Source organism: Lissotriton helveticus, chromosome 9 (assembly GCF_964261635.1).
Source record: "Lissotriton helveticus chromosome 9, aLisHel1.1, whole genome shotgun sequence".
NCBI classification, from domain to species: domain Eukaryota; kingdom Metazoa; phylum Chordata; class Amphibia; order Caudata; family Salamandridae; genus Lissotriton; species Lissotriton helveticus.
In genome coordinates this window covers 26,657,537-27,810,969 of record NC_136070.1, presented here as the reverse complement: position 1 = coordinate 27,810,969, position 1,153,433 = coordinate 26,657,537, and the positions used below count along the sequence as shown (strand labels likewise).

At 48.6% G+C, this 1,153,433-nt stretch overlaps 3 protein-coding genes across 3 annotated transcripts; 2 read left to right on the top strand and 1 right to left on the bottom strand.

Moving 5' to 3' along the window:
- Positions 1-25,318: 25,318 nt before the first annotated feature.
- Positions 25,319-63,014, bottom strand: DTD2 (D-aminoacyl-tRNA deacylase 2). The gene is made up of 5 exons (XM_078659392.1): positions 62,855-63,014; positions 55,898-56,068; positions 29,263-29,332; positions 26,195-29,057; positions 25,319-25,821 (listed from the first exon to the last, which is right to left on the bottom strand). The coding sequence occupies exons 2-4, from the start codon at positions 56,006-56,008 to the stop codon at positions 28,732-28,734; spliced, it is 507 nt and encodes a 168-aa protein (XP_078515518.1). The 5' UTR covers positions 56,009-56,068; positions 62,855-63,014; the 3' UTR covers positions 25,319-25,821; positions 26,195-28,731.
- Positions 63,015-64,833: 1,819 nt separating this feature from the next.
- Positions 64,834-156,416, top strand: NUBPL (NUBP iron-sulfur cluster assembly factor, mitochondrial). The gene is made up of 11 exons (XM_078659391.1): positions 64,834-65,265; positions 98,645-98,792; positions 106,452-106,486; positions 110,313-110,403; positions 111,622-111,661; positions 112,073-112,163; positions 134,473-134,566; positions 137,041-137,126; positions 137,303-137,423; positions 141,818-141,900; positions 155,787-156,416. The coding sequence occupies exons 1-11, from the start codon at positions 65,128-65,130 to the stop codon at positions 155,835-155,837; spliced, it is 978 nt and encodes a 325-aa protein (XP_078515517.1). The 5' UTR covers positions 64,834-65,127; the 3' UTR covers positions 155,838-156,416.
- Positions 156,417-389,587: 233,171 nt separating this feature from the next.
- ARHGAP5 (Rho GTPase activating protein 5) lies at positions 389,588-1,021,498 on the top strand. Its single transcript, XM_078659393.1, has 7 exons — positions 389,588-389,843; positions 478,416-482,323; positions 757,219-757,357; positions 903,162-903,239; positions 930,333-930,464; positions 992,481-992,586; positions 1,018,753-1,021,498. The coding sequence occupies exons 2-7, from the start codon at positions 478,595-478,597 to the stop codon at positions 1,019,081-1,019,083; spliced, it is 4,515 nt and encodes a 1,504-aa protein (XP_078515519.1). The 5' UTR covers positions 389,588-389,843; positions 478,416-478,594; the 3' UTR covers positions 1,019,084-1,021,498.
- Positions 1,021,499-1,153,433: the final 131,935 nt, after the last annotated feature.

Below are 1,153,433 nucleotides of genomic sequence, written 5' to 3'. Positions count from 1 at the left end.
TGTACACGCGTGCACTGGAAGGTTGGATGAAGGGCAGCAAAGTTACTGATTATGTGGGGTTGTGTCACTTGATTAGTAGGGAGCACTTAAGTAGTTTATGTGTCCCAGAGCTGCCCCAGCATCTTTTGGATAGCAAGTTAACTGATCCCAGTGAGCTTGCTAAAAAGGCGGACCGGTGGACGAGCACCAGGGTCCACAAGGGGGTGGTAAGTACCCCAGCCAAAGGTGGACAGGGTCCTCAGCAGAAGAGTGGGGGGGGCACGGGTAATCAAAAGGAGTCTTCTAAAGGGCCCCAAAGTAGTTCCCAGGAGAAGGTGTCTCAACCCCCCAAGCCTAAGAAGTCCTGGCCCCATAAGGGCCCGCAGGACAAAAAGACCCTTACTTGCTATTCATGCAGGGAGGTGGGGCACATTGCTCCAAACTGTCCAAAGAAGAAATCAGCACCCACTGGTGCTCCAGCTCCAGCTCCGGCGTTGGCCAGTGTAGCTTTGGGAGGGGATTTGATTTCTAGTGGGGAGGAGGGGTTAGCATTGATGACCCTTGTCTCTCTAGGAGACCAAGAGATGGCCCAGGAAACCTTGCTGCCCCAAAATACTAAGAAATACGGGCAGAAGGTGACCATCAATGGACAGATGGTGGAGGCTCTGAGAGACACAGGGGCCAGCGTGACATCTGTTAGGTGTCGGTGGGTGTCTGAAGAGCAAATTGTTCCCCAGGTACTCCGGCCTGTGGTGGCAGCTGACAGTTCAGTGCGCTACTGCAAGTTGGCGAAAGTTCCATTCGAATGGGGAGGAGTCTCCGGTATTCTGGAAATTGTTGTATGTGATGCCTTGCCTGTAGATTGTCTATTAGGTAATGACCTGGAGAGCTCCCCATGGAAAGAGGTGGAGCACAGGACTCACTTGGAGATGTTGGGTTTGCCTGCGTGGATCTGTGTGTCCACCCGTGCAATGACAGCCAGAGAGGGCGGTCTAGCAGAACTGGAGCCTGGAACAATGGCCCAGGGACCTGCCAAGAGAGGAAGGGGTAGAGGGCGCGGGAAACCGGCCCCCACTGTTCCCACGGTCCAGGAGGAAGCAGACCCGGAAGGGGATGCCCTGGAACCTACAGGGGAGCAGGTGGCCGAACTAGGGGAATTGCCTGAGCTGTCCCAGTGGCAGCAAGAGGGTGGTCCCTCCAGGGAGGAATTCTGCCAGGCTCAGAAGGAGTGCCCTTCTCTCATTGGTGTGCGGCAGCAGGCTGCCGACCAGGCCGCAGGCCTGGGGTCCAAGGAGCATTTGATCTACTGGGAGGATGACTTACTTTATAGTGAGCCTAAGTTCGCTGAGCCCGGTGCAGCCCGTGTGCTGGTAGTACCGGAGCGCTTCAGGAACTTCCTACTGGGTCTGGCTCATGACGTGCCTCTCGCAGGACATCTGGGGCAAGACAAGACCTATCACAGGCTTGTCACCCATTTCTACTGGCCCCAAATGAAGACACACGTCTCTGCCTTTTGTAAATCTTGCCAGACTTGTCAGGCCAGTGGCAAGAGTGGAGGGAAGCGCGTGGCCCCCCTCCAACCCTTTCCCGTGGTGAGCACCCCTTTTGAGCGGGTGGGCATTGACATTGTGGGGCCCCTGGATCCCAAGACAGCCCTAGGCAACAGGTTTATCCTGGTCTTGGTGGACCATGCCACTCGGTACCCGGAAGCCCTCCCGCTCAGGACAGTCACCGCCCCAGTGGTGGGCCGTGCCCTGATGGGGATCTTTTCCCGGGTGGGATTTCCCAGGGAGGTCGTCTCAGACCGCGGGACAAACTTCATTTCTAAGTATATGAAGTCCCTGTGGAGTGAGTGTGGGGTGACATACAAATTCACCACTCCTTACCACCCTCAAGGAAATGGTTTGGTTGAGAGATTCAACCGCACATTGAAGGGCATGATTATGGGCCTGGAAGAGCCCATGAGGCGGAAATGGGATGTCTTGTTGCCATGCCTGTTGTTTGCCTACAGGGAGGTGCCTCAGAAATCCTTAGGGTTCAGTCCCTTTGAGTTGCTGTATGGCCACTCTGTCAGAGGGCCTCTGACTCTGGTGAAAGAGGGGTGGGAGAAATCCCGTGGGAAAACCCCTCAGGATGTGTTCAGCTATGTGCTGGCCATTCGCAACCAGACCAAGCGCTTCAGGAAGCTCGCTCAAGAGAACCTGGAGGCTAGCCAGAAGGAAATGAAGAGGTGGTATGACCAGAACACTTCTCTGGTTGAGTTCCAACCTGGTCAGAAAGTGTGGGTGATGGCGCCAGTGGAGCCTTGTGCGCTCCGTGACAAGTGGTCTGGGCCATATGAGGTGGTGGAGCGCAAGAGCGAGGTTACCTATTTGGTTAACCTGAAGACTCCCAGGCAGCCCCTGAGGGTGCTGCATGTGAACCGCCTCAAACCCCACTTTGAGAGAACTGAAGTGACTATGCTCATGGCTACAGATGCTGGAGGGGAGGAGGATAGTGATCCTCTCCCTGACCTCCTGGCAGTCAAGGAGCAAGATGGGTCAGTGGATGGTGTGGTTCTCCCTGACCCCAGGTGTCACCAAGTGGTGCGTCCACGACGTGGACACTGGAGACAGTCTGCCTGTGAAACAGAAATTTTACAGTGGCTGACAAGGTCAGAGCCAGCATTAAGGAGGAAGTTTTCAAGATGTTGACGCTAGGGGTTATTGAACCCTCGAGCAGCCCCAGGGCTAGCCCAGTGGTCTTAGTGCCTAAGAAAGCTGCTACCCCCGGTGGCCCCCCAGAACTTCGGTTCTGCGTGGACTACCGTGGGCTCAATGCGGTCACGAAGACTGACGCGCACCCCATCCCCAGAGCTGATGAGCTGGTGGATCGGTTAGGAGTTGCCCAGTACCTGAGTACTTTTGATTTGACTTCAGGGTACTGGCAGATTGCCTTAACTGACGGGGCAAAGGAGAGGTCAGCATTTTCAACACCAGAGGGGCACTTCCAGTTCCGTGTCATGCCCTTCGGGTTGAAAAATGCCCCCGCCACATTTCAGAGATTGGTCAACCAGGTACTGGCGGGGCAGGAGCAATTCAGCGCAGCCTACCTGGATGACATTGCTGTGTTCAGCTCCACTTGGGAAGAACACCTGCAACACCTCACTGAAGTGTTGAAGGCTCTGCAGAAGGCAGGCCTCACTATCAAGGCCAGTAAATGCCAGATAGGGCAGGGATCGGTGGTGTACTTGGGACACCAGGTAGGGAGCGGCAAGGTGGCGCCCCTACAGGCAAAAATTGATACCATTCTGGCTTGGGAACCCCCCAAGACCCAGACTGAGGTGAGAGCCTTTTTAGGTCTCACCGGGTATTACAGACGGTTTGTCAAAGGCTATGGCACCATCGTGGCCCCTTTGACAGAGCTGACATCTAGAAATCAGCCCAGGAAAGTGAATTGGACGGAGGCCTGTCAAACTGCTTTTGACACCCTCAAAAATGCCATGTGCACAGCACCGGTGCTTAAGGCACCTGACTTTTCCAGTGAGTTCATTGTGCAAACTGACGCTTCAGAGCAAGGCGTGGGAGCAGTGCTCTCACAGATTAATGATGAGGGCGGAGACCAACCAGTGGCTTTCATTAGCCGAAGGCTAATCCCCAGGGAACAGAAATGGAGTGCCATTGAAAGAGAAGCTTTCGCTGTGGTCTGGGCTCTGAAGAAGCTGAGGCCCTACCTGTTTGGGACTCACTTCCGTGTTCAGACCGACCACAGGCCCCTCAGATGGTTACTGCAGATGAGGGGTGAGAATCCAAAATTGTTGAGGTGGTCCATTTCCCTACAGGGGATGGACTTTACGGTGGAGCACCGCCCTGGTACAGAACACGCCAATGCTGACGGTCTGTCCAGATTCTTCCGCCTTAGTGATGAGGACTCCCAAGAGGTTGGGTAGTTCTCCCCACTTTCAGCTGGAGGGGACACGTGTTAGACCGGACACCTTTTGGCGTGGTTCTTCCCCCATCTTTTTGCCTCTGACTCATGTGTTTTGATGCTGTGCTGGATTTCGTTTTTGCTGATTTAGATGCTTTGGACACTCTGCCACTGCTGATCAGTGTCAGAGTGTAAGTGCTCCCTCTGTAAATTGCCATATTAATTGAATATACCTGATTGGCATATTTGTATCACCATGGGGTCCTTAGTAAAGTGCACTGTGTGTGCCAGGGCTGGTGATGACAGATGCTACTAGTGGGCCTGCAGCGCAGATTGCGCCACCCACATGAGTAGCTTTAAAATAGAGACTCAGGCCTGCCAGCGCAGGGCCTGTGTGCAGTCAGTGGACTGCCCTGTCCCCCTGGCCAGTGTCTCCACTGGCTGGGCCTAACCCTTCCCTGTCTGTGCACATCAGCCACCCCTATGGAAGGCTCAAGGTACCCCCCTGGGCAGGGTGCAGTGTATAGCTAAGGTAGAGCATGTACTAGTGCAGGTCACATGCTCTGGTAGTGGGCAGCAGCCATTTTATGTGCTCACTGCTGTAAGGCTCTCTTGCTCCATAGAGTAACATGGAGGAGACTGGCCCCATGTGATGCCAGCCTATCTTCCCATAGGAACAAGATGGGACATAAGTGAAAGATATCCCTGAACTCAGAATTTAATGACATCTTTTAGTGAAGGGTGTTTTTAAATCCTGTGTTGGAGAATAGCACTTTTAGAAAGTGGCTGTTCTCTTGTCTAAACCTTTCTGTGTGCCTGGGTTTGTGGAATGCCTGCCTGGTCTGGATGTGACAGGGGGGGCTGCAGAGCCCCGGAGGAGAGGGTCGGAGCCAGCCCGGGGATGAAAGGGCACATCTGCCTGCCTGGGAGGTGGGAGGAAGGAATGCCTGATAAGTGCTGGGCTGCGCTGGCCTGCCTCCCCCTGCTAGCTCCCTCCTGGTGGTCAACTGACACCTCTGGCCCTGAAGCTGAGAGGAAGAAGAAAACCAGAGACACCTCAGTGCTCCGCAACCCCCAGAACTGGTTTAGACTGGACCCAGGGCCTCCATGCACAAAGACTTCAAAGGACTTCAAAGACATTGAGGGGTATAAGGAAAGGACCCCTGACTACAGAAGTCAGATTCTGAAATTCTACAATCAAGAAGGAACCTCTGCTGGAAGGAGGACAGCTAGGGAACTAAAGGAAGACTGCCTTGCTGTGTGCTCTAAGGGCTGACCTGTTCTGCTGTTTGACTAGAAGCTGAGGAGGAGAAAGGGGCTTTGCTGTGTGCTGTGACCCTGCCTACTTGAAACTGCCAAGACTCTGCTGTGTGCTGTGTCTACAATCTTGAATCTCCAAGGGCCTGAGAAGAGCTGGCCCCCTGTCTGCAACCCAGGGACATAAAGGTTGCCCTAGGACTACAAGACCCCGCTGTGCCCCCCCCCCTGAAGCTGCTGTGTGGCGAGGAGATCATGAAACCCTGTAGTCTGCCTGCCCAGCGCGTGGGCTGCTCTCTCTCATCTGCTCGAGAGCGCCGCGCTGACCCAGCCTGCTGAGGGGCCACGATCGGCGTGTTCATCGACACGCGTGTGTGTGGGGCAGCCCGGAGACTTGTGGGCCTCCCCAGTGCAAGGCGCACTGAAAACGACTGTGAGCTGTGTCACCACCACGGCCCGGGGGCCAGGAATACCCCCCCAAGATCGTCGATCGTTGGGGAACTGAGGCACCAAAGAACGAAGGCGCAGCGCTCCCATTGGTGGAGGGAGCCGAGCCCCCTCACTAACGCCGCGACGGGATTGGCCCGTGCGGCGCAGCGTCATCAGTAGTGGTGGGCCGTGATTGGCCCAACGAGCGGAGCGTCATCGGTTGCCTGTCCCGGGAGCCGCTCTGCCAGTGGCTGACTCCCGGGTGTAAGGGGGCTCGTCTGGAGAGCCGCGACGGTATTGGCTGCCTCGACTGAAGCTGCCGAGGAGCCGGGAGATCACCGCCGGGACCGGGGAAGACGGAGCAGACCTCGCCGAGGGATCTTACCGAGTGCTCCAGCCCCCGGCCTGCCGTCTCTGCTCCCCGCTGCTCTCTGACGGACCAAGAGAGGCGGAGAGCGTCTTGAGACCGGCCGGGCTGGAGCGCTAGTGAGCGTTTCCCCCGCGAGGTGCGCCGGGGGGCCCAAAACGACACCGAGCCCAAGAGAAGGAGACCCCCTTTCCCCCAGCATCCGGGTGAGACGCGCAGGAAGCGCTTAGAGTCCCTGACACCAGGGGCTCGTTGTAGGGGCCTATTCTTCTTTGACGCTGGCATTGTTTACCCTGCTCTTGGGAGAGCGCGTGATTAGGAATCAGTGGCCATATTTTTTTAACTACTGATTTAAGGGACTTGAGACTATACATGTTTCTGCATAAGAACTTCCTATTTACAAGCACCATTATTAAGATTAAGTGCAACCCGTAAAGATAAAAATGCAACAGCTTTCTAAAGAAGTGTTTATCATGCAACTGCTTTAATTACTTGCTGGAACTAGATAAAGTTATATATTTTTATAAAATATACTTACCTGTGTGGTCTCAGTTTGTGGTGGATTGGGGATTATTGTTGTGTTAAGTGCAAATGTTATCCACATTGCCTCTGTTTAGCCTAGACTGCTCGCGCCATGCTACCTAGAGGGTGAGCAGGGGTTATCTCAGAGGGTTATTCCGTCGCCCTGACTAGAAGCAAGGGTCCCTACTTGGTCTAAGGTACTTACCTCTGCCAACAAGAGACCCCGGGTTCTAACAACTTGGTACCATAAAAGTTGTTAATAATAACACCTGTTTCTTACAGTGCTTAGAAACTGCAGACCTGAAGTATGTTGCTGTGGAGCGATAAATCTTTTTAGATAGGGCATTTTCAGTAATGCAGGGCAGGATTTGCCAGGATTGGCCATATGACTGCGGAGATTCCACCCGAGTGCAGATACTCCCCCATGACTGCAGGGCCACCGCCACAAGTGCGTAGACTCCCCCATGACTGCGGAGATTCTGCCCCAAGTGTAGAAACTCCCCCATGAATGCGAAGATTCCGCCTCAAGTGCAGAGACTCCCCCATGACTGCGGAGATTCCGCCCTGAGTGTGGAGACTCCCCCATGACTGCGCGGCTTTCGCCGAGTGCGTAGACTCCTCTATGACTGCGGAGATTCCGCCCCCAGTGCGGAGACTCCCCCATGACTGCGGCGGGGCTTTCGCAATGTGCGGAGACTCCCCCATGACTGCGGAGATTCCGCCCTGAGTGCGGAGACTCCCCCATGACTGCGGGGCTTTCGCCGAGTGCGTAGACTCCTCTATGACTGCGGAGATTCCGCCCCGAGTGCGGAGACTCCCCCATGACTAAGGGGCCTTCACAACGAGTGTGGAGACTCTGCCATGACTGCGGGGCCTTTGCCCGAGTGCGGATACTCCCCCATGACTGCGGGGCAACCGCCACAAGTGCGTAGACTCCCCCATGACTGCGGGGCTTTCGCTGAGTGTGGAGACTCCCCCATGACTGCGGGGCTTTCGCTGAGTGAGGAGACTCCCCCATGACTGCGGGGCTTTCGCCGAGTGCGGAGACTCCTCTATGACTGCGGAGATTCCGCTATGAGTGCGGAGACTCCCCCATGACTGCGGGGCTTTCGCCGAGTGCGGAGACCCCCTCTATGACTGCGGAGATTCCGCCCCGAGTGCGGAGACTCCCCCATGACTAAGGGGCCTTCACCACGAGTGAAGAGACTCCCCCATGACTGCGGGCCTGCACCAACAGTGCAGAGTCCCCCCAGGACTGTAGGTCCTCCGCTCTGAGCGCAGAGACCCCCTTAGGACTGCAGAGCCTTTGCGGAGACTCCCCCGTGAGTGTGGGGCATCCACCGAGTGCCGAGACTCCCCTGTGACTGCAGGGCCTTCACCACGAGTGCAGGGCCTTTGCCACGAGTGTGGAGACTCCTGATGACAGCGAGGCCTTCACCACAAGTGCGGAGACTCCCCCATGACAGGGCCCTTGTGAATACCTAAACCTGTAGGAGAAAAAAAGTGCCAAAAGACCCAAACTCAAACAAAATAAACTACGCAGGTGCTGCTGTCGGTGTATTTAGACCTGCTAATGATCCATGAAGGAAGAAGGACTGGACCCTTATCACGGGGTGGGATTTAAAGACGAGCACCAACGCTCGTGATTTCAATATCAAAGAAACCCTGGCTAATGTTTCATCTAAAGTCACACAGTGGTATTTTTTTATTTTTGCTATGGCAAATGGTCAACGGGATTAGTGTTTTCATGTTGTTTTTGGTTTCCCAAGATGCGCCATCAACACTGACAACAGACTAACACCACAGCAGGGATATCAGGGAGTCTGAAGATGTGTCACTGCTGCCACAACCTCACCAAAGCCAGACTAACACCACAGGAGGGATGTCATGGAGTCTGAAGATGTGTCACTGCTGCCACAACATCACCAAAGCCAGACTAACACCACAGGAGGGATGTCATGGAGTCTGAAGATGTGTCACTGCTACCACAACCGCACCAAAGCCAGACTGACAACACAGCAGGAATGTCACGGAGTCTGAAGATGTGCCACTGCTGCCACCACCTCACCAGGGCCAGACTAACACCACAGTAGGGATGTCACGGAGTCTGAAGCTGTGCGACTGCTACCACAACCTCACCGGGGCCAGACTAACACCACAGCAAGGGTGGCACGGAGTCTGAAGATGTGCCGCTGCTGCCACAACCTCACCAGGGCCAGACTAACACCCCAGGAGGGATGTCACGGAGTCTGAAGATGTGCCACTGCTGCCACAACCTCACCAAAGCCAGACTAACACCACAGGAGGGATGTCATGGAGTCTGAAAATGTGCCACTGCTACCACAACCTCACCAGGGCCAGACTATAACCACAGGAGGGATGTCACGGAGTCTGAAGATGTGCCACTGCTGCCACAACCTCACCAGGACCAGACTAACACCACAGGAGGAATGTCACGGAGTCTGAAGATGTGCCACTGCTACCACAACCTCACCAAAGCCAGATTAACAACACAGGAGGGATGTCACGGAGTCTGAAGATGGGCCACTGCTGCCACAACCTCACCGGGGCCAGACTAACACCACAGGAGGGATGTCACGGAGTCTGAAGATGTGCGACTGCTGCCACAACCTCACCAAAGCCAGACTAACACCACAGGAGGGATGTCACGGAGTCTGAAGATGTGCCACTGCTGCCACAACCTCACCAAAGCCAGACTAACACCACAGCAGGGATGTGATGGAATCTGAAGATGTGCCAATGCAGCCACAACCTCACCAGGGCCCGACTAACACCACAGGAGGGATGTCACGGAGTCTGAAGATGTGCCACTGCTGCCACAACCTCACCAAAGCCAGACTAACACCACAGGAGGGATGTCATGGAGTCTGAAGATGTGCCACTGCTGCCACAACCTCACCAAAGCCAGACTAACACCACAGGAGGGAAGTCATGGAGTCTGAAGATGTGCGACTGCTACCATAACCTCACCAAAGCCAGACTAACACCACAGGAGGGAAGTCATGGAGTCTGAAGATGTGCCACTGCTGCCACAACCTCACCAGGGCCAGACTAACCCCACAGGAGGGATGTCACAGAGTCTGAAGATGTGCCAGTGCTACCACAACCTCACCAGGGCCACACTAACAACACAGCAAGTGTGTCATGGAGTCTGAAGATGTGCCACTGCTACCACAACCTCACCAAAGCCAGACTAACACCACAGGAGGGATGTCACAGAGTCTGAAGATGATGCGCCTGCTGCCACAACCTCACCAAAGCCAGACTAACACCACAGGAGGGATGTCACGGAGTCTGAAGATGTGCCAGTGCTACCACAACCTCACCAGGGCCACACTAACAACACAGCAAGTGTGTCATGGAGTCTGAAGATGTGCCACTGCTGCCACAACCCCACCAAAGCCAGACTAACACCACAGGAGGGATGTCACGGAGTCTGAAGATGTGCCAGTGCTACCACAACCTCACCAGGGCCACACTAACACCACAGGAGGGATGTCACGGAGTCTGAAGATGTGCCACTGCTGCCACAACCTCACCAGGGCCAGACTAACACCACAGGAGGGATGTCACGGAGTCTGAAGATGTGCCACTGCTGCCACAACCTCACCAGGGCCAGACTAACAACACAGGAGGGATGTCACGGAGTCTGAAGATGTGCCACTGCTACCACAACCTCACCAGAGCCAGACTAACAACACAGCAGGGATGTCACGGAGTCTGAAGATGTGCCACTGCTGCCACAACCTCACCAAAGCCAGACTAACACCACAGGAAGGATGTCACAGAGTCTGAAGATGTGCCACTGCTGCCACAACCTCACCAGGGCCAGACTAACACCACAGGAGGGATGTCACAGAGTCTGAAGATGTGCCACTGCTGCCACAACCTCACCAAAGCCAGACTAACACCACAGGAGGGATGTCACAGAGTCTGAAGATGTGCCACTGCTGCCACAACCTCACCAGGGCCAGACTAACACCACAGGAGGGATGTCACGGAGTCTGAAGATGTGCCACCGCTGCCACAACCTCACCAAAGCCAGACTAACAACACAGCAGGGATGTCACGGAGTCTGAAGATGTGCCACTGCTGCCACAACCTCACCAGGGCCAGACTAATAACACAGCAGGAATGTCACGGAGTCTGAAGATGTGCCACTGCTGCCACAACCTCACCAGGGCCAGACTAACAACACAGCAGGGGTGTCACGGAGTCTGAAGATGTGCCACTGCTGCCACAACCTCACCAAAGCCAGACTAACAACACAGGAGGGATGTCACGGAGTCTGAAGATGTGCCACTGCTACCAGAACCTCACCAAAGCCAGACTAACACCACAGGAGGAATGTCACGGAGTCTGAAGATGTGCCACTGCTACCACAACCTCACCAAAGCTAGACTAACACCACAGGAGGGATGACATGGAGTCTGAAGATGTGCCACTGCTACCACAACCTCACCAAAGCCAGACTAACACCACAGGAGGGATGTCATGGAGTCTGAAGATGTGCCACTGAAGCCACCACCTCACCAAAGCCAGACTAACAACACAGGAGGGATGTCACGGAGTCTGAAGATGTGCCACTGCTGCCACAACCTCACCAGGGCCAGACTAACACCACAGGAGGGATGTCACGGAGTCTGAAGATGTGCCACTGAAGCCACCACCTCACCAAAGCCAGACTAACAACACAGGAGGGATGTCACGGAGTCTGAAGATGTGCCACTGCTGCCACAACCTCACCAAAGCCAGACTAACACCACAGGAGGGATGCAATGGAGTCTGAAGATGTGCCACTGCTGCCACAACCTCACCAGGGCCAGACTAACACCACAGGAGGGATGTCACGGAGTCTGAAGACGTGCCACTGCTACCACAACCTCACCAGGGCCAGACTAACACCACAGGAGGGATGTCACGGAGTCTGAAGATGTGCCACTGCTACCACAACCTCACCAAAGCCAGACTAACACCACAGCAGGGATGTCACGGAGTCTGAAGATGTGCCACTGCTACCACAACCTCACCAGGGCCAGACTAACACCACAGGAGGGATGTCACAGAGTCTGAAAATGTGCCACTGATGCCACAAACTCACCAAAGCCAGACTAACACCACAGGAGGGATGTCATGGAGTCTGAAGATGTGCCACTGCTACCACAACCTCACCGGGGCCAGACGAACACCACAGGAGGGATGTCACGGAGTCTGAAGATGTGCCACTGCTACCACAACCTCACCAGGGCCAGACTAACACCACAGGAGGGATGTCACGGACTCTGAAGATGTGCCACTGCTGCCACAAACTCACCAAAGCCAGACTAACACCACAGGAGGGATGTCATGGAGTCTGAAGATGAGCCACTGCTGCCACAACCTCACCAAAGCCAGACTAACACCACAGCAGGGATGTCACGGAGTCCGAAGATGTGCCACTGCTACCACAACCTCACCAGGGTCAGACTAACAACACAGCAGGAATGTCACGGAGTCTGAAGATGTGCCACTGCTGCCACAACCTCACCGGGGCCAGACTAACAACACAGCAGGAATGTCACGGAGTCTGAAGATGTGCCACTGCTGCCACAACCTCACCGGGGCCAGACTAACAACACAGCAGGGGTGTCACGGAGTCTGAAGATGTGCCACTGCTGCCACAACCTCACCAGGGCCAGACTAACACCACAGGAGGGATGTCACGGAGTCTGAAAATGTGCCACTGCTGCCACAAACTCACCAAAGCCAGACTAACACCACAGGAGGGATGTCATGGAGTCTGAAGATGAGCCACTGCTGCCACAACCTCACCAGGGCCAGACTAACACCACAGGAGGGATGTCACGGAGTCTGAAGATGTGCCACTGCTGCCACAACCTCACACCACAGGAGGGATGTCACTGAGTCAGAAGATGTGCCACTGCTACCACAACCTCACCAGGGCCAGACTAACAACACAGGAGGGATGTCACGGAGTCTGAAGATGTGCCACTACTGCCACAACCTCACCGGGGCCAGACTAACAACACAGGAGGGATGTCACGGAGTCTGAAGATGTGCCACTACTGCCACAACGTCGTAAAATACTACAGGAGTATGACCCATAAACCACGTTGAGATTAGGGTAGGTATATAAGAATAAGCAAACAACATCCCAACTGGTGTCATTGTAGAAGGCAAATAAACATGTATGCGTAAAGCATAACGTGGACAGAAACAAGGAGACTCAATTTGTTTTGAAACGTGCACATGGCATCGTATATTTAAAGAACAAAGAAAATTAGGGTATACAGTTGTAACAGCACTGTATGTAAACAAATAACAAAACAGCCCGAATTGGACCTGGTGCTCGGCATGTGTAAGTGACACAAGAGGTGGCGACGCAAGTGACAATTGTGATCAGCAGGAATGGCGCATGGTGTCAAAGTGCTTGATATATACAGTGAGTCAAGTGAACAATGTGGCTCCAAATGAATTACAATGCAAAAGTCTTGACCAATTCGATGGATTAATTTGAACGAGCCACAATGGGGGATGCGCCATCTATTGCGCTGAACGGTCGATGACGTCACAACCTCACCGGGGCCAGACTAACACCACACCAGGGGTGTCGTGGAGTCTGAAGATGTGCCACTGCTGCCACAACCTCACCAGGGCCAGACTAACACCACAAGAGGGATGTCAGGGAGTCTGAAGATGTGCCACTGCTACCACAACCTCACCAAAGCCAGACTAACACCACACCAGGGGTGTCGTGGAGTCTGAAGATGTGCCACTGCTGCCACAACCTCACCAGGGCCAGACTAACACCACACCAGGGGTGTCGTGGAGTCTGAAGATGTGCCACTGCTGCCACAACCTCACCAGGGCCAGACTAACACCACAGGAGGGATGTCATGGAGTCTGAAGATGTGCCACTGCTACCACAACCTCACCAAAGCCAGACTAACACCACACCAGGGGTGTCGTGGAGTCTGAAGATGTGCCACTGCTGCCACAACCTCACCAGGGCCAGACTAACACCACAGGAGGGATGTCAGGGAGTCTGTAATGTGCCACTTATATCATAACCACAGCAGGACTGGTGGTGGTGCCATCTTATACTATTTGTGGCGTGAGGTACGTATAATAAAGATGTACTTCATTCTTGTATTAACAGATACTGCTTTTTTAACACAAAACATTGGAGAAATCCCTGAGCAGTTACAGATGTTATAGCTCAGAATCAGGACCTATAGCTCAGAAGCAGGACCTATAGCCCTGAAGAAAGGTGTTGTGCCTTTTGTGTCACAGGTATTTCCTGCAGTTACAGGATCACAGGGGAAACAAATTTATCCCACAGTCTGACAACAGTTTGTTACCCTTAGTAGAGATTTCTGCCTCAACGTAGATGCTATCTGAGGACGATTGCAAGAATGATTTGCCCGCTTGCGGGATACTGACAATATAAATGGGGAACATCACATAACGGGAATATGATGAAAATCACTTATTTGTTTGAAGGGCAGTTTAAGAGGTGTGTCACGTTCTTTTTCCAGTTTGAATACCAGGAGACAAAATCATACTTCAACTTTTTGACCCATTTTTCGGACATCTGCTAGTTTTATCACCATAGTGACAACAATTATACCACATTCTAAACATGGAAAAACAACCAATAGGTTTATGCCTTTGTTTTTTAAAAACATTTTTCATTAAATGTCAAACATAGAAACTTTTACATCATGTCCGTGTCCAAAACCAAAAGACCACCCGGCACGCAGCTTGTAAAATCACATGAACAGTGCCTCAACGCGCAGCCCTCATAACTGCAGCAATTAGTACAACCTTCTCGTAATTCATTCATTAATTCAGTGGGGCATTAATCATAACGAACAGCCGCTCTCAGTTATAGTCCAGCGCCACTGATCAAGGTAGGCGTTTATCTGGAGGATATGTCGATTCCAGTCTTTAATTGCCGCAGGTCAACATCCTCCTCAAACTTCAGGCATCTTCTAGTCTGCATCGTCTGGATCTCTTCGGCCACACACCATTCTCCCACATCCTTTTACCAAGTATTCACACGTGGGGGTTTAGGGCCAGATTCATGAAGCCAAAATCGGCTCGCAAAGGGCCTTTGCGAGCGCTTCTTTTGCATTTGGGATTCATCGCCCCAAATGCAAAAATCGCTAATTTTGAAATCGCTAAATTGCGAAGAATTGCATTTAAGGAATCTCAATTTGAGATTCCTTAAATGCAATTCGTGAACCATTTTAGAATTGCGAATTCGCAATCTGGGGCCGCTATTTACCGCGAAGTCTGACTTCGTGGTAAATAGCGAAAACCAAGTTGTATGTTACACACACATGTCCTTTGGACATGTGTGTGCGCAACACCAGTATAAATCACCATTTCAGGGGTGCTACAGGGTGTCCTTTGGACACCCTGGCACCCTTGAAATCGCTTCCTTATTTGCGATTCGCTAATTGCGAATCGCAAATAAGGAATGACTCCCCATTCATTCCTATGGGCCTTTGGCCTGGCCCATAGGAATGAATGGGGAGTCATTGCGAATCGCAAATAAGGAAGCAGTAGAAATCGCAATAAATTTTGCGATTTCTATATGCATCCCGTTTTGCGAGTCTTTAATAGCGATTCCTTAAAAATCGCTATTAAGGACTCGCAAAAGAGGAGCATGATGAATCTGGGGGTTAGTGCTCAGCCATTGAATAGCCAAATGCCTTAGCACTAAAAGCAGTGTGTACTGTAAGTACACATCCTGTATTTGTTTGGGAGCAGGAAGCTGCAATCCCCAAAGGCACATCTATGGGTGAAGTGGTATTGCTAGATGTAGCCCACTCCAATAACAATCTATCACTTTTTCCCAGTATGAGTGCATTTTCAGGCAGTCCCTACCAGATGTAGGTATGTGGCCTGAACCTGTTCACAATTGTCAGAGCTTCAGGATTTAGAGGAGTTGCATTGCACGCGTGACATGAGTTCTGTGTACAAAGTTGAATTGCATCAGCCAGATTGCGTTGCTAGTGGCCACTTGTATGAGCCTGAATGCCTTTTCCCATTGTTTTGTTGTAAACGCGAAGTCTCACAGCTTCAGTGGATGGAGAATCAGGATTTTATTCAAGAGAAGGAGGCTAGCATTACGCATTAACATTTATTCACTACTTCCAGGCAGCAAACACTTCAAAGTTCCAAGAACATTGCAAGACTCAAAATAAGAAATCCAGAACACACAGTCTATGACACCCCACGACGTTCCATCTTCTCCCTCTTTTAGCACAGCTTAATTTTTATTTTAGTCCTCCTCAGCGTCCTTCGAATATAAAATTGTTTCTACTGCATCTGCAACAAAATTAATCAAGTAACATATCTTTCTGGAAAATTCAATTATATATATCTTTTAAATACTATATTAATAATTATTATAAATATTCGAATTCACCCACATTAAAACTTAATTTCAATTGAATTTTCCAACTGCTTCTCCTTGTTTACAAATTCCATCCACTCACTCCCAATCTTTTCTTATATTTCTGGGAAGGGAGGGAAGGATAATGCTTGCCTCCTTGTGTTTAATAAAATCATGATTCTCCTTCCACTACAGCTATGACAATCGGCATTTTATGGCAAGACCGGAGGCTGCATTATGCATGTTCAAAGTCTCTGAGCGCGAAATTTAAAACATGTTCCACAGGTTTAAAATAGAATTTTCAGAAAACTTCAGCAATTGACCAATCTGCCGCTTTCATCACCTTCTCCAAATGTGTTGCCTCTCGCCTAATATGCTCTAAATCTTTCAATGTTCACACCAGATTTCTTCATGACATCCTTTAACCATCACTGACACTGCTTTGGAAGGGTAAACATATGAGAATGACAATTGACTTACACCTTCACTCCTGTGTTCCTGTACCCGTGACTCATACTCTTTCAAACAGTCTACCACACAAAATCTCAAACCTTGGATAGAACATGGATTCTGATCTAGTCTTTATCCTTCTCCACGCCTCAAAATATACTCCTTCCAGCTGGTCAAATCTACTTGAAATATCCAGTGCCTGAACATCAGATACTCTCCTACAAGAAACTAAACAAAACAGAGTTGCTACCTGCCATATTAGTTCCCTTAAAGCTAAATATCTATTCAATATCCTGGACTCAAACATTTTTAAAACAACATTAACATCCCAAACACTTTCATAACGAGACCTAGGAGGTCTCTTCAGATAAATTCCTTTCAAAATTCTGGAAATCAAAGGACTTTTCCCAATAGATGAACCATGCACCAAAGAGTGGCCTGCTTCAATATCCGATCTGTAAAAATTAACTGCCCTGTATGATAAACCATTTGAAAACAACCCTTCCAAAAGAATTGCCACTTCTACCTCATCAGCCTCCACAGGATCCAAGACCCTTTCCATGCACGAAGATACCCAGACATTTCATGCCCCCTGTATCTCTTCTTTGTTCCTGGTGACCATGACTCATTGAGGTCTTAAGCCTCTCCAGAAAGTCCATAGAATCTTACTTATCTCTCAAGATCTTTCAGACTAGAAGGTTAAGCAAACCTGACTCTACCAGAGAATGCTTCTCTCCTTCTATACCTACCAACATCCCTTTGCATGACTGAACCACAAGCAGCACTTTCACAGCCAATTCCATCGCTGACGGAAACCAAACTTGCTTCACACAAAAACGTGTCACCATTGCTACCTGACACTTCTGTCTCCTCACCTGGACTTACAGGATCTGTACAACGGTGCAAACGGTGGGAGAACATAACCTTTCAGATCTACCCAACTAGGAGTAAACGTATCCACTGCCTGTATCTGGATGCTAGCGGAAATATTCCTCCTTCTGAAGTGTTAAACTGGAAGCAAACAAATCCACTTCTATTGGTCGTAGACATAACTCGATCTTCAGAAAAAATTCTCTCCTCAACATCAACTCGCTGCAATCTCTCAAATTGCACTCTGCCACTTTATTCTCCTTCCCCAGTAAATACTGTGCTGTGCTAATAGATTAATTTTGTTCTCCAGTCCAAACTCCCTTAACTCCTTTGTAATCTCCGATAACTTTTTTGACCTGCTTCCTCATAAATTGTGTATGTAGGTTATATTGTCTATTTTCAATAAAATGTACCTTTTTTCAGCTTTTCCTTGAAATTGCGAAGAGCAAACAGTCCTGCAGTAATTGTCAATTAGTTTATATGTTCTTCCTTCTCCTCCCCACTCCATTTCCCTCTAGTTTCCTGACCCATACATATCCCTCCCCATCAGCAATTGTTTGCATCCGATTCCACTACAAAATCTGGAACTGTCCCAAAAACTGCTCGATCATTCCAAGCATTCAAGTTTTCTTACCACCATGTCAACTCCAACCTCACTTCCTCCGTCATCTCTAACTTGTCTGTGAACCACAGACCCCGTGCGACCTCATCTTTTTTTAAGCGCTGCAGAGCCCTGTAATGCAAAGGACCTGGAAAAACTGCTTATACTGAAGATGAAAGAAGACCAATGACACGAGCAGGATCCCTAACTGCCATCTCCTTCCTTTCCTTAATTGACGTACCAGCCTTTTTTTTATCATATTTCTCTTCATTTCCGGCAACTGCAAATGGACTTTCACTGTATCTATAACAAAACCCTAAAACTCCATCCTTGAGAAGGTTGAAGAATCGATTTCTCCTGATTGACAATGAAACTCAATCTTTCCAATAGCTCCTTCACCATAGACAAATGCGCTCCTAACATCTCAACATTCAAGAATGTCGTCCAAATATATGATCATTCTCACACCTTGATCCTGTAAGAATCCTACAACCGGTTTTAAAACGTTTGTGAAAAACCACAGTGCTGACGAAAGCCCAAACAGAAGACACTGGAACTGGTACAACTGACTTTCCAACATGAACTGAATAAAACACTGACTCTTTCTGTCGATGGGTACTGAAAAATAGGCATCTTTCAAATCTGACTTCACCATCCAATCAAACTCCTGCAAAATGTCTCTCAACATAAGCACACCTTCCATTTTTAAATGCCAGCAAGTTACAAAACTATTCAGATATCTCAAATGTATTACCGCCCTCCAGGCCTCGTCTTTCATTACAACCAAAAAAGTAGCCTCCTTCTCTCGTGATAGACTTATTTCCTTTACTACAATTTATTTCTGATCTTAAATGAACACCATTTTTTTTGGTTCACTTCCTTGAAAAGGTTCTTTCTCGAAATTCTATTGCATACACTTTTATCGCAGCAACAACCCAAGGATCTTGAGTAATTAAGTTCCGTTCCTCTGCGAGATGTCTCAACCTTCCTCCTAACTTTTCCTGGACAGAACCAGCAATACTCCACATACTCACCTTGTGGTGCTGAGGTTTGTTGACCTTTCCTGCTTGAGGTGCTTGTTCATCCGCCTCTACCTCTTTGTGGAAAAAAATCGCCAACTGACTGGTAACCTCTATAAACCCCTCTTCCTTGATTATATTGGGGCCTGAAATTACCTCGGCCGAATGTCTGTCCTCTCCTTCCGACCCTACCATATAAATTCCTTCCACTAAAAGCTTTCCTCATCAATGTCTGAGCTTTATCCAAAGCTATAAAAGTGGAGACATATTTCCCATGCCTTCACCAAACAATAGACCTTTAACCTTCTGCGAGGATTCATTCCGCGCTAAATCACCCAACTACGTAAAACTGCCTTTCTCCCATCTGCAATCAGACTAGCATTTGCATTCCCCAGAAAGCTAATAGCCCTCTGACTCCATTTTCTCAGGATCTCAATATTCATGTAACTTCCATTGACATAGCCCTCTTCCACCAGATCAAAAATATATGCCAACAGACCCAAAATATCCAGCAACCTATCTTCACATTGCTTTAACGCATGCTCTAAACCTTTCCTTGGATACTTTCCAAGTTTAAATAAATATGTCATTAATTCAGGATCCAGATTTGGAGTCATAGTCCCCTTTTCACTAATAAAAGGTCTTGAGCATTCCACCCTCATAACATCTCTCTCCTCTCACGGTCTTCTGATTGTTTGTTTTATATAATCTGCCACATGTTTTATTACCCACCAATCTGAACCTCTCGGATGTCTCACATTCTTTGGGTGAAATAATTTTTGACCCAACGGGTCCTTGACGGACTTCTCTGTGTCACCCTTAATGTCATCTAATTCTCAAAACTCATTTTCTGATAAATTATCAGTCTCCAAGTCAAATATATATTCATCACAATATTTCTTCTGTATTGGTATGTTGAGATACTCCTTCATTGGCAGGGATATCCTGCCTTCTCGCTGTGCTGCTAAAGACACCTTCAATATGCAAGTCGCTTAGGCCTGATATTCCAGCCGCCTCTTCCACTGACACGGTCATGTGTCTCTTTTCCTTAAGACACTTACCCCCTTAAAAAATATATGTTATAGTTTCATGCATAGATTCCTTCATCTCCTGGGTCACACTCTCCCGTAGCCTATCCTCTTCAAATGTTCCTTGCTCCTCAGCCATTCTGACTAAAATCCACTTGAATATCTAAATTTACCCAAACACTTTAAAAATAACTTTAATCATACTACCATCTTTCTTTTCTTTTAATTAAACTGCAGCCTCTCCAACTGTCCTCACAGTGTGAAAAATGCGTTACTCAGAGCCTTTGTTACTGATCTCTTAACGTTTTCCTCCAATTGTGACAAATGATTTGAGCTTCTTTCCTCTAACGCGTTTGAAAAACAAGGCAAAATTCCTTTAAAAAAACGCACTCAATGCGAAGCATGCCCTTAGTAAAGATAGCCGCCCTCACTTAATTATGCATGTAAGTGAATTACTCAAACCCTCACAGACGGGCGGGTCACAGACAGGCTTCCGTCCGGGCCAGGGCACGGAGACTGCGATGGTGGCGGTAGTTGAAGAGGCCAGGAAGATCATCGATGCAGGAGGATCAGTGGCAGTGATCCTCCTGGATTCTGAGTGCGGCCTTTGACACCGTTAACCACCGTACGTTGGTCCAACGGCTCAGGGACCTGGGTATCGCCGGACTCGCCTTGTCCTGGCTAAGATCCTTCCTACACAGCCGCTCTTTCCAGGTGGCAGAGGGTAACTACATCCTAAGATCCTTCCTACACAGCCGCTCTTTCCAGGTGGCAGAGGGTAACTACATCTCTAAAGTGACCCCAATACACTGCGGAGTCCCGCAGGGCTCTTCCTTGAGCCCTACGCTCTTCAATGTGTACATGTCTCCCCTCAAAAAAATTGTCACCCCTTATGGAATCAAACTGCTGACATATGCTGATGACACCCAGCTCGTTGTATCACTAAGCCATCAGGACAATCCTACCATCGATCTGTATTCCTGTCTTGGAGATATAGCCAGCTGGATGGACAGGCCTCACCTAAAACTGAACAGTGACAAGACGGAGATACTGGTTATGGGCAACCAGTCACATTTTCGTCCGGAGACCTTGTGGCCTCCCTGTATGGGTCCGCCCCCAACTCCAAAATCTGACATCAAAAGCCTTGGGATCTGGCTGGACCAGGAGCTTACTCTGAACACCCAAGCAAGGAAAACGGCCGAAGCCTGCTATGGTCTCCTCCGTACCTCCCGCAAAATCCTACCGCTGCTTCCGTTTCAGCCCAGGAGTCTCCTGGTCCAGGGCCTAATATTGTCCAGATTAGACTACGGGAATGCCCTCTACCTCGGTGCACCAAAGAAAGTGACAGCCAAACTTCAGGTAGTGCAAAACACGGCTGCCCAGATTCTCACAGGCGCCAACAATCGCTGTTCGGCTAAACCGGCCCTTAGAGCACTTCACTGGCAGCCAATACTTGAAAGAGTGCATTTCAAGGCCCTTTGTATAACCCACAAAATACTGCATGGTAAGGCCCCACCTATCCTCAAAGATCTCATTGTCCCCTATACTACCAACAGAACCCTCCGATCCACGAACCTCCACCTGACCTTGACGCCCAGTTTTGAGAGGGCTCGATCTGGAGACCGTCGCTTCTCGTATAATGCCTCCAAACTGTGGAACTCACTCAAACTGGACATGTGTGCTCAACCCAACTTCCTTCTTTCTGTATACTCCTGAAGACCTGGCTGTACCCTTAACTCTTTCTCATCTGTTCTCGCTCGTCTCTATCATTAGCGCTGGGACGCTCACGGGCAGCCATGCGCTCTAGTATTCTTTAAACATAAACAAGTACAGTGTAAAATGCACATTTCAAATCAGTTTTGGTTTTCTTAAGCGATTGTGAAATTATAAGTTCCCATGTATTTTAAGCATACAATGTTATGGTAATACTTCAAAATATGACAGTTTTCCCACAAAAGATGTTCATCTTAATACTTACCTTAAATACATTTGTCTGCTAACACCAGAAACAATTTCATGAAACTAATTTCCTTTGTCAATTCTTTTATAACGTAATCAACCAACCCTCAACTCTCTCCCAAAATCCATAAATTGAATTAACTTTGTAGTAAAAACCAATCTATACAACTCAACCTGAGACAACTATAAATGAACATACGTATCTGCTTTGAAGCAGCAAACAAAAGAGGGAGAAGATGGAATCGTTGCAGGGTTTTATAGACTGAGTGGTCTGGATTTCTCATTAGGAGTCATGCAAAGTTATAATTTTGTAATCTGGAGGCAGTGAATAAAAGTTATTACATAACGCTAGCCTCCTGTCTTGCCATAAAATTTGAGTCCACAATATATTCTCTATTTTTCTCTAGCTTTCAAAGGTGGCTTCTAAACGTCTGTTCTCAATGCTGTGTATAACCTTGTTAGGATTCCCTTTCCTTGAGTTTGCAATAACCGATTATTTTATATCCCGTCCGGGGTCTCTCTAATCCTATAGTCCGTATCTTTCCTGCTATCCTTTGCATGGTGTTATAATGTATAAACTGCCGCTGCGTGATCCAAACATTTCTGTAGACTGTTCTGTGGTGATCAGCTTTCCCAGTCTATACTATACCAGCCTCCATACAACCAAGGGTTGTAGTTTTGTAACAGTTGCCATGCTGTGCTTTTTGTATACGCAGCACAAGGGAGATATAGGCACTTATGTAGATGTCGGTGGGCCTTTCTCTGGAGTGTTCTAACACAAAAAACTGTAGAACACTCCAGAGAAAGGCTTCTCTGGAGTGTTCTACAGGTTTTAATTAACCCCTTAACCGCGGCCGTTATTTCGCCGCAGTGCGGCGGTTCCGCGGAGTGGGCAGGGACGCGTCGGCCGTTGGACGTTCGCAGCACCAGCGAGGTAGTGCTCGTGACGCCCAATGGCAGCAGGGAAAGGGTTAAAGACAAGGGAACCCTATAAGGTAAACAAGGACCTAGGGTATCAATTTTTGAGGAAGACAGTGGTCCTTGTTAAAGGAAAATTAGGGGCAAGAAATAAATATAGAACAGAATCTATTCTATATATTTGCTATCCAGCCCGATAGTACAATTTAATATGAATTATTAAGTACTGTCAAAACATGAACGTAATAAACAGTGGAATACGGTCCTGTATCCAAATATCACAGAAATAAACAAAGAGTGACAAAGTGACAGTTTACAGAAAACAAAACAATCAGGCGAAACAGAAAAGGTCGCTTGTTCTAAAATGTGAAATATAAGACAAGCATGATAAATAGCAACAGCCGTTACACATAGTAACACAATTGTTTGTGTGCACAGTGTTTTAGAGTTTGACGACATTTTGATCCCATTTACAAAATCAGGACAGAAATACTGTAGGCCTGAACAATTTGCGTATAAACAGCTGAATAAGCACATACACGAAATGGGAGGGAAAGAAGGAAAGAGTACATAGGTTAATGAAGGACACTTCCCAATTAGCACAGTGCAAGCAGAAGGAATTATAACTAGGGGGAGCACTTAATGTAATTAGGTGCAGGAGGTAAAGACCAATATACATGCTAATCGGTAATTGAGGCAATTGATATTGAATATGGCTGGGGGTGGTGGTGAGCCTACAAGGCCCGAATTTGTGCAGGGTGTGCTTTAGGAAGTGAGGGGGATCGCGCTAGAATTGTGGCGGATGGTGGGCGTGCAACTACCCGAGTGGTTCATGGTGTGAGGGTAACGCGCTAGTTTTGATAAATATGCGGTCGACGGTTAGCAAACAACATCCTAAACTGTGTAAGGTGTGTTTAATAAAAGTGAGGGAGCCGCGCTGAATATGCAGTGGAGCACAGAGTATACATGCGTGGAGGAAGCACAAGGCTAACGATTTTGGAAAAGGGGGGTGGTGATGGACAGAGTTTCTGAATGATGCAGAATACTCTTACCAAGTCAAGAGATCATGGTTTTAATCCATCACCGTTTTTTAGCTCACTGCACCATCCCAGCTCAGAACCTGGCTATATGCAAATTAGTCTGTTCCTGTCCCAGTGCATGATGGGAACAGGGCAAACCAAACTACCAAGCCAATTCTTATACTGGGAAGCACAAGGCTAAGCAAGTGCCGGTGTGATTCTGGCGAAGGCGAGCAGGAGGCTTACCTTAATTAGCCTGTTGATGGTGCAATACGGGGGTCAGTAGGATGCAAAGACCACAGAGGGTCTTTGTAGTAAGGGCATTTAATCTGAAAAAAATGGGACGATGGTTAGGGGAGTGCCCATGGAGATTGCGCCAGTAGCGCAGAAAAATGGCAACCACGGTGCTTACCTTTATGGAAGATAAGCGAAGCTGTGCCAATGGAGTGGGAGTCCTAGCCCTGATTTAAGTATTAACCACGGGGCTCGGTTGAAAACGGGGACGGAACAATGCCTGTGGGAGAAATAGACCGGAGCGTCAGCTGTTGTGGCGGTCGCTCGGAGGAGAGGGCGAGAAGAAGAACTGCTATTAGTAAACCCTTACCATCGATTAGATCGGTTAAGTCGGTGCCGGGAGGCAGGGGGTCCAGAGGAGGTCGGTGGACGTCCGATGAGAGCACAATGGCTCGATGTGAACGCTAGATTGGGTACCAGCTGGGAGTGTTTTTAAAATAACACGGGAGCGCGGGAGGGGTCAGAGGCACTAGTGCGGTGATTGCGGCAGCCATCTTAGGTGTGGGTGTGGAGTGAGCATGTCAAAGGGAATAGATCAGACATGCTGCTTGGTGAGTGCGATGTGATAGTAGATGGTTTAACATGAATTAAGTAATGTGAATAATTGGCAAGGATACATTTGACCCAATTGGAGGTAATGATTGCATGAAACTGAAAATGCTTCCAATTAAGTTAACAGTAAAGTGGTCCAGTCCTCGGTCCTATTTAGACAATTTTGTATACTTTGGGTGCGCAAAATCCATTTTAATTCCTCTTTGTTCAACTAACTCCCAATGTCCGCGCCTCTTGGAGGTGGCTTGATCAGACTGATGATTGTCCATTCGATGTCGTCTTCATTGTGTCCTGGGCTTGAGAAATGTTCCACCAATGGCGCATTGAGCGTTTTGCAGCGAATTCGGCTGCGATGTTGGCAGATCCTGATGCGGGCTTTCTGTGTTGTTTGTCCTATGTTGATTTTTCCACAAGGGCATTGAATCACATAAATTACATTACATGAATTACAGTTGGTGAAACTTTTGGATGTGATCTTAACATTATGAAAGTGAATTCTTTTCCTTCGGTAGTAAACTCACACACACTGCAATTACCACATTGTACGTGTCCTAGGATGGGGTTTAATCCCCATAGTTCTGTTAAAGTAGCTGGTGGTTTAAGAGTAGGGAGTAAACAAAAAGATTTCCTTTCTGTGTTATTCAATCACTTCCCATAGTGATAGCAAGACCATCTAATTCCTAACATGACAACTCAAGAAAAAAATGAAAAAATAAAATTCATTTGTTAATTTTATTAAAACACTCGTATTTTTTTCTTCAATAATAATAATAAATACATCAGGTAGTATCAGTAACACAGTCGTCAATGTAGTTGATTCAAACAAAATTGATTCAATCTGCAATTGCTATTTTTTGGCAGACTGTGCCCACTGTCTAGTATACAATGTTCACCTACATAATTAATATACATTAGTTTATACAAAAAAGGTAAAACAATAGTCCTCTTGTCGACGCGTTTCGGTGTCTTTTTGTGCTTTTTATACACCTTCTTCAGGACAGACAGTTAAAAACATAGCATCTTCCATCTAAAAATAAATATATGCAATTAGAATCATGAATACCCGTGTATGTTCATACATTCAACCACCTATTCTTCTATGCTTTCTGTATTGAGTTGTGTTAACTAGATTGGTCATCACTAATAAATGTTAAAAGTTCTTACATGAGTTGCCAATGCTGTGGCTCTCATTTAAGCAGTCAAGGGCCTTAAGAGTAGGGAGGGCTGCCCAGACCAAGTGGTCCTTTATGTTTCGGCTTTTGCGGAAGGCAAACAACAGGCGATCAATGCTCATAGTTCCGGCATTAAGTATCGTCCAGTGCTTGAGAACAGATTTGCGTATAGCGTTGGAGACAGGTGAAAAGGTAGTCACACAAACCATGCGGTTTTGATCAGTCTTAGGTTTGGGAGATAGGAGGACTTCTCTAGGACAATACCAAACTCTTTTGCGTGCATTGCGTACCAAACATCTAGGGGAATCCACAGGCTCGGAGTTTAGATGAGAGTACAGAGACCTCACGGAAATAGTCTTCTTTGTGAAAGCAATTCCTCCTAATGCGTACAAATTGAGAGTGAGGAAGAGAGTCCCTTAGGGCACGGGGATGGTTGATGTCATATTTGAGTAAAGTGTTTCTTTCTGTAGGCTTTCAATATAAACTGATAATCAGTTCGCCATTAAAATGATGGATGGTGAGATCCAGAAATGGGATGGAAGATCTGTTATGTGTGAGAGTGAAAGTCAGGCCATAGCAGTTGTTGTCGAGTCAGTGTAAGAACTGGTTGAGACGGTCTTCAGTGGAATGCCAGATTAGAAAAATGTCATCGATATATCGTTTCCATAAGGTGATGCATGTATGAAAAGGATTATGGGGTGGTGAGAATTCTCGAGGTTTCCAAATGGTCCATGAACAATATGGCTAAATTTGGTGCAAAAACAGCCCCCATGGATGTGTCCTTCACCTGCTGATAAAATTTGTTTTCAACTGAGAAAAAATTCCTTGTGAGGCACAGTTCCAGCAGTTGTAGTGTACAAATAGTGGGTACATTATGTGGTCGGGGTCTCTGGTCAAGGGTATGTTCGATGATCAACATTGCTTCTACTTGTGGTATATTGGTGTAGAGTGATTCGACATCTAAAGTGCAGAGAATGTCAGTGTCGATGTTGGAAGGGTGGTGCTCAACTAAATTGATCATGGCCATACTGTCTCTAATGTTGCAGTCGGTTTTGGGAACAAAATCCTTTATAAAGTAGTCTACATATTGGCCAAGTGGTTCTAAAATGGAGCCACAACCGGACACTATGGGGCGTCCCGGTGGTGTGGTTTCATTTTTGTGGATTTTAGGCAGAGTGTAAATTACAGGGATGCGTGCTGACTTGATATTACGAAACAGAAACTCTTTTTGACTGAGAAAACCTTGCAGTGGTGATCTGAAGGATAATTTTTTGGAGTTCACTAGTATGGTTGGTGAGTAGCCTGCAATAGTGGTCTGTATTTGTAAGTTGTCATAGAATTTCTTCTTAATATGTGTTCCTTTCTTGTAGAACTATGCCACCGCCTTTGTCGGTGGACTTTATCACAAGAGACTCATTATTTTTTAATGTATCAATAGCCTTTTTCTCTTCCACTGAGATGTTGTATGGAATAAAGCGTCTGGTATTCTCAAGTGATGATAAGTCTGGGTACCATTTTTTCCGAACGTGATGATTTCACTAGGAAACATGTTTGCACTTGGGAAGAAAGTAGACGGAGGACGAAGTGGCGTGTTGTTGATGGCCATGGGTGAAGGATTTAGCAAAAAATATGCATGTAATCATGTGCGTCGAAAGAACCTCAATAGTTCTGTTTGAAGCTCGAGGAAGTTAGGTTTGATGGTGGGGATGAAGGACAGTCCTTTGCTAAGTAGAGATAGTTCTGAGTCAGCCAGGACATGTTTTGAGAGATTAAAGATGGGGATGGTTTGCGACATTGTGGTATTAGTTACCATTGGTAGAACTTCTGGCGCGTCTGACGTTTGCCTGGAGGGTTGTACCATTGTCGTTTGCTGCGTCCTCCAATTCAGGAGTTCGCTTTGGCCTCTGCCTGAAAAAGTTTGGTTTAAAGGCCGGTTGGATGTGCTAGGGGTCTCGCCTTGATCGGAGCTATCAGAGGATTCGGCGGAAGTGTCAGAGAAGCTCACTAGATTGTTACGCCTGTTGGATCTACCCCAAGGTCTGGCATTCTGAGGGTTGGAGGACGTACGGTTAGTGTAAAAGTCTTTTTGTAAGTAAGGATAAGTTCTCTCTAATACATACGATTTAATGTCTTTTTTGACTTTGAGGGATTTTTTATTTTGGCCCAGTCTGTAAAAATCCTCAGTTGTCTTTTGCACTTGCTCAAGTAGTTTTTTGCAGTTAGGGACTGGACTGGTATCTTTTATTTGTTTTTCAATGTCATTTATTTCTTGCTCTAAGGATTTCAATGCTTCTGTGGCTGTGTCAATTCCCAGCACCATCCAATGCCTGGAGCAAGTTGAGCGTATGTAGCTTTTGTGGAGCCTTACAGGGAATTGTGGGGAGGACTGTTGGTGGACGAACGATGAATGTAGGATTTTGCTAGGAGCTTTATGAGAAACAAAGCAGGGTTTTACAGGGTAGAACTGCAAGATGTTGCTTAAAAATGCAAAGGTTTAACACCCAGGACTGTGAGATGTTGTGAGGAGCAGTGTAACGTTCTGCATTAGGCACTATATGCTTTTGCAATTAGAACTACAGAATTTCGATTTCACCCTCTTTGATAAATTTGCACCCTATGTCTTACAGTTCCATTTTGTTTCTCTGGCTGCCTTCTGCATCTTCCTTCAAATCCTCTGTATCTTAGAAAGTGATAAGAGGTGGCATCGCTCAAGGTACGAGCTGCACAAAAAAGATTTTTTTCCTGTGGAATCTTCAGGCAGCCCATGTTGCCATCTGTTCACAAAAAATAACACAATTCGTTAAGTAGGTCCTCAAAGATCTTCAAAGGACTGTATTCTCAAGAAAGGCCTCTTGTTTAGCGCCTCAAGAGGATTTGGAGCTCAATTTACGCGAGAAAGGAATGCTGTCAGTAGTTTTATTCTCTCATTCAGTTTTAACACAGCAAGAGTAGGAGTCCACTGTCAGAACTCAACCAGGTGAGTGTATGGTCCGTTGGTATCCAGCTGCAGCACCTGACGGTTCCCGTAGGTGCCGTGATGCAGGACGCCCCCCGCTTCAGCCCAGGTGGGACAGCCGGAGAGCTGCTGCTGGCACTGGGTGACGAGCTGCATGTACAGGTCCAGACCCTGGTCCTTACTCACATTCGCATGGTACTGCACTCCGCGGCCCTTCACCTTTCCACCAAGTGTGGCTTGAGGAATGATCAAAACATCTCCAGGGAGGTCCAGCACCGAGACATGCTTCCCCTCCTCCGCCTCGCACAGTTTCACATTCAGCAGGGTGGTCACTGGAAAAATAAAGGAAGATTCAGAAAAAATGACAAAAAGCATATGTGCCACCCAACGCCATGACAAGCATAGCCTGTAACAACATTTAGCGGGACCACACACAGACACACACCCACGCAGACAGACAGACAGACAGACAGACAGACACACACACATGTAATTCGCAAACAGAATTCAAGCTGTAAATAAGAGGAACCCACATACCCATTTTTGGGATTATTTCTTCTTGTGCACCTTTGAAAAAGCAGACATAGATGACCATTCCTTTGTGAATCTGAAAGGAAACAATCAAAGTTTAAACCTCATGTGCCAAGGACCCCGAAATCACAAGCAGGATAAATTAAACCAAGCAACATACAAAAGAGAGGCAACCAGGAAAACCAAAGTAGGGCAAGAGTCCCTGGGCGTTAGTCTGGTGAGCCAACAAGCTCCAGAGGAAGAACAATAACTCAAACGGATATAAATCTGATGAAAACGCAGGTGTTTGCAGGGACATTACACTCTGCAGACGTGTCCCAGCTCTGGTCGATTCCCATCAGATTCTCTACTCACATGCTCGCTCTTCTCTCTTTAATCTTAGCAATGGCTCTCTTGTGTTCTAGCATACCCCTCCCCCCAAGCGCCTTGAGACCCTCCCGGGTGAGTAGTGCGCTATACAAATGGCATGATTGATCGTGTTCGGGGGAGAGAGAAGTGGGAGACGGAGGGAGGAGTTGCAACGCTTGGCTGTGGTAGCGGACTCCACAAAAAAGGTATTGGGAGGTGGCATCAAGATCAGAGCCGCTGGGACCAATGTCGAACACCACTGCTCTAATCAAACATTCACTGGAAGCACAAAGGGAGGCTTGGACTCAGCCCAACACGGCTACTTAGATACAATGTTTATTTCTGGAGCACTAACAAAGGGCTCCCGGCTCACACTTTCATGGATATCTGGCTCAGAGTGGAAAGGGGCTTGCCCATCTGAGGAGCACACTGCCCCATTTCTCTTTTTTTGATAACCAATTTTATTGAGTTTATTGGAAACCAACAAAAAATAACAATACCAGCTGTTCGTACATTTAGCAGTGCAAGGCAAATACAAGAGGGAGTTACATCAGTAGAGATGAACTGATAGACAAGGCAGAAGTAAAGACGGTGTTGCACCCAATCCCAACCACGAAGCTTCATTGAGGGTATTAGTCTTCCACTACCCCAACCCATTTGCCCCACATTCTACGAAATTTCTTCGTCAGCCTATTGCCTCATACAGGGGTTGCTCCTGAGCAGCGCACCAGTCCACCCCTCTGCGCCAGCGCATCATGGTGGGGACAGCCAAACTCAGCCAAAAGGGACATTGTGGCCAATTGGCTATCAGCAATGCCGTGTTGAGAAAGAGCTATTCAGATCTGGAACCAACCAGCCCCTCAGTGACACCTAGCAGAACATTCATAGGGTCAAGAGGAACCTCCCAGCCTAGAACCTCAGTGAGTTCCCCAGTTACTGACTCCCAACAGCACGCAATTGCGGAGCAGCGCCACACCATGTGATAAAAATCAGCTTGTGGATGGGTGCAGCGGGGAAATGATGCATCAGATCGGAGCCCAGCGCGAAGGAGACGCAGCAGCGCAAGATAAGCGGTGTGAAGATAATATACTTGAACCAGGCGGAGCCTTGCTGAGGCCGTGACTGTTTTGGGAGCCATCAATGCATCCCTCCAGTCCGCCTCATCCAAAGATCCAAGCCAACCTTCCCATCCGTCCCTGGGGTGTGAGAGTGTGTTAGGGGTGTTATTGATGAGGGAAATACGAGAGATTCCCCCCTTCCCCAGATTACAGGTCATGGACTGGGCTTCGGGCGGCCTATATTCGGGTAGGAGGTGCCATCTGAAATGAGAGAATGGAGAGCGTGGCGACTTTGAAGGTATCTGTAGAACTGGGAAGCGTGAAGGGAGTAACGAGTTTGTAACGAGTTTGCAGTTCTTGGAAGGTGCATATGTGACTCCCACCTCGGATGTCACCCAGCAGGGAAATACCAATGAGGTTACACGTTCTAAAGCCCGAGAGGTTGGTGACCTCCCGGAGCCATGTGCCGCACCACAGTGGGGTATGTTGGGTCAGTTTATCCGACCATTGGGTGTGGCGTAAAGACGCTCGGCAGGCCAAAAGCACCCTACAGGTGATCTCGGGTAGAGTTTGGGGGATAGCGTTCCCATACAGCATCCCTTAGAGGTTAGACAGGCCCAGGGTGAGCAGTTCCAACTGGTCTGCCGGGTCAACACTGCCCCTTTTCAAGTAAGAGATTAGGCAATTAAGCCCCAAGAAGGGTGTGTTGTGTCAATACAACCTAGGAAAATCCATGTGGCACAGGGTCAGACTGATTTGCATATGGCCATGTCTGAACTGGGGTGGCAGAGTGGGCTAAAGAACGGCGATGGATCAAACCCAGATCTTTTGACTGGGTGTGAGTGTTTGATTGATTCAGATGCTCCGTCCATCACCACCCCCTTTTGTACCGCTTTGGCCGCCATAAGTGTGGCAGGGTATGCTCAGACGTGAGTCCCTTGCTCACTTTGCCACTGGATTCAAGCAAGCCGGGCTGAAGACGCTGGAATGCCAGAAACCGGTTCTAGGAAGCTTGTTTCCGGTCCAGGGAAGGCATGGCCTGGCAGTTCGGGCTGGACTGTTCCCATGAGGCACAGGGTCAGACTGATTTGCATATAGCCATGTCTGAACTGGGGTGGCAGAGTGGGCTAAAGAACGGTGATGGATCAAACCCTGATCATTTGACTGGGTGTGAGTGTTTGATTGGTTCAGATGCTCCGTCCATCACCACCCCCTTTAATACAACCTAGGCACACCTGCAGCCTTGACCCAGGGCAGAACTTGGCCACATCGAAAAGGGCCACTAACTTAGGAAATAGGAACGCTCTGAATTCAACTTCAGAGTCACTACTGCCTAGAAGTCCTTATTGTGGTCTTGGCAACAACCATCAACATGTTTTGGTCATGCACATTCTACTTTGAAACGTTAAATGCTGTTAATTTATGAGTGGTGTAAGAAAGTTATTGGTGTGTAGCACTGAAGTCCACCAACAAGAAGAAATGATGTGTGTGCTGTAATGACAGCCTGGAAAATATTGACCCCACTCCTTCACAAGATGCAGGCAGTTGACTACCACAGAAAGCAGTGTGGAACCAGTTAGGGGGCTGTCCCTTGAGGAAGATTAGAGCAAGGATCTAGTTTGCCGGATCCCTGCTGAGGCAAGGGGCAGGAGGAAGGAGAGAGGTTTGGCTCACCGATTAGAGCGGCAGACCCTGAGGCAGAGGTCTGGCCTGGGACCAGGGTTCAATTCCCGACGTGGCAGGGTCTTGGGCTCAATGTCCACGGACTCGATAATTCTCACCTCGGTGCCTACTCTAATCATGTGTCCCACTCTGCAACTCTGGGCAATAGCTTGCTTAATCTCCACAACGGCCCCGAAAGCGCTTCGATGTCTGTCCTTACCTTGGAGGTGCCCAGTAAGGGGGCATCTCACAGGGAAAGCCAGGAAGGGTTCCACAGCGGTATACAGCGCCAAGATACCTTTCAGGTGATAGTGCGCTTTACAAGTTTACACACACCCACATTTACATAAATCCAAGGGAGACAACCATGATGGATAACTACACCTCAACAAATCCCACACAGACCCCTCCATGCCCATAGCACCCTATCCACTCCTAAATTCAGCCCATGTGTACAGGTTCACCACCTATTCCAATACAACAGGATGCTCTTAAACATTAGTAGAGAGTAACAAGTTCAGGCCTCAACTCTGCAGGAGGTAACCCAGGAGACTAGGGAGAAAACAGCATTTTCAGTGATTTATCCGGGCTCCTAATTTAAGTCCACAAAGAGCGCAACATGTTAGCTTCTATGTAAACGCACACGCTTCTTATATAATCAATCAATCAATCAATCAATCAATCAATCATGTATTAAGTATATATACATACTTCAAGTGGTTTGAAGATTGTGGTGTGATCAGGCACTGAATCCATATTTATATAGAGGAACATTTCAATCTGTTCCTTCGCCTCGGTCTTGGATCTACCTCTTTTGAAGCAACACCATTGAAACACCAACGGCCATATGTATCAAGCCTTTTGTGAATCGCAAAGGCCGAAATTCGCAGAATTTCGGCCTTTGCGAATCGCAAACTGCCTTTTTGCATGTTTTGGTATGTATGTAACATTCGCAAAATAAGGAATAGCAAAGATTTGCGATTCCTTATTTTGCCATAGCATTTAAGAAATCGCAATTTAGCGATTCCTTAAATGCTATGTATGTAGCATTTTTGGGTTGCGAATTATGGTTAAGAATTCGCAAATTACCACCAACTTGTAGTTGATGGTAACTTGCGAATTCTTCAAAAAATGCACAATTTGGCCTTTTTTTAAAGGTGGCATGTGATGCACACACATGCCCATAGGGCATGTATTTGCGCCATATGCACACACATGTACATTTCAGGGGTGCAGGAGGGTGTCTTTGAGACACCCCTGCACCCTTGAAATAATTCTCAAATTGCGATTAGCAAATTGCGAATTCGCAATTTGAGAATTATTTCGCAATCTTTCCTATGGGCCTCCTGGCCCATAGGAATGCATGGGAAATTATTCCTTAATTGCGAATTCACAAAATGCGAATTCCCAAATAAGGAAGATGAAGGAATCGTTAAAAAAAAAGCGATTTTCTTCATACATACCATTTTGCGATTCCTAAATAGCGATTCCTTAAAAATCGCTATTTAGGAATCGCAAAAGGGTTTGTTGATACATATGGCCCCAGGTGTCTTCTCTAATGGTTTCTAGTGCGCGTGTCACACTACCCCACAGTAGAGGAAGGTCACATATTGCCCTCTGCAATATCTTCACCTTTTCCATTGTATGCCATAATTCTGTGGCTATGAGTGTATCAGAACCTATTAAAGCATCACCCAGCTAGCCGGTGCATTATTGCTCTAGCAGACTCTGAGACTTTGGCGCACTTATTTGTGTTAGGAGGAGCTAAGGAAGTCCTTTACATGAAAGAGGACTTTATCCTGCATTAACTCAGTTCCCTCACAGTTACCATGATTCACGATTATATTGTACTGCAATGTCGCATGTATATAGCGCCTACTACTCCTATGTGGAGCACTGAAGTGTTTACCTCCAAGGGCAGCAAGCTACGCAATGTAGTGGGTGTAGCTAAAACGTTCATGTCTTTGTTTTGATTCTATGTGGGAAGTGTTTCCAAGTTTTGGTCATGACCAGGGAGGTGTGGTTATCGTGTTCTGGGATGCAGCGCTTAGCCGTGCAGTGGATGATGACGTATGAGTGACAGAGAAGCAGTTTATGGTTTGTGAGAAAACTGGCAGTTCTGCAGGTCCCTTTATGTTATTTATTATGATCAGTCTACTTATCTGGTTACTGTGGTGGGTTGTCTAACCTGAAATGTTGTTTATAGTTTTGGTACCATGCAGGCAGGGTTGGAGAGAGACAAAAAGTAAAGAGATCTGCTGGGATGGACTGTGTTACTATCATACGATACCGGATTATACCTGCGAGATGTAATAAAGCGGCATAGAATACATTTATTTGGGACCTGCAGTGGTGGGCTAGATTAAAGTCCTCCGATTGACCAGCAGAACAGATCTCTTTGGTTATTCCATGCCCGTTCATTTGGTGATGGATGAATATTAGCTGATACAGTACTGATGATGGACAAGCCCTGTAGCAAATCTGTCTTATGTCAGCTTAAGGGCTTCTGACTGCTCAGTGTTATGGTATTAATATTAGTATGGGCCAGAAATGTTATATATGAATTGACATAACTATAGAATACCCAGGCGAACCATAGGTCGGCCCTTCTTAGCTTACCTGGCTATAGAAAGCAGTGTTCTGGTTGGGTGGTTCCCTATATGTGGGTTGGAAGCTGAAGATTGGACTTGGTGTGATTGTCTTTCAAAGTTCTATCCCAGGGATGTGGGATGATGTAGTGGTCTTGGAAATAGCCATGTTTCAATTGTCTTCTGAAGTGTATATATGCTCCTGGATGCTTCAAGTGTTGGCTGGCAGCGAGGTCCAGAGCTTGGCGGCGTCTCAGAAAACAGTGCCTACTTTGGATTTCTTATGGTAAGGGGGCAGAAGACTTGAGTGCAATTTCTGGTCTTGTTTGTCCTGCTTGAATTTAACTTGTAGGTATAGCTGTCCTTTTCCTTCGGAGGCTCTTTGGACAATGCAGAGTGCCTTGAACATTGCCCTTCTCGCTATAGGTAGGCAGACGAGTGATTGCACGACTGGAGCCACGCGTTCTCTTGGATGAAGTTGGAGCAGAAGTCTTGCAACAGCATTCTGGACAAGTTCTATTTCGTGACTGATACAGCTGGGTGTGACAAGGTATAGGCCGTTGACAGACTAATTTGAAGGAAACCACTGCGAAAATGGTTTGCAGTGTCTTGTGGTCTCTAAGGTATGGGAAGATGAGGCACAGTGTTTTCATTGTGTAGAATGTATTGTTTGGGACATTGTTAATATGTTGTATCGAGGATAGCTCTGCATCCATGGTTATCCCAAGGGTTCTTGATGTTGTTGGAGGGGCCTCAAGTTCCGTGGGCTTTATGGCGCTAGGATTGTATTTTTGCCAAAGGTCCACTTTTCATAATCTTGGTCTTTGCGTTGTTTAGCTTTAGAAGGTTATTCATGTGTTTATGGCAAGAAGCCAGTAACCATATTTTAAGTTGTTGAGCTCTTCGGGCCATCCATTTTTAGAATGTTTTGGGTGTTATCTGCAAAGATATAACAGATGAGGATGAATGACCTAATCAGGTTTGGTTAACGGCTTAAGAAGGTGTTGAATAATAGAGGTGATATGGTGGACCCCTTAGGGATGCCAAGGTGAAAGGAGCGGAGATGAAAAGCGGCAGGTACACTACACTTTGTCTCTGGGTTAACAAGCAATCCATTTCAGAGCATTTTTCATGTCTTATGTGATGTGATGATGGAGTCTTTGTAGTGATGCGTGGTGGTGGTGGACAGTGTCAAATGCAGCTGTTCACTCCAGAAGCAATAAGGCGGCCCCTCCATTCTTGTCCACTGCGAGTTTCAGATCATCCCAAATAGATATCATGGCTGAATCTGTGCTCTGCCTGGTCTGTCTGAAACCGGACTGTTGGCGTGACTTTTTCCATAAAATTTGAAAAGTGGGTAATCATTGCTCTTCCAAATATTTTTCAAAAGAATGATCCATTTGATATGTGCCTGTAGTTTGCTGGGTTAGATGGTTCAAGATTTTTCTTATTGAGGAGTGCTGTAGTTTACTCTTGGTCATTTGTGCAGATTCATAAAGGTGGGAGGGACAGTTATAAAGGAGATGGAGAGCTCAGGCATAACATTGAATGTTATATTTATCACAAACTCTGACGCTTATTTTTACAACCAATGTCTTAAAGTGGATTAAAGCAAAACTGACTGCCTTCACATGGGGCAGGAGAGAATCCAGGGTTACTAGGATAACCTGTGTTGTTGAACCCTTCGGAGTCCTCAGGAGCTCAGGATCAGCAGTGTGTGGGTTACTAAATGTTAGATCACTGCCCAAGCACTGGGTGGAGATTCAACTGTTGCTGGCATCACACTCATTGGACATACTATTCATGACAGAAACCTGGACACACCAGAAGAGCGACCTTGAATCAGGAATAGCATGTCCGCCTGGTTATAAAATCTGCCACAAACCTAGAAGTAGTGGGAGAGGAGGAGGAGTAGGTGTAATTTTTAAAGACACATGGAACCTGGTCATATTAGATATCGATGTGACAGAGGGGTTTGAATTGCTGGGTTTTGGTATAAAAGACTCTGATGGGCACATACTGCCGGGGATTGTTTGCTACAGACCTCCAGGGGCCATTAGCATACAGCAACAACAGTCTCTGATTGAAACAATTAGCAATATGGCAAAGACACATGCCAGATTAGTAATGTTATGTTATATGTTATGTTATATGGATTTGTATAGCGCGCGGCTGCCCCAGCCAAGGGGCGTCCCGGCGCTGCGAACTGACCAGAGTGCGAAATGAGGGTGCACAAAAGAACGGATTATTGGAAAAGATGAGTTTTAATGGCTTTCCTAAAGGCTAAAAGATCATACATCCCCCGTATGGTAACAGGCAGGCTGTTCCATAGTTTGGCAACAAGGAGGCTGAAAGAGCGTCCCCCAACTCTAGCAAGTCTGGTGCGTGGGATGGTCACTAGATGTTGTCCCTCTGAGCGGAGAGATCTGCTGGGTGTATACTCAGACAGGAGGGGGCTCAGCAGTGGGGGGGAGGCGGTTTTAAGGATCTTGAAGGCCAAACACAGAGCCTTAAACTGGATCCTTCTTCCCACCGGGAGCCAATGCAGTTTCCTTAAAGTTCCAGAAACAGAAGAGTGGCGAGGTAGGCCGACCAGAGCTCTGGCAGCCGCATTCTGGACTCTCTGCAGTCTAGTGATTTCGGCCAGATTTGCTCCCAAAAGGAGAGAGCTGGCATAGTCCAGTCTTGAAAGGATCGTCGCCTGGACGATGAGCTGGCGGGTGCGGCAGTCAAAAAACTTCAGGATGGGCCTGATGTTGCGTAAAATGCCGAAGCACGTGGCGGCCACTTTCTTGGTGTGGATGGTGTATTTTAGAGCCGAGTCGATCCAGACGCCTAGATTTTTAACACAGTCTTTTGGCTTAGGGGGAGAGCCCAAAATATCAGGCCACCAGTTATCTCCCCAGGAAGCGGTGTTTTTTCCCAAGAGGAGAATCTCGGTTTTACCGGCATTTAGTTGGAGAAAGTTCGCCGTCATCCAGTTGGTGATGTCGATGAGTGTCTGTTTGAAATGACGGGCTTCCAGACCACTGTTGTTATTCAAAGCCACCACCAACTGGGTATCATCTGCATATGATACTAAAGCCATTCCATTCCTTCTGGCCACCTCCGCTAACGGGCGGACATAGACATTGAACAGGGTAGGGCTAAGGGACGAGCCCTGCGGCACTCCCTGTCCAATGCTATGCTCCTTCGAGATGTAAGGGGGGGTGGAGACTCTGAAAGACCTGTTAGACAGGAAGTCTCTAAACCACCCCAGGGCTGCCCCTGTGACTCCGATTTCCTCCAGTCTCATCAAGAGGACCTCATGTGACACCGTATCAAAGGCAGCACTGAGGTCCAATAGGACCAGTGCTGCAGTGCCGCCGGCGTCAAGGATGGAACGGAGGTCCTCAGAAACACTGAGCAAGGCTGTCTCGGTGCTATGACCAGCTCTAAACCCGTGTTGGGAGTCGTCCAGAATGTTATTGGTCCGGAGGAAGTTGGACAAGATGTTATTAACGTGTGCCTCGGCCACTTTAGCGGGCCAAGGGAGCAGGGAGATCGGCCTAAAGTTTTCCGGGAGTGAGGGATCCAAGGTGGGTTTCTTCAAAATGGGGGATACCCATGCCTGCTTCCATTTAATAGGGACCCTGGCGGTGGAGAGTGACCGATTGATAAAATCACGAACGTGGTCTGTGATGAGTGCATGAGCGTCACAGAAGAGGTCAGGCTTTAAGGGATCTGCCGGAGACCCGGATTTAATCTTTCTACAGATTTTAGAGAAAGTATCACGGTCAAGTGTGGGAAAAGAAATGAGGGAATGCCTGGAAGGATCAAAGGTGACCGGTGCCTGTGGGTCTTTGGGGAAGGTGTCGTATATCTTCTTGATTTTGTCTGTGAAGAAATTAGCCATGTTGTTACAGAGGTCAGGCGAGGTAGTGATGGCGTTGACAGTTTGTTTTGCCGTGAGGTCTTTCAGAATTTTAAAGACCGATTTTGAGGTGTTAGAGCTGTTGTTGATTTCACTGGCATAATATGCCGCTCTCACTCTGCAGACTTTACGGTGGTAAGATTTTTGATGCAGGACATAATCTTGTTTAAGGCTGGCAACATAACTTTTCCTCCAGCGTCTCTCTGCCTTCTTACATTCCTTTTTCAAGGCGGCAAGTTCTGAGTTGTACCAAGGACTCGCCGTATGGGTGCGGGCCTTGGTCCATCTGGCAGGGATAAGAGTGTCGAGCGCCTGGGTGATCCAAAGGCAGAACTGGTCGTATCCTGCATCCAGGTCTTCACTCGGAGGTAGGGGATGTAATGCCAGAATGTCATGGAGTTCATCAAGATGGAGTTTTCTCCATGGCCGTTTCTGAACTGAAGAGGTAGATGCTGTAACAGCACTTAAGTTGCAGGGGATGGTTAACGTCACTAGATAGTGGTCAGTCCAGGTCATGGGAATAGGTATGCCTGAGGACCCGCCAGTGATGTTGGTGAAAATGGGGTCAAGGAGGTGTCCTGCTCTATGGGTAGGGCCATGGACAAGTTGCTCAAGTTCGAAAGCCGCAAGATCCGCTAAAAAAGTTGCCGCCTTCGACTCGGTATTCTTGTCAAGATGTAAATTAAGGTCGCCAATGATCGTAAAGTTGGCAGAGTTAATAACATTGGTATTTAGATATTGTAGGAGGGAGTTAGTGAAGGGAACGTCAGCACCAGGAGGTCTGTAAACCAGAAGGCCAGTAGCACAGAACTGGGGATTGACTTTAATCGAGAAGCGAGCACTTTCGCTACCCTTGATGTCCACTTTATCGAGTTGACATTGAAAGTGGGATTTAATTATGAGCGCTAGCCCGCCCCCTCTCGTGCCCCTGTTCACCGTATAGATAGAGTAGCCTGTAGGTGTTGCCAGGTTACAGACCGAGTCCATCTCATCAAAGAGCCATGTCTCAGTCACGAACAGGGCATCTAGAGCATAGTCCGTTAAAAGGTCATGTATTTCTGAAGAATGTTTGTACATGGATCTTACATTGAGATGTCCAAGCCTGAAGGTGTGGACAGGGAGAGGTTTAGATTTGCGCTTAGAAGTAGAGCACAGTTGGGAGGGAGTAACAAGCGGGTGGTGTATATGAGCAGGATTGCGTCTTTTGCAACAACAGGAAGAATGCTGAAGACTCAGCAGCTCGGATTTAGAGTAACACATCCTGCCAGTTTAATGGCAGGATGAGGAGCAGAGTGCCCAGCGCCCGGCGCTGCCTTAGCGCGGACGGGCAGCTCTTTGGCGGGTCTTCGGCGGGGCTGCGCGCGGCCGCTGCGCGCCCAAGAAGCTGTGAGGGCTAAATACCCACAGGAAGTTGTGCACTAGAGCGCTAACCGCTCTGCAAGCTGGCCGACCGGAAGTGCCCCAGCGAAGCGATGCAGGGAACCGGCACCTACAATCAGTAAAGTGACGTGTGGTGCAGGGGTAAGTGAATTTTTAAAAAGGCACTAGTCACAGAGTAAATACAAACATAACAATTTTAAAAGCGTTTTCAATCAGCGTTTTCAATCAGCGTGTAAGCTTACACTCGGTCAGGTCGCGAAGCGGATCAGGGACACTGCCACTGTCTCCTTTCCGCGAAGCGCTGCAGCCCAGTTCTGCCTAAATACCCACAGGAAGTTGTGCACTAGAGCGCTAACCGCTCTGCAAGCTGGCCGACCGGAAGTGCCCCAGCGAAGCGATGCAGGGAACCGGCACCTACAATCAGTAAAGTGACGTGTGGTGCAGGGGTAAGTGAATTTTTAAAAAGGCACTAGTCACAGAGTAAATACAAACATAACAATTTTAAAAGCGTTTTCAATCAGCGTTTTCAATCAGCGTGTAAGCTTACACTCGGTCAGGTCGCGAAGCGGATCAGGGACACTGCCACTGTCTCCTTTCCGCCCTAATCCTAGGTGACTTTAACTTGTGGTTCAATGGAACCTTAGCATCTGGTTTCAGTAACATCCTCCAGTCATGTGAAGGTTTTAATTTGCATCAGCTGGTGGATGAAACAACACATAAGCTTTTTTTTTTTCAATTGCTGTGTATATTTCATTTTGTCCTCTTTCCAACCTATTGTAAAGCACTCTGATATCTTTCGGGATCTTGTTCGCGCTACATAAAACTTTATAAATAAAAATAAATAAATGAAGGAGGTCATATGCATGATTTGATCTTTGTGGATAAAAATGCTCTGGGGATTTTGGATACTCTACCAGTAGAATGGTCGGACCACTACTTGATTAAATGTGTAGTACATACCCTAAAATCTCACGGCACGGCGGCTAGAGACTTCGGAAGTTATATTAGCAGAGATTAGCAATCCCTCTTAACCGCTTCCGTGCGGCGCCGATTCCGCCCCTGTGCTGGATATTCCAGAACAGGGCGCGGTCGTGACGGAACCTTTCCGTCATCAGCACAGCTCAGCCGTGACTGATGACGGAACGGTTCCGTCACAAGCATCAAAGGGGTTAAAAAAGGTTAGCACCTCTATGGTGTTTGACCTTTAGGATTGTTTCAAAACAGACAGTCATGGGGTGGAGAATTATGTGACCCTTTGTACCATGATCACTACTACATTGGATCAGGTAGTCCCACTAAAGACACATAAGAGAGTGGGTAGACTATCGGCCCCCTGGTTCAGTGATCAACTAAAAAATCTTAAATTAGAGTACAAACAGGCAGAGAGGAAAAGGAGAAGGGCCTATGAAGAAAATGCTAAACTTGCTTGGAAAACTACAATTACTAGATATAAGAAAGAAATATCGACTGCAAAATCTGATCACTTTTCTAACACTATCCTGAACGCTCCGAATGGTACAAATGCATTTTTAAAGTTTTGAATAACCTGACTAACCCGGACTGTGTTAAGAATCAGACACCCCCGACTCAGGGTCTGTGCGACAGTCTGGCAAGGTTTTTCAAGGAAAAAATTAAGGCTATCATTGAGGGCCTCAGAAGGGAGAGGTCACAGTAGGAGGCTGAGAGCTTAGAGTGCAGGGGTCATGCTGACGGGAATCTAAATGATGATACAAAGGCAGGAAATGAAGAAATAGGGATCGGGCGTACCTTTACTGATTTCGAAATACCAAGGGAGGATAAATTTGTGAAGGTGGCTTCGAGTATCCCCTCGGGATCTCCTTTAGACCCCCTGCCACATAAAGTGTGGAAGGAGTTGAGAGAAGAACTGTTCCCTTCTCTTCACCTTATCTGTAATCAATCTCTTTCCAGTGGAATGGTTCCGCCCTTCGCAAAATCCTTCCACTTCTACCGGCACATGCTAGAGTGTTGATAGTACAATGTACAATTGGAAGCAGACTTGACCTTTGTAATGCTCTACTGCTGGAATCCCCTATATATTTAATGGAAAGACTCCAATGGATCCAAGCACTAGCAGCAAAACTAGCCTTGGGGAAAACTAGATGTTCCTCTACCTCCACTGCACTGCGAGAGCTGCACTGGCTTCCGTACATCAGAGTCCAGTATAAATCCCTTTGCTTGGTGTTCACGGCCTTGCACGGCATTGGGCCTAAGCGGATGAGGAAGGAATTTGCTTGGTATGTTCCAAGGAGGAGCCTTCACTCTTCCTCTGCGAGACTGGTGAAGGTGCCAAGATTTTTTAAAAATTAATTTGGAGGTAGGGCTTTCAGCACCTCGGCTGCGAGATTATGGAATAAGCTTCCATGGGAGCTGAGACAAATGGAGGATCTTCTCCCTTTCAGGAAGAGACGAAAAACGTGGCTCTTCCAGAGTGCTTAACTGCGGCTACCGGTGTGTCTCTGACCTTACACTGAGAGGTCCAGCGCCAGGATGCCTTTTAGGTGATAGAGCGCTTTATAAATGCTATAAATAAATAAATAGTGTTGAGGTGCCTACCAATGTGGGGGGGTGACTCCATCACTCCAAGGGAGATTACTTCGGTTACCCTTGATGCTTCACAGGCCTTGGAAGGTTTCTGTATGACGCAGAGGCACAGACGATGCAGCAGACGGGAAGGGAGACAAAGTCAGGCCCAAACGAAGTCCAGAGTGCCCAGAAAGTAGAAGTGCAGTTGTTTCAGTTCTGAATCTTATCCCACGACGAATCCAGGGACCTACACCCAGAAAACCCCCTAAGTACCTTAGGGAAAGGGTTGGGAAGATTCACGGGACCCTCCCAGGGGAGGGTCTGGACAGAGGGGAGGTTACTCCCATGTCCTTTGTCCAATTTCAAAACAGAGCGGGAGCCAACGGCTCCCTTGACTAGTTTGAACTGGATTATGCACAGGGACACCAAACGTGCCCCTCATGCAGACTTACAGGCGCTGGCTAGCGCACCCACCCAGCCCTAATACACTAAACCCTGTCTGGGAGGTGGTCACACCTCCCTGTGACAGGATGCCTATTGTTTCTGCCTTCCTCTGCTCGAGCTTGGCTCAGCAGCAGGAGGGCAGAAATGTTTCTCTGGTCAGCAGCAACCATTTTGCACTGTCCAGGACTAGAAGGCTAGGACTGGGAACACTGAGAGCCTTACGGAGGACTCTTCCAGTGCTTGGAATCATACGTCCCATACTGTTGATACCAAAACTGATAGGATTCGTTGCAGCCGTTTTCGAGATGGTCATCGTGTGATTACGCGATGCCCCTCTTTATAGCATATGGCTGCTTCACTGAAAACCCAACAGAATGGACTCCATAGGCTGCAGGGGTGTCCTGCCCATGCAAGGGCATCCTCTCACTTAGAACCAAGCACCCTGCCCTCAGGACTGTAAAGGCCTGCTATAGGGGTGACTTATACGTTTTAAGTGCAGCGACCCTTAGAAATAGTGACCCTATATCTTTAGTAAGTGGTGCAGGCACAAACTTACACAGGCTGCAAAGGCAGGCCTGTAGTCCCATTTTTAATGGTCTCTCATGGGTGGCATAATACATGCTGAAGCCCATGGGAGGCCATTGGGGCACCTATGTCCTCGGTACATGGGTACCATATACTAGGGACTGACAAGGGTACCCCAGTACCCAATCTGGAGTGTACCCAAGTACATAATACAACAGTTTAAGGAGAAAGCAGATAGACTGGGGTCCAGATTAGCAGGAACCCAGTCAAACGAGTCAAAACACAGCTTAGTATCAGGCAAGAAGTGGGGGTAACCATGCAGAAGGATCCTACATTCCTACAGCATTCCATATGTAGAACATTACACACAAACTAGACAATTGAGACCCCTCATTGTCCTCACTACACCCAAAGCCAAAAGCTCCGAGTAGAAATGGAATGAGAATATTCTGCCACACCCATTGTGACCCCTTGAATGAAGAGAAAACCTATAACAATCCACTCACAAATGTAAATGACGGAATTTGTAAAGCGCACAGCTACCTCCACCGGCGGTGTCCCGGCGCTGTCCGTATACCGCCTAGGAACCCTTCCTGGGAAAACGCACTACAATATTTGAACATGGAGGTTAGTAGAGGGGGAGTGGCCCTGTTTCCCCTCACCATTGTAGACCAGTGCAGGTGAGATGCCAGCCCAAGCTACTATCACATGCATATAAAGCCCTTCACAACTGCTGCCTTGCCTCCATCAACCTCCGCCTGAACTTCCGTCGGTCCGTGATGGACCTCCACTCGGCCTCCATCGCCTTCACACTTCCCAGCATCCGCCGATACAGAGGCGGTGGACGCTCCTCCTCCGACACTGCATCCAAGAAGTGAACCTACACCCACAGACCTCCCCATCATTACCCGAGGTCCTAAAAACACACACACACACACACACACACACACACACACACAGTTACAAAACCACAGAAATGCAGTAATTAGATATATATCCAACCTGCTATATTTTCTGAGTTACTTTCCTCTTTCAATTGAACTACAATCATCTTATTTTTTTTCATAAAGTTCGAATTTGTATAAGGTATGCATTATTTACCTTTAATTTTGTAATGTAAATAACAAAATCTTTGTGCAAAACAATCCACTAACTTTTTTTTTTTTTTAAAACCTTTATTCGTATTAAAAGGATATACAAATCTGGGCCTACAACCAAATTGGCCGGCCACAATACGGAAATCGGGCAAAAGATTCAGAGCGAGCATTACAGTACCAATCATTAAGGAGCATAAGCGATACAATCCCGAAAAGGAGGAAACACAGAAGGTCTAGGCGACCAGCAAACAGGAGCAGAGAAGGTTAATTTTATAATATGGGGAGAAGGAGTACGACAGGTTCAGTGTCAACATAGAAGAATCCGAATTCCCAAAACAAACCCTCAACAACAGTAAGGGGGTATGGGGCCGCAATACAGGAGAGGTAACACCGTACACATAGGTATAGAAGCAGTTGCGTTAAACACAATCAACATTCGATCACTATCGACTTTGCATGCCCACCACCCAATAGCACATCGGAACCAGAACGAAGGGATCGGATGAACATCTTACCAAAACTGACCCGTCATACTAACCTTGGGTAAAAAGGGAAGGGGAGGAAAGAGAGGGGGGAGGGGGGGAGAGAGAAGAGGACATTATTGGCCTCCTTCGGAAAGTGTTCCCCCTTCTACCAGACAACACAAGAAAGACCTTGGTCCAGGCCCTCGTTTTGAGCCGCCTGGATTATTGCAATGGCCTATTTCTAGCAGCTAATGAAGGAGTGCTTAACAAACTTCAGGTGGTTCAAAATACCGCGGCACGTCTGGTGACCAATGCCCCCCCCAGAACGCCATCCGTGCCCCTCCTCAAAGCCCTCCACTGGCTTCCCATCCGGAAACGGGTGGAATTTAAGATCTGCTGTGTGGTGCATAAAAGTCTCCACAACCTAGGGCCACACTATCTGGCCGAAAAATTTGCATACCACCGCCCTTCCCGCAATCTTAGGTCCAGCAATCAACTGTTATTACAGGTTCCCAGACACAATAAGACCAGACAGGGAGGCCGCGCCCTCTCCATCATGGGCCCTCGTCTGTGGAACAACCTCCCCCTTTCCCTTAGAGAGTGCCCGAGCCATCTAGCTTTCAGGAAATGCCTAAAGACAACTCTGTTCTAGGACGAACGCTGCCTGACCTGTTCACTTCACAGCTCCGCGCGGAGATACACCTTCGGGTGTGATGCCGGCGCGATACAAACCTACAAATAAATAAATAAATAAAGAAGGGAGAGAAAGGAAGAGAGGGAATTGAAAACAGAAAACGAAAGAGAAGAGCGCCACGCCGACACAGGCGTCCCGCGGCGGGGAACACAGGAGAGAGAGGAGCATTAGCAACGAGGAGGGTATGGCAGTCGCTATGGAAAACAGCAGAACTATAAGAAGAAGACCAACGACGCTACAGACCCACCCCCAGTCATACCACGGGAGGCAAGGACAGACGCGGCACTCCTATAAAGAGATACAAAAGGGCCATAGAACTGAGGAAAATGAACATCAAATAGGACCCAACCCACTCATCCCACCCTGCACCCCTGTAGAAGGCTACGGCCTACCCTTCAGACAGCGTGCCTGTCGCCCTAAACCAGAACCCGAAATGCAGTAGAGAGAAGAGAAAGAAAGAATAAATGAGACAAAAAGAAGACATGAACACAAAGGAAGAAATGGGAGGGAGGAGCAAGAGGGCGGAAACAAATACAGTCGGCCACCGCCCTCCGCCCAACCTTACACTCGATGTACGAATGAACCAGAACGACACGATCTCGAGCGCCATAATACTTACAGGGGGGGACCTCCCATCGCGCTATGAATATAAGCAACTACACCACAAGTTCGTAGACCAAAAATCCACCGGAAGTTGTGCACATCACCCCAATCCTTTCTTAACCACAAACCCCACCCACCACATGACAATGTGAATTGAGCCACTCGATGCGAGGCACGCACACAATTGAGCGAAAGTACGATAAAGACGTAGACCAGGGGGGTCAATCAACCCGCAAGTGAGCATAAGTTCAAATAGGTAGTTCAAATGTATCAGCAACAGCAGCACGGGCAGTGAAACACAGGAGTTCAGTTTCGCCGTTCGGAAACGCTGGAGTTTCCCCGCAATGTAGAAACACGAACTCGTAGATGCAGAGACAGGCAGCAGTCCAGTATTCCTCCCAGGCACCCGAGAGGGACCGGGCTCCGGCACAACATCAGAGTCCCCGATCTCAATACTTCGAAGAGCAAGGAGCTCCAAAGCCACTGGCTCACTAAGCGGTCGATGACCAGCGGTAATAACCCTCGCAACAGCCGAAGGGGGTGAGGCAATGGAAGCACTGGGACAAGGGGGATGCATGAAGAAGCGTCCATCCAAGATGGCGGCGGACCGCGAAGAGCGTATAGGGGCATTGGGGGCCAGGGACGCGTGCAAGGATCTCAGGGCATCAAGAACATCTCCAATTGTAGGCTCACGCACACATGTCCAGGCCCCCGTGCAGTCCGGCAACCCCAGTCCGCCGCCACGAGGTGATCCATATTCCAGATAGGCGGCAGCCATTTTGTGAAGTCAGCCCCTTCACCACCCTCCGTTACTCTCAAAACGGTTAAAAAATGTAGGACTTTACAGAGCTCCGGGGGGTACCAGCGATGGCGGCCTCGGTGCAGAAGGGGTACTCGCCCAATGCGGGGGTCCGCCTATCTCAAACGCCGGCGCTCCTCACTAGCAGAGTTCAGGCGCGAGGGTCCAGGGTCGCCGGACGCAGCAGCGGCGGGGGGGACCCCTTCACATGACCAGTCCCCGAAGCATCGCGCCCCGCATCAGCCTCAGGCCACCAGGACTGGCCCGGCTCAGGATCACCGGGATGTTCGCACAACAGCTCTCACCAGTGGCTCACTCTCTCGGCCGAGGTCGACAGTCACAGCCATACCAGGCCGGATCCCATAGGGGAGGTCCCGGGCCAGGCTCCACGGAGGCCCCGGTCCATTCGGGGGGCACAACTTCGGAACCGCGGCACGTCGGAGCTTCCGGGAAAGATGGTGAGTATGAGCAAAGCGTTATGTTCCCAGTTCTTCGATAATGTGTCGTCTCCGGACAGGATATAAGGCAGGATATACGAGTCAGGCCGGAGGGCTGACGGAGCCGAGCTAAAAGGCGACCATTACGCTCGCGAGCTTGGCTCCTCCCCCCCCAATCCACTAACTTAACATATTTGACAAAATATATGAAATCTTACATCAAGTACATATGTTTTAAAAGTGAAAGGACATCAGAGACAACAGATGGAGCAACAGTCCCTGACCAGAAGTAGACATGAACCACTATTAAACCAGGGTCTCTTTTCTGTCGTCATCGCCACACGGAAAGACGATGGCACAAAACTAATGACCCAGCCGAGCGAGAGAAATACAAGTCACTACTCAATTCCTACAAAAAATGCATCACGACAACTAAAGCTGAATATTACGAAACCAGAATCAATACAGCAGATAACAAACAGAAAGAAATCTTTAGAATTCTGAAAGAACTCCGCCAAAAACCAGAACAAAAACCAGCGGATGCCTCAATCGACTGTAATCCATTCTAATCCTTCTTCCTGGAAAAAGTGAGGGATATTCTTTCTGATATTGACAATACTCCTACTAATTACAATTTACTACCCCTTCCCCAGACTCCACCTCCTGACCATGTACTCTCCAGTTTTCCCAAACTGGATACAGCTTCCCTCAGGCTGCTCACGAACCGGATAAAAACAGGTTCCCCTTCAGACCCATGTCCCCCTAGAATTTTTCGAATGGCACTTCCAGGTCAAATCATTTCCATGCTAAATAACTCGTTAGAGAGCGGGTATCTGCCATCTTGCCTCAAGGAAGCGAGAGTCAAACCCCTACTAAAGAAGCCAGGGGCCGATGTGACCAATCCAAAAAACTATAGACCAATCTCCCAGCTACACTTCTTGGCTAAAGTCCTAGAGCAACATGTTCTGAAAACACTCTCACCCTTCCTGGAGGACCACCACCTCCTTCAAGGACGGCAAGCTGGGTTTAGAGCACATCATAGCACTGAGCTGGTTATGTTATCAGTGCTTGATGAGCTTAGAGCCATGGCAGACAGTAAAAGACCCTGTGCCCTGGTACTATTAGATCTATCAGCGGCATTCGATACGGTCAGCCATGCCCTACTACTGGATAGACTCGCCACCCTAGGCATCCAGGATCAGGCCCATCGATGGCTTGAATCATTCCTATCTGGCAGGTCCCAAAGGATCCAACTAGGAGAGGCAGTATCCGATATAGGCTCGCTTAGCTGCGGAGTTCCCCAGGGCTCAGCCCTATCCCCACTCCTCTTTAATGTTTACCTGCAACCACTGGTAACAGCCTTAGCCAAGATGGGTTGTAAAATCTTTAATTATGCGGATGATACCCAGCTGCTTCTAAGCATCGATAATACCGCATCTGCTCAGACCCAGGCACAAAATATCCTCAGATTCACCGTGAGTTGGATGACAGCTAACTCACTAAAAATCAACCCTGACAAAACAGAGATTCTGGTCATCCCTACAACAGATTCCCCCTGGGGTGATCAGTTCTGGCCCCAAGAACTAGGTCCCACCCCAGACCTAGGCCAGCTGTAAAGAGCCTTGGCATAAAAATTGATGTTGAACTCTCCATGGCCAACCAAATCTCCTCCGTGGTCGGTACCTGCACGGGCCTAATTAGGCAACTACGAAAACGGGTCCCCCTTCTCTCTACCTCCACACTCCAGACGATCGTTTCAGCTACCATCATCTCGAGGTTAGATTACGGCAACGCCAGGCCCGGACTGGCCATAGCGGGCACCGGGCAATCCCCCGGTGCGCCACAAGGGTGGGGGCCGGTTTTGAGCCCCTGGGGGCCGATTTTGTTACAGGGGCCGGTTTTGCAGCATAGCTGCAAAATCGGCCCTGCAACAAAATCGGCCGAAAACCGGCCCTAGCAAAACGCTCGGCGGCACCTCCAACACCCCCGAGCGGGGAGGGGGGGCCGGCCGAGCACTTTGCCAGGGCCGGTTTTGGTTCCCAGTCCGGCCCTGGGCAACGCCCTATACATCGGTCTCCCCCAGACACTGGCAAACAGATTACAGGTGGTCCTAAATGATGCAGCCAGATTGATCCTTAGACTCCCTAGAAGATCCCATGCCATCCCGCTTCTATGCAAATTGCACTGGCTCCCTATAAGACAAAGAGCGAAATTCAAGAGCCTTTGCATCGCCCACAAAGCAATATACGGCCTAGCTCCCACCTACATAAAAGACCGCCTTGAGGTCTACACCCCGGGACGCTCATTGCGATCCTCCGAGGCGTACCTCTTGTCCTGTCCTCGGTACCAGCTCTCCTCGAAAGGGGGTAGAGCTTTCTCGGTACTTGTCCGCCAGCTCTGGAACAAGTTACCTGAGCAGCTCCGTAAAGAACCTAACCTGCTCCATTTTCGGAAACAACTCAAAACTATCCTGTTTAGGGAAGCATTAAGCACAGCTTAACGCTCTTTTCATGCCTGACCCGATTACCGACTATGCAGTTACGCCAACCCCCCCCCCCCCCCCAAGAGCGCTAATAGACCTGACGGTGATTTAGCGCTATATAAATATCAATTAACATAACATAACATATTTGGCTAATGGAGACCTAATCCTTGATTCAAGATCTTATACTAAATCTTAAAATTCTATATATTTTTTTAGACAAGGTAATCCCTATAAAAAATTTTAAAAAATTGGAGCGATGCCCTAAAATACACACATTTATGTAGATTTTTAAATGTGTGTGTCGCTATTTTCTTTTATGGGGGTTAAATACCAAACCAGCTTTTTTTTCAAAAGATGGGCAAGTGTTACTAATTTTCATATATCTGTGTGTGTGTGTGCTTATTTTCTTTTACGTTTTAAAGGTATGCAAGACTTAGCCCTTGACCTTCCACACCAACATATATATTTACATCAAAAGTGGGAATAGCCCTTTCCGCTACGAAGCCCAGTTGTGGGAAGAACACCAGAAGCTCAATGGTTTGATCACAATGAAATGGAGATGCCACCTTTGAAGAAATTTGGGATTGGTTCCAAGGACAATTGTGAACCTGAAAGAAAGGCTTCTCAAGAGTCAGGGCTTGCAACTCCCTAACGCAAGGAATGTCACCTTCTAGGAGACTAAATGTAAAGGGCATTAATGTAGAGGTTCAAAGGGGCGGCCCTTAAGTCTGGTAAGGATGATAATAAGGTTCAAGACTGGGGCAAGGCAACCCTGAGTAGAATAACACTTTGAAACCCTCCATGCCATGAAGGTCTTGACCAAAGGTATTCTGAATAAGGAAGTGTTGAATATTCTGCAAGTAGGTACCTGTAGCGGTCTGGTGTAGCCTTAGGATGTATAGGCAAGGCCTGATTTTTGCTGGGGAAGGAAATATAAAATGAGTTTTTGTACTGGAGGGTTAAGCAGGCCTATGTTCTTAGGCATGCAGTAGTGGACAATCCTTTTCCACTTGGCACTGTAGAAGGTCCATGAAACTTTGAGGATGGACATGCACTCTTGAGAGAGGTTAAGGTACCCAAACTTTAAGACCTCAGGAGCCAGATGACTAGATTAAGCTGCTTGGGATTGCGGTGTCTGATCTTGAGATGATCTTGCAGTGGTCTAGCATTAGAAGGTCCAGCCTGCTCCGCAGCTTTTAATGGAGAACCACTAACATTTCCAGGAGGGTCGTGGAACGGGGTTGTCTGACCGAAGTGGGAATGACCAGGATGAGCGTGAGAGACGTTTGCTGCAGCTTCCACACAAAAGAAGTGAGAGAGGTGAAAAAGCATAGGCAAATATTCAGACTAGTTTATCCATACTGCATTGCCCATGAACTGTGGGAATCTGGGTCGAAGCTCTGGCATTTGGCGTTCTGGGAGGTGGCGAACAGTTCAACATTGGGTACTCCCCATCAACAGAAATACAAGAGGAACATTTGTGGGTGGAGTTCCCACTCATGGGCTTGTGGCCACATGCTGCTGAGCAGGTCTGCAAAATTGTCATACACTCCGGAAAGGCACCCTGTCAGGAGGTGTATCCGAAGATGAATAGCCCAGTACCAAAGACCAGCAGCTGTGCTGAGTGAGTGCTGCCTTGTTTTTGGAGGTAATACATGGCAGTCATTTTGCCTGTTTTTATAAGGACTTCTTTGTGCTAACCTTCTTGTAAGAAGGCTTTGGGTCTATGAAGGGCTGGGCTGCAACAGGTTGTTACTGTTTCACCACTGCAGAAAGCAATAAGTGCTGGCCCATAACAACAACAGATCCGCACACTGGCCCTCAGTTTGGGACCATTACTTTGAGAGGCAATGCTGTAGTGGGCACATGTATAAGCAGGTGTGAGGAACAATGGCTATGCATGAGGCCATCATACCTAGAAGGCACAGGACTGTTCTACCAGTTGAGGATTTGGATTAAAAAGAGCCAGTAGTTGCTGGAAGGCCTGCACTCTTGCTTGACTGTGATAAGCTTTGCCAGTGACAGCATTTCGTACAGCTTCCAGAAAGGGTTGACTTGCAGAGGTTGCAGGTCGGACTTGACAGTGTTTATTGTTAAAGCCCCTGTTGTGATGGAGGGAAATCATGGTTTGGATATGTGCGAAGCAATGCTGCTTGCTTACACTCTTGATCAGCCATACATCTAAGTATGGGAATACATGGATTTCAGTCTGACTAAACCAGGCAGCCTCAACCGCAAGGCACTTTGTGAACACTCTGGGGGCAGTGGTGACCCTGAACTGTAGCTCTTTGAACTGATAATTCTGCACACTTACCATGAATCGTATGCAGCGGCCATGAGTGGGGTGGATAGGTATAGGAAGTAGGTGTCCTATAGGTCGAGAGCTATCATAAAGTCACCGTGCTGTGGTAGAGGAGTGAACATATGGAAGTGCCCTGAGAGGATGTACTTGGTGAGGGGCCTGAGATTGAGGATTGGCCTTAGAGAGCCGCCCATTTTAGGGAAGAACAAATAGAGGGAGTAAACTCCGTCTTGGTGTTTTTCAATGACACTATTGCGCTCTTGAGGATAGGCACCTGGACCTCTTCTTGCAGAAGGCGCTGTGGGGAGTCTGATTTTGCGTGGTGGGATCTTTGGTGGGCTGCAGTGGATTCCCGGCTTTAGCCGTGTTGAATAATGGAAATATACACACTAGCCGGAAGTGAGCTGTCCTCAATAGAGAAGATACCCCTGTAGCCCCTGCACTCAATAGGTGTAGTGGGGGTGGGGTGGGAGGGAGTCACTGTTTGGTAAAGGTGGCCCCTTTAGCAGTGCCTCTGTCGTTTCTGCCTCTAGTGGTATTGCCCTTATAAACACCCCTTGAACACCCCCTTGTGTGATGTGACCGCTGTGGTGAGGCTAGTGGAGGTGGCATGTGAGATGGTGGCAGTGAGGCAAGAGGAGTAGACAGAGGACAAGGAGGGCAAACACGGATGGGGCTAGTACCCCAGTCATTGTATTTCTTGTGCCTTGGGGAAGATATAGGCTCCAGGGCAATCTGGCACTTGAAGAACAGCTTTCGCTTCTTTGGTAGTGTCCTGTGGCTTTGGCGGGGGTTGGGTTGTAGTTTTTCCTGTCTGGGGGTGCATGAAGAGCCTCCTTTAGGGAGTTTCTAGCTCTTCTTGGATACTCTGGAGAACGGGTTGTTCCAAGTTCTCAGAGCTCGTTACCAGTGGTGGTCTTTGGCGTCAAGAGCGTTTTCGGCAGAGAGTTTTGCTGCAGCGTTGAAGGTGTTTTCGGTGTCAATGATTTGATGTGCTGTGGTTGTCTTCAGCAGAGTTTTTGTCTTTGGTGCCGGTGGGTCTTCCAGTGCCGGGGTGGAGCGGCCTGAGGTTTTCTATCAAGACCGCATTTTATGCAGGGTCTTTTTGGCCGGAGAAGGAAGCATTGTCAGCTCTGAGAGCTTTGGCTCCAAGGCCTTCGGTCAGTGCGGACCATGGCCCGAAGGCAGTGATGAACCTGCAGACACTGATCAGTCTATGGGCTTTATGGCCCGACCCAGAGAGGGGCGGTGCTCGCCAGGAACACGTGGAAGTTGTGCAACCAACGGTTGCGACTAGACCATACTCACGATTGGAGTCTTTGAATCTGGAATCATTTTACCATCTAAATCGTCTGGTGGACTCGCCTCCGGGCTGAATTGCAGTGATTCTGTCCCAGAGGGACCGGCATCATCCTGGTCTAGAACTTTGCGCTCCCCAAAGAGGTCAGGAGTATTGTCTTCCTTTCATCTCTGACGGGTCTCCCTCCCCTCATGTTGGTACTGAAGGGTATCGTCGTGCTCGGGGGAGAGGCAGAGGTTACAAGACCTGGTGATGGTCAGTCTGAGGAACTTGGAATGACACTGGGGGGCAAGATTGCAAGGGTGTCCTTTCCATCCCTGACCTGGCATGTTGAGCGGAAGAGAGACGAGGTATGGACAGGAAGCCCCAGGAAGAGGCCGAGGCCCCAGTTGAAGGCATCGAAGCGGTCATGGTTGTCGGTTGACTATCGGCAGCAACGAAGGGTAAAGATTGTTAGAAATTGGATAAGGAGTGACGAGGAGGCCTGACAAAAGGCACTGTTCGGCGCAGAACACAGATCCCGAGCCATACACGTCTGAAGCGGATGGTGGAAACCAATGGAGCTGGTGCCGTGCGCATTACTAGGCAAAGAAGAACCACTACAATTCGCGGCTCAAGGCACTTCTTTGAAGAAAAGTAACACGCAAACATCCTCGCCCAACACTACATGGCTGGAGTATGCAGAGCATGTGTATCTACAACCACACAATCCACAAACATCATATTTTTCTACATATGCAGCTTTTCCCTAATTATTACTTTTTAAAATGTTTGGACCTGTTTCTGTATATAGGAGCTTAAAACGTGTTTTATATATGTAATATTTATAATAATAATAGTAATAGATCTGCACTATTGAAACATGTCGATGAAGGCAACACTTACCGGCACACTTCTATAAAGTTAGGTTAGGGATTCAAATACACAGTTTTAGTTATCGTGTTTAGTCGTGTAAGTCTTGTATTGAAACTCAGCTAATGTGGGGGACGCATGGCCAGATAAAACGTTACAAGACAGCAACACCACTGTTCTCTGCTGATGCAGGTGTCAGAGAGGGGAGGCAGCTCTAGGGAAAGGAAATACTATATTAGTAGTTCTCTTGTCCCTTTAATTTGTTCTCAGTGGGACATAGCAATAAGACTAATGTGAGATTCTTAATTGTTTATAGTTCTCTCTGTGGTGCACCTGTGAGGGGGTCTCAATGTTTATGGAGAATTCATTCATATTTGGAATACCGACAATTAATGCTTCAGAATAGAAGACTGGCTAACAATACAATATTTATTGTACCACTTGCCAAGATACTTAAAGTGGACTCTTCGAGGATTAAAATATACGTTTGAAACGAGTGACAAGTCTTGGATGTCAGGGCTTTTGTTTGTTCCTATTTTGGGATGAGGGCAGCATGAGCAGTTTCCCCTCTGACTCAAGTGTAAGCTTCACTTTGGAATCTGCCTTGGAAGGTGGGCGTTCTCTGCATTAAGCAGAATCTCCCGGCATTTATAAGGCAGACAAGTACACTGGATTCACTCATGTTTGAGTGCTCTTCGGCATCTAAAGTGAGCTCATCGGAAGCAGACAGTCATAAAATGTATCCTTTATTTATCCTTCTAGTATCCAGGCGTCTAGCGTGGTCTAGTGGAACTTCTGGACGTGTTTGATTAACCCCTTGCATGCTGCCGCGATTCTGCACCTGTGCGGCAAAATCGCGAGTGGGCAGGTTTAGGACGGCCCCCAGCCGTCATCAGCACACGAGTGCCGTAGTGCATGACGGATGGGGGCCGTCATCAGCATGCAAGGGTTTAAAACACAAGCTGAACTACTTGGGGTTGAGAGGAAGGTGTCAAGTGGGGCAGAGTTGGCAGCATCCGGAGCTTCTTGTAGGCTGATGCTCTCACATACGTTCCTCCAGCTGTAGAGGCATGGGGATAGGAAAGCGGAGCTCTAAGGGAGTGGTCGCGACATTGGCTGGTTGCCTCTTCAGTGGTCACACCTCACCTCTACAAACTCAGCCGGGGATTCTTCAGAGCTCGGCTTCACTTGCAGCTTGGCATAGAGACACTGCTGGACCACGGCGCGGGCGGCGACCACCTTGTCCTTCTCCGCCATGGTATTCTGCACAGTGACCGGTACAATATTCTCCTTCCAGGAGCTGGAACCAGCCAATTTCTGAAAAAATACAAAAACACTGCTTATAAGGAGCACCACAGGTTCATGTATGCTACTAGACGTCTATATGGAATCGGTCTATAAACAGCATGACCTCCCCCAAGTGGGACAGTATGCAAAGCTGCAAATACACGGAGCACTGGTAATAACCCTTGTGCCAGCCAGGAGTCTACCGGGCTGCCACTTACCAGCATCGAGCCAAGGGACATCTACAACCACTTGCCTCTGCCAGGAACATGGAGAGAGTTCAGAGTTCAGCTACAAGAACAGGGAGAAGTGGTTACACCCTGAAGCGATGCCTGCTGCAAACTTGGCCACAGATGCACGATTGAACCACACCTAGGGGGACCGGTCACTAAAGAGGCTTCAAAACCCAGTGCCTGGCAGCAGAATCCTGGCCCTTAGAGCAGTGGCTGCAGACTACAGTACGACAAGGGTAACTTCTGGACTACCACTTACTAAACCAAAATATGGAAATATGCAAACTGATGTAACAATCAGGAAATACATTATTTTAGTTTGTGCATTTAAGAACTGGGACCAACAACATACATGGTTTTCTTCTAACCCAAGATGGACAATCCAAACTGCTCGACCTATTAGTTAAGATTTATTAAAGCTGATCCATGATCAGGGCTTTTGCTATAAGTAAACGTTCCCCCTGAGAGATGAGCCGACAGATGTGACTTTGCAGGGAAGGGCACAGCTATGAAGGCGTTACAGGTGTTGTCAGTGCTCACTGTGCAGCCCTTCCCTCCATAATCCTTTTCAATCCGACTAACAGACTCACATGTCCACCGCTCAAATTAACTCATATTTCCCTATAATAATCCACCACTAATCCTTTGGGTTCCAGAGAGGCATGCTACTTTCTGAAAAGTGCTATGACACCCCGCCAGGCGTAGTAAGCACTATATAAATACAATTACAACACAGGTGTCAATTAGCAGGGCCAACAGAAGGGTGTGTGTATGCCTGTGTCTGGCCTTAGTTGGGGAAAGTGTTGGGATGGGCATTCTTAAGCCCTCTAATGCCTTTTAAAAATGGTAACCGCGCCTGTTATAACAATTACAAAAGGGAAATCAGTGGCATGAAGCAAATTATAAAGGTTGTTCCAGCGCATCCGTACTTCCAAAGCTACCACTGTGCAGCTGTGTCTTTAGCCCGCGCCCTTTAGAAAGGTTTCCCACATTAGCAAAGGTCTACAGAGCACCCCAGTTTCCAAAGCCAGCCCTGTTTCAAACACCATCAAAACGGCAAAAACAGTTTCAATGATCAACTGTACAACTCAGTTCAATGTCTTTCATTCATGAAGTTTGAGCAGAAGAAGTCTTAAGCCTACTCAACAGGCATGTCTGCCTTTGTTAAGCTCTTGGCCCAAGTGCAGGCCAAACCCACATTTACTTGCTGGTGGTCAATGCGGCCAAAACAGTGGGGGGAGGGGTCCAATCTTGATCTTGCAGCGGCAACTCTTCTTGTGGCCTCACTATCATCCTTGCGTTGGAAGAGAGATGTTGAGATGTAGTCGGTGGGCAGGCCTGCACCAAGGACTCATCCTCTGCAGCGGCCGCCTTCCTGGCCCATTGCAGACAGGTGCTCAGATTTGGCAGTTGCAGCCTCTGGGCAGAGTCATACATGGTATCAGGTCCTCTGCAACTGCAGCCCCATGGCCAATCAGGGCTTCCTGCTTCAAATGCAACACACCTTCACTTCCAGAGGTGGTCTGTAGCCTGTCAACCCCACAGCGGAATGCCGGGCAACACAGTAGTGCTTGGTCTTTGAAATTCTCAACATAGATCACATGGGAACCACTCAGAGGCCAGGAAGAGCCCTTCACAGCAGAAGTCACTCCTAGTTTTTTCTCTGTGACAGTCAGCTTTCTCTGGTTGTTCCTCACGCTGTGAAAATGCTGAACGTCTCCTCCTGGACAGTATTTCAGGCTGCAAGGCCAGGCACACTCCTTCCCTCTTTCAGCAGGCAGCAGAGTTTCTAGTCATTTCATGCAAACCCTGAGCTCCTCCAGTAAAAAGCCCAGATTCCAGGCAAGTTCCTCTAGCATAGGAGACTGTCTGTCAGGCAGACTTCTTCTCTTGCTACACAGCAGATCTTCAAGTACTCTGCAGAACACCCTTCCTTGTCAAGAAGAACTTAGAACTGGAACAAACTGGGGTAAATTAGACCCCACTTTTATACATATTTTCAAAACAGAGACTATGGATCCACTGTCTAAGGTTACAAGACAGGTTTGGATTGATTCACTTTCAAATATAATTTGTCTTCTTCTCAAACAGCAGATACCAATGAAGCTGGCTGCCCCCAGAGAAAAGTAACCAAAGCAAGGGCACAATGAAGGGTGTGATCTCTACACCTCGCAATCGTAAGACTTCCTGAAGCAGTAATCAGAGACATAGATTCACAGCAGAGGGGCAAGTCAAGAGAATGCGGTGGAGCTGATGACCTCCACGATTGGGTACTTGGAGTAGCTGTCCATCATGCATAGAGTCATCCCGCTGTCAGGGAAACTCCCAAAGTCAATGCTCATACTTTCCCACGGGACTTTCCCATGTACGTCTGTCTGAATGGGCATTGGATGTTATGGTGCATTAGTTAGCCGACAGGCTTGGCACCGTTTCACTGTTTCTTCCACTCGATCTTCTAGCCCAGGGAGCCAGATTTTGTCCCTCATTCTGGCTTTCATCTTTTCGGTTCCCTGGTACCCTCCATGGGCCAGTTGCGTTGGTTGTGGAGGGCTGCTGGAATCACGACATGTGACCCCCTCAGTAGGATTCCATCCTGGGTCACACTTTGTTCTTTGCGCACCCTCCACATTTTGGTGAGATATTCCTTGTCTCACCCCGACCACTCGGCGATTTGTAGGAAACGCGGCCAGTTGCCTCCTTGGATGGCACTGCGTACCTTGGCTATTAGTGGATCTCCTTTGGCTGTGGCCGTGATGTCCACCAGGGTCAGGGCGTTAGGGCATGTGTCTGAGGAGATCATGTTGATGTGTGCTTCCAATTCCTCGATCTCCTGTGTCTCCCCTTGGAGCTGGGTGTCGAGAGAGAAAGTCTGCAGGGTTCTTCGCACACAGCAGGACACTACCTCCATTTCGTATTGCTGCAGCCGGATGGACCGACACTTATTCCTTGGAGGTGGATGGGGTGCTGATCCTTTGAAGGGTGGCACTAGTGGCTGATAGTCCGTGATGACCTTGTACGGGTGGCCACAGATGTACAGGTGAAAAGGCCATCAAGCCCACCAGATAGCAAAGGCCTCACGTTCGATTTGTGCATAACTTTCCTCTGTGGGGGGAGAGTGATTTGCTGGCACACCCGAGTGCAGCCCATCTCCCGGTTTCTTGCTCCTGGGTGAGCACCTCCCCTAGGCCCACTGGGCTTGCATGCACGAGGAGCTCTGTGCATTTTGCGGGGTCAAAGTATACTAAGGTGGTGTGGTCGAGGAGGGCGTTCTTGATCTCCTGGAACGCCGTCTCTTCTCTCTTTCCCACGTCTACTTGGTGTCGGAGCAAGTGAGGCTCCTGAGGGGTTCTGTCAGGGTGGCCAGATCGGGGATGCATCATCCTGAGGAGGATCCTCACTTCCGACACTGTCAAGGGAGGTGGCGAGTCCTTGATAGTTTGGGACTTCCGCGGGTCCACCTGGATCCATTCTTGGTTGGAGATGTATCCGAAGAATTCTATCTCCCTCTGGATGAAGAGGCACTTTTCCAAGTGCAGGGTGACACCATGGTCCTGGAGGCGCTTCAGCGTGGCTCTGAGGTGTCTGTAGTGTTCGTCTGCGGTAGTGGAGTGGATGAGTATGTTGTCACTTGCACCCCTGGCAGCCCTGACAGGATCTCACGTACTGTGTCCTGAAATACTTCTGCTGCTGAAGATATTCCAAAGTTGAGGCATTTGTCGCACCGCAGCACCAGGTGGGTGCAGAACGTGGTGATGTACCTGCTCTTCTTGGCCAGGACCAACTGTGGTATCCTGCGTTTAAATCCAACTTAAAAAACCACTGGGACCCGTTGACGTCAGCCACTATGTCGTCCATCGTTGGCGTGATGTGGCGCTCCCGCGGGATGGCTTAGTTGGGGAGCTGCATGTCAATGCGCAATCTGAGCTTCCCCGGTTGCCGTGGTTATTCTGCTATGACGATGGGGGACACCCATGGGGTTGGCCTGAACACCTTTTCTTTCACCCCTTGGTCCTCCAACTTCTGCAGCTCCTGCTCCAAAAGGGCCTGAGGTGAAAAGGGATTCTCTGGTGGTGGAGTGCAGTCGGGGTCACCGCTGGGTCGATGCGCAACTTCACAGGGGCTCTCTTGATGCACCCCAGTCCCTTGAAAAGGCTCGCAAAGTGGCTGGGCAGCTCTTTCATTTGGTTCACTTGTATGCTCCACGCGAACGTCACCAAGCCCAGGTCCTCGGCGGCATGACTGCTGAGTAAGGTATCGGCTTCTTGGTCAATTATGCGGACTGTTGTGGTAATTTTGTTATCTTCTGACCTGATTGGCACATTCATTTGCCCTCGTAGATGTAGGGGCGATTGGCTTCCGTACGCAAATATTTTAGTCTTGGATGGTGCAAGTTTGGGTCGGGGTTGTAGCCTATTATGCTGCTGTATCCCCATGACGGTCACAGAGGCCGCAGTGTCAATAACAGCTTCTGAGCATGCTATCTAAACTGTGCATGTGGGTTGTGGCCTCCTCCGTTTCTTTGGCTCTTGAGTGAATGAGACAAGGTGTATGTCGACTTCTTCATCCTCCGTGGATGTCTTCTACCCTGTAGGTGGCCTGATCAGACTTCTTGGCGCTGCTTGTAGGTGTTAGGGAGGTGCTCGACAGTTGGCGCACCATCCTCCTCATCGGCTTTCCACTTCTGGTGTCTTTCCGTTGATTCTTCTTTCTGCATACGGAGGCAAAATGGTTCGGGATCCCACAGTGGGAGCACGTCCGACCCTGTGCGGGACACGCTTGGACAGGATGTTCCTCGCGTCCACAATACCCACATTGGCCCTTCGGGGTTTGGGGTGGACAGCTTCGCTGCCTGCTCCCTCTGGTCCTCACGGCGTCAGCGCGCATGTTCTTGACAGCTGTGTCTTTCTCTGCTGACTGTGTTAGGGCTACGTCCATCTCATCTGCTCTTGTTGCAGATAGGTCTTGTGTCCTGGCCAGGACCAATATGTCATTTAGGGGTATGTTTGGCTGCCTCAGGACCAGTCCTCGTAGCATCTTGCTGCGTTAACCCTGAATGATTTGGGAGAAAATCTCTTCCGTGGCCCTGTCGTCCGTTGCGTAGGTGCTGGCCAGCTCTCGCAACAGTGCGTAAAATGCATTGATTGATTCCCCTTCGCACTGGCAGGCTTGCCCCAGCTTAAATCTCTCAAAATCTAGATTCAGCTGCGGGTGGAAGTGTGCATTTAGCGCCATCATGGCGGCATTGTAGTCGGTAGGCGCTCCTTTATTGGGGAGGTGTTTGAATAGGAGGTATACTTCTTCCCCAGCATAATGGAAGAGTAATGATCGTTTCACTGTTCCATCTGTCTCTCTTGTTGCCACAAAGTAGTTTTCAAGCCACCTTAGCCACGTCTTACATCGTTGGGACGCAGTGGTGGGATTGGCTGACTCGCTGAACGGTGGTAGAACCCCTATTGGGGTGTGCTGTGTGACTAAATGCGTTTGAGGCTGATTTGCATTCGGATCATCGCCCATCTTGTGTCTCGGTGCACCTTCAATCGAGCTGCTTCTGGGATGTCATACCTGTCGTCTTGTGTTTACTTTGTGCTTGATCCCTGAATTCTCCCTTGTTTCCTCTCACCAGTTTTTTTCCTCTATATTCCTTATGCTTTCTTTATTGTTCTTCCTAGGATCTGGAGCTGAGCGTAACCATGGGGCTGCCCTCCTTCTTGCACGCTGTGGGGTCAGATATGCAGCCTTCGATGCTCCCTAGCTCTGGAGGTAGATGCCGGCCTGGCCACATGTGACTCACGTTTGGCCTTGCTGCGCACGGCTTGCGCTTGCCGAAACAGACCTTGGCGGCGGCCGGGGGGCTGTGTGTGCAGGGGGGGAGAGAAAAAAATCTGGGGAGGCGTGGATGACGTCTCGGTCTGCGGGCCTGATTGGAAGCAGCTCGTGGGGGTCACGTCGTCTGTGCCTGCAGGTGCGGGAGCGTGGGCGCGGCTCCGCTTTCGTCGCCAGTGTAAACTGGGTGGCTTGTGACATTAATAAGGACTAGGGGCAGCAGGGAAATAACACACACAACACTCCGTTGGACAGTTGGGTGGAAGGCCTTGTGTGGCCACTAACCCATTTATTTATTGGACCGGGACACCCCTGGCACAAGCGCGTGGGTGCGAATCATGCAGGTCACGCCAGGTTAACAGCAAGACCGCGGACTGGCTACAGTTACAATGGAAACTGCTCCCCTGTGGTTCAGGGGATGTGTAGTCTGTAATGTTTTACTGTTTTATTTTTTTTATGTTCTTTACATACTGATACGCAAATAAAGTGAAAAAATATATGCATAATCCTCACCTCCTAGTCCTCAATAGAATTGAAACTTTCTTTCTTCTTAGCTAGGACATTTTTCATTGTCCTTCTTGTTAACTAGGTGATTCTTCACTTCTCACATCTCTCTGGTGCTGTAGTCCACTTTCTATGTCTATTTATTGCACAAACAACGTGAACCCGCCCGGATGGCTCTCGGCAGCGCATCGGCGCACAGAAACTGCCGATTGGAGCAGTCGATTGAATGAGAGGCCCCTCCGGGGTCGAGTCTACTCACCAGCCCCGATGCTGTCCCTTCCGGATGCCAGCAGTGCCGTCTCCCGGGGACGGGTTAGTTTTACCCAGGGAACACAGACTTTGACACAAAAAACTCCTTAACAGACGCGGCGTAAGCACCCGGCATCTCTGCGCGCGTGTCATAGAAGCAAACAGCCAATGAGGATCTGGCAAGCGCTCCTCCTCAGCCAATCCCAAGATCTCCCAGCCAATGTAGAGTAACTGGGCATTGCCAAGATTTTAAAGTACCAATGGACAACTGACAAGAGGCCAGGAGCCAATCACGGGACAAGACGTTCTCCAAATGAAGGCGCGGCTTTCAGACTAAACCCCAAACAGAGATATGGTTCCGCCTCGTTGATTGGCTGTCAGCCCTGGGCCCCTCTCCCGGAAGTATACTTGTTTATATTATCCACCGTCAGGGGACAGAGGGTTGATGGACGAGGTTTAATATCACGAGGGGTCAAAGGGCAGCGGTCAGGGCAGGACAAGGGGCTCACACAGGGTGTCTCTAGCAGTGACAGTGCACGGGTGCACAGAGCCCCCGGGGAGAGTGACCGCCAGAGTTCCTGAGGTGGTGCGCGTGCCCGGGCCTGTGCCAGCAGCAGACTGACAGTCTGGGGCATTCACTCTGCCCTGCAGTCACTCCTGGGCCGTGTACCAGACACTCGCTCCCTGGGGCCCGTGGTTGAATACAGACTAGAGTAATGAAACTCAGTGACAATCATTAGTCTTGTATTCCCTCCCCAGTGTCATAGACTGTCTACAGTCTAGGGGGGACTGTCATTGTAGTCTTCCACTCACACTTCGGGGTCAGAGACAGTCTACAGCCTAGGGTCCTGTCAGTCTGAGGGTGACAAGCACTGTGTTCTCCCACTCACTCTCCAGAGTCAGCCACTGTATACAGCCTAGGGTGATGTAACTCAGAGAGACTATCATTAGTCTTGTATTGAATCCCCAGGGTCAAAGACTGTCTACAGTCTAGGGGGGGCAGACCTTGTGGTTAGCCACCCACTACCTCTTCGGGTCAGTCACGGTTTACAGCCTAGGGTCCTGTCGGTCTCAGAGTGACCATCACCCGTCTTCCACTCACTCCCCAGGGTCAGAGACTGTCTACAGTCTAGGGGCCGCTGCCAGTCTGAGGGTGACAGTCACTGTGGTCTCCCACTCACTCTCCAGAGTCAGCCACTGTATACAGCCTAGGGTCATGTAACTCAGAGAGACTATCATTAGTCTTGTATTGAATCCCCAGGGTCAAAGACTGTCTACAGTCTAGGGGGTTTTGACAGTCTGAGGGGGGCAGACCTTGTGATTAGACACCCACTAACTATTTGGGTCATTCATGGTTTACAGCCGAAGGTCCTGTCCGTCTCAGAGTGACCATCACCAGTCTTCCACTCACTCCCCAGGGTCAGAGACTGTCTAAGCTCTAGGGGGCGCTGTCAGTCTAAGGGGGACAGTCACTGTGGTCTCCCACTCACTCACTCTCCAGAGTCAGTCACTTTATACAGTCTAGGGTCCTGTCAGCCTGAGGGTGACAGTGACTGGGGTCTGCCAGTTACTCCCTCCTCAAGGTCATTGTCTGTTTACAGACTAGGAATTAGACCAGAGTTGTTATCGCCTTGTCCCAGTCTGTCAGCCGTTCACTTTCAAGGGTTACTAACATTAGGTGAAATGAAATGAAAAGAAAATTTATAGAGCGTGGTAGCTACCCTGAGGCGTCCTAGCGCATGCGTGTGCATGCACAGAAATCTGTCAGGAGGCTGCTGACAGATTCAACTCATGGTGACAGATTCAACTCATGGTGACAGATTCAACTCAATCACTCTGAGGCATAAGCTTCTGACAGACTGAGCTGAGCATTCACTCTGGTCAGACTATCAGCGACAGTGCTCTCAGACATAGGGATCAAGGCGTCTGAGGTAGTTCTCTCATGCCTGCCAGCCTTTCACCTGAGATCTGTCAGTCTTACAGTGACAGTCCCTCTGGCCTCTCACTTACTTTTCAGATTCAGTGATTGTCTAAAGCTGTAAAGACCTCACAGTCTTAGGGTGGACATTTACTTTACTGCTGCCTACTCTTTCTACGATCACTAATACTTGGTATATTTTATTTAGCGTTTCAAAGGGATCGTCTGCCACGGTTGTGCAATTTCCCAAGAATACAATTCTAGGTACAAACCGCCCTGAAATGTGCACAGCTTTGTGACCGTGTAGGGACTTCTAAAGGATCATTATTGTGCCTTCCATGTAGTGGGGTGTAGTTGGGTGAGGGATGGCAGCAAGACATTTGTCCCAGTTTCTTCAGATTGGACTGGCTCACTTCCAGACACATATTCCATTTTCCCGGGGGTTACTGTCCTTCCCCAAATGTGCTCTTCAGACCCAGACTCTGAGGCAGTGTCGTCTCAAGGTAAGTAAGAGTTGCACGTGCTATGTTTAACCTTTACACCACCGGGTAATGAGTCACATGCCATTTTCCTTATAGACTATTATACCAAGTTGCCCGAAGTTGGGCGGGGTTGAGAGTATGACTTCTGATGTGGTGATTAGCACGTTTGAGGATATTTTCTGTTGTGAGTGTATATTTTCTGACAATGGAGCACAGTTCATTAGCACCAAATTTCTGGCTTAACTCAAGAGGTATGCCCCTCCCCCTCCCAGCATAAGCTGATATCTATGGGACATCCTGAGGATAATGAGCAAGCAGAACGTTTCAATCACATTATCAAGGAGGCATTGGAGGGTTTGATTGGAGAAAGGCCTTACAGGCAACCCATCTTTCATTTAGAGTCACTCCTAATTCCGTGACAGGGGTTTCACCATTTGAACTGCTAAGAGGATTTAAATTGGGATCTTTCCTAGCTACTTGGTGGCTTAAGGAAAAACAGTTTTCCCCGATATTTGAAGCATGGTAAGAGTACTGTTCATGAGCTGGTCCATTGGGTAATCAGAGCCACAACAAAGCGTTGGTTTGGTGGGGAATAAGTCTAAGCCTGTGAAAGTCATTAAGAAAGCCAATGGTGCTGTGAGAGTGGACAAAAGAGTTATATGGAATTGAAGAAGAATTTCAGTTTATGCTGACCCTGAACCACCGTCTGATGATGGCAGTTCATTTGCTTCTGATTTTTATACTTATGAATGCGTGGCCAATCAAATTTAGATTCCAGTTCTGAATCACTTGGAGGTGGGAATGAGAGAGATGAGTGGGCCTGTGAATGAGCACCACGCCTTGTTGTCAGTTCATCATGCATCTGCTGACTGATCAGCAGAGAGCCAGAGCACGAGACATAAAGTGCTACCTAAAAATGCACTTGCTTTATATTACACTGAGGATGCTTTCCCTGCCAAACTTAATTTTGTTCTGTTTATTGAAATGTGTCACATAAAGTGTTACCTACCTCATCTTGTTTTGTTTAGGTTTCACTTATTGTTTTGTTCATTTGTAAAGGGGCAGTGTGTGTATGGTGCTGGCTGCTCAGAGAATAAGCCTGTGGAATTTCTGCTTGCGTGTATGGAATATTTTGGGATTGAATGTTCAATCAATCAGGGGTTTTTTAAGAGCGCTACTCACCCGTGAGGGTCTCAAGGTGCTTGGGGTGGTGGTGGTGGTGGGGGATGAAGCTCCAGATCAGTCGAAGAGCCAGGTCTTGAGGCTCTTCCTGAAGGTGTGCATAGTGGGGGAGCGTCTTATGTCGACTGGGAGCTCGTTCAAGGTCTTTGCTGCGACGTAGGAGAAGGCTCTTCCAACTGCTCTGGTTCTGCGGATGCGTGGGGTCTCTGCCAGGGCGAGGTCGGTGGAGCGAAGGTTCTTTTTGGGTACGTGAAAGGAGACTCTTTCGTTGAGGTATTTGGGTCCGATGTTGTGGAGGGTTTTGTAGGCATGGGGTTGAGTAGCTTGACGGTTATTCTCTTCTCGATGGGGAGCCAGTGGAGGTCTCGTAGGTGCTGGGTCGTGTGCTCATGTCTTGGAGCTCCGAGGACGAGTCTTGGTGCGGTGTTCGTGATGGTTTGGAGCTTGTGTAGCAGGGTTTTGTTGATTCTGGCGTAGAGTGCGTTACCATAGTCCAGTCTGCTGAGTATGCAATATTTTGATATTAATAACAGAGAAATCATCAAAACAGTCTACAAACATACCACATTCACATGCATAATCATTGAAGAGAGTATTTAAATAAAACATATATTTGTATTTTTCTAATATTGAGTGATGGTCTCTTCCCTTGATTATAATATCATTATGTATCTTTAAACATGTATTGAAGTTGCCCTAGGAACTTTACAGTATATAACCCTCAGGTTTATGCCACAGCAACCCTGATCGTTCAACATCAAATAACTCCAATTATTGAGTAATCTGAAAGCTGCACGGATCACAGTGGCTGGAGAACCCTTCAGATACCTTGGCAAATTTGCATTTGCAAATTTGCATTGCGTGCGCCATGAAGCAAAATTTCTCTGCACGCTCAGGAATGCCCTAAAGTCCTCTCACAGTCAGCCCGCTAAGAAAAACATCAGTGCTGTCATTCCTATAGTGATATTTGAATGGTTAGATCTATGACTCATGCGCATACCCTTCTCCTAGTGCTTCATATCTGCCCATTTTGTGCTGTTGTAAGCAGTTTTGGAAGTGAAAAGTCAAAATTAGCAGAGAAATAAACCTGTGGACTATAAAATCCACTGAAGGTATTTCTGCTACAGAGAATGGTATTTTCTCTAACTTCTCAATGTGTACCATAGTGTATGTTGCGTCCTTCCTAGCCATGCTAGTTTGCTGTTTTGTAAGATTGTAAGATAAAAACAACCTTGTAGCACTAAGGTGTCTCCATGGAATGCGGCCAGCATGAAGTGTATGCAGTCCAATTCAGTTACATGATATCCCTAAACTGTGACTACCCATATTAAAAATAAGACATGCCACGCTGTATGATGTCAGTAACAGATGATACAATGTTACCTAAGGAGTATATCCTAGTGGAAAGTATATTCATACCATTAGCAACTATTACCAGAGTCCTTTCTAAATTTGCCCTGTCAATTTCGCACAGTCTCTCAACAGCCTCCTGCTGTGAAACCTTCCACACTTCATTGTATTTTGCATACAGCAAGTGCTTATGATGTGGTTTTTGAGGACCTAGTAAAAAGTCCTGTATTTCCAGGTGTTGGAAATGGCCCTTTTTGCAGGGTTATCCCCAAACTTATTGCTTCTTCCTCTTATTTTTTCCTGACTTGTTTGTGTTGGTTTTAGGACTCTGGGCACTTTACCACTGCTAATTAGTGCTACAGTGCATATGCTCTCTGGGTAAATTGTGTTACGGATTGGTGTTTCCAGGATTGGGTGTTTTGATTTACTTGTTAGTCCCTAGTAAAGTGCACTGAGTGTGCCAGGGCCTGTAAATCAAATGCTACTAGTGGGCCTGCAGCACTGATTGTGCCACCCATGTGAGTAGCCCTAAAAAGGTAACTCAGACCTTCCATTGCAGAGTCTGCACGCAGTTTGTAACTGCCATGTCGACTTGGCGAGTGCACTGTCTTGCCATGCCCTAAAACCTTTCCTTTTCTACATGTCAGTCACCCCTAAGGTAGGCCCAAGATACCTCTGTGGGCAGGGTGTAGTGTATGTGAAAGGTAGGACATGCCCTGGTGTGTGTGGCATGTCGTGATAGTGAATTACAGCCCATTTCGTTTTTCACTATTGCAAGGCTACCTGTTCCCCATAGGACAGAATGGAAAGTTTGTTCATAACATCTTATAAACATAACTGGCCCTGGGAACTAGGTCGGAAAATAAAGTTTAGTATGCTTGAACTCAGAATCTAAAGATGCATCTTTTAGTGAGGGTGATTTTTACATTCTGTGTTTGAAAATACCACTTTTAGAAAGTAGGTATTTTCTTGCTCAGTCATCCCATGTGCCTCTGCTGGGATGTGGATTGCCTGTCTGGGTTTTGGATGACAGAAGGCTGGGGAGCAGGAGTGGCTCCAGATAGTCTAGGTAGGGTCAGGAAAGGGCTGAATAGATCTGGGCTGCAATGCGGAAAGAGGAAGGAGATGTCCTTGCACCTCAAAGGGCCTGCTCTGCCTCTGACAATGCTGTCTCCACCTCCTCCCAGGAAATCACACCAGAGACGGCAGAACTGGTTCTGGCTGGGCACAGACACTCTCTGCCTAAGAGATCAAAGGATTTTAATATATAAATATCGGGACCCAGACCCCTGAACTTTAGAACTCTTTTGGACCAAACAGACTGCCAAGAAGAAGAGCTGGAGAAGCTGTGAGGAGGGACTACCACTTTGCTTTGTTGCTGTGTTGGCCTGCAGTTGCTGCTTCTGTCTTCGGGCAGTGAAAGGACTGGACTGAACTTTCTGCAAGCTACTTTTGTGAGTTTCTTCAAGGGCTTGAGGTAGAGCTTGCCCCGGTTCAAGAAGTACCAGGAACAGCACAGACTTCAAGCTCTTCTGCCCTCAGCACTGGGGACTGTGTGTTTTGTGCTGCAACAGAAGAAAAGCAACTCGACGATGTCTACGACGCCGCTGCCGACTCCGTGTCCTGAAGGCACTGCAGAGGGCACCGCCACAACCCCGCACCGTGACCCTGGTCTCACCGACAACGCCTTCTGACGCCGCCACCGAGCCTTTACTCACACTGTGTTAGACCTGTCAGCCTTAGGGTGGTCTCCCCTACATTTTTGCCCTTTTTGCCTCCCATTTTTATCCTATATTTTGTTGGACTTAGGACTCTGGGCGCCTCACCACTGCTAAACAGTGCTGAGGTGCAGGTGCTCTCCCCTAAAACCTTGTGAGGCTGGCATATGAGCCACAAGCCACTGCTACCGCAGTAAGGCTTAATCCTCCATAGGCTAACATTGGGAACCTCCCCTTATGGACTAACTTCTGACAGGGACCTAATAAGTCTATCATGTTTGGTCTTGTTGGACGCGGGCGGGGAACCCTTTCCAATGATATATAGGGTTTGGGCATTACTACGCTAGGGATCCCACTTTTATAAAGGGGACTTTTTCCTGCCTACACTTAGATTAGGCTGCAGACTCCCCCCTCCCCTCTGCATACTGATAGCCTGCCTGGGTTGGGAGGTGGGAGTGGTGATTCACACCTTCTTCCCTGGGATGAGCTGTGATGGGCTGCCCACTGTAGCCTTAACGGCCTGTCTCTCGTCACTATGACAGCTAGGTCAGGGAAGGCAGGGAACATACCAGAACTCCCTGGACTCTTCCAGAAGCCCCTGCCCCCCAGACCCTTCCAGAGACTTCCACCACTTTCTAGCCTAGACTAAAAAGATATATAAGGGAGGGTCCTGGCCTCACATTCTTGTTACACTGCTGGACCTGGAAGAATCCCTGCTGGAGTGACGACTGCTGCGCAAGAGGATTGCCACTGGGAAGGAGGCTGACTGCTCCAAGGAACTGCTGCCCCACAACCTGCTGAGCTGCCCTACTGTCTGCTGATCCTGCTCTGCATGGGAGACTGCAACATCACCACCAGAGTGTCTCCACAACATCCCAAAGGAACTACTTTTCTTTGAACAACATTTTAAAGAGTCTTCAACCTTTTGAAGATTGCCTTTTGGGGACTGCACCCTTTTTAGGTCTCGCCTGTCGATGCGCATGCGCATCGAGCAAGCGAGACTATAGGGGCTCATCGACTCTTTATCTAACTTGCAAGGAATCGTGGCGATTCCTTGCAGTGCCCGTGACTTTTAAGCTCAATGCGCATGTGCATTGAGCTTAAAAGCGCGTGCACAGCCGCCCGCATTCCTCCGACACCTTTGAAGTGAAGCTTAGCTTCACTTCAAAGGCCCGGCTTCTTCACACCCACATGCCGCTCTGCCCCGCTCCGCCCCCTCCCCTGAGTCATCCTGCCTGCCCAGACTTCTCCTCCCCCCTACTTACATCCCGCTTTCACTTGTTTTTTGTTCCGACTCGACGTTCCCCCCGCCCCCTCCCGCCACGCAATGCCGAGAGCTTGTTTGTTTTAACCAACAGCACCGAGCAGTGTCCCTTTTTTGTTTGTAAATACCTGATCTACGGCCTAACGATTTTCATGTCTACTTTTCACAAATGCTATATTTCTTTGTAGTCTTCCCGAATATAAATATATGAAAAAAGAAAAAGAATCTCATCCCTCCAATGCATGTGAACGGTGGTAGGGATCGCAGCGATGTTTCTTTCAATGTTTCCCTTGTTGGTGTTTTCAAAAGCTCGTCAGCGGTGCCTTTGTCTGATAAGCAGCTGTTAATGATCACAGAGAAAACCCAGCGATCACGTGACTGTGGCAGATCATTAAGCGGCGTTGCCTTTAGCTCCGCAGTTTAGCCTCTCATCAGTGATGCTCCGAAAACATCTTCGTACTCCACAAAACACACAGTGGGGCTTGAAGTACCACCCGTACTGTAAATAACATAAAACGTGCAAGTGTCTTTCAAGCGACGAGAACCGAAGTTAGCATTGCCACAAAGACAGCCTTCCTTAAAATGATCCAAGCCAGTCCACTACAATGCTGCCGGGTCATAGGTCACCACTATTCAAAGCCCGGTATGTATGCTAGTTTAGTACGCAGATTAAAGCTTGCGATTTGCTCGGTTGGCTGGCCCTCGGCTCCCGTTTCCCACCAGTACCGCTAACCAAAAGGCTCCCCACTGAGTCGCTCTCCTTTTTCGAGGGTCATTGTTTCTGTTACACATACCGTGAATACGTTGAAACACACAAACATGGTAGATATGTTTACTGACCACGAGCAGTTAGAAATAATTTTGCAGAGACCAAGCCTAACGCATTGTGCATGAGAATCACGTAAACTGGGCTAAGAATCAGCTGTCACGCCGAGAAAGTCATTGCAACACACAAAGAACCCTTGAAATACAGTCGCAATGAAACTGAATACAGCATGTTGGCAGGCAGAAGGGCTCATTACTCAGTGTAAAGGCTAATATTACAACCAATCAGAGTGGGCTATGACTTTTGGTAAACGTGCTCTTTCGGGACGTTTCCAGGCTCGACGTCATGGGCAGCTGTCGCTCAGGACAAGGGGCTTGAGTTGTCGGAACTGATGCAGCTCGACCGAGGGTGGCGGGGAAGGGAGGACAGTATAACTTCTCTGCCGCGGCCCCTGCACACTGCAACCAGTCTGCTCCCGGTGAGAGAGACTCGGCCTAACACGTGGCTCCAGCAATGCCCTGGATCATATCTGTTACTTCTGAATGCTTTGTTTCACTTTAAGATAACACAATTTGCCTCTACATGGACATCTGAGAAAATGTTTTTAAACATGAACTTTGGCGACCTTCAATAACAACTGCCATAAGTGAATCATATGCAGTGACATGCACCAGAGTCCAGGCGGCACCTCGGCGGCAGTAGTGTGGCGAGGATGCCATGCCCCCTGATACAAGACAGGCAAACAACACCCCTTTGACTGCTGTTCGTGTTGTAAAACAGCAATTATCTGGGTTTGGGTTAGCTCCTCAGGGCTCTGGACCCTGGTGCCACTGCCCCAGCTGTACCAATGGTAGTACCGTCCCTGATGAGCAGCACCCTTGCCCAGGCCAACATTTACTCAGGTTATGTTTCTCCTCTATTTTTGTAAGCAGTAAGTTTACTTTTATTACATCTTTGACGGTATTTTAAACTTGCCTTGATTTAATCATTTCATTGATGCCCCTCCTTCTCTTGCCATTAATGTAAAATTTTGTGTGCCATCGCCCCCTGTGACATAATCATATTATGCTAATCAATTCTCGCTCCTACATATTCTCCAAGCTTGTTTTAAGAGCTTCCATTTGCTCCCAGAGACTTTGTGCGCGCGCGCCGCGCTCTCCCTCTGTTGCCACGGGCATTAAACTCACCAGGCATCCCACCCCCTCCCTCTCCATATGGCCGCTCGAGTTCACTTCGGAGTGCTCTCCCCGATAGGCTCTTCCCCACTGCCCCATTTGTCTGTGCCTCGCATCAGACTTCAAAGGCTGCCGCTCCTCCGCCTGACTTCCACTGTACCCTCCCTCTTGCTTCAGGCTCCCTGACCCCACCTTGCTTCCCCCACATGCGGTTCTTGTCTTGATTCTGCCCCACCCATTGACCCCCGATAAAAGCTCCTTAATAACTACCGCACGCCCAGATATCTTTATCTGAGACAGTCCTTCTCCTGGACGACCTCATCCCCCCCAACCCAGTCCCCTCCCTCCTTTACCCTGTAATCAGACCCTTTGCTATCTCTACCTCAGCTACGTAAATTGCTGCCCCTGGCGCGCTTTTTCCACCTTCTAACCCTAGTCAGCTTGTAAGTGTTTGCTATTTTGATTTACCAGCCTATCCCAGAAGGCTCGTCCCCTCCACTGAGACCCTGCCCACTGTTACCTGCTTCTTCCACCCCTACGTGCTCCCCGACAACCCCCCCCCCCCCAGCCAGCATTCCTATACCGCCATTCAACCTCCCGCTGTCCGGGACACAATCACCTTACAGGTCCCCCCCCCTTGCTCCCGAGCATTGCGACACTCCCTCACTCATCCAAATTGGAGCCCCACACCCCTCCGCCCCGTGAAACCGCACACCCTCTGCCCGGTTAACCCAGGTCACTCCATCCATGCCACCTCTGAAGGTGACAATCTGCTCGGCAATACCTGCACCCATCACCCTCAGCCCTCCCCACATCCTCCCTTGCAATACCCCCTTCACCCCTCCCAGACAGCGCCTGCATGTCTCTCGAGTGCCCGGAGACACTGTACCCAACTGGCCTCTGAAGGATAAAGGCATTGGCATGATGACTACCCCCTCCCCCCCCTGCCGCAACGGTCCCCTCTGTCTACAGCATCGCCTCCCCATCCGTCCTGCCGCCAGACCCCTTGCTATCCCCTCCCCAGCTGTCCAACTTATTGCCCCTCCCCCACCGCACACCCAGGTGCGCCTCCGTCCCAACCCCCAATCCGTCTCCTCCATCCTAACCACGAACCTCCAGTGGCAAAACAGCAGAAATGCAGCGCTCCCCCTAACTCAGCAATGAAAACTCCTCGCTGCCTCCTCCCCAGGCTGCCTAAACATGGTGTCGTCCCCCCTTGCACCCTTCCACATGAGCCCCAGGACGATAAACCACACCTAGACCCAAACCCAACCCCACCCCCTCCAAAGACGGCAGCTCCGAACCTAAGCCTCACATCCCCCCAAACCCCACCATCCCCCCACTGTCCTGTTACACCACACCCTATGCTCCTGAACCCCATCTCAGCAGCTGCAACACCGTCCTCCTGTCCGTCTGTACTTTTTTCAAGCCCACAAAAAGATGTTAATATTTCACTTCTGTTCTTGGGTTTTCGTCTCAATAAAATACACTGAACATAATCTTCACAAAAGTTAATTACAAAAACTTACGCTAGTGCCATTATAAAATACAATAACTTTTTTTTAAGTATTAATTATAAAAAAAATAAAAGCCATTGTTATGTGTATTAACAATACATCTAAGTCATGTAAATACAACACATATTGCATTACAAATGCTATAGGTGTCACATTTGCGAAAGTTATAACTATTGGCATTGTAAATGACAAAGCTATTCATTTCGCTATTTTCAAAACCAACACATAAATAAAAAATGTGTCATTTACAATACCAATAGCTCAAACTTTCCTAATGCGAGACCTATTGCATTGCAAATGCTTGTTAAGCTAAAGGAAACTACCTGTCCTTGGACCACAGCTTTTTAAAGACTGCCCTTTGGAACAGCAACAACACTCTTAAGATTTGTCCTGCAACGCTGTGCCTCCCCTCAGCACTGCTTGCCCCGTGATGCTCCCGAGGGCTCTGTGATTGCCTCTGCTTCTGGTGCAAGCCGACTGAAACTGGCCCTGAGGTCACCGCCACTGGGACCGGAGCGCGCTGCGTAGCGCTGAGTAGCGAAGCACTGTGCGGCAGGAGGCTCCGTCGTTGCCCCGGACTTGGAGGCACTGTTAAGCGCTGTGCTAAAGGAGCGCTGTGTGGCCGTGACCTCCACCCGTGCAGCGCCTGCTGAGCCCGAGGAGCCTTGCACCCGCGCACGCAACCACCACCCCATGTAACGCCTCAGTGCAACCAGGCTGCTGCGAGGGGGCGGGGTGCGGGTTGGCCGGGTACCTGGAGTGTGAGCTTTGTGCTTGGCTGGGAACCGTCCTTCACTGACCGGCCCACGGGGGCATAATTACTTGGTAATTGACACTGGGGCATTTTTTAGCATTACCAGCAGCGCCTGGGCAGCCGCACTTCCTACGCTGGGAGCATCATTTCTATGAGAGGCACACTTATTACGCTACAAGGGAACTTTGGCCTAAGAACCTTCCCACAGTGAAGTTTGACCATGAGAACCTACCTCAAGTGAACGTTTTCCATCCAAGGACACTGTGAGAAAGACATTACCAGCAAGAGCCCTTGGCACACATGAGCTTTTGGTGATTTGATCAGGCCTGGGAACTGGATTCATTCTTATTGGTTATTGATCTTGCTTGGAAACTGGAATCCTTTTTATTATTGATCAGGCCTGGGAACTGGATTCATTCTTATTGATTATTGATCTTGCTTGGAAACTGGAATCCTTTTTGGGTTTCGCCTGCCGAAGGCTGCGCTCTGCGCAGCTTTTCGGCGCAGGCGAAATCCTTTGTTTACAATAAGGACTTCGGGACCGTCCCCCGGCTCCCATTGGTTAGCTCCATAAATGGAGGCTAGCCATTGGGTGCCGGATCTGTCCGTCAAGGCCGGACCAGATTCGGGGGCGTTCCCGCGATTTTTTCCGCTCTCCGCCTCTGCAATGTCGTCATTGCGGCGGTGGGCGTGGGCTATTTTTTTTTCCGTCTCGCCATGTTTTCCTCATTTTCAGCGAGGCCGCTGATCAGGTAAGCAGCACCCCGCGCCCCACCCTCGCCCCTGAATTCAGTCTCTTTTGCATTGAATTGCAGCCTCGGGGAAGTGGTTAGCTTCCCCGCTTCCTTCGCAGCACCCCGCGCCCCACCCTCGCCCATGAATTCAGTCTCTTTTGCATTGAATTGCAGCCTCGGGGAAGTGGTTAGCTTCCCCGCTTCCTTCGCTCACCGCCATCTTTTCTGGCATTGGCCTCTGGAGTCTTTTGTTCGGGACTGTTGTTTTTTTCCCCTCAGCTCTTGTAACCCGATCTGCGTCATTCCTTTTCCTCCACCCAGTTACTGAGAAATGTGACATTTTGTGATTTGAAAAGACATGGCAGGAAGGAGGGGTGAAAACCATCTGATGTTCTGCATTACAAAGTTCCTCAAACTTTTCTGATTTAAAACACCTTGAAGTCTGACGCTTACTAGAGTCTTCTGGAGACAAAATACGTTTGACAAATGCCCTGCTGTTTATTTTGTATACGATTTCACTGGCGTTTCGAATTGATTGATAGTTGTGTGTTTTCCTAAATCTAAGCTTTTTGACTCGTTCGCACACTGTGGATGGTTTTGGAAATCATGTTGCATTGAGGTGGAGTTTGGTGGGTGGAGTAGGGGGTGCTGAAGGGGGTGGACCCTAAATTCAACCATGAATGGATTTTTTGTTTTTAAGTGAAATCTGAAAGTTTCTTTTTCAGCTCGTTGCTGGGGGGCGGGCAAGAAAGCTTTCACATCTGTGCCCAATTTTGTTCTGGGTTGGTTCCTAGCCTCCCGGCCAAGTAAAATAGTTTTACGGGGAGGGGGGAGGAAGACAAAAAGGGCATTGTTTCGGAGGCAGCTTGGGGTTGCGATGCTGAGAGTTACTTAATATTTTTGAAAAACATTTAAAAAAAGCAGAGGGCCCGCAGATCTGTGTGCACATTATGTTCCTCCAAGTTTACAAGAATAATAATTGTAACATTTGTCTGCAGAGTAAAGTTTCCTCTCGTTAAAAGCCTTATACTGTCTCGTGTGTGCACGCTGTTTCCATGATGGTATGAAAAATATATTCCTAGTGTCCTCGAGACTGTGCTATTAAGTACACCGCGTGCGTGTTTTTTATTAATACCGTGTGTACATCCGCGAGGACGTGCATGCACAATCTAATTTGCGGACAGATGAGGGATGAAGACTTGCTTGAACCATTCATTGTGTTAAAATAAGTTAAGAGCCTTTAAAATCTACCCGTTAAGTAATAGTGATTGGGGAGTAAAGTAGATGAGCTAGTTTAGAACACAAATTGAAAATACGGCAAATGCGTTACTTAGAATGTGCCAGACAGGTACAGATGCGAAATGTGCTTTCGTCGTATGCAGGCCTTTGCCTTCAAGCCGCATCGCCTCTGCGTGGAGCTAAGGCTCGCTTGCATACTGTGCTTCTCCCATGTACTCGAATTAGCATGCAATGTTTAGAGCAGAATGTGCAGCCATCTAACGCCCTGCCTTTGGGTGTCATGCAGCAGCCTGTCTTCCTTGAGGAAACGGTGGTCTACAGATGGCTGGGATGTAGTCGTAGCCCTAGTACATAATCCCCACCGCATTGCCTTTGAAAGTGGTTGGGGTGTGCGTGTGGAAATGCAAGTTTCGAGTTGTGCGCAGGTACTTTTGCTGCACGCAGTCAAAGCGGCTTGACTTTGATATTAAATATAACATAAATACTCCCTCTGCTTTGCCTGGGGCTATAAAGTTCGGTTTTATCCCAGGTTAAGATCCCCAACAATGCACTCTTCCGCGCCCTTGTGCCACCTTCGGAAGCTTCTTATAGGAAACAATTTGGAGATATTAAACTTAATTACTTTGGAATCAATCGTCAGACCTGATATTGCTAGCTACCTGTACCCAGGGAGGGACAGATATGCCCCAGATCACGCCGTTTGATCGTTTCAGGAAGTCCTAACTCTCCCCACTGCGTCAATTGACAATTTATAGTCACCAGACGTATTTCCTGATACTGCATTTGTATTCGGACTTTGACCTAGCTGGACATTTTTTTTAATAGAAAGGTTTGTGCGTTTAAGTTTTCTTTTTAAATGTCACAAGAGTCCTATTATGGCGCTCTCCTTTCAGTAGCAGTTAGTTTAATCCATGCAGTGTGTGCATTCATGTTCCTTTCTGTGAGCACATCTCGCACACATATACACCAAACCAGTAGTTCACGACCCGGAGACAGAACGGTGTTATTAAACAATGTATAACGTCTGTACGCTGGAGCGGTAGCTCAGCGGGCTAATACCTCTGCGGCCAAGGTCGGTGTAACACAGCTTTTACTGGTTCGAATCCGGCAAGGCCACGAAGCCTTTCACACTGTCGATAAAATGAGGAACATTAACTTGAGTTATGATAATCTTTGTGTTACAGGGCTTCTGTATGCATGGATTGGAACGCCTTGTAAAATATGACATGCATATTACAGATAATAATTCTGCCCTTGCGACATTATTGATGAGAGATCGTGGGTGAAAATGTTAATTCACTTTTGGGATAATTTTCTTTTTATAATGTTTGTTTATGTTAAAATTTTACAACTGAGACTTTTGCACAGCCCTTTAAATACCGCACGTCTTCTGTACCTATTTTTTGTGCATGCAGCTCAGTGCAGCGTCAGGCTTGCATCCTAAAACTTTTGCTAACCAAGCATCTAAGTGCAAAGCAGTTTGTGGAAAGGCTAATGCCACAGTGGAGTAATTTGCAAGTTTATAAAAAGCTGGAGGAATCATAATTTCTCCTCCTTTTCTTGTTTGCCCCCATTCTCATTTAAACGCGGCGTTAGGCGTCTGTTAAAGCTGTTAATGGGTTAACTTTGTCTGTCCCGCATTGGTATTTAAAAGAGTGATTACGGAAATTGAGCAGGGAGTGCAAATGAGAGCAAATTGAATCCCCCTCGGACACAAAGTAATGTTGCCGGCTCCCCAAATCCCCGCGCTGCCAGTGAGCCAGCCCCGGGGGCCATTGTGAGGTGTTTGCAGGACGCAACGCCTCCCACTGGGCCTGCGGGCTTATCCCCACCAGGAATGCGGGGCCACAGTTTGCCTGGGCCAGGGACACACCTCGCCTATTCTCTTGTGGATTTACAAGTTTCTACCTAACTAACCCCCTGCCCGCCCCACCCGTCACATAATCTCATCGTGCAGAGGGGGAGAGGAGCGGGGCAAACGTTCTGCTTGAGCGCTTTGTAATAATGGGTGTAATTACGGGAACTCCGAAGCTCTGCTTGCTTTGCTGCAAGCAACTGTAGCTGCATGTACTTGTGGCACAGTCCCAACCATGAACGAGGGCGGGGTCTTGTGTGTGTGTGTGTTTTTTTTTATTTTGTAGCGCGCACTGCTCACGGTATTGCCTCTTGGCGTTCCGATTTTGTCCTAGTGAACTAGTGAATTGGCAAGGGTCACACACTTTGACAAATGGCTCCTCAGTCTTATCGCGGTCAGTAGGCCCGTATCTAGGAGGGTGAGTCGCACGTGTGTAGGAGGGTGAGTCGCACGTGTGTATGAGTACGTACAAGAGAGCACCTGCAGCCCGGTCATTGTGAATTGCTCCAAAATCGTCTAAATTGGGAATTAAATTGCAATATCTATATGCTGTTCGTACAATTTGAAAGGATTGGGCCCTCTCTTCTATTTTACTAATAGGGCATGCGCCTATTCACAAAGGCATGTACGGGAACGTAAGAGTTCTCTTAGGAGGTCTGTAGTACTGTGCCCACTGTGCTCATAAATGATACTGTGGATCGGCCCCTTGGAGTGGCTGCACTCGGCCCTTGGCTGATCCTGAGGCTATGGGGCATAGGGCCTTTCTGCTCCTTTGCTCTTGGCTCATGAACATAGATCGACAAGCTTCTGCGTTGCGGGCAGTCTGCTAAGCAGGGTCTTGTTCTTCATGGACATGGGTTTTGTGACGGGGCTCGCTTTCACAGTACTCCTGGTTGAGGGAGAATGGAATGTAAACGTCTTGGCAAGCTGCCTGTAAGGTTGCATGTCGGCTCACACTCCCTGTTCTATGTGAGGGGCTCGACTGCCGCTCCCTGCTTTAGAAATACCCCTATAAAATAATAGGTTTGTTTTGGTGGAAGTGAACTGACAACACGCTCTTGAGACTATAACAGATCCCTAAATCATCCCCTTACTTACCGTCAAAGCTTCAAACGGCCATTGCTTGTTTTGTTGTGAAGTTTTGTTGTGAAGTTTCTCACAAGTTTGGTGACGTTGCCAGATTTGGCTTTTTGGGTTTCGCCTGCCGAAGGCTGCGCTCTGCGCAGCTTTTCGGCGCAGGCGAAATCCTTTGTTTACAATAAGGACTTCGGGACCGTCCCCCGGCTCCCATTGGTTAGCTCCATAAATGGAGGCTAGCCATTGGGTGCCGGATCTGTCCGTCAAGGCCGGACCAGATTCGGGGGCGTTCCCGCGATTTTTTCCGCTCTCCGCCTCTGCAATGACGTCATTGCGGCGGTGGGCGTGTGCTATTTTTTTTTTTTCGTCTCGCCATGTTTTCCTCATTTTCAGCGAGGCCGCTGATCAGGTAAGCAGCATTTTTTATTTAATAATTGTTTTTATCATGTTCCCGACCCCCCCCGCTCTCCCTGTGCCCGTTCCCGCACCTGCCCCCCCCTCCCGCTCTCCGTTGCCCGTTCCCGCACCACTTAAATGCTTACGTTGCTTGAACTCAGAGTCTCGGCCCCCAGGGGTGGGATGCTGCTGCGAGGTATGTGTGGAGTGCGCCGGGGTTAGTGCCCGCTGTTGTATGCAAACACTTCCTTTGTGCTGCCTGTACTGCCCCCTCAGAAACACGGCCTGCTTCCTGGGCCTCCCCCGCGTGTACACTGTACACAGTCCTGGCGCTGCCTCCGATGCACGGGCTGCTCCTGGGCCTGTGCTACCCCGGTGTGTACACTACACACAGTATCACCGTGCATCATAGCCCTGGCGGCACCTGCGGGACACCGCCTGTTTGATGTGAAAACACTGTCCGTCCCCCCCCTCCCCTGCCCGATTTGTTGTAGATTACATCATCCCTAGCTGCAGAATAGCGGCGCCTGCTGGGGTTTGCGGTTCTTTCATCCCCCTCGGAAAGAAGGCTGGTATTGATATCATAATTTAATTGGACCCATTTGATGGCGCCGCTTGGAAATTGAAAGTTGTAAGGGTGCTGAAAAGTCGTGCAGTGTTTTAGGCGTCAGAGATCACGCTGCCGTTTTGGGGCCTGTTTTTTAATTTGTGAACTTTGGCAGCTCGCCACCCCTGGCACTGTTTGAAATCCGCCATAGAAATGCTGCACGAAAGATCAGGTTATTTCAAACATGTTACTTTAAGATGTGCTGACCTACTTCTCATTTTTTTGCGGTAGAATGACATTCTGTGGAACTGACCGTGGATTAATAGTACAACATGGGAAGTCAGTCTGCCTGCGACTCTAACGTTATACATTTAACCCCAGGCGATGCGTGTTGTCATTCTTTTCTCCACCTTTTGCCTTTCTGCACTGTGATTGATATTTGTAATTTATTGAAACATTGTTTAATCAATTATAACAAGGTAGGTGACAGTATGCACACAGTCACTGTATTCGAAGGGAGGAAAGGTGGCCTAGCGGCCAAAGAAAGCTGCTGACTTAGGAACAAGGTTCGAATCCCGCCCGCAGCTCAACTTCCTTCGATTCTGAGCAAATCATTTAATACTCTGCTGCTTTAAACGTTTGTAACTTTAAGCGTTCTAATTCCCTAAGGGCAAGCTTGCAATACATATTACAACAAAAAATAAATAAGTAATCATTTTCTCAAAATGTAATATCTGTGGAGCACACGTAATATTTTATGTTCATAAGAAAATCACATAGCAAACATCTTATGTTTCATGACTCAAGCACTACCATTCTTTGAGTTGATTTCTCTGGCCATCTCCTTAAAACAACGGAGGAGTCCTACAATATAAAAGTTACAAATATTTGGTGTTCATTTGTGCAGGGCGTTGTCTTTGGAAGCCCGGGTGAGTGCAGTGGACAGTACATCATTGTATTACTTGAAATACAAATCCACAGTAGCTCCCTCCCTGTCACTGCCTCAGGTAGTTACGCTGGAACAGATCACGATAGGAGTCAATCTTCAGTATGATTATGTACACCATACTTGACTGCCTACTGTGTTACACCATCACGTGCTTCAGAGACAGGCAGTGCTTACTTTGAGCCAGTGGTTGCTGGTGCTAACCATCGTCACCTAATTGTCAACACTTGCACTTAAATAAGTCTGTCACATGGAGGTGACTTTTGTCTAATTTACAGATGAGCACAGCAACAGTTATTTATTGATGCAATGTACATAAAAAAATACTCATTTTTGCCCCCTAAGCCTTTCTTTTAGTTTTGAGGGGCTGGAATAGTGTGGGTGGCTCTGTGTGTGGCTCTCTGTGTGTGTGCAAATGCAATAGGTCTCGCATTTGCGAAAGATAAAGCTATTGTCATCGTAAATGACAATGCCATTTATTTATCGGTTTTCAAAACCAACACATAAATAAAAAAATTGTCATTTACAATGCCAATAGCTCAAACTTTTCCAAAGGCGAAACCATTGCATTGTAAATGCTTGTTATTATTGATCTTTCCTGGAGCTGGATTTACCTGCTTTTGGTTCTCGCATAATTTTTAGATAAAGAAATTCTTATTCTTATACAAAACTGGTGTGGTGTTCTTTTGTGAGTGTTTTTACTGTGTCATCGCCGTTGTGTGTTGCACAAATACTTTACACATTGCCTCTGAAGTTACGCCTTTGCTGCTCTGCGCCAAGCTACCAGGTCGGAAGCGGTGGTTCCTACTTGGACTAGGGTGCAGACCCCTGCCAACTAGAGACCCCGGTTCTAACATTGGTGATCGAGCGGTGGGATAGGACTTGTGCTTGTGTAACACCACGCAGCGACGCAGTGTACACCGCAACCCTACACCTGACTCTACTGAATTTTTGTCTACCCTCTCCAATTGGCATTTTTGATTTTTTTTTTAAATTTTCCCTGACTGGTTGCTCTTTTTAAAAGTCCTTTTGCCTAAGTCCCATTGGTTTTCTCTACAAACGTCTGAGGCCCCACCTACCAACATGGAATTCGAGCTGGCCAATCTGGAAGTCTACACAGTGGCGCAACTCAAAGAGTTATGCGAGGAGAAAGGGGTGCCCTTCAAGCGAAGCGCCAAGAAGGCAGAGCTTCAGAAAGCTTTGAGAGCATGGGTAACAGCCCACTCAGAAGGAGATGGGGACGAGCAAGGACCAGAGCATAACGCCACAGGAAACGTGGACCTACTGCACTTGGCGGGAAATGGTAATTTGTTACCAGGTACAAGGGTACCTTCCAGGGCAGGCAGTAGTGTGTCAGTGAAGAGCCTGTCCGTAGAGGACCTGGAGGACAGGAGGGAGGAGATACAGCTCAAGTTGGAGCTTGCCAAGCTGGAGAAAGAGCGGGAAAGAGAAAGGTGGGCCATGGAGCAGGATCGCGAGAACAAGCGACTGGCTATGCGGAAAAAAGAACTTGCCCTGGCTATGCGGGAAAAAGAACTTGCCCATGAGCTCAGCCTGAAGGAACTGGAAATCCGGGCCCTAGAAGTAGGGGCCAACAGCAACAAGAATAGTGGCAGCGTACCTATGGAAGCTTCCCGTGAGTCCAGGGTCTTTATGCCTAAAGATGTGATGGCCAGTTTTAAGGTGGGGGATAACATTGATAAGTGGTTAGCCGCCTATGAGGTGTCTTTAAGAGCCCATGGGGTCCCAGAGAGTTATTGGGGGGGTGGTTTGTATAAGTACCTACCTCCAGATGTTAGGGACACCCTCCTTTACCTAGAGAAGGAAGACCAGACTAACTATTCTGTCATGAAAGCCGCATTGCTTAAGAGGTTTGGTCTTACCCCTGAGAGGTATAGGCAGAGGTTTAGGAATAGCCACAAACTTCCCACACAGAACTGGGTAGACTTCCTGGACAACACTAGTAAAGCTTTAGATGGTTGGGTGCGGGGCAGCAATGTGCATGACTATGAAGGGTTGTATGACTTGTTTTTAAGAGAGCACCTTCTAGAGAAATGTTTTCCAGAGCTGCGCCAACACCTGGTTGACCGCAAGTTGACCAATCCTAGGAAGCTTGCGGAGGAGGCGGACACCTGGGTCAGTGCCAGGGTGTCCAACAAGGGTTCTGGGGGGGACTCCCAAAGGGGTGGTCAGGGTTCCTACCAGAAGAAAGAGGGGGGAGACAAAAAGAAAGAGTTTCCCAAAGGCCCCCAAAATAATTCACAAGGGAAAGGGTCTGGGTCCCAGCCCCAATCTGGCCATCAGAAGCCCACTTATCCTGACAAAGGTCAGCAGCCCAGAATTGTCCGGTGCTACGAGTGTGGTGAACTTGGACACTACAAGGGGGATCCCAAGTGTCGCAAGAGAGCGCCACAGCCCACTGGAGGTAAAAACCCCGGGGTGGCTAGTGTAGCGCTTGGGGAGGAGCTGTCCCTAGATGATGGGAGTGAGGGGGCAGGGCTTGTCCTAGTGTCTCTGGGAGACAGTGAGATGGTTCCCAAGGTCCATGTGCCTTCAAATACTACCAAGTATAGGCAGTGGGTCACCCTCAGTGGTCGGGGGGTGGAGGCCCTGAGGGACACAGGTGCCAGCATGACTATGGTAAGGAGTCAGCTGGTGTCCCCAGAGCAAATAATTCCCGATGCAGTCCATCCAGTTGTGATGGCTGACAACAGGGGGGGTCACTATCCCATAGCACAGGTTCCATTTGAGTGGGGAGGGGTTTCAGGCCTTTTAAGAGTTGCTGTGAGCCCTGCCATGCCAGTGGACTGTCTGTTAGGGAATGACCTAGAGCATACTGCCTGGAAGGAGGTAGAGCTCAAAGCGCATGTGGAGATGCTGGGGTTACCGGAGTGGATTTGTGCTACCACACGGTCTATGGCTGCCCGGAAAGGGAGTCAGCCAGGGCTGGAGCCTGGAAAAATGGCCCAGCCAGCTGCTAAGAAGGGAGGAGCCCGAGGGCGTGGGAAACCCACCCCGGTGCAGTCACCCCGTGAGATGGATGGGGCACCTGAGGAAGTCGCACCGGAGTCCACGGAAGGGGGCGCTGTTCCCTTGGGGGACCTACCTACCCCTGCAGGGTGGCAGGTGGAAGGAGGGCCCACCAGGGAGGAGTTTTGCCGGGCACAGAAGGAGTGCCCCACCCTTGAGGGTATGAGGCGACAGGCCGAAGCCCAAGCAGCAGGCAATGCCTCCGCGGAGTATCATATTTACTGGGAGGATGGGCTCCTTTACAGTGAGCCCAAGGCTCCTGTGCATGGGTCATCAAGGGCTTTAGTGGTCCCCCAGTGCTACAGGGCCTTTCTTTTGGAATTGTCTCATGAGATCCCATTGGCAGGACACTTGGGCCAAGACAAGACCTTTGCTAGGCTTGTCCCACATTTTTATTGGCCGCAGATGAGGATCTCCTCAGATACATTCTGCAGGACCTGTCTGACCTGCCAAGCTAGTGGGAAAACAGGGACTAAGCTGAAGGCTCCCCTGGAACCGCTGCCTGTCGTTAGCACCCCCTTTGAGAGGGTGGGCATCGACATTGTTGGGCCTATGGATCCACCGACTTCTTCTGGTCACAGGTTTATCCTGGTTCTGGTGGACCACGCCACCCGGTACCCAGAGGCTATTCCTCTGAGAACCATCACTGCACCTGCAGTGGCACCGGCCCTGATGGGGATTTTACAAGAGTGGGTTTTCCCAAAGAGGTGGTGTCCGACAGGGGTACCAATTTTATGTCTGCCTACATGCAAGCCATGTGGAAAGAGTGTGGGGTTACTCATAAGTTCTCCACCCCTTACCACCCACAGACCAATGGTCTCGTGGAGAGATTTAACAAGACCCTAAAGGGCATGATCAGGAGTCTGCCTGAGGGCCTGAGGAAAAAGTGGGACATCCTCTTGCCCTGTTTGTTGTTTTCCTACAGGGAGGTACCACAGAAAGGAGTGGGATTCAGCCCCTTTGAGCTTTTGTACGGTCACCCTATTAGAGGACCTCTCAGTTTAGTGAAGGATGGGTGGGAGAAGACTCGGAAGCAAGCTTCTGACAACTTAGAGGCCAGCCAGGCGGTGATGAAGGAATGGTACGACCAGAATTCTCACCCTGTGGAGCTGGAACCTGGACAGAAGGTGTGGGTCATGGAGCCTGGGGTGCTTAGTGCCCTCCAGGATCGCTGGACTGGCCCTTATGAGATATTGGAAAAGAAGGGTAAGGCCACTTACCTAGTGGACCTTAAGACCCCCAGGCAGCCCCACCGGGTGCTACACGCCAACCGCCTCAAACCCCACCATGAGAGGTCTGAGCTCACCTTACTGATGGTGACTGATGGGGCCGAGGAAGAGGAAAGTGAACCTCTCCCGGACCTCTTTGCTTCCAAAGAGAAGGATGGATCGGTGGAGGGAGTGGTCCTCTCCCCATCCTTGACTCCTGAGCAACAGAGGGACTGTCGCCAGGTCCTGGGGCAGTTCGCCTCAGTGTTTTCCCTTATCCCTGGGATTACCCACCTGTGTACCCATGATGTGGACACAGGAGACAGCCCCCCTGTCAAGTCCAAGTCTTACAGGTTGTCGGATAAGGTGAAGGCCAGCATCCAGAGTGAGGTCACTAAGATGCTGGAATTGGGGGTGATAGAGCCCTCCAACAGCCCTTGGTCCAGTCCGGTGGTTCTGGTACCAAAAGCTGCCCCACCGGGCACCACACCCTAACTTAGGTTCTGTGTGGATTACAGGGGACTGAACTCTGTGACCAAGACTGACGCTCATCCTATCCCGAGGGCGGATGAGCTCATTGACAGGTTGGGGGCTGCCCGATACCTAAGTACCTTTGACCTCACGTCGGGGTACTGGCAGATCGCCCTAACAGATGGAGCTAAAGAGAGGTCCGCCTTTTCCACCCCAGAGGGCCACTACCAGTTCAGAGTGATGCCCTTTGGATTGAAAAACGCTCCTGCCACCTTCCAGCGGCTGGTGAACCGGGTCCTCTCCGGTTTAGAGGCCTTCTCTGCTGCCTACCTGGACGACATAGCTGTCTTCAGTAGCAGCTGGGAGGACCATTTGGGTCACCTCCAGGAAGTGCTTCAGGCTCTGCAGCAGGCAGGCCTGACTATCAAAGCTAGCAAATGCCAGATAGGGCAGGGGTCGGTAGTCTACCTAGGACACTTGGAAGGCGGGGGAAAGGTGCTGCCCCTACAGGCCAAGATAGAAACCATCCTGGCCTGGGAGCCTCCCAAAACACAGACTGAGGTCAGGGCATTCCTGGGCCTCACAGGTTACTACCGCAGATTTGTCAAGGGCTATGGCACCATTGTGGCCCCCTTGACTGAGCTAACCTCTACGAAATACCCTAGGAAAGTGATCTGGACAGAGGCTTGCCAAAAAGCCTTTGACTCTCTAAAGCAGGCCATGTGCACCGCTCCTGTGCTCCGGGCCCCTGACTTCTCCAAAGAGTTCATTGTCCAAACGGACGCCTCAGAGCATGGCATAGGGGCGGTACTTTCGCAACTCAATGAGGAGGGTAGGGACCAACCAGTAGCCTTCATCTCCAGGAGGCTGCTCCCCCGAGAACAGCGGTGGAGTGCGATAGAGAGAGAAGCCTTCGCGGTGGTCTGGGCTGTAAAGAAGCTGAGGCCATATCTGTTTGGCTCCCACTTCCTGATCCAGACTGACCACCGGCCCCTCAGGTGGCTCATGCAAATGAGGGGCGAGAATCCCAAATTGTTGAGGTGGTCCATTTCTCTACAGGGGATGGACTTCAGGGTGGAACACAGACCCGGAGTAGACCCGGAGTAGACCACGCCAATGCTGACGGTCTCTCTCGGTTTTTCCGCCTTAGTGATGAGAACTCCCTAGAGGTTGGGTAGTTCTCCCCGCTTTCAGCTGGGGGGGACACGTGTTAGACCTGTCAGCCTTAGGGTGGTCTCCCCTACATTTTTGCCCTTTTTGCCTCCCATTTTTATCCTATATTTTGTTGGACTTAGGACTCTGGGCGCCTCACCACTGCTAAACAGTGCTGAGGTGCAGGTGCTCTCCCCTAAAACCTTGTGAGGCTGGCATATGAGCCACAAGCCACTGCTACCGCAGTAAGGCTTAATCCTCCATAGGCTAACATTGGGAACCTCCCCTTATGGACTAACCTCTGACAGATAAGTCTATCATGTTTGGTCTTGTTGGACTCGGGGCGGGGAACCCTTTCCAATGATATATAGGGTTTGGGCATTACTACGCTAGGGATCCCACTTTTATAAAGGGGACTTTTTCCTGCCTACACTTAGATTAGGCTGCAGACTCCCCCCTCCCCTCTGCATACTGATAGCCTGCCTGGGTTGGGAGGTGGGAGTGTGATTCACACCTTCTTCCCTGGGATGAGCTGTGATGGGCTGCCCACTGTAGCCTTAACGGCCTGTCTCTCGTCACTATGACAGCTAGGTCAGGGAAGGCAGGGAACATACCAGAACTCCCTGGACTCTTCCAGAAGCCCCTGCCCCCCAGACCCTTCCAGAGACTTCCACCACTTTCTAGCCTAGACTAAAAAGATATATAAGGGAGGGTCCTGGCCTCACATTCTTGTTACACTGCTGGACCTGGAAGAATCCCTGCTGGAGTGAGGACTGCTGCGCAAGAGGATTGCCACTGGGAAGGAGGCTGACTGCTCCAAGGAACTGCTGCCCCACAACCTGCTGAGCTGCCCTACTGTCTGCTGATCCTGCCCTGCATGGGAGACTGCAACATCACCACCAGAGTGTCTCCACAACATCCCAAAGGAACTACTTTTCTTTGAACAGCATTTTAAAGAGTCTTCAACCTTTTAAAGATTGCCTTTTGGGGACTGCACCCTTTTTAAGCTAAAGGAAACTACCTGTCCTTGGACCACAGCGTTTTAAAGACTGCCCTTTGGAACAGCAACAACACTCTTAAGATTTGCCCTGCAACGCTGTGCCTCCCCTCAGCACTGCTTGCCCCGTGATCCTCCCGAGGGCTCTGTGATTGCCTCTGCTTCTGGTGCAAGCCGACTGAAACTGGCCCTGAGGTCACCGCCACTGGGACCGGAGCGCGCTGCGTAGCGCTGAGAAGCGAAGCACTGTGCGGCAGGAGGCTCCGTCGTTGCCCCGGACTTGGAGGCACTGTTAAGCGCTGTGCTAAAGGAGCGCTGTGTGGCCGTGACCTCCACCCGTGCAGTGCCTGCTGAGCCCGAGGAGCCTCGCACCCGCGCACGCAACCACCACCCCATGTAACGCCTCAGTGCAACCAGGCTGCTGCGAGGGGGCGGGGTGCGGGTTGGCCGGGTACCTGGAGTGTGAGCTTTGTGCTTGGCTGGAAACCGTCCTTCACTGACCGGCCCACGGGGGCATAATTACTTGGTAATTGACACTGGGGCATTTTTTAGCATTAACAGCAGCGCCTGGGCAGCCGCACTTCCTACGCTGGGAGCATCATTTCTATGAGAGGCACACTTATTACGCTACAAGGGAACTTTGGCCTAAGAACCTTCCCACAGTGAAGTTTGACCATGAGAACCTACCTCAAGTGAACTTTTTCCACCCAAGGACACTGTGAGAAAGACATTACCAGCAAGAGCCCTTGGCACACATGAGCTTTTGGTGATTTGATCAGGCCTGGGAACTGGATTCATTCTTATTGGTTATTGATCTTGCTTGGAAAGTGGAATCCTTTTTAGGTCGAGCTAGACGTAAGCAATGCGAAGCATTGCTGACGTCAGCGAAGACATCTATTGCTACCCGTTTCTGGGAATGTGGGCACAAGAGGGTGCACGAGCGCAGATTTGCTCTGATTTGACCTCGTGAGCGCGCACGGCGCCGTGCCCCTCTTGTGCCACATTCCCTTGAGCAAACACACTCCACACTCATGCATGCGCACATACACAGCCATACACAGGCACACACAGGTACACACACACTGCATACACACACGCAGACCCACGCGCACACACACACACACACTGCATACACACACGCAGACCCACGCGCACACACACTGCATACACACACCCCCCCCCCCCTTACCTCACCAGGCTCTTTTCTTGCGGGCTCCTTCTGCCTGGCTCCCAGTGGATGGGCGGGTGCGATGCGGCCAGGGGCTCCAGTGCTGCTACGGCGGGCGGGGACGACGCGGCAAGGAACGGCCAGGGACTCCAGTCACCTCTTGTACGCCATTAGCAGGCGGAGCCGGAGACGCGGCCAAGAACACTCTGTGCCTGCGCAGAAGTGCGTGCGCCCGCCTGACGTCACTTGTCGGAGCCGGAGACGCGGCCAAGAACACTCTGCGCTTGCGCAGAAGTGCGTGCGCCCGCCTGACGGTGTTTAAGATGTCGTGAGAACTGGAGGGACCGCCCCTGTACCTCAGTGCCAGAACTAAAGGGCCCCCTTGTTTGCAGGCCAGCTGCGGTCACACAGTGTGTAGCGCGAGGGCAGCTGGCTGCACGTCATGAGATGTGCGCGAGCCAGGACTTCTGAGCGCGTGAAGAGAACACTGCCGAAATCCCAAGGGGGGCTACGGGGCGTCATTGAGCAGTCACGTGAGATTTCTAACTTTCTTTTCCAGGCCTTCCCTTCCTCTTCCCACCCGTTCCCACCCTGTCATTCTTTTGCTTATCGCTCTGCTTCTTGTTTTTCCTTCCAGTATTGGACAGGCTTGGACATTCTGGATGCTGACCTAGGAATGCTTTCCGCGCACTGCTTGTTAACCCAGAAGCAGCTGGTATCGCTTGCTCTAAATGTGCTTGGTGTTTCGGTGCTCGTACTTTGAAGTGGTGCCCCCCCCCTCCCTGTTACCACTGCCCCTCCCCCACAGTACCTCTGTGATATTAATCCCAGTTTGATTTAGTGAACCATTGGAGGGCCAGAGGCGGATATCCAAGGATTACTGCTTATATCACCAGTTGCCGGCTTTAAAGACAGCTTCACTGTGCGAGTGATAGAAGAGCCTTGATTGTGCAGGGCCTGGGTGACCATCAGTTGGTAGGGGGGTAGGGGGGACATGGAGAGACACCTCCCCCCCCCCCCATTCACCCCCAAAGAAAACCCCAGAAAAAAAAACCTTAGTTGTCCCATGGAGGTCAGTGAACAATCGATGTGGACTTTAGTGTGGAAAGAGCCCTCCTTGGGCTGGACACGCGCTCTCTGCAGCCAATTGCGGGACAGCTTCCCTTGCACCGTGTGATCTCGGCCTCACAGGGTGACCATGTGAGAGGAGGCAATATGGAGAGACACAGGGTGGGGCTGTCTTTCTACGATTCTACCTGCACCCCTTCCCTTTTGGGCTCCTAGAGCTGGAACTAGTGCGCTAGGCGCTGCCTCTGCCTGTCAGACCCCGGAACCCAGGTCTCCCTGGTGAGGTAATTTTTATATTATTGTTCACGGCTGCATATATTAATCTTATTATTACATCATTTACTATATAATATACAATACATAATATATAATATATAACGTTGTATATAATTGTAATTCTCATCGGTATCATTACGATTACCATCATCTGTATCACTATTATTTGTTATCACCACCTTATCGCCCGCGACCGTTCACATGTATGGCATGTGCCCATTGACCCCCCAACAGCAACCGAACTTGCTCTGCCACCCCCGGGCACTCTGCCGTCCCCCGGGCGCTCTGCTGTCCCCAATACCCTTGGCCTGAGGACTACTCCCGAACATCCGAAGGGAACTGCACAACCCCCCGCCCCCCTTCCAAAACACAGCTGGCCTCCGCACACCGCTCCCCCAACCCCCCCTCACCTCACACTGCAGGAGCAGCACCTATCTCCTCTGTAACATTCCCAGGAGAATGTATGTTGCGCCGCTCTCCCCTCTGCAGCTCTGTGCCTAGGACCACGTTAATTCCCCATTTGGCCCCCGCTTTCCTTACAATTGTCCAGTGTTCCCCCGTTCACTAACTCGCAGCCCTACCCTGTGCATCCAACATCCTGAGACATCCTCCTACCTTACAAGCATTACCCCACCCCCTCTCGCCCCCCTTGCTGTATTAAGTACCGACCATTAACCAGCCCCCATCCAAATTAGTGCCCATATATTTCTACCCCTCCCCCCTTGCTATCCAGGGGCATTTAAACGCTCTTTATTATTCTTCATCCCCTGCCCGCACCTTAAATCTCACACGTTGCAGCATGTTGTTGGCCTAAGCCCCCATACCTATCACTCGCCTTTGAATGACACTTGATCCCTGCTGTGCCATTCCCCCTAACCTGCCAATTCGAGGATCCTGTGCAATTAACAAGATATTTACGCTGATGAAAGCGAAATTGTCCCAGTAAAAGGAGAAATAGCTCGTGGGATTAGGTACACAATTACTGATTCCATGTTGTTTTTTAAGGCTACACCTAATAAGACCATTCTCCCTCCAGGTGTAACTGATGCGGTATATTGGTATATTTGCTGATGTGTTGTAAAACAATATGAAGTTTTCGAGAGAGAGAATGTACTATAGTACAAATGCAATGCAATAGATTTCGCAATTACAACAAAGTGAGCTAATGTCATTTTCAATTACACCATTTGATTAATGTTTCACGAAGGTGGAAAAAAAAAAGAAAAAATTCAATGCCAATAGCTCAAAGCAATGTCATTGCGAGACCTATTGCATTGCAAATGCTTGTTATTATTGATCAGGCCTGGGAACTGGATTCATTCTTATTGATTATTGATCTTGCTTGGAAACTGGAATCCTTTTTATTATTGATCTTTCCTGGAGCTGGATTTACCTGCTTTTGGTTCTCGCATAATTTTTAGATAAAGAAATTCTTATTCTTATACAAAACTGGTGTGGTGTTCTTTTGTGAGTGTTTTTACTGTGTCATCGCCGTTGTGTGTTGCACAAATACTTTACACATTGCCTCTGAAGTTACGCCTTTGCTGCTCTGCGCCAAGCTACCAGGTCGGAAGCGGTGGTCCCTAATTGGACTAGGGTGCAGACCCCTGCCAACTAGAGACCCCGGTTCTAACACACTGTGACCTGTGGGCACCGCACCGCCTCGCTTCACGACGACGCCTTGGTATCCCCGACTTTGCCGCTCCACACCGAAATAGACGCTGCTGCTTGCATTGTGGTTCGAGGGCACCGCTCGTAAAGTTACACGACGCACCGCCCTCATCCAGCACCGCAGCTTTGGCCTACCGACGCGGCGCCATCGACTCCAGTACGTCAGCCGACGACAACGCTTCAGCAATTACGACGCCACTGCTAGCACCTTGATCTGCCAGCACCGTGATGAGCACCACCTTCATCTTGCACAGTGACCCTGGTCTCACCGACGACACCATCTAATGCCACCACCGAGCCGCTGCTCGCACTGTGACCTAAGGGCACAGCTCGCCGCACCGCTGCACTTCACACTGCAGCACTTCACACTGCAGCACACGACGCCTGCTGATGCCAGCGCTCCTGACTCCAACAGAGAGGAGATCAACCTGCAACCCGTGTGACTTTGAGGGCCCCGACGACTCTTGCACCGACCTCCGAAACTGACACCTGCGGACGCCGTGTTTTCGGAAGCTCAACGAGCGGTTGCTGATGCCCTGCATTTCTAAACTGTACTGTTTGCAGGTCTTCCCGACACTGTAGCTGGCCCTCGATGCCGCGGTCAGCCATAATAGTTTGGATTTGTTTGCTCACGACGCCGTGACAGCCCGGACGGAGATATCAACATCAAGGAACTGTTTTTAAAGCGTATTTTGAGAGTTGTAGATTTTTATCGTGTTTGGTCTTGTCTTCAGTATATAAAAATATTGGATATTTTTCTAAACTGGTGTGGTGTTCTTTTGTAGTGTTTACACTGTGTTACTGTTAGTTATGTGCAAATGCTTTACACACTGCCTCTAAGATAAGCCTGACTGCTCGTGCCAAGCTACCAAGGGGGTGAGCAGCGGTAATTTTAGAAGTGTAACTCCTTTATCCTGACTAGAGTGGTGGTTTCTGCCTGGCTTTGGCACATGCCGTAGCCTGCCAAACATCCCATTTCTAACACAAGGTCATCAGAATATGGGACACATGTTGGTTCACCTGGGATATTGTGGAGGTTTTTAGCCAATCTAGGCATAACTTCGCAACACAGTAAGTTGTTACCACCGAGTGCTGTGTTTGCGCATAACTACTGATCTTAAACCCATTGGTGTCACCCAGAAAACGTGCCTCACATCTGTTAGTATCTAACGGCCACACTAACCATCCCTCTTGATAGGTACAAGACGAATTGTATGTGCCCTGACAGAGCATGCTGTCTAAAGTTTCCTCCATGTAATTTGTGAATTGTTGCCAATTCACAAATCGTGGGAATGTTTGGTATGTTCAAATCTTTTATCAGGCCAAGACACGGTGTTTGCTGCACCGTTTTGTTCAGAAAAATCATTTGTTATGGTATAAGGCATGCTCTAAATAAAGCCTAATTTCCCTGAAACTGCCAATCATTAAATCCCTTTATAGATTTTAAATTAACATTGTCTTTCCAAAAGTCAAACCCGTGTAGAGACAGTTGGGAAATAAAAGATGCAGAATAAATCAGCTTAGTATCAGTGAACATAGTTTTCTTGGCCCTAGAAGGTGTTAATTTATAACAGGACACTGGGTCAGCTGTATTGTGACTAGAAAATATGCAAACTTCTGTGCAAATGCTTTTGAACTAGCCCATGGTGGGTTATGGTAGTGTTCCCATTGTGTGTAATTAAATGACGCACTTGGAGTACTTTCTTAATGCAAGAAATGTTGACCATAATGTTGAAAACAAAACATTTCAACATAATTAGTCATTCTGTCAGACATTTCATTTGGGTTAAAACAGTTGAATGCTCTAGATCTTCTAGCATCTCATACACTGTATAAATGTCCCAATCATCATGAATGGTACTAAGGGTGATAATGTCATTCAAAGAAATTCAGAATACATATGATATTTGCAAATTTTCAATTGGAGCGAATATATCATACAATACCCTATCCCAAACAATTCCATCAAGAACCGAAACAGCAGAAATGTTCACTAGGGAAAAGTCTCTTCGCACTTTGTGTGATGAAGAATGGGGTGTTAAAACCAAGTTCACCAGTTCAATAGCAGAGCGTTCGGGAGGTAATGTCCATTCAGAAGTAGGAAAAAGACTGTCACAAAACCAATCAAAATAAGAGGGAAAGTAATGCAATTGTAATCCAAAGATATATCCATTTTGGAACCGAGTACGTCTTTTTCAGCCAATTGTAGAATTCACGCAAGCTACCTCGAGGTGGTAGTGGATCAGATGAATCTGACGAGAAGTCGTCAAAGTCGATGAAGTAGCCGAAGGCTGTTTGATCTATTTATGGCACCTCTGGTGGTTGTCTATACCTAGGAGATGACTGAAATGGTGGTACATTATGGTAGAGACCCTCTTTGTCAGTTTGCAGAAGTGAAATCTGTGTTTCCATGCAAGTTGATTGTATTGTAGTTGTTGATGCAACAGGTAGAAGGGATACTTCACTGTTAGTTAGCTTCTTCCATGGTCAGATTCATCGCTGGTCAGAGCTTCCAAAGGGACTTCCTGTAAGGTAGTGAGAGGAGACAGGTAGCTATCCAGGAGCCCTTTTGGCCTACTGTGTACAACTGGCCACATAATGTGGTTTGATGAAATCGATTGACACAAATATCTTGGTTATGCAGCAAGCAAGGGGCGGTAGAAGTACAGTTCCGTTACCTTTAACAGTCAGAACAGGTACATGCACTCAGTAGGATAGCCCAAATTAATTTTTGTCACAATTTTCTCTCTGACTAGATCCCCTATTCTCAGGTTCCACCCAGGAGTTGCTCGCACTGTGTTCCGGAAGTTATTCAGTTCCTGTAAAACATCCAAACGTTCATTGATGTTAAATGGTGTTTCTGCCGCTTTTGTGCTGGGACTGTTGAGGTCTGGAACCCACATCTTAACCCCAAGCAGTGTTTGATAAGGAGTCAGATCACCCAGGGATTTTCTAGGCAGATTTTTTAGGGCTCTCTGAATCTCATATAGGTGATGGACACAACTGCGACCTGAGCTTCCGACACTGATCGAAGATTCTAGTTTTGCACAGCAGGTGAAGAAATCTGTTAAATCGCAGCTAATATCCGACGTTATCATTGATTGCCAATCCTTGTCAATGAATGCCCATAAATGATATACTGTCCACACAACTGTCTTTAACAATTTTAATCTGGTAGTCGTATCTGTCGTAGAATATTCAAATCATCCGCATAAGATGCCATTGATACTTGGGTTCCTCCCAGACCACTCATACCACAAATTGCATCACTTTTTTCAAGTAAACCTTGTCTGGCTTCAATGAACCAAAACACCCCCTCAGCACCGGCAGGGGTCCTAGGGCACGTCAGGTCACAGCAAGACCCAGACAACATACATGGGCTCAGTTGTGGTCCAGGCAGGTCCACCCCCACTTGTCAGCACAGGCCTCTCAGGGCATCCTATCTCCCTGGACCGACCACCTACGCACAGCAGAGGTATAGAGGTGAATACTTTTGCTGAATATTGTGTTTCAACAAAAAGACTTAAATTTTATGAGAAACAAATTGTACCCTATTATGTGATATAATCACTTTGTGAACTTTTTCTCTGTAAAAACATTGCTTAAAGAATTTCAACACTGCTTCAGTTTAGTTATTTCACACATTTCCAATCCATCCATCTAGAGCAATTATCCACTGAAACAACTTAGTGTTTTTGTCTTTTTTCAAGCAATGAAACGGCCCCAAACAATCAACTCCAACCAGTTCTCGAGGCTTGTTTGGGTACACTGCTGGATAGAGTGGAGTATGGCTGATCATATACACGGCTCTGCGGCTTCTGACTAGATGTCCTCTATAGAAAAGCTGCATACATACACGCATGACCGATTTGTAAGGATTTCTCAGAAAGGAAACAAATACAACAGTTTTTCAACAACATTGCTCATCATAGCTTCCATATATGGTCACCGAAACCTAGTTATGACAAATTTCTTAGTAAATGTTTCACCTAGAGTTCCACTATGCACTACCTTAATGATTTTAGACTTGATAGTTTCTGGGAGAACAAAACTGTCATCTCTGATTAACAAACTCTCCCTGGATATGTAGTTAATATTTTGTCTTCTGAAAAACTTGTACAGACTGTCAAAAAGTAGCTAACTTACTAGTAAGTTAGCTACTTTTTGACAGTCTGTCCCTTAACTGTAGATAAAACATGCATCATCCTACTCTTTTTAATAAACAAAAACATATGCTATCCTACATTAGTTTTATCCAGTCATCCTTGGAAACCTGAACTTAATCAGTCTCAAGAATGTCAGATACGGAGGCTAAAGCACCCTGTCCTAGAGTTCCGACTTTATCCTCACTGTCTTCGAGTGGTAATCTACAAAGGCAGTAAGCTCTACAAATGTCTTTACCTGAAATCTGTTTAATATCAAAATTTAACTAAAGTTCTGAAAGAATACGAATTAGTCAGGAGTTGCCTGTCCAGTGCTATTCCCCGAGAGCAATGAAATAAGTTCAGTTTTAAGTGTAAAACGTCTCCATGTCAGTAATAATCCTACATTATTTGCTGCACCTGCACTTTAATCAGACTAAACCATTTTATGCAGGCGGAGACTGAGGACCGCGTACCTTGAGTACCATGGGACCTGTTGCTGGAAAATACATAGTGAACCTGTAGGGGCTATTCCATATAGACAGGCTCCCAGGGAATGGCACATTCTCATCTCTGTCGATAGACCAGAGAGCCGTCTGGTCCATCCTTTCCATCTGACACCATTCATAGCTCTATCCAGTCTTCCCTTAGAGAGATCCCTAGCTACTAGGGCAAGGTAATCCTCTTGGGTGATGATGGAAGCGTGTAAACATCATAGCCTACACCTCTGGGTTACCTTGAGGACATACTGGGTGCCTAAACTGGAACCAGTTGCATAAACCTTGTCTATGCACTAAGAATGTACCTTTGAGACCGTGCATCCACCAAGGTTTAGGTACCCGGTTGCACTGCATTCCCTAATCCCACAGAGGTTTAGTGGCCCAAACATGCTCCGGTTGATTGTCCTTCTTCAAGATCCACCACTGCATGAGGCCCTAGGCCCATTTGATTCTTACTATAGTGGGGGCTGTGATGGTGGGGGTGGGGGGGAGTCTGGGGTAGAACTAGCAGGGGCTCATTTACCATGGCTCAGGGAAGTCTCATACTCCAATGTCCATCTTTTACCCGATGCTATGGAACCTACTCCAGACCTGGGGGACCCTTCCAAGTAGAGTCTGCCAGGATGACTCCCACTAGACACATGTTGTTTCAGCAACAAACTCTCCCAGCAGTTCTTTCCTTCAGACTCTAAACCCAGTGAATCCGTCTATCTGGACCATTTTCTGCCCAGCCACCGACTCAGTCATAGTGAGGCAGCACTCTTACAGCCAGCCGCGGACAGGCAGTCCCCATCCTGTGGGAGGAGAATGTTACTGCAGGTCTGCCATCCCTTCTAGGCTGTGTACATTGAATGACCATGACCACCATAAGGGTCATCATAGAACGTGGACCAGGGGCACGCGCACTCTGTTAATGCACACACTCACGTGTGGCGTGGTGCAGCATGCTTTCTGCCACTCACCCCTCCATGCAACCACTAAGGGAGGGAGCACCAGGCACACAGTCCACACTAGTAATGGCCTAAAAGGAAAGGGTCACTTGTGATGACCCTATGAATGCAGTGTATTGAATGTAGTTCCTTGACTTGTCCAGCTGGTCCTGATGGAAAACATGATGAATGAATATACCCTGGAGCTATGAGAATGATGATAATATTGCGCCGACGATATCTTAATGTTAACCTTTTTTGTTGCCAGTCTTCAGGCTCCGCGGCCACAGCCGTCAAGGACAGGCAAGCGCAGATGATGGCTCGAGGCTTGCCCCGGCAGAAGCCAATCACCGGCGTCAGCCATGTTGTGCTGGTAGCTTCTGGGAAAGGAGGCGTTGGGAAGTCCACAACCGCAGGTAAAGCTAAGTGAATTCATGTAAACTTTGTTCTTTTATTATCAAATACAGTCCCATGGTAAGGTGTGTTTCCTAGCTGAAGCTGATCCTCATGTTATCCATTCCTGAATGGATGAAAAGCGGAGTTAGCTCCACCGGTGGTTCTGAGGTTTTCATCTTAACTGTCTCCTCAGCTTTGAAACTCAGGTTCGCAGCGACACAAGGGCCCAGTTTTGGGCCTATCCTAATACCGCATGGATTTGTGTCTATAGAATACGTTAGTAGTTTCCGAAGCTGGAGCCTTTTCCTGCCTTTTTTTAAAATCAGAAAGTCAAATATTTTTGGTCTGGATGGGAGCAAATATATATTTTAATTGCAACACAATTCATTTTGTTGCAGTCTACACGTTCCTTGTAGTCAGTAATGCTTGTAAATAAAAATACTTATTTTTGTTTCAAGTGCCCTGGCTCTCTGTCCCACGGTGTAAGCTGTGCAACATCAGCATTAATGCAAATCAAGACGTCATTGGGTGCCTTCTACTGCCTGAACTCTATTACCTTGTTACTGTGACAGAAAGTTGTACTGTGGTATAATCTTTGGAAAAGAACCATTCGAGGTGGTTGAAATGGTGGTATAATGGTTGTACACGAACTGTGCAAGGTGCTTTACATCGTGGGGATATAATGGTTAGATAAGTACCGTGCGAGGTGGTTGACATGGTGGTAGTATAATGATTGGATAAGAACCGTGCAAGGTGGTTGACATGTTGGTGGTATAATGGTTGGATAAGAACCGTGCAAAGTGGTTGAAATGGTGATGGTATAATGGTTGGATAAGAACAGTGCGAGGTGGTTGACATGGTGGTGGTATAATGGTTGGATAAGAACCGTGCAAAGTGGTTGAAATGGTGATGGTATAATGGTTGGATAAGAACAGTGCGAGGTGGTTGACATGGTGGTGGTATAATGGTTGGATAAGAACAGTGCGAGGTGGTTGACATGGTGGTGGTATAATGGTTGGATAAGAACTGTGCAAGGTGGTTGACATGTTGGTTGTATAATGGTTGGATAGGAACTGTGCAAAGTGGTTGAAATGGTGGTGGTATAATGGGTGGATACGAACCGTGTGAGGTGGTTGGTTTGGTGGTATAATCGTTGGATAAGAACCGTGCGAGGTGGTTGACATGTTGGTGGTGTAATGGTTGGATAAGAATCGTGCAAGGTGGTTGACATGGTGGTATAATGGTTGGATAAGAACAGTGCGAGGTGGTTGACATGGTGATGGTATAATGATTGGATAAGAACCGTGCAAGGTGTTGACATGTTGGTGGTATAATGGTTGGATAAGAACCGTGCAAAGTGGTTGAAATGGTGATGGTATAATGGTTGGATAAGAACAGTGCGAGGTGGTTGACATGGTGGTGGTATAATGGTTGGATAAGAACTGTGCAAGGTGGTTGACATGTTGGTTGTATAATGGTTGGATAGGAACTGTGCAAAGTGGTTGAAATGGTGGTGGTATAATGGTTGGATACGAACCGTGTGAGGTGGTTGGTTTGGTGGTATAATCGTTGGATAAGAACCGTGCGAGGTGGTTGACATGTTGGTGGTGTAATGGTTGGATAAGAATCGTGCAAGGTGGTTGACATGGTGGTATAATGGTTGGATAATAACCATGTGAGGTGGTTGACATGTTGGTGGTATAATGGTTGGATAAGAACCGTTCAAGGTTGTTAACGTGGTGTTATAATGGTTGGATACGAACCAAGCAAGGTTGTTGACATTGTGGTAAAATGATTGAATGAGAACCGTGGGAGCTGGTTGACATGGTGGTGGTATAATGGTTGGATAAGAATCATGCAAGGTGGCCGACATTATGGTGGGATAATGGTTGGATAAAAATCGTGCAAGGTGGCTGATGTGATGGTGGGATAATGGTTGGATAAGAACCATGTGTGGAGGTTGACATTGTGGTATAATGGTTGGATAAGAACCATCCAAGTGGATGACATTGTGGTGGAATCATGGTTAGATAAGAACCATGCAAGGTGGCTGGCATGGTGGTATAATGGTTGGATAAGACCCATGTGAGGTGGTTGACATGGTGGTATATTTGTTGGATAAGAACCGTATGGGGTGATAGACGTGGTGTTGGTATAATGGTTGGATAAGAACCGTGCAAGATGGCTGACATGATGGTGGGATAATGGTTGGATATTAACCATGTGTGGTGGTGGACATGGTGGTATAATGGTTGGATAAGTACCGTGCAGGTAAGTAACATGGTGGTGGAATAATGGTTGTATAAGAAACGTGCAAGGTGGTTGATATGTTGGTGGCATAATCGTTGGATAAGAACCGTGCTAGGTGGTTGACAGGTTGGTGGTATAATGGTTGGATAAGAACCGTGCAAGTTAGTTGCCATGTTGGTGGTATAATGGTTGATGAGAACCGTGTGAGGTGGTTGACACAGTTGTATAGTGGTTGATAAGAACCGTGCAAGGTGGTTGACATGATGGTGGTATAATGGTTGGATACAAACCAGGCGTGTTGGTTGACATGGTGGTATAATGGTTGAATAAGTACAGTGCAAGTGGATGACCTGGTGGTGGTACAATGGTTGGATATGAACCGTTCAAGCTGGTTGATATGCTGGTGGCATGATCGTTGGATAAGAACCGCGTGAGGTGGTTGACATGTTGGTGGTATAATGTTGCATCAGAACTGTGCGAGGTGGTCGGCATGGTGATGTTATAATGGTTGGATAAAAAACGTGTGAAGTGGTTGACATGGTGGTATAATGGTTGATAAGAACTGTGCAAGGCCATGTTGGTAGTATAATGGTTGATAAGAGCCATGCAAGGTGATTGACGCAGTTGTATAATGATTGATAAGAATCATGAGAGGTGGTTGACATGGTGGTATAATGTTTGGATAAGAACCTTGCAAGGTGGTTGACATAGTGGTATAATGGTTGGACAAGAACCGTGCAAGGTGGTTGATATGATGGTGGTATAATGGTTGGATAAGAACCGTGCGTGTTGGTTGACATGTTGGTTGTATAATGGTTGGATAAGAACTGTGCGAGGCGGTTGACATGTTGGTGGTATAATAGGTGGATAAGAACCGTGCAATGTGGTTGACATGCTGGTGGTATAATGGTTGGAGCGCCGGGACACTCCATGGAGTAGCCGTGCGCTTTACAAGTGCCCAGTACCATAACATAACAACCGTGCGAAGTGGTTGACATTGTGGTGGTATAATGGTTGGATAAGGACCGTGCAAGGTGGTTGACATGGTGGTATAATAGTTGGATATGAACGTACGAGTTAGTTGTCATGTTAGTAAGTAAGTAAGTAAAAGTTTGTAAAGCTCTCTATTGCCAAGGCGTCTTGGCGCTGGAATAGCAGAGATATGAGAAGGCCAAGAAAAAAGAATGTTACTGGGTGGGAAAAAGCCAGGTTTTCAACAAGGCCCGGAGATGTGCATGGGCTGGTAATGATCTGATATTAAGTGGAAGCTTATTCCATAGTTTAGAAGCTAAATAGGAAAGACTTCTGCCACCTCACTTTGCTTTCTTGATTCTTGGAGTCCTAATGAGTGCTTGCTTTGCTGATCGTAGGGAGCGACCAGGAGTATACCATTGGAATAAGTTACAATATTCTGTGGAATAAGTTACAATATTCTATGGATCGTCCTCCATGTAAGGTTTTATGAATCAAGCATAACGCCTTAAATTCAATTCGCTCCTTGACTGGGAGCCAATGAAGTTTTCTGATGCTCCTCGAGATATGACTATATTTTGGGAGATTCAGTAGAGTCCGAGCTGCCGCGTTCTGTAGGGATTGCAATTTGTTCAATTGTCTCTTATCCAAACCAAGATAAAGAGAATTGCAATAATCAATCCGAGACAGAACGAGTGCTATGACAACTGTTTTCCGCAGCTCCATTGGGAGGTACGGTAGAATCGTCCGCAGAATCCTTAGAGTGAAATAACAGGTGGAGGTAACCTGATTTATCTGCCCCATAAAGCTAAGCTTGGTGTCGAACATCACGCCCAGGTTTCTTATTTTGGTCACAGGCTGTGGACAGGCTCCTGCTTCACCCGGCCACCAGTCAGAATTCAAATGGGAGGACCAGAACTAAATTCCATGACCTCCGTCTTCTGAGTGTTCAATTTTAGAAAGTTGAGGTGCATCCATTGAATAATATGAACCATACAATTGTGAACCCTGGCCAAGGGCAAATGATCTGGGGAGGATATGGAGATTATAACTTGTGTGTCATCAGCATATGACACAAGCGAAAAGCCATGGTGCTTAACTTGTAGAGCCAGCGGAGTCGCATACATATTGAACAATGTGGGTGAAAGTGCCGAGCCCTGAGGGACTCCGCAAGGAAGATGGAATTTATCTGATTTAAGGCTATCCCAGTTGGTTGTATAATGGTTGGATAAGAACTGTGTGAGGTGGTTGACATGTTGGTGTACGCATCGACAGCCGTAATTGTAAGAAACAAGACATTCAGGCTATAGACATCTTAAGGGCCATCCCTAGGTACAGGAAAAGATAGCTTGTCAGCTTCCGGTTAACAAGCTTGTCCGGAAAATGCCAAATGATTAAGAAAACAGATTTTTTGACGAGAAGCAAAGCACATGGTGACATTACAGTTTCTAAACGTTCACCTCTGGGTATTTTTAAATGAGGCTGAAGAAGGAAGCTGTAGGGATCCAGGTGGCCTGCTAAAGATGCTAAAAAGCACTGGGCCTTGATAGCTTGCCCCATTATTATTTCTAGAATACTCCCTACATTGTTCCAGAATCATAGCTTGTCCCAGCATGCTGAGGGCCACGTTCCAGATCCTCATTGGTCTCAGTGGCGTAACGAACCTTGAGGGGGTCCCCCTGCAGGGTACGTGAAGGGGCCCCCCTCTGGACTAAATCTAGAGCTCCCCAGCAGAAGTGCGGTGCTGACAGGGCCCCCTGGAGGGTGAGGGCCCGCCCCGCACCGCAGGGGCTGCAGGGGCCTGTGTTACGCCCCTGATTGGTCTCACCACATCTCAGGCACGGAAGGTCTTCAGCCATACATTGGGTTATTCTTCTGGCAGGGTGGCAGAGCTGTGAGCTGTAAAGAGAGAGGTCCTTCCTCTGCCTCTTAAAACACTTCCTTTACATGTCTCTATTGTATTCTCCGTCTTTGAAGAGACGGTTCAGTGGCCCCACAGTACTCAGCCAGGCTTGGGTCCTCCGCGCCCGCACATGGCGTAAGCAGGTTGAGGTCTCCTGAGACCTATCCTTGTTACTCTGCATGCCGTAAGCCTGCTCCTGCAAGCCCATGTCCATATTCCAAAGGCGCATTGAGCGAGCAACGTTGAAGTAGGGTTTACAACCCAACCAGACATTAGCACAGCAACGGACGTCCAGGACCCAGAGATTGGGTGAGAGGACACGCGTCTTCACTTGATGATCTCTTTACGCCGGTAGCACAGTTCCTGTGGCAGCATTTATCTGAAAGTCTTCACCGCCGTACCACTCTTGTTGGCCACCGCTTCCCCATGAATTGCTCATTTTTAGAACAGAGCTCCCCAAAGCTTTGATCACGAGCCGTCCCCATTGCAAGTGTCGGGTGCGAGTGAATCCTTCACTGGCAGGGAGTTAGAGAAGGGACTTATCTTGGAATTAGTGCCATATTCTACTCATCGACTTGTTTGATTTGAGCTTAAAGCTTTAGAAGTACCTGCCACAACTGCACATGAATCTATCCTCAAGATTCATGGGTGTGGAGCCGGATGTGCTTCGTCTAGCGCCTCGATCCCTTCGGACACTTCAGTCTTTTGATGGGTATTACCTAGTCCTGAAAGCTGTGGCAGGCCAAACCCGCCTGCACAGGGGCTTCAGGTTCCCTACATTTACTGCTCTACATGTCCTGCTACAGGTGACGGTAGACGTCTCCTTCTGAGCTTGTTCAAGAACAAGATCTCAACAGATGCTGACGGAAAATCAAAAACAAACATATTATTGGGAGAACACAGGCCCCTCTGAGCCTTTTTAGCACTCGGTTGTGTTTGAAGGGAATATGAAATGAGGCAAACACCGCAGCTGCTGCTCCAGACATGGAACCTCCCTGCCCAGCCAGGGGGCCTTCATAAACTCGACCTGTGTTTCCACGTCTCGAGCTGTGAATAACTCTGGCCCTGATTTCGATCTCTGCGGGTGGGCATCTCAGTCACGACAGTGATGGATATCCCACCACCGAAATATAAATCCCATTTCATCCAATGGGATTGATATTTCGGTGACGGCGGTCGGAATATCTCTCACTCTGGGGACAGAGTAACCCGTCTGCCAAGATCTAAGTCACGTCCTCGATCAGAAGCATCTGACGCCGCTGCTGAGCCCTGTTTTGGGCGCTTTGAGGTGCCCGGTGGCTGTCTGTGTGTGCACTTGTTTGGAGCCTAAAGCAACAGTTATTTATATAAAGTCTTGGGTGTTATATTAACTCTCGTAGCTGGATATCTGCCTCTTCCAGTAGTTTCATGGGAAGTTTTCTGCTGAGATATTATTGTTATGGACTCTAAAAGGATCTACGGGCCGGATTACAATGTCGCTCGGAAAGCCTCCCACCACCGCATTAGGATGACAGCAGTTGGAATTTGAACCTGCGGGGGGCTCTGACTCGCTTCCGATGCGCTCAAGGAGCCCGTCGGTCAGTTGGATCTGCACCATAATTCCTTGGGGACGGTGTTTCTGCTGTCGGGATTATGTAGTCGGTTTCCGGCAGCCAATCCATGTCGGCCTTTCTGACATGCATTCAACGTCAGAAACTAACTTCCCCCGGTGGTCCTCCGCATTTTGGCCTGAGGGGCATCTATGGTGCCCCCCTAAACTTCCCTTCCCCGTGAGGTGCCTGCCACGCGGTGCAGGGATGTTTTTATTTTTCATGTTGCAATGGGAGCTTGTGCTGCGGACGTTTTCGCTTGCCACAGAAGCTCCCTTTGAAAAAGGGAAGTTTGCGATATAGTGCGGTCGCCTCCTAATGGGGTTGTCGGGACCACCGACCTATGAAACTGTGCCTCTGACTGACATCGTAATTAGGCCCCTAGTTCGGATGTTCAATAATCAGGCGATATTTTGTAAAGAGTAGTAAAAATCAGAGCACAATTTCAGGAATCAACAAGTGGCCTGGATTTATATATAAGGATAGTTAAATATTCATTGCTATTGTTCATATCAAGAAGCCTGGAAGCTGAGTAAACCTTTACTCTAATATTTCTGTACTTTTGATTAAACACCGCCTCTTTGATTGTGTTTCTGTCATTTCTGGGTGTCCCCAGGGGTGTTTCACATGTATGCTGAAGTCCTGACTGCTCTTGGGTGTCTGCTCTCACCTAGTGAATCTTGTTGGTCACAGACCCAGTGAGGAAAGATGTGTTTATGAGTAGAGCAGCGGTGCCCCCCACCCCGCCTAACCACTGCAGTCCCCTTGATTGAACTCCTCTGTGAACTCTGAACTCTGTACGTCGTGACCCCGCCCCCTCACCTTGCCCCCTCCCCTCCCACCCCCTTCACCCTCTGATCTGTATCAACCTGTCTTTGTGGGGCTGGTAACTTTGCTGAATTAGCCTTTTAATGTATGCACCGGAAATAACTCACTATTCACCAGTGTCTATTTCTTTCTTACAGTAAACCTGGCCCTGGGCATCGCAGCCAACGATTCAGTGAGTGACCGTCAACCGTATGTCTTATAATGAAGGATCCCTGTTTTCCGTTTATACTGATTTTTACAGATAAATACAGACAGAAAACCTTATATTTTCTTGTCTGTATTTATTTTTAAATGTGGATAAAAACGGAAATTGGGTGCTTTTTGAGTGATTCTAAGTACACTTTGCCATGACTGCCAGGCCAATAGCTGTGTGGATTGATAGGTGAGGGGGATAACAAAGTAAGGGATTTTAGTATAAGGGCTTTAAAACCAGTAGATATGAACAAGGTTGATACTGAAATGTGCATATTTCATATAAGTGCATTGATTTATCTTCTCAGATATTCACTGCACTGAAACCTGGCAGACATTCAACTATGGGTGCAATTTTAAAGGTTAAATAAACTTGGAAATATACTAATTTCAGCTTCATTTTTCCACAATACCCAAAATAAATATGGATAAATACAGACGAAAATGTCAGCAACAAAAAAATACCATAAAACCGAGAGCCCTACTTATAATGCACAGAAAGCAGCAGTACCTTGAAACGATGGACCCAATTCACTCTTTCAGTCTAGTGGGGGTGTCCGTACACACGTATAATAATATGACATCACTACTCATTAATTACAGTTGAGATATGATGTCACAGTGCCGGGTGCCGTGGCTTGCAGACCCCCCCGGAGCCCCCAAGCTGATTCACTGGTCACGTAAACATTGACTGGGACGACTAATGTTTCAGCTCCGCTCCTTGTGAACTTTGTTCCCTGAAGATGTACAGTCCCTATCCATGTGTTGAGGTTTGTGTAACCATCCTGCGCCTGAGGCGGGAGTTGTGGGCTGACGAGGAGACCTTGTTGGCTCTGTTTGTGTATTTATTGCACTGCTGGAGTGTGGCTCTGCCTGCAGGTCATCCCTCTCCACGTGTTGCATCAGAGGGAGGGAGGTACAGAACCAGTGATTGACATAAAGGAGCTGATGACGTGGACATCTCCTGCTTTACATGAACAGATCACTGCAGGGCACGGTGGTGGTCCGGGCCCGCATACGTGCACTCACTCTGCAACCTCATCCACCCCTTCTGGGGCATCTCAAGTAGGTGTAAGAGGATCCAGGCCACACTTTCAGCACAACCAGTAACCATGGAAAGGAGTTCCATTAAAGTCCCTGCTTTTGCATATGATAAGTGGCTGTCCTGCAAACGTGGCCTGGATCCAACGCTTGGTCTGCTCCCCCTTCCCCCATGTACTTTGAACACAACTGCTCTCTTTGCTCACTGAACGCCTCAGTGACTTGAAATATCCTTATGATTTAGTAAGGAGGGGCTTTATCCCACATATGACACCCCCAAAAAGTCTAAAGCTGCGAGCATTTCTGTTTTCTATGACAGTCACTGTAGGAACTGTCCCCCCAAAACCCTGCTTTGTAAAAGGTTGGCTGTCGCCAAGGTGTTGATGCTTTCTAGTCATGCAAGGGACGCTGCCACTGCTTGATGATTCAGGCATAAGCTTCACGTGGTCACCACCTTCCCCTCCCGCCCCCCATGCCGCAGGATTCCCCCCGCTGCGAGTCCCACCTCTTTGCTGATTTCCTGCTCCTACCCAGGGGGATCTTGGCATTCATTCAATCAACCAATCAGTATTTGTAAAGCGCAGTATTCACTATGGGAGTATCCATGCACTGTCAAAGGCGCTGGATCAACTTCCACACATTCATTCAGTGGTACATTAATGGTGAGAGGCGGGAGGGATGGGCCTGAGAAAAGTAAAGACTTCAGATGAGGTTTGAATGTTTTCAGAGTGGAGCAGGAGCAGATTCCAGAGGGAAGTGAGGCCAAAACCTTAAGGCACCATGACTGAAAAGTGGACAGTGACAGAAAAGGCAAGTGGACTAGAGAATACGAGTAAAGAGGCCCACCAGAGAGAAAAGAGACCAGAGAACAACCCTGGGAAGAGCGAAGGCACTGCTGGTGTGTTTGTAGATGGTATGTTTGTAGTGAAAACTTAGCCAACAGGCAGCGAAGCGATGTCCTCGGTCAAAGACGAGCATAAAGTATCTGGGCCAGATGTACGACCTTTCCATTTTGTGTGTCGCAAATTACAATTTAGCGATTCCTAATCAGGTCGCAAATGACCTGCTACATCAATATTCATGAGGCAGGTCGCAAATTGTGACTGGGACTAGGCTACAATCACAGGCCTGCTGGGGACCGCAGACCACCATGTCTGTGTTTGCTTTTTAAATAAAGCAATGTGTTTTTTTTCCCTCAAATACAGCCCGTTTTCATTAAAAGAATGCGTTTTAAAGAAAAGATCCGTGGGGAGCCCTCCCCTTTTACAACCGGTTTACCTGCTACTTCAAGTAGGTGGTAAACTGCGATTGCTTTTCTGCTGCATTTGCGATGCCAAAACAGTCATCATCCTCCTGCGACTTGCTATTAGGAAGGGATACCCTTGGCACACCCCTTCCTAATAGCAACTCGCAAACCTTATTTTGTGAGTTGGGTATAGGTTACCGACTCGCAAAATAGAGTTTTTACATACTACAACCCTTTTTTAGCAGTTGCAAACAGCTTTATTTTCCGTTTGCGACAGCTAAAAATGGTCGTACATCTGGCCCAAAGAGTCTTAGGAGAGGAAGCTGGATTTTGGTTGGTTAATGCACTGTGATGTAGTGTTCTTTAAAGAGGTGAGTCTTCAACTCTATCCTAGATCGAAGCGAAATTTGGGATGGTCCCGATGGATACAGAGATCTTGTTCCTGATCCTGGGTGCACAGATGAAAAAGACCCGCTGCCTTGTATTTTTTCTTTTTTACACTCCTTAGTCTGCAGATTAGTGGTGTCCTCACCACAGGTGTACAGAGAACCACCAGAGACGGTGACATTGTCTGCAAAATTAGCAGGTGCTGGTCATGATGGATTTGTATATGATGCAGCTGGGTTTGGAGTCGGTGCGGACTAGCAAGGGCCACCACTGGAGATCCATTAAGATGCTTGATTTGAAAATGAAGCGTCAGAAATGAGATTTGAAAAGAAAGAGGATAGGAGGCCAGACGGGCAGTGCAGCTGCGATGAGGTGTGTTCTCAACAATATCGAGTCTTTTTCACTCAAGTAGGTTTCCCTCCTTCACCAGCAATAATTGAATGCACTTTACATTAATTTATTTCCAGTATGGCCACATCCACATTAACAGCTTCCCTACCAAGGTGCAGCTCACCTTTGCCTTGCTTTTTTATTTAAAGACCATGAAGTATTCCATAGTTTGGCAGTCTCTCTGGGAAGATAACATGTTCCTGCCCTCTGGCTCTTCACAGATGTTCTGTGAGACTTTTACTACCACTTAAAAAGTGCTTTGTGTGCATATTCTCTACATAAAGTGGTGCCCTGAAGCATTCCTGTCCATCTGCTACAGGTGACATGTAGGTCAATACACTCCCTTCGGTTGGCTTTTGGTGGCTGCACCATGTCCATGAGCAAGAAATCAGCTACTGTTCATGGCCGTCCTCTTTAGTACAAATCCCTGCGCATTGGAGGAAAAGAAGTCATGCTTCCAATTCACTTATAAACCCTGCTGCTTCCAGTTACATTGCTTCAAATCGGATTAGGCGGTTGAATTGGTGCCTTCTCCTGCTTTGCAATAGTTGCCTGCTCAAAGCGCACAGAATTACCCATTGGTTAGTTAAGGCCCATCTCTGAATGAACACATCAGACTCTGATGCAAGAGGCAGAGCACGCGTGTGTGTCTGAAGTAATGCTGTGTTCTATGGATGAACCATAAAAGAAGTGTTGGTTTTGCTGTGATCCATTCATGTCTTCTCTTTCTTCCTTCGGTCAGACGAAGGCTGTTGGCCTCCTTGATGCAGACGTGTTCGGACCCTCCATCCCCAGGATGATGAATCTCAGCGGAAACCCAGAGCTGTCAGAAAGTATGTTGAGTAAGAGTTCTATAACCTGAACTAGGGTAGATCTTAGAGTGTGTGACCATGCTCACAGCAGAAGGGACCATAGAGAAGGTGTGAGAGACCGCCTGAGGGGCACGAGGCAGACCTTACAGCAGAGCAGGGGACAGGCAGAGTTTACAGCAGAAGAGAAGCCTCGGATGGGGACAGATGGATCTCACAGAGCAGGGGATATGAAGGAGATCTTACTGGGAACAGCGCACGCTTTACAAATACTGACCGAAGCGTCTCACGACATTGGGGAATGCACCATTTTAAGGGGAGGAGAGCAGCCTTGCAGAAGATGATGAATGTTTTTAATGGGATGGTGCAGATTTTCTGGGGAGAATGATACTTTCTTACAAATTAGGAAACAGGCGCTGCAAAAGAGGATGGAAATCAAGACTTTATAGAGCGCGAGAGAGGTCCGATTGGGGTTCAAAGAGTGTTGTATTTGTTCTCAGCAGACCGTGCACTGGTGAGCAGTGGTTTTCTGTCTCTGAAGGCACAAAGTGTACAACAGCAGGATTGTGGGTGGTTTCTTTTAGTTTCCATTCTCTCTCTCTATTCATTCTTTTCGCAGCAGCAGCTACAGTCTAACTTTTACTTACGTTCTACCATTTTCTTTTCCATAGCTCAGATTGTCAGTATCCCTTCTCATCTCCAGTGTTTCTTTTTTTGCTCCAGATTAATCCATAATCACACAATCAGCTCCTTAGCTCCACTGCAGTGTTGAGTTGTCTCTTTACTTCTCGTGTACGCTTGTGTCTTCCATGTTTTCCCCACCTCCTTGGGCAAAGCTTATGTGTTTTTAGATCCAGATCCATTCTCATCGAACAACAAATTAACATAGACCACTAAGATACCACACATAATTTACTCTTCTCTAAATATAATGTTCTTTCTGGTTTCCTGCACTGCCTTTGAAATCATATTTTATGTTTTACTTCTTACATCCAGTAGTAAAAATGCCCAAAATGTCTTCTGAATATGGACTAAGCCTGTCTGCAAAGTGCATCTTGTAGTCTTCAGCTCTTACTTCTATTTAGCATCTTTTCATACCAGACGGCGGGGCGGAGAGAGACCTTTGGGGGTAGAGAGTCCTGTAAATGTAGTAGGGGATGGGAGCATGGGAAAGCATACAATTGAGTGACAGATGTATGATGATTACAGTCAGGCATTGAGTTTATATTCTTTCTTTTTCAGAGAACCTAATGAGACCTCTTGTGAACTATGGGATTGCTTGGTGAGTAGACGTCTTTCCCTTTGGGGTTTCCGGCTAGTAGGCCTTCGCACGGTTGAAAGAGAACATTCATGGGCTGAGGAACTCTTGCTTGGGGGAGGTGGAAGGTGACTTTTTACATGATGTTGTCTCCTCTGGATAATATACAGGTCTGTATCTAGGTGAGTTGTGCAGCCCTCTTTTACTGTGTGTATGGAATCCATCCAGTCGCACTGCAAGGTACAAGGTTGATTCGCCTTTGCTTCTCTCAAATTAACTAGCAGGCTCTCCACATGCTTTCCCGCCTTGACCTGGCTTTAAGCCCGCGGATGACATTTAATTTTTTTTCTGAAGCACATTTATTATTTTATTTTTATTTCCTTCACCACCTCCTGCTTGCAGGAAAGTAACTCTTTGGCTTATCTTTCTCCTCAGCATGTCCATAGGTTTCCTGGTTGAAGAAACCGCTCCAATTGTATGGCGAGGCTTGATGGTCATGTCAGCCATGGAAAAGCTGCTGCGGCAGGTAAGGCCGGCCTTCGTCTGAATATGCTATCTGTACATAGTCAGAGGATCCTGCTGTCTGTATCATGAGAGGTTGCTTCTATTTGAATATAGTGAGGGATTGCTGCTATCTGTATCCTGAGATGTTCCTGCAGTCTCTATATTGTGAGGGATTCCTGCTGTCTGTATACAGTGAGAGGTTCCTGCTGTCTGTATACAGTGAGAGGTTCCTGCAGTCTGTATACAGTGAGAGGTTCCTGCAGTCTGTATACAGTGAGAGGTTCCTGCTGTCTGTATACAGTGTATACAGTGAGAGGTTCCTGCTGTCTGTATACAGTGAGAGGTTCCTGCTGTCTGTATACAGTGAGAGGTTCCTTGTGTCTGCATTGTGAGAGGTTTCTGCTATCTCCGTATGTCAAGAGGGTCCTGCTGCCTGTGTATTGTAGGGTTTCCTTGCTGCTTGTGTATCACAAGAGATCCTCCTATATATGCGTGTGTGAGGTTCCTGCTGTGTATGTATCATTAGATGTTCCTGCTACCAGTGAGGGCTGGAGTTTGGGGTAGAGAAAGAACGGACACCAGAGAAGCCAACGTGCTCTCCAAGGGAGCCTGCAGCAAAATGGGAATTACAGAAACTAAAACAAAATTATCTCAAACGTTACCTTAAAAAACACAGAAGTGAAGAAGCTGGAAACAACGCAATGAAATGCCTCCTGTAATCTGAAAAGTTGGTAGGTTTAAATCCCAGTCTTGTCTTCCTTTTAAACATGGCCGCCTGTGTTCTCTGTGTCAGCGAGGCTGCCTGAGCCTAGTCCGGCCCTACTAATAGAAGAGTCCTACGGCCAGCTCTGGTTCCTTGGGTTAGAGATGCCCTTTGCGTCCTCTCTACTCATCGCTTATTCTCTACTCATCGCATGTCCTCTTTACTGTCCTCTCTATTCATCGCATGTTGTATAATCGTGACCTTCTGTGCATGACCTTGGCGCCATGTGCACGCCCTTGTGTTTCCGCAGCAGGGGAGGCTTCATAGACATGCATGCTGATACATTTGATGTCCTCTGGTTGGTTGTCACCGGGAAACTGTTCAACACAGCAGTATTACAAGTAGACACATATTGTAAAGGTATTTAGTAGCCCGTCCGCCTGATTGTAACGTCTGCTCAGCAGGATGAGCTCTGAACTGTTCCCTTCTGGAGGCCACTTTCCCTCACATCTTCTACACCACACCTTGTGTGATGGAATCCTCTGTGTAAGCTGTTACCACAGGATTTTTTTTAAAAAAACCTTTATTATGCAGTAAGGAATATACAAATACGGGCCTACAACCAGTCAGAGTATGAAAGGCCAATGACTCCGGAAGGATGTGCCCTGGAATTAGCCAACAATATAGAAGCAATCAGTTCAGTCTGGAAAGGTTGAATACGGCCATTGAGCAGGATCAAAGAAGGTTAATTTTATAATAAGGAGTATAGCAGGATCAATTGCAGTTTATGGACATCCAAGTTCCCATAGCGGGCCACGAAGCAAACAGCAAAACATAAGGGCATCAATATGGAGAAGCATCAGCAATAGTGTACATCAATCAGGATATGGACGCCATATATCAGAGCAGTACCCACCGTGGCTCGTCTCTTGTCTACCTAGCACCCAGTTACATGTTTTAGACAGAACGGAGGAACCGGAAGAGCAACAGTGAATATAATCATCCGCTATACTAACCTAAGAAGGAAAAAGAGGGGAAGGGAGGGAGGAAAGAGGAGAAGTAATAAAAGCAAGGAGGAGAGAACGCCGCGCCGGTGCAAGCGCCCCACAGCGATAAGCACGCAAAGAAAGTAAGGATATCGCCAGCAAGGTGGGCATGTGAGTCGTAAGAGCAATGTGGCAAAACCGTAAGAAGGAGAATAATACAGCTCCAGTTCCCACCCTCAATCGTACCATGGGAGACAAGCACAGACGCGGCGCCCCGATAAAGGGATACAAAAGAGCCATAGAACTAAGGAAAAAAACAAAGAAGAAGACCCAGCCCACCCACCCCACCCTGCACCCCTGCAGAAGGCTACGGCCTACCCCCCCCAGCAGCATGCCTGTCGCCCTAAATCAGAACCCGAAATATAGAGAGGACAAGAAGAGAGAGAGGAAGAAGGAGGCAAAAAAAGGGGGAAAAGAAATCAAGAGAGGGGGGAAGGAGACCATCAATCGAGTCGCTCGGCCCCAGCCCCCCGCCCACCCACACAATTATGCAGCGTCTAAACGAGATCGACACAATTCCAGGTATCATAAACTCTCAAAGGGATCGTTCATATTAGCATGATTGGGGGTCTGCCTCATCACAATCCGTTCACCGGTAGTATTCAGGGTTCAGTTTGGATCACCCCTGGCCTTTCCTAGTCATCACTACCACACATGATATAGCAGTGGGAAGTAAACATTGCAAGATGGAGAGGCCACTCAATCGGAACAAAACAAGGCAAGGGTGTAGACCAGGGGCCCCCCGCAACCAGCAACAAAACAAGAATCTTTCTCTGCAGTCCGGAACTCTCAACAATGACACCAAGAGCAGCAAAAAACAGGAGTTCAGTCTCGCCGTATAAGAAAGCAGAGGTTCCCCCGCAGTACAACAGCACGACCTCACCAAAGTAGACCGGAGCAGCAGTCCACGACGCTCCTCGAACACTCGAGCAGGATAAGGCCCCAACATAAAGCCCGCGCCCTCGCACTCCACACTCACAACTGCAAGGAGATTCGGGGCTGCAGGCTTGCAGTCTTGTCGATGCACAGCGGTAGCACTCCTCGCAGCGATCGAGGGGGACGAAGCAGCGCCACCACGAAGTCGAGCCGCGTCCATGAAGAACGGTCCATCAAAGATGGCGGCGGACCGTACACCTTTCACAGGGGCACCGGGGGCCAAGGCCGCATGCAGAGACTGCAGGGCATCAAGGACATCACCAATCGTGGGCTCACGCTCACATGACCAGGCCCCTGCATACTCCAGCCACACAAGTCCGCCGCCCTGAGGAAATCCGTGTCCTAGGGCGTCGGCCGCCATTTTGCGGGTTCAGCCGCTTCACCACCCTCCGTAACTCTCCGAGCGGGCTCTTAAGCGAGGACACCCCTGGAGTTCACTCAGGCCCCAAGAATGGCGATCTTGGTGCAGAAAGATGCGCCACCAAATTCGGGGGGTCAGCCTGCGCCACCACCCGCGGGCATCACAAGCCGACTCCGGGCGCAGGGCTTCAAGATGGCCGGACGAGGCAGCAGCGAGGGCGTCCTCCTGCACGGTCTACCCCCAACCACGGCGCGCCGCGCCCTACCACGGGGCCTCCCAGCCGCTGGACCGGGCCCGGTCAGTATCCACCGGAACAATCACACAACGGCCTCTCCCAGTCGTCTCTCTCTCCCGCCGGGGGCCGCCACCGACACCGCCACCCCGGCCGATCCACGCAGGCAAGGCTCCGGTCTCCACACCGCGAAGGCCCCGGACCAAGCAGGAGCACAGCTTCGGATCCACAGCACGTAGGAGCCCGCAACTCAGACGGTGAGTACGAGCGTTGCTTCACGTTTCCGTTTCTTCCCGAGTGTGTCGTCTCGGGGCAGGATATTTGCCAGGATTTGCGTGTTGGGCAGGAAGGCTGACGGAGCCGAGCTACAGAGCGGCCATTGCGGTCACGAGCTTGGCTCCTCCCCCGTTACCATAGGATTAAATGTCATTTTAAGATATTACACTGCAGCAGATTGTCAGCATCTTCTGAACACAAGTAACAAACACTGTTGGATTATCTCCTGGACCTTCCTACTAGTAGCTGCAGCTCTCTCGTCTTCCCACGGCCTGGTCCTGGCGAGCTAGGCCTGGGTCACATTTTACATGAATTGTTTGCGCTCCTTCAAAGCTGAAAAAATCCTGTTTATCACCGCCCCAGACCTGTGTTTTAACATAAAACTTTTGCAGATGACCCCTTGCATCCACATGCTGATCACATTACTAAGGAGTAGCCTATCGGCCAATCCTCCCCACATTCTGCTGCTCAGGAAGAGATGCTGTTTTGCCCTAAGAGAGTCCCTGCCCTCTGGAAAGCAGTCCAGTAGGAGCGCTCCACCCTCCGCTTCTTATGGACCATTCTGCTAAGGATGATAACAAAGTGAACGTTTAACACTTGTCCTGGGTCTCCACTGAGGAATATATGTACTCCCTTCAGAAAAACATTCTCTCAGCTAAAGAAAAATGAAGATATCCACCCCTGGGGCCTACATCCTCATTGACGAAACCTGTACTTGTGACCCCTCCATCAACCCCATCATCCCTCCTTGATGACACAATAGCCCCCCTCGACACCTGCTGTTCACTTTTTGGTACACCCCTTGTGGACTATCTGCTGGCAATAGATCGACACGTTATAGACCAATGCTGTTCACTTCTTGACAGATCCCTTTTCGATAGTCTGCTGGATCCATCATTGGTAATCGATTATCGACAAATTCTAGACTAGCGCGGTTCACTTCTTGACATATTCCTTGACGACGGTCTGCTAGATCCAGCATTGGCGATTGATCATCAACAAAATCTAGAACAGCGCTGTTCATTTCTTGAGAGACGTGTTGTCGACGGTCTGCTGGATCCATTGCTGTCAATAGATCATTGACAAGTTTCAGACTAACACTGTTCACTTTTTGACAGACTCCTGATCGACGCTCCGCTGGATTCATCATTTGCGATAGATCATCGACAAATTCTAGACTAGCGCTGTTAATTTCTTGAGAGAAACATTGACGACGGTCTGCTGGATCCATTGCTGCCAATAGATCATTAACAAGTTCCAGACTAACGCTGTTCACTTTTTGACAGACTCCTGATCAACGGTCCGCTGGATCCATCATTGGCGATAGATCGACAAATTCTATACTAACGATGTTCACTTCTTGGCACATCTCTTGTCGACAGTCTGCTGGATCCATCATTGGCAATTGATCATTGACAAATTCTAGACTAACACTGTTCACTTCTTGAGACACCCCTTGTCAATGGTCTACTGGTTTCATCATTAGCAATAAATTATAGACATATTCTAGACTAACGCTGTTCACTTCTTGACAGACCCCTTGTCGACAGTGTGCTGGATCCATCATCGGCTATAGATCATCGACAAATTGTAGACTAACGACCAGTGAAGAATCTCAGTAATGTCCCTGATTTTGTGCCACCAGCAGTAATACTGGCTACTAGTGTACAGTAGCATCCAAAGTAGAGAGCGCAAGATGAAAATGGTGCCAATGTGCAGAATATTTGAAGTTTTAGGAGGAGCACAAGAAAAAGAGCACAAGAAAGAAGAGACATTTTTGCCTTCATGGCCAGTAGGCAACATATTTCTTTTCTGAAAGTGAAGATTTTAAATCTGAATTTCTGACCATCCTCACCATAGCCTGTCTGTGCGCCCACAACCACATATTCGTGGGCTCTGTAGCTCTCCTACTTCTGACCCGAATGGTACAAGTACCACTGAACATCTGAGGCTCTTTTCAAGGAACAGTGCCTCATTAGTGCACTGAAGACACAGGATCACAATGATATTGAAGGTGGTGCAGGGTGTGGAGATTTCAGACAGGGCTGCTTCTGTCAGTGGTTTCTCAGCTTCACTCAGTGTCTTCACATCCTTCTGTCCAGCAGCCACATAACCCGTCAGCCGGTGCTGGGCTTGCAAGGGTCAGCCCCATATTTTGCGGATTAATGCCAGCCCAGCATTGGATGCTGGCGCGTAGCTGCCTCCATCGCAGCAGCTCAGATGATCCGGATGAGCTCCTTGACATTGGGCAGGGACGTCCTTCAGGTCTAGTCCCACCCTCTGGTAGACCACCAACATGGTGTTGTACCTAGAACCTCTATTCATAACCGGCCTGTAGAGTCTTGTGGCGAGTACAAGGATAGTTTGAAGTAATGGCTCATCCAGGCACTCTGGACTCCTGTTGCCAAGGCTTTGTCATCTTGTAGGGGTCATATTTGAAGGGGCTCTCTCCAGGAACGCAACATTTTGGAAGTCAGACAGGCTGCACACCACTTGTCGTAACAATTGTTAAAAAGTTCCCAGCCACCTCCTCTTTTCTTCCCCCACCTTCAAAGTGCTCTGAAGCCACCCAAGGGTTGCTAATAACACTTTACAAAAACCTCAATAAAATAAAGAAGGTTTGGGGCGCTATCAGGAAGTCTACGCCTAGTGAGTGTAAATCATCATCTTTGACTTTTAGAAGGGCCGCCAACCAGGACGCGCTCCCCCTTCGTGGACTTTTCTTCCGCATGGTGGGGTAGAACAAGGCAGGCCTGGGTTGGACTGCCCAGATGGGTACTAAGTACCTGGACCCAAACAGGATCAAAACAAGGGCTTGGAAGGGTTAGGGTCCGAGCGGGGGCTCCTCACTAATGGTGAACACTGACACTTGATCCCTTGACCCTTACTAGAGGCTCCAGCCAGGCACAGACCCTGCTCCGTAGGCAAAGCCCCCCTGCTGCCCACACAGTCGAACACGTTATCAGAGGGCACTGATGCCCACACAGTCGAACATGTTATCAGAGGGCACTGTTTTGGGCAGTTATGGGGGACCAAATGTGTTAACAGACTTCTCGTTTTGGGTAGAGGTAAAAGGGCCTCTTCTCTTCCTTTCCCCCGACTAATGCTGGGAACGCACCTGGGTTCTGCTGCTTAATCAGCAAAACCTTGGGGTCGGCTGAGGAGCATCAAAAACACAAAAGCACCCAGTAATGGCTCAAGATGTGAGGCCATTTGTGGGGAAAATGCAGGCAATTCAGAGTGCACAAAACTGAATCAAGGTGGTGCTGCAAGCACCTTTACAGTGCAGGGACATTTCACCATACCCATAGCATCATGTACCTGTGGCACCATGTGTGCACTCTTGGCATCATCTGTATGACCTTGGCATCATATATACAGCCGTAGCATCCTCTATATACCCGTGGCATCCTATGTATACCCGTGGCATCTTCTGTATAACATTGGCATCCTATGTATACCTGTGGCATCATCTGTGTGACCGTATCATCATCTATATACCCTTGGCTTCATCTGTATACCCATGGCATGTGGATAACCCTTCCACAGTCAATCACCCCTGTGCCATATGGAACCTTAATTCCCTGTATTACCTCATTGCCAACACTTTCATCAGTTCTGGCGGTGGTAAATAGTGCCTTTTACAGAATACTAGTGTTTAATAGAGAAAATCTGCATTTACTACTTAAACAAAATCAGTGTTTTAAAGAACACTGTAAGAGGAAGGGAGCTACACAGTCCTATGGAGATGTTTGGGGCCCACAGCTCAACTACCCTCTATTCCCCTGTTATAATCGATTTAGTGGGCTGGAAGAAGTGGACTGACCATCACCCCACAGTATTGAAGTTGCCATGGGCAATGGGGTACCTACTCCTGTAGATGGAGGTTTTATTGTTACTGCTAGGGAGGAAGTCCCCAATCAGGACAGCGCTATTCCAGACCCCTTGACAGAGGATGTGGCTACTCATGCCGCCCTGGATATACCTAGGCTGTCCCCTTCCATTGTTAAAATCTTGTCCTGGAACATAGCGGGCTTAAAGAAAAACTTGCCCGATCCGGAATGGAACACTTTCTTAGAAGATTTCCATATCTGCATGTTCCAGGAAACCTGGTGTGTAGAGCCAGAATATAAGCAGGGTTATTCTACATTTTTTGTCCCTGCAACACAGCTTGGGAGAGGGCGCCCATCAGGTGGTCTACTTATTTGGATTAGGCTAGACTTGAATTGTGAGGTTACAGTTAATTATGTCCCCTGTAATGATATTCTCCATCTAACTGTTAAAAGGCAGTCCGCCAGGAATGTTTTTGAACTTTTTTGTATCTATGCTAGGGGGCTCCCAGGGGGCCAATCATCTCCAATACTGGAGTTGCTGGATAGTAGACTCTCAGCACTCCCTTCTAAATCATCAGTATTAGTGGGAGGTGACCTTAATTGTACATTTGAGCCTCTCGATGAGGATGAATTTTTGGGCTCTTTTATGAAACAAGGAAACCAGTTAATTCCATCCCTATCTTTGGCCCCAATTAAGAAGTGGTCGGCTCGAGCCATTCAGCTGAATGCCCTGGTGTCCGCTTACGACCTATGGGCCTTAAACGGCCGTACCACATCTGATCGTATGGGCGCTATGACCTTTAATCGAATAGGCTGCCCATCACGGATTGACTACATCCTTTTGGATGTATGGTCATGGGCCAATCTAATTGATATGGAGGTCAGCCAGAGGGCTGATAGTGATCATAATCCCCTCTGCATGGGTATGTTTTGGGGAAACAATACTGGTGAAGAGGTTCAAAATGAGCTGATTACTAAAGAACTAGTCCCCTCTAACTGTAATCGCAGGATTAAGTGGAATGTGGTTCAGTGTAATGAAGGGACACTTGAGATTATTAGGGCTCTAGTTTCAGCTGCTTCATCTGCCCTGGCACCAGCGAACCAAACTGCTCTTCAGCTTCAGGGGCCGGAGCTGGCAACCAAGTATAAAGACCTGATATGGGAGATCAGTAAGTTTTTTTCTAAAAAAAACAAGGGTGGTGATCTGACTAAATGTATACAAAAAAAGGGGAACCCTTGGTATACTGCCTCCTGTAGAGGGAAAAGGAAAGCAATTTCATTAGCTATCAAAAATAAGGATGCCTTAGCTGCTAGACTAGCTAGAAATGAGTATCGCATTAGTATTGCGAAAGCCAAAAAGGATTGGGAAGAGGATCACTGGCAGGCTTTAAAGGAAGCGGCGCATGGGAAAAATGCTACTGCATTTTGGAAACTGATTAACTTCATTGACAGACGAGGCGCTGAGCCTATTTCCAACCATATTACTGAGACCCAGTGGCATTCCCACTTCTCGAAATTATATGGCGTAGACTCCTTGGAAGTGGATCTAGCATCTACTATAATTGGCACTGATCTCTCGGCCCATCGGAATGATGGCTTTACAGAGGTATCCTTCACGTCCCGTGAGGTACAGGAGGCCATTCTTAAAATAAAATTGGGCAAGGCACCTGGCCCGGACGGAATTCCGGGTGATTTACTGTTGTCTAACCCACTGGTTTGGGCTGATTTTATTGTAAATGTTTTGAACCTCATCCAGTTGGGCCAGCAAGTACCGGACTCATGGAAGGGTGCAGAAGTTGTCACTGTTTTTAAAAAGGGTGAGAGAGAGGACCCTGCCAACTACAGACCAATTAGTTTAATTGATGTCATCCAAAAAGTAGTTGGTAGGGTAATTGTAAATAGGATTGAGGGTTGGCTCATGGAAGGAAATATTTTGTCCCATTTTCAGGCAGGATTCAGAAGTAATGTAGGGGCCATTGACCAAGTTTTTAGATTTTGTGCAGTTTTTTGGAAAACTGTGTCAATTACCAGAGGGAGCCTTTATCTGGCTTTTATTGATCTTAAAACTGCTTTTGATGTAATACCCCGTGTTAAACTCTGGAATGTCCTATTGGATATGGGTTTCCCACTCTATTTGCTAAATCTTATCATCAAACTCCATGAGGGTACTTATGCGAAGATACGCTGGGGGACACAGGGGCAACTCACTAAGAGTATACCCGTTAATAGAGGGGTGCGGCAGGGGTGCGTGATGGCCCCCACTTTATTCTCCCTCTTTATAAATGGGGTGGTGAAACATCTGCAAGAGATACCAGCCGACGCCCCAGTTGTGGCTGGGGAGAAAATGCCATCGCTCCTCTTTGCCGATGACACCCTGCTTTTATCTAAAACCCCCACAGGCCTTCAAACCCTTCTTGATCAGTTTAGTGTTTTTTGTCAGGAACGGGGTCTCACAATAAACACAACTAAAACTAAACTAATGGTCATGACCACCAAGAGGAAATATAGGAATATCCATTTGACCTTGAATGGATCTCCCTTGGAGGTGGTCGAAGAGTTTGATTACCTTGGTGTTAGGATTAATAATCACTTGAAATGGGAACCCCATATATATAAAATGCTTTTAAATCTTAAGAGGGTTTCCGGCACTATTTTAAAAAACCAACGTCTCTCTGTGAGTAGGCCAGTTTCCCCTGCCCTATCTGTTTATGAGGGTAAGGCTATTGCCTCTGCTGTATATGGCTCGGAACTGTGGGGCAATGAGAATACCAACGACCACGTCCGATCAGAGAATACGTTTATGAGGGACCTGGTATCACTTCCTTCCTCCACACCACTTAAACCGCTATTTTTAGACCTAGGTAGAAAATCTATTCGGGATATCCTCCAGCTCCGTCCTCTTTTATATTGGGTCCGTTTGAGGAGGACCCCAGAGTTAGCTAACTATGCCTTGGTTTTAGATGAAATGCTAAAATTAAATACTTCAGGCAAAATTAAGTGGCTAAATGCTCTAAAACACCTTGTAGCAAATGTGGGTTTAAGAGACGCTTGGGTATCCCAATCACCTCCACCAAAACAAGTGGTGAAAAAATTATATTGGGATTGGATAGAGGCCAGGGCACTACAAAACCCAAATTGGGGCCATTTGACCGAGACATTTTTGACCCATAAATGCACCTTAAAACTGGAGTTGTTCCTGGATTTTATTCAAATTCCTCGGGAAAGGACCTTATATCTTAAATTTAGACTTGGAATATTGCCCCTCAAAACTTTTACATCTAGATGGAACAATAAGAGGGAAGAGGATATAAAATGTCCAGGGTGTGCAAATCCCGAAGAATCATTGGGCCACTTTTTCTTTGCCTGTAAGGCATACATTCTACCTAGGAAGAAATGGTTAAAACCAGCACTAAAGAATCTTGGTGTTAGAGATTACAAATCAGCCTTACGCATTCTTATTTCCAACACCACTTCCATGGTTATTATTTGTGGAGTTGCTAAGTTTTTATCTTGTGCATGGATTATCAGGACTAAGATTTTAAAAAATGTTCATCAAGTCAATTCTTCCACATAATTTTTATATGTATTTTTGTAAATAATGAACTGTTTTTATTTATAATTGTGTGTATTATATGTTTGTACTTTTTATGATACATGTGTCGAATAAAAGTAAAATGACTTGACTTGTAAGAAAGCAAAATACACTATAAAAGACAAATGACCAGATAACAAAGAAAAGAAACAAATGTGAAACAGATGAACATTAGCAGCTTGAGACAAGAGTTTTTTAGACTTTCCAAATAGACACTGTATCCAAAGACGGTCTGTTATGATAACCAAGGGCTTTCCAACAGCGGGGACCAGAGGATGTCTGATGGAAATGTGCACTCCTGGCTTGCCCACGCCACATTTCACTCAGTTGACTTCTCACTGGAGAGGTTTGAGTTTCTCAAACGCGGTCTGTAATTTGCAGATGCACTCCGTCGTGGGCACAGATATGTTTGGTCATTGGGACTTGTAGAGAAGCAGGTGCCAGCTGCGGCCCAGGTCTGTGCTTCTGTCTCTGTTTACAGATGCTGATGCCAGCCTGGCTCAAAGCATTGGTTTGTGGACAGAAAAGCTGTCGCTGTGGGAGAGGACCACTGCCAGACGTTTGATGTGGGGTTTAAAGGGTGTCATCTGACCATCTGCACATAATCTAGTGTCTGCAGCATCAGCCGACGGCGAATGGTGTAAACTAGGACGCTGGACAAGTTGTCTTCCATAAATTTTTGTGAATCTTTGATGCTTGTGTCACGGGGCTCTACAGCAGGTACAGGCTGCAGGAGATACGCTATTGTTCCTCCTACATTCTAGAAACACACACAAGATCAATGTCCCATTCATAGCTCACATGGTTGCCAAGATGTATTACAAATTGTATGGGGTGTGGTAGCTTCCTGCTTCTTGCTCTCTGGACTGCCTTGGTCACTTCTCAGTCTGAAGTTCTTTCGTACTTAAATCTTGCCCCCACGCTGAGACCCACTGGGAGGGTCAACTGTTTGCATGCACAGCCTTGCATCTGTTCGGTCGCTTGTTCCTTGCTCAGGTGGAATAGGGTTGCCCCTTAGATTGGCTTTTCATGCAGAACTCACCATACCCTGTCCATAAATCATATTTCAAGAAAATTGAGGGCGGGATCAGGGCGTTGCTCTAGGATGGAGCCTCTGTGCGGATAGCACAAGACAAATTGAAGAGGGAATGATATGATGGGGGAGTGGCCCTACCCGACATTCATAAATATTGTTGAGCAGCGCAGCTGACTTCTGTTAATGGCTGGGTCTTTCGCTCCACAGAGGAACCGGCCTTCTGGATGGATAGGCTGGTGATGCAGAGGGGGGACATCTTGGGGCACTCTACGATACCTCAAAGCACCTTAAGCTTCATGGCCAAACTGCGACCGTGGTTGACCTCTGGCATACAGCAACACGGACCTTGGGCTGGAAGGAGAGGATCACACAGCCTACCACCCAGTGGGACACAGCGGCATTGGGTACATGGAGATGGTTACCCGGCTTTGATAAATGGGACCATATTGGTCTCTCCTGAGTGGGCAACTTGTGGAACCAAGGAGAGGGTATCTCCCTAACAGAGCTACAGCATGACTATCAATTGGCACCTAACGAAATGTATCGCTCCATACAGGTGCCCCACACCCTGAGGGCGGTACAAAAGGGGGTGGTGATGGACGGAGCATCTGAACCAATCAAACACTCACACCCAGTCAAAAGATCTGGGTTTAATCCATCACCGTTCTTTAGCCCACTCTGCCACCCCAGTTCAGACATGGCTATATGCAAATCAGTCTGACCCTGTGCCTCATGGGAACAGTCCAGCCCGAACTGCCAAGCCATGCCTTCCCTGGACCGTAAACAAGCTTCCGAGGACCGCTTTCTGGCATTCCAGCCGTCTTCAGCCCGGCTTGCTTGAATCCAGTGGCAGGGTATGCTCAGACGTGAGTCCCTTGCTCACTTTGCCATATAGCCATGTCTGAACTGGGGTGGCAGAGTGGGCTAAAGAACGGTGATGGATCAAACCCAGATCTTTTGACTGGGTGTGAGTGTTTGATTGGTTCAGATGCTCTGTCCATCACCACCCCCTTTTGTACCACACCCTGAGGGCAGCACTGCCAAAGGGAACGGTGCTCCCCCAGTCTTCGCCCCTGGAGGACAGATTATTAGATGAATACAAGTCGCGAAAAGCCACGTCTTTGACATACCAGAAGTTACTCAACAATATTCTGGATGCCCTGATACAATTGAAAGAGCTCTGGGTCCAAGATTTGTGGAGCCTGGAAGACGATGGATGGGTGGGGGCCTTGGCACCCCTAGAGCAGTGGCTATAAGATCAGGTTTTCGCTTAGTCCAACTGAAGATCCTCCACGCTTCTATTACGCTCAGACTGCACTGGTTAAAATGGGTAGGAACGGACTGATACTTGCCGAAGAGGCTGTGGCCATACTGGTACCTTTTATCATATGATTTGGGGCAGCCCAGCACTCGATGGGGGGGATTGCCCGTCTGAATGATGTGTGTGGGGCACACCTCACCACCTCAGCGAAGTGGTGTCTCTTAAATGTCTGGGAGGAAACCGAGTTGCTCCGTATGGAATGTATATGGATGACCCTGGGTTGGCTGTGGCTAAAAGGAATGTGGCTAAATTGCGGGGTGCGGAGCAGGTGCTGCAATTGGAGGGCTGGAAACGCAATATGTACCTGTGTATGTTGGCAGAGAGAGTGGTGTATGAAGGCAGAGGTTGCCCCCACAAATGGGTGAAAATTTGAGGACAGTGGAATGGATATAGAGGTAACATATGTGAGAGCCCAGCCCCCTTCACCTTTGGCGATCAGTCGTCAAAGACAATCCATTGGGCCATGCTGCGGGTTTTGTTGAGGGATGATGGACGGAGGGAGTCAGAGTGGTTTCACGCGGCTATGAAAATTAGGTCCAGGAACTTCCCAGTGCACAGCTGTGTTTTGTACGTCTCTTTATTGTTAATAAAAAGATCTGGAAAAAAAACAGATAGGTGTGCGTCGTTCTGCCCTCCCAGTGAATGACCGACTCAGACATGCAACCCTTTGTCTGTCTGTCGCTCCTTACCTTCTCAGGTCTCATGGTGTATCCCCTCTGAAGGCCTTGGGAGGGTGACCTGCATGGACAGTTAACCCTTTGTCTGTCTGTCGCTCCTTACCTTCTCAGTGTCACGGGGTATCCCCTCTGAAGGCCTTGGGAGGGTGACCTGCATGGACAGTTAACCCTTTGTCTGTCTGTCGCTCCTTACCTTCTCAGGCCTCATGATGTATCCCTTCTGAAGGCCTTGGGAGGGGGACCTGCATGGACAGTTAACCCTTTGTCTGTCTGTCGCTCCTTACCTTCTCAGGTCTCATGGTGTATCCCCTCTGAAGGCCTTGGGAGGGTGACCTGCATGGACAGTTAACCCTTTGTCTGTCTGTCGCTCCTTACCTTCTCAGGTCTCATGGTGTATCCCCTCTGAAGGCCTTGGGAGGGTGACCTGCATGGACAGTTAACCCTTTGTCTGTCTGTCGCTCCTTACCTTCTCAGGCCTCATGGTGTATCCCCTCTGAAGGCCTTGGGAGGGTGACCTGCATGGACACTTAACCCTTTGTCTGTCTGTCGCTCCTTACCTTCTCAGGTCTCATGGTGTATCCCTTCTGAAGTCATTGGGAGGGTGACCTGCATGGACAGTTAACCCTTTGTCTGTCTGTCGCTCCTTACCTTCTCAGTGTCATGGTGTATCCCCTCTGAAGGCCTTGGGAGGGTGACCTGCATGGACAGTTAACCCTTTGTCTGTCTGTCGCTCCTTACCTTCTCAGGTCTCATGATGTATCCCCTCTGAAGGCCTTGGGAGGGTGACCTGCATGGACAGTTAACCCTTTGTCTGTCTGTCGCTCCTTACCTTCTCAGGTCTCATGGTGTATCCCCTCTGAAGGCCTTGGGAGGGTGACCTGCATGGACAGTTAACCCTTTGTCTGTCTGTCGCTCCTTACCTTCTCAGTGTCACGGGGTATCCCCTCTGAAGGCCTTGGGAGGGTGACCTGCATGGACAGTTAACCCTTTGTCTGTCTGTCGCTCCTTACCTTCTCAGGTCTCATGATCTATCCCCTCTGAAGGCCTTGGGAGGGTGACCTGCATGGACACTTAACCCTTTGTCTGTCTGTCGCTCCTTACCTTCTCAGGCCTCATGATGTATCCCCTCTGAAGGCCTTGGGAGGGTGACCTGCATGGACACTTAACCCTTTGTCTGTCTGTCGCTCCTTACCTTCTCAGGTCTCATGGTGTATCCCCTCTGAAGGCCTTGGGAGGGTGACCTGCATGGACAGTTAACCCTTTGTCTGTCTGTCGCTCCTTACCTTCTCAGTGTCATGGTGTATCCCCTCTGAAGGCCTTGAGAGGGTGACCTGCATGGACAGTTAACCCTTTGTCTGTCTGTCGCTCCTTACCTTCTCAGGTCTCATGGTGTATCCCCTCTGAAGGCCTTGGGAGGGTGACCTGCATGGACAGTTAACCCTTTGTCTGTCTGTCGCTCCTTACCTTCTCAGGCCTCATGATGTATCCCTTCTGAAGGCCTTGGGAGGGGGACCTGCATGGACAGTTAACCCTTTGTCTGTCTGTCGCTCCTTACCTTCTCAGGTCTCATGGTGTATCCCCTCTGAAGGCCTTGGGAGGGTGACCTGCATGGACAGTTAACCCTTTGTCTGTCTGTCGCTCCTTACCTTCTCAGGCCTCATGGTGTATCCCCTCTGAAGGCCTTGGGAGGGTGACCTGCATGGACACTTAACCCTTTGTCTGTCTGTCGCTCCTTACCTTCTCAGGCCTCATGGTGTATCCCCTCTGAAGGCCTTGGGAGGGTGACCTGCATGGACACTTAACCCTTTGTCTGTCTGTCGCTCCTTACCTTCTCAGGTCTCATGGTGTATCCCTTCTGAAGTCATTGGGAGGGTGACCTGCATGGACAGTTAACCCTTTGTCTGTCTGTCGCCCCTTACCTTCTCAGGTCTCATGATGTATCCCCTCTGAAGGCCTTGGGAGGGTGACCTGCATGGACAGTTAACCCTTTGTCTGTCTGTCGCTCCTTACCTTCTCAGGTCTCATGGTGTATCCCCTCTGAAGGCCTTGGGAGGGTGACCTGCATGGACAGTTAACCCTTTGTCTGTCTGTCGCTCCTTACCTTCTCAGTGTCACGGGGTATCCCCTCTGAAGGCCTTGGGAGGGTGACCTGCATGGACACTTAACCCTTTGTCTGTCTGTCGCTCCTTACCTTCTCAGTGTCACGGTGTATCCCCTCTGAAGGCCTTGGGAGGGTGACCTGCATGGACAGTTAACCCTTTGTCTGTCTGTCGCTCCTTACCTTCTCAGGTCTCATGATGTATCCCCTCTGAAGGCCTTGGGAGGGTGACCTGCATGGACAGTTAACCCTTTGTCTGTCTGTCGCTCCTTACCTTCTCAGGTCTCATGATCTATCCCCTCTGAAGGCCTTGGGAGGGTGACCTGCATGGACACTTAACCCTTTGTCTGTCTGTCGCTCCTTACCTTCTCAGGCCTCATGATGTATCCCCTCTGAAGGCCTTGGGAGGGTGACCTGCATGGACACTTAACCCTTTGTCTGTCTGTCGCTCCTTACCTTCTCAGGTCTCATGGTGTATCCCCTCTGAAGGCCTTGGGAGGGTGACCTGCATGGACAGTTAACCCTTTGTCTGTCTGTCGCTCCTTACCTTCTCAGGTCTCATGATGTATCCCCTCTGAAGGCCTTGGGAGGGTGACCTGCATGGACAGTTAACCCTTTGTCTGTCTGTCGCTCCTTACCTTCTCAGTGTCACGGTGTATCCTCTCTGAAGGCCTTGGGAGGGTGACCTGCATGGACAGTTAACCCTTTGTCTGTCTGTCGCTCCTTACCTTCTCAGTGTCACGGTGTATCCTCTCTGAAGGCCTTGGGAGGGTGACCTGCATGGACAGTTAACCCTTTGTCTGTCTGTCGCTCCTTACCTTCTCAGGTCTCATGATGTATCCCCTCTGAAGGCCTTGGGAGGGTGACCTGCATGGACAGTTAACCCTTTGTCTGTCTGTCGCTCCTTACCTTCTCAGGTCTCATGATGTATCCCCTCTGAAGGCCTTGGGAGGGTGACCTGCATGGACAGTTAACCCTTTGTCTGTCTGTCGCTCCTTACCTTCTCAGGTCTCATGATGTATCCCCTCTGAAGGCCTTGGGAGGGTGACCTGCATGGACAGTTAACCCTTTGTCTGTCTGTCGCTCCTTACCTTCTCAGGTCTCATGATGTATCCCCTCTGAAGGCCTTGGGAGGGTGACCTGCATGGACAGTTAACCCTTTGTCTGTCTGTCGCTCCTTACCTTCTCAGTGTCACGGTGTATCCCCTCTGAAGGCCTTGGGAGGGTGACCTGCATGGACAGTTAACCCTTTGTCTGTCTGTCGCTCCTTACCTTCTCAGGTCTCATGGTGTATCCCCTCTGGCATGGACAGTTAACCCTTTGTCTGTCTGTCGCTCCTTACCTTCTCAGGTCTCATGATGTATCCCCTCTGAAGGCCTTGGGAGGGTGACCTGCATGGACAGTTAACCCTTTGTCTGTCTGTCGCTCCTTACCTTCTCAGGTCTCATGGTCTATCCCCTCTGAAGGCCTTGGGAGGGTGACCTGCATGGACAGTTAACCCTTTGTCTGTCTGTCGCTCCTTACCTTCTCAGGTCTCATGATGTATCCCCTCTGAAGGCCTTGGGAGGGTGACCTGCATGGACAGTTAACCCTTTGTCTGTCTGTCGCTCCTTACCTTCTCAGGTCTCATGATCTATCCCCTCTGAAGGCCTTGGGAGGGTGACCTGCATGGACAGTTAACCCTTTGTCTGTCTGTCGCTCCTTACCTTCTCAGGTCTCATGGTGTATCCCCTCTGAAGGCCTTGGGAGGGTGACCTGCATGGACAGTTAACCCTTTGTCTGTCTGTCGCTCCTTACCTTCTCAGGTCTCATGATCTATCCCCTCTGAAGACCTTGGGAGGGTGACCTGCATGGACAGTTAACCCTTTGTCTGTCTGTCGCTCCTTACCTTCTCAGGTCTCATGGTGTATCCCCTCTGAAGGCCTTGGGAGGGTGACCTGCATGGACAGTTAACCCTTTGTCTGTCAGTCGCTCCTTACCTTCTCAGGTCTCATGATGTATCCCCTCTGAAGGCCTTGGGAGGGTGACCTGCATGGACACTTAACCCTTTGTCTGTCTGTCGCTCCTTACCTTCTCAGGTCTCATGATGTATCCCCTCTGAAGGCCTTGGGAGGGTGACCTGCATGGACAGTTAACCCTTTGTCTGTCTGTCGCTCCTTACCTTCTCAGGTCTCATGATGTATCCCCTCTGAAGGCCTTGGGAGGGTGACCTGCATGGACAGTTAACCCTTTGTCTGTCTGTCGCTCCTTACCTTCTCAGGTCTCATGATGTATCCCCTCTGAAGGCCTTGGGAGGGTGACCTGCATGGACAGTTAACCCTTTGTCTGTCTGTCGCTCCTTACCTTCTCAGGTCTCATGATGTATCCCCTCTGAAGGCCTTGGGAGGGTGACCTGCATGGACAGTTAACCCTTTGTCTGTCTGTCGCTCCTTACCTTCTCAGGTCTCATGATGTATCCCCTCTGAAGGCCTTGGGAGGGTGACCTGCATGGACAGTTAACCCTTTGTCTGTCTGTCGCTCCTTACCTTCTCAGGTCTCATGATGTATCCCCTCTGAAGGCCTTGGGAGGGTGACCTGCATGGACAGTTAACCCTTTGTCTGTCTGTCGCTCCTTACCTTCTCAGGTCTCATGGTGTATCCCCTCTGAAGGCCTTGGGAGGGTGACCTGCATGGACAGTTAACCCTTTGTCTGTCTGTCGCTCCTTACCTTCTCAGGTCTCATGGTGTATCCCTTCTGAAGTCATTGGGAGGGTGACCTGCATGGACAGTTAACCCTTTGTCTGTCTGTCGCTCCTTACCTTCTCAGGTCTCATGATGTATCCCCTCTGAAGGCCTTGGGAGGGTGACCTGCATGGACAGTTAACCCTTTGTCTGTCTGTCGCTCCTTACCTTCTCAGGTCTCATGGTGTATCCCCTCTGAAGGCCTTGGGAGGGTGACCTGCATGCACAGTTAACCCTTTGTCTGTCTGTCGCTCCTTACCTTCTCAGTGTCACGGTGTATCCCCTCTGAAGGCCTTGGGAGGGTGACCTGCATGGACAGTTAACCCTTTGTCTGTCTGTCGCTCCTTACCTTCTCAGGTCTCATGATGTATCCCCTCTGAAGGCCTTGGGAGGGTGACCTGCATGGACAGTTAACCCTTTGTCTGTCTGTCGCTCCTTACCTTCTCAGTGTCATGGTGTATCCCCTCTGAAGGCCTTGAGAGGGTGACCTGCATGGACAGTTAACCCTTTGTCTGTCTGTCGCTCCTTACCTTCTCAGGTCTCATGATGTATCCCCTCTGAAGGCACTAGGAGGGTGACCTGCATGGACAGTTAACCCTTTGTCTGTCTGTCGCTCCTTACCTTCTCAGGTCTCATGATGTATCCCCTCTGAAGGCCTTGAGAGGGTGACCTGCATGGACAGTTAACCCTTTGTCTGTCTGTCGCTCCTTACCTTCTCAGGTCTCATGGTGTATCCCCTCTGAAGGCCTTGGGAGGGTGACCTGCATGGACAGTTAACCCTTTGTCTGTCTGTCGCTCCTTACCTTCTCAGGTCTCATGATGTATCCCCTCTGAAGGCCTTGGGAGGGTGACCTGCATGGACAGTTAACCCTTTGTCTGTCTGTCGCTCCTTACCTTCTCAGGTCTCATGATGTATCCCCTCTGAAGGCCTTGGGAGGGTGACCTGCATGGACAGTTAACCCTTTGTCTGTCTGTCGCTCCTTACCTTCTCAGTGTCACGGGGTATCCCCTCTGAAGGCCTTGGGAGGGTGACCTGCATGGACAGTTAACCCTTTGTCTGTCTGTCGCTCCTTACCTTCTCAGGTCTCATGATGTATCCCCTCTGAAGGCCTTGGGAGGGTGACCTGCATGAACAGTTAACCCTTTGTCTGTCTGTCGCTCCTTACCTTCTCAGGTCTCATGGTGTATCCCCTCTGAAGGCCTTGGGAGGGTGACCTGCATGCACAGTTAACCCTTTGTCTGTCTGTCGCTCCTTACCTTCTCAGGTCTCATGGTGTATCCCTTCTGAAGTCATTGGGAGGGTGACCTGCATGGACAGTTAACCCTTTGTCTGTCTGTCGCTCCTTACCTTCTCAGGTCTCATGATGTATCCCCTCTGAAGGCCTTGGGAGGGTGACCTGCATGGACAGTTAACCCTTTGTCTGTCTGTCGCTCCTTACCTTCTCAGGTCTCATGGTGTATCCCCTCTGAAGGCCTTGGGAGGGTGACCTGCATGGACAGTTAACCCTTTGTCTGTCTGTCGCTCCTTACCTTCTCAGTGTCACGGGGTATCCCCTCTGAAGGCCTTGGGAGGGTGACCTGCATGGACAGTTAACCCTTTGTCTGTCTGTCGCTCCTTACCTTCTCAGGTCTCATGATCTATCCCCTCTGAAGGCCTTGGGAGGGTGACCTGCATGGACAGTTAACCCTTTGTCTGTCTGTCGCTCCTTACCTTCTCAGGTCTCATGATGTATCCCCTCTGAAGGCCTTGGGAGGGTGACCTGCATGGACAGTTAACCCTTTGTCTGTCTGTCGCTCCTTACCTTCTCAGGTCTCATTGTCTATCCCCTCTGAAGGCCTTGGGAGGGTGACCTGCATGGACAGTTAACCCTTTGTCTGTCTGTCGCTCCTTACCTTCTCAGGTCTCATGATGTATCCCCTCTGAAGGCCTTGGGAGGGTGACCTGCATGGACAGTTAACCCTTTGTCTGTCTGTCGCTCTTTACCTTCTCAGGTCTCATGATGTATCCCCTCTGAAGGCCTTGGGAGGGTGACCTGCATGGACAGTTAACCCTTTGTCTGTCTGTCGCTCCTTACCTTCTCAGGTCTCATGGTGTATCCCCTCTGAAGGCCTTGGGAGGGTGACCTGCATGGACAGTTAACCCTTTGTCTGTCTGTCGCTCCTTACCTTCTCAGGCCTCATGATGTATCCCCTCTGAAGGCACTGGGAGGGTGACCTGCATGGACAGTTAACCCTTTGTCTGTCTGTCGCTCCTTACCTTCTCAGGCCTCATGATGTATCCCCTCTGAAGGCCTTGGAGGGTGACCTGCATGGACAGTTAACCCTTTGTCTGTCTGTCGCTCCTTACCTTCTCAGGTCTCATGATGTATCCCCTCTGAAGGCCTTGGGAGGGTGACCTGCATGGACAGTTAACCCTTCGTTTGTCTGTCGCTCCTTACCTTCTCAGGTCTCATGGTGTATCCCCTCTGAAGGCCTTGGGAGGGTGACCTGCATGGACAGTTAACCCTTTGTCTGTCTGTCGCTCCTTACCTTCTCAGGTCTCATGGTGTATCCCTTCTGAAGTCATTGGGAGGGTGACCTGCATGGACAGTTAACCCTTTGTCTGTCTGTCGCTCCTTACCTTCTCAGGTCTCATGATCTATCCCCTCTGAAGTCATTGGGAGGGTGACCAGCATGGACAGTTAACCCTTTGTCTGTCTGTCGCTCCTTACCTTCTCAGGTCTCATGATCTATCCCCTCTGAAGTCATTGGGAGGGTGACCTGCATGGACAGTTAACCCTTTGTCTGTCTGTCGCTCCTTACCTTCTCAGGTCTCATGATCTATCCCCTCTGAAGGCCTTGGGAGGGTGACCTGCATGGACAGTTAACCCTTTGTCTGTCTGTCGCTCCTTACCTTCTCAGGTCTCATGATGTATCCCCTCTGAAGGCCTTGAGAGGGTGACCTGCATGGACAGTTAACCCTTTGTCTGTCTGTCGCTCCTTACCTTCTCAGGTCTCATGATGTATCCCCTCTGAAGGCCTTGGGAGGGTGACCTGCATGGACACTTAACCCTTTGTCTGTCTGTCGCTCCTTACCTTCTCAGTGTCACGGTGTATCCTCTCTGAAGGCCTTGGGAGGGTGACCTGCATGGACAGTTAACCCTTTGTCTGTCTGTCGCTCCTTACCTTCTCAGTGTCACGGTGTATCCTCTCTGAAGGCCTTAGGAGGGTGACCTGCATGGACAGTTAACCCTTTGTTTGACTGCTCTTTCCTTCCGCAGGTGGAGTAGGGCTGCCTCTCAGCTGGCCATCCCTGTCTTGCCCTGTGCAGGCATCTTGAGGGTGACCTGCCTGGATAGAGTTGTTTAAATTGTCACTTTCCTTTGTCACGAGGAATGGCCCCACCCCAAAGGCTGGCTATTTCTTGGGCCCCTTGGCCCTCCTCTATGGAGTTGGTAGGAAGACATCTTGTTTTGGACCCACAACTCTTTGTTTGACTGATGCCCCTTTATTTCCTCAGGTGGAGTGGGGTGAACTGGACTACTTGGTGATTGACATGCCCCCGGGCACCGGAGACGTCCAGCTGTCGGTGTCCCAGAACATCCCGGTGTCAGGTATGGTGGCAGCCGGCTGACCCCCTCCCAGCCCCAGCAACTTGTAAAGACCTGTCCCCAAGTCTCCACTTTTCCCCTCAAGTCACCTACTTCTGGGTAATCCTTTCTGATCACAAGCCTGTCTTAAACCTAATGTCCTCTGCTGTAAACCAACAATCTAAACTAGGGCCCACTGTGTGCTCTCCGTCACTATCACCTACTGCAAGGGGACACACTCGGTGCACGACATGCCATGTGCGGCCGAAACATGTATGTCTAACTTTTTATTAATCAATAATGTATCTTTGGTTTAAAAGATACAAACAGTATCATCTCTGAACTGTACACAACAGGAATAGATGCATCTTGCAGGGACACAATGAAAGTACTCCTAACATGTACCACTTCATTACAGAACATGTATGTACTAACTGAAACATGTGTGAGTGAGATCCTGGCTGCCACGTTTGGCACTTTGAATGGACTTTATCGCAGGCAGAAAAGTGGTCCTGTGTTTTCTGTCCATTCTTGGTCATGTAGGTGTTTTAACTTCACAGTGCACTGGAAGAGAAGTGAGTTCAGCTGCTCACATCTAACCTGGTAGAACTGCACATGCCAACAAGGTGGAGGCTCTGGAGTTGTCCCAGGCCAAGCCCCAGCCTTCTTTCATCTTCCTGTCAAAGACCCCTTTTAGTTTGAGAGGCTGAGAAGTGGTTGTTTGAAGCAGAGAAAGTGCCCTGTGCAGGTCTGATGCAGAGCTCTGCCCTGCCCATGCCAGCTGTGAGGAGATTTGTTTTTTTCCTTTGCATTCTGAAGCTTATTATGATGATCTCACTACGAATCGAGAACTACCAGTGCCAAGAATCAAAGTCTAAAACAAAACTTGGTGATCTACTTAAAACAACAATGGCCAACTAAAGCGCTGCATTTATCAACATCCCGGTTTTTGGATCCCTGTGTATCTATTTTGTGTTTCTGCAAACACCTTGTGGAAACCACTGCTGTTAGTTTATTCAGTTACATTATTTTCAACTGATTTATTAATAATCTAGTTAAATGATCCACCTTTTTAAATGAAAACTTGTCTTTTTATGAAAGATGTTATTTAATGTGCCTGTTTATAGCCAAAGTATTTAAAATACAATCCACTGTTTGGTGAAAACGAGACATTGCCAAAGTCTTTAGCGGTGGTGTTTAGAGACAAGCAAATGTGATGCAAGAAGTGTGAACATTCATATCCTTGGTACCTCAATTCTAAAGCAAGAGTTACAGCAGCCTTGTCCGAAAAAAGTGGAAACTTTCAGAAACCTTTGGAAGCAGGAACTCCTTTTGTTTATCTGCAACGCCTGCAAATAGCAAGTGCTGCATGTCTGTTTGTATCTTCATCTTTGTGGCTCTGCCTTTGAATATCCGCTGCCCCGTAGAAGCCTGACACTCTAGGCTCGATTCACAAAGGTGAACGAGACCTGACGTCAAACTTTATACCTGACGTCAAACTTTATACCTGAAGTCTAAGTTTATACCGGAAGTCTAAGTTTATACCTGAAGTCTAAGTTTATACCTGAAGTCTAAGTTTATACCTGAAGTCTAAGGGCCCGATTCACAAAGGTGAATGTAGACCTTTTTTATTTTTATTTTTTATTAACAAAATTTATGTCAGCAGACAGACAAATCACAAATCTTACAGACACAAAAAAAAGGTGAATGTAGACCTGAGGTCTAAGTTTAGACCTGAATTCAAAGGCCCAATTCACAAAGGTAAATGTAGACCTGAAGTCAAAGTTTAGACCTGAAATCTAAGGGCCCAATTCACAAAGGTAAATGTAGACCTGAAGTCAAAGTTTAGACCTGAAATCTATGGGCCCAATTCACAAAGGTAAATGTAGACCTGAAGTCAAAGTTTAGACCTGAAATCTAAGGGCCCAATTCACAAAGGTAAATGTAGACCTGAAGTCAAAGTTTAGACTTAAAATCTAAGGGCCCGATTCACAAAGGTAGACGTAGACTTGACGTCTAAGTTTAGGCCTGACGTCTAAGTTTAGACCTGAAGCCTAAGGGCCCGATTCACAAAGGTAAACTTAGACCTAAAGTCAAAGTTTAGACTTAAACTCTAAGGGCCCGATTCACAAAGGTGAACATAGACCTGAAATCTAAGTTTACCTTTGTGAATGGGACACTTAGAATTCAGTTCTAAATGTAGACTTTATGTCTAAGTTTATCTTTGTGTTTTAGGACCTCTGATTCTACATGAAAAGCAACAGACGAGTTCAAAGGCAGCCTGTGAAACGTTCTCTGCAGGAACAAACTTCCGTCTGGAAGATTTATTGTTTCAGGCAAATTTTCTACCAATACAGAGTCAAATATAAATGCGTCAACAGTATTTCTAACCGAGCTACATGTCTGTAGAGATGTCTGGATAGGTCCAGTTTGTGTGAGTGCCACATTCAATGTGTGACAGGCATTAAGCCTGACACTGTCATTATCTTTTGTCACAGGAGCTGTGATTGTCTCCACGCCGCAAGACGTGGCTCTTATCGATGCCCGCAGAGGAGTGGAGATGTTCCACAAAGTCAACGTGCCGGTTAGTGTCCATTGGGTCCTCTCTTCTGTTCAGCAGGGTGAGCTTAGGGGGAATCCGAGTCCCTTTTTTCCACTCTGTTGGTAAAGCGCTTCAGAAACCCTAGTGCCCTGTGATAATCTCCTCCCCTGCACTCCTGCTAGGACTGAGATGACCCGCTCTTCTCCTTGGCTCTGCAGGTTCTGGGGCTTGTGCAGAACATGAGTGTCTTCCAGTGCCCGAACTGTAATCACGAGACGCATATCTTTGGAGCTGGGGGTGCAGAGAAGCTAGCTCAGACCATCGGCGTGGACTTCCTAGGTGAGATCAGGGATTCTTTGGTATTCATGATCCATATGTTCCATTGTGTGTGTGCGGTATCTTGGAATGATTCTGACTAGTTCCTCCATTTGCTTATGAGATCCTTCATGACTTTCAATATCCTTATAATGTGCCCTATATATAACTGGATTACAAATGTACACAAGCATTAGTAAAGCCGAATAAAAAACATTCAAGCATTATTTTATAGTGAATAGAAAACATTTTTTGTTTTTAACAACCTACATCTAGTAAACATAAGACTTAACCTCTTCAGTGCTGCGCGAATTTCGCTGCAGTGCTGAAGGGTTATAAATCATATTGGCTCATGACGGAAATGTTCCGTCATCAGCACCGGAGCACCGACGCTGATGACGGAACCGTTCCGTCATGAGCATGGAAGGAGTTAAAATGATGTAGTATTTATACCAACATTTCTAACCTGAGCAGAAAGGTGTACACCTACCTAAATGATAAGATGTAGATTATGCAGGGCACATAATATGTACAGAAATGTACACCGAGGTCCATTCCGTTGTACAGCACTGGTGTTTAATTAAGGAAATTCTAGGCAGCTTGTGGTGCCAGTTATGCGCCCATTGCCAGTGAAAGGGAGGGGCGACAAAAAGTTTTCCTGTAGCACCAGCCCTGTTCGCATGCATGTTGGACACGTCTAGAGTTTTGCACTAGTGTTCGCTTAGCTATTCACAGAGATCGAGATAGCCACTCTTCCAGCCGTATCCAGTATAAGCTAGTCTCCATAGAGCCTTGTAATGTACTTGGATGGGTAGAGAGATGCAGAATGCAGCTAGAATTTTCTTGCCTTCACTTTGCTTATCCACCAAATTTGGGAGGAATTAGTGTTGTCTGCGACAGTGGTACCCACCGGGTGGTAGTTTGAAGTATTAATCAACTACCGAAGAATGATCTAAGCTGAGACCCAGTAGGTGTTAGTATGAGGTTTTAACCGACCGCCAAAGAATGACTAAAGGTAAAACCAAATAGGAGTTAGTATGAGGCTTTAATCGACTACCGAAGAATGACCAAAGGTGAGACCAAATAGTTGTCAGTATGAGGTTTAAATCAACTACTGAAGAGTGAACAAAGGTGAGACTCAGTAGGTGTTGGTATGAGTCTTTCATCGACCACCAAAGAATGAACAAAGTTGAGAGCAAATAGGTGTTAATATGAGATTTTAATCAACTACCAAAGAATGATGTAAGCTGAGACCCAGTAGGCGTTAGTATGAGATTTTAATCGACTATGGAAGAAACAACAAAGGTGAGACCCAGTAGGTGTTAGTATGAGATTTTAAACGACTACCAAAGAAAGATTCAAGTTGAGAATCAGTAGGTGTTAGTATGTGGTTATAATTCACTACCAAACAATGATCTAAGCTGAGACCCAGTAGGTGTTAGTATGAGGTTTTCACTGCCCACCAAAGAATGAGCAAAGGTGAGATCAAATAGGTTAGTATGAGTAGTTTTAATCGACTACCAAAGAATTATCTAAGCTGAGACCTCGTAGGTGTTAGTATGAGATTTTAATTAACTATCGAAGAAACAACAAAGGTGAGCCCCTATAGGTGTTAGTATGTAGTTATAATCAACTTCTGAAGAAATAAAAAGGCGAGACCCAGTAGGTCTATGTATGCGATTTGAATCGACTACTGAAGAAACAACGAAGGTGAGGCCCAGTATGTGTTAGTATGTGTTAGTATGTGTTAGTATGAGGTTTTCACCTATCACCAAAGAATGAACAAAGGGGAGAACAAATAGGTGTTAGTATGAGGTTTTAATCAACTTCCGGAGAATGATCTAAGCTGAGACCCAGTAGGTGTTAGTATGAGGTTTTAATCAACTTCCGGTGAATGATCTAAGCTGAGACCCAGTAGGTGTTAGTATGAGATTTTAATCGACTACCAAAGAAAGATTCAAGTTGAAAATCAGTAGGTGTTAGTATGAGGTTTTAATCAACTACCAAAGAATGATGTAAGCTGAGACCCAGTAGGTGTTAGTATGAGATTTTAATCGACTATGGAAGAAACAACAAAGGTGAGACCCAGTAGGTGTTAGTATGAGATTTTAAACGACTACCAAAGAAAGATTCAAGTTGAGAATCAGTAGGTGTTAGTATGAGGTTATAATTCACTACCAAACAATGATCTAAGCTGAGACCCAGTAGGTGTTAGTATGAGGTTTTCACTGCCCACCAAAGAATGAGCAAAGGTGAGATCAAATAGGTTAGTATGAGTAGTTTTAATCGACTACCGAAGAATTATCTAAGCTGAGACCTCGTAGGTGTTAGTATGAGATTTTAATTAACTATCGAAGAAACAACAAAGGTGAGCCCCTATAGGTGTTAGTATGTAGTTATAATCAACTTCTGAAGAAATAAAAAGGCGAGACCCAGTAGGTCTATGTATGCGATTTGAATCGACTACTGAAGAAACAACGAAGGTGAGGCCCAGTATGTGTTAGTATGTGTTAGTATGTGTTAGTATGAGGTTTTCACCTATCACCAAAGAATGAACAAAGGGGAGAACAAATAGGTGTTAGTATGAGGTTTTAATCAACTTCCGGAGAATGATCTAAGCTGAGGCCCAGTAGGTGTTAGTATGAGGTTTTAATCAACTTCCGGAGAATGATCTAAGCTGAGGCCCAGTAGGTGTTAGTATGAGGTTTTAATCAACTTCCGGAGAATGATCTAAGCTGAGACCCAGTAGGTGTTAGTATGAGGTTTTAATCAACTTCCGGAGAATGATCTAAGCTGAGACCCAGTAGGTGTTAGTATGAGATTTTAATCAACTTCCGGAGAATGATCTAAGCTGAGACCCAGTAGGTGTTAGTATGAGATTTTAATCAACTTCCGGAGAATGATGTAAGCTGAGACCCAGTAGGTGTTAGTATGAGATTTTAATCGACTACCAAAGAAAGATTCAAGTTGAAAATCAGTAGGTGTTAGTATGAGGTTTTAATCAACTACCAAAGAATGATGTAAGCTGAGACCCAGTAGGTGTTAGTATGAGATTTTAATCGACTACCAAAGAAAGATTCAAGTTGAAAATCAGTAGGTGTTAGTATGAGGTTTTAATCAACTACCAAACAATGATCTAAGCTGAGACCCAGTAGGTGTTAGTATGAGTCTTTAATCGACTACCAGGATATGAACAAAGGGGCGACCCGGTAGGTGTTATAAGAGTCTTTAATCAACTATTGAAGAATGAATTTAAGTGAACCTCAGCAGGTGATAGTATGAGTCTATAATCAACCACTGGGGAATGAACCAAGGGGAGACCCAGTAGGTGTTGGTATGAAGTTTGCATTGACTAGCAACAAATGACAAAGACACAGGCCTTCTACAAAGATGTGGGGTGTTTTTAAAAATGCCTAATTAAGTGCTAGTGAAGAAAGTTCCACGCTGAGGGTATTGACCCAAATTCCAAACATTATTCTGAAACTACCCCAAGCCCTCCAGCGACCCCCAGCGAGTCCACCTGAAGGAGGAGCGGCTAACCTGGCAGGTGGCCTGAGGGGTTTCCCTCCAGCTGCTGGGGTCTAGTTTGAATATCCTGCTCTGGGCTGAGGAGTGGTTCAGAGACAGCTTCTTTCTGTGAATGGAAGAGCTCATGGTCCTTACAGCTGGACCTGCAGCTGTATGTGGTGATTACAGGGCTGCAGGCTGAATACATCTACAAGACTCAAATTCTGACCTGGAAGAAGCTCATGAAGCTGCATTTGGGCCTCCATGATTGAAAAGTCTTTAGTTATTGACATCCGCCTGAGTAATGCTCTACAATACAGAAGTAAACTGCAGGTTACTCCCAGTTTAAGTTTGTCTATAACTTTGATCATTACTCTTGCATTGCGGATGTGTTCAGCGTTGGGTTTTGCTTGGCGGTATCTTTTTCTCGTTTGTGTAATTGTGTTTTATATTTTATGTTCTTTACCTGAAGCATAATACTTGAACACAGGGGTGATGTCCAAAGGGAGCTTAGTGAGGACACACGGGCAACTTTTAAGGTCCCGCAGACGTCATTTCCTGCCACGGAACCTTTGTATTCTCTCTTCTCCCAACTCTGATCACATCAGGTGCATTATACAAAGAAGACATTTACTAACACACAGAGGTGAGACCTGAAACCCCTGAGAATGAGAGAGAAGCAGGAAGGTGCCTGGCAATCAGTACATGGCACAGGCAGCGTACACATCAGCTATCCATCATTAATGACCAAATACAGTATTAAAAGCAGAAGGCATAGCTCCCCATGCTGCAGGCCTGTGTTCAGTGGCTGCATGTGGTAGTAATGCAGCGGCCACTTGTGTCCTGTGCCTTCCTAACCTTGCATGCCTGATCTGGCAGTCCTAAACTCACCCCAACCCTTGTGCTTGCAGGAGACATCCCTCTGCACCTCAGCATAAGGGAGACTTCGGACCAGGGCCGGCCTGTGGTGGTGTCCCAGCCTGACAGTAACGAGGTAAGAAACTCGCACCCCCGTCCACGGTGTGTCTGTAATTCAACTCCTTTCAGCTGTGTCTGTGTGGTGAGGGTGTGGCGTCCCTGGATGAGGACCTGTCTGGCTGCTTGATCATTATGTGTTAATCACTGGGGGTAACTGTTCCTAGTGGAGAGAGGCAGGAAGCAGACTAGTTGCTGAAATGGACTCAAGAGTGAAGTCTGGTTTATAGGAAAGGTTGGATACTGATGAAGGTGGGGGTTACACAGGTTGACTCCTAAGCAATGAGTAGAAAAAGATGTATAGGAAATGGAGCCTTTCCCCTGCCGGCCTAACGTGAGGTCAGGTGCGCCTGAGACTCCATGGCCCCCCTCATAGAGGTGAACTGACAGGAAGAGTCCTCAGTTTACAGCAGAAGCAAGAAGTCCCCAGCCCGCCAGTGCTGATGGAGGCTGAACGCAGTCCCACGCGGCCTTCAAACTGGAGCACAGAGGGCGGCGGAGGGCCCAGTCCAGTTGAGGGGGCTGCACTTGGCTGCTCCACGCCCCTTCTGTTTCAGGATGGCTCCCTGGTGTGAAGCCCAAGGTCCAGGATGGACACCTCAAGGGAAACCAGAGCTCTGCAGGTGTTAGGAGAGGCCTGGCTAGTCTGCCCTGGGCTGTGGGGCACACCTGGGCTGCTGTCCTAGGGCTCCAGCCCTCCCAGGACAGACAGGCCTCACTCCCAGCCATAAGCTGAGATAGTGAGGATACAAGCAGGTGGAACAGAACAAGTAGATTATGTAAGTCTGGTGATTGTTGTGATCCTGCTGTATTTACAGTGTGCAGAGACAGGGAAGAACAGTGCTAGTCTCAGGTCGTGCTGGGAGGCTGGAGTTATGGTTATGCTTAGGTGCTGATGCTCTGGTGGTTCTTGGGGGGCTGGGGATCTGGTCCTGCTTGGGGGCCGGGGTTCTGGTGGGGAGGGGGGGGCTGGAGTTATGGTTGTGCTTAGGTGCTGAGGCTCTGGTGTACTTGGGGAGCTGGGGATCTGGTTGTGCTTGGGTGCTGGGGTTCTGGTCGTGCTGGGGGTGCGGGAGGGGGAAGCTTGCGTTCTGGTGGTGCTTGGACGCTGGGGCTTTGGTCGTGCTCGGGATAGAGCAGTCTGTTACCTTTACACACTTTCTAGCCAACAAAGGCCCAGCTTTTATCAAGAGTATCTGGATGGCTCCAACGCTCTTAAACCTTCAAGTGGAATTTCCAAATGAAACATTGAGAGCCATTGGCTTGAGTTTCAATTCACTGATGAGAGACTGCTGCATCTAGAAATAACTGAATTTCTGAACAAAACCTGAAAATATTTAAAAAGGCATCGCAAGTACTCATTCTTAGCTCTGAAATCCATTCCTAAAACTAAATCCAGAGAAAATAGTCCCTATTTTTCACACCTAATAACAACACCCTTGTTTACAGTCTGATCATGGACTCAAACACTCTTCTTAACAAGCCATTGATTATAGAAAAATGTGACCTGTCTGGGGTTTGCTGTGGAATGAAATTCCTTCTTGATGGTCCAATAAGGTACAAGGATGCTCGGTGGTAACTCCAAACCTCACACAACCGAGAGTACTTAGTCCCAACTCAAGACCTTAATACCTTGGTAAAGGCCTCAGTTCTTTCTGGAGTAGACTTCAGAATTGCACAGTCCTTAATGTAGCAGCGAGATCTGTAGTACATAGAAGACTGATCACCCCACACCAGTTCTGAAACCTCTGCACTGGCTTCCAGTGGACTTACAATGTATTCTTAGGACTACGCGCATTAGATGTAAAGCCCTTCAAAGTAACTCTCCTCATACCCTGCACAGAAATGAAAGACCCCAGGCAAAGACTCTTCAAGAAACACAGAGGTGCTGACTCTAGAAATTCTTTTAATCAAAATGAGGGAGATGGAAAGCCGATCCATTCAGTTTCCAGGGTATATTCAATAATCAATTGAGAAAGGCTCACTTGTCCTGCACAACCTTATGCATATTGCAGGAGCGGGGGTTGCGTCCCAAATTAAAAGACCCTCATGCACGTGATGGGTATGATGGTGTTTTAGCGGTGTATCTTGGTTCTCCGCTTTCTAATCACGTGTGTGCATAATAATCAGGTCGATCAGGTTATGCAACCTCCACCAGGAGGTATTTACCCAGGGTTGAAACAGTAGTGAGCCAGTGATGAGGAATCATTAAAAAGGCCCGGCAAACCAGAAATGAACTTTAATAGGTCTGGGTTTGGGTCTGGTAAACTCTGGTCCAGTGCATCTTAGGATACTTTTTTATGAGCAATGGATGCACTCAGAGTATAAGTAAACATTAGTGAGAGGGAGGGAAGTTAAAAATTGGTCGACATGTTTCTGCCTCTTTTGCCTTGATAGGACTTATGGGCTTTCATCAGGACCGTTATGTGAATAACGTGAAGGTAAGGGGGTGCGATCAAGGTGCTCTAAATAAAGTGATAAGGAATAGGTATATTGACCTGTCTCTTGTTTTGAATGAGGTCACAATGTACCTGTGTGGAGAAAATAAACACAATTGTCTTTCAACACACAAGGGAGGGGGTACAAGGGGATACACACCAAGCAGAAATCTGCTTATCAAATCTATCCATTGATAGATTATTGTAACAACTAAAAAATGGCAATACTTCATTAAGCGGCTGCTATCAATGGCAATGTCAACTCTCTCTTCAAACTCTCCATACTCAAACAAAGGGTAATGGCATGCTCAGAGGTAGGTGCTGCATGCATGTAATTACAGCGTTTGTACAAGTGTGAAATATATTGTGGTTTTGACCCCGTGTAATTCTAGGATAGTACACTTCATTCGATGTCATTGTGAAATATTCAGCATGTATAACTCTAACTTTTCTGATTCTCACGAAGAAATTACATTTTTATGTGCAATATCGTGCCTCTACACACGTGTTCTCTTACAAACGTGCCCCTAACAGACATCGGTCTGTTCTCTGAGAAATTGTATATTACCTCGCGCGTATATGTAACGCGCGCCAGTCGGGTGGAAAAGGCCTTCAGGAGGACTAAACAAAGGGAAAGGTTTAATTAAAGGTCGGTTCAGTACAATACTTGCGGTTCTTGGTGTTCTTGTTCCCCAGTCGCGCTACCTATTGCGTCCTGTCCTGGCGTCCTCTGTGAACGCGCTGCCTTCCTTGCCCCGGAAACAGTCGATTCTGTTTCCGGGTCAGTAAAAGCATTAGGAATGGATCTCATTGGTCCTCCTGTGTATCACTATGACAACCTGAGCTGTCGGTCACGCTCTTCCCGGCAAATTGTTTATTTGTTCGTGATATGCTCAGGAATGGTGTGTGAGTACCGAGGAGGTACAGTTTTAAAGGTAGAAGTAAAAAAGAGTAGATGCAGGTGACATAGATATTTGTCGATGTCGTGGTGGAAAGTGAAGGCTTATTGTTTTTCCAAACTGTATACAGCGATTGTCAGTGTTAATGCGTATTACAATGATGGACATAGCCTCAGCGAAGTCATGTTTATTTGCTGGTGATCCATTGAGCTCACATGGCGTCTTCATTTTCGGGGTAGTCACGTTAATTACGCATTGTCCGCGTCATACGTTATTGTACATTGACTGGGTGTTCGTTCTCATATTCAGGTGATTTTTCAGGGAGAGTATCTATTGTTCAAGGTTAAGATTACGTTCAATAGGCTTGTGTAAATTATTTATTTCCTATTCAGGCTGAGCCAGGGGATGTTGTCATTCAACCCTTCACGGTCAGTTCCCAATCGATGTACCCATCTCTGCTCCTTCTCAAATAGGATTTTCTCAGCATTCCTGTCTCTGTTGGGTAGAGTTTCAAGGATGACCCAATGAAGGTCTTGTGTTGTGTGGCCCTTTTCTAGATAGTGATTGGCCATTTTTTGTGGTGCTCTTTTTACATTTCAAGTTGCTTCGGTGTTCGCAAAGTCTTTGTTTGGCTTTTCTGCATGTCATGCCAATATAACTAAGGTTGCAAGGGCAAGTAATCATGTAAATCACGTGACTGGTGTTACAATTAGTGTGGCTGCGTATGATCCATTTAAACTCCGGTAGTAATTGAAGTTCTTTTGTGGGTCTTGTGAGGTGCAGACAGAGCATGAACCACACGGATAGTGTCCTGTTACTTGGGGATTCCCCCATGGATCAGTGGGTCCTCTTGTTAACCTCGGTGGTGGTCTGGTATGTACTAAGATGTCTTTTAGATTTCGACTTCTTTTGTTTGCGAACCTTGGCTTCGGCCATGACAGGTTTCCTGATGTCAGAATACGCCAGTTCTTGTTTATAATTTTTTTAACGTTGTTGGTCACTGGACTGTATGTGGTTACACAAGTGGTGACTTCCTCAGACGGTGATTTTGGTATAGTTTCGAGAAGCGCCTCCCTGTTCTGATTTCTGGCGCGTTTTTTTACATTTATTTATCACCTTCTTTGGGTAATCTCGGGCTTCAAGTTTTCTGCACAGATTGTCAGCTTGTTACTTGTACTCAGTGATGTTACTGCAGTTGCGTTTCAGCCTGAGGAATTGGCTGTACGGCAAATTCTCCTTCAAAGGGCGAGGGTGGAAGCTCTTGTAAGAGAGTAGGCTATTTTTGGCAGTGGTTTTGAAGAACGTTTGAGTCTGGAGAGTTCCGGCCTCCGCATAAATAGTTACATCTAGAAAGTCTATGCTGTTCCGGTCCGCACAATATGTGAATTTCAGACATTCGTCTCTCTGGTTGAGCCAATTGTGGAACTCAGTTAGGCTGTTTTGATCCCCGTGCCAGATGACGAAGATGTCGTCTATATACCGTTTCCAGAACCGTATATGACGACGGTAAGGGTTGTTATCCTCCTTCAGAATGTGCAGGTCCTCAAAAGTGCTGACATAGAGGCCTGCCACACTCGGGGCAAAAGTACTGCCCATCAACGTCCCGTGGCATTGTAGGTACAGAGTATCTTTGTATTGGAAAATTTTTTCCATGAGTGCCAACCGGCAACATTCCAATACAAAATGCCTGGGAGTCTTGTAATTCCAGGTCGAGTTAAAGAGTATACTTTCAAGAGTATCCATGGTTTTCCCCTGTGGAAGGCTAGTATACAAGCTCTCTACGTCAAATCCAACCAGGAGCATGGTGTTGGGAGAGTATTCGATGTCTTGTAATTTGTTGAGCAGGTCTCTCGTGTCTTGTAAGTACGTGGGAGTCTTTTGGACCAAAGGTCTGAGATATTGGTCTGCGAACTGCGACAGGGGTTCTAAAAGGGAACCTATGCCCGACACAATCGGTCGACCGGGTGGTGGTATTCGTCCTTTATGTGTTTTCGGTAATGTAGTCATCCCTAGATACTCCCCTTCTTTTTTTGAGATCCAATTATTGGTCTCTCCCTCTGATAGAAGAGGGAGAGACTAATAATTGGATCTCAAAAAAAGAAGGGGAGTATCTAGGGACGGCTACACCCCGTATACCCTACTTCTATTCATTACCGAAAACACATAAAGGACGAATACCACCACCCGGTCGACCGATTGTGTCGGGCATAGGTTCCCTTTTAGAACCCCTGTCGCAGTTCGCAGACCAATATCTCAGACCTTTGGTCCAAAAGACTCCCACGTACTTACAAGACACGAGAGACCTGCTCAACAAATTACAAGACATCGAATACTCTCCCAACACCATGCTCCTGGTTGGATTCGACGTAGAGAGCTTGTATACTAGCCTTCCACAGGGGAAAACCATGGATACTCTTGAAAGCATACTCTTTAACTCGACCTGGAATTACAAGACTCCCAGGCATTTTGTATTGGAATGTTGCTGGTTGGCACTCATGGAAAACTTTTTCCAATACAAAGATACTCTGTACCTACAATGCCACGGGACGTCGATGGGCAGTACCTTTGCCCCGAGTGTGGCAGACCTCTATGTCAGCACTTTTGAGGACCTGCACATTCTGAAGGAGGATAACAACCCTTACCATCGTCATATACTGTTCTGGAAACGGTATATAGACGACATCTTCGTCATCTGGCACGGGGATCAAAACAGCCTGAGTTCCACAGAGGACGCCAGGACAGGACGCAATAGGTAGCGCGACTGGGGAACAAGAACACCAAGAACCGCAAGTATTGTACTGAACCGACCTTTAATTAAACCTTTCCCTTTGTTTAGTCCTCCTGAAGGCCTTTTCCACCCGACTGGCGCGCGTTAAATATACGGGCGAGGTAATATACAATTTCTCAGAGAACAGACCGATGTCTGTTAGGGGCACGTTTGTTAGAGAACACGTGTGTAGAGGCACGATATTGCACATAAAAATGTAATTTCTTCGTGAGAATCAGAAAAGTTAGAGTTATACATGCTGAATATTTCACAATGACATCGAATGAAGTGTACTATCCTAGAATTACACGGGGTCAAAACCACAATATATTTCACACTTGTACAAACGCTGTAATTACATGCATGCAGCACCTACCTCTGAGCATGCCATTACCCTTTGTTTGAGTATGGAGAGTTTGAAGAGAGAGTTGACATTGCCATTGATAGCAGCCGCTTAATGAAGTATTGCCATTTTTTAGTTGTTACAATAATCTATCAATGGATAGATTTGATAAGCAGATTTCTGCTTGGTGTGTATCCCCTTGTACCCCCTCCCTTGTGTGTTGAAAGACAATTGTGTTTATTTTCTCCACACAGGTACATTGTGACCTCATTCAAAACAAGAGACAGGTCAATATACCTATTCCTTATCACTTTATTTAGAGCACCTTGATCGCACCCCCTTACCTTCACGTTATTCACATAACGGTCCTGATGAAAGCCCATAAGTCCTATCAAGGCAAAAGAGGCAGAAACATGTCGACCAATTTTTAACTTCCCTCCCTCTCACTAATGTTTACTTATACTCTGAGTGCATCCATTGCTCATAAAAAAGTATCCTAAGATGCACTGGACCAGAGTTTACCAGACCCAAACCCAGACCTATTAAAGTTAATTTCTGGTTGTCCGGGCCTTTTTAATGATTCCTCATCACTGGCTCACTACTGTTTCAACCCTGGGTAAATACCTCCTGGTGGAGGTTGCATAACCTGATCGACCTGATGATAATGCACACACGTGATTAGAAAGCGGAGAACCAAGATACACCGCTAAAACACCATCATACCCATCACGTGCATGAGGGTCTTTTAATTTGGGACGCAACCCCCGCTCCTGCAATATGCATAAGGCTGTGCAGGACAAATGATCCTTTCTCAATTGATTATTGACTCTAGAAATTCAGCAATTCTAGAAACATACAAAGGTGGTATTTGTTCCAGGTGCTGTCTAAAGAATATGCACCTTCATTCCCACAGCACTTTCAACAGCACCTTCATACATCCCAGAAAGGGATGAAAGAACTAATGTGTTGCATCGCCTGATTCACACAGGAGCATTCCCCTGCTTTGAGCTCATCCTGTAGAACTCTGAACCCGAACAAAGAGCAAAGGTTACTTGAAATAACTCCCCCTTCATACAGTAATCAGAAAGGGACCCAGCATTGAAAGAAAATGCTCTGAAAAAGCCTGATTTACTCCTATCTTTGTACCGGGCACCTGCGTGTGAAGTTGGTTGAATCTTATTCAGTTGTTAATATGTCTGCACTTACCCATGTCAGAACCCCTTCCAGAGGGCCACAGGCCAAGCAGAGGATACTGGGCCCAACTGTGGGGGTTACAATCATTTACTTCTGATGTCTGGCCAAGTACCCGTTCAACACTTGACTCTCAGGAATAGCGTGGTCTGGGCAATCCAAGGCTCCCTCGGTGGGAGGTGAGTACAGGGGAGTGAATACTGGCCCACAACTCAAAATGACCACAGCAGCACCCACCTATAAATCATTGTCCAGCCAAATACTCACTTTCATGGAAAAAGAGAAGACATTTATTTCTATCGATATTAACTCAAAGTTGAAATAGACATTCACAAACAACTGAGGCCAGGGCTCTAGTGTTTTATTAGTCTGTCCCCCGGTCCCACTCCTTTCTCACTCCTAGCAATAGTGGTTATTCCCCATTCACTATAGGCAACATCCAGGGCAAACCCCACCCATAGTCCGAGTCTTTGAAAGTCAACAGTGTTCCAGTGACGCCGTGCTAACTAGCATGCAAGTTCCCCCAAGGCAGACTGGCCTGAAATCATTCTTACCCGCACCTGCATGTTGGGAGTATCCGGAGATCCTGAGTGCGCCCCGTCCACGGGTACTTGGAGTGGCAGCAGTGGAATTAGGTGAGTTTGCCGCAAGCTGTCCAGGCGTGATGCGTTCAGCGGGCGCAGAGTGCCTCACGCACAGTCGCACCACAGAAGCAGCCAGAGGTCCTTTGAGGCTACTCCTTGCAGGGTAAGTTTCTGATCTGCTCCCACAGTGTTTGGGTGGGGGGACAGTGATGCAACGTTCCTGAAGCAGGTCCATGGCCTTGATGACAGGGACAGCGCTCCCACAGTGACCTCACTTCTCTGGTGGCGGTGGTAGATCAGTTGGCGTGTATTATTGCTCCCGGTAACTCCCTTTGGCAGACAGGGTCACCATATCTTCCCTGTGCATGGGCTCCAGCCCACTCAGCACAGTGAAGTCCTCAGTGGCGGTGCCTCCTGGCATATGGGGATGCGGTTTACCACAGCTCAAGAGCTATGGCTTGCACAGCACGGCAATCTTCAAGCGATGGCCCCTTCTTGCATACAGGGTTGCTGCCCCACACTACGGATGGGCTCTGACGTGATCGGTGCAATGATGCATGTTCTCCACTGTGTGGAGAAGCGTGGCTCAGTGGTTAGAGGCGGCAGACCCGGAAGCTGAGATCGACCGTGGACCAGGGTTCGATTCCCCGCCTCGGCGGGTCTCGGGCTCATAAATTCCACGGTCTCGATAATTCTCGCTCCGGTGCCTACTCGACTCACGGGGTCACACTCTGCGACTCTGGGCAATAGCTTGCTTACTCTCCACTACGGCCCCTCGTGGCGGGATGCCTGGCTTTCACCCTGTGGACACCCTGTCGGGGTTTCTCACAGGGGAATACCAGGACGGGTTCCCTAAGCAAGCGCCAGGATGCCCTTTGGGTGACAGGTTTGCGCTATATAAGTACACCTACATTTACATTTACTAAGTTAACGGCAGCCCTCCCCTAACATACGATCGGTGCAGCAGGGGTTTCCGCCCACCTCGCAATGGGAATCCACTCAACACACCTCCCCACTGGACCTCACTCCCTCCAATGCATTCCTCTTCCTCGCAGGGCACACTGGTCTTGGCAAGCAGGCAGGCTCTGGTGCTCCTGGCAGGCGATCTTCGATTCCCTGGGAGATGTCCCCTCACCCAGCAGGGAGACGAGCAGGCCTTGGCCTCCAGTCCTGGTGATGGGTGGAAGTCTTGCAGAGCTTCCCCTCCTCACACAACCCATTTGGCTGCTTGGCAGATGACAATTTTGGGGGTTTCAAGCCTCGCTTCTTATTGTCCAGGACCCCAAATATGATTTAGAGTCGGAGTGTTTGAGGTTTATCTTGGGTGCCTGCTTCCTTTTGAAGTACCCACTCCTCTTCCCTCTCTTCCTCTTGAAAGCAGTCTGTCACAGCAGGAGTGACATCAAATTTGATAGCCCCCACAACACAGGCCACGAGAGTGACTAGAGATTCACACCTGCGCATCAGCCATACAGATATGTGTCTCAGGACCTAAGCTCTTCTCTGTATGATTCTTTTATCAGCCCCAGCACCTTCCCAAGATGTACCCAGGGCCCTTCCTCGTGACCTCTCTGAATCAAGGAGCACCCTATGAATTGTCTTGGGAGGCCTGGTCCTGCCCTCCCCAGTGTGTTCCACCCAGCTCACAGATATGTTGCAATACACAAATCTATCTGGGGAGGTGGGGGGATCTCTCTACCTCCTCACCATGTTTCACCATGTCGGCCATCCTCCATGAACTATACCACTCAGAGGCACACATACACCGAGCACGCACATTTAACATGCACACACTGCACAGCACTGTATCCTTCGTGTACTGTACTACACATTAGCACACATACACTCAGCACATATATATAATATTCACGCACTGCATCCATCGTGTACTGTGCCACTCAAAGGCACACATTATCTAGCACATACATTGAATAGCAGTACATCCTCCATGTATTGTAACACTCATAGGCCCACATACATCCAGTGCATGCATTTACCATGCACACATTGCTCAGTACTGCATTATCGCTGCATTGTACCCTTGCCAGGCACTCAAACACCCAGTGCAGATACGCCACTCATGCGCTGCACAGCAGTCCACACACTGCACAGCACTACGCACCAAACCGATGTAGGTCAAGGGTGAGTTAGGCACATAGCTGTGGAACTTTCAAAAGTAAGTGAGCCTGTATGTCTCACTCCTGTGACAAAGTTTATAGAGGGTCCATTGACTCCATCTGATCACTACACGGTCTGCTGCCACCACCGCTCTCGTGCTGCTTAGCCTTTCACTACTAGTGCTTTGGGAGCCCCTCCCGGTCCAGCAAGACCGTAATCCATGAGACAGGCCTATGTCATGGTGCACACGCTTGATCCATGTTCGCCTACGACCAAAAATCAGCATTAGGGATCCAGACATCAGTACAGTTGGGGCACTCGGGGCAGGGGTACACGTCCTTTACCATGCAGAGGACCTTTCCATTCCAACAACTGTAACTTGTGCTGTTGGTTTTCTTATTACCTGCGGGCGCTGCTGTTTAAGTATATTCAGTGTGTGGCATTGTTCAGTGTAAAGCACTGGAGTGGTCCACGATATAAAAAACATAATAAATAAATAATGGTTGGCACATGGAGCCCTTTCCAAGTAGGATGGCCTGAGTTTGCGCCTCCTCTGACTTCAAACCACAAGCTCGTGCTCCCTGGTTGATCTTGGAGTCCAGCTGAGGGCCTGATGAGGCTGGTTGGAGCATCACCGTAGAAGGGTCCCAATGGACTGGACATTGACTCCTATGGTAAAGGCCTTTCCCAGTCTATTCACTAGGCTGCAGTTGCTGTCATTTGGTGAAAGAGGTGGGCACTCACTCATGGCCTTTGGAAGCCACCTCCAAAGAGACTGTTGATTATATCAGCCTGTGCTGTGCCCATACTACATTGAGTGATAGGAGGGAGGGAGCGCCATGTGTGCGTGAGCGCGGGATCATGAATCTGGAAGCAGACTTGTCTGACAGCCTACCACACATGCAGAGCCCTAGGTACATTATTTCAAGTCAAGTTGTGGTTATTTGCGAGATGAACAACAGGTCTTGTTGAGAGCCGTTAACGTTCTGCCATGACACAGGCTTAAAGGCCTCCTCCCATCTCATCAATATTTAGTTACAGCATTGGTAAGGGACTGGAAAGGCGGTGTGATTTCGTGGTTAGTCATCTGTAGAACCTGGAGTCTGCAGTTTCCTCTGTTGTGGGCTTCTTAAGGCCTTCCTTTCGCATCTCCAAAGAGTACGAGCCCATTAGGGCTATAACTGGCATCGGTGAAAGACACAACATATCGGAGCCTGTCACTTGCTGTTGTTTCTGTCATAGAACATTCACTTTAAAATTGTCTGCCTCACCTTAATCACCTGTCCCGTGGAGTCTTTCCTCAGGGATACACTCTAACCTGTGCAGTCTTTCCTCAATGATACACTCTAACCTGTGCAGTCTTTCCTCAATGATACACTCTGGCCCGTACAGTCTTTTCCCAGGGGTACACTCAGCCGTGCAGTCTTTCCCCAGACGGACACACTGGCCCGTGCAGTGTTTACCCGGGGGTACACTCTGACCCATGCAGTCTTTCCTCAGGGGTACACTCTGACCCGTGCAGTCTTGGCTCAGGAGACACTCTGACCCATGCAGTCTTTCCTCAGGTTTACACTCTGGCCCATACAGATTTTTCCCCGGGGTACACTCAGCCGTGCAGTCTTTCCCCAGATGGACACTCTGACCCGTGCAGTCTTTCCTCAGGGTTACACTCTGCCGGTACAATCTTTCCCCAGGGGTACACTCTGGCCCGTACACTCTTTCCTCAAAGGTACACTCTGGCCCGTACACTCTTTCCCAAGGGGTACACTCTGGCCCGTACAGTCTTTCCCCAGGGGTACACTCTGGCTTGTACAGTCTTTCCCAAGGGGTACACTCTGGCCTGTACAGTCTTTCCCCAGGGGTACACTCTGGCCCGTACACTCTTTCCTCAAAGGTACACTCTGGCCCGTACACTCTTTCCCAAGGGGTACACTCTGACCCGTGCAGTCTTTCTCCAGGGGCACACTCTGCCGGTACAATCTTTCCCCAGGGCTACACTCTGCCCGTAGAGTCTTTCCTCAGGGGTACACTCTGGCCCGTACACTCTTTCCTCAAAGGTACACTCTGGCCCGTACACTCTTTCCCCGGGGGTACACTCTGCCCGTACAGTCTTTCCCAAGGGGTACACTCTGGCCCGTACAGTCTTTCCCAAGGGGTACACTCTGGCCCGTACAGTCTTTCCTCAGGGGTACACTCTGCCCGTACAGTCTTTCCTCAGGGCACACTCTGCCCATGCAGTCTTTCCTCAGGGCACACTCTGCCCATGCAGTCTTTCCTCAGGGCACACTCTGCCCATGCAGTCTTTCCCCAGGGGTACACTCTGCCCGTGCAGTCTTTCCCCAGGGGTACACTCTGGCCCGTACAGTCTTTCCTCAGGGCACACTCTGCCCATGCAGTCTTTCCCCAGGGGTATACTATGGCCTGTACAGTCTTTCTCCAGACTGTACTGCTAGCTGCTAGACAACAGGACTAAAAGCCTTTTACACTGACAAGGCCAATAGCCCGGGCATTGCGAGATCTATTGGCTTTGCCAATGGAGTTCAGTGTTGAAGTGGTTTAGCTGAACAAATGTGAAAGTGATAGTGAGAAACAGTTGAGGACCTTTGAAGTGAAGCGAGGATTTGGCGATAGGGGAGCTGAGGAGCCAGATTTGAATCTCAGGTCGGCTGAACAATTTGTGATTCTGGACAAATCACGTACGCTTCCCCTGGCGTACGACAATGAATGTGTCATTGTCTAATGTGACTGGTGAGCACTTAAAGCACTCCAATACCATTGACTAGTGCTAGCACTGTGGCAAGATGGAACAAGCGCTCCAATACTATCGGATCATGAAAAACAAAATACAAGCGGCAGCGACGAGGGAGATAGTGGGGGGAGGGGTCAAGCAGGGAAGATGAAAGAGATGGGGAAATGGGCAAGCAACAATAGGAGAGGGCGGGAGGAAGGACTCCAATGCCATCAACTTGTGTTTCCACTATGGCAAGACGGAGGATGGAGTGAGCGCTCCGATACCTTCGGATTATGCAAAAAAGTTTTGTTCACGTTTTAACAACTTTTTAAAGAAACGCATTTGTTTATGTACATTCGCATGTATTTTAGTGGTATGTGTTTATATGTACAAGGAAGGCGGCCTGAAACACAAGTACTCCTATGAAGTGCTTGAAAACAAAGAAAGAAATTGCTCTGCAATCCAGGAGCAGTGTAAGGAGACGTGTACTTGGTCCGTGCACTATGGGAGGGCCAAACACAAGAAGAGGACTTGACGCCCGCATGCCATGATGAAAGGCATCAAAGAAAATGTGAACGATGTTTACGATTAGCAATGGTAGGTTACAGGTGGCCTGTAAGCCCACAGATAGAAGACAACACGTGTCTTCGAGACAGCACATGTGCTGTCTGGCCAAGACCTAAAAAGAGACTGAATTTATCGTGATAGAAAATGTACTTGTGTCATCTGGTGGCGCTGTGTGGATTTATTTGTCTCAGTAATAATACATAAGTAAATTAACATTCAGCAAAAGTTCACACTCAGCAGTTTTTCTCCATTGTTATGTATTTTCAGGCCAAAGCATACCTGAAGATTGCTGCCGAGGTCGTACGGAGATTATCCTGAGCGCCTCGCTATCCTTGCCTCCAGATGGATGGGGTAGCCGGGCTCCCCATAAAGCGCATTGAAGCCAGAGCACCCTGCTGGCTGGGAAGCTCCTTTGTGAAACCAAAACATGAAGGAGACTTGTGAGTGTTGTTGTAGAGCACTGGGCCAAGCTCATGTCTGGTGAGGCCAAGACTGTGGGAAGGCTCTTTTTTCGCCTTGTTGACGACCTACAGTAAGAGGTCTGCTGAGTGGGTGGGAAGCCTGGTATGAGAGAGCTCAACCGGTTGGCCAGCATGAGAGGTTGGTCACTGAAAGAGCGCTCTTGGTTGGTTGACCAGCGCATAGTAAGGGAGATGGAGTGTACCCTTATATTTCCCTGAACGGTCAGACCCAAGAACTCTTGTGGTTGGAGGGACTGCTCTGTCAATTGAGAGCCCGCTAAGGACCAGTGGGAGTGCACCGGTCACTGGTTCGAATCTTTAGATTCACTATTTCAAGTTTCTGGTTCATAAACTGATGAGTTTCATTTTTTGTTCAAATGCTTTGTATAAAAATTGCCAAATTGTAATTATTATAAAATGTCCCTGTTACCTACAATGAGAAAGTGCATTTGTAGAGCTGCTGCTCTCTTGCAGGGGTGGTGTGTGTGGCAGGGACAATGGGACATGTTTGAAACACGCTGCATCTGAGCATGAAAGGTGTCTGGTGGGATCTGTATGTTCTGGGCCAGTGTGACTGGAATCATGCCAAAAGGACTAGTCCACCCGCAGCGGTCCAGTGCTGGCCATGGAATGACCAGGGATACTCAGTACGTTCATCGAGGGTTCTTCCTTTCTAGATAACCAGCAAGCTGGCTTTAGGCCAGCTCACTCTACCGAGGCAGTTATTGTGGCTGTGATGGACGTACTGAGGAAAGGCTCCAACAATAACATCGCCCAGGCACTTGTACTGTTGGACTTGTCGGGCGCCTTTGACACGGTCGATCATGACTTATTGATCGACCGTGTCAACAACGCAGGTATTCAGGGCATGGCTTCAAAGTGGATTAGATCTTTTCTGCATTTGCGGTCTCAGGCAGTTCATCTGTCTACTTATTCCGCTCCTTACTTCCCTCTTTCCTGTGGAGTCCCGCAGGGCTCTGCCCTGTCGCCACTTTTATTTAACCTCTACATGCAACCTCTTATAGATTCCCTCCGCCATACCCCGGTTACCATCTTTAATTACGTTGATGATTTACAGTTGCTTTTCCCTGTTGATCCCACCCCTTCCTCCTGTGCCATCTTTCAATCCACCATGCTTGCCATCTCTGAGTGGATGCACTACAGTCAGTTGAAGCTCAACCCCAACAAGACAGAGTTAGTACTGATGGGTGGGTTGTCTAACTCTTGGAACCCTAGTTTTTGGCCTTCTTCTCTTGGGCCTCCACCCTGCTCTGTCAACTCGGTAAAGAGCCTAGGCGTAATCATATGTAGTGACCTATCTATGAGGCCCCAAATTAATGCAGTTACATCATCCAGTTTCTTTCATCTGCGCAGGATTCGCAACATTTGTAGGTTTCTTACCGCCGAGGCCCTCGTTCTCGTCATTATGGCTCTTGTCATCTCCCGTATTGACTATTCTAACACCCTCTATGTTGGGATACCTGCATACCATCTTCACCGACTGCAGCTGGTGCAAAACCAGGTAGCGAGACTGATCTTCCACCAGCCTAAACATTATCACGTCTCGCCCCTACTGAGGAAATTGCATTGGCTTCCAGTGGCTTCTCGCTGTATGTTCAAACTTGGCTGCACTGTCTTCAAGGCCCTTTCTGAGCAAGCTCCTGCATTTATTACATCTAGCCTCCTGTGCTATGGCCCTTCGCGAGACCTTCGTTCTTCTTCACAAAATCTGCTGATTATTCCAAGGTATAAACGTAAAAAGCATGGAGGCCTATGCTTTTCTCTCTTGGCACCCACACTGTGGAATTCCTTTCCGACCTCCCTCAGACTCTGTCCTAGTTATGCTTGTTTCCGTAAATTCCACAAAACTCACCTTTTTCAGTTAGCCTATGAGTAACTCTGCTGCACTGCTCCCCGCATTTGTCTTCAGCGCCATGAAACCGTTCGGTGTCCGTGCGCGGTATAAATGTTTTTAACATAACATACTGGGGCCAGGATCGATAAATAGATCTAAGCAGTGTAGTTCTTTGTCTAAGACTATTTGCATGAAGGGATATATGTTGATACCACGCATACTTTTAGCACGCAGACCATTACCACGCAATTTTTACAACGCAGGACCCTTTACCACGAATACCTTTACAACGCAATACACTACAACGCAGGTACTATTACAACGCATACCATTACAACGTAAGTATAGGTAAGTATATAATATGTTAAAATAATGTAATTATTATTAATATTTTTTTATTAATAAATTATTATTTTAATATTAAATATTTTAATTAATTATATTAATTTTTTTTTATTAATTTGTAAATATATATGTTAAAAATACCCCTGTACCCCAAACTCAACCCTGAAACCTAAAAATACCCCTGTACCCCAAAACCCAAACCCAACCCTGAAACCTAAAAATACCCCTGTACCCCAAAACCCAAACCCAGCCCTGAAACCTAAAAATACTCCTGTACCCCAAAACCCAAACCCAACCCTGAAACCTAAAAATACCCCTGTACCCCAAAACCCAAACCCATCCCTGAAACCTAAAAATACCCCTGTACCCCAAAACCCAAACCCAACCCTGAAACCTTAAAATACCCCTGTACCCCAAAAACCAAACCCATCCCTGAAACCTAAAAATACCCCTGTACCCCAAAACCCAAACCCAACCCTGAAACCTTAAAATACCCCTGTACCCCAAAAACCAAACCCATCCCTGAAACCTAAAAATACCCCTGTACCCCAAAACCCAAACCCAACCCTGAAACCTAAAAATACCCCTGCACCCTGTTGGAAAGGGGAGTCTCTGGTTGGCGCAGTGCAGCACTGGCGACAAGCAGGGACCCTCTCTTCCACGTCAGGGCTAAGGGTTACCTTCAAGAACAACCTCTGCTTACCCTCTAGGTAGGGTGGCGCAAGCAGTCTAGGCTAATCTCTGGGGCACATGGGGTTAAACATTTGCAGCATTACACCCCCACAACCAACCCACCACACAATGACACCAAACTGTGGTGTAGTAAAAATATATTCTCTTTATATACTTTTAAAATCAGGCTTGTAAATACAGTTTAGTCACTCTTCAAATGCGAGGTTCCAGTTACTCTTAAATAGATGCCACAGTTCTTATTCAGTCCTTTTAACACAAAAAGGGGGGTCAGGCTCTTCAATGTACTTTTGTCGTTCTGCAGGCACTGTTCTTAATCAGCCAGGGTCACCCCGGGCTGTCCGTGGGCCTCTCGGCGCCCCTAGGCTCCTCGGCGTAGGAAAAGCGGGCCCGGTCTGCCCACTCTCACGCTTCTGGCGGGAGCGGCGGCCGGGGAGTCAAAGTCCGCCTCTCTCAGCGAGCTGCACGGCTGTGCGCGGCTGGCGGGGGAGAGAGCGGGGGCCCTGGGAGCGCTCAACACGCGGCTCCGAGGGCTGGGCGAGGCAGAGGGCGGTGCGAGCAAAGCAAGGCAGATGCTCGCACCGCTGGGCAGGACACAGTACCTTTTTCTTGATGAGGCAGCCTGGGCGCAGGTCGGCGCGGGGATCCGCGCCGCGTTGTCTTCCTTCCGACGTTAGAGCGAGCGGCTGCTCGGCTCTGGCTCGGGGGTTGGCGTTGCGGCGCGGGCCGGGTCGCGCTAGTAAAGCGCCTCGGGATTTCCTGGCACAGGGGGGCACACGCAGAGGGCAGCGATCGGCAAAGCACGCCTCCTTCTCTCCAGGCGCCGCCTCGAGCCGCAGCTCGCCTCGCCCGTCAAGGAAGCAACGCGACGTGGGACAGCTCCCCCTGCAGCCGTCCACTTCAAAGATCACCAAAGAATCCAAAGGTACTGTGTTTGCCCCCTCGCGGTGCGAGCGTCCTGCAATCTGAGCTCGCACCGCACTGTGTGAACTTGGGCACCCCGGGAGCCCAGTAGCTGCTATCTGCCCTGCAGCGCGAGCCGCCCCTGAGTCAGAGGCTCGCACTGCTCCTGGCCCCCGAGGCCCCTCCTAACGCTCCCTGTGGCCCGCGGCCCCCCTCCACACGAGTCGCGCCCCGAGGGTGACTCATTGCAAGAGCAGACCCGGCCGTGCCTTTCGTTGCCCACGCGGGAAGCGTGAGCTTTGGCAGGCCGGGCCCGATTTTCTTAGGAGAAGTGAGCGGAGACGGAGGGAAGCGCATTGAAGCGCTAGGAAAACACTGAACCTTGCCACACTTGGGTAGAAGGCCCAAAAGTATTGCCTTTTTAAGACACTGTGACTTTTTGCTAAGAGTAACTGGAACCTTACGTTTTCAAAGTAACCAAGACTGTATTTACAAGCCTGCTTCTAAAAAGTATATAAAGAGAATATATTTTTAATACAATACAGTTTGGTGTCATTGTGTGGTGGGTTGGTTGTGATGGTAGGATATTGCAAATGTTTAACCCTATGTGCCCCAGAGATTAGCCTAGACTGCTTGCGCCACACTACCTAGAGGGTAAGCAGAGGTTGTTCTTGAAGGTAACCCTTAGCCCTGACGTGGAAGAGAGGGTCCCTGCTTGTCGCCAGTGCTGCACTGCGCCAACCAGAGACTCCCCTTTCCAACACACCCCAAAACCCAAACCCAGCCCAGAAACCTAAAAATACCCCTGTATCCCAAAACCCAAACCCAGCCCTGAAACCTAAAACTACCCCTGTACCCCAAAACCCAAACCCAACCCTGAAACCTAAAAATACCCCTGTACCCCAAAACCCAAACCCAGCCCTGAAACCTAAAAATACCCCTGTACCCCAAAACCCAAACCAAACCCTGAAACCTAAAAATACCCCTGTACCCCAAAACCCAAACCCAACCCTGAAACCTAAAAATATCCCTGTACCCCAAAACCCAAACCCAGCCCTGAAACCTTAAAATATCCCTGTACCCCAAAACTCAAACCCAACCCTGAAACCTAAAAATACCCTTGTACCCCTTTTGGACCTGCGATGGGCAAGCCCAGCACAAAGGGGGTAGCTTGGCTCAAGTGACAAGGCAAGTGAAGGCTGTAGTGTTAAGCCGGCTCTGACCCAATAATAACTCCTTGTACATCCACACCAAAAAGAAGGACACCACACCACTGCTGTAGAAAAATACGATTCCTTTATATAAAAGTTCTTTGTTGTAAATAGGGTTGTCTGGGAAAGCACATATACATTTCTTTTGGTCATACAGTTCTGGTAATAAATAGTATTAATAAATAGAATAACTTCAGGAATGAGTATCACAATAAATATCACAATAAATATCAGAATAAATATCGGTTCATTTAAATAAACAACCACATGTTTCTTCTGGTATCGCTGCCACCAATTAAATACTTTCGAATCATTACATCTGCAATACGTTTCAAATGGGAAAGATAACTCTTACAGTTTATGCTGTTTTCAATGACCAGGTATACGGCTTCTCTGAGCACAAAATAAGGTTTGGGACTCTTTAATAATCACTCAAGGCGTATGCGCGTATATCTAGAAGGCAAGGAAACACAGTCAATACATCATTTGCACTCGGCGGTCACCGGGATAGGATCTCTGCTTTGCCAGTGAAGTCTATGCGCGCCTACGGGCTTTAGCACCACTTGAGCACAGGCGGCACCAGTTCAAAGTCACTAGACTGACGAACGGGCTGCCGGAGAGGTCACACAACCTTCGCACACAGTCAAGTAAATGCCGGTTCACAGTTCCTTCACAACGCTGCATTCACTATGAGGAAACGGGCCCACCTCACATTGGCTGCAATCAAGATACGATTCAGTCGGGCACAGCACTCCACTCGTTAGCGACGGGGCTCTCAGGGGCTTCACGGACCTCCCTCCGACTTCCGCACACAGGGTGGTTCCCGCCCACAGCTACAGCCAACGAAGGCAGGCCTTTCCCCGCCCCGGCGCACCACCTCACCTTCAATCTGCGCAGGAAGCGCTCTACGCTGGTGGGGCTCGGAGACGTCCGAGCTCCCCTCTAGAGGCACCTGTCGCGAAGGGGGGGGGGGGCACAGCTGACGATCGCAGTCGCGGCGAACTTGCTCTCGCCTCGATAAGTCGATCACAGTTCACCACCGGGGGGGGGGCGGAGAGGCACACAAATCTGGCCACAGTCTTTGGGGGCAATGAGGCACTCGCTGAGCAGGCAGGCGCTGTAGGCGCTAGATCACTTCTCACGTAGCTGACTGGAACGCCAGTCAGACACTACGCCAGCAACCCTTTGCTGCTCTACTGCCTGCGCTACCAGCCGCCTCAGGGGTCAACAGGGCAGGTGTCAATCTGGTGTCAAGTCTGGAATCTCTTAATCTCCTCTTCTCTAGTCGAATCTCATCAAATCTAAAATGGCCGCCAGGGACTGGGCCTTATATAGCCAGTGCCCTGGGGTACTGCCACGAGCCAGAAGGTTCTAGAACCTTCTCTGGCTGTGACAATGACATGGCACTCTTGAGGGGTATTTAGGACACTCACAGCCACCGTACTGGGGTTCTAGAGCAGCCATTTTGTGTATCTGAGGAAAATAAAGGAATTCCTGTCAGAAATGTGCGCCAACCAAAGGGCGCCAAAACCTCAAAAGGCCAGGGTTCATGAAGGCTCCAATGGGAGTCACTTCACATGAGGAAAAAGGGTGTCCACCATTTTAAGTTCATTTACACAGTTTGACAACCCCAGCTTGTAATGCCACAGGTTTGGGCCAGGCGCCTTGTAAATAGGTGCCACAAACCTTGTGAGCAACTGGGCGTCAAGGAACATCTAACCCCATGAAACAACACATAAAAAGTCCTGGTAGACAAATAAAAAGCGACAAATTTTGGGAGGTACAGGGGAACAAAAGAAATCATAGTGGTGAGGGGACTCTCAGAAGCAGACGGGTCTAACACGCGTCCCCCCCAGCTGAAAGTGGGGAGAGCTACCCAACCCCTTGGGAGTCCTCAACACTAAGGCGGAAATACCTGGAGAGACCGTCTGCATTGGCGTGGTCAACTCCGGGCCGGTGTTCCACCCGAAAGTCCATTCCCTGTAGGGAGATAGACCACCTCAACAGTTTGGGATTTTCTCCCTTCATTTGCATGAGCCAACGAAGGGGTCGGTGGTCTGTCTGAACAAGGAAGTGTGAACCAAACAAATATGGTCGCAGCTTCTTCAGTGCCCAGACCACCGCAAAGGCTTCCCGCTCGATGGTACTCCACCTCTGTTCCCGGGGAAGCAGTCTTCGTGACAGAAAGACCACGGGCTGATCCAGACCCTCTTCATTGAGTTGCGATAGCACCGCCCCAATGCCAATGTCGGATGCATCTTTCTGGACAATGAACTCTTTTGAAAAATCTGGAGCCTTCAAGACTGGAGCTTTACACAATGCTTGTTTCAGAGTGTCGAAGGCTCGCTGGCAAGCCTCCGTCCAAATGACTCTCCTGGGTTGCTTTTTGGCCGTGAGTTCTGTAAGGGGTGCCACGATAGTGCCATACCCCTTCACGAATCGTCTGTAGTAACCTGTGAGGCCCAGGAAGGCTCGGACCTCAGTCTGGGTCTTGGGGGGTTTCCAGGCCATGATTGCCTCAATCTTCGCCTGAAGGGGCTGCACCGTTCCCCGGCCCACCAAGTGTCCTAAGTACACTACCGACCCCTGTCCAATCTGACATTTGCTGGCCTTGATCGTCAAGCCAGCCCGTTCCAGGGTCTGGAGAACGGCTTGCAAGTGCTGCAAGTGATCCTCCCAGCTGCTACTGAAGACAGCTATGTCATCCAAGTAAGCAGCAGAGAATGACTCCATCCCGGTGAGGATCGTGTTCACCAGCCGCTGAAATGTGGCAGGAGCGTTCTTGAGCCCAAAGGGCATGACGCAAAACTGGTAGTGTCCATCAGGTGTGGAGAAGGCTGACCTTTCCTTGGCTCCATTAGACATGGGAATCTGCCAGTACCCTGCAGTGAGGTCAATGGTACTGAGATATTGGGCAGCTCCCAACCGGTCAATCAATTCATCCGCCCGAGGGATCGGATGAGCATCCGTTTTGGTTACCGAATTTAGTCCTCGGTAGTCCACACAGAATCTCAATTCTGGTGTGGTGCCAGGTGGGGCAGCTTTAGGAACTAACACCACCGGGCTAGACCAAGGGCTACTTGAAGGTTCGATGACTCCTAGCTCCAGCATCTTAGCTACTTCGCTTTGGATACTGGCCTTCACCTTGTCAGACAGCCGGTAAGACTTTGACTTCACAGGTGGGCTGTCCCCTGTGTCCACGTCATGGGTACACAAGTGGGTCTTACCCGGGACTAGGGAGAACAGAGGAGCGAATGTCCCCAAGACCTGGCGACATTCCTCCTGCTGCTCAGGAGTCAGGGTTGGCGAGAGTTTCACTCCGTCCACTGACCCATCCTTTTCTTGAGACGCAAAAAGGTCGGGGAGAGGCTCCGTGTCCTCTTCCTCCGATCCGTCAGTCACCATAACCAACATGACGTCGGGCCTCTCGTAGTGGGGCTTGAGGCGATTGGCATGTAACACCCGATGCGGATGCCGAGGGGTCTTTACGTCCAACAGATAGGTAGACTTGCCCTTCTTCTCCAATACCTCATAGGGGCCTGTCCAACGGTCCTGGAGGGCACTCAGCTCTCCATGCTCCATCACCCACACCTTCTGGCCAGGCTCCAACTCCACTGGGTGAGCGTTGTGGTCATACCACGCTTTCATGACTGCCTGACTGGCTTCCAAGTTGTCAGAAGCTTGCTTCCACAACTTAGCCATTTGGCTTCGGAAGGCCAGCATGTAGCTCACCACATCCTGGGGAACTTTCCGGGGAGACTTTTCCCAGGAGTCCCTCACCAGGCTGAGAGGTCCATATACAGGGTGCCCGTACAAAAGCTCGAAGGGGCTGAAGCCCACTCCCTTTTGCGGCACTTCCCTGTAGGAAAAGAGCAAACAGGGTAGGAGGACGTCCCATTTCCTCCGCAGGCTTTCGGGTAGACTTCTGATCATACCCTTCAAGGTTTGGTTGAACCTCTCCACAAGACCATTGGTCTGTGGGTGATAAGGAGTGGTGAACCTGTAAGTCACTCCACACTCCTTCCACATGGCCCGCATATATGCTGACAGGAAGTTTGGTCCCCCTGTCAGACACAACTTCCTTGGGGAATCCCACTCGGGTAAAGATCCCCATCAGGGCCTTGGCCACTACGGGTGCAGTAATGGTTCTCAGAGGAATTGCCTCTGGGTACCTTGTGGCGTGATCCACCAGGACCAGGATAAACCTGTGACCGGATGATGTAGGTGGATCTAGGGGCCCAGCAATGTCGATGCCCACCCTTTCAAAGGGGGTGCCAACGACGGGAAGTGGTTCCAGGGGAGCCTTCAGCTTCGTCCCTGTTTTCCCACTGGCTTGGCATGACACGCACGACCGACAGTATGTGTCGGACGCCACCCTCATTCGAGGCCAATAAAAGTGGGGGACAAGCCGTGCAAAGGTCTTGTCCTGACCCAAGTGTCCTGCCAAGGGAATCTCATGAGCCAACTCTAATAGGAAGGCTCGGTAACACTGTGGGACTACTAGGGCCCGTGACAATCCGTGCACTGGCGCCCTGGGTTCACTGTAGAGGAGACCATCCTCCCAGTAAACACGATAGTTCCCAGACTCGTTACCTGCTGCCTGGGCTTCAGCCTGTTGCCTCAGACCCTCGAGGGTGGGACATTCCCTTTGTCCCTTGCTCAGTTCCTCCCTGGATGGTCCTCCTTCCACTCGCCACTCAGCGGGGATAGGCAAGTCCTCCAACGGAATCATGTCCTCCTCCGCGGACTCCAGGTCCACCTCCACAGGTGGCCTATCCGTCTCACGGGGCATGAACATCGAGGCAGGCTCCTCCTGTCCTCGAAATGTTCCCTCATCAGCAGCTGGGTGGGCCATTGTTCCAGGCTCCAACCCACGCGTCTTCTCCTCCCGAGCAGCCGCAGACCTGGTACTCACACAGGCCCAATCAGGTGTACCCAGCATCTCAGTATGAGTCCGGTATTCCACCTCCTTCCAAGCATTGTGCTCCATATCATTGCCCAGCAGACAATCGACTGGCACGGCGGGGCTTACGGCAACTTGAAGTGAACCTGCAACCCCTCCCCACTCAAAGGGAACCTCGGCCACAGGATAGTGGCCCATTCTGCCGTCAGCCATCGCGGCTGGATGAAGTACGCCTGGAATCACCTGCTCTGAGGACACCAGATGACTCCTTACCATAATCATACTGGCTCCTGTATCTCTCAGAGCTTCCCCTCTATGGCCATTGATGGTGACCCATTGCCCATACTTGGTAGTATTTGAGGGCACCTGAATCTTTGGAACCATCTCCCGATCACCCAGGGACACTAAGGTGACACCCGCCCACTCCCCCCCCTTAACTAAGGGCATCTCCTCCCAGAGCGCTATACTAGCGACTCCCGGGGCCTTTCCTCCAGTGGGAGGGGGTGGTCTCTTTGGGCAGTTCACGTCTCCCTTATAATGTCCAATACCACCGCACTCATAGCAATGGATAACCCTTGGCTGCTGACTCTGGCCAGGATTAGGGTTCTTCTGCGGGTTAGCCTTAGAAGTGGAGAATAAACTTTTCCCCTTAAAGGTATTTTGGGGGCCTTTGGAGAACTCCTGCTTCTTGTTATCTCCCCCCTCTTTCTTCTGGGGAGCGCCCTGTCCGGACTTCTGAGAATCTCCTCCCGTCCCCTTCGTGGACACTCGGGTACTTGCCCAAATGTCCGCCTCCTCAGCAAGCTTACGGGGGCAAGTAAGTTTGCTGTCTACCAGGTGTTGCCTCAGCTCGGGAAGACATTTCTCGAGTAGATGTTCCTTGAGTATCAAGTCGTACAACCCTCGATAGTCCTCCACCTCATTACCTTGGACCCACCCATCCAGGGCTTTCTTGGCAAAATCCAGGAAGTCAACCCAATTCTGTGAGCTCAGCTTGTGGCTGCCCCTAAACCTTTGCCGGTATTTCTCGGGGGTCAACCCAAACTTCCTGATGAGCGCCACCTTCATGGCGGGGTAATTAACCTGTTCCTCCCGGTCTAGGGCCAATAGGGCATCCCTACCTGTCGGAGGCATGTACCGGTATAATCCACCACCCCAATGCTTCTCATGGATCCCATGGGCTCTTAAGGAGACTATGTCATCTCCAGCGGTATAACTGCCGACTACGTCCTTGGGTAAATGGGGCCTGGGCTCCCTGGCAAATTCCTTTGACTCAACACCCTTCGGAGTGATGTTAGGGGCCTGGAATTCGAGTTCTCGTAGCTTGAACTTGTGTTCCATCCTTTTCCTTTCCATCTCCAGCTTGGACTCATGTTCCAACCTCCTCCCCTCCCTCCTTTCTTCCAACTCCATTTTTGCTATTTCCCACCTTAACAGTCTTTCCACTCTCCTGTCAGCTAACTCGGTTTCTGACAACCCTCTCGATGACACACTGCTGCCCTCCCGTGAGGTTGCCTTGGGGCTGATTGACATCTCACCCACCCCCGGGGGACATTCCGCAGTCCTATCAATGACAGTACCTCTGAACGATTCCTCCTCCTCCACCGTTCCCTCCGTGTGTGCTTCCACCCATGCTCGCAGACTAGTACGGAGCTCCTCTCTTTTGGCCCCTCGCCTGACAAACAGTCCCCTCTCCTGACAGAAATCCTTGAGCTGTGCCACAGTATAGGTCTCCAGCTCTGACATTTCGAATTCCATCTTGTCAGTGAAAAGTGTGGACCACCACCCCGAAGTAGGTGACCAGGATAAGAACTTTGAGGGTCACTTCCACCCACCTCCAGGAAATAATTTGGAAAAAGCAAAACGTTGAATTTGAGGGCCGCTAGGAGAAAACTCCGGGTGTGTACCTGTGGTGCACACTGAATTATTATGGGGTACAAAACAAGCACGGCTCGCAATCCCACCCGCTGAGCACCAATTTTATGTTGGACCTGCGATGGGCAAGCCCAACACAAAGGGGGTAGCTTGGCTCAAGTGACAAGGCAAGTGAAGGCTGTAGTGTTAAGCCGGCTCTGACCCAATAATAACTCCTTGTACATCCACACCAAAAAGAAGGACACCACACCACTGCTGTAGACAAATACGATTCCTTTATATAAAAGTTCTTTGTTGTAAATAGGGTTGTCTGGGAAAGCACATATACATTTCTTTTGGTCATACAGTTCTGGTAATAAATAGTATTAATAAATAGAATAACTTCAGGAATGAGTATCACAATAAATATCACAATAAATAACAGAATAAATATCAGAATAAATATCGGTTCATTTAAATAAACAACCACATGTTTCTTCTGGTATCGCTGCCACCAATTAAATACTTTCGAATCATTACATCTGCAATACGTTTCAAATGGGAAAGATAACTCTTACAGTTTATGCTGTTTTCAATGACCAGGTATACGGCTTCTCTGAGCACAAAATAAGGTTTGGGACTCTTTAATAATCACTCAAGGCGTATGCGCGTATATCTAGAAGGCAAGGAAACACAGTCAATACATCATTTGCACTCGGCGGTCACCGGGATAGGATCTCTGCTTTGCCAGTGAAGTCTATGCGTGCCTACGGGCTTTAGCACCACTTGAGCACAGGCGGCACCAGTTCAAAGTCACTAGACTGACGAACGGGCTGCCGGAGAGGTCACACAACCTTCGCGCACAGTCAAGTAAATGCCGGTTCACAGTTCCTTCACAACGCTGCATTCACTATGAGGAAACGGGCCCACCTCACATCGGCTGCAATCAAGATACGATTCAGTCGGGCACAGCACTCCTCTCGTTAGCGACGGGGCTCTCAGGGGCTACACGGACCTCCTCCGACTTCCGCACACAGGGTGGTTCCCGCCCACAGCTACAGCCAACGAAGGCAGGCCTTTCCCCGCCCCGGCGCACCACCTCACCTTCAATCTGCGCAGGAAGCGCTCTACGCTGGTGGGGCTCGGAGACGTCCGAGCTCCCCTCTAGAGGCACCTGTCGCGAAGGGGGTGTGGTGTTGGGTTCAAACCAGGCCTACATACTCTGCTAAGCTCTCGAACACCTTAGTATAGAAGTTGGCACGGACACTGGAAAATGCAAAAGACAAGTTTATTAAGACCCCATGGGGTGGTGGTACATTCCTACAGCACCCTTTGGCAATGTAAGAAGTAGCACACCGAACATCGGTGCGCGACCTATTTTATACAGTTTAATAGCAATAAAAAGGTAGGTGGTTACAAGTTACACATTTTAGGTACATATAAGGTCATTTTTGGAACACAGCCAGCATGTGGGAGGAGTTCAGTAGCACTGGTCAATTAGGGCTAACATTCCTAAAGAATGACCAGTTGATGCATAGTGCGCATGTGCGCTTGACCAGTACTAAAAATAGCCTGTTGCCGAGCAGAATAGATGACCATGGGTATCGAGAAAGGACAAAAGGGCATACTGACCACGAGGCAGCGTGTTCATATAAAATGGAAGCCAGAAGGATTCAAAATGGCCCCCGTTCGTTTTGGTCAAGTTAACGAAAAAGGCCGTGTAGCTGTGCTAAACGCTAACTCAGGAGCTGCCAAAACACGACAGACGGCCCTTTTAGCGTTTAGCAAAAGCTACCTCATAACGAACGTAATCAGGACTCTCATCATCAATGTTGATGGCCATTATTTTAAGCAATTCATCGTTGACCAGTTTCTCTTGCTTAATAATAGCTCGTTTGGACGGGATACAGGCTGTGATACATACAGAACATAATGTTGGGCCACATTGAATACATAGACAAAGGGAAAACAATACTCCAATGAAAATACATAGAATGGTTAATAATTTCCAACCCCAAGTACTGAGTAGGGTCCAGAACCAACCAGAAAAGGTCCATGTTCCATTTTCTGGGTGGATCTCAGCAGCTATCTTATGTAGTTTCGTAATTGAATCATACACGGAAGGTGAATTATCTGGCACATACACACAGCAACTACTTCCAATAATGCGGCATGCTCCGCCCCGATCAGCTAGTATCACGTCTAGAACCATCCGGTTCTGGAGCGTCACAATTCTGGTAATTTGCAATTCTTCAGTTATATTCCCTAAAGCAGAGGCAGTTTCATTAGCGACGGCTTCCACCACACGTGTAAGCCGCCTTATCTTTCTGCTATTCAGTGCAGCGCCTACAAATGAAAATAAACCCAAATTGAAATCTACATATTGCTGTAAAGTGGTATCAGTTTGGTCTATTCCATCAAGATCTAATGTTCTTTTAACTCTGTTTAGTACGAAATCATGATACAGAACGTAATCATTGTGATACATAGGAGGAGCAATAAATACAGGTGGCAATACAAAAGCTATGTAACATGTTCCTAACCATCCCAATGGCAGACGATGGTATCCCTTATTTCCACAAATGAAATATGTATTACGTGTAGCTGTGCTAAACGCTAACTCAGGAGCTGCCAAAACACGACAGGGGGGGCACAGCTGACGATCGCGGTCGCGGCGAACTTGCTCTCGCCTCGATAAGTCGATCACAGTTCACCACCGGGGGGGGGGCGGAGAGGCACACGAATCTGGCCACAGTCTTTGGGGGCAATGAGGCACTCGCTGGGCAGGCAGGCGCTGTAGGCGCTAGATCACTTCTCACGTAGCTGACTGGAACGCCAGTCAGACACAACGCCAGCAACCCTTTGCTGCTCTACTGCCTGCGCTACCAACCGCCTCAGGGGTCAACAGGGCAGGTGTCAATCTGGTGTCAAGTCTGGAATCTCTTAATCTCCTCTTCTCTAGTCGAATCTCATCAAATCTAAAATGGCCGCCAGGGACTGGGCCTTATATAGCCAGTGCCCTGGGGTACTGGCACGAGCCAGAAGGTTCTAGAACCTTCTCTGGCTGTGACAATGACATGGCACTCTTGAGGGGTATTTAGGACACTCACAGCCACCGTACTGGGGTTCTAGAGCAGCCATTTTGTGTATCTGAGGAAAATAAAGGAATTCCTGTCAGAAATGCGTGCCAACCAAAGGGCGCCAAAACCTCAAAAGGCCAGGGTTCATGAAGGCTCCAATGGGAGTCACTTCACATGAGGAAAAAGGGTGTCCACCATTTTAAGTTCCTTTACACAGGTTGACAACCCCAGCTTGTAAAGCCACAGCTTTGGGCCAGGCGCCTTGTAAATAGGTGCCACAAACCTTGTGAGCAACTGGGCGTCAAGGAACATCTAACCCCATGAAACAACACATAAAAAGTCCTGGTAGACAAATAAAAAGCGACAAATTTTGGGAGGTACAGGGGAACAAAAGAAATCATAGTGGTGAGGGGACTCTCAGAAGCAGACGGGTCTAACAACCCCAAAACCCAAACCCATCCCTGAAACCTAAAAATACCCCTGTATCCCAAAACCCAAACCCAGCCCTGAAACCTAAAAATACCCCTGTATCCCAAAACCCAAACCCAGCCCTGAAACCTAAAAATACCCCTGTACCCCAAAATCCAAACCCAACCCTGAAACCTAAAAATACCCCTGTACCCGAAAACACAAACCCAACCCTGAAACCTAAAAATACCCCTGTACCCCAAAACCCAAACCCAATACCCCTAATAAATGTTTAAAAAAAAGATAAACTTACCTATACTTACGTTGTAACGGTATGCGTTGTAATAGTATCTGCGTTGTAGTGTAATGCGTTGTAAAGGTATTCGTGGTAAAGGGTCCTGCGTGGTAATAGTTTCGTTGTAAAAGTATTTTGTGCTAAAAGTTGCGTGGTAACAGTTACATACCGCATGAAGCAGATATGCTTAGTAATGTCATGAAGTCTTAGAGCTACTCTGTAGAGAACAAAGATGCTGAAGGGAAGTGCATATATATACAAATTCAAAATAGAACCATGTTCACCTAGAAAGTTTTAACCAATCAAAAGAAACAATTTAATTTTTTGTATTTCTTTCCGGCGTTTTATTCAATCATAGCCAAAGTTGTGTTGAGCAATTTATGTTAAAGACATGTAATTGTTTCGTCATTACATTCTGTATTCGGAATCGGTGCTCTCAGTGAAAAGGGAAGGGTAGGTGAGTACGTGAGGGGGACAGAGTAAAGGTGTTGTGACATAAATAGTTGCATCCAAGTTAAAAATGAAAAAACCTCTACAACCAAGCTAATGGGCAAAGGTTCCCAGTTTTGCATCACACATAGATTTATGAGAATATATCTCTTAATTGGCTCCTATGGTGTGTCAAGGAAAAACGGCGTATTTCTACGTTTCGACCCCTGATACGCAAGAAGGGTGATTCACAGCCTCATGTTGGGGTCTTCGTCAGGAAGAGGAAAGAGAGCCTATGGGGTAAGTAAATACATAAATCAGAATTTCGCAAGCGTGAACAGGCATGGTGATAATTGTCAAAGTGGTGATGTGGGTGGTTACCTACATCAGCCGACGGTCATTGAATGTGCCGTCTGCAGGAGGGGCTTTCAAATGCTCCGGTAGAACTGAAATATAATAAAGCAGGTGCCATCAGGGCCCTATGTTTTGCTAAATCAAAAGTAATATCGGGGGCAGGTAAATAGAGGAACTTACTTGATGTGCCGGCGGAAACTAGGCACAGGTAGATCTGTCCTCGATAGGGGTAGTTTGTCTGAAACCAGAAGGGGAGGCTATTTAAAAACATGGAGTTGCCGTGATGGTAAATCAGGACTGCAGCTAATTTGCACTAGAAATTGGTAATACAACAATTACCTTTCAGGGTTGGATTGTCACTTCCACCCTGCTCTCCCAAACGCGTGTTCACTCGCGGTGGGGGTCTCAGTGCCGGTACGTTTTACTGAAAATAAAGCGGAACTAGATTAAGTTTACTTGATCCGCTAGTCCGGAATTACAATGAGTGTAGCCAGCCTAGCAGTGTGGACTGTACATACCTTCTTGAGTACGAGCGCGCGTCAGCGCTGTTACTTCACGGCAGCCTGCATCCGAAGAGACTCGCGGTGCAGGCGCTCAATGCCAGTGAAGGCTAGATGCAGAGGGGGCTCGGCCCGGCGGTCCAATGGGATCAGGGCTGGGTTCGCGCGTTCACTGAGGCTCGCTTAAAGGGATAGTGTCCCTTTCTGGAGGCGAGGGCCGGCTGTTAGTCATCGGATCGAAGGCGATCATCACAGGGGAATCTCAAAAGGTGTCGCAGGGTGATGCCTGGCATATGGGGGTGTAAGGCAGTGACTCGGGCATGCTGTCTGTGCGGGCCGTACTACATTGGTATTGACCAGTCACGGGGCATGCCGACTGCAATAACAGCGTCTGATGTTTAAACAATGGATCTCCAAGCATTAGCTCCACCAAATTAACATGTCTAAGACCAGACATTATGTACACAGATAATACTGGTTGGAAGGCATCTATACCTATACTTTATGGACCCCTCCCCGGGTCAGGGAGAAGCCGGTGGTAATACAATGTGATACATTTCCAAATTAACATGTCTAAGACCAGACATTATGTACACAGATGGCCTCTATACATATACTTTCTGGACCCCTCCCCGGGTCAGGGAGAAGCCGGTGGTAATACAATGTGATACATTTCCACAGATTCATAGCAGCATATCAAGAAGAATGCATCTGGACGCTGATGTTTGACAAATTACGGCATATGGTATACATCCCTCATGGATGCTCTCAGAGCTATTCTGTGTAATGTCATGTGTTATACTAAAGGTGTACTACATAGTATGGGTTCAAGGGAGACAAAAGGCATTATTCCCAGGGTCTATTCGGGATTTAATCCCGCCATCTGCGAGAAACTGGCCTCCAGTTCATTAAGTCCCTTGGCAATGGTTTGAAACTTCTGCATCCATTTGCATTCCCTTGTGTCCAGTGCGGCCGCCAGATTGCCACCCCGTGGGCCGAGGGTGATCTTTTCAATTATCAGCCAGCGAATGGATTCTGGGGGATGGTTTTTCTCAGTGAAGTGCTCAACCAAAGGGGCCCCTAAGGTTGCACAGCGAATCCTGCTGCAGTGTTGGAAGATGCGGTTCTTTGCTTTTTGCTGCGTTTGTCCAATGTACATCAGGTTGCATGGGCAAAGAATCGCATAGATCACTCCGCTTGTGTTGCAGTTGGTCATCGATTTGAGGTCTACTATCTGGTCGTTGTAACGTATTTGCTTGGTTTCCAAGCACAGTGGGCAGGCCTTGCATTTGGTACATTTGAAATGGCCTAACAAATCCGGTAAGTTCCATAGGTTCCGAATTGTCGGTGCCGGTGGGGTTTCTAGTAGAGATCTCACCACCGAGTCCCTTACGTTCCGTGATCTCTTGAAAGCGTGCATAGGGGGTTCAGGCACTTGCAAAACTTCTCCTACCAGGTCCCAGTGTTGGTTCACAATTTTTCGGATGGCGTTGCTCTCGGTGCAGAAGGTGGTGACGCATATCATCCGCTCTTGCGATGTTTTTCTCATCTTTGGTTCCAATAGAGTTGCCCTGTCTTGAAACCACGCCCTTTTCCTGGATCTCTTCACTAGGCGTTTGGGATAGCCTCTGTCAGTGAGACGGGTGATCAGATCATCCGATTCCCTGAAGAAATCTTCTTTCAGGGAACAGTTTCTCCGAAGGCGGAGAAACTGCCCGAATGGGAGGTTGTCTCTCAAGCCCCTGGTGTGGTGGCTGGTGTATCTTAGCAGGGAATTTCTTTCAGACGGCTTTCGGTATTGGGTAGTGTAGAGGTATCCTTCCTTTTCCTTTATACTGATGTCCAGGAAGTCAATCGATTCTGTGTTGGATTGCATGGTAAACTTGATATCCGGCGACTGGTTGTTCAGCCATGCCAGGAAGGCCTGGAGAGATTCAAGTTGGCCAGTCCATATCATCAAGACATCATCGATGTATCGATGCCATGATGTAATCATCGCTCTGTAGGGGTTGTTGTGTGAGAGGATAGTATCCTTTTCCAGTTCAGACATAAACAGAATAGCTAAGTCTGGAGCAAAGGCCGCACCCATCGCTACTCCTTTGCTTTGTTCGTAGAAATTATTTAGGAAAACAAAGAAGTTCCTAGTCATTGCAATGTCCAGTAGGGCCACTATGAATTCTGTTGGGACTGGGGTAGGTTGCACCCGTCCGTCCAGCATTCTCCTCATACAGTCCAATGCTGGTCTCTGGGGGATGCTGGTATAGAGGGAGACGATGTCCATCGTTACTAAAATCTGTTCCTCTTTGTTAAATGGCCTTTGGTCAATGTAATTGATGACTTGCATTGTGTCTCTAAGATAGGTGGGGGTGGCCTCTGCTAATGGCTTCAGGAACACGTCAATATACTTGCAAAGGGGCTCCAGCAGAGAGCCGCACCCCGAAATGATGGGTCTTCCCGGTGGTTTAGCTGGATCCTTGTGCACTTTGGGTAGGACATAGATGGTCGGTGTCCTCGGTTGGTCTACATTTAGATATTCGAACTCCTTCTTGGAGAGAAAACCCATTTCCAATGCCTTAGTTGTTATGGCAGTGATGTCCGTGCGTATTTCCTTAGTTGGGTCACGTCTTAGAAGTCTATAACTTATACCGTCTGATAGTTGGGATAGAATCTCCGCCTTGTAGTCTTCTACGTCCAGTACCACTATGGATCCGCCCTTGTCTGCTGGCTTAATCACTATTGCCTTGTTGTTCCTCAGTGATTCCAGAGCGGACCTCTCTCCACTGGTGATGTTGTGTCTCACATAGCGTTTTTGGTCAATGGTTCTGAGGACATCTCTCATGACGACACTTTCATATGTCAAAATTTCGTGGGTCACTGAGGATGCGGTGGGCATAAAAGTGGATGGTGGTCTTAGATTGGTGAAGGCAGTCATTGCCGACGTTGGTTTATTCCTAAAGAAATATCTCAGCCTTAGTTTTCTGAAAAACCGTGTCAGTTCAGACTGGACGTTGAATTTATTCGGGTATGCAGTAGGTACATAGGATAGACCTTTACAGAGAATGTTACTTTCGTTCGAGGACAGTGTATGTTTGGATAGGTTGATGATTGGGTTGGTCCTGTTCGCCATATTGTTCACCATCTGTATGTCTTCCTCCTGGTGCTCCTCTCCCCGTGGTCTTCCTGCTGGAAGCGTACTTGCTTGGGGGTATTGCCTTGTGGTCTCCCGTTGTCCCAATTCTGTTGGTTGTGTCCTCGGTTCGAGCGGTTGTTCCATGCCCCTCCCCGGCCGCGTCCTCGCGGGGGTCTCCACTGGTGGTCCCCTAAAAAAGGCGGTGGTTGTTCGTGTGGTTGGTACCACTGGTCTTGCTGTTGGTAGCTAGTGCTGGGAGTGGGGTGACCGTTCTCGCTGTCACCACTGTATGATGAATCCGAAAAATTCGTATATCTTCTATTGCCTCTATAGCCTCCCCTGCCTCGGTTGGAAAAACGGCCCTGGTTGTCTTGTCTGTAGTATTCAGGCTGAAGGTACGGGTAGGTCTTTTTGCGGTCGTAATATTGAATATCTTTGGCGAGTTTCTCCAATTTTTTATTCTGGGTTTCCACGTCAAAGTCTTTCAAACTCTTCTTTAATCTGTCAAGAGTATCTTTAGCATCGGAAAAGGCTGAGTGGTTGGCTATCTCGGCCTTGAGGTCATCAATTTCCTTAGTTAGTTGTTCCACTTGGTCTCTGGCGGTCTCAACTCCAAGCACCATCCAGTGCCTGGAGCAGTTATTAGCCACAAAACTGAACCCTTCTTTGAATTTGGGATTATCAACAAAAATGGCGGGTTCGTTTCGGACTTGTAGTCCAGTTGGGATGATATTGGCCTTGAGGTAGCCAGTCAGTAAATGGCCATGGAGTTTGGTACGGACCAGTTTTTTCTCCAACCGCTCAAGTTTGTTGATCTTTTCGTTGAGAGAATGATCTACACTGGCGTTGGTTGAGCTTAAGAAAGCAGTCCCTGTTTCACCCCCGATAAGGTTCTTAATATAATCCTCTGTATAGGATAGGGTCTCAAGTTCCATATTGATGTTTCCCTATCTATACACAAATTGTGATTAAATCAAAATTAATTAAGTATAAAGAAAAAACCCTCGCAAGGGAAACCTTGCTCTGAGAGTGTGAGTATGAAAGGGGTTAGCCCTTAAAACTCAGGACCTGGGTCAGTTGGTCAGTACAAATAAGAATGGTCTGAGTGTTACAAATGTAATATGCATATATATACAAATTCAAAATAGAACCATGTTCACCTAGAAAGTTTTAACCAATCAAAAGAAACAATTTAATTTTTTGTATTTCTTTCCGGCGTTTTATTCAATCATAGCCAAAGTTGTGTTGAGCAATTTATGTTAAAGACATGTAATTGTTTCGTCATTACATTCTGTATTCGGAATCGGTGCTCTCAGTGAAAAGGGAAGGGTAGGTGAGTACGTGAGGGGGACAGAGTAAAGGTGTTGTGACATAAATAGTTGCATCCAAGTTAAAAATGAAAAAACCTCTACAACCAAGCTAATGGGCAAAGGTTCCCAGTTTTGCATCACACATAGATTTATGAGAATATATCTCTTAATTGGCTCCTATGGTGTGTCAAGGAAAAACGGCGTATTTCTACGTTTCGACCCCTGATACGCAAGAAGGGTGATTCACAGCCTCATGTTGGGGTCTTCGTCAGGAAGAGGAAAGAGAGCCTATGGGGTAAGTAAATACATAAATCAGAATTTCGCAAGCGTGAACAGGCATGGTGATAATTGTCAAAGTGGTGATGTGGGTGGTTACCTACATCAGCCGACGGTCATTGAATGTGCCGTCTGCAGGAGGGGCTTTCAAATGCTCCGGTAGAACTGAAATATAATAAAGCAGGTGCCATCAGGGCCCTATGTTTTGCTAAATCAAAAGTAATATCGGGGGCAGGTAAATAGAGGAACTTACTTGATGTGCCGGCGGAAACTAGGCACAGGTAGATCTGTCCTCGATAGGGGTAGTTTGTCTGAAACCAGAAGGGGAGGCTATTTAAAAACATGGAGTTGCCGTGATGGTAAATCAGGACTGCAGCTAATTTGCACTAGAAATTGGTAATACAACAATTACCTTTCAGGGTTGGATTGTCACTTCCACCCTGCTCTCCCAAACGCGTGTTCACTCGCGGTGGGGGTCTCAGTGCCGGTACGTTTTACTGAAAATAAAGCGGAACTAGATTAAGTTTACTTGATCCGCTAGTCCGGAATTACAATGAGTGTAGCCAGCCTAGCAGTGTGGACTGTACATACCTTCTTGAGTACGAGCGCGCGTCAGCGCTGTTACTTCACGGCAGCCTGCATCCGAAGAGACTCGCGGTGCAGGCGCTCAATGCCAGTGAAGGCTAGATGCAGAGGGGGCTCGGCCCGGCGGTCCAATGGGATCAGGGCTGGGTTCGCGCGTTCACTGAGGCTCGCTTAAAGGGATAGTGTCCCTTTCTGGAGGCGAGGGCCGGCTGTTAGTCATCGGATCGAAGGCGATCATCACAGGGGAATCTCAAAAGGTGTCGCAGGGTGATGCCTGGCATATGGGGGTGTAAGGCAGTGACTCGGGCATGCTGTCTGTGCGGGCCGTACTACATTGGTATTGACCAGTCACGGGGCATGCCGACTGCAATAACAGCGTCTGATGTTTAAACAATGGATCTCCAAGCATTAGCTCCACCAAATTAACATGTCTAAGACCAGACATTATGTACACAGATAATACTGGTTGGAAGGCATCTATACCTATACTTTATGGACCCCTCCCCGGGTCAGGGAGAAGCCGGTGGTAATACAATGTGATACATTTCCAAATTAACATGTCTAAGACCAGACATTATGTACACAGATGGCCTCTATACATATACTTTCTGGACCCCTCCCCGGGTCAGGGAGAAGCCGGTGGTAATACAATGTGATACATTTCCACAGATTCATAGCAGCATATCAAGAAGAATGCATCTGGACGCTGATGTTTGACAAATTACGGCATATGGTATACATCCCTCATGGATGCTCTCAGAGCTATTCTGTGTAATGTCATGTGTTATACTAAAGGTGTACTACATAGTATGGGTTCAAGGGAGACAAAAGGCATTATTCCCAGGGTCTATTCGGGATTTAATCCCGCCATCTGCGAGAAACTGGCCTCCAGTTCATTAAGTCCCTTGGCAATGGTTTGAAACTTCTGCATCCATTTGCATTCCCTTGTGTCCAGTGCGGCCGCCAGATTGCCACCCCGTGGGCCGAGGGTGATCTTTTCAATTATCAGCCAGCGAATGGATTCTGGGGGATGGTTTTTCTCAGTGAAGTGCTCAACCAAAGGGGCCCCTAAGGTTGCACAGCGAATCCTGCTGCAGTGTTGGAAGATGCGGTTCTTTGCTTTTTGCTGCGTTTGTCCAATGTACATCAGGTTGCATGGGCAAAGAATCGCATAGATCACTCCGCTTGTGTTGCAGTTGGTCATCGATTTGAGGTCTACTATCTGGTCGTTGTAACGTATTTGCTTGGTTTCCAAGCACAGTGGGCAGGCCTTGCATTTGGTACATTTGAAATGGCCTAACAAATCCGGTAAGTTCCATAGGTTCCGAATTGTCGGTGCCGGTGGGGTTTCTAGTAGAGATCTCACCACCGAGTCCCTTACGTTCCGTGATCTCTTGAAAGCGTGCATAGGGGGTTCAGGCACTTGCAAAACTTCTCCTACCAGGTCCCAGTGTTGGTTCACAATTTTTCGGATGGCGTTGCTCTCGGTGCAGAAGGTGGTGACGCATATCATGCACGCTTTCAAGAGATCACGGAACGTAAGGGACTCGGTGGTGAGATCTCTACTAGAAACCCCACCGGCACCGACAATTCGGAACCTATGGAACTTACCGGATTTGTTAGGCCATTTCAAATGTACCAAATGCAAGGCCTGCCCACTGTGCTTGGAAACCAAGCAAATACGTTACAACGACCAGATAGTAGACCTCAAATCGATGACCAACTGCAACACAAGCGGAGTGATCTATGCGATTCTTTGCCCATGCAACCTGATGTACATTGGACAAACGCAGCAAAAAGCAAAGAACCGCATCTTCCAACACTGCAGCAGGATTCGCTGTGCAACCTTAGGGGCCCCTTTGGTTGAGCACTTCACTGAGAAAAACCATCCCCCAGAATCCATTCGCTGGCTGATAATTGAAAAGATCACCCTCGGCCCACGGGGTGGCAATCTGGCGGCCGCACTGGACACAAGGGAATGCAAATGGATGCAGAAGTTTCAAACCATTGCCAAGGGACTTAATGAACTGGAGGCCAGTTTCTCGCAGATGGCGGGATTAAATCCCGAATAGACCCTGGGAATAATGCCTTTTGTCTCCCTTGAACCCATACTATGTAGTACACCTTTAGTATAACACATGACATTACACAGAATAGCTCTGAGAGCATCCATGAGGGATGTATACCATATGCCGTAATTTGTCAAACATCAGCGTCCAGATGCATTCTTCTTGATATGCTGCTATGAATCTGTGGAAATGTATCACATTGTATTACCACCGGCTTCTCCCTGACCCGGGGAGGGGTCCAGAAAGTATATGTATAGAGGCCATCTGTGTACATAATGTCTGGTCTTAGACATGTTAATTTGGAAATGTATCACATTGTATTACCACCGGCTTCTCCCTGACCCGGGGAGGGGTCCATAAAGTATAGGTATAGATGCCTTCCAACCAGTATTATCTGTGTACATAATGTCTGGTCTTAGACATGTTAATTTGGTGGAGCTAATGCTTGGAGATCCATTGTTTAAACATCAGACGCTGTTATTGCAGTCGGCATGCCCCGTGACTGGTCAATACCAATGTAGTACGGCCCGCACAGACAGCATGCCCGAGTCACTGCCTTACACCCCCATATGCCAGGCATCACCCTGCGACACCTTTTGAGATTCCCCTGTGATGATCGCCTTCGATCCGATGACTAACAGCCGGCCCTCGCCTCCAGAAAGGGACACTATCCCTTTAAGCGAGCCTCAGTGAACGCGCGAACCCAGCCCTGATCCCATTGGACCGCCGGGCCGAGCCCCCTCTGCATCTAGCCTTCACTGGCATTGAGCGCCTGCACCGCGAGTCTCTTCGGATGCAGGCTGCCGTGAAGTAACAGCGCTGACGCGCGCTCGTACTCAAGAAGGTATGTACAGTCCACACTGCTAGGCTGGCTACACTCATTGTAATTCCGGACTAGCGGATCAAGTAAACTTAATCTAGTTCCGCTTTATTTTCAGTAAAACGTACCGGCACTGAGACCCCCACCGCGAGTGAACACGCGTTTGGGAGAGCAGGGTGGAAGTGACAATCCAACCCTGAAAGGTAATTGTTGTATTACCAATTTCTAGTGCAAATTAGCTGCAGTCCTGATTTACCATCACGGCAACTCCATGTTTTTAAATAGCCTCCCCTTCTGGTTTCAGACAAACTACCCCTATCGAGGACAGATCTACCTGTGCCTAGTTTCCGCCGGCACATCAAGTAAGTTCCTCTATTTACCTGCCCCCGATATTACTTTTGATTTAGCAAAACATAGGGCCCTGATGGCACCTGCTTTATTATATTTCAGTTCTACCGGAGCATTTGAAAGCCCCTCCTGCAGACGGCACATTCAATGACCGTCGGCTGATGTAGGTAACCACCCACATCACCACTTTGACAATTATCACCATGCCTGTTCACGCTTGCGAAATTCTGATTTATGTATTTACTTACCCCATAGGCTCTCTTTCCTCTTCCTGACGAAGACCCCAACATGAGGCTGTGAATCACCCTTCTTGCGTATCAGGGGTCGAAACGTAGAAATACGCCGTTTTTCCTTGACACACCATAGGAGCCAATTAAGAGATATATTCTCATAAATCTATGTGTGATGCAAAACTGGGAACCTTTGCCCATTAGCTTGGTTGTAGAGGTTTTTTCATTTTTAACTTGGATGCAACTATTTATGTCACAACACCTTTACTCTGTCCCCCTCACGTACTCACCTACCCTTCCCTTTTCACTGAGAGCACCGATTCCGAATACAGAATGTAATGACGAAACAATTACATGTCTTTAACATAAATTGCTCAACACAACTTTGGCTATGATTGAATAAAACGCCGGAAAGAAATACAAAAAATTAAATTGTTTCTTTTGATTGGTTAAAACTTTCTAGGTGAACATGGTTCTATTTTGAATTTGTATATATATGCATATTACATTTGTAACACTCAGACCATTCTTATTTGTACTGACCAACTGACCCAGGTCCTGAGTTTTAAGGGCTAACCCCTTTCATACTCACACAAAGGGAAGTGCTGGCCACTCTCAGGGCAATGAAGATGGCCAGAGACACAAAGAACAGCAGCACTCACAGGGGTGTCACAGGTGCAGAGACGAAGTAAGCAGACCCTCGCTGCAGCATCACTTTTAGGGGCAGCGGTGGGAGGTTTTAGATCTCAGCAGTGTCCTAATACGAGGGAGCTGGGTCGCAGGACTCAAGCAAGGCAGATCCTCTACACCCCAGGCAGTCACCTGCTTCTCCTCTCCAGGTCGCAGCAGCAGAACCGTCCCCATAGTCCTGGGGTCAATGTGCTACGCCATCGCCAGCAGCTGATGTTTCTCCATCTGATTCCAGCTTTACTCTCACGTGTCCAGAGCTCTTCCATGTAAAAGGTGAACCTGACTGTGCCAAAGGGTCAGTTGAGGTCCAGTGCTTTGGAAGGTGGACTCCAGCCTCAGCCAACTGGGCACTGAGGTTCAAAGTTGGCCCCAAGCTTTGTGGGGAGCAGTTTTCCTGAGATGAGCCCCAGCTCCCAAGGCAGTTGTCACTCTGGGATTGTGGACTGGGGACCAGGCGGCCTCTGCCCCACTGTGATGCTGCTGGGCTCTTCAGCATGGGCTTTACAACAATGTAGTCAAATCAACAAGAACATTAGAATGAAATTGATTTGAACATAGTTTATTTAGGTTCTTTTTTTAGCATTTAAGGCATATGTATCAAAAATGTCATTGAATTTTTCTCCTTTTTTATAAAACTTTTTTTGATTATATACACATAAAAGTAATCAGAATTCCAACATGAAACTCAAGTATAAATACAGTACACTGTTGAGCATATACCCCCAGAATAAGAACAGTTACACAAACAGAAAGAAAATACTCATACATACTCAAACGAAAACCATCCAGACTCATACAGACTCATACAACATTCACAAACAAATATATCTGGATAAAGGGGAGACAATAGATTGCAAGGTCTCCATGACCATGTAAGGTAAATGTGTTCAGCAGGATCTGAACAATCTAGGTGGACACGCGTTTCGGTGGCATGTAAAAAGTAGTAAGACCACCTTCCTCAGGACCTTTCCAGATACCAAAGACTCACAATAGACCCAGGGAATACAAGTTATGTTAATGTGAGTATTGTTTCGATAGAGATGGCCACTATGCTGCTGTAATAATGTGCAGCAGTATCTTTTAATGATAATGTGTATTCTAGATCACACACAAGTGGTGTCCAGTGGGCTGAGAGTCAAGGTACCGGATATGTACAACGGTGCTCAGTCTAATTGAGTAAGGCGGAACGCCTGCTCGGGGATATTTATTTCAAAGAGTCGCAGTGAGTCTAGCGACTCTTCAAATGTTAAGATAAAAAGTCTTGCTCCTGAAGGCGGAAACCGGAATGACTTGGGTCGATCTGATGTGAGGTTATAAGTGGACCATCGATATAGCCAGACTTTTTATACGAGTCACACCAGACAATTCCATTCACACACAACGAAGAGTAACAAACATAGTACTTCCCTGGAAATGAGGCACAGCGTCTGGTGCGCGTTGCTCCGAGTCGCACTAGACAGTTCCGGTCACACACAACGAAGAGTTGCAAACCTCCGAACCTCCCTGGAAAAGAGGCACAAAGCCTGGTGCATGTTGGTATGGGTCACACCAGGCAATTCCGGTCACACACACAGGCGCAGGTCTAGCAATGCCACACGAGGTAGAATGAGGCACTACTACGGGTACGCCCTCACCTTTTGAGGGTCGCAACCTGTGAATTGGACACTGCACGCTCGTGCAGTCGGCATGTCCCATGAGAGAGATGTGGCACGATTGACGAAGTGGGCACGCTGGATACCGCTCACCACCAACACAGTGCTTATGCGCGTTGAGGACTCTACAATGCAGGGGCCCCTCCCCTTATATGCGGGCAGTACTTTTGGGGCTCTGCACAAGGTAATCCGGTCTCCAGGCTTGGTTCTTAGTTCCAAGCTCATTCCGCGCTACCAGTTGAGATTCAGCAGACGATGTGGGCACTTAAGAGGGCACCGCTCTCCAGATGTTGCAGGTAGATGGTGTAGGTCCCTCACAGGAGGTCTTGGATGTTCCTGAGACCTCCACCAGAGAACAGGGGGCAAGCCAACTAGCCCTTAGAGAGCACACTTCAGGGTGCCACACAGCAGTATTTAGTCAGCCCAGGTCAGCCACTATTCAGGATGGTTACACGATCCCTTTCAATGGCAGTAATTCTCCTTGTTCACAACAGATTCCTCTGGCTGTGTGCACCACGCAGTGCCAGGTTCTACGGTCCTACGTCCTCACAAGTGTATCCCTGCCCATCTAAAGTATGGCACCAGTAGTTATGCTGTAGTATGCCTTTGAAGTGGGGGTGGTTCAGAGGATTTCCTTTTGAACCTCAGATGTCTCCTCTAAATTTCAGTCCTGTCTGCCATGAGGCCATGGAATGCATATCTTAATCTTTATTGGGGCCAGGATCTGGCTCCCAGTTGCCAAATGTCAAAACCTCTCCTTCCGATCTATCCAGATCAACCCTCAAATGGCAGAGGTCGGTAGATTCATTTGCATTCCCAATGTTTTGTAGTGTTCATTGGTGAATTCACAAATATGCTCTCCCAGCCTCAGAAGAGACTGGGATCAAGCTAAAAGGCGCACAAAGAGTTTAAGAGCAGAGAATTTCCCACTTTCTAGTGGTGGCATTTCTAAGCTCTTAATGGCAAAACCACCTTTATCACAAGGGAGGATCTGTCATTGTGAATCCAATATTAGAAAACATGATTAGGCTACTCCACTGCAATCTACCATTGCAGCCTGAAGTAATTTCAATCATTCCCTGATGTTAACCTATGGGAAGAACAAACCTCATAGGTAGTGAAAATACACATATGTATTCTTCACTACCTGGGCAAAGTACACCCTTGTGTACCTGCCCTGCCTTTCACCTACTGCATTCTTTACCCCTCAGGACTTACTATAGGTGTGCTCCAGTTGTAGTGGAAGGTCCCATTAGGATTGGGTAGTGGCCAACCTGAGCATAAGTGCAATTGTGCACACAGACCTGCAATGGCAGGCTTGGTACATGTTTGAAAACGCCATAGGTGCAAGCGCGCACACACCGGCCTGCAATGGCAGGCTGGACCCACATTAAAAACATCATGGGTGCCAGCGCGCACACACCGGCCTGCGAAGGCAGACCTGACCTAGGTTTGGGAACACCATGTCGGAACCGCTTCCTAACATGTGTAGGAAAGGTGCTCGCACTTTCACACTGCATTTACAGTGGGAAAGTGCCCAGGGCCCTAAGACCACTACAAAAGAATCAGCTAAACCCAGGAGGAAAAAGCTAAAAGTTTAGGGAAACACTACCTGACAAGCATTGGGTCTAACAGTTATCAAGTCGCAGAATTAAAATGATTGGTGCTTTCCCTCTGAAGATGTTGTGGTACCTGTTCGTGTTACGAGCACAGATGGAGACTGGACGTAGGGTACTTCGATGTACGCCTTTGTAGGATCAATTCAGGTTACATTGAAGATACACCAAGAAACCCTCACTCGGAACCAAAGAAGACACTCTTCTCAGCCTAGATCTCAGCTGCCACAGGAGGACCCTCTCATGGTGACAGGACACTCCTCCAGGTCTCTCCTACAAAAAGATCCTCTTGTGGTAACAGGACACTCCTTCAGATCTCTGCCACAGGAGGACCCTCTTGTGGTGTTGGAACTCTTCTGACACACATGTTAAGGACAGAGTACAGATCTAACACACCAGCCTCAGCCCAGATAGGTACCCACAGGGCTCATACACATCAGTGATCCCAAGATGGGCAATTCAAGTGTCTACTTTTGGGCTTTAAATGTCTTCTTCCAGAGCACCTGTTTGCGTTATGCCTCCATGAAGTACAGACAACAGTCTTCCTTTGTATATAATTATTTCACCGGTCCTGGAGTCTCAAGAAATGAGCTTCACGAGTCAGATAGAGTGACGGACCCTCGGCATGACTGTCTATCCAGTGTCTAGGATTGACAACCTCCAACCCTGGGAGCAGCCCCACGGACTAGTAATCTACCTCGACTATTACAATAACCCCCAGATCACAATCCCCCACTGTCAGACCATGGTGCCAACTACTCACGCTAATAACCACATATGTCGCAGCAACAACAACTTTAGCCTTCAATATCACAAAGAACCGACCAAGCATGGCCACACCTGCCTCCGCCAGATCATAGGTGCAGCTCCTTCCCACACAATAACAGACCCCGATAATATCCCAATAGCTCCTCAAAACCAGATAACTCATCAGACTCCAATAACAACTTATTCCACGATAACAACTCTGACCAGAACAACAACTCATCAGAGCACGATAATATATCTTCAGACCATGATAGCAACTCCTCGGATTATGATAACATCTCAGAGCACAATAACTCTTCATAGCATGATAACAACTCCTTAGAGCATGATAAAAGTCTTTCAGACCACAATACCAACTCCTCAGAGCACAATACCAACTCCTCAGAGCACAAAAACATATCCTCAGACCATGATAATTACTCCTTAGACCACAATAACAACTCCTCAGAGAATGATAATAACTTCTCAGAGCACGATAACTCCTCTGACCACAATAACAACTACTCAGAGCATGATAACTCCTCAGACCCCGATAAAAACTCCTCATAACACAATAACAACTCGTCAGAGCATGATGACAACTCCTTAGAGTACAATAACAGATCTTCAGACCACAATAACAATTCCTCAGATCACGATATTAGCTCCTCAGATCATAACAGCTCCTCAGACCATGATAACGGATCCTCAGATCACGATAACAGATCCTCAGATCACGATAACAGATCCTCAGATCACGATAAAAGATCCTCAGATCACGATAACAGATCCTCAGATCACGATAACAGATCTTTAGACCACGATAACAACTTCTCTGAGCACAATAACTCCTCAGACCACGATAACACCTCCTTGGAGCACAATAATAATAGGTTAATGTCACCCTTGGCCGATATTGTTGAGTACTTGGGAATCAGAGTAGTCTCCTATGCGGATGACACTCAACTTCTTCTGGCTTTTCATGAAACAGTCTCCTTCTCATTGAGTTCTTTTAAGTCTTGTCTTAGATCTGTCTTGAACTGGATGAGAACCAATTATTTTGAAGTTGAATTTAGACAAAACTTATATTCTTTTCTTTGGTACAAAATCTATCCCTTATTCCACCCTCTGGGGGCCATCAGAGATGTAAACTCCCCCTTGCCCTTCCCTGGTGGTAAGGAACCTTGGGCCAAAATTTTATGCTGAGCTCACTTTTGAGCCTCCGATTAAAGCATTGTTCAGTTCTTGTTTCTTGATGTTATGATTCTTGAGACGTATGCTACACTTTAATCCTCATGGAACATCGAAACACTATTGTGCATGCCTTGATCACCTCGATATAAAGTCATTTGCGACAGCTTCATTGGCTACTGATCAACAGAAGGGTCCAGTTCACGGCCCTCACTTTTGCCATTAGAATTTTTTATCTAAAGGGACCTCTTTATCTTAGGTGCTGGTGTAAGTTGTTCTTTCAGACCCGCTCATTCCGTTCTAAAAATCTCAAGTTGTTTCAAACTCGATGCATTTTTAAGTATAGAAGAGGAGGCTGTTCTTTAGCCTACTTGATGGCCAGACTTTGGAATGCACTGCCTCTGGTCTTGAGAGGTTGTCCTGCTAAGATGGTTTTCATAAAAGGACTCAAAACGCTGCTCTTTAATTTTGCTCTAACCACTTCCTAACTTTGTTTTTCCGTTTTCAGACAAAGTCGCATTTCTTTATGTTAGAGCCGGGACACCTTCTTAGGCAGCTGTGTGCTTTAGAAATGCATTGTATTGTATAATAACAACTCCCCGGAGCATGATGTCAGGCGAAGTCTTCCTCAGGGTCTGTCGTGAAGTAATAAGGACCCACCTCTCGATACCTCCAATTCCGAATGTAATAATTACACAGAATCTTGGAGTGATCAAGCGGGGGGGAAAAGGGAATTAGGAAGGGAACAGCAGGGAAGGAGATCTGAAAAGGAAAAGTTAGTAACAAATACTTCTGAACTAAAAGTTTGTCTAATGACCTTTAAACCCAAACTGGGAATTTTCTGGAACACAAGCCTCTAAACATAACACTCTAAGATTCCAAGAGACTTCTTGTAATTCTCAATCATTAACCAGATTCCTATTCACTATGTTGTTTATTCTTATTTGTTGTGAATAGCGACTGATTCTTCCTTCAAAGAAATAGCACCACACTTTAGCAAATTAACTCCTTTACCAAAGGTTGAAGAGAACACTCAAAAAATATCACAATGTTGTCTTTACATAAACTCCAGAAAATCACCTTTTCGCCAAAAACCCAATAATGAATTGCGCCAAAATATTCTGTGATTGATGTAGTATTTACGCGCCGTTTTTAGCATTGCGCTCCACATAAAACATTAAACAACCATTGCCAGCAATGAGATGCATTTCACAGTTCAAAATAAAACATGAAGAGATTCACATCTTCTGTGCATTTAAATAATCAAATATTATTTAGCCTTATTGACACTTTCAAAAATCAGGAATTTAAACCTTTAGATAATTTGCGCCATGAACACAGAATTCTTATCCCCTACCTGTAGAGTACGACCTACTCTACTTCACTGAAGGTCAAAACATCCCCTCTGGACACTCGAAATGACTCTTCTCGTCAGGAATCCTCAAAACGGAGGAAGCTGGAAGCTGCCACGCCCCCTGGGTTCTTCACCGAAAGCCTCCGGTGAATTCGTCTTCCAAAAAGCAGGATCTGCAAAATATCAAGATGCGGAGCAAGAGGAACCCACTGCTACACCCTGGAAACGTCTGGAATAGTGAGCACAGGAGACAGGGCGCGGTCGCGTAGGTTAACGTGACTACGCCGCTCACGCATGCGACCAGTCAATGAAAGCTCACGCATTAGGCGGACGCTTTCCAAGTGCCAAACCTCACGCATTAGGCGGAACTTCATTAGGCAGCGTTTTAAGGAAAGGCAACCTACACAGATAGTCTAACATAGATGCAAGACAGATGCACAAGCAGGTTTAAAGCAAATCAGCCACCAACGCCCTCCCAAGGATGACTGATGCATTTTGCCACACAGGTACCCCCGATTGCAGAGTGGGGCGGGCCCTAGACCGCAAGCCACCCGAGCCCTGACAGTATTCCCCCCTCCCGAGAGCGGTCTAGGGCCCGGCTTCAAAGGGTGGAGGAGGTGGAAACGGCGCAACAATCGAGGGGCATGAACGTTGTCAGCCGGCTCCCAGGAATCATTCTCAGCCCCGTACCCCTTCCAAGAAACAAGATACCACAACTTGGAGCCCCGACGTTTAGAATCCAAAATGCTCTGCACTTCATACTCCCAACTGCCATTAACCAAAACCGGTGCTGGTCGGGGAGCCAAGTCTTGATCAGCAGGTTTTAGAAGGGAAGTATGAAACACCGGATGAATACGCAGGGACCTGGGCAACAACAATTTGAATGTCACAGGATCAATGAACTTAGGTTGGAACATACTCTTGTGTTTAAAGTTCAAGTTCTTTGTGGACAGCCAAACCTTATCTCCAGGGGCATACTTAGGACCTGAACGATGTTTTTTATCATACTGTTCCTTATACTTTCCTTTGCTTTGTAATAGGCGATCATGAACTTGGCGATGAATCGTCTGCATAAGCTGTACAGAGTCTCTAACAGCCGGCACACCACTCACATCATTGGGTAGAGTCAATGGAATGGTGTTAGGTACATAACCGTATAGAGCCTCAAACGGAGAAGATCCAGTTGACGAATGAGGTGAAGTATTGTATGCAAATTCAGCAATCCAAAGTAAATCTAACCAAGATCTTTTAGAGTCCGTAACATAACATCTCAAGTATTGCTTCAAAGTTTGGTTCAATCTTTCAGTTTGCCCATCAGTTTGAGGATGATAACTGGTGGACATATTGGAAACAATCTGTAAGCTTTGACACCATTGTTGCCAGAATTTGGAAGAGAACTGAGAACCACGGTCTGAAAGTAAGACTGAAGGCAAGCCATGCAAGCGCACCACATGTTGTAAAAATAGCTGTGCTAATTGTCCAGCAGTAGGTAATTGTTTACAAGCAATGAAATGTGCATATTTTGTTAAACTATCCACAACTACTAAAATCACTGTATGCTGATTGATTGGTGGTAAATCAGTAATGAAATCCAATGAAATATGTTTCCATGGTTCAGTTGGTGTTGGCAGTACCTGTAAAAAACCTTTTGGTTTAGTGTGATCAGATTTAAATCTTGCGCAGACTTCACAATCTTTAGCCATTTTGATTACATCTTTTTGCAGCGTTGGCCACCAAAACATCTTTTGTATTTTCTCCACAGTCTTTCTGGGACCTGGATGCCCAGCCATAGGATGTGAATGTAACCAATTGAACACAGTTTCTTGTAATTTCAAGGAGGGCAGATAAACTTGTTTTCCATGAAAAGGTATTCCTTCTTTGATAGTTTGATCACTTTTTTGATTCAACCATAGTTTCCACTGAGAAGGAGGAAAACTTTCATGAATATTCTCCAGGAATTGATCTGCAGAGAGTACACTGATTACTTTGCCAGGATCTATTATAGATTGTGGTGTTCCTTCAAAGCGATGCAAAGAAGAGTCTTTTCTGGACAAGGCATCAGCCTTCTTATTGTCTTGACCTGGACGAAAAGTTACTATGAAATCATACTCGGCAAAAAACATCATCCATCTTAATTGTCGCGGGGTTAACATCCTAGCTGAACTCATGAACTGTAAATTTCTATGATCAGTATAAACTGTCACAGTAAATTTTGCTCCCATTACATAATGTCTCCATTCTTTAAAGGCTTCAAGTATGGCAAGTAGTTCTTTTTCCGCTATAACGTAATTTTGTTCTGCTGGATTTAATTTTCGAGACATGTAAGCAACTGGATGCATTTGACCAGAAGTGTGATGCCTTTGAGAGAGAATGGCTGCAATAGCTACATCAGAAGCATCAGCTTCAACGATAAAAGGTTCTTCTACGTTGGGATGCATGAGAATAGGTGCTTCAGTAAAGGCTTTCTTTAACTTCTGGAATGCATTTTCGGCTTCTGAGGTCCATTCAAATTTCACCTTCTTCCTCAACAAACGTGTGATGAAGTGATCAATGAAGCGACGATAAAAGTTCGCAAATCCCAAGAAACATTGTATGTCTCGAACTGATGTTGGAGTAGGCCATTCAGCAACTTCTTTAATCTTTCTATCAGTCATTTTCATTCCAGTTGGTGTAAGAAGAACTCCCAAAAATTCAACTTCTCTTACATGAAAATCACATTTAGATAGTTTACAATACAAGTTGTGTGACTGAAGAGTGCTTAAAACCTTTTTGACATGTCCTTCATGTTCAGCTACAGAATCGGAATAAATCAAAATATCGTCTATATAGACGATAACAAAAAGATCCAAAAATTCTTTTAAGGCATCATTCAAGAAGAACTGAAAGGCTGCTGGGGCATTGCACAGACCAAATGGCATTACCAAGTATTCAAATAATCCGTATCGAGTCTTGAAAGCAGTCTTCCACTCATCTTCTTGTCTAATACGAACCAAATGGTAGGCCCCTCTAAGGTCCAATTTAGTGTAAATTTCGGCCTTTTTAACTTGGTCCAACAAAACAGGAATGAGTGGTAAAGGATACTTATTTTTAACTGTGATTTTATTCAATGCCCTATAGTCGATGCAGGTTCTTAATTCTCCATTTGCCTTTGGAATGAAAAACAACGGAGATGCTGCCGGGGACTTGGAAGGGCGGATGAAGCCATTCTCTAAATATTGATCAAGATACTGTCTTAAATGTTGATTCTCTTTCTCTGACAAGGCATAGATGCGACAATTTGGGACACTGGAATCTGGCACAAGATCAATTTGACAGTCATAGCTACGATGAGGAGGAAGGAGGGCTGCTTTTACTTCACTGAAAACCTCTGCGTATTCCTTGTACATTTTAGGTAAAACTGTCTCTTTTTCTTCTGCAGTGGCCAATTGACTTAGAGTTGTTTTTGAAGTGTTTAGACAAGAAGAATGACAATAATCAGATAGGAAAACCAGTTCTCTCTTCCGCCAATCAATAAATGGATTGTGTAAACAAAGCCAAGGCATTCCAAGAATAAAACCATATTGAGGTGCTTGGATGACGTCAAACTGAACCTCTTCCTTATGTAATTGTTGCTTAGCATCTTCACAGAACATAACGACTTTGGAAGTTTGCATGGTTACTGGACCTCCAGCTAATATTTTTCCATCCACTGCTTGAACAATTTCTGGAGTCTCTTTTTGTTCACAGATGATTCCTAAGCGTTGGGCAGTTTCTAAATCCACAAAATTACCTGTTGCTCCAGAATCAACTAAAACTTCCATTTGGCATGTTTCACGAATTAACCGAATTTGAACAGCTAATCTGAAATGTGCTTTGTAGTTAGAGACACATGAGTTCACAGAAGGGAAGGCAATGGTTCCCAAGAGATCTCCCTCCAAACATCTTGGGCAAGCTAGTTTTCCGACTTTTGATCAGTTTTTAGGTTTCGGCTGAAAAGCTGCGCAAGCAGCTTTTGCGCAGGAGAAATCTATTGAGTTACAGTATGTGGCTCTGGAATCCGCCCTCTATTTCATTGGCTAGCTCCATAAATGGAGGCTAGCCATTGGAACAGAGAGGCGTCCGTCATGGCCGGACCAGATTCGGGGGCGTTCCCGAGAATTTTTCCCTTTTGGCTACGTCACGCAACGTCAGCCAAAAGCCGGGAACGCCCCCGAATCTGGTCCGGCCGGGCCGTGCTTGCTGCTGTCCTGCCTTCCTCCGTGTCCCTCCTCCCGCCGTCCCCCCTCCCCTCGCTGTCCTGTGCACGTTTCCCGCCTCCCTCCCGCCGTCCGTGTCCTCTCCCGCCCCCCTCCCGCCGTTCGTGTCCTCTCCCGCCCCCCTCGTCCTCTCCCGCCCCCCTCCCGCCGTTCGTGTCCTCTCCCGCCCCCCCCTGTCCTCGTTTTACCTTTATTTCCTTCAAACTTTCCTGCTGGTTTTTTCCCATGCTTTACTTGCTCTTCCCCTCTACGCCATTTCATTTGGGTTATTATTCCTCCCCACCATGGCTTTTGTTTTTTATCACAAGTTCATGTGGCTCGAATCCAGATTGCGACAGGCAGAGCGAGATCGCCAGTCAGCAGAGGACGCTAACAGGCTCTTCAAGCAGGAGTTTGGGGACAAGATCGACAGCCTGCAGCTACACGTGGAACAGCTCGTGAAACAGCGGTGAAGACATGTTTTGTTGAATACTTCTAGTGATAGATATGCTACTCTGTGAAACAACTCGATAAAGCTTCATGGATGAGAAGGCTGGCTGCGGTAAAAACTTAAGGGTGAAACAGATGGGACCGTATAAGAGTTTGTATCTTAAATGCGTGTTCCTCCCTTCAAAGCATGATTTTTAGTGCAGTTTGAATAGGACAGGGTTTTCTATCCTTTATAGTACAATGCATGATTGCGAGTAACCCTATGCTTCGTTATTCTTAAGCACTTTTAGATAGCTCAACAGTGATTAGTAGCACTCCAGAAACAATGCATACAAAAATAAAGTGGATGATTTACTTTTTTTTTTAAATGGCAAGCTTAGAAGAAAAGTAGCGGGCCTGCAAGTTTATTTGGACAATTGCACAACATTGACACATCAGATGATGAGGCTAATACAACTGGGGCATATTGCATAGCAATGGCATCTACCTAGTGAATGTGTACTGTTGGTTTGATGCAAAAATTGTGCCTTGTGTATTTCGGGACCAGCTCTTCACTGAATGTTACAACTTGCTGATTCTTGTCGTTCTCCTCCTTTAGTGCTCCATCTTTGAGGATGCATAGACCAGTTCCAGCAGCTCAGAGAGTAGCAGATCGGCACAGCGTCATGCGTGTCAATTGTAATTTGTAAATTATATTTATATAGTGCTTACTAGTGCCCAGTCCTGAGCTCTAATGCTAGGGACGTGCCAGTGGTGGTGGTGGGGGGGAAGGGGGCTCCGGAGCTCCGAGCTGCCCGTCCTGCGTTTCAGCTTTTGTTATGCCACTGGCGCGTGAGCTCCCCCTCCTCTTGCAGGGCCCACAGCTGCCGCTTATGCACAGGGCAGTGGCTGGTGGTGGGGGGTCTGGCGGTGAGGAAGGGTCCAGACACGTGTGTTATGTGCTTTAACTCCCCATCCCTCAGCAGCAGGGGCACCCCTCACTTACATGAACCCCAGCCCTGGCCGGCGCAGCATGTCTGAAACAAAGCGGAGAATACAAGCGCTTACTTTAGTACTCTCTGCAACTGCAGAAAAATGTAAAGGTATTGTTTTCTGGTTCCCGTGAGTGAACAAAGGGAAACCCTGAGACTGTATGTCGTGCGCACGTAAAGAGAAACCAGGGTACGAGGGTCTGAGTGAGTGAAGCTGGGAGAGACACGGGGCGGTAAACGCGGAGTCGGCAGGGATAAAGTCGGAGGCCCTGTGGAGTTTGTACAACACAGTGGGCTAGTGCCTGTTTTACTGTGCCTGTACGGTACCTTTGTGGGAAGAGATTTCAACACTCAACAGATTTAAACGAGGTTTTGCTTTTAGGTGTCCTGTTAGTGTCACTCTGTAAAAACTTTACTTTCTTTCAATGTCCGCCCCCCCCCCCTCCCTCCACCCTCCCCCCATCCCCCACCCCCCACTGAATTAGGGCCCGAGTGGGCTTGTGGTGCCTTATTTGCTTCTATAGGTACGTGTCTGTCCTACAGGAGCGGGATGCAACAGAGCCACCATTAAAGTCAAGTAAACTGTGGGGGTTACTTGTTCGATATTAAACGTGTTCCTCCCGTGTTGTCCGAAATTCTGTGTTTGTCCTGTATTGTTCTCTGTTATGTTTTGCAGAGCATTCTAAGCAGCGCATAACATTCAAGAACGCTTCTAAGTCAAGAGAACACCAAACCATTACTTACAGCATAATATGGGGTAATCTTTTTTAGCTGTCTTTTACGTCACCCCATGTTTGATAAAGTTAAAACAAAGCGGAGAATACAAGCGCTTACTTTAGTACTCTCTGCAACTGCAGGAAAATGTAAATGTATTGTTTTCTGGTTCCCGTGAGTGAACAAAGGGAAACCCTGAGACTTCGGTAAAATGCCCTAATCCGTGCCCTATAGAGCTGTTTGGCGACGGAGGAGCAGGGAAGGGGAAGAACTCGCTGCTGCAGCTAGTTACGTCTGAAGGAGGCTTGGCTTCTGCAAGGAAAGTTTGCCTCGCTGAGTTGGGTCTGACTTATGCAACAGGTGAAACATTTTTGTGTTCGAGTGTAAAGTGTTTTTACTGATGTGCCCACTCTGATGTTGTTAGCTTTTTTTTTTAAAAGAAATATTTTTTCACAGATCTCAGAACGTAGACCGACAATAGCGTTCGTATCCCCCTGGGGAAGCCTCGGAGTGCTGAATGAGCCCAGAGCCTGCCGCTTCTCACAGATGCGCAGGGCAGTGGCGTAACGAAAATGTAGCCTCCCGTTCCTACAAAGTACATCCCCCCCCGGCTCCTGACCCAGTCCTGAGCTCTAATGCTAGGGACGTGGTGGGGGGCAGGGGGCAGGGGGCTCCGGAGCTCCGAGCTGCCCGTCCTGCGTTTCAGCTTTTGTTATGCCCCTGGCGCGTGAGCCCCCCCTCCCCCTCCTCTTGCAGGGCCCACAGCTGCCGCTTATGCGCAGGGCAGTGGCTGGTGGTGGGGGTCTGGTGGTGAGGAAGGGTCCAGACACGTGTGTTATGTGCTTTAACTCCCCATCCCTCAGCAGCAGGGGCACCCCTCACTTACATGAACCCCAGCCCTGGCCGGGCGCAACATGTCTGTGATTGTTGAACCTCGTTGAGAGACCTGTGACTGCTACAGCGCCACTGCTCCGATGAGGTCACTCACGGCGTCTTCTCCTAGAAGACCCCTCTGCGAGGGTGTGGGCGCTGAATTTTCTTTTTTCACGTGGGTTGTAAGATCATTTGAAAATACAGTCTGCAACAGGGGGGCTCTGCGGGCCCAGAGTACCCACTACGAGGCCTTCCACCCGCCGAGCGGCTCTTCCTGCGTTTTTTGTGAACGTTGCTTGGTTTCTTTTCGGGGTCTGATGGCACATTTTAGGGGCTATCAGGTAAATATGTCATTTTAGGGACGGGTGAGGCCGGTCTTAGTTTATCTTCAGTCAGAACTGTGGGCAGGACAGTCAATGTGGTGAAGTTTCATTGATGTGGTTTGAAGGTCGCACGTGTAGGTCACTCATAGCTGCGTGGGCCGGTGCGCCTGCTGCAGAGACCTGGGACACCAACTTGCACGTGTGTTTGGAGCCGGCGAGCTGGTTGGAAAGGTGTGCGGACCAACATTTGATCCACAGATCAGTGATCTGCCTCGCCATGTGCTTCTCTGCCTCTCTTGTATTCTTTCCTTCACCTGTGTTGCTTCCTCCCTGTCTCCATGTTGCTTTGTCTCGTCGTTTTGTGTTCACTTGTGCTGCTTTGACTTGCCGTGTCCTTCTCTGCCCCTCCATTGCTCGTCTTTCCTTCACCCATGTTGCTACCCCCTGTCCGCATCCTTCATTTTCCTTCTCCGCCCGTATCCCCCGTTCTCTGTTTTGCTTCTGCTCTCAACCCTTGCATTTTTTTTGTAGTTACTGAGCCAACTCGGTGTGTAACAAAAAAAAAGCCTATGTAATTTGTAAGGGTGCGCTTGCAATTGTTATGGCACACATGTCTACCAAATGACACAGCTGTAGGCGTCAAAAGTTTTTTATTTTCAACTCTTTAACATAAGACTTGGGCATTTACATTTGCCCAGTCATCCTGCAGGCCATATTGTAGGAATATGACAAGGCCCTAACATTTACATAGAACTCAAGAACTCATGATCATTTCTCTTATGTTAGTGATTTTATAAAGTGCAACATATACACCAGATGCCCGGACAATAGAAGAACTAACAAAATGTGCTGCTGCTTGAGAGAGAGAGCCCAAACCTCCTGATGACCAGGTGCCATGGGATTAAACGCATAGTTTTCATCATTGCTGGCCCCAAGGCAGACTTTGAGCATGAAGGGTATGCTTGTGTCTTGCTCTTGCTGAGACCTGTATACAGTAAGCAATTGCAAAGACACTTCTCCATAGGATGCAGACCCATTAATAGTTTGAGGAGGGCAATCACATGGAGCCTAAATTATAAAGCCCTGGTGGAGGCTAGTCATCCTTGGACTTGACTATCCAAACATCATATTGTTGTTAGCATCTCTTCTTAACGATACACACGAGGTAGACGTCATGTAAAGGGTGAGCTCCGTGTTCTTTTTAAGAAAGCATTTGATTCCTCTTTGTATTGCATTGGTCGTGGATAATACCTGCTGCATGTGCTTTCCTGTGGTTTCTCTTATTGCTGCTCTCCTGTTCAATATGTTCCAGCCTAACATCAAGTACCAAAGCCACTTTTTCCCAGGACAGTGGCACTCCCTGCAGCTTAAAAGTCCCAAATTCAACAGGCAAGATCAATGAAGAGGGAGCTTGGATGATTTATTAGGGCTGATGCTAATATATGCGAGATTAAGATATTTCTTTCTTATTTTCTACACAGTTTCTTCTTCTTTATTTCTATATCGCTTTAACTGCTGCTCTTCTCTTTGTCGTTATTTCAAAATACTTGACTGTGCCTCTTAAAAGTGTTCAAATCTTATGGATGCATCTCGTTACATATGGTACCCACAATCACTTCAAGTACGTATGTTGTGATCGGTAGTCTCTGTCACCTGCTATACATTCCACCATACAGTTTAAGATTCTTTTTTGTATTTGTATTCATCCATTTACACCCTTTTACGTTAAAATAGCTATAGCTTTACTGTATAGTTGCTATAAAAGCTTATAATATGGTATAGTGTGCACTTAAAAAAAATCACTCCACTGCAAACAAAAAAGCATGAATAAAAAACATTGCCATTTACAATGCCAGTAGCTCCAACTCCAACAAATGTGAGACCTATTGCAATGTAAATAACAATGCCATTTATTTATAAGTAAAAAAAAAAAAAGAAATGTCATGAGCAATGCCAATAGCTCTAACTTTTCCAAAGCCGAAACCATTGCATTGTAAATGCTTGTTTCTAAAGCTGCTGACTTACTTGAATTAGGAAACTTTCCTTTAGGCTTCGTCAAACAATCCTTCACAAAATGACCTTTTCGACCACAATAAAGGCATTGTCCATTTTTGCGTCTATTGTCTTTTTCTTCTTTTGATAAAGGTTGCCTTAAAGTCCCAATTTCCATTGGCTCAGAACTAGCTTCAGAATTTCCGAATTGAGGTCTAGATTTAGTTTCAGTTCTCCAATTAGGTTTGTCTAATCTTTTCTTATCTGATCTTCGTTCAGAGAGTCTATGATCTAAACGCAGAGTTAGATTAATCAATTCGGAACAAACTGTTGGTTGTGGGTCTATTTGCGCCAAAACATCTTTTAGATCATCTTTTAAACCTTGATAAAAAAGAGCCGCCCTCTTTTCCTCTGGCCAAGAGGTTTCGGCGATTAATCTGTTGAAATGTGACAAATAAGTAACTAGATCCCTGTTTCCTTGTTTTAACTGAAGTAGTTCTCGATCTGCTGACAAAGTCACAGTACGACGATCGAAAACCTTCTCAAATTCTTCCACAAAGCGTTTCCAGTTGTATAATAAAGTATCATCTTGTCTGACCAAAGGAACTGCCCAGTTCGCGGCATCTCCGGTCAAATAGGAAATCAAAAACGCTATTTTAGACTGAGGGGTTGGAAACGCAGCTGGTCTACAAGCAAAATGTAGTTCAATTTGAGTCAAAAAGATTTGCACCTTGGAGGAATCCCCAGAAAAGCGTTCAGGAGCTGCTAGAGGGATCTGGGGGGGTACAGTAACTGCTATGTTCGTAGTTGCCCTACTAGCACCAGTTTCTTGAACATCATCTGGAAGAGGAGTACCCTGTAGTTGGATAGTGTCTACCTTAGCAGCTAACAAAGCGGTTACATTCATGGTTTCTTTTAAGTCTGCTTGCATACGCACAATTGCCGACATTAAGTCATTGATGGTAGTCATTATGACTTCACGTACAGACCGGGAGGAAAATAATTTGTGGGCTCACTATTCTGTCAGGCGAAGTCTTCCTCAGGATCTGTCGTGAAGTAATAAGGACCCACCTCTCGATACCTCCAATTCCGAATGTAATAATTACACAGAATCTTGGAGTGATCAAGCGGGGGGGGAAAAGGGAATTAGGAAGGGAACAGCAGGGAAGGAGATCTGAAAAGGAAAAGTTAGTAACAAATACTTCTGAACTAAAAGTTTGTCTAATGACCTTTAAACCCAAACTGGGAATTTTCTGGAACACAAGCCTCTAAACATAACACTCTAAGATTCCAAGAGACTTCTTGTAATTCTCAATCATTAACCAGATTCCTATTCACTATGTTGTTTATTCTTATTTGTTGTGAATAGCGACTGATTCTTCCTTCAAAGAAATAGCACCACACTTTAGCAAATTAACTCCTTTACCAAAGGTTGAAGAGAACACTAAAAAAATATCACAATGTTGTCTTTACATAAACTCCAGAAAATCACCTTTTCGCCAAAAACCCAATAATGAATTGCGCCAAAATATTCTGTGATTGATGTAGTATTTACGCGCCGTTTTTAGCATTGCGCTCCACATAAAACATTAAACAACCATTGCCAGCAATGAGATGCATTTCACAGTTCAAAATAAAACATGAAGAGATTCACATCTTCTGTGCATTTAAATAATCAAATATTATTTAGCCTTATTGACACTTTCAAAAATCAGGAATTTAAACCTTTAGATAATTTGCGCCATGAACACAGAATTCTTATCCCCTACCTGTAGAGTACGACCTACTCTACTTCACTGAAGGTCAAAACGTCCCCTCTGGACACTCGAAATGACTCTTCTCGTCAGGAATCCTCAAAACGGAGGAAGCTAGAAGCTGCCACGCCCCCTGGGTTCTTCACCGAAAGCCTCCGGTGAATTCGTCTTCCAAAAAGCAGGATCTGCAAAATATCAAGATGCGGAGCAAGAGGAACCCACTGCTACACCCTGGAAACGTCTGGAATAGTGAGCACAGGAGACAGGGCGCGGTCGCGTAGGTTAACGTGACTACGCCGCTCACGCATGCGACCAGTCAATGAAAGCTCACGCATTAGGCGGACGCTTTCCAAGTGCCAAACCTCACGCATTAGGCGGAACTTCATTAGGCAGCGTTTTAAGGAAAGGCAACCTACACAGATAGTCTAACATAGATGCAAGACAGATGCACAAGCAGGTTTAAAGCAAATCAGCCACCAACGCCCTCCCAAGGATGACTGATGCATTTTGCCACACAGGTACCCCCGATTGCAGAGTGGGGCGGGCCCTAGACCGCAAGCCACCCGAGCCCTGACACATGACAATTGCTCGGAGCACAGTAACAACTCCTTAAGCCATGATAACAACTTCTCCGAGAACGATAACAATTCCTCATTCCACAATAGCATATTTTCAGACCACGATAACCGATCATCAGAGCACAATAACTCCTCATAGCACGATAACAACTCCTTGGAGCACGATAACAACTCCTCGAAGCACGATAACAACTCCTCGGAGCACGATAACAACTCCTCAGAGCATGATAACAGCTCCTCAAAGCACGATAACAACTCCTCAGAGCACGATAACAGCTCCTCAGAGCACGATAACAGCTCCTCAAAGCACGATAACAACTCCTCAGAGCACGATAACAGCTCCTCAGAGCACGATAACAACTCCTCAGAGCACGATAACAACTCCTCGGAGCACGATAACAGCTCCTCGGAGCACGATAACAGCTCCTCGGAGCACGATAACAGCTCCTCAGAGCACAATAACAACGCCTCAGAGCACAATAACAACTCTGACAACAATAACAACTCCTCAGAGTGCAATAACTCCTCAAAACATGATAACTCCTATGACCACAATAACAATTCCTCAGAGCACGAGAACAACTCCTGAGACCAAGATAACAACTCCTCAGACCAAGATAGCAACTCCTCAGACCAAGATAACAACTCCTCAGACCAAGATAACAACTCCTCAGACCAAGATAGCAACTCTGGCCACAGTCACAGCTCCTCAGAGCACAATAACAACTCCTCAGAGCATGATAACAACTGCTCGGAGCACGATAACAGCTCCTCAGAGCATGATAACAACTGCTCGGAGCACGATAACAGCTCCTCAGAGCACGATAACAACTCCTCAAAGCACGATAACAACTCCTCAGAGCACGATAACAGCTCCTCAGAGCACGATAACAACTCCTCAGAGCACGATAACAACTCCTCGGAGCACGATATCAGCTCCTCGGAGCACGATAACAGCTCCTCAGAGCACAATAACAACGCCTCAGAGCACAATAACAACTCTGACAACAATAACAACTCCTCAGAGTGCAATAACTCCTCAAAACATGATAACTCCTATGACCACAATAACAATTCCTCAGAGCACGAGAACAACTCCTCAGACCAAGATAACAACTCCTCAGACCAAGATAGCAACTCCTCAGACCAAGATAACAACTCCTCAGACCAAGATAACAACTCCTCAGACCAAGATAGCAACTCCTCAGACCAAGATAGCAACTTCTCAGACCAAGATAACAACTCCTCAGACCAAGATAGCAACTCCTCAGACCAAGATAACAACTCCTCAGACCAAGATAGCAACTCCTCAGACCAAGATAGCAACTCCTGAGACCAAGATAGCAACTCCTCAGACCAAGATAACAACTACTCAGACCAAGATAGCAACTCTGGCCACAGTCACAGCTCCTCAGAGCACGATAACAACTCCTCAGAGCATGATAACAACTGCTCGGAGCACGATAACAGCTCCTCAGAGCATGATAACAACTGCTCGGAGCACGATAACAGCTCCTCAGAGCATGATAACAACTCTGGCCACAGTCACAGCTACTCAGAGCACGATAACAACTCCTCAGAGCATGATAACAACTGCTCGGAGCACGATAACAGCTCCTCAGAGCACAAGAACTCCTCTGACCACAATACCAATTCCTCAGAGCATGATGTCAACTCCTCAGACCAAGATAGCAACTCCTCAGACCCCGATAAAAACTCCTCATAACACAATAACAACTCGTCAGAGCATGATGACAACTCCTTAGAGTACAATAATAGATCTTCAGACCACAATAACAATTCCTCAGATCACGATATTAGCTCCTCAGATCATAACAGCTCCTCAGACCATGATAACGGATCCTCAGATCACGATAACAGATCCTCAGATCACGATAACAGATCCTCAGATCACGATAAAAGATCCTCAGATCACGATAACAGATCCTCAGATCACGATAACAGATCTTTAGACCACGATAACAACTTCTCTGAGCACAATAACTCCTCAGACCACGATAACACCTCCTTGGAGCACAATAATAAAAGGTTAATGTCACCCTTGGCCGATATTGTTGAGTACTTGGGAGTCAGAGTAGTCTCCTATGCGGATGACACTCAACTTCTGGCTTTTCATGAAACAGTCTCCTTCTCATTGAGTTCTTTTAAGTCTTGTCTTTGATCTGTCTTGAACTGGATGAGAACCAATTATTTTGAAGTTGAATTTAGACAAAACTTATATTCTTTTCTTTGGTACAAAATCTATCCCTTATTCCACCCTCTGGGGGCCATCAGAGATGTAAACTCCCCCTTGCCCTTCCCTGGTGGTAAGGAACCTTGGGCCAAAATGTTATGCTGAGCTCACTTTTGAGCCTCCGATTAAAGCATTGTTCAGTTCTTGTTTCTTGATGTTATGATTCTTGAGACGTATGCTACACTTTAATCCTCATGGAACATCGAAACACTATTGTGCATGCCTTGATCACCTCGATATAAAGTCATTTGCGACAGCTTCATTGGCTACTGATCAACAGAAGGGTCCAGTTCACGGCCCTCACTTTTGCCATTAGAATTTTTTATCTAAAGGGACCTCTTTATCTTAGGTGCTGGTGTAAGTTGTTCTTTCAGACCCGCTCATTCCGTTCTAACAATCTCAAGTTGTTTCAAACTCGACGCATTTTTAAGTATAGAAGAGGAGGCTGTTCTTTAGCCTACTTGATGGCCAGACTTTGGAATGCACTGCCTCTGGTCTTGAGAGGTTGTCCTTCTAAGATGGTTTTCATAAAAGGACTCAAAACGCTGCTCTTTAATTTTGCTCTAACCACTTCCTAACTTTGTTTTTCCGTTTTCAGACAAAGTCGCATTTCTTTATGTTAGAGCCGGGACACCTTCTTAGGCAGCTGTATGCTTTAGAAATGCATTGTATTGTATAATAACAACTCCTCGGAGCATGACAATTGCTCGGAGCACAGTAACAACTCCTTAAGCCATGATAACAACTTCTCCGAGAACGATAACAATTCCTCATTCCACAATAGCATATTTTCAGACCACGATAACCGATCATCAGAGCACAATAACTCCTCATAGCACGATAACAACTCCTTGGAGCACGATAACAACTCCTCGGAGCACGATAACAACTCATCGAAGCACGATAACAACTCCTCGGAGCACGATAACAACTCCTCAGAGCACGATAACAGCTCCTCAGAGCACGATAACAACTCCTCAGAGCACGATAACAGCTCCTCAGAGCACGATAACAGCTCCTCAAAGCACGATAACAACTCCTCAGAGCACGATAACAACTCCTCAGAGCACGATAACAACTCCTCGGAGCACGATAACAGCTCCTCGGAGCACGATAACAGCTCCTCAGAGCACAATAACAACGCCTCAGAGCACAATAACAACTCTGACAACAATAACAACTCCTCAGAGTGCAATAACTCCTCAAAACATGATAACTCCTATGACCACAATAACAATTCCTCAGAGCACGAGAACAACTCCTCAGACCAAGATAACAACTCCTCAGACCAAGATAGCAACTCCTCAGACCAAGATAACAACTCCTCAGACCAAGATAACAACTCCTCAGACCAAGATACCAACTCCTGAGACCAAGATAGCAACTCCTCAGACCAAGATAACAACTCCTCAGACCAAGATAGCAACTCCTCAGACCAAGATAACAACTACTCAGACCAAGATAGCAACTCTGGCCACAGTCACAGCTCCTCAGAGCACGATAACAACTCCTCAGAGCATGATAACAACTGCTCGGAGCACGATAACAGCTCCTCAGAGCATGATAACAACTCTGGCCACAGTCACAGCTACTCAGAGCACGATAACAACTCCTCAGAGCATGATAACAACTGCTCGGAGCACGATAACAGCTCCTCAGAGCATGATAACAACTGCTCGGAGCACGATAACAGCTCCTCAGAGCATGATAACAACTCTGGCCACAGTCACAGCTACTCAGAGCACGATAACAACTCCTCAGAGCATGATAACAACTGCTCGGAGCACGATAACAGCTCCTCAGAGCACAAGAACTCCTCTGACCACAATACCAATTCCTCAGAGCATGATGTCAACTCCTCAGACCAAGATAGCAACTACTCAGACCAAGATAACAACTACTCAGACCAAGATAGCAACTCCTGAGACCAAGATAACAACTACTCAGACCAAGATAGCAACTCTGGCCGCAGTCACAGCTCCTCAGAGCACGATAACAACTCCTCGGAGCACGATAACAGCTCCTCAGAGCACGATAACTCCTCAGACCACAATAACAATTCCTCAGAGCATGATGTCAACTCCTCAGACCAAGATAGCAACTCCTCAGACCAAGATAGCAACTCCTCAGACCAAGATAACAACTCCTCAGACCAAGATAACAACTTCTCAGACCAAGATAGCAACTCTGGCCACAGCCACAACTCCTCAGAGCACAATAACAACTCCTCAGAGCATGATAAGCACTCTTACCACAATAACAACTCAGCAGAGCACAATATAATCTGAGAGCACAATAATCGCTCTTCAGAGTACAATATATCCTTTTCCTCGCCTTGCGGCCCAGGTGATCGGTGAGTATGGTCGTCACTGGCAGCCGTGTTGTAGAGCTCCCATCCAATCCCTGTTGGCAGAAAGAGACTCTTCGCTCACTTGTTTTCTCTCAGTCCTTATTGTGCTGTTGAACTTAGACCTATATAACCTCATCAAATTGATAAAAGGCCCCGGCCTCCACCAACCCATCTTTATTCCGAAGGCATGGGAGCCGAATGCTGGTTGCACCTCTAGTAGTATTTTTGAATTGTCATTCCACGGTCTTACACCTCGTAATGTAGTCCACCTACCTCTAGATCTGGGCGAGATCACCACATGGGACTCAAAACCTTCAAGCGTTGGTCGACTCATCTTTAAAGGCTGTGCAGGCCCCGAGTGCTCCTCTCCTGCCCGCTGACCCCCACGTACAGCGCATACGCACTATCAGTAGCAACAATTTGATTCGGGGTGGATGGTGGTACCCCAGCAGGCTGAGGAAGCCTAATTCAAGGTTTGGGTCCTGTTGAGGACCTCAGTACGAGTCGTACAGTTGGGGTGGCAGTGCAAGGGGGGTTCCTTGGATCCAGTCTGGCGTCACAGGCCGGGCCAGGCTACGGAGCGAGGATTGTCCGTGTCCTGCATGCAGTGGTCGAAGTGGGCGGGATCGGAAGGGCACGGCGTGCCCCTACTTATTTAATTTAACAAAGTCCGTTCCCCTACTTCTTCATTTAAAAAATGCGTCCCAGGACGGCAGGAATGCTCCAAACCTAAAATAGATTCCAGGATCTTCCATGTCTGTGTGGTGCATATCGAGGAAGGCCTCTGCAGTTGCCAGGACCTCCTCCCCCTTCCCCCCTCTATGTGTGGGAGGGGCCTGCCCTGCAACACTGTAGGAGCCGTGTTGCACTGGAGGAGCAATCAATCAGCAGGAAAACACGGCTACCTCTGCTGGCCCGGCTGGGCAGTGGTTTACACCGCATTTAGTGAGGAGGCCACCTGCCTGCCCCCACAGGGACAAATACAATGGTCACATCAGGACACATTGGCAGCCCCGCCCTTGACCCCATCTGCCCTTTATTTTGCAGCTCACCCAGACTGACAATACCACAAGGAAAGGAAGAGGACTTCATGTGGAATTTGTGGCAGACTGTGCCCAAACCGTGGCGCTTTAAAAAAAATAAATGTGGCAAATGTTTAATGTCTTATCTGCTGTTTTCCTTATTATATTTTATAAAATGTGTACTGCTGCTCTGTCTATGTTCAGGGATGTGGTCTTTTTTAAAAATACTGTTTACCCTTTTCTAAGGATATAACATAAAAGCAGCCCGAGGTGCCCATTTCTGTGACTCCCGAGCACCAGAGCCCCTTGTGGACCACATCCAGGGTCTGACTGTGAAAACAAATAAACCCAGGCACCAAGGCCGGGCTGGTGTACTGGGCATCGGAAAGGAGGCTGCAAAACCGACCCCAGTAACAAAACCTGCAGGGCAGCCAGCACAACGACTCGCTTCTCACTCTCAAAAACGCAAAAATCACTGCAGGATTCCTTGTAAGTCCAGCAGATTTCAGGCAACAATAAAAGAGTCAAGATGTATATCTCTGGTGGTTGATCTTCCTGTTGGAGAGAGATTGGAGTATTGTCTATTGCCAGTTTTGACTCATCCATTGTAGCACAGAGGGTTAAGATGCCTGCTGCAAAGAACCTGTACCATACAGATCACAAAACTCTATGTTATGGGCGAAGCTCAGTGGGTTACTGTTTTTATAAATCTAGCACCTTGAGCTATGACCTACCATCAAAGAGCTGCATGCAAACTGCATGGCGAGGGTTTGGAAGTCATGTTTTTTCCCCTGTCATTCATTATCCTAATACTGCTCAAATTGGTTTGTTTGGGAAGAAATACATTCTTATTAGAAAATCTAACCACTGTGTTACATTTTGAATCCTCTGGTTGTGCTTCTACAGATCTTTAAAAAATGCCAACCAGAATTGATGGCATGTGAATCCTAACACCTTGTAGCCCCATTTGTCTTGTAAACATTTTTTAAACATTGATTTACACATGTATGACTCATTGTCTCTGTATGTGTGCATGATGTAAAGTGCTACAAGTCCCTCACTGCTATGAGAGGCACTATAAAACAATTTAAATACATGTGAGAGGGGCAATGGAGAGATGAGGGGCAGTGTTGAAGGGTGATAGTGAGGAAATCCTTGAAGGGCCCCAACAAGATTGTTGTAACCTGGTGCACCGTAAGATCATCTTTTACTGTGCTCTAAAAGCTAATACAATGGAATACATAATAAAATGTGTTGTAGAATGCAGCATTTATGTAATTTTTTCCAAATATTTATTGGGGAGAGAACACCCTCTCCCCGTGTCCCTTTTGCAGTTGTCAGGCTTGCTTGCTGTGTTCGCACACATCACACTACGCAGGGGATGGACAAAAGTGTGCCAGGGCTGCTTTGGGTTCCCAGTTTGTCCCTGTCTGGCACCAAATTAAAAGTGCCCCATTTAGCAAATGAGATATCTAAACAAGCATTGGCAAAGCCAATAGGTCTTGCCTTTGGGCCCTCTAAGCTTTGTGATTTTTTTTAGCAACACTTTACAGCCTAACTAATGTACTATTGTGTCACCACAAAAAATAATGTTGGATGTATCCTTCACTTCCCGAATGAAATTATAATTTACTCTCAAGAGCTCTCTCAAGTTTTTTGTGGGTAGGAGAGTTAGCAAGCCAGACAGTTCAAAAGGTATCCTTAGCAGGACCCTTGAATACATCATGTCGATGTTTGAGCAGCTAGCTGGCTGACATGAATGTGCAGGAGCCCTTGTGGGTTTCTGTGAGTCAGATCAGATTTTTACTGAAGAAACCCTTAATCTTCTGAGCCCTGCTTATGCCCTTCCTTGCTGTCCACGAGGGCACCAAAGGCACGACTGTGTACACGAAGAGCACTGTTATCATGTCCTCAATGTTTGAGGCATAAAACACTAATTGATTTTTAAACAAGGAGTGTGAAAGTTAAGGTAACCATGTCATTCCTGCTTATATTTCGCACGCTTCACATAATCTTCCATTGCCTGTGAGTGTTTGCTGTTCACAGGATGTTGTTACTTTTTTTCAGGCAGTGCATACTTTGAATTGAGTCACAGCCAGGTGTTTATAATGGGGCAGAATTGGGTTGTAACTGAAAGCAGTGCAAGGGTATTTCAGTGGGGATTTAGGGAGCTCAGGGAGGATAGGATGTGGCACTACGACCAGAGCTACCAAATCTGAAACTGGGGAATCAGGCTTCATGACCAGTCCACCAGAACCCTCTCCTGACGGAGCACATTCCCCGACTAGACCTTAGAAGGCCATACTAGCCCATAGAAGCCCTGGTCTCTTAGCACCAGCAGGGGGACCCTATTGGAGGCCAGTGTGGGTTAACCTTGAAGGCCTGTCCACCACAGACCATACTGAGGTTCACCTACAGTCTTGTGGGCGGGCCTACGAAGCGGCCCACACTAGAGCAGCAGTGACTCTGTCACTGAGGTTACAGGACCCTTGAGGCCTGTCCGCCTCACTTATTGGTGCCTCCATTGGCCTTGTTCCAGCAGCACTAATGCAACTCACCAGGGATTGGCAATGCAGGATTTGCATGCACGCCAGACTAAGGGGCATGTTTACAAGGGCCTTGCGTCATGCTTGCACCACGGAACGTGGTAAATGCACGACTTAAATCTGCAAGTCATATTCATGAAGTCACGCAAAGCCACTTTGCACGGCTTTGAATGGTTTCATAAATATGGAGTCATGCGACACAGCGCAAACCGCTGCTTTGCCTCACTCTGCACAAGGGACGCGTTGCAGTGGGTGTTCCCACTCCACTCTCACGTTTTTTTTACACATTCCCAGATTTACAAGGACTTGTAAACCTGGGACTGATTCAAAATCTTATGCCTCCCCAAGGGAGGCACGACAAGGAGAAATATCTTTATTTCTCCCTGTTTTTCCTCTTTCTATATGTGCAGCACACATACAAAGAGGAAACAGCCTCTCAGGATCGCTTTTGTGCAGGAGGGTGCCCCTTCCTGCACTTTAACAATGCTGCATGCAACGGAGGCGCCCTTGCACCATGGTGCAAGGGGGCCTGCGTTGGCGCTGGGCTGATGAAACGGCACTAGCACCCTTGGAAAGGGCAGGAATGCATCGTGTTGGATAAAGACAGTGCATTTCTGCCCTTTTCCTGTGATGCAGGGCAGCAAAGTAACTTGATGCCCCTAAGTTCTCAAACTTCACGGTGTCTCTTTGCTTCAAGCAGCAAGCACTTTTAACATGTGCTGTCTGCTTCGGGCCGCTGCAATCACGCAGTAATGGAGGGCAAAATGATGTTGCAGTGTTGACTAAATTATGCAGCAACGAAAGGCTGCCTCTTAATGTGGTACATTTTCTGATACTTTTTTATTTTGACATTTTTACACATACTAACAGTCTCTGCAAAGCTTTCGCCTCATTAATAGCAGCACTGAGAATGCGACCAGTCAACCCTTGTAAAGGGCCCTTTACTTCACAGCATTACAAGTCATGTTGTTTTGCTCCATTTGAGATACAAACAATTTTTTAGGTAAAACCATCAGCTTATGAAGCAGAGGGGGCTTTATGTGGCAAACACGGCAGAGTTCTAATTATGTGGAAAACTTTTGCGAACTAGGATATTTTGCCATTCATGTTTGAACGTCTCTCATGCAGTCTCTGGTGGGTGGTATTCCTAGACACCTACAGTGCTCATGGAGAGACAAAGGAGGAAGGTGCCCAATAGTGATTGCAGAGGATAGTAGCCTGAAGAGGAGAAAATAACTGATCGATATAATCTGAGGACCACTACCCATTTTTGACTCTACCAATGTTTGAGTCTCATAATTTCAGAATTGATGCATTTGCAATTCTGATTGCTATCTAACTTGAGTAGTAATTATGGTATGTTATGTTATATGCGGTTTTTAGTGCGCTCAATTACTACAGGAGTAGCCTGGCGCGAGGTAAGAAATGCTAGAGGCCTGAATATAAGAGAAAACAGAACTTAGAATGCAAGTTTAAACAGATAGGTTGTAAGTGCTTTCTTGAAAAGAATATAATTCAGGTTGGACCGGAGGGTCAAAGGCAGAGACTCCCAGGCAATAGCAGCTTTGACAGCAATGGACTGGCCGCCAAAGCGGGAACGTTGGAACCGTGGAACCGCCAGTAGGTATTGGGTGGCAGAGCGCAAGGGCCGATTGGGAAGATAAAAGGCCAAGCGTTTCCTCAGATATAAAGGGCCCTGACCGTAGATGGCTTTCTGGGCAAAGGTAAGTGTCTTGAAGATAATACGCTGCGAAACTGGAAGCCGGTGCAGGCTGCACAAATGATGCCGGACGCTAGTTCGCCTAGAGATGTTAAACAGGAGCCTGGCTGTCGCATTTTGGATTATCTGAAGACGCTTAACCAGATAAGCCGGCAATCCGCTCAGCAGGGCATTGGCATAGTCAAGACGCGAGAGAATCAGTGCTCTAGCCACTGTTTCTCTCGCTACTTTAGGAAGAAGAGGAAAAAATGTCCGTAGAGCCTTGACAAATTACTCATAAAATAGTTGTCTCTCATTCATCTGATACTGCGAAAAGCATCTGCAAAACCAACAGGTCTGGGTTGTTTTAGAGTGCTATGTCTAGATACAATAACAGGAAACTAAGAGGCATCTAATGCTGGCTTCATGACATGTTGCGGGAAGCATGTAAAAAACACATGAATACAATTTTGCATTGGGCGTGGGGCACAGAATGATGTCATCAACAGTGCTCCCCAAAACGTGGCGCCTCTTGTCATCGAATCTAAAGCCAAATTTATATTGGCTTATGATTCCACTTATACATACATGCCAACATTTCAGAAGAGCAAAGTGGGAGATTAAAAAAATAATAATCGGGAGAATGGGGCCTTGAGTCGGGTTACTGGCATGTATGGGCTTTGGAAGTGTGCTGCTGCAGGATCGGACATTTGAAACGCAAATCTACGTTCTTTTGTCTTACCTTTTAGAAGCATGGAGCGCAATGACAGGCAGAGAGAGGGTGATGCAAGTGTTGTGCACTGGCCTGGCAGGTTGTTGGCAGTGCTTACTCCCCCCCCCCCCCCCCCCCCCTCCTGTGTGGAAGCCCGGGCTGAAACAGCTTCCCGTGCACACACACACACAAGGACAGTCCTTCACAGGTCTTTAAAAGACCATTCCCTTGTTAATAACGCTTTGTTGGTTTTTCACCCCTTCGAGAGCCCCTGCATCGCCACTCTGACTATTGCTGGAAGAATTAGCGCTTCACACAATACTAAGCCCTGTCAGCTGAAGCACCCGAGGAATCGGGTTTTTGCTTGCAGGAATCGGGAGGCGGGAGACTAGCCTTCAAATCGGTAGTCTCACGCCTGAATCGGGAGGGTTGGCATGTCTGCTTATATGCGTATTTCGGATATTCTGTGATTGAAAACGTATCCCACATTGTAAATGTATTTTAATGTCAATAACTCATATATTAAACCTCAAATAAACGTGTTTTGGTTGCATTAAATAACGTTATAAACTGTAACTCGTCAGTGAAATGCCAAACATACTAAAAATTGGGATGTTTTGCTCTTTCTAGCCACGCCTCTGACTCCGCCCACTGACCCAATCCTCAGAATATTCCTGCCCTCTGATTCTCCGCCCACAGTTCCCCTACTTTTTTCCCCCCACTCCGACCACTGCCTGCATGGACAATGGACTCGAGGGCACTCGGGGAACCTCTTTTGAAACACCGGTGCTGACTCAGCAGGGGGCCTGCCATGGAGAGGGGGCTACAGCAAAGAACCCACAATCCCCCTCTGTGTGCTCCAGACTCCTGGAAAACCACACCCCTCCCATCCCCACCGAGGATCTGGCTGCCATAGAGAGGACGCTGCAGTGAAGCCCCCCAGAATTCTCCATTGCGTGCTCCAGACTCTTGTAAGACCACCGGCACCTCCCCCACCCCCTCACACACTCCCCAGAGAGGGAATCTGACTGCCGTAAAGAGAGACACTAGAATCCTCCACTGCGTGCTCCAGACTTCTGGGAGACCCCCAGGGAGGGGATCTGGCTGCCTTTGATAGGATGCTCCAGTGAAGCCTCCAGAATCCTCCATCGGGTGCTCCTGGGAGACCACAGGCCCGCCAGAGAGGGGATCCGGCTGCCGTAGAGAGGGCCCCAGAATCCTCCATTGCATGCTCCAGGCTCCGGGCTCCTGGAAGACCACACCCCCCCTCCATAGATAGGATTTGGCTGCCTTAGAGAGGGCCCCCCAGAATCCTCCATTGTGAGCTGCAGACTCCTGGAACGCCAAAGAACCTCCCAGAATGGTGATCTGGCTGCCGCGAGAGGGCCCCCAGAATCTTCCATTGAGTGCTAAGACCACAGCTCCCAGCCCTCACCCCCCAGAGATGGGATCTGGCTGCCTTTGAGAGGGTGCTACAGTGAAGTCCCCAGAATCCTCCATCGCTTGCTCCAGACTCCTGGAACGCCATAGCCCCCCGGTGGGGACCAGGCTGCTGTAGCTGCAGGAGCCTGGGCCCATCACAATGAGGCTGCCCGCGGCTCATGCACGGGGCCCCCCTAGGAGGGGGGGCACCTTAGTGCCACATGAAGGCACATAGCCAGCCAGGCTAGTGTTTGGACCCTCTTAGGTCCGGCGTGTTGTGCGTCATTTCCGGTGTGCCAGGGGGCTGGGAGCCAGGTATATCTACCTGTCCCGCCTACCTGGCGATCCTTTTTCGCTGAGGTTGCACGCCATTTCCCTCCCTACCTCTTAACCGGCGAGTCAGCTGGTAAGATGGCAAGGGTTGGTAGGCTGTTAACGTGTTATTTTGTATTGCAGGCTGAGTTACAGGGCAATCCAGAGGCTGAATGGTACATAGGGGTTCCCTCTTCAGGAGCACAACAAGGGTGCAAATGCCAAACAACCCCAGGAAGTTCTTACGGCATGGCCTTGGAGGAACGACGGCGTCCCATTAGTCCTGCGGGCAGTTGTAAACCTGAGCAACCGGGGGCTTGCCTGGATATGCTCCACCCCCTTAAGGGGCGTGAGTAAATGGGTGGACTGGTGGTCCACGTGATGTAAGGGGGAATCCCCCTAAATGGTAAGCACTGATTGGTTAGGGCCACAGTGCAATTTGGCTCATCAGGCGGGCAGGGCAGCTTAGGGGTGCCACTGCTGCCTGCCCTTGGATCGCCCGTAGGTTAACCCACCATGTTGGCATATATTTTATTATGCAAATAAACCTGCAACAATATTTTCTCCAACAACCACTGTGTCTTGTGTGCTCTTTATTATGAGATTGCTGTGTTTGCAGGAGGGGTATGTTGCTGATATTGGTACTAAGGGGCAGGACCCTCCATTTTCGTGGATATAGTTCTCGCCACAAAGGCTCTGTGGGGGAGTGCCCTCCCCCGCCTCGCACAGCTCCAGACCGGGGGGGGGGGGGGTGAGGGAGGGTCAGCAGCCCTACCCAGCCTTGCGCAGCTCCAGACCGAGCACACAAAGGACAGGCTGGTCCATCCAGACAAAGAGCCGACATTTTGTCCATGGGCCCGCCGTCGCCCATGGAGACCGTGCACGTGACGTCGGGTCCTGGGGGAGCCGGACTGTAGCAAACCCTGGGAGAAAAGGCCTGTGTGCAACCGCCGAGAGCACACAAAGACCTGCTGACCGCTGCACCTGCTTGGGGTACAAGGGGAGCTACAAAAGGCCCCCCCCAGCCCATGCACACAGGCCAGGGCCTTGAGTGTCACCAAGAGAAATCAAATGAAACCAGCAAACAATACGCCCTCCTTGGAAAAAAGAAGCATTGACAGAGTCCATCCTTTGCGCTGTTGTACAGTGAAAAGGTGTTGTCAAGCTTCAAGCTTCACTAAGACTCACAACACTGACACCAGGACAGCAAGCTTCCCCCATGCAGCTCACCTCTAGACTCCACCACAGCAAGCTTCCCTCATGCAGCTCACCTCTAGACTCCAGCACAGCAAGCTTCCCACAAGCAGCTCACCTCTAGACTCCAGCACAGCAAGCTTCCCACACGCAGCCCACCTCTAGACTCCACCAAAGCAAGCTTCCCTCACGCAGCCCACCTCTAGACTCCAGCACAGCAAGCTTCCCACACAGAGCCCACCTTTAGATTCCACCACAGCAAGCTTCCCTCACGCAGCCCACCTCTAGACTCCACCACAGCAAGCTTCCCCCACGCAGCCCACCTCTAGACTCCAGCACAGCAAGCTTCCCTCACGCAGCCCACCTCTAGACTCCAGCACAGCAAGCTTCCCACACAGAGCCCACCTTTAGACTCCAGCACAGCAAGCTTCCCACACGCAGCCCACCTCTAGACTCCAGCAAACAAAGCTTCCCACACGCAGCCCACCTCTAGACTCCAGCACAGCAAGCTTCCCTCACGCAGCCCACCTCTATACTCCGGCACAGCAAGCTTCCCACACGCAGCCCACCTCTAGACTCCACCACAGCAAGCTTCCCACACGCAGCCCACCTCTAGACTCCAGCACAGCAAGCTTCCCTCACGCAGCCCACCTCTAGACTCCAGCACAGCAAGCTTCCCTCACGCAGCCCACCTCTAGACTCCAGCACAGCAAGCTTCCCCCACGCAGCCCACCTCTAGACTCAACCACAGCAAGCTTCCCCCACGCAGCCCACCTCTAGACTCCAGCACAGCAAGCTTCCGCCACACAGCCCACCTCTAGACTCCAGCACAGCAAGCTTCCCACACGCAGCCCACCTCTAGACTCCACCACAGCAAGCTTCCCTCACGCAGCCCACCTCTAGACTCCACCACAGCAAGCTTCCCTCACGCAGCCCACCTCTAGACTCCACCACAGCAAGCTTCCCTCACGCAGCCCACCTCTAGACTCCACCACAGCAAGCTTCCCTCACGCAGCCCACCTCTAGACTCCACCACAGCAAGCTTCCCTCACGCAGCCCACCTCTAGACTCCACCACAGCAAGCTTCCCTCACGCAGCCCACCTCTAGACTCGAGCACAGCAAGCTTCCCCCACGCAGCCCACCTCTAGACTCCAGCACAGCAAGCTTCCCTCACGCAGCCCACCTCTAGACTCCACCACAGCAAGCTTCCCCCACGCAGCCCACCTCTAGACTCCACCACAGCAAGCTTCCCTCACGCAGCCCACCTCTAGACTCCAGCACAGCAAGCTTCCCTCACGCAGCCCACCTCTAGACTCCACCACAGCAAGCTTCCCTCACGCAGCCCACCTCTAGACTCCAGCACAGCAAGCTTCCGTCACGCAGCCCACCTCTAGACTCCAGCACAGCAAGCTTCCCCCACGCAGCCCACCTCTAGACTCCACCACAGCAAGCTTCCCACACGCAGCCCACCTCTAGACTCCACCACAGCAAGCTTCCCCCACGCAGCCCACCTCTAGACTCCAGCACAGCAAGCTTCCGCCACACAGCCCACCTCTAGACTCCAGCACAGCAAGCTTCCCACACGCAGCCCACCTCTAGACTCCACCACAGCAAGCTTCCCTCACGCAGCCCACCTCTAGACTCCACCACAGCAAGCTTCCCTCACGCAGCCCACCTCTAGACTCCACCACAGCAAGCTTCCCTCACGCAGCCCACCTCTAGACTCCACCACAGCAAGCTTCCCTCACGCAGCCCACCTCTAGACTCCACCACAGCAAGCTTCCCTCACGCAGCCCACCTCTAGACTCCACCACAGCAAGCTTCCCTCACGCAGCCCACCTCTAGACTCGAGCACAGCAAGCTTCCCCCACGCAGCCCACCTCTAGACTCCAGCACAGCAAGCTTCCCTCACGCAGCCCACCTCTAGACTCCACCACAGCAAGCTTCTCCCACGCAGCCCACCTCTAGACTCCACCACAGCAAGCTTCCCTCACGCAGCCCACCTCTAGACTCCACCACAGCAAGCTTCCCTCACGCAGCCCACCTCTAGACTCCAGCACAGCAAGCTTCCCTCACGCAGCCCACCTCTAGACTCCACCACAGCAAGCTTCCCTCACGCAGCCCACCTCTAGACTCCAGCACAGCAAGCTTCCCTCACGCAGCCCACCTCTAGACTCCAGCACAGCAAGCTTCCCCCACGCAGCCCACCTCTAGACTCCACCACAGCAAGCTTCCCTCACGCAGCCCACCTCTAGACTCCAGGACAGCAAGCTTCCAACACGCAGCCCACCTCTAGACTCCACCACAGCAAGCTTCCCACACGCAGCCCACCTCTAGACTCCAGCACAGCAAGCTTCCCACACGCAGCCCACCTCTACACTCCACCACAGCAAGCTTCCCCCACGCAGCCCACCTCTAGACTCCACCACAGCAAGCTTCCCCCACGCAGCCCACCTCTAGACTCCAGCACAGCAAGCTTTCCTCACGCAGCCCACCTCTAGACTCCAGCACAGCAAGCTTCCCACACGCAGCCCACCTCTAGACTCCACCACAGCAAGCTTCCCACACGCAGCCCACCTCTAGACTCCAGCACAGCAAGCTTCCCCCACGCAGCCCACCTCTAGACTCCACCACAGCAAGCTTCCCCCACGCAGCCCACCTCTAGACTCAACCACAGCAAGCTTCCCCCACGCAGCCCACCTCTAGACTCCAGCACAGCAAGCTTCCCACACGCAGCCCACCTCTAGACTCCAGCACAGCAAGCTTCCCCCACGCAGCCCACCTCTAGACTCCACCACAGCAAGCTTCCCTCACGCAGCCCACCTCTAGACTCCACCACAGCAAGCTTCCCTCACGCAGCCCACCTCTAGACTCCAGCACAGCAAGCTTCCCTCACGCAGCCCACCTCTAGACTCCAGCACAGCAAGCTTCCCCCACGCAGCCCACCTCTAGACTCCACCACAGCAAGCTTCCCTCACGCAGCCCACCTCTAGACTCCAGCACAGCAAGCTTCCCTCACGCAGCCCACCTCTAGACTCCACCACAGCAAGCTTCCCCCACGCAGCCCACCTCTAGACTCCAGCACAGCAAGCTTCCCCCACGCAGCCCACCTCTAGACTCCACCACAGCAAGCTTCCCTCACGCAGCCCACCTCTAGACTCCACCACAGCAAGCTTCCCTCACGCAGCCCACCTCTAGACTCCACCACAGCAAGCTTCCCCCACGCAGCCCACCTCTAGACTCCAGCACAGCAAGCTTCCCCCACGCAGCCCACCTCTAGACTCCAGCACAGCAAGCTTCCCCCACGCAGCCCACCTCTAGACTCCAGCACAGCAAGCTTCCCCCACGCAGCCCACCTCTAGACTCCAGCACAGCAAGCTTCCCCCACGCAGCCCACCTCTAGACTCCAGCACAGCAAGCTTCCCTCACGCAGCCCACCTCTAGACTCCACCACAGCAAGCTTCCCCCACGCAGCCCACCTCTAGACTCCAGCACAGCAAGCTTCCCCCACGCAGCCCACCTCTAGACTCCAGCACAGCAAGCTTCCCTCACGCAGCCCACCTCTAGACTCCGGCACAGCAAGCTTCCCACACGCAGCCCACCTCTAGACTCCGGCACAGCAAGCTTCCCACACGCAGCCCACCTCTAGACTCCAGCACAGCAAGCTTCCCTCACGCAGCCCACCTCTAGACTCCACCACAGCAAGCTTCCCACACGCAGCCCACCTCTAGACTCCGGCACAGCAAGCTTCCCCCACGCAGCCCACCTCTAGACTCCAGCACAGCAAGCTTCCCACACGCAGCCCACCTCTAGACTCCGGCACAGCAAGCTTCCCACACGCAGCCCACCTCTAGACTCCAGCACAGCAAGCTTCCCTCATGCAGCCCACCTCTAGACTCCGGCAAAGCAAGCTTCCCACACGCAGCCCACCTCTAGACTCCGGCACAGCAAGCTTCCCTCACGCAGCCCACCTCTAGACTCCAGCACAGCAAGCTTCCCTCACGCAGCCCACCTCTAGACTCCGGCAAAGCAAGCTTCCCACACGCAGCCCACCTCTAGACTCCGGCACAGCAAGCTTCCCTCACGCAGCCCACCTCTAGACTCCACCACAGCAAGCTTCCCTCACGCAGCCCACCTCTAGACTCCACCACAGCAAGCTTCCCTCACGCAGCCCACCTCTAGACTCCACCACAGCAAGCTTCTCTCACGCAGCCCACCTCTAGACTCCACCACAGCAAGCTTCTCTCACGCAGCCCACCTCTAGACTCCAGCACAGCAAGCTTCCCACACGCAGCCCACCTCTAGACTCCAGCACAGCAAGCTTCCCTCACGCAGCCCACCTCTAGACTCCAGCACAGCAAGCTTCCCACAAGCAGCTCACCTCTAGACTCCACCACAGCAAGCTTCCCACACGCAGCCCACCTCAAGACTCCAGCACAGCAAGCTTCCCTCACGCAGCCCACCTCTAGACTCCACCACAGCAAGCTTCCCACACGCAGCCCACCTCTAGACTCCACCACAGCAAGCTTCCCTCACGCAGCCCACCTCTAGACTCCAGCACAGCAAGCTTCCCACACGCAGCCCCCCTCTAGACTCCACCACAGCAAGCTTCCCTCACGCAGCCCACCTCTAGACTCCAGCACAGCAAGCTTCCCCCACGCAGCCCACCTCTAGACTCCACCACAGCAAGCTTCCCCCACGCAGCCCACATCTAGACTCCACCACAGCAAGCTTCCCCCACGCAGCCCACCTCTAGACTCCCGCACAGCAAGCTTCCCCCACGCAGCCCACCTCTAGACTCCAGCACAGCAAGCTTCCCTCACGCAGCCCACCTCTAGACTCCAGCACAGCAAGCTTCCCCCACGCAGCCCACCTCTAGACTCCACCACAGCAAGCTTCCCCCACGCAGCCCACCTCTAGACTCCAGCACAGCAAGCTTCCCTCACGCAGCCCACCTCTAGACTCCACCACAGCAAGCTTCCCTCATGCAGCCCACCTCTAGACTCCAGCAAAGCAAGCTTCCCTCACGCAGCCCACCTCTAGACTCCAGCACAGCAAGCTTCCCTCACGCAGCCCACCTCTAGACTCCACCACAGCAAGCTTCCCCCACGCAGCCCACCTCTAGACTCCACCACAGCAAGCTTCCCCCACGCAGCCCACCTCTAGACTCCAGCACAGCAAGCTTCCCTCACGCAGCCCACCTCTAGACTCCACCACAGCAAGCTTCCCTCATGCAGCCCACCTCTAGACTCCAGCAAAGCAAGCTTCCCTCACGCAGCCCACCTCTAGACTCCAGCACAGCAAGCTTCCCTCACGCAGCCCACCTCTAGACTCCACCACAGCAAGCTTCCCTCACGCAGCCCACCTCTAGACTCCAGCACAGCAAGCTTCCCACACGCAGCCCCCCTCTAGACTCCACCACAGCAAGCTTCCCTCACGCAGCCCACCTCTAGACTCCAGCACAGCAAGCTTCCCCCACGCAGCCCACCTCTAGACTCCACCACAGCAAGCTTCCCCCACGCAGCCCACCTCTAGACTCCACCACAGCAAGCTTCCCCCATGCAGCCCACCTCTAGACTCCCGCACAGCAAGCTTCCCCCACGCAGCCCACCTCTAGACTCCAGCACAGCAAGCTTCCCTCACGCAGCCCACCTCTAGACTCCAGCACAGCAAGCTTCCCCCACGCAGCCCACCTCTAGACTCCACCACAGCAAGCTTCCCCCACGCAGCCCACCTCTAGACTCCAGCACAGCAAGCTTCCCCCACGCAGCCCACCTCTAGACTCCGGCACAGCAAGCTTCCCACACGCAGCCCACCTCTAGACTCCACCACAGCAAGCTTCCCTCACGCAGCCCACCTCTAGACTCCACCACAGCAAGCTTCCCTCATGCAGCCCACCTCTAGACTCCAGCAAAGCAAGCTTCCCTCACGCAGCACACCTCTAGACTCCAGCACAGCAAGCTTCCCTCACGCAGCCCACCTCTAGACTCCACCACAGCAAGCTTCCCTCACGCAGCCCACCTCTAGACTCCACCACAGCAAGCTTCCCACACGCAGCCCACCTCTAGACTCCGACACAGCAAGCTTCCCACACGCAGCCCACCTCTAGACTCCGGCACAGCAAGCTTCCCTCACGCAGCCCACCTCTAGACTCCGGCAAAGCAAGCTTCCCTCACGCAGCCCACCTCTAGACTCCGGCACAGCAAGCTTCCCTCACGCAGCCCACCTCTAGACTCCACCACAGCAAGCTTCCCTCACGCAGCCCACCTCTAGACTCCAGCACAGCAAGCTTCCCACACGCAGCCCACCTCTAGACTCCGGCAAGCAAGCTTCCCCCACGCAGCCCACCTCTAGACTCCAGCACAGCAAGCTTCCCACACGCAGCCCACCTCTAGACTCCAGCACAGCAAGCTTCCCACACGCAGCCCACCTCTAGACTCCAGCACAGCAAGCTTCCCTCACGCAGCCCACCTCTAGACTCCAGCACAGCAAGCTTCCCACACGCAGCCCACCTCTAGACTCCAGCACAGCAAGCTTCCCTCACGCAGCCCACCTCTAGACTCCAGCACAGCAAGCTTCCCTCACGCAGCCCACCTCTAGACTCCAGCACAGCAAGCTTCCCCCACGCAGCCCACCTCTAGACTCCACCACAGCAAGCTTCCCTCACGCAGCCCACCTCTAGACTCCAGCACAGCAAGCTTCCCACATGCAGCCCACCTCTAGACTCCACCACAGCAAGCTTCCCACACGCAGCCCACCTCTAGACTCCAGCACAGCAAGCTTCCCTCACGCAGCCCACCTCTAGACTCCACCACAGCAAGCTTCCCCCACGCAGCCCACCTCTAGACTCCAGCACAGCAAGCTTCCCTCACGCAGCCCACCTCTAGACTCCAGCACAGCAAGCTTCCCTCACGCAGCCCACCTCTAGACTCCAGCAAAGCAAGCTTCCCTCACGCAGCCCACCTCTAGACTCCACCACAGCAAGCTTCCCACACACAGTCCACCTCTAGACTCCACCACAGCAAGCTTCCCTCATGCAGCCCACCTCTAGACTCCAGCAAAGCAAGCTTTTGTATGTGAGACAGCTTGGGCCCGCATGACTGACTCTGCCCCAAACCTGCTGCCCTTTCAGAAGCGCTTTACTGGGCACGGGTAGCCAAGCCTTCAAACTCAATTGAGAAAAAAACAATTGACCAAGGTTACTGAGAGACATAAGGGGTCGAATTACTAAATTCTCAGGCAACGCAGTGCAGCAGCCAAGAAGGAGAGAGCAGGAGAGCGCCATATCCACATAAATATGGCTCTCTCCGCCCCTCTCCCTCGCGCTGGCGCTGATATGGGCTGCCGTGCGCCAGGCACACAGCTTTGTACCACAGTGCAAGGGTGTCTGCGTGAGTCTAGCACAGGTTTTGTTCTGGAAGGACACCGTTCCAGTGCATATTTCCAAGCTTAGACTAACTTTAAACCTTTTCCCACCTTGTAAGTGTGCTGTAGAGTGCAGCACACATGCTGCGTCATACAAGAAAGGAGAAATAAAAGCATTTCACCGTGATAGCGCCTATCTGAAATGGGCGCTATTTTTTGCCTCAAATCCCGGTCTTCTTTTTCAAGTAAATTGGGTTTTGTGACAAAAACTTTGGGTGGTTGCATGCATGGGAACGCCCATGCTCTACCCATGGAGCCCCCTTGGCGCTAAGTAATGCATAACAGCTCTAAGCGCTGCTTTGCGTTACTTTTATGTGACTTTCCAGCGCAAAACAAGTTTTGTGCTGGAAAGTAAATTGGTAAGAAAAAGATTTTGCATCAATTTGCATTACTTTTGTGACGCAAGCACGGCACAAAATCTTCGTACACATACCCCAAAGAGTTAAAAAAAATAGAGTATCCTGTTGACAAACTTTCTTAAGCTGTCACAGGAGAGTGAACGGTCTCCACATCCAGCGATAGCAAACACCCCAAAGAAATGTACAGGGCCAAGTAACCCCAAACCACTCCCCCTCTGAAAACTGTGTATATTAGAGGATTTGTAAGGTTCCCACGATGGGTCAGAGCAATCACGACACAAAATATATAAACTGGCAGGAATTAAACATAAGAAGCAAAGAGCATTATCATTGCACAGGTCTGGTGTCCGATCCCTCACATAGATGCACCATACTGATCCCTCACAAAGATCCCTCATACACAAGCAGCATACAGATCCCTCACAAAGATCCCTCATACACAAGCAGCATACAGATCCCACACACAGATCCCTCATACACAAGCAGCAAAGGAGATCCCTCATACACAAGCAGCATACAGATCCCTCACACAGATCCCTCATACACAAGCAGCATACAGATCCCTCACACAGATCCTCATACACAAGCAGCATACAGATCCCTCACACAGATCCCTCATACACAAGCAGCATACAGATCCCTCACACAGATCCTCATACACAAGCAGCAAAGGAGATCCCTCATACACAAGCAGCATACAGATCCCTCACACAGATCCCTCATACACAAGCAGCAAAGGAGATCCTTCATACACAAGCAGCACACAGATCCCACACACAGATCCTCATACACAAGCAGCATACAGATCCCTCACACAGATCCTCATACACAAGCAGCATACAGATCCCTCACATAGATCCCTCATACACAAGTAGCATACAAATCCCTCACACAGATCCTCATACACAAGCAGCATACAGATCCCTCACACAGATCCTCATACACAAGCAGCATACAGATCCCTCACACAGATCCTCATACACAAGCAGCAAAGGAGATCCCTCATACACAAGCAGCATACAGATCCCTCACACAGATCCCTCATACACAAGCAGCAAAGGAGATCCCTCATACACAAGCAGCATACAGATCCCTCACACAGATCCCTCATACACAAGCAGCAAAGGAGATCCCTCATACACAAGCAGCATACAGATCCCTCACACAGATCCTCATACACAAGCAGCATACAGATCCCTCACACAGATCCCTCATACACAAGCAGCAAAGGAGATCCCTCATACACAAGCGGCATACAGATCCCTCACACAGATCCTCATTCACAAGCAGCATACAGATCCCTCACACAGATCCTCATACACAAGCAGCATACAGATCCCTCACACAGATCCTCATACACAAGCAGCATACAGATCCCTCACACAGATCCTCATACACAAGCAGCATACAGATCCCTCACACAGATCCCTCATACACAAGCAGCAAAGGAGATCCCTCATACACAAGCAGCATACAGATCCCACACACAGATCCTCATACACAAGCAGCATACAGATCCCTCACACAGATCCTCATACACAAGCAGCATACAGATCCCTCACACAGATCCCTCATACACAAGCAGCATACAGATCCCTCACACAGATCCTCATACACAAGCAGCATACAGATCCCTCACACAGATCCTCATACACAAGCAGCAAAGGAGATCCCTCATACACAAGCAGCATGCAGATCCCTCACACAGATCCCTCATACACAAGCAGCAAAGGAGATCTCTCATACACAAGCAGCATACAGATCCCTCACACAGATCCCTCATACACAAGCAGCAAAGGAGATCCTCATACACAAGCAGCAAAGGAGATCCCTCATACACAAGCAGCATACAGATCCCACACACAGATCCTCATACACAAGCAGCATACAGATCCCTCACACAGATCCTCATACACAAGCAGCATACAGATCCCTCACACAGATCCCTCATACACAAGCAGCATACAGATCCCTCACACAGATCCTCATACACAAGCAGCATACAGATCCCTCACACAGATCCTCATACACAAGCAGCAAAGGAGATCCCTCATACACAAGCAGCATACAGATCCCTCACACAGATCCCTCATACACAAGCAGCAAAGGAGATCCCTCATACACAAGCAGCATACAGATCCCACACACAGATCCTCATACACAAGCAGCATACAGATCCCTCACACAGATCCTCATACACAAGCAGCATACAGATCCCTCACACAGATCCTCATACACAAGCAGCATACAGATCCCTCACACAGATCCTCATTCACAAGCAGCATACATATCCCTCAGACAGATCCTCATACACAAGCAGCAAAGGAGATCCCTCATACACAAGCAGCATACAGATCCCTCACACAGATCCCTCATGCACAAGCAGCAAAGGAGATCCCTCATACACAAGCAGCATACAGATCCCTCACACAGATCCCTCATACACAAGCAGCAAAGGAGATCCCTCATACACAAGCAGCATACAGATCCCTCACACAGATCCACATACACAAGCAGCATACAGATCCCTCACACAGATCCTCATACACAAGCAGCAAAGGAGATCCCTCATACACAAGCAGCATACAGATCCCTCACACAGATCCCTCATACACAAGCAGCAAAGGAGATCCCTCATACACAAGCAGCATACAGATCCCACACACAGATCCTCATACACAAGCAGCATACAGATCCCTCACACAGATCCTCATACACAAGCAGCATACAGATCCCTCACACAGATCCTCATACACAAGCAGCATACAGATCCCTCACACAGATCCTCATTCACAAGCAGCATACAGATCCCTCACACAGATCCTCATACACAAGCAGCATACAGATCCCTCACACAGATCCTCATACACAAGCAGCATACAGATCCCTCACACAGATCCTCATACACAAGCAGCAAAGGAGATCCCTCATACACAAGCGGCATACAGATCCCACACACAGATCTTCATTCACAAGCAGCATACAGATCCCTCACACAGATCCTCATACACAAGCAGCATACAGATCCCTCACACAGATCCCTCATACACAAGCAGCAAAGGAGATCCCTCATACACAAGCGGCATACAGATCCCACACGCAGATCCTCATACACAAGCAGCACACAGATCCCTCACACCGATCCCTCATACACCAGCAGCAAAGGAGATCCCTCATACACAAGCACCATACAGATCCCTCACACAGATCCCTCATACACAAGCAGCATACAGATCCCTCACACAGATCCTCATACACAAGCAGCATACAGATCCCTCCCACAGATCCCTCATACACAAGCAGCATACAGATCCCTCACACAGATCCGCATTCACAAGCAGCAAAGGAGATCCCTCATACACAAGCGGCATACAGATCCCACACACATATCCTCATACACAAGCAGCAAAGGAGATCCCTCATACACAAGCAGCATACAGATCCCTCACACAGATCCTCATACACAAGCAGCATTCAGATCCCTCACACAGATCCTCATACACAAGCAGCATACAGATCCCTCACACAGATCCTCATACACAAGCAGCATACAGATCCCTCACACAGATCCTCATACACAAGCAGCAAAGGAGATCCCTCATACACAAGCAGCATACAGATCCCACACACAGATCCTCATACACAAGCAGCATACAGATCCCTCACACAGATCCTCATACACAAGCAGCATACAGATCCCTCACACAGATCCTCATACACAAGCAGCATACAGATCCCTCACACAGACCCCTCATACACAAGCAGCAAAGGAGATCCCTCATACACAAGCAGCATACAGATCCCACACACAGATCCTCATACATAAGCAGCATACAGATCCCTCACACAGATCCTCATACACAAGCAGCATACAGATCCCTCACACAGATCCTCATACACAAGCAGCATACAGATCCCTCACACAGATCCCTCATACACAAGCAGCAAAGGAGATCCCTCTTACACAAGCACCATACAGATCCCTCACACAGATCCCTCATACACAAGCAGCATAAAGATCCCTCACACAGATCCTCCTTCACAAGCAGCAAAGGAGATCCCTCATACACAAGCGGCATACAGATCCCACACACAGATCCTCATACACAAGCAGCAAAGGAGATCCCTCATACACAAGCAGCATACAGATCCCACACACAGATCCTCATACACAAGCAGCATACAGATCCCTCTCACAGATCCTCATACACAAGCAGCATACAGATCCCTCACACAGATCCCTCATACACAAGCAGCAAAGGAGATCCCTCATACACAAGCAGCATACAGATCCCTCACACAGATCCCTCATACACAAGCAGCAAAGGAGATCCCTCATACACAAGCAGCATACAGGTCCCACACACAGATCCTCATACATAAGCAGCATACAGATCCCTCACACAGATCCTCATACACAAGCAGCAAAGGAGATCCCTCATACACAAGCAGCATACAGATCCCCCACACAGATCCTCATACACAAGCAGCATAGGAGATCCCTCATACACAAGCAGCATACAGATCCCTCACACAGATCCTCATACACAAGCAGCATACAGATCCCTCACACAGATCCTCATACACAAGCAGCATACAGATCCCACACGCAGATCCTCATACACAAGCAGCATACAGATCCCTCACACAGATCCCTCATACACAAGCAGCAAAGGAGATCCCTCATACACAAGCAGCATACAGATCCCTCACACAGATCCTCATACACAAGCAGCATACGGATTCCTCACACAGATCCTCATTCACAAGCAGCATAGGAGATCCCTCATACACAAGCAGCATACAGATCCCTCACACAGATCCTCATACACAAGCAGCATACAGATCCCTCACACAGATCCTCATACACAAGCAGCATACAGATCCCACACGCAGATCCTCATACACAAGCAGCATACAGATCCCTCACACAGATCCCTCATACACAAGCAGCAAAGGAGATCCCTCATACACAAGCGGCATACAGATCCCACACGCAGATCCTCACACACAAGCAGCATACAGATCCCTCACACAGATCCCTCATACACAAGCAGCAAAGGAGATCCCTCATACACAAGCACCATACAGATCCCTCACACAGATCCCTCATACACAAGCAGCAAAGGAGATCCCTCATACACAAGCGGCACACAGATCCCACACACAGATCCTCATACACAAGCAGCATACAGATCCCTCACACAGATCCTCATACACAAGCAGCATACAGATCCCTCACATAGATCCCTCATACACAAGTAGCATACAGATCCCTCACACAGATCCTCATACACAAGCAGCATACAGATCCCTCACACAGATCCTCATACACAAGCAGCATACAGATCCCTCACACAGATCCTCATACACAAGCAGCAAAGGAGATCCCTCATACACAAGCAGCATACAGATCCCTCACACAGATCCCTCATACACAAGCAGCAAAGGAGATCCCTCATACACAAGCAGCATACAGATCCCTCACACAGATCCCTCATACACAAGCAGCAAAGGAGATCCCTCATACACAAGCAGCATACAGATCCCTCACACAGATCCTCATACACAAGCAGCATACAGATCCCTCACACAGATCCCTCATACACAAGCAGCAAAGGAGATCCCTCATACACAAGCGGCATACAGATCCCTCACACAGATCCTCATTCACAAGCAGCATACAGATCCCTCACACAGATCCTCATACACAAGCAGCATACAGATCCCTCACACAGATCCTCATACACAAGCAGCATACAGATCCCTCACACAGATCCTCATACACAAGCAGCATACAGATCCCTCACACAGATCCCTCATACACAAGCAGCAAAGGAGATCCCTCATACACAAGCAGCATACAGATCCCACACACAGATCCTCATACACAAGCAGCATACAGATCCCTCACACAGATCCTCATACACAAGCAGCATACAGATCCCTCACACAGATCCCTCATACACAAGCAGCATACAGATCCCTCACACAGATCCTCATACACAAGCAGCATACAGATCCCTCACACAGATCCTCATACACAAACAGCAAAGGAGATCCCTCATACACAAGCAGCATGCAGATCCCTCACACAGATCCCTCATACACAAGCAGCAAAGTAGATCCCTCATACACAAGCAGCATACAGATCCCTCACACAGATCCCTCATACACAAGCAGCAAAGGAGATCCTCATACACAAGCAGCAAAGGAGATCCCTCATACACAAGCAGCATACAGATCCCACACACAGATCCTCATACACAAGCAGCATACAGATCCCTCACACAGATCCTCATACACAAGCAGCATACAGATCCCTCACACAGATCCCTCATACACAAGCAGCATACAGATCCCTCACACAGATCCTCATACACAAGCAGCATACAGATCCCTCACACAGATCCTCATACACAAGCAGCATACAGATCCCTCACACAGATCCTCATACACAAGCAGCAAAGGAGATCCCTCATACACAAGCAGCATACAGATCCCTCACACAGATCCCTCATACACAAGCAGCAAAGGAGATCCCTCATACACAAGCAGCATACAGATCCCACACACAGATCCTCATACACAAGCAGCATACAGATCCCTCACACAGATCCTCATACACAAGCAGCATACAGATCCCTCACACAGATCCTCATACACAAGCAGCATACAGATCCCTCACACAGATCCTCATTCACAAGCAGCATACATATCCCTCAGACAGATCCTCATACACAAGCAGCAAAGGAGATCCCTCATACACAAGCAGCATACAGATCCCTCACACAGATCCCTCATGCACAAGCAGCAAAGGAGATCCCTCATACACAAGCAGCATACAGATCCCTCACACAGATCCCTCATACACAAGCAGCAAAGGAGATCCCTCATACACAAGCAGCATACAGATCCCTCACACAGATCCACATACACAAGCAGCATACAGATCCCTCACACAGATCCTCATACACAAGCAGCAAAGGAGATCCCTCATACACAAGCAGCATACAGATCCCTCACACAGATCCCTCATACACAAGCAGCAAAGGAGATCCCTCATACACAAGCAGCATACAGATCCCACACACAGATCCTCATACACAAGCAGCATACAGATCCCTCACACAGATCCTCATACACAAGCAGCATACAGATCCCTCACACAGATCCTCATACACAAGCAGCATACAGATCCCTCACACAGATCCTCATTCACAAGCAGCATACAGATCCCTCACACAGATCCTCATACACAAGCAGCATACAGATCCCTCACACAGATCCTCATACACAAGCAGCATACAGATCCCTCACACAGATCCTCATACACAAGCAGCAAAGGAGATCCCTCATACACAAGCGGCATACAGATCCCACACACAGATCTTCATTCACAAGCAGCATACAGATCCCTCACACAGATCCTCATACACAAGCAGCATACAGATCCCTCACACAGATCCCTCATACACAAGCAGCAAAGGAGATCCCTCATACACAAGCGGCATACAGATCCCACACGCAGATCCTCATACACAAGCAGCACACAGATCCCTCACACCGATCCCTCATACACCAGCAGCAAAGGAGATCCCTCATACACAAGCACCATACAGATCCCTCACACAGATCCCTCATACACAAGCAGCATACAGATCCCTCACACAGATCCTCATACACAAGCAGCATACAGATCCCTCCCACAGATCCCTCATACACAAGCAGCATACAGATCCCTCACACAGATCCGCATTCACAAGCAGCAAAGGAGATCCCTCATACACAAGCGGCATACAGATCCCACACACATATCCTCATACACAAGCAGCAAAGGAGATCCCTCATACACAAGCAGCATACAGATCCCTCACACAGATCCTCATACACAAGCAGCATTCAGATCCCTCACACAGATCCTCATACACAAGCAGCATACAGATCCCTCACACAGATCCTCATACACAAGCAGCATACAGATCCCTCACACAGATCCTCATACACAAGCAGCAAAGGAGATCCCTCATACACAAGCAGCATACAGATCCCACACACAGATCCTCATACACAAGCAGCATACAGATCCCTCACACAGATCCTCATACACAAGCAGCATACAGATCCCTCACACAGATCCTCATACACAAGCAGCATACAGATCCCTCACACAGACCCCTCATACACAAGCAGCAAAGGAGATCCCTCATACACAAGCAGCATACAGATCCCACACACAGATCCTCATACATAAGCAGCATACAGATCCCTCACACAGATCCTCATACACAAGCAGCATACAGATCCCTCACACAGATCCTCATACACAAGCAGCATACAGATCCCTCACACAGATCCCTCATACACAAGCAGCAAAGGAGATCCCTCTTACACAAGCACCATACAGATCCCTCACACAGATCCCTCATACACAAGCAGCATAAAGATCCCTCACACAGATCCTCCTTCACAAGCAGCAAAGGAGATCCCTCATACACAAGCGGCATACAGATCCCACACACAGATCCTCATACACAAGCAGCAAAGGAGATCCCTCATACACAAGCAGCATACAGATCCCACACACAGATCCTCATACACAAGCAGCATACAGATCCCTCTCACAGATCCTCATACACAAGCAGCATACAGATCCCTCACACAGATCCCTCATACACAAGCAGCAAAGGAGATCCCTCATACACAAGCAGCATACAGATCCCTCACACAGATCCCTCATACACAAGCAGCAAAGGAGATCCCTCATACACAAGCAGCATACAGGTCCCCCACACAGATCCTCATACACAAGCAGCATAGGAGATCCCTCATACACAAGCAGCATACAGATCCCTCACACAGATCCTCATACACAAGCAGCATACAGATCCCTCACACAGATCCTCATACACAAGCAGCATACAGATCCCACACGCAGATCCTCATACATAAGCAGCATACAGATCCCTCACACAGATCCCTCATACACAAGCAGCAAAGGAGATCCCTCATACACAAGCAGCATACTGATCCCCCACACAGATCCTCATACACAAGCAGCATAGGAGATCCCTCATACACAAGCAGCATACAGATCCCTCACACAGATCCTCATACACAAGCAGCATACAGATCCCTCACACAGATCCTCATACACAAGCAGCATACAGATCCCACACGCAGATCCTCATACACAAGCAGCATACAGATCCCTCACACAGATCCCTCATACACAAGCAGCAAAGGAGATCCCTCATACACAAGCGGCATACAGATCCCACACGCAGATCCTCACACACAAGCAGCATACAGATCCCTCACACAGATCCCTCATACACAAGCAGCAAAGGAGATCCCTCATACACAAGCACCATACAGATCCCTCACACAGATCCCTCATACACAAGCAGCAAAGGAGATCCCTCATACACAAGCACCATACAGATCCCTCACACAGATCCCTCATACACAAGCAGCAAAGGAGATCCCTCATACACAAGCACCATACAGATCCCTCACACAGATCCCTCAAATAGATGCACCATACAGATCCCGCATCTAGATCCCTCATACAAAACTGTCATATACAAACCCCTTCAATAGATCCATTACATAGATGCATCATACAGATCCCTCATACAGATCTGTCACATAGATGTGACATACAAATCTGTCAGACAGATCCATCATATGTATGCACCAGAGGCCCATCGCACACATCTGTCATATAGATGCGTCCTACAGATCCCTCACACAGATCCATCACATAGATGAATCATACAGATCCCCCACACAGATCCCTCATATATAGATGCACCATATAGATCCCGCACACAGATCCCTCATACAAATCTGTCATATAGAATCATCCTACAAATCCCTTAATCAGATCCATAACATAGATAGAGCCTAAAGATTCCTCACACAGATCCATCACATAGATGCGTCATACAGATCCCTCACACAGATCCATGACATAGATGTGACATGCAGATCCCTCTTATAGATCCATCATATAGATGCGTCATACAGATCCCTCACATATCTGTCATATAGATGCATCCCACAGATCCCTCACACTGATGTCTCCTACAGATCCCTCACATAGATCCGTCACGTAGATACATACAGATCCCTCACTCAAATTCCTCACAGATCGGTTTTATATATGTGTCGTACAGATCCATCATATGGATGCATTCTACAGATCGCTCACACAGATCCATTACTCAGATGTGAGATACAGATCCCTCATACAGATTCATCACATAGTTGAGTCATACAGATCCCTCATACAGATCCCTCACAGATCCATCACATACATGCGTACTACAGATCCCTCATACAGATCTGTCATGAACATGCATCATACAGATCTCTCGCACACATCCCTCATAGAGATGCATCCTACAGATCCCTCACAGAGATCCATCATATACATGCATCATACAGATCCCTCGCACACATCCCTCATAGAGATGCATCCTACAGATCCCTCACAGAGATCCATCATATACATGCATCCTACAGATCCCCCGAACAGACCCCTCACTGAGATACGTTCTACAGATCCCTCTGACAGATCCATCATATAGATGCACCAAAGCGATCCCTAGCACACATCCATCGTAGAGAGCCATCCTACAAATCCTTCACACAGATCCATCACATATATGCGTCCTACAGATCCCTCACACAGATCCTTCGTATATATGCGTCCTACAGATCCCTCACACAGATCCTTCGTATATACGTATATACGTGTCATACAGATCCCTCACACAGATCAATGACATAGATGTGACATACAGATCCCTCTTATAGATCCATCATATAGATGCGTCATACAGATCCCTCACATATACGTGTCATATAGATCCCTCACACATATCCGTCACAAATCGGTCACATATATATGTGTCATACAGAACCCTCACACAGATCCATCATATGTAGGGTATCTGGTTTTAGGTTTAAACCTATAATAACTGATAAACACCACCAAAATTAAAATAGCCATCACTGGTGTAAACATATAAACACTGAAAAAATACCTTTGCAATCATAAACAAAGTGTCATTCAAAGAAAGGAAAAGATGAGTGAAAGAGTAATTTTTATTTCTTCTTGAAGGGGCCAATGCAATGTAACTTTGTTATACACGATAGCATCAAGAAAGACTGGACTAACATTATTCTGCGTGAGTTTGGTTGTTTAGGGATGTCACTAAAACATTGTCTCTTCTTCCTTATGCTTTTTTAAGTTTGTGGTCTTTGGTCTAAAGATGCAGTGTTTAGTATCATGTTTTGGGTCTTATTTAGTTATTTTGTAAACTGTCGAGAACCGGGAAATATCAAAATCCTATTTGATATTTTGACTAAATTTGATTTCACTGATAGGTAAAATGGCTGGTTTCATAAGAATCTTTCCTAATATGTGCCATCACATTTACCCACAGAGAAGGGGTGAAATCCTTTGATACATCATCATCCTTTTCTAACAAACACCAATCAGGTTTCCGGGCAGGCCATAGCAAGGAATCAGCCATGACACACATTATTGACGATGCGCTGCAAATACTTGATCAAAACAGATCCTGTTTACTCATCCTACTTGACCTCTCCTCGGGCTTCGATACAGTCAAGCCTGAGAACCTGCTAGACCTCCTGAAACACATAATGGGCCTACCTGGGACAGTGCGAAGATGGTTCACTTCATTTCTCCAAAATCGGACACGACAATTCAAAGTCAATAACACTCTGGCCAAGCCCGTCCCAGTATCTTTGGGAGTCCCGCAAGGATCCGCACTATCCCCAACATTGTTCTTCTTGGAACCTCTCACCGAAATTCAACAAACCTCTAACATGCAATATCACATGTATGCAGACGACACACAACTATACCTCAAGATCCACACCCTAGAGGACGTCAAACGACCCAATACAGCGCTTAGGAATACCCAAACCTGGCTGGCAGAAAATCATCTCAAATAAATGCCCTAAAGACTGAATTGTTACTAATAGCTCCTCCGGCCCAAATCCCCAAATTGCAAGATTGGATCAAACATATTACGGCATTCAATGTTCAACCCACCATCGTGGACTCAGCTAAGTCATTAGGAATAACCTTAGACAGTAACCTCAACATGCAAAAACATATCAGCAGTGCTGCAAAGGGAGCAAACTTCCAGATAAACACACTGAGGAAACTGAAACCCTTCCTACCACACAATGACTTCAAGCAAGCAGTACAGGCTCTGGTTATTCCTAGAGTGGAATACGGATGTGTCTCTCTCTGTGGCCTACCCAAAGCATCAACTGCACCACTAAGGGCGTCGATCAACGCCGCAGCAAGACTCATAACTGGGTTTAAACGCAGCTCCCACATCTCCCTGGACCTACAATCCCTGAACTGGCTACCCCTGGAGGCTAGAATTCAACTGAAAATTGCGTGCATGACGCACAGAGCCATGCATCACAAGACACCTTAATGGACAACTCCCTATCTTTGAGTTGCATGCAAAAAAGGTTGCTGGTACCTGCTTTGGCTGCCTGCGCAGCCTCAAACCCATCTTGGCCTTTTTCGAGCCACCCACCCGCCAAGTAATAGTCCAGTCCTTGGTCCTATCCCATCTGGACTATTGTAATGGACTATTGCTGGGAACCAATAAGACGGTCACTAAAAGACTTCAAAGGGCTCAAAATGCAGCTGCCCGCACTCTCTTTGCCCTACCTAAACATTGTCGCACCTCACATCTCCTGCGTCGTCTGCATTGGCTGCCCGTGAAACAAAGAATCCAATTTAACCCACAAAATCTTACATGACCAGGGCCCCCAAATACTGCAGGGACTCTGTTCCTTCTATGTTCCCACACGTGCCTTACGCTCTGCAGACATCCACCTTGCCCGCACCATTAGGGTGCGCAAGAGCAGAGCAGGTGGCCGGTCTTTCAGGTCCCTGGCCCCAGCTCTATGGAATTCCATCCCCCTTGAGGCACGCGGTACACAAGACCACTGGCTCTTTCGGAAACAAATCAAAACCTGGCTGTTCGCCTCCACTTAGGGAGGCCGCCGCACCGGCTTCCATAAAATAAAATGATCTCACTCCGCTGTCTCCCCTGCTGTGCTCCGCCGGCTGGTTGGGCCTGCAAGCGCTGGGACGCCCTGTTGTTGGGGCAGCCATGCGCTATACAAGCAAAGTTAACGTAACATAACATAACACCAAGCTACCTGGCACAGAAATTGATCCTCAAGAAATGCAGAAAAATTACTACTGAAACCACAAAAATTCCATAAGAAAAATACTTGTAACAGATGCTTCTCTGGGATGGCGCCCAGAATATGGAATGCCTTACCCCCAGAAACCAGACTTAACCCGTCCACTACCTTTTTTAAAACAGAAGTAAAATCCATCCTCATGGCCAAATTCACATGAATATGGTCTTTTGAAACCCTGTGACGAGATGCATGCGCGCCCTCAACCACAAGACATTTGGATGTCACATCTTACTATGCCGCTTTTACAATATATTTTGTACATATGTGTGGATAAGTTATATTTCATGTATAAGTAACTTTGAATGGTTGTATAGCGGAGTGGTGTGGCTCACTGGTTAGAGGCGGCAGACCCGGAAGCAGAGGTCGGCCCGGGACCAGGGTTCGATTCCCGGTGCGACAGGGTCTTGGGCCATGGTCAGCGGACTCGATAATTCTCGCCTCGGTGCCTACTCCAACCATGGGTCCCACTCAGCAACTCTGGGCAATAGCTTGCTTAATCTCTACTAACGGCCCCATCAGCGCCGGGGATGCTTGTCTTCACCTTGGAGATGCCCAGGAGGGACCATCTCACAGGGAAAGCCAGGATGGGTTCCCCAGCGGTATACAGCGCCGGGACGCCCCTTTGCTGGGGCAGCCATGCGCTATATAAGCAAAGTTAACGTAACCTAACATAACACCAAGCTACCTGGCACAGAAATTGACGATCTCGGGTTTTACAAGTATACGACATTTAACATTTATAGCGCTCTGATATCCGTCAGGATCTTGTTCGCGCTCTATAAAACTTTCAAAATAATAAAATAAATAAAATAAGTGCATTGCCAAACACCCCAGGCTTTACACATTCAATGCAAGATGAAGTGACAGGTATATGTGAAAAGAATGTTGTCACCAAGCATCTGAAATAGTGGTGAAAACATGACACCAGATGTTTGGTAAACATGGAACGCAGTGTCACATGGAATGCTGCTGAAAAAAGTTCCTACCAAGTTCAATAAAGATTGGAGTGATATTGTTTGTATTTGCAGTAATTCAGCTACGTATATGAAAAAGGTGTACGATGGCCTGTCAAAATCGATACCTGAGCTGAAGTGCTTCCCTGAAAGAGATCCTTGTCACTTGCTAGATGGCATGTTGAAAGCATCTTTACAATCTTCAGAGATAATGAAGAATGCTATTGACTTTGTATTCCATTCTGATGCAGTAAAATGTATTTGGACCTCATATACCCTGTGCACACGCTATCTATGCACATGCACTATCAGTGCAGAAGGCACGCAATAATTAAAATGAAATTAAAATTCCATAAACACCTGAAAAAAACAGTTTCTGTTGTATTTAATGGCGCAAAAATGTGTAACCACTGTTTTTTTCAGGTATCGAAAAAACTGAAAAAACCCCACCAGAATTTACCAAAAATAGAAACTGAAAACAGGACAGCATCATATGTATGCACCATAGAGATCCATCATGCACGTATGTCATGGACATGCATCCTATAGATCCCTCACACAGATCCACTGAGTATATTTGTCACAGAGATCCATCACATAGATGCATCATACAGATCTCTCACAGATCCGTCATATAGAAGTGCCCTACAGATCGCTCACACAGATCCATCATATATATACATATATATGTGTCATACAGGTCCCTCACACATATCCATCTTGTGTGTGTGTGTGCATATATATATATATATATATCCAAATGAAAAAGGCGCAAAGAACGAGCCACTCCAGTTGCTGTTTCGTTGTTCAGTTTATTTGGGCAAAAGACAATGCGTTTCAACCTCTATCGGTCTTGTTCACATAACTTGCAAGTCGAGTTCCATTGTTTTTTAAACATTACCACTTCATTGATGACGGTCACTATAATCATAGTCATAAACAACAGACTATTCAAGGATAGTTACAAACCATTGTTTACATTGCATGAAAACATAAAAATAAAAAGTGCAGTGTCAAACATCAGTGTACAATAAATTAAAGAAATCATGTTAGCACATTTGTGACAAGTGAATAGATTTTACATGGAATTTACATGTTCACGGAAACAACCGGAGGAGCTCCAAGGTCTCGGTAAGTACCCTCGTTTTGTGTTCATTCCTCTGATTGTCTTCTCCCTCTATTCAATTCGGTGCAACTTTATCAAGCTGTAGTTTCTCAATTCAATAGGGATAAACTTTATCGTTACGATCAAGATCGTACATCAGTTTCTCTAACATAATTAATACTTTCTGTGCAGCATTGTCAATGAGGCTCCTTTTGTCCATTTAGAGTATGGTACCCTTAATATCATCCTTCTTATCAATGTCAGCTCCACAGAACATAATCTATGTTCTTATCCTAGTGATTTTTGAAGATCATGGTCTAGTACCATAAATATCTAAGTGCATAACAAACTCCCTATTTCTTGACAGTATAGTACCCAATACTCAACCAGCATTTGTACGCACTTGACTTATACGTGTGCTTTAGCTGTTCATCTATAGCTCATTGATATGTGTTACCACCCGACATGACTACATTTGATAGGTTTCTAACTCACCTCAAAGAGGCATTATTGACAGTGAGAACGCTTGTATCCCGTGCTCTTAACTTCTAAGACAGTGGCTACTCTTCCATCCATATCTGTCTCAAGTCTGGCTATTCTGCCAAAAGAAGCACAATAATTATTAATTAGTTACATATGTATGGTCAGTCAAAGGAACAAAAGACTGTACACATGCAAGAAACATCTCAAATTATAAGTTTGTAGGTTCTAATAAAAATAAAAAAGGGTGGTTAAAATTCCGGAAATTCCTCTATTGGAGTGGGGTCTGGAAGGATTTCAGAAATGTATAAAAGAATCCTGGAACACTGGAGGGCAATAACAAACAGGGATTTTAGTTATAGGACAGAGAGACACTTTCACGAGGCACACAATGGAGATTGGACACAGGCGAAGTACTTTGGCCTGGATATGATCCCCAAGTATCCGAGACGGGGGAAATGTACCCAGGCATTACGTAGATTAGAGTCAAAGCTCATCTTTAAGGCAGTAAGTGGGGAGAGGAGTTGGCGTAACAGCTAAAGCGATTGACCTCGAATCTGGGGACTGGGTTCTAGTCTCAGCAATGACGCACAACATCCGGTGATTCTGGTCAAATCACTTAATCTCCCTGTGCCTAACAAAAATGAATGTGACCTCATGTAAAGTAACTGGTGCTATGTAAAGCGCTCTGATACACGGTCAAGTTCGCGCTATATAAAACTCTGTAAAATAAAATTTAAAAAAATAAGTGTTTTTCCCATAGGTATGAATAATGAGGAAGAGTTGTATGTACATTTATAAACTGCTAAAATCTTTCAAGAACCCACTCCAATAGAGGAGTTTCTGGATTTTTAACGATGCTTTTCTGTCACATAGATGTGTCCTACAGATCCCTCATACAGATCCCTCACAGAGATCCCTCGTAAAGATGCATCCTACCGATCCCTCACACAGATGTGCCTCACAGTTCTGATACATATGCTTCATACAGATGTGCCTCACAGATCTGTTATAGGTGCTTCATACAGATGTGCCTCACAGATCTGTTATAGGTGCTTCATACAGATGTGCCTTACAGGTCTGTTACAGATGCCTCAAACAGATGTGCCTTACAGATCTGTTACAGCTGCCTCATACAGATGTGCCTTACAGATTTGTTACAGATGTCTCAAACAGATGTGCCTTACAGATCAGTTACAGATGCGTCATACAGATGTGCCTTACAGATCTCTTACAGATGCATCATACAGATGTGCCTTACAGGTCTGTTACAGATGCCTCAAACAGATGTGCCTTACAGATCTGTTACAGCTGCCTCATACAGATGTTCCTTACAGATCTGTTACAGATGCTTCATACAGATGTGCCTTGCAGATCTGTTACAGATGCTTCATACAGATGTGCCTTACAGATCTGTTACAGATGTCTCAAACAGATGTGCCTTGCAGATCTGTTACAGATGCTTCATACAGATGTCAAAAATCTAACAAGCTGCTCTACCTTTATGTTTATATGGACGCAATTCAGTCGTCGGATAAATATATCACTCAGGCTAAGGCATGTGCTTGCACAAAAGAATAAATGAAAGAATTATTGAAACAGCATTTTATTCTTATCTCACTGTTATTCAAAGACAACAAATAAAAACAGGAATCAATTGTTTTGCATAATAAAATATCTTCACCAATAACACTGGCCCTTAATTGTGACAATTTCCATGGACAACCTTCCATACAACATTCATGCAATCACACATTCAAATGAACACATTCAAACTGTGAACCCACACTAAACATTCATCAACAATAGTTCTATCTAATTCTGATAGAGCGTCCCAAAACACGTACAGCGACAAGACACATGTCTCTTTGAAAGGCAATCTAATTAATCATATACAGTCCACTCTTTAAAGAGTTGAACATCAAAACAGTTATAATGTATCTTTATGAAAATAATTCGAAAACATGAACTGAGTTAACATAGATTTGTTTTACATGAATTAGACAATAAAGTGCATATGTGAGGGACAAGAAAAATAAAACACGCCGGCACGCGTTTCGGTGTTGTCACCCCCTATCTGGGGTGTCACCTTCTTCAGGGCGTGAAGGTACATTCGTTTGAAAAGTCCATAGCGCCTGACGGCGATTGAACACCAATGAAGATGAATATGTCAACGCTGATGACCAAACACGAGATAATAGGACCAATGAGTCTGAGGACTAATGATGGAAAAAATATCCCCGCAGTCCATGCATTAGAATAACCGCCTATGATGTTAAAAGCGGTGCCCCCAGCCACTAGATGGAGTCGTTTGCCGGACGCAGGCGGATATCGGCCAGCCTGGCAAGAGGTATGCGTTCTCGTAATCACTTCAAAACCACGGGCCTCATTTATGAAAAGTGACGCATCGCTGCTTGAAAACAGCGATGCGTAACGTTTCACAGCGCCCTCCTTGCGACACCAATGATGCGTCATATTTACAGTATGACGCATCATGGCGCAAGGAGTTACAGATACGTCAGTATTTCTGACGTATCTGTATGGCGCAAATGTGATGCATTGATGGAGTGTGTCACAAAAGTGACGCAACTCCAGCAATGTGTCCTTTCACATGGGCAAGCCCCATGTGAAAGGGCCTGCATCAGTCTTACGTCTCCTGTGAGGCAAGCGTATGAAATAGACGCATTGGTGTCCTAGAAGTGGCGCAGTGAAATCTTATAGATTTCACTGCGTCACTTCTATGACCCTTTCTTGGGTCAGAACGCCTCCCCTTGCTTACATTATACCTGGCGTAGGTATAATGTAGCGCAGGGGTTTACAAAGTGACGCATCTACCTAGATGCGTCACTGTGTAAATATGGTGGAACAAGGCACATTTTTTACGCTGCTGGTGCGTCACAAAAAGTGACGCACCGGCGACATAAAAGTGACGCAAGGGCTCATAAATGAGGCCCCAGACGTTCTGCATCAAGAAACAAAAAATTCTTAAGGTTGAGATCGATCTGGTGTTTCTAGATTTTTGATGAATGTTCCGCACAGCAATTGCTGCCGGGTGGAAACAGTGGCGGTAAGTCCAGAAGAGCACATCCACGGAGCACCAGGACGTCATGCCCATGTGAGCTAGTAGTTTCAGCTGCAAGTTTCCACGTCAAGCAGCTGAAGAGACTTTTGTAAAATTGTAACAACAGTATATTGTGTGTTTATTTCCTCCCGCAGGTTCGGACTTTGTTCCTTTAATTTTTATTAAAGTTTGGAAGGAATGTAGTGTCCTGCTGGACACGTTCTAGTCTTTCTGCAAGTGTAACCCACACTATACACCCACCTACCACCGGCGTCACGAGTCAGGTGACCCGGTCAATAAAGGGGGGCGAGCGCACGTGCTCATGGCCCATTAACCAGACCACTATCCTGGTGTCCGTGTCTCCCTCATTTACATAATGTGGGCCTAAGGCCCAACATTACAGAGTCGAGGGGGTGCCCGAGGGTGTGCCCTCTGCTGTCTGTGGCTGGATCGGGCCACACATGCAGTCATTGTCGAGGCGACTCAGTGGGCCCGGACTCAGGCAGAAGTGAGGCGACCTGACGGTAACAGACAGGAGAGTCACAGGCGAGCCTTGTTTGGGGCCTGGCAGCCTCCTGGCTCGGCTGAAGACCTGCTCCCCTGGGAGTTGAGCATGGGGATGCTGATTACCTGAACTAGCTGTCCCTGGCTGCCCACAGATAGTCACCCACTGTGCAAACTGGTGGGGCTATGAGGCTGGAGGAATCCTACTGCGGTTAAAGGGCCTGGACCCCCATGTGGGCCCGTCAGGATTTCATGCTCCTACGATTGATCCTGGAGACAGACGCCACCCTGGCTGAGTAAGGAGCCGGGGCGGGGGCAGCTAAACTTGGTGCCTGGGGCCCGGCTTGGGTGAACAGAAAACGACCTACGTCCGGTGGGAGCGCGTGGCGCCCTTTGGGAGGAGGGGTGGGGGTACGTTTGCCTGAGGAGGCAGCTGGGCTAGGTCCCGGTGCTGCTTGAGGGTGGGGGCCCTCCTATCCGGCCATTCGAGAAGATACCTGGCTGGAACCCAGGGGTGATGTGATAGGTGCTACCCCTCCTGTGCCTGATACACTAGAGCGGCACGGAACAGGGTGCTTAATCACGGAGTGCATCGAACGCACATCAGCGGCTGCCAGTGCCCGGGTCCGTGGGCTAAATTGGGGCCCCATGATGAAGAAGGATAAGGTGCCAGGGGCCCCCTCCAAATAGAGCACAATGGACAGCTACACGGCACGGGCTCCAGGCACCGGACCCTGGTGGCTCAGCTGGCACCATGCCTGATAATTCAGCCTTGTTGATGGCTGCCATCACAAAATACAGAAACACATTGGACGCCAAAATAGGGGCATTGGGCTCGCATGTCATGCTCATTCGGCAGGACCTGCACAACGCGGTGGATAGGATCACGGAGACTGAGACGAGGTTGTCTGGAGTTGAAGATACAGTTACCAACCTGCAGAAGAAGGTAAATACTCTAGAGACCCTCAGGAAAGAACTGGTGTCCCATGTGGAAGATGCAGAGGGCAGAGACCGAAGGAACAATCTACGCTTTCTGGGTTTTCTGGAGGGATGCGAAGGCAACGATACAGAGAACTTCCTAACTAAGTGGCTTACAGACTGGCTCCCCACTGACTCGCTATCACAATGTTTCGAAAAAGAGAGGGCCCACAGGGCACTTTTGCAAAAGCCACCTCCAGGAGCCAGGCCGAGACCTGTCAATGCCAGGATTCTAAATTACCATGACAGAGATGTAATATTGAAACAGGCCAAACTGAAAGAGTCCCTTTCATATGCCTCTCAGAGTATCCTGATTTTCCCAAACTACACCAGATTGGTCCAACCGAAACAACAATCCTTCACTGAGACCAAGGCCCTCCTGCACCATGGAAAACTTCCATATGCTCTGCTGTTCCCGGCGATACTAAGAATAATATTTTAATCACGTACACTCTCCTTTGAGTCTCCAGAGGAAGTCTTCGCCTGGGCAGACGAGACAGTGAAGCTTCGGCCCCAAACGCCGCCCCTTATTGAATCGGATTCATATTCCAGTGATTTGGCCCGTAGACAGTCAAAACCTCAAGGGAAATGGAACAGACAATCCAGATCACAAAGACGTTCCAAGTCTCGCAGTGACTTAAACAGAGGAACTCAGGGGTCCCAGAGTGAAACAACAGCTTCTTAGATATATGTCACATGGGGGTTATTTGAATTACTAGTAAATGCTGTGGTGAAAAAGCTAGAGCGACCCTTCTCTGGAGGTTATATACAGACTCTAGGGAATGCCCTAAGCCCTAAGTATATAGGCTGGTTATTGGGGATCCATTGGCGGGGTGGGGCGCTGGTCCCAGTTGGGGTCAGTGCTGCATTCACGCTGCGACAGATACTTCAACTGTTTTGAGGTATGGGGGACTTTGGGAATGTTATGTTTGATTTCTGTGCTGCAACAATTAATTATGTTACAGGTACCCCTTTAACTGTGGCCATATACAGACTTACTATACTACATCCATGCCGCCCAAGGGTATGCCCACAGATAAAATAAAACTCCCCGGGGAGTGGGCTCCAGATAGCCAGCTGGAACTTAAGGGGTGTCCTGGTTAAAATAAAAAGGGGTGCAATTCTCCGTCAGGCCAAACGTTAATAGGCCGATGTCCTGCTGCTCCAGGAGACCCACCTATTGGGCACAAAAATACCCTGCCTCTCCAGGTTTGGATATACCCAGGTCTTCCAAACTGGATTTACCAGGGGCTCCCGGGGAGCAGCTATCCTGATAAACCACAGGGTTCCGTTTGAACATAATAGGTCTTGGATGGACACACAGGGTAGGTATATACTTATAACAGGCAGACTGTATGGGGAACGAATTGTCCTGGGCAGTGTATATTCCCCCACCTCTTACTTGGATCCTTGTGGAGCGCCTGACGATGCTCTGGACCGAGCTGGCTAATGGACTGGCGGTCGATGGTGGGGATTGGAACGATATGCTAGACCAGACCAAAGACAGGTGGCGAGAGATGAGTGGCTCAAATATGATGCAGGCCACATGACTAGACACCTGGAGGAGACTTCACCCTACAGATCAAGGGTTTACGTATTACTCTGGGGTACCTGATTCCTGCTCTCACCTAGATTAAATATCTGTACCCTCCAGTCACGCCCACAGGGTGAGGGCCGCAGAGATCCTACCTAGGGGCTTATCAGATCACTCCCCGGTAACTCACGGGCTTCAGATAGGCCCTGAAAGACCGGCCTTCTTTTGGCGCCTTTCACAATAGCGGTTACTGGACAAACAATATCGGACACATATGCATCTGGTGATTGAGCATTACCTAGATAGTATGAGCCTGCATTGATCGCCACTAGCTTTGCAGCTTACTTTGCAGAGCTATACGCCCCCAAGGAGACTCTACGGGAAGAAATGATACAACGTTTGATAGACGACCTGCCATCAATTACTCTCTCAGATGCAGCAAGAGCAGAACTTGATGCCCCCCTTACAGCCGAAGAATTGGGTGCTGCCTTGGGGGACCTGCATACGGCAAGGCGCCGGGCCCAAATGGTTTCCTATGTGAGTTCTTCAAGATCTACTTCTCACAGCTTGGCTCTCATTATCTTGAGGTCGGAAACGCAGCAGTAAAATTAGGACATCTCCCGCAATATTGGAGACACGCCGAGGTAGTGGTGTTTCTCAAACCCGGCCGACCCCGGAACAACACGCTTCATACCGCCCCATCTCTTTATTAATTGTCAAAGCCAAAGTACTAGCGAAAGCGCTTGCCAATCGCTTACTGACACATATAACTGAGTAGGTTCATCCAGACCAGGCAGGATTCATGCCCCATAGGGCCACGTGTGACAACATTCGGCGAGCCCACAACGCCATAGCGGCAATTGACTGCTACGAGAGGCCCGCTGCATTGCTACTGGTGGATATTGACAACGCTTTTGATTCCCTTAGCCGGTCCTACCTGTTTGCACTTTTGCGTCGCCTTAACATGGACCCTTGCTTTTTTATCATACATCAGTTTACTCTATACTAGTCTTACGGATTCGGTGCGGGTGGCAGAATCAGTCTCACATACGTTCCCTATCGGAAGAGGCACCCAGCAGGGCTTCCCCGTATTCCCATATCTATTTGCTTTAGCGATGAAGCCGCTGGCGGTGTGGGTCAGAATCAACGCCCAGGTGCGGGGTTTTGAATGTTCGAGTGGGGTCTCTGATAGTACACCGCTCTATGCGGGTGACGTTTTCTTTTTTCTCACTAACCCCAATAGGACGTGCCCACGATTGCTCAGTATCGTGCAGATTTTTGGTGAGACATCTGGCCTATATATGAATCCTCTTAAGTCAATCCTTTGGTCACTGAAGGGGGCTAGAGAACTGGACCTATGGGCGAAAGCTGTCACGATCACCACAGACAATGTGAAATACTTGGGTGTTGTTTTATCGGCCAACCCACATGCGTCCTGGGAAAAGAATCTCGCCCCAATATGGACACAGGTTAAAGAGGAGATGCGATTTTGGTCACATTTGCCCCTGTCTATATTTGGAAGATCAGCCATCTTTAAGATGGTTTCCCTTCCTCATCTGCTATATCAGCTGCAGGATCACCCTTACCCGATTTCGAATGTGTGGTTTCGTCATATGAACGCGGCCTTGGGGCAATATCTATGGGGAGGTGGTTCCGCCCGGGTGGCCCTGAGAACCTGCTTCCAGTCTACTTACTGCTGGGGAACGGCCAAAGCGGACATCCAATCCTATTATGCTGCCTCTCACTTATTGGGGCTAAATGAACGGTGGTACGCGGACAGGCGGGATCCGACCTACGCCGTGGAGCACCGGCTGATGGGTAGACACAACTCTTCACACATTCCTATACTCTGTACCACTGCTCTGGACCCTGCCGTCAGCGACGAAAGTGGTGTTTAAAATATGGAAAGAATCCCTAGGTAAAATAGAATGGTGAGGTAGACTGACCGGGAGACTCCCGTTTGGGACAATGGCCGTATGCCTTAATGTAGCGATTACCCAGAGCTATAGAGGAAGAGTAGGCTGCAGCACTACATATCCCAGAAAGCTTAGGGGCATGACAAACCGGAACACAACCACTAGGCGGCTATAAATCACTCCCTTCCCAATTTCCCGGTGCTTGTCAATCCTTCCTGGTAATCACCGCGTTGGACCAGAGCTGCATTTTGTATTCTTTCCTGAGGAGCCGCGAGGCGCTGTTGGGCGGACGCTTTCTTTCCCGCTGGAGGAGCCGCGAGGCGCTGTTGGGCGGACGCTTTCTTTCCCGCTGGAGGAGCCGCGAGGCGCTGTTGGGCGGACGCTTTCTTTCCCGCTGGAGGAGCCGCGAGGCACTGTTGGGCGGACGCTTTCTTTCCCGCTGGAGGAGCCGCGAGACGCTGTTGGGCGGACGCTTTCTTTCCCGCTGGAGGAGCCGCGAGACGCTGTTGGGCGGACGCTTTCTTTCCCGCTGGAGGAGCCGCTGATTCCCGTTCTGAGCTTCCTTGAGTTCAAGGTAGGACCGCTAGTTTAGAGCACGGCCGTGCTGCCATATTATTTAGTACTTTGTATTCATTTGGATATTGACTTTGCCACACGTTGCACAAACATTGAAGTGAGCTTTGCCGCTAGCAGTGTTGATAACTGCGTTGGGCTGAACTATTGTGGCCATAACTATTGCGGATCCAGGCTGTGAGGTAACAGCCTCTAGAACCCTTCGCATTTGGTACCGAGTTTTTCTCCGACTTCCCGCTTCCCCAAGAGAAGGCTTTCAGTACGTATACACTGTATTCAGTGCTTATGAGACATACCTCCTACCGCATATCCTTATCCTAATAGATTGTTATTGTGTTTCTAGAGGTACTTCCATATTGAAGACATCCCAATCCTCTGACCAGACCAAGAAGGGTGTCTACACTACCTCCCCGATCAAACTCTCCTTCCCCCTGCCCAAAGGGCTACCTGTCCCTTGTGTGTGTATCACGCGGGGAGGGTCAGCGCTATAGGGTATAGGGAAGATTACCTTCAAGCTGTGGTCCCCGCTGGCTAGATACCTCAGGTTAGTGGCATTACAACTGTTATTCTTGTTTGGGTTTTTGTCTGCCGCTGCCGTGACACTTAATTGGCTACACTGGTTGGCTTTGGGGGCTGGGACATCGGTGTTTCCACACTAGTGGTAGTCATGTTCGGACAGACATAGAAATTGTTTCAAGATCTCCAAAGAGAGTACAATGTGCCCCGCACACAGTTCCACAAATACCTTCAAATCCGACATGCCATCTCCCCTACAGCTCACATATTGAAGCCCTGCCTGAATTCAACCCAATCGAAGCCAAGGTGTTCACGGGGAACTTAGGGGATCATAAAATAGCTCAAATGTACCAGTCCCTCGTAACTAACAGTTCCACCACACTGGACCCACTAAGAGAAGCATGGATATCAGATCTAGGTCAAATCGAAGGAGACGACTGGTCGGAGACATTGGCGTCCCCAAGCGGCACGGAAATTGCCTCTTGACTACACCTTACCCAGTTGAAGTACCTACACTGGGTATACTACACTAGGCAAAGTTTGTGGAGGGCAGGACCAGTGGCATCCCCAGCGTTTCTACGATGTGGACATGCGGACAGCACTCTTCTGCATACAATATGGCATTGTACGACACTCACAAAATTCTAGAGGGGAGTCACGACGTGCCTCTCCGAGGTATTGGGGTGGGACATTCCTAAATCACCACACTTGGCAATCTTGTATATTACATAGGGGATTGGAGGCAATGTCTATAAGCACCATTTACTGTTCTTAGGCCTCACTTTGGCTAAAAGGGATATCGCAAGGTGGTGGAAGGCTTCCTCCCCGCCATCACCGACTGTATGGAAAAAGGGGTTGGACCACTGCATGGGTATGGAGCTACCGGTGTTTAAGGCCAGGGGATGTCCGCAGAAGCACCCCAAAATCTGGAAAAGATGGGCGGATTACTGGGGCCTCTATATGGAGCCCATTACTTTGATAAGAATAGACACATAATCATTGGGATCGTAGGAAGACGGACAATGGTGGAAATGAGAGATTTAATAATACCTAAGATACTGAGCTGTGGGATACAAATGCGATTGAAAGTAACACAGGTGCAGCACTTTGGGTTTTGTTTCAAAATGTTCATGATATATTTTCCTACGTAATGTCCCTATGTAGGGAAAATAGATTAGATGTCAATATCAAAGATACATGGTATAATGTACTGCCATCCCCCCACGAGTTTGGTCGATCTGAATTGTATTTTGCTGTTGGCACAATAAAATTTGTTCTTAAAAAAAAAAATACCCACGGCGGCCCGCCAATGCAACCAGCAATCTGCAGGTAAGGGAACAGCTGTCCCGCTGCATAGAGCAGGATGCAAGAGTAGCAGTCAGGCGGCCCACATCGCAGCCCATAGTGTAACATGCCAACCTCAGCACCATCGTCAACTCCTTCAACCTTAGCAGAACCTTCCCGGACAGCTGGAAACATGCAGTGTCACAACTCTCCTGAAGAACCCTCAGCAGACCCTAAAGAACTTCACAACTACAGACCCATCTTGCTCCTTCCATTCCTGAGTAAGATCTTGGAGAAAGAAATCAACAGGCAACTCTCCTCCCATTTTGAACAGCAGCACCTCCTGGACGTCACCCAATCAGGGTTCTGCAGCAACCACAGCATCAAAACCGCCCTTTGGGAGCAACAAACGGCATTGGGTTCATCTAGGACAGAAATGAAACTGCCTCAATCATCCTCGTAGACCTCTCGGCGGCCTTTTTTGTTTTTTGCCTTTGACACCGTATCTCTTGACACCCTCATCACTAGACTCTGGGACTCAGGAATTCAAGTACCCGCCCTGAGAGGGATCGCCTCCTTCCCCTCCAACAGAACGCAATGAGTCAGCCTCCCCCATACACTTCTGAACCCAAGAAGCTTGTCTGCAGACAACCCTAGGAATCCTTCCTCAGTGCGAACCTTTACAACGTGCACATGGCACCCCTCGCTCTCATCATAAGAGCCTGTGGCATCAACAGTGTCTCCTTCACTGACACACTGCTCATCCTCCCCCTCAACAATGAGAACGACACCACCAGGACCAACTTCACCTCCGGCATGACCAATGTGGCCAACTGGGTGGGAGAGAACTGCCTAAAACTCAACACGGACAAAATGGACATCCTGATATTCCGAAGTAAGAGCTCTGATTGGGACTCGTGGTGGCCACCAGACCTAGGTCCCACTCCCACCCCCACAGACCACGGCAGAAACCTCAGCGGCGTCCTTGACGACAAACTCATGATGAACAAACAGATGAAAGCTGTGATCGCGTCCGGCTGCCTCATCCTCAAAATGCTTCGTATGATTTTTAAATGGCTCTCCACGCATACAATAAGATGCGTCACCCAGGCCCTCATAACTAGCAGAGTTGACTACGGCAAAGCCCTCTACGTCGGCATCTCCAACCAACTCACACAAAGACTCCAGACCATCCAAAACACTGCAGCCAGACTCCTCCTTAATGTCCCCAGAAACACTCACCTCACTGAGGTGCACTGACTACCGATTCAGAAATGTTGCAAATTCAAGCTGCTTGTTGACGCCCACAACCTTCCACAACACCGAACCAGCGTACGTCAACGACAAACGTCAACTCTGTCATCCACCCAGACATGTAGGCTCAACCTCTCTCGCCCGGGCACGCGTCCCCGCATCCACGGAAGCAAGGCAGGAGGGCACGCCACCTTCATCGCCCCAAGACCTGGAATGAACGTCCGCAACTCATCAGGACAGCTCCTTCGCGACTCAACTTCTGCAAGAACCTGAAGACCTGGCTGTTCAACTAGGCGCTACGCACGGCCTGTGTTCCTGTTCCAGCGCCTGGATACCCTCATGGGTGATAAGATGCGTCATATAAATTGACCTAACACCTTCATAACATAACATAACATAAAATAACATAACAAAACATAACACCTCCATAACATAACAAAACATAACACCTTCATAACATAGATCCCTCACACAGATCCCTCACATAGATGCACCATATAGATCCCTCATACAGATCCCTCATACAAATCTGTCATATAGATGCATCCTACAAATCCCTTACACAGATACATAACATAGATAGAGCCCAAAGATCCCTCATACAGATCCGTCACGTAGATGCGTCATACAGATCCCTCACACAGATCAATCACATAGATGCGTCATACAGATCCCTCACATCTGTCATATAGATGCATCCCACAGATCCCTCACATCTGTCACATAGATGCATCCCACAGATCCCTCACACTGATGTCTCCTACAGATTCCTCACACAGATCCGTCACGTAGGTGTAACATACAGATCCCTCACTCAAATTCCTCACAGATCGGTTATATATATGCATCATACAGATCCCTCACACAGATCCATCATATGGATGCATTCTACAGATCCTTCACTCAGATCCTTCACTCAGATCCTTCACTCAGATCCATCACTCAGATGTGACGTACAAATCCCTCACACAGATCCGTCACATAGTTCTGATACAGATCCCTCACACAGACCCGTTACATAGTTGAGATACAGATCCCTCACACAGACCCGTTACATAGTTAAGATACAGATCCCTCACACAGACCCGTTACATAGATGAGATACAGATCCCTCACACAGACCCGTCACATAGATGAGATACAGATCCCTCACACAGACCCCTTACATAGTTGAGATACAGATCCCTCACACAGACCCGTTACATAGTTGAGATACAGATCCCTCACACAGACCCGTTACATAGTTGAGATACAGATCCCTCACACAGACCCGTTACATAGATGAGATACAGATCCCTCACACAGACCCGTCACATAGATGAGATACAGATCCCTCACACAGACCCCTTACATAGTTGAGATACAGATCCCTCACACAGACCCGTTACATAGTTGAGATATAGATCCCTCACACAGACCGGTTAAATAGTTGAGATACAGATCCCTCACACAGACCCGTTACATAGTTGAGATACAGATCCCTCACACAGACCCGTTACATAGTTGAGATACAGATCCCTCACACAGACCGGTTAAATAGTTGAGATACAGATCCCTCACACAGACCCGTTACATAGTTGAGATACAGATCCCTCACACAGACCCCTTACATAGTTGAGATACAGATCCCTCACACAGACCCGTTACATAGATGAGATACAGATCCCTCACACAGACCCGTCACATAGATGAGATACAGATCCCTCACACAGACCCCTTACATAGTTGAAATACAGATCCCTCACACAGACCCGTTACATAGTTGAGATACAGATCCCTCACACAGACCGGTTAAATAGTTGAGATACAGATCCCTCACACAGACCCGTTACATAGTTGAGATACAGATCCCTCACACAGACCCGTTACATAGTTGAGATACAGATCCCTCACACAGACCGGTTACATAGTTGAGATACAGATATCTCACACAGACCCGTTACATAGATGAGATACAGATCCCTCACACAGACCCGTTACATAGTTGAGATACAGATCCCTCACACAGACCCGTTACATAGATGAGATACAGATCCCTCACACAGACCCGTTACATAGTTGAGATACAGATCCCTCACACAGACCCGTTACATAGATGAGATACAGATCCCTCACACAGACCCGTTAAATAGTTGAGATACAGATCCCTCACACAGACCGGTTAAATAGTTGAGATACAGATCCCTCACACAGACCCGTTACATAGATGAGATACAGATCCCTCACACAGACCCGTTACATAGATGAGATACAGATCCCTCACACAGACCTGTTACATAGATGAGATACAGATCCCTCACACAGACCCGTTAAATAGTTGAGATACAGATCCCTCACACAGACCGGTTACATAGATGAGATACAGATCCCTCACACAGACCCGTTAAATAGTTGAGATACAGATCCCTCACACAGACCGGTTACATAGATGAGATACAGATCCCTCACACTGACCCGTTAAATAGTTGAGATACAGATCCCTCACACAGACCCGTTACATAGATGAGATACAGATCCCTCACACAGACCCGTTAAATAGTTGAGATACAGATCCCTCACACAGACCGGTTAAATAGTTGAGATACAGATCCCTCACACAGACCCGTTACATAGATGAGATACAGATCCCTCACACAGACCCGTTACATAGTTGAGATACAGATCCCTCACACAGACCGGTTAAATAGTTGAGATACAGATCCCGCACACAGACCCGTTAAATAGTTGAGATACAGATCCCTCACACAGACCGGTTAAATAGTTGAGAAACAGATCCCTCACACAGACCCGTTACATAGTTGAGATACAGATCCCTCACACAGACCGGTTAAATAGTTGAGATACAGATCCCTCACACAGACCCGTTAAATAGTTGAGATACAGATCCCTCACACAGACCGGTTAAATAGTTGAGATACAGATCCCTCACACAGACCCGTTACATGGATGAGATACAGATCCCTCACACAGACCTGTTACATAGTTGAGATACAGATCCCTCACACAGACCCGTTACATAAATGAGATACAGATCCCTCACACTGACCCGTTAAATAGTTGAGATACAGATCCCTCACACAGACCGGTTAAATAGTTGAGATACAGATCCCTCACACAGACCCGTTACATAGATGAGATACAGATCCCTCACACAGATCCGTCACATAGTTGAGTCATACAGATCCCTCACACAGACCCGTTGCATAGATGTGAGATACATATCACTCAAACAGATCCGTCACATAGTTGAGTCATACAGATCCCTCACACAGACCCGTTACATAGATGTGAGATACATATCACTTACACAGATCCGTCACAAAGTTGAGTCATACAGATCCCTCACAGATCCATCACATAGATGCGTTCTACAGATCCCGCATACAGATCTGTCATGAACATGCATCATACAGATCCCTCGCACACAACCCTCGTAGAGATGCATCCTACCGATCCCTCACAGAGATCCATCATATACATGCATCCTACAGATCCCCAAAACAGACCCCTCACAGAGATACGTTCTACAGAACCATCGTATAGATGCACCAAAGCGATCCCTAGCACACATCCATCATAGAGAGCCATCCTACAAATCCTTCACACAGATCCATCACTTAGATGTGACGTACAAATCCCTCCCACAGATCCTTCGTATATATGTGTCATAGAGATCCCTCACACAGATCCGTCACATAGATGCATCCTACAGATCCCTCACATATACGCGTCATACAGATCCCTCACATATACGCGTCATACAGATCCCTCACACATATCCGTCACAAATCGGTCACATATATATGTGTCATACAGAGCCCTCACACAGATCCATCATATGTAGGGTATCTGGTTTTAGGTTTAAACCTATAATAACTGATAAACCCCACGAAAATGAAAATAGCCATCACCGGTGTAAACATATAAACACTGAAAAAATACCTTTGCAACCACAAACTAAGTGTCATTCTAAGAAAGGAAAAGATGAGTGGAAGAGTAATTTTAATTTCTTCCTGAAGGGGCCAATGCAATGTAACTTTGTTATACAAGGTAGCATCAAGAAAGACTGGACTAACATTATTCTGCTTGAATTTTGTTGTTTAGGGGTGTCACTAAGATATTGTCTCTTCTTCCTTATGCTTTTTTCAGTTTGTGGTCTTTGGTCTAAAGATACAGTGTTTAGAATCATATTTTGGGTCCAAGGGGCCTATAATCAAGCATGGCGTTATAATTATTGCCGCTTTAGCGGCAGAAAACTGGGCTTGATAATATGCCGTAGAGAATTCCCATAGACGCCCATGTTCACACCAGAACATGGGCTTCTATGGGAATTCTCGAGGGCATATTATCAAGCCCATTATCGCCGCTTTAGCTGCAGTTTTCTGCCGCTAAAGCGGCAATAATTATAACGCCATTCCTTGATAATATCCCCCTTATTTAGTTATTTTATAAACTGTTGAGAACTGGGAAATATCAAAATCCTATTTGATATTTTGGCTACATTTGTTTTCACTGATAGATAAAATGGCTGGTTTCATAAGAATCTTTCCTAATATGTGCCATCACATTTACCCACAGACAGAGAAGGGGTGAAATCCTTTGATACATCAGCCCCCTTTTCTAGCGAGTCAGTATTGATTGTAAGTGAATTGCCAAACACCCCAGGCTTTAAACATTCAATGCAAGATGAAGTGACAGGTATATGTGAAAAGAATGCTGTCACCAAGCATCTGAGATAGTGCTGAAAACATGACACCAGACTTTTGGTAAACATGGAACGCAGTGTCACTTGGAATGCTGCTGAAAAAAGTTCCTACCAAGTTCAATAAAGATTAGAGTGATATTGTTTGTATTTGCAGTAATTCAACAACGTATGTGAAAAAGTTGTATGATGGCCTGTCAAAATCAATACCTGAGCCGAAGTGCTTCCCTGTAAGAGATCCTTGTCACTTGCTAGAGAGATAATGAAGAATGCTATTGACTTTGTATTCCATTCTGATGCAGTAAAATTTATTTGGACCTCATGTACCCTGTGCACACGCTATCTAGACACAGACACTTTCAATGCAGAAAGCAAGCTATAATTAAAATTATATTAAAATTCCATAAACACCGGAAAAACACTGTTTCCGTTGTTTTTAATGGGTTCGAAAATGTGTAACCACTGATAACCACTGTTTTTTTAAGGTATTGAAAAAACTGAAAAAAACCCACCAGAATTTACCAAAAATAGAAACTGAAAACAGGACAGCCTAATCATATGTATGTACCATAGAGATCCATCATGCACATATGTCATGGATATGCATCCTACAGATCCCTCACACAGATCCATCGTGTATATTTGTCATACAGATCCCTCACAGAGATCCATCACATATATGCATCGTACAGATCTCTCACAGATCCGTCATATAGAAGTGCCCTACAGATCCCTCACACAGATCCATCAGATATATACATATATATATGTCATACAGGTCCCTCACACAGATCGATCGTGTGTGTGTGTGTGTGTGTATATATATATGTATATATATATATATATATATATATATATATATATATATATATATATCTGTGAGCTTTTGGCGGGGTTCTCAAACAAAATTACTGACACGGGAGTACTAGGCAACGAGGGTTTTATTGTTTTATATTGCCTCCTCTTTTGTACTGGCACTCTGTAGAACGGGAGCGGGTTGTCGGCGTCCTCAGCTGCTTGTTTTGCCGCTTCCTGCCATCGGAACTCCCGATGCCTTCTGGGTGTTGTAGGCCTTGAATCCGCCGTGTCTCCACTCCCGTCAGGAACGCCGCCCAAAACAGAAAGAAACCAATATTAGGCTGGGGTTTAAGTGAGTGCTTGGGGTAGGGGAGTGAGGGACCACACGTGCTCTCCAGACTACGGTGCCGGTAAAGTGAGGGGGGGTTGAGTGCACTGAAGGTCGTTGACGGGTGTCACGGCGGTTTACCCCACTTACGGCCCGCCCACCCCGTGAACCGTGACCGTACCTGTGCTAGCCACACTTCATGTGAAGTGTGGCTGGGCGATGCGCCTTCCCGTTGGCCTCCCGGCTTGTCGCAGTAGTCACTGGTCTTTCTCCCCTCGGCTCCGGTCTCCGTCCTCCGCGGTGCCTCTCCAGCCTCCGCTGTCACATGTTCTGTGCACGTCTCCGCTCCCGACCTCTCCCTCGGCTCTCCTGACTCCTCCAGCTGATGTTCCACGCTCGTCTCCTCTCCCGACCTCCTCCTCTTCTCTCCCGACTCCTCCTCGTCTGCACTCTCCGGTTCTCCGTCCTCCGTCCTGCTCCACTCCGCTCCTCTCTCACGCCACCACTCTCCGACTCCTCCGGGTGTAAAACACACCTGAGTTTGTTTGGGGCGTTCCTTTATCTCCAGCCGGCGGGCGGGTTCAGGGTCCAGCTCCGCCCAGTTAAAGTAACACGGCTCCTCCGTGTCCAGTAGAGGGTGCATCCGGTCGTCGGTTGTCTTCCAGGTGTCGGTGTGCTGTACAAAGAGAGGGGACACAGGTAAAGGTAAGCCGGGGGGGCCCGAGTCCGGGTCCTCCCCGTCACATCCCTCCCCCCTATGATTCTCCCGATCGGGGAGAGGATAACGGGAGAGAAAGTCTGCGTTGGCATTGTCCTTCCCTTTTCGGTGACGGACCTGGAACCGGAACGGCTGCAGGGCCAAGAACCACCGCAGCACCCTTGGGTTGTTTGATATGTTCCGGCTCATCCACATGAGCGGGGCGTGGTCAGTATAGAGGATGAAAGCATGCCCCTCCAGGTAATACCTCAGCTTATCTACAGCCCACCTGATCGCGAGACATTCTTTTTCAATGGTCGGGTATTTCATCTCTCTTGGGAACAGTTTGCGACTGATGTAGAGTATGGGTCGCTCTATACCGGCCTCCGTTTCTTGGGACAAGACAGCCCCGATACCAAAATCGGAGGCGTCCGTGTGAAGAATGAACGGTTTTCCGAAGTCAGGGGATGTAAGCACGGGGCTTGTGGTGATGGCGCGTTTGAGGGACTGGAAGGCGTTCCACATAGCTGGTGTGGGGTTGTGTAGGACCTGATTTCTAGTGTGGTTTTTTAGGGTGTCTGTTAGGGGGGCAGCGATGTCGGAAAAGGAGGGGATAAACCTTCGATAGTAACCCACCAGCCCCAGAAACGCCCTCATTTCCTTCTGACTGGTGGGAAATGGGGTATCCGCTATCGCCCTCACCTTCTCGATTTGGGGCTCAATGATCCCATGCCCCAGGACATACCCCAGATACTTGACTTTCTGAAAGCCCACTCGGGATTTTTTTGAGTTGATATGAAGTCCTGCTTTCATCAGTTGGTGTAAGATGTTGTGTAAATGTCTCAGATGGTCTTCCCAAGAGGGGCTGAATATAATGATGTCGTCCAGGTAGGCCGAGCTGTAGTCCTGATGTTCTCTTAGGACCTCGTTCATCAGCCTCTGGAAGGTGGCCGGAGCACCATGAAGGCCGAAGGGAAGCACGTTGAACTCGTAGAGTCCGTTCGGTGTAGCGAATGCTGTCTTCTTCCGATCTTCCTCTCTCAGGGGGACCTGCCAGTAACCCTTCGTTAGGTCGAGGGTACTGATGTATTGTGCGTTTCCCAGCTTCTCAATCAGCTCATCGATTCTGGGTATGGGATAGGCGTCAAAGGATGATACCGGGTTCAAGGCCCTGAAGTCCATGCAGAACCTGCTGCTTCCGTCCGGTTTGGGCACCATCACGATGGGGGACGACCATTCGCTTCGGGAGGGGCGTATAACGCCCAGCTTGAGCATCTCTTTCACTTCCTGGCTTATGGCGCTTCTCTTGGCCGCTGGTATCCTGTAGGGTCTTTGTTTCACTGTGATCCCCTCTGGGGTGTCTATCCGATGTTCGGTTAACGTGGTGGTCCCCGGAAGGTTAGAGAAGATCCGCTTGAAGGGACGAAGGGTCTTCTGTAGTCCGTCCTGTTCTGTGTCGTATAGTTCGTCGTTTATTACCAGTTCGTCCAGTGTGGTTCCCTGGGCGTTTTCAGACGTGGTTGTTAGGACCGAGGCGAGAGGAGGCCGACCCAACCACTTTTTAAGAAGGTTGATGTGAAACACCTGGGTCTTCTTCCTGCTCAACTGTAACCTGTACGTTGTTTTCCCGATCGTTTCGATGACTCGGAATGGTCCTTGCCATTCGTTTTGGAATCTCTTTGCGGTGGACGGTAGTAACACCAAGGCCCAGTCGTCGACAAGGAGACGTCGCCACTTCTTTCCTTTGTCGTATTGAGCCTGTTGCTTCTGTTGACTGGATCCTAGCTGCGTAAAGGCCAGCTCCCTTATCTTTCCGAGTTTATTTTTCAAGTTCTGACTGTACTCCAGCAGGGTTCTTGTGTCACCAGCGTTCTCGGACTCCCATACCTCTTTGGTCATGTCAAGCAGGCTCCGGGGTTGGCGGCCATACAACATCTCAAACGACGAGCAACCTAAGCTACTCTGGGTTTGGCCTCTGATGACATACAACGCCAAAGGCAGCAAGAGGTCCCACTCGCTCCCATTGACCGTGAGCATTTTTTTGAGTACCGCTTTCAAGGTTCCATTGTACCTCTCCACCAGACCGTCAGTCTGGGGGTGGTACACTGACGTCTTTATCTGGTGAAGGCTCAAGAGCTGACACACTTCCTTCATGACGCGAGACATGAACGGTGTGCCCTGATCTGTCAGGACCTCTTTCGGAAATCCTACTCTGGAGAACAATTCCAGAAATTTCTCGGCAATGTTTTTCGAGGTGGGGCTTTTCAGGGGAAAAGCTTCGGGAAACCGTGTGGCATAATCCACAATCACCAGAGCATATTGATGCCCCCTCCGTGTCTTGGGGAGCGGCCCAATGAGATCCATTCCTACCCTCTCGAATGGCGTTCCAATGATGGGGAGGGGTTGCAGGGGTACGGCTGGGGGTCGGTGTGTATTCTTCCGCTGGCAAATGTCACAGGTCTGGCAATGGGCCTTTATTTCCTGGTACACGCCTGGCCAATAGAAACTGCGGAGCACGTTCTGTGTTGTTTTCTCGCTGCCGGTGTGGCCTGCCAGTAGATGTGTATGGGCGTAGAACATGATCTGTTCCCGGAAACAGGTCGGTACCAGAAGCTGAAGGGGGTCTTCGGCTTTTGCTTGTCTGTACAGGAGATCATCTTTTATCAGGAACCTGGGGTATCGGACCTGGGGGTTATCCTGGTTTGCATGGGCCTGTTCCCAGGCATTGAACAATGTCGAGTCATTCGCTTGGGCAAACCGGAAACTTCTGTCTCCCTCCCATGGATCAGTGGACAGGAGGGCCGGGACCTTCGGGGTTTTGTCTTTCTCTAACTGACCCTCGAATAAGTCTAGGAAATGGGGGTTATCGGTGCCCAGGATGAGGGGCTCAGGAAGGGAACCCATCACCCCCACTTTCACCACTAACGAGTTCTTGCCCTCTATGTCAATGGGGACATATGCCACGGGGTAACCCTTCACATCCTCATGGACACATTTAATAAACACTAGGGTGTCTGGTGTTATCTGGGGAGGCAATACATAGTCATCCCGTATTACCGACTGCTTACACCCCGAGTCCAACAGGGCCCTGATTACAGCCCCATTGACGGTAACACTCACGTGATATGCGCCTCCAAGTTCGGCGGAATACAAGACAGCCTTCGGCATGTAGCCAACCTCCATAGGTTCTTCTCCATGTCGTTTTTGGGGGCAGAAGCGAGCGATATGGCCCCAGGCCCCGCAATCGAAACACTGGGGTCCCCGGAACGGAGGGCCCTCAGGACTAACAAACTGGGGAGCGGGCAGTCCGGGAGGGGCTCGTGGCCTGCGTTCCGGTCTCGGGGGTGCTCTGTTGGTTTTTTCTGGTTCACTGGGGTGCAGGCGCGGCTGAGCACGGGCAAAGGTGGCTGCCATCTCCATGGCTTGGGTGGTTGTCAAGTTGGAATGCTGCCGCAGCCACCACTGTGTCCCATACGGCAGCGCCTCCAAGAACTGCTCCAGGTAGATTTTATCCATGATATCTTCTTTGGAGCTTGTTGCAGGGGTTAGCCATTTGTCGGCTGCTGCTTTCAGGCGGAAGAACAGGGTTTTGGGATTGTCCCCCACCTGACCCCTTTCCTTGCGGAACCGGACGCGGTAGGCTTCCGCGTCCAACCCAAGGTGGTCTAGTATGATGGCTTTAATCTGTCCATACGGAGTCAGTCCATTGCTATTGGCCACCTGATAGGCGGCCTGTGCCTCTCCTGTTAAGAGGGGCGCGAGGAAGAAGGGCCATTTATCCAACGGCCATCCACATGCAAGCGCCACCCTCTCGAAATTGATCATGAAGGCGTCCGGATCCTCCCCGGAGGTATACTTCTGTAAAGAAATGCCGGCAGGGGTAGGAGGCGGTCTTGTCTCTCTGACGGGGTTTGTACCCGGAGCGGCGGGTTGTTGTAGGCCCCCTAGTTGTGCCGTCACTGAGTTGCGAAATGCATCCCTGTCCAGTTGGGCGGATGCAAGCTGTTGCTCCACGGCCCACCCCAACTGCTCCTGTCCCTTCACCAACGCTTGTAACATTTCTTCCATCTTGGTGTCCTGGATGGCTGCTTCTATGCCCGCATTCTCCACCACTTGTGAGCTTTTGGCGGGGTTCTCGAACAAACTTACTGACACGGGAGTACTAGGCAACGAGGGTTTTATTGTTTTATATTGCCTCCTCTTTTGTACTGGCACTCTGTAGAACGGGAGCGGGTTGTCGGCGTCCTCAGCTGCTTGTTTTGCCGCTTCCTGCCATCGGAACTCCCGATGCCTTCTGGGTGTTGTAGGCCTTGAATCCGCCGTGTCTCCACTCCCGTCAGGAACGCCGCCCAAAACAGAAAGAAACCAATATTAGGCTGGGGTTTAAGTGAGTGCTTGGGGTAGGGGAGTGAGGGACCACACGTGCTCTCCAGACTACGGTGCCGGTAAAGTGAGGGGGGGGTTGAGTGCACTGAAGGTCGTTGGCGGGTGTCACGGCGGTTTACCCCACTTACGGCCCGCCCACCCCGTGAACCGTGACCGTACCTGTGCTAGCCACACTTCATGTGAAGTGTGGCTGGGCGATGCACCTTCCCGTTGGCCTCCCGGCTTGTCGCAGTAGTCACTGGTCTTTCTCCCCTCGGCTCCGGTCTCCGTCCTCCGCGGTGCCTCTCCAGCCTCCGCTGTCAGATGTTCTGTGCACGTCTCCGCTCCCGACCTCTCCCTCGGCTCTCCTGACTCCTCCAGCTGATGTTCCACGCTCGTCTCCTCTCCCGACCTCCTCCTCTTCTCTCCCGACTCCTCCTCGTCTGCACTCTCCGGTTCTCCGTCCTCCGTCCTGCTCCACTCCGCTCCTCTCTCACGCCACCACTCTCCGACTCCTCCGGGTGTAAAACACACCTGAGTTTGTTTGGGGCGTTCCTTTATCTCCAGCCGGCGGGCGGGTTCAGGGTCCAGCTCCGCCCAGTTAAAGTAACACGGCTCCTCCGTGTCCAGTAGAGGGTGCATCCGGTCGTCGGTTGTCTTCCAGGTGTCGGTGTGCTGCACAAAGAGAGGGGACACAGGTAAAGGTAAGCCGGGGGGGCCCGAGTCCGGGTCCTCCCCGTCACAATATCCTAATGAAAAAAGGCGCCTTAGATGCCCCTCCAAGCAGACGGGGCTCGTTTCTGGTGACACTGCCACTTCTAAATATATAACACAATCCTTACCACGTAGAGGCAAAGAACGAGCCTCTCCAGTTGCTGTTTTGTTGTTCGATTTATTTGGGCAAAAGACAACGCGTTTCAACCTCTAGCGGTCTTATTCACATAACTTGTAAGTCGAGTTCCATTGTTTTTCAAACATTACCACTTCATTGATGTCGGTCACCATAGTCATAAACAACAGACTATTAGTGCATAGTTACAAACCATTATTTACATTGCATGAAAACATAACAATAACAAGTGCAGTGTCAAACATCAATGTACAATAAATTAAAGAAATCATGGTAGTACATTTGTGACAAGTAAATAGATTTTACATGTAATTTACATGTTCGCGGGAACAACCAGAGGAGCTCCAAGGTCTTGGTAAGTACCCTCGTTTTGTGTTCGTTCCTCCGATTGTCTCCTCCCTCTATTCAATTCGGTGCAACTTTATCAAGAAGTGGTTTCTCAATTCAATAGGGATAAACTTTATCGTTACGATCAAGATCGTACATCAGTTTCTCTAACATAATTAATACTTTCTGTGCAGCATTGTCAATGAGGCTCCTTTTGTCCATTTAGGGTATGGTACCCTTAATATCATCCTTCTTATCAATGTCAGCTCCACAGAACATAATCTATGTTCTTATCCTAGTGATTATTGAAGATCACAGTACTGTACCATAAATATCTAAGTGCATAACAAACTCCCTCTTTCTTGACCGTATAGTACCCAATACTCAACCAGCATTTGTATGCACTTGACATATACAGTTGTTCATCTATATCTCATTGATGTGTGTTCACATTAAAACCCGACATGACTACATTTGATAGGTTTCTAACTCACCTCAAAGAGGCTTTATTGATAGTGAGAAAGCTTGTACCCCGTTCTCTTAACTTCTAAGACAGTGGCTACTCTTCCATCCATATCGGTCTCAAATCTGGCTATTCTGCCAAAAGAAGCACAATAATTATTAATTAGTTACATAACTATGGTCAGTCAAAGGAACAAAAGACCGTACACATGCAAGAAACATCTCAAATTATAAGTTTGTAGATTCTAATAAAAAAAAAAAAGGGTGGTTAAAATTCCAGAAATTCCTCTATTGGAGTGGAGTCTGGAAGGATTTCAGAAATGTATAAAAGAATCCTGGAACACTGGAGGGCAAAACCAAACAGGGATGTTAGTTATAGGACAGAGAGACACTTTCACGAGGCACACAATGGAGATTGGACACAGGCGAAGTACTTTGGCCTGGATATGATCCCCAACGATCCGAAAGGGGGGAACTGTACCCAGGCGTTACGTAGATTAGAGTCAAAGCTCATCTTTAAGACAGTAAGTGGGGAGAGAAGTTGGCGTAACAGCTAAAGCGATCGACCTCGAATCTGGGGACTGGGTTCGAGTCTTGGCAATGACGCGCAACATCCGGTGATTCTGGTCAAATCACTTAATCTCCCTGTGCCTAACAAAAATGAATGTGTCCTCATGTAACCTAACTGGTGCTATGTAAAACGCTCTGATACACGGTCAAGTTTGCGCTATATAAAACTCTGTAAAATAAAAATAAAAAAATAAGTGTTTTTCCCATAGGTATGAATAATGAGGAAGAGTTGTATGTACATTTATAAACTGCTAAAATCCTTCAAGAACCCACTCCAGTAGAGGAGTTTCTGGATTTTTAACGATGCTTTTCTGTCACATAGATGCGTCATACAGATCCCTCATTGAGATGCGTCCTACAGATCCCTCACACAGATCCATTCCATTATACAGATCCTTCACACAGATCCATCATATAGATGCACCATATAGATGGGCTTTACAGATGCTTCATACACATGTGCCTCACAGATCTGTTACAGATGCTTCATACAGATGTGCCTCACAGATCTGTTACAGATGCTTCATACAGATGTGCCTCACAGATCTTTTACAGATGCTTCATACAGATGTGCCTCACAGATCTGTTACAGATGCTTCATACAGATGTGCCTCACAGATCTGTTACAGATGCTTCATACAGATGTGCCTCACAGATCTTTTACAGATGCTTCATACAGATGTGCCTCACAGATCTTTTACAGATGCTTCATACAGATGTGCCTCACAGATCTGTTACAGATGCTTCATACAGATGTGCCTCACAGATCTTTTACAGATGCTTCATACAGATGTGCCTCACAGATCTTTTACAGATGCTTCATACAGATGTGCCTCACAGATCTTTTACAGATGCTTCATACAGATGTGCCTTACAGATCTGTTACAGCTGCCTCATACAGATGTGCCTTACAGATTTGCTACAGATGTCTCAAACAGATGTGCCTTAAAGATCAGTTACAGATGCTTCATACAGATGTGCCTTACAGATCTGTTACAGATGCTTCATACAGATGTGCCTTACAGATCTGATACATATGCTTCATACAGATGTGCCTTACAGATCTGTTTCAGATGCTTCATACAGATGTGCCTTACAGATCCGTTACAGATGCTTCATACTGATCTGTTACAGACGCCTCAAACAGATGTGCCTTACAGATCTGTTACAGCTGCCTCATACAGATGTGCCTTACAGATTTGCTACAGATGTCTCAAACAGATGTGCCTTAAAGATCAGTTACAGATGCTTCATACAGATGTGCCTTACAGATATGTTACAGATGCTTCATACAGATGTGCCTCACAGATCTGATACATATGCTTCATACAGATGTGCCTTACAGATCTGTTTCAGATGCTTCATACAGATGTGCCTTACAGATCTGTTACAGATGTCTCAAACAGATGTGCCTTACATATCTGTTACAGATGCTTCATACAGATGTGCCTTACAGATCTGATACATATGCTTCATACAGATGTGCCTTACAGATCTGTTTCAGATGCTTCATACAGATGTGCCTTACAGATCTGTTACAGATGTCTCAAACAGATGTGCCTTACAGATCTGTTACAGATGCTTCATACATATGTGCCTTACAGATCTGTTACAGATGCTTCATACAGATGTGCCTTACAGATCTGTTACAGATGTCTCAAACAGACGTGCCTTACAGATCAGTTACAGATGCTTCATACAGATGTGCCTTACAGATCTGTTACAGATGCTTCATACAGATGTCAAAAATCTAACAAGCTGCTCTACCTTTATGTTTATATGGACGCAATTCAGTCGTCGGATAAATATATCACTCAGGCTAAGGCATGTGCTTGCACAAAAGAATAAATGAATGAATTATTGAGACGGCATTTTATTCTTATCTCACTGTTATTCCAAGACAACAAATCAAAACAGGAATCAATTGTTTTGCATAATAAAATATCTTCACCAATAACACTGGCCCTTAATTGTGACAATTTCCATGGACAACCTTCCATACAAAATTCATGCAATCACACATTCAAATGAACACATTCAAACCGTGAACCCACACTAAACATTCATCAACAATAGTTCTATCTAATTCTGATAGAGCGTCCCTAAACATGTACAACGACAAGACAAATGTCTCTTTGAAAGGCAATCTAATTAATCATATACAGTCCACTGTTTAAAGAGTTGAACATCAAAACAGTTATAATTTATCTTTATGAAAATAATTTGAAAACATTAACTGAGTTAACATAGATTTGTTTTATATGAATTAGACAATAAAGTGCATCTGTGAGGGACAAGAAAAATAAAACACGTCGACACGCATTTCGGTGCTGTCACCCCCTATCTGGGGTGTCACCTTCTTCAGGGCGTGAAGGTACATTCGTTTCAAAAGTCCATGGGGCCTGACGGCGATTGAACACCAAAGAAGATGAATATGTCAACGCTGATGACCAAACACGAGATAATAGGACCAATGAGTCTGAGGACTAATGATGGAAAAAATATCCCCCGCAGTCCGTGCATTAGAATAACCGCCTATGGTGTTCAAAGCGGTGCCCCCAGCCACTAGATGGAGTCGTTTGCCGGACGCAGACGGATATCGGCCGGCCTGGCAAGTGGTATGCCTCCTGGAACTCTATTTTTCTGGTCGCCCGGAGCTAGCGTGTTAGGAGTTTCAAGGTGTCCTGGGGATGCCACTCAGTGTTCCCGTTGGGTTCGTTCAAGTTGCGTGTAGGCCTGGGAGCCCAGGCACTGGTGTCGTGACTGCTTGTCCGTCTGTTTCTCTTCCGACATCGCTGTTTCTTCCTGGCGTTTTTAATCCTCCTTCTCTACTGATGCGCACCATTGGTGTGCGAGAATTTGTAATATGAATACATCTAAGTCACGTAAATACAAAACATGTTGCATTACAAATGCTATAGGTGTCACATTTGCAAAAGTTAAAAGTATTGGCATTGTAAATGACAAAGCTATTAATTTCACTATTTTCAAAACCAACACATAAATAAAGTGTCATTTACAAGACCAGTAGCTCAAACTTTCCTAAGGCGAGACCTATTGCATTGAAAATGCTTGTTAAACCTCTTTCTCTACTGATGCGCACCATTGGTGTGCGAGTATCTCCTTGCATTGGGTCAGACTCCGGTATCAGACCTCAAACCCCGCCTCCTCCATGTCGGGCAAGTCGTCCTTAATGGTCCAGGGGCTTGCCTGTGAAAAAAAAGTGTCCCCCATTCGTACGGCAGGAAAGACGCCTTCCTGATCACACCCCAGGACCCCATCCCTGGATCCCAGCTATTCCCTCCCCAGTGCGGGCAGGGAACAGAAATCTATTCTCTGTACACACTCTCTGAGGCAGGGGACACCGCTGAAAAATGCTGCTCCTGCCCGGGCGAGAGCAAAGGAATGGTGCCGGCTCCCCCCAGCACCCAATATGTTGCTGGCCGGAGAGCTGGCAGGGGCTGCAGGGTACTTGGGGCTGTCCTTCTGCTGCCCCCAATGAAGCACACAATGTGAGTCGTCTGGGTGCTCCCTCTGCAGCCCCCAACAAAAATAGAGTTGTGGGTGCCCCAGGTGGGCACTGGGGCATCCACTTAACAAACAAAATGGTGGATCCCATTGGCACCCATGTTATATGCCTGCTGGGGAGCTGCTAGGAGCCGTGGGGGGCTTGGGGCTCCCCGCGTCCTCCAACATTAAAAAAAATGTGAGCACCAAGGAACTCACAAAATATAAATAAGATATTGAATAATAAATGGCCAGGGCCCGCGCCCAACTACTGCGGGCATGCACGACTGACTGTGTGACTTAGCAATATAAAGGATATAATTTTAAGTAACTCAGACCTTTTGGGTTTGTCAAACAGGCAGTGGGCCTATTGGTTTGTTTTGACATGGGGTCAGTACATCAACATATATATAGCAGACCTATTGTTTTTGTCAAAAAGTCATCAACATCTATGATCAAATGTATATTTTATAAAAGTACACATTGCAAGATAAAAAAAAAAATGATTTTAAAACTAAATTTAAAAAAAACAACATGCCTTATTCTTTTTTATGATATTATTCAGGCTACTAAGTGCAGTCATAAACCCCACCCCGAGGGAGCTCTGCACTCAGTGATGTCATCAATTATGCCACTTGAGATGTTATCCGTGATGTCTTCAATGATGTCATAGAACATGTCATGAGTGATGTCATATGTGAGGTCATAAGCAGTCCTTGCAGGGAACAAGTTTCAATTAGCTCTGCAAAATTTAACTAGTGAATTTCTGTGATTTTTTTTAGGTCAAAACGTTGTCACTAACATATTCACCTAACTATAACCTCTCTTCAACCATTTTTTTTCTGTGAATTTCAATTTTTCTTTTTTTAAACAAAATCAGATGATTTTTATCACACCTAACAGTTACGTCACTTTAACCTTTGTTTTTTTCAGTGAATTTCTAGTTTTTTTTTAATGTAAAGTAATATTTTATTACTATACGTAAAGCCAACCACCGCCGGGCATTGCCAAGGGGGTTATTTGCACGGCATGGCCTGCTGTTAGACACTGCAGCCAACCACTCTTCAGTCAAGAAAACCCACACGGTGCACAGCCTTCAACCATGTCCTGCCACCAGACCCTGCAGCAAACCACCCCCCCCGCGTGCAGCCAAACCCTGCCGTGGGATAGGTCGCGCAGCCCCCTCCCGGAGCCACTGTGGGCCCTGTGAACCCCGGAGCCCTTTGTTTTTAAAAAGAGGGAGTGTATGCAGCACCCTCCCCAATCCACTATTTGCCCTGGGTACCCATCCCCTTGGGTAAAAAAATATATTATTCGGGTAGAGGGACGCATGGTCCCCCTCCCCGAGCCTTTAGAGGCCCCGGGGAAACCATCACCTGGAGACATACTTTAATTATAAGGCAGGGGTGTGCGTGGTCTCCCTCCCCAAGCCTTAAGAGGCCCCAAGGACCCTATCCACTGTGGCCAAATACTTTTACATTAAGGGAGGGGAGCTAGTCCCTCCACATCCCCAACTCCAAATAAGACCTTGGGACCCAATCCCCCCGACCCTTAACCCCTTCTACGCTCATGACGAGCTCAGCTCGTCATAAGTTACGCCTCTCGTACACTCATGACGAGCTCAGCTCGTCATGTAACGCGAGTTTTTCAAAACCGCCGCGTACAGCGGGGAAACCGCTAGCGCGCATGTGGTTAAACGGCCCGGCGACCCCATTCCCTGAGCCATATTTTATTTTAGGGGAGGGGGCATTTAACCCCTCCTCAAGCCATTAGGTCCCAGCTCCAACTTACCTTGGACTGGTCCTCCAACAGTGTGCTAAAGGCAAGCCTGTCGGCACCTGTCTGCGTTTGCGCCCTGGTCCGTCTGTCCGTCATCTTTACACTTCCTCCAGCTTGCAAGCACTCAACACCAGATGCCGACATGACTGCTTCCCCCGCTACTCACCTCGCTCCATGGTAGGACCTTTCTCATGAGCTCACTGTGGCTTCTCTTGCAGCATCACTTCTACGCCAACCACCACACACACCTCACCCCGCATTGCATGCATGCTCCTCAACAGCAGATCTCTCTGCATACTCGCCACCCAGGTCTGGGGCCTCAATGAAATGCACTACCTGGACATCCTATTTCTCATCGAAACCTGGCTCAACCCGCCATCTACTCCCGCCTTCACAGATCCCATCCCTCCTAGGTATATCGTCTGACGAGACAGGCACTACAATCCCGGAGAGGGTCTCGCGGCCATCCACAAAGACACCATCGCCTGCACTACTTCAATGGACGAACCCACCACATTCATGGAACACATGCTCTTCTGACTAAAAAATAACCCACACCATGAACATCTCAGGCATCTATGACAACAGTAACCGCCTCACCGACTTCATCACTCCCTCCGCCTTCAGATCTAACGATTTCTCACTGCTTTGTGACCTCAGTCGCCATTTTGACTACCCAACAGATCACAACGACACTACCCTTGTGGAGAGCCTCAACACCATCCGAATCATACAGGTCGTACGAGGCCAGACTCACAATGCAAGGGCACACCCTCAACCCCATCTTCACAGCCAGCAACCAAATCACCTTCAGCCACCTCACCCTGCTCATGTGGATGGACCACTCCACATCAGCGCGCCCCACTCCAGCAAACCGAAGTCAGACATCAACATCAGATGAAACTAGAACAACATAGCAGAGGCAGACTGGACCCACACCCTCAGATCCAAACAGACTATCCTCACCGGCGACCTACAGAATGATCTAACCGTATTCAACAACTGGATCTCAGACTGAGCCAACACACTGACTGCCCTGAAGTAAACTAGGCAAACAAGAACTAACGCTCAGGCATGCTGGTACAGGGAGGGTCTAAGAGACTCCAAGTGCTACTGCAAATCAGTAGAAAGGCGATGGAGAACCAGCAGAGAAAACACCTCTAGAGATGCCTACAAATCCGCACTCAGAAGGTATCACGCACAAATCGAAGAAGCCAGGATTGCAGCCATCATACAGAGACTAGAATCCTGCTCCAACCCCGGCAAATAGCTTTTCAACATTGTCAGAGATTTCACCAATTCAGCCGCAACAACTAACACCATTAAGTGTTGATAGAGGACTGTGCCTTCTTAATGAGTTTTTCGTAAATGGAATCATTTCCAGAATTCAACAATCGGACACGTGTTTCGCCCATGTGGCCCGACGGCCATGGGCTTTCTGAAGGCAGATAATCGTCGCTGGTAATCCAGACCCGTAACTATCATTGTGGCGGTCTCTGCCGTCGATCGTGGAATTCCGGAAATTATTCCATTTACGAAAAACTCATTAAGAAGGCACAGCCTCTATCAACACATAAATTTGCACTTCGCAATGGCTTTTGGGTGTAGCCATTTATGAAGCACGTGCCACTATCAGCATTGGGCCCTGACCACTGTAGCACTAAAGCCCAGAGTCTACCACCCATCGCAGTAACCCACTAACACCATTACCCCGTCGCAGGACCTCTGTGACAACTGCTCCGACTTCTTCCACAAAACACTCAAGATCTACACTAACTTCTCACCCCAACCCGCAGCAGAAGACAACATCATGCAACCACCCACCACCACCAAGAACACCCATCACCCAATAAACTGGAGCCCTCTCACCTCAAGACACACCCGAAATTGTGAAGACCATACATTCAGGGTCTCTCACAGTCCTCTGCCCTCACCACATTTACAAACTAGGAAGAATACTGATCAGCACTGTAGTAATTGTGTACCACACAAAGATTAGGTTCAAGATAGGTTTATTCCTGAAGAATAACAGCTTAACAACCACGAATGGAAAGAGGTGTTCTCTCAGTAGATCTTCTCTACAACTGACCAAGAGAACAGGCATAAACATTCTAAGTGACATCAAGTAATTCTAAATAACATGGAATACCACACACCTCCCCCCTTTAATAAAAGAAAATATAAAACACCTCCCCCCTATTAAAAAAAACATAAAAACAAAAGGGAATTTAGAAACAAAAGAAATTGAACATAGCAAAATTTTCACACTTTAACATAGTCTTTAAACTTTAAAGGAACACTTTTTACACGTTCACTACGTCTTAAAGAAATTTCATGACAATCCCTGTTTAATGAATGATTGTCCACTTCAACATCTGCATCTGATCTTACATTGGAATTGATTACATCATCAGAATTATTTACATCCTTACTTCCTAAATTGTCATAAACTTCATGTGTGCCAGAAAAACCATCAGAATTATGATCAAATACATTCTTCTCTGGAATCCTTAGAGTGAAAGGTACAACCGTGGTCTTACATAAGGAGATTCTTCTCAAATTCCATATTTTACCTCCTTCCACTCTAACAGCTTTGCTGAAAACTTCAATTACTTTGACAGGATCAGACCATTTTGATACCCTTCTGTGCAATAATCCACTCAATTTCACGCGTACAAAATCACCAACCTTCAATCTGCAAACATTATACTTCCTCTTAGAAAAGTGTTGACCATCTTTTCTTGGTATTTATCAATTCTACCCTTCAATTCTTTAAAATCTACCTCGTAAGAAGAATTACTTTTTAACCACCAAGGCAAAAGTCGAGAACCTGGTTTCCTCCCACGTAGCAACTCGAAAGGAGATAAACCAGTCACAGAGTTGGGAGATAGACGGTAAGTCAATAAAGTCGACTGGAGAGCTTTTTTCCACTTCAAACCACTCTTCACAGCTAGTTGACAAGATTCCTTGATAACTCTGTTAAACCTCTCGACTTGGCCATTAGCTTGTGGAAAATAATTTGAGGTCCTCTTATGTAAAATTCCACATTTACTAAGAAAATCTTCAAATTCCTTACTAATGAACTGTGGACCATTGTCCGATATAAGTTCCTCTGGCAAACCTTCCCTCGAAAATATTTCATCAAGAAATTCAATCACATTCTCAGAGGAAATTCTCTCTACAATCTTCAATTCCAGCCATTTTGAAAAGTAGTCAACTAAAACCAAACCAAACAACTCTTTGCCGGATTGATAATTGAAAGGTCCAATGATGTCAATAGCTACTCTCCGCCAAGGACCTTTGGCATATTCAATTGGGGTCATCTCAACAGTGACATTTTTTACAGACTTGTCACTAGACAAACAAGGAGAACAATTCCATACCCAACTATCCACCATGGAATCAACCCCAGGCCACCAGTAATGTTCCCTGATCCTCCTTTTAGTAGTGGACATACCCATGTGTCCTTCGTGCGCCAATTTACAAATAATTTCCCTGAGTTCTAGTGGAGGAACGATTTTATCAGATCTCACAACAATATCCTGATTCAACATTAATTCATCTCTGACTTTATAAAATGACGCTAATTCGCCAGAAAGTTTCTTTTCTTCAGGCCAACCATTAGTCAAAAATTTCTTAACCAAGTTCAAAACTTCATCATTATTCATGGCTTCTGACCAATCCTTTTCTGTCAAAACTATAGAACCTTCTCTGCTCAAAATTACATTCACATCTGCAATGGAGTATGCAACATCACTTTCAACACTTCTACCAACAGCTACACTCGCAGGAAAACGTGACATACAATCTGCATGGACATTTAAGCGTCCTGGTACATACACGACTTCACAACGGTATTCTTGTAATTTGGCGGCTAGCCTTGCTAAACGAGCGGTAAGTACCCTTCCGCCACCTGCAGACAACATAGTAATTAAGGGTTTGTGGTCTGTTCTTAAGGAAAACTTAGTCCCCTACAAAAATTGTCTGAAGTGTTGAGATGCCCATGTACAGGCTAGCAACTCTCTTTCTATAGTTGAGTAATTCTTTTCAGCGTCACGTAAAGCTCTAGAGGCATACGACACCACAAACTCACCAGAACTATCTTTCTGCATCAACACAGCGCCTAAACCAATGTTACTTGCGTCAACATAAACAATGAATTTTTAACCTACTGAGTATGGCCTCAAAAATGGAGCTTCAACAATTTTGTTTTTCAAAATTTCGAAAGATTCTTGTTGTTCTTTGCCCCGCTCAAATTTTGCATTTTTTTTTAGCAAAATCCTCAGTGGATGTACAATATCAGAATAATTACGTACAAACTTCCCATAAAACTCAGTCAGACCTAAAAAGGAAAGTAATTGTTCTTTAGATTTAGGTGTAGGTGCATTAACAATACATTGTACATGGTTGACTTTAGGCTTGATACCCTCCTTTGAAATTTCGTGGCCTAAATACTCCACTTTTTCCTGCCTAAATTTGCATTTATTAAGTTTCAAGGTAAGACCTTTGGACCTTACTTTTTCTAAAACTGAAATTAAATTCTCATCATGTTCATAACTATCCTTCCCAAAGATCAATATATCATTCTGGAAGGCTATTGCCCCTTTACATTCCTTCAATAACTCTTTCATTAAACGTTGGAACATGGAAGCTGCACTCGCTAAACCAAAAGGCATCCGTAGATATTGAAACATGCCTTCGGGAGTAACGAATGCAGTTAATTTCCTGGAGTCATCATGCAACTCTACCTGGTGGTAGGCACTAGCTAGGTCGATAGTGGAAAATACAGTGGCCCCAGATAATGTGGCAATCAATTCATGGATATTAGGCAAGGGATGTTTATCTATCCAAATCTCCTTGTTAAGGCTGCGAAGATCCGCACACAAACGAAGATCACCTGAACTTTTAAGTGATAGTACTATAGGCGAAACCCAAGGGGAAGATTCAATAGGCTCAATTATTTTCTTTTTGACTAAGTCATCTAACATTTCCTTTAATTTTGGTCTATAAGCCAAAGGAACGTTTCTTACTCTGTGCTTAACAGGGACAGCATGGTCATTCACTATAATTTTGTGTCTGAAATCAACATATTTCCCTAATTTCTCGTTAAAGATTTCAGGAAACTTTTCTAAAACTTTCTCAGTGAAATTAGTATTGTTAGGTGAATTCAGGGTTAAATTCACCATAGAGTCAATTTTAGATTCAGTACAAGAGGACTCATCAACGTAGACTGGGGGATTAGCATTTGGGTCTAATTTTATTCCTAAATCACGTTGATGAGGCCAACTAAGAATAGATACCCCTTTGGTAGCGACATAAACTTTAGCTCTAGTGTCCCTATTTTTAAAAGATATTTTCGCCCAGAAAAATCCTTCTAGGGCAATCTTTTGTCCGGTGTACCCACCAGGATATATGTCCGGACTTAATAATTCTCTTTGACACCACAATTGTTCAAAGATGTTCTTGCCAATTATGGTGTACCACGCACATGAATCGACAAAGATTTCAACGGGTTTTTCATCCATTAAAATTGTACAAGAAGGAAATTTCTTTTGGGCACATTCATCCACAGAAAGTATACAATTCAAACTATTTAGAACTTCCTCTTCTTCAGGTGATATATAATTAATTCTCTGCCCTGACTTGCATACGTTACCAAAATGTCCTTTTCTTTTGCATTTTACACAAATTTTGTCCCAAGCAGGACAACCTCTGTAATTGCCTACATGGTTAGAACTTCCACATCTATAACAATATATTGTATTTCTTTTCACAAAACTTTTGTGTTCATTAGTATTCCTTACATATTATTTCTTGAAATTACTTTTACTACTAGAAACACTCGAGGTGGGTTGATTTTTAACAATTGCTACTTCAGTTTCAGGTACATGTGTCTTTTGATTCTTCCCTCTAATTTCAGACACAAATAACTCAGAATGTTCTATGCCCTTTGCTATATTCACAACTGCAGCTAAAGTAGTTTCCGTTCCTAACCAGAGTCTTTCCTGGATCTTTTTACTCTTGGTCTTCATCATAATTTGATCCCTAAGAACTTGTTCGTAAGTTATAGTTTCAAAAGAGCAAGAACAAGCAAGAGAACGTAATGCTGCAACATAATCCTCAATTGTTTCGTCGGCTTTCTATTCACGAGAATAGAATTTAAACCTTTCCATTACTGTATTTATTCTCCTACCAAAACGAATTTTCATTTGTTTTTCGGCTTTGTCAAATACATTTAAATCGCCAGCTTCCTCTAAAGGTGGTAAATTGTCAAATTCTTTGATTCCAGCACCTCCAAGACAATGTCTCAAAAGAGCTAATTTCCTTTTGGCAGAGCAACCATCCTTTTCCAAAACATCTACGTATGCAATGAACATAGGATACCAAAGATCCCATTCTATATTAGGTTCGCCGGCTACTTGAAGGAAATGTGGAGGTGCAGCTATATTTGACATTATGTAGTAAAGTTGGCAAAAGTGAAATTAATCTAAAATAACTGTACCATAAGATGTAAATTTTGAAAGAAAATAACAGTATTGGTGTGCAAATCACCGTAGTTATTGACTTGCCAATGCGAGATTTTCTATTAAGGTCTAGAATAGGTGTGCAAATCACCGTAGGTACTGACTTGCTGTAGATTAAATCCAAAGAAAGTCTAAACAAAATGTGTAAGACGAATATGCTTGTTCCTCCGTTAAATTTTCCTTATTCTTCAAGTAACACGAAGATTCCTCAGTTAGCGCTATTAAAGCTTCAAACTTCACCAAAATGGCGGCTTTAGACGTGCGTGATGACGTCAGATATCCCAGCATGCACTTCGCGGAACTCGGACAATGGGAAAATTCTATGCACGGAGTGTGAAGGCTCGAGGTAATTCTCCACTTTTGAATATAAACAGTTCTTTTTGAACATATGGATTGTTTGCTTAAATTAGTTCACTTTGGTCAATTAATCCCCAAGTTTTGTCAGGTTCAAGTGAAGTATTTATTTATTTATTTATTTATTTATTCATTTATTTATTTATTTTTATTTATTTATATTTCTTATAAAGCGCAGGAATTCGATCTCCAAGGAGATATCTCCGCGCTGTGTTGTTCCGAAGATAGGTAATGACAGCAAGTTTATATGACATATCTTAGAATTACTATGCAGGAAACAAGTACGTCTTCAAGTGTTTTCTGAAGGTAACAAGATTTGAATTTTGTCTTAGGAAGGGGGGTAAAGAGTTCCATAAGGTAGGACCTCTAAATGCAAGGGCCCGGCCTCCTTGTCTTTCTCTTTTGATCCTAGGGATCTGTAACAGAGCTTGATTTTCAGATCTTAAAGTTCTTCCAGGTTGATAGAGTTGGAAGATTTCGTTCAGATACCTAGGGCCAGTACCGTATAAGCACTTGTGAATGGTACAACATATCTTAAATTGTACTCTCTGACGTATGGGAAGCCAGTGTAGCTTATTCAGTAGGGGGTGTGAAGGGGATCTAGGAGGGACATTAAGGATCAGTCTGGCAGCAGTATTCTGAACGACCTGTAGTCTCTTCAGCTGTTCTGTATTAGCGGATATGAGCAATCCGTTACAGTAGTCAAGCCTACTCATAACTAAAGTTTGTACTAGTGTTCTCCGATGATGGTCAGCTAAATATGGGAAAACCCTTCTGAGTAGGCCAATGACTCTCATGCAGGTTCCCGTAACCTGTGTGGCATGATCTTTTAACACCAGGGATTGATCTAGTTTGACACCCAGATTTTTCACACTTTCCTTGGGACAAGGAGCTGTACCTAATTCCGGCAGCCACCACTCAGGCGACCAAAGTATAGTAAGCACCGCTCGATATATGCGGTCGGAACAATCACGTTATGATTTTAGCGCTATCCAAGGAAAAGAAAGGTCTTTAACTCACGTTTTTGGAGTCGGATTTTTGAAAATGTACCGCTGGTAATTTTTCTTGAAGTTCTTTATGAATAGCAATTTTTAAAAATCGCGATTTACTTGAAATGTTCAAGAATTGTAGATTTCTCTTCGTTTAAGGACGTGTGAGTGCTGTTTTTCTTGAATCTTGAGTTGGATACTCCCAATCGTCGCCAGTAATTGTGTAGTAATTGTGTACCACACAAAGATTAGGTTCAAGATAGGTTTATTCCTGAAGAATAACAGCTTAACAACCACGAGTAGAAAGAGGTGTTCTCTCAGTAGATCTTCTCTACAACTGACCAAGAGAACAGGCATACACATTCTAAGTGACATCAAGTAATTCTAAATAACATGGAATACCACAAGCACCATGTCAGGACTATCACGTTGAGGACCTCTTGCCGATAGCTTGGACTGACGTGAACATCTTTGCGCCAGACTGTCTTAGTCTGCCAGACATAAGGGGGGCCCCTTCTGGTAGCCATGATGCCGCTGACACTTTTAGCACAGATCGTACCTTCCAGAAAAAAACCCTAGGAGGAAAACCCCAAGGGAAAAAAATCTATGATGCTTTTGGGGGCTCCTTGATGGCGAAGGCAAGGACCAAAGAACCCAGCAGACTGGACCTGGACACAGGTACCACCAGAGGAGAAAGCAGGAAACGAAACCTCCAACAGGAGATAAAGCACCAACAAAGAATGGGTGAAATCAGCAGGACAACAAGAACAGCAAAACTGGAACTTCAACAGGAAGAAGATTATCAGGAGCGTGGAAAGACGCCTACATGAGCAAAGAAGTGTTGCAATGCAAGGAAGAGAGAAATTCTACTCCTTATATGCCCCCAGGACCGGAAATTACATCAGAAAATGAGGCTGCCATATTAGATTAGCTACTAGAAAACTCCTTCCCAGGAATTCTGGGAAGAACTATTGGTGGCTTTCAACATGGCACCCAGGGAGAGGAATGCCGAAGACTGCATTGGCGGCCATCCAACTGTGTAGATTCACCACCAAATGCCCAAGGCAGCCCGCCAGTGCAACCACCACTCTGGAGGTATGAGAACAGCGTGTTCGGCTGCATAGAGCAGGATGCAAGAGAAGCGGTAGGGCAGCCCGCATCGCAGCCCACAGTGTAACATGCCAACCTCACCACCATCATCAACTCCTCCATCCTTGGCAGAACCTTCCTGAATAACTGGACATGCAAAAATCACAACTCTCCTGAAGAACCCTCAGCAGACCCTAAAGAACTTAACAACTACAGTCCCATCTTGCTCCTTCCATTCCTGAGTAAGATCTTGGAGAAAGAAATCAACAGGCAACTCTCCTCCCATTTTGAACAGCAGCACCTCCTGGACGTCACCCAATCAGGGTTCTGCAGCAACCACAGCGACGAAACCGCCCTTTGGGAGCAACAAACGGCATTGGGTTCATCAAGGACAGAGATGAAACTGCCTCGATTTTCCTCGTAGACCTCTCGGCGGCCTTTGACACCGTGTCTCTTGACACCCTCATTACTAGACTCTGGGACTCAGAAATTCAAGGACCCGCCCTGAGAGGGATCGCCTCCTTTCTCTCCAACAGAACCCAATAAGTCAGACTCCCCCCATACACCTCTGAAACCAAGAAGCTTTTCTGCAGACAACCCCAGGAATCCTTCCTCAGGCCAGGACTTTTCCACGTGTACATGGCACCCCTCGCCCTCATCATAAGAGCCTATGGCATCAACAGTGTCTCCTACGCCAACAACACACTGCTCATCCTCTCCCGCAACGACGAGAACACCACCACCAGGACCAACTTCACCTCCGGCATGACCAATGTGGCCAAGTGGGTGAGAGAGAACTGCCTAAAACTCAACACGGACAAAATGGACATCCTGATATTCCGAAGTAAGAGCTCCGACTGGGACTCCTGGTGGCCACCAGACCTGGGTCCCACCCCCAGCCCCACAGACCACAGCAGAAACCTCAGCTACGTCCTTGACGACAAACTCATGATGAACAAACAGGTGAAAGCTGTGATCGCGTCCTGCTGCCTCATTCTCAAAATGCTTCCCTACATTTTTAAATGGCTCTCCACGCACACAAGAAGCTGTGTCACCCAAGTGCTCATAACTAGCAGAGTTGACTACGGCAAAGCACTCTGCGTCGGCATCTCCAACCAACTCACACAAAGACTCCAGACCATCCAAAACACTGCAGCCAGACTCATTCTAGACATCCCCAGAACACTCACCTCACTCCCTACCTCCAGGGGCGGCTCTAGGCTCATGGAGGCCCTGGGCTGGGAGCGTAGGTAGGGGGCCCCGGAAGAGGGGGTCTGGGCGGGGCAGACTTCGGAGGCCAGTGAAGAGGGGGGGGGTCAGGGTGTTTGGAAGTGGAACAGAGCCGGAGGCTGCCAAATCCCTGCCAGTACCGCAACGCCATTGTGTATTCATCCTCAGAGGATTATTATATTAAGGGTATATATTGGCGCGGCGGCCCCTGGGGTTTGGCGGCCCTGTGCAGGCGCACAGCTTGCACATGTCTAAGGCCGCCCCTGCTACCTCACTGAGGTGCACTGACTACCCATTCAGAAATGTTGCAAATTCAAGCTGCTTGTTGACGCCCACAAAACCCTCCACAACACCGAACCAGCATACGTGAATGACAAACGTCAACTCTGTACCCTACCCAGACGTTTACGCTCAACCTCTCTCGCCCGGGCACGCGTCACCACATCCACAGAAGCAAGGCAGGAGGGCGCGCCACCTGCATCGCCCGAAGACCTGGAATGAACTCCCGCAACTCATCAGGACAGCTCTTTCGCGACTCAACTTCTGCAAGAAACTGAAGACTTGGCTGTTCAACTAGGCGCTACGCACGGCCTGTGTTCCTGTTCCAGCGCCTGGATACCCTCATGGGTGATAAGATGCGTCATATAAATTGACCTAACACCTTCATAACATAACATAACATAAAATAACATAACAAAACATAACACCTCCATAACATAACAAAACATAACACCTTCATAACATAACATAAAATAACATAACAAAACATAACACCTTCATAACATAACATAACATAACACCTTCATAACATAACATAACATAACACCTTCATAACATAACATAAAATAACACCTCCATAACATAACATGACATAACACCTTCATAACATAACATAAAATAACACCTCCATAACATAACATGACATAACACCTTCATAACATAACATAAAATAACACCTCCATAACATAACATGACATAACACCTTCATAACATAACATAAAATAACACCTCCATAACATAACACCTTCATAACATAACATAAAATAACACCTCCATAACATAACATAAAATAACACCTCCATAACATAACATGACATAACACCTTCATAACATAACATAAAATAACACCTCCATAACATAACATAAAATAACACCTCCATAACATAACATGACATAACACCTTCATAACATAACATAAAATAACACCTCCATAACATAACATGACATAACACCTTCATAACATAACATAAAATAACACCACCATAACATAACATAAAATAACACCTCAATAACATAACACCACCATAACATAACATAAAATAACACCTCCATAACATAACATGACATAACACCTCCATAACATAACATGACATAACACCACCATAACATAACATAGCAAAACATAACATAACATAACAAAACATAACATAAAATACCATAACAAAACATAACACCTCCATAACATAACAAAACATAACACCTTCATAACATAACATAAAATAACATAACAAAACATAACACCTTCATAACATAACATAACACCTTCATAACATAACATAACATAACACCTTCATAACATAACATAACATAACACCACCATAACATAACATAGCAAAACATAAAATAACATAGCAAAACACAGTATGTTTCGTTGCGGATCCACCTCAGCCAGTTTATAGAATGTTCCTTCCTTGCTCTCACCTTGTAGAGTTACTCCTACCTTTGTCAGCAGTACAGCCTCCGACCATGTAATGGTGGGAACCTGCCTTGAAAGGCTCTGACTTCCCCCAAACCAAGGTTGGGGTCGGGAGCAGCCGGAGCGGAGCCCGGGTCCGAGGTGGCGGCTTGTCTCGGTTGTACCGAGAGGTCCCGTCTCCTCTACGGTCGCAGCCGGTCGGCGGGTGTGTTTCCCCTCGTGGCCACCAGAGGGAGCCCGGGGACCGCTTTGTAAATCACGAGCCGCGTTTTTTTCTATGTAAAAATGAACTTTCAGAATTAGTTTTAGTGCCGAGCTCGGCTCGGTGCCTCTGCCCGGGGGGACCACAGTGCACCGGGGGAGGTGGAGGGGGGGAGGAAGGGCCTTTAATGCATCAACTACAAGCAGAGGGTTACACTCCGATGTTACAATAACTCATCTGCTTCCCTGAAGGCCCATGCTGGGGTGGGGGAGCATATGGGGCTTATAAAAGGGGGTCAATCACAGTTCAGAAACTGAGGGGCATATCATCAAGAAACGGCGTTTAAAATTATCGAATTATAGAAAACTGCCGCTAAACCTACGATAACAGGCTTGATAATACGCCCTTGTGAATTCCCATTGAAGCCCAGGTTCTGGCGTCAACATGGGCTTCTATTGGAATTCTCAAGGGCGTATTATCAATCCCATTATCGGCGATTATTTTTAACGTCGTCCTTGATAATATGCCCCTAATCCCTTAACTTCAACCGGATCCAGACAAACCTTTTCCACAAGGACGCAGGAACTAAAATACCGACTTTATTTATGCGTTTTTATATTTGCGCGGACTTTACCCGAAGGTGTCAGAGCGCTTCACAATAGGAACAGAACTGATTCAATCATAAATAAATAAAATACATGAGAACATTACAAGTGAACAAAATACAAAAGCAAACGTTACATTAAATGAAGCACAAAAGACAATCGTGAGCCAACAAAATACAAGAGGTAGCAAACGGTGCATTACAGGAGGAAAAAGTGACGTGTGCAGGTTACAAAAGCGTACAAAGTAAACATAGAGGTATAATACTGCAATATAAGGAGGGCACTCAAGCACAAGAACAAACGTTACGTAGGCACTGGTGGCACTTGTGCAGGTATCGAAAATAAACAAATGTAAGAGGTAGAAAACAGTGTGTTACACGAGAAAGTGACGGGTGCATGTTACACACGAGTACCAAACACAGGAAGAAAGATAATACTGCATTAAGTGGCAGACTCTCAAACCACAAGAACACACTGGGAAGACACTTCCATGTCATGTAAAGTAGATTTTTCTATATTGGAAGGGCTTCCTTCAGATAAAAGAGAGGGCATGGATTACATTTGGAAGTGTCTTTGAAGGAGGAGAACTTTGAGGTCCGTTTTGAAAGCTTGGGAGGAGGTGGTGGTCCGGAGCTGCGGCGGAAGGGAGTTCCAGATTCTCACGGCGTTGCGTGAAAAGGATTGGGCCATCGATCTTTCCTTCTTGAAAGTGGGAGGTTCAAGCAGGAGATTTTCCGCATTCCGTGATGGTCTACAGCCTCCCGAGAGTTTCAGTTTATTCGCCAGGAATTTTAAGGTACTCTAACCGTGCATGACGTCACTCGTGTTCAAACCGTGATGGGAGAACCTTAGGGTGACCAGCGCTTCAAAGGGGATAACACCAGAGCAGGCCAAACATAGAAGTAGGACTAAAGGGTGACCAGGGACTGGCAGTGTGGGGGCAGTGACCCTCCAAACACTCTAAGAAACCCCACTCTGAGGCTGCGGCTAAAGCTCGTGTCTCCACCCAGAGGCGGCGCTAATTTTAAACATGCTCCGGGGCAGATACATTGAAGTTACTTTTACCTGTCAGTACACCGGGCACCTGGACACGTGGGGGCAGATTTACGTTTCCTGGCGCATCCCTGAAAATCAGCACGGACGCTCCAGGAAAGATGCGTCACGCACGTTTACCCGTGCGCCACCACAGATGCGCCGCATTTACAATGTGGCGCATCATGGCGCAAGGATAAACAGATGCGTGTCGCATCTGCCGGCGTAAGGTTGGCGCAGTGCTGGAGTTGCGTTGCGCACTCTTCCAACTCTGCCTATGTCCAACAGGGTGCGTCAAGCCTTACGCCTGCTTCAAGCAGGCGTGAGGTTTTGACACAGCGTGGTCGGAAAAGTGACTGAGTAAAATTCTGTCGATTTCACTCAGCCACTTTTGCGAGGCGTTCCTGCGCCGGAACGCCCCCCGCTCCGGAACGCCCACATGAAACCTGACGCAGGTTTCATGTGGTGCAGGGCTTTACAACGTGAGGCCTCGCCCTAGATGCGTCACTGTGGACTTGGCCCTTTTGACAGGTTCACCCCTGAACGTTTTGTCTTGAACTCTGACATGATGGTACTGATTTTTGGCCTCTGCGCACTTTGGCACTGTGCCCCAGTGTAAAGTGCGTGCGCAGCGTGAGTGCGTGTGGTGAGATTGGCCTGCTCTCCCATAGAACTGCATGGGGGATATGTGTGTCCATGGTAATTCCTGATATGAGAGGAGTGCAGGGGCGAGTTTGGTAAATGCGAACTCATGCAACTAAATGCTGCACAATGGTGTGCACAGATTTATTGTGACTCATGGAGAAGTGCCACTTTTGGGAGTTGGCATGTCTGTGTGCAGTGAATGTGAATTGCCTGTCTGGCTTATGAGTGACGGGGATGACTCCAGGAGCCGGGATGGCTTTGCCCGGTGGTGAATAGGGAGATCTGCATGTAGATGGGAGGGAGGAATTGCACCTGGGACCTGAATAGGGCTGTGCCTGCCCTCCACAATGCTGGCTCCACCTCCTGCGTCTGATGTCCCTAGCCTGTCCTGTGAATAGAAGAGGGGAGCTGAGCAAAACAAAGTGCTCCTGAACCAGTTGTATCTGGTTCTCTCCTTGCCCTACAGTTGTAGACAAAGGAAAATGCTGTATAAAAGCAGGGGCTGTGACCCCATGACGTTGTTCTGCTTTGGATCCTGATTGCTGCAGGGCGTGCTGCTGCTGCTGCTGGGGCCCAGGAGGACTTGCCAGGAGGCTGCCTCCCTGGGCCCACCGATGCCCTGGAACCTTTTGCTGAATTCCTGGTAGCCCTGGGACTTTGGGCTGCCCCAGCGCCTTGTGGGTGCTGGCTTTGTTTTTGATGCACCTGGCTCTTCCTACGCTTGGTTTGAGACTGGGCGCGATATGATTTGGTTTCCCCAGGAGAGGGAGAGCCTGGGGGCTGAGCAGCGCCGCGCCGCAGCCCTTGCAGAGAGAATTCCCCTCGTAGGAATTCCCCCCTCTTTGTGGGTTTTTGAGGGTGCCCACCCTGCATATTTCCCTTTAGCTAAGCAGGTGCCCACCCTGCGTCTGTGCGTGTCATTTGTAGGGACAAGCGGGTGCCCACCAAGCTGTATATTTTAAATTACGGAGGGAGCCTACCCCTCATTGTGCCCAGAGTGAAGAAAATTGCCGCCGCTGCCCAACCGCGGCCGCCCGGAAGTCAAGCAAGTCTGCCTGTGACATGGGCGGGGCCAGCGGCTGGGTCGGAAGCAGCACCAGAGTTGCGGTACTCCCATGAGCTAGGGGGAGCCCCAGAGGAGGAATCAGCATGGAGCCTCATAGGCTCCCTATCTTAAGTCCCGGTCCTGAGACGGGGGACCGGGTGAAGCGTAGCGCTGCAGCCTGTTCCCGTGGAGGAGGCGCGAGGCACATTGCCTGTGCCTGCCCCCGCCGCATCCAGAAAGAGGAGTCCCACTGTGGTGGCTGTCCGAGAAGAGAAGTCCCCTGCGCCGGCGCCCGGTGAGTAAGAGCTGGGCTGGGGCACAGGGCCGCATTTCGCTCCCGCTCCACGAGGGAGCAGGTTTTGTTCTCGGTGCTAGTGCGAGGTACCGAGTCAGAGTGGCCCCGTCTGTCAGCGGGCCGCTCCAACAGTTGGCACATTGTGGTTTCAAGAGCCTGAAGGGCTCCAACATGGGGGCAGAGTTTATTAACCTCTTCCATGCTCATGACGGCTCCCGGCTATCATGAGTCACGGTGTGCGTGTGCTGATGACGGCCAGGAGCCGTCATGACCACGCCCGCGATTGGAATGCTCAGCACTGCGGCGTAATTCACGCCGCAGCGATGAGGTTAAGAAGCCCGAGGTCCCGTGTGCCCATTGTTCCTCCAGAGTCAACGCTCTACTACGTTTGGAGGCCTGTTTATTTCTCAGAGCCCGTGCGTGGTTTCAGCGCTACGCATATTGTGTAAAGTTATCCTTAGAGCCTGGATGGCTTCCCCGTTTTGCATATTGTGTAACGGTTATCCTTAGAGCCTAGATGGCTCCAACGCTCCGCATATTGTGTACAGAGCCCCGTGTGGCTCCAACGTTGGGCACATTTGATTTCAAGGGCCAGTGAGAGCCCATGCCTCATTTGATTATTTCCAGCTGCCCAGCAAATAGTGGGCAGCTGCACCGTTTAGGTCTTTCTTTGTTTAGGGGCATGCCTGAAGCCAGGGGTGAGATGCACTCCTTCGCCCCCATCTTTCCCAGCTGCCCAGCAAGTAGTGGGCAGCTGCAGCGTTTAGGTTTGCGGTGGCGCACCCTTGACTTTCGCTGCCTAGGCAGCAGCCCTTACTCTTTGGACATAGGGCATTTGAGCCCCCTTTTGTGATGGCCAGTTGTCGAGGGGGACGGTTAGATTTATAGGGCTCTAGGCCCTAATGTGATGTGGTGCTAGGAAATGTAATGTGTATAGTATGTTTTATGCACCCTGTGTTATACCTCTAAACTGTGGTTTATGATTATGAGGTTGTTCTGCATATCATGGTTTATGCTAGTAAGATTATGTTTCACTGTGTGATTTACGCCCCTAATGTGAGTTATGCTTAGGAGGTTAGGGTCTAATGTGTTTAGACTTGAGAGATGATTGCACAATGTGTTTATGCTGGTGAGGTTGGCGCAGAATGTAATTCGCGCCTGATGTGAGACTGTGCATAATGTAGTTTATATAATTATATTACAGGCTGATGCTGAGTACAGTGGTTACCAGTGATTACTGGTTGTACGTTTATGATCTGTTTTACTTTTACCAAGTTCGCTTTGTGATGTTCTGACAGTGGTCCATGTGGCCCTGTCATGTGTAAATAATTCCCTGGTAGATATGACCTAGTGCCAGGTGGCACCATGTATATTATGTGTTTACTATTGTAATGTGTTTGGAGAATACAAAGGCTATTTTTGATATAACCTTGTGTGGAGTTCCTTTTGTGGTGTGCCTAGGATGTTGTTGCTCTGTGCGTGCCCAAACACTTTACACATTGTCCCTGGGATAGGCCTGACTGCTCGTGCCAAGCTACCAAGGGGCAGGGGTTATCTTTGGTGGATAACTCCCTTGCCCTGACTAGAGTGGTGGCTTCTGCCTGGCTTTGGCGCAAGCCTTAGCCAACCAGAGATCCCATTTCCAACAGTCACGTTGTAAATACCCAGCAGCATGGCGCTGGCTTTATGCCGCTGTTGCATCACAGCGGCGCTAAAGTGGCACCGCGAGTCTCCTCGGATGCAGGCTGCCGTGAAGTAACAGCGCTGACGCGCGCCCGAACTCAAGAAGCAAAACGCACCGGCACTGAGAACCCCACCGCGAGTAAACACGCGTTTGAGAGAGCAGGGTGGAAGTGACAATCCAACCCTGAAAGACATACTACCCCCATCGAGGATAGATCTACCTGTGCCTAGTCTCCGCCGGCACATCAATTCTACCGGAGCATTTGAAAGCCCCTCCTGCAGACGGCACATTCAATGACCGTCGGCTGATGCTCTCTTTCCTCTTCCTGACGAAGACCCCAACATGAGGCTGTGAATCACCCTTCTTGCGTATCAGGGGTCGAAACGTAGAAATACGCTGTTTTTCCTTGACACACCATAGGAGCCAATTAAGAGATATATTCTCATAAATCTATGTGTGATGTAAAACTGGGAACCTTTGCCCATTAGCTTGGTTGTAGAGGTTTTTTCATTTTTAACTTGGATGTAACTATTTATGTCACAACACCTTTACTCTGTCCCCCTCACGTACTCACCTACCCTTCCCTTTTCACTGAGAGCACCGATTCCGAATACAGAATGTAATGACGAAACAATTACATGTCTTTAACATAAATTGCTCAACACAACTTTGGTTATGATTGAATAAAACGCCGGAAAGAAATATAAAAAACTAAATTGTTTCTTTTGATTGGTTTAAACTTTCTAGGTGAACATGGTTCTATTCGAATTTGTATGTATATGTATATTACATTTGTTACACTCAGACCATTCTTATTTGTACTGACCAACTGACCCAGGTCCTGAGTTTTAAGGGCTAACCCCTTTCATACTCACACAAAAGTGGCACACGGGGCTCGTAAATCTGCCCCCTGTGGTGCACCCGGTGTATCAGCGTCATGGCAGCACAGACTACTTCTGGAGGTCTTAGGCTCTTGTCGTTCGAAGTCTTAATTTCCAAGGAGACTTCATTTTAAAGCAGCACCTGTGGCATGGTCCCCTCCGTGCCCCCAGGCCCCTTCCCGACTCTGGGAGGGAGATTTAACATATTTCAATGCAATGCAACGCAGCCCCTGCGAGGCTTCGCTGGCTTCGTTGCGCAACAGGGAGGAAGCAAGACAGCGCCCTGTCTTCAGAGATATGGCTCTCTCCTCCCTTTTCCATTACGCCGGCGCTGAGTACAGCTGCCGTGTGCCATGCCCACACCTTAGTGCCACGGCGCTAGGGTGTGTGTGTGAGTCTAGCATAGATTTTATACGGGAAGGGCACCCTTACTGTACAAAATACTATGCTAGGCACAAGGGAAAGTGTTTCCCACTTTGTATGCGTCCTGCACAGTGCAGCATGCATGCAAAGTCAGAAAAGGAAGGAAAAATTAAAGCATTTCTCCTTCCATGCTCTTGTTTTAAAAAGGGGCCTTTTCTGATCCCAATCTACTGTTTTTAGTAAATTGGATTTTATCGTGAGAAACCTTGGGTGGTTGCATGGGAACGCCAATGCTCCACCCTTCGAACGCACCGCTGGGCGAAAAGTAACACGAAGCTTCGCATTATTTTTATGTTATTTCCAGCGCTAAACAGGTTTAGCGCTGGAAAGTAAATTACAAAAAAAAGATTTTGCGTCGTTTTGCATCACTTTTGTGACGCAAACGTGGCGCAAAAGCTTAGTATATTTCCCCCTTAGACTCCTGGACCCTGTTTCTTTTTTCATTTTTCTGCATTGTCTGCATTACAAGCGGAACGCGTCAGTAGCCACCACGTAATTGTTTTGAGCTCGGTTCCATTGATTGGCGTGCTTTTAAAACCTCCATTTGGATTGTGACTATTGTCTTTTAGATATACATTCCATTAACTGGTGCGCTTTTAACACCTTCCATGCGTCAGACAGCCCCCGGCCATCCGACGTCACGGTGGGCGTGTGCGGAGGATGGCCGGGAGCCTTCCGAACCACGCACATGTCAATTTTTTCAGCAACGTGGCGCGAAGGTGTTAATACGTCTATTCTGATTGTTATTATTGCCTCTTTGAGATAGTTGTGTCATTCATAGGAGCTTATCCATAAGGCTCTTTCAAAAGTGGTTGAACCAAATTGTGATTTCTTTGGCTTCATTTGAGATCTAAGGGACTACTATACCAATCGACTCTTCGTCCTGAAGATGGTCTGACGGACAAATCTGCCACAAAAGACCGAAACGTCGACAATTACATCTATTTCCTCATCATTTGTTGCTTCTTAGGAACTGTTGTCTGTTGGCTTCAGATTAATTTCCTTTGTTATTATTTGGTATAGATGTGTACGCCAATGATTTGAAGGTTTTTAGAAAAAAAACTTGTATGTCCTCTATCCTGGTGTTCTGTTGTATTTGAATGTACCCTTTCTAATTTTATTTATATTAAAATTGATTTTCCTTTGAAAAGAAGCAAAAACTTTAAACAATATGAATAATCAATGCTCCTTAAAAATGGTTTCTGCTAACATCTGTGGTTTAAACGATGCCCTGTAAAGACAAATGGTAGCTCAGAGTCTATGCTTATTAGAAGCTGAAGTAATCACCCTCCAGGAAACACATGTGGAGGGATCCCAGAATTACCTTTTGAACTTACGGGGGTACAGGGTTATTGGAGGAACCTCTCAGGGGGCAAAGACAAGAGGGGTGGGAGTTCTGGTTCAAAATAGACACCCATTGTGGAGAAGTGTGGCTCAAGGGTTAGAGCAGGCAGACCTTGATGCAGAGCTCTGGCCAGGGACCAGGGTTCGATTCCCGCCTCGGCGGGTCTCCGGCTCATTAATTCCTCTGACTGGATATTCTCGCCTCAGTGCCTGTTCTGATCATGGGTTCCACGCTGCAACTCTGGGCAATAGCTTGCTTAGGATGCCTGGCTGCACCTGGGGGGGTGCCCAGGAGTGGACATTTCCCAGGAAAGCCAGGCTGTATGCAAATTCGTCTGTCCCTGGCCCAGTGCATCATGGGAACAGGGCAGACCAGACTACAAAAGCCAATTCTTACACTGGGAAGGAAACAAGGGTATACTCAGACATGAGTCCCTTGCTCATTGCACCATCAGGATTCAAGCAAGCCGGCCCGAAGACGGCTGTAATGCCAGAAACCGGTCCCCGGAAGCTTGTTTCCTTCCCAGTGTAAGAATTGGCTTTTGTAGTTTGGTTTGCCCTGTTCCCATCATGCACTGGGACAGGAACAGACTAATTTGCATACAGCCAGGTTCTGAAACTGGGATGGTGCAATGAGCTAAAAAACGGTGTTGGATCTAGCCCTGATCTCTTGACTGGGTGAGAGTATTCTGCTTAATTCAGAGACTCTGTCCCTCACCACCCCTTGTTGTAAACAATTTTGTCCACCCTAAGCGTGGAAGGGTATACTCAGACATGAGTCCCTTGCTCATTGCACCATCAGGATTCAAGCAAGCCGGGCCGAAGACGCTGTAATGCCAGAAACCGGTCCCCGGAAGCTTGTTTCCTTCCCAGTGTAAGAATTGGCTTTTGTAGTTTGGTTTGCCCTGTTCCCATCATGCACTTGGACAGGAACAGACTAATTTGCATACAGCCAGGTTCTGAAACTGGGATGGTGCAATGAGCTAAAAAACGGTGTTGGATCTAGCCCTGATCTCTTGACTGGGTTAGAGTATTCTGCTTAATTCAGAGACTCTGTCCCTCACCACCCTTTGTTGTAAATAACTATATATGGGAGCAACACTGATGATGGGTCATTAATTGGATCTCGGGAGAACTTGCCCACTGGCCTCTACCACTGGTAATCTCTGGGGATCTAAAAATCAATCTACCTAGTAACTGGAAAGCAACTGATCACTGGCCCTATACAGGTAGGAAGCCCAAAGTCTATCAGGCCCTACTTGACTTAATACAAACTCATAGGCTCAGTGATGTCTGGGCCACTTTAAAACGGACTCTTCGGGCTAAACTTACTTCTCAGCTCTGCACCTTTCCCTTGCTAGACTAGATTACTTTCTTGTTTCTTCGTCACTACTCCAAAGTTGCTCTATTGAGATCGCCCCGCGTTTTATGTCGGATCACAATCCTCTCATCTTAAACATCAGCGGGCTGGGACTCAGGGAGAAAACCTCAAGCTGGAGTTTCGATAAAGCCTTATTGTATGATGAGGGTTACCGACTACATATGCAGGGGTGGATCAAAGAGTTTTTGGAAATTAATATAGGATACGCAGCAGTGAGAACCGTATGGGATGCAATGAAGGCAGGCATCCGAGGGGACACCCTGCGGTACTCTATAAGGAAGAACATAAAAGTCAAAGAACAGCTAGTGAGGGTGTTGGAAAACGAGGCAGCATCTGTGAGGCCTTCACAAATAACATGACTACATTTGTCCTTCACTGGGAACCAAACAGCCAATTGTAGCGCCTGACTCTCAGAGTGAACCGGCTTGGGGAGCCCACCCACGGCCGCCTATGCCAATTTTCAGGGGCCCGGTCCCATCTGGGCCCCTTGCACCACACGCTTCTTTCGGGGTCCCGGGACCTCTGCCTGCCTCATTTGTTGGAGTGGTACAAAAGGAGGTGGTGATGGACGGAGCATCTGAACCAATTAAACACTCACACCCAGTCAACAGATCTGGGTTTAATCCATCACCGTTCTTTAGCCCACTCTGCCACCCCAGTGAGCTAAAGAATGGTGATGGATTAAACCCAGATCAGTTGACTGGGGGTGAGTTTTTGATTTGCTCAAACGCTCCGTCCATCATCCCCTTTTGTATCGCTTTGTTCGCCCTAAGTTGGCAGGGTATGCTCAGACGTGAGTCCCTTGCTCACTTGGCCACTGGATTCAAGATAGCCTGGCTGATGAGGATTATGAATCCGAAACCGGTCCCAGGATGCTTGTTTCCGGTCCAGGGAAGACATGGCTTGGCAGTTCGGGCTGGACTGTTCCCATGAGGCACAGGGTCAGACTGATTTGCATATGGCCATGTCTGAACTGGGGTGGCTGAGTGAGCTAAAGAATGGTGATGGATTAAACCCAGATCAGTTGACTGGGGGTGAGTGTTTGATTTGCTCAACGCTCCGTCCATCATCCCCTTTTGTATCGCTTTGTTCGCCCTAAGTTGGCAGGGTATGCTCAGACGTGAGTCCCTTGCTCACTTGGCCACTGGATTCAAGATAGCCTGGCTGATGAGGATTATGAATCCGAAACCGGTCCCAGGATGCTTGTTTCCGGTCCAGGGAAGAAATGGCTTGGCAGTTCGGGCTGGACTGTTCCCATGAGGCACAGGGTTAGACTGATTTGCATATGGCCATGTCTGAACTGGGGTGGCCGAGTGAGCTAAAGAATGGTGATGGATTAAACCCAGATCAGTTGACTGGGGGTGAGTTTTTGATTTGCTCAAACGCTCCATCCATCATCCCCTTTTGTATCACTTCATTTGTTGGAGGGCAGCCTGGGGAGCCCACCCCTGGCTGCCCCCGTCGGCTCCCCGCCCGGCCAGTACACTCGCGTGCTGCCGCGGGAGCTGGCCACGCAGTTCTGGTCTTCCCGCTGACGCCCGAGACACCGCCAGCTCCTCCTGCCCTCCGCCTTCTTCCGCTTCGCTCAAGCTGGAGTTTCGATAAAGCCTTATTGTATGATGAGGGTTACCAACTACATATGCAGGGGTGGATCAAAGAGTTTTGGGAAATCAATATAGGATACGCAGCAGTGAGAACCGTATGGGATGCAATGAAGGCAGGCATCCGAGGGGAGACCCGGCGGTACTCTATAAGGAAGAACATAAAAGTCAAAGAACAGCTAGTGAGGGTGTTGGAAAACGAGGCAGCATCTGTGAGGCCTGCACAAATAACATGACTACATTTTTCCTTCACTGGGAACTAAACAGCCAATTGTAGCGCCTGACTCTCAGAGTGAACCGGCTTGGGAAGCCCTACCCCGGCCGCCTCTGCCAATATTCAGGGGCCCGGTCCCATCTGGGCCCCTTGCACCACTCGCTTCTTCCAGGGTCCTGGGACCCCCACCTGTCTCATTTGTTGGAGGGCAGCCTGGGGAGCCCACCCCCGGCTGCCCCCGTCGGCTCCCCGCCCGGCCAGCACCCTCGCTTGCTGCCGCGGGAGCTGGTCAAGCAGTTCTGGTCTGCCCGCTCCGGGGGGCTGACGCTCGAGACTCCGCCAGCTTCTCCTGCCCTCGGGGGAGTGCGACAGTACTCCCTCTGCCTTCCTCCGCTTCGGAGCCTGGGGATGGGGTCCCGAGCCCCTCAACCTGTGGAAAAGTAAATTTTGCCATGTTCTGTGTCCCTACGTGTTCCCCATCTTATGTTATGTGTGCATGATTAATATGCATATGTATTCCCCATGTTCGATTAAAGACGCAATTACAGTTGTGTCCATCTCTAGTATGCCAGTTTCCAGTTCTCGTGAAAGCTACGAGTATTAGGCCTATGTAAAGCTATGTTGCCACGTTTCCCAGTGTGCACGTTATTTCATTGTAAAGTCCCCGTTTCTAGGCCTCAAAAGGGCCCGGACACCAGATTCAGCTCCTGTCTCCTGAACCCTCGCTGAGGAGCGATACAGCCCCCACCTGTATCCTCGACCCTTCACTTACTTCCTGCCTCACAGTGCCCGGCTCAGCCTGGCTCTGCCTACGAGTCTGCCAAGAGTATGTTATGATTCTAGTTATCAGTCCAGCCCTCCTTCTCTGCATTCCTAAACTACTGAATCGCATCAATAGTTTCCGTCATAGTCTAGCCTTTACGTCTCCATGCAAGAGAAATACTGTATTTATGGTCATTTAATATTCTTCAACACGCACTACATGTAGAATAATGCATGCACCAGTCTTAGAGTCTGTTAGCCTTTACCCCGATAACTTTTGGATTCTATCAACATGTTCCCTAAACATCAGATACTAGATAGTGGTAGGTACATGTCGCCCTGACTCTCCAGACTTCAGTCTCTGCTCCTAGCACAGAGTTCATAGCCCCCAGCTTCTCCTAGTGATACGTCATTGTCCGTTTGCGCGCACCATTAGGTTAGAGGTCCCGGCTCCTTAGGTAGCCCCCTCCATGTTTCCGCCCCATTTATGACATATTCTGTTACGTTTACATCACATGTCTATGTATACGCCTCCTGTTACACCCATTTTCACCCTTATCTTTCGCGACTGCTATTGACCACACCCACTGCTCCGCCTATTGTATGTATTGCAATTGCAACTGTTTTAGTATATATGCTTGTGTACTGTTATTAAATGTTAGCGCGCTCATCCCAGATCCAGCCCCGGCAGCTGTCGGGCCTTGCCAGTCATTTCCTGTCCCCCCTGCAGGGCCCTGCCATCCTGTTCCTGTGCAGGTTGTCCTGTTCCTGTCCTTTATGCTGTATTAAACCTGCAAACTCCTACTACCTCGAATCTTGACTCTTATTTATTGAGCTATCTGTTATTGCTATGTCCAGTAAAACCTAGATCCGGTATTATTTATTTATATACCACATAATGGCGCCCGAACAGGGACTTGCCCTTTCCCCACGCGCCGGTGAAGCCACGCCGGCCCCCTGACCCTCTGCAGCCGTGACGGAACCATACCGTGCACGTGCAGATATTTCTGCTTCAAGTATCCCTCAGGCCCACGGAGGAGACGGAGGTGGCGGTCCAGCATCCAGACGAGGCGGTGGAGGAACGCGGCGAGTCCCGACCAGAGCCCAAGCCGAGAGTCCAAGGTCCGAGGTATCCGGAGGCCCACCCGTAACAGAAGTCCGAAGTTCGTCCGTCCGGCGTCGAAGCAGTCCAGTCCAGTCCGAGGCCTTCCGTTCTTGCTGCCCGGTGAGTACCGTTGCTGGGGTAGTATCTAGACAGGGTCAATCTAATTGTCTCTGGTCCGTGGGGTTTGGTGGTACACAGATCCCAAAACGAAGTGTCCACTCTGGTGGATGCGGGTCCTGACGTGTCTCTTTATGAGACCGGTAAGTTTCGTACCTTTCCAGCAGTGCATCTAGTTTCTGTTCTAGTCAGTTCTGTTCTCGAGAAAATTCATGTATTCTGTTCGAACTGTTATTTTAAATGTTCTTCATGTATTTTAATGTCGTGGTATGAGAGTGGTGTAATTATCGTGTTCATTGTGTATTGTATTGTGTCTAGATTACAGTTCAGTCATGCCCCTATTTTCTAAATTACGTCAGTTAAAAACTAGAAAAGGTCTGTTAGAAGCAGCAGTTCCTGTCCCGCCTAGGGACAGTCCAGGTCATTTTATGTATCAGAAGCATGGCATAAGTGCCATATTATATCTAGATTTATGGGTGGAGTACACCAAAGAGTTAGAAGAAAAGTATAGATGGCCCGTATCGGGTACATGGGATGCCGAGTGCATCATGCGAGTAGAAGAAGCATTATGGAAAAAGAAAGCCAGACAGTCACAGAAAGATGCCATCGAGTTATGGCGCAAAGAATCTCATAAAAGAACCGAAAAAGAAATCAGAAAGTCAGAATTAAGTAGAGAATCCTTAGAACGAGCCCACGAAAGGGAATTAATCGAGATAGGTGAACGAGTCAAAATCGAACAGTCAGACAGACAGAGAAATGCCCTCATTAAGGGTATGTATCCTCTTCTTGCCGAGGGCTTGCCAAAAGCGACCCCGGAGGCATCCAGTAATTTTCCGCCACCATTAGTTCCGACCAAGCTACGTCACAAACCGACCGCAGCTGATATTTTCATCTCGTCCTACTTGGACGACACAGTCCCAGAGTATGCAAATCCTGTTCCGCCAGTCCCTGTAAATCATGCCATTCCTGCTCCTCCAGACACCGGAGTACCTGCTACGGTACCCCCGGTCCAGCCTACATTACAACTTCCCGCCACTCTGCCAGCACGAAGAGTATCAGTCGATGATACCAGTTTAGGGGCCGCAGGAGGAGGTCCTCCTGGTACCCCGCCACCACACCAACGTTTAACGTTAGTCGAGTTACATGAATGTGCGTTACAGCGTACGCCCAAATATAAGTCCGTTGCAGATATCCGACGAGCTCTTACTGAATGCCGCTATGATCCAGTTGCAGGTGATGATAGTACAGTTATATATTCCATCCGTGTAAGACGGGTGACCGGGTATTTGGATACCCTACCGAATATGAAAGAAGATCTAGACAGAATATATCGTTTCATCCGTACAGGGAATGATCCAGAAAGTATTGGCGAAGCCATGTCTCAAAGGAAAGCTGAGATCCAGCTCATGATATTAAAGTTTCTGATTAATTGTTTAATAAGGGAACAAGATTACCCGACTAAAGATCCGGCCGAAATGAGAATCCTGACAAGGTGGAGTGATAATATAGCCGAGGGTAAACACAGAACTATCAGTAGTATAGAGAGTATGTACAAGAGAATTCGTAAGGAAATAATAAAGTTACACGAACAACGTAAAGCAGCACAAGTAAGCGAGAAAGAGAATGACTCTTCTACTGAAGAGGTAGAGGACGAGAATCCCGCCAGAATAGCGTATGTAGGAAAATCTAGATTTCCAGACCGCCATTTACGCCTAGAACACAAGTCAGTTTTTCATCATCCGGCACCAGAACAAGGTTCTCTGGAACAAGTATTTCAAGCTACCGATCACATCCTGAAATCACGAATCGGTTATAGTGAGTTAAGTACTATGCATGAACAAGAACTAGTCCGATCAGCAGTCAGATGGATTACTGATTCTACCACTTTTCCAGACGAAATAGTGGCACAAATGTTTCTGAAACTGCCCCCAGCCGAGCAGCGACTGGTGGGTATGTATATGATCCAGCACCTCATTACATTGTATGAGGGTCAACATTCTGATCCAGGTCCGTTACATGATGTCCTGAACGAGTTACTCCAGTATAGATGGAAAGGTTTAGGTACCGATTTAATTAGTGGCATTCTAGAACAGCGCCACAAATATAGAACGTTCCTGAACCCGCATTTTGTTCATGTCTCACCTCCAGAAAGTAAACCGTTTTACATAGATAGACAGAATCCGTTACGAGAAGTACACCCAGTCAGGACAACAGATGGTGAAATGCAACGAGTATTTGTTTACACCCCGATTACAAAGATGGAACTCTTAGAAATGAAGAAATTAATTCCCTGTCATGACAAAGATCCAGCAGGGTTCCACCGAGAATTAAAAGACATGCTCCGTATGGGAGAATACACGTATCCAGATATTATTAAAATGCTAAAGGTCCTGTTGCCCGCAGGGGTATACGAGAAACTCAAGGAAAAAGAATGGGAGGTGGGAGAGAAAAAGATCGATTGGGCAGTTTTAGAAGCTGAAGATAAGATACGAGTACCAGGTACCGGTCTTGGAAAGAAATGTAAAGAATTACCAGAACTGTTAATACAAGTTTTGCCCAGATTATTAGCAACTAAAAAGGAAGACTGGGATGCAATCTCAGCCTGTAAACAGAAACAAGATGAAGACACTAGTGATTTTTATTCTAGATTTGAAAAATGTTTTATTATAAACAGTGGCCTCAAGACAAGTAGTGAGTCATACCCTCATCTTTTTGTTACTAAATTAGTCGAGAATTCAAGTCCACAAGTTAAGAATCGAGTTTTGAAAGTCGAAAGTACATGGCAAGCTAGTACCCCGTCCCAGATGTTACAGATGCTCCAGTACCACCAGAATAGAATCAGAGAAGAGCAAGATCATGAAAGAAAACGTATGAAAGACACGAAAATGAAAGTACTAGTTGCACAATCTGTTCCTCAAGACAGTCAAAAGAGGGGTACGAATCAAGCCAGTCATCCTGCAGCTCCCGTTAAAGGAACATGCAATTATTGTAAACAGCCAGGTCATTTTATAAACGAGTGTGCAGTTCTGAAACATAATATAGCTACCGGTAAGACTAAAGAAAGACCACGTCCGCCTAGACAAGAACAAGTTTCACAGACTTCTCAGCCACAGAATGCACAACAGACAGTTCCAGCGCCGCAGCCTATTGCTGCAACACAGCATGTTACACAGCAGATGTACCAGTATGCACAGTCCGAGTATCCAGAGTATCAGCCGTATTCATGAAACAGCCTAGAGAGTGAGGTAGGCTTGCCTCTCATCGAGATTCCTGTAGATCAAGAAGGTCCCTATGTTCATAGTCAGGTACTAGGGAAAGACAGAAAGTTTCTGATTGATACAGGGGCAAGTAGGACGACCATCAGTCACGCCGAAGTTCCAGGGGCTCCGCTCTCAGGCTCTAGAAATGTTTCCCTTGGATTTTCAGGAAAGCCTATTGTAAACGAGATATCTAAGCCAGTTACTCTAGAAGTAGGTCCATTGTCCCGTACTACTGATCTATTACTTACTAAGTCATGTCCAGAAAATTTGTTAGGTATTAAAACACTGAAAGAATTAGGTGCAGTTATTTGCTGCTCCCCAGAGGGAATACGATTGTTTCTACGTGACTTCAAGGGTCACTATGTATTACGAGATTTTGATCCGAGATTGTCTAATGTTCCGCAGCATCTATGGGCGCAAGGTCCAACTGATGTAGGTTTCATGCAAATCACACCCCATCGTGTGACTCTCAAACCAGGTGTAGTGTTACCACGAATCAGACAGTACAGATTGCCACCTGAGGCTGTAACAGCCTTATCCAAAATTATTGACGAGCTCATGGCTCAAGGAGTAGTTGTAGAAACTGACTCCAATGTATGTAATTCTCCGATCATTCCAGTCATGAAACGTACTGATCCAAATGCACCCCCAGTATATCGATTAGTGATTGACCTTCGAGAACTCAATAAATGTATAATTCCCCAGTATCCAGTTGTCCCAGATATCTCTTCCCTATTGACAGCCATTGATTCCGAAGCGTCATTTTTCACAGTCATAGACCTCAAGAACGCGTTTTTTAGTGTCCCCATTCATCCAGACAGCCAGTTTCTTTTCGGATTTTGTTTAAATGGAAGGAGCTATATGTTCACACGAGCTCCTCAAGGTTTCACAGAAAGTCCTAGTATTTACAGTCAAGCACTTAAGAGACAACTAGACAATATTCACATGCCAACTGACACTGCCCTGCTCCAGTATGTCGATGATCTACTGATCACAGCCCGTTCTGAACGTGCTTGCGAGCGAGCATCACTTACAGTCTTGTATTTCCTTGCCGAGATGGGGCACAAGGTGTCCCCTTCGAAGCTTCAATTCTGTGCACAGCAAGTGATCTACTTAGGCCACTTACTGTCCAAGTGGGGTAGGCAGTTGACACCAGACCGTATCCAGTTAATAGCGAGTCTTCCTCAGCCCAAGACCCAGAAGGAGGTACGTGCTTTTATCGGCCTTACTTCTTACTGCAGACAATGGATTCCTCAGTATGCATTTCTAGCTAAACCACTGATACAGTTAACGACACAGGAGGCAGCCGTATCGACTGTCCTCCCTTGGACATCTGAACATACACTTAGTTTCAATGAGTTAAAGAAAGCTTTATGCCAAGCTCCAGTTCTAGCTACACCGAACTACAGTAAGCCTTTTACACTTTTCGTCACAGAACGCGAAGGTACAGCATTATCTGTTCTCACACAAGATCAAGCAGGACAATACAAGCCCTGTGCTTATTTTTCGAGCACATTAGATCCTGTAGCCCAGGCTCTGCCTGCGTGCCTTAAGTCAGTTGCAGCCACAGCACTAGCTATCAGACAAAGTGATACCATAGTATTAGGACATTCCTTGACAGTACAAGTTCCACACTCCGTGGAAGTTCTTTTAAACCGAACCCAGACTCAGCACTTGACAATTGCACGTTTAACAGGTTATGAATTGACACTGTTCCAGCCACACATAGAAATCAGACGCTGCAACGTTCTAAATCCTGCTACACTATTACCGTCAGGTAATTCGAATCCTGCCACACACGACTGTGTGGAAGTAGTTAATATTATGACTAAGCCAAGACAAGATCTGACAGACATCCCATTACCAGATCCCGACCTGACACTTTATGTGGATGGTTCATGTATGAGAACAAGTACAGGAGAACTAGTAGCCGCGTATGCAGTGACTACTGACACTGAAGTTATAGAAACACACCGTATTGACACCCTGTCTGCTCAAGCAGCAGAGCTAGTTGCTCTGACCCAAGCCTGCATACACGCTAAGAACCTGAAAGTTATTGTTTACACAGATTCACGTTACGCATTTGGAGTCGTACACGACTTTGGAGTGCTCTGGCAGGAGAGAGGTTTCATGACTTCTCATGGAACCAAGATTCAGCATGGTCTCCTTATTCAAGCTCTGTTAGATGCCATACATTTACCGATATCTATTGCTATCATGAAGTGCAAAGCACATACGAAAGTTACTGACATTATTTCTCAAGGTAATGATCTAGCAGATCGCACAGCCAAGCTTACAGCACAGACTCCAGACATTCCAGTTAATCCAACACAGACACCTACTCCAGATCCGACTACATGTATGACAGTTAAGGACCCCACTCAAGAGGTCATAGATATCCAGTTACATGCTACTCCCGATGAAATCAAGAAATGGTCCGAACAAGGAGGGGTCCAGACAGATCAGGGATGGGTAACGAAGGGTAGAGCCACATGGTTTCTCCCCGACTCTATGGTTCAAGTCATTATCAATACCGCACATAGTCCAGCACATTTAGGAGAAAAAGCCATGTTAGACAGTATCCAGAACATTTGGTTTAACAAGCATTTACGAGCTGCAGCTAAGCAGAAAGTCCGTACCTGTATGATATGTTGCCAGTTTAATCCAGGTAAAAGTGTCCCGGTGGAACAAGGTGGATTCCAGCCCCCTGACCACCCTTTTGAAGTCCTCCAGATGGATTATATTCAGATGGAGCGATGTCGAGGTCTCAAGTATGTCCTTGTAGTTGTATGCGCTTTGTCCAGATGGACAGAGGCATATCCAGTCCCAGATTACACAGCCGCGACCACTGCCAAGCAGTTGGTTCGTGAATTCTTCCCCCGCTACGGACTCCCTAGAGTCGTATATTCTGACAACGGCCAGCCATTCTCATCTGAACTCATGAAACATGTTTCCCTTTTGTTAGGGTACCAGTGGAAGTTCCATTGTGTACGCCATCCTGAAGCAGCCGGTCTCGTAGAGAGACATAATCAGACCCTGAAAATCCGCATTGCCAAAATATGTAAAGAGAAAGGTGTGGACTGGCTAGTAGCTCTGCCAGTCGCTTTGTTTTATATGCGCATGGTCGCACATTCCAGATCAGGTCTGTCCCCGTATGAGGTCGTATTCGGCCGCCCCCCTAACATGTGGGGTACACCTAGACCTCGAAGTATTACCGATGTTTCAAGTAATATGCTGACAGATTACCTAGCTTCCTTGATGTCTGCCCTCAACTCTTGTCGTTCACAGGTTGCTGCCGCATTTCCAGACAATACCGAGGTGGCACCGCATGAAATCGTTCCCGGATGCATGGTTCTTGTCCGGAACTTTGATCGTTCAAGTCCGCTGGAGCCTCGCTGGAAGGAACCCCGACAGGTCCTCCTGGCCACCCGTACTGCCGTCAAGCTGGAAGGCAGGAAGGGCTGGGTCCACCTGTCTCATGTGAAAAGATTTTACGGACTAAAGCCTGTTTCTAAGAACATTCCCGAGGATTTTAAGGACTGCCAAAGTACTATTCTTAAGGACTGTCCCGCAAAAGACAATGATACTGAACCCTCCCTGTTAGAGAAAACTCCGCAACAGGAGTATAAGCAAAAATTAAGGTCTAGTAAAATAAGTCAGCCAGTTTGATTGTCTAAGTCCTCCCCTAGGTGAAACGGTTAGACCGGTTTCTGACATGTATAAAATAGACCCCCATAGTGAGAGAGTTAGTCAAAACTCAATCCGATGTATCGTTTTTCTAAGTTTCATATTGTTTTTCAGCCTTATGACTACCTGCACAGGTTATGCTTTTTATTTGTATTTTCCAGTTTCTCATGTAAATAAGTCTTCTATTGCTACAGTAGAGCACACGTTTAGTGATCTGCCTCCTCATGAACTCTCATATCGTCTTGCTATGCGTAATAATTCCTTTATCCGCATGTTACATTATTCACACCAGACCAGCAATGCCACTAATTGTTGGGTGTGTGGTCGACTCCCCCCATTCCAGACACCGAAGGGAGTTCTGCCACTCTTTCCTTATCCATTTTCACATAATGGTTCGTGTGGAGCATGGTCCACGTTAACGTCATCCTCAACAGATATGTCTTTTCTTAACAGTACATGTTTTCTAGACAAGCAAGGTCTTCCCCACAGAACAGGGTTAGATCTAGAAAATGAAGTTTATAATGTAGGTAATTATTCTTCGAATTTCATGGTCCTGAATGTTCAGTCTGATACTACTCCAGACTTACCTGCTATGTCAGTACTACCAGTTAAAGGCGAATTATGTGTCAGAAAGAATGTGTTGGACTTTGGCCCTTAGGGCAGGTTCACCCCTAGACGTTTTGCGTGAAATGGTGACCTGGCAATGGTGATTTTTGGATTCTGCGCACTTTCACTGTGTCCCAGTGGAAAGTGCGTGCGCACTCTGAGTGCATGTGCTGAGCTAGGCCTGCCCGCCCATAGGAATGCATGGGGAATGTATGTGTCCCTGGTAGTTCCTGATGCGTGGGGTGTACAGGCTTGAGTCTGGTATGTGTGAACTCGTGAGAGTGAATGCTGCGAGATGGTGTATGCAGCATGTATGTGTCTAGTAGGGAAGCGCCATTTCTAGACATGGCTGTACGTGTGCTGTGAGGGTGCTGGCGTGTGATTGGCTGGAGCTGGCTGGCATGTCAGGCTCCAGGAAGTCTGGATGGGTCTGCCCGGTGGTGAGTGGGAGATTAGCATGAGTGATGTGTGGGAGGAGTGTACCTGTGTCCTGGATGGGCTGGGTTTTCCCCACACAATGCTGGCTCCGCCCCCCTGTGGTGTGTCTAACGACCCTAGCCTCCCCAGTGAATGAAATGGGTGGTTGGGCCATTAAGAGTGCTCCAAAGCCAGCTGAAACTGGTTTTCCCCCCACCCTGCACCTTGAAACAAAGGATTTGGTACTATAAGAAGGGGCTGTGTCCCCTTGGAAAATGTTCTGCTTTTGGATCCTGCCAGAGGGGGCTGTTGCTGCTGCTGGGGCCAGGAGGACCGCCACTTGGACTGTCTCCCTGCCTGGAGACCCAGTGTGCTGGCTCTGGCCCAGCCTTGCCCCCCCTGCCTGCCTCCAGCCCCTGCTGGAGCCTTGTCCTGTCCTCCAGTGCTGGGGAGCACTGAGGACTCCTTGCCTGCAGCCTGAGAGCGCTGCTCTCTGCCCTTCAGCGCTGTGAGCGCTGAAATCCCTGCCTAGCGCTTGAAAGCGCTTGATTTGGGCCATAGCGCTGTGAGCGCTGTATTCTGTCCTGGAGGCGCTTGGGAGCGCCTGCCCTTCGTTTCTAGCGCTGCTAGCGCTTTGAGAGCACAGCCGGTGCCCACCCGGCATCTGATCGCCCTGTGTGGCGGTTTTGACGGCGCGCGTGCCACCCCGCTCATTGCCGCTTTGATTTGGCCCGTTTGTATTGGATTCACGAGGGAGCCCACTCCTCGGATCCTGGGAAGCCGCCTGCCTGCCTAAGAAGCGGGCCGCCGCGCTGCCCGCGGCGACCCGGAAGTGGTAAGCGGCCCGGCCAATCCCAGCGCGGCCCAGGAAAGGCCGACCGGAAGTCCCGCCTCCTCCGACGAGCCGGGGAGGGAGAAGCTGCCGGCCGGGTCCCCGAGGCTCCCCGAGTGGAGAGGAGAGCCCCGGGACGAGAGGAGCCGCACTGCAGCCCAGAGCCGGTGAGTGTTGCCAAGAAGCGAGGGGAGGGGCGCCGGGACACGTTGTCGGTGTCCGCCCCCCCCCCTGCCCCCCTCAGCAGCGCGACCTCGCGCCCTTGTGTCTAGAGCCAGAGAGGCTCTTAGGGGGCATTTGTCGTCCTGAGTCCCCAGAGGGGGGACTCCAAGCGGCCCCAAGTGTTCGAGGGTCCCCCGTGAGGGGCCCTGACGCCCGCAGTATTGTTGAGGAGCCCAGAGAGGCTCCTGGGGGGCCATTTTGTGCGTTGAGCCCAGAGAGGCTCTGAGGGTGCCATTCCCTCGTGGTGGAGCCCAGAGAGGCTCCAGCCCTTCTGCATTGCGAGCCCCAGAGAGGCTCGAGTGCCCATTCTGTGGAAGAGCCGGAGAGAGGCTCAGGAGGGCCAGTTCGTGTCCAGGAGCCCAGAGAGGCTCGAGGGGGCAGATTGCTTTGTGAGCCCAGAGAGGCTCATTGCCCATTTGTTCTGAGAGTCCAGTGAGGCTCCAACTTTGCCCTAACTTGCCCTGCACCAGTTGCCCAGCACTTTGTGGGCAACTGCGACGTTTAGGCCCTGACATTGGGACACAGGGACTGTCACAGGTGGTGACTGATCTAAGTTTTGCGCAATGTTATTGCTGCACCTCTGAATGTATTGTTTATGCGTCATGTGCCTTTACACCTCTGAATGAATGTTATGCATTGCATCATGTGTTTTGTCTTTACACCCCTACAGGAATTGAGATGTGTAGGTGGTTGTTTTTCTCCCTAGTACAGGTGGTGCTAGTGAGGTCCTGTTACCAGTGATTACTGGTTGTGTGCTCTATTTTTATATTGTGTGCTACACTGATTTTACTTTCTAAAGTGCTTTTTCTGAAAGTATTATTTCTAAAAGTGCTGATACCCCTGACAGTGGTCCAAGTGGCCCTGTCCTGTGCAATATCCCTTGTAAATTCCGCCCGTGCCTGTTGGCACAGTGTAACAAGATGTGTGTTTTATCTGATGTATATTTATTATAATACAAAGGCTATTTTCACATAACCTTGTGTGGAGTTTTCCTTTGTGGTGGGCCTTTGGTTGTTGTTGCTGGGGTGCGTGCGCAAATACTTAGCCTACATCGCCTCCAAGTTTAGCCTTGCTGCTCGCGCCACGTTACCTAGAGGGTGAGTAGGGGTTATCTTGGCGTGTAACTCCCTTGCCCTGACTTGGGGGTGGTGGTCTCTGACTGACTTTGGCGAAAGCCCTGGTCAGCCAGGGATCCCATTTCCAACATTGGCGGCAAGCGGTGAGGATAAGGATTTGTGTTTGCGTTGTACCACAGTAGTAACTGGCCACACCACAAAGCTCTGCATTTTAGATGACCACATTTTAGGGGATTGTTTGTTTTTGAAGTTTCATATTTTCTTCTCCTGAAGGTATCCATTGTGTAATTGTGTCAGTACATTTGTCCCCCTCCCTGCGCCCAGAGTCGGTACCTGTGTCACTTGTGGTCAGGTTGAGGAATCAGGGGTGGTAGAAACTGCCTTACCAGTCCGAGGGGAGGGTTGTGCGTGGATGAATGGTGTGTGGCACTAGGCAAGTGAGTGTGAGTTCTCTGGGGTAGAGAGCCTGCTGATACCTTTGTGAATTGTGTACTCCTGTGTTAGCTCAGACCCCTAGGTTCCCTGTGTGATCTCTTCTTCAGAACGTCCGCCAGGATGGAGCTTGTCTTTGATTTCAGTGATCTAGATACCTACAGTACGTGGGAGCTGGTAAGGTTCTGTGACGAGAGAGACCTAGGGAGGGGTGAGTCAAACTGGTACGACCTTAGGGACCGCCTGGTCAGATGGCAAGAGGGTCAATGGGATCGTGAGCGCAGTGAGGAAAGGGTCTGGGCCTCACACCATGAGGGTGATGGGTCTGTGGGGAGCCCTGAAGATTCAGAAGAGGAGGAAGAAGATGACAGCACCTGGATGCCAGTAGAGAGTGAGGACCCCATAGATAGGGAGTCCCTTGCTGGGTCCAGCGTAGGAGGCAGCGCCTCATCCCTTTCCCTGTCCCCAGAGGAGCTGGAAGATAGGAGGAGAGAAAGGGAGCACCAGCTGGCCTTAGAGAAGCTCAGGTTAGAGCATGCCCAGGCTATGGCGTAGCTGGAGCTTAGGAAGCAACAGCTAGAGACCGAGAGGGTCTTAGCGCAGGAAAGGATAGAGGAGGCTGAGAGGGCCTCCACCAGAGGCAAAGTAGCTCTGGAGGATAGACTATCCCCTGCGCGCAGTTTTAATTTTCTGGATTCCCCGTGGAGGGTTGAGTCCAGTGGTGGCAGCTATATAGAGCCCAGTGCAAGAAGTCCCACCCCCAGTTCCCACAGTCTGGTACCTGTTTCCCCAGAGGAGGAGTATAGGTTGAAGTTCAGGGACAGTAGGAAACTGTCTCACCAGTCTTGGGAGGAGTTTGCAGGGGACTGTCAGTGTGCACTGATTGAGTGGTTAGAGGTTCCCACGGGACCTGATTTTGACAAGCTGTTTGATCTTATTCTCAAGGAGCAGGTGCTCAGTTGTTGTTGGCCGGAGTTGCGGCAACACCTGTTGAGGTTGGAGACCTTTGATCCTTGGGAGCTGGCAAAGGAAGCAGACAGATTGGAGAGTGCTAGAGGTTCTCTAGAGTCATTAGGGAGTGACTCCAAAAGTAGTGGTTCAGGTATCTTCCAGCCCAGCGTGGTGGAAGAGGCTCAGTGTAGCCCAGCTAGGTCCCAGGATAGCGAGGAGGGTGTAGGGGCTCACTGCCTGGCTCAGTGGGGCAGGAGTGAGGGGGAGACCGAGGTTCCCCAGACGCCCGAAGCCCTGCCTCAGGACTTGGATGGTTTCTGTAGGGAACACCAGGTTGGGGACCTAGGCTGTCCTGTTAGTCCACTTGAGGAGGATCTCTTAGTGAGTAGAGGACCTGGAGCGTCTGTAACCAGAGCTCCTGTGGTTCTAGAGGCTGGCAGTACCACTCCGGTAGGGAGGGTACAGGAGTCCAGCGTGAGGAGTGATTGGGGGATGAGTTTCCCAGTGGATGCACCAGTGGACCAGGGACTAGCCAGTCGGGCTAGATCTTCTTGGGGGGACCCGGGTGGCGCCACTTCTGGTCTGGGGGATCGTCACGCACTGTCAGGTGGACAGGGGACGGGAGATCTGCGCCAGACAGACAGTCACACAACATATGTCTCATTTGTTAGCCTCAGGGGGATGGAGTGTAAGTCCCCAGAAGTCCTGGAGTGCCAGGCAATTGTTCCACCGAAGGTTTTAGACCAGAGGTTGGAAGGCCAGGTTCAGGATCAGCCTGACCTGAAGGGTAGGATGACTGTAACCAGTGTCCTGACCGGTTCTTCTTCCAGAGGAACTTCTCCAGGTGGGAGAGGGCCGACCTCTGGAAGGGGGTGCAGAGGGTGGGAGAGCCCACCTCTGACCCCGGTGCAACCTGAGGGGTTAAAACCTGGGTTGGAGTGGCGTTGTAAGGGTACCCCTCGCAGAGGGAGGAGGAACCCTAGAAGAAGAGGTAGGGGGAGGAGAGCCTTCCCAGAGACTCCTGGTCCGCCTGAGGGTGTAGACCCTAGGCTGGAGAACCAGTGGCAGTCTAGTCCTGTCTTGCAGACAGGAAGAGTGGAAAATGGCCGCTATGTGCCAGGGGTTACTACCCCCCGCTCTGCGAATTGGCAAGGACCAGTGGCACCTGGGTGGCCCAGGGCCTGGTCCTGGCCGCGGACAGCTCGGGAGTACCAGTGGGGTAGCCCAGTTGGTCCAGATTGTGGTTCTAGAAGGAATCCCATGGGTTCACCGTGGCGTAGAACAGGAGGGTGTCCCTGCAGTTGCGGGCCCGCGTCCGTGTTCTATCGCCCCAAGCAGGGTAGTCCATCACGGTGGTGATTGTTCTCCCCTGCGTTTTGGCTGGAAGGGGGTTGTGTTGGACTTTGGCCCTTAGGGCAGGTTCACCCCTAGACTTTTTGCGTGAAATGGTGACCTGGCAATGGTGATTTTTGGATTCTGCGCACTTTCACTGTGTCCCAGTGGAAAGTGCGTGCGCACTCTGAGTGCATGTGCTGAGCTAGGCCTGCCCGCCCATAGGAATGCATGGAGAATGTATGTGTCCCTGGTAGTTCCTGATGCGTGGGGTGTACAGGCTTGAGTCTGGTATGTGTGAACTCGTGAGAGTGAATGCTGCGAGATGGTGTATGCAGCATGTATGTGTCTAGTAGGGAAGCGCCATTTCTAGACATGGCTGTACGTGTGCTGTGAGGGTGCTGGCGTGTGATTGGCTGGAGCTGGCTGGCATGTCAGGCTCCAGGAAGTCTGGATGGGTCTGCCCGGTGGTGAGTGGGAGATTAGCATGAGTGATGTGTGGGAGGAGTGTACCTGTGTCCTGGATGGGCTGGGTTTTCCCCACACAATGCTGGCTCCGCCCCCCTGTGGTGTGTCTAACGACCCTAGCCTCCCCAGTGAATGAAATGGGTGGTTGGGCCATTAAGAGTGCTCCAAAGCCAGCTGAAACTGGTTTTCCCCCCACCCTGCACCTTGAAACAAAGGATTTGGTACTATAAGAAGGGGCTGTGTCCCCTTGGAAAATGTTCTGCTTTTGGATCCTGCCAGAGGGGGCTGTTGCTGCTGCTGGGGCCAGGAGGACCGCCACTTGGACTGTCTCCCTGCCTGGAGACCCAGTGTGCTGGCTCTGGCCCAGCCTTGCCCCCCCTGCCTGCCTCCAGCCCCTGCTGGAGCCTTGTCCTGTCCTCCAGTGCTGGGGAGCACTGAGGACTCCTTGCCTGCAGCCTGAGAGCGCTGCTCTCTGCCCTTCAGCGCTGTGAGCGCTGAAATCCCTGCCTAGCGCTTGAAAGCGCTTGATTTGGGCCATAGCGCTGTGAGCGCTGTATTCTGTCCTGGAGGCGCTTGGGAGCGCCTGCCCTTCGTTTCTAGCGCTGCTAGCGCTTTGAGAGCACAGCCGGTGCCCACCCGGCATCTGATCGCCCTGTGTGGCGGTTTTGACGGCGCGGGTGCCACCCCGCTCATTGCCGCTTTGATTTGGCCCGTTTGTATTGGATTCACGAGGGAGCCCACTCCTCGGATCCTGGGAAGCCGCCTGCCTGCCTAAGAAGCGGGCCGTCGCGCTGCCCGCGGCGACCCGGAAGTGGTAAGCGGCCCGGCCAATCCCAGCGCGGCCCAGGAAAGGCCGACCGGAAGTCCCGCCTCCTCCGACGAGCCGGGGAGGGAGAAGCTGCCGGCCGGGTCCCCGAGGCTCCCCGAGTGGAGAGGAGAGCCCCGGGACGAGAGGAGCCGCACTGCAGCCCAGAGCCGGTGAGTGTTGCCAAGAAGCGAGGGGAGGGGCGCCGGGACACGTTGTCGGTGTCCGCCCCCCCCCCTGCCCCCCTCAGCAGCGCGACCTCGCGCCCTTGTGTCTAGAGCCAGAGAGGCTCTTAGGGGGCATTTGTCGTCCTGAGTCCCCAGAGGGGGGACTCCAAGCGGCCCCAAGTGTTCGAGGGTCCCCCGTGAGGGGCCCTGACGCCCGCAGTATTGTTGAGGAGCCCAGAGAGGCTCCTGGGGGGCCATTTTGTGCGTTGAGCCCAGAGAGGCTCTGAGGGTGCCATTCCCTCGTGGTGGAGCCCAGAGAGGCTCCAGCCCTTCTGCATTGCGAGCCCCAGAGAGGCTCGAGTGCCCATTCTGTGGAAGAGCCGGAGAGAGGCTCAGGAGGGCCAGTTCGTGTCCAGGAGCCCAGAGAGGCTCGAGGGGGCAGATTGCTTTGTGAGCCCAGAGAGGCTCATTGCCCATTTGTTCTGAGAGTCCAGTGAGGCTCCAACTTTGCCCTAACTTGCCCGGCACCAGTTGCCCAGCACTTTGTGGGCAACTGCGACGTTTAGGCCCTGACATTGGGACACAGGGACTGTCACAGGTGGTGACTGATCTAAGTTTTGCGCAATGTTATTGCTGCACCTCTGAATGTATTGTTTATGCGTCATGTGCCTTTACACCTCTGAATGAATGTTATGCATTGCATCATGTGTTTTGTCTTTACACCCCTACAGGAATTGAGATGTGTAGGTGGTTGTTTTTCTCCCTAGTACAGGTGGTGCTAGTGAGGTCCTGTTACCAGTGATTACTGGTTGTGTGCTCTATTTTTATATTGTGTGCTACACTGATTTTACTTTCTAAAGTGCTATTTCTGAAAGTATTATTTCTAAAAGTGCTGATACCCCTGACAGTGGTCCAAGTGGCCCTGTCCTGTGCAATATCCCTTGTAAATTCCGCCCGTGCCTGTTGGCACAGTGTAACAAGATGTGTGTTTTATCTGATGTATATTTATTATAATACAAAGGCTATTTTCACATAACCTTGTGTGGAGTTTTCCTTTGTGGTGGGCCTTTGGTTGTTGTTGCTGGGGTGCGTGCGCAAATACTTAGCCTACATCGCCTCCAAGTTTAGCCTTGCTGCTCGCGCCACGTTACCTAGAGGGTGAGTAGGGGTTATCTTGGCGTGTAACTCCCTTGCCCTGACTTGGGGGTGGTGGTCTCTGACTGACTTTGGCGAAAGCCCTGGTCAGCCAGGGATCCCATTTCCAACAGAATGGTTCCGTACATGTAGGACATAGTGATTGTACTACTATTGTCAAGTATAGTGACAGTAGGAAATCTATTTTCAAAGCTTCACGTCATTCTTATTTTGTTTGTGGCCAGACCGCATATGTTCGTCTGCCCCTCGATTGGGAGGGAACCTGTTACATTGCCTTCCTACTGCCACCAGTTTTTCTAGCCCCACCCGACTACCATAGGAATTCCCACCTAGTACATACTAGACACAAGAGAAACCTCCCGATTGTCGATTATACTGAAACTGCTCTAGAACAATATATAGATATCAATAAAGGTGTCTTCCCTTATTTAGGTACAGTCGTGAATAGTAAACTGATACGTAGATTAACCAGAACCCTTGAAGCAGTTGTGATTGAGACTACTTCTGCTCTAAGTAACTTAACCGAAGAGCAATCCTTTATGAGAATTGTCGTACTCCAGAATCGTCTCGTCCTTGACGTCATACTGGCCGATAGGGGCGGGGCATGTAGAGTCATCGGATCTAGTTGCTGCATTTTCATTCCTAATAACGCGCCGTCTGTTTATTCAGCTATAACCAGACTTCACAAAATTGCCCATATGTTACACCAAGATCCAGGCACCTGGACATGGTCCGGTTGGTTCTGGAATATAATTTCCGCCTGGGGATGGAAAGTATTGTCCTTTCTAGGTATTGCAGTAGCAATCATATTCAGTTGCTGCCTATGTATACAATGTGGCCCTGCGATTTGTGGCATTTGTGCTACCTCTTGTATTCCTAGCCCCAAGTCCCGTTCTAAATCCCGTTCCAAGAAAATTCGAGACGAGCAAATGATACTGTATGAAATGATAGATGGTATCATGAATATTGATGTTTCCTGATGGAAACGTAGTGACAAGGAGGGAATGTGGAAAAGTAAATTTTGCCATGTTCTGTGTCCCTACGTGTTCCCCATCTTATGTTATGTGTGCATGATTAATATGCATATGTATTCCCCATGTTCGATTAAAGACGCAATTACAGTTGTGTCCATCTCTAGTATGCCAGTTTCCAGTTCTCGTGAAAGCTACGAGTATTAGGCCTATGTAAAGCTACGTTGCCACGTTTCCCAGTGTGCACGTTATTTCATTGTAAAGTCCCCGTTTCTAGGCCTCAAAAGGGCCCGGACACCAGATTCAGCTCCTGTCTCCTGAACCCTCGCTGAGGAGCGATACAGCCCCCACCTGTATCCTCGACCCTTCACTTACTTCCTGCCTCACAGTGCCCGGCTCAGCCTGGCTCTGCCTACGAGTCTGCCAAGAGTATGTTATGATTCTAGTTATCAGTCCAGCCCTCCTTCTCTGCATTCCTAAACTACTGAATCGCATCAATAGTTTCCGTCATAGTCTAGCCTTTACGTCTCCATGCAAGAGAAATACTGTATTTATGGTCATTTAATATTCTTCAACACGCACTACATGTAGAATAATGCATGCACCAGTCTTAGAGTCTGTTAGCCTTTACCCCGATAACTTTTGGATTCTATCAACATGTTCCCTAAACATCAGATACTAGATAGTGGTAGGTACATGTCGCCCTGACTCTCCAGACTTCAGTCTCTGCTCCTAGCACAGAGTTCATAGCCCCCAGCTTCTCCTAGTGATACGTCATTGTCCGTTTGCGCGCACCATTAGGTTAGAGGTCCCGGCTCCTTAGGTAGCCCCCTCCATGTTTCCGCCCCATTTATGACATATTCTGTTACGTTTACATCACATGTCTATGTATACGCCTCCTGTTACACCCATTTTCACCCTTATCTTTCGCGACTGCTATTGACCACACCCACTGCTCCGCCTATTGTATGTATTGCAATTGCAACTGTTTTAGTATATATGCTTGTGTACTGTTATTAAATGTTAGCGCGCTCATCCCAGATCCAGCCCCGGCAGCTGTCGGGCCTTGCCAGTCATTTCCTGTCCCCCCTGCAGGGCCCTGCCATCCTGTTCCTGTGCAGGTTGTCCTGTTCCTGTCCTTTATGCTGTATTAAACCTGCAAACTCCTACTACCTCGAATCTTGACTCTTATTTATTGAGCTATCTGTTATTGCTATGTCCAGTAAAACCTAGATCCGGTATTATTTATTTATATACCACATAATGGCGCCCGAACAGGGACTTGCCCTTTCCCCACGCGCCGGTGAAGCCACGCCGGCCCCCTGACCCTCTGCAGCCGTGACGGAACCATACCGTGCACGTGCAGATATTTCTGCTTCAAGTATCCCTCAGGCCCACGGAGGAGACGGAGGTGGCGGTCCAGCATCCAGACGAGGCGGTGGAGGAACGCGGCGAGTCCCGACCAGAGCCCAAGCCGAGAGTCCAAGGTCCGAGGTATCCGGAGGCCCACCCGTAACAGAAGTCCGAAGTTCGTCCGTCCGGCGTCGAAGCAGTCCAGTCCAGTCCGAGGCCTTCCGTTCTTGCTGCCCGGTGAGTACCGTTGCTGGGGTAGTATCTAGACAGGGTCAATCTAATTGTCTCTGGTCCGTGGGGTTTGGTGGTACACAGATCCCAAAACGAAGTGTCCACTCTGGTGGATGCGGGTCCTGACGTGTCTCTTTATGAGACCGGTAAGTTTCGTACCTTTCCAGCAGTGCATCTAGTTTCTGTTCTAGTCAGTTCTGTTCTCGAGAAAATTCATGTATTCTGTTCGAACTGTTATTTTAAATGTTCTTCATGTATTTTAATGTCGTGGTATGAGAGTGGTGTAATTATCGTGTTCATTGTGTATTGTATTGTGTCTAGATTACAGTTCAGTCATGCCCCTATTTTCTAAATTACGTCAGTTAAAAACTAGAAAAGGTCTGTTAGAAGCAGCAGTTCCTGTCCCGCCTAGGGACAGTCCAGGTCATTTTATGTATCAGAAGCATGGCATAAGTGCCATATTATATCTAGATTTATGGGTGGAGTACACCAAAGAGTTAGAAGAAAAGTATAGATGGCCCGTATCGGGTACATGGGATGCCGAGTGCATCATGCGAGTAGAAGAAGCATTATGGAAAAAGAAAGCCAGACAGTCACAGAAAGATGCCATCGAGTTATGGCGCAAAGAATCTCATAAAAGAACCGAAAAAGAAATCAGAAAGTCAGAATTAAGTAGAGAATCCTTAGAACGAGCCCACGAAAGGGAATTAATCGAGATAGGTGAACGAGTCAAAATCGAACAGTCAGACAGACAGAGAAATGCCCTCATTAAGGGTATGTATCCTCTTCTTGCCGAGGGCTTGCCAAAAGCGACCCCGGAGGCATCCAGTAATTTTCCGCCACCATTAGTTCCGACCAAGCTACGTCACAAACCGACCGCAGCTGATATTTTCATCTCGTCCTACTTGGACGACACAGTCCCAGAGTATGCAAATCCTGTTCCGCCAGTCCCTGTAAATCATGCCATTCCTGCTCCTCCAGACACCGGAGTACCTGCTACGGTACCCCCGGTCCAGCCTACATTACAACTTCCCGCCACTCTGCCAGCACGAAGAGTATCAGTCGATGATACCAGTTTAGGGGCCGCAGGAGGAGGTCCTCCTGGTACCCCGCCACCACACCAACGTTTAACGTTAGTCGAGTTACATGAATGTGCGTTACAGCGTACGCCCAAATATAAGTCCGTTGCAGATATCCGACGAGCTCTTACTGAATGCCGCTATGATCCAGTTGCAGGTGATGATAGTACAGTTATATATTCCATCCGTGTAAGACGGGTGACCGGGTATTTGGATACCCTACCGAATATGAAAGAAGATCTAGACAGAATATATCGTTTCATCCGTACAGGGAATGATCCAGAAAGTATTGGCGAAGCCATGTCTCAAAGGAAAGCTGAGATCCAGCTCATGATATTAAAGTTTCTGATTAATTGTTTAATAAGGGAACAAGATTACCCGACTAAAGATCCGGCCGAAATGAGAATCCTGACAAGGTGGAGTGATAATATAGCCGAGGGTAAACACAGAACTATCAGTAGTATAGAGAGTATGTACAAGAGAATTCGTAAGGAAATAATAAAGTTACACGAACAACGTAAAGCAGCACAAGTAAGCGAGAAAGAGAATGACTCTTCTACTGAAGAGGTAGAGGACGAGAATCCCGCCAGAATAGCGTATGTAGGAAAATCTAGATTTCCAGACCGCCATTTACGCCTAGAACACAAGTCAGTTTTTCATCATCCGGCACCAGAACAAGGTTCTCTGGAACAAGTATTTCAAGCTACCGATCACATCCTGAAATCACGAATCGGTTATAGTGAGTTAAGTACTATGCATGAACAAGAACTAGTCCGATCAGCAGTCAGATGGATTACTGATTCTACCACTTTTCCAGACGAAATAGTGGCACAAATGTTTCTGAAACTGCCCCCAGCCGAGCAGCGACTGGTGGGTATGTATATGATCCAGCACCTCATTACATTGTATGAGGGTCAACATTCTGATCCAGGTCCGTTACATGATGTCCTGAACGAGTTACTCCAGTATAGATGGAAAGGTTTAGGTACAGATTTAATTAGTGGCATTCTAGAACAGCGCCACAAATATAGAACGTTCCTGAACCCGCATTTTGTTCATGTCTCACCTCCAGAAAGTAAACCGTTTTACATAGATAGACAGAATCCGTTACGAGAAGTACACCCAGTCAGGACAACAGATGGTGAAATGCAACGAGTATTTGTTTACACCCCGATTACAAAGATGGAACTCTTAGAAATGAAGAAATTAATTCCCTGTCATGACAAAGATCCAGCAGGGTTCCACCGAGAATTAAAAGACATGCTCCGTATGGGAGAATACACGTATCCAGATATTATTAAAATGCTAAAGGTCCTGTTGCCCGCAGGGGTATACGAGAAACTCAAGGAAAAAGAATGGGAGGTGGGAGAGAAAAAGATCGATTGGGCAGTTTTAGAAGCTGAAGATAAGATACGAGTACCAGGTACCGGTCTTGGAAAGAAATGTAAAGAATTACCAGAACTGTTAATACAAGTTTTGCCCAGATTATTAGCAACTAAAAAGGAAGACTGGGATGCAATCTCAGCCTGTAAACAGAAACAAGATGAAGACACTAGTGATTTTTATTCTAGATTTGAAAAATGTTTTATTATAAACAGTGGCCTCAAGACAAGTAGTGAGTCATACCCTCATCTTTTTGTTACTAAATTAGTCGAGAATTCAAGTCCACAAGTTAAGAATCGAGTTTTGAAAGTCGAAAGTACATGGCAAGCTAGTACCCCGTCCCAGATGTTACAGATGCTCCAGTACCACCAGAATAGAATCAGAGAAGAGCAAGATCATGAAAGAAAACGTATGAAAGACACGAAAATGAAAGTACTAGTTGCACAATCTGTTCCTCAAGACAGTCAAAAGAGGGGTACGAATCAAGCCAGTCATCCTGCAGCTCCCGTTAAAGGGACATGCAATTATTGTAAACAGCCAGGTCATTTTATAAACGAGTGTGCAGTTCTGAAACATAATATAGCTACCGGTAAGACTAAAGAAAGACCACGTCCGCCTAGACAAGAACAAGTTTCACAGACTTCTCAGCCACAGAATGCACAACAGACAGTTCCAGCGCCGCAGCCTATTGCTGCAACACAGCATGTTACACAGCAGATGTACCAGTATGCACAGTCCGAGTATCCAGAGTATCAGCCGTATTCATGAAACAGCCTAGAGAGTGAGGTAGGCTTGCCTCTCATCGAGATTCCTGTAGATCAAGAAGGTCCCTATGTTCATAGTCAGGTACTAGGGAAAGACAGAAAGTTTCTGATTGATACAGGGGCAAGTAGGACGACCATCAGTCACGCCGAAGTTCCAGGGGCTCCGCTCTCAGGCTCTAGAAATGTTTCCCTTGGATTTTCAGGAAAGCCTATTGTAAACGAGATATCTAAGCCAGTTACTCTAGAAGTAGGTCCATTGTCCCGTACTACTGATCTATTACTTACTAAGTCATGTCCAGAAAATTTGTTAGGTATTAAAACACTGAAAGAATTAGGTGCAGTTATTTGCTGCTCCCCAGAGGGAATACGATTGTTTCTACGTGACTTCAAGGGTCACTATGTATTACGAGATTTTGATCCGAGATTGTCTAATGTTCCGCAGCATCTATGGGCGCAAGGTCCAACTGATGTAGGTTTCATGCAAATCACACCCCATCGTGTGACTCTCAAACCAGGTGTAGTGTTACCACGAATCAGACAGTACAGATTGCCACCTGAGGCTGTAACAGCCTTATCCAAAATTATTGACGAGCTCATGGCTCAAGGAGTAGTTGTAGAAACTGACTCCAATGTATGTAATTCTCCGATCATTCCAGTCATGAAACGTACTGATCCAAATGCACCCCCAGTATATCGATTAGTGATTGACCTTCGAGAACTCAATAAATGTATAATTCCCCAGTATCCAGTTGTCCCAGATATCTCTTCCCTATTGACAGCCATTGATTCCGAAGCGTCATTTTTCACAGTCATAGACCTCAAGAACGCGTTTTTTAGTGTCCCCATTCATCCAGACAGCCAGTTTCTTTTCGGATTTTGTTTAAATGGAAGGAGCTATATGTTCACACGAGCTCCTCAAGGTTTCACAGAAAGTCCTAGTATTTACAGTCAAGCACTTAAGAGACAACTAGACAATATTCACATGCCAACTGACACTGCCCTGCTCCAGTATGTCGATGATCTACTGATCACAGCCCGTTCTGAACGTGCTTGCGAGCGAGCATCACTTACAGTCTTGTATTTCCTTGCCGAGATGGGGCACAAGGTGTCCCCTTCGAAGCTTCAATTCTGTGCACAGCAAGTGATCTACTTAGGCCACTTACTGTCCAAGTGGGGTAGGCAGTTGACACCAGACCGTATCCAGTTAATAGGGAGTCTTCCTCAGCCCAAGACCCAGAAGGAGGTACGTGCTTTTATCGGCCTTACTTCTTACTGCAGACAATGGATTCCTCAGTATGCATTTCTAGCTAAACCACTGATACAGTTAACGACACAGGAGGCAGCCGTATCGACTGTCCTCCCTTGGACATCTGAACATACACTTAGTTTCAATGAGTTAAAGAAAGCTTTATGCCAAGCTCCAGTTCTAGCTACACCGAACTACAGTAAGCCTTTTACACTTTTCGTCACAGAACGCGAAGGTACAGCATTATCTGTTCTCACACAAGATCAAGCAGGACAATACAAGCCCTGTGCTTATTTTTCGAGCACATTAGATCCTGTAGCCCAGGCTCTGCCTGCGTGCCTTAAGTCAGTTGCAGCCACAGCACTAGCTATCAGACAAAGTGATACCATAGTATTAGGACATTCCTTGACAGTACAAGTTCCACACTCCGTGGAAGTTCTTTTAAACCGAACCCAGACTCAGCACTTGACAATTGCACGTTTAACAGGTTATGAATTGACACTGTTCCAGCCACACATAGAAATCAGACGCTGCAACGTTCTAAATCCTGCTACACTATTACCGTCAGGTAATTCGAATCCTGCCACACACGACTGTGTGGAAGTAGTTAATATTATGACTAAGCCAAGACAAGATCTGACAGACATCCCATTACCAGATCCCGACCTGACACTTTATGTGGATGGTTCATGTATGAGAACAAGTACAGGAGAACTAGTAGCCGCGTATGCAGTGACTACTGACACTGAAGTTATAGAAACACACCGTATTGACACCCTGTCTGCTCAAGCAGCAGAGCTAGTTGCTCTGACCCAAGCCTGCATACACGCTAAGAACCTGAAAGTTATTGTTTACACAGATTCACGTTACGCATTTGGAGTCGTACACGACTTTGGAGTGCTCTGGCAGGAGAGAGGTTTCATGACTTCTCATGGAACCAAGATTCAGCATGGTCTCCTTATTCAAGCTCTGTTAGATGCCATACATTTACCGACATCTATTGCTATCATGAAGTGCAAAGCACATACGAAAGTTACTGACATTATTTCTCAAGGTAATGATCTAGCAGATCGCACAGCCAAGCTTACAGCACAGACTCCAGACATTCCAGTTAATCCAACACAGACACCTACTCCAGATCCGACTACATGTATGACAGTTAAGGACCCCACTCAAGAGGTCATAGATATCCAGTTACATGCTACTCCCGATGAAATCAAGAAATGGTCCGAACAAGGAGGGGTCCAGACAGATCAGGGATGGGTAACGAAGGGTAGAGCCACATGGTTTCTCCCCGACTCTATGGTTCAAGTCATTATCAATACCGCACATAGTCCAGCACATTTAGGAGAAAAAGCCATGTTAGACAGTATCCAGAACATTTGGTTTAACAAGCATTTACGAGCTGCAGCTAAGCAGAAAGTCCGTACCTGTATGATATGTTGCCAGTTTAATCCAGGTAAAAGTGTCCCGGTGGAACAAGGTGGATTCCAGCCCCCTGACCACACTTTTGAAGTCCTCCAGATGGATTATATTCAGATGGAGGGATGTCGAGGTCTCAAGTATGTCCTTGTAGTTGTATGCGCTTTGTCCAGATGGACAGAGGCATATCCAGTCCCAGATTACACAGCCGCGACCACTGCCAAGCAGTTGGTTCGTGAATTCTTCCCCCGCTACGGACTCCCTAGAGTCGTATATTCTGACAACGGCCAGCCATTCTCATCTGAACTCATGAAACATGTTTCCCTTTTGTTAGGGTACCAGTGGAAGTTCCATTGTGTACGCCATCCTGAAGCAGCCGGTCTCGTAGAGAGACATAATCAGACCCTGAAAATCCGCATTGCCAAAATATGTAAAGAGAAAGGTGTGGACTGGCTAGTAGCTCTGCCAGTCGCTTTGTTTTATATGCGCATGGTCGCACATTCCAGATCAGGTCTGTCCCCGTATGAGGTCGTATTCGGCCGCCCCCCTAACATGTGGGGTACACCTAGACCTCGAAGTATTACCGATGTTTCAAGTAATATGCTGACAGATTACCTAGCTTCCTTGATGTCTGCCCTCAACTCTTGTCGTTCACAGGTTGCTGCCGCATTTCCAGACAATACCGAGGTGGCACCGCATGAAATCGTTCCCGGATGCATGGTTCTTGTCCGGAACTTTGATCGTTCAAGTCCGCTGGAGCCTCGCTGGAAGGAACCCCGACAGGTCCTCCTGGCCACCCGTACTGCCGTCAAGCTGGAAGGCAGGAAGGGCTGGGTCCACCTGTCTCATGTGAAAAGATTTTACGGACTAAAGCCTGTTTCTAAGAACATTCCCGAGGATTTTAAGGACTGCCAAAGTACTATTCTTAAGGACTGTCCCGCAAAAGACAATGATACTGAACCCTCCCTGTTAGAGAAAACTCCGCAACAGGAGTATAAGCAAAAATTAAGGTCTAGTAAAATAAGTCAGCCAGTTTGATTGTCTAAGTCCTCCCCTAGGTGAAACGGTTAGACCGGTTTCTGACATGTATAAAATAGACCCCCATAGTGAGAGAGTTAGTCAAAACTCAATCCGATGTATCGTTTTTCTAAGTTTCATATTGTTTTTCAGCCTTATGACTACCTGCACAGGTTATGCTTTTTATTTGTATTTTCCAGTTTCTCATGTAAATAAGTCTTCTATTGCTACAGTAGAGCACACGTTTAGTGATCTGCCTCCTCATGAACTCTCATATCGTCTTGCTATGCGTAATAATTCCTTTATCCGCATGTTACATTATTCACACCAGACCAGCAATGCCACTAATTGTTGGGTGTGTGGTCGACTCCCCCCATTCCAGACACCGAAGGGAGTTCTGCCACTCTTTCCTTATCCATTTTCACATAATGGTTCGTGTGGAGCATGGTCCACGTTAACGTCATCCTCAACAGATATGTCTTTTCTTAACAGTACATGTTTTCTAGACAAGCAAGGTCTTCCCCACAGAACAGGGTTAGATCTAGAAAATGAAGTTTATAATGTAGGTAATTATTCTTCGAATTTCATGGTCCTGAATGTTCAGTCTGATACTACTCCAGACTTACCTGCTATGTCAGTACTACCAGTTAAAGGCGAATTATGTGTCAGAAAGAATGTGTTGGACTTTGGCCCTTAGGGCAGGTTCACCCCTAGACTTTTTGCGTGAAATGGTGACCTGGCAATGGTGATTTTTGGATTCTGCGCACTTTCACTGTGTCCCAGTGGAAAGTGCGTGCGCACTCTGAGTGCATGTGCTGAGCTAGGCCTGCCCGCCCATAGGAATGCATGGGGAATGTATGTGTCCCTGGTAGTTCCTGATGCGTGGGGTGTACAGGCTTGAGTCTGGTATGTGTGAACTTGTGAGAGTGAATGCTGCGAGATGGTGTATGCAGCATGTATGTGTCTAGTAGGGAAGCGCCATTTCTAGACATGGCTGTACGTGTGCTGTGAGGGTGCTGGCGTGTGATTGGCTGGAGCTGGCTGGCATGTCAGGCTCCAGGAAGTCTGGATGGGTCTGCCCGGTGGTGAGTGGGAGATTAGCATGAGTGATGTGTGGGAGGAGTGTACCTGTGTCCTGGATGGGCTGGGTTTTCCCCACACAATGCTGGCTCCGCCCCCCTGTGGTGTGTCTAACGACCCTAGCCTCCCCAGTGAATGAAATGGGTGGTTGGGCCATTAAGAGTGCTCCAAAGCCAGCTGAAACTGGTTTTCCCCCCACCCTGCACCTTGAAACAAAGGATTTGGTACTATAAGAAGGGGCTGTGTCCCCTTGGAAAATGTTCTGCTTTTGGATCCTGCCAGAGGGGGCTGTTGCTGCTGCTGGGGCCAGGAGGACCGCCACTTGGACTGTCTCCCTGCCTGGAGACCCAGTGTGCTGGCTCTGGCCCAGCCTTGCCCCCCCTGCCTGCCTCCAGCCCCTGCTGGAGCCTTGTCCTGTCCTCCAGTGCTGGGGAGCACTGAGGACTCCTTGCCTGCAGCCTGAGAGCGCTGCTCTCTGCCCTTCAGCGCTGTGAGCGCTGAAATCCCTGCCTAGCGCTTGAAAGCGCTTGATTTGGGCCATAGCGCTGTGAGCGCTGTATTCTGTCCTGGAGGCGCTTGGGAGCGCCTGCCCTTCGTTTCTAGCGCTGCTAGCGCTTTGAGAGCACAGCCGGTGCCCACCCGGCATCTGATCGCCCTGTGTGGCGGTTTTGACGGCGCGCGTGCCACCCCGCTCATTGCCGCTTTGATTTGGCCCGTTTGTATTGGATTCACGAGGGAGCCCACTCCTCGGATCCTGGGAAGCCGCCTGCCTGCCTAAGAAGCGGGCCGCCGCGCTGCCCGCGGCGACCCGGAAGTGGTAAGCGGCCCGGCCAATCCCAGCGCGGCCCAGGAAAGGCCGACCGGAAGTCCCGCCTCCTCCGACGAGCCGGGGAGGGAGAAGCTGCCGGCCGGGTCCCCGAGGCTCCCCGAGTGGAGAGGAGAGCCCCGGGACGAGAGGAGCCGCACTGCAGCCCAGAGCCGGTGAGTGTTGCCAAGAAGCGAGGGGAGGGGCGCCGGGACACGTTGTCGGTGTCCGCCCCCCCCCCCCTGCCCCCCTCAGCAGCGCGACCTCGCGCCCTTGTGTCTAGAGCCAGAGAGGCTCTTAGGGGGCATTTGTCGTCCTGAGTCCCCAGAGGGGGGACTCCAAGCGGCCCCAAGTGTTCGAGGGTCCCCCGTGAGGGGCCCTGACGCCCGCAGTATTGTTGAGGAGCCCAGAGAGGCTCCTGGGGGGCCATTTTGTGCGTTGAGCCCAGAGAGGCTCTGAGGGTGCCATTCCCTCGTGGTGGAGCCCAGAGAGGCTCCAGCCCTTCTGCATTGCGAGCCCCAGAGAGGCTCGAGTGCCCATTCTGTGGAAGAGCCGGAGAGAGGCTCAGGAGGGCCAGTTCGTGTCCAGGAGCCCAGAGAGGCTCGAGGGGGCAGATTGCTTTGTGAGCCCAGAGAGGCTCATTGCCCATTTGTTCTGAGAGTCCAGTGAGGCTCCAACTTTGCCCTAACTTGCCCTGCACCAGTTGCCCAGCACTTTGTGGGCAACTGCGACGTTTAGGCCCTGACATTGGGACACAGGGACTGTCACAGGTGGTGACTGATCTAAGTTTTGCGCAATGTTATTGCTGCACCTCTGAATGTATTGTTTATGCGTCATGTGCCTTTACACCTCTGAATGAATGTTATGCATTGCATCATGTGTTTTGTCTTTACACCCCTACAGGAATTGAGATGTGTAGGTGGTTGTTTTTCTCCCTAGTACAGGTGGTGCTAGTGAGGTCCTGTTACCAGTGATTACTGGTTGTGTGCTCTATTTTTATATTGTGTGCTACACTGATTTTACTTTCTAAAGTGCTATTTCTGAAAGTATTATTTCTAAAAGTGCTGATACCCCTGACAGTGGTCCAAGTGGCCCTGTCCTGTGCAATATCCCTTGTAAATTCCGCCCGTGCCTGTTGGCACAGTGTAACAAGATGTGTGTTTTATCTGATGTATATTTATTATAATACAAAGGCTATTTTCACATAACCTTGTGTGGAGTTTTCCTTTGTGGTGGGCCTTTGGTTGTTGTTGCTGGGGTGCGTGCGCAAATACTTAGCCTACATCGCCTCCAAGTTTAGCCTTGCTGCTCGCGCCACGTTACCTAGAGGGTGAGTAGGGGTTATCTTGGCGTGTAACTCCCTTGCCCTGACTTGGGGGTGGTGGTCTCTGACTGACTTTGGCGAAAGCCCTGGTCAGCCAGGGATCCCATTTCCAACATTGGCGGCAAGCGGTGAGGATAAGGATTTGTGTTTGCGTTGTACCACAGTAGTAACTGGCCACACCACAAAGCTCTGCATTTTAGATGACCACATTTTAGGGGATTGTTTGTTTTTGAAGTTTCATATTTTCTTCTCCTGAAGGTATCCATTGTGTAATTGTGTCAGTACATTTGTCCCCCTCCCTGCGCCCAGAGTCGGTACCTGTGTCACTTGTGGTCAGGTTGAGGAATCAGGGGTGGTAGAAACTGCCTTACCAGTCCGAGGGGAGGGTTGTGCGTGGATGAATGGTGTGTGGCACTAGGCAAGTGAGTGTGAGTTCTCTGGGGTAGAGAGCCTGCTGATACCTTTGTGAATTGTGTACTCCTGTGTTAGCTCAGACCCCTAGGTTCCCTGTGTGATCTCTTCTTCAGAACGTCCGCCAGGATGGAGCTTGTCTTTGATTTCAGTGATCTAGATACCTACAGTACGTGGGAGCTGGTAAGGTTCTGTGACGAGAGAGACCTAGGGAGGGGTGAGTCAAACTGGTACGACCTTAGGGACCGCCTGGTCAGATGGCAAGAGGGTCAATGGGATCGTGAGCGCAGTGAGGAAAGGGTCTGGGCCTCACACCATGAGGGTGATGGGTCTGTGGGGAGCCCTGAAGATTCAGAAGAGGAGGAAGAAGATGACAGCACCTGGATGCCAGTAGAGAGTGAGGACCCCATAGATAGGGAGTCCCTTGCTGGGTCCAGCGTAGGAGGCAGCGCCTCATCCCTTTCCCTGTCCCCAGAGGAGCTGGAAGATAGGAGGAGAGAAAGGGAGCACCAGCTGGCCTTAGAGAAGCTCAGGTTAGAGCATGCCCAGGCTATGGCGTAGCTGGAGCTTAGGAAGCAACAGCTAGAGACCGAGAGGGTCTTAGCGCAGGAAAGGATAGAGGAGGCTGAGAGGGCCTCCACCAGAGGCAAAGTAGCTCTGGAGGATAGACTATCCCCTGCGCGCAGTTTTAATTTTCTGGATTCCCCGTGGAGGGTTGAGTCCAGTGGTGGCAGCTATATAGAGCCCAGTGCAAGAAGTCCCACCCCCAGTTCCCACAGTCTGGTACCTGTTTCCCCAGAGGAGGAGTATAGGTTGAAGTTCAGGGACAGTAGGAAACTGTCTCACCAGTCTTGGGAGGAGTTTGCAGGGGACTGTCAGTGTGCACTGATTGAGTGGTTAGAGGTTCCCACGGGACCTGATTTTGACAAGCTGTTTGATCTTATTCTCAAGGAGCAGGTGCTCAGTTGTTGTTGGCCGGAGTTGCGGCAACACCTGTTGAGGTTGGAGACCTTTGATCCTTGGGAGCTGGCAAAGGAAGCAGACAGATTGGAGAGTGCTAGAGGTTCTCTAGAGTCATTAGGGAGTGACTCCAAAAGTAGTGGTTCAGGTATCTTCCAGCCCAGCGTGGTGGAAGAGGCTCAGTGTAGCCCAGCTAGGTCCCAGGATAGCGAGGAGGGTGTAGGGGCTCACTGCCTGGCTCAGTGGGGCAGGAGTGAGGGGGAGACCGAGGTTCCCCAGACGCCCGAAGCCCTGCCTCAGGACTTGGATGGTTTCTGTAGGGAACACCAGGTTGGGGACCTAGGCTGTCCTGTTAGTCCACTTGAGGAGGATCTCTTAGTGAGTAGAGGACCTGGAGCGTCTGTAACCAGAGCTCCTGTGGTTCTAGAGGCTGGCAGTACCACTCCGGTAGGGAGGGTACAGGAGTCCAGCGTGAGGAGTGATTGGGGGATGAGTTTCCCAGTGGATGCACCAGTGGACCAGGGACTAGCCAGTCGGGCTAGATCTTCTTGGGGGGACCCGGGTGGCGCCACTTCTGGTCTGGGGGATCGTCACGCACTGTCAGGTGGACAGGGGACGGGAGATCTGCGCCAGACAGACAGTCACACAACATATGTCTCATTTGTTAGCCTCAGGGGGATGGAGTGTAAGTCCCCAGAAGTCCTGGAGTGCCAGGCAATTGTTCCACCGAAGGTTTTAGACCAGAGGTTGGAAGGCCAGGTTCAGGATCAGCCTGACCTGAAGGGTAGGATGACTGTAACCAGTGTCCTGACCGGTTCTTCTTCCAGAGGAACTTCTCCAGGTGGGAGAGGGCCGACCTCTGGAAGGGGGTGCAGAGGGTGGGAGAGCCCACCTCTGACCCCGGTGCAACCTGAGGGGTTAAAACCTGGGTTGGAGTGGCGTTGTAAGGGTACCCCTCGCAGAGGGAGGAGGAACCCTAGAAGAAGAGGTAGGGGGAGGAGAGCCTTCCCAGAGACTCCTGGTCCGCCTGAGGGTGTAGACCCTAGGCTGGAGAACCAGTGGCAGTCTAGTCCTGTCTTGCAGACAGGAAGAGTGGAAAATGGCCGCTATGTGCCAGGGGTTACTACCCCCCGCTCTGCGAATTGGCAAGGACCAGTGGCACCTGGGTGGCCCAGGGCCTGGTCCTGGCCGCGGACAGCTCGGGAGTACCAGTGGGGTAGCCCAGTTGGTCCAGATTGTGGTTCTAGAAGGAATCCCATGGGTTCACCGTGGCGTAGAACAGGAGGGTGTCCCTGCAGTTGCGGGCCCGCGTCCGTGTTCTATCGCCCCAAGCAGGGTAGTCCATCACGGTGGTGATTGTTCTCCCCTGCGTTTTGGCTGGAAGGGGGTTGTGTTGGACTTTGGCCCTTAGGGCAGGTTCACCCCTAGACTTTTTGCGTGAAATGGTGACCTGGCAATGGTGATTTTTGGATTCTGCGCACTTTCACTGTGTCCCAGTGGAAAGTGCGTGCGCACTCTGAGTGCATGTGCTGAGCTAGGCCTGCCCGCCCATAGGAATGCATGGAGAATGTATGTGTCCCTGGTAGTTCCTGATGCGTGGGGTGTACAGGCTTGAGTCTGGTATGTGTGAACTCGTGAGAGTGAATGCTGCGAGATGGTGTATGCAGCATGTATGTGTCTAGTAGGGAAGCGCCATTTCTAGACATGGCTGTACGTGTGCTGTGAGGGTGCTGGCGTGTGATTGGCTGGAGCTGGCTGGCATGTCAGGCTCCAGGAAGTCTGGATGGGTCTGCCCGGTGGTGAGTGGGAGATTAGCATGAGTGATGTGTGGGAGGAGTGTACCTGTGTCCTGGATGGGCTGGGTTTTCCCCACACAATGCTGGCTCCGCCCCCCTGTGGTGTGTCTAACGACCCTAGCCTCCCCAGTGAATGAAATGGGTGGTTGGGCCATTAAGAGTGCTCCAAAGCCAGCTGAAACTGGTTTTCCCCCCACCCTGCACCTTGAAACAAAGGATTTGGTACTATAAGAAGGGGCTGTGTCCCCTTGGAAAATGTTCTGCTTTTGGATCCTGCCAGAGGGGGCTGTTGCTGCTGCTGGGGCCAGGAGGACCGCCACTTGGACTGTCTCCCTGCCTGGAGACCCAGTGTGCTGGCTCTGGCCCAGCCTTGCCCCCCCTGCCTGCCTCCAGCCCCTGCTGGAGCCTTGTCCTGTCCTCCAGTGCTGGGGAGCACTGAGGACTCCTTGCCTGCAGCCTGAGAGCGCTGCTCTCTGCCCTTCAGCGCTGTGAGCGCTGAAATCCCTGCCTAGCGCTTGAAAGCGCTTGATTTGGGCCATAGCGCTGTGAGCGCTGTATTCTGTCCTGGAGGCGCTTGGGAGCGCCTGCCCTTCGTTTCTAGCGCTGCTAGCGCTTTGAGAGCACAGCCGGTGCCCACCCGGCATCTGATCGCCCTGTGTGGCGGTTTTGACGGCGCGGGTGCCACCCCGCTCATTGCCGCTTTGATTTGGCCCGTTTGTATTGGATTCACGAGGGAGCCCACTCCTCGGATCCTGGGAAGCCGCCTGCCTGCCTAAGAAGCGGGCCGTCGCGCTGCCCGCGGCGACCCGGAAGTGGTAAGCGGCCCGGCCAATCCCAGCGCGGCCCAGGAAAGGCCGACCGGAAGTCCCGCCTCCTCCGACGAGCCGGGGAGGGAGAAGCTGCCGGCCGGGTCCCCGAGGCTCCCCGAGTGGAGAGGAGAGCCCCGGGACGAGAGGAGCCGCACTGCAGCCCAGAGCCGGTGAGTGTTGCCAAGAAGCGAGGGGAGGGGCGCCGGGACACGTTGTCGGTGTCCGCCCCCCCCCCTGCCCCCCTCAGCAGCGCGACCTCGCGCCCTTGTGTCTAGAGCCAGAGAGGCTCTTAGGGGGCATTTGTCGTCCTGAGTCCCCAGAGGGGGGACTCCAAGCGGCCCCAAGTGTTCGAGGGTCCCCCGTGAGGGGCCCTGACGCCCGCAGTATTGTTGAGGAGCCCAGAGAGGCTCCTGGGGGGCCATTTTGTGCGTTGAGCCCAGAGAGGCTCTGAGGGTGCCATTCCCTCGTGGTGGAGCCCAGAGAGGCTCCAGCCCTTCTGCATTGCGAGCCCCAGAGAGGCTCGAGTGCCCATTCTGTGGAAGAGCCGGAGAGAGGCTCAGGAGGGCCAGTTCGTGTCCAGGAGCCCAGAGAGGCTCGAGGGGGCAGATTGCTTTGTGAGCCCAGAGAGGCTCATTGCCCATTTGTTCTGAGAGTCCAGTGAGGCTCCAACTTTGCCCTAACTTGCCCGGCACCAGTTGCCCAGCACTTTGTGGGCAACTGCGACGTTTAGGCCCTGACATTGGGACACAGGGACTGTCACAGGTGGTGACTGATCTAAGTTTTGCGCAATGTTATTGCTGCACCTCTGAATGTATTGTTTATGCGTCATGTGCCTTTACACCTCTGAATGAATGTTATGCATTGCATCATGTGTTTTGTCTTTACACCCCTACAGGAATTGAGATGTGTAGGTGGTTGTTTTTCTCCCTAGTACAGGTGGTGCTAGTGAGGTCCTGTTACCAGTGATTACTGGTTGTGTGCTCTATTTTTATATTGTGTGCTACACTGATTTTACTTTCTAAAGTGCTATTTCTGAAAGTATTATTTCTAAAAGTGCTGATACCCCTGACAGTGGTCCAAGTGGCCCTGTCCTGTGCAATATCCCTTGTAAATTCCGCCCGTGCCTGTTGGCACAGTGTAACAAGATGTGTGTTTTATCTGATGTATATTTATTATAATACAAAGGCTATTTTCACATAACCTTGTGTGGAGTTTTCCTTTGTGGTGGGCCTTTGGTTGTTGTTGCTGGGGTGCGTGCGCAAATACTTAGCCTACATCGCCTCCAAGTTTAGCCTTGCTGCTCGCGCCACGTTACCTAGAGGGTGAGTAGGGGTTATCTTGGCGTGTAACTCCCTTGCCCTGACTTGGGGGTGGTGGTCTCTGACTGACTTTGGCGAAAGCCCTGGTCAGCCAGGGATCCCATTTCCAACAGAATGGTTCCGTACATGTAGGACATAGTGATTGTACTACTATTGTCAAGTATAGTGACAGTAGGAAATCTATTTTCAAAGCTTCACGTCATTCTTATTTTGTTTGTGGCCAGACCGCATATGTTCGTCTGCCCCTCGATTGGGAGGGAACCTGTTACATTGCCTTCCTACTGCCACCAGTTTTTCTAGCCCCACCCGACTACCATAGGAATTCCCACCTAGTACATACTAGACACAAGAGAAACCTCCCGATTGTTGATTATACTGAAACTGCTCTAGAACAATATATAGATATCAATAAAGGTGTCTTCCCTTATTTAGGTACAGTCGTGAATAGTAAACTGATACGTAGATTAACCAGAACCCTTGAAGCAGTTGTGATTGAGACTACTTCTGCTCTAAGTAACTTAACCGAAGAGCAATCCTTTATGAGAATTGTCGTACTCCAGAATCGTCTCGTCCTTGACGTCATACTGGCCGATAGGGGCGGGGCATGTAGAGTCATCGGATCTAGTTGCTGCATTTTCATTCCTAATAACGCGCCGTCTGTTTATTCAGCTATAACCAGACTTCACAAAATTGCCCATATGTTACACCAAGATCCAGGCACCTGGACATGGTCCGGTTGGTTCTGGAATATAATTTCCGCCTGGGGATGGAAAGTATTGTCCTTTCTAGGTATTGCAGTAGCAATCATATTCAGTTGCTGCCTATGTATACAATGTGGCCCTGCGATTTGTGGCATTTGTGCTACCTCTTGTATTCCTAGCCCCAAGTCCCGTTCTAAATCCCGTTCCAAGAAAATTCGAGACGAGCAAATGATACTGTATGAAATGATAGATGGTATCATGAATATTGATGTTTCCTGATGGAAACGTAGTGACAAGGAGGGAATGTGGAAAAGTAAATTTTGCCATGTTCTGTGTCCCTACGTGTTCCCCATCTTATGTTATGTGTGCATGATTAATATGCATATGTATTCCCCATGTTCGATTAAAGACGCAATTACAGTTGTGTCCATCTCTAGTATGCCAGTTTCCAGTTCTCGTGAAAGCTACGAGTATTAGGCCTATGTAAAGCTACGTTGCCACGTTTCCCAGTGTGCACGTTATTTCATTGTAAAGTCCCCGTTTCTAGGCCTCAAAAGGGCCCGGACACCAGATTCAGCTCCTGTCTCCTGAACCCTCGCTGAGGAGCGATACAGCCCCCACCTGTATCCTCGACCCTTCACTTACTTCCTGCCTCACAGTGCCCGGCTCAGCCTGGCTCTGCCTACGAGTCTGCCAAGAGTATGTTATGATTCTAGTTATCAGTCCAGCCCTCCTTCTCTGCATTCCTAAACTACTGAATCGCATCAATAGTTTCCGTCATAGTCTAGCCTTTACGTCTCCATGCAAGAGAAATACTGTATTTATGGTCATTTAATATTCTTCAACACGCACTACATGTAGAATAATGCATGCACCAGTCTTAGAGTCTGTTAGCCTTTACCCCGATAACTTTTGGATTCTATCAACATGTTCCCTAAACATCAGATACTAGATAGTGGTAGGTACATGTCGCCCTGACTCTCCAGACTTCAGTCTCTGCTCCTAGCACAGAGTTCATAGCCCCCAGCTTCTCCTAGTGATACGTCATTGTCCGTTTGCGCGCACCATTAGGTTAGAGGTCCCGGCTCCTTAGGTAGCCCCCTCCATGTTTCCGCCCCATTTATGACATATTCTGTTACGTTTACATCACATGTCTATGTATACGCCTCCTGTTACACCCATTTTCACCCTTATCTTTCGCGACTGCTATTGACCACACCCACTGCTCCGCCTATTGTATGTATTGCAATTGCAACTGTTTTAGTATATATGCTTGTGTACTGTTATTAAATGTTAGCGCGCTCATCCCAGATCCAGCCCCGGCAGCTGTCGGGCCTTGCCAGTCATTTCCTGTCCCCCCTGCAGGGCCCTGCCATCCTGTTCCTGTGCAGGTTGTCCTGTTCCTGTCCTTTATGCTGTATTAAACCTGCAAACTCCTACTACCTCGAATCTTGACTCTTATTTATTGAGCTATCTGTTATTGCTATGTCCAGTAAAACCTAGATCCGGTATTATTTATTTATATACCGCTTGACAGGGAGCGCGCCGGCGCTCCCCGACTGGCTCTTCTCTGGGGCCCGGGGATGGGGTCCCGGCCCCTTCCTCCTCCTTCACGGGGAGCACTATGTCGGTCCCCGGCTTGCGCTTCTTCACCGGGGGCCAGGGTGGACTCCTGGCCCCTCCGTATGGGGAAATCTTCACCGGAAGCGCGAAGGCGCACCCCGACTTTGCTTCGGGCCCGGGGATGGGGTCCCAGGCCCCTAAAGACCTCTTCACGGGGGCGCAACGGCGCTCCCTGCCTCCTCAATCACACACGGGGCTTGGAGTTGGGATTAACTATTAGTTCCCCCCTACCATCAACAGGGCAATGGGCTTGTTGAAAGGTTCAACAAGACCCTCAAAGTTATGATCATTGGACTCCCAGAAAAGCTGACGCTAAAATGGGATGCCTTCTCTTAGCCTACAGAGAGGTTCCTCAGAAGGGGGTGGGTTACAGCCCATTTAACTTCTGTTTAGACATCCAGCTATGGGTCCATTATGTCTAGTCAAAGAAAGAAGGGAGCAATCTCTCAAGCCTCCTAAACAGGACGTAGTAGACTGTGTACTCGCCCTGGGTTCTTGCATGGCTGAGTACATGAAGAAGGCCAGCAAAAGTCTTGAGGCCGGCCAGGAGCTTCAGAAAGCTTGGCATGACCAAAAGGCTGTGCTGACTGTTTACCAGCCAGGACATAAAGTATGAGTGTTGGAGCCTGTGGCTGCAGCAGCTCTCCAAGACACGTGGAGTGTCCCCCTCACAATATGGAAAAGAAAGGTGAGGTCACCTGCTTAGTTGACCTAGGTACTCAAGAAGTCCCCACAGGGGACTTCATGTGAATCAACTGAAACCTTTTGTTGACAGGGCTGACACGAGCTTGCTCATGGCCACTGATAAGAGACAGGAGGAAGAGAGTGACCCTCTCCCTGATCTCCTTATTCAGGACCCTGTTGATGGATCAGTTGAAGGAGTAGTTTTGGCAGACAGCCCCACTGATCAACAACAAGTGGATTGCAGACAGGTTTTCAGTCAGTTTTCTGGTCAAGTAAATTGTACAGACCTTCATATTCATGCACATTACTACAATGAAACCAGCCTTCCAGAGCCCTAAAAGTAGTCTCTACGAAATCTACCCAGTCCTGAGTCTGTGCCTTCTGTGTGTTCCTAAACTAAACCCAATATTGTGGTGTAATTGTCAGCATCTTCTTCCTTTACAGTCTACCTTTGTTAGCAAAGGAGAGCCACCGGATAGCTGCCCACTGCCCTTGAGGAATCTTCTGAACTTTACAGGCCCTCTCTAAAGCAGTAATCCACTTAACTCTTTCGATGCTGATGACGGAACCGCTCCATCATCAGCTGCGGTGGCGCTGTGCTGATGACGGAGCGGCTCCGTCATGGCCCGGCCGCCGCGCCTGCGCGGCGCGGATTCCGCGCCTGCGCTGGGCGTTCTATTGAGCGGGCGGGGCCATGACGGAACCGCTCCGTCATGAGCACAGCCCAACCGCGGCTGATGCCGGAGCGGTTCCATCACCAGCATGCACCCGCCGCATGGCCGCCCCGCCCCCTTAGCGCTGTGGCAGAATAGCCGCCGCAGCGATGTGGTTAAGGAATCCACCCCCCTCCTGGTAAGGTGTGACTATCCTGGTCAAGTTTCCAGTGTCAAAGGAGTGTTCCCTAACTCCAGGATCACTAGTGCTGCCACCATGGGATTCTAATCCCAAATTCTTCCTAGCTCTCTGGACTTCTAGGTCTTCCTTCTCTAGGGCCAGCTGCTCTTTCTTGATCTTGAGCTTGGCTCTCTCAGGTTTGGGTAGGTGTTATTCCCTTTCTAAAGAATCCTCTCTCTTGCTGGAGATGGTGGTCACTATTGCAGTGGCACAGGAGGTAGAATTAACCGAGGAGGACCTGGAACCCCCTCAACCCTTTGTACCCTCTCAGGAGGAATAAAGGGGTGTCCTACTCTAGGGCATCCCTCTGGTCACTAGAGTTATTCCCCGGGTGACTAGAGTTCTCCAGTAAAGGGTCTTCAGGCTCCTTCTGGAGATGCTCAGAAGTAGAGTCATGGGTGTTGTACACCCCTGGCTCATCGTCTGGAGCGTCACCAACCAAATCCAAGTTATCTGGCAAATCTGACTTTCTTTCTTGGTAAAAATAACTGTTCCCCAAAGATTACTTCACTGTTAATACGTAACTCTCCAAATGTTAAATGTCACCACCTGGACTCTCTCCAGAACGGTCGCTCACCCTCGCTCCTCCTCACTTACAGCTGCATTACTCCACGCTCGTGCTTCTGGTACCGTCAATTTCGTGTTCTGTCTAGCATTCAATTGTAGCGCTGTTGGGCTTAGAATTGTAGCGCTGTGAAGCATCCAATTATAGCACTGTTGTGCATAGAATTATAGCGCTGTTGTGCATAGACTTGTAGCGCTGTTGTGCATTCAATTGTAGCGCTGTTGTGCACAGGATTGTAGCGCTGTTGTGCATTCAATTATAGCGCTGTTGTGCACAGAATTGTAGCGCTGTTTAGCATTCCATCGTAGCGCCGCTGCTTTGATTGATTTCTTTAGCGCGACTTCGCTCAGGCTGCTGCGCTCGCTTATCCAGTATTTATTTAATAATTTCAGAGAACTGCTCACTCGACGCATTTCTACATTTGTTGTCCCTGTCTGGCTTTCCCTTTGACCCTCCATTTTGTTATTGGTATCCCCTGACCCGCCCCTCACCCACACTACCGCCTCCCTGCTGCCCCTCCCACGCTCCGCCCCCTCCACTCTCCATTTATGTCAGATGTACCAACGCGCAGCGTCCACGCGCTACGGCCACGCCGAAGGTGCGCCAAAGGTAAGCCCGTCTACGCCCGTCCGCGCCTGTACCGCGCCCAGCGCCAGACCCCCTGCCCCTCGCGCTGCCCATCCCTCCCGCATTACCTACGATGCCGCCACCCTCCTAGCCCTTAACCCCGGTCGCTCCCCCAACTGCGTCCAAGCCGCTCCTGGACACACCCATGGACCCTTCTCCTGCATTTCCTGCAAATTCATCGGTACCGTCACCAACTCCGCTACGATCACACCTCTGATTCCCGACCCCAACCACCTACAATGCATCCTGCTCAACACCCGATCGGTCCACAGGCACGCCATTGACCTATGGAATCTACTAGACACCATCTCTCCAGACGTCGCCTTCCTAACAGAAACATGGATGAACGCCTCCTCCGCCCCAGACATCACCATTGCCATCCCTGAAGATTATAAGATCACACGCAAGGACCGCACCGGCCACACAGGAGGAGGAATCGCTATCGTCCATAAAAAATCAATCCGCATCTCAACCAGCTCGGACGCCAACCTCGCCAACTCCGAACACCTTCACTTCCAGATCCACATCGACCCCAAGACCACACTCAGAGGCACCCTCCTCTACAGACCACCAGGACCCCGCGCAAAATTCAGTGAAGACATCACGGACTTCATCACTCCACACGCGCTCCCCTCCAAAGACTACATCCTTCTGGGAGACCTCAACTTTCACCTTGAAAAGACCAACGACCGCAACACCACCACCCTCTTAGACAACCTCGCCAACCTCGGACTTAAACAACTGGTCACTTCCCCCACCCACATCGCAGGCCACACACTCGACCCCATCTTCACCTCCAGCAATCATGTCTCCTTCAGCCACACTACGGATCTCCTCTGGACTGACCACAGCTGCGTTCACTTCACCTACAACAAGCCAAAACCCATCAACCACCTCCAACCAACTCTGCAAAGACACTGGAACAAAATCACCATCGACCAGATCTCCTCATCGCTCCTTCTAAACACCCCAGCCCACTCCTCTAACCCAGACCAAGCCGCCACCAACTTCACCCTATGGTTATCCAACACCGCCGACACCTTAGCACCACTGAAAAAACGTCAAAGCAAACCTGGCAGCAAGAAGGCCTCATGGTTCAACGATGATCTTAAGAAGTCCAAGAAACTCTGCCGCTCCCTTGAAAAGGCCTGGAAAAAAGACCCAACCACTAGCACCAAGGACGCCTTCAAAAACGCCATCCGCACACACCACCAACTAATCCGAAAGGCCAAGAAAACAGCATTCAAGGATCGACTTGACAACAACGCCCACAACAGCAAGGAACTTTTCAACATCGTCAAGGAATTTACCAATCCCTCGGCCAACTCCAACGACATCACCCCCTCTCAAGCCCTCTGCGACTCCCTAGCCTCATTCTTCCACAACAAAATCGCAGACATCCACAACAGCTTCGACAACCAACCCGGAGACCAACCCACCCAACCATATGCTGAACATTCTCCCCCCTTGAACACCCTTAACGACTGGAACCCAATCTCCACTGAGGACACCATCCGCCTGATGAACTCCAGCCACTCAGGATCCCCCACAGACCCATGTCCTCACCACATCTTCAACAAAGCAGACTCCGTCATAGCACCGCACCTCCGAGACGTCATCAACTGCTCCTTCAACTCTGCCACCTTCCCGGAAAGCTGGAAACACGCTGAACTCACCGCCCTTCTGAAAAAACCCACAGCGGACCCCACCGAACTCAAAAATTACCGCCCCATTTCGCTCCTTCCATTCCCGGCCAAAGTAATCGAGAAAGCTGTCAACAACCAGCTCGCCGCTTTCCTCGAAGCCAACAAATCCCTCGACTCCTCACAATCTGGCTTCCGAGCAAAACACAGCACTGAGACCGCCCTCATCGCAGCAACAGACGACATTCGAACTCTACTGGACAATGGAGACACAGTCGCCCTCATCCTCCTCGACCTCTCTGCAGCCTTCGACACAGTCTGCCACAGCACCCTTTTACAACGCCTCAGAAACATCGGAATACAAGGAAAAGCACTTGAATGGATCACCTCGTTCCTCACCGGAAGAACCCAGAGAGTCCGCCTTCCACCATTCAAGTCCGAGGCCACTGAAGTCATTTGTGGCGTACCACAAGGATCCTCACTCAGTCCCACCCTCTTCAACGTATACATGAGCCCCCTCGCGGCCATCGCCCGCCAACACAACCTCAACATCATCTCTTACGCGGATGACACTCAACTGATCCTTTCTCTCACCAATGACCCCAGCACCGCCAAAACTAACCTACACGAAGGAATGAAAGAAGTTGCCGAATGGATGAAACACAGCCGTCTGAAACTGAACTCAGATAAAACAGAAGTCCTCATCTTAGGTACATCCCCCTCTGCATGGGACGACTCTTGGTGGCCGGAAGCCCTTGGAAAAGCACCCATCCCGACAGACCACGCACGGAACCTAGGCGTTATCCTGGATTCTTCACTTTCAATGAACAGACAAGTCAGCGCCGTATCCTCATCCTGCTTCAACATTCTTCGCATGCTCAAAAAAACATTTCGCTGGATCCCCACCGAAACCAGAAAAACAGTCACCCATGCTCTGGTCACGAGCCGACTGGACTACGGAAACACCCTCTACGCAGGTACTACCGCTAAACTCCAGAAGAAACTCCAACGAATCCAAAACGCCTCAGCCAGGATCATATTAGACATCCCGCGCAACGAACACATCTCTGGTCACCTGAAAGACCTCCACTGGCTACCCGTCAATAAGAGGATCACTTTCCGACTGCTAACCCACGCACACAAATCACTCTACGACATCGGACCAGAATGCCTCAACTCACGACTGTCCTTCTACACCCCCCCCGCCAACTACGTTCTTCCAGCCAAGCCCTCGCCACTGTACCTCGCATCAACAAGACCACCATGGGAGGCAGATCCTTCTCTTACCTGGCTGCTAAAACATGGAACTCACTCCCCACTTACCTTCGCCTTACCCAGAACCACCTAGCATTCAGAAAGCAACTTAAAACGTGGATATTTGACAAGTAATCCTCCTCCCCCCCCTAAGCGCCTTGAGACCCTCTGGGTATGTAGTGCGCTATATAAATTCTCTGACTTGACTTGACTTGACTAAATAAATCATCATAGTCTTGAGCAAGGACTCCAAGCCTTCAATCATTGTTTCAATTAAATGCTCAATATTTTGACTCGAATAATCATAGCACTAGGCCTATCTGCTATTTTGAGCATTTTATTGTTTTTGTCAGCCTGCCATATAACAAAATGTTTGTGTTTTAGTGCATCCCACACACTTCTCATTAGTGACCTTCCGTCCTCTGTATTCATTTGTAAGCTTTGGAAGGTAACAACCTAGGCGGAATTTTTTTTAAAATTGCCTACCCAATGGCCACAGGACAAAAATGGGGAAAAATGCAGTTTCCAATAAAAGTTGTACTATTTATATATATACTAAATAAATTTTATTTTTAAGCAAAACAATATAAAAAATACATATATTTCAATACAATAAAATTACAATTCATAAACAACAAATTAACAATAAAGAACACATAATGTTTTCTTTTACGAATTACGAAAGATGGTGTGTCTAGTTGTATGTCAACGCGTTTCGGCGTCCAGCGCCTTTATCAAGACAGAAGACACTTTTCTGCAGCTGTGAACTGCTCACAACAAGTTAAAAGGGGTTGTTGATGCTTTATTCTGTTTAGATTCTTTAAAATGATTTAAGGAATCACGCAATATTGTCAGCGAAATTCTGCATAATTGCTTTAGCTTGATAACTCGATAAACCTGATTTTAAGACAACCAATGTTCCACCGCCTCCACAGGATATGATGAGTCACACTGGGTAAAACGTTCAAACTTTCAATTGCACCCAATTGTTTAACTAATTCTGTTGATATATATAATGTTTAATGTTTCTCGCGTTGTCCCTGTTATTTCAGTCGTCGGGATGTCTTGTTCCCGTTTCAAAAAAAGCCAGCTCGATATCTTTTCTGATTGTTGCCTGTAGGCGATTATTCTGACTTTGCTTTAAGGGCGTTGCCTCGCTGCTAACAACGGCCGAACAAATGGGTGTTTGGATTTTATCGGTGATATTTTTCGGTGTTGCGCGTGGAGTATTCATTTGTAAGCTTCACACACAAACACTATGGGCCGATTTCGGCCGTTACCGACCGGTATTTGGCTTTTGAGATGTAGGTGGGTCTGAATTTACAGAATCGGTAAATATACCGATTCTGTAAATCATCATCATCAAAAATCTTTATTATACATAGATCATTTCAAAAGTATTAAAACATACAGTAATAAAATACAGTAATAAAACATCACAGTCCATCCGGGTGCATAATGATTTGCCAGGAACAAATTTACAGTCAGTTAGTAATCAGTGTCCAGCTTTTAGATGTTTGCTTCTCAAGTACCACATTGCTCCCAGGTATTTGGCAACGGCAAAGACAATGTAATCAGTCAAATCTGATTTAAGAACTCGGTGCGCGGTCAAGCACTCCACAAAACCCAAGCTTCTGCATATGGGAACAATCCATTTCTTACGGGAGGCATGATAAGCTGAGCAGAAAAAGACTATGTGGAGATCTGTTTCGTGGTCCACCCCACAGGCCGGGCATTTACTAGATGTTGATTTACTCCACTTACTAGTTAAAGCTCTGGTAGGAAGAGTCCCATGCCTCCATTGTAAATATAATTTCCTTAGAAGTGGAGGATATATTTTGTCCAAGACTGGCTCAAATCTATAGCTGTCCTTGATAAATAAGAATAACTCTGTGTGTGTGCCCAGAGTTTCCTGTTGACAGAGTACTGCTAGTTTATTATCATGGAATGCCTTTGAGAGACTCTTTTTTGAAATTAGTGGACATACAGATAGGGGATCAGACCAGAGTGACCGAAGGCCCAATCCATCCAACTCAATTCTAATATGTGTAAGCCACTTAATTTTCCCAACATTTGGCATAGCTAGAACTTCTTGTAGACCCTGCCTATAACTGCTCAGTTCTGGAACTGCCCACAACCTGCGTCAGTAAAGAAGGGGACGCAGTGCCAGTTCATCGCTTAGGGGTCGCAGCCCTAGATCTAACCTTAGTGGCACAAGAGGCGTACTAATCGGGAGTTGTACCACCTGCCTTATGAACTTATTCTCCTCTTTTAATAGTTCTGAGGAAGATACATGCCCCCAGAGCTCAGAACCATACATAGCGGCCCCCCTTGCCTGTGCCTTGTAAATCTGGAGTGGTGGGCCAGCAGGTTTAATAGATGACTTATTACTTCCCATGAGCCTCAAAACCCCTCCCGAGTACTGGGTCAGTTTCAATAGTGCTTTCTGTTGGTGTGTGCACCAGGTCATACTCTCGTTTAACAGAAGCCCAAGATACTCGAAAGTACGCACCCTTTCTAGTCTGGTCTGACCGATGGTAGGGGCAGTTCGTAGTCCTTGTGGGGCATTAAAGACCATAAATTTGGTCTTTGAAGTATTAACTTCTAAGCCGTGTTCCCCACAGAATTCCACGAAGCCATTTAGGACACGCTGTAGCCCCATTGGGGATTTTGAGAGGAGCAGGGTGTCGTCAGCGAACATTATCGCCGGCACCCTGCTGCCTGCCAGCTTTGGGGCATCTAAATTGGCAATCCCATCGAGGTGGGCGATTACCCCGTTGACATAGAGGCAGAACAGGGTATGGATTCTGTAAATCCATATGTAGGTGACACTCCTAAGAGTGCCACAGGCCCTTAAGAGTCGTTATTTTACCACCCAATCCTATTGGGTGGTAAAATACTGAATTCAGGTGTGCATGCACATCTGTGCATGCACACCTGTGCCATGTGACACACAGACATGCCCTTAGGGCATGTATGTGTGCCACATGGCACACATGCCTGTATTTGGGGTGCTAGAGGGTGTCAAAGTGACACCCCCTGCACCCTTGCAGGATTCGGTATTGCCCATAGGAATCAATGTGAAATACCGATTCGGTATTTACAGATTCGGTAAATACCGACTCTTACAGAATCGGTAATTTTTTACCTACATCTGCCTCCTTCCTATTTACCGACTCTTAAATACCGATTCGGTATGAGTCGGTATTTAGGAGTCGGTAAATAGGATTTACCTACATCTGGCCCTATGTTTCTAGTGTTCATCACTAACACCTCATTTCTGAGCTTTGCCACACACCTCATTCTGCATATCTCACTATACTTACCTTCTGTGAGCATATCATATGTGCCTCTCACAGCAGGCTCTTTTACATTGGTAAGCATCTCTCTTCCACACAAACATATACATCTATTTTTTGGGAGCATCCCACACAAGGTTCATTCTTATTGCAAATTTATCTCATAGAACATCTTATATTTTTGTGCAAGATAATGTGGTTTGAGTGCACTCTACACTCATATCATCCATCTGCAGTAACGCTTCTGAACAAAAGTTTCTGTATTGTGTTGTATGATTTGCGATGCATTGAGGTATTCTTCACCCTCCAGCCACGGGAATGCAGGCCATAAACTTCCAGTGTTTGAGTAACTATTCTCGCTCACCTTCTTGTGCCCTGCTAGGCCAGGGGTCTCCATACAGGGATCCGACTGACTTCAATACTGTGGCACACAGAATCCTACACCATGCTATTACACCTGCCAGCGTTAGGGTGGTCTTCCGCCATACTTTTTGCTTGCTTACCTCCTCTTTTTGCTGATTCGTTTTCTTCGTCTTAGGACTCTGAACATTTTATCACTTCTAACCAGTGCTAAAGTGCATGCGCTTCTCCCCTAAACATGGTACCATTGGTGTATGCATAACGGGCATATTTAATTTACTTTTAAGTACCTTGTACAGTGGTACACTATATATCCAGGGCATGTAAATGAAATGCTACTAGTCGGCCTGCAGCAGGGATTGTACCACCCAAACAAGTAGTCCTTTAAACATGTTTTAGGCCTACCAATGCAGAGCCTGTGTGTTCAATTTTACTGCCATGTCAGCTTGGTATTAAAACCCCTTGCCAAGCCTTAAACTTACATTTTATTACACGTCACCTCAAGGTAGGCCCTAGGTAGCCTATAGGGCAGGGTGCTATGTTACTTAAATGTAGGACATGTATTTTGAAGTTTTGCATGTCCTTGTAGTGAAAAACACCTACATTCATTTCACTACTGTGAGGCGTACTCCTCTCTTAGATTAACATTGGGAATTCCTTAATACACACTTTTATGCTGTAATTCCTGGTTATAAAGGAGTAGCTGAGCCATGTTTTATATCTTTGGAATGGCAATGATAAATCATCTTTACTGGTGAGGTTGGATTACATATTAATATTTTAGATATGCCACTTTCAGTAACTGGACATTTCTCTGCTTGTACAGCTCGGTGTGCCTGCAGCCTGTCTCCAATATACTCCAATATTGGTCCAATTGTATTTTGAGGTTAGGAATGTCGTGAAGAGCATCCAGGTTATTCTTCCTTTTTTTCGTCCCACCTTTGTTTGCTTGATGCATGAAGATGTAAGATTCAAAAACATGTTTTTTCACATTTGGTCTAATTGCTTTGTGAGTGTAAGTAACAATTAAAGCATACTTGCAAACTGTGACTACATGCCTGCCTTTATCAATGTTTCACTACAAAACAATGCAATTGTTTACGGTAAACGGAGCGTACAGTTCTCATGCAATCGGCGATTTGTATAGGGTCACTGGAAAGTTCAAAAGGTTATCCTTGTCCCCCTGTCTTGCTCCGCCATTCAGATAATACAGAATCTCCCACGAGGTGGCTCAAACATAGCAAAGCAAAACATAAAACACAACAACATCTGGAAAAGGGTTTTAGTTTACAAAATGCACAGACTCTCTATTCAGAATAAGGATTGGGGTTTTATTTATGCAATGCTCTCTAACAGAAAGGCTTTCCCAGATGTCAAATGAACCACATTTAAATGTGTATAGAGATATATATTTAGATGCAAGCAATAATAACACACTTGGTAAATGCAACAGTTAAATGCATGGATATGAAATACAAGCAGCAACAAATGTGAGATAAAACTCAAGCAAATATACTAGACGTCATCCAGAAAGATATATACACTAAATACATCAAATGATTACTTTAGCGGTGCACCTCACTCATTCACACATGACAAAGAAAACACAGCCAGGCAATGGACTCTCGATCAGGATTCAAATCCAGATTGTTGTGGCAGTACATCTACTCTGCAACTGAACTCTCACCCTGGCTGTCAACAACCCTCAGACTTATAGTCTCAAAACACACACTAGAAGGTTTGAGAGGCTTCCCTTCTGTTCCAAGGAAACTTACTGGACCTGGCCAGCTTCCAGGCAAGCATTCCATGGCAGCAAAGAGTTCTCACGTTCCCTCTACGTTCTCACATGTTCCAGCCTTTATCATGCTGAAGCTTACGAAAGTCTTCCAGGGTACATTAAACAATCTCACACAAAACAATCCTTGAATGTGATGAACCCAAACATCTTGCAAGCCTGTCTGTGCATGCAAAAAAAGCTTAAGCAAGGCAGAGTCTTAATTCAGGATGACATAAGGCCATGTCAAAGCCAATAGTAAGAACTTTATAATACTTGCCAATGTACAACACAGTGCGCATTTGTGCACCACCGCTCATAACACTGCACTTCGAGACCAAAAAGTAAATTCCACACCTCTCTCTTACTCATGCTTTCAAATACACAGTTGTAGCGTGGGTTGGTGGCCAGGAACAGACCGGAGACTTTTCTTGGGTAAACTGGGTTTTATTTTTAACAAGGCTCTTCTGCTGCGTGAGGTCAGTCTTTCCCTGGCGAATCCGGATTGGTCTGTGGCTGCGGTGGGTTAAGCCTTGTCTGGCGCGGGGAACCCTTGCTGGCCGTAGGCGTTCTTCGGGAGTCTTCTCCACACCTCCCGTCGTCGTCCAGCCCCAAAAGAGAACCAACAAGAGGGACCGCCGTTAGTTCAATGTTATAACACTGATTGCCCTTATGGGAGACCGGAGTGCCGGGGACACCGCTGGGAAGTGCTCTACAGGCTATCTATAGTGATGGGGGCAGCGTGAGGGACGTGTGAAGGGAAGGTAAGGGAATGGAAGGCAGGTAAGGGAGGGCAGGAACATGGGGGAGGACGGTACACAGGAATGGAACGCGGGTACAGGAAGTCTATATACAGAAGTCTATACAATTTACACAAGAGGGCCACCTCTCCTCCCCACCCAGGCCGACAAACGCCGCCGTAACTGCTGAAGCCACACTCCTCCCTCGGGAGTGTGGCACGGCGCGTCACGGGGACGTTGGCCTCCTGGCTGCAGCTCGCCGTCTTTGCCTTCTCTCCTCCACTCACGGGACTCCTCGCCTCTTCTCACGCTTTCTGGACTCCGAACTCCTCTCTCTCCACTCCGACCGCCTTCTTCCTCCAGGGTGACGTTGCACACCGAGTAGAGGATTTCCTGGCTCTTGTCCATTCCGGACTCAGGGACGTCATCAGGGGGCGTGGACTTGTCTTCTTCGGAGAACGCCCAATTAAAGGCTCCTTCCTCCTTTTCAGGGTCGACGTCGCTCTGCCAAGGCTCCCAGTGTCTCTGGAGGGAAGGAGGGGATTCAGCGTCAGCGACCCACCAGTCATCAGGGGTCGGCTCCCTCCCCACCTCGCTAGACTCCTCCCCCCCTGGATACTCCCGATCGGGGAGAATAGGCACTCTAGATAGGTAGTCTGCATTACCGTTCTCTGCCCCCTTCCTATGTCTTACTGTGAAGGCAAAGGGCTGTAAGAACAAGAACCATCGCAACACCCAAGGATTCAGGGTTTTGTTTTTCTGCATCCATTGGAGGGGTGCATGGTCTGAATATAAGATAAAGGATGGCCTTCCAGGTAATATCGTAATTTGTCAATAGCCCAACGTATGGCTAAACATTCTTTTTCCACCGTGGGGTAGTTACGCTCCCTGGGATGCAGTTTCCTACTTATAAAAAGCAGTGGGTGTTCGGTCCCGTCCTCCCCCTCTTGTGACAATACAGCCCCGATGCCTACGTTGGAGGCGTCTGTAGCGAGAGTGAAGGGTTTGGTAAAGTCAGGGGGTATCAAAACCGGGCTGGAGGTTATGGCATTTTTCAGGCGTTCAAGGCCTGTCTTGCCTCTTCCGGAGGGGGTAATATCAGGGTGTTCTTAACATTCTTCTTTAACAGGTCGGTCAGTGGAGCAGCCGTTTCAGCAAAGTTCACAATAAAACGTCTATAATAACCGATGAGCCCCAAGAAAGCCCTTAGTCCTTTCTTGGTGGTGGGGAAGGGAGTATGGGTTATCGCTTTTATTTTCTCTTCTTGTGGCGCTATAACACCCTCCCCAAGCATGAATCCCAGGTACTTCACTTTAGGAAAGGCCGCTCTGGATTTTTTTGAGTTGACGTGTAAACCTGCGGTCTGCAGGGCGGACAGTGCTCTTGCTATGTGGTCTAAGTGTTCCTTCCACGTGTTGCTAAAGATAACGATGTCGTCTAAGTATACCGATGAGTATCGAGTATGTAGGGCTAGGATTTCATTCATCAACCTCTGAAAAGTTGCCGGGGCCCCATGGAGGCCGAAGGGCAGAACATTAAATTCAAACAGGCCATCCTCAGTGGTGAAGGCCGTTTTGCGCTTGTCTTCCTCTCTTAGTGGGACCTGCCAATATCCCTTGGTCAGGTCCAACGTTGTGATGTAACGTGCTTCTCCTATCCTTTCTATTAGTTCGTCGACACGAGGGATGGGGAAGGCGTTGACGGATGAGATGGCGTGAAGAGCCCTAAAGTCCATGCAGAACCGGGTTGAGCCATCCGGCTTAGGGACCATGACGATGGGGGATGACCAATTGCTCCGGGATGGTCGTACCACCCCAAGCCTGAGCATCTCCTGCACCTCCCTCTTTATGTCCTGTCGTCTGGCTGCTGGTATCCTGTAAGCTCTCTGCTTTACGATCTTTCCTTCCTCTGTTTCGATGCGGTGTTCTACCATTTGGGTTAGCCCTGGTGTGTCGGAGAATAGACCGGAAAAGAGACGCAAGGTGCCTATCAGTTCCTTTCGTTCATCTTCAGTTAAGTCTGGGTTTATGGGCAGATGCTCTAGTGTAGAACCCTCTTCTCCGGAGGGTACACTGAAGTGGGTGGCTTTGGGTAGAGGACCGATCCATTTCTTTAGGAGGTTAATGTGAAAACACTGCTGCCATGTAGGGGATATCCGTAGCCTATAAGTCGTTTTACCTAGTGTCTCGATGACCTGGTATGGCCCCATCCATTCGCTCCTGAATTTCTGGGCCGAGGAGGGTAGCAGTACCAGGGCCCAATCACCCTTTTTCATGGTTCTCCATTTCTTTCCCTCGTCATAATGATGTTTTTGTTTTTGTTGGGATTTGTCTAGGTTGGAATAGGCCAGATCCCTCAATTTTCCTAGCTTAGATCTGAGGTGTTGGGTGTATTCCAACAGGGACTTTTGGTTTGAGGCCTCTTCTGTCTCCCAGGCCTCCTTCGTTATCTCTAGGAGAGAACGAGGCTGGCGACCGTAGAGAAGCTCGAAGGCAGAGTACCCTAGACTGCTTTGTACTTGTGCCCTCAAAACGTACAGGGCCAAAGGTAACAGCCGGTCCCATTCTTTATTTTCTATAGACAAAATTTTTTTCAATGTGGCCTTGAGGGTTCTGTTGTAGCGCTCTACAAGGCCGTCTTTCTGGGGGTGATATGCGGAAGTGCGTATGTGCCGTAGGTCTACCGTGGCGCATACCTCCTTCATCATTTTTGAGACAAAGGGCGTACCCTGATCCGTCAGGATCTCCCTGGGCAACCCCACCCTTGAGAACAACTCGATCAGTTTCTCGGCTATGTTTTTGGAGGTTGGGGAACTTAATGCGAAGGCCTCGGGAACCTAGTGTTATAGTCCACCACTACTAGAGCATAAGTGTGACCTCTCGCTGTACGTGGTAGGGGCCCGATTAAATCCATTCCCACCCGCTCGAAGGGATTCCCTATAATAGGCAGGGGTTGTAGGGGGACCGATGGAGGTTTATACATATTTTTCTTCTGGCATACTGCACATTGTTTGCAGTATGCCTCTGCTTCCTTATATATACCTGGCCAGAAGAAGTGCTTGACTATGTTTTGGGTGGTTTTCTCTGCCCTTGAGTGACCCGCGGTAAGCTGTGTATGAGCATAGAAGAGTATCTGCTCCCTAAACGTTTTTGGCACCACTAGTTGGGGGGACGTATTGGCCTTGCCTTCCCTATACAGGAGGTCGTTTTGTATTAGGAAACGAGGATAGGTACCAGAGGGGGTGGTCTGCTCTATATGTGCATACTCCCACGCGTTAAGGAGGGTCGGATCGTTGGCCTGCGCGAATTTAAAACTACGGTCCAAGACCCAAGGTTCGGAGGTTGCATAGGAGTTATGTGGTTTCTTTTCCCTTTCTCTGATTTCGGTATGGAACATGGATAGGAAGTCCGGGTTATCCACCCCTATGATCAGTTCCTCCGGGAGGGAGTCCACAACGCCTACCCTGACTGTCCAAGGGGTCCTGCCTACTGGTTGCAAAGCAAGGTGTGCTACTGGATATGGTTTCACATCTCCGTGCACACACCGTATGTGTACCAGGACCTTGGGAATTATCTGGGAAGGAAGAACTAGTCCCTTCTTTATGACTGATTGTCTGCACCCTGAGTCCAACAGGGCCTTAACACTATTCTGATTCACATATACCCGTACATAGAAGGATGGTCCTATCTCTGTGGTGTACATCACCGCTTTGGGGATGTATCCGACTTCCATCGGTTCTTCCGTGCTTTGTTTTCTTGGACACAGTCGTGCGATGTGCCCCCATTCTCCGCACTCAAAGCATTGGGGACCCCTTGCAGGAACCACATCCATCCGTATGGGTCTTAGCTTGGGGACCGCTGGACCAGGTCTGTTTTTCCTCTCCGGTTTCGTAGAAGGGACGGATTTGGTGCCTTTGTCTGTATCCCAAGTGTGAGAAGTTGGCCTGATATATAGTGCTCACTATTCTAGTGATCACTTTGTATCATACCAAACAACCCTTATTGATGATTGGTTGTAAGTCAACCTTATGAGACCAGCTATCCTAGTAGCGTGGACAAGAGCAGTCTTTAGGCTAAACTCTAGAGGGCGTGTTAAGCCAGCTGTTTTACCATCACATATACCCCTTGAACACCAAGTGAAAGGACACCACACAAGTTGTTATAAAAATATAGGATATTTATTAATAACAAGTCTACCCTGAACTCTTTATGAGTCAGGGAGCTAAGCACAATACAAAACTCTTATGAAAATACTTCAAGTTGCACAATTTACACAAATGCCCGAGGGGCACGAAAAACCATATACACAAAAAGTGGAATGCGAAATACTAGCAGGTAAGTAACAAGATCCAGAGGCTTCAGGATCGCTAGGACTACACTACTGAACCCTAAGGTTAGGAGCAGGAGGCCTAGGGAGATCGGGTGCAGAGTGTGCACTCTCACGCGGGATGCGGGAAGAAGTCTATGGATGCTAGCGTTTCTAAAGTTACTGTTTCCGGACGAATCCGACTAGGTAGACTAAAAACGAAAAAGGATCCGGACACTAGGAGAGTGAACCTGTGCTGGAGCACCGAAATGCTCGAGTTACCTAGCCCAGGGGCTGCGGCTGCATAGGGTTCAAATGACGTCGGGAATCCTCGTTGTAGTCTATGGAGCCTGAAAGAAGAAGTTGCTGGCAGGCGACCAGTGAAGAAGTTCGGTGTGATCCAAGGCTGGATCAGTGAAGGAGACGACCTGAAAGCAGAGGGGACTTAGTTCTTAATCACTAGCCAGTGATTATGTGGGCACCAGGATGGCACCGGATGAAGTCACCTTGACCAGGTGAGTGGGCGACGCTGGACTCTGCAGTCACACGGACCAGGAGGCGTTGTCGGCGTCCAGGCTGGAGGTGCGAGCTGTCCCACGAAGCTGTCTGCTGTCGGCGATGCTGGACTCAGGATTTGAGCAACAAACCTTGGCAAAGGCAAGCCCACGCGGTGGAGTCAAAATGGCGTCTGGAATGGACCAGGAGGGTCCAGGGCACTTCTTGGTGGACAAGAAGCATGGGCTAGTCTAGGGGACCTAGACCAGCGGTGAAAACGTCGTGGTACGTCGTCAAGAGGGTCACTAGCCCACGGGCAAGTGACCGGACAACGTGGCAAGCAGCAAAGAAGCAGAAGGGCCCCACGCAGACCTCGTGGATGCTGGGGGGCTGGACTTCGGTGCTGGAGCTGCTTAGGGTCAGGGCTTCTCAAACCCCAGTGCACTTACTCGAGGGTCTCTCGGGGGTCGTGCTGGTGAAGCGTCGTGCAGGTCTTGAAGATGGCCGGTCCCACGGGTCTCGTCACACCCACAAATCTCAGCTGGGCTGGATGATGTAGGTAGAGGTCAGAGAGGGCAGGGAATCCAGGTCTCGTCGAGCTGGGCAGTCTTGATCCGGAGGATGGACGTGCAGCAAACCGCAAGAGCTTCGATGGTGCCTGCTGGTGCAGGGTGGCTACTCCTTAGCCACAAGGGAGAGTCTTCAGAGAAAGTCAAGAGTTCCTTTCGTGGAAAGTAGTTCAAGATTCAAGATTATCTAATTTGGGAAGGGGGCCTGCTCCTACCTTTATCCAAAGAAAAGGGGCTGGCACGCGACTAGGTCCTGCCCTATGGGTGGGACCAGGAGGGGGGTGGTTACACCCCTCTCCTTTGTCCGGTCTCTCCCCAGCTCAGGGGCTGGGGTGCCCCAGGAACTGGTTTGAGCCGGCATATGCACAGTGAGCACCGGGGTGCCACTTGCAGTCATCTTCCTTTCAGCCCTGCCTACCTGGGATACACAAAATCCTGTCTGGGATGGTGCTAGCACCGCCCCTGACAGGAAACCCTTTGTCCAGGCCTCCGTTGCTGGAAGGACTCCCAGCAGCAGGAGGGCAGACTTGTGTCTCTGTGGCAGCATCCATTTTGTGGAGCTGAGGCTGTGTCTGACTTTAACCGGGGTTCACAGTTACATACATGTCGTGTCCCTCTAGAAGGGTGGAATGCTAACCCCGTCGCCAGAATTGGTGAGGGGTTAGTATTCCAATTCGTATGACACCTTACTCCACATTTTTTGATAATGCTATGCCAAAGTTAGCATTTAACCGCGAGGATTATAATGCACTTAAGAGTATATGGTATAGCGTTATCATGGAACAGCTATTAGGACTTGGTTCCGCAAGCTGTAGACGGGCTCAGCTCATGCCAGAGCACCATCTCACATAATTCCAAGCACTCTGCCTTCAGGATTGATAAGGCCTACCATAGGAGTGACTGATAGGAATATATGTGTCCATTTTAGGGTTAGATATAGGAATACTATATCTAAAGCAAAGGGTGTTTACACCACCTTGCCCCAGCTGTCGTGCAGCCAGTTGTGTCAGATTTGGGTGGCCAGCCAGGGGTGGCATAATACATGCTGCAGCCCCTGGTAGGCCCTGGGTACACCTATGCCCTGGGTACCTAAGGTACACTGTACAGGGACTGATAAGGGGACCCAGTATCCAATTGGATATGTACCTAAGGTACATGGAGTCCATTTTAACAGAGAGAGCAGGAAGCCTGGGGTCCTGAATAGCAGGGCCCCAGGTTAACTAAGTCAGAAAACCAGCAAAACACCAGGCAAAAAGTTGGGGGCAACCATAGTCAGATATCCAGGTCAGGTCAATATGTCTTTATTTCGAAATAAAATCCATAAAAGACAGCATACAATTCATAAATATTAATAAAACAGCATTCATGAAACCTAATGTTTAAAAAGTTATTAAACAATCAATAAAGACTTTACAGAAAAAGAAGGACCTTCATACATTATTATTTGATTTAAATAATGTGCGATTTCCTAATACGAATCAACCACGCCCCTCCGAGAAACTTGGCCACACAAACCACGACGAACTCAGACCTAATGTTACGAAACTTCTGTAAGGCTTCAAGGTGTCCCCCACCATTCAATCTAATACACAAGGGTTTCAACCATCTTAGGCGAGGAACTCGATAGGCTGGACAGGCAAAAAACAGATGGCCAATGCTTTCCACATGTTCGGGACACCAGGGACATTTGTTGTTTACATTCCCCGCCCACTTTACAGTAAAGGAATTAACGGGGAGAGTCCCTACACGGAACTGATGGTATAATTTCCGATCTAAGCTTTTACATATCATGTCCCAGTACGGCTCCAAAAAAGGTGTCAATTTGTGGGTCAAGAAATGCCCTGTTAGGTTATTGTCTGATGAGTGAGTAACTGCAGTTGATTTGACCGATGCCCAAAATTGATCTTTAAAGTCTTGCTTAGAGGGAAAGATGGTACCCCCCGGATTGGTCCACAGCTCAGGAAGACCCATTACATACAAAATGTGTTTGATTTCTCTGAGCCAGGGGATTCTATGGGCACCCCACAGTGATTTTACCTCCCCCAATTCGTGGGCAAAAAGGCTAAGTTCTGGAGTCGTCCATAGCCGTCGCCATAATGCTACCAAGCGATACCGGGCCAACTCATTTAGGGGTTTGCAGCCTAGATCTAACAGCAGTGGTTTGATGGGTGTGGACTGGGGAGCCCTATCAAGTTCCGCAGAAACTTATTCTGGGCTGTGACCAGAACAGACAGATCCTTGTAACCCCATATATCAGCCCCGTACAGGGAAGCTGCATTGATCTTAGCCTCATATATCTTTAGTACAGGGGTGATGCGTTTGGTCAAGGATTTTTTCTGTTCCTGTAATAGACAACCCGTGAGACGAGCAAATTTAAGATTTAATGCCTCAATCTGGGGTTTCCAACTAAGTTGGTAATCAAGGGTCACACCCAGGTAAGTCATTGCCTTCACCTGTTCAATCAAAACACCGTTCAGACTTGCAGAGCTTGTGATTGGAATTTTGTTACTAAAGACCATAAATTTGGTTTTATCTACATTGATCTGTAGATCATTTATCCTACAAAACTCTGCGAACCTGTTCAAGGCAGATTGCAAACCACTACGGGTTTTAGAAAGGAGCAGGGTGTCGTCTGCAAAGATTAACATCGGGTATTTTGACCCTCCAAGTGAAGGTGCATCAGTCTGAAAGTTGGTGAAATATTTGGCAACCTGGTTAATGAAGAGGAGAAACAGGGTGGGGGCCAACACGCATCCCTGGCGCACCCCACGTTTTACAGGGAAGCTGTCGGTCACCTGGCCCTGCTTGCCCCACCTCACCCGAGCAAAGTTGTCCTCATGTAATCTCACAACTATTTCAAGGAGTTCAGCGGGTAGGCCCATTAGTCTTAGAGAATCCCAAAGTTTCACTCTTGGCACCAAATCAAAAGCCGACTTAAGGTCTACAAATGCGGCATAAATGACCCCACCACCCAAAAAAACCACCTTCCAATAAAGCATAGTCAATCTAAACACCTGGTCTATGGTGCTAGTGCCCAGTCTAAACCCAGCTTGCATGGGGGATAGTATGTTTTCCTGCTCTATCCATTCCTGGATTCTTGCCAGAACCATTCTAGAGACCACTTTTTGGAGTGAATCGATCAGACTTATGGGGCGATAATTGTTTGGCAATGAGCGATCCCCTTTTTTAAATATTGGCAAGATCTCCGCCCCTTTCCAAGACCGCGGGATCCTGGCTCCTGTTGCAATTGCATTATCTAGCATGGTTATGTATGGAACCCATACATCATAGTTTGATTTAAAGAGGTCAGCTGGAATAGCATCCAGCCCCGGTGCTTTCCCCGACTGAACAGAACCAAGAGCATGCTCAGTGTCTGAGAAAGAAAAAGTGAGTGCAGCCCCAGTATTATAAAGTGGAAACCCCGGTGCGGGCTCGTTTGGTGTGTCAAGAGCGACATTTGAGTCTTTAAATTGAGCAGTGAAAAAACCCACCCAATCCAGAGCAGACACATGATTGACGGGTATTTGGGAATCCGGATCCCTGCCCCACTTTACAGTCTCCCAAAACTTTGTTTGGTTAGACGATTTACACGCCAGGAGTAGTTCTGACCAATAAGAGTCATCCCATTCCCTCTTGGCCTTCCATAGGACCTGTTTGTAGTTAAGCCTAGCATTCTTGATGTCATTAGAAATCCTAGATTTAACAGCTACTAATAATTTGCTCTGAGCTTCCCTGCAACTCTTATTGTACCACCTTTTACATACTTTAACTTCCTTATTGTTCGGCGGCTTTGTAAGCAAACCTTTGAGTTCCATAAAACAATTTTCATGTAGATTAATAATTAGAGAGTCGGCCCCACTAGGGGAGGGTAGATCCATCATCTTACCCAAAGTTCTTGATACTACCGCCTCTATTTCTTTAGTGAGCAGAGAATCAGCTAGTACCCTAGGCCATTTTACCCGTCTTCTGTTATTACACAAAATAATCTCAGAAGTCGGGCAAGAAGTTGCAGGATGTCCAGCACCCAATCCGGGTACCCTAAGGCTCAATGAGAGAGGGTTATGATCGCTCTCTGGCCTTATCACTACCTCCATATCCATCACGAATAGCCAAAAGTCTACTTTTACTAGTAAGTAGTCGATTCGACTCACACTAGTTCCATTATCGAAGGTTGGGTTACCTAACTTATCAGAGGGAGTACGGCCGTTCACAGTCCTCAACCCCCACTCCATACAAAATCCCAACCAGTGTAGGGTGCCTCAGTTCCCCTAACACCCTTACCTATGGTTAGAGGGAGAATGTTCAAGACAATGTCCTCGTCCGCTCCCACATCTTCGGCCAGACTAAGAATGGGTTCGAATGAACAGTTCAAATCCCCTGCCACTAGGATAAAACTGTCACGGCTTAACTTCCCAAGAAGCCAATCTAGGTCGTTCAAAACCGATTGTTTACGGCCACCTTGATTGCCTCGGGCATAGATATTTATTAATACCATGCTATCGTTCTTGCCCTTACTAAGATTAATACATAGTAAATCTTTGTTGTCTACCTTGATTTCCGTAGGATGGTATCTCAGGGAGTCTCTAATCCACACCACCAAGCCTCCGGAGGCTCTACCCTTTGGGCCCTGTATAGCAGGCTTAAAGTAATTCAGGTAACCTGCTCTAAAAAGGGGAGCAGTTGCCCAAGTTTCCTGGAAAATAACAATATCATAGGAGTCGATAAAATCGCCCCAATCGTCATTATCCAGACGGCCCCTTAACCCAGCTATGTTCCAGGAAACCACCTTGAGCGAACCCACTAAATCACTGGTAGGTATTACCTCTGGAAAGCTTACATCTTCAGCCCTGGTCTCAATAAAACCAATTACAGGTTTTGGGACAGATTGAGAACCTTCCGTGGATGTATCACAGTCAACACGTGTTTCTAGTGGATTAGAGGCAACAAGCCTAATTGTAGGGCTTGGGACAAAACGTAAGCCTTCTGTAGGAGCAACATTATCTACACAAACTTCGAGAGGGGAAGAGACAGAAATCACAGGGATAGGGGTGGGTTCAGATTTATAAGCTGGAACATTATCCCTCCGAAGTCAATCGACCTCATCCAAACAACCGAACCTGTTAAAAGTGGGGGCCCCTTCCCACCAACCATTTTGACCCTGCCAACCTTCCCTTCGTCCACCCCGCATAGTATTTTGGACTGTTGACCAGTTCCCTCCTAAGTTTGTATATTGTCGTGGGGGATAAAAGAAGGTAAGTGGCTTGATAATAATACCAGAGTTATCGCCACATGCATCCCATGCACATAGATGTTAAGCTGTGCGTGGGTCTGCAAAGGAGATAACAATACAGTCACCCATGATGGACTTAGATGAGGGGCCTACCCAAGGTACCCTACGAACCATTAAGATGTTACTTCTAAGGTGGTTCCGTAATTGTCTGTTTGCATTGAGCCACTAAACAACCTTATTCTTTAGTGACCAGTGGTTCTCTTGGGATTGTGGCTCCAAAACAGGGACACCTGCCAACACTACAACATAAGGCCTGGCATCTGGTGGTAAATCTATATAGCCCCCACGAAAGTTATGTCTATTTCCATTTCTAGGTCCCTGAGAATATGTACGTGGATTCACATTCTTATTTGGTTGTTGGACAATAACCTGAGAACCCAATTTTTTGGGTACAATACCTTGTGGAGGGCAGGGGATTGGGACAATGGATTGAGGGCTAATAACTATAGGGTTACAATCCTTTGTACGGGGTTTAGGTATAGGTTTGGAATTGGGTGGGGGCAGGCCCGGTGTAACTACGGCTGGAGCCTGTGGGATGCTCTCAGCACCCTGTGGGGTATTTACCTCCATCTGTTTTAGGCTAAGACTGGCTAGAGTGACAATTGCCTTATCCATTTCTAATAGATTATTTTCAATGCGAGAGAGTCGGAGTTCTAGGGGAGATAAAAGCTTTTTCAATGTTTCCCATACAATTTTAAGAAAATCTTCGTCACCCCCCTGTTGCTTATCAGACTCACCCAGTGATCCCTCAGGGACCGCCTCAACAAGATTTGGGAATGATTCCCCCGTTATTACATCTAAATCTACACTGTCTATACTGATACCATTATCCACACCAGTTTGGCAGGTATTAGCCTGCGGAACATTAGTACCTGCTTTATTTAAAGCCAGAAGACGGCGATTATTAAAGAAATGTGCCCTCGCAATTTTGGCCTTTTTCCGGGCATAAACTGATCTAGCAAGGCGTTTTCTTATATGTGCAGCATCTCTTTTATTAACACTTGCTGGCTGCTTTGACATATCAATTTGTTTGGGGATACCTAAGTCTAAACCTGGGGTTTTTGGCCACGAAATCTGGGAGGGCTTGGAAGATGTCGACAAAGGAATAGATGTAGACTCCAAGGGAGGGGTTGTTGAGGGGTGATGAATATCCGCCTTTACTATCAAAGGCCGGGGACCGGACAAACGTTCGGGAGTTTTTGCCGAGGCAATGTTACCTAAAGATGATTTTTTGGAAAATACTAAGTCCTGGGATAGTCTTCGTGCTGCTTCTAACTCTACTGAAACTCTATGTTGCATTTTACAGATTTCATTATCAATGGCCATATTAGTCTTGACGATGAAATCGCAAGGGTTCCGTTAGGTTTTTGCCCTTCCTTAGCAGTTTTGCTACGACTACCCTGTGTACACATGATAAATATAAAAATTAAATACAATTCAATACCAATAAAACCTGTACATGTGATGACAATTTAGACAAGGGGGGTGGTCCAGTCCAGTCCTCTCAGTCCTCGAACGGCCTCAAACGGCCCGCTCTTAGCCCGGTCTTCGCCCCGAGCTGCGTCCCGCGCTGCGGGAGATTAGACCTTAGATGTAGGGGGCGTTGTGGGCGGGACAACAGGGAGAGCGGACCGGAAGCTGTCAATCGGTCACGCAGGGACTCCTGGGCAATGGAGTCCCTGCAACGCTTGCAGCCCCGCTGTATGCCGCAACACAGTCCAAACGTTCCTTTCCTCCCTCGTGCTCCAACAGGCAGCCCCTCTAGCACCCAAACGATGCGGCACCCGTGGAGCGGGTGCGGCGAGGTTCAAAGGCCGGCTGGCCGGTGGCAGTAGCAGGCAGGTTCCTCTGCTGGCAGTAGCTCCTGGCGGTAAGGGTCTTTGGCAAAAGATGGTCCCAGGGAAACAGGGTGGAAGGGGATTTAAAAGCCTCTAGTGGGCGGTGGGCGGGACAACAGGGAGAGCGGACCGGAAGCTGTCAATCGGTCACGCAGGGACTCCTGGGCAATGGAGTCCCTGCAACGCTCGCAGCCCCGCTGTATGCCGCAACACAGTCCAAACGTTCCTTTCCTCCCTCGCGCTCCAACAGGCAGCCCCTCTAGCACCCAAACGATGCGGCACCCGCGGAGCGGGTGCGGCGAGGTTCAAAGGCCGGCTGGCCGGTGGCAGTAGCAGGCAGGTTCCTCTGCTGGCAGTAGTTCCTGGCGGTAAGGGTCTTTGGCAAAAGATGGTCCCAGGGAAACAGGGTGGAAGGGGATTTAAAAGCCTCTAGTGGACGGTGGGCGGGACAACAGGGAGAGCGGACCGGAAGCTGTCAATCGGTCACGCAGGGACTCCTGGGCAATGGAGTCCCTGCAACGCTCGCAGCCCCGCTGTATGCCGCAACACAGTCCAAACGTTCCTTTCCTCCCTCGCGCTCCAACAGGCAGCCCCTCTAGCACCCAAACGATGCGGCACCCGCGGAGCGGGTGCGGCGAGGTTCAAAGGCCGGCTGGCCGGTGGCAGTAGCAGGCAGGTTCCTCTGCTGGCAGTAGCTCCTGGCGGTAAAGGTCTTTGGCAAAAGATGGTCAGATATCCACCTTCCTACACCAAGGAAAAGGACGAGGTTGCGCCCTCGCATAATTGGAGGGCATTTCTATGGCTTGTATGACCGTGAGACCTGTGTGCTGCCTCAGCCATCGCTGTGTCCCATAAGGTAATGCCTCCATGAACTGCTCCAGGTATATGCTCGACATTATCTCCTCTTTGCTATGACTTTCTGGTTTCAGCCATTTGTCCACTGCCATTTTGAGACGTAGAAATAGAGTCTTGGGGTTCTCGCCTGTTACCCCTCTCTCTTTTCTAAACCTTAGTCTATATGCCTCTGCATCTAACCCTAAGTGATCCAGGATCACTCCTTTTATCTCTGCATATGGGGTACCTCCTGCGTGGTTTGCGACTTGGTAAGTCGCCTGTGCTTCCCCTGTCAGGAGTGGAGCCAAAAAATACAGCCTTTTGTCCTCGGGCCACCCACAGGCCCGTGCGGCTCTTTCAAAGTTTGTGAGAAAAGTGTCTGGATCCTCCCCTGGCACATATTTCTGTAGGGACACCCCGGCTGGATGGGGGCCATGTTTCTTCTCTCCAGGGGTGTAGGGGCAGTGGGGTTCTGGACAGCCTTTTGTAATCCCTTGATCTGGGCACTGATGGTGTTTTTGAACATAGTTCTGTCAGCGTCCGCCATGGTCAACTGCTGGTTAACAACCCATTCCAGTTTCTGTTGCCCCTCAATCAGGTGTTGGATAACCTGATCCATCTTGGTTGTCTGGATGGAGGGGCCGGATCCCACTTCTGACACCAGTTGTAGCGTGGGTTGGTGGTCAGGAACAGACCGGAGACTTTTCTTGGGTAAACTGGGTTTTATTTTTAACAAGGCTCTTCTGCTGCGTGAGGTCAGTCTTTCCCTGGCGAATCCGGATTGGTCTGTGGCTGCGGTGGGTTAAGCCTTGTCTGGCGCGGGGAACCCTAGCTGGCCGTAGGCGTTCTTCAGGAGTCTTCTCCTCACCTCCCGTCGTCGTCCAGCCCCAAAAGAGAACCAACAAGAGGGACCGCCGTTAGTTCAATGTTATAACACTGATTGCCCTTATGGGAGACCGGAGTGCCGGGGACACCGCTGGGAAGTGCTCTACAGGCTATCTATAGTGATGGGGGCAGCGTGAGGGACCTGTGAAGGGAAGGTAAGGGAATGGAAGGCAGGTAAGGGAGGGCAGGAACGTGGGGAAGGGCGGTACACAGGAATGGAACGCGGGTACAGGAAGTCTATATACAGAAGTCTATACAATTTACACAAGAGGGCCACCTCTCCTTCCCACCCAGGCCGACAAACGCCGCCGTACCTGCTGAAGCCACACTCCTCCCTCCGGAGTGTGGCACGGCGCTTCGCGGGGACGTTGGCCTCCTGGCTGCAGCTCGCCGTCTTCGCCTTCTCTCCTCCACTCACGGGACTCCTCGCTTCTTCTCACGCTTTCTGGACTCCTCTCTCCTCTCTCTCCACTCTGACCGCCTTCTTCCTCCGGGGTGACGTTGCACACCGAGTAGAGGATTTCCTGGCTCTTGTCCATTCCGGACTCAGGGACGTCATCAGGGGGCGTGGACTCGTCTTCTTCGGAGAACGCCCAATTAAAGGCTCCTTCCTCCTTTTCAGGGTCGACGTCGCTCCGCCAAGGCTCCCAGTCTCTCTGGAGGGAAGGAGGGGATTCAGCGTCAGCGACCCACCAGTCATCAGGGGTCGGCTCCCTCCCCACCTCGCTACAACATCCCAGACATTCTGTTCTTGGCAAGGCAGTTCTACTGTGACAGCTCCCACTGTAAAACTGCAAGATTACAAGAAAGAAACCTTTTAAGAGAAACAGGCATATACAGGACGTTGTACATTCAGGCTAGGGTAAAATAGCACACCAAAGTCAATTAAAATGATGGTAGTCAAAGGTCATCACAGGGTGTCGGACCATATGAGTGCCTCTCGCACTACAACACCCCCCCACCCCCCCACCCCCAGAAATCTTGTGGCTCCTAGCCACCAGGGGCAGGTAGCCATATTGTGCATCAAGGCCAACAGCCATGTGCAGGGGTTGGGCACAGGGCCCTGGTTCTGGATTGTACTGAAGTTCTATAAGACAAACCTACTGCACTCAGACAAGGCTGTGTCTCTTTGGTTCTGCGTGCAAAAGAAAAGGGGATATCAATTAAAACCCTTTCGAATTGCGAGCTGTGAAAAGGCAAAATCATTAAAAAAACATACTGTGATACAATGTATGCAAGTCAAAATCTAAAAACAATGTAAACTTGTCAGTTATAGCAGCTACGCCACCTTACTTCTCACTCATCATGCCCTGCTAAATGACCCAACATATGACATCATAAATGACATCATAGAAACATCATTGGTGACATCACGTGTCACAGCACCATTAACCCCATCGGTGACATCATTGGTGCTCACAGTCCACTTGGCAGGGGATAGGGCCATGGACTAGGCCCTGGCAGCGTCCTGATGGGCGCTTAGAGCAAACACTGCTTGAGAAGCTCTATGGGGTGTGCCCTGGTCTTGTGCCAGCAGTAAAAGGCTGGTATGCCGCTGCATTCCTAGTGGGGCTGCAGACAGGCTGCAGACTGGAGGGCAGTGAGGCGTTCTAACTCATTCCCAGCCCTCTGGTACAGGAGGCAGGCTGTGGCCTTTCCTTGGGCTTGGCTCTCTGGAGCAGGAACATGCAGGGCAAGTTTGGCCTTCAACCTCTTGGAGCCTCAAGTTTGTTGCCTTCTCTCTGGGTCAGTCAGTTGGGCAGGCAGTTGAGGTACTCTCCCTCATATAATTCTGTGTCTGTAATATGCCCCTGACCTCCCATCCTTCAACTACCACCATTCCTGAAGTCTCTTTTCATACATGACGTCAGCACAAGATGGCTCCTTTTCCAGGCTGGGCTTTCCAGGAACAGGAAGTGACATATTTTGTTGAGCTGAATCCATCATCGCTTCAACACCTGTGTTGTTCAGTCTAATCCTTCATGGCTACTTAACTTCTAATATGTCACTTCCTCCTTCTCCCTTATTAACTTCCTGTTTTCTCCCTATTTGAGGAGCTGCAAAAAGTACCATGCATCGCAAACACTGAAGATAGGTTTTGTAGGCAGGTTCTTCACCCCAGTAGCATGCATCGCAAACAGTGAACTAAGGTTTTGTCGGCAGGTGTCAAAAGAAAAAAGCTTAGACAGTAGTACCCTATAGGACACAGCACCTGACCCACTATCCCTCTTGTTATGTCTATACACAGGGGATACCCAAATTTCTGTGTGCACACTGTAAACGCACCCACTGCCACAATGCAATCCAATACAGGAATGTCACAAATAAAACAACAGTAAAGGTGCACTGCAATACAAGGAAAAGTATTCAATCCATGTCCAGAGTGAATTCTTCTTTTATCTAGACAGGGTTAAAATAACGTTCTTGATAAGTAACACAGCCAAACTGTCGGCAGGTGCTTCACCTCAGAGCCATGCATCGCAAACACTGAAGCACGGTTTTGTCGGAAGGTGCATCACCTCAGAATCATACATCGCAAACACTGAAGCAAGGTTTTGTCGGAAGAATCTTCACCTCAATAATATGCATCACAAACACTGAAGCAAGGTTTTATCTGTAGGTTCTTCACCCCAGTACCATGCATCGTAAACACTGAAGTAGGGTCTTCTCGACAGGTTCTTCACCCCAGTACCATGCATTGCAAACACTGACGCAAGGGTTTGTTTGCAGGTTCTTCACCCCGTACCATGCCTCGCAAGCACTGAAGCAAGGTTTTGTTGTCAGGATCTTCCCCCCAAGTACCATGCATCGTAAACACTCCAGGAAGGTTTTGGCGGCAAGTTCTTTACCCCAGTACCATGCATCGCAAACACTGAAGATAGGTTTTGTAGGCAGGTTCTTCACCCGAGTACCATGCATCGCAAGCACTGAAGCAAGGTTTTGTTGACAGGTTCATCATCTCAGTACCATGCATCGCAAACACTTGGGTAATGTTTTGTTGGTAGGTTCTTCACCTCAGTACCATGCATCGCAAACACTCGGGTATCATTTTGTTGGTAGGTTCTTCACCTGAGTTCCATGCATCGCAAACGCTCAGGTATCGTTTTGTTGGTAGGTTCTTCAGCCTTATTGCTGATTTTTTCCCTAATATTTTACCTCGCTATTCCGTGTTGGAAATTCTGACATTCTTCGCAGGAATGTTCTGTGGGTTCCGGTCCACTTATAGTCTGGTCCAGGATTCGTGAGCGCTTGGCTCCTGTACAGACATCTGGGCTCCTCCATCAGGTTTTGCCCAACAATGGCTTCTTCCTAGTCGGGAGCAGCATATGGTGGCCCAGATAATACGGGCATGTAGTTCCAGATCATGGGTGCATAGATGGAAAAGGCCTGCTCTCTTGTTTCTTTTCTTTTTTTACACTTATAGTCTGCAGTCTTATAGTGTCACAGCTTTCCAGATGTGCCGAGAACCACCAGGGATGGAGAGCGTGTCTGCAAGATACGCAGGGGTGCTGGTTGTGATGGCATTGTCACTGATGCAGCTGGTTTCGAACCTAATGCTGGTCGGCAAAGAAAGTCGTTCCATCAGCATGAATATTATAGTGCTTAATTTGAGCAGGTGCTTTCAGGTGCTCAGCCCCGGCACTTCTTTCACAGGGCGGGGGCTACAATTTCTGACCCTGCAGGTGGTGGTCTCAATATTAATTGTTCAAATTCAAAATAAAAAGAATAACATACATTGGATGGTGACTGGCTGGTAAATGTTCATAGACAGGCCAGCATACGCCTGTCCAAGCAGGCGTGATTGTGTATCACCACGTTAGTGATGATGTCATCACGCCGATCACAAATCCAAGAAGTCATGGACAAACTATGTCTTACATTCTATTCCCCGAGTCTGACGCACCCTGCCACTGCCTGAGCCTAAGCCTCCCATTGGATAATTGTAGCTGGGGGCTGGCTCATGACGGAGTTGAGGCAAGGAAGCTGCAAGAGCGCATTTGGAACTTGGGAGTGAGGGCTCTTGAGGAAGAATAAACTAAAGTAGGTGTGGGATTTTCACTTGCTGCATAGCCAGAGTAGCATAACCTGCAGCCCTGAATTGCTGCTATCCTCAACATGCTTGTTGCGGCTGTGGACCAACACAACTTTTGTGCGCCATGGCAACACCTGTAGAATCTGTGCGCTGCACCCCAGCATGGCAATTGCTGAGCGTTCGTGAGTCCAGTAGGTACCACAGCCACACATACTGGCATTGGCAGCATTACGGCTGGGGACAATGCCTGGGTCACAATAAGCTGAGCAGTGGATGCCGTCGCAATCCCTGGACCTACTAATTACAGGCAGCACTAGCAGTGACATTACCTGCTGTGCTCGAGCAGCCGTCTGTTCCGTAGTAAACCCGCACTGATTAAAATATATGCAAAAAAGCATTTTCATTTGGTGTACATTTTATTTTTGCACTCGGTTTAGGTAAGAAAGTAAAACACGCCATCTTCCGCTACTTTAGGAAAGACAACGGGAAAACGCAGAGTTCAAAATAGCAGGAACATGTACAGGCTGACGGCAGGGGTCACAGGCAGCAGCAGTGATATCTAAAAGAGAGAGAGCAGGAGTAAAGAGGAGAATGAAACAACAGGAGAGGAGAGAGATAAGACGGAGCTAAGAAGAAGAAAAGGAGGAGAGCAAATCAGATACAAAGAGAAAGCAGCCATGATGTGTAGAAGAGAGCATTAAGAAGAGAGAAGATAGTATGAAAGGATGTAGAGGACAGGACAGAGGAAAAAAAACAGACAAATGATAAAACGGAGACACAGCTAATCACTGCTAGAGACTGATAGTAAAGAGCCAGGATCGAGGGGAGAGAGAGCAGAGCATGAATAAAAGTGAAGAGGGAAAAGGGCAGGGCTAGAATGACTAGAGGGCAAATCAGAAATACAGGGAATAAGGTAACACACCAGGTGTGACAAAGGTGACAGAAAACAATTAGAGAGGGGAGAGGGTAGACTCTTAGAGCAACGACTTAGGGGACAGACAACAGATCAAGGTTAGACGATAGAGACTGAGGCAGCGACAGTGTTGAAAGTGGGGCTCACCGGAGGAAGAAGTGAGCTGTGGCCTCCTTGGCAACATTTTCAGCACCTGCGCTTCTTTTTTCACAAATTAAGCACTATATGGTTCATTGGATTCTGCATTTTAATGTGTTGTAATTATAAACAATTTTATTTTACTAGAGCCATATATCCAAGTGCTAAATCTACACTGATATATAAGTTCATGAAATAGAACCTGTGAGTCTGTTCTCAGCACTCTCCCTCTAAAAAGTGACAGGAAGCAGTTACTTGCCAGGGTAAGTAGCCTGTGCTATTAAAATAACAAAGAACTCGACCTTTGACCTGTAGTAGTAAATGTTTGACTGCACAAGTATTACTACACTTGTTCCAAATAACTTGTTTTATGGGTCCACGTGTATTTTCGCTGGCGTGGTATAAATATATATGATGAAATGCAGTATAAGGAATGCTTCCCAGCTCCAGGACTGCAGGCCAAGGGATAAAATTAGCTCCTTGTGCAAAGTTCCTATGGCAACTGAAAGTAATGGAGATGTGGAGAGCGACGCCTCCAGGCCCAGAGGCCAGAACATGTGGGCACCGGTGACAGCTCTGGGGGCTGTGTGGCACCTCTCGGTGACAGGTACGAGTGGGCTGGGGGGTGGGGGAGGGGTGCAGCCTCCCTGGGCAGACCAGGCGCACCTTCAGGGCACCAGAGGCTGAGTCACTCTGAGTCACTGCTGTGCACACGTGACTCACAGACAAGAGTGGGATTGAGACGCCTGGGCCATCTGAGAGTGTTACACAGGACACAGGGACACCTGGCAGCTATGCAGCCCAGGGCCTGGGGTCGATGGGAAACACAGTGCAATTCAAGGGGAAGCAGCAAGGGAAAGGGTTAAAAGACATCAACATCCGGTTTATAACAGCAACATCCGGTTTATAACATCAATATCCGGTTTATAATGTCAGCATCGCTTTATAACATCAATACCCAGTTTATAACATCAATATCCGGTTTATAACATCAATATCCGGTTTATAACATCAATATCCAGTTTATAACATCAATATCCAGTTTATAACAGCAACATCCGGTGTATAATGTCAACATCCTCTTTATAACATCAATATCCGGTTTATAACATCAATATCCAGCTTATAACATCAATAACCGGTTAATAACATCAATATCCAGCTTATAACATCAATATCCGGTCAATAACATCAACATCCGGTTTATAACATCAACATCCGGTTTCCTCCATGTCATCAATATCTGGTTTATAACATCAATATCCGGTTTATAACAGCAACATCCGGTTTCCTCCATATCATCAATATCTGGTTTATAACATCAATATCCGGTTTATAACAGCAACATCCGGTTTCCTCCATATCATCAATATCTGGTTTATAACATCAATATCCGGTTTATAAAAGCAACATCCGGTTTCCTCCATATCATCAATATCCGGTTTATAACATCAATATCCGGTTTATTTAGGAAACGGTGTTTTAAGACTCAGAAACTCTGGGGTTAAAGAGTGCCTTTCCAGCAGCAGTTCTGAATGCCCACACCTCACAGGCCCCTGGCCTCACCAGTGCACAGCCTGCATGGGCCTTCTAAGGAGGCTTCTGAAGAGTTTACCAAGAGTGGGGAATTATGTGGACCAACAAAACATGCCCATATCACTCCGCCCCCAACGTGATCCACTGGCTTCCTGTCAAGGAAAGATCCCAATTCAAGACCCTTTGCATGTAGGGATCCCTCTATACTCACACCCCAGGGTACCATCCAAGGTGCCCTCACCAGCTCCCCAGGCCCCTGAGATGGGCTCCATCAGTAAAGGCTCCTGCTTCTGATTTGTATTGTACGGTCTTGTGAGTAGTGGCAGGCTCTTGCTTCTGACTATAGGGCCTTGTGAGTAGTGGCAGGCTCCTGCTTCTGACTGTAGGGTCTTGTGAGTAGTGGCAGGCTCCTGCTTCATCCTGTAAGGTCTTGTGAGTAGTGGCAGACTCCTGCTTCTGACTGTAGGGTCTTGTAAGTAGTGGCAGGTTCCTGCTTCTGACTGTAGGGTCTTGTGAGTAGTGGCAGGCTCCTGCTTCATCCTGTAAGGTCTTGTGAGTAGTGGCAGACTCCTGCTTCTGACTGTAGGGTCTTGTGAGTAGTGGCAGACTCCTGCTTCTGACTGTAGGGTCTTGTAAGTAGTGGCAGGTTCCTGCTTCTGACTGTAGGGTCTTATGAGTAGTGACAAGTTCCTGCTTATGTCTGTGGGGTCCTGTGAGTAGTGGCAGGCTCCTGCTTATGACTGTAGGGTATTGTAAGTAGTGGCAGACTCTTGCTTCTGACTGTAGGGTCTTGTGAGTAGTGGCAGACTCCTGCTTCTGACTGTAGGGTCTTGTGAGTAGTGACAAGTTCCTGCTTCTGACTGTAGAGTCTTGTGAGTAGTGTCAGGCTCCTGCTTCTGACTGTAGGGCCTTGTGAGTAGTGGCAGGTTCCTGCTTCTGACTGTAGGGTCTTGTGAGTAGTGGCAGGCTCCTGCTTCTGACTGTAGGGCCTTGTGAGTAGTGGCAGGCTCCTGCTTCATCCTGTAAGGTCTTGTGAGTAGTGGCAGACTCCTGCTTCTGACTGTAGGGTCTTGTAAGTAGTGGCAGGCTCCTGCTTCTGACTGTAGGGTCTTGTGAGTAGTGTCAGGCTCCTGCTTCTTACTGTAGGGCCTTGTGAGTAGTGGCAGGCTCCTGCTTCATCCTGTAAGGTCTTGTGAGTAGTGGCAGACTCCTGCTTCTGACTGTAGGGTCTTGTAAGTAGTGGCAGGCTCCTGCTTCTGACTTGTAGAGTTTTGTGAGTAGTGGCAGGTTTCTACTTTTGACTGTAGGGCCTTGCAACTAGTGGCAGGTTCCTGCATCTGACTGTAGGGCTTTGTGAGTATTGGCAGACTCCTGCTTCTGACTGTAGTTTTGTGAGTAGTGGCAGGTTCCTGCTTCTGGCTGTAGGGTCGTGTGAGTAGTGTCAGGTTCCTAATTCTGATTGTAGGGCCTTGTGAGTAGTGGCAGGCTCCTTCTTCTGACTGTAGGTTTGTGAGTAGTGGCAGGTTTCTGCTTATGTCTGTAGGGTCTTGAGAGTAGTGCCAGTTCCTGGTTCTAACTGTAGGGCCTTGTGAGTAGTGGCAGACTCCTACTTCTGACTTGTAGGGTCTTGTGAGTAGTGGCAGACTCCTACTTCTTACTGGTAGGGTCTTGTGAGTAGTGACAAGTTCCTACTTCTGACTGTAGTTTTGTGAGTAGTGGCGGGCTCCTGCTTATGTCTGTAGGGTCCTGTGAGTAGTGGCAGGCTCCTGCTTATGACTGTAGGGTATTGTAAGTAGTGGCAGACTCTTGCTTCTGACTGTAGGGTCTTGTGAGTAGTGGCAGGCTCCTGCTTCTGACTGTAGGGTCTTGTGAGTAGTGGCAGATTCCTGCTTCTGACTGTAGGGTCTTGTGAGTAGTGGCGGGCTCCTGCTTCTGACTGTAGGGTCTTGTGAGTAGTGGCAGGCTCCTGCTTCTGACTGTAGGGTCTTGTGAGTAGTGGCAGATTCCTGCTTCTGACTGTAGGGTCTTGTGAGTAGTGGCAGACTCTTGCTTCTGACTGTAGGGTCTTGTGAGTAGTGGCAGACTCCTGCTTCTGACTGTAGGGTCTTGTGAGTAGTGGCAGATTCCTGCTTCTGACTGTAGGGTCTTGTAAGTAGTGGCAGACTCTTGCTTTTGACTGTAGGGTCTTGTGAGTAGTGGCAGGCTCCTGCTTCTGACTGTAGGGTCTTGTGAGTAATGGCAGGCTCCTGCTTCTGACTGTAGGGTCTTGTGGGTAGTGGCAGGCTCCTGCTTCTGACTGTAGGGTCTTGTAAGTAGTGGCGGGCTCCTGCTTATGTCTGTAGTGTCTTGTAAGTAGTGGCGGGCTCCTGCTTATGTCTGTAGGGCCCTGGGAGTAGTGGCAGGTTTCTACTTTTGACTGTAGGGCCTTGCAACTAGTGGCAGGTTCCTGCATCTGACTGTAGGGCTTTGTGAGTAGTGGCAGGCTCCTGCTTCTGACTGTAGTTTTGTGAGTAGTGGCAGGTTCCTGCTTCTGGCTGTAGGGTCGTGTGAGTAGTGTCAGGTTCCTAATTCTGATTGTAGGGCCTTGTGAGTAGTGGCAGGCTCCTGCTTCTGACTGTATTTTTGTGAGTAGTGGCAGGTTTCTGCTTATGTCTGTAGGGTCTTGAGAGTAGTGCCAGTTCCTGGTTCTAACTGTAGGGCCTTGTGAGTAGTGGCAGACTCCTACTTCTGACTTGTAGGGTCTTGTGAGTAGTGGCAGACTCCTACTTCTTACTGGTAGGGTCTTGTGAGTAGTGACAAGTTCCTACTTCTGACTGTAGTTTTGTGAGTAGTGGCGGGCTCCTGCTTATGTCTGTAGGGTCCTGTGAGTAGTGGCAGGCTCCTGCTTATGACTGTAGGGTATTGTAAGTAGTGGCAGACTCTTGCTTCTGACTGTAGGGTCTTGTGAGTAGTGGCAGGCTCCTGCTTCTGACTGTAGGGTCTTGTGAGTAGTGGCAGATTCCTGCTTCTGACTGTAGGGTCTTGTGAGTAGTGGCGGGCTCCTGCTTCTGACTGTAGGGTCTTGTGAGTAGTGGCAGGCTCCTGCTTCTGACTGTAGGGTCTTGTGAGTAGTGGCAGATTCCTGCTTCTGACTGTAGGGTCTTGTGAGTAGTGGCAGACTCTTGCTTCTGACTGTAGGGTCTTGTGAGTAGTGGCAGACTCCTGCTTCTGACTGTAGGGTCTTGTGAGTAGTGGCAGATTCCTGCTTCTGACTGTAGGGTCTTGTAAGTAGTGGCAGACTCTTGCTTTTGACTGTAGGGTCTTGTGAGTAGTGGCAGGCTCCTGCTTCTGACTGTAGGGTCTTGTGAGTAATGGCAGGCTCCTGCTTCTGACTGTAGGGTCTTGTGGGTAGTGGCAGGCTCCTGCTTCTGACTGTAGGGTCTTGTAAGTAGTGGCGGGCTCCTGCTTATGTCTGTAGTGTCTTGTAAGTAGTGGCGGGCTCCTGCTTATGTCTGTAGGGCCCTGGGAGTAGTGGCAGGTTTCTACTTTTGACTGTAGGGCCTTGCAACTAGTGGCAGGTTCCTGCATCTGACTGTAGGGCTTTGTGAGTAGTGGCAGGCTCCTGCTTCTGACTGTAGTTTTGTGAGTAGTGGCAGGTTCCTGCTTCTGGCTGTAGGGTCGTGTGAGTAGTGTCAGGTTCCTAATTCTGATTGTAGGGCCTTGTGAGTAGTGGCAGGCTCCTGCTTCTGACTGTATTTTTGTGAGTAGTGGCAGGTTTCTGCTTATGTCTGTAGGGTCTTGAGAGTAGTGCCAGTTCCTGGTTCTAACTGTAGGGCCTTGTGAGTAGTGGCAGACTCCTACTTCTGACTTGTAGGGTCTTGTGAGTAGTGGCAGACTCCTACTTCTGACTTGTAGGGTCTTGTGAGTAGTGACAAGTTCCTACTTCTGACTGTAGTTTTGTGAGTAGTGTCAGGCTCCTGCTTATGTCTGTAGGGTCCTGTGAGTAGTGGCAGGCTCCTGCTTATGACTGTAGGGTATTGTAAGTAGTGGCAGACTCTTGCTTCTGACTGTAGGGTCTTGTGAGTAGTGGCAGGCTCCTGCTTCTGACTGTAGGGTCTTGTGAGTAGTGGCAGATTCCTGCTTCTGACTGTAGGGTCTTGTGAGTAGTGGCGGGCTCCTGCTTCTGACTGTAGGGTCTTGTGAGTAGTGGCAGGCTCCTGCTTCTGACTGTAGGGTCTTGTGAGTAGTGGCAGATTCCTGCTTCTGACTGTAGGGTCTTGTGAGTAGTGGCAGACTCTTGCTTCTGACTGTAGGGTCTTGCGAGTAGTGGCAGACTCCTGCTTCTGACTGTAGGGTCTTGTGAGTAGTGGCAGATTCCTGCTTCTGACTGTAGGGTCTTGTAAGTAGTGGCAGACTCTTGCTTTTGACTGTAGGGTCTTGTGAGTAGTGGCAGGCTCCTGCTTCTGACTGTAGGGTCTTGTGAGTAATGGCAGGCTCCTGCTTCTGACTGTAGGGTCTTGTGGGTAGTGGCAGGCTCCTGCTTCTGACTGTAGGGTCTTGTAAGTAGTGGCGGGCTCCTGCTTATGTCTGTAGTGTCTTGTAAGTAGTGGCGGGCTCCTGCTTATGTCTGTAGGGCCCTGGGAGTAGTGGCAGGTTTCTACTTTTGACTGTAGGGCCTTGCAACTAGTGGCAGGTTCCTGCATCTGACTGTAGGGCTTTGTGAGTAGTGGCAGGCTCCTGCTTCTGACTGTAGTTTTGTGAGTAGTGGCAGGTTCCTGCTTCTGGCTGTAGGGTCGTGTGAGTAGTGTCAGGTTCCTAATTCTGATTGTAGGGCCTTGTGAGTAGTGGCAGGCTCCTGCTTCTGACTGTATTTTTGTGAGTAGTGGCAGGTTTCTGCTTATGTCTGTAGGGTCTTGAGAGTAGTGCCAGTTCCTGGTTCTAACTGTAGGGCCTTGTGAGTAGTGGCAGACTCCTACTTCTGACTTGTAGGGTCTTGTGAGTAGTGGCAGACTCCTACTTCTGACTTGTAGGGTCTTGTGAGTAGTGACAAGTTCCTACTTCTGACTGTAGTTTTGTGAGTAGTGTCAGGCTCCTGCTTATGTCTGTAGGGTCCTGTGAGTAGTGGCAGGCTCCTGCTTATGACTGTAGGGTATTGTAAGTAGTGGCAGACTCTTGCTTCTGACTGTAGGGTCTTGTGAGTAGTGGCAGGCTCCTGCTTCATCCTGTAAGGTCTTGTGAGTAGTGGCAGACTCCTGCTTCTGACTGTAGGGTCTTGTAAGTAGTGGCAGGCTCCTGCTTCTGACTGTAGGGTCTTGTGAGTAGTGTCAGGCTCCTGCTTCTGACTGTAGGGCCTTGTGAGTAGTGGCAGGCTCCTGCTTCATCCTGTAAGGTCTTGTGAGTAGTGGCAGACTCCTGCTTCTGACTGTAGGGTCTTGTAAGTAGTGGCAGGCTCCTGCTTCTGACTTGTAGAGTTTTGTGAGTAGTGGCAGGTTTCTACTTTTGACTGTAGGGCCTTGCAACTAGTGGCAGGTTCCTGCATCTGACTGTAGGGCTTTGTGAGTATTGGCAGGCTCCTGCTTCTGACTGTAGTTTTGTGAGTAGTGGCAGGTTCCTGCTTCTGGCTGTAGGGTCGTGTGAGTAGTGTCAGGTTCCTAATTCTGATTGTAGGGCCTTGTGAGTAGTGGCAGGCTCCTTCTTCTGACTGTAGGTTTGTGAGTAGTGGCAGGTTTCTGCTTATGTCTGTAGGGTCTTGAGAGTAGTGCCAGTTCCTGGTTCTAACTGTAGGGCCTTGTGAGTAGTGGCAGACTCCTACTTCTGACTTGTAGGGTCTTGTGAGTAGTGGCAGACTCCTACTTCTTACTGGTAGGGTCTTGTGAGTAGTGACAAGTTCCTACTTCTGACTGTAGTTTTGTGAGTAGTGGCGGGCTCCTGCTTATGTCTGTAGGGTCCTGTGAGTAGTGGCAGGCTCCTGCTTATGACTGTAGGGTATTGTAAGTAGTGGCAGACTCTTGCTTCTGACTGTAGGGTCTTGTGAGTAGTGGCAGGCTCCTGCTTCTGACTGTAGGGTCTTGTGAGTAGTGGCGGATTCCTGCTTCTGACTGTAGGGTCTTGTGAGTAGTGGCGGGCTCCTGCTTCTGACTGTAGGGTCTTGTGAGTAGTGGCAGGCTCCTGCTTCTGACTGTAAGGTCTTGTGAGTAGTGGAAGATTCCTGCTTCTGACTGTAGGGTCTTGTAAGTAGTGGCAGACTCTTGCTTCTGACTGTAGGGTCTTGTGAGTAGTGGCAGACTCCTGCTTCTGACTGTAGGGTCTTGTGAGTAGTGGCAGATTCCTGCTTCTGACTGTAGGGTCTTGTAAGTAGTGGCAGACCCTTGCTTTTGACTGTAGGGTCTTGTGAGTAGTGGCAGGCTCCTGCTTCTGATTGTAGGGCCTTGTGAGTAGTGGCAGGCTCCTGCTTCTGACTGTAGTTTTGTGAGTAGTGGCAGGTTTCTGCTTATGTCTGTAGGGTCTTGAGAGTAGTGACAGTTCCTGGTTCTAACTGTAGGGCCTTGTGAGTAGTGGCAGACTCCTACTTCTGACTTGTAGGGTCTTGTGAGTAGTGGCAGACTCCTACTTCTGACTTGTAGGGTCTTGTGAGTAGTGACAAGTTCCTACTTCTGACTGTAGTTTTGTGAGTAGTGTCAGGCTCCTGCTTATGTCCGTAGGGTCCTGTGAGTAGTGGCAGGCTCCTGCTTATGACTGTAGGGTATTGTAAGTAGTGGCAGACTCTTGCTTCTGACTGTAGGGTCTTGTGAGTAGTGGCAGGCTCCTGCTTCTGACTGTAGGGTCTTGTGAGTAGTGGCAGATTCCTGCTTCTGACTGTAGGGTCTTGTGAGTAGTGGCGGGCTCCTGCTTCTGACTGTAGGGTCTTGTGAGTAGTGGCAGGCTCCTGCTTCTGACTGTAGGGTCTTGTGAGTAGTGGCAGATTCCTGCTTCTGACTGTAGGGTCTTGTAAGTAGTGGCAGACTCTTGCTTCTGACTGTAGGGTCTTGTGAGTAGTGGCAGACTCCTGCTTCTGACTGTAGGGTCTTGTGAGTAGTGGCAGATTCCTGCTTCTGACTGTAGGGTCTTGTAAGTAGTGGCAGACTCTTGCTTTTGACTGTAGGGTCTTGTGAGTAGTGGCAGGCTCCTGCTTCTGACTGTAGGGTCTTGTGAGTAATGGCAGGCTCCTGCTTCTGACTGTAGGGTCTTGTGGGTAGTGGCAGGTTCCTGCTTCTGACTGTAGGGTCTTGTAAGTAGTGGCGGGCTCCTGCTTATGTCTGTAGTGTCTTGTAAGTAGTGGCGGGCTCCTGCTTATGTCTGTAGGGCCCTGGGAGTAGTGGCAGGTTTCTACTTTTGACTGTAGGGCCTTGCAACTAGTGGCAGGTTCCTGCATCTGACTGTAGGGCTTTGTGAGTAGTGGCAGGTTCCTGCTTCTGGCTGTAGGGTCGTGTGAGTAGTGTCAGGTTCCTAATTCTGATTGTAGGGCCTTGTGAGTAGTGGCAGGCTCCTGCTTCTGACTGTATTTTTGTGAGTAGTGGCAGGTTTCTGCTTATGTCTGTAGGGTCTTGAGAGTAGTGCCAGTTCCTGGTTCTAACTGTAGGGCCTTGTGAGTAGTGGCAGACTCCTACTTCTGACTTGTAGGGTCTTGTGAGTAGTGGCAGACTCCTACTTCTGACTTGTAGGGTCTTGTGAGTAGTGACAAGTTCCTACTTCTGACTGTAGTTTTGTGAGTAGTGTCAGGCTCCTGCTTATGTCTGTAGGGTCCTGTGAGTAGTGGCAGGCTCCTGCTTATGACTGTAGGGTATTGTAAGTAGTGGCAGACTCTTGCTTCTGACTGTAGGGTCTTGTGAGTAGTGGCAGGCTCCTGCTTCTAACTGTAGGGTCTTGTGAGTAGTGGCAGATTCCTGCTTCTGACTGTAGGGTCTTGTGAGTAGTGGCGGGCTCCTGCTTCTGACTGTAGGGTCTTGTGAGTAGTGGCAGGCTCCTGCTTCTGACTGTAAGGTCTTGTGAGTAGTGGCAGATTCCTGCTTCTGACTGTAGGGCCTTGTAAGTAGTGGCAGACTCTTGCTTCTGACTGTAGGGTCTTGTGAGTAGTGGCAGACTCCTGCTTCTGACTGTAGGGTCTTGTGAGTAGTGGCAGATTCCTGCTTCTGACTGTAGGGTCTTGTAAGTAGTGGCAGACTCTTGCTTTTGACTGTAGGGTCTTGTGAGTAGTGGCAGGCTCCTGCTTCTGACTGTAGGGTCTTGTGAGTAGTGGCAGGCTCCTGCTTCTGACTGTAGGGTCTTGTGAGTAGTGGCAGGTTCCTGCTTCTGACTGTGGGGTCTTGTGAGTAGTGGCAGGCTCCTGCTTCTGACTGTAGGGTCTTGTAAGTAGTGGCGGGCTCCTGCTTATGTCTGTAGGGTCTTGTAAGTAGTGGCGGGCTCCTGCTTATGTCTGTAGGGTCCTGGGAGTAGTGGCAGGTTCCTGCTTCTGACTATAGGGTCTTGTGAGTAGTGGCAGGCTCCTGCTTCTGACTTGTAGGGTCTCGTAAGTAGTGTCAGGCTCCTGCTTCTGACTCTAGGGTCTTGTAAGTAGTGTCAGGCTCCTGCTTTTGACTTGTAGGGTCTCTGATGTAGTGTCAGGCTCCTGCTTCTGACTCTAGGGTCTTGTAAGTAGTGTCAGGCTCCTGCTTTTGACTTGTAGGGTCTCTGATGTAGTGTCAGGCTCCTGCTTCTGACTGTAGGGTCTTGTGAGTAGTGGCAGACTCCTGCTTCTGACTGTAGGGTCTTGTGAGTAGTGGCAGATTCCTGCTTCTGACTGTAGGGTCTTGTAAGTAGTGGCAGACTCTTGCTTTTGACTGTAGGGTCTTGTGAGTAGTGGCAGGCTCCTGCTTCTGACTGTAGGGTCTTGTGAGTAGTGCCAGGCTCCTGCTTCTGACTGTAGGGTCTTGTGAGTAGTGGCAGGTTCCTGCTTCTGACTGTGGGGTCTTGTGAGTAGTGGCAGGTTCCTGCTTCTGACTGTAGGGTCTTGTAAGTAGTCGCGGGCTCCTGCTTATGTCTGTAGGGTCTTGTAAGTAGTGGCGGGCTCCTGCTTATGTCTGTAGGGCCCTGGGAGTAGTGGCAGGTTCCTGCTTCTGACTATAGGGCCTTGTGAGTAGTGGCAGGCTCCTGCTTCTGACTTGTAGGGTCTCGTAAGTAGTGTCAGGCTCCTGCTTCTGACTCTAGGGTCTTGTAAGTAGTGTCAGGCTCCTGCTTTTGACTTGTAGGGTCCTTAATAGCGATTATTAAGGAATCAATATTAAGGACTCGCAAATCGGGATTCATGTAGAAATCGCTAAATAAATTGCGATTCCTACAGCCTCCTTATTTGCGATTAGCAAATTGCTAATCGCAAATAAGGAATAACTCCCCATTCATTCCTATGGGCCAATAAGAATGCGATTTCAAGGGTGTCCAAAAGACACCCTGTAGCACCCCTGAAATGGAAATGTAGCCTGATGTTGCGCACACATGTCCAAAGGACATGTGTGTGTGTAACATACCACTTAGAAAAATGCACTCAAGTGCATTTTTCTAATTTTCTGCTATTTACAGACTTCGCGGTAAATAGCGGCCAGAAATTGCGAATTCGCAAATTTTAAAAGGTTCATGAATAGCATTTAAGGAATCTCAAATTGAGATTCCTTAAATGCGATCGCAATTTGATAATTCGCAATTATTTGCGATTTTTCAAATTGCGAGTTCATGAACCATTGATGAATCTCAAATGCCATTTTTGCGAGCGCAAACGGACGAATTTTGCGATTCGCACCGTTTGCGCTCGCAAAAATGCTTGATGAATCTACCTGTAAATCTTGTAATCTCACCACCTGTTAGGTGGGGCTGGCAGCGTCCTTACATGTCCCCTGTTGGGGCAGCCCATTCGCGTATGGCTTGGGCCACAATAATGGGCGCAGATTGAGGCCGGTGAAGGGGGGGGATAAGTAGGACTAGCATTACTGAAGCCCAGCTGTAAAGAGCTTAGAGACTTATTTACACACGCATGATTCTTTGGCTTTGTATTGTGTGTGATGTAAAGCGCTCTGGCACCCTACTCTACTGGTATGAGTTGCACTATAAAAGAATGAACAGCATGTGAGAGAGGGGACAACAAAGATTGTCACACTGGGCGCCACCAGCGCTAAAGCCGGCTAAGCCTCAAACAACATGCATGTTACATGCACATTTACAAGTCGACCATGCATCTCCTGCCCCGCCGGCACATGATCGACGTGGGTTGGGATCCTGAGCAGCCTTGCTGGAGCCCAGGTGTGGTGGGCCATCCCACAACTTTACCTCCTTGCCAGATCCGGCTTTATGTTGCTCTTGTCCCTGCCTCGTCAGGCTCTCAGCACATGTCCTACAGCAGTGTTGTCCCTTCAAGCCCACTGACCTGGGAGTAACAGAGGAGGAGGCAAAGAGGGAGAACTAGGAGAAAACTTAACGAGTGAGGGGGCAGAGAAAGGGTAGACGAGATCCTGGAGAAAAAGACATGGTGCAGGTAAGGTGGGGGATAGGAGGGAGGAAAAGATATAGGGCCCGATTCACAGAACTAACTTAAGACAAAATCCTAAACTTGCTACTTTTGGTATTCACAGAAGTTGGGATTTTGTCTTAAGTTTGTCTTAAGACAGACTTAAGACAGACTTAAGACAAACTTAAGACAGACTTAAGGCAGACTAAAGACAGACTTAAGACAGACTTAAGGCAGACTTAAGACAGACTTAAGACAGACTTAAGGCAGACTTAAGACAGACTTAAAACAGACTTAAGTTAGGATTTTGTCTTAAGCTTGTCTTAAGTCTGTTTTAAGTCTGTCTTAAGACAAACTTAAGACAAAATCCTAACTTCTGTGAATACCAAAAGTAGTAAGTTTAGGATTTTGTCTTAAGTTAGTTCTGTGAATCGGGCCCAGAGATTGGACTATGAAGAGTAAGAAGCACAGAAAGACACAACGATTAGAATGAAAGTGCTGGATGGAAAAAGTACAAATGTGGTAAAGGAGCGGGCAAGAAAAAGGAGCACCATAAGTGAGTGGAAGAGACATCAAGAAAAAAGAGACAGTGAAAAAGTGAACCAAAAGAAAGAGATGCGAGGATGGTGAAAAGTAGAGAATTTTGTGTGTGCTCGTGTATAAAAGAGGGAGAGAGAGAAATAAGAGAAAGAGGAGCGAGGCCACGTGCCTCGCTAGCTGTGCTTCCTGGGGGAGTGCCACTCGCCTGCTTCAATTGTTGGTGATGCAAGCTTTGCTGCTGGGACTAGAATTGATACTCTTACCTGTTTATCGGTAGTTTGTATTTGTAGACAACAGGCAATTGCTTTCACACAGCTTTTCACTTTGCCTTTTTGTAAGCACTGTCTGTAGAAGTGTCACTTTCCCCCACTTGAAAAGTACTCAATACACCAGCCTCAGAAGGATGGTTTCGCTTTGCCTTTATTCGAATACTTCACCAGCAGGTCACAGCAGATGTCATCAGCAGTCACAACTCATGGAGCACTCTTGCAGAGTCACATCACTAGTAAGAGAGCCACCGTATCCTTGGGGCCTTCGCGGGGCTGTTGGCCTGACCTCCACACGCACTGCTGCTTATGTCCTAGCGTTCAGCAGTGAACCAAGCTCAGCATGCCCTTCCCCAAACTGCGGAGCACGCTAGGTTGTTTATAAAACATATAATACATACTGGGAGATACTGTCACAATGAGCACTGTCACTTCTAAGGAGGTAGCCCTGGCTGCCACTTTTAATAGGACTGCAAAGGCACTTCTAAACACATTGGTAATACTTTAATGGGGCACTACCTGAATTCCTAATAAGGCTCTTAATAATGTTGGGTGATGCTTGTGGTTCTCATCCCATCCCCAGCAGTAAGAGACATTCAAGCTTCCCACCTCACTTCACTATGGCTGGGTTTCCTTCCTCACTCTCCAGCCTGCTAGAGCAAGAAAACAGCCAGAGACGTTTTAAGGAATGAGCTGTGTGGACAACTGTAAAGGCCCCTATCTTCCAAGATCCCTTCTGATAAAATGATCTCTCGCTTTCTCACCTCTCTTTCTCTCATAAGGAGAAAAGTAGTGCATGGCGAGGGCGCAAGTGATAGTTACTTTACGGTGAATTTCAGTGGCTTGGTTAGTTTCAAATGGTATGTTTTATGTGACATTGTCACCTAACTATAACATCCTTTTAACCTTTGTTTTTTCCTGTGACTTTCTAAGGTTTTGTTAATGTAAAGTTAGATATTCTTACAATTCCCAACTATAATGTCACTTTAACCTTTGTTTTTTTCATTGAATTTCTAGAGTTTTTGTAGATAAAGTACATAAAGTACGATGTCTATTGTAATGCACGGCAGGGGGGCTGGCCCTAACCCCTCCTACTCCTTGCCCTCCATTGTCCAAGTCCATACCCCTTCCACCACGCTGCGCCCTGTGTGGCCATTGATCTGCCACCGCCTTTCCCGCCAGCCCTGCACAGTTAGCTTGCTGCCCATACCCACTGCCTCCCTGCCCTCTTTCATCCAAGTCCCTGCACCTGCCCCCTCCCTCCTGCCCTCCATGGTCTGAGGTTTCCTCACTGTCCGGTATCTGATGTTTCCTCACTGTTAAGTGCCGTGTACCATGCCATGTCCTAACCCTGGAAAGCCAGGAAGGGTTCAATGACTCCACAGGTTTAGAAATATGTATACCATGCCATGGAAAGGTAGGTTGCTGGGAGAACTTGACCTGCATTAAATAGCTCTGTTATCTACACTCCACGACTGAGATTTAATTATACAGTACTGTACTGTAAAGAAACATGTAAACATCTGCTTTAACAGTTATTCAGCACACTGACTTATTTACAAGCAGCAGAAACAAAACTGTCGGTATATTTTTTGTAAGAAAAATTAACCATGACACCACAGGTGTTTGTGCAAGGTGTGCGATGAGCTGGTGAAAGGACCAGTGAAAAAGATAAAGAAAAGTGAAATAAAATTAATTAAAATGAAGCTTACAATGACTTGTGTCTAATAACGGTTAAAGCAGATGTTTACATGTTTCTTTACAGTACCCCTGACGAAGGGATCATTCCCGAAATGCATTGGGACCGGAGGAGATTACAATTTTGTTGTTTATATTTTTTTGTACAAACCATGGTCTTTGTTTAGATAGACAATTTTATGTCTAAACTAGGGCATTGAGAATCATTATTTGATTTTCAATGTACAATTTGTGGTGTTGTTTGTGGCAACATGTGTAAATAGAGTAAAAAAGATGAATGAATTAAAATAGATAGAATGAATAAAAATAAGAAGTACATAACTAGTTTCATGTGATTAGTTAAACTTGACAGATGGAGTTCTGTCACTAGCAGTGCGGACAGGGTTGGGTGACAAAGGTCATGTAATGGCACTTTCTTTGATTTCATGGGCGTCCAAAGGTCAGGTGATGTAACTTCCTGTGATGTCACCAGGTCAAAGTTTGTGTGATGTCACTTCCTATGACATCCTCGCGGTGGGTTGTGCGGGCAGGTGATGTCAGTTCCTGTGATGTCATCAGGCCAAAGGTCATGTGATATCACTTTCTGTGATATCAGGAAAGGGTCACATGGCATGTACTGTCATCATCATCATCATCATATTTTATTCGACAATTAAGTCATAAAAGCATACATAAAACCACAGTTTTTCAATAATAAAATTCCAATAAAAACAATTCAATAAATATCTGAGAATGAATTAAACTACTATAGACAATTGCCGAATATCAATTATTTTGAGTGCATAAAAGCTAAAATCATAAAACAAAATCCATCATTTTTAACAGTACAGGGGGTATTGCACATAGGTTACATAAATTGAGTAGGCCCACATATTTACACACAGTCAGCAATAGTAATTCATCAATAATCAGAGCCCTTCCGCAACAAGGCGCATACGGATTACCCAGGCCCATTTCAGAAATTTAGCCATAGCAATAGCAATTACAGGGCAGGGGTCAGTACTTAAAATTCTTAAAGCCTCTGCATACCTTCGTGTGCCAATCGCTCTGCAGATAGGCTTAACCCACATGGCTCTGGGTGCAGAATATAAGGGGCAGAAGAAGAGGAAATGACTTATTGTTTCTCGTTCTTCACCACACTTAGGGCATTTATCCCTACCGTTTTCCCCTGCCCAATTGGCTGTAAAAGACCTAACTGGAAGGGAGCCTACTCTAAATTGAAAGTAGAGTTTACGATCCTGATTTTTCTCTATGGCATCCCAATACAATTCCAGTTCGGTTGGGCCTTAAATTCTAGGAAACGGCCTGTTAGGTGTGAGGAAAAACCCCTTATACATGCCTCTGCATTTACCATCTCCCAATAGCTTACTTTCAGAGTTTTCTTGGAAGGGAATGTAGCATTTATCGGATCATCCCATAGCTCTCTCAGTCCCAACCTAATTAGTAGGGACCGAATGGACTTCAGCCAGTGGATTTTTTGGGAGCCATCTTTTATCATAATCTCCCGTAAACCATGTGCATAATGTTGAAGTTCCTCTGTGGTCCACAGTCGGCGCCAATACAGCAAAGGCCGTAGAGAGGCAAGGTCCTGGACCGCTTTTTGTCCAATATCCCACATGAGAGGTGTTAAAGGAGTACTTATAGGGACGCTAGTTGCTTTACGCAAAAATTCATTTTCTGCTAGCGTCAAATTTTTCAAATTCTGAAATCCCCATAGCTCGGCACCATACAATGTCGAGCTTCACACCTTCATCCTATAGATTTCCAATAGTGGGCTAATGGGCTTTGTTGTTGATAAGCTAAACTTTTTCAGAAGAATACCAGCCTGTTGATGATGTTTTAATACTAAAATATCTAATTGGCTGATCCACCCCAGATCTCTCTGGAGTGTGACCCCCAGATAAGTGAAGGCGTCAACCCGCTCTAGCGGGGCGCCATTCATATACATCGCTCCTCTGAAAGGTTTAGCAGGCCCAGATGGTATACGGCCGTTAAGGACCATAAACTTTGTTTTTGCCGTGTTTATTTCAAGACCTCTCTTCAGACAAAAAATTTCAAAGCGCTTTAAAGCGCGCTGGAGCCCACTTGGCGTTTTTGACATGATCAATGTATCGTCCGCGAACATGAGGATCGGGACCCGCTCACCACACATAGCCGGGGCATCAGTCGGGATCAGGGAGAGGAACTCAGCCACCCCGTTCACGAAGAGCGAGAACAAGGTCGGTGCCATGACACAACCTTGTCTCACTCCCAGCTCAACCGGGAAGGTTTCCGTTACCTCTCCCTGACGACCCCACCGAGCCCGGGCGAAAGTATCCTCATGCAAGCGGACGATTAGGCTCAATAGTTCAGGCGCCATCCCCAACCCTGCAAGGACTTGCCACAGGATTTTACACGGAACAAGGTCGAAAGCCGCCCTTAGGTCAACAAAGACCGCGTACAAGGTGCCTTTCTCTAAGATCACCGTACGCCAATATAACATGATAAACCTAAAGACCTGGTCTTTAGTACTTGTTTTTGGGCGAAAGCCAGCCTGGAGGTGACTCAAGATGTTATCATCATCCATCCAGGACTGGATTTTGCCCAATACAAGTCGACCCACAATCTTTTGGATCGAGTCGATCAGACTTATCGGTCTATAATTAGCTGCTGACGACTTATCCCCTTTTTTGTACACTGGCACTATCTCTGCACCTTTCCATGATTGGGGTACCTCCATCCCTTGTGCTATGGCATTTGCCACATACAGGATATACATCCTCCAGCGGGCTCTGTTATTCAAAAATACATCTGCGGGCATACAGTCCATGCCTGTGGCACGACCCTCATTAACTAGGTCTAGTGCCCTGTCCACTTCTCCTAAAGTGAAAGTGGCTTCTTTATAAAAGGCATGAACAAACACCCCCTCGCTACTATCAGCTACACTGCTGGCATATTGGGGGCTAAAATACTCAACCCATGAGTTTTGGTCAACGTTATTTTGAGGGCTCTCTCTATGCCCTCCCCTGTCCCATTTAAAAATATTCCAAAAGAATTTGGGGTTTTTAGATTTACATACCATTTTGAGATCTTGCCACCAGTTTTGTTCCCATTCCTTTTTTGCAACATATTGAATTTGTCTATAATTTGTGCAGGCCAGTTTTATTTTCCTTAGGTCTTTAGTCTTTAAAGCAAGGCCTAAATCTCCCCTAGCTTGGCGGCAGAGGTCATTATACCAGGTTTCTTCTTTTCTAATCTGGGATCTACTGCCTAGATTAGGTTTGCAAGAATTAGATTTGCAAAAAAATTTTTTTAATTTAGCAAACAGGCTATTATGAATCTCCATCAGGGGTTGATGCGAAGGGCCAAACAAAGTGGCCTCCTCAATAGCTGCTAATGCTCCTTCCAGGTCCTCACTAATATCAGAAATATTTCCTGATGCCCCACAACCTGGCACCACTTAAGGTGGCGCTCATCGTTTGACAATACCAAATCAGGCAAAATTGGTCTTCCAGGAACCACATTCTTTTTATGAAGTCCCAAATTAAACGATGCCGAAAGAGGATTGTGGTCACTCTCGACACGAGCAACCACCTCCATATCTAAGAGAGTACTCCACAACTTAAGCGGGACAAGCAAATAATCAATATTACTTGCCCTTACACCATTGTCAAACGTTTCCTTTCCCATTTTATCTGACAATGTGCGCCCATTAGCAGGCCTTAGCTGATTCCCCATACAGAGGCCCTTCATCTGTATCGCGGCCTCTGTCCATTTTTTTATAGGATTAATACCCAGCTGTGGAATTCCCCACCTGAGGTCCTCCTCCTCTGTTAAGTAAGTATCGTCCAAACCGAGGGGCTCAAACCTAGTATTAAAGTCCCCCGCGATTAATGGTAGTATGCTGGGGGGAGTAGCCTGTGACAATGTTTCTAACTTTGTAACCATATCAGATTTCTTGCCACCTGGAAGCCCCCTTGCATATACATTATAAATATCAATTCTTAAGTCATTTGGGAATTTGAGTCTAACAACTAAAATGTCACTACTTGTCACAGAAAGCTGCTGAATGTAGCATTTAAGACTCTGTCTGACCCATATGACCAGACCTCCCATTGGGCGACCTTGTAATGTCACTTCCGCTACCACTGGCTTTTGATGACTCGACATCCGTGCTCCTTCCTGCAAAGTTTTGAGATGATCCGTCAAGCAGTGGCCAATAAAAAAGGGGGTCCCACACGCAAAATCCCCACGCATTTTCCATAGACTTCTTTAAGACGGGCTACAGCCAAAACTGCTGAACAGAATTACACCAAATTCGTCAGGAAGCTAGATCTTGGTCCATAGATTGCGCTTTTTTTGATTTGGTGTAAATCTGTTTCATAGTTTTTGAGATATTAAGATAAGGAAAATACAGATATTTGAATGGTTGGACTCACAAGAGTCTCAGATACTCTCACTGGAGTGCCAGTTTAAAAATAGAACATTCTGATTGGCCCAGGGAGTTTTATTTCCCTTGGGACATCTCGCTCCCATGAGAGTCAGACTCCCACGAGTGCTCCGATTGGCTGCCAGGCAACATGAGAAAAATGTTGCTGACAACCATTAAAAGACTTGGAGACTTAGTCCCCTCTCCTGAAGTTGTAAAAAACAAAACATATGTTAAGGCAGGGTAGGGACTGAAAACAGTCTATTTGGGGAAGGAGGGCCGCGCAACCTCCCTCCCTGTGTCCCGTTTGGAATCTTTCTTACTGGTCTTAGTGTGCTGGGAAGGTTCTCGACTTTGGTTCTTGAAGGTTCAAATCTGTGCAAGATATGGGCAACCCTTTCTGGAGGCCACGGTGCTGCAGAAAATGAAATAGCCTAGGCAGACTGTGCTTTCTAGAAGAAGTTCCAAGAGGAAAAACCAAAACCTCTGAAGAAGGTGGAGACTCCAGGAACGGAAAGGGAGGAGAAAATCAAGGAGCAAGGGGAGACACCAAAGAAGGAGATGGACATTGAAGACCAGAATTCTAAGAAAGAGTGAATGGCTTCAAGGAACCCAAACTAGAACAGGAGGCACCTGCAGAAAACAAAGGTGCGCCAACGGGAAGGAAAAGTACACCAACCAGGAACAAAGGCACCAACAGAAGCGAGGACACACCACCAGGAGCAAGGAATATTGCAACACACAGAAAGGAAAGGTTCAGGCCCTTATATACTCATGAACAGGAAGTGAATGAACGGGAAGTAAGAAGTCGCCATCTTGAGTAAAGGAGTGATCAAAGGAGGGACCAAAGTTGACTTCGCCGGATTAAGACGGAGTCCGGAGACCCGCTCAAAAGCGACTAAGGCCGCTAGGCATCGGGGACCCGAGCTATCCGGGTCGGCCAGGTAAAGCAGAACGTTGTCTGCATATAGGGCTATCTTATCCACCTGGCTTAAGTCCCATGACCAGCCTTGAATAAATGGATCTTGCCGGATAAGGGCAGCCAGGGGCTCCATTGCCAGTGCAAATAAGAGTGGCGAGAGTGGACACCCCTGATGCGTACCCCGTCGGATCGGGAATACCTCCGACAGCTCCCCATTAATGAGTACTCGGGCTCTGGGATTGGTTTATAAGACTCTGACCAGATGGCGGAACGAGGGACCGAAACCCATCCTGTCCAGCATATCCTGCAGGTACTCCCAATTCACCGTATCGAAGGCCTTCTCAAAGTCTAAGAGGAGTAGGGCCAAATACGGGGTTAGGCGCTCCCGGTGGGCCAGAGCCAGGTGAAGCTGACTAATGCAGTGACGAGTACCTCTGGCCGGCATGAACCCGCATTGGTCGGGGTGGACAAGGTCCTGCAGGAGAGGGCGAAGCCTCTGAGCCAGGATCGTGGCGAAGATCTTGATCTCCATATTGATCAGTGAGATCGGACGGTAATCCGCACAGCTCAAGGAGGGCGGCTGCGTCTTCGGAATAACCACGATAGTGGCGACATCCGACTCGGGCGGGAATTACCATGTCTCCGTCACGTGGCGGAAGAGATCCACCAGATGGGGGGCCAGGATATCACGGAAAGCCACATAGTACTCCTGAGGATACCCATTGGGACCTGGCGTTTTACCGGGGTGCAAGAGCGAGATGGCGTCCTGGACTTCCTCCAGGGTGAAGGGTTGGTCCAAGGCTTCCGCAGTCTCCGGACGGAGACACGCAGCTGGGTACCAGTCCCCTCCAGCAAGTCAGCCAGCGAGGCCTCCGGGAGCGGGGTGCATAGAGGGCCGCGTAGTAGGCAGCAAAGGTTTGCGCGATTGCCGAGGACGCCACGTGGAGAGTCCCGGTGCTCGAACGGATCTCCGGAATGATTCGGTTGACTTTGGGATAAGACACAAGATTGTGGAGGAGTTTGCCATTCTTATCACCCCACCCATAAATACGGGCAACCGAGGCGTGCCATAGCGTCTTAGCCGATTCCAACGAGACCCGACGGATCTCCTCATGTACCACCGCCAGTTGGCGAGAGTAATCCCTCGGGTCACCAGTGGATTGGGCTGCCTCAAGCTGTGCTGCCCGGGATTCTAGCTGGGCAAGCTGAGCCGTTTGCTCCGACTGCTTTGCGTGGACCAGTCCACTGGCCACCCCCCAAATCACGGCCTTGCGGACCTCCCACAACGTTCCCCGCGAGGTGACCTAGCCAGTGTTGGTGGAAAAAAAGGAATGCAGTTCCTGTCCAAGGTACTCCAACATCACAGAGTCCTGCAAAAAACAGGCATTGAGCCGCCAAACCGCTCGGGGGCCCGACGGTGGGGAGCCTAAATGGAGGGAGAGGGGAGAGTGATCCGAGATCCCCCTGGGCAGTATCGTAGCCCCAGAAACTAGTTGGCAGTCCGTGGCCGACATTAAGAGGAGGTCGATTCGGGAATGAGTGTGGTGGGCTGCCGACGTGTGGGTGTACTGTTCCTTCCGGGGGTTCCAGACCCGCCAGACGTCACAGAGGCCAAGGGCTGAGGACCAGCTGGATAGGAGCTTCGCGGAGGCGACCCGGGTTCCGGATGGGGTCCCTGTCATATCACGCCAGGGCTGCAGAACGGCGTTAAAATCTCCTCCTACCACCATAAGACCCTGCGGGAGGGAGGAGATCACTTGTGTCAGGTGACGAAGTGTCGAAGGCAAAAGTGGGAGGGAAATGTAGAGACACAAGAGGCTCAGGGGGCGCCCCTCGAAACAAAACAAAACAAACAAGCGAGGAACAACGGTCCCCCGTCCTCCCAACCCCCACAACTCCCCCCACCCTACACTTCTGAAGTGGAAGCATCTGTCGCCCAGAACCCCAACTACTAACTACATCCCAAAGGTAATTTGCTAATCTAAAACAGTTAGCACACAATCAGTCAGGAGCATGGCTGAATCGGACCCCCCTCCATATATACGGATGCATGCCCACAATAAAGAAACATGGAGTGAATAACCATAAGTCACACGATGAGTCAAGTTCAGGATGGCAGTAAGACGGTGAACCTTGGCCGGATCTCCCAGCGGAGCCAAGAGAGAGCCCCCGTCGCGGGGCCAAAGGTAGGTGCATCATTTCAGGCCCTGAAGGGTAAAGAATGCAGGCATACACCCTGTACCCCCGCTCACATCCCCTCCTCCCCGCCAGCGCCACGGATCACGGGGCTGCCCGACAGCTCTGAGTCTGACATGGCCCTCCGACGGGCTACATCTGATCACGGGGCACTACCCATGTCGATGAGGGAGGACACCAGGGTGGGGGAGGAGGCCCTCTGGCTCAAGGCCGGACTCATGGAGCGTCAGGGTCCCGCCCCCGGCGATCGAGAACTCCTCCACCCTTCGGTTGCCCCGCCGCCTGGACCCCGTGCGGCGCCTCCGCACCTTGGGCACCTCCCGGCCGGGTCGGCCCGTGGCCTTTGAGACGGGGGGCCGTACCAGGTAGGAGGGGCCGCTCTTCCGTAAGCCAGGTCCATGCCGCCTGGGGAGTGTCAAAGAAGGTCTCTACCTGAAAGAAAACCTTAAGGCGGGTCTTGAAGAGAAGCCCATAGCCGAGGCCCATGGCTCTGAGTTTGTGCTTGACCTCATCGTAAGACCGGCGTTGTGTCTGCACTTCCCCAGAGTAGTCCGGAAAGATCATGATCCTGGAATTTTGGAAGTGCACTGGACCGTGCACCCTGGCGGCCTGCAGAATCACGTCCCTGTCCCTGAAATTGAAGACTCGAAGAATGATGGGGCGGGACGGAGTCCCAGGAGGGGGTTTAGGAGCAAGAGAGCGGTGAGCTCGCTCCACCGCGAACCAGGGGGAGAGCTTTTCTTTGGGGACCAAGGACCGGATCCAAGTCTCGATGAAGAGGTCAGTGCGTCCCTGCTCCACTCCCTCCGGAAACCCCAGGAGGCATAGGCTGTTTCTCCGGGCCCTAATTTTGGCGTCCTCTGCCCTGCGAGGTAACTCCGTGGTCTGGGCCTGCAGGCGGATCATCTGGGATTTAAGCATGCCCACCTCATCTTCCACCGTGGAGAGACGGGACTCCGCCTCCGCAATACGTGGCGTAGCATTACAGAGATCTGGCCGGATCAATGCCACGTCAACCCGCACTTCCCTGATCTTGGTTTTGACAGATGCCTGCGATGCACTGATCGCCTGCAGGAAAGTGGAGAGGCCACCTCCAGTCGCCCCAGGTGTCGTCGCAGCCCCGACCGCCGGATCCTGGTCAGCCTTGGTAAATTGGTCCATTTTCGTTTGAGTTGAGGGCCCACTGGCCTGAGAAGCGCGGTTCCTGCCCATGGACCCAAAAGGCAGGTGGAGGTGCTCGCCTGGGGGGAGGGGGGAGGGGGGGGGGGAAGGGGGCACGCACACAGCAGCACCTATGCCAGCGCCCCGCCACGCGGTATGGCAGCCGATCCCTTCCCAGACCCAACGATAGAGGGAGGTGACCGGTCACCAGAACAGCGCACCCCACGAAACAGTGGCGGCCCTCAGGGCAATTCCAGGGGCCTAGACTCAGGACTCCTCCACAGGCCCCCAGCACGAGATCCTTGACCTCCAGACTGAAAGAGGGGGCAGGCACACACGTGCGCCACCCGACCAGGCAGCCGGTCTGCCCCACGTTAGGCCCCAACGTTACCACAGCCCACAATCGATGGGGGGGGGGGGGAGAGGAGAACCCTCAGCAGCAGGTGCAGGTAGGCCGGGGGGGCTCGACGGACTCCCGAATCAAGCAAACCCCCCTCCGGTATCTCGATGTGCAGGCAGAAAAAAAGGGGGGGGCGCTCACCCTCCTGCAGGGCCTATTGTCCGCAGACCCTCGCATCCTCGGACCCCGAAGACAGCCCAAGATGAGGCCGGCGGTCGTGGCCCCCAGCACCTCTCACAGTCCCCGCTCCCACCCCCCGTCGGGGGGTGCTACCTCTGCAGCTGGGCCCTAGGGGGCGGCGCCCTAGCTGGGGACCCAGACGTAACTTCAGGAGGACCCAGCAGGCAAATCCGGCTCAGAGTGGGCCCAGGCTGCCCAACGCCACCACAATGGTCAGGCCCAGAGCCTCACCAGGCCCGGGTCTTCCTTCTCCGCGGCCCGACTCGGCCGCCGCAGCATGCGGGTGGTGGAGGGCCCACACCGCTGCTCCCCCCGCCTCCTCACCTCGCCTGGATCACGTAGCAGGCCGCCGCCCGCTCAGCCGTCATCGCCGCCGCTCCGGCCGGCACGGCATCTGGGGCCCGACAGCCCACCACTCCACCGGGCGCTCAAGTCCGGATCAGCCCCTCCAGGTCGCCGGCAGAATCGGAAGCGGCTAGGCAGGGGGAGGCTCCGCTTCAGTGCTCCCAATAGCAGTCCTCACCGGGTACCGCCGCCTCCGCCGGGGGAGCCTCAGGCGCCGCTCTGCTCCCTCCGCCCCTACCAGGTGCCTCAGGGTCCGCCCTTCACCATCGCGGACACCGAGGCTGAGGCCAGTTCGCCTTCTCGGACCACCGCTCACTCCTCCGCTCCCGACAGCGGCTGTCACCCTCCGCAGGTATAGGCAACAGTGCGGGAAGGTGGACTGCCAGGGTATTCGGCCGAAGAGTCAGGCCTGCAGAACGGGTCACGCGGGTGCCGCCATTTTGTTGATGAGAGGCCGTCCGGAGTGGAGGACAGCACGAGCGGCCCAGGCCGCAGGCAGGTCGGCCCAAGGGGGTTCAGGGCAAAGCAGACAGGTTTTCAGAATCGCCCCAGAGACCACGGAGTGGTGATGATCAAGAGCAGTGGGCCGATGACGGAGGGGGTCTGGAGCACTCTTAGAGTGCGACCTCCATCTTGATGCCTCAAGCCACCCATCCATTTTATATTTTTTTATGTTGTGTATACATGCTCTTTATATTTGATTCTTTCGTTTGACAGAGCTTATTCCTGGCATTTGACAGTGCTTATTTCTTGTATTTGATCGTTTGATTCCTTGCATTGGACGTCCATTATTACTTGCATGTGTTTTACTGTTATTATCTGCTTGTGTTTTATCCCTTGCATTCCGTCCATCATCTTGTGTGTTTTGAACCCAGATCTGTGACTGTGGGTGAATGTTTTGCCAATGTGCAACATTCCGTCCATCATCTTGTGTGTTTTGAACCCAGATCTCTGACTGGCGGTGAATGTTTTGCCAATGTGCAACATTCCGTCCATCATCTTGTGTGTTTTGCTATCCCTTGCATTTGACAGTTGGATTACTTGTGAGTGTTTTATTACTATTATTTGCTTGTGCAGACACACATACATATATATATATGAATATATATACACATTTGCATGTTGTTTTAGCTGATGCATTTGACATCTGGGAATGTCCTTCTGTTAGAGAGTGTTCTATTAATTAAACCCCACGCTTCATTTTGGAATTGCCTTTTGTAGGTACATTTGCCTCATTTTGTGAGTGCTGAGTTTCTCTTCCAAGTGTTTCTTCTTGCCTTACTGAGTGCCACGTCATGGGAGTGCTGAATTTCTTTTATTTTGGAGTGTAAAGCAAATCAGGGGTGTGTAGGGTTTTCTGTGATTGGATGTATGTTAGTTGATTATAACTGCATTTCAAACTTCTTATAAAGTCGTGCCTTCAAATTCTATGGACTGGAATGGATACAAACCAATCCTGGCGGAACGACTAAGAACTTGGATAACATAAAGAGAAAAGTGAGATGTTCATCAGACTGGATTTGCTACAAAATTGACTCTACAATGTACAACAGTGGGTCATCAAAGTGTTTAACCACTAATCACGTTTGTAATGTAAGTAATAACATAAGAATTATTATATAGCACTATACTTAACAGCACTCTTGTTCAGACTTTATGTGTTGCATGTATTTGCAGCCTTGAAAAAGCTGCTGGCCTGCACACTACAATAGGGGTGAAATGTGTGGGGGCTGGTACAACAATAACTGCAACTTGATGACCAGATGTTCTCCTACATGTGGAGTCAAGAGCCTGACCCCATAGGCATTAGAAGTGCCTTCTCAGGGCGCACAGGCACTTGCAATGCTTAACAAGCAGTAGGTCTTGCCTATGCGAGGTGTATTGGCATTGTCAATATTTTTTTACCATGTTGCACCACTGCGCAGCATGGTTACAAAAAAATTCCAAAAAAGAGTTGTGACGTAGGCAGCATTGACCACATCATTGTGGTTTACTTTTTAACTTTCAGAAATGCTTCACAGCAGGTGGCTAAAAACAATATTGATAAAACCAATAGATCTTGCATCGGTGAGGCAGATTTGCTTTGTCAATGCTTGTTTTTTTCTGGCTGGAGGGGAAGGGCAAACAAGAAAGCAGGACGCAGAAGCAAAAAACAGGAGATAGTGTGAGGTGTGAGTTGGGAGCAGCAAGAACACAGAGCGCGGGGTTGAGGGGGCGAGGCAAACAACAGTGGGCCAAGCAACAACAGGGAAGGAACAAACAAAGAAAGAGGAAGTGAAGCTGTCATGAGCTGACCAAAGACAAGCAAGGAAATGAGAGTTATGATGAAGTCAATCAAAGATAAGCAATGGGTGGGAACTAATGCCCCATGAAACTAACAAAGTGTCTCGCACGCGACAGCGCATCGGCTGTCTCAGTCGAGACCTAATAACTTCACTTCCTCATCCTTCACAGCGTGAAGTGCAGTGTCTGATAACAAAATAACCGCACTTCGTTGGTCATCACACATGACTTGAAAATACTCCCACACAGGCTCAAAGAAAAGGCAACATGCTTCCAAAGCCAGAGCGTAGCTTGCTATCCATGTGTAAACATGCTTTTGTGTCCTACAGAGTGGCAGTAAGCGCTATAACAACAATAAAATACAATACAACACGTAGCCACTGACTGACTGAACCACCCAATGAGCCTCTTGGCAGTGACATGGTGCCGCATGGTCAGGGTTCATTCACAGTGCCCACACTCAGGGGCAGAAATTCCCCACCTGATATGGACAATCATGGCATTACCGATTAAGTTCCTACCTAAGCTCGCTTCTTCCACAGTCGAGACAATCACTTTGGTGGAGTACATCACAATTTTCACTGCTGGTATGGTGGAGGATTTACTTCTGTCACTTTGGCAAACCAAAATTTTCCCAGCAAAACTATAAATTAACTTCACAGCCTCATCAGTTCAGTTCACCTCACCAAGCACTGGCAATGCCAACAGGTCTTGCCTTAGGAAGCATGTTATGGTTTTATTTTTTCGAAAGCAGGCATTACAGAAAACACATGTTTGAAAGTAAAGAAATAAGTAAAAATTCTGTCTCTGATATATAGCTGGTGTATGCTTGAAAAGAAAAATACGTACAAAGTGCACTCCTTTAATGGCGGTGGGCACACATAATCAGGCTTAATGCAGCCACCCTCAGTTCAACACATTCATTGAAGTAGGCTGAACCACTGCCCCATGCTGTGGTGGGCAGAGGCAAAATGTGAGTAACACCTGAACTGCCCAATGGATGAAGACAGCTGACCTAAAGTCCCCGCATGTTATTATACATGCCTGTATGCGAACATGACCCGAAGGTATCATGAGAGAGCTTTACAGAGTGAGCACAACAGTAATAACATATATATATATATATTTTAAATCCAAATTGCCCTCTCGAGCAAGGACGCACTCCCTTGCAGATAAAACCATCAGGTTTATTTCCATTGAAAAACCAGCACAGGCAGACCAAGTATTTCCAGCCTGACGCGTTTCGAGGTACACCCTCTTACTCATAGGCAATGCGGCACGCAGGGGGCTCCAATTTGCTCATTTGAATATATGCCTCGCCCGTGGTGGGCCATGTGAGTACGTTTGGGTTACAATGCATGTTGGGCTTAGTAGTCCTTAATTGGAGTATTCCTTTTCCTTTAGTAAGTTCTGCGTGATCGCACATAATTGTAAAATCCATCGTTTACCCTCTGTGGGCCCTGGTCTGCCTCCGGTTTTAATTGTTCGTATCTGCAGTGCTGCATGACATTCTGGCACAGTTCCAGGTCACAGCCTCTCGACAGGATTGAAGATGGTGCCGGCCTTCACGCTGGGGCCGCCGTGAGACTTTTTTTATCCAAATTGCCATCTCGAGCAAGGACGCACTCCCTTGCAGATAAAACCATCAGGTTTATTTCCATCGAAAAACTCACTCCCATCAACCCTCCGAACCACTGCCTCTATCTTCAAAACAGATCTCAAATCTCTTCTCTTCATAAGACACTTCCAGGCTTAATTCAACTCTCTGGGCTCGACAACGCGGATGTTTGCTGCTGCGAGTGCTTGGAGATGGAGTTTCGATTTGCCCTGACCCACGAATAAGGAGTTAATAAGTAGTGACATTTTCGCCTTTTTCATTCCAACAATCAAGCGTACCTCTGGACCTTTAAGTGGGCGCCCTTATTTATTTGAGGGCACATCAAGTGTGCACCAGACGAGGAAGCCGTTCCGTCCCTTAGGATTGTTTAATCCCCTGTGAATTAAGCTCTAAGTACCCTTGTCCTGATGAAGCCATAAGAGACAACTGGCGGAAACGCTACTGCGTCGACACCATTGTGATAAGGAGTCCCCATAAATTTGCATTGTTTGTTTGATTTCATGCGCCCTGATAAATATATTTTGTTTAAGAGAATCTATATCTCAGGCGCTGCAAGGATTTCCTTTTTTGATGTGTATCACTCTAAGTTAGGGGTGGATATTGTGAGAAGTTTATTTTTATTTTTGTAGGGTACACTGTTGTATATGTAGTGTATATATTGTAAATGTGAGATGTATATATATATATTGTATGTTTTATGATTTAATATAACCTTGTTCTTGTGTGCCACCCTGTCCTGTGACACGTATACATGTCCTTATAACTTGTGAAGTTTGATTTGATTGCAAATATTTGTAAATAACAGGATGATTAAATATATCTTGTTTAAGAATTAAATGCTGAATTGATCCCTTAGTACCACTTTTTTATCTTTTTGATGTCCCTTGCTCAGCTATGGGAGGGTGATTTGGGTAGAACCCCTTTATAATTTTCTATTAATTCAACTCTCTTTCATGTCCCCCAAGACTGCTTGTCATTCATTTGAACGCAACGCCGTAAATATGTCTCCTATACCTGTATTAACCTAGTTCTTGCACCTCTTATTTTATCTTTACCTTTTTAATTAGTCTGATTATATTTGTGAATTGTTTGTGTGTAATTTTCCTTATGTAACATACTTTGGTCTATTGTAAAGCGCTCCGATACCTTTGGGTGAACTCTGCGCTATATAAAACTGCATTAAATACATGTATTTTCCTGTGCCAATGCTTGTTGGTAGCAGGCGTCGACTGCACTGCCAGAGGGTCAGCCTGACACGAGGCCGGCGCGCCCCCGCGCATGCGCGTCCACACCGCGCATGCGCACTGAGACCCGGAGGCCGGCCCCTGACCTGGCCGCAGCAAGGTCACGCGACCACAACACCAGCCCCACGCACGGCAGTTTCGAAGATCCTCGCAGGCGCGAAAGGAACGTTCGCCAGAGACTGGCCGTTAGTTCAACGAATCTGCCCGTCGTTTCAAACTGAAGCCCTCTGTCCGTTATTACACCTTAACTGACGCGCTAACTACGGCGTCAAGTAAGGCAGAGCCTGGAGGCAGCCAGGTGATCCCAGCCAATCAGAGAGGCAATAAAGTAAATGGTGTTAAAATACCACAGCTGGGATTTGTTGGCTGGTCTCTGCTTTACGGTATTGGACGGAGAGCTCCTCGCGGCTGGCCATTGGCTTTGGTATTTCGTCGCCTCCACTTTCCTCGCTGATTGGCGGAGGAGCCCGGCCAGAGGTGGATTGGCTACGGGGACTGGTGGAGTTCCGCCCCGCTTGGCACGCCGTGTAGCTGCTGCACGCGCCGCCCCGGGGTGGGCGGGCCTCGGTGACGTCATCGCTGGGAAGCCGCCGCCGCCGCGTCCGGGAGGAGGGGGCCTGCCCGTCGGTGTGAGTGCGCCGGCGCCCGGGCCTGAGGAGCCGGAAGACCCCGGACACCCGCCAGCTGGTGAGTGGAGGCGCCCCGCGGCGCGAGCACGCTTCCGGGGCTCGGACCCGCGGCCAGGGGCGCGTCACCCCCCCTCAGGGCCGGTACCACAGTTCAGAGGCCCCCCCCACCCTGCACCTGCCCCTCCCCGTGGCCCCCGCCGGAGAGCGCCCCCCGTGGGTACAGGCCGCCCCCACCGGGGCCTCCAGGGCGCGCGGGACTCACCTGACAGGAAGGTGCGCTCCTCCCGGGCAAAGGGGCGGGGCCAAACGACCGTTGGGCGTGGAGGAGTCGCACGTGGCCCCACCCACACTTCCGCGGGGGCGGGTCTTGTCTGTCAAGGCTCCACCCACTCTTTTGGCTCCCCCTACTTGTCTGTCAAAGGTTGTTTACTTTCTCTACAGATCCGCGGGGGCGGGTCTTGCCTGTTCAGGCTCCTCCCACTCTGCTGTGAAAAGCTGCTATCTTTGCTGTCTTTATAAATCCGCGGGGGCGGGTCTTTTCTGTCTAGGCTCCTCCCACTCTGCTGTTGAGCTCCTCCCACTACTGTGAATAGCTGTTATCTTTGCTGCCTTTATAAATCCGCAGGGGCGGGTCTTGTCTGTCAAGGCTCCTCCCACTTTTCTGCCAAAGGGTGTTTACTTTCGATACAGTTCTGCGGGGGCAGGTCTTGTCTGTCCAGGCTCCTCCCACTCGGCTGTGAAAAGCACCTCCTACTGTGAAAAGCTTTTATCTTTGATGTCTTTATAAATCTGCAGGGGTGGGTCTTGTCTGTCTAGGCTCCTCCCACTCTGCTGTGAAAAGCTCCTCCCACTAATGTGAATAGCTGTTATTTTTGCTATCATTATAAATCCGCAGGGGCAGTTTTTGTCTGTCAAGGCTCCTCCCACTCTGCTGCCAAAGGTGTACTTACTCTGCAGTTCCGCGGGTGTGGGTCTTGTCTGTCAAGGCTCCTCCCACTCTTTTGGCTCCTCCTACTTGTCTGCCAAAGGTTATTTACTTTCTCTACAGATCCGTGGGGGCGGGTCTTGCCTGTTCAGGCTCCTCCTACTCTGCTGTGAAAAGCTGTTATCTTTGCTGTCTTTATAAATCCGCGGGGGCGGGTCTTGTCTGGCCAGGCTCCTCCCACTCTGCTGTGAAAAGCACCTCCTACTGTGAAAAGCTTTTATCTTTGATGTCTTCATAAATCTGCACGGGTGGGTCTTGTCTGTCGAGGCTCCTCCCACTCTGCTGTGAAAAGCTCCTCCCACTACTGTGAATAGCTGTTATTTTTGCTATCATTATAAATCCGCAGGGGCAGTTTTTGTCTGTTCAGGCTACTCCCACTCTGCTGTGAAAAGCTCCTCCCACTCTGCTGTGAAAAGCTGTTATCTTTGCTGTCTTTATAAATCCGCAGGGGCGGGTCTTGTCTGTCCAGGCTCCTCCCACTACCGTGTCAGCTGTTATCTTTGCTGTCTTTATAAATCCGCAGGGGCGGGTCTTGTCTGTCCAGGCTCCTCCCACTCTGCTGTGAAAGGCTTTTTTTTCATTGTCACCATAGGTCAGTGGGGGCGAGTCTTGTCTGTCTTGCCTCCTTTCACTCTGCTGCCTCCCCCCCCATTCTGCTGTGAAAGGTTGTTTCCTTAGCTGTCTATACAGATCCGTGTGGGTGAGGCTTGTCTATCCAGGTTCCTCCTACTATTCTGGCTCCTCCCACTGTGTGATGAAATGCGGTCTGCAAATCTGTGAAGGTGGGGCTTACTTGCAAGGGCGTCCGCAGAAATGTTTCCAGGGGGGGGGGGGGAAACTTTTAACTTCATCACTCGCCTTCCAGGGGGGGGGGGCAACATTTTAACTTCTTCACTCGCCTTCAAGGCACGTTTAATGCAGACGGCCCATTGTCATTCTTTATGTGATGATCAGCAGCAGAGAATGACAATGGGCCTGTCCACAGTCTGCTCGAGGTCGGGGAGGGGCTGCTGCAGCCTCTAGAGTTCAAAGAGAAGTGCGAGAGGCCCCAAGTGAGAGAACATTTAAACTCCTGGGGCTTCTCACAGGGGAACAGCCTGCTGTAATCTTGAACATTACGGACCAAAAGGAATGGGACCGGCGATCCAGGGGGGGCAAGCGCACCCCCTTGCCCTCCCCTGCGGACGCCCATGCTTACTTGTCTGTGTTCCACCCACTCTGCTGTTAAATGGGACTGGCTCCTTGGTTCTGCTCTCCACTGCTCTGTGAGGGTGGGGCTTGCTGTCCAGTCTCCTCCCACTCAATGTGAAAGTAGCTCCTTCTGCTGTGTCCCCAGAAGTCATAGCAAAACCATTTACATATGGCTGGGTACAAACTGGAATGCCATGGTGAGCAAAAAAACCGATGGATTTAGGCCCGGATCTCTGTACTGGGGTGAATGTATGACATTGTTCCGCATTCTGTCCATCAACTGTTGTTTTTGCATTTGTCACCCAGAGTGGGACGGGTATGCCCAAATGTGGGTCCAGTGCTCACCATGCCACTGGAATCAAGCTATCCTGGCTGAAGAGGGGTGAAACCCCAAACCGGTGCTAGGATGCATGTTTCCAGTCCAGGGAGAACCTGGCTTGGCAGTTCGGGCTGGACTGTTCCCATGAGGCACAGGATCAAGACTGATTTGCATATGGCTGGGTTCAAACTGGAATGGCATGGTGAGCTAAAAAACGATGGATTTAGGCCCAGATCTCTGTACTGGGGTGAATGTATGGGATTGTTCTGCATTCTGTCCAACTGTTGTTTTTGCATTTGTTACCCCGAGTGGGACGGGTATGCCCAGACTGTCACCCAGAAATCCGCTGGGCGGATCCAGTCTGTTCAGTCTCTTCCCTCTCTAATGGTTCCTCAACGCTTATCTGAAAGGTTGAGTGGCTCCTTGCTGTACCCTAGGTATCCTTCAGGGTGGTGCCTGGCTTTCCAGTCTCCACCCTCTGCTGTGCAAGGCTGAGTGGCCCCTGGCTCTGACCCTGCATCTCTGCAGGGGTAGATGTTACCTGTCTAGACTCACCTCCTGTACTGTCCACCCTGTTATAAATGGCTGCCCTCCGTCTCCTTCACTGGGCTCTGGTTCTACCAGATGGTTGTATGTGCCTGGGCTACCCTTGAGCACGTTGCTCTGCAGGGATGTTGTTAGTACTGTTAAAGTTCCCTCTGTATGTATGAGTAAAATCTTTAGTAGGTGAACAATTCATAGTTGAAAAAATTAAAACTTAGTTTTGCTTATTTAAAAAGTACTACCTAGATGCAAACATTATTTTGCTAATCAATGGGGAATTTTAAAATTATAAACTGATATCATCTTTTTGTAGTGACTCGTTTTATTGAGTACAAAGGTCGCTGTATTCGCTGTATAAACATATCATTACATTTTAGACTGCTAAAATGTCCGAGCTTTGTGCCTGGCCCAGGATTAAGATGAATCCCATTCTCCCCCCCCCCCCTTTTTTTTTTTAAATAACGCAAAAGGTCTTTATTTAATTACATCAACTCTTGATTTCCCATCGAATTGGACAAACGTAAAACTTTATAGAAACCACCTTTTAGTGAAGCTAATACACAAGCTATGGAAGAAGTTTTCTGTTATTTTTTTTGCGCCGTGCCCTGTAGAGGCAGCCATATGAGAAGTTTCGTTATATATGATATTCACTATTGCCTACTTTTTTGGTTTATTTTTATACGTGTAAGCTAACTACATGAAATATTGATATATTTAGCTTTTGATTGCAGTGAGGAGGTCTCTACAGAATGCTTACTACAATTTTGTTGTTTATTCTATTAAATTTGAGGTATTGTTGCAATTTTTTACATTCTAATAGATTTAAGGAGCAATGTTACATTTGATTGTTTGCAGCATAGTTCCGCCTTTCTATTTGGGGTTCAGGGCTCCTCCCCAAACGGTCTACATCTCTGGCCTTTGGGGGTTGGGTCAAGCTTGGACTTAGCAGCTAATGCCACACCGTGCTGAGCTACCGTTCGGCTATGAACATACATCTACTAGGTTTCTCATCGCTCTAAGCTCGGCGCTGCACCTTGCGCCTTGGGGGGGGGGGGGGCTAGGCTTATTCACCCTCTTCCATGCCTAGTCTCCACACTTAGTACAGTTTTTGGATCAGCCTTAGTAGCTCAAGTGCTAGTATCCAGCACAACTGAAGATGAGACTTGGCTGTACCCCACTTTCTTTTATCTTTGGGCATCGTTTCAACCCCCAAAGCCTGTTCTCCATCCACAGTTTGAAAATGGGACTTTGCATCCGCTTGAATTTAGGACAGGGGCTTGTCTTGCCAAGGGATCCTTACCTACCATAACTCGAGGTTAGGTCTTTGCTGTTTATTAGTCTGCAGTGCTACTAGAATCTCCTGTTATCAGAGAGATTAGTTTGTGCAACTTCAGAACATAATAACCTTAGACTCGTGGAAACAATATACTACTTTTCACCCCGTCACTCGTGCTTTCTTGTTTTGCTCTCAGAGAGATACACAGAAGAAACAGTCGAGCATGTTTACAATAAGAATTTATTGTACCGTGGTTCTTCTCATGTAAAATAAGCGCGCTGCTACAACTGTAATATAGTAGCAGATATATAGAACCAGCAGTACAGTGAAGAAGAAGAAATAGTATTGTTCTACCATTTTGCAATAGTCATGAACACATACATGATTATAGAATGCATTTATAAAATAAAGTACGTACTCCTAAGATGCCTGTCTAGATGTACCTAAGTGTACCTAGCATGTGAGTACGTACAAAAGAGCCTAAATCTAAGAGCCAAGAATCCCACTAGGATTTAGTCGAATCCCCATACCTGAATAGTAAGAGTGTGGGACTTTGTCCTGGACTTGAGTTGTACACCCTGCATGGGATCGTCAGACCACTGTCCGCTGGAGTGATGGCATGCCGGAGTCGCAGCGTCTCTGGTCAGTGTATTGGCCTTGAAGTCTCGGTTCCCTCCTGCTTACTGATAGCAAGAGGTGCTGTATTTATACACTCTATGTGTGTATGTTCCCCATTGTTCAGTATGTGGATGACGGGGATTAAACCTTCTGCGTCGATGGGAGAGGTGAAGTTGACCTCCTGTAGAGTGTACTCATAAATTATTCATATGTGCGAAGGATGACTTCTTAGCAATATCGATTGGGGAAAACCCCACCCTCTGCATGGAACTAGGTGAAAGTTTAAGTCCATAAAAGGCTACAGTCCTTATAAGGCTAATGTCCATACAAGGCAGTCTGTACTTATTTGGAGTTATGTCCTTATAAGTCTCGTTCATAAGAAATGACGGGGAGATGATGTAGGGAAAGTGTACGATGTTCCCTAGACCTATCTCAGGGTGTGGATATGAAATATAACCGTTCAAGAAAAGTTTTTCACCAGGACTTGGTCCGTGAGTACGGGAATGGGGAAAATGTGTCCGTCATTAATGCCTCCAAGTGTCTTGTATAACTCCTCGATCTTTCAACTGAGTGAATGCACAAACGTGTGCGCATTATTTACATCCACCTAAAAATTGTTCCTTTCTCTTCAGGTGCAAAGCTGGTTCAAAGCATGCTTTTTAATTATTTTTTATGTTATTCTTAGATGCAGGTTATTTCAATCAATTCAATCTATATTTTGTTTATAAGAAAATATACCATGACAGCACAAGATCATAAAAATATTGAAATCCACATTCCATCATAAAAGTTCATATCAAAGTAATAAATTTGGTTTATAGAAAAAAATTGATCATAAAAACACTAACATATAGGCATGCAAACACAGAAAAACATAAATCAATAGTCATTAAAAACCTTCATTCCATCATAAAAGCAAACTCTATAAATGATGCACCGTTAACCTCTTTTAAAAGGGCAATTATTAAAATCTCTCTGATAATCAAGTGGGGAAAACCTCTCTAATAGGATGATATTTTAAACTTTTCCTAAAAGCCAATAGAGATTAGTAGTAAAGTGCTATATGTAGTATAGAATTATACAGGAGTGATTTGTGAAATTTTATAAAATCTCAACAACCCCAGAGAGAATGTCAGATGTGCTAAACCGAAATCACAGTACAGTTGCCCTACAACACATATAAATATAACTTTTCAGAGGCCGAGCACCTCCCGTTTCCAGGTATGTCAGCGTTTACCTTAAGCTTAGAACATTAGTGAATAACTTTGCAATAGCAGAACATACAGCGGCTTTTTTCAAATCCATCAAATATTGAAATACTTTCTGAGAGTCAAACAACTGTTCTCTTAAAAATAATTGTTGCAAGTATTTTTTCCTGTAAACCTAATACAATTTGAATAAAAGTGTCAAAGTGCAGTGTGGACTGAATAAAGCTGTTTTCACATGGACATTTCAACTTATTGGAAGCCCAAGCACCCCTAATCGTAAATGCAACTAGGTGGTGAATTATAGAGTAACTCAATAAAAAAAAAGTATATTAAATTGAGTAATGATGTGAATTGAACATGGGTACAATACCAAAACTGAGTGTAATAACCTCACATCAGTTTAGATTGAAATACAAAAATTACAGATCGTAGGAATGTAAAAGGATTTTAATATCTCATATAAATACGAATGAATTGAGTATATAAAATTTCAATGGTAGTATATAAGTTATATATGTGATAACATTAAAAAATGGTGGTAGAATTGTGCCATGGACTGGAATGTACAGCAGTCCATGCATTGTTTTTTATGGTGGCGTTTTAGGGCTGTGTCCCTTTTGAAAGCACTGTTTGCATATTTAAACTCTGTCCAGCCATGGCTAAAACGCGTTGGTCTCATGTCCGCACCAATATTAATTGAAAAAAATGTATAAGGTACTGGGGCCTGGCAGCGCTGCTGTTTCCTTGCCACGTGTGGAGTTGAATTGGATTGGGGCTGCTTTTGGAGACATTTTGGCACCCTTTTCTGTGCACTCGTTGCAAGGGCATTTTTTAGGTCTCGCAAGAGAACTATTGCTACCGAGTTGCCTCCCAAGGGAGACAGACCGGGGCACGCGCCGATTGGGGTCTGTGGACGCGCTTCTGAGACGCGCTTGCGCAGACGCACACACAGCCCCTGCTTTCGCTTGGCTCGCATGCACTAACTGCGCACACACAGCCAGCCCCCCACCCCCCTGCACACACACACACAGGCGCGCGCACACATACACACGCTGCCACCCCCCCTGCACGCACACACACAGACACACACAGACACGCACGCATACACACGCCGCCTCCCCTTACCCCCCATACACAGACACACACACCCCGCCCCCCCTTACGACTAAGCCCCACTCACCGCATCGCCGCCGCTCCTGACGTCTGCAGCCACCGCGGGGCTCTCCCTCAGGCATGGGAGCCCCGCGTCACCACTGCTGCTCTGTGGCACTCCGTGGATGCGGGCTTCACGCAGAAGGCGGAAGTCCCGCCCCCTGACCGGCTTCACGCTCCCGAATTTCCGGTTGCCAGGCCAGGTTACAATCCTTGTGCACGGAATGCCATGGTCGTCTTGTTTTGAAAGAGCTTCAGGACTAGAGTATCTCAGGAATCGCGGTGAGTTTTGTGCTTGTGCCTTTCACTCCCAATCCATGTAAGTCTTCGAATAGTTTTTTCCAGCCACAGACTAAATTTCCATGGGGTACTTATTCAATACTTTGTTTCCACATTTGCAGAACAAGGATCGAGTGAAGCACATGTATGGTTGCCAGGTGCCAGACCACACATTAGTGTGCTCTTCTAAAGCTCCTATTGGTTCAGTCCAGTCTTTTCAATGGACTGACCCTACACTTTCAGTGATTTCTAATTTGATGGCTCCAGCAATTCCTCGTTTCCTCATCACCCTGCACTATTTATTTAGGATTGCAATCGGATTTCCGGGTTAGCGCTCATTATCAGTGCGTTTGTTGTTCTTAAAAAAGCACAATTTCGCTGTGCTTGTATCCCGAGCAAGCGCTGCTTATCGGTACATTTTTAGGTCTCGCGTGGCGTACTGCGCACATACGCAGTCGAGCTCGTGAGATTTTATGTTTTACAGTGAGTTTCAATAGCGAGGGTTAAGCACCGCCCCTCTTCTCCATTGGCTGGCCTCCTAAATGGTGGCCAGCCATTGGAGAAGAGGTCGCCATGACGTATTTCTTTCTCTTTAAGCCCCGTCCTTTTCAGATTGGGTTCCTTGATTTACTGCTAATCTAAAAGGTTTCTTATGTTCTTTATGGGTCCAGATGACCCCATAAAGAAGATAAGGAACTTTTTAAGTCAGCAGGAAGTCCGGGAGCCCAGTTTGAAAAGGACGGGGCTAAAAGAGAAAAGTTTATGCGAGCGATGATTGTAGAGTGCTTTTTTAATGTTTTTTGTGATAATAAAACACAGTAGGGTTCTGTAAATACAACTTTATCGAAATATAGACCGACATTTAATATTTAAAGCTATACATAATATCGATGAAAGCGATTATGGCATATTAACTTAACTCGGTGGATAGTGACCGAACATTATCGGAGGTTGTGAGTCAGCTGGGCAGCTCCTTCCTTGCGGCCAGCTTGGGCGCTTTCTTTCAGGAGTGATGATTCATCCTCCTCCTGCCCTCTCAGACTGCTGAATGTCCATGCCCCTCTGGCCCGGACGCAGCCCTCGATACCACAACCACAAGTAAATTTGGGGACGCGCCCAAAATGAAGGCAGACTCAGGGTAACGGTTCCGTGGAGCTGCAAGCGTGTTTACTCACTGCCTGCTGAATGGATCGTATCATAGTCGTGCAGTAAGAGCGGAGCAGCAAGTGCCGGATGGATGGCGCCCTGAGGAGCGGAGGGGTGGCATGAGCGGCGGCCATGAGCGGAGCAGTGTGAGTGTTCCGGTGGCTCGGAGGTCCCCTACGCTGTCTCTGGGGTCTGCACGGCGCCCCTTCCACCCATGGCCCTGAGGGTTCAGCACCAGCTTCCTGTGAGTTACGGCGGACTGGCGCGGATCTTCCTCGAAGTCCCGGCTCGAATCACTGCCGCAGGACCGCTTGTCTGTGCACCATGACCGCACGGGAACAGGAGCTTCAGGCCGAGGCGGCTCTGGCACCCCTGAGCACATGCGGCAGCGGAGCGGCGACAGGGACCCGAGGGCGGCTGTCTGCTGAAACCAGGCGGCTCTGCACGCTGCAGTGAGTGGTTTTGAAACTAGCGAGTGAGCGGATGCTTCAGACAGGCGTTCATGTGATTTATCAGCAGTAAGTTCCTGTTGTGCCCGCGCGCCTCACCTTCTTTCCCAACCACTTCACGGCCTTGCGGAGAGATAACGGGCCAGACTTAATCAAGCGTGTGGGGCTCTGTGTGTGTGTGGGGCTCTGTGTGTGTGTGGGGCTCTGTGTGTGTGTGGGGCTCTGTGTGTGTGTGGGGCTCTGTGTGTGTGTGGGGCTCTGTGTGTGTGGGGCTCTGTGTGTGTGGGGCTCTGTGTGTGTGGGGCTCTGTGTGTGTGGGGCTCTGTGTGTGTGGGGCTCTGTGTGTGTGGGGCTCTGTGTGTGTGTGGCTCTGTGTGTGTGTGGCTCTGTGTGTGTGTGGCTCTGTGTGTGTGTGGCTCTGTGTGTGTGTGGCTCTGTGTGTGTGTGGCTCTGTGTGTGTGTGGCTCTGTGTGTGTGTGGCTCTGTGTGTGTGTGTGGCTCTGTGTGTGTGTGGCTCTGTGTGTGTGTGGCTCTGTGTGTGTGTGGCTCTGTGTGTGTGTGGCTCTGTGTGTGTGTGGCTCTGTGTGTGTGTGGCTCTGTGTGTGTGTGGCTCTGTGTGTGTGTGGCTCTGTGTGTGTGTGGCTCTGAGTGTGTGTGGCTCTGAGTGTGTGTGGCTCTGTGTGTGTGTGGCTCTGTGTGTGTGTGGCTCTGTGTGTGTGTTTGGCTCTGTGTGTGTGTGGCTCTGTGTGTGTGTGGCTCTGTGTGTGTGTGTGGCTCTGTGTGTGTGTGTGGCTCTGTGTGTGTGTGGCTCTGTGTGTGTGTGGCTCTGTGTGTGTGTGGCTCTGTGTGTGTGTGGCTCTGTGTGTGTGTGGCTCTGTGTGTGTGTGGCTCTGTGTGTGTGTGGCTCTGTGTGTGTGTGGCTCTGTGTGTGTGTGGCTCTGTGTGTGTGTGGCTCTGTGTGTGTGTGGCTCTGTGTGTGTGTGGCTCTGTGTGTGTGTGGCTCTGTGTGTGTGTGGCTCTGTGTGTGTGTGGCTCTGTGTGTGTGTGGCTCTGTGTGTGTGTGGCTCTGTGTGTGTGTGGCTCTGTGTGTGTGTGGCTCTGTGTGTGTGTGGCTCTGTGTGTGTGTGGCTCTGTGTGTGTGTGGCTCTGTGTGTGTGTGGCTCTGTGTGTGTGTGGCTCTGTGTGTGTGTGGCTCTGTGTGTGTGTGGCTCTGTGTGTGTGTGGCTCTGTGTGTGTGTGGCTCTGTGTGTGTGTGGCTCTGTGTGTGTGTGGCTCTGTGTGTGTGTGGCTCTGTGTGTGTGTGGCTCTGTGTGTGTGTGGCTCTGTGTGTGTGTGGCTCTGTGTGTGTGTGGCTCTGTGTGTGTGTGGCTCTGTGTGTGTGTGGCTCCGTGTGTGTGTGGCTCTGTGTGTGTGTGGCTCTGTGTGTGTGTGTGGCTCTGTGTGTGTGTGTGGCTCTGTGTGTGTGTGTGGCTCTGTGTGTGTGTGTGGCTCTGTGTGTGTGTGTGGCTCTGTGTGTGTGTGTGGCTCTGTGTGTGTGTGTGGCTCTGTGTGTGTGTGTGGCTCTGTGTGTGGCTGTGTGTGTGGCTGTGTGTGTGGCTCTGTGTGTGCCTGGGGCTCTGTGTGTGCCAGGGGCTCTGTGTGTGCCAGGGGCTCTGTGTGTGCCAGGGGCTCTGTGTGTGCCAGGGGCTCTGTGTGTGCCTGGGGCTCTGTGTGTGCCTGGGGCTCTGTGTGTGCCTGGGGCTCTGTGTGTGTGTGTGGCTCTGTGTGTGTGTGGCTCTGTGTGTGTGTGTGGCTCTGTGTGTGTGTGTGGCTCTGTGTGTGTGTGTGGCTCTGTGTGTGTGTGTGGCTCTGTGTGTGTGTGTGGCTCTGTGTGTGTGTGTGGCTCTGTGTGTGTGTGTGGCTCTGTGTGTGTGTGTGGCTCTGTGTGTGTGTGGCTCTGTGTGTGGCTGTGTGTGTGGCTGTGTGTGTGGCTCTGTGTGTGCCAGGGGCTCTGTGTGTGCCAGGGGCTCTGTGTGTGCCAGGGGCTCTGTGTGTGCCAGGGGCTCTGTGTGTGCCTGGGGCTCTGTGTGTGCCTGGGGCTCTGTGTGTGCCTGGGGCTCTGTGTGTGCGTGTGGCTCTGTGTGTGTGTGGCTCTGTGTGTGTGTGTGTGTGTGTGTGGCTCTGTGTGTGTGTGTGGCTCTGTGTGTGGCTCGGTGTGTGTGTGTGTGGCTCGGTGTGTGTGTGTGGGGCTGTGTGTGTGTGTGGGGCTGTGTGTGTGTGTGTGTGGCTCTGTGTGTGTGTGTGTGGCTCTGTGTGTGTGTGTGTGGCTCTGTGTGTGTGTGGCTCTGTGTGTGTGTGTGTGTGGCTCTGTGTGTGTGTGGCTCTGTGTGTGTGTGTGTGGCTCGGTGTGTGGCTCGGTGTGTGTGTGTGTGGCTCGGTGTGTGTGTGTGTGGGGCTGTGTGTGTGTGGGGCTGTGTGTGTGTGTGTGGGGCTGTGTGTGTGTGTGGGGCTGTGTGTGTGTGTGTGGGGCTGTGTGTGTGTGTGGGGGGCTCTGTGTGTGTGGGGCTGTGTGTGTGGGGGGGGCTGTGTGGGGGGCTATGTGTGTGTGTGTGGGGGGGCTCTGTGTGTGTGTGTGTGGGGGGGCTCTGTGTGTGTGTGTGTGTGTGGGGGGGCTCTGTGTGTGTGTGGGGGGCTCTGTGTGTGTGGGGGGGCTCTGTGTGTGGGGGGCTCTGTGTGTGGGGGGCTCTGTGTGTGTGGGGGGCTCTGTGTGTGTGTGGGGGCTCTGTGTGTGTGGGGGCTCTGTGTGTGTGGGGGCTCTGTGTCTGTGTGGGTCTGTGTGTGTGTGGGGGGGCTGAGTGTGTGTGTGGGGCTGTGTGTGTGGGGCTGTGTGTGTGGGGCTGTGTGTGTGTGTGGGGCTGTGTGTGTGTGGGGCTGTGTGTGTGTGTGGGGCTGTGTGTGGGGCTGTGTGTGGGGGGCTCTGGGTGTGTGTGGGGGGCTCTGGGTGTGTGTGGGGGGCTCTGGGTGTGTGTGGGGGGCTCTGGGTGTGTGTGGGGGGCTCTGTGTGTGTGTGTGGGGGGCTGAGTGTGTGGGGCTGTGTGTGTGTGTGTGGCTCTGTGTGTGTGTGTGTGTGTGGCTCTGTGTTTGTGTGTGGCATTTGCGAGAGATTAAGCTATTGGCATTGTAAATGACAATGCATTTATTTATCTGTTTTCAAAACCAACACATAAATAAAAACGTTGTCATTTAAAATGCCAATAGCTCTAACTTTTGCAAAGGCGAGACCGTTGCATTGTAAATGCTTGTTTTTCAAGAGCTGTGGTATATTTTCAGGGCTGTTCCACAGTTCCCTAACTGAGTTATCAAAATCCTTTATTTTGTTCCTAATATAGGCTATCCAGGGTTTTTTTGTGACAGCTCCAGAGCTAGGCAGTCTCTAAGAATTAATTGAGTAAACGGAGTCTCTGTTTTAGACCCGAATGAGTGCAATAAAAGCAGTGGTTTAGACTCTGAAATGGCTCCCTAATTCTATGTTTATAGTGGTCTCTGGGGTTGAATGTGGTACCGCCAGGAGTCTTCTCGGAAACATCTCTCCTATCTTCGTAATAATGTATTATCCTTCCCATATTCCTGCATCATACGTTGCTGTAGCAGTTGTTGTATTGAAATTGAATTGAATTGAAAATTCCATTTATATAGCGCATAACCACCCGAAGGCCTCGCAGCGCTTGAGACTGAATTCTGTGTGCGACTGCAGGGAAGGATTAATGCGCTTTAGAAAACAGATGGGTTTTCAGTTCTCTCCTAAATGACATCAGGTTGTTGTTTTTCCTGAGGGACACAGGCAAGGAATTCCATGCCTTCGCCGCTGAGTAAGTGAAAGAGAGGCCACCCCATCGGGCTCTCTTGATTTTTACTTTGGTTGCCAGATGCAGTGAAGCTGAACGTAGGGTTCTGAGCGGCACATAAGGCGGTATTAAAGGGTACAGTACTGCCGGGCCAGTTTGATGAAGGGATTTGTGCAGAATGCACATGGCCTTGAATAGTGTTCTTGAGGCTACTGGAAGCACTATGTGTCTACGTTTCTTTAGTCGGCCTGGTCCCTAATTTGGTCACAAACCTAAAAATCTCTAAATTATTTCTTAGCATATTGAAGCAGCTGGTTTCTCTATGATGGTTCCAGCCCCCATCTGCTGAAAACTGCAGGCCTAGATAACTAAAATGTTTAGTATTTGAAATCTTGCTCCCATTTAAGTAAAGTGGGTAGATCTTCCTTTTACTTTTGCCGCACCACATAGTAAAACTTTTTTCCCAGATGAATCCTTTGATTTATCCTTTCCATAAACTCAGTAAAAGTATTGCTAAACCTCTGAAGCTTATTGAGGTTAGCAATAATACAACTGCGTCATCCGCATACAAAAGGATTGGTATGGATCTTGAGCCAACTCTTGGAGTATCACCACCAAGTGATTGCAATTTTCCATCAGTACCTTTTTAATGTAAATGAAAAAGAGAAATGGCGCTAAGACACACCCTTGATGCGCACTCCTCTTGCTATCCTGAATGATTGTGTTAGTTCCCCAATGGCCCATACCGCACTCTCGAGGTTAAATTATTGTACATGTAAGCTAATAGTAAAACTGTCCTTTGAAGCCCCCAGTGAGACCATACACTTCCACAACTAACTATGGTTTATCGTATCAGATGCGCAACTATGGCCAATAAAACACAGGTATAGACTCCCTTCTTTTGCCTTGGTGCGCTTCCCCATCAGAAGGTTAAGGCTGAGACACTGTTCCACAATTCCCAACGATTTCCTAAAGCAATATTGTACACTAGTCAATATTTTGTACTCGTCAGCCTATTGCTCTGATCTTTCTAGGAAGATGCTTCCTAGTAGTTTGGCCGAAGAATCAAGCAAGAAAATGGGTCTATAACACTTAGGGTCATTTTTAGAGCCCTTCTTAAAGATTGAAATGATTAGAGATTCAGACCAAGATGATGGTATAAAACCAGCACCATCAGCATTCAGGACCTTAGTAAGCAGTGATGCCCATTGAGCTGGGAGGTGTTTATTTGTGTCCACTGGGACACCATCAGGGGTCTTTCCCTATGGGCTTTTAATTCATTCTCTAGTTACCTCCTCTAAGGTGGAGGAATTGCTGGAGGGGCCACCCCTTCTGTATCTGATGTGGGTGGCAGAAAAATTGAGGCAAAGTGATCCACCCAAGCTGCTGCCGGAAACGAACAGTCAAGATTCGGTGCTGAATTCTTTTTAAGAGGAGGGGTGTTTATTGTCTTACAAGAATAATGTATTATCCTTCGTTTCTGCTGCTTGTATTAGTTTTGCCCAGGCCTCCTCTTGTAACTTTTTTCCCCCAATCATTCGATGCCGTTTTATATCCTATTCTATATGTCTGGATTGCTGACGGATCCCTTGGATGGGAATAAAGCAACTTGATTAGATCTCTACACATACAAGTACATTTTTGATTGAACCACCCTTTAGACCCCTGTTCTTTAGCTTTTACCCCACTGGTCAGAAGTTGATGAAAAGATTTTGAAATTTGAGTGTGTGCCTTGGCATTCTGCTCATTGTCTGCACTGTCATTCAAACAGATAAGAATATGATCTAGATTTCCAGTTATCTCTGAGGTGAAGCTGGAGGGATCAACTCCTGACCATTTTATTCTAATTTATTCTGTTTGAATGGAACAATGTATGATATTTTCTTAGTGATTACTGTTTTTGATTTAATAGGAGAAACCCTATAATTTTCGGAGACAAGAATATGATCTATATAACTCCTGCCTCCTCTTCCAATAAAGATAGATGATTGGGGGTGACAGTTTGTACAACACGTGTCTGTTGCATACAAATTGTATTGAAACATTAGTTTGTTTAGAGCAGAACCATAAAGACAGTATTTAAAATGACCAATGTTCTTGCCCTTAGTGTCAGTAAGACCATGCGCCTTTTTAGTTGAGAAAAGACAATTGGTGACATTAAAATCCATAGCCCAAATTGTATAAACTTAGTCGTTTGAGTTATATGGAATAAAGTCTTTCTCCAGACCTTCTACCACCTCTGTGCTCGAGGCATCAAAAATGTTGTTATAAAAGTTCATTATCAAAAGATCAAGATCGTCGAGCTTAGTTACACAAATTAATATTATGATAACATTTTTTGTAATACTTGTAGGAATACTCTTGTAGAGACAAAAAAGCGGAGAACTCCTTTGGCCATGCCCCTACTGGATTCTGTAGCTGTTGTAATCGGGGATGTAAATCCATCTAAGTCAAATGAGTTAGTTGCCCATGTTTCTTGTAGACCGACAATCTGTGCCTCCTTTACATATCTAGATCAGTCCTCCATTTTAGTTTTAGAACCGCAGAGATACCCCTACGGTGGTGCTTCCAGCGCTTTACAAATCCCTCACATGCATACATTTCTGCTTTATTCCATGAGACTAATGATATAGTCAGGCTGTCCTTGTGATTAGCAGCTACAACTTTCCCTAAGGCTTCATGAGTTATGTTTGTTACCTGTTCATTATGAATTGATTGTGTCCCCTGATGGAATAAAATATTAGTCCTAGATGGCATGGCGAGTCAGTCGTTTTGATCCAGACATTGTAATGGGGAATATCGATTGTTTACTGGAACTTAGAAACCCTGGCCTGCTGTAGTCTAACGATCTTTTAGTAAATTGTGGCTTGAGACAAGGAGGATGGGTTCAGGTCTGTAAAAGAAACCCAGGGGTACAGCCATTATTTTGCTTAAGTGCGCAATTTGGAGACCTGAGGCTTTGTCATTGAGGTGTTTAGTTGACCTCCCCTAGATTCTTCCACTGTGGTTATGGCCGCAGAAACCGTACACTGAGTTGCATACAATTTTTCCTCCACTTTAACAATCTCCTTATTTAACATTCCCATGGCTCCTGAGATAAGGTTTGTAATTGAGTTTGAGCTAGGGGTATTATTATATTTGGAGGCAGCTTTCATTGTGATGATTTTGTAGGTCGAGCCTAGAGCAGTGCGCATGCGCTGCTTGCTCAACGTTTAGCAATGGGCTTTAGAAAGCTCGCCACACGCTTGTGCTTTTTGTTTTTCTCCGAGGCTAATGAGCTTTGCATGCGTCTTTCTAAGAAAGACAGCACGCAATTGGGCAAAAGCGGGTGTATGTCCCGCCTTTGCTCCGCCTACGGCCTTTTTGCTTGCGCTTACCCGCACAGGCCACATCTATTTTCAATTATTGTGCCTAGGCACGGGCGTGATAATTGAAAACGGATGGCTCACTGTGGAGGGCACGCTAGCACGCACCACTCGTATATCGAACTTCGCTCTCTTCTCGTCTTTACCGTGTTTGTTAGTCCACGGTTCACTAGCTCGGTATAGATGTCTACCTATGTCAACTTGCAGAAAGAACTTGTATTTATCGATTCTGCTACCAAAGTGCAACATCTGTAAAACCTCTGCCCATAAAAGGCGATCTTCGCTATATCAATCTTGCAAACCAAAGTCAACGCAACAGCACTAAAGCTTGTGGCAGGCAGGACCATCTGTGGGTGCTTGGATCCAATGAACACTCTTTTCGCGATTACCACAAATGTCCTTCAGGTCTAAACTTGTAAGCGAATTAACCCACTTGGATATCAGGGCAGAATCTGGCCCTACGAACTTCAGATCGCATTTTATATGACCAGGTGTTGAGGCACTTTAACTCGTGGCCTACAACATATGTGCAAATATCTACCTTTGGCACATTAACCCATCTATTTCACCAGGATGCGAATCATTCATTGTTATGCATTTTTCAGACAGATCTCAGTCCCTGTTGTCTTACGGGTGTTTGGGAATACTGTGCGGCACAAAGATTGAAGGTGGAAGGTGGTTTGGCGCCCTCGACTCCCCTGCACCTTCCTTGTCAGCCAGCCCGGACTTCAGCAGGAAGAGAAGTAGTTGTATAGAATACACGCCCGACCCTCGTGGCACTCTAGGGATTGTGGTCCTGGCTGCAAGGAGAGTGGATGCGCATTCATCTCTGGCGGCTTGCGCACCCCCTCCCAGCACGCAGGGTGGAGCAGAGACAACCCTGAGAAGCTGCTTGACTCGGCTCCAAATGCAGAGGAATCCGAGGGCGTGCGAAAGAACATACACTGAAAAGGCACAGGCTGGACTAGTGCTGTCTGTCCGGCTACCTGTCATTCGTGTCAGGCTAGTCCAAGAGTTCGGTACAGTGTGGCCCGTTTGGAGTCCGTAACATGTGAAGGTTGTCTCTGAAAGGCCGGAAGGGCTGGGTTAAGTTAGTCGCATGAAACCATGGTTTCACTACCTGGCTTACTTTCACACATATATCTGTACTATCCACAATGCGCCCTACACCGCCTGTTTGGAGAATGGTGACCCATGAAGGTACCCCCGCCTCCCCCCCTTCTCTGCACTCCAGGGGCATGTGTTACCCCCCCTTTCTGGAGACCCTCCTGTGGTATACTTCTCAGCCATCCCATACAGGCACTTATAAGGTCCCAAAGGCAAGACCTATTGCCTATGCTTGTTTTTCTTTTCTTATAGCGCTAAAGCAAAAGATATATTTATATACACATATTCATGCGCTTACTTTCTCGGAAGCTAAATATAAAGTGGGTGGTGCGGACGGGTCCAGAAAAGGCCACCTTTGGCCCAGTCTTTCCCCGGGTGCCGTCCGCGTGTGTCCTGCACTGCGTAGCTCCCTTTAGGCACCCTCCTGGCGCGTTGAACAAGGCAGCTGTCCCCCCTGCTCCTGGGCATGCTGTAAGTAGTAGTCCGGGCTCCGTTCAATATCGCCAGCAACAATGTAAAATGTATTTGTTTTGTGTATACATTTTTTTTTAAAATAGATTCTATTTTAATAAAACGTTAAAGTAACATTTGGATTTTCTTTGCCTGCAATTTTAATAATTGGTTAGGTGATTTTTTTCTATTCTGTTACAAATAATTATGCATTTCCCAACTGAAAGGCTTGTTTGTGGTACATCACTAGGAAAACAGCTTCATCAGTAAATGCTTTTTACATTTCTAATTTTTATTCCAAATCTGTTCTTTTCTTTTTTTTAGGTCTCGCCTGCTAGGCTGCGCACATGCGCAGTCTCGCTGGCGAGATTTTATGATTTAGAAGTGCTTGGCGTCTTGGGCTTTAAGCCCCGCCCCTCTGTCCCATTGGCCAGCGTCACTGTTTATGCTAAACGGTGGCCAGCCATTGGGAAAGAGCTTTTTCCTACTTAGACTTTTCTCTCTGTCAGACGGCCCACTTGGACGGGCTCGTCTGACTTCCTCTCCTCGCAAAAGCTTTGTTATCTTTAGGGGCCATGTGTTTCAAACACATGGCCCCATAAAGACAAGCTCTGCTGGCGTTCACTTTAAAGTGAAAGCGAGATGCAAAAATAAACCGTGGCTGCTTACTGTTTCAAGCACATCGAGTTAAAGTGATCTGCCCAGAATCACACGATGTACCCGGCTAAGCGTAAGCGGAAAAGCCACGATTGAACCGCAGACAGGAAGGAGAGGGGAGTACTAGGTCACAGAACAGAGGATATGAGCCCTTGCACTTGCCTTAGGAGGCTCACTGGTGTCAGCACACTAAAAGGGCCCTGGGGAACCCGGACAACCTTGTGTTCGATATCCCAACTGTGAACAAATCCGAAACACAAGAGCCATCCTTCTGAAGAAGCTCTTCAAGAGCATGGAGTTCCGGCCCTCGGCTCTCAGTCACACACCGCCGTGAAGCCATACTTCTGTGGAAGCGCCTCAAGAGCATGGAGCTCCCGCCTTCCGGCCTCAGTCACACACCGCCGTGAAGCCATCCTTTTGTTGAAGCGCTTCAAGAGCACGGAGCTGCCGCCTTCCAGCCTCGGAGCCACACAGCGCCGTGAAGCCATCCTTATGGAGAAGCACTCCAAGAGCATGGAGCTCCCACCCTCCGGCCTCGCAGTCACACAGCGCAGTGAAGCCATCCTTATGAAGAAGGGCTTCAACAGCACGATCTCCTGGCCTCGGAGTCACACATGGCCGTGAAGCCATCCTTCTGAAGTAGCGCTTCAAGAACACGGATCTTCCGCCCTGCGGCCTCACAGTCACACAGCGCCATGAAGCCATCCTGAGGAAGAAGCGCTTCAAGAACACGGAGCTTCCGGCCTCGCAGTCACACAGCGCCATGAAGCCATCCTTCTGTGGAAGAAGCTCTTCAAAGGCATAGACAACACCTCCAGCAAGAAGTACAAGAGTCATCTATGACCCCTGGGGGAACATCTCTGGCTATAGGAAGACTTGGGTGTAAATCTTTCTACTCACCAACCGGCTTAACCTCGAATTCCACTTAGAAGTCACTGGAATTACACTTGCGCCCAGATACCCTCACGGGTAATTAGCCCTGTTCTATAAATCCTGGTTGATTGATTGGCTAACCACGGCCCTCACCGCTTCCCTGACACTGCCGACCCTGAGCTGTATAGCGCCTTGCCGAAGCTAAAGGACGGACATTGATGCACACGTGGTGTTTGCTTCTCCAGTTCTCTTTTGTCCTCCTTTCCCTATTTGCAGTTTCCCTGTTACACATGTCATTTACATCCATCCAAAGCATCCTCTGGGATTGTAAAGTGTGTTGACACCCTCCGGTCTAGTGCATGCCCTATAAAACCGTTAAAGAAATACAGATCTCTAATCGGTTTAAGTTTTGGAAAGTTAGGAAAATAAAGATCTTATCCGTTTTGAACGTAAAATATTTAAAAGTGAATGTATTTGAAGTCGCTTTGATGTTTGTGCGTCAGATGTGTCACCTGTGTGGCTGCAGCCCTCGTGTGTTGCAGTTGTCCCAACCCCGCCCACCCTCCCTCCTGTTGTCGGCGCCTTCTTTACCCCCACCCTCCCGTTGTCGTGCCGTCTTTAGCGCCCCTGCCCTCCCTCCCGTCGTCTGTGCCTTCTTACCTCGCTTTTCCCTCCCTCACTCCCATTGTTTGTGATGCTTACCAGTTGCAGTTTGCAATAGGTCTCGCATTTACGCGAGTTTGAGTTATTGGCATTGTAAATTACAATGCCTTTTATTTATGTTTTGGTTTTTTAAACATAAATAAAAGGCATTGTCATTTACAATGCCAATAGCTTAAACTCGCGTAAATGCGAGACCTATTGCATTGCAAATGCTTGTTTATTTTGGTGGCATCTGCTTGTAAGTAAAAGTGTTGGTAAAGCCAAATTGTTTGGCCATCTGGGCAAGCTGGTGCAATGGTTACATTTCTTTTTAATTGCAAGAATATGCCATAAAAATACTTGCTGTCACCAGAATGTGTCTGCCGTATGCTTGCAATCAAAATTTGGACTTTAAGAAACATGGCTGGTTTACTAGTGGTATATATATTTTTTTAACCCAGCTTTAGAGTTGTTATGCAATTTATTAATATTCATGAAGGAGATATAAATAAAGACCTACCCAAGCGCTCCAATTGCAGACTGCTTCAATCCTGCAATGTCACTTAGCACACTTTACAACAGAAAGGTTAATTAAATATACTAAAGTGCCGGCACACTATTTATAGGCACAGCAATAGCGGTTATTTAAAGATAACCAAAGAATTTTTAAAAAGTGGCTTTGAATCAGCTTGGGCACTAAAGAGAGAGGAACTATTTTTAGGTCGATGTGGGCAGTGTCCACAGGCTTTGTGCAGTCTTTCAAAGTGAAGGGAGCCAATATTTTAAGGGGACTAGCAAACTGCTCCAAGATGTAGGCTTTGATGGGCTAAAGCAACATTTCCATGGCATTTGTAAGACCCATAAATGAAGCCCACGGACCAAAAGCCACTTAAATATCTATATTATGTATATAAAAAAAAAACTTTAACCACTCCGCTGCTTCCTAACATGACATACACCGTGTTAGCACTGTGAAAATGTTCCTACCTAGCCCTGATTTGTAACTGAGCACATGATATTCAGCATCACTATCTGCACTGAAGGTATAGTGCATTGTAATATAACTGCCTGGGAGACCGTCACCAGCCCACAGCCACAACCTCCTGCCATTGACTGCCCACTGTGGCTGTGCCCCCGTAGTGTCCAACCTCCCATCATGCCTGCAGCGGCTGCTTCTGGTAGGTGCAGGGGCAGGCCGGCTAGGCTGCTGATTCAGAGGGGTTAGGGCCTAAGGCTGTCCTGATCCACTCCTGACAGTCTGCGAAGACTCCGATGGGACCTCCTGGCTTCTGATGTTGACGGGCCTCCTCGCTCTCTTTGGGGGGGTGCACTAGTGAGATTAGGGCTTGTGCTACATTTGCCGGCTGGAGTAGGGGGTCTCTATTACTGTTTATGACTAATTCCTCAGCACATTGTGCTGTAAAATTGGGTCATGCCTAATTTGTATGTTTTGATTTTTGAAATAAAAAACCCTTAAAGCCACTGTGTCAGAGTATGAGTAGGATAAAGAGTATTGGCATGTTTATTTACCAACTATGTGGATATGTTCTACCTAGGATGCCCCAGAAGAAGCCATATCCTTACCCGATGGACCGCAACACCAAGCTGGCAGCATAGGAGTATTGTTTTAAGGTACAGCTCAGGGTTTTTTCTGTCTCCTCTCTACTTCGTACAGTGAACTGGAGGTGCAGCTTGCCCCCAACAATTGCTGTTTTCCTTATTAAATAAGGCTGAAAACCCCCTCCCCCAAGCGCCTTGAAACCCTCATGGGTGAGTAGTGCGCTTTACAAATCCCTGATTGATTTATTGTATGTTGACACTCAACTACATGCGTTATTGCTGTTTACGTTAACTGTCTTTGGTCCTTTATGTATTGGATGAATGTTCAAGAGTAAATGCTCTTTTTAATTTTCATCAATTCACACCATTCTTGGGATAGAGTAGCTGATGCAATAAATATTCTAATCTTATCTTTTTAAGTAACTAAGTGTACTTTTGTTCATATGAAGCAGAGGCTTTTGTAAACAAGCGTTTAGACCAGTGGTTCATAAACGTTTGACTTCTGGGGACCCCTACTTAATCGTTACTGGAACCCCACTGAATAACATTGGAATCCGTGGACTCTCCACGAGTCATTCCTGTAAGCCGGGGACCCCAGCCTAAGCATTGTCGATGATTTAAACTGCAAAACAATACACAGAAAATACAGAAAAAAGCATTCATTAAACAAATATTCAAATGATGACACATTATATTTAACTCGCAAACACATACAAATAAAAAAATCTAAATTTCATTTTATTTATTTATTGGAGCTTTTCTACATTCAATTGAAGCCACTCATCGTCCATACTTAATTCTATTTGATGCTTCTGCACAGCTCCCACGAAACATTGAGTATACTAATTTAATTTTTAGCCTCCAGATTCAAATTCCTTCACATTTACTGTACGTTTTATATGCTGAATTGTAAATTTAGTTTATTATTATACACTTAATTTGTTAATACTTTTTAATTTTCAAAGTTGTTGCAGACTCCCTGAGGTGACTCTGAGAACCCCCAGGGTTGTTGGTACTTAAACTGTCCACAAATCCTGACAAGGTGCTTTAATGTTAGGCGAGACACATCAGTGGATTATGGGATTAACCCCTTAAGTGCTGCCGTCGGCCGTTGGACGTCGCAAGCACTACCTTCGTAGTGCTGCGCACGGCCAACGCGGCCCCGCCCGTTTTGCAGAAGTGGCGAAATCGCGGCCGCGGCAAACGGGTTAAATACCACATCGCACATTGGTTTTTGACAATTTTGTTGTTTTTGAATGAATAGTAGGAAATTAAATAGGCGACCCACAGCAGAGATATTGGTTATTTACAAAAAGCGAAATCCATCTCCGTTGCCTCATATGGAGCAGGTGTATGGGGTAACGCGGATGTAAGCTCGCTGCAGGTAGCTGAAAATATATTTTTAAGATTCCTACTGATGGTCCCGAATAGTACATCATCTTATATTTGCCACTCTGAATTAGGTTTGACATACTTGGAAGATATAATAAAGTTACAACCGGTCCTGTTGTGGCATAGGATATGGACAACAGAGGAAACTAATTTTAATCGTGAGATAATAAATGACTGTAGGGGGTTGGATGGGGCGAAACAAATTAAATGGTTAATGTATGTTAATTTTTTTTACATGAAATAGGTCTTCAGGATTTTTATGATGAACCATTAAACATGACTAGTATGAGTAGGAAGGACCTTAAGAAAATGTGTTTGAGCTTCTTGAATGAGCGGAGATTGTGTGTGGAAATGAGTAAACCTATGGTGCAAGCACACATATCTTTTAGTCTACAGCCCTACCTACAGTTGGTAACGATTGATAGACTTTTACTGATACGTGTCCGTCTGGGTACCATCCACAGATTATTAAGTTTCCCAACCGTAAATGACTGGTCAAAACAGCTATGTAAATGTCCATGTGACGATTTGTCAGACCAGTCCACCATACATGTTTTGTTTTTCTGCAATTTCTTTATTCTGTACAGGTAAATATGGATTCTTCCGGTGTTAAAACTGCTGGGGATAAGGACATGCCGGCCTGCTTATGTTAAACTGCAGCAATTAGAATCTGTATTTGCTTTAGCATCTGTAACATTTTTTTTAAAGAATGTTTTAAAATGCAGGAAAAAGATCATGATGTGATAAAATGTAAATGAATTTCGGTATGATGTTTTTCTATACGGTGCCTGTTGGACCTGGCCCTTTTTGGTAGGTTCACCCCGAAACTTTTTTTTTTGCTTTTTCCTAGCCTGTTTCTGGAACCTAGTGTTGATGATTTTAGGCCTTTGCGCACTTTTTCACTGTGGTACAGTGTAAAGTGCGTGAGCTCTCTTATTATGTGTGATGAGTGACCTGCCCTCCCATAGGAATGAATGGGGAATATGTATGCCATGGTAGTTCCTGATGTGTGGGGAGTTTGGTATGTACGAAATCGTGAGATTAAATGCTGCGTAATGATGTATGTGGCATGAGTGTGTCTAGTGTGGGAGAGCCACTTCTAGACATGGGTGTGCGTGTGTAGTGAGTCTGCTGGCACGTGATTGGCTGGCGCGTGGCTCCAGGAGTGCCTGGGCCTGCTTGTGGATTGACTGTCTGGTTTGAGGATGACAGGGGCTGGGGAGCCCCCAGGAGGTTGTCTGAGTCAGCCCGTGGATGAAAGGCTGCATCTGCTGCCAGGGAAGTGGGAGGAGATAGCACCTGGGAGTGAATGAGGCTGTGCCTGCCTGCCACAATGTACATGTGTGACTTCTATCTGATGTGTTTTCACAATACAGAAGTTATTTTTATATAACCTTGTGTGGAGTTCCTTTTGTGGTGTGCATAGGATGTTGTTGCTGTTGGGTGCTGGCGCAAATGCTTTACACATTGCCTCCGAGTTTAGCCTTACTGCTCGTGCCAAGCTACCAAGGGGGTGAGCAGGGGTTATCTTGGCGTGTGACTCCCTTGCCCTGACTAGAATGGTGGTTTCTGCCTGGCTTTGGCGTCAGCCTTAGCCTACCAGAAATAGCCAGTTCTAACAGTGCCCTTCACATTTTTAGTAGCTTTTTTTTTTTTTAACTGTTGTATAATATTTTAACAAATGTTTTTATTCTGTGCTTTTATGATTATACTTTGTAATCGAATAAAGTATTGAATTGATTGAATGAATAAGATTTCAAAATTACGCAAAACTGAGGGGGTGGTGGAATATCTGGCACATGGGGTGGTCTTATCTTTCACTGGGACGAGTGAGCTGCATTTGACTTATTTTGGATAATCTGGTAACTGTAGCTGGGTGGCTTCAAAATCAGTTTAGCTCTAGATCAACTTCAGTTTACTTGAATTTGCTGTATATGGTTACATGTGGGCATCTTTTTAATTGATTTAAGGGAGGTGTAATTTATATTATCTTTTTGTTAACACGGATTTGTCTAGCGCTGTATTGCCATTAGTATGTTTTAACAACAGTCTGGTATCGGTACCTTCACCCATCCTCTTGAGGATTTTATCTCAAACTGTAGTCAGTATCCTGTTTGAGTACACTCGTGAGTAATGCTTCACATCACTTATTTGGAAAAGCAGTCCTATTGGAAGGTGCTTGAAATGTGCTGTTTAAAAGATGCATTTATATGTAGAGCATGCACATTGTATCCTGGAGCTTCATCCAGTGATGTCCCCCAGCCCTCTCGCAGCGTGTCATGCTTCCCTCCAGTAGTGTGTTTCAGCCCTCGCATGCACAGTGTGTCCTACAGCTTCATCCAGTGATGCGCCTCAGCCCTCTCGCAGCGTGTCATGCCTCCCAGCCCTCACATGCACGGTGTATCCTGGAGCTTCATCCATTGATGCGCCTCAGCCCTCTCGCAGCGTGTCATGCTTCCCTCCAGTAGTGTGTTTCAGCCCTCGCATGCACAGTGTGTCCTACAGCTTCATCCAGTGATGCGCCTCAGCCCTCTCGCAGCGTGTCATGCCTCCCAGCCCTCACATGCACGGTGTATCCTGGAGCTCCATCCAGTGATGTGCCTCAGCCTTCTCGCAGCGTGTCATGCCTCCCAGCCCTCACATGCACGGTGTATCCTGGAGCTTTTTCCAGTGATGTGCCTCAGCCTTCTCGCAGCGTGTCATGCCTCCCAGCCCTCGCACGCACAGTGTATCCTGGAGCTCCATCCAGTGATGTGCCTCAGCCTTCTCGCAGCGTGTCATGCCTCCCAGCCCTCACATGCACGGTGTATCCTGGAGCTCCATCCAGTGATGTGCCTCAGCCTTCTCGCAGCGTGTCATGCCTCCCAGCCCTCGCACGCACAGTGTATCCTGGAGCTCCATCCAGTGATGTGCCTCAGCCTTCTCGCAGCGTGTCATGCCTCCCAGCCCTCACATGCACGGTGTATCCTGGAGCTCCATCCAGTGATGTGCCTCAGCCTTCTCGCAGCGTGTCATGCCTCCCAGCCCTCACATGCACGGTGTATCCTGGAGCTTTTTCCAGTGATGTGCCTCAGCCTTCTCGCAGCGTGTCATGCCTCCCAGCCCTCGCACGCACAGTGTATCCTGGAGCTCCATCCAGTGATGTGCCTCAGCCTTCTCGCAGCGTGTCATGCCTCCCAGCCCTCACATGCACGGTGTATCCTGGAGCTCCATCCAGTGATGTGCCTCAGCCTTCTCGCAGCGTGTCATGCCTCCCAGCCCTCACATGCACGGTGTATCCTGGAGCTCCATCCAGTGATGCGACTTAGCCCTCTCGCAGCGTGTCATGCCTCCCAGCCCTCACATGCACGGTGTATCCTGGAGCTTCATCCATTGATGCGCCTCAGCCCTCTCGCAGCGTGTCATGCTTCCCTCCAGTAGTGTGTTTCAGCCCTCGCATGCACAGTGTGTCCTAGAGCTTCATCCAGTGATGCGCCTCAGCCCTCTCGCAGCGTGTCATGCCTCCCAGCCCTCACATGCACGGTGTATCCTGGAGCTCCATCCAGTGATGTGCCTCAGCCTTCTCGCAGCGTGTCATGCCTCCCAGCCCTCACATGCACGGTGTATCCTGGAGCTCCATCCAGTGATGTGCCTCAGCCTTCTCGCAGCGTGTCATGCCTCCCAGCCCTCGCACGCACAGTGTATCCTGGAGCTCCTTCCAGTGATGCGACTTAGCCCTCTCGCAGCGTGTCATGCCTCCCAGCCCTCACATGCACGGTGTATCCTGGAGCTTCATCCATTGATGCGCCTCAGCCCTCTCGCAGCGTGTCATGCTTCCCTCCAGTAGTGTGTTTCAGCCCTCGCATGCACAGTGTGTCCTAGAGCTTCATCCAGTGATGCGCCTCAGCCCTCTCGCAGCGTGTCATGCCTCCCAGCCCTCGCACGCACAGTGTATCCTGGAGCTCCATCCAGTGATGTGCCTCAGCCTTCTCGCAGCGTGTCATGCCTCCCAGCCCTCACATGCACGGTGTATCCTGGAGCTCCATCCAGTGATGTGCCTCAGCCTTCTCGCAGCGTGTCATGCCTCCCAGCCCTCACATGCACGGTGTATCCTGGAGCTCCATCCAGTGATGTGCCTCAGCCTTCTCGCAGCGTGTCATGCCTCCCAGCCCTCACATGCACAGTGTGTCCTACAGCTTCATCCAGTGATGCGCCTCAGCCTTCTCGCAGCGTGTCATGCCTCCCAGCCCTCACATGCACGGTGTATCCTGGAGCTCCATCCAGTGATGTGCCTCAGCCTTCTCGCAGCATGTCATGCCTCCCAGCCCTCGCACGCACAGTGTATCCTGGAGCTCCTTCCAGTGATGCGACTTAGCCCTCTCGCAGTGTGTCATGCCCCCCAGCCCTTGCATGCAGTGTATCCTGGAGCTCCATCCAGTGATGTGCCTTTGCCCTCTTGCAGCATGCCATGCCCTCCTCCAGTGGTGTGTTTCAGCCCTCGCATGCAGTGTATCCTGGAGCTCCATCCAGTGATGTGCCTTAGCCCTCTCGCAGCGTGTCATGCCTCCCAGCTCTCGCGTGCACGGTGTATCCTGGAGCTCCATCCAGTGATGTGACAGCCCTCTCGCAGCGTGTCATGCCCCCCCCCCATCCCTTGCATGCAGTGTATCCTGGAGCTCCATCCAGTGATGTGCCTCAGCCCTCTCGCAGCGTGTCATGCTTCCCTCCAGTGGTGTGTTTCAGCCCTCACATGCAGTGTATCCTGGAGCTCCATCCAGGGTTGTGCCTCAGCCCTCTTGCAGTGTCTCATGCTTCCCTCCAGTCGTGTGTTTCAGGCCTCCCAAGCAGTGTGCTTGGAGCTCCATCCAGTGATGTTGCCTTACCCATCTCGCATTGTGCCATGCCTTTCTACAGTGGTGTTCTAGCTCTCGCACGTACAGTGTAGCCTGGAACTCCATCTAGTGGTGTGCCATAGCCCTTTCACAGCATGACATGCTCACTGGCGTGTTCTAGCCCTTGCATGCACATGTGAACATCACAAGAGGGCGGATTTGCTAACCAGGTCTGCACATCAAAATATGTCTCTTTCCTTTGCAAAAAAAAGATCCACCTGCTTATACACTTTAAAACATTTGAGTGCAACTTGGGTGTAAAATGCTTAACCACCTCAAGCATTAAAGAGTGACCATCTAACCACCAACAGCGTAGCAGAATGCCACATCAACAAAGAACAAATACACCTGCGCACACCACTTAGTCACTTTTATCCTTGTGCAATCCATAATTTTGTCCAATGCGTATTCTTGCAAGCACACTCCTTTTCAATCCAAGGGAGTCGCGTTGTGTAGAAAACTGTGTTTTTTATTTCTTTTTTTAAAACAAAGTGCTTCACAGCCGACGCGCGTTTCGCTTTGCGCGCTTCTTGAAAGCTGTAAATCATACATAAAGGACAAGTTGTAACCTTATTTTCCTAAACATTATTCATTATACATTATTTCTCATCCATTTGTATATTAAAATATCACAGCATCCAATCGTGTGATAGTGAAACTACAAACCGACCACCAAGAATTCATTATAGAATGTCATGCTGTTACCAGTACCTGCTTTACAACAACCAACACATCGGTTGCAATTTCTAAAGAGTAGGCATAACAAAAGGACAGCCAACGCATGATTTTGCCAATATCCATGAAACAAGGTTAAGCACCCAACCCTTTAGGCCCCAAGTGTCAGAGTAAAAAGAATAACCTAATTTCTAAACCAACCACACCTGCAATCGTGCAGAAAGCAGGCATAACAGATGTAAACAGAAAGCAAAGACTACCCGTGAGATACCAATGTTCAATACGCTCACCCAGTTTCCAATGTATTCAGCACTAGCAGGGTTTGAGTTTGAGCTTGTCACTATGAGTGACTCTGTGGAGGAAATTTTGAGAAAAAACTTTATTTAGATACCAATCTCTTTTTAGAGCTTAGTAACTCATTCTACTATGTGACTGTAGTCACATGCACATACGCCATTATCCATAATCTTAGCTTCCTATGAATTTCACCTAGAGTATATTCCAGTCCTTCTCAGCACAAGCAATATACGCAGTAATCTTCATGTTTTACAATCCAGGAGCCATGATAAGTTCCATCTATTATGTAAAAAAGTTTTTTTGTATCAAAAAAACGAGACCCCATCTAAGCTTCTCTGCATGCATATTGTCCAGAAAACAGTTGCGCTTATATGCCCTTACTACGGTATCCTCATCTGTGGCTGACAAGTTCATTAAGCCTTCACGAAAGTGTGTGTCGGTAATACCCTTAGGTTATAATTTAAAAAATGCTTTCGTAACATTCACATCATAAATATTTGTATATATTAAATAAAAACCTGATCGATACACTCTTAGTATTCCTTACATGCACACTTATACCTCAAAACTTAAGACAAAGGAGCGGTATTCTCCCTGAAGCATTAAACAAGCTCCAGCCACATATATGGATAGTTTTCCTTCAATTGTGTGCGCAAACTATTTCTCCCGAAATCGACATACACTTGAAAAAGATTATAAGTGAATATCTGGCACCGTATAATGCTTCTGCTTTTTTCTCAGTGCCCATATATATAGAAATATCTCCTACTAAAGTATTCCAATTCCCACCATGAGTCCACTACGCTGATCTCATATACGCGCCAAGCCTCTTTCCATTATTTGCGCCTTGTAACTCGTGTGCAAACTACAAACAGGCCTCTTAGCCAAACCTGCCATAATCCTATATTAAGCCCAAAGATGTCATGTCTCTAACCCCCGCGCTCGAGCCCCCTGTATTAAAGCCGGCTCCCCCACTCACCGCAAACGCCATTTCTTTCAGCATGTTGGGTGTACATTTGCTCTCCCTCCAGTGGTTTGTTCTAGCTCTCATGTGCGGTGTACCTTTGCTCTCCCTCCAGTGGTGTGTTCTAGCTCTCATGTGCGGTGTACCTTTGCTCTCCCTCCAGTGGTGTGTTCTAGCTCTCACGTGCAGTGTACCTTTGCTCTCCCTCAAGTGGTGTGTTCCAGCCCCTGTACGCAGTGCACCTTTGCTCGCCCTCTAGTGGTGTGTTCTAGCTCTCACGTGCGGTGTACCTTTGCTCTCCCTCCAGTGGTGTGTTCTAGCTCTCATGTGCGGTGTACCTTTGCTCTCCCTCCAGTGGTGTGTTCCAGCCCCTGTACGCAGTGCACCTTTGCTCGCCCTCTAGTGGTGTGTTCTAGCTCTCACGTGCGGTGTACCTTTGCTCTCCCTCCAGTGGTGTGTTCTAGCTCTCATGTGCGGTGCACCTTTGCTCGCCCTCTAGTGGTGTGTTCTAGCTCTCACGTGCGGTGTACCTTTGCTCTCCCTCCAGTGGTGTGTTCTAGCTCTCACGTGCGGTGTACCTTTGCTCGCCCTCTAGTGGTGTGTTCTAGCTCTCACGTGCGGTGTACCTTTGCTCTCCCTCCAGTGGTGTGTTCTAGCTCTCACGTGCGGTGTACCTTTGCTCTCCCTCCAGTGGTGTGTTCCAGCCCCTGTACGCAGTGCACCTTAGCTCTCCCTCCAGTGGTGTGTTCCAGGTCCTGTAAGCGGTGTACCTTTACTTTCTCTCTAGTGGTGTATTCCAGCCCTTACCCGCAGTGTACCTTTGACCTCCCTCCAGTGGCGTGTTCAGTCCTTGTTCACTGTGCACTAAATTTACTTGCTGTGATGTGCCTCACCCGAGTAAGAGATTCCAGGGTTGTGATCTTGTTTGCAAGGCTACTAGTAGAAGTGTCTTAGGGCACATCACTTCTGTTGATGGGTTCCTGCACTTCATCCCAATGCTGAAGGTGGCGAACTGACCATGAGAACTCACCAGTAAACAACGCATGGCTCTACCCAAAAACCTACTTCGTGTTAGTTAAGGTCACAATGCAACTCAACGATAATCTGTTAAAAACCTTGTGTTGGCAGATTGGCGGTCCGTTTAAAGTTTTTTTTTATTTTCTTATATTTGGAACTCTTTGGATTAACAGTTCAGGAAAGGAGTGAAATGCGAATTTTTGCTTCCTAGCTTTGCTGCAAAATTATCAAACAGGGTAGATGACCAAGCTGCAAAGCAGGATATTCGTACCCAGGTTCTTGGCCTGAACGCATGGCTGCAAATGGGCTAGAAGGTGGGTTGGGATTATGGAGAAGGAGCGCTACACTGCCATGTTGCGGTCAGGTAGTATCCGTGTTCTCATCCCAACAGGTGGGTGGGTGGTACAACAGAGGGCATTCTACAGGGGATTTCTGACAAAGTCTATTGGGATGATTTGCTTGCTATGTGACAGCCAATGCGAACAATGATTTTTTTTTTGTTTTACGGTTAAGGCCCATTTATACTTGCAGTGCTTTGCCTGACTCAAAGACTTCTGGCTTTGGTCGTTGCATCCCTGTCATTCGACTTGGTTCTGCTGCTGTGCCTTGATTCTCCTGATTTCTCTCTTGTATCACACTTGAACATCCTTTTCCAATCTGTCAGTCATGCAGTTATCGCCTCTTAACTCCGAAAGGAGTGCAGTTTGTAGGAAGTGAGCAACTAACATTTATGAGGCACAGTACGAGGGCTTCCTCAATCACAAAACGAAAGAAAGGTGGACTCTCACCTGGAGAGGAGCTTTCTCTCCTAAAGAGGGCCAATCACCGGAGAGGGGTTCAAGCACATCATCCGCTGGGCAGGGAGTCTTGTCATCAAACAACTGAGACAGTTAAGAAGAGCTCTTACTGCTTGGAGGCAAGTCAGAGCCAGGAGGTTTGAGCAGCCCCTGGACGTCATCAAGGCCCGGGGCCGTATTTTTAACCTCGGTTTGGGTATACCTCTATAATGAGCCTCACAGTGGGGAGAGGTATACCCTAACTGAGAAGTTGGGCCAAGGCGAGCAGATTTTAGAACTTCTGAGATTCAGTCCTGAATGGGTTTATGCCCTGATGAGTGAATCATTTTACTGTGCCCGTCACTAAAATAATTACACAAAATTGGGTGAGATTAAAATCCCAAGGCACCAGAAAATGAGCAGTCAAGGCTGGAGTTTCAGATTCCATTACAAAAATAAATTGATAAATTGGAATGCTTAATTAATATCTTGTTTTGTTTTAAAAAAAATGTACTTTGATTATGAATTTCAGGCCTGGAGAAGGCTGTACTCTATCAAGGAGCTTCGAATATGGGTTGCTGTACCCAAGTAATGAGATTTAAGACTGGAAACGGTTTTATGGCAAAGTAGTGAGCCCCAGGCTTGGATGGTGGGTCCCTAATTGTGGGCCTCAGTCTTTGGGTTGTTTTAATACCCTAATAGTCAAGATTTGGTATGAGGTAGACAATATCCTAACAACAACCCTCAAGTAGTAGTGCGTTTTAGGCCTCTGACAGGTTTTATACCCAATTAAGGATGCTCCGATCTGGAGGAGACCATACCCCAATAATGAGAGCATAACCTATAACCTATTAATAAACCTCGGTCTTGGAGAGGCATACACCCATATAATGAACCACTAGTTTTTGGCGCATACACTAAATGGTTCCTTGACCCTGTGGGCCGGTCACCTAGCGTGATCATCAGGCCTGGAGCCTTACCCCAGTTTTGACCCTCCGTTTCAGGGATGCTATCTCAAGGATTGTTATTTTGCTCTCTGGGCCTAGACCCCCGTTTGATCCTCTAGTCTGGAGTGCTGCAGCATTGTGGATCACTTTTGAGATTTACCAACAGGGGTGAACACTAAGCTTATGCCCTGCTTGGTGAAGGCCTGCTTCCTGATTCCAGGAATCTTTTCCAGCAGAAACCAGGAAGTGGCCCACCTCGCCACAGAACTGGCTAGGCATGACTCCAGGATCTTGACCTGTAACATCCCTCTTCGCTACAACCGAATCTGCACCGCCGTGTCCTCCCTCTTTCATCTGTGTAGAGCAGGGATTTCCAACCTTTTCAATACTGAGAGCAACTTCTTCTCTAGAAGAATCATCCTGAGATACCAATAAATTTTACCTTAGTACAGTAGTGACTACCCACCCAATCATTTCAGGTGTGGATACCAAATAAAATGTTAGCACACCTTTATCAGCATGAAACGTCTTCACTTGCAAATGTAATACCAGCTGAAGTAGCAGATGCCCTTTGGCACAAAGGAAACCGCCACAGCAATAAGGCTCAGGTCAGCTATCCGCTTTAAGAATGATTTGGAAATGCACCCATTTGTCTTCATAAGGAGATCCGTTTCTGATAATAAACATATTTTCCTGTCAAATACCTCTTCTTCTATTTTAGGCATACAAACTAAATTCCCCAAATGTCTTCTCTGAAAGGATATTCATTTTTAGGTTTCGCCTCGCCGAAAGGCTGCGCAGCAGACTTTCTGCGCAAGGCGAAAGCTTATGTCTAGAGATGTGTACTCATGTCCCGCCCCTCTGTTCCATTGGCTAGCTCCATAAATGGAGGCTAGCCATTGGAACAGAGATCTGTCCGTCATGGCCGGAGCAGATTCGTGGGCGTTCCGGACAGTTTTACTCATCCCGCCCCCTTGCGATCGTCATGCGGCAGTGGGCGGTGTTTATTTATTTATTTTTTACAGCTTTGTTTTCCACCATTTCGGGAGTGTCCTTTGCAGGGGTGGGTTGCGCAATGTCCCGCTCTCCGTTCCCGCCCCCCCTCCCGCTGTTCGTGTGCCCGTTCCCGCCCCCCTCCCGCTGTCCGTGTGCCCGTAGGTGCTTGTTTATCAATGCTGCCACAGCTTTGAGGCATCGGCGTTCCTATGAAAGGCTGTCACTTGTTCATTGTGCATGCTGCTTCTGTGTGCAACGCTCTCTTGTCTCTGAATCCTTGCTTCTGATAATACAGAGGTTGGTGTGTGTGTATTTTTATCCCGCACGCTGCTGCTGCATGCCGGGGTTTGCAGCCTCGGCGTGCCCTGCAGGCTGTCACCGCTCGCTGCCATGGCTGATTTAGCGTTTGCCTTTCCTCCAGTCAATGACTCGCTCTCTCCTTTCCGCCTCCCTGTGAATATTTCGGTGCCTCGGCAACCTGATGGGGAATCTTCCCCCCCATTCATTGTGGCACGAGGCCAGGTGGAGCGGTGCTATGGGAGTGATTTGGTGTGCTATGGGAGTGATTGGCGGTGCTATGGGAGTGATTGACTGTGGAAAGGGCTCAGGGTGGACGTATTTTTTGCGTGTCTCAGACGTTTATCATTTCGTGGCACGCCAGGGTCATCCGCCACAAAGCTGCCTCGAGAGATCAGAGTGCCCGGACTCCGCCGCGAGCCGGGCCAGCTGCTGTAACACTAGATAAAACAGCACATGTCTTGCTCGAGAGTCCATTTTGATGCTTTTCATTGACATTTAAATCCATTGTTGAATGTTCCTCCATCCTTTCCTATCAAATATCAAACATGTGTTTTATTATTTTTTTATTTATTTAGTGAAGCCTGCATTGCTATTTTTTCTTTTTTTTTCTTCATTTAACGTGTTTTATATCCTTCCCTATATAAGGCTCGGGGTGGGGCTACCCATAGGCTGATGTGAAGTCCGTGTCTCAGTAAGACTCAGGGGGAAACAGCAGCTGAGCTTGAATGAAACACCCATGCATGCTTTGTGAGAGCCGGGCTGCTCCCTGCAAGCCACAGGCGCGATTAACACCTTGGCTGCTAAGGCTTTTCCCCTCAGGCGCTGAAAGTTTGATAATCCCATTATACATGACGAGTTGACCTTGTCATGAGCACAGCTCCAGTGTGCCTCATGACGAGTTCACCATGTCATTAGCATGGAAAAGGTTAAAGCCTGCACCCTGCACCCCTTCAGAGGAGCAATCGGATCTCCACCCCCTGCGGCGCATGGGCCACTCAGCGGTGTGTGGGCTGCTTGGCTTTCTGATATTTTATCAATGGCTTCCTGCCGCAGGTCACATTTCTGACTTTTATTAGCGAATTTGATTTGTACTAGTATTTTCCTGGCCCGCGCTACTCCCTGCCCGAGGTAAACTCAGATGAAAGACTGCACAAATCTCTCTCTTGGGCCCGGCTCGCTGCCATGGCCGATTAGCGTTTGCCTTTCCTCCAGTCAATGACTCGCTCTCTCCTTTCCGCCTCCCTGTGAATATTTCGGTGCCTCGGCAACCTGATGGGGAATCTTCCCCCCCATTCATTGTGGCGCGAGGCCAGGTGGAGCGGTGCTATGGGAGTGAGTGCCCGGACTCCGCCGCGAGCCGGGCTAGCTGCTGTAACACTAGATAAAACGGCACATGTCTTGCTCGAGAGTCCATTTTGATGCTTTTCATTGACATTTAAATCCATTGTTGAATGTTCCTCCATCCTTTCCTATCAAATATCAAACATGTGTTTTATTATTTTTTTATCTATTTAGTGAAGCCTGCTTTGCTTTTGTTATTTTTTTCTGCATTTAACGTGTTTTATATCCTTCCCTATATAAGGCTCGGGGTGGGGCTACCCATAGGCTGATGTGAAGTCCGTGTCTCAGTAAGACTCAGGGGGAAACAGCAGCTGAGCTTGAATGAAACACCCATGCATGCTTTGTGGGAGCCGGGCTGCTCCCTGCAAGCCACAGGCGTGATTAAAGCCTGCACCCTGCACCTCTTCAGAGGAGCAATCAGATCTCCACCCCCTGCGGCGCATGGGCCACTAAGCGGTGTGTGGGCTGCTTGGCTTTCTGATATTTTATCAATGGCTTCCTGCCGCAGGTCACATTTCTGACTTTTATTAGCGAATTTGATTTGTACTAGTGTTTTCCTGGCCCGCGCCCTCGTTTAGAGGTAACTCCCTGCCCGAGGTAAACTCCGATGAAAGACTGCACAAATCTCTCTCTTGGCCCCGCTCGCTGCCATGGCAGATTAGCGTTTGCCTTTCCTCCAGTCAATGACTTGCTCTCTCCTTTCCGCCTCCCTGTGAATATTTCGGTGCCTCGGCAACCTGATGGGGAATCTTCCCCCATTCATTGTGGCGCGAGGCCAGGTGGAGCGGTGCTATGGGAGTGATTTGGTGTGCTATGGGAGTGATTGGCGGTGCTATGGGAGTGACTGACTGTGGAAAGGGCTCAGGGTGGACGTATTTTTTGCGTGTCTCAGACGTTTGACATTTCGTGGCACGCCAGGGTCATCCGCCACAAAGCTGCCTCGAGAGATCAGAGTGCCCGGACTCCGCCGCGAGCCGGGCCAGCTGCTGTAACACTAGATAAAACAGCACATGTCTTGCTCGAGAGTCCATTTTGATGCTTTTCATTGACATTTAAATCCATTGTTGAATGTTCCTCCATCCTTTCCTATCAAATATCAAACATGTGTTTTATTATTTTTTTATTTATTTGGTGAAGCCTGCTTTGCTTTCGTTTTTTTTTTCTTCATTTAACGTGTTTTATATCCTTCCCTATATAAGGCTCGGGGTGGGGCTACCCATAGGCTGATGTGAAGTCCGTCTCTCAGTAAGACTCAGGGGGAAACAGCAGCTGAGTCATCCTTCCTTTTAGTCATCCATCCATCAATTTGTTCACACCATCCATCTATCTATCTATCCACTACTCCACTCATCTATCCATACCCCTTGCACTCACACATCCATCCATCCTTTCACTCAGCCTTCTGCTCAGCCACCCAGTTATCCATTCATCCATTTACTCTTTCACTCATCCCTCCATCCATTCACTCTTTCACTCATCCATCCATCCATTCACTCTTTCACTCATCCATCCACGCTTTCAATCGGTCTATCCACTCTCTAATCACTACTACTCTACTACTCACTCTACTACTCACCCTCTACTACAATACTACTCACTCTCTACTCGCTCTCTACTACTCTCTACCCACTCAACTACTCTAGTTCTCTTTACTACTCACTCTACTACTCTCTACTACTCTCTACTCACTCTACTACTCTGAACTATGTTCTACTCACTCTACTACTCTCTACTATCCACTCTCTATCGACTACTCACCCTCTACTACTCTACTACTCACTCTCTACTACTCTCTACTCACTTTGTACTACTCTAATACTCTCTACTACTCACTCTCTACTACTCTACCTCACTACTCACTACTTCTACGCGCACACATATATATATATGTATATATATATATATATGTATATATATATATATATATATATATATATAAATATATATATGCATTTATATATATATATATATGCATTTATATATATGTATGTGCCACCTTTTTATTTATGGTTTTGTTTTTGAAACATAAATAAAACACATTGTTATTTGCAATGTCAATAGCTCATACTCACGTAAATATGCGACCTATTGCATTGCAAATGCAATAGGTCTTGCATTTGCGAGAGATTAAGCCATTGGCATTGTAAATGACAATGCCATTTATTTATCTGTTTTCAAAACCAACACATAAATACAAATTTTGTCATTTACAATGCCAATAGCTCTAACTTTTCCAAAGGCGAAACCATTGCATTGTAAATGCTTGTTGTTCTAGCTTTCACTTTAAGTTAATACGCAGTCCTAAAAAAAATGAGCTTGCCATTTTAATCAAGTACTCTCTTCACAAGGGCAGAATCTGTTTGAAATATACAGGCTTTACCATCACATGCTCTGTGTAAAGCCAAGGATGCTCACCGATACACCAGAGGCACCACTGTGCCAAGGCTGGACATCATAACAGCCAGCAAGCTCACAATACGTTAGTCATGGACATTAATATGCCAAGAGTGGCCAAGATAAGGTCAGTCATGCCCACAGTATGAAATGATGGCTGCCAGTATGCACAGAAAGACCAAGAATGTCCAACGTATGTCTAGAATGAAAAATATTATTATAGATCCACGACTGTGTCAGGACAATTTTGGTGGTCTACACATATATAGATGCATGGACAGTGACGATTGGAATTGGATCCTAGCTTGTGATCTAGCCTGTGCTTTCTCTCCTCCAGGGCTGATATTGTTGTCCCACACTTGGATGACTCGGTTCTGACTCCTGCGGGCTTTCTTCTTTTGTGGTCCCTTGTTCACACATAGTGTGACTGATAGTGAGGCCTACATCATGCCTAGTCTCCTTGTGACTTTGCTAGATTGAGCGTGGATACAGATGGTCATGTACAATGTGTAACATGTTTGCATGTTAGCGTGAGGCCCTGCCATTGGTTTGGCTGCAAGGGTCTTGAGATGAGGAGTGCCGTCTTGTGCATAAACCCTCTGAATGATGTACTGGGCTATGCTTCACTTTATAGCGCTACTTCAAAGGTATTGGAAAGTTACACGTTGGAGACCCATGGAATAGAGTATTGTCTGTGTATGCCCGAAGTGGAGCAGGCATTTACTTTGTTTACCTCCCAGATATTTTGTGATACTGGTTGACACCTCATTGACAGATTGCGTTCTGAGTCTATGACCCCATCAGTCTTACAACACCGGCGGCTGACTTTGCCTCATTCTGAAACCAGTACTAAATAGAAGGGGGATCCCCACAGGATGATAGGGCAGGTATGCGGGGAAAATACAAAGAACACAATCCGAAAAAAGACCTGCCCGTCACTTTCAATCAAAGCCTCAAGGTGAGGTCAGGATAATTACAAAAAACGCTCCATGGGACAGAGAGACAAATTTACAGAATTATGAAAAACATTTATTACATGATCTAATTCTTCAATAAATATACATATCAAACAAAATAGAAACTTTTCTTAAATTTCAAAATATACTTTATGGTCCCACATATCAATCTCAAACATACCTTCCATTTCAACATACATTCCAGAATAGCATACATTCCATACCACATACACACAACATGTCAGAGTACAAGACAGCAACTGGCTGATCTACATATTACAGAGTGGACACAGATCCTCGGGGAGATGGAGGAGAGATCAGTCAAATTGTCCCCAAGAAAAAAACACCAACGCACGTTTCGGTGTATGGCCCCCACTGGGGCTACACGTTTGTCAGCTCTGGGATGTACAAATCAAAGTGGGACACAATAATCTGAAATGGAAACATATAGATAATTCAGCAAAAACACATCCTTATACATAAATATTTAATTAAGAGACGCATATGATTGTCCAAGGAGCAAAAAAATCGATATGATAATATAAACATTTAGCAATATATGCCAAGGATATGCTGCAAGATCATACTGCATCAAGTCAATTCGAAATCTACCAATAGAAAACATTGAAGGTTTAATGAAGTAAGAAAGATAGGTCCAGGACACCCGAGTGATTTGAAGGAAAAAGTGAACATCAGGGTGGAAAAGAATTGACAAGAACACAAATTGTGATCACATAGACCAATACCCACATACTCAGTTCATTATTCAAAAACTAACTGTGACACGAGTTCCCACATGCTAAAAATTTAGGACCAGCTGTAAATATAGCAGCCTCAAGGGCATTATACCAACCCAGGGGGAAGAACCCCACAGAATACCAAAAAGGTAGGATAATCCTCGGAGGGCCAAATAGTAGCAAGGCCCCGCCACAGGCACTTCAACAGGGAGTGTCTAAAAGGAATAGCGGACGTAAGACAACAGGGCTCCATCCCGGGAACTATATGTTTATGTCATGCCCCCAACTAATTGTCAGTAAACTCGGAAACTAATACCTACCAGGAATCTTCAAAGTAGGCAGCCCTATATAGAGTTCATTTAACGTCCTATCAAGGAACCGGATGCCATAAGGTAATGAAACACTGGGGGAGGCATAGCACGAGCCAACCTTCGATTAGATCCAAGGATAGAGGTTCAAATATCGAGAAGAAAAAGAACTATGATTTAGATACATCCAGAATAGTATAGAGCAGGCAAGGCTGCAAAGCCAAAAAATAAAATCAGAGGGACAAACGGTACTCGTCATAGAAAGAGAGCCAGTAAAAAAATGAATATATAGGTCTGGGCTAACCTAGTATTTAGAAGAAGCAGGGCGTCCAAAGGACATAAGATGTATATAAGTTTAAGGCTCACTAATGCCCGAGTTTTAACCTGAACCTCACCGCTGGCCTAAACATGCCCGAAAACAAAGATGGCGGGATAAATAAGGGGCCAGGTTTGGGGGAACAAAGAAAATACTATAGGCTAATCGTTCACGAAGGGAAACATAACCCATTAGTAGCGGCACAGATATGATCGTAGGCAACCCCCGGTTAGCCCGGGTACGGGCGGTCCACGGAGGGAAACCTAGCCCAATAATTGTGGCCCAAATATAGTCATAGGAGGACCCCCGGCACTCACCATGTGCAATATCGAATAGCGTAGTCCTCACGGAATAGATCGCGGGGCTATCCTACAACGCTTGCAGGTTCTTCTCGATGATGAAGAGGGACCTAATCCAGTCAGGGCGCCATTTGAATTAACCGCGAGTGCGCGCAGGATAACACGCCGACGCGACCGACAATGTCGGAGTAGTCTCCATAGAGAGCGGACTGCCGACGAAATGGAAATGAGTTCAAGGAGAATCAGCTGCCATCTTGTAATACTGAGATAACTCGAAGGGCATGATGGCAGCCAAGGCGATGAAAGGTATATACAGGAGTAGAAAAGGCTACTGCATAAACTGTTTAGTCTGTCTTCAGCAAGGTCCATAATAGAATGAGAGGGCATAGGGACCGGGTAAAGACGAAGTACAAAAAACACTTCGGTATAAGAGAATCAATCACAGAGGATATATAAAGAGAAACATGGTAATAAAAAAACATTATATATATAACCCGGTGCATGGAAACAATGGGTAAGGACAGATTTAAGACAAAGGGCAACTGCAAATTGACAAAATTGGGTCCGACAAGATACAGGCCGAAACACAGAGAGATAGTTCTCTTTTAACAGGGAATCTGCTAAAAAGATACAAGGGGCCTTGATCATGAGAAATACAGAGGGACAGCAGAAAGCAATTTAGAGAGTTAAGGGAGATTCCCCCGGCCGGGGGTCCCAATTACAGAATGGCATTCTCCCATGGGCATTCCTCATTGAGGCCTCTTTTAACAGAATCTAAAAAGAAAATCCAGAACACCTCTCTTTTTTTGCGCACAGTGATGGGGTCCACGGCCGGAGGCACTAAGATTTTCTCAAGTATGGACCACCTCCGCTCTTTATCAGAATGATTCATCTCATGCCATTAGGTAACTAGGGGGGCACTAGATCTATGTGTATGTATGTTGGATCTGTGTTCCCCTATCCTGAAACGGACCTCCCGTCCAGTTTCACCAATATAGGGGAGATCACACGGGCACACGATAATGTAGATCACATTCGCCGTGCGACAATTCGTCATTTTGGTCAATGAAATAGTGCGGGTAGAGATCTTAATCGTATCCCCAATAAGCGCATTGGGGCAGGCTTGACAGTTTCCACATCGGTGGTTGCCCTTGCCTAAGCCAAAGCCACATATGGAGGTTTGAGTGGGTTCTTGAGATTCCTGCAGTTTCCCTCTCACTAGATGGTTCTTTAGATTTTTGTTTCTCCTGAAGGCAAAGATAGGTTTGGGAAGATGTTCCTTCTCGTTATCCAGATTGAGAAGGTACCAACAGGAGTTAATGGCTTGTCTGAGCTTGTGATTCAAATTGGAATGTCTGGTTACACAGACTATTTTATCAAGAGTTTCTTTATCTTTAGGTTGAAACATCGACTCTCTGTTGAAATATCTAGCTCGTTTGAACGAGTCTTTGATCAGCTTCAGCGGGTAGCCTCGATGTTTGAGTTTTTTCTTTGAGGACATCCGCTTGAAGAAGGAAGTCCCTGATATCTGAGCAATTTCTCCTGATACGGAGAAATTGCTGAATGGTATGCCATCCCTTTGGCAGCGAAGGTGGAAGCTGCCATACTGCAACAAGGTGTTCCTTCCAGTCGGTTTAATAAAAAGGGATACATAAATTTTGCTGTTTCGATGTTCAATCCAGATGTCAAGGAATTCAATCCTCACATTGCTGGAATGAGCTGTAAATCTCAGGTTGTTATCTGCAGCATTGATCCACAGAATAAAATCATTGAGGGAGGCCAGGTCCCCCTTCCATATAAAAATGATGTAGTCAATGAACCGGAACCATGTCTGGACATTTTCATGGAAGAGGGTCATCTCGTTATAGATGTTAGTTCGCTCGAACTGCCCCATGTATAGACACGCTATACTAGGGGCACAGGCCGCCCCATGCTCACCCCAAGTATCTGGTTGAAAAAACAGTTATTGAACTCAAAATAGTTATCTCCTAACACGACTTCAAGACACTGGATGATAAAGGGCGCATTATCAATCTCAGGTTTGGATGATAGAATGTCCTCATCTACCCTGAGGGCTCCTTCTTGTGGGATATTCGTATAGAGCGACTCGAGGTCTAATGTGACCAGGAGTTCTCTATCTTCTCGGTAGCTGGTCCCCTCAATCATGGCGATGAAATGGCCCGTGTCCTTCGCATAGGAATCCAAGTTACAGACCAAAGGTGTTAAAAATTGGTCAATATATTTGGATAGGGGTTCTGTTGCCGATCCTATGGTTGACACAATCGGCCTCAGGGGAGGAACAAGAATGTTTTTGTGGGTCTTAGGGACCCCGTAGATAATGTTAGATTTCCCATTGACTTGATGCAGTATGATCTTGCAGCATATCCTTGGCATATATTGCTGAATGTTTATATTATCATATCGATGTTTTTGCTCCTTGGACAATCATATGCGTCTCTTAATTGAGTATTTATGTATAAGGATGTGTTGTTGCTGAATTATCTATATGTTTCCATTTCAGATTATTGTGTCCCACTTTGATTTGTACATCCCAGCCCTGTCGAAGGTGTAGCCCCGGCGGGGGCCATACACCGACACGCGCGTTGGCGTTTTTTTCTTGGGTACAATTTGACTGACCTCTCCTCCATCTCTCAGAGAATCTGTGTCCTTGGACAATCATATGCGTCTCTTAATTAAATATTTAAGTATAAGGATGTGTTTTTGCTGAATTATCTATATGTTTCCATTTCAGATTATTGTGTCCCACTTTGATTTGTACATCCCAGAGCTGACAAACGTGTAGCCCCGGTGGGGGCCATACACCGAAACGCGCGTTGGTGTTTTTTTCTTGGGGACAATTTGACTGATCTCTCCTCCATCCCCCCGAGAATCTGTGTCCACTCTGTAATATGTAGATCAGCCAGTTGCTGTCTTGTACTCTGACATGTTGTGTGTATGTGGTATGGAATGTATGCTATTCTGGAATGTATGTTGAAATGGCAGGTATGTTTGAGATTGATATGTGGGACCATTATGATGAAGTATATTTTGAAATTTAAGAAAAGTTTCTATTTTGTTTGATATGTATATTTATTGAAGAATTAGATCATGTAATAATTTGTTTTTATAATTTTGTAAATTTGTCTTTCTCTGTCCCATGGAGCATTTTTTGTAATTTTTCTGATAGTGTTCTCATTCTGAAACCAGTCTTGCAGCACAAGAGACAAACTGAAAGACTGCGTGACTCCGCCACAGTCTGGAATGTCTATAACTTCAGTTTTACACCACCAGCGACGGACTGTGATCTGAGCCTATACCGCTTCATAGTCTGGATGTCATTGATGTCCTTCTCACGTCGTACTCTGTAACTCCCAGCACGGTTAGGATTGTCTGTAATGTCTGTCATAATCTACCAGTGGAACAGGACTGTGTTTACACTCTGTAACCCCCAGCTTGGCCAGGAATGTCTGTAGTGTCTGTCACAATCTACAGGGGAACAGGACTGTGATCGCACTCTGTAACCCCCAGCTTGGCCAGGAATGTCTGTAGTGTCTGTCACAATCTACAGGGGAACAGGACCGTGATCGCCCTCTGTAACCCCCAGCACGGACAGGAATGTCTGTAGTGTCTGTCACAATCTACAGGGGAACAGGACCGTGATCGCACTCCGTAACCCCCAGCACGGACAGGAATGTCTGTCACAATCTACCAGTGGAACAGGACTGTGATCGCACTCTGTAACCCGCAGCACAGCCAGGAATGTCTGTAATATCTGTCGCAATCTACCAGTGGAACAGGACTGTGATCGCACTCTGAAACTCGCAGCACGGCCAGGAATGTCTGTAGTGTCTGTCACCATCTACCAGTGGAACAGGACTGTGATCGCACTCCGTTACCCACAGCATGGCCAGGAATGTCTGTCACAATCTACCAGTGGTACAGGACTGTGATCGCACTCTGAAACTCGCAGCACGGCCAGGAATGTCTGTAGTGTCTGTCACCATCTACCAGTGGAACAGGACTGTGATCGCACTCCGTTACCCACAGCACGGCCAGGAATGTCTGTCACAATCTACCAGTGGCACAGGACTGTGATCGCACTCTGAAACTCGCAGCACGGCCAGGAATGTCTGTAGTGTCTGTCACCATCTACCAGTGGAACAGGACTGTGATCGCACTCCGTTACCCACAGCACGGCCAGGAATGTCTGTCACAATCTACCAGTGGTACAGGACTGTGATCGCACTCTGAAACTCGCAGCACGGCCAGGAATGTCTGTAGTGTCTGTCACCATCTACCAGTGGAACAGGTCACAATCTACCAGTGGAACAGGACTGTGATCGCACTCTGAAACTCGCAGCACGGCCAGGAATGTCTGTAGTGTCTGTCACCATCTACCAGTGGAACAGGACTGTGATCGCACTCCGTTACCCACAGCACGGCCAGGAATGTCTGTAGTGTCTGTCACCATCTACCAGTGGAACAGGACTGTGATCGCACTCTGAAACTCGCAGCACGGCCAAGAATGTCTGTAGTGTCTGACACAATCTACCAGTGGAACAGGACTGTGATCGCACTCCGTTACCCACAGCACGGCCAGGAATGTCTGTCACAATCTACCAGTGGTACAGGACTGTGATCGCACTCTGAAACTCGCAGCACGGCCAGGAATGTCTGTAGTGTCTGTCACCATCTACCAGTGGAACAGGTCACAATCTACCAGTGGAACAGGACTGTGATCGCACTCTGAAACTCGCAGCACGGCCAGGAATGTCTGTAGTGTCTGTCACCATCTACCAGTGGAACAGGACTGTGATCGCACTCCGTTACCCACAGCACGGCCAGGAATGTCTGTAGTGTCTGTCACCATCTACCAGTGGAACAGGACTGTGATCGCACTCTGAAACTCGCAGCACGGCCAAGAATGTCTGTAGTGTCTGACACAATCTACCAGTGGAACAGGTCACAATCTACCAGTGGAACAGGACTGTGATCGCACTCCGTTACCCACAGCATGGCCAGGAATGTCTGTCACAATCTAACAGTGGAACACTGTGATATCACTTTCTAATCCCACCTTCGATGTTTTTCTTTGATGTCCGGCTCACAGCACCATAACTAAACTCTGTGATACTACTCTGTAATTAAATAAGTCACAGCTGTCTGTTACTTCAGTCTCACACTAGCAGTGTCACATCACTAGGGCCACGCTGTGGGGCCACACGGTAACACTACAAGTGACATTTGTCTTTGCTGCCAGTCTTGCTTCACCAGTGACGGGCATTCTGTGATATCACTCTGTAACCTAACAAGTGATGGATGTCGGTCTCAAACCACCAGCGACAGACTATAAAATGTGTTACCTCAAAAATGACTGATATCACTTTGTAACACCACCACTGACTGATGTCTGTGAAGCCAGACCCACACCAACAGTGACTTTCTTTGACATCAGTCTGGACCCCACCAGTGCCCCTAAGTCTGTGATGCCAGTCTCGCGCTACTACTGACTGACTGTGATGTCAGCCTTGGACCACCAGCAGCAGACACCGCCATCATCATGTACCTTGAACAGCGACAGATGTCCGGGTTGCGCAACCAGCAATGGCTTGTGCTGTCCTCGTGTAACTCCACCAGTGTGCAGGATGTCTGTTATGTATGTACTCCTCCGCAACAATCTGTGGTTTCTCTCTGTAAACTCACCAGTGACAAGATACCTTTGATGTCAATCTCAAACCACCAGCATCAGACACTGATGTCGCTCTGTAACCCACCAGTGACAGGACATCTTTAATGTTAATCTCGCACCACAAGCAGCAGGACTTACTGGGCCCAGCCATGGGGTCTGAAGCCTTTTACTGCTGAGGTCCTGGCCTAAATATGAATTCTGAGCAACTGGACCAAGTACCCCTTCAGCACTTGACTTTCAGGCTCACAGCTCAAAGTACATGCTGCAGTAATAAATTATTATCCACCCAAATAGTCATTATTACATAAAAAAGAGAAGTATTTTTTTACCGCTATTACACAGAGATAAATGATTACACAGTCCCCCTGAGATCATGGCTCCAGTGTTTCATAGACAGTTTGCTGTGTCCCACTCCTTCCATGCTATAGTGATAGTGGGTATTCCCCATTCGCTATTGGCAACATCCAGGGCAAGACCCATTAGCAGTCTCTTCAGAGCCTACTCTGACTCTATATCTGCACAGCAGATTCCTTCCAGGGGCCCCTCTTGGCAAATGGGTTCACCTGATTTCTACTTGCCCACTCCGAGCATCAATATGTCCACGGTGGCCCCTTCTGTAATACGGGATCGCCGATCTCTCACTGTACACAAGGGGCTCTGGCCAGATTGGTTCAGCAATGATCACAGTTCACTTTGCAGCAGCTCCTCCTAGCATATAGAGTTACAGACTCCTCATTGCACATATGCGATAATCCTTTTGTCACGTAATATCCACAGCTCACTTTACGGTGGCCCTCTTCTGGCATATGAGGATAGCAGACTTTTTCTTGCACACGGGCAATGACCTGATCGGTGCAGTAGCAGTCTCATAAAACCTCGTATAGATTTGACGTGATTCCCCACTGGACCACGCACCCTCCAATACTTTTCTCTTCCTCGCTGTGCAAACTGGTCTTTGCAGGCACTGATGTACCAGGGCAGGTGGACTTGGAATCCCTTGGTGGTGTCCCTTCACCTAGGAGGGAGAAGTCCCAGGCAGAAGTTTTGCGGAGCTTCTTCTCCTCCCAGCTGGCTGCTTGGCAGGTGGAAATATTTGAGGTCTCGGGTCCCCCTCATGGTCCATTTCCAGACACGAAATGTGATTTAGAGTCTACATCTTTGAAGTTTTCTTTGGGGATCTGCTTCCTTTTGAAGTGTCAACTCCAATGCCCTCTTTTCCTCCAGAAAGCAGTCTCACAGCAAGAGCGTCTCCAGATCTAATAACCCTACAACGCAGGTGGTGTGAGTGTTTAGAGATTCACACCTGGATGTCTGCCAAAAAATTAAGCCCAGCACCTAAGCCCTCTTCTTTATGTTTTTTTTTTTATCAGTCCAGCTCCTTTCTGAGATGTGGCCCTTCCTTTTGACCTCGCTCTGAATCAAAAGCACCCATACAATTCCTCCAGTGTTTCCCACCCAGCATAGAGGACTGCAACAATTCACAAATCTGCCTGTGGGGATTCCTCTGCCTCCTCTCCTCTTGTTTCACCATGGAGTCCTTAGTCCTCCTAAATGGAACCCAGAGTCCTCCATGTAGTGTGCCCTTTACAGGCGCACATACACCCAGCACCTACTTGCAATGCACATCACGGTATCCTCCATGTATTGTACCACTCGCAGGTGCACACAGACCCAGCATAGCATACACAACTGCACAGCACTACACCCTTCTTGTATGGTACCCCTCAAAGGCGCACACACACCCAATACAAGCATTTAAAATGCACACTGCACAGCACTACATCCTTCGTACCCTTGCCAGGCACACGCACACCTAGCGCAGGTACACCACTTGTGCAATGCACAGCACTCCACACCAAACCTATGTGGGGCAATAGCGGAACTTTATATGAGTGAGCTTGTAGGCCTCACTCCATTGACACAGGTTAAAAAGGACCTGTTCTCTCCTACTGATCACTACATGGTATGCTGACACCACTGCGCTCATGCTGCTTAACTCCTGCCTAACGAAGGCGGTAGCCTTTCAACACTATGAGAGCATCTTTTTGGAGCGCGTCCACCCCTCCTGGTCCAACAGGACCGCAATCGGTGAGACAGGCCTGTGTCATGGTGCACACGGTACATCCATGCTTACCCATGACAACAAAAATCAGCATTAGAGATCCAGGCATCAGTAAGCTAGGGCACTCGGGGCAAGGGTGCATGTCCATTACCATGCAGAGGATTTTTCTGTCCCAACAGATGTCACTCTGTAACCCCACCAGTGACAGAATGTATTTAACGTCAGTCATACAATACCAACAGCAGACACTGATGGAACTGTGTAACCCACCAGTGACGTCTTTGATGTTCAGCTTGCAGCATTGGTCTTGGAGACTAAGATATGTCACAAAGATTCCAATGCATATTCTCAGTGCATACATTTATGTCATGTAGCTATACTCTGGCCCTCCTGGGTTTGTGTTGGCTCCATCGCGTTACAGTAACAGGCTGTTAAGTCCCTGAGACTGTACTGGATTGTTTGTATTTTAATCAGTAACCATATGAGAGAGACAGATTTTGTCCGGTCAGTCCGTCACCCAATTAGAGTAACAGATTGTCTTCTGTATAAATTTGTAACCCTGCAAGAGTGATAGGTTCTGTGATGTCAGTCTGTAACCCTGCAAGAGTGACCGATTGTCTGCCATGTCACTCCGTAACCCTGCGAGAGTGACAGGTTCTGTGGTGTCACTTTGTAACCCTGCAAAAGTGACAGGTTCTGTGATGTCCGTCCGTAACTCTGCCAGAGTGACAGGTTCTGTGATGTCACTTTGTAACCCTGCCAGAGTGACAGGTTCTGTGATTTCACTCTGTAAACCTGTCCAGAGTGACAGGCTCTCTGATGTCCGTCCTTAACCCTGCGAGAGTGACAGGTTCTGTGGTGTCACTTTGTAACCCTGCAAGAGTGACAGGTTCTGTGATGTCCGTCCGTAACTCTGCCAGAGTGACAGGTTCTGTGATGTCACTTTGTAACCCTGCCAGAGTGACAGGTTCTGTGATTTCACTCTGTAAACCTGTCCAGAGTGGCAGGCTCTCTGATGTCCGTCCTTAACCCTGCCAGAGTGATAGGTTCTGTGATGTCAGTCCTTAACCCTGCCAGAGTGACAGGTTCTGAGATGTCACTTGGTAACCCTGCCAGTGTGACAGGTTCTCTGATGTCGCTCTGTAACCCTGCCAGAATGATAGATTCTGTGATGTAATTCTGTAACCCTGCCAGAGGGACAGGTTCTGTAATGTCAGTCCATTACCCTATGAGAGTTACAGGTTCTGTAATGTCAGTCCATTACCCTATGAGAGTTACAGGTTCTGTAATGTCACTCTTTAGATCCAAAGCAGTTAAGCGTGTGTCCAATCAATCAATCAGGGTTTGTAAAGCACCGGCTACTCACCCGTGAGGGTCTAAAGGCCCTGGGGAGAGGGGAGGGGGTGGGCTGCTGGTCTGCCTGTACTGAGGTGTTCAGCAGAAGAGCCAGGCCTTGAGGTCCTTCCTGAACTGGGCCAGCTAGGGGGATTGTGTGAAGTGGGTGGGCAGGGTGTTCCAGGTCTTGGCAGCGAGGTAGGAGAAGGATCTTCCTCCGGTTCTTGTCTGTGGATCCTAGGGATGGTGGCCATGGCCAGATTGGCGGAGCAGAGGTGTCTGGTGGGGACGTGGGATGCGAGGCCGTAGTTTAGTAATTCTGGCCCTGCATCATGGGGTGCTTTGTTGGTTTGAGTGAGGAGCTTGAAGGTGTTCCTTTTGTTGACTGGGATCCAGTGGAGTTCTCTGAGGTGTTCGGAGATTTAGTTGTGGCGAGGAATGTCAAGGACCAGTCTGGCTGCAGCATTTTGAACGTTCTGAAGTTTCCCGAGGAGTATCTGAGTGATTCTAGCATAGAGTGCATTGGCGTAGTCCAGTCTGCGGCTGAGGAGTGCGTGGGTGACTGTTTTTCTGGATTCGGGTGGGATCCATCTGAGTGATTGTCGAATCAGGCGGAGCACGTGGAAGCATGATAAGGTGACAGCGTTGATCTGATGGTTCATTGTGAGCGAGGAGTCCAGTATGTTGCTGCGGTTTTGTGCGTAGTCTGCTGGGGTGGGCTGGGTTCCCAGTGTGGAGGGTCAACATGAGTAGTTCCATGCTGAGGGTGAGGGTCCTAGGATGAGGACTTTGGTCCTGTTCGAATGTAGTTTGAGGCAGATGCTCTTTAGCCAGATGGCGACGGCCTTCAGTTCTGTGAAAGTTGTTTCTGGTTGTTGGTTGGCTGGTGAGGGAGAGGATCAGTTGGGTGCAGTTGGAGTAGGAGACTGTTGAGTCTGTAGTTCCTGATAAGAGTCATGAGGGGGGCCATGTAGTCATTGAAGAGGGAGGGGCTCAGGGAGGAGCCCTGGGGAACGCCCCAGCTGATATCTCTGGTTTGGAGAGGGACGGAGGTAGTCTGACTCGCTGTGTTCGCCCGGAGGGGCAGGAGAGAATCCAGTGCCGGGCGTTCTCGCGTATGCCGGTGTCGTGGAGTCTCTTGAGTAGGCTGCAGTGGCAGATGGTGCAGAAGGCGGCAGAGAGGTCCAGGAGGGAGCAGATGTCATTGGAGGCAGCGAGGAGTGCGGTCTTGGTGCTGTGGTTGCTCCTGAATCCAGATTGGGCGATGTCCATGATATGGCTTGCTTCAATTAATTCGGAGAGTTGGGCGTTGATGGCCTTCTCGATTACTTTGGCTGGGAAGGTGAGCAGGGAGATGGGTCTGAAGTTTTTGAGGTCTGTCGCGTCGGCCGATGGTTTCTTTAGCTGAGAGTTGATCTAGGCGTGTTTCCAGTCCTCGGGGAAGGGGACAATCTCGATGGATCAGTTGATGGTGCAGCGGAGCTCAGTGGCGATGGCAGACTGCTTTGTGGAATATGTGGTGCGGACATGGGTCCGAGGGGGCTCTGTAGTGGATGCTCTTCATTATCTTGAGAGTTTCGTCAGTGGTGAGCAGGGTCCATTTGAGCAGGGTTTATTGGGGTATGGCGTGGTCAGGTGTGATGGTGTCGGGCATGGTGGGAGGGTCTTGGGGGCCGAAGGTTTTTCAGATTTGCCTAATCTTGAGGTGGAAGAAGGTGTAGAGTTTGTTGCAGAGGTCTTGGGAGGGTGAGATATTTGAGTGGGTGCCAGGACTGTGGAGGGCAGGTAGGAAGGGGGACTGGGGGAGCAGTAAGGAGCGACAGCTGTAGGGGTAAGGAGGGTAGAACCTGGCAGGAGATGTCTCCGAAGAGCCCGCACCGTGTTCTCTCCCCTGGAGCTTCCAGCTGTGGCTGAGTGCACGCCGAGCGCTCGGCTGTGCCGGGCTCCTTGGGGAGGGCCAGGAGGCCTGGGATTGTTGTGAATCAGAAGGAGTGGCCTCCGTGTGCATGTTTGGCGCATGAGGCATGAGGCGAGGGCTCTGTCTGTACTTGCTTCTGCCCAGGAATGCTCCTGGGTGACATCACAGCCAGCGCACACACTTCCTTTGAGAGGCCTTGGCAGAGAGAAAGTGCGGGAGGTTCCTGGAAATGCAGACACCCCGAGGCTGAGTGACAGTGAATGTGGCCCAGCCGGCTGTGGGAGAGGCTGGGAGAGGCAGCAAACGGGACTGGAGGCAGAGAGGGTCAGGCACTGAAAGAGGCAGACTCTGTGGGGACACTAAACGTGGTCTGACATGGTGGGAGGGGCTGTAAACCCAGTCTGACCCCTAGTGTGTCCGCCCCCGGCTGTGGGAGGGGCTGCAGAGAGGGTCGCGCAGCTGAGGCTGTAAACCGGGTCAGACATTGTTTGGGAACCTTGACAGACACCGAAGGGGGCTGTAAATGCGGCCGTCGGTGCGGAGAGCCTCTCGATATGTTGTCCACTGGCAGAAGGTTCTGTAAAGGGAGCCAGGATTGGTGGGCAAGGGACCTGGCATGGCCTGGCCATAAGAGCCAAGCATGAGCGGCGCCATCACGAGGTCAGGCATGGAGATACCAAGCAAGGCTCTCCACATTAAAGGGAGCTTCACACACGCAGATTACATTAGATCACTAAAATAACATTTGTAGGAAGAAACACTTCATAAACATTACAGTGTTTCCAGTGTCCTTAGAAGCACTGCTCTGAGTGTCCCAAGAGAAGTCAGTGTCTCACGTGCGTTCTACATATGGTCCCTCTTGTATGTGGGCTAGCGGTATTTATATTATACGTGATCCCGACGGATCCCCGGAGTTGACGTGCAGTTAAAATGAGGAACAGTGAGTTACAGTGACGTTCATAGGATCTGCCAGTTTGGTCAGGCGGGGGAACCTGGCATTAGTACCAGCTTCACAGGAGACACATTGTGCTGCTGGGCTCTTCTGCTTTGCCAAAAGCACTTTCATGGTATAGAGTGTATTTAGAAAATAAAAAATGACCACTCAAAGTGATATACACCACCTCACATCAATTAAAAAAATATGCTACCTGCTTCAGCCCAGAGGCGCATGCTTGTATGGTGATCACGTCTTCGGAAGTATTTTTCCTTTTTTTCTCTTTTAGTTTTTTTTATCCCAGTGCTGAAAAACAGTAGGTTGACAAGGCACGGCCTATTGGCTTTTCGAATGCTTGTCGTTAATAACCCTGTCGTTAGCTGACTTAGCAAACATTAAAGAGGGCGTTCAAATGGGAAGGTTAGTAAACCAGAGGACTCTTACTTTAGCGGAGTTAGCTTAGTTCTGGGGTAGACGAACCTAGGAGAAAAGTGCTTCCTAAGTCTGGCTGGATAGCACCTCTGTTGGTACCTATGTTAACAATTCTTTCAAATATATGTAGACTGAGCAATGGCACCACCGAGAGCAGATTTTAAGTCTGAATACTTTATTAATGGCAGGTGTAGGGATGCTTTATCAATAAAATGCAGTAGTAATAATATGGTATGAGAGAAAAGCATTGGGTGCGGCAAGAGTCCATCCACTGCATGAGTATTTTAGAGACCTGGTAGCAATTGGTCTTGAAGACAGCTTTTCTTTTGAGCCCAGTTGTAAGCCGCTCTGGGTGCAGGCACACCAACTCCACCTAACCCTGTTTGCTAGTCGGTGTCTTGTTCTACCACCCCCTTCTCAGTACGTACTTTGCAAGGCATGACAGACTATTTTACATCTCAGAAGTTCACTGAATCATCACACATTCACTCTTTATCTCATACCTGTGCTCCATTTAATGATATTTTGCTTTTCTGATCAGTTTGTCGTGTTTTTATCAAGACTTAAAACATAAGCTAGATCAAATGACTTTGCCAGTGCTGGTTTATCGTCAGTGAGCCCTCTCGCTGTCAGGCATCTCGTCAGTTCTGTATTTTAAAACCGCAACGTGGACGGTACAAGGTAGCGCCTGGGACGCTTGGCTCGGCTCTATTTTTCTTCCAGTCACGTTGGACAAGGCTAGAGACAGGGCTTTAAGTGGGATGAAAAATGGGCGTGGCCAGTGTAATTTAGGGCGTGGCTTAAAAATACATAAGCTAAAAATCTGTGCTTAGCATAGTGTGCCGCCCGACTTGTATTTTGCTGTTTCTGTCATTGCATCCAGATATATGATACAATAAGTAAAATCATACCTACAACAAGCCAGGACTATTGGCTTTGTCAATAGTTGTTTGTTGCCTAAGATAAATAAGCAGTAACTATGACTTGCATATAATATTGAAAAAGCTTCCACTTAAAGCCCTGGTGACACCACGACAATGTTGCGAGAAGTGAGCAGTGCACATCGATGTGCCTGCTGTCACTGCAGTGCGGGGGGAAAAAAGGACCGCCTGTGCCAGGGCAGAAAACAGTGCCCGATAGAGACCCGTTTCGAGGCCCCCTTTAAACTAGCATTTGCAATGCAATAGGTCTCGCATTATTAAAGTTTGAGCTATTGGTGTTGCAATATTTAGCAATGCCAATAGCTCAAACTTCAATAATGCAAGACCTATTGCATTGCAAATGCTTGTTCAAGCCAGACTTCACTTTGTAGTATGCTGCTCTGCATACCTCCCTTAATAGTACGGAATGCAGAAAATGTAGCCTTAAGATGTTCAGTACCATGCACTGCCCTTTCATTGTGTTGCACGCTCTACTTTTGCTTCAAAACGCTCCATACTCCGTACCTCTTTCTTCACTTTCTTTCTTCCATAGTAATTAATGACCCTCAACAGCACCTCTTTTAGTCAATACTCCCCCCCACTACTTTGAAAGCTCGGCATTGTCACCTTCATGGCGATGCATGCATTCGGTGGGTCCCTTTCTCAGGGTTCTCGTGCTGTTATGAATATTACAATTCCACTACCTCTGGTATGCGCATATCTTGCTCCCTGCTTCTCTGTGGCATCTCCTGCATGCACCACTTGCATCGCCCCTTCCAGCACTGCTTCCCCAATCACTTTTCCCTTGGTGATGATGGTGACCATGGGCACACTTGGCCGGTCGGAGAACACCTCTGCATAATTGACCATAGCGTCGCGCACTGTGGGGAAGTCTCCAAGTATAACTAGCATGCGGTTTCCAAAGAAGAGACTGAAGATGTTACCGTAAAACCACTCTAACTTGGTCAGATGACGTTGGGGGCCAATACATCGTCCTCAATCGGCACCCCAATTCCTCAGTGTGTCTGGCCCATGCAGCAGCGCAGGAATGCCAACAGCCGCCCCGGCACCAACAGGAGCCGAAGTTTCCCACCAGGGTCCAAGGCCACGGGCCCGGCGGGATATTGCTGGACATAAGACGGCCGTATAACCAAAGGCGGCTGACCAGCCATTGCACTGCGAACAGCAGCACAGCTAGAAGCAACAACCGGGCACAGGAGCTGCCGCCCGCCGCAGATGGTGGCACCAGCCCCTCAGGGAGCAGCCAGGCCATGGAGGGCCACTGGGCGCCCGGCTCCTCCAGCAGCTTCGCTTCCATCCTCTGGACTGTAGTCAAACGCACAAAGAAGGTCACACCGGTGTAGACTACGACGCAACACTCACTCCTCTCCTTCCAACAGGTCTCTTCAGCCCTTTATAACGCTGCTCAGGGCCATTGTTTTCAAACATAGCCAGAAACCCGCCACATTGGACACATTGCCGTGCTCTGATTGGCTGGGCACGTGACAGCGAGACGCCCCGGTTCCTGGAAGCTCACTATCTTTGACCTGTTTTCAGTTCTGACCCTCTGGGCAGGTCACCCCACGCACCGCGCACACTCCCCGTGAGTGAGCCCCGTTCCCGCCAAGTGCCGCCGCTGCTCGCAGCTGTGCTCCCGGCCCTCGACCGGCGGTACTGCATCTGCCCTGTTTGTGTTATTTGTACATCTGCTAACTCTGCTGCATTTTGCCTCCGTGTAATCTTTGATTTTGCTCTCTGTTATTCTCTCCTCCTCAGTTTTCCCCTTGTTGTTGTGCCCAGCCCCCGCCGCGTCATCTCCCTGTGTAAATTGTACTTCTGCTAACTTTGCTGCATTTTTCTCCGTGTTAACTTTGCCTTTGCTTCTGTTACATCCTTCGTCCTCTGTTCGCCCCTTGTTGTTGTGCCCGGCCCCTGCCGCGTTTCCCGACACCTCCCCGCTCCCCGCCGCTGCCCCCCTGCGGCCCCGCCCCCTTCCCTCGGTCGCCCTTCCCATTCGCCGCCCCGCTCCCACCTCCCAGCTGCTCCTCCCTCGCTCCGCCCCCCCCCTCTCTCCACATATGGCAGAGTGGCAAACGCGCAGCGGGCGCGCCAAAGGTAAGCCCGTCTGCGCCCGTCCGCGCCTGGACCGCGCCCAGCGCCCGAACCCCTGGCCCCCGCAGACACCAGCCCACCCGCCGGACCTACGACGCCACCTAACTCAACGCACTCAACGCCAGCCGAATCCCGGGATGCTACCGAGCCACCCCGAGACGCACCCACGGACCTTTCAGCTGCCACTCCTGCAAGTTCACCTGCATCCGGACCTGCACTACACCAGCACCCACCAAGCCGAGCACCAGCAGCAACCACCTGAAGTGCATCCTGCTCAACACCCGCTCCGTCCACAGACATGCCATCGAACTCTGGAACCTGCTCGACACCACATCTCCAGACGTCGCCTTCCTCACGGAAACCTGGATGAACGCCTCCTCAGCGCCCGCCATCGCCAACCCGGACGTATACAAGATCACCCGGAGGGACCGCGGCAACCAGACGGGAGGAGGCATCGCCATCATCCACAGGAACACCATCCGAATCACAACCAACTCCGACGACACCCTCACAACAGCCGAACACCTGCACTTCCAGATCCACACCGACCCCAAGACCACCCTCAGAGGCACCCTCATCTACAGACCCCCGGGACCACGCACACAATTCAGCGAAGACATCGCCGACTTCATCAGCCCGCACGCCCGCCCCTCCGCCGACTACATCCTCCTCGGGGACCTCAACTTCCACCTGGAGAACAACAACGACCGCAACACCACCATCCTGCTGGACAACCTTGCCAACCTCGGTCTCAAGCAGCTGGTGACCACCCCCACCCACTACGCCGGACACACACTCGACCCCGTCTTCTCATCCAGCAAGGACATCGCCTTCAGCCACCGGACTCCACTGGACGGACCACAGCTGCGTCCACTTCAGCTTCAGAAGGACCACGATCCACCACCACCAGCAACAGGTTGCAAGCAGAAGCTGGAACAAGATCACAGCCGACTAGCTCGCCGCATCCCTGAGCCAGAACCCTCCCACCAGCTCAGCGAACCCCAGCCAGGCCGCCAACAACCTCACGAAGTGGATCAGCATCTGCGCAGATGACCTCGCCCCTCTGAGGACCCCGCCTAGCAGACCCGGCAGCAAGAAAGCCCCATGGTTCACCGACGAACTCAAGAGCTCCAAGAAGATCTGCCGAGCCCTCGAGAAAGCCTGGCGCAGAGACCCAACACCAGACATCATGACCACCCTCAAGCTCGCCACCCGAAAACACCACCAACTGATCCACGCCACCAAGAAAACTGCATGCAAGGAACGACTGGACAATAACGCACACAACAGCAAGGAACTCTTCAACATCGTTAAAGAGCTCTCCAACCCCAACGCCGGAAACAACGACATCACCCCATCACAAGACCTCTGCAACTCCCTTTGCCACAACAAGATCGCAGACATACACAACAGCTTCAGCACACAACCGACGCACCCCACGACCACACCAACGCCCCCCACCACCACCCTTCGAGCCTGGACCCCGATCAGCACCGAAGACACCAGCCGCACGAGGAACTCCATCCACTCCGGATCTCCAACCGACCCCTGCCCTCACCACGTCTTCAACAAGGCCGACGCTGTCATCGCACCCCATCTGCGGGACATCATCAACACCTCCTTCGACACCGCTACCTTCCCGGAGAGCTGGAAGCACGCCGAACTCAGCGCTCTGCTGAAGAAACCATCAGCGGACCCCACCGAACTCAAAAACTACCGCCCCATCTCGCGCCTCCCGTTTCCGGCCAAAGTCATCGAGAAGACCGTCAACAAGCAGCTGACCGCCTTTCTCGAGACGAACGGATCCCTCGACCCCTCGCAGTCTGGCTTCCGGGCCAACCACAGCACCGAGACCGCCCTCATCGCAGCCACCGATGACATCCGAGCCCTGCTCGACAACGGAGAAACAGCGGCCCTCATCCTCCTAGACCTCTCCGCGGCATTCGACACTGTCTGCCACCGCACCCTAGTGCAGCGCCTCAGCAACGTCGGAATCCAGGAGAAGGCACTAGAATGGATCATCTCCTTCCTCGCCGGAAGGACACAGAGAGTCCGCCTCCCCCCGTTCAGATCAGAAGCCACCGAAGTCGTCTGCGGCGTCCCTCAAGGCTCCTCGCTCAGCCCCACCCTCTTCAATGTCTACATGAGCACCCTTGCGGCCATCGCACGCCAACACAACCTCAACATCATCTCCTACGCCGACGACACCCAGCTGATCCTCTCCCTCACCAGCGACCGCCAGAGCCAACCTACACGAAGGGATGACAGACGTAGCCAAGTGGATGATGAACAGCCGCCTGAAACTGAACTCAGACAAGACGGAAGTTCTCATACTGGGCTCCTCGCCCTCCGCCTGGGACGACTCCTGGTGGCCCCCCACCCTGGGCAGCGCACCCAAACCAACAGACCACGCACGCAACCTGGGCTTCATCCTGGACTCCTCCCTCTCCATGACCAGACAAATCAACGCCGTCTCCTCGTCATGCTTCAACATCCTGCGCATGCTACGTAAGATCTTCCGGTGGATCCCAACCGAGACCAGGAAGACGGTTACCCAGGCCCTCGTCGCCAGCCGACTGGACTACGGCAACTCCCTCTATGCCGGAACCACCGCCAAACTCCAGAAGAGACTCCAGCGGATCCAAAACGCCTCAGCAAGACTCATCCTCGACATCCCCCGACACAGCCACATCTCCGGACACCTGAGAGACCTGCACTGGCTCCCGATCAACAAGAGAATCACCTTCCGTCTCCTCACTGTAGGAGAGTAGGGTCTGCTATCCTATGGCCACCCCAAATTTTTGCTTTTTGCTTCACTGGTTTTCGACTACTGAGGCTGTGGGCCTGCTGATCAGACCCCCAGCCTGCTGTTCTCTCACTAAATTAATGACACATGTGCTATAGGCACATACCAATTGGAAATGGACTCCTTGTCAGCCCCTGTAGAATGCACTATAGGTGCACAGGGCACAGGAGCCACTAAGGCCTACCAGGGGCTGCAGCATATCTTTTGCCACCCCTGGCTGGTTCTTAAATTGACACAACTGGCTGATCACTCAGCTGGGGTAAGGTGGTGTACACACCCCTTGCTTAGATATAGTATACCTATGTCTAAACCTATATCTGGACACATGTAAACCTGTGAGCCACTCCTGTAGACAGGCCTCACCAATCCTGGAGGCTGGGTGCATGGTTTTTATGTGAGATGGAGCTCTAGCATGAGCTGAGCCTGTCTGCAGCCGTCGGGAACAAATCCCTAAGCTGTTTCAGGATAATGCCATACCATATACTATTAAGTGCCTTATAATCCTCGCGGTTATTTAGCAACTCTGGTTTGGCTTTATCAAAACATGTCGTGTAAGGTGTCATACGCTTTGGAATACCATCCCCTCGCCAGTTCTGGCGACGGGGATGGCATTCCACCCCTCTAGAGGGGTAAGACATGTTACTTCACTTTAATGCGGTTGATTTCTCCAAAGGCCTTAAGATCCACAAAATGGATGCCTCTGCCACAGACAAATGTCTGGACCCCTGGAGCTGACCGAAACCCAGTCAAGGGGGTCCTGGACAAAGGGTTTCCTGTCACAGGAGGGTGTCACCGCCCTCCAGACAGGAGATAGTGTATTGTAGCAGGGAGGTTTGAAAGAAACCAGACACTGCCTGGGGCGCACAAGGCTGCCCCTTGCATAATCCGGCCAAACCGGTTCTGGGGCACTCCAGCCCTCGTGCCAGGGCGGCCTGGATCAAAGGAAGGGGGTGTATCCACCCACTTCCTGGGTCCCACCCATAGGAGGGGACCTAGCAGGTAATCACGCCCACCAGATTCGAATAAGAGTGGGAGCAGTGCCAATGCACATCAGATTTCCTGGAAGAAACATTTGAAACGATATTCTGGACCCTTCGCCCTCCATCTCAACGTGGAAGCCCGAAGAATCTCCCTTGTGGTCAAGGAGTGACCACCCTGCAGCAGCAGGCACCATCCAGCCCTCGACGTCTACTTGGTTGCAGTTCCCGCCGGAACTCGAGCGACTGAGATCGACGAGATCAAGCCTGCCCAGCTTCTAACAGCCCGATCCACAGTCCCTGCAAAGCTGAGACCCGTGGAGGCGACCGGAAGCGTGGGGCACGCCATCTTGAAGTGACCACGAGACGCTGACCGTGCAGCCCACGAGTGACCCTCGAAGCTGTACACCGGGGTTTGAGAAGCCCCCACCCTGAGCTACTCCTGAGCCGAAGTTCAGCCCTCCACACTCGACGAGTGCTGCGTGGGGCCCTTTGGCACGATTTGGCTCAACGCGTTGGCCCGGTCACTTGCCAGCTGGCTTGTGGTCCCTGTGCCGACGAACTACAAAAGAAGACTCGTGATTCTGGTTGCTCCAGATCCACACCAGCTCCCCTGAAAGGGAGCCCCGACTCTGACCTTCCTGGTCCGAGTGAGACGCCATCTTCCAATCCCGCGTGGATTGCTCTTACCAAGGCTTGTTTGCTCCAAACCGGAAGCCGACTGCACCGACGGTGAGAGCCTGCGTGGGACAGATCGTGACCTGCTCCTGGACGTCGCAGATGCCCCAGAGCCCACGTGACAGCGAAGAGAAGCGCCTCGACGACCACCTGATTGCGCCCGACATTGCCTGGTTCCGTCCTGGTTCCACCCTGGTCACTGCTGAGTGACCCAGACTCTGTCCCCTCTGCTTTCAGGTACTCTACAACTTGAGTCCACCCTTGGACTCCACCGGACACTTCGTCTTCACCCTGCCTGCAGCCCTTTCAGCTTCAAGCACCAAGAGCCTGCGTGTCAAAACCCGACGCCACTTCGACCCTGTGCACCCACTTCCTGTGGGTGAGGTAACTTTGCTCCGCCGGTGTTCCCACACTGGTGCACACCTCTAGGGTCTGTGTGTTAAGTTTTGTTCCTCTAGGTTCAGCGGAAGTGTCCTTAAACCTTAACTATTTGACTTTTACGCACCATTGGTTAACATTGGTGCATGCGTGCGCTTTCCGCACATCTCCCGAATCCCGAGGGCCATTCCCGACTTCAGCATTGCTTGTCCTGACTGCTCCCAGCGATTCCCTAGGCCCTAGGCCTAACCACTGTTCGAGTGGCCTCTCTTATACCACTTGTTTAGTATATGGTTTGAGTGGCCCCCTGCCCTCATCCATAATTGTGCAACTTTGTATGTTTAAACAGTGCTTTTGATTTAACGCTTGTGCCCCTTTATTCATAAAGAATACTGGGGATTGTTTTTAGTAATAAACACATATATTTTTATAATATACACTTGTGTGGTGTCCTTTCATTTGGTATTACAGGATTGTATGTGGTAAAACAGCTCGCTTAACACGACCTCTTAAGTTAAGCCTTTAGGCTGCTTAGTCCATGCTACCACTAGGATAGCTTGTCTAATAAGGTTGACTTACAACCAGACACCATAAGGGGATTGTTTGGTCAGGTAGTAGGTGGTTCCAGAATTGGAAACATCCCCTACCAGGCCAACTTCTCACATTGGTGAGCAGCGGTGCGGATTTGAGCTTGCTGTTGTTTTACCATTGCAATCTTTATATCAAATTGAAAGATCACATCAAGTACCTCTAGGTACATATAAAATCAAAAGCTTAGCATATTAAGTTCTACTGAACTTAGTAGTTGTAGGTTGAAGGGAGTAGCACACCCCTGACTACAACTCACTAGCAAGGTCCAGTAGGAAAACACTTAGTGTAGGTAAGTGCACCACTTACACCTCACTAGTAACCATGTCCGACACAGGAAAGGCCTCAGGGTCTAGTCCTGTGACAGTTGACCCTACCCAGGCAACTTCTGGATATGACAAACTAACCCGCAGAGACTTGATTGTCTTGTGCAAAGCAAGAGGGTTAAAAAGGGGCAGAAGCCCCACCTGCCTAATCCTGATAGGACTCCTAGAACAGGATGACTTAGAGAGGGCAAAAGCAGCTTCCCTAGATACAGGAACTGAAGGGAACCCCCCTGCAGTTGATCCCCCTGAAGAGGAGGATGATGATGACTTGGATGAGGACTCAGAAGTTGAGGACTTAGAAGTACAGGATCAGGGTAGCCAGGTTCCAGTTGGTAGGCTTAGCCAGGCCAACTTGGACCTACTGGGGAATGGAGAGGGCCAGCACCTCCCCAGAACCCAACATATGATTCCCCCAGGCAACAGAAGAGTGAGATCTCCCTCAGGAGACTCTCATCTTTCTAGTGCCTCCAGGGAATCACAGAGAGGCATGAATGCTTCTCAAAAGTTAGAGCATAGGGCCAGAATGAGGGCTGTCAAACTCCAGATAGAGAGGGAGGAGGTAGCCTTGGCTCAAGCTAGACTTGCCTTGGCAAGAGAGCAGAAATTAAGTGGCTTAGATGTCACTGGTGGCAGCAATTTTCCAAGAGAAAAAGACAGGGCCTATGATAATAGAAACCTGACCAAAATTGTGCCCCCCTTTAAAGAAGGGGATGACATCCACAAATGGATGACTGCTCTTGAGAGAGCCTGCATGGTACAGCAGGTTCCTGAGAATCAGTGGGCTGCAATTTTGTGGTACTCCTTTTCTGAGAAAGGGAGGGACAGGCTCCTCACAGTTAGACCTGAGGATGCCAAAAACTACTCTGTTTTGAAGAGTGCTCTCATTGAAGGGTATGGCCTAACCACTGAGCAATACAGGTTGTTGTTCAGAGACACCCAGAAAGCACAGACTCAAGACTGGACTGATTTTGTGGAGTGTGCCACTAAGGCTTTGGAGGGTTGGTTACAGGGAAGTAAAGTTTCAGACTATACAGGATTGTACAATCTTATGATGAGAGAACAGATCCTTAATAACTGTACAAACCAGCTGTTGCATCAATACCTTATTGACTCTGATCTGACCTCTCCCCAAGAATTGGGAAAGAAGGCAGACAAATGGGTCAGAACAAGGATTAAGCAGAAACCCCAGAACCAAGGTGGTGACCAGAAGAAAACAGACCAGAAGGGTGGTAATCAGAATCAGAAAGATAAAGAAAAAGACCAGAAGTCTTCAGGCCCCCAAACTAATAGTAAGGAGGGTGGTTCCCAAAATGGTAACAAGAAGAAGAAGAACAAAGGTCCAAAGACACCTTGGTGTAATACCTGCAAATCAGTTTCACACTGGGGCAGTGAGTGCACCAAGGCGAATCCAGTTCCCACCACTACAGCTCCTAAAGCAACTGCAACCCCAAGTACAGTAAGCAGTGGTGGAACACAGTCCAAGGGTGTAGCTGGGTTGACCCTGGGTATTGAAGTAGGATCTGGCCTAGTCAGAGTCCCTACACAGGCAGTTCTCCTGTATGATGTGGACATTGAGTTGCCCACTGCAGTAAGCCCCACTAACCTGGGCAAATACAGGCAGACTCCCTTAATAAATGAGAAACTGGCTCAAGCTTACAGGGACACATGTGCTAGTGTCACCATGGTGACCCCTGGCTTTGTGGACCCTGGACAGATTGTACTAGGAGAGAGCTACCTAGTAACCAATGCAAGCAACTCCACTACCTCCCATAGTGTGGCAGTTGTGAACTTCTCCTGGGGAGGGGTTGATGGCCTAAAGAAAGTTGTGGTGAGTGCAGACCTACCAGTAGACTGTCTGTTAGGCAATGACCTTGAAAGCTCAGCATGGTCAGAAGTGGAGTACAGGACTCATGCAGAAATGCTAGGGATTTCAGAGCATGTCCTTGCCATGACAAGGGCTCAGGCTAAGAAGTGCCTTCCTGAACCAGTGGTGGATCTTGAGACAATAGACCAGCCACAACCCAAGAGAAGGAGCAAGAGAGGAAAGGCCTCGCCTTCCACCTTGCCCCAGGTTGAGGATCAGGTTTCAGAGGAAACTGATTCTGCAGTCCAAGAGGAGACTGTCTCTGAGGAGCTTGAACCTGACCAGGTTGAGTTTCTGGGGACAGGGGGACCCTCAAGGGCAGACCTGAGGCAGGCTCAATTAGATTGCCCTTCCCTTGAACCCCTCAGACAGCAGGCTGCTGCTGAGGCTGCTGGGGATGCCCAAGGTACCCATACTGTGTATTGGGATGAGGGACTCCTTTACTCAGAGGCTAGAGCCCCCAAGCCTGGCATGACCAGGAGGTTGGTGATACCTCTGCAGTTTAGGGGATTCCTCCTTACCTTGGCCCATGATATTCCCCTTGCAGGACACTTAGGCCAGAACAAGACGTGGGACAGGCTTGTTCCACACTTTCACTGGCCTCACATGTCAGAGGATGTCAAGGAGTTTTGTCGCTCCTGTGTCACTTGCCAAGCCAGTGGTAAGTCAGGTGGCACAACAAAGGCCCCCCTAATACCACTACCTGTGGTGGGGGTCCCCTTTGAGAGAGTTGGAATTGATATTGTGGGTCCAATGGACCCCCAAACAGCATCTGGGAACAGATTCATACTGGTGGTAGTGGATCATGCCACCAGGTACCCAGAGGCTATTCCCCTAAGGACCACCACAGCACCTGTGGTGGCAAAAGCCCTCATTGCAGTTTTCTCAAGAGTGGGCTTTCCTAAGGAGGTACTATCAGATAGAGGGACAAATTTTATGTCCAGCTATCTAAAAGCAATGTGGAAGGAATGTGGGGTAAACTATAAGTTTACCACCCCATATCATCCACAATGCAATGGGCTTGTGGAGAGATTTAACAAGACCCTTAAAGGCATGATAAAAGGATTACCAGAGAAGCTCAGGCGGAAATGGGACATTCTTTTACCCTGCCTGCTCTTTGCTTACAGAGAGGTCCCACAGAAGGGGGTTGGCTACAGCCCTTTTGAACTTTTGTTTGGCCACCCTGTGAGAGGTCCATTGTGTTTGGTGAAGGAAGGATGGGAGTTACCTCTCAAAAAGCCCAAACTAGACATAGTGGACTATGTACTTGGTCTCCGCTCCAGGATGGCTGAGTACATGGAAAGAGCATCCAAAAACCTGGAGGCCAGCCAAGAATTGCAGAAAGCTTGGCATGACCAAAAGGCTGTACTGGTAGAGTTCCAACCAGGACTGAAGGTATGGGTACTGGAGCCAGTGGCTCCAGCAGCACTCCAAGACAAATGGAGTGGACCCTATCCTATTATTGAGAAGAAAGGGGAAGTCACCTACTTGGTAGACTTTGGAACACCCAGGAGCCCTCACAGGGTAATCCATGTGAATCGCTTGAAAGCATTTGTAGACAGGGAGGACATGAGCTTGCTCATGGCCACAGATGGGGAACAGGAGGAAGAGAGTGACCCTCTCCCAGACCTGCTTTCCCAGAACCCTGATGATGGTTCAGTTGATGGAGTAGCCTTGGCAGGCAGCCTCACTGACCAGCAACAGAGGGACTGCAGACAAGTTTTGCAGGCTCACAGGCAAATGTTTTCACTCACACCCAGCCAAACTGACTGGTGTACCCATGTTGTGGACACTGGTGACAGTCTGCCTGTCAAGAATAAGATCTACAGGCAACCTGATCATGTCAGGGATTGCATCAAGGCTGAGGTGCAAAAGATGTTGGAGCTTGGAGTGATTGAGCCATCAGAGAGCCCATGGGCCAGCCCAGTAGTCCTGGTGCCAAAACCTCATACCCAAGATGGTAAGAGAGAAATGAGGTTTTGCGTGGATTACAGGGGTCTCAATGCTGTCACTAGGACAGATGCTCACCCCATTCCAAGAGCAGATGAGCTCATTGACAGATTGGCTTCTGCCAAGTTTCTGAGCACATTTGATCTGACAGCTGGCTACTGGCAAATCAGACTAGCTGAGGAGTCAAAAGCCAAAACAGCATTCTCTACCCCTAGTGGACATTATCAGTTTGTGGTAATGCCCTTTGGTTTGAAGAATGCACCTGCCACTTTTCAAAGGTTGGTGAACCAAGTCCTTACTGGGTTGGATGACTTTTGTGCAGCTTATCTGGATGATATTGCTGTCTTTAGCTCCACCTGGGAGGATCACCTGATCCACCTGAAGAAAGTTTTGGAGGCCCTGCAAAAGGCAGGCCTAACTATCAAGGCCACAAAGTGCCAGATAGGGCAGAGTAAGGTTGTATACCTGGGCCACCTAGTAGGTGGAGGCCAGGTTCAGCCACTGGAAAGCAAAATCCAGGCCATACAGTACTGGGCTCCTCCAGTTACCCAGACACAAGTCAGAGCCTTCTTGGGCCTGACTGGGTATTACAGAAAGTTTGTGAAAAACTATGGGTCTATAGTGACACCATTAAATGACTTGACATCCAAGAAGATGCCAAAAAAGGTTCAGTGGACAGTTAGCTGTCAGAAGGCATTTGAAGACCTGAAGAAGGCCATGTGCTCTGCACCTATCCTAAAGAGTCCTGACTACTCCAAACAGTTCATTGTTCAGACAGATGCTTCTGAGTTGGGGGTGGGAGCTGTACTCTCACAACTTAATCAAGATGGTCAAGACCAGCCAATTGCTTTCATTAGCAGGAGGCTAACCCCAAGAGAAAAACGTTGGTCAGCCATTGAGAGGGAGGCCTTTGCTGTGGTTTGGGCATTAAAGAAGTTGAGGTCCTACTTGTTTGGAACTCACTTCCTGGTGCAAACAGACCATAAGCCCCTCTTATGGCTTAATCAGATGAAGGGTGAAAATCCCAAACTGCTCAGGTGGTCCATTTCCCTACAGGGGATGGACTTTACAGTGGAGCACCGCCCAGGGACTGACCATGGTAATGCAGATGGTCTCTCCAGGTACTTCCACTTAGAACATGAAGACTTATCTGGTCAAGGTTAGTTTAATGTCCCTGCGTTTGGGGGGGGGTTGTGTAGGAGAGTAGGGTCTGCTATCCTATGGCCACCCCAAATTTTTGCTTTTTGCTTCACTGGTTTTCGACTACTGAGGCTGTGGGCCTGCTGATCAGACCCCCAGCCTGCTGTTCTCTCACTAAATTAATGACACATGTGCTATAGGCACATACCAATTGGAAATGGACTCCTTGTCAGCCCCTGTAGAATGCACTATAGGTGCACAGGGCACAGGAGCCACTAAGGCCTACCAGGGGCTGCAGCATATCTTTTGCCACCCCTGGCTGGTTCTTAAATTGACACAACTGGCTGATCACTCAGCTGGGGTAAGGTGGTGTACACACCCCTTGCTTAGATATAGTATACCTATGTCTAAACCTATATCTGGACACATGTAAACCTGTGAGCCACTCCTGTAGACAGGCCTCACCAATCCTGGAGGCTGGGTGCATGGTTTTTATGTGAGATGGAGCTCTAGCATGAGCTGAGCCTGTCTGCAGCCGTCGGGAACAAATCCCTAAGCTGTTTCAGGATAATGCCATACCATATACTATTAAGTGCCTTATAATCCTCGCGGTTATTTAGCAACTCTGGTTTGGCTTTATCAAAACATGTCGTGTAAGGTGTCATACGCTTTGGAATACCATCCCCTCGCCAGTTCTGGCGACGGGGATGGCATTCCACCCCTCTAGAGGGGTAAGACATGTTACTTCACTTTAATGCGGTTGATTTCTCCAAAGGCCTTAAGATCCACAAAATGGATGCCTCTGCCACAGACAAATGTCTGGACCCCTGGAGCTGACCGAAACCCAGTCAAGGGGGTCCTGGACAAAGGGTTTCCTGTCACAGGAGGGTGTCACCGCCCTCCAGACAGGAGATAGTGTATTGTAGCAGGGAGGTTTGAAAGAAACCAGACACTGCCTGGGGCGCACAAGGCTGCCCCTTGCATAATCCGGCCAAACCGGTTCTGGGGCACTCCAGCCCTCGTGCCAGGGCGGCCTGGATCAAAGGAAGGGGGTGTATCCACCCACTTCCTGGGTCCCACCCATAGGAGGGGACCTAGCAGGTAATCACGCCCACCAGATTCGAATAAGAGTGGGAGCAGTGCCAATGCACATCAGATTTCCTGGAAGAAACATTTGAAACGATATTCTGGACCCTTCGCCCTCCATCTCAACGTGGAAGCCCGAAGAATCTCCCTTGTGGTCAAGGAGTGACCACCCTGCAGCAGCAGGCACCATCCAGCCCTCGACGTCTACTTGGTTGCAGTTCCCGCCGGAACTCGAGCGACTGAGATCGACGAGATCAAGCCTGCCCAGCTTCTAACAGCCCGATCCACAGTCCCTGCAAAGCTGAGACCCGTGGAGGCGACCGGAAGCGTGGGGCACGCCATCTTGAAGTGACCACGAGACGCTGACCGTGCAGCCCACGAGTGACCCTCGAAGCTGTACACCGGGGTTTGAGAAGCCCCCACCCTGAGCTACTCCTGAGCCGAAGTTCAGCCCTCCACACTCGACGAGTGCTGCGTGGGGCCCTTTGGCACGATTTGGCTCAACGCGTTGGCCCGGTCACTTGCCAGCTGGCTTGTGGTCCCTGTGCCGACGAACTACAAAAGAAGACTCGTGATTCTGGTTGCTCCAGATCCACACCAGCTCCCCTGAAAGGGAGCCCCGACTCTGACCTTCCTGGTCCGAGTGAGACGCCATCTTCCAATCCCGCGTGGATTGCTCTTACCAAGGCTTGTTTGCTCCAAACCGGAAGCCGACTGCACCGACGGTGAGAGCCTGCGTGGGACAGATCGTGACCTGCTCCTGGACGTCGCAGATGCCCCAGAGCCCACGTGACAGCGAAGAGAAGCGCCTCGACGACCACCTGATTGCGCCCGACATTGCCTGGTTCCGTCCTGGTTCCACCCTGGTCACTGCTGAGTGACCCAGACTCTGTCCCCTCTGCTTTCAGGTACTCTACAACTTGAGTCCACCCTTGGACTCCACCGGACACTTCGTCTTCACCCTGCCTGCAGCCCTTTCAGCTTCAAGCACCAAGAGCCTGCGTGTCAAAACCCGACGCCACTTCGACCCTGTGCACCCACTTCCTGTGGGTGAGGTAACTTTGCTCCGCCGGTGTTCCCACACTGGTGCACACCTCTAGGGTCTGTGTGTTAAGTTTTGTTCCTCTAGGTTCAGCGGAAGTGTCCTTAAACCTTAACTATTTGACTTTTACGCACCATTGGTTAACATTGGTGCATGCGTGCGCTTTCCGCACATCTCCCGAATCCCGAGGGCCATTCCCGACTTCAGCATTGCTTGTCCTGACTGCTCCCAGCGATTCCCTAGGCCCTAGGCCTAACCACTGTTCGAGTGGCCTCTCTTATACCACTTGTTTAGTATATGGTTTGAGTGGCCCCCTGCCCTCATCCATAATTGTGCAACTTTGTATGTTTAAACAGTGCTTTTGATTTAACGCTTGTGCCCCTTTATTCATAAAGAATACTGGGGATTGTTTTTAGTAATAAACACATATATTTTTATAATATACACTTGTGTGGTGTCCTTTCATTTGGTATTACAGGATTGTATGTGGTAAAACAGCTCGCTTAACACGACCTCTTAAGTTAAGCCTTTAGGCTGCTTAGTCCATGCTACCACTAGGATAGCTTGTCTAATAAGGTTGACTTACAACCAGACACCATAAGGGGATTGTTTGGTCAGGTAGTAGGTGGTTCCAGAATTGGAAACATCCCCTACCAGGCCAACTTCTCACACTCACCCACGCACAAAAAGCCTTACACAACCAAGGCCCAAGATACCTCAACAGCCGCCTCAACTTCTACACTCCCACACGCCAGCTTCGATCGACCGGCCACGCCCTCGCCGCCGTCCCCCGCATCCGAAGAGCCACCACAGGAGGAAGGTCCTTCTCTTACCTGGCCGCCAAGACTTGGAACTCCCTCCCGACTCACCTCCGCCTGACCCAAGACCACCTCGCCTTCAGGAAGCAGCTCAAGACCTGGCTGTTCGAGCAGTAGCGGACCCCCCTCCCCAAGCGCCTTGAGACCCTCAGGGTGAGTAGTGCGCTATATAAATGCTTGATTGATTGAGTTCCTGGTGGCACCGGAAAACGAAAGACCAGGGACCCAGTGATTAAACCGTGCAGTGCTATGGGGCTGAACGTCTTAATGATATATTTGAAGTCCTTGAAAAGGCAAGCCATGCTGTAATGTGTGCGGGGGAAATAGCGAACAGTATTAAGTGACAGTACATGCATGGGCTGTATGGCTTTCTGTGCGGATGACAAAAAGAGGTGAGAACGCAACGATTCGCACCGTTTTGGAGGAAGAAAAACTGTTGGGAACGTGGAGAAAATGTTGTTGTCACTGTATTATGTTAATCCGCATATGGAACATGTTGACATTAATATTGCCACCTGGCCCTTTTCGTATTGCACTGTCTTATTTATTTATTAAGTTTTATATAGTGCAAACTTGATCCCGAAGGAAGTACTTTTATGTGTAGGCCACTACAAATATTTGGAAAATCAGTGAAGACTGGTATTTTCCCCTGTGAAACCTAAACCTAAAATAGGAAAAATATATATAAATATTTTAGAGTTGTTTAAACTATGTGTACACTGTTATTACAGCACACTGAGGTAAAAATGTTATTAAAAAAAATATTCTGGGATTTTATCCAAAATCATATATAAGTGCCGGAGAGTTGCCGTTCCAGAATCTCTAAAAAAATAAATAAAGAAGAAGCCTGCTAGTGGTGAGCGCACGCGCCACTGCGACCCATGTGGTTTCAATTATTCTCGACCGGGTCTGGTCACGACAATTGAAACCGCATGGCTTATTGGTGTCTATTATGCGCGTAATAGACATCAATAGGCCGTGGGCCAAGCAATGCGCCCGCCTTTGGCCAATTGCATGCAGTCTTTTATAAAAAGACGCACGCAAAGGCCAATGGGGTAGCACAAAAGAAAAAGTACACGCACAAGCGAGTGCGATTCCTAGGTCAGTGCTAAAACCCCGTTTTCCACCTACTAAATGTCTCTCGCTGCGTGAGCACTGCTGCGCAGTGCAGCGCTAGGTGTGAGACCTAAAAACTGCCGTCTCAGCACCGGTGAGACCCGGCCCCTTTAAAGCCCTGGCTAGAGACATCCATTCATTGCGAGTCAGTCTCACACTTTGCTTAGCTTGCCTACCGCCAGCTGCCAGACCAGGGCGGAGGAGCTTTAACCTTTTCGGACTTCTGACCGAGGCGCTACAAATGGCCATATGACCCAAGAGGCTGCAGTCATGATCCCGACACTCTTTAATGCTTACATGTCCCCACTGGAAGACATCGTCACCCCTTTTGGGATTAAATTGATCACCTACGCAGATGACACACAATTGGTCGTCTCACTTAACCAATCAGACCACTGCTCCGTGAACCTTCAATCCTGTCTTTCAGAAATCTTCGGCTGGATGAACAAATCCCTCCTAAAACTGAATGGAGATTAAACGGAGCTTATGCTCTTGGGACATAAGACTACATCTATTCTTAACTCCATGTGACCCACATGTATGGGAGCAACTCCCCTTCCAAAAAGCGAAATTAAAAGTCTTGGAATATGGCTCGATCAAGATCTCTCTTTCAGAACTCAAGCTAAGAAAACTGCCGGCGTGTGCTTTGGTCTACTCCGTACTGCACGGAAAATCCTCCCTCTCTTACCTCTCCACTCTAGGAAACTCCTCATACAGGGCATCATCCTTTCTAGGTTGAATTATAGTAATGCCCTATATCTGGGTGCCCCAGAATCCACCTTAAATAAACTACAACTTATTCAGAACTCGGCAGCGAGGCTGTTAACAGGAACATCAAATAAACTCTCAGCTAAACCCGCCCTCAGATCCCTTCACTGGCTGCAAATACGGGAAATAATTAAATTTAAATCCCTGTGTATCATGCACAAATCCTTACATGGCAAGGGCACCCCCCCATCCTGAGAAGTCTGGTTAGCCCCTATAAAGCCAACAGGGCACTTAGATCAGACCACCTCTACCTTGCAAATGTTCCTAGAATAAAGAAGGCACGAACAGGAGGACGTCGTTTCTCTGTCAATGCCGCAAGACTCTGGAATTCCCTTCCCCTCAATATCCGCATTGAGCCCAGTTTTCTGAAGTTTCGCAAGCTCCTGAAAACCTTTCTTTTTCCCTAAGGTCTCTGTAAGCTTCCCTCACCTTTGCTGAAATCTCTACTCATAGCGCTGGGACGCCCACGGTAGCCATGCACTTTATGAATCCTCTTCCATTCCATTCCATTTATAAATCCTCTTCCAAGCACTGCAGGAGTGCTTGGAGACGGCCCAGACACTAAGCATTGACAGGAAACCTTCTCAGGCAGATTGTGTGAGGCCATATATGTTTTATGGTGTTTTTGTAGTGTGCCTATGACACTGCAGTCTTTAAGATGGCGTAGAAGAGGGCTGTCTGAACCCCCGGTGTGAGTAGGGAAGAAAGAGAGTGGAGGGAGAGGAGAAGGAGCTATGACACCCCTTGGGTGAGTGAGTGTGTGAGACTGAGACACACACCCCGGTGTGAGGAGGGAAGAGAGAGAGAGGAGGGAGAGGAGAAGGGACTCTCATACCCCGGTGTGAGTAGGAAAGAGAGAGAGTGGAGAGAGGGGAGAAGGGACTCTCATACCCCGGTGTGGGTAGGGAAGAGCGAATGGAGGGGAGGTGAAGGGTCTCTCATACCCCGGTGTGAGTAGGGAAGAGAGAGTGGAGGGAGAGGAGAAGGGTCTCTCATACCCCGGTGTGAGAAGGGAAGAGAGAGTTGAGGGAGAGGTGAAGGGTCTCTCATACCCCGGTGTGAGTAGGGAAGAGAGAGAGTGGAGGGAGAGGTGAAGGGTCTCTCATACCCCGGTGTGAGTAGGGAAGAGAAAGAGTGGAGGGAGAGGCGAAGGGTCTCATACCCCGGTGTGAGTAGGGAAGAGAGATTGGAGGGAGTGAAGAAGGGGCGCTGACACCCCGGTGTGAGTAGGGAAGAGAGAGAGTGGAGGGAGAGATGAAGGAGCTATGACACCCCGGTGTGAGTAGGGAAGAGAGAGATTGGCGGGAGAGGTGAAGGAGCTATGACACCCCGTGTGAGTAGGGAAGAGAGAGAGTGGAGGGGGTGGAGAAGGGTTACTCATGCCCCGGTGTGAGTAGGGAAGAGAGAGTGGAGGGAGAGGAGAAGGGACTCTGACACCCCCGGTGTGAGTAGGAGAAAGAGAGTGGAGGGAGAGGTGAAGGGTCTCTCATACCCCGATGTGAGTAGGGAAAAGAAAGAGTGTGGAAGGAGAGGAGAATGGAGAGGACGGGGAGAGTGGAGATGGGACTCTGACACCCCTGTATGAGTAGAGGAAGAGAGAGTGGTGGGAGAGGGCATGGAGGAGAGAAAGGACCCCGACATCCCCATTGTGAGTAGGGGAAAGCGAGAGAACGGTGGGAGAGGTCACTTTTTCATCCTACCCCATCTTGGTGACTTTCTTAGAATGTACAATTTCACATTCTCGTTTCACATGGTTTGCACAACAGTAAATCAGACTTGCTTTTGCATTAGTAAAAGTTTTACCATACTTCTGTTCCTGAGGCTTTAATGTTTATTGTTGTAGTCGATAGAAAATAATATAATCATACGGTACAACAGAAAAATGATCACAATTGAACAATAAAACATACGAAAGATAAATACTAACATAAGCTTACATAAAACATCAAGAGACCCATCTCTAATGACTTCCTCTATTGTACTGCTCTGTAAACCCCCATAAGAAACATTGACACTTGGTAACAAATTCACGAGATACTGAAAGTTGTACATAGAAAAGGGCAGGCCTAGTAAAATAAAAGCCCAAAATAAAAAAAAAAGAGGTTTCAACAAATTGTGCCGAGGAGATTTATAAAAAGGACATATCAGTACAATGTGCAAAGTTTCGCATTTAGAGAGATGATCACAAGTACATATTTGTGGATCAGAGTACTTAGACCAAATTCCCTCAGGATAGAGCAAATGATGGAACAAACCCAGCCTAAAAAAGGTCAAGAGACCAGGCTGGTGGGTAGGCATTTCAAAAAGAAGATCTGGTTTTATCCATGAGACTGTTTTGACCATAACAAACTTCTGCCATGGTGGCTTGGCTAATGCTAAGGATTCCCCCACTGTTGTCATTCTTGAGTGAAAAGACTCTTTAACCATGCAGCATATTTTTAGGTCGCGGACTGCGTCGCACTGCGTAAGCAGTGGGCGGAGCTCCGAGATTTTATGTCTCTTAGTAAGGGGGCTTGAACCCGCCTCTCTTCTCCATTGGCTGGCTTCCTAAACGGAGGCCAGCCATTGGAAGCGAGGGGCGTCACTCGGTTCAAGCCCCGTCTTTTTCGGATTCAGGGGCGTTTTTTTAAGCTTCTTTCTTGTTTTCTTTCTCTCCTCTTCCCATTGGCTGGAATTTTACCTTCCAGCCAATGGGAAGAGAAGAGAACGAAAACCACGCCCCCGAATCGGAAAAAGACGCTGGTTTCTCCGAGGCATTTCTGCCTCGCCTCGGAGAAACGTGGTCGTGTGTCTCTACAGGCTCTCATAACCCCGTGTCTGAGGGATGCTTGTTTCCTTCGGAATGCAGCAGTCGTAAAATGACTCCGCTATCTGCTTTCTCATCTGCCATCCCCAGCATGGCAGGGCTTTTCCATGACATCAGTACTTGGAGGAGAGTACGTCACAGATCTAGCCAATCTTTGCAGTGCAGCGGAATGATCCTATCAGCCTCGAACAGCGGTGATTAGCTGCTGACTGGCGATGCTTCAGCCGAACATTGACAGCCAAGCCAGGGCAGGCCAGCAGCCAGCATTCCATCGGCTTCAGAAGCACCAAGAAAATGCAGCCCCTGGCCCGGGAGCTGTCATGCTGCGCACCTTTAAATAGATTAGGCAAGAAACTATTTGGCCTACCTGTCCAAAAATAATGTTGTAACCTTTGCGCACGGCCTGACTCCTAGGGCCACTGTAAGCACATCGGTTCCATTTAGGAGCGGTAACCATGTCGTAATTGGTGGCGTGCATATCAAACAGAGGTGAGGCCTAATTTACAGCAGCTCGACAAACATTCTGTGATGAAGGGGGATACAGTAAATCCCCGTCACGCCTTTCAGTATAAGACATGGAGGAGGCAAAGATTCTAGCGATTAGAGCACTGACCCGTGAATCAGAAGTGAAAGTGATACCCCGTCGGATGACGACGGCACAGCGGGGTACGCATGTGCATGACTTAGATTAAAACCTCTTGCTTACTTGACAGACATGGGCAAGCATGTTTAATTCAGCTGCGCAGTTGGTGCCCAAGTTGACACAGTATTCTGATGATAGGTAAATTGGTCTACGATGAAAGTCGTAACCCAGGCTGTACGTTGGCAATAAATGTGTTAAATGCTTAAAATAGCTTTGACACTAGTCGGACGCATTGTAATAAAGTAAAATTCCGAACTAAAATATAATATTTTCGGGCACTTAATTAAATCAACTGTACTGTATGTCTGAATTCATTCGGATAGAACCACCAAGCCAGCCTAACTGAGATTTGAAACCAGGGGTGGGAAAATGTCTCTACTTTTCACATCTGTGGAGTCGAATGAGGGTTGCTCCACTTGTCTGCTGGGAGAAAAGCCAAACACTCAACCCAGTTGCGTTCTAGAACACTGTTGCGGCTAGATATACCAATGACTAATCATTAAAGCCAGACTCAAAATGCAGCACAACCTGCGAGTAGAGTGTGGGTCAAAGAGTTTCACTAGACTTCATTAAAGTCTGCGGCTCTGTAATGTACCCCCTTCCACAATAACGTTTTTCTAGAGTCACGGTAACAAAATAAGACAGGCCAGCAATAATGCTTGTTTTTGTTTGTTTTCAGAGTTTTATATAGCGCAAACTTTACCCTGATACGCGCTTTACATGAGCACCAGCAGCGCTACATAAGGACACATGCATTTTGGTAATCGGGGGAGATTAAGTGATTTGCCCAGAATCACCCTGCCGGGCTGGGGCTGGGTCAGTCTGCCCACAGGTCACGGTACTTGTACTATGGAGAGAAAAGCACCTGGGCTGGGTCGGGGTCAGTCTGCTCGTAGAGGACTGCTCTTGTGTGACCAGACCTCAGGCAGCAAAGAGGGTAGAACGGCATTTGGGTGCTTTTAGAAACTCCCAGTGCTGCCTCCCCAGTGAGCCCCTGTCACTTTCAGGGAAGCAGGCGAGGGTGGGGGGGGGGGGGTGCAGTGTTTGCCTCGGTTCTGCTAATGGCCGCGCTTTGTAAACATTCCATGCAGACCCTGTCTGTTGTTTTATCTGATGGACCCCGCTCTTGGAGACATCTCTGAGGAGAGCTGGGGAGCGAACTCAGCACTAGTTGTATTTTCTTAGCCATTACTCTTGAAACTAGTCTCCTTGTGTTTATAATGGCCGCGAGAGCGCGCTCTGGTGTTCTGATAGATACATCTGCCGTGTGGATTCCTCACCTTGTGAATATCCCCCTTGCGTCAGCAACATTCGGAAAATCTTTTCGTAGCCTCGCGCTGACGTGGACTTGGACGTCATAGAGACACGGCCTCGCACGCGACTCCGCTGACGTCACCGACGCCTATAATAGGCCCACGCCGGCGTGATGACATCAGTTCCCTTTTTTCCGCGTCTTTGATGCTAACGGTTATCGGGAATCTCAGTAGCCAACTGATAATTTGTTGTCTTTTTGTTGCTATTTTCTGCTTCTCTGTATCCTGCCTCTTCGACGATGACTTCAAAGAAGACCGGCTTCAAGCCCTGCAGGGAATGCGGTAAAATGATGTCTATTACCGACCCGCACTATGACTGCATCTGGTGCTTAAGTTCTGACCATGATGTAGATGGTTGTTCCTCATGTCGGAAGATGAACCCGAAGGCCCTGAGGGAGAGAGAGACCAAGCTCCTGGTGGCAAAGCTGAAAGCTGGGAAAGGGAAATCGTCGAGGTCTCGTTCTCGAAGGGCGAGATCGAAGTCGAGGTCTGGATCTCGAGAGGGGTCGTCTTCGAGGTCGGCTTCAGATCATGCTTCGAAGTCGAAGAAGAAGCATAAGAAGAGGAGACATGAGTCCTGATGTCGTTCCGGTAAGGAGTCGGGCTCGAGGTCGAGGTCACCGAAGAAGGTACGTTCTAAGGTGGTTACTCTGGATGTATCTGAACCTGAAGGTGAGGCCTCACCTTCGGAGTCGCGTGTGCAGTCTCCGGCTCCGAATCCGTCTCCGGCGCCGTCCCCGGCCCGAGAAGAGGAAGAGGTTCAGGAGGATGTGGATTCCGCGCCTGTCGAAGAGCCGAATCCGAACACTCCTCCAGGTCAGCCTGAGGGTTTTCAGCCTCCCTTCCCAACCCCAGGCCAGGACCCATCAGCGTTTCTTAACGCTATGTATGGCGTCTTTTCAAGGGCGTGGTACCCCTCTGGCGCACCTTCGGGTCCCATGGGTCCTCTGGCTTTCAGTTTAGGAGTTCCTCACTCCTATCCTCCGGCTCCGTTTATGCCTTTCATGCCGGCTCCGACGCCGCCATGGCAGTTTCCGGCTCCACCGAGACCGTCGACGCAAATTTCGACGTCGCCTGCTCCAAGTCGTCCTCGAGGACATCCCACTGAGCCATCGGATTCAATGCCGACGTCGATACCGAATCCGTCGGAGCCGCTGGTGGATCCGGCTGCGAGGCGTGTGAAGGAAAGGTCCAGAAGGGAGGCTCAGCGCCTGTTGGAGGAGCGAAGGTACTTGGATTCACATTCTGATGTGGAGGAAGGTGAATTGGAGGAAGACTGTTTTGAGGAGCTGGCTGACGCAGCAAGCCTGGATTTCTCTCCGGAGTGGGAGTTGCCCTCAGGCTCTGGTACGCCTTCTAAGGACGTTCAACCTTACCATTTGGTTATGAGGAAGGCTGCTGATCTTCTTCAATTGACTTTGCCAACTGTGGAATTTAAATCCAATATCCTCACTGAGGTTTTGCATTCTCCAAGTTCTGTTGTGGAGCCTTTGCTTCCATTTAATGATGCCTTGACCGAGCCCATTTTGGAGGTATGGAAGAAACCATTGTCAGCTCCTGCGGTTTCTAAGAGTGTGGCCAGGAGGTACAGGGTTGCTCCTGAGGACCCTGCTTTTTTGACCTCTCATCCTTCGCCGGAGAGCCTGGTCATTTAAGCTGCATGTTCTAAAAAGAATGTAAGTGCTTTTCCCCAGGTTCCATGTGAAAAAGAGGCAAAGAAACAAGATCAGGTTGCAAAGAAGACCTTCTCCTCTGCTAGTATGGCATTAAAGTCCACAAATGCCACTTGTCTGATGGGGAGATATGTGCATGCCCTTATGGATTCTTTGCGTGTTCTTACTCCTAAGGTTCCTGATGCCAACAGGAAGGACTTTGAGGAGGTGATCTCAGACGCACAGGCGGCAGCTCGCTAAGTTATACAAAGTGGTCTGGACACTGCGGACTCTGTGGCGCGCATCATGGGCACTGCTGTCGCTACTAGAAGGTCTGCTTGGTTAAAATCCTCGGACTTTTCGGCGGATGTTCAGGCAACTTTATTGGACCTTCCCTTTGATGGGTCTGGCCTTTTCGGGAAGAAGGCTGATGCAGCCCGTGAGAGATTTAAGGACAGTAGGGCAACTGCTAAGTCTTTAGGTCTTCAGATAAGAGGCTCTTCGACCAACAAGAGATTCAGGGGTTTTGGTCGCTCTTCCTTTCGGAATTACCGACAAGGTCAGCAGCAGCAGCAACAACAGCAGCAGCTGCAAAATTCCATGTACAGATCATACAGGGGAAAGCAGAGAGCGCGTCCTCGTGGGCGTCAAGCCTCTTCCTCCTCCACTTCCTCAAACCCCCCTGCCCCAGAAAAGCAGTCCTAGATTCGCCATTCAGGATCATGTGGGTCCGGTGGGGGGTCGGCTTACCCATTTTCTACAGGATTGGGAATCGGTTACATCAGATCTTTGGGTTCTCAATCTTGTGGAAAATGGGTATGCTCTTCCCTTTCAGGAATTCCCTCCCAATTACCCGCCTTGCCAAGGTTTTTGCACCGAGGAACACCTGTTGCTTCTGCAGGAGGAAGTGCAGACTCTGTTACGAAAGGGTGCGATAGAGGTGGTCCCAGAGCAGGAAAGGGGACAGGGATGCTACTCCCGGTATTTCCTGATTCCCAAGAAGGATGGCAGACTTCGTCCAATCCTGGATCTCAGGGTCTTGAATCTCTATCTGAAACAGGAGAAATTCAAGATGCTCACCCTTGCTCAGGTTCTTCAAGCGCTGCTAGAAGAAGACTGGATGGTGTCACTCGACTTGCAGGATGCGTACTTTTACATCCCTATCCTGAAGTCGCACAGTGGGATCGCAGCACTATCAGTTTGCGGTCCTTCCGTTTGGACTTACTACTGCGCCTCGAGTCTTCACCAAGGTGATGGCAGTGGTGGCCCCGCATCTCAGAAGATCAGGGATTCCAGTATTCCCTTATTTGGACGACTGGCTGATCAAAGCAGAGTCGTCAGAGAGGGTGTTCCATCATCTGTGAGAGACAACCCAGTTGTTGTTCAGGTTGGGTTTTTCGATAAATGTACCCAAGTCTCACCTGGTGCCCTCCCAGCGCAACCTGTTCATAGGTGCCGTACTGGACACAACTGTGTGTCGTGCATTCCCTCCTCCTCAAAGGATTCGCGACATACAGGAAATGATTCCTTTATTTTACAATGGAGCGGTCGTTCCAGTCCTGCAGGTCCTTCGCCTGCTCGGTTTGATGGCTTCATGCATTCTGTTGGTCAACCATGCACGCTGGCACATGAGGGCGCTCCAGTGGTGCCTCCGCAAGCAGTGGTATCAGCACAACGGAGATCTCGGGGAGTCAGTGAGGATCTCCAGAGAAGCTGCGGCGGATCTATCTTGGTGGGGCGTGGAAGGCAATCTGTCTCAAGGAAAGCCTTTCCAACTGCCTCCATCGGTGGCCACAGTGATAACGGATGCGTCCACTCTAGGGTGGGGTGCTCATCTGGGGGATCTGGAGGCCAAGGGTCTTTGGTCTCCAGAGGAAAGGTTGCTTCACATAAACCTTCTAGAATTGCGGGCGATACGTTTGGCGCTCAAGGCCTTCCTCCCTTCCCTTCGTGGTCAGTCGGTCCAGGTCCTGACAGACAACACGACCACGATGTGGTACATCAACAAACAGGGAGGAGTGGGGTCGCAGTGTCTCTGCAGAGAGGCTCTGCGTCTCTGGTCCTGGGTTCAGGACCATCAGATTTGTCTGATGGCAAATCATCTGGCCGGGGTTCTGAACGTTCGTGCAGACAGTCTCAGTCGGCAGTTCTCTGCCGACCACGAGTGGAGGCTTCACCCGGAGGTGGTTCACGACATCTTTCAGATGTGGGGGTCTCCTCGGGTGGACCTGTTCGCCACTCGCGAGAATGCTCACTGCCCGTCTTTCTGCAGTCTCCAGTATCCGATGCAAGGAGCCTTGGGGGACGCGTTTCAGTTGAGTTGGGAAAGACGACTCCTTTACGCGTTTCCTCCCATACCTTTGATTCCTCTGGTTCTGAGGAAGATTCGCCAAGACCGGGCCCAAGTCATATTGGTCGCCCCGGACTGGCCAAGAAGGGTGTGGTATACAGATCTTCTCCACCTCTCCTCTCACCCGCCGCTCCGTCTCCTTCTCAGGGCAGACCTCCTCTCTCAGATGGAGGGGCAGGTTCTACACCCCCACCTCCAGACATTGCACCTTCATGCCTGGAGATTGAACGGGGCAACCTGAATTCCTTTTCTCTCCCGCCTGACGTGGTGGATGTCATCTTGTCAGCCAGGCGTGACTCCACTAAATCCATCTATTCTTATAGATGGTCGAAATTTTTCACGTGGTGTGGGGAGAAATCTATTGACCCTTTGAGAGCCCATTTGTCTGATGTTCTCCAGTTTGCCCTTTCTCTGGCGCAGCAAGGGCTTGCTGTTGCCACAGTTAAGGGTTATCTTTCTGCGCTGTCGGCATTTCTCGGTTTGCCTGACCAGCCATCTCTTTTCAAGTCTCCTGTAGTTTTAAGGTTTTTGAATGGCCTCACAAATAAGTTCCCTCCTACTCCTTTTATTGTGCCTCAGTGGGACTTAAATCTTGTCTTGACCTTTCTGATGGGTGCTCCCTTTGAGCCTCTTCACAAATGTCCTATGAGGCTCTTGACTCTTAAGGCAGTCTTCCTCGTTGCAATAACCTCTGCAAGGAGGGTAAGTGAGCTTCAAGCTCTTAGTTCAAAGCCCCCTTTCTTGACCATTCATGCTGATCGAATGGTTCTTAGGACCAGGGCTGCTTTTCTTCCTAAGGTGGTTACTCCTTTCCACCTTGGTCAATGCATTACCCTCCCTACCTTTTATCCTTCCCACACCCTTCCAAGGAGGAGGAGAGGTTACACCGTCTAGACCCTAAGAGGGCGATGTCTTTTTACCTGGACAGAACTAAAGACTGTCGTTTGGATGACCAGCTCTTCGTTGGGTTTGCTGGCTGCAAAAGAGGAAGAGCGGTCCATAAAAGAACCTTGTCAAGATGGATCGTACTATGTATAAAGATCTGCTACTCTTTGGCCGGTAAGGAACCTCCAGAGGGTATAAGGGCTCATTCTACTAGAGCTAAATCGTCAACCTCAGCATTGGCTAGAGGTGTTCCTGTAGAGGACATTTGTAGGGCGGCAACTTGGTCTTCCCTCCACACGTTCGCGAAGCATTACTGCTTGGATACCGAGGTGAGGAGGGACGGCCACTTTGCGCGCTCTGTCCTTCAGGATTTCCTGGTTTAGAAGAGTGGACACCCTCCTCCGGGAGTGGGGACTGCTGTGGGACTCTATTCATAAGGTGAGGAATCCACACGGCAGATGTATTTATCAGAAGAACAAGTTACTTACCTTCGGTAACGCTTTTTCTGGTAGATACTATATCTGCCTGTGGATTCCTCACTGACCCACCCGCCTCCCCGTTGTCCACTCTTCTATGCCAGAGTTACTGTAATGTAATGTATTTTTATTTTGTTGTCAAGGAAATGTTTCAATTGCTTTCCTGCATTTGCTTTACACTGTGTGTTTTGCCTTGACTATTGTGTCCTGTGTATACTTTGTATATATCTACTGTCATTGGTCCGTCCGTGTGCCTCGATGGCATGGAAAAAAGGGCGGAACTGATGTCATCACGCCGGCGTGGGCCTATTATAGGCGTCGCTGACGTCACCGGAGTCGCGTGCGAGGCCGTGTCTCTAAGACGTCCAAGTCCACGTCGGCGCGAGGCTACGAAAAGATTTTCCGAATGTTGCTGACGCAAGGGGGATATTCACAAGGTGAGGAATCCACAGGCAGATATAGTATCTACCAGAAAAAGCGTTACCGAAGGTAAGTAGCTTGTTCTTCAGACTCGAGGCAGTGCGAGTTTCGTGCAGTGTCCCTCAGTTGGTCAAACTTCTTTACAGAGTGCAGACATCCATAAAGCACTGTCCATGCGGGTGTCCGGCGCCCCACAAGTCTTACCTTTGCTTGTGACGCGATTCCGCAGAGACGACAGGAGCACCCGTCCCTGTACCCACCTGACCCTCGTGGAAGACAATACCCAGCAGGGATGAGATGGACGCAGGGATGGGAGCCAGGGTGTAGGGTTAAAGGAAGGCGTGGAGCTGGTGGGGCGTCCCGGAATCAGCTGGAAACCAAGGAAGAGAGATCAGAGATCTACGTTAACCCGAACAACAACCACCCCCTACATACACACACAGGACTTGTCACCCCTTGAGGACTCGCCAATGTTCCCGGGAAGAAGGGCCTCCGAATGTGAACAGCTCCGGAAGTAAATAACGAAGAGAATGCGCTCCTGCGCGTTATCAATAAGTACCAACTAAAGAAAGCGCTCCTGCGCGTTTCACCCAAGCTAAAACAAAAGAAAGCGCTCCTGCGCGTGTAGTAGGATGCTGGACATAGTCATGCAGCCTGTGGCATCCCTGGTAAGGAAACCAGGTGTATAGTTGTTTCCCTTAGCGCTCCTGCGCGGGGGAAATCCGAAACACAAAAACCCCAAAAACACAATCCTTGTCCTTTAACCACCCTCAAGGCGCTCCTGCGCATCAAGGGTTAAAACAAAAAAACGGGCACAGTCCTGGAACCTCCAGGGGAGGAAACAAACAAGCGCTCCTGATTGAAGCAGTCTATGAGGCAAGGAAGCGCTCCAGCGCGATCAGGAGGTTTTCCTACGGGTGGCTGTCGTGAGGGCTGAGCAGCGCTCCAACGCGGTTCGTCAGACAGCTGAGCAGCGCTCAAGCGCTGCTCGTCAGGCAGGACTCGGCAAGGAACTGGAATCCAAAGCACCAAGCCGGCGGGAAACGCGATGGTTAAGCGCTTCCCCCGGAAGTGCATTGGTGCTCTGTTGCCCGGGACTAGACCGCGTACTCGACTTCCGGCCGGAAGTGAGTATTCGGCCTCCCGTGTGTGCATGCGGGAATGGCCAGTAGCGGCTATGCCGCGCACCGTGACAGCGGGTTTTAGGTGCATGTCAGATGTGCTGTATCTGGATGCATTAACGAAGCCTCAGACTTTAAAGTATCGGTAGGGGGGCCATATTATGCACGAAGCAGTCACCAGACTGCCTGGGATGTGTTCGTGACAGGCCATCAAGCAATTCTTGCCATGTAGATGGACCAGAATCTAAGGCACCAGTAGATTTGAAAGCGAGCGTAAAATGGGATTGATACGCCCTCTTTCCTATCATACGAAAGTGCAGGGAAATTAGTAACGCAAACCCAATTTAAATATTTGAAGAGAACAGTTTGACAGTGCTGTAGCACTGCGGTTCCTAATGTTTTGGTTTCTGTGAATCCCCACCGAATCACTTTTGGAAGTAAGGTGCCCTTAACCTTGAATAAAAAAAAAAACAAGTAAACAAACATAATCCAGCCTAGCCATTCTGTGGTAAGGGCAGACAAAGAAAGCAACTTCTCGACCTTTTCGGTACACAGCAAGCGCCTTACCCAGTTAGTTCCAAGTAACCTGAAAATACCTCCCGTGGCATGCCTGGGCGGCCTTAACTCGCATAAGAGGATCAAGCTATTCACAACTACCTCTTAATCGTTGTGGCCTAACCAGGGATTAATCTCCAAAAATTCATTACATTTTATTTTGTCAGCCCTAGAGCAAAATATTTTGCCTGAGAAATGTACTCACTCCTATAGGTAATATGGGTGGATCAGAATGGGGTTGGAGGCCACTAAGTCTCATCTCCCACTGTATTCAATACCTGTGTGAACTGCAGAGTTAGCCCTGGTTACTCGGCGGCTAAATCCGAGGAGCAAAGAAAAATAAAGCAGAGCTCAGTCGAGGCGCTACATTCCCCACACAGTCACCCAAAAACATTCATAAACTATGAAAAGATCAGTCACCGAAAAAGCATTATTGTAGGAGAAGGGTATCTTGTAAGTGCTCAGGCCAATTCATCTTTGCCTAGAAAGCGGTCTAAACTTTTCGCACTTGTGAGGCATCCTGTGTGTGTGTGTGTGTTACTAATCATCTGTCCGCGACGCATTTACTGCCGACAGTTCTTGTTTTAACTTTTCACGGACACCGCAATCTGCAATGCAATTGGTGTTGCTTTTGGTATTGTAAATGACAATACCTTTTAATTTTGGCTCGCTGTGTGTGTGGCTCGCTGTGTGTGTGGCTCGCTGTGTGTGTGGCTCGCTGTGTGTGTGGCTCGCTGTGTGTGTGGCTCGCTGTGTGTGTGGCTCGCTGTGTGTGTGGCTCGCTGTGTGTGTGGCTCGCTGTGTGTGTGTGTGGCTCGCTGTGTGTGTGTGTGGCTCGCTGTGTGTGTGTGTGTGTGGCTCGCTGTGTGTGTGTGTGTGGCTCGCTGTGTGTGTGTGTGTGGCTCGCTGTGTGTGTGGCTCGCTGTGTGTGTGGCTCGCTGTGTGTGTGTGGCTCGCTGTGTGTGTGTGTGTGTGTGGCTCGCTGTGTGTGTGTGTGTGTGTCTCGCTGTGTGTGTGTGTGGCTCGGTGTGTGTGTGTGGCTCGCTGTGTGTGTGGGGCGCTGTGTGTGTGGGGCGCTGTGTGTGTGGGGCGCTGTGTGTGTGGGGCGCTGTGTGTGTGGGGCGCTGTGTGTGTGGGGCGCTGTGTGTGCGTGGCTGTCTGTCTGTGTGTGTGTGCGTGACTCTGTGTGTGTGTGTGTGTGTGTGTGTGTGTGTGTGTGTGTGTGTGTGTGCGCGGCTCTATCTGTGTGTGTGTGTGTGCGCGGCTCTATCTGTGTGTGTGCACTGCTCTGTCTGTGTGTGTATGCACTGCTCTGTCTGTGTGTGTGTGTGTGTGTGTGTGGATCTGTGTCCGTGAATACTCTCTACTACTCTCTAATGCTCACCTATTGCCATTGTAAATGACAATACCATTTATTTATTTAGAAAACATGAAAAAAAATGTCATGAGCTATGCCAATAGCTCTACCTTTAATAATGCCGAGACCATTGCATTGTAAATACTTGTTTTAATAATACTTTGATGATAGCTCCAGTCTCCCTGGAACTCTAAAATGCTTGCTAACGTATACAAGCCAGAGAATATTGCCCCTAATATAGCTTCATACAGTCTAAAATAATGAATCTGTTCACACCTAGAACATTCTTTACCTTGACAGTACACCATAAGAAAGGAGGTAGTAACTGAATATAATCTACAGTGTAACTCCTACCTAGCTCTTCATGTAATATTTCAGTGGGAGTATATTGTCCTCCCCTAAAAGAGCCTCGAAGAGTAGCAGAAAATAAATCCTTTAGGGATCTACAGTCACATAACACCAGATCTCCCTCCCAAAGGTAGAAATGGGAATACATTTAGCTTTGTAAACCACCAACATAGTTTTCAGTGGCTTATGACCCAATCAGGAGGAAAAATCATTTACTCCGGCTCACGTGCTCCTAAATTTTCCGGTATTCTATTTTTTATTGGGGTTTCCCGACTGAATCTTAAATCTATTAAGATACCCAAGTATGTAAAAGTATCAACCTTGTTTAAAACATGACCTTGAGCAGGAAATGTGACACTTTTTGTTTTTTTCCGGTCCCAGGACCATCACATGTGACTTCTTAATATTAGTATGCAAATTCAGACTACTCGTGAAATCAACAAAAAGATCTAACAGCTGCTGCAGGCTTCGAAGTGTGTGAATTTTAAAACCGCATTATCAGTATATAACGGATCTGGGAGCAATCTGCCCTGACTCTTGGCACATCTAGGCCCGATATAAGGAGTGCTTTCTCTAATCGGTAAACACACGCAATGAAAAGTAAGGGGGACCCAGATGCAGCCCTGCTTTCTAAGGGCAAGGTGCTTAGTGTATTTGCCGTTATTGCCATAACTGAGTGAAGCTGTCCGCCCACAATGAAGATCCCTGAGAAAGCTCATCACAGCCACATCCACCCCCATGGACCCAGCTCTGCCCAGAGCTTCTCTCTGGTAATCAAATCAAATGTAGAGCAGTAGTCCATGAAGGCTAGAGGAACCCAGCTCTGCCCAGAGCTTCTCTCTGTTAACCAGATCATATGTAGAGCTGTGGCCCATGAAGGCTAGATGAACCCAGCTCTGCCCAGAGCTTCTCTCTGTTAACCAGATCAAATGTAGAGCAGTGGTCCATGAAGGCTAGATGAACCCAGCTCTGCCCAGAGCTTCTCTCTGTTAACCACATCATATGTAGAGCAGTGGTCCATGAAGGCTAGATGAACCCAGCTCTGCCCAGAGCTTCTCTCTGTTAACCACATCATATGTAGAGCAGTGGTCCATGAAGGCTAGATGAACCCAGCTCTGCCCAGAGCTTCTCTCTGTTAACCAGATCATATGTAGAGCTGTGGCCCATGAAGGCTAGATGAACCCAGCTCTGCCCAGAGCTTCTCTCTGTTAACCAGATCATATGTAGAGCTGTGGCCCATGAAGGCTAGATGAACCCAGCTCTGCCCAGAGCTTCTCTCTGTTAACCAAATCAAATGTAGATCAGTGGTCCATGAAGGCTAGATGAACCCAGCTCTGCCCAGAGCTTCTCTCTGTTAACCAGATCATATGTAGAGCTGTGGCCCGTGAAGGCTAGATGAACCCAGCTGTGCCCAGAGCTTCTCTCTGTTAACCAGATCATATGTAGAGCTGTGGCCCGTGAAGGCTAGATGAACCCAGCTCTGCCCAGAGCTTCTCTCTGTTAACCAAATCAAATGTAGAGCTGTGGCCCGTGAAGGCTAGATGAACCCAGCTCTGCTCAGAGCTTCTCTCTGTTAACCAGATCATATGTAGAGCTGTGGTCCATGAAGGCTAGATGAACCCAGCTCTGCCCAGAGCTTCTCTCTGTTAACCAGATCATACGTAGAGCTGTGGTCCATGAAGGCTAGATGAACCCAGCTCTGCCCAGAGCTTCTCTCTGTTAACCAGATCATACGTAGAGCTGTGGTCCACGAAGGCTAGATGAACCCAGCTCTGCCCAGAGCTTCTCTCTGTTAACCACATCATACGTAGAGCTGTGGTCCATGAAGGCTAGATGAACCCAGCTCTGCCCAGAGCTTCTCTCTGTTAACCAGATCATATGTAGAGCTGTGGCCTATGAAGGCTAGATGAACCCAGCTCTGCCCAGAGCTTCTCTCTGTTAACCAGATCATATGTAGAGCTGTGGTCCATGAAGGCTAGATGAACCCAGCTCTGCCCAGAGCTTCTCTCTGTTAACCAGATCATATGTAGAGCTGTGGTCCATGAAGGGAACCCTTTTTCGCCCGGACATTTTTATTAATTAGGAGATGAAGATCAAGATTCTGCTCCACAGTGCCCCTCCTAGAATGAAACCCTATTGAATATCAGACAATATATTCAGTTCCTTAACTCCGAGTTAATCCTTTCAGTATGACCTTTAACCCCACCTCAATTAAGGAAATGAGCCTATAACCGGAAGGGTCGTTTCTATTCCCCCTTCTTGAACACTGGTGTAATAACGGAATGGCTCTGGGTGGCAACATCGGGAGGCAGCATTAATATATAGGGTACGAAGAGTGGGACAGAAATCCACACAGGACTTTAAGGTTTACTGAGGTTTGAGAGGATAAAGGGGAACAGGGATAGTTTTTGAGGCGGAGTGCTTTGTGTGTTTGTCGTGTGCAGTTGGAAAAATACTGTCTTTAACAGGGTCACGTTTGTGGTTTCTGTAAGCTTTACTTTTATTGGCCAATTAGAATAGTGCAGCTCGTTTTGTGGTATTGAGTTTCACCTCCTTATGCTAACTTGTGACCCATCTATCTTAATTGGCTGAAGGTCTAAAAATAAATAGTTGTCAGGAATGTGTGAACAATCACCTATGGTTGCACATGGATAGAAAAGTTCTTAAAAAGGTACGTATGGGCCTGTTTTTACAGTGGTGTTAAATACGAATGCTATAGTTTAAATCTTATGATTCTTATCCATTACAATTATTCCTGTAGTTTATCTCACAATGTAGCCGTTCATCTCCAGGTGAAGGCTAGCTGGGACTCTCCTCCTAGCACCCTTAGAGGGCCTGCTTCAGCAGCAGTGACCGTACTTTATGCCCATCAAGATGAAGTCTCTAACACTATGCTTTGTTTAAATTGGGACTATTTTGCCAAACTCTATCCTGCTTGAACCCCACATCCCGCCCTCAAGACAGGGAGAATTTCTCGCTTTTATCCTTGTTCTGAGTAGTTATTTTTTTGCCTCATTCCTAGCTACAAGATTTCTGACATTTGCTCCTCTGACTACTTTCTCTCAAGGTGCTAGTTGACATTCGAGCCCAATGCTTTTTCGTGTCCTCTTTCATTCTGCTGTCGAAAACATACGAATGAGCATGTTTTTTCACATTGATGTTCACCTTTTGGTGCTTCTACGTCAGTGGGCTGCATCTGTGGACATTGAAAAGCTTGCTAATGGGCCTTATTGTCTCTTTTGGGGCACTTGATTTGTGAACAAAGGTTGGGACTATTTTAAAACTTTTAGGAGGGACTCCTAATGCCCTTGGAAGGTTTGTACTAAATTTCTCTCTCTCTCTCAATCTCTCTCTCTCTGAACACTAACATGTATTCTCTCCTTAACAAATACTGACCGTTGAAAATAAGTTGTCTGTTTCATTACACTACAAGAAATATGACTTGTAATGCTTTGTGTGTAGGAGTTGGGTTGAAGTCTATCTTTGCAGACGTTTGGCTGCTCACAACTAACTGCTTCTCTGTCTCTGTCTTCAGATAGAAGATGGCCCATGATGTTAAAGATCTCAATTCGGAGAAGAGTGGTGGAGAAGCTGGCAGAGCTGACATGATCAGGCTTGCACTTTAGGATACACCTCTTCAGCCTCACCGGAAGTCTTGAGCATGAGAGATCCATCCTGTTACCTCGAGGAGTGCAGCAGGATGAGAGGAGAGTTATGATGGCCAAGAACAAAGAGGCACGGCCCCCGTCGTACACCGTCAGCGTGGTGGGATTGTCTGGGACAGAAAAGGACAAGGGCAACTGTGGCGTTGGGAAGTCTTGCTTGTGTAACAGATTTGTCCGCTCCAAGGCAGATGACTATTACCCTGAGCACACCTCTGTGCTTAGCACTATTGATTTCGGTGGGCGCGTGGTCAACAATGATCACTTTTTGTACTGGGGTGACGTAATTCAAAATGGGGAAGAAGGGATTGAATGCCGAAACCATGTTATTGAGCAAACCGAGTTCATTGATGACCAGACGTTCTTGCCTCACCGAAGTACAAACTTGCAGCCCTACATCAAGCGTGCCGCTGCCTCCAAACTGCAGTCTGCAGAGAAGCTGATGTACATTTGCACTGACCAGCTAGGACTGGAGCAGGACTTTGAGCAGAAGCAGATGCCAGAGGGGAGGTTGAATGTCGATGGTTTTGTACTGTGCATTGATGTAAGCCAAGGATGCAACAGGAAGTTTGATGATCAGCTTAAATTTGTAAATAACCTGTACTCCCAAGTAGCAAAGTCTAAAAAACCTGTTGTCATTGCAGCAACCAAGTGTGACGAGTGTGTGGACCATTACCTGCGGGAAGTTCAGGCCTTTGCGTCACAGAAAAAAAATGTTCCAGTTGTAGAAACATCAGCGCGATATAACATCAATGTCGAGACTTGTTTCACTGCACTGGTGCAAATGTTGGATAAAGCACGTGGGAAGCCCAAAATAATTCCTTATCTGGATGCCTATAAAACACATAGACAGCTCGTTGCCACTGCAACAGACAAATTTGAAAAACTTATTGTGCAAACTGTGAGGAATTACCATGAAACGTGGAAAACTGTGAGCAACAAATTGAAAAACCATCCTGACTATGAGGACTATATCAATCTGGAAGGGACTCACAAAGCCAAAAACACATTTTCGAAGCATATACAACAACTGAAGCAGGAGCACATCCGGAAACGTAGAGAGGAGTATTTCACCACATTACCTAGAACTTTGAACACACTCATGCCAAATCTGGAGGAAATCGAACATTTGAACTGGTCAGAAGCGTTGAGTGTCCTGGAGAAAAGGGCTGATTTTCACTTGTGGTTTGTTGTGCTTGAAAAGAGTCCCTGGGATCAGACCGACCAGCTTGACAAGGTGAACGACAAGCGGATCCCGTTCGACCTCCTCTGCACTCTAGAAGCTGAGAAGGTGTACCAGAACCACGTGCAGCACTTAATATCAGAAAAGAGGAGGGTGGAAATGAAGGAGAAGCTGAAGAAAATTCTTGAGAGAATTAATTTCATTTCCCCCGGTCAGGCCTGGGAAGAAATCATGTGTTTTGTGATGGAGGAGGACGCGTACAAATTTATCAACGAAACTGATCGTCGAGATGTGTACAGCAAGCATCAGCGGGAAATAGTGGAAAAAGCCAAAGAGGAGTTTCAGGAAATGCTTTTTGAGCACGCTGAGCTTTTTTATGACTTGGACCTCAATGCAACGCCCAGTACTGACAAGATGAGTGAAATTCATGCAGTCCTCGGTGAAGAGCCTAGGTACAAAGCTTTACAGAAACTTGCCCCTGACAGGGAATCTCTTCTCCTGAAGCACATAGGTTTTGTTTATCATCCTACTAAAGATACGTGTCTCAGTGGCCAGCAGTGCATGGACCTCAAAGTGGAGCAAGTGCTTAGCAATCGCCTTCTGCAGTCCAACACTGGGCGCTTGACCATGTATCAGGATGGTGCCAGCGTGGACAAGCTTAACCTTTTTATTTTGGGCAAAGATGGGTTGGCACAGGAGATGGCAAATGAAATACGGACGCAGTCCACGGATGACGAGTATGCCTTAGATGGCAAAATTTATGAAATTGAATTGAGACTGCTCGATGCAAATTCCCCATACCTTGTAACTCAGTTATGGAGCTCCACTTTCAAACCACATGGGTGCTTCTGCGTTTTTAGCTCCATCGAGTCGCTTAATTTCATTGGAGATTGTATTGGAAAAATAAGGTCTGAAGCTGTACATGTAAAAAGGGATAAACATATGGCCAATCTTTCATTCACTTTAGTTTTAGCAAATCAGAGAGACAGCGCTGCTAAGAATCTACCTATTTTGAGGCATCAAGGGCAACAGCTAGCCAATAAGTTGCAGTGTCCTTTTGTAGATGTACCTGTTGGTACATACCCACGTAAATTTAATGATACACAAATAAAACAAGCTCTACGGGGCGTGCTGGAAGCCATGAAGTACAATTTTGATGACGCAAGTCCTGTTCCCATCATTAAGGATCTATCCGAAGCAGACTTAATAATTGTGATGTGTGCCATGTGCGGGGATCCTTTCAGTGTCGATCTCATTCTTTCACCATTCCTCGACTCTCAAACCTGCAGCGCCGCTCAGCCTGGCCAGAATAACTCCTTAATGCTTGATAAAATCATTGGTGAGAAAAGGAGACGGATACAGATCACCATCCTGTCGTACCATTCGTCCATTGGAGTAAGGAAGGATGAGTTGGTGCATGGGTACATCTTGGTTTACTCTGCCAAACGTAAAGCATCCATGGGTATGCTTCGGGCTTTTCTGTCCGAGGTCCAGGATACCATTCCTGTCCAGTTGGTTGCAGTCACAGACAGCCAGGCTGACTTTTTTCAGAATGATGCAATCAAAGAGCTGATGACAGAAGGCGAGCACATTGCCACAGAAATCTCTGCAAAGTTCACTACCCTTTATTCCTTGTCTCAGTATCATCGCCAGACCGAGGTTTTTACACCCTTCTTTAGCGATGTGTTGGAGAAAAAGACTGTGATTGAGAACTCATATGCGACTGATAATACCCGGCAATCCACCAACACGAGTGAAGATGTCTACCTTCCCCTGCACCGGGGCAGTTCTCCACCTTATAGCTACTATCCAGATTCGGAAGATGATACGGAAGCCCCACCGCCATATAGTCCAATTGGGGATGATGTGCAATTACTACCGACACCTAGTGAGAACCGGTCTAAGTTTCGAGTGGACATGGAGGGTAATGAGTACCCCATACACAGCAGCACCCCCATTAACTGCCACGACCTTGAGCGTGGCCACAAAGTGCCGCCCCCTATAAGGCCCAAACCAGGTGTACCCAAGAAAAATGTAAAGCCGCTGGATCCAATCCTGGTTAAAACTATTGAGGCTGGTATTGTTAGGAACCAAAAGAGGCTTCCTCGTGTGCCGCTGGCACACCCTGAGGATTTGGAATCGTCCGATAACCACTCTGAATCAAATGATAGCATTTTACGAGGTAGGGGATTTCTTGATTCTTGTGGCACTGAGGACAGCCACAACCGTTTAATCAAAATGAAGAACTACTATGGGGTTGCTCATGCACAGGGAGAGGAGGAAAATGGGATTTCAGAGCGGTCAAAGAATCACGTGGAAAGGCGGCCTTCCAAGTACAAGTACAAGTCCAAGACACTATATAGTAAACCCAGGTCTTACTATCCGGCAACCAATTCTGATGCAAGTGATGACGAAGCTCCACCGAACAACAAACCAAAATGGAAACCAAAGGAATATGGAAGTGAGGAAGATCCCCTCCTTTCTCCAGTGGACTGGGCCGGTGCTGGTGGGATCGACAATCCTGCTATCGCCTCTGACCAGGAAGTGTATGAGAAAAAGCCGAGAAGAAAACCTCCCAAAGTGAAGGACGAAACAAAGGTATGGTTTTCATTTTTTATTTTCATCTGTTAACATAGACTACATTTTTGAGTATGAACATGCATTTTGAGTGGATGTGGTTGCAACTTCTAAATGAGGAGAACTTCACTGTCTGCCTGTCTCTTTCAGAGTCGAGGTCAGAGTTGCCCTCGAAATGCAGTGTTTCCAAGAACTCAGCCCTGCCTGCTTTCCTGACTTCATGTGTGTGCCTTGTGCTCTTCCGACTCCGGCCTTCTCTCTGTCCTTGTGTGTAACTGAGCCTCCTGTGGAGGCAGCTCTCTTTCTGGAGTGACCACCATTCTTCGTCCTCCTCAGTGACTGCCTTGCTTTCCTTTCATTATCCATCTGAGCTGACTCCACGTCTGTTGTTGCAAGATGTCTTCATTGTGTTGCATTCTGATGCCTTCTTCTCATTTGAATGTTTAAGTGTTTTGAACGAGTCTTCTTGGAGCGTTGCTGCTGTCACCCAATTGTGACCATCGCATTGTGTGATTAAAGTCGAGTGCCCGCGATGATGTATTTTCTAATGGTGATGTACCTCAGTTGATTAAAATCCACTTACCCAGTCTGACAACCAGGTCACAAGTTTGAATCCTGAAGGGCTGATTCAGCCTTTAACATTTCCAGGGTGAATGAAATGAGTGATCTTCAGTTAGGAAATTACACTTGTATACTTTTCAGCTGACTCTACCCTTACTAATATGATCAGTATAAATTAAACCAATAAATACTGCATCCCCTCGAAAGAGTCGAAGGCATGACATTGTAGAAATCGAGAGATTGGGCACTCTGACCGGTTAGTTGTTTCTAGAACCTGTTTGCTGCAGTGATTTGATGCTCTATGCAGATTATTTTACACATGCATCTCACAGCTGTTTTTAGAATGTTGCAGAATGTTTTTAACCTCTTTTGCGCCTTTACAATGTCCGTTTTTGGATTTCCCTGACGAGGGCACCTGGTGAGGTAAAGGAGTCTTGTGGACTGTTATTTTGGTTGGTGACTGGCTTGGTTGTCACCAGGTATGCAGTTTACCATGATCAGGTCAGCTGGCATACCCAGATCCTCAGTGCTTATGCTGATGCTTGACCTTTTGGGGGGGGGGGGGTGTCTTGGGAATGGGGAGCATGCACTTCTGTAAAATATCCTGTATTATGCAAGGTTCTGCTGTTCTAAATATGGGGTCTTTTCTTGCTGTTACTATTTCTGCTTGGTACTTGTTGATGGCCATTATTTGTATTGGCTGGTTTACCCAGATCCTGAATGCTGATGCTTGGAGTTTGGTTGCTGCCCTAGGATGGGGGGGGGGAGGCATGTACTTCTGTAAAAGATCTTGTGTTGCGAGCTGCTCCTGTTCTACCTGTAACGTCTGCTCTTGCTGTTACCACTTCCGTTTGGTGCTTGTTGATGGTCGATTGTTCGTGTTAGCATTGGCTTTGGGTTAAACCTGTGCAGACATTGTGGCTTTCAGGTGGGATCCCTTGTGGAGCCTTTAGCTCACCTGCATTGGAGTCCATGTCTGGATGGCGTGTTGCTCAGCCCTTATCCTCAGAGTCAAAGTGGTTCTGGCACAATAAGTGCCACTGGGGCACAAATTGTAGTTCAGTACCCAGGCCTCCTCTGTGATTAGCTATTCTAGCATCAGTTGTTTGGCTTTCATCATTTTGGTGGCAATATATTCTTAAAGGGAAGCAATCAAATAATGAAAACCATGTCACTAAGTATTTTTATGAGGAATAACTTGTGCAAGGCAAGTGACTCAAAAGTGTTTGTTCTGAGCAGGGATCCTCGTTTAGTGGAAACTTCTGACTGGCCTGGCTCACGAAAGGACATGCAGCTTCATTTCTGACTTTTCTCCCCTCACAGATGTCTTACTCTTCACTCTGCTTCTCCACATTTTGATTTCTCCAGCTACATGTCAGTGGGGCACACCATCACCCACTGACTTGATCGCTTGTATAGTAAATTGTTTCAAGGAAGTGATCATTTGAGGGAAACTTCATAACTCTATATCTGGACACGAAGTGTAAATGATTTTCTGTCATTTTTCTATGCTGCTAACAGCATGAATCGAACCGATAGGGCAGCGCTCTGTTTTTCGGAAGAACTTAAGGAAGACTTACCTAACAATATACAAGTTGAAGTCTGTGCTTACTTCGTGTCCTCGGTCCACCTATCCGAACAATCCTCATGCACGGACAACCATTGTGTACATTCTGTGACACCATTGCCATTATTTCCTAACGATCAAAAGAAGAACCATGATTTCTTTGCAGTGGAGACTCAACATAAGCCAACACTATCTTGGCTTCTTTTGGTAGTCTGATATTTTGTGGGACCATCCTTGGGCGTATCCCGAGTGAATCCTTCAATCTAACCTGATCAATTAGACTGTAGTGGCCTTTAGCTCCCCAAAACGTATGTGTGTGTGGCAGATCAGAAGTGTACCTACTTGCTGCATCACATATCTTGGCAGAAGTGGAGAAGGCTTTGAAACAAGGGGTTTTCTTGGTGAAATGACTAGAATTAATGTTTGATTGAACCCTTGACTAGATCTACAGATTCAGGAGAAGTAAAGATTCTCTTCACCAACACGAGGCTTATGCTGTATTGTCAATGTCTTCCTGAGGAATGCCTGGTTATTGTTGCACAACAGCCTAACTAATGTCTCTCGGGGTCACCCCCTTACTTAACTGTAATTAACGGCATATTACTACCGGCAATGATGCCGATAGTAGCGATCTCCAAGATGATGCCCTACTTCATATTACACTCTGCACAGCTTCTTATGTAATATTGAGAGCCGTCGGCAAGACGATGCCCTGCAGCGTGTTACACTCTGCACAGCTTCTTATGTACTGTTGAGAGCCATCAGCAAGACGATGTCCTGCAGCGTGTTACACTCTGCACAGCTTCTTATGTAATATTGAGAGCCGTCAGCAAGAGGATGCCCTGCAGCGTGTTACACTCTGCACAGCTTCTTATGTACTGTTGAGAGCCGTCGGCAAGACGATGCCCTGCAGCATGTTACACTCTGAACAGCTTCTTATGTACTGTTGAGAGCCGTCAGCAAGACGATGCCCTGCAGCGTGTTACACTCTGCACAGCTTCTTATGTACTGTTGAGAGCCGTCAGCAAGAGGATGCCCTACTTCATATTACACTCTGCACAGCTTCTTATGTAATATTGAGAGCCGTCAGCAAGAGGATGCCCTGCAGCATATTACACTCTGCACAGCTTCTTATTTATTTATTTTTTATTTATTTATTTTTGATATTTATTAAGCGCGAACAAATGCCCGTGGGCGTCTCGGCGCTAAGACTCAGAACGTGGATCTCCGATACTGGTTCTTGAATGGATTACTGGTTGAACAACCAGGTTTTTAGCCTTTTGCGGAATAGCAGGAGCGTTTGACTCTATTGTACTGTTGAGAGCTGTGAGCAAGAGGATGCCCTGCAGCATAATACACTCTGCACAGTTTCTTATGTACTGTTGAGAGCCGTCAGCAAGAGAATGCCCTGCAGCGTGTTACACTCTGCACTGCTTCTTATGTACTGTTGAGAGCTGTGAGCAAGAGGATGCCCTGCAGCATAATACTCTCTGCACAGTTTCTTATGTACTGTTGAGAGCCGTCAGCAAGACGATGCCCTGCAGCGTAATACTCTGCACTGCTTCTTATGTACTGTTGAGAGCCGTCCGCAAGATGATGCCCTGCAGCGTGTTACACGCTGAACAGCTTCTTATGTACTGTTGAGAGCCGTCAGCAAGAGAATGCCCTGCAGCGTGTTACACTCTGCACTGCTTCTTGTGTACTGTTGAGAGCCGTCAGCAAGAGGATGTCCTGCAGCATAATACACTCTGCACAGTTTCTTATGTAATATTGACAGCCGTCTGCAAGACGATGCCCTGCAGCGTAATACACTCTGCACTGCTTCTTATGTACTGTTGAGAGCCGTCAGCAAGAGAATGCCCTGCAGCGTGTTACTCTGCACTGCTTCTTGTGTACTGTTGAGAGCCGTCAGCAAGAGGATGTCCTGCAGCATAATACACTCTGCACAGTTTCTTATGTACTGTTGAGAGCCGTCTGCAAGACGATGCCCTGCAGCGTAATACACTCTGCACTGCTTCTTATGTACTGTTGAGAGCCGTCCGCAAGACGATGCCCTGCAACGTGTTACACGCTGAACAGCTTCTTATGTACTAGACAAACAAATTCTGCAGCACACTTATACGGAAAGTAAAGTTCAGGCGATGTCTCAATGGACATAAGGTGCAAAGTTCAAAGGCGAAGAAGTTGTCCACCAAATTAAAGAGTCTTCTTTTATTATTCGCACATGTGCCAGCCGACACGTGTTTCGTCGCAAGAAACCACACTGTTTCTGCGACTCATCAGGGCTGGGAAGGATACAAAATCACGGATGGAGTATATAATGTTACAACAAAAAACAACTTATAATGGTGACTGTATATGGTGTGGAGTTGTGATGTGAACGATAGAAGTGAGAAGATTACTATGCATAATCCAGTGTGGACGCACACATTAACACCTGATCACCGGATGAGAGTAAGCGAGTAAAGTGTGGTAGAAAAGGTGAAACGGTGGTGCCTACAAAGTGATGTCTGGCACAGTTCTATACGTTACATATGCAAGCGTAACTAACAGTGACGTACCAAGAAGAAAAAGGGTGAGTAAGGTACCCTAAATGAGGAAGTAAGGACGGTTACAGCTCACAAATAGAGAACAGGGTGTGCATCCTACCTGTAGGGGAGAGGTGTGAGAACAGCAGATCTGTGATGTCAGGAAGGAAAATTATGTAGGGGGAGGGGGAAAAAAGAGAAAAAAATATATATATATAAGTTCCGTCACAGGGTGTTCTAACGTAGATCAGGGTTATGAACAAACTGCGAAAGAACGGGTGTCCCTGGCAGGGGCACGAGCAAAGCAAGAAAAAAAGGGGAGACTGGAGAAAAATCTCACCGCGGTGCCGGTGATAATTCCGACCCGGCTCCGCTCGAGACCGGGTGATGCTGAAAACACGGGTTGCGTAAAATGGACGATGTTTCTCGTGCAGTGCTGTGATGGCCCTGTGGACAAGTGAAAGGGTCTCATAAGTGGTAGAACCACACACTTTACTCGCTTACTCTCATCCGGTGATCAGGTGTTAATGTGTGCGTCCACACTGGATTATGCATAGTAATCTTCTCACTTCTATCGTTCACATCACAACTCCACACCATATACAGTCACCATTATAAGTTGTTTTTTGTTGTAACATTATATACTCCATCCGTGATTTTGTATCCTTCCCAGCCCTGATGAGTCGCAGAAACAGTGTGGTTTCTTGCGACGAAACACGTGTCGGCTGGCACATGTGCGAATAATAAAAGAAGACTCTTTAATTTGGTGGACAACTTCTTCGCCTTTGAACTTTGCACCTTATGTCCATTGAGACATCGCCTGAACTTTACTTTCCGTATAAGTGTGCTGCAGAATTTGTTTGTCTTGTACTTGGTGTGTCTCAATAACACATCGTGAGGGGTTACAGGGCTTTTCCTCTCCTCTGCATGCACCTTTTTGCCTACATATAACCAATTGTGCGCCATCTAAGCAGTGCGCCCTCACAGTGCCTCACACTTGAAACCCTGTTTTTTTCTGTTCAACCAATTGGGTGAGGTGGGCTGCCGCCGCACATCACTACTTTGAGGAGAGTCACTTAGCTGCAACATGAATCGAGATAAAGCTGCTGAAGAACTTTTCGAAAATCTTGCCAAGGGCATGTCCACCTATAGAGCAACCACTAGTGGCACTCCTAGTGTCACCAAGGAGGAGGGTCTTAGAGAAAAATTTATTAGATTAGAAAGACTTAAAAAACAAGAAAATTCGAAATGGTGGGATGGCACAACCCTTAAACAATACGCTAGACTCAGACGCGTACCAAGGGGTTTAAGGGCACAGATCTTCCCCACCTATGACGATCTTGACAGCGATCTTCTAGGGAAATGGGAAGAGGCTCTCACCAACAACTCTCACACCCTCATGGACATTCTCATCGAAAGTTCCGACCGAAAAGTAGCCAAACTACAAGCCGAAATTGCCACTCTAGAACAGGAAATTAAAGATCTTAATCGTCCTGAATCTACAGTTAAAAACTACAACAAGTTAGACGAAATCTTATTAAAACACCAGAATGAGATTAAAAGCCGTAAGGCGAGACAGTTAAAAAGAGACGAGGCCGATTACACCGACGGCAGAATATTTACTTATGATAGAAAGTATGACTTTATGATCAAGAACAAAACTCAGAAAAGAAGAGATCTAACCCAGGAAACAGATGCCAGCTCAGCTTCCTCGAGTACCACATCTCTTAGCGTAGTCAGCATCAGTGAGGACGATGCCACCCGCACTGATAGTGAAACTACCCCTTTTTTATGCGAGGTACAACGAATCAGGAGAGGCAACCGCATATTAGATCCAAAACCAGGAGGGGTAGGAGGGGGAAACGTAGAAGACTACAGAAAGAAACTCCGATCTGGGAACAACCGGAAATAACAGACCAGGACCAGGGAGAAGTCCAAGTAATCAACTTATCTACGAGAGTACTGTCCCCCACTATGATTTCCCTACTTAGCAAGGGTCTTAACTTTAACCCTTATACCAGCACTGATGTTTGTAAATTGAAAATCGATGTGTTTAAATTTGTACGCAACCTTAAGCTTAAAAAACATTTCTCTAATCGTGTTACTGCCAATAAAACAACTACAAACATTCCAACTGAGTTTGAACCAGGTGTACTTACTATAAATGACATTCACACTACCCAGCTTCTTCTCTCTTTAACTGACCATGAAGACTCTCCTTATGATACCGAAAGATTATTAGATGAACTCAATATCGAGTCTGATTTCAGCATTGTGAGTGGGCTCAAGTCCAAATCTAAGTGGATCCCCACCTTACCAGGTGGAAATACAATTGACAATTTCCACAAAAGGGTTTTGGAAGATATTGACAGAATGGACATTTTCAAAGATCGACATACATTTAGATACAAAGACAATTTAACACTAGAGGAGCGGGCAGCCCTTAACACTCTAATCCAAGATCATGACATCATCATTAGAGAAGCTGACAAGGGCGGGAACATAGTGGTTATGAACAGAAAAGATTACAATGATGAAATTCTCAGCCAGTTACAGGATATCACATGCTATGAACCTCTGAACCACAACCCGATTGCCTCCCTTACTACCTTGATCAACAAAGCTTTACTTAAATGGAAGGAGGAGGGTCTTCTAAATGAAGATGAATACCTTTATCTAAAAGTTTTTAAACCCTCGTACCCATGGCTTTACACACTGCCCAAAGTTCACAAAAACCTCCCTTTCCCCCCTGGCAGACCTATCATCTCTGGCATAGGGGGCCCTACTGAAAAATTATCGGAATATGTCGACCTATTTTTAGGACCCTTAGTACGTAATCTTCCCTCATATATCCAGGACACAAAACACATTCTGAGCCTTCTTTCTGATCTACAGTGGCAACAAGGTAACATTCTAGTCACCATGGATGTGGTGTCACTATACACAAGCATCAGACCAGAATTAGGGTTGGAAACAATCACCAAGGTCCTACACAATCGACCGGCTACCATGTGGCAACACACAAACATGTTGATAGCAATGATGGAACTCATCCTTAAGAACAATGTTTTTATGTTCAACAACTCATGGTACAAACAGATAAGAGGTGTGGCCATGGGTTCTAAGTTTTCCCCTTCCTTTGCCAATCTCTTCATGGGGGCATTGGAAAAAGACCTGATTTGGGGACCCAAGGGTGTTTCTTTTGTAGACTCAATAGTATTTTGGGGAAGATATATTGATGACTGCTTTTTAATCTGGTCAGGTACACAAGAACATCTGAATGACTTCCATGCTTACTTGAATCACAACACGTGGGATATGAACTTCACTATTGTATCTAGCCAAGACAGAGTAGAATTTCTGGACCTTGAGATTTTCATTTCCAATGATAAAATTAATAGCAGACTTTTCAGGAAAAGCACGGCCTGTAATTCAACCCTTCGTGCAGACAGCGCCCATCCACCACACCAAATCAACACCATTCCTTATGGTGAATTTCTAAGAGCACGCAGAAATTGCAGTGAAGACAAAGACTTTATGCTCAATCTAAGTGAAATGACCACCCGCTTCCAAAGAAGAGGGTACACAAATGAGCTACTACAAAAAGCGACCACTCGTGTGAAAAACATTAAAAGAGGGGATACATTAATGCCAAAACGGACTGACAAAGCATCTGACACATCCAAGATCCGTTTGATCACTGACTACACCAGTCAAAACAAATTACTACGCAGAAGTCTAGTTAGACATTGGGGTATTCTGAAAGGTGACAAAAGCATTCAGGAATACATAGGTGAATACCCTCTGATCACATACAGAAGGGGAAGAACGCTACGTAACAGACTTAGTCCCACCATCCCAAGAGACTCAACAACTGATACTTGGCTCACAGTACAAAACACTGGATTTTACAAATGTGGATTTTGTTCCATGTGCCGTTGGGCAAAACATAAAACTAAAGAATTTTACGACACTAAAGGAACCAAATTCAACATCAGAACTAACATTAACTGCACTACACGTTTTGTGGTTTACATTATTGAATGTGCTTGCAAGAAAATGTATGTGGGCAGTACCATCCGTCCTCTTAAAGACCGAATTGCAGAGCACATCAGGGCTATTCAGAAACAGGATCCGAGATATCCCGTGGCCTTGCATGCGGCTGCATGCTCGGACCAGAACCTTGACAAAACGGTATCCTTCTATGGGATAGATACTGTACCTCTAGGAGTAAGGGGTGGTAACCGGGAACTCAGACTTAGACGCTTAGAAGCCACGTGGATTCTCCGCTTACGGAGCGTGGACCACGGATTAAACTTTGACCACGAGATGCAATACTTCTTGGGTGATTAGCAGTAACTTATCTCTGATGAGACCATATCCCCTTGAATCAGGAACTTTCTCAGTCGACCTTTCCAGGTATTCGATGCCTACGTATCATCTAACCGTAGGTGAGCTGTGACTAGCCATACCAACCTAATGTCTTATACGAATCCCTACACTTCCTTTGAGACCAACATGAGGGCCCAGTTATTCGTGTATTATTGTTGAGGGGATTCTCCCTCAAACTTTCCGCACTACATTCAGAAAAGACTTGACACAAAGGAGGAGGAATGTGAATCACGTAGTATGTGAATCCATTAACAATTCATTCTGTACATATATGTCACGTAAACTATATTTAGTATAATCACATTATGCATTGTGTGATTTTGCCCCATGATGGTGCACCTTCCATATACAATGTCACGTGGATGACATCCAGCACCATCAGATTTAAAGATCTAATGAATTTTGTTCACCTGCTCTGCTGTAATTTATGATTTTTCCGTAGACTGTGTTAAGTAATAGTCACAATTTTGAACCTGTATCTTTGAACACTCTGCATGCGTGTAAATATGCACCCCTTTTGTTTTTCTTTTCTCAAGATGGATTGCATAATCAACAATTTTTTTCATTACACGAACTCCAGATCAGATACTCCTGATCTCTGTCTCGCCACCAGATCGTTCTTGGGTTTTATTAGGTGCGCGCAGGAATTATTTTGGTTTAAAGGAGCAAGCGCTCTATTTACCTACATCCGGGACCTGGTAGGCAGAAGGCTATAAATTCACTTCCGGGTGCGTGTACACGTGACCGCACCCGGAACAGAAACACAGACTTGGAGAAGTCACGCCAGAAGCATCCCCGCACTACGGGTGAGTTGCGTTTTTGGAGCTATCGCTCCTTTACAGCCTCATCAAGGGTTTCCTTTCTACTTTTCAGCATAGCATTGCCGCCTCCCCATATGGGCAAATGGGTCGTGCTGCCTAATGAGGGACACGGACGCCTCCATGTAAGCTTACTAGCGTTATTAACGTGAGCCTCAGAGGTGCTTTTCTCTAATAGTGTTTAACAGTGTATCAGATTCTGTTATTAGTCAGCGTCCATTAGACTCGGTTTTGGGCGTGCTGCAATTTTAATTTATATTATTGGTTGACGTTGTTGCATCGGCTCTACCGCGGGCAACCGACCATCTCTCAGAGTGATAACGATATTAGAGTTCTTCGAATTAATGGTTCTATCTCTTGCTACTAGTACCTTAGTGTATGCCTGATACAAAGAGCCTCATTTGTGTTTGTCTATCTCTCTTTTTTGTCCCTCTTTCCATTTGGACTCCTCCATTTCGGCTTCTTTGTGGATTGTCCCCCTTTTCCTGACGAATTTGGATCCCTACAGGGATTAACTGTCCTATAAGGCCCCTTGCCTTAACACTCCGAAGACACGGAGGTCCTGTTCGGCCATATTACGTCTAATTCGAGAAACCAGGTCTTCCTACCAAGGTGAGCTTAATACCCAGTTTTTCCGGGACACTTTTTTAAGTCAGGTGCTCACTTTGTGATTCCCTCCTGGTTCTACCACTTATGAGACCCTTTCACTTGTCCACAGGGCCATCACAGCACTGCACGAGAAACATCGTCCATTTTACGCAACCCGTGTTTTCAGCATCACCCGGTCTCGAGCGGAGCCGGGTCGGAATTATCACCGGCACCGCGGTGAGATTTTTCTCCAGTCTCCCCTTTTTTTCTTGCTTTGCTCGTGCCCCTGCCAGGGACACCCGTTCTTTCGCAGTTTGTTCATAACCCTGATCTACGTTAGAACACCCTGTGACGGAACTTATATATATATATTTTTTTCTCTTTTTTCCCCCTCCCCCTACATAATTTTCCTTCCTGACATCACAGATCTGCTGTTCTCACACCTCTCCCCTACAGGTAGGATGCACACCCTGTTCTCTATTTGTGAGCTGTAACCGTCCTTACTTCCTCATTTAGGGTACCTTACTCACCCTTTTTCTTCTTGGTACGTCACTGTTAGTTACGCTTGCATATGTAACGTATAGAACTGTGCCAGACATCACTTTGTAGGCACCACCGTTTCACCTTTTCTACCACACTTTACTCGCTTACTCTCATCCGGTGATCAGGTGTTAATGTGTGCGTCCACACTGGATTATGCATAGTAATCTTCTCACTTCTATCGTTCACATCACAACTCCACACCATATACAGTCACCATTATAAGTTGTTTTTTGTTGTAACATTATATACTCCATCCGTGATTTTGTATCCTTCCCAGCCCTGATGAGTCGCAGAAACAGTGTGGTTTCTTGCGACGAAACACGTGTCGGCTGGCACATGTGCGAATAATAAAAGAAGACTCTTTAATTTGGTGGACAACTTCTTCGCCTTTGAACTTTGCACCTTATGTCCATTGAGACATCGCCTGAACTTTACTTTCCGTATAAGTGTGCTGCAGAATTTGTTTGTCTTGTACTTGGTGTGTCTCAATAACACATCGTGAGGGGTTACAGGGCTTTTCCTCTCCTCTGCATGCACCTTTTTGCCTACATATAACCAATTGTGCGCCATCTAAGCAGTGCGCCCTCACAGTGCCTCACACTTGAAACCCTGTTTTTTTCTGTTCAACCAATTGGGTGAGGTGGGCTGCCGCCGCACATCACTACTTTGAGGAGAGTCACTTAGCTGCAACATGAATCGAGATAAAGCTGCTGAAGAACTTTTCGAAAATCTTGCCAAGGGCATGTCCACCTATAGAGCAACCACTAGTGGCACTCCTAGTGTCACCAAGGAGGAGGGTCTTAGAGAAAAATTTATTAGATTAGAAAGACTTAAAAAACAAGAAAATTCGAAATGGTGGGATGGCACAACCCTTAAACAATACGCTAGACTCAGACGCGTACCAAGGGGTTTAAGGGCACAGATCTTCCCCACCTATGACGATCTTGACAGCGATCTTCTAGGGAAATGGGAAGAGGCTCTCACCAACAACTCTCACACCCTCATGGACATTCTCATCGAAAGTTCCGACCGAAAAGTAGCCAAACTACAAGCCGAAATTGCCACTCTAGAACAGGAAATTAAAGATCTTAATCGTCCTGAATCTACAGTTAAAAACTACAACAAGTTAGACGAAATCTTATTAAAACACCAGAATGAGATTAAAAGCCGTAAGGCGAGACAGTTAAAAAGAGACGAGGCCGATTACACCGACGGCAGAATATTTACTTATGATAGAAAGTATGACTTTATGATCAAGAACAAAACTCAGAAAAGAAGAGATCTAACCCAGGAAACAGATGCCAGCTCAGCTTCCTCGAGCACCACATCTCTTAGCGTAGTCAGCATCAGTGAGGACGATGCCACCCGCACTGATAGTGAAACTACCCCTTTTTTATGCGAGGTACAACGAATCAGGAGAGGCAACCGCATATTAGATCCAAAACCAGGAGGGGTAGGAGGGGGAAACGTAGAAGACTACAGAAAGAAACTCCGATCTGGGAACAACCGGAAATAACAGACCAGGACCAGGGAGAAGTCCAAGTAATCAACTTATCTACGAGAGTACTGTCCCCCACTATGATTTCCCTACTTAGCAAGGGTCTTAACTTTAACCCTTATACCAGCACTGATGTTTGTAAATTGAAAATCGATGTGTTTAAATTTGTACGCAACCTTAAGCTTAAAAAACATTTCTCTAATCGTGTTACTGCCAATAAAACAACTACAAACATTCCAACTGAGTTTGAACCAGGTGTACTTACTATAAATGACATTCACACTACCCAGCTTCTTCTCTCTTTAACTGACCATGAAGACTCTCCTTATGATACCGAAAGATTATTAGATGAACTCAATATCGAGTCTGATTTCAGCATTGTGAGTGGGCTCAAGTCCAAATCTAAGTGGATCCCCACCTTACCAGGTGGAAATACAATTGACAATTTCCACAAAAGGGTTTTGGAAGATATTGACAGAATGGACATTTTCAAAGATCGACATACATTTAGATACAAAGACAATTTAACACTAGAGGAGCGGGCAGCCCTTAACACTCTAATCCAAGATCATGACATCATCATTAGAGAAGCTGACAAGGGCGGGAACATAGTGGTTATGAACAGAAAAGATTACAATGATGAAATTCTCAGCCAGTTACAGGATATCACATGCTATGAACCTCTGAACCACAACCCGATTGCCTCCCTTACTACCTTGATCAACAAAGCTTTACTTAAATGGAAGGAGGAGGGTCTTCTAAATGAAGATGAATACCTTTATCTAAAAGTTTTTAAACCCTCGTACCCATGGCTTTACACACTGCCCAAAGTTCACAAAAACCTCCCTTTCCCCCCTGGCAGACCTATCATCTCTGGCATAGGGGGCCCTACTGAAAAATTATCGGAATATGTCGACCTATTTTTAGGACCCTTAGTACGTAATCTTCCCTCATATATCCAGGACACAAAACACATTCTGAGCCTTCTTTCTGATCTACAGTGGCAACAAGGTAACATTCTAGTCACCATGGATGTGGTGTCACTATACACAAGCATCAGACCAGAATTAGGGTTGGAAACAATCACCAAGGTCCTACACAATCGACCGGCTACCATGTGGCAACACACAAACATGTTGATAGCAATGATGGAACTCATCCTTAAGAACAATGTTTTTATGTTCAACAACTCATGGTACAAACAGATAAGAGGTGTGGCCATGGGTTCTAAGTTTTCCCCTTCCTTTGCCAATCTCTTCATGGGGGCATTGGAAAAAGACCTGATTTGGGGACCCAAGGGTGTTTCTTTTGTAGACTCAATAGTATTTTGGGGAAGATATATTGATGACTGCTTTTTAATCTGGTCAGGTACACAAGAACATCTGAATGACTTCCATGCTTACTTGAATCACAACACGTGGGATATGAACTTCACTATTGTATCTAGCCAAGACAGAGTAGAATTTCTGGACCTTGAGATTTTCATTTCCAATGATAAAATTAATAGCAGACTTTTCAGGAAAAGCACGGCCTGTAATTCAACCCTTCGTGCAGACAGCGCCCATCCACCACACCAAATCAACACCATTCCTTATGGTGAATTTCTAAGAGCACGCAGAAATTGCAGTGAAGACAAAGACTTTATGCTCAATCTAAGTGAAATGACCACCCGCTTCCAAAGAAGAGGGTACACAAATGAGCTACTACAAAAAGCGACCACTCGTGTGAAAAACATTAAAAGAGGGGATACATTAATGCCAAAACGGACTGACAAAGCATCTGACACATCCAAGATCCGTTTGATCACTGACTACACCAGTCAAAACAAATTACTACGCAGAAGTCTAGTTAGACATTGGGGTATTCTGAAAGGTGACAAAAGCATTCAGGAATACATAGGTGAATACCCTCTGATCACATACAGAAGGGGAAGAACGCTACGTAACAGACTTAGTCCCACCATCCCAAGAGACTCAACAACTGATACTTGGCTCACAGTACAAAACACTGGATTTTACAAATGTGGATTTTGTTCCATGTGCCGTTGGGCAAAACATAAAACTAAAGAATTTTACGACACTAAAGGAACCAAATTCAACATCAGAACTAACATTAACTGCACTACACGTTTTGTGGTTTACATTATTGAATGTGCTTGCAAGAAAATGTATGTGGGCAGTACCATCCGTCCTCTTAAAGACCGAATTGCAGAGCACATCAGGGCTATTCAGAAACAGGATCCGAGATATCCCGTGGCCTTGCATGCGGCTGCATGCTCGGACCAGAACCTTGACAAAACGGTATCCTTCTATGGGATAGATACTGTACCTCTAGGAGTAAGGGGTGGTAACCGGGAACTCAGACTTAGACGCTTAGAAGCCACGTGGATTCTCCGCTTACGGAGCGTGGACCACGGATTAAACTTTGACCACGAGATGCAATACTTCTTGGGTGATTAGCAGTAACTTATCTCTGATGAGACCATATCCCCTTGAATCAGGAACTTTCTCACTCAACCTTTCCAGGTATTCGATGCCTACGTATCATCTAACCGTAGGTGAGCTGTGACTAGCCATACCAACCTAATGTCTTATACGAATCCCTACACTTCCTTTGAGACCAACATGAGGGCCCAGTTATTCGTGTATTATTGTTGAGGGGATTCTCCCTCAAACTTTCCGCACTACATTCAGAAAAGACTTGACACAAAGGAGGAGGAATGTGAATCACGTAGTATGTGAATCCATTAACAATTCATTCTGTACATATATGTCACGTAAACTATATTTAGTATAATCACATTATGCATTGTGTGATTTTGCCCCATGATGGTGCACCTTCCATATACAATGTCACGTGGATGACATCCAGCACCATCAGATTTAAAGATCTAATGAATTTTGTTCACCTGCTCTGCTGTAATTTATGATTTTTCCGTAGACTGTGTTAAGTAATAGTCACAATTTTGAACCTGTATCTTTGAACACTCTGCATGCGTGTAAATATGCACCCCTTTTGTTTTTCTTTTCTCAAGATGGATTGCATAATCAACAATTTTTTTCATTACACGAACTCCAGATCAGATACTCCTGATCTCTGTCTCGCCACCAGATCGTTCTTGGGTTTTATTAGGTGCGCGCAGGAATTATTTTGGTTTAAAGGAGCAAGCGCTCTATTTACCTACATCCGGGACCTGGTAGGCAGAAGGCTATAAATTCACTTCCGGGTGCGTGTACACGTGACCGCACCCGGAACAGAAACACAGACTTGGAGAAGTCACGCCAGAAGCATCCCCGCACTACGGGTGAGTTGCGTTTTTGGAGCTATCGCTCCTTTACAGCCTCATCAAGGGTTTCCTTTCTACTTTTCAGCATAGCATTGCCGCCTCCCCATATGGGCAAATGGGTCGTGCTGCCTAATGAGGGACACGGACGCCTCCATGTAAGCTTACTAGCGTTATCAACGTGAGCCTCAGAGGCGCTTTTCTCTAATAGTGTTTAACAGTGTATCAGATTCTGTTATTAGTCAGCGTCCATTAGACTCGGTTTTGGGCGTGCTGCAATTTTAATTTATATTATTGGTTGACGTTGTTGCATCGGCTCTACCGCGGGCAACCGACCATCTCTCAGAGTGATAACGATATTAGAGTTCTTCGAATTAATGGTTCTATCTCTTGCTACTAGTACCTTAGTGTATGCCTGATACAAAGAGCCTCATTTGTGTTTGTCTATCTCTCTTTTTTGTCCCTCTTTCCATTTGGACTCCTCCATTTCGGCTTCTTTGTGGATTGTCCCCCTTTTCCTGACGAATTTGGATCCCTACAGGGATTAACTGTCCTATAAGGCCCCTTGCCTTAACACTCCGAAGACACGGAGGTCCTGTTCGGCCATATTACGTCTAATTCGAGAAACCAGGTCTTCCTACCAAGGTGAGCTTAATACCCAGTTTTTCCGGGACACTTTTTTAAGTCAGGTGCTCACTTTGTGATTCCCTCCTGGTTCTACCACTTATGAGACCCTTTCACTTGTCCACAGGGCCATCACAGCACTGCACGAGAAACATCGTCCATTTTACGCAACCCGTGTTTTCAGCATCACCCGGTCTCGAGCGGAGCCGGGTCGGAATTATCACCGGCACCGCGGTGAGATTTTTCTCCAGTCTCCCCTTTTTTTCTTGCTTTGCTCGTGCCCCTGCCAGGGACACCCGTTCTTTCGCAGTTTGTTCATAACCCTGATCTACGTTAGAACACCCTGTGACGGAACTTATATATATATATTTTTTTCTCTTTTTTCCCCCTCCCCCTACATAATTTTCCTTCCTGACATCACAGATCTGCTGTTCTCACACCTCTCCCCTACAGGTAGGATGCACACCCTGTTCTCTATTTGTGAGCTGTAACCGTCCTTACTTCCTCATTTAGGGTACCTTACTCACCCTTTTTCTTCTTGGTACGTCACTGTTAGTTACGCTTGCATATGTAACGTATAGAACTGTGCCAGACATCACTTTGTAGGCACCACCGTTTCACCTTTTCTACCACACTTTACTCGCTTACTCTCATCCGGTGATCAGGTGTTAATGTGTGCGTCCACACTGGATTATGCATAGTAATCTTCTCACTTCTATCGTTCACATCACAACTCCACACCATATACAGTCACCATTATAAGTTGTTTTTTGTTGTAACATTATATACTCCATCCGTGATTTTGTATCCTTCCCAGCCCTGATGAGTCGCAGAAACAGTGTGGTTTCTTGCGACGAAACACGTGTCGGCTGGCACATGTGCGAATAATAAAAGAAGACTCTTTAATTTGGTGGACAACTTCTTCGCCTTTGAACTTTGCACCTTATGTCCATTGAGACATCGCCTGAACTTTACTTTCCGTATAAGTGTGCTGCAGAATTTGTTTGTCTTGTACTTGGTGTGTCTCAATAACACATCGTGAGGGGTTACAGGGCTTTTCCTCTCCTCTGCATGCACCTTTTTGCCTACATATAACCAATTGTGCGCCATCTAAGCAGTGCGCCCTCACAGTGCCTCACACTTGAAACCCTGTTTTTTTCTGTTCAGCTTCTTATGTACTATTGAGAGCCGTCAGCAAGACGATGCCCTGCAGCGTGTTACACTCTGCGCAGCTTCTTATGTACTGTTGAGAGCCGTCAGCAAGAGGATGCCCTACTTCATATTACACTCTGCACAGCTTCTTATGTAATATTGAGAGCCGTCAGCAAGAGGATGCCCTGCAGCGTGTTACTCTGCACAGCTTCTTATGTACTGTTGAGAGCCGTCAGCAAGAGGATGCCCTACTTCATATTACACTCTGCACAGCTTCCTATGTAATATTGAGAGCCGTCAGCAAGAGGATGCCCTACTTCATATTACACTCTGCACAGCTTCCTATGTAATATTGAGCCGTCAACATGAGGATGCCCTGCAGCGTGTTACACTCTGCACAGCTTCGTTTGTACTGTTGAGAGCTGTCAGCGAGAGGATGCCCTGCAGCATATTACTCTGCACAGCTTCGTATGTACTGTTGAGTCGTCAGCAAGAGGATGCTCGGCAGCATATTACACTCTGCACATCATCTTATGTACTTTTGAGAGCCGTCAGCAAGAGGATGCCCTGCAGCGTGTTACACTCTGCACAGCATCTTATGTACGTTTGAGAGCCGTCAGCAAGAGGATGCCCTGCAGCGTGTTACACTCTGCACAGCATCTTATGTACTTTTGAGAGCCTTATTAAATTAGCTCCTGGTACCCCTTAGACTATTTTAAATCACTTCTTACACCACCCTACTCTTCCATCCTCACTTGCACTCATCATTAGAGCAAAAATCGAAAAATCGCAGATAGAGAGCCCCTTAGAAGGGCATTGCAGTGCCGGCCCAAAAAGGAGCAGCCCTATGATGAGGCATAATACCGATTTGGGTATATGAGGGCAGTCACTTCTGATCACTCTGATCCAGTATTTCAGCAGCTCCCGAGGCCTGAACGACAGCTTTACATCTTCTCTCCCTTCTGCCTTTCCTGGAGGAACAGCACGCCCCTTCTGCGTAACCCTTTCAGTTCAGTGTCACTGCAGGCAGTTACTCAAAGTCTTCCTGCACACTCCAACATAGTCCTTCTTCAATCATCCTTTCACAGTGACAGTGTGGATGTGCGTAAAGTTTTTAAGGTGGGTGCGGAGTGATAAAATGAAGGAGGAGCCTACTTTTTTTTTAAAAAGGTTTAACTGTTTTTATTGGCATTTGCAATAAGACATTACATTTGAAAATCACTAGAGACAAACCTAAGGCACTTTGTCTGTATACTTGTATGAGACCTCAGGCAATCTGATAGTGTTTGTTCGTTAGCACTTGTTCCAAGGGGTAGCGCTGATGCCGCAAAAGTGGTGGCCGCTGTTTCAAACAATGGCTGTAGCTGGTATTGCAATGCCCGTTATAAAAATAAAATAAATGTTCCCACCCCCTACCCCCCCTCGTAACGCCCCCCTCCTGCCCCTGAACTGGTGTGCTGCTAATGACACAGAAGGAAGTGTCATACAGAGTCTGAGTCCTGAAGTGCCTTTCGCCTACTATGGTATTGGGTCCGAGCTTGTGAGTTGGAGAAGTCGGAGATATTTGGGACATGTAATCTCATTCATTTCTAGGGCCAGAAGGGAGAGTAATGGTTGCCAAGTATCTGTGAAGCTGGACTTAGCGTTGTTTAGGGAGGCCTGTATGCGTTCCATTCCTGTAGTGTACTGTAATTTATGTAGCCACCAGAGTCGTGTCGGTGTGCCCCAGTGTGAAAGAATATTCCGGGTTGCTGCTCCCAAAGCTAACCCCATCAGTCGTCCTCGAGATCGAAGTGGGTATGTTAGGGGGTAGGGCAGACCCTGTACTATGTAGACGTGGAAGCGCTGCATCTCTGGGCCAAACTGGCGGTCGATATCGTCCAGGATAGTTTTCCAGTATTCTTGTAAGGCTTTGCAGCCCCACAATATGTGCACCAAGGTACCCTAGCACCGCACCCGCGCCAGCAAAGTGGGCTCTGTGCAGGCTTCCCTCTTTGCAAACTGACCGAATTCAGATGCCAATACATCTCCACTTTGACCGCTGACTCTACTGGCTGTGGTACGGGTGGTGTGGTTCGCGCTGATCGACCTAACAAAGAGTAACAGGAAGGAATCACGAATATACGAAGAGTAACTGGAAGGGATTTCGCTTTAACGATTACTTTGGCAATTTATCTCTGGCACCCTACCTCCGTACAGGCTGTGAAGATGGCGGCCCCAGACTCAGATAGGGTTGCCTGGCATCAGATCTCCATTACCGAAGCGGACCTTTGACCGGAGTGCCCTCAGTGATTCCTCAACGTAGTGGACCTTGAAAGGAGCAAAAAAGGAGTATTTGTAGCCGGTCCACTTTACCGACTGGAAGCTTGACCGGAACATTTGCTGTCGCACCTAATGCACGGGCCCCCCACATAGACCTGCTCCGACCCGGATCTTGCCGACGCTGATCTACGACGACTGCCAAACGGAGTCTGGGCAGACAGCAGAGGAAGGGCTCTGCCTGCTTTTGGTCTCGCTTGGGCACTGGGCTCGATACCTCAGCGACCGCATCCGTCATCGGAGACAAAAGGGCAGCGGTTGGTTTTTCGGCGCTCGAAACACTCTTCAGTTCAGGACGTCTCCCTCCACACCGACTGCTGGGGAGATCGAACTACGCCTCAAAGCTATCTTCGGAGCACTCGGGGGCGATCGGGTCCCCATCCTGTTTAATCATCGTGGAAGTCATCACGGACTGCAAAGCTGCTCTAAGCTCGCAGGTACCGGAACGGAACAGAACAGTCGAAGGCGCAGAAAGCCTCTCCCGGCTTAAGAGGAGGAGCGCAGCGAGGGTAAATTTAACTGCGGTACCAGTGGCTCACGAAGGCAGCATTGAGGTAACAGCAGAACGCCTGGTCTGGCCCCAACATCCCCTGTTTTCTGCAGCGCTAACAATGTGAGACTGAGAGTTTATTTAATGCGATTTTATATAGCGCAAACTTTACCTGAAGCTGTCGGAGCGCTTTACATAAGAACCAGTTGCATTACATAAGGTCTTAGGATTACATGCGTTCAGTGGGAAATGTGAACATTATTTCCCCCAGGACCGAGAGAAATATATACTTGCATCGGTGTACTACTGGATCATTTAGTTTTGGATTTTTTACAACTGATGAACCCTGATACCTCCTGCGATATGGCTGAACAATGAAAATAGAGACAGGTCTACTCCTTCTTCATTCACTTAGAATGCTAATTAAAACATCTATGTTTGTGAATAGTAAGAGACAGAGGACTACGCAACAGAGTAGCATGGCTCAATGAAAGAGTTATAGGACCACCCCTTTGAGTTTCATGGCAGCCATCTTAGTTGAGGCTATGTTTTTCCAAGCTCCCACTTATATGTTTATGTATACTCCGCATCGAGCCTCTAATAACCTCAGAAGCAATTTAACGCCGAGTTTCCTGATCGAGCCTGATTTGTCTAGCTTCCTTTGTTAGCCAGATGTAGCAGATTTTTACTGATTTTTCAAGATTTTCCGGTTTTTCTAACTTCCTGTCCTAGCCAGATATAGCGGATTGTCTGAACAACAGCAGATTCATACAGTATGGCCCAAACTTATAAGGATTTCTTTTCCCACCCTCCTTCAGCACGCCTCCTTAGCTATCTGGTATCCAGTAGAGCTTCTCTGCTACTCTTGCCTACCTCGCCACCCAGCACGTTTCCATCTACCCACTATCTCCTCCGCAGCGATTGTCGCTTCCACGCCACCCAGCCCGCTACTTCCTACCCACTATCTCCTCGGCAGTGTCTGTTCTCCACATCCCAGTCCACAACTAGGACCCTTGTGACCCTACCCTCATCCACCTCCTCAGGGATTGCCCTCCCCTTCCTCACCAACTCTCCTTTTCCCACCCCTCTCATCGCACCTCGCTCCCCCACGAGGCTCACACACTCTCCTCACATATCTCCTTTTACCGTCTTTCCTATTGTGCTACCCTCATTATGGAAGCTGCAGGCACACATTCCTACAACATCATTTACCCCTCCGACCTCACAAAAAAATCAGCCAAACGATTCAAACATAATTTTATAAAACGCAGCTGGAAACACTCTTTGCCGACCCTTATTTTTCTACACACAACGGGATCACAACCACAGACTTCATTCTCCACACAAAACGAAGAGCTCAATGGAGGAAAGCTTTCCTCACCTCACTCTCGATCTCTTCTTCGAGGAAAACCACGTATGGAATTCGCTTATACATTTCGCCCTCCTAGCTCTTCCTCGCGACAGCAACCATCACAATTTACAACAACGGTATTATCCTTATCCAAGCCACAGACCGCAATCTTTCTCTCATGGACAACATCTTCCCTACCATTAAAAACCTAGTGTCCCAACCTCATATGGGTTCCCAATTTCCATGTCCTTCCAGTACCATCACACAGGGGGTCTCCTCACCCAACCATCCCGACATCTTAGACCCCCAGCCCCTCTGCCCCCTTCCTGAATGTCCTCCCCATCCTCCTCTGGCATCTGACTATTACGCTATCCACACCCAGTCGACCCCTCCTAACCTCACACCCCTCATCTCCCCAACAACCCCACACATTCGTTCTCCCGACACAACCATCACAGCACTTGTCCCATCATCGGATACTGATCCTTTTTTATGACAAGATAGCTACCCCCACCTTAACACCAACATCTCTCTTGTCTCGACTTCCTTGCACTCTTTTGCTACTCCTCCCAAGCTCTCACCCCGTCTTAGCCTCCCCAAGCGAAGCCATGCCTTGCCACATGTCCTGACCTCACAGGAACTTAACGACCATGCATTAACCCCTGAGCTCCCCATGCCCTCATCTGCCCTCACCACTCCTACATTACAGCCTGTCACCCCACCTTCTCAGCCACCTACTCCCTCCAACATCCCGTTGGTCTCTGCACCTATACCCTTCAATGACTCTCATCAGTACTCTCCCCTCAACATCCACCCCCTCCGTAGTCTTAGGCTGACACAGGTCTTGTCCTCGCACTAGCGCGATGACAATACGCTACAGGATGAGCACTCCACGCCCCCTACGTCCCTCACCCCACCCACCTTACAACCACCCACCCCTTCAACTCAGACCTCTACAGCCCCACTCATCCACTCTCCCACACAATACCACCTTCAACATTAGCCTAACCCGCACTTCTGCAGCCCCCCTCTTGCAGCTCACAGCCTTCTACCCCGGTCACATCTGACCCCGACCTTAGATTTGAAGAAATAATGTTGGCTCTACTCAAGATTAAAAAGGAACTCCAATCTCTCAAGGATCGGATATCCAACCAACCTGGGCATAATTTTTCCTCAAAAGCATTTAACCTGAGCTACCGATCACACCATTCAACTCACACCCCTAAGCTCACTCCACCCATTCGGAAGTCCGTTCCCCTCCTCAATGCACGTTCTCGTCCTAAGCGTAGCGTCAATACCCTCTCCGAGAGCGATATACTAGCTCTTCTTCAATCTTGCGCACCCTTTTCCAATAACTGCATTACCGCAACTCAGTTGACCATCCCTACTCTCCACCCTAACCCACTCAGAGTTGCCAGACACAATAATAGAGGGATCGTCGAGAGCAACCTTACACACGTCCATCTCACCCAAGACCCTTCCTGTTCCCTCCTTACCCCCCGGCTCAAATGCACACTCCTTAACTGTAGATCGGCTTCCAGACATGCTGCTGACATAGCTGAGCTCATCCTTTCACAAGACCTAGACCTGCTATTGTTAACGGAACCTGGCTAACTGATTCCTCCACACCACTGATGGACATTCTAGTTCCCCCAAACTACGACATCATCAGATTAGACAGAATTGGTAAGATAGGTGGAGGTATAGCCTGTATTCATCGTAGTGACATCACTGTAAATAGAGCCACATCCCCGGTCCTCACGTCCTGCGAATACTTCTGCCTAGATCTTAGCAGCAACAGCAAACAAGCGTGTTCATTGCACATCATCTATCATCCACTAGGTGACGATCTAATTTTCTCGGAACAACTCATGGATATGATTTCAACTAACAACGGTATGCAAAACAACCACATATTCCTCGGCGATTTCAATCTCCACTGGAATGACAACAACGACACAATTGTCAAATGCCTCAGAAGCTTCCTGGATGATCTAGCCCTGTCCCAAAGCTGCCATGGCCCTACACATAAGAAAGGTTCAACCCTGGATCTTATAATCTCCAAAACTGATGTTATTCAAATGCAATCGATACAACCTTGCGACTGGTCTGATCACCACATCATTACCTTCTTTATCAAGGAAACAGTCAAATTTAACTCAGTTCAGGCCACAAAACCAAAGATCTGGAAAAGAGACTTAAAACAACTCAACACAAACACACTACCCTTCTCAATCTACAACCATCTATTACCTCCTGCTGGCACCACAGACGTGCATGATCTCACCAACCACTACCTTAACTCGATGACCGCAGTAATCAATGAGGCTGCCCCTCTTCAACTTAAGAGAGCCTCCACTAATGACTCAAAACCGTGGTACAATAGCCTACTCAACGAAGACAGACGCTCTCTCAGAGTTGCTGAAAGCAATTGGAGATCAGTCCCGACGACTATTCCCTCAAATTACTAAGGAAAAAGAGAAACGCCTATTACAAGAAGATTCAGCGCACCAAAGCAGACTTTTTCAAACACCAACTCGACCAAGCTAGAAATCGCCCCAAAAAACTATTTGAGCTAATCAAAACTCAATCTAAGGACGCCCCTCAACGGTTACAAGCCCCCGCCCAATTGCAACCCAACTGTGAACAATTCTCTGCCTTCTTCACTCAGAAGACCCTCAACATCGAGAATGATCTCTTAAACGACCGATTACTTTATTCTGTGCCACATTCACAAACCCCCCTTGTCACCACCAGCTACTAAACACCAAATCCCTTCAAAGCAAGTCCCAAAGATTCTTAATGCCTTGAAACCGTCGAACCACCTCATCGACCCGCTCCCTGCTAACGCTGTTAAAGACCTAACCCCATGGCTTCTTCCGCTATGGACCAAAATCATCAACAGTTCACTCCAACAAGGATGCATTCCAGACACCCTCAAAGTCGGCCAAGTCTCACCTATCCTTAAGAAACCTACAGCTGACCCCACGAATCTTAATAACTATCGTCCAATATCCCTACCCTGGCCAAACTGCTTGAAAAATGCGTACACCACCAATTAACAAAACATATCGCTCACTTTGACCTCCTTGACAACCACCAATCAGGCTTCAGAGCGGGGCACAGCACGGAATTAGCCTTGACTCACATTATTGATGATGCACTTCAAATCCTGGACCAGAACGGCTCATGCCTACTCATCCTGCTGGACCTATCCTCAGCTTTTGATACGGTCAAACACGAGAGTTTGCTGGATCTGCTCAGACTGAGGATGGGTCTTTCAGGATCTGTGCTAAACTGGTTTACCTCCTTTCTTCATAACCGAACACAACAATTCATGATTAACAACACTCTTTCCGACCCAGTCCCAGTAAGGCTGGGCGTCCCACAAGGATCCTCACTTTCCCTGACATTGTTTAACTTGTTCATGGAGCCGCTCACCGAAATCCTTCAAGCGACCAACGTGCAATATCATCTGTACGCTGATGATACACAATTGTATCTAAAGATTAACCCCTTAGAAGACATTAAACAGCTTAACTCCGCACGCATCAACACACAGACATGGTTGGCAGAAAATCATCTCAAACTGAACGCTCTAAAGACTGAATTCCTCCTTGTAGCCCCCCCTGCTAAAATCCCTTTCATGCAAAACTTAATCCAAAATCTAACTGCACTCAACGTGCAGCCAACTATTGTGGACTCAGCAAAATCACTGGGAATAACTCTGGACAGCAATCTCAGCATGCAGAAACACGTCAGCAATGCTACAAAGGGAGCAAACTTCCAGTTAAACATTCTAAGGAAGTTGAAACCATTCTTACCAGCCAACTACTTCAAACAGGCTGTACAAGCGCTAGTTATCCCCCGTGTGGATTATGGTATTGTCTCTCTTTGCGGCCTCCCAAAAACGACTACAGCCCCCATAGAGCATTAATAAACTCTGCAGCAAGACTCATCACCGGCTCGCAAAGAAGTTCTCGCATCTCCCCTGACCTAAAATCCCTGAATTGGCTTCCGTTCGAAGCAAGAATTCAGCAAAAAATTGCTTGCATGACACATAAGGCCTTACACCACAAGGCACCCATTTATCTTGCACAGAAATTGTCAATCTCTGGCGGCTCAAGGTCCTCTAGGGGTGCAGGCAACCTTCTTCTGAAACCTCAAAGATTCAATTAAAAAAAAACATATAAACGATCCTTCTCTGGGATGGCGCCTAGGATATGGAATACTCTTCCCCCTGAAACCAGATTGAATTCTTCTTTCGTATCTTTCAAAAAGGAAGTAAAAGCGATTCTCATGGCAAAATTTACTTGACCTCTCTTCCCAGCCCTAAACCCCTTTTCATCCGAGACTCGCTGTTTATGTTCGTTGAACAACTATGATCCCACGCTTTGGCATTTGTACGACTTCTTCTGTGTGTTTTTTATTTTATTCATCCTATGCTTGCTTTCTATACTGTGTCTTACTATTCATTTGATATAATCATCTTCGTTCATTGGAAAGCACTCTGATATCCGAAAGGATCTTGTTCGTGCTCTATGAAACCTTCGAAATAAATAAAATAAATAAATAAATAGATGTCCGATCATTCTTTGCTCGTCAACTCCCTCCCTAGTTCTTTCTCCCATTGCTGCTGACCTGCAGTAGAATCTAGGGGGGGGGGGGGGCTCTAGGTCTAATCATGTCATAAATTTCGGAGATCATTTTCTTGTCGGTGTCATTGGAGTAGAGACACTTCTCAAATTGAGTTAATTTCCTCGCCACCTTAGGGCGTATCTCGGCGTGCAGGAGCCAATGGCGAAGTTGGAGGTATTGGAAGCGCTCCGACTCCGGTAGTCCGTAGTCTGTGCTTGGTCTCGAAAGGGGATAATGCCCTCGAGGGAAAAAAAATAGACTTTCTGATCTGCACTCGGACTCTCTCCAGGCCAAGAACGCCCTCACGTCCAAGCCCGGGGAAAATTCTTTGTTATCAAGGAGGGGTGTCATGGGAGAAGGGAATGTTGTTAAACCTCGTCGTTCCGCCACACCGTCCCATACCTTCAGTACTGTCTGCGTAATAGGAGAGCCACGGAGGTTAGGGTTCTGTCCATTCGCTTAAGAAAAGGAATCTTCCATAAGTGTAGGTGAGCTAGCGCCCTGTCCTGGAAGAGTCATCTTTGAGATTCGGACCACTTCTATTCCATACATTTTGTCTTTTGAGGTTTTGTGATGTAGCCAGTATTGATACTCCATCATTCTTAATGACCCTTTAACATTGTTATATTTTTTTTCATGAATTCCTTGTTATAGGCCCAAACCCTCCCATATTCCACCCCTCTTCAGTATTGACCAGTGCTACATTGACCGGGTTGGTCCTCATTCAGAGACCGTCCCACCCACATGTCATTGCTCCCTTCTGAGACTTGATTTGTTGCCTAGGACTCTTGGCCTACCTAGGCAGTGATGGGTCGCAACATCGTCTCATGCTCAGGTGGTTTCTTCAACAATTGTTTATTTTTATTTCGGTTTTTTTATTACACACACATCAAACTAAATCTGTTGAAAGTTATAAAGCACGGGAGAGGGGCGCACCGGGAGGTCCACGTGTCTTTTTCAGGGAATTTGTTTTGGATCTCAGTCCACTCCTGGGATACTGGAGTCTCTTGGACAATGCAGCTCCCACTCAGGAAGTTTGAGATTAAACCTTGTTTTTATGGAATGTGGATGGCAGACATGATCTTAAGCATTAAAGAGAGCAGCTCTCTGCATCGCAGCTTGTCATATTCCATTGCTTTGAGGGTTTCCTCTGGTCCTTGAGGGGCTGTTCGCCAGTGAATGCTAGCAAGGAGTATTCTAGATGCCTGCAATTTTCTCTTTGCACGGGTAGCTCAGGATTGAAGTAAGCATGAATTAGATTTTAATTCAGAAAAGAACTGAGGTACTTCTATTTGGTAAGGATTCCTGTTTCTGCAACGCCTCTTGGTGGTCACTCGGCCCCCTTCCACTCCCTGTCCAGAAGGCTAGAAATGTGGGGGTTGTCTTGGACTCAAAACTCACTTTTATTTACCAATCTAAGCAAGTAACATCTTCCTGTTTCCTTATGTTAAAGATTTTAAAGAAAATCTTACCCTTCCTTCCCATGGAGCTTAGGAAAAGAGTAATCTCGGCTCTTGCCATATCTACAATAGATTGATTATTGTAATGCTCTTTATGTGGACTCCCAAGTGCGCCTTCTTGATAAGTTTAAAACCCTACAAAATGCGGCAGCAAGAGTTCTGAAGAATCTGCCCAAATTCTGCTCCGCTTCTAAAGCCATTAAAGACCTCGATTAGCTGCCCATTAGGGCAAGGATTACATTCAAAGCCTTATGCTGGGTTCATACGGCAGCACATCAGGTTGGCCCTCTCTTTCTACAAGATGTTTTCAAATGGTATGCCCCTTCTCGTACTGTAATGTCTAGCAATGCCAGGCAGGAATGTGTACCCAGATTTAAAAGAGTCGAGTGAGGGGGAAAAAAAGGTTTCTCTTATTCCACCTCCAAATGGTGAAACGCTCTACCCAATAATCTGAGGTCAGCCTAATGTTTTAAAGTTCAGGAAGGAATTTAAGACTTTTCAGCACCTTAGTTTTTAATGAGCTCATCTAACTGCTTAGCAACTCTTAGGTATTTTATGTCCTATACTGTTGGGTTTTAATTGGACGCTAGTGCCTAAACGCCTTTTTGGTAATCGCGCGCTCTATTAAAAATAATAACATATTGTGTATCTTGATATCCTTTTGAAGGTGATCCACTGTGAGGCAGTCGGTTTCTGCCATTGTGATATTACAAATTAAAATAGTCAAGCCAGCCTCCGGTTTAGGTGCAAAGCAAGGACTGGGGTACTGAACGGGATTGGATCACATAAGGCCTGTTTGCTTGGCATACCCTCCACCCGATGGCACTGGAAGCCTGTGGCTGTGAGATCTTCCACCTCATTCTCACTGAAGAAGGAAACGGGTTATATATGACCCATGTGTTCTCATTCTATACATGCAGACCTCCCTGCTTTGTTAATGGATGCATGAAGTCTGTGTTAGATGTGTGTAGTGTGAGTAAACTCTCTGCGTGATTCATTTTGTTTGTTAATTTAAATGAACATCTGGCGTAATGAGCAGAGCCATCCTGCAGTACATGCAATACTGCAGTTGACGTCTGTAGTGGGGTGTGCTACACTTGTGGGGCAGTCGGAGTAGCTGTCACCTTGTGCCCCCATAGTCGCCTTGGGCGAAGGGGTGAGGCGTGGTGGTGCCCATCTTTCTGGTTCATATGGCCCTTTTACGTCGTCAATGTGCGGAGGCATATCTCTTAGATTTGCGCCTTTTGATCTAGTAGTTGAGCCGTCAAAGCACTTGCGATGATGCACATTATTATACACCATAAGAGCTATACCCTAAGTGCCAATGGATTCCAGGCGACGAACCCACTTCTTTTCGTCTGCATTTAACGACCGCTCCAAATACATCTTTGAAATCAATCTTACTTTTTTCTGTGGAACGAAAATGATTCCTCCGACTGTAGAGAAATACATTCAACCCTGTGTAGAATAGTTTTAAACTGATAAAAAATGTTTTGTGCTGAAGCACTGTGTTTACCGCTCGCTGATTACCAAGCTGAGCTATGGCTGCTGTAGAGCTACTTTCTGACTTTGTGTAATAGAAATAAAGGCGTTTCTTTTTTACTGCTCACCACTTCAGTGTAAAGCAGGTTTATCCTCTGGTACCTGCAAAAAATATTCCTGCAGCAGCTCCACTTCCTCTGGGAGTAGCAGCTAGTTACTCTTTTGCTTCTGTGATTGTTCGCTTTTTATATTTGAATGAGCACTTTCAATGCTAATAATCTCTGATAAACATTTAATGGTAAAAGGTTTTCGTTTTAGCACGTCTATAGTGGGATTCTTTAGATATTTATGATGTAAAGACTGCTGAGCTTCATGACCTGTGCACTGCATCGTAGTGGGAAGTGTCTATGACTCGCCCCTAGTAACATGTGTAGATAATCCATGCTTGAGGAAAACACCAAGGAGACTCCTTGAAACTGGCACACAGGCTAGTTTCCTGGTTATTCCAGACTGGTAAACTGAAGTCCAGCCATTCTGAGGCCCTTGTAGGATTGTTCTCCGTGGATGCAACGGTTCTTTACAATAGTCACTTCTTCCGTAGTCCATTAGGCTTGGCCTCACTGTTCGCAGGTGGCGACTAATGCCGCTGGATATTCAAAACAGTCTTGAATTTAAAATTCCAGGTCATAGTCTCTTAAATTCCCAGTTATGTTCCCTCCGTGTTGTATTGTAAGGCACAGCTTTCACCACAGTGTACCATCAGGACATTGTGGTATGTCCGTGCTTCAAACATCTCAGTAGAGCACTGCTTGTTACCAGTCCTTGGAGGCAAGTGTTTCTTCATTAGTGACAGTCACAAATATGGTCTTGTTACATAGGGTCTCGCATAATGTTGCTGAGATGTCTGTGCTTCTGGTTTCACTTGTTACGTAGCACAAACCTTCTAATGCTTGTTACATTTTCTGTAGACTCATGAACTGCTGTTGCTGTCTTTTGACCTCTTGGTTCGGTGATGCTGCTGTCGTGACGTTTTGAGTTGTGCTTTAGGAGTAGTTCTGTCCCAGGTCTGTAGTTTTCTGCTTTTCTCCCGTATGTATGTTAACCCCCGTGTTGCGTGGATGAAGCTGGGGTTTTCGTCCCACGCTTGGCTCCAGTGAGCTGTGGGAGCATTTCTGTGCCTTGTATTTAGGATCAGCAGTTGCAGCTTGCACCGTGGGCTCCCTTCTCCTGGTTCAAATTAACTGACCTCGCAAGAGTTTCTCATTTTTTTGTGGAGTTCAGGGTAGCCTCTGTCTCCTTCACCTGTGACAGTGCAGTGGGTCCTGAGCCGGGCATGCCGTGGGAGGACAGGGCTCTCCTTTGCATCTTGAAGCGGTGGGATTGCAGGTTTCTGTTGCATTGCCCCCAGTCTGTGGCCTAATTTGATAATGTCTGTTTGGAGAGCTTGCGGGTGCTAATTACAGCAGCAGCGCTGACAAGTGACGGGCGATGAAGGGAGGTTAGTCCTGGGCTTCGGTCTCTGCTCGAGATGCTGGCAGAGAACCAGCCCTGCCACAGCCAGCTCAAGCGACTGATGGAGGGAGCTTTGGCACCGTGTGCCAGCGCAGCACCGTCCTATCTTTGCTTCCAGATTTTTGAGACGGCGCTGATTAATGCTGCTGTAGCTAGTGAATGCTTGCAAGGCCGTTCATCTAATGGCTTTCCTTCTACCCTGTAGCCGAGTCTATCTGGGTCTCCCACTCCGGTGTGAATAGCAGGGTCGGGTCGTCTTTAACTGGCACTGCGGCTGCTGCGGGGTAATTGTGCCCCTGGCATTCTTCGTGTAGCCTCCATGAGTCCCAGCGAGGCCTTGTAGGGGCAGCAGTAACACAGGACAAGCCCTGGGTTGTAGGCTCCAGACAGGGCCTCCTGTGCCGTGCTGTATCCCACAGGGAGTGCAGGCTGCAAGGGCTCCCTCCGCGCCCTCCCGGAGTCCCAGCGAGGCCTTGTAGGGGCAGCAGTAACCTAGGACGAGCCCTGGATTGTAGGCTCCAGACGGGCCTCCTCTGCCGTGCTGTATCCCACAGGGAGTGCCGGCTGCAAGGGCTTCCTTCGCTCCCTCCCTGAGTCCTAGCGAGGACTTGTAGGGGCAGCAGTAACACAGGACAAGCCCTGGATTGTAGGCTCCAGACAAGGCTCCTTCCGTGCTGTATCCCACAGGGAGTGCCGGCTGCAGGGGCTTACTTCCGGCTCCCTCCCTGAGTCCCAGCGAGGCCTTGTAGGGGCAGCAGTAACACAGGACAAGCCCTGGATTATAGGCTCCAGACAGGGCTCCTCTGCCGTGCTGTATCCCACAGGGAGTGCAGGCTGCAAGGGCTCCCTCCGCTCCCTCCCTGAGTCCCAGCGAGGCCTTGTAGGGGCAGCAGTAACACAGGACAAGCCCTGGATTGTAGGCTCCAGACAGGGCTCCTATGCCGTGCTGTATCCCACAGGGAGTGCAGGCTGCAAGGGCTCCCTCCGCTCCCTCCCGGAGTCCCAGCGAGGCCTTGTAGGGGCAGCAGTAACACAGGACAAGCCCTGGATTATAGGCTCCAGACAGGGCTCCTATGCCGTGCTGTATCCCACAGGGAGTGCCGGCTGCAAGGGCTCCCTCTGCTCCCTCCCCGAGTCCCAGCGAGGCCTTGTAGGGGCAGCAGTAACACAGGACAAGCCCTGGATTGTAGGCTCCAGACAGGGCTCCTATGCCGTGCTGTATCCCACAGGGAGTGCAGGCTGCAAGGGCTCCCTCCGCTCCCTCCCGGAGTCCCAGCGAGGCCTTGTAGGGGCAGCAGTAACCCAGGACGAGCCCTGGATTATAGGCTCCAGACGGGGCTCCTATGCCGTGCTGTATCCCACAGAGAGTGCCGGCTGCAAGGGCTTCCTTCCGGCTCCCTCCCGGAGTCCCAGCGAGGCTTTGTAGGGGCAGCAGTAACACAGGACAAGCCCTGGGTTGTAGGCTCCAGACAGGGCCTCCTGTTCCGTGCTGTATCCCACAGGGAGTGCCGGCTGCAAGGGCTTCCTTCCGGCTCCCTCCCGGAGTCCCAGCGAGGCCTTGTAGGGGCAGCAGTAACCTAGGACGAGCCCTGGATTGTAGGCTCCAGACAGGACTCCTATGCCGTGCTGTATCCCACAGGGAGTGCCGGCTGCAAGGGCTTCCTTCCGGCTCCCTCCAGGAGTCCCAGCGAGGCCTTGTGGGGGCATCAGTAACCTAGGACGAGCCCTGGATTGTAGGCTCCAGACAGGGCCTCCTCTGCCGTGCTGTATCCCACAGGGAGTGCAGGCTGCAAGGGCTTCCTTCCGGCTCCCTTCCTGAGTCCCAGCGAGGCCTTGTAGGGGCATCAGTAACCCAGGACGAGCCCTGGATTATAGGCTCCAGACAGGGCTCCTATGCCGTGCTGTATCCCACAGGGAGTGCCGGCTACAAGGGCTTCCTTCCGGCTCCCTCCCGGAGTCCCAGCAAGGCTTTGTAGGGGCAACAGTAACACAGGACAAGCCTTGGGTTGTAGGCTCCAGACAGGGCCTCCTGTGCTGTATCCCACAGGGAGTGCCGGCTGCAAGGGCTTCCTTCCGGCTCCCTCCCGGAGTCCCAGCGAGGCCTTGTAGGGGCAGCAGTAACACAAGACAAGCCCTGGATTGTAGGCTCCAGACAGGGCTCCTATGCCGTGCTGTATCCCACAGGGAGTGCCAGCTGCAGGGGCTTCCTTCCGGCTCCCTCCCGGAGTCATAGCGAGGCCTTGTAGGGGCAGCAGTAACACAAGACAAACCCTGGATTGTAGGCTCCTGACAGGACTCCTATGCCATGCTGTATCCCACAGGGAGTGCAGGCTTCAAGGGCTCCCTCCGCTCCCTCCCTGAGTCCCAGCGAGGCCTTGTAGGGGCAGCAGTAACCCAGGACGAGCCCTGGATTGTAGGGTCCAGACAGGGCTCCTATGCCGTGCTGTATCCCACAGGGAGTGCCAGCTGCAGGGGCTTCCTTCCGGCTCCCTCCCGGAGTCATAGCGAGGCCTTGTAGGGGCAGCAGTAACACAAGACAAACCCTGGATTGTAGGCTCCAGACAGGGCTCCTTCCGTGCTGTATCCCACAGGGAGTGCAGGCTGCAAGGGCTCCCTCCGCTCCCTCCCTGAGTCCCAGCGAGGCCTTGTAGGGGCAGCAGTAACACTGGACAAGCCCTGGATTATAGGCTCCAGACAGGGCTCCTATGCCGTGCTGTATCCCACAGGGAGTGCCGGCTGCAAGGGCTCCCTCTGCTCCCTCCCCGAGTCCCAGCGAGGCCTTGTAGGGGCAGCAGTAACACAGGACAAGCCCGGGATTATAGGCTCCAGACGGGCCTCCTATGCCGTGCTGTATCCCACAGGGAGTGCAGGCTGCAAGGGCTTCCTTCCGGCTCCCTCCCTGAGTCCCAGCGAGGCCTTGTAGGGGCAGCAGTAACCCAGGACGATCCCTGGATTGTAGGCTCCAGATGGGGCCTCCTCTGCCGTCCTGTATCCCACAGGGAGTGCAGGCTGCAAGGGCTTCCTTCGGGCTCCCACCCTGAGTCCCAGCGAGGCCTTGTAGGGACAGCAGTAACACACGACAAGCCTAGGATTGTAGGCTCCAGACGGGCCTCCTCTGCCGTGCTGTATCCCACAGGGAGTGCAGGCTGCAGGGGCTTCCTTCCAGCTCCCTCCCGTAGTCATAGCGAGGCCTTGTAGGGGCAGCAGAGCAGTAACCTAGGACGAGCCCTGGATTGTAGGCTCCAGACAGGGCTCCTATGCCGTGCTGTATCCCACAGGGAGTGCAGGCTGCAACGGCTTCCTTCCGGCTCCCACCCTGAGTCCCAGCGAGGCCTTGTAGGGGTAGCAGTAACCCAGGACGAGCCCTGGATTGTAGGCTCCAGACGGGCCTCCTATGCCGTGCTGTATCCCACAGGGAGTGCAGGCTGCAGGGGCCTCCTTCCGGCTCCCTCCCGGAGTCCCAGCGAGGCCTTGTAGGGGCAGCAGTAACACAAGACAAGCCCTGGATTGTAGGCTCCAGACAGGGCTCCTATGCCGTTCTGTATCCCACAGGGAGTGCAGGCTGCAAGGGCTTCCTTCCGGCTCCCTTCCTGAGTCCCAGCGAGGCCTTGTAGGGGCAGCAGTAACCCAGGACGAGCCCTGGATTGTAAGCTCCAGACAGGGCCTCGTCTGCCGTGCTGTATCCCACAGGGAGTGCAGGCTGCAGGGGCTTCCTTCCGGCTCCCTCCCGGCTCCCTCCCTGAGTCCTAGCGAGGCCTTGTAGGGGTAGCAGTAACACAGGACAAGCCCTGGATTATAGGCTCCAGACAGGGCTCCTATGCCATACTGTATCCCACAGGGAGTGCAGGCTGCAAGGGCTTCCTTCGGGCTCCGTCCCCGAGTCCCAGCGAGGCCTTGTAGGGGCAGCAGTAACACAGGACAAGCCCTGGATTGTAAGCTCCAGACAGGGCCTCGTCTGCCGTGCTGTATCCCACAGGGAGTGCAGGCTGCAGGGGCTTCCTTCCGGCTCCCTCCCTGAGTCCTAGCGAGGCCTTGTAGGGGTAGCAGTAACACAGGACAAGCCCTGGATTATAGGCTCCTGACAGGACTCCTATGCCATGCTGTATCCCACAGGGAGTGCAGGCTTCAAGGGCTCCCTCCGCTCCCTCCCTGAGTCCCAGCGAGGCCTTGTAGGGGCAGCAGTAACCCAGGACGAGCCCTGGATTGTAGGGTCCAGACAGGGCTCCTATGCCGTGCTGTATCCCACAGGGAGTGCCAGCTGCAGGGGCTTCCTTCCGGCTCCCTCCCGGAGTCATAGCGAGGCCTTGTAGGGGCAGCAGTAACACAAGACAAACCCTGGATTGTAGGCTCCAGACAGGGCTCCTTCCGTGCTGTATCCCACAGGGAGTGCAGGCTGCAAGGGCTCCCTCCGCTCCCTCCCTGAGTCCCAGCGAGGCCTTGTAGGGGCAGCAGTAACACTGGACAAGCCCTGGATTATAGGCTCCAGACAGGGCTCCTATGCCGTGCTGTATCCCACAGGGAGTGCCGGCTGCAAGGGCTCCCTCTGCTCCCTCCCCGAGTCCCAGCGAGGCCTTGTAGGGGCAGCAGTAACACAGGACAAGCCCGGGATTATAGGCTCCAGACGGGCCTCCTATGCCGTGCTGTATCCCACAGGGAGTGCAGGCTGCAAGGGCTTCCTTCCGGCTCCCTCCCTGAGTCCCAGCGAGGCCTTGTAGGGGCAGCAGTAACCCAGGACGATCCCTGGATTGTAGGCTCCAGACGGGGCCTCCTCTGCCGTCCTGTATCCCACAGGGAGTGCAGGCTGCAAGGGCTTCCTTCGGGCTCCCACCCTGAGTCCCAGCGAGGCCTTGTAGGGACAGCAGTAACACACGACAAGCCTAGGATTGTAGGCTCCAGACGGGCCTCCTCTGCCGTGCTGTATCCCACAGGGAGTGCAGGCTGCAGGGGCTTCCTTCCAGCTCCCTCCCGTAGTCATAGCGAGGCCTTGTAGGGGCAGCAGAGCAGTAACCTAGGACGAGCCCTGGATTGTAGGCTCCAGACAGGGCTCCTATGCCGTGCTGTATCCCACAGGGAGTGCAGGCTGCAACGGCTTCCTTCCGGCTCCCACCCTGAGTCCCAGCGAGGCCTTGTAGGGGTAGCAGTAACCCAGGACGAGCCCTGGATTGTAGGCTCCAGACGGGCCTCCTATGCCGTGCTGTATCCCACAGGGAGTGCAGGCTGCAGGGGCCTCCTTCCGGCTCCCACCCTGAGTCCCAGCGAGGCCTTGTAGGGGCAGCAGAGCAGTAACCTAGGACGAGCCCTGGATTGTAGGCTCCAGACAGGGCTCCTATGCCGTTCTGTATCCCACAGGGAGTGCAGGCTGCAAGGGCTTCCTTCCGGCTCCCTTCCTGAGTCCCAGCGAGGCCTTGTAGGGGCAGCAGTAACCCAGGACGAGCCCTGGATTGTAAGCTCCAGACAGGGCCTCGTCTGCCGTGCTGTATCCCACAGGGAGTGCAGGCTGCAGGGGCTTCCTTCCGGCTCCCTCCCTGAGTCCTAGCGAGGCCTTGTAGGGGTAGCAGTAACACAGGACAAGCCCTGGATTATAGGCTCCAGACAGGGCTCCTATGCCATACTGTATCCCACAGGGAGTGCAGGCTGCAAGGGCTTCCTTCGGGCTCCGTCCCCGAGTCCCAGCGAGGCCTTGTAGGGGCAGCAGTAACACAGGACAAGCCCTGGATTGTAGGCTCCAGACGGGCCTCCTATGCCGTGCTGTATCCCACAGGGAGTGCAGGCTGCAGGGGCTTCCTTCCGGCTCCCACCCTGAGTCCCAGCGAGGCCTTTCTGATAGATACATCTGCCTTGTGGATTCCTCACCTTGTGAATATTCCCCTTGCGTCAGCAACGTTCGGAAAATTCTTTGTAGCACGCCGGCGTGGACGACGTCATGGGAGCACGGCATCGCACGCGACTCCGTCTGACGTCACCGACTCCTTATTAGACCCACATCGGCGTGATGACGTCAGTTCCCTTTTTTCCGCGTCGTCGACGCTAACGGTTTCTGGGATCTTCTGTGATTCAGATAGTAACTTGTTGCTATTTTGTGTTACTGTTTCTCTGTCGAGTGTCTCTTCTTCGCCGAGGATGTCATCGAGGAAGACTGGGTTCAAGCAGTGCGGGTCGTGTGCCCGAATGATGTCGATTACCGATCCGCATGAAGATAGTTTGTGGTGTCTTGGATCTGACCATGATGTTAAAAACTGTCGATCCTGCTTCAGGATGAACCCTAAGGCCTTGCGAGAGCGGGAGGCTAAGCTTCTGCTTGCGAAGGTGAAAGGAAGAGAGGCTGGAAGGTCTTCGAGGTCGACGTCTAGACGTTCGAGGTCGAGGCAGAAGTCGCGATCGAAGTCTAGGTCGGGATCGGCTTCGAGATCGAGGTCCAGAGTGAGGTTGAGGTCCAGAAAGAGATCGAGGTCCGATCCAAGTCTGCTTCGGGTCATGCTTCGGGCTCCTCGAAGAAAAAGCACAAGAGGAGGAAGCATAGCTCAAGACATCACTCTGGCAAGGAGTCTTCGGGTTCGAAGAGGAAGTCTCAAACATCACAAAGACTTTGTTTCTCCTTCTCCTTTGCAGTCTCTTGGAGGTTCCCCTGTTCCGGAGCAGGATCCGGATCCAGAGTCGCACCATTCTTCGGAGCATGAAGGAGATGAGGAGATTCCTCGGGCTCCGACTCCGGTGGAGGAACCTGAGAATCTAGAGGGCCAGGATGTACCGATGCCGGATCAGCCTCCTTCGGAGCGGCCTACGGGTTCGTACCCTTCCTTTCCTGGTCCTGGACAGGACCCCTCGCATTTCCTTAATGCGATGTTTGGCGTTTATGCGAGGGCAATGTACCCCACTGGTGCACCGGCTGGTCCCATGGGTCCATTGTCTTATAACTTGGGCGTCCCTCATGTTTACGCTCCGGCGCCTTTTATGCCTTTCATGCCGACGCCATATTCATCTTGGCTTGGTACGGTGCCGCCGAGGTCGTCGACTCCGCATACGGCTTTGCCGACTCCGGATCGACCTCGTGAGTTGGATCGAGGTGCCACGCCGGTTCGTGAGTCACGTCCTCCAGCTGTCCCGGCTCCTCATTCGACGCCGGTTACGGCTCCATCGGAGTCTTTACCGGATCCGTCGGCTTCGGTTCGTCTGGAGTGGTCGAGGCGCAGGGCTCAGCGCCTCTTGGAAGAAAAAGAGTATGAAGACCCTGAAGTGGAGGAAGGAGAACTTCTGGATCAAGGTGACTGTTTTTGAGGACCTGCATAATGCTAGTGGCCTGGAACTCTCTCCTGAGTGGGGTTTGCCATCAGTTTCTGATGCACCATCTAAGGACGTGGCACCCTACCATGTTGTAATTAGGAAGGCTGCGGATTTGCTCAATCTGTCTTTACCTACTGTTGAGTACAAGCCTAACATCCTCACGGAGGTTTTGCATTCGCCTTCTTCTGTAATAGAGCCTACACTTCCATTCACTGAGGCTTTGACTGAGCCAATAATGGAGGTCTGGAAGAGACCTTTGACTGCTCCTGCGGTTTCCAGGTCGGTGGCAAGGCGTTACAGGGTGGCACCTGGTGACCCTGAGTTTCTCTCTTCACATCCTTCTCCGGAAAGTCTGATTGTGCAGGCCGCTTGTTCCAACAGGTCTGCAGGTTCTTTTCCTCAGGTGCCAGCGGATAAAGACTCTAAGAAATTGGATCAGTCTGCAAAAAAGATTTTCTCCTCGGGTAGCATGGCTCTGAAATCTACCAATGCTACTTGCCTGTTGGGAAGATATGTTCATGCATTGATGGACTCTGTGAAGCAGTTGTCAGCTAAGCTTCCAGAGGAAGATAGAAAGAACTTCAACGAGGTAGTCTCTGATACTCAGGCTGCAGCCCGCATGGTAATTCAGAGTGGCATGGACACGGCGGACTCTGTAGCCAGGATTATGGGCTCTACTGTTGCCACCAGAAGTGCTGCATGGCTGAAATCTTCTGATTTTTCGGCAGATGTACAATCTACTTTATTGGACTTGCCATTCGACGGGACAGGCATCTTTGGGAAAAAGGCAGATGTAGCCTTGGAGAGGTTCAAAGATAGCCGGGCAACGGCAAGGTCTTTGGGCTTACAGGCTAGAGGTTCTACCACCAGGAAGTTTAGGGGATTTGGTAGATCCACTTTTCGTCCCTATAAACCAGGCCAGCAGCAGCAGCAGCAGAACCCTTTGTATAGGTCATACAGAGGTAAACAGAGGGGTCGTGCTTGTGGACGCCAAGCCTCCTCCTCCTCTACTTCCTCCTCTAACAATCAACCCCCAACCTCCGCAGCAAAGCAGCCCTAGATCCGCCATTCCGGATCATGCGGGTCCGGTAGGGGGTCGGCTTACTCATTTTCTACGGGATTGGGAATCGGTTACATCAGATCTTTGGGTTCTCAATCTCGTAGAAAATGGGTATGCACTTCCTTTTCAGGAGTTCCCTCCCAATTACCCTCCTTGCCAAGGTTATTGTTCGGAGGACCACCTGCTTCTCCTGCAGGAAGAAGTCCTGGCACTGTTCCGAAAAGGTGCGATAGAGGTGGTTCCAGAGCAGGAAATGAGTCAGGGGTGCTACTCCCGGTATTTCCTGATTCCCAAGAAGGCTGGCAGGCTTCGTCCAATCCTGGACCTCAGGATTTTGAACCTCTATCTCAAGCAGGAGAAGTTCAAAATGCTCACTCTTGCACAGGTTCTTCAGGCGCTGATGGAAGAAGACTGGATGGTGTCGATCGACTTGCAGGATGCGTATTTTCACATCCCCATTCTGAAGTCGCACAGAAAGTATCTCCGTTTTACGGTGGGATCGCAGCACTACCAGTTTGCGGTCCTTCCGTTTGGGCTTACTACTGCGCCTCGAGTTTTCACCAAGGTGATGGCAGTGGTGGCTGCGCATCTCAGGAGGTCGGGAATACCTGTATTCCCGTATCTGGACGACTGGCTGATCAAGGCGGAGTCGCCAGAGAAGGTGCTCCATCATCTGCATGAGACAACTCAGTTGTTGCACAGGTTGGGTTTTTTGATAAATGTACCCAAGTCTCACCTGGTGCCCTCCCAGCGCAACCTGTTCATAGGTGCGGTACTGGACACTTCTGCATGTCGTGCATTCCCTCCACCTCAAAGGATTCGCGACATACAGGAAATGATTCCTTTATTCTACAATGGGGCGGTTGTTCCAGTCCTGAAGGTCCTTCGTCTGCTCGGTCTGATGGCTTCCTGCATTCTGCTGGTCAACCATGCACGCTGGCACATGAGGGCGCTCCAGTGGTGCCTCCGCAGGCAGTGGTATCAACACAACGGAGATCTCAGGGAGTCTGTGAGGATCTCCAGAGAAACTGCAGCGGATCTGTCTTGGTGGGGCGTGGAAGGCAATCTGTCTCAAGGAAAGCCTTTCCAGCTACCTCCATCGGTTGCCACAGTGATAACGGATGCATCCACTCTCGGGTGGGGTGCTCATCTGGGGGATCTGGAGGTCAAGGGTCTTTGGTCTCCAAAGGAAAGGTTGCTTCACATCAACCTTCTAGAGTTGCGTGCGATACGTTTGGCGCTCAAGGCCTTCCTCCCTTCCCTTCGCTGTCGGTCGATCCAAGTCCTGACGGACAACACAACCGCAATGTGGTACATCAACAAGCAGGGAGGAGTGGGGTCGCAGTGTCTCTGCAGAGAGGCTCTGCGTCTCTGGTCCTGGATTCAGGACCTTCAGATTTGTCTGATGGCGAATCATCTGGCCGGAGTTCTGAATGTGCGTGCAGACGTTCTCAGTCGGCAGTTCTCGGCCGACCACGAGTGGAGGCTTCACCCGAAGGTGGTTCGTCACGTCTTTCAGGTGGACCTGTTCGCCACTCGCGAGACTGCTCACTGCCTGTCATTTTGCAGTCTCCAGTATCCGATGCAAGGAGCCTTGGGGGACGCGTTTCAGTTGAGTTGGTGAAGTCAACTCCTTTACGCGTTTCCTCCCATACCTTTGATTCCTCGGGTGCTGAGGAAGATTCGCCAAGACCGGGCCCAAGTCATATTAGTCGCCCCGGGTTGGCCAAGAAGGGTGTGGGACACGGACCTTCTCCACCTCTCCTCTCACCCGCCGCTCCGTCTCCCTCTCAGGGCAGACCTCCTCTCTCAGATGGAGGGGCAAGTTCTACACCCCCACCTCCAGACATTACACCTTCATGCCTGGAGATTGAACGGGGCAACTTGAATTCCTTTTCTCTCCCTCACGATGTGGTGGATGTCATTTTTTCTGCCAGGCGTGACTCCACTAAGTCCATCTATTCTTATAGGTGGTCTAAATTTGTCTCTTGGTGTGGGGAGAGGGCTGTTGACCCCTTGAAGGCTCATTTGTCTGACATTTTACAGTTTTCTCTTTCTCTGACGCAGCAAGGATTTGCTGTTGCTACAGTCAAGGGGTATCTTTCGGCCTTATCGGCATTTCTCTGTTTGCCGGAGCAGCCTTCTCTTTTTAAGCCTCCTGTGGTTTTAAGATTTTTGAAGGGTCTCACTAATAAGTTCCCTCCTACTCCTTTTGTTGTTCCTCATTGGGATTTGAATCTTGTGTTAACCTATTTGATGGGTTCTCCCTTCGGACCCTTGCACAAGTGTCCCATGAGGCTTCTTTCTTTTAAAACGGTCTTCTTGGTTGCAATTACCTCGGCAAGGAGGGTAAGTGAGCTTCAGGCTCTTAGTTCCAAGCCCCCATTCCTGACCATTCATGCTGAAAGAATGGTTCTCAGGACCAGGGCTGCTTTTCTTCCTAAGGTGGTAACTCCCTTCCATCTAGGACAATCCATTACCCTCCCTACCTTTTATCCTCCCCCCTCACCCTTCCAAGGAGGAGGAGAGACTTCATCGCTTGGACCCAAAGAGAGCAGTCAGTTTCTATCTCGATAGGACTAGAGACTATCCTGTTGATGATCAGCACTTCGTGGGTTTTGCTGGCTGCAAAAAGGGCAGAGCGGTGCACAAGCGCACACTTTCCAGGTGGATAATCCTGTGCATCAAGATTTGCTACCCCCTGGCTGGTAAGGACCCTCCTGAGGGTATTAGAGCGCATTCAACTAGAGCAAAGTCTGCAACATCCGCTTTGTCTAGAGGTGTTCCTGTTGAGGACATTTGCAGAGCCCGACTTGGGCCTCCCTCCACACTTTCGCGAAGCACTACTGCTTGGATGCTGAGGTGAGGAGGGACTGCCATTTCGCGCGTTCTGTCCTCCAAGATTTCCTGGTATAGCAGGGTGGACACCCTCCTCCGGGAGTGGGGACTGCTGTGGGACTCTATTCACAAGGTGAGGAATCCACAAGGCAGATGTATCTATCAGAAGAACAAGTTACTTATCTTCGGTAACGCTTTTTCTGGTAGATACAGTATCTGCCTGTGGATTCCTCACTGACCCACCCGCCTCCCCGTTGTCCACTCTGCTATACCTGGGTTTATGTATTTATATTTCTGGTTTTTGATACCTTTGCTACGCACTTTTTGTGCAGTTTTTGATTTGTGTGTACTGTGTACGCTGTATATTTGTATATTTACTGTCGTTGGTCCGTCCGGGTGCCTCGAAGGCACGGAAAAAAGGGCGGAACTGACGTCATCACGCCGACGTGTGTCTAATAAGGAGTCGGTGACGTCAGACGGAGTCGCGCGCGATGCTGTGCTCCCATGACGTCGTTCACGCTGGCGTGCTACAAAGAATTTTCTGAACGTTGCTGACGCAAGGGGGATATTCACAAGGTAAGGAATCCACAGGCAGATACTGTATCTACCAGAAAAAGCGTTACCGAAGGTAAGTAACTTGTTCTGTAGGGGCAGCAGTAACCGAGGACGAGCCCTGGATTGTAGGCTACAGACAGGGCTCCTCTGCCGTGCTGTATCCCACAGGGAGTGCAGGCTGCAGGGGCTTCCTTCCGGCTTCTTGGGGTTTATCTCGGACTCGAGCTGTCCTACCTTGGATGGACCAGACTTCAACCACTTACATTTGAGCTGGTATGATTCAGCATCACAGTGGTGAGCCTTTCTCCATTGGCTGGGCATAGATCAGCCAAGAGGATTCTGGTCATTTAGTTCTGCACACAGCCTTTGAGACTCACTATGGTGAACTCTACTCCCGGACACGTTGTATCCCATATTATTTACTCATGTTTATTTCTTGCATATTATGTTTGTGTTTTTGGGTTCTGTAGTGTGGACCCTGGGAGGATTTCTTTGGGGCTTCTGTTACCCCTGTTACGTTCTTGATGCTGCTGCTGTTTATTCTACCTGTATCCAGAACATTTGTAAAATGCTCTGACACCCTTAAGATTCAAGTTTGCGATGTATAAAACTATAAATATAATGTACTCCTACATCTTGGCTCCTGCAGAGACTCTAGCAGGGGTGGGATGGAAACGGCTTTTCGCAGCTCCTTGATTCAGTGTCTCACAGCCTCTAGTTATGCGGCATGATTTTGTTTTCAAGTTCAGCCCCGCTAAAGTCCTTGCACATGTACTTCCCAATCTGGTGCGATGAAGTTTAATTTTCAATTTTTTTTTTATTGAGGCAGTGATCTACCCTACTCAAAAGCTCTCCCTCTCCCGCAGAGAAGTCACCTTCACTGACCAGAACCAGACATCTGGTTGAAACGCATCTCTACAAAATATACTACAGGTTTGCCTCCTGAATAGGTAGAACCCCAGAATCCAAGGATGTTTCATGCTGGTCTCATCAGAAAGGTTTCTTTTTGCTTTTACTATGGCGCCATGCTTCTGCCCTGCACCCCGAAATTCAGAGGCCTTCAAGACCTATTTGATGGCCTTTCTGGTTTGGAGAAAATAGGTTGCCTATCTAGTTTTAGGTCTTGCTTACCGCCAGATTTTACCTCTGTTTGGAAAAGGCCTCATGTGGACCATACAGAAAACTTAGTAGCCTTATGGTAAGCCGTTGCTTACCATTGGTTGGTTTCTCTCTCTCATTTGTTTGCTTCTAACTCCGTTGTTTGACTTCCTTGTCTTATTTGTCCCTCCTCTGCAGCAAAGCTTCTGTAACATGATTCCGATTGGTTGGCCTGTATCCTTTCAGTACTCTCTCCGAGGGAACTACTTATTTCTTTCCGTACTCTATGGAGGAGCACATTTTCTCTCTCCATGGGCGACATCCCAGTCAGATATCTGCCCCACCCCCGCTCATGTGTTGTTGCTCCTTCAAACCCCCACCGACCCGTCCAGTACTTTCCCCACTTCTCCCTGGCTTTCTTGATTTCAGATATGTTTTTCCCCACCCCTGAGCCCAGCCTCCATTGCCTCTTGCCCCCGCCCACTACCCGTTCTTCCCACCACCCCTCGCAGTCATTTCAAGACATTCTTTACATTTTTTTTGGGGAGGCCGGGCAGCTGTTATTTGTTTCAGTAGTGCTCCACAATCTAATAAGTGCTCTTACAAAAGTAAATTAGCATATATATCGTCCGCCATCTTGGTTTGGTAAAGAACAAAAAAACCGAAAATGGTGCCCATGTCATTCTGTCGACTCACATGCATGGTGAAGCATGTACATACTTGGGGAAATCACTGACCTCCAACAGTGACAGTGTCATCATGCTATTTGTTTTTTTGCTAACGCTGCACATTATCGACAAAAAGCATTGGCAAAGCCAATGGGTAAACATGACCTTGGAAACATTTTTAAAATCTTGTCCCTGTTCAGGAAGCCTAGAGTGAGATGAGACCTCCAATCCGTCCTATCCTGCTTCCTGCGCAGGCCTTATGAGCTGATGTCTTCGTGGAAACTGCCTCATAGTCAATACTTCACGAGACCCGTTAGTGGAGTTAAAGTCTGTTTTTCACCAGAAGAAAGTCCAACCTGAAACACCATCTGAGTCACAAAGATGTTGACTGAATTTCCCCTCCGTGAGATTCCCAGTTTTCTTTCCATTACTGCCTCCACGGCTGAGGGTGTGCTGAACAGCTTTATTCATGCATGTTCTATGATTTTTATCTGAACTGAATGAATGAAATGATCCAATGTCCAGTTCTGTCAGTTAATGGTGTCACCGAAGAAAGCAGGCCTCCAACCATATTCCCTGTTAAAAGTTTGATCTGCTCCTGCATCTCTCATCATTGTGCTCTACAGGGAAAATCTCTTCCCCTGTGTGCAGATGTAAGCTCATTCATGTAACAGAGATTTGCAGGGCCATATTCTGCAAGCACTGTGGATGCTTAGTTAGTGGATGATGTACAGGTTTTCCAAGATGGTTTTGAAAGAGTGCTTTTACTTTGACTGCTTGGTTACACTGTGTTGTTTCTTCCTCTACCATTTATTTTTCAAACTTACTTTGGGTAGATAGAAGTACCAAGATTTAGGACTAAGTGGGAGTTACATTTTTGTGATACTGTTTTAAGAAGGATACATCTGACCTGGCACTTCCAGGTGGAGCCATGCAGCTCTGCGTTGACTTTTTTCTGCCCCGGAAGTGATGGTATGGAGCTGGATAGAAGCGCCACCTCTGCACATCTACGTCAGTTACTTTATTTCCATGCCTTCAAATGTGGATCCGGAGCTCAGCTCCCTTCGTTTGGTTTGATAAGTTTTTCCAAACATAATCCCAGTGTGCAAGGGAACAATGTCCCCTCCTAAAATCTATAGGGTTAAACCCATGTCGAGTCCATTGTTGTAAACCGATGTTGGTGATGTACCCACACGAGGTATGCCACTTGTGTTTTGGTTGAGGGCACTACAAGCAGTGTGAAGAATGGGCCCTTATGCACCCGAAGGCTATTCAAGACCATGAAGCAAAGCTGTACGCCGCGAAATATCGAAAGAAACCATGCGAGTCCTGTTCCTGCTTGAAGTTGAGGACGTGGTCCTGTTACTGTGCTCGAGGCCTATTCTCTTCTTTATGGTCGAGGTCATCCAGGAAGTTATAATCAACGTCCAAGAAGAAACAGAAGAAAGCAAAGCAGGAATCAACTCCATCTTGCCAAAGAGGAGTTGCAAGATGTCTCTCGATCTCGCTCCCAAGAATCCACAGGGGCCTCCAGTAACTCTACTGGTGGCGGGTCCACCCTCAGTGCTGTCAAAGCCCCTCAAACCCTCCTTAGGTTCCACCATGACAGATTTCCATTCCTGTTTCAAGAACTGCAACTGTACCTTCTTCATCGAGTCCAGTCTCATCATCACCGGCGCCACACGTGGATCTTCTGCAGACTCTGGTGCCCAGCCGCAACCAAGCTCGTGCTGTGACTCCACTTCAGCGCAACCAATCCCTATACAGTCTGATTTAAACACAACGTTTCTCCTACCACTGAGCCGTCTTCAGTTGCTCCACCAGCTTCTCGGTTCTGATTCTGATCAGAGTTTGCCACCACTTGACGATGACAATTGGGATGATTTACCCCACATTATGATGATTACAATCTATATTTGGATTTTCAGGAGGCCAGTTGGGTGGATACTTCTCGTGATACAGGTGACTTCACCCCTGTGGCTACCAACGGAAGAGTGATTCTATTGCTGTATTTTTCAGAAGTGCTGCTGAGGTCCTAGGGTTTATACATACTTATGTTAACATTAAAAAATGTATTTACTGAGATCCTGCAGCCTGAGCCAGGGGTGTGGAATTTATTAAAATATCTACTTGTCCATGAGGCAAGTTGCTTCATAAATCTACTTGTCCTGTAACAAAATCCACTTGTCCCTTTGGTGCCATGTGGTTCGGCGACGGATTGTGGCAGCAATCTCATTGTATGGGAGTTCTTGTATAGCCTCTCTGATTGTGCCAGGAGCTCATGCCGTGGTGTTTTTTGAATGCTAGCAATCCCTTTGTGTTGCCGCGTTTCTGCAGATCTGCATGCTGGGACTGGGGGTAGTGGTGAGTGGTGGATCCAGAGTTGAATGCCCTTTGGGTCTGTGCAGATCTACTGACATGCATGTTTTAGGGGTTTTTAACAACTCTTCTCTAATCTTTTCCCATGCTGAGAAGTGTTGGAGATTTGCTCCTGACAGTGGCGGTCGTAGACCTTCTTCCAGAGTTGGGAGAAGAGTGGTTGATGGGAGGGTGACCTTGCAAACACTCGGGTTTTCGCATGAGCAAGTCTACACATGCATATTTGCTCATGATAAACTGCAGTTCACGGATATTTTCTGGGAGTGCACTTCTGTAGATTCTTGTGAATTCATAAAATCCATATAGCTGCACTTAATGCAAGGACATATACCAGGGTTGCACTTTTGAGACTTTCTTTAGTAATAGAACCCCTAGTTTGGTCTGGCGTTGACCACAACCTTTTGTGTTTGTTAAAATTCTCTCTCCCTCTCTCTGTATCGGCTGGCTTTGCTGTGGTGGCGGTGTTGGGCTCTTTCACAGGGAATATGTTGGCACACAGAGTGGTTTTGTTCAGTGGCAGTAACTGATTTGGCAGTGTGTGCTTTTTTTAGACAAATTTTTTGTTTTGTTTTTGCCAATGTTTGTTATAATGGTGAGGGCCCGGCAGCTCTCACATCAAGAAGGCTTTACAGAAACCATTCCAAAACAAGTCACGTATTGGCAAAACTAGAGGGCTGACCACTAATTTCAGACCTACTGGCTTTGCCAATGCTTGTTTATTTTTATGTTTCTCATGATATTATGGAAGCTGGTTACACTGATTTTCCAATATGAGTGTTTTTGCGAAATACTAGCATGCATCAACACATTTTACTAAATGATGCTGCAAAGAAACGGTACCTGACATTTCACAGTAGATTAGCAAAATGTTTTTTTTCCTACTTTTTAGGAACATTTTATATTGAAAGCAAAGAGTCATTAATCTTTCTCTCAAGCTTCTGCAAATATTTGCATCTAATCAGAGCATTCTGAGAGCATTATGCATAGCCTCATATTGCTAAACTTTGAAACCGTGAGTACACATTTTTATACTGTAACCACTGTCAGTAGTGCAGTCAGAACTTACATTTACTTAGAGCGCTCACCCTAATAATAAAGGATTTCAATTAATGAACCATAAATACAAGTTTGAACAGCATTAACATAGTCACACAAATAATAACTTAACTTCAGGCAGTGCCCTTCCCTGGCCCCTAATGTGCTACTGCAAACTGGCAGCCAAAGGGTTTGTGCTGTATGGGGTTGGGCCTACTTGTCCCAAGGACAAAATACACATTAAAACTTGTTGCCCTTGACCCCAAACAATATGTCCTGGGCGTCGGGCTATAGGAATTCCACATCCCTGCTGAGCCCTTCTGCCATTCAGTGAAGCCATAAACAAAAGGCTATTTGGCGCTTGGTCGAAGTCTTAGTCTTGTCCAGCAGTGGACAGACAGGTGACAGATGATACGGCTTGGAACCTGGCAACCATGAATTTACTACGCAGCATCCCACTCCTGAGAGTTTGGTGGTCCAGGCTTCCACCAGCAAAGTGAATCCTAATACATTTCCCATGATACCTCCCAGACTGGAAGTTGAATAGGATTGAGGCTTTCAGGAAGCAAATGCTCTCTTCGGCCAGCCAAGCCTTGGGATCAGTAATTTCCAATTGCCTGCATGCCCTCTAGAACATGGCCAGCGAGATCTTGCTAGTGCTTCTGGGTGAGTTCAGAGCCTTCTGAGCTCAGACCTGTCAGGATGTGGAAAAATATATAATGTGTGCTGACCTGGACACTGCTGATTGGTGGGTGTGAGCAGTCCTTACTTGTGGGTGCTTGTTCACCACACTGGAATGAGATTCATTGGTATTTCCAGAAAAATACAGGCATATGTCATGGGTATGCCTTTTGATAGATCCCTACTTTTTCGGAAAAAGCGTATTCTTCCCTAGAGTGCTTAAAAGACAGCCTGGCTATGGCTCTTTGGGCCTTTTGACCCTGACAGGCAATCCGCTTCGATCTATTTTGATCCTTCCAGAGGTTTGACGTATAGACAGCGATAGGCACACCTGCCCCAGCTGCAGCCTCCCTTTCGTTGTGGCCGACGGGGATCGAGCAGACAATGTGTCGATCACCAGGCATACTTCTCTTCCTAGTTCTACTCCCTTGAAGCATCATCCTCCAAGCTGCTTTAGTTTGCCCCTAGCGGCACACAACGATTCTTTGGGAGCATGGATGCAACATATTCTACCAGAGTGGCAGTCTATCACATCCAACAGATTATTCCTTTAGATAATCCAGCAAGGTTATTCCCTCCCATTCCTTTCTGACCCACCACAGTTTGATTGCATCAGAGTAGCTCTCAGAGGATCACTTGCCTTACTACAAGAGGTGCGAACTCTACTGTGCAAAGGTGCCATTGAGAGGGTACCAGCCTCATAAATTAATACAGGTTGTCATGTGGAAGGACAAATTAAGAATGCTCACACTGGCCCAAGGTTTATTTATTTATAAAGTTTTATATAGCGCAAACTTGATCCCAAGGGATATCAGAGCACTTTACAATTTGAGGGAAAGGAAGGTAACAGTTCAGTACATGAGTCAAATGGGAATATAAAACGGACATTGAATTAAATAGGGCTCACATAACAAGGCCAGTTGCAAATCCTAGGGGGGAGCAAAGAATGGGCTAGTAACTGATAAATGGCGACATAGGAGGAGACCAAATGATTCCACAAGAGAGGAAGAAGAGAAAAAAAAAAAAAAGAATACATGATTAGCATCCAGCTCTGGGATTAAAGGAGTATGTCCAATGCATTAGAGCAGACAACTGCGCATCCTAATAAGGTAAGAACTTATTCATGAGGAATCTTTTTGCTTTCAATTTGAAAGCAACCTTAGAGGAGATTCTACGAATTTCCGGTGGAAGAGAGTTCCAGATTTTCGGTGCAGAGCCAGAGAAAGCTAGTTGGCATGTTCTCTTTTTGCGAAAGACCTGAGGTTTCAGGAGGAGAGAGTTAGCACTCCTAGACGGTCTACCCCCTCCGGATAGTTCTAGCTTTTGCGCTAGATAGTTGTGGGGTTTGAAATGTAAATGTGGGTGTACTTGTAAAGCGCACTACGACTCCAAGCAGTATCTAGGCGCTGAAGACCGCTGGGGAACCCGTCCTGGTTTTCCCTGTGAGATGGTCCCTTTCTGGTTATCTCCAGGGTGAAACCAGGCATCCCCGGCGTCCGTGGGGGGCCGTTGTAGAGATGAGGCAAGCTTAATGCCCAGAGTTGCCGAGTGTGTTCCCTGGTTAGAGTAGGCACCGAGGCGAGAATTATCGAGTCCGTTTTGACCCTGGTCCACGACCCTGCCGCGTTGGGAATTGAACCCTGGTCCCGGGCCGTTCTCTGCTTACGGGTCTGCCGCCTCTAACCAGTGATTCACACCACTCTACTGGTGGAGGGCTAATGGAGGGCTTTGTGAGATAGGCAGGAAATCTTTAGCTGTATTCTTGCTTCATAGGGCAGCCAGTTTAGGGATTTTAAGACTGGGGAGATAGGTGCATTTCACTTGTTGCCTGTAACCAATCTGGCCGCTGCATTCAATGATGCCCTTAGTGGGGCCAAGGTATATTTAGGGAGGCCACAGAGCATAGCACTGCCATAGTCGAGCCTCGGCAAAACAAGCGCTTGGACCACTTGCGTGAAGTCAGCTTGTGGTAGGAAAGGTTTGAGATTCCTGAGTATTCTCAGAAGGTGGTTAGCTTCATTGCACACATTGCTGATATGAGTCTTCATGTTCAAGTGCTTATCCAGGGTGATTCCTAGGAATTTAGCTGAGTCAATAATGCGGGGGAGCAGTTGAAGGCAGTGAGTTGGTTCATCCAGAGGTCGAATTTTAGGAGTGTTTTAGGGGAGAAATGAGGAGGAATTCTGTTTTGAAGGTGTTTAGCAGGAGGTTGTTCTCTTCCAGGGGATCCTCATCAAAGTCATAAGCATTAGAATATTCCCGCCCATGCGCGGGATGCCGGAAACAATATGTGATATATATATATATATATTTGCAGCCAAATAAACAGTAGAGCTGAATTATGCTGTGAAGAATTTCCACCATACATGAACTTCTGCATTAGAAACATGAGAAACAACACCAAAGATTGTTTAGAAACTGTTTTAATGCTTAGAAAGCAGTAGAAATTCTTATAACTCACTGAAAGCATAGAAAGCTCCCAGGCTGCATTGCAAACACACAGTCTAAAAAGACTGAAAAGCTAACCTCTAGCTGCAACATAAAAAGCTCCCAGGCTGCATTGCAAACACACAGTCTAAAAAGACTGAAAAGCTAACCTCTAGCTGCAACAAAAAAACTGACACTGTGCCTTTAAGGTTCCCATGACCCCCAGCTTCCCATCATGCCTCAGGGGTGACAGTTAGGTCAGTTGTTCTTTCCGGCTCCTTCAGGAAGGACCCTGGTAACACAGCTCCACTCATTTCTGGCTTTTCTGACAGAAATTTGCTTCTATTTTCTATCTTTTGGACTTACTTTCACGTTTGACATCTGGTCAAGTAAGGTTTCTGTCTTTTTAGACATTTTTGTGTGGCATTTTTGTTTAAAATGCCTTCTCTTTTTGACAACTGTCCTTCTTGTGGCAACAAGAAGGCAAAATCAGACAGTCATGATGTCTGTATACTTTGCTTGCCTGGTCATCAAGATCCTAAGAACTGTCTACATTGCGAACGCTTGTCTGAGAGCACTCTCAAGGACAGAGAAAGAAACCGCATTTATGGACTGGCCCAAAGGTCCTCCAGAGGAAGATCTCCAGTGAAGAAGGGCACCAAGAGGGCCAGAAGTCCTTCTAAAGGCAAGTCTTCACGCCCTTCTACTTCAACGTTGGGCTCGGCGCTGAAGAAACATCTATCTGGGAGTTTGCAGCTGAAAAACGACCGTCGAAAAGAAGATCAGGTTCGTCACCGACATCGAGGATGCCAGCTCTGTCGGCGAAATCCCCTCCGCCGTCGTCAACCAGGTGACAATCGGCGTCGAGGGAGGTCACGCTTCCGCCGTCGTCAACAGGGCGGCGATCGGCGTCGAGGCCAGTGACTCCTCCGCCGTCGTCAACCGGGCGGCGATCGGCGTCGAGGACCAAGAGCCCTCCGCCGTCGTCAACCAGACGACGATCGGCGTCGAGGACCAAGACCCCTCCGCCGTCGTCAACTCGGCGACGATCGGCGTCGAGGACCAAGACCCCTCCGCCGTCGTCAACTAGGCGACGATCGGCGTCGAGGGGCGGCACACCTCCGCCGTCGTCATCTCGACGACGAACGGCGTCGAGAAGTGTGACTCCCCCACCGTGGTCAACAGGGCAACGTCCGGCGTCGAGGACCAATACCCCTCCGCCGTCGACAACCAGGCGTCGATCGGCGTCGAAGAGGCGATCTCCGTCGAGGTCTCATCGACGTTCGGTATCGAGGATGTCCAGAGTTCCTCCGCCGTCGTCATGTAGACACTCGACGTCGAGAAAGAAAGCTCCGTCGTCGGCAAGTCAGCGCCGTTTGACATCGAGAGACCGTTGTTCTTCACATCACTCATCGACGATGAGGGATAGATCGACGTCGAGGCACTCTGCGATTCTTGTGACGGAATCGGCTTCGCGTCACTCATCTTCTCAGTCTTCAGGTTCCTCCAGTTCATCTTCAAGAACCAGAAGTCCTGTCCATAAATCTCCTCTACGTCGGTCAGAGGTTTCTGCACCTGGGGTGAGGCTGTCCCCTAGATGGTATGCACCACTGCAGAATTGGCAGGAATCAGGGGCTATGGAACGCCTTCGGCAGTACGTTAGCCCGGAACATAGATCTCCGCTGCAAAGGCTGGTGGCTGAAGTAGACAGTCAGTCCTACCAGGCGACAGGCAGCACGTTCACCTGAAAGGAGACCAGATAGATCTCGTTCTCCAAGAAGGGAGGAACGCCCAAGAAGATCTCGGTCTCCAAGAAGAAGATCTCGTTATCCAAGAAAGGAAGAACGTTCCAGAAGAACGGGCGAGAGGCGACGCAGTTCCCATCGCAGGAGTAGAAGAACTCCTTCCACCTCTTCTACCTCCTCTAACCGATCTTCCACTAGAGATTACTCCCCTACTCTCACCGACAGCCCTATCTCCAGAGTCTCTCCAGTGGACGACATCAATACTTATCTAGATGTCCTACAGAGAGGAGCTAAGAAATTAAATATTGAGATGGCTGTCCCACAAGTGACGTCCACAGTAATTTTTGAGACATTGCACCAAAACTCTTCTTCCCGTCCGTTACTTCCTTTAGTCCCAGGAATCATGGATCCAGTCAAGAACATTTTCCTCACCCCTGCAACCATCAGAGCAGTGCCGGCTCGTATACAAAAGCAATACAGGCTGGCGGACTCGGACCCAGTCTTTGTCAAATCTGATCTGTTATTGTGGCAGCGGCTCAAAAGACCCATGCAGTCGCTCCTTCATCTTCTGTCCCGCCAGGTAAGGACAGTAAAACACAGGACTCATGGGGTCGCAAAGTTTGTAATGCTGCCTCTTCTGCCTGAAGGTATCCAGTGCGTCTGCGCTGCTGGGAAGGTATGACCGAGCCTTATGGGACTCGATGGAGCGCTTCAAAGCCAAACTTCCGAAGGAAGACCAAAAAGACTTTGAAGAGGCACTTACGGAAGGCTGTCTGGTGGCAAACCAGATAAGCACCACGGCGGACGGTGCAGTGTTGGCGGCACATTCTTATTCGCATGGAGTATGTGCCAGAAGGTCTTCTTGGTTGCGCTTAACAGGCCTGAAACCGGATGCTCAACAGCGCATCTTGAATCTTCCTTTCTCTGGGTCCTCTCTCTTCGGGGAACACGCAGATGAGGAGATGACCGGGATGAAGACCGAACTGGACACGGTAAAAGCGGTCGGTTTGGAGAAGGAAAAAGAATTCAAACGACACTTCAAGTCCAACAGGGGCAGAGGGGCTCAACAGAGGGTTCAAACCCCTCAGTGGTCCCAGAACAAAAATCGGGTAAAAGCCCAATTTCGAGGAGGCAAATCCAACTGAGGTAGAGGAGGTCATCAGCAGTCCTCTTCCACAACGAGAGGAGGGAAAGCTTGAGCAGTGGCTTCCTCTGGCGCCGTTGCCCACTCCAGTGGGAGGAATGCTTCGCAACATCTGGCAGAGTGGGTCAGCATCACAAAAGATCGTTGGGTGCTGAATATACTGCGCAATGGATATGCACTACGTTTTCCGTGCGATCCCAAAGTCCATACCTCCAAAAAAGTCTCACCCGTTCCAACTAAATCTTCTCCAAAGAGAGGTCAAGACTCTTCTCCAAAAAAGAGCCATGGAGGAGGTTCCTCCCTCTCAAAGGGGAAAAGGAGTCTACTCCAGATACTTTCTTGTCTCCAAAAAAGATCAGGAGGACAAGTTCAGACCCATCTTGGACCTTTGCCTTCTAAACAAGGTGGTGGTCAAAGAAATATTACGCATGTTGGCTCTTCACCAAATATGCCCACATCTTCAAGTCGGAGATTGGATGTGATCGGTGGATTTGCAAGATGCGTACTTTCATATTCCGATCGCCCTTGGCCATCGGAAATACTTGAGATTTGTGGTAGGAAGCAAGCACTACCAGTACAAAGTGCTGCCCTTCGGACTCAAGTCAGCACCACGAGTCTTCACCAAATGCATGGCAGTGTTTGCGGCTTATCTACACAAGAAGGGGCTCTTCGTCTATCCATACCTGGACGACTGGCTCCTGAAAGGCCCATCTCCCCGACAGGTACTCAAGTCAAGTCAAAGATGGCTTTATTCGAATTTAGAATAAATTCATTAAAGCACATACAAAAAATATACATTCATTAAAATACATATAGCATAAAAAAAGGTACATAATTCATAATAGGGATTTCGCTAGAGCAAAAAGGTCATTTGTTAAAAACAACACTGCAATTATCCCATGGTGGCTCTGCATCTGATAGCAAATTTCAGATAATTGGTCACAGCAATGGTTGTTATTTCATCCGGTAAAATGAGTAATTTGAGTAGAGCAGGTCTACATTGTCTCAAATTCCAACACCTCAAAAGGGGTAATAGGTATCTCTTCCGTCCCCATTCATAAAATCTACAAAACAAGACACAATGAATGGTAGATTGAATTGAGGAATCATCACACGGACACTTATCTAGTGTTATCGACCAATCGTTGGACTTAGGAAAAGTTAACATCCTATAAAAACTGCCAATTCTCAGACGAGTTAAAAGCATTCTGCTGTAACAGGTACAATCAGATGAAAGATAAGGCTGCAGGCCAGGGCCCTGTAATAGCAAGTGATGGTAAATTACAGAGGCCTTTTTCCCCTCTACACACCAGCGTTGGTCTTCCAGAAAAGTCAAACAAAGTCCCTTCAAGACTTTCCTTGCGGTTGATGACATTGAAAGAGGAGAAATATAGAATTCCTGGCACCCTATAATTGAAAGGAATTCCTTCACATAGGAGAGCCATTGAATCTGTTTCAAGCCTTCTAACTTAATACAGTCCTTGATCATAGCCCTATTAAGGACAGTTTCAGGGGTAGTCCAAATTTTGTGCCATAACATCACAGGGCTAATCCTGATTAAGTCCGATATATAGACCATTGCCAGCTCCTTGTGACAGGCATAGGGGCATAGGTAGAAGTTGACTTAGGGACGGCAAGCAGATATCGCAAAAAATCATTTTCCTTAACTTGAATTTCGCGACTATCTGCTACCCCCCCAGATGCCTGCACCATAGATGGCGGTGGATACGCACTTGGCCCTGTAAATGTCGAGCAAAATGCGTACCGGCCTGCCACCTAATTTATTTGCAAACCGTTTTAAAGCACCAATAGCACGTGCGAAGGCAAGGTTCCTAGAGATGACGGCAGTGTTCCAACTTCCCCTCTTATTAAAAACAATCTCTAAGTATGAAAAAGAATCTGTCAAGCCTATCTTTGACTTTCCTAAATGAGTGTGACAGGAGATTTTTACCTGCTTAGTACAACACATGGTGTATGGTTTTCCCACGTTAATCTTAAGGCCCCTATCTCCCATATATGCTGAGAAGCAGGTTAATGCCTTTTGCAGGCCTACTTGTGTTCTGACCATGATAACTGCATCAACGGCGTACAATAGGATGTGCACTACTTTACCGTCTATTTTGGGAAAATCTACCTCTAATTTAGCCAAATGAGCTGCCACACTATTAATATACAAGTTAAAAAGTAGAGGTGCCAGAATACAGCCCTGGCGGACATCCTTCATGATTGGAAATTTGGGGGTACACTCACCATTTTTCCCATAGCGGACTCTGGCCCCCGCACCTCTATAAAGTTCTTTTAGAAAGTTGAGAATATTAACATCAATGCTAAGGTCAGCCAAAGTTGCCCACATAATATCATGATTCAAACAATCGAAGGCGGAGCTTAAATCAACAAAAGTCATAAATAAGCTGCCGCCTTTGGCTGCCGTGTATTTGCCTATCAGCATGGCCAAGTTGAGGCCCTGCTCCACGGTACCTAGCCCAGACCTGAAGCCATATTGAAAGGTAGAAAGGACCGCTTCATCCTCAGCCCATATCTGCAATCTATTTAATAAAATTCTGCCTGCAAGCTTCATCAAGCAATCTAACCGAGATATAGGCCTATAACATTTGGGGTCATCACGATCCCCTTTTTAGGTCTCGGCTAAGCGCGCGGAAGCGCGTTGTCGCCGAGAACCTATTGCTGACGTGTCTGCTTTCCAGGAGACAATCCTGGCCGCGCGCATCTCCGTTGAGGCGATTTCAAACAGGCACGCGCACAAGTACGAGCGCGCTGTGGCCAGCTGCTGTCTACGTATGCGCATTCACACAGACACACACACGAGCGCCCATGCACGCGGGCACCTACATACAGACACACCCCCCCCACACATACACACACGTGCGCGCACACACACACACACGAGTGCTCCGAGCCCCCCCCCCCGCGCCGTCGCACACATACATACATACACACACACAAGTGCAACCGGCGTGTGACACTGAACATTCACCTTGCGGACTGGAAGGCATGGAACAACCCCCTCCCCCCCTCCCCCCGGTGGACTAAGCTTGCACCAGCCCCAAACGTCCGGTGTCCGCTGCACCACATGCCCAGCGCTGAAAGAAATTACGAGCCCCATCTCGTCAAGTAAGCCAATGTCGCTGGAAGCGAATCGCAGACCCGTGTCCCACACTGCTGTGGGAAGAGAAGGTGCAACTTGCTGGACAGTGCGCTTTGCGCGCCCAATGGACTCCCTTCCGCACCACAAGTGAGTGCCCAGCATGCGGCGATCGGATAGGCCCATGGCCGCAACGTGGGTGGCGCGCAACTAACTCATAGACGGACACTGCGCCCCCCTGCACCTATCCCGCGAGGGAACTTTGCGCCACACAGCTCCTGCCCCATGTGCGCCCCAGGGAAAGTGAAGGCCACGCGGTGAGCGGGTCAATGCCCCCATACATGCTACTGAAAGCTGCTGTGCATACCGACAACTGCCACAGCGAAGAGGTGCCAGCACCGAAATCGAGGAAAGCCCAGCAGCGCTCGCACTCAACAACCTTCCAGGCCCGCTGGTGCAAGGCGAGAGAAGACCCGAGGGCAGCATCACCTAGCGGTCGCAGGCCTGCACTGCACCCTGAAAACAAAGCACCAACGAGGACACGGGGGGGCCTGTGTGAATGGCCCTGGCCGTTATGAAGTGGCTACTGTGCCCCTATTGATTTTCACACAGCACAAGTAGAACCGGCAGGAGCAGCCCTATCTGCCTGGCACTAAATTAATAATGGCCGGTAGAGAGAGAAACGGCCCGCACTGAGGCAGACTGCATGGCCTCCAATGTTACAGCAGCTACACCATTTACCTGTGAATATCCTGTGAGGCAGCCCTGAGCATGAAGAGCATCCAGTGAGGACTAGAGCCGCCTCAGCCTTGCAAGCAGCCCCGCACCTGCATCTACACTCCAGAGCGATTCCGGGCTTCAGCCAAGACTGCTGCGAACGGGACAAACAATTTCACTGCAGTGCCACCTAGTGCCACAGTTGGTTACTGCGCCCGGGAAAAGGGAGCACTTCTCAATTAAAGGCCAACAGCCTCAGGAGAGCTATCGTAGCCAGCACAGCGTAGTGACTGACTACAGCTTAACCCCTCCCTACCAACAACATTCTGCATGACAGGCAAGTCAGGCACTGCAAGGATTAAAGAAACTTCCTTTCAAAAAGTCAGCCCCAGAGGAAAAACTTACACAGCATGAGAACGGTTGCTGCACTGGGCTATGTAAAGGAAGCATAGTCTGCAATGTCCCTGTTGGAACTGCCCTACCGTAAGACAAGGGGAAGAGACTGATGAGCCCAGTCAGAACAGCCCAACCAAAGGCCCACAGCAGCGCAGCCTGAGCACGCAACGCCCAGGGAGAGGAAAGGTCTGATTACTATACTGCGCTCCCTTTATTGGACAAAGTGCATTCTCAGGCCATGATGACTTATCCCCCTTTGAATGCAGGCTTCTAATTTACAGACTTGCATTTCTGTACAGTCTACGTTTCCAGTGTCCCATCTATCAGTGGGTCTTCCCTCTGCTGTGAAAACCAATATGATTGGCTGAATTATGTACTTGTATGTACACTCACATCACATACACTCTGTACTAAAAGACAAACTGCAATGCAGGTAGTTTCCTCAGAAGTACCAAAGCTAAAAGAACTCTTTAGAATTCAGGAAGATGCTGGAGATGGAGATACAAGCTGAAGGATGAAATATTAAATGTTACTCTTAATGCTTTTGATTGTATTGCCTTGATTTGCAGCTTCAAGGCAGCAGAGTCATTTGTGGATGCTGACAAAGCAAATGTAACATTCCAATTCCAGTCCCTTTCTCAAAACTAGTACAGGAGGCTTATTTCGGCATCAAAGGATCTTCATTTCACGTTTCACAGAGTTGTTGTTCATTGAATTATAACACAGGTTGTCAGTAGATCCATATTCTGAGCCGCACCTGGTAAGAGCCTATAAGAGGTTTACATTGAAAGGTGTGAAAAAGCTTCATGTCTCATAAGACTCCAGGTGCTTCCACCCCATGAGGCACTGTACTGACAGTTGCCTCACAGATCCAGGTGTGTGTGTGTGTGTGTGTGTGTGTGTGTGTGTGTGTGTGTGTGTGTGTGTGTGTGTGTGTGTGTGTGTGTGTGTAGGTAGGTGGGTCTGTGTGGGGGTGGCTCTGTGGGGGTGGCTCTGTATGTGTGGCTCTGTATGTGTGTGGGGGTGGCTTTGTGTGTGGGTGCAAATGCAATAGGTCTTGCATTGTCATTGTAAATGACAATGCCATTTATTTATATGTTTTAAAAACAAAATATATATAAAAATAATGTCATGAGCAATGCCAATAGCTCTAACTTTAACAATGCCGAGACCATTGCATTGTAAATGCTTGTTTAAATTTAGGGACTACAATAGCTTCCTGCCACCTTACTGGAAATCCGTTGATGTTAAAACTGTTCAGAACATTAGTCAGGAGCAGTGCCCAGAGGGTAATATTATCCTTGTAGATGTCAATAGGTATGCCATCTGGGCCCGGAGCTTTACTGTTTGGACTTTCTGCTATTGCTGTCTCAACCTCAGATAATGAAAAAACTACATTTAATTGAAAAAGGTCCGATGGAGTAGGCTCTACAATGTTTGGCTCAGCAGGAGTTGGGTAATGAGGAATGGTAGGGGGTTCTCGCTTATAAAGCTCGGTAAAGTGATTAACCCAGACGTTCATCTCAATAGCGATCTCCACCTGGTCAGTATTCCTTTCTATGAAAAAGGGGGAATTCACTGCTTTCCAGAAAGCGGAGGAGTCTCTGAGGGAACTCGCCTTTAATAATGCTCCCCAAGCTGCCTTCTTCAGGTCTTTCCTTCGATTTTTTAAGGTTTCCTTATAAAAAGCCCTAGCTATTCTAGTGTCTAACACATTTCTAGGTTTCTTTTTTAGAGCTTGAAGCAAGTTAGAGTGTGCTATAGTGCACTCCTGGTTAAACGAGCCCTCTGGTTTACGGTTTCTCCCTTCCCGCAATGTGCCAGTCAATTTGCCACTAATAGTAACTGCAATCTTACGGAAGGCTTCAATGACCTTGGTAGAATTGGGAAGTTCATCAAGACAGGTCATAAAATCCTCTAACTGTGTCGATACAAGATTCTGCAGAAAATTAGTAGGATCTATCTTGTTCCATTTAATTGCGTAGCCATTTGTTCTCGTCAACGAAATTTCGTGACGGTATACATTTTCGACTACGTTAGGGGCTCTACATCCACTCGGTCCTATATCAAATGTTGAACTGATGGGGAAATGGTCACTGAGCGCAATGTGCTCTGTTTTAAAGGAGAGAACACTGCGATAATGGCTAGAAGAAACCAATGTATAGTCTATGATTGACCGGGACCCCCGCCCAACAAAAGTGGGTTGGAAAGTAATCTGCGGGCTACACAATTCGTTGGCAAAGCCTAAGTCCCAGTTGAATAATAGGATATTAAACAGGTTCCCAAGCACAGAATGCTCAAAATGGGTGCAAGGGTCACCCATAATATTAACCAATCCACATATTTTAGTAAGACTATGTGGGCAAATATGACAATTAAAATCCCCCGTGACAATAATATGTCCCTCCTTCTGAGCACTCCCAGTACCTCTGCACAGGGCCTCATTTAAATCTTCTAAGACCCTCTGTTGATCATCCTTTGGGATGTTGTTATATAAGTTGATCAGGATGATAGATTGATTTCCACCCGGCTTTATAGAGAGAGCCTGATAATAATGGTTATTCACCCCCTTTAATAAGGATTTGCTACTTAAATTTGCCTTGTTAGATATAAACGTGCATATTCCCCCTGAGGGTCTACCTTTATTATTTGGCTGCGCTGGCGAGAAATGTGTCCGGTAACCTTCCAGATGTAACTCCACCTTCTCCCAGCATTCTTGAAGACAGATAATGTCAAATTTGTCAACAAGAACCAGGAAGATTGGGTCTTTCATTTTATTTGACAGGCCAGCTATATTCCATGACAGTAGACCCATCTTGGCCCTCTGTTCAGAAAAAGGTGTGCCTAGGTCTTTTGTGGCAGTTAATAAAGTGGGGCTGGAGAGGGAAGGGTGAGCTGAACTCTCACTGACTGCACTATCCATTTTGGTTTTTGGTAACCCAATGGCTTGCGGGACTTTAAGGGGGGGACTTTTTAACCTTCCCAAGCTGGGCATTAAGTTTCCTTTGGGGGGCAAACCACTGGGGAGTGATGTTTTGGGCCCGGTGCTCCCCGCGGAATTACACCCCAAACCACAAGAGGCCGTCGGTCCAAGGACCCCGTTTAGACCAGTGTGTCCCTCTCGATGACCAGGCACATCTCCATCAACCGGGGGTAGTCAGTCTACCATCTCCAGGCAGCTATATCTATTGGCAGTCTGGACACCTCTCCACATGTCCCAAGGAGCAGGGTCATTATTAGAATTTCTGTTAAAATTTCCATTAAAATTTCCACCCCAATCCCCACCCCAATCTCGGCGGCCTATTCTACACCAATTCCCCCCATAATCAGAACCCACACAACTCCTAGATGATAGAAGAATGAGAGGCGTTTGGTTTCAATGCCTTCGTGGCTACCTTGTGTTCTCCAGGAACAAATATGATCAACCGTTCTAGGGTCCTCGAAGTTTACCACAATGCAATCGCCAAATGTTGATTTCCTTTCTCGTCCTATCCAGGGTACCCTACGCACCATTAGGATCTTAGATGACCGGTTATGCGGGAGCGGTCGGTTTTGGGTTAACCAATGATGAACCTTGTTCTTTAAAGACCACGTTGGTTCCTCCCCAAAATCAGTCAATTCTGGGACCCCTGTCATAACAACTACATATGGGCTCGCCTCAGGTGGTAAATTAGCAGCGAGTCTATCGTCCACTAGACCCCTATTCCAGTCCCCAGGAGCAGGCGCGGGTGTGACCCTAGGTGTTGGTTGTCCCTGGGTGCGATTAATACTAGGGTTTTTGGGTTTGTCTATCGGCCTACTCTCTATAGCTACAGGGGTCTTTGGTTTAGAGGGTGCCACGGGGTTAGGGGTTTGCTTAACTAATGGGCATACAGGCTTTTTGTTATTTAATTTAATTGCCTAATTAGATTGATTTACCCCCCACCTTAGGCGCCACAAAATTCAGAGGGTTCTTAACATACGTGCTTAGGTCACCTAATAGTGTTTCTATATTCAACAATCTAGTTTTGAGAAGAAGGGACAGCTTGATGAGCTCACCTACTCTGGTAAGAAGTAACCCATCTGATTCATCATCATTAGAGTCATCTACCAGAATAGCCGAGGCCTCTATACTGATTGAACTAACATCATCGGTTATCCCGTCTATATATGGTTGTCCCGACATTGTTGGAATAGATTGATCTAGTCCCTCCCGTATTTTATTAGGGGATTGCAGTGTCTCCCTGGACTTATTTATATTCTTCTTTTCCCTTCTTTGCTTTTTTGGAATGGCCCCCTCCCTCCTTCCCCTGGACCGCATGTTACTATCATCAGCTGGAGTTGGATTCATTACCATTTCCGGGGTCTTTTCCAATGCCAAACTTAATTGGGAATCGGTTAAAAGTTGGGACACAGACAAATCAACCTCATTAGGTACACTATGAACATCCACAGGGGCCTGAACGAGGCCAGCGTCCCTAGGCTGCGCAGGGGTTTTAGCCGCTGCAATCAAGCCTAGAGATGACCTCCTTGCAAGGGCAAGATCCTGGGACACTCTACGTTCCATGAGTACTATCCCTTGGTCAATGAACGAATTTGCCCTAACAATAAAGTTGTCCAAGGGGCCAATCAACTTGTCCACACCTGCTGCCGTTTTGCTCCGAGAGCCTCTAGTAGACATACTGAGAATCGTGGCAAAGTGAGCAAATTTAAGGCACAACAGCGGGTAAACAATAGTGGTAATTTGGAGGTTCCAGAAGACAGAGTCAGAAAGTCCCACAATCCTTACACTTACGGGTTCACAGGGCCAAGAGGGGGGGGGCCCGGTCCGGTCTCTTTCGGACTCCAAACGGCCTCAAAACGGCCCGCCCGCGCGCGTCCCGCGGTTGCGTAGTGGGCGTGACTCAAGTAGCTAGTGAGGGAGGAGGGGCGGGAAGAAGCGCCAGGTGCGCGGTGGTGTTGATGCGCTAGGACTTCTGGGCTTCGCAGTCCCGCCCGTCTCCACACGGAAAGAATGTCAAAGGAATCCACTTGCCCCAAGTTCGGCAGCAGACTGTTGTATCCAGCACAGGTCAGGGTTCCGATTATTGCAGCCTTTAAAAATCCCCAGGAGCAAAGCACACGGAGGGAACGTCTTCGAGCGGCACCCAACGACTTTCAACTGTGCCTACAGCAGTTACACAAGCTAGGCCTCCATGTGAACATGGAAAAGTCTGTCCAACAACCGACCCAGAGCATCCACTACCTGGGCGCAGTTCTGGACACAAGTCTGGGAAAAGCGTTTCCTTCGGAGGAGAGACTATCATCTATGAAACCGAAGTGCAGGACTCTCCTCCAGTCTCGAAATCCATCAGTCAGACAGGTAGCTTCCCTGCTGGGCTCCATGGCGTCCTGCATTTTTCTGATACCGAACGCCAGACTGAGAATGCGGCCTCTGCAGCAGGCTCTAGAGGACCAGTGGGACCAAGCGACAGGGGATTGGGAGGATCGAATCAATTTGTCCCAGACAGCGAGGACGTCCATCCTATGGTAGACTCGCCCGCAGAATGTGTTGCTGGGAGTACCGTTTCATCAACCTCTTCCAACACTGTCCTTGGTCACAGACGCCTCTCTAGAGGGCTGGGGGGGCACACATGGGGCGCCTTCAAATTCAAGGTCGGTGGTCAAGTCAGCACCAAACCTACCATATCAACATGCTGGAGCTTCGGGCAGTTCATCTAGCTCTCAAGGCTTTTCTTCGAGCTATAAACACCGACTCAGTCCTAGTTCAGACAGACAATACCACCACCATGTTCTATCTGAACAAGCAAGGGGGCACACGATCTTGCCCTCTCTCCCTGGAGGCTCAGGCGATCTGGCACTGGTTTCTGGCTCGGGGCCTATCAGTAGTGGCAGTACACCTTCCAGGCGAATTAAACACCAAGGCAGACGCACTCAGCAGCACTTCGAAGATCAGCCAGACTGGGTGTTAAATGACAAAGTGGTAGAAGAACTTTTTCGTTGTTGGGGTTGTCCAACAATAGACTTGTTTGCAGACGACGAAAACGCAAAATACCACGCCTTCGCGTCCAGATTCCACCGGCCAGGGACGCAGGGGAATGCTCTCATGATGGATTGGTCAGGAACATTTGCTTACGCGTTTCCTCCCCTGGCTCTGATTCCGAAGGTGGTGTCCAAGCTCCTCAGGTTGGACATGGAGATGATCTTGATAGCTCCGGATTGGCCACGGCAGTGGTGGTACCCGGACCTTCTGCATCTGTCTGTGTGTCCACACAGACGGCTTCCTTGCAGGCTGGACCTGTTGAGCAAGATGAACGGGAGGATACTTCATCCCAACCTCCCATCACTGAACCTGACAGCACGGCTCCTGAGGTCCTGCAATATGGGTATCTCAACCTGCCTCCCGAATGTATGCACATTTTAAAAGAGGCTAAGAGGCCCTCCACGAGAGCGTCCTATGCGTTGAAGTGGAAAAGGTTTTACATATGGTGTAGGGATCGTCACCTAGATCCTACTAAAGGGCAGGAGGAAGTAATTCTTCCATACCTCCTTTCCTTGGCAACTTCGGGTTTGAAATATGCTTCCATTAGAGTGCATCTGTTAGCCATAGTAGCGTACAGGAAATCACCAAACCCATTTCTTTCTTTCAGGTTTCGGTGGTCAAGGATTTCCTCCAGGGGTTGAAGAAAGTCTATCCCCCTGTGCGCAATCCTTCTCCTCCTTGGGAATTGAACCTGGTTCTATCCAGGTTAATGTCACCTCCTTTCGAACCCATCACAAGGCCTCTTTGCAACATCTCTCTTGGAAAGCGGCTTTTTTAGTGGCGATTACGTCAAAGGCGCAGAGTAAGTGAGATACAAGCGCTCTGTACTTAGGAACCATATACTGTTTTCCATCACGATAGAGTAGTCCTGAGAGCTCATCCATCCTTCTTGCCTGAGGTGGTTTCTGATTTTCATATAAATCAGTCCATTTCCCTCCCTTCGTTCTTTCCAAATCCTACGACCCCGGCTGAGCGGTCGCTGCACTCCTTGGACCTTAAGAGAGTGCTCAAGTTCTATTTGTAAAAGAGCAAGGGTATCAGGAAGACGGATCAGCTGTTTGTGAACTATGGTTCAATGAGAACGGGCTTTCCAGCGGCCAAGAGCTCCATCTCCAGGTGGATTGTCTCTTGCATTAAATTGGCCTATCAGCTTGCAGACAAGCCTTTATTGGTGTCACCCAAAGCGCATTCCACTAGAGGGAAGGCAGCTACAGTAGCTTTCTTACATGACATTCCTATGTCCGAGATATGTAAGGCTGCTACCTGGAAATCGGTTCATACATTTACGAGGCATTACTGTCTAGAATCGGATTCCAGGGCTGATACTCAAGTAGGGCAAGCCTCCTTGAGGAACTGTTTGGGTAGCCTATGGCCTGCTCAGGCTTGTTGATAACTTTACTGTATTGTTATTCCTTTGCCCGCAGGGATGAGGTGAGGCTCGCTATTCTATTCTAATGCTTATGACTATTGATGAGGATCCCCTGGAAGAGAAGGATTAGTTACTTACCTGTAATCCTAGTTCTCTTCCAGGGGTATCCTCATCAAAGGCATAAGCAACCCTCCCGCCTCCCCAGGCAAAGGACATTCGTTAATGAGGAGATATTGTTAACCTATTTGTTCCTTGGGTTTTCAGTCTCAGAAAAGAACAACTGACATAACCGTCACCCCTGAGGCATGATGGGAAGCTGGGGGTCATGGGTGCCTTAAAGGCACGGTGTCAGTTTTTTTGTTGCAGCTAGAGGTTAGCTTCTCAGTCTTTTTAGACTGTGAGTTTGCAATGCAGCCTGGGAGCTTTCTATGCTTTCAGTGAGTTATAAGAATTTCTACTGCTCTCTAAGCATTAAAACAGTTTCTAAACAATCTTTGGTGTTGTTTCTCATGTTTCTAATGCAGAAGTTCATGTATGGTGGAAATTCTTTACAGCATAATTCAGCTCTACTGTTTATTTGGCTGCAATTGCTTATATATATATATATATATATATATATATATATATATATATTTTTTTTTTACCATACCGAACTTCTGATGAAAGAAGGCGCTGACTCCGTGAGTTTCAATTCAAACGTTTTTTATTCCTTAGTTCAGTTTCTGCATATATATATATGTATGTATGTATGTATGTATGTATGTGGGGCACATATAATATATTGTTTCCGGGGTCCTGCGCATGGGCGGGAATATTCTAATGCTTATGACTTTGATGAGGATCCCCTGGAAGAGAACCACCTCCTGCTAAACTCCTCCAAAACAGAATTCCTTCTCATTTCTCCCCTAAAACACACATTGAGAACCCCCCAACCCCCCCGCCGCGCATACACACACGCACACACACACACACACACGCGCACACACACACATAGAGAACCCCCCCCGCAAGCGCGCATACACACACGCACGCACACACACACACATACATACAGAACCCCCCGGCGCTTACACACACATATCCCCTACCTCGGCTCGGCGTGTCTTCTCATCACAGCTTGTGCAGGGACAGCCAATGTGCATGCGCACGGCGACGGCGTCTCCTGCGCTACAACCGTGGTTTCGGTTTCGCGGCCTAACCTTGCCATTGGCTGTACTGCCGCCAACCGGCACTTGTTCTCAGATCCAAATGGCCCTGTTGTAGACAAACCCTAAGAAGTGGACAACGAGAATATATAATATTGTGCTATCTATATAGCGCTTACAGCCACAAACCTTATCTCGGATGCACTGTAAAAACCCTTTCTAACACCTCATTCCTATGGTACACATTTAACGAAAGTCTGTGATTGCAGAGCGGTCGTAGATGTCAGCAGCAGGCAGATAACCCACGGAACTATCTTTCAGATGTATTTGTGAAGGATGATCCATGCCAGGCTTTGGGGCCAGCTTTGCATCCTCCATGCACTACCTCTCCGCGAAGGATCCGGTAATTAAAGAGGCACGTGCAGAAGACGGGGGCGTACAGGCAGAGTCCTCGGGGACGGGCAGGCGATGAGTGAGTTGCCTCCTTACAGAAAGTGACATGGGCTTGGGTTTGGTTTCTGGGGACGCATCAGCAGTGGACGGTGCCTCACGTGCCCCCAGTCGGTGCGGTGACACCCTCGCCTCTCACCTACTGCCGATTGCGTGCCACAGTGATGACAGCTCACGAACAGTAGGAAGCGCTACCTTAGACTCCCCCCGCCCGGCGCTGGCTGTTGCTAAATACAGTGCTCTATAAACTTTTAACGCTGGTCTCGGGGCCTAGCCTGCAGGATGAATGAGCGGGAAGGCGGGGATCACAGCTGTGAACTTCATCAGGGCCTATACCGTCAGTTTGTTAGAGCTGAGCAAAGGTTTACATTGCATTTCAAATTAATGAGTGTACTGACTGCATATAATGTAAAACTCTATTTTTATCCCGTTAACACGTTTATGAGGGTATCTTGAAGGCGGAAGCCGTCTTTGCCAGGAGTGTAGTGCATACTCCTGCAGGCAGATGCCTAATAATTATTTTATTAAATTGGCAATGTTTAAAAAAGTCTATACATATTTAAAAATTGTAGTTACGTGACCGAGGCTGCTGGCGCAGGATGCCGGGGCCGGTAAGCTGGCGGGAACCTCCAAGCTGGGCACCCTGATCCGCAGCATCACTGCGCTTAGCTCCAGGCAGGTGAGGAGAGGAACCATTAGCGTCTAGCATCCTAAAATTCCCCCAGTCATGGTAGGAGGGGCAGCTCGTCTTTTCGGGCAAGGGTCAGTGTGGCACAGTCTGGAGCAGTGTCTCCCTCCCACGCAACATTAAAGGGGAGTGCTCAGCCCATTAGGATAGTTCGTTTCATCCTGCTTCTGGTCTTTTTTTTTTTTTTTTTATATTTCTTTTTATTAGAAAAACAACAAACAAGGCATGAATATAAAATACAGTGTGCATAGCTTGTACCGAGGCGGAAAATCCCCTTGATTTACCACATTACAAATAATACAATAATGGGGGAGGGGATGAGAGGAGGGGAACAGAGGAGAAGCCACGTAAGGTCAGGGAGAAAGTGGAACATCCATGAGGGTAGTTGCTGGAGTAACACATGTCACCCCGATATCGGTTCCAAGGACCCCAAATTCTATGCCATTTCCGGGGGCGACCCCGGGCCAGATATACCGTTTTCTCCCTAAACATGCACCAGTCCATGTTCTCCATCCATACATCAAGAGTGGAAGGCTTCTGTGATCCCCATAGCTGAGCTACATTACGTTTGGCGATCATGGCCCCCAAGGTCACCCACTGAGTCTGAGCAACATTGTGATCAGTAGGCTCCCAAACATTCAGTAAGCAGCGCCTAGCCTCTTGCAGGAGAGCAACACCTGTAACCTCCTCCATCACGCCATGGACTCGTTTCCAATAATCAGCAACTTCCCGACATTCCCAAATAATATGAAGAAATGTACCCAACAATCCACAACCCCGTTTACACAAACCCTCCTCAGAAAAGCCCATCTGAACCAGACGGGAAACCGTGACATAGACCCTGTGTAAGATTTTTAGTTGAACCAATCTGAGTCTCGCTGGAATCGCGACCTCCTTAGGAGAGGAGATCGCAGACTGCCAGTCCTCATCATCTAATTCAAGGCCGTCACGGGTCCAGAGATCACGCAAATGGAGCAGAAGGTCTGTCCTATCGTTAATCAATTTCTTATAAACCAGGGAGATAGAACTATCGGGCATATGACCATCCAACACCCGATCCTCCAGTGGGGTATACTCCGGTATTACTTCCCCCTCCTGAAAGACCGACATCAGGGCATGTCGGACCTGGGCATAACGGAAGTATTCCGTTTCACTCAAGTCAAACTCCGCCTGCAAAGCCGAAAACTACTTCACTCGCCTCTTGGCCCATAGGTCTCCCACCTTCGTAATACCGATGAAATCCCATTTATCGAATCCTTTAGTATTCCACAATTTGCCTAATCTATCAGAGACAAAAAGCGGGGTCGCTAATGTCAAACGATCCTTCCATCCCAAAGAGCTAGTGACGTCCTTCCAAATGCGAACGGCCGACTTCGTAGGCCCCGTTAAAGAGCCAACCACCGATTTAGTATACAACGCCCTATAATAGTCACCACCGGGCAGTAGCCACTGGTCCATAGCAAAACCAGGGTTCAACTTCGGGCCATACATACCATGATTAATTGCCCCTAATTGTGATGCCCAATAGTATCGTTTGATGTCGGGAAGAGCTATACCTCCATCATACCATGGGCGTGTGAGTTTGGCAAGCGCTATGCGAGGCCTACCATCCCATAGCAACTTCCTCTGAAGACCCTCTACCACCCGGAAATAGCTAGCTGGAACCACATCGAGCGTATTCTGGAGGGCGTACAAAACACGGGGGAGGGACATCATTTTAAAAAGAGCCGCGCGTCCGAGCGGCGAAAGTGGAAGCCTGCGCCAACCCGCAACGTCCCGTCTCAAACGATCCAAAGGAGGGACAAGATTTTTTTTTATATCGAATGGAGGGGTCCAGAGACACAAATATACCCAAGGACTTAAACCCTTCCTGTGTAACTTGGATGGGACAATTGCGCGGGAGGAGTGGGGTGTCACCACTGAGCACGTAGAGATACGACTTTTTCCAATTTATAACCAGGCCCGAGTTTCTGCCAAAAGAGGTCAATACGTCGCACAATACTATCAATGATTTTCCTGCTGCTGGTCTGACTGCGAGAGCAGGTTTTGGGGCGGAGTTCTATGTAGTTCTTCCCTAAAAAAAATGTCAACAAACAGTTGTCGCCTCATCTTCACTTCGAGCATCTGGCGACAAGCAGAGGTTGGGTGTGCACAACATAATAAGGTGGGGGGTGGGCTCAGACTGTGACATCACACGCCGAAAGGGAGGACGCTTTCTGCTATTATAAAGGGTCCTGCCTGCTACTACATTTGTATTACTGATCAAATGCAGATGGACATTACCGTCATTATCCCACCTCACAAACTGATATTAGCTACCAAGTGGGTAAATGCATTGGGTGGGCCCCTAATGCCAGTCCTGTTCTCTTGGGCAGCAGCGTATTGCATTCTGGGTCTTGTAGTTTCACATTTAACTTTGCAAGTATGGGATTTAACATCCGGTTTTTCAAGAACACTACTACTGGCTATTGTTTTGTTTGTTTAACTGTGTTTGTGCTGCTCTGCCCGTTGGCGCCCAGTCCGTTCTGTGACAGATATAGGGATCGAAAGTATAGTGGCCCGACCCATCAACATACTCGTTTCTCTCTGCAATCTGCTCGATCCACTATTACCTGGTCTCAACCTCTCCCTTGGAACACAGCACACCCTCTAGTGTTCCTTCCCTTGTCCTCTCTTCTGCTGAACCTCAAACCTGCAGAGGGAAGCGGGTCCTCTCCTTTGTTCTCGCCCCTCGTCTCAGCCTCCCTCTTTGACGTTACTGTCCCTTTTCTTATGTTGCCATTCGGACACGCTCGCTGTTACTCCTTCCTTGGAACTAGTTACAAAGCAAAATGTAGTTGTCAGGTGTGAAAATGCAGCACGAGTAAAAGTGTGAGGGGACAAAGAAACAAAAAGCCTGAAATGCTCAGGAGTAATTGAAATTAGGTCAGAATAATTGTGCAGCTACAGATTAAGATGCTCATTTAGACTCCAATGAAAACAAGCATTTGGAATGCAATAGGTCTCGCATTGACACAAGTCTGAGCTATTGACATTGTAAATAACAATGCCTTTTATTTGTTTAAAAAAAAAATATTAAATTAAAGGCATTGTTATCCAGTATTTGGGTGTCTTTCATAGATTCACATGCCTGAATCATTCCCCGTCGTCGAGACGGGAGCCTCCGGTATATAAAAAAGTAATGTCCTAGAGACATACATAGAAAAGAATAGGCCTAAGGATCTCACCTTAGTGTCCTATCCACGTCCTTATGTAACAAGCATTTGCAATGCAATAGGTCTCGCATTAGGAAAGTTTGAGCTATTGGTATTGTAAATGGCAAAGTTTTTATTTATGTTTCTTTTTTTTTAAATAGCTAAATTAATAGCTTTGTCATTTACAATGCCAATAGTTATAACTTTCGCAAATGTGATACCTATAGCATTTGTAATGCAATATGTTTTGTATTTACAAACCGCGAGAGGACAAAAAAAAGCTCCGGACCACCGCCTCCTCCCAGGCCTTCAAAAGGGACCTCAAAGTTCTCCTCCAGAGACACCTCCAAAAGTAATTCACGTCCTCGTGCTATTTGTGAGGAAGACTTCCCACTACTGATAATTTCTACTTTCCATGACCATGGAAGTGCCTTCCCAGTGTATGCCTGTGATTGGAGGGTCTGCCTTTTTGCAGTATTTTCCATGTACTGGTGTTCGGTGCCCTTTTGTAACATGCACACACCACTCTGCCCTTGCAACACACGGCTGCTACCTCTCACATGTCTTTGCCTTTGATACTTGCACAAGTGCCACCTTGCCCATGTAACGCTTGTTCCTGAGCCTGAGTGTCTAGCACTTATTGCAGGACTATACCTCTAATTATACTCTGTTTTCTCTTATAACTGCACACTTGTCACTTTCATTTCCTCTTGTGCACTTTTGACTACCTCATGTATTTTGGTTGCTCACAATTTTTACTCAAGTATTTTGTTTGCTCACGATTGTCACTATTACCTTTACTACCCATGTATTCTGGTTGCTCACAATTTTTACTCAAGTATTTTGTTTGCTCACAATTGTCACTATTACCTTTACTACCTCATGTATTTTTGGTTGCTCATAGTTTTTACTACCTCATGTATTTTGTTTGCTCACAATTGTCACTATTACCTTATGTAAGTAATGTATGTTTTTGCAACCTGTTCTTTTGTAATGTTTCTCATTATGTTTCATTTCTGTTCCTAATGTGAAGCGCTCTGACGCCTTCGGGTAAAGTCCGCGCTATATAAAAATGCATAAATACATAAATAAATAAATACCGCCTTCGGGTAAAGTCCGCGCTATATAAAAATGCATAAATACATAAATAAATGAATACCGCCTTCGGGTAAAGTCCGCGCTATATAAAAATGCATAAATAAATAAATACCGCAAATCAAACATCCTCGTCACTCTGCCGGCCTGCGACCAGGAAGTCAGGCAGGCCGGCGCGACAACCGGAAACAGGAAGTAGGAGGGCGGGAGCCTACCCCGCCTCCCACGGAAGAGCCGCAATTGTTTGGAGCACCGGAGCAGGCAGGAGCCTACCCTGCGCCCCGGTGCCGAAGGAGGGAAGAAGAGTCCTGCTGCCGGGCCCTGCAGCTGAGGAGAGCCGCCGCACGAAGGAAGCCGGTGAGTGGGTTGCTGAGCTGCAGGGGGGGGGAGCATGTGTGTGCACGCGCGTGCGGGGGGGGCGGGCTGTGTATGTGTGTGTGCGTGCGTGTGTGTGTATGTGTCTTGGAGTGCGTGTGTGTGACTGTGGGGGAGGGGGTGTGTGTGTGAGCGAGTGTCTGTCTGCGCGCGCATGTGTACGGCGCGGGACGCGGCGTGCACGTTCGCGCACACGAATCCAGGAGAAAAAGCTCGTACACCCTCTTGTCCTCCTTCCCCCCAGACTGATCGCTATACGTCTCCAGCTGGACACATGCATCCTTGCGGATGCATTGCCAGCGAGGACCAAAACAGAGTAGGCCCAAGGGTCCCACCCTAGTGGCCTATCCGTGTCCTTTTGTAAAAAGGACCAAAGTAAAGAAACCAACCAATCAGCTACCATCTCCTTCTAGAACCTTCCTGTCAGGAGCCCAAGTCTCTCAGATTTTCTACCGCTTTTAACGTTGTGCTAGGGAGTCTCCACCTGAGTTCTCCTCAGGAATCTTACTTCTTATATTATGGCTGATAGCCAGAAAAAGGGTCTCTTTTGAGCCTGTTCCTCTTGTGGAAAGAAAAGGCTCCATGTGGAGGACAAACATGAAACCTGTTTATATTGCCTCTACCCTCACCATCAACCCAAGGACTGCAAAATATGTAGGACCTTCTCAAACAAGACCCTCAAGGACCGGGAAGGGCGCCTACTTCTCTGGCTCAACAGGCTGAAGAACAGAGACGACTTGGTGTCAGAAGACGGTGAGAGTATTTCTGGTACTTCACAATTTTCCTTGAAGAGGCCAAGGGTTACTTCCCCTAGCCCCTCAAACACCCCTCCTAAGAAGACTCTTAAGAAGTCCTCAGAGGGCAAAGCCTCTGTGTCTGGCAAGGATCTTCCTGTCACCAGGAAGCAGCCGCTGTCCTTGACGACGACGACAGCGTCGACGATGACAGCATCGTCGGCCACCTCCTCGACGACGAGGACGACGCCTTCATCGTCGGCGAGTATGCCAATGCCGTCGACCATTCCAGTCACTTCATTGACGACGAAGATCTTACCGTCGACGACGAGGCCGACGAAGACTATCTCGTTGACGAAGGGCATCCCGTCGACGACAGGAAAACCGCCGACGGCGGGGAAACAGTCGACGGCGGAGAAATTGCCGTCGATGAAGGGCGCGTCGACGAGGACACCATCGACGGAGACACAGTCGACGACGGGTAAATTACCGTCGACGAAGGTAATTCCAACGACGGCACCGTCGACTCAGGCGTCGACGACCACAGGAACATGGAAGGAGTCTGAGCTGCTGTCGCACGCAATGGATACCTTGCCGCCTCAGACATCCCATATCACCCTTAAAATCATGAAAAGGCCAATTACGCCAGTCCTGACGTCGCCCAGTAAGGTGCAACTACTGCCTCCCGCCTGCCTACGTCGACGAAGACTATCTCGTCGACGAAGGGCATCCCGTCGACGACAGGAAAACCGTCGACGGCGGGGAAACCGTCGACGGCGGAGAAATTGCCGTCGACGAAGGGCGCGTCGACGAGGACACCATCGACGGAGACACAGTCGACGACGGGTAAATTACCGTCGACGAAGGTAATTCCAACGACGGCACCGTCGACTCAGGCGTCAACGACCACAGGAACATGGAAGGATTCTGAGCTGCTGTCGCACGCAATGGATACCTTGCCGCCTCAGACATCCCATATCACCCTTAAAATCATGAAAAGGCCAATTACGCCAGTCCTGACATCGCCCAGTAAGGTGCAACTACTGCCTCCCGCCTGCCTACTACAAGATGAAGAGTCGGAGGAAGAGTTATGCACACAAGCCACTAGCCCATCAGACTTGGTGCTCAAGTGCCAAAGCACAGACGAGGAACCGGAAGAGGAGGAGCATATAGAGCAATCAGTCCATGCTCAGGTGCACACACAGGTTACACCAATGGTGTGCCTACCAGCATCCATTGTATCTGACCTGCAATTCTTAATCACGGACTACAAGCAGCGGTTTCCAGAGAAAGCCACTACGCCTACACCTCCAGCTGCACAGATACCCACTCCTTTGTCTCGACACAAGCCGCCACCACTGGTGCTTAGTAGAGACCAGGAGCCAATACAAGAAATCCACTCGTCTGAGGACGAGGAGAGAGATCAGGAAGAGGGCGAGGTCCGTGACGATGAGTCAGACCCAGATGTAGACCAGGACTATGTCGCACATTCTCCGGCCTCCCCAGAACCACAGTCTTCGGAATCACCACCCGCAGACATCGGTGGGTTCCATAATCTTGTAGAGCGAGCTTCCAAACGTTTCCATATGTCTATGGAAACTCAGGAAATTGAGTGCTTCCTTTACGACTTCAAGGATCCTACTAAAAAGACAACCAGGTCAATCCCCCTCAATCCCAGTTGTGGTACCCAGGCTTGATAAAAAATATAAAGCAACCTCATCGGCGCCAGCATGCCTCAAAGGTCACCCCAAGGCAGACTCTGTGGTAACCCAAGCGGCACAGAAAAACTCGCGCAACCCAGCATCGCCTCTGTCAACGCCACCCGACAAAGAAGGCAGAAAACTGGATACTATTGGCAAACGGTTCTCCACCACGTCGGCCATGACGGTGAAGGTCGCGAATTCCATAGCACTACTGGGCCGCTACAATCGACAACTCTGGGCGGATATTGCACCCTACCTGTCTAATCTGCCAGAGGATTTAAAGGAGGAGGCTCATTCGCTTCTCTTGGAAGGCCAAACATCTGCCTCCGAGCTCATAGACTGCGCAATGGATGTAGCCATGACCGGCTTCAGGCAACTTACTCAGACGACAAGGCTGGCTCAAAGCCACCTCTTTCCGCCAGGAAGTGCAAACGAAAATTCTAGATATGCCCTTCGACGGCCAGCATCTTTTTGGTGAAAAGATTGAGGCCCTAACCACCATTAAAAAGGACACGGACACGGCCAAGGCCCTTGGAACACTACAATTCCGGAACCAGTCCTTTCGTGGCAACAGAGGTAGAGGACAATCCTCATATAGGAGAACCTACCAGAATAGGTCTTCCTATCCGTACAACCAAACTAAACCGCAATACCAACCGCGACAAAACCAACAAGGGCGTCAGACTTCCTACGGCAAGTCGAACTACAGGGGGAAGAACCAGAGAAGACCTGCTGGCAACAGTCAATGACTCGTGTCAATGGCCAGTCCATCCACCGTTGCATTTTTTAAAAATTGGAGGGAAACTCACATACTTCCTCAACAACTGGAAAATGATAACAGATCGGTGGGTGCTCCAGCTCATTCAATTTGGACATTCTCTAGAATTTGTCACAATTCCCCTGAGAACACCACCTCGCAATCGGTCCCACAGGCACCTACGATTGCTTCTTCAGGAAATCTCTTCCATGCTACAGAAGGGAGCGATAGAGAGAGTTCCACCAACCCACAAAGGAAAAGGTTTCTACTCCCACTTCTTCCTGATACACAAGAAAGGGAAAAAGTGGAGACCAATCCTCGACCTCAGGGCATTCAACGTGTTCCTAAAGAAACAATCGTTCCGTATGGTAACACTCCAGAAAATCCTGGGACTCCTGGAGGAGGGGGACTAAATTACGTCCTTAGACCTGCAGGACGCTTACTACCATATTCCTATCCTCAAAGGGCACAGAAAGTACCTCAGGTTTGCGGTAGCTGGACAACACTACCAATTTCGTGTCCTTCCGTTTGGCCTCAAATCGGCTCCACGGATATTTACCAAATGCCTCTCCCCTGTGGCAGCCTTCCTTCGTCAACAAGGACACCAGGTCTTCCCATACCTGGACGACTGGCTGGTAAAGGCACAATCCAATACCGCTTCAGCCACATCCTCCAGCGCCTGTCTGAATATTTTCCACCGCCTAGGGTTGACCCTCAACCACGAGAAATCGGCACTGGAACCCACCAAGATCATTACATTTCTTGGAGCGACTCTGGACACGGAACGCGTCAGAGCTTTCCCCTCTCAGGAGAGAAAAGTCAAACTCATCTCCCTGGCCACGTCAGTGGCATCACGGAAGACTCTGCCGGTCCGCACCTTCAAGTCCCTCCTCGGCATGATGTCCTCCTGTATCATGCTCATTCCCCACTGCCGCCTCAAAATGCGCCCACTCCAGGAGGAGCTGGCGAAACAATGGACACATGCTACGGGATCATTCGAGGACCGCATACGAGTCACTCGAACCATGGTCAACCACTTACAGTGGTGGAGATCGCTCATACACCTGTCGCAGGAAAACAGTGACTGCCGTTCCTGCTTCCTGCAGGACCACGCGTCATAACAACGAACGCATCCCTAGAAGGCTGGGGAGCGGTCCTCCAGGAACTCCAGATCAACGGCAAGTGGACGAAACAGGAAACCAAGCTCCACATCAATCTATTGGAGTTAAGAGCGGTCTTCCTAGCTCTTCAAGCTTTCCTACCACGCATTCGAAATTCCCCAGTGCTCGTCAGGACAGACAACACCACGACGATGCACTACCTGAACAAACGGGGGGGGGGGGGCGCGATCGCTCTCACTTTCTCGAGAATCGCAAAAGGTCTGGAACTGGCTTCTGGAACATGGGATTACACTGAAAGCGGAGTACGTCCCGGGCAAGGACAATGTCTTGGCGGACGCCCTGAGCAGAGAGGGGTCTCCATCCCACGAATGGGAGCTGGACACGGAGGTGCTGGAACACATCTTCGCGGAATGGGGAACCCCGCGAATAGACCTCTTCGCCACCAGAGAGAACGCCAAATGCCCAAGCTTCGCAAGCAGGCATCACCACCCAGGAACCCTCGGAAATGCATTTTCCATCGCATGGCGCAACGTATTTGCGTACGCCTTTCCGCCATTTCCACTGATACCCAGGGTTCTCAGGAAGATGAAGTCGGAGCCCTGCACTCTGATTCTAATCGCTCCATTCTGGCCGAGGCAGCACTGCTTCACGGACCTTCATCGCCTCTCCGCCTGGCCACCTCTTCGCCTGCATCAACATCCAGCTCTGCTCACAATGTCCCAAGGACAGGTACTTCACCCGAATCTGAGCTCTCTAAAATTGTCAGCTTGGCTCCTGAATACCGCGAATTCAGCCACCTGAACATTCCGCAGGAGTGCAGAGTCGTCCTTGCAAAAGCTAGAGCGGACAGCACTAATAAAACCTACTCACTAAAATGGAAGCGGTTCTGCTCTTGGTGTGTGGCTAAAGGCTTCCACCCCTTCCGCATCGCTCCACAGCAGCTGCTACCATACTTACTGCATCTAGCGCAATCGGGCCTCGCACACGCATCCATCAAAGTGCATCTAGCGGCGATCTCCCGATTCACAAGGACTTCTACGGGTCCATCCCTGTGGGCAAACAGACTTATAAAACAATTCCTTAAAGGTCTTTTCGGGTCCTTCCCACGACCAAGACCGATCCCTCCGTCGTGGCACCTCAATGTGGTCCTTCACCAATTAATGAAGCACCCCTTTGAACCCATCCATAAAGCGGAGGTCAAATTCATCTCATGGAAAAAGGCCCTCCTCCTAGCTTTGACCTCTGCCAGAAGGGTCAGTGAGCTGCAGGCCCTCTCAATCCAAGATCCTTTTATGCAATTCAGGACAGACAGAGTCATTCTACGTACTAATCCTCGGTTTATTCCGAAAGTCCCCTCGGACTTCCACCTAAACGAACGAGTGGTACTCAGGTCATTCTTCCCATATCCTTCCACTGCAGCCGAGAAAACTCTGCATTCCCTAGATCTGAAGAGATGTCTTAAATTCTACATAGACAAGACACAACATTTCCGAAAATCATCTCAACTCTTTATTGCCTTTAGTAGACCACGGAAAGGCATGCCTTTGACGAAACAAAGTATTTCAAGGTGGATTTCTTCGGCGATCACCTTTTGCCATGGCAAGGCCGGACGGCCTCTGGACTCACGAGTCAAAGCTCATTCGACAAGAGCCATGTCCACGTCTGCAGCGCTGTTCGCTGGAGTGCCGGTGTTGGACATCTGCAGAGCGGCGACCTGGAAGTCCCCACACACCTTCACCAGGCACTATTGCCTGGATACTGAGCTGATGAAGGATGCAGCAGTGGGCCGAGCAGTGCTTCGCCATCTATTCCAGTGAGGTGAGCCTTCCTACATCCCTCCATCCTTTGCTGTTATGCACATTTCTTTGCTATTACTTACATGTCTTTGCAATTTGTTGATTTGCAACCGTGTGATAGGTATTACCTACATAATCATATATGATGTTCCATCACAAATGTGCATTATACATTGCTTGCTACTCTGATTCAGGCATGTGAATCTATGAAAGACACCCAAATACTGGATAAGAAATGCGTTACTTACCTGTAACTGCAGTTATCCAGTATTAGTGTCTTTCATAGATTCACATGCACCCTCCCGCCTCCCCTGGAAGGACTCACTTCTCTCTCTACCAACTTTACGCCTACCTAGCTTGGTGCATACGAAAATCTGAGAGACTTGGGCTCCTGACAGGAAGGTTCTAGAAGGAGGTGGTAGCTGATTGGTTGGTTTCTTTACTTTGGTCCTTTTTACAAAAGGACACAGATAGGCCACTAGGGTGGGACCCTTGGGCCTACTCTGTTTTGGTCCTTTTTACATAAGGATGTGGATAGGACACTAAGGTGAGATCCTTAGGCCTATTCTTTTCTATGTATGTCTCTAGGACATTACTTTTTTATATACCGGAGGCTCCCGTCTCGACGACGGGGAATGATTCAGGCATGTGAATCTATGAAAGACACTAATACTGGATAACTGCAGTTACAGGTAAGTAACGCATTTCTTATTTGCAATGTCAATAGCTCAAACTCACGTCAAAGCGAAACCTATTGCATTGTAAATGCTTGTATAATATAGGTGTTACCTTTGCAGCTTTTAGGTATTCTGGGATTGTGCCTTGTGACATGGATGCATTGACGATCTTTTTCCAGATGGGAGAGACCGCATCCTTAATTTCTATGAAGATGGAAGGTGGTAACTGGTCGCTGAAGTGATTAGATGGGTTGATACCCCGAAGAACCTTTTTGATGTCACTTGATGTCACTGTAAATGTGTCCCAGGATGCATTGTTCTTGATACCCCGGCTACTCGGTTTGTACTTCTCTAGTAAGGCCAGTGAGGGCGCAGACCTATTGGGTAGCAGTAGAGCCCGCCTGGTTTCCAGATCCATGTTGATGAGTCTTGATTTCTCTGTAAAGAAAAGCCGCCAGATCATCACATGAGGGAGGGCTGACTTCAGAGTCAGATCGGTTAGGGGCTTCCACTGATTGTTTAACCAGTTCAAAACATTTCTTGGGGCGATTTGCCGCTTGGTTAAGTTGGGATCTGAAACAGTCCACCTTAGCTCTCTTGATTTGTTTGTTATAAGAGCTTCTTGCTGATCTAAGGCTTATTAGCTGGTTCACGGATGGAGTGGATCTCCAGGAATGTTCGATTGCCCTTAGGTTGCGATGTTCCGAGTTTAGGTTGCCGTTGAACCATTTTCTGGATATTTTTGTAGATGCATTTTTTAGTTGGAGTGGAGCCATAGAATCCATGATGCTAGAGATAGTAGAGTTGTAAAAGTCTGTGAATGCATGGACCTTGTACATGTCCACTTGGGAAGAGAGAGCAAATGTACAGTGGGTTGCTAGATCGGCTGTGTTGATATCTCTGAGGTCCCTTTTTCAAATCTTCGATTTCGTTGGCTGAGCCTTCCTCAGAGACATCTCCATGTTGATATGGAAGAAAATGCGGTGATGGTTGGACCAATCGCAGGGGATGAAGGTTGGTCTGCCCTGCATCTGCATGACTGGATGATGGCCTTGGACCAGCAGGAGTCCTACTTTCATGCACCGGTCTTGGAGTTCCACGGACGTTACCTTTGGTGCAAGGTTGGTCAGGAGCATTTTCAGTTTGCCATACTCCCCTTTGGCCTTACCAGGGCTCCTCAGGTGTTTGCAAAAGTGTTTGTGGTGGTCTCTGCCCATATTTGAAGGTTAGGAATGACTGTATTTGCTCTGTCTCCCCCCTCGAAAGAGGAGGAGAGATTGTATCAACTGGACCTCAAAAGGGCCTTATCCTTTTAGATAAATCATTCCAAAGACCATTGAATGGTCTGCCAGCTTTTTGTGGGGATATCTGGGGCAAAGAAAGATAAAGCGGTGTAGAAAAGGACTTTGACTAACTTACGGAATGATACACATTTGCCTCATCCACTTCCATTACCTACGTTTGCAGAAGCCCACTTTAGAAAGAGAAAGTGAAGTATTCAACAGTAACATGGTACCTGATGCGGGCACACTTAGTACGTTAAGTTGGCGGTCTAGTGCTTGATTACCACTGTGTCCGTGGACGTCCATGGATCCTGGAAGTGAGTATGGAAGGTTGGCGAAGCAGAAGAAGGACTTCCAGTGGTAGAGACTGAGCGGCCATCTTTGCATGCCTCTCTGAACATTGTTTACCGCGGGAACCACCCCATAGGAGAGTTTGTCACTTGAGCAGGAGCAAATTATTTTATAATATTAGAGTTACAGTATATAGAAGAGAAAATGGAAAATATTTCCGCTTATGAAAGACACTGTCATAGTTTCTGATGAACGACCTAATTAATTAGTGATAATCTGGATATTCAACCCTCTACAACAGTATCTTCTCCTTTTTTGTGTTTCGCTGTTCTCTCGGTCGTTTCCGTTAGGCCGCAGGGGCAGGACTCCGACCGCTGTTGAGCCCTCTCCGGTGCTGAACCGTCGCTCCTCCACTCCACCTGGTGCACACACGGCCCCGGTTCTGGCAGCAGCCCCCGTCGTCTCACTGAGCCCAGGACCCGACCGCCACCATGGGGAAGCGGCAGCATCAGAAGGACAAGATGTGAGTTATTCTTCTAACCGCTAGAACAGCGCGGGTACAGGTCCGGGTCCGTCCTTGGTGTTCACGTATATTATCTTTCAACCTCGGCACACTGTCTGTGCCGCACAGAGGCTGCACCCTCTGCTCGCACTGCACAGCCTGCCTCTACGCCACAGACAACTATGTACTCTCCCTAAAGAGAGCCTGTAGTGTACCCCTTCATGTCAAACAGAGCCTGTTGTGTATGTGCATGTAAAACACAGAACCTCTACCTCTGCCCCTGCTTGTAAAACAGAGCCTCTACCGTGCCCGTAAAACACAGAACATGTAAAAAGCAGAGCCTGTACCCCTGTCTGTAAAAACAAGATGAGAAACAAACTCATTGGGGAATCGATCGTGGCAAACCGTAGTCCGTCACATAGCGCTTACGCAACCGGAGGGCGGCATGTTAGTAGGCGTGACCTTAAGCTGCGCACGCGCACTGCTTCGCAACGTTCTCGTCTGTCGTCCTTTGTCCCAGCCGCTATCTTGCGCAGGGTGATCGGCCTCTGATTGTGTTCTGGAGTCTGGTTGTGGAGCCAGAGCGGGAAGGAAACCGGGAGCGGTGAGAGCGAGCGGGGGGCTTGTATGGCGGTGGCGGACGCAACAGGAGGGCGGCATGTTAGTAGGCGTGACCTTTAGCTGCGCACGCGCACTGCTTCGCAACGTTCTCGTCTGTCGTCCTTTGTCCCGGCCGCTATCTTGCGCAGGGTGATCGGCCTCTGATTGGGTTCTGGAGTCCGGTTGTGGAGCCAGAGCGGGAAGGAAACCGGGAGCGGTGAGAGCGAGCGGGGGGGGCTTGTATGGCGGTGGTCTCTGTATGTGTGAGTGCGTGCGTGCGTGCGTGTAGGTGCGCTCCTGTGTGTGTGCGGCGGCGGGGGGAGGGGCGGTGAGTCGGGGAAGTAGGGGGGGTGCACGCGCGTGTGTGTGTGCCTTCCTGCCTGCGTGTGTATGTCTGTGTTGGGAATCTGTGGCAGGGGACGTGCACGGCGCCGGGCTGGGCGTGCGCGTTCGCGCACCCAAATCCAAGCTCGTAACACCCTTTTGTCCCTCATTTCCCCAAGTCAGGTAACTAAAAGGCTCCCAGCTGGACGCATCCTTCGGATGCAGTACCAGCGAGCCCTAAAAAGTAGGCGCCGAGACGGGTCTTTAAGGGGCTCTGCATTGTTACCCTCACCCCCAGGGAGAAAAACAAAATCCACCCCTCAGTGCCTGTGATGCAACTTCACTTAGTTCTTTCACAGCCTCATCATTTCAAAAGTGAAGCATTTTCAATATGATATACAACGAAGCCATATTCTTTGCTTATTTATCTTATGCAACTAACAACCATTGACAGAACCAATAGGCCTGGCTTGTTGTAGGTGTAATTTTACGTTCTGTATTATATATTTGGATGTAATGGCAGAAGCAGAAAAATATTACACAGATTTTAGCTTACGTGTTTTTAAAGCACGCCCTTAATTGATCAACCACGCCCCTTTGGGAGGCCCCCCTCTCCCCGTTTTTTCATCCCACTTACACCCCTGCCTAAGTGTGAAATCCTTCGGCCACATTCATTATTCACATGTTGCTGTCGTCAGCCACAGATGTCCATAGTGTAATTGGCATTGATCAGGCCCACTGAGTACAAGATCTTCTTCCAGTTCATGACTTCAAAGCCAGACAGTCACACCTGGCTTAAGAGTTCTACAGGCAAGGGGAACGCGGAGTAGTAGCATGTGAGTGGCACTAAACCCTGCAGAGCACTCTGTCCTTGGGGCTAGCTGCAAAGTGTGTCTTTCAGTACCATACCCCATGCACCCGGGCACTCCCATACACACCGCATAGTCATGACCGAGTCATAACGTACCTCAAGAATGTCTTGGGCTAAAACGGCTGTACCCTGAGGTCTGTTAGTACTGTCATAGCAAGGTCATAAGGGCATCCGTCCCCTGTGTTGAAAGGAGTAGTAATTTGGATAAACCCTATCAATTAACGGTGCGGCAGTTGGAGAACAACATGCAAAAATAATGTAAAGCGGAAGTCAGACTTCTGACACAGGTCACCTATCCAAAGAAAGCATAGCAGCTCTGCCATAGAGAGGTAAGCTGAAGGGCAGCGGGGACTTTCAATGACCACTACTGGTAGCCTGTAGGATCTCGTATTCCCAACACTTGTACACCAGTCCCTTGTCGGTCAGAGGATGGAGCTGGCGCGGGTGAGCCCCTGCACATAGGTGGGCTCATCTGTGCTGTTCCTTGACCAGTAATAGGAATGATCATATTACATCGACATTTCTTGTCCAACTGTAGTCATGTTGTTGAGGATAAACGGCTGAGTCGCCCTTTCTGGGATTTGAACCTGTGATCTGCAGCTCTCTGGGTAGGCACTGTGCCGTCTTAACTTTTTATTGACCAGCTTTGTAGAAGGGCGATGTAAACTGCACCGGCTACGTCATACTCATCGACAAGCTGCTGCTGCATCAACTGGATGACCGGAATACGCTTCAACATGAAGAAAGAAGCCTTGAAATGGCATTGCTGGCTTTAGGTGGAGTACAGGGTGTCCTATGAAGTAACTAGTACCATGGAAAGGCCTTTTTGTGCAGGAACCTTGGGTGTGTTCATCTCCACCAGGCCAAGCATTGATGTGTGGGACGTGGAGGCGGAACGCTCAATGTACAAGACGTGCAGATCTGGGAGCACATGCCACCACCTTCTCTCAATGAAACCCTTGAAATGGACCTTCTTTCTGCAGCCGATGATGAATCCTGGGCTAAGACTCCGGGAAGATATCGCGCTCTGGGGCCCGTCTTCCTCACTTGTGCCTTCTTGTTGGATGCTCATATATGCTGGATTTGGCCTAGGCTCTCTGAAATGGCATGAACGTGACAGTTGTGGCTCTCTAGAAAGGCAGTCAATAAAAATGTGCTTCCAAGTATCTTGTGCTGTGGGACTTCCATACATTTCCCTAGAACTCAAAAATGCCTTCTGTTTCCACTTCTCACCATGTCTCCCCCATACTCTCCACCCGGCCTCTCTCCTCTCCCTGGTCATCACTGGCTCTGTCCTACCGCCCCCTCTCTGCTTCTCCAACCCTCCTTCAGACTGTTGTCAGGCTGTTCCATAGTATCTCACAAGCTCAGTCTGTCCTTTGCCTGTCTCTCTGTTCTTCACAGCCGGGCTCCTCAATCTGGTACTCAGTACATCTTGGGCTCTTTCTTCTTCTCACTCGTCACCGTCCCACCCTCCTCCCGCCCCCCACCCATCACAGGCTCTTTCCTCTCTCAGTGCAGCCCCTACGGAGCCTCGCACTCTTGCTCTTCTAACACTCTTGCTCTCCTTATTCATCCAAGGCTCCCTCTTCTCTCTCACTTTCTCCTTCCCTATTCATCACATGTCCTTTTTCCTCCTCTCTCGCTGTAGTAACCCCCCCTTATTCATCACAGGCTCTCTCTCTCTCTCTCTCTGCAGCTCTCCCTGTTCATCACACTCTTTCTTCTCTCTCTGCAGCTCTCCCTGTTCATCACACTCTTTCTTCTCTCTCTCCCTCTCTCTGCAACTCTCCCTGTTCATCACACTTTCTTCTCTCTCTGCAGCTCTCCCTGTTCATCACACTTTCTTCTCTCTCTCCCTCTCTCTGCAACTCTCCCTGTTCATCACACTTTCTTCTCTCTCTGCAGCTCTCCCTGTTCATCACACTCTTTCTTCTCTCTCTCTGCAGCTCTCCCTGTTCATTACAGGCTCTTACTTCTCTCTCTCTTTCTCTCTCGCTCTCTCTCTCTCTGCAGCTCTCCCTGTTCATCACAGGCTCTTCCTTCTGTCTCTCTTTCTCTGCAGCTCTCCCTGTTAATCATTCTCTTTCTTCTCACTCTCTTTTTCTGCAGCTCTCTCGCACTCTCTCTCTCGCACTCTCTCTCTCGCACTCTCTCTCTCGCACTCTCTCTCTCGCACTCTCTCTCTCGCACTCTCTCTCTCGCACTCTCTCTCTCGCACTCTCTCTCTCGTGCTCTCTCTCGTGCTCTCTCTCGTGCTCTCTCTCGCGCTCTCTCTCGCGCTCTCTCTCTCGCGCTCTCTCTCTCGCGCTCTCTCTCGCGCTCTCTCTCGCGCTCTCTCTCGCGCTCTCTCTCTCGCGCTCTCTCTCTCGCGCTCTCTCTCTCGCGCTCTCTCTCTCGCGCTCTCTCTCGCGCTCTCTCTCGCGCTCTCTCTCTCGCGCTCTCTCTCTCGCGCTCTCTCTCTCGCGCTCTCTCTCTCGCGCTCTCTCTCTCGCGCTCTCTCTCTCGCGCTCTCTCTCTCGCGCTCTCTCTCGCGCTCTCTCTCTCGCGCTCTCTCTCTCGCGCTCTCTCTCGTGCTCTCTCTCGCGCTCTCTCGCGCTCTCTCTCTCTCGCGCTCTCTCTCTCTCGCGCTCTCTCTCTCTCGCGCTCTCTCTCTCTCGCGCTCTCTCTCTCGCGCTCTCTCTCTCGCGCTCTCTCTCTCGCGCTCTCTCTTGTGCTCTCTCTTGTGCTCTCTCATGTGCTCTCTCTTGTGCTCTCTCTTGTGCTCTCTCTCGTGCTCTCTCTCGTGCTCTCTCTCGTGCTCTCTCTCGTGCTCTCTCTCGTGCTCTCTCTCGTGCTCTCTCTCGTGCTCTCTCTCGTGCTCTCTCTCGCGCTCTCTCTCGCGCTCTCTCTCGCGCTCTCTCTCGCGCTCTCGCGCTCTCTCTCGCGCTCTCGCGCTCTCTCTCTCTCTCGCGCTCTCTCTCTCTCTCTCTCGCTCTCTCTCTCTCGCGCGCTCTCTCTCTTGTGCGCTCTCTCGCCGCTTTCTCTCGCCTCTCTTTCTCGCTCTTTTTTTCATATTAAAGGCTCTTTTTCCTTCTCCCCTCGGCAGCTGTACTTATTCATCATGAGTTGTTCTCCTCTCTGCTTTGAGCTGTGGCGTGTGCTGTGTTTGTTCTAAATCATAACTGGTGAATCTCAGTGGTCTTGTCAGTTTGAATCCGTTTTTTTTCAGTGAAGATGCGTATATAGATATATATTTTTTTCAGGGATGAATGGATTAAATGTGTGCTGCGGGCATCGTCTTTGTGTGCTTTTCATTTCCTGCGTACAAGGATGTGTATTAACCTACTTGGTATCTGGTCCAGCATGCGCTGCATTAACTACAGCCACTGGTCCGGGGATCATCATGCTAAGCGCCTCATGGTTTATTTTGGGGGGTTCATCTGGGCTCCATATTATGTGTCTCCCTTGTGCTGTGCACCCCTTGCAGCTTTCTGGCCCTTCATTCGCTGTTTTGACTCCTGCCAGCGCTATGCATGAATTGCTGCGTGCACTGGACCTGGGACCAGCGTTTTAAGCGCACCATGGTTCATTGTCGGGGTTCATCTGGGTCCATGTGCTGTCTGTTCCTTGTGCTGTGCACCCCCTTGCAGCTTTCTGGTCCTTCATTCGCTGCATTGACTCCATCCACCCTATGCAGGAAGCGCTGCATGCACTGGTCCTGAGTGTGTCATTGTGGAGGTCGGCTGGGTCCATGAGGAGTGTCCTTTATGCTGTGCTGCCCCTAGCTTGAGGCCTTGTTATGTTGTATTCTTATTGCTGCATCCCAGGCTGTGAGTTTGTGCTGTGTACCCAAGGCTGTGTATTTGGTTGTCCGCAGCTTGAGCTGTGTGTGATGCTCTGGTATGTGTCTGCTGTGTTTGCACTGGTACTAATTTCTACATCTGCACACCCTATACAGTGTGATACGCAGTGCATTCTGTGCATTTGTTATATGCTGTAGATTTGGGGCAGTAAACCCCAAGCTGTGTATTTTGTCTGCTTTGTGTTGTATATCCTGAGATTTGCAATCTGAAAGAAACACGTTAGTGTTAGATTCCTTACCTTAGAATATCCCCAGGCATCAGACTGGATCCGGAAAATTTTCATCAGCAGTACCCCTGCGCATCGGTAGACGTCGTCTGCTGCTCCGCGTCCGTCATCGGTGTCGTGATCGCCGGGATGACTTTGTCGGAGTACTTGGATGCCACCCTAGCGCGCTGACGTCAGTACTTCTTTTTTTGCGCGCCAGCAAGCGCTGATCCGGGAAGAGCTAGTACCCGTAGTCTTTTTGACTACCTTTTTCGAGTCAACTTCGACTCCTGATGCCAGGTTTCAAGCTGTGTGACGCCTGTCACCGACTGATGTCGGTAACCGACCCCCACTGCCGGTGTCTCTACTGTTTAGGGGCCGACCACAACGACAAGTCATGCCCCGACTGCCGGGCCTTGACTTCGAAAGCTAGGCGGGAGCGGTCCCGTAAGCTTCTCGAGCTTCGGCAGTTGGCTCCGCGCCGCTTGAGATCCCGGTCGAGGATGAAGTTGAGGGCCCGGTCGTGGAGCCGCAGCCATCACCACTCGTCGGGCTCCAAGTCCTCGCATTCAGGTAAGTCGAGGCATGGAAAGAAGAAGTCGAAGAGACGACATCGCTCTTCTGACTCCCCTTGTGCGACTCGGCGGAGGGTTCGGGTGGCACTACCCCCGCCGGAGCCGCAGGAGTTGCGTCCAGCTCCACGCCCTCTGGTCCCTGGGCTTAATGAGACTGCGGGCGTGGTTCGAGATTTCTTCCTGGCCATGAACACCGCATGCCTTTTGGGCTGTTACACCCACTCTCTGTGGGATACGGTGGCGGAAGTGATGCCCCAGTGTCCGGAGGAGGCCCAGACACGGCTCGCCCAGGCTCTTGCTGAGAGGCGGGACGCAGCACGGTATTCCATCTGATGTGGACTTGATACCATGGCCTCGCTAGGCAGAGCGATTTCCACGGCGGTGGCGATCCATCGCCACGCCTGGCTGAGGTCTGCCAATTTTTCTGAGGATGTCCAGAACACACTCATGGACATGCCCTTTGATGGCCGTCGCCTTTTTGGTGACAAAAAACGCGCACTTGAGTGTTTCAAGGACTCCCGGGCTACGGCCAAGTCCTTGGGCCTGTCAGGCCAGCGCCAGCAAACTTCTGCTTTTCGCCTCTTTCGTGGCCAAGCAAGGGGCGCCCTCACACATTCGTCCAGCCACAGGCCGCAGAACCAACCTCAACACGGTCGCGGACGTGTTGGTCGCCGTGGCGGTGCAAGGGGGCAAAGGCCCGGTCAGTCCACATCCGCTCCCGCAACATCCGCCTCAAAGCCTCCTAGTCCGATCTTTCAGGCCCATTCAACGCCAGTGGGAGGCAGGGTTTGCCGTCACCTACTCCACTGGCAAACCATCACTTCGGACAGGTGGGTGCTGCAAATCGTCCGAAGGGGCCACCCCCCTCCCCTTCGAGGCGACCCCTCCAGCCATGCCACCGCAGTAACACCGCATGTCGGGGGATCACTTGAGACTTCTGCAGGAGGAAGTTATGGCCCTCTTGGCCAAGCGGGCCATCAAGCGCTTTCCTGGGACAGAAGTAGGACGTGGTTGTGATTCTCATTGCTTTCTGGTTCCCAAGAAGGGCAAAGGGGGCCTGCACCCTATCTTGGACCTCAGAAACATCAACGGCTTCCTCCGGAAGGAGAAGTTCAAGATGCTGACACTGGCTCAGGTCTTAGCTGCCCTAGTCCCTGGAAACTGGATGGTAATGTTGGACTTGCAGGACGCTTATTTCCATATCCCCGTCCTGCCGGCCCACTGGCGCTACCTGCGGTTCACGGTAGGCCACGAGCACTTTCAGTTTACTGTGCTCCCCTTCGGCCTCACCAGTGCACCTCGGGTGTTCACGAAAGTGATGGCGGTGGTCACAGCTCATCTGCGCAGATTAGGGGTTCTGGTCTTCCCCTATCTAGACGACTGGTTGTTGAAGGCGGGCTCGCCCCAGACAGTTGTCTCCCACCTCCAGACTACCGCCGATTTGCAGTCGCTGGGGTTCTCCATCAACGTGCCGAAGTCACACCTGAGTCCCTCTCAGAAGCTCCTCTTCATTGGAGCGGTTCTGGACTCGGCGCAGTTTTGGATTTTTCCTCCTGAGCAGCGGGGTTGGGATATTTCGCCTCTGATTCCGATCTTTCAGCCTTTATCCCGAGTTTCGGTCAGGATGATGCTGCGGCTCCTGAGGCTAATGGCCTCCTGCATCCTGCTGGTACATCACGCCAGGTGGCTGATGCGGTCTCTGCAGTAGGACCTGAAGTTCCAGTGGGCACAGCATTAGGGCAACCTGTCCGACCACGTCCTGATCTCGGAGGGCACTGCGAGACAGTTGCAGTGGTGGTGATTAGGACAGCAGCAGATCCATCTCCCTTCCCCAACCGGAGCACATAGTGGTGACGGATGCGTCCCTCCTGGGATGGGGGGCCACATGGGAGAGGTGGAGATCAGAGGCCTCTGGTCTCCGGCGGAGTCCCGGCTCCAGGGCAGGGTGGGGTCGTGGACCCTTTGTCAGGAGGCTCTGCGCCTCTGGACATGGCTGGAACACCAGGGCATCACCCTGGAGGTTCAACACCTGGCAGGTTCCCTGAACGCCAGGGCTGACAAACTCGGCCGCCGGTGCATGATGGATCACGAATGGCGTCTGAACTCGGATGTGGCGCAAGTTCTCTTTCAGCAGTGGGGAGAGCCTTGGTTAGATCTATTCGCCACCGAAGAGAACGTGCAATGTCATCAGTTCTGCGCGTTGGAATTTCCAAAGCGGCACTCGCTCGGAGACGCTTTTCGTCGCGAGTGGAGCTGCGGTCTGTTGTACGTTTTTCCACCTATACCACTTCTGCCCTGAGTGCTGAAGAAGATCAGGCGCGACCGGGCCCCAGTCATCCTTGTGGCTCCGGATTAGGCACAAAGGTACTGGTATCCAGAGCTACTCAGTATGTCAGTCATTCCCCTGATTCGTCTGCCTCTTCATGAGGACCTTCTGTCGCAGCAACAGGGGACGGTCCTCCACCTGAACCTGTCCAGTCTCCACCTACATGTGTGATGATTGAGTGGCGACAGTTGAGGCCATTTGACTTGCCTCCTGAAGTCTGTGATGTCATTCTGGCAGCCAGGCGTCCCTCCACAAAAATGGTTTACGCCTGCAGGTGGAACAAATTTGTGGCATGGTGCACAGCAAAAGCTGTGGATCCACTCTCTGTCCCTCTTTCAGAGGTTCTCCTCTTCCTTCTTTCTCTTGCCCAGCAGGGCTCTGCTCTGGGCACTATCAACTGCTATCTCTTGGCCATTTCAGCCTTCTTGAGGCTTTCTGATCAGCCTTCTCTTTTCAAGTCCCCTGTTGTAAATTGATTCTTGAAAGGCATCACGCACATTTTCCCTCCTGGTCCTTTCGTGATGCCTCAGTGGGACTTGAACTTTGTTCTTACTTATCTGATGTGCGCTCCCTTTAAGCCACTTTATAATTGCCCTCTTCGTCTTCTGACTCTCAAAACTGCTTTCTTGGTTGCCATCACCTCTGCCAGAAGATTGAGTGAGCTCCAGGCACTTTCTTCTAAGTCTCCTTTCCTCTCTGTCCATCTGGACAAAGTTGTTCTGAGGACTCTTGCTTCCTTTCTGCCCAAGGTGGTTGCGACCTTTCTCATCGGGCAGTCCATCACCTGGCCCACCTACTTTCCTCCTCCGCATCCCTCGAAAGAGGAAGAGAGGCCCCACCGTCTGGACCCAAAACGTGCGCTCTCTTTTTACCTAGACCGCACACGACCGTTCCGGGTGGACGACCAACTCTTTGTTGGCTACGTGGGCGCTAAGAAGGGACGGGCGGTGCACTAGCGGACCATCTCTCCGTGGGTCGTTTTGTGCTTCAAGGTCTGTTATTCCTTGACTAAAACGGAGCCTCCTTTGAGGCTGCGTGCCCATTCCACTCAGGCCACGGCGGCTACTACTGCCCTGGGTCGGGGAGCCCCTTTGCAGGACATGTGTCAGGCAGCTATGTGGGCCTCGCTGCACACGTTTGCCAAGCACTACTGCCTGGACAGCCAAGTCCGGAGAGATGGCTTTTTTGGCCGTTCCGTTCAATTGGACTTCTGGTGTGATCTTGGTTCGCAGACCCACCACCGGGGTTGGTATTGCTTGGGTATCTATTCCAAGGTAAGGAATTTAACACTAACGTGTTTCTTTCAGATGCACAAGTTACTTACCTTCGGTAACGATACTTCTGATAGATACATCTGCCGTGTGGATTCCTCACCTTGTGAATATCCCCTTGCGTCAGCAACATTCGGAAATTATTTTTGTAGCTTCGCGCCGACGTGGTCCCAGACGTCATAGAGGCACGGCACCGCTCGCGACTCCGCTGACGTCACCGACGCCTATAATAGGCCCACGCCGGCGTGATGACATCAGTTCCCTTTTTTCCGCGTCGTCGACGCTAACGGTTTCTGGGATCGTACTGTAGCTTCACAGTAACTTTGTTACTATTATTCTATTACTGTGTCTATCTCTATTTTCTTCGAGATGTCGCCGAAGACTGGTTTAAAGGCTTGCGGTGAATGTGGCAAGACTATGTCTATTACCGAACCTCATGAATGCTGTGTCTGGTGCCTGAGTTCCGACCATGACGTCGAGGATTGCCCTTGCTGCAAGAAGATGACCCCGAAGGCTTTACGAGAGAGGGAGACAAAACTCCTCGTAGCAAAACTAAAGAATAAGAGAGTTAAGAAGTCGTCGAAGTCTCGATCTCGACGTTCGAGGTCTCGATCGAGGTCGCACTCGGAGTCGTCTTCGGCTCATGCTTCGAAATCTTCGAGGAAGAAGCACAAGAAGAGGAGCCATGAGTCACGTCATCACTCAGAAAAGGACTCTAGTTCAAGACCGAAGTCCCAGGTCAAGCTTCTAAGTAAGGAAGTGGAAGTTTCGGAGTCGGAAGATCATAACTCTGTTGGTGAGGCTTCACATCCGAATTCACCCGAGTCTCAGAAGCAGGTCCATTCTCAAGTTCCATCCAATCCTTCTGGTCAGGAGGATGAAGGTGAGGAGCAGGGGGCTGGTGAAGTCGAAGTTCCGGTACCTGCGGGTTCGTCGACCCCGGTTCTTGGACTCGATGAAGAGTTCGACGTCGTATCGACTCCGCCTCCTCAGGAACAACCCAGAGGTCCATATCCAGATATTCCGGCTCCAGGTCAGGATCCATCTCAGTTCCTGAACGGCATTTTTGGAGTTTATTCCAGGGCAATGTTCCCGTCTGGTGCACCTGTTGGTCCCACGGGTCCTATGGCTTTTAACTTAGGTGTTCCCCAGGTTTATGCCCCTGCGCCCTTCATGCCTTTTATGCCGGCTATACCACCGCATTGGCATTTTCCAGCACCTCCTGTGTCGTCGACGCCGAAGCGCACGACCCCGACTCCGTCTACGCCGGTTCAATCGACGCCGGTGCCTACGACTCCGAAGCAGGATTCTGTTTGACCTCAGGTGAAACGACCTCATCCGACTTCGGGCTCGACATCGGCCCCGACCTCGTCGGAGTCGATTGCGAATCCTTCGACTTCTATCGTGAAGGAAAGTTCACGAAGAGAAGCTCAGAGACTTCTGGAGGAAGAAAGATATCAGTATACAGATACTGAGGAAGGAGAGCTACAGGATTCTGAAGATCCTTTTGAGGACTTGGGTGAGGCCAGTGGGCTTGAACTGTCTCCTGAGTGGGATTTGGCTTCAGTGTCAAATGTACCGTCGAAAGATGTGGTTCCTTATCACATCGTTATTAAAAAAGCAGCGAGTTTATTGAACATTACTCTGCCCACTGCTGATTATAAGCCAAATATTTTAACTGAGGTTCTTCATTCACCCTCCTCTGTTATTGAACCTATGTTACCCTTCAATGATGCTTTATCTGAGCCCATCTATGAAGTCTGGAAGAAGCCTTTGTCTGCTCCTGCAGTTTCTAGGACAGTGGCAAGGAGGTACAGAGTTGCTCCAGGTGACCCTGAATTCTTGTCAACACACCCCCTGCCTGAGAGTTTAGTTGTACAGGCTGCCTGCTCGAAAAGGTCTGCTGGGGCTTTTCCGCAGGTTCCTGCGGATAAGGAATCCAGGAAGCAGGATCAAACCGCTAAGGAAGTCTTCTCCTCAGCCAGTATGGCGCTTAAGTCAACTAACGCAACTTGTCTGATGGGGAGGTATATTCATGCCTTGATGGATTCTGTCAAGCAGTTGATTCCGAAAATCCCTGAGGAAGAGAAAAAAGATTTTCAGGAGGTGATATCGGACACTCAGGCAGCTGCGAGGCAAGTGATTCAGAGTGGTCTGGACACTGCTGATTCGGTGGCGAGGGTCATGGGCTCTTCCGTGGCCACTAGGAGGGCTGCCTGACTTAAATCATCGGAGTTCTCTGCAGACGTTCAGTCTGTTTTGATGGACTTGCCTTTTGATGGCTCAGGATTGTTTGGCAAGAAGGCTGATGCTGCCTTGGAACGTTTTAAAGACAGTAGAGCCACTGCGAAATCTTTGGGTCTCCAGTCCAGGGGTACTACTGGAAGACGCTTCAGAGGGTTTGGCAGATCTTCCTTTCGTTCTTACAGAACATCTCAGCAACAGCCACAACAGCAGCAGAATACGCGGTACAAATCGTACAGGGGCAGGCAAAGATCCCGCCCTAGAGGTCGTCAAGCTTCCTCCTCCTCTTCCTCCTCCCCTTCCCAACCCCCTGCCAACGCAGCAAAGCAGCCCTAGATCCGCCATTCCGGATCATGCGGTCCCAGTGGGGGGTCGGCTTACACATTTTCTACAAGATTGGGAATTAATAACATCGGATCTTTGGGTTCTCAATCTTGTAGAGAATGGGTATGCACTTCCTTTCCAGGAGTTCCCTCCCAATTACCCTCCTTGCCAGGGTTATTGTTCGGAGGACCACCTGCTTCTCCTGCAGGAAGAAGTCCTGGCATTGTTCCGAAAAGGTGCGATAGAGGTGGTTCCAGAGCAGGAAAGGGGTCAGGGGTGCTACTCCCGGTATTTCCTGATCCCCAAGAAAGATGGCAGGCTTCGGCCAATACTGGACCTCAGAATTTTGAACCTTTACCTGAAACAGGAAAAGTTCAAGATGCTCACTCTTGCACAGGTTCTTCAAGCGCTGCTGGAAGAAGACTGGATGGTGTCGATCGACTTGCAGGATGCGTATTTTCATATTCCCATCTTGAAGTCGCACAGAAAGTATCTCCGTTTTACGGTTGGGTCACAACACTACCAGTTTGTGGTCCTTCCGTTTGGTCTTACTACTGCACCTCGAGTTTTCACCAAGGTGATGGCAGTGGTGGCAGCTCATCTCAGGAGAACGGGGATACATGTGTTTCCGTATCTAGACGACTGGCTGATCAAAGCGGAGTCGCCGGAGAAGGTGCTCCATCATCTGCAAGAGACAACTCAGTTGTTGCACAGGTTGGGTTTTTCGATAAATGGACCCAAGTCTCACCTGGTGCCCTCACAGCGCAACCTGTTCATAGGTGCGGTACTGGACACTACTGTGTGTCGTGCATTCCCTCCTCCTCAAAGGATTCGCGACATACAGGAAATGATTCCTTTGTTCTAAAATGGAGCGGTCGTTCCAGTCCTGAAGGTTCTTCGCCTGCTTGGTCTGATGGCTTCTTGTATTCTGTTGGTCAACCATGCACGCTGGCACATGAGGGCACTCCAGTGGTGCCTCCGCAGGCAGTGGTATCAGCACAACGGAGATCTCAGGGAGTCAGTGAAGATCTCCAGAGAAACTGCAGCGGATCTGTCTTGGTGGAGCGTGGAAGGCAATCTGTCACAAGGGAAGCCTTTCCATCTTCCTCCATCGGTTGCCACAGTGATATCGGATGCGTCCACTCTCGGGTGGGGTGCTCATCTGGGGGACCTGGAGGTCAAGGGTCTTTGGTCTCCAGAGGAAAGGTTGCTTCACATCAACCTTCTAGAATTGCGGGCGATACGTCTGGCGCTCAAGGCCTTCCTCCCTTCCCTTCGCGGTCAGTCGGTTCAGGTCCTGACGGACAACACGACTGCGATGTGGTACATCAACAAGCAGGGAGGAGTAGGGTCGTAGTGTCTCTGCAAAGAGGCTCTGCGTCTCTGGTCCTGGGTTCAGGACCATCAGATTTGTGTGATGGCAAATCATCTGGCCGGAGTTCAGAACGTTCGTGCAGACAGTCTCAGTCGGCAGTTATCTGCCGATCACGAGTGGAGGCTCCATCCAGGGGTAGTTCACGACATCTTTCAGATGTGGGGGACTCCTCGGGTGGACCTGTTTGCCACTCGCGAGAATGCTCACTGCCTGTCATTCTGCAGTCTCCAGTATCCGATGCAAGGAGCCTTGGGGGACGCATTTCAGTTGAGTTGGTGCTCGCAACTCCTTTACGCGTTTCCTCCCATACCTTTGATTCCTCGGGTTCTGAGGAAAATTCGCCAAGACCGGGCCCAAGTCATATTGGTCGCCCCGGATTGGCCAAGAAGGGTGTGGTACTCAGACCTTCTCCACCTCTCCTCTCACCCGCCGCTCCGTCTCCCTCACAGGGCAGATCTCCTCTCTCAGATGGAGGGGCAGGTTCTACACCCCCACCTCCAGACCTTACACCTTCATGCCTGGAGATTGAACGGGGCAACCGGAGTTCTTTTTCTCTCCCGCCTGATGTAGTGGATGTCATTTTGTCTGCCAGGTGTGACTCCACTAAGTCCATCTATTCTTATAGGTGGTCGAAATTTGTTACTTGGTGCAGGGAGAAGTCTTTAGACCCTTTGAGGGCCCATTTATCTGATGTTCTCCAGTTTGCCCTTTCTCTGGCACAGCAGGGTCTTGCTGTTGCCACGGTGAAGGGTTATCTTTCTGCGCTGTCGGCTTTTATCTGTTTGCCTGACCAGCCTTCTCTTTTTAAATCTCCTATAGTTTTAAGGTTTTTGAAGGGCCTCACGAATAAGTTCCCTCCTATTCCTTTTATTGTGCCTCAGTGGGACTTAAATCTTGTATTGACATCTTTAATGGGTGCTCCTTTTAAGCCTCTTCACAAATGTCCTATGAGGCTTCCGACTTTTAAGACGGTTTTCCTCGTTGCAATAACCTCGGCAAGGAGGGTAAGTGAGCTTCAAGCTCTTAGTCACAAGCCCCCTTTCTTGACCATTCATGCTGATCGAATGGTTCTTAGGACCAGGGCTGCTTTTCTGCCAAAGGTAGTGACTCCTTTCCACCTTGGTCAATCCATTACCCATCCTACCTTCTATCCTCCCCCTCACCCTTCCAAGGAGGAGGAGAGATTACACCGTCTTGACCCCAAGAGGGCGGTGTCTTTTTACCTGGACAGGACTAAAGACTGTCGTTTTGATGACCAGCTCTTTATTGGCTTTGCTGGCTGCAAGAAAGGAAGAGCGGTCCATTAGAGGACTTTATCAAGATGGATCGTCCTCTGTATTAAGATCTGCTACTCTTTGGCCGGTAAGGAACCTCCAGAGGGTATAGGGCTCATTCTACAAGAGCTAAATCATCAACCTCAGCATTAGCTAGAGGTGTGCCTGTTGAGGATATTTTTCTGGTAGATACAATATCTGCCTGTGGATTCCTCACTGACCCACCTGCCTCCCCGTTGTCCACTCTTCTATGCCAGGAGTTTCTATTATGTATTTGTTTATTTCAAATGTTTTGTTGCATTTGCTTCACACTGTGTGTTACCCTGATATGTGTACTGCGTATGCTGTGTATATATCTACTGTCATCGGTCCGTCCGTGTGCCTCGAAGGCACGGAAAAAAGGGCGGAACTGATGTCATCACGCCGGCGTGGGCCTATTATAGGCGTCGGTGACGTCAGCGGAGTCGCGAGCGGTGCCGTGCCTCTATGACGTCTGGGACCACGTCGGCGCGAAGCTACAAAAAGAATTTAATAATGTTGCTGACGCAAGGGGATATTCACAAGGTGAGGAATCCACAGGCAGATATTGTATCTACCAGAAAAAGCGTTACCGAAGGTAAGTAACTTGTTCATCTGTAAGAAACATTAGTTAGTGTTAGATTCCTTACCGCCCCACCCATTCTCCCCGTTCTCTGAACCGATATCTAGGGTTAAGGGATCTCCCTTTGAGGGCCCTAGTTTCATGGCACCAGTGTCAGTTTCTTGCATGGTTCTGCGTTCCTGGCGAGGGAAGCTATGTACAGAACGGACGTCAGCGCGCGAGGGCGGCGTCTAAGTACTCCGACGTCGTCCGGGCGATCACGGCGATGGACGCGGAGCTGCAGACGACTCCCACCGACGCGCAGGGATACTGCTGACGAAAATTTTCCAGATCCAGTCTGACGCCTGGGAATATTCTAAGGTAACAAATCTAACACTAACTAATGTTTCTTACAGATATATTGTTACCGAAGGTAAGTAACTTGTGCTTTAGGACTGCAGATCTTGTGTTATGTATCCTTACATGTGCCTCACGGTGCGCTCTATATCACACTGCATGTGTCTTTTCTAGCATGTGTGCTGTGCATTGATAATCTTATGACTTACTCTGTTTGACAGCTTTGTCAAGTGCTGCCATTGTACTGCGCCGCTCTGCTCTCCCTGCTTTATTTTAAATAGCCTGTTCCTTAGTCTTCGTGCTATCTCTTCTGTGGTGTTTCCAGTCCTGTGCATTGGAAAGTGCAGCAGGTCAGGCACTGCACATGGAATGATTACAGCTGCTGCGCTTGTTGTCTTAACGTGGCGTGCTGTATATCTGTGGCTCGTGCTACCCCTGCTGTGCAGCACGTGCTACGAAGCATGGAATCATGGCACATTGCACCGTGAATAGTTTGGGCCTGATGCACAATATCCTGTGCACAATGACTGTGGGGTGTTTATAGCTCCTGCATTCAGAGGAACAGCTTTGGATAACATGAGGTTTGTGCAGCTGCTAAAGTAGTCTCCAGGCCAGCCCTAAAAATGCATCATGTCATGCAAACACTGCCTGGCCACATACTGTGGAAGAACCCTGTGTGGTTGAGCAGGGCCAGCCTGCAGGGTGAGACCTCCCCATGTCTCAGGCTCTCCGTGTGCACCCCTGGGAGGGCAGCCTCTCAGCACTCGCTCTCGAGGTCCCCTGAGTGGCAGCAGCCCACGGTGTCTCGGAGGATTAACAAGAAATGAAGATAAGGAGAGCAAAGAGATGAAGAAATGTGCAGATGTACAATGGAGGGAAACCTCGAGAAAGGAACACAGGAGAGGTAATGAAAAGAAAGCTACAGAAAGAAAGGCGTAGATAAAATGATGGAAGGAAAGAAAAGAAGGTGGTGTGTCGCAGGTCGGAAGTACAGCTTACTGGCACAAGAAAGGGAAGGGGGAAAAGGGAAAACGTAATAGACCTACAAAAGAAAAGACATGCATCACAGAGAAAGGAATGCAAGAGAAGAACAAGGAATGTGTCACAGGAAAAGGAATGGAATGAAAGAGACAGGCGAGGAGTGAACCACAGGTAAAGGAAATTAAGCACCAGGTGCTCTTTATTGAGAAAGGAATAGCAGTAAGAGTACAAGAGGGAGCGAGTCACAGGGAAGGAATGGAAGTAAAGAGACAGGCAAGGAGTGTACCAAAGGTAAAAAGTAAACAAAAAAAGGGAGAGTAAGACATTCACCAGAGAGTAATGTAAGTAAAGAGAAGACAAGGAGCGCGTCACAGGGAAAGGAATGGAAGTAAAGAAGACACATACTAGGAGTGTACCACAGCTAAATGAATGGGAGAACGTGACTTATGTCACTGAGAAGGGAATGGATGGAAAGAAGCGACAGATGAGGAGTAAACCAGAGGTAAAGGAATGGAAGCACAAGGTGGTCTTCATAGAGAAAGGAATACGAGTAAGAACACAACAAAACACACGTCACAGAGAGAGTAATGAAAGTAGAGACAGATGAGGAGTCTACCATAGGTAAAAAATAAAATGGAAGAACGAGATGTGCACCAGAGTGAAAGGAATGTAAGTAAAGAGAAGAACCAGGAATGTGTCACAGTGAAAGGAATGTAGGTAAAGAGAAGAAGCAGGAATGTGTCACAGTGAAAGGAATTAAGTAAATAGAAGAACCAGGAATGTGTCACAGTGAAAGGAATGGAAGTAAAGAGAAGAACCAGGAATGTGTCACAGTGAAAGGAATGTAAGTAAAGAGAAGAACCAGGAATGTGTCCAAGTGAAAGGAATGTAAGTAAAGAGAAGAACCAGGAATGTCACAGTGAAAGCAATGTAAGTAAAGAGAAGAACCAGGAATGTGTCACAGTGAAAGGAATGTAAGTAAAGAGAAGAACCAGGAATGTGTCACAGTGAAAGGAATAGAAGTAAAGAGAAGAACCAGGAATATGTCACAGTGAAAGGAATGTAAGTAAAGAGAAGAACCAGGAATGTCACAGTGAAAGCAATGTAAGTAAAGAGAAGAACCAGGAATGTGTCACAGTGAAAGGAATGTAAGTAAAGAGAAGAACCAGGAATGTGTCACAGTGAAAGCAATGTAAGTAAAGAGAAGAACCAGGAATGTATCACAGTGAAAGGAATGTAGGTAAAGAGAAGAACCAGGAATGTCACAGTGAAAGCAATGTAGGTAAAGAGAAGAAGCAGGAATGTGTCACAGTGAAAGGAATTAAGTAAAGAGAAGAAGCAGGAATGTGTCACAGTGAAAGGAATGTAAGTAAAGAGAAGAACCAGGAATGTCACAGTGAAAGGAATGTAGGTAAAGAGAAGAACCAGGAATGTGTCACAGTGAAAGGAATGTAGGTAAAGAGAAGAAGCAGGAATGTGTCACAGTGAAAGGAATTAAGTAAATAGAAGAACCAGGAATGTGTCACAGTGAAAGGAATGGAAGTAAAGAGAAGAACCAGGAATGTCACAGTGAAAGGAATGCAAGTAAAGAAAAGAACCAGGAATGTGTCACAGTGAAAGCAATGCAAGTAAAGAGAAGAACCAGGAATGTGTCACAGTGAAAGGAATGTAAGTAAAGAAAAGAACTAGGAATGTGTCACAGTGAAAGCAATGTAAGTAAAGAGAAGAACCAGGAATGTGTCACAGTGAAAGGAATTAAGTAAATAGAAGAACCAGGAATGTATCACAGTGAAAGGAATGTAAGTAAAGAGAAGAACCAGGAATGTCACAGTGAAAGGAATTAAGTAAATAGAAGAACCAGGAATGTATCACAGTGAAAGGAATGTAAGTAAAGAGAAGAACCAGGAATGTCACAGTGAAAGGAATGCAAGTAAAGAAAAGAACCAGGAATGTGTCACAGTGAAAGCAATGCAAGTAAAGAGAAGAACCAGGAATGTGTCACAGTGAAAGGAATGTAAGTAAAGAAAAGAACTAGGAATGTGTCACAGTGAAAGCAATGCAAGTAAAGAGAAGAACCAGGAATGTGTCACAGTGAAAGGAATGTAAGTAAAGAGAAGAACCAGGAATGTGTCACAGTGAAAGGAATGTAAGTAAAGTGAAGAACCAGGAATGTGTCCTAGTGAAAGGAATGTAAGTAAAGAGAAGAACCAGGAATGTGTCACGGTGAAAGAAATGTAAGTAAAGAGAAGAACCAGGAATGTGTCACAGTGAAAGGAATGTAAGTAAAGAGAAGAACCAGGAATGTCACAGTGAAAGGAATGTGAGTAAAGAGAAGACCAGGAATGTGTCACAGTGAAAGCAATGCAAGTAAAGAGAAGAACCAGGAATGTGTCACAGTGAAAGGAATGTAAGTAAAGAGAAGAACCAGGAATGTCACAGTGAAAGCAATGTAAGTATAGAGAAGAACCAGGAATGTATCACAGTGAAAGGAATGTAGGTAAAGAGAAGAACCAGGAATGTGTCACAGTGAAAGGAATGTAGGTAAAGAGAAGAAGCAGGAATGTGTCACAGTGAAAGGAATTAAGTAAAGAGAAGAAGAGGAGTAAACCAGAGGTAAAGGAATGGAAGCACAAGGTGGTCTTCATAGAGAAAGGAATACAAGTAAGAACACAACAAAACACACGTCACAGAGAGAGTAATGAAAGTAGAGACAGATGAGGAGTCTACCATAGGTAAAAAATAAAATGGAAGAACGAGATGTGCACCAGAGTGAAAGGAATGTAAGTAAAGAGAAGAACCAGGAATGTGTCCTAGTGAAAGGAATGTAAGTAAAGAGAAGAACCAGGAATGTCACAGTGAAAGCAATGTAAGTAAAGAGAAGAACCAGGAATGTATCACAGTGAAAGGAATGTAGGTAAAGAGAAGAACCAGGAATGTGTCACAGTGAAAGGAATGTAGGTAAAGAGAAGAACCAGGAATGTGTCACAGTGAAAGGAATGTAGGTAAAGAGAAGAAGCAGGAATGTGTCACAGTGAAAGGAATTAAGTAAAGAGAAGAAGAGGAGTAAACCAGAGGTAAAGGAATGGAAGCACAAGGTGGTCTTCATAGAGAAAGGAATACAAGTAAGAACACAACAAAACACACGTCACAGAGAGAGTAATGAAAGTAGAGACAGATGAGGAGTCTACCATAGGTAAAAAATAAAATGGAAGAACGAGATGTGCACCAGAGTGAAAGGAATGTAAGTAAAGAGAAGAACCAGGAATGTGTCACAGTGAAAGCAATGTAAGTAAAGAGAAGAACCAGGAATGTATCACAGTGAAAGGAATGTAGGTAAAGAGAAGAACCAGGAATGTGTCACAGTGAAAGGAATGTAGGTAAAGAGAAGAAGCAGGAATGTGTCACAGTGAAAGGAATTAAGTAAAGAGAAGAAGCAGGAATGTGTCACAGTGAAAGGAATGTAAGTAAAGAGAAGAACCAGGAATGTCACAGTGAAAGGAATGTAGGTAAAGAGAAGAACCAGGAATGTGTCACAGTGAAAGGAATGTAAGTAAAGAGAAGAACCAGGAATGTCACAGTGAAAGAAATGTAAGTAAAGAAAAGAACCAGGAATGTGTCACAGTGAAAGCAATGCAAGTAAAGAGAAGAACCAGGAATGTGTCACAGTGAAAGGAATGTAAGTAAAGAGAAGAACCAGGAATGTGTCACAGTGAATGGAATGTAAGTAAAGAGAAGAACCAGGAATGTCACAGTGAAAGGAATGTAGGTAAAGAGAAGAACCAGGAATGTGTCACAGTGAAAGGAATGTAAGTAAAGAGAAGAACCAGGAATGTCACAGTGAAAGAAATGTAAGTAAAGAAAAGAACCAGGAATGTGTCACAGTGAAAGGAATGGAAGTAAAGAGAAGAACCAGGAATGTGTCACAGTGAAAGGAATGTAAGTAAAGAGAAGAACCAGGAATGTGTCACAGTGAATGGAATGTAAGTAAAGAGAAGAACCAGGAATGTGTCACAGTGAAAGAAATGCAAGTCAAGAGAAGAACCAGGAATGTGTCACAGTGAAAGGAATGTAAGTAAAGACAAGAACCAGGAATGTGTCACAGTTAAAGGAATGTAAGTAAAGAGAAGAACCAGGAATGTGTCACAGTGAAAGGAATGTAAGTAAAGAGAAGAACCAGGAATGTGTCCTAGTGAAAGGAATGTAAGTAAAGAGAAGAACCAGGAATGTCACAGTGAAAGCAATGTAAGTATAGAGAAGAACCAGGAATGTATCACAGTGACAGGAATGTAGGTAAAGAGAAGAACCAGGAATGTATCACAGTGAAAGGAATGTAGGTAAAGAGAAGAACCAGGAATGTGTCACAGTGAAAGGAATGTAGGTAAAGAGAAGAACCAGGAATGTGTCACAGTGAAAGGAATTAAGTAAAGAGAAGAAGAGGAGTAAACCAGAGGTAAAGGAATGGAAGCACAAGGTGGTCTTCATAGAGAAAGGAATACAAGTAAGAACACAACAAAACACACGTCACAGAGAGAGTAATGAAAGTAGAGACAGATGAGGAGTCTACCATAGGTAAAAAATAAAATGGAAGAACGAGATGTTCACCAGAGTGAAAGGAATGTAAGTAAAGAGAAGAACCAGGAATGTGTCCTAGTGAAAGGAATGTAAGTATAGAGAAGAACCAGGAATGTCACAGTGAAAGCAATGTAAGTAAAGAGAAGAACCAGGAATGTATCACAGTGAAAGGAATGTAGGTAAAGAGAAGAACCAGGAATGTGTCACAGTGAAAGGAATGTAAGTCAAGAGAAGAACCAGGAATGTGTCACAGTGAAAGGAATGTAAGTAAAGAGAAGAACCAGGAATGTGTCACAGTGAAAGGAATGTAAGTCAAGAGAAGAACCAGGAATGTGTCACAGTGAAAGGAATGTAAGTAAAGAGAAGAACCAGGAATATGTCACAGTGAAAGGAATGTAAGTCAAGAGAAGAACCAGGAATGTGTCACAGTGAAAGGAATGTAAGTAAAGAGAAGAACCAGGAATATGTCACAGTGAAAGGAATGTAAGTCAAGAGAAGAACCAGGAATGTGTCACAGTGAAAGGAATGTAAGTAAAGAGAAGAACCAGGAATGTGTCACAGTGAAAGCAATGTAAGTAAAGAGAAGAACCAGGAATGTGTCGCAGTGAAAGCAATGTAAGTAAAGAGAAGAACCAGGAATGTGTCACAGTGAAAGGAATGTAAGTAAAGAGAAGAACCAGGAATGTCACAGTGAAAGAAATGGAAGTAAAGAGAAGAACCAGGAATGTGTCACAGTGAAAGGAATGTAAGTAAAGAGAAGAACCAGGAATGTGTCACAGTGAAAGGAATGTAAGTAAAGAGAAGAACCAGGAATGTCACAGTGAAAGGAATGTAAGTAAAGAGAAGAACCAGGAATGTGTCACAGTGAAAGGAATGTAAGTAAAGAGAAGAACCAGGAATGTGTCACAGTGAAAGCAATGCAAGTAAAGAGAAGAACCAGGAATGTGTCACAGTGAAAGGAATGTAAGTAAAGAAAAGAACCAGGAATGTGTCACAGTGAAAGGAATAGAAGTAAGGAAGAGATTTGTGAGGCGTTCATTAAAAAGGAAGGAATGGAAATAAAGTCTGAAAAATGTGATTAAGGAGTTGCAGTGATGAATGAAAGTGCAGATGAAGCAGAAGTGAGGAACCGAATTACAGATGAAATGATGCTAGAAACGTAAGAGTTGATTAAGGAGTCGCAGGAAGGAGCAGAAGTATTGATGAAAGTAACTAGGAATTTAGGAGGGAATTAAGATATTGAAGGGAGGAATTAAATTACAGATGAGGTCAAGATAGGAATGTGAAAGTATGTTAGAGACTTGAGGAAGTTCAGATGCCGTGGTTAGAGGAATGTAAAAGTGTTTCTGATAGAATTCTACCTGCAGATTCCTCACCTTACAATATTGCCCTGGTGTCAGACTGGAAGCGGACAGTTTTGACCAGCACCTCTGTGCACTGACAGGAGGCGTTGATCTGCTGCACTGACGTCGTCCATGTCGGAAGTGATGCTGTGGTGCCCTTGTATCCACCTCCCGGTGCCCTGACATCAGCTCTTTTCTTTCCGTTCCAACCGTGTGGATCCGTAGAGCGACATCTCTCATTATTTGACCAACTTTTTTGACTCTTGTTGGCTATTTTCGAGCCGGTGTGCTAGGGACATGTTCCCAGCTAAACCTTCAGGGTTTAAACCTTGCGGGAATGTCGTACAGATGTCTGTGTCTGATCTTGGTCTGTCTCTGCTGTCTGACGTTGGAGCACGACTGCAAGACCTGCAAGTTGATGTGCTCCAAGGCGATTTGCAAGCAGCATTGAAGCTCCTGGCGGTGCAGCAGAAGAAGACTTTGCGCCTTTCTCTACCACCTTCCCCGGGTACATCTGGGGGCTGTATTTGGAGGTGTTACCCTGGATGATCATCTTCCCGCTCCAAGACTTCTTCCTCTAAGTCGGGTAAGTCCAAGAAGTAGTCATTGAAGTGTTCTTTGGCTTCCCAATCCAAACGTCATGCTTCAAGGCACCGCTCCCAAACTCTACCTCTGGTGCTGGCGCCTGGGCCCGCTCTGCACTATCCTGAGTTCCCTGGAGCGACATCTGCCCAGCAGAAAATTGTACAGTGCCATGCACACCATCTTTGGGTCTCCAACTCCCTCTGGTGCAACTTTGTACCCCATGGAGCCGCGCTGCCCCAGCTGGGTGGCCCCCGCTGGCGTCGCTGCCGATGCCAGCCAGACCCTCTGGAGGATCTGCCCCGGATCCGGTTTGATGCCTCCACGGGTGACTAAACCCATCCCAGCTCCAGTTTCTCCGGCGACGACCCCAGCGCCGCTGGATGATTAACCCATTTCCGAGTCTGAGTCGATGGGGCTCGGTGTCGACTCTGTCGCTGTCCAGAGCGTACCCACCTCTATTCGCCGCCTTTGGACATGCCTCTTATTCCTGAGCGGGGCAATGAACAAGAGGGAGACCTGACCAGGAAGAAAACGAGGAGCTAAGTGACTCCAACAACTTCGACACCTCCTCAGACTCTGGCATGCTTTCCCACTGGGCCCTGTTTTGGAGGAAGGTACATCCTTTGCCACTGTGATGCACATGGTAGCGGGGGTCCTGGACCTACAACTGCCAGCGGTCGCGGTCAAGAACGTCTTGACTAAGATCTTCAATTAGGGGCGAGCTCTGCAGAGCCTTTTCCTCCCTTCAATGAGGTCCTCAGCGACGTTCTTCAGGTACCTGGGCTACACCATGCAGGAGTCTCCCATGCACCATATGCATATGGTAGCGGGGTTCGAATGTAAGGCGGCGCAATTACAAGACCGTGGCCCCAACTCAAACCACCACGGTCTTGTAATTGCACCACGGGCACGGTACCTCGCGGCCATTTGTCATCAATACCCCATGCGCCGAACTCACGGCTTGCCCTTCGCCTTACATTTGAACCCCGCTACCACTCGCAATGTTAGAATACAAGTCACCAATGCGCCGTTCCCCAAACATCTTACTTCACCACTTGCCTGTGACACCAAGCACTTGTATATACTTGTCGTTTGTTCACCCAACCCCCACTACACGTAGCAAGCGCTCTCTCAGAAGTCACTCTAATCTTGGAAGTAACGGAATGCGTGAGTCACTTGCTGCACTCCTGCACCTCCGCAATTTTGACCGACTAGCTCCCATCACGTCCGGTCACCTTCGGCGTCACTGTACCCTTTCATAATTGAAAGCGTCTTATCCACCACCGCAATCAAAAATTGTCACCTCATGTTACAACACTGTTCACAAGTAGATTGTAATAATGGGTGTGCTCTTTCACCAAATGCTAATGACATGCTGGTATGTGTACTAGACGTGATTCCTATGAGTCACTATCTTCTCTCTCCCCTTATCTCAACAGGCGTTATTGTTTAACAACCAGGCAATCAATCCAAATAGTTCTGATGATGATCCTGCTCATCTAGGAGCATGGGATCGAAACGTCGACTTTCTAAAACAGTGCTGCAAATTGTCCATTGTGTTTATGTATTGCAGTGACTGTTGCGTTGAGCTTGCTGTACCATGTATTGAAATGCAAGCCACGTTCTGCTCCAAAGTTTTTGCCTGAAAATCTACTTTGTTTCCTACCCCCCTTGTTCTCCATTTTCTATCACTCACATTGGGTACAGGACTGTGCCCTTTTATATTTTGCTGTGTTTCTATTTCTTTACATTCTATACATTGACCAAATAAATATTCCATGTCCGGCTGGACATGGCAAGTAAACTTATAGTACTCATTATAGTCTATAAATACCTTGTCTGAATATCCGCTTTAGGCTTAGGACCACTGTTTTTGAAATAATTAGCTACCCGCGGTCCCAAGCGATCCTATCGTGTCCCCTTGTTTGCTTTATCGAACCTGACTATGACACGAAGTCGTGCTCAGGCGCCATGGCGCCAAAGGCCTTGCTGGAGAACTCTTTGAAGCTTCTTGTGACCTCGCAGTCGACTCTGTTGGAGAACATGGTCCCATTCAAGGAAGAGAAGGTCGTAGGACTGCTCCAGAAGCCCTAAGTCCTCTTCTTCTCACTCGAGGTCCTCGGGACGCTCCGGGAAGAGGCACAAAAAGAAGTCTAAATTGACTATGACTTCGCCTCGTCTGTCGTCCGTCGACGAGGCAGTTAAGGAGCATCAAAGCTCTAGGCACGGTTCTCGGGCGTCAGGTTAGACTCTGCGCCATCCCCCATTTCTGAGGGAGGGCACCTGGGGGAGGTGGAAAAGTGGACATCAGAGGGCTGTTGTCTCTGGCGGAATCTCAGCTCCACATCAGTTTTCTGGAGCTGAGAGCTGCCTGCTTGGCATTCAAAGCCTTCCTGTTGTCCATCAGGGGAACGCTGATTCAGGTGTTCACAGGCAACGCCAGTGCCATATGACCTGCTGCTGTAGAACATGGCTAAAAGAAAATTGACAAAGTCAATAGATCTTGCAAAGGCAAGTCCTATTTCCTTTGCCAATGCTTGTTCTACTTCTACAAATAAGGCTAATCTTAACATGGAAAAGGAAAGCCTAATTTGAGTTTGAGCTAGTTCATACCTACATATCTACTTGAACAATAAGGCTTATGTTCACTATAATAGCGGTGCCTGATAATCTTGTCATGAGCTGAAAGCTGGGCTGTGCAGTAAGTGAAGGCTGAATGCCTCCCTGGTTGCCTTCAGATAAAGGAGGTGATGAGATTCTGCATGGCCTCTCTCACCAGTTGGCACCTGGTACAAAGTCCCTCCCTCGTCCCTTCGCACCCTGTGCCTGCCCAGCGTTCGGCTTTCATTCTGTAAAGCTGTGTTTGAATAATAACCATAAACGAGATAAGTGTCTATCCGTTTCCATGAAACTTTGTTGACTACTCAATATCAATTATTTAAAATGGAACAGCCTGCTTTAGATGACTACTGTGAATACATTTGAGCAGACTTGATTATCACGTTGCAGAGAAAAAAATGACAGGAAACAAATGTGCATTCTAAATTGGTCACATGCATTCATTTTTAAATGACAAACATTTGTAACCTAATTGGGAGACACCGAGAAGAGAAATAGCACAATAATCCTAAACCTCATCCCATTGTCTGTTGTAGCCAAACACCTAGTGCAAACATTTGTGCCCTATCGTAGAGTTTTTCTCACTCTTTGTGCTAAAGTTAAATTCTACGTTCATTTTCCTGCCTCTTTGTCTAGGCGTCTTATTCTGTGGAGTGAAATCTGTGAAGAACTTGCAGAATGTGGTGATCATGGCATTGTATTGTGGACCATCTTTAAGCCATTTTGCAGACTCTGTGAGATCTCTTCTTTCTCTCAGGGTGAAGTTTCCACTGCCAGACTTGGGCAGAGGCAAACCGTTCAGCCTCCGGATGCCAAACTGTTGTCTGAGGTCCAGAAAGAGTAACATTAATCTGCTCATGAAGAGGGAGCCTATCGCTAGGGATATCCTTTCTCTCCAGATGCAAAAACTCAGCATCCCTTTAGCTGGCATGAAATCTAAATAATGAGATTGGCTTGAATTGGTGGAGGAGTGGCTGTGAAGCCTAGTCTCGAGGCAACCTTGTCCCATATTGCTGTTGTGACTAAATGGCGAGGAGCATAACCCCAAACTTCTCTGTGATTTTAGCCTCCAAGGCCCCTGCCAAAGGGATGTTCCAGCTGTAAGATTATCCCCCAAACCCCCATTGCTTGGCTGTCTTTCTTACTCCATTCTACTAGAAATCAATGTTGGGCAGCCCGAAAGTAAGATGTAATGTGAGGAATGGCCATCCCCCCCTTGTACTGGTGGCCGATATAGAATCTTATTAGTGATCCATGGAACTTTACCCTGCCATATAGAGGAGCTTATCAACCCCCCTTGAGTTCCTTTAGAATTGAGGGGGGAACTGGAAGAGCAATTGTTTGGAAGAAAGGATGGATCTGAGGCAGGATTGGATCTTCATTTTAACAACTGAGCTTCTTCCTAGCCAGGATAATTGCTTTGTGCACCATCGTTGGAAGTTCTGTCTCATGTCCTTGATGAGTTTGGAGTAATTTCGTGTCACAACCTGAGTGGTGTGGCGACCTATTGGGACCCTGAAGTATTTTATGCCCTCAGAGGTCCAAGGAATGGGTGTAAGTTGCCGAAGTTGTTGCGCTTGTGGTGGCAGGTCCATGAATGAATGAATGAATGAATGAATGAATGAATAAGGTATTTATTGAGCGCACGGTGGCCAAGCGGCTTCCTGGCGCTGAGAGCTCTACTGAACAGAACAGAACAGAACAGAACCAAGGAGGTTAACAGGAGTATGCGTGGGCGAACAAGAAGGTCTTGAGCGCTTTACGGAAGTGTGAGAAAATGGGAATTGAGCGCATAGATAGAGGGAGGGAATTCCAGAACCGGGGGGCAAGAACAGAGAATCTGGTACCACCAGTGCGGGATTTGCGGAAGCGGGGAACAGTGAGGAGGGCAGAAGTAGAAGAACGGAGGGTACGGGCAGGGGTGTGAGTGGAGATCAGGGTATTGATGAACGCCGGAGCAGAGCGATCGACAGCCCGGAAGACTAGGCACCCTAGTTTAAATAGGGATCTCTGCAAAACAGGTAGCCAGTGAAGTGATTTAAGGACAGGAGTGATGTGATGAGTTTTGGGAAAATGAAAAATAAGACGGGCAGCCTGATTTTGGATTGCTTGGAGATGGCGAGTTTCGTAGGCGGGGATGACCACGAACAAGCTGTTTCCATAATCAAGGCGGGAGGTGATAAGGGCCGAAATGATAATTTTAAGGGAATCCAGGGGAAAAAAACGGGAAATTTTTCGAATCAGAGTCTTCAGATTTAGTAATATTGATTTTAAAGTTGGAGACAGCCTGGAATAAGAGCAACTCCTCTAGCACCAGGGGCACAAAGGTCGGTCAATGAAAGCATGATGCCATTGCAAACCTGGTTAAATTTCAATGCAGTATTACCAATGGTTACTTATCTACGGTCGTCCTTTCATCTGATTGTATTTGCAAAGGGTTCAAGTATGAGTGCAAAGTTGAGGGACGACTGGGGGCAACCCTGTCTAGCATCTCTCTTTCATAATCGCTTGCGATACAGTGTCAGTCACTCGCGTCCTGGCTCTAGGACTCTGATAGTTAGCCATAATCTGCCTAAGGAACCGGGACTCGGGCCTAGTGTCTGTCAGACCCCTATAGTGTAGGTCCAGTCAATTCTGTTGAGCGCCTTTTTGCCATGTAACGAGAGCAGAAGGGCATTCAGTTTTTTTATCTTGGGTATGCTATAGAATTTGGAGTTTTAGTATTCTCTCTGCAGTCTCAGAATAAATCCAGACTGTTGTGCGTCAATTATCTCAGGAAGCAGAGGTCCCAGTCTTGCTTTCAGAATCCCTGTGAGAAGTTTCACATCCATGTTTAGAAGAGAAATAGGTCTGTATGAGGGAGGGACCCAGTATAGAGTTCTTCCCTGGCTTGGGGATGATGGTTACTGCCGCTTCGCACACTGTGTCGGCCATTTATCCTGTCTCTCGCATGTCGTTAAACAGCAGTGGAAGGACCGGTGCAATCTTGGCACAGTATATCAACAGTCACTGGCAGATGACCACCAAATTATGCGGCAGGCATGACTAAATTATGTGGCAAGAAAAGCAATATTAAGAGGTGTGATGCAGTACTTTTGTCATAGTTACTTCTTTTGTCACTTTTCACACATGGGAACACTGCCGGGTAAACTTTCACCCTATTAGTTCCAATTTAACACGCACATCCAGCAATAATCAACTGAAAGATGACCAGTCAACCTTTGCGAAGGGCTTTCCAGTGTGCAGGAACATGTGTTGCCCTGTTTTAGTAACTTTTGATCCATTTGAGCTAGAAATTCTTTTTTGTTAAAACAGGCAGATTACTCCGCAGATGATGGATTATGTGGCAAATGCGGGAACTCCATAATTATGGGAACACTGCGGCTGCATCGCATAATTCCAGTGGCACTGAGTAAAACTTCAAAAGGTTTACTGCTAAAAAAATCGCAGACATCCACAACAGCTTCGACAACCGACCCGGAGACCAACCCACCCAACCTTCTGCAGGACCTTCACCCCCCTTGAACATCCTTAACGACTGGAACCCAATCTCCACTGAGGACACCATCCGCCTGATGAACTCCATCCACTCAGGATCCCCAACTGACCCATGCCCTCACCACATCTTCAACAAAGCAGACTCCATCATAGCACCACACCTCCGAGACGTCATCAACTGCTCCCTCAACTCTGCCACCTTCCCGGAAAGCTGGAAACACGCAGAACTCAGCGCCCTTCTGAAAAAACCCACAGCTGACCCCACCGAACTCAAAAACTACCGCCCCATCTCGCTTCTTCCATTCCCGGCTAAAGTCATCGAGAAAGCTGTCAACAACCAGCTCGCCACCTTCCTCGAAACCAACAAATCCCTCGACTCCTCACAGTCCGGCTTCCGAGCCAAACACAGCACTGAGACCGCACTTATCGCAGCAACAGACGACATTCGAACTCTACTGGACAATGGAGACACAGTCGCCCTCATCCTCCTTGACCTCTCCGCAGCCTTCGACACAGTCTGTCATAGCACCCTTCTACAGCGCCTCAGAAACGTCGGAATCCAAGGAAAAGCACTGGAATGAATCACCTCGTTCCTCACCGGAAGAACCCAGAGAGTCCGTCTCCCACCATTCAAGTCAGAGGCCTCTGAAGTCATCTGCGGCGTGCCACAAGGATCGTCACTCAGCCCCACCCTCTTCAACGTATACATGAGCCCCCTTGCGGCCATCGCTCGCCAACACAATCTCAACATCATCTCCTACGCTGACGACACTCAACTGATCCTCTCACTCACCAAAGACCCTAACACCGCCAAAACCAACTTACACGAAGGAATGAAAGAAGTAGCCGAATGGATGAAGCACAGCCGTCTGAAACTGAACTCAGACAAAACAGAAGTCCTCATCTTAGGCACCTCCCCCTCCGCCTGGGATGACTCTTGGTGGCCAGAGGCTCTCGGAAAAGCACCCATCCCGACGGACCACGCACGGAACCTGGGCGTCATCCTGGACTCCTCACTCTCGATGACCAGACAAGTCAACGCCGTTTCATCATCTTGCTTCAACATTCTTCGCATGCTCAAAAAAACTTTTCGCTGGATCCCCACCGAAACTAGAAAAACGGTCACCCACGCACTGGTCACGAGCCGCCTGGACTACGGAAACACCCTCTACGCCGGTACCACCGCAAAACCCAGAAAAAACTCCAACGCATCCAGAACGCTTCAGCCAGGCTCATACTAGACATCCCGCGTAAAGAACACATCTCTGGTCACCTGAAAAACCTCCACTGGCTCCCCGTAAATAAGAGGATTACTTTCCGCCTCCTAACCCACGCACACAAAGCACTTTACGAACTTGGACCCGAATGCCTCAACACACGACTATCCTTCTACACCCCCTCCCGTCAGCTACGATCCTCCAACCAAGCCCTTGCCACTGTACCTCGCATCAACAAAACCACCATGGGAGGTAGATCCTTCTCCTACCTGGCAGCTAAAACCTGGAACTCACTTCCCACTCACCTTCGCCTTACTCAGAACCACCTAGCATTTAGAAAGCAACTTAAAACTTGGATATTCGACAAATAATTCCCCACCCTTCCTCAAGCGCCTTGAGACCCTATGGGTATGTAGCGCGCTATACAAATCTCTTGACTTGACTTGACTTGACTGTGTACCCTTCCGGGCTGGGGGATTTCCATATTCTAACCCTACAGATTGCTGAATTGACTTAATCCAGAGTCTCTTGTCAGTCCTGATTGAGTGACCAGCTAACATGCTCATGGAGGTATTGACACCACACCATGGGCTTACTGCTTTTGGGCATATAATCGCTAATAGAAGTGTGCGGTAGCTTCCTCTTCGCAGAATAGATCACCGGAGCTGTTGGCTATCGTATGGACCCTGTGTGAATTTACTTTAGCTTTTAACTGCATTGCCAAAAGTGTCCCCGCTCTTTTGGCCAATAATTTAGCCTCTAATCCTTTATGCTGGGTTGTAAGTGATACAGTTCTGATCCAGAGTTTGTTTGATGGGGTTTTTATGGTTTTCCACAGCCTATGCTACTGAGGATTTCAGTGCATGTCTTGTATGGGTTCTTGCTTTCTTATAATAAGTCATTATTGTGATGAGGATTCCCCTAGTGTAAGCCTTAACTGAATCCCAGAGAATGGGAGATGCTATCTTTGGTGTGTCATTCATCTGTAGGAATCTATTCATTTCCTCCGCCACCTCCACTCTAGTTGCTGTGTCATGCAGTAAGTACTAATCGAGGCGCCAGGTTCCGGGTTTGTCAGATGAAGAATTTAGCATAATCGTAATAGGTACGTGGTCGCAGAACGAAGTCTGGGCTATTTCATTGCTTATTAATGCCTCTTTTAGTCGAGCTCCCACCAAGGAGTCACCCAAATGTGCAACTGTTTTATGGGCCAGGGAGTAGGTTGTGAAGTCTTAATCCTTTTTATGCGTGTCTCTCCATGCTTCCATCGGCATGATCTCTCCATACCACTCCCTCAATGGGGCAGAAATGGAGCCTCTACTCTCATAGCACTGATGCGCTCCATCGATTGCATTTACATCACAATGTTCAGGCCACCTTATCAGTAAATCCCCATCTGTGTATTTTAGGGCAGTGGAGATAGTTGTCTTTAATAAACGCATTGTTGTCCTTCTGTCAAATATAAACTCAGTATGGTGTCCGCTACTCTTTTTGATTCTAGTTTAGCACTAGGCCCAGTACCTTTGCCCGTCGAATCTGGAAAGACCTTACCACCCGGTCAAATGTGCAATTTTACATAAAAAGACCACTCCTGCCCTCTTTGTAGTCACTGAGAAGTACTGTCTTGTTAAGTCTGGAATGCATTCAGTTACAAACTTTTACCAGGAGGCATGCCTCCTGCAGAAGAAAAAGCTGGCCAGTGATCTTCAGAAAATAAATTCCAAACAGCTAGCCTGTTGCCTGGGGAATTAAGTCACTTTATACCTAGACTCACTATTTCAATCCTGGGCGTGGGCCTGAGCAAAACTTTTTTTTTTTCTGTCCTCTCACTGCTAGTCCTGAGTAACACTTCATAAACCGGGCCACCTCTCTATCCTGGAGTGTTGTATTCTTTTCAGAGCCACAAAATGGCCCAACCTGAGCTCCCCCGCCTCATCAGCCCATCACCCGACTACTCCAAAATTTAAAACAAACATAGCATATTGTAGCGATCGTAGTTCCCTGCCTTCCATGGTCATCTCTTTTCATGTTAGTTGGGCCTCCAGGCCCCTCTCTGCTCACTAAATCTAAAGGTCAGCCCCTCCAACATCCACTTGACTCACTGTTCAGTTTCCTCACCCCATGCTTCATCGAGGCCTAGCACCCCAGGAACCGTCCCTTCCCTCAAGAGCCAGGTCAGCCACCTGTATCTTCACTTCTCTGAAGGTCGCACACTTCACCTTCTCAATCTCTCTGGGAAGAGCAGGCTTGACTGGAGGGGCTGGAAATGCACTTATTTGATTCTTCTTTACATTTACTGCATAAGTAAGGTTTGTCCACCACCCTCGGAGCACAGCAACTGCCCCCATTGCCCCTATCCTCTTCTGGAGTTCTAGGATCTGTTCAGCCTACCTGATTGTTTTAGCGCGGTGGTTCTAGCCATCCCACACAAAAGGTAGGTGAAAATGGTGGCTCCAGTGGTATATTCGCCGAATGAAGATGGTCTGTGATATTTTTTTCATCTTTGCTGAAGTATAGCTGCCACTTGGTCATCGTATGTCGGCTAATATCCCTCATAGAAGATGCAGTCTGAAGTGCGGCCACAGACCATTATCTTTTTTTTGTTTTGTTTTTTTGCATCAAAATAATAGATTCATATTCAGGTGTCTGGGGTGCTACTCTACAGTGACCACCAGGATTTGTTCTGTGCGTGGAATCTAGGATTATTGGCGGGTGCTCATGCCCATGTATCTTATTCGATTCTACAGCTGTAATGGGAAACTCACTCAGCAGTTGCCATGCGTCCTCCACTTTGAGGGGACAAATGGTCCTATCCACCCTCCGGGTGTGGTAGATATGCTATAAGATATTTTTATTGTAATCAAAGCAAGCCATGTGCAAATAAACATTTCATCTCACGCATCATAACACATCGATTCGAGAAGAGAAAATCATTATAGATAATGGGGTAACCCAATAAGTCAAGACGGACCTGGGTACAATACGGGAATACAAAGGTAGTCCGTGACCAATTAGTCATGAATTGAATTCAATTATGAACAGTCTGTGTTGTGTAGAATACTACAACACTGATAATCAATATCTCAACGACCTTTCTCATGCATGCAATCAAACACCCGTTTATGAATACATGTAATGAGAATCCGCACAGGATAATAGCGCCAAACAAACCAAAACTATTCACAAAACATTTTATTAGTCGACTAAGCAAACCATTCAATTAATAGATTGCAATAGGTTGCGCGCAGGAAAGGAGGAAAAGTAGGGGAGTGGTGGTGGTGGGTAGTGAGAGTGCAAATCACAGGAATAAAGATAAACACAATTAGATGCTTTTAGAGTTACTGGTAGTTCAAACCAGTCATAGAAGACCTGTCCGATGTATAACACACATGTACATGTCATTTGTAAATTTACAACGTGCATTCAATGCATCTTCAAGGGTATATATCGGATATGAAGCAGGTACAGGTTTTGTAAAGTAGAGGGCGTCGACGTTTCGACTCGGCTGATGCAAGGAGGGAAGTTTGGGCCTCAGCTGCGAGACTTCCAAGCACTAGTTCAATTCTTTGACCTCACCCCAGGATGGTCGCAGTGTGGTCCCTGTCTGGTGACTCGGCAGTGCGGAAACAATGAAAAGATCCCTTCAGTGTTATGTGCTGAAAACAATAAGGATCGGCGGTAATGGAGGGCCCTGATAAGTTATATAGACATGCCCCTGGAGCGAAGTCAAGAGTTTACCTTAATAAAGGAGAACACCGTTCAGTCCATGTTGCTCGTCTCGTTTGCGGGCAAGGAATGAGAAACAGAATTTCAGCTTTATTTCAAACAATTGTTCCAGGCACTGGATGGTGCTAGGGGTAGAAACCCCAGGGGTTGTCTAATTTAAACCTGTCACGAAATAGCGAATTAGGGCGTTGACTCTCCCCTATTTACACTCTTATACAGTTTTCGAAAGACAGGTGGTACTTCTGAACCTGTCCCCTCTCTGTTAACCATGAGGTGGTTGGTAGGCCATCCGCTCTAAAAGGTAGCTGTGTTGGCGAAGGCATCTGATCTTTAGCTGCAGCATGGATATTGGAGGGGGCAGCTCAGTCAGCAATCAACTGATAAGCCGTATGATGTAACTTTCTTTTCTCCGTCTCACTGAGTCTTGGGGGTGTGTGACCTCCTATACTCGCTTTGATCTGAATCAGAATTTGTGTCTGAATCGCTACCCTCCTTTCCAATCCTACTCCTTATCCTACCCCCTTGTCATACTGGTCTTGTAACTATAATGGGGAGAAGGGGTTTGATTTCGTCCTCTGGTATTGCTATCATAACAGGCAGGGGTTGAGTGTTGAGCAGGGGGCATCCGTGACAGGTGCCGGGGCGGACTGCTTAAGTTGTTGCATCTCGTGGTAAGCAGGAGGTCTAGATAATAGCATGGCATCATCTTCGTAAAGTTTGGATGGTAATAAAGGATATTGTCCTGTAACGTTTAACCAGGCTTCTCAGTCGCATCTTTCTATCTCTCGTCCTCTAAGGGCTGCGCTTTCTTGCTGAGCAAGTTTTTGGAGTGTCTTATTTTCTCTAGCTTGAGCTCTTCTCTTTCTTTCATTACTTTCTTTCCGGCATAGAGAAAAGGAATCAAACATACTTGTTTACAACTTCCGTTTATGCAACTGCTCTTCCAAATATGTACGTTTAGGTACCTCAAAAGAACCAAATTCGGGCCATTGTAATTCATCACTATTTTTAGTGTATTTCCGCCTCAATTTAGTATAAATGATACCGGATATACCATATTTGATGTACATTTCTTTGTTAGGGGACCCGTCTGGAGGGGCTGGCTGACTTTCTTCTAATATATACTGACTGTTCGAGCAACAACAACAGTTTACAGAATTTACTAAAAACAGGCATGTTTACTGTACTTAAATAATATTTCTCTCAGAGACCAGACCGTTCCCAATCGGGAACACATTACCTCTCCTTCTGTCTTTGTAAAGATCGAATCCAAAACTATTAATTAAAACAGAAAAACAGACACATGCATGCATCATTAATCAGTAGAGGAATTCTTTTTATGTCGCTTGAAGCGACTCTACCAGAATACCCAATGTGTTTCTCCGCTCCCGGGTGGTTCTCCTCCTTATTTTCCAGACAGACTAGACGGACCAGAAAGGGATTCCAGTCAGGACCGGGGCCACTGTAGTGGAAGACACCGTTGAGGGTTGGAGATACAGGTGACGTTGGCTGCGGAGACTCAAGTCTGCTATCTGCAGGTGCACTCCTCAGTTACCGATCTTTCCCTCCTCTCCAGGTCGTCAAGCTGAGACCACAGAGTCTCTGATGGACCCCACGTTGGGCGCCAACTGAAGAACCAGGGGGGCTTAAAGGAAGACCACCCACCGGTGCAGGGAACACCCAAGTCCACAGCTTCCTCCAAGTACGTTAAAAAATGGGAGACCACACCACATGGAGTGAAGAAACACAGGTTTATTAATCACACACAGGAATTTCTAGAGATGGAAAAGTGTCCGTGACCCTCTGGAGGTAGGTAATGGGAGACTGTTCGACTTGTAGGGACCACGCCCTCGCAAGAGAAGGAACGCAGAAAGTCCATATAGCTTGCGGAGATGGAGATACAGATCATGTGCCCTTTGTCATGGAGCTTGATGCAGGAATGGGGCAGTCTAAGCCTTAGTTAGGCACATCACCTGCTTCTTGCTGAGTAGTTGGAATAGGAATGGAACCCGTGGGCGAGGTCATCTGCCATCTCAACATTCCTGGCACATTTTTGCGTGGGTGCAGTAAAAAGGTCAGCTCGAGGTGCAGGTCGACATGTACGTGGTCAGTGAAACAGAGGTGAAATGGACGCTGTTGTCACAGAATGGTGGGGCACATGGCCACTTAGCAGATTCAGGTTTCACAATTCCCCTGGGTAGGAGGAGGTGATGGGTGTTGTGTTTGTGCTGGTGAATGTGAGGGGGTGGGGTGTTTCTCCTGGGTAGGAGGAGTTGATGGGCGTTGGGTTTGTGGTGGTGAAGGTGAGGTGCTTGGGGTTTTTTCCTGGTTAGGAGGAGGTAGTGGGCGTTGGGTTTGTGCTGGTGAATGTGAGGGGGTGGGGTGTTTCTCCTGGGTACAAGGAGATGATGGGCGTTGGGTTTGTGCTGGTGAATGTGAGGGGGTGGGGTGTTTCTTCTGGGTAGGTGGAGGTGATGCGTTGGGTTTGTGGTGGTGAAGGTGAGGTGGTGGGGGGTTCTCCTGGGTAGGTGGAGGTGATGCGTGGTGTTTGTGGTGGTGAATGTGAGGTGGTGGGGGGGTTCTCCTGGGTAGGAGGAGGTGATGGGCGTTGGGTGTATGGTGGTGAATGCGAGGGGGTGGGGTGTTTCTTCTGGGTAGGAGGAGGTGATGGGTGGTGTTTGTGGTGGTGAATGTGAGGTGGTGGGGGGTTCCTGGGTAGGTGGAGGTGATGGGCGTTGGGTTTGTATTGTTGAATGTATTGTATTGTATTGTATTGTAATTGCATTTATATAGCGCTTACTACCCCTGACGAGGCGTCGAAGCGCTTTTTCGGCGGGTAGCACGCTACTCCGGGACCCACAGAGGATTAGTGTTGAATTAGTATAGTGAAACATGCAAGTACATTTTAAGTGGTGGATAAGTTAATCAGTTATTTGGATTTGGAATGATAGCAGAAGGATAGAGTAGGACAAAGGTTCGTATTTATCTATCGCTCGCTTGTTGACGCATGCTATTCAGGGGGCCTATAGAGGATTAGTGGTGAATTAATATGGTGAAATATGAGGTAATGTCAGTGGTGGATATTAGTCTGTTACTTGGAGTGAGAAGGATAGCGGATGGATAAAAGGGGAAGAAAGATTTGCATTCATATAGCACTTGTTACCCCTGATGGGCGTTGAAGCGCTTTTCTGGCGAGTAGCACGCCACTCCGGAACCCATAAAGGATTAGTGTTGAAAATTAGTATAGTATAAATATGAAGTAATTTGAGTAGTAGATATGTTATTCAGTTATTTGGGCAGTATATTAGTATAGTTGAATATGGAATTTGAGAAGTGAAACATGTTAGTCTGTTAATTTTTATTGAAAAAAGGATAGTGGAGGGATAAAAGAGTAAAAAGATTATATTTTTTAATATATATATATATATATTAGTAGTAGGAAGAGGCTTTTGGATGAGTAAAAAGGAGTTGTGGAGGGAAGGAGTCAGAGGGGAGAGTTTAGAAATGTTTGTTTTAGGGGATCGGTGTAGTAAAAAGGTGTCGGATGATGCAAGGAGGGGTAGAGCAGGAGAGAGTCTAGAAAAGGTTATTTTGGCGATCATAGTAGTGGTATGGGGTTTGGGATAAATGAGAGAGTGGATGTAGAGGATATATTGATAGATCTATAGGATGCGAGATAGGGTAGTGCATTAGAAGGAGTAGTAGAAAGAAGTTTGAGAGGAGTCTGAAGGTTGGGCTAGAAGATATATTGAGTGAAGTATAGGCTGAGAAATAGGCTAGTGCATTGGAAATGCTAAATTAGAAGAAAGAGATAAGTATATAGATCCATAAGTACATTAAAAGTATATAGATACATAAAAAAGTAAGTATATTTAGATTAAATATATTGATAGAGGCACAGGATGAGAGATAGGGTAGTGCATTGGATATGCTTTTTTTCAGGAGAAAAGTAACAGACACACAGATCCAAGTACATGGATGGTACATAGATGTACAATGGAAGTATGTACATGTAGACCAAAAATGATATTTATTGATGATTATTATTATTATTATTTTTTTTTGTGAGGTAGTGGGGAGTTTTCCTGGGTAGGTGGAGGTGATGGGCGCTGGGTTTATGGTGGTGAAGGTGAGGTGGTTGGGGGGTTCTCCTGGTTAGGAGGGGGTGGTGGGCGTTGGGTTTGTGCTGGTGAATGTGAGGGGGTGGGGTGGTTCTTCTGGGTAGGAGGAGGTGATGCATTGGGTTTGTGGTGGTGAAGGTGAGGTGGTTGGGGGGGGTTCTCCTGGTTAGGAGGAGGTGGTGGGCGTTGGATTTGTGCTGGTGAATGTGAGGGGGTGGGGTGTTTCTCCTGGTTAGGAGGAAGTGATGCGCAGTGTGTTTGTGGTGGTGAATGTGAGGTGGTGGGGGGTTATCCTTGGTAGGTGGAGGTGATGGGTGTTGGGTATGTGCTGGTGAATGTGAGGGGGTGGGGTGATTCTCCTGGTTAGGAGGAAGTGATGCGCAGTGTGTTTGTGGTGGTGAATGTGAGGTGGTGGGGGGTTATCCTTGGTAGGTGGAGGTGATGGGTGTTGGGTATGTGCTGGTGAATGTGAGGGGGTGGGGTGATTCTCCTGGGTAGGGGGAGTTGTTGGGCGTTGGGTTTGTGCAGGTGAATGTGAGGGGGTGGAGGTTCTGCGTATGTGGGGGTGATGCGTGGTGTTTGTGGTGGTGAAGGTGAGGGGGTGGAGGTTCTCCGGGGTATGTGAGGTGATGCGTGGTGTTTGTGGTGGTGAAGGTGAGGTGGTTGGGGGGGGTTCTCCTGGTTAGGAGGAGGTGGTGTGCATTGTATTTGTGCTAGTGAATGTGGGGTGGTTCTTCTAGGTAGGAGGAGGTGGTGGGCGTTGTATTTGTGCTAGGGAATGTGAGGGGGTGGGGTGGTTCTCCTGGTTAGGAGGAGGTGATGCGCAGTGTGTTTGTGGTGGTGAATGTGAGGTGGTGGGGGTTCTCCTGGGTAGGTGGAGGCGATGGGTTGGGTTTGTGGTGGTGAATGTGAGGTGGTGGGGTGTTTCTCCTGGGTAGGTGGAGGTGATGGGCGTTGGGTTTGTGGTGGTGAATGTGAGGTGGTGGGGGTTCTCCTGGGTAGGTGGAGGTGATGCGTTGGGTTTGTGGTGGTGAATGTGAGGTGGTGGGGTGGTTCTTCTGGGTAGGAGGAGGTGATGCATTGGGTATGTGGTGGTGAATGTGAGGTGGTGGGGGTTCTCCTGGTGTAGGTGATGCGTTGGGTTTGTGGTGGTGAAGGTGAGGTGGTGGGGGGTTCTCCTGCATAGGTGGAGGTGATGGGCGTTGATTTTGTGGTGGTGAAGGTGAGGTGGTTGGGGGGTTCTCCTGGGTAGGAGGAGGTGATGGACGTTTGGTTTGTGCTGGTGAATGTGAGGGGTAGGGGTGTTTTTCCTGGGTAGGAGGAGTTGATGGGTGTTGGGTTTGTGGTGGTGAATTTGAGGTGGTGGTGGAGGTTCTCCTGGGTAGGTGGAGCTGATGCGTGGTGTTTGTGGTGGTGAATATGAGGTGGTGGGGGTTCTCCTAGGTAGGAGGAGTTCATGGGCGTTGGGTGTATGGTGGTGAAGGTGAGGGGGTGGGGTGTTTCTTCTGGGTAGGTGGAGGTGATGCATTGGGTTTGTGGTGGTGAAGGTGAGGTGGTTGGGGGTTCTCCTGGTTAGAAGGAGGTGGTGGGCATTGTATTTGTGCTAGTGAATGTGGGGGGCTGGGGTGGTTCTTCTGGGTAGAAGGAGGTGATAGACGTTGGCTTTGTGGTGGTGAGGTGTTGGGGCGGTTCTCCTGGGTAGGAGGAGGTGATGCGTGGTGTTTGTGGTGGTAAATGTGAGGTGGTTCTCCTGGGTAGGAGGAGGTGATGTGCGTTAGGTTTGTGCTGTTGAATGTGAGGGGGTGGGGTGGTTCTTCTGGGTAGGAGGAGGTGATGGGCGTTGGGTTTGTGGAGGTGAATTTGAGGTGGTGGGGGTTCTCTTGGGTAGGTGGAGGTGATGCGTGGTGTTTATGGTGGTGAATTTGAGGTGGTGGGGTGTTTCTACTGGGTAGGAGGAGGTGATGGGCGTTGGGTTTGTGCCGGTGAATGTGAGGTGGTGGGGGGTTCTCCTGGGTAGGTGGAGGTGATGTGTGGTGTTTGTGGTGGTGAATGTGAGGTGGTGGAGGGTTCTCCTGGGCAGGTGGAGGTGGTGGGCGTTGGGTTTGTGCTGGTGAATGTGAGGGGGTGGGGTTCTCCTGGGTAGGGAGAGGTGATGGTCGTTGGGTTTGTGGTGGTGAATGTGAGGTGCTGGGGGGTTCTCCTGGGTAGGAGGAGGTGGTGGGCGTTGGGTTTGTGGTGGTGAACGTGAGGGGGTGGGGTGCTTTTTCTGGGTAGTGTTTATTATGGGTAGGTGGAGGTGATGTGTGGTGTTTGTGGTGGTGAATGTGAGGTAGTGGGGGAGTTCTCCTGGGTAGGTGGAGGTGATGGACTTTGGGTTTGTGTTGGTGAATGTGAGGGGGTGGAGGTAGGAGGAGGTGATGTAGGCATTGGGTGTATGGTGGTGAATGTGAGGGGGTGATGCGCGGTGTGATTGTGGTGGTGAATGTGAGGGGGTGGGGTGTTTTTTCTGGGTAGTGTTTATTCTGGGTAGGAGGAGGTGATGGGCGTTGGGTTTGTTGTGGTGAATTTGAGGTGGTGGTGGGGGGGTTCTCCTGGGTAGGTGGAGGTGATGTGTGGTGTTTGTGGTGGTGAATGTGAGGTGGTGGGGGGGGTTTCCTGGGTAGGAGGAGGTGATGTAGGCATTGGGTGTATGGTGGTGAATGGGAGGGGGTGATGCGCGGTGTGTTTGGGGTGGTGAAGGTGTGGTGATGTGTAAGTGTGCAGGCTAGGAAGACCTGAGTTGGGCATTGGCTCTGTGATGGAGCAGGTGAGGGGGCGGTGTGAGGGCAGGGTTGTCCTGGCTCGGTGGAGGTGAGGTGGGAGAGGTTTTGTTTCTGTGGGAGAGACCTTGGGAAGGAGGCTTTCAATCCGGCTGTGGGTCAGTGACCCCTAGTTCTAGTTTTTGGGACAAGCTCTGCTAAAATGTCCTTCTTTGCAGAGCCCTTCCTCTCTGGGGTTGGTTTCTGTCACTCCGTTGGTGTCCAGGCTGTGGACCCAGATTTGCTCGAAAATGTCGTCTTATGCCTGTAATCCTCGCTTGTGATTATTTGTTTGTTGCTTGACCTCCCATAGCGTCCTGTTGTTGTATTTGTGCCCTCCATTTTGTTGTGCCTGCAGACCGTCCCTCCCCCTTCGCTAACGCCTCCCAGCTACCCCTCCCACGCTCCGCCCCCTCCACTTTCCATTTATGACAGTTGTCCCAACGCGCAGCGTGTACGCGCAGCGACCGCGCCCAATCCGCGCCGAAGGTGCGCCAAAGGTAAGCCCGTCTACGCCCGTCCGCGCCTGGACCGCGCCCAGCGCCAGACCCCCAGGCCCTCGCACTGCCCAGCCCTCCCGCATTACCTACGATGCCCACACCCTCTTAGCCCTTAACACCGGCCGCTCCCCCAACTGCGTCCAAGCCGCTCCTGGACACACCCATGGACCTTTCTCATGCTACTCCTGCAAATTCATCGGCACTGTCAACAACTCCGCTTCCATCACCCCACAGACTCCCGACCCCAACAACCTACAATGCATCTTGCTCAACACCCGTTCGGTCCACAGGCACACCTTTGACCTATGGAATCTACTAGACACCATCTCTCCGGACGTCGCCTTCCTAACAGAAACATGGATGAACGCCTCTTCCGCCCCAGACATCACCATTGCCATCCCAAAAGATTACAAGATCATACGCAAGGACCGTACCGGCCACACAGGAGGAGGAATCGCTATCGTCCACAAAAAATCCATCCACATCTCAACCAGCTCTGACGTCAATCTCGCCAACTCTGAACACCTTCACTTCCAGATTCACACCGACCCCAAAACCACACTCAGAGGCACCCTCCTTTACAGACCCCCAGGACCTCGCGCACAATTTAGTGAAGACATCACGGATTTCATCACTCCACACGCCCTCCCTTCCAAAGATTACATCCTTCTGGGAGACCTCAATTTTCACCTTGAAAAGAACAACGACCGCAACACCACTACCCTTTTGGACAACCTCTCCAACCTCGGACTCAAACAACTGGTCACTTCCCCCACCCACATCGCAGGTCACACACTCGACCCTATCTTCACCTCCAGCAACCATGTCTCCTTTAGCCACACTACGGCTCTCCTCTGGACTGACCACAGCTGCGTCCACTTTACCTACAACAAGCCCAAACCCAACAACCACTCCCAACCCACTCTGCAAAGAAACTGGAACAAAATCACCATCGACCAGATCTCCTCATCGCTTCTTCAAAAGCCCCCCGCCCAATCCTCAAACCCCGACCAAGCCGCCACCAACCTCACCCTATGGCTATCCAACAGCGCCGACATCCTAGCACCACTGAAAAAACGACAAATCAAACTTGGCAACAAGAAAGCCTCCTGGTTCAACGATGATCTTAAGAAATCCAAGAAACTCTGTCGCTCCCTGGAGAAAGCCTGGAAAAAAGACCCAACCACCAGCACCAAGGAAGCCTTCAAAAACGCCACTCGCACACACCACCAACTGATCCGAAAAGCCAAGCAAACCGCCTTCAAAGACCGACTAGATAGCAACGCCCACAACAGCAAGCAACTGTTCAACATCGTCAAGGAATTCACCAATCCCCCGGCCAACTCCAACGACATCACCCCCTCTCAAGCCCTCTGCGACTCCCTAGCCTCATTCTTCCACAACAAAAATGCAGACATCCACAACAGCTTCGACAACCAACCCGAAGACCATTCCACCCAACCATCCGCTGGACCTTCACCACCTTCGAACACCCTTAATGACTGGAACCCAATCTCCACTGAGGACACTATCCACCTGATGAACTCCATCCACTCAGGATCCCCCACAGACCCATGCCCTCACCACATCTTCAACAAAGCAGACTCCATCATAGCACCGCACCTCAGAGACGTCATCAACTGCTCCCTCAACTCCGCCACCTTCCCGGAAAGCTGGAAACACGCAGAACTCAGCGCCCTTCTGAAAAAACCCACAGCGGACCCCACCGAACTCAAGAACTACCGTCCCATCTCGCTTTTTCCATTCCCGGCCAAAGTCATCGAGAAAGCCGTCAACAACCAGCTCGCCGCCTTCCTCGAAGCCAACAACTCCCTCGACTCCTCACAGTCCGGCTTCCGAGCCAAACACAGCACTGAAACCGCCCTCATCGCAGCAACAGATGACATTCGAACCCTACTGGACAATGGAGACACAGTCGCCCTCATCCTCCTCGACCTCTCCGCAGCCTTCGATACAGTCTGCCACAACACCCTTCTACAGCGCCTCAGAAACATCGGAATCCAAGGAAAAGCACTAGAATGGATCACCTCGTTCCTCACCGGAAGAACCCAGAGAGTCCGCCTTCCACCATTCAAGTCAGAGGCCACTGAAGTCATCTGCGGCGTCCCACAAGGATCTTCACTCAGCCCCACCCTTTTCAACGTATACATGAGCCCCCTCGCAACCATCGCACGCCAACACAACCTCAACATCATCTCCTACGCGGACGACACTCAACTGATCCTATCACTCACCAATGACCCTCACACCGCCAAAACTAACCTACACGAAGGAATGAAAGAAGTTGCCGAATGGATGAAACATAGCCGTCTGAAACTGATCTCTGATAAAACAGAAGTACTTATCTTAGGTACCTCCCCCTCTGCATGGGACGATTCTTGGTGGCCAGAAGCCCTTGGAAAAGCACCCATCCCGACAGACCACGCACGGAACCTGGGCGTCATCCTTGATTCCTCACTTTCGATGTACAAACAAGTCAACGCCGTCTCTTCATCCTGCTTCAACATTCTTCGCATGCTCAAAAAAACATTTCGTTGGATCCCCACCGAAACTAGGAAAACGGTCACCCACGCCCTGGTCACGAGCCGACTGGACTACGGAAACACCCTCTACGCCGGCACTACCGCTAAACTCCAGAAAAAACTCCAACGAATCCAAAACGCCTCAGCCAGGCTCATTTTAGACATCCCGCGTAAAGAACATATCTCTGGTCACCTGAAAAACCTCCACTGGCTACCCGTCAATAAGCGGATCACCTTCCGTCTCCTAACCCACGCACACAAAGCACTCTACGAAATCGGGCCAGAATGCCTCAACACACGATTGTCCTTCTACTCCCCCTCCCGCCAGCTACGATCATCCAACCAAGCCCTTGCCACTGTACCCCGCATCAACAAATCCACCATGGGAGGTAGATCCTTCTCCTACCTGGCAGCTAAAACCTGGAACTCCCTTCCCACTCACCTTCGCCTTACTCAGAATCACCTAGCATTCTGCATAATCTATAGTCATCCCACCTAGCATAATCTATAGTCATCCCGCACATAGATTACGGTAGCACCGCCCTCTGCGGGCTCCCCCTAACTACAACGGCACCCCTAAGAGCATCCCTTAACGCCGCAGCGAGACTCGTCACTGGCTTAAAAAAACACTCGCACATCTCCCCGGACTTTAAATCACTGAAATGGCTACCTTTTGAAGCCAGAATACAACTGAAAATCGCTTGCATGACACACAAGGCTGTGCACCGGAATTCACCCGCCTATCTCACTCAAAAGCTGACAATTTCGGGTGGCTCCCGAACTACTAGAGGCACAAACAATCTTTTGCTGAAACCTCGAAGATTTCGGAAGGAAAAAACTTATAAACGCTCCTTTTCAGGAATGGCACCCAGGATCTGGAACTCACTCCCTCCGGAAACAAGGCTCATCTCCTCCGAAACAATCTTTAAGAGGGAAGTTAAAGCGATCCTCATGGCAAAATACACATGATCTATTGCTCCGTATCACTCATGAATCTGCCTTGCAAGTCCTTCCCGACCCTGGTCTACTGTGCCACCCGTGTGTTCGAATTACTTAACTGTATACGCTCATTCTTTGTATTTTGTTATAATGTTTGATGCACATGGTTGATTATGTATATTGTTATATTGTTATATTATTGACGCACCTGGTTGACTTTGCACACTTTACCCTCTCCATCTCAACGTTCCTTACTACTCTCGCACCTGTGGGACTATACACCCTGCTCACACCTACCTCAACCTAACTGTATACGCTCACTCTTTGTATTTTGTTATAATGTTTGATGCACCTGGTTGATTATGTATATTGTTATATTGTTATATTATTGACGCACCTGGTTGACTTTGCACACTTTACCCTCTCCATCTCAACGTTCCTTACTACTCTCGCACCTGTGGGACTATACACCCTGCTCACACCTACCTCAACTGTACCCTCCTTTAAACTCTAAATATTCTAAACACGTTTAAGCAGGTATATGCTCCTTATTATTGCACTTTATACTATTGACGCAATTGTCTGTCTATACACTGTGTACCGACACTACCTCACCTGTTATCTACCTCATGTCCTTTATCCCACCTATGTAACTAGCACCTTGTACCTAACTACCTCATATATTACTCTGTATATACGCTTTATTACTTTGTATTTTTTACCCCCATGCCCTTGTAAAGCGCTCTGATATCTGCAAAGATCTTGTTCGCGCTATATAAAACTTTCAAAATAAAAATCAAAATAAATTCAGAAAGCAACTTAAAACGTGGATATTTGACAAGTAATTCCCCTCCCCTCCTCAAGCGCCTTGAGACCCTCTGGGTATGTAGAGCGCTATATAAATTATTTGACTTGACTTGACTTGACATGCTGTGTCGCCAGCTCGAGGTCGGGTGTGCCTGGGCGAGGGGGGGGGCGAGCTTTCTTTGCAGCTCTCGGGTGGATCCGTGTGTCTCATCTGTTCAGCGCCAGTGTCGGAAGGCGGAATAAATGCAAGCAGATGTGCGGATTGCACAAGAGCTGATGGTCTCTTGTGAATAATAAACTGAAGCCAGGTGCGCTGCCTGGACCAGTGCTTGTTTGTCTGTTGTGTGCGGCACGTTCACGTACAGCGCATGCGCAGGATACTAGCCTGCAGGAGTACAGGGCTCGCAGAGGGCTCTGCACACAAACCTGCTCGCTGCTAGAGGCCTGGGGGCAGCAGGGGTCTCCCTGTGCCACAGAGGCGTCCCTTACAACACCTGGCACTGCAGGCACCCGGGCTCGGGCACAGACTGGCAACTCGCCCGAAGTCATCCTGGGGACTCTCAGCCTGGCCTGGTTTTCTCCAACACCACTGAATATGCTTGGATGTGTCCGCCCATGTCAAACTACAAGTCCCAGCATGCTTAGTGCTGCTGGCTGTGAAAGCTTGACGAGTCTGCGCGCATCAACCGCTTCGGGCTGGCGAGGAGCGAAGTTTACAGATGTGCAGGGAGCAGACCCTGGAAGAGTGGTGGCAGCTCCAGAGGGCAGGTGGGCCGCAAAGAAAGGGGGTACGCTTGGCTCGCTGGTGTGCCCACGGGGGCTGACGGGTGAGCGCAGGTGACCCACGAGGTGTGTGCCCCGGGCCTGCCTCCATTCAAGAAAGAGAAGCACGCAGCAGCATTGTATTATCGCGACATGGGGACAGGGCCGTGCCTGGGGGGCATCGGCCCAGGATCGGGCCTGTGTGTGGCCGTCGAGGATCCCTGGCTACTCGCCGGATGCGCCGTGTGCTCTTGTCCCACGCCCTTCTCGGAATGCCAGGCATGTTTGGCGTTCCTCCTTGTGATTGGTTGGACCAGCGATTGCTCGAGCAAACTCCCCGTGTTACGGTCCTGATCTGTGGTCTTCCTCTTCGGCCTCACTCCTTGCACCAGCGATGGCTTCTGGGCACCCTGGACGTGCCAAGAGTTCGTAGCTGTAATTTTCATGCATTCACTCTGTTTTATAATGTTTCCCCGGTGTGTAAACAAATATTGTGTTGTGTGAGTGTAAAGTGAGATTTCTACGAAGCAGTTCTGGTCCTAGAATGTGTCCCTCCAGAATCCTTTCCAGACCGCTCCTACACTCGTAGTGTTAGCAGAGACCTTCGTTTAACATTCATTCACTGATCTACTCTCCTTGAAGAGAAATGCGTCGGTGCCAGGCAGCAGTACCAGCCCACCCGCCACCGGCTCCACAAGTGCCCAATCAGTTCTTCAGGGCAGGGGGCGAGGGAAGTGTGCTGCCCTCCTCTGCACGGGCCCCTTCAGGCCCTGGTCCTGGTCTCAGGCAAGAAGTTTTCTGTTGGGTGTGGCTAGCAAGCTGCTTTCATGGATGGGTTTGGCTGCTTGTGAGGTCACTGCTGTTTGTGTCATGAGGCCTTTCTGACCGGCTATATTCTACCTGGGAGGGTGGAGGAGTAAGTATCTGGGGAAACCGATTTAGCCCAGGTCCTAATTTTCGTTATGCGGCTTAATCTTGCCAACCTTTGCAATAGAGGCATTCCCAAAAGTACGTGTATGCAAGTCTGTGGGTGGACAAACCTTCCCACTGGCGAGAGCACACATCCAATAACAAAACAAACTGATATCACTTATTTAAAACAAGTTGTAATAAAGTTCATACATTTAATGCCAAACAATTCTCGTGTTCCGAGAGGAATTTTTATTCTTGATCATTCCTTCATGAAGGACATTATTAACTTCCACAGTGATGTATTTCGTCAGAGATTATTCTTCCATCACAAGAACAACAACCCAATGCATTTCAGGTAAAAAAATATGACCCTTCATCAGGGGTCTGAATTTTTTTTGAATTTATTTATTAACTGTACAATTAATTAAAATCAATACAGTAAAAACATCGACCTATTAAAACTAAAACAAGGATAAAACTTCAATTTGTAGAATTTTTTTTTGATAAATGGGATTTGCCGCCCCTCCCCAGTACCACCACAATCAACCTTCCCCAGGGTTTTTGATCCTAGGCGTGTAGCCTTCTTCACAATCCAGAATCCCACATTGTTTTGTGAAAATGGGTAGCATTACAAAGCTGTGACTCATTCCCCTTAACCTTTAGTCAGTTATCCTATAAGACACTATCCTAGAGGGGGTCCTGGAAGTGCGAAAAGACGTCCGTGCTCAATAAAGACCCCCTGAGCTATCTTCCGCTGGATTTACAGTGCTCTTCTCTGGAGTTTTATTGTGTTCGTTAGCAGCTTTTAAGGCAGTCCTGATGTAACGGATACATTTCCCCAGTCTTGCTAGGGTCGTCGTGCTAAAAGTAGAAAAGCACATGGCTGATGCTTCACTGCAAGATTTTATTCCGTTGGAGGTACAAATCGGGCGCAGTAGTCGCCGACGTTCGTCGATGAGATTGGGCCAACAGCATAGGAGAGGCAGCCACGGTTTCCTCTTGTAGGGGCACAGTATGCAGTTTGTGGCTTCCCCCCTTCGGGCCCATGCAGGGTTGAAATCCGCAATTCCTAAAGTGATTAATCTCATAGACAGAATTTTACTACGGGCCAATGGAGTGAGGGCCTCGTTTGGGTATGGCTGAGCTTTGCCTGCCGTATAAGAGCTGTTCAGCGGATCGAAGTGTGAACTTGAACGGAGAGATTTGCGGTTGAGATCGAATGAGGTTTCACGCACTTGTTTGTTTATGGCTCTTTTCCAAGCATTCAGGGGGATTTCCGGCCGCAGTATGCTCTCTTCCACAATCTTCAATGTTTCGATCGCTTTTTCAAGGCTGGTGGGCCAGATCGTACATGGCTCTTCAAAAATAGATCTCAGTTGGTGTTTGTGTGTTATCTGGGGCCCTTAATATCCTGAGATAGAGCTTTATAATCTCCCCATGGCACATCAAGTCTGGCCTCGCCACCCCTAGTTCCAGCCTTAGCCTTGCTTTCCTTGCTAACCTCGGAATATGAAGCACTGTTTTTATGCTTTAGTTTGGGCTGAGTTGAGGAAGGCGTGCTGTGACCCGGGGAAGGCCAGGTTGCCAAAGCTTATTGCTGGAAGAAGTTTAGTTTTTAAAACTTTCAGTATTGGACCGGCAGTCGGACTGATCAGGTGATGGCTTAATTGCTTTAATAGGTTTGTGACCTTATTAGCCTTGATGCTGTGATGTTTCAAGTGGGCGTTCGCCTTAGCCAGTTCCGTCAGCAAAATCCCTAGGTAATTGTATGACGCCGTCGTCTTAACTTGCAAATTACCCATTTGCCATTGTGCTTTCTTTTTCAGGTGGTAAGTCCCAAAAATAACGACCTTGGTCTTTCCTTGATTTACTGTCAAGTTGTTGATGTTATTGAAGCGATTTAGTGCATTTAGGGCTCTTTGTAGGCCCACCTTCGTATTGTCCATTATGGCTGTATCGTCGGCGTATTGGAGCACCTGCAACCCCATGTTTCCTAGTCTTGGTGCTACTAGGCAGGCTCCTTTTAGGGCATCCCCCAGATCTGTTGTGTATAGGTTAAAAAGGATGGGTGCCAGCACACATCCTTGCTTCAGCCTGTTCTCCCTGGTTATTTTAGGGGACACTGTGCTGGTGCTGGTTTTGACCCGTACCCAAGTGTCTTCATACAGCGATCTAATTGCCTTCAGTAGGTTTGGTGGAATGCCCCAGTTTTCTAACTTCCACCATAGTCTTCTACGAACAACTTTATCGAAGGCTGTGCTATAAATCCAGTGGATGCGGCAGCGTCTGGACATCAATGCCCCACTTAGCCAGTTGTGTAGAGTTGTTCATAAAGGCTTGTATTGTTATGTGATTAAAACCCACCACTGTTGAGTCGCTGTGTGTGTCCCCCTTCATGCTCAGCAATTTTACCCATTCTGTGTTACCCGTTTTTATCTGTTCTAGGGTGGCCATATGTTTGAAGAGGCGGAGTATATTGCTCCTGTTCAAGATGACTTGCTGTCCTGTGCTGGGATACCTTGGGGGGAGGATTACCTCTTGAACCACTATTGGTGAGCCCGGGGTTAGGGCCACTTTGCCCCTTTGTGGAGCGGGCACTGCAGAGATTGATCCTGAGCTTTGGCTTCCTTGTTTGGTCATAGTGTCTCCTGCTTGGTTCCGCTTATTGTGGCCTTGTATGCCCCCAGCTCCAGGCTCTTGTCCAGGTTGTAGTTGAAGTGGAACTAGATACATCAGTTGCAGCGCTGTTGTGGCCGTCGCTGATTGGGGGCTTGCTTCAAGAGATGCCAAGCTTATTCCGGCTGTTGAAACTTTGCCAATAAGCTGGTCTGGCCTTGCTAAAGGTTTTTAGTCCTTCACGTTTAGGGTGCTCAGTGAATTTTTTTGTATTTGCTCTTCAGCTGGAGGTCGAGCAGCCGGGAAGACCTTTTTGCCCCAGTTTTTAGCATTAAAAATTGGGTGAGGCTGAGATGCATTGGTGACCTTTTGCAGGAGTGGATTGTTGTCTGCGTCAGCTGCAGTTGTCTCCCTCTTGTCTTTGTTTTTTTCAGTTGCTTCTTCAACTTCTTTTTTGCTCACCTTGAGAGAGTAGGATCTTGTGCAGCCGTTGTGCTGAGGGTATGTTCCTGCAAGTCTGGTGCTGGGGCATTGCTCCCCCTCTGCACCCATGGTTTATGCTAGATGTACCTTGAGGTGTTTTAGAGCTGCCCTGTTCGACTGGAGTCTTCGGTTCCGACCCCAGTCGAGGTCCTACTGGCTGTTTTGCCTCCTGGCGATTGTGGTTAGACAACGCCCTGTCATCTGTGTTGTTTGTGCTCAATGCCTCCCTGCGTCCTTTGGCTATCTCTACTATGTCCGTTAGGACCTCGGGGAGAGAGGCCCATTTCTCCATGAGGATTGTGCAGCAACAAGCGCAGTCCCACAGGTTGGAGACCAGGTACTGGGAAAACCTTTTGTCTAAATCCTTCACCCTGGAGGTTATGTTGACTAGACGGGCTGCAATGGCTTGTAGGAGGTCTATTCGAACTTCATTTTCAGATGATTTCCACAAAAGAGCTTTATTAGTGATGCAGTTTGTCTCGGTCAGAGGATTTTTCTCCAAATCCGCATATTTACTGACCTTGCAGAGTTTGTGGTCTACTTTTAAATTGGTGTCGCATGGGGGTGTTGATGGCAGCAACATATTTGGGGTTAATTATAAAGTTCTTTCGAACTTTTCGCCAAAATTATGGAGGAATGAAGCTGTAAGGTCTCCTCCCGCAGGTGAATCTAGTCCCTCGGTAACTGATTGGAACTACAAGCTTTTGGTTTTTACTTCGATCTCCTTGCTCGGAGTATCTAAACCAAGGGCTTTACAAGGATGAATTTACGCTTTTGTCACTGCAGTTGGAACATCTTTGATCAGAAGTGTTTCGTGGGTCTTGGTGATTGTGGCGTCTCGCCCCGTGTCTAAGGAGGGGTATGACACATGGCTAGACCATTAAACTGCGTTGGGTCGGGTTGCCCACAGGCTACACCCGCCATTTCCTTCTGTGTTCTGGACTCCTCGCAGGGGGTAGACCCTCCCTGCATACACAGGTGTGCTCGGGGGTAAACTGCCCATCCCTTTGGGACTACTGTCTTGGGCCAGGCTCAGGCCGTGAGATAGTACGCCATGGGACAATGTTGGGGGTATCATTTTTCCTGAAAAAGTGCCTTATCGAGCCCCTTTGTGCGGCATCTTGCGATGTTTCCTTTGGCCTATCTGTGGGTGATTTACTACTTGTGATCCCTTGTTGGGGGAATGACTTTTGAGTTTCCTCCGGGGTCGTGTGCGCTCGGCCTTTTCTTTTGGGGCCCATTTGCTAGGTGAAACACTGAGGGTGCTCCTCCTGCTGCTTGCTCCAGGTAATTTGCTTACAGCTATTACCGCTCTGCGCACCTGCGAATGCTATGTGGGCACATGCTCCTTTCGTTGATGCTGGAATGTTGCGAGAGTGTTGGGAGAGAGGGAACTTTAAAAGTGCCTTGACGAGACCATAGTTATGCGCAAAGATCCCCCAGTAAATGGTTGTCCTCTCCCAGGTGGTGTGCGGAAAGGCGAGGCAGGGAGCAAATAAAGCAATGGGGCAGCGGGGCTAATGGTGGGAGGCAGTGCCCGCAGGGTGGGTCAAAACTGCACCTAGCTCCGTGGGCTGCCGGGGTACCCCTCACCGTGGTCTGGTGGCGACCACTCTCACCTGTGCCTTGCCGAACCCCTTACCAAGCACTCCCGCTGGTATTGTTGAGACTCGTTGAGTTGAGATTAGGGCGTCACAGTTTTCCGGTACTCCGCCGCGCTCCGCTACTTCTTAGCTGCACTTAAGCACTCTCGGCTGCTCCTTTACCAGTGGCTCGGCCAGTGCTGTGTAGGTCCCCCCCTCTGTGGGGGGATCGACCTGTGCACGGAGCCAAGGTGCTGGGCCTGAGCGGAGGCCGAGGGCCGCGGGCTGGTTTGGAGAAATCCGGCAAGAGTTCGTCTATTGGGCGTTCTCTGCAAACCACTGCAGGCTGTCAGCGTGCCTGCGATCGGCGAGAAACCCTCCATAACAAACCAGATGGTTTACCAGGGATCATCCTTCATGGTTCTAGAAAAACTAAAAAAGAGCAGGGGTCTGAACTTCAGTCCACAGTCATTACCCCCAGGTCAATCAATCAATCAATCATGCCATTTGTATAGCGCACTACTCACCCGGGAGGGTCTCAAGGCGCTTGGGGGGAGGGGTATGCTACTGCTCGAACAGCCAGGTCTTGAGTTGTTTCCTGAAGGCGAGATGGTCCTGGGTCAGCCGAAGGTGGATGGGGAGGGAGTTCCAAGTCTTGGCAGCCAGGTAAGAGAAGGATCTTCCTCCGGCGGTGGCTCTTCGGATGCGTGGTACGGCTGCGAGGGCGAGGCTGGTGGACCGTAGCTGGCGGGTGGGCGTGTAGAAGGTCAGGCGGTCGTTGAGGTACTTGGGGCCCAGGTCGTGGAGAGACTTGTGTGCGTGGGTGAGGAGCCGGAACGTGATCCTCTTGTCGACGGGGAGCCAGTGCAGGTTCCTCAGGTGGCTGGAGATGTGGCTGCGTCGGGGGACATCCAGGATGAGTCGGGCGGAGGCGTTCTGGATGCGCTGGAGTCTTTTCTGTAGCTTGGCTGTGGTTCCGGCGTAGAGGGCGTTTTCGTAGTCCAGTCGGCTGGTGACGAGTGCCTGGGTGACAGTCTTCCTGGTCTCGGTCGGGATCCAGCGGAAGATCTTGCGAAGCATACGCAGGGTGTTGAAGCACGATGAGGAGACGGCGTTGACTTGTCTGGTCATCGAGAGGGAGGGGTCCAGGATGAAGCCCAGGTTGCGTGCATGGTCGGTTGGCTTGGGTGCTGTGCCCAGGGCTGGGGGCCACCAGGAGTCGTCCCAGGCAGAGGGCGAAGATCACAGGATGAGGACTTCCGTCTTGTCCGAGTTCAGTTTCAGGCGGCTGTCCTTCATCCACTCGGCGACGTCTTTCATCCCTTCGTGTAGGCAGGTTCTGGCGGTGTCGGGGTCTCTGGTGAGGGAGAGGATCAGCTGGGTGTCGTCGGCGTAAGAGATGATGTTGAGGTTGTGCTGGCGTGCGATGGCTGCGAGAGGTTTCATGTAGATGTTGAAGAGGGTGGGGCTGAGTGAAGATCCTTGCGGGACGCCGCAGATGACTTCGGTGGCCTCGGAGCGAAACGGGGGGAGGCGGACTCTTTGTGTTCTTCCGGCGAGGAACGAGATGATCCACTCCAGTGCCTTCTCTTGGATACCGATGTTGCTGAGGCGCTGGACTAGGGTGCGGTGGCAGACCGTGTCGAACGCAGCGGAGAGGTCCAGAAGGATGAGGGCCACTGTTTCCCCCTTGTCGAGCACGGTCCGGATGTCGTCGGTGGCTGCGATAAGGGCGGTCTCGGTGCTGTGGTTGGCTCTGAAGCCGGACTGCGAGGGGTCGAGGGATCCCTCCGTCCTCGACACCTTCATACTAAACAAGTGGAGATGACCATCTCCCGACAGAAAAAAACAACAAGAGGCATGCTGGGACACTAATACTGCCCCTCCCCCCGGGAGTACATAAGCAGTACTTACCCAGCAGACCTCCTGTTCTTTTTTTCTGTCTGTCGACAGAGTTGATGGTGTGCTGGTGCTGCTCCTGCTGGGCTCGAGTGGCGGTGCTTCTCTTCTCCCCACGCCCAGCTGCCTGGCTGTGTGGGTGCGGGGTTCCCTGGACTGCCTCCTGGCCTGCCTGGCTTGCTGGGAGTCGGTCTCTGCTTGGTGCCGGTTTTGGAAGGATGACGATGTTCCCTGCTTTGCTGTGTGCTGGATGATGCACTTCCCGGCCCTTTGTGGCTGGTGCTGGAGTTCCCGATGTTGCTTCCGGGTCGCGGGCTCGGCTTCCCGAGCCTGGCCGGGGAGCCGTGCCTCGCTGGATGGGCTCCTGCTGGATTCTGGGCGGTCGGTGGTGTGGGGGCCTTGTTCCAGGGGTTGGCCCCCGCCCCGGGTAAGTCCCGTTTTCGGGTTCCTTGAACTTTGCTGTGGTATTGCCATGCTTCTTCGTTTTCTGTGCATCTGGTATCCAGCCTGGGTGTGGGCGCTGTTTTTGGCATTTCCCCTGTGCCTGGTGTGTCGGTGATCGGTTGCCTTGCTCTGTGCTGTGTGGAATGGGCTGGGCGAGTGCTTCCTCCGTTTCTGTGCTGTAATTCCCGGGCTGCCTCGGTGCCGGGGCCGGCGCTGTGGCTGCTTCTGTGTGTTCCGGCAGCTCCCCTGCCTCTGCGGCCCCTCCCTGCTACACTTCCCTGGATGTCTTGATGCCGAGGCCGGCGCTGTGCTTTCTGCAGCTGCTGCTGCGAGTTCCGGCTGCTCCCCTGCCTCTGCGGCCCCTCCCTGCTCCGATTCCCAGGTTGTCTCGGTGCCGGGCCGGAGCTGTCCTTCTGCGGCTGCTGCTGGGGGTTCCTGCGGCTCCCCTGCCTTGGCTGGATGTCATCTGTCCTGTCCTGGGGCGCTGGTTTGCCCCATTCTGTGGCTGGCTCGCTGCTGTTTGGCTGCTGTTTGGGGCTCGGGCTTTGGGCTCCGGTTCTGTGGTTGGAGTTTTCTGGGGTCCTCTGTTTTGTGTTGGCAGTGGGCTCCGGTAGCGCTATCGGTTGGTGTGCGGTGCTTCTGCGGCGGTGCTTGCCCCGGGCCGTGCCGAGGTTGTGTGTTCGTGCCTCTCCTGGGTCGGCTGGTTGGTTTTTCTTGTACCTTTTCTCTTGCTGTGGGGGTTCCTCTCTGTGTACAGTCAGCCCTTGCTTGGAAGTTTTTGCTTCTTTCTCGATGTGCGTGTCCGACCCTCCATGTGCTTATTTTCATATGCTCGAGGTGTGACGTCTTGCATTTTGGTTCGTTGGTGTGGTTGCCATTATGTTGGGTTTCAGTCTCCCTCTGTTATTCGGCTCCACTTTGCCCTTCCATGGTGTTCGTTTTCTTGGCATCCTGGGCGGCTTTTCGGTGTTGCCCTGCCCCGTGCTCTTCGTTTCCTTTGGCCGCTTTCCGCCTTCCGGGCGGGCCCCCTGCTCCTTCCTGGGCATGGTGTGCTGTTGCTGGTTGCTTCTGGGTTGGTTCTGCTGGACGCTCTCACCCTCGCACATGGCTGGAGCCCTCGCTGTCCCTTCTCGTCCCTTTTGGCCCTGGCCTTTCCACGCTCGGCCGGTTGGGTTTCATGGGGCTGACGTCCCTGGGATGCCGTTATTTTGGCGGGCTCCCGGGGGGTTTTGGGGCTGTTGGTCTCGGGTGCTGGAGTGCTGTGTTCCTTTCCCTGTCCCTCGCCTGTCTGTAGATGTTCGGGGTTGTCTTTGGCTGCTCGTGTACCTGCGCCCCTTTCTGGGTCTGTGATGTTTTTTTCCAGGTGCCGGTACGGGCCTTGCTGTGCTGTTGGTCCCCGCTCTGGCTGTTTTGCCCCCTTTTCTTCTTCTGGGTGTCTCATGGGCTGGCCCTGGTTGTGGGGGCTGGCTGTCCTTCTGGCTGTGACGTGTTCCGGCGTCTTGGTCGCCTGGGAGTGCCGTGGTTTGTGCGGGGTCCTCCTCCTTGGGGTGCATGCGTTCGGCGCTATGCTTCGTCCCCTCTTCTTTTTGGATAGTTTTGCTGCTGCCTCCGGAGCCCGCGCTCCCTGCTTCCTGTGGGTGCTCAGTGGCGGGTGCTTCTGTGTGCTCTGTTGCCACCCCCCCCCCCCCCGCACGGTGCGTGGGTGTCTGGTGGGTCCTGGTTGGTCTTACCCTCTGCTGCTCGTCTGTTTGGGTTGCTTCTTCGGCGCCTGCCTTCTCTGTGGGTGGCCTTGTCTCCGCGGCGGGCTGGCTGTGGTGGCCTTGCTTCAGTGGTGTGCCCTGGTTCTTCGCCTCCGCTTCCTGGCTTCTGTTGGGTTGGTCGGCGTTTGGCCTGCACCTGGTTCCTGTCCTTGGATGCTTGCCGGTGTCATGCCGGGGGGCTCTCTGGGGTGCTTTGTCCCCTCTGCCTGCGCTTGGGTGGCTTCTGCTGCCTTGGGTTCGGATGTTCTGTTCTGTTCCGCCCTGCCTGCGCCTGTTCTCGTCTGTTCCCTGCAGTTTTGTTGGGTCTGGCCTGTTTGGTGGCTGCTTGGGCGCCCGTCTGGGTCTTCCTGGTGATGTGGGCTTCCATTTGCTCCGGCCCGGGGCTTCTGGTGTTTGTCCCGGGGCCTTCTGTGTGCCTGGCGTGGTTGCTTCTGCTCTGGCTCTCCTCGTGCTTTCCTTTGGTTTGCTTCTGGGGTTTCCTAGCCGCCACTCCTGTTTCTGTCTTTGGTGCCTGCCTGGGTTGTTCCTGGCTGCTGCCGTGCCCTGTCGTTCCACCTGTTCTCCGGTGTGGTGTGATGTCCCCGTGCTCCACTGTCTGCTCGGTGGGTTTGCCTGGCCGGGCCGGGTTGGTGCCTGCCTGGCCTCCTGAGGCTGCTGGGTGCGGTTGGCTACTTGGTCCTTCTGCTCGTGGGGGTGTTTGCTCCCTGGGTTGTTCTGGTCTCGTCTGGTTCCCTTGGTGGGTGCCTGGCTGAAGTTTTGGCTGGGGCGTGCCGCTCCTGCATGCTGGGCTCCGCTTCCTTGCTGGTTTCCCTTTGGGTCCTGGCGGGGTGTTCTGCGTTGGGGCCGCTTCCTGTTGGCTCCTTCTGGGCCTTCTCCTGCTGTTGGTTCTCTTCCGGGCTTGTTTTCCCGGTGTTGTGGGCCTGTGTGAGGTTCTGTGGCTCCGGTTCTGCCGGCTTATTGCTGGTTGTGTGTGGCCTCGGGCTGTGCCTCCTGGGTTTTAGGGCTGTGCTGTCCCTCTTTGGCCTGCACTGGGGGTTTGTTGCCGGCCTTTTCCGGGTTCTTCCTGGTTCTGTGGTCCTGGCTCGCTCCTTCCTCCCTTGCTTCCCGGGCTTTGTTCCCAGTGTGGGTCTGTTTGGGTGCCCCTCCCTCTCTGGTTGGGGTGCTGTTCTTGGGTGCTCGTGCCTGTGGTTTCCTGCTGCCTGGTCCTCTGCTCTCCTTCTGGGTTTGCTTGGGCCTGCTGTTCCTCCTGCGTGGTCGGGTTGCTTGGTTCTGGTCCTGGCTTCCCGGTTCTGTTGGGGTTTGTTGGCCTCTTTTTTTGCGGTTTGCTTGGCACCTCTACCGCGTTGCTGGGTTGGGGCCTTGTGGTTTTGGTCTGGGTGCTGTGCTCCCTTGGCTTTCTTTTTCCCGCTGCTCCTGCCCTTGCTGCTTGCCTGGCCTGGGTGTGGGGTTCCCGGGCGGTCCTATGTCCTTTGGGCTCCTTCTTTGTGCTGCCCTCTGTGCCTCGTTGAGCGGCTGCTGGGGTTTCCCGTTTGCTCTGTGCTCCCCTCCTGCCTTGTGTTCCCTCCCTTTGGGGTTGGGGTTTTCTGGGCTTGTGGTCGGTTTCTCTGTTCCCATCCTGGTTGGGTTTTCTTTGTTGCTGGTTTCCGGTCTTGTTGGCCTCTCCTTGTTTGGTGGGCTTTCGGCTGGGTTCTGGGGTTCTCCCTGTCCCTGTCTTTTGGGTCGGGTTCTCGGTCCTGTTTGGCTCCTGGGTGCTTGTTGCTTCCTGGGCCTCCTCGGAGGGGTTTCCTCCTCGGGTCTCTTGTGCTCGGGTTTGGCCGTGTTTCTGGCCTGTGCTTCTCCTTCCTTTTTTGGGCTGGGTGCTTGTGCCTGCTCTCTGTAGGCCTTTCTTCTTTGGTTTTCTTCCTGGTTGTCTCGTCTTCCTGGTGGGTCTGCCTGGCCCTGTGAGCCTTCCTGCTGGTTTTGGCCTGGGCGGTCTTCTCCGGTGGGTTGTTTTGGCTGGTCTTTGTGTTCTGGTCCGGGTCCCGGTTGCCGGTTGCTCGGGTTGGCGGCCTCCTTTCTTTGGGTGCCCTGGGTTTTCTTTCTCTCCGGCCCTTGTCCCTGCTGTCCTGTTCTGGGTTGCGGGCCGGATGCTTCCTGCGGTCTTTCTTTCCTCCTTCTCGTTGCTCCCTTGGGTGGCTGCTTTTCTTGTGGTTTGATGGGTGTGCTTGTGCGTGCGGAAGGCCGGGTTTCTGCTTTGGTATTCTCCACTTGTTTAGTATGAAGGTGTCGAGGACGGAGGGACCTGGGGGTAATGTCATATTACGTATGGTAATCTTCATTACTCCGGGTCCCGTAGTCCTCGACACCTTCATGTGCCCCTCCCTCCCTCCCGGGCGGCCGGCCTTCCTGTCTTGGCTTGTTATTACAGGAGGTCTGCTGGGTAAGTACTGCTTATGTACTCCCGGGGGGATGGGCAGTATTAGTGTCCCAGCATGCCTCTTGTTGTTTTTTTCTGTCGGGAGATGGTCATCTCCACTTGTTTAGTATGAAGGTGTCGAGGACTACGGGACCCGGAGTAATGAAGATTACCATACGTAATAGGACATTACCTTCTACATTAAACATGTGTCCAAATCAACAAAAACCCTACACCACGACGCTACCGCCTGACAACTCATGTATAGCAGTAAAAGTGTGACAAACCCCTCCGGTTAAACCATTCTAATAACAAGCATTTGCAATGCAATAGGTCTCGCATTTACACTTGTTTAAGCTATTGGCATTGTAATGACAATGCCTTTTATTTATACTTTAAAAATGAAAACAAAAATAAAAGGCTTTGTAATTTGCAATGTCAATAACTCAAACTCGCGTAAATGCGAGACCTATTGCATTGCAAATGTTTGTTATTTATTGCTAACAACTTGTATTTATATGTGGTGATTCGCAAACACTGCCATTTCTGAGCGTTGCAAATTATAGGTTAATAATCATTTTGACAGAACTGAGTTTACTAGTTACAGGAGGATGGTAAGCGGCGTTAGTTGTTTTGGGATTCGAAGTCTAAGACCAGAGGTCGCAGTAGTGAGAGGAGGGAGTCTAATTCACTAATCTATTTTGCTCTCGTTGTCCTTTAAGTAACATGGATAATTGGTTGAATAATTTTGCCGTTTCTGGCTCCTCACTTCTCAATTTCTGGGGCATCTCTTAAGCATGCTTTGAAACCTAACTTGAAGGGCAGCCTAACTGGAGCTCTGCTAGTTCGATTGGTTTATTTAATCCAAGCGGTACAGTATTACGCGGTCTTCCCACCTTATCTGCATAGGTAATTAAACAGACTGATCAGATATGGCCGTAAACCCTTGTGTGTAGTCCGCTTTCGTGGTCTATAACCCTTATAGGCTGTCGTACACAGTACGCACGTGGTAACAGGACCGGTTCGACCGCGGCCACGTTCAAGTCAGGCGAAGTGTAACATTAAGAGCAAAGCGTCGACATGAGTGGCGCCGCCTTCACCGTCCAAACACAGAGACGCCCTGGTGCCTGGGCATGCCATGGCCTCCTATGTGACGTTGTCCTGCGCTTGCTTATAGTATTTTTAGAGGATCTCTTGAGACCCGCCCTCAAGCCCGGGGCGCGTGTCTCCGCTCTGGTCACGCCCAATGTGCTGGGCAGCGCGCGGCGGTAGCCAATTGCCGTTCCCTGTGCACAGAGGGGCGGGGTTGGAGCTGCTGTAAGTGGTTACATTGGAGGGGCTGCAGCTTCTGTCCCCACGCGCAGTAGAACGAGCAGCGCGAGCCTCTGTCTACCACTACACGGGCACTACCCAGCATGCTGCAACTCAGGTCAGACCCGGGCCGTGGGATGGGCAGTGGCTGTCCGAATCAGACCTGGGTGGGGGCAGTTTAGCTACGTTGCAGGGAGGGTCACTGCACGGACTCCGATTTCCATGCTGCAGATAAGATCACACCAGGGCAAAGAGAAGGATGCAGTTCAAGGAGGAGGCACTGAAAAGGGCCAGCTCTGCATGACATGCAGCAGTTCGTGTCAGTCTGTGTGGTGGGACAGAGAATAGGAAGGGATTCGCTGTATGGGGAGCAGTGCTTATGTCTAGTACTAGTGCATTGAAGACTACGCGTTCTACTTATGGGTCATTGGAGAAAGGCCAAGGGCCACATGACATTAATAGTACTCTGAGTCTACGCGGGGTACTAGAGATGATATAGCGTGAAGGTGTTAAGAGCCCAAGGATAACTACCACACACTGTCGTACGTTCACTGTTTCCAGCCCTGGACTTGAATTTGTCAACATACTGCATTGTGGGTGTTGTAGTGTTGGTTTGCTTCCATTGACCTATTTTCACTAACGGAACTGGTAGCAGCGGTTTGCCTGTTGAAAGATGAGGCCTGGAAACCTGGTGTGCGAGGATATGGAGTGAGGTGAGGGATATGGAAATGAGCAACGAGCCAAAATGCATGTCGTGTTGGATTCCCCGAGAACAAAATAGTGACATTTGAAGTTGAGGAGGCAGCGTAGCTTTCGGGTGCACCCCATTCCTCTCCCCGCGAAGCACGTGCTTCTTTTGACAGTTCAGTGTTCTAATGTTTTACAAGCGCTGGAGCCCAGCCCTTGTAGCGCGCAGATGAAGCTGGTGGCACTTTCCAGGGGAGAAGCGTGGCCGGCGGCTTGCAGAACAGCTACACGGCTTTTGAAGGCGACTGTGCTGGGCAGGGACAAACTGGAGCCCTTGGTGTCCCCACGTGTCTGCCAGTGCCTGCTTCTAGGAAGGGGTGGGAGGGATTGTGTGCTCTGAACGCTTCCCCCTTCCCTTGCAGAGCTTTGTGGGTGGGGGTATTTGTAATGCCTGCCCCTTCTACTTCCCATAAACCTTTTGTTGGAACATACTCTCTCTCTGCCCCCCACACAGGAGCCCCCAACCCCATTAAACCTGTTTAGGTGCAAGCTGTTAACCTGTCGTTTGATGGGCTCCGTGCGCAGATCTCTTCCGCTACACCTGTTGTTGAAGGGGCTGGTGTGCACGTGTCACGGGGCCCCCGAGTGTTATCAGACCCTCGTAGAATGTCCGTGGTGGCCTTGCAGTAGCACGTGGGGGCTGCGTATCGCTACAGTATGTGAAACCTTCTTTGTAGATACGTCTTTGAGGAGTTTGGGGGCTTGGAGGGGAGGGAGGTAACGCTTGTGCTGTCGAGTTTCGATATGCAGCTTGTAGCTTGTACTGGAAAACGTTCTTTTCGACAGCCCTTGTCTACCAGACACAGATCGTGCTAAGGCGCGCCGCTACATATGGAATACTTTATTTATATTTCTATTTTGTTTCCATATCTGGTATTTCACAGAGAGGTGTAAACTTGAGTGCCATAAAAAACATTTCTCTAACAGGCCGGGCATTTCACTACGGGAATAGGAAGAAGTGCAGCTCTTTGTATGCGGCGGCGGCGGGGGGGTGGGGCGCGCGCTTCTATGTATGCGACGGCCGGGGGCGCTTCTATGTATGCGGCGGCCGGGGGCGCTTCTATGTATGCGGCGGCCGGGGGCGCTTCTATGTATGCGGGGGGGGGTGTCTCTGTATGTGTGCGTGTGTGTGTAGGTGCGCTCCTGCGTGTGTGCGGCGGTGGGGGAGGGGGGGGGGGTGCCCGCGCGTGTCTGTGTGTGCGTGTGGGCCTTCCTGCCTGCGTGCGCATGTGTGTGTCTGTGGCAGGGGACGTGCACGGCGCCGGGCTGGGCGTGCGCACTCACGAGGTCAAATCTCGGCCTGAAAAAGCCCGTGGCACTTTGCTGTCCACATTCCCCCAAAAGTAACTACATAAGTTGTCTCGCATAGACAGCAAAAGCTTCGCTTTTGCTTTCGTCTAGCGAGACCTAATAAAAGGTGTGTTTTGTGCTCGCAATCAAATAGCATGCAAAATAGTGTCTTAAGCGAATAAAGAAAAATGCTGCGATGTCAAAGCAGATTACGAGACCACCTTGTCCCGTATAGTTACGCACTCACCTGTGCAGCTTCTGAACCATCTGAAAATACACCCGGCTATATCTTCACTCGTGACTGTGAATGTGTAACACATATACTAAAATCCTCGTGATATCATGCTTCGTGCAAACAAACTATCAGAGCAATTATTACCGAGGTGCCGCCGACCGCGGAAACCGAATCCCAAGCGGCAATGACGTGACCATTTCAATGCATTGCAGTTCTGCGTGTCTTAAAGCTACAGAGCACTGCGTGCCTTACTATCTAAAACTAACAAAATACAGGTGATGCCAAAGGTTATTCAAATTGAAACGTAATTATTTAGGACACAGATACCATCAATTGTCTGTCTCCAACATACATATTTATACCGATTCAATCAAATGTTACATTTCTATGTTCATCTTATGGAAAAAAAGTTTTGAATAAGGAAAACCAAAGAAAAACCAAACACATAAATGATATATAGTCTTTATGTATTAATCCATAAAGAATTGTTTCAAGATCTTCAATATTTCAATCATACATATCAGAAGAAACACACAATATATTCTTATATCTATAAATTTTCACCAGAACATATATACAAACTAATAATAAATCAAGTTCAACAATCATTAACCCTTGTTCCATGGGTTATGTCTGAAGCCCAAAAGTTAGTAGCATAAGGAAATTTTGGTAATTTCTTTTGGCAACCTTAATTCCTTTTTCGAACACCAAAAAGTTATATATAGGATTCAGTGAAGCACCACTAAACGTTTTTTTGTGTGGCTCCCAAAGTCACTCTGAGCTCCTAAGGAATATATCCATTATTGTTTTTAAATCAAACAAAAAGGTGTCGAAATCAATGACAAACTGTCGACGCGTTTCGGCCTGTCAAGCAGTTTTAGGCCTCATCAGGACAATGGGCAAACAAAACACGACATATTTTACCTACAACAACAAATCAAAACATACAATAAATATTCATTATAAATAATCACAATATCATGTCAACTGCATTCATGGACACAGGCACCCAAGGGTGCCACTACCAATCTCGAGAGGGAGATTCCTTGAGGTTGGGGTCTCTTAATCATTACCACACCTGGGTGAAAAAGTGAATGTAGTAAAAACCACCACCAAGTAAAAACCTAGGTTAACAAGCATTGGCATAGCCAATAGGTCTCGCCTTTGGGACCTTATTTAGGTAGAGCTATTGGCTTTGCTAATGTTTTTAGCCCAGTTGTAGACCACAGAGAATCCTATTTTTCAATGTTCCATTGGTTGACAATTTGTTCTCATGCAGTTCTGAGGAACAAGAAAGCAGAAAGAGGAGCAGTAAAGTAAAGTCTGTTCAGAGAGCATTATTTGCTTCGTAATAAATCAGTAACAGAAAATAATAAAATGAAACATGGACGCGGGCTCCCCTGCTCCTCCTCCCCTAGTGCAGAGTACTTGCGGAGTCGTTAATTGTCTCAGTCAGTAAACAAGGAGCATTGACGATCATAAGAACATGACTATTGAAACAAGGTTGTTGTTTATTGAAATAAAAGACAGCAGGCACATACTACATGGTGTATTATGGGATGGCCATTTTACGCAGGACCTGAGGCATCGGCTGTGATTGGAGCATGACGGAGCGGCTTAAACGCATGTTAAGAAGGTTATTAATTTTACACTTTCACAACATATCGATTGTAAATTATTCAACAGCGCTTTGTAAAAAGTGAAGCTTTTGGAATAAGTTGTGCCAGTAAACCATTGCAGTGCGGCATTTCCTTTTTTTTCAGAATAGGCTAAAATCGCGGGTCAGCTGACCGTAGCCCTCTTGCATACAAGTGGCCCTCGGGTGACATAGGCAAGATTGATTTGAGAAATGCAGCGCCCAGGAGTGATTCCAGCTACAGATGTATAAATATCTCACACGACTTATCAAGGACTTCCAGATTCCTTAATGAAAAGAACATGCAAAGTCACTCAGTGAAAATCTTTTCTGACGAAACACATGACAAAACCTTCAGTAACCAATCCAAGGTTGCGACGCATGCACAGCTTTATATGTTGTGTTCCTGTGGCATAATCTGTAAAGTATACCCTAACAAACATGAAGCGCAGTGTCCAGCAGCCACCGTCCACCTCCTCGCTCCAAAAGCGGGCACGGACTGGTGGGGGAAGGAGGGAGATGAACGGGTGGGAGTGTAGACTTTATTTAATGCGATTTTATATAGCGCAAACATTACCCAAACGTTTCAGAGCGCGGACTGGTGGGGGAAGGAGGGAGATGAACGGGTGGGAGTGTAGACTTTATTTAATGCGATTTTATATAGCGCAAACATTACCCAAAAGTTTCAGAGCGCTTTACAAAAGAAGCTGCTAATTAAATACAAGAGCGGCCGGGAAGCGGCCAGGAAACACAAGTACGGCCGGCCACATAATTAGGGGAGGAGAAGCCGCACAGCACACGCTGGGAGAAGCCCTTTGATGTGCTGTGTGGCCGCGATGCGCGCTCTGTGCTGGGGGAGGGCCTTTAGGAACAGGAACAGATGGCCATGAAAGTGTATGGGCCAAATGCGCGTGCCTGTACGTGCACTCGAAGAAAACGCCACGGAAAAAAGTGGTGGTTTGACTATCCGATGGAGCACATGAATTCTCCCCCATTTCCCATTGCTTTGCAATGGAAAAGGACGAGACCTAAAAAACCACACCATTGCTATCACTCTAAACACCTACGGACACCATATTATCCAATATCCAAACCATTTTCCACACCAAAGCAACCTGTGTGAGAGCTCAATATATTACCTACCGCATACACAAATGATGGAAGTCCCAGCCTAGTTTCAGGATCGTATGTACAACTATATGTTATACCGAAGGTAATTTACGGCCATATTCCATTTAGGCGGTATAACCTGCAATATAATGTATACATTACTGAGACTATCTCTACCTCAGTCAAGTCATGGGAGAAATCTATTTATATAAATATGTATCTGTATACTGTTAAACTATCCCATCTCATAAATACGGTCCAATGTGGCATAATATTCCACAACTTCTTAATTTCACCTTGTCCGTGGAAAATAATTCACCACTTATGACCTGAGCATTAAATAAGTTCAACAAAGCTCTGAAATATCCCAACATGTACTCAATTCACAGACTTTATACAAACACAGACCTCGCTGCTATTTAAATCGATGTGTCCAAGCACCTCATTAGTAATTGAGGACACTCTATGAAATGCACACACTACACGGCATGTCGTACCGCATTTAGATTATATATAATACCTTATATCCAAGGAAGCGTGACCTATCCGAGTCACGTGATCCACCAACGGATCACTTTTCCAGGGAAGCGCCAACCGATCACGCCAAATCCAACTCTCACCCAGTAACCCGAAGTATTACCGGAAGCGACGTCCCGAAGCAACAGCCTACCTCGGATTTCCGCGCCTATTTCTAATAAACAGAATAGATGAGGGACAAACTCGGACGGCGAACCCAAACCAACATGGCCGCCATTCAGCCTCACTTCGCGTGTTTAACTAATATAGCTCCGCGTCCCCATCTGACTTGTATATCGGACCTCCATCACCACACGAGGTTAATCAGGGGCACATAATCGAAAAATCTAACTAAAAGCATCAAACTCTATATCACCAAACCACTTAAAAAATGTGTATATTAAAAAGTGTAAATAAAAAATAAATAATAAAAAGGAGGATAATCACCCGTGTGAGACCTTGCCCCTCGTACATTCTATATTTTAATTAATGAAACCAGCAAATAATTCACTGTAGCATATCTTTAAAAATTGTACATAACATACAAATTACAATCAATCAACAATATCTTTGTATCATTAAAGCTGTACACAACAACACCTCAAAGCACTATTCTACCTACGTTGGTAAAAGGAAAAAGAATTAGTGTTATACCTGTCGAGTATTCAACCTAGTAAGGACCATATTTCATCTGTCATTTAGTCCAGTTTTAGAGGTTTGATATTTCTCAATGAGTCTTGCCTCCAATTGGTTAAGTTTTGCTTCAGTATCTGGTTTGTTTCTGTTTGTCACCACACATAAAACAGACCATAGTATCTCATTGAATGAGTGGTTATGGGTCTGGTAATGGTTGACCAAAGGAGCCCCTAAGGTCAAGCATTTAATTCTAGATTTATGCTGCAAGATCCTTGCTTTCACAGCCTGGGTTGTCTGTCCTATGTAAAAGCGATTACATGGACACATGATGCAATAAATAAGGTTTTTCGTATTGCAGTTAGAAAAACACTTCTGGATGTGCGAGTGTCCATTGATCCTGACCTCTTTAGAATCATGTGTCAATTCACAGGCCACACAATTGTGGCATCTGAAATGACCCACAAGTGGGAGTAATTTAAGTAAATCCCTGGTTGTAGTAGATATAATTTTAGTTAGATTACTTTTGGCTCTTACCAATTGATTGCGTACATTTGAGCCTTTCTTAAAAGCAAACAATGGTTTAGGTATTTCGACATCTCCAAGTAATTTCCAGTTGTTTTGAATGATCTTTTTCACCTTATTTGCTCTCGGGTCATAAGTCAACACACACGTAAGGGGAGTTTCATTTTTCTCTTTAGCTTTTGGTATCAACAGGGTCTCACGGGGCGTGAACCATGCTCTTTTGAGTGCCACTCTAAATAAGCCGAAATAAAACTAGCCAAAATAAAACCACATTGTGGCGAGAACTATTATGTGCTGCTAGTGAACCGCGCTGAGAAAACTAACGAGGGTAAACACAAATATAACCTATGTTCAATACCGTATGGTGTAAACCAGAACACACAGTTGTCAATAAAGTTGTACTTGAAACACATGTTGTGCAACAATACTTAAACACGCATCATATTCAATGATGAATGTAGTTGTAGGCAACTGAGTCTACCCTCTAGTCTTCGTTAATGCAACACAATCATAGCGAGTACCACCATTTATGAAAATGGTCTTAATAAGCTCAGGTACATACACCCCATGTCATAAACCCACAAAACTGTTGGCCATACAACTTAAAAATTAGAAGAACCTTTTTCTGGGGTCAAACTCGATGGCCAAATTTACAACAAATTACTAAATAAATTCAAAACGAATACGTGCAAAATTGAATAAATGAAAAACATGTATCACAGTGTTACGGTAAACATCAATTGCAGTCACAACAAGCATTTGCAATGCAATAGGTCTCGCCTTTACGCGAGTTTGAGCTATTGGCATTTTAATTGACAATTGCTTTTATTTATGTTTTAAAAACCAAAGTATAAATAAAAGGCATTATTATTTACACAGACATCCCTTCTAGTGTACTCCTGCGAATGACGTAGCTATCGGACTCACTGAAACCCAGAATAGTGAGCCGACGGTGAGACTCCAATGTTGTTCCTCAGTCAGTGCCATATTCGGCTGCTCTCGCTCGCTGATAAGCCAAATTTCTACCAAGCAAGCCTCTGCCCTAGAACCTAGGCTCTTGCTTTTCGGTTTTAAGCTTATTTGCCCTTTGCAGGGTGTGCTAAATTTGAATTAAGTCCCTAGCACGTACCCCGACCGATACCTACTGACAACTTGCCGCCATGCTGAACCTCTAAATAAGAGGAGACTCTAAAGGGCAGACATGCATTCTTTTTCTGTTTATTTTTTTTATTCAAACATCGGACCCGCTGCAGCACCAAAGTAGCCCACACTGGCAGAGCGGCTGCCCCAGGCCCATCCTGCCTCCCATTGCTCCAAACCTTCCCAGCACCACAGCAGCCCAAAGTACCATTCAACGCCCTCGGACCCAAACTGGAGCCTTCGCAGCCAGGGGACTGCGGTCTGCCCACAGATTTATCAGCACTCAGGCAGCACCCGGGATGCTGAGGGACTGAGGAAAGTGCCCGAACGGGAGCCACAAGGGGGAAAGGCGACACAAAGCGCAGTCGAGACCCCTGCTCACCAGACAGGAACCTGCCCCCTGACATGCCCCGATTCCAGCACAACAACACACGTAGGCCTGGAGCGTTGTCTATCGGACACTCAGGCGCCCTGACAATCGACATTGCATTGTGAGAACGCTTTAAGGCTCGGCTTGGTACCACCATTTCCACTATCCCGCTCCGAAACATATGCCTGCTGCTTAGGCAGGCCTTATCGTTGTACCCTGCTCTCAACGGCAGCTAGTATAGGGATGCTCAGGTTACTTATTTTCAGATGTTGCCTGTGCACTTGCAAGCTTTGCCTTTTGTCCAAAGCCGTCTCTCCTGCGCACAGCTCTGCAGGGCAGCAGAGGCGCAAGCCTGTGTGCAGGACATCTAACATGGGCTTCTATTGGAATTCCATAACGCATATTAGCAAGCCCATTATCGCTGTTTTAGCGGCAGTTTCCTGCTGCTAAAACAGCGATAATTTTAACGAGGTTCTTGCTAATATGCCCCACAGTTTCTTGAGATGAAGCGAAAAAACGCGACTCCTATTTAGGGAGAACACGGTCAAAAAGGCTATGAATGAAGCACGTCCACTGGGCTCGCAGCTTGGTCCACAAGCAGGAAGAAAATATCAGAATTCTAAAATAAATGCGTCCTGCAATAAGTATCTAACAAAATCACACGCTGTAATACAAAGTTGTTTATGTAAAAGGCTGTATTGGTACATTTCGATTCACAATTCATGATGCACTGCGTTCGCGCCATTGATTTAATTGAAGGACTATATTTCCCAGAAAGTGACAGTGGTTCAAATAAAGACTAGAACTGTTAATGTGTTAAAACGATGAACCCACGTAGAAAACAGTTTGATATATTTTAAAAGGTGCTCACACACCTACCTGGCTTTGTCTGCCACGCTGACTACACGGGTTGAAGGCGGAACCTGCAATTACATTTTTACCAGTATGTTTCTAAGGATGGATGCTCGCACTGAACAACTTCTCTCCGAGAGATGCTCTTCCTTTGGAGAGCAGCTATAGTCCTTCTAGCAGGTACTATGAAAAGAAATGCAGCAGGTTCTTTTATCTGGCGACGTGCACTAGCTTTCCACACTCTGGCAATAAAGGTGAAGTGGCATAGCTTCACTCTGTCATAACTCCAGCAGTGTGTTTTCCGGATGCACAGAGGAGGGTCCCGGAGTGCTTGAAGAGGGCGGAGCCTCGCAGAGAGCCGAAGCATAAGTATTTGAATTCCAAGGGAGATTCGTGCACCTCGCTCTTCGGCAGTCTTTGGAAAATAAACTGCTTCCCTGCCCTGATCCCTGTATGTACAGATGGAAGCAGCAGACTTCCCCTTAGAGCTGCGTTACTGAGCTAAGCCTGTGGAATGTTTACATTATTACACAGGTTCGGGGTGGGGATGTAGCTTCCATTGGTGCAGCTGCACGTACCGGGGCACAGAGGCCTGAGGGGCTCACCGACCATACATGCCAACATTTGGAGAGCAAAGGAATCAAGCATTGGCCGAGCAACACTTGTAATAAGAGAAGATGAGCAGGAGGGAGCGCGGCCGTGAAAGCGAAATTAATCGCGGTGAAAGCGAAAGCGATCGCGATGACGCGCCAAAGCATGGAGAGGCAGAGCATGGCGCGAGTGCCAGCTCGTGGCCGCTTTGCCAGCACTTCGAAAAGCCGCTACTAAATGTCTCGCCAGAGCAATGCATGCGCTGGCTCAGGCGAGACCTAAAAAATAAAACGGACTCGGCCAGTGATGCTGTACAAAATGCCTAAAAATATTGACAAAGTCAATGCCTCTCGTTGTCGCATTAAAAAATGACACACGTCTTCTTGTAGGCACGCATATATGTCCTGACGCATTGGGCTCCCACAAAGTGATGCAGCTGCGACATTGCTTCTTTTTTTTGTTGTCTTTTGGCTATGGTGGAGGATAACTTAAGGAGATAGAGGGATGAGAGGAGGGTCGCTTCACTTCCCTTATCTAACACAGCAATCAATGAAAGCAGGGTCGCTTCACTTCCCTTATCTAACACAGCAATCAATGAAAGCAAGTTAGATACCAAAGTTCAACAGATTTTGAGATGCCTCTTACTTTTATGAGCAGGAAAACCCTTTAGGTTTTTAAAAGAACCATTACCCACGAACGCTAGTTAGTAGCATGCTTCATCATAGAGTTCCCACCCGAGACGCCTAGCACATCCACACCTAAATTACAGTGGAGCGTGTTTTGGTTTTGCAGGAATCGGTGAAATAAAATCTTTCTACAAGTTTTAGGAGTTATTTGCAAGAGCATAATATTTGCAAAACACTCATTCTTGTTGTCACGGGCAAATAATTCACTGCTGTGCCACATAGAGCTGAAACGAGGATCAGCAAAACCGCACCCACTAGGGGCGGTGGTCGGAGGACGCTCTGATGCAATGACCACTATGCCCTTGTATTGCTGTACAGGGACATTAGTCGACGTGTTGTGCAGACATGCACCCACGTGAGGCGCAATTACGAAAGCGCACTACCTCTTCTTCCCGGCAAGAGTATTTAGACCGAGCAGAACAATGGCAGAACAACATGCGGCTCCCATGAAGACCAAATAGGTAGTATGCAGGCGAGACCCCTTGACGAAGTAACTCAGTGGGGGTTGTTATCCTTGCCATTGTGCTTTAAGACATACAGGAGCATTAGCTGACATAACCTATGCTACCACAGTGTGTTACTACAGGGTGCGCCCCCTCAGAGTATCCATGTTGAAAGGAATTACCGCATTTTAAGTAGGTTTATCATTCCTTCTATTCAAACATCAATACATGCGCAGCACCTCTATTTAAACATTTGGCTATGTTCACTGTAAGCCTTTGTCACACACTGCTATGCATGACCTAGTCTATTGCACTGCCTAAGATTGAATACTAGTTTACTCATGCTACTCAAGGAGACACGCTCCCTGTGTGGATATGAAATAAAAGCTTTCTGCATTGTCACTACTAGTATGTAATTACAAAATGTACGTTCCAGCATGAATGGAACAGAGTGCATGGCATTTTCATGCTGTGCTGGCTGTGCCCACATCTAGCATCGCTATCAGCTACTATTTGACACATATTATGTCTAATTTTTTTCACCACAGACAATCGTGCGGAGTGACTAAAGAAATCGTAACTTGTGTATTGATACACCAGTACCACATGTCTTAGCGCCATGTGGTCACCGATTTGGAAGGACAGACTAGTGACATAGACTAGTGACAGGGACATCTCGGTCCTGAAGAAAGGCAGATTGACCCTGTGGGTATTAGACTAAATGGCTGAAACATGTAGACCCAGGATGTGGGAGATCGTCACTTGTCCCACATCACTTCCACCAAGTCTCGGCTGCTGCTGCGAACCAGTAGTGAGGTGGGGAGAGGGACAAAGGGGAGGGCTGTTTAAGTATTTTAAAAATCATTGGCCGGCCGCCGCCTCTCTTCCGTTCTCTCGTCCTCTTTCTGGCTTCTGTTGGAGCAGGATGCACCCAGGCTCCCCTTAGCCAATCACCATGCTACAATGCAGCGTGGTGATTGGTCTGAGCACCGTGGTTCTGTGTTCAGATGGGGAATAGGAGCCTGGGCATGTTCTCCACCCAGGCTGTGATGCAGCCTGGGTGGAGAATATGCAAAGTGCACATGAATGTTTGGTCGGCCCCAGAGGGCTGACCAAACATTCATGCGCACTTAGGAGGGTGCCACCACTCCTCCCCCTCACAGCCTAACTCGCCCCACAAAACTTGGTTCAGATGCTCCGTCCATCACCACCCCCTTTTGTACCGATTTGGCCGCCATAAGTGTGGCAAGGTATGCTCAGACGTGAGTCCCTTGCTCACTTTGCTACTGGATTCAAGCAAGCCGGGCTGAAGACTGCTGTAATGCCAGAAACCGGTCCTCGGAAGCTTGTTTCCGTTCCAGGGAAGGCATGGCTTGGCAGTTCGGACTGGACTGTTCCCATGAGGCACAGGGTCAGACCGATTTGCATATGGCCATGTCTGAACTGGGGTGGCAGAGTGGGCTAAAGAACGGTGATGGATCCAACCCAGATCTTTTGACTGGGTGTGAGTGTTTGATTGGTTCAGATGCTCCGTCCATCACCACCCCCTTTTGTACCACAAACCTGCCCCAGCACAGAAAACTAAAAGGATAATAACATTGCGTTATCATTTTATTTTTCCTTTTTGCCGTGCTGAAAGTAAGTGTAGCAACGATCCTCTGCCTTATCGGAGGAGCGCCCCTGCACCTACCATTGTTTTTAACTTTACCCAAGGTTCCTGTTACTAAAATTGCTTTGAGTGGTGGGCAACCTTGAGGTAATTTTAATTCACGGATCCCTGGAAAACCAAAACCCACTCCTCTGTAATTCAGGTGTAGTTGCACACCCAGATTCGCTAGGCGTCTTGGTTGGGACCCTTATGATGAAGCATGCCACTAACTAGCGATGGTGGGTGAGGATTCTTTTAATAACCTAAAGGATTGCCCTTCTCACTTAAGTAAGAGTCGTCTCAAGAAGTTTTGAACTTTGGTAGCTAGTTAGCTTTCATTGTTTTGGCTATGATTAGGCTTTCCTGTTTTCAGTTTCTATTTTTGGTAAATTCTGGTGTGGTTTTTTCAGTTTGTTCCAATACTTTAAAAAAAACAGTGGTTACCAGTGGTTACACATTTTCGCGCCATTAAATAGAACAGAAAGTTTTTTTCAGGTGTTTATGGAATTTTAATTTCATTTTAATTATTGCGTGCCTTCTGCACTGATAGTGCATGTGCATAGATAGCGTGTGCACAGGGTATATGAGGTCCAAATAATGTTTTGGGGCACCAGAATGGACTACAAAGTCAATAGCATTCTTCATTATCTCTGAAGATTGTAAAGATGCTTTCAGCATGCCATCTAGGAAGTGACAAGGATCTCTTTCAGGGAAGCACTTCGGCATCGATTTTGACAGGCCATCGTACACCTTTTTAGGTCGAGGACCGTAAGGCTGCGCTTGCGCAGTCTTCGGTAGGAGATTTAATTATTTCTAGTATGGGGGCTTGAACCCGCCTCTCTCCTCCATTGGCTGGCTTCCTAAACGGAGGCCAGCCATTGGAGGAGAGGGGCGTCACTCCTTTCAAGCCCCGTCTCTTTCGGATTCGGGGGCGTGTTTTTTTTGCGTTCTTTCGACCTGCGACGGCAACCGTCACTCAGAACGCCAAAAACACACCCCCGAATCCGAAATTTTCGGAGCTTTGCGGCTGCCATTTTGTTTTTTGTTTGCACAGTCACAGGCCGCGCGCCCCTGCGGAGCTGCTGACTTCACCTTGGACAAACTCCCAATGTGCTCCAGGCTGCCACCCTGATGCCTCCCTAATTTCATTCAGGTAATGGGCAGCTATTTTAGGATACCCTCCCGCTTCATGTACCCCCTGATTGAGGGAGACGGAGAGGGAAGGTTGGAATGAATTGCTCGTCTTGCCAGCTGAAAGGCTCGGCTCCCTGAAAGTTTTCTCGGTGTCCTTTCGTTTGTCTTTGCTCGGAGCGGGCCCTCAAGGTGGCATCTGGTCCGCCCCACCGGCTCTGTGGCAGTGACACGCCTCCGATTCGTTTCCCCATATCGGGGGATTGACACAAGGATGACATTTACAGGTAATAACACTCACCTCGGTCAACGTCCTGCATGCCAGAAATAAGGGTCGCTGATGGGCGCAGACGGGGCCCTGTGATGGGTTTTGGGCACCTCCAGCGCCGCGGGAGTGACGCGGCACGTAGGCGCCTCCTGGTGTGGGTGTCTCTAGGGGATAAAGTCCCCTTGCAGCGGCTGGCGGTGATCCTCTCGTGAGTCTGAGTGTGTGAGTATACTGCGGTCTTTTCCGCCAGGAGATAATGGGCACCCCAGCACAGCAGGCCTCTCCACCACAGCCCAGGGCACGAGATTTCCAATACCAGTCTGTGCGTCAGACGCAGGGGGGGGGGCGCAATCCTCCGCAGGACCCACCGAGGCCTGAAACGTGCAGCAGCACTCCCAGTCATGACTGGTCTCAAAATGGCGGTGAGCCTCAGGCAGGGCCTCCCGACCGCTTCAATAGTGAACCTTGGGTAAGTTATTGGTGCGCTTTCACTCTGGTCAGTTTGCTAGAGCTACAAGCTCCTGGCTGCCGTGCCACAGGGGTTCTCTTTGTCTTTGCAATTATTCAGCTAGGGCACATCCCTGAGCAGCATGGGGCTCCTCCGCACTTTTCCGTAGGCTGGCCGGGCCTGCCCCAAGCGCCAGCAGCCCACTATTGCACTCGCGGCTCCTCAGTCCCTGGGGGTGGGGAGGGGGGGAGAGGAGACAGTGTAACGCCGCAAGTAAAAGATCCAGTGCTGATGGGCGGTCACAAAAGGAGACAGGGCGGTACTCAAGGAGGGACTCAAAAGCCTCATTATCAATCGGAAGCCAGCATTTACCATGGACGATGACGCCAGCCAGGGCATTAAGAAAATGTTGGCTTAAAAACAGAGCAGTGGGGGCTATACCACAGAAAAGGGGAGAGTTATTTCTGCTCCTTTTGTCAACTGATTCCTGTTCCAACTTGGTATAGCACTGATTTACCAAAAGCAATCTCAATGTCCATGCACCATGTTTACACTACAATGCGCAGTAGCTGGATTAACAGTACTCAGGGATGTGGAATGTGTGGCATCCTGGTCCTGTGTGTCTGTGCCTCATGACATAGCTGCGCTGATGTCATGAGACACTGGATTCTCAGATGGAATGTTATCATTTGACGACTAAGCAGTTGGATCTTACTTTATTGCTGGCTGGATGTTCACCTGTGGATGAGATCTTTTCTTGGAATAAACCTCTACTTTTACCTACAAATTGTGGATCCTTATTTTACATTTGGCGACGCAGGATGGGAAGAAGAAGATAAGATCTCAACACCTATCTCAAGATTTTTAAAAAAAAAAAATAAATAAAAAAACATTTGTTCCTGTTTAAAAGGATTTGTTTCTTTGAAAATTCCTGGATACTTGAAACAACCCGAGATACCTGGTGACATTCAACTCTCAACATGGAACATAATTGAATAACTTTACACTGGACTTCAAAAGAGAAAGAGACTTCTACCTCCGTTTTCAGGGTAAGAAGATTCCAACTTAAAATTTCAACAAGAAAACAAACCACTTTGTTTTCTTCCTACATAGTTCTGATGGTGTAACTTAGCGGTGTTAACTTTATTGACTTTTTAATTACTAATTCAGACACTTTTGCGCGTATTTTACATAGCGCACTCAATTTCTCAACCTGCATTTTTTGAAATACTCTCCTACCTGCCAACGTCTTTACAAGCGCCTTCACGAGCGAGTGTTCTCGCGAGCTGCCTTCGCCAGGAGAGCGCCATTGCCAGATTCTCGAAGCTTTGGAACGTGGGCATTTTGCTTCACCTCGCTCCTCGACTCTTCACAAAGCCTGCCGGGAGGCACGCAAACGTGCCGCAAGGCACCCTGGGAGTCACGCAGACGTCGGCGCCATCTTTGTTTGGAGAACTCTTCGGTTTCCAGTTCACAATATACACGTTACACGCTAATCACGTTATGAACACCGCTAGTCATCGCTATTCTTCTATTTTACCCTGAACTCTCAATATCTACAATATTACCACCCTCAATATCAACAATATTAAGGTACTGTTTTCTTTCCTTTTCCAATATTTGACACTCTCACTGGAAAGCCCTGTTGTCTGGTCTGCCACTGTGACACACACACATTGTAATGTGTCCTACCACTGTGACACACACACATTGTAGTGTGTCCTGCTTCTGTGACACACACACATTATAGTGTGTCCTGCTTCTGTGACACACACACATTGTAGTGTGTCCTGCTTCTGTGACACGCACACATAATAGATACTTCTCTTCTTATTTTCATTTTGTGCTCTAATTTTCTTTATTCAACAACAAAATGCAAAATGTCACTGCTCCCCCTTTCTTCTTGTCTTCACCTGGGGATCCACCAATTAGATGGAAAAAATGGCGTAAAGTGTTCGAAAGGTATGCAAGGGTATGTGGATCTAGTTTGAGTGCAGAAAGGAAGACAGCTCTACTTTTACACTGTTTGGGGGCAGAAGGACAAGAGGTATTCGATCATTTACCCGACATTGATGATGGTAGTTTAAATGAATATGAAATATGTATTGCAAAACTAGATGAACATTATCTTCCTAGAGTCAGTACAATTTTAGAAAGATATCATTTTGGTCGGAGAACACAAATGGAAGAAGAAACGATTGAGAACTATATCACAGCGTTAAGGAAACTTGCGTCCTCATGTAAGTTTGGGGCAAGTCTTGATGAACATATTAGAGATCAGTTCATGCTAGGATGTTATATTGAAAAGGTGAGAGAGGAATTGTGGCAAAAGGATGAACCTTCTTTAGAGGAGGTTCTTACTATTGCTAAGAGGATAGAACATTCTATTAAGTGTGTAGAAGTCATCAAAAAGAATGGTGACAACAAAACTACGAAAGAGACTGTAAATGTTGTGAAATCTACTACTAGATCAAGTGAAAATCAGCAAAAAGACTCTAGAAATGAAAATGTTTCAAACAAAATTCCTTATAAAAGAAAGGATAACAGTTTAGATTTCTCTCAAGTGAAGTGTTACAGATGTGGTAAAATAGGGCATTTTGCCACTGATAGACAATGTCCAGGTTGGAAAGCTTATTGTAGTAAGTGCAAAAAGAAAGGACATTTCACCTCATGTTGTAAAGGGGGAAACTATAGAGGTAGAGTGAATGAAATATTTTATGATTTTGAAAATGATGATAATCTAGATGAACACCTAGATTGTGGACAAATTTATATTCAAACTGTGAGTGCTGAAGAAGCAAAGAATTCCCCTAGTGATGAAATTTTGGTAGAAGGTTATCCTACCAAAGTTTTGTTCGATTCTGGGGCAAAGATTACTATTGTGGCAAAAGATTTTTTCTTGAGTAAGTTGGGACATAAACTTGAGCTCTCACGCCCTGATATAAGACCATTTGGTTATGCTGGCCAACCCATTAAACTACTTGGAGTTTTTGAAGGTATGATTAATTATAAGAATAGGATGGCCAAGGCAAAAATTTATGTTTCTCAAAAAGGAGATAGCATAATAAGCTGGTTTGCTCTTAAGGAATTAGGCGTTATGCTTGATCCGAATTCGACACCCCCTATTCTCCTAAAACAACCCTTTCCCTGCACACCTCAAATTGTTTCATTAGTTTCTCATGATTTCACTAGTGAACTGAAAGCCAAATTCCCTAAAGTTTTTTCGGAAAATTTAGGATGCCTTAATGACTATTGTCATCGGATCATCTTGAAGAAAGATGCTGTACCTGTCTGCTGCAAAGTGCGTAATGTACCTGTAGCGGTCAGAGAACAAGTTAAAGATGAACTTGATAAGCTGGTCAAGGGAGGCATTATTGAGACAGTAGAGGGAACGGAGTGGGTCGCCCCGATTGTCGCAGCCAAGAAATCGGACAACTCTCTCCGTCTCTGTGTTGATTTAAGAGAACTCAACAAGTGTGTGGTTACTGATCACTATCCTCTACCCAAGATTGCGGACATGCTTATGCTTCTTAAAGGTGCTAGAATTTTCAGCACCATTGATCTAAGGTCCGCGTACCATCAGATTAGGTTGGAAGAGGACTCGAAAAACTTAACCTCTTTTGTGACACCATATGGCACTTTTAGGTTCGTTAGACTACCATTTGGTTTAGTGTCAGCCGCATCGGTTTTTCAGAGGGCATTAGAAAAGGTCTTAAAAGGTTTACATGGTGTTAGAGTCTATCAGGACGATATTCTTGTGTTTGGCATAGATGATCCTCAACATGATCTTAGGCTATTTGCTGTCCTAAGAAGGTTGTGTGATGCAGGTTTGACTGTTAAGATTGAGAAGTGTAAGTTTAGAAAAACTTCCATTGATTATCTAGGTCACACTATTACAGAAGGAGGAATTTTGCCTAAGGAAAATCTGATCTCTACAATTTCTAAGATGTCTCCCCCACAGAACAAGGAAGAGTTGATGAGTTTTTTGGGACTTACTGAATATTATAACAAATTTGTGAAAGACTTTGCCTCTTTGTGTACTAATATGAGGTATTTGTTGAAGAAGGGTGTAGACTTCATTTGGGGAGAAAAATGTCAGCGTGAGTTTGAGGTCATCAAAGAAAGGCTAGCCTCTGCTCCGAAATTGAGCAGTTTTGATCCTTCTGAGAAATCTATTTTGATTACTGATGCAAGCCTGAAAGGTTTAGGTGCGGTGCTTGTACAGAAATTTGAAGGCATTGAGAGGGTCATTCTTTTCTTGTCAAGAAGTTTGAAGGGAGCTGAAACTCGTTACTCAGTGATTGAGCGTGAAGCTCTTGCTGTTTACTGGTCAGTCAAGAAGCTTAAAAACTTATTGTGGGGAACCAATTTTGAGGTCAGGACAGATCACAAGCCGCTTTGTGAAATTTAAAAAAAAAAAGGTATAGATGCGGTGTCTAGTAGAATCACAAAATGGGTTGTTGGGTTACAGGATTATGATTTTAGTGTAAAGTATCTACCTGGAGTAGAGAACAAAGTAGCTGATGCTTTGTCTCGCCTTGTTCCCAGTTCTGAGGTTGAGGGTGAGGAAGATTGTGATGTTGATGATGAGATGGTTTGTGTTGTGGAAGAGGCTGTCGTTAATAAAGAGAGGTGGTTGAAGATGGTTCAGGAAGATTCGACTCTGGTAGAGGTACTTAAACTTCTAATGACAGGATGGAAGATTAAACCTAAATGTAGTGAAGGTCTCGAGAAATTTTGGCATGTTAAGGATCAGCTTTCTGAACAAGATGGCTTACTTTTCAGAGGAACTAGATTGGTTCCACCCCTAGCTCTTCGAGATGAGCTAATGTCTTTAGCACATATCGGTCATTTAGGAATCTCTAAGACTAAGGAAATTTTAAGGAGCTCGTATTGGTGGCCAAATATGGATTTGGAAGTAGAGCGCAAAGTTAGGGATTGCATTGACTGTGCTCTTAGTGAGAAGGTAGTAAAACCTAAAGTCCAACCCATGGTGATTAGAGACAGACCGGATGCGCCCTGGAAAGAAGTGGGTTTAGATATTTTAGGGCCTATTACTTCAGCAGGTTGTGAGTGGTATGTTCTTGTTCTGGTTGATTTCTTTTCTAGATGGCCAGAAATTGCCATAACTCGTGGTATCGAGACTAGGCATGTAGTGGATTTTTTAACTAAACTTTTTGCTAGAGAGGGCATCCCTAACGCCATCCTCACAGATAATGGTCCCCAATTAGTCTCTAAAGAGATGGAGAATTTTCTGTTAGAGCAAGGAATTAAACACAAAAGGTCCTCCCTTTACCACCCAGAAACCAACGGTATGGTTGAGAGGTTTAACCGTGTCCTTAAGGAAACTATTAGAATGGCTAAGTCTGCTGGTACAGATTGGAAAACAGATGTCTTTAAGAAGGTTAAGGTTTACAGGTTATCTCCCCATGCCGTTACTGGAAAGACTCCTTTTGAACTTTTTAGATCACGCACTCCTAATACCCTTGTAGTACCAGCATGGGTCAATGACTTGCAACCACCTCCTCGTGATGACTCTGATGAGTGGATGTTGCGTGAACTTTCTAGAATTGAGTCTAGAAAAAGGATGTTTGATAAGAGACATTCTGTTAAGGTCACACCTGTTAAAGTGGGGGATTGGGTACTTGTTAAGAATCCCTGCAAAAACAATAAGGCTCTTTCTGCTACCTTTAAGAAACCTATTCGTGTCATCAAAGTTTTCAAGAACGCCATCAAAACTGCTGATCATCGAGTTTGGAATTTAAACAGGGTGGTGGTGGTTAGTAATGATCTTGTGGAAGCTTCTTGCAGTCGTCATTCTCAAACTCCTAGAGTTGAGTCCTCCTCACTTCTTCGCAAGTCTGCAAGGGTTTCTCATTCTCCTAAATATTTAAAAGACTACGTCACTGTGTGATCATTGTTTTAACATTGTTTGTTTTCTCTTATAATTGTCTTGTTGTTATTAGAAGGGAGATGTGTGGCATCCTGGTCCTGTGTGTCTGTGCCTCATGACATAGCTGCGCTGATGTCATGAGACACTGGATTCTCAGATGGAATGTTATCATTTGACGACTAAGCAGTTGTATCTTACTTTATTGCTGGCTGGATGTTCACCTGTGGATGAGATCTTTTCTTGGAATAAACCTCTACTTTTACCTACAAATTGTGGATCCTTATTTTACAGAATTCCTATAGCCCGATGCCCAGGACATATTGTTTGTGGTCAAGGGCAACAAGTTTTCATGTGTATTTTGTCCTTGGGACAAGTAGGCCCAACCCCCTGCAGTACACACCCTTTGGCTGCCAGTTTGCAGGACCACATTATGGATCAGGGAAGGGCTCTGTCTTCAGTTAAGGTAATATTTTTGTCCATATGTTAATGCTGTTTAAACTTGTATTGTTGGTTCATTAATTGAAAGCCTTTATTATTAGTGTGAGCGCTCTAAGTAAATGTTGTAAGCTCAGACTGCAATCACAGTGGTGATTGTGCCTCTGTGACCTGCTTGTGCCTCTGTGACCTGCTTGTTCCTCTGTGACCTGCTTGTGATCGGGGTTTTTGTGCCTCTGTGACCTGCTTGTGATCCGGGTTTTTGTGTTGCTCTCCTGCCCCCCCTCGTTTGTTGTGCGTGCTGTGTGTGTGTGTGTGTGTGTGTGTGTGTGTGTGTTTTTCTGTGTGGATAGCTTTTTTTGTAGGTGGTTCTATGTGTGGATAGCTTTTTTTGTAGGTGGCTCTATGTGTGGGTGGCTCTGTCTGTGAGGGTGGCTCTGTGTACGTGGCTCTATGTGAATGACTGTGTGGGTGGCTCTTTGTGGGTGGCTCTTTGTGGGTGGCTCTATGTGTGTGTGGGTGGCTTTGTGTGTGTGGCTCTGTGTGGGTGTAAATGCAAAAGGTCATGCATTTGCGAGCGATTTAGCTATTGGCATTGTAAATGACAATGCCATTTATTTAACGATTAAGCTATTGGCAATGTAAATGACGTAATGAACAATAAAACCCCCCCCCCACAAGACACAGCAGGCGGTGTGGGAGCCGTGGGTACACGTGGAGCAGGCATTGGAAGCACCCCGACCGCTTGAGTGTCCAGGGACGAGACGTTAAGGTCCCCGCTGCTACCAAGAGAGACATGGCGCCCCACCGCCCGATCGGGTGACAGAGTGAGTCGGCGGCTGGCGGACGTCCCCGGGCACTCCAAAGCCCAACAGAAGCCCCAGAGGCATATCTGAGCCCCCCGGATCTCGCCTAGCAACATCGGCGGAGCTCAGGCAAGAGCGCGGGATCTGGGGCTGCTCGCGGCTGCAGCAAGGCAGGAGGTCCGACGCGCGAGCGGAGGCGCAAAAACTGAGGCTGGGGATCCGAGTCCCGGCCAGGCGAGGGTGGGCCCGGCCTCTCCCGGCGAAATTGAGCGATCCCAAAAGCCCTCCCCCAGAGACACCCTGCTGGCGCCTGTCACCTGCGGCGCCGGCGAACTCAAGCAACAGGCATCAGAGGTGAGGAGGCTGGGGGCAGCAACGCGAAGGTAGACAGGCCCAACAAGCCATTTTGTGGCTGCGTGGACTGCACTCAGCTGCCAGGGGTTTGGGAGGCGACCCCCGGGGCCCCCACCGACAGCAGCGTGCCCAGCTAGCGGGGGAGGTGGTAAGGGGGCTTGTCAGCTGCCCCCCCCCGGATGTGCACAAACGGGGCAACAAGCATGACCTCCCATTTGAACACCATTATTGCCCTCCAAGTGCTTCGCACTCGCACCATTTCCTGGACGGGCCTTCCCGCACTACCCCACTGTCTGTCTGGCGCTGCTGGCGAGACGACCCCTCAGCATTAGACCCTGGGAAGCGACCTGACTCACGTTTGCCTCGGCCCATAGGGCTCATTACTACGGTCCCAGGGGTGACTACTGGGCCTCCACAAGCAGGCGGCTGGCACTGGGAGAGTATCATATCTTGAGCCCTGGGCAGCTCTGGAAGGATTGCGTCTGGCAGCGCGGTTCTTGAAGCCTGAGAATACGCGGTGGCGGCTGGCGTAGTCGGAGAGCGGTGGAATATTGCCAGCACACAGAAGAAGGGAGAGCGCACACTCACCGACCTGCTGATTAAGGGCCCGTCCAGGGGCGACAAAAGACCTTCTTCCTCGGGGGCGTCAAAGCATACCACTGCCTCAGAAGACGGAGAGGTACCTATCACTAGGTCCTTTCTGGAATCCCTGTTTAATTCCCTGAGAGAGGACTTCCTCACGTTGTAACAGGAAGTGGCTGGGAAAGTCCGCGAGGTAAGGAGAGAGGTGGACGGTCTGGGCGAACGTGTGGTGGCCATAGAGGAGACAGACCAGACCAGAGGCGAGGAAATTGAACAACTGCAGCATGAGGTCCTCCGCCTCCGCAGGTGGACCGCCAAGCACACGCAGAGGATCTCGAGAATAGATCCTATCGCAACAACATACGAATCCGAGGTGTGCCATCTAAGGAAGAGGGAGCAAACATCACTGCGTACCTGCAGGACCTATTTCAGGAGATTCTAGGGCAACCCCAAGACTTCAACATCCGCATTGACACGGTGCACAGAGTAGGACTAGCGCGACGTGCACCTGCTCCCCCCTAGGATATCCTAGCCTTTCTCCTGGACTTTCCACTGAAGGAGAGAATCCTACGCGAAGCATGCCAGAAGCAACCTCTTTACTACAAGGGACACCCGTTAGCGCTCTACCAAGACTTATCAGCCATCACACTTCAAAAAAAGGAAAGCTTTCAAGGTCGCCACAGCGGCGCTTCACGCCAAGGAGATCGTATACTCTTGGGGACATCCCTTCCGGCTTATCTTCAATTGGAACGGTACCTTACACCAGTTGAGATCACTTAAGGACACCTGCACCCTGCTAGGACTTGAGCACGACGAAGAGCTTGCCTCACCAGGGCCCTCCCAGCAAGCCTCCCGGGGAGGGTGTCAAAGAGTAGGCCGTGTACAGTCACCTGCAAAAGAGCTGAAACCGGACTATGACACTATGGAGCAAGAAAGGGCCCTGGCCATCCAAGAAGTGGCCAGAGACACGTCTGCGGCAGATTGAGCCTTTGAATGTTGGGGGGTTCTTGGCACTGCGACAGTGATGGCCCAAGGGGGGGAAGGTCTGGGAATCAAGGGGGGCGCCACGGCTGTTTGCTCATCCAGGTATCTTCATCACAGGCCTGCAATTCTGTTTTCCTGGCTTGGGACTCTGGTAATATGTTGGGGTTTTATGGTTGGGGTTGGGGAGGGGGTTGGGGAGGCAGGGGTTGGAAGTTGGCTGGTTGGGGAGGGTGGATTCGGAGGGATGGCGGGGGGGGTCTGGGCAGGGGGGGATCTGGTGTGTCGCACTACAGGGGGCATGGTCAAAGCAGCAGGGGTTTTCGGCTCCCTTGAGCATCTATGGAGCCCAACACAGATCCAGCCATGGTTGATGTCATGAAGGTTCTCACCTTAAACGTGAAGGGGCTTAATAACCCTATAAAACGGAGGGCCGTCTTATCTTTCCTGGAGAATTCGGGTGCTTCGATATGCCTGCTGCAAGAAACGCACCTGCTCTCCAGGGACTGGCGCGGCATGCGCTTCAGGGCTTTCCCTCAGCAATACTACTCCTCCACGGTAGAGAAAAAGGCGGGGTAGCTATTCTCTTTGCTAAGCATTTTAAAGGCCAAGTGGGTGACAAGATTGCCGAAATCAAGGGCACGCTCCTAGCGTACAATGTTCACGTGGGAGGTAGGTCCGTGACTATAGGGTCAGTGTATGCTCCTAACACCAATCAAGAAGCCTTCCTCACAGGGACCCTGGCGGATGTCCTTGCTTTTCAAACGAGATACACATTGGTGGTTGGTGATATTAATCTGGTGATGGACCAGGACAAGGATAGGTCAGGCCAACGCAATGGCTCCACAGGGGCAAAATCACAGGAGGGAAAACAGTGGTTTGCCAGCAGAGGCTTTTTAGATCTTAGGCGGGAGTCACACCCCAACTCTACGGGGTACACATTCTACTCTCATGTACACCATACATACACTCGGTTGGATCACTTTTTGCGGTCCCCCGACCTAGCTTCCTCAGTCACGGACACCGACATTATTCCGGTTGCACTCTCCGACCACGATGCGGTCACACTTCACTTGTCGGTCCCCCGTACGGAATCACAGAAAGGCAGGTGGCACCCATGGGAGGCACTATTACAACGCAAAGGGGTCACCCAGCAAATACACAAAAGTATCACGGACTACTTGAGCCTTAATGATAACGCAGATGGACCAGTGACGGCGGTCTGGGGGGCACTTAAGGCCGTGGTGCGTGGAGACCTCATAGAAATATCAGCAGCTGAAGCTCAGGAACGAAAGGATAGGAGGCAGGCTATATATGCCCTCAACACATATTTCATTGATAAAATTGTGGACATCAAAGCGAGCATTCCCAGCTCCTCTAGCGTCACCCCCTCTGTTCACCATTCCCCCACCATCGAGGTTACACTAAACAGGTTTCCTACCATGACCTCAGAGCAATTCTCTGAGCTATTGACAAGAGTCAAGTCCGGGGCACCCTCTGATAAATGCCCCCCCTACATTCTCAAGGAATGTCTGTCCTCCGTCCCCACGCCGGCCCATACCTTACTGAACACTTCTCTCTCTTCCGGCCTAGTACCCCTGGCATTTAAGGAGGCAACAGTTATCCCACTTCTGAAGAAACCTGGTGCGGACCCCTCCTGTATGGCAAACTACCGGCCAATATCCTTGCTCCCTTTTTTGGCTAAAGTTTTAGAAGCCCATGTTGCGAAACATCTGTCCAACTTCTTGGAGAGCTCAAACTGTCTAGATTCTCACCAGGCAGGTTTTCGCCCTGCCCGCTCAACAGAGGCAGTGGTAGTTGCGGTCCTCGACTCGCTCCGTGACTGTGCTGACAGACACTCCCCTCAGGCCTTGGTGCTCCTAGATCTATCGGCCGCTTTTGACACGGTCGACCATGATATTTTGATCGACCGTGTCAACCAGGCTGGCATCAGGGGGCTAGCCGCAGACTGGCTGAAGTCCTTTTTGGAGAATCGTTCCCAGTCGGTCCGTCTTGGTACTCTGGTTGGCCCTAAACGGTCCATTACCTGTGGAGTCCCTCAGGGCTCATCATTGTCACCCCATCTGTTCAACATCTATATTCTCCCGTTAATCCAGGCCTTAAGAGATATGCAGGTATCTGTATTTAATTACGCAGACGACCTGCAATTGCTCTTCACGGTCGACAATTCCACACTCTCCATCTCTCATTTCCAGTCTACCATGCGGTTCATCCAAATCTGGATGAAACAAAATCACTTAAAATTAAACCCTGGAAAAACCGAGCTGGTGCTCACAGGGGACGGCGCCAAATTCTGGGGCCCTCACTACTGGCCATCCGATATGGGCAAAGCCCCTACCCCTACCCCTCCCGCAAAGACACTTGGAGTGACCTTGAACAGCGACCTCTCCTTAAAAACTCAAGTGGGTCAAGTGGTCTCCCAAGTGTTTCTTCCAGCTCAGGAAAATTCGGAAGGTGCGACGCTTCTTCACTCCTGCAGCCATGACCCAGGTGGTGATCACCACGGTTTTGTCCCACCTGGATTATGCAAATTCCATATATCTAGGCCTACCCCTTTATCTCTTAAAGCCTCTCCAGATGGTCCAGAATTATGCAGCCAGGCTGATCACTGCGCAACCCAGATGGCACTCGGCCTCTCCTCTGCTTAGGGACCTCCACTGGCTACCCCTGGCTCAACGTTGTTCATTCAAAACTGGTTGCATGATCTTTAAATCTCTTCATTGCAAAAGCCCTAAATTTATAGACAATCTCATTACCAGGTACACACCCTCCCGCAATCTGCGTTCTGCGCATCTAGCCCTCCTCCAGACACCTGCCTTCAAACGCAAACGCTCTGGTGGCTGCAGATTTGCTGTTCTTGCATCTCGCCTTTGGAACACTTTCCCCTTGGAGATCAGATCTTGCCCGGATCTTATGTCCTTTAGGAAAGCATTAAAAACATGGCTTTTTAAACAAGCGTACAACTGATTGCCTTCTCCTCTCGCCTCAGGATTCGTTTTCTGTCCACTCTAGCGCCAGGAAACCAACCGGTGGCAGTGCGCTCAATAAATACTTTTTAACATTAACATTAACATTATTGGCGCAGGTGTTGGAATTAGAGCGGGTACGTAGCAGAACAGGGGCCCCTAGAATTTGGCGACAGCTGAAAGCAGCTAGGGCACAGCTTGCGAGCCTAGATCTTGATTGCGCAGAATATGCAGCCCTACACCTATGGCACACATATTACATGGGAGGCGATAAAATGTGGCGCCTATTGGCCAGTAAGTTTAGAGCTAGGGTCCACCGTTCAAAAATTCCTGCTATCCAGGGCCGGGGCGGGGGCGCACATGCTTCTTGAGGAAAAGCAGATAGCGGATGCGATTCGGGCATTCTATGTCTCGCTCTACGCCGCAGACCCAGCCTTAGATCCAGGGGGTGGGGATACCTACCTTAACGAGGCGGCGGTTACGGCACTTAACGAGGCTAGCGCGCTTTCCCTAGATGCCCCGATACGGACGGAGGAAGTGGTGTCGGCAATAGCACGCCTCAAGCCTCTGAAAGCACCTGGGCCAGACGGCTTCTCCGCTGGCTTTTACATATCCTTTTGCCCACTGCTGGCGCCTGTTCTTACCAAATTGTTTAACTCCTTCCAGGGACCAGGCTCCATCCCACCTGACATGCTCGCTGCGGATATTACCGTACTGCCCAAACCCGGCAGGGACACCTCACAGTGTTCCGCCTACCGGCCCATTTCCCTGCTCAATCTGGACCTCAAAATCTCCACGGGGATTCTGGCGGCTAGACTAGGTCCATGCCTGCCGGGCATCATAGAGCCCGACCAGTCGGGTTTAATCCCCAACAGGCAGTGCAGTGATAATACCAAGCGACTCTTGCACGTTATAGATAAAGCCCATTTTAATGACTCGGACGCAGTTCTCTTATCGGTCGTCGCCGAGAAAGCGTTCGACAGGCTGGACTGGAGATACCTGGACAAGACTTTGGCGTGCTTTTGCATTGGGGAACGCTTCCGGACTTGGGTCGCTAGCTGTTACGACGCGCCCCAGATGACAATTCGGGTTAATGGCATTGGCTCGCAGCCCTTTGATATCCGGCGAGGCACAAGGCAAGGGTGCCCGCTTTCACCCCTGTTTGCGCTTTATATAGAACCATTTGCGCAAAACATTTGTGACAGCCCGGATATCGCTGGTGTCATGTTTGAAGGTGAGCCACATACCATTAGCCTGTACGCAGATGACATACTAGCGGCAGTAAACAACCCCTCACGTTCGGTGCCAGCTTTCCTAACTGAAATGGAGACCTTTGAGAAGGTTTTGGGATTTAAAATGAATATAGGAAAATCCTTGATTCTTCCCCTAGGCCGTAACGCCCGTAGGACCGCTGGCGGTCTGCGGCAGTTTGGGGGGGACTCATCTCCCACATGTCTCTGCCGTACTTGGGGATCACCCTGACACCCAGCACAACACAGATGGGTGATCAGAACTACAAGTCACTGTTTACTTAAATTCAAGAGGACCTGAAGAGAAGGCGGCAACAACCGCTATCTTGGCTAGGGCGCGTGGCGGCGATAAAAATGGTATAGAGTCATAATATTGAGTTTTTAATATCGACTAGACATAATATCGAGTAAAAAATATAGAATGGACATAATATCGACTAGACATAATATAGACTACCAAAATATCGACTAGAAAATTTTAATATCGAATAGAATGGACATAATATCGAATCAAAAATATAGAAGGGACATAATATCGACTAGACATAATATAGACAACAAAAATATAGAATTTAAGGTAAGTTAATATTTTTATTTTTTGTGTAATATAATTCTGTAGCGGGTTGTGGGTTTATAGGGGAATAGGGTGGGAAGTAATTTAATTATAATTAATTAAATATATTATTTTATTGTATTTTATTTAGAATTAATTGTTATTTAATTATTAATTGGTAATTAATTAAAATATAATTGGTAATTAATTTTAATTGATTAATTGATAAATATGTTAATTTTAGTAATTTATTTGTTATGTTATGTTATTATCATTTATAAATTGCGCACAGATGCTCCAGCTAAGGAGCGTCCTGGCGCAAGGAAAAGGCAAACACAACACAACACAAAAGAAGTACAGCTCCGGGTAAAAAAATTAAAACAGGTAAGTTTTCACGGCCCTACGAAATGCCAATAGATCCTCTAGCAAGCGAATTTCCAAAGGGAGGGAGTTCCAGAGAGCCGCAGCTCTCACACGAAACGAACGGCCGCCCATCCGGCTAAGCCTGAAACGCGGGATAACCGCCAGAGATTGCCCAAGAGATCTCAGAGAACGAGTCGGGACATAGGCGGATAAAAGATTATTGAGGATCTCAGGTGCCGATCCTTTTAAAATTTTAAAGGCAAGGCTAAGGGCCTTAAAGTGGATTCAACTTTTAATCGGTAACCAGTGTAGGGACCGCAGGGTATTGGAAGTGGGGCAGGACCTCGGCAAACCCACCACTGCTCTCGCAGCAGCATTCTGTACTCGCTGCAGGCGGACGATCTCAGATTGGTTAACTCCCAGCAGGAGCGAGCTGGCATAGTCCAGCCGGGAGATAATCGTCGCTTGAATAATCAGCTGTCTCGTCGGGGCATCAACAAATTTGAGCACCGGCCTTGACCCACGCAAGACACCAAAACAGCATGCTGCCACTCTCTTGGTATGGGTAGTGAAGCAAAGGGTGTGATCTAGCCACACTCCCAGGTTCCTAAGTTCCATCACTGGAGTAGGAGCCGGCCCTAACTCCGGAGGCCACCAAACGCCACCCCAGCGGTCCTCTCCCTTCCCAACGATCATCACCTCAGTTTTTTTCGCGTTCAGCTGGAGACAGTTGTTATTCATCCAGCTGGCCACCTCTCTCAGCCCATCTCGAAACCTGGGGGCGTCCTGTTCGGCATCCCCGCTGATCGTGACCGCTAGCTGCATGTCGTCGGCATACGAGACCATGGTTAGGCCCCATTGCCTGGCGACATCAGCCAGCGGCCGCACGTACAAGTTGAAAAGCGTGGGACTCAGCGAGGAGCCCTGAGGGACCCCCAGGTCCAGCTGATGGAATTTGGACTGAAAAGAAGGGGTGGCAACGCAGAAGGAGCGATCGCTAAGGAAGGAACGGAACCACTGCAGAGCAGAGCCACAGATGCCAATGTCCTCCAGGCGGTGCAAAAGGATGCGATGGGACACCGTGTCAAAGGCAGCGCTACGGTCTAATAAAATAAGCGCTGCCGTTTGACCTGCATTTCTGTAGCGGGTTGTGGGTTTATAGGGGAATAGGGTGGGAAGTAACCTAATTATAATTAATTAAATGTTATTTTATGTATTGGCATTTATTTAGAGTTAATTGATTACTTATTAATTGGTAATTAATTAAAATATAATTGGTAATTAATTTTAATTGATTAATTGATAAATATGTTAATTTTAGTAATTTATTTTCTGTAGTGGGTTGTGTGTTTATAGGGGAATAGCTTGGGAAGTAATTTAATTGTAAGTAATTATATTTTTTAAATATTTTTATGTCTAATTTTTATTTATTTTTATATTTTAAATTAATGTATTGGTAATTGGTAAATAATTAGTATTAGTAGGTAATTTTTATTATTAGTTAATTTATATTTGTAATTTTAATTGATTATTTAAAGTATTTTATAAAATTTTAAAATATTTTAATTATTTTGTAATTGGTATTAATATTTGTTATTTATATTTATATATGAAGTATTTACTTTTCCTACTATTGCACTCACGGGAGTGGGAATAGTAATTTTTACCCCTACGCTATCCAACGCTTTCCCTACTGTTGCACTCTCTGGAGTTGGAATAGTAATTTTAACCCCTACGCTATCCAACGCTTTCCTTACTGTTGCACTCTCTGGAGTAGGAAAAGTAATTTTTACCCCTACGCTATCCAACGCTTTCCCTACTGTTGCACTCACTGGAGTGGGAATAGTAATTTTTACCCCTACGCGATCCAACGTTTTCCCTACTGTTGCACTCTCTGGAGTTGGAATAGTAATTTTTACCCCTACGCTATCCAACCCTTTCCCTACTGTTGCACTCTCTGGAGTAGGAATAGTAATTTTTACCCCTATGCTATCCAACGCTTTCCCTACTGTTGCACTCTCTGGAGTTGGAATAGTAATTTTTACCCCTACCCTATCCAACGCTTTCCCTACTGTTGCACTCTCTGGAGTGGGAATAGTAATTTTTACCCCTACGCTATCCAATGCTTTCCCTACTGTTGTACTCTCTGGAGTTGGAATAGTAATTTTTACCCCTACGCTATCCAATGCTTTCCCTACTGTTGCACTCACTGGAGTGGGAATAGTAATTTTAACCCCTACGCTATCCAACGCTTTCCTTACTGTTGCACTCTCTGGAGTTGGAATAGTAATTTTTACCCCTACGCTATCCAACGCTTTCCTTACTGTTGCACTCTCTGGAGTAGGAATAGTAATTTTTACCCCTACGCTATCCAACGCTTTCCCTACTGTTGCACTCACTGGAGTGGGAATAGTAATTTTTACCCCTACGCTATCCAACGCTTTCCCTACTGTTGCACTCTCTGGAGTTGGAATAGTAATTTTAACCCCTACGCTATCCAACGCTTTCCTTACTGTTGCAATCTCTGGAGTAGGAATAGTAATGTTTACCCCTACGCTATCCAACGCTTTCCCTACTGTTGCACTCACTGGAGTGGGAATAGTAATTTTTATCTCTACGCTATCCAACGCTTTCCCTACTGTTGCACTCTTTGGAGTAGGAATAGTATTTTTTATCCCTACGCTATCCAATGCTTTCCCTACTGTTGCACTCACTGGAGTCGGAATAGTAATTTTTACTCCTACGCTATCCAACACTTTCCCTACTGTTGCACTCTCTGGAGTGGGAATAGTTATTTTTACCCCTACGCTATCCAACACTTTCCCTACTGTTGCACTCACTGGAGTGGGGATAGTAATTTTTACTCCTACGCTATCCAACACTTTCCCTACTGTTGCACTCTCTGGAGTGGGAATAGTAATTTTTACCCTCTCACTATCCAACGCTTGCCCTACTGTTGCACTCTCTGGAGTTGGAATAGTAATTTTTGCCCCTACGCTATCCAACGCTTTCCCTACTGTTGCACTCTTTGGAGTGGGAATAGTAATGTTTACCCTTACGCTGTCCAACGCTTTCCCTACTGTTGCGCTCACTGGAGTGGGAATAGTAATTTTTATCCCTACGCTATCCAACGCTTTCCCTACTGTTGTACTCTCTGGAGTGTGAATAGTAAATTTAACCCTCTCGCTATCCTACGGAAAAAATATTGTATATGTTTTGTTTATAATATATATATATATATATATATATATATATATATATATATGTTTTAAAAGTATTTTTTTTAAGTTACATTAATTATTTATTACATTTAAGTTTATTTAAGTATGTTTAAAGTAATTATATTATTTTATTACTTTAAAATTACTTTTAAGATATTTAAAAAATTCGATATTTTGACTGTCTATTTTTTTTCCTATCGATATTTTGGAGTCGATATTTTTGTACTTACCTGTTTGTAGATAGGAAGTCGATATTCTGGCATTCTATATTTTTACCTCGATATTTTGGAAAGTCGATATTTTGACTGTCGATATTCTGTCAGTGATTCGATAAAAATGTCCTTGCTACCCGAGGTACTTTACATGTACTAAACCATTCCAGTAACTCCACCGATTGGGATGCTTCAGAAAATGCAAGACGGCAATTCGTATGGGCGGGTAAGCGTCCGTGACTCTGCAGAGACTTGGCTAGGCGGGCTCCTATAGAAGGCGGCTTGGGCATCCCTGACCTTCTTAGATACTTCCAAGCGACACAACTTCGCTACCTCCTGGAGTGGAACCCTCCAGAGTCAGAAAAAAGGTGGCTATTCCAGGACCGAGCGATGGCCCAAATGTCTCTGTGGAAGCTTCCCTTTTTGCAACACTCAGACAGACCGTCTTATCTCAAGAAATCATCTATTACCTGTTCGCTACTCAAAGTGTGGAACGCGGTGGTGGTCAGCAGAGGCCTCACCACTTTCCCTTCGCCTATTACGCCACTATTTGATACCCAGGCTTTCCCCCCTGGGATGGACCCCAGTGCGTTTCGCAAGTGGCGAACCTCGGAATGCAAGTCGGCCGGTGTCAGGGGGTCCCGTGCTCAGCCCCGGCGGGGCTAACTGATTGTCCGTCTCCTCAACAGGCGGATTACTACGGGCCCTTTAAGGACAGCCTGTGTGCTCGAGAGGACGGCTTCGCATCTGGACCACCTGACTTTGCGGGCCTATCAGGAACGTCCTCTCACCATATGAGAGGAGACCAGGAAGAAGCTGGTTGTCCGTCGTGGGAGGAAGAACTAAAACGCCAGGAGGACCACGCGACCAGGAGAACGGGGAGTACCGGGAAGGCGGAATCCTTGAACGTGGACGACACCAGGAGCAGAGAAGGTGCCGGACCGATACCCGAGGAGGAGTGGACGGAGGTAGCTGTAAAGCCAGGAGGCCAACGACACCGTGTATCGCCCAGCCACGCGAAGGAGGACGCGTGGCTCTCCCAGGTGCGTGCTCGTTTGGGTTCTTTGTTAAACTTCAAGAAAGGGGGGTCGGGATAGGAAACCGAGGAATCACCGGGACACTTTGTTTAGCCAAGTCAAACACAGAGCACTGAATGCGGTGGTGGTTGTTCCTTTCTCCCTCACCCCCTCCCTGTTTCCGAGCATTTTAGTAAGTCAGAGCACGACTCTAAAAGCCGCATATTCTTCTTTTCCTTTTCATGTGCTGGAGACTCCCGGACCTTGACCCGAGACGTGTCCCAGGAAGTACCCCAGGAAGTACCCCAGGAAGTGTTCCGAGGACAACGACCTTGCGACTGCTCTTGTATATCACATCACGGACTTTGTGTTGGTGTTTTACAAACTATAACCCCAATAAATTAGAAATAATCGCCCTCTAGCCTTGGCTCCTTCCATTCTTGTAACCGAAAGGTGACAGCCGGTCATCTGTTTGACTTGGACGGCTTTATTCAGCTTGACACCCTGAAGGAGATGTACACTCTGATAGCGCCACATCGATTTCAATACTTCCAGATTCGCCACTGGCTCACACAAGGAGAGAATGGGGGTTGGGAGCACCCTGCCTCACAGTCCCAGCACAGTTCACCCCTTTGCATCCTGGTAAATGCAGTACACAGTTCAAACTTCCTTCAAAATTAGCTGGAGTTCTCTTTACGCCGCCTCTGCACATGCTTTAAGTTCCACGCCCGCCGGGCTCCTTTGTCCCTCTGGTGGGTGCACACATCTCCGCAGCCTCTGGCTCCTTGGATGTTTGTGTGTCACCCGCGGTTCACAGCCGAGCCCTGGCTGTTCACGGGACGTGCAGTGGAGTTACTGCTGCCTGTTTCTCTCTCAAGGCATCTAATGTATCAGCTCATTCATTTGACATTCATTCATTAATTCGCGAACAGCTTCAGATTCGCCCAAGTGGGTATTTATTAATTTATCTATTCACGTGCACATTACCTAGCGAAGAGGGTTAAAGACAGGGTGGTCCATGGGCTCAGGCACCCCTTTACACACACTCGCGGTTGCAGGCTCGAAACCCACCAGTGTATCAAATAATGAACACAAAATATCGTTGTGGAATTACGCGCATCCTTTCAGCTTTCATGGGTCAACCAGTGTCCTTGTGTAATGACGCGGTGCCTTTCATCCTTCTCATACCGACTCAGTGCTGTGTTCCTGCCCTTGGTGGCAGGACAATGTGCGAAGTGATATATTGTGTACATTGCCTATGTGCAGCAGGTGATAATTGCGTGCTAAAGGGAGCCATGGAGATATTTCCCCTGCAGATATTTTCGTGCAGGTGCTTGTTGCATATATGACCATACCTAATATAGCGCTTTAAAGCGGTTCCTAGGACAATAAACCACTCGGACAAAGGGATGATCAGGCTGCGGAGTCAGGTGGCAGGGAGCGTCGTAAATCACTACCCCAGGCATGTGCCGTGCGAAAAGAACTGTTACGACTGGACTGTCGTTTCGCTTATGGTGAAAGTGTTTCTAAGCGCTTTTCTCAAATCACCGATTGAGTATTCACTTTCTGGAAGCCCGATTTAGCATTTCGTGTTCCAAAGGCGGACATAATAAGTAACAATATTTTGTTCACTTGTATCACCTGTTCTTTAAAGTGATTCCAAGGCAAACCGCTCTTGCCAGTAATACTGACATTGGCAGTACAATAGTCCTATTGATTATGCTATTAGTGCTTATAGTGGTGGTGGTGGTGGTGGTGGTGGTGGTAGTACTGGGTGTACTAGTAATGGGAGTAGTAACAGTAGTAGTGATAGTAGTGGCAGTACTGTAGTAACAGTGGTTTTAGTAGTGACAGTGCAAGTGGGGGTAGCAGTAATGGGAGCTGTAGTTTGTAGCCTTGGTGGTAGCAGTAGTAGGAGTGATAGCAGTTTTAGTAACATTAGTCCAATTTGTTGCAATCATAGCAAATGTGGTAGTAGTCAAAGCAATAGTGGAAATGCTATTATTGGTTATTATAGTGGTAGTAGTAGTGATAGCAGTAGTAACACTGGAAGACAGTGGCAGAATTGGTTGTAGCAGTAGTTATAGTAGGAGTGACAGTACGAGTAGAAAGTAGCAGGAATGGTAGTCGTAGTAGTGGCAGTAGTAATAGTTGTAATAGTAGTAGCTTTGGTAGTGGCAGTAGTAGTGATAGTTTAAGTAGCAGTAGAGGAATTTGTTGTGGTAGTAATACTGACTGGTAGTAAAAGTAATAGTAGTCACAGTAATAGTGGTAATGCTAATGTGGTTATCGTAGCAGTAGTAGTTGCACTGGTGGTAGCAATCGAAATAGTAACAGTAGTACTGAGATTAGCATTGATAGCAGTTCCAATGGTAGTAGCAAGGGTGGCAGCAGGAGTGGAAGTAGCAGTAAGGGTGGTTGTAGTAGTAATATCCACTGTAGTAATAGTAGTAGCAGTGGTGGTGGTGGTAGTAGTAGTAATTGTAGTTGCATCAGTAGAGGAAGTTGTAGCTGCCATGGTAATAATAGAGGCCGCTTCAGACGTACTGCTACTTTTATTAGTTACATTGTCCTACTATCTCTCAGATGCCCCTTGTCAGTAGAATCCGACCTGGAACATAGGATCTGCTAACCTCACCCTCCTACCGGCACCAGGGAGTAGAGTCACTTCTAGGTTGTGATCCTCTAGCCTTGTACAGCACCGGCACTCCCCATCACCAGACATCTGTGCTAGCCACTCTCTCCGGAAGTAAAAAAAAACCAACATTAAAATGTAAGTTGTTGCTGCTAGAAGAACGCACGCCATTATCCCTTCACGCAGTCAAACCGCTGAAATAAATTATGTAATGTACTGTATGTAGTATGATTAGATGTGTATGGATATGTTGGCCTGTCTTCGTCAAGATCTCCACACATTTTGGGTAAATAATCCGAACCACAACACATCACTTTAGTATGATGTCAAACATACAAGGCAAACGTACAAGGATTTTTGTTGAAATGCTACAGTGTCTAAATGAATAAATAAATACTAAATGCAAATTATATATGTAGAGTAGTTCCTCTAACAATTAGTTGTTCTTACACAACAACAAAGCATATCATTATTTTAATCACTCGTGTGTCCTTTGTGATGATTTTTTCTAAGCTTAGAACAGTAGTGTGGAAGTCCAAGAAGGTACCAGATTCACTCAAGGCATTCAACTCAATGATCTCTCAAAAAAATGTTCTGATAGTGGGCATAACCACAGTTAGTGCAGAAAGTGCATTGCCGTGTTTGAAGCCACTTGGACTCAGGCCTGGGCCTGCACAAGAACGCAAGAAGATGGACATGGTGTCTTTGGTTAATTTAAGTAAAATGATTCTTTAAGTGCTTGCAGAATTACCTACACGTGTGTATGCTTATGTCTTAGGGTAATAAACTTGTAAATGCAGGTTGGGGAAAACAGGGCGAGTTTCCAAGTGGCCATAGTGATTAGAGTCCAATAGCGCAGGATAAGTGTGTAGTCAGTAGGAAAACCAGTCCTTGAAAGGGTGGGAATCGAATCCAGCCCTGGTTTTGGAGAGAGCGACGGAGCCGTAGACGGAGCTGCTGCTGCTGCAGCTGAGAGGGGGGAAAGCCTGACGCCCCTGCCCCGCCATTTCCCCCGCCCTTACCGCCGGATCACCGGTACTGCTTCGGCTGCCACTACAGTCCCGGTTGCCAGACGGGGGTCGGCGTGCGGTTCTTGTTTTGAATCGCTGCTGAATCGCCCAGGCCCCGGACGAGGTGGCGTGAGTGGGGAGTAGCGGATTAGAACCAGCACACTACGAGTGAGGAATGCGGCGGTAGTGACGGCGGAGGACCAAGCAGGACCCCTGCACTCTTGCACCCCTCACCCAGCGACCAATAACCGGCACCTTGCCCCGAGCAGAAAGTTGGAACCGTGAGTGCCTCGGGCATACCGGCTTCTTCTTCGTAATCATTCTAATCATTGCAAACATCGCGGAAACATCGCGGAAGACACTCGGACCTGCTGCAGGAGTGGGAGCGGTTCCGGGGCTTGCGAGAGTTGCTGCGGATGCCGCGGTTGATGACGCGATTGTTGCCGTTTGTTGCTGCGGGCGCTAGGAAGCTAGGCCATAAGCCCATTAAAGAGTTTCAATTTCAATTTAACTTTCAATTTTCAATTGCCATAAGTGCCTCTGGCATACCGGCCTCTTAATCATTGTAAACATTGCAAAGTGACATTGCAGAAGTGACTCGGACCTGCCGCAGGTACCACGGTTGTTGCCGGATGTTGCCGCGGGCACGGCGAGTACTGCCATGAGGGTTGCTATGTCATGGTAACCCGTCCCCCTTGAGTTGGACTGATATCCGAATAAACATAGATTGGGAGTTCTTAAACAACCTTCAAACAGCCTTCCTAAGGTAAATACCTGTTCTAAACAACCATCAGTAATATCATTTATATCTCGAAGAAGGCTTGCGGATGCATGTGTGTGTTGGGGGTGAGCTCTAAGTCGAAGATCTCGCCCCCCTGTCTTCTTTTGTTGGTCCTTCATTCTGGTGGCTGTTACAATAGTTTCCGGTTTGTCCCACCTCAAATCTACATCCAATACATGAGCGTGTACTGCAAATATAAGTGAACCAGCAGTAAGCAGCATTACCAGCACCTACAATTCCAATTAATCTAACCAAGATAAGATAATTGCTGCTAGATAATGCGCTCTGGCAAAGAAAGATCAGTGGGCTCCCCCAAAAAACGAACCCGAAGAAATCAAACATCCAATCCACAAAAAAAGACCCGTGTAAAAGCGGAAATAAAGGGGGCCACCCAGTCACTAATTTCACCTATAGCAAGGATGTTTGAAAAATCGACTAAAATCCCACAGAAATTTGAATTCATGAAAGATCCATTAACTGCACTTATGACTATGCCTATGCAATCGGAGCAAGATTTTAAATACTTAGTCCCCACTTAAACCAATAAACGGAACGAAAGCAATGAACGGGGTCTGGGATCTAAACATCGAGGTTGGAGCTAACTCACCAGCTAAGCTCTATGACAATTCTGAGGGAACAGACCCACATACAGACCTTGGAAATGACCATCTATTGCGTAAAATATTTGTGCAAAAACCGAAAAATGGCCCAGAGGAAAGAGCAGAAAGCTTAGAGTTCATTAATCAATCTAACATCATACAGACACCTTGTTATGAATCTGTTCCGATATCGCTGGAGGCCAATGTGGTCATAAAAAATATTCAAGCTCTTACTCCCATTGATTTGCTATTAGCACCTAAACCAGGTTTTCAAAATGTTTTAGAAGGAGCAAAGTTTGTACATGTATCATGAACCCAACATACAGACGTAAATGGGCAATTCATAACGCAAAAATATGATTCTCAAGAATTAATTGAGCAGGAAAATAATAGTGACATTTTGGACCTATGGCAAATGCAGTCGCAGGAATTGAGAACAAATTAGTCGATCTAAACAATTTAATAATAAAAGCTCAAGAGGAAAAAGCTCCAACCTGCATAGAATGCACATGTGCTCCAATAATAAATAAATTAGTATTAATTCCGGATGTTGTAAACACAATATTGGAGGACGCCACATATGCTATTCACAAACAGAATGCAGAAGATAGGAAGGGGATTGGAAACCAATTTAGGAAAAACTCAATCTCTGAAAGCAACCAGGAGCAATCGACCGAACTGTCCATTAAAAATAGTGACAAGTCAAATCCGATTAATCAAGCAAAATCAATCGATGACTCAAGTAAAAACAAGGCATATAAAAGTCCAGGAGTCTCGCCCAGTATCCAAAACAAAGAAGATGAGGTCGCAGTGGTTTTTGACCTAACAAAAAGACAGAAAAAGAAACTAAGGAAAGCAAGAAATAGGGTAAATAAGGAAAGCATTCAATCTAGTGAAACAGATATAGCCAAAACCCATAAAGGAAGAGCTAGCACTCCAGATCCCAAATACAGTAGAATCACAATTACTGCAAACCACAAAAATGAACAGAAAAAACCATCAAACGGAGGAGATATTAGGACGCCACAAATTAAAGTGGTAAAAAACAATGTACAAGAGAACACTATTAGTGCAAACCAAAAAAACGATGAGAAAAAAACATTAAACAGAGGAGACGGCGGCCCTTCTGTTGGTTGACATCGATAGGGCGTTCGACTCCTTAAGTTGGATATACCGGTTTGCGTTGTTGCCACGCCTTAACCTAGGGCCCAACTTTTTGTCGTATCTTAAACTACTTTACACGGATCTGACGGCGTCGGTGAGAGTGGCTGGCGCTACCTCGGTTAAGTTCTGCATAGGGCGAGGCACCCGACAGGGTTGCCCCCTATCACCCTATCTATTTGCGCTGGCCATGGAGCCTTTAGCGGCGTGGGTGCGCATTGATGCGCAGCTGAGGGGCTTCGAATGGGACGGTGGGCCGTCAGATAGAATTGCGTTATACGCAGATGATGTCTTGTTCTTTATTACAAACATTAATAGGTCGGGCCCGCGTATCCTGGAGGTCATGCAGATTTTTGGGGAAGTGTCCGGCCTTTATCTTAATCCGCGTAAGTCCACTTTATGGGTGCTGGGCGATCGGGCGGGCGTTGGCTCGTGGGCCTCTGCATTACAGGTGGCAGTGGGGGGGTCTTAAGTACCTTGGGGTCTTTCTGTCTGAGTCGGCTGTTGTGTCATGGGAGCGTAATGTTGTGCCGTTCTGGGACCGGGTTAGTATGGAAATGATGACGTGGTCTCGTATGCCTCTCACTATCTATGGCCGCTCGGCGATTTTTAAGATGGTTGCTCTCCCACGGCTGCTGTATCAACTGCAGAACCATCCCCATCCCATTGCCCCACTTTGGTTCAGGCAAGTCATCTCGGCGTTGGGGCGTTTTTTGTGGGCGGGGGGTGCGGCGAGGGTGGCACTGCGCACTTGCTTCCTTTCCACATATTGTGGTGGCCTTGCGACATCTGACATCTTGTCCTACTATCAGGCCTCCCAACTATTGATCCTGAATGAATGGCGCTATGGAGATAGCGGTGACCCGGCCTATGCACTAGACCGCTACCTGATGGGACCTGACACCCTCCACATGATTTTATATTCAGTTCAATTGAAGAGGCGGCTGCCGCAGGCCACGCAAGTGGTTTTTCGGGTCTGGAGGCAGGCGCTGCGTCTTATGGGTTGGTGGGGCCGGCTGACGGAGGAGACTCCTCTGTGGAACAATGGCCGCTTCCAGGCTCTGGCCTCATTGCGAGGCTTTGGGCGATGGGACTCCATAGGGGTTTCAACGTTGGGTGATGTGATGTCCGGCGTGGTCCTTAAATCCTTTCAAGTTCTTAGTGCGGAGTTTGGTATGCCCCGGACCCAGTTTTTTAAGTACCTACAATTCCGCCACGCCATCACGCCTAGTTTGGTGGGTCTAGACTCATTGCCAGAATTTAGCCCTCTTGAGGCGAAGGTATTTATGGGGGACCTGGTCGATAGGAAAGTATCCCGCATCTACCAGACTCTGGTCACACACTGCTCTTCCTCCCTACAAAAGTTTAAAGAATCCTGGAAACGAGATGTTGGTGCACTGGAGGAAGAGGATTGGAGGGAGGCCCTGGAAGCGCCCCGGGGGGCGGCGATAGCGGTGAGCCTTAGGCTCATCCAATTTAAATACCTGCATAGGGTGTATTATACGAGGGAGAGATTGTGGAGAGCGGGTTTGATTGCGTCACCGGATTGTCTGAGGTGTGGTAGAGAGGTGGGTACCCAGTTTCATACGGTGTGGGCCTGTCAGGGCCTGCGTGGGTTTTGGATGGGAGTGTGAGACTGTTTGACTGAAGTGCTGGGGTGAGACCTCCCCCGTACCCCCAGGTTAGGACTTTTACACGTGCAGGAGGGGGTAGGGGGGAATGTATATGAGGCATCTCCTGCTGTTGGGCCTTACCACCGCCAAGTGGGATGTAGCCCAGGCCTGGAAAGGTACACGAGCACCCCCAATAACGGTATGGAAGAAGGGATTGGATTTTTGTATGGGGTTGGAGCGTCCTATATTTGAGGCCTGGGGATGCCCTATAAAACACTACAAAATATGGCAGAGATGGGCAGATTACAGGGGCCTTGATCTGGATCCACCGGCTGAACCTGAGGATGTTGCTGAGGGGGAGGCTGGAGGCGGAATCTGAGGATATGTATACACAGTATTGTTTGGTGCCATGTTTCGGAACGGAGACGTACACGTGCAACGGGCTGGGGTGGGTCCCGGGTGGGGGGGAAGTTGGGGAACCGGGTAGGGACTGGGAGGGTAGGGAAAGGTTGGGGGAGTTTAAAGGTAAATGTACATGTATTTATATAGCGCAAATCACCGACACGGTATCTAAGCGCTTGCTTAGGGAACCCGTCCTGGTATTCCCCTGTGAGATACCCCGGCAGGGTGTCCACAAGGTTAAAGCCAGGCATCCCGCCGCGAGGGGCCGTAGTGGAGATTAAGCAAGCTATTGCCCAGAGTCGCAGAGTGTGACACCGTGAGTCGAGTAGGCACCGGAGCGAGATCAGTGTTGTGGAACAATAGATATCTCTTGACTTGCTTGCAGTAGTCTCCTGACTGTGGAGTGCTGCACTCATTACCAGAAATAAATAAAAATTGTTTTGAAAAAAAAAGCAAAAACAGAGGAGACACTAGGAGGTCTCAAACTATAGTGTCAAAAAACACTGTTGAAGGGATTTCGTATTACAACATTTTCGCCAAACCGTCCGCTCTCAGCCTAAAACAAAGACCGAATGAAAGTAAAATAATTAGTATCACTGAAACCTCCGGATTATGCTAGGTCGAACATAAAACACTACAGGAGGCGCAAACAATAAATAAAATTAACACAAATGGATGCATAATAAAAGATCTCACTCTTTACAGAATCCAAAACGACCAAACTCAGAGCATGATTGATGAAAATAATGTTAAATCCTCAAGAGACTTAGGAACCATAATATCTAATGAGAAGGACTTACAAAGTCACATGCATCAAGATAACCAAATCTACATTTACATTTACGGAATGAAATGGGAAGTAAAGGTATAATAATAAATTGCTCCAAACGAGAAGAAACGATTGATGACCTGAATTATAACAAAATGCAAGAAAATTTACTCATTGTAAAAAGAGGGAAGAGCAGGCAGATTACCTGCATGGAAAACAGAAGAATGTGGGAAAACATAGGGGTAACAACACCAACTACAACAAGCACTGGCGTAGGAAAGTTGGAGCTATTACAATTGCAAATAACAATGCCTTTTATTTTTCTTTTCATTTTAAAAACATAAAGGGCTTTGTCATTTACAAAACCAATAGCTCCAACTTTCCTACTGCGAGACCTATTGGCAACGCCAGTGCTTGTTGTGCTTAGTAATTTCATACCAGTTCACGGCTGCATTATATTTTACTGGAAACCCTGCTGTTTTTGCAAAATTGAGATTTCTTTCTAGGGGGCCTATAGATAGTATATTCAAATTCTTTTCTCCAATTGGGCTCTTCATCTCAACCCAGAATTTTCCCGATATAAAACCAAACAAATTAGTAGCTTAGAGGTGATGTAAGCGCCCAAAATTATCAGATCGATTAAGGGTGGGAAAAAGAGATAGGTCGAGTCACTTTGAGATCAGATTTGTAGTGTGATGTATCCAGGGTACAGAAGACATCAACACAAGAATGGCTGTTTTCGCCTGCAGAACCTAATGTGTGTTATGGCCATTTGTATAATGTTGTATGTTGTAAAACTTTTTTTTTTTATTTAGTCCTCATTAGTGCAATTTTATTAGTAAGGAGTTGTCGGGGCCCCAAACTCTCTTTGATTTTTAGCCTTCACCGTCATATATCCGAGTGTATGTATCTAGACAGTTCCCCTGGAGCGTTTGAAAGAGAGGAGGATTCCCTTATTTCCATTACTTTGTAGAAGGATTTAGTGTAGGGGGGAGAGCTAGCCATTTTGGCTACTCAAACAGGCCTTCTTCCTGATTTTCTATTGCTTACACATAATCATTGGACTTTTGTATTGGTCTCTATGTGCCGTATCAGCCTTAGAAGCAATATCAAAACAAATACAAGAACAGTTAATCAAACAAATTAGCTTAGGCTTATCTGGTAATTTTCCCAGATGTCCCAAAATTTAAGCTTTTTACTTGGGGCTTTTCTTTTATCAAATATATATATTCTTAAAATCGATGTTAACCAATCACTATGGGATGGAGGGACTGGGTTTACCCAATTCACACAGATTTCTCTCCTTGCCAGCAGTATTAACATGAAAAGTAAATTTTCCTGTGCTATAGAGAGTTTTTCTAAGACATTTGGGTTCCTTACCCCAAATATAATTAAGTCAATACTTACATTTAGATGTCTTCCTAGGACCCCCTCAAGTGTCTTACCCACATCACTCCAGAATCCGTCGAGAAGGGGGCACTGCCGAAACATATGTAAGTCGTTGGCCCTTTCCAATCCACATTTTGGGCAGACTTTCACTACTGTCCCAGCAAATTTCGACAGTTTTTTCGGGGTCCAGTAGGCTCTATGAGAAGTGAACAGATGGTTTCTCTTTAATGCAGCTGATGTTACAATTGTCCAGCATTTATTCATAGATACTTGCCATTGGTTGTTTAACTCCAGCGTCAGCAGATCTTTCCCCCATACTCTCTCCGGAATCCGAAATTCTTCTTCCCCTGCCAGAATCAAGGCCCAGTACCAAAGCGAAATTTCTTTTTTTATAGTCTCATTTTTCTGCATTTCTTTTTCCAAGGTTAGATTGCCCGCTCTAACTTCTTTAAGAGATTTAGCCCAGCTAGATAGTTGATAAAACTTAAATTTTGCTAATAGGCCATTAGTTTTTGAATACAAGGTGTTCCAGTCCAGAAGGATGTTTTCAGACATTAGATGACCCCACTTGGTTATTCCTGCTGATTTTATCGGGAGTGCTAGTTTGTCTTTAAGACACTCTGGGGTGCCAGGAGAGTCCCATATGGGGGCCAAGTCACTGTGGTAAGGAATGTTCAATGTGCATCTTATACCGAACCAAGATTTGGCCGCAAACTTCAGCGTCTTAAGTTTAATTTTTTTGAAAAATTTGGGATGTCCAAATTTATATAGGAAGTGGCTGGTTTTGTTAGTCATTGTTTGGAGGTACGACGGATAAGTTTCAAATGTATTGAGGAGCTTTCTGGTTGACTTAAATTGAAAAGCTCTGCAGTACTCAAAGAGATCCGGGCTTGCGATCCCCCCCTGCACTTTTTTCCTTCTTAGTTTGCTCCAGGCAATTCTGGGGGGTTTTGAAGACCAAATAAAACTTGCGATTTCGCTCTGGATTCTTTTTATTACTTCTTTTTTGAATTCCAGCGGGATGGCACCAAAAGCAAAAGTAAATTTTGGTAGAATTGACATCTTTATTAAGTTCGATTTACCTAGTAGGGTCAAGGGGAGTCCCTCCCATACCTTCAGTAACTTTTTCACTTCCTTTTCTATTCTTTGTATGTTAATGAGGGTCACCCTGTCTAAGTCTTTTACTAAATCTATACCAAGATATCTGATTTTAACCTTATTATAAGGGCTAATTGAACTATCATTCCAACTCATAGTTTCCGTTTTATCTTGGTTGATTTGATAACCAGAAATACTTCCAAAGCTGGTTAAGGCCTCTTCGACTGTTGTTATTGATCCACTGAGGTTGCTTGTGAAAATCATCAAGTCGTCTGCATATAGGGCAATCTTCTTAGTCCAGTTTTGGAAGGAAAAAGGAGATATAGAGGGATCAATTCTGAGATGTTCCGCCATAGGCTCAATATAAAAGTTGAAGAGCAGGGGGGAGAGGGGGCATCCCTGCCTCGTTCCTCTCTTTATCTATATATTAGAGGTAAGGCTTCCATTAATTAAGATTTGAGCTCTAGGAGAGGAGTATATTTTTGTGACCATGTTCAGGATATTTACCCCTAGATTAAATTTTTTCAGAGCTTCGCATAGATATACCCAGTTAACTCTATCGAACGCTTTGGCGGCGTCGATGGTGATTATTGATAGAGGGATTTTCTCGATGGTGGCGAGATCTATAACTGCGAATAGTTCTTGCGTTAGATCTTGTAATTGTCTTCCGGGTATAAAGCCCTTCTGGTTGTTGTTTATTAGAAGTCCCGCTATTTTTCCGAGTCTCTTTGCCATAATCTGTGTGTAGATCTTGTAGTCACAATTCAAGATCGAGATTGGACGGTAGGATTCGCATTTTTTGGGGCTTTTCCCCTGTTTTAGAAGGATGGTAATTGTCGCTTCATTCCATGAGTCTGGAAGATCCTCTTTTCCTATAAATATTTTGTTCAATAGTGTGGTTAGGGGTAAAAGTAATGCTTCTTTTAGTTTTGTATAAAATTCGTTAGGTAGAGCATCTGGACCTGCCGCTTTGCCTTTCTTAAGGTTTTTTAATATCTCTTCTACTTCCTGGGACGAGATTTCTGCGTTTAGTTCTTCTCTCAACTCTATTGATAAGGTTGGAAGAATTAGGGGATCCAAAAAATGTTTTATTTCTTCCAATTTGGGATTACAGTCCTCGTTGTAAAGATCTGAGAAAAAAGTGTGGAATTCTTGTTTTATTACGGCTTCTTCAGACCCATTCTCCGTTGGGTTTTTGGGGTCAATACAAACAACCTTATTCTTAGCTTGCTCTGTCTTAGTTTTCCAGGCGAGCATCTTGCCACAACCTTCACCATATTCATAGTGGGCGAATTTGCTGGCTTCCCATTTCTCTCGCACTTTGTTTTCTAATATTTCTGTTAAACTATCTTTTTGACTCATCCGGTCCACCTCTAGTTGTTCTTTGTGGGAGGGAGAAGTTGCTGCGGCTATTTGTATATCAAGGATTTTGATTTTTTCTTCCAACGTTAATATTGACTGTTTCATGCTCTTTGATTTATGGGCTGCTAGGCTTAGGATGTGTCCCCTGATCACCGCTTTATAAGCGTCCCAGGTAGTCTGTATCGAAGTACCTTCTTTATTATCCTCAAAGAAAGACTCGGTCCTTACTTTTAGCTGGTCAATGATCTGGGGGTCTAGGAGGATTGTACGGTCCAAAGTCCATCTTGTACTTTCCTTAATAGGGTCTAGTTTCAAGGTGATCAAGACTGCGGAGTGATCCGAAAGGTGGGCAGAGATGTGTTCTACTTTAACTGTTTTTTCAACTAGACCACGCTCCAGCAAAAAGAAGTCGATTCTTGATTGGGTTCCGAGTCTTTTGTTTTTGAAAGTGAAATTGTTCTGTTTTTCCCCCTTTAATTTCCATATATCCACTAGGCCCAGATCTCTTTTGTATACCCCCAACCAATCTCTCATTTTTGGCAAAGTAATTTGTTTTCTAATGGGGAGGCGGTCTGTTTTTGGGTCGAGTATTATGTTGAAGTCTCCACCTAAAATTATTGGGGAAGAAGCCGAGAGTAAATGAGAGTACAAGGTCTGCAGCGGAACCGGGTCGTCCATGTTTGGACCATAGTAACCTACCACGGTTAACGGATTGTTCCGTATCCTTACTCTAGCCAGGGCCCATCTCCCCTTTGGGTCAATTTCTGAAAATTCCACTTTTACCCTCAGAGATTTTTTAAAGAGAATGGCAATGCCTTTAACAACGCACTCTTGATTAGTGCAGATATATGAGTCTACCCAATGCAATTTTTTCATGATGTCATCCCACTCTTTTTTTTGTAAGTGAGTTTCTTGGAGGATTATGATCTCGCTATCTATTGTTTTTAAATATTCTAATATTCTCCTTCTTCTACTCTTAATTCTTAAACCATTCACGTTCCAGGATATTATTTTGACATGAGTTGTAATTTTATTCATTTTTGAGATTAGTTCGTTCTGTTTTTACGGGGCTCCAAGTACTCCTTCTATTTCTGATTGTTGCTGAGGACGTTTTTTCCTTTTTTTTCCCTATTTTGCTCCCATTTCCCGTGTGTAATTTTTGTTTCATTTTATCTTTTCTATAGTGCAAAAATAAAGTAATACGTTAAAAAATTCCCCCCTTCCCTGGAGAAACCTCCCTTTTACCTTGGGCTTGTTATGGCCCTCTTTTGAGCTCTGTGCTTTATTAACATTTGGGCAAGGCATGTAAAGGTGCAATCTACTTTTTCGTCTGATCACGTAATTGTTCCAGAAAATTTTCGGCTTCTTTGGGGTCTTTTATATTGTGCATTTTATTTCTCCACATTATCCGGAGAGAAGCCGGAAATTTCATCTGAACAGTAGCGCCCAGCGCTTTCAATTCCGGCATCATCTGGCCCAACTCCCACTGCCTGTCTTGCGTAGCTTTTGAGATGTCTGAACGGATCCTGAATGACCAATCATCTTTGTCTGATCCCGTTTTTATTGCTTCGCTTAGTAGTCTCTCTTTGATTGAGTATGTGCGAAAATTCACCAGGATCTTCCTCGGATTCTTTCTTTCCTTATTTCTTCCAAACGGGTCTCTGTGCACCCTCTGAATATCATCTTCCAGCCCAAGCTCTTTGCACCATGGGAAGAATTCCTCCAGAAGCGCAATGGTGAACCTTTTAATGTCTGTACCTTCTCTGCCTTCCGGAACATTTAAGACTCTGAAGTTGTTTCGTCTGGAGTTATTCTCTAATGATTCCAGCTTATCAGCGAAGGTTTTATCCGCATCTCTCAACGATCTAATTTCTTTTAAGTTGGATTCCACTCTTCTGTTTATAGAGACTACCTCAGCTTCTACTGCAGTTACTCTGTCTCCTAAGGCATTTAGCTTGGAGTCTAAGAGATCACATGCTTCCTGGATCTTATTTTGATTTCCTTCTGAGATCATGAATCTGGATTTCATCTCTTCCATCATTTTTTCTAGGAATAGGTCGGTGGGAGTGGGAGCGGGAATGAGAGTTTTCATCTGACAAGGAGTTTGGACTACTACTACTGTTTGAGGTACTGTTGAGGTATGAGTCTCTGTTTGGGTTTCAGTTTGAGCTGAGCATTGGTCTAGGTCTTGTTGTATGTTGTAACTAGATCCAATTTGATCTAGCATAGCCATGTGATGTCATAGAACATGGAATGTTTAGCATGTCATGGGTGAGACTAGGACTGGCAACTGCTGTCCCGTCTTGGCAGTTGCTGTCCTGTCTTGCAGGGTTGGTCACACACTTGTTACTTGACTTATAATAAACCATTGTGAAGAAACTGATGGTGCCTGTTCACTCCAATTGCGACGAGGATGGGATCCACCCGAGAAGAGCACTCTAAGTGAATTTGCGTGGGTACACAGTAGTGGCAGAGACCGAGCTGCGGTGGAGCTCTATGGCCAGGAAAATGGCGTCAGGACGTGTACATTTTAGTGCTGGTAATAAGGAGAAGAGCACCGTGAGGCTGTGACAGGTTTAATCCCTGAGGTGAACTAACGTAAGGAGGGCCAGTTTGGGAGAGAGAGGAGTTTGTGTGCCTAGTACTTGTGAAGTTTGGGGAGGGAGAGCATGTAGTGTGGCGAGTGCGTGACTGCACGAGCGCAGGCCAGTGCAAGTGAAGTGGATCGGTGGAAGAAGCCTCAAGCGCGGCGCGTGCACTGACTGCACAAGTACCATCCTGCGTTCTTGCGTGAGGTGCCGCAAACCGTGAGCAGGAGTAAGGGAATGGCGAACAGCCTGAGCGGCTGTAGCGGAGCATGTTGCGAAGTGTGCCAGGTGAAGAGATGTTCACCCGAACGGTGAGAGGAGCCCGTCAGCCTAACTGTATCTCGTAGGAAGACGGTCGAGGGCTGCAGGAGGTGCGTGGAGAAGTATTGCTGGTAGCACAGAATTCTGTATTGCTCGGTGTTTCAGGCAGAAGGAAACTTTTACAGTTCAGGGGCACTTGCTGGCAGTAGTGTCTGTTCGTGTAGAGCTGAAAGTAGCTGAAAGTAAGTGCTGGCAGTCAGGTGACCAGTGTTTTGAAAGCAAGAAGACTCTTAAAACAAGCGTGAGAGGACAAGGACGGATGCCGGCTTGAAAGTAGATAAACAAGCTTCTGTGATCTGCGACACGGCGGGCAGGGGAGGGGGCGGAGCGGGGAGAGGGGAGAGGTGCGACACGGCAGGCAGGGGAGGAGAGTAGGAGGAGGAGGGGGGAGGAGAGTAGGGGAGGCACGGCCTAGCGGCCGTGCGCTTGAAAGTAGATAAACAAGCTTCTGTGATCTGCGACACGGCGGGCAGGGGAGGGGGCGGAGCGGGGAGAGGGTGTGAAAACAGCAGGGGCCTGGAGTGCGGCTGAGGGAACTGATGTGCACGCGCTTTTAAGCTCAATGCACATGCGCATTGAGCTTAAAAGTCACGGGCACTGCAAGGAATCGCCACGATTCCTTGCAAGTTAGTTAAAGAGTGGTTAAGCCCCAATAGTCTCGCAAGCTCGATGCGCATGCGCATCGACAGGCGAGACCTAAAAAGGACCACACAAATAGTCCTCAAGCCAGTATATGAATCAAGAGGCCATCATGATAGTTTAAATAGAGGAAACATCCTCAGGTTAATGAAAAACTTACCAACTCTTGATAGTATATCATCAAAAGACATTGAAACAGTAGGCTTTCAGCCAAATCCGGAGGGCACTCTGCCACTAACACTGATATCAGTACCCACAGGCCCAATAGCGGACTCCGTATTGAAAGAGCATGGATGTTTCCGTGAATGGGGTATATTAATAAGTCAACTCCCGCCAAAGGTTTATCCAACACCCCTTTTACATACCGGAAGTAATGCAAAAAAATCTCAGTCTGTTGAACGCAACGCCGTTTTCTCCATATTAAAAAAAAACACTGGGGATAACAAACCATGAAGCCAAATCCTGTTCTATCCCAATAGGGAAAATGGACAGAAATGAGATAAACGACAACTGGATTAAGGCATCCCTTCATTGCTCAAAGGACCATTGATAAAACCTATCGCAAGACCAACTACAAGAAAATCCTAGGGTATTGTCTAAATTGAAGCTATGCTCATGGAATATTAATGGGATCTCTGGTCAGTGGAAGGAAGCTAAAATCCAAAGTTTTTCAACTCAAACCCATATAATTTTATTGCAGGAAACATGGGCTATAGACCCATTTATGTTAAAACATCACACAGGATACTTTGAACCAGCTGTAAAATATCAGAAATTTGGACTGCCCTGTGGAGGTTTAGCAACTTTTGTATCAAATGATCTAGATGCAAAATATGAGCTAATTCAAACGAACAATTCTAACCTTGTCGTATCAAAAATTAATTACAAACTTTGTTAAAATATACCTTACAAAATGTTGACTCTATTAAACGTCTATATACCGCCGAATAGGACCACAAAGAAAGTTCTGATTAATGCCTTAAATAACCTATTACTTGAGCAAATATTGGACGAGCCACTGGCTGATTATATTGTTACAGGAGACTTCAACACCAATTTGTTAATGCCCTTGGTACGGAGTGAATTTGTCCAATCACAAAATCAGCAATGGGCAATCCCTGACCCAATAACGGAACCAAAAAACGTCAGTCAACAAAATAAAATAGGGATAAAACTGGTGAACGACATGGAAGCGTTAGGCCTTAGAATATTGAACAGCAGATTTTCAACTGACTCTCCACCGGCTTGTTCATTTCACTCAAGAAATGGTTCTTCACGAATTGACTACACCTTGACACGTCTATCAATATTCCACCAGGTGATATCTTATTCCTTGAATATAGTGACGGAAAGTGACCACAGCCAGCAAATCAGCGATATAAATATATTCTATCCAAAATCTGAGACCTTCAAGACAATCCCTGGAGAGATCTGTACTATTAATTACACAAAACTTATATGGAAACCTGAAAATAAGGATGAGATGATGGCAAGGGCTAAAAAGCTGGTGACAGAATCTATGGTCGAAAACAGTACAAATCCCATGGAACGATGGGAAAATTTTACACACAAAGTAGTCACTGATAATACTTTAACAACAATTGCTCATGGAAGGAAAGGTCCATATAGGGAAAAAGGGAAGGCGCAGTAAACTACATCTTCCTTCCATATGCTGTAAGGAAACTCAGATCCCTACGAAACAGGCTGAGGCGACACCTAATGAGGTCTGTTGGACTCGGCCTCGTGGCGTGGTCCTACCCCCCCTCCCCCCCCCCGCATGGCGGGCCTGGGACGACATCGGCCTCCGTCGACCCGCTGTCGACCCCCCTGATCACGAACCCTCGACGAGAGCAGCCCCCCTGGCAACCCACGGCTCTCCCCCCTGGGACCCCGGCGGACCCTGCTCGCCAACACAGCCGATCTGGCACCCAGGCCAGACCACCCTTTCCGGCCCGACTCCATCTTGGGCCCATCACGTCCCGAGCACGGGGCCGCAGCCATCCCTGGCCCCTGCCTCAGCGAAGCCTCGACATCGAGGCACCAAGATCCTCCCAGGTGGTAGAGTGGCCACTTGGCGGAGCCCGGAAGAGGGGAGTTTCGAGGGGCCTCCAGCCGTCCCCGGACGCCTGGTATCGATCGCCCTTCAGCCTCTCTGGGTGCTGGCTTCACCCCCCTGCTGGGTGTCTGGACACCTTCATCCCGGCCCCTCGGACCCCAAGGCGCGAGGGTCCGGACATCAAAGGACTCCAGTCCTATATCTGGGCCAGCCCTGGATTGGGACTTCAGTTGTATCTTGGAGTCGAAGCCCTGCTGACCTTGTCGCGGCTGATCCTGATCCAAACTCTTGCACCTGGAACCTTCGAGGCCCTGCTGACGCTGTCGCGGCCTGCCCAAGCTGAACCACCTTCGAGGCCCTGCTGACGCTGTCGCGGCCTGCCCAAGCTGAACCACCTTCGAGGCCCTGCTGACGCTGTCGCGGCCTGACCGAACTGAACCATCTTCGAGGCCCTGCTGACGCTGTCGTGGCCTGACCAAACCGAACCACCTTCGAGGCCCCGCTGACGCTGTCGCGGCCTGCCCAAGCTGAACCACCTTCGCGGCCCTGCTGACGCTGTCGCGGCCTGACCGAACTGAACCATCTTCAAGGCCCTGCTGACGCTGTCGCGGCCTGACCGAGCTGAACCATCTTCGAGGCCCTGCTGACGCTGTCGCGGTCTGACCCCCTGGAACTATCCCCGCAGCAGTTGGTGCCAAGACTGTCCCGCTACCCTCTATCCCCGAAACCAAGACTTTACGGATCCCTCGATCCTTGCCTGCTAACCGGCAAAGGACTTGCCTTAATTGCTTATATAAAAGATTCCTGTGAATACTCCTCCTGTGTGGTGTCCATCTGTAAGTAGTGTGATTGCTCAGCGGTTACGATTGTAGGAGAGAAGCCTCGCCAAGGAGGCCTCCCTACGGCGCTCGGCCTATTACATACAGGGAGGTGGGTCTCAGGGCGGACAGTCAGACACCTTCTGTCTCCCCTGCGGTCGCCTTTCCAACAAGGTCTCCGCTTAACAAAGTTACAGCAGCTTCACTGAAGAATACCAACCGTAAATTAAAGAAAGTGATATGGAATGAAAAGAATAAAGCCAGGCAAGACCTATGGACAAAAATATTCCATGCAAGTGTCAGATTCAAGGGAGTTCTGGAGAATAATTAATGGCTTATCTAGACCAAAGAATCTTCGAATTGGAAAAAGTCTATCTGAAGAAAAATGGGTGGCGTTTCTTAAAACTCATCCGAACCCAAACCAACTGACTCTGATGCAATCCAATGTCGACATTTCTGTAACAAAGATCTGCAAAGAAGGAGATAGCGAGATAATTATAACACATAGTCAAGTGGCAAGCTTGATAAAAAAACAAAAGGATCGTGCCCCTGGTCCGAATGGCATTCCTTTTGCACTCTTTAAAGAAGCGCCTGACTTTTGGTCAGTTCATATTACAGATTTTTTTAACGATGTGGTTGAGAGAGGAGAAATCCCGAACTCATGGAAAGGATCGCTTATAATACCCATATTTAAGAAAGGCAACTGGCAACAGCCAGAAAACTACCGTTTAATTACTTTACAGGATACAGACACAAAGCTGTTCGCCAGTATTCTCCTGATGAACCTAACAGACTGGGCAAAAGAAGAGCAGGTAATACCCCCAAACCAAACAGGCTTTGTCAAAGGCCTTGGTACGACAACAAATGTTTTAATCTTAGCAATACTAATAGAAAAAGCAATACTAGCTAAATTACCCTTATATTTGTGTTTCGTGGATTTTAAATCTGCATTTGACTGTGTCGATCGAGAACTTCTGTGGGTCAAGCTTGCAAAACAAGGAATTCCAGCAAAGCTGTTAAAGATGATTAAGCTCTTGCACTCTGAAACTTGGGTCAGGGTGAGGACGGGAAATGGCTCAACGTTAACCAAAATAATTCCAACATCGAGTGGGCTCAAACAGGGTTGTGTGTTGTCTCCCTTACTTTTTAATTTATTTTTAGCTGATTTTACTTCTGAACTAAACGCCATTAACGCCCACCCACCAAGGTTAGCTCAAACTCAGATATCCAGCTTACTATATGCGGATGATGTTATACTTATGAGTCATACAAAGGTGGGGATGCAACGACTGATTGACGGCATCTCTAAGTACTCCGAGGAAAATGGTATGCATATAAACTATGCCAAGACCAAAGTGATGGTAATTACAATAAACGTGCGACTAAAGCACGCACATACATGGTTCCTCCAAGGAAAAAAACTGGAACAAGTAAATGACTATAAGTACTTGAAAGTAACTTACAGTGATAATGGCAAGTTCGTGACGACCAAACACGATATTACAAGGAAAGCGAACTCCCTTATCGGTGCATTTCGATCAATCCAGAAATCCATTGGGGATTTGTCTTATCGTCCCTTATTAAAATCTATTGCAGCGAAATTACTACCTACTCTGTCATATGGTAGTGAGGTGCTCAATGGGAAAGATGCAGAGCTAATCAACACCTCGGTTGCAAAAACGTATAGACTTTTGTTTTCTCTCCCAAAGAATGCCTCACAAACCCAAGTGAGATTGGAATTTGGCCTAAACGACCAATCTTGTGCAAGAAAAGGAAACATAATTAAAGTGTGGAACAGAATAAAAAACGATTACGACAATGAAATGTCTTGTCTACTTTGGCAAGAAATAAGTCATAACTGCTCCTTAACTACCGCCTCCTATTTAAATCTAGCAATTAATGAGTATGGTTTAGCTCCTATCTGGAACTCCATGGTTAAGCAGGAGAGTTTTAAAAAGACAGTAAATAAAATTACGGACTATCTCTCCTTGATAAAGGACAAAGATAACTTTGTTAAAAGACAACATGCGTGGCCAATCGTAAATGGTTTTAAGAAAAAGAAGATACAAACCTATCTGGAAACATCCTGGTAAAAAAAAAAAAAAACATTTTTTTTATCAATGCTAGGTTTGGTATCTTTCCAGGCTTATGCCATTTGGCACCATGGAAAAGAATGGATGATATCTGTGTGTGTAGGCTATGTAAATCTGGTCAAGAAAACATCTTACACGCTACGATCTAAGATGGCTGCTTAAGCTCCCGGCTCCGTCGACAGCTCGCATATCCTGTCATTTATCCTTTACCTACGCCGGACTCCCGTGTATGAAGCTCGCCTGATACCGGTGGTGCAATCCCGGACTCCCTAACATACTGGGTGGTGGAGTTATGTCGTGTTCCATTTTCGGCCTACTCCAGGGCTGAAGCCGGGACCTCGATTTCTAGCCCATCCGGGCTGGAATTGATCAACAGCGGCTGTGGAACCAGTGTTTCGTCCGGTCTTCCGTACTCGGATCTTTTTCTGTATCTCCGATCTGCAATCCAGTTACCAGCTGGCACTGAGGACTCGGTCTCGTGACACAGGGTGTGCATCGTGCGCCGCGGTCGGGGGCCGCTTGCCCGGAGACCCTGCTGGGGACGGCGGTGTTGAAGGGGGGGCCCCCGCGGTCGGCGAAGGTGTCGTGATCACCAGCTGAGGGAGCGCCTGCTGTTGCCATCGGCTTCGTGTGTGCCTGGAGCCTCGGACGTGAGTCTGGGGCTCGAGTCCTGCTTCGTCTCTTTGGGGGGGGGGAGATGGAGAGGACAGATGGCGCACCATCGTTGAGGTCCGTGATGGCCGCCATTGGGGCGCTCCACTCCCAATTCACAGTCACGTATGACCGAATGTCAGAAACGCTGGGAAATATCTGCTTGCGACCGGACGATGATGCTGCGACACACGATCAGCATTCTGTGGTTCCAGTGGAAGATTTGGCCTACTGTTCTGAGGTTCCCGCACGGCAGCCTGACTCAGCTCACGTCGATGATTTTGGCCTCGTGAATGTTGCACCTAAGACCGTAGTTAGCTTTCCCGGTATGACTCCTGCTCGGCGAAACATCGTTGCCGAAGGTTTTGATCGCCAAGAACAGCTCTTTAGTGACCGTCGGAGAGGTCTGCTTATCTCCTTCATCTTTCCCCGTTGGTCCTGTGGATGCCGCCATCTTGTATCCTGTCCCCGGTCCGATTCAGCTGCTTCGAACTGCTATGGACGTTTCGATTACCACATGAATACTGTGGCTTGGGTGGCATGGGTTTTCATAAAGAATCGCACTGGTCAGGGCTGACTTCATCTTGTATCCTGCCCTAGGTCCGATGCCACTGCTTTGTACTATCTGGGACGCTTCGCTTTCTGCGAGATTGCTGGCTTTGGCGACGTAGATTATCGTGAAGAACCGAACTGTCATGGTTGTCTTTGACTTTTGGGGTTAGCTACGCTTTGTGATCTATGCCGGGATTGTACTGTGTATCTCACTGGGAGTCGGGTGGTTTTGGTTGAGGTCCTCCCCATATTGGTGCTTAATACTTGCTTTTAATAATGGACAATATGTTTTGGGGAGGTCGCTAATGGCGGGGGGTATAGGTGGCCGGGAGTATGTTTGTTCTTCTCCTCCTCCGCTTTCTTTATTTCCCTTCTTTGGGGTGTTCCGGGGCGACAGGCACGCTGTTAGTGGGGTAGGCCGTAGCCATTACAGGGGTGCAGGGTGGCGGGTGTTGGGGGGGTTTGTTATTTTAGTTTGTTTTGTTTTATGGTCCCCTTTCTTTCTTTCCTCTTTCTTTGGGTAGGGTTTTTCCTCCCTTACAGTAGGGTTGGCTGTCTCTCCTTATCTTTCTTCTTTCTCTGTTTGGCGTCTATACTTGCCTATACCTTATTGTCTCCGGAGGGCGGGTTTTCGGGAGGGTGTGCTCGCTAATCGCTTGCTATTACATTGTCTTTTATTCCTCGTCAGCCTCGGCGGACATAGTGTGCCCAATGTTCATATTGCTCATCACCTGGACTTGTTTGCACTGTGGGGACCTCCCCCCCATCTCTTCTAACTTCATGTTATGGTGTGACGCCACCGATAGTACAGCCACTTCTGCTTCTTTATAACTTTAAAATTAAACCTTTGATATCCTTCTGCGTTGAGGTATATACAATCACATGCTGTATCTGTATTGTCGATATTATTTGGTCGTATATACGTGCATGACTCCTACTCTGATTCCTGTGTTTGCGGCCGGCCTCTGTGGTTGTAGGCCTGCGCTTGTCATACTTTGATTAACTCAATAAAGGTTTAAAAAAAAAAAAAAAAAAAAGAAAACATCTTACACTTAATGTGCCTTTGCCCGAACCTGGAAGCGGAAAGAAAAAATATACAACAATGGGAAAGTGTTAGCCATGACATTTCATCCTGGCTTTACTACTTTACCTTAATATGCTGGTTGCCAACTCTGTATTACAATGCTGGGCAGGCCCCACAACACAATGAGTTTTCTTTGGTGGGAGAAGTCTGTGAGCCTCACCGTCGGAACCACTCACGCCAGTGAACTATGGAACCGGAAGACGGTGTGGGCATGGAGGTAGGACAAGGCTCTGGGCCGAGCTATGGCCCTCGGTGTAGACATGGAGGTAGGACAAGTCTCTGGGGCGAGCTGTGGGCATGGAGGTAGGACAAGTCTCTGGGGCGAACTGTGACCTTCGGAGTAAACATGGAGGTAGGAGTAGTCTGGGCCGAGCTGTGACCCTCTGTGTAGACATGGAGGTAGGACTAGGCTCTGGGCGAGCTGTGGCCCTCGAGTAGAGCTGCGACCCTCAGTGTAGACATGGAGGTAGGACTAGTCTGTGGCGAGCTGTGGCCCTTGGTGTAGACATGGAGGTAGGACTATGCTTTAGGGTGAGCTGTGGCCCTTGGTGTAGACATGGAGGTAGGACTATCCTCTAGGGTGAGCTGTGGCCCTCGGTGTAGACATGGAGGTAGGACTAGTCTGGGGTGAGCTGTGGCCCTCTGAGTAGACATGGAGGTAGGACTGGTCTGGGGCGAGCTGTGGCCCTCGGTGTAGACATGGCGGTAGGACTAGTCTCTGGGGCGAGCTGTGGCCCTTGGTGTAGACATGGAGGTAGGACTATGCTCTAGGGTGAGCTGTGGCCCTTGGTGTAGACATGGAGGTAGGACTATGCTCTAGGGTGAGCTGTGGCCCTCGGTGTAGACATGGAGGTAGGACTACCCTGGGGTGAGCTGTGGCCCTCGTGTAGACATGGAGGTAGGACTAGTCTGGGGCGAGCTGTGGCCCTCGGTGTTGACATGGAGGTGGGACTAGTCTCTGGGGCGAGCTGTGGCCCTCGGTGTAGACAAGGAGGTAGGACTAGTCTCTGGGGCAAGCTGTGGCCCTCGGTGTAGACATGGAGGTAGGACTAGTCTCTGGAGCGAGCTGTGGCCCTCGGTGTACACATGGAGGTAGGACTACCCTGGGGCGAGCTGTGGCCCTCGGTGTAGACATGGAGGTAGGACTAGTCTTTGGGGCGAGATGTGGCCCTCGGTGTAGACATGGCGGTAGGACTAGTCTCTGGGTTGAGTTGTGGCCCTCGGTGTAGACATGGAGGTAGGACTAGTCTGGGGCGAGCTGTGGCCCTCGAGTAGACATGGAGGTAGGATAAGGCTCTGGCCGTTGGTGTAGACATGGAGGTAGGACTAGTCTGGGGCGAGCTGTGGCCGTTGGTGTAGACATGGAGGTAGGACTAGTCTGGGGCGAGCTGTGGCCCTTGGTATAGACATGGAGGTAGGACTAGTCTGGGGTGAGCTGTGGCCCTCGGTGTAGACATGGAGGTAGGACTGGTCTGGGGTGAGCTGTGGCCCTCGGTGTAGACATGGAGGTAGGACTAGTCTGGGGTGAGTTGTGGCCCTCGGTGTAGACATGGAGGTAGGACTAGGCTCTGGGGCGAGCTGTGGCCCTCGGTGTAGATATGGAGGAAGGACTAGGCTCTTGGGCGAGCTGTGGCCCTCGAGTAGGGCTGTGACCCTCGGTGTAGACATGGAGGTAGGACTAGGCTCTGGGGCGAGCTGTGGCCCTCGAGTAGAGCTGTGGCCCTCGGTGTAGACATGGAGGAAGGTCTAGTCTCTGGGGCTAGCTGTGGCCCTCGGCGTAGACATGGAGGTAGGACTAGGCTCTGGGGCGAGCTGTGGCCCTCGAGTAGAGCTGTGGCCCTCGGTGTAGACATGGAGGTAGGACTAGGCTCTGGGGCGAGCTGTGGCCCTCGAGTAGAGCTGTGGCCCTCGGTGTAGACATGGAGGTAGGACTAGGCTCTGGGGCGAGCTGTGGCCCTCGAGTAGAGCTGTGGCCCTCGGTGTAGACATGGAGATAGGACTAGGCTCTGGGGCGAGCTGTGGCCCTCGAGTAGAGCTGTGGCCCTCGGTGTAGACATGGAGGAAGGTCTAGTCTCTGGGGCGAGCTGTGGCCCTCGAGTAGAGCTGTGGCCCTCGGTGTAGACATGGAGGTAGGACTAGTCTCTGGGTCGAGCTGTGGCCCTCGGTGTAGACATGGAGGAAGGACTAGTCTCTGGGGCGAGCTGTGGCCCTCGGTGTAGACATGGAGGAAGGACTAGGCTCTGGGGCGAGCTGTGGCCCTCGAGTAGAGCTGTGGCCCTCGGTGTAGACATGGAGGTAGGACTAGGCTCTGGGGCGAGTTGTGGCCCTCGAGTAGAGCTGTGGCCCTCGGTGTAGACATGGAGATAGGACTAGTCTCTGGGGCGAGCTGTGGCCCTCGGTGTAGACATGGAGGAAGGACTAGGCTCTGGGGCGAGCTGTGGCCCTCGAGTAGAGCTGTGGCCCTCGGTGTAGACATGGAGGTAGGACTAGGCTCTGGGGCGAGCTGTGGCCCTCGAGTAGAGCTGTGGCCCTCGAGTAGAGCTGTGGCCCTCGGTGTAGACATGGAGGTAGGACTAGCCTCTGGGGCGAGCTGTGGCCCTCGGTGTAAACCTGGAGGAAGGACTAGTCTCTAGGGCGAGCTGTGGCCCTCGGTGTAGACATGGAGGTAGGACTAGTCTCTAGGGCGAGCTGTGGCCCTCGGTGTAGGTAGGCCTAGGCTCTTGGGCGAGCTGTGGCCCTCGAGTAGAGCTGTGGCCCTCGGCGGTGGAGGTAGGACTAGGTTCACGTGTAGGTCCTGCCAGATGTTGGAAGCCCTCGATGGAATGTGTGACCCTGACACCCCCCTCCACCCTGGCCGGATCTGTGCACCCCTGGCTCGATGCGCTGAGGTCTCCCTCGAGGACATTCCCCTCTCTTCTCCCTCCTAGAAGTGGCGTTAGCAGGCTTCCGCCAGCTGTGTCCCCCTCCTCCCCCCGGGGCGTTGTGCAGCTGCTGCAGTTATTCCGAGAGCCTCTGCTCGCCTTTCCTTTCATCGCACACTTGTTGATTTAATTGTGTTTGGACCGCAGCTCCCCCTGGGCCGCCTTGTGCGCGCCCTGCCCTTCCTTTACAGAGGAAAGATGGATAGCGCCTCGCCCCAGTGATAGCTCCCCCTGTACCTTCCAGCTCTGGGGGTGTCCCTGCGGAGAGCTCCTGCTGGACTGGGATGGGGGTTTAAAGGGACGCGCCTCGCCCCAGTGATGGCTCCCCTGTACCTTCCAGCTCTGGGGGTGTCCCTGCGGAGAGCTCCTGCCGGACTGGGGTGGGGGTTTAAAGGGACGCGCCTCGCCCCAGTGATGGCTCCCCCTGTACCTTCCAGCTCTGGGGGTGTCCCTGCGGAGAGCTCCTGCCGGACTGGGGTGGGGGTTTAAAGGGACGCGCCTCGCCCCAGTGATGGCTCCCCTGTACCTTCCAGCTCTGGGGGTGTCCCTGCGGAGAGCTCCTGCTGGACTGGGATGGGGGTTTAAAGGGACGCGCCTCGCCCCAGTGATGGCTCCCCTGTACCTTCCAGCTCTGGGGGTGTCCCTGCGGAGAGCTCCTGCCGGACTGGGGTGGGGGTTTAAAGGGACGCGCCTCGCCCCAGTGATGGCTCCCCCTGTACCTTCCAGCTCTGGGGGTGTCCCTGCGGAGAGCTCCTGCCGGACTGGGGTGGGGGTTTAAAGGGACGCGCCTCGCCCCAGTGATGGCTCCCCTGTACCTTCCAGCTCTGGGGGTGTCCCTGCGGAGAGCTCCTGCCGGACTGGGGTGGGGGTTTAAAGGGACGCGCCTCGCCCCAGTGATGGCTCCCCTGGACCTTCCAGCTCTGGGGATGTCCCTGCGGAGAGCTCCTGCCGGACTGGGGTGGGGGTTTAAAGGGACGCGCCTCACCCCAGTGATGGCTCCCCTGTACCTTCCAGCTCTGGGGGTGTCACTGCGGAGAGCTGCTGCCGGACTGATGTGGGGGTTTAAAGGGACGCGCCTCGCCCCAGTGATGGCTCCCCCTGTAACCTCCAGCTCTGGGGGTGTCCCTGCGGAGAGCTCCTGCCGGACTGGGGTGGGGGTTTAAAGGGACGCGCCTCGCCCCAGTGATGGCTCCCCCTGTACCTTCCAGCTGTGGGGCCGTCCCTGCGGAGAGTTCCTGCCGGACTGGGGTGGGGGTTTAAAGGGACGCGCCTCGCCCCAGTGATGGCTCCCCCCTGTACCTTCTAGCTCTGGGGGTGTCCCTGCGGAGAGCTCCTGCTGGACTGGGGTGGGGGTTTAAAGGGACGCGCCTCGCCCCAGTGATGGCTCCCCCTGTACCTTCTAGCTCTGGGGGTGTCCCTGCGGAGAGCTGCTGCCGGACTGGGGTGGGGGTTTAAAGGGACGCGCCTCGCCCCAGTGATGGCTCCCCCTGTACCTTCTAACTCTGGGGGTGTCCCTGCGGAGAGCTCCTGCCGGACTGGGATGGGGGTTTAAAGGGACGTGCCTCGCCCCAGTGATGGCTCCCCTGTACCTTCCAGCTCTGGGGGTGTTCCAGCTCTGGGGGTGTCCCTGCGGAGAGCTCCTGCCGGACTGGGGTGGGAGTTTAAAGGGACGCGCCTCGCCCCAGTGATGGCACGCCCTGTACATTCCAGCTCTGGGGGTCCCTGCGGAGAGCTCCTGCCGGACTGGGGTGGGGGTTTAAAGGGACGCGCCTCGCCCCAGTGATGGCTCCCGTGTACCTTCCAGCTCCGGGGGTGTCCCTGCGGAGAGCTCCTGCCGGACTGGGGTGGGGGTTTAAAGGGACGCGCCTCGCCCCAGTGATGGCTCCCACTGTACCTTCCAGCTCTGGGGGTGTCCCTGCGGAGAGCTCCTGCCGGACTGGGGTTTTTTATTTATTTTATTTTATGCATTTTTATATAGCGCGGACTTTACCCGAAGGTGTCAGAGCGCTTCACAGTAGGAACAGAACTGATACATGAGGAGAAACATTACAAATGAACAAATTACAAAAGCAAGCGTTAAGTTACATGAGGCAAAAATGACAATTTTGAGCAAACAAAATACTAGAGGTAGCAAACGGTGCATCACAGGAGGAAAAAGTGACATGTGTGCAGGTTACAAAAGCGTACAAAATACAAGTAGAGGTAGAATACTGCAATACATGGCAGACACTCAAGCACAAGAACAAAAGGCAATGGTGGCAATTGTGGCACTTGTGCAAGCATCTTAAGCAAACAAAATGTAAGAGGTAGCAAACAGTGTGTTACAAGAGAAAAGTGACGTGTGTATGTTACAAAAGAGTACCAAACACAGGTAGAAGGATAATACTGCAATAACTGGTGGAACACACTGGGAAGGCACTTCCATAGTCATAGAGAAAAGCAGGGCACGAATCCTAAAAAGAGAAGTGGTGGGACGCTGTCACCGGAAGTGACGTCACACCAGGAAGTGATGTCACAAAAGGTGCACTCCGATCTCGTCCCAGAGAGGCCAACGAGTGAAGTCCAGCTGTTTGGCGGGGGGACGGCGTCCACCCGGTAAAATAAGTGGGGGGACGCCGTCCACCCGCGTGGTACCCCAACTCGAGCCCTGGAGAAAAGGATTCTCTATAATGCAGGGTCTTCCTTCAGATAATAGAGAGGGTGTGAATTACATTTGGAAGTGTCTTTGAAGGAGTAGAACTTTGAGGTCCGTTTTGAAGGCCTGGGGGGAGGTGGTGGTCCGGAGCTGAGGCGGAAGTGAGTTCCAGATTCTCACCGCGTTGCCAGAAAAGGATTGGGCAATCGATCTTTCCTTCTTGAAAGTGGGAGGTTCAAGCAGTAAATTTTCCGCATTCCGTGATGGTCTAGAGCCTCCAGAGAGTTTCAGTTTGTTCGCCTGGTGGCAAGGAGAGGAGGAGTGCAAGGCTTTGTGGGTGATACAGGCAGTCTTGTAGATAGATCTTGCCTCGATGGGAAGCCAGCGGAGGGTGGATTGCATGGGTGTGATGTGGTCGGTGGTGGTTCAAAGGGCTGAAAGGGTTCCCTGGAAGTCCTGGGCCTTGCTCTGCAGGCTGAAAGGGTTCCCTGGAAGCCCTGGCAAATGCTCTGCAAGCTGAAAGGGTTCAGTGAGAGCCCTGGCAAATCTTTTTCCAGGGCCAAATAGTATGAACTGTGGTGTGCCTGTGTGCCCCATTGATGTCAGCAAGAGGAGGGGGAGGTGGGTTGAAGGTGCACGTAGGGTATACGTGGTGTGGTCTGTGAGTCAGAGCAATACTTTCATTGGGTACCCCAGTCCTGCACCTTGAAGTGGGCCTTCTCGGCTACCTGTTGAGCAAGTGTACAAAGGAAGTAACTTGATTACTGGATTGTAATGAACCCGAATCTTGGCCTCCACATATCTTTATGCCTCGAGTCTTTATCTGTAAACATTAGGAGTGCTTAGAAACCGGCTCAGTAAAGGTAGAGAGTGCTATATATAACCTCCCCTCAACAAGGTTTGGGCAGGCTGCACCTCCAAATGTGGAACAATGGGAAAGTGTTAGCCATGACATTTCATCCTGGCTTTACTACTTTACCTTAATATGCTGGTTGCCAACTCTGTATTACAATTCTGGACAGGCCCCACAACACAATGAGTTTTCTTTGGTGGGAGTAGTCTGTGAGCCTCACCGTCGGAACCACTCACGCCAGTGAACTATGGAACCGGAAGACTCATCTCAACCTTCCTTAGTGACTAATTGTCTGCTCTTGGGCAATCCCTCATTTGAACATATTTCTGTGCTTTATTTTAACATGGGGAGGAAGAACTTAAACCAACCTAACAATTGTAGAAGGTATGTAAAAGAAGCAAATGCAATAGATCTCGCTTTTAAGTTAAAGCCATTTGCCTTGCTATACAATACCAGTAGCAAAGCAAATGGCTTTAACTTAAAGGCGAGACCTATTGCATTTTCAATGCTTGTTTCGTTTTTTTCTCAGTATTATTAGGTCTTAGCCATCTTACATCCCTGTGCAGTGTTGCCTGTGGTCCTCTGTTTTGAGCGCCTAGATGTCATGCTGTAGGGGATGGTTTGCGCTTCATAAATGAGGTAATAAATAGACTTCAAACTGAGACCACAGCGGGCTGTTGGCAAAGCACTCGCTGAATGTGTGATGTGTAAAAAGACTGGCTGTTGTCCATCGATTTCCATATTAATAAACCACTCTGGTGCCTCTCCTTGCATCCTCTGAGGAAAGACAGGCAAGGACTGTAGAAATTTTTATTTGAAAAATTCTTATTATGAAAACATGAATAAATATAAATTATTCAACTGGAAATAAAACTTTGTGTTTTTATAATTTACTTGCTAAATCGAATAAAACTTATTTGACTTGACTTGTATATGTAATCTTTTATGATCTTTCTTGTAACTGATCGAATAAAGAATATTTTGATTTGGTTTGACTGTAGAACTCTCTCAAACCCCTCAACAGCCTCTTGTGTCTCCCTCTTTCTACCTCTCCCCGCCGTACAGAATTCCTGAACTGTTCTGTTTTTTCTCTGCAGATTGTGGATTTCAAACGTCCACTTTCTTGACGGTTGTACCCAGGACTGGACTGGGACAGCAAATAGGCCTGGGTGGCAAAATAAAAGTGGCCCTGTTAGTCAAGTAAAAAAAAAACAGCCATAAAAGCACAAGAAGTTGCAACATTACATACTTTGCAAAAAAAATCTAGTACACAATGATTAAAAGCTAAAAAAGATTGTACAGAATACTGTGGCGGAATCAGGGATAAAGTGCTACAGTTGTGCAATATTATTTCCTAAACCCAATGCTAGACATCACGTTATAATTGAGATCCTTAAGTATCAACTAAGACCAAGTTGTCTATAGATACCTATAAAAATATTTAAAAATGATTCGAATATAAAGAAATTAATGTTTTTCTTTCGTGTGCTTTAAAAAAATACTTTAGAAGAAAAAGCATTAAAATTAGTTTGACAAAAGGAAGTAAAACATTCTCCCTAGATGGAGATATGTACAGATTTGATTCAATAGGCTATCTAACTTGAGAACACCATTGGACTATTATCCAACTCTTTTCCCTTTATAATGCCTCTGCGTAAGCACCACATCGCAGATAAAAAATTCGAGGTAGCGGCTACAAATAATGGATGTGTCTCATATTTTAGTAGTCTAAAGACCTCGATATAGTTTCTAATCCCCAGGTTTCTGCAAAGTTGGAGGACCCACTTCGACCTAGACCTTCCGTAGGCCGGACAGAAAAGTACAACGTAAAGTTCTGTTTCATCTGACAAAGTACACCCAGGACAGTCTAGATGAGTGTCTCCCTTCCATTTGTTTGTAAACACATGGAGCGGGATCGTCCCGTGTCTAAATTGAAAAAACAATTTATTTGCCATAAATGGTTGTATACTGTCCAGGGCCAACTCCAGCCTATATTGTTGTTTAACGTCCAGGAACCTTGATGTCAGGCAGTATGAGTTAATGCTCTGGCACAAAAGAGCAAATTTATGTGCTTTAAAAGCTAAGAGTAAGGACTTTTTAGAGATGGAGGGGCAGGACTCTTCCGGGGGTTAACCATAAATTTGCCATCCCCAATGCATTACATGCACTCCCAATATAGGAGAGCCATGGTAGATTCACTGCTCCCAATATAAACATAACATCCTTCAACTCCTCCCTGTAAGATTCTAACTCAGGCGTGCTCCATAGGCGACGCACTATTAGTGAATTAGAAAGTTTAAAAAGAAGCCTATGTTTGCAAATTTGGTGCGGTTCTGAACTTGTAAAAAAACTCTGTGTGAGTGCTTTTCAAGTCATGGAATACTGCATTGTTAAGAGTTTGATGCAGGCAATGGTTGTTTTAATACCAGGGAAATCATCAGTACAAAGTAGGACTGCAAACCATAAAATGGCCCACAATGAGCCAAGATAAGTCCCAAACGCTGACATGACGGGTACTGCCTCATTGACCGATAGGTGTGTAGCACACTGGTTGTACCAGTAGCATGGGTCACTGAGGCCGCAGTGATCGGTTAGACCAAGGCCTGATCACAACTGAACAGCTAGACTTGGGATGTGATTGCACATGAGTGTGTACAATGTTTGCACCTGATTATGTCTGATACCTTGAAATGGGAAATACCATACCAATAGTGCATGGTTTGCCCCATTCCACAAAATGCAGTTTTCACCCAAATTATTATCTCGTTACCGACGCAAAAAATAGTTTGTGCCTGAAAAGAGATTACTGAGGGCCATTTGGGAGGTTGAGAATAATGTTTATAGATTTGGGGTGCTCCTGCCTTCCTAAGGGACCTTTGGACGGATCGATTACTTTCAAAAGCATTTCCTTTTCTGTACCTTGCATATCTATTCAAGCTCTTAGATGATATCTCGCCGGCTTACTCCACCGTCTCCCAGCCTCAGAGTCTGCCCTTGAAGGGGAAATCTGGAGGTCATGAGCGCCAGGACACAAAAGAGGGACAAAGAAGGGGTGCTAGTTCTAGAGCGAGGCAGATAATGAGTCTAAGAGATGGTGTCTGAGATTTGCCACCCCTTAATTAATGGGGTAATATAAAATGCCCCCTGCAGCAGAAAGGAAACATAACCCATCATTTTGTGAAGTAACCCTGTATAGAATTTCAGCGAGGCAGTCTGTTTAAGCAGCCAAGTGCAGTGCACTGCAAGTGTACGGATTCGTGCATCCTTTTTTTTTTTTGTGTAAGACATTTATTGGTTTCAAACAATTGTTACACTGCGTCATGCCAACAACCCGGAGGTAGGCCGCGATACGTGCAAGTGTCAATCAATAACAGGTCTCCCGTGAGGGAATTTCCAGCATATCCGGTGGTATCGTATCTGGCAGTTCCTGTAAACATTGTTAAAGGTAATTAAACATACAGTGCAACAGAAGCAAATCACATAATCTTACATTTTTTGTAGTTGGTGTCGCAAATAGTCAAAATCTCACATGTACTAGACATCGCACCGTCATATTGACTAGCACGGTGGTCATGGCTTATCAAAACATCAGTTCAGCATAGACAAATCTGCGGCACCTTTACTCCCAACCCCTCACAACAGTTTGAGGGTAACAAAGAACTTCGTGGTGCTTAGCAGAGCATGATCTACATATCTGAAATGGCAATCTCGGGGCCGTGCGCGCGAGGTGCAGACAGCTGGTGTAAGATGGAAGCATGCGTCAGGGTCAGTGACAGGGGCATCCCAGGAATCTCTCGGAAGGTGGGAGGGGGGGACAGACCAGCTAGTGTGTCGTACGATCAGTGAATGGGGCATAACGATAGGTCTGGCAGGCTCTGGGTGAAGCATAACTAGGGTATGGGTAGGGTGTTTCGCAGGCCAGAAGAGCAGCCTCTCTGGCAGCTCTCAACCCACCATAAGTAGCGTGCATGCAATCCAGGGATCTCAACCCATGTCATCAGAGACGCCCACGTCAGGGGAATCTTCGGAGGTAGCAGAGCCCGTTTTCTCCCTGGCCCACTGGAGGAATGGCTCCCAAATGTCATTAGGCCTGGTGGCAGTGGGCATCGACTCCCAGTAGTGCGTGAGTTGTGTTTGACCATAAGTCACGTCTTTAATCCACGCCGCGAATGCAGGTAGAGTCCTGCGGCCCCAGTTTCTTGCCACCTGGCGTTTCGCATAAAGGAGCAATATCGCGTGCAACTTCCGGTCACAAGGCTCAGTGTCCCTCACATAACCGAACACGCCCACGAGCGGGGTGGGCTCGTTTGACCTGCGCAGCATTTGGTTAATTGCAGTGAAGATGGCCGACCAATATTCATGTAACTTAGGGCAGGTCCACGCCACATGCAAGAAGGATGCATCCGCCCCACCACATTTCCAGCATGAAGCATCTTCTCTGATGCCCATGCGGTGTAACAGTGCCGGTGTGCGGTAGTACCTGTGCAGGAATTTAAAGTGGACCAGTCTCAACCTATAATTCGGTGACAGTGCCGAGAGTTGTGCACAGCAGTAGTCCCATGTGTCGTCAGTGAGGGGTCAGCCAGGTCGGCAGACCAAGCCTGTTTGGCCGCTGGCTCTGTGATCGGGGCCTGTTCCTGCATACAATTATATAGTCTAGAGACCAGCTTCGCGGAAGACTGTCTTGACAGCAAATTATGGAGTGCGTCTAGGCGTGGCGGCTCCTCAGGGAATTGAGGCCACAACTTTTTACAGGACTCCCGGAGGGAGTGATGCAGCAGTGCGTCCGAAAAGGAGTCAGGTTGGCCATCCTCTCGCGCTGGTACCTCAGCGAATTTCCCGTCGGGATAGAGATCAGCAAACGTCAGTATGCGTTTCCCTCGAAGCAGAATGGTGTCACCTCTGGTGCAGAGGCACGGTAGCATCGGGTTACCACGTAGTGGGATTGATGGCGCGTAGAGTAACGGGAGTTTCGCCCGGATCCTCAGTTCACGCCAAGACCAGCGGATCATTTCCACCGTGTCAATGTCTTTCGATGGGCGCGTGACCCCGCCGTATAGCGCCACCTGTAGAGGCGATGGGGCGACAGCGGCCAGTTCCACCGCCACGTGTGGCTGGTATGGGGTGGGGAAGACCCAGAAATGCAGGAATTGCGCCTGTGCGCATAGGGAATACAGTTTGAAATCCGGCGCTCCAAGGCCTCCCTGCCTGAGCGGGAGGGTCAGCAGGGCCCAAGAAGATCTAGCCTGGCCACCGGACCACACCAGTTTCAGAAGTAGCGACCTCACGCGTGCGTGGAAGTGCGCCGTCATTGGTATGGGAACATTCACAAATAAATACAGAAATTTGGGGAGTACTACCATTTTCACCAATGCTATCCGTGCAACCAGGGAGAGGGGAAGCCTGTTCCAGATCTCTACTTTGCTTTCAAGCCAGTCCACCGCTCTCCTGAAATTCAGGGACCATATTTCCTGCATGTCCCGACTCACCCAGATGCCCAGGTATTTCACCGCCTCAGTTTCCCATCTCAGGGGATATTCCGAGGGAGGCTGTGTAGTCGCGTCAGTTAGGGGGAATGCTACAGATTTTGACCAGTGGATCGATATTCCAGCCAGGCCCTCGAATCTCACAAATTCTCGGAGCAGTGGGTTCATATTTTCAGAGGGATCTTTAATGTATAGAGTGACATCGTCCGCATATAAGGAGATCAGCAGACTCCGGGAGCTGAATCCTATCCCCCTCGCCGTATGATGTTGACGAACCCTGGCCGCTAGCGGCTCCATGGCAATGGCGAAAAGGAGAGGAGACAGGGGGCACCCCTGTCTGGTCCCTCTAGAGATGTTAAAGGGCTCGGACACCAAGCCATTCACACTCACCCACGCCCTGGGTGCATCATACAGCAGTTTTATGAGTGTGATGAAGTTAAGACTAAACCCCATCCTCCCTAAGATTTTGAACAAGTAGGGCCATTCCAAGGAGTCAAACGCTTTGGTGGCGTCTAGGAACACCACCGCGGCCTGAACAGATGGGTGTAGATAGTGTAATATGGAGAAAAGAGTTCTGAGGTTGTGGGAAGTCGCGCGGCCTGGGATAAACCCGGACTGGTCAGGGAGGGCTATCATGGGTAATAACGGTTGTAGCTTGTCTGCAATGACCTTAGCAAAAATCTTGGCGTCTACGTTAATAAGGGAGAGGGGACGGTAAGAGTCAAGTGCCATGCTGTCTTTATCGAGTTTCAGGAGTGTAATTATTAGGGCTTCGCGCATCGAGTCAGGAAGTGAATTCAGCTCGAGGGCCTCAGCAAACAGCGAGTGTAGTTTCAGGGCCAGTTCCTCCACATAAGTCTTGTAGAAGGAAGTCGTAAGCCCATCCGGGCCAGGCGCCTTGTTCGATGGCATGCTCTTAATGACCTGAGCTATATCTTGTGCAGTAACGGGGAGGTCCATGTATTTCCTGTGATTGTCATTGAACCAGACCAGGGCAATAGAATCAAGGAAGCTATCTAGGGAATCAGGGATGTCCGTCTGTTTAGCCTTGTAGAGGGATGAATAAAAGTCAGTGAAGGCTTTTAAGACTGCCTCTTGACCCACCACCAGAGTGCCTGCGCTGTCATGAATAGTGTGTATGTGGTGTGTTTGTGACCTAGGGGCGATTAACCTGGCCAGGGTCCTGCTCGGCCTGTCTCCTTCCCCGTACCTACGCGCTTCAGCCTGTTTACCCAGACATGTTACTTCTCGCTGCGCCTCCTCATTGAATACGAGCAGTTTGGCTTTGATGCTACTGGCTAGCTCTAGTTTCGGGTCTCGGCAGAAGGCCAGGTCCAGCTCCCTCAGCTCCTGTTCTAACCTTGACAGAGAACGTCGAATATCATGTAGTACTCCTGCTTGCCTGGCTATACACTGTCCCCGTATTACCGCCTTAAAGGCGTCCCATACAATAGCCTCCGTGGAGGCCGACCCCTCATTATCCTTGAAGTAGTTCTCAATGTCAGTACGTATGTCTTCAGTGAACACCTGGTCTGTGAGTGCATGCGGGGGCAAGCGCCAAGTGAACGCCCTTGCAGTGCTACCAGGAATATTCAGCTCCAGTGCACAGGGGGCATGATCCGACAGCGACCTAGCTTGGACGTCGGCCCTTTCTACCCATGTTGCCACCTCAGGTGTCATCAACCAAAAATCCAACCTAGACCAAGCAGCATGATGGCATGTGATGCAGGTACCCAGCCTCTCTCCAGGGTGTCTAATTCTCCACACATCGGACAGCAATCCCTCCTCCATCACATCAAGTATAGCCTGTCTCGCTTTGACGTGCGTGGGCCTGGCCACACCCTGCCTGTCTAGCTCATCATTTAACACAACATTAAAATCCCCTCCAATCACAATCGAGCTGCAGTTTAACAGAGTAATTTGTGCCCAGACCTCGCGAAAAAAGGCCGGGTCATCCACATTCGGACCATATATAGCAGCCAGAACCAGAGGTTTGCCCTGCAGCGAACCATGCAAAATGACAAAGCGGCCCTCAGTATCAAGCACGCATTTATGTTCTTTCCAATCTAGCCCTCTACGCATAAGAACAGCCACTCCCCTAGCATAATTGGAATAAATGGCGGAATACACCTGTGACCACCTAGTGTGTTTCAACCTGGGCGACGGAGTCGCGTTAATATGAGTTTCTTGCAGGAAGCATACGTCGACATTATGCCTGGACAGTACACCATGCATCAGCTTAGCTTTCTTGTAGTCTCCAAGCCCTCTAATGTTCCAGGTCCATAGCTTAACCCCCCCCATTCCAGCAATTGGGTCGAAGTGACTGAATGCTCCCCGCCACTAACCCCAACATTTTCTGAGCGTCCTCGCACCCCACACCCAACAGCCCCCCTCGCACCATGCAAGTAAAGTCGTAAACTATTGTGCACCAGTTCAAAACAAATAACCAAACACCCAACCCCTCTTCCCCCCCCCACCCACGCCAACCCCCCAATCAGGTTGCGTTAAAACCCTTGGCGTGCTTAGACCAGCACTCCAGTGAAGTAGAAGCAAGAACAGCGGGAAATACCCCATGGGGGCGAGGTGCTCCCGGCATACACCCCCGATCGCTCGGGGTGGCTGCACATCCCAGGAGATTTGCAGCTCTCCAGAGATAGCCTGCCTCACGGAGGTGCCATTAATGTACCAATATGGGAAACAGCAGTGTCTTAGACCCGGGACTACTCTCGGTTCCCGGTCGATCCCCGGGCAGGGAAAATAGGTCAGGCTGCTGTCAGCGAACTAAGCCTGTGTCCAATGTTCGTGATGAAGCCAGGGCCGCCCATCCAGGTTCCAAAGTAGGGGGGGCTCTCGGCCAGCCAGTTCCGATGTGTTCAATCAGTGTCGCTCATCCGGTCGGCGCTTTCCTCCAGTCTGGGTGATTTTCGGCGAGCACCAGCTCCGCATATGTGTCTGGAGAACTTCAGGGCAGATTTCGCGTCCGTGAAGAAGTGCGCTTCTCGCTCGTGCAGTATTTTCAATTTGGCCGGATATAGTAAGGAGTACGGTATTCCGGCTTGCATCAACAGTTTCTTGGCCGGCAGAAACTCCTTCCTGGCCGCTTGAACCATAGGGGTGAAGTCAGGATAAAATGAGAGCTGGTTCCCCTTGTGGGTGATCTTGCCCTTCTCCCGGGCCAGCCGTAGGACACGGTCACGATCCTGGTAATTTAGCAATTTCGCCAAGATGGGTCGAGGAGGGGCCCCCGTCGGAGGTTTCTTGCCAAGGGTTCTGTGCGCCCTCTCTACCGTGAAAACCTGGGAAAGGTCGGGGTCAAACAGTTCGTGCAGGAGATCCGTTATAAAGACCTCCATCTTCCCAGTATTATCAGTTTCCGGAACGCCTGTGATTCGAATGTTGGATCTGCGGGAACGCGCCTCCAAATCATCTGCCTTGGCTCGCATGAATTCCAGTTCGCGCTCAATATTCGTTATGTGTTGCTTAGTCTGTTGCTGGAACTCGCAGCATTCCGTCTGTCTGTTTTCGAGTTTGTCCAGGCGTGTCTCATGTGTGTCCACCTTAGCTTTGACCGCTTCCAGCTGTGAGGCCATTGCATCTAACTTGGAGTCGATGCTTTTGAGGCTAGAGCGGACCTCCATAATTAAGGCGCCAAAATCTATGTCCGGTGTAGGACTGGTGGAAGGGGGTGTCGCTGCCTCCTGATCTGCCGGCATCTGTTTGGCCTTCTGTTTTTGCTCGAAAGTGAGCTTGGGCTGTCTCGCATCTCTATTTCCTCCCATCTTGAACTAGGAGGCCACCACCTCGAAGGTTGCGTATGTCCACCCACACCCGGGTGCTGTTAAGTCCGCCCCCAAGGATATTGCAGCCCAGAGCAAGGATCCCCTAAACTCAAGTGGGGGATACTCGAGTGTCACAGCAGGTGATCCCCACTAGTTGTAGGTGTTGGAGGGGTGCGGCGGTATCTGGTGGGCCTCAGGACAGGGAAATGGCGGGTCTCCCATCAACGGGCTACAGCCGAGGTCCGTGTGTCACGTGGTTTCGCCCCTTAGTCCTCCCCATGTGCGCAGTCAGGGTTCACTCACCAGGGGTGCGGCAGTTCTCCGCGTGGCTAGCAGGCTGCGGGAACGCTGTGAATCGCCGAACAGGAGCAGTTCTCTATCGACCCAGCCGAGTGTTCAGGCTGCGGCTCTCCGCACCGCAACTCCACACCAAAATGGCGGCCGCTTTGTCGGGCCGGCGTCAGTCCGCTCCGCGGGCACAGGGCAGCCGGCGAGCACCTCCGCTGGGCTCGGACACCGCAACCGCAGCTCCACGATACACAGCGGCTGGCAGCAAGCGCCTCCGGGGTTCTGACAGCTCCGTCACCGTTCAGGCGAGAAGGCCCAAAAATCCCCGGGGTCCGGTGGACAGCAGCTTCCGCCTCAAGGTCCACAGCAGTCTGCGGGTAGAGCCTGTCAGGTTGTCAGCGCCAGAGCTCGTGCGCCCGATGTCAGCGTGTCGCAGGATTTTAACCGAGTGTTCCCCAGGTCATTCAGCGCTCGGCTATCCGCGATGCAGGGTCACTCCACAGCGTAGGAAGGATCGTGTCAGGATTTTTAGTGTGCAGCCGGCGGAGCTCACTCACAGAGCGGCCATTTCGCTGCTCGGTTAGCCACGCCCCATTCGTGCATCCTTTTAGATTTTCCATCTCTGTGTCTAAAATCGAGCCCTTGTGCCACTCCTAATTCCAGCCAAATGACCCGTTTCCAGAAGCAGAACATGTCCATTGTGGTACGTGAGCGTGACTGGCCTTTGTTGCTTTTAGAAGAATGCCTCAAACCCAGTGATTTCCAAGAGCAAACATTAGTTTAATGTGCATATCCAATGCATGTTTGTTTACCAAACTCATTTATGGTTTAAAATGTTTATGGTAGCTGCTTTAACAAACGAGGCTTATGCATTGCTGTGGCACTTTAACAATTTTACGTAAATAAAATGGCTTGGAAATGGCTGTTTGGACAGAGAGCTGTTTACATTAAAGTGCTATTCTCAGAGATACGGCCTTTGCCGCTGATGATCATTTTGTGCGTGGAGTGTCAGCGTTGTCGGTGTCTCCGCGGTCCTGGGCCCTGCAGCCATCTATCAGGATCTGTTCTTGAAAGCTCTCTCTGGGCTGCAGTAGCGGCCGGCACCGATCGGGCGTGGTGTGGGCAGGGGCGAGGGGTAAAAGGGGTGATTTGTAAAAAAATAAAATAATAGCTTACCAGAATGCAAGTAGGCGACAACAATTAATGTGGCTATTGAAACAACGTGACAATTGGGTATACTTTGAGACGCAATAGTCCCTCGTCCAATCCAAGAGGAGCATAAGCATTTCCTAGAAGGTGGAATAAAAACACCGGCGGGTTCTGCTCACCTCCCATCCCGGGTGGTGCTGGGGAGGCTCTGGGGCTCCCTCCGACCCTTCTCTGATGACCGATCCCTGCGCGTCTGCCTCAGCCTGGGTCCATGTCCGCTACAAGCTGCGCGACAGCGGACAGCGGGAGAGGGGCGAGGGGGATGGAGAACACGGTCAATGGGATGGGATGGGAACAGGAAACTACCGTGACGAAGCTTCTGATAAGAAGCTTGGTTGCCATGGACAACGGAAAGCTATTGGCACAAGATGGCGTCGGACTGTCCACAGTCCATACGTACACGCGCATGCTGTTAGGTTTGGACAAATGGCGAGAGCAGCCATCTTTGTCCATCCTTGCGCGTGCATGTACGGCTTTGAGAGAATTGATTGCAAAAGCACTAGCATTGCGAGAGCAGCGCATGCGCTGCTATCGCCAGGTGAGACCTAAAAAAATGGACTGTAGCCCAGCAGTCACGTGATTGTAAAAATGGTGAGAGAAAGCACCGTGACTCCTGCTCCACTTGCGGAAATATGAAGTAGTGAGAATGGACTGGAGCTAGAAACAAGGAGTCCCGCAAAGTGGTGCTGGTGCTTCTGCTTCGTCATTCTGCCCGATCACGGTCAGATCGGGCCCTTCCTGTGCCTTTCCCCCCCTTAATTGTCTGTGATCGAGGAGGGCGATTCCCTGAAGGCTCGAGCCAAGCTTGAGCCAGATGCTTGGCTCTGCTCAAGTTCTCTTGGATCCTTGAGCCGAAAACGAGCCAAGCCTGCACGTGGCTTCTAACCTCATGGGCCAGGCATTAAAAACCAACCATTAACTTTTAATAGAACAAGCATTTGCAATGCAATAGGTCTCGCATTAGGAAAGTTTGAGCTATTGGTATTGTAAATGGCAAAGTTTTTATTTATGTTTCTTTTTTTTTAAATAGCTAAATTAATAGCTTCGTCATTTACAATGCCAATAGTTATAACTTTCGCAAATGTGATACCTATAGCATTTGTAATGCAATATGTTTTGTATTTACAAACCGCGAGAGGACAAAAAAAAGCTCCGGACCACCGCCTCCTCCCAGGCCTTCAAAAGGGACCTCAAAGTTCTCCTCCTCCAGAGACACCTCCAAAAGTAATTCACGTCCTCTTGCTATTTGTGAGGAAGACTTCCCACTACTGATAATTTCTACTTTCCATGACCATGGAAGTGCCTTCCCAGTGTATGCCTGTGATTGGAGGGTCTGCCTTTTTGCAGTATTTTCCATGTACTGGTGTTCGGTGCCCTTTTGTAACATGCACACACCACTCTGCCCTTGCAACACACGGCTGCTACCTCTCACATGTCTTTGCCTTTGATACTTGCACAAGTGCCACCTTGCCCATGTAACGCTTGTTCCTGAGCCTGTGTGTCTAGCACTTATTGCAGGACTATACCTCTAATTATACTCTGTTTTCTCTTATAACTGCACACTTGTCACTTTCATTTCCTCTTGTGCACTTTTGACTACCTCATGTATTTTGTTTGCTCACAATTTTTACTCAAGTATTTTGTTTGCTCAGGATTGTCACTATTACCGTTACTACCCATGTGTTCTGGTTGCTCACAATTTTTACTCAAGTATTTTGTTTGCTCACGATTGTCACTATTACCTTTACTACCTCATGTATTTTTGGTTGCTCATAGTTTTTACTACCTCATGTATTTTGTTTGCTCACAATTGTCACTATTACCTTATGTAAGTAACGTATGTTTTTGCAACCTGTTCTTTTGTAATGTTTCTCATTATGTTTCATTTCTGTTCCTAATGTGAAGCGCTCTGACGCCTTCGGGTAAAGTCCGCGCTATATAAAAATGCATAAATACATAAATAAATAAATCCCGCCTTCGGGTAAAGTCCGCGCTATATAAAAATGCATAAATACATAAATAAATAAATACCGCCTTCGGGTAAAGTCCGCGCTATATAAAAATGCATAAATAAATAAATAAATACCGCAAATCAAACATCCTCGTCACTTTCCCGGCCTGCGACCAGGAAGTCAGGCAGGCCGGCGCGACAACCGGAAACAGGAAGTAGGAGGGCGGGAGCCTACCCCGCCTCCCACGGAAGAGCCGCGATTGTTTGGAGCACCGGAGCAGGCAGGAGCCTACCCTGCGCCCCGGTGCCGAAGGAGGGAAGAAGAGTCCTGCTGCCGGGCCCTGCAGCTGAGGAGAGCCGCCGCACGAAGGAAGCCGGTGAGTGGGTTGCTGAGCTGCGGGGGGGAGCATGTGTGTGCGCGCGTGCGGGGGGGCGGGCTGTGTATGTGTGTGTGTGTGTGCGTGCGTGCGTGTGTGTGTGTATGTGTCTTGGAGTGCGTGTGTGTGAGCGAGTGTCTGTCTGCGCGCGCATGTGTACGGCGCGGGACGCGATGTGCGCGTTCGCGCACACGAATCCAGGAAGAAAAGCTCGTGCACCCTCTTGTCCTCCTTCCCCCAGACTGATCGCTATACGTCTCCAGCTGGACAAATGCATCCTTGCGGATGCATTGCCAGCGAGACCCAAAAATGAAAGAGCAAAAAAGCTGCCTAACTAGTGGTTGAATTATACAGTGTGAAACCAGGAATCTGGGATCAATCCCAGCCTCCCCGCTTGACTCCTTTGCATTCATGATCATGTGTGAGAGCACCATGAATGTACGAGTTCAGGATCTGAAACTTCTCTTGCGTTTCATTTCCTAGACTATAATGTTGTTTCATAATGAACAGCAACCCTAGGCCACATATAGGGTGCACATGACAGATAACTTGCCTCTTGGTTCATTAATGGAATTGTCGTAAGTGATGGGGAAGGCATGACTGTTTCGAAGTTCATGCTTGTGAACTGTCACTTCTAATAAATGGCAGTCAGTGCAGTGATATAATCTGATGCACTGCGGTGAAACATTTCCACATGTTAGAAAACTGCACTTAGAAATGTGAAGAGCCTTTATCATGTGTCTTTAAACATGAACGTGTTCCTAAAGATAGAATGTCCAGTATACCCTAGATGATGCTTTTGTTTTACTTCAGCGAACATCTGAATAAATGCTTGACAGTTTAACATCTTTCTAAACAGTGCTTAGTCAAGGAAACCTTACACCATGGCTGCTTTTCAACAGGTGAGGAGGACTGCAAGGGCCCTCTAGACCCTGCAGTGAGTGTCCTTGCTCTAGGTCATTTTCTACAGAATGTAACGTCCCTGCAGATTCATTTCCATGCTCTTTAGTCTAGCAGGTCAACTGCTCATTAATTCAGCAGGAAGAAAACAGGTTTTGCAGGAAATTACTGAGCACCCCAATCTCAACCCCCCAATATATATGTCACAAGGAGCTCAATATTCATTTTATAACTGATTTTATTCGGGCACGACCGGCACTTATGTGGGTATCAGTGTGGAAGAACGAAGCGGCACTCTTAAAACACCAGATTATTAAGGATTGTCTACATTGCGATAAAGGCCTAGAAATCCCATGGCTAAACGGTGTGCTCAGGAGTTTGCGCAGCGTAAATAGAGAAAATGTCTTCCTGGATCCCATATTAGCAGAATCGGTTCCAAAAAAGGAACTGCGGAATGCTTTGTACTCCCTATATAACAACGAGCGGGACGTGGTGGAGTCTAGGAAAACAATTGTGCGAAACTATATAGCTATTGAACAGCATTGTTATCCGCTTCATATGTATTTGACCTTATCGATGAGCCGTTGGGAAAGGAGCCTTTTGTTTCGATTAACAGCTGGCACAATCTGATTTGCACTTTGTTTTCCATTGGGTTATAGCCCAAATTTCAAGCAAAATTTGTGCCCTTGTGACGGGAGGAGTGAGCAAACTATTATGCATTTTATTTTTTTCTGTAAATATTATCTTAAATACTCTAAACAGTTCTTTTATTCATATTTTAACAAGAGAAGACCAACTACTTTGGAGGCAGCGTATCGCTGCATACTAGACTTAGCTGATGTTGAATCGATTTTCCGCACTGGCACTTTTCTTAAAACTGCAATAAGGGCGCACAGGTCTATGATGGATCCCTGATCATATATGATATAATCTGTGAATCGTTTCAACAATTGTATATACTAACAATGATGGTCGTCTTTGCACCAGGCACTTTGGATATATGTATATGGAATTTTAATCTTTGTATCAACTATTGTGTTGTATTTATGTATTAGTGCTTTTATGGGTACTATTGTATCCGAATAAAGTTGAACTGAACTGAACTGAACTAGTCTAGCAGGTCTTTTCTGGAGCTTCTGAACCATGCTCCACAGTATTGAACGTCTTTCTGTAGGTTCTGAAACATGCTCCTGGGTACTGAAAGTCTTTCTGCAGGTTCTCTACCATGCTCCACGGTACTGAAGGTGTTTCTGCAGGTTCTCGACCATGCTCCGCGGTATTGAATGTGTTTCTGCAGGTTCTGGGCCATGCTCCCCGGTATTGAAGGTGCTTCTGCAGGTTCTCGACCATGCTCCGTGGTATTAAAGGTGTTTCTGCAGGTTCTTGACCATGCTCCGCGGTATTGAAGGTGTTTCTGCAGGTTCTGGGCCATGCTCCGCGGTATTGAAGGCGCTTCTGCAGGTTCTCGGCCATGCTCCGTGGTATTAAAGGTGTTTCTGCAGGTTCTTGACCATGCGCCACGGTATTGAAGGTGTGTTCGAGGCATGTGGGCTGCTAAATTCATATCTATAGCATAGATCGCCGCCTAGTGTTGGGTCCGGATGATTGCACGTTGTTGTCCTGGAAGAGTCTTCGAAGTATCACGAGATAGGTGGCTCCTCCCCTGGACTACAGTGCGCATGGGCATCGACTCCATCCCCAGATTGTTTTTTTCCGCCATTGGGTTCGGATGTGATTTCGACATCTCCTGTTCGGAATCGATATAAAAAACCTTTTCAAGTCCAGAAGGCCTTCTTTTACTCCGTCGGTATTGTTCGCGTTCGGTCTCATGTATACTCCAACTCGTCGAGTCGGATATCTGAGGAGTCGGGTGACTCTTCGGTCATCGAGGCCCTGTCGACGCAGCAAGACTTTCGACGGCATGGAACGGAGTCCGTTCAAGAACTGTCCCGTGTGTGGTTCGAAGTACCCACATATCGACGTGCACCCTGTGTGCAACAAGTGCCTGTCGCCGGACCACGACGAGGCCAGCTGTATGGCCTGTTCGAGATTTAGATCGAAGAAGACGATCAAGCTTCGGCGCGTGGCGCGCCTCGAGGCCCAGCGGTCGGCCCCGGCGCCGGACGACATCTTCGAAAACCCTGAAGCAGACGAGCTAGAGCATCGCCTGCAAATTTCGCCCACAACGGCGGAGGTCGAGCACGACTACGAAGCAGACGTCGAAGACCAAAACCTAGAGGAAAACGTCGATGAGGTAGGGGACGACCAAGAAGCATATGGGGCCATGGAAGATAGCTCGGAGGAAGAGCTATGCCCCGTTCGTACTCTTACATTGGCTCAGGTCACGGGATCGCCACACGGCCTTACCCACGACCTTACACCTCGATCCACGGCCCCGCCTTCCGGCCCGGCTACGGACACCTTAGCGGAGCCGCCATTAACGAAATCGAAACCGAAACTAACAACATCGGTGTCGACGAAAACAAAGATGGACGACGCGCCATCGAAACCGAAGACGTCTGCTCCACCATCGACGCCGTCGTCTTCGGAAGCCTCAAAGTCTAAAAAGGCTATCGACCAGGCAAGGGTGCCGAAAGTGGTCAAGGAAGCCAGCTCGAAGAAGGTCGTTGAGCCGGTATCCAGCAAGATGGTCGAATCGAAGTCAAAGAAGACTGTCGAGCCTACGGCGGACAAGGCTACCAATCCAAAAGCCAAAAGGGCCGTCGAGACAAAGTCGGCAAAGGGCACCGAGCCGACGTCTGGAGTCCCGACGCAAAAGGCAAAGGCTGTCGACCCGAAGCTGTCGGCGCCTGCGACCGTGGAAGCTGATCGTGGCGCTTCAGTCGGCGACGCGCCTGCGCCCCAAGCGGCAAAACAAAAGTCATCGACGCTCGGATCTTCCCCTGGAGGTGGATCGAGGTCGTCGGTCGGGTCGACGAAACCATCCGCTTCCTTTACGAAGCAGGTCTCGGACTCCCTCAAGCGGATACGGGACAAGGAGTCGGCGTCGGAGCCGAAGACACCTTTAGCACCTAAGCGGTTGGCCCCACCGAAGAAGACTTCGATGCCGATCCTTTACACTCTGCCGCCTAAGGCGGCGCCGAAGGCCTTTTCACCACGGATGGTGACCAAGGACTCTGCAATGTCGACACAAACTCACCCGAGTGGAGGTTTAAGTCATCGACAACCTGTGCTAGAGGAGCAGTCGGCGCATATCATCGACGCCGACACTGGCAGACTCACCCTCTACAAGAGGAAAATCACATCCCAGCCCCTGGAATCGTTTGTCATTCCTCTAAAGCGGAAGAGACCAGCACCAGAGGCACCAGTACTGGTAGAGCACCTTCTTCCACACCCTAGGAGGAGTGCAACGCCTTCACCCACTTGCTCAGATGGGGAAGGGGGTGAGCAGAATGAGGAGTATAGTTTTCCTGCAAACACCGACCCTGAAGAGCAACAGGACTCGTGGATGGACACTGGTGATCAAGGAGACCAGCAGGTTGTCCAGGACTCTCAGGTTTATAGCGCGAAAACGTCTCCCACTGAAGACTCTGCGGGATTTAATGCCTTGATTGAAAGGGCAGCTATGAACCATAAGGTGGAGATGCATGCTGACCCGGTGGAAGTTGACTTTCTGTTTGACACTTTCTCTGCTGCAGGAAAAACTGAAGACTCTTCCTATGCTAAAAGGAGTCCTGAAGCATGCCACGGACATTTTCAAGGAACCAGTGCTTAATTTGTAAAATATGAAGTGCAGGTGCTCAAATCTTTGTCGGAGGCCACACCTACATTTCTCTGGCTCCACCCACTCCCTCCACTGGCTCCACCCACTTACTCTATTAGCGCCACCCACATCTTCAACTGGCGCTGCTAAAAATGATGAAGGTAATTTGATACAAATGAAACACGTGGTCAGGCATGAGAAGAGTGTGAACAGGGACCAGTAAGTATGCCGCCTCAGGCAGAGCGAGAAATAACTTTAACAGAGAGGAGATGGTCTTTTGAGGGTAGCATGGTCTCAGAGTACTGTCTTGCACACGGCAACATTATAGTAGAGGAATTCTTTTGTATCGTTCGGAGGGTGTGCATTTGTCTTTCATGGCAAATAAGCGTATCTATCTGCTGAATTTAAGAGAAAAAGTGGTAAGCATCTAGGGGAAGAACCTGTGGTGCTAGAAAGATCAGTAATGTTGGGTGATTTTATAATGTGGTGGGGCAGGAAAACACCCAGTTGGGGTTTCCTGGTTGTCTAACTATTGTGAAGGTCTAACCAGCCCAGCATTCCAAAGGTGTTCTAGGTACATCCAGGCTAGTGCTGGACACCTGGAGCTCAATATTTCGTCTGCCTCAAATCACACATGCAATCTGGCTTAAAACATTATTGCCTAGCTGCGGGCAGGTTAGGTAAGCCTGACGTTCTGATAATACAGCACTCCAAATGGAATCTTACAGCCACAAGAAACTCACTAAAAGGGACACATACCACAGAAATACTCCTGAGTCCTGAAGCAGCACCCATGCGGTGTAAAATTAACTAAGTGCATGGGGCTAAAAAAATATAATTAACTGTACATTATGAGAAACGTCAGTTAAAAATTACCAATGAAGTATTTGCACATCATTTTAACCTCAATAACAGTGATGGAAGCCACAACAGACCGTATTGGAGTTGAAAAGAAGATTCTTGGGGTAACAAATTCGGGGCCAGTCTGCATGTGAGCGCACAGGTTAACCTCGATGAGCCTAACCAGACTTGAGGGCGATGCTGCCTCCACTACCCCGGGCATTTTGGCGAAGCCACCTCTGTGTACAGGGCTATCTGGTGCTTGACACGGGTCAGCTATGTGGCAATGGGAATGAACAAGAATACAGCTTCAGCACCCAATATAGAATGCCCATCCTTACCTCGTACGTACCCACTACCCACCATATTGTTTGGTGAGCTGAATCAGTGTCAGTCTCAGAAAGAAACACGGGCAAAAGAAGCTTGGAGGTGAAAATATATTTTGATTTTATACAAAGTTCATTTTGGGTTTGTTGATAACAGCTCGTCAAATCTCTAACTTACTGTACACATTTTTTCTTCGCTGACTGTGCATGTTGTCAAACACCTACTCTGGCGCAGAGGCGATGAAGTTCGGCTCTGTTCTAAGACAACAGTGAAGAAAAAAAATAGACTTGTTCTTATTGACAGCAGCTTTAGCCGGCCGTCTCTTCCTAAATAACAGTCCAGAAGAACCTCGGTAACACGCTGATGCCTATGGTGATGTGACAAACGACACAGACATTTTTTTCTCACCTTTGTGGCTAATGCCAGGGACCCTGGTCTCCTTGGCTGGACCCCCCTTTGGCAGCGACCCACAACCAGGGCCGGCTTTTGCATTGGTGGCGCCCAGTGCAACAGCCTTTGTTGACGCCCCCAGAACCTTCTCCACAGATTCTCTCACTGCCACGGTGCCACCAAACAACAGTGACCCTCATCCTTCCATAGCCTATCTTTCACATTTATTTTATTTATAGCACCATTTATCGTAATGTAGGCTGTCAGAGTGCTTAACATTACACAAATGCTATGCAGAGATAGTGAATCATACAAGTGTGTAAAACCAATGTGTAGGAAATGTTACATTAGACAAAAGGGCTACAAGGTTTGCCACCCTGCTGCTAGGCAGTATATTTTAAGAGTGCTCCTGGAGAAACACAAAACCCGGATTTAAAACATAATTCAGTGGATGGTGCTATCTATACTTATAAGAATGTTTCACTACCCTAAGGAACCTTTTTTAGCAACCTTAGAATAACAAAAGTTGGAGGAAAAAAGTTCTAATGCTTTGCCTTGCAGTTTGTCTGTAGTTCTTAGAAGGATTGTAATGCACGAACTGCAAGTAGCAAAAAAATGTCCATGTCAAACGCAGTAACCCACTGAGCTTTCTGCATAGAATACACATTTATGACCTTTGCGTTATACGTTGCGCGGGGTTTCGTTGTGTTTCCCTCCCCAGACAGTTTCCTTAAATGTGCCTGTCCATCCCCTAAAAGTCAAACATTCCTGCTCATCACTCATCCTCCCTAAATTCTGAGCTTAATGGCTGTTCCATTCCGCAGCTTTCTTTTAACATGAGCATGCTGGACATTGTAGTTTTGATTCACTTCCACCGACCAAACTGGACTAATGCACTATAAAACTCTGGTTTATTGGACTATGGAGCGCGTTTCCGTTAAACACGTTGAGGCTCCGTGCCAGCCAATTGGTGGATGCTAAGGTACTTACAAGCACCCATAACAATGGCACAAATAGACAAAACAATCATTTGTGAGCAAGTTTGGACATTAAAAAAAAACACAAGAGCCTAGGGTAAAATGCTGGTTTGGGGAGGGAGGGTTACTTTTGTCACACAAAAAATATATTCTCAAGGGATGGAGTGATAGATGTTAGAAATAAGCTACAAACCAATTAAGAACAAAACGTTATTGTATTGCACAGTGATGACTAATTAACCCCTCCACCCTCTTTCATCTTCCGTTTTGGTGGCTGACCACTCATACTGCTGTGCTGAGAAATCGAGGATCATATAAATGCCATTGGTGCCGAGCAGGAGCCCGCGCTTACCTGCGAGTTTCGTAGCTCTAGGGCAACCTGGCAAAATTAAGTAAATTCCATGTACGAAGGTAGCACGGAAACGGACCCACCAGTGACGAATAACTCGGAACGCCCCTTGGATAGTAAAGCGGAGAGCAGCAAGCCAGCTCTGCACACTGCATCATTTCCCAGCACGCAGTGTGCAAGTTAATTTAAGGACCTGGGGAATTTTGGGCGCCAGTGAACGATGGCCAGGTATTATGGGTAAACTAAGCTTCCCACAATTCCCTTGTTAGCTGCTTGCTACGCATGCCCTTGCACCTTCAGGACTGGCGGTTCACCTTAGTTGCAGCACCCAGCCAGGCCAGCACTCACTGAATTTACAGTGGGCAGAGACGCGCCTTCGGGGGGCAAGGGCAAGTATCGGCACACATTTGACAAGCGAGCCAGAGGAGCTTTTTTAATGCACAAATAGGAAAATGCTGCCCATTTCAGTGAGAATAAGCAAAGCCCAATCAGACAACACTGTTCATGCATGCACTCTGAACTCCTAGAGAGTGTGCTTGTAAAGTGCATGCACAAACGGCGTCCCATAATTTGGCGCCCAGTGTTGCAATACCGCCCACACCGCCCTAGAGCCGGCCCCGCCCATGACCCCCCAGGTACTTTCGGCTCTCTCCAAGTGCCCTTGCCCCTTAGTTACATTTTTGTCAAAGGGCAACACTTTTACTTAACATATTTCACACTCTGGAACACACTATGAACACACCAGTAGTTTGTTCCTTAATTAGTTCAGAACCTGTGATGGAAGGAAGAGGGAACGAATGCCGCTGCCTGCCTATCTTTTAGGGAAGGCCTGGGAAAGTGAAACCAAAGTGTTTCATCGGGAAACTAATTCATGCGCTGCTGCGCGCCAGCCGGCATGTTTGTAGTTAAAGCAGTTTACACAGAAGCCTGAAAGACGAATGGGCAATTTTCAACTACAATGCGTTTTACTATTGAACAGCGTTTCTGAGGTATTTCCATAATCTAATGAGCCCGGCTCTTTGTATGACTTTTAATTAAGTTGAATAAAGAAAATTTGACTTGACTTGAGCCCGGCTGCATAAACACATGGACATTGTTCTTCTGTCCGCGTTTAGCAAAGGCTGCCAAAACAACACCTCGTGAACTGATCTCGTGCTATTGATTTATCTCACCTGGGCCTTCGGAAGCATTGTTTGTTGTGGGAAATATACTTGAAAGAAGCAGGTTCATCATCGTCGTTCAAGTGCGCCACTGCCCGACAAAGGACGACGTTGAGCCTGGGCACTGTGGGCAGGGAAGCCGGTGCAGGCATGTACGTGGCCATGTGGAAAAATCTGCGCGCGCTGCGTGCGCAGCCCCTACCCCACACATCAGAATCAACATCCAGCCCGCCCAAATAAATCAGCGTGTGTCTCCCGCGGCACGCCCACAGGCAAGTTGCAACACTGCACTGTGAACTAAGGGCCGCGCCCGCGGCTGCCATGATCAGCATATATATATTAATTTATGAATCTTCTCTTGGACTAGGGCTCAGCCTCAGGGCAGGCTAACTTAATATACTGTGGCTGCGTTGCACGTACCGAGTACAGACATACTGTAAATTAAAAAAACAAAACATCAATGTGTGACATGCATGCAGGTCCGTAGACCCGGCCCTGATAATTAAGTGCCGGTGCTAAGCACCGGAAAGCACCGGCACAAATTAAGCACTGCAAGGAACCCACTAGAGCAAGGATGGTCAACCCCAGAATAGAGAAGAAATACAGAGCCGCACCTGGAGACCCAACTTACATACGGGGCCAGTTGCCTTTAGACTCTTTGGTGGCCTCTAATGCCCGCAAGAGGGCGAATTCTCAAACAACGGGTGAAGCTCCTCCCCCGGACAAAGAGTCAAAAGTGCTGGAGGCATCTGGGAAGAGGGTAGCAGCACAGGCAGCCAACATATGGCGCATCTCAAACACACAAGCTCTGTTGGCTAGATACGATAGGGCACATTATGACACCCTAGAACAACTGTTGCAACACCTTCCAGACCAGTTTAAGGAGGGAGCGGAGATGCTTATACAAGAGGGCAAGCTCATCTCCAACGCTGCAATAAAATGTGCGCTCGACGTTGCGGACACAGCAGCGAGAGCAATCAACACTAGCGTGATGTTGAGACGTCAAGCATGGCTCCGCATCTCAGGGTTCAAGCCAGAGATCCAGACTACTATCCTGAACCAGCCCGTTAATCCAGACAGGTTATTTGGCCCAGAGGTTGACACCACCCTCGAAAAAATCAAGAAAGATACTGAGACGGCCAAATCCATGGGCGCTCTCCAGTCTCAGCAATTCAGAGGGAACACTTTTCGTCGCTCAGGCAATCGAGGTGATACCAGAGGACACTTGGCACAGCAGACGCCATTCAATAATGGTGGGGCTCAATCCTCGTACCCCAAGCAGGGTAGAGGAGGTTACCGTGGAAACAGCGCCAAGGGCAGAGGCAGAGGCAACAACAACTCCTGTTCCTCTGCCACCAACAAACAGTGACTCCCTGTCACTGCCCCCCGACCATCCAACACCTCGGGGGGAGACTCCAGCAGTTCCTGCCAGTCTGGAAGTCCATCACCACAGACAGGTGGGTAAGGAAACTTATCCAGTACGGATATTATTTGGAGCTAACGTCCACTCCACCCAACATACCACCAAAGCACCGTCCTATGTCAGCAGAGCATTTGCACTTATTGCAGCAGGAGGTACTCGTCATGCTGCAAAAAGGCGCAATAGAGCTCGTGCCAGTGGAGGAAGAAGGCACAGGGGTGTATTCCCTGTACTTCTTAATCCCAAAGAAGGACGGCTCACTCAGACCCATTCTGGACCTCAGGCCTCTGAACAAGTACATTCTTTCAGAACACTTCCACATGCTGACGCTGCAGCAGGTTCTTCCATTACTAAACCAGGGAGACTTCCTAGCAACCTTGGACCTCAAGGATGCTTACTTTCACATACCACTCCATCCTTCCCACAGAAAGTACCTCAGGTTCACCATACAAAACAGGCATTACCAATTCAGGGTCCTACCCTTCGGAGTGACCACTGCCCCCAGAGTGTTCACGAAATGTCTGGCGACAGTGGCGGCGCACCTCAGGAGACAAAACATACATGTCTATCCTTACCTAGACGACTGGCTCGTTCAGGCCAAGTCTGCACTACAGTGCGCCGCAGACATGTCCCACACCATTCACTTCCTTCACAGTCTGGGATTTTCTCTAAACTATCCAAAGTCGCACCTTCAGCCAGCCCACGTGCGGCAATATTTGGGCGCGACGATAAATACTCAGGCTGCCACAGCTCAGCCGAACCCAGCGAGAATCGACAACATCCAGTCGCTCATCCAGAGGTTCAGACCGCAACACTCCCTTCCAGCGAGAGTGTTCATGCAGTTGATAGGCATGATGGCCTCCTGCATCTTCATAGTCCCGCACGCACGGTTGCATATGCGTCCGCTCCAGGAGTGCTTGGCACATCAGTGGACTCAGGCTCAAGGACAGTTGAAAGACCTAGTGTTGGTGACCGGTCAGGCATACAACTCTCTGCATTGGTGGAATCCACACAACCTTTGCAAGGGCCGACCGTTCCAAGAGCCTGTGCCACAGATTACCCTGACGACGGACGCATCTCTCCAAGGATGGGGAGCTTATGTGCTCCACTACACAGTGCAGGGGCTATGGACAATGCAGCAAAAGAGGATGCACATCAACTACCTAGAACTGATGGCAATCTTCATGGCACTCAAGTCCTTCAAAGTACATCTGTGCAACTAGGTCGCGTTGATCCGGACGGACAACATGACGGCCATGTACTACATCCAAAAGCAGGGAGGTACACACTCTCCACAGTTGTCTCATCTGGCTCAGAGCATGTGGAAGTGGGCCATTCAGAGGAACATCTTCCTCATGGCGGAACACCTCCCGGGCATAGACAATCAGATGGCGGATCTGCTCAGCAGGTACAGCCACCAGATGCACGAGTGGGAGTTACATCCATCAGTACTCCGCCCGTACTTTCAGCAGTGGGGTCATCCAGAGATAGACCTGTTTGCCACAAGGGAAAACGCAAAATGCCAAAGCTTTGCCGCCAGGTTCCCTCACCCACAGTCGCAGGGCAATGCGATATGGATGAACTGGTCAGGCAAATTTGCGTACGCTTTTCCCCCAGCACCTCTCATCCTGCTGGTGGCAAGAAAGCTAAAGCAACACTCGATGACGCTCATCCTGGTTGCTCCCACATGGGCACGCCAACCATGGTACACCACGTTTCTTAACGGTCCCCCCCAGGGCACACTCCACACGCAAGTTGGGGGCCTCCATGGCATTCCTAGGTAACATTCCTTTGGAAGACATTTGTAGAGCAGCCACATGGTCTACACCACATACGTTTACCAAACATTACTGTGTAGATGTGCATTCCAAGCAGCAGGCAGCTGTAGGACAGGCTGTTCTTAAAACACTCTTTCAGACTTCTGCAGCTGGCACGGGCGGCCGCCGTTAATGGAGGGACTGCTATGTATTCTATGCTATAGATATGAATTTAGCAGCCCACATGCCTCGAACTGAATATGCTACTTACCAGTATGCATCTGTTCTTGGCATATAGGGCTGCTAACATTCATATCGCCCGCCCTCCTCCCCGGCGCCCGTAGCGGCTGCAGACTTTTCTTGCATTCTACAATTAGCATGGACATCGCTTACGCTATTACACTCCATCTTTGCCACAATGGCTGAAAACAATCTGGGGATGGAGTCGATGCCCATGCGCACTGTAGTCCAGGGGAGGAGCCACCTATCTCGTGATACTTCGAAGACTCTTCCAGGACAACAACGTGCAATCATCCGGACCCAACACTAGGCGGCGATCTATGCTATAGATATGAATGTTAGCAGCCCTACATGCCAAGAACAGATGCATACTGGTAAGTAGCATATTCATTCTGCAGGTTCTGGGCCATGCTCCGCGGTATTGAAGGTGTTTCTGCAGGTTCTTGACCATGCTCCGCGGTATTGAAGGTGTTTCTGCAGGTTCTGGGCCATGCTCCGCGGTATTGAAGGTGTTTCTGCAGGTTCTGGGCCATGCTCCATGGTATTGAAGGTGTTTCTGCAGGTTCTGGGCCATGCTCCGCGGTATTGAAGGTGTTTCTGCAGGTTCTGGGCCATGCTCCGCGGTATTGAAGGTGTTTCTGCAGGTTCTTAACCATGCTCCGTGGTATTAAAGGTGTTTCTGCAGATTCTCTACCATGCTCCGCGGTATTGAAAGTCTTTCTGCAGGTTCTTGACCATGCTCTGCGGTATTGAAGGTGTTTCTGCAGGTTCTGGGCCATGCTCCGCGGTATTGAAGGTGTTTATGTAGGTGCTGGGCCATACTCCATGCTATTGAAGGTGTTTCTGCAGGTTCTGGGCCATACTACGCGGTATTGAAGGTGTTTCTGCAGGTTCTGGGCCATGCTTCGCGGTATTGGAGGTGTTTCGTCAGTCACTGAATCATGCTCTGCAGTTTTGAAGGTCTTTCTGCAGCTTCTGAACTATGCTCCGAGGTATTGAAGGTCTTTCTTCAGGTTCTGGGCAATGCTCCACAGTCTGAAAATGATCCAAAGGCTGCAACATTACCCAACAAGTTAAGCTTATGATGGGATTGGTGTTCAACCGTACAGTGCTTAAATGTAAACTTGTATTGCAGTTCTGGGTTTTATTTGTTTGACTCTCTGGATAATTTGTTAAAGTTTCTGTCTGGGAATCTGAAATGTCTTTCTGCAAGGTTCCAGGCTGTCATCGTTCTCCATCTGAAATTACATCTTTCTTGGTCCTGAGTCGTGAAACACAGTTTTGATGCTGTCAGTAATCTATACTATGTGGTAGTGACAGGACCCAACACAGTGAAAGGTTTGGGGCTAGATTTATTGAATCTATTAGCAGGGTAATCTGTGCACTGGTATATAACTGTCGCAACACACAGGCACTCCTCGCGCAGAGTTGTCCGTAGCCTCCTTCCCGTGATGTCTTTCATTTCCCCCTCGAAAGGAAATAAAAAGGCAAGTATTGGTGATGGCAGAACGGTGTGGCAATAGCATCAGGTTGTAATAATCCTGTCACTTATAACGGATTAATCTAACCCTGTTAACCAGGCGAAGAGACGAAAGCAGTTCAGTATTACACGCTGACGACTTTTATCATCACAAAAATAAATCAATAAAAATTTGCTCTCTGCTTTTTCCTGTGTGCCTCTCGTGCAAACATTTGTGGTACATTCATGATTTAAATTATAATCAAGCAAATTGAGATTTGCATTCCTTGACCACACTGCCCCTCCAGTCCTTGATTATTTCTCTCATACCACAGTCCACCATCTTTTGAACCATGGTGGTGAGATAGACAACATCACTCGTGCCATGAGGGTTGGGGGGGGGGGTTCAAGCTGGGTGGTGGGCTGCTTTTTCTTACTGGTTTGTTTCCTTTGAAGTTTTCAAGGTAGTGTCTTCTTCTGTACTCTCTTCTCTGCTTGTGGTCAGTGCTTGGTTACAACTTCTCTTGGTCCTCGCTTCCAGTACCGTTCTCCTCAGATGTTCTCCATTCTCTAGTAGAGGATCTCTGTATAGTCATAATCTAGTGAATAGTCCCGCCCATGTGCGTGGACCCCGGGGCAATCAAAAATAATCTCTTAAAGTGTCAAAAAAATGCAGAACTGCACAGACACTTAAGAGAGAATTTAAAGACAGATAATGCAGCCTATAAAACAGGCTACACTGTCCAGTACTTCAACTAGAAATTCCACCACAAAATCCACAAAACAGCAAAGCCTGTACAGATTTCCCTTGCTTTAACAGCAAACACCCTCTGGAATGATAGAGAGTAGAACCTGGACAGGCAAGCCCCATAGGCTGCCATTATGTGGCTCCGAATAGGATACTGTGCCTTTTAGAGAATCTTCCAGAACTTCACAGTATCCCAGAATGCACTGGAGTTCCCATTTACTTTCAGTTCTTTTTTCCGGCTCCTGCAAGCAGGACCCTGGAGCATTGAGCTCTCCCTTTTTAAGGGTTTATTGGTGATTTTTCACTTTGTTGTTCAAGTTAAGTGCTTTTAAGTACTTTGGTGCTGTTCTTCTTGGTATTTTACTCCTTTTGAAGTCAAATATGCCTGCATTATTTGACAAATACCCGGAGTGCTCCAGGAAGAAGGCAAAATCAGACTCCCATGAGGTGTGTATCCTCTGCCTTCCCTCTTCCCACATCCCAGAGGAGTGGGAGATTTGTCAAGGCTTCTCTGGCAGGACCCTGAAGGAAAGACAGAAGATCAGGCTTCAAGGCCTCGAGGAAAGAAGGCTGAAGGCGCAAGGTGGGTCTGGAGGGGCTTATTCTGCCCATGCTGAGGCCTCTGGGGGGCTCCCAGGGGCAGGAAGACCAGCAAACGTTCCCATTCTCCGTCTGGGTCGGTTGCACTGACTACGACATCGAGAGGGATGACTACGGTCTGTTCCCCGTCTCCCCAGGGCTCTGGGTCGAAGCGACGTCGACGGTCGACGTCGAGGGAATTACACAGACCGCCGTCGAAGTCTCCTTTGACGATTTCGTCATCGTCATCGTCGGTGTCGACGTCGAGTGATCGACGTCGAAGGGCCCGGCGTCGGCGCTCGCCGTCGAAGCGACACCGCCGTTCGCCGTCGGCAAAGAGGAAACGACCGTCGTCGAGGGGATCCTCGTCGTCGAGGCGGAAGAGGTCGCCGTCGAGGCGGTCGAGGTCGCCGTCGAGGCACAAGAGGTCGTCGTCGAGGCGCAAGAGGTCGTCGTCGAGGCGGACGAGGTCGCCGTCGAGGCATGGAAGACGGTCGATGCCGAGAAAGGGGCGCTCGACGTCGAGGGGCCTGCGCTCGCCGTCTGGTCACCGTTCTTCGACGTCGAGGAAGCGTTGTGAGAGACCTGATGCTGTGGGAGGCTCGCCAAAGTCCAGGTCTGGAAAGGAAGGCGGTTCACCGGGATCGATGTACTCCGAGGTGTATACTCCATCACAGAAACATGTTACGCCTCCGCCTCCGTTGCCGAGGGGTCTCCCTCCGAGGGCTCTGACCCCTCCTCCGTTGCCTCCTCTGCCTCCACCGGTACCTCGGCCTCAGGTGCCAGAGAGGCCGCCCCCGGTTCCTCCGAGGTCGGTCTCGTTGCCCAGGCTTCCGACCCCTCCCAAAGGGACTCCTAAGCCGCGGAGCGTCCCAGGCCTAGGAAATCGCGGTCACGCTCCGAACGGAGAGGAAGATCGAGGAGTCGGCACAGGTCCTCCACTAGATCTAAGCATCGCCATAGGAGGCGAGGATCCAGGTCACGTACGGACTCCTCTAGGACTCGCTCATATTCACCGACCTTATCGGACTCCCCGGAGACAAGGGTGTCTCCGGTAGACGACATCAGCACAATCCAGGAGGTTCTCCTGAGGGGGGCTATGAAATTGGGCATCACGGTGACGGCTCCTACACCTACGACGTCCGTGATATTCGAGACACTTCACAAGAAGCATCTGTCTCGCCCTCTGCTGCCATTGGTGCCAGGGCTGGTCGAACCTGCGGAGGAGCTGTTCCTTACGCCTGCGGTGGTGAAGGCCGCTCCCTCCCGACTTCTGAAGAAGTACAGAGCACCGGATTCGGACCCGGCCTTCCTGCGGATGGACCCAGTACCCGACTCCGTGATAGTGACGGCGGCCAGGAAGTTACACTCTACCTCCCCGTCCTCCACCGTGCCGCCTGATAAAGAAAGCCGATGGATTGATTCGGCTGGAAGGAAGGCTTGTGGAACGTCTTCCACGACCATGAAAGCCTCCAGCGATTCGGCATGGCTGGGGCGGTACGGCCGTGCCCTGTGGGACTCCCTAGAACAGTTCACGGACCTATTGCCACGAGACAAGAGGGAGGACTTCCTAGAAATACTTAAGGAAGGGATGCTGGTTTCAAACCAGGTCATCAGCGCCGCTGCGGATATCTCGCTGTTGGCGGCCCATGGTTCCTGTCACGGGATCAACCAGCGCCGCCATGCTTGGCTCAGGCTTACGTCACTCAAGCCGGAGGCACAGCAGCGGGTGGCCAATCTGCCCTTTTTCGGAGAAACACTGTTCGGAAAACATGCCGATGATGAGATGGCCCGCATGAAGGCGGAGGCGGAGACCCTGACGGCTGTGGGCTTGGAGAAGCCCAAAGAAAAGAAGTCCTACCGCCCGTTCCAGAGACGGTTCGGTGCACAGGGAAAAGGACGAGGACAGTCTCTGGGACAGCAGCAGCAGCAACAACAGCAGCAGTTCCGGAGACCCTTCCAGAAGCGCCAGAAGGGTAGAGGTGGACAGCAGTCCTCTACTGTGAACAAAGGCCCGGCCGGGTCTCGACCCTGAGCGGTTACTTCCCCTTCATCCGTTACCCGCTCCGGTGGGGGGAAGCGTTCAATTTTTTCTGGCAGTGTGGAGAAAAATTACTCAGGACAAGTGGGTGCTGAATATTGTTTGCAATGGATACAGTCTTCGGTTCAAAAGGGGGTGGTGATGGACGGAGCATCTGAATCAATCAAACACTCACACCCAGTCAAAAGATCTGGGTTTAATCCATCACCGTTCTTTAGCCCACTCTGCCACCCCAGTTCAGACATGGCTATATGCAAATCAGTCTGACCCTGTGCCTCATGGGAACAGTCCAGCCCGAACTGCCAAGCCATGTCTTCCCTGGACCGGAAACAAGCTTCCGAGGACCGGTTTCTGGCATTCCAGCCGTCTTCAGCCCGGCTTGCTTGAATCCAGTGGCAAAGTGAGCAAGGGACTCACGTCTGAGCATACCCTGCCACACTTATGGCGGCCAAAAGCGGTACAAAAGGGGGTGGTGATGGACGGAGCACCTGAATCAATCAAACACTCACACCCAGTCAAAAGATCTGGGTTTAATCCATCACCGTTCTTTAGCTCACTCTGCCACCCCAGTTCAGACATGGCTATATGCAAATCAGTCTGACCCTGTGCCTCATGGGAACAGTCCAGCCCGAACTGCCAAGCCATGTCTTCCCTGGACCGGAAACAAGCTTCTGGACTGTTCCCAGAAGGCACAGGGTCAGACTGATTTGCATATAGCCAGGTCTGAACTGGGGTGGCGGAGTGAGCTAAAGAACGGTGATGGATTAAACCCAGATCAGTTGACTGGGGGTGAGTGTTTGTATTGTCAACGCTCCGTCCATCATCACCTTTGGTTTTTCTACAGTCTTCGGTTCACCAGCCCTCCTCCATCGATTTCCTCTGGTCAGCTCGCAGTATCAGCTGCGCGAGCTCCAGACGGAGGCCGATATCCTGTTAAGGAAAAGGGCGATAGAAGACGTCCCTCTGTCTCAAAGAGGAAGAGGTCTGTACTCCCGGTTCTTTCTGGTCCGCAAGAAGGACAAGAACGAGTTCAGGCCCATTCTGGACTTGCGACAGGCAAACAAGTGGATTCGCAGAGAAAAGTTTCGCATGCTGTCGTTGCATCAGATTTATCCTCAGTTGCAACAGGGAGACTGGCTATGTGCAATAGACCTACAGGATGCGTACTTCCATGTGCCCATTGCACACAAAATCAGGAAGTTCCTGCGATTTCAAGTCGGCACCAATCACTATCAATACACGGTACTTCCATTCGGGCTGAAGTCTGCGCCCAGGACTTTCTCGAAGTGCATGGCAGTGGTAGCGGCACACCTGAGGAAGAACAAGGTGTTTGTCTACCCGTACCTGGACGATTGGTTGATCAAGGCCTCCTCCTTCTCGGAAGCTCAAGCGCACTTCCAGAAGACGTGCGTTCTATTGAACAAGCTGGGGTTGCACATCAACATGTCCAAGTCTGTCCCGACTCCGATCCAGTGCATTCAGTACTTGGGGGGCCACCATCGATACGATGTCAGCAAGCGTGTCTCCTTCGGAGGAGCGACGATTGTCACTCCTTCGGAAGGCTCAGGCTCTTATGACCACTCCATCTACGACAGTGAGGACGGTGTCTTCTCTACTGAGGTCGATGGCCTCTTGTGTCTCCCTGACGCCACATGCGCGGCTGCACATGAGACCGCTGCAGGAGTGCTTGGAAGATCAGTGGGACCAGAGGACCGGTTCTTGGGAGGACAAGATACGACTGTCTCTGCATGCTCTTCAGTCTCTGAAGTGGTGGTGGTCAGCGGAGAATCTCCTCCGAGGGGTTCCCTTCCACAAGGACATTCCCACTCAGACTCTCGTGATGGATGCTTCTCTCCAGGGATGGGTAGCGCACTCCGGAGACTTACAGATTCAAGGGACGTGGTCCCCGACGGAGTCCACGTACCACATCAATTTCCTGGAACTCAGAGCTGTTCACTTGGCACTGAAGGCTTTTCACCCGTCCTTCCAGACCAACTCTCTGCTTGTACAGACGGACAATACGACCACGATGTGTTACCTCAACAAGCAGGGGGGCTCGAGATCACGCACCCTGTCACAGGAGGCGCAGGCGATCTGGCACTGGCTTCTGGCCCGAGGACTGACGATAACGGCCACCCATCTGCCAGGTGTGCAGAATGTTCAGGCAGACGCACTGAGCAGACTGATTCAGGAAAACCACGAATGGGTCATAAACGACGAAGTACTGGGAGAAGTCTTCGCAAGGTGGGGAACTCCAGACGTAGATCTGTTCGCCACCGCAGAAAACAGCAAATGCCGAGACTTCGCCTCCAGGTATTACCAGCCAGGGACGCTGGGGAATGCGTTATGGATCAACTGGTCGAACAGCTTTCTGTACGCTTTTCCACCCATTCCCCTGATTCCGACGGTTCTCATCAAGCTGTCCCAGTCCAGGGCACGGATGATTCTAATTGCCCCGGAATGGCCTAGACAGTGGTGGTTCACGGACCTGCTTCACCGGTCTCTCCTTCCTCACATACGGCTGCTGTGCCGGCCGGACCTTCTCATGAAGTTCGGGGGGCGGATGTTGCACCCCAACCTCTCGTATTTGAGTTTGGCGGCATGGCTCCTGAGATAGTGCAATATGGCCATCTGAATCTCCCAGAAGATTGCATGGACATACTGAAGGAGGCTAAGCGACCTTCCACTAGAACTTCTTATGCTTACAAGTGGAAGAGGTTTTGCATCTGGTGCAAGTCCAAGAACTATGACCCTACGACATGCAAGGAGGATGTCATCCTTCCATATCTACTACATCTGGCGCAGTCTGGCCTTAATGTCCATTCCATTAAGGTTCATCTGGCTGCTTTGACTGCCTACAGGAAATGCCCTTCACAGACTTCCTTCTTCCAGATCCCTGTGATCAAAGATTTTCTGGAAGGCTTGAAGAAAGTATTCCCTCCTGTCAGGCTTCCATCGCCTTCATGGGAATTGAATGTGGTGATGTCCAGATTGATGAAGGAGTCTTTTGAACCTATTCATAAGGCTTCGTTGCAGCACCTGTCCTGGAAGGCGGCGTTCCTCGTGGCCATTACATCGGCCCGCAGGGTGAGTGAAATTCAGGCGTTGTGTTGCCAGGAACCTTATACTGTATTTTATGCTGCTAAGGTTGTTATGCGTACTCACCCTAAATTTCTTCCCAAGGTTATTTCTGATTTTCATGTCAACCAGACTATAACTTTGCCTACGTTTTTTCAGAATCCTTCATCTCCAGCGGAAACGTCTTTACATTCCCTGGATGTTAGGAGGGTGTTGAAATTTTATCTGGATAAAACCAAAGACATTCGTAGGTCAGACCAATTGTTTATCAATTATGGATCAGTCAGGACGGGTCTTGCTACCTCTAAACAGTCCATCTCGAGGTGGATTGTGTCCTGCATACAATTGTGTTACCAAAAGGCTAATAAGACCTTAGGGGGCAAACCTAAGGCTCATTCCACCAGGGGCAAAGCTGCCACGACTGCTTTGCTTCGTAATGTTCCCATTGCAGAAATCTGCAAGGAGGCCACTTGGAAGTCGGTCCATACCTTTGCTAAGCATTACTGCCTGGACACTGATGCCAGGGCAGATGCTCAGGTTGGGCAGGCTTCGCTGCGAAATCTGTTCGCACAATAGTGGTGTTATTTCTCGTTTCTCCACCGCCGCTTTGGTGTGGGGATGGGCTTGCCATTCTATTCACTAGATTATGACTATACACAGAGATCCCCTACTACAGAAGGAGTATTTTCTGTCCTGTAACTCCAGTTCTGTAGTAGGGGTATCTCTGTTATAGTCATAAGCGCCCGCCCTCCTCCCCGGTGGAGAGAGATATTCATGTACGGAATGCTACAGGTCTGGCGTGTTACGCCTTCAAAAAGAACTGAAAGTAAATGGGACCTGCAGTGCATTGTGGGATACTGTGAAGTTCTGGAAGATTCTCTTAAAAGCACAGTATCCTATTCTGAGCCACATAATGGCAGCCTATGGGGCTTGTCTGTCCAGGTTCTCCTCTCTATCATTCCAGAGGGTGTTTGCTGTTAAAGCAAGGGAAATCTGTACAGGCTTTGCTGTTTTGTGGATTTTGTGGTGGAATTTCTAGTTGAAGTACTGGACAGTGTAGCCTGTTTTATAGGCTGCATTATCTGTCTTTAAATTCTCTCTTAAGTGTCTGTGCAGTTCTGCATTTTTTCGACACTTTAAGAGATTATTTTTGATTGCTCCGGGGTCCACGCACATGGGCGGGACTATTCACTAGATTATGACTATAACAGAGATACCCCTACTACAGAACTGGAGTTACAGGACAGAAACTACTCCTACTCCTCCTTCGGCTCCATCTCATTCTCTCACTTCCTCCTTCCTGACAGACTGTTTGTTCTTTTTTACTTTAGGTAGGGAGAGGTGTGGCGCAGCGGCAAGAGCGTCTGACTCCATAGCGTGGGGCTCACCGTTTGATCGCCGGCGGCAGCACAGCATCATGTGACTGGGGAATAGCTCTCTTAATCTCCCCGACAGCCTCCCAGTGCCTTGAAACCCTTAAGGGAGTGATTAATTTGCGCATTTACAAATACCGAATTTATTTATTTATCCTTGAAGTGCTGATCATGTTCTTGGTTTCTTTAAGGGTTAGCAGTATAGCGGCTCAACAATGCATGTATAAGTAGGCATCTGTTTTTTTGCCTGCCCCTAGTGCTAATGCAGGAACATTTTACTGCGTTTACTAGTAAGCAGATCCCAGTGAATGTCCACCTGTTGACTGCACATGACCATGTTCTTCCTTTACTGTAGATCTGACATTGCTATCCACAGTGAGCTCTATAGACATCTTGAGTTTTAAAAGTAAGTGAAGTATGCCCAATCTGTTTTTTGTAGTCGACCTCTGGGACCAGAGATTAGAATGGTAAAAACATATAGAGAGGTGATATTGTGAAGTTTTTATTGCTCTTCCCCATCACATGCTTTAAAACAGTAAGTCCAAGAAAACTGTACCCAAGTATGATGCCAACCTGTTTCTGCCCCCTTCTAGGACCTGAGTGGGTCTGGGAAATTCATCAGAGCAAAGCGTCCCCATGTTGAGTCCCTACAGTTAACCCTTTTTTAGTTCGAGCTTGGGCAGCGTATGCGCTGATCTGCGGCATGCTGCATTGGAGTATGGAATAGAAGCCCCACCCACTCTGCCCATATTAGTCATTGGTTTGTGTCATGGCCTTCTTAAATGCTGGCTTCTGATTCGTTAATAGGCTTGTTAGTCCCTACTTATTACCACCTTGTCTTCATTTGTAACCTCCCATGAGGGCTGGCCCTTTTACTTTAGTTGTTATACGTTACGTATTTTTTAGTATGTAGGCACTATTTTTTCTCCTACTGCAGGCACGACATACTTTCCTGCAACATTCAGCGCACCATTAGTGCTTTTACTTTCCAAACAGCCAGGAAAATGACGGCAGCTTCTTTGAATATGTCTTGCATTTACAAGTGTTCAGGCTATTGGCATTGTAAATGACAACGCCTTTTATTTATGAGTTAATTAGCAAAACAGATAAATAAAAGGCATTGTCATGTACAATGCCAATCGCTTAAGCTCTCGCAAATGCGAGACCTATTGCATTGCAAATGCTTGTTATAAAAAGATACGTCAGTGCATCAGTCATGAAGGGGAAGGACTACACCTGTGTGACTCGTGTATCCCAACTCAGTCCTTCGGACCTGTAGGAAAAAGCAACTGAATAAGTCAGGGGTACACTCCAAGTAAAATATGTCATTTTTATCACCGATTTGTGAAACTGGTGATGACACAGCACCTTTCTCCAAGCAGTTGTTTTGCCACACACATAATCTGTCTCCTCATCATTACTAAAATGTGTAGTCACACTCTTAAGTACTTTCTTTATTCCGAAAAATGCTCACAGAGTGTGATTTTAAATATAACCACCTGGCTGAGACCTGTGGAGTTGCCTGAAAAATATAGAACAAGGATTAAGGCCCTGGGTACTATTGGTATCTTTATTTACCAGATATGCTGGGCTGACGGTTTAGAGGACATCCTGGGACTGAGTAGCTGGGAAGGGCAATAGAGTAGCCGTATTAAGAGTCGAACATCTTTTGAAGGTGATATGAGGTGCCAAAAGTGTTAATTCATATCCTGTCAAGCGAGCACTAGTTAAATGCTGCGTTTTGGTTTGGTTCAAAAGGGCATCAACTCTATGGGGCACTAACACAAGCAGTGTATGTGACAAAACTATTCCCTCACTCTGACATATGGCCCCAGCTGCCGCTGCCACAGAACGAAAACACCCAGGCAATGCATGAGCGACTGGATCAAGGACAGCTGAAAAATATGCACAAGGACTCTGCTTATCGCCAAGTGTCTGGGTTAAGACCGAGAGCGCACAATCGTCCCTCTCTTGTACATAGAGTGTGAAGGCCTTAGTGTAGTCTGGAGTGCCTAATACTGGTGCAGAACATAGAGCTTGACGCAACTGTTGGAAAGCACTCTGGCATTCAGTAGTCCATGGGAGGGGCATTGGAGTATCTTTGGTCAAAAGGGCCAACAAGGGTTTAACAATGTGAGAAAAGCTAATGATCCACTGCCTACAGAAAGAAGTAAGACCTATTAGTGCACGATTATCCTTCTGAGTACGGGGCACAGGTGTGTCTAAAATAGCTTGAATGCGGTCTGGTGTGAGTGCACGTCCCTCCTTAGACAGGAGGTGACCTAAATAGGTAACCTGCTGTCTACAATATTGCAATTTCTTCTTGGAAACCTTGTGATGGCGAGATGCAAGAAAGGAGAGCAATGGCAGTGTTCCTTCTTTACACTGTTCAGGCGTATCTGCAGCCAACAATATATCATCGACATATTGTATGAGAGCCACCCCTTTTGGCACAGGGAAAGAATGTAGCTGTCTTTTCAATGCTTGGCTGTAAGTGCTAGGACTCTCTGTTTATCCTTGTGGAACGCTACAGTATCTGAAGGATCGATTATTCAAAGTGAAGCCAAACAAATAACGGCTATCAGGATGAATAGGTATTGAGAAGAAAGCGTTCTTCAAATCAATCACTGAAAGTAGTAGCGTTCGGAGGAACCATAGAAAGAAGTGTTGTGATGTCAGAGACTACTGGATATTGGGGCACTACAATCTTGTTAACCTCTCGCAAATCAATGATAAACCTGTATATATTAGTATCGGTGTCTTTTTTCAAAATCGGAAGGATAGGACTATTATAAATATTGTAAGGGACTTCTTCTACAACACCTACTGCAATCAAATCTTGAAGAATACGTATTAGTGCCTCTTCACCTTCTCGAGATATTTTATATATATAGGCAGTCAAGGCAATGAAGCACCTTCCTTTACTTGAATGTGCACTGGTGGGATAACCATTTGTCCCACATCGGTATAGGACGTAGCCCACAAGTTACCAGGTAGTGATGTCAAAGCAATATCTTCTTTAAGGAGACAAGATCTTTCAACAAGAGGGTAATTATCATTTAAAATAACACGCACACCTTCTTGGGAACATCGTATCGTGGCATGAAAATGTTTGAGGATTTCGAGACCCACAATATTATCCGGTGTGTTAGAGGAAAGCAAGAATGGACATGCAGCAGTGAATTTATCAACATGGAATGCAAGCGGTTGTGACAATGGGCTAAGGGAAGGTGTCCCATTGAATCCTATCAATGTTATTGTTAAGCCAGACAGGGGAGTACTAGGAACCAATTGTTTAGACAGGACACTGACTAGCTCCTGAGTCAACCAAAAACAGATCAGTAGAACCCAAAACGTTTGCATTAACATAGGGACCCTTCTGAACAACTAGGATTTCAACAAATTTCTTACCCCATTCTAGGCATTTCTATGTATAGTTAGACTCCTTCAAATCACCGGTCGAATAATCAGACATTTGAAATTGATTACGCCAGTCAAAAGTATTAGAAGAATTTTCCGTATGCTTTACTGCCTCAAACCTTGCACTATTATCCATACCTCCCCTATTTCCTGAGTTCCCTGGACGGCTTCTCGCTTGTCCTCTACCACGCTGAGACTGTTGACCTCGCAAAAGTGGGCACTCAGAGCGCCAATGTCCTTACAATAAGCACACTGATCAGAAGACAAAGTAGCCCGAGGAAAAGAGGGTGCACCAGGACGGAACATCGCACGTTCGCCTCTTCCACTACCTCTATAAGACGGACCATAAAGCTGAGCTAACATAACTTTTGTTTTTAAATCCTTAGTCTTTTTTATCCTCCTTGCCTTTTTAGGTTTCGCCTGGCGTCCGCTGCGCAGCAGCGTTCGCGCAGGCGAAATCTTATGTTAGAACAGTACGGGGGCTTTGTCCCGCCTGCTCTTCCATTGGCTAGCTCCATAAATGGAGGCTAGCCATTGGAAGAGAGATCTGTCCGTCATTGCCGGAGCAGATTCGTGGGCGTTCCGGCGATTTTTACTCATCCCGCCCCTTTTAGAACGTCATGCGGCGGTGGTTTATTTATTTTTTCTTCGAAGGTTTTTTTGGGTCATTTCTCCAGGCCGACCGCCGCTGGAAGAAGTCCAGGTGAGTGCTCCCCTCCCCTCCCGCTGTCCGTGTGCCCGTTCCCGCCTCCCCCCTCCCGCTGTCCGTCTGCCCGTTCCCGCCCCCCTCCCGCTGTCCGTGTGCCCGTTCTTGACCCCCCTCCGGCTGTCCTTGTGCCCGTACCCGCCCCCCCCCTCCCGCTGTCCGTGTCTCCGGTGGGAGTGGAGTCTGATTGCTGCTGAACTTTGGTTCTTCCTCGACCTGGGAGAGGTTGATGCAGCTTGACTCTTAGTAGTTTTGCTTAATCCAGGGCGTTAACACTGGCGCTGTATGTGATTCCGCTTGTATGTTGCAGGGTCCTGTGCTGCTTTGTTTCCAATAGAGTATTGTGCTTTGGTTATCACTCTGTACAGTTGTGCCCGTTCCCGACCCCCCTCCCGCTGTCCGTGTGCCCGTTCCCGCCCCCCCTCCCGCGCCCGTTCCCGCCCCCCCTCCCGTGCCCGTTCCCGCCCCCCCCTCCCGCTGTCCGTGTGCCCGTTCCCGCCCCCCCTCCCGCTGTCCGTGTGCCCGTTCCCGCCCCCCTCCCGCGCCCGTTCCCGCCCCACCTCCCGTGCCCGTTCCCGCCCCCCCTCCCGTGCCCGTTCCCGCCCCCCCCTCCCGCTGTCCGTGTCTCCGGTGGGAGTGGAGTCTGATTGCTGCTGAACTTTGGTTCTTCCTCGACCTGGGAAAGATGGATGCAGGAGGACTCTTAGTAGTTTTGTTTAATCCAGGGCGTTAACACTGGCGCTGTATGTGATTCTGCTTGTATGTTGCAGGGTCCTGTGCTGCTTTGTTTCCAATAGAGTATTGTGCTTTGGTTATCACTCTGTACAGTTGTGCCCGTTCCCGCCCCCCTTCCCGCTGTCCGTATGCCCGTTCCCGCCCCCCCTCCCGCTGTCCGTGTGCCCGTTCCCGCCCCCCCTCCCACTGTCCGTGCTGTGGTTATCACTCTGTACAGTTCTTTTTAAGCTGGTTTGTGAGGACAGCATGCAAAGGAGAGTCTTATTGAGCGGTCCTCCTCTCTGGATGTTTCTGCATGAACCAGGATGCGATGGTTGATGGTGTACGCGGTTCTGTTTGGATCGGGGTATCTCTACATGAACCAGATGCAAAGGCTGCAGCTCTGGTTATTTACTCTTGATCTGACGTGAGGTGGTTGTAGATTTGGGCAATTCTTTGTGAATCGACATGCGAGGGCTGCATTTTCAGGTAGTTCTGCTAGGACTGAGGTGTGATGAGCACAGGTGTAGCTGCGTCGGCTTGAATACGATTTCAACTGGAGATGTAGGCGGTTCTCCTAAAATGGAGTGGGCTGTTACGACTTTTTAGTTCTGCATGAACCTGTATGTGAGGACTGTAGGTGTATGCTGTTTGGATTGGGGTACGGTCGAAACCACTCCTGGAAGCCCAGCGTGAACCACAGCCACGACCTTGGCCTAGTTGCTTGGCCTCAGACTGCTGCAGCCCGCCCTGGCCCGAGCACAGAGCATCACTTGTTCTCACGCCCCTTCTCAGAAGTGGAAGGCGCCCAGGCAGAGAAGGCTGCCTCTCATTAACTGACAGATCTGCCTGCAAGAGGAAGTGTACATGGGAAGTGCTCCAGCTCCATGGCTGCTGTGACGCATTTTCTTTAGCCATGGCCACTTCCTGCTTAGTTTATTAACCCCTGCGTCGTGTTCTGTCCTAGAAAGGCCAGTGTTGGACTTGGCCCTTCTGGCAGGCTCACCCCTAGACTTTTTGCTTTTAATGGTGAACTGGTGATGGTGATTTTTGGGTTCTGCGCACTTTCACTGTGTCCCAGTGGAAAGTGCGTGCGCACTTTGAGTGCATGTGGTGAGATAGGCCTTCCCTCCCATAGGAATTGATGGGGAATGTATGTGTCCCTGGTAGTTCCTGATGGGGTGTACAGGCTAGAGTCTGGTATGTGCGGACTCGTGTGACTGAATGCTGCGAGATGATGTATGCGGCATGTATGTGTCTAGTGTGGAAGTGCCACTTCTAGACATGGCTGTACGTGTGCTGTGAGGGTGCTGGAGTGTGATTGGCTGGAGCTGGCTGGGATGCCAGGGTCCAGGATGTCTGGATGGGTCTGCCCAGGGGTGAGTGCTGAGATTAGCATGCACCTGGTTCCTGAATGGGGCTGGGCTTTCCCCACACAATGCTGGCTCCGCCCCCTGTGGTGCGTCTAATGACCCTAGCCTCCCTAGTGAATGAAAGGGGTGGTTGAGCCATCAAGGGTGCTCCAAAACCAGCTGCGACTGGTTTTCCCCCTCACCCTGTGCCAGAACAAAGGATTTAGTGGTATAAGAAGGGGCTGTGTCCCCTAACAAAATGTTCTTTCCTGATCCTACTTGAGGGGGGCTGCTGCTGCTGGTGCCAGGAGGAACCGCCACTTGGACTGCCTCCCTGCCTGGAGGGCCAGTGAGCTGGCCCCTGGCCCAGCCTTGCCCCCCCCCCCTGCCTTGCTGCATTCCAAGGACTTGCTCTGGACTTGTGCTGTCCTATAGCTCTGGGAGCGCTGAAATCAGTCCTCAAGCGCCGGTGGGCGCTGCTATTTGCCTTATAAGCGCCTGGGAGCGCTTTACTTTTTTCTCACAGCGCCTGGGGGCGCCGTAATTGTGCCACGAGCGCTGGGAGCACTTTACTTTTGCTTTAGCTCCTGGAAGCGCTTGATTTTGACTAGCGCTCGAGAGCGCTGTATGCTGCCTAGCGCTGGGAGCGCTTTATTTTGCTGAGGCCGGTGCCCACCCGGCATTGTCCGCCCCGATCGAGTGCCCACCTCGATCTATTCTTTATTTAAAAAGGAGCCGGTGCCCACCAGGCATTTGCCCCAGATTCCTGCCATGAAGCCTTCCCTCGGGCCGCCGCTCTGCCCACGGCGACCCGGAAGCAGCTTTCTGGCCAACCAATCACGGCCCTGGGAGAAGGGGCCGGAAGTCCCGCCCCCGCAGCCCGAGAGAGGAAGCCGGAAGCTGCCTGCCGGGGCTCCCATGTGAAGGGAGAGCCCCGGGGAGAGAGAGAGAAGAGCCAGCGCGAGCGGAGGAGCCAAGAGGGAGTCCCCCGGCCGCCACCAGACCCGGTGAGTGGAGGGCCCCGTGCTACACTGGGAAGAGGGGGAGGCATCGGGGCACATTGCCGGTGCCCCCCCCCCCCCCCCTTGCTGGCGCATTGCTGTGATTTCGAGCCCCGAGGCTCGTGGGGCAATTTCGAGTTGAGTCCCCCAGAGGGAGGGGGATCCCACCACGCCGCAGTTGCTGCCAGAGCCTGTCGAGGCTCCCCGATCCAAGGCGGCATTTGTTTGTTGGAGTCAAAGGGCTCCGGGGGCGCATTTGTTGTTGAGCCCCGAGAGGCTCAAAGCGCACCATTGCCCTTGGGAGTCCCCAGGAGGGGGACTCCTGCTTACAGCGCCACAGTTCTTCTGAGAGCCCCGAGAAGCTCAAAGCGCCGCATCTGTTCTTGAAAGCCCAGGAGGCTCAGGAAGCACAGTTGTATTTCAGAGCCCCGAGTCTCTCAGCCCACATTGTTGGTTGAGCGCAGGAGAGCCAGGAGGCACGCTGGTGCCCGGCTCGAGTTCCCAGTTGCCCAGCACTTTGTGGGCAACTGCCACGTTTAGGCCCCTGACATTTGGGACAGTTGTGGTGTTCCTGCCTAAAGGTGATTTGTGCGCAATTGTTCTTGTTCACACCGCTGAATGTTTTTATGCATCATGTGCCTTGCTCTTACACCGCTGAATGTATTTTATGCATCATGTGTTATCTGCACCTCTGAATGTGTTTAGGCGTCATGTGTTTTCTCCTACACCTCTGAATGTATGTTATGCATCATGTGTTATGTGCTTATTCCCCTACAGGTATTGTGATACTTAGGTGGTTGTTCTCCTAGTGCAGGTGGTGCTAGTGAGGTCCTGGTTACCAGTAGTTACTGGTTGTGTGCTATTGCTTGCTACAGTGATTTTCTATGCTATGTTCTAAGTGCAAGTTCTAAAAGTGCTGATTCCTGACAGTGGTCCATGTGGCCCTATCTTGTACATATCCCCTGTAAATTCTGCCCGTGCCTGTTGGCACATTGTAAAGTGTGTGTTTTTATCTAATGTGTTTTGGTGTAATACAAAGGCTATTTTTACATATAACCTTGTGTGGAGTTTCCTTTGTGGTGGGCCTTGGGTGTTGTTGCTGGGGGTGCGTGCGCAAAACTTAACTCACATAGCCTCCGAGTTCAGCTTTACTGCTCGTGCTACGTTACCAAGGGGGTGAGCAGGGGTTATCTTGGCGTGTAACTCCCTTGCCCTGACGTGGAGGTGGTGGTCTCTGACTGACTTTGGCGCAAGCCCTGGCCAGCCAGGGATCCCATTTCTAACAGCCAGCTTCTCGAAGTTGTAATAACGTTAATCCTGCCTTTGCTTGGCTTGACCCCAGTTGAACATAATTACAAAGCTCAGGCCCGCGTCCCCCTCCCAAGTTTTAATAGTGCCATGCTAGCTTTATGGCATGGCCATGTTGTATGCCGAGCTAATGTAGGACACAGGACCTTGGGCAAAGATCATGTGTAAAGAAACACTCGTAGGCACCTCGGACACGGTAAAATGCCACCAATTGAAACCATAATATCCAGTATTAAAACGCTAAATACTTTAAAAAAAATTATCTTCACTGTTGAATTTCCTAAAAAATGGAAGCTACGGACGCAGAACGTGCAAATGGGGGCGAGGGAAGCTAAACACGCAGCAGTAATGTTAGAAAAGGGAGGACGAATCGGGAGTATTGCAAGGAAAGATAACCGAGTTGCACGTTGACATTATTGTAGCTCCTCCCTTCAGTCTGCAAAGCACCTTCTACATCCCTCAGGGCTGGAATATTGAAGATACATTTATGTAGGAGATAAGAGAACCCCTTAACGCACAGTTTAAGGATATTGCAAGAGTTTTGTTACGATATAGTGGAATGAGGCCAAAGGGCAACTTCTTATTCAGAACGTCGAAGGACTTACAATACCCTGGCTGTGCTTGCTCCCCTGCCACCTGGCTGTGCTTGCTCCCCTGCCCCCTGGCTGTGCTTGCTTCCCTCGCTGTGCTTGCTTCCCTGCCCCCTCGCTGTGCTTGCTTTCCTTCCCCCTCGCTGTGCTCGCTCTCCTGAGTGTGTGTGTGTGGCTCAGGGTTGGTGTGTGTGGCTCTGGGTGGGTGGGTGTGGCTCTGGGTGGGTGGGTGTGGCTCTGGGTGGGTGGGTGGGTGTGTGTGGCTCTGGGTGGGTGTGTGTGGCTCTGGGTGGGTGTGTGTGTGGCTCTGGGTGTGGGGTGTGTGTGTGTGGCTCTGGGTGTGTGTGTGTGTGTGTGGCTCTGGGTGTGTGTGTGTGTGTGTGTGGCTCTGGGTGTGTGTGGCTCTGGGTGTGTGTGTGTGTGGCTCTGGGTGTGTGTGTGGCTCTGGGTGTGTGTGTGGCTCTGGGTGTGTGTGTGGCTCTGGGTGTGGCTCTGGGTGTGTGTGTGTGTGTGGCTCTGGGTGTGTGTGTGTGTGGCTGGCTCTGGGTGTGTGTGTGTGGCTCTGGGTGTGTGTGTGTGGCTGGCTCTGGGTGTGTGTGTGTGGCTCTGGGTATTTATTTATTTATTTTTATTTATTCAAAGTTTTATATAGCGCGAACAAGATCCTTACAGATATCAGAGCGCTTCACAGAGACAGGGGTAGGGGCAGCAGGAATGAACAAGATAATGGGAGCAGTATAGTAATCACTAACATAATAGGATAACAGTAATGTACAGAAACATATCAATATACAATCAGGTAAACAAGTAATATAAGACGGCACAAGTCATTGATCCCACTACAGAAGGGTTCAGGTAAAACCTTGGATGTGTGGATGGCTTATACCAATTTCTTAGGATAGAGAAAGCACTGGGTGGGGGCATCGGGAGGGTGATTCAATAAACAAAGTGTATCATATATTGGTCGGTAGTAAGAGAGTAGCGTAGTAGTGTCACCATCAAGTAGGAGTATAGTGCCAAAGAACAAGGTGATCAGTGATACAAAGCGATGCAGAGTCTCAGATCCAGTACCTATAAAGTTCAGGAGATCTTGGCCAGAAGGATTGTTTTCACCTCTTTCTTGAAGAGTGCAGTGGAGGAGATAAGCCTGGTTTCCGGAGGGAGCGCATTCCAGATCCTGGGTGCCATTCCTGAGAAGGAGCGCTTGTATGTTTTTTCTTTCCGGAATCTACAAGGTTTCAGGAGTAGATTTTTTGTACTTCTATTGGATCTCGACCCTCCTGATATAGACAACTTTTGAGCGAGGTAGTTGGGTGCATTGTGGTGCACGGCCGAGTGTGTCATAACTGCAATTTTTAGCTGTATTCTGGCTTCAAAAGGCAGCCATTTTAGAGATTTTAAGTCTGGGGATATATGCGAATGTTTTCTTGAGCCAGTAATGAGTCTCGCGGCAGCGTTCAGGGAGGCTCTTAGGGGTGCTGTTGTGGATAGCGGGAGTCCGCTGAGGGCCACAATTCCGTAGTCTATGCGAGGGATGACTAAAGCTTGTACAGCAGTTTGAAAGTCTTTGGCAGGGAGGAAGGGTTTAAGTTTCCTCAGTGTGTTGATTTGGAAATTAGCTCCTTTTGTGGCTTTGCTAACGTGCTGTTGCATGTTGAGCTTGGCGTCGACTGTGATGCCTAGGGATTTCGCCGAGTCCACGATGGTAGGTTGGACATTGAGTGCTGTTAGGTTATTGAGCCAGGTTTGGGTGGTGGAAATTTTCGCCGGGGGTGAGATGAGTAGGAACTCAGTTTTCAGTGCATTTAGTTTGAGGTGATTATCGGCCAACCAAGATTAAGTGTTACTAAGTGTGGAATTCAGAAGTTTGATATCTTCCGGGGATTGTAACTTTAGGTAAAGTTGTGTGTCATCGGCGTACATATGGAATTGAACATTGGATGCTTGGAGCAAGGTGGTGAGCGGTTCCATGACGAGGTTGAACAGTGTGGGGGAGAGGGAGGATCCTTGTGGAACACCTAGATCTGCAGGCACCGGTGTAGATAGCACATTGTCGATCTTGAACTTCTGAAACCGGTTATGAAGGAAAGAAGAAAACCATTTGAGAACTGTTCCCGATAGACCCATTCTAGTGCTTAGCAGCTCCAGTAAGTTCTCATGTTTGACCGTGTCAAATGCTGAAGAGAGGTCAAGAAGGATGAGGAGGCAGGACTCATTGCAATCAAGGGTTTGGAGGGCGTCATCAATTATGTGTGTCATAGCTGTTTCCGTGCTATGTTTCGCTCGGAAGCCTGATTGGTGAGGGTTGAGGAGGTCAAATTGGTCAATGTGTTTTGTTAGTTGGAGTTGGACACATTTCTCCAGCAGTTCGGCCAGGGTGGGGATATTGGTGATAGGCCGGTCAGACGGGTCAGCTGTGGGTTTCTTGAGTATAGGCGTGACTTGCCCCACCTTGAGGGAGTCTGGAATGAGACCTTGTTGAAGGGAGCTGTTGAAGATTTTGGTCCAAAGAGGGAGGAGCAAGGGGATGAAGTCTTTTACTGCTTTAGCAGGTAGGGGGTCTGTGAGGTGATTAGAGGGCTTCAAGGTGCAGAGCAGTTTGTGTATTGCTTCTTCCGAGTAGGTGTCGAAGTACAGCCAGGATGCCTTGTTTTTAGGTTGAATGTTAGACATTCTGATGTGGTTGGGGAATCGGCTTACATCCATGATGAGGTCATTTCTTATGTTGTCGGTCTTTAGCTTAAAGAAAGCAGAGAAGGCTTCACAGTGTGGGGTGTCTCTTGTTGCGCTGTTTGATTGTAAGGGTTGTGTCTTTGTTTGAGTCTTGATTAGTTCGAACAGTTTTCTTGGCCTGTTTTTTGCTTGGTCCAGCTGGCGGCTAAAGAAGTCCGACTTTGTGCGCTTTATTTTCCTAAAGTAGGCATTTCTCTTGTTTTTAAGCGTTTTTAGATTCAGTGATGAGGGGTCAGATCTCCAGGTGCGTTCTGCCATTCGCATAGTACGCCTGTTGTCATTGAGTCTGCCGTCATACCAGGGGGTAGAAATTTTGGTGGAGACTCTCTTAAGTTGCAATGGGGCGACTTCATTGACTATTGAATTCATAGAGTCAAGGTAGTGGTCGGTCAGTGATTGAACATCCGAGGCACCTGAAGGGGGAAGGAGGAGACTGCCGATGTGGGGAGGCAGGGTAGTGGGGTTAAGATTCTTCATGTCCCTTTTCCAGGTTTTGGATTTGGTGGGTTGAGCCGGGTTAGGTTTAACTTTTTCGTTGATAAAGATGGTGATAATGTGGTGATCTGACCAGTCGCAGGGTTGGATCGCCTCCAGTTGGGTAGAGTCCTCTTTGGCGATGATGAGATCGAGTATCGAGCCTTTGTCGTGTGTTGGTCTATCGCATATTTGGGTGAGGTCAAGCGCATTAAGGAAAGTTTTGAGGCTATTCACCGCTGTGTCTTTCTGATCGTTCCAGTGGAGATTAAAGTCACCCAGGTAGACTTGGCTGGTCTGCTGACCGGCATTGGATGTGATCGTGTCCATGAGTTGTTGAGTGAATGTGAGGTTGTCACCAGGCGGATGATAGATGAGATGTAAAGCACAAACTTGTTTGCCCTCGCTGGTGATATCGAGGCAGAGGAGTTCACAGGAAGTAAGGGAGGGGGAGGTGGCTTTAGTAACGGAGAGGTTGCTCCTAAAAATGCATGCAATTCCCCCGCCCGTCTTGCCAGGCCTGTCCAGTCTAATGATGTGATAATTGGGGGGGACTAATATGTCCATTATCGGGGTAGAGGCTTCAGTAAGCCACGTTTCAGTCAGAATGGCTAGGTCCAGATCCATTGCTGAGACGAGATCAGCGATGTCGGAGGAGTGTCTCTGGGCCGATCTGCAATTGAGTAGAATGCATTTGAGTTTGGGAGTGAGAAGGGTGGTCGAGCCTTCTAGAGAGAGGGGGACTTTTCTGAGGTTGTTAGGGATGGAACCTCTGTTGCTATGGGTTGGGAGACTCAGAGGATTTGAGAGAATTGTGGGTATGGGGATGTGTGTGTTGGATATGTGCTTTACAGGACCTGGGCCATAAGAGCGTAGGAGAGAGCATAGGTCGCAGTCGGACAGTGAGTTGAGGACACGGCGGGGGCGGTGGGAGTTATTGCGAACAGGGATAGTCAGCCATCGCGGGGGTCGTTGGAGGCGAGGGTATGTAGGGAGGGTGCGTCGTTTGTAGGGTAGGGGGATGGTGGGAGGTAGACTGGGCTGTGAGAAGAGAAGGTCTTTGATTGCGCGGAGATCTTTTTTGACTTGTAGGAGATCCTCTTTGACTTGTTGGAGGGTGGATAAAGTCAGGTCAAGAGGAGGATTGCAGATGGCGTTGGTGGTGAGAGCCATTGGTGAATGGTTGAGTAGTGAGCTGGAAAGCGGGCAGGGTATCGAGGGGGGGGGATATGCTAGCGTTGTTGGAAGGTTCTACGGTGATAATGAGTGGGATGGCATTCGGAGTGTGGGCGGGTTTGTGGGCGAGGGGTGTGGGTGAAGTAGGGGGAGGGTGGGAGGCATAGGTAGTGTCGTCAGTGGGAGACGGTGCCGGTGAGTTGAAGAGTGAGTGAAGGCTGAAGACAGTGGGGGTGGCAGGAAGGTAGTGGGGGCTGAGAATGGGAGGGGAGAGAGGGGGGGATGCTAAGGTAAGGGAGGCGGTATGTTCTGTGGGACTGGTTGGGAGGGTGGGGGTGTCGTGAGTGAGAGTGGGGAGGGAGCTGGGGAGGGAGATGGATCTGCCGTGGGGGGGAGTGAAGGGTGGGGAGATAAACTCCGGACGGTGGTGTGTTCAGAAGCGTTCATGGGGGGTGTAGCGTGGGGGGAAGGGGGCGTGGGGGTATCGAGGATGTGGGTGTATCGAGGATGTATGGGGGGGGTGTACTCACGTGGGGACTGAGAGTGGGGGGAACAAAGGGTGGGATTTGTCATTGTGCGTGCTGTTCTGGTGCTGATCTAGGTAGGAGGTGTTGTGGGTGGGGGTTGTTATGTCAGGGGAGAGAGGGATGGGGGAGGTATGAGTGGGGGTCAAAGGGGTATTGTTAGAGGGGCGGCTAGTGTATGAGGGGGAGAGATTGGTGACTGCGCTTGGGGAGTGTGGGGCGGTAACAGCAGGTGGGCGATTGACTAGGGTGCTGGGGGTAGAGGTGAGGTGCGTGTGGATCCGACGCTGAGCTATGTTAGAAGTGTTGTAGGTGGGGGCTGCGACGTCAGGGGTGATAGTGGTGGTGGAATTCTGGGTGGAGGTCTGCAGCTTGGAAAGGTGCTCTTTGAACTTGGGGAACAGGTTGTCTAGTAGTTCCAGGTTCTTGTCCGTGGATTGAATTAGGACAATCCCGTTATTGTAGATAGTAATGGTGGTTCTGCCAGGGAAGAGTTGGGAAGGTGTGATAGAGAGAGTTATGCCATGAGCTGTTTTCCTGGTGGTGGAGACGGTGAGTAGGGTTAGAAACGCTTTTCTCCATTGGGCTGTGCGTGAGGTGTGGAAGATGATATCAATGTTCAGGGCTCCATTGCCCGGTGAGAAGTAGGTGTCGGCAAAGGGTGTTTCAGGGTGCGACCTCAAGAAGTTATGTTTAAAGCGTTTAGCTGCTTTTTTGGTGAGAGTGGAAGGGTAGTTGATTCTATATGTGTGCTTACCGATGAGATCCATGTTAGGATGGCTGTAACGTTGGGTGTGGGAGAAAAGACGACAATAAAACTGTCAGCCGTTGGTTACAGGGCACAGGAGTGACACTAGTGAGTGGCCAAAAGTAGCCAAAAGTATACGAGGTAGCAGTCGATGCAATCCAGGAACAAACAGTGCGTAGGTGCAGCTTACACAATGTACAATATATGAGAGGTAGCAATCAGCTTACACCATGTACAATATATGAGAGGTAGCAACCAGTTAGGTGGAGCCAAATTGACGCATCATAATGTAAGAGGTAGCAACGGTGTAATCCAGGTGTAGAAAGTGGCTGGGTGCAGCTTACATGACTAAACGAAGTAAATGAGGTAGACATCAGTGCATCATAGTGGTAAAGTGAGATGGAAGTAGTTTACAACAATGGACCAAATAATTGAGGTAGCGATCAGTGATTGATAGGGATAAAAGTGAGATAGGTGCAGCTTACCACATATACAGTATACAAATAGGACTAAACTACTAATGAATTACTAGATCCAATATAGGTGCAAACAAATTACTGCAATGACAAGTATGGCACTAGTGAGCAGCCGGTAGAATATGAGGTAGCAATCAGTGCACTGTCGGTGAGGAAAAGTGAAAATGGGTGTAGGTTACATAAGGTGTAGAATACCAATAGTAATATAATACTGCAGTAAAAGGCAGACACTTAAGCACATCAAGAACACCAGGTTACATAAAGTGCAAAATACCAATAGTAATATAATACTGCAATAAGAGGCAGACACTTAAGCACACAAAGATTTAAATACAGAGCTATGTAAAGTCTGTGGTACCGATAGTAAATAATAGTCAGAAAGACTAGTCCATGATGGCCGCCAAAGAGAGAAAGAGTAGTCTAAAAATGGCCGCCAAGTAGGGAGGATAGAATCATTAGTCCTCTTTTAGTTGTTGCTGTTTTCATAGCAGGGAAGAGCAGTTTCAGATTCTATTCCGGCTGGCTCAGGATCTTGCATGCCATGGGGAGTCTTATCTCAGTTTTGTTATCTTAAGTGGAGCTGCTGAGGGGCCTCGTGGGTTCAGGCGGTACAGGAGGGGATTAAGGGCTTAGATGAAGGTCGGTCGGTAACGGCCGAAAATCGGTATTTTCGGCCGTTACCGACCGGTAAATCTGATTTGGTATGTAGGGCCCAGTATTTTACAGAATCGGTAAATTTACCGATTCTGTAAAATACCGAATCGGTATTCATACCTATTCGGTATTTTTGATATGTAGGTGGGACTCTTCTGAGTCCCACAACCCTTACCGATTCGGTATTTTACCATCAAATATATTTGATGGTAAAATACCGATTCAGGTGTGCATGCACACCTGTGCCATATGACAGGCAGACCTGCCCTTAGGGCAGGTATGCCTGCCACATGGCCCCCGAATCTTTTTTGGGGGTGCTAGAGGGTGTCAAAGTGACACCCCCTGCACCCTTGTCAAAATCTGAATTCACCGATTCGGTAAATACCGACCGGTAATGCCCCATTCATTCCTATGGGCTTCAAAGCCCATATGAATGAATGGGGCATTACCGGTCGGTATTTACCGATTCGGTAAATACAGATATTTACCGATTCGGTAAAAGGAACATCTGGATGTTCCTACACCTCCACCCCTTAGATTTACCGATTTTTAATTACCGAATCGGTATGATTCGGTAATTAAAAATCGGTAAATCTATTTTACCTACATCGGGCCCTAAATGCTCAGTTTATGGCCCCGGCCATTTTGAACAAAAGAGGTTTTTTTTTCTTTTCAAAACGAAAACGAATGGGGCAAAATATGTAACTTATCCAGCAAAAAACGAGTGGTGCACAGTAAATACCTTTATCAGCCTTCACTTCAGCATGCGTTCTGCAGACCCAGCCTCAGGGGCAAATACCATCTTCAGCGTTTACATATCAGCAAAAACGAGTGAGACGAGCTGCACTGAAGCTGTTCAAGTCAGAATGCAAAAGGTATATTTGTGCAGATGAGGGTTACATAGAGGTAGCCGATGTTAGTGCTATCATAGATCTTTTCAGTTGTTCAGCGCATTTCATGGGCATTTCCTGGGGGGGGGGTGGGCTATTAGGCGTCTTCTCTGTGTGCAGGCTTCATGACGTTCAGCCGACCCACCGCCCAACTCTCCCGCCAGCTGCCCCTCACCTCCACAGCTCCCGGTGTGCAGTCGAGAGAGGCCAGATACACCTCCGTCGTCGTGAGCCGCGCAGACCGGGGCTCCAGTGCGGAGACCAATCCTCCAGTGCCTCCGTCGCGCTCGTCGTCTTCTACGTAGGCTCTCTCAGCAGGAGGATCGGCCCCGTCGCCCCGCTCCGCACTACTGTGCTGGGGCACCTCCTCAACCACCACAGACTGCCCGCCTCGCCTACAGCACCTCCACAGTGCCCGTCAGTGGCTGGCGTCCAAACCGTCAGCATGGGGAACCGGAGCGGATGTGATGACCGATCCTATGCCCGCCAGTGATCGGCGATCACAGCAGACAGCCCCGGCAGCCACGGCCGCGTCGGGGCACCAGACAGTAGCGTCTCTCCGACGCCCACAGCCTCCCGGTCCCCAGCCGCCACCAGCCTCCAGCAATCGCAGCATTCACCGTGGCTCTCCCCCGCTATCTCGTGCTCTGCCGATGCTACGGTGACAGTCGCAGGGGTCCCAGCCGCCAGTGACAAAGGTAGCTGTCTTTTATCGATGTTGCTGTCCAATCCAGTTACTTTTAAAACCAATCCAGTTACTCGTTAAGAATCCAGTTACTCGTATTTATTTTTCACGCAAGAAGATGAGTGCTAACTGGGATAAATCCAAACGAGGGATCCCGAGCACTAGGAGCTCCGGACGAGAGCTCCTACCGGGCGGCCATCTTGCCTTTTTTTGTATGTGTGTGTGTGGTAGTAATTGCTGTCTGCTGAGCTCGTCCGTAGGGTACAATAGGTCTCACATTTGCGAGAGATTAAGCTAATGGCAATGTAAATGACAATGCCATTTATTTATCTGTTTTCAAAACCAACACATAAATACAAATTTTGTCATTTACAATGCCAATAGCTCTAACTTTTCCAAAGGCGAAACCATTGCATTGTAAATGCTTGTTCTTCCAATTCCTGACATTCACAATACTGGGCCATAGTCAAAAGGAAAACTGGGGAAGACTTAGTCCATGAACTCTCGCTGGCTTTTAGGTGATTAGCTATCCCTGGCAACATGTTCGCGACAAATTTATCAATGAACAGATGCTTGCCCGTGTCATCTGCCAATGACTGCCCACTAAAATCATGGAATGTCTCCTCAAACCGTGTAAAGAAATCAGAAACCGACTCATCCGCCTTTTGCTTACAGGATGCTAACATAGTCCAGTCTATCCTTTTAGGAGGTATATGGGTTTTCAACTTAATTATGATAGCCTTTGTTAGGTCTAATATCTCTTGTTGTGGTTTCTACGCGGGTGCACTTTCTGCATCTTTTCTCTCTATTTCTGTCCAAATATCTCCAAAAGTTGTCCGATTAACTATTTTCCGAATCAATCTCCACATATCAGGGGGTAAAATAAGCCCAAAAAACATGTCAATATCAGGCAGAGTCATAGTGTAAGAACTAATAGCCGCTTCAACTTCTTCATAAAAAGCAGCCGGATTTTTCCGCGGGTCAGGCAGAGCAGCTTTAAGCGCCATGACATCCGCTCTACTCCAAGGAGTATAAACCCAGCTGTAAACAAAATATCCCTTCGCATCATTGGAATCTTTATTATCACTCGTTCCCGCACCCCTAGGAGGGACATATAACGATGCAGCTTCACGCATTGGTTTCCCATGCACGACAGTATTCTTATCTGTCCCTGGAACTTCCTCCTGCGGAATGGGGGTCTCAGCTGTTTGTTCAGCTGCAGCAGCTGCCTTTTTCTCCTCTCGCAAACGAAACGCATCATTTCGTAGTTTAAACATACGTCTAATTAAATTGGCCACCTTGGAAGGGAGAAAAAGACCGTCACTCAATTGTTGATCAGCAGGCTCTAATTCGTCAGAATGTTTCAGAAAACTCCCAATTACTTCTCCAGTAAATGACTCTGTGAAATATAACTGCTCTGACTGCGGCCGTTGCTGAACATCTGCTTTAATGTCTGGAGCAGAGGTGGTACCGCGAGCTGCTTTACAAGCAGCAGATCTAAGAGCGGCTGCACGGTCAGCAGGCAAAATTGAACAAGTGTGTCGTTTAGGGTCTAATTCTGTCCCTGTCTGACCTGGGGGAGTTTTGTCATTATCAGAATCATCCTCGGGGCTGAGGGAAAAATATAAGGTGGCGGAGATCGATCTAACAAAATTGAATCATCGTGTGGTTTATTAAGTAGAGGATAGAGAGGACACCGGACAGGGTATTGGCCATTAACCTGTAGACGGCGCTCCCTATCCTCATTTTCTTTTATTTCCTTAATTTCTTTATTTTTAATTTCCTGCGCTTTCAGATAGATGTTTTTGCGCTATTCTTTGTCTGCTAAAGCTTGCTCTTTCCTCACTCTCTCATGCGCTTCTTTCACCCACATTCATACACAATCAAACATATAATAATAATAACCAAATTTATAAAGCGCATGGTTACACTAGGCTAGTGTGTCCCCGCGCTGCTGTACATTTGAGGCACAAATATCTGGTCTACTTTTGCATTTAAACGCACACTGTTCCACATGCTGAATTTTTCTAATATCAAATGACCCATGTATTGGCCATTGTAAATCAGGATCCTTCCTAGTATATTTATTCCATAGTGCACTATACATTATGGAAGAAATACAATTTTTAATGCACATATCCCTATTTGGTGTCCCCTCGGGGGTAGCCGGCTGATTTAGTTCTAAATACATATTGGTACCTCCAAGAAAGCAACACATCCTTCGAAGCGTGCTTGAAACAGGCATGTCAAAAATATAGTATATATAATATTATAACAAAGTAGTACTTAACACGAATATTGTATCGTTCAAGAATTCAAAAATTAGAGAAAAATCTCCACATTGCCTGCCTATATAAATTCCAATTTATATATACCCAAACCAAACCAGAATCTGGGCCAAGCAAATGCAAACAAAAAGCATTGCATTTAGCGACCTTACCAAGCAAGTCCCCAGGCTCCAACTGCCAAGCTCTGAATCGTCCAAATGGTCACTGTAAGACGAACACCAAAATGGGATCTCAGTCGAAGACCGGCACCACCTGGAGGGTCGAATCGGGAAAAGCACTTCGGCCTGCAAAGACAAGGGCCTCCTCATGCAGTGTACATCCTTAGCGAGATTCCAAACCTCCGTCAAGACCACTCCGTCGGGCATCCAAGTCATCGATGAGCCCCACGTAACGGGCGTCAATTTGTGGGGGTGAGCCTTTTCAGGAGCCCACCTGGTGCAGGGGTTCGCCCTTTTGTGCACTGGTCCTTTAGACTGACAAAGTAGAGATTGACAGGGAAGCTGTAATATCAAGGAAATAGTCTATTAGGACTCATGAGTGGAACTACATCGATACAGAACCCTCAGGCGATGTATGAGGCAGCACATGGAGTACAGAAACCATGGGCCTTCTATACTGTAGTGAGTGCAGTGTAAGCATGGAGGTTCCAAAAGAGGCAGTTCAAGTGTACACACAAATAGACTTTTACATACCAAGGTACATGAGAATTGCTTAGTCAACAGAGTGGGAGGAGTTACAATGTTGCTTACATCAGTTTAACTAGCCTGACAGTACAGTGTATAACGGGTGCATCCTAGCAACTACCAGCCTTACTGAGCATGCTCAGTGCTCAGGCTTAGTGCTGAAGGAGCTAACTATAGATGATGACTCAGGCGTAATAGAGAAGCAGGCAACAGCGAAGACGGTGAAGCACATGGCAAACACATGGCTTAACTAAAATGGATGCTACAAACAAAATGGCTTCAGCTCATGCTAACCGTAATCTCTGCCAAGTTTCCACCGGGGTAGACTTGTGACTGTATCAGAATATGGCGGCAAACTCTTTAAACGCTTACTCACAAAAATAAGGTATGGGACCATGCTGTCATTTCTCCTGGTCGGCTGAAAGGTGGTGGCATCTAAGCAAGTGTATTTATGGAGTGGCGCCTCCACTATGTCGGCAAGCAAAAGATATGGTGCAATGTGCCTACGTGTGATGTCATTGCGTGCGCAAAGTCATGACTCGTGGCATGTGTCAATGATGGAACATGTGCCATTTTTTATTGGAGTCTTGCAAATTGACTCATCAGCTGTCCTACTCAAAATAAAAATGGTAATCATAAAATGGAAAAGTTTAGTGTCTGTTCTTGTGGACGTGCCACAAGAACCGAGCAATCTTACAGTGTGGTATTTTTTAGCACTCCAGACCTTCTGTTGAGTCTAACATTGTTAGGAGCAAAACACAAGATGTTAAATGCCATACAAATGGGAGACCTGATCAAGCAATTTAAATTGGAAGCAGTATTGTTGCCCATTTACTTGCACATAAATCTTGTGTTGAATGAGGCTAAATGAAATACAATCCGTGTCCTCATTAGAAAATGGTATGCCCGAGACTAGGTGAATTATTGCAGGGGCTTGATGAGGTGGGCAGTAGACACCCAATTGATTCCACTCAGCATAATCTGTGAGGCCTACCAAAGGGCTCTTTATGAGGAACACCCATCGTTTTTTTATATTTCAGGACCACCCTGTAATCGTTCAGCGTCCAACTGAGCTGATTTCTGCCTAAGGGGCAATACAAATCAGTTTGCAGGAGTGTTTTGCTCCCATGTTCAATAATGCTTATGTTCAAGGCATTTGGCTGTAGATACACATGCTTTGCATACTCCTGCCATCTAGTGTTGGGTCCGAATGTTTGCAAGTTGTTTTACTTCAAATGAGACTTTCCAGTCACGAGGTAAGGTGACTCCTCCTTTCGGTGATAGTGCGCATGGGCTTCGACTCCATTGTTAGATTGTTTTTTTCCGCCATCGGGTTTGGACGTGTATTTCTGGGCTCCAGTTCGAAACTCTTCTTCGGGTTCCCTTTAGTGTGTAATCACTGTACCCTCGATGGTATTGTTTCCGTACGCGTTTCCTTGTTCTACGCATATCGAATCAGTCAACAAATTCTCCATCTTAGATCGAAAACCTTGTGGGCGGCTGTCTGGCCTAGACGCGTTGGGCCAGCCTTCTGCCGATGGAACAGACTCCATTCCAATTCTTTCCTTGGTGACACGCCAAGTACCCTCGCACCGACCAACATCAAGTTTGTAACTTGTGCCACTCTCCGAAGTACAAGTAAAAGGACTATGACGCTTGTAAATCGTTTCGGTCCAAGAAGACTCTCGAGTTTGACGCTGAGAAATACGTCAAAGTATTCAACACACTCCGGATATCTTTGGGGAAGAATCTGAGCAATAGGAGATCGAAGCATCCGCTGCGAAGAAGAACAGGCCTTCTCTGTTTGAGTCTGATGCTTAGCTCGAGATCGATCTGGAGTCTGAAGATGTGCCTCCGGGACAAGGTCCCTTGAGTACTGATGACCCCTTGCCCCCTAAAACCTCTTCCAAAATACATAAGGCTTCTGTACCACCTCTGCCTTCTGGCCAAGGTTGGCACGAGACATTGTTACCGACACCCCGCCTACCGACTCAGCACCGAATCAGACCGCCAAGCCTTCCGGATCGGGACAGAGTCGAAAATTGTCTTCGGATCTGAAACCATCAGGATAGAAGGACAAAGCTAGTTCGGAGCCAAAACCCTCCGCTCCGAAACAAAGACATGCATCAGAACTGAAAACCTCTGCTCTAAAACAAAAACACAACTCTGAGCCGAAACCTTCCACTCCCAAGGAGAAGTTAATTTCAGCCTACACATCCAAGGACAGTTCCCTGAGCCTCCATAACCAGTTTTAGACATTCTTACAGCCAAATTAGACCCTAATTAGAAAAAAGTATATTCATCCTGATACGGCACATATTTCTGCCAAAACACCATCAAAACGTAAACTTACTTCAGAGGACCCTTCCTATAAGATTCCTCTTAAAAAGGAGGAGGGCATGGCTACTAGCCCTGTTTATCCTGCCCCACACCCTATCCACATTTAATAATTGAGGATCCATTACATATATCACCTCCGGTATCTCCTCATACAGATAGGAATCATATTGATGAGTACACCGATTTGCCTGTAGACCCATGGAATGACCCACACCGTTATCCTGCAAAGCCATCACCTCTAGACGATAATATGGCTTATCAACAACTTATTACTAGGGCAGCAGAATATCATGGGGTGGCCTTACATAAAGAGTCCTTAGAAGAAGACTTTTTTCATTTGAAACACTTGAGTCCACACACCAATCCAGTCAATCACTCTCTATGCTTAAAGGCAGGATGAGGCATGCAGACGATATCTAGACCCGGTACAAGCATGTATTTTAACTATAAGCATAGATAAAAAATACAAACCCCCAGCATGCGATACTGTGTCTAATCAAGGGACAGTTACCGCTTGACTCCCTAGTTCTATCCAATGCTCGCAAAAGAGCTAATTCACAAACCTTTGGTGAAGGACCTCCCCTAGACAAAGAATCTAAGCTCATTGATTCATCAGGAAAACGAGTAGCTGTTCAAGCTGCTAACCACTGGTGCATCGCAAACACACAGGGCCTACTAGCCAGTTATGACTGGGCACATTGGGATGAAATGGTGCAGCTCCTCCAACACCTTCCAGAAGAACACAAAGCTAAAGCGCAGCAGTTAGTGGAAGAGGAAAAACGAATCTCTAACTCATCAATCAGATGCGCTTTAGATGAAGCGGACACTGCAGCTAGGGAGCTCAATACCAGCATTCTCCTTAGAAGGCATGCTTGGCTTAGGATTTCTGGGTTTAAGCCTGAGGTCCAACAGTCCATTTTAAGTGCCCCCATTGACAAAGAACACCTGTTTGGTCCTGTAGTCGACTAATCCCTATAAAAAATGAAAAAAGATACAGCAGTGGCAAAGTTCATGTGAGCACTCTAGTCCCCGTCTAGTAGAGGCTCCTTTCATTGCTCTTTTTACAGAGCAGGGTCTAAAACAATATTCTCAGACCCAAATGCTTCCTCTTACAAAAGTAATACCCAATTCTTTCCCTCTAGAGGTATCTATAGAGGAGGGTATAGAGGTAACCATCCAAGGGTAGGGGTAAAGGCGCCACACCGTATGACACACCTTTCCCAAACCAACAGGAACCCCCCCCCCCGATCCACATTATCTAACATGGTTATTGCCTGGAGCTTACCACCAATCCTCCAAACATACCACCTCACATTCACAAACTGTCGTCTGATCACATACAGTTACTTAAAAAGAAGTGCAATCTCTTAGATAAAGGAGCAATAGAACCAGTTCCATTAAAGTACTAAGGTTCAGGGGTCTACTCTCTGTATTTTCTAATCCCCAAAAAGGATGCCTCCTTGAGACCCATTTTGGATCTCAGAACGGTAAACCTATACATACTGTCAGAACACTTCCATATGGTAACGCTCCAACAGGTGCTTCCATTTCTACAACAAGGTGATTTTATGTCCACACTAGGCTATACAGATGCATACTTTCACATTCCTGTTCATCCAGGTCATCGGAAACATCTCCGAAATCAGATAGCAGGTAAACACTATCAGTTCAAGGTATCCCATTCGGAGTAACTACTGCTCCCAGAGTGTTTACCAAATGTCTTGAAGTAGTAGCAGCTCATCTCCGAAGACCACAAATTCACATCTTCCCCTACTTAAACGACTGGCTCATCAAAGCCAGCACACATCAAGTGTCTAAAACACACTCCTACCACACTAAACTTACTCTACCTATTGGGCTTAACAGTGAACGTGCAAAAGTCTCATCTACAGTTCTTACAAATAGTCTTATCTGGGAGCAACTCTCAACACTCACACAGCTCCAGCCTCTCCCACTGCAGCCAGAATTCGCAATCTTCAAACTCTCGTATTGCAGTTTCAAACCAATCAAACCATAACAGCCAAAACTTTTATGCAACTGTTAGGAATGATGGTGTCATGCATCGCAATAGTGCCTCACACAAGACTACACATGCGGCCTCCACAGGAATGGTTAGCACGTCAGTGGAATCATCACAGGGTCAATAAACAGATATATTGTTAGTGGACAGCTGCACCCATCGCTGTCTGCTGGGGTGGAACCCACAAAACTTATCAAAAGGGCGACCTTTCATCACCGTCTTCCACAGGTCGTGCTAACAGCAGAAGCATCTCTCACAGGCTGGGTGCCTATCTCCACAATTACACAATTCAAGGTCTCTGGAACAACAAGCACAAATGTCTCCACATCAACTATCTAGAGCTTCTAGCAGTATTTCTAGCACTCAAATCTTTTCAGTGTCATTTCATACACATGGTCGTCTTCGTCCGCACGGACATGACAGACCTGTGCTATATACAAAAAGGGATGGGGATTTCCACAAATAGATCTGTTTGACACAGTGGACAACACAAAATGCCCAAACTTTGCCTCCAGGTTCCCACTCCCTCGATCCAAAGGCAGTGCCCTATGGATCAATAGGTCAAAGCCTCTCCCACTCCTTCCATTTTGTGGTTCGAAAGCTCAGGCAAGCATCACTCATATAGATTTTAGTAGCTCCCACAGGGGCCCTTCAGCCATGGTACACCACATTTCTGGAACCCTCAGTAGTTCGACATCACAAGCAAGCTACACCTCAGTTCCATCCTTCTTACTCAGAACCGTGGAGAAATCAGACACCCAAACCCCAAGGAGCTTATTAACCTATCGATTGCGCTCCATGAATTTGGATACTTGAATTTGCCACCAGACTGTATGACTATTCTAAAAGAAGCAAGAAAGACCACTACCAGAGCTTGTTATGCAGCAAATTAGAAACAATGTATTTATTGTAATTACAACAAAATTAATCCTTTAGATGCTTCTGTACAAAACAGTGTTTGTTCTCTTCTGCACCTACAGCAATTGAATTTAGCTTACACATCTATTCAATTGCACCTTGCAGCAGTGGCTGCATTTTTGCAAAACAAACAGCATTTATCTTTGTTCAAAATCCCTGTGATTAAAGCCTTTGTGGAAGGCTTAAAAAGAGTAATACCACCCAGAATATGTCCAGCACAGGGATGGAATCTCAACATTGCACTTACAAGACTCACGGGTCCACCCTTTGAGCCATTACGCAAATGTCTCTTACAGTTCCTTTCATGGAAGGTTGCCTTCCGCATTGCAATCACTTCATTAAGAAGAGTTGGTGAGCTACAGGCATTAACCGTAGAAGAACCCGTCTTTCAGCTTCATAAAGATAGAGTAGTTCTTCGCACGACTTACATCCATAACAACGCATGCGCTAGGTCGCATGCGTTTACGTCGCAAGCGTTACAACTCGACATTAGGACGCAGACCATTACGCCGCACACCATTGAATCGCGTGCGCATTTACCACGCATACGCTTCCATCGTGTAATGTGCAAGCACCGGGGAAGAGGCGGAGGAGCACTGGGACGACGCGAGGAGAAAGAGGTAAGGGGGGCTTAAAGTTCAGTGTTTAGGGCAGTGTGTTGAGATTTGACTTTAGGGCAGTGTCTGGAGATTATTAGGGTTTAGGGTAGTGTCTGGAGATTGTGCGAAAAGTGTCGTGTTTAGGGTTTAGGGCAGTGTCTGGAGATTAGTGTTTAGGGTTTAGGGCAGTAGCAGAAGATTGTGCTGACAGTGTAGTGTTTAGGGTTTAGGGCAGTGTGTTTAGCGTAGTGTATTAGGAGTTAGGTTTTAGGGTTTAGGGAAGTGTAGGGTACTTTTTTAGGCTTTAGGCGAGTGTGTGTTATGTAGGGGGGTATTTGGGAAAAAATCGCGATGTTAAACCATGCGGGGTGTTTGTGTGCATTGTAAATGTGTTTTGCATGTGTTTGAATGCGTAAGCTAAGTAATGGATTGCGTGGTGAAAGGTTGCGTTGTACATGTGCATGCGAGGTAAAGACGCCGATGTAAAGGGATGAGATGTAAACGTTTGCGATGTCACATCATACATCCCTTCGCACTAATACAAAATTCATCCCTAAAATGGTGTCCACTTTTCATCTTAACCTATCAGTTGAGTTACCTGTGTTCTTCCCTCAACCTGATTCTGTAGCAGAACGAGCTCTTCACACACTTGATGTCAGGAGAGCATTACTGTATTATATTGAAAGAACAAAAGATTTTCGTAAACCAAAGCAACTGTTTGTTGCTTCTACACTACCTCACAAGGGCAATCCTATCTCTGAATCTAGCATTTCAAGATGGATTGTTAAATGCATTTAAAATTGTAAAAGCAAAAAGAACTTTATAACCCCTAGAGCGCATTCCACTCGCAAAATAGGGACATCTATGGCCTTTTTAGGTAAAATTCCTATGGCTGACATATGTGAAGCAGCAACATGGTCTACACCACACACATTTAACAAGCACTATTGTGTGGATGTGTTCGCACGACAACAAGCAAATGTAGGCCAAGCACTGCTAAAAACACTTTCAAACAACTGCAACATCTACTGGTTAGCCACGCTTTGGGAGCATACTGCTATATAGTCTATGCAAAGCATGTGTATCTACAGCACACATGCCTCAAACAGATAATGTTACTTACCCAGTAAGCATCTGTTCTTGGCATGTAGGGCTGTAGATTCACATGAGCCCTCCCACCCCCCAGCCAGCTGTAGTTGTTGCAGTTCTCCTTATTTACGTTACATACACATGGACATCTCTTTACTACACTCACTTGATCCATTCTCACCCTCTTACGGGAAAACAATCTAACTATTGTGTCGATGCCCATGTGCACTATCAACAAAAGGAGGAGTCACCTTACCTCATGACTGGAAAGGCTTCTTCGAAGATAAACATCTTGCAAACATTCTGACCCAACACTAGATCCCAGGAGTGGACAGGAGTATGCAAAGCACGTAGATTTACAGCTCTACATGCCAAGAAAAGATGCTTACTGGGTAAGTAACATTATCCTTTGCCCTTCCGTGTTGCCAGCCCTATATGCCATAGTCACATGTGCATGTTACCATGTATTTTACACTACTGCAGTTTGGGTGTCGTTTTTGGATCCATGGATAATGGAGACTCTGGTTTGGAGATGTAATTTGTGTGGAAAGTCTACAGGCACTAGATCTATTACAAGGTTGGTGCCCCGCTAATTTAGGGATAGGCCATTGGGTATTTTGATCGTCATTTTTCTTAGTTGGTTTGGAGCAGGTATTTACAAAGTAGTATCTTATTCTCTTTCCTCTTTTGTAAGAGAAGAGGGGTTTCTCAATGGTTAGTTTTCCCACTTTAAGGATCTTCCAACGCTTGCTTACGGCCTTCTTAATTTTCTTAGGCATTGAAGAAAAAATGGTGACCAAAGTTCGTCTATCGGTTTTCTGTTTGGCCACACTTTCGAGCTGTGCACACTATGATTATTATTTTTTTTGCTCTCTTTCTGTACTGGTGTGCAATTTTATTAAAGTAGTTTCTGGGCTTGTATTTTCTGGTTAGTTTCTGTGATTATCCTTCCAACCGTGTGCTGTTCCTCCGTATCCAGAGGAATTAGCCGTATTCGGTTTTCTTGTACGTCATGTGGATGCTGACTATTGTACAGTAAGAGGGAGTTTCTGTCAGCAGGTTTGTAATGTGCATCTTTAGGAAGCCTTCCATCCTTCGCCTTGATTAAAAGGTCCAGGAAAGTTTTTTGATCCTTATTAATGTGTCATGTAAATCTAAGAAGTGGATTTTGTCCCTTCAGTCGTGCTACGAAGGCCGTTCCTTTTTCCCATGCCAGATTATGAATACATCATAAATACATTGTCTCCTTATTTTATTTTGTTAATTGAACCTCACATCCTAAATCTAAGTTCTTTTGAAATTGTTGACTTATAGACAGGTTACACTTGGGATGAATGTACAGCCCATAGGAGTAACTCCTACTTTCCAATGCTACTGAATGAAGTTCTTGGTTGCAACTATTTCGGCCTCGGCCATCACAAACCAATACGGATTTGGTATTCCCAATGTCATTCTCACAGAATCTTAGCAATAATCCCTTGTATCGCCTCCTGTGGGATGTTAGTATAAAGCCAGGGCCTCCAACCTTTTCTGTTACAGGAGCTACTTATGCACACTAAACATCAATCGGGCGACTGCTATTAGTATTGTAACAGTGACCGCATCGGACAGTGTTACGTTATTGGCCACAACATGCAAGATTACCAGCAGTGACGCCTCGGTACATCATGTAGGGTTGCCATTAGTAATGTATAAGGCTTTATTACTAACTTTAGATGGTTAATGCAGAGCAGTCATAACTATAATGCCCCTGGCACCATGGTAATAACATATTAACAAGTCTCCCCAACGCTCCATCATTTATCACTCAAATATAAGATTTAAAATGATTTTGAATATTAACCAAACCTTAGCTTATAAGTTTTTTAAAATTACACATTTTTGTCTCCAATACATGCATTTCAATTGTGGTACACATACATTATTTCAACCTGCTAATTTAGCGGGCTGGGCTGCACATGGGAGAGCTACTTGCAGGTACCTGGAGAGCTGCTAGTAGCAGACGAGCTACTCGTTGGAGAAGCCTGACATAAAGGGGTTTGACATCAAGGCTAATAAGTAGCCTTATTTTTAGGATCAAAGTTTAAATCGTGTATCAGGATAAGCCTGTCTTTAGTGTCTTTACGGTATGCAACTGTGGTTTTTACAATCCGTCCTTGGAGAAAGTCAAAAATTGAGAAAGCGGTTCCAGCAGAGACCCAATCCCGAGACTCTTGGTCTTCCCAGTGCAGTATGATTCCTTTGTGGAACTTTGGTAAAATATAAAAATATATATGGAATCCTGGGTTTTTCTGTGATTTAAACAGTCACTTTCTTGTTTAGCCAGCCACCCTGCTGGAACTACTTCTGAAATCCAGCTTTCAATTTCTCACTGGAGTTCCACGCAATCTTCTGAAATGCTTTTCCTTTCCTAGAAGTCGTATGCATTCTCCCTATTAGCACTACCTGTTTGTGGGAGAGAAGATATCCCTTGTGTCTCTATTTTCGACATTTAGGCAAAGGTTTGAAAAGGCTCTGCTAAAGGACCTGGACGTTTTTGAGAGAAAGGAAACCAAAACTTTCAATAACGTCTCTAAAATGTATGTACAATCGAACATAACTTTTTTCTGATACAACTCAAAGGTATCCCTTGAAAGATTTAACCAGAGTAGGGTTGCTAAGAAAGCCTTCAAACAAGGTTAACCACCCAAGCTGCAAATCCGAATCAATAAGCTTCTTTCCAAATCAAGAGTCCGATCCGCTGCATCCATTGTTTTGTGCTTTTCAAGGACTTGGACAAATAGTGTCAGCTCACTTTCACATATTCTTTCATACCTGCTCCTGAGAACAAATGTAATGTGTGTCATCTACTCTACTATTCTCTGCTGGCGGGAGGGCGGGTTATGAACCTTTTGCGGCAGTGAATGGGAACATCCTAGATTACTGTTCTAGGTGTCTCTCTTGCTTGTATGCTTTGTGCTCTTGGAAGCCGATGTGGGGTCAAGACAGGAATTTATCACCACAAGTTCGAAAAATGTCTTATTCTTTTATTTTAAAAAATGAAGTTGTTACTAATTATGACGGTAATATGTTCAGTGGCGGCTTTTTTGCTCTGAATAAGTACTTAGGTTAGACTGTAATTCAGCTGTCTCGCTCTTACCTGCACTGCTGAAGGAAGACCGCAATACAATAAACCTCTGCAGAAGAGCTAGGCGCAGCTCCGCCTTGTAGGGTGGCCTTGGTGGCTCTTTCAGTATCTGATGCAGGTCTCTTCAAACATCTTTGTAGCTTCACAGGACTCACAGGGACTGCACTTCTCAGGTACTTGGTCACAGCTTGCTGTTCAACATAAGAGACGAAAGTCTCATTTCAGACCTGATGGAACGATGAGCAGTGGTGGTGTAGGTACACTGACCTGCATGTGGGCCCTGTATGAAAAAGCAGAAAGTGCTCCCCTGCGGTAAGTGTGAGAGTGAGGGACAAAGACTTACATGGGCTCCAGTCGCCTAAGATTATACATGGCGCAAGATAGATAGATAGACGTTATGGCACGATCAATTATATCATAACAAAACAGGACCACAAAGCCTCAGAGGCCGTACACAATGAAATAAAGTTTTAAAAGAATAAAAAATATTAAAAACCTTGAAGAGAAACAAGTTAAAATTTGGTGTTCTAAAAAGATTAATAGAATGAGGGCTGAGCCCCACCCACGTCAGATAGGCTCGACTTCGCCCCCCATCAGCTACTCGTTCTCAGACCAAGTTAAGGCAGGATTGAAGGAGGCGCTTTTCTAGGCCCAGACGGGTCAGTCCTGTTGTAGATGAACGATACGGGGCTCATCACCTTGCAAGGCTCATGGCATTTTAGGGCTGTCCCTTACTTTCAGGTAGTTTAAGGTGCATATCGCTAAAGTACCTTTAGGAGCAAATGTAGTCCTTAATGAAGCTGCCATGGGTGTGAAGAGAGGAAGTTGTGATCTAGAGCCGTGGGTACTCCGGCTTCGTTTAAATTGAGGGCTCACTGTCGCAGCACTTACACAAGACACCATTAATAAATGCTATGCCAGGCGGGACTTAGCAACAAGAGATTGTCACCTGGCGCAAGGATTAGGTGCGGTTGACACGTAGGCCTTGCATTGGTATCTATTGCAGAAAAAAGCAGGTGCAATGATGAAATACTGTCTGGCACACACTGGCTGGTAACTTGTTTCATTGATCTTGCCTTGAGAAGCAACTCTGGCGTAATGCAACAAGTTGTTTAATACCATGGAGTACCACAGTTGGACGCACCATTCAGGACTTCGACAACTGAACAGTCAGCATGTAACCTTGTACTCGCCGATGGGGTGGTCAAGTCTTCTCACAGTAAAAACTTGTTTGTGTTTTTACTGTCAGAACATGTTAAATACATGCTCTGTCTATGAAACATGCTGCACCCGGCCATGGCTTTGAATGGCAACGTCGGGTTACCAGTTCAGAACTGCTCTTCCAGTCTGCGATGGCGGACTGGGTTACTTGTTCTACATTTGTCACACCCAGGGTGTCACAATCAGTGCTGCAATCCCTGGGCTGACTCTTTAACTTAAAGGCCCTTGATAACATATGCTAGGGACATTCAGGTAAATTAACCTATGCCCATTGGGTATAGCCAATGTAACATAGGGTCTGATTAGCTGGTCATAGCACGCTCTGAGTCGAAAAACCATCAGCATCAGTACAAAAACTTGTTGGGGGTGACCCTACAGAAAGAGGCATTTCCTTATAGTAAGGTAATGACCTGGTATTGATGGCGATGGACACCCAGGATAAAAGGAGTACCACTTTAGGTGGACATTCTTCAGCCAAATATTCTGTTGGTGAAAGGCAGATAATCATGTAAAACACTTGTCAGGATACACATCACACCACTGTGCTGGGTCTGTCAGAACGCTGAAATGAGGGGCATATTGGACACGGCATCATGGACGTCTAACCCTACAGATTGAAACGCTGAGTGTACTCACTCCCGTTGCCACAGAATAGTTTTCAACCCCCAGCTGCCCCCCTTGGTCCCTCTTCCTTCTGTGCTTACTTTGCCATCTTCCTCCAAGAGATGAACTTTCCTGAAGAAGCTATTGCAGTATTGCTGTAGGCCAGCGAGGAAAGGGGTGGAGAGCCAGATAGTTCATGGTTCTTAAGAAATGGTCTACAGGAGAACATCAAGAATTGTATCTTTGCTCAGTCCTTGAAGGGCGGCTCTTGATGACTGGTGGGAGTGTCCCTGGGCCTTGTGAGCGTGTACTTCACATCCCCGCCACCCAGTGCCACGTGAAAGTTCTCCCTTATTGAGAGCACGCTTCTCCGGCTCTGCCTTCCATCTGCACCTCCAGTTTCTATCGAGGGCCTTACTGTTGTGGTTGTCCATCTTCTCACAGATCTTTCCGATCCTGGGGTCTCCAACCTTTCTTCGATAAAGGGCAACTTTTGCATATCGAGGTAAAAGACGAGCAGTCGCTGAACATTCACAAAGCCATTACTGTACAGGTGTTTGTGAAATAATATCAACATGAATTATGTCACTAATGATCTTATTAAAAAGAAGACATACTAATTAGGTGTAATTACCTCTAATTGCAATGGGTTTTAATTGGAAGTTGTCGTAAAAATCTTGAAATGTATTTTATCCCTTATAATTTAATTGCGGAGTCCATATCCCGTTGCATGATAAATATATTTGTCTACAGTGGGGTGGCAGGTTTTGTTCCAAGTCATTTTAGGGAATTTAGTGGGAAATTGGGAGGTTGCACCAGGGGCCAGTAACATTGGTGAAAACATTGTAAGATCTAGCGTCACCCCTTCCTCATCGGATTTTGTTGACATTTTGTAGCTAATAGATAGCCCTTTGGATGAGTACTGCAGTGGCACATGGGTTTCTTTCAAACTCATTGAGGTAGTAACATCGTTAAGTGGGGTGCTGGATAAGCAGTTGGTGGCAGCCCTAATCTTCTGTTGGCCACGAGTAGAGCCTGGAAATGTCTTAGTTGTGTTATTGAACATGTACCATCACAACTGGCGGACAGATCAGCTCCCTTGAATGGGGGACCAGCGACATTATTTAAAGGAATTAAAATGAAATGTATGGAGTGGGCGTTCAAGATGTTCAAACTCAAGGATGAAATATTACCCCTTCTGTTCCCTGTGCCACTGCTTAATTTCTAAAAGACTGCATGCCAGTGCCTGTGGCGTAGCTCAGAAGTCCACGCCCTGTGCAATCAAATTCTGGTGTGCCGAATACAATGGCTGGTAGCACTAAATCCGACTCTGCCTCTTTTAATCACTGCTCCTTTATCTTAAAGTTGCAGGTTCCTGCTTTCTCTCTTTGTGACGGTTTTGCCATCTTTGGCTTCCTCTTTTTCCAAACTGTGTTTTTCCCTCTGTTGGACTTGGTAAGTATGATGCTAAAAAATAAGTGACAGTCCTCAAAAATAAGTGCCGGTGGCCCCTACCGTCTCGAATTAAGCAGTGCCCTGTGCACAAATTCTTGTCCTGGATAGATTTAGTTGTATTCATTATGCGCAGTCCCTTACATGTTGTGCAGCGGGCTGCAATATTAGATATTTCAGGCTCAGCACGCTGATGTAGGGATAGTGTGGAATGACCGCTCCAAGTCAAATGAGAATGCTAGCTTGAAAAGGACTTCTATTCTACTGAGAGACCCAGTAAATATGGCTGAGATCGTAAAGTGATTGCAAATTATTGTGATAACAATGCACTAGACTACACCACTCTAGACATACAGTGGGACGCTTTCAAAGCTGTCATCAGAGGGACGGCGTTCTCAGCGAAAACTAGGCTAGCCTGGAGGTAAAATTGCAAGAACTTAACAGCCGCACTCGAGCAAATTGAATCGCAGGGCAAAACACGCTCACAGTAGGATCCAGACGTTAAATAGCAGCGCCAAATGGACAACTTAATCTGCACAATTATGAAGCTGAGATGGAAAGCTGAAAAGCAGGACCATTCTAGTCCGAGCATGGCAACAAGGCACACTCATTTAGCACACCTCACTTAGCACACAGAGCAAAAGCACACAACAGCATGAAAAGATGAGCTGGCTCCTGGACAGGAGCAGAAAATGACGAGAGGCTTTTAAGGAGTCCTACCCAGCTCTGCATTCTAAAGAGGAGGTGACATTGCAGGGATTGGGGAGTATGTGGACCTAACACCCATGCCACACATTGTTCAAGCTGACTCGAAAGAACTAGGTCAACCATTTTGGAGGCAGTCATAGTGAAGGAATTAAAGACATGCAACCTACTAAATCACTAGGTCCAGGGGGCAATCTGACATTCTTTTGTAAATTCTTTCTAGAGCAACGAAAATCACATCAGCCCGAGGGTTTTAATCCCTTCACTAGGATTGCTATTATAACACATAATGTGAGAGGGGCAAACACTTCACTTGAGGCGGAAGCCTAGAAGGATCCTTCAGAGTGGGCATCTTTTAGAAACAAAGCACTTCTCAACAGACCAACATTTTTGCTAAAATCTTAGCAAGTTATCTTGAACTTGCTGCTCTCTCTGGTCAACTCTGAGCAGGTTGGGTTTGTGAAAGAGAGGCAGTGGGAGACGATATTTGATGAGTGGCTCACCTGGTCGAAAGACATCAAGAAGGAATACGCTAACGATCTTATGCAGCGTAGATGCAGAGAAAGCATGAGTTTGTGCTACCCGGAGGAGAGGTTTGGCCCTAATATGCAAAAACTTATATTGGCAGGATGCAAAGCTCATGTGGGTAGAATTGAAGCTAATGGCAAATATTCAGAATGTTTCAAAATTTAAGACAATTTCGTTCCATTTGGATACCAGAGTTGTTCTTTTTCCAAACTGGTCTTACAAAATCTACAGTTGCAAGAAGCCAAGGCTTACTCCAGGAGGTGGTAAATTATGGTATGAGAAGTAATCTCGTTCGATAAGCTGTATCCCCAGTCAAGTTATGTCTTTTAGGATGGCCTGATTTAGAAAAAGAGGATTTAGAATGAAACCCCAAAAATTAGCTACACGACCCCTTAATCCCAACAAACGTTTCCTGCTGTTTCTGCGCACGCTGTGTCTCCTCACGAGCAGTGTCCTGCGAAATAATAATGGAAAGTCAGCCCCCCTAAAGGTAGCCCCAGTTTGGCTCTAGACACTGCACCCCACTTGTCTACCACAAGTGCTGTTCTGACCATAGAAGAGGAGTCGGGGTGCTGTGGTATTAGAAAAGCCTGTCTTTGGTGTTAAGCGGTTGGGATGTTGAGTGATCGTTCACGGTGTCAGGAAGTCAGTGACTTTCGTATCTTCCACGTTGTCCTGTGTGGGGGTTCATCTACAATAGACTGTCTATGCCTTTGTCTGCTAGCTTGAGGCGACCATTTTTCTAAAAACGTATTTTCTTTGTTTCAGAAAAAGGGACATAGGCCTTTCAAGCATCGCAACATTTGGGTGAGTGATTACTTTGGGAAGCCCCTGCAGAGCCTGGTGAGCGCCGAGAAGCCTGTGCCGCTCTTCGTGGAGAAATGTGTGCACTTTATAGAGGACACAGGTAGGGAAGAGCACTTCATGTGTGGTCCTATGTGTATATACGTCTGTGTGTGGTAATTAACACGCATTAGCAAAGCCAAAAGGTATTGTCTTACGGAAGGTGCTGATAGTTGTTTTGGCTTTGCAAACGCCTGTTACCGATGCTTAAAAGCATCTGCAAAAGAAAAAAAAAAGTCATTGGTAATGCCAATAGGTCAACTTTGAAGTGCTACTGCTAAAAAAGATGATTTGTACATTCTTTTAACATGTATTAGCACATAAGATCCGGATCATCCCATGCTTGTTAAACATGTATTAGCACATTCGAGCCAGATCATGGCTTAAGCCATGCTTGTTGAACATGTATTAGCACATTAGAGCCGGATCATGGGTTCAGTCCATGCTGGTTTAACTAGTATTTGCACATTAGAGCAGGATCATTGGTACGAATATGTATTTGCACATTGGACTGAATATGTATTAGCACATTCTAGCCGGATCATTGGGTCGGTCAATGCTTGTTGAACATGTATTAGCACATTACGGCCAGATCATTGGGTCGGTCCATGCTTGTTGAAGATGTATTAGCACATTCGAGGCAGGGCATTGGGTCGGCCCATGCTTGTTGAACATGTATTAGCACATTCAAGCCGGATCATTGGGTCGGTCCACGCTTGTTGAACATGTATTAGACATTAGATACAGATCATTGAGTCTGCCCATGCATGTTGAACATTGTTAGCACATCCAAGCTGGATCATTGGGTCGGCCCATGCTTGTTGAATATGTACTAGCACATTTGAGCCAGATCATGGGTCGGTCCATGCTTGTTGAACATGTATTAGCACATTAGAGCCGAATCATTGGTTTAGCCTATGCTTGTTGAACATGTATTAGCACATTAGAGCCGAATCATTGGTTCAGCCTATGCTTGTTGAACATGTATTAGCACATTTGAGGCAGATCATTGGGTCGGTCCATGCAAGTTGAACACTTATTAGCAAATTACGGCCGGATCATTGGGTCGGCCCATGCTTTTTGAACATGTATTAGCACATTTGAGGCAGATCATTGGGTCGGTCCATGCAAGTTGAACACTTATTAGCACATTACGGCCGGATCATTGGGTCGGGCCATGCTTGTTGAATATGTATTAGCACATTTGAGGCAGATCATTGGGTCGGCTCATGCTTGTTGAACATGTATTAGCACATTAGATACAGATCATTGAGTCTGCCCATGCATGTTGAACATTGTTAGCACATCCAAGCTGGATCATTGGGTCGGCCCATGCTTGTTGAATATGTACTAGCACATTCGAGCCAGATCATGGGTCGGTCCATGCTTGTTGAACATGTATTAGCACATTAGAGCTCAATCATTGGTTCAGCCTATGCTTGTTGAACATGTATAGTACATTTAAGGCAGATCCTTGTGTCGGCCCATGCTTGTTGAACATGTATTAGCACATTCGAAGCTGATCATTGGGACAACCCATGCATGTTGAACATGTATTAGCATATTCGAGGCAGATCGTTGGGTTGGCCCATGCTTGTTGAATATGTATTAGCACATTACGGCTGCATCATTGGGTTTGCCCATGCTTGTTGAACATGTATTTGCACATTACGGCCAGATCATTGTGTCGGCCCATGCTTGTTGAGCATGTACTAGCACATTACAGCCACATCCTTGGGTTTGCCAATGCTTGTTGAGCATGTATTAGCACATTCGAGGCAGATCAATGGGTTGGCCCATGCTTGTTGAACATGTATTAGCACATTCGAGACAGATCATTTCGTTGGCCCATGCTTGTTGAACATGTATAGGCTTTCCGGTTTTCAGTTTCTATTTTTGGTAAATTCTGGTGGGGTTTTTTCAGTGTTTTCAAGTGATTTCAATACCTTAAAAAACAGTTATCAGTGGTTACACATTTTCGCGCCACTAAAAACAGAAAAAGTGTTTTTTTCAGTGTTTATGGAACATTTTGCTTTTATTATTGCTTGCTTTCTGCACTGATAGCACATGGTCTCATAAATTGTAAAATAAATGTTCCTGAATTGCTCTTCGACATTGCTTTGCTTACCAGGTGGCAAGCACTCTAACATGGAACATGTTGCAGTGCCAATGTCACTAAAGGTGTCGTCCAGCTTACTCTCAAGGAGATGTTTCACATCTACACCAATTATTCTGAACACTTGGCAGACAAGGGTTTTTTCAGACTCTAGTTTTTTATTTTGTCCACTACAGTAGTTATGTTTTCCTGTAAAAATCTAATAATGCAGTAGTGTACTTTTTTCACATCACTATCAATATGCAACCAAAGATCCTCACATTTCTTGCCTTTGGCATCATCACTCAGCAAACATACTTTAAACTGTTGCCACATGGATAATATAGCATTCATAGCCCTTTGGACAGAGAACCATCAGCTAAGGGACACAGTTGGGATGACTCTTTCTTTGATGCCACACAAAGCACGAAATTATAAATATTTGCATTTTAGTTCCTGTGCATAGGAAAACCGTGCACCAGAATGCACTAAAAAGTCAATAGCATCCCTCATTAACTCTTAAGATTGTAAATTATCTTTCAGCATACCATCTAACAAGTGTCAAGGATCTCCTACAGGGAATCACTTCAGCTCGGGTATCAATTTTGACAGGCTATCACATAAAATGTTCCTACACGTAGCTGAATCACTGCAAATACATACAATATCACTCCAATCTTTGTTAAACTTGGAAAGAATCTTTTTTGCAAAGCATTCCAAGTGACACTGCGTTCCATGTTTTCCAAAAGTCTGGTGTCATGTTTTCACTACTATCCCAGATGCTTGGTGATAGCGCTCTTTATACATATACTTGTCACTATACCTTGCAATGAATGTTTAAAGCCAGAGGTGTTGGCAATTCAGCTACTATCAATACTGACCCACTAGAAACTGTGGGATGATGTATTAAGGGGTTTTACCCATTCTCTGTGGGTAAATGTGATGACACATATTAGGAACGATTGTTATGAAACCAGCCATTTTACCTATCAGTGAAAGAATCAAAAGCAACCAAAATATCAAATATGATTTTGAGATTTCCTGACTCTCTACAGTTTATAAAATAATCAAACGAGACCTAAAACATGCTCCTCTTCCAGGGGATACTCATTAATAGTCATAAGCACTGAATTATCTCCGCCCATGAGCGGAACCCGGAACACAAACAATATACATATATATGTGTAAATATATCAAAACGTACATAGTACTAAACTAATTATACACATATACATGTATTATAACCATAATATGCAGCCTAACATATATACATAGGCTAATAAAGCCAAAATTACACACGTTCTGAAGCATGAAAATATGCTATATATAGATGCAATAAGCAGGCATGAGCCTAAAATGCATTTCATAAACATGAAAACCTTTTATTTTCATCAACAAACCTGTTGTAAACTGTTATTAGCTAAAAGGCTGCATATGAAAAAATATCTGTGTACAGAAAATCAGACTGGCACCCTGCCTTTAAGGCCCCAGAGAATCTGCACACTTTGCCTTTAAGGCCTCCAGGAGAACTCTGTTCCCATCATGCACCACAGGTGACAGTTAGGTCAGTTCTTTTTTCCGGCTTGTTCTGTTGTGGTAAATAAATAATTAAATACCGGTACTATTTTTGAATACATTAATAATAACAGATAGCTCAATAAATAAGAGGCAGGATCCGAGGAATCTGAGTCGAACGGGCTTTATTCAGGCAAAAGGGAGGGGACAGGATCGGGACAGCCTGAAATAAAATGGAGAGGCAGCTGCAACGTTTCATCAACTTTACAAGATATATATAGTAAAACATCATAATTACATTACATACAGTAGGCGTAACTAGTGACAAGCGTAAGATAACAAGACATGGGCGTGAAAAGAAGGCGTGCACAGGGCGTGCACGTAGACATGTGATGAGAACGTCACAGAAGTATCATGAAATGGGCGGAAACATGGAGGGGGCTACCTGAGCAGCTGGGACCTTTAACCTACTGGTGCGCGCAAACGGGTCATGACGTGTAACGGGGGAGAGCTGGGGGCTATGACTTCTGTACTAGAAGAGGAGACTAAAGTCTGCGATGTCAGGACGACATGTACCTATAGCATATCTGGTATCTGGTGTTTGGAGTACATGTTGATAGAATCTAAATGTTATCAGGGCAAAGGCTACTTGACACTAAGGCTGGTGCATGCATATATTCTACATGTATTGCGTGTGCTATGAATCGTCTATGAATATTAATACAGTAATGCTCTTGCATGGAGACAGAAAGACTAGACTATAGCTGAAACTGTTTATGCGGTTCAGTAGCTTAGGAATGCGAAGAAGGAGAGCTGAACTGATAACTAGAAGCATAACATATTCTTGGCAGACAGGCAGGCAGAGCCAGGCCGGGCACCGCGCTGCGCGGCAGGAAGTAAGTGAAGGGTCGGGGATGCAGGTGGGGGCTGCTTCGCTCCTCGGAGTGGGTTCAGGAGACTGGAGCTTGAATCTGGTGTCGGGCCCTTTGAGGCCTGGAAACGGGGACAATTCAATGAATTAACGTGCACACTGTAAAACGTGGCAACATAGACCTAATACTCGTTGCTTTCACGAGAACTGGATACTGGCATACTAGAGTTGGACACAACTACAATTGCGTCTTTAATCGATCATAGGGGGATATATGCATATCGATCATGCACATATAACATAGGATGGGGAACACGTAGGCACATATAACAAGGCAAAATTCAATTTTCCTCATTCCCTCCTTGTGCCCTACGTTTCCATCAGGAAACATCAATATTCATGATACCATCTATCTGTTCATATAGCATCATTTGCTTGTCTCGAATTGTCTTGGAACGGGACTTAGGACTAGGAATACAAGAGGTAGCACACAAGCCGCAAATCGCAGGGCCACATTGTAAACAGAGGCAGCAACTGAATATAATCATTACTGCTATACCTAGGAATGACAATACTCTCCATCCCCAGGCAGATATAATACTCCAGAGCCAACCGGACCATGTCCAGGTGCCTGGATTCTGGTGTAACTGATGGGCAATTTTATGAAGTCTGGTTATAGCTGAATAAACAGACTGCGCGTTATTAGGAATGAAAATGCAGCAACTAGATCCGATGACTCTACAAGCTCCTCCTCTATCGGCCAGTATGACGTCAAGAACGAGACGATTTTGGAGCACGACAAATCTCATAGCAGATTGCTCTTCAGTTAAGTTACCTAGAGCGGAAGTAGTCTCATTCACTACTGCTTCAAGGGTTCTGGTTAGCCTACGTATTAACTTACTATTCTGGACAGGACCTATGAAGAAAAAGAAACCTTTGTTGAAGTCTTGATACTGTTCTAGGGCAGTTTCAGTTTGATCGACAATTGGGGACTCGATCTCCCTTCTATGTCTAACGTGTACTAGATGTGTGTTTCTGTGTTAATCGGATGGGGCTAGGAAAACTGGTGGCAGTAGGAAGGCAATATAACATGTTCCATCCCAATCTAGGGGCAAACGTACATATGCGGTCTGACCACATATAAAATAGGAATGACGTGAGGCTTTGAAAGTAGATTTCCCACTGTCACTATACTCGACCACAGTAGTACAATCACTATGTCCTACATGTGCGGAACCATTCTTTCTGACACATAATTCGCCTTTAACTGGTAGAACTGAAATAGCAGGTAAATCTGGAGTAGTCTCGGACTGAACATTCAAAACCATGAAATTCGAGGAATAATTACCTAGATCATATACTTCATTTTCTAGATCTAACCCTGTTCTATGGGAAAGTCCTTCCTTGTCTGGGAAACATGTTCTATTCAGAAGGGACATATCATTTGAGGATGACGTTAACGTGGACCATGCTCCACACGAACCATTGTGCGAAAATGGATAGGGAAAGAGTGGCAGAACTCCCTTCAGTGTCTGGAAAGGGGGGAGTCGACCACACACCCAACAATTAGTGGCATTGCTGGTCTGGTGTGAATAGTGTAGCATTCGGATAAAAGTATTATTACGCATAGCAAGACGATAGGATAACTCGTGAGGAGGCAGGTCACTAAATGTGTGCTCTACTGTAACATTAGAAAACATATGTACATGTGTAATAGGAAAACATAAATGTAAAGCATAACTTATGCAGGTAACCATAAGACTCAGGAATATTAGGAAAAACAGAGTAACGGTACATCTACTTCGAAGATTCTTTTGATAACGTATTCTCTTAGAGTTCTGACTAACTCTCTCACTGTGTGGGTCTATCTCATACATGTCAGGAACCTGTCTAACCGTTTCACCCGAGAGGGACTTAGACAATTAAACTGGCTGACTTACTAGACCTTAATTTCTCTTTATACTCCTGCTGCGGAGTTTTCTCTAACAGGGGAAGTTTAGATTCAGTGTCTGGGCAGTCCTTGAAAACGGGGCAGTCTTTAAGAAAAGTCTTTGGTTTGAGTCCATGGAATCTTTTTATATGACTGGAATGTAGCCACCCCTTCTTTCCTTCTATCTTCACTGCCGTCCTGGTTGTAAGTAGTACAAGGCGGGGCTCCTTCCAGCGGGGCTCCAGCGGACTTGAACGATCAAAATTCCTCACAAGTACCAGGTCCCCTGGTATGACCTCGTGCGGTTTCACTTCGGTGTTGTCTGGAAAAGCAGCGGCAACCTGTGAACGACAAGATTGTAGTGCAGACATCAAGGAGGCAAGGTAATCTGTCAGCATATTACTGTCAACATCTGTAATTGTACGTGGTCTAGGTGTACCCCACATATTTGGGGGACGACCGAACACTACCTCATACGGAGATAGACCTGAACGGGAATGAGCGACCATTCTCATATAGAAAAGGGCGACTGGCAGTGCTATTATCCAGTCTACACCTTTCTCTGCACATACTTTGGCAATTCGGATTTTCAGGGTCTGGTTATGTCTCTACGAGACCGGCTGCTTCAGGATGTCGTACACAATGGAACTTCCACTGGTACCCTAACAGAAGGGATACTTGTTTCATGAGCTCGGATGAGAATGGCTGGCCGTTATCTGAATACACGACCCTAGGTAATCCATAGCGGGGGAAATACTCACGAACCAACTGCCTGGCAGTGGTCGCAGCTGTGTAATCTGGAACTGGATATGCTTCTGTCCACCTGGACAAAGCGCATACAACTACGAGGACATACTTGAAACCTCGACATCGCTCCATCTGAATATAATCCATCTGGAGGACTTCAAAAGGGTGGTCGGGAGGATGGAATCCACCTTGTTCCACCGGAACACCTTTACCTGGATTGAACTGACAACAGATCATGCAGGTACGCACTTTCTGCTTGGCTGCTGCTCGTAAATGCTTGTTAAACCAGAGGTTCTGGATGCTGTCTAACATGGCTTTTTCTCCTAAGTGTGCTGGACTATGTGCGGTATTAATAATGACTTGAACCATAGAGTCGGGAAGAAACCATGTGGCTTTTCCCTTCGTCAACCATCCTTGATCTGTCTGGACCCCTCCTTGTTCGGACCATTTCTTGATTTCATCTGGAGTAGCATGTAACTGTATATCTATTACATCTTGTGTAGGGTCCTTAACTGTCATACAAGTAGTCTGATCTGGAATGTCTGTCTGTGTCGTGTTAACTGGAATGTCTGGAGTCTGAGCTGTGAGCTTGGCTGTTCGATCTGCTAGATCGTTACCCTGGGAAATGATGTCGGTGACTTTCGTATGTCCCTGCACTTCATGATGGCGATAGCTGTCGGTAAATGTATTGCATCTAACAGAGCTTGAATGAGGGGGCCATGCTGAATCTTGGTTCCATGAGAAGTCATAAAACCTCTTTCTTGCCAGAGCACTCCAAAGTCGTGTACGACTCCGAATGCATAACGTGAATCTGTGTATATGTTAACTTTCAGGTTCTTGGCACGTATGCAGGCTTGGGTCAGAGCGACAAGCTCTGCTGCTTGAGCAGACAGGGTATCAATACGATGTGTTTCTATAACTTCGGTTTCAGTAGTCACTGCATACGCGGCTACTAGTTCTCCTGTACTTGTTCTCATACATGAACCATTCACGTAAAGTGTCAGGTCGGGATCAGGTAATGCAATGTCTGTCAAGTCTTGTCTTGGCTTTGTCATGGTGTTAACAACTTCCACACAGTCATGTGAGGCAGGATTTGAAGTAACTGACGGTAACAGTGTAGCTGGATTTAAAATGTTGCAGCATCTGATTTCTATGTGTGGCTGGAACAGTGTCAGTTCATAACCTGTTAAACGTGCAATTGTCAAGTGCTGAGTCTGTGTTCGGTTTAAAAGAACTTCCACGGAGTGTGGAACTTGTACTGTCAGGGAGTGTCCTAACACTATGGAATCACTCTGTCTGATAGCTAGAGCTGTGGCTGCAACTGACTTGAGGCACGCAGGCAGAGCCTGGGCCACCGGATCTAATGTGCTAGAGAAATAAGCACAGGGCTTGTATTGTCCTGCTTGATCTTGTGTGAGAACAGACAATGCAGTACCATCACGTTCTGTAACAAAAAGTGTAAAAGGCTTACTGTAGTTTGGTGTTGCTAGAACAGGTGCTTGGCATAAAGCTTTCTTTAATTCATTGAAAACGAGTGTATGTTCTTGGGTCCAAGGGAGGACAGTCGATACGGCTGCCTCCTGTGTCGTTAACTGTATCAGTGGCTTGGCTAGAAATGCATACTGAGGAATCCATTGTCTGCAGTAAGAAGTGAGGCCGATAAAAGCTCGTACCTCCTTCTGTGTCTTGGGCTGTGGAAGATGTGCTATTAACTGGATGCGGTCAGGTGTCAACTGCCTACCCCTCTTGGACAGTAAGTGTCCTAAGTAGACCACTTGCTGGACACAGAATTGCAATTTGGAAGGGGACACCTTGTGCCCCATCTCGGCCAGGAAATACAAAACTGTAAGTGACGCACGTTCGCAGTCACGTTCAGAACGGGCTGTGATCAATAGATCATCGACATACTGGAGCAGAGCAGTGTCAGTTGGCATGTGAATATTGTCTAGTTGTCTTTTAAGTGCTTGACTGTAAATGCTAGGACTTTCTGTGAAACCTTGAGGAGCTCGTGTGAATTTATAGCTTCTTCCATTTAAACAGAATCCGAAAAGGAACTGGCTGTCTGGATGAATGGGGACACTAAAGAATGCGTTCTTGAGATCGATAACAGTGAAGAACGTAGCTTCAGAATCAATGGCTGTCAATAGGGAAGAAATATCTGGAACCACTGGGTACTGGGGAATGATACATTTATTAAGTTCTCGAAGGTCAATCACTAATCGATAAACTGGAGGTGCATTTGGATCAGTACGTTTCAGAATCGGAATGATAGGAGAATTACATACATTGGAGTCAGTTTCTACAACCACTCCTTGAACAATAAGCTCGTCAATAATTTTGGATAAGGCTGCTACAGCCTCAGGTGGCAATTTGTACTGTCTGATTCGTGGTAATACAACACCTTTCTTCAGAGTGACACGATGGGGTGTGATATGCATACAACCTACATCAGTTGGACCTTGCGCCCATAAATGCTGTGGTACATTCAATAATCTTGGATCAAAATCACGTAATACATAATGACCTTTAAAATCTCTCAGAAACAGTCGTACCCCTTCTGGGGAGCAACATATAACTGCGCCTAATTCTTTCAGAGTTTTAATGCCTAATAAATTTTCTGGACATGATTTCGTGAGTAACAAGCCTGTAGTTCGGGACAATGGACCAACTTCTAGAGTAACAGGTTTCGATATTTCATTAACAATAGGCTTTCCTGAAAATCCAAGGGAAACATTTCTAGAGCCTGAGAGTGGAGCCCCTGGAACCTCGTCATGACTGATGGTAGTCCTACTTGCCCCTGTATCAATCAGAAACTTTCTGTCTTTCCCTAATACTTGACTGTGTACATAGGGACCCTCTTGATCTACAGGAACTTCGATGAGAGGCAAGCCAACCTCCCTCTCTAGGCTGTTTCATGAATATGGCTGATAGTCTGGATACTCTGACTGTGCATACTGGTACATCTTCTGTGTAACATGTTGTGTTGCAGCTATAGGCTGCGGTGCTGTGACTGTCTGTTGTGCATTCTGTGGTGGCTGGGAATTCTGTGAAACTTGTTCTTGTCTAGGCGGACGTGGTCTTTCTTTTGTTTTACCAGTAGCTATGTTGTGTTTCAGAACTGCACATTCGTTTATATAATGACCTGGCTGTTTACAGTAATTGCATGTCCCTTTAACGGGAGCTGCAGGATGACTGGCTTGATTCGGACTCCTCTTCTGACTGTCTTGCGGAACAGACTGTGCAACTAGTACTTTCATTTTCGTGTCTTTCATACGTCTCCTTTCGTGTTCCTGCTCTTCCCTAATTCTGTTCTGGTGGTACTGTAGCATCTGGAGCATCTGTGACGGAGTATTAGCTTGCCAGGTACTTTCGACTTTCAGTACTCGATTTTTAACTTGTGGACTTGAATTCTCGACTAGTTTGGTAACAAAAAGATGGGGATCCGATTCACTACTTGTTTTCAGACCACTATTAATAATGAAACATTTCTCAAATCTAGAATAAAAATCACTAGTGTCTTCGTCTTGTTTCTGTTTACAGGCTGAGATGGCATCCCAATCTTCCTTTTTAGTGGCTAGTAATCTTGGCAAAACTTGTATTAATAACTCGGGCAAAGCTTTAGCTTTATCCCCAAGACCGGTACCTGGTACTCGCGTATTATCTTCAGTTTCTAATGCTGTCCAATCTATCTTTTTCTCTCCCACTTCCCATTCTTTTTCTTTGAGTTTTTCATATATGCCCGCAGGCAACAGGACCTTTAACATTTTAATGATATCAGGATACGTGTATTCTCCCATACGGAGCATGTCCTTTAATTCACGGTGGAACCCTGCTGGATCTTTATCGTGACAGGGTATTAACTTTTTCATTTCCAATAGTTCTATTTTCGTGATAGGGGTGTAAACAAATACTCGTTCTAGACCACCCCCCTCTCTCTTAACTGGATGTACTTCTCGTAACGGATTCTGTCTGTCTATGTAGAATGATTTTCTTTCTGGGGGTGGGACGGGAACAAAATGTGGATTCAGAAACGTTCTGTACTTGTGGCGCTGTTCTAATATGACGCTAATTAAATCGGTACCTAGACCTTTCCATCTGTTTAGGAGTAACTCGTTTAATACATCATGTAGAGGACCTGGATCAGAATGCTGATCCTCATACAGTGTAATGAGGTGCTGGATCATATACGTACCCACCAGACGTTGCTCGACTGGGGGCAGTTTCAGGAACATTTGGGCCACTATTTCATCTGGAAACGTGGTAGAATCACTAGTCCATCGGACTACTGATCGGGCTAGTTCTTGTTCATGCATTGTACTAAGCTCGCTATAACCTATTCGTGACTTCAGAATTTGATCGGTGACCTGGAATACTTGCTCAAGAGAACACTGTTCTGGTGCTGGAGGAGGAAAAACTTTCTTGTAATCTAGGCGTGAATGTCGGTCGGAAAGTCTAGTTCTACCTACATACGCTATTCTGGAGGGATTCTCGCTGTCTACCTCTTCACTTGAAGAGTCACTCTCTTTCTCGGTTGCTCTTTTTGCTTTCTCTTTCTGGTGTATACTTATGATTTCCTTACGAATTTTCTTGTACATACTGTCTACACTACCTTGTGTCTTGTGTTTTCCCTCGGCTATATTGTCACTCCACTTAGTCAGACCTTTCATCTCTTCTTTATCTTTATCAGGATGATCTTGCTCTCTTATTAAACAGTTAATCAAGAACTGTAAAATCATATGTTGAGTCTCGGTTTTTCTGTATGCCATAGCTTCGTGAACACTTCCTGGATTCTCTCCTGTACGGATAAAACGATATATTCTGTCTAGAAGTTCCCTCATATCGGGCAGGGTGGCCAGAAAGGTGGCAACCCGTCTTAAACGTAATGAATATATTACCATGTGATCTTCGCCTGGGACTGGATCATATATACAGTCAGTAAGAAGTCGCTTGAGGTCTGTATGTGTAGCCAGTTTTGGCGTACGCTGTAACGCTGCGTCGTGCGGCGTCAGTCGTTTTGCTTGAGGCGGGGTGTTAGGAGCACTTCCCCCCACTGCTCCTGAACCAGACTCGTCAGTTAATACTGGACGTGCTGGTAAAGTGACTGGCAAAGCGGGTACATTTACTATGGGCTGGTCCGGGGGTGCTGGCACATTAACTTGGCCCCCGGGACCAGTGGCTGGAGGAACAGGAATTACATTATTAACGGGAGGCTGTGGGTGAGCAGACGGAATAGGATTTGCATATTCTGGGACTGTGTCGTCCAAGTAGGACGAGAGAAAAATTTCAGCTGCGGTCGGTTTATGACGTAGCTTAATCGGGACCAATGGTGGCGGTAGATTACAGGGTGCTTCCGGGGTTGCTTTTGGCAAGCCCTCGGCAAGAAGAGGATACATACCTTTAATAAGGGCATTTCTCTGTCTGTCTGACTGTTCTGCTCTAACTCGTTCACCTTCTTCGATTAATTCCCTTTCTTGGGCTTTCCCTGAGGATTCCCTACTTAATTCTGTTTTTCTGAATTCTTTTTCGGTTCTTTTATGAGATTCTTTGCGCCATAACTCGATGGCATCTTTCTGGGACTGTCTGGCTTTCTTTTTCCATAATGCTTCTTCTACTCGCATGATGCACTCGGCATCCCATGTACCTGATACAGGCCATCTATATTTCTCTTCAAGACCTTTAGTATAATCCACCCATAAGTCTAGATATAATATGGCATCTAAGCCATGCTTGTGATACATAAAATGTCCAGGACTGTCCCTAGGGGGGACAGGAACTGCTTCTTCGAGTAACCCTTTTCTGGTTTTTATCTGACGTAATTTCGAGAACAGAGGCATTTTCGGGAATCTACTTGCGAACACAATACACAATAATCACAGTAATGAAATGGCAAACAAATCACTCATACCACGACATAGAAATACATTAATAACAGTTCGAACAGAATACTAAATGATACACTGAATACAGAAAACACTTGAATTTCTCGAGAACGGACTTACTGGAATTACTGGATGCACTGCTAGAACAGTACAGAACATACCGGTCCCATAAAGAGACACGTCATACCGTATCCACCTAGGTGAATACTTCGGACTGGATCTGTGTACCCAAACCCATCGGACCAGGAACAAACTAATGATCCTGTCTAGATACTCCCCCCGCAACGGTACTCACCGGGAAGCAGAAACTGGAAGGCCTCGGACTGGACTGGACTGCTACGACGTCGGACTACGAACTTCGGACTTCAGAAACAGGTGGGCCTCCGGATACCTCGGACCTTGCTCTCTCGGCTTGGGCTCTGGTCGGGACGAACCGCATTCCACACCGCCTCGTCTGGATGCCGGACCGCAGTTTCCGTCTCCTCCGTGGGCCTGAGGGAGACTTGAAGCAGAAATATCTGCACGTGCACGGTATAGTTCCGTCACGGCTGCAGAGGGTCAGGGGGCCTGCGTTACATCGCCGGCGCGTGGGGAAAGGGCACGTCCCTATTCGGGCGCCATTTCTGTGGTAAATAAATAATTAAATACCGGTACTATTTTTGAATACATTAATAATAACAGATAGCTCAATAAATAAGAGGCAGGATCCGAGGAATCTGAGTCGAACGGGCTTTATTCAGGCAAAAGGGAGGGGACAGGATCGGGACAGCCTGAAATAAAATGGAGAGGCAGCTGCAACGTTTCATCAACTTTACAAGATATATATAGTAAAACATCATAATTACATTACATTCAGTAGGCGTAACTAGTGACAAGCGTAAGATAACAAGACATGGGCGTGAAAAGAAGGCGTGCACAGGGCGTGCACGTAGACATGTGATGAGAACGTCACAGAAGTATCATGAAATGGGCGGAAACATGGAGGGGGCTACCTGAGCAGCTGGGACCTTTAACCTACTGGTGCGCGCAAACGGGTCATGACGTGTAACTGGGGAGAGCTGGGGGCTATGACTTCTGTACTAGAAGAGGAGACTAAAGTCTGCGATGTCAGGACGACATGTACCTATAGCATATCTGGTATCTGGTGTTTGGAGTACATGTTGATAGAATCTAAATGTTATCAGGGCAAAGGCTACTTGACACTAAGGCTGGTGCATGCATATATTCTACATGTATTGCGTGTGCTATGAATCGTCTATGAATATTAATACAGTAATGCTCTTGCATGGAGACAGAAAGACTAGACTATAGCTGAAACTGTTTATGCGGTTCAGTAGCTTAGGAATGCGAAGAAGGAGAGCTGAACTGATAACTAGAAGCATAACATATTCTTGGCAGACAGGCAGAGCCAGGCCGGGCACCGCGCTGCGCGGCAGGAAGTAAGTGAAGGGTCGGGGATGCAGGTGGGGGCTGCTTCGCTCCTCGGAGTGGGTTCAGGAGACTGGAGCTTGAATCTGGTGTCCGGGCCCTTTGAGGCCTGGAAACGGGGACAATTCAATGAATTAACGTGCACACTGTAAAACGTGGCAACATAGGCCTAATACTCGTTGCTTTCACGAGAACTGGATACTGGCATACTAGAGTTGGACACAACTACAATTGCGTCTTTAATCGATCATAGGGGGATATATGCATATCGATCATGCACATATAACATAGGATGGGGAACACGTAGGCACATATAACAAGGCAAAATTCAATTTTCCTCACTGTGAGGAACCTGGAACTTGAGCTCTGCTCATTTTGGCAGTTTTTCTGTCAGAAGTTGTTTTTTTCCTATCTTTTTGACAATATACTTCTCTGGTGGTGATTTAATACCCTTTTCTGACTAAACTGTTGGTGAATTTTTAGTCAGAATGCCACCTTTATTTTACAAATGTCCTTCCTGTGGGAAGAAGATGTCAAAAACGGACCCACACTCTGTTTGTGTGGTTTGTCTTCCAGATTCTCATAAGGTGGAAGATTGTTATCATTGTCTCAACCTTTCTAGTAGGACTTTAAGAGAAAGGGAGAAAATGAGGTTACTGTGCCTTCTGGAGAGAGAAAGCCGTGGTGAGAAGGGCTCCAAGAGTGTGTTATCATCTGCTAAGCCATCTTCTCAACAAAAACGTCGAAGAACAGCTTCTCCTGAAGGTAGAACTAACAAACATCGACTCCAGGGAGCGTTGCCGTCAAAAAAGGTGCGCTCGACGTCGAGATCCAGATCGCCGTCAGCATTGTCGGCGTCGAAGAGGGCTCCATCGACGTCGAGGACTTCGCCGGTGAGGCAAGGTTCAGCGTCTCGACAGTCGCCGTCGAAATCGTTTTCGACGTCGAGACATCTGGTGTCGATTGCAGTAAGGACGACGTCTGGGGCGCAAGGTTCGACGTCGAAGGATCGTAAGAGATCGACGTCGAGGGAAGAGAAGCGTCCGACGTCGAAGAGTCGAGTGTCGACGTCAAAGGATCCAGTGTCGACGTCGAAGGATCCAGTGTCGACGTCGAGAGAGAGTCATCGGTCAATGTCGAAGCGTAAGTCGTCGTCGAGGAAAAGGTCGACGTCGAGAGGAAGATCGGCGTCGAAGAATTCGACTTCGAGACCTAAAAAGAGAAGGTCGAGGTCTCCATCGCGACGTATGTCGACGTCGAAACATGCTTCGGGCTCGAAGCATGGAATGACAGAGTCTAGGTCTCCCCCACCTGATGAAAGGTCGGTTTCGAGACTATCAAGACCAGCCTCTCGGACCTCACTTAGGTCTTTGTCGAGGTCAAAAATAAGTTCACCGCGGGGTCAGCAAGACGGCAGGTCTGTGGCGGGTCAAGAGACTGTGCATCAGGACTCCTCTGTGGTGGCGCTCTCTGGCTCAACCTCAGGGCAGGTGTCACATGACAGACAATTGGTGCCCAGGCAACGGACTCCATCTGGCTCATCGAACTCCGAGCACAGTGTAGTCTCCAGAGCCTCCACTCAGCAAATATTGTGCAGGTTTCACCTGAAGCTTCACCTGTGCTTGTAGAGCGGCCTCTTAACATGTCACTGAGGTGGCTGGAAAGCCTGAGACATTGGAAGATGCGTCCAGATGCTGGACTGATGGGGATGAGGGCTCCGGTCCCTCAGTCGGAGCTGCATAGAAGATCACGCTCGAAATCCCGAGCGAGAGAGCGTTCGAGGGAGCGTAGGAGGCAGCGATCGGCAACTCCTCAGAGACGGCGTAGAACCCCTTCACCATTTTCTACGTCATCTGCGTCCTCTTCAAGGTCGTCATATAGAGACTATTCTCCCACTATATCATCTACTCCACCTTCCAGAGTGTCTCCCGTAGATGATTTGAGCACATTCAATGATGTACTATGTCGTGGGGCGAATAAGTTCAACATCAAGATGGCAGTTCCCCAAGTGACATCGTCAGTCATCTTTGAAACCCTACATCACAAGACGTCTGGCAGACCTCTTCTACCGTTAGTGCCCGGTTAGATAGAACCAGCAAGGAGAACATTCTTGACTCCGGCCACGGTGGGTTCAGGTCCTACTAGGATTGCAAAAAAGTACAAAGCTCCAGAAGAAGATCCAATATTTTTGCGCTCTGACCCACCTCCAGACTCTCTTATTGTGGCGGCAGTCAGAAAAGCGCATTCTGCAGCATCTACCTCTTCTGCTCCACCTGAAAAGGATAGCAAGAGTATGGATTCCTTGGGGCGAAGAATGGCTAACACCTCTGGGTTGGTCATGAGAGTGGCCAGTGCTGCAGCCTTACTGGGCCGTTATGATCGTCTACTATGGGACTCGGTGGCTCGTTTTGTGGATAAACTCCCTAAGGAAGATCAGAAGGATTTCCTGGAGATTGTGGAAGAAGGCGGACTGGTGGCTAACCAGAGCATTAGCGCGGCTGCTGATTCAGCGGATCTGGCAGCGCATGGCTATGCGCACGGTATTTGTGCTAGGCGTTCAGCTTGGCTGCGCCTTACTGGGCTAAAGCCTGAGACCCAGAGGAAAATAGTGAATTTACCGTTCAATGGTTCGACTCTGTTTGGATCTCATGCTGACGAGGAGATGTCCAAGATGAAAGTGGAGTTGGACACTCTTAAGGCCGTAGGTCTAGAAAAGAAGAAAGAATTTAAACGTCGGGGTAATTTTCGTCCCTATGACAAGAGATCTTTCCAGCAGAGGAGCCAACCGACGAATTGGTCCTCGCAAAACCAAGGCCAGAATCAACAGAGGTCGCAATTCCAACAGCGGCGACCTGGGCGAGGCAGAGGCAATGGAAATAGGCAGCAGTCATCCGCTACCAAACAGCCTCAAAAACAAAGAACGGAGGCTTCCTCCACAACCGTGTGCCACTCCGGTTGGAGGAAGTATTGTGTGTTTTCTGAACGAGTGGAAACAGATCACAAAGGACAGATGGGTGCTGGGTATTATTCAGAACGGGTACCTTCTGAGATTCAAGAAGCCCCCACCTGTCATGCGTCCTCTAAAGATGGTAAAGCGCTTACAACAGGAAGCGAACATCCTCCTGGAGAAGAAGGCCATAGAACTAGTACCATCTCAGCAGAGATGTCAAGGCCTGTACTCTCGATTTTTTTCTCGTAAAGAAAAAAGGTCCAGCTACGGAGTTCAGACCCATTCTGGATTTGAGACGATTGAACAAATTCATTCGAAAGGAGAGGTTTCGAATGCTGGCTCTTCATCAGATCTTCCCCCAGTCACATCAGGGGGATTGGATGTGCTCCATCGATCTGAAGGATGCGTATTTTCATATTCCAGTATCCAGAAAACATTGCAAGTTTCTCAGGTTTCAAGTAGCTGCTCATCACTATCAGTACGCAGTACTCCCATTCGGCCTGAGATCAGCTCCCAGAACATTTTCCAAATGTATGGCGGTAGTTGCGGCTTGTCTTCGAAAGAGACGGATTTTCATATATCCGTACTTAGAGGACTGGCTTCTAAAGAGTTCATCCCCATCTCTACCCTCAAGAACATCTATTGATATGCCTCCAACTAATGTGCAGGTTGGGTCTTCAAGTCAATTACAAGAAGTCCATAATGAACCCCACCCAGAAGATCCACTACCTGGGTGCTCATCTGGACACGGAAAAAGAAAACGTGTGTCCTTCGGAGGAGAGGTGGTTATCCATCAAGGCGAAGTGTATTCTTCTCCTTCAGTCTGCACGTCCGACAGTTCGGCAAGTGTCCTCTCTCCTGGGGTCCATGGCATCGTGCATCTTCATCGTGCCAAACGCACGTTTGCATATGCGTCCTCTGCAACAGTGTCTGGAAGATCAGTGGAAGCAGAGGACGGGATGCTGGGAGGATCGGATTCATCTCCAACAGTCTGCAAGAGATTCCATCCGGTGGTGGATGAAGAAGACACACTTGATGAAGGGAGTTCCTTTTCATCAGGACCCACCAACGCAGACTCTGATCACAGACGCCTCTCTTCAAGGTTGTGGGGCGCATATGGGCCCTCTGCAGGTACAAGGGCTATGGTCAGACTTCGAGAAAGGATATCACATCAATCTACTCGAACTCAGAGCGGTCCATCTTGCTTTCAAGTCCCTGGCTCCATCTCTACAGACTCGGTCCCTCCTGGTGCAAACAGACAATACAACTACAATGTATTACTTAAACAAGCAGGGGGGTTCCAGGACTCTGTCCTTAGAAGCCCAGACCATCTGGCATTGGTTGCTAGCACGAGACCTGTCAATAACAGCGGTTCACCTGCCAGGGAGTCTCAACTCACAGGCGGACCAACTCAGCAGAGACTTCGTCGAAGCGCACGACTGGGTTCTAAACGAGGACGTCGCGCACAGCATTTTCCAGGCTTGGGGAACACCAGACATCGATCTGTTCGCAGACGCGGCAAACACAAAATGCCCTGTCTTCGCGTCTAGGTTCTCCCAGAGAGGGTCTCAAGGGAATGCCCTTTTGATAGACTGGTGTCAAAACTTGCTGTACGCCTTTCCACCGACACCATTGATACTGGCAGTGATCAACCGGATGTACAAGACCGACTCCAGAATGATACTTATTTGCTCAGAGTGGCCACGCCAGTGGTGGTTCCCAGATCTCCTCCAGTTATCAGAAGTGCCACACAGGCGATTGCCTTGTCGTCCGGATCTTCTGTCCAAACAGGAGGGGCGAGTGTTTCATCTCAATCTGCCCTCCCTGCGCTTGGCAGCATGGCTCCTGAAGTCATCCAGTACGGGCATTTGCAGCTGAATCCGGAGTGTATGAACATCCTTAAGGAGGCAAAGCGGCCTTCTACAAGACAATCCTACGGATTTAAGTGGAAACGCTTTTACCTTTGGTGTCAGAGTAAGGGTCTTGACCCTATTTAGGGTCAAGAACAGGTGATCTTACCTTATTTACTTTACCTTGCTGAATCTGGTTTGCAGTTTAGTTCCATCATAGTCCATCTTGCTGCAATAACTGCTTATAGAAAATCGCCAAGACAGATATCTTTCTTTCGGAGGCCTGTGGTGAAGGATTTTCTGGAAGGTTTAAGGAAGGTGTATCCTCCAGGCAGGTCTCCTTCTCCACCTTGGGAGCTTAATGTGGTGTTGACCAAGTTAATGGGTCCCCCCTTTGAACCCATACATAAAGCGTCTTTACAACACTTATCTTGGAAAGTAGCGTTCCTGGTGGCCATCACTTCTGCTCGTAGGGTGAGCGAAATCCAGGCTCTGTGTTGCAAGGAACCGTACACTATCTTTCATGAAACAGAGTGGTGCTCAGGACTCATCCTGCTTTCCTGCCCAAGGTGGTGTCGGATTTTCATATTAATCAAACCATAACATTGCCTACTTTCTTCCCAAACCCTTCGAGTCCGGCTGAACGGGCTCTACATTCGTTAGATCTGAAAAGGGTTTTGAAATTTTACTTAGACAGAACAAAGTCTCTGAGGCACACGGACCGCCTGTTTGTGAACTATGGTCCTACGAATACTGGTTTGGCAGCGTCCAAGAGATCCATTTCTAGATGGATAGTGTCATGTATCCTACTGGCTTATCAGCTAGCCCACAAGTCTTTATCAGGTAGACCTAGGGAGCATTCTACGAGGGGGAAAGCTTCTACCACAGCTCTCCTTAGGAATGTGGCTATGTCAGAGATATGTAAAGCAGCTACTTGGCGTTCAGTGCATACGTTTACACGCCATTACTGTCTAGATTCTGATGCGCAGGTTGATGCACAAGTGGGACAAGCATCCCTCAGAAATTTGTTTGCTAATTCTAGCTAAACACTATGGTTTAAAAGTGTGGCTATGCATTATCTGTTCGCCCGCTTCTAGTGGGTATGAGCTTGCTACTCTATTCAGTGCTTATGACTATTAATGAGTATCCCCTGGAAGAGAAGGATTAGTTACTTACCTGTAATCCTAGTTCTCTTCCAGGGGTATACTCATTAGTCATAAGCACCCTCCCGCCATTGTGGTTTTTTCAATATGTATTATGTCGTTTTTAAATGCAGATTCCTGCTAAAGTTTACTGTACCGTTCAAAAGAACTGACCTAACTGTCACCTGTGGTGCATGATGGGAACAGAGTTCTCCTGGATGCCTTAAAGGCAAAGTGTGCAGATTCTCTGGGGCCTTAAAGGCAGGGTGCCAGTCTGATTTTCTGTACACAGATATTTTTTCATATGCAGCCTTTTAGGCTAATAACAGTTTACAACAGGTTCGTTGATGAAAATAAAAGGTTTTCATGGTTATGAAATGCATTTTAGGCTCAGGCCTGTTTATTGCATTTATATATAGCATATTTTCATGCTTCAGAACGTGTGTAATTTTGGCTTTATTAGCCTATGTATATATGTTAGGCTGCATATTATGGTTATTATACATGTATATGTGTATAATTAGTTTAGTACTATGTACTTTTTGATTTATTTACACATATATATGTATATTGTTTGTGTTCCGGGTTCCCGCTCATGGGCGGAGATAATTCAGTGCTTATTACTTTCATGAGTATACCCCTGGAAGAGAACTAGGATTACAGGTAAGTAACTAATCCTTCTAAACCCTGCATCTTTGGACCAAACACCACAAAACCTGAAAAAAGGAAAGGTAAGACAAAACAGTATTTTAGTGGCATCTCTAAACCACAAGACTCAAGCAGAATAATATTAGCCCAGTCTTTCTTACTGCTAAGCTTGTATAACAAAGTTACATTGTATTGGCCCCTTCAGGAAGAAAAAAATGACTTTCACTCTCTTTTTCCTTTCTTTGAATGGCATTTTGTTTGTGGTTGTGCAGGTGTTTTTTCAGTGTTTATATGTTTTCACTGCTGAGGGCTATTGCTCTTTCAGTGGGGTTTTATCAGATATTATAGGTTTAAACCTAAAACCCCACAGCCTAAACATGTATTAGCACATTTCAGGCAGATCATTGGGTCGGCCCGTGTTTGTTGAACATGTATTAGCACATTACGGCCGGATCATTGGGTCGGCTCATGCTTGTTGTTGAACATGTATTAGCACATTACAGCCGGATCATTGGGTCGGCCCATGCTTGTTGAACTTGTATTCGCACATTCGAGGCAGATCATTGGGTCGGCCCATGCTTGTTGAACTTGTATTCGCACATTCGAGGCAGATCACTGGGTCGGTCCATGCTTGTTGAACATCTATTCGCACATTCGAGGCAGATCATTGGGTCGGCCCATGCTTGTTGAACACGTGATAGCACATTACGGCCAGATCATTGGGTTGGCCCATGCTTGTAGAACATGTATTAGCACATTACGGCCGGATCATCGGGTCGGCCCATGCTTGTTGAACATGTATTAGCACATTCGAGGCAGGGCATTGGGTCGGCCCATGCTTGTTGAACATGTATTATTAGCACATTACGGCCTGATCTTTGGGTCGGCCCATGCTTGCACAAGTATTTGTGTCCCCAAATCATTGTTTACAGGAGGAGTAAGTGTGGTGTTGCGATTTGGTGCCAGGCCACTGCCTCTGCTTTCATTGCATTGCCAAACTCCTGTATGGTATGTTTCATTACTAAAACTGAAAGAAAGGCAAAATAAAAGCAAGGTATTGTAACTTGAACAGTCTGTTTTTGACCCCCTTTTCGATACTGTCTGGGCTCTGGTTCATCCCAGCTCTGACCCTTGGCATCCGTGTGCAAAGACCGACCACCTGAAGAGAGTAATTACAGGCAAAATAGGAACAAAATCAGAACTGTAGAAGAGCAGCAGGAAGGGAGGAGAGACACTGAAAGAAGAAACCCACCTCATCGTTTCAAAGAAGAAGCAACAAGATTCCCTAAGGAGCCCTTCTCACTGTGCGCCGCAGGCTGGCACGCCATGCCAGGCGATGGGTCTAGCCTCTGGAGTAGCATTGAAATGACATCCTGAGGGCTGATTCACATACAATATGCAACAAGGTCCCTTCTGTGCTTGGAAGGTAGAGTTTGGTGGCAGTTCCTTCAGTCTAGTGAGGCCAAGACCGGATTCAAGCAGTGACATTGGTTGTTAGGTGTAGCTCACGGCTGCTTTAGCTCTCGTTTGTCTAGACCTCTTGATAGTTTCAGTATAATTACTTTCAACTGGGACCATACAGGTGCTTTCCATATGCATTTGTCTTTCACTGGTGTCGTGCATGACTGTGGTTTGTCTTTCGGAAGAAGGAGTGCTTCGAAAGAGTGCATGTAACGCTCTGGCTGCCATGGCCCATCGGTGCTTTGCTTCAAGCGTGCTTTGGCTGGGAATCTTGCAAGAAATTAGTTGTGAGTTTACCTAACAATGGACAGTTCCAGGAGACGAGGTGGAGAGGGCAGGCTCTGTTAGTGCCAAGTATGCTCTGGTGTAGAGGGCAGGCTCTGTCAGTGCCAAGGGCGCTCTGGTGTAGAGGGCAGGCTCTGTTAGTGCCAAGGGCGCTCTGGTGTAGAGGGTAGGCTCTGTTAGTGCCAAGGGCACTCTGGTGTAGAGGGTAGGCTCTGTCAGTGCCAAAGGTGCTCTGATGTAGAGGGCAGGCTCTGTCAGTGCCAAGTGTGCTCTGATGTAGAGGGCAGGCTCTCCCAGTGCCAAGGGTGCTCTGGTGTAGAGGGCAGGCTCTGTCAGTGCCAAGGGTGCTCTTATGTAGAGGGCAGGCTCTGTTAGTGCCAAGGGTGCTCTGGTGTGGACGGTAGGCTCTGTCAGTGCCAAGGGTGCTCTTATGTAGAGGGCAGGCTCTGTTAGTGCCAAGGGTGTTCTGGTGTAGAGGACAGGCTCTGTCAGTGCCAAGGATGCTCTGGTGTGGAGGGCAGGCTCTGTTAGTGCCAAGGGAGCTCTGGTGTAGAGGGCAGGCTCTGTCAGTGCCAATGGTGCCCTGGTGGAGAGGGCAGGCTCTGTCAGTGCCAAGGGTGCCCTGGTGGAGAGGGCAGGCTCTGTCAGTGCCAAGGGTGCCCTGGTGGAGAGGGCAGGCTCTGTCAGTGTGTGGAAAAGTAAATTTTGCCATGTTCTGTGTCCCTACGTGTTCCCCATTCTATGCTATATGTGCATGATTAATATGCATATGTATTCCCTTATGATCAAGTAAAGACGCAATTCCAGTTGTGTCCATTTCTAGTATGCCAGTTTCCAGTTCTCGTGAAAGCTACGAGTATTAGGCCTATGTAAACCTACGTTGCCACGTTTTACAGTGTGCACGTTAATTCAGTAAAAGTCCCCGTTTCTAGGCCTCAAAAGGGCCCGGACTCAGATTCAGCTCCTGTTTCCTGAACCCTCTCCGAGGAGCGATACAGCCCCCACCTGCATCCCTGACCCTTCACTTACTTCCTGCCTCGCAGTGCCCGGCTCGGCCTGGCTCTGCCTCCCAGTCTGCCAAGAGTATGTTATGATTCTAGTTATCAGTCCAGCCCTCCTTCTCTGCATTCCTCAGCTACTGAATCGCATCAATAGTTTCCGTCATGGTCTAGCCTTTATGTCTCCATGTAAGAGAAATACTGTATTAATGGTCATTTAATATTCCTCAACACGCACTACATGTAGAATAATGCATGCACCAGTCTTAGTGTCTGTTAGCCTTTACCCTGATAACTTTTGGATTCTATCAACATGTTCTCCAAACATCAGATACTAGATAGTGTTTAGGTACATGTCGCTCTGACACTCCAGACTTTAGTCTCCTCTTCTAGCACAGAAGTCATAGCCCCCAGCTCCCCCTGGTAACACGTCATTGCCAGTTTGCGCGCACCACTAGGTTAGAGGTCCCGGCTCCTTAGGTAGCCCCCTTCATGTTTCCGCCCCATTTATGACATATTCTGTTACGTTTACATCACATGTCTATGTATACGCCCTGTACACACCTCTTGTTACACCCACTTTATGCCTTATCTTTCGCGACTGCTACAAAACTCCGCCTACTGCTACGCCTACTACACTGAATGTAATGCAATTGTTTTAGTATATATATGTTATGCACTGTTATTAAAGTTAGCTTTTTGTCCCGATCCTGCCCCCGGCAGCTGCCATCATATTCCCGTGCAGGTTGTCCTGTTCCTGTCCTTTATGCTTTATTAAAACCTGCAAAACTCCAGCTACCTCGAATCTTGACTCTTATTTTATTGAGCTATCTGTTTAGTGATTATTCCGAAAAATAGAACAGGTATTTAATTATTTATTTACCACATAATGGCGCCCGAATAGGGACTTGCCCTTTCCCCACGCGCCGGTGAAGCCACGCAAGCCCCCTGATCCTCTGCAGCCGTGACGGAACCATACCGGCCACGTGCAGATATTTCTGCTTCAAGTATCCCTCAGGCCCACGGAGGAGACGGAGGTTGCGGTCCAGCGTCCAAACGAGGCGGTGGAGGAACGCGGCGAGTCCCGACCAGAGCCCAAGCCAAGAGTCCAAGGTCCGAGGTATCCGGAGGCCCACCTGTAACTGAAGTCCGAAGTTCGTAGTCCGTCGTCGTAGCAGTCCAGTCCAGTCCGAGGCCTTCCGTTCTTGCTGCCCGGTGAGTACCGTTGCTGGGGTAGTATCTAGACAGGGTCAATTAATTTGTCTCTGGTCCGTGGGTTTGGGTACGCAAATCCAACATGAAGTGTCCACCTAGGTGGATGCGGGTCCTGACGTGTCTCTTTAAGAGACCGGTAAGTTCTGTACTGTTTTAGCAGTACATCTAGAAATTCTAGTAAGTTCTGTTCTCGAGAAATTCATGTGTTCTGTTCTCAGTATTCTAGGTAATATTCTGTCCGAACTGTTATTCTAATGTTATTCATGTATTTTTATGTCGTGGTATGAATGATTTGTTATTTCAATTTATCATCGTGTTTATTGTGTATTGTATTGTGTCTAGACTCCAGCCTAGTCATGCCTTTATTTTCAAAGTTACGTCAGTTAAAAACTAGAAAAGGTCTGCTCGAAGAAGCAGTTCCTGTCCCGCCTAGGGACAGTCCAGGTCATTTTATGTATCATAAGCATGGCTTAAGTGCCATAATATATCTAGATTTATGGTCTGATTATACCAGACATCTCGAAGAGAAATATAGGTGGCCTGTATCAGGCACATGGGATGCCGAGTGCATCATGCGAGTAGAAGAAGCAGCATGGAAAAAGAAAGCCAGACAGTCACAGAAAGATGCCATCGAGTTATGGCGCAAAGAATCTCATAAAAGAACCGAAAAAGAAATCAGAAAAGCAGAATTGAGTAGAGAATCTACAGAAAGAGCCCAAGAAAGAGAATTAATCGAAATAGGTGAACGAGTTAAAGCCGAACAGTCAGACAGACAGAGAAATGCCCTCATTAAGGGTATGTATCCTCTTCTTGCCGAGGGCTTGCCAAAAGCAACCCCGGAGGCATCCAGTAATTTTCCGCCACCATTAGTTCCGACCAAGCTACGTCACAAACCGACCGCAGCTGATATTTTTCTCTCGTCCTATTTGGACGACACAGTCCCAGAGTATGCAAATTCTGTTCCGCCTGCTCCTGTAAATAATGTAATTCCTGCTCTTCCAGCCACCGGGGCACCTGTTGCAGCACCTGTTACGGTACCCCCGGTCCAGCCCACAGTACAAGTACCCGCTACATCAGTCACTCTCCCAGCCCGTACAGTACACACAGACGATTCCAGTCTAGGAGCCACGGGGGGAGGTTCTCCTCGTACCCCGCCTCAACACAGACGTATGACGCTACATGAACTAGCGTTACAGAGTACACCCAAATTTCAGTCAGTTGCAGATATCAAGAAAGCACTCACCGAATGCCGTTATGATTCAGTCCCAGGCGATGACGCCATGGTCATATATTCATTGCGTGTAAGACGGGTGACCGAGTATTTGGACACCCTGCCAAATATGAAGGAATATCTAGACCGAATATATCGTTTTATCCGTACAGGAGAAGATCCAGAAAGCATTGGCGATGCTATGAACAAAAGAAAAGTCGAGATTCAGCTCATACTGTTAAAATTTATAATTAATTGTTTAGTAAGAGAACAAGATTATCCAGAAAAAGATCGAGAAGAAATGAAGGTCCTGACCAGGTGGAGTGACCATATAGCCGAGGGAAGACACAAGACACTCAGTAGTATAGACAGTATGTACAAGAAAATTCGTAAGGAAATAATAAGGTTACACGAGAAACGTAAAGCAGCACAAGTAAGCGAGAAAGAAAATGACTCTTCTACTGAAGAGGTAGACGACGAGAATCCCTCCAGAATAGCGTATGTAGGTAGAACTAGACTGTCCGACCGACATTCATGTCTAGAACACAAGAAAGTTTTCTCTTTTCCAGCACCAGAACAAGGTTCTCTAGAACAAGTATTTCAAGCTACCGATCACATTCTGAAATCACGAATCGGTTATAGTGAACTGAGTACCATGCATGAACAAGAACAAGCCCGATCAGCAGTCCGATGGGCTACTGATTCTACCACTTTTCCAGACGAAATAGTGGCACAAATGTTTCTGAAACTGCCCCCAGCCGAGCAGCGACTGGTGGGTATGTATATGATCCAGCACCTCATCACACTGTATGAGGGACAACATTCCGATCCAGGTCCGTTACATGATGTATTAAACGAGTTACTACAGTATAGATGGAAAGGTCTAGGTACCGATTTAATTAGTATCATTCTAGAACAGCGCCACAAATACCGAACGTTTCTGAACCCGCACTTTGTTCACGTCACACCCCCAGGAAGTAAACCATTTTACATAGATAGACAGAATCCGTTACGAGAAGTACATCCAGTCAAGAAAGAGGGTGGTGGTCTAGAACGAGTATTTGTTTACACCCCTATCACAAAGATGGAACTCTTAGAGATGAAGAAATTAATTCCCTGTCACGACAAAGATCCAGCAGGGTTCCATCGAGAATTAAAAGACATGCTCCGTATGGGAGAATACACGTATCCAGATATCATTAAAATGTTAAAGGTCCTGTTGCCTGCGGGCATATATGAAAAACTCAAGGAAAAAGAATGGGAGGTGGGAGAGAAAAAGATAGATTGGACAGCTCTAGAAGCTGAAGATAATACACGTGTACCAGGTACCGGTCTAGGAGATAAATGTAAAGAATTACCTGAGTTGTTGATTCAGGTTTTGCCAAGATTACTAGCCACGAAAAAGGAAGACTGGGATGCAATCTCAGCATGTAAACAGAAACCAGACGAAGATACTAGTGATTTTTATTCTAGATTCGAGAAATGTTTCATTATCAACAGTGGTTTGAAGACAGGTAGCGAGTCATACCCTCATCTTTTTGTTACTAAACTAGTCGAGAATTCAAGCCCACAAGTTAAAAACCGAGTTTTGAAAGTCGAAAGTACCTGGCAAGCTAATACTCCGTCACAAATGCTTCAGATGCTTCAGTATCACCAAAACAGAATCAGGGAAGAGCAAGAACACGAAAGGAAACGTATGAAAGACACGAAAATGAAAGTATTAGTTGCACAATCTGTTCCACAAGACAGTCAGAAGAGGGGTCCGAATCAAGCCAGTCATCCTGCAGTTCCCGTTAAAGGAACCTGCAATTATTGTAAACAGCCAGGTCATTTTATAAACGAGGGTGCAGTTCTGAAACACAACATAGCCACCGGTAATACTAAAGAAAGACCACGTCCGCCTAGACAAGAACAAGTTTCACAGACTTCTCAGACACCACAGAATGCACAACAAACAGTTACAGTACCGCAGCCTATAGCTGCAACACAGCATGTTACACAGCAGATGTACCAGTATGCACAGTCCGAGTATCCAGATTACCAGCAGTATTCATGAAACAGCCTAGAGAGGGAGGTAGGCTTGCCTCTCATCGAGATACCTGTAGATCAAGAGGGTCCCTATGTTCACAGTCAAGTATTAGGGAAAGACAGAAAGTTTCTGATTGATACAGGGGCAAGTAGGACTACTATCAGTCATGACGAGGTTCCAGGGGCTCCGCTCTCAGGCTCAAGAAATGTTTCCCTTGGATTTTCAGGAAAGCCAATCGTTAACGAGATTTCAAAACCAGTTTCTCTAGAAGTAGGTCCATTGTCCCGAACTACTGATTTGTTACTCACGAAGTCATGTCCAGAAAATGTGTTAGGTATTAAGACGTTAAAAGAATTAGGTGCAGTAATATGTTGCTCCCCAGAGGGAGTTCGTTTGTTTTTGCGTGACTTTAAAGGTCACTATGTATTACGTGATTTTGATCCAAGATTACTGAATGTACCGCAGCATTTATGGGCGCAAGGTCCAACTGATGTAGGTTTCATGCAAATCACACCCCATCGTGTGACTCTCAAACCAGGTATTGTTTTGCCACGAATCAGACAGTACAGATTGCCACCTGAGGCTGTAGCAGCCTTATCCAAAATTATTGACGAGCTCATTGCTCAAGGAGTGGTTGTAGAAACTGACTCCAATGTATGTAATTCTCCTATCATTCCAGTCATGAAACGTACTGATCCAAATGCACCTCCAGTATATCGATTAGTGATTGACCTTCGAGAACTTAATAAATGTATCATACCCCAGTATCCAGTAGTCCCAGATATCTCATCCCTATTGACAGCCATTGATCCCGAAGCCACGTTCTTTACTGTCATCGACCTCAAGAACGCATTTTTTAGTGTTCCCATTCATCCAGACAGCCAGTTCCTTTTCGGATTCTGTTTAAATGGAAGGAGCTATAAATTTACACGAGCTCCTCAAGGTTTCACAGAAAGTCCTAGTATTTACAGTCAAGCACTCAAGAGACAACTAGACAATATTCACATGCCAACTGACACTGCCCTGCTCCAGTATGTCGATGATCTACTGATCACAGCCCGTTCTGAACGTGACTGCGAGCGTGCGTCACTTACAGTCCTGTATTTCCTAGCCGAGATGGGGCACAAGGTGTCCCCTTCGAAGCTCCAATTCTGTGTCCAGCAAGTGATCTACTTAGGCCACTTACTGTCCAAGTGGGGTAGGCAGTTGACACCAGACCGTATCCAGTTGATAGCGAGTCTTCCACAGCCCAAGACACAGAAGGAGGTACGTGCTTTTATTGGCCTCACTTCTTATTGCAGACAATGGATTCCCCAGTATGCATTTCTAGCTAAGCCACTGATACAGTTAACGACACAGGAGGCAGCCGTATCGACTGTTCTCCCTTGGACATCTGAACATACACTTAGTTTTAATGAATTAAAGAAAGCCTTATGCCAAGCACCTGTTCTAGCTACACCGAACTACAGTAAGCCTTTTACACTTTTTGTCACAGAACGTGATGGTACTGCATTATCTGTTCTCACACAAGATCAAGCCGGACAGTACAAGCCCTGTGCTTATTTTTCAAGCACCTTAGATCCAGTGGCCCAGGCTCTGCCTGCGTGCCTTAAGTCAGTTGCAGCCACAGCTCTAGCTATCAGACAAAGTGATTCCATAGTGTTAGGACACTCCCTGACAGTACAAGTTCCACACTCTGTGGAAGTTCTTTTAAACCGAACCCAGACTCAGCACTTGACAATTGCACGTTTAACAGGTTATGAACTGACACTGTTCCAGCCACATATAGAAATCAGACGCTGCAACGTTTTAAATCCTGCTACACTGTTACCGTCAGTTACCTCAAATCCGGCCACACATGACTGTGTGGAAGTAGTTAACACCATGACAAAGCCTAGACAAGACTTGACAGATATTCCATTACCTAATCCCGACCTGACACTTTATGTGGATGGTTCATGTATGAGAACTAGTACAGGAGAACTAGTAGCCGCGTATGCAGTGACTACTGAAACTGAAGTTATAGAGACACATCGTATTGACACTCTGTCTGCTCAAGCAGCAGAGCTAGTTGCTCTGACCCAAGCCTGCATACGTGCCAAGAACTTGAAAGTTAACATATACACAGATTCACGTTATGCATTCGGAGTTGTACACGACTTTGGAGTGCTCTGGCAAGAAAGAGGTTTTATGACTTCTCATGGGACCAAGATTCAGCATGGTCTCCTCATTCAAGCTCTGTTAGATGCAATACATTTACCGACAGCTATCGCTATCATGAAGTGCAAAGCACATACGAAAGTCACTGACATCATTTCCCAAGGTAACGATCTAGCAGATCGAACAGCCAAACTTACAGCTCAGACACCAGACATTCCAGTTAACATGACACTGACACACACTCCAGAACAGACTACTTGTATGACAGTTAAGGACCCTACACAAGATGTCATAGACATACAGTTACATGCTACTCCCGAAGAAATCAAGAAATGGTCCGAACAAGGAGGGGTCCAGACAGATCAGGGATGGTTGACGAAGGGAAAAGCCACATGGTTTCTCCCCGACTCAATGGTTCAAGTCATTATTAATACCGCACATAGTCCTGCACATTTAGGAGAAAAAGCTATGTTAGACAGTATCCAGAACCTTTGGTTCAACAAGCATTTACGAGCTGCAGCCAAGCAGAAAGTCCGTACCTGTATGATATGTTGCCAGTTCAATCCAGGTAAAAGTGTCCCGGTGGAACAAGGGGGATTCCAGCCTCCTGACCACCCTTTTGAAGTCCTCCAGATGGATTATATTCAGATGGAGCGATGTCGAGGTTTCAAGTATGTTCTCGTAGTGGTATGCGCTTTGTCCAGGTGGACAGAGGCATATCCAGTCCCAGATTACACAGCCGCGACCACTGCCAAGCAGTTGGTTCGTGAATTTTTTCCTCGTTATGGACTCCCTAGGGTCGTGTATTCTGATAACGGCCAGCCATTCTCATCTGAGTTAATGAAGCATGTTTCCCTTCTGTTAGGGTACCAGTGGAAGTTTCATTGTGTGCGCCATCCTGAAGCAGCAGGTCTCGTAGAGAGACATAACCAGACTCTGAAAATCCGCATTGCCAAAGTTTGTAAAGAGAAAGGTGTAGACTGGCTAGTAGCCCTGCCAGTCGCCTTATTCTATATGCGCATGGTTGCACATTCCAGATCAGGTCTGTCCCCTTATGAGGTCGTATTCGGCCGCCCCCCAAACATGTGGGGTACACCTAGACCCCGCAGTATTACAGATGTTTCCAGTAATATGCTGACAGATTACCTAGCTTCCTTGATGTCTGCCCTACACTCTTGTCGTTCACAGGTTGCCGCCACGTTTCCAGACAATACCGAAGTGAAACCGCATGAGGTCATCCCCGGGGATCTCGTATTAATCCGGAACTTTGATCGTTCAAGTCCGCTGGAGCCCCGCTGGAAACAACCTCAACTTGTCCTTCTGACCATCCGCACGGCCGTGAAGTTGGAGGGCCGCAAAGGCTGGGTGCACCTGTCCCACGTCAAGAAATTTCATGGACTTCGAGAAAAAACGTTTGCCGAGAACATTTTTAAGGACTGCCAGAATTCTAAAGACTGCCCTATTCTCAAGGACTGTCCCGCTACTGATTTCGAAATCAAGCCCTCCCTGTTAGAGAAAACTCCGCAGCAGGAGTACAAAAAGAAACTCCGGTCTAGTAAAATAAGTCAGCCAGTTTAATTGTCTAAGTCCCCCTCGGGTGAAGCGGTTAGACAGGTTTCTGACATGTATAAGATAGACCCCCATAGTGAGAGAGTTAGTCAAAACTCTATCAGATGTATCGTTTTTCTAAGTTTTATATTGTTTTTGAGTTTGATGGTTACCTGCACAAGTTATGCATTTCATTTATGTTTCCCAATTCCTCATGTAAATAAGTTTGCTAATGCTACAGTAGAGCACACATTTAGTGATCTGCCTCCTCACGAGCTATCCTATCGTCTCGCTATGCGTAATAACACATTCATCCGTATGTTACACTATTCACACCAGACTAGCAATGCCACTAATTGTTGGGTGTGTGGTCGACTCCCCCCTTTCCAGACATCGAAGGGAGTTCTGCCACTCTTTCCTTATCCGTTTTCACATAATGGTTCGTGTGGAGCATGGTCCACGTTAACGTCATCCTCGAATGATATGTCCCCTCTAAGTCGAACATGTTTTCCAGACAAGCAAGGTCTCACCCATAGAACAGGGTCAGATCTAGAAAATGAAGTATATGATTTAGGTAATTATTCTTCGAATTTTATGGTCCTGAATGTTCAGTCTGATACTACTCCAGATTTGCCTGCTATTTCAGTACTACCAGTCAAAGGCGAATTATGTGTCAGAAAGAATGGTTCCGCACATGTAGGACATAGTGATTGTACTACTATTGTCGAGTATAGTGACAGTGGGAGATCTATTTTCAAAGCCTCACGTCATTCTTATTTTGTTTGTGGTCAGACCGCATATGTTCGTCTGCCCCTCGATTGGGATGGAACATGTTATATTGCCTTCCTACTGCCACCAGTTTTTCTAGCCCCATCTGATTATCATAGAAACACACATCTAGTACACATTAGACATAGAAGGGAGATCGAGTCCCCAATTGTCGATCAAACTGAAACTGCTCTAGAACAATATCAAGATTTTAATAAAGGATTCTTCTTCTTTATAGGACCTATCCAGAATAGTAAGTTAATCCGTAGGTTAACCAGAACCCTTGAAGCAGTAGTGAATGAGACTACTTCTGCTCTAGGTAACTTAACCGAAGAGCAATCTGCTATGAGATTTGTCGTGCTCCAAAATCGTCTCGTTCTTGACGTCATACTGGCCGATAGAGGAGGAGCATGTAGAGTCATCGGATCTAGTTGCTGCATTTTCATTCCTAATAACGCGCCGTCTGTTTATTCAGCTATAACCAGACTTCACAAAATTGCCCATCAGTTACACCAGAATCCAGGCACCTGGACATGGTCCGGTTGGCTCTGGAGTATTATATCTGCTTGGGGATGGAAAGTATTGTCATTCCTAGGTATAGCAGTAATGATCATTTTCAGTTGCTGCCTCTGTATACAATGTGGCCCTGCGATTTGCGGCATTTGTGCTACATCATGTATTCCTAGTCCTAGTCCTAGATCTCGTTCCAAGACAATTCGAGACGAGCAAATGATGCTATATGAAATGATAGATGGTATCATGAATATTGATGTTTCCTGATGGAAACGTAGTGACAAGGAGGGAATGTGGAAAAGTAAATTTTGCCATGTTCTGTGTCCCTACGTGTTCCCCATTCTATGCTATATGTGCATGATTAATATGCATATGTATTCCCTTATGATCAAGTAAAGACGCAATTCCAGTTGTGTCCATTTCTAGTATGCCAGTTTCCAGTTCTCGTGAAAGCTACGAGTATTAGGCCTATGTAAACCTACGTTGCCACGTTTTACAGTGTGCACGTTAATTCAGTAAAAGTCCCCGTTTCTAGGCCTCAAAAGGGCCCGGACTCAGATTCAGCTCCTGTTTCCTGAACCCTCTCCGAGGAGCGATACAGCCCCCACCTGCATCCCTGACCCTTCACTTACTTCCTGCCTCGCAGTGCCCGGCTCGGCCTGGCTCTGCCTCCCAGTCTGCCAAGAGTATGTTATGATTCTAGTTATCAGTCCAGCCCTCCTTCTCTGCATTCCTCAGCTACTGAATCGCATCAATAGTTTCCGTCATGGTCTAGCCTTTATGTCTCCATGTAAGAGAAATACTGTATTAATGGTCATTTAATATTCCTCAACACGCACTACATGTAGAATAATGCATGCACCAGTCTTAGTGTCTGTTAGCCTTTACCCTGATAACTTTTGGATTCTATCAACATGTTCTCCAAACATCAGATACTAGATAGTGTTTAGGTACATGTCGCTCTGACACTCCAGACTTTAGTCTCCTCTTCTAGCACAGAAGTCATAGCCCCCAGCTCCCCCTGGTAACACGTCATTGCCAGTTTGCGCGCACCACTAGGTTAGAGGTCCCGGCTCCTTAGGTAGCCCCCTTCATGTTTCCGCCCCATTTATGACATATTCTGTTACGTTTACATCACATGTCTATGTATACGCCCTGTACACACCTCTTGTTACACCCACTTTATGCCTTATCTTTCGCGACTGCTACAAAACTCCGCCTACTGCTACGCCTACTACACTGAATGTAATGCAATTGTTTTAGTATATATATGTTATGCACTGTTATTAAAGTTAGCTTTTTGTCCCGATCCTGCCTCCGGCAGCTGCCATCCTATTCCCGTGCAGGTTGTCCTGTTCCTGTCCTTTATGCTTTATTAAAACCTGCAAAACTCCAGCTACCTCGAATCTTGACTCTTATTTTATTGAGCTATCTGTTTAGTGATTATTCCGAAAAATAGAACAGGTATTTAATTATTTATTTACCACAAGTGCCAAGGGTGCCCTGGTGGAGAGGGCAGGCTCTGTCAGTGCCAAGGGTACCCTGGTGGAGAGGGCAGGCTCTGTCAGTGCCAAGGGTACCCTGGTGGAGAGGGCAGGCTCTGTCAGTGCCAAGGGTGCCCTAGTGGAAAGGGCAGGCTCTGTCAGTGCCAAGGGTGCCCTGGTGGAGAGGGCAGGCTCTGTCAGTGCCAAGGGTGCTCTGGTGTAGAGGGCAGGCTCTGTTAGTGCCGAGGGCGCTCTGGTGTAGAGGGCAGGCTCTGTTAGTGCCGAGGGCGCTCTGGTGTAGAGGGCAGGCTCTGTTAGTGCCGAGGGCGCTCTGGTGGAGAGGGCAGGCTCTGTCAGTGCCAAGGGTACCCTGGTGTAGAGGGCAGGCTCTGTCAGTGCCAAGGGTGCCCTGGTGGAGAGGGCAGGCTCTGTCAGTGCCAAGGGTGCCCTGGTGGAGAGGGCAGGCTCTGTCAGTGCCAAGGGTGCTCTGGTGTAGAGGGCAGGCTCTGTTAGTGCCGAGGGCGCTCTGGTGTAGAGGGCAGGCTCTGTTAGTTCCGAGGGCGCTCTGGTGGAGAGGGCAGGCTCTGTCAGTGCCAAGGGTGCCCTGGTGGAGAGGGCAGGCTCTGTCAGTGCCAAGGGTGCCCTGGTGGAGAGGGCAGGCTCTGTCAGTGCCAAGTGTGCTCTGATGTAGAGGGCAGGCTCTCCCAGTGCCAAGGGTGCTCTGGTGTAGAGGGCAGGCTCTGTCAGTGCCAAGGGTGCTCTTATGTAGAGGGCAGGCTCTGTTAGTGCCAAGGGTGCTCTGGTGTGGACGGTATGCTCTGTCAGTGCCAAGGGTACCCTGGTGTAGAGGGCAGGCTCTGTCAGTGCCAAGGGTGCCCTGGTGGAGAGGGCAGGCTCTGTCAGTGCCAAGGATGCTCTGGTGTGGAGGGCAGGCTCTGTTAGTGCCAAGGGTGCCCTGGTGGAGAGGGCAGGCTCTGTCAGTGCCAAGGGTGCTCTGGTGGAGAGGACAGGCTCTGTCAGTGCCAAGGGTGCTCTGTTGGAGAGGGCAGGCTCTGTCAGTGCCAAGGGTGCCCTGGTGGAGAGGGCAGGCTCTGTCAGTGCCACGGGTGCCCTGGTGTAGAGGGCAGGCTCTGTCAGTTCCAAGGGTGCCGTGGTGGAGAGGGCAGGCTCTGTCGGGGCCACGGGTGCCCTGGTGGAGAGGGCAGGCTCTGTCAGTGCCAAGGGTGCCCTAGTGGAAAGGGCAGGCTCTGTCAGTGCCAAGGGTGCCCTGGTGGAGAGGGCAGGCTCTGTCAGTGCCAAGGGTGCTCTGGTGTAGAGGGCAGGCTCTGTTAGTGCCGAGGGCGCTCTGGTGTAGAGGGCAGGCTCTGTTAGTGCCGAGGGCGCTCTGGTGTAGAGGGCAGGCTCTGTTAGTGCCGAGGGCGCTCTGGTGGAGAGGGCAGGCTCTGTCAGTGCCAAGGGTACCCTGGTGTAGAGGGCAGGCTCTGTCAGTGCCAAGGGTGCCCTGGTGGAGAGGGCAGGCTCTGTCAGTGCCAAGGGTGCCCTAGTGGAAAGGGCAGGCTCTGTCAGTGCCAAGGGTGCCGTGGTGGAGAGGGCAGGCTCTGTCAGTGCCAAGGGTGCTCTGGTGGAGAGGGCAGGCTCCGTCAGTGCCATGGGTGCCCTGGTGGAGAGGGCAGGCTCTGTCAGTGCCAAGTATGCTCTGGTGTAGAGGGCAGGCTCTGTTAGTGCCAAGGGTGCCCTGGTGGAGAGGGCAGGCTCTGTCAGTGCCAAGGGTGCTCTGGTGGAGAGGACAGGCTCTGTCAGTGCCAAGGGTGCTCTGTTGGAGAGGGCAGGCTCTGTCAGTGCCAAGGGTGCCCTGGTGGAGAGGGCAGGCTCTGTCAGTGCCACGGGTGCCCTGGTGTAGAGGGCAGGCTCTGTCAGTTCCAAGGGTGCCGTGGTGGAGAGGGCAGGCTCTGTCGGTGCCACGGGTGCCCTGGTGTAGAGGGCAGGCTCTGTCAGTTCCAAGGGTGCCCTGGTGGAGAGGGCAGGCTCTGTCGGTGCCACGGGTGCCCTGGTGTAGAGGGCAGGCTCTGTCAGTTCCAAGGGTGCCCTGGTGGAGAGGGCAGGCTCTGTCAGTGCCACGGGTGCCCTGGTGGAGAGGGCAGGCTCTGTCAGTTCCAAGGGTGCCCTGGTGGAGAGGGCAGGCTCTGTCAGTTCGAAGGGTGCCCTGGTGGAGAGGGCAGGCTCTGTCAGTTCCAAGGGTGCTCTGGTGGAGAGGGCAGGCTCTGTCTGTGCCAAGGGCGCTCTGGTGTAGAGGGCAGGCTCTGTTAGTGCCAAGGGTGCCCTGGTGGAGAGGGCAGGCTCTGTCAGTGCCATGGGTGCCCTGGTGGAGAGGGCAGGCTTTGTCAGTGCCATGGGTGCCCTGGTGGAGAGGGCAGGCTCTGTCAGTGCCAAGGGTGCCCTGGTGGAGAGGGCAGGCTCTGTCAGTGCCAATGGTGCCATGGTGGAGAGGGCAGCCTCTGTCAGTGCCAAGGGTGCCCTGGTGGAGAGGGCAGGCTCTGTCAGTGCCAAGGGTGCCCTGGTGGAGAGGGCAGGCTCTGTCAGTTCCAAGGGTGCCCTGGTGGAGAGGGCAGGCTCCGTCAGTGCCAAGGGTGCCCTGGTGGAGAGGGCAGGCTCTGTCAGTTCCAAGGGTGCCCTGGTGGATAGGGCAGGCTCTGTCAGTGCCAAGGGTGCCCTGGTGGAGAGGGCAGGCTCTGTCAGTTCCAAGGGTGCCCTGGTGGAGAGGGCAGGCTCTGTCAGTGCCAAGGGTGCTCTGGTGGAGAGGGCAGGCTCTGTGAGGGCCAAGGGTGCCGTGGTGGAGAGGGCAGGCTCTGTCAGTTCCACGGGTGCCGTGGTGGAGAGGGCAGGCTCTGTCAGTGCCAAGGGTGCTCTGGTGGAGAGGGCAGGCTCCGTCAGTGCCATGGGTGCCCTGGTGGAGAGGGCAGGCTCTGTCAGTGCCAAGTATGCTCTGGTGTAGAGGGCAGGCTCTGTTAGTGCCAAGGGTGCCCTGGTGGAGAGGGCAGGCTCTGTCAGTGCCAAGGGTGCTCTGGTGGAGAGGACAGGCTCTGTCAGTGCCAAGGGTGCTCTGTTGGAGAGGGCAGGCTCTGTCAGTGCCAAGGGTGCCCTGGTGGAGAGGGCAGGCTCTGTCAGTGCCACGGGTGCCCTGGTGTAGAGGGCAGGCTCTGTCAGTTCCAAGGGTGCCGTGGTGGAGAGGGCAGGCTCTGTCGGGGCCACGGGTGCCCTGGTGGAGAGGGCAGGCTCTGTCAGTGCCAAGGGTGCCCTAGTGGAAAGGGCAGGCTCTGTCAGTGCCAAGGGTGCCCTGGTGGAGAGGGCAGGCTCTGTCAGTGCCAAGGGTGCTCTGGTGTAGAGGGCAGGCTCTGTTAGTGCCGAGGGCGCTCTGGTGTAGAGGGCAGGCTCTGTTAGTGCCGAGGGCGCTCTGGTGTAGAGGGCAGGCTCTGTTAGTGCCGAGGGCGCTCTGGTGGAGAGGGCAGGCTCTGTCAGTGCCAAGGGTACCCTGGTGTAGAGGGCAGGCTCTGTCAGTGCCAAGGGTGCCCTGGTGGAGAGGGCAGGCTCTGTCAGTGCCAAGGGTGCCCTAGTGGAAAGGGCAGGCTCTGTCAGTGCCAAGGGTGCCGTGGTGGAGAGGGCAGGCTCTGTCAGTGCCAAGGGTGCTCTGGTGGAGAGGGCAGGCTCCGTCAGTGCCATGGGTGCCCTGGTGGAGAGGGCAGGCTCTGTCAGTGCCAAGTATGCTCTGGTGTAGAGGGCAGGCTCTGTTAGTGCCAAGGGTGCCCTGGTGGAGAGGGCAGGCTCTGTCAGTGCCAAGGGTGCTCTGGTGGAGAGGACAGGCTCTGTCAGTGCCAAGGGTGCTCTGTTGGAGAGGGCAGGCTCTGTCAGTGCCAAGGGTGCCCTGGTGGAGAGGGCAGGCTCTGTCAGTGCCACGGGTGCCCTGGTGTAGAGGGCAGGCTCTGTCAGTTCCAAGGGTGCCGTGGTGGAGAGGGCAGGCTCTGTCGGTGCCACGGGTGCCCTGGTGTAGAGGGCAGGCTCTGTCAGTTCCAAGGGTGCCCTGGTGGAGAGGGCAGGCTCTGTCGGTGCCACGGGTGCCCTGGTGTAGAGGGCAGGCTCTGTCAGTTCCAAGGGTGCCCTGGTGGAGAGGGCAGGCTCTGTCAGTGCCACGGGTGCCCTGGTGGAGAGGGCAGGCTCTGTCAGTTCCAAGGGTGCCCTGGTGGAGAGGGCAGGCTCTGTCAGTTCGAAGGGTGCCCTGGTGGAGAGGGCAGGCTCTGTCAGTTCCAAGGGTGCTCTGGTGGAGAGGGCAGGCTCTGTCTGTGCCAAGGGCGCTCTGGTGTAGAGGGCAGGCTCTGTTAGTGCCAAGGGTGCCCTGGTGGAGAGGGCAGGCTCTGTCAGTGCCATGGGTGCCCTGGTGGAGAGGGCAGGCTTTGTCAGTGCCATGGGTGCCCTGGTGGAGAGGGCAGGCTCTGTCAGTGCCAAGGGTGCCCTGGTGGAGAGGGCAGGCTCTGTCAGTGCCAATGGTGCCATGGTGGAGAGGGCAGCCTCTGTCAGTGCCAAGGGTGCCCTGGTGGAGAGGGCAGGCTCTGTCAGTGCCAAGGGTGCCCTGGTGGAGAGGGCAGGCTCTGTCAGTTCCAAGGGTGCCCTGGTGGAGAGGGCAGGCTCCGTCAGTGCCAAGGGTGCCCTGGTGGAGAGGGCAGGCTCTGTCAGTTCCAAGGGTGCCCTGGTGGATAGGGCAGGCTCTGTCAGTGCCAAGGGTGCCCTGGTGGAGAGGGCAGGCTCTGTCAGTTCCAAGGGTGCCCTGGTGGAGAGGGCAGGCTCTGTCAGTGCCAAGGGTGCTCTGGTGGAGAGGGCAGGCTCTGTGAGGGCCAAGGGTGCCGTGGTGGAGAGGGCAGGCTCTGTCAGTTCCACGGGTGCCGTGGTGGAGAGGGCAGGCTCTGTCAGTGCCAAGGGTGCTCTGGTGGAGAGGGCAGGCTCCGTCAGTGCCATGGGTGCCCTGGTGGAGAGGGCAGGCTCTGTCAGTGCCAAGTATGCTCTGGTGTAGAGGGCAGGCTCTGTTAGTGCCAAGGGTGCCCTGGTGGAGAGGGCAGGCTCTGTCAGTGCCAAGGGTGCTCTGGTGGAGAGGACAGGCTCTGTCAGTGCCAAGGGTGCTCTGTTGGAGAGGGCAGGCTCTGTCAGTGCCAAGGGTGCCCTGGTGGAGAGGGCAGGCTCTGTCAGTGCCACGGGTGCCCTGGTGTAGAGGGCAGGCTCTGTCAGTTCCAAGGGTGCCGTGGTGGAGAGGGCAGGCTCTGTCGGGGCCACGGGTGCCCTGGTGTAGAGGGCAGGCTCTGTCAGTTCCAAGGGTGCCCTGGTGGAGAGGGCAGGCTCTGTCGGTGCCACGGGTGCCCTGGTGTAGAGGGCAGGCTCTGTCAGTTCCAAGGGTGCCCTGGTGGAGAGGGCAGGCTCTGTCAGTGCCACGGGTGCCCTGGTGGAGAGGGCAGGCTCTGTCAGTTCCAAGGGTGCCCTGGTGGAGAGGGCAGGCTCTGTCAGTTCGAAGGGTGCCCTGGTGGAGAGGGCAGGCTCTGTCAGTTCCAAGGGTGCTCTGGTGGAGAGGGCAGGCTCTGTCTGTGCCAAGGGCGCTCTGGTGTAGAGGGCAGGCTCTGTTAGTGCCAAGGGTGCCCTGGTGGAGAGGGCAGGCTCTGTCAGTGCCATGGGTGCCCTGGTGGAGAGGGCAGGCTTTGTCAGTGCCATGGGTGCCCTGGTGGAGAGGGCAGGCTCTGTCAGTGCCAAGGGTGCCCTGGTGGAGAGGGCAGGCTCTGTCAGTGCCAATGGTGCCATGGTGGAGAGGGCAGGCTCTGTCAGTGCCAAGGGTGCCCTGGTGGGGAGGGCAGGCTCTGTCAGGGCCAAGGGTGCCCTGGTGGAGAGGGCAGGCTATGTCAGTGCCAAGGGTGCCCTGGTGGGGAGGGCAGGCTCTGTCAGTGCCAAGGGTGCCCTGGTGGAGAGGGCAGGCTCTGATGCATTCATTGCTGCCTCCGTTAGTTCAGGGAGGGAACGTGCGGAGATCTTACATCTGAGAGGAGGCCAGGATGAGATGTGACCTCTGTGGCCGCGTCCGTCCTTCCACCAGTGACCTCAAGCTCGCCCTCCGAGGTGATCTAAACAGGTGTTCATGAATCTCAAGCACCATCTCCTTGAAAGTCTGCACTGCACGCACCAAGAAGCTCGTTTCCCACCTGCCTGGTTGTCGTGCAATGATACTAGTGCAAACATGTGACCACCGCTGCACAGCACACATTCTGACGCTGGTTTCCCACGACTGGTGCATGTATCCTGGTGCACACTGATGACGCTCGTGTCTCAGGCTGCACAGCGCACGTTCTGGCACTATTTCCCTTACTGCCTTTCTTCGTACACGGATCCTGGTGCAGGCTGGTGGCTCACATGGCACAGCTCACACTAATGCTGGCTTTCCATAGGGCTGTTTTTAATGCGCGGGTCCTGATGCACGCTCGTGTGTAACGCTGCACAGCACACTCTAATGCTGGTTTTCATGCATGAATCCTGGTGCACGCTGGACAGGTCACTCTGATGCTGTTTCCCACACGGCTGTTTTTCATGAACAGATGTTGGTGCACGCTTGTGTTTAAGGCGGCTCTGCACACATTCTGATGGTGGTTTTCATACACGGATCCTAGTGCATGCTTGTGTCTCATGCAGCTCAGCACACATTCTGATGGTGGTTTTCATACAAGGATCCTAGTGCATGCTTGTGTCTCATGCGGCTTAGCACACATTCTGATGCTGGTTTTCCATAGGGCTAATTTTAATGCACGGTTCCTGGTGCACACTCGTGCCTCTTGCTCCACAGTACACTAATGCTGGTTTACTACACAGTTGGCTTTTGCGCACGGATCCTGGTGCACGCTCGTGCCTCACGCTCCACCGCACACTCTAATGATGGTTTATCACACGGTTGGCTTTTGCGCACGGATCCTGGTGCATGCTCGTGCCTCACGCTCCACCGCACACTCTAATGATGGTTTACCACACGGTTGGCATTCGCGCACGGATCCTGGTGCACGCTTGTGCCTCACGGTCCACAGCGCACTCTAATGCTGGTTTACCACGCGGTTGGCTTTTGCGCACGGATCCTGGTGCACGCTCGTGCCTCACGGTCCACAGCACACTCTAGTGCGTCTCCCGCCACAGCTGGAGTGCGTCTCCCGGCACAGCTGGAGTGCGTCTCCCGGCACAGCTGGAGTGCGTCTCCCGGCACAGCTGGAGTGCGTCTCCCGGCACAGCTGGAGTGCGTCTCCCGGCACAGCTGGAGTGCGTCTCCCGGCACAGCTGGAGTGCGTCTCCCGCCACAGCTGGAGTGCGTCTCCCGCCCACAAACGTTGGTGCGTCTCCCACCACAGCTGGAGTGCGTCTCCCACCACAGCTGGAGTGCGTCTCCCGCCACAGCTGGAGTGCGTCTCCCGCCACAGCTGGAGTGCGTCTCCCGCCACAGCTGGAGTGCGTCTCCCGCCCACAAACGTCGGTGCGTCTCCCGCCACAGCTGGAGTGCGTCTCCCGCCACAGCTGGAGTGCGTCTCCCGCCCACAAACGTCGGTGCGTCTCCCGCCCACAAACGTCGGTGCGCCTCCAGCCACAGCTGGAGTGCGTCTCCCGCCACAGCTGGAGTGCGTCTCCCGCCACAGCTGGAGTGCGTCTCCCGCCACAGCTGGAGTGCGTCTCCCGCCACAGCTGGAGTGCGTCTCCCGCCACAGCTGGAGTGCGTCTCCCGCCACTGCTGGAGTGCGTCTCCCGCCACTGCTGGAGTGCGTCTCCCGCCACAGCTGGAGTGCGTCTCCCGCCACAGCTGGAGTGCGTCTCCCGCCACAAACGGTGCGTCTCCCGCCCACAAACGGTGCGTCTCCCGCCCACAAACGGTGCGTCTCCCGCCCACAAACGGTGCGTCTCCCGCCCACAAACGGTGCGTCTCCCGCCCACAAACGGTGCGTCTCCCGCCCACAAACGTCGGTGCGTCTCCCGCCCACAAACGTCGGTGCGTCTCCAGCCCACAAACGTCGGTGCATGTCCGGCCACAGCTGGAGTGCGTCTCCCACCACAGCTGGAGTGCGTCTCCCACCACAGCTGGAGTGCGTCTCCCACCACAGCTGGAGTGCGTCTCCCACCACAGCTGGAGTGCGTCTCCCACCACAGCTGGAGTGCGTCTCCCACCACAGCTGGAGTGCGTCTCCCACCACAGCTGGAGTGCGTCTCCCGCCCACAAACATGCGTCTCCCGCCCACAAACATGCGTCTCCCGCCCACAAACATGCGTCTCCCGCCCACAAACATGCGTCTCCCGCCCACAAACATGCGTCTCCCGCCCACAAACGGTGCGTCTCCCGCCCACAAACGGTGCGTCTCCCGCCCACAAACGGTGCGTCTCCCGCCCACAAACGGTGCGTCTCCCGCCCACAAACGGTGCGTCTCCCGCCCACAAACGGTGCGTCTCCCGCCCACAAACGGTGCGTCTCCCGCCCACAAACGGTGCGTCTCCCGCCCACAAACGTCGGTGCGTCTCCCGCCCACAAACGTCGGTGCGTCTCCCGCCCACAAACGTCGGTGCGTCTCCCGCCCACAAACGTCGGTGCGTCTCCAGCCCACAAACGTCGGTGCGTCTCCAGCCCACAAACGTCGGTGCATGTCCGGCCACAGCTGGAGTGCGTCTCCCACCACAGCTGAAGTGCGTCTCCCACCACAGCTGGAGTGCGTCTCCCACCACAGCTGGAGTGCGTCTCCCACCACAGCTGGAGTGCGTCTCCCACCACAGCTGGAGTGCGTCTCCCACCACAGCTGGAGTGCGTCTCCCACCACAGCTGGAGTGCGTCTCCCACCACAGCTGGAGTGCGTCTCCCACCACAGCTGGAGTGCGTCTCCCACCACAGCTGGAGTGCGTCTCCCGCCACAGCTGGAGTGCGTCTCCCGCCACAGCTGGAGTGCGTCTCCCACCTCAGCTGGAGTGCGTCTCCCACCTCAGCTGGAGTGCGTCTCCCGCCCACAAACATGCGTCTCCCGCCCACAAACATGCGTCTCCCGCCCACAAACTGTGCGTCTCCCGCCCACAAATGTCGGTGCGTCTCCCGCCCACAAACGTCGGTGCGTCTCCCGCCCACAAACGTCGGTGCGTCTCCCGCCCACAAACGTCGGTGCGTCTCCCGCCCACAACTCCTGCCCACAAACGCCGGTGCGTCTCCCGCCCACAAACGCCGGTGCGTCTCACGCCCACATACGCCAGCCCATCCCTTGCAACAAGGTCAGCGCATCCCTTGCCACAATGTCGGTGCATGTCCCTCCACAACATCAGTGCATCTTCTACCATAGCAACCTATGATTGGTTGTAAGAAAACATAGGCGCAGTGCACGTGTGTCCATGCAGGCACGCACAGTACAGACACTGACGCTTCCAGTTCATTGTAAACACAAAGGAGCTTTCCGTCGAGTGTCACCAGTGTGAAAGAAGGGAGCTGCGACCGCTCTGGTAGTTTAACTCACCCCCCTGTATTATTCTCGTCGCCACAGGCACTGTTGCATGCTGAGCCTACTCACAAGGAAATGGCAGAAAGCTCACCCAAGTGAAATGGGACATGTGTTCCCACGAGGGCATGGGAAGGAAGCCTTGTAGTCGCACTCTGGGTAACGGGCGAAAACTAAAAAGGGGAGAAAAGAGTGCTGTCAATTATTACAATAAGCACTATTGGTTACCTCTCATTGAGGCAGAGAGAGGGTGTAGACGACCCAGTGCAGTAACCATATAAATAGATTATTACCATATGAATACCACAAAAAGACCTGCACAGTTGCTCAAAGCTGCGCGCATACCGAAAAACCGTGAAGTGCACGATTTTGTCAACCCAATATAAACTTATTTTGACTTGTACTTAAGTGGTTGTCTATTTACTAAGTTATATACTTTCGCACAACTTCCTCAGATATGTCTGTAAAACCTACATTTTGTCCCGAAGTTGTGTCCTCAATTTTGACCTTCTGTCCTGAAGTTTTTGTCCTGATTTTTTACACTTACCGTCCTGAATTTACACCCATGCCAGTTGGTCACCATAATGTTGCAGCCCTGCGGGGTTGAAGGCAATGCAGCCTTGCTCAGCAGTTGCTGCTGTGCTCAGTTGCCACAACGCCCACAGCTGTGCGCAGGTGCCAGATTGCAGCTTGCACAGGTGCCATGTCGCCGCCGTGCGCAGGTGCCATGTCGCCGCCGTGCGCAGGTGCCATGTCACAGCCTAGCGCAGGTGCCATGTCGCAGCCTAGCGCAGGTGCCATGTCGCAGCCTAGCGCAGGTGCCATGTCGCAGCCGTGCGCAGGTGCCATGTCGCAGCCGTGCCTTAACCTGCCTACACCTTACAAACCATACAATTCCTGGCCAATATCCTTCATGAGAAACTGGAAGTTGCTTGATGTCGATCAATTCAACAAAAATCTAGCCAAAGATCTACCAGCCCCTGGCTCGGACATTGAAACTATCGCCACGGCCACACACTTATGGCTTGAAAATGCCGTCGATAGCTGTCTCCCCCTTTCTCGGGTAAAAGCTAATACCCATCGTCCCCCAGCCCCCTGGTTTACTGAATCCCTGAAGATCGAAAAATCCAAATGCAAAACCCTCGAAAGAAAGTGGCGTAAGGACTACTCTCACGACAAGAAAGTGATATATCATAAAGCCAGAAATGAATATCACTCCGCTTGTACTAAAGCTCGTGCCCTCTTTGTGGCAAACTCCATTGAGTCAGCGCCCAACAAGGCAAAAACACTTTTCAATACAGTCAAAGACCTTGCAGGGGCAAATACGACTACTACAGCCCGCCCTTTAAACAAAAAACAATGTCGGACCTTGCGGCCTTTTTTAATGACAAAATTGAAAACATCATCTTAGACATCACCAGAGCCACCTCCGCTCACGACCCTGAAGAGGTAATGAGCCCCGGGCCAACCGAAATTAATACCCTTGAACACTGGCCCCCCCATCACCTTGGAATCACTTACATCCACCCTCAAGACCATCATATCTAGCTCCCCTTGTGATCCACTCCCTGCTACCTTTTTCAGACAAATTGATGCCTCATCCCTAGCCATCATTGCCAAAACTTTAAACTTTTCTCTTCAACTTTCTGCAGTCCCATCTCGCTGGAAACATGCTTATGGTCAGCCCACTCCTGAAAAAACCTACAGCTAACCCCGAATTACTTGCAAACTACCGACCCATATCTCTCCTCCCCATATTCTCAAAACGACTTGAAAGACACATTCACTCCGCCCTCACTCTCTTCACCGAAGCTAACTCCCTTCTTCACCCGTCACAGTCTGGTTTCAGAGTTGGCTTTTCCACCGAAACAGCCCTACTGGGAGTAACCGAAACCATCAGGAAACTCCTTGATAATGGTCAGACAGTCGCACTCATTCTGTTAGACTTGAGTGCGGCTTTTGATACCATCTCTCACACCAAACTTCTGGCCACACTGGAGAGAAACGGTATCCGTGGTGAAGCACTTAAATGGATTGAGTCTTTTTTGTCACACAGAACATTTCAGATTACATCCTCCATTGCGTGCTCTGAGACGGTTAGCGCCCCTCATGGAGTACCGCAGGGCTCAATTTTGAGCCCTTTGTTTTTCAATCTCTACCTCAAACCCCTGGCGGATTTAGCTGACCGGTCAGGACTCACCCTTATGACCTACGCAGATGACTCTCAAATCATCTTTTCACTCTCAGAGTAAAATCCAATGGCCCCATCCATTCTCAAACAAGGGCTTCTAAATATCTTCAGCTGGATGTCCTCCAACCAGCTGAAGCTAAACGGTGATAAAACTGAAGTCCTTCTTTTGGGAAAACAGAAAGATCTATGGAACACCGTCCATTGGCCCTCCGAGCTTGGTACCATCCCCACCCCTGCCACCCACGTAAGAAATCTGGGGGTCATCATCGATGATGCTTTATCGATGAAACAACAAGCAAACAAAGTGGTTGGCGTATGTTTTACCATCTTGAAATGGCTGAAAAAAATCCTATGGATGCTGCCCCTTGCCACTCAAAAGACCGTAGTCAACGCACTTGTTACATCTCGGAATGACTACGGCAACATCCTATATTTGGGCTCAAACCAAGCTATCATTAAACGGCTACAGCTGGTTCAGAATTCAGCCGCAAGATTACTTTGCAAGATCCCAAAAACAGCCAGCGTATCGAAACATTTGAATGTCCTACATTGGCTCAGGGTTGAAAACCGCATTAGGTTCAAAGCCCTGAGTTACATGTTTAGGATCAAACCTGGCACCGCTCCAAAGTATCTGAAATCCCTAGCGACCTTGTACATCCCGGGAAGAATGCTGCGCTCCCGGACCGCAGCATACTTTGCAATCCCGAGATTCAAACTAGTGAGAATGGGTGGTAGATCCTTCTCTGTATTGGGGCCTTCCTGTGGAACACCCTCCCCCCCCCCCCCCCTCCCCCCCCCCCCATATTCGCAAAGAAGAAAATTACGCCACCTTCAGGAAAAAAATAAAGACCTGGCTCTTCCAGAAATAAAATAAAATTATAATATCTCTGCTTCCCCCTACGTCTGTGCATCGAAGGTCATCGGCGCCGGGAAACCCTTTTTGGGTAGCTGTGCGCCATACAAATGCAAAAAATAAATAAATAAAATGTCGCAGCCGTGCGCAGGTCCCATGTCGCCGCCGTGCGCAGGTCCCATGTCGCCGCCTAGCGCAGGTGCCATGTCGCAGCCTAGCTCAGGTGCCGCCACGCAGCCTTGTGGAGGTGCCATGTCGCAGCCTAGCGCAGGTGCCATGTCGCAGCCTAGCGCAGGTGCCATGTCGCTGCCGTGCGTGTGCAGGTGCTATGTCGCAGCCGTGCGTGTGCAGGTGCCATGTCGCAGCGGTGCGCAGGTGCCATGTCGCAGCGGTGCGCAGGTGCCATGTCGCTGCCGTGCGCAGGTGCCATGTCGCCGCCGTGCGCAGGTGCCATGTCGCAGCCGTGCGCAGGTGCCATGTCGCCGCCGTGCGCAGGTGCCATGTCGCCGCCGTGCGCAGGTGCCATGTCGCCGCCGTGCGCAGGTGCCATGTCGCAGCCTAGCTCAGGTGCCATGTCGCAGCCTAGCACAGGTGCCATGTCACAGCCTAGCGCAGGTGCCATGTCGCAGCCGTGCACAGGTGCCATGTCACAGCCTAGCGCAGGTGCCATGTCGCAGCCGTGCACTGGTGCCATGTCACAGCCTAGCACAGGTGCCATGTCGCAGCCGTGCACTGGTGCCGCCATGTCGCAGCCTAGCGCAGGTGCCATGTCGCAGCCTAGCGCAGGTGCCATGTCGCAGCCTAGCGCAGGTGCCATGTCGCAGCCTAGCGCAGGTGCCATGTCGCAGCCTAGCGCAGGTGCCATGTCGCAGCCTAGCCTAGCCTAGCCATGTCGCAGCCTCTACGCCGGAACCACAGCCAAGCTACAGAAAAGACTACAACGCATCCAGAACGCCTCCGCCCGACTCATCCTGGACATCCCTCGACGCAGCCACATCTCCGGCCACCTAAGGAACCTGCACTGGCTTCCCGTCAACAAGAGGATCACGTTCAGGCTCCTCACCCACGCACACAAGTCTCTCCACGACCTGGGCCCCAAGTACCTCAACGACCGCCTGACCTTTCACACACCCACCCGCCAGCTACGGTCCGCCAGCCTCGCCCTCGCCACCGTACCACGCATCCCAAGAGCCACCGCCGGAGGCAGATCCTTCTCCTACCTGGCGGCCAAGACATGGAACTCCCTCCCCATCCACCTTCGGCTGACCCAGGACCACCTCACCTTCAGGAGACAGCTCAAGACCTGGCTGTTCGAGCAGTAGCGGCCCCCTTCCCCCAAGCGCCTTGAGACCCTTCCGGGTGAGTAGCGCGCTATACAAGTGTTCTGATTGATTGATTGATTGAGGTGCCATGTCGCCGCCGTGCGCAGGTGCCATATCGCAGCCGTGCGTGCGCAGGTGCCATGTCGCAGCCGTGCGCAGGTGCCATGTCGCAGAGGTGCGCAGGTGCCATGTCGCTGCCGTGCGCAGGTGCCATGTCGCAGCCGGGTGCGGGTGCCATGTCGCAGCCGTGCGCAAGTGCCATGTCGCAGCCGTGCGTGCGCAGGTGCCATGTCTCAGCTGTACGTGCGCAGGTGCCATGTCTCAGCCGTGCGTGCGCAGGTGCCATGTCGCAGCCGTGCGTGCGCCGGTGCCATGTCGCAGCCGTGCGCAGGTGCCATGTCGCAGCGGTGCGCTGGTGCCATGTCGCTGCCGTGCGCAGGTGCCATGTCGCAGCTGTGCGTGCGCAGGTGCCATGTCGCAGCCGTGCGTGCGCAGGTGCCATGTCGCAGCCGTGCGTGCGCAGGTGCCATGTCGCAGCCGTGCGTGCGCAGGTGCCATGTCTCAGCCGTGCGCAAGTGCCATGTCGCAGCCGTGCGCAAGTGCCATGTCGCAGCCGTGCGCAAGTGCCATGTCGCAGCCGTGCGCAGGTGCCATGTCTCAGCCGTGCGTGCGCAGGTGCCATGTCGCTGCCGTGCGCAGGTGCCATGTCGCTGCCGTGCGCAGGTGCCATGTCGCTGCCGTGCGCAGGTGCCATGTCGCCGCCGTGCGCAGGTGCCATGTCGCCCCGTGTGCAGGTGCCATGTCGCCGCCGTGCGCAGGTGCCATGTCGCAGCCTAGCGCAGGTGCCATGTCGCAGCCTAGCGCAGGTGCCATGTCGCAGCCTAGCGCAGGTGCCATGTCGCAGCCTAGCGCAGGTGCCATGTCGCAGCTGTGCGCAGGTGCCATGTCGCAGCTGTGCGCAGGTGCCATGTCGCAGCTGTGCGCAGGTGCCATGTCGCAGCCGTGCGCAGGTGCCATGTCGCAGCCGTGCGCAGGTGCCATGTCGCAGCCGTGCGCAGGTGCCATGTCGCAGCCGTGCGCAGGTGCCATGTCGCAGCCGTGCGCAGGTGCCATGTCGCAGCCGTGCGCAGGTGCCATGTCGCAGCCGTGCGCAGGTGCCATGTCGCCGCCGTGCGCAGGTGCCATGTCGCCGCCGTGCGCAGGTGCCATGTCGCCGCCGTGCGCAGGTGCCATGTCGCCGCCGTGCGCAGGTGCCATGTTGCAGCCGTGCGCAGGTGCCATGTCGCAGCCGTGCCCTTGTGCCATGTCGCAGCCGTGCGCCGGTGCCATGTCTCTGCCGTGAGCAGGTGCCTTGTTGCAGCCTGCCGCAGCGCAGCTTTGCGCATGTGCCGCAGCGCAGCTTTGCGCATGTGCCGCAGCGCAGCTTTGCGCATGTGCCGCAGCGCAGCTTTGCGCAGGTGCCGCAGCGCAGCTTTGCGCATGTGCCACAGCGCAGCTTTGCGCATGTGCCGCAGCGCAGCTTTGCGCATGTGCCGCAGCGCAGCTTTGCGCATGTGCCGCAGCGCAGCTTTGCGCATGTGCCGCAGCGCAGCTTTGCGCATGTGCCGCAGCGCAGCTTTGCGCATGTGCCGCAGCGCAGCTTTGCGCATGTGCCGCAGCGCAGCTTTGCGCATGTGCCGCAGCGCAGCTTTGCGCATGTGCCGCAGCGCAGCTTTGCGCATGTGCCGCAGCGCAGCTTTGCGCAGGTGCCGCATCGCAGCTTTGCGCAGGTGCCGCATCGCAGCTTTGCGCATGTGCCACAGCGCAGCTTTGCGCATGTGCTGCAGCGCAGCTTTGTGCAGACGTCGCCGCGCAGCATGGCCTAGGCTCTGAACAGCAGCCGCAAGGCGACATGGAAGGCCACTAGCATTCCTGCACTCTGAGGATTGGGCAAACATTGCTTTTGGTGGAATTGAAGCTGCCCTGGAATAGGAGCTTAACAAGGGGGCCATTGTGCGCAGGCACTCTCAGCGCCGTCGCCGACCTTTAGACGGAAATAAAATGCAAATGCCTCGTCCGCCTGGCAGAGAGGGGGCACGATGTCGTTCTCTCAGGCCAAGGCGTGAATGGATGCGTGGAGCCAGGCAGGCAGGTCTCCGGGCAGCCTCACACGGCTCTGTGAAACAGTGCGCTAAAGCCATTCACACACACGGCTGTCTCACGGGGACATGGGCTCTGTATGCGGTGCGAGCCCTGCAGGGGACACAGGGCGCCTAGATAGCGGGAGGAAGTCTGACGAGGCACGCCCACGTTGCTGATAGTTGAAGAAAGCGCTTAGACGCGTCGTCTGCTCTACACAAATGTACAGATGATGCATGAGTGGCGAGATGCCTCCACCCCCCCGCCCCGCCCCCTTCTTTCTACCTCCCGAGTGAGGGTTAATCCCCTCTGATTGAGCCCGTTCTCTCTTTCACGCCGTCATCCATTTAGAGATGTCCCCGCTGTCCTGGGCGTCATTCTTTGCCCCGAGCCGTCCCTGGCGCTTCTGCATCTGGTGCCTCGAATATGCCCTCCTCCTCTAAACGATCGCCTCCGGAATCCAGCAGTAATGCCTCCTCGCAGGGCAGCAGCAGAACTGAACCTGCGTTCTTGAGGATATTACTCTGTACTCCCTTTTCAGATGTCAAAAATCAAGCGCAAGTTGGGAGCCTCGCAGATCATTCAAAAATAAAAAATAAATCTTTATAACTATTTACTTTGCCTGGTACCTGCTAAGTGGGAATTTTATATGCAACCATAAATGGTTTTAAAAAAAGCTTCAGTTTGCACTGCACTTTCGTTCCAGAGACTTTTCGACTCAATTCTAACAACTTCTAAAGTGCTCATGCCTTTTGGTTTTAGCTGAAATTAGAAACAGATCTACTCAGTTGGACAGAGTTAAAGTGAGAAGCCACATTTTGCAGAACTAGTCCAAGTGCGTCGCAGTTAGGCGAGGTTCTGCCTACTGTTGTGTGGGCACGTGCAGTTGTTGCGTGAGTAAGGTGCTTCGATCACAGGCCAGGACTAGAACGGGCCCCGGACACCTGAAGATCCCTAGGGCCCTGCCAACTCCTACATTCTCATGGTGTCTTGTGTCAAGAGCCCACCACAGCTGGCCTCAGTACTAGAAGAGTACTGACACACAGCCAGTGGCCTGGTGTCTTGTGTCAAGGGTCCACCACAGCTGGCCTCAGTACTAGAAGAGTACTGACACACAGCCAGTGGCCTGGTGCCGTGTGTCAAGGGTCCACCACAGCTGGCCTCAGTACTAGAAGAGTACTGACACACAACCAGTGGCCTGGTGTCTTGTGTCAAGGGTCCACCACAGCTGGCCTCAGTACTTGAAGAGTACCTTGGGCCTCGCTGATTCCAACATGCTGGCAGTGTCTTGTGTCAAGGGTCCACCACGGCTGGCATCAGTACTTGAAGAGTACCTTGGGCCTCGCTGATTCCAACATGCTGGCAGTGTCTTGTGTCAAGGGTCCACCACAGCTGGCCTCAGTACTTGAAGAGTACCTTGGGCCTCGCTGATTCCAACATGCTGGCAGTGTCTTGTGTCAAGGGTCCACCACAGCTGGCCTCAGTACTTGAAGAGTACCTTGGGCCTCGCTGATTCCAACATGCTGGCAGTGTCTTGTGTCAAGGGTCCACCACAGCTGGCCTCAGTACTAGAAGAGTACCTTGGGCCTCGCTGATTCCAACATGCTGGCAGTGTCTCGTGTCAAGGGTCCACCACGGCTGGCATCAGTACTAGAAGAGTACCTTGGGCCTCGCTGATTCCAACATGCTGGCAGTGTCTTGTCAAGGGTCCACCACGGCTGGCCTCAGTACTAGAAGAGTACTGACACACAGCCAGTGGCCTGGTGTCTTGTGTCAAGGGTCCACCACAGCTGGCCTCAGTACTTGAAGAGTACCTTGGGCCTCGCTGATTCCAACATGCTGGCAGTGTCTTGTGTCAAGGTTCCACCACAGCTGGCCTCCGTACTATAAGAGTACTGACACACAGCCAGTGGCCTGGTGCCGTGTGTCAAGGGTCCACCACAGCTGGCCTCAGTACTAGAAGAGTACTGACACACAACCAGTGGCCTGGTGTCTTGTGTCAAGGGTCCACCACAGCTGGCCTCAGTACTTGAAGAGTACCTTGGGCCTCGCTGATTCCAACATGCCGGCAGTGTCTTGTGTCAAGGGTCCACCACAGCTGGCCTCAGTACTTGAAGAGTACCTTGGGCCTCGCTGATTGCCACATGCTGGCAGTGTCTCGTGTCAAGGGTCCAACACAGCTGGCCTCAGTACTAGAAGAGTACTGACACACAGCCAGTGGCCTGGTGTCTTGTAGGGTCCACCACAGCTGGCCTCAGTACTTGAAGAGTACCTTGGGCCTCGCTGATTCCAACATGCTGGCAGTGTCTTGTGTCAAGGGTCCACCACAGCTGGCCTCAGTACTTGAAGAGTACTGACACACAGCCAGTGGCCTGGTGTCTTGTGTCAAGGGTCCACCACAGCTGGCCTCAGTACTTGAAGAGTTCCTTGGGCCTCGCTGATTCCAACATGCTGGCAGTGTCTTGTGTCAAGGGTCCACCATGGCTGGCCTCAGTACTTGAAGAGTACCTTGGGCCTCGCTGATTCCAACATGCTGGCAGTGTCTTGTCAAGGGTCCACCACGGCTGGCCTCAGTACTAGAAGAGTACTGACACACAGCCAGTGGCCTGGTGTCTTGTGTCAAGGGTCCACCACAGCTGGCCTCAGTACTTGAAGAGTACCTTGGGCCTCGCTGATTCCAACATGCTGGCAGTGTCTTGTGTCAAGGGTCCACCACGGCTGGCCTCAGTACTAGAAGAGTACTGACACACAGCCAGTGGCCTGGTGTCTTGTAGGGTCCACCACAGCTGGCCTCAGTACTTGAAGAGTACCTTGGGCCTCGCTGATTCCAACATGCTGGCAGTGTCTTGTGTCAAGGTTCCACCACAGCTGGCCTCAGTACTATAAGAGTACTGACACACAGTCAGTGGCCTGGTGCCGTGTGTCAAGGGTCCACCACAGCTGGCCTCAGTACTTGAAGAGTACCGTGGACCCTCGCTGATTCCAAATACTGGCAGTGTCTTGTGTAAAGGGTCCACCACTGCTGGCATCAGTACTAGAAGAGTACTGACACACGGCCAGTGGCCTGGTGCCTTTTGTAAAGGGTCCACCACAGCTGGCCTCAGTACTAGAAGAGTACTGACACACAGCCAGTGGCCTGGTGTCTTGTGTCAAGGGTCCACCACAGCTGGCCTCAGTACTTGAAGAGTACCTTGGGCCTCGCTGATTCCAACATGCTGGCAGTGTCTTGTGTCAAGGGTCCACCACAGCTGGCCTCAGTACTTGAAGAGTACCTTGGGCCTCGCTGATTCCAACATGCTGGCAGTGTCTTGTGTCAAGGGTCCACCACAGCTGGCCTCATTACTTGAAGAGTCCCGTGGGCCCTCGCGGATTCCCACATGCTGGCAGTGTCTCGTGTCAAGGGTCCAACACAGCTGGCCTCAGTACTAGAAGAGTACCTTGGGCCTCGCTGATTCCAACATGCTGGCAGTGTCTTGTGTCAAGGGTCCACCACAGCTGGCCTCAGTACTAGAAGAGTACTGACACACAGCCAGTGGCCTGGTGCCTTGTGTCAAGGGTCCAACACAGCTGGCCTCAGTACTAGAAGAGTACTGACACACAGCCAGTGGCCTGGTGCCTTGTGTCAAGGGTCCAACACAGCTGGCCTCAGTACTAGAAGAGTACTGACACACAGCCAGTGGCCTGGTGTCTTGTGTCAAGGGTCCACCACAGCTGGCCTCAGTACTTGAAGAGTACCTTGGGCCTCGCTGATTCCAACATGCTGGCAGTGTCTTGTGTCAAGGGTCCACCATGGCTGGCCTCAGTACTTGAAGAGTACCTTGGGCCTCGCTGATTCCAACATGCTGGCAGTGTCTTGTGTCAAGGGTCCACCACAGCTGGCCTCAGTACTTGAAGAGTACCTTGGGCCTCGCTGATTCCAACATGCTGGCAGTGTCTTGTGTCAAGGGCCCACCACTGCTGGCATCAGTACTAGAAGAGTACTGACACACGGCCAGTGGCCTGGTGCCTTTTGTAAAGGGTCCACCACAGCTGGCCTCAGTACTAGAAGAGTACTGACACACAGCCAGTGGCCTGGTGTCTTGTGTCAAGGGTCCACCACAGCTGGCCTCAGTACTTGAAGAGTACCTTGGGCCTCGCTGATTCCAACATGCTGGCAGTGTCTTGTGTCAAGGGTCCACCATGGCTGGCCTCAGTACTTGAAGAGTACCTTGGGCCTCGCTGATTCCAACATGCTGGCAGTGTCTTGTGTCAAGGGTCCACCACGGCTGGCCTCAGTACTTGAAGAGTACCTTGGGCCTCGCTGATTCCAACATGCTTGCAGTGTCTTGTGTCAAGGGTCCACCACAGCTGGCCTCAGTACTAGAAGAGTACCTTGGGCCCTCGCTGATTCCCACATGCTGGCAGTGTCTTGTGTCAAGGGTCCACCACGGCTGGCCTCAGTACTAGAAGAGTACTGACACACAGCCAGTGGCCTGGTGTCTTGTGTCCACCACAGCTGGCCTCAGTACTTGAAGAGTACCTTGGGCCTCGCTGATTCCAACATGCTGGCAGTGTCTTGTGTCAAGGGTCCACCACAGCTGGCCTCAGTACTTGAAGAGTACCTTGCGCCCTCGCTGATTCCCACATGCTAGCAGTGTCTTGTGTCAAGGGTCCACCACAGCTGGCCTCAGTACTAGAAGAGTACTGACACACAGCCAGTGGCCTGGTGCCGTGTGTCAACGGTCCACCACAGCTGGCCTCAGTACTTGAAGAGTACCTTGGGCCTCGCTGATTCCAACATGCTGGCAGTGTCTTGTGTCAAGGGTCCACCACGGCTGGCCTCAGTACTAGAAGAGTACTGACACACAGCCAGTGGCCTGGTGTCTTGTGTCAAGGGTCCACCACAGCTGGCCTCAGTACTAGAAGAGTACTGACACACAGCCAGTGGCCTGGTGTCTTGTGTCAAGCGTCCACCACAGCTGGCCTCAGTACTAGAAGAGTACCTTGGGCCCTCGCTGATTCCCACATGCTGGCAGTGTCTTGTGTCAAGGGTCCACCACGGCTGGCCTCAGTACTAGAAGAGTACTGACACACAGCCAGTGGCCTGGTGTCTTGTGTCCACCACAGCTGGCCTCAGTACTTGAAGAGTACCTTGGGCCCTCGTTGATTCCAACATGCTGGCAGTGTCTCGTGTCAAGGGTCCAACACAGCTGGCCTCAGTACTAGAAGAGTACTGACACACAGCCAGTGGCCTGGTGCCTTGTGTCAAGGGTCGACCACAGCTGGCCTCAGTACTTGAAGAGTACCTTGGGCCTCGCTGATTGGAACATGCTGGCAGTGTCTCATGTCAAGGGTCCAACACAGCTGGCCTCAGTACTAGAAGAGTACTGACACACAGCCAGTGGCCTGGTGTCTTGTAGGGTCCACCACAGCTGGCCTCCGTACTAGAAGAGTACCTTGGGCCTCGCTGATTCCAACATGCTGGCAGTGTCTTGTCAAGGGTCCACCACGGCTGGCCTCAGTACTAGAAGAGTACTGACACACAGCCAGTGGCCTGGTGCCGTGTGTCAAGGGTCCACCACAGCTGGCCTCAGTACTTGAAGAGTACCTTGGGCCTCGCTGATTCCCACATGCTGGCAGTGTCTTGTGTCAAGGGTCCACCACGGCTGGCCTCAGTACTAGAAGAGTACTGACACACAGCCAGTGGCCTGGTGTCTTGTGTCCACCACAGCTGGCCTCAGTACTTGAAGAGTACCTTGGGCCTCGCTGATTCCAACATGCTGGCAGTGTCTTGTGTCAAGGGTCCACCACAGCTGGCCTCAGTACTTGAAGAGTACTGACACACAGCCAGTGGCCTGGTGTCTTGTGTCAAGGGTCCACCACAGCTGGCCTCAGTACTTGAAGAATACCGTGGGCCCTCGCTGATTCCAACATGCTGGCAGTGTCTTGTGTCAAGGGTCCACCACAGCTGGCCTCAGTACTTGAAGAGTACCTTGGGCCTCGCTGATTCCCACATGCTGGCAGTGTCTCGTGTCAAGGGTCCAACACAGCTGGCCTCAGTACTAGAAGAGTACTGACACACAGCCAGTGGCCTGGTGTCTTGTAGGGTCCACCACAGCTGGCCTCAGTACTTGAAGAGTACCTTGGGCCTCGCTGATTCCAACATGCTGGCAGTGTCTTGTGTCAAGGGTCCACCACAGCTGGCCTCAGTACTTGAAGAGTACCTTGGGCCTCGCTGATTCCAACATGCTGGCAGTGTCTTGTGTCAAGGGTCCACCACAGCTGGCCTCAGTACTTGAAGAGTACCTTGGGCCTCGCTGATTCCAACATGCTGGCAGTGTCTTGTGTCAAGGGTCCACCACAGCTGGCCTCAGTACTTGACGAGTACCTTGGGCCTCGCTGATTCCAACATGCTGGCAGTGTCTTGTGTCAAGGGTCCACCACAGCTGGCCTCAGTACTATAAGAGTACCGTGGGCCCTCGCTGATTCCCACATGCTGGCAGTGTCTTGTCAAGGGTCCACCACGGCTGGCCTCAGTACTAGAAGAGTACTGACACACAGCCAGTGGCCTGGTGCCGTGTGTCAAGGGTCGACCACAGCTGGCCTCAGTACTTGAAGAGTACCGTGGGCCCTCACTGATTCCAACATGCTGGCAGTGTCTTGTCAAGGGTCCACCACGGCTGGCCTCGGTACTAGAAGAGTTTTGACACACAGCCAGTGGCCTGGTGCCGTGTGTCAAGGGTCCACCACAGCTGGCCTCAGTACTTGAAGAGTACCGTGGGCCCTCGCTGATTCCAACATGCTGGCAGTGTCTCGTGTCAAGGGTCCACCACGGCTGGCCTCAGTACTAGAAGAGTTTTGACACACAGCCAGTGGCCTGGTGCCGTGTGTCAAGGGTCCACCACAGCTGGCCTCAGTACTTGAAGAGTACTGACACACAGACAGTGGCCTGGTGTCTTGTGTCAAGGGTCCACCACAGCTGGCCTCAGTACTTGAAGAGTACCTTGGGCCTCGCTGATTCCAACATGCTGGCAGTGTCTCGTGTCAAGGGTCCACCACAGCTGGCCTCAGTACTTGAAGAGTACCGTGGACCCTCGCTGATTCCAACATGCTGGCAGTGTCTCGTGTCAAGGTCCTATCATGGCTGGCCTCAGTGAGTTCCAACTGATTATCTTGTGATTGTATATTGATACTGTTTTGGGCCTCTGATGCTCTATGAAACCTCTGCCTGTCCCTCTGATGTGGTCTTTTCTTAAAGGTGCCTGGTTTTTTTTAGCAGTAGGTTAGTTCTAAAGGTTATACGTCTGGGCGTAGACTGAACACCCGTGTCTGTGCTCGAAGAATCTGTTTTTTCTTGTCCGATTGATTCTTCATTCTTTACTCCATGGGCCATCGACTAGCTCTGTTTGATCGGATGCCGAATACACCCCTCCCTCCGCTATTGATTGTGTTTTCTTTCTCTCAAAGCCAGGCCCGGTTCTAGCGGGTGGGCCGGGTGGGCCAGGCCCACCCAAACATGAGCCTGGCCCACCCAAACAGGATCCTTGGCCCTCGCAGTGAGGGCTGGCGCGCAGCGCCTTTGAGAACAAAGTGCTTCAACCCTCCCCCTCGTGTGTGTCAGCCCGGACCGAGACAGCTCCCGGGCGCACACACACACAGACAGTTTTAGAGATGATGGCAGCCGCACCCGAGTACTTCACAGGTCGTTAAAGACCATTAGCATGTAAACGAGGCTTTGTTCATTTTTTCACCCCTTCATCTCTGCATGTTGAAAGGTGACAAATACTTTGACAACGGTAACCTTCGGTAACCTTTGCCTACTGTCCTGCTGCATTGATATTTATATTTCTATGCAGTGCAGGAGAAAAGAAGTTTGTTCATTTCTATTCACCTTTCCTGACCCCTGCAGTTCTGACACCAAGTTTGACTAATGGAGTAGGCAAGAGAATGTGTTCCAAAATTTTTTTCTTTTTAAAATCTGCACAATGAAAAAGTGCTAGCTCTGTATTGTGCACTGATACTCTAACTTCAAGCCGGACCAGTGTCGGTTGGTGCTGCGATGACACTTGTAGACTGTCGTTGGGAATCTAACACTAAAAACTTGAGTAGGGTTTGGGAATTGTACTTCTACAAATTAACATTTGTTCATCTATATTGGTGCGTAAACTAAGAAGAAGGTCAGTATGATGAACACAGGTACTGTGGTTCCCCGTCTTTCCACTCAAAACGAATCTCGACAGAATCATTTAGGCAATTTGAGATTTCTAAATTCTTTAAATTTGCACTGGATTTATTCACTTTATAGGTGTACAATGGATATCTAAAGCTGTCCCATTTTCAAAAGGTCAGTATTCTGACTGGTAACATAAAATTTTTTGGTAATTGTAATGCCTTATCTGTGCCTTAGCACTTGTTTGTGGAAGGATTGGCCATCACCCTGGCATTACCCATTGGGGCAAAGAAAGGCAGCTCTCACTTGCACTGTCACAACCTCTAACTTTTCTTTCCTTCGTTTCTGTTTGTATTGTTTTTATCACGTGCTAAGCGTGTAAAAACACTGAGCTAACACACTGACCCTCTCTCTAAGTCGAAAGAGGCACTAACCTAGTTATGCTGCTGTACTTTATCATGCAAGGCAAGCAAGGAAAGAAACTAAATATTTTGGTGCCTTAGCAAATAATAGTTTGCCAATTATTGCTACGGGTGTTTCCGTCTTGGGCAATATTTTTTATATACTTAAAATGAATTTACTATGTAAATGAAGGATCTCTTTTAGTTGGGTATCAGAAGTATTGACCCTGCCTATCACAAATAGTGCATATGCTAGTTTTACTGTACTTGTTTGGTTGTTAAATGTTGTTGAAAGTATTACCTCTTAACCTTTTGTGTGTGTGTTTCTTTTAAACAGTTTTTATCATCATAGTGGCCAATGCATGACAACAATAATAATACAGAATGTCCAGATAACGCTGGTGATTAATGATCCTGCTGGAGAGCAATCATTTGTCTGTTAGTAGTTTTTTAATTTTGATGAACTGTATTTTATGTGGAATGCTCCAGGGCTTTAAGTGGGATGAATAAACTGGGAGGGGGGTCTCTCAAAGGGGCGTGGCCAATGTAATTGAGGACGTGGCTTAAAAACAGTACGTTATAAATCTGTGTTTAGCAGTGTGCGGCCCGACTTGTATTTTGCTGTGTCTGTCATTGCATCCAGGTATATGATACAACAAGTAACATCACACCTACAAGTCAGGACTATTGGCTTTGTCAATGGTTGTTAGTTGCATAAGATAAAAACAGCAACTATGGCTTGTATATAATATTGCAAAAGCTTCCACTTAAAGCACCGGTGACATCACAACAATGTTGCTGCTCCTGGGTTTCAAAAAGAGAAGCGAAATCCAGAGAGAAAATGACTCTCTTTAAAGGATTTCCCTTCCCCCTTCAACCCTCACCTGGCATGACTTCATGATGTAACTTTCCACTTGTGAGTAGTGTGACCAGGGTACACCAATGTGCCTGCTGTCTCGAAACGGGTCTGTATCGGGCTCCGTTTTGTGCCCGGGTACTTTTGTCCTGAATGCAGTGACAGCTGTCACTGCAGTTCGGAAAAAACTGACTTCCTGCGACCAGCGCACAAAATGAGCCCGATAGAGACCCGTTTCGAGACCCCTTAAAAAAACTGCCGGTGCTCAGACCGAGTGAGACCAGGCCCACTTAAAGCCCTGGATAGCTCAGTGGGTTACTGCCTTTGTCACATAGATCTTTGTGTTACTTGCAGTTCAGAAGTTACAATCCTAACATAGGACAGTAACCAATAAACTGTCATCAAAGAGCTGCATACAAACATGAATGGTATAGTTAGAATGTCGCTTTTTTTTGTTTTGTGAAATAGTTAGAACTTACCCAGTCTTCCATTATTCTAATGTTGCTAAAATGAGTATGTTTGGGCAGATATACATTTTTATCAGTAAAGCTGACCCCATGGAATACTCTTTAAATCCTAAGGTTCTGTTTCCCCATACCAAACCCTCTTAAAATAGCCTGCCCACCAGTATGGATGACATGTGATTCATACACCTTGTAATCCTCATTGGCTTATATGATATTCCCTATAGACCGATTTACATGCTTATATGATTCATTGTCTCTGTATAATGTATGCGTTGTGTAAAGTACACACACTACACTGATATGAGTAGCGCTATACAACAAATGGAATCCATATGAGAGAGGGGCTACGTATAGATAAGGGGAACTGTTGGAGGGTGGCAGTGAGGGAATCCGAGGAGGAGGTAGTGGGCAGGGCTACATAGAGAGATGAGGGGCACTGTTGGAGGGTGGTTGTGAGGGAATCCGAGAAAGAGGTCATGCCGTTGAGGGGGGAGTTAGGGAGAGATATGGGGCACTGGTGGAGGGTGGCAGTGAGGGAATCCGAGGAGGAGGTCAATAGGGGGAGGGGCTATGGGGAGATGAGGGGCCCTTGTGGCGTGTGGCGTGTGGCTTTGAGGGAATCCGAGGAGGAGGTCAATAGAGGGGGCCGTTGGGAGATGAGGGGCACTGTTGGAAGGTGGGAGTAAAGGTATTTACTGAGAAAGAGGTTTTTGATGCAACGCCAAAATAGACTTTCGCATCAGCGCTGAAGCAGGCCTTTCTGTTTTTGTTCATTTAATTAGCAGTCGGGTCATAAGGGCTTCAGTGGCACATACTTTAAAGTGCGTGCTAATTATATTTACTACAATATTCAATGTTTTAAGTTAGAAGGTGATTTTACTAATGTTTTTACCAGGGAAAAATTAAAGTGGAGCCTGATGGTGCCTGATATGGGGCTGGGGCCCAAGGCCATCTGTGAGATAAGGTGCACTGGAGAGGAGTCGTGGATATTCAAGCCTGTAAGGGAGTGCGCTGCAGAGTCCGGGGTCAGGCGGAGGTAGTAATGAAGAGAGATTCTCCCTGAAGGCTCGCACAGAGGGAGCCCGAAAAGTGTCACTTGCCTGATACTGTCACCTCAGAAACCTCCTCTCCCCATCAAAGGCACATTACATGGAAAAAACACTTTTTGAGAGTGATCACATTTAGAAAGAGATTTGGGAAAGAATGCATTTTACTGGGCCTTGTATGACTAAGAAGAGATAAAGGAAGGCCCTGAAGCAGGCCTGCCTAGACATATATGCGACAAATCGAGCCCGCAGTGGCCCACCCAAATGCACCCTTGGCCCACCCAAATAAAAATTCCTGGAACCGGGCCTGCTCAAAGCCCACTTTGCATTTCTGGCGGGAGTAGCACATCTCTTGATTGTGCCCTTCCCTCCTCCCTGCTGGCGCCACAATCCTGTCCATCTCTTCACAGTCACGTCTTGGTCACAGCAACAGACTGTATTCATTAGGCCCAATTAGAGGCCCTCCCCTTTGCTATTGATTTTCTGCCTTCCAAATGGGCTCTTGAGTTTTAGAGCTTCCGGTCCCTCAGGTGGCCAAATCGACCAGAATGGGCTGTTTAACATGAGTGTGTCAGGTCAGTAACGGCGACTGCCCCTCGGGGCCTCCTCGTATCTAGGACGTGCACGTGCAGGAAGTGACCTCATAGGCGCTGGTGCCACCCCCACCACCACACTCTGATTTGGTGCAGGAAAGCTAGTTACCACTTCAGGCCTTGAGAGTTGACCTGTGGTTGGTGGGTTTCAGCCCAGAGGCGAAAAAAACAGAGTTTTGGAACAATGCCACAGTCCGCGCAGGCACCTAGCCTTCAGAGGCCTTTCTATTTTGCAGAGGACGTGAATCTTTCCACCTCTTCTCTACTTGCCGTGGGCGTTTGTTGAGTATCCCAAACAGTCTTTGTTCCTCAATATGGAAGTGCCTGCAGAGTTTTACCTATTGACTCGCAAGTGCTATGAATAGCTGGGAAGCTGACCTCTCAGTCATCCTTCAGAGCAAAGGATGTCGGTCTGTTCCCTTTGACCAGCTAGCTGCTTTCTGATTGGTCATTTGGACTTGACAAGAAGCCGAGAAACCTACCGGTGGAAGGGATGAAGAAAGTTTACTGCTGACAGATGCTATGAAAAGTGATGGCTAGACTGGAAACAAGCATCCTAGGACCGGTTTCGAGGTTTCACCCCTCATCAGCCAGGATTGCTCTGCCCCCTTCTTCCTCACACTACTAGTGACCTGGTGCAGCATGCAGATCTCTCTGCCCCCCTCTTCCTCACACTACTGGTGACCTGGTTCAGCGTGCAGATCTCTCTGCCCCCCTCTTCCTCACACTACTGGTGACCTGGTTCAGCGTGCAGATCTCTCTGCCCCCTCTGCCTCACACTACTAGTGGCCTGGTGCAGCGTGCAGATCTCTCTGCCCCCCTCTTCCTCACACTACTGGTGACCTGGTTCAGCGTGCAGATCTCTCTGCCCCCTCTGCCTCACATTACTAGTGACCTGGTGCAGCGTGCAGATCTCTGTGCCCCCCTCTTCCTCACACTACTGGTGACCTGGTGCAGCGTGCAGATCTCTCTGCCCCCTCATCCTCACATTACTAGTGACCTGGTGCAGCGTGCAGATCTCTCTGCCCCCCTCTTCCTCACATTACTAGTGACCTGGTGCAGCGTGCAGATCTCTGCCCCCTTTTCCTTACATTACTAGTGACCTGGTGCAGCGTGCAGATCTCTCTGCCCCCCTCTTCCTCACATTACTAGTGACCTGGTGCAGCGTGCAGATCTCTCTGCCCCCTCTGCCTCACATTACTAGTGACCTGGTGCAGCGTGCAGATCTCTCTGCCCCCCTCTTCCTCACATTACTAGTGACCTGGTGCAGCGTGCAGATCTCTCTGCCCCCTCTGCCTCACATTACTAGTGGCTGGTGCAGCGTGCAGATCTCTCTGCCCCCCTCTTCCTCACATTACTAGTGGCTGGTGCAGCGTGCAGATCTCTCTGCCCCCCTCTTCCTCACATTACTAGTGACCTGGTGCAGCGTGCAGATCTCTCTGCCCCCTCTGCCTCACATTACTAGTGACCTGGTGCAGCGTGCAGATCTCTCTGCCCCCCTCTGCCTCACATTACTAGTGACCTGGTGCAGCATGCAGATCTCTCTGCCCCCTCTGCCTCACATTACTAGTGACCTGGTGCAGCGTGCAGATCTCTCTGCCCCCCTCTTCCTCACATTACTAGTGACCTGGTGCAGCATGCAGATCTCTCTGCCCCCCTCTTCCTCACACTACTAGTGGCCTGGTGCAGCGTGCAGATCTCTCTGCCCCCTCATCCTCACATTACTAGTGACCTGGTGCAGCGTGCAGATCTCTCTGCCCCCCTCTTCCTCACATTACTAGTGACCTGGTGCAGCGTGCAGATCTCTCTGCCCCCCTCTTCCTCACATTACTAGTGACCTGGTGCAGCGTGCAGATCTCTCTGCCCCCTCTGCCTCACATTACTAGTGACCTGGTGCAGCGTGCAGATCTCTCTGCCCCCCTCTTCCTCACATTACTAGTGACCTGGTGCAGCGTGCAGATCTCTCTGCCCCCCTCTTCCTCACATTACTAGTGACCTGGTGCAGCATGCAGATCTCTCTGCCCCCCTCTTCCTCACATTACTAGTGGCTGGTGCAGCGTGCAGATCTCTCTGCCCCCTCTTCCTCACATTACTAGTGACCTGGTGCAGCGTGCAGATCTCTCTGCCCCCCTCTTCCTCACCTTACTAGTGGCTGGTGCAGCGTGCAGATCTCTCTGCCCCCCTCTTCCTCACATTACTAGTGACCTGGTGCAGCGTGCAGATCTCTCTGCCCCCTCTGCCTCACATTACTAGTGACCTGGTGCAGCGTGCAGATCTCTCTGCCCCCCTCTTCCTCACATTACTAGTGACCTGGTGCAGCGTGCAGATCTCTCTGCCCCCTCTGCCTCACATTACTAGTGACCTGGTGCAGCGTGCAGATCTCTCTGCCCCCCTCTTCCTCACACTACTAGTGACCTGGTGCAGCATGCAGATCTCTCTGCCCCCCTCTTCCTCACACTACTAGTGGCCTGGTGCAGCGTGCAGATCTCTCTGCCCCCTCTTCCTCACATTACTAGTGACCTGGTGCAGCGTGCAGATCTCTCTGCCCCCCTCTTCCTCACACTACAAGTGACCTGGTGCAGCGTGCAGATCTCTCTGCCCCCCTCTGCCTCACACTACTGGTGGCCTGGTGCAGCGTGCAGATCTCTCTGCCCCCCTCTTCCTCACACTACTGGTGACCTGGTGCAGCGTGCAGATCTCTCTGCCCCCCTCTTCCTCACACTACTGGTGACCTGGTGCAGCGTGCAGATCTCTCTGCCCCCTCATCCTCACATTACTAGTGACCTGGTGCAGCGTGCAGATCTCTCTGCCCCCTCTGCCTCTCATTACTAGTGACCTGGTGCAGCGTGCAGATCTCTCTGCCCCCCTCTTCCTCACATTACTAGTGACCTGGTGCAGCATGCAGATCTCTCTGCCCCCCTCTTCCTCACACTACTAGTGGCCTGGTGCAGCGTGCAGATCTCTCTGCCCCCTCATCCTCACATTACTAGTGACCTGGTGCAGCGTGCAGATCTCTCTGCCCCCCTCTTCCTCACATTACTAGTGGCTGGTGCAGCGTGCAGATCTCTCTGCCCCCTCTTCCTCACATTACTAGTGGCTGGTGCAGCGTGCAGATCTCTCTGCCCCCTCTTCCTCACATTACTAGTGGCTGGTGCAGCGTGCAGATCTCTGCCCCCTCTTCCTCACATTACTAGTGACCTGGTGCAGCGTGCAGATCTCTCTGCCCCCCTCTTCCTCACCTTACTAGTGGCTGGTGCAGCGTGCAGATCTCTCTGCCCCCCTCTTCCTCACATTACTAGTGACCTGGTGCAGCGTGCAGATCTCTCTGCCCGCCTCTTCCTCACATTACTAGTGACCTGGTGCAGCGTGCAGATCTCTCTGCCGCCTCTGCCTCACATTACTAGTGACCTGGTGCAGCGTGCAGATCTCTCTGCCCCCCTCTTCCTCACATTACTAGTGACCTGGTGCAGCATGCAGATCTCTCTGCCCCCCTCTTCCTCACACTACTAGTGGCCTGGTGCAGCGTGCAGATCTCTCTGCCCCCCTCTTCCTCACATTACTAGTGACCTGGTGCAGCATGCAGATCTCTCTGCCCCCTCTGCCTCACATTACTAGTGACCTGGTGCAGCGTGCAGATCTCTCTGCCCCCCTCTTCCTCACATTACTAGTGACCTGGTGCAGCATGCAGATCTCTCTGCCCCCCTCTTCCTCACACTACTAGTGGCCTGGTGCAGCGTGCAGATCTCTCTGCCCCCTCATCCTCACATTACTAGTGACCTGGTGCAGCGTGCAGATCTCTCTGCCCCCCTCTTCCTCACATTACTAGTGGCTGGTGCAGCGTGCAGATCTCTCTGCCCCCTCTTCCTCACATTACTAGTGACCTGGTGCAGCGTGCAGATCTCTCTGCCCCCCTCTTCCTCACCTTACTAGTGGCTGGTGCAGCGTGCAGATCTCTCTGCCCCCCTCTTCCTCACATTACTAGTGACCTGGTGCAGCGTGCAGATCTCTCTGCCCCCCTCTTCCTCACATTACTAGTGACCTGGTGCAGCGTGCAGATCTCTCTGCCCCCCTCTTCCTCACATTACTAGTGACCTGGTGCAGCGTGCAGATCTCTCTGCCCCCCTCTTCCTCACATTACTAGTGACCTGGTGCAGCGTGCAGATCTCTCTGCCCCCCTCTTCCTCACATTACTAGTGACCTGGTGCAGCGTGCAGATCTCTCTGCCCCCCTCTTCCTCACCTTACTAGTGGCTGGTGCAGCGTGCAGATCTCTCTGCCCCCCTCTTCCTCACATTACTAGTGACCTGGTGCAGCGTGCAGATCTCTCTGCCCCCCTCTTCCTCACATTACTAGTGACCTGGTGCAGCGTGCAGATCTCTCTGCCCCCCTCTTCCTCACATTACTGGTGACCTGGTGCAGCGTGCAGATCTCTCTGCCCCCCTCTTCCTCACCTTACTAGTGGCTGGTGCAGCGTGCAGATCTCTCTGCCCCCCTCTTCCTCACATTACTAGTGACCTGGTGCAGCGTGCAGATCTCTCTGCCCCCCTCTTCCTCACATTACTAGTGACCTGGTGCAGCGTGCAGATCTCTCTGCCCCCCTCTTCCTCACATTACTAGTGACCTGGTGCAGCGTGCAGATCTCTCTGCCCCCCACTTCCTCACATTACTAGTGGCTGGTGCAGGGGTAGAAGTCGACGGAATAGTTTTCAGCAAAGTAGGCGTTGACACGCTCGTCGGCGATCTTAGTGTCGACGCTGGTTTTGAAATCGACAATTTCTTTATTATCATCATCAACGGGATAGACCTACCAGCTGTCGACGATAAAGTCAACTTTGAAGACGCGACAGAAGTTGAGACTGTAGTCGTCGACAAGGTTACAGTCAAAGATGGAGATGGAGATTTCCTCGTCGTTAATGCCACCGTCGACGAGGCCGTCGTCGATGAGGTGGAAACAGGCTTCTTGAAGGTGTGAAGTACCTCGTGAGGAGAAACCTTTGCCGGTAGAGCCTTAGGATGTGCCCCATAAGACTTTTTGTGCGTCTTCTTTTGAGGTGGCTGTGATGAAAGTCCTGGAGAGGCCACTCTATGTCTTTTCTGAGAGGAATGTGAAGACTTGGAAGAACATTCACTCTGCTCCGAAGACACAGCTTGGTCTTTATCTTTAAGACTCTGCAGCCAAATTAAGAGGCGTCCCTCCCTATCTGAGGGTTTTTGAAGAAATGGTACGACATACCTTACAGTCCTTTGAAGAGTGATCTGGGTAAAGGCAGTAGAGACAGTCCTTGTGTTGGTCATCCACATGAAGTCTCTTTTTACCACAGGAAGCGCAGGACCTAAAAAGGCCTTTCTTAGGAGTATCTGCCATGAAGAACCTGAGAACTCCACACAGATGAAAGAATTTTGAAGCACTGTAAATCCAGAAAACAAGGAAAGCTGAGCAGAGCTCAGTGGAGACTCCCTTAGCACGACATGCGGTAGAAAATCTGAGGGACTAGAGCTCCTTTCAGGAAGGTTACAGAGGGTGGTGATAGCTGATTGGCTCTTCTCCGAAGTTTGGTCCTTTTTACAAAAGGACATGGATATGTTACGAATATGAGGCTTTTGGCCTATTACTGTATATGTCTAATGAGACATTACTTTATTTATGTACCGGGGACTCCCATCCCGACGACGGGGAATGATTCAGGCATGTGAATCTATGAAAGATACCCTAATACTGGATAAGGAATAAGTTACTTACCTGTAACTGCAGTTATCCAATATAGGTATCTTTCATAGATTCACATGCAACCCACCCACCTCCCCTGGAAAGGCTTTCCTAGTCCTCTCAGTAATGCAACTACGTAGCACTGTGCTTATGAAAATCTGAGGGACTAGATGTTCCAGAGGGTGGTGATAGCTGATTGGCTCTTCTCCTAAGTTTGGTCCTTTTTACAAAAGGACATGGATATGTTACTAATGTGAGGCCCTTGGCCTATTACTCTATATGTCTAATGAGACATTACTTTATTTATCTACCGGGGACTCCCATCCCGACGACGGGGAATGATTCAGGCATGTGAATCTATGAAAGATACCAATACTGGATAACTGCAGTTACAGGTAAGTAACACATTCCTTGTGCAGCGTGCAGATCCCTCTGAACCCCCCCCTCTTCCTCACACAACCACTGGCCTGGCCAAAGGCCTGGCTGAGCTCGAGGTCCTGTTGGACCCTTGAGCGCAAAAAGAGCTGAGCTTTCATGCAGCTTCTGCCTGTCCTCGCGCACCCAAAATTAAAGATAGAGCAGCGGCCTTTAATGTAAAACAGGAGAGAGCGAGAGTTACTTGTCTAGTGGCTGAATTGCACAATCTTAAATCCTAAAACAACTGACTTGCTTTTCACTATTGGCATTGTCGCCAGATAGGGGTGGAGGAACGTTTCTAAGTTCACCTTAAAAAAATATCCCTTTCTAATATGCCGCTCAGTGCAGTGCTATAATATGTGTAAAAGAAATGGACATTTTTTTAATTTGAAGATACTTTATCACTTTTTTACAAGTTAAGTGCCAAATATTTTCCTGGCTCAGCGCAAGCACTGTCTTTTGGATCCAAGCCAGACTCTAATTCACTGACCCTGTTCATTTCCCTGCCTCTAATTTCCTGGTGTGTTCTACATCAGATCAAAAAGGAGGCCACTTGGGCAAGTTGCTCCTATTTTTAGGCCTGGTCTGAGATAAAGCGTGTGTGCTGTTGCTTACGACGATCTATTAACCCACCCATTACTTACCATAGGTTGGCTTCATTGTCACTCTTACTTTCTTCCATTTCATTGGTGAGTGGATGCCTGCTTCGTGTAATCTGTGATTTTTTTAAACTTGCATGGACTAAGTACTGATTGATTTCTTAATTAGTGTAGTTCTTCGCTGCTTCCAGTAAACTGCTTCTCTTTGGCCAATCTGCACCGAACCACATCACAGCACCGTTTATTAAATATTAATGAAGTTACATGTTGCAACATTCAATAAGGGTGTGTTTGTTTGACTCATTTTGGTTGCATTCTGTGTAATGCAACCTTCCTACCTAATTTAGGAAAGCCAACGCAAGTTATATGTTTTTAAATTGTACCAACTGGTGTTATTGGAGATTGCATAAATGTATGTGTATGCATGCTGTTAGCAGTTAATAGATTGTATGTCCAATAAAACACCATGCCTTAATATACTATACAAGAACAGGCAGTGACCTACCATACTGTACAATAGCTGACCATAACATACTATATAATACAATAACAGGCTGTACCATACAGTACAGTGAGAGACCATACCAACAATACAATGAGGGTCCATACTGTAACCTGCAACACAACAACAGCCTATACCATCCTATAAAATGACAGGCCCTACCATATCGTGCAATGTCAGGCTGTGCCATATGATACTATCCAATCAAGTCACCATCGCCTCCTTTTACCTCTGCACATCCCTGAGACTCTCAAGCCACGAACCCTCATGTCTCACTTACCTTCCATCACCCACTTGTGAACCCGCAAGTCACCCTCACCTCCCTTTACCTCTACCCCCTGAACCCTAACATCTCCCATACCTCCTTTTACCCACTCATGAACCCGCAAGTCACCCTCACCTCCCTTTTCCTCTACCCCTGAACCCTCACGTCTCACTTACCTCCCTTTACGCACGCATGAACCCGCAAAACACTGTTGCCAAACTTTGCCTCAAGTTCCTCTTACCTCGCTTTTCCTCTATCCACCACCAAACTCTAAAATCATTTTTTCTATAACACAAAAAGTATATTATAAAAAAAAATGACTTGTATAGTTAAGTACTGCGTGGTAAAAGGTTCAAATACTTAGCAGTGCGTTCAAGACTGTGTGGTAAAGACTGTGCATGGTAAAGGTGGTTTCCCTCCGGCAAGACACAAATGTTTTGAGGGCACTGTTGGTTGTTTTATGCCCTAAAGTATGTTTGGCAGGCACCTCCACCTCTTTGACAGTTTTCCATCTCCCGCCCCCTCCCTAAACTTTTGGTGTGACCTGAAATCTTGCATGTGCTGTCGCTTGTAAGACATTTTATTTACTTCGAGGGGTAGAGTCTGCACTCTGCTTACCATTGGTTGGCTTCGTCGTCACTCATTTCCTTGCTTCTGTTTGGTCAACAGTGTGTTTGTCCCTCCCCTGGAGCAGGGCTCAAGTACTGCTTCCCTTGCCCAGTGTCCTTCCACTGCCTACCTCTGTCAGAGGTACTTTTATCCTTATACTTTCACCGCCTTGCTCCCTCCTGACTTCTGCATTGTTGCTTGTAGGGTCTATCCCCTCCTCTCCCGCCAGTGGAGAAAGCGTAGTACAAACATCACTCTAATGGGTGTCAACCTGCTACAAAGATGCCCGCTTCATCCTGCTCTGCAGGGCCTTGATGGTGCTGTCCTCAGGCAGGGCCAAGGCTATGAACTTCAGCTCGGATTGAAGATACTCTGTTTTTGAGACTTCAGAGACTGAGACCACACTAAGAAGACTGATTACTGCTCCTTGCGGTTAGCGTATTCTTTGTTTTTCTAACCGCTCTGCAACATGGCTAAAAGAAATTGAGAAAGCCAGTAGCTCGCCCCTAGGCAAGACCTGCTGTCGTTGCCAGTGCTTCTTTCCATTGCAGGGCAGGAGCCCCTACCCCCGTGCTGTCCGGCCTTGTGTGAGTTATGACTGTCGCCTCACATGGGCCGAGCGGGTCCCAGTTCGCCTCTGCCTGGTCCCGTCGCCTGGGCGAGGGAAGAACGGATGCCTCTGACAGTGAGACATTGGCCCAGTAAACCAGCAGCGAGGGTCTGTCACTGTGATGCATCGCTCGGGGACAAGCTCTAATTACACCGAGCCTCTCCCAGCGCGCACTGCTGCCCGCCTGTGTGATCTGCGGCAGTGATGGAGGGGCCTTAGAGTGGGGGCTGTCTGTGCCGGCCAAGTGAAGGCTCCACCCTCCAGAGGGGGCGTGAACGGGGGCACCGGGGGCTCTTTGTAGGAGGTAGCAGGAGGTGCCACCCAGGGGCTCCCAGCCCAACCAGGAGAGAGGCTGGGGTGGGTGCAAGGCACTACCTTTCAAATGTCAAGTTTCTCCTCCGAAGTCGAGCAGAGTTCGACGTTCTCCAGGTCTGTGTATGAACAGCTCATTCAAGCTTTTTCTTTGCATTCTGGGACTTGTACGATTTTCCAATGAGAAAAACAGAATTACAAAGAACTTGATAGAGCCTGAGTTACTATCTATTGTCCCGGTGAACAGTCAAGGGAAGGCATTTTTGGTCTGCCGACGACAGGATAGCTCCTTGAGGTAAACCTTCACCGCTCAAAGTGACATCTGCAGATCACCATGAGTCCTTCCTCGGTGGCATCAGCTTTTCAACCTTCGAGGTTAGTACATTAGGTACCACTAGATGGTTCCGAAGGTCCTGGCCCAGGCGTTCTGCCTCTTGGAGGATTCACACCCTTGTGTACCTCGTGGTTAGAAGCAAGTGGTCCTTTGCAGCATTTCAAAGCCTCTGCTCAGAATCTGGGTCCTGGAAAGGGCTTTCTGCCCACCATGGCTCTGAAGCTTGAGATCAGGGTGACAGAGGGACATTACAGATGCCAAACCCATGTAGAACCGCTGAGAGCTGGCCTAGGTGAACGAAAGCACACTTGTAAAATCGAGGAGCCCTGAAACTCTTCTAGAGCCGCCAGGAGTCGGCCTAGTTCAAGGGAAGGACTGCGATGGAAGTGGAGGGCTCTGGTACTTCAGGTGGATGAACGCAGGTGGAGCCACCAAGAGTTGGCCTAGGTGAGGGGAAGGACTGTCTCGGAAACGGGTGCCTCAGGTGCTGCAGGTGGAGGAATGCAGGTGGAGCCACCAAGAGTTGGACTAGGTGAAGGGAAGGACGGTCTTGGAAGCGGGGGCGCTGGGTACCAAAGGTGGCAGAATGCAGGTAGAGCCACCAAGAGTTGCCCTGGATAAAGGGAATGAGTGTCTTCGAAGAGGAGGGCTCTGGGTAACACAGGTGGTTGAGCACAAGTAGAGCCGCCAAGAGATGTCCTAATTGAAGGAAAAGACTGTCTTGGAAGCGGGGGCTCTGGGTACTGGAGATGGCTGAACGTAAGTAGAGCCACCAAGAGTTGGCTTAGTAGAGGGGAACAACTTTCTTGGAAGCGGGGGCTCTGGGTACCGGAGGTGGCTGTACTAGGGTAGAGCCACCAAGAGCTGCCCTGGATGAAGGGAAGGACTGTCTTGGAAGCGGGGGCTCTGGGTACCGGAGGTGGCTGTACTAGGGTAGAGCCACCAAGAGCTGCCCTGGATGAAGGGAAGGACTGTCTTGGAAACGGGGGCTCTGGGTACCGGAGGTGGCTGTACTTAGGTGGATGCACCAAGATTTGGCCTCTTTGAAAGGAAGGACTGCCTTAGAAACAGGGGCTAGGCCTACAGATGGAGGACCGCAGTTAAAGCCACCAAGAGTTGGCCTAGTTGAAAGAAGTACTGCCTTGAAAGCGGAGTGCTTTGGTGCTGCAGATGGCTTAATGCAGGTGGAGCCACCAAGAGTTGGCCTAGTTGAGGGGAAGGACTGTCTTGGATTTGGGGTGCTCTGGGTACCGGAGATGGCTGAACTCATGTGGAGCCTCCGAGAGTTGGTCTAGTTTAATGGAAGTACTGTCTTGGATTTGGGGTGCTCTGGGTCCCGGAGATGGCTGAACTCATGTGGAGCCTCCGAGAGTTTGTCTAGTTTAATGGAAGGACTGTCTTGGATTTGGGGTGCTCTGGGTCCCGGAGATGGCTGAACTCATGTGGAGCCTCCAAGAGTTGGTCTAGTTCAATGGAAGGACTGTCTTGGATTTGGGGTGCTCTGGGTCCCGGAGATGGCTGAACTCATGTGGAGCTGCAGAGAGTTGGTCTAGTTCAATGGAAGGACTGTCTTGGAATTGAGGGGCTCTGGGTACCGGAGGTGGCTGACGCAGGTGGAGGCACCAAGAGTTGGCCTAGATGAGGGGAAGGACTGCCTTGGAAGTGGGTGGTTGGTCTCCTGCAGAGCCTGAAGTCGGAACCCGATGTGACTAGGTGCACTCCGCCACTTAGGACCGAGAGGCTTGTCCTGGGCTGGACGCAGTTTGCTGTCGGGTGTAGGGCACTGCAGGATCTAGTGGACATAGGGTTGACCCCTTTCAGTGACATAGATGGGTTCTTGTCGGTGCCGGAAGTGATCCGGCCAGGCCAGCACAGGGCCCATGCTGTGGCTCACCCCGGAGGTCTGTGGTCAGTCTCAGGGTTGGGGGCCAGCCTCGATTCATTGGTGGGATTGTTCCTGTGCGCATAGGACCGACCACTTGTAGGCAGGGCAGATGCTCGAGGTAGACCTTTTCCGGCATTGTCACATCCTTGGAAGAAAGGGCAGGAAGTACCAAGAGGCTCCTGTGGGGCTTTAGGGTGACTTTATTTTACAGGGTATAGCTCCCCAGGGCATGGGTTGGGGGTACACGCGGGTGAACGCCGTCCACGCGCCAAGAATTTGGGCCCCACTGAATAATGTGCTGAACTTCTACCAGTGTAATTTCCAAACACTGGGACCCTTTCAGCAGCATAGTTGTCTGCTTTACATCTGCAACAAGCAACAACGTGCAGGTGGGGATCGGGCTTTCTTATTTAAGATTCCTGCAGGGCCCATAACAAAGACCGAGTCTGAGGGGTCTTCAGGCCTCCTTTTGTGAGTCTCCCAGCTGGGAGCAGTCAGGAGCCTCACACCTGATGCAAATGAAGCAGAGGGGAAACAAAGGCTCACGCATACTTAGGAGAGGCAGCTTTTCATTTTGTTCAGTCCGGGTTTACAAAATATGCATGTACTGTAAGAATATCAGATGTGTTGGCCTTTCCCAGAATTTACACAAAATAAATGTAATGTATATAGTTTACTGCCCCTGAGGATGTGTTGAAATCATTTAAGTACCACTATTTCTTCTTGTATAGCCCTACTCATTCCAATGCAGGGTGTCGGAGCTCTTTACATCAACACTTGCATATTACATGTAAAATAAATGATATGTTTGTAAATGAATGTACAGGAATTGTTACATAAAACTGGGGTTTTACAAGGTGTAGAAGTCACATATCATCTTCCATCAGGGGGGCTCTCGCGAGACACAAGCCGGGTCCTTCACTTGTTGGCCGCGCCAAGCTTGAGGGGTCAAGCGGCCTGAAGAACTGTCCACTCTTGCCCTTGTGGGTTATGGAATAAAAGCCAGGTGGGCGCTGCTGATCTCTGGTTTCTGCTGGGCACATTGGAAGTCACCATCACTGAAGACACTGAGGGCCTAGGGAGGAGAGCGCTTTAAAAGGCCTCTGCCTTTTCGGAGCCAGCAGAGGTCCCGGGTGTCATGGAAGCCGCCGCGCCCTAAACCAGCTGACCTCTATCAAGACGGGCCTGGGCCACACCCAGGGCTTTAAGTGGGGGGATGGGGTCTGTGGGGGGCTGAGCCCCCCCAGTTTTTTTTGGAGGGCCTCAAAAGGGTACTCTATTTTCGGGCCTCAAAGGTAGGGTGCGACAAGAATAAACAGTGGTCCAGAACCTATTTCTTCATAATCCAATTCAATCAGTACATATTTATACAATTATATGTTCATGACGGTACCTACTGAATCCGCTCCAAACCATACATGAACTAAGTTATTTAAAAAAATAATCATCAAAATTATCACAACAGCACATCAAGGAAGAGTACAATATTTTAATTTATTGTCTCTGATCAAATAATTAATGATCTGCAAGATTTCTCATTAATTCGGAAGTAAAAAGGTTGCCCAAACGGAGCGTGCAAAAAAGAAGTGATCGAAAGTGTGTACAGTGAATAAAGAAAGAAAGGAAATTCAAAGCAATTAATAGACAAATTGTTCACATTAGAATTCTGTAAATACGGTCTCACAATTTTACAATATTCCGTATCAAAACAACCTGGCCCACAAAGTAATATTAGCAACTGATGTCAGAATAAACTAGATACAGACAACAATGTCTATTGTGTGCACTTTTTTGTTGCAAATGTGGGTCCAAGGTGGGAATAGTATCGTCGACGTTTCGACTCGACTTATGGTCATCCGGTAATTTAGACCTGGACCGTGCGAGTCTTCCTCAGGACAAACATTAGTAGGGCAACCAAGGGTTAAAGATGACCCTATAAAGGATAAAAAAGGGGGGGGAGATTACCCTGTTGTAGTGATGTACTGCAAATCCAATTAAAAACACTGGGGCAGTGTCCTTACCCAAAAGTGAATGGCCACGCAAAGAACCTTCCTCGGTCAGCCAGGTAGGATTCAATTCTGCAAAACATAATAATGCAGAATATGAACATTTAATTCCATTAAACCCTCCGTACATAGCTATCACATGGGTCTGTCCAAAATATTACCTTTCCCAAGATGAACTAATCATCCATCGGATTTTTTCAAGAGTCCAATTCTGAAAATGCTTCCTGTCAGCCGTTTCTTGGACACAACTTAACTCACTCTTCCACCCGATTAGGAAGCTGTATATAAAACAGGGTTTCCATAAGGGTATGGCCAACACAAGCTTATAGTCACTCGAAGAGTTCAGCACTTAAAAGGTCACTATATTACAAGATTTACCTTAGATCGGTGGCTTGATTCCAGAAAACGCTCCTGTCTCACACAGATCAGGAAGCTATATCAAGAGGGAAAAAACGTAATTAAAAAACGGGTCACCGTCCTCTCATGCCTCCAGACTAACGCGGTAGACTAAACCTACGAAGGCACATTACAGAAAGTCTTACCGAGCTGCTGTTGTTGCTAACTTCTAGACATCCTAGTTCCACTCAGTTCACAAAGAAGGCGTGTTCCAACGCGTGTCACCTGACTCCTGTGTATCGTCCCCCTATCACTAGATCTGGAAGTGGGACATTGACATAGACAAGGGACAATTCATCGTACTGAATGTTAAGTAGAAAGTGTTTTTGGTCCCATTTTAATAAAATTCTCAAGGATAGAACTGGCTACTATTAGAGACAAAAAATATATATATCGGAGACAAAAACTCCATTATTAGACCTTTCCGATATACAATTTCGATCGTTGTAGTTAGATCGCGGGCGCCATCTTGGATTGGGAAAGTTCACTCGAAAATAAGCAGGGTATTCAATTAGCCTCGAGCAATCGTCCGTTTACCTCGAGTATTTAATTTAGGTTTACACATCTTCCGGATCGTGTACATCAGAAAATTACATACATCAGAGGGAACATTTTACAGACCTCCAATATTAGTACTAGGGGTCATTTCCGCAATATCCATTATCAGCTTGGTTATGCTGTGCATAGTTACATGTAAAGGGTAATAAACATCAAGTAAACATTTAGAATGCTGCACTTTTTGGTCAAATCTTGTCAAGTACATATGTTCATATTTAGTTGGAACAATTATTACCATACAGTATAACAGTGTCATAATCAATGGTTACCTGATGGATGCCTAGGCAGCACAACTAAGCAATATTCCATACTTGATAATCCACCAAGTGGAATGGTAGTAACTTAGATCGATGTCATCTACCCCAGAAAAAAGTCCTATACACCTAGTAGTGAGACTTGTCTGTTAATTTCCTCCAATTCATTCAGTCCAGTCTTAACGGTATCCAAGGATCCAAGGACATATGTACTTGACAAGATTCGACCAAAAAGTGCAGCATTCTAAATGTTTACTTGATGTTTATTACCCTTTACATGTAACTATGCACAGCATAACCAAGCTGATAATTGATATTGCGGAAATTACCCCTAGTACTAATATTGGAGGTCTGTAAAATGTTCCCTCTGATGTATGTAATTTTCTGATGTACTCGATCCGGAAGATGTGTAAACCTAAATTAAATACTCGAGGTAAACTGACGATTTCTCGAGGCTAATTGAATACCCTTCTTTTTTTCGAGTGAACTTTCCCAATCCAAGATGGCGCTCGCGATCTAACTACAACGATCGAAATTGTATATCGGAAAGGTCTAATAATGGAGTTTTTGTCTCCGATATATATATATTTTTTGTCTCTAATAGTAGCCGGATCTATCCTTGAGAATTTTATTAAAATGGGACCAAAAACACTTTCTACTTAACATTCAGTACGACGAATTGTCCCTTGTCTATGTCAATGTCCCACTTCCGGATCTAGTGATAGGGGGACGATACACAGGAGTCAGGTGACACGCGTTGGAACACGCCGACTTTGTGAACTGAGTGGAACTCGGATGTCTAGAAGTTAGCAACAACAGCAGCTCGGTAAGACTTTCTGTAATGTGCCTTCGTAGGTTTAGTCTACCGCGTTAGTCTGGAGGCATGAGACGATGGTGACCCGTTTTTTAATTACGTTTTTTCCCTCTTGATATAGCTTCCTGATCTGTGTGAGACAGGAGCGTTTTTTGGAATCAAGCCACCGATCTAAGGTAAATCTTGTAATATAGTGACCTTTTAAGTGCTGAACTCTTCGAGTGACTATAAGCTTGTGTTGGCCATACCCTTATGGAAACCCTGTTTTATATACAGCTTCCTGAACGGGTGGCAGAGTGAGTTAAGTTGTGTCCAAGAAACGGTTGACAGGAAGCATTTTCAGGATCTGACTCTTGAAAAAATCCGATGGATGATTAGTTCATCTTGGTTAAAGGTAATATTTTGGACAGACCCATGTGATAGCTATGTACGCAGGGTTTAATGAAATTAAATGTCCATATTCTGCATTATTATGTTTTGCAGAATTGAATCCCACTTGGCTGACCGAGGAAGGTTCCTTGCGTAGCCATTCACTTTTGGGTAAGGACGCTGCCCCTGTGTTTTTAATTGGATTTGCAGTACATCACTACAACAGGGTAATCTCCCCCCCCCCCTTTTTTATCCTTTATAGGGTCATCTTTAACCCTTGGTTGCCCTAATAATGTTTGTCCTGAGGAAGACTCGCACGGTCCAGGTCTAAATTACCGGATGACCATAAGTCGAGTCGAAACGTCGACGATACTATTCCCACCTTGGACCCACATTTGCAACAAAAAAGTGCACACAATAGACATTGTTGTCTGTATCTAGTTTATTCTGACATCAGTTGCTAATATTACTTTGTGGGCGAGGTTGTTTTGATACGGAATATTGTAAAATTGTGAGACCGTATTTACAGAATTCTAATGTGAACAATTTGTCTATTAATTGCTTTGAATTTCCTTTCTTTCTTTATTCACTGTACACACTTTTGATCACTTCTATTTTGCACGCTCCGTTTGGGCAACCTTTTTACTTCCGAATTAATGAGACATCTTGCAGATCATTAATTATTTGATCAGAGACAATAAATTAAAATATTGTACTCTTCCTTGATGTGCTGTTGTGGTGATAATTTTGATGATTATTTTTTTAATAACTTAGTTCATGTATGGTTTGGAGCGGATTCAGTAGGTACGCTCATGAACATATCATAGTATAAATATGTACTGATTGAATTGGATTATGAAGAAATAGGTTCTGGACCACTGTTTATTCTTATCGTATTATACCCAGGTCCATATCCTTCTGGGTTGCCCCATTTCATTAATGGTTCAAAGGTAGGGTGAGCAGACGTCCCGGTTTTTGTTTGGTGTTACTAGCGTGGGTAACACATCTTGATAGTGAAATACTGCCAATTTCGTTTTTCACTATTGAAAGGCTATCTTGCCCATAGGATAACATGGGGAATGCTGTGTGACATTTTTACCTGCATATCTTCCCATAACAGAAAGATAGACATATGGAATCTGGTATCCCTGAACTCAGGCTCCTTTGCTGGATGCGACTTTATGATTTTCTTAAGCACACAATGCTAGTTTATTTATTTATTTGTTTATTTATTTATTACGTTTTCTATAGCGCGGACATGACCCATGGGTATCAGAGCACTTATCATATGGTATGGGTTAAAAACACAATGTACAGACTTAAATATTGTCGTTTTAGACCTAGCCACTAAAACGCTAATATAGGGGAACAATAACGGATCGGTATTGATTAAGACATGGGTTAACAATGTTCTGAGGTAGTATTTCTTTAAGGCTCTATCATTTCTATTTCCATATTGGGTATCTGGTCCTCAAATCAATTATAAGTCTTCGGAGGTGCTTGTCTTGTTTATGGGAGGAACTTACTCATAAGAAAGATCTTAATTTCTTTCTTGAATGTTGCAGTGTTTGTAATTTTTCTGATGTTTGCGGGAAGGGAGTTCCAAATCCTGGGAGCTACACCTGAGAATGTCCTCTCATATGTTTTTCTCTTCTTAAAGATAGGTGGTTTCAGGAGCTGATAATTGGCAATCCTGACAAGTCTGTTTCTTCCTGAAATTTCTATTTTGTGGGCGAGATATTTGGGTGTGTTGTGATGAATCGCTTTATGGGTGATACATGCCATTTTCAGCTGTACTCTGGCTTCGTACGGTAACCAGTTTAAGGCTTTCCAGTGTGGCGAGATATGGTCAAATTTCCTCAATCCTGTAATAAGCCTTGCCGCTGCATTGAGGCAGGCTTTTAGGGGTGCTGTGGAAATTTTTGGTAGACCAGCAAGTGTAGTACAACCATATTCAATCCTAGAGACAACCAGTGATTGCACAGCTAGTTTCAAGTCTGTCTCCGTTAAAAAAGATTTCATCTTTCTCAGATAGTTCAAGTGGAAACGGGCGTTATTTGCCATAGATTTAATGTGGGTTTTCATATCCAGGTTCTCAATTAGTGTGATTCCGAGGGATTTCGCCGAGTCAACTAGAGTAGGGATGCAATTTAATGCTGTGATCATTTTGGACCATTCTTTCACTAGGAATTGATTTTTTTGTGGTGTAATGAGTAAGAATTCTGTTTTGTTAGCGTTAAGCTTGAGAGGATTGTTAGTTATCCATTTTAGCGATATTTTGAGGGCATCATTCATTGTGGTTATGTCTTCCAGGTTGGCAATCTTGATGTAAAGTTGCGTGTCGTCTGCATACATGTGGTAGGATATTTTTGATTTCCGCAGAATTTCTGCCAGAGGTTCGATGTATAAGTTAAACAGTGAATGAGATAAGGTGGATCCTTGCGGTACTCAGAGTGTGTTTGGGCATGATGGCGATAATGATTGGTTTACTAGGAATCGCTGAGTTCTGTTCTTTAAAAATGATTCGAAGCATTTCAGTACCGTGCCAGACATTCCCATTCTGTCGTGAAGTCTGTTCAGTAATTTTTCGTGGTTAACTGTGTCAAATGCTGCTGACAAGTCAAGGAGGATGAGTAGACAAGATTGATTGCGATCTAGAGCTTGAAGTACATCATCGACATTGTGTAGGATTGCTGTTTCCGTGCTATGATTTTCTCTGAATCCCGATTGGCAGTCATCTAGCAATGAGAAGTTGTCGATATGTTTACTCAACTGATTCTGTACACATTTCTCTATCAGTTTGGCAAGAAAAGGGAGGTTGGTCACTGGTCGATAATTATTTGGATCTGTTGGGTCCACTGTGGGTTTTTTGATGATCGGGACTACTTGTCCAGTCTTCAGGCTTTCTGGGAGGCACCCCTGTGTAAGTGAGGCGTTTATGATATCTATCCATATTGGAATCATAGGATGGCTGATTTCATTCAGGCATTTCGATGGCAGTGGGTCGTTATAATGGTTGTTGGGTTTCGTGGTCGCAAGCGTTTTAGCAATTTCATTCTGGTCTAATAATTTAAAAGTGTTCCAGTGTGCTTTGTTTTTAGTCGTCTTGTTAGCATAATTCGGATCAGATAGTGATGGAGGCGTGTTGTCTTTGATGTTATCTGCGGCGGTCCTAAGTTCTTCTTCCAACTTATTGGCTTTGTTAATGAAGAAGTTAGAAAATTCATCGCAACTTAGTTGTGTTTTAGTGACCTCTTGGGTAGATTTTGCCAACTTGTTAGATAGTTGTTTTATGATTTCGAATAATTTACGTGGTCTGTTTTTGGCGTTATCCAATTCTGTTCTGATAAATTCCTTTTTTGTGTTGATGATTTTCTTGTTATATTCATTTCTGATTTTTCTGAGTGGTTTCAATGTAGGGGAGGATGGGTGTTGTCTCCATTTTCTTTCTGCTCGTCTCAAATTACGTCTTTCTTCATTCAATATTCCATTAAACCATGGATTTTTTGTCTTTTCCGTAACTCTTTTTAATTTGAGTGGTATGGTGGCATTGACTATTTCAGTTACTGTGGTATTGTAATGGTTCGTTAGATCGTTCACATTTTTCAAGTTGTCTGGTGGGTTTAAGTCTCTCTTACAACTCTCAGATAGCAAAACCATATTTGAGTCCCTGGTATCTCGGATCCATCTTTTCATTTTGTTAGTTTGAATTGTTTTTATTTTCTCCCGTGATGGTATAAGGAAGGTTATGGCGTGGTGATCTGACCAGTCGCACTGTTCAATGGAGAGGATTGAAATGTCCTTGTTCTTCGATATAATCCAGTCCAGTGTAGCTCCTTTTGAGTGTGTTGGTTGAAGACATGCTTGTGATAGTTTTAGATCATTTAAAAATTCTTTAAAGGCGTTGACCTGTTTGTCGTTGTGGTCGTTCCAACGTAGATTGAAATCACCTAAAAATATATTATTAATGTCGGAGTTGGCGTTGGCAGTCATTATCTCCATCAGTTGGTCAATGAAGTTCAGATTGTTTCCTGGTGGGTGATATAGGGCATGTAAGTTGCAGATCTGTTTGTTTGCCGATCTTACGTTGAGCCCTAGGTATTCGCATGATTCGAGGGGGTCGGATTGAAATTGGCCAACTTCTAAAATCTATTATGGATACAGGCAATACCTCCCCCTGTCTTTATCTGTCTATCCAGTCTTAATATGTTATAGTGCGGTGGTACCAGAAGGTCCAGGACTGGGGATGTGGATTCAGATAACCAGGTTTCAGTCAGGATTGTTATGTCTATTTCTTGATTGATGATGATGTCGGCTATGTCCGAAGCATGTTTCGCTGCAGATCGACAGTTGAGCAGTAGACATTTTAGAGATTTCTCCGTTCTGGTTGTGGTCATGTTTAACGGATCCGTGGTTATTTGGATTTGTTGTAAGTTGTTGAGGTTTAATTTCCTTTCATTCCTTGTGGATGTTCTGTTTATGTCTATCGCTACTCTTTTGATTTCCTGTGCTATCATAGGGTCTGATGATTCATATTCCTGGAGTAGTGATGTTATGTCTTCTTCGGTTAGATAATTTTGGTTCCTATCTGGTCTATTTTGTCTGTCTGTCAATGGTAAAGATCTCTTGTTGTTTATAGCTATGGATGTATTTATTAGCTCTCTGATGAGTTCTACTTCAGTCTGAGTATTCTTTGTGATATCACATAGTTTTTCTATCCCATTCATGGAGTTTTGTATTTCCTGTGCTAGATTGCTGATTTGTGTTTGGATCTCGCAGATTTTTCTCATGACCTTGGGTGCTGTAGTGTGAATAATCCTCCGTAAGTTCTCATTTTCACATTTTCTGTTCCTGAGTTTCCGTTTAGAGCAATGTATCATTGATTTCTTGATACTTCCCTTCGGTCGATTAATATCTCTCTCATTGATTTCTGGGTTAGCCGTTCTATCACGCTTTGTTAAACCACGGTTATAGTTGTTATTATATGTATTTTGTGTTCTCTCTGATTCATTCTCGACTAACGTATTTTCTATTTCGCCAATGGCTCCTGGTTGAGAGACTTGTTCCCGTGGGTTTTTCGATGGGGTGTTGGTTTGTTCAGGTTCCTGTTGGTCTCTGGTTGGAATAATATTTATAGGGTTGGTGTCGGATGAGCTAAGGTTGTCTGTTGGCGTATGCTGGAGTTGTATCGGCCTAGTGTCTCTTATTTGCATAGCTTGTTCCGGTTCTAGTCGGACTTTGGTTTGGGTAATACTTATAGGGTTATTGTCGGATGAGATTGGATTGTCCGTTGACAAATTCTGGCGTTGTAAAGGCCTAGCGTCTTTTAATTGTGTGGCTTGCTCCGGTTCCTTGTGGTCTCTAGTTGTTGAGCTATTTGTCATGGGATTGTCGGGTGGGACGGGGTTGTCTTCTGTATTACTTTGGTGAAGAAGTGGGTTTGTGTTTTCCACATTTCTTTTTTAGGGAAGGGAAGATGTTGTCGAATTTTTCCAGATCGTCGTTAGAGGCTTGGATCAACACTATTCCGTTCTTAAAGATAGTTATGCAAATTTCCGCTCTGAGTTTAGGTGATGCTCTGGTCATAAATTTTGTTCCATGCGGGATGTTGGTAGTGGTTTTAATATATAGCAGGTTTGTAAAGGTATTGCGCCATTTCGCCCTTCTTCTGGTGAAGAATATCATGTCTTTTATAATGATTCCTTTATTCATACAAAAGGAAGTGTCAGAGATCAATGTGTCCGGGTTTCTCCTCATGAGGTTATGCTTAAATTTTTTGGCTGCATTTTTAGAGAGATATGTAGGGTATTGTATGTTATAAGCGTTCTTGCCTATTCGTTCCAGGTAGTTGTCTTCCATCTTGTGATATGTGTTGGCGTAGTAGAAAATGGATGCCTTCTTCCTAGTGGTATTGTAATTCTCTTAACATTAATTACTGGATAATAATTATCATAATTATATCAAGTATTATAACAATATTATTATCTTTAGTAACTGTAATTACTTAATATATTCTTGGTACAGATTCCTCTTCCAGGTAGTTTATTCTGTATTCCATTAGAAAGTGCTCTCTCCATACTATTGATTAACTAGTACTTGTTATGATCTTATGGTGTTTGAGTAGACTTTTCAAGATGTCCGCCGTTTTGGTTGTCTTTCTATGGGCTGAAGACTTTCTCTCTTTCTACTCTTTGAATTTGTCCTCTTTCCCTTTCCATCATCTGTTTAGGCTCTGGAGTTGGCTCCTTTCTCTATGTCCAGTAATTAGTCAGTCCTCTGCAGTATGTTCTGCCACCATTTATCGTAATAGGCAGCAAGAGCTACCTTTCCTTTCGTAAAATGGATAGTCCAATTGTCCTAAGCGGCCACCATTTTAAAGTCAGGCGCGCCGTTTCGTAATTTCCCTTCAGCTTCACTATCTGATCTTTAATATTAGTGTTCTTAATTCAACCCCCGCTTGCGTTAGGGAGCGCAGGGTCCTTTTAAATTCTTTCCACCTGCCTCACTTTCGCTCCGCCTCCGCTCCCGACCCTCACCTCGGTTCGGTGCCACGTCGGTGCTCTCCACTCCTCGCTCCGCTTCCTAGCGATTAGGCGCGTCGCTCCGTTTGGGCTACGTTCCTCATCCCCGGTCCTAGGGGCTTCGCAGAGGATATCTTGGTGTCAGCGCGGAGGATATCTTGGGGCCGTAGTAGCCACTCCCAAGGGGGCGCCGAGCAGCCAGGGGCAAAGCGGCAATCTACTCTTCTGTGTCCGGTGTCATCCGATGTCTTCGGCGATGCGAGGCGGTCGACAGTGCCAGGATGGATCGTCATAAAGACACCTTCCCGCGTCCTCGAGTGCCCTCTGAGCCGATGATGGGGACAGTCTCGTAGTTCGGAGAGGAGCAGTATCTTCTTTCCAGGGTAGGTCGTAGTTACTTTTTTCTTCTATTTCTTGTGTAATCATATGTTCCGCTGTTATCCAAGTGTCAGGGGGGGGGGGGTTTTAATCAGGGATTTAAACTATTTAAGTTATCCCGAACCCTAGGAGCTCTCGCAATGAGCTCAGAAGCAGAGGACACAATTGTCTCTTGATTTATACCACACCCCTACTCGGATAGGCCACACCCCATTAAGAAATTATCCCCGCCCCTTTTAGAGCACCCCCAGTTTTTTCCCCACTTAAAGCCCTGGCCACATCCAGATACCATTCCAGTCATCCAGCCTGGAGGCCACCCGTGCTTGCACCAGTTTCCTGGGCAGCCTGTGCTAGGAAATGAAGGTTTTTCCTCGGTCTCTGAGGGAGTGAAGTAATCGAGGTTGCACCGCATTGGCTCTCCCAATGAGGAGTGCAATGTACTGCAGTTCGCTCTGCCGCCTTCTGCTGTCTCTTCGTGTGTAACGTGCACACTTGCCGTAGGAGCTCTGTGCACCGGGAGTGACTTCTGACGGAATGAACATGAAGAGGTGCAGAGAGGCCAAAGAATGAGGGGGATTCTTCAAAGGTTCCTTTAAGTGGCTTATGTAGCTTGGGTGTGTGGTGTAGCGCCGACCTCCACCCTGTCACCTTCACCCTCGTGACTGTGGCCTCCACACTGTTGGCCTCTACTCTTGTGGTCGTGGCCGCCAGCCATCCTTGTGGCCGTGGTTTCCATGCTCGTGGCCTCCATCCTTGTGGCCTCCACACTGCTGGCCTTCATCCTCGTGGCCTCCACACTGCTGGCCTCCACCGTCATAACCTCCATCCTTGTGGCCTCCATTCTCCCTGCCACCGCCCTCATGGCCTCCACACTGCTGGCCTGCATCCTCGTGTCCTCCACACTGCTGGCCTCCATCCTCGTTGCCTCCACACTCCTGGCCTCCATCTTGGTCGCCTTCACACTGCTGGCCTCCATCCTCAATGCCTCCACCCTCGTGGCCTCCACATTAGTGGCCTCTATCCTCATGGCCGTGGTTTCCACGCTTGTGGCCCCCGTCCTTCCTGCCTCCACCTTCGTGGTCATGGCTTCACCCTCCTTCCTTAGGGCCTCCATCCTCCAGCCTAGTGGCCTCCATCCTCTACTCTTGTCCCCGGCCCCCTTCCATGCCCTTGCAGTTGATGCCATGTGCGTGCCCGGCCCAGCGCCACCTGCACTCGTGCCCCATACCTTCCCGGCCTTTTGAAGACCCTATGCCTGACTCGTGAAGCGTACTACGGCTCGTGCTCCGAGGGCATCAACTCGATCATCCGTCATTATGTTCCTAGCAGGCCGCTCCTGTCCTCGGACAAAAACTTACTGACAGTTCCTAGGTTTAGGAAGGCTAAATGGGGTGGCAGAGCCTTCTCTACCTCTGCGCCCAATTTGTGGAACTCCCTCCCAGAAGAACTTTCTAGTCGGGGGTCCCTTCCGCTTTTACCTGGCTTGTTCTAGACACGTCGGTTTGAGCATGTTCCTCTCTCACCGCACCCTGATGCTCTGCAGTCAGCGCCTTGACGCCCTTGGGCTAGTTTGTGCAATACAAATTCAATATTCATTCATGCCCCTTCTGTTGATGCCATGTGCGTGACCAGCTCAGTGCCACCTGCACTCATCGTGGCCCCCATCCTCCTCGCCATGCCCCTTCAGTTGATGCCATGTGCTTACCCTTCCATGCCCTTAAATTTGATGGCATATGCGTGCTCGGCCCAGCGCCACCTGTCCTCCTTGTGCCCCATACCTTCCCAGCCATGCCCCTTCGGTTGATGCCATGTGTCTACCCTTCCATGCCCCATGCCCCTTCGGTTGATGCCATGTGCTTACCCTTCCATGCCCTTAAATTTAATGCCATATGTGTGCCCGGCCCAGCGCCATCTGCACTCCTTGTGCCCTATACCTTCCCAGCCATGCACCTTCGGTTGATGCCATGTGCTTACCCTTCCGTGCCCTTAAATTTGATGCCATATGCGTGCTCGGCCCAGCGCCACCTGCACTCCTTGTGCCCCATACCTTCCCAGCCATGCCCCTTCGGTTGATGCCATGTGCGTGACCAGCTCAGCACCACCCTCTTGGCCCCATCCTCCTGGCCATGCAGCTTCCGTTGATGCCATGTGCTTACCCGGCCTAGCGCCACCATTCACTCCTAAAGTCCCACCCCCTCCTGGCCAAGCCCCTTCGGTTGATGCCATGCGCGTGCCCGGCGCCACCTGCATTCCTCGTGGCCCCCACTTTCCTGGCCATGTGCGTGCCCAACTCAGCGCTACCGGCACTGCTCGTGGCCTCCACTCTCTCGGCCAAGCACTCTGTGATTGATGCCATGTGCGTGCTCGGCTCCGTGCCACCCTTCTCGGCCATGCACACTTCGGTTGATGCCATGTGCGTGCCCGGCACGGCGTCACCTGCTCCCTTCTCGGGCGCGTTCACCATTGGCTGTCGGATCCATTGTGTGCCCCAAGGACATAAAATAAATAAATGGTGCCCGAGAGGGTTTGTGCGTCTCACTCTCCAGGAACCCACACTGCGCAGATCTCACTGCAGAGTGTGCGGGAGCTGGCCAAGTGCAGAATAAAGCGCCTCAGCTCCATGCTGCAGGCGCTTAATTGGATCAAATGATTATAGCACAAAGAGGGGAGGCGAGCCTGTGATGGCGTATGGGGGTGGGGCGGGGAGCTGTCCTGCTTGGACAGTCCTCGCCGAGGGGGGCGGTGTGATGCTGCCACCTGCACAGGCCCCCTTCTGGGGGGTCGACCCAGCACTGTATCCTGATTGAGTGACACTTCATTTTTAAACCAAGGAAACGTATATAAATGTCCCCCGCCTGCCTGCACTTATCACTTCTTTATTTTAAGTAAACTGCGCTGCACGTTTTGGGCAAGACCCCGTCACCACAAGCGCACCCCCATACTGCTTGACCCTCCTGCCGGGCCCTGGGGGGACTCTTTTGGACCAGGAGGAGGGGCCAACATACAGGTGCGCTCTGCCCCCCCCGATTCTAGGTGTGAACACACCCTTGTTCTGGATTTCAGTGACCTCTGCTTATGGAAGTAGTTGACGGGAATGTGTAGGTTCTCATCCAGTAGTGTAGTGAATGTGGATGTAAATGGAAGAGTGGTCTCCATTTCTTAAGAAGGGCTCTCCTCAAGCCAAGGACCCACCTGGTTTTTGTCCCTTGTAAACTCTCCTTTACCCTGCGATGCTGCTCGGCTTAGCTTTGCAGATGCGTATTTTTTTGAGCCACCGTCTAAAAATCAGGGTCGGCTTCGGTGCCTCTAACAGGTGATGGGTTACATGTACTCCATTGCCATGGTGATAGTGCCCTTTGGACTCCTCTCACCTCTCCATCCCCCCTGACCGCCTGGCACAGGGTGATGTAAAACTTTCGAGCGCAGATGGAGAAAAAACTATACATCAGAAGCGAAAAAAGCGTACAAAAATAAACTAATTAAATATCACACCCTCTGTAGTAAGGCTCGAGCCGATTATGTGTGCTCCACTATCCCAGAGGCTATAAATCGTTCCAAAACCCTATTTAAGATGGTGGAAGAACTTGGGGGATCTAAAACAATAGCCATGCCGCTGGATTTAAATAAACAGCAATGTGAAACACTAGCTACTTTTTCGTATAAAAAATGGATAAAATTTACCAAAGAATTGCAGCAGCCGAGAATAACTGTCCTCCATCTGCAGCAATTCCACTATGCTCCTCCACTCACAATCATATTAGCAACGCCGACACAGGTGTCTTTCTGAACTCCAGAAATACCTTGGATAGTTGGCCCAGATTAAACACTGAGACTCTTATCAAACTTCTTAATTCTACTAAATCTGGGTCCCCAAAAGACCCCCTGCCCTATACCATACTTAAACAGCTCGGCTCTCTGTCACTGGATATTATTACGGATCTTCTCAATACCTCCCTTCAGGAAGATACTGTCCCAGCTGACTGGAAGCATGCTATGATCCACCCTCTTTAAAAAAAAAGCTGTAACTGACCCAAATCAACCTTCCAATTTTTGGCCCATCTCCCTGTTACCTGTGTTTTCCAAAATTCTTGAAAAACATGTCCATCAAATTCTAACGGAATTTGCAACTGCCCAAAACTTGTTGCCCCCCATGTCAATCAAGCTTCAGAGCTGGCTTTTCAACAGAAACCACCTTACTTGGAGTCACTGAAAATATACGAATTAGATAAGGGAGAGAAGGTGGCCCTTATACTATTGGACTTAAGTGCCGCTTTTGATACGGTATCACACACTGTATTAATTAGCACACTTCGCTCTTTAGATATCCGCGATTCTGCACTTAATTGGCTCATCTCCTTTTTGACTGAACGCACTTTTCAAGTCTTTTCTCAAACAGCCTGCTCAGACACACATGCCTTTGTACATGGTGTACCACAGGGCAATATACTCAGTCCTTTATTGTTTAATTTGTATATGAGCCCCTTAGCTAAGGTGGTGGAAGACTCAGGATTATTGATGTATTCATATGCCGATGATTCCCAGCTGATTTTTTCCCTTTCCTCAGAGAATACGGATACTACCTCCCCACTCAAGGAAGGTCTTATTGAAATAGCAGGATGGATGCAGGATCATTTTCTCAAATTAAACGGGAAAAAAACTGAAGTAATTATTCTCTGCAAAAACAAAAATTTGTGGGGCCCACATCACTGGCCTCCAGAAATGGGTACGCTTCCCGTTCCAGTTTCACAGGCACGTAACCTAGGCATCATCATTGATGAATCTCTCAATCTGCACCAGCAAGCTGTAAAAACTTCGGCCACGTGCTTTGCCATTCTAAAATGGCTAAAAGAGATCTGTTGGATGTTGACTGAACCAACAAAGAAAACCGTAGTCAATGCCCTGATCACATCTAGGATTGATTATGCGAATATCCTTTATCTGGGCTCAGATAAAGCAACTATTCGCAAACTACAGGTGATTCAAAATTCAGCAGCCAGACTGCTTTGTAAAATCCCCAGAACCACTTCGACTACTCAATACCTTCGTGACCTCCCTTGGCTTAAGGTCAAAAACCGGATCAAATTCAAAGCACTCTGTTTCATGCATAAAATTAATGCCGGCTAGGCCCCGAAATATCTTCACTTGCTTATTCACCCGTATCGTCCATCTTGCACTCTCTGCTCCTCTACGTCAAAGAAGTTTGTCATCCTTAAAATCAAGCTCTCTCGTATGGGCGGAAAATCCTTTTCCTACCTACGGCCCTTTTTATTGAACTCTTTGACTTTTTTAGTACGTAATGAGATTGACTACATCAGCTTTCGTAAAGCTTTAAAAACTTGGCTGTTCAACATCTAGACTCTTCTCTTTACCTAACCCTACTTACACAACTCCACTAATTCGCGCCGGGAAACCCTTTGTGGGTAGCTGCTGCGCGTTATAAGTGCAATAATAATAATAATAATAATAATAATAATCCTGGGGAATGAGGCCCAAATGGTGGATCCTTTGTGAATGATGCCATCGAGGTGTAACAACTGCTTGTTTCTCTTCCATCCCATTGCGTTGACCTGCGGGATCCACACAGCTCACCCCAGCAGTGTTGACCTGCGGGATCCACACAGCTCACCTCAGCAGTGTTGACCTGCGGGATCCACACAGCTCACCCCAGCAGTGTTGACCTGTGGGATCCACAGAGCTCACCCCAGCAGTGTTGACCTGTAGGATCCACAGAGCGCCCCCGGCAGTGTTGACCTGTGGATCCACAGAGCTCAACCCGGGAGTGTAGACCTGTGGGATCCACAGAGCTCACCCCAGCAGTGTTGATCTGTGGGATCTACAGAGCTCACCCCAGCAGTGTTGACCTGTGGGATCCACAGAGCTCACCCCAGCAGTGTTGACCTGTGGGATCCACAGAGCTCACCCCGGCAGTGTTGACCTGCGGGATCCACACAGCTCACCCCAGCAGTGTTGACCTGCGGGATCCACACAGCTCACCCCAGCAGTGTTGACCTGCGGGATCCACACAGCTCACCCCAGCAGTGTTGACCTGCGGGATCCACACAGCTCACCCCAGCAGTGTTGACCTGTGGGATCCACAGAGCTCACCCCAGCAGTGTTGACCTGTAGGATCCACAGAGCGCCCCCGGGAGTGTTGACCTGTGGATCCACAGAGCTCAACCCGGCAGTGTAGACCTGTGGGATCCACAGAGCTCACCCCAGCAGTGTTGATCTGTGGGATCCACAGAGCTCACCCCAGCAGTGTTGACCTGTGGGATCCACAGAGCTCACCCCAGCAGTGTTGACCTGTGGGATCCACAGAGCTCACCCCGGCAGTGTTGCCCTGTGGGAGCCACAGAGTTCACCCCAGCAGTGTTGACCTGTGGGATCCACAGAGCTCAGCCCGGCAGTGTTGACCTGTGGGATCCACAGAGCTCAGCCCGGCAGTGTTGACCTGTGGGATCCACAGAGCTCAGCCCGGCAGTGTTGACCTGTGGGATCCACAGACTCCGCCCGGCAGTGTTGACCTGTGGGATCCACAGACTCCGCCCGGCAGTGTTGACCTGTGGGATCCACAGAGCTCACCCCATTGTGTTGACCTGTGGGATCCACAGAGCTCAGCCCGGCAGTGTTGACCTGTGGGATCCACAGAGCTCTGCCCAGCAGTGTTGACCTGTGGGATCCACAGAGCTCACCCCAGCAGTGTTGACCTGTGGGATCCACAGAATCCGCCGGCAGTGTTGACCCGTGGGATCCACAGAGCTCACCCCAGCAGTGTTCACCTGTGGGATCCACAGAGCTCAGCCCGGCAGTGTTGACCTGTGGGATCCACAGAGCTCAGCTGGTGGGACCTGTGGGATCCACAGAGCTCAGCCCAGCAGTGTTGACCTGTGGGATCCACAGAGCTCAGCCCGGCAGTGTTGACCTGTGGGATCCACAGAGCTCACCCCAGCAGTGTTGACCTGTGGGATCCACAGAGCTCAGCCCAGCAGTGTTGACCTGTGGGATCCACAGAGGTCAGCCCAGCAGTGTTGCACTGTGGGATCCACAGAGGTCAGCCCAGCAGTGTTGACCTGTGGGATCCACAAAGCTCAGCCCGGCAGTGTTGACCTGTGGGATCCACAGCGCTCAACCCGGCAGTGTTGACCTGTGGTATCCACAGAGCTCACCCCCACAGTGTTAACCTGTGGGATCCACAGAGCTCACCCCGGCTGTGTTGACCTGTGGGATCCACAGAGCTCACCCCGGCAGTGTTGACCTGTGGGATCCACAGAGCTCAGCCCGGCAGTGTCGACCTCTGGGATCCACAGAGCTCCGCCTTGCAGTGTTGACCTGTGGGATCCACAGAGCTCACCCCAGCAGTGTTGACCTGTGGGATCCACAGAGCTCAACCCGGCAGTGTTGCCCTGTGGGATCCACAGAGCTCACCCCAGCAGTGTTGACCTGTGGGACCCACAGAGCTCACCCCATCAGTGTTGACCTGTGGGATCCACAGAGCTCACCCCGGCAGTGTTGACCTCTGGAATCCACAGAGCTCACCCCCGGCAGTGTTGCCCTGTGGGATCCACAGACCACAGCCTGGTAGTGTTGCCCTGTGGGATCCACAGAGCTCAACCCGGCAGTGTTGACCTGTGGGATCCACAGAGCTCAACCCGGCAGTGTTGCCCTGTGGGATCCGAGCTCAACCCGCCCGTGTTGACCTGCGGGATCCTCAGAGCTCACCCCGGCAGTGTTGACCTGGGGATCCACAGACTCCGCCCGGCAGTGTTGACCTGTGGGTTCCACAGAGCTCAACCCGGCAGTGTTGACCTGTGGGATCCACAGAGCTCAGTCCGGCAGTGTTGACCCGTGGGATCCACAGAGCTCAGCCCGGCAGTGTTGACCTTTGGGAACCACAGAGCTGACCCCGGCAGTGTTGACCAGTGGGATCCACAGAGCTCAGCCCGGCAGTGTTGACCTGTGGGATCCACAGAGCTCACTGTAGCAGTGTTGACCTGTGGGATCCACAGAGCTCACTGTAGCAGTGTTGACCTGTGGGATCCACAGAGCTCACCCCGGCAGTGTTGACCTGTGGAATACACAGAGCTCTCCCCAGCAGTGTTGACCTGTGGGATCCACAGAGCTCTCCCCAGCAGTGTTGACCTGTGGGTTCCACGGAGCTCAGCCCAGCAGTGTTGACCTGTGGGATCCGCAGAGCTCAGCCCAGCAGTGTTGACCTGTGGGATCCACAGAGCTCCGCTGGTGGGACCTGTGGGATCCAAAGAGCTCACCCCAGCAGTGTTGTCCGGTGGGATCCACAGAGCTCAGCATAGTGGGATCCACAGAGCTCAGCCCAGTAGTGTTGACCTGTGGGATCCACAGAGCTCAGCCCAGCAGTGTTGACCTGTGGGATCCACAGAGCTCAGCCCGGCAGTGTTGACCTGTGGGATCCACGGAGCTCACCACAGCAGTGTTGACCTGTAGGATCCACAGAGCTCAGCCCGGCAGTGTTGACATGTGGGATCCACAGAGTTCACCCCAGCAGTGTTGACCTGTGGGATCCACAGACCTCACCCCAGCAGTGTTGACCTGTGGGATCCACAGAGCTCAACCCGGCAGTGTTGACCTGTGGGATCCACGGAGCTCACCCCGGCAGTGTTGACCTGTGGGATCCACAGAGCTCACCCCCAGCAGTGTTGACCTGTGGGATCCACGGAGCTCACCACAGCAGTGTTGACCTGTAGGATCCACAGAGCTCAGCCCGGCAGTGTTGACCTGTGGGATCCACAGAGTTCACCCCAGCAGTGTTGACCTGTGGGATCCACAGACCTCACCCCAGCAGTGTTGACCTGTGGGATCCACAGAGCTCAACCCGGCAGTGTTGCCCTGTGGGATCCACAGAGCTCACCCCAGCAGTGTTGACCTGTGGGATCCACAGACCTCACCCCAGCAGTGTTGACCTGTGGGATCCACAGAGCTCAACCCGGCAGTGTTGCCCTGTGGGATCCACAGAGTTCCCCCCAGCAGTGTTGACCTGTGGGATCCACAGAGCTCACCCCAGCAGTGTTGACCTGTGGGATCCACGGAGCTCAGCTGGTGGGACCTGTGGGATCCACAGAGCTCAGCCCAGCAGTGTTGACCTGTGGAAGCCACAGACCTCAGCCCAGCAGTGTTGACCTGTGGGATCCAAAGAGCTCAGCCCGGCAGTGTTGACCTGAGGGATCCACGGAGCTCAGCCCGGCAGTGTTGACCTGTGGGATCCACGGAGCTCACCCCGGCAGTGTTGACCTGTGGGATCCACAGAGCTCACCCCCAGCAGTGTTGACCTGTGGGATCCACGGAGCTCACCACAGCGGTGTTGACCTGTAGGATCCACAGAGCTCACCCCGGCAGTGTTGACCTGTGGGATACACAGAGCTCTCCCCAGCAGTGTTGACCTGTGGGATCCACAGAGCTCTCCCCAGCAGTGTTGACCTGTGGGTTCCACGGAGCTCACCCCAGCAGTGTTGACCTGTGGGATCCACAGAGCTCAGCCCGGCAGTGTTGACCTGTGGGATCCACAGAGCTCAGCCCGGCAGTGTTGACCTGTGGGATCCACAGAGCTCAACCCCAGCAGTGTTGACCTGTGGGATCCACGGAGCTCACCACAGCGGTGTTGACCTGTAGGATCCACAGAGCGCCCCCCGGCAGTGTTGACCTGTGGGATCCACAGAGCTCAGCCCGGCAGTGTTGACCTGTGGGATCCACAGAGCTCACCCCAGCAGTGTTGACCTGTGGGATCCACAGAGCTCACCCCCAGCAGTGTTGACCTGCGGGATCCACAGAGCTCAGCCCGGCAGTGTTGACCTGTGGGATCCACGGAGCTCACCCCGGCAGTGTTGACCTGTGGGATCCACAGAGCTCACCCCCAGCAGTGTTGACCTGTGGGATCCACGGAGCTCACCACAGCGGTGTTGACCTGTAGGATCCACAGAGCGCCCCCCGGCATTGTTGACCTGTGGGATCCACAGAGCTCAGCCTGGCAGTGTTGACCTGTTGGATCCACAGAGCTCACCCCAGCAGTGTTGACCTGTGGGATCCACAGACCTCACCCCAGCAGTGTTGACCTGTGGGATCCACAGAGCTCAACCCAGCAGTGTTGCCCTGTGGGATCCACAGAGCTCACCCCAGCAGTGTTGACCTGTGGGATCCACAGAGCTCCACCCGGCAGTGTTGCCCTGTGGGATCCACAGAGTACACCCCAGCAGTGTTGACCTGTGGGATCCACAGAGCTCAGCTGGTGGGACCTGTGGGATCCACAGAGCTCACCCCAGCAGTGTTGACCTGTGAGATCCACAGAGCTCACCCCAGCAGTGTTGACCTCTGGAATCCACAGAGCTCAGCCCGGCAGTGTTGACCTGTGGGATCCACAGACTCCCACAGGTCAACACTGCCGGGCGGATCCACAGAGTTCACCCCAGCAGTGTTGACCTGTGGGATCGAAAGAGCTCACCCGGCAGTGTTGACCTCTGGAATCCACAGAGCTCAGCCCGGCAGTGTTGACCTGTGGGATCCACAGAGCTCACCCCAGCAGTGTTGACCTGTGGGATCCACAGAGCTCAGCCCGGCAGTGTTGACCTGTGGGATCCACAGAGCTCACCCCGGCAGTGTTGACCTGTGGGATCCACAGACCACAGCCCGGCAGTGTTGACCTGTGGGATCCAAAGAGCTCAGCCCAGCGGTGTTGACCTGTGGGATCCACAGAGCTCAGCGCAGCAGTGTTGACCTGTGGGATCCACAGACCTCACCCCAGCAGTGTTGACCTGTGGGATCCACAAAGCTCAACCCGGCAGTGTTGACCTGTTGGATCCACAGAGCTCACCCTGGCAGTGTTGACCTGGTGGATCCACAGAGCTCAGCCCAGCAGTGTTGACCTGTGGGATCCACAGAACTCAGCCCAGCAGTGTTGACCTGTGGGATCCACAGCGCTCAACCCGGCAGTGTTGACCTGTGGTATCCACAGAGCTCACCCCCACAGTGTTAACCCGTGGGATCCACAGAGCTCACCCCGGCTTTGTTGACCTGTGGGATCCACAGAGCTGACCCCGGCAGTGTTGACCTGTGGGATCCACAGAGCTCAGCCCGGCAGTGTTGACCTGTGGGATCCACAGAGCTCACCCCGGCAGTGTTGACCTGTGGGATCCACAGACCACAGCCCGGCAGTGTTGACCTGTGGGATCCAAAGAGCTCAGCCCAGCGGTGTTGACCTGTGGGATCCACAGAGCTCAGCGCAGCAGTGTTGACCTGTGGGATCCACAGACCTCACCCCAGCAGTGTTGACCTGTGGGATCCACAAAGCTCAACCCGGCAGTGTTGCCCTGTGGGATCCACAGAGTTCACCCCAGCAGTGTTGACCTGTTGGATCCACAGAGCTCACCCTGGCAGTGTTGACCTGTGGGATCCACAGAGCTCACCCCAGCAGTGTTGACCTGGTGGATCCACAGAGCTCAGCCCAGCAGTGTTGACCTGTGGGATCCACTGAGTTCAGCCCGGCAGTGTTGACCTGTGGGATCCACAGAGCTCACCCCAGCAGTGTTGACCTGTGGGATCCACAGAGCTCAGCTGGTGGGACCTGTGGGATCCACAGAGCTCAGCCCAGCAGTGTTGACCTGTGGAAGCCACAGACCTCAGCCCAGCAGTGTTGACCTGTGGGATCCACAGAACTCAGCCCAGCAGTGTTGACCTGTGGGATCCACGGCGCTCAACCCGGCAGTGTTGACCTGTGGTATCCACAGAGCTCACCCCCACAGTGTTAACCCGTGGGATCCACAGAGCTGACCCCGGCAGTGTTGACCTGTGGGATCCACAGAGCTCAGCCCGGCAGTGTCGACCTCTGGGATCCACAGAGCTCAGCCCGGCAGTGTCGACCTCTGGGATCCACAGAGCTCAGCCCGGCAGTGTTGACCCCTGGGATCCACAGAGCTCACCCCAGCAGTGTTGACCTGTGGGATCCACAGAGCTCACCCCAGCAGTGTTGACCTGTGGGATCCACAGAGCTCAGCCCGGCAGTGTTGCCCTGTGGGATCCACAGAGCTCACCCCAGCAGTGTTGACCTGTGGGATCCACAGAGCTCACCCCATCAGTGTTGACCTGTGGGATCCACAGAGCTCACCCCATCAGTGTTGACCTGTGGGATCCACAGAGCTCACCCCATCAGTGTTGACCTATGGGATTCACAGAGCAAACCCCGGCAGTGTTGACCTGTGGGATCCACAGAGCTCAGCCCGGCAGTGTTGACCTGTGGGATCCACAGAGCAAACCCCGGCAGTGTTGACCTGTGGGATCCACAGAGCAATCCCCGGCAGTGTTGTCCTGTGGGATCCACAGAGCTCACCCCAGCAGTGTTGACCTGTGGGACCCACAGAGCAATCCCTGGCAGTGTTGTCCTGTGGGATCCACAGAGCTCACCCCAGCAGTGTTGACCTGTGAGATCTACAGAGCTCACCCCAGCAGTGTTGACCTGTGGGATCCACAGAGCTCAGCCCGGCAGTGTTGACCTGTGGGATCCACAGACCACAGCCTGGCAGTGTTGCCCTGTGGGATCCACAGAGCTCATCCTGGCATAGTTGACCTGTGGGATCCACAGAGCTCAGCCCGGCAGTGTTGACCTGTAGGATCCACAGAGCTCACCCCGGCAGTGTTGACCTGTGAGATCTACAGAGCTCACCCCAGCAGTGTTGATCTGTGAGATCCACAGAGCTCACCCCAGCAGTGTTGATCTGTGGGATCCACAGACCTCATCCCAGCAGCACAGCAGCAGGCTCTGATTTCATCACCCGTAACAATACACCACACCAGGTATTACACAGTAAGCAAGCTCTGATTTCATCACCCGTAACAATGCAATACACCACACCAGGTATTACACAGTAAGCAAGCTCTGATTTCATCACCCGTAACAATGCAATACACCACACCAGGTATTACACAGTAAGCAAGCTCTGATTTCATCACCTGCAACAATACACCACACCAGGTATTGCACAGCAGCAGGCTCTGATTTCATCACCCGTAACAATACACCACACCAGGTATTACACAGTAAGCAAGCTCTGATTTCATCACTCGTAACAATGCAATACACCACTCCAGGTATGGCACAGAAGCAGGCTCTGATTTCATCACCGTAACAATACACCACACCAGATATGGCACAGAAGCAGGCTCTGATTTCATCACCGTAACAATACACCACACCAGGTATTGCACAGCAGCAAGGTCTGATTTAATCACCCGTAACAATACACCACTCCAGGTATTGTACAACAGCAGGCTTTGATTTCATCACCGTAACAATAAACCACACCAGGTATTAAACAGCAGGAGCTTCTGGTTCCAGGCCTCGCCGCCCCGGTCCAAATGGCTACTATTGATAGCTGGCTGACACAGGCAGGCGACGACTTTGCCCCTTTGAGGCGGATCACGGTCAAGCGAGCTCATGCTGCTAACCGCTGGTTCACCTCTGAGCTCAAGGAGAAGAAACTGGCCGCACGCAGAGCAGAGCGCGCATGGAGAAGAGACTACTGCCCGCCAAAAAAGTCACCTATCTTTCCGTGCTCAAGGCATATAAGCAAGGCATCCTTGACGCCAAGACCCTGTTTTATTCTAACAGGATATTGGCAGCAGAATCCCAAACCAAAGAAATCTTTGCTACGGTACACGAGCTTGCCTCATCTAATAGAGCCACGGCCTCGATCCTCCCTTCCCAATCGCTTTGCGACTCACTCAACGACTTTTTCGTTGACAAGGTCGCAAAGATTAAGGCCAACATCCCCCTTCCTTCCCCCACCTTCACCAACCCCTCCCCACCTGCTGTTACTTCCAAACTCACCTCCATTCCCCCCTTGACTAAGGCTACGCTTCTTCCCTTGCTTCACAAGGTAAAGTCAGGCTCTCCCCTAGACTTTGCCCCGGCTCATATTTTGAAAGAAATCTTCCTAAATTGTCCTACCCCTCCCCTCACTCTTCTGAATGACTCACTCAGTAATGGAGTGGTCCCCACTGCTCACAAATTCGCGGCTGTTATCCCCATCCTCAAAAAGCCCAGTGCTGACCCTTCATCCCCCTCTAACTACCGTCCCATCTCCCTTCTGCCCTACCTGGGCAAGGTTCTAGAAACCCATGTTACCAGCACCCTGAGCACCTATGTGGAAGCTAATCACTGCCTCTCCCCCCGGCAGGCGGGTTTTCGCCCCCTCCACTCTACGGAGAAGGTGGTGACCTCAGTGATGGACTGCCTACGCGAGGGCATTGATACCAACCTCCCGCAGGCCCTCATCCTCTTAGACCTGTCCGCCGCTTTTGACACGGTGGACCACTCCATCCTCCTCACCCGTGTCAGGGCGGCGGGCATAGAGGGCCTGGCCCTCGCCTGGCTCGAGTCCTTCCTGAGTGACAGGGCTCAGGCGGTCCACCTAGCTGGTTTCACTGCTGCCTCTCGTAGGGTTGTATGTGGAGTCCCCCAAGGTTCCTCACTTTCCTCTCTTTTGTTTAATTTATACATGTACCCCCTTATTTTTATGTTACAGCAGCTCGAGGTCACGGTGTTCAATTACGCCGATGACCTCCAGCTAATTTTTAACCTTTCCCACTCTTCCTCTTCTTCCCTGAACGTCCAATCCGTCATGTTGTTCATCCAGGATTGGATGAACTGCAACCACCTCAAACTCAATCCGGACAAGACGGAACTAGTCTTGACCGGAGGTGGTTGCAGTCCCTGGTCCCCTTCCCACTGGCCTCCCTCACTTGGTGCTCCTCCGCTCTCTGTCCCCAAGGTTAAAACCCTTGGTATTTTCCTGAACTCTTCACTTTCCGTTCACTCACAGGTCAATTCGGTTGTTTCTTCCTGCTTCTTCTCCCTCAGAACTATTAGGAAGATCTCTCGCTTTTTCTCTCTACCTGCCCTAAAGATCATAGTGATGGCTATGGTGCTCTCGCGCCTTGACTATGGCAACATCATCTACAACGGCGCCCCAGCCTACGCCATTCACCGTCTGCAGCTAGTGCAGAACCAGGCCGCCCGCCTGATTCACGGCCTGCCCAAATTCCATCGAGCTACTCCTTTACTGCAGGCCCTGCACTGGCTGCCGGTGAAAGAGCGAGCCTTGTTCAAGCTTGGCTGTACCACCTTTCAGGCCAAAATGGGCACCGCCCCGGAGTTCATCTGCTCCGCCATCAAGCCCTACACGCCGGGCAGAGAGCTTCGATCCACCCATCAGGCCCTGTTAACTACCCCCCGTTTCAGAAAGAAAAAGGCAGGCGGAACAAAATTTGCAGTTCTCGCTCCTGCGTTCTGGAACTCTCTCCCGACGGAACTCCGTGGGACACCCTCCTACACTGAGTTCCGGAAAGGTCTTAAAACTCTCCTCTTCTCCCGAGCCTATAATGTCTAGATTCCCTCTGCTCCTGTTTGCCTCCTCGCAATTTAAAAGCGCCAAGAAACCGCGTGGTAAAAGTGCGCTATATAAATGTTTTTAAATTCAAATTCAATTTAACAATACACCACACTAGGTATTATACCAGCAGTAGACTCTGGCTTCATCACCCGTAACAATACACCACACCAGGTATGGCACAGAAGCAGGCTCTGATTTCATCACCCGTAACAATACACCACACCAGGTATGGCACAGAAGCAGGCTCTGATTTCATCACCCGTAACAATACACCACACCAGGTATGGCACAGAGGCAGGCTCTGATTTCATCACCCGTAACAATACAGCACACCAGGTATTACACAGTAAGCAAGCTCTGATTTCATCATCCGTAACAATGCAATACACCACACCAGGTATGGCACAGAATCAAGCTCTGATTTCATCACCCGTAACAATACACCACACCAGGTATTACACAGTAAGCAAGCTCTGATTTCATCATCCGTAACAATGCAATACACCACACCAGGTATGGCACAGCAGCAGGCTCTGATTTCATCACCGTAACAATACACCACACCAGGTATGGCACAGAAGCAGGCTCTGATTTCATCACCCGTAACAATACACCACACCAGGTATGGCACAGAAGCAAGCTCTGATTTCATCACCCGTAACAATACACCACACCACCTATTACACAGTAAGCAAGCTCTGATTTCATCATCCGTATCAATGCAATACATCACACCAGGTATGGCACAGCAGCAGGCTCTGATTTCATCACCGTAACAATACACCACACCAGGTATGGCACAGAAGCAGGCTCTGATTTCATCACCTGTATACACCACACCAGGTATGGCACAGTAGCAGGCTCTGATTTCATCACCTGTAACAATACACCACACCAGGTATGGCACAGCAGCAGGCTCTGATTTCATCACTCGTTACAATACACCACACCAGGTATGGCAGAGAAGCAGGCTCTGATTTCATCACCTGTAACAATAGACCACACCAGGTATGGCACAGCAGCAGGCTCTGATTTCATCACCTGTAACAATACACCACACCAGGTATTGCACAACAGCAGGCTTTGATTTCATCACCTGTAACAATACACCACACCAGGTATGGCACAGATGCAGGCTCTGATTTCATCACCCGTAACAATACACCACACCAGGTATGGCACAGAAGCAAGCTCTGATTTCATCACCCGTAACAATACACCACACCACGTATTATACAGTAAGCAAGCTCTGATTTCATCATCCGTAACAATGCAATACACCACACCAGGTATGGCACAGCAGCAGGCTCTGATTTCATCACCGTAACAATACACCACACCAGGTATGGCACAGAAGCAGGCTCTGATTTCATCACCTGTAACAATACACCACACCAGGTATGGCACAGCAGCAGGCTCTGATTTCATCACCCGTAACAATACACCACACCAGGTATTGCACAGCAGCAGGCTCTGATTTCATCACCTGTAACAATACACCACACCAGGTATGGCACAGCAGCAGGCTCTGATTTCATCACCCGTAACAATACACCACACCAGGTATTGCACAACAGCAGGCTCTAATTTCATCACCCGTAACAATACACCACACCCGGTATTACACAGTAAGCAGGCTCTGATTTCATCACCCGTAACAATACACCACACCAGGTATTGCACATCAGCAGGGCTGCTGATGGGCCCAGGGCAGTGTGCACGCTTCAGTGGTGTCTCACCCCCCTCGGAGGGGCATCTAAAGCTGTGAGTGCTCCGTCCACTGTGGTGGAGCCAGCAGCAGGCCTTCTGATGGGTCCAGGGCAGTGTGCTCGCTTCAGTGGCGTCTCACCCCCCTCAGAGGGACATCTAAAGCTGTGAGTGCTCCGTCCATCGTGGTGGACCCAGCAGCAGGGCTGCTGATGGGTCCAGGGCAGTGTGCACGCTTCAGTGGTGTCTCACCCCCCTCGGAGGGGCATCTAAAGCTGTGAGTGCTCCGTCCATCGTGGTGCACCCAGCAGCAGGGCTGCTGATGGGTCCAGGGCAGTGTGCTCGCTTCAGTGGTGTCTCACCCCCCTCAGAGGGACATCTAAAGCTGTGAGTGCTCCGTCCATCGTAGTGGACCCAGCAGCAGGGCTGCTGATGGGTCCAGGGCAGTGTGCTCGCTTCAGTGGCGTCTCACCCCTCTCGGAGGGGCATCTAAAGCTGTGAGTGCTCCGTCCACTGTGGTGGAGCCAGCAGCAGGGCTGCTGATGGGCCCAGGGCAGTGTGCTCACTTCAGTGGTGTCTCACCCCCCTCGGAGGGGCATCTTCAGCTGTGAGTGCTCCGTCCACTGTGGTGGAGCCAGCAGCAGGGCTGCTGATGGGTCCAGGGCAGTGTGCTCGCTTCAGTGGTGTCTCACCCCCTCGGAGGGGCATCTTCAGCTGTGAGTGCTCCGTCCGCTGTGGTGGAGCCAGCAGCAGGGCTGCTGATGGGTCGAGGGCAGTGTGCTCGCTTCAGTGGTGTCTCACCCCCCTCGGAGGGGCATCTAAAGCTGTGTGTGCTCTGTCCACTGTGGTGCACCCAGCAGCAGGGCTGCTGATGGGCCCCGCCTGGAGGCAGCAGCCAACGCATGTTTTAGAAAATGTAATCGAAATGCGTTCTGATATGTTTGGAAAAAGGGGCTTTCAGGCACCATCAAAAGACATCTCGCTCGTTCAGTGTTGAAATGCTGATATCGCACCTTACTCACAATTAACCAGTTTGCGCCGAACATCAGGAATCGAACACAAGCCGGCAAAATACATTCTTGTGATGTTGTTTTAAAACATATTGATAATGCAGCAGTTGACCGTAAATCAATATTAATTAGCTGAAATGGTACCTACAACTAAATCCTTTTAATTTCAAACACCAACATTTGAATTCTTGAAGGTTCGCGGTTTCTATCTCGTAGGAGCGCAGGTGTCCATGCCCTTGGTTGTTGTGTTTTAGTTTTCATTCACAAACAACTACTTGTACATATAGTCTTCTAAACCCCACCCCTTCAATACAACTTTTGATCTTATCTTTGCCACTCTATTACATTTGGTGCATATTAAGGTGACTTGTGCTAAAGTGTACAACTTTTTTAACTTTTAAAACCTAAATTACCTCAGGTGTACCTCTCATTACTTAAAATACATGTATGGCAAAGCTAAAGGCGGGTATGGAAATCCTCTTCAATATTCAGTCCGAAAGGGGTCTTTGTATTTAGCTCAATAATGCATAGGATTCCAATCGTCTTAAGCTCTTCTCCCCGTTACCTCTTCGGTTAATGAAATGAATATATCAGTCCGCTCACAACCCTCCTATGTTTATTTTCAAAGTGGCGGGCTCCTGGATACGTCCTGTCTCTGTTTCTTATTGCGCTTATATGCTGTAGATTTCTTTGATGTATAGGTAACCTACTGCCACCCACGTGCCTGGGCTTGCCAGGGCAGCACACACCATATACTGCGCCCTATGGCTTGCAGTGGTAATTGCCTCTTATCTATCTGGTCCTTTCAATGATGAACGGCTCGTTGTCTTTCGTTGGCTCCATACTTACAGGCCTGGCATCTACCGCCCTTCTTAAATCCCCGGCTGTTCCTAAGCCAGTTTTCTTTTGTACACACTCAGGACTGCTCTCAGTTCGATCACCCCTCGTAGACTGAGCCCTCCTGAATGTCAGTCCTGCTCTCAGTTCGATCACCCCTCGTAGACTGAGCCCTCCTGAATGTCGGTCCTGCCCTCAGTTCGATCACCCCTCGTAGACTGAACCCTCCTGAATGTCAGTCCTGCTCTCAGTTCGATCACGCCTCGTAGACTGAGCCCTCCTGAATGTCGGTCCTGCCCTCAGTTCGATCACCCCTCGTAGACTGAGCCCTCCTGAATGTCAGTCCTGCTCTCAGTTCGATCACCCCTCGTAGACTGAGCCCTCCTAAATGTCGGTCCTGCCCTCAGTTCGATCACCCCTCGTAGACTGAGCCCTCCTCAATGTCAGTCCTGCTCTCAGTTCGATCACCCCTCGTAGACTGAGCCCTCCTGAATGTCGGTCCTGCCCTCAGTTCGATCACCCCTCGTAGACTGAGCCCTCCTGAATGTCAGTCCTGCCCTCAGTTCGATCACCCCTCGTAGACTGAGCCCTGCTGAATGTCAGTCCTGCTCTCAGTTCGATCACCCCTCGTAGACTGAGCCCTCCTGATTGTCGGTCCTGCCCTCGGTTCGATCACCCCTCGTAGACTGAGCCCTCCTGAATGTCAGTCCTGCTCTCAGTTCGATCACCCCTCGTAGACTGAGCCCTCCTGAATGTCAGTCCTGCCCTCAGTTCGATCACGCCTCGTAGACTGAGCCCTCCTGAATGTCAGTCTTGCTCTCAGTTCGATCATCCCTCGTAGACTGAGCCCTCCTGAATGTCAGTCCTGCTCTCAGTTCGATCACTCCTCGTAGACTGAGCCCTCCTGAATGTCAGTCCTGCTCTCAGTTCGATCACTCCTCGTAGACTGAGCCCTCCTGAATGTCAGTCCTGCTCTCAGTTCGATCACCCCTCGTAGACTGAGCCCTCCTGAATGTCGGTCCTGCTCTCAGTTCGATCACCCCTCGTAGACTGAGCCCTCCTGAATGTCGGTCCTGCTCTCAGTTCGATCACGCCTCGTAGACTGAGCCCTCCTGAATGTCGGTCCTGCTCTCAGTTCGATCACGCCTCGTAGACTGAGCCCTCCTGAATGTCGGTCCTGCTCTCAGTTCGATCACGCCTCGTAGACTGAGCCCTCCTGAATGTCGGTCCTGCTCTCAGTTCGATCACCCCTCGTAGACTGAGCCCTCCTGAATGTCGGTCCTGCCCTCAGTTCCATCACCCCTCGTAGACTGAGCCCTCCTGAATGTCGGTCCTGCTCTCAGTTCGATCACCCCTCGTAGACTGAGCCCTCCTGAATGTCGGTCCTGCCCTCAGTTCGATCACCCCTCGTAGACTGAGCCCTCCTGAATGTCAGTCCTGCCCTCAGTTCGATCACCCCTCGTAGACTGAGCCCTGCTGAATGTCAGTCCTGCTCTCAGTTCGATCACCCCTCGAGCCCTCCTGAATGTCGGTCCTGCTCTCAGTTCGATCACCCCTCGTAGACTGAGCCCTCCTGAATGTCGGTCCTGCCCTCAGTTCGATCACCCCTCGTAGACTGAGCCCTCCTGAATGTCGGTCCTGCCCTCAGTTCGATCACCCCTCGTACACTGAGCCCTCCTGAATGTCAGTCCTGCTCTCAGTTCGATCACCCCTCGTAGACTGAGCCCTCAAGAATGCCAGTCCTGCCCTCAGTTCGATCACCCCTCGTAGACTGAGCCCTGCTGAATGTCAGTCCTGCTCTCAGTTCGATCACCCCTCGTAGACTGAGCCCTCCTGAATGTCGGTCCTGCTCTCAGTTCAATCACCCCTCGTAGACTGAGCCCTCCTGAATGTCAGTCCTGCCCTCAGTTCGATCACCCCTCGAAGACTGAGCCCTGCTGAATGTCAGTCCTGCTCTCAGTTCGATCACCCCTCGTAGACTGAGCCCTGCTGAACGTCAGTCCTGCTCTCAGTTCGATCACCCCTCGTAGACTGAGCCCTCCTGAATGTCAGTCCTGCCCTCAGTTCGATCACCCCTCGTAGACTGAGCCCTCCTGAATGTCGGTCCTGCTCTCAGTTCGATCACCCCTCGTAGACTGAGCCCTCCTGAATGTCGGTCCTGCTCTCAGTTCGATCACGCCTCATAGACTGAGCCCTCCTGAATGTCGGTCCTGCTCTCAGTTCGATCACCCCTCGTAGACCGAGCCCTCCTGAATGTCGGTCCTGCTCTCAGTTCGATCACCCCTCGTAGACTGAGCCCTCCTGAATGTCGGTCCTGCTCTCAGTTCGATCACCCCTCGTAGACTTAGCCATTCTGAATGTCGGTCCTGCTCTCAGTTCGATCAACCCTCGTAGACTGAGCCCTCCTGAATGTCGGTCCTGCTCTCAGTTCGATCACCCCTCGTAGACTGAGCCCTCCTGAATGTGGGTCCTGCCCTCCGTTCGATCACCCCTCGTAGACTGAGCCCTGCTGAATGTCGGTCCTGCTCTCAGTTCGATCACCCCTCGTAGACTGAGCCCTGCTGAATGTCGGTCCTGCTCTCAGTTCGATCACCCCTTGTAGACTGAGCCCTCCTGAATGTCGGTCCTGCCCTCAGTTTGATCACCCCTCGTAGACTGAGCCCTGCTGAATGTCGGTCCTGCTCTCACTGGGGATGGTTTTCCAATCAATGGTCATTTCTTAGGAAGTGCCAGTATTTTGTAGTGTCTCCTTAATGAACATTGACTGCAAGATGTGCATGAAAACCTTCCCTTCTTGACTTGAAAGCTGCTTAGCCTGGCCTCGCAGCCAGCACAGTCGGGCGTCCTCAAGGCCGACTGGGGCGCGACAATCTTGGATTTCTCGGCCACATTTCTTCATTTCTGAGGGCCTCTCCACAGCCTTTTCTCCAGCATTCCCTGCCATAGGCACCTGTGTGCCTACTTTGTGGCCAAGCTTGCTCCAGGAAGAGACTGGAAGGGCTCTCCCAAATACGAGAACTCTCTCCCTCACTTGGAAAGAGTTCTGGCTTGAAAGGAGAGTGAAGGTCTTGGAGATTGAATCCGAATCTGTGTCGGATAGGGCCTTTGATTGCACAGGCCACAATGATCAGGGAAAGCACATGCCAGTCGGCCAGATGAGATGGGGCTGTGATCGAAGGACAGAGCCCGCTCTGTGGGCAGTGAACGGTATGGGACTTTTCACGGAGGGAGAGGGAGAAGGGATCGATCAGGTATTTACATTGAATTGGTCTGGTGAAGAATCATTGGGACCCACCCGTTGATCAGGCATAGAAACTACGACTCATCGAGTGGTGGGGGCGATCTGTGCCCCCGAGCCGCCCTGCACTTTGTGGTTGTGGCACCGAGCGGGAGGGGGCGTCACCCTCGGATGAGTCTGTGTACTTTCAGATGTGTCTCTTTCATCGTGGTTGCCATGGTAACCGCCGCCCTGAACCACGATGCCTTTGATGGGATCCCGGCCGTCTGAGGCTGCTCTTTCAATGGGCCGTCCTGGGAGGGGCATGAGACCCACGGACTGGGCCGTCCTGGGAGGGGCGTGAGACCCACGGACTGAGCCGTCCAGGGAGGGGCGTGAGACCCACGGACTGGGCCGTCCTGGGAGGGGCGTGAGACCCACGGACTGGGCCGTCCTGGGAGGGGCGTGAGACCCACGGACTGAGCCGTCCAGGGAGGGGCGTGAGACCCACGGACTGGGCCGTCCTGGGAGGGGCGTGAGACCCACGGACTGGGCCTTCTAGGGAGGGGCGTGAGACCCACGGACTGGGCCGTCTAGGGAGGGGCGTGAGACCCACGGACTGAGCCGTCCAGGGAGGGGCGTGAGACCCACGGACTGGGCCGTCCTGGGAGAGGCGTGAGACCCACGGACTGGGCCGTCCTGGGAGGGGCGTGAGACCCACGGACTGGGCCGTCCTGGGAGGGGCGTGAGACCCACGGACTGGGCCGTCCTGGGAGGGGCGTGAGACCCACGGACTGAGCCGTCCTGGGAGGGGCGTGAGACCCACGGACTGGGCCGTCCTGGGAGGGGCGTGAGACCCACGGACTGGGCCGTCCTGGGAGGGGCGTGAGACCCACGGACTGGGCCGTCCTGGGAGGGGCGTGAGACCCACGGACTGGGCCGTCATGAGAGGGGCGTGAGACCCACAGACTGAGCCGTCCTGGGAGGGGCGTGAGACCCACGGACTGAGCCGTCCTGGGAGGGGCGTGAGACCCACGGACTGAGCCGTCCTGGGAGGGGCGTGAGACCCACGGACTGGGCCGTCCTGGGAGGGGCGTGAGACCCACGGACTGGGCCGTCCAGGGAGGGGCGTGAGACCCACGGACTGGGCCGTCCTGGGAGGGGCGTGAGACCCACAGACTGGCCAGGGTCGCACCCTGGGGGTGAGTGGCTCAGCGAGCTGGAAGCCTCGCCCCAGCAGGGAGGCAGTGAGGCCCACAGACTAGGCCGTCCTGGGAGGGGCGTGAGACCCACAGACTGGCCAGGGCCGCCCCCTGGGGGTGAGTGCTCAGTGAGCTGGAAGCCTCGGCCCAGCAGGGAGGCAGTGAGGCCCACAGACTAGGCCGTCCTGGGAGGGGCGTGAGACCCACAGACTGGCCAGGGCCGCCCCCTGGGGGTGAGTGCTCAGTGAGCTGGAAGCCTCGGCCCAGCAGGGAGGCAGTGAGGCCCACAGACTAGGCCGTCCTGGGAGGGGCGTGAGACCCACAGACTGGCCAGGGCCGCCCCCTGGGGGTGAGTGCTCAGTGAGCTGGAAGCCTCGGCCCAGCAGGGAGGCAGTGAGGCCGACAGATGGGGGGCACAAGAAGCAAGCACGCAGGTGACCATGGGCCCCAAGAATGCAGAGCGGGCAGGCCAGAGGAGAAGAAATGCAACAGTGACCTGTGCCACCTAAAGAAAGAGCAACGAGAGGCCGGAGAAACAGGGAAAAAGAAAACCTCCCTGAGAGCAGATGGCGGCAAGGGAAGGCCAAGCTCTGGAACAACCCTTGGCAAGAACAAGGATCCTCGCCTCTTAGGAGCGGTAAAGAGGTGGCTCCCTCCTGGACAGGTCATATCTGCGAGTCGTCTCCATGCATAAGCAGGTCACAAGATGGCTGCAGCCCTCCCAAACCTTTTAGAACCACCACCCAAGTCTTTGAACGACTAACTTTCACGACCTACCTCAGAATATTTGAAAAACGGGGACCCCACGGTGTAGATCAGCATCATACTTTGATTGTTTCACTATTGCATTTAGGAGCTCTGCGTCATCTACACGTCATGATCCAGCACCTTCTTGAAAGAATAACACATTTGATGTGTGTTGATGATTAAGATCGCATGTGGGTAATCTCGATGGAGACCCCTGGAACCGCATGTTCTATGGTACAGTCCCCCGGCTCCCATGGTTGGACAGACTGGGGTCAAGCCCTGGAGCAGCTGTCCGCGGTGTGGAGGTGGACAGTGCATGGGTGGCTATGCTAGGTTTGGGAGGGAAGAAGGAGCGAAGCATGGGGGTGTTCTGATGAGCGGAGCCTTACAAACAGAATGGTGGCCACTTATCAGGGCACTGTGGGATTGTGGCTGGCGTCCTAAAGAGCCACAGTTCCACCTGGAGTTGACGCTGAAAGTAAAACCTTTCAAAAGCAAGCTATGGTTCCTCGCCCAACCACTTCATAGCGGAATAATGCACCGCATGTGAATCTAGAAGCGCGGCAAGCGGCAAAGCTTTTGTTACAGGTCAGTAACCAGTTGCTAATACGGGTGAATGTGACCAGCTGCTGTGAAGCCGCCCGAAGCCTTACCTACACCCTTATCCATTGGGTGTTCGCGTGTTGAGTCAATGGTTCGTCTGCCCTCTGTGCTCCTTTTGTGTTGCGCTTCATGCTTGTCCTTTCATACAGCTCCATTCATCGCTCCGCAGGGTCTGAGAAGCCTGTCACAGCTTTGACTTCTACAGATCGTCTGGGAGTAAGTCTGATCTGGCCTCGGTGTGGCTCGTGCCTGAGGCAGGCGTGCCCCATGTGTGGTGGTCGTCGTGTTCCTTTACTCTTGGGTAGTTCTGGGCTGCCACACTGCCCGCTGCTCTCTCACTCTTCTCTGATGCATTGAAAGGGCATGGAGTTGTCTCTGCCCCGTGAGCCTTGGCTCCAGACGTCTCCTCCGTGGGTCACGGTAAGACCGGGTCCTTGTCCAAGAGTGGCACCCGCTGCGTTCACACTCTTCTCTGATGCATTGAAAGGGCATGGAGTTGTCTCTGCCCCGTGAGCCTTGGCTCCAGACGTCTCCTCCGTGGGTCACGGTAAGACCGGGTCCTTGTCCAAGAGGGGTGCCCGCTGCACTCACACTCTTCTCTGATGCATTGTAAGGGCATGGAGTTGTCTCTGCCCCGTGAGCCTTGGCTCCAGACGTCTCCTCCGTGGGTCTCAGTAAGACCGGGTCCTTGTCCAAGAGGGGCGGCCGCTGCACTCACACTCTTCTCTGATGCATTGAAAGGGCATGGAGTTGTCTCTGCCCCGTGAGCCTTGGCTCCAGACGTCTCCTCCGTGGGTCACAGTAAGACCGGGTCCTTGTCCAAGAGGGGTGCCCGCTGCACTCACACTCTTCTCTGATGCATTGTAAGGGCATGGAGTTGTCTCTGCCCCGTGAGCCTTGGCTCCAGACGTCTCCTCCGTGGGTCACAGTAAGACCGGGTACTTGTCCAAGAGGGGTGCCCGCTGCACTCACACTCTTCTCTGATGCATTGAAAGGGCATGGAGTTGTCTCTGCCCCGTGAGCCTTGGCTCCAGACGTCTCCTCCGTGGGTCACAGTAAGAACGGGTCCTTGTCCAAGAGGGGTGCCCGCTGCACTCACACTCTTCTCTGATGCATTGTAAGGGCATGGAGTTGTCTCTGCCCCGTGAGCCTTGGCTCCAGACGTCTCCTCCATGGGTCACAGTAAGACCGGGTCCTTGTCCAAGAGGGGTGCCCGCTGCACTCACACTCTTCTCTGATGCATTGTAAGGGCATGGAGTTGTCTCTGCCCCGTGAGCCTTGGCTCCAGACGTCTCCTCCGTGGGTCACAGTAAGACCGGGTCCTTGTCCAAGAGGGGTGCCCGCTGCACTCACACTCTTCTCTGATGCATTGAAAGGGCATGGAGTTGTCTCTGCCCCGTGAGCCTTGGCTCCAGACGTCTCCTCCGTGGGTCACAGTAAGACCGGGTCCTTGTCCAAGAGGGGTGCCCGCTGCACTCACACTCTTCTCTGATGCATTGTAAGGGCATGGAGTTGTCTCTGCCCCGTGAGCCTTGGCTCCAGACGTCTCCTCCGAGGGTCACAGTAAGACCGGGTCCTTGTCCAAGAGGGGTGCCCGCTGCACTCACACTCTTCTCTGATGCATTGTAAGAGCATGGAGTTGTCTCTGCCCCGTGAGCCTTGGCTCCAGACGTCTCCTCCGTGGGTCACAGTAAGACCGGGTCCTTGTCCAAGAGGGGTGCCCGCTGCACTCACACTCTTCTCTGATGCATTGAAAGGGCATGGAGTTGTCTCTGCCCCATGAGCCTTGGCTCCACCGTCTCCTCCGTGGGTCCAAGAGGGTGCCTGCCTCCTTGGCATCTGAATGATCGATCCTCTCTGGGCTTCAGTTGGTGCCTTGGAATGAGTAGCTTTTCCTGATAGTTTTTTTTTGCTCGAGACAAGCTGTTCGTACCATCCGTGCTTTCCCTCATGATAAAATAAAAGAATTGTATAGTCATGGGGAGTGGACGTCTGATTATACACCCCTTCATCCCTCTTCCATCAGCAGAAGCATGCCACCCTGATATGGGTTTGATAAAAACCTATGTGGCAATACATTGTGCGCTTGGTGGATCTGGCTAAGCAGCACACCTGCCTGCAGGACCTCTTGATACCGAGTCTGTTACATCTCCAGAGTGGGCTTTAACTGCCCCTCTCACTTCATGGTATTGGCTGTGTTGCGTTTTATTCACCTCCTTTGCATGCAGTGGATGAAGGACTAGTTTCCATTTCCTGGAGCTATTGTACACAGAAAGCAATTGTTTGTTTTCGCTGCTGCAGGCCTGTTAATGCTTTAGTCGGGGTCCAAATGTAATCCAGATCTCTTGGTTTTCCAGTGCTTGTTGCTGCATGGACAGATCCCTGACGTGCAGCTTCCCTCCCTTGAGGTCTGCTGGCTTCAGTTCTCAGCTGTCCTGACACCTTTGCAGCTCTTGAGACACCATGGGGGTGGGAAGGCAGCCTCTGCAGGGGGCTGCCAGCATGCTCAATGACGGGGATTAGCGCGCCCCAGCTGTGCTGGCACGCTGAGGGTCTGTAGATGACTCTATCTGTTCAAAGCTGGGTGGGTGACTGTGTGAACCCCTCCTTCCATCCACGCGGAGCCTAGGAACATGGGGGGCACGGTACCACCCCTGGTGATCTTTCAAGACACTTGTTTTCCCCCAGGGAACTCAAGCGCCTTTTAACTCGTATCTGAGCTGCGCCAGTTTCATCAAATGCTGTTAACTCAGACGCTTGTATAGGTCACTTCTCACCGGGATGTGTGATGTACAGGAGTCGCCCGATTGATCTCCGCTTGCTAGACATCGGCTTGTGTAAAACCGCTGTGTCATGGTGGCCTCAGTAACTCGTGCAGAACTGTGTACCAAGGTTTGAGGCAGTCTGAAATTCATACATTGGATTGGCATATGTAAACCCGCCACATCATGGTGGTTTTGGTGTCTGTCGCAGGAGTATCTGCCAGCTCTGTGCCATAAGCTGTTGTGTGGACCCTCCATGTGGTAGGCGTTTGGTATCTGTCGCCAAAGGATGTACCAGCTCTTTGCCATAAGCTGTTGCAGGGACCCGCCATGTCGTGTGGTTTTATTGTCTGTCGCCAAAGGCTGTACCAGCTCTTTGCCATAAGCTGTTGCAGGGACCCGCCATGTCGTGTGGTTTTATTGTCTGTCGCCAAAGGATGTACCAGCTCTTTGCCATAAGCTGTTGCAGAGACCCGCCATGTTGTGTGGTTTTATTGTCTGTCGCCAAAGGATGTACCAGCTCTTTGCCATAAGCTGTTGCAGGGACCCGCCATGTCGTGTGGTTTTATTGTCTGTCGCCAAAGGATGTACCAGCTCTTTGCCATAAGCTGTTGCAGGGACCCGCCATGTCGTGTGGTTCTATTGTCTGTCGCCAAAGGCTGTACCAGCTCTTTGCCATAAGCTGTTGCAGGGACCCGCCATGTCGTGTGGTTTTATTGTCTGTCGCCAAAGGATGTACCAGCTCTTTGCCATAAGCTGTTGCAGGGACCCGCCATGTCGTGTGGTTTTATTGTCTGTCGCCAAAGGCTGTACCAGCTCTTTGCCATAAGCTGTTGCAGGGACCCGCCATGTCGTGTGGTTTTATTGTCTGTCGCCAAAGGATGTACCAGCTCTTTGCCATAAGCTGTTGCAGGGACCAGCCATGGAGTGTGGTTTTATTGTCTGTCGCCAAAGGATGTACCAGCTCTTTGCCATAAGCTGTTGCAGAGACCCGCCATGTCGTGTGGTTTTATTGTCTGTCGCCAAAGGATGTACCAGCTCTTTGCCATAAGCTGTTGCAGGGACCCGCCATGTCGTGTGGTTTTATTGTCTGTCGCCAAAGGATGTACCAGCTCTTTGCCATAAGCTGTTGCAGGGACCCGCCATGTCGTGTGGTTTTATTGTCTGTCGCCAAAGGATGTACCAGCTCTTTGCCATAAGCTGTTGCAGGGACCAGCCATGGAGTGTGGTTTTATTGTCTGTCGCCAAAGGATGTACCAGCTCTTTGCCATAAGCTGTTGCAGGGACCAGCCATGGAGTGTGGTTTTATTGTCTGTCGCCAAAGGATGTACCAGCTCTTTGCCATAAGCTGTTGCAGGGACCAGCCATGGAGTGTGGTTTTATTGTCTGTCGCCAAAGGATGTACCAGCTCTTTGCCATAAGCTGTTGCAGAGACCCGCCATGTCGTGTGGTTTTATTGTCTGTCGCCAAAGGATGTACCAGCTCTTTGCCATAAGCTGTTGCAGGGACCCGCCATGTCGTGTGGTTTTATTGTCTGTCGCCAAAGGATGTACCAGCTCTTTGCCATAAGCTGTTGCAGAGACCCGCCATGTTGTGTGGTTTTATTGTCTGTCGCCAAAGGATGTACCAGCTCTTTGCCATAAGCTGTTGCAGGGACCCGCCATGTCGTGTGGTTTTATTGTCTGTCGCCAAAGGATGTACCAGCTCTTTGCCATAAGCTGTTGCAGGGACCCGCCATGTCGTGTGGTTTTATTGTCTGTCGCCAAAGGATGTACCAGCTCTTTGCCATAAGCTGTTGCAGGGACCTGCCATGTTGTGTGGTTTGTTGTCAGTCACAGAAGGATGTACCAGTTTTTTTCCATAAGCTGTTGCAGGGACCCTCAATGTCATGTGGTTTGTTGCAAAGGATGTACCAGCTCTTTGCCACAAGCTGTTGTGTGACCGCCATGTTGTGTAGTTTGTTGCAGAAGGACGTACCAGCTCTTTGCCACAAGCTGTTGTGTGACCGCCATGTTGTGTAGTTTGTTGCAGAAGGACGTACCAGCTCTTTGCCACAAGCTGTTGTGTGACCGCCATGTTGTGTAGTTTGTTGCAGAAGGATGTACCAGCTCTTTGCCACAAGCTGTTGTGTGACCGCCATGTTGTGTAGTTTGTTGCAGAAGGATGTACCAGCTGTTTGCCACAAGCTGTTGTGTGACCGCCATGTTGTGTAGTTTGTTGCAGAAGGATGTACCAGCTCTTTGCCACAAGCTGTTGTGTGACCGCCATGTTGTGTAGTTTGTTGCAGAAGGATGTACCAGCTCTTTGCCATAAGCTGTTGTGTGACCGCCATGTTGTGTAGTTTGTTGCAGAAGGATGTACCAGCTCTTTGCCATCAGCTGTTGTGTGGTCCGCCATGTTGTGTGGTTTGTCTGTGGCAAAAGGATGTACCAGCTCTTTGCCATAAGCTGTTGCAGGGACCTGCCATGTTGTGTGGTTTGTTGTCAGTCACAGAAGGATGTACCAGTTTTTTTCCATAAGCTGTTGCAGGGACCCGCCATGTTGTGTGGTTTTATTGTCTGTCGCCAAAGGATGTACCAGCTCTTTGCCATAAGCTGTTGCAGGGACCCGCCATGTCGTGTGGTTTTATTGTCTGTCGCCAAAGGATGTACCAGCTCTTTGCCATAAGCTGTTGCAGGGACCCGCCATGTCGTGTGGTTTTATTGTCTGTCGCCAAAGGATGTACCAGCTCTTTGCCATAAGCTGTTGCAGGGACCCGCCATGTCGTGTGGTTTTATTGTCTGTCGCCAAAGGATGTACCAGCTCTTTGCCATAAGCTGTTGCAGGGACCTGCCATGTTGTGTGGTTTGTTGTCAGTCACAGAAGGATGTACCAGTTTTTTTCCATAAGCTGTTGCAGGGACCCTCAATGTCATGTGGTTTGTTGCAAAGGATGTACCAGCTCTTTGCCACAAGCTGTTGTGTGACCGCCATGTTGTGTAGTTTGTTGCAGAAGGACGTACCAGCTCTTTGCCACAAGCTGTTGTGTGACCGCCATGTTGTGTAGTTTGTTGCAGAAGGACGTACCAGCTCTTTGCCACAAGCTGTTGTGTGACCGCCATGTTGTGTAGTTTGTTGCAGAAGGATGTACCAGCTCTTTGCCACAAGCTGTTGTGTGACCGCCATGTTGTGTAGTTTGTTGCAGAAGGATGTACCAGCTCTTTGCCACAAGCTGTTGTGTGACCGCCATGTTGTGTAGTTTGTTGCAGAAGGATGTACCAGCTCTTTGCCATAAGCTGTTGTGTGACCGCCATGTTGTGTAGTTTGTTGCAGAAGGATGTACCAGCTCTTTGCCATCAGCTGTTGTGTGGTCCGCCATGTTGTGTGGTTTGTCTGTGGCAAAAGGATGTACCAGCTCTTTGCCACAAGCTGTTGTGTTGACCGCACCCCAGTCGAAGGACTGCACTTCTTTAGCACATGTTAGTCTCATGTCCTATTTGGCTACCCAGGTGATCCTGTTAGTTTGTGAGGCCTTGCTCAGTTGGTCTTTCATCTGGGGAGAGAACCATTCCGCTTTGTTACCTCTTCAGTTATTGCCTTGTTTGTTGCAAAAAACGTTGTACGTATGCGGCAACTTTCTGAAGTACAAAATCTCTGAACTTCAGTTGTGGAATTGTATATTGTGTACACCTCCAGTCGTTGATCAGATTATTTCTGCAGATGATTGGGAGTTTAGCATCTCATGTGTTAGTGTTGAAGTGCAGTGGTGTGAGACCTTCTGGCTTTGGCCACCCTTAGGACTTGTATGCACATGCCACAGAGGTTTCGGTCTCATTCCCTCTCTTCACCGATCAGTTTCAGAATTAGAAACCTAAGTAGAATCTATACTGTGTGGTGTGTTCATGGTAAAGCCTGGCCCTTTGGTGGTGCTGCTGCACGCGAGGACCGGTGTGTGTCAGTGCCCCTGACACTAGGTGGTGCAGCCGGAGAGCTGCACTGTCTGATCCTCAGCACCTGCTCTGGACAGTGAACCTGACCACTTACATTTCAAGATGTCTGCAGTAGGCAACGCTGCTTGAATCGAAGGATAGGAAACATCCCACATCCCTGTGCTTGTCCCTCCTCACACCACGCATGTGGAGGCGGAGAGCTACAGAAATCCTGTTTCAGTGGGTAGATTCCATTCTAGGGCTGCTGCAGGAACTTTAAGATTAGGGGTTCCCTGTAACTGGCTGGAACTTGCATTTATGGGGAAGATCACGAAGTTAGGCTGTGATTTGAGGCATCTGGGGAACTTGTTTTAAATAAGAACAGCCTGGATTTCTGCAGCCTATCAGTCATGCAAGGCGAAGCACAGAGGACTTCTTTAATGTCCCTTACCATTTAGCTGTATCATTGCCTGCATTGTACACATCGACAGCCACATACTGTCGCATTTCCTGGTTTCAGGCCTGGCCTGGGAGCGGCAGCTGACTCACTGTAGAGCATGTCTGGCACTGGGAGTGGCAAAGAGCAGAGTCCATCTCTGTGGCACCCAGTGGGCGCTGGCACTACTGAGAAGCAAAGGGCATTGGAGCCACCCATCTCCTCGCAGCTTGTAACCTCCATCGCATGATTCATCGATAGCCTCGATTGTGCATTATTGTTCATTGTCTGGGGATTTTTTGTCAGGACGTGGTTGGTTCTGCATGCAGAGTCTGTGTGCTCTGCTCCAGCATGCCTGCTTTTGTGCATGCTTGCTGTCCGATGGTTGTTCTTAAGTGTGAATAGATGCTGATTTCCTACGTCTTGTTTCTGGTTTATGTCTCCAGAATGAGGTCTTAGCTTTGCTTACAAAGCCGCCAACCCTCTTCGTGCCCCATGCCAGGCCACCGCTTGGGTCCTCAAAGCTGCCAAGAGTATGATCAGTTCTCATTATGTAGTGAGGTGGTGCATGTGAGCTTCATGGAAGCCTGGGCTCCAAGCTTCTCCTTTGAACTGGTATCACACGTGGCCTCCATTAAGATTTCTTAAATATTTTTGTGCACATAAATCTCAAGGCTTGGACCTCTCTCTTACATCCGCTACTCAATTGGCTCTTTAAACAAATTGTCCACTACTGTGGGTTGATGTCTTTATGCCCTGTCTAGGTATACAGCTGGCAGCATTGGTAAAAGTCACAGCATCCCTCAATTACAAACTTTTACACCGGCAGATCAAAATGGGCCTCGCTAGATGGGGCTCAGGTCGCCTTTCCTGCTTAAAATGGGTGGCGGCGCTCAAGATGTCCGTTTTACCCAAGATTCCCAGAGGCACCGCCTGCCGGCATGCTCCAGCTCTTGCAGCGAGCTATTAACCGCTTTGTCTTGACTGATCCCGCATGAGGGAGATGGTGAGTTACATACCCCCTTGAGAAGGAGGTCTTGGCGTACCATGCCTTTTACAACATTATCAAGCAGCACAACTTCGTTTCATCTTTGAGTGGTCTCGGGAGGAATCCGAAAAACATTGGATTTTCATGGACAGGGCAGTACCGGGACAACATCTCTGGACGATCCTTTTTGTACCTAAACACTGTAGGCCAAGAAGCCTCTGTTCGTCACCCATTACTAAAACCATCTTAAAGGTCTAGGATCGAGTCCGTACACAAAAGGGTCTGACTTCATTCCTCTTGTCTATTCACCGCGTTTGTGGGTATCATGGACTTTACCCCAGAACTCAATCTGGCTGAATTTCATCACTGAACACAAACAGACTGTTGTTCCTTTGGCCACCTTTTCGACTCCAAATGCCTTTTGTCCTTTGCCAGCTGCCGCTCAGATTTTGCCCTATCCAAAATGGAGTGACTTAAATATCTTCAAAGTCGGTAGTTTATAATGCATCAGTAGTTCGCCCTGGAGCCCAACTATCACTCACCGCTTTTGAGAAGTGGATGGTATCCAAGTCCACTGAAAAACACCTGATTACTTAGCAATATAAGCTTCTACGTCAGTCTACCCCTCAGATAAAAACACACAGGCCAATGATGGAATTGGGCAGCTCCCTGACACCTAGAAAATGACAAGACATATATTACCGGGCGCGTCACACCGCCAGAAATGTGGCTAGTATAGAAATAGCTACTAACATAGCCACTTAGTGGTACTTTACCCCCTTACGACTGCATCAGGGTAACCCCATACGTAATCCGGATTGCTGGCATGGATGTGGTTCCCTAGGAACTCTAATTCACTTGCTCTAGGAATGCTCAAAATTAACCATCTACTGGTCCCAGGTTTTGGATGATGTGGATACTAACTTTCATACCCAATTACCCAGATTCCCGGCCTACGTGGCCTTAGGGCTCCCCAACCTACTTACTTTCCCCTTTAAAGTCCCGTAGGGGACGACAGATTGTCCTGGCTCTGGGGGCCGCACTGCAGAACATACTAACATATTGGGGCTCTGACTGAATTCCTACTCACCATGGATGGCTTCACCGTGTCTGGTATATCGTAGGGATGGAGAGGATAAGCCACACACTCTCGGCACAGGTCACGTCCTATGCGGAGCTCTGGCGCCCTTTTATTACCCTTTTATCCTCTGAATACCAAGAACTTACCTGCCCTAAGTATCTTCGTCTCCTTCGTTTGACGAACGTCATGACTACTTCACCCTCAGAGTGTACCAATGAGGTAGCATCAGACATTGTGCATGATCACATCACCCACATCACTCAATATCATCTGGTTCCGGATGTCCTAGGGGGAGTTTTGGGATTATTAGTTTTCTTTTGTAATGCATAATATAAGCGAGCTAGATCTGCTCATGTCGATGCTTTGTTATCTCGCTATGAAAATCAAATTCATCAATAAAAAAATAAAGCTATAAAATATTTGTAACACTAATCTGCAAACGTTAATATGCCACATTTAAAGTAAGTTAGAGCAGATTTATTAGTCTGTAATGCTTTTCAATTGTCTACATCCAGCTCCCCGCTAATTAAAAAAGTGTTAATTAAAAATAAAGTATTTAGGGATGTGTGAAGATTGCTTGAAGGTAACCCCAAATCTGTGTCTATTGAAATGTAATAGTTTTTTCTTCCCTAGCCAGTGACTGTTTCCAGTGGTGGTGATGAATGATTTAGCAACAGAGACATTTAGACGAGTGTCTAATTTGTTCTGAATACATGACGGAGTGAAACTTAGGTATTTTGTTTAGAAAATTGATAATTATTCTATGAAATTATAAAGTGATATTTTCAGCGCCCTCAAATAACCCTGGATCGCATGTGAAGACACACGTCTCTCACCCTGTTCTCTGGCTAGGTCAGAGTTAAACCCTGGATCGCATGTGAAGGCATATGTCTCTCGCCCTGTTCTCTGGCTAGGTCAGAGTTAAACCCTGGATCGCATGTGAAGGCATATGTCTCTCGCCCTGTTCTTTGCCTAGGTCAGAGTTAAACCCTGGATCGCATGTGAAGGCATATGTCTCTCGCCCTGTTCTCTGGCTAGGTCTGAGTTAAACCCTGGATCGCATGTGAAGGCACACATCTCTCGCCCTGTTCTCTGGCTAGGTCTGAGTTAAACCCTGGATCGCATGTGAAGGCATAGGTCTCTCGCCCTGTTCTCTGGCTAGGTCTGAGTTAAACCCTGGATCGCATGTGAAGGCACACATCTCTCGCCCTGGTCTCTAGCTAGGTCTGAGTTAAACCCTGGATCGCATGTGAAGGCATAGGTCTCTCGCCCTGTTCTTTGCCTAGGTCTGAGTTAAACCCTGGATCGCATGTGAAGGCATATGTCTCTCGCCCTGTTCTCTGGCTAGGTCTGAGTTAAACCCTGGATCGCATGTGAAGGCATAGGTCTCTCGCCCTGTTCTCTGGCTAGGTCTGAGTTAAACCCTGGATCGCATGTGAAGGCACACATCTCTCGCCCTGGTCTCTAGCTAGGTCTGAGTTAAACCCTGGATCGCATGTGAAGGCATAGGTCTCTCGCCCTGTTCTTTGCCTAGGTCTGAGTTAAACCCTGGATCGCATGTGAAGGCGCACGTCTCTCGCCCTGTTCTCTGGCTAGGTCTGAGTTAAACCCTGGATCGCATGTGAAGGCATAGGTCTCTCGCCCTGTTCTCTGGCTAGGTCTGAGTTAAACCCTGGATCGCATGTGAAGGCACACATCTCTCGCCCTGGTCTCTAGCTAGGTCTGAGTTAAACCCTGGATCGCATGTGAAGGCATAGGTCTCTCGCCCTGTTCTTTGCCTAGGTCTGAGTTAAACCCTGGATCGCATGTGAAGGCATAGGTCTCTCGCCCTGTTCTCTGGCTAGGTCTGAGTTAAACCCTGGATCGCATGTGAAGGCATAGGTCTCTCGCCCTGTTCTCTGGCTAGGTCTGAGTTAAACCCTGGATCGCATGTGAAGGCACACATCTCTCGCCCTGGTCTCTAGCTAGGTCTGAGTTAAACCCTGGATCGCATGTGAAGGCACACGTCTCTCGCCCTGTTCTCTAGTTAGGGCTGAGTTAAACCCTGGATCACATGTGAAGGCACGCGTCTCTCGCCCTGTTCTCTAGTTAGGGCTGAGTTAAACCCTGGATCGCATGTGAAGGCACGCGTCTCTCGCCCTGTTCTTTGCCTAGGTCCGAGTTAAACCCTGGATCGCATGTGAAGGCATATGTCTCTCGCCCTGTTCTCTGGCTAGGTCTGAGTTAAACCCTGGATCGCATGTGAAGGCACGCGTCTCTCGCCCTGTTCTCTGGCTAGGGCTGAGTTAAACCCTGGATCGCATGTGAAGGCACACGTCTCTCGCCCTGTTCTCTAGTTAGGGCTGAGTTAAACCCTGGATCGCATGTGAAGGCACGCGTCTCTCGCCCTGTTCTCTGGCTAGGGCTGAGTTAACCCCTGGATCGCATGTGAAGGCACATTTCTCTCCCCTGTTCTCTGGCTAGGTCTGAGTTAAACCCTGGATCGCATGTGAGGGCATAGGTCTCTCGCCCTGTCCTCTGGCTAGGTCTGAGTTAAACCCTGGATTGCATGTGAAGGCACACGTCTCTCTCCCTGTTCTCTCTCCCTGTTCTCTAGCTAAGGCTAAGTTGAACCCTGGATCGCATGTGAAGGTATACGTCTCTCGCCCTGTTCTCTGGTAGGTCTGAGTTAAACCCTGGATCGCATGTGAAGGCACACGTCTCTCGCCCTGTTCTCTGCCTAGGTCTGAGTTACAAAAATACCATTCGATACTTGCGCACACGCTAAAAATGAACCGTTTCCTTCTCTTAGTGCAGTGAGTTATCCGACTGGTACCGACACCATCATTGGTTTTTTGCTGGTGCAATAATTGGTCACCCATTATTGTCTTGGTTGGTCCATTATGGCTTTGTAGTGAGCTAGGAATCTGGAGGCTGTAGCAACACCGGTCGTCCTGCTCCCCACCTGTCAGGCTTTGAGCTACAAGGGGCAAGGAATCTGAGTACAGGACCTTACCAAGGGAGTGTTACCAGGCCGGAGCCGTTGAAGCCCCGGACATGGAGGGCTTCGCCTCGTAGAAGCAAGCTGTTTCTTGGAGATCTGTTACCTGGCTTGCTTTCACAATTTGATCTCTTTACAGCCAGTAAAACCCTTGTGGCCTCTGGCAGAGAGAGCTTGCTGTATTTTATATGTATTTAGAATGTATTACTCATTCTAATAACACCAGTTGACTAAGTTACCTTAAGCCGGTCAGCGACTCTTGTTCTTTAATGTGGCTAATTTGTGCTCGATATGCTGCCCTGAATTTTGAAACCCCTAAAACACTACTCGTCTGAAGGTAATGACTTGTTCTGAAAAATACACATATTTGGAGTTTGGTAAAACACTCGTGCCTCATTTGCTGGCTCTCCCCATCCGTTTCCTAGGTTGTTAGATTGGTAATTACACCTGCCCAGAGACGGCCGCTCTTTCATCAAGACCACTGAAACACTTTGCCAAAATTATCTTCTTTCAGAGTGTAGTTACCGATTAGTACCCACTCATATTTGCGTTTACCCTTGTCACAACACTGTTTTAAAAGCCGGTCACCATCAAGTGACAAGGAAGTTAAATTAAAATCTAAATAAAAGCCATTTATGAAAGAATTGTATTGATGATTTTTCAGTCAACCATGAATGTGCTTTCCAAGTGTACTCCTGGTGCGGGCCTGCGGAACAAGCTCGTCCGTGTGGGTAGGAGGGCAGTGATCCCATTGATACTGCAGTCCAAGCCGCCCCAGGATCTTCCCCTCGTGTGGGTCCTCTTTGGAAACATGGCAGGAATGTGCAGTCCCCACCTGTGTGCACCTTCCAGAGATGACCTGTAGAATGCTTTCGGTCAAGACGTAGTCCTCTTCTTCCCACTTGTTTCCCAGGAGCAGGCAGAGTGCACCGAGACCATGCTTCGACTGCGTGGAGAGTACAAAGGAGGCTAGGGACCACCGTTTTAGATCCGGGTAGGTTTCACCAGGGTTAACCCATCTAACTTCAAATAATGGTAAATCCTTGTGTACTTTTCTTTTCGAAGGATGTAGCGAAATCTCAGCATTTGATCCTGAATAGTTTATTATGCTTCGGATTAAGCTTCCATCATCAGGCTCACAATCCTTGTTATATTTACTACAGCCCTATTAAAGTCCCACTTTTATTGCAGTTTTGTTTGTAGCCTTCCTACTTCATTGCATGTCCAAAACGCAGGTTGTTGTGTGATCAGTTTAATCTCGACCTCCGGGTATTATCGTCAGGCTGTTTACCGCATGCCATTTTTAGGAAGTCCGCCGATGAAGCTCTGCTCGTTTTAGGCATTTTCCTAGTTTTTAGAAATAATTTGAATGGAACAGTTGCCCCGCAGCATTTAACATTTAAGGAAGAAGTTTCTTCCTAAAGTCCATTTTCTCTCCGTGGCGGCCTACAGCGGTTGGGGTTTACTTTGAGGATTAGTCTGTGGATTGTTAAGCAATTAATCTCTCCAAAAACGTTTATTTGTGCTATTGTCTTTGAAGAATTGTACATCCCGAATCCTCTCAAGGTTGCCTTAAATTATTATCATAAACATCACTCGTATTTTCTCTCTTATGACTATGAAGACAGCCTTGGTTTCACCCACGAGATTCTGTACTACAGAGGTACCGCCACCCTCCCCCCCGTTCCCCAGTGTGCGAGGCTTCCTTCCTTGGATGAGGGACCATCTCCAGCAGCTTCCTTGGAAGAGAACTCTTCCCATTGGCCCCCTTGCTGCTGATGTGATTGGAGGAGTTAAGGTGAGAGGAAAGGAAGGGGAATGGGGAGAGACGTGGCATGAGGGATGTGTCCATTGGCAGTGAGCATGGACAGAGGCACTGTCCAAATAAAACAAAGTGGAAGTGATGGGCATACAGAGGTGGCTCGGAGAAGACATTGGAAATGGGTAGTTTGTCTCCAGATGTCAAATAAAAAAATGAAGATAACATGGGTTAAGAGTGAAAACGGGCTTCTAAGCGGGAGAAACGCATCAGTTGAGATGTGTAGGATTCCGGAAAAGAAGTTTGATGACATTTTCGACTATTTACTGACCGGAACGCAACTATCAATCAATCAATCAATCATATCACTTGTATAGCGCGCTACTCACCCGGAAGGGTCTCAAGGTGCTTGGGGGAAGGGGGCCGCTACTGCTCGAACAGCCAGGTCTTGAGTTGTCTTCTGAAGGCGAGGTGGTCCTGGGTCAGCCGAAGGTGGATGGGGAGGGAGTTCCATGTCTTGGCCGCTAGGTAGGAGAAGGATCTGCGGTGGCTCTTCGGATGCGTGGTACGGCGGCGAGGGCGAGGCTAGCGGATCGTAGCTGGCGGGTGGGCATGTGGAAGGTCAGGCGGTCGTTGAGGTACTTGGGGCCCAGGTCGTGGAGAGACTTGTGTGCGTGGGTGAGGAGCCTGAACGTGATCCGCTTGTTGATGGGGAGCCACTGCAGGTTCCTCAGGTGGCCGGAGATGTGGCTGCGTTGAGGGATGTCTAGGATGAGTCGGGCGGAGGCGTTCTGGATGCGTTGTAGTCTTTTTTGTAGCTTGGCTGTGGTTCCGGCGTAGAGGGTGTTTCCGTAGTCCAGCCGGCTGGTGACGAGGGCCTGGGTGACCGTCTTCCTGGTTTCGATCGGGATCCATCGAAAGATCTTGCGGAGCATGCGGAGGGTGTGAAAGCATGAAGAGGAGACGGCGTTGACTTGTCTGGTCATGGAGAGGGAGGAGTCCAGGATGAAGCCCAGGTTGCGTGCGTGGTCTGTTGGCTTGGGAGCGGTGCCGAGGGCGGGGGGCCACCAGGAGTCGTTCCAGGCGCAGGGCGATGGTCCCAGGATGAGGACTTCCGTCTTGTCTGAGTTCAGTTTCAAGCGGCTGTTCTTCATCCATTCGGCGATGTCTTTCATCCCTTCGTGGAGGCTGGTTCTGGCGGTGTCGGGGTCTCTGGTGAGGGAGAGGATCAGCTGGGTGTTGTCGGCGTAGGAGATGATGTTGAGGTTGTGTCGGCGTGCGATGGCTGCGAGGGGTCTCATGTAGACATTGAAGAGGGTGGGGGCTGAGTGATGATCCTTGCAGGACGCCGCAGATGACTTCGGTGGCCTCTGAACGAAACGGGGGGAGGCGGACTCTCTTGTGTTCTTCCAGCTAGGAACGAGATGATCCACTTAAGTGCCTTCTCTTGGATGCCGGTGTTGCTGAGGCGCTGGACTAGGGTGCGGCGGCAGACAGTGTCGAACGCTGCAGAGAGGTCCAGGAGGATGAGTGCCGCTGTTTCCCCGTTGTCGAGCAGGGCTCGGATGTCGTCGGTGGCTGAGATGAGGGCGGTCTCGGTGCTGTGGTTGGCTCTGAAACCGGTTTGCGAGGGGTCGAGGGATCCATTCGTCTCGAGGAAGGCGGCCAGCTGTCTGTTGACGGTCTTCTCGATGACTTTGGCAGGAAAAGGGAGGAGCGAGATGGGGCGGAAGTTCTTGAGGTCGGTGGGGTCCGCTGTTGGTTTCTTCAGTAGGGCGCTGAGCTCGGCATGCTTCCAGCTCTTCGGGAAGGTGGCGGTGTCGAAGGAGGTGTTGATGACGTCTCGGAGTTGGGGTGCGATGGTGGAGACGGCTTTGTTGAAGATGTGGTGGGGGCAAGGGTCAGTCGGAGATCCGGAGTGGATGGTGTTCATCGTGCGGGCTGTGTCTTCGGTGGTCACTGCGGTCCAGGTGTGGAGGGTGGCGGTGGGGTGCGTTGGTTCGATGGTTGGGTGTGAGGATGGTGTGCCGAAGCTGTTGTGGATGTCGGCAATCTTGCGGTGGAAGAACGAGGCGAGGGAGTCGCAGAGATCTTGTGAAGGGGTGATGTCGTTGTTGCTGGTTCTGGGGTTGGAGAACTCCTTGACGATGCTGAAGAGTTCCTTGCTGTCGTGGGCGTTGTTGTCCAGTCGATCCTTCAGTGATTTCTTCTTGGTGGTGCGGATGAGCTGGTGGTGCTTGGGGGTCGTGTGTTTGAGGGCGGTCATGTTGTCAGTGGTCCGGTCGAGGAGCCAGGCTTTCTCGAGGGTGCGGCAGGTCTTCTTGGAATCCTTGAGTTCGTCGGTGAACCAGGGGGCCTTCTTGCTTCTGGGTTTGCTGGGGGGGTTCTTCAGTGGAGCGAGGTCGTCGGCGCAGGCGGTCAGCCATTGCGTGAAGTTGCGGGCTGCTTCGTTGGGGTCCGGTGTGCTGGCAGGTGGGTTCTGGCTGAGGGAGGCGGTGAGCTGGTCGGCGGTGATCTTGCTACAGCTCCTGTGAGGAACCTGTTTCGGGTGGTGGTGGGTGGTGGTTTTTCTGAAGCTGAAGGGAACTATCATGGAGGTAGAACATTTCTAGGAAATGGATTGTTTTTCGGCTGGGTAACAGAATTGCATTTCAGTGCATGTCTACAATAAGGGATCATTGGTGACCAGAGAAGACTCTTTGCGGACTAACAGGATACCTTCTCGGATAGCAGCAGTACAGTCCGTGATCACGACTTCAGAGTACTGGGCAGAGCACACTGCAGTCTCGTCAAGAGTAATAGCATTTTTTATATAGTGCTTCATAGCACGTTTCTTCCGTTTCTAGCCACTGTAAGTAACAGATGTTACTCACGACCAAGTGATAGCACTAACCCCCAGAAGGATGTAAGATTTCGAGGGCTTTGCCAGGATTCATATTTGTGCCCTGCAGATGACTGCTTTTGTCAGGGACAAATATTCAACTTACTGAGCCATATTGCTGGCTTCGTAAAACATCTGTAATCTGCTGTCCAATGCAGCATTGTTGAGAGGTGTGTTTGTATGATTTTTGGAGCGCAGATCCAACTAGAGAGCAATGAAAATGGGTGGGAGCCAAAACATAAGAATGATTGGTTGCAATGAAGCAGTATATTCATGGGTGGAGAGTCCTCAGGTGTGGAGATCTAGTGTTCTCTGAAAAGTTGGGTCTTCAGTCCTTTTAGAATTGCTAAAAGGATCAGGCAGTTTTGATGGTGAACGGGGTAATGTTCTAGATCCTGGGATCAGAAATAGAGAGGGCTGTTTTAGCATGTGGTGTTGTGGACCATAAACTCAAGAGAAGGACGTGGGGATCTCTCTCTTGTAATTCATGCAGTATGCTCCAGGGCGTAAAGACGACTAGCTATATGCTTCTGTCGTTTTGTTGCGTCTTTGCATCCTGCAGTGAAAATACAGCTCTGCTGTTGAAGCTGCTTGAGATGTCAAAGCTGTTTATTGCTCTTAAATTTATGTACTGCAGTATCTTCTCTTAGTCAGTTTCCCAGTATAATTACTATCCGCTGCCCTGCTGGATCATTGTAGACATGATCTTTCTTGTTTGTGTCTCATGGGCTTTCTGTAAACCCAGAATCCAAGCTTTAGGCACCTAAACAGGCATGGGATCACATGCACAGCCATTCTACTAATCGTATTGAAAGTTAAGTGGTGGCTCTGCAGTCCAGTCAGTGGGAGCCATCTCACACTCCACATGCCCCACACCACTTCCCTTCCTTCAGAAGGTGCTCCTGGCTCACTTGTCAATCCTGGAGGCAGAAGTCCTTGCCTCCTTCAAAACATTTGTCATAAAAGTGGTATTTGGGGAAGAAAGGGCAGTGAATGTTACCCCTTTTACTTCTTGAGTTCCAAGAATGATGCTGGCCTGTGGCTTATCCTAGATCCTTGCCTTCTGATCCCTTTTATTAACTAGCACAAGTTCAAGATGCTGTTTCACAGCACGGTCCAGTATGTCTTAAACCCAGGAGATTGTCCCTGAATCTCCAAAATACTAACTTTCATCTTCCAATTTTCCCCACCCCCCACAGACAGTCATCCCATTTAGACCGACAACAACACCACTTGTCTCTACGAAGGTGCTGCTGTCGTGATCGCAAGACCATGTGATTTCATAAATGGACGCTTGGCTGGTGAAGCTAGTCCCCGGTGCTAGTCCAGGAACATCTGCATCGGACAATGACTCTTCTCTGACTTTGGCTTTACCATTAGTGTCTAAAAGTCTCAACTCTCAGATATAGGCTAACCCTTGTAAAGTCCTTCCCTGCCCCTCAGAGGTTTGCGGATACTGGGGTGATGAGTCCTGATCTCATGCACACGTTGGAGCTGCATTAGGACATTGATGTGTTAGAGCTGTGGGCGGATCATCTGAAAATGAAAGTACTTCTCCCTTCATTGTTAGGGCATACCGTTTAGATACTGTCCGACAGCACTACCACCGACTACTGTACCAAGACACAGGCTGGTGTTTGGTCGTGTACCCCTATGTTGGAAAGCAATTTACCAGGGGAATAGGGAACAGTGACTGGAAATATTCGATCTTCACAGTAGTTGCTCACCCACAGGCACTTTTATTGGGAGAGTCGTTCCCTCAATTGCCTCCCACTTGAGGACCAGCAGTGAGAGCAGCACCCTGAAGTGACGGAGGTGGTTGTCTCTTGATTGCGATTTTCGTTTATGGATCTCTCGTCGTGGCTCAGACCACAAAATAGCATCAGACTGCTCACCCACGCACACAAAGCGCTCCACAACATGGGCTCCGAATACCTCAACAGCCGACTATTGTTCTACACCCCCACCCGCCAGCTTCGCTCCACCAGCCTCGCCCTCGTCCCACGAATTCGCAGAACCACCTACGGAGGAAAATCATTCTCCTACCTGGCAGCGAAGACCTTGAACTCCCTCCCCACTCACCTACGACTGACTCAGGACCATCTCAGCTTCAGGAGGCACCTCAAGACCTGGCTCTACGAGCAGTAGCAGCGCCCCCCCCCCCCCTTAGCGCCTTGGGACCCTCACGGGTGAGTAGTGCGCTCTATAAATGTTTTGATATAAATGTTTTTGATTGAGTTTTGTGCCACACTTCCCTCGGAATGGTTCCCAATGGGACTCCTTCATGTTGAATGGGTGTTAAAACCTTCGCATTCCTCCTGCAGATCCCTCTTATCTCCAGCTTCCAGCTGAAGGTGCAGGGAGATCAAACATAGCTCATTTTGATTGCTTAAGGAGGATCTAGTAGGCTGATCTGTTTGCGCACTACATTCAGTGGCCCCTTCTCTTCCTGTGCAGGTCGGACCTGCTATAACCTCAGGTTCTTCAGATCCTCCACCCCAGTCTACAAACGTAGTGGTTACACGTGTGGCGATTGTGAGGTCCCAGATAGACTTTGTCATTTTTTGAGGCCCGAAAGCCTGCTTCTAAATCCCTCTAGGGCCTTCAGTGCTTTCATGTGTCAGTCTACAGGGAAAGGCTCTTTAGCGCCCTTCTGCTTTCATGCATCAGTCTACAGTGAAGGGCTCTCTAGTGCCCTGTCTGCTTCATGTGTCAGTCTACAGTAAAGGGCTCTCTAGTGCTCATCTGCTTTTATGTGTCAATCTCAGTAAAGGGCTCTCTAGCGCCTGTCTGCTTTCATGTGTCAGTTTACAATGAGAGCTCTCTAGTGCACCGTCTGCTTTCATGTGTACGTTTCAGTAAAGGGCTCTCTAGCGCCCGTCTGCTTTCATGCATCAGTCTACAGTGAAGGGCCCTCTAGCGTCTGGCTGCTTTCATGCATCATTCTACAGTGAACAGCTCTCTAGCGCCCTCTGCTTTCATGTCTCAGTCTAAAGTGAAGGGCTCTCTAGTGCCCTTTCTGCTTTCATGTCTCAGTTTACAATGAGAGCTCTCTAGTGCACCGTCTGCTTTCATGTGTACGTTTCAGTAAAGGGCTCTCTAGCGCCCGTCTGCTTTCATGTGTCAGTCTACAATGAAGGTCTCTCTAGCGCCCGGCTGCTTTCATGTGTCCGTCTACAGTGAAGGGCTCTCTAGTGCCCTGTCTGCTTCATGTGTCAGTCTACAGTAAAGGGCTCTCTAGTGCTCATCTGCTTTTATGTGTCAATCTCAGTAAAGGGCTCTCTAGCGCCTGTCTGCTTTCATGTGTCAGTTTACAATGAGAGCTCTCTAGTGCACCGTCTGCTTTCATGTGTACGTTTCAGTAAAGGGCTCTCTAGCGCCCGTCTGCTTTCATGCATCAGTCTACAGTGAAGGGCCCTCTAGCGTCTGGCTGCTTTCATGCATCATTCTACAGTGAACAGCTCTCTAGCGCCCTCTGCTTTCATGTCTCAGTCTAAAGTGAAGGGCTCTCTAGTGCCCTTTCTGCTTTCATGTCTCAGTTTACAATGAGAGCTCTCTAGTGCACCGTCTGCTTTCATGTGTACGTTTCAGTAAAGGGCTCTCTAGCGCCCGTCTGCTTTCATGTGTCAGTCTACAATGAAGGTCTCTCTAGCGCCCGGCTGCTTTCATGTGTCCGTCTACAGTGAAGGGCTCTCTAGTGCCCTGTCTGCTTCATGTGTCAGTCTACAGTAAAGGGCTCTCTAGTGCTCATCTGCTTTTATGTGTCAATCTCAGTAAAGGGCTCTCTAGCGCCTGTCTGCTTTCATGTGTCAGTTTACAATGAGAGCTCTCTAGTGCACCATCTGCTTTCATGTGTACGTTTCAGTAAAGGGCTCTCTAGCGCCCGTCTGCTTTCATGCATCAGTCTACAGTGAAGGGCCCTCTAGCGTCTGGCTGCTTTCATGCATCATTCTACAGTGAACAGCTCTCTAGCGCCCTCTGCTTTCATGTCTCAGTCTAAAGTGAAGGGCTCTCTAGTGCCCTTTCTGCTTTCATGTCTCAGTTTACAATGAGAGCTCTCTAGTGCACCGTCTGCTTTCATGTGTACGTTTCAGTAAAGGGCTCTCTAGCGCCCGTCTGCTTTCATGTGTCAGTCTACAATGAAGGTCTCTCTAGCGCCCGGCTGCTTTCATGTGTCCGTCTACAGTGAAGGGCTCTCTAGTGCCCTGTCTGCTTCATGTGTCAGTCTACAGTAAAGGGCTCTCTAGTGCTCATCTGCTTTTATGTGTCAATCTCAGTAAAGGGCTCTCTAGCGCCTGTCTGCTTTCATGTGTCAGTTTACAATGAGAGCTCTCTAGTGCACCGTCTGCTTTCATGTGTACGTTTCAGTAAAGGGCTCTCTAGCGCCCGTCTGCTTTCATGCATCAGTCTACAGTGAAGGGCCCTCTAGCGTCTGGCTGCTTTCATGCATCATTCTACAGTGAACAGCTCTCTAGCGCCCTCTGCTTTCATGTCTCAGTCTAAAGTGAAGGGCTCTCTAGTGCCCTTTCTGCTTTCATGTCTCAGTTTACAATGAGAGCTCTCTAGTGCACCGTCTGCTTTCATGTGTACGTTTCAGTAAAGGGCTCTCTAGCGCCCGTCTGCTTTCATGTGTCAGTCTACAATGAAGGTCTCTCTAGCGCCCGGCTGCTTTCATGTGTCCGTCTACAGTGAAGGGCTCTCTAGTGCCCTGTCTGCTTCATGTGTCAGTCTACAGTAAAGGGCTCTCTAGTGCTCATCTGCTTTTATGTGTCAATCTCAGTAAAGGGCTCTCTAGCGCCTGTCTGCTTTCATGTGTCAGTTTACAATGAGAGCTCTCTAGTGCACCGTCTGCTTTCATGTGTACGTTTCAGTAAAGGGCTCTCTAGCGCCCGTCTGCTTTCATGTGTCAGTCTACAATGAAGGTCTCTCTAGCGCCCGGCTGCTTTCATGTGTCCGTCTACAGTGAAGGGCTCTCTAGTGCCCGGCTGCTTTCATGTGTCCGTCTACAGTGAAGGGCTCTCTAGCTCCCTATCTGCTTTCATGCATCAGTCTACAGTGAAGGGCCCTCTAGCGTCTGGCTGCTTTCATGCATCATTCTACAGTGAACAGCTCTCTAGCGCCCTCTGCTTTCATGTCTCAGTCTAAAGTGAAGGGCTCTCTAGCGCACCGTCTGCTTACTTGTGTCAGTTTACAATGAGAGCTCTCTAGTGCACCGTCTGCTTACTTGTGTCAATCTACAGTGAACAGCTCTCTAGCGCCCGTCTGCTTACCTGTGTCAGTCTACAGTGAACAGCTCTCTAGCGCCCGTCTGCTTACTTGTGTCAGTCTACAGTGAAGGGCCCTCTAGCATCTGGCTGCTTTCATGCATCATTCTACAGTGAACAGCTCTCTAGCGCCCGTCTGCTTTCATGTGTCCGTCTACAGTGAAGGGCTCTCTAGCTCCCTATCTGCTTTCATGCATCAGTCTACAGTGAAGGGCCCTCTAGCGTCTGGCTGCTTTCATGCATCATTCTACAGTGAACAGCTCTCTAGCGCCCTCTGCTTTCATGTCTCAGTCTAAAGTGAAGGGCTCTCTAGCGCCCTTTCTGCTTTCATGTGTCAGTTTACAATGAGAGCTCTCTAGTGCACCATCTGCTTTCATGTGTACGTTTCAGTAAAGGGCTCTCTAGCGCCCGTCTGCTTTCATGTGTCAGTCTACAATGAAGGTCTCTCTAGCGCCCGGCTGCTTTCATGTGTCCGTCTACAGTGAAGGGCTCTCTAGCGCCCGGCTGCTTTCATGTGTCCGTCTACAGTGAAGGGCTCTCTAGCTCCCTATCTGCTTTCATGCATCAGTCTACAGTGAAGGGCCCTCTAGCGTCTGGCTGCTTTCATGCATCATTCTACAGTGAACAGCTCTCTAGCGCCCTCTGCTTTCATGTCTCAGTCTAAAGTGAAGGGCTCTCTAGCGCACCGTCTGCTTACTTGTGTCCGTTTACAATGAGAGCTCTCTAGTGCACCGTCTGCTTACTTGTGTCAATCTACAGTGAACAGCTCTCTAGCGCCCGTCTGCTTACTTGTGTCAGTCTACAGTGAACAGCTCTCTAGCGTCCGTCTGCTTTCTTGTGTGGGTCTACAGTGAAGGGCTCGCTAGCACCTGGCTGCTTTCATGCATTAGTCTACAGTGAAGGGCTCTCTAGCGCACCGTCTGCTTTCTTGTGTCAGTCTACAGTGAAGGGCTCTCTAGCGCCTGTCTGCTTTCATGTGTCAGTCTACAGTGAAGGGCTCTCTAGCGCACCGTCTGCTTTCATGTGTCAGTCTACAGTGAAGGGCTCTCTAGCGCACCGTCTGCTTACTTGTGTCAGTCTACAGTGAACAGCTCTCTAGCGTCCGTCTGCTTTCATGTGTCAGTCTACAGTGAAGGGCTCTCTAGCGCACCGTCTGCTTTCATGTGTCAGTCTACAGTGAAGGGCTCTCTAGCGCCCGTCTGCTTTCATGTGTCAGTCTACAGTGAAGGGCACTCTAGCGCACCGTCTGCTTTCATGTGTCAGTCTACAGTGAAGGGCTCTCTAGCGCACCGTCTGCTTTCTTGTGTCAGTCTACAGTGAAGGGCTCTCTAGCGCCTGTCTGCTTTCATGTGTCAGTCTACAGTGAAGGGCTCTCTAGCGCACCGTCTGCTTTCATGTGTCAGTCTACAGTGAAGGGCTCTCTAGCGCACCGTCTGCTTACTTGTGTCAGTCTACAGTGAACAGCTCTCTAGCGTCCGTCTGCTTTCTTGTGTGGGTCTACAGCAGAGGTCTTCAAACTTTTGTCGGCTGAGCCCCCCCATCTAACCCTTTTTACACATCGAGCCCCCCCTCCCACCACCACCTTCTGACAAAAGTTTTCTGGAAGCTGGTACTCTGCATTATTGATGGCCATTCCCTCCTGCAGAGCCCAGGTCATATAAGGTAAATAATATAGTAAGAGTGTTTAGTAAACTGAAGTGTTTGTAGTGCTTGTGCTTAATATAAAGGTCAAACGAAAAGTCTCCCAAGAAAAAATTAGCCCCAAAAAATACATTGGTGCTTTATTTTTCACACAAAACACACAATTTAGGATAGATTAGTAAAAACACTTCCAAAACACTGTTTTTCTCCACAGAGACGGAAATGTGTGGATATATTCTTGCTTTTGCCATCCTCGGCTTGTGCTCCACTTCCAGTCTTGAGCAGTACCTGGAAACGGGAGTGCTCACAACATTTTAGAATATATTTTCTTCAGTTTTATATAGAGCGAACATGAGTCAAAGGTATTGGGGCGCTTTACAGGAGCATCTTTTACATTACACAGACACACATTCATTTTTTGTAAGCACAGGGAAATTAAATGATTTGCCCAGAATCACAGGATGTTGTGCAAACACCAAGAATTGGTTCCCCAGCTCCGCGGTCATCGGCTCTGGCTGTTGCCACTAGAATGAGGAGTGACATGTTTACTCTGCTGGGGAACTGAAAATAAATGTTTTATAACAGTGGTGGAAAAAGCTCTGCCAGACAGGTGTGCTCCGAATCCAGAGATAAAAAGATGGAGGTCATAGAGCGTGATCTCTAACTTATAGATTATGTAGGTAAATAAACACCTCAACTCAAGTAAACATGTGTTGTGGGCTAAATGCCACATGCAGCTGGATGCCTATCATAATTCCCTACAAACTGACAGTGTTTCCTCGAGAGTACAGGATTGTGCTAGTTCCCAGATCGAGGGGGATCCGGTGAAATGTTTTATGTCTCCTTATAAGATTCTCCCTTTTAGAGAATCAAATGGTGCAGATGATAAAACGCCAAGAATGAAAGACTAACCGTTCTTGAGTAGTTTGGAAGATTCCAGCCCCACTTGTCTAAATCTTGCCTTTGATCACCTTCCTGGTACAATTTCCTGCTAGGAATGTTTCCTCCCTGGAAAACGTGCATTTCCATACTCTTTATTGGGAATGCTGCGGAAATCCAGCCAGGCAGGCACAGCCTAGGCGTGCTGGAGATAAGACTCCAGACACTGCCCAGACGAAAATATTATTTTTCATTTTTTTTTTTTTTTTGGATAAAGTTAACAATGAGGAAAAGACAAATAAATATTCCAAAAAATAGGACAGTGTGCCGCAATATGAACCTTACAAGTCCACTATGGTTTTGTTTGTCGGACAGCGACCCCCCCTCCCTCTGCCCCCCCCCCCCCAACCATAAAGCCAGGTGCAGAGCAAGGGCAGTCACCATGATAGATTGAGAATTCATTTATATTAGTTTATTGTGGTGCCTGATCTTTACTTTGCAAAAGATGAAGAAAAAAAAGATGAAAAACAAAGATGCCGTTTTTAGTCAGACACGAGAGAAACAATGTGCACACAGGTAGGCCCAGCACTGCTGCAACGCTCTGTCACAGTCTATTGGAACCCTGCTTACACTATCTCTTCTAAAGATCAGGACTAAGGTCTGCACTGAAGAGACACAATGCCGGATGAGTGGAGGTAAGCAATTCATCAAAATGCATATTTACAAGGTGTGAACACCACGAGAGCAGCAGCTCTAGCTGAGACGCACGGCGGCGGGGGGTAAAGCACTTTCAGCCTTACGTGGCGTTTCGAGCTGAAAGCAACAATGGAGCAATAATTGAAGAGAATTAGTGGGGTGGAGTGAGCGCCCTCCCTGAGGGGATGCTGCGCCCCCCAGGGGGGCGCGCCCCACAGTTTGAAGACCTATGGTCTACAGTGAAGGGCTCTCTAGCGCACCGTCTGCTTCCTTGTGTCAGTCTACGGTGAAGGGCTCTCTAGCGCCTGTCTGCTTTCATGTGTCAGTCTACAATGAAGGGCTCTCTAGCTCCCTGTCTGCTTTCATGCATCAGTCTACAGTGAAGGGCTCTCTAGCGCACTGTCTGCTTTCTTGTGTCAGTCTCCAGTTAAGGGCTCTCTAGCGCACCGTCTGCTTTCTTGTCAGTCTACAGTGAACAGCTCTCTAGCGCCCGTCTGCTTACTTGTGTGGGTCTACAGTGAAGGGCTCTGTAGTGCACCGTCTACTTTCATGTGTCCGGCTACAGTGAACAGCTCCCTAGCGCCCGTCTGCTTTCTTGTGTCTGTCTACTGTGAAAGACCTCTCTAGCGCCCGTCTGCTTTCATGTGTCCGTCTACAGTGAAGGGCTCTCTAGCGCACCGTCTGCTTTCTTGTGTCAGTCTCCAGTAAAGGGCTCTCTAGCGCCCTTTCTCCTTTCATGTATCTGTGTACAGCGAACGACTCTCTAGCATCCTGTCTGCTTTCATGTCTCCGTCTACAGTAAAGGGCTCTCTAGTGTCCTTTCTCCTTTCATGTGTCAGTCTAGAGTGAAGGGCTCTCTAGCACCCGGCTGCTTTCATGTGTCAGTCTCATGTGAAAAGCTCTTTTGCCCACTGTCTGCTTTCTTGTGGCATTCTGCAGTGAAGGGCTCGCTAGCGCACCGTCTGCGTCTACATTGTTCTCTGTTTGGATTTGAACTTTTTTTTTACTTTCTTCATAGCCGCCCCATCCGAGTAGATGCCCAGTCTCCTAGTTCAGATGACCACTTAACCTCTGACCCTAAAAACAGTTCTCTTGGTGGTGATTGCATCTGCTCACCGTATTTAAATACTTTAGGCCCTTATTTATTTATTTATTTATTTATTTATTTATATGCTTCTATAGCGCAGGAATCGACCCCGGAGGGGTATCTCCGCGCTTGTGATCTTCCAAGATGCCAGATCGAAATCATAATCATAGAGTGCCCTAGATCTTATGCAGCCGGAAACGGGTGTGTCTTCAGGGATTTCCTGAAAGCATAAAAGTTAATGATTTGTCTCAAGATAAGGGGCAGAGTTTTCCACGGAGTAGGGCCCTTGTAAGACAGGGCACGACCCCCTTGTCTTGCCTTCTTGATACGAGGAACCTGAAGCAATAATTGGTTGCTAGAGCGCAGCGAGCGGGTCGGAATATACGGCTGAAATAGTTCAGCTAGATATTTAGTGCCAGATCCATAGAAACATCTATGGATTACACAAGACACTTTAAACTCAATCCGCTGGCGAATGGGCAGCCAATGGAGTTTATACAGAAGGGGGCGTGAAGAGGACCTAGGAGGAGCATCAAGAACCAGTCTGGCCACAGTATTCTGGACCACCTGCAGACGGCTCAATTGTTCCTCATTGGCAGATAAGAGCAGTCCATTGCAGTAATCCAACCAACTGACAACTAGTGTCTGAACCAGCATTTTCCTATAACAATCATCCAGGAACGGGAACACACGCCTCAGGAGTCCAATAATCCTGAAACAGGTTCCCGCTACCTGATTCACATGCTCCTTTAATAGTAGCGCCTGGTCAAGCCGTACCCCTAAATTTTTTACTGTCTGCTTAGGACAGGGAGCAGATCCTAAATCCAGTGGCCACCATTCAGGCGACCATAAGAGGGGGGCCTCTCCAAAAAGCATGACCTCCGTCTTGCCCACATTACATTGTAGGCAATTGGAGGCCATCCAGTCAGATACTGCTCTCATACCGGTGGCAAAGGCGCGTTTAATTGCCGGTGTCAGGGTATGGAAGGGAAACAAAAGCTGAGTATCGTCCGCATACGATACTGGAGTGAACCCATATTCTCTCACAATGTCCGCCAGGGGGGCCACATACACATTAAAGAGTGTGGGGCTTAGGCATGAGCCCTGTGGAACCCCTTTAGTGAGCTCCCTAGAGATCGACTGATGGGAGCCCAACCTGACAGTTTGTGATCGGCCCGAAAGAAAGCTCTTAAGCCAGGCCAGAGCCGACCCGCCTATCCCCACCTTCCGCAGACGACCGAGAAGAATATCGTGTGACACCGTGTCAAAGGCAGCGGACAAATCCAACAGCACCAAGATCATAGAACCCCCTCTATCCTGTGCCATCCTGATGTTATTAGTCACGGAGGGGAGTGCTGACTCGGTGCTGTTGTTAAGTCTGAACCCAGATTGAGAATGGTCCAGACCACCCGCTGCCTCGATGAACTTAGACAGGTGGGTGTTCACATGTTTCTCGGTCATCTTGCTGATATGAGGAAGGAGGGAGATAGGACGGAGATTGGAAAGGTCTTACCATATCAGGGCTGCGTTCTTTCGAATAGGGTTCACTACCGCTTTCTTCCATTCACCTGGCACATGCCCTTCTCTAAGGGAAAGATTGATCACAGTTTGAATTCCAGGTAGGAGCAGATTCCCTAGAGAGCCCACCATCTTCCCTGGCAGAAGATCCATAGGGGATCCTGTTTTAATTTGACTGGCCAGGGAGATGACATCAGGAAGATTGACATCCGGGAACGTGGTAAATAGAATATTACCACGCACGGGTAGCAGAGGTGAGATAGGTGATATTGGGGAAGAGCTGGCGGTATTGCTCCCAACAATCACTGCCTGTTTAATTTTCTCGTAGATAAGCTCTATTTTATTCTCGAAGAACAAGGATATATCGTCACACAGGGCTTGAGAAAAGTCATCAGAGCGCTCTCACAGGCCACTGGTTTTACAAAGGACTGTAGGATCTTATAGAGTTCTCTGGAAGAGTTGCCTGCTTCAGCCAATTGTGAAGCAAGACAACTCCTGGCCATCTTTATGTTTTTGTGATAGGAGGCCAGGTCATCAGTATACATTTTCTTACTAGCTTCCGTGTGTGATTTCCTCCAAGCTTTTTCAAGCTTTCTACACCTCTGCTTCTCCCCTCTAAGCTCTCCAGTATACCATAAGTCTTGTTTAGATGCTAGATACTGTTTGTGTAGGGGCCAGTAGATCCACTGCTTCTAAAAGAGCTTTATTAAACTTGGTTAAGCCGGACTCCACATTGTCTGTCTCTGTGATGGTGGGTTCCTTCCATATCCTCTGTAATTCATCTAGTGTTACTTTATGCCACGGTCTCCGCAAACGCAAAATAGCGGGTAGGGATTTTTGATGTGGTATGGCAAGACCAGAGAAACAAAATTCGACCATATGATGGTCAGACCAACACACTTGAGACTTTGACCAATATTTAATTTTGGGACAGTTGGTGAAAATTAGGTCCAAAGTATGTCCACCGATATGTGTGGGGCCCTTACTTTGAATCTCTAACCCTAATATTGTGAGATCTGAGAGTAATGATGCAGTATCGGGGTGGCTAGGGAGATCTGCATGAACATTAAAATCTCAGAGGAGAATAAAATCTTCTTTGGCTTTTAAATATGGAGCCGGGGGACGGTATACTAACGCCCCCTTCCAGTGTGTTCTTGAGGTGGAATTGATCTTAAAGACCATAATTTCCATCATGGGACAACTTCTTTGTTCTAGTAAAGTAATCTTCAAACCTTCTTCTCTATATACTATAGCAATGCCTCCCCCGGTTTTGATAGGGCGATCTAGTTTAAGGACCTTATATCCCATCGGGACCCCCAACGTAATGGCGGGAACTGTGTGGGGTTTTAACCAAGTTTCTGTGAGAAAACAAATATCTGGATTTACAGTATTAACCAATCCCAAAATTCAAGATGGTCCTTTGGTAGGGAGTGAATGTTTAAAAAACTTTTTAAACTATTCAATGGCGGGGTTTCCTCAGTGTTCAAGCTGGTGGAAGGATTGGTAGAAGATGCTTGGAAACAAGGCCTAATTTTGGTACCTTGATTTTCCCGACATTACTACCAATAACAAGGTTAGTAAAGGATGCCTGAAAGCAACAATGTAGGCATGAAAACTGGCCTTCGGGGCATGACAGGGAGCACACGGCACAACCTACCAGAGGTTCTGGCTGCAGATCTTTAAGCGCCTGGGATGAGTACCGGATACTATGTCTCATAATTACATATAAGTCCTTTGAGACAGAGCCCATAGCCCCTGGCCCCGGCAGGTCACGGACGGGCGCAGACGGGCTTCTCTTCGGCTTGTCTTAGGCACGTCCTTAGGCGCACCCCTGCGCGCGATCGCTGCGCGCTCAGAGCAGAGGGAGGGCTAAATAGCCCTTCCTAAGAAAAGCCTAGAACGCTAACCGCTGCTCCAAACGGAAGTGTGTCTGGCTCTTACCTGTCCGCCCTCCGCTCAACGGCACTAATTGCCCAGTCGGAATGGGGCGGGCAGGCTGGAGTATCGATCCCAGACTTCCACTATGTTGGAATGAGCCCCTGTTACCCCTTATGGTACTAGGAGTGCGGCGTTAGGAGCGTGAAGGGGACTGAACCAGTAAGTGACAGCAAATTTAAAAATTCACAAATTAAAACGTATTTTTTTTAAACTAAATTCCTGGCGTCAGGTAGACAAACGCGATATTGCAAGCGTGTCTGGCACTCGCATGACAGCTATGCTGGCGTCAAGCGGGTCGGGGAGACTCTGCCACCGTCCTCCCTACCTTATCAGGTTGTCTACCTTTTTCCTACCTGGGATAACTTTGTCCTTTGCAGCTGGTCATCTTTTCTTTTTCCTACATGGTTTTCCATACTGCCCACTCTATCTATATTAAAATTTTCTTCCCTCCTCCCTATCCAGCCAAGGAGGAGGAGTGGTGGCATGGGATGGCCCACAGATGTGCAGTGTCCTATTACATCATTCACACTCATCAGAGCAGAGTGGATGATCAGCTTTTTGTGTCTCTGCCAGAACAACAAGCATTGGAAATGCAATAGGTCTCGCATTAGAAAAGTTGGATCTATTGGTTTTGTTAATGACAATTTTATTTTTATGTGTTGGTCTTGAAAATAGCAAAATGAATAGCTTTGTCATTAACAATGCCAATACTTTTAACTTTTGCAAATGTGACACCTATAGCATTTGTAATGCAACATGTTTTGTATGTACGTGACTTACACTTATGTTCAGTGTATTTTATTGTGTCGAAAATCCAAGAACAGAGGTGAAATATTAACATATTTTTGTGACAATTGTAATAAAGCTTGAAACATTGAGAGAACATATTTGAACCAGTTGTTGTTGAATGGTTGCACAGAGTGATGCTGTGAGGGTGATAGATAGATAGAGTGAGTGGCGATAGATAGATAGATACATAGATAGAGTGAGTGGCGATAGATAGAGTGAGTGGCGATAGATAGATAGAGTGAGTGGCGATAGATAGATAGATAGATAGATAGATAGATAGAGTCCGATAGATAGAGTCTGATAGATAGATAGATAGAGTGAGGGCGATAGATAGAGTGAGGGCGATAGATAGATAGATAGATAGAGTGAGGGCGATAGATAGATAGATAGAGTGAGGGCGATAGATAAATAGATAGAGTGAGGGCGATAGATAGATGTCTGTTGTTCCTGTCTGTGAGATGCGCCCCCTGTTGGTCCTGTGTGTGTGAGTTGTGCCCCCTGTTCCTGCCTGTGTGAGATGCGCCCCCTGTACCTGTCTATGTGAGATGCGCCCCCTGTTGTTCCTGTCTGTGAGATGCTCCCTCTGTTGCTCCTGTCTGTGTGAGAAGCATCCTCTGTTCCTGTCTGTGTGAGATGTGGCCCCTGTTCCTGTCTGTGTGAGATGCGCCCTCTGTTGTACCTGTATGTAAGAAGCGCCCACTGTTGGTCCTGTCAAGTGTGGGAATGAGTGAGAGAAAAGAGAGCAAGAGGAAAAAGAATAAAGGTGATAGAGAGTGAATGAAGGGGAGTCAAAGAGAGAGAGGGAATAAGGGGAGATAGAGTAAATGAAGGGAAGGGAAGGGAAGGAGAGAGAGAGAGAGAGAGAGATAGAAAAACAAAAAACACAAGTGATAAAAAAAAAAGTAAGCCATGCACGAGTGATTAACGAATGCTGATATTTTTAAGCCCACAGCACATGTTACTTTGCCCAATGGGAGAATATAAAAAATTGACAGAGTGCGCAAACCACAGAGTTAATGGCCAATAAAATAAATCCAAGAGCGAGCCGTGCACGAGTGAATAAGTACTTGTTACATCTTGCTCATGCTTTGCATTTCCCTTACTTAGATTTCCCCATTGCTTAGCCACTGCATCTAATAGAATGTTTGATGACACCTTAGAATGTTTGGTACCTGGCTGCTCTGAGTAGAGGCAGTTGATGGCAGACAGGCTGAGCGAGAGAAGAACTGCTCCTGGTGGGGTTTTTATCATTATATCTATTGATCATTTAACTTGGATTAATCTACAATAAATTATATTTACTTTACATACTGGATTCAAGAACTTTATTTGCTACAAATTTGCGACGAGGTACAGAACAGAACTTATGCGTGGAAAGAGGACTCTTTTAATGAAGCACTACTGCAACCAAGGAACTACTTAAACCGGAAAAGAAAAGGTAAATTTACAGAAACGCCCTGGTTAACCCCACCAGTGTCCCCAGTCATCTGGACAGCCTACCATCCCAGAGCATTGTTGGATTTCAGTCTGCGTGATTTGGGCTTGAATTTGAAAGAATTATAAATGCATGATTCAATCTGAAGAGAACTATTTTAAAGTGAGAATCTCCCACTGTTTACTTTTGGATTTAAGAAGACCTGTTTTAACGATATCTAATCTACATGCTGCATGTGAAACTTTTAAAAATTACTCAAGCCTCTAACAAAGCCAAGTTTTCAAAAACGAGAACTTTCCATTTTTAAAGAAAAGAATAATTCTGCATCTTTGCCCATCAGAGAGAGGCTAATTTGTGCTTTTAGTAAGAGGCAGTTTCAAGGACTATTAACCTCTGAGCTGACTGTCAAGATTTGAGGGCACGCTCGAGTCTTTATCTGGAATGACATTTTTGTCTACAGCTGAGCTAAGTCCCTCAATAACAACAAAATCATTTTATTTGTGGTTGGGAACTGAAATCTAAACCTCGATGTAAAATCAAGAATTATTACCAGCTGATGTGTGGTCCTGTGAAAAAATCGATCCTTGCAGCGTTAAGCTAATTGGAAATCAGCTTCTGTATACTTTGTTTATATTCGGAGGAAAAATCAAACCACAGAAAGGAAAGTACATATTTTCAGCCACTGGGTGGTGCTCATGTCTGGGTTTTTTTTCCTACAATAAATTATATTTACTTTACATACTGGATTCAAGAACTTTATTTGCTACAGTACTGCTGATATTTTTAAGCACACATCTAATGGTACTTTGCCCAGTGGTAGAATAAAAAACAAATTGACAGAGTGTGCAAACCACAGTGTCAATGGGCAATAAGAAAGCAGGAGCAAAACTCCGAACTGTACTCTATTACCTGTCAGCCTCATAAACACGATGTTTTGTGCGCAAAGGATTCTGGAGGTATGTATGGTAATTAGCATTTCCTGATCACGGCTGGAGCAAAAATTCCTTTAGATGATCGATTCTTGCTCTACACATTTTCTTCTCATTTAATACCTTAAAAAAAAAAGAGAGAGAAGTCCACTGTGTCGTAGCCCATCACCCCCCAAAAAACGAACAGCAAACAATAACTACCAGATGGGAGAATTAATATATGCGTCCAGGCCGCAAGCAGCAAGGAATCCAGGCGCCTGAGCTGAGTGTGCACCACGTATGTTCCTCGCTTGCATCACCCACCAGAAGTATTTCACAAGTGCTGCAAAACCAGTAGGCATAGAAACAAATGGAGAGGGAGGGGGTGGGCTGCCTGGTTAGTGCGTGTGGCAACAGATGGAGAGTGAGAGCAATTAGGGGGGAGGAGAAGTGAGGCCAGAGCGAGGCTGATGCCTTTGATGATGGAATGCGAGCTCCCAGAAGCTGTGCCAATGGAATTAACGTCTAGACTAATGGTACATTCAGTGGAATGTTAGTTATTGCCCCTCACGGTCCGTGTACGCCTTTACTTGCGGCTCGAGCCAATAATAATAAGACTTTAATTATATTTTTGCGAATGCCCAGTAGCCACCATTACAAATCATAATGGTAGCGATTTTCTCAAAAGATTGACCTGGCGCGTTGATATTTATGTAAACCATTGTGGTCATGATTCTCTTTGCGTGCTGGCAGGGGGCGGAAAAAAGCACACTCCTACACCGCAAATGTAATGAGCGAAGCATATCATTGACAGCCTTGCTGCAGACAGAGCGTTAAGAGCCGGCAGCTTAACAAGAGAGAAAGAAAGAGGGAGATGTATGGAGTTGGAGAGAAAGATCAGAGACAGAGAAGAGAGAGAGAGGAGAGAAATGGAAAGAGAGAGAGAGAGAGTTAGATTAGAGTTAGATTAATATATTCGTCCAGGCCACAAGCAGCAAGGAATCCAGGCGCCTGAGCTGAGTGTGCACCACGTATGTTCCTCGCTTGCATCACCCACCAGAAGGGTTTCACGAGAGGGAGAGCGGATTAAGGAGAGCGGGAGGAGGCAGCGAGTAGTTTAGGGAGCCAAGACGGAGGGCATTGCTGTGGGGAGGAGAAATGCGGCAGGGGAGTGGGGAGGGGGGAGGAGAAATGCGACACGGCAGGCAGGGGAGGGGGTGGAGCGGGGGTGTGGGAGGAGTGCGCCTGAGGGAAAAGACATGCAAGGCAGGCGGCTGGGGGCATGTGCACGCGCACGCGCTTTTAATGTCAATGCGCATTGCGCTTGAATTTCACGGGCACTGCAAGGAATCGCCACGATTCCTTGCAAGTTGGTTAAAGTCTGTTTAAGCCCCCATAGTCTCGCAAGCTCAATGCGCATGCGCATTGACAGGCGAGACCTAAAAATGGGGTTGGTGCTAGTAAAACACAGATTATTTTGCGTTTGGTCATTCTTGGCCAAGAAGGCACATGTGCCCCTTTTACTAGATCCACAGCTGCGTCCCTTGCCCTCTCCAGAGGTGTCCCAGTTGCTGTCTTCCACTAAGCTTCTTCTTGGTCATATTTCAATACCTCAGGCATGCAGTGACGGGTACATTCCCCACGCTCTGTGGCATGATGGGTAAGTGGCAGTACTCAGTCCCAGCTTCCGGTGGGTTCTGCTTTAGGACTTCTTCCTGTGGTGAGGACACTGCAGGAAGGTGTATCCATCAGAAGAAAGTCACTTAACCAGCTCAACGGTTTGTGTGGTGGGTTCATAGTCCTACTGCCAATTCCTCACCCCGCAGCCTCCCCAATGAGGTGGTGCCATGATTAAGCAGAACCCAAGGGCTGCCAACATGTCATGTGCTGGGTTTGTTGCTGTGGTGGCTCTTTGGTGCTCCTCAATGGGGGGCAGAATGAATATCGGGAAGTGACACCAACACATCTGTTGCTGCCTAATTTACTTCAATGACTTCAAATCCGGAGGAAGGCGGAGCAGCTGTTGCGTTGCAAAGCTTGTATGCGCCAGAGGGTCATTCAGAGGAAGGTTTTCTGGACTATTCAGAATCCTGGAAGGGCTATTCTCCAGATGAGACGTCCGCAGGAAGATTATGCATCCACCACAAATATCAGTGCACAGTTAAGTCACTTTTTCGTCATGAGCTCAGTCTTAGGTGTACCGAGCAATCTTGGAGTCATGGCGAGGGTCTGTGATCCCCCAGGCTGGCTGAACTCCTGAGTTTGGAGTCTCTGGACCCTGCTCTAATTCTGGCTTCAGCATTTGACCGAAAACCCCAACTCTTCCTGTGCCTAAAACCGAATGAAGATGCTGTTGTAAATGTGTGATGTGTACATTTAAAGTACCCTCTTGTATTCCATCTTCTATCCTCGCCTAATCCCATCCACCTTTTAAGGTTCGTCTGTTGTCTTTCAGACAAACGTCTGGCCAGTCGGGGGCTGCTGCTATGTCCTTCCGTCTGCAGCAGCAGCACAGAGGAATGCCACGCACATCTGTGCCATGCTTCAACCACATGTCAAATTTTGCTGGTCAGGCCATGGGCTGACCGACTTCAGTTGACATTGTTCAGGTGTTGAGCAACAAGGGATACTTACTGCTCCTTTGTCTTGGATGTAGGTTCCAGCCAGACACTTGCACTTGGCTTCACCAAGTGTTTTAGCTGGTCACGGCGATTCAGACGAGCAGCGCAAGTGGATTACAGGAAACAAGATCGCGACACCGGCTGCCATTAAATCTGGTTAAGTGCAAATAGCATTCCCATAGCAGCAGGCTGTGCCATGGCTTCGACCGTACTCCAGCACTTTACACTCACACTACCACCGAGCCATATAGCGCCGCCTGGCACACTGATGTCTGCCATGGAAAAAAGGATGAAAATGGACCTCAGCATGCCAGGCAGTGTCTTACATGGCTCTAAAGCAATGTCTGGAGAAACTGAGAGCTGGGACACCACCTGCCGACGCAAGAGATTTCGGTCTACTTTCCAGGCTCTTCTCTGATGACTTGAAGAGATATGAAAGGGGAGGAATCTGCAGGTAGATCCTTTCACCAGAAAGATCCCTACCAAAGGTAAGTAACTGGTTTGTCAGTCTCATTGATTAGAATGTGGTTGCTTGTGCACAGTCTTCTGAGCTTGCAGGGATCTGCCGACAGCCTGGAGATCCCAGCTCCACTGAGTGTGTTTGAGGCAGGTACAGTGGTCAGGGCATCTGAGGGGTTCTCACTGTCCACAGCTGGAAACCATGAGTTCCTTCTAACAGGCGTGCAGGCGAATAATGCACAACCTTAAAGGCATGCTTAGCATCTGCATAGCAAGACATCTAGTGAATTATTTGTCCTGTTTATACATTGTTTCTGCTTATTCTCTCCAGGTTTGTGTACAGAAGGACTTTACCGAGTGAGCGGGAATAAAACAGACCAGGACAACATTCAGCGGCAGTTTGATCAAGGTAATTTAAAAACTTATTTTAATAAAAGATCTTTCAGAAAATGATTATTAGTTCTGCTTTCTGCAAACTGTGTTTCTCACAACAGCATCAGCGAATCCTGAGCTGAGAAGAAGTGTGTATGTCTATGCAATTAAAAACGTGATGGGGCAATTCTACTTCAGGGTCAACACTCAATGGAGTGCCTTTGCTGCTCTCCAACCGACCATGTTACCTGAAAACATGACTGCTCCTAGTCCTCAGTCTGTAGCCACCTGCCACCCCCACTTCTGCATTTTGTAGTTGCCTCACTGGTATATCTGGTTCTCCCCTTGGATCTTTGACAGTTACACATTATTCTCAAATATTGGGACTCCCCAGAGATTCCCACCAGTATGTTCTTGTTTTTTCCACAAATTGATCACCAGCAGTGTCATCTTAACATAACTTTTCTGTTGGATACTTATAACTCCAGATTCCTCACCTTGTGAATATCCTCATGCGCCATACTGGATATGGAAAGCAAAAAACTCCTGCGGAAGTGACGGACGGAGGCACATGTAAGTGTCCTTTCTTTCCGTGCCATCAGACTCTGATCCAGAGCGGCGCTCGTGTCCTTCCTCTGACGAGAATTTTTCTCTTGTTTTTTCTAAAAAAATCTACCATTGTGCAAGGGAACAATTAGCCCCCTAAGACTGCAGGGCCTAAAACCTGTAGGAAGTGTCAATGATAGATGCCCACGAAGTGAGCCTTAGATTCTCGGTTTCGGCACACGTCTCCAAGACCTGCGATGACTGCACCCAAACGAACCCAAAAGCCATCGTACAATACGGTGTATTGCAAAACACAGCAAGACTCCTTGCAGCTCCCGATTGATGTTGGGAGTACTGGCCCGCTCCGGAAGTCATTCCCGCAACAGATGTGTTTTACTGTCAAAGTCTTCAGAACTCATCCTCTTTCGATGGACAGAAAAGGGGTGAGGAGGTCACCATGCCTTACAGTCGCGCTCTTGTTCCACCAAGGAGTCAATTCCAACTATGGTTCAGATGCACCTCAGTTTTCTGGGTCCATCAGCGGTTGCAATAGATCGAGTCCCTTTGGGAGGGCATGGCTTCCTCTAGCATGCCTTCGGGCACTAAGGATCCTCGGAGGCTTCCAGTCGCATTACCTCTGGTCGGGCTTTCCTTGGCGGCTTCTGTTCCCCCTCAAATGTGCTTTGTGTTCCGCACCAGTGCCGCCTTTGGTTCCAGCACAAATCTGCACTAGTCCCTTGGATATCGCACTAGAGGAGGATCCAGAATCTATTCTGGGGTTCGATTCGGAGCCAAATTCACCTCAACCATGACTGCGCCCCGATTCTGACATGGAGCAGCCAATACTAAATCTTTTAGACTTTAAACACTATACCATTACCGCACAGACACGAAACAACCTTTTTGATTTGGATTCTTGACCATTATCATCCACATGGAGATGATAACAGGGGGTCATGGGTATGACTTTACCCCACCCCGTGATGAGGAACCTCGTATGTAGGTTTGTATTTCATCCGAGAAGTGATGAGGGTCTTGCATTGCACCTCCCCACTATGGACATAAAAACTATTGTACTCATTTAGCTCCTTCAGCCTGGCCAGGCACAGACCACAAGGCCCTCACTGACAGGCTATTGCCACTTGGGCTAAGTGGCACACAACCACCCTGTAGAAGGCAGGATCCACCACTTTCTCCTGGGATGGCAGAGTATCACATATGACAAATCCGTCCTTCAAATCATCCAGATGGGCTGCGCCCTGCCATTCCTTTTTGGCCTGCTGCACCTGCCACCTACATCAGAGAAGCTTTTGTAGGACAACATGCCTGTTATAGGGCAGAATGTGCAGGCTTTTTTGGCAAAGGAGCCATAGAGATGAAAAAGAGGACTGGATGTTATGCCAAAAAAGGGTGGAGGCCTTCACCCTATTTTTGATCTTCACCCTCTCAACGCCTTCTTGCGAATTGACAAATTGAAGATGCTTGCTCTGGCCCAGGTTCTATCTCCCTGGATCCAAGAGACTGGGCGGTGGTGTTCGACCAGCAGAATGGCTATTTCCATGTCCTTGTCCTGCAGGACCACAGACGCTTCTGCAGTTAAAGCACAGAATGACAATGACACACGAGAAAGCCTCTCCAATGAAGAGGGGACTTTCAGGAAGATGCTGACCTAGTAGAAATAACCAATGAGGGTAAAAATATAGCGGGCCACTAGTGCCATGGATTTAGTCCTAGGCCTGAAGATGCTAGAGAAATACATCACGCACATCACGCACAGGTCAGTCAATATTAGATCACTACAGACTATTTCACCACCCATCTAGAACAATTATTACCATTCCTCCAGTGCTACAGCAGATCTATTGTTCTCCAGTATTGGATCCTTCATAGATTCACATGCTTGAATCATCCCAGTCATCGTAGTGGGGGTCCCACGGTATACTTATAACAGCAATAGTTAACACTACCATAGGCTACAATGCAATGAACAGTCACTGCAATAGCCTATCCATTTTTTTTTTTTTTTTAAAAGAACCAAACTTAAGTAGTAGTAGCCAATCAGGTGACAGCACCCTGTAGAACACTCCCAGGAGAGGCTAGGTTCCTCAGATTTTCTACCGCAGTTTCTTATTCAATTTTCCAGATTTCTACTCAAAATGTCAGATTCTTCAAAGAAAAGTCTCTGCAGGTCAGGGGGCATGCTGGAGATCCCCATAAGAACTGTATCTACTATCTCTACCCTCAACATAAGGTAAAAGACTGCAAGACCTGTAGGACTTTTTCAACCAAAACCCTTAAGGACATAGAGGGTAAGTTATTGATTTGGCTTCAGAGACTGAAAAGTAAACCTGATGTTGACTGAGGATGAGGCGAGCTCTATCTCACAGGCTTCTCAGGAAACATCTAAAATGAGAGCAAGATTTCATGAATGTCCTGAAGTTTCCAAGAAAAAGGCTTCTAACTAGTCTTGTCAGGAAGATGCAGGCACCTCACAAATATGAAAGCATTCATTTCCTAAGGAGCAGAAAAGCCATCTAATCCATAAACATGAAAAACTTCAAAATCATCCATGAAGATTACAGTCTCTAGGAAGCTTATATCATCGATGGCGTTTTCTGGCTCCCTGTCGACACAAAAACCACCATCTGAACGCATTTCACCTACCTCGTCGTTGAAGAGCTCATCGTCGAAAACGAAATCGTAGTCGACGGATACGACTGCCCTATTGACGACTGTCCTGCCAATGACACTTCCAGCAATGACGAAGGCTCCGACTCCTTCAATGATGACTCGGACGATGGCGACAGCTCGAATCCAGCTACTGGTCGTCGTCGACGGCTCTTGGTCCTCGTGGCTGCAGAGTCGAGCTTCACCTCTTTGCCCCTGAAGCACCCGACATCGGTGGGCATTAGTCTATCGTGCCCCTGGTCACTGGCAAGTGACCCAGACTCTGTCCTCTCTGCTTTCAGGTTCTTCACATCTGTGATCCAGGCTTGGATCCCTCCGAACACTTTCCTTCTTCCTGGCAGCAGCACTTTGCAGCAGGTCGCCATTGAAAGCGACGACGCGACCCAACACCATTTGACACCTATGCAACCGGCTTCCTTGGGTGAGGTAACTCGAGTACTCCAGTGCTCCTGTGGGTGATGGCCCTAGAACCCCCTAAGCCTAAAAGGGTTTGCTCAAAGTCCTCTCCTAAGTGTCCTTAAACTTTAAAATTCCAACTGCGACTTTCCCCATAGAATCTAACGGAGCTCGCGGCTGTGTTCTCACACTGCACACATCACCCGTGGGTCCCATGTGTCACTACCTTGGGTGGTTCCTTTGGGTCCCAGCGATTCTACGTGGTCTAGGCACTGTGTCAAGTCGTGGTTCTTATGCAACTTTCTTAATATATGGTTTGGTCTCCCCCTGGGGCCTGTTGTATATTGTGCTATTTACTGAAGTTATAAAGTGTTGATATTGTGTATCTTGTTCTCTAATCTCATGAAGAGGTTAGTAGAGAGTGTTTAGTAATAAATACATATATTTTATATATATATATATATATATATATATATATATATACACATTGTGTGGGTCTCCTTTCATTTGGTCATTCAAGAGGTTATAATCTGGTAAACCAAGCTGCTTTACACTCCTGCAAGACTTGGCCTGAAGGCTGCTCTCCATAGCTACCACTAGGATAGCTTTCAATAAAGGTTGTCTTTAACCTATCATCAATAAAGGTTATTTGTACTGGTGCAAGGTGCCCACTATAACTAGTGGACAGCATATGCCAAGCCAACTTCTCACAATATAGATCTCCTGATGATGCTCCAGGTTGTCTGGTAGGGCATCCTAAGCCAGATTGTTATCTCACAGGGTGCCCAACAGAGATCAAGAAATCCTTTAGCACCTATTAGTCACCACCTGTCAATGAGGGAAGGCGCCTTGATAATATTGGCAAGAGGTTCACATCCACTTCAGGTACTACTGTACACGCGGCTAACGCTCTAGCGATATTAGCAAGATACGACCAACAAATGTGGTCCGCTATCGCTCCTTACATGGACCTCCTTCCGGAGAATAAAATACTAGAAGCAAGAAAGTTTCTTCTTGAGGGGAAAGATCTTCATCAGACATTATTGATGCTTCTATGGATGTGGCTTCCTTGGCCTTTTATCCGCTTGCTGGAGCGGCTGTCCTCTGGCGTCAGTATTGCCTGAAGGCAACACGTTCCTCCTTGAAGTGCAAAGCAAAATACTGGACATTCAGTTTGATGGTTGAGACTCTTTTGGCAAACATATTGAAGACTCCTCACAGACCATTAAGACTGACACAGCTAAGGCTTTGGCCACGCTCCAATACAAGAAACCCCCCTTTCGCGGAGTACGTGGCAGAGCCGCCTAATTATGTCGAGGTGGTTACCAGAAATTCCAACCTCATGCTTACACCTCATTTCTCCCTTCCGACCAACATCAGCAGCAATATTGTGCACCACCACAGGCTGCTTACTTTAGACAGCCCAGGCGGAAGCATCAAGGTCAATCCTGCATCTAAATAACCAATGCTAACCTCATGGCCCTTTATCACTCCTGAAGAAACCAATGCCACCATGAAGTCCATCCACTCAGGGGTCCATGGGACCCCTGCCTCACCACCGTACTCTAGAGGGCTGCAACCTATCAGTGCCATGTTCATTCCTATTCTGAACGCCTGCATCCCTTCCGTGACCTTCCCAGAGGCTTGGAAACATGCCACTGTCCTCCGAATGATGAAAAAACCCTCTGCAAACCATTCAATGCTCGGCAACTGCCGAACGATCTCCCTACTACCATTTCTGTCCAAGGTCTTCGAGAAAATAATCAACAGACTACCTCACTGACTACCTCAGCGACCACCAACTCCACAATACCAGTCAGTCTTATATGTCAAAATACCCATACTGTTAGGGATAACAATTTTGTGTATACATTAAACTGCTCTCCAAACCACTTCAGTACCAGACCCAAACATGCTGCTGGTTACACCGGTCCCATGCATGATCTAATAACTGTATCTGATAGACTTCTAGCTGCAGATTCCTTACCTTTGAATTTCCAAGGCATCATACTGGATCTGGAAACTTTTGCTGAGCAATACCCCTTGCACGTGCAGTCAGATGGCTCAATTCGGCTCCGCATGATATTGTCTGCGTGGGTTGTGACTTCGCTATCACCTATATAGGTGCCACCAAGGCGGACTGACGTCAGTTCCTTTCTTTCCGCGCCAGTTAAGCTCCATTCCGGGGTCGAATTCTGAATTTTTTCCATCTTCGTGTGCGACGGATGTCTTCGAGGAAGACCGGTTTCAAGCCGTACGGTGCCTACCATCGCATGATGTCGGTTACCGACCCCCACCTTGTTTGTGTCTGGTGTCTCGAGCACGACACGTCGTGCTCGGACTGTCGGGCCATGGCTCCGAAGGCCTTGAGGGAGCGGGCGATGAAGCTCCTTGCGGCCCTGCAGTCGACGCCATCGAACGAGACTCCATGGAGGTCCAGTCTTGATCGAAGAAGAGGAGGTAGCGGGACCGCTCCCGAAGCCCTAAGTCCTCTTGGTCCCACTCGAGGTCCTTGTTACACTCAGGGAAGAGGCATAAGAAGTCGTCCAAGTGGACTTCATCTTCACCTCGTCCGCAAACGAGAGAGGTAAGGATCACTGACGCTCTAGGCACGGTTCTGCAGAGACAGAGACTGGGTCAACTTCGTGCCTCCCTCCCTTTCCGGGAGCTGGAGCGACCCCGACTCAAGTACAAGAGTTTTGCGAGGTCATGCGCAGTGTATATGAACGGGCTGACCCTACTGGTGAGCCCTCGGGCCCTGCGGGTCAGAAAAGGCCCCATCAGGTTTGATGCCATCTGGGTCTCATGCATCCAATCCCAGACCCGCGTCGACGCTGGTCGCGCCAACGCGACCTCCGACCTGGTGCTCATCGGTGGTGCCAGCCTCATCCCCGACTACACGGAGCCGGAACAATGTAACTCGACGCCGACCAAACCCATGGGTTCTATGTTGTGTCCTGAGCACTTTGAGGATGTGCTAGGGTCAGGTAAGGAATGAGATGGGGTCTATGGACCCTCTGGAACACCAGGAAGACTCTAAAGAGCAGTTGGACTGGTATGGGGAACATGCAGAAGCCAGTGGACTGGATACTTCTCCAGATACTGGCATGCTCTCTCCGCCAACAGTGGCTATGGAGGAGGGAGCGTCCTATGCTACGGTGGTAAAAAGGGCAGCTGAAGTCCTTGGACTAGAACTACCTTCAGTGCAGGTCAGGACTGATCTCCTGCCCGAAGTGCTTCAACTTGGGCTTCCACTTCTGAACCCTTTTTGCCCTTTAATTAGGGGCTCCTGTGAATAGGACCGTTGCACGCCGCCATTATCCAGCACCGGGTGATCCAAAGTTCCTCAACCAACACCCCACCCCTTAAAAGTTTGCTGGTGCAGGCCTCTACTTCCCAGGGCGTGTACCCCTCCACCTCTCCAGATAGGGAATCCAAGAGGTTGGTTGCGTTTGGGAAGAAATAGTTTTCTTCCTCCAGCCTGGCATTGTGGTTTGTGAATACGTCATGCTTATTGGGCTGTTTCCCCCACTCCCTTTTGGAGACCGTTGCGCATCTGCTGCCACAAGTCCCGGAGGAGGCCCAGGCTGTGCTCTCCCTCCCAAGCAGTTATCGATAGGAGAGATGCAGCAATATTCACCATACGGTGTGGTCTAGATACGACTGATTCGCTGGGCAGATCAATTTCAACGACCGTGGCCTTAAGGCACCTCGCCTGGCTTCTCGGGCATTGTCCAGGTCAATCTGATGGACATGCCTTTTGATGGAAGCTGTCTTTTTGTGGAAAAGGCAGATTCAGCCAGGGTCAGGTTCAAGGACTCTCAAGCTATGGCCAGATCCTTGGGCCTCTCCTCTACTACTTCTGGCCAGTCTTCCTTTCGCGGCAACGGAAGGGGTTTCCAGCCGCGTCAACCTTACCCCAGCCACCGTCCTGCACAGACCTCACAAGCTGTGTGGGGATGTGGAGCATTTCGATCAAGGAATGGAGGTTAGAAATAGTCAGCCACCCTGCCCCGGCAGCCGCAGCCCCCAAGCACTCGTAGGCTGACTCTGCAAGACCACCCATCCCCAGTTGGTGGGACAATTCGTCATCATCTGCCTCACTGGAGATCCATAGGATCGGACAAGTGGATCTTGCAGATCGTCCAGGAGGGCTATTCTCTGCCTTTCCTTTCTTTTCCTCCTCCCATTCTTCCAAATCAGGAGCAGCTGACTGAGGCTCATCTGAAATTGCTCCAAGAGAAAGTTACAACTCTCGTAGCCAAGTGAGCTATAGAAAGGGTCCCGGTTTCAGAAGTAGGCAGTGGTTGTTATTCCCGCTACTTTGTGATTCCGAAGAAGAACAAAGAGTTGAGGCCCATTTTAGATCTTTGGACCCTCAATCTCTTCCGCAAGAAGTTGTTGAAGATGCTCGCTCTAGTTCAGTTCTTGTCTGCCCTGGACCAGGAAGACTGAATGGTAGCATTGGACCTGCAGGATGAGTATTTTCACATCCCTATCCTGCTGGGCCACAGACGTTACTTGCGGTTCAAGGTAGGGCGTGAGCCCTTTCAGTTTACCGTGCTCCCCTTCGGCCTTACCAGTGCCCGTCAGGTGTTCACCAAGATGATGGAGGTGGTTGCAGCTCATCTGCGCAGGTTAGGGGTGCCAGTCTTCTCCCTACCTCGACGACTGGCTGTTGAAGGCTTCCTCGCCCCAGGCTGTCTACTACCTTCAGACTACGGCAGACCTCTTGTGTTCGCTGGGGTTCTCTATAAACATACCAAAGTCACACGTGACTTATTCTCAGATGCTCCCTTTCATTGGGGCATGTCTGGACACAGTGCAGTTTCGGGCCTATCCTCCCGAGCAGCGAGTCCAGGATATTCAGGTTATGATTCCGATGTTTCAGCCTTTATCCTGGATTTCGGTGACACTGACTCTGAGGCTGTTGGGCCTCATGGCCTCCTGCATCCTGTTGGTAAATCATGCCAGTTGGCTTATGCAGGCTCTGCATTGAGACTTGAAGTTCCAGTGGGCACAGCATAGAGGCAATCTCACCGACATGCTCCAGATCTCGGAAGGAACTGAAAGCGATCTGAAATGGTGGTTGACGAACTGCGATTGGGTCAACGGCAGACCCCTCTCCCTTCCCCAACCAGACCTCACAGTAGTGACAGATGCATCACTACTGGAAAGAGGTAGCCATCTGGGAGAGGTGGAGATCAGGGGACACAGGTCTCTGGTGGAATCGGTGCTCCACATAAATTTGTTGGACCTCGGAGTGAGTCAATTAGCATTAAAGGCATTTCTTCCCTCTTTCAAGGGAAAGCTAGTGCAGGTGTTCACGGACAACACCACTGCCACAAGCAGGGCGCGGTCGTGGACCCTTTTTCGGGAGGCCCTGCGTCTATGGACATGGCTGGAACAGCAGGGCATAACACTGATGGTTTAACACCTGGCAGGTTCTATGAATGCCAGGGCAGATGAACTCAGCCGTCGATGCCTAGCGGACCACGAGTGTTGTCTCCAGTCGGAGGTGGCGCAAGGTCTTTTTCAGCAGTAAGGAGAAACTTAGGTTCGAGGCATATGAGCTGCAGATCTCACGCTGTGCATTAGATCGCCACCTGGTGTTGGGCTCGGATGATTGCATGTTGTTGTCGTCTTGGAAGAAGCCTTTGTAGTCACGAGATAGGTGACTCCTCCCTTGGACGATAGTGCGCACGGGCATCGGCTCCATCCTTAGATTGCTTTTTCTGCCACTGGGTTCGGATGCAACTTTTCCGCTCTAGTTCGAATTCTACTTTTCAAGTAGTTCGAAGCGTAAAAACTTTACTAAACAACTTTCGATATCAATAACTATCGACTCGACTTCATCAGCTCGATTCCGGTCGTCGACGCGGGCCATTGGGCCTATCTACGCCGTAAGGCCTACAACTCATGGAAAGGACACCATTCAAAAGATGCCCCGAGTTTGGAGCAAAATTTCCACACAGCGACCATCACGAGGTGTGTAACCTGTGCTTATCGCCAGAACCCGACGAGTCCAGCTGTACTGCCTGCGCATCCTTTTGTTCCAAGAAGACCATTTGAGATCGGAGGGCCCGTCGACCCGATATGCAGAGATCAGCTCTGGAACCGGTGGATGTCTTCGACGAAGGTCCATGTATTTCAGAGGAAGATTGCGACGATCTCCAAATCGTATCTGAGGCAGACGACTCCGATGACTCCATACCGTCGGGTCAATGCGTGAGTACTACTGCCCCACCCCAGCTTCAACACCTAAATCGAAAGGGAAGGACAAAACTCCGCCTCCGGGACCCTGTTGCGACCGAAAAACTCCTTCGAAAGCCCCGCTATCGAGCCTGGCTCCGAAGAAAATATTAAAGCCTTCTGGTAGCTCCATACCGAGCAAACCGCACGTGCCGATACCACCAGCTCCCTCGGCACCGAAACCGAAAGAAGTCCTGGTTCCGAAACACACTCCGAAACCACCGACTCCTAAAGACAAGACGGCTCCGAAAGCAATGAAGCCTGTTTCCGACGCTTCCAAGCCGACCAAAACAGCTTCCAGCCCGAAATCTTCAGTGCCGAAACCTACAAAGCCTGCTTCCGTTGCTTCCAAGCCCATGAAACAGGCCTCGACTCCAAAGACAATATCTTCGGTGCCGAAACCTACGCCAAAGGACTCTGTAACAGCTCCTAAGGCTAAAGACAAGCAACAAACATGCCCGGAACCGAACAAATCGGCACCGAAAGCGATTCCTCAAGAAGAGGAGCTTTTTCAACCTGATTCTATGCAAAAAAGGATCTACATTGATCCACAAACAGGACATGTCTCTACTATGCCACACAGAAAGAGGAAGTTAGATACAGCACCTACAACTCCAGTACCTGTCAAGAAGAAGGATTCTGCTACATCACCTATGCACCCTTCTTCTCCTGTACCTTCTCTTTCACCTCCTCTTCCAAACATTTCACCTCAAAATTCACCTCAAATTTCTCCTCCTCATTCTTCACCACCACAGACACCTCCTCAGAATGATGATGAGTATAACCTAGGGGTCGGGGGAGACCCAGATGAGCCTTTTTCCTACCCAAGTGATGCACCAGACTGGGAGTACCCAAACTCACAAGATGTACTAGATAGCCCTGGCCCACATACACATCCATTCAAACCATCTCCTCCAGAGGATAATATTGGTTTTGGACACTTACTCAATAGGGCTGCCATCTATCATAATGTCACAATGCACTCAGATGAGGCAGAAGAAGATTTTTTGCTAGATACTTTTGAGCAATCACAAAAATCAGTTCAAATACGACCTATGATAAAGGGGGTCATTAAGCATTCACCAGAAGTGTTTAAAGATCCTGTACGAGATAGGATCTTAAACCCAAGAATAGAAAAAAAGTACAGAACTGCTCCTGCGGGTCCTGCCTACATTAAGGGGCAACTACCCTTAAATTCCCTAGTTGTTTCAAACGCCAGAAAACGAGCAAACTCCCAAACATCAGGTGAAGCACCAACCCCTGATGAGGAATCAAAAATAATAGACGCTTCAGGCAAGAGAATAGCTGCACAAGCTAGCAATACATGGCGCATAGCTAACACACAAGCCCTCCTCGCAAGATACGACAGGACTCACTATGATCAGTTAGACACACTTTTACAACATCTGCCTGACCAATATAAAGCCCAGGCAAATGACCTTATCCAGGAGGGTAAGCTAATCTCAAATGCCTCAATCAAGTGCGCACTTGATGTAGCAGACACGGCATCTAGGGCAATAAACACTAGTGTCCTCCTTAGATGACATGCATGGCTACGCGTTTCAGGATTTAAGCAAGAGGTGCAAACAACCATCTTAAATCAGCTATTCAACCAACAACAATTGTTTGGTCCAGAGGTAGACACAGCGCTTGAGAAAATGAAGAAAGACACTGATACAGCCAAATCTATGGGAGCTCTGCAGTCCACCCAAGCACGAGGCTCCTTTCGTCACTCCTTTTACAGAGGAGGCTCCAAACAAGCTGGAGCAGACAATTCAGCTTCATTTAAAACCAATACACAAACATCCTCCAATAGAGGATACTTTAGAGGAGGCTACAGAGGCAACAACAACAAGGGAAGAGGTTGAGGAAATAACAATAATCCAACCTCTCCAACACAAAACAGTGACTTCCTTCTGCCTCCCCAACAGCATTCCACTCCTGTAGGGGGCAGACTAACACAGTTCCTACTTGTCTGGAATTCCATCACAACAGACAAGTGGGTAAGACAACTTATCCAGTATGGTTACTGCCTAGAGCTTACAGCTACCCCTCCACATATACCACCCAGGCAGCGTCCAATGTCCACAGAACATCTAACGCTGCTCCAACAAGAGGTTCTCTCATTGCTGCAAAAAATGCAATAGAGCTAGTTCCATTGCAACATCAAGGAACAGGGGTTTACTCACTCTATTTCCTAATACCCAAAAAGGACGGAACACTAAGACCAATTCTAGACCTAAGGCCTCTCAATCTGTATATACACTCAGATCATTTTCACATGATCACTTTACAACAAGTGCTCCCATTGTTGCAACAAGGTGATTTCCTAACCACACTAGACCTCAAGGACGCCTACTTTCACATTCCCATACATCCTGCTCACAGGAAGTATCTCAGAATTATACTAGAAGTACAACACTATCAGTTCAAAGTCCTTCCATTCGGGGTCACAACTGCACCACAAGTGTTTACAAAGTGCCTAGCAGTAGTAGCAGCACATCTCAGAAGACAACATATCCACGTCTTCCCATACTTAGACGATTGGCTCATAAAAGCCAAGTCATTCAATCAGTGTGTCCAACACACATCTCAAACAATTCAAACACTGGGGTTTACAATCAACTACACCAAGTCACATCTCCAGCCCTCCCATGTACATCAATACCTAGGGTCTACGATAAACACCGATACAGCTCTAGCTTATCCCAGTCCAGCCAGGATACATAGCATTCAAGCCTTAGTCACAAAGTTTCAAAACCAGCACTCTCTCCCAGCCAGAATGTTCATGCAACTAATAGGCATGATGGCATCTTGCATTTTTATTGTACCATATGCAAAACTGCAAATGCGCCCATTGCAGGAATGTCTAGCACATCTGTGGAATTAGGCTCAAGGACAACTTATAGACCTGGTGTTGGTGGACAGCCACACACACATCGCTCTCTGCAGTGGTGGAATACCAAAAACTTGTCCAGAGGGCGATCGTTCCTCGAACCTGTGCCACAGATAGGACTGACAGCAGATGCATCCCTCACAGGAGGGGGAGCCCATCTCCTGCACCATACAACTCAGAGAAGATGGACCACTCAACAAAGAGTGCTCAACATCAATCACCTAGAGCTGCTAGCAATATTCCTGGCACTAAAATCCTTCCAAGTACATGTACAGAACAAAGCTGTCTTGATCTCGAGCTCTGGGGTCGTCGAGCCACAGCTGGGAACCGTTTAACGCCAGGCATCTGATTTCCGAGGATGGGCATTGAAGAGCTTAATTAACTTCATTCTTGGCTTTTCGAATTTGACACAAGTCGGATGAACAGGTTCTATGAGAGTGCCTTTGGTGGGGTGGGGTAGGGTATGGACAGTGCTTGATTTGTTTAAAAAAAAATAGGTGCCAGGGCCCTCTTCTGTAGGCCACTGCAGCTTGCACCACCCAGTGCCACTGCCAGTTCCAGTAACAACACAACTAACCACTACACCCTACAAGAGTCACAACTTAGACTATTCCAGGCTCCAAAGCTATAAGAACTGCTTGAGCGGCAGGTATTAGTCGTTTTTAATGTATATTGAACACTACTCGAGCCTCTGTCCCGCTTCTGCGACACATTCCTGAAACCACTTGTGCAAAAAACTACTACGTACCTAACGGGATACAAAGAATCTTCTGCAACTACTCTACCAGGTTGAGGTTGATGAAAATACCCTACTCGTGAGTTTCGACATAGAGAGCCTCTACACGAGCATACCCCAGGACGACACCCTTAAAGTTCTGGAAAAGCCCTCAACAAAGAGGAATGGACACAGAGGACACCTAAGAACTTAATTTTAGAATGCGCTAGATTGGCTCTAAAAAATAACTTTTTTGAATTTGAAGGAACATTGTACCTCCAAATAGGGGGTACATCTATGGGAAGCACCTTTGCCCCAAGTGTAGCAGGACTATACGTGTTTGATTTTGAGGAACAGTTTATCCTTAACGACAACAACCCCTTTGGAACGCATATAACGTTTTGGAAACGTTATATAGATGACATTTTTGTCATCTGGCAGGGACCGGAAGCGACCCCGATTTCTTTCTTTGATTGGCTCAATACCCGGGATAAAAACTTGAGGTTCACCTACACAAAAGACCCTACAACTATGGTCTTTCTGGAACTGGTCATAAACAAGGAGAATGGACGACTTCACACAAGAATGCATTATAAACCTACAGCAAAGAACAACTTGCTTAGGTTTGATAGTTTCCACCCCAGACCACTGAGAGAAAACCTGCCGTACGGGCAATTCCTAAGAATACGCAGGAACTGCAGTAATCTGAATGACTATCGAGAACAAGCAAGAGACCTGACCTCGAAATTAGAGACTAGAGGTTACCCGACCAAGATTCTGAACAAATGCCAGAAAAGAGCCAGAAATCAGCCTCGTGAGACACTATTGGAAGACGTCACAAAGATCAGTGATGGCATTCCACTGACTTGTGTGACTACCTATAGTCCGGCATCAAACAGTGTGACCAAAGCCATCAATAAACATTGGAAAATACTGAACACTGGCAATTTAAAATGGGAGAAACCTCTATTTTCCTTCAAACGTGCCAGGAGCATAAGAGACGCAGTCATGAATACAAGACCAATAAACATAAGTACACAATCACCAACCGTCCTTAACGCCTGGGGCCTCCCAAATGTCACTGGTCACTACAAATGTGGTAACTGCAGCGTGTGCCACCTGACGGAGAATAGCAAAACCCTCTCTTTGGAACCAGGTAAAACGTGGACCATCAGGTCCCACACCAATTGCAACAGCACTAACGCAGTGTATCTTATCATCTGTCCTTGCAACCTTCGCTACATAGGCATGACCAGCAGGAAGGTGAAGCAAAGGATTTGTGAGCATAGAAGCACTATCCGGTGCAAGAAGTCTGACTAAACTGACTGATCACTACCTCTCCTTAAACCACACGCCCAATGATATGACATGGACGGTCATAGAACAGCTGACTCCTGGTGACAGACTACCCCAACAACTCTAAGAGAAAGAACAACGTTGGATATATAGACTGTCCACCCAGAACACGGGTTTGAACGATAACATTCCCTGGAACACAGTGCTCTCCAGGTAGAGCTCACCTGCTGAGCTCTCACCCATCACAATCCTGTGACAACCCTAACCCCATGAAAACTGATCCGTTACTACTTTCTCCCCCACAATCACTGAGTGATTACAAGTACTGTTCTATACAATTACCATCCTTGTGGACCCCCTCCGAATACATATAGATTCAGCCTTGGTCCACCACTACGCTGACGAGCGTCCTTTTTCCCTTCACAATCGAGCAGCACACATACGGCCGTTATAACCCTGTCTCCCCATGCCTAGCCCATGCTCACAAACGCCAATCTGGGTAACACAGCCTTCTGAGTCTGTGCTAGCCCGGCGTCTGAATCGAGCCCCAGTTGCCCTCGCAACCAGACCCCACGTGACTACGCCCCACCCCCCACCGGCAAACACGGAAGTATACTTCCGAATCTAGCGAGGCTCCTAGAAAATCTCGCCGCTGAGATGGGCGAAAGTGTGACTTCTGGCAATTGATGGAAAGACCCAAGTCTTGAAACAGGGAGAGGCAAGACTGTGTATGCTGGATTGCCAGTTGAAGATTCGGAGCCTTTATGAGACAGTCGTCCAGGTATGGATAGAATTGTATGCCTCGTAGGCGTAGAAAGGCAGCTACCGGGGCCATGATCTTGGTAAAGACCCTCGGTGCTGAACGGAGGCCGAATGGTAGGACCTTGAATTGGAAGTGCAGGTGTCCCAGTGTGAAGCGCAGATACGTCCTGTGTCTGGGGTGAATTGGCACATGGAAATATGCGTCCTGGAGGTCTATCGTTGAGAAGAATTCCCCTGGATTGAGGTAATTCAGGATTTGAAGCAGAGTTAACATTTGAAAAGTTCTGGAAAGGATGAATTTGTTTAGGGCCCGCAAATCCAAAATTGGACGCCATTCTCCCGACTTTTTCTTGACTAAGAAAAAGCGGGAATAGAATCCCTTGCCGCGTTGACCTAGCGGCACTACCTCGATGGCTCCTTTCAGGATCATTAATTTCACCTGGGCCAAAAGATCTTTGAGGTGGGGAGAGGGTGGCCCGAAGGTGAACGAGTGGGAGGGAATTTTGTGAATTCCAGGGTATGGCCTTTGGAGACAACGTCCAGGACCCATTGGTGGGAGGTGATTTCGGACCATTTGCAAAAGAATTTTGAGATGCGGCCTCCAAGATGCACAGCCGGCAGATGAAAGGAACTTAAACTGTCACTGTTTTTTGTTGTTTGCACCACCTCTATACGTTGTTTTCCTTTGGTATGGTCTGGAGGAAGACTGACGATCTTGGTTTTGGTATGAACCTCTCTGGCGGTTATCGCTGTAGGTATTGTATGAGCGATACTGGCCTGATCCACGAAAAGTAGAGGAGCCCCCGCCTCTACCTCGTGCTCCCCGAAAGGGCCGCTTTTTATATTGGAGAGTAGCTAAGGACTTTGCGTTGTCAGTGTCCTTTTTGATCGCTTCAAGAGCATCGTCCACATGCTTGCCAAACAAAGACTCTCCATCGTACGGCAAGTCAAGGACCTTTGCTTGTACTTCTGGGCGGAAAGTTGTAGATTTCAGCCAGCCTTGATGCCTCAAGACTGCAGCTCCAGCTAATTGGCGAAAGCCCGTGGATGAAATGTCGAGCGCGCATTCGATAATTTCAGACGAGATTACCTCTCCCTCCTGGATAATGGCCTGTGCTTCTGCACGGATGGTCTCAGACATTTGAGGAATCAATGCGGCAATCTCGAACCACATCTGGCGGTCGTAACGGCCCAGAATAGCCAAAGTATTAGCCGCTCTGACAGTAGTGGCCGCCATTGTTGTAAACTTTTTCCCTATAGAGTCCAGCTTGCGGCCTTCCTGATCAGGAGGAGATGTGAGTGGTGTTGCCGAGATCTTTTCTGTGCTGCTTGAGTAATGACCGAGTCTGCTTTTGGTTGTGATACCAAACAGGCTGGAGCGGACGCTGGAGCCTTATATTTTTTTTCCAAGTTGGGTAAGACTGCAGGTACTGAATTCGGATGTTCCATAAGTTTAAGGCCCTCCGTCCAAATAAAGTCAATAATTGGAATTGTGTGTGATTGTCTTTGTGAAATGTCCTTAAAATCATACAGGAAGCATTCACTCTCATGTTGCTGTTTCTCTACAGTGAGATGAAAGCGTTTCGCAGCACGGACCATTAAATTATGGAAGTTTGCAATGTCCACTGGAGGCGATGCAAGAGGTGAAGTGGGCGGAGTGGAAGGTGTTTGTGCCCTGTAATTGTCCCACTCATTCATATCGACGTCATCGTCGTCATCAGTGTCTTGAGGAGCAGGATCCTCATTGTCAGTGTCAGGACGAGTTCCTCCCGGTGATGCAGGCGGAACCGTAGCAGGTGCTTGTGGAGGTTGTAGTTGAGGCTGGGGAGGAGGTTGCAATGCCGGGGAGGCAGGTGTAGATGGAGGGAACCTGCGGTTATAGTCATCAAGCATGTGCCGCAAATTTGTGACCCAAGAGAAAGGAATTTGTGTAACTGGTTCTGAAGTTACAGTTTCTGCTTCGTCAACAAATCATTCCCACCTTCGACGTATTCCTCTCCGTCACCCTCATCACTGTACTCCTGGCACTTAATTTGCAAATCAGATGGACTAGATGCCTGTCCAAACAGTTGTTCCACTTCAGATTCGTGGTCTGATTCTTCTCCACCGGATTGAAACTATTTGTCTGGAAGACGGGCACCACTCCTTATTGGACTTAGTTGAATGAGAGGAACCGTCTTCAAGGTAGAAGCAGTAACCACTGTATAAATGGTAGCTGAGGTCGGAGGAGGGCGAGATGTCGACGAGCCCGTTGATGCAACAGCAGTAGTTGTACGACCAACCTGAGGAGTGGAAATTGCAGATTTTCCCATCGTCGACGAAGATGTCTTATCCGTCGACGGAGCAGTCGACGATATTGGAGCTTTAATCGTCGATGACGAAGTAACCGTCGACGAGATAGCCGTCGACGGAGTCGTCGGCGCTGATGTTACGGCCGTCGACGGGGGCGCCGTCTACGAGGTCGTCGACGAGCTTCTTTTAGATGAATTGGTCTTCGTCGTCGGTATTTGCGTCGACGACGGGACCGTCGACAGTGTTCGCGTCGACAAGAGAAGCGTTGACGATGATTTCTTCGTCGACGGTACTTACTTGACACTCGTCGACGAGATCCTAACAATCGACGTAATGGGTCTCGTCTCCTGGGCTGCCGTCGACGAGGTGATCGTCGTCGACGCGGCAGTGGATGACATGGAACATGTCGTCGTCGACGTAGAGGTTACAGACTTCGTCGTCGTTGAAGACGTCGACGGGCGCGTCGACGAGCCCGTCGACGAGCCTATGCCAGATTTTTTTGAGGAAGGCATGGCTTTGGGCGCAGACGTCGGAGAACCAGGTCCCGTAGACGTGCCCTGAAGCAAATCCTGTGGGGAAACAATCCTGGAGGATTCCAACAGTCTACTCTTCTTAAGAAAAGGAGATGGAACCTCAGTTTCAGACCCACGCTTCTGAGAGGATCTGGAAATACCTGAAGAAAAACTTTCCACATCAGAAACCACAGACTCTGAAGTCTTCAACTTCTGTAGCCACAGAAGGAGACGGGCCTCTCTATCCCTCAGAGTCTTGGGAGAAAAAGTGCGACAGTACTTACAGTTCTTAACCTCGTGGTCTGGGTAGAGACAGTAAAGGCATTTACTGTGAGGATCCTCATGGAAAAGATGCAGTTTGCCACAAGAAGGGCAGGCTTTAAACAAAGATTTCTTATTTGAAGACATTTTTGAAGAAATAACAGCTAGTTGAAGAAGAAAACTGAGCAGAGCTCAGGGAGACTCCCTTCACACGACGTGCGGTAGAAAATCTGAGGTCTTGGGCTTCTGAGGAGAAGGTTCTAGAGGGAACTGCAGCCTGATTGGCTGGAATGTGGACCAAAACATAATGACACTGATATGTTACTAAGTTGAGTTTCTCCCTTGGGCTTTCTATGGGCCTATTCAGTTCTATGGTACTTTTGAGTTTATTGTATTTTATATATATATATATTTATATGTATATATTTTATAATTATAATAATTTTACTTATGTATGCATATATTACTGCTATTTTATGTACCGTGGGACTCCCACTTCGACGACGGGGAATATTCAAGCATGTGAATCTATGAAAGACACCCCTAATACTGGAGAACACTTTCTAAAGAAATCACCGATTTGTGATTTCACCACCACCACGAGGCGAGGGCAGGATACACCTTAGCGTGTGTAGACCCCCAGCCTATGCTACACTGGTCCTGAAGAAAACCTCTATAGTCACACGAAGGTTGAAACATGTAGACCTACCCTTTTAACTTAAACACCCCCTCTTACGTCTATTTTTGACACCACAGCCTACCTAACTAGGTAAAGGTGCCACATGTAAATATATTTTATATATTTTTTTTTACCAGTTGTCCAACCACTCCAGAATAAAGTCTTTGAGTGGGTAGAGTTGAGACAACTTTTAATCACATTTTCCTACCCTTATTACACATAGTAAAAATAATGTATTCGGGTGTCGCAGCACACCTGGATGGCATTCGGCTATCCGGGTGGGACCCCGATGATGAAGCATGTCACCAACTAGGTTGCTGAGTGAGGGGTCTTCTAAGGACAAAGCATTGTCCCAGATCGGGTTGCAGGGCTTGCACCTCAATACCGCACTAATGTAAAGGTATTAAGTACCCTCAGTGGTTACTCCTTCATTTGTTTAAATATTGAATCTAAGGGGACCAGGAGTTCCTACTAGACCCCTAAGGTCGAACCACCCTTTCTCTCCTAACTGTTTACAAGATATTGAACAAATAAACCACTATTGTTGGTCTCATCTCTAAATTACACAAACAGCGTCCCCACGTGGCAGGCTGTCATAGGTGCCGATGTTGACAATTAAGTGCAGGTGCAGACCCGAGCTGTGCTCTCCCGTGCAGTTGCTGAGGGTAGAGATGCAGCAAAGTTTGCCATCCGATGTGGGTTGGACACTGCTGACTCGCTAGGCAGGACGATTTCAACATCAGTAGCCCTGCGACGCTACGCCTGGCTGAGGTCCACTGGCTTTTTGGGTGATGGCCAATCGGGCGTCGCTTGTTTGGCGACAAAGCGGACAACACGCTCCAGCGCTTTAAGGATACTAGGGCTGCGGCTAGTTCCTTGGGCCTCGCTACCACCTCCTGCCCCGCGCAGTCCGCCCCTTTCGTGGCTAAGGAAGTGGTGCCCCACCATGTTCCGCCCAGAGCCACAGGCCTGCGCAAGCTGTCCAGCCTCTGCGCAGCCGGGCACGTGGGACCCCGCGTCGTGGGTCTGGGGGCCAGTGGGCTGGCCAGTCCACCAGCGCCTCCTCTGCAGCAGCCTCCAAACCGTCCTAGTCTGACTTTTCAGGGCCAGCAGTTGCCAGTGAGCGGCAGGATTTGCCATCACCTCTCCCACTGGCACAACATTGTGTCGGACAGGTGGGTTTTGCAGATAATCCGGAGGGGTTACCCCCCCACCCCCCCTCCATCCCCACCCCCTTCGAGACTACCCCTCCCTCGATGCCACCTGCTTTCCATTGCATGTCGGAGGATCACTTGGTCCTTCTCCATCAGGAAGTTGCAGCTCTCTTGGCCAAGGGAGCCATCGAGCGAGTCCCTGTGCCGGAAGTAGGTCGTGGTTGTTATTCCCTCTACTTCCTGGTACCCAAGAAGGACAAAGACCTGCGTCCCATCTTGGATCTCAGGGACGTCAACTGCTTCCTCTGGAAGGAGAAGTTCAAAATGTTGACATTTGCTCAGGTCCTGTCTGCCCTCGACCCTGGAGACTATATGGTTGCGTTGGACTTGCAGGACGCCTATCTTCACATCCCATTACATCCCCATCCTGCCTGCCCACCGGCGTTCCCTACGGTTCACAGTAGGCCACTAGCATTTTCAGTTCACCGTGCTCCCCTTTGGCCTTACCTGCCGCTCTCGGGTGGTCACGAAAGTGATGGCGGTGGTCGCAGCTCATTTGCGCAGATCTGGGGTTCCTATCTCAACTGCTGGCTGTTGACGGCGAGTTCGCCCAAAGCTGTCGTCTCCTACCTCCAGACTACGGTGGACCTCCTGCATTCGCTGGGGTTCACTATCCATGTGCCAAAGTCACACCTGATTCCCTCTCAAAGCTCCTTTTCATCGAGGCGGTTCTGGACACAGCGCAGTTTCTGGCTTATCCTCTCGAACAGCGAGTCCGGGATATTCGGGCTATGATTCCAATATTTCAGCCTCTATCCCGGGTTTCTGTCAGAATGACCCTGAGGCTGCTGGGACTCCTGGCCTCCTGCATCCTGCTGGTGGATCATGCCAGGTGGCATATGCAGGTTCTGCAGTGGGACCTGAAGTTCCAGTGGGCACAGCATCGGGGGAATCTTTCCGTTTGCATCCAGATCTCGGAGGGCACTGAACACCAATTGCAGTGGTGGCTGATGAATTAGTATTGGGTCAACCGCTGATCCCTCTCCCAGCCAGAGTGCACAGTGGTGACAGATGCATCACTTCTGTGGTGGGGCGGCCACATGGGGGAGACGGAGATCAGAGGCCTCCGGCAGAGTCCAGGCTCTACATCAACCTTCTGGAGCTCCGGGCAATTTGTCTTGCACTGAAGGGCATTCCTTCCTTCTGTCAAAGGAAGAGTAGTGCAGGTGTTCTTGGACAACACCACCGCCACGTGGTATTGCAACAAACAGGGCGGGATGTAGCCGTGGACCCTCTGTCAGGAGGCCCTTCCTCTCTGGAAGTGGCTGGAAACTCCAGCCATGTCCTTGGTGGTTCAACACCTGGTGGGTTCCCTAAACACCAGAGTGGACGAACTCAGCTGCCGGTGCATGATGGATCACAAATGGCGTCTTCACTATGAGGTGGTGCAAGGTCTCTTTCAGCAGTGGGGAGAGCCTTGGTTAGATCAATTTACCAACGAAGAGAATGCGCAATGTCAGCAGTTCTGCACGTTGGAATTTCCAAGGCAGCACTCGCTAGGCAACATTTTTCGTCGCGAGTGGAATTGCGGTCTTCTATACGCCTTTCCGTCCATACCACTTCTGCCTCGAGTGGTGAAGAAGAGCAAGCGTGACTGGGCCCAAGTAATTCTTGTGGCTCCGGACTGCCCACGAAGAGTCTGGTATTCCAAGCTCTTGAACATGGCCTTCGATCCTCCGATCAGACTGCTTCTTCCGGAGGACCAACTGTAGCAGCAGCAGGGGACAGTTCTTCACCCGAACCTGTCCAGGCACCTCCTCCTTGCGTGGAGTTTGAGCGGCGACAATTGACAGCTTTCGACCTTCCTCCCGAAGTCTGCAACATTATCTTTGCAGCCAGGCGTCCCTCCACCAAAACGGTATACGCCTGTAGATGGAACACATTTGTGGCATGGTGCACAGCAAAGGCTGTGGATCCCCTTTCTGCCCCTTTTTCAGAGGTTCTCCTTCATTCTTTCTTTGGCCCAGCAGGGCTCTGCTCTGGGCACCCTTAAAGGCCATCTTTCGGCCATTTAAGCTTCACTTCGCCTCCCTGATCAGCCTTCTCTTTTCAAGTCTCCTATTGTAAATCGCTTCCTTAAGTGCATTACTCACCTGTTTCATCCTATTCCTTTCGTAATGCCCCAGTGGGACTTGAACCTTGTCCTGACTTACCTTATGTGCGCTCCTTTCGAGCCGCTACATAATTGCTCTCTAAGACTATTGACCCTCAAAACGGACTTTTTAGTTGTCATCACCTCTGCTCGCAGGGTGAGTGACCTTCAAGGTCCTTTCCTGGCCGTTCTTTCGGACCTTGTTGTCCTTCGCACTAGACCTTCTTCTTTTCTTCCCAAAGTGGTTTCCTCTTTCCACATAGGACAGACCATCACTTTGCCCACCTTCCTCCCACCCCGCATCCTTCTAAAGAGCAGGAGAGGCTCCACCGTCTGCATCCAAAAAGTGTGCTTTCATTTTATCTGGATCACACAAAAAAATTCCGGGTGGATGATCAGCTCTTTGTTGGCTATGTGGGTGCCAAGAAATGTTGGGCGGTGGAAAAACAAACCATCTCTCGATGGGTTGTTCTTTGCATTAAAATGTGTTATTCCTTTACAAAAAAGGAACCTGCAGTAGGGTTGCACGCCCATTCCACTAGGGCGATGGCAGCCACTACTTCTTTGGGACGTGGAGTCCTCCTTCATGACATCTGCTATGTGGGCTTCGTTCCACACGTTCACTAAACATTACTGCCTGGACGGCCAAGTCCGGAGAGACGGCTTCTTTGGCCGTTCAGTTCTTCAGGACTTCCTGGTATGAACTTGGTTTGCGACACACCTCTGGGGTCGGTGTTGCTTGGGAATCTATTCTAAGGTAAGGAATCTATAACTAATAGTCTCTTTCATATGAACAAGTTACTTACCTTCGGTAAAAATATATCTGTAAGAGACATATGTTAGTTATGGATTCCTTATGCCCCACCCGTCCTACCTGTTCTGCGGACTGACTTCTAGAGTAATAGACTCCCTTTCAGGGCCCTAGTTTTATGCATCAGTGGTCAGTGTCTTGTATGGCTCTGCACTTCTGTCGTTGAATGTAGTGTAAAGAACTGACTTCAGTGCGCAGGGGCGGCGTCTAAGTAGATACCGCAACGTCATTCTGGCGATCACAACGCCAACGACGAATGTGGAGTCGACCGAAGGCACCTATCGAACCGCACAGGGGTACTGCTGAAGAAAAATTCTCCAGGTCCAGTCTGACGCCTAGGGGTAATTCTAAGGTAAGGAATCCATCACTAATATAGGTCTCTTACAGATATATTGTTGCTGAGGGCAAGTAACTTGTTCTTCAGGTACACAGTGATAGTTGTCTTATGAACAAATCCCAGTTTTTTTTGCAAGCTGGTTTCCCCATTTCATGTAAAACAGTAGCAGGAAGAACATTGCAACAATGGATATTAAAAGAGCATGTTTTACATATATAGAACTAGGTCTTTCCGTAAAACAAACCAGCTTTTTGTCGTATTTGCAAAATCTCACATGGGAAAACCCATTTCAAAGTCAAGTTTGTCAAGGTGGATATTTAAATGTGTACAAGTCTTTTACGGGGAAGCAAAAAACAAACTTTCCATTCAGCCCGAAGAGCACATTACAACATGGGCTTTTTTATGTAACATACCAATACCAGACATTTGTATGACTGCTACTGAGTAAGCTACACACTTTCACTTAACACTATTGGGGGCCATTCGGTCCCAACAGGAAGCTAAAGTTGGCATATGGTAGTCAGAACTTTATTTCAGACATCTTATTCATCAACTCACTAGCCACTGTATGTGATCTGCACAAACATACTTCAAATGGAAAACGTTAATTACCCTGTAACTATCGGTTTGTAGCTTGTAGACACCCTCCCTCCTCCCCGAGTGCGAATTGATGGTTCAGAGGTTACTTTTCACTTGCACAACGCACCTGTACATTTTCACTCTTCTGGTTCCCTTACTCATTTACTACCTTCACCTGGTTGGGTCTGTGCGGGAGGAAACGGTTTAATATGGAGTTTGTCCTGATGTATTGTGGGATTGGGGTGTGAGTCACAAGAGACTGCATGCAAACTCCCATGCCCAACACTAGATGGCAGAAATGTGCAGAGCATGCGCTCTACAGCACTACAAACTACAGAGCCTTGCAGGATAAGTAACATCCTCTTTCTTGAAGTTCGTTTTGGGTTTCTGCCACTTCTATGGATCAGAACTAGGAGCTGAAGAAACCAGTAGCTCTCGCCTCCAAGCCATGGATTGTCCCTCCCTCCTCCAAAAAAAGCAATCTCCGATTTTCCTCCAAAAGGGATCCTAATTTTATGTGTGCCCCTTTCCCCATTGCACTATCTCAGAAAAAGTCCTCTTCAAAAACGTCTTTAACATCCAGAGCTGTTTTCAGGGTTCTGAGGAACTTGGCTACTGAAGAGTCCTCACCAGAAGCTCCTAATGCCAATGTAGGGCATGACCGGCTTTAAACTCCTCCTATATCTGAAACTGATTTGGCCTAGGGGCGCTGCACTGTCCACCTTTTAGCTTCTCGGTTTCAAAACCTTGTGTGGGTAGATTTGTTTGCACACTTGGTGTCTCATACGTCATCGTAGAGGCCACTGCCAGACCTTGGGCAGTATCTGACATTGACAGTCGTTTTTATGCCAATGGAGCTGCTTTAGCCTTATCTGAACTTTCACCGCCAAACGTTCCACCCGGTGCTACGGTGTAGGATGGAAACCTTGCTTGAATGCCATTATTACATTTCTATGAACAGGTGGCTGCTGGCATAGATTCCTAAGTCGGAGTAAGTTTCTAGCGCAACAACCTCCAAGAACCGCGGGTGCCCTGACTGGCGTAGGTACAGGGTTGCCTTTCACAGAATGTTACACTAAAAATAGTCCTGTACCAGGGAGCCTCAGCTAGATTGCCAGCCTGCCATCATTTTTGTCAGTGACCAAACTTCCCACATGATGTTCATAGTTAGTTTTACCAGTGGAGTCTCTGCAGTTGAAAAGGTCGCCTTCTGCCTCCCCCGCAACAATGAGTAGAATGCAGACAGTTGTATATGGGACTTCCAGTGTTTGTTGGCTGAGTCATCAGAACCTAACAAGGGGCATGGAGAGGATTTTTGTGGACTAGTCCAGGCACACTGGTTGGTATTGGAGTATGGATTCCCACACCTTCTCTGCATTCGTTGTCATTCCCTCGTTTAGGAGTTGAGCAGATTATACAGGCAAATGGTAATGGGAGGATACTTGCAATAAGTCTAACCACTGGCATTCGCTTAGGGTAGCATTCCAACCATCGCACTTTTGCCCACCATGCCACCTCCGAATAGGCCCAGCTATATTCAAATTAGTCTTGACCCCTCTCCAACAGGAGCAGTCTAGCCCGAACTTCCAAGCCAGGTCCTCTCTGAAACCGGAATAAAAGCAACCCAAGACCGATTTCGTCCCGATTATGGCTTTTCAATATGGTGGAGCTGGGTTCCAGTGGCACAGTGAGCGAGGGACCCACATCTGGGCATACCCTTGCCCACTAAGGGGGTTACATCAAACACTCAAAAGGTGATTGGTTGATACTTGGTATAAGTCCAAGCACTGGCAATTGCTCAGGGTAGCATTCCAACTCCTCGTTCTTTTGTTCGCCTTGCCACCTCAGATTAGGCCCATCTATAGGCTAATGATTCTTTACCCTGCACCAATAATCCAGCCCAAACTGCCAAGCCAGGTCCTCTCTGAAAACACACACACACACACACTCACTCTCTCACACTCACCCTCACCCCCCCCCCCCCCACACACACACACTCGCTCTATTTTGCTGCTAGCTTTCAGTGACATACCGTTTTACGGGTAGTCTTTGCAATAGTCTCACCCGCGCATACAAGGCCCTTCACAAAGCTAGAGCCGCATACCTGAATCTCTTCCTCACATTTCAAGTACCCAACAGCACCTCCACTCTGCCCAGCTTTCCCTGGATACTGTCCCACAAATCCGTAAGACCAGAACCAGAGGAATGTCCTTCTCCTACCTCCCCTCCAAGACATGGAACACCCTGCCCATCCACCTCAGGAAATCACCCTTTCTGAGCCAATTTAGGAAGGACCTCAAGACCTAGCTCTTTGGATGAACTCAGCAGTTAGTCGGATCATCTGCGCTCCTTAGCCGCCCCCAAAGCGGCTTGAGACCCTCACGTGTGAGTAGCCGCTCTTTACAAACCCTGAATGATTGATTGAAAGTTATGAACGCAGAAACGTGCCTGTTTTATCATGCATTGCCCTGCTGTTTGACATGGAACAGCCTGGGCTAACGACACTTAAAGCCGATGTTCTTATTGATGTCTTTATTGTTCTTTGAAAAATGTGAAAATGGAGTCGATAAGTACTTGTATTGCTTCAACAAGACTACAGACTTCATGTGAAGCGTATTTAGGCTTGAGCTGAGGCTGTGAGGGGCAGATCTGCATGCATGATGAAGCTGCTTGATCCATGCAAGTCTATCTTGGACTGTGTTGACACACGCTGTTTACAACAGATATCTAATCATCTCTTTTGTTGGGGTTCATGTATTCTTCCTGAGCCATGCCATTAACTGCGAGCTCTTTGTCTTACAGACCGCAATCTCAACCTTCTGTCCATGTCCGTCACAGTGAATGCTGTTGCTGGAGCTCTGAAGGGTTTCCTCTCCGAGCTGCCTGAACCTTTGGTCCCTCACTCTCTGCAGCCGGAGCTCCTGGAGTACTCAAGTAAGTAAATGTTCCAAGCAATGGGTCACTCAGTGGCTTTTGTGATATTTGAATTGTGAAAACTAAAGGCTTTTGTGGTACTTGGCATGGTCCTTTCCTCCAGCCTGTGCACGCTCTCAGTACCTTTCCTTTATCCATTATTTTCTTCCGTGCCCGACGTAATGATGGTAGCTCTGTTTTAGACTGGATAAGCTGCTTTTCCACTCCTGCTATCCCCTCCACTACAACCACAAACCGAGGGATAGAAGAAGGGGAAGGGAGTGTGGCTGGGAATACTGTCAGTCTCCAAGCTTCTGAGATCTTTAAATGTGAATGACGGGTGATGAAATGAAGCATTGGCAGAATCGACCATTTCTACTGTCGCGCCTCGATTTCACACCTTCCTCATCGTAGGAAGAGATTAGAGCATCTGAATGGGGCAGATGCTTCTTCCTACCTTTATGACCACTTACTCTTGACTCGTCTTCCCTCGTCCTCCCTCCCCAGACCAAAAATTGTCTCTGGTAGTCCCATATTCTGTGGATGTTGCTATTGACGTCGCCTGCCTAAAGGAGCTTGACAGCAAGTAGACACAAACAGATTTCAACAAATTGCAGGAGACCTGACTTGCCATTCTGCCTTTCCCACCTGTTAGACAGCAGAGAATGTTTGCCTGCAGGGAAGGTTCAATTCTCCATCTTGAAATCTTCAGTGATGAATGTGTTTTAAATGGAGATAAGGCAAACGAGTTTAGCAGCAGTGCTCCGCCTTCAGTTTGTAATCCCAGTTAGGTTTGCTGAGACAAAATGGCGTCAAGATTGTGGCCTCTACATTGGCATTGTTAGTGGATGCAGAGATTTTTTCTTCTGCTCTAGTGGCATTCCAGAGTCCTATATTTGTGCAGCAATATTCTAATGTTTCAATTTAGTTAGATAACCTTGATTGAGAACTGATGTTACAAATGTATTGACTGGGAACGTGTAACATTGTGCTCTAATATGGAACTAACGATTGTGAAGGATCGGTGGTTGTTATCTGGAAGATAGCTATAGAGGGATATAGTTTATAGGCAGTTGATGACCGGAGCCATTGGGCATGTTTGCTTATGTTGCAAATCTATGCTTAGAAGGCCCAAGGTAAGCACCTACCAGGACTAGCTTTCCACTGACCTGTTCACTGAGTATAGCTGGAAAAGTATCACTTAAAAAAAAAAAGAGAAGGTAATATTTTTCTTCTGCCTCTGAGGAGCATGAAAACCACCCAAGGTCCCACAATTTTAACAAATGAGTAGAAAAAGTTGGTTTCATAGTTGGAAATCAGCCTTTGGAGATCCAACCCTGGAAAATATCCCTAGGAAAGCTCTAGCCACTGCGTTTCTGCCCCACAGAGGTACCTCGCCGGGATACCTGGTGGCATGATCCACCACAACAATACACTTGTTGCCTGTTCTTGCTGGGGAAAAATAGGCCAACAAAGTCTATGCCCACCCACTCAAATGAAACACCTACAACTGGCTATGGCATGAATGATGCCGTGGCCTTCCCTCCTGACATACCGCTCGTGTCGCAGGTGGGAAAGGTTCTGCAGACCCTGTGTGCATCACTGCACAGCCCTGGCTAGTAGAACAGAGGACCAAGCTACCCTGGGTCTTTATAATACCCAAGTCTTCTGCTATTGTTAGTTCGTGGGCAGGTCACAGAAGTAAATTCCTGTGCTCAGGTGACTCCACTAGCTTTTTGCTGGCTCCTGGCTAAGAATTCACCACCTCACTGTATAGTAGGCTATCCTCCAAGCCAAAATAATGCCTTCCAGCCACTCCTTTGGCAACCTCTTCCTGGGTGTCCGAAGATCTACAAGCATAGGGCAATCAGCTTGTGCCTTGCAAAATTCCTCCTGAGTAGGTCCTCCAAAAACTAACCACCCCTGCAGCTCTGGCAGAGACCCAGGCTCCAACACTTGTCTGCAGTCGAGATCTCATTCTTCTCTACATCTGGAGCAGGGGTAGTGGATGCCAATGGCATCCCAGCCTGCCATAATCTGCTTCTGTTCTGATCCAGGCAAATCAGGAGTGGCCCCTCCTGGGATTGACATGCTGCCTTGTTCTCAGGTCAACACAGCGGACGTTTTACAAGATGCGTAGGCTAAACCAGGGTCAAACAAAAGGTTGCCCAAGAGACCTCCTGCACATTGCTTCTCTCTTACTTCATACAACAACCATGGCCGACTTTCTATTGATTCTAGCTCAGCTCGCATAATCAGTTACTTCATGTGTGCTCCACTGACTCCTAAGACTGTGCCACTGGCATCATCGAGAAGATCGTCAAGTTTGAGATACTTTCTCGCAACTGTAGATCTTTGAGCTCTTGCATCTCTCAGGGCAGGAACGCTCCTTTCATTGATACTCTTGTTTGGGTGAATGTGCTTCAGGGCATCGGGGTCACTCTCCCAAATGTCCATAGCCACTAGGTTGAGTCCAACAGGGCCCTCGCTGATTCCTTCACCCTCAATCCACACAGTTTGTGTTATGGGTGTAGCTAGTATGGGGTCTCCATCCTGGCAGTCTTTCTCCTAATGCCTCTCCTTGTGACTCTTCAAACAAGTCATTACTTTGGGCTTGGAAGATCCTACCTATCCTCACTTCTCCTTGTGGTATTCTTGACTTGGAACCAAATTCCCATTTTATTGTGTGTTCCCTTGAAAGCTTGATAATTGCCTTCACCCTCACCTTCTGATTCGGAACCAGTCTGTTGAGAATTATTTTTCTCAGTTTGCTTAGAGCGGTGCTACTCTAGCCTTTATTAGCCTTGTTATCTAACCAACAATGGAAGTTTCTCTGAATTCTTTTCTGGCAGAGCTACAAAATATTGTCTAAGTGGTGTTGAGTACTCCTTGAGTCTCAGTCTCTCTATCTCTCTCTCTCTTTCACCATCAACTGACTAACGCCACTCATTCCAATCATTCAACACACCATGAACCAGGTCTCAATTGGACACCATATGCTTTCTTGAGGTCTTTAACCTTTGAAAGTGCTGAGGTGACTTTAGCCCAAATCATCAAATTAGAGCTTCCTTCATTTGCTCATAATTCATTTGCTCAGCCGCAGGCATTCTGCCAATGACTCATGAAAGAACTTGCCTCAGACACATCATTCAATGAATGAGGTCTACAAGCAATTTCAAAACTCACAAACTTTTCTAAGATATCTTGTCCCTCTATATACATATGCTCAGGCTCGTTTGGTCCCTTACCAGGTTTACCTGTAGAGTTGGTAGTGGAATCGCTTTTTCCAGATGTAGCTAATCTTGCTGCCTTCCTGACCTAGTCTTTATCTGAAGCTATCCTCTCTCCAATTTTCTCCCATTTTATTGCCTACCCCGCTCCTCACACTCTCCATTTCTTTCTTTATGGGTCCATTCCTCCGGGCGCTCCCTTCTCCTTTCCTATTTTTATCTAGTGAGCTGCTCTCCTCTTCTCTCTGTCCAACTCCCTCTTTGTTAGACTTTGCTTTCTAGAGAGCCAGACACAAGTTTAGGGTCTCAGCTAGAATTAACCCACTCAAGAGAATAACTTCTGGAGTCAGTGACACAGTACCCTAGAAATCAGTTGTGGCGATTGCCTCGGGGAAACATTGGAAGCACATTTGGGGATATATATACACACATGTTGTGCCTGGGAAAACTGTGTGCTAAGAGAAACTGGCACTACATCACTCCCCCTCCAGGGATCCTATTACGGTACCATCCCCAGAGTCCATCACCGTTTTTTTCTGTCCCACGCAGGTTCTCTAAATGATCTCTAATGTAATTCATAAGGACTTCACTGTCTTTGTTCCTGGGGACCCTCCATCCTCCAAGAGAAACTGAACAGATGACTCAGTGGTTCTCACTTTTACACAATAAAAGCAGACCGAAGATGTGGATCCACTCCCTGCACTTTAAAAACTGGTTTGGCTGTAATCCTTTCCAGACTGCACTCCAAACAGAGCGTTTGTGTAAAGTGATGCTCCTCACAACTGTGTAGTATACAACCTGAAGCACCCATAACAGCCATGAGAAGGTGTCAAATATCTGTGCCTGGCTATCAACAACCACACTGAACAAGGATCAAGGGGAAGATTAAGGGCTGACCTCACCTAAAGGGTCCTTTTAACTTTGAACAATAGAGACTGCAGCCACACCCTTCACCCCAACATCTACCACACGGCTGAGCTCAGGAAGACGAATCAGCAGCTCAACTCCTCTCAGCAAAAGGTGAAAAGGGATTTCTAAAGGAGCCTGGTTTCCTCTCTCACCACTTCAGTGTCCTAGGTCTCCTCCCTCCAGCATCAGCAATGTCGGCAATATACTTCCACTGTCTTGGAAAACAACCCCACCTCCATCTTGTGCTTAGGAACAGGTCAGGGGCTTCCAAAATGGAACCTACATGCCTCCTGAACTCTGGCTTCCTCAAACACACAATGCATGTACCACACAGGCCACCTACACAAACGTGCACAACCTTCGCTGTTAGGTATAGAGGCAGAACTTTACATGAGTGTGCCAGTAGGTTTCCGTTCCAGTCATACCAACCAAAAAAGTTTGATTCCAGCTAGGGATTCACCAAGTAGAGTATGCCCCACACCTGTTCTACATGCTAAACCCAGAATGAGGACTGTAGTCCACTGTCAGTAAAATGAGGTAACGCCTAGATACGCAATGCACCGGCCGTACCCTCCCTTGCAACTGGCCTGAATATCTCTTACACCACTTCAAGCGGTCGCCCAAGGATAAGGCATCGTCCCGCTTTCTGGATTTGCGGATGGTAACGGCGGCACGACTTTTCACTAGGAGATGGAAGGCGAGTGACTCGCCTAATGTGCGGGCATGGACTCTGTCCCTCCTGTCGTGGGCCCGAGCAGAGTGGACTGCCATCCAGAGGGAGGAAACAGTGGGGCTCCGCAGGGAACCTATGGCGGAGCACTGGGAGCGCATGCTTAAGGCTTTGCAGGCGGCAGAGAACACCGCGGGCGAGGGAGTGACGGGGGACTAAGCAGGTACAGAGGGTGAAAGGGGGAGGTGCGCAGCGGGTAGCGTGCCTGGCAGGCTGACTGATGCACAACATGTAATTGAGACATGGAAGCAACAGAAATGGTGACATGCAAGCTTTGGGGGAGGGGTGGGACAGTATACGGGGGGGCGGGCCTAAGAGATGGAAATGGGGACGAATTGTGCTGTATCCTGGTGACAGTGCCGCAGTTTGATGTTTCTGTCGATCGCAAATGTTTCTTTGCAGTTGGACTATACATGTAAGACTTGTCTCTCCACGCAGAAAGTGGACACATTGACTCTTTTATACTGCGGGTATGCCTGGGCGCCCATGATACACTTGCATGCTATTTTCTGTAACTGTTGTAGCGCCTCATTGATATGCCGCATTGCCGGTGCGCTGTCAACCGAGCAAGGTTGAAGAGCTGTCTTGCTTACAATGAGGCACCCAATGTAATGTTGAAATATATAAATGCCAATAAAGAGATTTGACAAAAAAAAAATGAAGGAACGCCTAGTGCGCCCCTCCAGGTCACAGGACGGTCCCGGACGTCACTCCTGTTAAGACACCGGCCTAGGCTTCTGATCGGCAACTAGATTGGTGTGAGGCTGGGGCCAGAATCAAAAACCAGGATATCAGATACTCTCAGTTGGGGTAACCATAAACATCTGGTATTAGAGCCACATGTAGTGAAAGTGGGCTTCACAAATACAAATTATTTTTGCATGGACACATCTCTTGTCCAGGGTCTCCTATACCCACCTGAGATTGTGGGATAGGAACTGTGGGCTCCACATACAAAAACACAATTTGTTCTTGTAAGGTTTCTTTCGATAGATGTTTGTCGACCCAACACTGTTTCTTTGAAAAACAATATAGTGTGTCAAGTACTGGTGATAGCACAGCAGAAGGTTGTAAACTTGAGGCAAGATGTCACTGCTACAAATCTGTCCCCCCTCCGCTTTTCGCACCTCAAGTGTTCGCTGAAAGAGGGTGAGAAGAGGCCCCTTTCGAGCCCCCTTGAGGGTGTGGCACGTTCACTGTGACCTGGATAATCGTCTCAATCAGGCACTGGTAGAAGGAAGAGTAATAACGTGAAAATGACGACTTTTCAAGTTGGAGTGGCACGTTTATTTTCACAAACACATGTATATCAACAAGGCATATTTCCAAAGATAACTCTTAAAAAGCTCTGGCTTCACTCTGCCAGAAAGTATGCAAGAAATCAATTGTCTCTAAAAGTATTGCGATGCAAACAGAAGTGGCTAGCTATTAAACGATGACTTTCAGCGTAAAGAGGAAACGTTAAGAAGACATTAAACACTGTTCAAGAAAATACGTTGTACAATTTCCCTGAAGAGAACCATCATTGCAGGTTTAAATATTTGAGCAAGAATAAAACATCAGAGGTTAAGATTAATAACAAGGCATAATAGAATTTCAGCTTGATTTTATGAAGTACATTTCTATCAGGCCTAGTGCCTTAAGACACCTACCTAGGGGAAAGAACCCTAGAGGATCTAATGCTAAACGATACCTTTAACTAATGCAAGGAAATGGGTATGGATGAAAAAGCACTTAGCAAGTTGAGATAATTAAGAGAATTTAAGCTGGTATCTCATTCAGGAAGGCATCACCTGGTAGAGTAGGTTTGCGTGTCCCAAATCAGATAGTCGGTCGACCGGAGAACCACCCAAAAAGTCAGCTTGGAAAGTTCTGCCTTCTAATTGTGATGGTGAATCTTTTATACCTGAAATCACAGAACTGACACTGTCCTGACGTATTTTCTGACGCAGGTGGCTTGACCGCATTGTCCTAGGACAGGGGGGGCGGTCAGGTGTTCTAACGGTCGGTTGGCCATGCTTGACCGCAGAACATAAACAGAAAACATCTTGTTCTGTACATATTTCTAAAAATGTATGTGTGGCCGGAACTTACGCTAGGTGCTAGTTTTGCAAGAAGTTGCGGCTTATTTCGGCAAGCTAAGTTTCAAAACAAGACTTCAGTGGAAAGTCCCTGAGATGTGTCAACCTGCACCAGCTAGGTCTTGTGTACGTGTGTGTGTGTGTGTGTGTGGGCATTGGTATTGATGCTGTGGAAAATTACTGTACTTCACGTCAGGCCAATTTACCATGTTATTTTTCAATGCAGCAGAAATGCATTTTTAACATTATTGTGGCCTTGTGCATTCTATTAGCCTAAGGCAGGTATTTTTGGCCTTTGCCTTGGGTCTATAACCCCGGGATTCAGGGATTTTGTGGGATCTAATTTGTTGATCATGCATAGCAAAAAATGGAGGGTTTTAAGCATATTTTGGGGTTTTCGCTGATAGGCCCATATTTGACATTTTGGCTATCAAGGCAGCTAAGAAGTGCTCTTTTTGGTGATCAGATGGCAGAGCATGATTTTAACCCTTCATCATCACATGAACATCGACATACTTACAAAGCCTCATACTGTCTTATGGTGCCTGAAAGTGTTTTAGATGTATCTGGGCTAAGGGAAATGGATGGCTGTACAATATGATAGGCCAACCAGCTCCATGCCAGTGGAAAGAACTGTTCTGTAGTAGGGGATCTCTGTGTATAGTCATAATCTAGTGAATAATCCCGCCCATGTGCGTGAACCCCGGAGCAATCAAAAATAATCTCTTAAAGTGTCGAAAAATGCAGAACTGCACAGACACTTAAGAGAGAATTAAAGACAGATAATGCAGCCTATATCCACAGGCTACACTGTCCAGTACTTCAACTAGAAATTCCACCAAAAATCCACAAACAGCAAAGCCTGTCCAGATTTCCCTTGCTTTAACAGCAAAAACCCTCTGGAATGATAGAGAGGAAGACTTGGACAGACAAGCCCCATAGGCTGCCATTATGTGGCTCAAAACAGGATACTGTGCCTTTAAGAGAACTTTCCAGAACTTCACAGTATCCCAGAATGCACTGCAGGTCCCTTTTACTTTCAGTTCTTTTTTCCGGCTCCTGCAAGCAGGACCCTGGAGCATTAAGCTCTCCCTTTTTCAAGGGTTTATTGGTGATTTTTTTTCACTTTTTCAAGTTATTTGAGTGCTTTTCTTGAAGTACTTTGGTGTTTCTTCCTGTTTGTCTTTTGGTGCACTCTTTAATTGTCAATATGCCTGCATTATTCGACAAATGCCCGGAGTGCTCCAGGAAGAAGGCCAAGTCGGACCCACACGAGGTGTGTATCATCTGCCTTCCTTCATCTCATGTCCCAGAGGAGTGTGACATCTGCCAGGGTTTCTTTAGCAGGACCCTGAGGGATAGGATGAAGATCAGGCTTCAGGGCCTCGAAGACAGAAGACTGAAGCTACAAGGTGGGTCTGGAGGGGCTTCCTCTGCCCATGCTGAGGCCTCTGGGGGGCTCCCCAGGGGCAGGAAGACCAGCAAACGTTCCCATTCTCCGTCTGTGTCGATTGCACCCACTACGGCATCGAGAGGGATGACTGCAGTTTGTTCCCCGTCTCCCAAGGGCTCTGGGTCTAAGCGGCGTCGAGGGAACTGAACAGACAGCCGTCGAGATCGCCGGTGACTGTTTCATCGTCGGAGTCGTCGTCAAATTGTCGACGTCGAGAGGCTCGGCGGTCGCCGTCGAGGCGACACCGCCGTTCGCCGTCGGCGAAGAGGAGAAGGTCGTCGTCGAGGAGATCCTTGACGTCGAGGCGAAGGTCGCCGTCGAGGCGAAGGAGGTCGCCGTCGAGGCGAAGGAGGTCGCCGTCGAGGCGAAGGCATTCGCCGTCGAGGGATAGGCGCTCACCGTCGAGGAGATGAAGCTCGCCGTCGAGGGGCCGACGCTCGCCATCGGGTCGCCATTCTTCAACGCCGGGAAGGCGCAGAAGGAGTTCTGGCGCCCGGAGTCAGTCTGGCAGGCGTCAAGTGCCTATGGAAGACTCTCCAAAGTCCCAGCCTAGTAAGGAGGGCGGGTCACCAGGCTCGGTGTACTCCGTAGTGTATACCCCTGCTAGGCCGAAGCCAGTTACGCCTCCTCCTCCTCCATTACCGAGAGAACCTCCTCCGCGGGCTCCCACCCCGCCTCCACTTCCACCACTTCCACCTCCTCCTCAACCTCAGCCTCTCCCTCAACCTCAGCTGCCAGCTGACAAGCCTCCTCCAATTCCACCGAGGTCAGTTTCACTGCCAGGTATCCGACTCCTCCTAAGGGGACCCCTCGGCCGAGGGCCCCAGTCAAACTAAAGTCGCCCACCCCAGTGGAACCGGCGGGACAGCCGAAGCCAAGGAGGTCGCGATCCCGCTCCAGACGGAGGGGGAGATTGCGCAGTCGTCGCAGGTCCTCCACGAGGTCAAGACGGCACCACAGGAGGCGAGGATCACAGTCTCGTACGGACTCTTCCAGGACCTACTCCCCGACGTCGGAGTCCCCGGGGACGAGAGTGTCTCCCGTGGACGACATCAGCACGTTCCAGGATGTGCTCCTGAGGGTTGCAGCGAAATTGGGAATCACGGTGACTGCTCCAACACCTACGACTTCCGTGATTTTTGAGACGCTTCATAAGACGCATTTGTCTCGCCCTTTACTGCCGCTTGTACCAGGATAGGTAGAGCCCGCGGAGGAGCTGTTCCTCACGCCTGCAGTGACGAAAGCCGCTCCATCCCGGCTTCTTAAGAAATACAGGGCCCCGGATTCCGACCCTGCTTTTCTACGGATAGACCCGATTCCGGACTCCGTTATCGTGACGGCGGCCAGGAAACAACATTCTACCTCCCCGTCTTCTACCGTGCCTCCTGGAGAGCAGATGGATCGATTCTGCTGGCAGGAAGGCCTGTGGGACGGCATCTACGGCCATGAAGGCCTCGAGCGATGCGGCTCTGCTAGGGCGGTATGATCATGCCCTGTTGGATTCCCTCCAGCAGTTCACGGAACTCCTGCCACGGGATAAGAAGGAGGATTTCCAGGAGATCCTGAAGGAAGGGATGCTGGTTACGAACCAGGTCATCCGCGGGGCTGCTGATATCTCGCTTTTGGCGGCCCATGGGTACTGTCATGGGATCAACCAGCGACGCCATGCTTGGCTCAGGCTCACATCACTAAAGCCGGAAGGCCAGCAGCGGGTGGCCAATCTGCCCTTCTCGGGGGAAACCCTGTTCGGCAAGCATGCGTACGATGAGATGGGCCCACATGAAAGCGGAGGCTGAGACCCTGACGGCTGTGGGCTTGGAGAAGCCCAAAGAAAAGAAGGCCTACCGCCCGTTCCAGAGACAGTTCGGGGCACAGGGCAGAGGGCGAGGACAGGCTTCGGGACACCAGCAGCAACTACAGCAGCAGTTCCGGAGGCCCTTCCAGAAGCGCCAGAAGGGTAGAGGAGGCCAGCAGTCCTCTACAGCGAACAAAGGCCCAGCTGGGTCTCAACCCTGAGCGGTTACTTCCCCTACATCCGTTACCCGCTCCGGTGGGGGAAAGCGTTCATTTTTTTCTGGCAGAGTGGAGAAAAATTACACGGGACAAGTGGGTGCTGAATATTGTTTGCAATGGATACAGTCTTCGGTTCACCAGCCCGCCTCCATCAATTCCTCCAGTCAGCTCGCAGTTTCAGCTGCGCGAGCTCCAGGCGGAGGCCGATATCCTGTTAAGGAAAAGGGCGATAGAAGACGTACCTCTGTCTCAAAGAGGAAGAGGTCTGTACTCCCGGTTCTTCCTGGTTCGCAAAAAGGACAAGAACGAGTTCAGGCCCATTCTGGATTTGCGACAAGCAAACAAGTGGATTCGCAGAGAGAAGTTTCGCATGCTGTCGTTGCATCAGATTTATCCTCAGCTGCAACAGGGAGACTGACTGTGTGCCATAGACCTACGGGATGTGTACTTCCATGTGCCCATTGCACACAAACACAGGAAGTTCCTGCGATTCCAAGTCGGCGCCAATCATTATCAGTACACAGTACTGCCATTCGGACTGAAGTCTGCGCCCAGAACATTCTCGAAGTGCATGGCAGTGGTAGCCGCACACCTAAGGAAGAACAAGGTGTTTGTCTACCCGTACCTGGACGATTGGTTGATCAAGGCCTCCTCCTTCTCGGAAGCTCAAGCGCACTTCCGGAAGACGTGCGTTCTCTTGAACAAGCTGGGGTTGCACATCAACATGTCCAAGTCTGTCCCGACTCCGGTCCAGTGCTTACAGTACTTGGGAGCCTCCATCAATACGCTGTCAGCTACCGTGTCTCCTGCAGAGGAGCGACGATTATCACTCCTTCGGAAGGCTCAGGCTCTTATGACCACTCCATCTACAACAGTGAGGACGGTGTCTTCTCTACTGGGATCGATGGCCTCTTGTATCTTCCTCACGCCTCACGCACGGCTACACATGAGACCATTGCAGGAGTGCTTGGAGGATCAGTGGGATCAGAGGAAAGGGTCTTGGGACGACATGATACGACTGTCTCTGCATGCTCTTCAGTCTCTGAAGTGGTGGTGTTCGGCGGAGAATCTCCTGAGAGGGGTTCCCTTCCACAAGGACATTCCCACGCAGACTATCGTGACGGATGCGTCGCTCCACGGCTGGGGGGGCGCACTCTGGAGACTTACAGATTCAAGGGACGTGGTCCCCGACGGGGTCCACGTACCACATCAATTTCCCTGAACTCAGACCTGTTCACTTGGCGCTGAAGGCCTTTCTTCCGTCCTTCCAGACCAACTCTCTGCTTGTACAGACGGACAATACGACTACGATGTGTTACCTCAACAAGCAGGGGGGCTCGAGATCGCGCACCCTGTCGCAGGAGGCGCAGGCGATCTGGCACTGGCTTCTGGCCAGAGGACTGACGATATCGGCTACCCATCTACCAGGTGTGCAGAATGTTCAGGCAGACGCACTGAGCAGACTGATTCAGGAAAATCACAAATGGGTCATAAACGACGAAATACTAGGAGAATTCTTCGCAAGGTGGGAGACTCCAGACGTAGATCTGCTGCCACCGCCGAAAACAGCAAATGCCGAGACTTCGCCTCCAGGTACTACCAGCCGGGGACGCTGGGGAATGCGTTATGGATCAACTGGTCGAACAGCTTTCTGTACGCTTTTCCACCCATTCCCTTGATTCCGACGGTGCTCATCAAGCTGTCCCAGTCCAGGGCGCGGAAGATCCTGATTGCCCCGGACTCGCCCAGGCAGTGGTGGTTCACGGACCTACTTCACCGGTCTCTCCTTCCTCACATACGGCTGCCGTGCAGGCCGGACCTTCTCACGAAGTTCGGGGGGGCAGATGATGCACCCCCACCTCTCGTCTTTGAGTTTGGCGGCATGGCTCCTGAGATAGTGCAATATGGCCATTTGAATCTACCTGAAGATTGCATGGACATACTGAAGGAGGCTAAGCGACCTTCCACTCGGACTTCCTATGCTTACAAGTGGAAGAGGTTTTGCATCTGGTGCAAGTCCAAAAACTATGACCCAACGACGTGTAAGGACAATGTCATCCTTCCTTATCTTCTACATCTGGCGCAGTCTGGCCTTAATGTCCATTCCATTACGGTTCATCTTGCTGCACTGACTGCCTACAGGAAATGCCCTTCACAGACTTCCTTCTTTCAGATCCCTGTGATCAAAGATTTTTTGGAAGGCTTGAAGAAAGTGTTCCCTCCTGTCCGGCTTCCTTCGCCTTCATGGCAATTGAATGTGGTGCTGTCCAGACTGATGAAGAAGCCTTTTGAACCTATTCATAAGGCTTCGTTGCAGCACCTGTCCTGGAAGGCGGCGTTCCTCGTGGCCATTACATCGGCCCGCAGGGTGAGTGAAATTCAGGCGTTGTGTTGCCAAGAACCTTATACTGTATTTCATGCTGCTAAGGTTGTTATGCGTACTCACCCTAAATTTCTTCCAAAGGTTATATCTGATTTTCTTTTGAACCAGACCATAACTCTATGTTTTTTCAGAATCCTTCCTCTCCAGCGGAAAGGTCCCTGCATTCCCTGGATTTTAGGAGGGTGTTGAAATTTTATCTGGATAAAACCAAGGATATTCGTAGGTCAGACCAATTGTTTATCAATTATGGATCAGTCATGACGGGTCTTGCTCCCTCTAAACAGTCCATCTCGAGGTGGATTGTGTCCTGTATACAATTGTGTTACCAAAAGGCTAATAAGACCTTAGGGGGTAAACCTAAGGCTCATCCACCAGGGGCAAAGCTGCCACGACTGCTTTGCTCCGTAATGTTCCAATTGCAGAAATCTGCAAGGCGGCCACTTGGAAGTCGGTCCATACCTTTGCTAAGCATTACTGCCTGGACACTGATGCCAGGGCAGACGCTCAGGTTGGGCAGGCTTCGCTGCGAAATCTGTTCGCACAGTAGTAGTGTTATTTCTCTTTTCTCCACCGCCGCTTTGGTGTGGGGATGGGCTTGCCATTCTATTCACTAGATTATGACTATACACAGAGATCCCCTACTACAGAAGGAGTAGTTTCTGTCCTGTAACTCCAGTTCTGTAGTAGGGGTATCTCTGTTATAGTCATAAGCGCCCGCCCTCCTCCCCGGTGGAGAGAGATATTCATGTACGGAATGCTACAGGTCTGGCGTGTTACGCCTTCAAAAAGAACTGAAAGTAAAAGGGACCTGCAGTGCATTCTGGGATACTGTGAAGTTCTGGAAAGTTCTCTTAAAGGTACATTATTCTGTTTTGAGCCACATAATGGCAGCCTATGGGGCTTGTCTGTCCATGTCTTCCTCTCTATCATTCCAGAGGGTTTTTGCTGTTAAAGCAAGGGAAATCTGGACAGGCTTTGCAGTTTTGTGGATTTTGTGGTGGAATTTCTAGTTGAAGTACTGGACAGTGTAGCCTTTTATAGGCTGCATTATCTGTCTTTAAATTCTCTCTTAAGTGTCTGTGCAGTTCTGCATTTTTCGACACCTTAAGAGATTATTTTTGATTACTCCGGGGTCCACGCACATGGACGGGACTATTCACTAGATTATGACTATAACAGAGATACCCCTACTACAGACCTGGAGTTACAGGACAGAAACTACTCCTACTCTTCCATATTGTGTTTCCCATTATGACTTTACATTACTTTTGGAGTGGGTATAAATCTTCAAATATGCATTATTTATGCCGGACACTTTAAAATATTCTTGTGGCACACTCTGCGTGATCATGTGTGGACTCCATCATTTTATTTTTGAAAAACTTCCCAAAGAAAGGAAGGCTCTTGAGAGCCATATGTTGTGTAGCTCCACACAGCCTATGGAATATAGTAGTGGCAGTGAGCTTTTTAAATTCTGGTTGCTTGTCCAGAAACGTACAGTTCGAGGCATGTGGGCTGCTGAATTCATATCTTAGCATAGATCGCCCCCTAGTGTTGGGTCTGGATGTTTCCACCTTGTTTTCCTGGAAGAGTCTTCGAAGTATCACGAGATAGGTGACTCCTCCCCTGGACTACAGTGCGCATGGGCATCTTCTCCATCCTCAGATTGTTTTTCTCCGCCATTGGGTTCAAATGCACTTCGACAACTCCAACTTCGGGATCGAAAGTTTCCTAATTCCTAAGGCCAAAAACCTCATAATTTCGATGGTATTGTTTCCGCTCGGTATCCCTCGACTCGACAACTCTTTCCATCCATCTCTGGTAGTCGACGCGGGCCGTTGGGCCTTTTCGACGCCACGTGGGCCTACCACCGATGGAAAGAACCCTGTTTAAAAGATGCCCACAATGCCGATCCAAGTTTCCACGTAGCGATAAGCATACAGTATGCAACAAGTGCCTGTCTCCGGAGCACAACAAGGAAGATTGTCCAGCTTGTGCTCAGTTCCGATCGAAGAAAACTATCCGGAACCGAGGAGCTGCTCGACAAGAGATGCAGCGACAGGCACCTGAACCGGAAAACATTTTCAATGGCGAACATTAACTTCCAGAGGCAGCGGACTCAGACCTAGAGCTAGTCACCGTAGAAGACCAGTCGGACTCCGATGAAGACCTCCAACCAGGGCAAACCGTGAGTACTAAAGCCCCTATCCACCTCCAGACAAGACTCCGGTCAAAGCATCACCAAAAGGCCTTAGCCGCGACCGAAACACTGCTTCAGAAGTTCCGGCTCGGCTCCGAAGACCATTACTAATTCTTCCGGTACCCCGGGACCGAGCAAGACCCTTTCCAAAAAGGCCATAGACTCAAAGACTGTTCCACAGACTAAAACGGGCCACGACACTAGAAAAGTCATTGATCCGAAATACACGGGCCAACCAAAAAAGGTCGTCAATCCGAAAAAGACTGTCGACCAGAAAAAGGGCGTCGATCCAAAGAAAACGGTCGACTCAAACAAGGGCGTCGATCCAAAAAAGACCGTTGACCCAAAAAAGGTCATCGAGCCGAAAAAAGGAATTGACCCGAAAAAGGTCGTCGATCCGAACACTGCCTCCGACCCGAAAAAGGCAGTCGAACCGAAGGAAGTAGTCGACCCGAAAAAACACATCGAGACGAAAAAGGCTGTCCACCCGAAAAAGACCGTAGAACATAAGAAGGTGGTCGAGTCTAACAAGGCCGTCGAGCAGAAAGCAGCTGTTGAGTCGGCAACAGACGTCGAGCCGAAAAAAGCTTAAGATAAAAATAAAAACAAGCAAGCTACCAATCCAAAAACACTGGCGCCGAAGCCACGGACAGTGGAAGAAGAACTTTTTCATCCTGATCCAGTTAGCCCAGACCAAAATAGACTGCATGTAGACCCTAATACAGGACATATAACAGTCTACAATAAGAACAAGAGAAGACTGGACACTGAGGCTCCTTCTCCTGTTCCCCCTAAGAAAAAGGACTTTGGGACATCCCCTTCTAGACCTTTTACACCCCCTCCTTTCACTCCTAACATGCCTTATGTACCATACTCTCCTACACCTCCACATTATGATGAGGACGAGGACATGGGTGAAGACCCTCATCAGGACTTTATAGACCCTGATGATCAGGGAAACCAAGATCACACATGTGTAGATCAAAATGACCCTAATGACCCATATGATACACAACCCATACCAGATCCCTCCACATATCCCACTAAGCCATCCCCTACTGATGACACAGTTGCTTTTAACCAGCTAGTTGACAGAGCAGCTCAGTATCATGGTGTAAGCATGCACACTGACCCTATAGAGGAGGATTTCCTATTTAATACCTTCCCAACATCAGAGAAGAGTATACACACACTCCCTATGCTAAAGGGAGTACTTAAGCACGCACCAGACATCTTTAAAGACCCAGCCAGAGCGCGTGTCCTCAATCCAAGAATTGAAAAGAAAAATAAACCAGCCCCTACAGACCCCTCTTATATCAAGTCTCAGTTACCACTAGACTCTCTTGTTGTTTCTAACGCCAGAAAAAGGGCTAATTCTCAAACAGGTGATGCCCCCCGTCCTGACAAAGAATCAAAAATCTTAGAAGCCTCAGGAAAGAGAGTGGCCTCTCAGGCAGCAAATACCTGGAGAATCGCCAATACACAAGCTCTTTTAGCACTCTATGACAGAGCACACTATGATGAACTGGAAGGATTATTACAACACCTACCAGAACCTTATCAGGCAAAAGCTAACAACCTAATTCAAGAAGGGAAATTCATCACTAACGCATCTATATAATGCGCCCTTGATGCGGCCGATACAGCCGCTCGGTCTGTCAACACTTGTGTGTTGCTACGCCAGCATGCCTGGCTCCGCATCTCAGGTTTTAAAAATGAAGTACAGTCTACCATACTTAATCAACCCATTAACCAGGATTTCTTGTTCGGCCCAGCATTGGATACCATCTTAGAAAAGATGAAGAAAGATACTGACACCGCAAAGTCCATGGGTGCACTTCAATTCCAACAGTCTAGGGGCTCCTTTCGCCGCTCCTCCTTTCGAGGCTCAGGCAGAGGCAACACATCACAAACTTCTTCATCATTTAAAATAAATACCCAAGGCACCTTTAATAAAGGCTCCAACAGAGGAAGCTATAGAGGAAATAATAACAAAGGCAGAGGACGTGGTAATAACACCAGAGCCTCCGCCACCAACAAACAGTGACTTGTTCACACTCCCTCCAGACCACTTAACACTAGTCGGAGGCAGAATAACACAATTCCTACCAGTCTGGAATGCCATTACCACAGACAGATGGGTGAGACAAATCATCCAGTATGTTTACTGCCTGGAACTCACTTCTACTCCACCCAACATACCACCCAAACACCGTCCAATGCATGGGTACTCACAAACTTTCTCTCGGGGGCCAAATTTTCAGTTTGGTTTGTGTCCGAGGGCCACATCGGTGGGGGGCGGGGTCAGTGGGGGAGGGGGCGGGGCTAGAGCAACAAAATAAAACTGACCATGAGGTTGATCACAGGTCCCTGCAGCGGACGCCTTCGTCCACTGAGCCGTCCCAGCATACACACATCTCTCTCTCTCTTTCTCTCTCGGTCTCCCTCCCTCTCTCTAGCTCTCTCTCTCCCTCTCTCTAGCTCGCTCTCCCTGTCTCCTGTCTTCCTCTGTCTCACTCTGACTGTCTCACTCCCTCTCGCTCACTCCCTCTCTCTCACTCCCTCCCTCTCTCTCCCTCTCTCTCTCCGTCTTCCTCCCTTTCCCTCCCTCTCACTCACTCTCCGCCTCACTCCCTTTCACTCCCTTTCCCTCTCTCTCACTCCTTCTCCGTCTCCCTCCCTTTCACTCCCTCTCCGTCTCCCTCCCTTTCCCTCCCTCTCACTCCCTCTCTGTCTCCCTTCCTTTCCCTCCCTCTCCCTCCATTTCCCTCCCTCTCCCTCCATTTCCCTCCCCATCAGTCTCCCTCCCTTTCCCTCCATCTCACTCCCCATCAGTCTCCCTCCCTTTCCCTCCATGTCATTCCCCATCACTCTCCATCCCTTTCCCTCCATGTCATTCCCCATCAGTCTCCCTCCCTTTCCCTCCATCTCACTCCCTATCAGTCTCCCTCCCTTTCCCTTTCCCTCCCTCTCACTCCCTCTCCGTCTCCCTCCCTTTCCGTCTCCCTCCCTCTCACTCCCTTTCCCTCCCTCTCGGTCTCCGTCTCACTCCCTCTCCCTCCCTGTCCGTCTCACTCCCTCTCCGTCTCACTCACTCCCTCTCCCTCCCTCTCCCACTCACTCCCTCTCCCACTCACTCCCACTCACTCCCTCTCACTCACTCACTCTCACGCACCCCCTCTCACTCACTCACTCACTTACTCCCTCTCACTCCCTCTCACTCACTCCCTCTCACTCCCTCACTCACTCCCTCTCACTCCCTCTCACTCCCTCTCACTCCCTCTCACTCCCTCTCACTCCCTCTCACTCCCTCTCTCACTCCCTCTCTCACTCCCTCTCTCACTCCCTCTCTCACTCCCTCTCACTCCCTCTCACTCCCTCTCTCACTACCTCTCTCACTCCCTCTCTCACTACCTCCCTCCCTCTCTCACTCCCTCTCTCACTACCTCTCTCTCTCTCTCCCTCCCTCTCTCTCTCTCTCTCTCTCTCTCACTCCCTCTCACTCACTCCCTCTCACTCTCACTCCATCCCGCTCACTCACTCCATCCCTCTCACTCACTCCATCCCTCTCACTCACTCCATCCCTCTCACTCACTCCATCCCTCTCACTCACTCCATCCCTCTCACTCACTCACTCATCCCTCTCACTCACTCACTCCATCCCTCTCACTCAGTCCCTCTCACTCCCTCGCAGTCACTCCCTCTCCCTCCCTCGCAGTCACTCCCTCTCCCTCCCTCCCTCTTCCTCCCACTCCTTCTCTCTCACTCCCTCCCTCCCTCTCACTCCCTCCCACTCACTCCCTCCCTCTCTCTTACTCACTCCCTCCCTCCCTCCCACTCACTCACTTCCTCACTCCCTCACTCATTCACTCACTCTCACTCTTTCTCATTGTCTCTCACTCCCTCTCCGTCCCCCTCCCCCTTCCCTCCCACTCCGTCACCTCACCCTGCCTGTGTGCCAGCCGGGGCACACACACATTCACAGCCGCACCCGAGCAGTTCACAGGTCTTCAAAAGACCATTTGCATGTTAATGAGGCCTTTGTATTTCACCTCTTCTTAGGCCCCTGCAGCTGTACTCTGGCCATTGCTAGGATCGCCCGGCCGGCCGGCAGCCCCCACAGAGCAGCAGAGTCTCTCGCGCTGCTGCAGACACTTAAAAAAAAAAAAAACGTAAAACACAGGTATGATGTCTCGGGGGTCCGCGGGCCGCCAGGGAAGGCTTGCCGGGCCTCCCCTGGCCCGCGGGCCGTACTATGAGTACCCCTGGTCCAATGTCAAAAGAACACATCACGCTGTTACAACAAGAGGTGCTGTCCATGCTAGAAAAGGGAGCCATAGAGCCAGTCCCTTTTCAACACCAGGGCACAGGGGTATACTCTCTGTTCGAGGCATGTGGGCTGCTAAATTCATATCTTTTGCATAGATCGCCGCCTAGTGTTGGGTCCGGATGATCGCACATTGTTGTCCTGGAAGAGTCTTCGAAGTATCCTGAGATAGGTGCCTCCTCCCCTGGACTACAGTGCGCATGGGCATCGGCTCCATCCCCAGATTGTTTTTTTCCGCCATTGGGTTCGGATGCGGTCTCGACGTCTCTCTGTCGGAACCGAGAAAACTTACTTCTTTAAGGCCAAAAGGCCTTCGTTTCCTTACGTCGGTATTGTTTGCGTACGGTCTCGAGTTCTTCCGTCTCTTTGAGTCGGAATCTGCGAAGTCGTTTCACTCTTCGGACATCGAGGCCTTCTCATCGCAGCAAGACCACGACTTTTCAACATGGAGCGGAGCCCGTTTAAATACTGTCCCGTCTGTGGGTCCAAATACCCACATATCGACGTGCACCCGGTCTGTAATAAATGCCTCTCGCCAGACCATAACGAGGAGAACTGCATGGCCTGCTCCAGATTCAGGTCGAAAAAGACGCTCAAGCTTCGGCGCGCGGTGCGCCTCGAGGCCCGGCAGGCGGCCCCGGCACCAGATAACATCTTCGGCGACCCAGAAGAATAGGTCCTAAGCCATCATCTTGAAATCTCACCACCTGCGACGGAGGTCGAGGCCGATCCCGAAGAAAACGACGGGGTCATGGACCAAGACCTTGAATACGTCGACGAGGTAGGGGACGACGAAGAAGTTTATGGGGCCGCGGAAGATAGCTCAGGGGATGAGCTATGCCCCGAAACCTACACGGATCAGGCTCGGGTCACGGGATCGCCACTCGGCCTTACCCAAGACCCTGCACCGCAAGCCACGGCCCCGCCTTCAGGCCCGGCCACGGACATACTTGCTACGCAGCCCGTATCGAAACCGAAACTGAAAGCATCGGTATCGACTACACCTAAAATGGCCGACCCGAAATCGAAACCGAAACTACCGGATTCGAGTGCACCTAAGATGGCGGTCGTTCCACCAAAAACACCAAAGCCTGCTACCTCATCGGCTCCGTCGACCTCCGGTCCACAGAAGTCGAAGAAGACTGTCGACTCGACAGTGGCGAAGTCATCGGCGGGTGAGGCGTCCTCTAAGAAGGTCGTCCGTCAAGGGTCGACCGGGGTAACGCCGGCAAAGTCCACAAAAGTCGTCGACAAACATTCAGTGCCGACTGGGACGCCGTTAGTCGGACGCATGGTTGAGGCGGAGTCTGCAAAATCCCTCGGATCGAAGGGCGGAGGCTCAACACATAGGTCCAAAGACTCTGTGTCTACGGCTGCAGCATCGACGTCTAAGACTCAAAAGGGACCACAGAACGTCGGAAGCGAAGGCACGGTGGCGGACTCCTCGTCGGCGCCAAGTGCCGCAGTGAGTGGCGCATCTCTCATCGCTACTTCACTGCAAAAAATTCGTGATAAGGCCACTGCGACGTCGGCTCCCGTGCCGTCGCACCAGAAGCCAATGGACATGCCTGCAAAGCCTGCTGCCAGGCTTCTATGCATTTTGCCGCCGAAGGAGGCACCGAAGGCCTTGCGCCAAAGACGGCGCCGAAGACATCTGAATCTTCAACGTCTGGTGGAATATTGGGTCGACAACACGACTCAGGAGACGATTCTGAGCGTTTTATCGACGCGGACACGGGCAAGTTGACCCTTTATAAGCGGAAAATCACTTCCCAACCAGTGGACTCCTTTGTTATTCCACTGAAGAAGAAAAGGCCTGCACAGGACATTCCAGCCCTGGTTGAACCTATCCAGCCTCCACCTAGGAGAAGTCCAACACCTTCCCCCGACCACTCTGGGGGAGAGGACGAAGGACAAGATGACCAGTACAATTTCCCCATCAATGACCCTAATGCACAACAGGATTCCTATGACGACACAGGTGACCAGGGAATCCAACCAGTGGGGCAAGACCCACAGCTTTTCAGTGCACGTGCATCCCCAACAGAGGACTCTGCAGGTTTTCATGCACTCATTGAACGGGCAGCTGCTAATCATGACGTGGACATGCATGCTGACCCAGTGGAGGAAGATTTTCTATTTGACACTTTTTCAGTCTCTGAAAGGACAGTCAAGACACTTCCTATGCTCAAAGGTGTCCTTAAGCATGCTGCGGAAATCTTTAAGGAGCCTACCAGAGCGAGAGTAGTCCACCCACGCATCGAGAAGAAATACAGACCAGCACCTGCAGACCCTGCATACATTCGGGGACAGTTGCCGCTTGACTCTCTTGTAGTCGCAAATGCCCGCAAACGGGCAAACTCCCAGACAACGGGTGAAGCTCCTCCCCCAGACAAGGAGTCTAAAGTGCTTGAGGCAGGGGGCAAAAGAGTAGCTGCGCAGGCTGCCAATTTCTGGCGTATTGCGAACACACAGGCGCTATTGGCACGTTATGATAGGGCGCATTACGACACCCTAGAGCAACTTTTACAACACCTGCCTACGCAGTTCCAAGAGGGTACCAAACTGCTCATAGAGGAGGGTAAACTCATCTCCAACGCAGCAATAAAGTGTGCACTTGATGCCGCAGACACAGCAGCTAGGGCTATTAACACTAGCGTCATGCTAAGGCGACAAGCGTGGCTACGCATTTCAGGGTTTAAACCGGACATTCAAACAACAATACTCAACCAGCCCGTCAATCCTGATAGACTGTTTGGTCCTGATGTTGACACCACCCTCGAAAAGATTAAAAAAGACAACGAAACAGCTAAGTCTATGGGGGCCCTTCAATCACAACAATTCCGGGGTAACACTTTTCGTCGCTCAGGTGCACGTGGTGTTACCCGAGGACAGATGGGTCAACAGTCACAGTTCACTAGAGGTGGAGCACAGTCCTCGTACCCCAAGCAGAATAAAGGGGGTTATCGAGGAAACAGCAACAGGGGACGTGGCAGAGGAAACAACAACTCCCGTTCCTCTGCCCCGAACAAACAGTGACTCTCTGTCACTGCCCCCGACCATTTAACACCTGTCGGGGGGAGACTCCAGCAGTTCCTGCCAGTCTGGACCAACATCACCACAGACAGGTGGGTAAGACAACTTATCCAGTACGGTTATTGTCTGGAGTTAACGTCCACTCCACCCAACATTCCACCAAGGCAACGTCCTATGTCCGCAGAGCATTTGCACTTATTGCAGCAGGAAGTAGTGGTGATGCTGCAAAAAGGCGCAATCGAGCTCGTGCCAGTGGAGGAGGAAGGCACAGGAGTCTATTCCCTGTACTTCCTTATTCCAAAAAAGGAAGGATCCCTCAGACCCATTCTGGATCTGCGCCCCCTCAACCTGTATATACTGTCAGAACATTTCCATATGCTTACACTGCAACAGATTCTTCCCTTGCTAAACCAGGGGGACTTCCTAGCAACCTTAGACCTCAAGGATGCTTATTTCCACATACCACTACACCCGTCCCACAGAAAGTATCTCAGGTTCACCATCCAAGGCAGGCATTATCAGTTCAAAGTCCTACCCTTCGGAGTGACCACCGCCCCCAGAGTGTTTACCAAGTGTCTGGCGACGGTAGCGGCGCACCTCAGGAGGCAGAACATACATGTCTACCCCTACCTGGACGACTGGCTTGTTCAAGCAAAGTCGGAACAACAGTGCGCCGCGGACATGTCGACCACCATTCACCTCCTTCACAGTCTGGGCTTCTCGTTGAACTACCCAAAGTCGCACCTTCAACCAGCACATGTGCGGCAGTTTCTGGGTGCGACCATAAATACCCTGACTGCTATGGCTCAGCCAAACAAGGTCAGGATAGACAGCATACAGTCTCTAATTCAAAAGTTCAGGGCGCAACACTCGCTTCCAGCGAGAGTGTTCATGCAGTTGATAGGCATGATGGCCTCCTGCATCTTCATAGTCCCTCACGCGAGGTTGCACATGCGCCCCCTCCAGGAATGCTTGGCAAATCAGTGGACACAGGCTCAGGGACAAATGACAGACCTAGTGTTGGTTACCGGTCAGGCATACAACTCTCTGCATTGGTGGAATCCACACAACCTTTGCAAGGGCCGACCGTTCCAGGAGCCAGTGCCACAGATTATCTTGACAACAGACGCATCTCTCCACGGATGGGGAGCTCATGTGCTCAATTACACAGTGCAGGGACTATGGACGACGCAGCAACAGAAGATGCACATCAACTATCTAGAACTGATGGCCATCTTCATGGCGCTCAAGTCCTTCAATGTACATCTGTGCAACAAGGTAGTGTTGGTCCGGACGGACAACATGACAGCGATGTACTACATTCAAACGCAGGGAGGCACCCACTCGCCACAGCTGTCTCATCTGGCTCAGAGCATGTGGAAGTGGGCCATTCAAAGGAACATGTTCCTCATGGCAGAACACCTCCCGGGCAAGGACAATCAGATGGCGGATCTGCTCAGCAGATACGGCCATCAGATGCACGAGTGGGAGTTACATCCATCAGTACTCCGCCCGTACTTCCAGCAGTGGGGTCATCCAGAGATATACCTGTTTGCCACAAGGGAAAACGCAAAATGCCAAAACTTTGCCGCCAGGTTCCCTCACCCACAGTCGCAGGGGAATGCGGTATGGATGAACTGGTCAGGCAAATTTGCGTACGCTTTTCCCCCAGCACCTCTCATACCGCTGGTGGCAAGAAAGCTAAGGCAGCACTCGATGACACTCATCCTAGTTGCTCCAACGTGGGCACGCCAACCATGGTACACCACGTTTCTGGAACTCTCAGTGGTGCCGCATCAAAGGCTGCGACTAACACCCAGGCTCTTGACGCAGAACCATGGCGACATTCAGCATCCAGATCCGCAACAGCTCAACCTGGCGATCTGGCTCCTGAAGTCCTAGAGTTTGGCTACCTTCACTTACCTCCAGAATGCATGGACATCATCAAAGAGGCAAGAAAGCCCACTACCAGAGCATGCTATGCCGCAAAATGGAAGCGTTTCGTCATTCACTGTACAGCCAATAACATAAACCCGCTGGATGCTTCTATCCCTAACATCATTTGCTATCTGCTACATCTTTACAAGTGCAATCTAGCGTATACTTCCATTCGGATCCATCTATCCGCCATAGCGGCTTATCTTCAGAACAGGCAGCATCTCTCTGTCTTCAGGGTGCCTGCCATTAAAGCCTTCCTAGAGGGTCTGAAAGGAGTCATTCCCCCAAGAACGCCGCCAGCTCCGGTGTGGAACCTCAATGTGGTCCTCACCAGACTGATGGGCCCACCTTTTGAGCCACTGCACTCATGTGAACTCCAGTTCCTAACGTGGAAAGTGGCTTTTCTTATTGCTATTACGTCACTGAGACGTGTCAGTGAGCTGCAAGCGCTCACGATCCAAGAGCCATTCACACAAATCCATCCAAATAGGGTGGTACTACGCACTAACCCCAAATTCCTTCCGAAGGTGGTGTCACAGTTTCATCTCAACCAAACTATTGACCTGCCCGCATTCTTCCAAAACCCACAAACAGTAGCGGAAAGAATGCTCCACACTTTGGATGTTAGGAGGGCGTTGATGTACTATATCGACAGAACACAACACTTTAGGAAAACAAAACAACTTTTTGTTGCCTTCTCGTCACAGCACAAAGGCAACCCTATTTCTAAAGCAGGAATAGCCAGGTGGATTGTTAAGTGCATTCAAATCTGTTATCAAAAAGCTAAACGTACCTTAACAATACCCCCAAGGGCGCACTCCACACGCAAATTGGGGGCATCCATGGCTTTCCTGGGGAACATTCCTTTGGAAGACATTTGCAGAGCAGCCACATGGGTTACACCGCACACCTTTACAAAACACTACTGTGTCGATGTGCATTCCAAGCAGCAAGCAGCTGTAGGACAGGCTGTTCTCAAGACACTTTTTCAGGTTTCTGCAGCTGGCACGGGCAACCGCCGCTAATGGAGGGACTGCTATGTATTCTATGCAAAAGATATGAATTTAGCAGCCCACATGCCTCGAACTGAATATGCTACTTACCAGTATGCATCTGTTCTTGGCATGTAGGGCTGCTAACATTCATATCGCCCACCCTCCTCCCCGGTGCCTGTCGCAGCTGCAGATATACTCTTGCATTCAATCATTAGCATGGACATCCTTTACACTTTTCACTCCATCTCTGCCTCAATGGCTAAAAACAATCTGGGGATGGAGCCGATGCCCATGCGCACTGTAGTCCAGGGGAGGAGCCATCTATCTCAGGATACTTCGAAGACTCTTCCAGGACAACAATGTGCGATCATCCGGACCCAACACTAGGCGGCGATCTATGCAAAAGATATGAATGTTAGCAGCCCTACATGCCAAGAACAGATGCATACTGGTAAGTAGCATATTCAATACTTCCTTATTCCCAAAAAAGACTGGTCCCTCAGACCAATAATGGACCTCAGACCTCTGAACCAATATATACTCTCAGAGCATTTCCATATGATCACTCTACAACATGTACTCCCGCTACTCCAGCAAGGCGACTTCCTCGCTACATTAGACCTCAAGGATGCATACTTTCACATACCTATACATCCAGCTCACAGGAAATACCTCAGGTTCACAATAGAGGGTCACCACTACCAATTCAAAGTTCTTCCCTTTGGGGTAACTACAGCACCAAGGGTTTTTACAAAATGCCTAGCAGAAGTAGCAGCACTCCTCAGAAGTCAACACATCCATGTGTTCCCCTACCTGGACGATTGGCTCATAAAAGCCAACTCATACGTACAGTGTGCAAACCATACGTCTCAGACAATCCAGCTTCTGCACAGTCTAGGATTTTCCATAAATTACAAAAAATCACATCTGCAGCCCTCCCACATACAACAATATCTGGGAGCAACAATAGATACCTCAGTGGCGAAGGCATATCCAAATCCAGCCAGGATATCCAACATACAGTCTCTCATTCAAAAATTTCAGCCACAACACTCCCTGCCAGCTCGAGTGTTCATGCAGCTTATAGGCATGATGGCCTCCTGCATATTTATTGTCCCTCATGCCCGACTTCAAATGCGTCCATTGCAGGAATGCCTCGCACGCCAGTGGAACCAAGCTCAAGGACAACTAAACCAAGTGTTGGTAGATAGTCGCACTTACAACTCTCCGCAGTGGTACCCATAAAACCTTTCCAAGGGGCGACTGTTCCAAGAGCCAGTTCCACAAGTAGTGTTAACTGCGGACGCATCACTGACAGGTTGGGGAGCCCACCTCCTTCAATACACAGTCCAAGGTCTCTGGACAGTCAAACAAAAGACATTGCATATAAATCACTTAGAGTTACTAGCAGTATTTTTAGCAATGAAAGCCTTCCAGAAATACTTGTACAACAAGGCTGTGTTAATCTGGACGGACAACATGACAGCCTTGTACTACATTCAAAAACAGGGAGGACACACTCTCCACAGCTGTCTCACCTAGCGCAGAGCATATGGAAGTGGGCAATTTCAAAAAACATCTTTCTCCTGGCAGAACACCTCCCAGGAATAGACAATCCGATCGCAGATCTACTGAGCCGACACAGCCAACAAATACACAAATGGGAGATTCACCCTCAAGTTCTCCAACCATTCTTCCAAAAATGGGGACATCCAGAGATAGATCTGTTTGCCACAAAAGAAAACTCAAAATGCCAGTCCTGTGCCGTCATTAGATGCTTCCATTCAGAACATTATATGTTACCTACTGCATCTTCATAGATGTAATCTAGCATACTCATCCATAAGACTACACCTTGCTGCTATAGCAGCATATCTTCAAAACAGGCAACACGTGTCCCTGTTCAGAGTACCACCTATCAAAGCTTTTATGGAAGGACTTAAAAGAATTATCCCTCCAAAGCATCCACCTTTGCCAATCGGGAACTTAAACATAGTACTTACCAGACTCATGGGACCTCCCTTCGAACCACTTCATTCATGTGAACTACAGTTCTTAACATGGAAAGTGGCATTTTTAATTGCCATTACCTCCCTCAGACGAGTGAGTGAGCTACAGGCACTAACCATTCAGGAACCCTTCATGCAAATACACCAAAATAAAGTGGTGCTTCGTACTGACCCTAAATTCATTCCAAAAGTTGTATCCACTTTCCACATCAATCAGTCCATAGAATTGCCAGTTGTCTTTCAAAACCCGCAGTCGGTAGCTGAAAGAGCCCTACACACACTAGATGTCAAAAGAGCTCTGCTATATTACGTGGATAGAACTAAATCATTCAGAAAAACAAAGCAACTTTTTGTTGCTTTTTCTCCACAAAATAAGGGTAATCCCATTTCAAAGACAGGAATAGCCAGATGGATAGTTAATGCATTCAAATATGCTATCAAAAGGCAAAGCGCACTTTAACAGTTCCCCCAAAAGCCCACTCAACGCGCAAAATGGGGGCATCCATGGCTTTCCTAGGAAATATTCCCTAAGAAGACATATGTAGGGCAGCTACATGGTCTACCATACACACCTTCACTAAACACTACTGTGTTGACGTGCAAGCTAAGCAACAAGCTGCAGTAGGCCAGGCTGTCCTTAAAACTCTTTTTCAAACCCCTGCAGCTGGTACAGGCGACCACCGCTAGAGGAGAAACTGCTATACAGTCTATGCTAAGATATGAATTCAGCAGCCCACATGCCTCGAACGGAAAATGCTACTTACCAGTATGCATCTGTTCTTGGCATGTAGAGCTGCTGACATTCATATCGCCCACCCTCCTCCCCGGTGCCTGTCACAGCTGCAGGGTTACCTTCTTAACATACACTTACATGGTCATCTCTTACTTTTCTATACTCCATCTTTGCCACAATGGCGAAAAACAATCTGAGGATTGAGAAGATGCCCATGCGCACTGTAGTCCAGGGAAGGAGTAACCTATCTCGTGATACTTCGAAGACTCTTCCAGGACAACAAGGTGCAAACATCTGGACCCAACACTAGGCGGCGATCTATGCTAAGATATGAATGTCAGCAGCCCTACATGCCAAGAACAGATGCATACTGGTAAGTAGCATTTTCCTTTAAATGCAATTACTATGCTTTTACAGGGAGCTATTAAAACAAGAGTACATGTTTGAAGCCTCCAGAGAGATGCTCGCAAGATGGTGGCCCAAATATTTGTTCCTTCGGGCCTCCGAGTGTTGGGATTTAACATTCATAGGTGTGTCTAGACATTCTTACTTCCACAATTTCACAAATAATGGCGTTTCCGCACATTCTCGTGAAAGAATGTATTTAGACCCAAACATTCTGGGTATTTGCAGAAGAGCCACAGCGCTGTAAGGAGGAAGTGAAATTGTTTTTTCACATCCTTCAAACTTCAAAGGCATACTCTGTAGGTGGGAGTGCTCCCTCGCCTTGATTGACTGCCCGGGAGATCGCACCAAGATTTTCAGTAAAAGTCACTTCCTATAAAATGTTGCCCACTCTTAAAGACTCCAACCATGTGTGAAACCTTGCTTGAACCAGAGGTCCTCCACTCTGTCGAGAGTTTGGAGATGCCAGACATGCTCAAATCTCGGCTTCAGCCAGAGCACTTCCGCGCACACTTGCACAAAAGATGATAGACGTGGCTCAACCTGGCTTGAGCCAGAGCGTCTCCATGCTCATTCGTCAGTATGGAGACGCCAGGTACGCTTAAAAATTGCTTGAACCACAGAATGTCCCCGCACACATGTGAATGCGAAGATAGCAGGTGTGCCTACACCTCACTTGAACCACAGCATGCCCACGCACACACTTGTGAATGTGAAGATGGCAGGTGTGCCTACATCTCATTTGAACCCCAGGATGTCCCCGCACACTTGTGAATGCGAAGATGGCAGGTGTGGCTACACCTCAATTGAACCACATCATGTACTCGCACACGTGTGAATGCGAAGATGGCAGGTGTTCCTACACCTCACTTGAACCACAGCATATCCTGCACACTTGTGAATGCGAAGATGGCAGGTGTACCTACACCTCACTGGAACCACAGCATGTCCGCGCACACCAGTGAATACAAAGCTGCCAGATATGCTTGAACCAGAGCATGTCCAGGCTCTTTTGCAGCTATAGAGAGGTCATGCATGATTAAACCTTGCTCAAGCAAAAGTATGTCCACACTTACTTGTGAGTACAGAGATGCGAGGCATGCCTAAACCATGCGTTCGAGGCATGTGGGCTGCTAAATTCATATCTTTAGCATAGATCGCCGCCTAGTGTTGGGTCCGGATGATTGCACATTTTGTCCTGGAAGAGTCTTCGAAGTATCACGAGATAGGTGGCTCCTCCCCTGGACTACAGTGCGCATGGGCATCGGCTCCATCCCCAGATTGGTTTTTTCCGCCATTGGGTTCGGATGTGATTTCGACGCCTCCTTGTCGGAATCGAAAATATTACTACCTTAAGGCCAAAAGGCCTTCGTTCTTCGCGTCGGTATTGTTTGCGACCGGTCCCGAGCATCGTCCGACTCTTCGTGTCGGAATTCTGAGGAGTTCTTACTCTTCGCATCGAGGCCCTGTGCTCGCAGCAAGACCCCGACGAACTCATCATGGAACGGAGTCCGTTCAAGCGCTGCCCCGTGTGTGGGTCCAAGTACCCACACATCGACGTGCATCCAGTTTGTAATAAATGTCTCTCGCCGGATCACGACGAGGACAACTGCATGGCCTGCTCCAAATTCAGGTCAAAGAAAACACTCAAGCATCGGCGCGCGGCGCGCCTGGAAGCTTTCCACGCAGCCCCGGCACCCGACGACATATTCGACGACCCCGCAGAAGAGGGCCTAAGCCATCATCTTCAAATTTCGCCACCATCGACAGAAGTCGAGGCCGATCCAGAGGAATACATCGAAGGACAGTACCAAGACCTTGAATACGTCGATGAGGTAGGGGACGACGAAGAAGTCTATGGGGCCGCGGAAGATAGCTCAGAGGAAGAGCTATGCCCCGAACGTTACTCGACTCAGGCTCAGGTCACGGGATCGCCACTCGGCCTTACCCACGACCCTGCACCGATATCCCCAGCCCCGCCTTCGGGTCCGGCCACGGATACACCGGAGGAGCCGTCGTTGCGCGTATCAAAACCGAAACAGCAACCATTGCAGTCGACAACATCTAAGATGGCCGGCGTCACGCCTAAACCGAAACCGAAACTTACAGCCTCGACGGCACCTAAGATGGCCGAAAACCCGTAGAAACCGAAACAAACGGCTTCGTCAACGTCTAAAATGGCCGACGTCCCGTCCAAGATGACGAAGCCTGCTCCGTCTTCGACTCCGTCGCCCTCAGGCCCTCCACAGTCGAAGAAGGCTGTCGAGTCACCTGCGCCACACACGGTGGCCAAGGACACATCCTCGAAGAAGGTAGTCCATCACGTCTCGACGGCTGCAGCGTCGACCTCCAAACATACGGTCGAAGCGAAGATCACTAAAGGCCAAGATCTAAAAGCCGGAGCCACTACTCCTCGGCACAAAGATGCCGGATCTGCATCAACGGCGTCGGCGCCTAACACTGCTACAGGGCAGCGAACCGTTGGAATCGAGGATTCATCGGTGCCTACCTCTGCCACGCCGGAATCCTCCCAAGCGGACGAACATGAAGCATCAGTTACCAAACCCTCGGCTTCATTTACAAAGAAGGTCTCCGACTCCCTCAAACGGATTCGAGAGAAAGCCGTGCCGTCGACGAAGGCTGCGCCGTCGGATCCAAAACCAGTGGAGCCAACTGCCAAACCGTCGGCGAAACTTCTCTACACCCTGCCACCAAAGGTGGCACCAAAGGCGTTTGCACCCAAAACGGTGCCGAAGACCTCGGGAACGTCGGAATATTCGACGCCCAGTGCTAATTTGCCTCGACAAGCAGCGTCAGAGGACGAATCAGAGCATTATATCGATGCACACACAGGGACACTGACACTTTACAAGAGAAAGATCACTTCCCAGCCACTGGAGTCTTTTGTTATTCCACTAAAAAAAGAAAAGGCAATCACAGGACATACCTGCCCTTGTTGAACCTCTTCACCCTCCACCTAGGAGGAGTCCAACACCTTCCCCCAACCAATCAGGGGGTGAAGATGATGACCAAGATGAACAATACAACTTCCCTACTGGCAATGACCCTGATGTACAGCAGGACTCATATGACGACGCAGGGGACCAGGGAAGCCATCAGGTGATACAGGACCCACAGGGTTTTGGGGCACGTACATCACCAACAGAGGATTCAGCAGCTTTCAATGCTTTAATAGAGAGGGCAGCTGCAAATCATAATGTAGACATGCATGCTGACCCGGTGGAAGAGGATTTCCTGTTTGACACTTTCTCTGTCTCCGAAAGGACAGTCAAAACACTTCCTATGTTGAAAGGTGTCCTTAAACATGCGCCGGAGATCTTTAAAGAACCTACAAGAGCGAGAGTGGTAAACCCACGTATCGAGAAAAAATACAGGCCAGCACCTGGGGACCCTGCCTATATTCGGGGACAGTTGCCTCTAGACTCCTTGGTGGTCGCAATTGCCCGCAAGAGGGCCAACTCCCAAACAACGGGTGAAGCTCCTCCCCCCGACAAGGAGTCGAAAGTGCTTGAGGCATCCGGCAAGAGGGTGGCTGCGCAGGCTGCCAGTGTCTGGCGTATAGCAAACACACAGGCACTATTGGCACGTTATGATAGGGCGCATTACGACACCCTAGAACAGCTCCTTCAACACTTACCTGATCAGTTTAAGGAAGGGGCCGAGATGCTCATACAAGAGGGAAAACTCATCTCAAACGCTGCAATAAAGTGTGCGCTTGATGTGGCTGATACAGCGGCTAGGGGTATTAACACCAGTGTCATGCTAAGAAGACAGGCTTGGCTTCGCATATCTGGATTTAAGCCCGATATTCAGACAACAATACTCAATCAGCCTGTCAATCCGGACAGACTGTTTGAGCCAGATGTAGACACCACCCTGGAAAAAATTAAAAAAGACAATGAGACTGCTAAATCAATGGGGGCACTTCAGTCTCAGCAATTCAGGGGAAACACTTTTCGTCGCTCAGGTGCGCGTGGTGTTACCAGAGGACAATTGGGTCAACAAACACAATTCACAAAAGGTGGTGCACAATCCTCGTACCACAAGCAAGGTAGAGGGGGTTACCGAGGTAACAGTGCCAAAGGCAGAGGCAGAGGGAACAACAACTCCCGTTCCTCTGCCGCAAACAAACAGTGACTCCCTGTCACTGCCCCCCGACCATCCAACACCTGTCGGGGGGAGACTCCAGCAGTTCCTGCCGGTCTGGACGTCCATCACCACGGACAGGTGGGTGAAAAAATTAATCCAGTACGGTTATTGTTGGGAGTTAACATCCACTCCTCCCAACATTCCCCCAAGACAACGTCCTATGTCGGCAGAGCACTTGCACTTATTGCAACAGGAAGTGCTAGTAATGCTGCAAAAAGGGGCAATCGAACTCGTGCCTGTGGAGGAGGAAGGTACAGGGGTCTATTCCCTGTACTTCCTCATCCCAAAGAAGGACGGATCCCTCAGACCCATTCTGGATCTACGCCCTCTCAACATGTATATACTGTCAGAACACTTTCACATGCTGACACTGCAACAGATCCTTCCCCTTCTAAACCAAGGGGACTTCCTAGCAACCTTAGACCTCAAGGATGCTTACTTCCACATCCCACTCCACCCGTCCCACAGAAAATACCTCAGGTTCACCATTCTCAACAAGCACTACCAGTTCAAAGTCCTACCCTTCGGGGTGACTACTGCCCCCAGAGTGTTTACAAAGTGTCTGGCGGCAGTGGCGGCGCACCTCAGGAGACAGAACATACATGTCTACCCGTACCTCGACGACTGGCTCGTTCAAGCAAAGTCGGAAAGACAGTGCGCCTCACACATGTCCCACACTATTCAACTCCTTCACAGCCTGGGGTTCTCGCTAAACTACCCAAAGTCGCACCTTCAACCAGCCCATGTGCGGCAGTATCTGGGCGCGACAATAAACACCTTGACTGCTATGGCTCAGCCAAACACAGTCAGAATCAACAGCATTCAGTCGCTAATCCAACGATTCAGACCGCAACACTCCCTGCCAGCGAAAGTGTTCATGCAGTTGATAGGCATGATGGCCTCCTGCATCTTCATAGTCCCGCACGCAAGGTTGTACATGCGCCCCCTCCAGGAATGCTTGGCAAATCAATGGACACAGGCTCAGGGACAACTGACAGACCTAGTGTTGGTGACCGGTCGGGCATACAACTCTCTGCATTGGTGGAATCCACACAACCTTTGCAAAGGACGACCGTTCCGAGAGCCTGTGCCACAGATTGTCCTAACAACGGACGCATCTCTCCAAGGGTGGGGAGCGCATGTGCTCCACTACACGGTGCAGGGACTGTGGTCGACCCAGCAATAACGATTGCATATCAACTACCTAGAATTGATGGCAATCTTCATGGCGCTCAAGTCCTTCAAAGTACATTTGTGCAACAAGGTCGTGTTGATCCGGACGGACAACATGACTGCCATGTACTACATCCAAAAGCAGGGAGGTACTCACTCGCCACAGCTGTCTCATCTGGCTCAGAGCATGTGGAAGTGGGCCATTCAGAGGAACATCTTCCTCATGGCAGAACACCTCCCGGGCAAGGACAATCAGATGGCGGATCTGCTCAGCAGATACGGCCATCAGATGCACGAGTGGGAGTTACATCCATCAGTACTCCGCCCGTACTTCCAGCAGTGGGGTCATCCAGAGATAGACCTGTTTGCCACAAGGGAAAACGCAAAATGCCAAAACTTTGCCGCCAGGTTCCCTCACCCACAGTCGCAGGGGAATGCGATATGGATGAACTGGTCAGGCAAATTTGCGTACGCTTTTCCCCCAGCACCTCTCATACCGCTGGTGGCAAGAAAGCTAAAGCAACACTCGATGGATCTCATCCTGGTTGCTCCAACATGGGCACGCCAACCATGGTACACCACGTTTCTAGAACTTTCCGTGGTACCGCATCAAAGGCTGCATCTCACCCCCAGCCTCTTGACGCAGAACCATGGTGACATTCAGCATCCAGATCCGCAACAGCTCAATCTGGCGATCTGGCTCCTGAGGTCCTAGAGTTTGGCTACCTCAACCTGCCTCCTGAATGTATGGACATCATCAGAGAGGCAAGGAAGCCCACTACCAGAGCTTGCTATGCAGCAAAGTGGAAGCGGTTTGCCATTTACTGTACTGACAACAATATCAACCCGCTAGATGCATCCATTCCTAACATCATCTGCTATTTGTTACATCTTTACAAATGCAATCTAGCGTATGCTTCCATTCGGATACATTTATCCGCCATAGCGGCTTATCTCCAGAATAGACAGCACCTCTCTGTCTTCAGGGTGCCTGCCATTAAAGCCTTCCTGGAGGGACTGAAGCGAGTCATTCCTCCAAGAACACCACCAGCTCCAGTGTGGAACCTCAATGTGGTCCTCACTCGGCTGATGGGTCCACCCTTCGAGCCACTGCACTCCTGTGAAATTCAATTTCTAACATGGAAAGTGGCTTTCCTCATTGCTATTACATCGCTCAGGCGTGTTAGTGAGCTGCAGGCGCTCACAATCCAAGAGCCTTTCATCCAAATATATTCTAACAGGGTGGTGCTACGCACTAACCCCAAATTCCTTCCTAAGGTAGTGTCACAGTTTCATATCAACCAAACTATTGACCTACCCGCATTCTTCCAAAACCCTCAAACAGTAGCTGAACGAATGCTCCATACACTGGACGTTAGGAGGGCGTTGATGTACTACATTGACAGGACACAACACTTCAGGAAAACTCAACAACTTTTTGTTGCCTTCTCAGTACAGCACAAAGGCAACCCCATTTCCAAAGCGGGAATAGCCAGATGGATTGTTAAATGCATCCAAATCTGTTATCAAAAAGCTAAGCGCACTTTAACAATACCCCCAAGAGCGCACTCCACACGCAAATTGGGGGCGTCCATGGCTTTCCTGGGGAACATTCCTTTAGAGGACATTTGCAGAGCAGCCACATGGTCCACACCGCACACATTTACAAAACATTACTGTGTGGACGTACATTCCAAGCAGCAAGCAGCTGTAGGACAGGCTGTTCTCAAGACACTTTTTCAAGCTTCTGCAGCTGGCACGGGCAACCGCCCTTAATGGAGGGACTGCTATGTATTCTATGCTAAAGATATGAATTTAGCAGCCCACATGCCTCGAACTGAATATGCTACTTACCAGTATGCATCTGTTCTTGGCATGTAGGGCTGCTAACATTCATATCGCCCTCCCTCCTCCCCGGTGCCCGTAGCGGCTGCAGATACTATCTTGCATTCATCATTAGCATGGACATCCTTTACACTATTTCACTCCATCTCTGCCACAATGGCTAAAAACAATCTGGGGATGGAGCCGATGCCCATGCGCACTGTAGTCCAGGGGAGGAGCCACCTATCTCGTGATACTTCGAAGACTCTTCCAGGACAACAATGTGCAATCATCCGGACCCAACACTAGGCGGCGATCTATGCTAAAGATATGAATGTTAGCAGCCCTACATGCCAAGAACAGATGCATACTGGTAAGTAGCATATTCATTTAGCTAGAGTATGTCCAAGCTCACTCGTGAGTATGGGGATGATTGCATTTTTTCTTTGTATGGGCTGCTCCGTGAAGCTAAACTGGAAGTTGTGTGACTGCAGTTTCAGGAGGCACTCCAGCAGAAATGCTAGTTTGTGAGCAGTGTTTGCAGATACAACTATGTGTACAGATGACCAGTGTATGCAGATGACCCTTAACTTCTGAATACTCTAAGGAATCTTGGTGTGGGTGTCTAGTTTTTGCCCTTTGGACCAGCTAGGAAACAGCGGAGGAAAAATGTCCAGCCTAAAACATTTGGCGGGTTAGAAGCTGTGCTCCTACTAACGAGGTGCTCGTCTGTCCTTACTGAAAGTCTCTATGGAATTCCCATGATACAGATTTCTTCACTTGGATCACCAGAGTGAGCAAATTAACTTTCATGTGGGGCATGCTACATACTGAACTATCTCTTGAACTTGGTAATTGTGGGGGTACTCAATATTCATAAGCATGTTAAAAGGTTTTGCCAGCACCTGTGAATAATCATACTTTACTCCATCCGTCCCAGGTCAGGTTTCCTGAGGTACCCATGTTAGTCCCAGCTATCACTTCCTTTGGGATTCTGTTCATAAGATGCAAATCTTGCAGTAATCTGCTGCGGAGAAGTAGTCTTTCTCCTCTCCTCATGCCTGAGCTGCTTTGAAGCTGGTCTGAGTAGCTTTCCTAATTAGTGCTTAATTTCGCTCATCCCTAACGTGGTCCATGTCTTGTATTTTTATGGCTGTCCGTGGGCTTCCACCAAATACTCTTGACTAACAGCTTCTTTTGTGGGCCATGAACTGGCTCTTGCTCCTTCCAGCCCTTTCTGCCCATAATCGCTTACTGTTCTTTATTTCTTTGCACTGAATTATTCACTGACCAACAGTTTATTTGTGGTATTTCCAGCTGTAGATGCACATAATGTGCAAACTCGTACCATCTAGTGTTTTGCTAAAATGTTTGTAACTTGTTTTTCTTTGAAGATCACTAGGTAGAGTGACTCCACCTATTGCTGGTAATGCACATGGGCATTGGCTCCATTGTTAATTGTTTTTATTCTGCCATCCAGTTTGCATGTGTCTTCACTGAGCTCTGGGTCAACGCCTCATGGGGTTGTCTTTGGGCCCGTTCGGATTCATCTGAAAGAGACACATTAGTGATAGATTCCTTACCTTAGATATCCTCAGGCGTCAGACTGGATCCGGAAATGTTTCGCGTAGCAGTACCCATGCGCGTCGGTAGGCGTCTTCCGCGGCTCCGCGTCCGTCGTCCGCGTCGTGGGCGCCGCGATGACGTCGTCGGAGTACTTAGACGCCGCCTCCGCATGCTGACGTAAGTTCTTCTTTTTTCCGCTCCAGCTAGCGCAGATCTGGAAAAAGTTGTACCCTAGTCACTTTTTGACTAACCTTTTGAGATCCTTTTTGATCGATTTTTCAAAGTCATTCGACTCTGACGGTGCCGGTAGGGATGCCCGGGTTCAAGCCCTGCACCGACTGCAACCGACTGATGTCGGTTACCGACCCCCATCGCCGGAGCCTGCACTGTTTAGGCCTGGACCACGATGACAAGTCCTGCTCCGACTGCCGGGCCCTGATGTCTAAAGCTAGAAAGGAGCGGTCCCGTAAGCGACTCGAGCTTCGGCAGTCTGCCCCGCGCCGCTCGAGGTCCCGGTCCGAAAGGAGGTCGAGGGACCGGTCGCGGGGCCGGAGCCACCACAGTTCCGGGAGTCGTCATCGGTCTCCGGGCTCGAAGTCCTCAGGTAAAGGTACAAGAAGTCAAAGAGGCATCATCGCTCTTCTGACTCCCCCCGACGCTCGCGCGACGCGGCCGGGGGTTCGGGCGACACCGCCCTCGCGGCTCCGCTGGAGCCGCAATTGTCACGGCCTGCTCCATACCCGCGGGTCCCTGGGCAGAACGCGCCGCCGGCCCCATCTTTTGAGCCTGAGTACCAGGCGGTGGGTGATGAGGAGGATTGGGAGGGGTCTGAGGGCTCTCTGGCACGTGAGTGTCAGTCTTCTGCGGACTGGACAGGAGAGCTTGGGGAGGCCAGTGGTCTGGACACTTCGCCCGACACTGGTTTTGTCTCCCCTCCTAGCGTGGCTACGGAGGAGGGGGCTGCTTATAGCGTGGTGCTGATGAGGGCGGCCACCCCCCCGTCGCGGCAGTGAGGACTAACCTCCTCACTGAGGTCCTTAAACCGCAGTCAAGCTCGGCCGAGCCTCTGCTGCCGTTTAATGAGGCCTTGTCAGACGTTCTTTTGGGCACTTGGTCCAGGCCCGCCACAGGGAAGCCTGTTGATAGGAACGTGGCCAGACGCCACCGCCCGGCTCCGGGTGACCCTTGCTTTCTGTCTACCCATCCCACCCCTGAGAGCCTGGTTATCCAGGCCTCCAATTCCCAGACCGCATTCCCGTCGGCTCCCCACGACCGGGAATCCAAGAGGTACGAGACTTACGGGAAAAAGGTATTCTCCTCCCTGAGTTTGGGATTGCTGTCAGTCAATACCGCGTGCCTCTTGGGCCGCTACACCCACTCTTCGCGGCCGTGCTGCCAGAATGCCCGTTGGAGGTACGGGCTAAACTCGGCCAGGCCCTTGTGGAAGGCCGGGATGCGGCACCGTATTCCATCCGGTGTGGGCTGGACACTACTGACTCTTTAGGCAGAGCGATGGCAACGACGGTGGCGATTCGTCGTCACGCCTGGTTGAGGTCCGCCAATTTCTCGGCCGATGTCCAAAACACATTTATGGACATGCCAGCCACGTGCCGCAGACTACCATCCAGCGCGGGGGCGGACGTGGAAACCGCCGTGGCGGCGGTCGGGGACAACGGCGAGGCCAGTCCACACCCGCCCCTGCAGCATCCACCTCAAAACCCTCCTAGTCCGTACTTTCAGGCCCATGTGACGCCAGTGGGGGGCAGGGTTCGCCATCACCACCTTCACTGGCGCACTGTCACATCGGACAGGTGGGTGCTGCAAATCGTCTGAAGGGGCTACTCCCTCCCCTTCGAGGTGACCCCTCCAGCCATGCCACCGCAGTGCCACCGCAGTACCACCGCGTGTCGGGGGATCACTTGCAACTTCTGCAAGAGGAAGTTACGACCATCTTGGCCAAGGAGTTCATCGAGCGTGTTTCTGGGCCAGAAGTAGGGTGGGGTTGTTACTCCCACTACTTTCTGGTACCCAAGAAGGGCAAAGGGGGCCTACGCCCTATCTTGGACCTACGGAACGTCAACGGCTTCCTCCGGAAAGAGAAGTTCAAGATGCTGACATTGGCCCAGGTTTTGGCTGCCCTAGACCCTGGAGACTGGATGGTAGCGTTGGACTTGCAGGACGCTTATTTTCACATCCCCGTCCTGCTGGCCCACCGGCGTTACCTGCGGTTCACGGTAGGCCACGAGCACTTTCAGTTTACTGTGCTCCCCTTCGGCCTTACCAGCGCCCCACGGGTGTTCACGAAAGTGATGGCGGTGGTCGCAGCTCATCTGCGCAGGTTAGGGGTTTCAGTCTTCCCCTACCTCGACGACTGGTTGTTGAAGGCGGGCTCGCCCCAGACAGTCGCCAGCCACCTCCAGACTACGGCTGACCTCCTGCACCTGCTGGGGTTTTCCATCAATGTGCCGAAGTCACACCTGTGTCCCTCTCAGAAGCTCCTCTTCATCGGAGCGGTTCTAGACTCGGTGCAGTTTCGGGTTTATCCTCCCGAACAGCGGGTTTGGGATATTCAGGCTCTGATTCCGATCTTTCAGCCGTTAACCTACATACCTTAATCCTACATACCTGTCTCAAAGGTTTGGAAGATATACACCCTCCAGGTCACTTAGATCATCGAACCTTAACCTATTAGCTGTCCCCAAATTCAGATTAACCACAAAAGGTGGAAAATCCATCGGAGTGCTAGGAGCCAGAGCCTGGAACAAGCTCCCACCCCAAATGCGCCTGATCCATTCAGAGAACCTGTTTCGAAAAGCCCTTAAAACATGGATTTTCAAGGCCACTGACACACTATGTCTAGCGTTAATTTAATTTCACTCCCTGTCTCCGACTTAAATATTCCTCCCTTACCTTTTGGCAGCTCTCCCTCTTTCTCTTTCTCTTCTGTGACACGTTATGACTAGCGCCAAGATGCTCCATGGAGTGTAAGTTGCGCTTTACAAAAGCCAATTCATATCATATCATAACCAGAGTCTCGGTCAGGTTGACGCTGCGGCTTCTGGGGCTGATGGCCTACTGCATCCTTCTGGTGCATCACGCCAGGTGGCGGATGCGGGCTCTGCAGTGGGACCTGAAGTTTCAATGGGCCCAGCATCAGGGCAACTTGTCCGACCATGTCTTGATTTCGGAGGGCACTGCAAGACAGTTGCAGTGGTGGCTCACGGACCGCGATTGGGTTAACGGCAGATCCCTCTCCCTACCCCAACCGGAGCACGTAGTTGTGACGGACGCGTCCGTCCAGGGCTGGGGGGACCACATGGGAGAGGCGGAGATCAGAGGCCTCTGGTCTCCGGCGGAGTCCCAGCTCCACATCAACCTTTTGGAGCTGTGGGCGATCCGACTTGCACGGAAGGCATTCCTCCCCTCTGTCCGGGGGAGTGTAGTGCAGGTGTTCACGGACAACACCACCGCCATGTGGTACTGCAACAAACAGGGCGGGGTGGGGTCGTGGACCCTATGCCAGGAGGCTCTGCGCCTCTGGCAGTGGCTGGAACATCAGGGCGTGACCCTGGTGGTTCAACACCTGGCAGGTTCTCTGAATGCCAGGGCGGACGAACTCAGCCATCGGTGCATGATGGATCACGAATGGCGTCTGAACTCGGACGTGGCGCAAGGCCTCTTTCAGCAGTGAGGAGAGCCTTGGTTAGATCTATTCGCCACAGAAGAGAACGCGCAATGTCATCAGTTCTGCACGTTGGAATTTCCAAGGCGGCACTCGCTCGGCGACTCTTTTCGTCGCAAGTGGAGTTGCGGTCTATTGTATGCCTTTCCGCCTATACCACTTCTGCCCAGAGTGCTGAAGAAGATCAGGTGCGACCGGGCCCAGGTTATCCTTGTGGCTCCGGACTGGGCGCAAAGATATTGGTATCCAGAGCTACTCAGCATGTCTGTCGATCCCCCGATTCGTCTGCCTCTTCAGGAGGACCTTCTGTCGCAGCAGCAGGGTACGGTCCTCCACCTGAACCTGTCCAGTCTCCACCTACAAGCTAGGAGATTGAGCGGCGACAGTTGAGGCCATTTGACTTGCTTCCTGAAGTCTGTAATGTCATTCTGGCAGCCAGGCGTCCCTCCACAAAATCGGTATACGCCTGCAGGTGGAACAAGTTTGTGGCATGGTGCACAGCAAAGGCAGTGGATCCACTTTCTGCCCCTCTTTCAGAGGTTCTCCTCTTCCTTCTTTCTCTTGCCCAGCAGGGCTCCGCTCTGGGCACTATCAAGGGCTACCTTTCTGCCCTTTCCGCCTTCTTAAGGCTACCTGATCACCCATCCTTGTTCAAGTCCCCAATTGTAAATAGGTTTTTGAAGGGCATCACACACATGTTCCCTCCTGTTCCATTCGTGATGCCCCAGTGGGACTTGAACCTTGTACTTACTTACCTGATGTGCGCTCCCTTTGAGCCACTTCATAACTGTCCTCTCCGCCTTCTTACTCTGAAGACTGCTTTCCTCGTTGCCATCACCTCTGCCAGGAGAGCGAGTGAGCTCCAGGCTCTTTCTTCCAAACCTCCTTTCCTTTCTGTCCATCCGGACAAGGTTGTGTTGCGGACAAGACCCTCTTTCCTGCCCAAGGTAGTCACAGCCTTCCACATCGGGCAGTCCATCACCTTGCCCACCTTCTTTCCGCCTCCGCATCCCTCGAAAGAGGAAGAGAGGCTCCACCGTCTGGACCCAAAACGTGCGCTCTCCTTCTATCTGGATCGCACACGCCAGTTCCGGGTGGATGACCAACTCTTTGTTGGTTACGCGGGCGCTAAGAAGGGGCTGGCGGTGCACAAACTGACCATCTCTCGGTGGATCGTGTTGTACATCCAGGCATGCTACTCCTTGGCTAAAAAGGAACCTCCTGTTGGGCTGAGGGCCCATTCCACTCGGGCCACGGCAACTACTACTGCCCTGGGCCGGGGAGTCCCCTTGCAGGACATTTGTCAGGCAGCTACGTGGGCCTCGCTGCACACGTTTGCAAGACACTACTGCCTGGACAGCCAAGTCCGGAGAAGTGGATTCTTTGGCCGTTCCGTCCTCCAGGACTTTCTGGTGTGATTATTGGTTCGCAGACCCACCACCGGGGTTGGTATTGCTGAGGTATCTATTCTAAGGTAAGCAATCTATCACTAACGTATGTCTTTCAGATGCACAAGTTACTACTTGTGTAACGATATATCTTTAGGAGACATTAGTTAGTGATAGATTCCTTACCGACCCACCCATCCTTCCCGTTCTGCGAACCGATATCTAGGGTTAAGGTCATCCCCTTTCAGGGCCCTAGTTTCATGGCACCAGTGTTGGTTCTATCATGGCTCTGCGTATCTGGCGTGGAAAAGCTGTGTATAAGAACTGACGTCAGCACGCGGAGGCAGCGTCTAAGTACTTCGACGACGTCATCACGGCGCCCACGACGACGGATGCGGAGCCGCGGACGACGCCTACCGACACGCATGGGTACTGCTGCGCAAAACATTTCCGGATCCAGTCTGACGCCTGGGGATATTGTAAGGTAAGGAATCCATCACTAACTAATGTCTCTTACAGATATATCGTTACACAAGTAGTAACTTGTGCTTTAGACCCATCTGTAGAACAGTTGCAGTGTCTCCTATCGTTAGACTCACTGTGCTTCCTCGTTAGGTTCCTTGGCTGCCCGCTCCGGGCCTTTGGTGTCTACTCCAAGTTTTGGCAACCAAGAATGTCCCATTCATGATGGAAAATACCCCATTCCAGTACTGTCCTCGATGTCACACCAAATCCCTCTGGGCAGACCTCGATCTGGTGTCCTTGGCTGCCCGCTCCTGGCCTTTGGTGTCTACTCCGAGTTTTGACAACCAAGAATGTCCCATCCATGATGGAAAGGACCCCATTCCAGTAGTGTCCTCGATGTCACACCAAATCCCTCTGGGCAGACCTCGATCTGGTGTCCTTGGCTGCCCGCTCCTGGCCTTTGGTGTGTACTCCAAGTTTTGACAACCAAGAATGTCCCATCCATGATGGAAAGGACCCCATTCCAGTAGTGTCCTCGATGTCACACCAAATCCCTCTGGGCAGACCTCGATCTGGTGTGTAACCTCTGTCTCCAGAGCATAACTAGGGATCTTGTTCCACCTGCCTTGTCTTTTGCTCGAAAAAGACTGCGCTACTATTGAGCTTGACACTTCAGTTCTCACTTTATTGCAGTAGAGCGATGACCTTGCCAACATCTTCAGCGACCGGTACATTGAGATAGAGCCCCAACTGTGAACTTCATCCCCTGAAGCTCCGGTCCTATCCACAAGACCGGCTTTGGCTCGGAATCCGAAGTCGACAACCTTCTGCCAGTCCAGTAACAGATGAAGAAGACGGTTGTCTCAGTACGACCTCCACCTCCAACCTCTGGGCACGAAACAGAGGTCAAGCGCCTCCCATGGGAGGTTTGCTTTGAGCCCAGAAGCCCAATATCGGGCTTACTCCAGTTTTGGAACTTTCATAGATTCACCTGCTTGAATTATTCCCCGTCGTCGAGATGAAAGCCCCCGGTATTATTAAAAGAAATGTCCTAATAAACATAGAACATAATGCCCTAGGCCTTAACATTTTTGTAACATATTAAACTTAGAACTAGCCAATCAGTAGACACCACCTTGTAGAACCTTCCTGAGAGAAGCACCAGTCTCTTAGATTTTCTACCGCAAGTCGTGCTAAGGGAGTCTCCACTGAGCGCTGCTCAGTTTTTTCTTCTATTTCTCTATTTTGGAGTACTTTCTTCAAGTCCGATTTACTACCAACTCAGTAGATCTGTTTTAAAGTGATACTGACGTCCCACATGTCAGATACACATAAAAAAGGTCTTTTCAGAGCCTGTAGTAAACAAGCATTTGCAATGCAATAGGTCTCGCATTAGGAAAGTTTGAGCTATTGGTCTTGTAAATGACACATTTTTTATTAATGTGTTGGTTTTGGAAATAGCGAAATTAATAGCTTTGTCATTTACAATGCCAATACTTTTAACTTTTGCGAATGTGACACCTATAGCATTTGTAATGCAACATGTTTTGTAATTACGTGACTTGGATGTATTGATATTACAAATAACAATGGCTTTTAATTTTTTAAAATAATTAATACTTAAATAACAGTGATTGTAATTTATAATGGCAATAGCTTAAACTTTTGTAAATCACATGCCTCGGGAGGAATGCAACAAATGAGCTGCAGCAATGCAAGCACCCTCCTATGGTGGTGCATGGCTGCAGTGGCAGCCTCTATTGCGGTCTCTCTTCTGCTGGTTGGGTTGTGAACTGCGGTCTCTTTTCTTCTCTGAGGACTATCAGCACAATTTGTCAAGGGTACCTTGGAGGTTTTTATAGGGTAAAGCTAGATGAAACATTACATTACTGAAATAATTGTAAAATTATAGCAAGCTGAATCAATGGCAGACGCCTTTTAATTGCTCATATCAGGGACAACTCTAAAGAAACACATTTTATGTCCGCTTTATATTCTGCTGCACCTACACATTTTAGATTGCCCTCTGTGGCTTGCGGGGGAGGACCTTCGTCTTTTCCAAAATAAAGCACATTTAGTAACTAAGCAACGAATAACCGCTTTGAGCTTAAAAGCAGAAGAAACTACTTTTTTCACACTTGTGGATGTTTTAACTTACCTGCCAATAGCCAGTTCCATTTTTTACTCCAGTGTTAAATTAGTGTGATGTGTTATTGAAGACATTTCATGTTCCCTGAAAAAGTCCTTCTCGGTTCTTAAATCTCCCTGTATTTAGACACAGACTTAAGAAGGTTCGACGTTGTTTGAGCAAAGAAGGAAGAAGGCTTTCCATTGTTCATTGATTGACAGACACCACCTTTAAATGCGTTAATAAGCGTGCAGTCTGCACTTCAAAGACTGCTGTCATTCCTATACATATCACCCAGACATTTCTACACATTTGTAACCTCAGTCTTTTTGCTCATCTTAAGAGCCCTTTGGGCAACATTTTGTTAAAGTGAGAGGCTTCGAATATTTTAATTTCTGAGCCTATTTATTTAAAAGCGTCAGAGACCGTTACCCTAAACTCAGAATTCCCCTTGTGCCTTCTTAGTATAGTAAATATAGTTGTGACGAAAAGAAAGACATCTAACTTTTAAAAGAACTTTCTAGTGGGTTGAAAGGACTCTTCTGACATTCAAAGCCCGGTCATGCACAGGTAAGTATTAAAATTCTGGATCCGTCATTAGATCCAGTTAGTTGTTTTTTAACCAAATATTCTTCTGGTTTAAATTTGATTTCTGATCTGTGTTTACTAGCTTTTCAGCAAACACATTTTGTCTGTGATTCCAACCGCTGCCCTGAACTATCTCCAGATCTTATCTGGAAAGCCGCGGAATTGTTTTAAACAGACTGTAAGCTGCAGTGACCCATTTTTAAGGTTATTAACTTTGCTTTGTTACTGCTTGGACTCTATGATCAGCGTTTGAATATTCGTTCCATTGCTAGCATCATTAAAGGCCTGCCATCCGCGATGAGTTTAATTTGTAATGGCGCAGGCCTCGCTTTTAATTCATGGAGCAGCAGTCCTAAAAAACAGACATTCAAGTGCTGCGAAGGGGTGTAGAACTGCCAAACAGCAACCACGCCACGGGGGTTATGACCGTACACTGTATCTGACTCAGTTCCGCCTATCAGTCAGCAGAATGTGGCCCACTCGTCTATGCCGCTCCATGCGGGGTTGAGCCTGGTAAATTTAGAGCAAAGCCTGCCCACACTTAAAATACTTACTGTGCGCCATGAAGTCTGTTTCTTACCCCCGCCCAAATAAAAATGGCGGATTTGGAGTAAAGGAGTGGGTGGCTGGAAAACAAAAGGATCGAGTGATCCCTTGAGGTTCGTTGGAAAAAAAGTATAAAACCTTTTTCACAGTGAGTCGAGATTTAGTTGATGCTAGGAGAAACATCCCCCCTGACCCCCCCCTCTCCCTTATAAAACTGCCTAAGATCAAATGTGTGTTTATGTTCAGGAATCAAACGCGCGACTCGCCTATTTGAACAGCTCAGTCTATTGATTTTGTAGCACAAACCCCATGAATTCTGGGCTTGCGTGTACACCAATGTACAGCCTTTTTATGTGGCAGAGAGCGAGCGGGCGCCGTGGGGGATACCATTCTGTATGATTTGTTAGGTATTTGATTTTGTAGTTTCTGCGTGTCCTGGAGAAATGTTCGCGTCTTTTCCCTCTCTCTGCATGTTCAGAAAGATGTGGTTATGGCCGCTTCCGTGTTTCTGTAAGCACTGCACTGTGCAAACTACTGTATTCGGGTTTCTGTGCACCGTGTCTATCAAGTGCACTGCCTTGCATGCCATTTAAAAGTTGTTTCGTACACTGCGGTAAAAGTTGCGGTCACTACTGAAAAACAAGTTGTTTCGCCGTGAAATGGATCCAAAAAATACAAGCAGCTGGCCGCGAAACCGAAACCGCAGTGGGAGCGCACGAGACGCCGTCGCCGTGCTCGTGCACATCGGCTGTCCCGGCGCAAGCTGTGGATTACGGAGAAGACACGCCGAGCTCCGACTTTGAATTGGAGCATGCTGCCGCCGAGAGTGACCCGCTGCGGAGGGAGAGGGACATGCGAGAAGAGCCCGGTGAGTGAGGGGGAGGTGGGGGGGGGGGAGGGAGGGAGGGGATGTGTGTGTGTGTGCGCGCGCACGGCGGTGGGGGGGGGTTCTCTATGTATGTATGTGCGTGTGTGTGTGTGTGTGTGTGTGCGGCGGGGAGGGGGTTCTCTATGTGTGTATGTGCGTGCGTGTGTGTCTGCTTACAAGGAGCCATGGGAGACAGGAGATAGTGAACGCGCACGTGACCTGATCCGTTTACGCGTGTGCCCATCTCTTGTCTCCCTTGGCTCCTTGTAAGCAGAACTGATTGCAATAGGCCTCGCAGCGACGATCGCTTCGCGATCCGTTCGCAGGTGCGAGACCTAAAAAAGACTTCATATTGATGATCAACACAAGGACTGCCTGTATCCTGAAACACACACTTAAGGATTGCACGGTATGTCGTACTTTCTCTACTAAGACTCTGAAAGATGGTGAAGGAAGGCTTCTTCTGTGGCTTCAGAGGCTTAAAACAGGGACACTGTGGTCTCTGAGGAGAGTGCTACTTCTTCTAAATCTTCCTCTAAAACGCCTCAAAAAAGACCTTTAGATGACCCTGCTGGTTCATCATCACAGCCTCCTAAGAAAGCGTCAAGAAAGTCTTCTGATTCTTGTCAAAAGCAGGCTGGGTCTGTTAGCAACGTTTCTCACAAAGAAAAGGACATTCTGTCTACTAAAAAGCCAGCTTCAGAACCTTCAGCTCCACCTATGAAGCTAAAACATACCTTCAAGAGCGTTCTTCAGCTCCGCCGATGAGCAGCTTGTCAACAACACCTCCGTCAACGAGAAAATTCTCTCCTGAGGTGATTCTGGTCACATCAACATTGTCTACAGTCACTACTGTCACTGTGTCTTCGGTGTATCATCGTCGTCAAAGGGCCCGACGATGGTCCATCCGTCGATGATACAGCTCTCGTCGAGGGGGACCTTGACTTCGTCGACGAGGCGACCCTCGTCGGCAACAGAAGTATCATCGGTGTTACTGTCGACGAAGATCCTTGTCTTCCACAGTTCTTCATCGACGAAGAAAGACAATTCCGTCGACGGACAAAGAGAAGCATTCCTCGTTGACGAAGGCGATTCCATCAACTAACCAAGACTTGGCCGTGAATCTGCAATCGTCGACGGGCTCGTTGACGACACAGTCTACGAGGTAAGAAAAACTTAAAATTGCAAATGTTCAATTGACACCAGCTTTAACCTCATCTAATCAGGTGCAGTCTCTTTTACCATCACAGTTTTTGGAGGAAGAGGGATCTGAAAATGATAGTCTTTTTGGGGCAGCCTTTGGCCCATCAGACCTTAATGTCAAATACTATGGGGATTCTGATAAGGAGGAGGATGATTATGGTCATCAATATTACCATTCACAACAACAGCAGGAGATGATGTACCTCCCTTCATATCTGATCTACAATTTATGCTGGCAGACTATAAGAGGAGATTTTCTCCAGAGAAGAGTCTCCAACAGGCTTCCCCTACTTCTCCTCTTCCACAGGCACAGGTTTACTCCCCTCTTTTCCAGCAGGGGTCTCCAATTGTTCAGCCTCCTCCTCAAGTTGCACCTGTGCAACAGTTGTCATCCTCTTACGAGGAAATGGAGAAAGAAGGAGAGATTCATCAGAATGAATGGGATTCTTACATCATTCCCACTCCGGCATCTCCATCTCTCCCACAAGTAGATTCACCTCCGGAAGATATTGGGGATTTCCATAATCTTCTGGATAGAGCGGCAAAGCGTTTTGATTTACTGACACCTGTACATCAGCAGGATTGTTTCCTGTACGATTTTAAAGAACCTTACAGAGAATCGTTAAGGTCTATGCCTATTATTGATTATATGTGGAAAGAAGGTCTGAGAATCATGCAAAATCCAGCTACTGTTCCAACTGTGTTGCCAAGGCTGGACAAAAAATATACAGCTCTGAATGACGTTCCCACTTGCTTAATAGGTCATCCAACACCAGATTCGGTGATCTCGCAAGCAGCGCAGCGACAATCTAAGAATCCTTCAGCTCCTCTGACTGCTCCTCCTGATGGAAGGCAGAAGACTTGACAACATCGGGAAGCGTTTTTCAACTATGTCAGCCTTGACGGTACGAGCTGCAAATTATCTGGCTTTATTGGGACGTTATAATAGGCAAATGTGGTCATATTTGGCACCATTCTTGGACAGACTTCCACCAGGAGACAAGGAGGAAGCTAAGAAAATTCTTCTTGAGGACCACCTCTGAAGTAATAGACTGCGCTATAGATGTAGCTTTCACTGGTATCCGGCAGCTAAGCGGGACCAGCTGTCTTGAGGAGTCTAGGTTAGCTGAAAGCCACCTCATTCAGGCCTGAGGTACAGACGAAGATTCTTGATCTACCTTATAATGTAGAAGAATTATTTGGCAGCCACGTTGAAGCTTTACAAGCTATTAAAAAAGACACAGATACGGCTAAGTCTTGGGGTACTTTACAGTACAGAAAAAGGCCTTTTCGTGGCTCCCGAGGAAGAGGTTACCAATCTTACAGGGGAGGCTACCAACAATCTCGCTGCCCAGCCTATTCTTCCACCGCTCAACAATACAGGCCCCAATTTACCCACTTCCAACCACCAGCGGCGGCTTACAGCAAGTCTTCCTGTAGAGGAAATCAAGACGCCAGGGTAAGGAGACCGGTCGCCGCCAAAGACTTCTCACAGCTGTCGGCCTCTGTCCTGCCTATTCCATCCTCGTTGGGCAGCAAAATATCCCATTATTTTCAGCAGTGGCAAGTCATAACATCGGACCAGTGGGTCCTAAACCTACTCCAATTTGGCCACTCTTTGGAATTTATAAAGATCCTTCCACCAACTCCTCCTCTGCCCTGTTTTCCAAAACACCTGCATCTCTTAAAGATGGAAGTTACCAACATGTTGCAGAAAGGAGCAAAAGAACGAGTTCCCCTCAAGCAAAATGGAAAAGGTTTCTACTCCCGTTTCTTCTAGATCTGAAAGAAGTTAATGTGGCGGTGACCGATCTTAGATTTAAGGAACTTAAACAAATTCCTCAAAAATCAGTTGTTCCACATGATCTCTATTCAGGATGTGCTACACCTCCTCAACGGAAATGATTACATGGCGTCTCTGGACCTCCAGGACGCATATTTTCTTATACTCATATGCCAAAAGTACAAGAAATTTCTAAGATTCACTGTGGCCGACAGTCATTACCAATTCCGCGTCCTACCTTTCGGACTAAAATCTGCTCCTTACATCTACACGAAGTGTCTAGCGCCAGTCGCAGCATATCTAAGGCACCAACACCATCAAATTTTCCCTACCTAGACGACTGGCTCCTCAAAGCCTCCACTTATGAAGTAGCAAAAACATCCACCAAGCCTGTCTGTACTATTCAGGAAATTAGGCCTCACTTTAAATGTAGAGAAAGCAATTCTGCAACCATCCCGTCGATTGATTTTTCTAGGTGCTATCCTGCACACCACGGAAAACAAGGCATGCCCTACTCTGGAGAGACAACAAAGGATAATATCCTTGGCAAATCGGGTCCAAAAAAGGTTTCTTTCCATACGCCTATTCAAATCACTCCTAGGGATGATGTCTTCTTGTATTCCCCTCATACCTCATTGTTGTCTCCACATGCATCCTCTTCAAGAGGCTTTCAATGAACAATGGGTGCATTCGACCATTTGATCCGAATTACTCCTCCCATAATAGTGGCTTTGGACTGGTAGATGCAACCTCGCCAACTATCACAGGGTCTGCCGTTCCTGTCTCAGGCTGCTCCTCTCGTGATCACAACGGATGCATCTCTAGAGGGCTGGGGAGCCTTCCTTCAAGACTTACAGGTCAGCGGAAGATGGCCACCTTCCCACTGAAATTTTCATATCAATCGTCTCAAGTTAAGAGCAGTTTTTCTGGCGCTCCAAGCATTCCTGCCAAGAATACACAACGCATCGGTGCTTGTCAGAACCGACAACACCACTACAATGCACTACCTGAACAAACAAGGAGGTACAAGATCTCTCCTGTTCTCTCTGGAAGCCCAGCTTATCTGGCGCTGGGCGATTCATCACAAAGTACATATGTCAACGGAGTACGTCCCAGGAAAACAGAACGTCATAGCAGATACGTTGAGCAGACTGAAGACAACCTGCCATGAGTGGGAATTAGACCAATGCACTCTCAACAACATATTCTGCCAGTGGGGCAAGCTGAACATAGATCTGTTCGCATCTCCAGACAACGTGAAATGCCTGTAATTCACAAGTTGCTTAAGAAAAGGTGCAAAAAATTACGACACCAACTGCTGCACTGCTGCGATTAGGAAAAATATCCTTCACATATAAACCGATTTTTAACATTGACCAGAGTAATCAATAGTATTCCCATTTTTGTTAAATATTCAGTAATCCATGTTTTCCATGCTTGTAAAATCACTGCGGAGACAGAAAAGTTGAGCTGGAATGCTTTATTCCTCATTTTCAAATGTCATATGCTGTTTATCCAAACGTAAACATAGACATTTGCTGCCAACTATCATTTGACCCGGTACAGTGGAAAAACCCAATGCATTTCGAACGGTGTACATTCTTCGTCAGGGGTACTGTAATGAATCAGAAAGAACTGTTTAAATGACGGTTCAAGAGGACTGCGGCTGAATAATAGTTAATAATACCTTTTATCTATAAACCCCCTCCCTATCAGCCCTCGTTGGCCTCCTCTTTCCTCGTAATCTCATGCTTACAAAAAAAAAAACAAGTTCAAGAAATACTCAGAAAATTCCTCGTAGTTCAAAGCAACCAAAATAAACTATCAGTATTTATTTACCTTGAGAGGCTGTGGCTAACAATTTAACGTCTGCATGGCTCCCTTCATTTTCAAAAAAGAATCAACCTACTCCCTCTCCCGCGATGCCTCATATTTCAAAATGACTTGCACACGTGACCCCAATCAGTCGCAAATGAATCCTGACCCGTGACCTACTTAGCCTCCTTTGCTCATGAAAAGAACTCCTGCCTAATAATCCCATAATGCACCTACTTAGTTACCTAATAATTCACAACTTGGTATCAACATCAGGGCTCATGGTGGAATTGTATGTTCGAGGCATATGGGCTGCAGACCACACACTATTGCATAGATCACCATCTGGTGGTGAGCCCGGATGATTACACTTTGTTTTTCTTGGATGAGTCTTTGTCTGTTGGATGACTCCTTCTGTAGATCGTAGTGCGCATGGCATTGACTCCATCTTCAGATTGTTTTTTTTCCTCCATCGGGCTCGGATGTGTTTATCGTTCGGTCCCGTTACCGATCTCCTTTCGACTTCAAGAACTTCATCATACCATCTGTATCGTCTTCGACAGTAATTCCGGTTACCCGCGTCGAAGAAAGGCTTGCGCTTCTCGATTCCAGCGTTCGTTGGGGCCGTTGGGCCCAACTGCGCCATTGGGCCTTTGGCTCATGGAAAGAACACCATTAAGAAGTGCCCTCAGTGTGGACACAAATTCCCTCACACTGATCTTCATGAGGTTTGCAATCTGTGCTTGTCTCAGAGCATGAGAGTCGAGATTGTGAGGCCAGCGATTCGTTCCGGTCCAAGAAGATCATCAGGGACCGTAGAGCTCGAAGAGTCATGGCCTAGTCATCTTCATCGACACCAGACCTCATCATAGACGAGGCTCCGATCGAAGTAGAGTCCGAAGAACAGCAGCAGGATGACATTGTTTCCGAAGCAGAGGATTCAGCTTCCGGAGCCGAAGATCAATCGGAAGATGACTATCTTCTTCCAGCTGGTAAACGTGTCGTGAGTACAAGCGTCGACCCTGTTCACCTCCCCATACCGGGACAGGCTTTGGTTCCACCTCCACCTCCGGGTCCGGGTGCACACCGACCAAGACCGTCCGACGCCCCGCCTTCTGGCTCAGCAACGAAAATACCAAAAAGCCTCCAGTCGACTCGGGCTCGAGTCAGTCTGTCAGTCCCGACAAGCAAAAGGTCCTCAAACCAAAATTAACCCCGGCACCGAAGCAGCCATCGACGCTGAAACAGGTCAAGCCGAAAACAAGCTCAGCACCGAAAGATGTTCCCAAGTCTGCCGAACCGAAGACCACTCCGGTTCCGAAAAAAGCCGACCTGAAGCCTGCTTCGGCATCGAAACACACTTGGGCTCCGAAGGTCGACGATTCTAAACGCACTTCGGGAGCAAAGATTCCAGACTCAAAGAGCGCAGATCTGAGAAAGGCCAAGTCTTCGGAACCGAACCCAAAATCCACTCCAAAGACAATAGACACTGTAAAACCTAAGCATTTTGGTCCCAAACAAGATAAATCGGCACCGAAAAAGGATTTTTCAGCAGAAGAGCTTTTCCATCCAGACCCAAAGCAAAAGACTCTTCATATTAATCCAAAGACTGGACATGTTATTACAGTGCCTGAAAAGAGGAAAATGGACTATCCTAAACCACCTCCAGTTGCTGTCAAAAAGCAAGCTCAAACTTCCCCGATAAGAATTCCTTCACCAGTAATAGAGATACCAGCAGATATTTCTCCAGTACACTCACCATCCAGCACACATAGCATTATACCGCAGGATGATGATGATGATGATGATGTCAATTATTCACAGGGGGTAGAAAGTGAGCATCATATAGACGACATAGATGACCCAGACAATATTCCTGGGGCAGCAGATGCACAAGATCTGCCACAAGACGATGCATACCCTTCTAGACCATCTCCCCCAGATGACACTATTGGGTTTACACAGCTCATTCATAGAGCAGCCACATTTCATGGAGTAGACTTACACACAGATCCAGTGGAAGAGGAATTCCTCATGGATACAATACTGTTGTCACATAAAACCACGACTACATTACCAATACTTAGTGGAGTGGTGAGACATGCACCAGAGGTATTCAAAGACCCCGTCAGAGCCAGGGTAATTACCCCAGACTGGAAAAGAAGTATAAAGCGGCTCCAGCTGACCCAGCATAAAGGTCAGCTGCCATTAGACTCATTGGTAGTATCAAATGCGAGAAAAAAAGCTAACTCGTTGACAACAGGGGATGCTCCACCCCCTGATAAGAGTCTAAGCTTTTAGATGCTTCAGGGAAACGTACCATCTCACAAGCAGCAAATGTCTGGAGGATTGCTAACACTCAGGCTTTGTTAGCGAGATATGATCGAGCTCATTATGATGAGTTAGAATCACTCATGCAACATTTACCAGAGCAATATAAGACCAGGGCTTCTGATCTAATGCAAGAAGGCAAAGGTTATTACAAATACCTGAATCCGCTGTGCATTAGACACTGCAGACACAGCCTCTAGAGCAATAAATACAAGAGTATTGTTGCGTAGACATGCATGGCTACGCATCTCTGGGTTCAAACCAGAAGTACAGGCCAGTATTTTAAATCAACCCTTTGACCAGCAACATCTCTTTGGTCCAACAGTTGATAGCGCACTAGAGAAGATGAAAAAAGATGCAGATACGGAAAAATCCATAGAAGCTTTGCAAACTCAAACCCACAGAGCGTCCTTTTGTCGCTCCTCATATAGAGGCGCCTCTAAGGGGTTTCAAACTGACAACACCTCTTCTTATAAAGCGCCCACCCAAACCTCTCCCAGCAGAGGGTATTACAGAGGAGGATATAGAGGTAACAACAATAAGGGCAGAGGCAGAGGCAACAACAACTGCAATACCTCTACTCCTAAACAGTGACTTCCCTTCCGTCCCCCCAGACCATTCCACTCCTGTTGGGGGGAGATTACAACTGTTCCTACCTCCTGTCTGGAACTCCATCAGCACAGACAGGTGGGTAAGACAAATAATTCAGTCAGGTTATTGCCTGGAGCTCACTTCCACTCCTCCAACAATACCACCCAGACAACGTCCCATGTCACAGGAACATCTCATACTTCTAAGACAAGAGGTTGCATCTCTATTACAAAAGAATGCAATAGAACATGTCCCAAAACACCATCAAAACACAGGAGTTTACTCCCTATACTTTCTCATACCCAAAAAGGACGGGTCTCCTCAGACCTATACTAGATCTAAGGCCCCTGAACCTGTACATACAATCCGACCATTTCCATATGGTCACACTACAACAAGTTCTGCCGTTGTTATAACAAGGCGACTTCCTTGCCACATTAGATCTCAAGGACGCTTACTTTTACATTCCTATCCATCAATCTCACAGAAAGTACCTTCGATTTGTACTAGAAGGTCAACACTACCAATTCAAAGTACTCCCTTTTGGAGTAACTACAGCACCTCGAGTGTTTACAAAGTGTCTAACAGTAGTAGTAGCAGCACACTTGAGAAGGGACAATATTCATGTCTTCCCATACCTAGACGACTGGTTAATAAAATCCAAGTCATACCACCAATGTGTACAGCACACGCATTAGACCATCTGTGTTGCACAAGATGGGATTCACAGTAAGTCAAAAGAATTGAGATATGAGTTTCGTAAAGGCCCTTGATGTACTTTGTGATACTGTTGAGTGGGGTATGAGAGCGGTGTTAGCTTTCAAAACCTTTATTTCTGGAAGGAGGTTTCCGTTGACTGTCCTACGTCTAGGAGAGGTCAAAACCCGCGTTGATTCTACTCGCTGAGGTTGTGTCGGGCGGTATTGGCATATCGTGTAGCGTTTTCACCTGACTCAGTCTCATTTCAGTCTAAAGAGCCTCGTGTTAACGTCGTGGCTCTTGGTATCATTGTAGTTTGTGGATCTAGAGGGTCTCTGATTGTTGCAAAATCTATGGCGGTATTGTTGGAGGTGAGTAGTGTGGCTTCTTGTATGGTCCGTTGTTGATTAGAGTGTTTTGATTTATCTACCCACTCTTTTAGCACTGAAAATAGGTTGTCGAACTTTTCTAGCTCGTGGTTAGCTGCTTGTATAAGTAAAATGCCGGTTTTGTAGATAGTTATGCATAAATCCGCTCTTAGTCTTGGTGACGGGATGATCTTAAATTTTGTGCCATGTGGAATGTTATTTGTGTTTTTAGCGTTGAGCATCTTCGTAATGACGGTGCGCCATTTAGCCGTTTTTCTGGTGAAAAATATCAAGTAATTAATAATTATGCCTTTGCTTAGGTTGAAGTATGGGTCCCAAATCAGCGTGTCTGGGTGTTTTCTAATTAGGTTGTGTTTGAATTTATTTGCTGCTTTCTTAGATAGGTTAGTTGGGTATTGTTGGAAATGGCCCTTTTTGCAGGGTCATCCCTAAACTTTTTGCCGTCCTCTTGTATGTTTTCTGACCTGTTGTTGTTGGTTTTATGACTCTGGGCACTTTACCATTGCTGATCAGTGCTAAAGTGCATATGCTCTCCCTGTGTAAATATGACTGTGAATTGGTATATCCCTGATTGGCTTATTTGGTTTACCTGTTAGTCCCTATTAGTGTGGGCTGTGTGTGACCAGGGCTGGTAACCCAAATGCTGCTGGTGGGCCTGCAGCACTGGTTTGCGCCACCCACAGAAGCAACTTCCAAAGTGTACCTCAGACCTGCCACTGCAGTGTCTGCGTACAGTCCAGAACTGCCATCTTGGCTGCGAATTGCCCACACTTTCCTGCCCCTGAACCTTCCCTTGACATCATGTCAGTCACCCCTGTGGTAGGTGCATTGTGTGTGAAAGGTAGGACATGGCTTGATATGTGTAGCATATCCTGGAAGTGAATTACCCTCCATTTTGTTTTTCACTGCTGCAAGGCTCCCTGTTCTCCATAGGCTACAATGGGCAGACTGGCTATTACATCTTATCTATCTCACTCAGGGAACATGGTAGAAATTTGAGTTTAGTATGTCTGAACTCAGAATGAAAACATACATTTTTTAGTGAAGTTGGTTTTAACATTCTGTGTTTGAAAATACCACTTTTAGAAAGTGGATATTTTCTTGCCTAAGCCTTCCAGTGTGCTCTGCTGTTATGTGTATTGGCTGTCTGGGTTTAGAGGGGCAAGGCAGGCTGAGTCAGACCAGAGTTGAATATAGAGATCTGCATTGAGTACTGGGGTGGTGTAGCTCCTTGACCTGAATAGGGCTGTGCCAGGCAAGGTGAATGTTGGTTCCACCTCCTACTGTGCGTCTGATGGCAGACCCCCTCTTTCTGAAAGGAAGGATGCAGCCTGGTAAACAAAGTGCCCCAGGCCTGAGCAGAACTGGTTTTGGCTGGGGTCAGTGACTAGTGACTTTTGAGAACAAAGACTTTTGGGGTGTAAATATCTGTGCCCAAACCCCTACCATTCGTATTGCTCCTGGATGTCAAGAAGAACCTGTGTCCGTTTCACTGAAGGAATCTGCAGGAGAGGACTGTCCTTGTGCTTGTGTGCCATTTCTTGGATTGGCCTGCAGTAGTTCCCCTTGGACTTGGAAGAAGAGGGAAAAGGACTTTTGAGAGACTTTTATTTTGCTAAGCAATCACCCAAGGGCTAGAAGAGAGCTAGCCTCCTGCTGGAGTCACAGGCACATCTGACTCCCCCACCAGCCTCCTGATTCCTCCCATTGAGGATTTCTATGTGCCCTGTGAGTTCCAGGGCCTCTAGTTCTACTACAGAGAAGAGAGTGCTGAAATCGTCGCTAACGCCCGTTTGCGAGCCGCCACAGCTGAAGAGCGTAAGAAAAATCATCACACTGCTGCCGCCGAGCGCTCGCAAACCAAAGATCGCATCGCACGCTTGCGGGTCACAAAGTGCTCGCTAACCCCAGAGATCATCGCACGTTTGTGGGCTTTTCAAAGGCTCGTTAACCCCGGATCATCGCATCGAGATCATTGCATCACGACATCGCAGAACGGGCACCGTCCGTCCGCCATTTTCCTCGCATCGCACCCGGATCGTCGCTCCCTCACGGGGCGCCATTTTCTTTAATCGCAACAAGATCACACATGCAACAGGATCAGCACATCATCCTCCCTTGCGGCAAGGATTCAACGCATCGCTGGCCTAGCGTGAAGAAGTCTGTCGCTTTGACCCGCACACACCCGCAGACCGGCGCATCATCCTCCCTTTCGGCAAGAATTCAACGCATCGCCGGCCTAGCGTGGGGAAAATCATCGCTGCAGCTCGTTTGCGACATTTTGCTTGTTTTGCTACGATATCCAGGTACTTCGCAAGTAAAAGGGTCTCAGAGACCTCTGCTTTGAACTGAACCCCTATTTGAACACTTTGAACTCTTTTTACAGCTTTTCAAGAGTACCCCCCTTTTTCAGTAATGTGGCTTTTTATCGTTATTGGTCTTGTGTTAAGTCTATATATAAAGATACTTCTTTTTTTATAACTACTTGTGTGGTGTCCATTTGTGTCCTTCACTGTGTTACTGTGTATGAACATAAATGCTTTACACACTGCCTCTGAGATAAGCCTAGCTGCTCGTGCTACGTTACCACAGGGTTGAGCAGGGGTTATCAAAGGGTGTAGCCCCCTTACTCTGACTTAGGAAGAAGGGTCCCTACTTAGACTGTGGCCAGCCACTGCCAACTAGAGACCCCCATTTCTAACAGGTATTTTATGATAAAGAGTTTGTGCCTGTTGATTCTAAATTGGATCCCGTCATATTAAAAAAGAAAAAAAAGAAAACGACCTCACTTGAATGACAGTACCTGTCTCTCGTTGCTTGCAGGACTATTTGTCGTTGCTGTGTCCTCTTCGCTCCCTGGATCTTATATTTCCCTATAAGTGAATTATATTGAGCCCTTCCAAGGTGGCCGCCGTCTTAGTTGCTTAGGCTCACTCAAGGCTGTGAGGAGCTTTTCTATTTCTGTGCCCAGTCCTCTTTCTGTTGCCCTTTCAATGTTGTTGCCATTTTGGTAGTTGAGCTGATATGCGAAGATGGAGCACACTCAAGATGGCCGGGGCAAAAGAAATCCAAGCAAGAAGCAAACCACAATTAGACGGTGTATGTCCCATTACATGTTTGCCTCCCATTTATATTGTAAGTATGTCTGCTGCGGTCGCCATTTTAAAATCTGGCAGCCAGCAGCACGGTGCAATGCCGCCATACCGGGAGCAAAACAACCGCTCACGTGAAATGAGCTCCACTAGCCAGACACACACGCCTCCAGGGGGTGGGGGGATAGGACTAACGATGTGTGCGATGCTGCACACGAGACCCCTCCACGTCGGCCTGCGTGCGGCGCGTTCAGCCGGCAAATAACCCCACCACTCGCCGCACCGAGATCGCCAGTCTCTGGGGGCACCAAATGATCCAGTGCCCAGCCCAGTAGGATGGTAATGCCGCACGAGCAAAATGCGGCAGTTGTCGAGTCAAGAGACTGGGCAGGGGACCCCACACACCCGCCACAACGATCCGTTGCTGAAGCGACGATCCTGGGTCCAGCGGGGGGCCCCGCAGTCGTCTGGTCCAGCGAGAGGGGCCTGCCGTTGTCGAGTCCAGAGATTAGATACGGCTCGGAAACCCCACACGCTCCACTCACCGTCCCACACTGACCGGAGGGTGCTGGGCGATCGCTGCTCCAACTTGCTGCAAGTGGGCGGTCAGCTGGCTACCAGGCGACCACCACATCACCATGGGGGTGTCATCCGGCCCAGCATCGTCGTACCTGTTGCCCAAGCGCCGATGCAGGAGAGGGAGGGCTCACTTGATGATCTTGCCTTTTCCATAACTTGGTCTGGCATATTTGCCTACACCTTTCTCCCCATTCCTCTCCTTCCAAAAGTACTAAAACAGTTAAATACGGAACCCTGCAAGATCATTCTAATAGCACCGGCCTGGCCTCGCCAGCACTGGTACACAGAACTTCACCTACTTTCAGTCAAATGTTTGATCCATCTCAGACCATTCCCGTCCCTTCTGACGTTGAACCAGGGACAAGTATGCCATCCGAATCCCAGTTCCCTGAAATTGTCAGCCTGGCTCCTGAGTTCCAGGAATTTCAACACTTAAAGATCTCACAGGAGTGTAGACAGGTGCTGGCTAAAGCAAGAGCAGACAGCACTAACAGAACGTACTCGCTTAAATGGAAAAGATTCTGCTTGTGGTGTGCCTCTTCTAAAGTCAACCCTCTCGCCATGATAATCACTGAAAACCCACTTTCGAGCCAGCACCCAGTCAGCTCCAGCACCAAGGCGGATCCTGAAGCCACGCAGCTCGGCACTCACTGTAGTTTCACCACCGACATTGAAGACGCCCGCGAATCCATTATCGGCGCAGAAATCTCCAGTGCCGAAAGCCACTTCTATGCCTGTCGTGGAAAAAACAACTTTGGCGCTGGAACACATCTCTGTGCCAGCAGCGCAGATCCTACCCATAATGCCTAAGCACTGGGCTCAGTCCTCGGTTGACTCAAAAAAAAAAATCTTCGGCTCCGCCCCCCCACTGCTTCGCTGTTGGACGGTAGCCTCGACCTAAAAAGGATCAACCGATCCTCCAACGGCTCCAAGATTAACTCTCTGCCTTGCAGAAGCGCATCATAATCCACACCCAGGCTGGTCGGATCCTTTTAAATCCACCAAAGGCGCTAGAAGACTCCCCCTCTCCCAAAAGGAAACTGACTTTGAAGAATGCCCTCAACATGCCAGTGAAGCCACAGCCAAAAAGTGAAGTGGTGCTAAGACAGGCACCAGTCCTTTGCTACTTTTGCCTCATCCACCAAAGCTACACATCTCTCACCCCCTCCTCCTCTGCCTTCCTCCCCACCTCCTCTCTGCCTTACAGGAGAACTACTTTACAATCAATGCACAGCATGTGTATCTGGTTCTATGTTGGAACTAAGAGTTCCACATCCACGACTTTCCTTACAACGAGGTCACAACCACGTCCTCGTCTAAACTAAAAAAAATGTTACCACGCATTCCTTTACTATAATTTTTCGTGTTAAAGGAATAAGAGTTGTAAAAAAATGCTTTTCTTCTACTACTCCGATCCCCCCAAACCCTCCTGTCCCATAAAAACGAATTCGCCCCACACCCTATTAACACTTTCACCCATTCCCCCTAAAAACGGATCACTACTCCCTACCCCCTATAAACAAACTCAACCCCCTTATAACTAATTCCCCCTTAAAAATAATCACGATCACCCCACCTCCTAAAATTGAACTCAACCCCTTAATTTCGAATTCCCCCACACCATATAAACAACCATAGCCCCATAAAAACTAATCCCAAACCCCCACCCCCTAAAGACGAACTCAATCCCCATAAAACTAATTCCCCCAACCCTAAGAATAATCACGAATACCCCCACCTCCTAATAACTAACTCAATCCCTTATAAACTTATTCCCCCACCTTAAAATTAATTTTGATCACCAACACCCCTTAAAAACGAACTCAACTCCCTGAAAACGAATCTCTCCCACACCTTCTAAACGAACACAATTACCCATACACCATGAAAAGTAAACCCCAACCCCTATAAACAATCCCCAAACCCCCTACACCCTGACAATTAACCCCTCTTACCTTTTCCTCTGCGACCCTCCTCCGAACTCCGCCTTGCCCATACACTAGACCGAATTAGCCTTAACCACACACTTGCATGGTTAAGGCTAAGTCATCGTTCGGGCAAGTCGTTGTTCCGCTTGCGTGACTTCAGAACTCGTTGTTCCGGAGTAGTTGTTCAGTATGTTTCCCTGTATATCTACATCTACACAAGCCACTAACTGAAAATGCTGCTTACCCTGTGAGCATCGGTTTGTAGCATGTCATGCTGTAGATTCACATGCGCCCACTCTCCCCAGAAGCCTTCGGTTGTTGAAGATGCTTTTCCTTTAATTTCTACATTTACTTGCATGGCCATCATCTTTCACTTCTGTGCTCCATTTTCATCCTCACTCGCCAAGCAGAAGACAATGCCCACATGTATTTCCAGCAATAGGTGTAGTCACTATATCTCGGAACACGAAGACTACTTCGAAGAAAAACAAGTTGCACTTGTCCGAGCCCAACACTAGATAGGAGTATGCACAGCATGTGAATCTACAGCACTTTATGCCACGAACAGATGCTTACATGGTAAGTAACATTTTCCTTTTCTGTAGCTTGCCATTTTCAACCTCTATGGTTTCTCCCCTTGAATCTTATTATTGAATCTTATTAAGGTAGTGAACATTTTAAACAAGGTATATCATTTCAGAAAATAATCACTGCACATCATATTTTTTTGTATCTTAAAAGATATTTCAGATTTTTTTAATCACAATGTCTTTATCTCCTTCTGCAGAAATAGTCGATAAAGAAGAGCGGCTGAATGCCTTGAAAGACGCCTTGAAGAAATTCCCACCCTCTAACTATGATGTCTTCAAGTACATAATCTCTCATTTAAACAGGTTAGCATTCTTAAATGTTCTTTTGTCATTTGACTGTGTTGTAAAGTGCTTGAGAGAAGTCCCTGGGACCTAAGTCCTCTCTTTTGTAGTGTGAATCTCGTATAAATTAATCTGTGATGCATGCAAAGGCTTCCAAACTCTCACTCCTGAACATTTCATGAATGCATCCAGAGGCAAGGCACCTGAATGACGGAGAAGAGCCGAAGGGACCCTACTTCTAATCAAACCAATGGCGAACACAGACTGTCCAGCAAACCACAGACTGTTGTCTTCCACACTGTGGAGAAATCATGTACCCAGATAACACTAGACCTACTGCAGGAACATGTAAAGCAAAGTGGGATACAGCCAAATGTTGGGATTATATCATTCAAAGTTCTGGTCTAAGTTGCATTAATGCTCAACACAGTTGGGGCCAAGGCAGACCTATTGATTTGCCCGACCATGTGTTACTGGATTTGATTGATCATGCAGCTACCTTGTCACTGTATCCTGGACATAAGCTCGATATCATTCAACTTGGTGAAGCCGTACTACTGAACATAGTGGTTAAACCTCTCTAATGTTGGGTTGTGCTGTCTCCCTCAAATCTGGTTTTTCAGAAGCTTTATAATTTTCCCAAGCTCCCGGAGGGCTGGGATGTTGGAGCAAGTGCACGTTTCTCATTAAGAAGATGCTTGTACAGTTCTGTGCCTCTAAATGGCTCACACATCTCCCCACTCTATCTCTACATTGGGTATTGACAGAGAGAAAAGGAACTGGAGCTGAAGTTACTCCAGTATTGCAGCTTTCCTAGATTCACATGCCTGAATCATTCCCCGTTGCTGAGGCGGGAGTCCCCGGTATATAAAAAAGCAATGCTAAGTTGGATAGCAAACTGAAAAGAGGCCTAGGCCCATTTCTCTTTTGTAACCCATAACCTTCGTTATCTAAAAGAGTCCAAATTTGTCCCTGAACCAATCAGAGTCTCTCACCCTCTAGAACACTCCTGAGAGAACCTTTTCCCCCTCAGGTTTTCTACCGCACGTTGTGCTAGGGAGTCTCTTTTGAGCTCTGCTCAAAATCTACTTTTTCAACCTGATTTGAGAACTTTGTTCTTAGAATTTCATCTGGATTTATACTCTTCTTGGCTGCCTTCTGCTTCATCCTTCAGAGAATGTCTGGAAAGGAGAAAAAAGGTTTATTTCGAGCATGTGCCACCTGTTCCAAGAAGAGGCTCTACATGGATGACCCTCATGCTGATTGTATTTACCGTCTTTACCCGGATCACCAAGCTAAAGACTGTAAGGTATGTCGTACCTTTTCAAGTAAGACCCTGAGTAAAACCCTGAGGGATCATAAAGGGCACTTTTGAAATGGTTTCAAAAGCTAACGGCCAGGAAGGAGGTTATCTCCAGTGATAGTGATGAGGCATCCTCCTCTAAAAGGAGAGTAAGGGACATGCTTCAGGGGAAAAAAACCACCAAAAAAGACGAGTTCTGAGCCGTCAAAATCACCCCTCCGGTCAAGGAACCCTTCAGAAAGCGGTCTTCTATGCCTCCTGAGGTAAACTCCCAAAAACCTGCATAGTCGACTGGATTGTCGACAACGAAGATTGAGGTGAAGCTAGTTTCCAAAAATCCGTCATTTCCTGTGACAGTTGGCTCATCGTGGACGATGGTGTCGACGACGGCGACTTCTACAACAACGACGGCGGGATAGTCTTTGACGACCCCGAACATCGACGGCGGATACTTCAGTATGTTTGGTATCGACGACGGCATCGACAACGTTGGTGCCATCAGCGATCTCGCAGTCGGGCTCGTCGACGAGAGAAAAAACACCAGAAAAGCTGGAAATCGTCAGGAAGAGGAGGATTACGCAAGAGATCACCGCCCCAAGCAAAATTACTCCTCTTGTGCCATCACACCTACTAGAAGAGCAGGATTCAGAAGAAGAGGAAGATGAGGGACCCTTTGGATATGCCAGAAGCCCCTCGCAACTACATGTTAAATGCCAAGAGGATGACTTTGAGGAGGGATACAGGAAGTATCAATATCCTCCACAACAACATTATCGCCAGGGCTCCCAGGAAGAGATGGTTGGCATGCCATCTTCCTTGATGATTGATCTGCAGTTTATGCTGGCGGACTATAGAAAGAGGGTTCCGCCATTGCCAGCCTCTCAAGAAATACCTGTTTCGCATTCACGCTCCATCCCTACTACTCCGATTAGAAGCAGGGAGTCACTGCCCGACCCTGCACCTACATCTCAACCAGTACACCAATAGGATCCTGTCACCACTGACGATGACCAAGAGGAGGGAGAAATAACAGATCCTAACAAAGAATGGGATGAATATCTTATTCCATCACAGTCATCTCCCTCACCAGTGCCTATTGATTCTCTGCTGGAGGACATTGGCGGGTTCCATAATTTAATGGAGAGAGCTGCAAAGAGGTTTTAGGTTCCGATGCCTACGACACAAACAGAGTGTTTCTGGTATGATTTTAAGGAGCCATACTGCAAGTCAGTTCGGGCTATCCCGATTGTTAGTCATGTGTGGGAAGAGGGCGTAAAAGTCAGGAAGACACCGGCGACAGTCACACCTGTACTTGCCAGACTAGAGAAGAAATATAAAGCTCCTTTAGACGCTCCAGCTAGTTTACTGGGCCATCCCAAGCCGGATTCGGTTATCTCTCAAGTGGCACAGCAGAAATCTAAGAATCCCTCAGCCCCTATATCAGCGCCTCCTGACAGAGAGGGTAGGCGTTTAGACAATGCAGGAAAAAGATTTTCGGCCATGTCTGCTCTTCTAGTTGAAGCAGCTAATGCCCTTGCCATTCTGGGCAGATACAATAGGCAGATTCGGTGTGACCTGGCACCTTAAGAAGACCTCATCCCAGAATATAATAGGCAGGGGGTAAAAAAGATCCTTTAGGATGGAGAAAGGACTTCGGCTGAAGTAATTGACTGTGCAATGCATATCGCGACAGCGGCCTTCAGGTCGCGTGGAGAAGCGGCTGTTCTACGCCGTCAGGGATGGTTGAGAGCGACGGCTTTTAGACCAGAGGTCCAAAATAAAATTCTGGATCTTCCCTTCGATGGGAAGGATTTGTTTGGGAAACAGGTGGATCAAGAAGGATACAGACATTGCAAAGGCCCTAGGAACACTACAGTACCGCAAAGTGCCCTTTCAGGGGGCCCGAGGTAGAGGCCAATCTTCATATTGAAGAGGTTACCAGCAGGGCAGATACCCCTCTTATTCCTCATCTTCTCAACCATACCGTCAACAATGGGATCAACGACAGGCAGGGAGATATACAAAAATTGCTCCTAGAGGAAGAGCAGTTCATCAAGGATAGGTCAATGACAACCTTCAGGTTCCGGCTACGTGTATTCCTTCCCCTCCACAAGTTCCCCTGGGTGGAAGAATTGCTTCCCATCTCCATCATTGGCAAAAAATAACAACGGACAGGTGGGTCCTCAATATAATACAATACGGTAATACTAGAGTTTCTTCAGTTCTCCACTTGTTTTACCTCTTGACGTGTCGGCGGAGTACATCTACTTCAGATGCGTCGGGAGATTCGGGCAATGCTCCGAAAGGGAGCAATAGAACCAGTGCCGATCTCCCAGAAAGGAAGGGGTTTTTTTCCGTTTTTTCCTAGTCCACAGAATGTTCTCCAATGGCGTCCTCTTCTAGACCTGAGATCTCTGAATACTTATCTCAAGAAGCAATCTTTCTGGATGGTGTTCCTCCAAGACATTCTGCTACTCTTAAACCCAGGGGATCATATGGCCACTCTGGACTTACAAGATGCATATTTTCACATCCCCATTCATCCTTCCCACAGACAGTATCTTCGGTTTACAGTAGCCGGAGACCATTACCAGTTCAAGATACTACCATTTGGCCTCAAATCAGCCACGAGAATTTTTACAAAGTGTCTGGCGCCAGTGGCGGCTTTTCTCAGGAAACAAAGACACCAGGTGTTTCTGTACCTGGACAACTGGTTGGTAAAAGCGCCATCATTAACATCAGCCCAGGTGTCAACAGCGGCATGCGTACAATTGTTTGCCAAACTGGGTCTGACTTTGAATGTGAAAAAGTCATCCTTTCAACCTTCAAGGAACATCACATTCTTGGATGCGATTCTGGACACCACAGTAAACAAGACTTCCCTCCATAGAGAGGCAACTGGGGCTAATATCGCTTTCCTGGACTTTTGCAAGAAAAAAGTATCTTTCAGTACGCTGTTACAAGTCACTACTAGGGACAATGTCCTATAGCGTTCCTCTCGTTACTTTCTGCCGATTGAAAATGTGTCCTTGACAGAAACAACTGGATCAGCAATAGCATCAAGCAGAGCGATCCTTCGACGACATGGTGAAGATCACACCGGCCATTGTGCAGGCAGTAGCGTGGTGGACCCAAAAAAGAAACATTTCAGCGGGACTTTCCTTCCTTACCAAACCGGCTCCACTGGTGATTACCACTGATGCATCCCTGGAAGGGTGGGGAGCATTCCTTCAGGACCTTCAGGCCAGCGGTCGGTGGAAGTTGCAGGAGCAACAACTTCACATCAACTTGCTAGATCTCAGAGCAGTGGGCTTGGCATTGCTGGCTTTCCTGCCAAGGATACAGGGATCAGCTGTACTAATTAGAACAGACAACACATCAGCGTTGCATTATCTCAACAAGCAGAGGGGTACAAGATCACTCTCCCCGTCGCAGGAAGCACCAAAAATATGGGAATGAGCTGTTAGACACGGAGTGTCTCTGAAAGCGGAACATCTTCCAGGGGATCAGACTATCAAAGCGGACACTCTGAGCGGACTAAAGTCAACCTGCCACGAGTGGGAGATCAACCAGGACATCTTACAAAGCATCTTCTTCAAATGGGGAGTACCGACAGTGGACCTCTTTGCGACAGCTCAGAACAAAAAATGCTGGTTCTTCACAAGTTGGCATCAACAACGGGGATCTTGGGGGAATGCGTTTTTGATAGTATGGTCAGGTGTCTTTGCCTACGCCTTTCCTCCGATTCCCCTCCTGCCACGCGTGCTTACAAAGATAAAGAAGGAACTGTGCAAAATAATTCTGATAGCCCCGTGGCGGTCCAGGTAGCACTGGTTCACGGAGTTGCTCCTACTGTCGGAGGTTCATCCGATTCGTCTACAACTAATACCTTCACTCTTGACAAGGTCCCAGGGACAAGTACTTCATCCAGATCCAAAATCGCTACACTTAGTGGCCTGGCTCCTGAACACTGCGAATTTCAAAACCTAGATATTTCATCGGAATGCAGAAATATATTATCAAATGCCAGAGCGGAATGTACAAACAGGACATATAACATGAAAAGGAAGGGATTCCGTTTGTGGTGCCAAGAGCGTAAGATTCATCCTTTTAACTCAGCGGCTCATGAAATGATCCTCTATATTCTAATGTTGGCAAAATCTGGTTTGGCCCATGCTTCTATTAAAGTGCATCTCTCTGCTTTATCTCGATATAGAAGAACTTCCTCAGGGCCATCATTGTGGTCCGAAAGAAATATCAAACAGTTAATGAAAGGATTATTTCGAACTTTTCCTCCCATAAAACCTCCTCCACCTCTCTGGCAGTTGAACATTGTTCTATCTCAATTGATGAAGAAGCCCTTCGAACCAATTCACAGGGCGGCTCTAAAATTCTTATCCTGGAAGGTAGCTCTTCTCATAGCTTTCACTTCAACTAGGAGAGTTGGGGAGGTACAGGCTCTCACTATACAAGAACCATTCTTACAGTTTGAGGACAGGATTGTTCTCGGGACTAATCCTAAATTCATTCCGAAAGTGCCAACAGACTTTCAGCTGAATGAACCACTGATCCTTAAGAGATTTTTCCCTCAACCGCCAATGGCAGCGGAAAAAGCTCATCACTCACTAGATGTTTAGCGCGGTTTCAAGTTCTACTTGCAAAAGACCAGGCCTTTCCGCAAGTCTTAACTGTTTGTTTCTTATAGTGCACCCAGGAAGGGCTCTCCTTTATCAAAGAGGGGAATTGCCCAATGGATTTCAAGTACAATACAATACTGTCATCAGGCGGCTGGGAAGCCGTTGAATGAACATGTTTGTGCTCATTCTACAAGAGCAGTGTCCACCTCCACTGCTTTATTTGTGGGAGAACCTATCCAGGATATCTGCTGAGCTGCTACCTGGAAGAGTACGCATACCTTAACCAGACATTACTGCCTCGATTCAGCAGCAGAGAAGAATGTGGCAGTGGGACAAGCCGCACTGAAGCCTTTTCCAGTGACGGTGAGCCCTCTTTACCATACCTCCTTCCTTTATTGGTTACATATGCACATTTTATCGTTATGTATTGTATTGTATGCAATTTTTGAAAGATTCAGTATATATATGTTCGAGGCATGTGGGCTGCTGAATTTATATCTATGCATAGATCGCCGCCTGAGGTTGGGTCCGGATGATTGCACATTGTTGTCCTGGAAGAGTCTTCGAAGTATCACGAGATAAATGGCTCCTCCCCTGGACCACAGTGCGCATGGGCATCCCCTCCATGCTCAGATTGTTTTTTTCCGCCATTGGGTTCGGATGTACTTCTTGACTCAAGTTCGGAAACTTCTAAAAGTTGCTTTTTCGAGGCCAAAAGGCCTTAGGGGCGTCGGTATTGTCTTTCGTTCGGTGCCTTTTTACCTTCCAGTTCTTTGAACTAGACGTCGGAAGATCTTTTGACTTTCGACGACACAGGCCCTTCGACGATCGACGATGGAACGGAGCCCGTTCAAGCGCTGCCCCGTCTGCAACTCGAAATATCCCCACATCGACGTACACCCGGTGTGCAACAAATGTCTCTCACCGGACCATGACGAGGCCAGCTGCATGGCCTGTTCGAAATTTCGATCCAAGAAAACTCTCCGTCTTCGGCGCGCTGCATGACAGTCGGCGCGGGAATCGGCACCAGACCCAGAGAACATCTTCGGTGGCGACGACGAAGACACTGTTCATGCGGAGGATCCGGAGCACTCGGATCCCGCTTCGGAGCCCGACTCCACCAACAACGAGGACGAGGAAGAACTCTACGTCCATGATGAAGACATCGTCGAGGTAGGGGACGACGTACAACCTACTGGAGCCGTCGACGACGACTCAGGTGGAGACCTAAGCTCAACCGCAGTTGCGGGGGCCCATAAAGACTCTTCCACGGCTCAGGTCGAGGCATCGCCGGAAGGCCTTAGCCAAGATCTTCAACACCGTTCTCTAGTCCCGCTTCCGGGCCCGACTAAGAACATTTCAAAAGAGCCATCGGTTGATAGGCCCCACTCGGTGGAGATATCGAAAAAGAAACCGAAGGAAGCGAAATCGAAACCGAAACTGGTTAAGACACCCATTGGCTCGAAGACTTCGGAACCTTCCAAGTCAAAGCGTGCGCTCGACACCTCGGGGTCAAAAGGGGGCGTCGAGCCGAGGATCGGATCGACTACGCCTGTGTCTGCTGTGAAGCGCGTCACGCTCCCGTCAACGTCGACTTCCGGCTCCAAAGATGGCGGCTCTTCCAAGGGACTCGAGGCCCAGCGGTCCATCGATCCGATGTTGAAGGAGTCGATGTTGGTCAAGGCGTTCGACCCGAAGCATAAAGTCGGATCAAAACACCCGGCCGCGTCGCAGCACGAAGGCGTTCCTGCAAAGCAACAACGACTCGAATCGACGCACGGCCTTAAACGTACTGAACCGTCGAAGTCGGTCGAATTGAAGAAACCGCCTCCGTCGAAAACCGTCAGTCTGTCGCCGATGCTCTCGGCGCCGATAAAGTTCGGGCTACCCCCAACGGCGCGGCCTAAATCTGCTCCGCATACTCTACTACCGACTCTGCCAAGTCGACGTCCGGTGCCGCAACCACTCAGCCTCGGTCGGAAGACGTTGTATTCCAGCCACCGTCCCACGACAACCAATCAAAACTCTACATCGACGCCGAATTAGGTCGACTCACTGTTTACCAGCGTAAAGTCAGGCCTGATGCGCCTATGGAACATTATAGAATACCTCTAAAGAAAAAGAGGGACTCTTCTACCTCTCCTGTTCTTTTTGAGCCCACACATTCATATGATCAGGGCTATACCTACTCTCCCACGTATGCCACTGAGGATATTGAGGGGGGAGACAATGAGGACCAGTTCAATTATGGCATGGATGCTGACCCAGATGAGTCCCAGGCTTGGGCGGACTCTGTGGACCCTGACCCACAGGCCACTCCTGATACTCTTTCCTTTGCTGTAAAGACTTCGCCTACTGAAGATACTGCCGCTTTCAACGCCCTACTTGAGAGGGCAGCGCTTAACCGTGACGTGGATATGCACGCTGACCCCGTGGAGGAGGACTTTCTTTTCGATACATTCTCCACATCAGAGAGGTCCATCAAGACTCTTCCTATGCTCAAAGGTGTGCTCAAACATGCCAGTGACATTTTTAAGGAGCCCACTAAAGCAAGGGTGGTGAACCCCCGCATTGAAAAGAAGTACCGGCCTGCGCCCGTGGACCCTACCTACATCAAGGGCCAACTCCCGCTGGACTCCTTAGTGGTGGCTAATGCTCTCAAACGGGCAAACTCTCAGACAACTGGTGATGCTCCTCCTCCGGACAAAGAATCAAAGATCTTAGAAGCCTCTGGGAAACGTGTGGCAGCTCAAGCTGCTAATATTTGGAAGATCTCCAATACACAAGCCCTGTTAGCAAGATATGACAGGGCACACTATGACACATTAGAGCAGCTCATGCAACACCTGCCTGATACTTCTAAGGAGGGGTCAGAAATGCTTATACAGGAGGGGAAGCTGATCTCCAATGCGTCCATTAAGTGCGCGTTAGATGCAGCCGACACAGCGGCAAGAGCCATAAACACTAGCCTTATGCTCCGAAGGCATGCCTGGCTCCGTATCTCTGGTTTTAAAGCTGAAATCCAGACTACCCTACTCAATCAGCCAGTTAACCCTGACTTCCTGTTCGGTCCAGAGGTGGACACCACTCTTGAGAAAATTAAAAAAGACACTGAAACTGCAAAATCCATGGGAGCTCTGCAGTCTCAGCAGTTCAGGGGCGGTTCCTTTCGTCGCTCCTGTAACAGGGGAACTTCTAGAGGTCAGGCGTCACAACAAGGACAATACACCAAAAGTGGCACACAAACCACCTATAACAAGAACAATAGGGGTGGATATCGTGGAAACAGCGCCAACGGCAGAGGACGTGGAAATAATAATGCCAGATCCTCAGCCGCTAACAAACAGTGACGCCTTGTCACTGCCCCCCGACCATATAACACCCGTCGGGGGGAGACTCCCAACAGTTCCTGCCAGTCTGGGAAAGTATTACCACGGACAGGTGGGTGAGACAACTTATACAACACGGTTACTGTCTAGAATTAACCTCCACTCCACCCAACATCCCTCCAAGGCACCGTCCTATGTCCGCCGAGCACATGCACTTATTGCAGCAGGAGGTCTTGTCCATGCTGCAAAAAGGGGCCATAGAACTCGTGCCTTTGGAACAACATGGAAAAGGGGTGTATTCACTGTACTTCTTAGTCCCCAAAAAGGACGAATCTCTCAGGCCCATCCTCGACCTGAGGCCTCTAAACGTATACATCCTGTCAGAACACTTTCACATGCTAACATTACAGCAGGTTCTCCCGTTGCTCCGTCAAGGAGATTTCCTAGCCACCCTAGATCTAAAGGATGCATACTTCCACATTCCCATTCACCCCAGTCACAGGAAATACCTCAGGTTCACCATCAACAACCAGCATTACCAGTTCAAGGTCTTACCTTTCGGGGTCACTACAGCCCCCAGGGTGTTCACGAAGTGCTTAGCGACTGTGGCAGCGCATCTTCGAAGACAACACATCCATGTCTACCCGTATCTGGACGACTGGCTGGTGCAAGCAAAGTCGGCCCAGCAGTGTGCCAACCACATGTCACGCACAATCCACCTCTTGCACATTCTAGGATTTTCACTCAATTACCCAAAGTCCCACCTTCAGCCCGCACAGGTACAGCAGTACCTGGGCGCCGAAATAAACACGCTCGCTGCCACAGCACAGCCAAACTCAGCGAGGGTCAACAGCATGCATGTGCTGATTCAAAAATTCAGGCCAAAACGCTCACTCCCAGCGCAGGTGTTCATGCAACTGAGAGGCATGATGGCCTCCTGCATATTTGTGGTCCCGCACGCGAGGCTACACATGCGTCCGCTTCAGTAATGCTTGGCACGCCAGTGGAACCAGGCTCAGGGGCACTTAAAAGACCTAGTTTTGGTGACCGGTTGTGCGTACAACTCTCTGCATTGGTGCAACACACAAAACCTTTGCAGGGGCCCACAGTTCCAAGAGCCTGTACAACAGATAGTGCTGACAACGGACGCATCTCTCCAGGGCTGGGGAGCGCATGTCCTCTATTATACGGTGCAGGGACTGTGGTCACCGCAACAGCAGAAGATGCACATCAACCTACTGGAACTAATGGCGATCTTCATGGCAATGAAGGCGTTCAAATTGCATCTCTGCAACAAAGTCGTGCTGATCCGGACGGACAACATGACTGCGATGTATTACATCAAGAAACAGGGGGGACACACTCTCCACAATTGTCGCACCTCGCACAGTGCATGTGGAAGTGGGCCATTCAGAGGAACATGTTTCTCATGGCGGAACACCTCCCAGGCAGGGACAACCAGATAGCGGACCTGCTCAGCAGACACAGCCATCGGATGCACGAGTGGGAGATCCATCCCTCAGTGCTCCACCCATATTTCCAGCAGTGGGGTCATCCAGAGATCGACCTATTCGCCACTCACGAAAACGCAAAATGCCGCACCTTCGCCTCCAGGTTCCCACACCCTCAGTCTCAGGGCAATGCGATATGGATGAACTGGTCGAACAGATTTGCGTAGGCCTTTCCTCCAGCAGCGCTAATACCGCTGGTGGCACGCAAACTGAGGCAACACTCCATGACGCTCATCCTGGTTGCTCCAACGTGGGCACGGCAGGCGTGGTACACCACGTTCCTAGAACTTTCCGTGGTTCCACACCAACGCCTACGTCTCACTCCCAGTCTCCTCACGCAGAGCCATGGCGACATTCAGCACCCAGATCCGCAGCAGTTGAGCCTTGCAATATAATATGGCTCCTGAGGTCATAGAGTTTGGCTACCTGAACCTGCCTCCTGACTGTATGGACATCATAAAGGAGGCTAGGCGACCTACCACCAGGGCCTGCTACGCGGCAAAATGGAAGCGTTTTGTTATATATTGCTCCAATAATAACATAAATCCACTTGATGCTTCCACACAAAACATCATAAGTTACTTGCTGCACCTATACAAGTGTAATCTTGCGTATAGTTCCATCAGGATACATTTAGCTGCAATGGCGGCTTATCTTCAAAATAGACCGCATCTGTCCCTTTTCAAAGTGCCAGCCATTAAAGCTTTCATGGAGGGACTGAAAAGGGTCAATCCTCCAAGACACCCGCCTTCGCCTGTCTGGAACCTCAACATAGGCCTCACCAGGCTCATGGGCCCACCATTTGAACCTCTTCACTCTTGTGAGATACAATTTCTCACGTGGAAGGTGACTTTTCTGGTGGCAATTACATCGCTGCGACGCGTTAGCGAGCTGCAAGCCCTTACTATTCAGGAGCCTTTCATCCAGATTCATGCTAATAGGGTTGTGCTGCGTACCAACCCTAAATTTATGCCCAAGGTAGTGTCTCAGTTCCACATCAACCAAACTATTGAACTACCTGTATTCTTCCCAAATCCTGATTCAGTAGCTGACAGAGCACTACACACACTAGATGTTAAACGAGCTCTCCTGTATTACATCGACAGGACTAAAGATTTCAGGAAAACTAAACAGGAGAGGAGTTGGCCTAACGGCTAGGGCGCTCGACCCCGATCTGGGTTCGAGTCTCGGTAACGACGCCAAAACCTCCTGTGCTTCTGGGCAAATTACTTAATCTCCCCGTGCCTAAAATGAAAGTAACTGGAAACGTAAAATGTAACGTAACTGGAAAAATATGTAAAGCGCTCGGATACCTGATTCGGTTCGGGTCTAGTTTGCGCTATATAAAACTCTGCAAAACAAAAAAAAAAAAAAACTGTTTGTTGCCTTCTCTCCACAACACAAGGGCAACCCCATCTCTAAATCAGGTATAGCCAGATGGATTCTTAAGTGCATCCAAATCTGTTATCTAAAGGCTAAACGCACGTTGACCCCAAGAGCGCATTCCACACGCAAGTTGGGGGCATCCATGGCTTTCCTAGGTAACATTCCTCTAGAGGACATATGTAGAGCAGCCACATGGACCACCATACACACATTCACCAAACACTACTGCGTGGATGTGCACTCAAAACAGCAAGCTGCTGTAGGTCAGGCTGTTCTCAGAACTCTCTTTCAGACTGCTGCAGCTGGCACCGGCAACCGCCGCTAAGGAGGGTACTACTATTTATTCTATGCATAGATATAAATTCAGCAGCCCACATGCCTCGAACGGAATATGCTACTTACCAGTATGCATCTGTTCTTGGCATGTAGGGCTGCTGACATTTATATCGCCCGCCCTCCTCCCCGGTGCCTGTCTTTTCTCGATCATAGAGAGCAAAGGGTGATGCTGGGTCAGTTTCTATCTCCATCCCTGTCTGTGCATTGTGGGGTCCCTCAAGGGTCAGCGCTTAGTCCTACCCTTTTTAATATCTATGTGACCCCCCTTGCCAGACTTATTAGATCTTATGGGATGGAGGTAGTCTCTTATGCGGACGACACCCAGATCCTCGTCTCTCTCTCCCAGTCAGTTACGTCGACTGCCGCCAACTTTAGATCTTGCATGGAGGCAGTCGGCCAATGGATGATTCACAATTCATTGAAACTGAACGGGGAGAAGACTGAGGTGATGGTGTTTGGTGCCTGCCCCGATCCTACCTCCTCAGCTAAAAATCTGGGGGTCATGATCGATCCTATCCTTAGCATGCGCCAACAGGTCAACAGGACTGTATCGACCTGTTGGGGGATCATCCATATTCTTAGGAAAATCAGGCATTATCTTTCTTTACAGGCAAGAAAGCAACTGGCTGTTGCCCTTTTGGGCTCGCGTCTGGACTATTGCAATGCGCTGTATGCTGGACTTAATAAAGGCCAGCTGCAGCGCTTGCAGGTGGTTCAGAACGCAGCAGCCAGATTTGTTCTCGATCTACCCCGACGTGCCTCTGCCATCGCTGCTCAGAAGCAGCTTCACTGGCTTCCCGTTGTGGACCGCATCTTTTTTAAGTCCATGTGTATGGTCTACAAGGCTTTAGCTAAAACCTGCCCCACTGGTATTCGATCCATCTTGTCCTACTATAATCCTGGTAGGAACCTCCGTTCCTCAAATAGACTTCTCATCTCGGTTCCTCGTGTCCGGAAGACCAGATGGGGTGGTAAGGCTTTTTCCAATCTGGCCCCTAAATGGTGGAATGCTCTCCCTCTTGAAGTAAGGTCTCTCCCCACTCTTCAAGCCTTTAGATCTGCCCTAAAGACCCACCTCTTTGTACGTGCTTACCTGTATTAGTGCTGTGTAATTTTCTGACCTTTTTTGATAGGCGCCTTGACACCTTCGGGTTGAGTCTGCGCAATATAAATCGCATAATAAATAAATAAATAGCAATCAGAATTTATTCTCATGCATGGTCATCACTTGCTTTCTCACTCTCCATCTCTGCCACAATGGCGAAAAACAATCTGAGCATGGAGGGGATGCCCATGCGCACTGTAGTCCAGGGGAGGAGCCACCTATCTCGTGATACTTCGAAGACTCTTCCAGGACAACAATGTGCAATCATCCGGACCCAACACTAGGCGGCGATCTATGCATAGATATAAATGTCAGCAGCCCTACATGCCAAGAACAGATGCATACTGGTAAGTAGCATATTCCTTCTGTAGTAGGGGATCTCTGTGTATAGTCATAATCTATTCTGATACTCGATAGTCCTGCACGCCGCTGCTCGCTCTCGGGATTTTCGAAAGGCGTGCAGGACTATCGAGTATCAGAATCAGATAAGCACCCCCGTCTGACCCGCGCACCTTCTGGGCCACTAAGGAAAAAAACTGCAACCTAAAAAAATGGCTACCGAAACTAAGAAAAATAAGAACAGCATCGAATCTCGAATAAAGACACGCAATCTTCGGGCTCATGTATTACAACCCGGCGCTATAGATATATCAGTTATTTACGAAGGAATATACGGAGGCCATATGCTCAGGATATCATCGATCTTTTATTAAAAAAGATGTCGACTTCCTGGTACAATTAACGGCAGCCAGGAAGCGTAGTTTCCTCATAGTTGGAACACAAGAATTTCGCCATCATCAGGAATATCATATCCGTAAATATAAAAGGAAAATTAAACGAACACTTTGAGACAATCAAATGTCACTATTTGTCTTGAAAGAGGCGACACTAAAATAAGATAGACCGCCGAAACGCGTCGACGCAGGAAGAAGGCACAATTGAAAAAGAAAGCCACAAGGATGGTTCAAATATTAAGTCTTAAGTATTGACCGGTGGCATTCGACATCAATGTGCAAATAAATTCGACAAGGTTGAGGTCTTATTCATGTAGTCTCACTGTTTTAGGTTATGCAGGTCATAATCTTTACATTTTTTTAGAGTGTCAAATAGGTGAAAGATTTATCCACTTGTATTGTTTTTATGTGTAATAAGTTTTTCATGCAAATGTATTTTTGTTTTAAATGAATTGTTATTTTGTTGTTTGGTCTTCTATGTTATGAAGCCATACTTTTAACATTGTCAACCCGTTGACAATAAAGATGCATGTTTTTTAATGTAACAATTTCTCTTATTGGTTTCTTCATACTGTTTATCTAGTTATTCACAGGATATTGATGAGAAGTGCAAGTAATGTATTGATTGTTGATATCAAGGGAACATTTTCTTCGTATACTGTGGGAGTCCCTCCAGCAGTTCGCTGACCTCCTCCCACGTGAAAAGGAGGAGGATTTCATGGAGATCCTGAATGAGGGATTGCTGGTGTCCAACCAGCTGATCAGCGCAGCTGCAGTCTCGTCGCTCCTGGCAGCCCACGGGTACTGCCATGGAGTTAATCAGAGGCGCCACGCTTGGCTCAGATTGACGTCCCTGAAGCCCAGCAGAGGGTGGCCAACCTGCCCTTCTCGGGAGAGACCCTGTTCGGGAAACACGCCGATGATGAGATGGCCCGCATGAAGGCGGAGCCGAGACTCTAACGGCTGTGGGCTTGGAGAAGCCCAAGGACCAGAAGAAGACCTACCGCCCGTTCCAGAGACGGTACGGGCGCAGGGTAGAGGACGAGCTCAACAGTCTGGACAGCAGCAACAGCAGCAACAGTTCCAGAGGAAGCCCTTCCCGAAACATCAGAGGGGCAGGGGTGGACAGCAGTCTGCCACCGCGACCAAAGGCCCGGCCAGTTTCAGCTGCGCGAGCTCCAGGCGGAGGCCGATACCCTGTTAAGGAAAAGTGCGATAGAAGACGTCCCTCTGTCCCAAAGGGGAAGAGGTCTGTACTCACGGTTCTTTCTAGTCTGCAAAAAGGACAAGAACGAATTCAGGCCTATTCTGGATTTGCGACAAGCAAACAAGTGGATTCGCAGAGAAAAGTTTTGCATGCTGTCCTTACACCAGATTTACCCTCAACTGCAAAGGGGAGACTGGCTGTGCGCAAGACCTGCAAGATGCATACTTCCATGTGCCCATTGCACAGAAACACCGGAAGTTCCTGCGATTCCAAGTCGGCACCAATCACTATCAATACACAGTGTTGCCGTTCGGGCTGAAGTCCCCGCCCAGGACCTTTTCCAAATGCATGGCAGTGGTAGCGGCACACCTGAGAAAGAACAAGGTGTTTGTCTACCCGTACCTGGACGATTGGTTGATCAAGGCATCCTCCTACGAGGAAGCGCAAGCGCACTTCCAGAAGACGTCCATTCTCTTGAACAAGCTGGGGTTGCACATCAACATGTCCAAGTCTGTCCCGACTCCGGTCCAATGCCTACAGTACTTGGGAGCATCCATCAATACGCTGTCTGCAAGCGTGCCTCGTTCGGAGGAAAGACGTTTATCACTCCTTCGGAAGGCTCAGGGTCTTATGACCGCTCCATCTACGACAGCGAGGACGGTGTCTTCTCCACTGGGGTCGATGGCCTCCTGTATCTTCCTCACACCACACGCGCGGCTACACATGAGACCGCTGCAGGAGTGTCTGGAGGATCAGTGGGACCAGAGGAAGGAAACTGGGACGACAAGATACGACTGTCTCTGCATGCTCTACAGTCTCTGAAATGGTGGTGTTCAGCGGAGAATCTCCTCAAAGGGGTTCCCTTCCACAAGGACATTCCCACTCAGACCATCGTGACGAATGCCTCTCTCCACGGCTGGGGAGCGCACTCCGGAGAGTTACAGATACAAGGGACGTGGTCCCCGACAGAGTCCACGTATCATATAAATTTCCTGGTACTCAGAGCGGTTCACTTGTCACTGAAGGCCTTTCATCCGTCCTTCCAGACCAACTCTCTCCTTGTACAGACGGACAATACGTCCACGATGTATTACCTCAACAAGCAGGGGGGCTCAAGGTCGCGCACCCTGTCGCAGGAGGCGCAGACGATCTGGCACTGGCTTCTTGCCAGAGGACTGACGATAACGGCTACTCATCTGCCAGGTGTGCAGAAGGTTCAGGCTGACGCACTGAGCAGGCTGATCCAGAAAAACCACGAATGGGTCATAAACGACGAAGTACTCGGAGACGTCTTCGACAGGTGGGGCACTCCAGACGTGGATCTGTTCGCCACCGCCGAAAACAGCAAATGCCGAAACTTCGCATCCAGGTACTTCCAGCAGGGAACGCTGGGGAATGCGCTATGGATCGACTGGTCGAACAGCTTTCTGTATGCTTTTCCACCCATTCCCCTGATTCCGGCGGTGCTCATCAAACTAGCCCAGTGCAGGGCGCGGATGATCTTGATTGCCCCGGAGTGGCCCAGGCAGTGGTGGTTCACGGACCTGCTTCACCTGTCTCTCCTTCCTCTCATTCGGCTGCCGTGTCGGCAGGACCTACTCACGAAGTTCGGGGGCAGATGCTGCACCCTAACCTCTCGTCTTTGAGTTTGGCGCCATGGCTCCTGTGATAGTGCAATATGGGCATTTGAATCTCCCTGCAGATTGTATGGACATACTGAAGGAAGCCAAGAGCCCTTCCACTAGGACCTCCTATGCGTACAAGTGGAAGAGATTTTGCATCTGGTGCAAGTCCAAGAACTATGATCCGACGACATGTAAGGAAGATGTCATCCTTCCATACGTTTTACATTTGGCGCAGGCTGGCCTTAACTGTCATTCCATTAAGGTTCATCTCACCGCACTTACTGCCTACAGGAAATGCCCTTCACAGACCTCCTTCTTCCAGATCCCTGTGATCAAAGATTTTTTGGAAGGCTTGAAGAAAGTGTTTCCTCCTGTCCGGCGTCCTTCGCCTTCATGGGAATTGAATGTGGTGCTGTCCAGATTGATGAAGGAACCTTTTGAACCTATTCATAAGGCTTCGCTGCAGCACCTGTCCTGGAAGGCGGCGTTCCTCGTGGCCATTACATCGGCCCGCAGGGTGAGTGAAATTCAGGCGTTGTGTTGCCAAGAACCTTATACTGTATTTCATGCTTCTAAGGTTGTTATGCGTACTCGCCCTAAATTTCTTCCCAAGGTTATTTCTGATTTCCATGTTAACCAGACCATAACTTTGCCTACGTTTTTTCAGAATCCTTCTTCTCCAGCGGAAATGTCTCTACATTCCCTGGATGTCAGGAGGGTGTTGAAATTTTATCTGGATAAAACCAAGGATATTCGTAGGTCGGACCAATTGTTTATCAACTATGGGTCAGTCAGGACAGGTCTTGCTACCTCTAACAGTCCATTTCGAGGTGGATTGTGTCCTGTATTCAATTGTGTTATCTAAAGGCTAATAAGACCTTAGGGGGTAAACCTAAGGCTCATTCCACCAGGGGCAAAGCTGCCACGACTGCTTTGCTCCGTAATGTTCCCATTGCAGAAATCTGCAAGGCGGCCACTTGGAAGTCGGTCCATACCTTTGCTAAGCATTACTGTCTGGACTCTGATGCCAGGGCAGATGCTCAGGTTGGGCAGGCTTCGCTGCGAAATCTGTTCGCACAGTAGTGGTGTTGTACTCTTTCTCTCCACCGCCGCTTTTGTGTGGGGATGGGCTTGCCATTCTATTCACTAGATTATGACTATACACAGAGATCCCCTACTACAGAAAGAGTAGTTTCTGTCCTGTAACTCCAGTTCTGTAGTAGGGGTATCTCTGTTATAGTCATAAGTGCCCGCCCTCCTCCCTGGTGGAGATAAATGTTTATGTTCGGAATGCTACAGGTCTGGCGTTATACGCCTTCAAAAAGAACTGAAAGTAAATGGGACCTGCAGGGCATTCTGGGATACTGAGAAAGTTCTAGAAAGTTTTCTTAAAGGCACGGTATCCCTTTTTGAGCCACATAATAGCAGCCTATGGGGCTTGTCTGTCCTCCCCTTCCTCTCTATCATTCCTGAGGCTTTTCTGGTAAAAGGGGACGTTTTTCTCTGTGAAGAAAACTTGGCTAGCTGTGCTGGTTGTGGTTTTTGGTGGAATCTGGAATGTCTAGCTGAAGTACTGGACAGTGTAGCCTGTGGATATAGGCTGCATTATATGTCTTTAAATTCTCTCTTAAGTGTCTTTGCAGGACTGCATTTTTAGACAGCTTAAGAGATTATTTTTGATTGCTCCGGGGTCCACGCTCATGAGCGGGACTATTCACTAGATTATGACTATAACAGAGATACCCCTACTACAGAACTGGAGTTACAGGACAGAAACTACTCTATATATGTATATGTATTTATATATAAAGAGTGCTATTTTCAAGGTACATTTGTTGCCTAGTTCCAAGTCTTAGGTGACAAAAAATGTGCTATGATTTACTGCTCGCTATTCTGATTCAAGCATGTGAATCTATGAAAGCTCCAATACTGGAGTAAGAAAACCAGTTACTTACCTGTAACTGTAGTTCTCCAGTATTGGAAGCTTTCATAGATGCAAGTGACCCACCCTCCTCCCCTGAGAGGCTCACCTTGGATTTAGCACAAAAGGTGTCTAAGGCACAAGTGCAGGAAAATCTGAGGGGCAAAAGGTTCTCTCAGGAGTGTTCTAGAGGGTGAGAGGCTCTGATTGGTTCAGGGACACGTTTGGTCTCTTTACATAACAAAGGTTATGGGTTGCACAAGGGAAATGGGCCTAGGCCTCTTTTCAGTTTGTTATCTAACTAAGCATTGCTTTTTTATATACCAGAGACTCCCGTCTCGACGACGGGGAATAATTCAGGCATGTGAATCTATGAAAGCTTCCAATACTGGAGAACTAGAGTTACAGGTAAGTAACTTGTTTTCTTACTGGATAGCTTGGGTACCACCAAGAGGCCCCAATGCTGCATAAAAACTATCCAGTCGCTTCTCAGGAATGATGGACTGTTCGGTCACAGGACAAGTGGTTCTAGGTTTAGGAGCAAAACAGTCATTTAGTTGCTGGCAAAAGAAGCAATTTTTTTGCAAAATTAAGGTCTTGTTTTCTAGTGCTGACAAATCCTTTCGTCGCACTCCATTTGTGGGCGGGGTTGGGGGGAGCACAGGGCAGACGGATTATTGAGCCTGAACCGTGGTGGTTGAGGTTGTTTATCAGTTATGTGCTGGGTTGCATTCTACTATGGCTCTGCAAACTGGGCCAACGACCGCCTTTCTATGTTGACTCTGAGGGTGGAGAGGATGAGCTGTCACAGCTCTTCAAGAAGGAAGTGTGGGTGACGAGCTCAGAACTCAGCAGTCAACCAACAGACATGTTGACCTATTTGCTAGACCGGTGCTTTTTTTTTTTTTTTGCATTAAAATAAATTACTTTATGCACACAGGATAATGTCATACCACACAGGCACTGGGCTATAATCCTGTTTATCTTCCTTGAGGCACACCCTCCCAGCAGGATTCAGTTCCCCAGAGTTTGTAATCCCTAGTATGTAATTTGGGACACAGCACTGATTAGACACAGGTGCAGTATTGTAAAATCACCCCAAGACGTAAATGCGTTCAATAGTTAAGGGTTTTAATTTTTTTACTGCTTGGTAATCACTCACTCAGAGTCTTATGTTTATTCTGCTGACCTTGGTCTGCGGCTCAGTCTCGCATTATCTTCCAGCTCCTAAGCACAGTGGTTACCTGCGTGATATTGCATTCTGGGGCGGTGCGGGACGGATGCGTACAACTGATCTAGCTCCTGCGATGGCTCTTGAGCTGTTGATAAATTGGCTGCGGCCTTGCTGAGAACTTGACAACTTGCTGAACCCAACACTGTGAGGTGCAGTCGGGATGCTGATAAAACAGGTTCACCCACTGGGCACATCTGGATCTTGTGGAGTTCTTTGACCGTTTTGGCCTCTTGAACTGATGTGTGTGAATTCATGGAAAAACAAAAACTGAGAAAGCACAGAGGAAACCAATTCATGGAAAATCAACTTTAAGAAAAGACAAATACAAAAAAATTGAAAAGGCAAATTCTAAAATATCAATAAACTTGGGTGGAGTTTAGGAGTACTGTGGGGTTTTTGGGTACAGGGATGAGTAATAATTAGGGTGATGAAGTATTTTTAGTGGTCAGGAATAATTGGCATAGAATGGGGTTTATTGTGTCCAGAGAAGGGTGGAGTGCAGGAAAATCTGAGGGGCAAAAGGTTTTCTCAGGAGTGTTCTAGAGGGTGAGAGGCTCTGATTGGTTCAGGGACACGTTTGGTCTCTTTACATAACAAAGGTTATGGGTTGCACAAGGGAAATGGGCCTAGGCCTCTTTTCAGTTTGCTATCTAACTAAGCATTGTTTTTTTATATACCGGAGACTCCTGTCTCGACGACGGGGAATAATTCAGGCATGTGAATCTATGAAAGCTTCCAATACTGGAGAACTACAGTTACAGGTAAGTAACTTGTTTTCTAGGTTTAGGAGCAAAACAGCCACTTAGTTGCTGGCAAAAGAAGCTATTTTTTTGCAAAATAAAGGTCTTGTTTTCTAGTGCTGACAAATCCTTCTGTCACACTCCATTCATGGGTGGGGTTGGCGGGAGCACAGAGCAGACGGACTATTGAGCCTGAACCGTGGTGAACTTTTTTTACGGTTCTTGGATAAATGGTATTCATGTGTTTTTAAGTTTCATGGATTTGTGGAGTGTAAGGGTGTTGAGAGGTTTTAGCAATCGTGGATGGGCTCAGTTTAGGGATGGTGAGTGTTTTTAAGGTTCAATTATGGGGAGCAGTTCAGGTGGTGAAGTGTTTTTTTGGGTTGAGGTTGGGATAGAGTTTAGATGTAGAAAGGGATTTTTAGGGTTGAGTAGTTTAGGGTGTTTTAAGGGGTATGGGATAGGTGGGGATTAGGCATAGAAAGGTTTTTTTTGGTTCAGGAATGGGTGGAATTAAGCGTAGTGAGTAATTTTATGGTTCAGGAATGGTGGAGTTTTGGAGTAGAAAGGGCTTTTAGGCTTCAGAGATGATTGTGGTTTAAGTGTGGTTAGGGGTATGGTGTGGCACTAAGGGGCAGGGATTGATGTTTTTACGGGTGGTGTTGGGTTAGCAAATTAAAAGCATCTGAAGTAATTGTTTGACATGATATGTAAAATATAAAAATATGAAATAAAGTCCCCTGAAGTATAGCACTGAAATAAATCTCTCTGACAAAGCTGTTTCTAAACGTAAGACCTGCAACTATTGCATTTACAGTTAAAAAAATAAGCATTCAAAGGCTAATTTCGACCAAAAAGACATTTGTTGAATTGGTTTCTACAGAACGGTAAATGAAATTTACTCTGAAAATTTCCATTAACCAGTTTAAATGAAATGGTTTCCCAGTAATGGTGTTCCATTAAATCCTTTTTCTATGAAAATAGATACAACCCTCAGGAACGATTAGATTTCATGACATGGCGATGAGGCTCAGATGTCGGCAATAGCACCTTCAGTTTTCAGCCACACGCACCCAGACAGGGGCCGTGGATTCACTGTCTAAGGTTTCAGAACCGGTTCGGGTTGGATCACCTTCAGATGTCCGTTTCTGGCTGTTTCTTGGACACCGCCTTTGTGCAAAGTGATGGCTCTCGCAGCAGGAAGCAATGATGCTGGCTCCAAGCAGGAATAATGAAATCGGGGACACAGTAAAAAGTGAGGTCTGTGCACATGGATGTCAACAGCTTCCTAAAGCAGTAATGGGGAACAGACTACAAGATAGGCCTTGCTTAAAACCTCCTCACTTTGAGCATCAAACTGCAGATCTCCCCATAACCACTACCATCTATCAAATGGCTGACCAGGAGCCATTCACTTACCATTCCCGTTATATTAGGAAGGCGAACCCAGTCTCCATCTTCCCTCACTTCAGTGTCTTAAGCTCCACCCTACAGCCACTTTGTACACTTTAAATGTCGGGGAAGGTTGTAGCCATGTTGATCTGTGCACATTCTAAGCCTTCCCCAACAGGACAGTGTATCTGATTTTATCCAGAAATAGAAGAGCATCTCTTCATGCCAGTTGGTGTTAAAACATATCTTAAACAAAGTATGGCATCTGTTGTCCCAAATCCCTGTCTCCTAAAGATGTTGATACTAAGGTGGAGGTAGCTCTTTGTTCCCGCTGCGTTCTAGTTTTTAACCCACCTGGAAGGGTTCAAGCCATTCTGATTTTAAGAGGTTTATACTCAGTCCTGAACATGTTTATACCATATTTACACTCCTCCTGCCACATTCTGAACTGATGTGCCTGTGGAAGATGAGGGTGGTTATTTGTAGCCCAACAGCATGGCCTCATCTTCTCATTCGTCCTCGCCTGCATCTACTTGCAATGTTTATAATCATGATCAGTACACTCTTCAGAATAAACACGGCACGTATCTTGGTGGTTACCCTTAGATACACCATCAAAGGAAGACTTTTCATAGGATTTCATCTCATCCATCAAGTGGCTCGTCTAGCAGGCCAATGACTGCCAAAGACAGACTCTAAAAGGATGATGCAAGCGCTCTCTCACTATTACTTAGGGGCTGCTCACCTCTGGGTCAGTGGAGCACAGCCCTGAAGCTGCTGGTCTCAAGTGCCATTCCTTCGCTGAATTATTTTCAAAGGGTCGATGTGTGCAGTGCCTGCTGGTACCTGATGCGTGCTGCCTCGAGCTTTACTCTTCTGTGGACTAGGCGCAAGAGATGTGTTTGTACTTCTTGAGGTTCAGGCCCAACCTAGCAGCCTTATTCTGAATCATTTGATGGTTTTGCATTTGAGGTTTTGTTAGGCAAGCGTTAACAATATTACAGTAGTCCTATCTTGATAGGACCCAGCCTCTCGTCAGTTTGATGTGATAGTTGGTCACTAGGAGTGGGTGAACTTTGCTAAGTTATGGAAGGTGGTGTTTTTGCCAAGACAGGTATCTGAGGAAGATGAGACATTCCCATATCAGAAAGACCTGTTAAATGTTTTGCTCTTTTGGGATTTGGGCTTATCCATGTACAGGAGGCTATGTGGAAGATAAAAGTCTGTTAGTGAGAGGCCGCTGTCTCTCCCTCGAGGAGGTGGAGATTCAATGTCACATCCGCATTAAAAAAGATTTCCTCGAGAAAAACAACTTGTAATGTCTGAGCCCAACACTGGATAACAGGAGTGTGCATAGCATGTGAATCTGGAACACTACACATCACCAATAGATGCTTACAGGGTAAGTAACAGACTGCTTACTCCTTTTCAGACGGGAAGCGGTCTCATTTGTCCTCATGAGTTCTTGGGTGACCTGTTGAGCCTGCATTTCTTTTATTTGGAGACCACCTTAATTTGAAACGATTCACAGGTTACATTTGGAAAGCAGCAGATAATCTAGCAGGGGACGGTAACAACGAATAGTACTTGAAAGAGAAGGTGATAAGTGAGGCGTAACATTGATTCCTGTCGAATTTTTGTAAACCTCTTTCTGACATTGTCACTGCATCTAACACGGACGTTTGCACTCTTCACCAAATAATAATGAAGGCATGAGGATAAGAGAAGTGCACACATTATACAGGGCATGCTCTGCGGGTACAGTGGGTGCAGAGAAGTAATTGAAGACTTGCTGAAGGCTTAAAAGTGCTCAGGAGAGCGGGAGCTCTTATGTTACCACTAAGGTCACACCCAGGAGGGGCTCCAAAGGGCCTGGATCTGGAGGCGATTCCTCGCAGCTGGAGTTTGTTAGGGGCATGGGTGTTGTGTGTGTGTGTGTGTGTGTGATGGAAAGGGAGTAGCCAGGAATGTACATGGTGACGGGCAGCAAAAGAAGTCTTGGATGAGTGGGGGATAGAACAAAGGTTGCATTTGTAAGCTACATTGAATACCTTCTGCTGTGGTACAGTGTTGGATCTCCCGAATTATGTCGTTAGCTGGACTCGGAGGTGTCTTTCAGACGCCTTATCTCTGGGGATCCAAGGACACAGTGATCATGGGACCTGGGTCTGGCAAAGGCTGGGCCACAATTCATTAGGGACCAGCTTGATCCGGGACCCTAGGTACTTTGCGTGTGTGTCCGCAGTGCATGATTTGCAGAATGCTGGCCTGTTGAAATCCTCCTAATCCCATTACTGACTTTTGAGTTGCGATCAATAGCAAATATTTCAATAACCCTCGTCACCACCAGGATTGTCCTTTTGTGTGCAGGCGTTTACCATCTCCTCCGCTTGGTGGGCCTGTGGTCCTGGAACGAGGCTGTTCTGAAAGTGAAGGGTGTCATTTAAGTCACTGTCTTCAAGTCAGAGGCATGTTTGCGGAGGTTGAAGAAGTCGTGCTGGGATGAAGCATGTGGGGTGTGTGGTCACGCTTAGGTTACAGTGTTATCCGTGTCTGAAATGGTTATTGCAGAACCATCGGTATTTTCTATTTTTGGAGTATAGAACTGCATAATAGTTGATGTCTCTGTTGATCCAACCCAGTGTGGTCCTAATTCTAGCTTTCCTACTCTGGTTTCGGATATTCCTTTTAGCTGCTTTTATCCATCCCCTCCTCACAACTGCTTTCCAAAGTAAGTACTTGTGGGAACCCCATCCTCCCCTTCTTAGGAAAACTGATTTCACATTTGTATCTTCACCTATTTACTCTTGTCTGTGCTCTTTTGTCATTCAATCATTATAGAAATGTAGCGCCTTAAGCCAGGTGTTTGAAAAACAGCTTTGTGTTGCTGTGTAGAGGGAACTAAATCATTTGGCAACACAGGGTCCCACAAATACCTAAACATTTTTAAGTGGTGTCTAAAGAAAAAGCAACAACTTACGAATTAGTCTGGGGAGGCCTTTTACATCTGATACTGCTGTGAAATGTCAAACTAACTCTTAGGTAACGTTTTCAAGGCCCAGGCTAACAAAGTGAACACATCTGCTGGTGCTTAACATCCACCCCAAGACCTTTGTAAGGCTACCGCATGGACTTCTTTGCACACATTCACTATGTACGCTCCAGTGCTGATCTGAACACCAGAACACTCTTGAAACAATGTATCTGTAATGCCTCACTCCACCACAGCCCATATTTGCATTTTTGGTGGACTACATTCGTAGCTGTTGACTTGGGGTGTCGAGGTTAGATTGCGTTAGGGAATCAGTTTTACTCCTTCCCTAACGTTTGTGTCCATAGAGTCGCATTGCACACGTATTACGTCACTAGTGCCAGGCACTGCTGTTGAAGGAGTTCTAGTTGGCCTACTCTAGAAACTGGAAGATTGTTACTGTGGAAAATTGAATGGGTAGGTGCCTTCTGTTGAGTTATCACGATCTGGGAATTCTCTGGTTCTGCTCTGAAGGGTTAATATTAAAAGCATTGACATGGCTGAAGATGTACATAGTAACAGTGGGAATGGTGACAATGTTCAGCTCTTGGCAATATGAGTGTTTGCGGTAGAGATTCAGATGATTCTGTCCGAGTGTAACTGCGCTTATCTGTTGGTCTCATGAGGATGATCATACAATTAGTATTCGCTTTCATGCCTCAGGTGTCTGATCTTTTTTTATCTTTTCATTTTTAGGGTTAGCCAGAAAAGTAAGACCAACCTGATGACTGCCGATAACTTGTCCATCTGTTTCTGGCCAACGCTAATGAGGCCAGATTTTGAAAACCGAGAGATCATTTCTGCCACTAAGCTTCACCAGTCTGTGATCGAGAACTTCATTCGCCAGTGCCAGTTTTTCTTCTACAATGGAGAGATTGTGGAGGCCTCGAACTCTCCAGCCTCCTCAACATCTCTTCCCAGCACCGGTCAACTGGTGGAGCCACTGGTGCCTCTCCACCTGCCTCCGCCACTTCAACCTCAGCTTGTGCAGCCCCCTCTGCAAGCCGACCCTCTGGGAATCCGATGAAGAGGAGCCGCACCATTGCGGTCTGAGAGCACGATGTTGGCCATAGGCTACGGCTTCATGTGTGGCTCGCGGCTTGCGTCCAGTTTGACCACGCTATGCCCCACGGCACAAGGAGAAACATATCTTGTATTCCTCAACCAGCCGTAGTGCAGATCAAAACTGAATGTGGTCAGCACGACATGGAAAGGTTGCAAGTTTTTTTTTTTAATATTCATTTTAACCAATTGGAACTTGGGAAGAGTAGAGACCTACCGCTGCATGGACCTGTATTGCAATCACTTTATCATTCCTGTGGTAGTGCTTTGCCACAATATATTGTGTGTACAGAAAATAAAGATTTCTATAGAAACAAGGGTTTGAGCGGTAAGTAATCAGATTGAGCAGTTCTTGCTTTTACAGGCTTCTCTGAGGCTATACTTGTTATTTAATTGTATTGTACATTCTGTGGCAACTTAAGTTCTATTCAGGCTTTCAGTATAGGCCAAGGTCTCTCACCCCAAGTTTTGGGATGTGGTAAGTCACTTGTCAGGGTATGTGTAATAAGGAACATTGTATCAGAGAATTAGGTCTGCGCCTCCAACAAATAAAGTATGCCAACTGAGACAGTTGTAGAACGCCTGATCTAGTTGGCCATGTGCAAAGATTCATGGGAGTCGCCCGTCCTACATCTCAGCGGATTTATTTAGAAAGTCTTGCAAGATCTGGCCTGCGTACATATCCCCAGTCAGCAGAAGCACCGGTGGAGTGCACAGAGCAAGGATACGGTTTGTACTCTGGCGAGATGAACGATGGCTTCAAATTTCCCATAGTTCCTGCTATTCCTGGGTGACTTGACGTGGTGCTGGTGCCTTGCACCCCCAAGAAGACTCTGGGATCTGCAGCACTTTGGACTGTCACCCCATCAGACGGATAAACATGCACTGTTGAACCTTTGTGAGATGTTCCTGTTCTGCACCCTCCTCCTGCTTGGAATGTAAACCTGTGGATGATTGGATATTGGGGGATGGTGGTTCAACTTCTCGTGCAAAAACATCCTTGTGGTGAGCGAACAAATGAACATGCCTGTAAGACGTCAACGATGCCACTGACGACATTTATTTTCATACCTGTCCCCAGATGTTTTTAATGCTATTCATTTGTCTCCCTTCTGCATGTGTATGCCATCGCTATTGGGCTGGTCTGTCTTTTGGTTTTTAAGTGTCCTCTCCTGTTCCTGGAGATATGGGTAACCATACAGTTCCTGACAGTTCATGCCATTTTCGTGTATATTTCGAACTTGTTTTTATACATATTCCCAAAATCGACTTTAAAAGCAAAAATGCCTCTGTTTTCCATAGGGCATGATTCATTTTCTGTTTATTTTATGTTCCCCTTAGCAGATTAAGGAGAGAAACCATTTCATTGCTAACAATGTAGCAATAAACGTCTTGGGTACTGACCAGTAACCTCTTTGGGTGTGTCTGCGTGTGCATATATGTATAGATCTGTTTGTATGTATGTACATATGTATGTATGTATATATACATACACGTACGTGTATATATACAAAACAGTTATATAACTTTTCTGTGGTATATTGTACTAAACCAATAGTTATGTAATATTTTGGAAAGTGGGAGCATGGTATCGCGCCCCCGTTTATATTCTAAAAACAGTTCTTTTGCAACGGTACCGATTTTGCTGCAAGAGGATGTTGCTGCTGTTTGTCTGAGGCTGTGGCACAGGAATTCTGTAGCATGGAGCCTCCGGCAGGGATGAGCTGCAGGCTCAGTGGAATGCAGTCTAGAAACAAGACTGTAGGGCAAACACCATTATTTTTCCAGCTTCTAGGTATCTGGATGTTGTCAGCACCTGAGCTGCACAAGATCTTTTGAGGCTGAACTTGGAGCTGTGGATAATGCCACAGTCTGGGATGTGCAAGATTCGGATAGGCTGTGCTGAGAGCTGTGGAAATGCCCTTACCTGAGCTGCAAAAGATCCTGCGAGGCTGTGTTTGAGCTGTGGATAACGACCCTGCCAGAGCTCTGCAAGATCTCTGCACTTGCAGCATTTGTACAAATGTCCATTTTTTGTTGTTGCTTATTTTAGTTACAGTTGTATACTAAAATCTGGAAATGTGGGATTTGCAACTTTCTGTCCCTCTTCAGATAATTACAGGTTGCCTTTTTCCTTTTCTCCTGCCCTAGATGTTTCACTTCTGATCAGCAGAACTAAATTTGTAGATGTTGGGCAAAGAGGGTGGTTTACATCTGCATCTGTCAAAATGTATTTGTTTTATAATTTAACCCGATATTGTCTTATATATTCTTGAAAATTATAAACTTTTTCTAGCAGAAGAAAATATATTGTCTATCGCCAAGCACACAAAGAACTGATAAAAAGTACAGAAATAAAGTTTAGTTTCTCTCCGGTAAATGCAGTTGTGTTATCCTGTTATGTTTGACTGGTAACCAAGCCACTTCTGAGATACTTAAGGGTTCATGGCCAGCTGAAAGGTTTTACAAGCAGTTGTGAGGTATGAGTGCTTGCGCTGTATGTTTTAGGACCCGCAATAATATGCAGGATATCCTGTGCTACTGCTGTTCAGTTTTACAAACTTGTGTGAACTTTTCCATGATTTGCATGCCTGTTGGAGGGGTGACCTTTTTAACCCTCCATACGTAGGTGCAGGGACTTCTTGGCACCTAAGTGAACAGCTATACCTCTCTTCCAGGAGATCTTCATCAACAGTCATAAGTATTGAATAGTCTCGCCCAAAAGCAGAGACCCAAGATCACTTCTTAAATATATATATGTTCAAGGCATGTGTTCTGTAGATACACATGCTTTGCATACTCATGCCATCTAGTGTTGGATCCTGATGTTTACAAGTTTTTTCTTTGAATAAGTCTCTCCAATCACGAGGTAAGGTGACTCCTCCTTTCGGTGATAGTGCGCATGGACTTGACTCCATGGTTAGATTGTTTTTTTCCGCCATCGGGTTCGGACTTGTATTTCTGCACTGCGGTTCTAATACCATTCTTTGGGTTCTCATCGGTGCGCAATCCACTCTTCCCTCTATGGTATTGTTTCCATACACGTTTCCCTATTCTCCGCTTATCAAATCGCCTGACAAACTCTCCATTTTCATTCGAAAACCCCGTAGGCGGCCATCTTGCCTAGTCACGTCGGTTCAGCCTTCTGCTGCTGGACGGACTCCATTCCAATTTTGTACTCGGTGCCACGCCAAATATCCTCTCACCAACCTACATCGTTTGTAACTTGTGCCTCTCTCCGGAGTACAAGGAGGAAGACTGTGAATCTTGTAAGTCGTTTAGGTCAAAGAAGACTCTATGCCAGAGCTTTCCAAACTCTGTCGGGACACAGTACTGTGTTGCCTGCCATGTGTGGGTGTGTCGCTGGATGATGCATAGCTGCCAAGGTTTCAGATTGCTATCATGGTTCCCTCTACAATCAGTGCGCACTACAAAGGATTCCACTGCATTAAGTAAATACGTAACGGGAGCCTCTGAAGTGCGGCTGATGGTGATGCTGCTGCGCTTCCAAATGCATTTCTAAAAATTTGTTTTTCGTCTTTAGAAATGCTAATGGGGGATGTTTAAATACCTACAGAGCTGTCATTAAACAGCAGGAGACAATTCCCAGAGCTTTCTCTGCCGCCTGAGTCCCGTTTGCCAAGTCCACAGACCTCTGGCTCCTTCACCTTTTGTTTTCTCCTCCTCTGTCTGGCTGTGGCGTCACACATGCTTGTCTGAGGCCTTACCAGTTGGTATGCCCCTTGGTCTCATTTCCAAAAACAACAGGTGATGGACAGAATGCAGAACAATGTCATACATTCACCCCAGTACAGAGATCTGGGCCTAAATCCATCGTTTGTTTTGCTCACCATGCCATTCCAGTTTGAACCCAGCCATATGCAAATCAGTCTTGACCCTGTGCCCCATGGGAACAGTCCAGCCCGAACTGCCAAGCCAGGTCCTCCCTGGACTGGAAACAAGCATCCAAGGACCGGTTTCGGGCTTTCAGCCCTCATCAGCCTGGATAGCTTGATTCCAGTGGCATGGAGAGCACGGGACTCACGTCTGAGCATACCCGTCCCACTCGGGGTGACAAATGCAAAAACAACAGGTGAAGGACAGAATGCAGAACAATGTCATACAATTACCCCAGTACAGAGATCTGGGCCTAAATCCATTTTTTTTTTTTTGCTCACCATGCCATTCCAGTTTGAACCCAGCCATATGCAAATCAGTCTTGACCCTGTGCCCCATGGGAAGGTCCCACGCCTCTCCCTTGTTGCAGAGCCTCCATTGGCTTCCTATTAGGCAAAGGGCAGAGTTTAAAAGCCTCTGTACAGCCCATAAGGCGATTTATGGCCGAGCACCTGCCTATATTAAGGAACGACTGGAGATTTACAAACCGGAACGAAGGTTGAGGTCATCTAACGCTCAGCTGCTAGTTTGCCCACGGTTTAAATTGGCAACGAAGGGTGGGAGATCCTTCTCAGTTTTAGTTCCTCAAATCTGGAACAAATTACCTGAGCCCCTTCGTAAAGAAGGTAACCTCCTACGTTTCAGGACATTATTAAAAACATTGTTATTTAGAGAGGCTTTGGGTGTACATTAACCTATACATGCTACTGATCCATCGATCTGTTAAAGAGCTGTATTGTTCCTTTGGTCGTGAGCGCCCTGAGACCTGTTGGTGAGATGGCGCTATAGAAACCAAAGTTAACAATAACAGTCCAGCCCGAACTGCCAAGCCAGGTCCTCCCTGGACTGGAAACAAGCATCCAAGGACCGGTTTCGGGCTTTCAGCCCTCATCAGCCTGGATAGCTTGATTCCAGTGGCATGGAGAGCACGGCACTCACGTCTGAGCATACCCGTCCTACTCTGGGTGACAAATGCAAAAACAACAGGTGATGGACAGAATGCAGAACAATGTCATACATTCACCCCAGTACAGGGGGTCTCATTTCAGCAGCCTGTGCTATTTTTGCTGGCCATTCACCTCTGCAGTACTTGTTAAAATTTTCTGTACTAGACTTTTGGTTCTCGTTTATAAAATGCAAATAAAATATTTGGAAACGAGTAAGAGGCACAGCTAGTAGTCTGTGCTGATCTTGGAGGCTGGTGCTTTTTAACTGAAATGTTAGCTTTAGAAACAAGCATTTGCAAAAGGGTAACCTGATTTAGTCCTTACTAGACTGTACCTCACCTGTAAAATCTGTACTTTGAGAACTTCCCCGAACCTCCTTAGGTGCATCGAGCTCTCTCGCTACGCTCGCTACACTGCTTTACCGTGTCGCGAAATGATGCATGTCCAGAATGTGTGTCACCAACATGAAAAGTTTGGAAAGCTGTGCTCTACGCGATCGTCAGGCTCGACATTGACGACGAGCAACACCAAAAGATCCAAAACACTCCGGATATCTTCATGGAAGAATCCGACCAAGAAGAGATCAAAGCGTCCACCGCAGAAGAGGCCCTCTCCATTCCAGAATCCTATTCCGAGCTCGATCTGGAGTCAGAGTATGTGCCTCCAGGACAGAGTGCCGTGAGCACCGAAGAACCCTTGCCCCCCTACATCCTCTTCCAAAATTCATAAGGCCATGGCACCATCCCTGCCTTCTGGCCAGGGTCGGCACCGAGACAATGTTTCAGACACCCCGCCTCTCGGCTCGGCACCAAAACAAACACGTCAACCCTCCGGCTCGGGACAAGAAATAACTTTTGGATCCGAAATCATCAGGCTCAAAGGACAAATCTGGTTCGGAGCCAAAACCCTCTGCTTCCAAACACAAACACGCTTCAGAGCCAAAACATTCCACTACCAAAGACAAATTGATTTTGACGCCGAAAGCTAAGGACAGTGTTCCGGAGCCTCCAAAACCAATTTCTGATAGATACATCTGCCAGTGGATTCCTCACCTTGTGAATATCCCCCTGCGTCAGCAACATTCGGAAATTCTTTTTGTAGCTTCGCGTGGACGTGGACGACATCATAGAGGCACGGCATCGCACGCGACTCCGCTGACGTCACTGACACTACAATAGGCCCACGCTGGCGTCAGTTCCTTTTTTTCCGCGTCGTCGACGCGAACAGTTGCGGGGAATCTCTGTAGCCTCTTAGTAACTTTGTTGCTATTTTCTTCATATTTCTGTTTCTTTGTTTCCTCTACGATGTCGACAAAGAAGACCGGCTTCAAGCCTAGCAGAGAGTGTGGGAAAATGATGTCGATCACAGACCCACACGAAGATTGCATCTGGTGTCTAAGTTCTGATCATGATGTTGATGAATGCTCTTCATGTCGGAAGATGAACCCAAAGGCTCTGCGAGAGAGGGAGACCAAACTTCTGGTGGCGAAGCTGAGAGGTGACAAAGGAAAAAAGTCTTCGAGGTCTCGTTCGAGAAGGGCGAGGTCGAGATCAAGGCCTCGAGAGGAGTCATCTTCGAAGTCATCATCAGATCATGCTTCGAATTCAAGGAAGAAGCATAAGAAAAGAAGACATGAGTCCTGACGTCACTCCGGTAGGGACTCTGACTCGAGGTCGAAGTCACCCAAGAAGGTACGTTCGAAGGTGGTTCCTCCGGAGGAGGACTTGGATCTGGAAGGTGAGGCTTCGCCTTCGGAGTCGCAGGTTCTGGCTCTGTCTTCGGTACAATCTCCGGCGCCGTCCCCGGCCCGTGAGGATGAGGAGGAAGTTCCGATGGGTGAGAATTCTGCGCCTGTGGAAGAACCGAATTCGGAACCACCTCTAGGTCAGCCCGAGGGTCTTCAGCCACCATTTCCGGCCCCTGGCCAAGACCCATCAGCATTTTTTAACGCTTTGTATGGTGTATTTTCAAGGGCATGGTACCCCTCTGGTGCGCCTTCGGGTCCCATGGGTCCATTAGCCTTCAACTTAGGGGTTCCGCACTCCTATGCTCCGGCACCTTTTTTGCCATTCATGCCGGCTCAGACACCGCCGTGGCAATACCCGGCTCCGCCGAGGTCGTCGACGCCGATACCGACGTCGTCTGCTCCGAGTCGACCTCGAGACCAAGTCAATTTGCCATCAGATGCGATACCGACGTCGGTTCCGGCTCTGTCGGAGTCGTTGGTGGATCCGACGGCGTGGCGTGTGAAGGAAAGGTCCAGGAGAGAGGCTCAGCGCCTCATAGAAGAGCAGAGGTATACAGAAGCTCAAGCTGAAATGGAAGAAGGTGAGCTTGAGGATGACTGTTTTGAAAAACTGACGGAGGCTAGTGGCCTGGAGTTTTCTCCCGAGTAGGAGTTACCTTCTGTGTCTGATGCCCCTTCGGAAGACGTCCAGCCTTATCACATGGTTATGAGGAACTTTTGAATTTGTCTCTACCTACAGTAGAATTTAAGTCCAATCTACTAACTGAGGTTCTGCATTCACCCAGTTCTGTGGTGGAACCGTTACTCCCCTTTAATGAAGCTCTAACGGAGCCTATTATGGAAGTTTGGAAAAAGCCACTTACAGCACCGGCAGTTTCCAGGAGTGTGGCAAGAAGGTACAGGGTCGCTCCTGAGGACCCTGCTTTTCTGACTTCTCATCCATCACCTGAAAGTTTAGTAATCCAGGCGGTCTGTTCCAAAAAGTCTGTAAGTTCTTTTCCTCAAGTGCCTGGGGATAAGGATGCAAAGAAACAAGATCAGGTTGCTAAAAAGACCTTTTCTTCTGCGAGTATGGCATTAAAGTCAACCAATGCCACTTGCCTTATGGGGAGATATGTACATGCCCTCATGGATTCACTGCGTCTTCTGGCACCTAAGATCCCTGATGACAGCAGGAAGGATTTTGAAGAAGTGTTAACGGATACACAGGCAGCAGCTCGTCAGGTGATACAAAGTGGGCTGGACACTGCGGATTCGGTGGCTTGCATCATGGGTACTGTGGTTGCCTCAAGAAGATCAGCTTGGCTGAAATCTTCAGATTTTTCAGCGGATGTTTAGGCTGCTTTGTTCGATCTGCCGTTTGATGGAGCTGGACTCTTTGGTAAAAAAGCTGATACAGCCTTAGAAAGATTTAAGGACAGTAGGGCTACTGCAAAATCTTTAGGGCTTCAGACCAGGGGTTCTTCTACCAGAAGGTTCAGAGGATTCGGACGCTCTTCCTTTCGCTCCTATCGGCAAGGTCAGCAGCAGCAGCAGAATCTCTTGTACAAGTCGTACAGGGGTAAGCAGAGAGCTCGCCCTAGAGGTCGTCAGGCCTCCTCCTCCTCCACCTCTTCCAACCCCCCAGCCTCAGAAAAGCAGCCCTAGATCCGCCATTCAGGATCATGCGGGTCCGGTGGGGGGTCGGCTTACTCACTTTCTACGGGATTGGGAATCGGTTACATCAGATCTTTGGGTGCTCAATCTCGTAGAAAATGGGTATCCTCTTCCCTTTCGGGAATTTCCTCCCAATTACCCTCCTTGCTAAGGTTTTTGCATGGAGGAACACCTCTTACTTCTGCAGGAGGAAGTGCAGACACTATTAATAAAGGGTGCGATAGAGGTGGTTCCAGAGCAGGAATGGGGTCAGGGATGCTACTCCCGGTATTTCCTGATTCCCAAGAAGGATGGCAGACGTCGTCCAATCCTGGATCTCAGGATCTTGAATCTTTATCTGAAACAAGAGAAGTTCAAGATGCTCACCCTTGCGCAGGTTCTTCAAGCGCTGCTGGAAGAAGACTGGATGGTGTCGCTCGACTTGCACAAGGCCTTCCTCCCTTCCCTTCGCGGTCGGTCGGTTCAAGTCCTGATGGACAACACCACCGCGATGTGGTATGTCAACAAACAGGGAGGGGTAGGGTCGCAGTGTCTCTGCAGAGAGGCTCTGGGTCTCTGGTCCTGGGTTCAGGACCATCAGATTTGTCTGATGGCAAATCATCTGGCCGGAGTTCTGAACGTTCGTGCAGACAGTCTCAGTCGGCATTTCTCAGCCGACCACGAGTGGAGGCTCCATCCGGAGGTGGCTCGTCACGTCTTTCGGACGTGGGGAACTCATCAGGTGGACTTGTTTGCCACTCGCGAGAATGCTCACTGCCCGTCGCTCTGCAGTCTCCAGTATCCGATGCAGGGAGCTTTGGGGGATGCGTTTCAGTTGAGTTGGGACTCAAGAATCCTTTACGCGTTTCCTCCCATACCCTTGATTCCTCGAGTTCTGAGGAAGATTCGCCAGGACCGGGCCCAAGTCCAAGTGAGAAGCGTGGCTCAGTGGTTAGAGGCGGCAGACCCGGAAGCTGAGATCGGCTGTGGACCAGGGTTCGATTCCCCGCCTCGGCGGGTCTCGGGCTCAAAAAATTCCACGGACTCGACAATTCTCGCTCCGGTGCCTACTCAACTCACGGGGTCACACTCTGCGACTCTGGGCAATAGCTTGCTTAATCTCCACTACGGCCCCTCGCGGCGGGATGCCTGGCTTTCACCTCGTGGATACCCTGCCGGGGTATCTCACAGGGGAATACCAGGACGGGTTCCCTAAGCAAGCGCTTAGATACCGGGTCGGTGATTTGCGCTATATAAATACGTGTACATTTACATTACATTTACAAGTCATATTGGTCTCCCCGGATTGGCCAAGAAGGGTGTGGTACACAGATCGTCTCCACCTTTCCTCGTGCCCGCCGCTCCATCTCCCTTTCAGGGCAGATCTCCTCTCTGATGGAGGGGCAGGTTCTACACCCCCATCTCCAGACCTTACACCTTCATGCCTGGAGATTGAACGGGGCAACCTGAATTCCTTTTCTCTCCCACATGATGTGGTGGATGTCATTCTTTCGGCCAGGCGTGACTCCACCAAATCAATCTATTCGTACAGATGCCTAAATTTGTCACTTGGTGTGGAGAGAAATCTGTGGACCCTTTGAAGGCACGTTTGTCTGATATTCTGCAGTTTGCTCTTTCGTTGGCGCAGCAAGGGTTTGTTGTTGCCACAGTCAAGGGTTATCTTTCGGCTCTGTCGGCATCTCTCTGTTTGCCGGATCAGCTGTCATTGTTTAAATCTCCTGTGGTTTTAAGATTTTTGAAGGGCCTTACAAATACATTTCCTCCTACTCCCTTTATTGTGCCTCAATGGGACTTAAATCTGGTGCTTACTTCCCTGATGGGTTCTCCTTTCGAACCTTTGCACAAGTGTCCCTTGAGACTTTTGTCTTTTAAGACGGTCTTCCTGGTTGCTATTATCTCGGCAAGGAGGGTAAGTGAGCTTCAAGCTCTTAGTTCGAAGCCCCCATTCTTGACCATTCAAGCTGAACGAATGGTTCTTAGGACCAGGGCTGCTTTTCTGCCTAAGGTGGTAACTCCCTTCCATCTGGGGCAGTCCATTACCCTTCCTACCTTCTATCCTCCCCCTCACCCTTCCAAGGAGGAGGATAGACTTCACCGCTTGGACCCAAAGAGGGCGGGGAGCTTCTACCTGGACAGAACAAGAGAGTTCAGGGTGGATGACCAGCTGTTTGTTGGATTTGCTGGCTGCAAGAAAGGAAAAGCTGTGCACAAGCGCACACTTTCAAGATGGATCATTCTATGCATCAAGATCTGCTACTCCCTGGCAGGTAAGGAACCTCCAGAGGGTATTAGGGCTCATTCTACTAGGGCAAAGTCTTCAACATCTGCTTTGTCTAGGGGTGTGCCTGAAGAGGACATTTGTAGAGCGGCAACTTGGGCCTCCCTCCACACTTTCGCGAAGCATTACTGCTTGGATTCCGAGGTCAGGAGGGACGGCCACTTTGCGCGTTCTGTCCTCCAGGATTTTCTGGTATAGGAGAGTGGACACCCTCCTCCGGGAGTAGGGACTGCTGTGGGACTCTATTCACAAGGTGAGGAATCCACTGGCAGATGTATCTATCAGAAGAACAAGTTACTTACCTACGGTAACGCTTTTTCTGGTAGATACAGTATCTGCCTGTGGATTCCTCACATGCCCACCCGCCTCCCCGTTGTCCACTCTTCTATACCTTAGATAATGGCAAAGTTTTAATGTGTATATGCTATTCTCAAAAGTAGTGTTTTATTCTACTTGAATTACTGCATTGTCTTTACACTGTGTGTGTTATCTTGACTATTGTATACTGTGTATATATCTACTATTGTCCGTCCGTGTGCCTCGAAGGCACGGAAAAAAGGGCAGAACTGATGTCATCACGCCTGCGTGGGCCTATTATGGTGTCGGTGATGTCAGCGGAGTCGCGCGCGATGCCGTGCCTCTGTGACGTCGTCCACGTCGGCGCGAAGCTACAAAAAGAATTTCCGAATGTTGCTGACGCAAGGGGATATTCACAAGGTGAGGAATCCACAGGCAGATACTGTATCTACCAGAAAAAGCGTCACCGAAGGTAAGTAACTTGTTCTTTACTGCAATAACAACAACATTCTACCTCTATATGCTTCTGTTGAGAACATTGTCTGTTACCTTCTGAACCTACAGCAATGTGGGCTAGCTTACATCTATTGGGTTGCACCTTGCAGCAGTAGCTGCGTATTTGCAAAATAGACCGCATTTGCCTTTTTCAAAGTTCCTGTCATCAAAGCCGTTATGGAGGGTTTAAGGAGAGTTATACCACCAAAAATTCCACCGGCACCGGTATGGAATCTTAATGTTATACTCACAAGACTCATGGGTCCACCCTTTGAACCTCTACACAAGTGTCCTTTACAGTTTCTCTCATGGAAATTTGCATTTCAAATTGCAATCACTTCATTAAGAAGAGTTGGTGAGCTACATTCATTAATCTTTGAAGAATCCTCCTTTCAGCTCCATAAAGATAGGGTAGTTCTTCACAGCAATCCCAGATTCCTTCCTAAAGTGGTTTCTGCTTTCCATATCAACCAATCAGTTAAGTTACCTGTGTTCTTTCCTCGACCTGATTCAGTAGCAGAACGAGCTCATCACACACTTGATGTCAAAAGAGCTTTATTGTATTATGTTGAAAGAACAAAAGATTTTTGTAAAACAAAGCAACTGTTTGTTTCATTTACACCACTTCATAAAGGCAATCGCATTTCTAAATCTGGCATTTCAAGATGGATTGTTAAAAGTGCATTCAAACTTGCTACGCAATCACTAAAATAACTTGATCTATACCCCAAGAGCTCATTCCACTCGCAACATAGGGGCATCTATGGCCTTTTTTAGGTAACACTCCAATAGCTGACATTTGTAAAGTAGCTACATGGTCTCCACCACAATATTTACCAAACACTATTGTGTGGCTGTACTAGCATGCCAACAAGCCAATGTAGGGCAGGCAGTGGTAAAAACACTTTTCCAAACAGCTGCAACATCTACTGGTTAGCCACGCTTTGGGAGAATACTACTATATAGTCTATACAAAGCATGTGTATCTACAGCACACATGCCTCAAATGGATTGTTACTTACCCATTCAGCATCTGTTCTTGGCATTTAGAGCTGTAGCTTCACATGCACCCACCCTCCTCCCTGGACACCTGTAGTTGTTGCAGTTCTCAGTACTTACATTATCTACGCATGGACATCTCTTTACTACACTCACTTTCTCCATTCTCACCGGCTTGTGGGAAAACAATCTAACAATGGAGTCGATGCCCATGCGCGCTATCACCTGAAAGGAGGAGTCACCTTACCTCGTGACTGGAAAGACTTCTTCGAAGAAAGACAACATGCAAACATCTGGACCCAACACTAGATGGCAGGAGTATGCAAAGCATGTGAATCTACAGCTCTACATGACAAGAACAGATGCTTACTAAGTAAGTAACCTAATACATATATAGATAGATGGATAGATGGATAGATAGATAGATAGATAGATGGATAGATAGATGGATAGATAGATAGATAGATAGATAGATAGATAGATAGATAGATAGATATTGCCAGCCTTTGGAGAGGATAGAAATGGCCAGATTACATTTGCTTTACTTTTAAAACCACATAACTCAATACTATTCATGTTATTAATGAAAAACTGACCATAGAAAGCCTTCCACAAACCTTAATTTAAAAGGAAAGGGAATATGAGACAATGTTAACCAATAGGCTGTATTTAAAAGAGTAAGTATAAAACTGGCACTGTGCCTTTAAGAATCTAACAGTACCCCCTGCATCCCATCATGCCCGCAGGTGGCAGGTCAATTTGTTTTCCATCTCCTATCAGGGTCCTGGAGCACTGAGCTCTCCTTTTTTTTTACTACAATTGTCAAACATCTTTCCAAACATTTTTCACAACATTTTCACGTGTAAGTAGCCTTTATCTGCTGTGCTGACATCCTCTTTGACAAAATGTTTTATTCTTTTTTGTCAAAAATGTCTTCACTCTTAGTGAAGTGTCCTTCCTGTAAGAAGAGGTCAGCCCAGACTGACCCTCATGCAGTCTGCATTGTCTGCCTGTCCAGTCCCACCTTCCTGACTCTTGCCCTTACTGCCAGAAGCTATTCATACGTACCCTGAAAGATGATTTCATGGACTGCAGAAGGGAGGATTATGCCCAAGAGGCCTTTGGGAATGTCGTAGCCTGCCGTTCTCCTTCCCTCAGGGTTGTGTGATGCTATATGGGGGCCCACCTCTCACTCGACCCAAGTCCGGTTTGCAAGCAGCACAGACTTTTGGGCGCGAGTGAGCGGGGGAAAAAACAGGAACCAGGCGGGGGACTTCTGGGGTGTGGACCTGCAAAGGAGACAAAAGCAGATAACAAGAGATCACCCCTGTATCTATCATCTACTCTAACCAGACCTGGACAGAGACTAACTTCAGCTTTTACCTGATAGGTTTCCTGGTCTCTTTCAAACAATAATCCGTTCTTTTATACCTTAGATAGATTCACATCCATGAGTTCAATATCGTTGGTAAGTTTTATATTTGTGCAGACTCCCCACGAAAGAGACTTGTGTTCAATGCCCTCTGGGCAACGCACCCTGTCTCGAAATGAAAAGACGTAACCCTTGATACTCAGGATTCACTGCAAAGTACACCCCAGGAAAGAAAGTAATGCCAAAACTCATAAGAATGTTCAGTGTTAAATAATATCTTAGCACACTGAAGGTTATAACAGAAAACAATGAGATTGAACGGGGCACGGTATAAGGAGGGTTACCCTCCCTGCACGAGACTGACTGTCTCCTCCAACAGAGAGTAGCACCTCCCCAGCGCCTCTAAGTGCGCTTTCCTCCTCTGCACGAGTACACCGGAAAAGGCGACTCCTCCAACAGAGGAGAATGCAGGCGTTAGAACCTCTCTGCACGAGACCGGCCGGTCTCCTCCAACAGAGGGCTGAACTGCCCAAGCGCCACTACGTGCGCACTCCTCCTCTGCATGAATACGCAAACGTGTGTATTCGATAACAGAGTAGAATACCTTCCGCCCGTTACCTGTATCTTCGGTGGAGCAAGAAAACAGAAGCCGCTTCCGGAACCTCCGGACCAATGCGCTCTCCTCCGGAACTCTGGCTGGCTCAAAGCATTTCCCGCTGTGGACCCTCGAATCTGGAAACAATTATCGGCAGCGCTACCAGCGTCCTCTGCCTATTTATAGCCATGTGATTGTTTGCCGTCCTGATTGATTCCGCCTGTGGTCCTAGCTCGACTCGCGCGCTAAGCTTCACGGGTATTGTAGTCTTCCGGGAAGCTCTCGGTGGTTGACCCCGCATTGCGCGTGCGCTGTCTTCATTACTTTCCCTCGGCACGGCTAGCGGAAACTTCTTGGCGCACTCGAAGTGCGTTCGTGACAGTACATTTCCCTCTTCCGATGACGCTAGCTGACCTAGAGGGTTTCCCCGGATGCAGTCTATGAAACCTAGCCACGAGTTTAGGGGCATGCACCCCCTCCCCCGGCTCCCAAGAGTCCTCCTCCTGACCGTATCCTTTCCAGGACACTAGGTACCACACCCTGCCTCTCACCAATTTGGCATCCCTGATGCTCTCTACCTCGTATTCTACCTCGCCTTGTACTGCCACAGGTGCGGGCCTGACCGGCCCAGCTCCATAGAGGGGTTTCAACAGAGAGACATGGAAGACAGGGTGTATTCTCATGTGTCCCGGTAGCTTCAGCCGGACCGCCACAGGGTTCACTAGTTTGGACACTCTATAAGGACCTATGTACTTGGGACCAAATGAGCTGGTGCGCTTAAATCTTATGTTTCTAGATGACAACCAGACCCAATCCCCCACCTTGTACCCAGGACCTGCTCTGCGGTGTCTATCTGCTTGTTTTTTGTACCTGTTCTTGGCTCTCTGTAAATTTGCTCTTGTATTCCTTATCACCTTGCGCATGCTCTGCAACCTTTGTTTGAGATCGGGAAGTTTCCCTACTTGTTTAGGCAAGACCACAGGGTTGAACCTCGGGTGAAACCCGTACGTACAGAAAAAGGGAGAGTAAGCAGTGGATGTATGTTTAGCACTATTATAAGCGACTTCCGCCACCCACAGCCACTCCACCCATGCCTCTGTGTTGTAGTTTACATAACAACGTAGGTACTGTTTCAAAGTTTGATTGAGTCTTTCGGTTTGTCCGTCGGTTTGTGGGTGAAAGCTCGTAGACAGTGTGGTATCGATTTGGAGAGCCTCACACCATGTTTTCCAGAATTTCGCTGTGAATTGTGCCCCTCTGTCTGACACGATAGCCCGGGGAATTCCGTGAATCCTCACCACGTGTTGCAACGACATATTGGCCAGCTGGCCAGCCGTAGGTACTTTTTTACATGGCAGAAAATGACCCATTTTGGTGAGATAGTCAACGACTACTATTATGGCCGTGTTTCCCTGGCTTTCTGGCAACCCCACGATGAAGTCTATGGAGATTCTCTCCCACGGCTCCTCTGGGGTAGGCATGATTTGTAGCAGGCCCGCTTTCCGTTGATGGTCCGTCTTTGCTTGCACACAGACCGTGCATTCTTTTACCCACGTTTTCACATCTCTCCGCACCTCAGGCCACCAGAACTGGCACAACACCCGATCCAGCGTTTTGTCTTCTCCCTGATGTCCGGCGCTAGGAACAGTATGGCACCACCCAAACACGAGTTTCCTTAACGAAACAGCAGGAACAAGGAGTTGTTTGCCCTTCAGCGCGATTCCTTCTTTCGTTTGCCATTCAGGATGCGCTTGCAACCAACTCTTCCAGACCCGGGATCTCAGGTCTAGCCGTACTCTCTGAAGGAAGGACTCGGAGTGTGTAGCACAGATGACTTTGCTGGGTTCGATGATGGATACTTCTGGGGGCGTTTCTCTCATCGGAGCAGTGTCTTGCCTGGTCAAGGCGTCTGCCTTCTTGTTGTCTCTCCCTGGACGAAAGGTCACCAGAAAATGATATTCTGCAAAGAACTGCATCCATCTCAACTGTCGGGGCGTGAGGTTTCTAGCAGACCGCATAAACTGTAAATTCCGATGGTCGGTATAAACTGTGACCTGATGTACGGCCCCCAACAGCAGATGTCTCCATTCCCTGAATGCGTCGCGAATGGCCAAGAGTTCCTTTTCTGCTATGGCGTAGTGGGTTTCAGCCTCGTTTAATTTCCTGGACATGAAGGCGATAGGGTGCAGATATCCCGTACTGTCTTGCCTTTGAGAGAGGACAGCTCCAATGGCGACGTCGGACGCGTCTGCCTCCACTATATATGGCAATGAGGGATTAGCATGTGTGAGAACCGGGGCTGTGGTGAACGCTTTTTTCAACCCCTCGAAAGCTTCTTGGGCTTCTTCATTCCATAGAAATCCGATTCTTTTTCGGGTGAGTCTAGTTAAGGGTACCACCAGGTCCGAAAAGTCTTTGATGAACCTGCGATAGAAGTTCGCAAACCCTAACAGACTCTGCACCTCTTTGACGTTTTGAGGTCTAGGCCAATCTTCAATGGCCTTGACTTTCCTCTCGGCCATGACTTGACCTGAAGGCGTCAGCATCACTCCTAGAAATTCCACCGTATCGACATGGAAATCGCATTTGGTAATTTTGCAAAACAGATGGTGTTTCCTAAGGGCTTGTAATACCAAACTCACGTGTCTCACGTGTTCTGTTTCATCGTTGGAATATACCAGGATATCATCGATATATACAACAGTAAAGACATCCAAATACTCCCGTAACACCTCATTTAGGAAGAATTGAAACGCCGCTGGCGCATTATAGAGGCCAAACGGCATCACCAGGTATTCGTATAGCCCATACCTGGTTTTGAAGGCCGTTTTCCATTCGTCGCCTTCTTTGACTCGGACCAGATGGTATGCCCCCCTTAAATCCAGTTTGGTGTATATAGACACAGCTCTCACCTGCTCTAGTAATACTGGAATCAACGGTAAAGGATACCGATTCTTTATTGTTATGTCGTTGATCCTCCGAAAGTCTATACAACATCTTAGCTCCCCATTTGCTTTCGGTATAAAAAAGAGGGGCGATGCGGCAGGTGATCTTTAGGGACGGATGTACCCTAACTTCAGAAACTTATCCAGGTATTCTCTTAGATAGTTGTTTTCCGGTATAGTGAGGGAGTATATCCTGCCACACGGAATCTCGGATCCCGGAATTAAATCAATCCGGCAATCGTAGTCTCTGTGGGGTGGCAAAACGTCTGCCTGTGTGTCATTAAACACATCCTCAAAGCCTTGATAACAATCCGGAAGTAACACCTCTTTTTCTGCGGCTGTAGCCAATAGATGCCTATGTGGTTCCGGACAGTTGTCGGTTTGTGTTTGTTGTAGGCAGTGAGTCAGACAATACGGAGAGTCGAACTTAATCGTTTTGTTTCCCCAATGTACTGAGGGTTCATGTTCTCGCAACCAAGGGAGTCCCAAAATGGCCTCATACATAGGAGCTTGGATGATGTTAAACGAGATCTGTTCGTGATGGCTGTCTTCGTACACAATGTCACACTCTTCGGTGTGATAACAGATAGGACCCGAAACCAACTCCTTTCCGTCCACTGCATAAACCATTTCTGGCACTTCTTTCTGCTCTAGTGTTACCCCTAATCTCGAGGCCACTTCTTTGTCCATGAAACACCCGGTGGCTCCCGAATCTATCATGGCGTGTATTTCTCTGGCCACCTCCCCCACCATTAGGGTCGTGGTTACTATGAAATGTCCTTTTGCCCTTGTTTCTCTTGTATTTAAGGAAGGGATCATCTTACTGCCTGAAATCCTCCCTTCTATGTCTTTCAGGCTTTGGCGTTTCCCTCCTCTTTCTCAGCTGTTAACACAGAGGCTTGTCCGACCCGGGGTTTTCCGTATTTGGGTTTTACCGGACATTCACGTAAGTAATGCCCCTTCTTTCCACAGTAAAGGCAAAGACCCTGTTTCCTACGATGGTCCCTTTCGCTAAGGGTCAGTGAGGCTCTCACGGTTCCTATGTCCATCGCCTCTGTGGCACTGTGAGTTTTGTCTGTACCTGATGTCTTCTCCCCGTATGGCACGGGTTTATCTTTCTTCCTCACGTCTCCTTTTCTTTCGCGCAGTCGATGGTCTAAACGTAACGTGAGGTCTATGAGAGCGGTACACGTGGCTGGTTGCGGATCTATCTGGGCTAGTACGTCCTTCATCTCGTCCGTCAACCCCCGGTAATACACTGCCGATTTCTTGGCTTCAGGCCAGTCCGTTTCGGCCACTAGCCTCCGGAAGTTGTTAAAATACGCCACCAAATCCTGGCTCCCCTGGTGTAGATCCAAGAGGTCTCGATCCGCTGAGAACGTATCCGCTCTTCTATCGAAGGTGTGCTCAAAGCTGACTCTGAACTCGTCCCAATCGTGTAATAACGGGTCGTCGTTGCGCACTATCGGGACGGCCCATTGAGCTGCTTCCCCTCCCAAATAGGAAATAAGAAAAGCTACTCTGGCTTGGTTCGTGAGAAACAGTTTCGGTTTACAGGTAAAGTGTAATAGAATTTGGGTCATGAACACTTGGACCTTTTTGATGTCCCCATGGAATCTTTCTGGTGGAGCCAGAGGGACCTGTGTAGGCATCTCAACGACTAATGAGTTGGGGCGAGCCGTTCCCCCTATATCAAAAGGGTTTCGTAGTAAGTGATCTACTCTCGCATGCAGGGTGGTGTTCTCCTGGCGTGATGCGGCTAAATCTGCCTGCATCAATGCCATAGCTTCCACCACGTCCTCGAGAGTGGCCATGATTCACACAACCGGGAGGGAGTAATACGTGGGCCGATAATTATGTCGTAGCCTGCCGTTCTCCTTCTCTCAGGGTTGTGTGATGCTATATGGGGGCCCACCTCTCACTCGACCCAAGTCCGGTTTGCAAGCAGCACAGACTTTTGGGCGCGAGTGAGCGGGGGGAAAAACAGGAACCAGGCGGGGGACTTCTGGGGTGTGGACCTGCAAAGGAGACAAAAGCAGATAACAAGAGATCACCCCTGTATCTATCATCTACTCTAACCAGACCTGGACAGAGACTAACTTCAGCTTTTACCTGATAGGTTTCCTGGTCTCTTTCAAACAATAATCCGTTCTTTTATACCTTAGATAGATTCACATCCATGAGTTCAATATCGTTGGTAAGTTTTATATTTGTGCAGACTCCCCACGAAAGAGACTTGTGTTCAATGCCCTCTGGGCAACGCACCCTGTCTCGAAATGAAAAGACGTAACCCTTGATACTCAGGATTCACTGCAAAGTACACCCCAGGAAAGAAAGTAATGCCAAAACTCATAAGAATGTTCAGTGTTAAATAATATCTTAGCACACTGAAGGTTATAACAGAAAACAATGAGATTGAACGGGGCACGGTATAAGGAGGGTTACCCTCTCTGCACGAGACTGACCGTCTCCTCCAACAGAGAGTAGCACCTCCCCAGCGCCTCTAAGTGCGCTTTCCTCCTCTGCACGAGTACACCGGAAAAGGCGACTCCTCCAACAGAGGAGAATGCAGGCGTTAGAACCTCTCTGCACGAGACCGGCCGGTCTCCTCCAACAGAGAGCTGAACTGCCCAAGCGCCACTACGTGCGCACTCCTCCTCTGCATGAATACGCAAACGTGTGTATTCGCCAACAGAGTAGAATACCTTCCGCCCGTTACCTGTATCTTCGGTGGAGCAAGAAAACAGAAGCCGCTTCCGGAACCTCCGGACCAATGCTCTCTCCTCCGGAACTCTGGCTGGCTCAAAGCATTTCCCGCTGTGGACCCTCGAATCTGGAAACAATTATCGGCAGCGCTACCAGCGTCCTCTGCCTATTTATAGCCATGTGATTGTTTGCCGTCCTGATTGATTCCGCCTGTGGTCCTAGCTCGACTCGCGCGCTAAGCTTCACGGGTATTGTAGTCTTCCGGGAAGCTCTCGGTGGTTGACCCCGCATTGCGCGTGCGCTGTCTTCATTACTTTCCCTCGGCACAGCTAGCGGAAACTTCTTGGCGCACTCGAAGTGCGTTCGTGACAGGGAACATCAGTATTTCTCTAAAAGCCCTCCTCTTGTCTAGAAGAACCCAACAGAGGAAAATGTAGCAATAAACACCATAAAATAAGGTCCCGGTCGACATTGAGAGGTAGGACGTCGAGAAAAATACCAGTTTGTTCAACGTTGAAGGGTGTGTGAGGCGGTCTCTTTGCTCGGCATCGGAACACACCTGATGCTTGACCTTGAGCGTGTCATCGCAAGCTAAAAGGCACCATTAGCCGATGTCGAGACACTCCACGGCGCCGAGACAGCCTTCGCCGTCAATATTATAGTCTGCAAGGTAGATGACATCTATAAACTTTGAAGACTCAAGCGACGTCGAAACAAGGAATACAGTCGAAGCAATTAGCCTTCCGCAAAGCAGTCGTCAACGTCAAACTCTGTCAACGTCGAGACCTAAAGAAAAAACCCTCATGATGTTCAAGATAGATAAAATGTCAAAGTTGACCGACAACAATGTTGTGGAGCCGCCTCAACTGATATCCCCAGAGGTCCCGAATGTATCAGTGGACTTTGCAATGTCAAGAACTTGATACCTTTCTAGGTCCAGATCTCCTGTTAACTTTTCGCCACTGTGGCTAAAAAGCTTAAGGAAGAGACCAGTGCCTGAAACGTCTGATTTGGAATATTCTCATGCAGGTTTCTCCTTCCAGGCCTCTTATACCATCTCCCAAGAGAACACCTCCACCAAGGTTCTCTCCTAGTACGAATTCGTTACCTCCTACGACTCCGGGGAGAACGTGTTATAGAGGTCCAAAACCATCGTCTCTGAGCTCTAGAAGCCCTGTTTGCCACCACTCTATATCTTGCACAATGTCTAGAACCAGGTCTATGTCCAGAAAGTCTAGATTTCGCATGGCTTTCTCCAGGCACACATGGAGAACACCATCTTGGTCCACAACGTCCCGGATGTTTAGTGAGAGACTACTCTTCTACTCACTCTGACACACCTTCAGACGAGTGTCACTGGTGGATGACCTACTAACATTTAATGTCTTGATCAGAGGTGCAACCAAACTGAATATAGACATCTCAATGATAACTACATCCTCCTCTGTGATTCTTGAAACCCTACATCACAGAACTGTATCACAACCATTCCTTCCTCTAGAGTCTGAACTTTTAGAGCTAGCAATGCAGCTGTCACCAATCAGATAATCAGCACAGTTCCGGTGCGTCAGATCTGGTGGTGCATGGGAATGTACATGGCATCTGTGTAAAGAGAGCATCCTGGCTTCACCTTACCGGGTTAAAGCCTGAGGCACAACATTGCATAATGAATCTCCCATTCTCGGGTAACACCCTTTTTGGTTCCCATGCGGATGAAGAGATGTCCAGAATGAAGACGGAGCTGGACACTCTAAAGGCTGTAGGTCTTAAGAAGAAGAAAGAATTCCGCAGGCGTTAAACGGCCTACGACAGGAGGTAGATCCAGAAGATGGTTCAAACCCCTCACTGGCAGCAACACCACCAGCAGGCAAGATGCCACTTCCACCCTCGTAGACCATCCAGAGGAAGGGGTGCACAGCAACAGCGGCTAGTAGCCCCAGGAAAACTTGCTGAAAAGCATTTAAGTTACTTCCCCCTTCACTCTTCCCCGCTCTGTTGGGGGAAGTATTTGCAATCACTGGGAAGAATGGAAGTACAGTACAAAAGACAGATGGGTCTTGGATATTGTACAGAATGGCTACTCTCTTCGCTTCAAGTTCCCTTCTCCAACTGTTCCACCAGCAAAAATTTGCTAGTACCAGCTACACCTCTTGCAGTCGGAAGTCCGGAATCAGGAATCCATTCCTGTTACTTTCTAGTAAAATAAGAAAGGAATGAATCAGGAACTCTGGCCCATTCGAGACCTCAGAGTACTGAATAAGTGAATACACTGAGTGAAATTCAGAATGCTGGCTCTGCACCAAATCTACCCACAGTTGCAACGAGGGCATTAGATGTGTGCCATAGACCTTCAAGATGCATATTTCCAGATCTCCACAAAACATAAAACATTTCTAGATTTCAAGCTGGGTTCTCGGCACTATCAGTACAAAGTACTCCTAATGCGGCCTCAAACCAGCCCCACGAACATTCAAAATGTTTGGCCTTGGTCGCTGCATTCTTAAGGATACAGAGCATCTTTGTGTATCCTCACCTCAACGACAAGCTGATAAATAGCACCTCTCAATCTCAAACAAAGGAGCATTTTTACATTTGTGTAGAGACACTCATAAATCTGTTTCTTTGGGTCAGTTTACAAAAAGCTACAGTTTACCCAGTACAAAAACTGCACTCACTACCTGGGGCCCACACTGGATACACACTGTCTGCAAGAGTGTATCCTGCGGAGGAGATACTATGATCTATCGCTCTGAAATGTTGCAATCTTCTGCAGGTTCGTCATCTATCTGTAAGGCAGATAGCATCTCTACTGGGGTCAATGGCTTCTTGCATCTTCATAGTATCGGATGCGAGGTTGCACATGAAGCCTGTGCAGCAATACTTGGAAAACCAGTGAAATCAACTCTTCAACTGCTTGGAGGACAAGCGGACATTATCACAGACTGCACGCCAGTCTCCCCCATGGTGGTCTCAGCAGACCAGTCTTATGGTTCGATCCACCCAGTCAAAAACTGATCAGATGCCTCCTTACAGAGATGGGGAGCTCGCATGGGTTCCCTTCAAACTCAGGGTATATGGTCAGACAGGGAAAAGACGTACCATATCAATATGCTGAAGCTGAGAGCAGTCCACCTTGCTCTGAAGTATTTCTGTCCAGCACTCACAACCAACTGCATCCTTGGCCAAATCGACAACACGACAACCAGGCATCAGCCATCCATCTGCCAGGCCCTCAAAACATGCAGGCAGACAATCTCAGTCGAATCACGACTGGATTCTCAATGACGACGTCTGGCAAGACTTCTTTCGCGAATACGGATATTCTCAAATAGACTTGTTTGTGGACGTCAACAACAGAAATGCCAAGACTTGGGATTAGATTTTCCCAGCCAGTTGGTCAGGGAAATTTCTTTACGCATTTTCACTCACTCCTCTCATTCCAACAGTGATGCTCAACTTTTTTATTTAAAAAAAATAAATCTATTATTTTTATTGAAAAGCATGTCAGCGAACACCATTTACACAGATGCATTTCCATCAGAAAGAAGTAGTGACTGAAGAACCGTTATACCCACTTACTGGGTCTCGGTGGCGGGGGAACTTCCCAAGTCTTCCATACCCTCCTTATATAGAAAAAAAGGAGACACAGGAGCCTTCGTCTGCAGGAGGAACCAAGTTTTATTCGAATAGCCCGAGCTATGGAACAGAGTCCCAAGCTCGTCGAAGACAAGACAGAGGAGGCTGCGGCTTCACTCCGCAGCTTACAGGCCTTATATACACATGTCCCACCTTAAGAAACCAGTTCCGATGGGTCCTGCCGCCCCAGAGTCAGAATGCAGTTACGTCATTCTTTGTTCAGGCAGGACGGTGCTGCAACAGATGGTGCAAAAGATTACGGACAGGTCTTGCAAAACAGGATATGTACGTGAGAGAACAGACAGATCTTGAACAGCAGGATATGTGAAAGAAACAAGTTCTGGGACGGTGGTGTGACCAAGTCTTGCGAAACAGGGTGGGTGTGTGCAGGAGTTCAGTCCGAGGGAGGTGAGGCCAATTCTTTGTTCCCTTTTTTCGAAATTGGCTCAACCACAAGGAGCAGGAAGGGCAGGGTGGTCGTGACAGTTAGAGTTTCGTCAGACATCAGCAGAAACGACCAGGAGGGTCGGGCAGAGGTGTTTGACGCGAAATGGCAATGCAAAAATAATGGTGTCCTGACACAAAATAAATGCCGACAAGGAGGACACTTTTCCTCATGACCATACACTTTTACATAAGAACATAATACTGTGCACAGGTAATGTATTCGCCCAAGGGACGGGGTGTCGCCGTACCAATTATCTTAATGAAAATCTTGCAATGTTCGTGTGATCATTGTCCAGTTCAACCAATAATGTGTGAAATCATTTATCACTACATTTCAAGCCAAGAGGATCTATCTGAACGCTAACTGGAAAAGAAACTTAACTAAAACTACTACAATAAAAAAGAGAAAAATCAATAACTGCCAGGAGTCTATGTGGTTCAACTGTATGAAAGGAGTTAACTGCCAATAATGTAGTGGGGAGGGGGCCAATCTTGTCCACCGCGTAGTGCAAGTAGCGCAAAGCATTCGGGGCAGCCTTCATATGTGTACCTATTCACCAGTCTCCGTCCCATCGCAGTGATGCTCAAGTTCTACTTCTCTCACCAGAATGATGATACTCATAGCCCCAGAATGGCCTCACCAGTGGTGGTTCACGGACTTTCTACATCTGGCAGGGTTCCTTAGTTTTCCATAAAAATGACCGGACCGTCACCTGGGGGGCATGATGGGATACAAAGGCTACTGTGGTGTTCTTAAAGGCACAGTGCAAGTTTTAAGCTTACGCTTTTAAATGTGGCCTATTAATTAACAATGTCTCATATGCCTTTTCCTTTTAAATAAGAGGTTTGTGGAAGGTTTCCCATGGTAAGGTATTCATTATTAACATGAATTGTATCGAGTTTTATGATTTTAAAAGAAAAGCAAATGTAATCTGCCCATTTTTACCCTCAATAAGCTGCAGTTATTTATACATACATATGTTAAGTACTACGTACAAGGTTTATATCTATCTCTCTCTCTCTATATATATATATATATATATATATATATATATTTAAGAAGTGCCCCGGGGTCCCCGCACTTGGGCAGAACTATTCAATACTTATGACTTTGATGAGGATTCCCTTAGAAGAGAACTATAATTACAGGTAAGCAATTTAAAGTTTGCGTGCCGCGTCAAATGAAGTTGTAAATACTGTGAAATATACTGCTCTTAGCACCATCAATCACATGAGGGTCTCTGGACAGAACAGCTTTCAGCAAGGCTACTTCAATTGTTACAGCATGCAAAGTTTGACTGCAAGTCACCCCCTCCCGATTTCCCCTTCCCATCTCTCCTCCCCACCTCCGCACTCATGTCTTGCACTGATTATTGACCCGTCTTGACTTTGAATAGTTTGTTTTTTATGACTCTATTTAAAACCAGCATTGGCATAGTCAATAGGTCTCGCCTTTGGGACCTTATAGGTGTTTGGCCATGCAACAGTTGTTGTTGCCACAAGGATATTGTGCTGCATAACTAAATACTTATAAGCTCCCAAAAGCGAGACCTATTGGCTATGCCAATGCTTGTTTCCCCTCATTCTCCAGAGCACTGCCCTTTGGGACCAGTGGTCCGTTAGGTGTCTGTGGACCCGGTTACCAGGAAGGCATTCCTTGGCGTTTAACAATCGCCCTCTTAGGCGGATTCCTGCCCTGCAGGGTAGTGGGCTGTCACATTCAGACGTGTCTGTGGGAAGTAACTACCTCAGCAGTCTCAGCCCAGGGCTAAATCGGTCCACTCAGCCTGCCCAAGAGGACCGCGCGCTGAAGAGACGGTTCGCTCCCTGCCCATCCCATCCCGGCATTAGAGCCGGCACTGTCGGTTGCAACCAATCCCCCCCACCAGCTGTGGAGAGTGCGAATTCAGTTCAGGTGGGTCCGGGTTGGCATACGTAATGTGCTCTCCGCCACCACTTTAAAACCCAGTGCTTGCGGCTTCACAGCGTGTGCTGCTGTGGTAGCACACCACCGTCGGGGCCACTGGAATTATGCGGCAGAGGAGGGCTAAATTATTGGCCAAGAAAGGGCAATTCATGCGGCACATTTTGTGATTCTATTACTTCTTTATTTTGTTATTTTTACACCTGCTAACAGTGTTTGAGAAAAGAGTTCAACTTAAATATTTCCAATTTAACACACAAATATAACAATTTGCAACTGAAAGATGACCAGTCAACCTTTGCAAAGAACCTTTGGGGTGCAGGATCTCAAATTGCAATTTTGTTTTTTTACTTTCGATCCCTTTGAGCAGAAACACATTTCTTTTAGTTAAAATGTGCTCATTAACCATAATTATGGGGAAATTGCCACGGTCGCAGAATTGCATGATTCCTGTGGCCCTGATTTTAGTGTCTTCACTGCCACTTTAAGGCAAAGTATTTACAACTTTAGAGACTTCTTTAAGCCCCACACTGCGCGTGCCCATGACAGGTTCTCTGAAAAGAGAGAGCAGAGAGATACCGCTCCCTAATAGAGTTGCATTTATTGGCCGTGTGAGGCAAGCATGGTGATTGGCGCTATGCTGGCCCTGTAGTCACAGGCTGCTACCTCTTCGAGGGTGGAGAGTTAGACTTGGGCATTGGGTTATTTATGGTAGAGGCACTCAGGGATTAGGCATTTCCTGCTTTCTAAGCAGCAGCATTAATGACCTCACACAGAAGACGAGGCTGTGCCCAGTACCGACCCGTTCTCTGAATACCCTGTCCCGTTACACGTTAGGTTTGAAAACCCAGGCATCACCAGGAGGTGGGAGCTACACCTGGTCACACAGCTGCCTGGGACTTATTTTGACCAATCCGTGATCTAATTACTCGCTTCTTGGTACAGGTTTGAAGGTGGGTGGGGGCAGTCTCAGCCTTTCATCATTCCCAGATCAATTAAGTTGTTTCCTGAGCTGGGTTATATTAACACTCAGTCTTTGCAGCGCTATAAAATGGCAGGATAGAAGTAGCAGGCACTATCTAACAGGCTATAGAGTTATTAACTACGCTTTGTTAATTTTCACGTATTTCGGACAGTCCACCTTGCCCCAGCCCACCTTGCACCAGCCCACCTTGCCCACCTTGCACCAGCCCACCTCGCCCCAGCCCACCTTGCACCAGCCCACCTTGCACCAGCCCACCGTGCACCAGCCCACCTTGCACCAGCTCACCTTGCCCCAGCCCACCTTGCACCAGCTCAGCTTGCACAGCCCACCTTGCACCAGCCCACCTTGCCCCAGCCCACCTTGCACCAGCCCACCTTGCACCAGCCCACCTTGCACCAGCCCACCTTGCACCAGCACTGTGCAGGCCCCTGCGCTGCCTGTGGCTGGCCCCTGGAGTCTGTGCAGGCCCCTGCGCCACCTTTGGCTGGCCCTGGAGACTGTGCAGGCCCCTGCGCCGCCTGTGGCTGGCCCCTGGAGTCTGTGCAGGCCCCTGCGCCGCCTGTGGCTGGCCCCTGGAGACTGTGCAGGCCCCTGCGCCGCCTGTGGCTGGCCCTGGTGTCTGTGCAAGCCCCTGCGCCGCCTGTGGCTGGCCTTGGAGTCTATGCAGGGCCCCTGCGCCGCCTGTGGCTGGCCCCTGGAGTCGGTGCGGGCCCCTGCGCCACCTGTGGCTGGCCCCTGGAGTCTGTGCGGGCCCCTGCTCCGCCAGTGGGTGGCCCCTGGAGACTGTGCAGGCCCCTGCGCTGCCTGTGGCTGGCCCCTGGAGTCGGTGCGGGCCCCTGCGCCACCTGTGGCTGGCCCCTGGAGTCTGTGCGGGCCCCTGCTCCGCCTGTGGCTGGCCCCTGGAGTCTGTGCAGGCCCCTGCGCTGCCTGAGGCTGGCCCCTGGAGTCTGTGCAGGGCCCCTGCTCCGCCTGTGGCTGGTCCCTGGAGACTGTGCAGGCCCCTGCGCCGCCTGTGGCTGGCCCCTGGAGTCTGTGCGGGCCCCTGCGCCGCCTATGGCTGGCCCCTGGAGACTGTGCAGGCCCCTGCTCCGCCTGTGGCTGGTCCCTGGAGACTGTGCAGGCCCCTGCGCCGCCTGTGGCTGGCCCCTGGAGACTGTGCAAGCCCCTGCGCCGCCTGTGGCTGGCCCTGGAGTCTGTGCGGGCCCCTGTGCGCCTGTGGCTGGCCCCTGGAGTCTGTGCGGGCCCCTGCGCCGCCTGTGGCTGGCCCCTGGAGTCTGTGCAGGCCCCTGCGCCGCCTGTGGCTGGCCCCTGGAGACTGTGCAGGCCCCTGCTCCGCCTGTGGCTGGTCCCTGGAGACTGTGCAGGCCCCTGCGCCGCCTGTGGCTGGCCCCTGGAGACTGTGCAAGCCCCTGCGCCGCCTGTGGCTGGCCCTGGAGTCTGTGCGGGCCCCTGCGCCGCCTGTGGCTGCCCCTGGAGTCTGTGCAGGCCCCTGCGCCGCCTGTGGGTGGCCCCTGGAGTCTGTGCAGGCCCCTGCGCCGCCTGTGGCTGGCCCCTGGAGACTGTGCAGGCCCCTGCGCCGCCTGTGGCTGGCCCCTGGAGTCTGTGCAGGCCCCTGCGCCGCCTGTGGGTGGCCCCTGGAGTCTGTGCAGGGCCCCTGCTCCGCCTGTGGGTGGCCCCTGGAGACTGTGCAGGGCCCTGCGCCGCCTGTGGCTGGCCCCTGGAGACTGTGCAGGCCCCTGCTCCGCCTGTGGCTGGCCCTGGAGTCTGTGCAGGCCCCTGCGCCGCCTGTGGCTGGTCCCTGGAGACTGTGCAAGCCCCTGCGCCGCCTGTGGCTGGCCCTGGAGTCTGTGAGACTGTGCAAGCCCCTGCGCCGCCTGTGGCTGGCCCTGGAGTCTGTGCAGGCCCCTGCGCCGCCTGTGGCTGGCCCCTGGAGACTGTGCAAGCCCCTGCTCCGCCTGTGGCTGGCTCCTGGAGACTGTGCGGGGCCCCTGCGCCGCCTGTGGCTGGCCCCTGGAGTCTGTGCAGGCCCCTGCGCCGCCTGTGGCTGGCCCCTGGAGTCTGTGCAGGCCCCTGCGCCGCCTGTGGCTGGCCCTGGAGACCGTGCGGGGCCCTGCGCCGCCTGTGGGTGGCCCCTGGAGACCGTGCAGGGCCCTGCACCGCCTGTGGGTGGCCCCTGGAGTCTGTGCAGGCCCCTGCGCCGCCTGTGGCTGGCCCTGGAGACTGTGCAAGCCCCTGCGCCACCTGTGGCTGGCCCTGGAGACTGTGCAGGGCCCTGCGCCGCCTGTGGCTGCCCCTGGAGACTGTGCAGGCCCCTGCGCCGCCTGTGGCTGGCTTTGAGACTGTGCAGGGCCCCTGCGCCGCCTGTGGCTGGCCCTGGAGTCTGTGCAAGCCCCTGCGCCGCCTGAGGCTGGCTCTGGAGTCTGTGCAGGCCCCTCCGCCGCCTGTGGCTGGCCCCTGGAGACTGTGCAGGGCCCCTGCGCCGCCTGTGGCTGGCTCTGGAGTCTGTGCAGGGCCCTGCGCCTCCTGTGGCTGGCCCTGGAGTCTGTGCAGGCCCCTGCGCCGCCTGTGACTGGCCCCTGGAGACTGTGCAAGCCCCTGCGCCGCCTGTGACTGGCCCCTGGAGACTGTGCAGGCCCCTGCGCCACCTGTGGCTGGCCCCTGGAGTCTGTGCAGGCCCCTGCGCCGCCTGTGGGTGGCCCCTGGAGACTGTGCAGGGCCCTGCGCCGCCTGTGGCTGGCCCCTGGAGTCTGTGCAGGCCCCTGCGCCGCCTGTGGCTGGCTTTGAGACTGTGCAGGGCCCTGCGCCGCCTGTGGCTGGCCCCTGGAGACTGTGTGGGGCCCCTGCGCCGCCTGTGGCTGGCCCCTGGAGACTGTGCAGGCCCCTGCGCCGTCTGTGACTGGCCCTGGAGTCTGTGCAGGCCCCTGCGCCGCCTGTGGCTGGCCCCTGGAGACTGTGCCGGCCCCTGCGCCGCCTGTGGCTGGCCCCTGGAGACTGTGCAGGCCCCTGCGCTGCCTGTGGCTGGCCCCTGGAGTCTGTGCGGGCCCCTGCGCCGCCTGTGGCTGGCCCCTGGAGTCTGTGCAGGCCCCTGCGCCACCTTTGGCTGGCCCTGGAGACTGTGCAGGCCCCTGCGCCGCCTGTGGCTGGCCCCTGGAGTCTGTGCAGGCCCCTGCGCCGCCTGTGGGTGGCCCCTGGAGACTGTGCAGGGCCCTGCGCCGCCTGTGGCTGGCCCCTGGAGTCTGTGCAGGCCCCTGCGCCGCCTGTGGCTGGCTTTGAGACTGTGCAGGGCCCTGCGCCGCCTGTGGCTGGCCCCTGGAGTCTGTGCGGGCCCCTGCGCCGCCTGTGGCTGGCCCCTGGAGTCTGTACAGGCCCCTGCTCCGCCTGTGGCTGGTCCCTGGAGACTGTGCAGGCCCCTGCGCCGCCTGTGGGTGGCCCTGGAGTCTGTGCAGGCCCCTGCGCCGCCTGTGGCTGGCCCTGTAGACTGTGCAGGCCCCTGCGCCGCCTGTGGCTGGCCCCTGGAGTCTGTGCAGGCCCCTGCGCCGCCTGTGGGTGGCCCCTGGAGACTGTGCAGGCCCCTGCGCCGCCTGTGGCTGGCCCTGGAGTCTGTGCGGGCCCCTGCGCCGCCTGTGGCTGGCCCCTGGAGTCTGTGCAGGCCCCTGCGCCGCCTGTGGCTGGCCCCTGGAGTCTGTGCGGGCCCCTGCGCTGCCTGTGGCTGGCCCCTGGAGTCTGTGCGGGCCCCTGCGCCGCCTGTGGCTGGCCCCTGGAGTCTGTGCGGGGCCCCTGCGCCGCCTGTGGCTGGTCCCTGGAGACTGTGCAGGCCCCTGCGCCGCCTGTGTCTGGCCCCTGGTGTCTGTGCAGGCCCCTGCGCCGCCTGTGGCTGGCCCGGGTTCATTGGCTGAGCCTCACATTCCCGGCAGCCATTGTGCAGCACAGTGAATAATTCACGAATCTCTCCCCTTTCTGCGCCGTGTGGTGTTTACAAACACGCCTTCATTAAGGCCGCGACAACTTTTCTCTACACTTAATAAGCCGCTGCTGCTCAAATGCACCCGCGACTCACGCGTGTTTTTAATCGGCGCCTCTGGGTGGTTCTCCCGAAAAAACGGGATCATTTGATTCCTGGTTTGAATTTGAATTTTTAGGGATTTATAAAGCGCACGTTCACTATACAGTTTCTTGGCGCTGGGGGGAATGCAGGGCAGGAAAGGCACAGGACTAGGAACAAAAGGCCTGCTGGAATAAGAACGTTTTGAGGGCCTTACGGAATTCCATGTAGGAAGAGGAGTGTCTGACTGAGGACGGGAGGGTATTCCAAAAGGTGGGTGCCAAGACCGAGAATTTCTGGCCTCCCGACCTTAATTTCTTAAAACGGGGGATAACTAATAAAGATTTGGAGGATGAACGAAGGTCTCTGGATGGGCAATAGTTGGTAATTGCCGAATTGATAAAGGCAGGAGCAGTGCCCGCCCTGGCCTGAAAAGTGAGGCATCCAAGTTTGAAGAGGGCCCGTTGTTTGATGGGGAGCCAGTGAAGAGAAAAAAGGAGCGGAGATGAGTGATGGAATTTGGGTAGGCCATATACCAATCGGGCTGCCTGGTTCTGCACCAGCTGAAGGCGTTGGAGTGCATAGGCAGGAGCCCCGTTGTAGATGATATTACCATAATCGATCCTGGATATGACCATAGCCATTAGAATCAATTTAACTGCAGGAAGGTAAAAAAAACGAGAAATTTTCCTAATAATACGCAAAGTAAAAAAACAGGAAGAGACAACAGAACTAATGTGGGAGTGAAGGGTGAGATGGTGGTTAAGTGTGATTCCGAGAGTCTTGACAGAGTCCGCAGGGGTGGGGGGGAGACCCAGGGAAAGGGGCCAGAAAGAAGGAGACCAAGGGTTGCCGCTGCCCCCAGTCAGAACAAGCTCTGTTTTATCCGGGTTGAGTTTAAGATGGTTCACGTTTCTCCAATCCCGGATAAACAGCATAACAGACTGGAAGCTAGCGACATCAGATGTTGGGGGGGGGGGGAAATTAAAAATGAGTTGGAGGTCATCAGCATAGTTGTAGACTGTGACCTCCATTTGTTGTAGTGCAGAAATAAGGGGGAAAATATAAAGATTAAACAGAAGAGGGGAAAGAGAGGATCCCTGAGGAACACCACATTGCACACTGCGGGGCGGGGCAGAGAATTCAGCCAGATGGACGGCCTGGGTACGGTCAGACAGGAAGGAGCCCAACCAGGCCAGTATTGGTCCCCCTATGCCTGCCGCCCTGACACGGGAGAGAAGAGTGACATGATCCACCGTGTCAAAGGCAGCGGACAGATCCAAAAGGACTAGGGCCTGGGGGGAGTTGGTGTCAAGTCCCTGTCTGAGTTGGTCCATGACCGAAATGACCACTTTCTCGGTGGAATGGCGGGGCCGAAAGCCCGCCTGGCAGGGTGCAAGGTAGTTGGAAGCCTCTATAAAGGAGCTAAGCGTCTGGGTGACATAAGACTCTGCTACCTTTCCCAGGTACGGGAGAAGGGATATGGGACGGTAGTTTACCGGGGAGGCAGGGTCCGCCCGAGTTTTTTTAGTATGGGGATGATAGTTGCAGCTTTAAAAGGAGTAGGGACGTGGCAGTACGTAAAAGAATCATTCAAAAGGGTAAGGGCGGGGTAAGGGCAGTCAGAAAAAATCTGACAAAGGATGCGGGCCGGACAGATGTCGGCTGGGGAGCCAGACTTAACACGTCTCAATAGGGGAAGTAAGGAATCTTTGGTCAAAACAGGGATGTGAGTAATGGAGAAATGGTTGCCAACCGGCTGGGGGTCTATGAAATTGGGTGATGGGGGAGGGATATTAACTTTAATACGGGAAATTTTCTCAATAAAAAACTCGTTAAGCGAGTCACATAGAGTCTGGGAAGGGGGGATCTTAGGCAGGGCTCTCTTCGAAGATGCCAATTCGTGGACAGTAGCGAAGATCTTGCGTGGTTGATTTTCCGCAGCTAGAATGTGGCCAGAGAAATATTCTGTCTTGGTTGCCAAAATATCTTTTTTATATTCCCTGAGAATGGTAATATAACGTTGCCTGCGGGTCGGGCAGTATGTTGTTCTCCATGCTCGTTCAGCCTGTCGTAGCTCCCGTTTCTTAGCTTTAAGATTAGGGCTAAACCACTTGTTAGCATTATGGATGCGATTGATGGAAATCCGTTTAAGGGGAGCCACTGGGTCGCAGGCTTTAGTAAGCCAGCGATCCAGAGTGGTGACCTGAGAAGATGGAGTTAAGGCCGATAGGTCCTGGCAGGTGGTAGTTAGTGAGTTGCACAAAGATGGAATGTCAACTCGACTCCAGTTTCTTGCCCAGGAGTTTTTGGTGACAGAAGGTGCTTTGGCAAGGCTCAGGTCTAGCGAGAAAGCGAGCAGGGAGTGGTCAGACCATAGGCAGGGAGAAATGGTAGGGGGAGAGATCGGGATGTTTAGAGTCCATATCTGATCAAGGATATGGCCTCGGTTGTGGGTGGGGGCATGAACGTGCTGAATAAAGTTCAAACTGAGGAGCAATTGGGTGAAATCTCTGGAGGTAACGTCCTCGTCGGGGTCCGTAGGCCAGTAATTAAAATCTCCCAGGATGAGGACAGAGGCATTATTAACAGCCAAAGTAGCCAGTAAGTCTTGAAGGGCAGGGAGAAAACCAGGGGATTGTTGAGGTGGCCGATAAATTAGTACGCAGGAAAAGTAAATCTTAAAGGAGGTACAGCGTACTACGAGGTAGTCAGCTGTTGGTATCGTGGGTGAGACGAGTGACTGCAAAAGGATACCTTTACGGGTGATCAAAGCTACCCCGCCACCGGCTCTGCCCTCAGGCCGGTCGGCACGAAGCATACAATAATGGGAAGGGAGGGCCGCCAGAACTCTCGGTAGGGAATCAGAGCGATACCAGGTTTCCGTTAGAAACAATAAATCCGGGGAATTGGAATCTAAAAGGTCAAAGATTTCCATTTGATGCTTAACTGCGGACCATGTATTCAACAGGAGGGCAGTAGTGAAGGGAGGGGGGAGGGGCGTAGTAGGCATAGAAGAGGCAATGCCAAGAGCGTGGGCACGAGACAATATTTCAGGATGTAGGGGCCAGTTTCTACAGCGAGAGCGCAATTGTGACGAAGAGTATGCAGTAAAATGATCATAGTGGTGTGCCCCTTGCCCCGGCCGGCCGCGGACGGGCGCAGACGGGCTCGACTTTGGCGCAACTTCGGCACGCCATCGACGTGCCCGCTGCGCTCGTCCGCTGCGCGCACGAGGACACATGCACGTTTTATGGCGTGCACCCCCGAGCAGCTGGAACGCTGACTGCGATCAAAGCAGCCTTCAGGCTACACCCAAAATGGCGCCCGCCCTCCACACAATCGGCACAGGCAGCCGTGGTGGACCGGGGCTGGGGAGGCCACACGGGGAGGTAAGAAGCACAAGAAAATAATGTATTTTAAAACGGTGCTTCAGAAAAGAAAATAACAGTGGTTATAATAAAATTCGGCGCCTGGCCGAAGATAGAGAGATACAGCCGGAGTAGATGCCAGCATCATACATGCCTATGTCAATCATACATGCCAGTATCACACAAGTAATCAATCATACATTCCAGCATCATACATGCCAGCATCATACATGTATGTTATGTTATGTTAAAATCACTTTTACCGCGCACGGTCACCGAATGGTTTCATGGCGCTCAATAGACAACAGCGGAGGCAGACTGCATAATCACTCAAAAGCTAGTTGAAAGAGGTATGTTTTAAGTAATTTACGGAAACAGAGATAGTTGGGGCAGAATCAGAGTGAGATAGGGAAAGAGTTCCATAGTGCAGGAGCAAGAAACGAAAAGCACGCGCCACCATGCTTTTTGCGTTTATACCTGGGAGTGACTAGACGATTGTGGGTCTTAGACCGGAGATTTCTTAAGGGGATATGACGTTTGAGTTTGGAGGAGGTAAAGACTGGGGCAGAAGCAAAAAGGGCTTTGAAGACAGTACAGCCCAACTTGAACATACAGCGGGAAGCCACCGGGAGCCAGTGCAATTTCTTCAACAGGGGCGAGACATGTTGATGTTTAGACTGTTGAAAGATCAGTCTCACCGCCTGGTTTTGAACCAGCTGAAGTTGATGGAGATGGTACGCAGGAATCCCAACATAGAGAGAGTTGGCGTAGTCAATCCGGGAGGTGACAAGAGCCATAATGACCAGTATGAGAGCCTCAGTTGTGAGGAATCTGCGAATTTTGCAAATCCTGCGTAGATGGAAAAAGCAGGACGATGTAACTGCGTTAATTTGAGGTCTCATAGACAGGTCATTGGATATGATGACACCAAGGCTTTTCACCGAATTGACAGGACAGGGTGGGGTGCCAAGAGCGGATGGCCAAAAACTGGAGCTCCAGGGGTTAGCGGACCCGCCTGTTAGTACCAACTCTGTCTTGCTGGGATTGAGCTTCAGCTGGCTAAAATGCATCCACTCAGAGATAGTGAGCATGGTGAACTGGAAATTGGCACAGGAAGAGGGGGATGAGTCAACAGGAAAAATCAACTGTAAGTCATCCGCGTAATTGAAAATAGTGACAGGGGTGTGACGGAGAGAAACTATAAGGGGTTGCATATAAAGATTAAACAAAAGAGGTGAGAGAGCCGAGCCCTGAGGGACACCACAGGAGAGTGCAGAATAAGGTGCTGAGGAAGTGGAAGGGTGAACTGATTGGGAACGTTGGTGCAAGAAAGATCTGATCAAAGTGAGAGCCAAGCACCGGATACCCGCATTGTTGACACGGTCGATCAAGATAGCATGATCGACCGTGTCAAAGGCGGCCGACAGATCTAGTAAAACAAGAGCTTGAGCCAAGTTTTTGTCGGCGCCTTGCTTCAGTACATCCATTACGGCCACGATGACAGCTTCTGTGGAGTGAGCCGGTCTAAAACCGGCTTGCTGGTCATCCAAGAAGGAAGACCCCTCATTGAAAGCACTGAGGCAGCGGGTGACATAGGTCTCCAAGATTTTCCCCAAATAGGGGAGAAGGGAGATCGGTCGATAGTTGCTCAAAACAGAGGGATCAGCACCAGGTTTTTTGAGAATGGGAACAACTACCGCCTGTTTGAAAGCATCAGGGACAGAGCCGGTGGCAAGCGAGCTGTTAAGAAGTGCCAACGGAGGATCTGGACAAGCCAAAAAAGCGGCTTTCAGGATTTGGGGGGGGGACAGCAGTCATTGGGAGAACCCGAGCTTACCATATGTAAGAGAGAGGTGAACTCGCTCAAAGAAATAGGAGGAAATACATCAAAGCAAAAAGGGTTAGGGGGTAAAGAAGAAACAATAGAGGAGGAAGGGATGGGAATATTATTTTTAATGGTGATAATCTTGTCAATAAAAAAGAGTTAAGGGAGTCACAAAGAGCTTGTGACGGTTGAGGGTGAACAGTGACACGGTCAGGCAAAGAAAGTTCCCTCACGATTGAGAAAATATCTTTGGTTTTAGAAGCAGAGTTAAGAATCTTCTGTGAAAAGTAGGAGGTTTTAGCCTGTAGGATGGATTTTTTATAGAGGTTTAGGCGATTCACATAAGCCGTTTTTAAAGAAGGGTCGTAATTGCACCTCCAGCGGCGCTCTGCTTGTCGGAGGGCCAATTTGTCTGACTTCAGTTGCTCTGTGAACCATCTCTGAGCATCGTGGGGGCGTTTAGTTTTGATAGTTCTTAACGGGGCAACTGCATTGCTCGCATGTCCTAGCCACTGATCAAGAGCAGCAGCCTGGGCAGATGTCGAAGCCATGTCACTAGGAGCTGATGTGGCTAGAATTGAGTGGAATTCTGCGAGATTTGCTCATTTCCAGTTACGTGCAGTAAAATTAATAGTAGGGGAGGGTGACAAGGTAAAATAAATTTCAGGGAAAAGGAAATAAAAGAATGATCGGACCAAGAGCAGGGATAGACAGAGGGAGGGGAGATATCAAGATTGGCTGTCCAAACTTGATCGAGAATATGACCCTTGTTATGAGTGGCTACTGTAATATGCTGATTACAGTTCAGACCAAGTAACAGGTCCGTGAAATCTTCAGAAAGGCCACTTTCGCAAGGGTCTGACGGCCAGTAATTAAAGTCGCCAATGATGAGGATTTTGGCGGAATTAATGACTAGCCGAGAGATTATGACCCCAAATTGTTGGGAGAAGAGGGACATAGTATCAGGGGGTCGATAGACAAGGACACAGATAAAAGAAAACCCAGGGGAAGTGCATTTCAGGGTAAGTATGTCAGTTTTAGGAAGAGCAGAAGTTTCAAGAGTGGTGAACTTGTATTGTGAGCGAATAATAGCCGCAACCCCCCCACCAGCTCTACCTATCGCTCTGTTGGACTGTAGGATGTAGTAGCCAGTAGGGATAGCAGCGAGGATGTCAGGGGTAGAGTCGTCGGTTAACCAAGTCTCCGAAAGGAGAAGAATATCTACCTTATTATCAGCCAGCATCTGGAATATTTCGAGCTGGTGCTTCACTAGCGACCGAGTATTGAGATAAACTATTGCCAAGGGATGAGAGGGAGGTGGCTGAGCAGTTGGTAGGGTAATGGGGGAATCGCTACAGGTAATAAGAGACGCTAGTTCATAAATACCAGGACTAGGACCCAGGGGGGTTAGAATGCCACAGTCCCGAGCGGCACCAGTAGCGCGGGATTGGAGTGGGCCGGAGTGATAGAGGGCAATAAGCTCCTTAGGTGAATAGGAGATGCGATACACAGTATGGCAGGCCGCTGGGCGCGATCGGGCGCAGACGGGCTTAACTTTGGCGCAACTTCGGCGATGACGGCGCACCCGCTGCGCTTCCGCCAAGTCGCCATCTTAATAGCCCTGGAGAGGGAAAAGCTAGCGCGCTGACCTGCGTCAACAGCGTAGCAGGCAGGAAGTGGTGTGAGGCGTCGTGCTCAATGAATGACCCTCCGCTCGATCGGCACACAGCCGCGGCGGAACGGGGTCAAGTGCAAGGAAGGCAGCAGGTAGGTAAAATACAATTTAAAAGTGCATAGAATGTCGAAAATCACACCCTAGCAGTAAACTCAATTCACACACACACGGAGGAAGCTGGCGCGAAGTAAGTATCAGGCAGCCTAACTCGCCGCTGTAGTAATCAATCATACATGCCAGCATCATACATGCCAGCATCATACGTGCAATCAATCGTACATGCCAGCATCATACATGTAATCAATCATACATACCAACATAATACATGCCAGCATCCTACATGCAATAAATCATACATGCCAGCATCATACATGCCAGCATCATACATGTAATCAATCATACATGCCAGCATCATACATGCCAGCATCATACGTGCAATCAATCGTACATGCCAGCATCATACATGTAATCAATCATACATACCAAAATAATGCATGCCAGCATCATACATCCAAACATATTCAAGCTATAAAAAGGGGGAGTTTGAAAGAAATCGGGGGCATTTATTTGCCCCTTTGACACCTGGAAGCGAAGCAGATTTAGGCGGGAGGGAGCTAAAATAATGCCGTTTTGGGCATCAAACTTTGGAAGTCTCCTGCCTGAATCGGCTGTGTTGGCATGCGTGACCGAAGAGTCCGCTGTATTGGCATGTGTGGCCGAAGTGTCGGCTGTGTTGGCATGTGTGGCCGAAGTAAGAGTCTGCAGTGTTGGCATGTGTAACTGAAGTGTTGGCTGTGTTGGCAAGTGTGACCGAAGTGTCGGCTGTGTTGGCATGTGTGACCGAAGTGTCAGCTGTGTTGGCATGTGTGACTGAAGTCTCGGCTGTGTTGGCATGTGTGACTGAAGTCTCGGCTTTGTTGGCATGTGTGATTGAAGTCTCGGCTGTGTTGGCATGTGTGGCCGAAGTGTCGGCTGTGTTGGCATGTGTGGCCGAAGTAAGAGTCGGCAGTGTTGGCATGTGTAACTGAAGTGTTGGCTGTGTTGGCATGTGTAACTGAAGTGTCGGCTGTGTTGGCATGTGTGGCCGAAGTGTCGGCTGTGTTGGCATGTGTGATTGAAGTCTCGGCTGTGTTGGCATGTGTGGCCGAAGTGTCGGCTGTGTTGGCATGTGTGGCCGAAGTGTCGGCTGTGTTGGCATGTGTGACTGAAGTCTCGGCTGTGTTGGCATGTGTGATTGAAGTCTCGGCTGTGTTGGCATGTGTGATTGAAGTCTCGGCTGTGTTGGCATGTGTGGCCGAAGTGTCGGCTGTGTTGGCATGTGTGGCCGAAGTGTCGGCTGTGTTAGCATGTGTCAGAAGTGGCCAGAGCAAAGCGCACTTACACGAGTTACTTTTGGCCCCATTGCATGGATCCTGAAGGGTCGGCCTGGGGCAGGAAGGTGGCCCAGGAACGTGTGTGGCTCAATGGTTAGAGTGGCCCTGTAGAGAAGTGTGACAATGATTAGAGCTGCAGACCCTGATGCAGAGGTCTGGCCCGGACCAGGGTTCAATTCCCGCCTCAGCGGGTCTTGGGCTCAATTTCCCCGGACCTGATAATTCTCGCCTCGGTGCCTATTCCAATCATGGAGTCCCACTCTGCAACTCTGGGCAATAGCTTGCTTAATCTCCACAACGGCCCCCACAACGCTAAGGATACCTGGCCTCACCTTGGGGGTTCCCAGGAGTGGGCACTTCACAGGGAAAGCCAGGAGGGGTTCCACAGCGGTATGAGTATCAGCACCAGGAAGCCGAATAGGCGGCACCGCAAGGTGACCGTCTGGTGACAGTGCGCTCTATAAGTACCATGATAATTACATTTACATTTACAATATAAAAGAGCCCTCAGTTGGTGAGCCAATGTTATGTTATGTTAATAAAAAGTTCTAAAGCGCATGTACACCGGGAGGTTTCTTGGCAGCAACGGGTGACGCATGAGCCTGCTCAAACAACCATGTCTTGAGCATTTTCCTGAACCCCAGGGGGTTGTTGCAAGATCGATCTCTAGTGGTAGGGAGTTCCAGAATTTGGGGGCAGATAAGCCAAGAAAGAGGCTGAGTTTGCAAATGACGTCTGTTTTTAACTGGTGAAGACGCGCTGTGTAATTGTTTTTCAAGGTATGGGGACAGCATGGTTTGCGCTTGCAGCAGGCAATGTTTGTTTCAATATCAAGGAAATTAAGATTAAATCTAGACGCGAAACCACGCCCACACAAGAGCCAAGACCCTCGCACACACTGCTCTCTGCAGACTCGCCCTTCGGACCGCCTGATTGGCCGATAGCTCAGTCTGCACAGGTGACATCCGTGCTTCTGCCCAGGGGCCCCAGGGCCACAGCTGGAGTCCTGCCCGGCTGCCCAGGGGCCCCAGGGCCACAGCTGGAGTCCTGCCCGGCTGACCAGGGGCCCCAGGGCCACAGCTGGAGTCCTGCCCGGCTGCCCGGAGTCCTGCCCGGCTGCCCAGGGGCCCAGGGCCACAGCTGGAGTCCTGCCCGGCTGACCAGGGGCCCCAGGGCCACAGCTGGAGTCCTGCCCGGCTGCCCAGGGGCCCCAGGGCCACAGCTGGAGTCCTGCCCGGCTGCCCAGGGGCCCCAGGGCCACAGCTGGAGCCCTGTCCGGCCGCAGTTAAAATACCCCCAACAAAAGGCAGATACACCCCACTGTTCTTTCAGAACCCCGTTGAAGGGGTCTGCGGGGGTGTTTTTACGCCGGGCGATCAGGGGCGAGGAGCAACCGTCATAGAGGGGGGCCCCGCAGGTGGAGAGGGGGGGTCATGTGGGGCCCCGCAGGTGGAGAGGATGCTGCAGCGATGTGACCCACTCACTCGCCCGGAGAGTCATGGACAGTGTGTGATGCGCGAGCGCCCTCTGCTGGGGAATGTGCAGCACGACACCCTCCATTCACACGACGAGCTTTGCCTGCACTCTCCTATCTATATTCAATCAGACTCTCTGTATGAAAGGGGGGGGGGCGGGGGGGCAGGGGCCAGGATCACTTTAAACTGCTCCATCCCTTGGACCACAGGGACCACAGCTCCAGGAGGCGGCGAGTGACGTCAGCTGACAGGATACCCCCTAAGACCTCTGAGTCCCTGGGGGGCTAGACATGGGCAGACACTGAGCCCTGCGGATGGGTGGGTGGGGGTGACCCAGCGGAAGCGGTGTCATTTTATAATCATTCACAATATCTCCAACATACCATGAATGGAAACTTTATCATATCTAAGAGTTTGGGCCTTAGAAACTCAATAACCACTTACAAAGAGATCAGCTCCTCCGATAGGTCTTTGGGAGAGCCAATAAGGACTCGGGTAATAAGAGACGATGCTGTTCTCTTCATGAGGAGCTGTAATGAAGAAAACTCCAAGGCAACAACAATAGTCATAATGTATATCACGTCAACTCCCTCCTCAATAAAGACAAACTCTATACATATCAAGTTACTTTTATCTAAATCATCAAATATGAATGGTCAATACACAAGCACATTAAAATATCAATCAGTGTTATCATAAATCATTGTTTTCTGAAGAATAAAACACACTTCTGTAGAGAAAATACATAAAGAAACATAACTCAAGAAATCACTATTCTAATTAAACTCATAAAGCATAAGCTACTCCAAAATTTAAGCTAATAATAATCAAACACCCGATATTTGTAAAGCGCAAACTAATCACCGGTAAGGGCCTCAAGGCGCTGGGGGCCGTTGGAGCTATTGCCCAGAGTCACATGAGGCTGCGCTGATCTGCCGCTGGCGCTGGGAATCGAACCGTGAGCCCCACGCGCCGGAGTCAGCTGCCCTGGCCGCTGCGCCACACCTCTCTCACGCAGTCACTTTCTTGTTATGAAAAAGAAAACATAATCAAGAAACATTCTACTTTAAGCAGTTTCATTTTCATACTTTATATTTCTACTTGTAAGTTACTTAGCACATTTTATTAAGTTTCTTTCGTGTCACATGAGTTTTATAAACACGTTTCTCATGCTTGCTGCACGTTTATCATTGCAGCTTTTTAATTACTAAATGTGTCGTGTCTTTCTTGCATGGTTTCACGTTGCACTTTAAGGAATTTCCAATGTTAATCATTTTCCACACTGTTACTTAGGTTTTATTAAAACACACTTATGAGCAGAATTGATCGAGCAAGATTATTCGCAAATAATCACTTTGCATCAGGGTCGATGCGGGGTCACCCCACTTGCTGCCTGGGGGCCACGACCGTCTGGTTTCACTGATGTTTTGTTTAAAATGGCTCTTCTCAGCTCCGCTGCAGGGTCGTTGCCGCTCCAACGTGATAGACAACCTCAAGGTGACCCACGTGCTGACTTCGGCCCATTGGGACTCGTGTCTTTATTTTATTTGCAGTTTTATATAGCGCAGGCATGGCCCGGAGGCACCAGAGCGCTTTACAACACACGGCATACAGGGTTGCAGCGGGTTACAGTATTAGTAGTTAAACCCGCATGTTTATATCAGTGGATGCGTACAGAAGTTACCACAAGAGACATTTAAAACACATGGTCAGAGGACATACACAGTCACACGAAGACAGATCAGGGCGCAGGGGAGAGAGGACTTAAGTCTCAAAGGCAGATCAGGGTGTAGGGGAGAGAGGACTTAAGTCATGAAGGCAGATCAGGGCGCAGAGGAGAGAGGACTTAAGTCTCAAAGGCAGATCAGGGTGTAGGGGAGAGAGGACTTAAGTCATGAAGGCAGATCAGGGCGCAGAGGAGAGAGGACTTAAGTCTCGAAGGCAGATCAGGGTGTAGGGGAGAGAGGACTTAAGTCATGAAGGCAGATCAGGTTGCAGGGGAGAGAGGACTTAAGTCTCGAAGGCAGATCAGGGTGCAGGGGAGAGAGGACTTAAGTCTCGAAGGCAGATCAGGGCGCAGGGAAGAGAGGACTTAAGTCTCGAAGGCAGATCAGGGTGCAGGGGAGAGAGGACTTAAGTCTCGAAGGCAGATCAGGGTGTAGGGGAGAGAGGACTTAAGTCTCGAAGGCAGATCAGGGCGCAGAGGAGAGAGGACTTAAGTCTCAAAGGCAGATCAGGGTGTAGGGGAGAGAGGACTTAAGTCATGAAGGCAGATCAGGGCGCAGAGGAGAGAGGACTTAAGTCTCAAAGGCAGATCAGGGTGTAGGGGAGAGAGGACTTAAGTCATGAAGGCAGATCAGGGTGCAGGGGAGAGAGGACTTAAGTCTCGAAGGCAGATCAGGGTGCAGGGGAGAGAGGACTTAAGTCTCGAAGGCAGATCAGGGTGTAGGGGAGAGAGGACTTAAGTCTCGAAGGCAGATCAGGGCGCAGGGGAGAGAGGACTTAAGTCTCGAAGGCAGATCAGGGTGTAGGGGAGAGAGGACTTAAGTCATGAAGGCAGATCAGGGCGCAGGGGAGAGAGGACTTAAGTCTCGAAGTCAGATCAGGGTGCAGGGGAGAGAGGACTTAAGTCTCGAAGGCAGATCAGGGCGCAGGGGAGAGAGGACTTAAGTCTCGAAGGCAGATCAGGGTGCAGGGGAGAGAGGACTTAAGTCTCGAAGGCAGATCAGGGTGTAGGGGAGAGAGGACTTAAGTCTCGAAGGCAGATCAGGGCGCAGGGGAGAGAGGACTTAAGTCTCGAAGGCATATCAGGGTGTAGGGGAGAGAGGACTTAAGTCATGAAGGCAGATCAGGGTGCAAGGGAGAGAGGACTTAAGTCTCGAAGGCAGATCAGGGTGCAGGGGAGAGAGGACTTAAGTCTCGAAGGCAGATCAGGGTGTAGGGGAGAGAGGACTTAAGTCTCGAAGGCAGATCAGGGCGCAGGGGAGAGAGGACTTAAGTCTTGAAGGCAGATCAGGGCGTAGGGGAGAGAGGACTTAAGTCATGAAGGCAGATCAGGGTGCAGGGGAGAGAGGACTTAAGTCATGAAGGCAGATCAGGGCGCAGGGGACAGAGGACTTAAGTCTCGAAGGCAGATCAGGGCGTAGGGGAGAGAGGACTTAAGTCATGAAGGCAGATCATGGTGCAGAGGAGAGAGGACTTAAGTCTCGAAGACAGATCAGGGCGCAGGGGAGAGAGGGCTTAAGTCTTGAAGGCAGATCAGGGCGCATGTGTCAGAGGACTTAAGTCTCGAAGGTAGATCAGGGCGCAGGGGAGAGAGGGCTTAAGTCTTGAAGGCAGATCAGGGCGCAGGGGAGAGAGGGCTTAAGTCTCGAAGGTAGATCAGGGCGCAGGGGAGAGAGGACTTAAGTCTCAAAGACAGATCAGGGCACAGGGGAGAGAGGACTTAAGTCTCGAAGACAGATCAGGGCACAGGGGAGAGAGGACTTAAGTCTCGAAGGCAGATCAGAACGCGGTGGAGAGGAGACTCAAGTCTGGTCGAGGGTGAATTAACAAAGATGTCTGTTAAATAAGAGGAGCTTAAGGTCCTTTTTGAAGGTGACTAGGCAGGTGGTTAGACGAGTGAGGGAGGCAGAGAGTTCCAGATTCTTGTGGCACTACCAGAGAAAGACTGGTTCATGAACCATTCTCGACTGAAGGTGGGGGGTTCCAGGAGCAGATATTGGGCATTTCTTGAACCTCTATGTGCTTTAGAGATTTTCAGTTTCTCGTTTAGATATGGCGAAGAGGACTGCAGCACTCTTTGGGGAATGCAGACGGTTTTGAATTGGGCCTGCGCTTCAATGTGGAACCAGTGGAGGGATAGAAGGGCAGGAGAAATATGGCCCAATTTCTTTTTACCTAAGACGAAGCATGCTGTAGCATGTAGTGTTGCTCTCAGTGGGCCTTGGTGAACTTTGGGAATGCCTAAGAGAAGGGCAATTCCATAGTCTGCACAACGTTATCGAGGTTCTGATCTGGAATCAATTGTCTGATGCCCCAAAGCTGCCTAAGTTGGTGTTGTGCGCATTTGGCCATGATTGTGATGTGGCTGTGAAGATCGAGACAATTATCAAGGGTGATGCTGAGTGATCTGGCACTCGTCAAAATGGCGGGGCAGCAGTCAAAGGCGGGAAAGTTGGATATACATTCTTGTACAGAAGTTTTTGCTTTTGGAGTGAGATCGAAATACATTCTTTTTTAGCTGGGTTGAATTTTAAGTGGTGGTTGGATATCCAGTTTTGAATCTTTAAGAGTGTATTTGAAAGCAGGGCAACATCCTCCGGGGATGAGATTTTCAAGTATATTTGGGTATTGTCGGTGTAGAGGTGAAAGAGAAACCCATCGTTTCAGAAAATAGCATATAGTGGTTCTAGGTAGAGGTTGAAGAAGAATGAGGAGAGGATCGAACCTTGGAGGACCCCTTGGTGAATGCTGACTGGTCTTGCGAACGAGGTGCCCATTTTCATAATTTGGGAGCGTTTGGATAGGTAAGAGGAGAACCAGTAAAGAACAGTGCCTCCACATCCCATGCGTAGCTTAAGAATACGAAGGAGGTTGAGATGGTTGACAGTGTCGAATGCAGCTGATAAATCCAGGAGGCAGGAATAGCTGGAGTCGAGGATTCGAAGGGGATCATAGACTATTTGGAGGATTGCAGTTTCTGTGCTGTGACCCTGGTGGAAACTTGACTGCGTGTCTAGGAGGTTGTTTGTTCAAATGTGTGAGGCTAGTTGGGATGCCACGCAACTTTCTATGACTGCGTCTAAAAGTGTGGAGACTAGGCAGTGGTTGTTCAGGTTCTCTGGGTCAACAGGTTGCTTTTTCAAAAGTGGAGTGATTTGACCCATTTTAGGTGTTCTGGGAAAAGGCTCGGTTCGAGAGAGGAATTGACCAAGGTGGTCCATACGGGGAGCAGGTGCGTGGCAAGAGATTTGCTGACAGAGCCTGGACTGGCGTCCTGATGATGCTTTGAGGGTTTTACTTTGGAGATTGTTCATTGTTGGTCTTGCTTGGAGACTGGAGAGAAGGATGACCATGATTGTGGTGCCTTGCATGGTACAGGGTCTGCTCCTCTGTCTCCACACCTGCTAAAAACATTGTCCCGTCCTTTCCAGGCCATAAAAGCAGGCTCTCCTTCCAACTCTGTCTGGCCGTTCTCCTTCAGAGGGGGAAAGGTACAGGACTCTTTGGGTTCATGCAGAGTCTACTTCCGAGACATGGCAAGTTACATGTTATTCACTCAAGGGGCCAATATTCACTCCCCTGTAGGGGAAATTAGAGAAGTCACTACCAAGAAATGTGCATGTTACTTTTAAACTCACAAGCACACCCCTGTTCGAGCAGAGCATGCGATACAGGGCTTTCTACCACTCCCTAGCCGAATAGGAGGCAAAGGGTGAGGGGGACTTGGGGTAACAGGTCAGTTGATGGGCTTTTGCTTTGACTGGACCCAGACTCTCTCTCCCACTGTCTCTTGGCTGCTGGGCGGTACCTAGTAAAATGTTAAGAGAGGAAAGGAACCCTGGGTGCTGCCCCGACCACCCCACATCTGCAGCCTCCCTAGACATAATGGATGAAAGGTGGCACAGCTGTACCAAAGTGGTACAAAAGGGGGTGGTGATGGACGGAGCATCTGAACCAATCAAACACTCACACCCAGTCAACAGATCTGGGTTTAATCCATCACCGTTCTTTAGCCCACTCTGCCACCCCAGTTCAGACATGGCCATATGCAAATCAGTCTGACCCTGTGCCTCATGGGAACAGTCCAGCCCGAACTGCCAAGCCAGGTCCTCCCTGGACCGGAAATAAGCTTCCTAGGACCGGTTTCTGGCATTTCAGCCGTCTTCAGCCCGGCTTGCTTGAATCCAGTGGCAAAGTAAGCAAGGGACTCACGTCTGACCATGAACTGCCAACTTATGGCGAACAAAGTAGTACAAAAGGCCACCTAAGAATCTGTCTCTACAAAGATCCATTCCCTGGTTAGGTCCTAGCTCAAGTTCAGATGTTCAGTCATTCTGTGAATGACCCTTGTAGCCCCATGCCCAAATTAAAGCTGCAGTGTTATGATCAGCCAGAAGCACAGGGCCAGGCCCAACCAGAATCCACAGTGCTATACCAAGCCACAAGAGGCAGTCACGCCCAGCCAAAAGTCGTAGTGTCACGCCCAGCCAGAAGCCACTGAACCACACAGGGCTGGAAGCCACTGATTACTCCCAGCTGAAAGCCGCAATCTCCTGCCCATCCGGAACCCAAAGTTTCACACCCTACCTGCAGTCACAGTATCACACCCAGCTCAAAAGCTGCAGTGCCACGTGAAGTCAAAAGAAACTGTATCCAACCCAGCGAGAAGCCCACAGTGTCACGCACAGCCGAAGGCTGCAGTGTCAGCCCCGGCTGAACCCACAGTGACATCACCAGCAGGAAACCACAGTATCGCGCCCAGCCTGAAGCTGCAGCATCACGCCCAGCCAGCAAGTGCAGTGTCACACCGAGCTGGAAAGTGCAGTGTCATGCCAAGTTGGAAAGTGCAGTGTCACGCCAATCTGGAAAGTGCAGTGTCACGCCGAGCCGGAAAGTGCAGTGTCACGCTTAGCCGGAAAGTGCAATGTCACGCCGAGCTGGAAGAAGCCACTATATTCTGCCCAGCCAGAAGCTCACAGTGTCACACCCAGCCAAAGGCCACAGTGCCACATCCAGCTGGAAGCTGCAGTGTCACATCCTGTCAGAAAGCTGCAGTGGCACACTCAGCTGGAAGCAGCAGGGTCACGCCAAGCCGAAAGCTGCCGTGTCATGCCCAGCCGAAAGCATGGTCCTGCTTGGCCGGAACCCACACTGTAACAACTAGCTGGTAGTTGCAACGTTATCTCCAGCCAGTAGCCTCTGTGTCATGCCCAGCTGGAAGCCAGAGACTCACAACCAGCTGGAGGCCGCAGTGCCACGCCCAGCCAAAAGCCGCTGTCTCACCCATCTGGAAGCCAAAGTGTCACACCCAGCTGAAAACTGCTGTGTAATGCCCAGCCAAAGGCCACAGTGTTACACGCAGGTGGAAGATGCATGTCACGCCCAGCTGCTGTATATTATGCATTGAGTTGCTAAATGATCGACTTTTTCGAATACCTTGGAAACCTTGCAAAATACTGTCACAATTATGTCACCAATAGTTTAGGTTCCTGTTTCTCACTGGGGACACTACACACATTTTTCTTTTTCATTGTAGATAGAATTTTGTTTGTAAAATATAAAATATGATTATATCAAACTAAAACCATATGTGTATGTGGTTTCTTCGCCCTCTGACATCATTTTAACCCTTCCATTGCGATTGTGCACCTTATTACCTATATAGATTCTATTATTTCACAGGAACCACGGTTTCTGACAATAATGTACCCACCCAGGTTCCTTAGTGAGTTGGGTTCCCTTGTCCTTTTTCTCGCATGTCACGCCCAGCCAGAAGCTAGGCCATTACAGCTTCCAGTGTTGTTAACTGGATAATGCTCACAGTTGCCCTCATCTGCTCACGTGTCCGGGTCTGACTCACCGGAGTACCTTTGGTTCACATTGTAATGCACTGGCACTCTGCCAGGCCTGCGTAATGCCCATTCCCGGAGAGTGTCCTCTTCCATGAGAGGTGAGCTCCGGAGTCAGCTCTTGGGTATTGACTCACCGCGGCTGTGCGCACCAGGCAGCTCACTCCCGTCACTCCAGTCTGTAGGGTCTTATTTACAAGCCCCTGTCGCTGTCGGTGCGTCCCTCTTCATGAACCTCCGGCGGCGCAGAGGGCAGACCCACATCTATGAGGTGACGCAAAGGCACTTCGCGTGGCTTCTATGGTGTCGTAGATATGGTTTACGGCAACGTAGTGCAAGTCGCTGTGTTGCCTCACACCCATCAGGGAGGTGTTCCACGAGCATTGTGGTGGGTTTCCCACGCAACACCCATGGGTTCTGACATGTTCCCAGATTTACGGGGATCTGTAAGCCTGGGAATGCTTCAAAACTGTATGTGTCCCCAGGGCAGGCGCAATGAGGAGAAATATCTTTATATCTATGTGTTTTTTCCTCTTTCAATGCGTGCAGCGTTCTGCAGTGCGCATACAAAGAGGAAAGCGCCTCCATGGATTGTTTTGGTGCAGGAAGGTGCCCGTTCCTTCACAAAATCAATCCTGCAACAACGCAGACACCCTTGCACCATGCTGCGTTGGCGCACGGCTGCAATGTTTGTGCTCGCTGAAAGGACAGGAATGCACCATATTTCATAAATACGCTGCATTCCACCCTTTCGGTTTGGCATAGTGCAGCGCATCGAAAAGCCTTGAGGCGCTGCCCTACGCCAGTCCATTGTGAATGAGGCCGGTAGTGTCTAAAGAGGTTCACTGCTCCTTTTAAGAAGGGGTGTAGGGGGCTTGCACCTGTCCACAGGTGTTAGGTGACGTCCTGGGATCAGGGTACACGCCCTCCACGAGCCCCCGGGCACCAGATTATAAGATGAGGGTGAACCCTACGAAGAGTGACCTGACAAGACTAAGGACGTCTCCAACGTGCCCCTGCTCTGCTCCAGCCTGTAGGAGAGGAGGAGGGCCAGAACCAGCAGGAGTCAAAACAGGGACCATTAGGACGCTGGTATAGGAAACTCAAGGGCTGATCTGCAACCATTTGTACATGTATGTGCCTGTGCACATACAAAGATTCAAGTGGAAACTGAACTGCAGGAAGTGATACAGCACACCCAGTGGATATGCATTTGTACATGTATGTGCCTGTGCACATACAAAGATTCACATGGAAACTGAAGCGCGGGAAGTCCCACGGCATTCCCACTGAATATGCATGAACCTGTTCTGTGACCTGGAAAGGTTCACAATTTATGACACCATAATGGGCACAAAACTCATTTCATGCTGGAAGGGCGAGATTTTGATCGATACCTTAGCACTATTGATCTAAACCTCGATCTGGTCGACTGAACCTTTGTTGCCTGTCTTTAAGGTACAAGGTACATCTATTTCCAAGTTAGTTCACCCAATAAAGGACTCTACTCCCAAAGATCACAAACAACTTCTAGCTTTCAAAAGTTTATTGTAAGGATATGATAAGCTGCAAATACAGGCATCTCAGAATGAGATTCACGAGGTACACAGGTCCAATTACATACATGTGCTCTCGGAAAGCCCTCAGACGAGCAACGGAAATCACTAACACAAGTTCTAAGAATAATAAAGCTATCAGCATTGACGCATATCTCTCCTTCATTTAAGTTGGAGGAAAACGCACAGGTTAGGCTGTCCCTACCCTGCTCTAGATGGTATCCCTACTTAACCAAGTCCCAACCTAACAAAGGTGTCAGCAGTGAATGACCCCCAAGGGAAGTCACTCACTCTAAGTCTCTTGGTGAAAACCTATAGTTCTCCAGTCATGACCCCTCTCTGCCTACCCATCCGCTCTCTAAAGGGTCCTCAGGTATCTGCTCTAACTCCACCCAGGGGTGCTGTCCCTAATACAAAACAGTCAACAACATTTGAGACGCCCCTTTCGAGACGCCCCTCACGTGGTGTAGCTTCTGGCTTTTTCCATGATGCTTTGTATTGGGCCTCATACGTTAGAGTTGACCTTGCTTCTCAGACTCTTCTCCGGCCCGCTGATACCCCTTAAACATTCCGGAACCCTCCTCCATGTCTGGGCCGTCTACTGAACAGACCTCTATTCATTCATTTATAATTGGATTCCCCCTTTTCTCTTGCAGACAGCCATCTGCAGCCAAGAACCCAACTCTCATAGACTTCCAAAAAGGCCTGCAACATTTCTCAGCCCAGACATGTACGTGTAAATCAACGTTAAAACATTTCAGGCCTACAATATTTCTCATAATGATTATAGCATTCAACTTCATCACTAATTAAAGCATGTTAATACTCTTATTCTATTATTCAGTAAACATTTTTATAAATCCTGGCCCATTAATGCAATGACCAAAACATTAATACAATCTGTGTCGTGAAAAGAAACACCTTCCCTTTCCCTCCAGCTCTGGCCCTGAGGCCTACCACATTCTGCGTTTAACCACCTACCATCTTACATTTTAACAGCTACACGACATGGATTCAGGAATAATCACATCTAATAAAATCATATAGTGTCACACATTTCTGTATTAGTTCCACTTCTACTTAAATCTCTATATTAGCTATACATTTAGAATATAATTGCAGATACTATTAGCACTCATGGCATTTCTCCTCATGATTTGTGCTTACTACAGGTAAGTGTGATGCACTCATACATTTAAGTCAGTTTGCGCTCTCTCAGTTCCCCCCTTTGATGACCTCTCGGGGTCATCACTAACATTTAAACTGCAGTTATTGGTATCATAACTTGTCTCTGCGCTTCCAGAGCCCTCAGACTCCTGTACTGATTATCTTGTATGGCAGCCAATCTCTGCAGCTGCTCTCTTTGGGCCCTTTCTGTCCTTCTTGCTCTGTACCATTTGAATACCCTCACCAATCCCCACAATATGATCCCACAGATCAATATTATGATGACAGGTTTTAGAATATACCACACAAAGCTTTTGCCTAAGGTGGAAAACCACCCACCAACTGCACTCATTCCGTGGCCCACCTTTTCCCAGACATTTTCTCTACTCAAGTCTTCGATCTCCTTGTGAATATCAGTTATGTTCCTAATAACCTTCTCAAGGGGTTTTGAATTGTCTGGAATGTAAGTGCAACATTCCTGGACCTTCAAAGCCTTACAGACTCCGCCCTCTTTTGCTAGTAGGACATCTAATGCAAGACGGTTCTGAAGAACCATAGCCCTTATCGATTGCATCTCTCCTTCTACCAGCATTAAGGACTGAGCAGTGCTGGCAGACAACCTGTCGACGACTGTTGCCAGCCGTCTAATTTTAACATCATTAAGGATTAGACCTAAAAGAGGGAACATAGCTCCGAAGACGTCTCCAACCATTTCGGCATCTCCTACATCTCTCCTTCCCCTCGAAGATGTCTTGCCCTCAATGATCACTAAGTCTTGTGCATGATATATTTTGGGGAAGACAATTGCTAAGTAACATGATCCATACCAGTTGTCAGGTAGTCTCACGTAGGCATTTCTTCCACATACAAAATACACATTTGGAATCACTTGCATTCCCTTCAGGAAATCTTTAGTATAGTACTCTATGTTGAAAGCATGTTCACAGTCGACTTCTCCAACGTATACATTTTCATAATACGTTTTGGCTCGGTGAAGACATAGCTTTCCTCTCTGCGTCTTATCTAAAGCTATTGGACCACTACTACCCTTTCTCTTGTGTGCCTTCTCTTCCTCGGTCCAATCTGTTTTCCATTGTCCTGATTTTTTCAAAATCTTTTGTCTCCTGTAACGATCATCCACCTGCCCTATGAACTTCTTCTCGACTTCTGACACCTTGCATGTCAGGTTATTTCTACGGGCATGTGAAGTATCTAAGGTAATCCAAGGAATGAAGAACTTGGCCAATCTGTCTTCACTCTTCCAGTAATCCCATTTGTTCATCTGCTTATAATTTGGGACTTCTGGCAACACTGAATCATAATTGGAGAAATAGTATTCAAAACTATCTCTCTCATAGAATATACTAAGCAATAAGCTACATGTAATGCCATATGTCAGCGGGAGGTGATGATATCGAATTCCTTCATCTACAGACGCCGGCAACTGCATGCAGACGTAGCAATCCTTAACCTCCATGGCATCCACGTATTCATATAAGAGTTTAGCATAAGCATTTGACCTAAAGTCTCCTTGGGACTCATCTACGTGTAACCTGCGGGCTTCTGCAGCTAATAACGCTTTCTCTTGAGTGTTTTCCCCTTTTTCACCAGCAACAGTGGGTGTAAGCGTTTCTACAGATTTCACATCAGTTACCTTTGCCTCTTCCTCATGTCCCTTTACATAAGAAATTGTTACCACTAAAGCTATTAATATTATCACTCCTACTATTAGTGTACCTATTATACATTTAGCTCTGCGGTTCTGGGTGCCGGCCTCCATTTCGTCAGACAATATGGCTCTCTCTTATCTTAGCAAAAAGCTCTTTTCCTCTCGTTCCTTTACAGTCTCTTTTTAATCCTTTTGTCTTTAAAATCCACACAACTGGAAGCTGACAACCTTCTTCGCAAAAGTCCTTTAACAGTTCAAAAAAGACAACCCTAGCCCTTCTCCATCAACTCAAGGGTAGTTCCCTAATATTCTCTGCTTCCTGGGCGCTAGGTAATCTTCTTTTTCTGGTTGCTTTATTTACAAAGTCCTTAACAGTCTACTATCAGGTTTGTTGTTGCAGCTTCAATAGCATAGTTCAATATTTCCAAACGAAGATTGTGCTCTTCATGTGCTGTTATCGTTGTACCAAAGTCGGGGAATTGCAATTCTGAAAGAAACATGTGTTTTAACTTACTGAGGCGGGGAGGTCTGGGGAGCATGAATGTTAGTGACCCTTCTTGTTCGACACCGGGTACCAACAGTCGTATTTCCACGGTGATAATGGGCTCAGAACTGGACACCACCACCGCTCGGATCCTCCCTGTCTCCGGTTTCACAGACATTTGTCGCCAGATATGTCCACTCAGGTGTGGAGTATCTTCTGTTAGGCACACGCACTCTTCTTGACCTTCTTCGGTCTGGTGCTTCAGCGCCCTGAGCACCTTCTTCCGGGTCTGAGTCTTCTGATATCGGAGGAAGGGTTACCTCTGGAGTTGACCTTAGGCTAGCGCTCCTTCTTTGCGGCCAATTAGCTTCTCCACGTGCCCTTCTACTCCTTCTCCTTCTTGTCTGTTCTCTCTCTCTCTCAGACCTGTCTGTGTCTGACTCGTACTCCCAGCTACTTTCTCCTTCTGTAGCGTCGTCTGTTTCACTGTTGTACTGACCGTCCTCAGCTTGGTCAGACTCTTCCCCTGCTTCCGCTGGCACCTCTACAGCTTGGCTAGCCCCCTCTATGGCTTCTCGGTCCTCCGCTGGACGTCTATCCGAGAGAGGAGCTGTGTCTTCCAGAGGTGCTGGAACCCTTCGCGTATGTGACGCGTGGATCCAATTGGGCAGGCCTCCCACCTTCACAGCTGTATTCGTGATCAGGATGATCTGGAAGGGCCCACGCCAACGAACATCCAGACAGCTTCTTCTCACGTGTTTTTTCACCAGGACCCAGTCCCCAGGATACAGGTCATGGCACGGGCCCTGGCACGCTGGAACCTCGGCAGCCTGCACCTGAAGGGACACAGAACGAATGGCGTCAGACAGCCCCTTACAATAGTCCAAGATCATGTCATCTGTGATATTTAACAGTGCAGCAGTTGGGACAGATGGCAGCCTCATTGCTCTCCCCATTAACACCTCATGTGGTGACAACCCTGTTCTTCTGTCTGGGGTACTACGAAGGCTCATGAGGACCAATGGCAGGGCGTCAGGCCAACTCAGGGTCGTTGAGGAGCACACTTTCGCTATCCTGGCCTTGATCGTGCCATTGATCTGCTCCACAATCCCTGAGGCTTCTGGTCGGTAACTGCAATGCAACTTTTGATCTATGTTTAGTGCTACACAAATCATCTTCACAAGCTCGCTGTTAAAATGCGTTCCCCTATCTGATTCCAAAAAGGCCGGCACCCCGAAGCGCGGAATGAGTTCTCTAAGCAGTATCTTGGCCACTGTGAGGGTGTCGCACCTACGTGTAGGGTATGCCTCAACCCATCTGGAGAACACACAAACAACCACCAGGACATAGCGAAGGCGGTTGCATCTTGGCATTTCAATGAAATCTATCTGCATTCTGTTGAATGGACCTCCAGACCTTCCTATGTGACTCAGTGTAACTGGTGTTCTTTTTCCTACGTTCAGCTGCTGACAGGTCACACAACGCTGGCACACTGCTTCTGCTGCTATTCTAAACTTAGGATTGTACCAAGTTTGTCTAAACACTCTCAGCATAGCATCTCTCCCTAAGTGTACGGGACCATGTATGAGTCTGGCCATTGGACTCACCATCTCATTGGGCAACACTGCTCTGCCGTCTGCTGAGACCCAAAAATGGGACTCACCCATTACACATCCTGCCTTTTCCCATGTTTCTTTTTCAGAATCAGGAGCATTTTCTTGCATGTTTGACAGTTCATCCCAAGTATCAACAGTTTCCAGTATCATGGCTAATTCAGTTCTTACATTTATTCCACCCACTTCCACCTCTGTGAAAGAGTACCCTTGCTCCGCGCAATACCGCGCAACTTCATCTGCATATCTATTGCCTTTTGAAACAAAGTCCTCATTTCTGGTATGTGCGGTGCATTTTACAACTGCGATACTTGCTGGGCATTGCAACGCCTCTAACAACAGGCGCACAAACTCTCCATTGCGAATGGGAGAGCCTGAAGAGGTCATGAACCCTCTTTGAGACCATAACTGCCCGTAATCATGAACTACCCCATAACCATATTGGCTGTCGGTGTATATGGTGACTCGAATTTGATTGCTTGCTAAGCAAGCACGTGTCAGGGCAATAATCTCGGCTACCTGAGCGGAGTGTACTCCTTCCAGGCACCCAGCTTCCACAACTCCAGCAATTGTACAAACAGCGTAAGCCGCTCTCAACTGCCCAACTTCGTCTCTTACACATGAGCCATCGACAAAGAAAATTTCATCTGGGTCGGTCAGTGGCTCATCTACGATGTCGGGTCTGGGTTTGGTGCATAGTTCAGTCACATCGAGGCAGTCATGGTCTGTACATTCATCATCATCCTCGATATCATTTGGAAGTGGCATCAAGGTGGCAGGGTTCAAAACAGAGCATCTCTTGAGGGTCACATTCTCTGCAGCAAGAATAACTTGCTCATAGCGCGTGAGCCTGCTGTTGGTCAGATGCTGTGTTTTGGTCCTGGTCATCAACAGTTCAACAGAATGGGGCACGCACACCTCTAACGGGTGCCCCATGACGATATTTTCACATCTTTCAATGCTGACACCCGTTGCAGCAACGGATTTGAGACATCCGGGCAACGCTGCGGCTACTGGGTCTAAAGTAGCCGAGAAATAAGCAACTGGTCTACGGGCATTCCCATGGATTTGGACTAACACAGACAACGCACAACCTTCTCTCTCACAACAGTAAAGAAAAAATTGTTTATTGTAATCAGGCATTCCCAATGCCGGAGCACGACACAGGTCCTCTCGCAGCTGTAAGAATGCCATCAAACAGTCTTTGTCCCATGGTACCGGATCGCTCACCTCCTTGTGCGTCAGTTTTTGCAAGGGTTTTGCTTTCAGTGAAAAGTTCGCGATCCACTGTCGGCAATAACCCACCATCCCTAGAAACATCCTGACCTCTCTCTGTGTCTTAGGCGCATTCATTTTCATGATCGCCTCTATCCTGTCTGGTGACACCTTTCGTTTGCCTTTCTCTATTCTGTGTCCTAAGTACTGCACTTCTGTCAGGCAGTACTGCAATTTTCCCGGGGACACCTTGTGCCCATTGGCAGCTAGGTGATTTAACAAAGCAATGGAGTCCTCCCTGCAAGCTTCTTCTGTTTCTGACGCCACGAGGAGGTCGTCTATGTACTGGACCAGAACTGACTTCTGGGGCAGCACTAGACTTTCAAGATTTTTCTTCAAAAGCTGGTTAAAGATCGATGGACTCTCTGTATACCCCTGAGGGATACGACACCATGTTAGGACGCGATTTTCCAGCTTAAATGCGAAAAGAAAATGGCTTTCTTCGTCCAGAGGGATCGAAAAGAAAGCCTGACAAAGATCGATCACTGTGAACCACTCAGCTTGGAATGGAATCTGAAACAGTATCACTGATGGATTCGGTACCACTGGACAACACGAAACGACTATGTTATTAATCTTTCGAAGGTCCTGCACTATCCTGAATTTCCCATTTGGTTTCTGCAGACCCATAATCGGGGAGTTGCATGGACTACCCACGATTTCTTTCAGTATTCCCTGTTTAATCATGGACTCGATCACGGGTTTTATGCCTGCAATCGTTTCTGGAGTCAATTTATATTGGGGTGTTCTTGGGAACTCAGCATGCGGTTTCACTACAATTTTCACTGGGTCCACCCCTTTGACCAAACCTATCTCTTCCCCAGTGAAATCCCATACTTCTGGTGCCACTGTCTCCCTCAAGTCCCAGGGGAGCTCATCTACTGTCAAAGTAGGGTACAGCTCCACGCATATTCTTGAGTTTGCAACTTTGAAATCTGCGTCATCATCATTAGTCAATACCTCCACTCCCTGAGGTGTACAGTATATAGTACAATTCAATTTACACAACAGGTCTCTCCCTAGCAGACACACAGGGCTTGAATCGCAAACCACAAATTGGTGTTCATCGCTGTACTTCCCTATTTTCACCTGTACCGGTTCTGTCAATTGGCTGGTTATTCTCCTATTTGCGACCCCTACCACTTGTATGGTCTCTCCAGACATGGGCAGGTCTGGAACTGCAGCTGATCTGATCGTGGACCTAGTGGCTCCTGTGTCCACCAGAAATGTCGTAGGGCACCCTGCTACTTCTGCTTCGACATAGGGTCCCCTCTGGTCCACCTCTAAGGCTGCCCCAAGGGTGCAGTCTTCTCTTTCCACTCTCTGTCCGGTTAATGGGTCCACATAATAGCACTCTTCACCTTCCACAAACAGGGGCATTTGTCTATAGGTCTTACCCACAGTCCCTACTCGAGGAGGCTGCGGGAACTGGGCTCGGGGAGGAGCCCCCCCCCCTTTGAGCACCTTTCCTTGGTATGGCGTCACCCCTCTTGTAGGTGCGCTCTGGACCTCTTCCTCCTCTATCTCTTGTTCTCCTATCTCTACATTGTAGGGACACTCGCGTTTCCAATGCCCCACCTCGTTACACTGGTGGCACCTAGTCGTTTTCTTCAAGGCAGCTATGTCTATTCTGGGTCTAAAGGTAGAACTCTCCTCATTGCCCTTGTTCTGACTGTACTGCTTCTTTCCTCCTGTACCTGTTCCTTGCTGCTGTTGCTGCGGTCCCCCCTTTCCTGCTGCCTGCATCTGTACCACCATCAACTTTTCTTTTAGTTTCTTAGCCTTGGAGTCTATCTCATCACAGCAGTACCTGGCATATCTCAGTATTTCATCTAGGGGTTTACTTTGCCAACAAATCGAGTGTTGCTGAATCATTAAACTAATATCTGGTCTCAGTCCCAGGACGAACTTGGACACAAATTGCCCTATGTCCTTTGGATCCATTACATCCAAGCCGCTATACTGTTTAAACGCCTTCAGCAATCTCTCGTAATATTCGTGGACTGTCTCTTTGGGTTCCTGTCTGGTTCGGTCTATTCTGACCCAATCTATGTCTTGCATTGGCACTTTCTCTTTCAGCCAAGTCATCACTCTCTCGAATTTTGCCATCACAATCTCGGACGGCCCATTAGTCTTAGCATCTCTCTCTGGCTCCGTTGTGGGCCACTCAGCGCTAACCTTGCATGCTGTCCACAGATCTCCTGGTACTACAATGTCAAACAGCGTGTTCAGATCTATCCATAGGACCTTTGAGATTTTTACAAACCTCTCGACTTGCTTGTACCACTCCACGGGGTTTTCCCGCAATTTGGGGAAGGAGGTGGTAAAAGCAGCTAAATCTCCCCTACTCCAAGGGACATGCACATAGTTCCCATTTGCGACTTCCCGCAAAGGGTATGCCTCTATTCCCTGCAGTCCTGGTGTCATACCAAGCGTGCTTCTCCTGCCGGTCCCTTTCTTGGACCACCTCTCTTCCCACTTATCTAGTGCCCTCCATGTCCTTATTCCAGCGATCAGTTCCCTTATGTGCGTTTTCAGCCCAATCGTTCTCCTCTCATCTAGGTCTCGATCTGTGTAATGTAGCCTGTGGTTACCCTGTAATGCTTTGGTTCTTGACAGATCCACCATATATTTGCCTGCTAGTTCGACTAACTTCTCATGGACTGCTCTCGCCTTTCGAGTGATGTCCTTTGCCATATACAGTATTTCATCCTGCTCATACATTTCCATTCTTTCTAAAGGCAGGGTACCATCTACCATGTCATCCAGGTCTGACCTTAAGCTGGCGACATCAAGTCTCTTGGCTTTTATCTCAGCTCGCAATATGTCTTTCGAAGGGGGCTCACTGGTCTCCCTACCATCCCAACTTCGAGCTCTGCGTTTGGGCTCGGGAGAGTTAATGGGTGCCCTCCCTTGCTCCCATCTCTCCAGGTCCCATGCTCGGCCATCCGATCTTGGAAGGTGATGGAACACGGGCCTGTTACCCCTACTCTTGCTCTGCCCACTCTCTTCTTCTTCTCTCCTCTCACCGTACACCTCTCTGTTATTTTCCCTCTGGTCGCTACTCTCCCTTTGTCTCGTATCGCTCAGTATCCGATACGATCCTTCCTGGTTCCCCATATTCCCTGGGCTGCGCTCATTTCCGTCATCACAGGGTCTATGGTGCGACCTCTCACAACTCCCATTCAGTTCTCTGGTGCCAGGCACACAGTGTGGACACTTAAAGCTGTTTCTGTACTCTTGTGCTCTCCTCTCCCCTTCACTGAGTATTGGGCGCGCCACCCCTCCACTCCCGGGGCCCCCGTTTTCCAGGTCTGTTCTATCTCCACTCCGGGCCCAATGGGTGACTCCCCTACTCTCTCTCTCTCTACAGTCCCACTCCGGGCTGCTCTCCCCAGCCCCGCAGTGAGTCCGAGCTCGGCTGTCCTGACTTTCCCTCTCAGCTTCCGCAGCTATGATGCACTTTTGAGCCTTCACTGCCTCATCCCACTGCTTCATGTACTCATTTAGCTCTTGAAAGGATTTTCGTCCAGATCCCCTCAGATCCACTGGCCATCTAGGGCCCCCAGGATCTCCTCCTGGGTCCCCTGCTGTGTGCATCGGGGTACTCCACTCTCTGGGTATCGGCATCTGACTTGGGGAATTAATCGTATCGTTCCTCCTTGCCTTCTCTGCTCTTTCTCTGTCTTTCCGTACCCGTTCTTCCCCTCTTGCTCTCTCTTGGTCATATATCGATATTATAGGACCTATGGTAACAGGTACCTGTAGTGCATCTGGTAATGGGTAGGATGTGGCGCTTTCCGTTTCCGGCGCTCTTTGTACCACAAACCTCCCAACTACCTGTTGCACCTGACTAGGCTGGGACAGCTCTTTCTTTGCCTCAGGATCCCACTCTGAACTGGGAAGTGGTCTATGCTCTCCTGCAATGCCCCCCTTTTCTCCTTCTGTATTCTCGACCTCTCCCCCTGCTCTATTATACGGGGGTGGCCTGTCTGTCAATAATCTGTTTATCAGGCTGTCCTCTGTTTCGCTCTCATCATCTTCTTCTAGGGGACTTTTATTTACGGGCACCTCTAACACTGGGTACAGTTTATTTACTTCCAAGTTATGCACTCTCCATCTTTTAGCATCCGCATCCCACCTGGCATCCTGCACTGCCCTTACCGATCGTTTCACCCTTTCTTGTCGTCTGTTCATATTCTTTTCATGCGCTGCCCTAATCCATGCTTCAAGGGCTTCAAACTGGGTCGGTCTAGGCAAGGGTCTCATTGAGGTCATGACTGATTTTAATCGATGTAACACCTCTAATCTGAACGTCCCGTACTTCGGGAACGTCAGTTCCTCATTTCCTTCCGTAATCTTACTCCACTCTGATATCCAGAGGATCGTATGCAACCCAACATTCACTGCCATGTAACGAGCTGGCGTACCCTCCGGCGGGGCTTCTTCCCCTTCATACGATCCCCGCTTCTCTTTTTTAAACACCGCTTTCAGCCATTTAAAACACTTCATAATTATGCGCACAATATCCAGCCTCGCTACTCTGTTTACTTCCTGATGACAATCCACCAATCCTGTCGCGGCTTTGCTAGCTTGGCCTATCACAGCGCGGTCTTTCTCCGGTCGGCCAATCACGTCGCGACACTGTCTGACGTCTTTGCTAGCTGGCCTATCACAGCGCGGTCTTTCTCCGGTCGGCCAATCACGTCGCGACACTTTCTGACGTCACTTTTCTCCGCTTCGCAGCAGCACCCCTCCTTTCTCAACTCGTCTCCCGGTTATGCATGCGTCCCATTCATACACCGAAAAATGACTACTTCCGACCAAGCGGTCACTTCTCTCGACTGTACGTCCACAGTCTATCTGTAATTGTCAACACAACTGACGAAATGTCTATCGTCTCTCTGATAGGTTGCTTACACACACAGTAACTTCCGACCAGCGTCCGTTACTCACGCACTCACTCTTACGTTCCCCCTATCTCGGTCTTTCGGGTGATCAATGGTACCTCATGACCCCCTTCACACTAGTTGACAATTACTCTGGGTGTCCGATACACCCGAACCACTTAAGCTCTCCTTGAACTTAAGATTTCCACCGGTTGCGCGCGCTCACAACCTGTTCCACAGTCACTCTACAGACATTCAACTCCGCCAGACATTACAACATAGATACAATACAAAACACCGCAATCTAACACGCATAACCCTTTATACTCACTCTCGACCGATACTGCTGCTTTTTCTGTCTCACGTCATCCGGATCTTCTTCGGCGGGCTGTTCTTCCGATCATCGATTTCTATGGGCCTTGGGGTAAGCTAACCTGGCCTAGGTTACCGTCCTCAAGAAGGCAACCATCCTCTATAGCTACCAACTGGAAGGGCGAGATTTTGATCGATACCTTAGCACTATTGATCTAAACCTCGATCTGGTCGACTGAACCTTTGTTGCCTGTCTTTAAGGTACAAGGTACATCTATTTCCAAGTTAGTTCACCCAATAAAGGACTCTACTCCCAAAGATCACAAACAACTTCTAGCTTTCAAAAGTTTATTGTAAGGATATGATAAGCTGCAAATACAGGCATCTCAGAATGAGATTCACGAGGTACACAGGTCCAATTACATACATGTGCTCTCGGAAAGCCCTCAGACGAGCAACGGAAATCACTAACACAAGTTCTAAGAATAATAAAGCTATCAGCATTGACGCATATCTCTCCTTCATTTAAGTTGGAGGAAAACGCACAGGTTAGGCTGTCCCTACCCTGCTCTAGATGGTATCCCTACTTAACCAAGTCCCAACCTAACAAAGGTGTCAGCAGTGAATGACCCCCAAGGGAAGTCACTCACTCTAAGTCTCTTGGTGAAAACCTATAGTTCTCCAGTCATGACCCCTCTCTGCCTACCCATCCGCTCTCTAAAGGGTCCTCAGGTATCTGCTCTAACTCCACCCAGGGGTGCTGTCCCTAATACAAAACAGTCAACAACATTTGAGACGCCCCTTTCGAGACGCCCCTCACGTGGTGTAGCTTCTGGCTTTTTCCATGATGCTTTGTATTGGGCCTCATACGTTAGAGTTGACCTTGCTTCTCAGACTCTTCTCCGGCCCGCTGATACCCCTTAAACATTCCGGAACCCTCCTCCATGTCTGGGCCGTCTACTGAACAGACCTCTATTCATTCATTTATAATTGGATTCCCCCTTTTCTCTTGCAGACAGCCATCTGCAGCCAAGAACCCAACTCTCATAGACTTCCAAAAAGGCCTGCAACATTTCTCAGCCCAGACATGTACGTGTAAATCAACGTTAAAACATTTCAGGCCTACAATATTTCTCATAATGATTATAGCATTCAACTTCATCACTAATTAAAGCATGTTAATACTCTTATTCTATTATTCAGTAAACATTTTTATAAATCCTGGCCCATTAATGCAATGACCAAAACATTAATACAATCTGTGTCGTGAAAAGAAACACCTTCCCTTTCCCTCCAGCTCTGGCCCTGAGGCCTACCACATTCTGCGTTTAACCACCTACCATCTTACATTTTAACAGCTACACGACATGGATTCAGGAATAATCACATCTAATAAAATCATATAGTGTCACACATTTCTGTATTAGTTCCACTTCTACTTAAATCTCTATATTAGCTATACATTTAGAATATAATTGCAGATACTATTAGCACTCATGGCATTTCTCCTCATGATTTGTGCTTACTACAGGTAAGTGTGATGCACTCATACATTTAAGTCAGTTTGCGCTCTCTCAATGCCCAGTGGTGGATGCACACTGAATGTTTGTTCATCACTGGTGAGGCTGCACCTTTCCCTCTGTATCAGGGAGGGGAGAGCCCACTGACACGTCTCATTTAAAGTCCCGCTAGTATGTGCACTCAGAACCAGGCACTGACATTTCATGTGCATGTATGTGCAGTGTGTGTGTACACGTGTATGGCACTAGGCCTCTGTGTGTGGTGTGAGTCTGGATACCAGGACCAGTGGGAAACAGTCTGGATGCCCCTGGTTTCGCACGCACCTCCTGGGGGATGAAAGAGCTTCTCAGACAGTGGAAGTGCGTTTCCTGTGTTCCTGTGACTGAAGGGTGGAGGGAGGAGGTTTCTAGGAAGCCCCCACCTCTCTTGGTTGCCTTTGCTTGTTACTTCAGAAGGCTGGTTACAGCCGGGTGCAGAGATGTCACACTTTGTTGTGTTCTTGTGTTGGATGCTTCTGCTTAGAGCCGGCATCACTCCCTCCTGCTGTGGGGGCATCACCCTGTACAGGGTTCAAGAGAAACCTGGAGATGACGTTTGAAAGAGAGCGACTCAAACTGATTCTGAAGCCCGAGACCCCGGATCAACACCCCCTGCCTGGAAAGTGTGCATTAAAGTGGGACCCCAACCATGCGATGGAATCAGGGAATGGAGTGAGGAGAGCCCCTGAAATTGTACACCCCAAAGACAGGCAATCAAGTAAGAACAGGCTCAGTAACTGATTTCTATGGAAGGAATAAAAATATAAAGGAGGTATTTAAAACAGATCGCAAAGTAAATAGATGCAAATAAAAACAAATGCATAAATTCATTGCCATGAGGGCTCTCAGTAGGCAAGACATATAGAATAAAGTGAAAAATCAGAACAATTGTATGTCCCAAGAGAGCATCAAAATCAATACAAAAATGACAGCATCTTATATAGCATCACAAAGGTTTCTGGCTCAGCCCCAAAATCTGGGGTGTATATCCAGTTTTCTTGCTTAGTAAATTACCAACGTTTGCAAAATCATCACCGGGTGAGCAAAATAATGTTACTTTCAGCAATTCAGAGCACAGTTTTATTAAACATCATATTGTCTTAACATCCAAGCACTAACCCACAACATGAATACTGATTCTGTCCACTCCAAGCTAATGTCATTCACAGTTGGCAGAACAAACTAATTACAAAGACAATATTAAACTATTGTGAATGAATGCAGTACAGTGAGCTAGCGGAAGGTCCTTAACCCCTTCAGCGCTTATGACGAGCTGAGCTCGTCATGAGGCACAGTGGAGCTGTGCTCATGATCAGCTGGGCTCATCATAACTGCTGCAGAAGGCCCACGCGGGGCTAATTCCCCTCCTGTGCGGGCGTTCCATGGGAGTGAGCGGAGTAGTGACGAATTAGCCCCGCGTGGAAGGGGTTAAGAAACTGTGCAAACACAACAAGATGATAGACAGAGTGCTGAAACTTTTCAACCACTCACCCCCAGTCAAGAGATCTGGGTTTAATCCATTGTTCTTTTGCTCACCAAGCCATTCCAGTTTGGAACCAGCCATATGCAAATCAGTCTGACCCTGTGCCTCATGGAAACAGTCCAGTCCGAACTCCCAGGCCGGAACCTGCCTGGACTGGAAACAAGCATCCTGGGACCGGTTTTGGGGTTTCACCCCTAATCATCCAGGCAGCTTGAATCCAGTGGCAAAGTGAGCCACGTCTGGGCATACCCTGCCAACTGAGGGCAAACAAAGCAAACACAATTAGATGATGGACAGAGACAGAAACTATAATATTACTGCGTCCAACATCCATGAAAATAAGCAAACATGACTCTGCTGGCCTGTGTGCTGCAGAAATGATGAACAGTGAACACGCAGGAGGAGACACATGTTTTGAACCAGGTGGCTTCAGGGGCAATACTGAGGCCCAGTTAATATAAGTCAGAAAAACCTACTACTATTGCAAATTTGTTTTAAATGCAATTTCCCCGTGTCCATTTGCACATGTAAGTTTGAGGGAAAATCCAAGTTCTTCATGTTGTTAATAGTGCACAAAATATAAAATGTACAAAAACTGCAACCTTCTCCCTCCTCTGATTATTCTATAATCTCTAAAAACTCACATTTAGTCTAACAATTCCAAGACGGTCTGTATTGCGTTTTGCTTCTTGCGATTCGATTCCTCCAACAGCTTCAGTTGATCATAACCTCGATCTCTTGCATCCATTGCTTTTCCGTAGACAACTTAAAACCTGGCTCTTTACTGAGGCCTACCTGTAGTTCTTATATCCGGTGCCCTGAGACGCTGTGTTCGTTTGTCTGTTCTAGGCACCTTGATGCCCTTGGGCTAAGTAGCGCGTTATAAATCACCATTCATTCATTCATTCATTCATCCTCTATTTCAGTTTCATCTCGTTTTATCTGTGAAGATTCTTTTTTCTCTTTTCACCCAAAATATTGAAACATTAGCACAAGAATTTGAACGAGAGAAACAGGTCAACTACACAAATCAACCCAATAATTACAGGGGTTCTAAACATACCACCTCCCAAACTATCTATCCATTCACCCCCCTTCCTAAAACCCTTTCCTATCTCACGATCCCCGGAACCTATTGCGTCCCACAAGCCATGCTCCTCGAAAGCTTGGATTTCATGAGAAATATTAGTGGTATTACTGACCCGGGCATTAATAACCCAACTGTTATTTGGAATGAAGGTACAGCACTCTCTCACCTTCAAAAGCCTGCAAACTCTACCTTCCTTCGCAAGACAGATATCTAGCGTGAAGCAATGTTTCATTTAAGCATTTTGATCATATGATTAGATCAGAAATAATCTGGGTCAGAGGGCTTGCCGTATTAGAAGCAAGCTTTTCAATAAGCATAGATAATCTTGTAATTTTCACATAATTCATAGCCATTCACACCTATAGATGGAAGCATAGCTCCTATTACATTTAATCTAACTGCCCCAAACCACGCTTCACTCTCTTCAAACCAACAGCATCATTCATCCCACATGCCGACTCTACGAAACGCGAAGACCCAATAACAAGAACCCAACCAAGGACGAGGCAGGTTAAACTAAGCAGTCTTACCCCATACATAATAAAATCCTCTCAGAATTGGTTCTTCACCAACCAGAAAGTCACCACTAACCACCTAACTTTTTTCACACTCACTCTCACCCACACATTCTATTGACCTAACTCCGGTAGGTTCAAGACACACCAGATACAATTCACCCTTTATCTCATGCTCAATTCTCAATCTCGGATGCACATTTGAAAACTCAAATTCTTCCTCAGCAATAATCTGCTCTCTTATTTTCTTCTCGTCTTTCCAATCACTCAAAACTGTCACTCTTCTCCCATTATATTCCGTAATAGATGTACGCTCTTCATTACTCAAACCATGCACTTACTTCCCATTAGTCATCATCATCAGCATCATAAAGCTTTATTCGATTTTTACAATCATAAAAGCATTAACGAACACAACAGTAGATCAGAGTGCCACTTTAAAACAGATGTCGGCATAAATTCATATAAAACCCCATGAATAAAAACGACCATTAAAACCAATAAAACCAGAGGTTAAAAGAATAAAACATTGGACATATTCACATTACATAAATACAATATAAAAATTATTAAGTCTAATCAAGGACAGTGTGCAATTTGGCGAGCCCTCAAGATCCATGCCTAGCCTAGGAATTTCGCCATAGCTAGTACAATGGGTAGAGATGTATCTGTATGCAAAATTCGATCAGCCTCTGCCGCAACCCCGGAACCAAGAAGCCTGCAGATCGGTAACAGCCAGGCCCAGCGTGGGGCAGCATAAATATCACAAACCCAAGAAAATGTGCCGTGGTCTCACTATTGCAAAAAACAACAAGTGATGGACTGAATGTGGATCAATGTCACACACTCCCCCAGTCAAAAGATCTGGGCCCAAATCCATCGTTTTTTTGCACTCCACACCACCCTGGGTCAGATAATGGCTTTATGCAAATCAGCTCTGACCCTGTTGCCCCATGGGAACAGTCCAGTCCGAACTACAACAGCCATATCTTTCCCAGACCGGAATCAAGCATCCGAGGACCGGACCGGTTTCGAGGTAACACCTCTCTTCAGCCCGGCTAGCTTGACTCCAAGTGGTGTGGAGTGCCTGGGACCCACGTCTGGGCATCCCCAGCGCACTTAGGGCGGCAATTGCAAAAAACAACAAGTGATGGACTGAATGTGGATCAATGTCACACACTCCCCCAGTCAAAAGATCTGGGCCCAAATCCATCGTTTTTTTGTACTCCACACCACCCTGGGTCAGATAATGGCTTTATGCAAATCAGCTCTGACCCTGTTGCCCCATGGGAACAGTCCAGTCCGAACTACAACAGCCATATCTTTCCCAGACCGGAATCAAGCATCCGAGGACCGGACCGGTTTCGAGGTAACACCTCTCTTCAGCCCGGCTAGCTTGACTCCAAGTGGTGTGGAGTGCCTGGGACCCACGTCTGGGCATCCCCAGCGCACTTAGGGCGGCAATTGCAAAAAACAACAAGTGATGGACTGAATGTGGATCAATGTCACACACTCCCCCAGTCAAAAGATCTGGGCCCAAATCCATCGTTTTTTTGCACTCCACACCACCCTGGGTCAGATAATGGCTTTATGCAAATCAGCTCTGACCCTGTTGCCCCATGGGAACAGTCCAGTCCGAACTACAACAGCCATATCTTTCCCAGACCGGAATCAAGCATCCGAGGACCGGACCGGTTTCAAGGTAACACCTCTCTTCAGCCCGGCTAGCTTGACTCCAAGTGGTGTGGAGTGCCTGGGACCCACGTCTGGGCATCCCCAGCGCACTTAGGGCGGCAATTGCAAAAAACAACAAGTGATGGACTGAATGTGGATCAATGTCACACACTCCCCCAGTCAAAAGATCTGGGCCCAAATCCATCGTTTTTTTGCACTCCACACCACCCTGGGTCAGATAATGGCTTTATGCAAATCAGCTCTGACCCTGTTGCCCCATGGGAACAGTCCAGTCCGAACTACAACAGCCATATCTTTCCCAGACCGGAATCAAGCATCCGAGGACCGGACCGGTTTCGAGGTAACACCTCTCTTCAGCCTGGCTAGCTTGACTCCAAGTGGTGTGGAGTGCCTGGGACCCACGTCTGGGCATCCCCAGCGCACTTAGGGCGGCAATTGCAAAAAACAACAAGTGATGGACTGAATGTGGATCAATGTCACACACTCCCCCAGTCAAAAGATCTGGGCCCAAATCCATCGTTTTTTTGCACTCCACACCACCCTGGGTCAGATAATGGCTTTATGCAAATCAGCTCTGACCCTGTTGCCCCATGGGAACAGTCCAGTCCGAACTACAACAGCCATATCTTTCCCAGACCGGAATCAAGCATCCGAGGACCGGACCGGTTTCGAGGTAACACCTCTCTTCAGCCCGGCTAGCTTGACTCCAAGTGGTGTGGAGTGCCTGGGACCCACGTCTGGGCATCCCCAGCGCACTTAGGGCGGCAATTGCAAAAAACAACAAGTGATGGACTGAATGTGGATCAATGTCACACACTCCCCCAGTCAAAAGATCTGGGCCCAAATCCATCGTTTTTTTGCACTCCACACCACCCTGGGTCAGATAATGGCTTTATGCAAATCAGCTCTGACCCTGTTGCCCCATGGGAACAGTCCAGTCCGAACTACAACAGCCATATCTTTCCCAGACCGGAATCAAGCATCCGAGGACCGGACCGGTTTCGAGGTAACACCTCTCTTCAGCCCGGCTAGCTTGACTCCAAGTGGTGTGGAGTGCCTGGGACCCACGTCTGGGCATCCCCAGCGCACTTAGGGCGGCAATTGCAAAAAACAACAAGTGATGGACTGAATGTGGATCAATGTCACACACTCCCCCAGTCAAAAGATCTGGGCCCAAATCCATCGTTTTTTTGCACTCCACACCACCCTGGGTCAGATAATGGCTTTATGCAAATCAGCTCTGACCCTGTTGCCCCATGGGAACAGTCCAGTCCGAACTACAACAGCCATATCTTTCCCAGACCGGAATCAAGCATCCGAGGACCGGACCGGTTTCGAGGTAACACCTCTCTTCAGCCCGGCTAGCTTGACTCCAAGTGGTGTGGAGTGCCTGGGACCCACGTCTGGGCATCCCCAGCGCACTTAGGGCGGCAATTGCAAAAAACAACAAGTGATGGACTGAATGTGGATCAATGTCACACACTCCCCCAGTCAAAAGATCTGGGCCCAAATCCATCGTTTTTTTTGCACTCCACACCACCCTGGGTCAGATAATGGCTTTATGCAAATCAGCTCTGACCCTGTTGCCCCATGGGAACAGTCCAGTCCGAACTACAACAGCCATATCTTTCCCAGACCGGAATCAAGCATCCGAGGACCGGACCGGTTTCGAGGTAACACCTCTCTTCAGCCCGGCTAGCTTGACTCCAAGTGGTGTGGAGTGCCTGAGACCCACGTCTGGGCATCCCCAGCGCACTTAGGGCGGCAATTGCAAAAAACAACAAGTGATGGACTGAATGTGGATCAATGTCACACACTCCCCCAGTCAAAAGATCTGGGCCCAAATCCATCGTTTTTTTGCACTCCACACCACCCTGGGTCAGATAATGGCTTTATGCAAATCAGCTCTGACCCTGTTGCCCCATGGGAACAGTCCAGTCCGAACTACAACAGCCATATCTTTCCCAGACCGGAATCAAGCATCCGAGGACCGGACCGGTTTCGAGGTAACACCTCTCTTCAGCCCGGCTAGCTTGACTCCAAGTGGTGTGGAGTGCCTGGGACCCACGTCTGGGCATCCCCAGCGCACTAAGGGCGGCAATTGCAAAAAACAACAAGTGATGGACTGAATGTGGATCAATGTCACACACTCCCCCAGTCAAAAGATCTGGGCCCAAATCCATCGTTTTTTTGCACTCCACACCACCCTGGGTCAGATAATGGCTTATCAGCTCTGACCCTGTTGCCCCATGGGAACAGTCCAGTCCGAACTACAACAGCCATATCTTTCCCAGACCGGAATCAAGCATCCGAGGACCGGACCGGTTTCGAGGTAACACCTCTCTTCAGCCCGGCTAGCTTGACTCCAAGTGGTGTGGAGTGCCTGGGACCCACGTCAGGGCATCCCCAGCGCACTTAGGGCGGCAATTGCAAAAAACAACAAGTGATGGACTGAATGTGGATCAATGTCACACACTCCCCCAGTCAAAAGATCTGGGCCCAAATCCATCGTTCCGGTCCTCGGATGCTTGATTCCGTTCTGGGAAGGACATGGCGTTTGTAGTTCGGACTGGACTGTTCCCATGGGGCAACAGGGTCAGAGCTGATTTGCATATCGCCATTGTCTAACCCAGGGTGGTGTGGAGTGCAAAAAAACGATGGATTTGGGCCCAGATCTTTTGACTGGGGGAGTGTGTGACATTGATCCACATTCAGTCCATCACTTGTTGTTTTTGCAATTGCCGCCCTAAGTGCGCTGGGGATGCCCAGACGTGGGTCCCAGGCACTCCACACCACTTGGAGTCAAGCTAGCCGGGCTGAAGAGAGGTGTTACCTCGAAACCGGTCCGGTCCTCGGATGCTTGATTCCGTTCTGGGAAGGACATGGCGTTTGTAGTTCGGACTGGACTGTTCCCATGGGGCAACAGGGTCAGAGCTGATTTGCATATCGCCATTGTCTAACCCAGGGTGGTGTGGAGTGCAAAAAAATGATGGATTTGGGCCCAGATCTTTTGACTGGGGGAGTGTGTGACATTGATCCACATTCAGTCCATCACTTGTTGTTTTTGCAATTGCCGCCCTAAGTGCGCTGGGGATGCCCAGACGTGGGTCCCAGGCACTCCACACCACTTGGAGTCAAGCTAGCCGGGCTGAAGAGAGGTGTTACCTCGAAACCGGTCCGGTCCTCGGATGCTTGATTCCGTTCTGGGAAGGACATGGCGTTTGTAGTTCGGACTGGACTGTTCCCATGGGGCAACAGGGTCAGAGCTGATTTGCATATCGCCATTGTCTAACCCAGGGTGGTGTGGAGTGCAAAAAAAAAAAAAACGATGGATTTGGGCCCAGATCTTTTGACTGGGGGAGTGTGTGACATTGATCCACATTCAGTCCATCACTTGTTGTTTTTGCAATTGCCGCCCTAAGTGCGCTGGGGATGCCCAGACGTGGGTCCCAGGCACTCCACACCACTTGGAGTCAAGCTAGCCGTGCTGAAGAGAGGTGTTACCTCGAAACCGGTCCGGTCCTCGGATGCTTGATTCCGTTCTGGGAAGGACATGGCGTTTGTAGTTCGGACTGGACTGTTCCCATGGGGCAACAGGGTCAGAGCTGATTTGCATATCGCCATTGTCTAACCCAGGGTGGTGTGGAGTGCAAAAAAACGATGGATTTGGGCCCAGATCTTTTGACTGGGGGAGTGTGTGACATTGATCCACATTCAGTCCATCACTTGTTGTTTTTGCAATTGCCGCCCTAAGTGCGCTGGGGATGCCCAGACGTGGGTCCCAGGCACTCCACACCACTTGGAGTCAAGCTAGCCGGGCTGAAGAGAGGTGTTACCTCGAAACCGGTCCGGTCCTCGGATGCTTGATTCCGTTCTGGGAAGGACATGGCGTTTGTAGTTCGGACTGGACTGTTCCCATGGGGCAACAGGGTCAGAGCTGATTTGCATATCGCCATTGTCTAACCCAGGGTGGTGTGGAGTGCAAAAAAACGATGGATTTGGGCCCAGATCTTTTGACTGGGGGAGTGTGTGACATTGATCCACATTCAGTCCATCACTTGTTGTTTTTGCAATTGCCGCCCTAAGTGCGCTGGGGATGCCCAGACGTGGGTCCCAGGCACTCCACACCACTTGGAGTCAAGCTAGCCGGGCTGAAGAGAGGTGTTACCTCGAAACCGGTCCGGTCCTCGGATGCTTGATTCCGTTCTGGGAAGGACATGGCGTTTGTAGTTCGGACTGGACTGTTCCCATGGGGCCACAGGGTCAGAGCTGATTTGCATATCGCCATTGTCTAACCCAGGGTGGTGTGGAGTGCAAAAAAACGATGGATTTGGGCCCAGATCTTTTGACTGGGGGAGTGTGTGACATTGATCCACATTCAGTCCATCACTTGTTGTTTTTGCAATTGCCGCCCTAAGTGCGCTGGGGATGCCCAGACGTGGGTCCCAGGCACTCCACACCACTTGGAGTCAAGCTAGCCGGGCTGAAGAGAGGTGTTACCTCGAAACCGGTCCGGTCCTCGGATGCTTGATTCCGTTCTGGGAAGGACATGGCGTTTGTAGTTCGGACTGGACTGTTCCCATGGGGCAACAGGGTCAGAGCTGATTTGCATATCGCCATTGTCTAACCCAGGGTGGTGTGGAGTGCAAAAAAACGATGGATTTGGGCCCAGATCTTTTGACTGGGGGAGTGTGTGACATTGATCCACATTCAGTCCATCACTTGTTGTTTTTGCAATTGCCGCCCTAAGTGCGCTGGGGATGCCCAGACGTGGGTCCCAGGCACTCCACACCACTTGGAGTCAAGCTAGCCGGGCTGAAGAGAGGTGTTACCTCGAAACCGGTCCGGTCCTCGGATGCTTGATTCCGTTCTGGGAAGGACATGGCGTTTGTAGTTCGGACTGGACTGTTCCCATGGGGCAACAGGGTCAGAGCTGATTTGCATATCGCCATTGTCTAACCCAGGGTGGTGTGGAGTGCAAAAAAACGATGGATTTGGGCCCAGATCTTTTGACTGGGGGAGTGTGTGACATTGATCCACATTCAGTCCATCACTTGTTGTTTTTGCAATTGCCGCCCTAAGTGCGCTGGGGATGCCCAGACGTGGGTCCCAGGCACTCCACACCACTTGGAGTCAAGCTAGCCGGGCTGAAGAGAGGTGTTACCTCGAAACCGGTCCGGTCCTCGGATGCTTGATTCCGTTCTGGGAAGGACATGGCGTTTGTAGTTCGGACTGGACTGTTCCCATGGGGCAACAGGGTCAGAGCTGATTTGCATATCGCCATTGTCTAACCCAGGGTGGTGTGGAGTGCAAAAAAACGATGGATTTGGGCCCAGATCTTTTGACTGGGGGAGTGTGTGACATTGATCCACATTCAGTCCATCACTTGTTTGTTTTTGCAATTGCCGCCCTAAGTGCGCTGGGGATGCCCAGACGTGGGTCCCAGGCACTCCACACCACTTGGAGTCAAGCTAGCCGGGCTGAAGAGAGGTGTTACCTCGAAACCGGTCCGGTCCTCGGATGCTTGATTCCGTTCTGGGAAGGACATGGCGTTTGTAGTTCGGACTGGACTGTTCCCATGGGGCAACAGGGTCAGAGCTGATTTGCATATCGCCATTGTCTAACCCAGGGTGGTGTGGAGTGCAAAAAAACGATGGATTTGGGCCCAGATCTTTTGACTGGGGGAGTGTGTGACATTGATCCACATTCAGTCCATCACTTGTTGTTTTTGCAATTGCCGCCCTAAGTGCGCTGGGGATGCCCAGACGTGGGTCCCAGGCACTCCACACCACTTGGAGTCAAGCTAGCCGGGCTGAAGAGAGGTGTTACCTCGAAACCGGTCCGGTCCTCGGATGCTTGATTCCGTTCTGGGAAGGACATGGCGTTTGTAGTTCGGACTGGACTGTTCCCATGGGGCAACAGGGTCAGAGCTGATTTGCATATCGCCATTGTCTAACCCAGGGTGGTGTGGAGTGCAAAAAAACGATGGATTTGGGCCCAGATCTTTTGACTGGGGGAGTGTGTGACATTGATCCACATTCAGTCCATCACTTGTTGTTTTTGCAATTGCCGCCCTAAGTGCGCTGGGGATGCCCAGACGTGGGTCCCAGGCACTCCACACCACTTGGAGTCAAGCTAGCCGGGCTGAAGAGAGGTGTTACCTCGAAACCGGTCCGGTCCTCGGATGCTTGATTCCGTTCTGGGAAGGACATGGCGTTTGTAGTTCGGACTGGACTGTTCCCATGGGGCAACAGGGTCAGAGCTGATTTGCATATCGCCATTGTCTAACCCAGGGTGGTGTGGAGTGCAAAAAAACGATGGATTTGGGCCCAGATCTTTTGACTGGGGGAGTGTGTGACATTGATCCACATTCAGTCCATCACTTGTTGTTTTTGCAATTGCCGCCCTAAGTGCGCTGGGGATGCCCAGACGTGGGTCCCAGGCACTCCACACCACTTGGAGTCAAGCTAGCCGGGCTGAAGAGAGGTGTTACCTCGAAACCGGTCCGGTCCTCGGATGCTTGATTCCGTTCTGGGAAGGACATGGCGTTTGTAGTTCGGACTGGACTGTTCCCATGGGGCAACAGGGTCAGAGCTGATTTGCATATCGCCATTGTCTAACCCAGGGTGGTGTGGAGTGCAAAAAAACGATGGATTTGGGCCCAGATCTTTTGACTGGGGGAGTGTGTGACATTGATCCACATTCAGTCCATCACTTGTTGTTTTTGCAGTGGTCTCACTATTAGCAGTTCAACCTGGACACCCAGCTAACGAGTGTGATGACCTTTTCAAGGTAAAAGATCTTACAGGGAGAGACCCTACCCTGTACTGAAAGTACAATTTGCAATCCATGGGTTTCGTGATTGCATCCCAATATAATTCCAACCTGGGGACAGGTTTGTGATACATAAAGCGACAAGTAAGGGATGAGGACACTTGTTGTCTTACATTATTCAGTGAGAACAATTCTCAGTACTTAGCCCTCAACAAAGATTTAGATGGAAAAATAGAATTTGCAGGATCAGTCCACAATCCTGTCAAATCCTAACTCCCCTAGAAGGTTTCGGACTGCCCTAAGCCATTTAATTTGATGTAGTGTGTCTGTCTTAATGATATCTAAGAAACCCTGGGCATAGCCAACAAGTTCGGGAGTAGTCCATAATCTCCTCCAATACAGGAGGGGGCGCAGTTTGGCTATAGCTGCAATGGGTTTCTTACCCAGATCCAATAACAATGGACACATAGGGGAGTTCTGGGGAATCCAGTTATATTTCTTAGAAACCTATTCTCTGCTGAGGTAAGAGCTACAAGATTCTCACAGCCCCAAACCTCCGAGCCATACAATGCTGAACTAACTGCTTTCAAATTATAAATTTCAAGGGCGGGACTGATAGGCTTAAATAGGGTGCGGTTATACTCTTGACAAAGAGGCCCGGATATCTGTCTGAGTTTAAGTGAGGCTAAGTCGATTTGCCGGCCCCACTTCATACTACCTTGGAAGTTAACTCCCAGATAGGTAAATTCGTTAACTATTTCTAGGGGACCCTCCTTCATTGCAAATCCTCTCATGTTTACCTTTTGTGCATTAACCCCTTTCATGCTGATGACGGAACCGCTCCGTCATCAGCTGCGGGTGCGCTGTGCTGATGACGGAGCGGTTCCGTCATGGCCCGCCCCGCTCGATAGAACGCTCATGCGCGGCGCGAATTCCGCGCCTGCGCTGATGGTTCTATTGAGCGGGGCGGGCCATGACGGAACCGCTCCGTCACCAGCATAGCTCAACCGATGCTGGTGACGGAGCGGTTCTGTCACCAGCATGCGGCCGCCGTGCGGCCTCCCCGCCCCCCTTAGCACTGCGGCGGAATAGCCGCCACAGTGAAGGGGTTAAACGTCATTAGCTTTGTTTTGGACACGTTGACCTCCAATCCCCTCTCACAGCAGAAATCCTCAAAGATTTTAAGAGCTTTCTTTAATGCACTCGGGGTCTTGGAGAGAATCAACGTGTCGTCGGCAAACATCAGGATGGGTACCTTTACACCAGCTAGTGTAGGGGCATCGGTCGATATTCTGCTCATGCATTCAGCTATTCCATTAATATATAGCGTGAACAGCGTGGGGGCCATCACAAAACCCTGCCTAACACCACGTTCCACCGGAAATGATTCAGTGACTTCCCCCTGTCCCCCCATCTAATTTGGGCCTTGTTATCTTCGTGAAGTCTACTGATCAGGGTTAAAAGATCCAGTGGAAGACCTAGTTGTTTCAGGACAAGCCATAGTTTCCAGTGGGGGACTAGATTGAATGCCGCACTAAGATCTACAAAGGCGGCATAAAGGCTCCCTTTGTCCAAGGTGACTAGCTTCCAGTAAATTAAGATAAATCGGAAAACTTGGTCGATGGTGCTTGTGGCTGCTCTGAATCCGGCTTGTAAAGGTGATAAGATTCCGAACTCCTCGATCCACTCCTGGAGTCTCTTTAGCACCATCCTTCCAACTATTTTCTGGGAGCAGTCAATAAGGCTAATTGGCCTATAGTTCCCCGGGCAGTCTTCGTCCCCTTTTTAGGTCTCGCCTAGACGAAAGCAAAAGCAAAGCTTTTGCTGTCTAGGGCGAGACAACTTATGTTGTTACTTTTGGGGGAATGTGGACAGCAGACTGTCACGCGCTTCTCCTGCCGGAGATTTGACCTCGTGGGCGCGCACGTCCAGGCCGGCGCCGTGCACATCCCCTGCCACAGATTCCCTGAGCACACACATACACACATGCACACGCAGGCAGGAAGGCACACACACACGCGCGCACCCCCCCTACTTCCCCCAACTCACCGGCACCCCCGCCGCATACACACAGGAGCGCACCTACACACACGCACGCACACACACATACAGAGACCCCCCCCGGCCACCGCCACATACGTACAAGCGCCCCCCCCGCTCCCCCGGCCGCCGCCGCCGCATACATACAAGCCCAAGCCCCACTTACCGCCATTCTAAACTCTTGCAGCCTCCACGGGGCTCTCCCTCAGGCATGGGAGCCCCGCGTCACCAGCACTGCTTCTCTCCGTGGGCGCGTGCGCGGGCTTCCGAAGACGAAAGTCCCGCCCCATGGAAGGTTTCGTAACAGGATGGCTCAGACTGATTCAGCATTTTCAAATCCCAGGACACATTTTAGGAGTTTGAGGTTTGTTTTATGCTGCCACCTTCTGGCTGTTTTATGCTATGGGTTAAGCACATTTTAGAGCATAGGTCTAAAAACATAACGTCGCTATTGTGTTTAGTGATACTGATGCATCATTCATGCACATTAATTCATTTGTATTTACAAAGCACACGTTCACTCTCGGGCAAGTCGGCGCTGAATAACAGGTGTAAATGTTTTCAAAACTATACACAAAATACTGTAAACAGCAAAGATTGTAATTTGCGTGTGCGTGTCATGTCTTGGAGCGTGCTCTATTCTGCAGGCTCGAGGGCCACACAACATTTTTTTTAATGGGCACTGCGTGTAAAGAACACTTTATGCATTCGTTCCAGCTCCATAGTTTGTTTTCCTTCTCTTCTATAGCGTGGAACAAGTCTCCGTAGAAGTTAAAGCACTTCGAGAACTGGTATCTCCAGAACAGTACAGTCGCCTTTGGAGCGCTTTATACACGAGTATTTAGTGCAAACCAGTGGTGTGAACCTTCTAGCAAAATACTGCGCGATGAAACGAACTAGAGGGACGTCTTCACTGTAAACAAAGGCCACAGATAGGTCCTGCATAGTGTGATGATCTAACGCATTAAAGCTCTGACTGGATTTAAACTGCCATACAATGGCTAGTCTCACTGAGAGAGTTGTAACCGGGACTACCTGAGATGACGTTTGGGCCATTGTTCGAACATTTGGAAGGGCCCGTGGTGTCTGAGTGCATCAAGTGCTTTATTTATTATGTGGTCGGCCCCAGGCTGGTTTCGTGTTAATGCGAACAGTCATGCCAAACCAAACAGTATGATTGGCTTTCCCGCGGGGGAGGAACTAATGGGAGGGAGGGCGTCACATACAAAGTCCTTCAGACTGGTGAATGAAGCAGCTTAGTACCCCCCGCCCCCTCTCGTGTACCCAGGAGAAGGTGCCTTCTGATTAGAGACGTGGCTATCAAAGGTGCAGTAGGTGCAGTGGCACCAGGCCTCAGGACACCCCAATTATGGCTGTCTTTTAGTACCCAAAGAGTGTCTGGGGGACCCATTTCTCTCTTCGTTGCCCCTGCTACACCACAGCTACAGGTCGACTGAATTCTGGGGTGGATAGAGCAGGCTGGTGTCAAAGATGACAGTGCTCCACAACTTGTGGCTAAACTTTTGCGAGAGATTAAGCTATTGACATTGTAAATGACAATGCCGTTTATTTATCTGTTTTCAAAACCAACACATAAATAAAAATGTTGTCATTTGCAATGCCAATAGCTCTAACTTTGGCAAAGGCGAGACCGTTGCATTGTAAATGCTTGTTTGAAGACAGGGATGATTTCTGCATTTCCCCATGATATAGGAATCAATGCCCCTTTTGCAATTGTGTTGGAAAGCAGAAGAATATATCGGCATCAACTTGGTTTGTCATGCAACAGGGTGTCGTCTGGTATGCCATCAGGCCCCGGCGCTTTCCCAGGTAAGATACAACTCAGTGCTGTCTGAGAGTTCCCTCAAGGAAAAGGTTTCCCTCAGATACAACACATTTATAACTTCGACTTCCCCCACCAGGGGGGTACCAGAATTTTGGGGTTTAAAGTGATTGACCCAGGCTGTTACTGAAACATGATTCTGGGGGCGCTCAGCCTGGCCCCTAGCCTGTTTAAGAGTGTGGTTAGTTTGTGCAACTGTTTTCAAATATTTGCCATAAGTTACCCTAGTCTTAGCATCTTTTTCAAAAACAGGAAGATTCTACAGTAAAACGTTGAAATCTGACAGGTAAAGTGATAGAAACAATTAAATATACTAACAAAAACATCATGTTAGAAATGGGGTTACCAATTCTACAGGGGGTAGCATAGAGCAGAGCGGCCAGGCCAAACTTCAGAGGACGTGTGTGAAGCATCCACACAGTACCCACAGACGACACACCAGGCACACCACAAAAGAGACACAACACTGCTTCTGGTTGGAAAAAGAATACGTTTTGTATTATCTCCAACCTGCAAAGGTAAAACACAATAACAGCAGTAATCACAAAAGGGCGCTAACTGGCGCCAGGGCAATGAACGTGCGGGGGATTATTTACAAGGAACCATGGGAAAAGAATAAAAGGTTAAGTCTGTGAGTCCATGGCTGAAATAAAAAGAATGTTAGCAAATGCATAAAACATAGGATCAATATTGCAGGGCAAACTCAGACCTTAATCCTTGGCCTCACCTAGAAGTAAGCTGTTAGCATACAAGGAAACATTCGGTATAAACACCACCTGGCCTGCATTAGCACCTCCTGCAAAATGGAACCTTAAACACCTAGGATCAACATCTGGCATAGGCATGCAACTTTAACATCAGGCCTAGGGAGGCATAATCACATCTACCGTGGGGCACATACCTTTGGCAGGGAAAACATTAGGCATGTCATCAGCATGAAATAAAACATTAGGCAGGAAGGCACATCATGCATGCACTCATTAGGCCAGTAACACTGGGCGTATAAACATGGCCTAAACACCTGGGGCTTAACCTCATGCAGGTAAGTACACCATAAGCCTAGAAATGTAAGAGGCATAAACTACACAGGTACGCAGTAGACTCAGTGACTGTAACATTTCCTAGGCCCGTGCGCCAGAGACAACCATTCCTATGCACCTGGTCAGCATCAACCACGTTTCCTGCTCAAGGACAGGCTGCAAAGAACACTCCCCTAGCCAGGGGTTAACTTTAGCACCAAAAGAAAACAGTATAAAGGACATAGGCCACTGCAGGGGGTTAAACAGAGCTTTGTAGACACAGCGCTGTAAGAGACAGCAGTCCTGGCATAAGACACTTCTTCCAAATAAAACAATTCCTTCAGGCCAAGCAGCGCTTCTGCCACACAGTCCTCCTAATACAGCGCTTAGGAACCAGCAGTTCAGGCAGTAACACTTCCAGCAGTGCAGCGCTTCGCAGGGCAACAGCGTCTTCACGGCACATCGCTTTAGGGTTCTAGCGCTTAGAGTACACAGCGATTCAGAAAGGGGGGTGGTGATGAACAGAGTGTCTGAATTAAGCAGACCACTCTTACCCAGTCCAAAGATCAGGGCTTGATCCATCACCGTTATTTAGCTCACTGCCCCATCCCAGCTCAGAACCTGGCTATATGCAAATTAGTCTGTCCCTGGCCCAGTGCATCATGGGAACAGGGCAGACCAAACTACCAAGCCAATTCTTCACCAGAAAGGAGACAAGCTTCCGGGGACCGGTTTCTGGCATTTCAGCCGTCGTCGGCCCGGCTTGCTTGAATCCTGATGGAGCAGTGAGCAAGGGACTCATGTCTGAGTATACCCTGCCACACCTATAGTGGCCAAAAACGATTCAGAAAAGGGGGTGGTGATGAACAGAGTGTCTGAATTAAGCAGACCACTCTTACCCAGTCCAAAGATCAGGGCTTGATCCATCACCGTTATTTAGCTCACTGCCCCATCCCAGCTCAGAACCTGGCTATATGCAAATTAGTCTGTCCCTGGCCCAGTGCATCATGGGAACAGGGCAGACCAAACTACCAAGCCAATTCTTCACCAGAAAGGAGACAAGCTTCCGGGGACCGGTTTCTGGCATTTCAGCCGTCGTCGGCCTGGCTTGCTTGAATCCTGATGGAGCAGTGAGCAAGGGACTCATGTCTGAGTATACCCTGCCACACCTATAGTGGCCAAAAACGATTCAGAAAAGGGGGTGGTGATGAACAGAGTGTCTGAATTAAGCAGACCACTCTTACCCAGTCCAAAGATCAGGGCTTGATCCATCACCGTTATTTAGCTCACTGCCCCATCCCAGCTCAGAACCTGGCTATATGCAAATTAGTCTGTCCCTGGCCCAGTGCATCATGGGAACAGGGCAGACCAAACTACCAAGCCAATTCTTCACCAGAAAGGAGACAAGCTTCCGGGGACCGGTTTCTGGCATTTCAGCCATCGTCGGCCCGGCTTGCTTGAATCAAGATGGAGCAGTGAGCAAGGGACTCATGTCTGAGTATACCCTGCCACACCTATAGTGGCCAAAAACGATTCAGAAAAGCCCTGATCTTTGGACTGGGTAAGAGTGGTCTGCTTAATTCAGACACTCTTTTCATCACCACCCCCTTTTCTGAATCATTTTGTCCACCATAAGCGTGGAAGGGTATACTCAGATGTGAGTCCCTTGCTCATTGCACCATCAGGATTCAAGCAAGCTTGGCCGACGACGGCTGAAATGCCAGAAACTTGTCCCCGGAAGCTTGTTTCCTTCCCAGTATAAGAATTGGCTTGGTAGTTTGGTTTGCCCTGTTCCCATCATGCACTGGGACAGGAACAGACTAATTTGCATGTAGCCAGGTTCTGAGCTGGGATGGTGCAGTGAGCTAAAAAACGGTGATGGATCAAGCCCTGATCTTTGGACTGGGTAAGAGTGATCTGCTTAATTCAGACACTCTGTTCATCACCACCCCCTTTTCTGAATCATTTTGTCCACCATAAGCGTGGAAGGGTATACTCAGATGTGAGTCCCTTGCTCATTGCACCATCAGGATTCAAGCAAGCCGGGCCGACGACGGCTGAAATGCCAGAAACCGGTCCCCGGAAGCTTGTTTCCTTCCCAGTATAAGAATTGGCTTGGTAGTTTGGTTTGCCCTGTTCCCATCATGCACTGGGACAGGAACAGACTAATTTGCATGTAGCCAGGTTCTGAGCTGGGATGGTGCAGTGAGCTAAAAAACGGTGATGGATGAAGCCCTGATCTTTGGACTGGGTAAGAGTGGTCTGCTTAATTCAGACACTCTGTTCATCACCACCCCCTTTTCTGAATCATTTTGTCCACCATAAGCGTGGAAGGGTATACTCAGATGTGAGTCCCTTGCTCATTGCACCATCAGGATTCAAGCAAGCCGGGCCGACGACGGCTGAAATGCCAGAAACCGGTCCCCGGAAGCTTGTTTCCTTCCCAGTATAAGAATTGGCTTGGTAGTTTGGTTTGCCCTGTTCCCATCATGAACTGGGACAGGAACAGACTAATTTGCATGTAGCCAGGTTCTGAGCTGGGATGGTGCAGTGAGCTAAAAAACGGTGATGGATCAAGCCCTGATCTTTGGACTGGGTAAGAGTGGTCTGCTTAATTCAGGCACTCTGTTCATCACCACCCCCTTTTCTGAATCATTTTGTCCACCATAAGCGTGGAAGGGTATACTCAGATGTGAGTCCCTTGCTCATTGCACCATCAGGATTCAAGCAAGCCGGCCCACGACGGCTGAAATGCCAGAAACCGGTCCCCGGAAGCTTGTTTCCTTCCCAGTATAAGAATTGGCTTGGTAGTTTGCTTTGCCCTGTTCCCATCATGCACTGGGACAGGAACAGACTAATTTGCATGTAGCCAGGTTCTGAGCTGGGATGGTGCAGTGAGCTAAAAAACGGTGATGGATCAAGCCCTGATCTTTGGACTGGGTAAGAGTGGTCTGCTTAATTCAGACACTCTGTTCATCACCACCCCCTTTTCTGAATCATTTTGTCCACCATAAGCGTGGAAGGGTATACTCAGATGTGAGTCCCTTGCTCATTGCACCATCAGGATTCAAGCAAGCCGGGCCGGCGACGGCTGAAATGCCAGAAACCGGTACCCGGAAGCTTGTTTCCTTCCCAGTATAAGAATTGGCTTGGTAGTTTGGTTTGCCCTGTTCCCATCATGCACTGGGACAGGAACAGACTAATTTGCATGTAGCCAGGTTCTGAGCTGGGATGGTGCAGTGATCTAAAAAACGGTGATGGATCAAGCCCTGATCTTTGGACTGGGTAGGAGTGGTCTGCTTAATTCAGGCACTCTGTTCATCACCACCCCCTTTTCTGAATCATTTTGTCCACCATAAGCGTGGAAGGGTATACTCAGATGTGAGTCCCTTGCTCATTGCACCATCAGGATTCAAGCAAGCCGGCCCACGACGGCTGAAATGCCAGAAACCGGTCCCCGGAAGCTTGTTTCCTTCCCAGTATAAGAATTGGCTTGGTAGTTTGCTTTGCCCTGTTCCCATCATGCACTGGGACAGGAACAGACTAATTTGCATGTAGCCAGGTTCTGAGCTGGGATGGTGCAGTGAGCTAAAAAACGGTGATGGATCAAGCCCTGATCTTTGGACTGGGTAAGAGTGGTCTGCTTAATTCAGACACTCTGTTCATCACCACCCCCTTTTCTGAATCATTTTGTCCACCATAAGCGTGGAAGGGTATACTCAGATGTGAGTCCCTTGCTCATTGCACCATCAGGATTCAAGCAAGCCGGGCCGGCGACGGCTGAAATGCCAGAAACCGGTACCCGGAAGCTTGTTTCCTTCCCAGTATAAGAATTGGCTTGGTAGTTTGGTTTGCCCTGTTCCCATCATGCACTGGGACAGGAACAGACTAATTTGCATATAGCCAAGTTCTGAGCTGGGATGGTGCAGTGAGCTAAAAAACGGTGATGGATCAAGCCCTGATCTTTGGACTGGGTAAGAGTGGTCTGCTTAATTCAGACACTCTGTTCATCACCACCCCCTTTTCTGAATCATTTTGTCCACCATAAGCGTGGAAGGGTATACTCAGATGTGAGTCCCTTGCTCATTGCACCATCAGGATTCAAGCAAGCCGGGCCGGCGACGGCTGAAATGCCAGAAACCGGTACCCGGAAGCTTGTTTCCTTCCCAGTATAAGAATTGGCTTGGTAGTTTGGTTTGCCCTGTTCCCATCATGCACTGGGACAGGAACAGACTAATTTGCATATAGCCAAGTTCTGAGCTGGGATGGTGCAGTGAGCTAAAAAACGGTGATGGATCAAGCCCTGATCTTTGGACTGGGTAAGAGTGGTCTGCTTAATTCAGACACTCTGTTCATCACCACCCCCTTTTCTGAATCATTTTGTCCACCATAAGCGTGGAAGGGTATACTCAGATGTGAGTCCCTTGCTCACTGCTCCATCAGGATTCAAGCAAGCCGGGCCGACGAGGCTGAAATGCCAGAAACCGGTCCCCGGAAGCTTGTTTCCTTCCCAGTATAAGAATTGGCTTGGTAGTTTGCTTTGCCCTGTTCCCATCATGCACTGGGACAGGAACAGACTAATTTGCATGTAGCCAGGTTCTGAGCTGGGATGGTGCAGTGAGCTAAAAAACGGTGATGGATCAAGCCCTGATCTTTGGACTGGGTAAGAGTGGTCTGCTTAATTCAGACACTCTGTTCATCACCACCCCCTTTTCTGAATCATTTTGTCCACCATAAGCGTGGAAGGGTATACTCAGATGTGAGTCCCTTGCTCATTGCACCATCAGGATTCAAGCAAGCCGGGCCGGCGACGGCTGAAATGCCAGAAACCGGTCCCCGGAAGCTTGTTTCCTTCCCAGTATAAGAATTGGCTTGGTAGTTTGCTTTGCCCTGTTCCCATCATGCACTGGGACAGGAACAGACTAATTTGCATGTAGCCAGGTTCTGAGCTGGGATGGTGCAGTGAGCTAAAAAACGGTGATGGATCAAGCCCTGATCTTTGGACTGGGTAAGAGTGGTCTGCTTAATTCAGACACTCTGTTCATCACCACCCCCTTTTCTGAATCATTTTGTCCACCATAAGCGTGGAAGGGTATACTCAGATGTGAGTCCCTTGCTCATTGCACCATCAGGATTCAAGCAAGCCGGGCCGGCGACGGCTGAAATGCCAGAAACCGGTCCCCGGAAGCTTGTTTCCTTCCCAGTATAAGAATTGGCTTGGTAGTTTGGTTTGCCCTGTTCCCATCATGCACTGGGACAGGAACAGACTAATTTGCATATAGCCAAGTTCTGAGCTGGGATGGTGCAGTGAGCTAAAAAACGGTGATGGATCAAGCCCTGATCTTTGGACTGGGTAAGAGTGGTCTGCTTAATTCAGACACTCTGTTCATCACCACCCCCTTTTCTGAATCATTTTGTCCACCATAAGCGTGGAAGGGTATACTCAGATGTGAGTCCCTTGCTCATTGCACCATCAGGATTCAAGCAAGCCGGGCCGGCGACGGCTGAAATGCCAGAAACCGGTCCCCGGAAGCTTGTTTCCTTCCCAGTATAAGAATTGGCTTGGTAGTTTGCTTTGCCCTGTTCCCATCATGCACTGGGACAGGAACAGACTAATTTGCATGTAGCCAGGTTCTGAGCTGGGATGGTGCAGTGAGCTAAAAAACGGTGATGGATCAAGCCCTGATCTTTGGACTGGGTAAGAGTGGTCTGCTTAATTCAGACACTCTGTTCATCACCACCCCCTTTTCTGAATCATTTTGTCCACCATAAGCGTGGAAGGGTATACTCAGATGTGAGTCCCTTGCTCATTGCACCATCAGGATTCAAGCAAGCCGGGCCACGACGGCTGAAATGCCAGAAACCGGTCCCCGGAAGCTTGTTTCCTTCCCAGTATAAGAATTGGCTTGGTAGTTTGGTCTGCCCTGTTCCCATCATGCACTGGGACAGGAACAGACTAATTTGCATGTAGCCAGGTTCTGAGCTGGGATGGTGCAGTGATCTAAAAAACGGTGATGGATCAAGCCCTGATCTTTGGACTGGGTAAGAGTGGTCTGCTTGATTCAGACACTCTGTTCATCACCACCCCCTTTTCTGAATCGTTGAGTACACAGCAGCGCTCACAGCGCTTGGGCCAGCAGCAGTTCCCAGTGCAATACAGTGCTCCCCAACAACAGTTCTCCGGGGCTCCCACAGCGCTTAGCAGGTACAGCGCTCTCAGATTACAGCGCTTTCAAGGGCACAGCAGGCTGCAACAGTCCTGGGCAAGGTTAGCGCTTTGCAGGCACACAGCGCTTCTTCTAGGCACAGTGCTTTAGGATTGTGGTGCTTAGGCAGGTACACATCAGGCAGCACTCATCCAGGGCCAGGCAATCAGTTCCTTAACAGCACAGCGCTTCCTAGATCATAGCTCTTTACCACACAGTGCTTCCACTAGGCCCAACACTTCGAGGCGCACAGCGAAAGGGGAACGAACAGTCCCAGTAGCAAGCCCAAGGAGCCTAGGGTAACTCTTCTCACCTCCTGGGGGGTCCAGTCCACGATGCTCCTTCCATTCTAGGCGCTTCTTTGTGCAGCGCTAGCGTGGTGCAGGGTCCCGACAGCTCCAGGGACCTAGGGGGCCCCTCCTTCTTCAGGGGCCCGGGGGACAGAGCATTAGGCACTACTGGGCCAGGTCAGTAGTTAGTGGGGGCATCTTCAAAACAGGGTGGTAGGCTTTCACCATCCCCACTGCAGCGTGGCCCTCCTCCCACACAGCAGCCTGAACTCCTGAAGTGGGGCTTCACAAGCCCTGGGGACAATAGGGGGGTTCTGGATGGGTGCAGGGTCCAGCACACAGGCCCAAGTGGCGGTATCCCCTGGCAGCAGATCCCCTCGCCTTCCTGTCCCAGCTCTGTCCCTGCACATGGTGGCACATCCCCCTTACTTATACCCTCCTCACCCCACCTCCCAGACAGTGCCAGAACCTTCTAGAATTATGTGGCAAACTGGTTTAGACTGGCTCAGGGGGAGGAGTAGAGCACCCTGGGTGCCAGGCTTTCCCTCCAAATGCTGGGGTGGCTGGGTACCTAACCACTAGACTGCTAACCTCCTGCAGTCAGGTGGCACAACGCACAGCCTTGGCAGCCATTTTAAATGCAAAACACAAATGCAGCATTTCACCAGGGTACATGTTTATAATAGGGAAACACAAGTGTACACACCATTGCATGGCATTTAACGTTACACAGGGCTTCTCATACCTCACATGGCCTATTCAGTAACCTTTACCATGGGGGAGACATCCTACATTAGGGGGGCGAAAAGTGAAAAATGTTGGGGGGAAAGGGCCAAGTCCAACACATCACATGACAATCCATACAAGAATGGCAGCTGTAGTTATAACAAAAGGGGAGAAAAAGTACACACCATGTAGTTCTGAATCCCCATGATGTGAACATATTCACCCAACATTTGTATGTGTTATCATGAAATCCACTAACTAAACTCTCCCTATGTATCAGTGTATTAGATTCAATCTTGTTATGTACTGTAGTTCGTTCAACCTCTGGGGAGATGTATCCCAACTGAGAAGTAAGGCACAACAGTAGACCAACTAAGACTATTTGTATCATTATCAATGACATCAAGCCAACAATTTTACAGCATCTGTTGAATGCCATTTCTAATGAGATGAAAAATAAAAATGAACAGGAAACTTTGGATGCCAAAAACAGATTTCAAAGAAACTCTTTTTTTTATATTCCAAAACAATAATAGATCTTTTTTCAAAATATTAATCAAAATCCAACTTCAAAGTCATCATTTTTTTCTCAGATAATCTCAATTTCAAGTTGTATGTCTTTATCTGGCTTTTTTTAAAAGGTCAAAACTTATTTCACCCCTCCCAGATTCATAAAAGTTCAAGTGACTCTTCCTCCAACTCATTAAAAAAAAGGAATTGGCAGTAGTTGATTGGACTTTAAATCTCTTTATCTGGCTCTATTTCTCCTTCTTCAGTCACAGATGCACGATACGCCAATTCAGGTGAAGCGTACTTTCTGTTTGGAATTCCTTTTCTCGCTGATCTTTTATCAGCACGTGACTCACTCACACTGTTCTCTGAATCAATTTCAACTCCTCCCAATTCCTCTTTGATTGATTCTAACCTTCCATTCTGCCAATATTTTCTTTTGCAAGTTCATTTCACTGCTTCGGGTGTTACAACTCTTGAATTTTCACCTGTTGCTACTGGTAAGGTGTCTGCACTCACTGATGAACTTGTGCTTGGATCACCATCAGCAACTCGACTCACTGTGCATCGCTTGTCTTCCTTTGGAGTTTCTTGAGAATCGAAGTTTCAACTGGAGCCTTTCACTGGATGAATCAGAGGCTATTACTTCCAGCTGCTACTCGTGTCTTTACAGCAGCTCTTCACTCTGATCCTTGCTTTGAAAATGGCCACTGGTATCTTCACCTTCACCTTCAATTTCATCAAAAACTTTACCAGTTTCCAAATTCTCAACATTTTCTTCATCCCCATCTGGATCCATGCTGTGAACTTGAGCTTGACTCTGTGGCTGTGGTTACCACTTCTTTTCTACTACCTTCACCCTCCTGCTGTGACCCACTGCTGGACTCCGGCACACTCCACAGATGACTAGACGCAAGCACAACCGATTACGGACCCTTCCAATGTTCTTCAAGGCAGCTTTTGTGGATATGTTTCTTCACCAGAATCCCCCACCCAGTTGCAATGGAGAACACCAAGTTTCTTTTGATGGTGCTGTTGCCAAAGTCACCTGGTGAGATCTCTTGTATCTTTATTTTTATTAGTACATTTCTTCTTCCACTTATCTCTGCACTTCTTCAAATCTCTCCAGTCTTTAGTCTTCTCAACTATCTGTAATGTGAGCTCATAAAGACACCAGACCCAATTATTTTATTTCCTCTTTAGTCAAATCCACTTTATAATTTCTCTATACATTCCTCATTCTCCTTATGTCCACCTGATATTCTTCAGCTATTTTTTCAAGTTTTTTAAGTGCTTCATTCACACAACTCGCTGCTTGTCTAATCAAATATCTATTTTTAAACACATTATTAGGCATCAGTCTATTTAAATTAGCAGCTCCAAGTAAAATATCTGCCAACGCAATTTTTAAAAGTTCAATATTAAACTCCCTCTCTTCAGGGGGCTCAAAAAGAACCGTGGTAAACATGTCATTGGAAACCCGAGAAGAGACAGCAGTAGTGTTTCTACTACGACTTGGCAGAGTTATAAATATATTCTTGGCAGAGCACTCTCTGATTCACAGGGTCAGCTTTAGGGTGGTGTGACTGGTGCAGACACACCTGGCTCAGAGCTGAGGGGCACTGTGTTTAGAAATAATGCATGGTTTTAATAGCACCTGCTGCATAGTTTCTTGTTTCAGGCAACAATAAAAAAGCCAAGATAACTCTGGTGATTAATGTTCCTGCTGGAGAGAGATCTGAGTTTTGTCTAGTAGCAGTTTTGACTCATCATAAAGTAGCACAGAGGGTTAATATGACTGCTGTAAAGAATGTGTACTATGGAGATCTCATAACTGTATTTTTAATGTCGATAGCTCAGTGGGTTACTGCATTTGTCATAGAGTTCCTTTTGTTTCTTGCAGATCATAAGTTACAATCCTAATGTAGCACAGTGAGCTATGAACTGTCATCAAAGAGCTTCACACAAACTGCCTGGTATGGGTTAAGATGTGATGTTTTTTCCCCAGTCTTTCATTATCCTAAATCTGCTAAAAAGGGTTATTTAGGGTAGAAATACATTCTTATTAGTAAAGCCTACCACTGAGGTGCATTTTGAATACTGTGTTTGTCCTTCTCCGGACCAAAAAACCCTTAAAATATACTATCTACTAGTATGGATGACATGTGATTGGTAGACCTTGTTATTCTCATTGTCTTATGTAACTTTTGTATAGACTGATGTACACGTGTATGAGTCATTGTCTCGGTATAATATGAGTGTTATGTAAAGTGCTCTGACCCCCTACACTGGTATGAATAGCGCTATAAAACAAATGAAATGTATGTGAGAGAGGGGCTATGGAGAGATGAGAGGGCACTGTTGGAGGGTGGTAGTGAGGGAATCCGTGGAGATGGAGGTTATGGGGAGGGCATCAAAAAAGGGAAACATCATTTACAACGCGGTGTTTACACCGCACGACCTTTACCACGCAGCTATTACAACACAAGTCATTACTACGACTTGCGCTGGAGGGCGCTCTTGGTTAAGGAATAGTGTGATTTTCTATTCCAACACCTTCCCTACTGTTACGTGGGCTGGAGTTGGAATAGAAAATCATATTAATCCTCAATCCAGCACCATACAATGCAAGTTGTTTTAACGACTTGCGTTGTAAAAGTACCGCGATCAAAATTATCGCGTTGTACTGTAGTACATCCATCAAAAAAGACTGCTGCACAGGGCACCACAAGCGCTAAAGCCGGCACTACTGATGCATCCACCCACTGCAAGCCCTGCCGGTCCCTGCGCCGGTACACTTGTACCCTCTCCCGCTGCACGCATATCTGGTACTGTGGAGACCTGCACCTATGTCTGCGTCCCGCCAGTGTATGGAGGAAGTCTGGAAGTCAAAAGATCTTCCAAAGCCTGTTCCTAGCTGTGCTTCTCTTTGTATCGCTCATCAAATATCTTTCTGTCTACTGTTTCTTTAACTATTGCAGAAAAAACCCTCACTCGTTCAACCATATCCTCTCTCCAGCATCTCTCCTGACTGTGCCCCTTGCTTTCTAACCACTGCCTAAAAGAAGGCTACCCCTGCTTATTCATTTTCTTCCTCTCCTTTGTGTGGCCATCCAATCCCAATTATTCAGTACCTCAAACTATGCATGTCTCTGTGATGGATTTCTCTCATTCCTTGCCTGCATGTCTAACAATCTTATGTTGAAGGTACCCTCTAAAGTCCCTGTTACTAGAGGTGTATTCATGCCGATAGTGACTCCAGCTGCACGTATAAAGTCCAATATAGGTCAACATTTTGGAAGCAGGTGAACCCTCTGCAGGTATTTTCTGCCCCTACATAGCAAGTTCTCTAGGGGCTTTAGACGTGTTTCAACACACCTCCCATTATTCTTGCTCAAAATAATCCAGAATAAGCACAAAACAAGCAAGCAAGCAACAACCAGTCCCAGTGCGGCTATGCCACAGGTCAACCAATCATAGTGTGACTTTCACAGCAACCAAGCAATGACAGCATGACTCTGTTATGTTATGTTATCATTATTTATAAAGCGCGACAATTACCCGAAGCTGTCCTGGCGCTAAGCCACTAATTCTCTGAGATCCAGGGGAGCTATCTGGGCTCAGTGAGTGATCAGCCAGGTCCTAAGGCCTCTCTGAAAAGTGAGTAGGTCTGTGGCGTTTCTTAAAAATGGGGGAAGCTCGTTCCAGGCTTTGGCTGCACAAAAAAGGAAACTTTCCCTCCCCATGTAGATTTTTGAATAGATGGCACGGTCACCAGCTTGGCTCCTTGGGAGCGCAGGGTTCTGCTCGGTGCATACCATTGTAATTTCTGTTTTAAGAAATCAGGTCCTGTCCCGTGTAGTGCTTTAAACACCATACTCAGAGATTTAAAACGTACTCGATGATTGACTGGCAGCCAGGGAAGTTTCTTTAATTCCTTGGAAATAGGTGCGAATTTGGGCGGGCCTGTAATAAGTTAAGTTAAGATTTGTATAGCGCACTACTCACCCAGAGGGTCTCAAGGCGCTTGAGGGAGGGAGGTACGTTACTTATCAAATATCCAAGTTTTGAGTTGTTTTCTGAAGGAGAGGTGGTTCTGTGTAAGGCGGAGGTGGGTGGGGAGGGAATTCCAGGTTTTGGCTGCTAAGTAGGATCTTCCCCCCATGGTGGATCTTTGGATGCGTGGGATCGCGGCGAGGGCTTGATTGGACGATCGTAGTTGGCGGGTGGGGGTGTAAAAGGTCAGGCGCGTGTTGAGGTATTTGGGTGCTAGGTCGTAGAGGGCTTTCTGTGCGTGGGTGAGGAGACGGAACGTTATTCTCTTGTTGACGGGGAGGCAGTGGAGGTCTCTCAAGTGATCAGATATGTGATTGTGGCGGGGGATGTCTAGGATGAGTCTGGCGGATGCGTTCTGAATGCGTTGGAGCTTTCTCTGTAATTTAGCTGTGGTTCCGGCGTAGAGGGTGTTTCCGTAGTCCAGTCGGCTAGTGACAAGTGCTTGGGTGACCGTTTTTCTTGTTTCGGTGGGGATCCAGCGGAAGATCTTTTTGAGCATACGTAGGATGTTAAAGCATGATGATGAGATGGCGTTGACTTGTTTGGTCATCGAGAGGGTGGAGTCCAGGATGAAGCCCAGGTTGCGTGCGTGGTCCGTTGGTTTGGGTGCGCTGCCCAGGGCCGGTGGCCACCATGAGTCATCCCAAGCAGAGGGGGATGATCCTAGGATGAGGACTTCCGTCTTGTCTGAGTTCAGTTTTAGACGGCTGTTCTTCATCCACTCTGCTACGTTTTTCATCCCTTCGTGTAGGTTGGTTTTGGCGGTGTTTGGGTCTTTGGTGAGGGAGAGGATCAGCTGGGTGTCGTCTGCGTAGGAGATGATGTTGAGGTTGTGTTGGCGCGCGATGGATGCGAGGGGGCTCATGTAGACGTTGAAGAGGGTGGGGCTGAGTGATGATCCTTGTGGTACGCCGCAGATGACTTCAGTGGCCTCTGATTTGAAAGGGGGGAGGCGGACTCTCTGGGTTCTTCCGGCGAGGAACGAGATGATCCAGTCCAATGCTTTTCCTTGTATCCCGACGTTGCTGAGGCGTTGAATAAGGGTGCTATGACAGACCGTGTCGAACGCTGCGGAGAGGTCCAGTAGGATGAGGGCAGCTGTTTCTCCGTTGTCAAGTAGTGTTCGAATGTCGTCTGTGGCTGCGATGAGGGCGGTCTCGGTGCTGTGTTTGGCTCGGAAGCCGGACTGTGATGGGTCGAGGGAGCCGTTAGACTCCAGGAAGGCGGCGAGCTGACTGTTGACGGTTTTCTCAATGACTTTGGCAGGGAATGGGAGGAGCGAAATGGGGCGGTAGTTCTTAAGTTCGGTGGGGTCTGCTGTGGGTTTCTTCAGGAGGGCGCTGAGTTCGGCATGTTTCCAGCTTTCCTGGAAGGTAGCGGTGTTGAGGGAGCAGTTGATGATATCTCGGAGATGGGGTGCGATGATGGAGTCGGTTTTGTTGAAGATGTGCTGGGGGCATGGGTCGGTTGGCGATCCGGAGTGGATGGAGTTCATCAAGCGGATGGTGTCTTCAGTGCTGACTGGGTTCCAGGCGCAAAGGTTGGTGGTGGGGGGCTTTGATTCTGAGGTAAGGAGGGTGGACTGGTCGCCGAAGCTGTTATGTATGTCAGCGATTTTGCTGTGGAAGAACGAGGCTAGAGAGTCGCAGAGGTCTTGAGAGGGAGTGATGTCGTTGGTGCCGGCGCTGGGGTTGGTAAACTCTTTGACGATGTTGAAGAGTTCTTTGCTGTTGTGGGCGTTGTTGTCTAGTCGATCCTTGAATGCTGATTTCTTGGTGGATCTGATCAGCTGGTGGTGTTTGCGGGTGGCGTTCTTGAGGGCGGTCATGTTGTCTGTGGTTGGGTTTTTTCGCCAGGCTTTCTCGAGGGTGCGGCAGATCTTTTTGGATTTCTTAAGGTCGTCATTGAACCAGGGGGCTTTTTTGCTACCTGCCTTGTTTTGATGGTTTTTCAAGGGTGCTAATTCGTCAGCGGTGTGGGTGATCCATTGTGTGAGATTGATGGCTGCTTGATTTGGGTCCAATGATTTGGCGGGAAGGTTTTGGTATAGCGATGTGGTGAGTTGGTCAGTGGTAATTTTGTTCCAGTTTCTACGGGGATTTGTTGTGGGTGGTGGTGGGTCGTGTTTTTTCTGTAGTTGAAGTAGACGCAGCTGTGGTCCGTCCAATGGAGTCCTGTGGCGTGATTGAAGGAGATGTGCTTGCTGGAGGAGAAAATTGGGTCGAGCGTGTGTCTGGCGTAGTGGGTGGGGTGTCTACCAGTTGTTTGAGTCCAAGATTGGCGAGGTTGTCCAGAAGGGTGGTGGTGTTGCTGTCGTTGTTCTTTTCCAGGTGGAAGTTAAAATCTCCTAGTAGAATGTAGTCCTTGGAGGGGAGGGCGTGTGGGCTGATGAAGTCAGTGATGTCTTCACTGAATTGTGTGCGGGGTCCTGGTGGTCTGTAGATGAGGGTGCCTCTGAGTGTGGTCTTAGGGTCGGTGTGAATCTGGAAGTGAAGGTGTTCGGCGGCTGCGAGGTTGTCGTCGGAACTGGTGGTGATGCGGATGGTGTTCTTATGGACGATGGCGATGCCTCCTCCTGTTTGGTTGATGCGGTCCTTTCGGATGATCTTGTAGCCGTCCGGGATGGCTATGGCAATGTCGGGCGCTGATGAGGCGTTCATCCAGGTTTCTGTAAGAAAGGCGACGTCCGGCGTTGTGGTGTCTAGTAGGTTCCATAGTTCAGTGGCGTGTTTGTGGACCGAGCGGGTGTTGAGCAGAATGCACTTCAGGTGGATGGTGTCGGAGCTCTGTTTGGCGTGAGTGTACTTGGCGTGGGTCCTAATGCTTTCGAACTTGCAGGAGTGGCAGGTGAAGGGTCCATGGGTGTGTCCTGGGGCGGCTTGGTGGCAGTCTGGGGGACGGCCGGAGTTGAGTGCTGAGAGGGTATCGGCGTCGTACGTTATGCGGCTGGAGTGGATTTTGCGGGGACCAGGGGGTCTGGCGCTGGACGCGGTCCAGGCGCGGACCGGCGTAGACGGGCTTACCTTTGGCGCGCCTTCGGCGCGCATGGGGCACGTCCGCTGCGCGTGAACGCTGCGCGAAAGTTGCTTTGACATAAGTAGATAGTGGAGTGGGGCGGAGCGAGGGAGGAGCAGCTGGGAGGCGGGAGCGGGGTGGAGAGACGGGCTAGGAGGTACAACAACAAAATGACAGTAACAACAAAAGCGAAACAGGACGAGATTGGGGCACAATGTGGTATATCGCTATGGGCAGTGTCACCGGCACAATCAGGCACTAATTAATATTACCAAGCAATGCGAGCAATGCGAGCAGTGGAGCGCTACGATACTAAACAGGCACAACTAATTTTCAAAGCAATGCGAGCAATGCACAATTACTTCTAGGCAGCAGTGAGCAATAGAGCGCTACAATACTGAGCAGTCACAAATTAATTTCAAAGCAATGCGAGCAATGCACAAATTAGTTCTTGTCAGCAGTGAGGAATATAGCGCTACGATACCCAAGAGACCAGGGAGCGTGAGGAGCGACCGCTTCTGAATGAGTCAGGACGGCCTTGCGGCTGCGTTCTGTAGCATCTGAAGTTTGTTTGCAAAGCTTTCCGGAATATTTAAATACAAGCCATTGCAGTAGTCAAGTCTAGACAACACGAGGGCTGTGACTACCATTCGCTGACAGAATATAGGCACAAATGGCAGTATTTTCTTGATCATTTTGATTATAAAATGGATGGAAGAAGCCACAGCATTGATTTGGTCTCCAAAACTAAGTTTCTCGTCGATGATGACTCCTAAATTCTTCACTTTCCTTATAGGGATAGGAGGCGATCCCATTTCTTTAGGCCACCATCTAGAGGCCCAACAGTTAGGGTCATTACCGAACAGGATGACCTCAGTCTTCTCAGAGTTCAATTTTAGACAATTCTGTGACATCCATTTTCCAATTGCTGCCATGCAATCGTGGAACCTGTCTTCAAATTCTGAAGTCTGAGCAGGCTGCTGAGCCACCACTATTTGTGTGTCGTCTGCGTATGAAGTCAACCTGAAACCAAATGATCTAATCAAGGTCGCTAATGAAATAACATATACATTAAAAAGAGTAGGACTAAGAGAAGACACCTGGGGTACTCCACATGGCAGTGAGAAGGGTTTGGAACTAAAATTACCCAATGCGACTGTCTGAGATCTGTTTGACAAAAAAGATCTAAGGAGGTCATGGGCTTTACCTTGGATACCACATTCAGCCAGACGGTCCATCAGAACATCATGATGGACCGTATCAAAGGCAGCGGACAGGTCCAGCAAAATCAGGGCAGCTTTGGATCCCCTGTCCACAGCTTCCCTGGTCTCCTCCGTAGATTTTATCAATGCAGATTCAGTACTATGCCCTTTTCTGAACCCAAATTGAGTTGTGTCCAAGGCATTTTTCCCAATTAGGAAAGTGCTGAGCTGTAGATTCATATTTTTCTCTACCAATTTTGCCTGTAACGGAAGACAGGATATGGGTCGGAAATTGTTTGGCTCCTTCGGGTCCAGGTTGGGCTTTTTGAGTAGTGGCAGTATCGAAGCCAATTTCCAGGGTCTAGGGAAGAGTCCGACTTCAAACATTGCATTAAACAGTGGCGTAAGGACTAACGCTGCAGGCACATGTGCTTGTTTAATTATTGAGACTGGGCAGGGATCATAAGGGGAACCTAATAGGGCGGAAAGAAGGAGCTTTTCAGTATCTGTTGTAGACAGATCCTCAAATATTTTTAAAATCATCGAGGAATCAGTAATTGGTAGCCTTCCCTCTATCCGCGTACTACTTTCCTCAGAATTGGGGTGACTGAAGTTTAAAAAGATAGCTTCTACTTTATTTAAAAAGAACTTGGCAATGTCGTTGCAGAGTTTCTGACTTGCTTCGACTTTTGTCGTAGTGGGGGAGGCCAGGCTAGAAACAGTTTTAAAAAGCTCCTTCGTAGAGTTTTTTGCCCAATTTATTTGTTTAGTGTAGAAGTTGTTCTTTCCTTCAAATAAGAGATGTTTGTAGATAGATAGACTTAGTCTATATTTCTGCTTGTCCTCTTCCAAATATTGTTTCCTCCAGATTCGCTCAAAGAGCTTACAGGAAAGTTTTTGTCTCCTCAGGTCTTCTGAATACCAGGGGCTGTGGGATTTGTTCTTCTCGGGCATCTCATTCTAGCTGGGGCGAGCTTGTTACAGGCAGAGTCTACCCAACCTGTGTAATGAGTAACTGCTTCTTCTGGATCTGCAGGTATCTGACCGATAGAGGCCATAAGTACTATGGGGCCGATTCACAGAACAAACTTAAGACAAAATCCTAAACTTACTACTTTTGGTTTTCACAGAAGTTAGGATTTTGTCTTAAGTTTGTCTTAAGACAAATTTAAGACAGACTTAAGACAGACTTAAGACAAAATCCTACCTTAAGTCTGTCTTAAGTCTGTCTTAAGTTTGTCTTAAGACAAAATCCTAACTTCTGTGAATACCAAAAGTAGTATGTTTAGGATTTTGTCTTAAGTTAGTTCTGTGAATCGGGCCCTGCCTGTAGATCTGTGCTATCGATGGTGTTCCAAGATCTGCTTAGAATCTGGGTCTTAGGGCCTTTCTCTACCATAGGACAGGCATCGAGGAGAATTTCAAATTGAACTCCCATGTGATCTGTCCAGGTCAAAGGCAGTATGCCCCTAACCTGTAGATTGGGATGGTTTGAAAAAATACCATCTAAGGTGTGTCCTGCCAAGTGTGTGGGGCTCGTCACCTGTTGGATCCGGTCAGCGCTCCTCATCAAGTCTGTGAGGCCTCTGTGTCAGAGTCCTCAGATACCTCTAGATGGTAAAGGAGTCTGAGCTCATCCCCTCTTCCAGTAGGTTCCCAAAGGGAAATGTGGCCAAACGTCTGGGTCCTGGAGGTCTATATACCAGGATACCCTCAAACGTATGCTGGCTTGTTAATTGGAAACCGAAGGCCAGTGCCTCACAGGCAGAGTTAGAGGCTATATAGAAGGTGGCTTTAATTGAAGCAAGATATATTAGAGCCAGACCCCCTCCTTTTTTATGAGGCCTATTAAGGAGGTGACAAAGGTCGCCTGGAGGAGTGGCTTTCACAATGTCAGGACCAGAACTAATATCTGTCCATGTTTTTGATATAAAGGCAATTTGAATGTTCTTTTCCTCTATCAGCGAGGCACATTCAACACTGTGCTTCACCAATGACCTAACATTGAGTAGAAGACATTTAAACACTGAAATATTGTCTGTAGATTTAGTTTTCACAACACCGGCCTTAGTAAATCTAATTGGCATGTAGGTGAGCCTGGGGAGTGTGGTGTTACAATTGGGGCAAGTGATCAATCCAGCCCTAGGACTTAAGTCAAATGTGAGTCACAAACAGCCTGTTCTCTTACCAGCTGGTCTCAGTTTCATAAGTTGTGCCCTCGTATATCCCTGGAGGGCCGAGCCTTCTGTGTTACAACGGGCAGGGGTACTGGCGCTGAGCGTGGATGGAGCGCGGACGGGCGCAGACGGGCTTGCCTTTGGCGCGCCCACTGTCCCCTTTTATAGTCTATGTAGACTAGTCTGCTGACCGAAATTTCCCCAAGATGGCGTCCCGACTACACACGAGTCTCGGGAGAGGCCAGATTTGCCGCCCACCAAGAATCACCCCCTCAATTTCCCTAGCTCCCCAGGCAAAACAGTGCACGAGAAACAGGTCAGTGTCATAAAAATGATTCACACATTTTTAAACTGCTAAAACTTTTTTTTAAAACGCCGCAGCGTCGAGCAAGTCAGTGCAAATCAAGTTAGCAGCACAGAAGTATTTAAACAAATTTAAAAAACGATAAAACGCTATCAGCAGTCAAATAAAGAAAGCTCCCAGCTCAAGCCTCAGGAGTAGTGGGCTTGTGGTGTCGGCTCACCAATCCCAGTGTGATTCCTTGGCTGATTATCCAATCATAGTGCAGCTTCTCTGTGAATCGAAAAACAATTGCACAGCTTTTCGTAATGAACACACACTAATAAAATAAATCTTGTCTGCTTTATGTAGGTAGAAGAAAACCAGCAAGTTAGGATTAGAATAACCTCACAAACAATAGAAACGAGGCTTGTACCTCCGTGGCACTTGTCAATCACACTAAAGCAGACACATTTCCAGTGGCAATTCACTTCTAGCTAATGCACTTACTCCCATGCACCAATGAGAGTGGGAATAACACACGCCTAATTAGACACACAAACCCTGGAAAGGAAACTTGTTAATTCAGAAAAATCTCTATCTGTGTGAATGCGGCACCTTGCCAAACACCCTACATTTGCTGCAGACAAGTTCAACAACACAAACCACATCACCTCAATAAGACACCAAGAGTCATATTAACAAGGCCAGGCAATAATTATCACACTTAGCGCTAGGATAATTATCGTCGGCCAACTCTGAATATTATCGCGGAGATAGCATGCTATCAGCAACGCTTATCTCCAAAGCGATAATATTCAGAGCGCAAGCTGCCAATTGTGCGATTATCGCTGGAAATATAGCGATAATCCCACAAGTTTGGCGATAGCTTGCTGATAGGGATAGACACACTTAGCCATGATATCCACCTTGCATAGGATATCATGGCTAAGTCAGAAAAATACCAGTGTTAACCGCGGTTAGCGCTGCTTTTTTTATCGCTAACAGGGTTAGCGATATCCTTGATAATAGGAGAAATGTTGCTTAGCGACATTTCTCCTAATATTTTACTCTGGAACGCCCCTTTGCATCTCATTAGAGTTGCAAGGGGAAGCGTAGAGTAGAAGGGTGCTAACATGTGAATTTGCGTGTTAGCACCCTGTTGCTGATAGGGTGCTAGTTTTATCTCTGCTTTTTTGGCTTTTAAAGCCAAAAAGGCAGAGATAAAGCCCTTGTTAATATGCCCCCAAACTCTCTCAATCACAAGAATCATTCCACCCTATTTATTCTTACAATCCTCTCTGCTCAGGATCAGCACTGCAGGCCTGGAACTGATCAAGTGATCCATGAGGAAAATCCACATTGGAAAATCTATTAAAACTAAGGGCGGGGCCAAAAGAGATTACTAAAGCAGAAAGAAGGTGCTCTTATCTTGGAACCATCCTCTGCTGCCAGAAATATTTGTGGTTGTAGGGAACCCCTGAAATTGTACACCCAAAATACTACCTCAACAGCACGCCCATGTGTGGAAGATTTGGGGATGGTGTTAAACTTCAAATTCATGTGTCCCCGAGATAAGGCACTTTGGAACACATCAACAATACAGTCAGTTATCAAAGGAATGACTCATTAATTGAGTTTTAGGGCCGGACTAAACATGAAAAAGATTTTATACAAAAATTCACGAAGTGCGATATAGAGATCATAAATGAAAAAATGCATAAAGTCATTGCCATAAAGGCTCTCAGTAAACAGGACATACAGAATAAAGTGAACAAGCAGAATAATTCTAACTCTCAATAGAGCATCAAAATCAATAAGAACATGACCAGCATTTCTTAGTAGCATCGGAATTTCTTCTGGCTCACCCCCAAAAATCTGGGGTGTATACACAGTTTCCTTGCTTAGGAAATCGTTTCTGCAAAATCATCATGGTGTGAGCAAACAAAATTAAAGTTTTAGCAAATCTGAGCACAGTTCTATAAAACGTCATATTGCCTTACGATCTAAACACTATCCCACTACGTAAATATTGATTCTGTGCGCTCTGTGCTAAGGTCACCCGGAGTTGGCAGGACAAACTGGTTACAAGAACAGCAGCAAACTATTGTGAACGAAAGCAGTACAGTGAGTTAGTGGAAGGGCCTTAAGAAACAACAACATGACTATGTCCATTTTGGAAAGTTTTCTTCGAGGAGAGCAAGAACAATATTGATGGAAATAAGCAAACATGACTCTGATTGACTGAGTGCTGTACAAATGATGAACAGTGAACATGCCGGAGGAGACACCCATTTTGAACAAGATGATACCAGGGCCTGAATTGAGGCCTAGTTAACATAAGCCAGAAAAACACACTTCATTTAGTCACAGCAAATATGCTTCAAATCTAATATTACTGATAGAGCGCACAGGGACCTACTAGCTCAATTTTACCATATTCACCTGGGCCCATATAACATTCACACTTTGAACTAGCAGTCCTGCCTAACTAATTACTAATGTAATCACCCTATCAGTGTCTTTAGTCCTTTCAGGACTTATACCTGTAAACCATGACTTACCAATCCTTGTCACCTTTGCTATAAGTCCTGGGGATCGAAGAGGGAGTTAGCATAAACAGGCAATATTTAAACACATTTACGTTTCTTATAATAACCCCAGACTTGGGAAAGTTTTAAAACCTTTATCTATGAAAGATATTCTGAGTCAAAGTGAAAAAGGCCACAATCTCGTGACCATAAATTTTACAAGCAAGAATATTACCAATAGGACATCAAGTTTGTAAGAAATCACAGTAACACCTTTAGACATTGGTACCTGGGAAGGATGAGAAAGGGAAATAGCACAAGGACATATCACATGGATTATATTTACCTAGAATGGTGCAATGACCAATCCTGGCCACGGGCTGGGGCAAAATCAGGACCAGGCTCCGGTATAATCAGGAGCCCAGGGAACAAAAACGGGTGCAAATCAGTTCAGGTGACATCCTCTAAGTGCAACGCCACCGTCACACCCCTGGCTAGCAAAATTTGGAACCCCTACTGGGTAATCGATAATTTCCCCCAACACCTCGATTCTTCTGACAGAGTGCTCCGCCAGCACCTCTGCTCTCGATCTCCTATTGCATGCATTGGGTCAGTGACAGGTCAGCTACTCGGGCAAAACGGACAATTTCTCTAACTAAACCTACCTTAGTTATACCATTTCGAGGGCAATGTACCACCCCTAAATGTTGCAAATCTATGTGTTCCCCTTCAGTGATTGGTTGAAAAGACGAGGAGAGGTCATCACACTTTAATGAGATGAGATCATCTAAATTGACTTGAATTGATCAAGTTCCCGCCCATAATTTACTTTCTCGCGTCTTTATTCCGCCCACCAATATTATTTCATTTTTCGCATAAAATGTTAAAATGAATTGTAAGTCTTCTTCCTTTTCCCTGGTCATGGGTTGAGGTTCTCAGGCACATTGCGGGTAAGATGCTTCTTGCCCAAGGTTCAATGCCAATGTTTCAGCAAATTCGGAGTGTGAGTGCGCATGCGTAGCTTTCAAAGATGGGGTTTTTCACAGTATTCAGGCCCAAGTACAAGCTAGCAGTAAAGTCAAAAAGAAACATATTCGAATACAAAAATAAATGAATGCACTGTATACCACTTAACCCTACTCTAACCCCATTACTTAATTTCATCTTTCGCATTAATAGTTAAGCAAAACGTACAAGCTTAGTACAAGCTGCAGCATAAGCGTTAGCATGTGAGATTTAAAGCGGCCATTTTGGCACTAGTGCGCAGAAGCAAAGATTTCCCTCCAAAGCAGAAAGACGTTATATAAAAGGGGGTGGTCGATTACAAAACAGTTAAACATCTCATTACTTAAGAAGAAAGGTACATCAACTAAGTAAGTATCATTTAGATTGCATTTAATCCAGCTCATTGCAGTGATTTGCTGCAGTTACACATATATTATATTTCAAATTCATACAATACATGGTAAATTACGCTTAATTCTTAAATTAGTGCTCGGTGCTTGTCAGATAAGGAAAGGGATTTGAGGGAGGGTAGGGTGTGTTTGGAAAAGAATAAGGGACAAAGAAAAGGAATTGTGTCCTATAAACAATTCAGTCTTATTCAACAAAACATTTCCAGTCATGTTACAGATCACAGTGTGTTCCCACAGTGTACACTATACACATAAGTTGAATTTGGCTAATTTCCGGTAGGATGTGTATGTGTAGGTCATGATGTCAATGACCTACACATACACATCCTACCGGAAATTAGCCAAATTCAACTTATGTGTATAGTGTACACTGTGGGAACACACTGTGATCTGTAACATGACTGGAAATGTTTTGTTGAATAAGACTGAATTGTTTATAGGACACAATTCCTTTTCTTTGTCCCTTATTCTTTTCCAAACACACCCTACCCTCCCTCAAATCCCTTTCCTTATCTGACAAGCACCGAGCACTAATTTAAGAATTAAGCGTAATTTACCATGTATTGTATGAATTTGAAATATAATATATGTGTAACTGCAGCAAATCACTGCAATGAGCTGGATTAAATGCAATCTAAATGATACTTACTTAGTTGATGTACCTTTCTTCTTAAGTAATGAGATGTTTAACTGTTTTGTAATCGACCACCCCCTTTTATATAACATTGTACTGACCCAGGTCGATGAGATAAGGGTTTACCCCATTATTACCTACCACACAAAGCAGAAAGACGTCACACCACGTAGATGTGGCGGACGCATGCGCAGAAAAGTTCCAGCGTTTTCGGCGGCCATTTTAATACACTTGAGTTAATATTAGTAAAAGCACATAGGCGAGCTTCCCCTAGATACTAGAAATTTCGTGAAATGCGAATATTAGTGGACGAAACATGTTGGTTAATTAATTATAGGTTATTTAGAGAGGGCTGAATACAAGTCTCTGCATATGTGAGACCTTGCTCCATCAATACCATGTTAGTGTACACATGCAAATTTGAGAGTAAATCCACGTTCTGCATATTGTTAATAATTATGCACAAAAACCAAAATGCACAAAAATATCAACCATTGTCACCTACAAAATAAAACTGTCTGACAGGGCCAGAAAATAATTAATTTTCACATTAACCATCTGAAGAAATGGCATGGTCCTCCAACCCATGTACTAATACTAACTCCGGTCCTTGGAAGCTGGGAAGCCAAGGAATCCCCAATCGACACAGTAGAACATTTAACCCAATCTTGGAAGGGAGAATTGTTAACTAGTAATTCTAAAGTAAAAACTATTTTTCACCCCATACAAACCGAGCCTGGGAAGGTTGTAAAACTACACTCTGTAGGATACCTAAAGCCAGGACAAAAGCCATACAACAAGAGATGGATAATGATCAGATTTAGGGGTCATCACGGCTTCTCATAGTGATTGATGTTCATGTTTTATACTAGTTCCCAAAGCAGATGGGTTCATAAGGTTTTGTAATGATTTCAGAGCAGTCAATTAGATATCTAAACTTGATATCTACCCTTTACCACGTATCGATGAGCTGATTGAACAGTTGGGGGGATCTAGGTATATCACTACAACTGACTTAACTATGGGCTATTGACAAACACCTTTGAGACCTGATGACAAAGAGAAAAACACATTTGCCACTCCTCAAGGTTTATTTCACTGTGCTACTATTTGTGGAATTGGTTATTGCAGCCACATCAGTTGTATACTTTAGCCTATTTGAAAGATATAATAGTCTTTATACAACCTTTGGAAGAACATCTGTTAGGTAACTTACAGTAAGCCGACCTCCAGCTAAACAAAACTAAATGACTGTGTGAAGTATGTAAGACTCCTCTTAGGGAAGGGGTTGATTCAGCCTCAGGAAGGGACATTAAAAGCTTTAACTTCAGTACCTTTTCCCTGCAATAGAAAAAACTATGAGAGACTTTGTGGGCCTGCTGGGCTACTGTAGAAGCTTTAACCCCCTTTGACTGAGTTCCTTAAAACGATTTGCTCTAGACCAGCGTTACAATCCCAGGACTTCAGAAAAAGATTAAGATTGCAAACAGAGGCTTCCAGCGTCAGAACTGGGGCAGTTCTTTCTAAGATAAATAATAACCAGGTAGAGTACCCCAACTTCGTCATTAGCAGGAAACGGATCCAGAGGGAACAATATGCAACAATAGAGAAAGAATGTTTAGTGGTTAAATAGGCCGCCAAGAAATATAGGGGCCGATTAGGATGGGGGGCGGACTACAGCCCACCCTAGTGGTGCTGGTACTGACCACCAGTGATGCGGCGGTCCCTCACTGGCAATTAGGATGCCACCGCCACAGTGGTGGTGGCATCCCGCATATATTACATTGTGATGGGCGGTGCTGTAAGCAGCACCCGCCACAATGCAATATATGCATGTTGTGCATTGGCAGCACAACGTGACAGGCACCACGTAGTGCCTGCGGCCTTGTGCATGCCAATGTCAGGGGGTACCATGGGTACCCCCTAAGTACAGCCCCCCCCGGGGGCCCGCAACGGGCCCTCAAAGGAAACACCGCTGCCTTTCCATGGCAGAGTCTCTGCCATGGAAAGGCATTACACCGCCACCATTGTAATATAGATGGTGGTGCCTCCAAGGCACCTTCACCATATTGCAGGCCTTTTCCGCTCTGTAGGCAATCGGGACGATTGCCTACCAGCGGAAAAGCGGCAGACGGTCTTTCCCCCCCGCCATGCTAATGTGGCGGGGGTAAAAGGCCATCCAGCGGGGTGTTTTTGCGGGCGGCGGGGAACCGCCCGCCATCCTAATAGACCCCTAAGTTACTATCTGAAAGAACGACCCTTTACATTATAAATAGACCACGGTCCACTAACCTGCTTGAGTCACAACAAAGGAAAAACTGCAGAGTTCTAAGGGGGGTTCCATCTCTACAAACATATCAGTTCAAAGTAACTGTAATCGACTCTTGCCATGGGGTCCGCATTGTTGGCTGGAGGAACTTGGCAACAGTCCTGCCCCAAAGCAGGTAGTTAAGGACCTGGGCTTCTGGATGGATGACCAAGGAATAGTAAATTACTAAAGCAACCATGTGCTGCTTTGCTTGGATACCTGAGAAAGAAACTGTGGTCTTACCTGCTGAGTCTCAAAGAAGTATCCTTCAGGCCTTGGTAATTTCAAGGTTGGCTTATTGCAATGTGCTGTATCTGGGGGCTACTAAGACTCTTATGCGGCGATTGCCGATCGTTTGAAATGCTGCAGCTGCATACCTTGCCGCACTCCAGTAATGCTTTATTGCTATTGTCTGCACTGGCTCTGTATATATATGCGCATTACATTTAAATGTCTTTGCTATGTGTGCACAGCCCTGCACTCATTCGGCCCAACAGGCATTCAATCCCTGCTGTGCCCCTTTTTCCCTAAGCGAACTCTTCGGTAAAGAATTGTATCTTGCCACTAATCCCAAAGTCAGATTGATTAGACAGGGTGGACAGTCATTTAGGTTTTTAGCATCTAAATTACGGAACTCGTCGCCTCTCCAGCTCCGACACTTCAATTCGTTCATGATAGTCAGGAAGATGCTTAAGACTTGAATGTTTCAGCTCGCAATCATGGTTTCTTTTCTTCTCCGCCAGTGCTGGGAAACCCAGTTGAGTAGCCATGTGCTCTAATAATAAATAAATAAAGAAATAAATAAATAAATAATAAGGAATAAAAAATGAAACACAGAAAGGGAAAAAACAAAACAATGCTGACTTCTTATCAAGATATCCAGTAGTGCTTTCCCATCGGAAGGAGGTAAGAGTGGAGAGATGTGGTGTCATGGCCTACGGGATCTACGGGGCTCTATCTCTCTGAATGCCTTGCGGAAATGATTCGGTCGGCGATAAGGCTTTCGAAGCATCGTACTTGGTCGTTCGGAACTGTGAATGATGCGGTCGGGAACAATGGCTCCAAATCGGTTCAGGCAATTCCGCGTATGATTCGGGGCCCTCCTGAACAAGATCGGATTCGGGCCCTATGTGCGAAAAGTTATGAGTAGTAACTTTACCCTGGTAATCCTGGTTTAAGAGACTCCACAAGAGGGTGGAGACATTTTAATTTATTTATTTATTTATTTATATTCTTGTATAGCGCAGGACTCGACCCCCGAAGGGGTATCTCCGCGCTTGCGCTTTTAGTTAAGAATTGCCCAGTTGGTCCATGGTCTATAGGATGATTGATAATTTATAGTTTTTAGGAAGTCGAGAATAAGTACGTTTTTAATGATTTCTTGAAGGATGAATAATTAGTGGTTTGTTTCAGAATTGGGGGTAGTGAATTCCAGAGGATAGGGCCCTTGTAGGAGAGGGCTCGTCCTCCCTGCCTAGATCTCCTAATCCTGGGTATCTGAAGTAGTTGTAGCTTACTGGAACGCAAAGAACGTCCCAGAGTATAGGAGTTAAATTTTCCAATCAAATATTTAGGGCCGGTGCCAAACAAACATCTGTGTAGAGTGCAGCAGATTTTAAATTTAATGCGTTGCCGCACCAGCTACCAATGGAGTTTATCCAGAAGGGGGCGCGAGGAGGTCCTTGGCTGGACATTAAGGACAAGTCTCGCCGCAGTGTTTTGGACTACTTGTAATCTATTGAGTTGCTCTTCATTGGTCGAGGGAAGTAGACCATTACAGTAGTCCAATCTACTGATCACCAAAGTCTGGACAAGTGTTTTCCTGTGACTATCAGGCAGGAAAGGAAAAACCCGTCGTAGTAGTCCGATGACATGGAAGCAATATCCGGCAACTTGACCTACATGTTCTTTAAGTAGTAGTGCCTGATCTAATCGCACTCCCAGGTTTTTCACAGTCTGTTTAGGGCTCGGTGCTGGTCTTAAGTCCAAAGGCCACCATTCAGGGGACCACAAAAGCGTGGCCTCCCCGAACAGCATAACCTCTGTTTTGCCTACATTGCACTGGAGGCAATTTAAAGCCATCCAGTCTGATACTGCCCTCATTCAGTCCGCAAAGGATTTTTTTAATGCCGGCGTAAGAGTCATAAAAGGGAACAGAAGTTGAGTGTCGTCGGCATACGACACCGGGGTGAACCCATATGTTCTTTCAATGTCCGCCAAGGGGGCCACATACACGTTAAACAGTGTGGGGCTTAGGCATGAGCCCTGTGGCACTCCCTTGGTGAGCTCCCTAGAGATGGACTGATGAGAGCCCAGTCTGACTCCTTGCGAGCGGCCTGAGAGAAAACTCTCCAACCAGGACAGCGCCGTACCTCCTAAGCCCACTTCCCTTAGACGACCGAGAAGTACCTCATGTGACACCATATCGAAGGCAGCGGATAAATCTAACAGCACCAGAATCATAGAGCCCCCTCCATCCAGCTGCATCCTGATGTTATCGGTAACTGAAAGGAGGGCTGATTCGGTGCTGTGATTAGGTCTGAACCCAGATTGAGAATAGTCCAGACCTTCCGCTGCTTCGATAAATTTAGATAGATGGGTGTTCACATGCTTCTCGGTCATCTTACTAAGGTATGGCAGGAGGGAGATGGGCCGGAGATTAGAGGTCTGTCCATGGGAGTGCCGCATTCTTTCGAATAAGGTTCACCACCGCTTTCTTCCATTCCGAGGGTACTTGCCCCTTCCTAAGCGAAAGATTTATTACTGATTGGATCAAAGGTCCAAGCAGGGTGCTCAGGGGTGCAACCATTTTGGCAGGCAAAAAATCATCAGGAGACCCCGATTTTATATGACTGAAAAGGGGAGGAAGGTCAAGGGCACAAATTGCTGGAAAGGACATTAATGAGTTCTCTCTGCATGCAGGCAGATTAGAAGGGGGAGGAATATTATTCCTTTTACTGGAGGCCACCATGATTTTATCATAAATCAAATTTATCTTATTTTCAAAAAACCATGAAATATCATCACAAAGGGATTGAGAAAATTCGTCAGGGCTCTCACAGGCTACCGGTTTTACGAAAGCCAGTAAAATTTTAAACAACTCCCTCGATGAATTGCCTGAGACTGTTCTTCCTGGCCAGTTTTATGTTTTTATAATAGTTAGATTGAGCCTCTTGATGTGCTTTCTTGCTCTCCTCAGTTCTAGTTTTCCTCCATATTTTTTCTATCTTTCTACATCCCCGCTTCTCTATCCTAAGTACTTCAGTGTACCAGGCTTCTTGTTTGGAGGGGGGATGTTGCTTATGTAGCTTCAGAGGGGCCAGTGTATCAATAGCTTCTATAAGTGAGTTGTTAAATTTGGACAGTGCGGATTCCACACTGTCCTTATCTGTATGGATAGGTTGTTTCCATATTTTCTGCAGCTCCTCTAAGGATACCTTATGCCACTGTCGATGCCAAATTGGCGGAGAAGGAGTCATTTGAGGGGGTTTATTCAAGCCCAATAAGATGAACTCCACTAGAGAGTGGTCCGACCAACTAATCTCACTAGTGGATAAACATCGTACCTTGGCACAGTTAGAAAAGAGTAAATCTAGGGTCTGACCCCCTATATGTGTTGGTCCACTATTCTGCAACTCTAATCCTAGGGTGGATAAATCAGCAAGCAGAGATATAGTTTCTGGGTGCGTGTGGTTATCTATGTGAACATTAAAATCACTGAGAAGGATGAAATCTTCTTTGGCTTTAAAATACGGGGCTAGTAGCTCCAGGAGGGAGAGGGTAAAACCCGGATTGGGTCCTGGGGGGCGATAAACTAAAGCTCCTTTCCAAAAGGTTCTAGCAGCTGAACTAATTTTAAAAATCATAGTTTCCAATAGTGGGCTGTGTCTTTGTTCCAATATAGTGACCTTCAAGTCCTCTTTATACATAATGGCCAAGCCTCCACCTGTTTTCCCAGGACGATCTAAATTTAGGAACTTATAGGCTAAAGGAACCCCTAATGTTATCACTGGGACTGTATGGGGTTTCAGCCAGGTTTCAGTTAAGAAACATATATCTGGCTGCAACGTATGTACAAGGTCCCATACCTCATGGTGGTGCTTGGGCAAGGAGCGAACATTCAGAAGGAACCTTTTTAGGCCACCTAATTGTGTGATTTTCGCTTTATTTTCCTTGTTAGTGGGGTTAGCGAGAGATGATTGAAAGTGGCAGTTTATACATGAAAAGGGGCCCTCTGGACATGGCCAGGATTCTCTCATACAGCCTACCTGAGGTGTAGGTCGAAGATTTAATAGAGCCTGGGCAGAGTACATGATAGTATTAGCCCTTGAAGATGAAGGGTCCAGATGATAAGAGCCCATTGCCCCCTTGCCCCGTCCTGTCGCAGACGGGCGCAGACGGGCAGCTCTTTGGCTGCTCTTCGGCGTGTCTTCGGCTGCGTGCAACCGCTGCGCACTTGAAGGGGGGCGAGGGCTAAATAGCCCCAGAAGTGAGAGCACTAGAGCGCTAACCGCTCCAATGCTGCCGGAAGTGCCTTGCTCTCACCTGACCGCCCTCCGCACAACGGTACTAGTTACCCTGTCGGACCGGGGCGGGCAGGAAGGAAGTAGAGCCTCGGCTTGTTGCGGCCCCAAGAAAAATGAAGAAAGCTGCTTCCCCTCCTATTTAGTCAGGTAGGGAAAAGCGGTGATATATCGATTTTAAATACCGATTCTGGCGTGATAGTTTTCAACAGGCACAGAATATAATATTAAAAGACAGGCAAGTACAAGTACAACGAATTAAAATTTCAAATCACACACAGCATGGAGCACAAATTAGGCAACCTTCTTAAGCAAGCGGGTCGGGGACACTTAATCTACGCCTTGCCTTAACTTTACACTCAGAACTGGTGAATACTGTCTGAAGCTGAATACCGACAAGAATTAAATCGTGAGCTTCAGGTAGAGCACTTCAATGTGGGACTCCAACTGGTGGCCAACAGAGCTATTCCGCCAACGCCAAGGACCTCCAGATCGTCATTGACAACAAACTCGTTATGACCACCTAAGTCAATGCCGTCGCCCCCACATGCTTCCATACCCTGCAGATGCTGAGGCAATTTTTCTAATGGCTGCCAATCAGCATCCAGAAAACCATCACGTGCACCCTGGTCACAAGCAAGGTGGACTACGGGAACACCCTCTGTGCCGGGATCAACAAAACACTCACCAGAGGGGTGCAGTCCATTCGGAACACGGCGGCCACATTCACTCTCAACCTCCCCCGTCGCACTCACATCACACCACAGCTGAAGAAGCTCCACTGGCTCCACGTTCACAAACAACCACAATTTAAACTGCTCACCAAACTTTCAAGGTGCTACATAACACCGGCCCAGCATACCTCAGTAATCACATCTACTTTCATAAACCTTCCAGACACCTCCACACACGAAGAGTCCTACTTACACACATCCCATGCACAGATAAAACCAGACCCTGGGTCGAGGCTTCTCCTACATCGCTCCTACGGAGTGGAAGGACCTGCGGCTACACATCGGAGCCTCCTCCTCACTTCTTGAATTCCGCAGGAAGCTGAAGACCCGGCTTTTTGAGGAGTCCTACTAAGCCCCGGGGGGCTGGACTCACCTGCTCAGCGCCAAGATACCCTCCCGGTGATAGTGCGTGCTACAGATCTGCAAAACATAAAAGCACAAGAGTGTGAACGTACTACTGGGTGTAAATTAATACACATATGAGTAAATGTACATGTATATATTTACATTCTTGAATAGGCCCCTATATATTGTCTCATTTTGTACAAACTATGGACTCTCGTTGCTCAGCAGACCTTCCATGCCTCAAGCCACGAGCTCTTCTGCCCCTCGGAATGCAGTCTGGGTCCATCAGTAAGTATTCTCACCGGAAGCTGCGTCACGACAGAGAGACAGCAAAGACACACGCCTTCACGTGGGTGCACAATATAAATGCACACTATTAAAGTTAGTGGTGGGTTCACCTTTGCATGTGCGCTCACTCTGAACAATCTCCTCCGCCTCTGGTTTGAGGCCCTGTGGAACACAGTATTTTGTGTTTTTATTCCATACTTGGGCCTGTGTAGTATTGTCGTTTTGTTTACATCCTTATATTGTTTACTCTATTGGCATCATTATTAGATTTGTTCTGATTCTTAGGAATTAAGAATGAGAACAATTTGTATGTTCCTAAGTACTTATTGTTGCATGCTAGAATGTTGGGCATTCCTTCACTGCTTCTCGGTCTGGTTGGTACTCGTAGTGGGGTTGCCGAATAAAGAAGATGATTACTTTTACAACTGTTTCCAGTGTCTTTACTTCAGAAAATTGGCGACGAGGATGGGATTTTACTAAAGCGTGCATGTGCAAAGGTAAGAAGATGGGTAAAGGTAAAATGTAATGCATAAAAGAAAGTGATGAAGAACAATCATCCTCTGATGTTAGTGATGATGACTCTACTTCTGATAGAAGTGGAAAGAAAAAAATCCTAAATATCTCTAGCCAATCTAGTAGTAAACCTATTTGCTGTGTTTCCTTTGGTGAGGTTTCATTACAAGTCGCTGCCGATTCTGGTTCTCCATACACAATCATTGCAGAAAATATCTGTCCAGTCATTTCATTTACATTATTGGTGATCATTTGGGGCCAGATGTAGGTAAATCTATTTTACCGACACTTAAATACCGAATTTTACCGATTCGGTATTTAAGAGTCGGTAAAATAGATGTACCGAGATGTAGGTAAATCCAGATGTGGATTTACCGATTCTTTAAAAGTCGGTATTTACCGAATCGGTAAATACCGACCTGTAATGCTCCATTCATTCCTATGGGCTTTGAAGCCCATAGGAATGAATGGGGCATTACAGGTCGGTATTTACCGATCGGTAAATACAGATTTTTGGCAAGGGTGCAGGGGGTGTCACTTTGACACCCTCTAGCACCCCCAAAAAAGGTTCGGGGGCCATATGGCAGGCATACCTGCCCTAAGGGCAGGTCTGCCTGTCATATGGCACAGGTGTGCATGCACACATTTGCATGCTCACCTGAATCGGTATTTCACCATCAAATTGAATTTGATGGTAAAATACCGATTTCTTAGGCCTTGTGGGACTCATCAGAGTCCCACCTACATATCGATTTTACAGAATCTGTAATTTTACCGTTCTGTAAATTTACCGACCGGTATATTTACAGATTCTGTAAAATTACAGATCGGTAAATTACAGAACGGTAAAATTACCGATTCTGCCCCCTACATCTCAAATTCCTTTTACCGGTCGGTAACGGCCGAATTCGGCCGTTACCGACCGGTAAAACCCTACCTACATCTGGCCCTTGGAGCCTTCTGACATTTCCCCTGAAGGTTATACTGGTGAAAAGATAGATGTTTTAGGTTTTAGAGAATTAATTTTCAGATTTAAGGGTAGACATGCCCTCTGCAAATTACATGTGGCTAAGGAGGGACCTTCTGTTTTAGGGTGGAAGGATCAGAAAAAACAACATTATTCTTGATCCAAATAGCCCCGAAAAAGTACTTGTATAATGTGATGGTGAGGACACTAAAAATTGGGTTCTCCATGACTTTCCTGATGTATTCAATGGCAGTGTTGGCAAGTTAAAAGGTTTTGCACACATGATCTGATTAAAACACGACGCTACACCTAAAATCCACAAAGCTCGCAACATCCCTTTCATTGTTAGAGATGAAGTTAAGGCTGAGTTACAAAAATTACTTGATGCACGTATTACTGAACCCAATGAAGCCTCTGAGTGGATTTTACCTTTATTCATTGCCAGACGTGCCAACGGCAAAGTTCGTCTATGTGTTGATTTAAGAGGTTGGAATGATAATATTGCAGTAGACCAATTACCCTTACCCCGCATTGATGAAATGTTAATGTTAACTAGAGATGCTAAGTGGTTTTCCACCTTAGACCTTTCGTGTGCTTCCCATCAAGTAGTCCTGAACAGAAAATCCCAACATTTTACAGCGTTTTGTGCACAATTCGGCTGTTACCAATTTAAGCGCATGCCTTTCGGGCTTGCATCAGCAGCAGCCAACTTTCAGAGGCTCATGTTTGAACTCTTTGGTAACATAAAATAAGTCATTTGTTTCAAGATTATATATTAATTATGGGTAAATCTAAACAACATCATGATAAGGTATTAAGAAAGATTTTATCTATTTTGTCTAAGAAAGGTTTAACTGCAGAAATAAGTAAGTGTATGTTTGCAGAAAAAAAAGTAACTTACTTAGGACATGAAATTACTGATGAAGGCATTAAACCAAAACAAAAATTAGTTGAAGCCATCAAACATGCCCCTGCACCCTCCAACAAAGATGAATTACGTTCATTTTTAGGGTTAGCTGAGTTCTACTCAAAGTTTGTAGAATTTTTTTCTGAGCGTACGCATGAAATGCGAATTTTGCAAAAAAATAAAAGCAAATTTGAATGGACAACAGATTGTCAAAACTCCTTAATTGATATTAAACGTGCCATCAATAAAGCCCCTAAATTACAAGCCTTTAATCCTTCTGCTCCTACTTTTGTTACCACAGATGCTAGTGGGAAGGGTCTTAGGCAGTGTTCTGACTCAAAAATAGGGGTTCAGACATTGTCATTGCATTTGCCTCCAGGACTCTATCGCCCACTGAACAGAAGTATTCTGTGATAGAGAGAAACTTTAGCCTTTGTCTGAGCCTTAGAGCATTTTCGTAAATTTCTGTGGGGAAGGAGATTTACGGTTCGCACAGACCATAAACCTTTGACAAAATTGCTCCCTTCAGATGGTTTAGCTAGGGCTTCAGCAAGAATTGCTAGGCTTTCCATGCGCCTTCAAAATTTCATGTATGATGTACAATATGTTCCAGGGAAACTTAATGATACAGCTGATTTTTAAGCAAGTTGTCTTTACCTCTCAGAGAAATTGATTTGAATCCTTAGAATGATATTTGTGTTGCAAGCATTTTCACAGCTAATGAAACAAAAGGGTTACACAGAATAGAATGGGAACAACCTGAAGAGGAAGATAATATTCTAAAGCTTATCATAATCAAACTCCAACATGGTTGGGGCACGGTTAAATCTGAACTTCTTGGTGAAATGAAAGCTTTTTGGGAGGTAAGAAACGAATTGGGCATTGATGGTATGTTTGTTGTCAGAGGATATAAAATCATTCTTCCGTCTACTTTAAGGAACAAAATTATTTCTCTCTGTCATGAAGGCCATAGTGGCATTACATGCACTAAGAAGAATATCAAATCGTTGTTTTGGTGGCCCAAAATTCATTTGGAAACTGAAAGGTTTGTGAGATCATGTAATGAATATGAGAGTGCTGACAAATCACAATAAACACTCAACCCTCCTTTAAGTTCCTTAGGGTGTCCTTCTCTTCCTTGGGATGAGTTAGCACTAGACATTATGGGTCCCATCAGTTGGAGTGATGGTTCAACCAGATTCATTCTTGTACTAGTAGATCTATTTTCGAAATGGTTTGAACTTAAAATAGTTGAAAAAGCAGATACTAAGAATGTCATTGACTTTTTGGGCAGTGTTGTTATTCAGGAGGATTTTCCCCAAAAAATCCTCACCTATAATGGTGTCCAATTTAAGTCATGTGAAATGAAGGATTTTATTGATGTTGTTGGTATTTTGCACAAATGTTCGGCACTCTATCATCCAAGGGGCAATGGTGCTGCGGAGAGGGGCAACAGAATTATCAAAGGTGTTCTTCAAATGGCCATCCATAGTAAAAAACATTTGGAGCATGAATTGATGACGATGCTATGGACATATAGAGTCACTAGTCATGCTTGTATTGGTGAGGCCCCTTTTGGAGTCATGAGAGGTTGTATTCCATATTCCAAGGTCAATCCCGGGTGGATGGACAGGAGCAAACAGGTAATGTTGAATGCACAAAATATTAAAAATTGCATTTTAAAATTACCCACATGACTACATTTTGTGTTGCCATGCTCTCGGCAACCTGGTGAAGAATTGCTTTCCACGTCCCTGTTGAAACTTGCACAACCCTCCCCGCTCCTTGTGGTCGAGCCGATTCTGAGAATCTGCCTGTGTGCCTCACCCTCCCCCAGTTGTGCCAGAGACTCAGCCATATCCTGTCCATTGTTGGTAACTCAGCCTGTCACAAGCAACTCCTGTGCCACGTGACCACACCAACTGATCGAGGAAGCACAATGCTGTGCCCCATGACCACACCAACTGATAGAGGAAGCACGAAGCTGTGCCCCATGACCACACCAATTGGACAAGGAAGCACGAGGCTGTGTACATTGTGCAATCAGAGACATACGTCCCCTGGCCACGATTGCGCCACATAAGACTGACAAAGAACTTGTCTGATGAGGAACTTGTCAAAATGAGGACATTTGTTTTGTGTAAATGGGCGTGGCTAGCGCTATAAATATGTGTGCGCTGCGGAGTAAAGCAGCAGTCTCCGTAGAATTGTCTTTGTACCATTCTGGGACCCTGTCCTTAGCTCGAGCTAATAAATAACTTACTTCCCTCCACGGCTGGTTGTCCTGGTCTCTTTGGTAATGTATGGATCAAGCAAGAAGAACCCGTAGATTCTAGGTGTCCCCTGCACCGCTGGCTTTGACTCTCCTAGTGGGGAGGGGTCTCCAAAAAGCCAGTTCTACAATTTGGCGTCTTCGGTGGTCGTCATCGAGCCTGGTGGTCGTGAGGAGTCCGTGATCGAATTCTAAGGGAGGCGCGCAACTATGTTGGCTGAAAAATGTCTTTGTGGGCCCGAGGTCTCCGATTGCGTGATTCCTCCCTCCAGTGGACTACCTGACTGCCTCCCCGACTGACACTCCAGTTCTGGTTCCTAGTTTTGGGAGATCGTGACCTTTGTGACACCTGCCGTGTGATGGAAGATTAATGGTCAGGTAAGAGTGGGAGTGACCCACTTCTTTGGTGAATTGTATTTTGTTTTTGGGTATTGTTCGACTTTTGCAAAAGCCGAAGCCTCTGGGTAAGTACAGTTGTATGCTGTAAACATTAGATTTTACCCTTTGATGTTTGGAACCAGGATACACACCTAGAGATGCCTGGATTTAGTAAGTTTCGGAAATGGTGTTGTTATTGTACACAGGACTCCGCATTGGAGGAATCTTGTCCGATTCCTCCTTTGGTATCCTCTAATCATGAAGTGTATGCTAAACATGGTGTTGGCCGGATTATGTTTTGCTCACTTTGGCATAAGTATACAAAGGGTAATGCTGAGTTACAATGGCCAATATATGGTAGTTTTGAACCTTCTGTACTAGATAATTTAGAGGAGAAGTTGTTTCAAAGAAAAGCTAGACCTGCGATGTTTGATTCCTTTCGGGTTTGGCGCAAGGAATCCAAACAGAAAGAAATCAAATTCAAAAAGAGTGAAGCTAAAGTAATGCGTATAAGTGTGATTCAGAAAGCCCAGGATCATGATAATCTGAGAATAGAAGAGGGTATAATAATACATGATAGATTACATCGAATGCAGGTAGATGGATGTTACATTACAAAGAAGGTTCCCGAAAAGGCCCGGGACAAGGAGGATGACCCTCTCATGTCCTCCACGTTGAGCACCCCTCCACCTTGTACTCCCGCCATGTATCCGGCCCTTGATCCTGCGCAATTGACTCCCGCTACTGCTCCAGTTGTTGGCCCTGCCCATGCACTGGTTTGTACGATTCCTCAGCCACTTGTTCCCAACGGCCCGACTGTTCACGCTCGGGATATATGGATGACAATGGATCAGTGGATGCGCATCCTACAGATTTATATTTTTTGTGAAATGTGTGACATACTGATCCAAATGTGGGAAGATTTTTTAGAATCAGGTCCACCCCCAGGTGTGCCTGACCTTCGCCATAAGGTTAAAAAAGGGGACATACAGGGCCCAGCACTATTATGGGATCTGATCACGCTAGTAGCCTACTGAGGCTCTTTATCTGGTGTTACGTTAAATAAGGGTTTTCCAATTAGGGAAGTACAGCCTGTTTGGAGGGACCGCATTGTTGGCATAGATGGCCAGCCTGACATACCGACAGGTTTTAGACAGATGTGGGTTCATTTCCCTTGGAAAAGGTCTGAAGCCAATTGCCTGACCCGCGTAAAAATCCAGCAGGCTATTACAAGGAATTAACTCAGACACTCCAATCTTGCATGATGACTTTAGCAGCTATAGATATGTCTAAAATACGCCATAATGATCAGGTAGAATTTGGCCATGCGTGGAAAGAATTTGAGGAAGCTGACAGAGCTCGAACTGGCGGTGAGAAACCTGATCCCATGATCTTAGCCCTTCCGGTCCAGATACTTACCGCCATGAAAAAGATGTTGACACCGCACCGTATTAATTGGGACAGATTAGCTGCTTGCAGGCAAAAGAAAGATGAAAGTGTCTCTGACTTTTTCACACGATTCGAAAGCACATTCACCGACTATAGTGGACAGGACATGACTTCAGAAGGGGAACAGCGACTGTTTGTGGATAAATTTGTGTCCAATCTGTTACCAGAGCTTGGGACGAAGCTTAAAATGTCAGAAAGTGCATGACCCTTCTCCACCCCGTCTGGCATTTTGACAATGACCCAGTACTATGAGTATAGGGAGAATGAAGAGCGATATAGAACAGATAAAAAGACTAAAGACTTAAAGACAAAGGTCTTACTCCAACAAGCATACCCAACTCCGACCCAAAACAGAGGTGCCCCTAAGTTTCAACGAATAGCTCAGAGACCTGCCCCTGTGACTCCTCGCCCGCCGCTGGGGCCCAACCAGTGTGCTTATTGTCGCCAGGAGCGTCATTGGCGCGATGAGTGTCCCTTGTTGGCTCAGAACAACTCTGTCCCTGCTGGCCGCTTCACAGGCCAACGTCCCCAGAGAGGACGAGGGCGAGGCGGGCCTAGAATGCAGTTACAGGACAGGCGCCCCCTCATGTAAGAGAATAGGTTTGATACCACTAATTATGAAGACCGCAATTATTTTACTGAGGATTATGAGCCTGAAGAAGGGACGGGGTTCCTGTCCCACTAGAATTGCCAAAGACAAGAGAAGGGACCCGTGCCTATTCCTGTTGACCAGAAGGGGCCGTATGTCCATGTTACAACACTGGGCTCTACGGAGAAATTTTTGGTCGACACTGGTGCAACCAAAAGTTCTATTGCTAGGTCTAAAGTCCCTGGGGCCCCCTTGTCTGGCGCAAATAACATTTCTGTGGGATTTTCTGGTACGTAAGGACCTAGTGTGACCAGGTCTAACTGGGAGCTCAAACTGGGTCCATTAAAGGTTTCAAGAATTGTGTAAACTTAATTTATAAACACTTGTCCCAATTCAACATCATATGACATACAAAAGTTCTGGTTCAAAATCAACGTTGTTTTTACTGTATCTGATACATCTTATTCATGTGGTTTCAACAAATACAATAATGGTGATTGAGTAAAATACGATTTGACTGATACATTGTTAAATCACATATGTATATTTCATTCCTTGCAACTATTACAAAAAGTCTTTAAATAAATGATAAACATCAAAACATATCCCAATGCATTTCGGGTCACTACTGGACCCTTCTTCAGGGGTGGTCCTTTATTCAAACGGTTTAAATCCTTGATATTCAATAGATGTTCTGTTTGTAAGCACTTCAAAGTAGTATTTCAAACACTGTAAAGATAGTAATCGCCATGATAATAATGTCAGTATTTGCATGTGAAAGTCTGCACGGTGTCAAAAGTAGTTAAAATAAGAAGATAAGTGAGTCATGAAGTTAACAGCAGCTAAACTGAAGTGTGTGAGGGAACTGATTAGGGGGATGAATTATAGTAATGCTGAGGTGCAACCTTATTTGAAACACCCTACTACCGTATGTGTGCCTGACACCAAACAACACGTGATAAAAGATACGTGCAACTCAAGTGCACCCAGTATCAAAAAATCTCAACTTACCCGCCCAACACACACAATTGTGGACGGTTTCAAGAGTTCAACGAGCTTATCCGGTTCTGTGGATTACATGAGTACTTATGTCAATTAAAAAACGTTATGAGAACAAAAACGTCTCCCTAACTCTATGTGGCTCACTGGCTTACCGAAAAACAAGTATCACGAGGATGAATCTCAAAGTTCCCGCAATCTGCGGTACAGCATAGACCGGTTGGCCAAAGACTCCCTGTAAGTAAAAGATGCGAGTGCGTCAGTCTCTCGCCCCGATTTTCCCGTGTGTTATTATCAAAGCGGCAAGCGCTTCCATCATGCCTACCTTCGGTGTCGTGGCGTCCTCTAACCCTCGACCTGGCGATTACTTCCGGAAACAACATCCGGTACAGCGTAACATGCTTAAGTAGTCATGCGCCCTGGCCTCAGCCTAACGTCCGGTTCACGGTGCGTGTGATCTTAAAGGGATATGTTTTTTTTTGATAGCACGAGTGCACATTCTGATTATGTATAGCACACTTTAGCCTCTCATTCCACAATTGTTTAGCATTTTCCTTCGGGTTAATTCGACATCACACCGAGCGCAGACCGTCATAACCATAACTAAACACCTCCTCATGGAATTCAGAGACATTGGCATCTCTTCACATTATTCACGGCTTTGGCCAGACTTTGAGACACCTTTTTAGCAAACCGTGGAGTTTATATCACGGAAGACCCCATGTCTTTTTGACAGGTGTTTGTCCCCAGTAGCACCTATCCCTTTAAGATCACACGCACCGTGAACCGGACGTTAGGCTGAGGCCAGGGCGCATGACTACTTAAGCATGTTACGCTGTACCGGATGTTGTTTCCGGAAGTAATCGCCAGGTCGAGGGTTAGAGGACGCCACGACACCGAAGGTAGGCATGATGGAAGCGCTTGCCGCTTTGATAATAACACACGGGAAAATCGGGGCGAGAGACTGACGCACTCGCATCTTTTACTTACAGGGAGTCTTTGGCCAACCGGTCTATGCTGTACCGCAGATTGCGGGAACTTTGAGATTCATCCTCGTGATACTTGTTTTTCGGTAAGCCAGTGAGCCACATAGAGTTAGGGAGACGTTTTTGTTCTCATAACGTTTTTTAATTGACATAAGTACTCATGTAATCCACAGAACCGGATAAGCTCGTTGAACTCTTGAAACCGTCCACAATTGTGTGTGTTGGGCGGGTAAGTTGAGATTTTTTGATACTGGGTGCACTTGAGTTGCACGTATCTTTTATCACGTGTTGTTTGGTGTCAGGCACACATACGGTAGTAGGGTGTTTCAAATAAGGTTGCACCTCAGCATTACTATAATTCATCCCCCTAATCAGTTCCCTCACACACTTCAGTTTAGCTGCTGTTAACTTCATGACTCACTTATCTTCTTATTTTAACTACTTTTGACACCGTGCAGACTTTCACATGCAAATACTGACATTATTATCATGGCGATTACTATCTTTACAGTGTTTGAAATACTACTTTGAAGTGCTTACAAACAGAACATCTATTGAATATCAAGGATTTAAACCGTTTGAATAAAGGACCACCCCTGAAGAAGGGTCCAGTAGTGACCCGAAATGCATTGGGATATGTTTTGATGTTTATCATTTATTTAAAGACTTTTTGTAATAGTTGCAAGGAATGAAATATACATATGTGATTTAACAATGTATCAGTCAAATCGTATTTTACTCAATCACCATTATTGTATTTGTTGAAACCACATGAATAAGATGTATCAGATACAGTAAAAACGACGTTGATTTTGAACCAGAACTTTTGTATGTCATATGATGTTGAATTGGGACAAGTGTTTATAAATTAAGTTTACACAATTCTTGAAACCTTTAATGGACCCAGTTTGAGCTCCCAGTTAGACCTGGTCACACTAGGTCCTTACAGAGCTGTTTGACAAAGAATTGTGGGCACAATTCCCACTGGGTTAGCTCCTAAATTAAGTAAATTTGTTGTTAAATTAGATTAATTGGTTGAAACTAAGCAGGTGTGCAGGCTAGACCCATTACATTGCGGATTTTCTGGTACCCCAGTATTTATCCCAGTTTCACAACCACTGGAACTAACGATAGGACCCTACACAGTTGATTCCCCTTTGGTTTTGACACCCACATGTGGCGAAAATTGGTTGGGTTTAAATCTGTTAAAAAGATTACATGCCACCATATACTGTTCTCCTGATGGGGTTTACATCACTACGGGTCCCCCTACCACACATCCAGTATATTTAGCCTCCTCGGATCCAATTCCCCAGGAACTTCAGAATGTCCCTCCTGCTTTTTGGGCCCAAGGTGATACTGATGTCGGCCTTTTGTCCATACTCCCCTTTTCTGTTACCCTGAAGGAAAAAGCTCGCACTCCGCGACTTCCCCAATACAAAATACCCAAAGAAGGGGAAAGGGCATTACTCCAGATCATTTCTGAACTTGTCGACAAGGGTGTGGTTGAAGAGACAGGAGGAAATGTGTGCAATAGCCCAATTCTGCCTGTCCTAAAACACACCGATCCTTCCAAGCCCCCTGTTTATCGTTTTTTCATTGATTTGCGCGAGATAAACAAAATTGTAGTTCCCCAGTTTCCTGTGGTCCCAGATATCACCCTACTTTCTATGGTTCCCCCGTCTGCATGTTTTTTCTCTGTCATCGACTTAAAAAATGCCTTTTTATAGTATACCAGTTGATGAACAGAGTAGGGATCTTTTTGGATTTTCATTGGCAGGACGAAGTTTCCGGTTCTGCAGAGCTCCACAAGGATATACAGAAAGCCCTTCCATTTATAGTCAGGCCCTCAAGGGCCAACTTGATTCCCTGTCCCTACCCCAAGGTACCGCATTACTCCTGTACGTTGATGATTTGCTTATAGTGGCAGACACCGAGGAATTATGTAAAGAAGCTACAATGAAATTGCTCCTGCATCTAGCACAGTTCAATCACAAAGTTTCCCGCTCCAAACTCCAATATTGTCGACATGAGATGACCTACTGAGGTCATCTCCTGTCGAAGGAGGGACGCCGTCTCACCCCTGAACGAATACAAACAATCAGTAAAATGCCCCCATCAAAAACGCAGAAAGAGGTCCGTGCTTTTATTGGCATCACCTCCTACTGCCGCCAGTGGATACCCAATTTTTCTTTACTCATTAAACCTTTACTGACCCTCACACTTAAAGATGTTCCCCACCCACTCCCTTGGACAAATGAGTGCCAGCATGCATTTGAAGAACTGAAAACAGCCTTGTGTTCGGCCCCGGTGCTAGGCACCCCTAGTTATCAGGAGCCCTTCACTCTTTTTGTACACGAGCATAATGGTTGCGCATTGTCAGTGCTAACACAGTGTTTTGGTGATAGAAAACGCCCCTGTGCATATTTTTCTGCAGTACAAGACCCCGTGGCCCGCGCACTACCCAGTTGCTTGAGTGCAGCAACTGCAGCTGCCATATCCATTCGCCAATCTGCTGGCCTGGTCCTTGATACTGCACTTACAGTTATGATTCCTCACGCAGTTGACACTTTATTAAATAGGACAAATACTCAACATCTTACTAGTGCCTGTTTGTCCGGATATGAATTGACTCCCTTAGCCAGTCATATCACCATCCGCCGCTGCACTACACTAAATCCAGCCACATTGTTACCCTTTGTTGATGGTGACACTAATTCTGATCCGCATGATTGTGTCCTCCAGACGGAGGAACAGACTAAAGGGAGGGTGGATTTGACTGACCCACCCCTCACTGACCCTCATGATACCCTGTATGTGAATGGTTCTTGCTTCAAACTTCCTGATGGTAGCACAACTGCTGCCTATGCTATCACCACGTTACAGACAGCAGTGGAAAGTGAGAGAATACCTTACCAAACAGCACAGGCCGCCAAGTTGGTAGCACTGATGAGAGCGTGTGAACTGAGTACGGGGATGGCCGTCAACAGCCTTTGGCGTGGCCCATAATTTTGGGTGACTTTGGGCTGAGAGGGGATTTTTTAATTTTCACGGTACTAAAATACAGCATGGTCATCTGGTCAGCAGGCTGTTAGAAGCATTGAGTCTTCCTTCAAAGATAGCTGTGGTCAAATGTAGCGCCCACAAGAAAGTGACTGATGACATAGGAAGGGGTAATGCATTTGCTGAGCAGACTGCAAAGGAAACAGCTGGAGATGTCTCTACCCATATGTATGTAACTGGTCCCTCAAACTGGGTACTGGAGAAGGGGATGCACGAGGATACTATTAAGACTGTGAAGGAAATACAGGCAGAGGCGACTAGAGAGGAAAAGGCTCTCTGGGAAGAGCAAACAGGCCTATTAAATGAGAATGGCAGTTGGACAGATCTGTCTGAACAACAGCGATGGTTGTTACTGGATGCCTATGTTTTGCCAGTGGTCACTATGGCTCATGGCCCAGCTCACATTAGTGCAAAAGGTATTTGCAAATTGCTAGCTCCGGTATGGCAAAACAAACACATCCCAAAAAATGCAAGAGGTTAGTCAGGAATTGCATGATTTGTTTGATGCCTAACCCGGGAAAAGGCACACCAACACCTGCTGGGAATTTTGCACCCCCATCTTACCCCTTCGAAGTGCTCCAAATAGATTACATACAGATGGAAAGATGCAACAATCTCTGATATGTCCTGGTAGTTGTATGTGCCTTTAGTAAGTGGATCGAGGCCTACCCCCTTAAGGACAACACTGCTATAAGCACTGCCAAAATACTGTTGAAGGAATTTTCCCCCAGATTTGGGATGCCCAGTATTATCTGGAGCGACAACAGAAGCCACGTTACAGGATAAATAATGAAGAAAGTGTGTGTAGGGATGGGGATCAGACAAACATTCCATGCCGCCAATCACCCCCAGTCAGCGGGTTTTGTTGAGCGCCACAATGGACCACTGAAATTGAAGATGGCAAAAATCCAGGCTGACACAGGACTGTCTTGGCCGGACGCCCTGCCCCTTGCCCTCGTATCAACTAGAGCCACGGCACATTCTCATACCTGACTATCTCCATACGAAATAGTGTTTGGTCGGCCAGCAAATGTTTGGGGAGTACCCCGCCCCAAAAAATATTCTGATATTGAATACCCGTTGTTGATTGATTATTTACATGAATTGACCACTAACCTACGTCTCATTCATCGTCAGGTACAAGATATCCTGCCACCCAAACCCGAGGGCCCTTGTCACACCATCCAGCCAGGCGACTGGGTCTGCATCCGCAATTTCCAGAGAACAAAGAACTTGGAGCCGAGGTGGAAGCCGCCCCAGCAAGTGTTGCTGGCTACCAGGTCTGCAGTGAAGGTGGCAGGAAGAAAAAACTGGGTTCACGGAGTGCACTGCAAGAAGGTGCCTCTACCACTACCATACGACCGGTCGGTCAAGGAAGGCCTGGGAGACGATGAATGTGAGAACGTCCCGCGCTTTGTACCCTTCAGTGACGCCAACATTGCCTGGGCTTCATCTGAACGAGAGGACGACGACATCCTGCAATATGCCGTTCCTCCGCATCTGAGGTTGCGGGACACTCAACAGCCAGATCCTTTGTTTCCTGATCAAACAACGCCCAGGTCCACCCGGTACAACCTCCGACCCAGAAAAAAGGACCAAAGAGACAAAGGTCTCTGCCCTCTGCTTGACATGGTCCGACAAATCGCTGCAGGGCTGTGATACACCGGCGCATTTGACCGGAGCCGGTACAGCGGACCGGAGCGTGCCAATAGGACTGCTGGAATTACTGACCGGTGAAGCAACCTCCAATCACAGGCAGCAACTAGGGAAGACCAAGTGAAGCAGACGGTGACCAAAATGAACGCTGAAAGCTTGAAGAGCAAAGAAATGAAAAAACAAGAGTACATAAAGACAATACGTGGCCGGTACTCGATCTGTCTACTCGTACTCATGACTATTTCACTGGTACTGGCCTACCTTGGGTGGGTAATACACGCTGCCCTTGCAGCACCTGAGTCTCCTACCTCTACAGAATCACCTCATCAACATGTGTCATTACCCACCCATGAGAAAAACAGAAGGACAGGTTTCTTCAACAACACTTTCATTCAAATGTTACACCAGCACCAGCTTGTGGTGAACACAACAAACTGATGGGTATGTGGGTTGCTGCCCCATACTGCAAACTCTGGGATGTCCCTGATTCCTGCTCCTTTTTCTCGAGCTGGTTCAGCCTACGGCTGGTACACTGTGTTCTTTGACGCATTATATTCAGGTGACACATCAACACGATCCCTGGGGAACATCAGTAGCAGACAAGCATTCCGCCACATCATGGCTGCGGAGTGGCCAAGCATGGATAAAGATTCAGCAGAAAAGAAGAAATATGAGAACAATCATGGGTCTTTTTATCCATCGAACATCTACAATGGTGAGGAAAGAAAAGACTGCCACCTCTCAGGGATCTCCCTGTCTACCCACATCCCGGAAAAAACTTCATGAAAAGCAATGGAACAGTATGGGTGGGGCAAAGTGACTGCGCCTACACGCTCCAGCTCAATGGTTTGACTCTCCCAGCTCTGGTGTCCTTACTGAATACGTACTTTGTGTGTGGGAGCAAGGCCTACACCTGGATGCCCAAGTCTTGGGCCGGCACATGTTACATTAATTTGTTGCTTCCCCCCACCTACACCGCCGATGAAACACACCACATCCAGAAGAGGGGTGTGATTGACGCTGAAGACACAGCTGGCCAAGAGTTTGGGGACTTTGCTAAGGGGTTCCTCCCCTTTTGGGGCCCTATGGTCAATAGTCGCAGTCAGCGACATCTCACAAGGGTGGTAGAGGCCACCATCAACGCAACTGCCGGTGCCCTCAGTAACATCACGGCGGAACTTCAAGCAGACCGCCTCATGACTTTACAGAACAGAATGGCGCTTGACATAATACTGGCGGACCGTGGGGGAGTCTGCACATTGATCAGAACAAGTTGCTGTATATACATACCTAATAATGCGCCAACAGTATAACAAGCAATACAGAGACTGCATAAAATTGCTTCCGGCATCCATCAGGATAAGGGTTCATGGTCCCTAACTGGCTGGTTTTGGAGCATGGTATCTCAGTGGGGATGGAAGATAATGATTTTCATTGCTATCATTACAGCCGCATTGTTCTCTTGCTGCCTCTGTGTTCAATGCATGCCCGCGCTGTGTGGGCTCTGTGCCACCTTTTTGACACCCAAACAAATGAAATTATACCATCACAATGCCATGATGATGATCGAGAGAGAGGTCCAGGAAATGATGGACATTAACCTAGACGACGATTGATTGTTGCCTCTGCATGGCAAACGTAGGGACTGTTGAACTGTATTTTAAATTGACCCACATGACTCCATTTTGTGTTGCCATGCTCTTGGCAACCTGGTGAAGAATTGCTTTCCACGTCCCTGTTGAAACTTGCACAACCCTTCCCGCTCCTTGTGGTCAAGCCGATTCCGAGAAGCTGCATGTGTGCCTCACCCCCCCCCCCCCAGTTGGGACTGAGACTCAGCCACATCATGTCCATTGTTGGTACCTCAGCCTGTCACGAGCAACTCCTGTGCCCCGTGACCACACCAACTGATCGAGGAAGCACGAGGATGTGCCCTGTGACCACACCAACTGATAGAGGAAGCACGAAGCTGTGCCCCATGACCACACCAATTGGGCAAGGAAGCACGAGGCTGTGTACATTGTGCAATCAGAGACAGATGTCCCCTGGCCACGATTGCGCCACATGAGACTGACAAAGAACTTGTCTGATGAGGAACTTGTCAAAATGAGGAACTTTGTATTGTGCAAATGGGCGTGGCTAGCGCTAAAAATATGTGTGCGCTGCGGAGTAAAGCAGCAGTCTCCGTAGAATTGTCTTTGTACCATTCTGGGACCCTGGCCTTAGATCGAGCTAATAAATAACTTACTTCCCTCCACGGGTGGTTGTCCTGGTCTCTTTGGTAATGTATGAGTCAAGCAAGAAGAACCCGTAGATTCTAGGTGTCCCCTGCACCGCTGGCTTTGACTCTCCTAGTGGGGAGGGGTCTCCAAAAAGCCGGTTCTACAACGTGATGTCAATTTGGCTGTCGGACAATGGGTCTGGGTCAAGTCTAACAGAAAGGTCGCTGAAGGTCAAAGCAAGTTTAGTTCTCCTGTGCAAATTGTGAAAGTTATGAAAAATCATCTCAAATGATCTGATGGTAATGTACCTCACATGGTCAAAAGTGATTCTACTCTCAGTGATCCTAAGCAGTTTGTGTCTGCTCGCAACTATTGGTGGCTCGATATTCATCTTGAGCGTCCTTCCTCAAATCCCATGACAGATGTATGTGTTCGTGGTGGAGACGGTCCTTCAGTTGTAGATCTTTCCCCTTCTGAGGATCTTCCTCAGTCTGATGTTACTTCAGAATTAGGTCCTCTTCACCATCAGAAGGTTAACACTTTTGGAAGAAATATTGCTAAACCAAAACGTTTTGAAGATTATATTTGTTGGTCTTAATTCATTTTTTTTTTAAAGAAGGGGGATGTGTAGTATTGTGGTTTCGTTTACGTCTTTATATTGTTTGCTCTATTGGAATCATTATTAGATGTGTTCTGATTCTTAGTTATTAAGGATCAGAACTATCCCCCAGATTCATCATGCTCCTCTTTTGCGAGTCCTTAATAGCGATTATTAAGGAATCGCTATTAAAGACTCGCAAAACGGGATGCATGTAGAAATCGCAAATTGTATTGCGATTTCTACTGCTTCCTTATTTGCGATTCGCTAATTGCTAATCGCAAATAAGGAATGACTCCCCATTCGTTCCTATGGGCCTAAAGGCCCATAGGAACGAATGGGGAGTCATTCCTTATTTGCGATTAGCAATTAGCGAATCGCTAATAAGGAAGGGATTTCAAGGGTGCCAGGGTGTCTTGGTCTGGTTGGTACTGGTAGTGGGGTTGCCGAATTAAAGAAGGTGGTTACTTTTACAACTGTTTCCAGTGTCTTTACTTCCGCCTGCTAGTAAAAGGGTGTCTCATAGCAGCTAAGACCCTGGCCTGGTGACAGCGCCTTGATTCCCGCGCAGGTCTTCGCAGCGCTCTGTTTCGATGGATGCCACAGGGAGAGGCCGCTGCCCTGAAGGCGAGCCTTCCAGAGGGGCAGATCTCGGCTTTACTGATGTGTATCATGTCAGACCTGATTTCCGACCGCCAGGGTGGGTTTGTTGGCACTAGCATCTCTGTCCTCCTCTGACACGTGTCTGCGCGCTCATTGGCCCGCGCGCAGGTTCTCAGCCCGCCCTCGGAGGCTGGACCAGTGATGCTGCTCATCCCGTTGCCCGGGTGACGCCAGCCCTTCCCTGCATCCCCATCCCTCGGTGACGACAGAGCATCATGCAGCAGGGCCCCGCGCCACACCCGCAGCCCCAGACCTGCGGACGCGCCGGGCCTGGGAGGACGGGGCGCCGACAGGTGAGTCCGAGAGGGGGGCTGCGGGTCCATAGCGCCTCGAGGGCGCCCCTGAGGCTTCGGTGCGGGCTATGGAGCGCTCAGAGGCATGGGGGGGGGGGGGGGCGCTTGATGTGCGGCGGGGGTGGGTGGGGCTGAGCACGGGGCACGGCTCCTCGCAGTGCCAATGAATAGCGCTTGGTGGGGTGGCCTTGTGGCTTTGTAGCGCCTCATCGACCGTGCGGTGACAGCTGGAGGCGCAGGGATGCTGAGCATCCGAGGGGGGTGGGATATTGGGGTGTTCTCGGTGAGGTGAGGACAGCAGCGTATCGAGCCATCAGCGCGCGGCTCTTGGGGGGCCCCCGAGTCTTGGGGCGCCGCATCGGCCGTACAGAGCCATGCCGGGAGGGGGCGGGGGGCAGGTGCTGGATGTGGGTATTGGGGGGCGGCTTTCCCACACAGGCTGGGACAAAGGCCTCCGCCTCCCGCGGGCACCAGAGGGTTAAGCCTTGGATGCGGGGTGCTCTTGATGGACGACCTTCTAATGCGGGGGGAGGGGGGGGGGGGCTTGTTGTCATCTTGATGCCCCGGGGCCGGCACCGCATGAACACATGTGACTGTTCTCAGGGCATGTGTGATGCTGGGTTTTGTGTTATCGGGGTCGGGCCCCTCGGTATCAGGACAGGAGTGTGTGTCTGTCTGTCTGTGTGTGTGTGTGTGGGGGGGGTCTTGTTTACCTCTAGCCTTTGATGCCAGGATGCATCACTGGTTCTGACTATACGGGGTCCTTCCCATTCTCCCGAGGCGGGCAGGGGGGCCACACCCCTGGGAGAGGATGCTGTGGCCCCCCGGGATGAGTGCAGACGGGACCCGAGACCGGGGCATGGCGGTGCTGCCGGCACGCAGGGCACCAGGGTGGCGGCGTGTCTGGCACCCGTGGCGGCAGGTGTTACTCAGGGCACGGTTCACGCAGGCTCACGCGGTACCCAATGTCTCAAGAGAACGAGCTGAAGAGGTATTGGGCGCCCTGGGGGTGGAGATGCAGGGGCTGCCCAGGGCTCCAAGGGATGAAGATGCTAGTGGTATCCAGGGCGGGGCCCCTAGGAGTGAGATGCAGATGGTACCCAGGGCCCCAGGCATGGAGATGAAAGTGGGATCCAGGACCTCAGGGATGGGTATTCAGGTGGTACACATGGCACCAGAGCTGGGGATGCAATTGGTATCCAGGACCCAAAGGAAAGAGATGCAGGTAGTTCCCAGGGCAACAGGGATGAGAGTTCAGGTGGTACCCAAGGGTCCCAAGATGGAGATACAAATGTGGTACTCGGGGCTGAGATACACGTGGTACCCAGGGCCCAAGGGATGGAGATGCTGGTGGTACCCGGGCCCAAGGGATGGAGATGCAGGTGGTACCCGGGCCCCAGGGATGAAGATGCAGGTGGTACCCGGGCCCAAGGGATGGAGATGCAGGTGGTACCCGGGCCCAAGGGATGGAGATGCAGGTGGTACCCGGGCCCACGGGATGGAGATGCAGGTGGTACCCGGGCCCAAGGGATGGAGATGCAGGTGGTACCCGGGCCCAAGGGATGGAGATGCAGGTGGTACCCGGGCCCAAGGGATGGAGATGCAGGTGGTACCCAGGGCCCAAGGGATGGAGATGCAGGTGGTACCCGGGCCCAAGGGATGGAGATGCAGGTGGTACCCGGGCCCAAGGGATGGAGATGCAGGTGGTACCCAGGGCCCAAGGGATGGAGATGCAGGTGGTACCCGGGCCCAAGGGATGGAGATGCAGGTGGTACCCGGGCCCAAGGGATGGAGATGCAGGTGGTACCCGGGCCCCAGGGATGGAGATGCAGGTGGTGCCCGGGTCCAAGGGAAGGAGATGCAGGTGGTACCCGGGCCCCAGGGATGGAGATGCAGGTGGTACCCGGGCCCCAGGGATGGAGATGCAGGTGGTACCCGGGCCCCAGGGATGGAGATGCAGGTGGTACCCGGGCCAAGGGATGGAGATGCAGGAGGTACCAGGCACAGGGGATGGAGATGCAGGTGGTACCCGGGCCCAAGGGATGGAGATGCAGGTGGTACCCGGGTCCAAGGGACGGATATGCAGGTGGTACCCGGGCTCAAGGGATGGAGATGCAGGAGGTACCCGGGCCCAAGGGATGGAGATGCAGGTGGTACCCGGGCCCCAGGGATGGAGATGCAGGTGGTACCCGGGCCCAAGGGACGGAGATGCAGGTGGTACCCGGGCCCAGGGGATGGAGATGCAGGTGGTACCCGGGCCCTAGGGATAGAGATGCAGGTGGTACCCGGGCCCAAGGGATGGAGATGCAGGTGGTACCCAAGGCCCCAGGGATGGAGATGCAGGTGGTACCCAGGGCCCCCAGGACGGAGATGCAGGTGGTACCCGGGTCCAAGGGATGGAGATGCAGGTGGTACCCGGGCCCAAGGGATGGAGATGCAGGTGGTACCCAGGGCCCCCAGGACGGAGATGCAGGTGGTACCCGGGCCCAAGGGATGGAGATGCAGGTGGTACCCGGGCACAAGGGATGGAGATGCAGGTGGTACCCGGGCACAGGGGATGGAGATGCAGGTGGTACCCGGGTCCAAGGGAAGGAGATGCAGGTGGTACCCGGGCCCCAGGGATGGAGATGCAGATGGTACCCGGGCCCAAGGGATGGAGATTCAGGGGTACCCAGGCCCAAGGGACGGAGATGCAGGTGGTACCCGGGCCCCAGGGATGGAGATGCAGGTGGTGCCCGGGCCCAAGGGTTGGAGATGCAGGTGGTACCCGGGCCCCAGGGATGGAGATGCAGGTGGTGCCCGGGTCCAAGGGAAGGAGATGCAGGTGGTACCCGGGCCCCAGGGATGGAGATGCAGGTGGTACCCGGGCCCCAGGGATGGAGATGCAGGTGGTACCCGGGCCCCAGGTATGGAGATGCAGGTGGTACCCGGGCCCAAGGGATGGAGATGCAGGAGGTACCAGGCACAGGGGATGGAGATGCAGGTGGTACCCGGGCCCAAGGGATGGAGATGCAGGTGGTACCCGGGTCCAAGGGACGGATATGCAGGTGGTACCCGGGCACAAGGGATGGAGATGCAGGAGGTACCCGGGCCCAAGGGATGGAGATGCAGGTGGTACCCGGGCCCCAGGGATGGAGATGCAGGTGTTACACGGGCCCAAGGGACGGAGATGCAGGTAGTACCCGGACCCAGGGGATGGAGATGCAGGTGGTACCCGGCCCAAGGGATGGAGATGCAGGTGGTACCCGGGCCCCAGGGATGGAGATGCAGGTGGTACCCGGGTCCAAGGGATGGAGATGCAGGTGGTACCCGGGTCCAAGGGATGGAGATGCAGGTGGTACCCTGGCCCAAGGGATGGCGATGCAGGTGGTACCCAGGGCGGGACCCCTAGGAGTGAGATGCAGGTGTTTCCCAGGGCCCCCGGGGATGGAGATGGAGGTGATACCCAGGGCCCCAAGGGTGGGCATGCAGGTGACACCCAAGTTTCTAGGAATGGAGATGCAGGTGATTGTAAGGGCCCTAGGGATTGGTATTCAGGTGACACCCTGTACCACAGGGCTGGGGATGCAAGTGGTACCAATGAGTGAGATGGAGGGATACCCTGGTCCCGAATGATGGACATGTGTGATATTGTACAGTAAGTATCTTAAGCACACATAGAATGTGTACTTCACGTCCAATGGCCGGATATGCAAGTGGTACCCAGGGTGGGGCCCCTAGGAGTGAGATGCAGGTGGTACCCGGACCCCAGGATTGGAGATCCTGGTGGTACCTGGGCCCAGAGAGGGAGATGCTGGTTGTACCCGGGCACAAGGGATGGAGATGCAGGTGGTACCCGGGCCCAAGGGATGGAGATGCAGGTGGTACCCAGGCCCAAGGGATGGAGATGCAGGTGGTACCCGGGCCCAAGGGATGGAGATGCAGGTGGTACCCATGCCCAGGGGATGGAGTTGCAGGCGGTACCCGGACCCCAGTATTGGAGATGCAGGTGGTACCCAGGCCCAGGGATGGAGATGCAGGTGGTACCCGGGCCCAAGGGATGGAGATGCGGATGGTACCCATGCCCAGGGGATGGAGATGCAGGTGGTACCCGGGTCCAAGGGATGGGGATGCAGGTGGTACCCGGGCCCAAGAGATGGAGATGGAGATGATACCCAGGGCCCCAAAAGATGCAGATGGTACCCGGGCCCAAGGGATGGAGAAGTAGGTGGTATCTGGGTACAAGGGATGGCGATGCAGTTGGTACCCCGGGATAGGAAACACGCTTTTGGCAAACTCTGAAGCCAGAAGACAGCAGAGAGCGCATTACGCTCACTAGGAGCTTTACAGCTTGATTTTTTAATAATCCCGATTTTATTTGTGTTAGGTAAATATTTTGATTTGTTTGCTCTGTTTTTAAAGCGCCACTTACCTGCACATTAAAAATTAATAAACACCGCGTTGGGGCGGCTCCTTTGGCCATTTGAGAAGCTAGCAGCTTCATTTCACTCGTTCTACATGACCGACTGCCATAGTGGCGGCCATCTTGGGTGGGGGCTGAGGCTCTGCACGGTCTAGTCGTCACAAGGACGCTAGACCGGTATTTAAGTCGAGCAAATTAGGCGGCCTGCTACTTGGAATCACGCTTTTGGCAAACTCTGAAGCCAGAAGACAGCAGAGAGCGCATTACGCTCACTAGGAGCTTTACAGCTTGATTTTTTAATAATCCCGATTTTATTTGTGTTAGGTAAATATTTTGATTTGTTTGCTCTGTTTTTAAAGCGCCACTTACCTGCACATTAAAAATTAATAAACACCGCGTTGGGGCGGCTCCTTTGGCCATTTGAGAAGCTAGCAGCTTCATTTCACTCGTTCTACATGACCGACTGCCATAGCGGCGGCCATCTTGGGTGGGGGCTGAGGCTCTGCACGGTCTAGTCGTCACAAGGACGCTAGACCGGTACTTAAGCCGACCATGCTTACGCGCAGCGGTCACGCGCTGCGGGATCGCCAGATCATCGCCGGAGTCACGCCAGAGTCCAGCCCGTCTGCGCCCGTCCGCGCACGGGCGGGCTCGGGGGCTCGGACTCCTGATCATCGTTATTCTTATACGGCGGAAGAGCTTCACCGTGTAAATAATGGTCAGCTGTTACTTGATCAAGGTACTATTGCTAGGCTAAAAAATTATGCCATACTGCAGCCTTACAATAGAAATTCTAGAACCCAATATCCGGTACTAAAGATAGCCAGCCTGAACACTAGGTCCCTTCATAGCCATCATGTGGAGATCTACACCCTACTTCAGGATAGAGACCTGGATGTCTTGACACTCTCAGAAACCTGGATGGGTGAAAACTCCATGCCGGACATCATTGCTGCCCTTCCTAATGGCTATGACGCAATATGGCAGAACCGCGCAGGGTCGGCACGGGGGGGTGGAGTAGCGATTCTATTAAAAAAAACCCTATCTGTGGAGAAACTATTATCAGAAACAGTGGATCTAGCTGATCTGGTAGGAGTAAAGATCTCCCTAAATAACTCCTGCTGGGTGATTCTGTCGATTTATCGTCCGCCTAACTCATCGCCACTTTTTAATGATTTATTTGCCCCTATCATATCAGACCTATGTACAAGATGTAAGAAAATCGTGATACTAGGAGATTTTAATTTGCATTGGGACAGCCCTCAAAGGGACTTGCCAACACGCCAATTGGACACTATTATGTCCGCCTTGAGTTTCAGTCAACTCGTGGAAGTACCCACACACATCAAGGGTCATACTCTTGACTTAGTGTGGACCACAGACCCAAATGTTCTTCTTGGGGATGTGGTTCCCTGTGTCTGGACTTACCATTACTTGGTGACTTGTGAGGTAAATGTTAACGACCATTTAAAGCATCTACCCCGGGGTACTAGAAGGATCCGCAAATGGATCGAGGTTGATTTAAAAACCTTAACCTCGGTGTTCCCGAAGACAGCTTGTCTGATGAATTCAGATAAAAACATGGATGTAGAATACGCGGACTTAACTCAGAGCCTGAACAGAGCTATTGATCAGATAGCGCCGGAAAAAACTCAGTTAATAAAGGGACCTGGTAAAGAGGCACCATGGTTTACCCCACTATTAAGGGAACAAAAAAGAAAACTTCGAGCTCGGGAGAGAATCTGGAGGAAAACTAAACAGGATATAGCAAAGAACCAATATAAAGACTCACTCCATCTGTATAAAAAACTTATCTCACAAGCTAAGGCGGAATATTATGAGTCTCGCCTACAGAAGGCTAGGAATACCCAGAA

What these genes read in the sequence shown, in the direction of transcription:
- DTD2 (XM_078659392.1), bottom strand. Translation starts at nt 56,008, where the DNA reads ATGGCGGAGAAGGACAAGGTGGTCGCCGCCCGCGCCGTGGTCCAGCAG. An exon ending in CCCCGGCTGAGTTTGTAGAG is followed by an intron (nt 29,333 to 55,897) that starts GTGAGGTGTGAC and finishes GTTTCCTTTCAG; the next exon opens with ATTCACAAAGGAATGGTCAT. An exon ending in AGAAATAATCCCAAAAATGG is followed by an intron (nt 29,058 to 29,262) that starts GTATGTGGGTTC and finishes TTATTTTTCCAG; the next exon opens with TGACCACCCTGCTGAATGTG.
- ARHGAP5 (XM_078659393.1), top strand. Translation starts at nt 478,595, where the DNA reads ATGATGGCCAAGAACAAAGAGGCACGGCCCCCGTCGTACACCGTCAGC. An exon ending in AAGTGAAGGACGAAACAAAG is followed by an intron (nt 482,324 to 757,218) that starts GTATGGTTTTCA and finishes TCTTTGTTTCAG; the next exon opens with AAAAAGGGACATAGGCCTTT. An exon ending in TCAGCGGCAGTTTGATCAAG is followed by an intron (nt 903,240 to 930,332) that starts GTAATTTAAAAA and finishes TTTGTCTTACAG; the next exon opens with ACCGCAATCTCAACCTTCTG.
- NUBPL (XM_078659391.1), top strand. Translation starts at nt 65,128, where the DNA reads ATGGCAGCAAGACATTTGTCCCAGTTTCTTCAGATTGGACTGGCTCAC. An exon ending in AAACCCAGAGCTGTCAGAAA is followed by an intron (nt 110,404 to 111,621) that starts GTATGTTGAGTA and finishes TTTCTTTTTCAG; the next exon opens with AGAACCTAATGAGACCTCTT. An exon ending in CCAGAACATCCCGGTGTCAG is followed by an intron (nt 134,567 to 137,040) that starts GTATGGTGGCAG and finishes CTTTTGTCACAG; the next exon opens with GAGCTGTGATTGTCTCCACG.